The sequence below is a fragment of the Passer domesticus genome, chromosome 10 (genome assembly GCF_036417665.1).
Source record: "Passer domesticus isolate bPasDom1 chromosome 10, bPasDom1.hap1, whole genome shotgun sequence".
NCBI lineage: Eukaryota > Metazoa > Chordata > Aves > Passeriformes > Passeridae > Passer > Passer domesticus.
Genome location: NC_087483.1, coordinates 31,479,793 through 32,511,059, shown reverse-complemented (window position 1 = coordinate 32,511,059; position 1,031,267 = coordinate 31,479,793). Strand labels below are relative to the sequence as shown.

General features: G+C 42.9%; 11 protein-coding genes, 9 long non-coding RNA genes and 1 other non-coding gene across 67 annotated transcripts; 11 read left to right on the top strand and 10 right to left on the bottom strand.

Moving 5' to 3' along the window:
• Positions 1–1,132: 1,132 nt before the first annotated feature.
• Positions 1,133–65,579, bottom strand: SLC49A4 (solute carrier family 49 member 4). The gene is made up of 9 exons (XM_064435009.1): positions 65,242–65,579; positions 45,487–45,580; positions 32,312–32,574; positions 26,944–27,073; positions 21,837–21,945; positions 21,159–21,226; positions 16,196–16,323; positions 5,791–5,973; positions 1,133–2,636 (listed from the first exon to the last, which is right to left on the bottom strand). Exons 1-9 carry the CDS (start codon positions 65,573–65,575, stop codon positions 2,521–2,523), a joined length of 1,425 nt encoding a protein of 474 aa, XP_064291079.1. The 5' UTR covers positions 65,576–65,579; the 3' UTR covers positions 1,133–2,520.
• A 367-nt stretch (positions 65,580–65,946) lies between these two features.
• Positions 65,947–104,230, top strand: HSPBAP1 (HSPB1 associated protein 1). 4 transcript variants are annotated; one of them, XM_064435007.1, is made up of 8 exons: positions 65,947–66,077; positions 78,123–78,308; positions 83,855–84,039; positions 87,817–87,953; positions 91,077–91,248; positions 98,589–98,672; positions 101,584–101,694; positions 101,905–104,230. In XM_064435007.1, the coding sequence occupies exons 1-8, from the start codon at positions 66,041–66,043 to the stop codon at positions 102,457–102,459; spliced, it is 1,467 nt and encodes a 488-aa protein (XP_064291077.1). In that variant the 5' UTR covers positions 65,947–66,040; the 3' UTR covers positions 102,460–104,230. The 4 variants fall into 4 exon arrangements, with proteins under 4 accessions (XP_064291077.1, XP_064291076.1, XP_064291075.1 ...); XM_064435006.1 differs by lacking the exon at positions 65,947–66,077 and adding an exon at positions 67,317–68,259 and having other exon boundaries at positions 91,131–91,248; XM_064435005.1 differs by lacking the exon at positions 65,947–66,077 and adding an exon at positions 67,327–68,259.
• A 6,823-nt stretch (positions 104,231–111,053) lies between these two features.
• LOC135309115 (uncharacterized) lies at positions 111,054–112,973 on the top strand. The gene is made up of 2 exons (XR_010369441.1): positions 111,054–111,212; positions 112,742–112,973. It is a non-coding gene; the product is annotated as an uncharacterized LOC135309115 (long non-coding RNA).
• Positions 112,974–136,410: 23,437 nt separating this feature from the next.
• Positions 136,411–221,234, bottom strand: SLC15A2 (solute carrier family 15 member 2). 10 transcript variants are annotated; one of them, XR_010369436.1, is made up of 25 exons: positions 189,701–189,897; positions 183,775–183,849; positions 176,359–176,405; positions 173,002–173,089; positions 172,248–172,389; positions 170,307–170,399; positions 169,110–169,209; positions 164,007–164,097; positions 161,870–161,947; positions 160,405–160,487; positions 159,322–159,408; positions 158,917–159,006; positions 158,534–158,578; positions 156,267–156,299; positions 155,118–155,206; positions 153,323–153,404; positions 151,256–151,381; positions 150,730–150,894; positions 148,074–148,120; positions 145,854–145,964; positions 144,681–144,777; positions 142,091–142,237; positions 140,976–141,080; positions 138,777–140,141; positions 136,411–138,490 (listed from the first exon to the last, which is right to left on the bottom strand). XR_010369436.1 is itself a non-coding variant. In XM_064434998.1 (24 exons), the coding sequence occupies exons 2-24, from the start codon at positions 199,895–199,897 to the stop codon at positions 139,965–139,967; spliced, it is 2,172 nt and encodes a 723-aa protein (XP_064291068.1). In that variant the 5' UTR covers positions 199,898–200,046; positions 221,132–221,234; the 3' UTR covers positions 136,411–139,964. The 10 variants fall into 10 exon arrangements, 9 of the variants coding, with proteins under 9 accessions (XP_064291068.1, XP_064291064.1, XP_064291067.1 ...); XM_064434998.1 differs by lacking the exons at positions 183,775–183,849; positions 189,701–189,897 and adding exons at positions 199,849–200,046; positions 221,132–221,234 and having other exon boundaries at positions 136,411–140,141; XM_064434994.1 differs by having other exon boundaries at positions 136,411–140,141.
• Positions 221,235–227,892: 6,658 nt separating this feature from the next.
• Positions 227,893–243,890, top strand: LOC135309112 (uncharacterized). 3 transcript variants are annotated; one of them, XR_010369437.1, is made up of 4 exons: positions 227,893–228,005; positions 234,519–234,692; positions 235,928–236,085; positions 243,753–243,890. It is a non-coding gene; the product is annotated as an uncharacterized LOC135309112 (long non-coding RNA). The 3 variants fall into 3 exon arrangements; XR_010369439.1 differs by lacking the exon at positions 243,753–243,890 and adding an exon at positions 238,067–238,351; XR_010369438.1 differs by lacking the exon at positions 227,893–228,005 and adding an exon at positions 228,438–231,201.
• On the bottom strand, positions 238,574–251,511 carry EAF2 (ELL associated factor 2). The gene is made up of 6 exons (XM_064435004.1): positions 251,336–251,511; positions 249,019–249,113; positions 248,220–248,356; positions 247,321–247,466; positions 243,805–244,071; positions 238,574–239,398 (listed from the first exon to the last, which is right to left on the bottom strand). The coding sequence occupies exons 1-6, from the start codon at positions 251,436–251,438 to the stop codon at positions 239,352–239,354; spliced, it is 795 nt and encodes a 264-aa protein (XP_064291074.1). The 5' UTR covers positions 251,439–251,511; the 3' UTR covers positions 238,574–239,351.
• A 310-nt stretch (positions 251,512–251,821) lies between these two features.
• IQCB1 (IQ motif containing B1) lies at positions 251,822–273,890 on the top strand. 2 transcript variants are annotated; one of them, XM_064434992.1, is made up of 15 exons: positions 251,822–251,985; positions 252,133–252,358; positions 253,154–253,316; positions 255,002–255,131; positions 257,645–257,738; positions 258,806–258,905; positions 259,290–259,462; positions 262,012–262,124; positions 263,204–263,313; positions 267,258–267,400; positions 267,829–267,977; positions 268,430–268,558; positions 268,937–269,093; positions 270,160–270,389; positions 273,717–273,890. In XM_064434992.1, the coding sequence occupies exons 2-14, from the start codon at positions 252,265–252,267 to the stop codon at positions 270,387–270,389; spliced, it is 1,785 nt and encodes a 594-aa protein (XP_064291062.1). In that variant the 5' UTR covers positions 251,822–251,985; positions 252,133–252,264; the 3' UTR covers positions 273,717–273,890. The 2 variants fall into 2 exon arrangements, with proteins under 2 accessions (XP_064291062.1, XP_064291061.1); XM_064434991.1 differs by lacking the exon at positions 273,717–273,890 and having other exon boundaries at positions 270,160–270,644.
• LOC135309108 (uncharacterized) lies at positions 259,331–259,815 on the bottom strand. Its single transcript, XR_010369434.1, has 2 exons — positions 259,642–259,815; positions 259,331–259,510 (listed from the first exon to the last, which is right to left on the bottom strand). It is a non-coding gene; the product is annotated as an uncharacterized LOC135309108 (long non-coding RNA).
• A 1,008-nt stretch (positions 273,891–274,898) lies between the features above and the next one.
• Positions 274,899–275,472, bottom strand: LOC135309109 (uncharacterized). Its single transcript, XR_010369435.1, has 2 exons — positions 275,361–275,472; positions 274,899–275,274 (listed from the first exon to the last, which is right to left on the bottom strand). It is a non-coding gene; the product is annotated as an uncharacterized LOC135309109 (long non-coding RNA).
• Positions 275,439–333,666, top strand: LOC135309103 (uncharacterized). 20 transcript variants are annotated; one of them, XR_010369426.1, is made up of 12 exons: positions 275,996–276,107; positions 297,921–298,039; positions 306,128–306,246; positions 307,907–309,640; positions 315,232–315,406; positions 316,115–316,319; positions 316,744–317,366; positions 318,239–318,384; positions 319,203–320,364; positions 320,910–321,043; positions 321,443–321,553; positions 332,541–333,666. XR_010369426.1 is itself a non-coding variant. In XM_064434990.1 (9 exons), the coding sequence occupies exons 4-9, from the start codon at positions 308,076–308,078 to the stop codon at positions 319,996–319,998; spliced, it is 3,510 nt and encodes a 1,169-aa protein (XP_064291060.1). In that variant the 5' UTR covers positions 275,996–276,107; positions 297,921–298,039; positions 306,128–306,246; positions 307,907–308,075; the 3' UTR covers positions 319,999–320,908. The 20 variants fall into 20 exon arrangements, 1 of the variants encoding a protein (XP_064291060.1); XR_010369423.1 differs by lacking the exon at positions 332,541–333,666 and adding an exon at positions 326,512–326,606; XR_010369418.1 differs by lacking the exon at positions 332,541–333,666 and adding an exon at positions 326,512–326,606 and having other exon boundaries at positions 321,443–321,883.
• On the bottom strand, positions 327,360–334,138 carry TSN (translin). Its single transcript, XM_064434993.1, has 6 exons — positions 333,906–334,138; positions 333,698–333,791; positions 330,891–330,987; positions 329,973–330,088; positions 329,253–329,332; positions 327,360–328,918 (listed from the first exon to the last, which is right to left on the bottom strand). Exons 1-6 carry the CDS (start codon positions 333,969–333,971, stop codon positions 328,682–328,684), a joined length of 690 nt encoding a protein of 229 aa, XP_064291063.1. The 5' UTR covers positions 333,972–334,138; the 3' UTR covers positions 327,360–328,681.
• Positions 334,139–334,249: 111 nt separating this feature from the next.
• On the top strand, positions 334,250–339,874 carry NIFK (nucleolar protein interacting with the FHA domain of MKI67). The gene is made up of 6 exons (XM_064434989.1): positions 334,250–334,416; positions 334,496–334,621; positions 335,170–335,278; positions 337,148–337,359; positions 338,048–338,128; positions 339,313–339,874. The coding sequence occupies exons 1-6, from the start codon at positions 334,273–334,275 to the stop codon at positions 339,490–339,492; spliced, it is 852 nt and encodes a 283-aa protein (XP_064291059.1). The 5' UTR covers positions 334,250–334,272; the 3' UTR covers positions 339,493–339,874.
• A 10,578-nt stretch (positions 339,875–350,452) lies between these two features.
• CLASP1 (cytoplasmic linker associated protein 1) lies at positions 350,453–518,694 on the top strand. The gene is made up of 41 exons (XM_064434988.1): positions 350,453–350,609; positions 362,329–362,803; positions 395,369–395,447; positions 395,686–395,789; positions 396,263–396,354; positions 396,441–396,516; positions 399,047–399,144; positions 399,997–400,064; positions 429,296–429,448; positions 430,399–430,472; positions 431,186–431,278; positions 432,616–432,761; positions 433,486–433,621; positions 434,334–434,404; positions 435,368–435,427; positions 436,138–436,215; positions 438,047–438,214; positions 439,006–439,055; positions 440,231–440,401; positions 449,125–449,232; positions 450,729–450,755; positions 452,192–452,359; positions 457,479–457,586; positions 461,104–461,166; positions 465,042–465,145; positions 468,533–468,777; positions 472,355–472,418; positions 473,770–473,772; positions 474,014–474,177; positions 475,059–475,137; positions 475,410–475,553; positions 487,552–487,695; positions 488,918–489,024; positions 493,943–494,059; positions 497,624–497,774; positions 498,420–498,666; positions 499,426–499,616; positions 500,445–500,573; positions 510,746–510,952; positions 512,772–512,888; positions 514,633–518,694. Exons 2-41 carry the CDS (start codon positions 362,609–362,611, stop codon positions 514,717–514,719), a joined length of 4,686 nt encoding a protein of 1,561 aa, XP_064291058.1. The 5' UTR covers positions 350,453–350,609; positions 362,329–362,608; the 3' UTR covers positions 514,720–518,694.
• On the bottom strand, positions 394,167–394,283 carry LOC135309491 (U4atac minor spliceosomal RNA). Its single transcript, XR_010369747.1, has one exon. It is a non-coding gene; the product is annotated as a U4atac minor spliceosomal RNA (small nuclear RNA).
• LOC135309101 (uncharacterized) lies at positions 518,000–520,336 on the bottom strand. The gene is made up of 2 exons (XR_010369412.1): positions 519,708–520,336; positions 518,000–519,267 (listed from the first exon to the last, which is right to left on the bottom strand). It is a non-coding gene; the product is annotated as an uncharacterized LOC135309101 (long non-coding RNA).
• Positions 519,818–537,846, top strand: LOC135309099 (uncharacterized). Its single transcript, XR_010369409.1, has 11 exons — positions 519,818–519,957; positions 521,067–521,194; positions 521,350–521,404; positions 523,492–523,599; positions 523,739–523,804; positions 523,896–524,078; positions 524,334–524,544; positions 524,996–525,521; positions 531,760–531,918; positions 532,063–532,157; positions 533,266–537,846. It is a non-coding gene; the product is annotated as an uncharacterized LOC135309099 (long non-coding RNA).
• On the bottom strand, positions 522,522–539,096 carry LOC135309100 (uncharacterized). Of its 2 annotated transcripts, none has more exons than XR_010369411.1 (6): positions 539,025–539,096; positions 532,189–532,234; positions 531,820–531,939; positions 528,053–528,177; positions 527,642–527,789; positions 522,522–526,880 (listed from the first exon to the last, which is right to left on the bottom strand). It is a non-coding gene; the product is annotated as an uncharacterized LOC135309100 (long non-coding RNA). The 2 variants fall into 2 exon arrangements; XR_010369410.1 differs by lacking the exon at positions 539,025–539,096 and adding an exon at positions 538,510–538,620.
• On the top strand, positions 538,833–574,429 carry TFCP2L1 (transcription factor CP2 like 1). The gene is made up of 15 exons (XM_064434987.1): positions 538,833–539,029; positions 543,252–543,403; positions 556,059–556,135; positions 557,702–557,807; positions 558,055–558,161; positions 558,759–558,911; positions 559,780–559,890; positions 561,634–561,725; positions 563,048–563,096; positions 563,193–563,286; positions 564,152–564,242; positions 564,816–564,916; positions 565,915–566,057; positions 568,453–568,504; positions 568,945–574,429. Exons 1-15 carry the CDS (start codon positions 538,968–538,970, stop codon positions 568,980–568,982), a joined length of 1,428 nt encoding a protein of 475 aa, XP_064291057.1. The 5' UTR covers positions 538,833–538,967; the 3' UTR covers positions 568,983–574,429.
• A 3,823-nt stretch (positions 574,430–578,252) lies between these two features.
• LOC135309096 (uncharacterized) lies at positions 578,253–591,905 on the top strand. 4 transcript variants are annotated; one of them, XR_010369406.1, is made up of 7 exons: positions 578,253–578,412; positions 580,048–580,208; positions 580,876–580,948; positions 582,795–582,860; positions 582,949–583,149; positions 584,420–584,527; positions 589,179–591,905. It is a non-coding gene; the product is annotated as an uncharacterized LOC135309096 (long non-coding RNA). The 4 variants fall into 4 exon arrangements; XR_010369405.1 differs by lacking the exon at positions 580,876–580,948; XR_010369408.1 differs by lacking the exons at positions 578,253–578,412; positions 580,876–580,948 and adding an exon at positions 578,473–578,537.
• Positions 591,906–603,620: 11,715 nt separating this feature from the next.
• Positions 603,621–646,556, top strand: LOC135309095 (uncharacterized). 5 transcript variants are annotated; one of them, XR_010369401.1, is made up of 7 exons: positions 603,621–603,715; positions 604,060–604,169; positions 626,780–626,982; positions 627,321–627,590; positions 630,604–630,718; positions 632,211–632,401; positions 639,236–646,556. It is a non-coding gene; the product is annotated as an uncharacterized LOC135309095 (long non-coding RNA). The 5 variants fall into 5 exon arrangements; XR_010369403.1 differs by lacking the exon at positions 627,321–627,590 and having other exon boundaries at positions 644,880–646,556; XR_010369402.1 differs by lacking the exon at positions 627,321–627,590 and having other exon boundaries at positions 644,862–646,556.
• A 4,237-nt stretch (positions 646,557–650,793) lies between these two features.
• GLI2 (GLI family zinc finger 2) lies at positions 650,794–856,326 on the bottom strand. Of its 5 annotated transcripts, XM_064434982.1 has the most exons (19): positions 856,224–856,326; positions 855,129–855,281; positions 854,505–854,682; positions 853,776–853,958; positions 842,280–842,423; positions 805,017–805,170; positions 789,863–790,025; positions 716,770–716,875; positions 690,269–690,471; positions 688,406–688,597; positions 679,510–679,711; positions 677,236–677,449; positions 675,741–675,854; positions 672,527–672,658; positions 668,882–669,031; positions 665,102–665,266; positions 660,408–660,689; positions 657,053–657,389; positions 650,794–656,002 (listed from the first exon to the last, which is right to left on the bottom strand). In XM_064434982.1, exons 7-19 carry the CDS (start codon positions 789,993–789,995, stop codon positions 653,646–653,648), a joined length of 4,587 nt encoding a protein of 1,528 aa, XP_064291052.1. In that variant the 5' UTR covers positions 789,996–790,025; positions 805,017–805,170; positions 842,280–842,423; positions 853,776–853,958; positions 854,505–854,682; positions 855,129–855,281; positions 856,224–856,326; the 3' UTR covers positions 650,794–653,645. The 5 variants fall into 5 exon arrangements, with proteins under 5 accessions (XP_064291052.1, XP_064291054.1, XP_064291051.1 ...); XM_064434984.1 differs by lacking the exons at positions 805,017–805,170; positions 842,280–842,423; positions 853,776–853,958; ... (1 more) ...; positions 855,129–855,281; positions 856,224–856,326 and adding an exon at positions 838,500–838,608; XM_064434981.1 differs by lacking the exons at positions 805,017–805,170; positions 842,280–842,423; positions 853,776–853,958; ... (1 more) ...; positions 855,129–855,281; positions 856,224–856,326 and adding an exon at positions 838,132–838,332.
• Between the last annotated feature and the right edge of the window lie 174,941 nt (positions 856,327–1,031,267).

Here is a 1,031,267-nt window from a genome sequence, read left to right as displayed (position 1 = left end):
ACAGAAACAGCTACCAAAGCATCAGAGTCACAGTGAGCCATTCACACTGATTCAGAAAAACAATCAACAGGGTTTAAAACAAGAGGTTCACTCTTCTCCCCTGACTACAGAGCCTGCATCTGGAAGCACTGACAAATATTTTGAATTGATGCCTTCTGGAAGAGAGGAAGAATAGGTTATAGTCTGAATACTGTGTAAAATTCTTCTCCATCTTAAAACAGTCAGGACAGTGAAAAAATGAGAAATCTCTGTCACTCAGGACAGTGCCTGAGCTGAGCAATTTTAATCTTTATATAGCTACAGTAAATTGCAGTACCAGAGCTCTGAAGAGCCATCCCAGCTTGCAATTCTGCCATGACAATGCAACTCCAGACTCTTGGCAAACGTTCCCTGGTTTCAGAAGACAATAGGTAGCAAGCAGCAGCTACTGGATACTGAAACTAAGCCAGGCACTGAAACGTAGTAAAAAGAAGCTGGACAGTTAACACCACTCATTTAAAAAGTAAGGGATGATGCCAGTGGATCTGAATGTGCTGGCTGGACTGATTTCATTTTCCCTATGCAGGTTAGCTCCACTACCACAAAGAACCTGCTTCAAGACAGGAAAGACCATTTAGAGCTGATACAGGCAATGTTATGTAAATCCATTTTCAGTTACTACAGTAAGTACATCAATTGCTCTGAAAACATAAAAGCAGGGAACAGCTTGTTTTATTTTACTGCACAGATACACTCCTGAGTTAAGTCTTAGAGGTGTACTCTCTCTGCAAAAGGAGAGCAGGCAGAAGGAACAGATCCATGTCTGAAAGGTACTTTTGGGTTGATCTGAGTGAGCTTACCGTGTTGGTGCTGCCCCAGGGGCAAAGAAGAGCCCCACACAGGAGCAAAGGGTGCTCGATTCAGCTTCTAGAGATGCAGAGCCTCCTCCAACACTGCACCCACCCCCTGCCTCAGAACTGCCACGACAGGGAATCACTCACTCTGAAAAGAATCCCTGTGGCAGATGGGGCACAGCGCAGCCCCACTCAGGGCAGTGACTGGCTTGGTCACCAGCAAGGGCACATCACCTTCCCCAGACAGGATACCTGGAGTAAACCTAGGGAAACACATACCCTTGCACAACTTATATATATATATATATATATAGGTATCTCTTATATATATAAGTTTTATTTGTGTATACATTGATATAAATATGCACGCCCCCATACACACAAACACACCCCCGTAACACAAAGCACAGAACACACACACACACACACACAGAGAAATATTTTAAATGATGCTGAACTGAAATCTAAGAATATAATTAAGAAATCATTAGCAGGTTTAAAAATTGAGTTAAAAAACTATTCAAAGTGTCTTTAATATTTATGTTCAAGTAAGGGCCAGAACGACCACAGATTAGTACTGATAAAAAGAGCTGGCATTAATTTCCCATATTATGCCAGAACTCGTGAGTTACTCATTGTCAAACTCATTGTCACTTCGCCAGCAATGCACCTCCTCAACTAGAAAGGTTTTTTTAGGAAACAGTGATTTCTCCAGACTTGGGTTACAAATAATATTGTTTAGGCACCCTCAGTCATAAACTAATCCTAAAAACCACACACACCTTAGAGTATCAGGAGAGAACTAGCAGGATTTAGACATCCACACCCACAGTATTCAGTGGCACAAACAGTAAAAAAGGCAGTACTGGAGATGGAGGATGGAAAGGTGACACAGTGGTGGCCTTTAGAACAGCAACATTTACCTAGAGTGACACTCCAGTACACCACAGATGCTCCATATTCAGGAGATATGGAACCATGGTGGCCTTTCAGAGATGACTGTGGGTGCAGGTTGGGATTCAGTGGCAGCTAAAGCTATTGTGCTCCAGGGTGGTAACAAACACCTCTAATAACACTGCAAGGATTATTTGGGATATTTAGTATGGCTAAAAACCCTGGTACCAGCGTCTTATATCAGAACCCACTTTATTAGAATGTAAATGTAGTGTACAAGCACCAAATCATTTTAGCTTAAATGTTTAATGAACATTCAATATATAAATGACTAGTGATTTTAAAGAGATCTTGAAAAGATTTTTGTTTTCTTATTTTTTTTCCTTTTGTTAAGATTATTCCCTATTTTCATTCTGATAGAAGACTGAAGGTTACTGGTACCCTGGTGTGTATAACCGTGAGTCAGCACACAGCACACACACAACATACACCTCACTGCTACATCAACAGCCTCTTCAACAGAGAGCCCCAGCCCTGCACAGGGACCTGGACAGCAGAGAGATTCTCTTTGTGCATTTTGGTGTCACCATCACCACTCCAGTTCCACGTTTATGGCAAATCAAGATGGGCTTGAACGTAAGAACGACCCATCCCTCACCCTCTCTAAATAAAGCCACGATTAAGTCTTGAAATTTCTTTGTTTTTCTGCTGTTCAGCTGTGCAAATCCAGGCGGATGTGCAGACTGCAAAGCCGACTTCCAGTCTCTTCCAAGCCCTCACCAGTGCGGGGTGATCACACGGAGACGACGACGTCGAGATAGAGTCTGTCGTAGGACTCGCGGAAGCACAGGATGAGGAGCAGGCTGAGCAGACACGACCCTGGCAGGCACCAGTTGAACCAGGAAAACTCTGCAAAGCACAACAGAAAGGCAGCCTCAGTTATCAAACATGCTCTGTGTTTAAAGCGACCAAAACTTGGACTGATGGCAGGTCTGAAGGAAATCGCTGTGTCCTGACAAAATCCTGACAGCTCCTGATCGACTGATCCAAGGTTAACTTGCTCTGTGAGCCTTCTCCATGGACACCTTAAGTTATATATATTTATAACCAATACCTCCAGCTAATGTAAATCCTCCCTATTCAACCTGCCAATGAAGAGAATGGGGGAAAAAATAAAAATCTATCATTGCTAATAGAGAATAAACCACTTCCAAAGACTCTGCTCATTAGTCCCTTGATTTCTATGGATTGAGAACTAAAATTAAAAGCATAGGAAGAAACTGGGTTTGATTTTGAATCAAACCTGCTACATTGTGTAAGGAAAGAAAACCAATTCCTCAGAAGAAACTTGAGCATAATGGGATCAATTTAATTTAAAAGTCATTGCAGAAACAGGTCCTTGGAAGCCTCTTTTCAGCTGTTCGACACAACGTACTGCTCTTAAAAATCTGTGTTCTGTACTCAAGAAATCCTACCATCTGATATTTGACTAATAATTAGCAGTTTGATTCACATTTTTTTTCAAACAAGTACAACAAATTTTTTTTCTACATGTGTCAATTTACTAAAGAAACATTAATTTAACTGGATAGTGTTTTACTCATTTTTATCAAATTTTCCATTATTATTATTACTACTGTTATTATTTCCCTTAATATTATTTAATTTTACAGAATCTAAACTCTCCCTCCAGGTCTGAGTTAATGAAAATCAAAGCTTCATCACTGCTACTTTCTTAAATCTGCAATTTATATTGTTGAAAGAAAAAGCATGATTTATTTTAAACAAGGCAGAGGACAACAGTCAGAAAGCATGAAAAATCAACCTTCAAAAACCAGTAACTTTCAACAACATTCTCCCTGGTCCAGCAAAAACCCTTATGGATTTCTTTAGGCAGTATTATTAGTAAAACCATAGTAAAAATTTCCTAGGCTTGGAGAAGACTTATGTGATGCTAGAAGTCAACAGGCAAATGCTTTGCTATTATTTTCCTTACAACATTCCTCCTTAATTGGATTAAACAGATTTAAACTCAAATATCCTAAAAGACAAAATTTAACTTTGGAATTCTTTGTGTCTTTTTTGATCTAGAATTTGTGCCAGCACTGGCAATGCAGGGAACACATCAATCATGTGAAGCCAAGGGTCATTTTCCTTTTGTTTTTCCCTTGGAAATCCCTGCAGAAAAGGCAAAGGAAACCTCATCCAGAGGCTGCAGCTTTGGGGCACAGCACCAGCAGCAAGGCTGAGCTTTAGGAAGGTTTACATCCCCACTCAGCTAGCTGAACCAAAATCTTCAGTGCACTGGAAAGCTTCCAGGGTTTGGGTCCTTCACAGCATTTGCATTATCAGTACAAAGAGAAAAAGAGAAATTGGAATGAAAACTACTGAAAGATTATTTGGCCTAAAATGAAAGACCAAGGGAACAAGATGAATTTGACTGAGTTCTGGTTTATCTGTAAGCTTCTTAAATGCCATTACAGGATGTATTTGAATCAAATGAAAGCAAATTATTAAGATGATTATCTACCTTCTAACGGATTTTTTTAATCAGAGGAGCCAATAGAACCCCTGGCACTGATCTCCCTCAGTGACCACACACTCTCTCATACTTTCTATCAAAGAATGGATTTTCCTAAGCACAAATTACTTTATTTTCTTCCCTTTTGAAGAAATAGGAAAAATATTTTAAGTGTATGGGTGTACCAATTTCAGGTTTATCCTAACCTGCATTTACTGGTATCTCGTAGGGAAAGAAAGATGAGAGACAAAAAATGGTCCTGAATATCCCATTTATGGGGGATGAGTCCACTTTATTGTAATCCTTTCATCAGAAGTGAGTCACCATATCCCCCTCTTCATTTATTATGTAATGCCAAACACTGGAAAAATTCTCTGAACATTCTGTGTCTTCTTTCCAGCTCAGGTACAGATGTCAGAAACAACAGTATGTGTGAACAGAGTTCACACCAATTAATATCAAAAGTATACTTTAAAATGTAAAGACTAGCTCTGACACCACCCAAGGCTAGTCCAGATGGCATTCAGATTTTACAATGATACAGTTCAGCATCAGTATTAAAAAATTAAATAATTTCTCTCCGTTTGTGTTCACAGACCACAATTTGGAACAAGGTTGTCATCCTGCTTGCAATTTCCTGGCAGTAAGATAAACCATGCTGAAAATTTGCCCCAGGTTGAAACCTTGATAATTTCTAGCAGAATTCAATCTGAAATTTGTCACTCTCCTCTTAGTTATAAAATACAACATCTTAAGTAGCAATAATACATAAAAGCTCACATTTTCTAATGGTTTACAAATATTACACCGTGAAGCAAATGTTTACCATAATGACAAAATACAAAGAAAAAATCTGTGTCTTTGAATACCATTAATAAAGACCACTTCCCTCTGAAAGCAAGCTGGGTTCTTATTTTACAGCCTAGAGTAATAATATGTATTATAGTCTACGAAACAGCAAGTTTGAAGTTATGATTATGAGTTAGGAGGAAGCAAATAATACTTGAGAGACGAGAAAGTCTGAATGAATTGACAAAAATCTGAAGTGAAATCCTGTTGAGCTGGAACAGGCCATGGGATTACCCAAAGGAATGCCTGTTGTGTCTTTGGGCAGTGGGACACCTCTGACCCACTGAACAGAGCTGGCTTTAAATGGGGCATTTCTGCTCTGCCCCTCCTGGGCAATGCAGCTCTACCCAGGAGCAGGAGATTGGGTCAGCTTTACTGTGATTCTCATCACCCACAGGTACAAACATTATTAATGGTCACATTACCCTGCCCTTTACAAAATGTGATGACAGTGTGTACCTTGGTGGTTTCTGGCTACAGCAGATTCAAGCAGAATTATCTTGCATCTAAGAAATTTCATTTTTATAAGCATGCATATAGAAAAGAATAATTAAAATTCTCCTTCCTTGCTGCCCTTGCTTGGATTCAAACATTTGGTTATTAACAGAAATTGTACGTGCAAATCCTTCCTTTTACTGACAAAGCTATGTCCTTAAGGAGTACTAAATTTTTCAAGTGGCTTATATTACTTACCTGTATGGTAAAATGTGAGGAAAAACAAAAGCACTCCCATGAACACATTACTCAAAAAGGTGACAACTCCACAGCTTATTCCTTCTGGAACAGGGTAGACTGTCTCCACAAAGAGCTCAAAGAATATTGGTACACTGCTGTTGAGGAATATGCCCAGCAAAATGCAGGATGTGTACAGTGTAGCTATGACAGAAACAAAAACAGTTATTAATTTCATGCTGGTGTTTTCCCCTCCTATTCAGAGCTGCCAAGAATACTAATATTTGAATAACCAAAAAATGCATAATCTTATTTTTATCCTCTGTGTATCAAAAAGAACATCACATCCCACTAGCTTTAGGAAGAATGCATGCATTGATTTGTGGGGAAAAAAAAATCAGAAATATGGATTGATTTATTTATCTATTTATTTAAACAGAATCCATGAAGATACATTCAGTGATTTGGACTTCACTTGTAAGTAAAACAAACAACAAAATTGTGAATGCAAAGCATCACCTACAGTTTAATTTACCTTTGAAACAAACAGAAAATATTGTCCTACACACAATTAGGACAGGGAGCAATTAATGCACCAAATTGGAAATGGACATAGATTAACCTTTTGACTTAGCTCTAAAGGTCAAAACTAATTTTGCTTCCATTTTACAAATAAATACTAATGATCTACCAGCTACCAAGACATTAGTATTCAGCACAGCCTGAGCTGCAACATGTTGAATCCCTTCTGGCTTCAAAAGGAAATGAAGGGCACCCAGCTCCTGACAGGAACGGGACAGATTTGATAATGCAGATTATTTGCTGCTGTACAACAAATTGTTTTTCTTGTACAAACCAACAGAAAAATGTGACATTTCTTCAGCAACCTCAGCTATTTTGTTCTACAATTTCTGCCAAATACTTCACAGTACTTAATACAGAAGCTTAATATACTTATCATTTAATAAACTTATTATAGCTACTTCTGGACTAAAAAAAAAAACCCAACAAACAAAAAAAACCCAAACCACAAAACTTCACAAAAATTTAATATCTATTTAGAAATTTAAGTAAGTTTTTTTCTTAGTGCTGTCTTGGACAGAGAAAATTTCCTGACTTGCAACCTCAATAACCTGAGGTTACTGACGAAATAAAAAGAAGAAGGAAATTATCAGAAGGCTTTAAATAACCAGAAAACTTTGGAATAATTTCTGAGGATTACACCAAAATACTAAGAAAACCTAAAGAGAAAATATTTCAAATACAAAAGTGTTATGAAGTCAGAAGTGAATTATTTATAGTGTCTTTTCGCTGCAGTGAAAAAATTCTACGGTACAAAATCCTTAGAAATTTTTTTCATATAAATATATATATGTGTACATATTTCAGTTTAATTTACACTCTTTTGTCTTAGAAAGAGGAGAACAGAAACAGCTCTGCTTCATCTTTTGTTAAGCACTGCTCAAGCTTTCAACTGAGAAACTGTTGGGAAGCAGGAAATGTTCAGCTTAAAAAAAAATTTAAATTACCTTTTTAAAATATAAAAAATCACGGAAAAGAAATAAACTGATTGAGAAGCAGAAAGGGCTATCTTTTACATCCTATATTTCATGTGGTTTGCTTCCAAGGCACCAGGACATTTCTTTTTCAACAGAGGACTTGTTGAGACAGGAAAAAGGAGGGAGAGCTGGCCCCACTTTTTTGAATATACCCCAGTACTCTGAGCTGTTAAGAAAAACAAACACACGCAACACCAAACAAAACCAGCTCCCTCAAAAAAACCATGGTAGCTTTTCCTACTCTTGAATTCTCCTGTCATAAGCTGCAGAATAAATCAAAGAAATTGATGCAAGATATGTCCAGGAGTTGTCAGAAAAGAAAGAAAAAACCCCATACAGTATTAGGATGTTCTCCTAATGCGCTCCTCTAGCTAACACTGAAGACCTGATTCCCTAGCTACAAGATCCATAGATTTTTGCTGCAAGTCCTCACCAGTATTTAATGTTTCATGAGGCAGTCTTTGAACTCCCTTTTACCTCAAACACTGCTGCATATTGCTCTAAATCTCTCTAACTGCTGTCGGGTGCAGCCAGAATATCCAATCACGCTCAGTGGTTTGCAATTTTTGTATTGGCTTGGGAGACCAACACATAAATGAAATAGAAGAAACTCTTAAGACAAATGAACATTTGCCCCTTATTACTACACTCAGTTGATGATGTCTATAGATAGACTTGTAACTTCCAGAGAACATTTTCAGAACCTCCCCCGAAGAAGAGAAGGTGGCACCCAGCTGTAATTCTGTATCAGAAACTCAGACAGAGTATTAAGCCACAACAGCACCATTGAAAGTGGAGCAGTGAACAGACTGTCAGAAGCAACACCTCTGCAAGAGGGCTGAAACATCTTCCAGAGGGAGCAGCAGCCAGGAAAGGGAAATCATACCTCTGAACAGAGACAATGTCTAGACATACAATTTCCAGAAACATAGAGTCACTGAGATGAAAGCAAAAATTAGCAGCTATTTAAACACTTCAGATTTTATTTCATACAGTAGGTGCCAAGGTTTCCATAGAATGAGAAGAAACCTTCAAACTAGATTTTCTAGTTTAAAATATGCCAGTTGAATTACATCATTGTTCACCACTCACTGCAAGGTATTAAGATGCTCAGACACGAGCGAACAAGGGCAGTGTTGTTTCTGTACCTTAGAAACAACACCCCCAAATGTCTTGTCAGGACACTCACAGGAACACACCCACCGGCACACATCTCACACTTCCACACTGAGAGGAGCAAAGCAGCTTTAGCATCACCCTTTGTGTGTGCACACCAAGAACTGCCAGCTGAGTACCAGTGACAGCACCTCAGCTGAGATCACAGGTACACTGACAAAGCAAGGTCTGTGGAGAGGTACAGGCACACACTTCTTTGCAATTAATAAGCAGAAATGTCACAGCAAAAGGACAGACAGAATGCAGCATCCAGTAGATGCCAATTTAAGTTTTAACATCTAATGGAAATGATAGCTTTTAATTGGGAACCACAAAAAGAAGTTTTGAAAATGAGGAAGATGTGCACATCTGAAAGCCTTCTTTAAATGGCACATTTAAAAATGCTTTTTATCTCATGCATCTGTAAATCAGCCAGGGTTATTCTGAGTGCTATACAAATATGCTTATTCCAGTAATTTAGCAACTGAGTCACAAATCCAACTGGTCAACTAGACAGGAACTCAAAGATAAGATACACAGTTCTAGAAAAGTACAAGTAAAACCAGAGTTCAGAAGTGGTTTTTGTTTTTTATTTCACACACTAAACAGTGTATCTCATATTCCAACTCCTGGGTGACAGGACAGCAGGGAGATACCACCTATTAACAGGGACCATTTCCTTTCCATCACAGAGACCTTGTGCTGAACGAACACAAACAATTACCACGATTTTACACTGCAGAGGAACAGCTGCTCAAGTTACAGCAAATGTTCTTTCAATTAAGACAATCTTAATGACAGTCCTTGGAAATGAATATAAGGATCTGAAAGCACTGACAAAAGAAAAAAAAAGAGATGATTCACCAAGAAGCTAACATTATGTTCTAAAGAATAACAACTAACTTGGATAGGCATACACTGGAGAAGTGTGCTACTACTATAAAAAATCACCTTTTCTCAGGAAAAGGAATTAATTACTTGCCTATGAAGTTATGTGCAAAGTTTATATCCAAGACAATGGCAGCTATGGACATAAACAATAGAACTGGGCTAGGTTTCTTAAAACATGATATTAATTGAAAGAGTTTAAAAGATGTTTGTGTGCATTAAGCAGCTATTTCTCAGGTTGACCACTGGAAAAAGATCAGCAAAAGCAGAAAACCCATCCAGAGCACAGCTGTTTCAGAGAACTGGCAGGAGCTGCTGCAGCAGGAGGCTCAAGCCACGTTTCATCATGTCATGTTCATGCCTGAGGTATGAGCTAACCCTTGCTATTCCCTCAGCCCTCATTCTGCTGGCCAGGAAGGAAGCAAGGAATAAAATGTGCCTTGATAATAGCACTAGAGATGTTACCAGTTAGATTACTTGGGACTGATGGTGATACAGTGGCTTAGCAGGAAGAGGAAAAACTGGCAAGAAGGAAGGATCCTGACTGGCTTATCTCCTACAGGCCTTGAGCTACTGGATGGCAAATACATGCCCACATCCCAGAAAAACTTTCTCTTCTCCCAGCCACAAGCTGTGGCAAAAGCTTTCTAACAATTTAAAAAAAAAAAAGGTGGGGAGAAGCTAGGAATTCAAACAGGCAAGTGATTTAAATGACAGCCTTCACTTGGTGTCCTCAGATGAGCTTGCAATCCAGCAGGAGGAGACTCAACTATCTCTGACATACAAACAATTTCCCAGAATTTTCCAGGACATTCTGCAACATGTTGAGCAGTTTACTCTTAAATTATACCATCACTAAATGTATGACTACAGAGCCTGATCCAAACCCAAATGAAATTGATGGAAGGACCTCAACTCATGTGACTAGCTCTTATCAACCACTGGCACCCGTATCTTGGCTGATTTTTAACAAAGAATATGAAATATTACCATTTCTTAAAAAAAAAACAAACAAAAAAAACTTTCAGATAAATTTACACAGGAAATGTGTATCAAGTGCAAGCAAGTGGTACAGTATCTCCTTCCAAAGTCCTCTGCCAAAATCTCTTGAACTCTGTGCATTTTGTAACAGTTCTCTTCTGAGACACACTCAGCCAAAACTCACACAAATTTTATAGAGTAAATACAATGGAATATATTCTCTGGGAAGCAGCACACAATTTAAAGCAAAACCTATGGAGATCTAGGACACTTTGTCAGTGCCCATTATAACTGGATTCCAAACATCAAAGTGAAAAGGATAATGCCTCATGTGGATGCAGGCTTTGTTGATTTCAGTGCTTCAGTATCCCCATGACCAATTTGAACAATTCAAGTTAGTTCCTGCCAAAATCTAAAGTCCATTAAAGTAGAATGAAACCTCCCTATAATCTAACTCTTGCTACTGGCCATGGTAAGAAATGTCATGGAAGAAGTAACCCTTAATTTTTCAATGAGAAATGTGACTCCCTTAAGGTAAGACAGTAAATTTTACTGTAATTCACTTATGGGAATGAAAAAACACAATAGAAGAAAGATGTCTCTGTAGTGCACATTTATAACATCAATATGTTTCATTGCCTGGATTTCCATTCCAGCACGCACTGAGCAAATTGCTATCTTATGATATAGTTTTGAAAGTAACCAAAAATCTGATCAAATTTTATTTGTTCTACATTCTTCTCATGAGAAAAGCAAGTGGAACTTGCTTTGAAAGCAGAGCATTCGGTTTTGAGAACTGAGAAGTGAAAAAAATACTGAGTAAGCCCCAAGAAACAAAAGAGGAGAGGGCTGGAAATTACACAATATTTGAGGTTTACTATTGATGGATATTTAAAGTGCCCAGATTCATATATACTCATCCCTGAAAGGCTCTTCCCAAATCTCAAGCACTGTGTACAATTAAACACTGTTTTTTGAAAGAAAATAACCCCCTAAATGACTTCTTTAAGCACTCTTCTATTTTGAAGTTAAAGAAGCTGTCAGGAAAACCAAGTTCATTATTCCCATCTTATGAGTGGGAAAAGCACAGCAGGATTGGGGCAATGATTTGCCCAAAGCCCTAAGCAGGTTAATGTTTTCAGGCCACTGTTTTATCCTCTGGGCTCCCCTGCCTTACACTTACCAAGCACATCTTAGAAACTAAACTGAAACAATAAACCAATCAGTATTATATTATTAACACCTCTCTTCTTCTGTGCTTTGTAGAGGAGGACAGAGAGACAGATGTGTTTACAATGTTCAATCTGTTGAACCTGAAAATAAAAGTGTGGGCTGCTTAACCTAAATATAGTCATCAGCTTATGGAGTTGCCACCATATTCAGTGTCTGCCATGCAGTACTAGAAAAGATTTTGTAAAGCAAACTTCTGCCGAATGTGCTCATAAATATTAGAATATTCTTGATATGCTACACTGAAAACATTCAATCTGAGCTGCAAGCAACTAGTGTTGCATATCAATTTTTGGAAAATGCTAGTATTTGTATCCAGAGATCCTACCAGTAATACAAAGTGGCAAGATACTGAAACTGGCAATACAATGCCTTACGCAATTATTTTGGGTCGAAGTATCCCATTGTACATAAATTCACATAATGAAGTTCAGTACAAAGCAAACTAACAATGAACTTGGCAAAGAGAAACAGATCAGCAGCTGCACTGAGAATTCAATGGGGAAAACTATTTTAATGCTTGATGTGTACATAAAATTGTCTTTGAAACTGAAATGCAAATAATATACATTAAAATTAAAATTTCTTAAAATAAAATTCAGGCTTGCTTAAAATATAAACCAATTCCAGTATCAAGGTTTTTGGAGAGCTGTGATTAGCTGATGAGAGGTGTTTTAGACAGATGATATAGTAGCTGGCACTGTATCACTATTGCCTTGCTTTCTTTTTCCCCACACTGGCTGTTATAGTTTATATATACAACTCTGAACACACTTTTTATAAAGTCTTTTGGAGTTACATTAAGAAGTCAGCAAATGGCACAAAACTTGTCTTCCTCCATGGGAGGAGAAAAAATGGAGTGTATTATGCAAATATGAAGCAATGCAGCCATTACTCAACACAAACAATCCTAAACAGTATAATTTAAAACCACAAATGCAGTCATTGATTTTTAATAACTGCATTAAAGGTCTCCATTCTAAGTAATTACATTTTGTAGGAAATGTCTTTAAATGATGTTGTTCCTATTTAAAAGGAATTAGGAGAATATTATACAAACAAGGTGAGGAAAATATATTTTGCTGTGACTATTTTTTCAAATACCTTCCCGGCCCCAATATTTAAACCAGACATAACTAAAATTGCCACAAAGAACACCAATTAAAAGAGGGGTTTGGTTTGCTTGTATTTTAAAAACAAATATTTTGAGATTTTTTTCTTTTAGGGTGAATAATTGGCCAAACTCTCATCTTTTTTATGCTTCCATAAAAACACATCTATCTACTGCTTGCTCTGAGCCCAGGTGGGAGACAAGCAGAGGGTTTTCAGGAGAGGGAGGTGAGCTTATGTCACCCAATATCCACATGCTAAAGGAAAAGACTGGGTTTGGACCTGGGAAACCACTGTCAGGGTCTGCTATAGATGCAAACTTCATTAATGGATCAACAGCTGTGAGGTGAGACACAGCAGCCAGTGATGATGCCACCTAACCAGCCTTCATCCCTGTGGTGAAGCCTGCCTCAACACCTGCCAGTACAAAGGCTGTCTTGTCTCCTCCCCAAAATGACTGTCCTGTCCTGTGGAACAGCTGCCTTTTAACTGTACCAGCAGTCCTTATCACGTGGATATTTCAGCAGTTCCCAGGTATTGCTGAAGATGGCAACACTTGTGGCTTTGTAGGGCAAAGCCTGACTTGTTCAAGACAACAACACTGGAGACAGGCCAAGAGAGGAGGGGGAAATCCCTCCCAAAACAGGAGCTACATGGCTGGAAGGAAAAACCTCTTTGGAAGATCAAATGTACACCCCCACAGATTTTCGTGTCAGTTTTGAACCCTGCTTGCTCTGCCTCAGCATTTGAATAAGGCTGAGAGTGTGGACTGAGATCCATCACTGGCTCTGCAGCACTGCCAAGCCCAACACCTGTGCTCTTTGCCACAGCACTGAAGGAAGTGGAGGAGCCTCTGAACCTTCTGGCAACATCAAAACCTGCCTTAAATAATACAGCCCCTGCTTTACAGCAGTGCCTAGTGTTGCCTGCAAAGTGGCTCTAGAATAAAAAGTATTTTATGCACCTTTCCTGAAAAAAAAAGGAAAAAAAAATAAAAGAAAATAAAGAGGAAAAAAAGAGAACACTAGATGGAAAAAAAAAATCAACGAAAAAATTAAAAAACTATGAATGAGGGAAAAGCCCCACAATGACATCTGCTTTTGTTCTGCACATCTTCAAGCTCTACAAAACACACAGAGAATAACTACTTGGCAGTCCACTGTCAACACCTGCCCACTGATATGCAGAGTGACTTCCACCTGTACCAGCTACCACTAATCACTTCCAAAAGCTGCCAGCCCACAGCCTGCATTTGACCTCCTGGATTTGTACTCCAATACACTCTACATCTGAAACTTTTAATTAAAAGGAGAAGAATAAAAAGAAGTTCATCCAAATCAATTCAAATGTACCGTTTCTCCCAATTACTGTGAACGCAGAGGTCATCATCATGTTGCATCATTACACTGAGGAATAATCTAGCATGAAGTCCTATAAATTAGCTTAAATAGCTTGTGTGTTTTCATCCATAACAGCATATTTCATAAAGATATAGCACTGCTTTTCTGTGTACAAGGAACTAAATTGAACAGGCACATTACATCTATTTTTTTAAGAACTTTAATGAGAAAAGCCTGATAAGAACCTTCCCCCACTGCATATCTATGAAATTTAAACAGAAGAAAAAAGAGATCTTATTTTCTGGCTGCACATTAGAGTCTGAAGCTTTAGACTGCCTTTTTTTTTTTTTTTGAGGAATGCACCAAATTCCTGGCACTTCTATTCAAAACAACCTTGTGTTTTAAAGAAAAGGGTTCAGTATTTACAGTGGCATATGTAAGAAAAGCACTGACAGAAAAATCTGATCTACAATTACAACTTAATCTAAGGAATCATCCATTTTAAGAGAAATGGTAATTGCATGAAAAGTACAACCCAATCCCTGCATTTGAAGCAAGGGATGCTAGTTTAGGACACTATATATCAAACCTCAAATACCCTACCTACTTTTATGTCCTGACATTGGATGACCTTTCCAAAAAAAAAAACCAGCACAATGCAACTATGTGCTATAAAAATAAGAATTCTTATAGAACCTATGCTGCATGCTGAATTCTTTACAAAAAAACCAATAAAATAAAGTCAGAGAGAGCTCCATCAGTTTTGTTTTGGAACACTGGTGAGTGCATACGTAATGACTTTCCCCTCTTGAAACATTTCTGCTTCATTCTTATGCATAGACTTGAAGGGCCATTTATGTGTTTGGTTTGTTGCATCAATTCAGAGGATAGAGTTACTGTAAAAATTTACATTACTGCAGGCTTGTAGTGATGAAGCAGGCAAGCATGAGAAAAAAGCTTTTATTGCTTTTATTTTAGATTTGATGGAAATGTGTAGTCATTTAGTATGACAACAGCCATCATGAAATTTGATTTGTTTATTGATTAAATTATGTTTTATTTAAGCAGAATTTTTGAAAGCATTGAAATTTCAAGATAAAGCACAAATTTGACCTATCCATCCAGATGGTGTTGCTCCTGAATTGATCATGTATTTCAATTTGCTGTACCCACTTTAGTTTATAGTTGTGACATTTGCAGTGCACCAAGGACACTTACTGAAACTCAAACTTAATTTGAGTAAAACACTAGTCTATATACTACTCTCCCCACCAAACTCTTTTATTAAAAATGGGCGAAATAAAGTTTTCACATCTCCTAGAATGCATAAATTGCTTATAAGAGAGATGGCCCTTCATTTAAAATGGATTTATAGAATTCTTTACTAAATAAATATATTTTTGAATCTTGATGGCTTAGGTTTTACTGTAACTTGCTACTCTATTGAAGGTCTTGCAATCACAGGTGGATCAGTCCTTTGGTGAGATAATAAGATGAAGGACAGACTTTTAAGAACTAAGCAGTGCTAGCTTTCAACTAAGGGTACAGCTTGCTGGCAGCCCAACCTCTGAGCTTCTCCCCCACTCCTGCCAACAGCTTTTTTCCTGTCTTTTTGAGGCACAGGCTGAGTTAATTTTGGGCTGGAAGAGTTCCCTGAACCTGCATGCAGGTGCAAAAAAAGAGGACAGCACTGTGCAGGGACAGATTTAGATGGCTGAAAACACTACGGGTCACCTTGGTTTGAAATGCACCATGAGATCCTAATAACTAATGCAAGTTTCAAACCCCTAAATTCCCAGACATGTCACTGTTTCTTATATGCAACACTACTCTCATTCATCTGATTTTTCTTGATTTATTTCTCACTTCGGTTATTCCAAAGGACTCAAAACAGAAAAACACTTAGTCTCCAAATCAAATTTAAATGTGTATTCAGGGTTCCTGTTATTGGGTTTTTCACGTTTTTAATCTTTTTATTGAGTTATTCAAAGCAGTGAAGATATTTCAGGTTCAATAGACTTTCTAAACTTTTTTCTTTTTTTTTTCTCAGTAAAACTACTATATTACTAAAGATACCAAACCATGTTATAAGATATTGAAGACTGCAAATATTTGCCTGCAATATCAATTATAAAGAATAGGAATTAAAATCATTGTCAATACCTGTGGTTAAAGGCAGATGAGTGACAGTAGTTAGACAGGTGAGAGTGAACCAGGTTGATGCTAATGTTGCTCCAGATAAAAGCAGCAGCAGTATGAACTTCAGCATGCCCCTGATAAAATCTGCAAATCTAAAACAAAAACACACATCAGAGCAGTACAAATGCTGATTTTCAAATTCTTTAAATGTGATACTTGACAATTAATTCAGTATATTCTCATTAAAGATTTTGGAGACTACAGAAACAATTTAAAAGTAATTTCTAATTTTCAGAAATAGAAAAAAGGTATTTTTACAGAATGGTGATATTTCTAGCTGTCAAGCTGAAGAGCCATGGATTTTTTAGCTGTCACAAACAACCAAACCAGAACAATTCTCAAGCAATTCTCAAGGCATCAAATGAAAACACTGGAGGGGAGGTTTTTATTCTTCTGCATTTGTTGGAAACAGTATCTCACCACTACTTCCATCGCTGTTTTGTCAGCATTTGCCAGCCTCCCTTGGCAGACACAGAGCTCCATTAGCATATGAGGAGGCTGCCACGTTTCATTCAAGACACAGTTAAGTGTCAAGATTCATTCCTGTGGGAAATGGAAAAACTCCAAAAGAGTCCAAAGAATCCCTAGTTGAAGATGACAAGGAACTGCTCCTGAACCCTTGGATGCATTGGTGAAGAAGCTCGTGGTGGCTTAGGCAAGGAAGGAACCCCTTACACAGGGGGTCACTCTGCCAGAGGCTGTTTTGGGTTGAAAAGTCCCAGAAACCACAAGCTTGGTGCTGCTCCTCTTCTGCACAGACCCTGCTGACAGACTGGGAAAGGACAGCCCCACAAGTCCTTGGGCAGTCTGGCTCTTATATAGAGGGAATGATGATATTTATACCACCTGATGGTACAATAGCTTTTTTCATCTTTTTTTTCCCCTTTTTCTTTCAAGGAGACAAAATGAGCAGTGCTCATGTGGCATAATTATCAGTGCAACTGCTCTTTCCAAAGGGGATGTCAACCTAACTACTGGGAAAGATATATTAGAAAAGGCAATGTTATTTATTCATGAGTAATTTTCTATAATCTCCTGCTTAGGAGATTTAATTTTGGGATGGACAGGTTAGGTATGTATTTCTAAAGCATATCTTCTGTCCCCTTCACAGGCTCCTACCTTGATTAGGCTAATGGCAGCATAATCCACCTAGGTTGGTCCAAGATGAAATTTGTCTGTCTACCAGCTTACTGCCTTCTCTGCCCTGACAAAGATTACTCTATAAGCAGATACCTTATAGTTTACTTGATAAAACATGAAATGCTGCCAAAATGTTGAGAATTTCCAAATACAGCGTAAGAGACGTAGGAGTAATGCACTCAAACACTCTCTGCTCCCCCAGACCAACTTCTTTCCTGGAATTTTGATTCTCCCCATGCCTGAATTCCACATTGAATTTAGCAGTGAGTAATTCAATAAGCAGCAGTGAGAGATCAATGCTGCATATAATCTGAGAAGTTTATGACTGCAGTGTTCAAGTGGCTTATGCATTCATCTCCAATAGCCAGAGGTCAGCTGCTACTGGTTGGATTTTTTTCTAACAATCCGATCGAGGAGTCAGGATCGCCTCACTGGTTTGCCAGTGAGTTTCTTTAATTATTCTTTGGGATCACTAGGGTCAAAATCAGCAATTTTAAAAGCTTTGCAGAAGCATCTCGAAGTGTAAACTTCCAGCTTATTCCACAGAGACTCCTGCTTTGCCTCCTGGCAGACAACATCCCTGTCCTTACAGGCAAGGGCAGCAATGTAGGTCCTGTCTAATGAAACAATGTGAGAAATATCAGCCTTCTAGGAGCGACTACAGGTCTGGGAGTGATCTCTAGAGGATCCTTGGTGTCTATCCCACCACCAAGGATATGTGGGGATGGGAGGCTGGTATGCATCTAATCCATTCATGACAGCTAAGTGGAGAAAATACCTACCTTCACCAAGCAGCTGCAACTCTTCCTGACACAAAGATCCCAGTGTGGGTAGCAGTGTGCTCCAAAGAGCTCTCAGATATCACAGAACTCCAAAAGGGTCAAACGTACCCCAAAGTAAAGGTTTATTCAGCTATTAGATTCAGCCAGGAACAAAAATAATAGAAAAAATGACATAATAACCTAACCTGAACTTGGTAATTGAAGGACTTCTGTTTCTTGTCTGGTTACAGGAGAATAAAGAAGACTCTAAACCAAATCCCCTCTTCATAATACTTGCTTCAATCAAAAAAATATGAGAAATTACTTTTATCCTCAGACCCTGTACCTGATTTCAAACCTCTGTTCTGTACAAATCCTTCTATATCATCTAGCATGTAAGGAGTTGCCTGCAACTGCTAAAAAACTAGGCACAACAGCAGAGAAAGTGTATCCTTTGCCAGACACACACCTCTGAGCCTGCTGCTGGTAACAGTCTCCAGCCTCCCAGCAGACCCAGCCCTAAGCAGTATCCTGCACTGCTGACAACACTGTCTGTTGCTAAGGAAATTATCACCATGCCACAAAGTTTCGGCATTTTTACTAGATTGCAGGTTTGAAGCAGGAACTGAAACTGAGCTGCAGAGGACAAAACCTCAGAAATATCTATGATCCTTGGCAAATATGGGAGGAAAAAATTAAAAATCTGAGAAAAGGGAATAGATTTATGTCTCCATGCAATTATATGAATGCTGCTCTTTGACACTGCTTTTCTTCAAACTAGTAGCATTTGAAAGCTGCCAGCAAAGGGTACAGCACCTACCAGCTGCCCAAAATAGGCCAGGCTTTTCAATGACAAAAATGCATCAAACACATTAGCTAAACATGTAAGTTCATGGCTATCAGGACAGCAGTGGGTGGAGAGTAGAAGGATTTATGTATAATGCTGAGAGAAACTTGCAGCATTTTGAAAACAAGATAGATAAACAAATTTCCAAACTGGGCATTACTTCAGAATCAGATGATTTAACACCTACTGTGATGTACAGGACCTAATGCTCCAGGGCAAGGCTCAGGTTGTTAAAAATTCTGAATTATAGAATCTGCATTGACAAAAATGGAAGGAGCAAATTCCTAAGATGCACCAATTTTGCTTTAAAAAATTAGCAGAAGAAAAAAAGGAAAAAACCCAACCCCAAAACTAACAGCTTCTTGAGAGGTGGTTAAGGGAGAGAGCTGCTTGCTTGGCAAATCACAATTCTGACACTGAAATATATCAACTTGTCAGCTTTGACAAGAATCATTACTTAATTTTCCTAATTACAACTTTCAGCAGATTACAGTCAGACTCGTCATTGATTCAACCCTACACAGATAAATGCTGAATAGGCCTAGGAGGGAGAGTCATCCATCAGAAGTGACAAATCACCTCCTCCCTCCCCTTCTGTATGCAAACCCTCCCATCTGAACTGTGCATTGCCCAAGTTAGAAAGACATATTTGGAGACAGACTGTTGGTATTTCTTAAATTTACTAAATGCTACAAAATACAGGTATTATACAAGGTTTGAAATCAATTTTGAAGCAGTTAAAGGGACTGCCTGCATTTCCTGAAGCTAAACCCAGGCAGCATATTAAATAAATTAATCTACCATAAAGACTGAGATTTGCATGTTGACATAGAGTTTGCAGATTCTCTCCTAGTAAAGTTAAGTGAGCTTCTAAACTCTACTATTGAAACGTTGCAAACATACTAGAGATTAACTTATGATGAGAAATAGCAGTCTACCTGCTTCAACATGCAACCTGTGGCATCTGTGTCATTTGCACCAGTTGCTTTTAAACAGCTATTCTCTTACAGAGAAAACATTGTATCTGAGCTTGGCTAATCAAAAACAACTCTTTTTAGAGGAAATCAGGGCATGAACTTTGTTTGGCTAGATGAAGTCCTTTGGCCTGCATCTGGAGTAGATGCGAGAGAAGCACTTGTTTCTTTTCCCTAGGTCAGGAGTTTTTTCCTCTCCCTGTTGCAGTTGCTAGGCAGCCTGCAAAATGTCAGGATGTGAAACCTCACATTTCTTTATGCATTGTGTACTCTGATGAAGCACAGCAAGTGAAAAAAAGAGAGTTTCAAAAAGAAAAAGAGAGTCCTAAAAAGATCACTCTCCCCATCCACAACACCATGATGATGAAACAATTGCAGATATCTGCACATGGAGTCTAAAAAGTGAACACAGAGAAGCCAGGACAATGCTCAGATATCCCAAAGCAAAGGGAACATGTGATTGGTTTTAATCACGCAATAAACTCACTGCTCAGGTACCTCCTGAAAGACTTTCTCCCTCCCACCATCCCTTTTCCCAAAGGGGACCTCAATGAATGAGAAACAGCCTTTTGGAAGGGCAATCCATTTCTTGCTGTTCCACTCCCCATGTCATCAGCTCATGATGGCCAGAGTCAGCTGTGTCTGGATTTACAAAAAGCATACAGACACCCATACTGTAGCCCACAGGATACAGCAGAAAATAGTTAGGCTATGCAGGAATCCAGCAACCTGACCAAAATGGGCCCAGACTAATTTCTCTGTGGAAGAACATAATGTTATTGTGGGTAGGCTGCCTGGGCTACATTCCCTATATCCCTTTGGGAAACAACATGCCAAAAAGTGTTAATGGAAGGAGACAGAAAATAATTTCTTCAATGCTTTCCAAATGTGCTACAATGAGGTTCTCCCTCATACCAGGCAGCTGAATTCACCAGAGTTGTCTTTAAAACTAATATACAGGAAGCCAGTGTCAGGAACAAGAATGTGACTTCCAAATTCAGGTATATGCATGTGGAGTTCTCAATCCCCAGCAACCACTAACGTGGTACAAATTATGGCTTTACTAGAAACACATTATAACCCCAAAAGGAATTTTCCATTTCAAGTTTCTGAAAGATGAGAGCAAACAATTTCTGTTCTTAAGAGGATAAACTAAATGACAATCACAGTTGAAGAAATGGAGAAGGACCTGTAATTATTCCTACCTTGCCATTGCTATGCCAACAACACAACCTCCAACTATAGACCAAAATCCAATCCAGCCTGCATCCACCTGACAGGGGAAAAAAAACAAAACAAAAACATAGAGAAATGTGTTAAAGCTCAGAAAATAAGATGATGTTACTTTCAAAACAAATGCTGTGCAGGAGCTCCAAACTGCTAACAACAGTTCTCTACAATAATCTGAAGTGCAAGGCTTTTTCTGAGAAAGGAAATAAATTCACCACAAGAAAGTATGACTAAGTAGTCTATGCCCTAAATGTGACCTCTCTTTATGGAATCTGAGTAATGTCCTCTGTTTTTCTATAATACTCTATCAAAAGCTTAGAAATCATCCTCTCCGCACTTCATCTTTTTCACCACGCATGCAGCATTTTTTTCACTAGAGATGCAGCAGCTAACAATACTCCCACTTTTTTACCTACTTCTTCCTTTTTGTTAAAAGGCATGTACAGTTCTGAAAACACTCAGCACTGATGGAGAGTCCACAGGGAGAGTTTTGACAGTTTGGGATGCCAAAGCTACAGCTCATTTTGTTTAAAAATTTCAGGGAGTAAAGTGGTCCATATGTATTAACAGCATGTTAAACATAAAAATCTGATAAAACCGCACACTAGTGAAAAATAAAAACTGCTGCTGATTATCAGTCAGGAGATACTTACCTGGCTTACATGAATGGGTGTTAATATCAAATCCAGTACACCAGACCAGCCAGAGAAAACACCCAGTGGTATCGCATAGGCCAAAGCAATCATCAAGAATCGGAAATTGCTGTGAAGATAAAACATTGCCATTAGCCTCAGCTTCTAGTAGAAATTGCACCAAGATTAGCCAGGAGAGTAAATCACACCCTAGAATCTATATTCTGCCCATCAAGAAAATCAGCAAAGGTCTGAAGGAGGAGTGAGCCAGGGAAAACAAGAAAGGTATCCAGCCATGCCACTGAATTCCTAGTGGCCGATATGTTGCCACCTTAGCACGGTGATAATGGGAAAAGCCAGTCTCTCCACATAGTTCAAAGATCTTTGTAACATGCTGGGCTCATATGCTTCTCATTTCTGCAAGCAATTCTTCCATGCATTAGCATGGGCAACCTACTTAGCCCAAGTGTATGTTAGGAATAATAAGCACTAATTTAAAAGATTAAAAGCTTATTTCAAAAATAAAATCAGAGATTCATCCCTCTTGAACTGCACTTAAAAGATCAAAAAAAACCACCAACCCTGTTTTAATTGTCTTTATTTTGGTGAAAGGCAAGGAAAGTTTTGGAAATGAGATAGATACAGTTGCAAGAGTGAAAAATTTTGACAATTTGAACTGGTAAAAACCAGAGACAGATATAATACTTTACTCTAAATAGTCAACATATTTGTTTTTCCTCCCAATTACTCAACCTTTAGTATTCAGTGAAGGTGAAACAGTCAAAGCTGTATTATCATCTTCAATGTATAGAGCTAAACAGGAATTTAACCAACAATTTCCCCCACTCACCATAACTGAAAGCAAATGTGAAATCCTTGCTAAGACATCCAAGTTTTCATCAAAAATGTTAAAAATGGGAAAGAAAATACACTTTGGAACCTGAAACAGCGGTATTTTAAACTGAAGAGATTTTATGGTGATTCCAAGGTCAGTTATCCCATGGGATATCTGTGTAACCCGAAACATGGCTCCCTCTGGTCTCAAACAATTTACATAAAATTGATCCTGATCAGTACCAGTTCCTTGGCAAGCAGTGGCAATTTGATAGCACACAGTTACAAAAGCCAAGAGGGAGAGAGAGATTCAATTACTCTCCAAAACATTCGGAACTTTGCAGCTTACGCTGTTTTACTCCCTTAGATGCTCCACACACACAGTGCTTTTTGCACTGCTCTTTTTCACACATCCTCTTCTTGAATAACACATTTCCATCCCATGAACATATCCTCCGCTTTCAATATCATTTGTGTCAGATTTATCTTTTAATGCAAAGAAAAACAACACTCAAACTTTCAGCTCTTCTATACATTAGTTATATTTCTCTGAATGCTACTGTCTTCCTAACAACTTTTTTCCTTTTTTAAAAATGCCATACTCTTATCCTAGCTTACCTTGTATCACCTTGGCATTTGATGCTATTTAATACTATTCACGTGTAAACCATCTCAACATTTGTCAAATTAAATAAAAGGGAATTTGCATGGACCTTATAGAGCCATATTGTAGATGCTAAGAGGAAACAAGTCTGAATGCAGTGTTCTGAAATAACACTTGCTGAATATTCAAAATCTTTGGCTACCTGGACCTCAACTTCATTAAAGAGCTATTTGTGAGGGAGAACTTTGTCCTTTATTTGATCAGTGTTTTCTGTGGTGTATTTATTCTGTAAATCAAGCAACAAGACAGACTGTGATGTGGGATAGCTGCTCTGTGCCACATCCAACCCCTACAGTAACAGCTCTGCATGATGACAATCTCCAGGGACAGAGCCTGCTCCCCTGCCTAGTCTCCACAACAAGGAAGGTGACCAGGAGAAAGGGAGCCTGGCAGTGACAGAGATACTGATCACCAGGTGTCATTCTGCCCCCTTGCTCAGCAATACCTCGTGCTGGCTAAAGCCATTCCAAACACACATCTTCAGTAGCAGCTCCACTTTTCATGGCTCCAGTCACTTGTGTACAGCTTTTGCAATTTTGCAATTGCTCCACTGAAAGTAGAAAAATGTGCTGTCTGTCACACCATCAGCTGTTGAACCCACACTGTTTTCCATCCTATCAGCAATGACAGGATATCAGAATTAGCCTCTCTGTTAAACCATTCTGCTGGAATATGAATTGATTTTTTCCTCTGTTTTTTTCAGAAACCAAACGCCACTAGAATCTGTAAGACAGGCTGGTTCAGAGGGGAGCCCCATCAAAGTCAGTCATCGTTTTCAGAGTAACTTTGACAGTGCCTATTAACATCAGGCACATTCTGAACAGCTTCCATTACTGGATGGTGTTGTTGATGAAAGTGTCATTAAGGCAACAATGATGCATAAAACCCCTGATACAAAATTTCAAAATTGCTTACATATTCCCTAGAAAATATAAATGCCATGTAACTGGCTAAAATCATCTTATTACTTCAAAACAAAAATCACAACACATTTTTTTAATGCAGGTTTTAAGACTTATCAACCATTTACTTGTATTAGAAATTTTTTTTCCATTTAAGTTTGTGGAATATCCTGAGCTGGGGAAATAAAAACAAGTCATATTTGCTTCACCCAAGAAACTGAGATAGGGCACCACACATTTTCTAATAGAAATTCAAACTGCACTTGTCACAGTGTGTGATAGACTGTTAAAAGATTTGGGCTTAGCTCCCAAACCATGACCAATCTGTTGTCTCCCACTACAGGCTGAGAAAGCTGGTATCAGGAGATAATCAGACATCAACTAATTGGTACAATCTGTCAGAAGAAGGAACCCTCCAAATCAGAAGGAAGAATCAAGTTCCTAAGAACGTCCCCCAAAAAGGGCCCACAGGGGATGTCTGACCTGTGTTGATGGTGTAATAACTCTGCAAGAAGCAGCTCATGTAGAAGACTGCCAAAGGACCTGAAGGCACAGAGGAGTGTGGGAGTTGCAAGGATGTGATATATCCCCTTGGTGTCCAAGGAGAAAAGGTCAGTGACTTCAATGGTAAAGTTATGCTATGTTGCTTTATTTCAAGTTAATAAAACTGCAGCCTGGTGGAGAAGACAGGGAAATCATGAACATCTCAGTTCTCATGAGTGAGTCTGGTGCATTGCTGTGGGTCAGCCCACCAGCTCACACACATCCTGAATGCCTTACACACAATAAAAGGAAATCATGATTTCTTGCTACTCATCTGCTGGTTACCCTCAGTCTACACCACCAAGTCTAAAGAAAGGCTCTCTAGGCCAAGATGAAGCCTAGATTAGGCAGGCAACAGAGCTTAGAAGCCTAATGAACCAGATGATGGATTACACTTGAAGCACAGCAGATACCATTTTCTTTTATAAAACCCCCTTGCATGACAGATTGTTACTGAACAGCTCTCCAAGATAAGTGGGTTTAATGATGAACTGTTGATTGTTTCATGTACAGAGGAATGAAGAAGTGCCTTTGATAAAGGGTAGCATGGAAGAATGCAAAAACTGAGTGAAGAGAGATATAATTATATACCTGTCCACATTTTAAAAAAGCCCTCTTGGTTCTTGGAGACACTGTAAACTATACTCATTATTGAAAAGTCCAGTTTGTTTTTTAAGTTTCATTGGTTGTTGTTAACAGTAAGCCAGCTTTGCTATTTACATTCTGACCTTACCAGTATCTCAGGTCCACTGTTTACAACACTTCGAACACGGAATCTAATGGTTATAAAACTCCCAAATGGGCACTGTCAACTAAAATTTTATATCTTACCTGCGAAGCCAGTTGCTGTTTGGATTTCTGTTCAACAGCAACATTTTTACAACACAGCCCTCAGGCAGGGTCTAACGGCACATCAGCTTGGGTGCAGAACAGCATTCTTGTGTGTGATAAGTGTCCTTAAGGGAACTGCTATTTTTTAATACCCTGAATAAGGCACTTAGCAGACTAACCACCCAGCTGTACTCACACCTCCTGAGTGCCAGCCTGCTCCAAGATGAGCACACAGGATTAAGCATCCTGCCAACTATTTACTCCCCCAAACAAAAAAAAAAAAAAAAAGCCTCCAAAAACAAAAGAGAAGAAAACCCAGTGACAAGGGATGAATTGTTTTCGCTGCCTCTAAATACAATTATTGAAAGTACAGCCCACAATAGGTCTGTAGTAACTAAATGTCTAAAGCTGCACAATTATCGAGCTTCAAGCAACCCTTTATATGCAGATTCAGCTCCTACATCACTCAACAAACAACTACAGCAAGAGTCAGAAGCTTCCCAGTGAAGTCAGTCATATTCCGTACCAGGGGAGCAGCTCCTCTTTGCCCCAGAAAGTTCCCCTGTGCAGTATCATCTACAGGGCATGGGCTTTCACAATTATTCACCCTTAGTATGACAGTTGCTTTAGGTGCTCCTCTGAGATCATATCTGCATTACACAAGACACTGAACAAACACTGGGGGAAGTGGAACTGTGTCTTACCTGAAGAAACCAAGAGGGAGAAGCTGCAATACCATCACTTTCTTTATAACCTCTTTTTATTCAACCTAAAAATTCAAAGCAAGCTAGCTCACCTTTGAGCCTATCCAGAAACACACCTGAAGACAGTTTTCCTATTCCCACTCATATTTTAACGTACAATTAATGAGATTTAATAGATCACATAACAGTTTTAGATAGTTCATTCATTGCTTCCATGGTTGAATGAAAGCAGCCGAATAATCCTTCAAAAGCAAAGTAAACTCCCAATCCAATAAGCACAGAAAAAAACAACTTAAAAGTTAGTTTTGTCCAGTGTTCTTCACTGTTTTTCATTGCTCACTTTTAACAATCTCGTATAACTTGATGTAACAGAAGCATTGCATAAGAAAAGCCATGCTAACAGGATGACTAAATCACTGCTGGTGCTGAAGGACTGGCATGAAGAGTGGAAATGTACACAGAGATTTAAAATTTAATGTCTGCTCTTTAGCAGTTAGCATCCTTTTATGTCTTGACATTAATATTTAATTTTATTTTCTTTAAAAGTACTACACACCAACTTGTTTGCTCAATGAGAAGATTAAAGCACACTTGTTTTTATTTACTTAGGCACTGATCTGCTTTGAAGTGGAAACCCAATGAGGTCCTACCTTAAGAGTCTGCAAAAACTTCTCCTGTAGCTGAGCCGCTGGCTCGCTGCAGCCACGCTGGGGGGGAATGGAGGGCGCGAGGGGAAGTAGGCCAACGCTGCGGAAAATATCAGGGAAACCATTCCAAATTCTAAACAAGAGGGCAAAGAAAAACAAAACCAAGAACAGATGTTAGCATTGAAAGACTTATTTCACTGCAGTGCTGTTATCAGCCAGCCTCTGAGACATAAATCCCACCACGAGTGCCCGACTGCTCCTAACAACAGAATTCCGTAACTTGAAGGAGGAATTTCTTTCTCCTTCCCCAAACAAGATTTCAAATTGAGATGGAGAATCAATGAGACTGGCAGTCCATTCCAGTGATAGGTGCTGCGGAGAACAAGGCTCACACACCGGGAACTCAGCGAAGCAAAAGGAAAGCTTTTGCTTTTTCTCTTCAGAGAGAACTGCAATATGAGGATTTGGCCACGTTTCCTTTCGATGGAAGTAACTCAGTGCAGGTAACAGCATGCTAGAGACTTGAAACAGATGGGACTGGGGAAGCCCCAGGGCATGGAATAACAATTATTCATTGCACAAGATGATGAAGGCAAACAAAAGGTCATGCAAGGCAGCAGTTCCGACACAAACAGCACTACATGGCACCAGAATATAAAGAGCAAAGTGCAGAAGCAGCCATGGCGCTTGAATAGAAAAAGTACAGGTAAGAGGGGGAAAAAGAAAGAATACAGCTGTTTGTGGATGCCCTGCTTTTTTAGCAGCAGGAAATCCAAATCTTTGAAAAATTTTATAGCAGAAGTTTGGACCTGAGCTTGAAAAGTGATGAGCACTTCACAGAAACCAGTAAGTCCCATGAGCAGACACTCTGAAGAGAAACAACTCTACCCACAGTCAGTCTAATTAATTTGTTTTACAGGCCTTTTACAATGTATATCATGTTCTCCACAGTCCTCAATCCCAGTATTTCTCCTACTGCCTTTGAAAACAAGATTCTTTGCTGATAGAGAGAAAAATGTATAGCTGAAGTGTGTTATCTTAAAAGAACTTGTGATCTTGTAACAAAGAAGTGTTCACTGACAGCACAAATAAATTCCAGCAGAGCTGGATACTCAATTGCCTTAATTTTCTTTTTTTTTCTTCTCTTTTTTAATAAATCAATATGAACATGGCACTTTGCCAGGTCTTCTGCTAAACTAGAAGAAAATAAATTCAGGAAACTGAAAAGTAAATAACACTCAGAGCCTAAATGGATCAGCTGGAGATGGAGAAGGGAAATGAATGCTTCTATTTGGCATATGGGAGAAAAGGCATATTGGGAGTGTGACAATGCCATTTTTCATCATCAAATACTAAAGGACTTATTTTGAATTACATGGTGTCTCTTTTCCTGCTGCGGTGTAACTGCATGTTTCAAGGGCCAAGGACACTTAAACTAGACTTTCTCACTCCTCTGCTCTTCAGAAAATAGATTAATTTCTATCTTTGTGCACATTGTTTTGGAGACCATGAGCAGTGAATAAAGAACTGGCAGTAACTGATCATCCCAGACCTAAGAAAGGATGAGATGCTCTGTCACTACAAGATGATTCTACATAGCTTTTTAGTCAAAGCTGTTTATCCCCCTGCCTCCTGCCTCTATTCTACATATAGGTTTACAGACATACATATTATACACATTTTACTTACACATTAAAGGCAGATTTAAGACTGCAGACAGGTATAGCCAACCAAGAATGTGACCACACAATCCCAAAATTTTGTCCAAGGTACTCATTATTTAACTTCGTTATACTGCAATGCTATAAGGGGAAAGGCCAGGTTTTATTCTGCAGAATCACAGAAATATTTAAATCACAGAAATATTTCCTAACAGGTGCCCTTCTGGGGTCTCATCTATGCACTGCCTCAAGATTTCTACCAGTCTAATTGCTGTAGTAGGAGCAGTACAGTAACTCCTTTAAAAAAAAAAAAACAAAAAACCCCAAAAAAAAACTACTAAGTTCAGCGTGCTGTCCTTGTAGTACCTTCTTGCAACTCTTTAATGTCTCCCAGTGTTATAGTTTGCAGGCTAACAAATTTGCCTAGATAGCTCTGCTCTGTGCACAAATGAAAAGTGACGAATTCACTGTGGAAACAAAAGCATCTCCCTCTGTTGAAGAATATGAGTTTTTAGTGCCATCTGAGCTCTGTATACAATACTTACAACTCTATCGAAAGTCCAGGCACTGCCAAACACATCTGATTTCTTACATATTGAAATCCTTCCTCAATAGGAAACCCACACTCTTATTTCCATAATTTAATTTACCAGAGTAGAGGAAGAGGAATACAATCTAAAACTTCTCCTGGGCAGGTAAGTAGTGAGTGAAAGTCAGCAAAATGGAGAAGGTAGGAAATAGGTCAATGCTGAGAGTGAGGGAGCTGCAGTCACAGGAGAGGCTCTTCTTTAGAAGTTGCCAGCTTCTCAAAAGTGCAATGGATGCTCTCAAACAGAGCAATGCACATGACATGGGGCAACTCATAAATCAGTGTGCAGACACACAAACATGTACAAATCTGTGTACTTGTTAAGTGAAACAGAAATGCTCCACAAAAGCTGGGTACCACAGTGACTTGTGACGTGAGAGATGCCTGCATCTTAGCCTAGGAAGCAGGCACCCTGATGCTTGTGCAAACCCCAAACAGCCCAAAAAAACACATGCTTTTTTTTTTTTTCTTTAAACAAATAATAATTTTACACTGGTATTTAGGAAAGCACAAGGCTAACAGCTCTGGCTGCAGTCCAGAATAATTCATGTTTCCTTACACTATTCAAGTAATACAATTCAATTCTGATTTGCTACATCAGTACTACTTGAGCTGTGAACCAGAATGTGCAGCAACACAGACACAGAAAGAGGCTGTGGCAATTCAGCTCAGCTCTGAGTCTGAGATAAAGGAACAGCAATTTATTAAAACACAGAAGAGACTGGAGTTAACAGAGCAATTTCAGAATGGGTTTATAAGCAATTGCTTCGTAATCATGTTTGAGCTTAAGTCCTTGGAAAATTTGTACACTGCTGGCACACTACTGATCCCAAGTTAACAATTCACATCGTTACTGCCTTTTAAAAGACATCATCTAACTTTTGGAGGCTGCTTATTTAACACTAGCTCACACAAAAGCAACAAGTTCATTAGAAATGCAGAGTGCTGGCCCTGTGAAACTGGCTTTCCCATAGTATCTGAAAGAACAAGTCATACCAAACCTGACCACACTTGCTGAAGAAGTGGGGAAGTGGGACATTTGGATCCAGCTTCTTGTTCTTCTACATTCTGCAAAACCTTCACTACTAATCTGTGAAGTCAATTTGAGCCTAGTTTTCTGCACAGCTGTTTTAAGGGGACAAATAGTACCCTACCACACCTACCAGGTATTTTTGTCCCACAGGTGAACAGAGCTGTCTGTTCACTATTACCCACCATGAAGCAGCTGTCCTTCCACCTCTGGACCCCACAGGGCACAAGAGAGCACAGTGAAGCAGTCAGAAGGAAGCTTGTGCCTTCAGCTCTCCAGGGAAACAGGGCTAAGCTGAGATAGAGCAAATCCTATGAGGGATTCAAAGCAAACTCCTCTTTGACAGTTCTTTGCAATTTTAAACCAGTTGGAGGTTTTCCATCATTACTGTGATTCACTGCAGGCCAGCAATGTTCACAAAGCAGCTCTCTGTCATTGTCTAAACAGCTATAGAGTTTGCAGCTCCTGAAAATATTCATCCCATAGGACACAAACACCAGCACAAAGAAACTATCTCTGTTCAAAGCACTTTCAAATACTAAGTGAGAAATACAGATGCCCCACAAAACACAATTCCTAGGAAGCTGAAGAGCTGCTGTAGGATCACTGCTTGCTGGGACCGGTGATCCCAAACAGGTCTACAAGGGTGTTCCCACACCCTAGCCAGCTCAGAAAGGAAGAGTCATGCTGAGATGTGAGGCAGGCAAGTCCTGAACCTTGGTGGCAACATCTACCCCTGTTTCTGAGGAAAACACTTAGGAAAACCGCCTGAAAGAGAACAGAAGAGAAAGGGAATCTAATGCACTGCTGAAGGCAACATTTCTACTGCTACCAGACTCAAAACAGTGGTTTCAAGCACAACACAGTATCTCCTCAGGCAAATGAATTCTTCCCTCTCCATGGAAAATCTGCAAAGGGAGAGCAAAAGCACTTCTCTAATTGCTAGGGTTCTCCTCCCCTTATCCACTGCTCCTCAGGACAAAACCTGACTTGCTTTTGTTTTTCCTTCTTTCACACCAGACATGTTCATCTGCCACGAGATGTTCAGAGCCTAACACCATATCTGCATGTGAAAAAGGTTTAGCTAAACCTGAATTTCCTTGTTGTTCCATTTGAGTCCAGTAAAAAGCAGCTTACTCAAAAATACTTGCTGAAGTCATGATCCAAATTCTATTACACTTTCTTTAAAACAAACATTAAAGTGGCCCTCACCCAACAGGAATATTAACTTGACAAATTTCCATACGGATAATGTCCAGGAATAAATGATCACAGCTAACTCAATCCACTAAACCTCCACATAAACTACACAGTATATACATGTTAGGACTTCTGGAACACTTACTCCTGGCTGGATTTCAGAGGATGCAATTATAAGAGGAGAAAACCCCTATCAGATGTGCAACTCTTAATGCTGTACTAATTTATATTCACTAAAAAGTAGAATGTAGACACTTTAACCACTTAATCAATTCTGTTTCCTTAAAGTTTGCTGCTAATTTTTCTAAGTGACAGGAAGAGGCATAGAAGCCATTGCAATAAAAAGAGCAAGGATAAAAAATCCAGGTTTTATCAAGAGAATTTTGCACCAGTGATTTTTTCCACTAAACTGTTGTCACTTCATTGAAATTGCTCACCAGTAAGAATTATGCGGTTTTAGCTAAAAACAAAATCTATCGTGTTTTAATTTCAATGTTTCTGACTCCGTAGATTCTGAAATACTAATTATCTAATCACATTTGAAAGGCACATGCAGGTCATAAATTAAGGCTCGGTTAATGCAGAATAGAATTTCATGCTAAAAGACTATTGAATTTCCATTCCAACAGAAACAGTAGAAAAAAACCCAATGTGTCATGGAAACATATTTTTAATGAAAATTCAATAAGCAAAAACCAGTTCTGAAGCTCGGGGGAAACTCTAAGTAAAGACATTTCTCCCAAGATCATCCGACACAAACCAACCGAACCGCTTCTTTTCAAGAAACGCTGTTAAAAAAAAAAAAAATTAACCCTCATGACTCAATAGTTTCCCCCCAGCCACAGAGCGGACCCTGCGCGAACCAGCCACCGGAGGGTGGCGGCCCCGCACCTGCATAGAGCACGGCCTCGATGCGGTCCTTGATGCGCGGCGCGCCGCCGGGCGCGGCCGGGCGCGCCGTGCCGTTGGGCGGCGGCACCGCCAGCGGCCCCACCAGGAAGGCGGCGGCCGAGCCCAGGTAGTTGAGCAGCGAGGCGATGGCCGTGGCCGTGGCGCGCTCGTCCGGGGAGAACCAGGTGGTGGAGAGGAAGGGAGCCGCGTTCATCACCGTGGGCCCCGCCAGCCCGTTCAGCAGCTGCCCGCCGTGGATCAGCCTGCAAGAGAGAACAGAGCGCGGCCCTGTGGGTGAGAACTGCCCGCTACGTTTTGTTAATTACAAAGGCACGCCAGGTAGCGAGGGATGGAGATTTCAAAGAAATGAAAGCCCTGCGCAAAAGAAGGATATTCTATACACCAAAAGAAGCCAAATTAGATCGATTTGAAGAATACGGAGCTACTCTCATCTCATTACCTCGTATAAAAGGAGAAGCAAATGTTCTCTTCGAAACAGAAAAGGAAAAGGGAATAAAAGGGACTTTCTTTGCAGCAAAAAGGTATCATGACAGGATATAAAAGCAGAAAAGGTGTAGTAGCAGAAAAGCATTAAATTACAACATTGGAAACCTGACCCTCCTGCCTGCATACATCCCAACATTGGAAACCTGACCCTCCTGCCTGCATACATCCCGACATTGGAAACCTGACCCTCCTGCCTCCATACATCCCAACATTGGAAACCTGACCCTCCTGCCTGCATACATCCCAATATTGGAAACCTGACCCTCCTGCCTGCATACATCCCAACATTGGAAACCTGACCCTCCTGCCTGCATTAAATCCCAACATTGGAAACCTGACCCTCCTGCCTGCATACATCCCGACATTGGAAACCTGACCCTCCTGCCTGCATTAAATCCCAACCGCAGATTTAAATTAAGTTATGGCAAATCCAAAATTTGAAACACTTCAGCTAAATACTCTGCATATTTTTTCACTGCATTATTTATTTTTATTTACACACTCAGATGAGCTCTATGTGCCTACAGATGAGAAGGCCGGGCTGTTAGGGTTTCCAAGAGAGTCGTCTTCTCCAGCAATCTGGCCATTCTCAACATACTGCTGAAACAGCCAAGTAAACCCAGATTTTTCTCGTTTTTCACACTCATTGGGATTTAACAGATAAGGCTGGTGACAGAACAGAGATAGTACTTCCAAGCAGTGAAGTCTCTGCAAAGTTTGGCTTAATATTAGTACAATGAACAAATACAGAAAGGACTTTTTGAAGGCTCTCCTACTTGTGGAATTCAGAAATGTTCCACTTTGACTTTTCCAAAAAGTAATCAGCCATAGAATGCAAAACTATTTCAGAATTTATATAAAAACTTCACGTCTAAAATACAGCTAGAAAGTCACATGAGATATTGCAACCCTCCAAAGCAAATCTATTCATTGTGCAATAAAGTGGTGGCAGATGATATTTTCAAATGGGTGGTGTTTTTCTAACCATAGCAGGAACTCAGTGTTATTGCTGCAAGACTTGAGTTGTGAGACATAAAAAGCTATGGCTTGAAAATGGGGAAACATAAGCCAGCATTTAGGCAGTGTTTCAAGCCACAAATGGCTGAATAATATACAGGGTAGCAGGAGTTTTTTAAAGCACACAAAGGAACACAATATGCAAAAGAAATGCCTACAGACTCTTTATAGAATTAACAAGATGGATTGCAATAGAAAGGAATCAACGCTACTGATTCTCAGTGGATTGGAAATTAAATTTTTAAACAAAATCTATAAAAAAATATTTTAAAAAAAAGAAGCACTGTTATATATCATCCGAAGGAAACTCTTTCTGAGCTGGGACAGAAATAATATCCACTCTTATTTATAACCCATTCACAGGTTTTGGAGGTTTTATAATCCTCACACAGAAATGACAGATTTCATTACTAGTGTTGATAATGTGTTTCAGATGGACATCACCAAGGCATGGTCAAGCCTTGTCAATGCTTGTTAAACTCTCACACATGCTAAACCAAGATGAAATAGTTTTAAACAAAGAAAAAGTACTATATAAACAATGCTCTGGTATTTTTGTGGAGGACACATTACATCAATCCCCTATGGTTACTCTCCAGCGTACTTGGGACAAACCAAGGTATCCTTGTGCACTTTAGTATTTTCATTCTACTTATCTCACTGCAGTTATTCTCAAACTTCTAAAATGTCCCAGGGTATTTGCAGAGCTACGGCACATCTCCAGAAAAAACTGCATTTCAGTAGCAACTGAGGTAACTACTGCAACATATAATGATTTTATTTTAGTATTTCCTCCTGCTCCAAAGTGAATTTAATGCTTAAATTATGTTCTTGTTACTGTATGTTTGGAAAACTGTGTCACCACAAAATAAACTTTATAGCTTTAGGTGTACTACCACTTCTGTTCACTGACACCACTCTAGTATTATTGTTTTAATTCAAATATGCCTCCTCTGTAATCATCCTAAAGGCAAATAAAACTCAGTAAAGTCAGAAAAGAGTACAATAGTTCTGCAGCATCTGTGGGCATGTAGGCACTTCATCTGACAGAAGAAGAAAAGTTCTGTAAAAAAAACCCTAAATAAACCACCAAACAAAAGCCCCCAGTTTATATAGTGTGAAGGTTACACACACATTCTAACCACTTTAGATTTAGATTATGTCCATCAAACTCCATCATCTGAATAATGGTCTCTAACCAATCTTACACTCAAAGGGAGCAACAAATGTTAATTTTACTTTGAAGATCCAAGGGAGAAAGTAACAACTTAATCCAGAATTTTAATTCTATATTAATTCTATCTATCTAAATTCTATCTTTTTGTCTTTATTGTTTTGGGTTTGTTGGGGTTTTTTTTTTTCCACAGTGTGAGCCAATTTTGCCTCTCTCAAGGTGTCTTCTCTTGGTGTTTTCCTGGCTGCTCTCTCTCCAGCCTTGTCCTGGCTGGTGTGCTCTAGTCACAGATTTGCATTTTTGGCATTTACCAAGCCTGACATTATCATCCAGGGTAGAGCATCTCTTATCTTCATATTGTTTAATTTCTCAAGTCCAACATATTTGAGTTAATAAACACTATTTTCAGACTAAATTGCCATCAATATACAGACTACTACCTCAAGTATCTCTGCATATGATAACAGCTTAAACCCTATTTTATCTCTTTTTCAATACTGACTTGAATTAAGCTACTTTTTCCTGAGAAAAAGATTATTTGCATGGTTCTTCTGCACATCCTTAACTCATTTCCCCAGAGAGGCAGGGGTGAGAGATTCAAAATGCAATTCAGAGCATTTTCTAAGCTGCTGCCCTGGGAGATGTATGTAGCAGCTGCTCCACCCGACAGAGAAATATGAACATAACAGTATTGGTGGCTTTTTGCTGTTTGTTACAACATCTTATCAGCACTGCACTAGATTTTGGTCTCACAGCCCATGAGTCTCCTCTTGTACACCATCAGTGCTAAAAATTGCTCCAAGACAAGAGAGGTTTGTTTCTGTTATCCCCTGATTTTCTTCTTGTTTCTGCTACTGAAAAGGTGCAAAGAGGAACTGCCCTTTCCCCATCACTATTCCAATTTCATTCTGCACAACAAGTTTTCTCTTTCCTGAGGAAAGGGATGAAAAGATAACTTTAGCTCAGGATCTTACCCAGATGGAAAAACATTTCTCAGTCTCATTGCACTATCAAGTGTAATGTTCATCTGTTATTTTCCCAGTGCTGTTTTCAGATGTGTTATTTATCCAATCATAATTTAATTATTTTCATGTATCAAAAAGTAGAAAGCTATTGAGGTCAAATGACAGAAAATAACATGAGCAGAAGGCTTTTTAATCACAATCATGAAAGAGAAAATTGGAAAAAAGTTACACCAGAAACTCATTCTCAACTTACAAAATAATAGATGACTGTAGCTTAAAGCAAAATTGGGGAAGTAAACATCTATCTAAAACACTTTGTTTCTAAATGTCTCAGTGACCAGGTCAGGACTCATTTTGATATGTCAAGGTTTTTGCACATCTGACCTCCCTGCTAATGAATTGATGTGCTCTGCCCAACTTGTAATTTGCAATTGAACATGAGCCCTTTATAAGCCCTTTTAAGAAAAAAAAATACATAGTTGAGGACTGATGGTAAATGGTAGTGTGAAATATCACATGGCAGAGCATCACAGTAATGAGTAACTTACATATTTACATTATGTATCTATCTAAGAAAATACACATATGGACACACTAACACTTTTGCACAAAATAAAGATCACCTCTGTTTCTAAACTGGCCTCTGAACTGCAAAAATATAATACAAGGGACAGCTCAAATATAGCAATAGAAATTAGAGAAGAAAAACCCATATTGTACTATACTGTCACCTCTTTTCCAATTTTTTTATCAAGTCACATTATAAATAACTTTAATTAAGCAGTTTACACCACTTCCCTGAGAAGACATGATATCAGGAACTGACCTGGCTGTACCTGCCTTATTCACTTCTTGCAGTCACTGTTGAAATACCCTGACAGGCAGCAACAAAGAAAACCATGTAAGGCTATAAATGCTGGAATTACAATATACCTGAGCAAACTGGGTATGAAAAAAGTGAGATTACACTGGAAAAAGGTTCTAGTGACTGATGATAATACCATACAGTTAAGATGGGAAAGCACTTCCATTTACAGCTTTATTTTTCTTTTTCTCCTTGTACAAGTTGAAACTTTGCATGCATGGTCACAGTCACATCAGGTACTGGATTTGTTAAGCTATTTAAAAGCTGTGTGTTACATAAGTGGTTTTTCTAGGTAAAAAATCCAGACATTTAGTGTTCCTACCACTGTGTGTCTAATGCCTGGACTTAGGGGAATTTTAAATGAAGGAAAATCTCTTTAGTTTCTGTTCTCAGATGGGGAAAAAAAAGGCAACACTGGAAGGAGAACTACTTACTCAAAAAAATTACTTTTGATACGATGGATTTAAAACCCACAACACTAAAGTACGTATCCAAAGTTTAGTTCTAATATATGTTAAGTGAACTTTTTCTGGAAAGGCTAAGACTGGAGAAGTTGGATCAGTATTTTAACTGAATTCACAGTGTGGAAAAAGCATTTTCACCTTTTCTTTGGCAGACAACAAACACAGTGTCGAGCAGGGCTGCCAACCCCAGGGTGTTGCTCTGACTCTCTAAACACAATGATCCCAGCCCAACTGGAAAATTCAGCTCCTTTGCATCCTAGGAGGAAGTAGAGCTCGTTTCAAGAGCCCTGAGAAGGGAGATTCTGGTGCAGGTTTTGTTTGTGAAACTTCTACCATGCTTTTCCCACTCGCTGCCATGAGAATTGAGCACTTAGTCACTTTTGAAACTGCTATGCAAATACAACAGAAATAAACTGCAATTCAGATTTGCCACTGTTGGGCAAAGTGTGAGGAGCAATGAAGTCATGGAGAGTGCTTATTCTGCAGGAAGACAGGGCTACAGCGTGCCACTGACTATGGAAAAGGTTAGAACAGGAACTGCTGATCCTAACAACACAAAAAGCAATTCTGCATAAAGAAGTTGATGTTTTATAGAAATGGATGGCTAATATTTCTTTCACATGCCTGACAATTTCATTCACTGAAACAAGTGGATTGTTCAGGTCCTGCTAATTTGGAAGACAAACAGGTTTATGTAATGATTAGCTCATTGTGGGAGCGCCTGGAAGCAAATGAAAGAGACCCTTCCACTGGAGGACTTCAGAGAACTTTTGAAGTGCTATTGAACTCAGTGTCACTACATGGCAACAATGCAAGCAAATACCTCCTACTCTGGAGTGTCTAAACCGACGTGTGATGCAAACTGCTTGCCCAGAAAAAGGCACATGAAAAGCCATGGACTTACCCACATTATATATTAGGAGACTGATTATATCTCAGAGGGAACCAACATTAGTTTTGTCAAGAACCACTTCTGATTTTTTACAATTAAGCTACTAGAAGTAGACAGAGCTTTTCCTTTAAACTCAAAAAAGTAAATATAACAAAAGAACCTCCTAATAAGAGGAACTTTTTCAGGCACTTTAAGGGCAAAGAGAATTAGGGAGGTCAAATTCATGTTTTATTGCAATTCACTGCTACAGAGTATGGCAAATGCAAATGATGTTTTGTTTGTATCCCAAAGAGAGAACAGCAGGGCTCTATGTCTGGAAAAAGACTGGAAAGAAAAATACCTCTGGGTAAAGCAATGAATTCATCTATTAAAAATAACATTCTACAGATGAATTTCATGGAAATGCACTTCCTTTTGATATTTTCATTAAATGATATATTTATACTACAAAAGCTTTCTGCCTTCTGGATATTCATGGATTGAGGCCATTAGCATTTTTAGCTTTTTTTTGATTCATGCGACCATTGATATGTGGAATAATTTAAAGCTGTTTTTCCCCCATCAGTAAGAAATATTATTACAAGCAAAAAGCCTGAGTCATTGTTTGGTACATTATCTCCAGAAATAGAATGAAAAAGAAAAGAGAAATAATTAGAAATGCACATTTAGCCATTTTCATCAGCAATTATGCTCATGTTTTACCCCTGTATGAGCCATGGCCTCAGCACAGTCAGTCAGACCATTCTGGGAGTGGACTTGGAAGGGACCGTGGCATCTCTATCCCAGGCATCCCAGCCTCATGTCTCTTCTCCCACACTTAAAGAAAATAGCAAACATTTACAATGGTCTAAAATCTAGTGAGTTTTGGGTTAAATTTAAAAGATTGGAAACCAGAGTTAGTCCAAAACTTATTACTGAGAGCTTCCTGAGAGAGACAAGTATTTGCAAGGAGAGGAAGCAGCAATCTCAGGCAAAGAGCCTGAGGTGTCCATCACACATCCTGACAGAGGAAAGGGATGAGGTGGGTGTGCAGTGAGACCCCCTGGCACTGTGGTGACAAATTCCCTTGCATCCTCAGACTGTGTTATTGTGCAGCCATCACACCTGTCACACACCTGTGAGGGGGTGGTTCTTCACTTCATCCAGGTTTGAAAGATGAGGGCACATAAAGTCAAAGCTGAGGGTTTTTTTTTTAAAGTTCTGTTTTCTTGTTTTTCTTTTAAAACTAACCAACTCTACAAACCCATTATTAAAAGAAGAAATATTTAAAGCAACACTAATGGAGGACATGCTCATCAAATACAAACAGACCCAAAATACACAACATTGTAAACACCAAGTAGGCAATTACATTATGGGCTAATGAGGCAAAACAGACTGAAAAAAATTATCAGGGAAGTGCACCAGGCCTGGCTGCTATTTGGGCTGCTGTGGGAGAAAGCTGATTAAGATTACTTAGTATAAAAGAGGTCCTAAGTAGGATTTTTTAGTAAAAGAGTAGGAGTGTACAGGAGATGCAGCAAATTAAGGAATGGGATAAACAAGACCTATTTAAATATTCCTGAATAATTTTTCTTAAGCGAGTGAAAGAGCAAGAGGGTGTTTTGATTATAATGCAGCAACTTCAATATAAATTTGACTAATATGAATTCTTTAAGGACAGAAATTAGCCACCATAATATGAATCACAAACTAAGGCAAAGAGCTCAGCATGATTAAAAAATTAAAAGTGTTCTACAGTTAAGGATACCACCTGCAATTATATGAGATGAAGCTAAATATCCCACAGAGAATATAAATCTTCCCTTCCAGAACAGGCTTGCACTAACTGAGGCCTTGTAGAAGTGCTGCCCACTAAATACTGCTGCAATACCAAGCCCTTTCTGAGTTTCCTTTAAGGAACTCCAAGAATTTACACAAGGTCTGTAAATTGCTAATTCAGCAGGCACGTTGGTTGCAGGTGGATGACACCCAGAGTGCCAAGGCCAAAGTCCAGGAGAGGAGCAAAAGAAAAAGAGCATTTATGACCAGGGCTGTCAAGTCATCTCCTTTTTCCACTAGGGCTGATCCAGCTTAAGGAGAAGCCAATTTGGCTGCCCCCAAGCTGATCAGGAGCATCACAGGACACGTGGTCAAGCAGTGGCAGGCAGGACCACTGGGCTGCCAGAGGGACACTAAATCACCCCCCCTCTACCATCAACAGATAAGCAAAGCTGGAAAAAATCATAACCACTTAAGAACACAGGACTTCTAATCTAAAACAAATGCTTTGGAACACAGGTTAAAAAATAAACCCTGTGTACAAGATGAAGCTGGTGGAAGTAATAAAAACAAGATAAACTGTTACATTACAAAGGCATAAAAAATAAGTATCCCCCATGTGAACCTACTCATGAATGACCTGTTTCCTTTATTCCCCACTTTCCTATTTTTCTGATGCCATGGATTAACCCAGCTCAGCCTTCCCCCAGCATTGCAACACAAACCAGCACCAAAAGCAACAGGCAAGTGCTCAATTTTAATGTTTTCCCCCTCTGCTTGCTGAGCTACAGCACACAAACAGGTGTGTTTATTCATCTTCCTACTCCCAGACCCCCACTTTAGATTAAATCCTTTTTTCATTTCTCTTCCCCAGTGAGGTAGGGAGCACAAAACACTCAGCACACTCTGTCTTCATTCCTTACAGACTGATTTGTCTACCTTCCTCCCCTAACAGGCTCTTCTCATTCCCTAGAACACTTTAATTCCTCTTCTCCACATATGCTCCAACTTGGATTGTTTGGGGTTTTTTGAGCACACAAGTGTGTTCAGTATTACCAGAGAATATAGGAATCATAGTATGTCTTTCCCTTACTGAAATAACCTCTTCTGAGATGCTCCTTTGCATTTTTTATGCATAAGAATGGTGGCTTATGGCAGCCTTAGGATCAGAATAATTAGATGATCCCATTAATTCTTTAGGCTATAAGCAACAGAAAAGGGGAAAATGTGGAATTATTAAAGGGTCAGTCTAATAAGAGTAAAATACAAACTATGTTGCAACTGGCTAATAGAACCAAAACCAAAGATGTGCTAAGAGTGAATCTTCAAATATAGTAAAGGAAAGAGTTCACAACAATATATACAAAAAAGAAATATTCAAAATCCTAAGAACTGGTAATATTAACAAAAATACCTGTTTACAGGATCTACCAGGTGTTGGTGTGTCTCCTATAAATGACTGTGTAAACAACCACTCTGTTTCCACTGTAATTTTCTGTGCTATTTTGCTGGATTCCCAACAAACATTTTAATAGTACTTACTGCCAAGGAGCATTCTCTCACTGCCATGATTCAAGGTCCTCAATAACTACTTCTCTGTTGTGAAATCTAATGTGAAGGACAAACACTACCAGCCCACAGCATAAGAGGTTCTAATAAATTGCTTAATTAATGTGTTCAATACAAATGACAAATTATGTTACACCCTTTACTTCCATGTCTTTAATTATCCTGCCTTTCAAAACATTTTAAGAAGTCTTACATCACACAATCAGTGTTAAAAGCCAAAGTTTTATGGCTGTGAGCTGATTTCTTAATTTTATTTCCTTCTTTTACACGTTTCAGCTCATACAGCTTTTTGCCTAGATTTAAGACCTAAGATGTATGTAAATCTATTCCTAAACACCAAATACAAGGTAAACATGAAGTGCTGTGTGGAAGGGAAAAAACAACTCTGATTTAGTCTATAAAAAAATGGCCTCTGAGTAATATTAATGTTCAGGATAAAATAATCAAATCCTAAAAGAGTCCAATGAAAATATTTACTCAGTGACAAATAGCTGTTAGAAAGGAAAGGACTGGACAAAAAGAAGGCAAAAAAAGCATTAGTGATGTTCTGGTAACCTCCAGGGAAGGGAAGAAGATTCAGGAAAGGTACAATTTGGTAACATCTTTTTTTCCTTAATGTTCTATATAACATATATTAACTGTGAAGTAAATAAACAGGTGTGAAAATGAAGCTTTCATAACATTTAAAAAGGAATTATATATTTGGGATCAAATTTACTGTCATATGTCTGCCACATTTGACAAACCCAGAAGCACGTGGTACATAAAAATTATTTAAGGTCCATGTATGATAGGCTCATTAACCTCATAGGTTACTGGGCTGGAGAGGAAAACAGGTAAAAGCATATGTGTACATGAGAGGGAATTGATTAGTCCATGTAAAGGATGGATCCTCCATCTGACACGCAAGTTCACACTTCAATATTTCCACCATGTACTCCCACTTTGCCTGCACTGAATTTATGCAGTTCTGGCATGGATTTCCAGTACAATTTTAGGTCACACACTGGCAGAGAACAAAAATTCACCACAGAAAATTCACAGCTGCTTCAAGAGACACAATGAAATGTGCAACTTGAATTTTCCCTCATATGCATAGGCATCAAATGTACTGAAAAGAGAGGTTAAAACATGACTTAAAACACAACTCAGAGGACTGGGCATGGTCTTAGTCTGATATTACACACTACAACCAAAAGAATAATTATAGACTAGAAAGGGGATTAAGAATACACTTGGATATTACAGGTCTGTTTGAGATAAGGAGCATAAAGCAGCCAGGATTAAATGCCAGTTTTAACAGTGATTTCCTTACATCTATGACTGCTCTGATAGGTGGTGGGCTTTAGTAGCTCTCCTTAATGTTAATCACAAGAGCTTAGGGAGCAGAGACTGCTACAAAGTACAAAAACCCCAATCTAAGCCTTACAAACCTCATGAACATTCTTATAATTTTATGTATATTAACTCAGACAGAATTGTCCCGTGGAAATCTTCAGCATATTCTCACAGATTACTCTCAGGCTGAAGGAACACACTACAAAACACACATAAGCATTTAAAGAAATTCCAGTTACACTGGCTTCTGAAATGCTTCCAGTTAGCTTGCATGTGATCTTGGCCCTCTGACAGGCTCTGTAACATTCAAATTGTTGTATTAAAGCACATACACATTCAGAATAAGTGCATAATTGGGTGCTCAGCCAGTTGTGGCTAATGCATCAAGCAATAATGCTCATCTCAAAAAAAAAAGTTTTTATTTGGTATCACGCTTCAAATAATGGATGAAAACTGGCCTTAAACCTTAACCCACAAAACAATGGAAGTTACATAGTATAGCATCACACAGTCTGTACAATTGTTTACAAAGTCTCAAGAAACTTCACTGAAAATCATTTTTTTGCTTCCCACAGTTGGCCATAATTAATTCTTGGTAGATTTTTTAATCAAAGTGTGAAAGATCAAGCAACTTCCTCATGTAGAGCTACAATTCTGGAAAATTTCTTTTTTGGGAGTAGGATAAGTAGGCAAAAGTATCAGTTTCAGCCAGAGATGATACATATTTTCACAGCATGAATATATGAAATTATCAACCTTTTCCATCAGTATTCTGCTCATACTCTTTTTTTCCCCCTATATAGTTTTCAATAAATTTTAACATTACATTTTCTACATCTCACTCATCAAACTCTATAGAGTCCAAAGCCTTTCTTAGATCCTTGAATGTTTCTCCTTAGTAATGTATTTCATTGTTTTCCTAGGCTTGCTTTCTGTAGCTATACTGGAAAACCTTATTTAAAGGTGGAAACTCTCCTTCCCACTCCCCAACTGATATCTCACATCTAAATCTCACCTGGGAATTTTAATCTTCTCAGGTATTTACAGTCTCCATCCTTGTTTTGGTAAAACGTAGGGCAGCACATGTTTTCTGGCATACATCACGAATGAAAAGCTACATAAAACACCATATTTCATTGCATTTAAGCCATGTGTCCCATTTAGAAGTTATTGATGTTTAACCCAAGGCTGATGAATGTCGAGCACCCCTTGACATTTTAAGAAAATGTAAACCAAGGGTAAAATAAGAACAGCTCTTCCTGGCAACCCAAACATTCAATTTTCCTCAATAGGGTCACTGTGAAGGGTAGCACAATATGGTTAGTTCAGCCTGCCCTGCTCACAGAATCCTTGAAGACCCTGTCAAAATGGGCAACACTAGACAACCAACATCAGGAGCACCTTGAGTGCTTCCTTATATGCTCACTAAGCACCTAAGAACTGAAAGTGCATCCCCTCACCCAACACTCTGCTCTTAGTTTACTTATCAGGGCTAGTTTTACAATTCATGTGTTTTTTACATTCTCAGTTCTCTCTCTGAACCTCTTTCTTTGTTTTATCCATGGTACCCAGTCATTGACTTTCAACTTCACACGGAATATTTTCCTTCTCAGCTCAAAAGGTGCCCAAGCTGATTTTCAGGTTAAACAATAGTAAGGGCGGGGGGGGAACCCCAAAAACCAAAACAAAAAACCCTAAACCCAAATAACTTGCTGAAGTAATACCAAGACTGTGTGGTAGAATTCAAGCTGACTAGAATTCAAGGGGAAAAAAATCCAACCCACATAAAACATTTTATTTGTAAGATCTTTCCTTAGTGTTTATATATTATGCAAGCATAACTAGCAAAGAACCAGTGCTGCTGCATTTTCAAAGTAGCAGGAAAGAGTAGTAGTGCCTGCATACTCCCACCTCCTTCACACTAAGAGGCAAAAGAAAATTAAGTGAACAAGTGATCCATGTTCCCTGGCTGTACAAAACAAGCAGTGCTGCTGTACTTACTAATGATTCCTAGACTCAGGATATGTTGATGGAACCATTAAATTGTTTGGTTTGTGGGATTTTTAAGAAGAAATCTGTTTCTATCACAAATTCGTAATGGGCACATGTGCAGCAGAAAATCACTGCAGCAAAAGTACATGGCTACTTTGAAACATGAGCTGGAAGAGACTACATGAAAAAAGCCATTTTGCACAAATTCATCTGTCTCATGGCATGATTTCATACATTCACTATGAGAAAATTACTAATTATTTAACATTTGCATATAAACTACTTCTTTTTAGGGGTTGAGGCATGTGTGATCTTGGGCCAGTTTCTGAACCTCGCTAAATCTCTAGTTCCTTATTTGCAAAGCAGATTAATATTAGTTATGCAGGATGGGGTGGGATTAAATTAACTCAACTTATAAAGGGTTTTCTGATCTTCAGATACTATGGAGAAGAAGGACTAGAAAAATCCATTTAAGAAGCAAAGAAGCACGTAAACCCATAGCCACACAACAAACACTTGGTATATCAACTTCATACAGAAAATTTGTACTAACATTTCTTTGTAGTAGCAGCAAAAATTATATTAGCAGAAAGAATAAAATACGTACATTAAAAATAATTAATTCACTTACTTCTTCCTAATTTCTAGGTCTGAAACTGGAACACATCTCAGGCCAGCTCCCAGTACCATGAGGGATGATGTTAGTAACACTGTTACCCTCAGACCTAAGATGGAAAAATAACAGTATTTTACAAGCTAAATCAGTAATGTTGCAAAAGAAACATTGTTTTTATATATACATTTGCATGCAGTTTCACAGAAATAACACATTTCTTTCAAATCATAAGCACTTTGGTGCTGATATAAATTCCAGACACATTTTGAAATCCTGAGTTACTTTCTATGCTTACACTCCAGAATTACAAAAGCTTACTCTTGGCATAGTAACACACACGAATATATCCAAAATCTTTACAGACATTCTTGAAAGTGAAAAGTAATAATAAAAGCATCATCAAAGTGTACAATATTGCCTTTGGAATTGGAGGCATTGGGGAACATGCTCTACTGTGTTATCTGAAATCTAGGCAGACTCAAAGAAAAATCTGGACTTGTTCGTTCCTCTCCAACCACTTAACGAGCACAGACACAGCACTGTTATTGTTTTCTTTCATAATGCAGATATGCATTTCGTCCCAAAGAAACAACCATTTATTCAGGGGGAAAAAAGTGCAAGTATTTTTTTGCAGTCCTTGCAATTAGGGCAGATTTTTGCTGCTCTCAGCTCCAGTTGTCAGAGGTTGTAAATACCGTACATTAGAAAAAAGCCGTAATTGACTGATTCCTTGAATATGTTTTTTCCTCGTGTGATTTTCAACTGAGAAGTGCTTAGATTAGGAACAACCTTATCTTCTTGCTGCAATTCCTTTTGCCAGCAGTTTGTTTGCTGCTGTTAAGGTGTTTCCATCAGCAGCAGAGAACAGTGACAGCTGAGGGGTTTAAGCTCCAGAGTCTTGCAAAACACCAAAGTCATAAACACTCACAATTAAAAACCACAGAGGGAGTCTGCACTGGTGAAGTTGCAAATTTCAAAACAATTTCACAGCAACAAATAGAAAATAAAGGGTTTCTATGTCCTTAGTAGAATATACTAAAAATTATTAATGATGACAAACATGCAATACCTCTAACATTTAGGTAAAACTAGTAATCACCCAAAATACAGAGAGTAAAAGAACCTGTCCAATGATGTCACCTATCAAACTACTCTGATTCTTTCTAAAGCTACCCATCTTCAGAACAGTGTTCCCTCTGTTAGTGACTCCTGTAATCAGCACAATTCAAGCAATAGTTGCATTAAATATTTTGTCGCCATGTATTTTACTAAAATGTGATTTTACTGGGTGAGACATAACTTTGTTCATATTGTGACAGTTTTTAATGAACCTCACTCATAGGTATGCAGCTCCTGGTGCTGGACACTGCACAAACCAAACCAAAGACAAGTTCCTCTATCAACCAGCACAGCCCAAGACAACCCAAACAAAAAGAGTTAATAAGTTAAGTTGCAGGTTTTCTGAAATGGAAGTGAGACTTCCTTTGGCAAGGCCCAGTCGTTAACACAAGGAATGCCAGCTGCCAAAGGACACCAAAGGACACTTCACATCCCTGATGCCCTGAAGAAGCATCATCAACCAAAAATATTTCTTTCCTGGTAGGATTTCCCAATGCCTCCCACAACTTAGTTGCTTGACTATGCTCAACCAGCAAATGCTGCTGTTAAACCGGTTTTTCAGGCGTGTTCAGAGAGCCCTAAATAAATGCCCCTTTAATAAGGTTGTTCAAAACCTTCATGCTCCTGTGTTTGCTAGGCCACCAGGAGTGTTCATGTGACATTTAACTCCCCACTGCCATACTGCCTGTGCTGTGCTGGGGCAATTATGTGTATCTGCATTGCATTCATGGTGCTTCTGCCTTTTCTTCTTGGAAATCAATCTTTTTTAGCACTGCTTTTGTGTATAATGAAAATTTCTATACAGCAAGGATTGGAATTTTATTGATGGAAAATTGAAATACAAATATTTTATCTAAAAAACATGAAGTTTCCCATTAGGAAATGGTATAGAAATTTTTCAGGGAAGCTCTAGTGATGTATACACCACCTTATTTTCTATGTAAACTAGGCTCCTCTTGAACTATATTTCACAAAACATGGTGCATTCTGCCCTTCAAGAGACACAAGGACAGCATGGAGGGTGCTGCTCATGGGGCCCTGCTTGAAGTGCAAGCCAGGGGCAAGCCCAGGACACAGCTGTAAATGAGAAACAAAAATGTACATTTAAATCACCACAAGACATAAAAATGAGTGTTTGTTTCCATAGAAAAAACTCCTACTTGATTTCTAATTTTTAAAAAAATCCCTAAACCAAAATATATACAAATGAAGAAAGTTTTAAATTAAGCGTGCACAAAATTTTCTTTAAAAAAACCCCTAACGTGCAATTTGATAAAAAATTAATCAGATGCTGAAGTCTGCCTCCAGCTTTAAATTCAGGCCTATCTTTAATGTCAATCTCATATGTCAGATAATTTTAAAGTACAATTACCTGTTAAAGCTTCACAATCATGTATGCCTGATGTCTTCATTCTTTGAAGTCCTAATCTTGAATACTATTTACTGTAAGGTATACCTTTAAAATGTTTTGATGGCCCAGCTTATTCTTTGTCCTTTTTTTCTGTTTCCACCTTAACATGTAAACACACCCCTGAAAACTCCTTTGGTTAATGCTGCATGTTGAAAATGATGACACCAAAGTGAACAAAAGACTGTCAGACAAGCAGCATATTAGACATTTTCTTTGCTAATTACACAATATGGTTTTACTTTTTAAGCACCTCACCCTGTTATTTTGCTTACAGTTTTTCATCTTTGAAAGAAACCAGTCTTTTTATTTATTTCAGTATTTTTGTTTTGAATGCTGCAGTTGTTGTTACATTGAATTTGACATCTTGTATTACTCTAAAAGGTGCACCCCAGAGTGCTTAAGATAGCAACCATGCATCATGGGAACTATAAACCAAAGTAACCAACCAAGCTTGAAAAACAGCCTGTGAACCTTGCAGAAAATTATGTCTCTACTTTAAAAGATCTAAGTAATTCACTCAACCAAGAGATTTTGTGTAGATGTAATTAACTTCATTAATTCTACCCTGTAAATGCAAGCAGTAATTGGAGGGAGGGAGGAGGGTACAGCCTCTTAAAATCATTCCGTTTCTATTCCTTTCTATCAGAGGTTTCTGACACATGGCTGGAAGGGGAAGAAATTCCTTTAAACAAGATTTTCTGCCCATGGCTGAAGTTTTGTGTTCTTTACACCTTCCTATCCTCTTCTTGCAGGAGGTTTCTGGTGGCAGTGGTCCTTGAGCAAACTATGGCCTTGTTCAGAACAGACAAACTTCACTGCAGCAACAGAAAAGTCCAAGCTAGTGGCAGAAATTGAGTCAGTAATAAAAAGGATGTTTTAATTATCATTTATGAGTGTAACAGTCGATATTGTTCAACTGTTTAACCCTCCTGTGGCTCATAACACCATCTGCTTTATGACTTCAGCAGTCAATGCTGCCTTTGCTGTTTCATATTTCTTTTTAAAACAACTGTCTCCAAACTCTGGCCACTTTTACACACTTAACAAACCCTCAAGCCACAATCCCCCACCACCCACAGCCCAACACAGAGCAGAAGCAGAACCCCACCATGCTGGAACATGGGGGCAGCAGCTGCCAGTGGCACCCAGCTGCTCTTCAGCTCCCTCACAGCAACATCAAGCACGAGCATCCAGGATGTGGGTGCTCATCCCCCACAACTCCTCCAGCATGCCTTACTTTCAAGATGTTTTTCAAAGTATATGAAAAGAAAATGCATTCCACATTACTGACTTCTAACCCAATGACTGAATTATTATGCCCAGTTTAATAAGAAACTTAACAATCAATGCTGTTGTCCTCATTCCAACAATTTATCCATTAGTTTGTCATTCACCAGGAGAATGTGATTAACTCACTCCTGAGCATCCCCCACCTGAGCCCAGCACAGCAGCTCCCTCAGTTCCCCACTACTGGTACAGAGCACTGCAAGCAGCTTCTTCTAGCTCAGAGCATCACACACATGGCACACACCATTTGAGTTTGGTTTCCCCCCTACAATGAAGCATTCATCCTAGGGGAAATCCCAGTAGGATGGGCAGAACAGACAAGTTTTCACCTTTCTCCTTTTTTTGAACAGAAGTTTGGCCAGAGGAAAGGCTGCTGGGTTCAGCCCTTCCTTCCCTGGCATGGCAGCAGTGATTTCCCTCGTACAGCTCACACACCCTGCTGTTAGATGCAGTAACATTTGAGGAGCTTCCTAACTTCCCCTGCAGATACTAAAATCAGTTCTCACAAATACCAAGTACAGCAAAGCTCTGAGTAGAAACAAGTGACATCAGCCTCCTGCACTTTTTCAGTTTTTAAAGACCAGGCTGAAAGCCCAAATTGTTCCTTCTGACACTGAACTGAGAGCATTTGCTTGACTTCCCCATCATTCTGACTAAAACATATCTAGCTAAGAGAAAATAGAATGTCAAAGTCTGTCTTGGTCCACACACCCCAGAAAATATAAAACTCACCAATTGCATTAGCTGTTTCAACAATTCACTGTTAAATAGTGCTTTTCCTCCCAATTTAAAGCAAATTCATAGAAGTACTTGTTTTGCCCTTCTTTACAAAACAAACCACAGTTCCTGCATCTTTCCTTATATGAAATTAACCTATAAAAAACACTTTTACATTTAGGTTCAGTAAGTAAAGTACTGAGCTCCAAGCCTTCCACAATTTTTCTCTGGACTTAGAAATGGTTTTATATCTTGTTTAAATGTCCTCCTTATTGCTCAAGCATTATTTTTAAATGAGTTTCTTTGCTGGATACCAATTCTCCGTTTCATATGATGGGTCTGCTTTTCTCCCTTTTTAATATATCCCTATACATTTAGCTATAATTTTTTAAATGCTTAATTAAACAGCTCTCTTTGTCAGGGAATCCTGAAAGCACTGCACACACATGCCATCCTCCAGAATCTTTGGATTTTTAATGTAATTCTAGCAGAATTATACTAATAGCTGCAACATTTACTCTCATAACATCAATTATCTTTGCCATGATTAAAATACCAAAAAAATTTGCTTTCTACTAAACACAGTGAATAAAACTTGCATTGTGCCTGCTCTTTGCCAAACTGACTACCGCCATTAAGGAGGATAAGTGGCAATCCTCTTTCAGAAGAGGCATCCTTGCATCAAGCAATACAATTTTCAAAAGAAAAGAACCTTTTCACTGATGTAAAAATACTTCATAGCTGAGATGTGGTCCCAGTCTTTCTGCTAACACATGGAATAAACTTGAAAAGTCAGTATATTGGGCCTGCCTCAGATTCCACAAAGGCACTTGATTGCAGAGTGGCATAAATTGTGTTTGGAAACTGAATGGAAAATAAATGCATTCTCAAGAACAGCATCAATAAAAAGTGGGAACCAAATACAAACACTGCATGCAAGAGAGAACAACTACCAGGTCTTATGTAGCTAATCCAAAATTACAGACTCACGGACAATTCTGAGGTGGAAGGGACCCACAAGGACTGAGTCCAGCTCTTAAAAGAATGGCCCATCCAGTGATGGGGCCCACCACCACGGTGTCATCAGCACCATTTACAGCATGCTCTAATCCTGGCTTGATGGCCAAGATATCACTGGTGCTATTAAGCTCAACCTGGACCTCCCTTTCTCCCTGAGTACTTGATGCTGATGCTTCTGTTACTGCCCCATTTCAGAACTCTGTTTTTAAAATAAGCTGAAGCCAAGTGATTCCATTCATTTCCCTGGCTTTATGTGGCACTGCCAAGACAGCATCTCAATTTCAACTGGAAAGATTTAGGACCTGAGTACTTTTTTTTTTTTTTCGGACTGAAAATGAAAGTAACTCAATTTAAACATTCTGCAAGACAGGTGACAGCATCCTTCTGGCATCAAAATGTAAGAACCAAACTGTATCATACGGAACCTGTCTGAAATAAATTAAACCCAGAGCTACATTTCAACCCTCAGTCCTGTCTAAGGCACAAGAAGATCTTTTTCTGTACTAATCCACAACACAGTCCAGTTCCACCTTTCAGTGGAGGACTGCAGGGCAGATTCCACCTGACACTGCTCCAATTTCTGTCTGACAAACAGTTGGCAGACTGAGATACTCATATGAAATATGTACTAGAAATTTCTTGAAATGTAGACGTAGGAGGTAATGATCTTCAGAGGGGCAATTTCTCTTTATAGTATCTTACAGCTGTTGCAAGAGAATCTGTCAGCAATTGCTGCCCAGTTAACAGCAAGACTATCAGCAGGAGTTTGACATTTCTATATAGATTTACTTGCAAAATTTAGATTTGAGAAAGAAAACTCTGTACACAAACACAATAAGTTGAAGTAAAATAGTTCCTGTGATTTGGACAAACTTTCTCATCAGGGTAAAAATTTCAGTAGAGCCAAAATCCCAGAAGTATCATCACCACTGATGGGGGGAACCCACAGGGAAGTCCCTGCCAAATCAGGAAAACAGATGGGTGCCAACAGCCAGGTCTGACCCAAAGATAAAGTCATCTCTGCTGCTCGCACTTGTTGGACAGACCTAGCATGCTGTGTGCAAACTGAAAGCATGAGGGCCAATACACATGCTTTCTTTTTTCCAGGGTACCTCTCAGATGAAGAACATGCACTCTGCACAAACATCCTCATGTGCATCCTTGTAAAGAGGCTATCCCTCCCAAATTCTGAGGTTAGTTAAGAATTTTGTAAAAAAACCCACAGTATAGCTCAGAGACTCAAAGCACAAATTTTAGCCTGTCAAGTGTTTCACAGAGAAGACACTTATGAGAGAGATAACTGAACACATATAACCACTAGAACAGATATGGAAGCTGACAGAACATAATTGTGATAAACAAAACTAAACAGAATGCAATTGAGAGTTATTACAACAATGACACAGCCACTCTGCAATTCGTGAGCTGCTGTATCTTTTTTTATGTTCACCCCAACTGTAAGGAAACCAAGACACTTAACTACACAGTCAAATTGCACAGTTCACTTGTGGTTTGTATTGTAAATACTGTTCCTGTTTTTAAGTTATTCTTCTCCACACAGACCTCTCCCCAACACTCACTAAAGCATATTGAAGTCCTTATTTTTCTGTTTACTGTAGATATAAAAACTTGACTGCACCTGTTAGAAAGAACAACAAGCTAAAACAACCACGTCAAGAGCTGCAGGGTGCTTTTATCTCATTTGCAAGGATGTAGCCAAGTCCATGTGAACAGTGGACCTATACTGCTTTTAACATTATCCCAGCATATTAGGCAAGCACATAATCAATCTCCAAAAATACGTCAAGGAAAGTATCACTTAATTCTCCTGCTCTCTACTCCTCTACATTTAGTTATTACAGACTTAATGATGCAAATTCTTTAGAGAGTTGGCTCCACTACCACAGATTTAACCACGGCTGGTGACACACTCCACATGTAAATACAAAGCAATATTTCAGAGTTTGTGCAGCCATTTAAAAGTCTGGTACTGTAAACAAAAAAGTCCTGGTTTTAAGAACTAAACAGGCTTAATATAAGCTTTTGGATATACAAAAAAAGTAGAAAGGTAGCTTACAAGTAAAGAAGCTTCCTTCCACGTGGTAGTGAAGGATTTTGAAGCATCCTAACATTTTAACACCAACAATGGGAAAAAAAGGCAAAATATGTAAATTAGAAATCTGCATTGCGAGTTTATACAAATGCTGTAAATTCTATTCAGCAATCCAGAGGCTGACATTTTGCCTGAACAGATAAACAAAGTGCCGAGCTGAATGGTATTTGCCTGAAGATCAAAATGACGATTTTAGAATCAGTTTTAGACCCTTTATTAGAATATCTCCTATTCCTTAATAACACGTTTCTTGGTTTCAAAGGAGACCAATTATTTTAGCCAATTATTGTTATTACACATTTTACTGCAGAAAGCATCTCTTTTATCTGCAACTAATCCAAGTGCAATGAACCTCTCCCTAATGCTTGCAGAGCATCTCTGAGAGAAGAGAGCACTGGCCTGGGGGAGCAGGACATCTCTCAACATGTCATATGAAATTGGGCAGGCCACTTCCCTTCTGCTTCCCCTTTCTCTCTTCCCCCTGCCCTCTGCCTTGTTTATTCAGGCCATGAACACAGGGAAGCAGGAGCCAGTCTCAGTTAGCATTAGAAAGTCTGCTAAATCAGGTTTTCTCTTCACCTGAGCTGATTGCAGTGCTGGGATACAACAAAAAAGAGCTATTGAAGTACTTCCCAAATCTGTGACATTAACACACACTTATATTAATTATTCTTTCTTCTCTCACCACAGGTGGCTGCTTTCTACTCTCAACACCAGCATCTAATAAAACATGAAAATTCAGGTGAATCATTGAATCCATCTGTGCAATTTGATAAAATTGAATCTACATAATGTCACATGCTAGTGTGTACATAGAGACACACATAGCAATTAACAAAAACAGCCAGTAACGCAGTTGGGGACTAAAGCTCCTTCCTAACTCTGAAGCCAAAGAAAGGATGTCACTAACAAGCTGACAGAAAGTACACAAGAAGCCTTCACTCTAACTCTCCTGAGTGAACACCAACAACTGAAGCACTTACAGCATCACACAAGGGGAGGGAAGCACTTTCTTTTCTCTTTCCACCCCTTTCAAGGACTCCCAGTTGCACAGGAGGCTCAGTTAACACACCACTAACTACAGAGCCTTACCTGTGACAACAGAGAGCAAAAACAATCCCTCTCACACATATCTGCCAGGCAAGGTGTTCTGTTCTTACCTTGATAGTACTTACTCACAGCACCCAATGGTGCATGAAACTCTTCTTTTTAAGAAGCACAGAGGCATTTTGCTTTGCCTTAACAGAGTATCAAGAAGCAACCGTGCAGCAAGGATTGGCAGCTCCATTAAATACTGCCTAGTGCATTTGCTAAGCAGGACACTAAGTGCAAGGTTTCTTCCTTTTATTATCCCTGCTGCGAGGGGGGAAATAAAGAGCTGCAAGAGCTTCACTAATGTAATATCCATGCAGGTCTTGTGACTTATAGGAAAGGTCACTGAAGTGAGCTTTCAAATTTTCTCCATGTGAACAGTTTCAGTGTTACTTGAACATTAAAATGCATCAGGCACTACTTAGGGTACATAGTTCATTCTAAAAGACATCTTTTGCAGCACTGTAATGAGTCCGAAAACCATCATATTTTTAAGGGTCCTGATCAATTCTTTAGGGTCATGTGATTAATTAACACTATAACACCACCACCTTTCTCAAGTATTTAAAAGGGATGGCTCTCATCAACAAATAAAGAAGCAAAACAGAAGTTTCTAACTGTGGTTTATTTGATGACCTGTATTCCAGAAAAACACCAGCATTCTTTGCAAAAAGCAGAAGACCTCTCACTTTCAAAACACATCACTCCCTCTGGCTGAGTCACAGATCTCCAGCTCTGAAAACAGGAAAAATCTAAAAAACCCTCTCTACTAAAAATCTGCATGAGAAAGCTTAATTTACAGCTTTTGAGGAAGTTGGAGCAGTGATCACAAGCTCCTGCAGCACAATTACAGCTACAGAGCTACAAGAGCACATGCATGCAGGAAGCATCAAAAAACCAAAGTTATGACAGGAAGTGATGGAATAGCTCTGAATGTCACCACTAGGAGAAAGGCAAGGCAATCCACAATTTCTCTGACACTGGGAATATATCATTTATAATATATAATCATATAATTGTAAGTAAAAAACTTCTTAAAGAATTTATCACGTCTTTGGTCTGCTCAGTTAAGGCTATACCAAGCTGTCAGTGGAATTCAAACACTCTCCAAGAAAATTTGTAAAATAATGAAACAGCTGCCAAAACATATTTCTTCAATTTACTTCTGCTCTTCTCAGCACTGACCATGGTTCTGAGGGCTTGGGGGTTTTTAAACAAATATTTTATATAAACCAAATATTTTTATTTGACAATGTCAGACTACAAATTTTCACAGCAGGGAAGATTATTTCAGGACCTGTGTTATGTATGCACAGTTTTGTCAGTCTGAAAAGGCAAGCAAATAGCCCTGTTTCACATGGCTCCTTTACCACAAGCAAGGCACTTCTCACCAGAATTAAAAAAAGCACAGGTGAAAAATCAGCAATGCAGAAAATATCCAAACTTTATAAACAAGTAATGAACCTCATTTTTGTGTTTGCTTCAGACTTGTTTTTCACTCCTAAAAAGTAACATGAAACTAACTCCTAAAAACAACATCTGCTGAAAATAATGAATAAAAATTATTTTGTTTATGCAGTTTTGTAATGCTTTTACTAGAATTCAGAAATGAGTAAAGTACAGTAAGTTCAGAATTACCAAGTGAAAATGGTCTTTCTTTGTTCATACCTAGTTTCTTCTGATAGAAAAAATAAATCTCATGTAATTCTTTGAAGAAAAGATATCAGTTTTCTTTAAAGGAAATAGATTCAGCTTTTGCAGAACAGCTGATCTGCTCTTTTTCTCTTTAACAGAATTCTAAACTAATAGCTTGGGATTATAAATACAGTATAAACATACAGCTAGGAAAAAGAATGCAATACAACTTTCCTAAGTACTTTACTACTTCCATAATAAAATCTATGAGAAACCCCAGGGGACTTTGATAATAGAGAAATTATTGTTGTCATTCACATTAAAAAGTACCAGCTACCTTTATGCAGCATGGATGCCACACTATTAAAAACTCACAGAAAAAAAAAAAGGAGACTGGCAAAATTTCAGTGTTTTTCAAATGCAGCAAGGTAATGCAAAACAAAATAGCATTGTTCCACATTTTGTCTCATTCCACAAGGCTTTCCAGAAAGGGAAATACCAGCCAGAGGGGCTACATCCTCTTCTGCATCCCACTGGTGCCTCCATCACGAGGCCAGACCTCCGTCACCACCCAAGCCACACAAGAAGGCAGAGCCGCCCTGCTCTGCGTCAGCAGCGCCCGCAGGGAGCCCCAGCAGGAGCTGCAGCCACCTCACCTCGGGGCAGGCAGGGCTGAAGGACTCTCTGGCTGACAACAGACACAGCCAAGCAGAGCTCAAGAGGTTTGGCTGTGAAGCGGCAAAACACCGAGACCTTGTTGGAGATAAGAAAAGGCAAAAAAGGTCAATTGTGTCCCAAGAGATTCCCAGCTCCTGGTTTTAAAAGCGTCTCTCAAGACAGCTCACAGAAGCCATGCTGCTGACCTACACGGCTGTGCAGGCCTCTGCCCCCTCCCCATTTGCTGCAGTCCCATTTCCTACTGCCCCTCAAAGTATCCATTTCCCTGTGCCTCCTACTCAACTCATTGCTCCACCTTTCCCATTCCCAGCACTTCTTGCCCTCTGGCTCCAGATCCTATTTCTGCATCTGTGCCTCCCACACTTCACCCACCACCTTGCTCTACACTCTCCCCTCTCTCCCTCTTCTCATGTATCCACAGGTTTTTCTCACTCCTTTGAGCCCTTTGAGCTTCTTGCATCCAACCTCTCCTACTCCTCAACAACCAAGAGGAGTTGAGAATAGAGGAAAATAGGAGGACAAGATGGGCATACCACAAGACAGGTGAGGTAGGAAGTAGAGAAGAAGCAGTTAGATTGGAAAGAAACTTGGGTCAAGAGAAGGTTATAAGAAGTAGTAAAAACATGTGAGCATACAACAAGGGAGGTATCAGTGCACAGCTGCCCGGGTATTACATCCCCTGTAGTCAATTTCTAAAAGCTGTACCTTCCTATCTGGACCTGTGTCCTGACCCAGTTCAGGGATGCTTCAGTGCTTTAACTCTGCTTGTGTTAGCAGCTGCATAAGAGAAGCAAGGGATCACATTTTACACTGGTAAATTATTTCCCTATTCATCAACTGCCCAACACCAAGGTATATCAAGTTCCATACAGAATCACAGAATTGTTATTGTTGCAAGGGGCCTCTGGAGATCCTCTAGTCCAACCTCTCTAGGGGGTGACCCGGAGCAGGTTACACAGGAATGCATCCAGATGGATTTTGAGTGTCTCCAGTGAGGAGACATGACTGCACAACCTCCCTGGGCAGCATGTTCCAGTGCTCTGCCACCCACAACATAAAGTTCTTCTTCAGGTTGATGTGGAACTCCTTGTGTTTGAGTTTATGGCCACCACTCCATGCTCACTGTGCTTGTATGTGCAGTGCACTGAAGCCCAAGAGTGTTATCCCAGATAACAGGGCCATTACTATTGTCACATGACTATATGCAAATAGAATTATTTTTCTTTCCACCATGGAAAAGTTCCTTCAAATCAAGCATGCAGCTTCCTGATATGCTTCAGCATGTAGTGTTTAAACAGCTGTCCCAGTACCCCTACACAGCTGCAAAGACCTGTGTGAAGAGTGCAAAGGGCACAGCAGCTGCATAGGAGAGCAGCACAAAGAGAATGCATGGAAACACAGCAGCAATCAGAGCTGGGGTGGAACCCCACCCAAAAGAAAGACCTAGCTCCAGTAGAGGAAATCTATCTACACCCACAGTTGATGCTTTTCAACTCAACCTGGCCCAGCAGGACGTATGGGAAGCACTACAGAAACAAGCCAGCATTGCTATGATGAACCAGAGCAGCACCAAGTTAATACAATTCACCAGCTCCCAACTAAAGCACTCTGTGTTGCTATCACTGTGTATCAATTGGTCTTTTGCAGCATGCCTGACTCCAAGGAGGGTGGGCCAGTCGATTCTCTAATGAATCTCTCTTCTGGAAGCACTTGCACAAACACTGTGGACATTTATGTAGCCACAGTATATAACATTTAGCAACAAAAGCCACGTTTGGTTCAGTCTTCCTTTTTCTTCTCTTTTGATGATACAGAGGAAAAGTATGTCTATACAAATATGCACACCAGCACTCATCAAAATAAATTTTGTAAAACCAAGCTGATCAAATACCTGCTCTGGTGGGATTTACCTATATTCAGCTAATTGCTCCTTTCATCTCTCCACATGAAAAGCAACACTTCATCTCATTTCTTCCAAGATTTGTTAGTGTAGGAAAATTAATCCCTTTCACAGGATTTGATAGGTGTGGATCAGTATCTCTTACAAGATAATGAAATATGGACCATTAATAGCATACAATAGCTGTCTACAGGATGAGAGAGGCAGACTGCAGTAAAGCAGGTATTCTCCTTCAAACTTCTTTTGTATTTGGTTCAAGTGTATCAACCACTTGCATTTTCACCAAATACATGCACCTTCCACTTCTTGAGTCAAGGCATTCTCCCCTGGCTCCTTTCTTAGCTGAAGCCCAAAGTTCACACTTAACTTTCATTCAATCTCAAAGAGCTTCTTGCTGCTCTTGCTGGAGTTAAAACCTTTGCCATTTGTAAGAGACATAAAGGTCATAATAGCCTGAAAAGCCTTTAAGGACTTTGCCCACGATGGCAAATGGTATAAAGAAGCAACTGCTCATCTGTGACCACCAAGCTCCCCATCCTACCCCTCCCCCTTGAATATGACTCCATGAATTCCTGGAAATTTGGACAGTAAATTATGCCACCTGATGGGAACTTGAGAGATAAGATAAAGGTGGTACTATTTCCAATTATCTCAGCCTAGGAAGAGAAAACAAGCTGGGGGAGCACTGGTAATAAACACAAAGAATCCACACTGAAAGCCAACACAGCAACTGGGCTGAAAGTTCTGACTGGGTCCAGCAGGTGGAGACCATAGCCCACCCATTTAAGTTGGGAAGCCCACCAACTCAAAAGAGAAAGACTGAACATGGGACTAATTAACATTGGAATAGAGCGCACCATTTAACCAATAGAATAAAAGAACTGTGTAGCCAAAAGAGCACTGATTCTTTTGTTTGCTAAAATGTATAGATGGTGAAAGTCTGGCGTGACCTCGGGACTCCCAGCACTGAGAAGACAAGAGGACCAAGGGGATGTTGTCTGGATCTGTGGGTAGTGACACCTTTCTACTTAATCTGTCACTCCCTTTCTCTCTCTCTTTTTCTTATTTCTATCTCTCTCTACCTCACATTTATGTTAAATAAAATCCGTATGACAGACTTGAACATATGGTCTCATTTGCACCTTAATTCAGGCAGAGGCATCTCTCTAATAATCATAATTACTGGACCCTCACACCATAAATACTAAGTAGAATCAGTTGTTTATTATAAGACTACTCTCTAATCTCTGCATCAAACTCGCCTTTCTTACTTGCGCCCTTTCCATTCTACTCACATTTTTGAATCTGTAAATTTTCCCATGGGTATTTCTTGTAGGCTGTATTAACCTACCAAAGTCAGAATGCCTAAAAACTTCTACTGTTGAAGCATGTAAATCCTTTTGCCTTGATGTCACTAAGTTAAAGTCTTACAGCCTTAGGCCAAGTCTTATCCCAGATGTTTTTAGCTGAGGCTCACGCTTGAACTTAGCACATGAATTATCAAATTGGTCACTTTGAAGTACTGGGCACTCACTCATCTTGCAGTCATGAATCTGAGATAAGAAAAATCTGTTTCTGAGATCATGACAAAAAGGAGATGAAAATGCATTTCTCTGCCAAAGGTGAAAATTCTCAGACTTTCAAGGTTCACAAGTCACCTTTTTTGTCCTTCTGTTAAGCACCTGTGGCATGACAAAACTATGAATACTTCCATCAAAAACTCCCATTTTCTTCTGAGTGCCACTATGGAAATTACTTCACACAATCCATCTATATCAACAATGGAACCTATCAGCAACTTCACTTGCAGCAATTCTTCTAAGTTATTAGTAACATGCTCCAATTTATACTGTCCAAAAGCCTGAATGACAGAGGACTCTGAAATGCCAATAATGGAAACACTTAAGAAAATCATCCCCACCTGTTGGATTCACTTGGCCATTCATGCTTTCACCAACTTCTAGAACGACAGCCTGCTTTCTCTCTCTACCCACTGTCACATCTCAAAATAAACCCAAAGGCATTTCACAAACATCTCCTAGACTAAAATCTCAGTAGAAAACAAGCTCACTTGGAGTCACCTCCCTTATGTCCCAGTGACCCCACATGTGAGGTAGAGGCATCCAAAGGTCCCCTGAAAGCAAAACCAGCGTAAGCACGCAGTACCAAGTGACAATCCAGGAACTTCAGACATGAAAGCTGCCATGCACAATTCTGTTTATACATCATGTGTAGTTTATTTTATAGGGAGAACAGTTATTAAGAACATTTTTTGTATTAGTAAGGTCCGATTTAGTACTTGTACTCAGTATTCATGATAATTTTGTCAAACTGCATTAAAGGATTTAATCTCAAAATTCCCAGGCGGAAGACAAAGAACTATCAAATGTCTTCAGAGCAGGAAACCAAGATGCATGATTTAGGAGACAGGAATAAAATAAAGAGTTTGGTATTCAGGAAAGGAATAACTACTCTTAGAGATAAAAACTTTCAATGGACGAGCCAATCTTGATTAAAACCCGAATCTGATTATTGAAGTTTTCTCTTTACTTCATAACATAATCACTAGAATAACATTGCTGTGTAAATTCAATTTCAGCAAAATAAAGTTACTAAGATTGTCTATGCAACCCACATAAGCATATATAATTTCATAAAAAAGGACCAAGAAATAGATTACATTCCACTTTTACAAGTAATATGTCTCATCTTCAAATTCAATATAAAACCGTTCACTGCATTCCAAAAATTAATGAAAAATATCACCATTCTATTCAATTTATTTAATGTAAATTATCATAAAATATTTCACTCTTCATTGCCTCTTCTTGCTTATATGGGAACATAATGAAGACTGACATATATTGCTTCTAGGTCTCACTTTGTAACTAGGAGCTTAATAAAACCCCCTTGGTGAACCAGATCCAGGGAAGCATGTAAGTTTTTGATTTCAACTTAGACATATAAACATCCTAACACTCCTGTGTGGTTGTATTTACAGTTCTCAGGAAATGAAACACTCAAGGCACAAAATGTACATAAACACTCAAGCATCATGTGACAAATTGTAGCTAATTTTAATCATGTAAACAACAAGGGTCCACCCAATAGCACACTGAAGTAATTTCCCACTTAATTTCAGTCTTATTAAATTTCTAAAGATAATTAAAATTTAAACAAGGACTCTCTAATCCTATTGCTAAAGAAAATGCACCAAATAAGCTCCATGGCAGCCTCTATCTTTTCACCTTTCTTCACTAGGAAACCAACCAAGACAACACCTCTAATCCTAGCACAGAAATGTTTTCAAACCCACCCAAAATGGCTCATACTCAATAGTGACATATGCAAATATAATTGCTGATTTTCAACATGCACCCATCCCAGAATAAGACTAAGAAACATGACAGATGCCACCACTACCACTGTCCTTATACAGCACCCAGCCAAGGAACATGGAAACCCCCAGGAGTGCCCAAGGGCTGGCACAATTCAGCCAGAGGAAGTTGGGAGGCAGGAACAGGAACAGAGCTCATTCCTCAAAGAACTTTCAGCTGTGACATGTGAACCTAACTGTGCATCTGAAAATGAATGTATTTTTGAGCACAAGAGCTCAGCAAAAACACAAAGCAGCTTTCAGTTTACACAGTTTAGAGAGATATGGGGTAAATCCAGGCTCCCTCCAGTGCCTCAAAGCCCCCTTAAAAAAGTGCTGAACACCGTTCAAAAAATGTCTTCTCTGAGTCTGCTCAGATCTGCAAGTAAGATATTCTTTGTGAAGCCTTGTGAAGACCATCACTACCTTCCTGATGAAAAAATCATCCTCAACTTCATAAAAGACATAATATCCCTATAGATCCATAGGAACACGGCCGTAAGTCAATCAAGACTTTTTGTCATGCTGCTTCTGGCACCAAGACCCCTTCTGGGTCATCCTCAGGGGAGGCATGAGGTATTCCTGGGGGAGGCAGAAGTGACACCATCTGTACTCCTTTCCCAGTCCACATATTCCTGCCATTCCCCAATTGCCTAGCTTGGGCTGGCTGCAGCCAGGCCTTCAGAAGGAATCCAGGAGATACCCTCAGCAGGCCACAAGGAAAGAGGTCACAAAGGCCAATAAGCTTTTTTAGGTTAGAAAACAAAAAAATTTGTATTTCCTTCCCCCTAAAACCCTTCTGTACAGAACTGAAGAAAAGAGCTTATTTAGCACACCTCTCACTAAAAATAAACACTGCTGTTGTCTTTTCCTCTCAGAGGGCCCCACACTTCTCTGAGAAGCTATAATGGAACTGGATCATGGAATCAAAGAAATGCTTCTTGTAACTATTAGCATGCCTATTCATGAATATTTATTCTTTCAACTTCCAATTAGTTAAGAAGTGAAAAAAAAAAAGAAGTGACCAAACCTTTACAACCAGTACTGAGACAAGGAGCAGGTGCACAAAATGCACAACAGAAGTCAGGTGCAGATACGGATTTATGCTGTGAACTATATGCTGCAAATGCACAACTAAAAATCAAAAAGACCAATACTTCTGAACTCCTTCTGAAGCATCATAACACAAAATCAGATTAAGTGACAGCAGGCAGCTACTTATCAGTTAGATTTACCTGACTGTGAAGTATAGGACTATCTAACAGCACAATCTCCTCTCAGATTCTGACATGCCTCATCTACAGTGTCATACTTCTGATACTTGCCAGGTTTTACATGTTGACACTTCACAAATACATTTTGTCCTGACAGCTCCTTTACTAGCCAACTCCAGTGACAAATGATTGAAGTCAAAGAGTAAATGGTGTAGCTTCTCCAGAGTAAATCTGGTGTAACAGCAAGCAAGAGAAATACTACCCTTGCAAGACCAACTCTACAGCTTCAAAGCAGGAGAGTCAAGATCCTCCTGGAACACATGGACTTCACAGAGTGGGTAACTCCTCCCCACAAGATGCCTCCAGTGAAGGGTGCCCCATGCTGACTCGGGGCTCAGTAGCTCTCCTCTCTTCTCCATGATGAACAAAGTGACAGGACTCCACCATCACTTCCAAAATGAACAGCACCACACTCTCCGTGGGAATCACCCAGACTCAGAAAACAACATGAAACAAATATCAGAAAACATTCAGGACCCTCACAAAATCTGTTGATCTGGAAAGAACTTGCTCCAGTGACCATATGCTCCTTATGCACACAGCCAAATGAGCAGAGATGCTCTGTTCAGGTTACCTACCAACATTCTCTCAATCAGGACAGCAACAAACCAAGAGCAAAGGAGTTGCTCATATCTGCACCTCCAACAAACATGGGAATTTAGATTACAAACAAACAAAACCCCTCCAAAGCAATCAGTTAAGGAAATGTGAAAAACACCTGTATACATACTCTCATCAAAACAACCTATACATGAAACCAAGAAATCCCACAACTACACTACTACTCATAATACACAAGAACAAAATACTGAAGTTTCTTTTCCCATGAATTGCTTCAAAACTTTTCCGGTGTTATTTTGCCTTGCTCAGGATCAACTACACAGAAAATGTAGAAACAAAAATACAGACAGCTCTCTAAGCACAGGTTCACATTTACCTTTATTTCCTTCATGCCACGAGCAGTCAGTCTTCACCATACAAACCAAAGCAACTTACTTTAAGATCATTAACAACACTATTATGTATCAGTCAAGACAGATATTGCCAACTTAAGTGTAAACTGCTTGAGAGATGTAGAGCCACCATGGACTCATTTTGAGAATGTACTTTCAGCCCAGGAAATTTTATTCCCCCAATGCCTCTTCAGTTTTAGGAAAAGTAATTCCAGTTTTGAAACAGGCCTTCTCAAATACAACTTTTCTCCCTGCCTGCTTTCACTTTCCCTTCCTCTTCCCCTTCCTCTCCCACAAATGAGCTATTAATACCTAAATAAATGGAATAAGTAGCACTTAGGATCAGGAGCCATGAGGGTCCACTGGTGGCTATCTCCTGTTTAGAGGTCTGTTTAAACAGGAATTAAAAGAAATCCCTTCAGTGGATTTAGGGCCAAAAGCTAAAATCTGCAAACACAGGTACTTGACCTCACTGGAACACTCCTCTGGGTGATGACAGAGGAACCATGCAGACCCTGGAGAAGTTCTCCAGAGACAAACACCATTTTTGGAAGTTTGCTATGGAGATGCAATGGCCTGAACACAAATTAGGAAACTCTCCCTTGTCGTCCTCTTTGAAACACCAAAGTGCAACTTCTCTGTGTTCCCTGCACTTGTATCTCCCTAGCACAATGCAAAGAAAACCACCGACTTCATGTTCAGCCTGCTTTTAAAAATGAAGAACTTCTTTCGAGACGCAATGGCCACCCTGAGCACTGGCATTACTTGATCGAAACATCAATGCGTGTTTGTTTCACAGCTGGTAACCAGAAATCACGACCATCTCAGGTCAAACAGCAGGATGGCAGTGCCGGACTGGAGCTCACTCCTCCAGTCCCACACCTCCCATGCGACGTCAGATGCCCTAATTCCGCTCAGCTTAAGTATCTTCCTTGTGAATGGACTTTGATGTGTCTTCGTTTGGGCAGAGCACTCAAAACAGCAGTCATGATGCCTTTTAAGTATTAGGCAACCCTTTTTAAGGCCGAGGCCACTGGGGCCGAGTGTCCCCAGTCTGGCGGCGTCCCCTTCACCGGCCACGGGACCGCGGCGCCGGGGGACACGGCCACGGCGTCCCCGCCTGGCCCGGGGAAAGCCACAGGAGCGGGTCGGGGAGTCCCGAACCCCCGGCCCCGCCGCCCCCGGCCCCGCTCACCCTTCTTGTCCATGAGCCACATGAAGAAGAAGCAGGGCGCGAAGCCGATGGGCCCCCAGAAGACGAGCAGGGCGATGTCCCAGCCGCTGAAGCCGAAGGCCAGGCGGGCCGAGTTCTGGATAGGGCCCCAGGTGTTCCACACCAGGCCCTGCGCGAAGCCCAGCAGCGAGAACAGCAGCAGCACCAGCCACCGCCGCCCGTACACGCGGCCCGACAGCGGCGGCAGCCGCCCCGCCGGGACCCCCGCCGGCCCCCGCGGCTGCGGCCGCGGCTGCTGCGGCGGCGGCGGCAGGAGGGGCCGCCGCTCCTCCGCGCTGCTCCAGCCCAAGCCCATCTGCGGGGGCGCTGCCGGGGGCCCGCAGGGGAGGAGGGGACGGGGCCGGGGGAAGGGACACCCACACTTCAGCCCCCGAGCGCGGCAGCGCTGCCCCGGCCCGGCACTGCCGCATGCGCGGTCGGGGAGGGCCGGCGGCCGCCTCCTTCCTCCGCCGGCGAGGGGAGGAGGGAACCGGCGCCGCGGAGGAGAGCCGAGCCTGCCGCCCGCGGGGAGGGAGCCGCGCCGGCGGGCAGCGGGGGCGTGCGGGACGGGGACGGCAGCGGGGAGCCGGGGAGAGGAGCCTGGGGCAGAGCGCGGCGGCCCGCGGGCGCGGCCGCCCGGCTGTCACCGGCAGGGCCGGGAGCTCCGGCCGTCAGCGGCTCCGCCCCGCCGCGGCTCCCGGGCCGCGCTGCCCCTTCCGCCGCCGAAGGCGGTGCCGAGCGAGGCCCGCCCGAGCCGCCCCGCGGGCAGAGCCGCCGGAGCATGGCCGGGGCGCGGAGCTGCCGTCCCCCCGCGCCGGGTAGGTGCCCCGAGCCCCGGCCCGCCCCGGGGCCCGGCGCGGCGTGGCTGCAGGCCGGGCCGAGGGCGGATATGGGGAGGGTGAAGCGGGGCCATAGCCGGGCCCGTGGCCGGAGCCGCCGCGCCTCTCCATCAGCTCCTCCTCCGACACGTCCCTGTCGGGCGCGGGCCCCTCAGCGCAGTGTGGTACCTTAGCGCAGGCAGCTGCTGCAGCAGGGCATCCCTCGGGTGTCGGTCCTCTTAAAGGGAGAAGGAAGTCGTGTTGCTTTGCTGGATACAATTCAACCGTGGTCCGAATTGAGAGGGAAAAAAATAGCAACAACATGCACAGAAGTCCATTTTCAAATAATTCGGGTGAATATACCATCATGTGGGGAACACTATGCTCATTAGTATTATCATTTAAATAGATTGAAGTATATATTCATTACATTAGGTTGTGTGAGAATTTATCGGTATATCAACCATCTGTACTTGTCATAAAGTTAATGGCTCGTATGCTGCACAGTGCTTCATGTTCCCTAAAAAATTGGGTGTTTCAGCGTGGCTTGGTTGGGCATTCTGTCACCAAGTCTGGAAGTTGGCCTGATAAATGCCCATGTAATTAAATGAGGAGAGCTGAACGGTGGGATCCCCACAGACTGGTTTTACATCCAGCGTCAGTGTCATAACTGGTGATGTGCTGGGCAGTGCACAGCTGAATTTTGCACATGGCCATCATCCCACAATTTTGCAGCCAAAACCTCAGACTCCCATGAAATACTTCTCAGAACATAACAGACATCACATTTTGTTGAGTCCATGCAGCTCAGTTTCTGAGACTGAAAGTACAACAAGGAAGTGTATGCTGACTGAAATCAGCAGAACTATGATCAAAAGAAAATTATAGTTTGTCTACAAAACTTCAGGAAATGCCCCAGGAAAAATAAAATTCATGCACAATTAAATAATGGAGGATATACAGCAAACTCAAATTTGAGGCTGCTGTGTACAGCTGTAGTGACAAAAGTACAATAAAAACACAGGGTGAGATTCAGACTTGCTTGTGACTGATATATATTCTGGTAGTGCTTTGGAGCTCCAAATAAGATTAATTCCCCATTTTACTAAGTCTTTTTCGTAAATTACCACCTCAGCATAGTTTAGCCCATGCCAAAATGTTCTTTCAATTTAAAAAGGGTATGTTACAACTATAATTTAAGTGATTTGCTGGCATTCATCCAAAGACAAAGTGCTGCTATTTGCAGAAGTAAACAATGTGAAAAAGTACTTCTCTCTTTGAACATTTTTCAATTAACTGTAGTAATTGTGGAGGTTTCATGGTTCTAGTGGCAGGAAACCCATCAAGAAATAAGGCAAGTGGGGTTTTGTGGTGTCCTTTTTAACTGCAGATCTTGTCTCATGCCTCTTATTATCTGCATGGTCAAATGAAAACTTGAATATAAGCAGGATAACTCTTTGATAACTTATCCAAGACACTTCATCTTATGATGGGTTTCAAGATATTTTGACTTTCATGGGTCAACAGGAAAGAGAAATTTCTGAGAAACAGCAACAAGCTAAAGGGGCTGTCGAAATAGGCTTAAAAATATTTAAGTGTATTTATTATTGACTTAATGATGGTTTAAATAATTTATTTTAATTGCTTGATTTGAAATCTCTCCATCTTTTCCTAGCTTCACAACCCATATGCGCATCTTTCAGTCATGGCCTGACCTTTTCTATTCCAGCTATTTAATTAACACAGTGTAATATTCTGTGTGAATTATTCTTGTTTGCAGGATATGGTATTGGTTAAATTTGTTAATGTAAAGGAGCAGTGTATTGTTGATAAACTGTTGGAAACCAAATTAGCTTTATCTTGCAGCTAGCTGATTGCATTATTTCACTCATGGGTATAATACTCCTCTAAATATGCTAATTTCACTCTTTTCTCCGTGTGGTGACATTTTTACTGTTCTCATTACTGACATTTGTAATATTTGAGGTGGGAAAATTTTTCTTGCTTTAACCTCATTATAATGTAGCTAAAGAGATTTGAATATTATCAGATGAAATGCACATATATTCAGGCAAGCAGAAAGGTTATTTTCCCTCCTGGCCCATAACTTTCATGTCTATAGCAGGTTTGCGTGGACAGAATGACACCTGGATCCAAAACTGTGATACAGATGCCCATGCAGGTACTAACTGCCTAAGCACAATAGTGTGTCCATTGGTAGGTGCCTTCATTTCCAACTTAGAAGCTCTGAGGTGGTTGTGTGACCATATTGGTGCCTGTCTTCCTGTGTCTGACCTAAAACATTCAGGAATTCATCTTGGGAGGAGTTGGTCGCCTGGAGCTCTGATAGACCAGTGGTGACAGACAAAAATTACATGGCTGAGGCTGTTCTTGCTTCCAAATGCTCTTGCCATCCCTGAGGCTGGCCTGGCGGATCTGCTTACAAGTTGGTACCTGCACTGATTTAAGATTGGCTTATTAATATAAACTGAGGCTTTGATGGGTTTGTTACCACCTTGGGGCATCTGGAGAGTCTAGTTCTGCTAAAACACATCTGTCATGTAATGGTTGTGCTCAGCAGTCCAGGAGAGCATCTCCCCATGGGGCAGCACATTAGGAAGGGTCATTTGCTCTTTCCTGTCGCCATGGTTTTGACAGATTTGCTCTCCGTGTGACATTCTTGAAAGTTTCAATGAATGCCAGAGTCCCGTTGGTTCTTACACCTCTCTCCCAACAGCTCCTAACATCATGTATAAATCTTGTCCTTTCTTGTGTCAGCTCATACCTTGCAATGTGACAAGAGGCAAGTCATTGCATACCCCCTAAAGGTTAGAAGAATTTTGGCACAGAGTGGGCAGAACCTGAAATTAGTTCAAAGATTGAAGAGTAGTATTTTGCAGATTCTGAAAATTCCTTCCAGGATCTAAAAAAAGTTCTCTTTACCAGGGATTTCCCTCAATTTCCAGACTTCAGCTGGAATTGTGACAGTGCAGTTTCAGAGCTGCCATAAACAACACTGGTGTAGCAGGGATTTGTAATGGGTGAGGTCTTTACACCCCATCTTGAAAAACACCTCTGAGGCTAATGAAAGACATGTCACTACATTCCCTATACAACCACACTACAGGTTCTTCTGCAGCTCTCAGAAGGAATATGCAAAAGTCACATCTGACTTGGGATTTTAGCATGTCTAAAGCATTCTGTGCTCCATTTCTGCTTGTTCTGCCATTCATCACCTTCTTAATGATGAACATGTAAGTGATGATTGGATCTTCTTTGAGGGTTAGGTGGAAGCTACATGATGTCTTTCATCAAGGTAATTTTGTTAGCTACTTCCCTGCCTCACTTAGCCTTCAGGCTCCATGTCTTAGACATTTTAGGCAGTTTGTGTTGGAACTCCAGCTTCTGCAGACTACTGGAGACTTCTGGCCCTATGTTGTCTCATTTTATTCAGGGCCACCATGTGCAAGTAACCCCAAACAACATCAGTGGAGTATTTTACACCCCAAAGTTATGTTAAGGAAATTCAGTTTGAAAGACTGATGGTTTCCTCTCTTCCTGAAAACCTGAGAATTATGCAAATGAACTGAGTCACAGGATGTTGGGTTTGAATTGGGAAATACAGGGTGAAAATCTCCACTGTCTCCTTGTGCTAGGACTGCCACAGTGCAGCTGTCATTGTCTCTGGTGCCAGCAAGGAGAGATAGTCATGGTGCACTGGTACTGGTCTGTCTGTTGTGTCTCTGGTGCATGTGTTTCTCATTTCTTATCAGACTGTGCCATTGTTCTCCTGTTGTCTTACATGGAAGCAGCAAGGGGTAACTTAATTACCTCTCTGCTATAATTAACAATGTAGACATGAGGGAGTTTGTTTCTGTTGGTCTAGTCACGTTTAGCTGTCATACAATAGGTATGCTGTGAGCTCTGATTGTCTGGGTAGGTGTTTGGGATCAAATCCATGTTGAGGACATAAAGCTCACAAAATGTTGTTTATGTCTTTGAAAATGTGACCCTATTATGTAATTTCATATAGAAAGAAGAGGCTGTATCGATTACTTCTTTGTCTGTGCTTTTCTCAACCAGGACGCATGTGAATAAAGTTTAAATTATTCTATGCTTTGTGGTCACAGACACAATGAAATTCTTGGGAGTAGATTTAGTAGCATATCCAGCAGAGATTCTGGATTCTGTAAGAGTATTTTAAAAAAGAGCAGTGGTAAGGTAGTTTGGATGTCTTGGTATAAAAGTGCAACTTTAACCTTTCACAGTTTTATTATTTGAACATTATAATGTTCAGGGGGTTATCTTAAAATTCTATGTAAAATTCATACTTTTGAAGACCAGACATAAAAGACATAATTTCTTCTAATACTAGTATTACATCAGACAGTGTTGAGTCGAGTGATGTTAATGTTTAAAAAGAATATGAAAATACTGAAACTCTTCTACTGTAAGGAGTTTTTCCTATTTACTGATAGGTTGAAAAATACTGAGTTTTGGTAGATTTTGCATATTGCAAGAAATTTTAAAAATTCAAAGCAGCAGCACTGTCATAGTTTGTTGTATAATTAAAGGTCACCTTCAGTCTCCAGAAATGCAGATGCAGCTGATTACAACAGGAGTTCATGGTGATCTGAGTGGAAACTTGGGCCTGCAGTCCCTGATCTTCTCTGATATTTAGTCTTGGTGTTTACAGATAAAGAAACTTTGCAGGCAGTTGTTATTAGAAAAAGAAAAGATAAAGGATATCTCTGGAGGGAAAATGCTGAAGATACTTTGACATCACTAGCATCAGTTTGTTGTATTACAAAGCTGTGAAATATGAGCTTCTATGTAAAACGGCTGTGCTTTTTCTGCTAAAAAGAAGAAGAGTTTATGTTTAATAGTTATATTAAAGAACAGAACCAACATTAGCATATTAAGGTTGAAAATTGAATTATAAACCCTTGGTAGTTCACATTTTTGTGGGCTATTTTGGTCAAGTGTATTCTTGACATTATGTCAAAGCATTATTTTTACAGTCTATATGAACCCCAGGATTCAAAACATACACTGTTAACAGTTTTTCACCAACAAAATTCATGTTGCAGCATGAGAACCTTTATAAACATAAATAGCAATTTGAAGCAAAGATTAAAAGCATTTCTGGTTGTTTTAGCCATGCTGAAAGAAGTGGAATGATGTAAACAATGGAATAATAGCCTTGCTTTTTCTTCAGTATTCCTATAATAATGGCAATCCCTGAATCTAATACCCTTATTGTACATTCCAGAAACTGTTCTTGAGGTTCACATGGTGGGTCTCTTTCAAGTCGATAAGTCATGTAATTCAAAAACTTCTTTTACACTTTTAAAGTATAATTTCATTCTGACAATTAATTATAGCTCGAATTGACTCAGTCATTAATCATAATTTGTATTGTGTGCAGTATGATAGTGAACAAGGTCATGTACACTACCGTCATAACCCCTTTGAGGATCAAACTCAAAAGGCTCCATTGTATCAATTACTATTTATTACAATAGCTTGTAGGAAAAAAAGCACATATTTTGAGAACACTATTGACTATTTACTACAACACCTTATGGGAAAATAGTGTGAATGAGAAGATTTGGAGTCTTTTGCTGCTGCCATTTTGAAATTCTTGTCAGTCAAGTTTGCAGGACTGAACAACAATAAAGTCACACTTGGTTACAGTTTCTGACAGTGAATTTTATACAGTGTATTCATCTGTTTAAGAGTAGTGCTTTCATACTTGCTACTGACAAGGAATAGAAAAAGAAATACAAATAAATTTAGCTTATAATATGAACAAATTAGGTTTTTTTCTTAGAAATACACACTAACTTCCTGACATGCCAGTTCCCTTACTTTCAATTATAATGCTATATTAGTATTGAATTTTATATTAAATTTTCTGTTTATTAGGATATGTCAGAAACGTGTATCAGTGCCGGTGGGCTACTGAGAAGATGTGATTCAGCTACTGAATTTCCTCAGTAGCAGGTGTGTGTAATTTACACCCCGTAGACTAACAGAAAGGTGGAATTTCGGCAGCCTAGCTTAAGGAAGAATAGTCTATCTTTTTATATCCTGGTGGAAGGTTTTGGTTAAAGACCACAGACTTTTCCTTCAAGCATTTTTTCTACTGGAGGAGACCACAGGTCATTCGGCATTCAGTTCATGAGCTGGAAACTGGCAGGCCTGCATTCTGAACCTGCATGGCAGGATGGAGCAGAGACATCGGGCAGAAGCTGGCCATGGGTTCAGGAGGAGCTTTCGAGGAAGAGCCTTAGGGCATTTAGGGAAAGAATTTCCTAAACACATGCTTGAGATGATGCACTGTTGTCAGAACCCAGGACATCCCTTTGGATGCCCTGAATGGCTCAAAATCCTGGCAGGGGCTCGAAGACCCTGGCAAGAAGCCAGAGACACTTGGGAATTCAGTCTCAACCCATGCAGTAAATTACCAACTTCATATGAAGAATTACAAGTCACAAAAGTTTAAGTAGTGTAACAGTAGTTGTCACAAGGTGAAAGGTGAAATTTTGAAGAATTTTACTATGAGGGTCTAGGAAACAAGATAGAGGAATTTAAGTGTTGTCCTGTTCTTCTTTCTTCTTCTTCCTAGCCTCCATCTTCTTGGTATAAGTAAGATTAGTGTGGAATAGAAAGTCACTGTCTAACATAGATAATAAGTATTAGAAAATAACTGTAAATAAAGTACATGTAATTTTTAGTATAAAGAAATAGCACCGCCTCAAGGCAGTGCAGTGTGCCTCAGACTGACCAGCTAAACAAACCTCAGCAAGCCAAACAAAAAACGTTTTAAATAAGAAATAATAAACAATCTTGAAAACATAAACCTAAAACTTCTAACTCCTTCTTCGACAGCTAAGTTAAAAAAAAAAAAAGACTTTTAATATATCTCAAAGTCATCTCAACCAAAAGAAATCCCAATACATTGTCATTTAGAGCGGCGGGGGGAAGTCCCTCCCAGGGCTGTGTTCTGGGCTCAGCCCCTACTCCTCCCTAAGGAGTCTGGCAGCAATTCCCATTGCTTTATCAGAAGGACAAGATGAGGTTTGGGCATGGCTCCCACTCCTATCTTATTTCACATCTGAAGTCACTTCAACTTCCTGTAAGAAAAACTGTAAGATGCTCAGCCCTGCCACAGGAGCGCTGGAAATTGAGTCCAAGTTCCTCATTTAGGCTCTTTCTTTTCTTCCTTTGGCTGCCCTCCTCTGCAGCAGCAGTCTCAGAGAGGAAGGAAGGCTGTGTTGGCTGCAGGCTGCCAGAGTGAGCTGGGGCTGCCAGTCTAACAAGTGCAGACTGGTCTGCCCAGAGTCTCCATGCAACCACCACCTCTCCTTCAGTAACCAAAACATCTGCACATCTGGGGTAGCTGCCTGCTGGCTCTGTGCCTTTGCAGCATTAACATTCCCACAGTCCAAACTAATAGCAGCAGCAATAGCTGGCTAGCAGGTAATACCCAGATGTTGGTGCAGCCTATCCTGAAAACTACACATGTATATCTGGAGACATTCTGTTTGCCCAGAGGAGGCTGATTATAGTGCATAGTGTTGTAATCACATGCAGATTATTTAAAGTTGGTTTTTTAATTTACAGAGTTAATGTACTGTAAAACCATTAAGTCTGACCTCCAAACCAAGTCACTTATACTTGGCTGGGAAGTTTGTTCATCTTCCCCCATACCTTCTCTTTTCCCACGCCTGGTTGTTGAATAGTTAAGATTCTGGAGGTTAGGTGATTTTTTTTTGACTCATCTGGCTGCTCTGTATTAATGTATTCAAAATTTTTTTTTCTTTTATTTTTAATTTTTTTTAAAGAAGTAAGGAAAAGGGAGCATTACAGATTTACTAGAAAAACAATTTGATGATGCATGTACCAAATACATTACCAGGATTTCCTTGTACTCCCTATTTTAGAAAATAATTTTAATACCTCTCAATTAAATCTAATATTTAAGCAGCAGGGTGTTTTGGCAGAAGCCAACTGCCACGCACTAATGAACTCTTATAATTTGCTAAATTATTTTAAATGAATGACAGTACATTTAGCTTTTTAATGACTGTACATTTAACTTCTGAACAACTTTGATCAAGTCCACTTTTAGTTAGACTGCCTGCTGTGCTAAACTCTTAATTCCCAAACCCTACTCAGTTATTCAGAAAAATTTTTAATCATAATCATTAAATTATTTTCTGTTTCAGAAACACAAAGTCTGCTGGAGAGTACTTGGCCAATTCATTACTTTTCTTTACCTGCCCTCAGTGCTAAGTCTAGATGAGGCTTAGTGTTTGACAGTACTTTGTGTAAAGACAACTGCAGAGCTTTCTTTTTTTAATTGGGAGATCTCTGTTTTGCAAGGTATTGCCTTTCTAAAGACCTATGTTTTTTGCCAATTATATAAGCTGCCACAGTTACAAAACTTGAGCTAAAATTTGGTTAATTTTTTTAGTTCCTGGTTGGATTCTGTACATGCCTTGGGTAAAGTCAAAACATGAGACAAATTATTCCTGCTTCCTTTTGTACTGTGAAGTCACACCATTTGTTGAGCCTGGTAGAAAGAGCTAAGCTGAAGTGTTCCTTTTCTCTTGTGGATCAGAGTACAACTGAGAAAATGAAGACTCCCACCAAGCTTTTCTTTTTCAAGGGAATATGCATTTCTATTCTCTCCTGCTACCCAGTCTCCCCTAGGAATTTGATATTTAATGCCTAAGATGTGCAATGGATATTTTTCTTTAGTGCTGCACATTTTATTTGTTCACCTTTTACTTGTGCACATCTGTATTGAAACTGTATGTGCTTATATATGCTACACAACCTCAGGTTTTGCCTTGGACTCAATTACCATCAATCTCAGGCTAAAAAATACCAAGAAGCAACAGCCCAGCTTATAAGGTTTTTGTGAAACTATGATAACAATAACTGAGGAAATTATTATTTTAAACTATTACCCTGCTCATCTCTCTTCAGATCTTGTATCTTCAGATATCTCTTTTAATTACTTTTCCCCACTCCTACAGCATATAGTTCCATCAGAAATCTCTGTTGGTCTTGAGCAGAGTTCTCCAAATTATCATCATACCTATTTGCTGTATTATATGATATTTACCTATTACCAAGTGTTTTTTTCTCTAGCAGGCACTTAGATATGCATGACAAGTGTTATAGGGAAAGAATTACATTTAGAGCTGACTCTGTTCTCACCAAGAAATATACAAAGGCACAGATTATTCACACAGATCTAGCAAGAATCTGCATTTGTCTTTGCAAAAATCCCTAATGTATGTTTATTTAAGTCTTTACATTTTCAAAAATGTTTCAAATGTCACTGTGCATTATATGTATTGTATGTGATTATCAGAAGATATATACTTTTAAACAAAGATTTTAATACTGTTTGAAGATAGGAATTATTAGCATTTTAGTAAGACAGACTGTCCTCCTTTGTTTTTTCTTGATTTCGTAGGGAAATATGTTTACAACTGAACATGGTGACGTGACAATCATTCAGTAGAGGAGATGCTATTTAGCCTAATTGTGGTTTTTTGTTTGCCAGTGGCCTACTGTCCCAGTAGCTTCAGCTCTGAGCTTCCCACTGTGTGTGCATGCCCTGTGGTTAAAACCACACCTTGCAAAAGCATGATGTGCATGTGGAAATCACATTAGAAAGCCACACAGAATCAACAGTTGGCTTCAAAGAGCCTTCCTGTCTCTTCCAGTAAAATTTCTGCTTTTGTAGCACATCCCAACTGTTCACTGAAGTTACAGGATAAACCTGAAACTTTTGCAATAAATGTCAGCTTTACAAAATCCTCCAAAAAGGTGTCACCAGTTTCTTGCATTTATTTGCATTTACATCCTCTAAAATACTTAAATGTAGTGCCCTTAAAGCAAAAAAAAAAACCCATAGTAGTCAAAAAGACAGCCATGCAGTGATAAACATGGCCTAAACAGAAGTAATTTCATTTTTATGAGCTGGAAAATCTGAAAGGTAGGTAAGGCCTGCCAACTCCCACATGGTGAAAGCCACCTCTGTACAATATTATAATTGCTCCGGTGAAAGACACAAGTTTTATAAACCCCCTGGGAGGGTTCAGATCTGGACAAGCCTTGCGTTAGCTCTTGAACAGCCGAGCTCTGCCCTCCTGCCGTGCTGCAGCCAGCTCCTGCGGCCGCGGCCGCGCGTGCCCGCGCGCCTGCAGATGGTCCCTTGTGCTCTGGAGCTGCTCCTGCTAGGTGTGCTAACCTGCTCCTCGGGAGCCCCGAGCCTCCTCCTGCCCTGGGAAGAGCATATGGCGAGGCATACGGTCCCCGTGAGGCCTCCTTATGGCCTGCTTGTGTAAGCGGCTGGGTGTGAGACTGAAGGCCAAGTGTCAGAGACATCTCTGTGTCACAGCAACACCATCCTGTCAAGTGTTGCTCTGCGTATGAGAGGAAATGTGGAAAACAATCCAAAATCCAAGCTCCCTCCTGTCGTCTGCCTTAGGAAAGAGAAGCCATTTAAAAATGTTATGTTCCATGAAGATAAAATACCAGAGGTCTTTGGTTTTAAAGCTTCACAATGGAGTTTTCATGAGGGAGAAGTGAGGGATTTGGTTTCTCTGGAAGTCTGTGGAGTAAGAGACCCATTGACTCTAGGAAAGCCCAGCCCCAATACCTCCCACTGAGTTTGTGTGAAGATAGCAGCCTAATTTAGAAAACCAAAAAGCACAGCTATGTGGGAGGACAAACCCTGTCAAAAGAAGAGGGACTCATAGACGTTACCAACAAGATACAGCACACAGCCTGCACAGGACACCTCTTACTTCTATCATTCCCACTTCAGCATTCATAGATTTATTTTGGATTTTTGTTGCTTTTAAATTAATCCTGAGGAACTTTTCTCAGTGACATGTGGGTCATCTTGTGTTTCCCCCAGCTGGCTCCACAGGGTTGCCCCATGTGCCACTGGGTGTTTCTCTGTTATCTCCCATACATGGGGACGAGTGACAGGCGAAATTAGCACCCAGCAGTGAAGGAAATTTTCTTGGCCTGTATTTATTTAACTCATCGTTTATGCCAGACCATCATTTGACCCCCTCAATACAATGATTGAATTGAATTGGTTTGTTTGTTTTAAATAAACTGCTGGAAGTCACAAGGAGCCATGTGTATCAATTCAGTATGTTAAATCTTAGCCATTATACAGATACAAATTCTGGATGAGTTAACTTCAATAGAGGTTGAAATAATGAATGGATGTTTTTATGATCTGAAGCTGTGGTCCACCTCTTCCGCTCACCAGAGATGTCATTCCTTTTAAAAAACTTCAGATTTTCCCTCTGAATGTGTCCCTAAAGAAAAGTTGTTCTGAAAGTGCTGAGTTAATTCAAGATTGCCAGCATTTCAGGTTGATGGTTTCAGTGGGGCATATAAATCTCCAAACAGCAAAGGAATAAATGGAAATCTTGGGTTAGTTTAGTTCTTGGATTGGCATAATTTCCTTTTTTTTTAAATTCTGTTGATGAAATTTTAAAACACTTAAAAAATACCTGTTGATTAGTTGTGCTACTGTTCCTCAGTTTAAAGAGAACACTTGGAGGGCTGGTTTGCTACCTCAGACAATACACTACAATTCTGGAAAGAATCCCATGCAGAAAAACTGTTACTCATTAAATTTATGTTCTCTAAACTCTGAACATTATTTGCAAGTTTATTTTATTGTTAGCCTATTTCTAAGCAGTTTGGCTACAGTGCTTTATTGCCTAAGGTACAAGTGATAATTCTAAGCATGTGCCTATTTTTATTTTTTTGCTTTATATTTTATGTGCTAATACACCGCTTTAAACTTTAATTTCGTTCTTCCAGTGTTTGCAGTACAACTTTGATTTTTAAAAAATCTACAAATGTAATAAAACAATCAGTCATAAACAAAGGAGGTCTTAGTTCTTATTGTTCTCTGTCCCATGGAAGATGGTAGGTAACACTTCATGTATGATAATCATCTCTCTTCACCTGTTTTTTTTCTTTACATAGATGAAGATGTCAAACCATTTACTCCTGAGAAAACCAAGGAAATTGTGATGTCACTACAGCAACCTGCAGTCTTCTGTAACATGGCTGGCAACTGGCCAGCCCTGCACTGGAATGTGAAATACCTTTCTGCTGTGCTGGAGGGAAAGGCAATCCAGTTTAGGCTGGGCCTGAAGACAGTGGATTTAGGTGAGAATGAGGTGGACAGGCATTAATGTCACAAGACTCTTTTTCAGGTCCTGCAATTATCTGCCTTTTCATTATAACTGATTTTTCTCTAATGTATTGCTTTTTATTGCAGTCTTTGTTTTTAGGAATGGGTTTTGGCCAGCAGTAGAACTCCCCCTTCTCTTTCTCACGTGTTTATTTTCAGTAAGATGTCTGGGGAGTAACACCAGCATTTAAGAACCAAGTCTCTCAGTTTTCCTTCCTTGCTCTGTAGTGTGTGTGTTTGGTCCTGGTCTTATACATGATTAGATTGTTCACATGAGCTGAGCTTCCATCTCCATAAGCCTGACTGTGTTAAGGAATTAGCTAAATAATCAGCCAGACTTGGGGTATTTATCTGTATGGTAGTAGTTCTCACCTTCCTCCAGAGTTTTTTAAGACTTAGGTGATTTTCAGTACTTTAAGGTCCTATGATGGAAGACATAATGGAAATATAAAGCATTAAGAAAATAATTTGACATCAGTGCAATAATTTCACTGGTAACACTCCAGATTCTGTCATACATCTTGGAACATGCCATGGGAGAAAGACAATTTTCCAACTTGATTTTAAATACTACAACTTCATCTCTGTCTGTAGCCACATAGTAGTGTGTCCATGGACAGACTGAGTTTCATACCATGGAGGGGAAATAGTAGAAACATGTTCCATCTGCTATTTACTTGAAAGGTTCTGCACTGCTTTATCCCTGCCCTTTACATCCTTTGCCCTCCCAACGACATACCAAAATATGTTTTGCCATGCACTTTCTCCCTTTTGCCTATAAACTTTCTTGACTACCTTTAGGATTTTTTTTTAACCCTTAGGTCAGAAAAATCCACTTTAAAAATATTGAATATGTCATGGTCTTTTAGATCCCACCCAACTATTCTTTCTGTAGTCTTCTAACCTTTTTCAGTTGGACTTCCTCTTTCTTGGAATGTAGAGTCTGCACAAAGACTCCAGATGAGGGTCTGCCAGTTCCAGTGAAAGTGGTAGGATTACATCACGCTATCTTACTTTACACTGTGAAATTTGCTTTCTTCACAGCATCATGACCATGTTATTTCATGTTCAATTTTTGCAAGAGAAGTGATGAAACAGAACTGTTAGAGAGAAAATGCTTGGCGTGTTAGGATTTCAAAGCATTTTACCAGCATGGATTAATGATTTCTGTGCCATTCCTGGGGGGAAGAGATATTATTTACTGACTTTCTACAGATGGGAAAACTGAGGTGTAGAATTAAAACCTTGGTACACATCTTCATAGCAATATCTCTGTCATTCAATGAGGTACCACCTAATTCTTGCACTAAGTGTGAAATGCATCCCATTGCCAATAGAGAAGGAGAGAAGGTGTAGCATATATATGTATATATATATATATATATATGTAGGTTACACTTTCCTTGTTGCCTATATACCTTGTAACCTTATACTTATTAATATATCTGAGTTGTAACACACAAGGCCTACCAGATAAAACAGTAGTTTTGGTCCTACTCTCCATTAATTAGTAGGCACTTTTTGAGAGCCAGATGGATGTTCCAACTGGCAGAGTTTCTGATGGGACTGATGGAGTGTTATGTAGCTAAGTCACAGATTGATGCTACCAACTGAGTAGATAAGAGTCATCACTTAACAATAACTTGTAGTCACTAGAGATACAGAGTGGATTTAAATTGGAATTTATATCTTGAAGCATCTAACTGCATTTCGCTTTTTCCTAAAGGCATTTATCCCTGTGCAGCAATCAGTTTGTCTCCAGGAGCCTCCATTATGTGGTAATGTTGGTTAGAATTGTCTTCAAGGAGATTGGTACAGCTTTCAGGGGTTATATTGTAACTGAATGAGACCTGTGATGCCATAAAAAAATTTCAATATAAGAATATATTAGTGAAGCCATTATCCAAGCCATCTCAGAGTCTGAAATAATGTAATACATTCCATGTGCCACTGTCATTTGGAAGGTGGTTGATCTCACTATTGCATGCTTAAAACTACTTTTAATGAGGGCCTCTCTTTCTTATTGTTCCTGCTAACTTTCCTAGGTGAAATGGAGCCAGTTATCTGCTCAGAGAGAGAACAGAATTTCTATTTTAGAATACAACTAAAATTGCATTGATCCCTCTGAATATTCCTTCCATGTTCACAAGAGGTTTATTGCCTTAAGACTAGGTGGGACGACTCCTTCTATGGAGTTGGAAATGCAGAAGAAAAAATCCACTCTCCTGCTTACAGGCACATTCTGGTGACACTCTGAAATGGCAGCTTCAGAGTTTCTGAGGTTATTTAAGTGAGGTTCATCTGGAAAACTCAAAATTCATGGAGATCTCTTACTACAGCAGCTCCTCATCTTTCTTTAGTGCCACATCTGCAGCCTAGATGGGTTTCCCAAGCTGAAGATTCCTTAATGTACAAAAGTGAGAATTGCAAATGGGGCAACTTGGTGGGAGTTGCAAGGATTTTATATTTGCTTTTCTTACTAGTTTGTAACTTCCTGAGGGAAATCGATGTGGATGGCACATTTGCAACATGGAAAAATGTGAGAGCTAGCAGTATTATTTGTGTATATTATTTGTACCTAAGTGTGTGTTTGATAGTATTCTGTCTGATTTCACAAGTTAAACAGTTTGTGTCCGTAAGAAAGGGAAAAAACTACAATCAGAGGACTAAGCATTGACAAAAGATACCTTCAAAGAGAGTACCAGAGTTCATTACAAGAACAGTGAAGATGCTATTAATCAGGAGATCCCTACCCATCTGGTTCCAGTCACACTAAAAGATTTATAAGGATGGGATAAGGGGTAGGCCAAAGCTTCAGAAGTTTTGCTTCTGGCAGAGAAAATGTAGCATTACAGCTGTTGTGTCTGACAGCTACCTGGAGCACACCAGCACAAAGTTAGGAGAAAACTTACGCAGAACTGATTTCTGTATGCTGGCATTTCTTGTTTTGACCATTTTTGGTGGTTGCATAGTAAAATGAATCAACAATGAGTTTACTGTGAAGAAGCTGGAGAGAACAAGAAGCTGTCATGCTGATCAGTTTCTGAGTCACAGGATCTCTGGAGGATGTTTCTCTCACTGATGCTGGATTGAGCTGATGCTGTCAGATGTGCAGTTGGATAGGAAAGGGCTGCAACGTGACCATCTTGCCAAAGAGGTTTTACCTTTACCTTTAAAACTAAGGATGGCAAAAGAATTCAGGTCTCTGAGGTTTGATATAGAGGGAGAGTGCAAAGGTGGCTGCAGAAACAGCAGCTGAATAGGACGCTGAAAATACAGCACAAACACTGATTAAATTTTGCATAAAGCTGAGATCTGAAGTGGTTATTGGAGTTGGATGTGCATGGCCAGGTTTTTTTGTTTGTGAGTATGCCTGTGCTTTGTTAGAGTAGGAAGTGGCTATTCCTTGCTTGGATTATTTGTTTAATTCCCCAGCAGCTGTGAATAGGGGTTTGGTTTTCTGTAAAGAAATGGAGAAGATATTTCACTTGCATTCTTAATGGAGCTTTAGGTGTTTTCTAAGGCTATTACACCTTTTTTTCCTACATTTATCCTACATCTTTCCTTGCAAATACTCTGAGAAGAACAGATTTTGGCAACTGTCAGAACCAAACCTTAATTAAGGAGGAGAGCTGCTTCTCTAAAACCCACTTTTTCCCTCTCTCCTTCCCTCCAGTTTCAATCTGTGGTATTAGGGGAAAGAGGAGGACTGTTATGCCTTCAGGTACTGTGTCATCAGACAGAAGTGGCAGCCTACTTCAGACTTGCATGGCTTAATCTGCAATTTGTCAATTACAAAACACCCTCAGCTTTAAGTCATTAAGTATTAGCAAACCAGTTAATAATGTCTTGCTTTCCATTGCTTGTTGCTAACATTTTCACCCTTGTTGCAGCCTACAACCTACAAACCCATCTAAGCAAACTGTCTAGATTGCCCAAATATGTTTTTTATTACTATTTATTTTTCCATAAGCACCCACACCTTGGTACTGAATAAGGGATAAATCAAACCAAGAACCCTGCCCTGAGGAGATTGTATTCTACAAGATAGTCTTGCCTTTCACAGTTGGATTTTTTTTAAATGAAACTCAGAGTGAAATATGCTGAGAGGTAGAAAGAGCATATTTCTTGCCTTTAAAACATTTGCTTCTGAGTTATCTTGGAAAATAGGCAGTGTCCTAAGAGTGTCATGAAGTGAAAAAAGAATGTCCTCTTTTTTCTCATGAATGTAATACAGATATCGAGGCACCTTCAGTATTGCTTCTATCTTTTCTCTAATCTTTCTGTCAGACCACCTTTTAGTAAAATGATAAACATTGCATTAAAACCTGGGTATCAGGAGAGGGACTGCAACACAGATATGGGATCCGATACAGAGGGTTTTGGTTGTGATTTTGTGACTTGAAAGTGATTCATATGTCTTGTATGCAGTCCTTAGGTAGGGAGCCCATCCACTGACATTTTTAGTTAATGATTTGATAGTAGTGGGAAGGAAACCACTACCTCTGCTACTACAAGGGAAAATAATAGTGATAAAGGTTTGTAAAAGCTGTGTGAGATTCTGTGAGAACTGCTGCAGTAACAAAATGAAAGTGGTAAAGAAAGAAGAGCTGCTGCTGCACAGCAGTGAAAGGGTCCCATTTCTGGGCAGCTCTCTGCAAGTTACACAAGATTAAATTGCAGCTCTGTCATTGTCATTCATGCAGGCTGCAGTAATTTTTCCCCAGTAGTAGTTATAGTAAAGTAATATTTTTTTTAACAGTGGATAAGTCTCTTTGAAGATGGCACAATTAGAGGGGGTGGGAAATTAAAGTCTCTGATTAACTGCAATTAAAATATACTGTGCTGTGGGTTATCTTACAGGCCTTGCAAGTGACCTGACCTTGAGCTGAAAGGCTGTATCAGTCAGCCTGACCAAAGCATGCTGGGAGCAAAACCCTGCTGGTAAACACTTTCTGTGTCTGCCAAGGAACACTGCAATATGCTTTTGTCAGTCCCAAATGAAAAATAAGGGCACACAGCATTTTAGATGGATCATTGGCAGCATGTGTGTGGTTCCATACCTCACTTTCTATGCATGACCACACTGGTTTGGTCATTGCTTGAGGGAAAGGGTAAGATGAACGTGTCCATCTGCATAAATCTATGGAGGCAAAATAAAGGATACAGAAATACTTGATGTGCACATTTGCAACTCACACTTTGGAAGGGAGATGAAGCAAAGTTGTTTAGTGAACTTGGGTGTGTTATTGAGTTACTGTGCTGAAGAACAATGCTAACTATTGCTCTGCTTTTGTCTCACAGCATGTTCAAGGTAACAGCCATTCAATTAAACCTTAATGAAAAAGCAATAATTTCAGACTTTACTTATGAGTTAGGTCATGAGAACCATTTTATTGAGCAGAGTCAAGCTACCTACTCAGATTCGTACCTCATGTTGCATTTAACCAGAGCTGTATTATTTTCACTCGTTCTATGCTCAATGCTCATGTAATATTTGATTTTTCTTTTGCTGCTGTAGTTCCCCAGTTTGAAACCAGTTGTAGCTACGTGGAAGCTACACTTGAGGAGTTTTTGGCTTGGAGTTCTGGGCAGCCTTCTTGTCTCTCTGGACCATTCAGTTGTTATGATTACTCCAAATACTGGGCTTATGCTGACTACAAGTACATTGCCAGGATATTTGAAGACAAGCCAGAAATATTCCAGGTAAAACATTAATATTATCTCTTCCTAGTTGAACCATTGCAAATTATCTAATGTAGCTTCTGAAATCACTACTGCTATCCCTCTCTGCTCCTTTGGCCACTTATTTTAAAATTCTGAAATAAAAGCTATTAGCTCTCAGGCTAACTGAATTCTGCCAAGTGGCAGCCATCAAAAATTCTGGGTCTCCTTATAAATTTAGAAACACCACCTCAACTGACAAAAAAGAATTACCAGGCTGGCATAATTCTCCTTCCCATTTAGGCCAGATCCACCTTGCACCCAAATGGTGCCCAAATTAACATCTCCACTCAGGAGGGAGGATTGATGGCATGTATTTCATTGTAGTAACAAGGCTGTAACATGGCTTTGCTCCATTTTGCCTTGTGGCTCATTTTCTTAAGTAGCTCAGCTCCTTTCCTTAATAGAATTAGATTAACTGTTTGTGAGGAGGAGAGATTCTGTGGAGGCAGTAAAGTACAGGAAGTAACCTGTCCATGGAAGTCTGTAATTACCATACACAGTAGGACAACTACCCAAGGTATTTCCTTTTATTTTCTCTTTGTCTATCTCCTATTCCAATGTCTTGCTTCATCTACATTCAAGCTACTTCTCCTTGCAAATTGTAAGAGGGCAAAATTAAGGATAGCTGTACAAAAGGTATACTTCTTCAAAAGATGTAAAGAAAGAGTAAGTAAAGCCTTATTCACTTCTATACTTCGAAAGGTGAAACTGGAATCATAATTCCCTGTAAAATCACTGCATCAGTGACAATGAGTATGAACTGATAAGCCCCCATCAAATTAATTATTTCCTCAGAAAGCATTTCCCATGCTCCTCATATGTATTTTATTCTTTTGTAAAATTGGTGGTTTTCAGTGATCAGTCTTTTTTCAGACTTTCAGACTTTTCAGACTTTTCAGACTTTCCATTGGGTCAGAAGGTAAGGATTGGGCACAGAGATCATCTTACCTCTCTTTCCCCCTTCCCTTTCCTGAGCACACTGAAACATAACCAGGATCACATAACCTTGGGCTGGTTTGTGTTGTCTGCACCAAACTGGAAGCTGCAGGGAGGTTTCAGGCCTCCCCAGATCTCTGCATAACTTTCTCTGTGGTCCTGTCTTGGTCTTCTCTTTTTCTGCCTCCACAGACAGCATTTCCATGTGTCTTCCAGCACAAGCCAATAGCAGCTCAGAAGTCCTGAATGTCCTACTGCCTCCTTCACATTTGAAGGAAACAACCATTTTCTACCTTTTTCTTTCCCTTGCCCCCATTCAGGAACAAAGCTGAGGCTCCAGGAGTTGCATTTCTGTGCAGGTGCCATGCCACAATCTGATCACCTGACCTAACACACAACAGATTGTACTGCAGTTTTAGAATAGACACACATAATGGTTATGCCATGGATTTTTTTGAAAAGCAGAATCTGGGAAGGAAAGAATTGGTGGTGTTATGCAAGCAAATATGGTGTGTGTCATCTGCCATTTTCACAGGCATGGGAGAGAAATGCATCCATCAGTTCCACACTCACACGGTTTTTTAAACAATTTATACCAGCCAAAGGAGTTCTTTGTAGAAATTCTCTTCCCTTCTTGTGTGAATTTGATGATAACTCCATTTTTTCCTTCTAGATTTTATTTAGATTTACGTGAGGTTATTTGAAGGGGAAAAGAAGGCCAACTGCACTGTTATTTATAGTGATTAATAGGGCCATTTAGAAGTTGTTTGAAATTTAGATTGCACTGTTTATCATTTACAGTTGTGTGGGCTAAGGTAATGATTCCATTATTCTAATCTATGAGCAATATCTAGCATCTTACATTTTTTGTTCAGTTGATATTTCATTACAGAATTTGAGATATAAATCAGGAGCAAGATACATGCATGAAGTTTAAATAGAAATGAGACCTTTTAAAGTGACATACGGGTACAGATTAACTTCATTATAAGCAGCAAATGAAATAAATATATATCACAAGTAATGTGCCATCTGTTATGGTTGGAACACCTTTTAGTGCATTTCTTCTTACTGTGGCTTTTTATTGTAGAAAAGGAGCCCAGTGTGACAAGATTTCAGTAATACTACCAGTTCCTTTTCAGTTCATTGGTTAAAAACTATTTTACCCATAATCGCTTCAACTATTTACTACAGCAGGAGCAGTTTCAAAAAGTTCTTTTAAATCTAATATTGATTATGTGTGCTTTCTTTTCACTTAAATTGTAACAAAATATAAAAACTATTTAGGTGTGAGATTAAAGTGTAGAAATGGTGCTACGCTTAACTTTTTCACTGAAATAGTTGTATTGAATTTCAACTTTTATGCCTGCTGAAATCTATAGAAGCAACTTTTTTCTTTTTGATCTTTTGCTGTCTTTGACAAATGTTTATATTACACTTCTGCATTTTTTTCAAATTATATCTTTAAAATCAATAACTCTGAAATTCAGAATCTTTAGCAACACCTAATTTTTGGGAAGGCTATCACTCACTTTGAGGGTCTCCTGATGCAGAGTCGTGGTGAAGTCATCCTTATAATGTCTAGCTGTAGTTTTTGTCATCCATAGATCTTAAAAAAGGATAGTCATCCACCTGTCTGCAAGCAGCAAGCTTACATACTTAAATTAGGACTCCTAGACTCCTATTTTCTCTTTATAGACAGCAGAAAGAGAGAGGCTTTTCCAAGGCTTGATTGAGAGTGCTTTGACTAGAGCAGGAGCCAAGATTAAATTAGGTTCCTAAAGTTAGGTGATGTGAATGACCCCAAAGTGCTTTACTGAAATGGAACAAATACCATTATCTTCCTTTTCAAGATGGGAAAAATAAAACTCAGAGATGAAGCGATTTGCCCAAGACCATCGGGAAGCCAGAAATTTAATCTGTTTCCTAAGGCTCAGTCTGGGGCTCCAGCCAAAAGGTGCCAGTATCTCTGGCCAGTATTCCTCAAGTGCTTTCCAATAAACAAATGATCAGGCCCTGCAGGTGGCAGGGAGAGCTGTAGATACATGGGAAAGCTTTATCCAAGCTACACAGAACCATTCTGCAAAACCCTTGGATTGTCTGAAAAATGCCTCACTGTGCCTCTTTCCAACTGCCAGCCCCAAGGGATTGCTTGTGGGAGGATCAATGGACTGGAAAGATCCAGCACTGTGTTCATGATATGTGTGCACCTGTTCTGCCCTTTCTCCTGTCATCAAGTTGTTTTAAGTTCACTTGCCTCTGCAGTTGCAAATGTGTCCATTAAATAATAAGAAACTTAACCTGGCATAACACTGGGTCACAGATGGGGTAAAGTCTGTGTTCCCAGACTATGTGGAGAAAGATGAAATAGGAGCAAGGAGAGAGCAAAAATTCCACATAGATTATCAATTGTTTGAAAAGGGAATAGGGATTTTTCTTTCCTTCTTTCCTTTCATTATCTTTTAAAATGCCATATATAAGAATTTTTCTAAAAGCAATCCTGAGCTTGGGTGGACAGTTAAAGGTGGAGAGAGATAAAAAAGAGTGTTTGAAAGGAAAAGAAGCCCCATGTGGCCATGCAAATTTGGGCAGCCCTTCTGTAGAGCAAAGGAGTAACTTGAGTGATATGAAAGGTGGGGATGAGAATTTTGGAGGAAGGGGAACAGACTGTGCATGCTCCAGAACCCAACCAGGGAAAAACAGCTGCAGTGGATAAAGAGTGATGGGCAGTGGAAGGAGAAGACAGGAGACTCTCAGAACTAAGGACAGGATGTCAATCAGTTCAACAGCTTACATAAATAAACCTTTTTGTTGCTGTAGGATGTAAGGTGGTCTGACTTTGGTTTTCCTGGAAGAAGTGGAAAAGAGAGCACACTGTGGATTGGTTCTGAAGGAGCAAACACCCCCTGCCATTTGGACTCCTATGGCTGCAACTTAGTGCTGCAAGTACAAGGAAGGTAACAAGTGCACATACATACAGTAAATACAGGGGAGAGTTATACTGTGCATCAAGCTTGTTTTGGACTCTTTTAGTATTAATTCTAGGTCCTGATGATTTCAGATTTCAGTTTTCTGAGTTCTCAATGACTGAAGAGCACTCTAACTGTTCTACAGGAAATGGCAGAACTTGAGGGCATTCTGGAGTTGACACAATTTTATTTTCTAGTCTGTGTGTCATATGGTCCAATTATAAACACTTTAATATTTCTAGTAGTTATGAATTCAGGAATTTGGAATGAGGAGATAAAAGAGTTAAAAATAAAAAGCCCCCAAACAAAATAGAAATAAACTACTTTAGACTTTTACAATATTGTCTGTGCAAAAGCCTCTAATAGCCTGCTAGATTTAATTTAAAAGGGGACCATCAGGATGGGAGCAGCCAGCTGTGAGCAAAGTTGAAAGGGACATTTGAGGCTCCAAACTCATTTAGGAGCATGTGGCTGTTGCTGTATCTTTCTGCCTGTTTGCATGCTGTCTTCCTTTTTTTCTTTCCAATTCTTTTTTTTCTCCTTTCCTTTCATATTGGCCTCAGGGTTGGTGGAGTTTTTCTGGTTTTTGGGTTGTTATCTATTATTGCTAGAATAATGCTAGAGTACCAGAAAAAGTTGCACGCACTTTCTACACTTGATAGTATAGAGTGGAAGGAGAAATCTGCTAGGGGTTTTTCAATGGGATTAATTACTCTGCCATTTTATAGAACAGTAAGATTGTGGTGCTGTTGTGATTGAGGTACAGGATTGGAAGTCAGGTGTGTTGCCATTTAGCTGGGCAGTGCCACATGCTGAGTGGCTTTAAGGCCTGAGGTAAATGAATTTGTCATCATCTTATCCCTAAGAAGGGTAACTCTGTGTAGGGTTTTCATTCATGTTTGTAAACAGCCTTGGGGTCCTTGGGTGGATGTGCAGCAGAGACACTCTAGAAGCCTCACTCAGCACTGCTGTGTGCTGCAGCCAATCCTGTAGACTTCAGATCACATCAGTAAGCATTGTGCATTGAAGTCCAGACATTTTAGTGTATTCAGGAGCCAGAAATCTCAATGAAAACCATGAGACTTAAATGCCATAATCTTCTAAGGATCCACTTAAATACTGGGTGTACTAAATAAGTACAGTGATGTAGCAGACACAACACCTGCCAAGCCTCTTTGATCTGTACCTTCAGATGTTGAACTCGAGCCAGAGTTCCAGCATCATGCAGCAATTCTGTCCACCTTCCCAAGGCACTTCCTCCCCGTCAAGTAGACCAAAATTCTTGTTCCTCTCATGGAAAGAAATCCAAAGCCCTTGCACAGCCTGAAAAGACAAAGTTGTTTTCCTCTTCAGAACAAAGCCTGTAAATAGATTGCAAACTTTCACAAGCTTGTGAATCCTGTGCTTCTTCAGAGCAGAAAGATTCCCTTTTGAGACTCACAAACAAGACAGGCTTTGTAACAGAATATAAGCTTATGCTAAACTTAAATAGATTTGCCTTTGCAGGAAAGCCAGGGACAGCTCCTTAGCCCTTTGTTGCTATCTTGAATTTCCTCCTTGCATCCCTTAGGCTTCTTAATTTTTTGCTTTATGATATTGCTTTGCCGTGAGCCTGCAGGATTAACCCTGAGCCTCCTAACCTAGTCATTCTCTGCCCCCTCAGAGGATCTAGCTTGGAGGGCAAAATAAAGTTGCAATAAGGCTTGAGTTTCAGGAGAAGTGGTTTTATACTTGCATCCAGCAGTTGCTTTGGTAATTACCAAGAAATATCAGCAGCCTATGGCACTTGGATCTATGCTGGTCTCTGTAGTTCTGACTGTCCTGCTATTCCTATTTCTTCTGTTCCTGTCCCTTTTGGTTTTGTGCCATTTGGTTGCTTTGCTCCCATTTTCAGATCTGTGACTTAGAACTGACAACCAGAAGCAGTAGACAGAATTCAAGAAGTGAGTGCCAAGGGAAAGGAAACAAAGAAAAGCCCTTCCTGGAGTCCAAAACAAAGAGAAGAGCTACACAAGCTCTCCAGCTGTGTGTAAAGTGCTGCCTTTACTTTTCCATTGCTTAGTGCATGGGTCATGTTGCACTGTTTGTCTGGCACCTCTTAAATGTAATAAATTCTCTTTGTGTATTCCTTCTGGTTATTTCTATCACCTAAAGTACTGCCATATAAAAGTTCTAAATACCATATGTACCTGCTAAGATATTTCATTTACAATGCCCATCAAATTGGCACCACCAGTTCTGGCATATTCTTTTTTTCTCTTTGATCTGGTCTATGTAAGTGACAGAGACATTAGCTCCTGAGGACAAAGTGTGGTCTCAGCTGTGCTTGGCCTTTGCACTGTGGTGCATTCATGTGCTTCTTTGGGCATGTAGAGAGCAACGTGGCACATGAGTGCCCTCATGAGCAGAACAACCCTGTCCTGCTCCACCTGGCATTCAGTCACACCAGTAAACTCTTAAATGCACAACCAGCCACATTTTCATCATGTGGTACTGGTAACACAAAAAAATACAGATGTTTAAGGATACTTATGTCTATGGATGTATCTGGTTTTTATTCATGCTGTCTTTGGCATGGGAACATCAAGGTGATTTTTACTAAGAATGGGGGGTTCACAACTAACAGCCATGTAAGGAAACAGAAGATAATGTCTATACCCTTTTACTGTTGCCATCCTAAACACACGATGCCCTCCTTTCAAAACAAATACAGATTTTGAAAGCTTTTCATTCAGTGAGCAAAAATACATTGTCTGTAACAAAACTATTTCCTCTAGTTTATGGAGCAATTTTTAATGCTCTGAGCATCTGTAAATGCTGCATGTAAAAAGGAGGAAGAAGAAACCAGACGGGAGAGGTTTTTTAAATTTTATCTGCCTTTAAAAATGATTGGTGAGAAGCTGTAAATCTTCTCAGTTAAAAAATTAAAAAGTGGAATATTTTAAAAACACTTTCAGGAGACAGCCTGTAAGCACTGGCTGTGTTCTCACTGCGTAGGAGATTCACACAGCGAGGCAGATTTATGTTTTATTGAAAACCTTGCTACTGCCTTTAGTTCTTTGCTGCAAGTGACATGCACTGAATACATTTCTATCTTCTTTCTATTTTCAGGAAGAGATGGCACCTCTTCCCACCTGGTGACACCAGCTTCCTTTATCCTACCAGGATCCCTTATGAGGAATCCAGCATATTCAGCAAAGTCAACATTGCCAACCCTGATCTGAAACGCTTTCCCGAGTTTAGGAACTCAACAGCACATGTTGTTACACTCAGTCCAGGACAGGTACCACTTATATATGAGCTTTACATTACCTAATATTCTATTTAACTGGCTAATTAAGGGCTAGGAAATCTTAACAAATTGACTGTGGAACTTTGCTCTTCCTTCACTCCACATTCAGACTTTATAGATTTCTCTCAGCACAGAAACTTTTTTCACTGACGGTTATTTGCCTAGACTTTTTTGTACAAAAACTGCAGACATTTGGAGAGCTATCAATAAGCTGCCTGATTCATAGATCAGAGTTCAGTCAGCTGCTTGATTCCATGCAACCACCTGCCTCACCTCAAATTTGTCTACTTCAGAACCTTCTTGAACTCTGACCTGTCTACTCTGACAGCACCATATTCCATAAAATGCATTTGGTTAATGAGTATATAGAACTAGCAAAGGAACTCATATTTTAGTAGTGAATAGCCTTCATCTGTTGCTTTAATAAATACTTTAATGATGATAGTTGCATCAGTGCACACAGGTTTCATGGTGCTTTACAGGGCTGTGAGGATGTTTTTAATCCTGCTTTACTGAGAAGGTTCAGCTGTAAGTGCCTGGCTGACAGTCACACAGGCAGGCAGCAGCAGTGTGAGAGCAGGGCTCAGGACTCTTGATTCCCAGTCTCCTGCTGTAAATAGTGTCCTTCTTTATTTAATCAGCAAGGTCTGTATTTGGAGTCTGAATTACCCTTATTCATTTGTTCAGCCATGCATGTCCTGGTAAGGCACTGCTGTGCATCTCAAACTGTCAGGCCCTTCCAAAGGAATTTTGCAATGGTCATTGCTCAGACAGTGGAGTTGCTGCTTCTGGAGCCCTTTCACTATTCTCCTACCAGATATTGTCACCTCTTTTGACCTGCCAGCTCAACAACTTGTATGGGCATTCCCCTGTCCCTAACTGGCAAACCCAGCTGCCTTCAACAATTTAAAGAGTAGATTTTTGCTAATTAAGTTAATTTTGAGGAGGCAGAGTGGGGCAGGATAGTAGCTTCCAACAAAAGGATGATACCCATCAACTGGAAGTGTATGCTCTGCAGTTGGTACAAATGCAGATGGAGAATCTATGGTCAGCCTTTACTGTTTGCACTACATTAGCTCATACTCCTAAAGCAAATAATTAGTTTCACATTCAGCACTTTCTAAGGTTGCAGCAGTCAGTAATTTAAAGCACAAAGAACAGTTTTGCTATTGATAAAAATGGCACATCCATTCAGCACTGAGTTATCCCTGATCCCCAATACTATTTGAATTTATAATCTCCTTTGCAATGATCAAGTGGACTAGTGAACCTTTAATATGATCTTAATTTTAATTAGGCTTAAAGCAATTACAAATTAATCTTGCTAGGAATAAAGATCTTGAGCCAGCTCAGTAATACAATTTGTCTGCATTGCCATGAACAAGATACTGTTAGGATTTCTTGGGGGGGAAAGTAATGTAGAAGCAATGATGGAGCAGTGAAGTATTGTCTTTGTCCATTTTATCAGTGCCTTCTGTGTGGTGCTTGCCAGCATCTCGTCCAGGAGCTTTTGGGGCAGGTGGCTGGGAGCTGCTGCCATTTGATGGAGAGGAAAAGAATGACCTAGAAGAACTCCTTTATTAACAAGGGAGAGAATTCCTAAATAATGTCTTGATATGTGCTTAACAGTGATTTTCACGTAGAATTAGCCCAATTACTGCAGATTTTGTAGGCATCTTTATTTTGTGATAAAATGTAGCATCTCCACTCATTCCCAGAGGGTATGCAGAACATTTTGGATTATTGTAACAATAAAAGGCTGGAAAAACGAAGACAAAGGTGTTCTTAGGTATTCAGGAGAGCAGCTGCATGTAGAGTGAGTGCAGCTTTGAATATCAAAAACTTAATGTGTCTAATGCCACCTTCTGGTCAATGTTTGCTACCAGCCATTTTTTACACCCTTTCTGCCTGAAAGCAGAATTCCTTCATGTAACATTGTGCCAGTGTACTTCAGTTAGATCCTTTGTGCCCTTCCACTGTACAGAGGTGAACCTCTAGTATGAATTTTGGTAGCTGATTGACACAAAGTTTTATAAGGTTTCATCCTGCACCTGACCACTGGCTGTCAGCTGCACTTCAACAGAAATAACTTCTGGTTATACATTAGTGACCTCTTCTGAAACAAATTATGAAAACATTAAGATGTCAAGCTTACTTGAATAGGCAGCTGAGCAGTGGAAGGGCTTGCAGCAGTACTATATCCACTGTATCAAGTGGAAGTTACAAGCTCAAGTTGTGTCACATAAATGTAGGGGTCCTTATAAATGTTTGGAGCTGGTCACCTATTTGATGGTTGCAAAGCTGAGGATTAAGTATGGAGCAGCATTTCTAGTAACACCTTCAATCCTTTCGCAAATATACAAATACTCCCTAAAAGACCAGAAATGGGACAAAACACATCTGTTCTTGTATCTTTTACCCATGCTCTGGGACAAGTGTTAAGAGAGTTAGGGATCTGTCACTCTCAGCTTAAATCCTGTTCAGGACAGGTGTCCTATCTGCCATCAGTGGCACCTGGCACCTCAGCAAGGTGGTTCATCCTTCCTGCCTTACACAATTACAGTCCTGCAGGAGCATTCACCCCACCTTGTCCTTCAGCACAGGCTGTAGAAGGAGCCTGTGCACATAGATGCTTAACTTTTTTGATGATTAAAAATAGGAAAGATGAATACCACCTGAAAAGGCTACAAAAACTGGGATGCTGTACAAGGATAAAATCATTGATCATTCTTTCCTCTGCCCCACTTCTCACTAACTTTTGGCTTCCTTTCTGCTCTCTAATGTAATTGCTCTTAATCCATCTCCCTGTTAATCCATATCCACATAATTAGACAATGGTGGGGAGGCTACAAAGTGATCTGAGTTCATCTGAAGGTATGGAGAGCAAGCAGCTGCCACTCTGGGCCACTGGAGCAATCCCATTCCCCCTCTTGCCAGCCCAGGCAGGTGCTGTTGGAGGCAGTGCTTGTCTGCCCTGTGGCCTGGCCCTGTGCCCCAGGGCAGCCTGGGGATGGAGGAGCTGCAGTGCAGAAGTGCAAGGAAAGGCCTGGCTGAGGTAATCTAAGAGGCACATTGGGTCTGAGAAGGATGCCCTCCCTCTGGCCTTGAAAAATATTGTCACTGGATGGGAAAAAAAAATTAGAGAAAGATTAACATTACTGCTTGCTGGTTCTCACCATGGTCTGCTGCTCAGAAACTCCCTCCCCTGCTTCTGCTTACCTGCTTTCTCAAAGTCTGAAAGAAACACATTTATGTGGCCACAAATACAGTTGTCACTCAGTTCCTGTGTTTAGCTGCAGGATTTTCTCTTTCTGTGCTTCTGCTGCAGAATCTAACACACCATGGGATCCTGCTTAGCAGAGCTCCCAACAGCACAGGCAAACCTCTGACTTTTAACCTAACCCTGAGCAAGAAGAAATCTTCATGAAGTCAGGGAGGGATTTCCCTCTGTGCTGCCTTTAAAGAAGAGGTGTGAGAACATCAGATTGGGCTTAAAGTGGGGAGCAGCAGAACACACAGTCTGGATAGCCAAGAAAAATATAATTGATACCAAAGAAAAGTGTTTTAGTAAGTCAAGAAATGCAGTAATTCAAAGGTAGTGTAATGTTCCAGCTCAAAGCATACAAAAGACTTTTTAAGTGGGGTTACAGTAAAAAACCCTACTTTTGTTGGAAAAGAATTTAAGTGATTTTACTAAAAGAGAATTCAGAGTTGGCCACACCATTATGCATAGTAGATGGCTGGTAATTCTGTTCTGGGGAAGGAATAAAGAGTTTCACGTGGGAGACTGCAGAGCTGGCCCCAAGTCACTCCATAGGGAAGGCAGACAGCCCAACCCAACCTCAGGACACCAGAACTGTGACTTCCATCACAGAAGAAGCAGAAGAGTCCAGGAGCTGAATTTATGCTAGGATTGGTGATAAAAACAGTGCTCAACCTGCAACACCTATGGAGAACCCCATGAATGCCACAAAAGCGAAAGGTCAAACCTGCAATTTCCTGGCTCTGCTTCTCCATCTCTTCCCTGAGCTTCCCTCATTCTCTCACCTGGGTCACTGTGGGCATGGCCTGATGCAGCCCCACTCCCTCCTCTCCACTGTGCCCTTCCCCATGGCTGTGCCTGTGTTTCTGACCCCAGTCACCCTTGGAGCTCTGTTTCAGTGGACAGGAAGACACCAGGAGGGAGGAGGAGGCAGGATGAGAGGCACCTTCCAAGCACCAGGAACAGCCAGGCTCCAGCTGGGATGAGGCATAGGCTGGGGCAGCAGGGCTCACACAGTCCTCAGGTGCTGTTCCCACAGAACTGGCTATGCCAGCACCTACTACATTTTATGTTTCATTGCCATGGTTGCAAACACTTCTGGGATTTCCTTGGGTCCCCCTGTGGCTCAGTGTCTTTGTATTCCCATCACACTGGCTTCCTTTTTGTGTGCATTTACCTAAATACCTTTTTCTAATGAGCAGAAATTTCTTGGTATAATATTTCACTTCAGGGTGTGCTCTCTTTTTGAAGCAATTCCACCTTTGCCCTACCTTTGCACTGTATCAAGTTAATCATGTCCACTGAGAATTCAAACCTGCTCTGTTCTCTGTGCTGTACAAGTCTTCAGCATTGCTCCACTTGCTCTCCCAACTGTTCCTTTGGTTTCTTTCCTCCCATTACAGCATCTCATTTTATCTTTTCTGGGACTTCTGTCCTACTTTAACTTCATTTGCTATATTTGGCTGTCACTAGCCTAAATATTGAAATTATCTGATTGGTTACTGTTTAGATCAGTATTTTCCCAGCACTAATAAAGTTAGATAAGTTCTGTGGAAAGCAGGCTAGCACAAGATTATCTCTTAGCTTGGAGTAGTTCTGTCTTGCTATTGCACTTTACATTTTCCCTGTAAAATGTTTGCTGCAGTTGTGTGTGTTGTTTCACTGTGGCTTACTTTCACGTCTCCTATAGGAATGTAGCTAAATCTGTGTCCCATATTCGTAAATATATGGAAGTCTGCTTTTTTAAATTGTGAAATTGATCATTAGAGGCAGCGGTGGTGGTTTTTTTGTTTTCATTTTGTTGTGTGTCTGTTTGCTTCTAATTTGAAAACCTAGAAGAATACTAGTTTGTAAATGTAGAAGAATCCTACCTTTCTTTTCTGGGTTGTTGGGGTTCTGGGGATTTTTTTTGGTCTTGTTAGTTCTGCTCTCTTGCCAGCTGTATTTTTTGGATTTAATTACCTTTTTCCATTTCTTCATCTTTAATAAAGTTTTAGTCCTTTTGCTTTTCAATAATTTCAATTTTCTTGTTGCTATAAATCCTAATTTTAACAAGCATAAGCTTGTTCAACAATAAAAGAGGGAGAGCAAGTGTCTTTATGGAGCCTCTTTTGCCTATTTGAGTCACAGCTCTGTAGCTCTTCTATAAACTGCATCAGCCAACAGTGCCAGCTGCAGAGAGACACAACTTTGCAGTTATTACCCTTAACCTGCTGGCAAGGGAAATCTGATTAGTCTCTAAAGGACCAAGTTCCTCCTCTTTGGTTTGAAAACACAGTGCAAGTTGTGGGGATTGTATTTTCCTTCTGGCTGTACCTGCTCTCTCCAAAGCAGTTCTGTCTCCCTTTTGCACATGAGTCATGTGGAGCCAGCACGTTCCATGCCTGATTTCCTTCTTGGTTTTCCAGGCAGCATCTCTTACTGAAACATTTATACATTTCCCTTAATCTGTCTCCTGCTTGTGTTCCCTTGCTACCTGGTCCCTGTGCACCACGTCCCCAGTGTCTGCATGCCCTCCTCCAGCATGCTGCAGCTGCACAAGGCTCAGGGGAGGGATCCCTTGGTGCCAACAGGCTTACGGGAGCTCTGCTTTCTTCTGCTGTAACACAAGGTTTGCCAGGGCTCACATTACACCTGGCCACTTGCAGGGCACCCAGAGACTTTAGCAGAGTTCAGTGTAAGATCCCTTATTGGGGAGGGCAGGGAGGGTTGTATGATTTTGCAGTCAGTGAAACTGGAAAACACTTCCTTACAGATAAACCCATTGCTGCTAATGCAACTGCACTGTTCATTTAAAGTGGATGTTTCCTTGAGGAAAACAAAATTCTGAAACTTGTTCAGCAGAGAAAACGTGTTGTGGCTACAGTCTGTAGGGTTTCATACACTTATATGTCAGGACTAACTAGTGATCTTTTTAAAATCATGACCCTCCACTGACTGACTTCTGTTCTGCATGCTGTACTGGATTAAAGAATAATTTCCAAATGTTTTTGCCCTTTGGAGAGCCAGTGCTTCTTTTTGTTTGACTTAAATTTAAGCCTGTGGAGAACATTTGTTATCTGGCCCAAAAAATGAGAGTGTTCCAAGTGTCCTGTAAGTGTTTGCAGGCCTGGCGCCATTGTTTCCCCCACTGACATTTTCTCATTAACTGTGTTTTGATATATAATGAAGCACAGGGCTATCTGGGTAGCAGAACATTCTTCTAAGTAATTTGTGTCTACCAAGAGAAAGAACTGTCTGCAATTCAGATACAGATCATTGCTTCACTTTACCCATTGTTAAGTATATATTTTTATCTGTCTCTGACCATTTTTATAACTTGTCAAAAAATATCTTTCATGCTTTTCTTGATAGCTCCATGTTACTCTAATGTTCAATAATCTGCAAAGCTTGTCCTCTATCATCAAAACAACATCAGTGTCTTGTACCATAAAAACCATGGGTTGGAATCAATTTTATGTCACAGCTATCATCCTGATATTGTTGTAAAGCTCTGATCTAAACTAGATTGTCCTAGAAATCATGACATTTTCTTTTAAAAGCCTGTCTACTAAAAGTGACAAATTTAATACTGGTGATTATTTACCAGAATTAAAGCTGCATTTTGTCACCTAGTCACCTAGATGAGCATAGGCATGCCTGCTTTTTGGGAAAGCCAGCTGGCAGTCCTACAGGAACTGGGAAGTCTGCTCAGTTGGAGAGTCTACAAAAGAATTCCTGCTTGGCTGAGACTCTCTCTGAAGTCCTGATGTTCTGCTGCACCAGCTGCACCCCCTCTGTACTGCTGGACTTTGCTCACCCACAGCAACTAAAGGTTATAGTCCTGCTTGGGACTGTATGGGAAGGAGTTTGGATAAAAGGTTGTTCTGGATCATGTCCATTTCTTACATGATAGTATTGATAGGGTGGGCATTTAAGTCTTGAGAAAAGGCTCTTTAAAAGAGAGAAATAATTATCACCTCTCACCTGTGTCCTTGCCTCAGTTCTGTCTCTACATCCCACACCACCTAAATTAAAAAACTGTCTTCAGGCTTCTGCCTGTACCCTAATGCAATGTCTCCAATTCCAGGTCCTGCTCGTTCCAAGGCACTGGTGGCACTATGTGGAATCCATTGATCCTGTCACTGTCAGCATTAACTCTTGGATTGAACTGGTATTTTCCTTTTAATGTCTTGGGGGTGTAGCACTTCCAAGGGATTTCTGTCCCTTGCCTGCCATATGCAGTCCTATTGGATTTGTTGTGCTCAGAGGCTGGGGAGGGAAGAGCCCTTATAGATACATCTTTTCAGGAAGAACCTTTCAAGGTTCCACGTCTGAAGCCCCAGTTCAGCAGAAATCCCCTTTCAAGTTTACTTCAATCAGGTAAACAATTAAACACAAGCTAAATTTTCATGCCTAGTTTCTTAAAGGCCAGCCAGCTTTGTGCTGAATAGAGAACAAAAAACCAGGAATTTCACCTCAAGGACAAGCTTATGTGCAAAGCTAAATTAGAATTTAAATCAGATTAATGTGAATAGGAAGGGAGGAGAAGATTTTTGAATTTTCATTCCTCTGTGATAGTTTTGATTTGGCTGAAGTTGGATTTCCTCATGTATTTAATTAATTTTCTTCTCCCTGGGCTTTGATTTTTCTTGCTCATGTTAACCAGTATATATGGGATGGTTCCAGGGATATCATAAAATCATGGAATAGTTTGGATTGGAAGGGACCTTTAAGGGTTGTCTAGTCCAGTCACTCTACAAGGAGCAGGGACATATTTCACTAGATCATCTCAGTACTCCAGAAGGTTTTTGGATTGACATTACTTTATTATTAATCCTAGGTTAATATTAAAATAAAAAAACCTTTTGAAATAGCCTGTGAAATGGCCTCACTAAAATACTCACTGCCTTTTTTTCCCCCTACTTCTAAAACCTATGTTAGACTGGAAATCTGCAGGGAAAGAACACATGCTTTCAGCTGCTGTTCCAAGAGCAGACAATGTATTTCTCATACCCACATCAAACCAAGCAGAGCAGAGGAACTCACTTGGGTACTTCCCTCATGGAGAAATTCTCAAGATGAAACCTGTGTTAGCAAGGGCAGGCCCACAGCCCAGACCAGGCTCTTACACAGCCCTAAATGCAGTCAGGCTGTTTCCAGTGCTAGAGAAAGCACCAATTTTATTGTAGAGCAGCCACTTAAGCCTGCCTTGAATTCGAGCCTTTGAGGTAACTCAGAGGCACTGGCTGTGTGCCCTGGGCTTGGGAAGGCCCTTATGTCACCACACACATTTGTGCCTCACAAGTTGTCCCCCTCTGGAGGAGCAGGCTGTGGTGGGATCAGCTTGGCTGGTAGCTCCCAGGTGCTGGGGTGGGGCCTGAGCATTTCTAGCTGTTCTTATGTGTTGCAAGGAAAAAAAAAAAAAGTGGAACTAAATTCTACATCATTTTCTGTCATAAAGGCCTTGCAGAAGTCACCAAGACCCTGTGTGGTGCCAGCAGGAGTCAGTGGTTGTGTGGTATCATAAGCAGAGGAGTGTTTGCTGGATCTTGCTAATAAATGACACACACCCTCCCCAGATATCAGTATCTGCCACAACCAAATGTGGCTATTGCAGCCCAGGTGAAAGCTCCTTACAGGAATCACCCCTGCAGCTGATGATCCAGCATTGTTTGTGAGGTGTTGGGCCCTCCATCTATAAAATAAATTCTGACATGGATTCTAAAAGAAAATTCTGAGAACATTTGCATTACCAAACCAAGCAGTTCTTGCTCGCAGCTGTTACCAGCTGCTTTCATATTGACAGATGTGAATCACACCAACAATTACAGTCCCAGTGAAACCATTAATTATATTGGCAAGAGTTTAGAGTAGAAATTTAATTTGTTTTCAGCTGGATGTGAGCTACCCAAAAGTATTCCTTGCTTTCTAATATACTGTCATGCAATCAGTACAGCCCTGTTATTCAGCAGGCCAGGATGAATACCAAGAATGCAACACCTTTAATAGTTTCCACATGTAGAATACCAAGCTCTGTATTTTGTTGGTTTTTTATACAAGACCACTAAAAAGCCTAGCATCCAAACCCAGAAAATGCCAAGAGCACTTCCCCCTGCTTCTAGCCCAAATTCTGCTTAGGGTTCCAGGACAAATTGCTGCCTTCAGCTCTCATACAAGCCAGATGTGTGGTCTGCTTGACAGGTTCCCTGGAGCCACAGTTAGACTGATCAGGGCTGTGGGCTGACCATGTTGTATCTTCCCTCCAAAACGAATACATCAAAGCATCTCAACTGAAGCAAATTTATGCATCTAGGTACTTGTCACTGAGATAACAAAACCACCATCCTGTTTGAGAGTCTAACATTCCTTCCACATACAAGAAACTCAAATGGGAAAGAAAGCCAAGATCCTATAAAGTTTTTTTTTTTTCTGCTATCCTAACCTAGCCAGTATCCAGCTGTCCAAGCGGGATCCTGAATGAAGTGAAGGCTTGAAACAAAGGGCCTGTTACTAAGTTTGTAAGTTAATTTTCAGTTTTGCAGGAGAGTTTTCAGAGCAAACATGCTTTTCCTTCTGGTGATGTTCAAAATATTTCCTGAATTTCCTCAAGATTCACTTTTGTGCTTGTGTAGCCCTTAGATAACTGCTGCCTTGCTATAACATCCTGTGTGTTTTAATTTCTTAAATTAGACAGAATACATAGATATAAAAATGTGCTATGTGCTTCTATGGCTCTTCTAGTCCTAAAGAGCTGTTTAAATGCACACATTAATTAAATGCTAATATTGCATTATAATTTCAAGCACCAGATTCAATTAACAAAACACTAATAAGGGAAAAGATTATATACACATACTATTTTTTGCATATCCTTATTCAGATGAGCAGTCACACCAAAGCCTGTGCTGTCACCTGTTTGGGGGGTTTACACAGGAAGAGAGTCTGAAACCTTCCACTGACTTCACATGGATGAGTGTGGCTTTCAAACTAAGGCCATCTATGTTTTTCCTAAGATCTTTCAGCTATCTGCAGAGACCCGTGAGCTGTTCTATCCCCTAAAACCTTCTGTCCTCTTGAGGCAGGATGCAGATCATGAAGCCCGAGTAGAAGAGGCAATAACTCGAATGCTGGTATGCGCCATAAAATCAGCAGAAAATCCCAGTGATGGAGATCTCTGGCTAAATCCCACGGAGGTGAGCCCTCTACTGCTCCCATTATGGCAGCAATAACAAAGAATTACTGACATTTTGCTTAGCTCCCCCTGAGTCTTTATGCTGCTTTGAGAAAAAGAGTTTTAAGTTCCATCCCTTCATGTAGCAAAAGTAATTCATGGAAGATAATCATGCAAGGTTGAATTGAAACATGTCTCCTTTTAACTGAGTGTATTCTGGGTGTTTTCTTAGGTTGAGGCAACATCCCATGAAATCAATCTTCAGTACCTGAATAAAGCAGTGTCTGCATACCTCAAGTGTCAGGAGACAAGTGTGTCAGGACAGGCACGCTCCAGCAGCACTGGTGCAAAGCAGAGGACAAATACCTCATGCAAGAGGAAGAGAAGGGAAGTTGGCTGTGAACCAGAGAGCTGCACATTACTAACCCAGGAATGTGACTTTCCAACACCCACAGCAGAAGAGCTGCAGAAAATACCTTTTGGGCCTCATCTTATTCAGGTTTTACCACAGTCTCACAAAACCAGTGTGATGGGTGCAGTTGCAGTTGAAAGTGACAGTGGAGATCTCCATGAAAATGAAGGAGAACATTTTGGAAAATTACAGTGCAAGAGGAAGAGATTGTTAATGAGTAATGACTGTGAGACAGCTGCACATCAAATGGATTCAGACTGCAGTCCGTGCACCTCACAAACAGCCCTTTCTACCAATGACTTGTTAGACTGCCTGGTTAATCCTCGTGTCATCAGTTTGGTGGCTCAGCTGCTGTTGGAGAGAATGAGAGTGTGATGCTGGAGTGCTTTATCATTGCTGAAACAGAAATCAAACAGCAGCCTTGTTCTGCGTGTTTAAGATCTGTAATAATTGAATGTTCCATTTCAAGTAATTTTTAGGTACAGATAGACACAGTTAATGGATAAGTGCAGGTTGAAGTTGAGCTGAAAGAAGAATAGCTGGTTAGTGATGGCTGGGAAGAGAAAAGTGTGTTTAGTCAGGGAGCTGCTCAATGTTATGAGAGCACACACAGTCACACTCCCACTGTGCTGTGCAAGTGGGATCTTCACAGTGTTCTACAGCTCTGAGCTGGAAAACAGTATGGCTTGATGATGGATAGCAGAGGGAGTGCTGGGACATGGTCACACAAAGGGGGACCGGGGGGGAGCAGATAGATTGACGGACTGTCGACTGCAGTCCTTGACCACATTTGAAGTAAAATGGTCAGTAAGCAATCAGTTGATTACATTAGAAATAATAAATTCAGGTAAACCTAAACCTCAGCCAAGAGACAATGCACTCACTAATGCATCTGCTTCCTCCCTTCCACTAAATAACTTCAGTTGTGTCACAAAGCTCTAGGCTGGAGTGAGACAAAAGCCCTTAGCAAGAAAGTAGCCTTTAGCTAGTTCAGAAACTCTTGAAGGTGGGAGAGTAAGGGCATTGGGAAGTTGCTGCTATTATTTATTTAAAGCCAGATATGCACAGTCCCCTATCTCTAAGAAACAGCAAAACAGCTATGACTTTTTACCCTCTGTCCTTCTCTTTACCATAACAATCAAAATGTATTAATGTTATTTTTTTGGTAGTGAATGGTTGCTGTACAAGATCATCCTTTCTTCAAAGGATAGTAATCCTTGGATTTGTTTTTGAAGGCTAGGTTGTTCTTTGATTGAAAAGTTAGGGAACGTGAAATATAGGCAAGAAGGTTTGTTAACTCTGTAGCTATGCATGGAGACTTGAACAAAACCTGGGAAGAAAGCTGCTGGCACCTTCCAGGATGCTCTCAACTCCTCTGATTTCTGTTTGTGGTGGCAACAGAGGCATTTTCCCTAACTGCAGTTTCAAGAAACAGCTTCAGCTCCTGTGAAACCTCTGCTTTTACAATGTCTCTTTGCTTATGTCTGCTAGAGACCAAGAAACCAGTTTCTATCATCAGCCTGTTCCCATAGCCCTAACCTTGCACCACCAGCCCTCCAGCTGGTATTTCCTTTGCTTGGTGTGTGTTCCCTGCTAAATACATGAAGCTAGTGCTGTTTCCACAGTGATCACCTTCCACTAATTTATAGTTGAAAATCCTGATTGCAAAGGTGCTTTCTGTCTGCTTTTATTCAGATTGCATGTTGGCAGGGCCCTGATGAATTATGGTAAGGGCTTTAGATATGCACCAGGAGATCAGAAATTCAGGAAACCTTGCCATTTCAAAAATCTCCCCAAAAACCTAACACACTTGGAAGAGGAGTTGAAAAGGCTCAAAGGTTCACGTTTAACAAGCACAGAAACCTTACCCTGATGGAAACAACTGTGTATGTAGTTTGCTGGAGACCCTGGCTTTGAAGAGTGGCTGTGAGTTAGCAGCAGAGGCCACACGAGCTCCATCTCTGACCCACAAATGGGCAGTCCCCAGTGTCCTGCTCTGCCCTGGTAATTGGGCTCAGACCCTGATAACACCTCAGCAATGTGAGAAAATCCACTGTTCTCGTTTCATGTTTCTACACCAAAGAGTCTCAGTGGGGTTGCACCCTTGCAACCAGAGCAGAATTTAATAAACAATCCTGTTGATAGAGTTCCTGTTTGTGTGATGGCACTGCTGTGACAAAGGAATTCGGTCAGGAATCTCTTAGGAAACATGTTGGTCACCTCTGCTGCCTTTTCCGATTGACCAGGCTCATAGGGAGCTGTCTGTGGAACAGGGCAGACCCATTTTGAGGCACAGGCACATCTCAGCAGAGCTGGGTTTAGCAAGACCCTGCTCATGTCCTGCTGCTGGACTGGCCTTTCCGACGTTGACCAGAGGGGCTGGGACCAGCTAGAGAGCATTGCTGCTGGGAGCAGTTGCACTGGGAAGGAAGGGTTACAAATGACTCATTTTAATTCACTGAGCAAAAATAGTCTTGCAATAAAAAAGCTTTTATGTCTAGAACAGATAGAGATGGGGGAGGAGAAGCACAGGCAGTAAAGTGGAGGAGGATGGCAGCATCATCTTCCAGTCCCCACAGTGTGAACTTGCTTCGCTTAAGCTTTCCTCCCAACACACAGATCATCTTAATATACCCCACGAAATCCACACTGAACAGTATTCCAAATGACTGTCCTTGGAAAGGCTCACTGAACATGTCAGGGGTCTCTGTAGGACTTGCCCTGATCGCCTTTGGTGCCTGTGCCAGAGCACCCATCTCGGGCTCAGTGTAGGAGCAGCATTCTCCCAAGCTGAGCTGTGTTCAGTCACATCCCTCACCACTCCAATCACACCCTCTCTGTCTGGGGACAGTCACAGTTTATGCCTGTCCAGGTGCAGCCCATGATTTAAGGGCCAGGCTGTGGCCAGAAGCCATTAAGCCAAGGGGACAGGGAGAAGAGCGAGTGAGGCTGTTTAGGATGCAAGGCAAAAGCACCAGAAGGACTTTGTGTCTCAGAGGTGCAATATAAAATCTCAGCCATACACTCTGCACACAGGGGCAGAGAGAGAAATGACCACAAATTCAGCAAGTCACGTATGGCAAATGGCTTGTGCACCAGTAAGAGAAATTTATGGCTCTGACCCGATGCGCAGCGTGCCGAGTGCCACGATTCCTGACGCCGTTTCTAAATTCATGGCCACTGCGTGCAGAAGCTCAGACGAGTTTCTACATATTCATAGCGTTAAAAATAAATGATTCCTGATCTCTCTGGTGACAGCCTGTCTCCAAGAAGAGCAGGAACCCAGTGCTAACCCTCTGCAACTGCTGATAAAAACTTTCTCCCCCAAGGAGGAGTATTTCCCACTCACTGTCAGCAGTGGGCACGGCAGCAGTTGAGATCATGACCCGGAGCCATCACTGGGGTGGTCACAGTGGTGACATGCTTGTCATCTCTGCTTTAGCTGAATGACAGTAAGAGGTGGAGCTGCAGGGCCTGGTGTTGAAGGCTTTATAGCCTTGCTCCAGCCCAGGGCCAGTCCAAGCGGTGGATGGACCAGCACATTCATCTCCCACACACATCCAGGCTGTTCTGCTTGGCCGGTGGGGACCCTGTGTGCTCCCTGCCCCAGTACAGGTTTGCAGAGTGGCTCATGGGCCAGCCTGGGTTATCCCTCCTGGACTGACTGGCACGGCTACTCACTGGCCCTGAGCACCACTCTCACTAAAAGGAATCTGCAAAAACCACACCCAGGTCTGACAGTCTCAGCTCTCAAGTGAGCAGGAAGGGAAAATCCCAAATAGCAACATCTTCCAGAGTTTCAGTCTTCTCTGAAAACCTCCCCACTAAATTTCTGTGGGTACCACTGGGTCTCACAGTGCCACTGTCCCCATTTGCCTCTCCCAGAACTCCTGCTGTGGCTCAGTTTTCTTGATGCCACAGAGCAGCTCAACTGCAGAGCTGTGACATATGTTATCATGTAAAATTAACCATAAATTGAGCTTTTAACTAACAAACATGGCATATCAAAGAGGTAGAGAGAATCCTTCCACAGTGCTAACTGCCCTTTAAAATAAAAGTAGTGCTACAATTTAGTCTGTTTGCCAACATGTAAGTTCCTTACTGTGTTTCTCAGCTACAAATGTGAACTGTTTTGGTGTTTGGCATGAGCAGGCTTCCACTCACGGGAGTTTCCTCCATGGGACATTTACAGTATGGCTGATGGGGAAAGACCTCTGCAAACAAGTGGCCTGGTTGTAGCCTCTGGTTAGTCCAGGTTGGGGAGGAAAAGGATCCTAGCTCTCCTGTACCATATTCTTCTGTCCTCCAGACAAGATCTGACCCACAGCAAGATGGGGACACAGTTTGCCATGCTGGCTGGAGGGGCACTGGGATGATGGCATCTCTGGTTAAAGAGCCACACATTTCACAGCTGTGTTTTTGGAGACATCCCAAGTGGATGCTCCCAACAAAACATTAATTTATCCATCTAATTAGTGGGGTTTGTCCACCTTAGTGGTGTGACTGGGAGCTGGAAGTTCTGGTCACCCTGGAACAGCCAGTTTGGGAGGACCACAGCACTCAGGGCTCCAGGGGAGACTGTAGGGCAGAGGGGACAGAGGGGGCAAGTGCTGTGGGGAGAGGATTTTTGTGAGCCTCCCAGAGGCTCAGAGAACACAAGCAGAAACCCTGGAGCTCTCTGACCTCCCAGTGCCCCTGTGCTGAGGGACCTGGGGAGTCCTGGAGCTGGTGGAAGTGTCCCACAAGCCAGAAGCATTGCTTTGCAGCCAAATCTCACATGCGTCACAGCCCTCCTGGTCCTTGCATTTATTTACAGAGGCAGTGTCATGGAAAAGACAAGGCCAGCTCCCTGCTCAGCACCTTACAGCTCACAGCTATAAGCTCACCTACAGCTTCTTAGTGAAACCTAGCTCCAGGTTTTGAGGGCATAGATTTTGCTGCTTCCAAAGCTCTGGTGGTGCTGTCCCAGCAATGAATTCTCATTCCTTGTGATGACCTATGAAAACTACTTTGTGAAGGTCTAAATCTGATACTTTCAGCACTGAAGAACTTTTAAATCCAATATCACAGCAAAAAGATGTGGCCCCCATATCTTTCCCAATCAGAAAGGTTGATTGCAAAACAGGTTTTCATTTCCCTTGTAGATATTTGGATCATTAGAGTCACTCTGTCACATCACTGCATCAGGGAGGGTATATGAGCTTCAATGGCAGGTAAAGAGTTAAAATTGTTCCTGGATTCCTCTCTCACCCCAGCCATGTCCCCTCCTCCTGCTCCCCAGAGCCTGGGCTATGCCCATTGAAAGCACCAGGCAGTAAAACCCTTCCCTTCTGAGCTGTGCCAGGCTTATCCCGTGCCCTGGTGGGACACATGAATCCAGCCCAATTAGCAGCAGCCCTAACAAAGCTGGCTGAAAAACCACTATTAAAATGAAAGATGGTGTTGTGTAAAAAGAATGCAGAGCAAGTGAGGCCGTAACACAACTTATTGCTGTCCCCAGAGGAGCATCATGACTTAGAGGGACTCAGTGCCTCGCCTGCGTTTCAGCCCCTGCTTCCCCAGGGATGTAATGGATTACCTCTGCATTTGCTTGGGGGTCTATCCAAAGGGATTAGGATCTCTGCCCTGGTTAAGAATGGAGCTTTCTGCCCCTCTGAGATAGCTCACTGCAATGTGTTTATTCCTTGTCTGCTGTTGCGCCCTCAACTGAAAGCTGCAGCATTGCAAAGATCGATGCTGCAGACTGCACGTAGCTCTCCCCTGCTTTGGCCATGACTGGTGACTCTCCACATGCCAGCAGCCCCAGCTCCCCCCCAGGGTGCTGCCCTCAGGACAGCCTTGCCTGGGTGAGCCTCCTCTCTGCCCTGCTGGGGACCTGATGGGATCAAAGGTCTCTAAATCCCCAACGCCTTTGACTCCAAGCACTCAAACCTGATTGCCCCCAAGTCACATCCATGAGGAGGAGCTCTGTGGGCAGATCAAGGCCAGAGCAAGGCCAGCTCGAGGGTACAACACATCAACAGAAGCATCCTCAGCCCCATGATGCTCTCCTGTGTCTGTCAAACATATTATTACCATTATTAACTCCAAAAGATGTTCAGAGCTTTATCAGAAGAAGCACTAGAACAGGAATCAGTGGAAGACAAGGCTGTCCTGGCTGGGGCACGAGAGCAAGGATGAAATGGACGTGCAGGTCTTTTCCATCCCTTCCTCTTCAAAGAGTAAATTAGCAAGGCATGGTAACAGTATTTGTGCAGTCACTGCTTGCACTGATTACAATAAATTTTGTCCTGCATGTTAAAGTCAGAAACATCTCGCATCTGCCAAGCGGCAATCAGGACCAATTAATGAAGATGTAATTTCCCCAGATGCTGCTATTAACATAATTCACCGTGTTCCTAGCAACATGAATATAATTAACCCAGTTAACCACAACTCTCATCACCGCCACACCAGGCTGCCCTTGGCCTCAGAGGAGCCTCTCTGCCCTGTCCCCAGCCACATCCACAGGGCTGAGGGGCACAGCCACTCCCCATCCTCTCTCCTCAGGGGTGGGTTTGGGAGCCACAGCAGTGCCAGATGCTCTTCTCAGAGGCAGGACAGCACAAGACCTCTGACACTCACCACGGTTTCCAGGCCTCAGCTGCACCTCCACAGTGATGGGTGACACTGCAGCAGGCCGGCCCCAGCCCTGGGAACAGTGCACACCCATGGGGGTCAGACCCATGGCAAAATTCAGCCACTCCCTTGATGCAGGTGCCCCCCAGCCCTTTTCCCAGGCTGATTCCAGGGTAATGATGTGGCTCACACACAGCTCTGCCCTCACCACCAGCCAGAGCACAACACTCACTGCAGGGAGCAGCAGGTCCAGCTGGGAGCCAGGGGCCATCCTCACCCACAGGGCAGCCCTGCAGTGTCCATGGACACCTCCACACACAGAGAGACATGAACAAGGTCCAGAGCTCGCCACAGTCCAGCACATGGGAGCAAATGGATTCCAGGCTGGAGGAAGGGGGTGATATAATGCAAGAACCTCCTGAAGAAAGGCTGAAGCCAGGACTGGTGGCCGGGTTGAGCTGCAAGAGGCTCCAGTGCCTGTGTGCAGGTGTGTCCCAGCTGAGTCTGAGGGCCCCCGGTGCTCCTGTGATATCTGTGCTTATCCTGTCCTTATCAACACATCCTGTCCCCACGGGCTGGGGATAGGTGATGCTCCTGCTGCTGGTGGGGAAGGCAGGGCCAGTGGGATTTTCTCCCCTGTCTGTCCTAACTCAGCTTTGCTGCTGCTTCTAAGGAGGAACTCTGTGTGAGGAAGAGGAGGGAATGAAGGTTCAGGTGTTGAGACCAAATTTCAGGTTTCTCCAGTGCTTTGGTCCTTGAAGAGTTGAGGCAGAAGTCCCATGCTGTGCCTGCATCCCAGCCTTGCTCTCCCCTGATCATTCACCAGGACTGGAAGCAGGAATGGGCGATGCTCTTGGGAAGGACCAGGCCTCCTGCAGCCCCTTGGGCCGTGTTTTAGCAGAGAAGTTTAGTCACTGCCCACCTTCAGGGCTGACACAGGCTGCATCCAAGATGCTTTAGCCACTCCTGATTGTTTACACAAAAATTATTTCAGTTTTCCCTGATTTTAGAGAACGGACGTTTTCAAGTGGTCATAATTGGTCAGAAGAAAGTTTCATCCATGTGAAAGGACTTATCATCTGGGGGATTAGGCTGGGTTTTATTTCATCATTCCACATTTGCAGTGTAATTTCACTTTAAAAAATAAAACCAAAAAAAAAACCCATGAGCAGCATTTCTGAAAAGCTCAAAACAGTTGGAAAGGCTTTTGTTTCCTGAGGGAAGAGCCCCTGGTTTCTCTCCCAGCCTTTTTTTTCTGGTGAGAGAGGAAACAAGAAAGGGTATGTTAAAAATTAATGAATGCCTTTTTTTTCCCACAAGTGTGGGGAGTTTTCAAATGAATTTAAACTATTCAGTTCGTTCTTTTGATAGCTTTGGTCAATAGGGAGTTGATTTCCCAGCCAGCTCTGGGAGCACCTTGAAACTTCTAAAATTTGGAGAAGCATTGACCAAATCTCATTTCCTAGTGTGAGGCCACTAATGCTTTAAATAATTCATCTGGTTTCCTGCAGATTGATTTAACTCAAATCACCTGAAAATTCTAAGTGTAAAAATGTGGGTAATCTGCAGGGTCAGAAAAAGCAAGACATTTTAATGAAAGCATAGACCTCTCCAAACCAGTGAATAGTTTAACAATTACCTGATATAATAGCACGTAAAAAGATGCTGCGGACAAAGGTGAGATCATTCTTGTTAATTAAAGTGTCTGAGCCACAACACTCCTGCCTTAATAGTGGATTTAAGCCGAAGCGTTGTAAAGCGATGATAGATCGGTCATTGCTTTCGTGTAATTAAGGGAGAATAGAGAATTAACAAGTGCTGCTGCGGAGGGCCGAGGGAACGCTGCCAGCTCCTTATGGCTCTGCAGGATGCTGCTTTCCTGGGAGCTGCCCAGGGGCAGCAGGGGATGTTTAGGGGCAGCAGGGGATGTTTAGGGGCAGGCAGAGGGGCTGTCCCAGCCTGGGCAGCCGCGGGACCCCGCAGGGGGATCAGCCCGGCCCGGCCGTGGAAGGGTCCGGTGCCTGCGGGTCCCGCTTTGCTGTTCCTTCGCCTCCCGCCTTTCCAGCCTTCCCTGAGAGACGCAGCCGCCACATCGGGATCGGCAGAGGCGCCCTGGGGACGCTTTTTAGGGCGTTTTTGTGCAGGGTGCTGCCCTCTCCCACCCTCTCCCCTAGGCAGGCAGACAGAGCTGCCCAGAGCCCGGGGAGCCTCAGCCGCGGCGGGAGGGATCAAACATCCCTCAGGAAAGGGAGCGAGGAAGGGAGCCACTGGCTCCATGCGGGACACTGTTGTCATATTATCGCTAAAGTTCCATGCTGTCTCTTTAGTCACAAAAGGTTCGTACCTTCTCGGTGTTTTGTCGTGGGCAGCTTCTCAGAGCACTCACTCTCCCTCACACAGTAGCCAACCCACTCTTTTATAGCACTCTTCTTATAGGTTACAGCTGCGGCCTGTTAAAGTCAGGCCTGGTCCTAATCTTTCATAATTGGCCTAGCTGCAACTCTTTAGAGGTGAAATTACTTTCTGCACTATCTTTATTTTCTTATATTCTATCCCCCCACAGGGCACGGCTGGGGGAGACCAATCTTTCACAGGCAGGGAGCGGCTGCCCTGGCAGGGAGAGCCTTCCAGCGCCTGCTGCCAGCAGCCGGGGAGAGCCCCGGTTTGCTCCCCGTGCTCAGCCCCCTGCCCCCTGCACCCCTTTGCTAAGGGATGCGGATGGATCTCCAGAGTGGCTGGGGTAGAGGCTCTGCACTCCCAAAAGGAGGAGACTGGTTCCCCATGGTTGCTCTGCTTTCCTCTGGGCATCGGGTCCCGCCTGCTCCCACCGCCCAAAACCATGCCAGCATGTCAGGGCGGCTTGGGGCTGCAGAAGGATCTGATAGTAAAAGATTTTAAAATCACAGAAAATTCGGGGAGTTAGAAAGAAAGCTAGGCTTAGTAGGCCCCGGGAAATGTTAGGCCTTGTGTTTGCCAGATCATGTGAAATTGCACCTGTGTAACTGGTATATGATAAATAATTGTTAGATGCAATGACTGTTTAGATATATTATTGTTTAATTGTAAGAAGAATCATGAGAAACTATGTTCAAGGGTTTGAGGGGGGATCACGAGAAACCTATGATTGGATGAAATCAATGTAGATAATAGAACAATCTAAGTTTAATAATTAATATGTAAGTTATATAATGATAGAATATAAAAACATGTTCATCCCGAACCCATGGCGGAGTCAGATTTGGGTCTGTGCCCCTGACGCCCAGAGTTCTTCAATAAAAGCACCTGCATATAATCATTCCATGATTATGTGTTCCTGAACACTGACAGATCCTGTCCCAGGAACACCAGCCCCACTGATGCACAGCACGTGCCAAGGTGGCTTTTTGAACAAAGTTTGCTTCCTTTTTTTTTTTTTTTTTTTTTTTTGTGCCACAATAATTCTTTTATTCCACCAGCTACAGAAAATCAATGTGTCTTTCCAGTTAGAAGCCCTGGCTTGAAGCTTTCAGTTCCTTAAATCATCTTTGTGTGATTTAAGGGCAGGTGAAATCCCTCTCTGGTGCGAGGTGTGTGACGCCATCCCAGGAGAAGCCCCACCACAGAAAGACAACGTGATGGCACAAGATGCAGGAGGGGCTGAGCCCCCAATTCCTGCCCTTTCCCCCCCCGGCCCCTCAGCCACCCCACAGAGCCCCTCCTGCCCCAGTCCAGGATGGGGCTCTGTCAGGATTGGCTTCTCCACCCTCCTGGCACCTCTCAGCTCCAGTGGGGGTGGGTCCTGCCAGGAGCCCCGGCTCCCAGAGGAGCCACTGATACCCACAACATCCTCTTCACTTGCAAACACATGAGCCTGGGGGGGAATGGCTCAAGCACAGCAAACAGGGCTGCTGGGAGCCACATGCTGATCCAGATGTTATTAAAGCCTTAATCAAATTCAACATAGTGAGCTTTTAAGTTCACCAAAGTTTTACGTTACCCAGACTAAATCCTTCAGTGAGAATCTGCTGATTGACAGGTTACTTTTTAAAAATTTTGGCAGCTTGCTGGGTTGGAACATCAGGTGCCCAGCCAGGGCTGCTGGTGGGATGCCTACAGGGTCCATGTGTTTCCTTAATGCCTTATGGACTTGGCTGAAACAGCAGGAGGACATGAAGAACCCCAGAAATAATTCCTTTAAATCCTGTTCTGAAGGCTTTTCCTCCTTCTCCCTTTCAGATTCATGTATTTAATTTCCCCCATTGAAATAAAGACTAATGTTGCTGAGTTGGAAAGCACAGCTCTTTTGTCTCGCCTTGCAAGGAAAGAAAATAGCCTTGCTCCCCTTTTAATGCTCATGCATGAAAAATCTCCTGGCAAAATCTCCATTTATCAAGCCAGATTGAAGGGCACACAACAGAGGAGCTCATTGCCCTGCGCCTCTTACCTTGTACCTCTGTTTGTGCTCAGAAGTGCTGTGATTAAGAAGATTGCTTTTGCTTTTAGGTGTCATGGGGCAGAAAATTTACAGCAAGGGGAAGCAAGGACAGGGGTGCAGCTTTACATGGAAATCAGAGCATTTCCTAACAATTAAAGAGAGAGGCACCAACTTTGAGACACCTAGTGATTTCCAGCAGTGATCTGGTGTGTGTTCCTTGTCACCAAGGGGCACTGGGAAGCTGTTGGGGACAGAGGGCTCAGGCTGGGGCTCTGCTGGTGCAAACACATCATTCACCAGCTGGTCTTACCACAGGGAGCTGCTCCAGCACATCAGCAACACAACAGGAATGCCTTCCACCAACCTCAACACAATCTTTTAAGCAATTATTTATAGAATTAATAGAGAAGTCAAATAACCCAAATGAATTATAACATTTAAAAGTAATTATTTGCTACAAATGAACACAAATTATTTCAATACATAATGCATTAACTCCAGCAGAAGGGAAATTCATCCTAATTAGAGGTGTGCTGGGCCTGTGGCACATCATGAGGGCACTTAGCTCTAGGACTTCCCTGAAACCCTTTATTGACTATAAATCCATTTTTTCCCCTCCCATATAAACTCCTCATAGCTTTAACTTTTCAGTAGCACACATCCATGATGAGCTTTTCCTTTTTGTCCACTAATTGCTCCATTTTGTTCATTTAGTTCCACAGAAGGTGCAGTAATGGAGGGACACAGCCCAGCCATCAGGCTCATCCACTTTAAACTAATTTTTCCTTGCACAGAAAATCTGTAGTGAACAACAAGAGCATTTTAATGCCAGCCTCACTCTGCCAGCAGCCAAATTTGCCAAAAAGGGGGATGAGGCATCCACAATGGTCCCAATGGCATGCTGCTCCAGATGGGAGCTGCTCCAAGCCCTCCCAAGCAAACCCCATCACTTGGCCAAACAGGGACCTTGCCTCAAATCCATCATCAGGGCAGATATTTTGTGGGCATAATGCAGTTTCTTCCACCTGATTCAATCACTGCATAATTAAATTACTTTCTCTGGCACCTATTTATTTGTACCAAAAGCACACACTTTCCATCTTTTATTTTTATCCTTCCAGGCAGCTGATGTTGGAGGATGCAATCAGTGGTGACAGAAAGGTTCTGTTTCGATTAATGAGAGAGCAAAGTTCAGGAGGGAGGAGAGGCAGAAAAGCCAGGATGGAGGAGGACTTGTGATAATTCAGGGTGATTATGGCTAATTGCCCTGTTTTGCTGCCAGTTGCAGTTTCTGAGGCAGAGCTATCGGGCTGTGAAGGTCTGGAGATGTCCTTTGGACGGGTGCAGGGAGGGTGAGATGGCTGCCCAGTTCTCCATGGGACTCACTGTGGTCCTGTGCTGCTCATGGAGCCCTGCCAGGATGCTTGGGGCAGGGCAGGCAAAGGGACAGGGACATGGCCCTGCCAGACCAGCCCAGCAGGATGCAGGGAGAAGCTTGGTTTGATGTGGAAGCTCCATGAGGAGCCAGCTTCCAGTGCTGATCCTTGGTGAGTTGCCATGGTACCACATGGTCAGACTAACACCAAACCCAGCCATGGCTTCTGCCAGCACATTTTTCCATGGAGAAGGCCAGAAACTGCCTGCCTGCCCACAGCATCTTTCCTCCTCCCCTCCCTCCGAAGTGCCTGACTCGCTCCCTGAGGTGTGGTGGCTTGTGTCCCTCTAACCCCAGTGCTGGCTGCACCCCTTCCTTTGATGGACATGTTGGTTCTTAACTCCAGTGACACCTCATGGCAAATGAGTCCAGCTCAATATTTCCTTTGGCTGTGCCAGTGCTGCTGCAGTGTAACCATCTGGCTTTGCCTCTGGAGCCTGGCTGGTGTGGCTGTGTTTGCTCTCCTCTAATCCTCCTCTCTCACCCTCTGCTGGCCTCATCTCCATCACCCCACTTCACTCAGTGTCTCATTGAAGGCAGTGAAATGCCATCTTGATGGACTTCAGCAGGAGCAGGATTGCACCAAACAGTTTATATTTTTATTAAACAAGGCACATTGACTGCTCCAGCTTACACAGATCACCATTATCCTGGAGCTACAAAAGCCAGGAACACCTGGATTGTGGACTCCCTTGACTGCCTGTTTTGCTAGAGGATGTGTGTGACATCCCCACACTCACATTAGCCTGTTTTTCAAGGCATATGATTTGCTTTTGGAAATTCCCAATCCTTAGGAAAGCAAAATGAGAAGAGACTTGGCTCCTTCCCAAAAAAAAAAACACTTAATGTATGAAATGTTCCTTGAGTGTTGTGAGTTTTCCTTGCCCTTGTGTGGCTTAAATGTTGCACTAGGGTCATGGAAATAGGGAGAGAGGTTTTTTATTATTACTAGTTTTGCCTGTTTCTTATTAAGTTTCACCATCTCCATGGCCTCTCTGTCCAGGTGGGATCCTGGTGGTTAGGGGTCAACATCCCACCTACCCTTGGGCTTTTCCACCAGCTGCTGCTCACTGCTGTTTCCCCAGCACCACTGCTCAGGCAGGACTGGGGGCACAAGAGGGATCCATAAGAGCATTTTTGGCCATCCCTGGTGGGGCTGGCCTGTGCCAGATGGGTCAGGTGATGAGGTAGATGATGGTGATAGGAAGAACATGGAAACAAGCAGGGTTCCCACTCCCAGGTGTTCATGTGCATTTGTCTATCTGTAGAAAAATATCCACAGTACTGAAAGCAGTGAGGGTAAGGAAGGACCCTTTTCCAGTATAAATATATTATTTATTTCTGGGACCTAAAATTCTACCCATGCCTCACACCCTGTGGCAGCCATAGGAAGAGACCTGCCAAAGTCATCTTTGTGGAGAACAGAAGCTGGAAGTAACGGGAAGCTTTTATCCAAAGCAAAACCTTTGTCATAAAACTTCAGAAAATGAATTTCTTTTCAATGGATCCCCTGGAGCCTAAAAAATAAGTATCTGGGGATTCATGTAGTAGTAAAAGTCTATAAAAGTCTTTGAAGCAAATGGGCTATTGAGGAATTATGTGTGGAAATGAATGGCTGGATTCCTCTGCAAATCCCTTCATGGAGATGCCCTGACATAATGAAGATGCAGCAGATGCATTAGTAGAAATCATCTTTTTAATAACTGCTATACCTTATGGTTTTCCTAAAGTGAGGATTTACCTGATGAAAATTCCACTTAAACATTTTTTTTTCTAGAAAGGAGGCTGTCATCATTCAGTGGGAAGGAGCCAACTTGGTTCTGCATCCCCTCCCTGGGGTGGAGGATGCTTTACCTGTCTGTGTAATACAGAGGAGCAGTGAAAACCTTCCTTTCCCCTGGCAAGAGGTGGGAAAAGATGAACTTAGGTCCACAGCCAACTCTATGATAGGAAAAGGCAAGGGGAAAAAGGCAATTCATGGCAATACAATGGTCCCTGGCCAGGGCAATGGCAGGAACATCACTCACAGAGCACCTGGCAGACACGAAATGCGCTGGACAAACTCCTTGCTGTCCCACAGGCTGAACTTGTCCCATGGAGGTGCCTGTGGCTCCCCTGGGACCTCCAGCCCTCAAAGGGACACTGGCACCCTCCCCACCACGCCCCACATGCCAGCCCCTGTGTCCCTGACAGGCAGCTTTGGCCCTTGGGCAGCTTTGTGACAGCATTCGCCCACCCTCGCAGGGAGCTTCCCACACCCCCAAAGAACCCGAGCCAAGTTAATTTTACAGAAGTGCTGGGTTCTCTGTGGAAACAGAGCTCCCTGCTCTAATTATTATCGATTTTCTTTTTTCCAAGGAAATGCTGGGCTTCTCCACACCCCCCTCTGCTGACTCCAGAGATCTCGCAGCGATTTCGGCTGAGCAAGCGTTTCTCTTGCAAATCTAAATATTTATGCTCCAGCTGTGTAAACAGCCCAGTTTCAAATGGGGGGTGTTTTTATGGTATTGAATGGCAGTGAGGGATCAAGGCTGACCCATCGTGTGGGTCTGACATCTTCTTATGCTGTTTATTGCACGTTGGTGCTGATGGGCTCAGCCCCCTCACCTCCCTTCTCCAGGTGTTTGCTCTGATTATTTATATGGTGAATCCAGATGGATAGGAATTTGATGGTTGTTACTTTATGTTGTGTTGTCTATCCAGATGCCAAATGCACATCTGCTTGAATGCAGCAGTTTAAAATCATACAACATTACAAAGGAAAAAAACCCCACCACCAGGCTTTGCTAAAACCTGATGTCCATGAGGGAGAAAAGTTACACACTTATTCCTTAGGGAATATTCCTTAGAATATGTCACCAATCTTGGCTAGGCCCTCCACAGACTCTTCTCATGGAGAAATTATTTACTCAGCAAGGAACAAACAGGAGCTTTGTGTACAAGAGCTGGCCTGGAGGTTACACTATCCACAACTTGCTGCTGCAGAGCAGCACTCCAGGTGGGAGTGGGCACACGCCTGATAAGGCATGGATGTGATTGCAGACCCCCTCTCCGATTTTGGCTGGCGTTGCACAGCAAATAAGAGGTTTAGATGTGTCCATGTGCAGTGTCCCTGTGGAGTCACTCAGCTCTGACCAGCTGCCTGCAGACATCACTAATGCTGGGAGGCAGCCTGAGGAGATGGGAATTGCAGGGGGTGAGCAGCCTCAGTTAAATACTGTTCCAAATAGATAAAATTAATCACTTTTTTCCTCTGGTCACAGCAGGAAAGGATGCAGCCTGCTTTCAAGCTCCTTCTCATGGAGTACAAACAAAGCATCCCTAAACCTGCCTTGGTCCCATTGTGGAAACACCAGGGGGTCACCAGGGAGACAGCAGGGAAGGACCTCCAGGACCACATCCCAAACCTCAGAGCAATGCTGTGCCTCCTGGGGCAAGAGCCTGCACAGCAGGGGCTTTGTGATACCTGACTTGGCCAGCCCAGCAGGGAGGGGGATGCAAACACTCTTTTCTAAATGACCACCTCGTTCCCAGGTGGCAGTGTTCCTGCTGGCACCTTGCTTAGGTGAGGAATCAATTCCCCTAACTACCATTCCTGTTGGTTGGTGGCATGGCCAGGAGGCATGGCCAGGGGACAGGACACGTGGATCAGGACCCTGGGCTCACTGGGGCCATGTGGGTGCTGCCCTCCTGCTATGGGGATGTCCCCACCAGCCCCTGCAGGAGCTGCCCCAAGAGCAGGGGGCTCAGACTCGAGGCCTCAAAAGCACTTTCTGCTCAGGTTTTGGTGGTTTGAAGCCCCAGTCACACTGAATAGGAGCAGTTCTTTGGCATACTCCAGCACCAGTACCACACACATGCCCAAGCCTTTTGACAAATTTCAAAATGAGACTCATGCTCCCAGTACTGGGCAAGAACAGAGCTCACATTTCAAGATGGGGAGGGTTTGTCTGACACAATTAATATTAGGCAAACTTTTAACAGTGGAACATTTCCAGAAATACAGGATTTTTCTTTTCATGTGCATAAGAAAAACCTGCGAGTAGGGGCTCAATTTCCTCCTGGTTGTCACCAGGGAGGTTATCACAGTTTGCAAAGTGCTGCTGGGGGAAGAAGGACTGAAACCAACTCCTTATGCTACACCACTTAATTAATTTTAGACACTTTACAGCAAAACATAATTTGGCCCAGCTCCTACAAAGGAGACGACAGAGTGGTGAAAATGCCTGGCTCACCCAGCTCTGCTGCACACCCCAAACACGCTGCAGCCAGACATGGAAATTCTCCACCTGAATATTAAACAAGGAATGGAAGGTAATTCAAGCTTCCTAAAATTAAGGGTCTAAATCCATTTACATTTACAAGCTCTGTAATTAAATAATAAACCAAAATATTATGGTTTGCACTCTAAATGTGAATTCAAGAGCATATGTCTAAGATTACATTACAGCCCCTTATTTGTTTAGCCTGCTGCAGTCTCTGCTTGCAGGGAGGAAAAAATTGCACAGAGAGGAAAAAATTAAATCCCAGAGTCCCAGAGCCACAGCGGGTCCCTTCTGCTTTACGTTGGGAAGGCTCAGTCAGGCTTTTCCTTCCAGAGCTGTCCATGTGCCTGTGGCAGCACAAACATCTTTCTTCCTAGTGCCTGACCCCACCCCATGCCCGACCTGCTCCTGCTGTAGCCCTGTGCCAGAGCCTGTCCCCAGTGGGTGACCTGTCCCTGAGGTGACTGCTGGGAGCTGCTCTCTCTGCCCATCACAGCTCTCGTGTGGCACAACAAGGCACAGCCCTGTGTGCTTGTCCCCACTCTGTGCCCTGTGCTGGCAGCAGCTCCTCTGCAGGGACATCCTGGGGCTCTGCCTCTCTGCCCACCTCTGCCCACCCTGCTTTTGAGGACAGGGACAGTGGCACAGCCACCACTTGTCTCTGCTCTTTTGTTTCCAGTCCCGGCAAAGAAATGAAGGGAACAGGAAGGGTAATAAAGCAGCAAGTGATGCTCTGCTGCTGTGCTTCACATTTCCCATGGTGACAGCAACAAATCACAGCCTCTGTGCAGCACAGGCACTTCTGGGAAGAGAGAGGGATTTGGGGAGCTTGTTCTGATGTGGAGGATTTTTAAATGGACTATTTCCTTTATTTCCTCTTGGGGTGTCCTCTGTCTGCTCCATGCAAGCCATAGCCCCCTGCTGACATTGCCAAGAGTTCCAGCAGTCACTAAACAAGAGTTTGCGGCAGGGCCAATGTGCAGAGGGCTTTGGGAACCTTCTCAGTCTCTTGCCCAACATCTTGACATCTTGACATAATCTGTTGCATTATAAATATTTAAAGGCCTCGTGCTCGTGTGCATGGCCTGCTGCAGCAAAGTTTCCCCCAGCACAGCAGGGAAGAAGCACCAGTTCACCCCAGTGACAAGCTGGGACTAATGGCACAGCTGTGTCTCATCATGTCCAGCAGTGGCTGTCACCCACCTGGTCCTCTCCACCCCCAAGTGAAAGGTAATGTACCTAAAACCCTTATGTCCTTATGTCAGGGTCACCTAAACTAATCTGTGTCTCCTTCCCCTTTTTATTTCCTCTTTTACCCTGCTGTGCTGCTGCAGCAGAACCAGCAGCCACTGCTTACAGCCTCTCCTTCATCTCCCTGCCTGTTTTAAGAGATCCTGGCGCCTTTAAATCCACGTACATCAATTATTTCTGCCAAGTCTCCATCCTGCACAAGGGCACTCTGAGCAATGCAAATGGCACAAATAAAGTGTTTGATATTTAATGATCCCCCACTGCATGGGGAGGGTGTGCTCTTGAACAGGAGGCGCTTTCTCAAGCCGGTGCAATGCAGAAGGACCCCTGTCTCTCGTGACTAATTGAGCCCTAATGGTTTTCCTTTATCATCCAAAATGAAAACAAAGGGTTTAAGGGATGTTTTATTGTGGCGCTGTGGGTCTTTCTATTCATTTATTATTCCCCATGTTAAAAGCTGTGCTTTGGCTTGTCCTTCTGAACCCGCTTCTCTCTGGTGTTGCTGCTGCTCTTGAAGTTCTGTCGCTTTCCCTCTGAGGACTGGAAAACAAACACAGCATGTCTGGTGCTCTTGCAGCCTCTGCCAGGAATGAAGGTGCCCAAACTGTCCCCATTAGCCACACTGTCCTTCAAAAACTTGTGGATTTGGGTATTTCAAACAGGGTATGAATCCTCAAGGCCACACATGCACCAGGAGGGAGGTGTGGGAGCATGGCTGACCTAAACAAGGGGGAGAGCTCCTCCCCAGCTTTCATGGGGTTCATGGAAACAGCAGAAAGGACCAAGGCAGAGCAAATCTTGAAGAAATGAGGCTTCATTCTTTACAGCCAGGGGCAATTGTTTTGGATGAGCTGCTAGCTTGCCCTGCCTCTCTGGAAGAAAAGCCTGCTGGCCTCCTCCCTCACATACTCATGCACCAGCTGAAGGTGGATATTTAACAGGGAGAAGAAAGGGAAGGCTTGTTTTTGCCAGGAAAACACTCAGGGTGTGCATCACATACCCCTGCCCCAGTGCTGAGCCCAGAGTTCAAGCACAGGCACTGATGTGAAGGAGAGACACCAGGACAAGAGCAGGACTGAAGGGAATCTTGCAGCAGAATCATTCTGCAAATGGCAATAGCTCAAACCACTGCACAGCTCTTTCTGGCCATTTGATGTAATTAAGGCTGGGCTCTAAAGTGCCATCTCTGCCCCACGACACATTTCCAAATTGCTGTTTCTCTGCAAAGCTGCCTCCAGAGCTGTCCTTGAGATGTCAGCACTGGGGTTAATTGGAATCGACAGGAAAATTGGCCTCTGGAAGGAGAAGCGCGGATGCTGGCTGTGTGTGGGTGGTGGGCACAGAGCCATGCTGCTGCCAGGGCCCCAGTGTCCCCCAGAGGGTAGCAGTGGCTGCTGCCCCATGGGGTGGTGACTCCATGCCCAGCCCAACCTTCACTCCAGATGCCTTTGCCCCAGATCCAGATGCAGCCAGACACCATGGGAACCCCACAGGCTCCGGTTCCAGGGAGCCCACACAGTTCCCCTGTGCCTGTGGCCAGGGCTGAGGGTGCATTTGGCTCTCCAGCTGCCAGCCCTCCAGCTCTGGCACTGACACTGAGCTCAGAACTGGGATACTGGCAGGATCTCAATGGGAAGAAAAGCCACCTCCCATCTCCCTCACCCTCGAATAATGCATCAGCTCCATTGCAGGGTTGCAGACTCCTGTCATTTCTCTAAGTATTCCTCATCCCCTCCAATGCCATTAATCACACTATTTCAATTAACAGACCTGAACCATTGAACAGACCTGTCCTGCACTAATGTGTTATTAATTGGGTCAGGTTGGGTGGCAGCAATATCGAGTGCCAGGAGGCTCTGAGCTTTCATCTTCTGGTCTGGGCTGGTTTCATTTATCTAATCACCTCCCCAGTGCCACAGGGGCCCTTTCACTTTTTCCTTCTCCACCCATCTGAAAGGTACTGAGATGCACTTTCTGCATTGTCTGGTATCAACTACACACTGAAGAGAGTCATCTCTAACTCACAGTGCTCTCCCAAGAAAAATCAATGATTGTTTACATTACTATCCTACAATCTCTATTTTAAAGTAATTCATGGCAGAGCCAACGCTATTAATTTTATTAAGCCGCTAATAGTGGGCAGATATTATTCTGCTCCATTGATCCTAAGTTGATGCAATTACCACTTACAAATCTTGCACCGTGTGGCTGAAAATTTCAATTCTGTGTGCAAGCTCAAGCTATACATTAAAAATGTGCCAAAGCCAGATGAGATGCTGGTGGTGGAAATTGGGGAAATCTGATTCAAAACAAATAAGGAACTGCCCAAATTTTATAACTTCCACTCTTTTAAAGCTGAGTTACAGAAAACAGCCTGGAACTCAGCCATTCCCAAATGTCCCATGTCAAAGGGAGAGACAGACACTCTCCTCAAACCTCCTGGGACCTAATGTTCACAGAAAAGTCATCATCATGGATTATCAGTTAATGGAAACATCCTCTCATGTAAATGGGAAATTTTATAGGCGAACTAAGCTTAGCTCTGTCTGACCAGAAAACATGTCAAAAGCCAGGACAGGCCCATGTCCCTCTGAGTGTGCATTGCACTCTGTTTCTTAGAGACCTCAGAACTTCTTTTCCTTTTTTCTGTGTAAAAATAAATTAATAGCAGATCAGCATGGGGAAATGGAGAGAGACAAAATGGTCTTGAACATCCCCAGGAAATCCAACAGCACAGAGTGATGATCTGATCATGAGATGTGAGGGATTCTGCATGTAGGAAGATAAAGAGATTCCCCAGTGGTGATGCCCACCCTGGTGTGAAGATGCCATGTGGGTGCTCAGTGTGGCTCACAAGGCATAAACCCCTCATTTTAGCCATCAGAAATTAAAAACTGCAGTTTAAATCAGAAGTGAGGGCTCACCCTTAAGCAGCTTGGAAAAAGATTCACTCAACCGCATCCTTTAGATCATGGGCAGAAATTCTCTTTGTGTGTATTTGTGAGACAATAAATACCTGCCACTCAAGGAATGGGATAAAAGAGGAAAAGGAAAGACACTCCCTGTCCCAGGATCCTGCACTCTGAATAGAAGATGATGGATGGATGGATGGATGGATGGATGGATGGATGGATGGATGGATGGATGGATGGAAATAGTGGACAAGGGTGAAGTGAGGAGGAGGCAGGAGCCATCCCATCAGCCTGCAGTGCCAGCAGCCTCATTGTTGATGATAGTCAAAGGATTTGGAGGAAAATCATCAAATCTGCTGAGAGCCTCAGCAATGCAAAGAGGAGGGAATTGAGGCTCCAGGAGGCCTGGCTAATTAGGACCTGTAGCCTTTGGAGTACATACTGCTGGAGAGGGACCTCCTTTCTTCCAGTGCTTCAGCCTGGACAAATTTGGAAGTGACAAATGCATTTGTTTGGGATATACAGTTTGACCTGTGTGCTCTCTCTCAGTCAAATGTATTTTAAAACACCTTGAAACAACAATATGAACCTTTCAGTAAAAACTAGGGCACCTGCGATTATCGAATTTGTAGAAGTTCATAGAAGCATTAGGCAGTGTAAATCACCTGGATTTGGAGAGTGACACCAAGTTACACCAGCCCAGAATCCACTCAGAGTAACATGGAAAGGTATCATAAAGCTGCTGATTCCTGGGTCTGGTTAATGCTCTGGAGAGAGCAACTGATTTATGGGACTGACTTCAGTTAGTTAAAATGATTGTTCCACATTATAAACAAGCAGCCTTGTCTCCCATGCAAAGCAAATAAATGAAGAAATAAATTCTCTCCACACCTCAAACATGGGAGGCTCCTCCATGGTCCTAGAGGAGCACGTGTGCCAGGGGCTCAGTGGGCTGGGATGCAGGAGCAGGATCCATGCTGTTCAGCTGGGATGCTCCTTGCTGTCCTTCTCCTGGTGCCAGCTCCAACCAGGCCCAGACAGTGAGATTCCCTGTGGATGGCACAGTGGGGGCATCCCTGAGCCTGTCTGGGCCCCTCGGCCAGGGTTAAGTGGGGCACCAGCATCCCCTCAGGGGCTCCCCGAGGGACAGAGGAGCAGGACAGCAACCTCCCAAACCCAGTGATTCTCACCCTGGTCATGGACAAAACATGTTTGCAAGGTGGTGCTGAAATAGGAGCTCTGATTCATGAGCATTTTTTGCTATTGAAAGGAGTTATTTTTAGTGTTTCCCCTCCCTTGTACTCCTTAAACCATTTATACCATACATTTGTGGGAGATTTTAACCCTTTTGGAGAGTGGAAGACCAGGCTTAAAGCTTCCCCCTCCTGCAGGGACTGGGCTGTGAGCAGCAGGAGCAGCACGACCTGTTTGCTATGGAGGTGTTGGGAGCACAGAGCACAGGCCAAGCCTGCAAACAGCTCCCTCCAGGCAGACCAGATGCACATTAGCCTGAGTGCCTTTCCCAGTGATTAACACCCTTCACCAGGGACTAAGTTCAAAGCAAATCCATCCCCTGCTTCTCCATCCAGACAGCTCAAAGTCCCTTGGAAACTGATAGAGTTTGGCTCATCAGCGTATCAGGATCTGTTTTATTTTATCTGTCTGCACAAGCCTGCATGCAGGGATAGATCAGATTAACATGACTGATGAAAAACATCCTCCTCTTTATCCTCTCTGACAGCAGCAACCCTTTATCAACAGTCTGAAGACAAAGTTTTCTCAGCCAGAAGTTTTCTGCCCTGAAGGTTCGTTGTTGTTTTTTTCCAGCAGAAGTTTATTTTTGCTTCAAGAAAAATCAAAACATTTTGATGGAAGATTTTTCAGCCATCCTTATGCATTAGACGTGGTGGCAGACAGGCTTGGCACATCAACATCTGCTCCTTCTCACTGGATTGAATTTAATATCTGGTGTATGAGTACTAACCCTCCCTCAGAGCTCAACAAGACATTTGGAGAGAAGAAAACAGCCTCTCTTCTGAGGGTTTCCAAACACTTTTCCACAGTGACCCTCTCATAATTTTATCCCCCTTTATTTAGCTAACTTCATAATGCCCTCCAGTGGGGTTTTGGGGAGGACAATGTTATAAATTGCAGACCAGTGAATCTGCCACTCACTGCTGCTAATACACTGCATTTATCCTCACTGCCACAGAGGCTGTGGCAGCAAAAGGAGAAGAGGAGAAGAAAAGTAATTACTTCTTGCTCAGCTTGTCACCAAACCCTCTCATCAGCCCTCTCATGTCTTTCTTGGCTGCCTCAGTGACTTGCCATGCTCTGCAGGGCCCAGCTGGATTCAGTGGTGATGGAGGTGATGGAGTGTGAGGATGGGGAAGCAGTTGAGCACCACGGGTACTGGGAGCCTCTCAGTGCCCAGCACACCCTGGGCTGTCCAGACTGTGTGCACCAAGTCCCAAACAACTGATGTGGGAATGCCATTAGGAACTCCTGATCAAGACATGGGGTTATTTCAGCCAGGAAGTCTTAACCCAAAAGCATCCACAGTGAGGACTGAGGGAGAAGAGGAGGGGTTTTCTCCAGGGGTGTTTTAAAACATTTGTCAGAAGTTACAGAGGTTGAAGAGCCCAATCTCCCAGAGAGGACTCAAACTCCACATTCCCATTCAGCAGTGTGGGTCAGCCAGATGTTGAGCTAAAAGCAAAGATACTGAGTCATAAAATTAACTTAAAATTAAGCCAATTTGCTGGTTGGTGCTGGGGTTCCCCAGAGCAGCAGTATCTTCATGAGACCTGAAATTATGTGGGATATCAAAAGCCCTTGGTGCATATATTAAATTGAAGACAAATATTTTGACCAGCACCTAATGGGCCATCTTTCTGGTTTTCTTCAAGTCCTGCAAGACCAAATGAAGGACAAAGAGCAAGGGCCATTTTCTTCTGAGGAGGTGGTGGATGTGGGGGACCACTGGTGATGTGGTCAAAGTATCCCACTGAACTGTCCTGGCACTGCCATTGCTGGGGTGTCATGCACTGAAACCAGTGTGCCATGTGATAAATTTGATGCACTTCACACTGAAGTTGATGCATCACCTTTGGAATCAAATTTATCATCTCTTCTGTCACACTCCATAGACTGGATCAGAGTCACCACCTACTGAATTAAAAACTTCACGTGCAGTTCACATCACACCATAAATCAGCCCAAAATAGAATTAAGTGCATTGTATGCTAAGGACTCATCCATCATGCCATAAATTAAACATGGAACAAGCCTCTTAGGCTTAGACTGCAGAGTCCACTGGGGAAAACATGACACCACTGAAGTCACTGAGGGCTTGGTCATTAATTTCAGTTAACTTTTTAATCTACTGATCTGTACCAGATCTGTCTCTGTCCTGCACCAACCTGAACCTTGGGTACCCAGAAAGTTTTTTTGCCAATGGCTCTCCTACTGAGCCATGCACATACCCCACTTGGAGGTTTAGGCAGGAGCCTGGAGGAGAGATGCAAATCAGCCCCCTACCCTGCTCCTGCATGGGGAAAAGGCAGCAAGGGGCTGAGAGGGCTGTGCAGCCCTTGCTGGAGCCAGCACACGCTGGGACACACAGAGCACCTCTTGTCTTCAAAGGGATGTGCCAATGAAGGGCCAGGCTCAAAGCCCTTGTTGATGGAGGGGAGCATCCTTCTCCTAAGCTCTCAGCAGAACTGCACAGGGCTGAGCCTGGCTACGGGGGCTGATGGATGTCTGACACACCCTTTGCAGTCTTTGGACTTCAAAGAAACACGAGGGAAAAAAAAAATAAGAGAAAAACAGTCTCAGGAATACATATCGTGTCAGAGCATCCCAAGCAGTTCAGCCCTTGGCAGGTGTTAGTCCTGTGTGACAAATGGGAACAGGAGCACAGAGTGGATGGATGAGTACCAACTGCTCAAGGCCAAAGCTGGAGACTGGGGCAAAGAAAAGACTTCATAAATTCTTATCTAAAACCAAGAAACTATTTTCTCCTTTTTGTTATCTGTGTTAATTTTTGCTTTTCTGACAGCACTCTTGCAGCACAGGAGCCCCCTGTCCCCTTCCAGTTCCTCAGAGAATGGTGGAACAAACTCCTTCCCACTGGAGCACAATGAAGTCAGAGACATGCTTGGATCCAATCCACAGTCTTTCCTCTTATTTTCATATTCATCTGGTCCTCTCAAATCTGCTCAGGAGCAATTAAAGCCTGTCAGCTAGAAGATGATGCAACTTCTATTTAATTAGCCCAGCAGCCAATAAAGATCTCATTCATCAAAATCTCATGGAAGGTATGGCTGTTGTGGGGGAGGAAGATTTGTCACTTCTTCCCTAGATCCAGATGGCAGCGGAGCATCGATCAGCGATGCGATCACGCACGGACTCCTGTGCAGTCTGAGCAGACCCAGCAGCTGGCACACATCTGTCCAGAAAGCAGCAAAGCTCAAAACTGTGCAGGACTGTCCCAGGTGCTGTGGTGGCAAATCCTTCTGGAAGCTCAGTCTTCAGATCAACCTGGGCAGCAAGTGGCCCTGGCGGGATGAGCAGCTTTGAAGGGCTTTTCCTCTTCTGACCCATTTGCTGCCCTACCCAGCAGCTGGAAATGGCAGAGGTGGGTGAGGAAGGCTGAACACCAGCAGGATGAATTGAGAGAGGACTGAAAACAGTTCTGGTCTCCCCAGAACTGTTGCCTTTGCCCTGGGAGGGGTTTAAGAGTTCCTCTCACTGTGCCACCACTCTGAACCTAAACACGTAAGGGATGGCAAAGCAGAGAAATCAGCACCCACAGTGATGGATCTCAGCAAAGTTTTGGGGTGCTCAGCTTGTCAGAGAAAGTCTTTAGGGTGACATCCTTTTGGCCTGAAAGCTTTCCCTTAAATTGGCTGTCAGGGTATCAAATATTTACCCGACCTCCTGCAGGACTGAGATTTTCCCAGAGACTGTGCAGGGTGGCCAGGAGGATGGGGGGGAGCATAAATCTGTACCTGCAAGGTCACTGTGCTGGCTTTGTGTCATGAACAGGGGGGTTTCACCAGCTCAGACCTGCAGGAGCAGATCCTTGTGGGAATCACTTGCCAACACTGTCTGCAGCCTCACCATCACAATTCACTGAACTGAAAAAAAGTAAATCATCTATCACAGGATAGTTTGTACTTTACAAACACGAATGATGGTATCTTTATAATTAATGATTATGAGAAAGCAGCTTAATAGTTTGGTTCCTTGTGAGTGGCTTGATTTGTAATACACGGCAATTGGCATAAGCAAAGCAGGCAATTGGAGCCAGTTTACCCTTGGTGTGTCCAGCTGGTGGCTGCACTTCACAAACTCTCCTCAAAGCCTTAACCCCTGGGCAGAAAAAGGCTGCAGCTGTAACCCCAGTGACAGGCATATTCCCAAACTGGGAGCTGCTTGGGGGTGGAATGATGGGCACTTTCTTGCTGCTGCCCCACACATTTTACAAGTTGCTGTTGTCAGTGCATCTTCTTTGGCATTTGCAAGGAAAATGCCTGTGCTCAGCTCAGGGCCTTGAGCCACCCATCTCCTCAGGAGTTATTAACAGGAACATCATAGTGCCACATTACTGTGATTGATGCTGTATCAATCAACTGGAAAAGCGTTAAGCAAGCCTTAAAAAGAAGTGAGATGAAGGCTTAAATACCAGGCTAAAACATCCATATTATGGGATTATTCCAGGGTTGAAAACACATGGGCAGAGATGCTGACATCCTTAGCTGTGCCCCTGTCCCTGCTGCTCCATGCTGGCCAAAATGGTTCCATGGAAAGTCAGTAACGAGTGCTTGCATTGCAAATGACTGTATGCACTGTGAGTCTGTGGTTTTATTCCTTATCAAATAAAATATAATAAGAAATACTCTCTATTAATACATTCTTTCTAGCCAAGCATGTTTTTATTCTGTTTCATCAAGTCTGATTTGATTTGGTTTATCTTTGATATTGTTGTGATAAACTACGCTCAGGTTTGACAACTTTAGTAATTTCTGCTAGTATGACATTTGGTATTTCAGATCTCAGGTGGGAGGCTTCCTCTTTTAAGGTGAGTCTCAGATTTTCTTTTGTTAAAACAAAAAAAAAAAATTGTGGCCAGGTCAGTTGTGGAGAAATTTATGTGTGGCATTCAGTTTGTCGTGCCCAAAAGGCAAAAAAACAAACACCTTCCACAACAACAAACAAAACCAAACAAACAACAACAAAGTAAAAAAACCCAAAACACCAAAACAACACAAAACAAAACTAACCCTCAAATGTGTTATCTTTTAATCATCTGTGATTTTCAAACACTATGCCCTTGGGGAACCCAACTCACAGATTTTCTGCCAACAAAGAGTGATTTTTCTTGAGAACAAATTCACTTCTCATCTCCAAAGCCAGGCCCACACACCAGTGAATTCCTGTATTGTGCATGCAGAGCCCAGGATCAGAAGCCACAGGGCAGGGATGGCCCAGTGCCCAGGACGTGCTCTGACGGGGGTGCTTCACACATCATTTGTCTCTATTCCAGTGCTGTGCTGTCTCCCAGAAGATGCCCCTGATTCCCCTGGGGATGCATCAGGCTCTCCCAGGGGCTCTGGTACCTTCCTTGCTTCACCTGCAGCCATCTACAGCAGAAGCAACCTTCCCAGGCAGATGTTGGCCATCAGCCCTTCCTGTGCCCTTCACCCCATGCTCAGACCTGGAGCAGGTGGAGAAGAAGCTGCTGCAAAGTGTGGATGTGTTTTACCACTCCCAGGACCTGGGCTCAGTGTCTCCCAGTGCTTTACAGAGACTTAAATCCAGCTTCTCCTCCTGGATCTCTCTTTTGCATGGGTCAAGGGTGGTCTCTTTGCTCCCCTGCTTGTGCTCAGAAAGGATTTTAAAACATTTACAGCCTGACTAGACCCAGTAAGCTCAGGGCTGGCAAAGAAAAAAATATTCCTTTTGCCAGCTCTTCATGTTAAGTGTCTATCTTTAAAATGACTACATAAACAAAAAAATTATTAACAGGTCTAAGCACTTTACCAGGCAAATCCAATTTCTGGATGGAATAAAGCTAAAAAAATTTGCTTTGAGGATGAGATTTAATTCAAAGTGTCAGTGTTAGTTCTCCTGCTGTACTTGTAGGTTTAGAGAATAAACCTGTTTGCTAGCAAACAATTGTCTTAAACAAGATCATCATTAATCCTGAATTCAGCTGTCAAAAGGACTGAGACTGCAAACTAAGAGGGAACAAGGAAAACCTGGTAATTTGTTTGTTAAATATTTGTAAACTGTCATGTCAGTAATGGATAATAAGAAAATTTCGAGCCTCCAGAGCTGATGCATAACACAAAGCTTTGCTGTATTGCACCTAAACTATTATCAATAGCACATTTATTATAATAATAGATGAAAAACAAGCTTCCTGGCTGAAAAACAAGATCAATTTGAGCTCAAGCTATTTGGACATGTTCTAAATGTTGTAATTAAAATGCAGCATGAACGTTCCTTTAAAAAAAAAAAGTGAGAAAAATAGCCTTGCTACAATTACATATGCCATCCAGCCCTGACTCAATAGCCTGACCCTGAAGGGAAAAAAAAAAAAAAAAAAAAAAAAAGAACAGGCAAAATTGTATTTGTGTCCAGTCAGACATTTCTCATCTCCAGGGCTTGCTGCAGAGCCTAAGCTAACACGACTTTTCCTGTTGGGTCAGGATCCATCCCAGCCTTGAAGATCTGATGCAGGGAGTCAGCCCTGGCTGCACTGAGCTCCCTGTGCCAGTCAGGATGTGATCACAGCCCAGCAAAGAAACCCAGCTGAGCGCTATCCTGCTGCAGTTTATGGCGGAAAAAAACCCAAAACACCAAGCAACCATGAAAAGAGATAAAGAAGCCACCTGTGTGGAAGGTTTCAGTCCTGACCAAGTGCCTTGGGGACAGAAATGGTTGGAGAGGCTTTGTCCCCAGCACCCTCTTGCAGTTACAGCACACATCAAAGCGGCAGCCGCGCCTCCCGCAGCAATTAGAGACCCACGGCCCCTTCCCAGGAGCTGGCTGCCGCCCTGGAGAATTGGACTCTTCTTTTGTTCTGATAAAGAAGTGACTAGTGAGCTGCAGCAATCTCCTGGTAGCTCTCTAAATAATTGTGTTCTCTCGTGTCTTTTAATCATAGGTCCCGCGAGGCTCATCATGCCACATGTGCACTCCAAATGGGCCCATCAGCTCGGCTGTTCAAAGGGACTTCATTTAATCCCAGCCTTTGATGGAGACAGGAGCGGTCAAAGTCCGCCCTAATGATTTTCTAAGTTTACTTATCTTGCAGATTTGGGGCATGAAGGGCACTTGGACTCCAAGTACAGCATTGATAATGGGAAGCCGTGAGGAGGAAGACAAAATTGGCGAGAGCTTGACAGTCAGAATCAAGAGAAATCACAAGAGAAACCTGGAAAAACAGTGGAGACTGAAAAGGCAAAATAAATCCCATGATTGGTGTCACCACAAGCAACAGCATGAGACTGGTAAAGTAAATTGCTGGAGGCAACATCTACCTCTGAGTGAATATCACAGCTGTGAGAGACCCACCAAGGAGAGGCCAAGAGCGGGAAAATCCAAGCTAGGAAATGCAGAGCCAGAGAAACACAGGCACAAAGTGCCAGGATAGTGGAGCTGCTCTGACCTGGCAGCATCCCCTCCCAGACAGAGCAGGATGCAGTAGACATGAAAAACAAATCTTTGCATGAAAAAGTGCCTGCTCTTCCCTAAGCTGAAAAGAAGCTCAAACCTTTCAAAGCAGAGCATCTTTTAAAACCACTGGGATGACTTCTCTGCTCATTTTCAGCCCAACAGGTCAGTGGACCCCAGGAGGTGTAATACAGTGACACAAGCTAAAAAATGCTGAGCAGACTGAAGCAAAAACCCAAAGAAAGGAACCAAAATCCCTGGCTTCAAGGGATGCTGACAATGAACATTAGGACCAAAGGCATCACAGATGTGGGTTTAATGGAAAAGTTAAGAGCCCAGCCTTCTCCTCAGAGGGTTGACAGGAGAAGACTGGAGCAGTGTTTCACTCCTGAGCTATAGGTGATGGATATGAACACAGTGGGAAAAAAAAAAAAAAAAGAAAAAAAAAAAAAGGACTTCACTACTTTACTAGATAAAACCCAGCTGGTTCTGAAGGTCTCAATAGCCTTTAATAGTTTTCAGCTCAAATGGAAGAGGGAACTCAGAGCCTGCATTACAGAAGTGAGGAAAGCTGTGGGCTGTGAGAAATGGATCACAAACCCTTTGGTTATAAGCAGCACATACAAAAGAATGGTGCAAGGGAGAAACAAAGAAATCCTCCAGCAGGGATGTAAAGGACTGTGCTGGCACCATTAGTGCAGAGGGATTCTTTATGGCACTATAAAAGTTTTGGTGGAAGATGGATAAAACATCAACCTGAAAAGAGCCAAGGCCATTTATTTATTTTATACAGGTGGCCTAGGACAACCTTTGGGGAGAAAAATGCAAAGAAAAACAGTGATATTAGCCTTAAAAGTAAATCCACAACCAGCAGACAGCGAAGGGTAAAATGCAAACATTACCCAGGCTGGCTAATCCCCACAAAAGGACTGACTGGTTAAAAACATGTCAAATCCTTGGTCTCATGAGGAGTGCCCTTTGGAGGACCTAATCCGAGGAGAGCTTCCAGGAAGGTGGGCAGAGTGGGAAAGCCCAAACCTTCCCTTGCTCCAAGTGGTGAGATGGGGAACTGCACAACTCCTTGGCCATCCCTGAAATAACAGGGCACTGATGACACTGGCTGTGGTGAGAAAGGAGCAGGAACACACAAATTAAATATCCTCAGTGGAAAGAGGGAACTGTCTTTGCTCTGGAGATTTTGGGCTGTATAAAGTGTCAGGAAGCAAAGCTGGCACTGACAGCCCATGACTGGCACACACTGGTCTGGCCAGTGCTGGATCTGGGAGCTGCAGCCCCCAGAGAGGCATCAGAGCATCCGCTGAGCTCAGGGCACAGCATGGACTGCATGGCCTCACATGTGGGGAGCCCCTGTGGCTGACAGCAGCTTGTCTTGCTGAAAAACAGCAGCTCCTGCTGCCTGGTGGATTCCTGCTGGCCTGTTACACCTCTAACTTGGGCAGGAAAAATCCATGTTGATACAGCACCTTTGAGAGGTTTCTTTCTTTGGTGAGGACAGCATGAAGGCTGCTTGGAAAGTGTTTTGATGCACAGGTTAAACAGAGAAAGAGCCTGAACAAAGGTTCCCAGCAGCTCCAAACAGACATGAGTAGAGTCAGAACTCCAAGCAAATTCACTTCCATTTGAAGAAACTTCATTTGTGAGTGATACACACACACAGCAAGGTCTGGGAGATGCCAGTTATTACCCAAGACCTGGTCACTGGGGATGGACAAGTAGACCAAGAAGGAGCAGAAAGTGCCCTGCCAGGATGCAGCTTGCTGCTCCTCAACCACAAGATTCACAAACTGAAGCCTGGCAGCACATGGTAATACACAGTGATAAGACAGGGGTCTCAGCAAAACACTGACTTTTAAAAGGCCAAGCCTGGAATGGCCACAGAGCCAGCCCCACTGACACCAGCTGGCACTGGTGACAGAGGAGCTGCCCCTTTCCACCAGCTGCTGCTTCCATGCTGATGGCATGTCTGTGATTGCAAAGGCAGCCCACTATACACCACTGCTGAGATGGACACAGCCTGTTTGGCTTTCTCTCACTTCTGTGCAAGAGACTCTCAAACTGGCTGGCAGGGCAGGGCCATAAATAATGTCTAAACAGGCTGGGGCCACAGGCAGTACCAGTGGATGCTCCAGGGCTGGTGACAGCACTGTGTCTGTCCAGAAGTCCCTGTGGCTTGACTTGGCACAACACAAGGGCTGACTATGGGCAGCTAACCAGGCACAGGATGGGGGGAGGGAGATGCTGGACAACCCCTGTGCTCTGAACTGATTTGCCTACAGAAGATGTGTCAAAGCTGTGACAAAAAAGCCAGAGGCAAAGCAGCCAGGGCAGATGCTGTTACCACCCAGACATTTGGCTCTGCGTGTCTCTGCCCAGACACAGCTCTCCTGTGGGTCAGCAGCTTTCCTGGATGCAGGAAAGTGGGCAGCATTGTGCAGGACAGCTCCCAAGCAAACATGTTGTTGCTGCCAGCAAAGAGGCTGCAAGTGTGGAGGAATAAACAAGGTGCTGAGGGCTGGCAAAGTCATCAGGGAGAAGTGGCTTGTGGGGAGGGAAGATCAGCATGTGGGACTGAGGGGGCTGACTGCTAGCAAAGGGAGGCATTTGGAGCTAACTTGGGAGTCTGCAACAAAAGGAGAACCAAGCGGCAGCTTGGAAAGGGTACATGGCAAGTCAGTTCAGCTTCTTTTCCTTACACACATGGGTAGATACAACAGGACAGGCCAAGCAGACTGTACAACGTATGCAATGACAAAAAATAATCTAAAGAGGGATGTTTGCTTGATTTGTGTATCTTCATCTTGGTTGCCAGTTGTCACGTTGGTGGATTCCAGCTACAGCTCCTCATTGCTCTGACTGAATTGCTAAATTCAGGTTTACATTTTTACTTTCTGTAAGCACATTAGAATTTTAATTAAGCACTAAGTCAGTGTTTTAGCAGGTTTTTGAGACTTTAGCTATTTATCTTGTTGATTACAGTTCTCTCAGGTCCTTAGTTGTGGCCTAAATTTAGAGCAATTCTGACTGACTGAGCCCTGCAGGATAACTGCTACAACTATTCATTAAAAATGAAGAGATCAGAGCTGATCAGCCGACTGTGGGAGCCTGCTGTGTGGCTGCTCTGCATCCTGACAGTCTTCTGATCTACAGGTGCTAAGGCCAGGTTAATGCTGATCTGCTGGCAAAACACAGCATGAAAGACTTTGAGAAGATGCAGCAGCTCCTTGATACAAAGCTCAATAAGAAACTGTTTTCCTCCTTGTTGTCCACCTGAGATGGTGAGGAAAGAGGGTTTTAAGCAAAGCAATTATTTTCTTTCATGCAATTTCCATTAGGCAGCATGAGCCCTTCTCAAGGCAAAATGTTTATGTCCCCCATTTTTGTCTCTCTGGGGAGCACTTTGCAGGAGATGAATGAGGGTCCCTGCTTTACAAAGCACATGGGAAGCTCACTCAAGGAAGCAGTGCCACAGTTCATGTTTAGCCAGCTTCCTGTGGGACTTTAGGGCTTTTTTCTAAATTCTACAGGCCCCACATCTACTTGTACATGAGAAGTTTATCACACACGTGAACATGAAAGACTAGCTATCAACAGTGAATCCAGCTATCAACATGCAAAACCCTGGCCAGATCTGTCAACATCTGGGACCAGACGCATCTCTTAAATGCTGTTTTAAAATGGTATCACAATAACAAATGTAGTGATAATGAAATGCAGAGTCTGGTACCATCCAAAATTCAGCTGCTGTGGTATTTGCCATGGTGCTGATCTCCCAAGTTTAAGCAGTTTGTGCTAGAAAGTGGTTCTTGTAGCTCAGAAAAGAAATTCAATGCAGAGAAAAAAAAGGATTATCCTTCTGTGTATGACCCTGGCTAAAACTTGTTAACCACCCCCAGCTGTAGCTCTCCCTCCTGTGCTAATCACATCTGTAATAACATTCAGCTGTTTGTTCTGTTCCAATGGTTAAGCCAAGGTGGTGGCTCCCATGGACGGTGGGGACATTGCCGGGGTAAAGCCACCTCCTCCTCTGCTCAGTGCACACCCACCAGTGCTGGTCTTCCTGCTGGTTTTTGCAGTACACTGGAACACAAAATCCATTTTCAAACCAGGGCTGACCATCTCCCCCAATGGCCCTTCACCACCAGCTAGGAGAGTGCTCTTCTCAATTCATCCAGTTTTTAATCATCTGAGCTTTCCTCTTCTCTCATCTCATATTCCCTGCAATTAATTCAATGTAACTTCAGCTGTTCATTGAGGAATTGGGAAGACCTTGACCAAACAGCCCTTTGTTTCCTCCCTGCCCATCAGTCTGCAGTTTCCTTGCCTCAGGCCAAAGCCAAGTAAAGTGAAAACTTTTTCTTTAACTCACTTACATTTCCCTTTCACAATAAAACTCACATCTAGGTCACTGCACCAGGGCCAGCCCTGCCTCAATCTACTTTGCCAAGCCCCATTTGGGTATCCAGAGAGGAACCAGCTCCTGACCAGGCCAGGCTCCTGCTTCCCAGTCAGTAGTGACAGCACACACCAGCTGCATCCAAGGCAGTTCCACACAGCCCTCCTTGGGCTCATCTTGTGGAATTCTGGGATTGAGGTAAATGGAGGATGGAAGAAAAGAGAGATGCAAGCCCCTTGAGCTGCACAGAGAACTTGCTACCTAAAGGCATTTGACTGCCTCAGAAAAAGGTAAATTTAAGGAACTGACAGCAAAGATGCTGTTTTGCTGAGTTTGAAATCTCATTTTTATGCTTATCTCATGCAAAACTGGAAATAACACTGGTCACACTTACAACCTGCTAAGGGGAAAATTGGCAACAGCCAGTGCAAATGAATTTTCTGCACAAAAATCTTCCTCAGAAAGCACCTTTCAGAGAAACATATAAAGACACATACTTGCAGAGCAAAGCCAAACCCCTGCAATCTCCATGAAGGTTTGTGCAGCAACACATCTACAGCTTCCCACCACCTCTTCCCTGTCCCTCAGCTGGAGAGGATAATTCCTGTAGGTCAGTTGGAGTGAGCTTTCCCTAATCTGTGCCAGGGAAAGCTTCACCAACAGCTCAGAGTCTTCAGTGGCAGGTGAAGCTGGACAGGCAGCAGGTTGCTATTTCTCTATAGAGGTTCATTCAGCTTTACATATGCTATCATTACTTTGGATCCTCCCTGTGATCCTAAAGCAAAGAATTGTGAGAAATAAAGAATATTTTTCTATAATTGGGTATGAAGAGCTGAGCACGGCCCCATCTCTGAGGTGATGATATGGAGGAAAAACCCAGAGACATCATTATTCCATGGAATCAAGTCCCAAACCTTCGATCCAGTCTTGAGTCCATTTGAAAGTGATGCAAGGCCTCCAAGAATGGAGTTGTGGCTCTAAAACTGGAGAAGTGCTATGCTGAATGGGCTATTTTCCCACCTGCTCCAGCTACAGAAGGGGCAGCTCATTGTTAGAGCCCCCAGCCCGTTCCTGGCTGGTTGTGAGCATCCCAGTGGAAATCCCTCCAAACTGCTGGTGCATTCCAAATAAATGGGTCCAATTTAGTAAAGCTACAACAGCAGCTGAAGCAGCGGGGAAGGATCATACCAGCCACCAAACAGGGAGATCAGAGAAGGAAAAAGCTTCCAATAGGTGATGATGAGCAGGTGGGAAGAAGTAACTGTTTCATCCTTGAGAGAAATGTGAACAGAGCCTTACAGTCCCCCAAGCAATTCCTGGGAGGGGCTGCAGGAGCAGCCCCCAGCCTCATGTTAGCACTTTATTTATAGCACTGCCTTCCTGTTCATAGTCTTCCCAACTGTGAATTGCAATTCTTCCTTCCCCAGCATTATGGTGACGGTTTGGAACATGGAGATGTTTGGAAAGGGGCAATTTGGCATCAAGAGTCTAAAAAGCAGATACAGATGACATCCTAAATGTATCTTTTATGAGTTTGGAATGATTCCTTTAAATTAAGCTCAGAGTCTGTGACAGCTTCTGGTAGTGTCGCCAATAAGGAAATAAAACAACAACAAAAAAAAAATCAGGATGTTCTCAAGCATATATATTCTTAGAGATCTGGATACCTTGCTTTCCCTCATGCAACTCTGAACTGCTTACCAATGCTTCCCAAGAACAGTGCTTCAATAATTTTAATTTGTCTTTACACCACATATGCCCTCGAACCCCAACATACTTTTAAATTCAAGGCTTATAAAAAATTAAATGCTCCAATAATTCTAAATTGTGTTTGTTCAGTGTTACTGGAGCCTGGCCATTCCTTCAGTTTGGGGATTTTTGTTTTGTTTGCAGTGGGTGGAGGAAGAAATGCTTTCTATTAGTGCTTCAAATTGGAAGCTGGTCAAACAGCATCACAGCAGAGTGATTCAGCAGCCTCTGAGCCGATTCACAGTGTGTCATAAAATGGGATTAGGAAAACAACAATGCTTGGAGGAGAAAGAGCCCACACAAAGAATCACAGCAGGAGAACAATACCAGAAAGAACAGAGGGGAATAATCCTCACTTGGCTTCTGAGAAGCAGGCTGGATGACCTAATTGGTGGCTTTCAATGCCCTTCATTCTCCATGGAGTTGCAGGGTTCAGCTGCCTGGATCCAGCCACCACAGCTTAATAAATGTCTCTGCATGGACTGAACCACCCCAAGTGTTCCTGCGTGCACATCTGCAGCCTCTTCTCATTTATCTGATGAGACCATGGTCCCCCTCTGGCACAACCCCAGATGCTACTTCACAGCAGGCAGGAGCTTTTGCAGAACTGGTGGTGAAAGTCCATGTCCACTTAGGACAGGAAGCAGAGGGAGCAACCTTAGGCTGTGAGTTAAAACCAAAAAACTGTGTTTTGTTAGTGTTACTCAAGAAGATACACACACACACTGGCAGCACATCAAAGGAGCTGAGGTGGTGTCAAACTAAGTGTATTTCCTAGCACTGTCCTGAACAGAAATTAAATTAAACATGTATTTTGTGATCTCTGGAATCCCAGCATCAGCAACCACCTGTGGCCAATGCCAAGATGGAAGAGGAAAGCATAATTTAAAACCGATTCTCTGTGAACCTGAAGATCCTATTGACAACTTTGTTTTGAATTAGGCCGTACCTGTTACAATTGTGGCCTTGAAGTGACAGAGGAAGGCAGGGACTCTCTCAGGAGTTTTACTAGATCAGCAGTGGTTGGATTACTCCTATGCAGAACATGAAATCACAGCTTCACGCAATTGAGGAAAATCAGACAGTTATATCACAATTCCAATAAAATTGCTATATCCAAAGTCTGGTAGAGACAGAAAAACAAGGAGAAAAAGAAAAATCTCATATGCCATGGTCTCCTCTTGTAGACTGAAAAAATGATAAAGTGCATCCTTGTAAATAACTCACTGCAGGATGCCTGGAATTTTATAGAAACTACTGCAACTTGTCTCCCAGTGGGGAATAACTGAGGCATGAGATAAGAAATCAGCTATATCCTAACTTGCAGTGACAGGTGCTGTAAAAGGAAATGCCCAATAAAGGCTTAATGTATAGGAAGATGGCAAATAACTGTCTGGAATTCTGAAATAAGAAAGCATAAAGCAATTCTCTAATCATGTCTAATCAAAGAACACCATCAGTTGCTAAAAACTTCTAGGGGAAAAATGGGAGAGGTGGTAGCATGCTTGTCTTCGTCAGCAGTGTTTTGGGAATATTTTAGCCTGCAGAATTTAATTCCCTGTTATTACTTCTGAGCCTGAAGGTGAAAATCATAAATCAGAACCATTCATAACATGCAATAATGGGATGAAATACTCATAAGGAGAGTTACATGATGAAATCCTTTGGGACTATGTGTAACCCTTACAGTCCTTGATGATAGCATTAAAAATCCTTCTGTCTCTAACATCTATTCTTCCCTAATTCCTATACTAGTTTTTCTTTTTTCTTCTCTCGTAACATTTCCAAATTTTTGTGTCATATGGCACTCCTTCCACCCTTCCTCCCTGCTGCCTTAAATATATGTTTAAGGCAAAATCATAGGAAAGCATTCCATGCTTAAAAAGATGGGCAGGTTTTAAATTACACTGTAATTACTAATAAGGGCTTTTAATACCTGAGGAGCTTTCCCAGGGAGTTTTGTTCTGATTTCAGGACCCCCACTGTTTTTATAGAGGGCCATTTGGTCCCATTTGTAAGGTGGTTACATTTTGAGTAACAAAGACTGCAGTGCTCTAAAATAAAATAACAGTCCCCACCCTTCTTTCACCTTCTCATAACTGAGTTTAAAAAAAAAAAAAACCCAACCCATGATGTGTTAGAGCTTTGTTTTCTGAGTAACAAGACCAATCATGTTTCCTCTGCTTGAGGTCTCTCTCTTCTCTTCCTTTTCTTCTAGGTCCTCTGGATCCACACTGACATAGAAATATCCCATGATGGAGAAAATAATGCACACAGCAAAGAGGAGAACAGTGAACAACACAAATTCAGCCCACTAGGAAAGAAAAAAGAACAGCAGGTCAGGAGACCCCAGACTCTCAGTCTGGAGGATATCTCTGCACTTTCAAGTGGCTTTTAAAGAGCGGGGTGAAAATTATTTCTTAGTTTCCAAAATGGCTCACAAGAAAAACTTTCTCATCCTGTTTTTCTGGTAAATGCTTGTACACATAATGTACACATAATTATAAATATGTGATACCTCTTGAAACAGAACAGTTAGATTGAGTTTGTGTCATTAAATCTTTTCCTACAAATCTGACTGGAACATACCCACCTGGGCTTTTTGCATACAAGATTCTTTTGGGAGAGGCAGATTCATGCTGGCCAGAGATATGCCCCAGTTCACACCTTCATGGCATCATCCCAGAAGCTTCACAGCCTGAATTAAACTACCTCTGCACTACCACCTCCCCCTGTCAGCCTGACATCTCAGGGATGCCAGAGGCAGCTGGCCTGGCAGGATTCCCCAGGCGAGACCCTGAGGAAGGCTGAGTGCCCGCTGCTCTCGTTTCTGGGGAGCACTCGGCGTGTGGCTGCCACTGTGTGCAGGCTCCAGGTGCAGACACAGCCAGCTTGCCTAGAGCTGAGCTCCACAGAGTTACCAGCACAGGTCAGGCACTTCCAGCCCTTGGAGGGCCAGTGCCCCCAGGGGAGCTCCACTGAGGGCCCCACAGAGCAGGGGCTGGGGGACAGCTCAGAGTGAGCTGCTGTCAACTCATGTGCAGGAGCCTGGGGCTGGGCAGAGAAGCTGTGCACCAGGACATGGCCATCCAGAAGCACCAGAAGCCTGTTGTAAAGCATGACCTCTGCTCTAAGAGCCAAACCATACCTGTGCCATTGGTGCAGCCTCGGCAACAATGAGCACAAAGGTATTCCCCACAGCCACGGTGAGCAGCCAGCCTGCCTGCAGCACCGACTTCATGCTGGCTGGAGACTGAAAAGAGGAGAAGGGCCTGATCAGTGGGAATCCTGCTGTGCACTTCAGCCCTGTTTCACCCTCTGGAGTTCTGCCCAGTCCTAGGCTCAGCCTAGGAGGAGATGGTGGAATTTTCTCTGTGTGAAGTGGTTAATCTGTGGTTAATCTCAACATGTGCATACAAGGAGCTTTCAAAACATGGGCAGGAGGACACACGAAGAAGCAGGAGGTGCTGTTGTTGCAGAGTTGGATCCAGGTCATCCCCAATCTGCATCATCTGAAATGGTACGATCAGGATGTCCAAGGAGCCACACAAGCCCTGCAGCTTGGAGTCTGGTGCCATGTGGCTTTACACCTTTGGAAAAGAGACTGGATCTTGATGTTAAATTTCCTGCTGAGGAAAAATCTTTCACATCCCATTACAGATCATCCCACTGCATTAATCATCCTCATTAATAAACATCTGCACCTTACTCCAGGGATAGATTTGAACAGCTTCAGTAGCTGTTTGACCATGTAATGTCTCAGTCCTCTCTTCTCATCAACCTCCCCAGACAACAATCAAATCATCCCTTGCAGGTTCATTACCCCTTGCTCCCTTGTTACAACCTTGCATGTTTAGACCCCTTCAGTCTCTCAATTTAAAGCAGGTGCCAAGTCCTCATGCCACCCTGTAGCCCTTGAGATAACTTGCCTTTATATCACTGAAAAATACATAGCACAAAATACTTCACTAGGAGAAAACCCTGATAACAAAATGTTCAGAGTTTTCCCATAAACTATCCAGTTCTGTTCTGTGTTCTCAGGTTGACCAGAAAAGGATATTTCCAAGTATCACTGAGAACAGGTACCTTCAGAATATTAATTAATTTAGCTTGAGGGCACCCAGCAAGCTGTGTTACAATCCCACTTTCAGTTGATAGATAACATTGTTAGTGTCATGTCAAAGGAGGTATGACAAGTCAATGGCAGATGCAGAAATAAATCTTGAAGTCTAATTGTAAGGTCCTTATCTTTAAGTGGAGTACCTGAGAATAGGAGAAGGCCAGACCTGTAATGGAGAACATCACCTCCCCAGCAGATATCAGTAAATATTGTGGTAACTGCCAGGCCATATGGACATTGTTGGCTTTGATGTCTTCTGACTTCCACATCTCAACAACACCCCCAGAAATCTAGCAGGAAAAAACAGGCAAGCTGATTAGCTGCTGAAAGATCAGATTTTTCTTAGCCTGAACAACAGCAGCAAATTTACCAAAAAACAGTTTTCAGCAAAGGTGGGAAAAAACCTCTGCCTTTGAAGCAAACTATGGCTCTCAACCCTGCCATTTCCAAGCCTGTTGGGAATAGGATGACTCCTGCTGCACAGGGCAGAGAGAGCAGGATGGAAGCATTCCAGCCCATTTAGGTACCACAAGAATTCCCTGAAATTCCAACAAGTTGTCTTCTGTAGTGGGGCTGGGAAAAGCCTGTGAGGTTCCAGTGCAGAGCCTGTGACCTGCTGCTGTCCCCAAGGTCAAAAAAGGATGAGAGGGTAAGTGCTGATTGCATCCATGTGGTCACTGCTCCCATTTTATCAGCACTGTACAACTTCCCTATATCACTGACACCCAAACAAATTCAGCTCAGGAATGCCAAGGGTAGCAAAGACTGCTCCATATTAGATCTATTCAGATAGTTATGGTAGCTGTATTCCTAATTATTTTTGTTTCTTTTCCCAGGTGTAATTAATACTGCCTGTGATGCACAGAGGCTCAGAGGCTGAGAGAGATTTGACTAGAAGCCAGGAAAACACTAGATGGAAATGACTTCAGGCAGAAAGCCCTGTGTTTAAGGAGAGTACTTGGGAAAATACAAGGGATGTTTACGAGATGTTCTTAATCACCAATCATTGCCAGGGAGGCAACTCAAGAAACTTTATTTCAGCAGGCTAAAAGGGGTGAGAAGAGTGCTGTGCATTGCTCTTTAGCCCATAAACAAATGTCACAAGCACCATGCTGTAACTGCACACTGAGGAAGGCTGGGTAGAAGGCAGCATCCCCATGATTTAAGTTTCACAGTTCAGCTACATTAGCAGACTAATATATTGTATGCCTGGTTCTTCTATATGGCACTCCTGGCAGAGGAGCAGGGCTCAGTACAAATCACTGCAATAATTAAAAGTGATCTTGGCCTCAAGCAAACTAACTCTCTACAGAAAGCAGAAACCACAGAGAGAGAGATGGAAAAACAGAGGATAAAAAATATTAAAGTACTAGCACAAGGTTTGGAAGGGCTGAGGCACAGAGCCACCCTGAGCAGCCAGGGCTATAGCAGGGACTTATGCAGATGGGACCACAAACTGGAATCCTTGGCACAGTGACATGGGACACATTTACCTCAGCTGGCCCTGTTACCAGAGGCTCTGGGGCAATTTTCTTAGTGTTATATTTTTAATGCAACCTCTCTATCTGGTTTCTCATCTGGTGAAAGAGGCTTGCAGCCATAGAAGAGGGGTCTGGCCAACATCACTTCAAGTGTGTGTGTTTTATGTACATAAATCTCTGCACTCACAGATGGCAGCATCTGCTTGTTCCCTCCAGGGCTGTACATCCCATTCCAGCTACTGGAATTGGAAAAAAAAATACCAGGTGCTTCATGGCTATATTTTTCCCCCGACGTATTTGGACTCTGCAGACATGAACAGCTCCCATTAATTGCCCAACAGGGAGATGCTACTGCCAGGGAGTAGCTGACAACACTTTGCTCTGCTCATCACAACACGGCAGCCAAAGTCCCAGAGGGCAGCTTAGCAGTGTGTCCTGTCAGACTCAGTTTGTCTGTGTGCCTTTGTGGTGGAAAGGTTAAAATGGGAGCTAAGCTGATCATGTTCATCTCCGTGGCTCCAGCCAGCTGGACCAGAGTTGAAGCAGTGTGTCTGAGAGGTTGGCAGGCAGGGAAAGGAATCCACCCTCTCAGCAGTGCTCAGACCCCATCAGGGCCAGGCTGTTCAGAAAACCATGCCTTGACTTTCCACGAGGTTCCAAATTAGCTGTCCAGGCAGTGAGAGAAGGAATCAGATGTACAACCTCACCAACCTCCTCCCTCAAGACTTTGTCCCTCTTCCCCCTATGCATAATCTACAAAATCTTGGAAGATCAGACTTTAGTTCAGTAAGCTAAATGTGAGGATAGAGCAGAATGGTTCTGCAATTTTTTGAGTGTGAGACACCACCAGGTACAATATTTTAAAGACCACAAGCAGAGTCAGCTCTTGGCAGGTGGTAATAACTCTTTGCAGTGCTCTGGGTCAATGTTAACTGCTCAAGGATGGCATGAGACCAGCACAAACCACAGATTACATGATTTTCTATGGAGGATTTCTATCAAGGAAAATATTTTACTTTTTTTGAACCCATGCAGTCTGCCATGATCACAGTGTAAGGTGGAACAAATACACACCCACCTTGTTTATGTAGGTACCAAAACTTTCTACAATTCCTTTGATAACAAACTGCCATCACTTGGCTACTGCTGAGGGATCAGACAGCGGACAAAGCAAGTGAGAGTCACCAACACAGGAACAAAAGCACTGCCAGAGAGTAGAACAGGAGTGTGTGACCATCACAGGAACACTTACATTAGTTATCACAATGGTGTATGAGGCACCAAAGTCAAGCAGCCCCAGCTCCAGGGGGAACTCTCCTGTTTCAGTTATGCATTTTCCATTATTATATCTAGATAAAAGGACAGGATTTCCCAGTTAGTTCCACAAACAAAGAACACAGAGCAGAGCTATCAAACATACCCCTGAAATGGAGCAGGAGGATGCAAGATGTAAAAATGCAGTAGTGTTTACATCAGACAATCACTGGAGTTCTTGCTATCTTATCCTTCCAGAAGCACTTAGACACTGACTGGAATTCACCTAATGACCCAGGCCATTGCTAACATTTTTAATGGTTTCTGCTCTTTTGTAATGCTGATGTAATTTTTTTCCTCCCCTTTGGTTTATTTTCCTCCCAAATTTTGCTGCATTTCTTCAGGAAATGTAGGCCAGACAAGTAGTCAATAGGAACTCAGAGATGTGGACCCAGAAGCAACTTTGTTTCCTTTCAATAGAGCAAATTAGCCTTCATATTTGTTCTTCTGATTTTGGATGTGTGAGATGGCACAGAGGCTCAGCAGCATTGCCACAATGGCTGCTGCATCCTACTAAATTGCAGCAATAAATATTTTGGATGGAGCTGATGCAGAGAAAAGCCATGAAGCTTGTTTGGAAACATTGGAAATGCTAGAAATACCCTACAAGAGCCAACTCTACTACTGCCAAACCAAGGCCATATGGAGCCCCTGTCTAACAAGCCCAGCCTGCAAAGCCATGTAATGCTACTTGGTGTTACCAGCCCACATACTAACATTTTGTAGGATGGAATATGAACTGGCCTTTCCCTGAGAGCACCCTAACACCAGGAGCTTGGGCCTGAAAGAATAACAAAATAAAGCAGGCACTGAATGGCAGAGGAGACTTTGCTATGTCCCACCTTACTCCACTGACAGATGCACAGGAATGATGAGTCTCTTCCCTCCAGGTCCCCACATAATGTGAGTAAAAACTTCTGCACACACATGACTGGCCTGGAACACCTGCTCTGTACTGAGTTGATAATTCTGCTGTTTTACAAACATCTGCCCCCACAACCACATGCCAAGATAATAGCAATGCAGGTTTTGCTATTAGGCTGAGCAAAAGTCTCTTTGTACCCAAGGAAATGCCTCAGCAAGGACCTTCAGCTCAGGAACAGAGACTTACATGTCCCTCTCCAGCAGTGAGTACTCAGAAGCACTGTAGTTTTTCTGAAGAGCAATAAACCTTTTGCTATCGATGGTGAGGTTGACATCTTGGCTCAAACCATTAATGAATCTGCAAAGAAACCATATATCATTGGCCTGTCAGACAGGGCAGAAGCATAACAGCAGACACTTTAGAAGTTTGCATACTCTCCCAAAGCATTCTGTAATTCTATAAGGTTATGAGAGTCTCTTCTGCAAGTTTCCAAAATATTTGTCTGGTTCATTGCCTAGTTTTTCAATACAAGATTATTTTCCTTGTTGCGCAATTTTACCCTCTTACTCTTTTTTGTATAAAAAGTGTCCCTCACTTTTTGTGGTCTAGAACCTCCTGGCAATCCAGTCTCAGAGACCAACAAAGTTTGCAGCAAATTCTTAGGAGACAATGAAGAGGGCTGGGGCACCTCTCCTGTGAAGACAGGGTGAGAGAGTTGGGGCTGTTCAGCCCAGAGAAGAGAAAGCTCCAGGGAGACCTCAGAGCACCTTCCAGTACCAGAAGACATCCTATAAGAGAGCTGGAAAGGGACTTCTTACAAGGCTATGGAGTAATAGGACAAGGGGGAATGCCTTTAAACTGAAAGAGGGTAGGGTTAAATCATGTTAGATTTTAGGAAGAATCTCTGCATTATGAAGGTGGCTAGACACTGGAACAGGTTGCCCAATGAAGTTGTGCATGCCTCATCCCTGGAAGTGTTCCAGGCCAGGTTGGATTGGGCTTTGAGCAACCTGGTCTAGCAGGAGGTGTCCTTGTCCATGGCAGGGGTGTTGGTACACGGTGATCTCAAGGTCCCTTCCAGCCCACACCATTCTGTGACACTATGGTGACAGTTCCATGGCTGTGTGAGGGGGCAGTCTCAGCCTACCACAGGAAACTCTGAAGTTGTGCATCCTGATGAGCAGGCACACCATGCTGGCAAAGAGCTTCTACAAGTGGCAAGGAGTTTTCTAGCATAAGATATCTTCATCAAAACTAAAACTTATATGGGAAGAGTTTGTTTGGTGTTCTTTCATAGACAAAAGATAGCTTCTTTCTGGCAAGTCAAAAATTGATAGTAAAACCAAACCCTTTTAATTTGACCTATACTTTAAGATATTTTGGTTTTCACTTCTTTAAATGGGGGTGAAATCCCTGAAGTTAGTCAAGTGCTTAACAAAAGTAAATTTTTAGTGCAAAAATAGTTTCTTCCTAGGGAAACTTCTTTACAAATTCTTAAATGGAAAGTCTGGGGATTTTGTCAAAAATCTCAATAAGAAAATATTTTAAAAAATTCTGACTGAATCAAGTCTTCAAGGGAGTTTAGTCAGTAGAAACCTTCACAAGTACAGGGCCATGAAGAGGTACTGTTCTCCTAGTTTATCTACACAGGCTTTCAGATAGAGGGGCTGGACATTGATTTTAAGGTTTGTTTTGTTTGGTTGGTTTTTTATTTATATTTTATTGGTTTTTTGTTTTTATTTTATTTTATTGTGGTGGGTTCATTTTGTTGTGTTTTTTCTAATTTCACCTTGTCCAAATCCTCTAGAAAGTCTAGCTGGAATCCTGGTTTTCTGGGGTTTTTGGGAGGGGGTTTTGAGTTTTGTTTGTTTTCGTTTTGGTGGTTTACTGTGTTTTGGTTTTTTTGAGGGTTTTTTTTTGCAAATTTGCATCTTCTGCACTTCAGCATCCAGCACAAACCAGAACAGGAGTGTTCATGGACTAAATAGACTAGCTCAAATTGGGAAGAGTGAACTAACCAGAGCCCAATGCCCAGCTGAATTGTTTATGAGGATGTAAAATTGTTGCTGCATCCAATTTAGTAGACACTTGTGCATGAGTTTGGGTGAACATCATGGGTTGGCCAATTTGCAAAGGACATAGCAACAGCTCCTATCCAAATTGCTGCTTCCCTTTCATCAGTGAGATGAATTTGCCACTTTTCCAAGGAAGGAGCTCTTTTATGTTGCCATCACAGCCCAGACTGTCCTAGGCAGTGAGCAGCAATCGTTCTCAGCTCTGCATGGCATGTGTGGGAGGTGACACTCTGTCAAGCCTCCACAGCTGACACCCAAGTCTTGCATGAGAAGTGTGGACTGGATTCCAACCCAAGAACATCTGGGCTATGTTACATACAGATGCATCAGACAAAAGCACTTTCCCTCACCCAACCACCACCAAATCCTCAAAAAAAAAAGCCATTCCTACCTAACAGCTGCCAAACCATTTTCCGGCTTTGCTTCCAAGTCTGTAATCTAAAAAGAGGAAGAAAAAAACACATCAAATATATTTATTAATGCTGCCTTTACAATGTGTGCCAGACAATAGTGGTGTCTGCAGGGTTACACATGTGCTGCAAAGCCTGTGGAAATCCACTGGACTCTCACATAAGCTTTACATCAGGCCACAGCTGGGGAGCCCTGGTACAATGAAGCCAATGGCAAAATTTCTTCTCCAAGCACTTAAGATGAGATCACATCTTTTCTCCTCATCACTTCTGCAACAAAGGCTATTGAGTTTTCGCCAGTCAATCTTCTACTGTGGCATGTAACACTCTCCAAAAAAAGTACTTTTCTTGATATTGAGATAGCAAGAGAGCACTATCCACATTAGCACCTTTCAGTGACTAGTTACAATTAAACTTAAGTGCCTCACTCCTACAAAATCTGCAAATGCCTAACTTTCAGACCCTGATTCTTGTCATATTCACAGACTTCAGAGAAGTCTAAAGCTGAGAGGAAGTGCTAGGTTACTATACTGATGATCATGCCTCACTCATGCTTTCCCTGCTCCTTAATACTCAAGAGATTAAACTGTTGTAATGTGCAGGCAGAGAGTAGGAGAAACCAAGATGCTTGTTTGTGCTCACAAACAGATCCCTCAGACAGATCCCTGCAATGGTCATCTGGATGGGCATAATGGGAGTGAGAGTCTCTCTCCTGGAGACCACAGCTAGAACAGCAGCTAGATAGTTAATCAAAACTCATTTGGAAAAACCTATCTGGTGTACAATGCTGAAAAAACACAGTTAAGACACAGCCCTGCCCTGGAGGTTGTACGTCACAAAAAAAAACCACAAAGCAAAGCTCTTGGCTGGTAGAAATCCAGAGCTCTGCCATGTCCACTGAAGATGGCAGGGCAATTTCAATTTGCATTGCCCACAGATGGAACCCAGGCAAGCCAAAAGGGACTTTAGAAACTGGCTCTCTCTCAAAGTTTTCTGGCCCTTTCTCCACACTTCTTTTCCTGATGCAAAACCCTGAGTTTCTGAGACCAAGGATCCAGAATTTTAGTATATCTATTAATGTCTATTGTACTTCAGAGCAATATGCTACCCACAAATAACATATGCCCTAAATAATAAATAGCCACAGTGAATAATAAATGTCAGAGCAATAAATAATAAACAGCAACATCATTTTTCTTCCATGGGAGACACATGGGGATGAATACTCTAGTTCGTTGCAGACAGACCATCATATTCACTGATGATCCCCAGAGCTCTCAAATTCATTTCCTGCCTACTCAACAGCCCACAAAGGAGAAGAAACCAATTTTAGCTAGATCCTTCCAGGAAAGCACTCCCACCTGAGTGAGTGGCCCAAACCCAGCAGAGAGGGAGGTAACTCGAGGGTGAGCCCTGCAACACAGCAGTGATGTTGGCACTGCTGTCCTTGTGTTGTAATGCTGGAAAAGTATCATTTACCATGCTGTCTTCCACATCTCCCTTATCTAGAGCTATGAATGACAGGTCAATAGCATCACCCAACAGCACAGATGTTTCCCAGCGCATGAGAGCCTGCCTGTGCCAGGGTGGGCATTAATTTAAGCACAGTCGAGACAGCTGGGGCAGCATAGATGTACTGGAGCTCTGAGACTGATATGCTCCAAGCCTGTTGGAGGCTTTTGCTTCTTAAAGACTGTATGAAAGTCACAAGTGTCAATTTCCTAAAGAAACAGCACAAAGCTCTCAGTGTCACAGGGAAAGTTAATTTTGTGTGATACTGAGCCCTAGACTCCAAGCCATGAAGTTTGATCATCAGCAAAAAATCTTGATGCTATGACAAAATAAATTCTTTAAAGTAATTTCAAAAAAGTTATATGGTTTCTACTATATAATATTGAATACTTGGTGTGGCTACCCTGCAAGGTAAAAGGCTCGGGAACTGCAAAGAGAATGGATATTTTAGCATGAGGACAGATTCTGATGGCATTTACACACCTGCCACAATTTGCAATAACACCAAGAATTTCAAGACAGCTTCTTAGGATACAGCTATGCACAAAAGATATCAGAATCCGCCCTACACATCCCATATGTCCCTCTCTGATTGTTGCAGAAATACACGGAAGTCCAAATACAGCCAGCTCTGCTGCAGAGCCTGAAATGAGCTTAATTATTTATTCTGTTCAGCAAAACAAATGGGCCTTCTGTGCTTTTTCACTAAACACTTGCAATAACTAGTCCCAGAATCATTCCTCTGATGCTTTTATTCCATGGCCAGCCCTAGAGCCTCTTTAACATCTTTGCTTTATAGAGCCATCTTTGGGGGAAAACCTCTGGCTCTGTTTCCCCAGCTTTCTCCAGCTCTGCTGCCTAGCAGGCATGACTCTTCTCTCCCACTGCAGCACTCAGTGGATTAAAGTGTGCCCAGAAACTCTCAGATGCCACAACGCCTCTATTAATCAACCAACAGAGATGTGTACAGATCCAGTGCCTCTAGCTAAGAAGTGAGGTTCAGACCATCTGAGAGCAATCAGACAGACATTGCAACTGAGCAAATGAATTAATGAGCCTATTACCCCATTGTAGCATCCCAGCCATTGAATTAATACTGTATTTACACTTCACTCCCACACTCACTAAGCGGCTTGATAGGCTTCCTTCTGCCTCAAAAACAATTAAGCTGTATACTGATTTTTCCTTCACGGTGTAGTTAAAAGCAAGAGTCAATCCTTGATGTTGCAGGGTGAAGTGAAGGCTCTGTTGCTCTCCATTCAATATTAATTTTGAGTACTCAGCTGGGCTCTGCGAAAGAAAATAAACTTGGTTACACTTTCTTCAGATAAGAAAGGATTTGTATTTTCCTACCAGGTACAACACTATCCCCTCTTTAAGAGAAACTGTAATCCTGTTATCCTTTATTCCTAATTACAGGTGAATGTAAGGTGTATGCTTTGCCAGGGAAATTCTTCTGCAAATGTTCAATTTCTGTTTCATATAACAGATATTATGCTTCATTTGTAAAGCTATTCCCATGCACTTCTGAGGCAATGGAGCAGAACAAGCTTTTGCATCTGTGGGCTTTATTAGAAAATGGCTGAAAAAAACTCCATCCTTTCTTCAATGACATGCAAGTCAGGCCTTTCAGTCCCAAATATATGCTTACCTGAAAAGACTCCACAGGCTGCTGAAATAGGTCCTTGTCTTGGATTGTCACTTGAACAGGGTTCTTTGCCAAATTCAGGACCCGAATTAAACTTTCTTTTGGGACAAGTCGAGGCATATCGGTTTCCTAATTAAAGTAAAAGGCTTTAAGTGCCATCTGTATGCTTTATTAGCACTTTAATATCTCTTCATTTTTAGCCATAATAGTCTTCCTCTCTGTAATGACAATTTTCCACCCCTTCCTCAAAAGAAGTTGCACTCAGAGAAAACCGAACATAAATCATTTTTAGGGAGGTTTCCTCACAGTAGCTCAATGGCCAACCCATCATTCCTCCCAAAAATTGCTCTTCACACCACTAAGTGTACAGACTACACACCTACTGAGGAGGTAGAACAATGTCACAGCTTTCATTATACAGCTCCCTTGTGCCTGGATTTAACCAACTGCCACATCAGAATGGAAAAATTTGTGCTTAGCTTTCAAAAGCAGTGACCAGAATAATTATTTCCCACTGCAGTCAGTGACTGGGAAAAGAATCAGATCAGAAGTTGAGTAGTTTTGAAAATCCCAGTCCAGCTTCATGTCTGTAATCAGTGCTTTTGTATTACTGGACACCTTGCTATCTACATAGCTGACTGTATAGATTGTATTTCTTGTTTTCTGAGAGAAGTAAGCTGATGCCTCCAGCACTGAGGTATCTCCTTCTGTCAGGAATCATTTCCTAGAAAGAGTACATCAATCAGTGTCAGCCTTGTACTACCTGCAGAGCTAATATTTTTTTTAACGTCTCCTTTTTTTCTCATTTTATTTTCAAGTAGCTGCCAGCCATACTGCAGAGCTATTTATTTTTCTTCTATCTTATCTGATAATTTGGGTATTGCAGGCAAGGAATTTTGAACCTAACTGGGTGGGGAGACACACTACCAAAGAAGTCAGAATGAGCTGATTTCCCTGTATCCACATGCTGCTCTAGACCAACAGGCCTGCTAATATTATCCAGCAAGTTCCATTACTGTAGCTTTTCACTTCTGCTACCCACAGTCAATTGAAGGTGGACCATCTTATCCTCTTCTTTGCTAGATCTTAAAATGGCCTTTAGGGTAAAATTTTCATGTACAGGCAGAAGGGAACCTCTAACTCACCTTGCCTCTGCCCAGAGGAGTCACCCACAGCCAGAGCAAACTGTGGTGCTTGGCCAGAGATTCTGGTGGTGGCAATGAGAGCATTTCTTTGCTCACATAAAGAGATCAGAAAAAAGACCTGAACCCACACAGTCTCATTTCAGTGGGAGGCTCATTAGGGGATTCACCTGAGGAGCCAGCAGATGTTAATCCAGGGCTGTGAGCCAGCCACTCTAACAGAATGTTTTAAGTATACATAGAAGCTTTAAAAATTAATCCTATAGTAACTTTTGTGAGACAAAGGTCAGCCAAAGTCTACACAATGCTGGTCATGAGCCAGAAACAAACAGTACCAATCTGTAGAAGCTAACATGGAATTTACAAGAGATGTGCTGCCATCCTCTCTGGGGATGCCTGGCAGTCCCTGATGCCTGTGTCAGCATTCACCTGCCTCCCCAGAGACACAATCTGGCATGTAAAAAAAGCCATCCCCATCATAAAACAGGAAAGTAATTAAATTTTAAAACAATTAAATAAAAAACCAAAACCACCACACACACACACAAAAGACCCCAAACAGAAAAGTATAGGCAAGCTACAGCAAGAAATAGGAGAGAGAACAGACTACCTTTTGGAAATTAATCACTAGCATTAACTAGATGTCTGTCAAGCACTTTGAGGATGGAAATCTAGAATATAGACCAATACAGATGGCCAGCACAGCAAAACTGCAAAGACTAGGAAGAAAGACACAGAGACAAAGAGAGGGAAAAGTAGACAAGGTAAGAATTATCATTAGCAACTGGATCAGTATGCTCAGTTGTAAAGAAAACATTACAAAGTTTGATCAAGGAGCACAATGGCTTAAAGGATTATCTACCAGACATTACTAATTACACCCCATGGAAAGAAAGAATTTCTGAGGAATGCCTTGTGCTTTACTTACATTTATTTTAACTTCTATAACCGCTGCAAGTCCAAACGCCAGCCCTGCAAGGATCATACCTGTTGCCATTTTCCTAATAGGTCTATGGAGCAAATGAAAGAGGTGCCATTAAGGAAAAAAAGTCATTTAAACTGTAGAATACCATTCCTCAGAGCCAAAGATGTGCCAAAACCATGTAATAAACTGTCCAACAAGTGGCACTCAGGATGACAGGTTGTTTAAATTGCCAATCTCTTAACTTAAAACTATTTTATTATTCTGCATGAGACCAGCACTGAGGCCAATTAAAACTGATATGCCATGAAAAGAAGTTCCTTCCTTGCAAGTTTCATACTATCTTTTTCCCAGCTCTTCTAGTGGGAATAGCTCATGACATTATGTTAATCCATGATGTTGGAAGGAGCACCAGAAATGATGTCTCTTCAAGTCCCTTTTGGGAAAGGCAAAAGAAAAGTAACATTCTATTTAGCAGTGAGAATGAGGAATAGAAAAATGTGTAGTTTATGTCATCAAAGTTTCTGACCATCTGGGGCCTCATTCTGGGTTATTTCTCATGCCAATCCACCTACATTTCTAGAAAATAAAGAGCTTTCTTCTAAACTGAAGGCAAAGCTAGTGCAACTTTACCAGAATTACATGAGAAAATCTGATATAAATCAGAATAATACATGTCCAGAACAGCAGATTCAAACTGAGTATTGAGTTGTTGAGATTTGAGAGAAATGTGGTTCTAGATTCAGTGATCTCCACTCTTTGTAATGGTCTTTAGTCGTGGCATTCTGTCTTGGTTAGTCCTTGAATTTGTGCTGCTGGGTGAACTACTCTGTGAGCTGGTCATCAGGCAGGAAGCTTTCTGCCAAGTCAAGGCACAGTCCAGGCCATGGGCTCACAATGGGATCAGGGAGAAGCACAGCCTCTGATGTGTGTCCTCCAAAAGGGACACTATTGCAGGACTGGACAATATTTTTGAAATGTCTTCAGGTGCAAGTAGTTCAGCATGGTGGGAAAGGACCAGCAGGGTGAAGGGGAAGGCTTCTGAGGCACCTGCCACCCCCATTTTATGTGTTTTTTTCTGTTCAGCATTTTAGTTTGGATTGAGAACATGCTTTTTAAGCCAGTCACCCCGCTCATTATCCTTTCCCATGCAGAAGTGGTGCTGGAGCATAGAAACTCGTCTCCTTTCAGTTGAAATTCCACTGACAAAGGCACTCCAAGAGTGCAGATAATGTACTTCCACTGCTACAGGGCAACAGCCCACAGAGGCAGAATACAGATACTCTGAAGTTAATTCACACAAATTGCATAAAGTGGGTCTCATAAACAACCCGAGGGCTGCTCCTATTACACTGCACTTCTTGCTAACATAGACTAAGGATAAAATGCATGGCTCATATGGAAATCTCCTTGTGCACTCACTGGTTCAGATCCTAGCCAGCATGGGACCATGAATTTGGTCCCATGGGGACTTTTCAGGGAGGGAATTATTTAGGCATGACCTGGGAAACAAGGTGGAAAACAAGTTGATCAAATTCAAAGCGAGACTACTTGTATACTTTTGGAATAATCTGTACAGAGCAGAATCCAACATCACTGGGTTTTACCCTCTGGCATTTCCATGAGGAAATGAGTCACTTCCTTCTGTGGAAGAGAGGGATGCTCCCTCTTGGGACTGAAGTGTTCTCAAGTATTGGGAAAGGTAAATGGAAATTTGCATTTCTCTTCCTTAAAAACTGTTCTGCACACTTACAGCAAAAGAAAAAGCACAGATGCATCTGCATTGTCTCCAAGTACTTACGTGAAATTCAATTTGCACATGTTTATCAGGGGGTAGAGCCCAAGGTCAAAAATTGGGATGAAGACAAGAATAAGAAGTGGATTTAGGAACTGCAATACAAAAGAATGGGAGTTCAGTGACTAGAAAACAACTTTTAATAATTAAACCCATAAAGCAATGTCCTCCAGAAATAATTCCATTACAGAAGGGACATGGACAAACACTTAAAACCTCCTTTAAAAATATAATCACAGTTTGCACTTAACAGCTTCTGCTATTTAGTTTTCACAGACATGACTACATTTTGTTCATATCCTCCCCTCCAAGAGGCAAGCAAGCATCACTGGCCCAGTCTCCCTGGAGAAAGAGCTGAAACATGATGCTTTTAAAGAGTACAAACCCCACTGACAATAGAGACAGGTGACCCTTGGTGCTGTGGTGGGACTTTACAACAAATCAGCAACAATGGAAACATCTTGGGACTCCAGCAAAATCCCAGAGGAACAGGCACTGTTCTGTGAGATTGGCAATTTCTCGCATTTCAACACAACCAAGTAATCCCTCAGGAACAAAATTTCTCCTGGTGGGAGCACAGCTTGTCTGCCAGCCAGAAGTGGCTGAGCAAGAAAATAGAGAGCAATGAAGAACAAGGAGGGAGAAATGCTGTTTCCGTTCCAAAGGAAGATTTCAGGGAACAGAACAGCTTTGAATTTCTCCAGAGCTATTCACCATAATAATTGTAATCAACTGTGACAACATAGCACCATCTTGCTTTCATGTTTTCATCTATCCTGCAGAAAGGGAGGAATCAAACATATTTCAAAAACAATGTTCATCCCAGGATAGGAGCCTGTTCAAAGGAGATACAGGTTGTATTCTCCACATGCCAGCACTAGCTCAAGAATTATTATGGTGGTTCATGCAGCCTGCACTGTTCTGCAAGACTCAACTTCTGCATTAGGTCTTCCTTGGGGTCTTCTGAACCCCAAGTTTGCAAAGCACCCTGTGAACAACAAGGCAGAGGCCACACCACAGCAACAAGCAGGAGGACTGCTATTACCTTGAAAAGGAGCAGAGAATGGCCACTGGTCCCATGAGAAAAAACATAAATGAGAGAAAAGAAGAAGGTACATTCTAAGGATTAATTCCTAAGCCTGTAATATCTTTTACCTGCATTTGGTCAGGCTGAAGGACATATATTCCCTGAAACAGAAAGATATTCCAAGTGAGTCATAAACACTATAACATACCAGTGCATATGGTAAATAAGTAATCAGTCCCAGAAAGGCCTTTTCAGCCAAGGTGGTTTCCTCAAATGCTTTATGTTGGCTTTAGCAGCTGATATTGTGCTCTTGACACTTTTTGTCTAAGGACACAGTGTTTAATATGATCATTTTGCAGAAGGAAGCTGCACTCAATCCTTGATATTTGGCAGCTGTGACACAGCTCATGACAGGTACTGAGGCCCATCTTTCAGGCTGGCTGAGCCATGAACAAGGTGAGTGGAGAAGGGTGGGGGTGTTAGTGTCCAAGCTGGGAGGCAGGCTTAGAGCTTCTTTCCTCCCTGCTTCTATGAAGTGAAAAGCCCCAATCCTATAAGTGAGTGTTCCCAAACTTCAGGACCCTGTGAGCTCTGTTGGCATTTCTCCCAGGTTCCCAAAAGGATAATTAAAAGACCATCCTTGAGCCAGTGGGCTGCACAAACACCTCTTTCCTCCCCCCATTTGCATCTAGGTTTGAGGCAAGAATCCTCAAAGCTGTAAGAGGTGCCTCACACTTGCAACACTATCCCAGCCTGCACAAATTAAATGGGCAAGGTCAACAGGGATGGATGGATGGATGGATGGATGGATGGATGGATGGATGGATGGATGGATGGATGGATGGATGGATGGATCCCAAACTCCAAAAGGAACCATGGACTTGTCTCCAGGGAGGAACTGGTGGTTTTCTGAACTCCATGAAATGCTTTTCATTTGAAATTAAGATGATGGGGGGGAAGGGGTTTGGGATGGGGGGAAGGGTGCAGGAGGGAAGAAATTAGGAAGGAAATAATCTATTTCCAAGAAAATGCTGGGGGGGGTGGGGGGTTCTCTCCTGTCTGCTAGTCCTGTCCTGAGCTGAGTCTAGACTGGCTGCCTGTCTCTGCCCACAGCTGCCTCCTGGGAGAGTGGAAAAATACCAGGCAAATGCCCCTCCTGCTACTTTGCACACACTATAGAAATGTGCCATTAGGAAATGAGCCTGCAAACTTCATCTGACACTAAATCATTCCCTGTTTGACTCCAGACTTCCCAGCTGAGCCCTTGTGCACTGAACAGAAAGAACAGAGTATTATAAACGTGAACTCCAACAAGCCTAAGGGTTGGATCACTTCGATGCTGCAGTTAATTTTCACCTTCTTGAGGTGGGGCAGCTCATAATGGGAGAGCAGAGCAGACTGAAACAAAAGCCAAGGAGCTATCCAAGTTGGTGTGACAAAAAAAAAAAAAAGTCTTGAATCTATCTTTGTTCACCTGAGAGATGCCAGTAGAGACACCTGGTGATACTTAGCTCTCCTGCTAATGGATCACTAAGTGCATGTGAGTGAAACACCAGAAAACAAATGTTTTAGACATACATCACATAGACTGCATGGACTTTGTTCTGTCTTTCTGAGCTGGATAAATATTACCCAAGGTGTAGTCTTTTCCATGCCTCATTTGAACTAATTAAGCCTAATGAGCATCACATATTGAGAGCCCAATTTTTAACAGGAGTGACATAGAAGGTCTCAAATTTATGGCCTTAAGACAATTTTAAACTGGAAAATGGAATCCTACAATCCTAGATTTTGATGTGAGCATCTGCAGGCAAGATCTAGATGGCCTGTTAAAACATCTATGTCTGAAAAACAGCCCAGTGTGGAGACACCTTCGGGCAGATAGCTGATCTACATTTATCTGCTACTGTAGCCTGCACCACTTGCCATTCACACCTTTGAAAAACTTTACAAAAACTAGCTAATTAATCCCTATTGCATCTTTAACCTATACACAAGATTCCTGCTGGTTTTGAGAGCTTCATTAATGTATCACCAAGTGATCCGGTGCAGAACGTACAACAGCTCTAGGGCTGAGTGACTTGTCTGGCTTCCATGGGGGCAGCAGGCTGAAAATCCTACCTGCTCTAGGTCACAGAGCCACTGGCTGTCAGCAGGTCAGCACCCCTGACCTTGCAGGCTACTGGTGGCTCCCCAGCCCTCACTTCTAGCTGAGATGAGCTGTGATGAACTGAACATGGCTGCATGAACAGAGCCTCTGGCTTCTAATCACCAAAAGTGAGACTCACCCAGATTCACCAAGCAGATGTTCTTAGTACTGCAAGACTCCGGTTAATAAGCAAGAGCAGGGATGTTACTACTAGTCTTACCAGCCCTGATGACATTAAGTACTTACAAAATCAGCATTCATTTTTGTGGCTTGCAAAGTCCACCTGGATCCCTAAAGAGAAAACAGACAGCAGTGAAGCATTCAACATGTTCTGTGGGGCTAGAAAACATGGAGACAGAGAAGATGACAGTGATGGAAGTCTTATTTCCCATCTATTCCTTCCCCCACCTGTAACACCTGTCATTAGGCAGGGCACATTCTCCCCTCTCATTCTCCTGTGCCAGACACTTGGCAGGACTCTGAGGGGCTGACCAGCAGTGATGGTGGAAGGCCCTGGACACTTGGCAGGAGTGTGGCCCACTGTGTCCCCAGGATGCTTTCACGTTACCCCAAAAGGACAGAGGTGCCAGCCAAGGCTGGCAGGCAGAGCTGTACCCACTGTACTGTACCTGCTGATCAAACAGGGCCCAGAACATTGGCAGTGGTATGAAGAGGAAGAGAACACGAGTCACCATTTTAACCTCCCCGATCAGCTGTTTCTAAAAGGGAACAAGTGAAAACGTAAGGTAGGGGTGTAAAGCCAACAGGTGATCCAAGCCACAAAGCATAACTCCTATTTATTTCTGCATGGCAGTTCTTCATTGCACTTCCTTGTGACATTGGATACGTTTGCATTTTTACATTTCAGTGCAGCACCTAAACTGTCCATTAAGGGTCAGGAGAGTACAGAAGTGGGAAGGGACAGGAAAATGCATGTGAGGAATGGTGTGGCCAGGCTAGTCTTACTGTCTCCCCTGTCTGTCTGCCAGATTCTCCCTTCCCACTCCAAACCTACCAAGCAGAGCATCACTTACTGAGTATTTTTCTGAAGCCCAGTCCAGCCAGTGATCTCTCTTTGGAATCTCAGGGGAGCGGTTTTTCAGCCGGTTTTTAATAGCAAACTAGAGAGAAAAACGGGAGAGTAACTCACTAATGCTGTACCTGCCCTCGTCACATTCCCAACTCAAGGCTACCTTCCCTATCTCCTATAAGTAGTGCCAGAACATTGAGGGGGGTGGGTTTCTGGATACCTCTAAAATCTCAGATTGGAGGCTTTATGATGAATTGTCTGCAGGGAAGTTTCTATGACACTGGGTGATTAAAGGTATGATGGGGGAATGAATCATAGAATCACTGAATCTTAGAATAGCCTGAGCTGGAAGGGACCCACAAAGGTCATTGAAGTCCAGCTCCTGGACTGTTTATGCTGTGTGCTCCAGTCACTGAACACACTGAGCCACACTGGCAAAAAAAGTGACAGACTTCACTTAGAAGTCCTGTCTTTAAGATCCCGCCTGTTTCCCCAAGGTAAATTTGGCACTAGGATTGACCTAGATAAAGAGAAAACATCTGCTGTTAGCAACAGCTTCCTGAAATAGAAACATCATTATCCACCTAAAAATAAAGGAGTATTTTTCACATACTGTATTCAGCTCACACACCATGAAAAACAATTTATAAGGCTCTAATGCAACTTCAGCAAGTGTCTCTTGCATTTACATGAACATGCTGAATGTCCATAATGTGAATGTGTGCTATTACTGTCTGCTGAACTGATAAAGTTCAGAAAAATTATTCAACTGAAAAAAAATGGAGTCATATATCTGATACTCTCTGAGTTTCTGAATTTTCCTTTCAGTTCAGTTTCCACCAGCATCTGCCACGTGTGGTTCTACTACATGGACATCAACTGAACAGTTCATGGAGCTAAGGGAAAACAACTGAAATGCTGAAGAAATAAACTAGGACCTAAATGTGTTTCTAATTCCTTACAGCTCATCAGAAAGACATCCCAGAGCAGCGTAGAGAACTACAAAAGCCACCTCCCGTTTCCCTTTGCACCTTTTTGGACTGCAACCGCTGACTCACGCATGAAAAAGAAAATCACACACACTTACACCGATGCATTTGCACACTTCCAGCAAGACATTTCCTTGTGGTGGTGTTTTTCTGTACAGTCCACTTCCAGCAATGAACACAACTGAAAAAAATATTATTATCCAAATGTGGATTCACATGGCTGAAGCACAATCCTGCACTGGCTTCTGGGAAGGATCCCCCACCCCTGTATTCAACAGAAATGCTCTGCCCTTGGGGCACACAGGATCGCTTCTTTTCCAGGCAAGATGTGGAATCTGGCAGCAAGACACTAGCTAAAAACACATTTCCACTGATGCCCTCACTGAAACTGCAATATTTACACGTTCATTTTCCCCTGGGCAACTACTGCTCTATTAGAAACATTCATCACAGCATGGTGCACACAGGGTGGCCCTAAACTGATAGGAACAGGCCACAGGGGAAAACAGAACCTTCTCAGGCCCATGACCATGCACTTTTTTGAAATAATTGCTGCAACGTTAGCTGTGGCCTGATGACATTTCTTCAGTTTCCTGATTCTTCTCCCTGATGGAAATTTGAGTGGAGACAGCAACATTCACATTCTCTGGGGGACTTTTCAAAATCCCAGATGCTGCAGTGAAATCACACAACTGCTTGTCTCTCAGTGAAGGTAACAAGCTGAATGAGATGTCACCCCATGCTGTGTCAAAAGCTCACACATGCAGTATAATAAAGAACTCTTCTCAGCAGCTTGCAGCTGTAAAACTAAAGCTGATGGGGTGTCCTCTGTACTGGCTACCAAGGAGTAACAGTGAAAATGGAGAGATTGTTGAATGTTTCATAAAGGTTGAAGAAGAAATCTTGACAAGTACATTAATAGGGCTAAGATGCAAGCATTAAGAAGCACAGGGACTGTGGCTGTCTCCTGACAGTTGGATAATAAGGATTTTTTATTACAACATAATAATAAGCTGTCACTGCAATTGTGGGAATTACTTCAGCCAAGCAAAGTAAGACAGCTCAGAACAAACCAACATCTCATCTAGCTCCTTCTGCAGCACACAGATTCAGCAGCAGAAGTCTGAGCCACTGAAGATGGCCCTGAGCTGCAGGAAGCCCATGGAAAGGTTAGAAGCGCCATGTTAAGCTTCTCTTCTATAAGCTGGGGATCTCTAAGGGCTGCTCAGATTGCAGTTCAAAGGCCATGCCTGCTCATAGGCAAAGCTGCAAGCCATCAGGAGAATCATTTTGGTGCCTTCCTTTACATGAGAGCAAAGCAATTATAGTGTGAAGCATGCATGAGACCATTCCCTTAAGAGTATCACAATAAAAGATTGCAGTAAAACCATGCTCAGCCCACCATCAATCAACTACTGATATTTATTTCTGTTCTGAACTGGGGAATTGTTAGGTGACCTTGAACTCTTTCATTTCCCATCACAGAATTAGTGAATTTGTGCATTTTCTCATCTATCCATGGACTCAAAACTGGTAACTCCTATTACCACTATTTCCACTCACCAAGTGCCAACACCATCAGTGCTGCTGGGACACCAAAAGCCAGTGCATAACAATCCTCTCCGAAACATTTCACATCCCCTGAAAAAAAAAGTCAGAAATAAAAGCAGCTCATTACATCTAGACTTATGTTACTGGGGCTTTTGATTTGATTCCCTAAATCAGTCACTTCCCCTGGTTTTAAATCTTCTTTGCTACTGCTTGACACTGTGAATTGAATCTCCTTGAAACAGTTGTCCTCCCTTGATGAAGACAATTTGGAAGCAGGGTTAGTGTCTGCCAGCAAAAGCAGCTGATAATAGGATATTGATGCAAACAGTAGAAGGGAGGGGGCAGACAAATAGGTATAAAGAAGTACTAGGAACTGTAATTGGGAAAAAAAAAGCACAACATTTAAAATAACCTGAAGCCATTCTGTATTTGGCTAGATCTAAATAACCAGTACTGTGCTGCATCAGTCTTGAGTGAAAAACCTGAATTGTTTTCATAGTGACCTACAGTGGACAAAGTGAAAGCCAATGCCTGTGCTGTGTAAGTGGGAGCCCAGGATAAGCCCTAGAACTCCAGTTCCCTTTCCCACCACCACCAATCTCACTAGGGGCAGTCTGCTTCAAATGTCAGGTCTTGCAGCAACCCATCAGGAAACCAGATGTGTTATAGCACGGGCTGCATCAATCTGAGCTCTGGGTCACTGAAAGCTGCACCTCTTGGACCAGGTCAGTTCTTGCACTGTGCTCTGGCTGCAAACAGCAAACCAGCAGTGGGCTCTGTGTTTGAATGCCAGGGGCTAGACATTACTGCATTCTTACATGGAGAATGACAAAATGGCTAAGTAAGCCAACAGAGTTAACAGGAGACCAATCCATTAAGCCCTCAGCTGCTCCTGTTTGTTGTAGCTGGAAAATCACAGCTGCACAGCTGTGTGCATGCATAGCATTTATTTACTTATTTTCAGCAAATTATCTAAAATCCAACAAAGCAGAGAGCATGGGCTCTCGGGGCACACTGAACTTTTACCACGCTAAATGAGTTGGACTTCTCTGCCTAGAAGTATATATTTTGTATTTGTACCAAATGTCTACAAACTGCATTTCCTGCTCTTCCAAAAAAAGATTTTACACTTAGCAAAAGTATTACACTTTCCCCATCCTCTCCAGTTCCATGGTGCAACTAGTTTATACTGGCACATGTTTTGATGCTTCAAGGGACTGGATTTTCATCTGCCCATTGACTACTTTAAGCAATAGCCCTTCCCAACTGAATGCTGACCTGAAGACACTAGAGAATGAATGAGTAAGAGGTACAGCATTTGTCTCTGTTCCTGTGCATGGTGTAAACATGAGACAAGAGCCTGTTAAAATGACACTCCAAACAAACAGAGCCTTCTGGAAGCCATGGAATGGAATGAAAAAAAAGGCAACTAAATGTGAAGACTACCTTGTCCCTGTCCCCATCACCTATGGCCTGCTGCTCTGCCTCTGCACCCGTATTTAGAGTGTGCCAATCCCTTTGGCTTCAAAACGCTGCAATACAATGAAGTAAGTGCAGCAAGGCTCGGGGACTAAAAAGGGTTTTGCAAGCAGGCTGGAATATAAAGTAGGTCTTAAATGGGGCATAGGACTGTGCTTTGTCTTCAAGGCTAGTTGCTCAGGGCAGCAATCTTGCAAGCAGATCCACGCAGACAAGCCTGAGTGCCAGGAGAGAGCCCTCCAGAAGTCAGCAGCACCCCATGGGAGGGAGAAGGTAGGACTTTAAAACCAGCCCTGCTAAGTTTTTCAGCCCTGATACTACACAGGACAGCAGAGCTCATTTCCCATCCACAGTTTACCTGAAGCCAAGTCCTTCACTGGCAGTGGGGAATAGATGACCATATAGGTCCTTCCACCTTTCACGTTTTAATTCTGTAGTTCGGACTGGCTTTGAAATACAACCAGGAATATAATTTCTGTGAATTGTCTGCCTGTATCATAAATCTGTTATGCTGCTACTGCAGGATTAACAAGGTGTAAATGCAATATACTGACCACTCCACAGATAATATAATTTCTGTCATTCTGTTGTCATAAGAATCTAACTACTATGCACAGCAGAGTAGTTAGAGGGCAGCTAATTTATTGTTTTATTCTAAATCCACACTGACCTCTTAATACAGGAGTTACAAACGTGGAGATCAAACTTCCAGCATTAATGGATAAATAGAAGATGGAAAAAAACTTGCTTCTCTCTGAGGTCTAAAACAAGAGAAGACAATGTCAATGTCATGGCTAATACACAGCATTGGGCTTGCAAATTGAACACTATCAATTCTCTCGTTAGGAAGGCTGGGTAAATATTGACACAAAGTGCATAAAATGTTAAGCAAACAAGCTCGTGTTCAGGTGATGGTAAATGCTCACACAAATCAGCTCATGTTACTCGAGAAGTGCTTTGGGGCTTTTTGGCATTTCAGAGCAAAAGCTGCTGCTTTGAGAGTGCTGTGAGACTGGAAGGAGGGGAAAGCATTTACTTATTCAGAACAAGTAGCATGATTCAGATCCTTTGTCACCTAATTCAATCCAATTTGGCACGGTTTGACAAGCTCATAATTTTTTTCCATGTCTGAGTTCTTTATTTTTTTCCCTCCTCTCCTGCGTAGAAATAGAAAAAGAAACCTGTGTATTTTAAGGAACTGGTAATCACAGCATAGATGAAAGAGTGCCAGCAATTGAGAAGTATCCATCAAAAAGGAGACCATCAAGGTGAGCCCAATCAACCCCAAACTAATAGGGTAAATTAAATCTAGGGGAGCAAACTCAAAAGCCTGATGGAGGGATGAACTCTAAAAGAAAGAGTTTTGAATTTAACCTAAGCTGTAACATATTGTAGTTTATAGAGTCAAAGGATTCCTGCTGATGTTCTTTCTCTCTGCATATTTCATAATTTGGAAGGAATCGAGAATTTGATGCAGAGATTGGTCCTTTGTGCAGGAGTAATGTGTGTGTTTGCAATCTCTCCTTGCTTGTGGGAGGGACACACATGCACAGTCACACGTGTGCTGTATACAGTGATAACCTCCTCCCTGTGCCTGGGTGGGCCAGCAGAGAGGGGAAACAAAAGCAGGCTACCTGACCCACCCCACGCTCGTGTGTATCAGCAGCTCTGGGACACCTGAGCTGATAAAGGCAGAGGGGGAAATTGCATCAGGCATTGCATGGTGCCCGACAGAGCTTCTTAGGGCGCTTTGAGCCTCATCTCTATGACCTGAGCATCATTTGAATGCAAAGCTTTAACTTAGCTGAGTGCTAGAAAACTCCTCAGGGAATGTTGTTGTGTCTCCTTTCCTTCTAATGTGTCCTGCTTCTGTCTGCTCCCTGAGACAACAATATTCACTAGGCTAGAAAACTGGAGAAAGCGTGAAGAATTGCAGGCAGCTAAAGGAGGACAGCTGTAAAGTAATGAATCCTGAGCTTCAAAAATGTAGCAAAACTTCCTGTAACTAATGGTGCAGCCAGCAGGAAATATTGCTTCTTCGTATGGCAAGAAGCCTCTTATCACAGGGGATTACTGCAGGGAAGAGGAGGAGGTGGGAGAGTATGAGAGGGCTTCTCTACATCCCCTTGTAAAATGGGTACTGAGAAGGTCAGGGTGAGAGCCCCATCACCTCCCACTGCCACCCACCAAGGAGTCTGGGGGTCTCCTTACTTGGATTAAGCACAGTTAGGAAGACCCCATCAACTGAGCTTTTGGATTTTGCACAATTTTATTTCCTAGTGTTCAAGGCTGACCCATACATTCCTCTTAAATTATGTATCCTAGGCTAAAGGATTTGAAAGCCTTATAAAAATCATCTCAATGGCATCTTCTCATGGTTAATAGAAAACAGCAGTAGGTCTTACTACCTGTTATATTCCTTTCCTTGCTGGCGGTTTTGATAACCCAGAACTTTCTACTGTTAAATGAGTAAAATTATATTCTCTTTTCCATTCTACCTTTGTGACTAGTTATTTGTCATCAAAGAGAAAACTAGAGAAACGAGCAGCCTCGGCACTCTTCCCCACTCCTGGATAGCCCTCCCACGATTTGTCGAGGTCGTGCAGTAGAACCCTCACAGGCCTGTCCTCTTCTAGCCAAATTGTCATGGCATGTCTCTAACCCTGCATATCTGAGGAAATCAGAGTTTCTGAGAGCTGTGATAAACTCAAGCATGCAGCTCTTGACATGATAAAGTCTAGAGCAACAATTACCAAAAAGAATGTGGTAGTAAGAGAAGAGGGTAGTAATGCATAAAGAATTTGGAGAATCTTATTTCACACATTTTCAGATTATAGTTATGGAAATAAAAATGGTCACAGAAAAGCTGAAATAGTTACAAAAATAATGACCTAGCAGCTTGCAAATTATACTGATTGGAATAAAGAATTTCCTCCCTATTGTCTTAATCTTTAGAGCAGACATACATTAACAACCTGATTTGGATTAACTAATTTGAGAAAAGGTATTGTACTTGATAATCCTGATCTCCTTGGCAACCAGAAAATAAAGAAACAAAGGAAAGCTATTTAGCACCTTAAACACCATACTGCACTGTTTGAAAGCAGCTTTGGTCCCTAATTAATATGTACAGCAGCTTCATATTCATATAACATATTGTAAATATAATTTTGTTCAGGCATTTTTAACTTTGACTTCTAATCCCATAGACAAAGGCATTTGGAAATCTCCTGCAGATAAATCTGTTTTCCCTATCTGACCTCCCACCAAATCAGTCCCCATCACTGTCTGCAGTAGTACTGTTCTCAAAGTGGCAGATCCAAGACTAATATGCTCCTGAAGTACTTAAAAGAGAATCAGATTGATGTTGTGCATTTACCTCAAAACATAAACTTGTCTCTAGGAATAGCAGGGGTAATTTAGTTATTTATACACAGAACTACTTCATCCCAAGTTTTCAGACAAAACAAATAAGCCTGTGCACTTAAGGACTCAGATGAAGTTTATTGGTGTCCGGAAAATTAAGGGAGAATCAAATACTTCATTTCATAGTGAATTTTTAAAACTTATTTCAGCCTACCTGGAGTGGAAGAAAATAAAACATAAGACCCCCTCAAACCCCACTCCAGAGGAAAGAAATATTCTATTTGGCCTCAAACCTTTCATTCCTTACAAAATCAAAACTTCTCATTCCAATTCTGATGACTTAAACTTCCTATCACATAGCATAAAACATTTGTTTCTTCTGAAAGGCCAAGTCATTTCAAAATGGTAAAATAGAAAACTTTCTATTTTGAAAAGAATGTTTGGAAAAAAGCTAATAGAGCAGAACACATTGTTCTTATCAGAATGCTTTTTACAGTTTTCTTTCTCTAAATTAGTTTTTCTTGCAGGTAGCACACAGGTGAATGTTTGAGCCTTTGTATTTGATAAATTTGTTGGAGAGATGTAGTCTAAATGCTGGAGAATGGGCACAGGCCCACACAACCACAGGCAGTTGAGGTTTTCTCTCTGTGATGCAGCTGTAGTTGTAAAGTTGGAATGATAATATGTATGTGCCTGAGAGGGGTGCTGAGATTCATTAGCTGAAGTCTATAAAACACTCTGAAGATAAGTGTTACATATTATACTGTAATTAGGTGGCAATTGAAAGATGCTGGATAAACACTATTAATCATTAATATTCATCAAAGTAGCACTTGTATAAATGCTGCTGTTGGACCTCTTAGAATTCTGTTGGGACAACTATTGGTGCCACAAGCCAGGATGCACTGGGATACATGCAGTTATCCCAAAGCACATGTGCTGTGCTGCCAGCCTGCTTTTGGTCAGAGTAGTGCCAGCTGGGGAGGCTGGTGACCACCAGAGCATTGCTGATTCCCTTTCTGCCACATCCCCTAAAGCACCATGTGCAACTGACAGCATGCAGACATGCCTGCAGGAGAATGTGCTTTGGACAAGTGACCGCAGAACATCCCATGTTTTGTTACTTCTTACTAATCATATGCTTCATAACTTCAGCATCACTCAGTTCATGTGCAAAAAGCACAACTCTTCCCAAAAATTTTTATTTAGTCTCTATTATTTCATTACATGTTGACTTCATACTGGGGTACTGGAAAAGACAAGGAGAACCCTGCCCTACTGGACTCCTTGTCCAAGGGGCCAACTCTTATCCAAATTTACCAGTGCTTTTCCTGACACACTATTAGTCTAATGTCCTTCTTTAATGCCTCCATTGATGGGAATTTCCATCTCCCAAAGGCCCTAGTATTTCCTAGTATTTCTCTGGATCTATTTCTAGAAAAAATTTTCACACTCTCAGTCCTAAATAATCCTCCTTGAGTTTAAGCCTACTCACCACAGACCCCAACACTTATTTTCTTTTTTGTAGCAGCAGCCTTCTACATATTTGAGGACTTATGCCCTGCACACAATTTGGTGATTTGAATACTTTTCATTGAGAAAATAGAAATTTCTATTTGTGTGTTAGGTCAACATAAATCTATTTAAATTCAAGTCAATTGAAAAATTTAGCATTTTGCCTGAGGATTAGCACTTCCTGACCTGCTTTGCTTCCTTAAGCACTACCTTATCCCTGGTTTAGCCCTGTTCTGAATAATGGGAGTTTGAGATTAGTGCAGATGAGGGGCTAAGCACTCATGACAGAGAATGAGGACACAAAGCACCTGGACTACAATTCTCAGGATAGACAGCACAAACACAGCTAAACAGAAACATTTTCTCCACTCTTCAGAACTTTCCATTCTGGAATATTCAGAAAACATTCTGGTATTACTTGCAAAAGACTAGAATTTCCTACAGTTCTTTTTGAACAACATCGGAGACACAGACTATGACTGATTTGAGGAAAAAATCCCACAGAAGCATAGGCTGGTGATAGTCTTTTCTTTCATTTGCCATATTCCTCTGCAGTGCATTATAATCACCCCTGTTAGGCTGATCTCTGTTATATACAGTTCTGTGATATGCAAGACAGGATTTTTTAACTACTCTGATGTCCAATTAACATTTAGATGATTTGATGCAATTATGACCTATTCTTTCCAGTATCAATCCTGTTCTGCTGACATTTTGCCTTCCTGAAGCATCCAGATTCTCTCAAGTCTTATGCAAACCATCCTACCTCGTGTCTTACTATGTCTTTTCCAGCAAACTGGCCCTTATTCTAGCACAACAGGATTTTCATCACATAAACATCCTCACAAAGTAAGCAGACACTGCAGAATTTAGGAAAGAAAAGAAGTCTTACATGTTCCTCTTCAAACTGGTCCCCACCAAATGCAGAGACACAGGGCTTGATACCTCCCGTTCCAAGGGCGATCAAAAACAGACCAACCATAGACAGGACCCTTCGTGCAAGAACAAAAATATCACCATTGCAAAACCTTTCCAGAGCTTATGAGAGTATTTTAGTGTCACCCAACCTTGATTCCTCTGATAATGTTGTCTTTTGCACACGGTAATGATGATGAGCTAGATAAACAAACAAATTAAATATCCTAATAATTTGAAAAACAAATTAATTATCCTAATTTCTGCATTCCGTACCAATCAATTAACCAAACTGGTTTTGTCAGTTTCTTGTTATTCTGAGGTCCAATGGACATATAGGAGATCAAAGATCTGTGGAATTATTTTTATTTATATGACAACAAAAGCTGTCAGAGATCAACTGAGAAAAAGAAAAAAAAAAAAAAAAAGAAAAAGGGGAGTACTTTTTGTAGCCTGGGTAAGAGCAGACAAACTATTTGAATGAGGCTCATTCTTGTGTGCTTTCTACTTCCCAGTGGTTTTCAAAATGCCATTGTTGGCCTGACAGATTATGTCTCCAGGGAACAAGAGTATCAGGACTGACCAGGTCTGGGACAAAAGAAAATTGTTCTGTAAACAACATGTGCTCCTGCCTGCATGTGCATAGTTTTTGAGCCATGACTACACAGACAAAACTGGCTTGGTGGTTTCAGAGACACCACTCTGACAAGCCTATCAGTTCAGAATCTAGAGGGTTGTATCCTGTGGAAGAGACAGACCCTTCCCCTCTCATCAGAAAATGTATTTCAGTTTTGTGTTCCCATGCACACAGGGGAATCTTGCTGAGCTGGGCAGCTGTGCTGATGAAATGAGCAGGCTCCAGCAAGGAGCCTGCTGTAGGCAGCTGGATACAGGAGACCAAACCAGTGGCATGGTAGAGCAGAGAGGGGTGATCCTCAGTGCCTGTGCCAAAGAGGTTAGAGTCTGTGTGATGATTTCCAACTCCATCTGCCATGTTCACACACTAGATCCACCCTTCTGCTCTTCCTCAGACATTCCTAACCCTTCCCTGATGAAAGTAATCCATGCACAGCCCCCAAAATGCTGGTCTGATGGAGATAAAACAAATTACAGACTTGGGTAAATAATTACCATCACAACCTGCTACAGCACTGTGGCTTCAAGGGCTACTTACACATGAACTGCCTGGTTGCCCAGGGATGGAATGGCACCGACTGACTTTATCAGATGGCCAACAACATACACAATGGAGAGGTAGATGATCGTCCTGTGAGGAAAGCAAACAGCAGTGACTGAAGGTGCTGGGTGATGTACAAGCTGAAAACAGAGGGTGCCCGTGGGCCCTGATATGGCAGCTCTACTTGGTTGGCACACAAGGAACTGGTTTGTTCTACCAGTGGTACAGTGGGCAGCTGTAATTCCTTTGTGTCAACACCGAGTGGACTAGAAGGAATAGATATGCAAATGGATTCAGATTAAGGAGGGATAGCCCCTGCTTTATTTGTAGACATTACTGAGCAGAATAAATGAAAAGTGTTCCAGTCTTGTCATGCATGGAAGACTGCAAAGAGAAGAGCACTGTTTAGGCCCAACTCAGTTTTCAAATTACTAATAAATGGCATTTTGTAGGATGTGCATAAGTGAATCCCTTGACTGGAAGGGATGTTGAGAGACTGTTGCCCACATTTGACCCACCTAACAAACCTGAATTAGGAGCATGGTTTCCTCACTGTAAGTCTGTTTTGGGTCCCAAGTATCTCTGTAAGACTGAGCTCATCTATCTGCCTCCTATGCATTGGTGAGGGAGAAGAAGAAATACGAGCAGGATGATCAGACTCTTGAGTGTATTCTATTCCTTCACTACTCTCTAGATTAAGAGAAATCTATGCATTCTTGTGCTGAAGACACATACAGAAGTGAATCAAAGGACTTGTAAAGACAGAAACACTAGAAGAAGTCCTATGAGCTTTGAGCATGGAAGAGGTCCCTGATGCATTCAAACCCTGGCTGCAACAGCTAATTTAGCACCACATCAGATCATTCCTAAAAGCTCCTCTAATCTGTTATATTGGCCAAGGTCCAGCTTCTACAGTAAAAGCCACTTCCCATTAAATTATAGGGATTACTCCAAGGAAAGTGTTTTGACTAACACACGAGCATCTGTATAAGGTTTTACCTTCTCACAACATCATGCTGCAATATAAACATTCTCAAAACTAATGAACATTGCTATGTGACCTTAAATAATAAATTTAATAAAGCCCCACTGTTTTTATTTTCATTCAAATTGACAAGAAAATGACTAAAATTGAGCACAGAGGAAAAAAAAAGGACACTGACACCTCCTTAAGAACTTTCTTCTGGATAGGCATATGGCAGCTGTTTATTTCCTATAGAGACACTTCTGCCAGGTAGGCTTAGTCTTAGAAAGAAAAGTTCAGCTGCACTTCATCACCCTGACAGCCAAGACTTCTCAGACAATGAAAAAAACAGTGCCAAGCAAAGAAAGTCCTATATCCAGCTCATCACCACTCTGGAGCAGATGTTTGCTCCACAGCTTATCATCAGAAGGGAAGACTGCCTAAGGACTCTTACTCAGGAAGAGTCTACCTGATTATGTGCTGATGGAGATTGAGAGAACACAGGTTTCTCAGGCATAAAAGTGGGTGTGTTGATACATTACCTATGCTGTGAGAAGCGTAAGTAAGCACATTACAGTTAGTGACATTTTATCTGAATCTGAGATCTACATGATGACGTTGCTTCCTCACTATCTTTGAATCCTTCTCAGAAGCAGACCTTAGCAAACTGAAGGTTAATTGCCCTACACCTCAGCTTCCTGCAGTCAGGTAGGGAAAGACAGTGGAGGAAAAGGGCTATTGTAACATTTAATTTGTCCCAACTTCGTTGCCTATTGGCCTTTGGGTGTTAGACAAGCAGAGAACAGCATGAGCAAACAGATCAGCTCTGTTAAAAGAGAGGAGCTGACCTTCACAAGGGTGTCTTTGCTGCACTCTGAGCCAGCTCAAAACTGGGAGCACACACAGCACTGTCCTTGCACAGGCTGCACGGTGTCAATGCATGCTGGCTGAATTAGAGAGAGGTCTTCACTTACTTGTATTTGCCCAGCCACGAGTCTGCCATGATGGCTCCGATGACAGGTGTGAAATAACACAACGCGGAAAAGGCATGGTACACAGCAGTGGAGAGATTCTCATCCCAGTGGAAGAAGCTTAAGAAATAGAGTGTCAGAACAGCTAAAAAGAAACAAACAAACAAAAAAATCATATCAGATAATTAATGTGTATATCTGCAGGTAAGCAGGATCATGGTGGCAAGAAAACTACTGATTTGTCTAGCAACTGAGCAATGCTGTGGAAAGATTTGTGCTTCCAGACCTGTTCCTCATAATCTCTGACACAGGAGAAGCTAAAATGAGATATATGAGTATCTGACATCCTTTTCTTATAAACATTTATGTTTAGCTGAAAAATGTATTTTCTAGCTTATCTTACCCTAACCTGTAGTTCTGTTTATGCACTTTTTCTATTTGCAGATTAGGTGCCTGTAAGATTCAATTCCCAAGCACGCTGATTGCACATCAACTATGAAAGACATCACACAGTAGAAAACCAGGCTTGATATAGAGAATTGTATAATAATTTAGACTGGAAGGTACATTTAAGCCCTCTAGTCCCATCTTCTTCTCATCCTAGATGCAGCAACAACGTTAGGATACACTGTTCATAGGTGCATTCCAAAATATCAATTAACTTTGAAAGACAGCTGATACTACACCCAGCACAGCTCAGAAACATCAATCCAGTTTGTGTAAAGACCTCAGGACAGGAAAGTCACAGGCCACATACCTCGCATGCCATAGTAGGAGAAGCGCTCGCAGAACTCGTTCACCACAATGAAGGCAATGCTCAGGGGGTAGTTGGAGCCACAGAGTTTCTGTGGGAGACAAACAAGAACATATCAACTGCCAAAGCCTTCACCCCAGCAACATATTCCCACAGTGTCTGGGTGGTGGAGAGGAGTCCAGTCCAAAACCAAGTGCTCACAGCTGCTTGAATGACCTGTGAGCTGGACTCAAAGGAGAGAGTGGACCCCACAGTACTCTTGCTTTGATTAAGGCTCCCCAGTGAATCAGCCTGGCTGACATGAGCCCAGGAAGGACTGCCATGGGGATTTGTGGGCTGTCAGCAGCCCACCATGCTTGTAGCTCCAGGAACTCCATTGGAAGTTCTACCAACTCTTGACTGCAATGCTAAAAGTCACTGATACCAAAAAAATACCTTTGGATTCCTTTTGTTCTGCACTCCATATAAAGCCACCACCCTGTCCCAAAACTGCTTCCTCTTTTAGCACCAGACCTTGCCTCAGAAACTGGGAGACCTCAGGGATCTGCTGTCTGCTTCTGCGTGTAAAGCTGCTACCTCTCTCAATCTCTGCTCCTCACTTGTGCTGAGCTGTGCCACCACTCACTGAAGCAGAGCATCAGCTCTCTGTCTGACACTCCCTCAGGCATGGCATCCATTTCATATTCCAAGATTGCTGGCACAGCTATGGATCATTCAATTTATTAATCAGAACTTTAAAAAAAGCCAGGGACGGGACTGTCAAACCTGTCGAAGTGTGGCCACTCTTTCTCTGAACCTGACTTTCCTGCAGCTAACATCAGCACTTCCCAAGTGAAATACAAGGCATTAAACAGATGAATCTTGGCATGACCCTGTGTGGGCCTCTGTCCCTCTTGCTACCCCACCGTGGTCTGAGCTAAGCAGCTTTCAGATTCCAGCTGCTTAGTGGCTCCACTGCCTCGCAACAGGAAAGCAGGTTTGCACAGCACTGCCCAGCCTCTGCCAATTAGCAGGAGAGGGGCTCACCATGGATTTGGTGAGGAATCTGGAGGGAGTGTGATATTAACAGATACAACTATACTTCTAGATTAAAACAGCCATGGTATGGGCCAGTGAAGTGAGATGAACTCTTCATGTGCATTTCTGTGCCTCATGTTGGAAATAATGAATTCCTGTATTTCCTCCCAGAGTCCCAAATGCAAATACAGTACCAAAATAGATGTGCTTATTCAGGTTTATTTTACCACCAAGAGACCTAAGCTTATTTAGATTCCCAAAGCAATGGCATCAAGTTTAGAAGAGTATAGCTTAATGACACTGTCTTCCTCAACATTATGAAAAAGCAGCAAAAGAGACAGAAAATCAAAACTCCACAACTCCCACCTCCCCACTACTTTCCATTACTTAATCCTCTAAAGACAAATATTTTTGTCCATTTTTATATATATGTATATATTTTTCTCACCAAAAGGCTGCCTTTTTATAAGAAACCCTTAACCTTGTTTCTTTACTAGAGTAAATACATAATTATCCATTTCATTTCTGATTTACTCTGAAACCAATGTGCTCAGCAATATGGCTTGTAAAAAAGAGTGGGCTCCCTTGGAAACTGCACTGGCCTCCTGCTTTTAGACTAGCCTAAAAATGATGACATATATAAGCTGTAAATGCACAAACACACAACCATATGCACACACAGAATATTTTTCTCCAACAAGATTTTCATAATAGAAGAAAATCCATAAGGGGCAGATTATGTTTCATGTTTGTGCTGGGAGGCATTTTATGAAATTGGAAGTAAAATTGTACAACAGGGATTTTTTTTTTTCTCTCCTTCCCAGACCTTACTATACATACTCATGCCATTTAGTAACATTTGGTGGAGGTGCAGAGAGTGACTGTCCTAACCAGGTGGACAGGTGGCAGGAGCGCTGCTGCCTGAACTCACCCTTCCACTCCCAGTGCACAAGTTCCAGTGGATTTATTTGCACCGATTTCAGGTGCAGTGACTCATTTCAGCCACTCCTGCTCTGGAATGGGCACCTCCTACAGATGAGCAAGGAGGGAAAGGAGAGCAGGGGGCAGTGACTTCCCAGCTACACCTTCCCAAGTGCCTGAGCCACGACCCTGAGTAGGTGCTTACAAACACAGAACAACGACTTACAAGCAGGGGTACTTCCATCTGGCTTGTGTGTCATGAGATGGCATCAGCACGTGCAGAAACCCTCATGTATTCTCTCCACTGTATCACTGACCTGCCTGTGGCCTGCCTGGACATCCAGAAGTGGGAAGCTTTCATCCATGTGGAGAGCCAGATGCAGTTTGCTCGCTTTCGCGGAGGAGGACCGTGCTCAGCAGACAGCCCCAGCAAAAGCAAAGAGGTTAAGCCTGGATTCATGAACACACAGATAGTCTGCAGTGCTTAGCTGCCACAGCAAGCCTGGGATCTCTTGTGGGATTGTGGATCTCTTAAAGATACTGTGGAAGTTGATAGACTGTGTCTTTGGAAAAAAGAAAGTTCGTTTAAACTACCCACTACAGGAGACGTTTGTTTTCTCCTTCTTGCTGACTAATGGCAAAACAGGATGAAGATTAATATTTCCCAGGAGCTCTGGATATCCAATAGTTAATGTCTGCACATTAATTAAACTTGAGTTAAATAGTTGGTTTGCTAATGACATGACTGTGAGTTTTAAGACCAAGTATTACATATTATCCTGCAAATCAAAGCAGCTGCAATATAAGCCAAATTCTTCCTGAATTCTATGCAGTGAACAGTTTTTAGGGGTCAAGCACTCAATAAAAATTAGCCTGAAAATCTGCACAAACATCAAAGCTGCAAGGCAGCAATATATTCACCTGAATCAGGCTTTAAATCAGATGCAAAGATGTAAACCCAAGGCTCTGGCACTACAACTGAGCTCTGTAACACTCACCAGTGGCCTGTCCTCAATCCCTGTCCTTCCTTCTGCTTTTCATCAGCTGGGTACCCTTCCCTGGTGGGTTTCATCAAACTAAACAGAGTTCAACTCCCTCCTTCTTATGTACAACAGCCCCATCCACTTCAGAGATCTAAGTTTTTTCCCACAAGGAAAAAACAGGGAAAAGGCAATAAATCCCTTACCCTTTTTCTCAAAAATTCAGACAGTTTGTGTTTTCCCTTTAAGCTGCACTTTCTTAACTTAATCAGGTTAGTGGAGGGATTTTTGCCTTGAGTTGTTAAGGCTTATTTCAACCCTCTGCAAGAAAGGGTGTTTGTCTCTAGCCAGAGCACAACAGAGGAGAGAACAGAGAGATCTTGCAATGTTTAAAACAAGCTGAGCAGAAAGCAAAGCAAAGGAAAGCAGCAGTAACACTTACCGGAGATTTTTTCTGAAGAGGGAAATCTCCTTTGGGGGGATCATCTCCTGCAGAAATAAAAGTGAACAAAGTTTCCTTGGATTCATTTCTCTGAAAAGCGTTCATCTCCCCTCTCGCCTTGTCTCCCACCATGCTATGTGGCTGTGGTGAGTTGACTGGGAAGATTTCCAACCTCAGGCACGAAGTTTGATTCAGTTTGAGTTAACCCTAATTGAGCACATTTGTGCAGCCAGGGTAGAAAGGGGAGGGAGATGCTACCAGGAAAGACAGCTCCAGAGTTCAAGAGGAGTCAGGGAACACAGCCTAAATCAGTCACAGGTTGGGGCTGTCAGCACTTTGTGGCACAGACCTCCCTGTTGTTTGGCATGCCCCCAGCTATTTTACGTGCACCAGCCCAGCACGGTGCTGGATGCTGCACAGATGTGAGCTGAATAAAAATCCCAGGTCCCAGATACACCTCCTGCCTGTGGATTTAGGAGCAGAGCATGCATCTCCCTCCCAGTGTGGTAATGACAGGTTTACTCTGCAGGGATCTCATTTCACTGGAAAGCCACACATTCTAAGACAAAACTACTAAAATGTTCATCACACCAAACCCTTGGACACTGGATGTCACAGATGCCTGCACTGTGTTAAATCATTTCTTTGCTACTGAAGGAGTGAAGTGACCCAGGGTTCATTCCCACACCAATTCCCTAGAATGACCTTGCCTTTTCCCATGGGACAGTTTAATCAAGCAGGCACAGCCAGCACCCAGAAGCAGCCCCAGCCTCTCTCTCTATTTTCTATTATCCAGAAGACCACTTTGGGGCTCCACATGTGACAAATGAAGCTCATCTCTGCTGGGAGTCCCTGGATTCCCCCTGCAGCTACATGGGCTCAAGTCCCTGCAGGAACACTGTTGTTCCTGCTTCCATACCCTTCCCATGGCAATAGTGGAGCTCTGCATTCTTCCAGTGCCAGTTGCAATTGCAGGGCAAAACTCACAACCTTCCCATAAACTAACCTCAGTGCAGTGCAGAGGTTTCTTCTTCCTCTTACACTTGGCTTCTTTAAAAGACAAATATTCAAAGAATTTTCCTAAATATTTCTCCCTTCTCTAATCAGTAATGCACAGACCACACCCAGAATCCACAGCTGGTACAAGGAGTCTCCATAAACTCATCCTTAGTGCAAGTACTCAGTTGCTGATAGTTTTTGGTTATCTTGAGAACCAGGTTTGCAGCTGATGAACCAGGATCCTTAATCTGGTTTCAGTTATTGTTAACAAGACATGGAGAATACTTATACAAGAGAAACAGATGTGATGGCCTGCACAGAGGAAGTATAATTACTATCCATCATGTACTCTGGCATTGCTTCCTCTGAAAATCCCCAGAGATCCCATTTCACTCCTACTAACTGGCCATATAAACATGGGGTCAGCTGGGCAGCTGACTTGGAGGCCAAACTTCAGATGGTGCCAGAAAGTTCTACCCCTTCTTTGTTCCTTTTCTCCTATACAGCAGTGGCAAAACAAGAGTTTGGTACCTCCTCTGTACTGCCACAAACGACCTCCTTGTCTTCAGCCCTCCCAGTGACCTGCACACATGCACAGCCTTGCTTTTCACCTGGGTGCAGCCTCCAGGGAGCTCAGGTTTATCAAGCCCTTTTCATGGGCGTGAGTGCTCAAAAGCAGACCCAGTGCTGGGGGCAGAACAGGTCTTGTTCACATGGGTCCTGTCCCTGCACACCAGGTTGGCACCTACTCAAGTCCTGCAAGCCTGACCCTGTGCAAGAGGCAGCAGAAATATTTCTGAGCCCTCTGCTGGCATCTCATGCCCCAGGTATTTCTATACAGCTCCCAGCAGAAACCTGCTGTATTCTGCTATACACAGGCAAGCAAAGCAAACACAGCAGCAGAGCTCCTAAAGGAATAATATAAAAGGAAGGCAGGAAAGGTTTCACCATCCCTTGCACAGTGCTCCCATGCTGCTGCAGTGTGATGCCTCAACATTTTCAGCCTCCTGCAGCTATATTTCCTCTGTGTATATACAGCCCTGTGCGTCACATAAGCTAAATGATTTTTTTTTTAATGCCAGCATGAAAAACCCTATCAGTCAGTAGGATTAACATACTACTTGTCTAATACACTGCAGAGCTGTTTAGGCCACTAGCTGCCAGAAGGTCTTCTCAGACAGAAAAGAAGAAAAGGAACTCAAATGTTTGGCAATAAATGGTAACTTGTAGCAAACAGCAAAAACAAGTTTAAGAGAATAAATTTGCAAGCAGCTCAGATACAAATACAGAATGATACTTGATAGAAGGAGACCTGTGCGACTGGACTGAAAATCAGGAAGGAATTGTACCACAAATGGAAATAAGGTGGCATTTCTGAAGACAGGTATAGACAAACAGATCAAACAGAGTGGTAGAAGTGTGCCTGCAAAGCTAAGGCACAAAATGCACTACAGCTAGCAAGGGGACATAAAAGGCAATAAGAAAAGGTGTTAGAAATGCTGTCAGTATTGGAGAAAGAGGAAGGAAATGAAAAGCTGTTATTTAAACCAGAAAACAATCATTCAGAGAAGCCAGGAAACTTGTGTCCTTTTTGTTATTTTCACTAAAAAAATAAATTGCAACAAGGTATGCAACACCTTTGAAATGAACCAGCAAGAGTATGTGTGAAATGAGACAAAAACTGCTTAAATAATATTTGGATATCTCAAATGTGCTCAGATCATCAGAGCCTGATGAAATTTACCTTCAAGTGCTGAATATCACATTGAGCCACTTCCCTTGTGAAGGGCAAAAGCAGAACAAACATCACCACTGCCTTTAAAAAAGCAGATTGTTCCTCCAGGAGTGTTCCTCCATAACAAGAGAGACACTTGATCAGATAATCCCTCCTAAGCACCAAAAGGAGAATAAGGATTACAAAAGAGACATTTCAGATTGGAAAAAATGCTCTCAAACCAGATTGTTTTATTCTTTGGTAAGTGGAGTAACAGCTAGAGCAGCTCTGCATGTGATATATCCTAACTCTAGTGCCTCTGATCTCCCACAAGGAAATAGGGTCCATATGAAATGCTCATAGTAGTGGACAACTGGGAAATCCCTGTATGAGTATCAATGATTTTCCATCACATTAGGAACGCATGAAACATGCAGGTCCTCAGCTTTTCCATGAACAAAGAAAACTTCAGCACAGCCAGTGCTCTTGTTTGTACTCCAAACCAAGGTGAGGAAGCCTGGGAGACAACTGAGTGTGAACCCAAAATGGTGTTGCAAAATGGGAGAAACCATTTTACAACTCTGGAATGAAAACTATGACATTTGGGAAAGAAGAAATACCAAATGCCACTCCTTTCCATTGACAGAAAAAACAGCCAGAGGGATGAACTATAATCCATTTTTGTTGAGGATGAGAGAAATAACTGATTTATTTCAGTAAAGAATATTTGGAACTCCTTTTCCCAGTTTCCCTCTCAGTGAGGGCAAATGAGCATTGGAACAGAGATGGTGTGGCCCGGCCTGCAGGGTTCAGACAACCCATGATGTCTGTTATCTAGGAATGCATTAGGGACAACATAAATATCAGGTCCTGTTCCAGAGCAGGCATATAGATGAGATGCCCTCCTGAGTTTCTGTGAAAATCTTATGCAAACAACTTCACCTGGTAAGCGTGAAAGCAAGGACTGCTTTCTGTAAGATTTCCTCTTTTCTGAATTATCCCTTGTGCAACTGGAGAGTCTGTAGGATGATTCAGGCTTACATGTCATTCAGCTACCAGATGCCTTGCATAGCCAGAAGTTCCCATTAATACATTTTGCTATGATCTTCAGTTCATAATTTAATTTTTTTCTGGTTCCCAAATCCTCAGAAAGAGAATCTGCATTTTCACTTTGCTTTTACAATCCTCATATTCTCACCACTCCCTGCTGCAGTACTGTGCACCTTAACCTGTTTATACTCAACTAGTCTCTTCATTTTTACCTGCATTCATCTCATAGTACAATCCCTTCCTAATTTTCATCTCAGCCACATTTGTCTTTTAATAATGAGTCTTATTTTTAATTAATGTACACTGACCATACTTTTATAGCCCTTTCACCAGATATGTATTTCTCTCCTCTTTCTCTGTTTCTGAGATAAGATTTTAAGAAACTAGATGAATGTGTGGCAGCAACACTTTGGGCTTAATGACCAGACCCTGGAAGGACACGATAACCTCCGGAGGTCTCTTCTGGCTTATTTTCTCCAATTCTTTGATCACAAGAAAAAGCAGAGCTTAACTGATTTATACAGATCAAGAGTGGTTTCCATTGCCTGCAGACTTCTCCCAAACTTCAAAGTAATTCAAGAAAATGATGTATCAAATCATTTGAACAACCAGGAAAATATGCCAGAAGCCTTCAAACCCACATCTCTCCTCTATTCACCAGCCATTGCAGACTTAAAATTGTGAAGGTGTTTGGATCAATACCACTAACAATACCAAGTACCTAATCTGCATTTAAGAGCCTGTCATCTGGCCACAAGTCAACCTGCAACAATCAGGGGAACTTCTCATCCCTCCTCGTGCCTTTTTGCCTTCAGTTTCTCCTACTATCAGCAAGAAGAAATCTTTAAACACTTCCTCACCAGCTTGGGCTTCCTTTGCAGGCTGTGGTGTGCAGTCCCCCTCTGCCATTCCGTGCCTTGGATGTGCCCAGCTCTACTGTGCCTGAAGATGAACCTCGTTAAGCAATCCCGGCTCTCTTTCACCCTGCTGTTAATGTTTCACTTCTCAACAGCAGTCCTTTGGCCACCAATAAAATAGTTAAACTTCCATTTATTTCTGATCTGAAGTCATCTCTGCTCAGCTCTCAAATGTCATAGGGAATCTGCCTTTCTGGAATACAGCCTCTGAGGCTGCACGGCACCTTTCATGGATGTTCACGATCAATCACTTCACACTGCAGCTACACTATCTTTCAATAAAATTACTACTTCTGGTTGAGGATAGGGACTGGCTCTGTGACTAGACAGGATCTACAGCTGGCCATAAATGCAAATTTTTGACACTGTACCCCAGTTACAGAGTTGGTCTTAACTACACGTGTCTTTCACTATCATAGAATCACAGAACAGTTAGGGCTGGAGGGGACCTTCAAAGTCCATCCATTCCAACTCCTCTGCAATAAGCAGGGACTTCTTCAACCAGATCAGGTTGCTCAGAGCCCTGTCAAACCTGATTGTGAATGTTTCTAGGGATGGGGCACCTAGTGAGAAGATTATGGTTTTGAGAAGACACGGGATTTCACCAACCTTTGACAGACTGGCTTCAGTTCCCAGTTCTGCACATATCACACAGGAAAGCATACATAACATTGACAAGGTGCTCCCCGTGACCCTTTTGCACCTTCAAGCCATGAGCCGCCTGAAGGAGAATCAATAATTTTTCTAAGTGCACTTCCACTGTTTACTCCTTTCTGCTTTCTCACATAACCTGTAAACTGCTGTGACTTTCTTTCAGAGAGGCTTTAGGGAAACTCTTCTGCAGAGGAAAACCCCAAATATTTTCTGTAGACACAGAAGTAGTTTAGAGTGAGTTCAGCAGTAGAGTAAAATAGGGTCTCCATCACGCAACATCATGGCCCTGAAGCCATCTGCATCCTTCACCTTTTATTTCACTCAAGTCCCACCTGCTTCAAGGTCCCATATCCATCACCTCAAGATAAAGTGAAGGCTACAAACAGGCCATCAGTTCCTGATGAACTCTGCTATTAGCTGGACACAGGATGACCAGTGGAATTGGGCAGGAGGACTAGAAAGATGCAGTAGGGAAACACTGAGAGACACCTGGATTTAAGAGTGAAAAGAAGCACACAGCAATAGCTACAATGTGCAATATTGAGAAGCCTAAGCTGATCACAATCAAACTCCAAAATGAAATGAGAAATAAATTCCTACATGTGATGATTCATTTGATAGAGCAACAAGGGATGCAAAGCCTGAAGTAAAAGATGAAGAACAGCATGAACAACTCATAAAAAGATGATGGCAAATTGTGAGGGGCTTGTGAAAGGAGGATTGAAGCAAAACTTTAATAATGGCTAAAAAAGAGCGGGCTGTGCATAGAAGAGATTTAAAGAAAAGATAGATGGTAAGAAGAATTTAAATCTATAATGTAGGAAGTATGGCCAGGATCCAGGGGGTGTTATTCATATTATAAGAAGATACAGCATAGATAAGTACAAAGCACAGCATGGCAAAGCCAGCAGCGTGAGACTCTGGGCAAGCACTGTGAAAAACAAGCAGAAAAGACATATGAGCACTACAGGCCAGACAATGCAACAGAGAAGAAAAGCTGGAGGGAGAATAGTTATTGGGAAAAATAAAAGGCTTCACTTGGTAATGCTTGTGACTTATATTAGAAGATTGGGGCAGGGAGAGACGAGGAACACATGAGGAAGGGCTTTTATTTCTGAACAATTATTTAAGATAGTGAGGAAAAAATAGGATTTAGCTACGATAGCAAGGAAAAATTAGGATTTTTCTCTTCATTGAATGGAATGTTGAAGCAAAACACAGGGCATGAGAGAGCTGAGGCAGGAAATGAAGAAAACTCAGCACAAACAAAATACAACCATGAATTTAAATTACTTTCTAGGCTCTCAAGTTGAGAGTATCACAAAACCACTAAAAAAAAAAGGAAGTTGGTTCCAGAATAAGACTTGTGGTCTTTCAGAACAAACCACTGACTAACAGCAAGTGAACACCAAGGAAAACTATATATTGCACAGATAATCAGGAATAATTTAACTGTTCAGGCTGTCACTAAGGAAATGGGCTATGAAACCTCTTGAATAATTTTCCAGCTATGTTCCCCTCCACTTCTAAGATGTATTTGTTGCTGTGGTATAAGGTACCATGCACTGGCTGGGAGCACTGGTTTCAGTAAGTTCAAGACATAGAGAAAACGTACATACAGGTGCTCCAGGCAACGGGAACATGTCCAGTCCCTGCGATGTTTTTCTGTTTTGCCCTTCATGATAGTGTTTTGTTCCCTCTTTATGGAAATTTAAGGCATTTTAGCAATGCTGCCCACTGCTTAGAGACAGTTCCTAGTTGAAACAATAGCTAGTTTTAGTGTTCACATAGGTATGTAAAGTCAGCAATAGAGAGAGTGCTGAAAAAAACAAATGCAGAAAAGGAGAGCCAAGATAGGTGTGCAAGTGCATGTGAGCTCCATTCATAACTCAGTGCTGTTTGTCTCTCTTGGGTGCAAGTGATCAATTCTGAGTGTCACAAGGTGTGTTGGTCCCTCAGGCACCCAGTGCCACACCTGCTGGTACTGAGATACCTGTCTGTCTCAGGCTCAACTCAGGCTCTCTGTTCAAAACTTCTGAATATCAGAGAGAGTCTGGAAACAGAAAAAATCTAAACATTTACCCAGTCCACTTGCCTGGAGCTGAGGCTGGGTCATCCCCTTCCCGGTGTGAGAAGGTGGGACGTGCTTCCCTGCAGCTGGAAGAAAGATGAAGGTGGTGAGGCAGAACTTTGGAAAACACCTGAGGACCATGAGGTGTCCAAGAACATTTTCTCCCTGGTGGTTTCAGAAGCAGAATCTCACATAGTGCCTTTCAGCAGCAGGTATCTCAGGGCATCTCACTGAGCAGATATCAGTACCTCCATTTCAAAAAGGAGTAAAAGAAGGAAGAAACATCTTGATGAAGGTAGACTCCTCTGAAACCTCTTGCATGTCAACCCGGCAGTCTCTCCGTTAAGCCGCCCCGCCTGCAGTATTATCAGAACAAGTGAGAAACAGCTCCTGATTTATTGTGCCACGGGCTCTGAGGGACAGCTCAGCCACCAAAGACATCACAGTCTGCAGCAGCCTGGGTCTGGAGGAATGCTGACAGATTCCAGTTGTATCCAATCTCAGCCACCCTATGGGTGCATTGCCCTATTCTCTGTGCTCACTTCCAGCCTCTGGGACAGATATTGCCTTGGGAATTTCTCTTTCTGCACTGATCTCTCAGCTGACCAGTAACTCTCTTCTGTGTCCCACTCCCTCTCCCACCCTGCTCCTGAGTAAAATGATGCCTTTACTGGCTTCAGTGAGGCAGTTGGTGCTGAGAAACCAGAAATCCCATAGCCACTCTATTCCTCACAGCCAGCTCACAGGGATGCCTGGAACTGGGTGGGGGGGTGTCTGTTGGGCAGTGAAAGAGGGGCTACAGGATGTGCCAGCAGGACCCTGGGGTTTGGTTCTGACTACATTGCTTGTCAGACCCTTGAGCACTTATTTCAAGTTTCCTAACCTTAACTGCACTGTCTGTAAAACAAGCATCAGGCAGCATAATCTCCCGTACATCTGGGCCAAATGGTTTCATTCATTAATCTGGCAACTGGACTTAGAAAATCTCAGAGAAGGCAGGAATTCCAGTTTTTCTGATTTTTTTTCCATACAGCCACAGTAAACAGCCTGATTGTTGCTCTGTGCAAGTTTTCCTGTGTCAGGAGACAATGCACTCCACAATTTCAAATCTTTGCCATCACAGAGAGGGTATTTGCACTATAACCCAGCACACAGCTGATTTTTCAGCTGTGGTTTAAGTCAGATTGCAATTGTGTAATCAGTATTTCATCAAGGCAAGCTTCCAGGGACAAAGATGTAAATCCCAAAAATATATCTGTTCTGATGAAAAAAACCTTCCTGATCTAATCCACAGAGATCTCAGCTCTCTGACAGTGGCCCCTCCCAGATGCAAGCACTGACAGATATGATAGGACCTTCTGCATTCTAGGGTCTGTCATTTCCACTGAGATGTTAATCAGATCCTCCCCACCCAGCTTTCTGTACCACCACACCAAGGGCCAGGCGGATTAGAGGCTCATCCAAGATTCATTAACTCTGGTTCCCTGCATTTTCATAACGAGCTTGCAGTGCCATCCATTCTTTTCAGCCTCCCCCCGCAGTGACCAGGGGGATCAATTTGCTAACACAGTGAGTGGGAGCAGCTCTCACCAGCTCCAGGGGAAAGCAGAGTCATGTGGGTTTTCCCTGCATCAGGTCCCAGAGGAACTGGCACAGAATTGGAGATATTTTTGCTTTTTTTAATGTTGATCCAACCATACAGAGTTTGGGTCTCCAGGGACCCTAACACTTTGTAGCACAATTCTTTTTGTTTTGGCCATGCTGTGCCCAGGGCAGTCTGTTCTCCACTGGCACTCATGACAAATCCCCTCAGAGTTTGGCAGGGATAAGGGTTATATTCTCAGAGAAGGAAGAATTCATCTGTGACTCTTCATCCTTATGCTAACTCCCCAAAAAAGATCCTTTTTTCCCTAGGAGATGAGTGGCATCTGATCCACCTGACATCAGTGGAACCAGGAGTGCTCAGCCTTCCTTTGATGCCACCCCAGAGCACCTGCTGTCTTCCTCCTGCTCAACCATCTTTCTCCCAAATCTCCAGTCTCATTACCTTAACTGGAGCACATCTTCTGGCTGTGAGTGAATACTGAATTAGGCATTTGCTTTAATCCTCCTCCTCCTCTATCCCCAGCCTGTCTCCTTCCTCCTGGGATCTTGCATAGGGTTGTGCCCACCACACAGCAGCTGAGTTCTGCATCACACACCTGCAAACACTCTGTGTGTTTCTCTTGTGCAAACAGCAACCCTGAACAAGGACATGCTTTCTCCATGGGCACACAAAAACCACTCTGGTGTTCTGCAGCTTGTAGCGACCCAGAAGCCATAGAGCAGTGCTGAATGCACTGGGCAGCAGCATGGCACACACCCAAGCAGCAGGCAATGGTGTATATGAATACATCCACTGCAGTCTCACCTGTGGTGTGTGACAAGTGGGGATGGTTTCCACCCCAGCTGGTGCACAGTGGTGGTGGGAATACACTGGTACAGGCTTTCCACCACTCTTTTCACCTTCTGTGCCCACAGCTGTCTTTGCTGTCTGGCATTTAGTCTTTACATTACAGTCTCCAAGTACTCCTTAGTAAACAGAGGAGACCACACTGTCAGAGAAGTCCATTAGTGACAACATTTAATAGCTTTGATAAATCCATGCCAAAAAATGCAAACACCTTTTCCACAGCCTCCAGTACGCCTATGCTACATGAGAAGGTCTAGCCATGCCAGTCTTTTGAGATGCAGACAGCCACTTGAGTGAATTGAATACATTCAATTGACTTCAAAGAACCTTTGAGTGCTCAGCAACTTGCAAAAGATTTGTTTATAGAAATAATCACTTTCAGAAGAAAAGCATACATGGCACTTTTTCCTCTATATCCCATTCAGTTTTACCTCTAACAATAAATCACAAGAGACTCAACATGGAATGGCTTGGCATTGTATTCATCTAGAAATATTTCTTTCCTGTATAAACTCAGATTAATATTAATTCTCTCCAAGATAAAGGCAGCTAGAAATAATTGGAGGTCATAAAACCAGTTTTCAGTATTCCTGACACTTCCCATTGTTAACAAACAGATGATCTTATAATGGTAAAGTCAGAGAAATAATTCCTCTCTTATACAAGGTCTGATTGACTAGACATGACAGATGGTGTTTTTATTACTTTCTGTTCTAAAAGAGGCCTCATCTAATGCAGTCCAAGCTGTGTTATGAGTCTTAACCTCTCAGATAAGCAAACCCCGTTTCATCAGGTTAATGGATCCTTACTTGATTCAGGAAGGCAATTTTCCTTAAAGTTATTCTAATCAAGTACTCAGAGCCCAAATTGTCCTGCCTGATTGACTGCCAGCAATGAGTAAATCTCTCTACTAAGAACCATATTTATTTTCAAAGAGGGAAAGCAAGTTATTATTATTATTATTACTGAACCAATTCTATCCTGTATTCAGGGACTTCTCCTATACTGGCTTTTACTGCAGTTGCAGAATTAAAGACAAAAGTATAGTTAATGGAGCCTTTCTCCCAATAGTTTTGTTAAATAACAGGCAGGGAAGGTAAATTAGAGAGGTGGCCTGCTGTCTATTGATACCCCCTCAATTAAGTGCCCCTATGGCAATAACATCTGACCCTAATCAGCACACAACTCTTCAAGCAGACTCACTCCAACCTGTCTTCCTGCATCCACCCCCAAACTGAGGGCTGCCAGCCCCAGCAGCTTTGCCACTAGGCTGAGAAGTGACAGAGGACTATCCACTTTCTAAAAGAAAAGCTGTGAAGGAAAAGCAGTGCCTGAAGGATGCTCCCTGTAAGTCCCATCTCCTGTATGGCATTTGGCTGCACAGGTGGTGTGGTGGCACAGCTGCATGGGGGAGCAGTGACAGCACACATGAATGAATCACACACCAGATGAGGATGGCAGTGCCCTGTGCCTCCTTGCTGACTCTGGTCACTCCAGGCAGAAGCCCTGCCAGCCGTGGGGCTGCCCAGGCTGCTTAAAGGAGCAGATGGGAGACCTGACCTCTCCTACTCTCTTCCACCTACTGCAAGACTGGTCTAGCAACTGAGCCCATGTGAGAACAAGAAGAAGAGCAACCAACTCAAGGCTGTGCAGAAAACACACAGAACACATTGAGTTATTGCATAGAAACAAGAACTGAGTCCACAACTCCTGAAAGATCATTCAGTCAGTGCTTTTACTTCTCAGTGCACATATTAGCTTTTCACACAGCCTCACAAGCAGAATTGGTAGCCCCGATGCCCTATCAGACATTTAATATTGGATTTCCACCTCCAGAAAATCTGACCCCCGGGAGCCTTGGCTGGAGTTTGCAGAGATGGCAAAGTGAGCTTTGTAACAAAAAAAAAGTTCCTTTGCAATTTTCAAGGAAGCTGAGCTGTTCTGTTTACAGCTCTGCTGAAGGTATTGATGCCTCAAATGAAACAATCATTCTCAATAATTCTTATTTCCCAGCCACCAGATTTTTAGGGTTTTTAGAGAATTGCATTGTTATATTAAGGCAGGCATCTTAAAACAGTGCTTATTCTGCAGGAATGATAAAGCTATGGATAGCAGGTGAAATGCTGTGCTTGAATCAGAGACTCCCAAGCAAAAAATTCAGGAAGTATGGCTTGGCCAAGGTTCAAGGATCAGAAGTTTCCAAGCTTCCTCAAATGTCTCGGTTTCAACTCCTGTCATGTAGCCTGTCACATTTAAAACACACAGCACACTTCAGGAGAGGCAGCCTTTTAAAACAGTGCTCTCCTTGAATATCATTGTGGGGTTGATTGCAGACACCTTTGCACTCAGAGCAATCACGAGTGCTAATTGTTCAGATGGGGGATCAATAGAGAGGCATAACTTAAAAACCTGTTACTTGTGGAGACAGCCTCAGGGGAGAACCCTGGAACTGTCCCCTCAGTTAAACAATCCCAGAAGAAGTAGGCATCCATCCCTGCTAATTACTGATGGGAAGTAAGGCATCAGTGCAGGAGGAGGAAAAGATGAGACCTTGACTCTTACGAGGTCTCCCCTGCTACACCAGTTTTGTAAATGAGCAGTGTACGGTGTAGAGAACTTGTCCCTGGGCCTGATGCAAACCCCCATACATCAGGTGAATAGACCATAAGCAAATTTCCCTCCCATCCAGTTTCCAGTGTCTAGGAACAGCTAACTCCAGCTGCTTTGAAACTGCAAAGTGGCTCCAGAGCTATTGGATAAGCTGCCCCAGTAGGTTTCTCATTGCCTTTATTGAGTGTTGGGTCAGACACCACACACAGAAGTGTCTGTGATCAATGAATGACCCATGCTTTGCTAGTTCTCTGCACAAGAACTTATTCACAGTTAATCCAAACCAAGTTCATTCATGAAACTGGCTGGAAATCTCATCAGAACAGGCTTTGCACAGAGATTTCTGACACTTTTACTTCAAGCACCAGCTGAAAATAGAGCAAAAAGAGACTTCAACTTCCTCTGAGTATTTTGTCAGATCTGAAGATGAGTGATTAATTCATAAAAACTAATAGCAGCTTGCTCATTTTCTGCCTTATGCTTTTCTTTCCCCCTGTGAACAAGGGTGTTTTTTCCTTAGGCTTATAGGTTTTTCAGAACAATTTGTCACGTAGTTTCTGCAAACCATTTCAGGTACTTAACAGCATTAGTGATCTGTAATACAAGCACAAAGGACAGTACAATTCAAGCACAACAGGACATGTAGGTTACATTATATGCCTCCCAGATTTCCACCTGGATGAACACACATCTTAGAAACAGGTTTGCTTTGCAGATTGGAACAACTCTCATTTTGCTTCAGAATGGATATTTTGGACAATTGCCTCCAAACAGCCCACTCCCACCAACATTCCACTCACAACGTCTGTCTGCTCGAGCACTCCCAGCCAGGGAACATGGAAAGAACAGGAACACAATCCAAGCACAATACTTACGGAAATCTCTGTGGAGACTCTCACACAAAGGTGTTGGTGGAGTGTCCCCAGATGGAGGGATTTCCATGGAGAAAGTAGTGAAGTGGTCTAGTGCAAAAGAAGAGCACTATGGCCAGTTTAAGCTTCAGGATGTGTCCGAGATAAATGCAGGGTATGAAGTTATTTCTTCTTGTACTCACAGCAGCACTTGTATTCCATGGTAACGTAAGGAGAACAAATGGCAAAACAAACTCTTGGCCTCACAGGAAACATTGTTCTGTTTGTTGTCCCTAGAGACTTTCAGTTAATCTTCATCTGTGGGTTTGGCCAGAGAAATGTACTGGTGAACCTCCCCTCTCTGATTTCTCTATGCAAACTTAAAACTTCTTGAGGATTCATTAACTCTTTACTTCATTATTTCATGTATTTCAGACAGTGTTTTGTATTTTCTGTACCATTCAGTGCTTTGTAAGTGCAGAGTTATTGGTGAGGTCCCTTCCCAACTTGCACATATTCCAGAGCAGGGCTCAAAATAAACAGCTGATCCTACAGGGAGGATAGACAGATAAAACAGGTACATTGGATCTAGCTTGGCCAGACCTGGTCTCTCTCAGCCCTAGAGTTTCCTCTTTTTTTCACATGCCCTGCTGGGGAATGGAAAGCAACTCAAAGGGTTTAACTATATCAAGCCAACTTATCAAAACTGATCAGTAAGCAGAATTGATGCCATATGTTTTCCAAGAGCTCAAATTCAGCTTAATGCCTAAAATTAGATTTAGGCTTTGGTGACTGACAAGCAACTTCTCCAAAAAAAAACAGTGCTCCTGTGAGTGCTGAACATTTCTCAGGCATCCCCAATTTCTACTCATGCAGGAATCACTTTGCCATTCAAGTCCAGGTTGCAGTGAAATAGGAGAAAGCCAAGCAGGTAGACCTGTGTTCCTAAGACAAAGTAACCCTGAGTGTTTTAACTGAGAAAGAAAAGAAGTTTTCACTTGCTTCACTCTTGCCTTCATAATCTACTGCAAAGCTGAAATTTGCTGCTCCTGAGAGCTGGCATGCAGAAAGACAGAGCCTGACACAGGTGGCTGACCAGCCATCCACCCAAGCACCCCATGCTCCATCTCCACAGCACCCAAACATCTCAAATGCACCAGCAGCTTCCTCCTGGTTCAGGCCCAGAGCTCCAGAAAACACAATAATTTCAGTCCAAACACTCAGGTTGCTGAACCACCTGTGGCATGTTAGTTGTGAAATAAAGGTGATTGATGAGCAGTATATACGGATCATTTTAGAGGAGATAAACCAGACATTCAAGATGCTTGTGGCAGAATAATTCAGAGGACATGATAAAATGCCATTGCATTCCTTGAGATTAAATGCCTGATTCTCCTCTCACCTAGGCTCTGCATTGCCTGTGAAGCCGAACCTGTAGTAAAATGGCTTGATAGGAATCTCCTCCTTGAATGTTGGCAGGACTGCACTGGAGTGAGGATATCTGGGTCACAGTCCCAGTAGCCTCTGGCAGCCCAGGGAACCCAGCTCATTCCTACAGTGAGGATCCTGCAAATCCTTGGAGTATGGGGTCTTCCAGACTTCCCAGCATAGAGGCAAGAACCTAGAAGCCCCAAACCCAGCTTGTTGTTTCCATTGCTGCTTCTGGCAGGGAATTCCAGAATTCTGGGGGGTCTTCTACACACCTAGATAGGTCCCAGTCTGATCATGCCATGTGAACAGCCCTTCAGACTGTAGTACAAGCATCCAAACCTCATATGGCTGGGTCGTGGATACAGAGCCCTCCTCAGAGACAGCAGAGAGAGGAAATGAGGTACATAAAGGCTGGAATTTGGGTACTAAGGGCTGTGAGGTCACCAAGGAGAAGAAAGAAGGGAAGCAAAACAACATGAAGGGAGCTCAATTTGCCATAAAAATCATGGACAGTAATACAAAATCTTTGTAAAAGATTCCTTCTACCTCAGAGTTCATGCACAGGAAGAAATCTGTCAAGGCAAACATGTCCCAAGAAATGACCATCTGGGAAATGTTGAGGCAATTCTGCCCAATCCCCTTAGCACATTAATATGTCAGGTCAGTGAAAACAGGGCTGGACAACACTTCAGTTTATAAAAAGGTCAAGGCTATTTTCAACCAGCTGCACTTGGTATGTGGAGCAGCTCCAGCTCATCACATTTGTCTGCCCCTAATGCTCCATCCCTATGGGATTTCAGAATAGCTGCTTTGACCAGAGTCAGTAAAAGCAAATAAATGTGTGTTTTTAAAAAGGGTTGTATAGGAAACTTGCCATGTGTAAGTCCAGAATAAATAGCAGCCTGTAGAAAAATTGTGTCTGGTGGTTGCCACATAGAAATAAAAGCTGGGAATGAATCACATGGGACAACCAAGGAAGGAAGAAATTACCATAACTGAGCCCAAAGAGAGTCTCCTCTCTGCAGTCTCACACTGCAGTGGGAGCGAGGGTGAGAGGGATCGAGCTACAAGCCTGAGCAGTGAGTGTGAGACCAGGGATGCTGCCTCTTGACTTGTCTGGAGGCAGAATCACTGCCAGGTGCTCTCATGACTTTCTGTTGTACCCTGGTGCTACCCACAACCAGGGAGACAAACAGGAACCAGCTCATCCTGCCCATTCCCATGTCAGTGAAAAAACAGGGATTCAGTGCAGAAAATTGACACCGAGGTACAAACACCCTCCTCAAGCTCCTCAGAGCACCAGGGTGGAAGATGTATCATTACTAATAAAAACAGAATGTTTTGCTTTCAAAATGATCTCAGGGAGTCAGTGTCTGCTGGAGCAAAAAGCCTATTTCATGAAAATTTAGCAGGGGAATAATTTAATGGAGCTCAGATAAAAAGCAGTCACCTGGAACCCAGATTTAGAAGAAATTGCCTTTTTTTCCCCCAAATTACTGGTTTGGAGTTAAATAAGGAATATTCATCTGATTTCACTTTTCTTACACATTTTCCCTGATGGGTGCACTAATGAACTCTAAACTGAATGGTAAAATGCTTTCAGTCCATCTCCATACCTCCCAAGGAGCACACTCTTTATTAAAAACTAATGATTCTCCTTTTCAAAATTAGCATCTGCAAGTTTGGGGGCAACTTCAAACCTGGTAGAAAAAGAAGCAATTCCCTTTGCAATGATTAGAACTTCCTCCTTCTCACAAAAATCCCGAGGGCCTCTTAACTTGACTGTCTTGATTAAAGAGGGGCTTAGCTTTAATTGGGCAATTGCTGGGGTTTGTTACTTTTGGCTGCTGTACCTTGGCCAGGCAGGGTTGCTTCCCTTGCACCTCAGTTGAGCCCTCCTCAGGTGAATGTTCAAACAATTACAGTTGTCACATACAATCAAAATACATATGAATATGTGCACATCCAGCCAGCTTAATGTGCCAGCATCGTCCTGCCCAACAGCAGGTCATGCACCACGATGACATTGTAGTCAAGCAGCTACAAGACCTAGTATAAAAGGAGACTTAGCTGAGGATACAATTCAATAAGATACATTTTCTTGAAGCCCTTTACAGGGATTTGGAACCAACTTCCAGTGGATGAGAAGCTAATGTCTTTGCTTGCTGTTAGGACTATAAAACCTCAGGATGTTGATCTCTGTTTGCTGCCTCATGCTCAAATGATCTCTAAGTGCTTTGTGAGGCTTCTGACACTGATTTCCTGACTCAAACCAAAGACAGAATTACCAGATTTTAAAACTGAGCTAGAAGATAGGAAAAACTAGTTCCCAGGTTAACTTTATATCCAGTGGTAACCTCTTTGACACCTTTTATCATACAGGAGATAAATTCCCTGACTTTGCTCCTCAAAAGCTCTTTCTAATTTAATCAAGCAGATTTACATTACACCCACTGATTTTTTTTAAGCAGAAAGTAGGCATTCACTTAAACCAGTGAAAACTATGGGCTTGCAGGGAAAGGAATTGAGAAGATTGTCTTTATTTACAAAATCCGAGAGAGAATGAGATTTCAGCATTATTCAAATATGTAATTTCAAAGATTTTAGTTGGTCTAGATAGAAAATCTGCAAACACATCATAAAAGCTTTGAACAATTGAAAAAAAACATGTCAAAAACATTACTGACTCAAGCCATATTTTTCATGTTTTCATTCTTTTCAAAATACAGGCAGTTTGTTCTGCCTCAGGATAGGAAGATTTTCTAAATCTCAGACATTCTGGTGAGGTGGAAATGTGCATCTTTAAGTCTCTAAGACTGTTAAATTCCCAGATCTTCTAGAGACAGACAACTGAATTGCCAATGTACACTCCTTCCACTTCTGCACCTCACTAATGGAGCGCTGGCCCAGACAAACCACATGCAGTGAGGCAGGGTAGTGCCAGTGAGTGACAACACCAGTTTACACTGCCTCAGCTGCCTCTTCAGTGAACATGGCTCATTTTCCAGTCAGCCAAGGTCAAGCTCTGGAGTTGTGTTTGCTTTAGGGAAGGGCAGGGCAAAAAGAATGGCTATCTGCCACCTGCATGGGCCAAATCTGCCCTACCTGTGCACCCCATGCAGCCCTGCCTCGCTGCAGCAGACTCTCAGATACCTCAGCTATGTGCTGGCTGCCAGAGCCACTGAATCTGAAGACACAGGCACCCAAAAAACTGCCTATGTAACAGATATTGTGACTCTGCTGGACCCTGTGGATTCAAGTGATTTTTAATGGGGAAAGAGCCCAACTCTTTTGAGCTGAAAGCTCAAAGGCACCCATGCCAGGGCAGAGCCATTGTTTACTAAATTCTGCCCTACAGCCCTGCTGTTGGAGTACTTGGTCACTTTTCCTTTACAACAGATCCTCGTGGTGCAGAGATTTGCCAGATGCTGGTCAGCCCCATTCATGCAGAACAGATGACTCTGGCCATGCCAATGAAAGTTTTGGCAGATGCATTGGGTGACTGCCTGAGGCAGCTGGTTTTCCTGTGCAAGCCAGAGAGGGGCACAGGTCTGCCCAAATGGCAGAATGGCCAAACACAGCTTAGATTGCACAGTAAGCAGCTCCCCTTCTCTATCTGAGGCTAGATGGATGGCCTGGAGAGAGGCAAGTCTGCATCACTTAACTCCTTGCTACAGGACAAGTCACAAAGGGCTTTCTTAGGCCAGAGTCCTTGAAGGCACCAGGCTCCCTGCCTGCTTACAGGATAAGGAGGAACCTCTGGGACCATTGGCTTGGACTGCACAGCTGTATCTGCAAGTAAAAGCTGCATGTGCAGCACCTCCTGCTCTACTATAGTTTTGGCCCCTGCCCCACCCTGGCAGGCAGCAAAAATGAAAGTAATTTGAAATGTGATGAACCAAGGTGAGCCAGAAATGGGAAGGCAAAAGGAAGCCAAAACCAAGACAAAGGATGGGCTTACACAAAGCAGCAGAGCCAAGCACCTGCCCCAAAGGATATGATACGAAAATGTCAATCCTAGCACTGAGTTGTCCATGAAATAAATATTCTTTGGCTTCAGGGCACACAACAGAAGCTCAATGAATCTTTTGCTCCCAGCATGCAGCTATAGAGTGCTTGTTCTCTGAGTCACCCTAGAACCATGGTGATGGGCTATCAGCTGACAGATGGATTTGCCTCTCTGTTCTTCAGTATGTGAAAGGTGACTGATCTACAGATTCCCCTTCCCTGGTCTTTTTCCTTCCTGTCAGCTGTGGAAGTCTCCACACTCATTCTAGCCCTGTTAGCTAAGGTGATCAGCCCTGCATTTCCCCACTGCTAACAAAATACAGTTGCAATGCCTTTCAGCACCAATCCAGCAGCCCACCTAAAATGAGCTACTGATTCCATTTGACTTCCCAAGAAAAAAAACAAGCAGATATCAAAGCCATGCCCATCTGTCATTGACTGCAGAAAATATGAGGTAAGAGTGGAGACATAACTCTCCAGGACAAAGCAAACCAAACTGCTACACCCATCTTATCATTTCTAGGAGAACCATTTGACTAGGCAACTAAAGAAGGTGCAGGCTCTGCTCAAGGAATGGGTATTCCTGCAAATTTTATCAGGCCTGAGAAGCCAGATCATAGCTGAATCCATCCCTGTTGGTTGAAAAGGAGCCTGTTTCTATCACAGGATCTGAACTTGCTCTGTTAAGAACTGATTTATGAGGAATCTTGCATTCTGGCAAACATAAAAGGCTTAACATTTAAAATGTCTGAGAAGCCATCACAAAGCCATCTCTTGAAACACTCATGGCCCTTCAGGCAAGGAGCAGTCAACCTGAGCTGACTTATTGTCATCTTGCTAGTCATAAAAAAAAAAGAAAGGAGCAGAGATAAAAAGGCCAACAATAGTGTAATGCATACCCACCACCTTTAGTTAATGCTGCACTGAATCTGACACCACCATTTCTCTCCTTTTGCTTGAAAATTGGAATGATAGCACTTTGCAACCAAAATTCATGAGTTTACAACACAGCACTCAGACAGGAGGAAAACACAGGGCAGTGACTCCTGTCTGAGATGGGGCATCCTCAGGACCACAGCATTTTCTGCTGTGCAGCCATTCACACAGAACAACTGTCCCTAGTCAGGCATGAACAACACATTGCATGGAGCATCCAAACTGAGTCAGGAGTGGTCTTGGCTCAGAAGAGGACAGCAAGGTACTATCCAGATATTAAAGGAGCAGAAAGGATCATAATTAACATGTCTTTCTAGATATTCAAGTGAACAGATTCTCCTTGGAGCCAACAGGAATCACAGTCCTGATACAAGGAAATGCGTGACTCTCAGATCAACCACAAACACAAATCATTTAGAGTTTCTACAGAGAGGCTGGATGGGCCTGCTGTGGCTGACCCAGACTCCTTTGGCTGGGCTTAGAAAATAGCAAAAACAAATAGCAAAAACAATGCAAGTGAGAGCAACCACCATGTTACTTGTCAGAGCCAGCGCAGCTTGGAAATAGTCATCTAGCTCAGCAAGCACGTGCTTGACAGGAGCTCTCATGAAATTTTAGCCCAGAAATATCTCACTGATTTATTTCAACTTTTTAAAGCCACATTGTCAAGAGAATGGAAAAATAAAACTGACTGCCCTACATTTCTAGTACTGCTTGAGAGCATCCAACCCAGAGCAGCATTTGTCACTGTATCACGCACAAAGGTACAAAGCCACTTCCCTGGGCTTCCTCACTTCTCCTATACCTACAAGGCAAACCAGGGCTGAGGGATGAAGACAAGGCCCATCTGAGGGAGTCTGGATCTGACACGGGAGCAAGTCCTCAACCTCACACAATACGATTCCTCTTTCAGACACCATTCACCCACTGGTTGTGCCTCATACTGCAGAAATGTTTCTCCACCATTCTCCCTCCCAAATTCCCTAGCACATCCATACAGAAAACACCCCACTAGATTTTGAACACCCCCTGTCAATTTTTTTCTTTTTCAGCTGCCTGCCAGCCCCAGAAGAGTAGGGCTGCCCATTTGCAGAAATCAGCACTCTAATCCACTGACCTTTTCAACATTGTACAGGATTGTCTATTTCTTATCACCATAACCTATTTTAAGTAATCTTCTAGATGTTCAGTTCATTCTTCTGCTTGCCTAAGGAAATATAAAAATTTACACCTATTGTAAAAGCATGAATAAAAGCTGATTGAGGAAAGTGGAGACAATAATGTGCCCATAATACTAACAAGCTCACTTGCACTGCATTTCTCTTTAAAGGAAGATTTTCCTGATTATCAACAGGGTTTTGATTTAAACTGCTGCTGAAATTACCACTGTAAAAGTAAACCCACTTTTATTGCATAAGTACAGAGAACAGTTATGTACTGTTTGAACCTTTATGTCTGTTGCTGGGGGTGATCAATCTCTTAATTATCAAGCCAAAAAGGGTTCTAGGGCAAAAGATGATCTATTTAGTGCACTTGGAGTATTTTTTGAAGAGGTTAAAATTTACAAAATAAAAATCAACAAATTTTTTTCAGAATAGAAGTCAGCAAAGTTGGTAACGGAATCAGGTTAAGGAATACATGCCATTACTAGATCAGGCTGTTTGACAAAGCCAAGTAGAGGGCAGTGCTCTAGAATGTAAGATTCATATTAACTTTCCAGTTCTGAGCAGACTTATCATGTGACTGCAGCTATCTTTTAGGTTTGCTGAATGTTTTTTGCACTGATATTGTGCAATTTTTCTAAATATAACAGTGAGAGTATGAACTGCATGCCCTACTAAGGGTCAGTCACCTTCAGGGATGACTATATGATTTTGGTTACTCTTTACACAGTTCTCTGGTAACCTGAAACTCAAGACGTGGAACACAAGTTTTCTTTGGCAGCAGTCTCACCCTCCTCACATTCATGCATGCCTAATCTCACTTCTCTAATGAATCACAAACAGCAAAAAAGGAAGAAGTTTGTTTGCATTCTATATGGGCTTTGCTGTGTACACTATACTAAGAAATAAACCAGGAAGAAAACATTTCATCTAAACAAGCAGAGAGTTGCTAGGATCTCCCAGTGTCCAGGTGCCATCAATTTCTGCTAAGTGGAGACCATTAAAACTGGAAATGTATCTATAGATATTCTTCTTTAGTTTCAGCACACTCAGTATCGATTCAGTCCTTGCTCAGTGTTGCAACTGCTCAACAAGAACAGCAAGATCTGCTCTGGCCATTGTGAACACTGTGCCTTTGTGACTGTTTCTCCTTCAGCTAAAATCAGAGTGGCTGGACTATGGGCTTTTCAGCCCTACACAGCTCACAATCAGCTCAGCTGCAGCTCCTCTTCAGGGCTATATTCTGGTCAGAAAGGACAGGGAGTTGGCAGCAGGACTAGAGGGCAACATGAAAAATAGTTGGAATCGCTTTTGTGGATCATTTACAGAAAACACATTTAATAATGAAAAGCATGTTTAGCTGAAGAGCATTTCATCAGTCACAAAGTCACTTGAATGCACTGACAAGGAGCACTTTGGAGAGCACTCAGGATCCAGTTCTTTTCAGTACAGCTCCATTATGAGATTTGCATAGACTTGCTTTCCAGTTGGGTGATGTTGCTGGATTGGAGCATTGGTCTGAGTGACTGATAACTCTGGTGATGCAGGCTGGGTGGGAAGGCTGCATGTTTGAAATGAACATCACAGGGACTGCCTTTCAGACTGTCATTGTAGACCAGATCTTCTGAGAGAAACTCATTGGCTAAAACATTTCCAAAAAATGAGACCATGAAGATCAAATGATTGATTAGAGAGATTTCTAACGTAACTCCCTCTCCAAACTAACAGAACTACCAGCAGACAGACTACATGAGAGAGAAAATCCTGTCATTCAGCCTATTTCAGTATATGAGAGGTGCACACAAATGAAAATCAGGTTGTTAAGGTACCTTGGTTTCAGTTTTCACTTCTGTCTCATCTTCCTGTCATGATCTTGGGCAAATGACTTGATCTCCCATAATCTTAGGGCCTCAGTTTTGGAATGGGGAAGATTCTGCAGCCTTGATTACTTGGCTTCTTAACAACTTGAGCGAGCATCTCTGTGGGGGTTTGTACAGTACCTAACACATGTTCTTTGTGGCTCTTTTGGGAGGAAAAGCGCCATCCTTTATGTACTATTGTAAACACCACTAATTAATAATCACTGGAAGTTTTCCATTGCATCTATATAGTTCAAGAGGGCTGTTCTCATTCCCAGGCCACAGAAATGAGTAGAACAGACTGAATTGCTCATGCCTTCTTCAAAGGACTTCAGCTGGGGCATTGGCTGTCTGTGGGTTAAAGGTTTTCAGCAACCCTTCGAAGGCACTGGCATTGCCTGTGGAGTCTTCAGTCCAAACAAAAGAGCAAAGACCCTTCAGGTCTTTTGGGACTTCGAGCAAAAGAAATCTTTCTTTGAATTGAGGAAATCTTTAAAGAAGGGACTTCAGACCTATAGTGATAAAGGAAATAAAAAACATCTACACTGACAGCTCCAGTTAGGAGCAAACAGGCACAAAAGACTTTGAAAAACAACCAGCCTTTCATCTTCAATAGCAAGCTCAACAGCTCTGCACCAGCTGCTCTGTAAACAGTATAGCAAGGGAAAGAAAATCACCGACAGCAAATGCATTAAACATGGCAATGTCTTCAGATGACATATTTTGTAAATTTCCTCCTTAAAAGTTATGCCATTTCTTAAATCTAAAGGATTACCTGCTGTATAGCAGCAGAGACATTCTTCCAGGCAGCTGGGCAGCTTCATTACCCTTATTTCTTGCCAAGTTTGCCATAATGCAAGTAGGCAGTTTGGCTAAGGTGGGATGTCAGATGACTTGGGTTCATCTCCTGAGTCTGCTTTATATTTTCTGAGGGAACTTAGCAAAGCATTTCATCTGTGGAACCTGTTTTCACCTGGAAAAGAAAAGGAATTTTGTCTTAAAGTAGTCAGCACTTTGAAACAATCATGTGCGACCTTTTATTGACTGAGGATGTGTAAGAACTTTTTCAGGAGACAGGTACACACTGCTTGGGAAACTAAAATCTGTTAATAGAGTGATATTTCCCATCTCTGGACCACAGAGGAATAGCCCAGGAGCACCCAAACATGCATATCACAGGCTCAACTTATTCCAAAGTGTAAGCTCTTAATCATCAAATAAGGGAAAACTTCAGCTTAGACTTGGTGTGGTTTAATTTAATTAAGTCATATCATGACTAATGTGAAATATAAGCCACTCTAAGCAAGAGGTAAAAGAAAATTATGAGAATCACTATACAGTATTTTGCATGCTGAAACAGGGAAATATGCTCAGCATCTACGTAGATATATGGGGAGGGATTGCATCCTCTGATCAGTTTGGTTATTGGGATCTATTAACACTGAAGTGTCATTTTCTCTAATTTCTAAATTCCTTTCTATTATGAGAGCTATGTTTGAAATAAAGAAGCACAGTTAAGAACATTGACCCATCATTTCTGATGCCTTTGGTAAGGCATGACAACACCTCTACCTTTCCACTTTCTCTTCATTTCAGAATCCATTGGGATTCTGGTCACTTAAATTTCCTAAGCCTCATTTTGCTAACAGAAGAATAACAATGCCAGACATTTCCAGAGTGCACCAAGGCTTAACAGTAACATGATATACTTAATACATCTGTAGTATTTGAAAACCACTACATGTTCTTTAAATAACTGACTGCCTTTGTGGGGAAGCAGCTAAAGATTGTTCCTGCAGCCAAGTTCACTCTACTGATGGTAACTCAGAGTCATAATCAACAGTGAACAAATCCTGCTCAGCACCTGACACCCACTGCAGCTGAGCCCTAAAATGCCCCATTGTGTAGATCACAGCCCCCTCTCACCTGGCACTTGACAGTCCCATGAAAGGCACCTGACACTGCTTAGGGGGAAGTGTTCGGGGCTCCCATCTGTCCCTTGGTCTTTGCCAAGGTGTCATCCAAAGATTTCCACAGCAGGAAGCCTTTGCCAGCTCCTGCACTTCTGGCTAACTGGCTGTTGCTGCACCAGATGCTTTCCCTTCCATCAAGCATGGATAGGTGACTCCTCAGGAACTGGCTTGAGAAGAGCACAGCTGTCTCAGTGTGCTAAAACAGGCACTTTAATTTATTCTCCCCACTTTGACCAGTGAAATAACACAGGCATCTGCTGTCTTTAATTTGCTGCCAAGCAGCCCCAGGGTTTCAGGAGACAGCATTTGGTGATAGCACTTGTAAGAATCCTGAACACTTGTCCAGCTGGTATCTGCACACTTACTAACCACTCCAGTGTGGGGAACAGCAACACTGCATCCTGTATGTTCTGCAGTCTGCACCTCATGTCTTACAGCAGATAGCACTGGTGGCTCAAGCCTACACACAGCACTTCAGAGCAATTTTGCTAGCCAAGTCCTTTAGCAGCTGAGTTGCTATTCAATACCTGAGAGAGAGGAGCAGGCTTTGCTACCACTCAGTTCAGCATTAAAATTTTTATCGTCTTTCTTCAAAGTTGACTCATGCAGCAAGTACAGCCTGTGGAAAGCCGGTGTTTTACATAGCCTGCTGTGGTGGGTCCTTATGACTCAACTTGAGGAGTGTCCTTTAGCCAGAGATGTTACATCTTCAAAGCAGTACCACAGACTGGCTGGTACAGAGCTAAGCTTAAAGAGCCCTGGTGCAGTTTGAACCTCGTGGGGATCCTCCTTCTTGTTTTAAGGAAACAGCACTAAGAGGTGATATCACGTGGCCAGAGACAGCCACTAGCTTAATGGCAAAGACAAATATCCCTCTGCCTTAGTCTCAAAACCAACCTCCTTTCCCTCTCTGGCAGCAGCAGCTCCTCAGAAGTGACAGCCATAATGACACAAAAACCCTTATCACCTCCTGTTTCCCCATGGTGTTATCTGATATGAAAAAGGGAAATTGAGGCAGAAAGCAAGGTGGCCACTTGTCCATGGCTGCTTAGGGCATTGGAGACAGTCAGGAGGCTACATGAACTGCTGGTCTGTGGGCAGCATCTGTTTGCCTGCCACAGCCTTAGCTCTGCAGATGGGAGGATGCTTCTTTCGGGTATGTACACGAGGTCTGAAGAATACCAGGATGACCAAACCCTGATGCGGCAGGGTTAAGGACCCTGTCGGTGCCTGGCTTTCCCACAGGCAGTCAGCAGGAACAGGTGTGCTCCCCATTGCCTCAGAAGCCTTTTCTCCCAGGCAGGCAGAAGAAGGGGAGATCTTTTCCCTGCTCCCCAGCCCAGCCTGCTTCTCACCACAGCACAACTGACCCCAATTCAAGCTGCTGACACTTATTTTCAGGGTGTTTCAGAGCTTCGTTATTTGTGAATGCCTTTTTGTGTAGTTCCATTGGCACTAGCACAGCCTGTTCCCAGCCTGTTCCAGCAGCTCCCCAATGACTGAGGTGACAGGCTCCAAACAAGGCATGGGCTCTGAGCAGGTCCTCAATGGGGTCACTCAGAGACAGCAAGCATCCTGGTGGATCTTCCTCCCTTTTCCAGCTTTGCCTCCCTGTACACAGCCTTCAGTTTCTGCTCCCCAAGAGCTCAGTGCAGAACTGCTTGGTTAAAAATACACATATATATTTTAAATCCTCAGCAGCAGGCTGGGTATTGACAAACTGCATGACACTGGGAGGAAGGCAGCAGAAATGGCTTCTGGGACTGATTTGTGAGGATCAGATTAAAACAGACTAAACATCTATATCCCAACTAAGTAGTGGGACTGCCAGGCTCCAGGCAGGGATGTGATGGCTGCACACATCAGGGAGATAAATCTTACAAGGAACAATCCACAATATCTGGAATTACCGTGAGACTCCTATATTTAAGAAAAGGAGGCTTCTCCAGTGGGGTTGCTGCATGAACTAGCAGCCAAGGACCAGTACCTGAAATGCTTACTGCCCTCTCCACATCCCACCTGTACATGCTGCCAGGCTCAAATGAGGGAAGAGACCAAGGTACATCCTCAACTAACTTCTCAGCACAGAGAGCAGATAGTAAAATGGTGGGTTAGAAAAACAAGAATAGCATTACCAGGTTAGATGTGTGTCCACTTTGATCTACAGCCTGCCTCCAATTGCAGCCAAAGCTGCTCAGGGAAAAATGCAACAACAGGGCAAATACCACAATCCCAAATGCTCCTCCAGCTCTTCCAGCTTCTGAATCTTTAGCTCAGGTGCTTCTGTTCCAGAGGAAATTAATAACAAAGAGAGCCCCAGGTGGGAGATCAGAGCAGAGTAAAGTCTCCTGAGAGCTGAAAACCTGCAAAAGTGTGCCAGGGGAGTGGTGATGTTTGGGAAGAACACTGATGTCTGGGTAAAAGCAATTTTCAAAGGAAAACAGCTGTGACCTGTGTGACAAACCTTAATGGTCATCTCAGTCTCTATGACATGGCCACTGTACAACGTTTTCCTTAAAGACATTTCACATTTTTCCTGTTCTATATTATTTGGAGAATTTCCTCTTGGTAAGCATGGGCTGGAAACTCTGGCACTTGAGCCACTTTGCACAGTAACTCCTTTCTGCAGGGTCTCATCCAGGGGTGGTTCCAGAAAGCAGTCTACATTTTGACAGGGTTGTTCTGCTCCTGCAGACCAACAGGTACCTAATCCAGCTCTGCTGCCTTTTTGTCAAACCCTTGCTGTATCTGCAGGCACAGCACTGCTGCCAGACCTCTATTTACAAGTCACACCTTCACTGCCAGAAGGGGAATTACTTTTTTCCAACAACAATAAACACCATTTATTGTGTACTGAATACAGTTATCAGTTAGCTAGCCTTGGCTGCTCAGGAATAGAGACAAGGAGCTTTCACACACACAAGTAGGAGGTCCAGTCCTGACTATGATGTTGAAAGGGTACAAAGCTAAAAAAGCATCCTCAGAAACATCCACAATCAGCTGAGCTTGTTCTTACTGTCAAAGGCTAAATTTCCCTATTTATGATATTCAGCATGAATGCCTTATTTTTCTATAAAGTGTGACATTTGAATTTCTCTATTATAATTTTATAAGTAGCCTCCCATGTCAATCAATGGAAAACCATTAAAAAAATAACTGCTTTAAATTCAGGCAAAAATAATACACACCAAAGCTCAATACAATAGTCTATATCATTGCTACAACAAAAAAATAGACTTGTATAGCAAAATACTCCATGTTTTTAATTTTCCCTTGACAGTGTTAAAAAATGTATGCAGTTGTCCTACTGGACATGGGACATGGCTGATGGGACACAGAAGTACCCAAAAGCAGCCCACAGCTTAATGCTCTAAAGCAGCATAAATCCAAAGAAGAAACTGCTACTTCATTATTCTCAAATAATTGAGGAAGAAGAGCATTCAAGCAGTACTGGACATGCTGCAAAGTTTTCTTTTCCCACTCTAACACCCCCAGCTGCACAGTCAGGGAAGGGAAGATCACAAGGAAGTGGATTAGTCATGGCCACGTTACTGTTGGGCTGTCACTCTCCATGGGGTAACTTTCAGTGCATCAGAGGCATTTCTGAATTAGAGTTTTAACACCAAAGACTTCTACACATTCAATTTCTTTGATGAGAAAATCCCAGGCCATAATGCCAAGGGAAAAAAATCTGGTGTTCTTTCTCCAGGCACTTCCTTTTTCTCCTGGCATTTCCTTGTTACTTCAGTTGCTTTTTGTTGTTTTTCACTTTCTTTACCACTGAACTTGTCCGCCCTGCACCTGGACTGGACTGAGCAGACCCATCTGCAGTCCATCGCAGTGAGTCACTCAACTCAAAAGGTAAATGGTTAAACCCACATTAGAGATCAGGAATGAGTAAATACTGCCCTGAAGGGTTTTGTATTTGGACACAGGCGTTTATCTTACTGGGAAGCTGCTTTAATTCATTATTCTCAGCTAAATAAACTAAAGAACACAAGCAAGCCACAGACATGCTGAAGTGCAGGAAATCTCCAGCACGTAACTGAGTGGCCAGCACACAAAATCACAATAACTAATTCAAATGCTTAAACATTGTCAGTTGAAAATAACTATATCATTACACTTTATTATTTAGAGGTCTTGGGTGCTCTAGTAAGACAATTAATTTAATCTGATCACTTCTCATGGGTAAAGCTCAGGCTCTGGACCGAGATGATGATGACAGCCTTCATGACAAGAGAGTAGAAGTGTTTTATACCCTCCTCCATAAAACACCTCGCAGGGCACAGACACAAGTCCTTTGTCGAACACACAAGTTACAGGCTAGTGTTGATCATCCCATGGAATGAGATGAGCAAATCATCCTCAGCCCAATCAGATCTCCTGACTGCAGGAAAGGATTTACCAGCTTTGTCCCTGCAGCCAAATGGCACATCTGAGATCATCCAGCCTGAGCAGAATGAGCGGCTGCACTCTCCCATGACACCAGTTCAGTCAGGCTCTTCTCAGGTGAAAATCTGGGTTAATTTCAGGGGTCAACACCTGAGCTCAGGGCAGCAAACACTGCACAAGACAGCTTACACACACAGTCTCCCATGGCAGAGGAAACTTATTTCCTTTACCTGAACAGAAGGAATAAACCCCCACTATGGCCAGCAGATTTCACAGTCCATAACACATGTGATGGGCTGGACTGAGAAGGAACAGTCAGCTGGGGTTGTTTGATTTTGGATCTTTTCCTAGCAAAGCCAGAAACCAGCTGCTACACCTCAAAGCTCTGGGTGTTTGTCCTGTCCTTGGTGGAGCAATGGGATTGAGTAAACAATGAGGACCAGGCAGTGGAGGATCCTGCTGAGCCTCAACACTTGTTTCTACAAATGGACTCATCACACACTTCTGCACCATAAATCTCCCTTGTCAATCACACCAAACCTCCCAGGAGGAGAAGCAGCCAGGCTGTGAACTGTCCAGCTTTCCCTCTCCCCATGGGTGCCTGCACACCTGCAGGAATGAGGGATGGACATACTTAACCTTCCCAGAACTAGGCAGCAAAAATGTGATCTTTCCAATATGGATGAGTCACTTCCAACTGGGTTATTAAGTTATTACATTGTATTATTATATTAACGTCATTGCCATTTTCAGGAGAAGATAAACCTAATTTTAATCTGCTCTTAATTGAAAGCTTATCAAGAAACTGGCTCCATCCCTACACAGTCAGACAGCTTCTTTTTTCTCCTGCTTCCCTTCCCCCTCTCCATACACTGCACTCTATGCTGATGAAAAGAAACATCTCTATTCATTAGAGAAAAACCAGCTCGGAGTCGATCAGGCCTGTTAACCTACAGCCTGAGCTGTTATCAGAGAGCAGACCTTTCCTCACAACAAAAAAACTGTTGGGGGCTGCAGTGTTAGCAGCCCATTGCAGGGGATTTGCTGCTCATTTTTATGTTGAGGTACTTGACACTTTCCATTAGAACATGTGAGAATATTAAAGATATTTGAGCAGCTCTGGAAGAGGGTTAAGTATATAATGCAAGTTGACTGTGCAGATTTTAATTACAGATTCCCCAAAAAATCCATAGAAACTCTGATTAAACTCCTAATTACTTTTAAAGAAGTGAAAAAGCAGTCAATAAGATGAACAGCAGCCTCTCTCCTTCTTTCTTTTTCTTTCTTCTTCTTCTGAGCAAGCTCTACAGTGATAGCAACTGCAGATGCATTATCACAGGCAAGTTAACGAAAGACCAAGGGGGAGACATTTCTCTAAAGACTCCTTTGAAAGAACTTTTTGCGACATCTTCAATACTAAGGCTGGCCCTGAAATCAATCAGGTCACCGTAATTTACACTGGCAAAGGATGTGCCTGTTGCCTCCAGCTGTGACTTCATGGTGCAGGATTACATTGGCTTTTCCAGCACAGTTTTGCCTCCCCACACAAGCAGTGCTGGGAGCTGTGGTGGGGTTTCATGCCTTGTCCAGGTTAGGGAGGTGATGCTCACAGAGATGTGGACCTTGTCCCAAGGGTCAGGACTTTCCAAACAGCCTTCCCAAACATGTCACACAACCATGCTGAGCAGCTTCACAAATCCCCTCCCTGTCAGGCCATGGAGCTGGCAGCACATCTTCCCTGAGAGCAGCTGTCCAAGGTCATGACTGAGTCACAGCTACTAAGTGTACAGCTGAAGATGTGGTGTCTCTGTGCTAAGCAGAGCACCAGTTCCTGACACACAGAAATACTCTTATTCCAAGGGGACTTCTTACTGGGTGGGAAGAAACTTCTCAGCCCCAGACCTGTGGGCCATGTTTCAGCCCCTCCACCCAGATCCAGCCCAGCAAAGTGGATGCAACTGACAGCCACACTCATTCTCAAAAACAAAAACTGTTTCCCAGCAAGACATTTTAGTGCCTCCTCAGAACTTGCTCAATTCTGCTGGACTTGCAGAGAAACTTCTTTCTTCTGAGCTTAGCTGAGACCCACAGTAAACTACAACCCATGCTCCCCAGCCCCATGAGAATCATCCCTCTCTTTTATGGCAGTTTCTGGCTCTCGCTTAGCCAGAGCTTTGTTCCAGCTGTGCCAGAGCAGGACAAGCACTGCTCACTTTCTCTGGGCACAACAGGGCTAAAAACAGTAAAAAAGAAATATCTCCCCTAAAGTAATTCAAATTCTGAAGGTGGGATTCACTCTGAGATGGTGTACAGCAGGAAGACATGCTGTGCAAGCAGTGACTGTCCCCCAGGCACAGCCATGCTTCATCTTCCTGTCTTCTCTCCAAGCCATTATTGTTTATTTTGCTGTCTCCAATGCCCATAACTTTAACCCTGAGAATAACTTTCATTTCCCCATCACAGGAAAGAGATGAGAATGCTTCTAGGGGAACAGCATTTGTGTCTGTATGTGAAGACTCTCATTCTCTATCTGTATCACCACACTCTGCCTCTCACATGTTTTTTTTTTACAGAGAAAATCCCCTCTTATACCAGTGCCAGATATTTTCTAGCTAACAGACATGTTTGTGAAGCAGCCCCCCAGCTGCTGAGGGGCAGGAACCACGAATCTCCTCATCCCTGCCCGTTATGTGAATGCATTTTACATTCCATGAAGTGGCTGGAACTGTCCTCACTATATCTGACTGCCCAGGTCCCATAATTTTCTTTCACAAACCTTTCAGACTAGTCCCCAGATATGGAGAGACCATAAGCAGAGGATGCAGATTCCCTCTGGTAGATTTTTTGGTTCAAGATGACTAAAGCCATATTGCGCTCTGCGTACAGCACCTGGGAGAGCAGGGCTCAGTGCTGGCTTGGAGCTCTCAAGGCTTTTGCCATAAAATTAATTTTGACAGAAGAAACATTACCAAAATAGTAAGGCTATAGGGAGGGCATGGACATTCACAGACTGATTTGGTTTTTTTGGAAGAGAGCTTCAGTGGGGCCTTCAAGGGGAGAAAAATATCCTAATAGCACTTTTGCACTGGAAAGAGAAGGAGATTTTGAGGTGTGTTGGAGAGTTCAGTCAATTCCTAAACCTTGATCCAGGTGCATGGGAGGAAACAGAAAGAAGCTTGGAAATGGAAGGAGGGAAGGAACTTGCTCTGCAATCAAAGCTCTGCACTAAGGCATGTGTGGCTTCCAGTGACAGTGTGAGAATTTACAGTATAATAAAGATATATATGGCCATTTGGAACAAGCTATTTCTAACATAAAATGACTCTGTATATTGATTGCCCCAGGAATTTGTACAGAACACTATTTCCAGACATATAACTGAGCATATTATTTACTCTCTATAAAAGCTGGATAAATGGCCAGGCTCCAGGAGGGTGTGAAGCAACAGCAGTTGTTCATTGACAGATGAATGGAAGGAGGTTTGAGCGTGACAGAGAACATCAGGGTACTGGGAACTGTACCAACAGCTTTCACAAGTCACTGCAACAAGTGTATCTGCTTGTTCCTCAAAAAGGTGAGGCCACTTCAAGGCCCTCATGAGAAGGCAGGGGACCAACACACAGAAGAAACATCATTTCTCTTCTGGAGCAGCACTGAGAAATGAGGTCTGAGGCTAACAAGCCCAGAAGGGTCTGAAGCAGAGCAGGCTCTCATACAGCAGCATACAAGCAATCGCTCGAGGTCCCCAGCCAAGGATCTCCAGCTAGATCCCACAGTCACTTCAGGTGTGGGAGCGACAAGAACCAAAGCTCAGCCTCTGTCTCCCTTCCCATGAACCCAAGGCCACAGCCCTGAGACAAGTCCCCCTCAGTACTGAGAGTTAGTGGCTCATTTCCAGCTGGATGGAAATGCCTGAATGGCATTCTGTGGAGTTCACAGTTTACAGTTCCATGTCCCAGCTCCTCAACATGAGAGACCCCATAGCATACTGGTGTTCAAAGCAAAATGATGTTGCAGATTTCCTTGTCTCACAAGCAGACCACAAATTTTAAAACATTTCCCAGGAAATGTGATGGACACAACAGCTGAGAATTTCCTCTCAAAGCAAACAGGAAGGGAGTCTGAAAATGAGGGACAGTATAGAGAAGTATCTTTTGGCTTACCAGCAGATAGGCAAAAAGTAGGGCTATCCCAGAAATGGGGAATTCTGAAGTTTAGCAGCTACTGCAACTGTGTTTAACATATTGCCAGTTTTGCCTCAACTCCTAGAACAGGTGAACATGCAACAAAATTTTGAGCATTCTCCTCCCCACCTCCTTGCCTTTCACACTCCATCAAAATGTTGTGTGTAGGCAATACCAAGTCCAGACTGATCCCTTAAGTAGGGCCTGCATCATTTCCATTATTGTTAGGTGTCCAGACTGTCATAGCAGTTACATGCAGAGGCCCAAAGGACTGCCCAGACAGGTGACAGGGTCTTGACTAATGATTTCCGCTCATCAGGAAGCTGCTCTAATAATGCAAACAAACTTTCATGTGTGTAAGGCTATGAAAAGGTGGTAAAACTGAGTTTACATTCTTCAGCACAAAGCTGTGCCATCGAGGGGGACCGTGAAGGCTGAATATTCCTGTACTCCTGCTGCCACCTAAAGGAAATGCCTCAAAAATGCTCAGAAATGTCCTAGAAAAAACATGTTCTGAAATAATGCAGGCTAGAGTGGGCTTTTAGCTGAATAAGGATCCATTTGGGAAAAGGACAATTATAAGAAGGATATTTTTGTCTCATGGAATCAGCCACAGCGTGCTGGCAGATTTTCAATAGCCATGATGGCAAGTGGATGGAGTCAAGGAACTTCTGCTGTCCACAGAGGACTCCAGCTGTGACCATGCTGATGGCCATGGTCTAAGACCACAGATGAGAGGCTTGTATGCGGGAGCAATATTTCTCATTTCATGAGCTGATCTAAAAAGAAAGCCAAAACAGCTTTAGGATCATAAAAAATAGTGTTCAAATCATTTAGGGCTAAACAAAAACCACCAGTTCTTGTTCAATGGAGCCTTCTGAAACAGTTTTCTTAAGAGCACCTAGTTCCTCTGTTTGAATTCTTCTCATTATTCAGAAGAGACACCAGGTCCTTTGGTGCCTTTGAAGAGATGGTGAACCGGTCAGGCCAGCTTTAGAAATCTGACACCACGTCCTCCTTGGGCCAGGTGTTCCTGACATTGGCGTCTATGTAACTCACTTGGATTAATCCATTCCTTTTGGATTTGTTTGCTAGAATGGGGTATGCTCCAATGGTATTGGAGGTAGCTAGGCAAAGGGGAGATATCTAAAAGGAAACATTCCCATATTGTGCACAAAATAGCAATAACTTTGTTCAAGCTCCTATGCTGACTAAGTGCCCAACACCAGAAGTTGTGTACAGTCAGCATTAGTGAGCCCAGGAAAATACTAAACTGCTTCATAAACTGGAAGCAAAGTGGAAGTATTACTTAAATGCTCAAAAAGTATAATTCGCTGCTACAGATCAACAAATGGCTTTATTAAATAGAGGGAACACTACTACATGAGTTATGAAACTGGCTTTACAGCTTTAATTGTGGACTTTACATTGTAATAACTTTCTGTTTAAGGGGTTAATGGAGCCTCTTTAGTTTTCCCCATGTATGGGCACAAGGGCACACATCAAAAACATGCATCTGGTATTTGGAGTGTTTGAGTACAGGAATTTTATTGTCATGTATCAGAGGGCAGGAGCACTCCTCATGAACAGGATGGAACCTCCCACTCAGGACATGGCAAAACCACTCCAATCCAGGATGATTAAGTAGATGCTTCCAGGTATCTCCATATGAAATGATATGTTTGTCAAGATCAAGCAGCAGTGCATAAGCTTCAGAGCAAGTACACTCCGATGAATCATTCCATGACATGACTATCTGGCAAACTTATTACCTTCCCTACGTATTTACTTTTTGGGATGAGTGAACACTGTGTTGTCCTTATTTTCCAGTGAGTTAAGCTGAAATGCATATGCATCAAGCAATTTGCCCCAAACGATCATATTGCGATGCGTCATTTGATGAAAACTGCTGTTTCCTGGTGTTACTCAGGAAACTGTTTGACTCCCAGCCTGTGACTAATGTCTTGCCTGAGCAGTCTTGTCAGGAGATGTGACTTCTGCATATGCTTTCCTTCTCCACGTGTTCCACAGAAACTGTATCTACCTACTTTGGCCTAATTCCTCCCCCATTTATCCTCACTAGGGAAATTTAGCTTCTCTTTAAAGTGGAGGAAGAAGCTATCTAGGGCACCAGGCATAGATGGATATGACCTTTTAATTAAATGTTCTGATACTGATGAGGAATTGGGAATGGAAGACAATATGTATTATTTTGAAAATGAGAATGAAAAAAGAAATCTCTTCAAAAGGATCATCTCCTTGTGATAACTGTCTTGCTTTTACTATCTGACTGCACCTCAGGTCCAAGATTCCTATGAATCCTCAAAACAAAGCACAGAAATGATGGTGTGCCCTGCTCCAAGGCATAATGCAACATTAACTCCACAGCCAGTTGCTCTCATGACTGATGTCAGAATACACTTAATATCAGAAGATGGAAGCTAACAGGAAAATCAGAATTATGAGCTTTTATCTTAGCATTTAATTCCTCTACTGCTCAAACTGGAAAGTACTTTTTTTCCTTCGGTACTCCCTTGTGTTCTACAGAATAAAAAAATTCCCAGAGTCTTTAAGCACAGAGGCAGTCAGGTAACTCCCACTATATATCTCTGCAAGTGTGACCACAGGTGTGGGACACCCCTCATATATCTGTAGCTAAACAAAAGTGACACCTGTAGTCTAACCCAATGAGACCCACTCTCACTGAGAAAGTTCTTCTAATCATTGGAGGGAGATCAACTCTTCTGGCAGGCAATTTACCTGCTCATCTCCAACCCTTTCCTTGGGAAGAGATGAAGTCTTCTCAGCCTATCACACGATGACTTGCAGGGAGAGTCAAGATAAAGTCACCCAAATATTCAGAAGGCTGTGTGCCAAGTTCTGCACAAATACAGGCATGGGGAATAATCAGAACACTCCTCATTTCTGTTTTTTTCTCTTCCAGCAAGACGAAGAAAAACCATACACATTAATAATCAATAATAGAAAATCAGAAACATACCCCCTCTCTGAGACAGGAGCATGCATTTCATATTCTAACCAACCAAAATGTGTCCCTGTAGCCTTGGGGTATCCTTTACTTCCCAGACAACTGAAATTAATTTTTACTTGTAACTTCTTATGAAACAGTGTCTCTAATACTTCATTTGACACACTGTGTTCATACATATATCTATTAATTTTTGTAATGGTACCCAGGGAAAAAGGCAAACAGGTTTCCATGGCATACTTTGGTTCTGAAAACAAAAGAACCATTCTCCCCTCCAAAGCCCTCACTAGCTTTTGTTGTTGTGCCAGAATCATGCATCCTCACTGTACTGCCCTTATCTATTATTGGTTGTGGTCTCCCTCACTTTAATGCAAGCTTTTGTGTTGCAAAGTTCCAGTGCCAAAGCACAGCAATACAATGCACAGGACATGCTATGCAGATGCCAGCTCCTGTAGGGCCTTAAAAGCACATCTGTAGCTTTTGCACAGCAGGAAGATGAAGTCATACTGGCATAGCTTTTTTGCCATTAAGGAAAAGATGTAATTGTTCCTCAGGATCTTTGCTTCTCTGAATAACCTCACAGAATTTCAGCTATCAGGCCCTTCCTTCAATGGAAAGTCATCCTGCTGGGTCACTTATTTTTACTGCCACAGACAGAAAAGCAAGATGGGAATTTGGGTGACAGGTCAGGGACATGGAGAGCACTTCATTTTATCTTGGCAATGTGAAGGAGAAAGGATTTTTATTTTCACATTGTTAACATGTTGCCTGTAGAGATGTCCCCTTTCTGTTAGCAGCCCCAGGTCCATCTGAAGAACTGCACACACAATCAGTGACGTCAAATATAAAAGGGACTCGAGAAGCACAACAAACTAACACGAGGATTCATGCTTGCTTTGAGAGAGCCTGATCTACAGAACACCCCAGCATCCATTCCCATCAGTCAGGAATTTCCTGAGTTCTTCCCAGCTTTAGTACAATACTGGAATACTCTTAGATTTTGTTCTAACTTAGACACTTAAGTTTTGAAAAGGTCCGTGTAGAGAGACCAGTGTTAATTTCCACATGCCTTAGAGTACCCAGTCAAATCCACTCCTCTGCATCCACTGACCTGGCACTAGACTTTCTGCAGATATCAGCCTAAAAATGAGAGATAACAGCCTTCCTAGTACCACTTCTTCTTCACAGCAGAGAAGCATCTTTCTCTGATGCAGAGGTGCATCTGCAAGCAGGAGACACCTGCAGAGCAAGCTCCACTGTGGTAAATGCCAAACAGGTCTAATAAGAGTCAAAGGTACTACTTGGAAAAACAATAGACCACAGAAAAGGAAAGGAACAGCAGGGCCTTTGGAGCATCCAGGGCAGACAGCTGGGAGGACAGAGAGTTTGGGGGGCAGAGAAACCCAAGCTGTGCCCCTGGATGCTCTCTCACATGCACAGGTTCATGGGCAGCTCTGTAAAATTACTATTTCACCTTTTGTGATCTCAGTGCTAATTACAGGAGTCTAGACTAGGAGCAAAACCCAAGGCAGTAGAGGGCAATGTTTTTAGGCCAGAAGGTAAAAAGGAGTACAAGCAATAAAGAGAATTGTATTAAAGATATGAACTACCTGCAAGGGAACTAGAAGACCTATAAAAACAAGGCAAAGTGAGTTAGGAGGATTATTAAGGAACCAGAAAGAGATATTGAGTACCAGACTTACAGAGAGGTTCCCAGGAAGCATAATGCACTGTGGATATGCCTGTACCAGACAAAGAGTAAACAAGACAATTACTCCAGTAAAAATGTTAGGGGTGAACTGGAGTCAGCAGGTGATGAAATGGGGGAATTTATGAAGTGATTTTTTTTATTTCTGCCTCTTTGTAGTGAGGGAGGACCCAATGCCATGACAGAAACGATATATCTGGGAGGGAGAGAAATAAATACGTGCAGATAGCCACAGAAGTGGTGCTGGAAAATACAGGGCAGTCACCATTGCCAGGTACATGAAACACCCAGTTAAAAGAGAAAATGTACTTAACAGCTGTGTGGGAAATGGAGATAACAGCCAGGGAGCATCAGATCTAAGGAAGCTAACAATGCTAGCAAAGGAGCACAGTGTATTAGCACAGCACTGAGATACCCAAGCAGGACCAGGGGAACCAGCAGGCAAGCAGAACCATAACATCCCCAGGACCATGAGTTTGCTGCAGCTACCCTGTGAAGCCCCATTTCATCATGCCCTGCAGAGCTCCAAGGCATGGCTGACCCATGTACACACCAGAAGAATGGCAGATCCAGAGCACAAAGGAATTTGGCAATCTGCTTGTAACATTACTTTGATGTAGTCCCAGACAAACAGGTAAAGTCTTATCCCCATACTTCATTATAATATTCAAGTACAAAAAAAATATGTGGTTCAGATATGAGTGGAAGCCTTAAGCAGGACAGCCAGAAGGCTCATGCCATAGCCTTTAGCTGGGACTCTGAGGACCTGTCATTAGCTCTGCCCAAGAGCCAGAGCAGACACTGGACATTCACTCTACTTGGTTCCACTCACACCAAGGAACAAGACTGTGAAGGTGGAAGAGGGGAAACTGAGATATACAGTATTACAGAGGATTGGATTTGTCCTTCACTGAAGAAGTCCATGGCACAAATGGCAATTCCTTATAAATCAGTAGCAACTCCAGTCAAACCAGTACAATTACTAGAATTAAAAGAGAATCTAATCAATTTAATTAGATCTATTGACTTTAACATTAGCCCTCAAAAATCCCTATTTCAGATGAAAAGAAGATTTGCAAGGAAAACAGACAAAGTGCACAAAATAGCTGTATTTCACCTCTTCCTTAAACTCCTGATGTGGGTGGTAAGCACAAGCGTGGGGGAGTGATGATATTAAAACACCAGACTATTTGCAAACAAAACACACCACCCCTGCTCTAACAAATGGTTCTGCATAGAGCGAGTTCTACAGAACAACGCTGTCCTCATAAAAGTGTCCAGATAGGAAGAAGTGCAAAAATTCTAAGGCCTGATTGTAACACACACACTTTATACTTATCTCACATAATGCTTGTATTCCCACAGACATACACACAAGATTTTTTTCCTTAGAAACAAGGCATAACTGTTTTTCAGATTAATTCTAAAATGTGAGTAGTCCCATGCTTACTAAAAGTAGGGGGTACACTTTCAGGTTTATGTGATCTGTTAGGGAATGAATGCCCAATGCTGTCATGCCTATTTGCTAGCTGCTTCACTTCTCCTGACCCACAGTTAGCCCTTAATTAGTCCTTAACTAGTCATCTGTTGCAGTGATTAATAAGGTGAATTGCAACTCAGGAGACCTAATTTCCCTCTTGCTTCTTCTGTTCTGTCTATATGGATAGCAAATTCTTTATACTAAGGATGTTATGGAAGTGCATCCACCTATGTCTGGGTCTTGTACCTATCTCCATGACAGTGTGGGTCAGGCTCAGTTCTCTAGGACAAATGAATGTTTCAAATTATATTTCCCATAAGCATTAGCTCAAGGGACTGTATATGGCAAATTTACAACTCCTTCTATTTGTCTATAGAACGATGAGGACCATGACTGCTTGTAAATAACAGACTTGAGGATATAAATCATCTCTCTGCTTCCAACCCTCTGTCCCAGAGACTCTGAAGCCAAAAACACACAGTTCATTACCACTTAGTTGTTATTTGGCCAAGTTTCAAATAGCATAAATGTACATCTTCATGTGACAGACGAGGATCAGCTCAGTCTTGTCTGTGCATAGCAGCAGAGGTCATGGTGGCTCTAAAGAAGCCTTTGCAGATTCTGCACATGCCCAGCACAGCTCAGACATCAACACAAGAGGGGAAGAGACAGACTGATTGAAGTTGCTGCCCTGTCTTTTCTTCTGAGCTCTGCAGAGCCAGGACCTTGCCCAATGGGTAACACGAAGCCATGGCACCACATAGACACCACTGGTATCACAAGTCTGAGGGATCCAAAACAGCAAGACTCACATCCACCTGTACCACAGACATTCAATCACAGACATGACCTTCTCCTCCATTCCTCCTTTTGTGGTGACAGCTGTGGGGCTTTTACCTCCTTCTCAAGTGCACTGAGGCTTAGCACATTGATTTGTGTCAGGAAGAGGGCAGAGCAGACAGCAGCCCAAGTGCAAAGCAGTGTCTGGCAGGTGCAGGTAACCAGCTGAGTGATGGGTGCTACAGGAACGCTTGAAAGTAAATCATAAATCTGTCTGGGCTGTGATGCACATTGCACAGCAACTAATGCTCCCCTCTGCAGAGATGATGCTGAAGAACAGTGTCTGGCTGCGTGCTCAGCAGCAACCTGCTCCTGAACGCAAGATAGCTCTGCGGGGCCCCACCACACTACCCTGACTTTGAAGAATATTATAGTAGCTTTAAAGCTCTCAGATATTAAGAGATCATTACTCACTGTCTCCTGAAGCTGATGGAGTCCTTGCCCTACGTGTTCTCCATTTAACAAATGTCACTGTTTTACAACACACTCCTCTGAGGAACAGAGGAGCCTTTCAGTTCAAACAGAACTGCGACAGATTTAAACAGCCAGGAGCGCTTTGCGCTTGCTTGGGAGCAAAGCAGTTCTGCAGCCTCAGGTCAGGGTAACAAGCCCTGAGAGAAACTGCCCTAAGCAGAAGGGCTTCTGCTGGAAAACCCTGCCCTCCCTTGCAGCCAGTTACAGGCTGCACAGCACGCCCAGCAGTGAGGCTGAGGAGTGTTTAACATCATGCAGGAATCCTGCAACAGATTTACTGCAGCTCCTGCTCATCTGACGAGCACCATATGGGATGAGCTCCAGATAGATACTGCAGTCAAGCCTCTGAGGTTGGAGCTGAGAGGGATCTTTGCATCTGGGCAGCACTGGCTCAACCACGCTGTTGTTTCTACTTCCACGCAGTGGGTAACTGAGCTGACACTGAATCATCATCGTTTCTAGCAAATATGAATGTTTCCCCTATGCTAGCACAGGAGAGATTGTGAAACCCTACAAATTTAGTCAATAGTAATCACAAACCTACATACCAGTAACATTGCAAAGGACAATTAATAATTGTACTCCTGTTAACACAGAAAAAAGGTTTTATCATAGCTAAGTAATTTTTTCAAAATCTAAACTCAAGAAGGATAAAATGGCACAGAAAATCTACAGTATCATAAAAACTTCCATTCCAGTGCACAATGGATTTAATACCATTATCTAAAGATAGCATGTGTTTCTTTTCTTCTGAAATCATCCATTTCTCATCTATGGTTAATTATTTTACATAAGAGATGCTTAAAAATTATTTCCCCCATGTGGAAAACTTGGATGAAAATGAGAACATTCTGCTTTAGAATTAAAATCCTCAGTAGAAAACCTGGGCTTTTTTCTTTTTCCTCATCTGCTCACAGTACTGTATTAAAAGTTTTGAGTTTTGGGTTTCTATAAGTATCAGCTTTTCAGGTTTGGTTTGGTGGTGTTTTGTTTGGTTTGTTTTCTTCCCCAAGGAAAGCAAATGGCCTCCATGATTTGCTGTTTTCTATTTCAAAACTAGAAATTTTGTTGGCATTAGGTCTAACCATGCCTTGTGCTGGTCTTGGTGCTACCACAGCTGGTTAATATCCAAAAGAACTCAGAATTGCTGACAGACACTTTTGTTTTAGTGCTCTGAGATTGTGTCTTGCACCACTACCGTGGGTTGTGCCCATTGGAATGAACACTCTGGAGGGGAGATGAATTTGTAGAATCAGACTCAGGGACAAGGGTACATAGTATTTTTGAACACATTTCCTTGTCCTCTCAGTATTGTGCCAGAGGCATTTTGGCAGTCCTCAGCACTGGTTTCTGGAGGCAGAGTGATTCTCTGCAACTACAGCAGGAACAGATTTTTCCACCTCTTAACCTGGAACCAAACAACCTTCCCCTGGGCCTTATCAGAGACACCCTCTTGTGAAATGGTTGAGCAAAAGGGGCCTAAAAGGCAGGAGGAATTTGATGCTATTCCAGCTCTAATGTAATAACAGAGGTGCTGCTCAGGAGTGATGTACTCTGTGTCCCTCAGTCCCTCCAAGATCCCAATTAATACGATTCCATTAACTTCAAAAGGTGTGCTAAGTAGTAATGCTCTGGGCCATTAATTCTGACAACGTCAGCATGCTCTTGCTGTGACATTTGCCTTAATTAGTATTATAACCCACTACCTTGACTGCAAGCTTCACAGGTAATAATTCACACCCTAGTCCCCTATAAACAAAATTCTGTGTGCTCTCTGCTAGAAACTTCACATGGTAAAAAGGCACAGGGATACAGGATTTAAAATGCAAGAGAAAAGAAAAGGGGTTTAAAAGGTGTTGCCTGAGTTACTGTATCTCTTTGAACCTCAGTTACCCCCTAGGGGTCTGTTAGGCTCCAAAACTGAGCATTTATAATGTTCTTTAGAGATCCACCAAAAGCAATAGACTCAAGAAAATGTCTCTGCATGGCTTTAGTCTGTAGCAAACTCTACGTATCTTGTAAAATCTTTATATGGGTTAGGCTGAGCTCAAAAGGATTTGGTCTCTTGAAAATGAGAAGCAAGGTCCCCATCTACCCTGAAAACAGTCCTGAACTACTCAAACTGCCTCCAGAAATCCATATGACATTGGTTCTGCCTCAATGGGAACAAGGTGGTCCCTGGGGAGACAACACTTAGGGGGGTATTTTCAGTTTAGAATGGAGCAAGTACATATGCCATAGGATAACATACACCTGAAAGAGGAAAAATAGAAACGATGCCAACTTTCCGGTAATTTTTTTTCAGTTTCTGCTGAAAAATTCTTACAGAAGGAAAGTGATGATAAATGGTACCCAAGAACACCATTGTAATAAGAAATAGGTGAGAACCACAGACACAGAAGGGAACAAGCAGCCAAGGCCTGTCCAGCCACCAGGCACCCACGTACATGGCCTTCACAGTCATTCTTGTAAAAGCAGCAGCCAGAACTCCCATTTTACTACAAAATCAATTTCCCTAGGCCAAAGAATGAGGATACCTACCTTCATGTTAGGATCCCTTAGACATATAAGCTTAGCTCACTTTCCCCCACAACTTCTAAAACTTGAGAAGTACTAAGTACTGAAAACAGTCAGCAAAGCAAATAGCCTAGGCAGCATTTTCTGAATGTGCCAACTGGAAGAAACTTCAGAGGGAAAGAGCTGTTGATGCTTTGTAGCATCCAAGCTCTTGAGACAGATACAGTTTGGCCAGAAGTCTTTGAAGGGCAAGTCTCCCAGAACATGCAGTGTTGCTGAAGGGCCAGATCTCAAGCAAGGCGTGCTGGCAAGGTATCAGCACAAGAGGATAATGATGCCAGTGGATATGGGCCAAACAGTCATGCAGAAAGGTGTAGGCTGATGGAAGGACATGGATATAGAGTAAAGATGGGAAACTTGAATAAAAGATATCCCCTTCAAAGACAGCCTGTTGGGGATTGACTCCAGAAAGTGACAGAGGTTGGGATGCACAGTGTGTCTCTTAAATGCTCTCTCATCCTCCACCCAGACACCACAGATGTTCCTGGTAACAATCCCTCTTGTAGCTAAATGAGATAACATGGATGGCTGAGAAATGCCAAAAATGTTGTTCCCAGATCACTAATTCCTTGTTTTTCCCGCTAAGTCTGCCAAGAAGAGAGGCACTGGGTGCCAGTTAGAGTTTCTGAAGGCAACACTACTTCAGAAAGAATTCAGATGAGACCAAACAACTCATTTCCCTCTAGGACTTCATTTCCATCACCAGGGAGGAAAATGTAATCTAACTCTACAGGCCTTTGACACTGTAGTCTGAGTCTCCCAGTCTGATCTCTATCATACTCATGTAAATCAAGTCCTGCTTGTGCCACAAAGTTGTGACATTTCACCACTGCAGTATTAATAAGGCCCCAGCTATCACCTTCCCTGATGTGCATACAGAAAGGAGACAGAAGATACCTTGATTAAATGCACTGACATTTTCTTTACATGTGAGACTAGGCCAATTGCTAAAAGAAAGGAAGAAAATCTCTTGATGTCAAAGAGGAGACCTGTGCTGGTGAAGGACCTGCAGCAGGTCTTCCCCACACTAGACCAGTGAAAATTCTCTGGATGAGAGGTTAAGAGAGATGATTAATGACATCAGTCCCCATCTCCCACCTCTTTGCCACAGCACTTGGATTTCACATTACCAGTGCAGTCTCCTGACTTCCCTCCAGCTTCATGACCTATGAATGACAAGGAGGGAACATAGCAATGCTTGGAATCTGGCCCAGCAATCCTGCACTTCCCCTCCCAGAGCACATAACCCCAGCACATGAGCTCATCACTCATGGGGTGTTTGGACCAGGGCAGCATCCACCCCACCAGACTGACTCCCACACACACACCAGCATCCTTCCTCCTTCCCACCAAGACTCTGACAGCCTCAGTGATTCTGGTCATTCTCCAGCTTTCTGCTAGAAACAGACTGAGAAGCTGACCAGAAAAAAACACTTACTTGCACCACAGCGAGTGTTATGTTTTGATGAAGCATGATGGGTTTTGCAACCACCAAGGGATCAGTCATAAACATCCATTCCCACTAATGCAGTCATGAGCAGTTATTCTCAGTGGATCTGAAAAGCAATATAAGACACAGGCCATCAGCAGGTTAAATGAAAAATAAGCAAAAGACATGGGCACAATCCAAATTATTGCTCCAATCCCACTGTGCTCAGTGCTAGAAACAGCTCAAACAGAGGTTCAAGCCACAGGATTTCCAAACAGCTCCTTGACCCCTCACACTTTAAGAAGTTTGAGACTGTCTTCTGCGGGTGAACTTTTAGTGCCAAAAATTTTTTTCTCAGGGGCTGGTCCAAGTCTGTGGACTGTGCAGCCTGCAAGATCAAAAAATCTGCTAAAAGCCACTCTACCTCTCCTTCCAAGTGGCAGGCCCATTTTTCAGTAGGGCAGGCCATTTAATACCACTCATGCTTAAACAGAAACGGTTGTGCAGTTTTGTTAAACTTCTCCTTCTACCATCTTCTGCTTGGGAGCAGAGAAAAGTGGAAGCATGTGAGGAGAATTAGCTCACCTCATTTAATGTGGGACTGACAGGTACCTCAGTGTCACCAGTGAGTCAGATCTCTCATGGCTGATTAGAAAAATTTATTTAGAATATTAGAAAAATATTTATCCAAGCTCAATAACAGCTCCTGGTCAAAACCACCATAAGCCTCAGGAACCTCAGCCTGGATTATGATGAAGATGGCAAAGGCCCAACTACACAGTTTTCCACATTCTTCTGGAAAAATCCTATCTGCTGAGAAGAGAGTCACTAAAAAGAAGTGCCACTTGTTTCAGACTCACACAGCCATCTCTGGAAGATGTAAGTTCTCATATAAATTAGCCACAATAAAACAGAGAACCCAACACTAGAGAAAAAAAAACCAGGAAATAATACGGGAGGTTTTTCTTGGTTCATGACTGGAACAGCTACTGTCATTTAAATTTTATTAGGAAAGATTAAAAGGAGCCTTGGAGTGAAGCTGTGATGAAGTGGTCCCAGGGTCTCTATAACCATGACTGGCACCATACTGATGTGTCAGCCTGACAAAATTATGATAGTTATTGCACTGAGCCTAAAACAGACCCTTCTGCCTGTGGTAAAATAATAAAAAATGGGGAAGAAACCCTCAGAATGCAGGAAAACTCAATCCACCTGGGCACAGAGATAGACATTTGCCACAGCTTTATGGGCTTTTTGGAGATGAAATGAAGTAGACAGCCAATGCTAAATCTGTACGTGGATGATTCTTCTCATAAATATCTTTGTATTCCAGCCTGTAAGTGAGGTTTGGTGTAGAGCTGGTCCACACCTGCCCTCCCCTATGGAAGCAGAGCCCCTAGGACACAGGAGGAGCAGGATGAGGAGCTTCTCATTTGTTCATAACAGAGCCTGCCTTGCTCACCCTGGCTGTTTCTGGCCCTTCAAACAGCCTCTGGGAGGCAGAATTTGCACTTGCTAAGTTTGGACCTCTGGTTTTACATCCATCTTCACCCTCAGCCACAGGAAAAGAACAACAACAGAGGGTCCTTGGGACGGTGCCATGACTCTGAACTGCTCTGGAGTGAGCAACAACTCAGCAGTCACAAATGCCTGTCTCCACACTGCCAGCCCTCCCAGTGCAGGTGCAAATATCTCAATTTCTGCAGGCTGCTGCCTTTGAAACCCCTGCCTGCCTTCCAGATGCCTCTTGACACACAACTGCTCGCTGACTGTGTTACACCACACACCCAAGCACCATCTCCAGCCTCAAGAGACACTGCCTGCACAAGCACAGCTAACAAACAGAAGCATAATGAGCCCCTCTCACCACCTGAAGCTGAAGGTGAGATTCCTTTTTAATAACAGGGTATTTGGAAGGATTTATAAGCTCTGGTTGTCTCAATACACAAATGACAGCATCAATCAGAGACAGACAGCAGAGGAGGGAAGCAATATACCTGTTAGGTGAGGGGAATGCTGATGTAAGGCACAGACAGCCAGGCTGGGACTGCCAGGAGCTGAGGTTTTTGCCTGAACTCTCCTACCTGGCAAGAGGTGTGGAGCTAGCAGTAAAAGAAAAATTGCATTCTGCATCCCAAGCAGGTTTGACTTGTATTTTAGGACAGACTGAGTCCCTTTGGTTCCATCCTTTCCTGTCTCAGGGACTGTCTACATGCTGCTTACACAAAGCCACAGGACCTCACAGGCCAAGAAGAGGCTTCTTTGAGGTCTTTCTGCACACCACAGTCCCTCACTGCCGCAGACGTGGTAGATGCAGAGTGCAGACCACTGCTGACTGAAATCCTTGTGATTTCTCTGCTCATTTACAGGCCAAACACATCACGTAAAATTGATTTCTTGTTCAGAGGTTAGAAAACCAGAGGAAGTCAAGTTGCAGTAACTGCATTCCTTAAAGACACCTTGAGGAAAGAACAGCACTTAAAGGCAACCAAAGGTGGGCGAGCAGATGGTAATCCCATGTTGCAGCAAGAGCAACCTGAACAACACTGCACATGAACTCAGACAGTCTGGGGCACTAAGTGATCTACCAGTGGAGTCAGCTGGCAACCCACAGTATATCTGCACTAGCCCATCACCCTTTCTGTTCCTACACATCAGAGGGAGATAGCTGCAGTACCAGTGAGGGAAATATTGTACAAGAAAAAGGCAGATGGTGCTCTAAAACAGGGCACTAGGTTGGAGAGATTGTTTTCACAGTGTTTGGTTTGCAAAGCCAAAGCAGAAAGGGAGCCTGCTCATCTAGTGGGGTTATTTTAATTCAGATTCACCCAAAGAGGCTTTTTATTTTGAGGAGGTCAGGGGTTCAGCTTGCTCTGTGCTCACCTGGTTATTTCACAGATAATACCTAATACAGTTAAAAAGGAAACTTGTGCTCATGTATTTTCAAAGATTTCTAGCAAGCTTTCTGGGCAATGTTCCCAATATAGAATTTATCTGGAAACTAGAGAAACCTACTGAGTTGGAGTTTAATTGTTCTATTCCATTAGATACTGCATGGATATAAACACACTGCACAGAAAATCCTGCATTTCACTCCCGTGGCTGTTCTACTGAAACAAGTACTAGGTACAAAATGGGCTACCAACCCAATAGAGGCAACTTCAAAAAATCCCACTTTAAAATAAAAACAAAGCATCTCAAATACTTTCTGAAAGAAATGCATGTGTACCCCAGTGGTGAGGGGTTATCATCTGGGAGAGGGTGAGACTCTTCAAGTCCAGGCTGACTTTTCAGCAGGTCTCCTCCAAGCAGGCTACTGGGCATGCCACCATCTGTGCTGCTGGAGCTTCTTCACTTCACACTGCATAAACATCACAGCTTCAACCAAAGAGTAACTTGAACCCAGCTCCCTCAGAACTAGTGAATACTTCTCTTCTACAAAGTGGACCTGTTTCAACAGGATGAATCAATAAAAACTTGACCCACAAAAACCCAGCCTGGTACACAAATTTGGGATACATTCATCCAAACTGACATTCAGCATTCTCTCTCAACTCCTGTTGTCTGCTAAATCCCATGCTCTGCACTGCAATAGAGCATGCAGTCATTTCTCTCTATGTCCTTGATCCAAGTGGAGTTTAATCAAAACCACCCCCCTTTTGAGAAGTATTTTCTGAACAAAATTATTTCATCAAAATATTTTCAGCCATTTCAAGTACAACAGCTCAAAACCACTTGTTGCATTGTGCCTACTCTGCAATTTAGAAAATCAATAGGAAATCTTTGCCTTTGTCACTAGACACAGTGAGAACCTTTGCCATGCAGACACTCCCTTCTTTTCATGTGCTTTTAACAACACTTCTGCCTCCAGCTTCTCTTTGCACCCAGGCACTCTGAAGATACACTCAAGAGCCAGGTCAGCATCTCATTCACGGGACAGATGAGGCAGAATAAAAAGAAGTCTGAAAATACACCTCTCTTGCAGAAGGGAAAGCTGAACTCTTGTCATTCAGCAGGGCAAACTGAGCAAGCAACAAAGACCCTCGCTTTCCCCTGGTAACAGCCCCGGTGAATTACAGCCCCTGGAATCCAGCTGGGATGCAGATGCACCCTGTGAGCACTTGGGCTAACAGAGCAAACTGCCAAATGGCAAGGGACCCAGAACATTCCCTGTGTTCTGCAAAGTGCAGCTGACGTTCCTTCCAAATCCCTGCTCCAGCCCCGCGCCTCCCGTGCAGCAGCGCCCACCTCGCCAGGGCTGAGGGCTGGGCTTCAGCTTTAGCTTTGCTTTCAGTGCCACTGCCTGGCCGGCCCGGGGACTGGCGTGTGCTCCGCGACACTGCAGCAGCCGTGCCACTCACGGGCTGTCCTGCCTGCAGAGCTCATCCCGAGTCACCGCTGCATCGGGGACGCACAGGACGCTATCCAGCACGTAGGAGAGAATGCTTCTTCACTGGCATGATGTGATGGATAAGCCAGGCTTTTTAGATGATGTTTTGCGTGTCTTCCAGGTATTTCAGTGCTCCTGATCCTTACTAATCAAGTCCTTACAGAAGGACCCCTCAATTTCCCCATCAGCACGTTGAAACATAAACAACTATAATCACCAAGCCAAGTCCCTCAGTTTTAAAGATAATAATAATAAAAAAATTTAAAAAAAGCAGTGCTTCCCAACATAAAGACCTCACAGTCACCACCAAATCTTGGGGCATAGCTGCAGCAGTTTTTCCCTCGTCCTCCAAGATTTTATGTCTCGTTACCAAACTAACAGATAGTATTTGTCTGTTAGGAACTTTTCCCCATAAGACAATCTATCTGCAGTTCAAACAGATTAGAACACAGCAGGGACACAGCACAACTGAAAACAGCTTGAGTCTGGCACTGTTTGCCTCAGAAAGCAGGGCTCCCTCCCAGGGTCCTGGAGTCACACAAAGCTGTGTGTCTGAGGTATGTAGAGGATGATGCTGAGCGCTTCCTCCTCCCCTGCTGGGGGCTCACTCCCTATCCTAAAGCCCAACTGCAGGATACAGCCAACAGTTTCAAATAGTTCTTTGGAAATTGCTATCACTCCACTGTGTTCTTCACTGAGGTGCAAGCCAAATTCTTTCTGCAGGTGGGAGCAGCATCAAACTGTAACTCAACAATAAGAAAAGTGTCAGGGAGTCCTCTCATCAGTCCAGGTTTATCAGGATGAGGACACCGAGGTTTGAATGATGGCTGAGAAAAGAAATTATCATAACCCATAAATTAGTCTGACCTCAGACAGTTTAAGACTTTTTTTCAGGCTTTTTCAGTCAACTCTGAGCCCTTCCCTCCTCCAGACCACACTGTGGGTCCCATTTTCCTTCCTAGAATTGCAGTGATTTAAACAAACACCACTTTCCACAAAATGTGACACATTTTATTCTGAGGATGTCAGAAAAACCAAACCCTTAGTTGAAAAAGTTCTCTGTCTTCATTTTTGCCCAAAACAATTCATTGAGCTCAACCCAGACTCACAAATAATTTTATTCTGCAAAACTGTATTTTCCAGCAAATTCATATTCCTCAAAAGACATTTCCCCCTATGCTAATCACCTCCACCACTTTCTTCTTTGATGTGGTAAATAACAAAAGACAACGGAACAAGAACAAAACACTCCTCTACTGCTACACAAGTGATTCAACACCCAATTTTTCATGTCAGAAACAAGCTTCTCAGACTTTCAGAGACATGAAGTTACTCCAGAGAGAAGAAATTACTTGCCTACAGTCACACCAAGCCAATGACAAGGCAAAAGTGGTCCCTTGCATTGCAACTCTGCTTAACCACAAAACACCCTAGAGAGGAAGAGATTTATTTCTACAGTTTCCTGTTTTTCAACAGAAGCACCACCACAGGGGTTCCTGCCAGGAATAGTCATTAGCAGAAACACTCTCTGGTGCCTAAAAGCACTACATACAACAACTGCATTGTGCAAGATGTCATCCCCTCACCTAGTGAGAGACAGGCATTGGAGCAGAGGGCTTGCAGCCCGGGAAGATGGCAGAAAGGTGGGATGGGAAGTGCTGGTCCCTTCCAAAGGCACACACAAAAGCAATGACTCTATTCATTATGCATTCCCACAGTAGCATATCCAAAGTTTATGCTTAGGCCAGACTTTCATCATCAGTGTATATTAGCCAAGAAATGCAATTCATTTGTGTAAACCTCCCATTTCTCACAGGTTATTTGTTTGCCTCACTCATTGAAGACCACCTCCTTCCATGCAGAGTAGCAGTTATCAGGGCAACGATGTACTGACGAGATTTCTTTTTGATCCATCAGATAACATCCATGAAAACCTCTTGAGGCTGACCGTGAGTAAACTGAGGGAACGGGGATGCAGTGCCCCATGCCTCTGTGAAATCTCAGCACGAGATTAGCCTCATTGAGAGGCACTGAACTCGGGAGGCTCTTAAGTGTGAAAAAGAAGATTCTACTGAACACCTGCACAGACTCTGTGGGCATGACTGCACAGACAGCCCTGACCGGCCTGGCACAAGCCAAATCCCGCCTGGAAACAGAGCAGGGGGAGCGCAGCCGGGGCAGGGCCCGGCTCCTCACCCGGCCCTCAGCGCGCATCTGCTGGCACAGCGCATCCCTCCGCCTTCGCCCAAGAAAAGCACCCTTCCCGTGCCTTCCCGACACCAGTGGGATTGGCACATCTTCTTGCCTGCCTTCTCACAGCTGGCATTCTGCGGAGCAGAACAAGTCCCAGGACTCACGAGGCCTGCATGGCGCACGCTGCCCGTGCGAAGCCCTCCATGCCCTCAGCGCGTTCTGCCATAGCTGGGAAAGCGCCCGGGACCACGCTGGGCTGAGAAACACCAGTCTGGAAGGGACAAAAGCCCACGTTACCGAGTGAGGAAGGGGAAGGGAGCACATACACAAAACACACGACAACACTGAGGGGCTTTTCTGAGTGCCCGCCTCTCCTGCCAGCCGCTGGCAGGCCGGCGGGGCTCCCAGGCTGAGGGAATCTGTCTGGTTGTTCTTGGATGCCCTTGGATGTGCCCTCGCAGCCGCGGTGCGGGTGTTTCCCAGCCCGGCTGGGCCCCCTCAGCCGTGCCCAGGAGGTGGCGCCGGACCCTCGGCCACGGCCGCCGTGCCGCGGGCACCTGCGGCCCACGGGGATACGGCACACGGGGAAATAAACTCTGCTCCCGGCCGGTCCCCGGCCTGCGGGGGACGGGAACGTCCAGAGCAGCGCTCCCCTGCCACGGCAACGCGGGGCTCGGGAACGGGAGTGAATGGTGTCACCCCGGCAGGGAAACATCAGGTTTTGTCAGGGCAGCCTGCAGCGGGCGGGTTGAACAGAGGCCTGAGGAGAGCCGGACATTTGCTGGGGAAGAAATTTGAGAGCAGCAGCAGGGAGCAGCCCAGGACCCCGCGGGTGCCGGGACCAGGAGGATGTTTATCTTTGCTCTGGGCCGGGCTCTCTGAACTTTCTCTGCCGCTCTCATCAGTCGTCACTACCTTCCAATCTTTAAATGGCCGCTGAGCCATTGCAAAACAGCTTCAGTGCCCACCTGGTGCTCTCAGGCTGGGTCAGGAGTTCTGTGAGGGTGACTGTGGGATGAGGTGCTTCCAGCACTTCTTGGGAATTGCAGGAGATATTTTCCTCTTAAACAAAAATGCAGAGTAAAATCATAGAACCATTAAGGCTGGGAAAGACTTCTAAGGTCACCAAGTCCAGCTGTTAACCCAGCCCCACTGAATCATGTCCCAAAATGACACATCCAGACGCCTTTTGAACATTTCCAGGGATGTGATTTCACCTCTTTCCTGGGCAGCCTGTTCCAATGCCTGACCAGCCTTTCAGTGAAGAAATTGTCCCCAATATCCAACCTAAACCTCCCCTGGCACAACACAAGGCTTTTTTCTCTGGTCCTGTCATTTCTTACTTGAGAGAAGAAACCAACCCCCACCTGGTTACAGCCTCCCTTCAGGTTGTTTGCAGAGAGCAGGAAGGTCCCCTGGGAGCCTCTTTCTCTCCAGGCTAAAGTTAGGGGTTTTTACATGTCTGTTTCTTTTGAATATGTTTTTCTTTCAAGGCTTCTGTAGGAAAGGCAGTCCTTGGGACTCATGGCAATTTCTGGTGGAACTGAGGAAGGAAGTAGTTCCCTTCAGGATTTACTCCCATCTCACCCATATGTAGATGTACCTGTGTAAATCAACAGCAAGGTCTAATTTCTCAGCAGTGGCAAACAACATCACGAGATGAACTGAAGCATCAAGAGTGTTTTTAAAAAGGGAGTTGGTGGTCCCAAACATGGCATTCTTCAAATACAACAAAACTTTGGGCAACTCTGGTATCTGGCCCTGAATGCCAAGGCTTGTTATCCCCACTGGAAGAGCAAGGCAGGGGAAGGTCCTTGAGTAGGAATTGGGGAGAGGCAGAGTAGGAAAGCTTACAGTCATGGTTCAGTGTGACCTGACAGGGAATTGAGCTCAGCACATACGGGCACATGCAGCTGCCATCTGAGTGTTTGTACAGCTGTTTCCAGAGTTCCCCCAGGGAAAACATGTTTCAAAAGACTCCGCTCTTATTTGTCTTTCTTTTTTTCAGTCACTGCCAGCAGTCCTCTTCTAGTTGCCCAGTTCTCAGTGTCTTGGATAGAGGATCTGCTGGCACCCAGGAAATCATTAAGAAATCCATTAGTAAAAGGTCTTGCTCTGGACTGCTCCATGGGCTAACTGTGGGAAGCCCTGTGAGCTCTCTGAGCTCTAATCAACACCAATACCAGCTCTCATGGGGCTGCTTCCCTCCCCAGCCCCAGAGGTTCTGTCACTCTCAGTCTGAGGCTGCCTTCCTTGGCAAGCTGTGGCTGCACAAAAAGAAAAGCATGCAGCTTGTAAAAATAACAGATTTAAGAAAATTATGGGAAGAGGCCCCAAACCAAATAGGTTCAGATTTCCTTGCAAACCACAAGTCCAGAGAGTCAAACTATTCCCAAACACAGCACCATCTCTTGTCTTGCACACAAATGCCACAAACTGCTCCCCCAGTACCATGTGCTGAAACACCAGTTTTAAGGAAAGTTATATATGCATGTCACCAGTATTTAACTATAGCTCTTTGGGAAAAAAACAAGCTCCTGGAAATTTCTGTATCTGGAGGAACTGAAGCTTAAGCAAAGGTTTTCCCAAAGAGGGTACAAATCAAAGTTGGGGGGCAGTCTGGTCAAATAGGTTGACCTATTCATGATGCCAGGTTTAGGCTTTTGGAAACCTACAAGCACATGAAATACAAAAACGTTTACCAATTGGGGTGTCCTCTAATTGCAACTAAAAAAGAAAAAGAAAACCTGAGGGCTAGATCTAGTTCAACCCATGTCCAGGCACCAAAACCTCCAGGAGAAGGGGTGCTCCCAGAGCCTTTACTCTCTTCCCACTGACAGTCCAGCTGTGCTAGTGCACAGGGATGAACAGTTCTGCTGGTAATCAGTAGAAGAGTGAAGTGCAGAAAGACCAAAACACACCAGTCATTCAAAATAAGCTGAGAACAGGGACTGGCGACGTCATTGTGCCTTTATTAAATCCTCCTGGAAATTAATTTTCCATGCCCTGAAGAAAGCCACTTGGATATTTGTAAATTCAAGTTGTCATTTTAATCAGATGGAAGTCAGTTAGAATTTCACGAATAATTTAAATAATAGTCAGAATTTAAAGTCCATGCTCCTACTCAAGGGCATTTAAAGCCATTGTAAATGAAAAATGAAATTTATCAATGATTTTTCCCTTGCGCTGAACAAATGGCCTTCATTGAACAACTGCTGCATAAGAGTTGTCTTTATCTCACTGAAGCTGAGACCAGAACCTACAGCACCAAATGCTCTTTCTTCAGAGTGTATCTCAGCACACACACACACACACAAAGGAGAGTTAACAGCAGGCCTTGCTGACACAGGAGTTTATCTTAGCACAGCTAATGCATTACCAGCTAATTCCTGGAAGTTGAAAGCAGCCAGGTCTCAGACCCCGCTCACACGTGTTGCTTGTGATAAGAAGCAACACTTTTGTATTTCTGCATCTGTTTGTTAGCGTCACTGAACAGGTAAGCTGCTTTACTGCTGAAGGTGCCCTGACCATCTCGTTTCCTCCCAGCCCCAAGTCAGCCTGCTTCTCCAAGGAGTTTTTTTTGGCACTGCTGGTTGCTAGTAAACAGCCATCACACTCTAGTGTGAGGGAGGCTGCACCGTGGTTGGGGATACATAAATTTTACACTGTCCATACAGGGCCTCCCAATTAAATACTTAATTGTATCATACCCCGAAAGCCCAGATAAAGTCATTTGAGAAAGCAGTGCTCTAATTTCCAGTTGTTTTGTTGTTCAAGAACTAGAAATGTTAAAAGCGGGAACAAGGATCTAGTCAGAAAAATGTCTCTGTGAAAATTGCCAGAGATACACAATTAGTATTAAACTGTCATTAACCCTGGGTACATCTTTACAAAGCAGAGTATAAAGTAATCTGAAACTGTGTCCTTGCCAGTTTCATCAGGACTTGCCTTTTCAATACGAAGACATCAATTGTTTGAAGCAGCTCCTAATGAGTCATTTTGGGCCGCACATAAATTGTTTCTGCCTCAAGGGATTTGACTGTCAGAAGCAATAGCAGCAATGATATATTCCTGGTTTGCTTTTTATCACTGATTTTGTGATGTCTCTGTCTAAATCCAGACAGATCCAAGCCTGGGATATCATTTTGGCAGGGTGGCCCACAATCAGAGTTAAGATGTTTCTGCACCTTTCAACACCACCTTGAGCTTTAACACAGCCAGATCATTTCCTTCAGGACAAATTGGGAGCAATACTTGCTTATTGCTGGGGTGGGTTAGTCAGCTCAGCCTCGCCTAATCCTACTCACCCACCCTTTGTTTGTGACTCAAACACTTACACTTTATGATTTTTCTTTCCTCATGGGCAGTTGTGCTGGAGGCTGGGAGACCATGCCGCTGGGTGGGTTATGTCCTGACAGGACTGTGAGCTTGGATGTGTGACTAACTCAGACCCAGAGGGAAAAGGGCTACCAGGTGTGGTTCCCAAGGCTTGTCTCCCTTCTAAGATGGTCTTTATGCTTCGAAACTGGCACCTTTTTCAGAAGGCTGGGCCTCATTCTTTTGTCAGAAGAGACATAGTAATGACATAAAATACTCTTGCATCAACTCAAACAATAAAGAATAGCTACAGGAAGAGTAGAGTGAGAGACTTGTGGCATAAATACTCTCTTGCATGAGAAGGGAGGAGTGAAGCTCATGCTAGCATGGTAGAAAATAAACGGTGGCCTGATTTCACTGGAACTGGGCTTGTGGCAGTCTGGGAACACTGCAGTAGCACAACAAGCTGATGTTAAATTATGTGGCTCTGTCACCTGAGCAGAGTCCAGCAGTGAGGATCCCTGCTGTTGAGGCACTGCACTACCTGGAACAGTCACCTCACCTTGTTGTGGGATGACCAAACTGTTTCCCTCCCTGATGAGCACCCTGCCAGTAGCCCTGTGAACTGGAAGACTGTGAGAAGTGCCAAGGCAAGCAAGCTTGAAATTACAGTTTTCATTTAGCTTGGAAAACAAATTTGCCATTTGTACAGCCCATCCTTCTTGTCAAAGAAGCACAAGGTGAAGAAAACACAGCTGTGAAGCAGCCTCTTGCAGCTGAGCATCTCTTATCAGGCAGGAGGTGTCTGTGTGGTGTGAGCTGCTGATAAGACCCAGGAGACTCACAGCTACCACACAGCAGGGAGCACAGTTTGTAGCCTCAGCACTTCCAGCAACAAAAGCACCTGCTTGGGTGTTGCTTTCAAAGTCCCAGAAAGCATCAGATCAATCCATTCCTCGCCTTCACACACATCCCACGGACACTGGCTGTTTGTCAGCCTCCCAGCACAGAGCTGCTCCCACTGAGCAGCAGCTGAAGTTACCTGGCAGCAATCCTTCTCCTGTACAGCACAGACAATCTCACATGTATTTTTGTTGGGTTTAGGGAGGTTTGTGCAGCATGAGCATGTACTGTTTCCACAGTGGAGGTGATTTGGATCAAAGGCTCTGATGTAACATGGTAGATTCTTTGGCTCACTCAACTCAGCTTTACAGAATTATAAATATAGGCAACACATTATTAAAATTTTAACAAGTTTCTCTCTTGGGGCCCTCAGTTATTCACCTGTGAGTAGCAGTTGTTTTATCACCAGGAGGGAGTCAAATGGAAAGTACAAAGGCAGGGATGGGTTCTAATCTTTTAGTAGCCAGTTTGTTTTAAAAATTAAAGGGGATAAAAAGTCCCCACTAAGCTCAGTACACTCCTTCCAGGTGGTAGTTTCTAAAATGTAGTCATTGTGGAAAGAACTTCTTAAATAGTTTAACGGTCTTGCATCCTCAGTTAAACATAGCCACAGCCACTGATCGTCACTGTCCTTGACAAATGACATGTTGGTAAAGGCTACTAGGAAAAGTCTGGCTTGTAAGGGGAGAAAGAGCTCAAATAAGGGAGTAACACAGGTGTAGCTGATAATCTGCATGGAGTTTTCCCCACCTGCCTTCAGGTCACATTTGGCAAACATTTTTGATGACCAGCATTTCTAATAAAAAGTGGTTTTAAAATGTTAGCTAAATGTCAACTTTCACACATGGGAAAAAAAAACCCAAAAAACAAAACAAAAGCCCGGGTCATCATGCAGCATGGGAATGGAAGTTATTCCACACTGTGGTGGGAGAGGATCATAATAAGACACACAAACATTTCCAGCAGAATCACTGAAGGACAGATAATTCCAAAATAGTTTGTTGTGCCCTCATTGCAGCATGCTGGCACAAACATGTTTATTTGAAGGGAGAATCTCAATAAGACACTGGCCTTTAAAACAGCCTTAGCTTTTTGGAACACTTCACAGTGATAGATTTTTTTAGTACTACTATAAACACTTGGATCAAAACTCTGGTAAAAGCCTAAATCTTTTCATAAATTGCTAATGTGCAGAGAGTCAGGTGTAAGAAAGCTAATTGGATAAGGGATGAGTTGGTATTTTCATGCTGGAACTTGCTCCCATGTCTCTCTGGGAGCTGTATGTGAGGATGTCCATGGTAGTTATTACAAAAGCTGTAGCAATGAAAGGCACAAGGGAAAAGGGGGTTCTGTAGAGTTTATTGAAAATTCAGCATATCTTAGAAAAGGTACATTCAGTTAGGAGAGCTCAAGTTTAGTTCTGCTGGTTGCTAAAAGGAAGCCATTGTGCAACTGTTTTGCAAGAGCACTGAAACTGGTAGAACAAGATACACAGCATGTGGAAGTGAAACTAAAGATATTAAAGAAGAGTTTAGGTTGCTGTTGGGTCTTCTTTAATTAACTTTTTAAGACACTCCACTTTTCTTTAAACAGCATGAAGAAGGCCTCATCTCTTAGACGAAGCGAGTAATCCTCTGTCATGCGTAAGCACTTACGAGAACAAGCCAGGCTGCTCAGCACATGGGAGATGAGAGATGGAGAACAGGTTCTGTAACAAGGGCCCCTGTTCAAAGCCAGTCAAGAGAGGTCTCAGCAGTAACTCACCAGGTATGTGTTGTACATCAACAAAGCCTTCTCTGTTGAATGAAAGGCTCCTTCATCTTTGCTTCTAACCTCCATTCCTTCCTGACCACAGCAGAGGGATTTGCTTTGAGAGAAGGAAAATCTGAGAACATGCTCATTTCTTCTACGGATTCAGAAAACCACAGAAACAACTAGAGCCCAAGCCTTTGCTGTTCCCAGCAGATGTGGCACTTTACACAAACCTTGTATGAGATGTTGGGATTTCTGTTTTGGAGCTGAGTAGTTCTCCATGCCAACACGAGCCTTGACCTCTGAGTCTGTCCTTCAGGAGCTTTTCTCCATCAAGACAATCTGCAAGTGGGGAAATAAACCCCACAGTAACCAATGCTTTAGCATCTATTACTTCAGTCCACTCCAATGCATATATCTGGTAAGCAAGGAGCTGCCTTGGGATGCTACTGCTAACCAGTTAACAACCAGGAAAAGCAGCTACTCTAGTTTCATTGAACTGCCCAGAGTAATAGCTGAGACACAGAAGTCTCTCTTTTCCCCCTCAGATGTGGATGACTACTTATATCATATTTGAGGTCTAAACTGTGAAAAACATTATCATTCCTCACTTTTTTTCTCCTCATTTCAGCACGTCTTCACCTTCTTATTGTATTTCCCCTACATCAGTCAAAGCAGCAGGAATATATATGTTCAAAACTCTTTTTCCTCATTCTTCTTTTTACATGTCCTCAGAAAGCTGGTCTGAAACCCATATGTATCAAGACTGTCCTTAGCACCTTATGTGGTTGGCTGAATGACCTCAAAAAGTGGTGAGAGAAGGAATTCACATGTACTGCAAGCACTCAGCCTAGCAACCATCATGACCCAAGTTATGTTCTCTTTCTTCCTCTGAGCTTCTTCATTTCTGTCAGTCCAGTTTATGCGGCCTCATCTTTCATGTTTAAGGAGGATTCAACCATCTGTTTGGCTGTGCTCAGAAACCTTCCTGTAGAAATTCTAAAGAAAATGAAAAGTGTTGGCCAGAAATGATATAATTTTTGTGGATCAACGTCTTGAGTACCAAATCAAACTGTTATCTGAGATGATCTGTTCATATTTGGTTCCCCAGAAATCAGTCAAGAAAAACCCCAAAAAAATTCTTTTTAAAAATACTGTGGTTCTGTTGTTAAGGTGATGAACTCTCTGTTAGCACAGAAGTGACTTAGTCAAGTCCTTTAATCTGAAAAATTATTATACCCTGCTTTCAGAAAACCCCAAGTATATGGCAATCCCAGTGTTTATCATGGAATACCATGGTGCCAGAGCTATCCTGGAGATGGTCCCAGCCTGTCCACATGCCCCAGGGCAGGATTCATGAAAAACAAGAGGACAGAGTTCTTAAAAGAATTGGAAGCTGCCAGGCAAGGTAGGTACAATTGGTAAACACATATAATCCCTATTTCAGGAATTAATGGGGGCGAATACTGCAGCCTTGAAGTAGTTACCAGACAAACTGTGCTTGTACCAGGTGCCATGCAGAGGGAAGGGGCAGATGCACTGTGGCTGCACTGGTCCTTAGCATTGAAGACTAAAAAATTCTCAAGTTTTCAGCTGCATTGGGAAGGTATTTTTGATTTATCAATATAAGTGATAAGCAGCTGTTCTTCACAGCCAAACATACAATAGCTTCATTATAAAGTCGCAGAAATATATATAATGCCTCAAAATATTATTGAAATATACCTACTGCTTAGAGATACACACACAAGTGCTTTAAATCTCTGGATGTAAAGACAAAAGAACTGAAAGAAATAAGATAGAGCCAGATATATTTCAAGTCATTTTGAAAGAGGTACTCAGAGGTTGTAGGAATAGTGGTCATGGAACTTACAGATGTTACTGATTTTATTACTTTCTAGTGAAATTGATATCACATGAATAAAACTGGTTTTAAGGGGGAAGAATAAAATTTATAAATCAGGGTCAAAAAAAGAAAAAAGAAAATTGCTTGAAAATCTCAATGCAGTCCCCTTCTCACTCATGCCATTTGGGAACAACCTGCAGTATGGAGGCTCAGCACTGCTCAGGGCACACAACCCCAGCCTTAGGGGAGGAAATGCCCCCTGCAAGTCACCAATGACACCCTTGCCAAGTCCTCTGCATGAGAAGGGGCCGCACAAACTCCTTAGCTCACAGCTCACCTGCTAATGTTTGACAGGTACATGGATAAGGGGGGAGCCAATCACATGTTTGGGATGGAAAAGGCATGCAGAGGTTTATTCTTTAATGCATTTACATGTTATCTTTTTTCCCTTATCTCTCCAAGAACTGTTAGAGAATCTTATCCACATTATTTAAGGGGAAGTAAAGTCCCATTACTTAAAGGGAAGCTTTCCTGCATTATCACAATTGTAGAATTTGACAAAATGCCTGACTGGCCACTAACCACTCTGTACTACATACTGTACAAAAGCTTCAATAACATTCTTCCCTTCCTAGAAAGCTTTCAACCCAAAGATCAAATCCTAAAGATAGCACAGGCTTAGTTACAGTCCTGAGACCCAGGAACCTGGAAATCTGCTTTACTCCCTGAGCTATATTTAAGCACCTGTATACACGTGAGCACAGTTATATACAGACTGCACTCAACAGTTTTATCACTGAAGGTGTGATTATAATCCATGAACACACGTGTTCTGCATGATTTAGATTGTAGCATGGTCAGTGCTTCCACACATCTGCTCACTCTGGACACCCTGGATGCCCTGTTATTCAGCAAAAACAGCAGCATTACAGCTGGAATTAGAATTTAGCATCATCCTAAGGGAAGACTGATGCAAATGAACCACTGGGGCAGAGAGAAGGCAAAGAGAAGATATTTCAGCTCAGGACACTGCATTATCAGAGACCCCTTTGTTTAGCACACAGGGCTGCTCCTTAGTGCTAAGGTACAACATCTCAGCTCCTCACACTGCCCTAGCTGACTTTATCAGCAGCACATCCCAAGAGCCAGGTACTCTGCTACAGTTCCCACACCAACAGCTAGGATCTATGAGAGACCTCAATCCTCTTTCCCTCAAGAGTTTCCAATGTCTTACAGGGCTTATTACATAGCATCCTTCCTCAAGGTTGTGCATTAGCCCTTTTCTAACACCTGCTCACCCATGAGTTTTTTCCTTTGAGTATAAACACAAGAACATTTTTCTTCTTACACTACCAACTTTAGGAAGACAGAAGATTAACGAGCTGTGACCTGGTGCAGAGCACAAGGTCTGGAAGCATCAGAAAGTAGCATTTCCCATATTTCACTGGGCTGATAGAGCAGAGTTCAGAGAATAAGCTCCTCTAGTACCATCTATTGTATACATTTACTGAGTGTGCAGTTTTTTCCATGTGTGCACATTCAGGCTGACATATGGGATTCAGTCCTCACAGTTTAGACACAGAGCTGTGATCCAACCTCTGCAATCCAGCAAAGGAGACTTCTGTGCAAGACTGAACAGACTTATCTTGTCAGAACTCACCCTACAGACATTCACTACTGTTACAAAACTCTTAAGTGGTAAATTACAGGATGAAATTTGGAGTCTGATCCTCAGTTCTTTAAGTCTTGAAGTATAATTTAATATATGAAAAAAGACCTTTTCTTGTCTAATATGGTATTACTTCCCACTGGCATTCGGATGTAATCTGTAATAAACATTCAGTTGCATCACCATAAACTTTTGGCAAGTTCTTACTAAGGGTCACCTCAATGTAACAAAAGCAACAAACATTTCAGTCTTGTAGACAGGTTAGAGTCCTTACTAGCTACTATTTCACTGCTTTATTTCTTTGCCTGACCCCTTCACTAGCATGACTACTTTTGGTAGAAAATTGTTCTTAACCAGTAAAAACAGAATCTGATGCATGAAAATGATAAACATTTGCTTTATTAAATTACTTTTATACTTCTACAAAGAAATTTTCTGATTTCCGTTACAGAATTAAATGAAGGAAATTCATTGCTGTCTCTGCAGTTACCTAAATTTAGATACAAAAAGGTTGTAAAAAGACTGCCCTATTCAAGTTACATAAAACAGACAAGAACCTTAGGAATCTTGAGGCTCAGAAATATATAGTCCCATCATATAATGAAATTAAGAATTCAGCAATGTGTTGAACAATTGTAAACTGTAACTGCACTAGTGGACCACATTATTCAGAAGTTTCCTTAAAGGTATGAACTGTGAACTGAACAAAATGTGTAGCTGACACAGCAAACGTCATTTAGTTGTTCTCCCTTTCTCTCCCTCCAAGTCAAAGTTATGAGATCAGCATTTAAGTGATAGGAAGGAAACTTGCCTCCATAAATATCAGAAATTTCTCCATTCCATAGCTATTTATATAAAGTAACTAGCTGTTACAAATCAGTTTCAAGTAAAACAGGTGGCTGAGGCAAAAATAATCAAAATCAGATCATACACAATTTTACTGTAAATACAGTAATTTGAAAGATAAAAACATAACCATAGCACTGACAGGATATCAATGCTGCTGTATTACAGACATGATGTGTCAGTAGAAAATTAGGATGTCTATTATCAAAATTGAGGACATTCATTCCAGTCTCTCGTAATCTAATCTTAGTGCAAAACAGATGCTAAGACATGTTTAGCAAAAAAGGTGATACATTTAAGGCCAAAATGTTGTTCAGTCATCACTATCGCTTCCAGATTCACTCAGCTGCAAGTCATTTCCTAGAAGAAAAAGAGTCAACATATTAGTCATTTTCAAGGAAATCATTTTCTTCTTTCAGATAATCCCTTTCCCAGCTAAAGCTAACAAAAGCTAATAGCAAACAGGTAAGGGGGGCTGGACTAGATGATCTTTCAAGTCTCTTTTAACCCAAACTATTTTATGATAAAAGAATAAGTAGGTGTAGAACCAAACTCACAGTGACAGAACCTTAGAGAGATCACTTTTCTATAATTTCAAAATCTTGGCAAGGAAGCCATTAGCATATTTGCACAAGGGCATTTATTTAACATGATCACAAAAGACAACACCTAGCTATCTCTGCCACCCACATTTTCATGTTTCACAAGTGGAAAAACTGCTGGTGAATGCAGTTTTACGAAAAACAAGTTGTTGGGTTTTTTTGGAAACACATCTGAATGCTACTCAGCTGTGCTTGAAAACAAAGTGGTGTCTCAATCAAGAAGAGCAGCTCTTTGACATACCACTTAAAGATGTATCAGTGACCTACTATTTCAAACTGGTTTTGGAACCAGTGAGCAAACAAAACATCAAAAGAAATTTTACAAAGCACTTTAATTTGGTGGCTCTCTCTATATATTTCAAAATGAGGAAGTAAAAAGGCTACACTGTGCTTGCTGTGGATGTCCATAAGCTCAGGGGCTGTGAGGAAGGGAATCTTCCCAGGATGGCAGATAGCTAACAAAAAATACAACAGCATGCTCTACACAATCTACATCATATCTAGCAACGTCCCACACATTTTTAGGAGTCTGTTCCAACTGGTATGCTTTTACCCACACCTCCCTTGCCAAACAACCATTACAAAAGAAAAAAAAATCATCTCAGACTGTGCAGAAATGGCCTAAAAACAAAAGAAAAATCATTGAAACTGAGAAAACCGAGTCAACACACTATTCTCACATCAAAACCCCACAAGACTCAGATTGGATCTTTTATTCTCAGGCATATCATTTCTGCCAGAACACTGGAGTCTTTAACATGGCTGCATTTAGCATTCCTTTGTTTTCCACTGTGTCATCAATAATGGTTACAAAGTGGTACATGCTTCTCTGCAACAACAAAACCACTTTATATAAGAAAAGAATAGTCAAGATGATTGTTTCCAAAAATATTTTAAGTATTACTGTAGACATTTTTTTCCCAATCATCTATATAGAGGAAAAAAAAATTACAGCCACATTATTTTAGGATAAATTTTAAAAGCACTTTAGAAAGAACAAAATCAAGTTATTTGCCAATAATTATTCAGAACAATGTAATAGACTAAAAGATCTTTCAAGATAGAGAATGGTATTGGTAAATTTAACTCATGTATTTATCACTCAAAGGAGAATTACAGTGAATTCTTAGAAATCCCAGCCCTGTTATGCACTAGCTGCTTTATGGGAGGATAGGGAGTGTGAACAAGAAGATAACCTTCCAAATGGTGTTTCAGCAGCCTTCAAAAGTTATTTCAACACAGTTAATAGAAATTACACAAACCCTGTAACACCAGCCAAAAATACCAATGCTTGTGAAAACCAGCAGATGGGAAAAGCAAGAACTCAAAGTTCCAGAGTCAGAATTAATATGTTAGGATTTACTTCAGGCTAAGCTTTCTGCCTCATTTTTGCAATCCTATTTCCAAAAAAACCTTCAGAGAGAGGGCAAAATAGCACAATCTAGAGCTGGTGGCTTTCAGATGGATTTGGTGCCCAGACAGAAAGCTCATTAATGAGGACCCTGAAGAAACATCTAGACTGTTGTACTTATGAGGCAGCAATGAAGTGAGGGAGAACTGCTGAATTGTTTTCATGGTGCCAGCTGCTTATTAGCAATATTAACTGGGGGAATAGATTGCACTGCAAATTACATTTCCTGTGTTTTTAAATAAGTGAATGTAATATATTCAACTGAATTCTTGCTAGTTATAGGGGACAGGGAAACTCATAGGAGTGATCACTGCCTCACAAATCTTAGTGGTCACACCAACACCAAACTAATACAAGGGAAAATTATTATTTGTCAAAGTAAAACAGCTATGTTTGTACCGAGCATCAAAAGAAATGAAGTTGTGCAGAATACTAAGTACCTAACACAAGGCCACAGAATAGCCCATCTATGCTGGGTTTTCTTTGGAAAGTTACATTGTTTAATGTAACTTTCCAAAGTTACATTAAACAAAAAGTAGACATAAAGCAACATATGATCAAATATTCATGAAGAACAGATTCATTAGTGTCACCATTTACAGACTTTGTTATAAGGCAAGCTGTGAGCCTATATAATCAGCTTCTCAAGGTAGAAAGGGGAAGAAGCAGTATTTTGGGAGTGAGGGGCAGTCTTGAGCCCCAGATTCCTGAAGAGGCAGATATGTATCTGACAGAAGTATTTCATTACCATGCTCTAGACACCACCTCCTCTATTTTCCAAGTTCTAAAAAATTTCAGCTGTATAATTTCTACATGTAAGATAAAACTCTGCTGTCTAAGCTTCCTCCAACCTTCTCCCTGCAGATGAAGTCAAAGAAAAAATTCACTAATTACCTGGTATGGCCCCAGTTCTACAGAGGTGCACAAAACTAGTCACAGACATAAGCACACACCTCAAAGCAAGATTAGACAAGCAAGCAGCTTGTGCTGACATTTGTTGATTCAGTATTTTATTTTTGTAAAATCTTATTTGAGATGGAAGAAATGACTGTACAAAATCTGACTGAGAACTTTTGCCATTCAAAGTAGAACAATGTGCTATCCATTTAGTTTCTTCAGGTTTCACTCTCCTCCCAAATTCCCTCAGCAACAGAGCTAGAGAAGGGCAATTTTGGAAGTAGCTGGTTTGATCTTTAACTAGTGGAGGTGTCTTCTGAATGTTAACTGCACTGGAAGATGGGGATGGAATTGTTTCAAGCAGTAACATATCTGTAACCATAATAGAAGTAAATGGCAATAATTTCAAGAGCTGGGCAAGCTCAGAGGCCTAAGATTACAGGTAGAAGTTCTACCTGTCAACATGATTCTCAAGCAACATCAAGCCACCAGCTTCCTCTGAAACAGTCATGATGTTGTCATGGTTTAAGCAGCATTTTCTCCCTATGCTGGAACTGCTGGACTTGGCCACCTGTATTTGTATTTCTCACTGGAAGTGTTGCCACCTGAGATTCTGTCACTGGGGATAAAGCTTAATCACATTTTCATAACAGTTTTCTTTAAAGTGTGGAGAATGGGAAATCACATTTGTCAGTAAGGGTTGAAATAAGTGGCACTCTAATGTTACACAAATTGTAAACATGAAGACATTGTTCTCTGCAGTGAACAGTGTCAGTAAAATGACAGTAAAATGAAAGCAGCATTTAGTTCTTTGCACACAAAGTCACAGGACTTTTCACTCTGATCTTATCTGTTAATGCAGTACATAATTAAATATCAATGCAGGTTATTTAAGTATTTAAATACTAGCTTAAAAAAGAGAAAAAAGAAAAAGAGCTGTCATTCATGTTATCCACTAAGAGCTGAAATAAAAGTAGATCTGCCAGAGTCTAAAATTTCAGTATAACAAGTTTACATATAAATGATAAGCCATGACAATCTTAGGCTGCAAACCAGGGTAGATGGAAATCTCTTCAAAACAAGATCTGGCAGCTAAGCAGCTAACTAAAAATGTAACCATTCTGGAAGAGTTATCATAGCTGAATACTCAGTTCTATGTCTGAGTACTCCTGTTATTTAGATAGTGAACTTTCTCTGCCTAGTGGGATTTTATTTTTTATGTGAGAGTTTTTTCAAATTTTCCTTTTTTTGAATACATTAAGCATTCAATTCCAGACTGTGCAGCAACCGCCCTTGAACATCACAGCTACTCTTAATTAAATTTTTAGTTGCCTGAATATGTGGACTAAGATAATATCACCTGAAAGCAAATCACCTCCTTCCTTATATGTAAAGGACAGTTTTGCCATGTTGGCCAGTGGATCCCTGCCATGAGTAATTGTAACTGACACAACTAAAAATACACCATCTTTTCTGTAACTCAGAGTAGTGCAACCATACTATCCTTCCCATAGTTCTATCCAAGAAATTATAAGTGTATACTTAGGGAGTGCCCTGTTAGTTCAAGGATTTTCAATACAGAATTACTGTTCCCCAGTCCCAATGTATAGAACTGGGAGGAAGCCAGAACAGCTTAGGAAATATTTTCAACTGCTTCAGCTTTAATTTAATATCTCTGTGAACCACGAACCTTCTAGCCCAGTGTCTAATTCAGCCTGCTGCTGAACAATCAAACCCTAGCATCACTTCCCACAGTTTTAATTATAACAGAGACATACTTAAAAACAATATGGTTTCCTTTCAGAATCTTGATGTCTGGAATCGTGCACTAAGAAAAGAACAGCCTTTGTACTTACGTAGTGTATTCATCATATGACCACTGCTCTCTTGGGATCTGTTATGACTGGCATCTTTGTCAGGAACAGCCTGTTGTGGTATGGCAGACACAGTAGGCTGAGGCTGCAAATACGGCATCGACATCGGAAGAGAGGGCTTCATTTCCTCATCTTCAGAATCACTAGAACTATTTTCACTACTTGATGAAGAGGATGAAGAACTTTTAGAGTCAGATGAACTGTCAGAGCTACTCAGCTGGTCCATGATACTGGCTTCTGCTTTTAGCTCTGCAAACAATATGATTTGTTTCTCAGTTTATATTCATCATAATTGAAATATAAGGAAGAGGGGAAAAAATAAAAAAAATCAACAGACATAAGGCACACACTACAGCAACTTTAAAAAACCCCAGACCAAACCCACCAAAGATCCCCAGAACAAAGAAAAGGGCACAAGTGAGTATCCAGCCTGTCATGTGGTTTTCCATTCTCATAGCTTGAGCACTTTCTCCCTTTCAAGCCAAAGTGTGTTAGAACAAGGGTGACTGTGAACACAAATGCCTAACCCCACATTCCGTGGGGTAATGCAGCCCACATAGCCTTCAATTTCTGCAACTAGCAGAAAATGTTCTGTGTTTTCCTTAGCACCTCAAATATGGCTTTCACTGACTAAAAACTGCAGTTACAATCCACAGATCAATCACTGCGAGATGTCTGCAGCTGCACCCAAAATGCCTGCCAGCAATTCAGCATTGCAATCAATAAATTTTTTGGACCATGTTACATTTTGCTCAAAATCAAGTTAAGCATGAAGAATATCCAAAAGAGCCACCCAAAGTTTGTATTAGGAAGATTTCTCCAAATCCTTGTTTCATTATAGATTTGGAGGTGCAAATAATGCTGCACAGTATGCATTTCTGACATAAGTCCAACATACACAGGAAGTTGATCTTTGCTGAAGGGTGCACATAATAATTGTGCAAAACACGAGTGCTGAGAGAAGTCCAAAACAGACCTCTGAATCATGGTGGAGGGAGGACTTGAGGAGTCATACAGGGTGCAGAAGTTCATCACTATATAAGATTGTAATACCCAGACATTTGTTAAGATGGGCTTACAAGCTCTTAGAGTACTTCAGGAACTGCTTTGATATAGCAGACACAACGAAGCAAGTAGGAGAGTAGCTCATCTCTCTTCAGATTCACCCAATACAGAACAGGCTGAAGGTGAATGTCACCAAGATGCAAGACAGTGCAAAGCTTAAGAGAAGAAGGGAAGAGGAATAAAAAGATTAATCTTCAACACAAACTTCCATGAAACAGACTCTAAGTTATCAAAGGCCAGTCTAAAGGAAAGGCCATCTTTATCAAAGGCTTGTCTAAAAGAAAATTGTGTTCAGGAAAAATGGCACCTAAGAGTGCAGCTACGGCTACAGGGACAAATTAACCCAAAGCTAGGAAAGAAAGAACAATGAAAGACTGAACTAGTCAAACATAAGTTAAAAAAGAAGGGGAGCAGAAAGAAAATAAGAATTGGAAGCATACAAGCATCCTTCTTTTACTAAGGACATGTATAAGAGAACATGACACTCCACACATCTGGAGCTGTAAGACACCTAACTGAAAGACACCACTTCAGTCCTAAGCACTCAATTCCACTTCCTCCTAAGCAATGTCTAATATAAGAAAAATTTTAAGTGAATGACCAATACCAAAAACTGAGAAATAAGCTCTCTGTCTTGAATTTTGATGTAATTTACTCAGACAGAATTTAAATTAAGTGATTTTAACCAGGGAAGGAAGAGCAGTACATATACTAGAGGATAATGGCAGAATGAGCTTCCCCTCCACCCCAGAAAACAAAGTTAGTAACAAGTTCCAGGTAGTGTACTTAAGCAGGAATAATCAGTTACACAACCATGGGATGAAGAATGATTAGGGAACACTTCTGAAGAGTCTGAGATTTACAGTGCATCCCTACACTGTTCTACCACTTCATGCTGCCCGGAAATGACTCGATACTGTTTGGTCTTGTGATGCTACAGACATGATACTATTTGTTCTTTGTGTATAAAGATGAATAGTGCCTGTAAGGCAGCTTTCTTGCTCACATCAGCACTGCTAAAACTTCAGCAGATGTGTTTAGGGACTATACTTTAGGAAGTTTTTGGACTAATTGCAAGAAAGCTAAAGGAAATTGACAACAAATCAGGGATTTAGAAAGGAAGCTTCTAAGGAAAGATTGAATCAACTGGTGTCATTTTGCATAAAGAATGGGAAAGACAGAGCAGTTTGAGTCTGTGAAGGACTGCTCAAAAGCAGCAGAGTAATCTGCTCTGTACTTGCATGATGAATATGAAAGCAGTAATAGGCTTGCTGTCAGACTATCTGTACAGGAGAAGCCAAACAGTGAGGAGAGCAAAGCCCTGGAATGGCTTGCCAGCAAGTACAAGGATCTGTCATTGGAAGGTTCTAAGAACAGGTTAAAAGTTACATCAGAAATCTGACTTTAGGACAGAAGGATGGACTAGATGATTTGATAATATCTCTACCATCCTTTTAATTTTTTCAGCATTTTAAATAGTACTCAAAATTGGACTGGCACTACACAAGAGTTTGGTACATTGGAAGTCACTCTTTCAGTGTTTGATACCACTGCTTCCCCCAAAAGAACAGACCACCCAAAAAAGGCATAATTTTATTTCATCTGTTCAAGCTGTCCTTCCTCTTTGGAACCTTAGATGAATTCTAGTACTGTCCTGCAATATAGATTGCTGGTCAGAGCTTAAAACCAAAATGGAAACAAAAACCATCTTCATAATGATGCATCTAAAAAAAATTCTGTTTAAAGGAATTCAGAACAACTTAGGAAGCAGATGTCAGTTCCAGTCAATGAAACTGCCACCTGTCAGCATTTCTGTAGCAAGTAATTACCACCTGCCATCTTCCTTGTCCTCCCAAAGGAAATAAGGCCTCCTATTAAGTGAAATATGAGTGTCACATCAAACCAGAATCTCTCAAGGAAACAATACACAGCACTGCTCAAGGGTTGATTTATGCAAGTTTTTAGCTGTCTTTTTCATTGGAGCCTCATCTTCCATAAGGCTCTATCTGGTAATTTAAAGTGTGTGTTGAGTTGTAAAGTACTGGAACATATTTGCTGAGTGCACAGAAAGAAAAAGCAGCAATGTCAAAATGGAAGTGACTTAGTTCCAGTACCACAATACAACCAAGCATATACGTGATTAAAGTAGCAGTGGAAGACAGAATCAAGGAGACAGCAGCAGGACCCTTGGCATTATTAAGCCTAATGGTTCAGCTGTGTTTTTTTACTGTAGCAAGCTACAAATACTGCTTTTTTACCCACTTGAGCCAGAGTGGTCATTTCCATATCAGAGTGTAGTTGCTTACATAATCAGCTTCTAGTATGAAACTCAACACAAAACAAAATAAAAACAACATACACACGCAAAAAGCTCTTAAAAACTAATTGCTTGTTAACAGCAAAATCTCTGAAACTTGTTCCAGTGGAGCTTACCCCGTTCAATATCATCCATAGGAGAAGATGGAAACGTTTTTTCCTTTGATGGAGAGTTTTTAACATTGTTTGGAACCTTTGTTGCATTTCGCATTTGCTGCTGTTGCTGCTCAATGCGAGACTGGACTTTACTACTTCCTTCAGCTCTGTGTGTAAAAGGGAAAGACTTTTAATTACTAGAAGGCAAGATGCAAGGAAAAAGGCAAGAACACAGGGGATATGGTACCATGGAATTATTTCTCATGCCTTTCTAAATAGCAGCATTTGATTCTTAGGTAAGTTATTATACTAATACACATAATATATTAATGTTGTACTATTAATATTGTATATGTGTTTTAAATTATTTTTTATAAGTACTATTAACTTTATAATATTTTGTCAGTTGATTTGTTTTTGTATCTTGCTACCCAGGATCACTTAATAATAATTCTTCTGGAAGTTACTCAGATGGACTCAACAGCAGAAAAATATTAAAAAACTTGGTGTGAGAAAAACAACCCACTACAATTTAGTGAGTCACAAAATTCTCTTTTTTTTTTAATTTCCTCATTTACAAGCCAGAAGACAGTAGGCAAACGAATAGCCAAACAGATCTTTTTTTCCTTCCTCTAAACTATTTTCTGGTTTAGAAAATAGTTACTATTTCTTTCAATAATATGACATGTTTTGGTTAACAAAAAAATACATTTTGATGTCTTCTGCAGTCATGACTCAAAAGATGTGAAGTCAGTTTGCTAAGAAAGCAGGCTTTTCACTCTTTTGAGCAAGACCAGGTACTTTCTAAAATTATGTTTTCCTAAAAATAGTGATATGTAGTTATAGATCTCAATTTAGACTCATTAACATTGATTTTCAAAATGAGCAAAGCACAGTTGCTTCCCCTGTAAATCACCCACCTGGTTTTTTTCACAGTGATGTTGCTACTAAGTTTCTCTAGGCGACATTCTCCAGTGTCATGGTTGATAATTAAGATACATTCTTTTAGGTAAGGCTTCTTTGAGCCCTTGAACACAGTCACTGGTGGAGTTGAGCCCTATTAAATCAGAAGTCCAGTAAGTGTTACTCCTGTAGTTGTTTGTCTTAGAAACAGTGGTGACAAGTTCACTACAAGTGGTCATTTCTAGCCATTAAAAATGCCATTGGTTAATTCAAATTAGATTCAGAGTAGCCATGTCCAAAAGCAGCTGGTGTTTGACTAGAATTGGATTCTACACACTTAGCTTAGTTTGAAACTGATCAAATGTTTATTTCCCAATATTTCCTTATTTCTCTCTAGGACTCCTCTCACCAAAAGGGGTTTCAGTTCCCATATCAGCAGAGCAGTAAAGCATGGCAGGTAGTAAATTTTCCCTTTCCAGTCTTTCCTGCTTTAGAACTGCACTAGAGCAATAAATACCAAGGGGAAACTTGCACTGCCAACATACACATGAAGCTTTTCTGTGTACGCAACACTTCTGGGTCATCCTACAGCATATTTCCAGTGCAGCAAATACACTTAAAGCTACAGTGCAGCTGTTTAACCTTTGGGTCTTTTGTAATCTTACATTCTCAGAGCGATTTTCTACTCTAAAAATCACTCAGGCAGCTCTGAAGCAGCAGTAAAACTTTACACCCTTCCACAGTCAGGGTATATACTTAGGACAACAACATAAATCATTCTTTTAAGCCCGCCACTCTTCAGCCACATCAACTCACCTCAATATTTGGCAGCGTTATTGTCACCTGTTCACCTTTGCCAACTTCAAGGTCTCCTTCACAGGACATATCAATAGATGCAGGCTTAAAGTCATCTAAATATAAAAACAAATGAGATTATTTACAGGCTTTTCAGGAATCTTATAAATGCAGGCACCACTTAATTGCAGTTGGAGGCTATTAAGTAAAAACCTTTTTTGCTAGTGTATCATCTAGCACTCCCCTGAGCAGATCATTCCATAAGTCAATAGAATTCAAAGTCAAGCTGCTTTTCTCAGGATTCATTATAAGTGTTTAAATCTTTAGGTTAAAATTAGAAAAATACCCTTAGGTTTTAATGAATAAGGAAGCCAAACAAGCTATGTTATATTTCAAAAGGTATATTCTCATATAATTACTTTCAGAAAAATCAATAAATAGTTCTTGAAAATGCTGATCCCAAACATGGGAGATGCAGACAAGTGACTGAAAATGCAAAGAACATCAAGCCTCAATATACATTTCTCTGTTTCTAACTTTACTGTAACAAGCACGTCAGAACCTGACAAAAACTTGGTGTTTCAGTATAGTTATTTCTGTTGAAAGTGAAATTCCTTCCCAATTTAACATTGATTTACATTTTGGTTTTTTCAGCATCTAAAGGGCTTGTTAAAATAAGTTTTGAGCAAAAGAGGGTATTGATTTCTGGTCCTTTTCACAACTCTGAGACATTGCAAACGAGCAATGTTCTGGCATCAGCACGGCATCTCTGTCACATATCATTACCTACAAAGTATTATCTCCAAATATATTGGGAAGGGCTACAGCCAGAACTCTGCCTGTGCCGATTCAGGGAGACAGGATAGCATCAGGAGGTTCTTCAAGGCCTGTGATAACACCTGTGGGGTTGGGCCCGCGGCTCCAGGTACGGCGGGGCCAGTCTCGCAGCCCGGGATGCCGCTGCCCTGCCTCGCTGCCTGCCCCACTCACACTGCTGGTCACTGACTGCGGCATTCCTGCAGCTGGGGAGCTCCCAGCTCGGCCCGCAGCCACGGGCCAGGCGGCACAGACCACGGCTGGGAAGCACGGCTGCAGCCAGGACACCACCCGGGCAGGAAAGCCAGGCTGCGGGAGCTGCTGGGCAGGGCCGTGTGTGCAGCAGGCTCGCAGCTCAGACACAGGTGACAGCCCCTGCTAAGCCCTAAATGTCGTCCTCCAGGAACAAGCACACAACCGTTCCAAAGTCTCTCATCAAACCAGAGAATATTTACTTTTATATATGGCCACTGGCTGTTAATAACTGAGAAAATGAGGATATTGATACTTCCAGTCTTAACTTCTAACCAACAGCTGTTTTCCCTTTTACTCAACTGTTTAAAAAAGTCAGGTGTTGGAGGGTATTTCTTCTGCATGTACATTTGATAGAACTGATGAACATGCCAGTTTCTATGTCTCATTTGTTGGAAAGGAAAAGAGATTTCAAAACAGATTTCAGAATAAATCATCACATTACAAGAGTCAGCATGAAACTCTAAGGGTAGGAGGTACCAGACGGGGTTGTTAGTCCTCTTTAAAATTGGGGTAAATTTCGAATAGCAGCATTTGTTTAAATCCATTTATAACTTTTTTTCCCCCTCGCCTCTGCTTCTACAATCTAAGTGCCATTCCCTTTGCTCACAGAGAGCACATTATCCATCTTGCACACCGGGCACTCTCCAGAGGACATACGTTCTCTGAATCTTGGAGATATCAGTCTATATATAAATAACCAGACAACAAAACCAGAAGCTGCAGTCCTAAATTACCAAGGACTATAATCCTGGGAGCATTTGTTTCCTAGCTACCCTCAGAATCTTTGAGCACACACCTCTCTAGATAGTAATTATGTACTCAGGGAGGGCGTACTGGCTCCGTGATTAACACCGCCTGCCTTTAACCTTTGGTTGCTGAATTACACGGAACTTCTAAAAACCGAGCGCAAGGAAAGAAGGCAGAGCCACAGGCTCAGCTTAGCTCTGTTTCCAGCAGAACCGCAGGGAGACGCTACGGAAAAGGCATAAAAAGCGAAGTTGGTGCCCAGCGGATAGCGAGGGGCAGCGCTAGGATACAATGGCCGTACGTGCTCCCAGCACCGACTGAAACCTGCCCGCTCCCGAAACCCCGGAGCAGCACCGCGCGGCACCCAGCGCCCAGCTGCGGCCCAGCACCCCGGGACAGAGGCAGCCACCGAGAGCGGCCGCGGCCACCCCCGCCCTCCGGGAGCTGCGGGGACCGGGGGCCGCCGAACCCCTCCCCGACCCCCGCAGCCCCCGAGAGCTGCCCCAAGCCCAGCACTCACAGCGGACGGTGTGGAAAGCGCAGCGCGGCTGCTTCTCGAAGCTCTCCCCCAGCTTTAGCACCCGCGCCTTGGGGTCGTAGAGCGACGGGACCGCTCCGTTCATCGCGGCGGCGCCTCACACCATGGCGGGCCCCGGGGCCGCCGCCGCCGCCCGCACCGAGCATCCCTCACGCCGCCCGGCCGGCGGGCCCCGCCCACGCGGGCTGCGATAGGCCGCGGCGGGCAGAGCCCCGCCTCCCGCGGGCTGGATTGGCCAGCGAGCGCGTCCCCACGTAGATTTCCGCCAGTGGGGTGGCGGAGGCGCCGGCCCGCACGCGGATATGCAAATGCACCCTCCTCCCGCAGGGGAGAGCGCTGGTTGGCGGAGAGAGGCCGCGACCACACAGCTGTGAGGGGAGGGGGGCCTGGGGGAGCCGTCGCGTTGGAGACGGCGGGCTCGGCGTTCCAATCCCCCCTCCCTCCCCCCGCAGTTCGGGGAGCCCCCGCGCGGCGGTGAGCGCGCTCGGCGGTGCGCGCGGGTCCCCTCAGAGCGCCCCGAGGGCGCCCCGCGGCCGGGGAGCCTCGCGGCACCGGCGCCGCCGCTCCCGGGGACAGTGACGCCGGTGGGAGAGGGCACCGCTCCCTCTGCCCTTTCCCCGGCCCTGGGTGAGGTGAGGCCGCTCCTGCTGCCCGCCCCGTGGGGCCGCGCTCAGGCTGCCCGGCCGGAGGTGCGGCCTGGCGGCAGAGCCGGTCCGGCGGCCCGCGGCCTCGGGAGGGGGCGCGAGTGGGGCTGCCTCCATGTTTGTTTCCTTTGCCAGGGGCAGTCCTGCAGCCCGGGGCTCCCGCTGGTGCTGCAGGAGCCGGGATGAAGTAGTGGCGTGAGGAACCCGCGCCTTGTAAAAAGGAGAGAGGCTGGGATCGATGGTGGTGTGCGCTTCTGGCCGTTCCCCATGGCAGCCACGGACCCCCAGGTCCTGGCCTTGGCCGCTCAGATCACTGAGAGCAGAGAACAGGACATCCCCGTGCTGCTGCTGAAGTTAAAGGGTAATTAGTGCCGTTCCTAAAATAAAATGATGAGCTGGTGAACTGTGGCCAGTCCTTCTCCCGTCTACCTCCTTAAATACAGAAGGTTTTTCTGAAACTGTGTAAGGAAGGTTGATACAGCAGCTTTTCCTGAGTGTCGTTTGACTTGGCAAGAATAAGGAGGGGGAGCTGAGGAGCAAATGGACAGAATTTTTTTCTGCTTTTCAGCTGTCACGCTGATAATGTGGGCCCTTTCCCTGCTGATACAGACAAGGATCTTACACTTGGTCAAATCTTTTCTCCCAGTGCTCTTTGGGCAGAGAGCCAGGGTGGTTGTCCATATTCAGTTTTAAAATCTTAACATAGAAACAAGATCATGAGCTTTCCTTCTGCTCTACAGCCACTGCTCATAGGAATGGTTGAAACAAGTCAGGTCCTGTTCTAAATTGGGATGTAATTATAAGGAAGCTATATGTTTCCCAGTGGTTGTGGTTTTATCTAGCCTAGGAAATTCATACAAATGGTTCATATCCCAGGTAATGTATGTTTTGCTACTAAATATGTAGAGAGAAAATGGGAACCTAAGTTTAGCTATCCTTCCTAATTGTCATATAATCTTACAAATGAGTTGTAGCTGTAACAGCAGAAATTGCTGACAAAATATTTAATGCTGTTGTTAGCACTTTTACAGTTTCTTTAATCCTGGATCCTGGTTCTGTGTACATATACTCTTCTTACATTTTAGAGAAAGAAAAAAACTCCTGCACATCAGAATCTTATGTTTCTCTTTGTCTCTCTCCTGCTTTCTTCCCACAGGAATTTTAAGCAGTCCTTCCTTAGGATGTGAAGAATCAAATAAAATTAAGCAAGATATGTACGATTATGGTCTTACTCAGTACTGCTTGCTGGTCCTTAAGCAAGACCACTCTCAGCTGCCTGGAGCCTGGGCTACTGCTGCCCAGCTAGCAGAGATACTAAGGTAAAAGAAAAAAAAAAAGCTAAGAAGTTTTCTTCCAGTTTTCTTTCTGTCCTTTCATCTTGCTCTTTTTCTTTTCAAGCTGTAATACATTGGCTCCCATCCAGAACAAGGCTTGTTGTTCAGGAAAGGCCAGGGTTAAAGTGCAGGGAAGCAGTCGAGAGCAGAGGGGTCAGGCATAGCCTAATTGGTCCTGTTTAATTCATTTGCATTGTGTTCCACTGAACTGGGGGAACTATATGGTGGGAACAGGGTTTGTGTTGGCTTTACCTTTTTTTGTGGACAGTACTCATCAGTGCAACAATTTTTACCCAGTAATTATATAATTTTGAATTGTAGTTATTTAAAAATTGTTATTTTGTTTGCTTAGATTTTGTCTTTCAAAGATCTTCAGCGTGATTGATGCACTTCTTGGCTTGACTCTATTTAAATATTTATTTAATATACCCATTTGAAGTATCTATTTACATTTTTAAATATAATAGATGACACAGTTCATACAGACTAGATAGCCTGATATAGGGATATTGTGAGAATGGTGTTGTAAATAAGAAAACTTTAAACTCAACCCCCCAGTGATCCAATCTCAGTTTTAAATGTCAGGAAAAATAATACATTTTAAATTTTCCTCAATTTTAGTTTTGGCTTAACTAAGGAGTAAAATTCGAAGGCATGAAGTAATTATGTGACCATCTCTTATTTATGCCATATCTGCAGTATGAATTTTTAATGTGAGGAATTTCAGTAAGGGATGCAAGAGTTATCACCAGAGTAGAGTGACACTTAAATCATCCCCTAAAAGCTGTCTCAGTTGCAGAGAATACTGAAATTTATTTTAGCTCTAAAAACGTCTTTTTGTAGCTAGATGATTCTCAGCTTCATGCCTAGAATTTGTTTTCCAAGGGCTTTGGTAGACAGCTTTATGTATGTGCATCTCCAAATAGGTAATATAGCCTAGATAAGATATCAGAAAGCAAAATTCATGAAAAGTCAAGAAGAGTCTTTTGTTGCACTGGTATCAGTGCCAAGTGCAGAATTGAAACAACTTACCAGTTGTAAAACATGCAGTTTCTTGTAAAAAGTCTTCCAGAAACAACCGACGTGTTGCGGTGAGTAAAATAAGAGAGCTGAGATCTGAGGAACTGATTTCTAGCCCACATGCCTTCTCAGTTTGAGAAAAATTGTAGACAGGCTCACTGAAGGTTTTGTGGTATATTTTTATACATATTTTTACTGCCAAATGTGCAACCCTTCATCATCGGGCTTCCTTTATCATTTTTTTTCTACCTTTCTATTTTGCCTTTTTTTTCTTCTTCTTTATGACCATCAGAGCCCTTCCCTAGAATATGGAGCAAGCCTGAACAGATTCTAGGAAGCTGAAGGAGAATGTTGGATATGTTTTTAAGTGAAAAATGCCATAATGAATAGTAATATGGTCTCCAGCCTGTGAGTGGTTGCTCTTCCCTGGAGGCAGCCACCTTGGAGCCAGTCACAGCAGTGAGCTGTTGTTTGGGGGGAATTGTCCCCTGCCACTGAAGCATTGCTCTGATGATGTGACATTCATTCAAAGTTGTTAAAACAGGCCTCTGACTATTCAGGTTGACTTTTTTTCCTTTTTTTCTTTTCTTTTTTTTTTTTTGTTTTGTTTTGTTTTGTTTTGTTTTTTTTTTTGTTTTACTCCATTTCAGTCGTTGTTGTGTAGGGCTAGAGGTGGAAGAAGATCCTGAGGAATTTTCCAGGAAGTTTCTTCCTTCAGTTATAGACAGCCTGCTGGTTTTGGGAAGACGCTTGCAAGCACGATTTATCCGAGCAATGAAGGTATTTAAGTTTCACAGTTAAAATAGCAGAGAACTCCTGAAAACTTTCTGCATATTGAATAAGTAGGTTATTATTCTAGGGACATGGTATTAGGAAAATTTATTTTCCAGAAATTGCAGCAGTTTTTCTTATGCCTCTGAGTTCTGAAGCTGAAATCTGTCATTGTGCAGCATTTGCTCCATGACTTGTGCACAGCCATTACAAAAAGCCCTACAAAAGACAGCATCCCAGTCATGGTAGTGTCTTAACTTTGCATATCACTAGTTCAGTCTTCATAATGACTTACTTCTCACTCATTTCATTCAGCTTTACAAAAAAATGTTTTAGAGAGTCTTCAGATTTTAAATCAGATTTGTTGAAGTTTGTTTTGTCATTCAATTTCTGCTGCATAATTGGCAAAAAAATTCCAAGAATGCTCACTGTTTCTGAACTTGCAAATGGAGAATGCCAAAGGCAGACTTCATGAATTTATAGATTTAAGCACTTTCTCACGTTTTCCTCCTTTTTTGCAATGAAGGAGGGTTTTGCTCAGCAAGGTTCCCTCATGCTTCTGGAGTATTCTGAGTTCTAGAATCAGAAGGCAAAATACCCCCAACAAACGAAAACCCACGAGTAATTTAAATTACCATCTTCATGGATTCTGACAGTTTTTTTTAATATCCCCATTTCTCCATACTGTCTCATTTCTTGGCTCACTGGCTTCTTGCACTTAGCCAAAGTTTTCCTACAAAGTATTGTGATAGACACCACAGACAATCAATTTTCAGAAAGCATCAGTGCAGTAACATAGTTTCTGTTAGTGCAGTACTTGAGAAGTGCATTTTGTGCTTAACAAGGAAGCTTCCTAAATGGCATCCCAGGAGACTCTTATCCACAATATGTAATTTCCCCCATACTTTCTTATTATGTCTCAGCCTACATGCTACTTGAGTCATGCTTGTGGGCAAACATTTCTTTTGAATGCAAATGCAGTCTACATTATAATTAGTACTTTGGCTTTTAAACTTCATGGTCTCAGAGGTGACTGGGCACCCAGACTTGATGCTTGCTCAGTGGAATTTTGGAAATCCCACTCTACCAGTAGATATTTGAAGTTTTTTCTGCTCTCTTTTGCTTTTTGTACAAGTTTTTGAAGTCAAGGGAAGTAGTGAAATGGCTTTCAGAAACTGACATGTTGCCAAAACACAGAGCAGATAATATTACAGTTTAACATATTACTGTTATTTTGTATCTGTCCTTGTCAGTCTGGACCAAATACAAAGTTAAACCTTGACTGAGAGCTGAGGCTCCAGCTGGGATCTAGGAATAGGCTTCCCACAGTTCCATTTGTGGAGGCTGAATTAAGTGGGATGTATGATCATGTGCTTTGTAACAACATTCATCAGCAGTGTGGTACTGTCAAAAACCCTTTTGCTGTTCCACACACCAAAATTCCAGATTTCCAGTAGTCTGTGGCTCACACTTGGATACAGACTGGAATGTGCACCTGTATGAGTATTCATGTGTTAAAACCTGAGCTCCTACTGGTCATAGGGGAGCACTGGAGCATTTCTGCAGTGAGGAAAGGCTGAGAGATGGGGTTGTTCAGTGTGGAGAATATCACCTCCCAGTACCTAAAGGGGCTACAAGAAAGATGGAGAGGGACTTTTTACAAGGGCATGTGGTGACTGGATTAGGGATAATGGCTTGACACTGAAAGAGGGAGGTTAAATTCACTATTGGGAAGAAATTCTGTACTGTCAGGGTGGTAAAATACTGGGACAGGCTGCCTAGAGAAGCTGTGGATGCATTGGAGGCCAAGCTCCATGAAGCTCTGAGAAATCTGGTTTACTGGAAGGTGTCCCAGCCCATGGCAGTGGAGCTGGAACAAGATGGACTTTAGGTCCTTTCCTACCATTCTATGATTGATTATATGTTTTTTTCCAGTCCAGTGCTATCACAGGCAGGCACATAATGTAGTCTGTTTGGCAAACAGATCAAATTTCAGCTTTATAGTGGTTTGGTGTTTGCTCCCACACCTCCAACTAGGAGGTGCTTCTGAAGCTTCACCACACCAGTTATTAGGAAACCTTTTCCATTTTGACTCTGTCCTTGGCCACTTCATACCTTTTATTTATTTTCCCCCTCTTCTTTAAGGTAATATATTTCCCACTTAGTGCATTAAATCTGTGATGCCTATTGCTGAGCTATTTTTTGTCTTATCCCTCCAATGCTATCAAATATTTTTAAGGCATAAACAAGATTTCTCTCTCGTTGTTGTGATTGTTTTTCCCAAATGCATGCTTTTATTTTTTTAGTATCTTCAGGTCTTCTTGATTGATCTCTGACCTCAAAGGTCTCACAGGTTTGGGTGGCTTTTTTCACTAGTTCCTACAGTTTCACCAACTTAATTTAGAAATTTGGTGGAGTTTGGTCGCCAAATTCCTGAGGCATACAAACCTTCCCATGACATCAAGATTAAGTTCTTAATGAAGGTGCATACAGATGTTTTTACCTACTTCTCTCTTGTTTAGGATAAAGAAAAACAAGACTTTTTACACTGGTTCCAAACAGTTACTGATGCCATCTGCTGGCTGTTCGGTGGGCATATCCAACTAGCAGCACATGGTAAGGAAAATCTCAACCCACAGAACACCTGAACATTTATTTGTGGCAACTACAAGTATGAAAATTCATTCTTAAGCTAATCTCCACCTAGTCTTCTAAACTTGAGTAGGTGTTAAATCAGTCTTTTTAAGCAGTCAGCTCAACAGCAATATCTAAAATGGTAAATATCCACTAAAGGGAAATACCCAAGAGTTCCCCTTCTAGTCTTTCAGAGATAAATATTTAAATTGTCATCCTTTAATTTCTCTTTGTAAGTCTATACCTTTTAAAAATCAGGTTGTTGGGATTTTTTTTCCCCAATAGGAGACAATTTATCTTTTCCCGTGGGTGTTTAAAATATGCTGAAATTTGACTAGAGTACATTGCTAGCCCTGATAAGTAGATAGATTTGCAGACAGATTTCTGAAGTTTTTGCCATGACAGGAAATTTTACTAATATCTAACAAACTTCACTATATATTTCTGACCAAAATAAACTTTCAATTAAACTGATATTAATCACACTAATTCTGAAAAGCAAATTTGGTTTTGTTTCTATTATTGGACAAAAACCAAAGGATCGTAAGATGTGTAACTAAAAACACACATTGTCAGAAAAATTACTGAATACGTAGCCAGTGGTACACTGGGATAAAAAAGATGGTGCTTTAATGACATCAGTGGACTTACATTAAATAATCTGGGGTAACAAACTGTCAAGGTTCAGGTCCTTAACTTTTTTGGATATTTTTACCCTGGTGTTAATTCCATGTTGCACTGTCGTTGTAAGAAAAGGGTACTATTGTAACATAAAGGGGTTTAAGGCTTTCATTCCCTTGCAACATCAGTGCCTGAGGGATGTCCAAAGGCAGTAAAAACAGGATTCACCATGTTTTTTGGAGGCTGAAGTAGTTTAGTTATCTCAGTAAGTTTCAGTGTAAGAATTATAAATGAGGGAGTTTGTTCCAGAAACAGCGTCTGGTTTTACTTGCTATGACTTATGATGATGTTTATTTGGTTTATGGTATTTTTAAGTCTGGTTCTGATTGTATGATTTCTTGTTTGCTTGTTTTTGGTTTTCTTTGCAGTACTACAAAATGATCGCTTCCTGCAGTTGTTAATAACAGATGATGTTGAAACAGCAATTATAATGATGTCTGTGTTACACAATATTTTGAGGACCAATAGGTTGGTTGTTTTCAAATCATTATTTTTCTTAATAATAAATACATAAGATAATTCATTACTGCTTGGTAAAATAATTTTTTTTCATATGCAAGCATTATTGTGTTTTATTGTTTGGGGTTTTTTTTCCCTCTATTCTTTGTAATAGAAATTGAAAACATTAAAAAGCTGGGGTTTCAATCTTCTTAAATTGAGGGAGTGGTAATTGGTTGATTGAAACAGTAGTACTGTCTGGATCACATTCCTGGTCCAGCTAGCTGGGCATCTTGACTTGTGTACATAGCCTGACATAGGTAAAAATAAGTCACTGTTAAAGAGGTCATGTTTTTTCAATTAACACTTCTGTCCCACTCCCCGTTTTTTTTTTTTTTTTTATTCTTTTTAAAGTTCTGTCTTGCTTCAAGTTGAAGAAGAGACCCTTCACTCTGTTTTGGATGAACTTGTTTATAAGCTTTCCTCTACCACCAATCCTGCTGTAGGAAGTGCTGCCACAAAACTGCTGTTGTTAGTGGCAAAATCTTGCAAACAGCTTCTGCAGTTATTCACAGCTCGCTACAAAGGTTTGTAAACATGCATGGGACCAATCACTGAGCCTTCTCTTACATTTTCTGTGAAAATAAAAAGACAGAGGTTTCCCATTGTGGTTCAGTAACTCTCTAGTCCAGGTGGAAACTGCAATGCCATGTTGTTTTGTGGATTTTTTTCCCCTTCCATTCATTTTCATTGCAGTTTACTGCACCTCTTTCTATTTCCTAGATTTATTTTCTTCTGTGTACTGAGGACTCTGCATGTGACAACTTGTCTTTTAAAGTTGTTGATTGTGATTTCCAACCTGATGGGCTTTTGCTTCTTTCTGTTTCCCTGTGCAGCTTGGTTGTTGAGGGATCCACAGGCAGGGTGCCTTTACTGCCACAGTCACAGAGCCCTTTGTGACGTCTGCCACAGTGCTAAGGTTCACTAATCCAGAGCATGAAAGTTTTACTTAGTGACCTTCTGACCCTGGCTGCTGCAGGTCTGCTCATCTGATAGGGGGCTTTAGTTATCCAGGAGCTGACTGTCTTTTGATATCCAATTAACTGGAATGAGCTCTTTCCAAGAATTCATGAAATTAATTTATTGTTTTGTCTCAATGCCTTCATATGATAAGGCTGAGTATGTGTATAATTTGTTCTATGTTATTCATTCCTTAATGAGGCGTCCCATTTAATGTTTCTGTCTCTAGCATAGCAGGAAGCTCCAGGAAACCCCTTTGTACTCTATGATGCCCATGCAGTCTATAGAACAGGCATAATGTTTGCCATGTCTTTTATGTTCTAGATGTTATTGTTGGTCAAAACTACTTGTGAGCAGTCTCAGTCCTCTGAGGACAAGGACAGTAAAAAGAGGGAATGCAAGGCAAAATGTCCAATTCCCATTCTTTGCACTTGTGCTGACTACTTATTATACAGTATCAGCCAGATAAACTTCTGGACCAGATGAACAGCTTTGTCACCCTTTTGCCTACAGAACTGAGAGGAGGGATTCCTTGTATTGTGGAATTAAGTATAGTGTGCCTAAGGCTGGTATCACATTGTGGATTCTTGGGAAGCTGCCATGATGAGCTGATCATCCCAGCTGTAGAATGCTGGCTTATCTGAAGTAGTGCAGTTGTGCATCAAAGGATGCTTTATTTTGCTCTAAAATCACAGTATACCACAGTCATTTAGAAACTCTTCATCTCTCTCTTGTATGTGTTTCCTCTCTCCAGCAAGAAAAGAAAAAAAATTGCTTTTTTTCTCTATTTTTTTTTTAACTTAAAATCCTTCTGTTAGTTTATCTCAGGCTTTGGAATCCTTTAGAGACTTTGAGAAATAAAAGCAAGAAAGAAAGCATTGCAACATTTCTACCATCTGGCCATCTCACTGAAGTCCCTTGGCTTCACAGTGGCTCAGAGCTGTTGGCAGTATATGAGGTGCCTTGGTGTGAGCTGTGCCAGTGAAGGCAGCCTGCTGGAGGTGAGGGCATCTCCAAGACCAGCACAGTCCCTGTGTCAGGTTCCCTGGAGGGCCTGGCCTTTTGTCCTGCATGGGCTGACACATCTGTGAGGCACACTTAGGTACTCCCTGTCAGTAGCCAAAAGGAGCATATGCTGTGTAGTCTGTACAGAGACTGGCAAGTGGTTGTGTCAGACCCACAGCACGTGTGTGAGGGAGCTCTCTTGTGTAGCCTGGCTCCCTGCAGGGCTCAGGCAGCCTTGGGGCACCCGTTTGGAGTCCTGCCTGTCTCTCTCCTGCAGTGTTTAGCTGCCATTGTTTTTCTAAAATGGGGCACATGGTGCCACAGAGGTGCCATTTCTGTGTGCTACAGATCCTGTAAGTACACATGACTGTTGTGTTGGAGTTGCCCAGGGTGTGAATATGTTTATGGACAATGATTTGAAGATGGAAAAGTTACTTGAATCTGCAGCTCTTCAGGAGGCAAACATGCACATACTTCCTGCCCTCTTTCCTGTTCCCTCCAACTCCCTGCAGAGCCCTTAGGCTCTGGGATTTGTCTGATACAAACATTTTAGCACACATTACTGTATCCTTGCATAGAGGGAGTGTGTGTGTGCTGTGGGGGGAGCACAAGGGTACTTTTTAGCTACTGCAAACCCAAAAAGCTCTTTTGTCTCATGGATTGGATGCACATGCACTCACAGTTAAACGATGCTGTGCAGATAAGACATCAAACAATTCCAGTTGGAAAGAAATAAATTTTACTATGAAAAGTGTGAAAAGAGTGTTAACAATACCCAGCACTTGTGTGGTGCTTTGAATTCTTTTTAGCACCTTACAATGACTTACTGATAAGACACTGAAAGTACATTGGCAATTTGGCTGTCAGTGATATAAACACAATACTGACTGGACATACAAAATCACTGGATAATACTTCTTTGTAATAGTTGGAGCACCAGACATCCTTTGATAAGATTATGCATTGACACTCAAAGATGGCTGATGGTCTTCAGCTCTCACACTTCTTTGCACATAGAATCAGATTTGATTTGTTGATTTGCAGGTTGTTACTTTGAAAGCCTGAAAGGAAAAATTCACGTTACTGAATTAGCTTCTTCTCTTTCTTTTAGGATTGAAAGAACTTTTAAGTAAACAGTGGACTGGCAAAGGATTTGACAGGGAGGTCAATCAACTCTTGGACCTGCTGTATTTGGAACAATCCAGTGGAAAAGGAGAAATGCAGGTGATTAAGTTAATGTGACTTTCAGATGTGAAATCCTAATCAGATGTGAAATCCTATTTACATGTGATTTGTGTATGTTTAGAAGGGATTTACTTTATCACTTTGTAGACACTTTTCAAAAACCTGTGTTATTATTTCACTATGTTAATTAATTTTTAATTGCCTTTTTGAAATTATTTTATTGTGGTTTTTTAAAACATCAAGAAATTGCTCAACCATTAAAATATTGGACTGTGACTCAAGAGATTGGCTTTCTGTGCAGATTCACCATAGATTTCAATATAACCGTAGGGGGAAATAATTAATTTTTTGCTAACTATCAGATTAAAATAACTTCATCTGCTTTTCTCACATCAGTGTTACAAATTTAGATCTCTGAATTCTAGGCAGCATTTACATAGAACTAAATCATATACAGAAAATGTGCAGTAAGAACACCACCTGGGCTGTGTTCCCAATGAAAGAGACAGTGTGTGTCTCATGAGCATCTTAAAACAAATTTACATGCAGGTTTCTCAGAGACAATACTTCAATGCAAATCAGTTATATTTGCAGAGATCTGCTTTCATCTTCAACAGAGCAGGATGTCTTGTGATTCATATTGTTTGTGGGGTTTTTTTAAATCCATTTAAGAACAGAATAGATGTTTTTCATGTTTGCATTTCAGTGACTTCTGATCATATTGCAAATGTAACATTTTTCCTGATGCTCTTTCTCCAAAGTTGTCTTTCTGTCCTCCCTAGTGTAGGTATTTTGATTGAATCACCATCTGAAATATCAAGTGCTTCAGATGTTTTAAATACAAATTTTTCATATAGATTTTACATATATATATATATTTGTGTGGTACATTCATTTGTTTATCACAGCATCAATACAGGTGATCAGATTAGCTGCTTTTGGGGCAAGTGTGGAGTTCATGGTAATAACTGCCTCATAAGGCCTTAAAATCTCCAATTTGATGCATTTGAAAACTGATGGGGTTTGGCCAAATGTTGAGATAGTCCAATTGTGCAAGCAGTAATAAAGTGTTTTTATATGCATAGAAAATATTCTACCAACTGTTTTATTAATTTCAGAAGCAGCATAAAGCAGCTTGTATAATCCAGGCAGCATGGCGGGGATTTCAGACAAGGAAAAGGCTGAAAAAGCTACCCCAAGCAGTGGTCACTTTACAGAGGAGCTTCAGGTAAACAGTATGACTTTGTGAAAAACAGGAAATAGGATCTAGTCCGAAGGTGCGAATTGGGCTGAGTTTTCTCAAGTCACAAAGGAAGAGGAAAAATTCAGGTCATGTAATTCAGTGTCCTGTTTGAAGTAGGCCCCGCCTCAAAATGGGATCTGGATGCTCAGGGCCACATCCAGTTTTAGAGGTCTTCAAGGATGGAGATCCTACCATCTCACTTGATCCCCTTTCATTGTGCTGGATGATTCACCTTGTGAAGAATTTTTCCATTACAGGCAGTGGGAATTTCCTTGTTGCACTCTTTATCACTGCCTCTTGTCCTTTTTCTGAGCACCCCCATGAGGCTGGCTGTGTCTGCTCTCTAACACTTCTTTAGGTAGTGAGAGACAGATTTGCCTTCCTTTAGGCTAAACACACCTTACCTGTCCTTATATATCCTACATTCCATGGCCCTAATTGTCTCTCTTTGGACAGTCTCTATCCCTCCCATTGCACTAAACAGCACTAGAAGATGATGTACTGGTGGTAAGACAGATAACTGGTTAGCAGTTAACTTCACACAAAATTGCTCTGTGAATTACATTGGAGCTATCGTGGAGCTTCCACATGCCAGAGTGCTGCAGAAACCAAGGCCCATAATGCTTGGCCCCTAGTGCCAGTGTAGTGCTTGCAAGACCTTGTTCTTCATTAATTTTTAAATCTTTGGCTCTCAGAAGTAGAGTTACTTCAGTGACCTAGTAACAGTATCCTCTGCCTTGGAGCAGCAGAGAAGAAGGAAGCTATGTAAATAATGCTTGTCTCACTTGAATTAGGTTGCAGCAGTAATGTTAGCATGTGTTAGGCTAACGGTTTTGAGAAATTTATCTTGAATTTAACATAGGTTAAGGGACTAAAATCAAGTGTAGGCTCCACAGCAAGTTTTTTCAAGCTTTTTTTGCACATTGATCATTACTGTGTCAAAAGTAGATCTTATAAATCACTGTCAAATCACATTGCGTTGTGACCAAAGTTATACAAAGCAAACAACTATTCTTTATTGTCTAGACTGGACTTAAGAGGATATTGGACTGTCTAAGGTGTAGTCTTTAAATTCTGAAAGATTTGCAGGGACAAGGAGTGTCTGTTGAGGGCCACTGGTCCCTGCACTTTTGTGATGGAGTCTGACATCCTTGTCACTCCTGTTTACTCCTCCAAACACTTGAAACCAATATCCCTTCCCTCATAAGGCACCTTGCAAGCTAAACTTATAGCTCAGAAAATTTGGATGATGGCCTAAGATGTAACATGGAAAAGCAGCTGGGAAAGGATGGTGAGACTATCAGCAATCACCAAGCTGCTTGACTCGCTTGTGTCATATTTTCAATATTGTAAACATTACTGTGTGCCCTTTAAGTAGCTCTCAAGTCATTTAAATGGACTTTTGAAAGTGTTTGTATAATACTGAGAGGAATGGAAACTTATTAATATCCTTACAGCTGTGTGTGTTCATGGCTCACTTAGTCGCAGTGTACTGGGCAAATATAGTAACACTACAGTGCCACTGTTGGTTTTCTTCTGTCTACCTCAAAACATTACACTGAAAAATAGTGTTTAGGATACCGTAAACATGACTATAGAATAGCTTTTAAGAGGACTTTTTAATTTTTAGCAATCAGGTTCTAGTTATGTTCACAGATTTATTTTAGAACAAGTGTGGTTAAATAGTGCTGAGACTGAAACTCCAAACTTTGCTCACCTGCAGCTGCAGAGGAAGATTTTAAACTCTGCAAGTTTTAATCTTTTGAAACTGTGGTTTCAGAAATATCTCCTCAGTAAATGTTAAAGCCTGTAGTCTCTCCTTGAAGCTAGTTCACTATTACATAGCTAATTGTAGGACATTTTAAATGGCAATTTTTATTAATAATGCATCAAAAATGAAACCATTTTACATTTCTAAAGAGATGACCAGAGGGAGGCTGCTCTGTGCCATGAACTGCAGAAGGAAGCTTGGATCCTACTCTGTGTATGTTTTACTTTAGTTCAGAGGCAGTTCCCTGTCACAGTGTGGTTTTGTGCAAGCAAATATATCTTATCATTAGGAGAAACAGAGGATGAATGTGTTTTGCAAACTAGATAGGAAATAACCAGTATTAAAGAATCATTTAAATACCTGACAGACACTCTTGGTTTCACAGATGTGCATCTGAGAAGTTCATGAAACATTTTTGTAGTTTTCAACCTAGTGAAGCTGATAAAAATTGATGGGCAAAATATTAATAGTTTTATCAATAAAATATGATCAAAAGTCTTGTTTGATCATGTGACTTCATTTGTCTTAGAAATATAATATTTGGATTAAAATATTAATTACCTAAATTAAAAATGTAAAAAATTTACAGCTCTGATTTGCAGAAATGTGTGGGCTGAAAACCTTTCATTTCCTTGAAACCATTCTGATAAAATCACATGTATCATGATCTGTCTCTGTAGGTAGGTGTGTGGGCACACCTCAAGTCTGCATTACAGTTGTAAAAGGATTATGGTCTGTCAGATTGTGGTGGAGGCTTTTTTATCTCTTGAGGTCAGATCTTTAAATCCAGAGCATCTCTTTTACACAGCTTCCATCCCAATCTCTCCCAAACCAGTTTTAGAGACTAAAGAAAAGGTATGGTTGGTGGGAAAATTATAGCTCAGTTTATACTAGTGATGGGAAACACAAATAGGTCATTAGTACTGTGAGTCTAAAGGTATGTGCCATGCAGCAATGGCAGAAGTAGCTGGACATTAGGTCTAGTCTGTGGGCATTTTCCTCCTCTGGCATCCCTTATACCTCTGCTCTGTCCATTGGTTGCTTTTCTTTCCTAGTGTTTAAAGCACTTCTTTCATTGTCCCCAGAAAAGTGCTAGAGGAGAGCAGACCCCTGGGCTGTGGGCCCAGTGAGGGTACTCAGGTCCTGAGGGGGAAGTGATTTTGCTGCAGTAGGAGCAGAGAAGTTCCATTGGTACCTTGTTGTGGGGTGAAGTTGTACATTCTCAGGTCTTAGGCTGCTAGGCTGGGTCCATTGGCATGAGAAGGGGCAGTGAAGGGAGAGGGAGCTTTAGCTCACATCTGCTCATACTCCACTGAGACCATGGCCAAGTGGTCTCAGTAGTTATTAGTATCAATACATCAGTACAGTAGGTATTTTATGTTAGTCTCTATATTGATATGTTGCTGCATATCATATTTCATTGATGTACATGCTGTTGTTGGCTTAAACACTCCAGGGCCATTGCAGAGTTTTCAACTGTCTCATCTGTGAAACTTCTGCTGCAGGTTTTTAGGGCAACATCCTAACATCAGATCTAGAACAGATCAGGAAGAATTTGCAAGAAAATTCTTTCCTAGTGTTTTCTAACAAAATTGATGGACCAAATGTGTCAGTATGTATTTCCTGGAGAAAAAAAAAAAATCTCTCCAAAATTAAGAAGTGAGGCTTGGCAGCCAACATTCTGATCTCCTTTTGCAGTCAGTACAAAAATAATTGTATGTATTGTGGGAAGCAGGTGCCATGCATGCTGATAGATGGACTGGAAAAGGTGGATACTGGAGCAGATGGCTAATGTTGCTTTACCTCTTCAGCAGATGATGGAATCAAAATTGTTGTTCCAGTTCATTCTGGCTATGAATGTCCCACATGAAGCATCATTCCCTTCAGAGTGCTTAGAACTTTATCCTAAGTAAAGGTTTATACTCTGATTTCACTGAGTGGTTCAGAGATTTTCGTGGCTATAGATAGAGTGATAATTTGTTAGTTTGCAAAAGACTCCTCATTGCTTGGTGTCATTCTGCAGCCAACGGCTGGCATAGCAGATTGTTTTGTGGATTTTCTGTCTCAATGCTGGACCACTTAACACAAAGAGAAAAGGAGAGATACTTTAAAGAAATGTACAACTTTAGGTAATTGTTAATGTATTTGTGTATTGCAGAGCTAAACGGGAACAGGAGCTGCAGCAGTTAACAAAACAGAAGGAGGATGAAGCTCTAAAGCTGCAAATGCAACTTCAGAGACAGAGGGCCATGAGACTCTTCCATGAACGACAGCTGGCCTTACTGGAAGTTGTCCATGCCAGTATGATTTATATTAAACTATAGCAGAAGATTAAAGTGTCTGGGTGTCCTTAGGAACAATTTCCCCAAATCTATTTCCCAATCTTGCATGTCTATTTGCACTGTAGTCTTACTGTCTCTTCTCCTGACCCAATTATCTGAAAGAGAATGTGCTAATTCCCCCAGGGCTCAGTAACTACTGATCAAGATCTGGTGCCTTCAAAATGATGCAGGAGAAAGGGAGAGACAGTTTTCTTGTGTTACAAAGCTCCATTGTAGCTATGATCTGCAAGACCTGACCTACAGCCAGGAGACCTTGGGGAAAGAGAGGCTTTTAACTGAGAGCACCCAAGTTTTTTTGGTGCTCTCTAGCTCGAGGATTAACAATGTAAATTGTTAAGAGAACCTAACCCACAGTCTTCTAACTGTGGATTTCTGTTACCTTTGTAGGTCAGGTGAATAAATACATGCAGGAAATGGAGGAGAAATCAGCATTAACTATCCAGAGATTCTGGCGAGGGTATAGAGCAAGAAGAATTTTTCATCAGCAGAAACAATCCCTTAAGGAGTATAAGGCAGCTGTCATCATTCAAAGAGCAGTAAGTATTTATACTTTGTTCTAACAGTAGATAGGATTGAGTGGATCATTGTGAAGCCTCATAAAACTGTTTATTCTCTTACTGTCAATGTAGCCATAATTTATTTAAAAATTACTTGGGGGTGATAGTCTAGAGCCACAAGTTGCTTTAAAAGGTTAAACCTTGTATAGGCTACAAAGCCTAATACAGTCTTGCAACTAAAATATAAAAGCTACTGCTTTGAAACCCGGGATTGGAATGTCACCATACTACAGATGAGTCACTAACTTATTATGAGTGTTGTTACTATTTAGTGTTCATGCTGACCTTGTATGTTGTCTTTTCAACATCATGGCTGCATTTAGGCTTTAACAGATGCAGTACTGAAACACTTTCACTAATTGTTTACAAACAAAGCATGAAGACAAACTTCCTCTCTGTGACTGTCATATTCTCATATGTTCCTTACAAAGGCTTGTAAATTCTTGGAGAAACGAAGAAGGAGGAGACCTCTCTCTCCTTGGAAAGAACCCAAGGGACTGACTGATGAGCAGAGACTAGCTTTGCAGCAGAAGGTGGATGACTACATCAAATTGCATCCGGTCTGTTTCTTAGTAATTTCATAATTTGCATTAATGATGCAACATAAAATACTGTAGGGATGAAATATATTCAGCTTCATAAATTATGATGAAGATAATCCATTTGAGGTATGTATGTATCAACCCTGTTTGTTTGGCAGCAAGGCACTAGGATATTGGGGATTTTAACCATTAATCTAATAAAAAGTGTCAAAGCAAACGGTAATTGGAAAATTTATATGCATGATGATGGATAATTTTGAAGACAGTTGCAGAGGAAGCAAAATTACAAAGTTAACAATTAGGAACATCATTTGCATTCCTTGTTGAGGCATTATTCTGCCCCCAGAAGTTTTAAAATAACCAGCTCCTAATGGTAACAAACTTACTTTCCTCCAGGCTTCCCAAATGTCAGAAGAAAGGAGTAAAGAATTGCATATGCAGGCTCAGGCAAAGCTGGCACAGTTCCTGTTGAGGAACAGGCTGGATCAGAAGGCAGCACAGCGGAGAGAGGCTTTGCTGGCTCAGGTCAACACCGACGTGGAGCTGCTAATGAGTATGTGACTGCTCTGTTCATGGCTTTGATTACCATTTGGATTAAACCAATTTAGAGGGAAAGTTAGAGTGAGCAGTGGTAAAGCCTCATTTCAAAATTGAAATATCTTTCTTCCTTTGCCATATGCCTTGTCTTGAGATCCAGGCTTTGTTAGAGATTATCCAAGTGTTGCTGTAGGTTAAGGATAAACACCTGTTTTTCAAGGAGGATCTTATTCTTCTGCTGAAAGTCTCTGTCTGATATGTTCACAAGAAAAGCAATAGCCCTGTAACAGGCATTAGAATTTCTTGAAAAGGGGGTCTCACACAACCTATTCACCCACATTTGTTTTGCTTTGGTTTGTTTTCTCATATTGTAAGTGAGCTGCTGGTTAAAACACTCTCACCCCTTCCAGATGAAGAGGGAAATCTTTGAGCTGCAATTTCCATGTTTTCATTTTCTTTGGCCTGGCTATAAGTGAAACAGAATTCACTACTGTGCTATCTTAATTCCAGACAAGTGGCTTGCATGAAAAAGAAAGAGTAGCAAACTGCAGCCACCAGAGAGCACCCAAGCTGGGCAGAATTCAGCAAGTTATTGAATTCCATTAGTCTGTCACGTGCTGTGTCACTGCAGCTCATCACTCCCTGAGCAGGCAAATCAGCCACACACTTACACTGTGCTGGGTCCCCCAAGCAGGGGAACCACAAGGCTGCTGCACCAGAGCAGTAGAAACACCAAGCTGATGTCACCCTGCACCAGGAACACTGATCCACAGTAGTGACCAGGAGATCCTCTGATACTTCCACAAGAAGTCATTTTGGTGTATACCACCATTGCACCTGAAAGAAGTGGTCCATGTTTCCCCTTTCTTTTTTCTACCCCATTATGTATTTCTTTTTCCAGATTAGCCTTTATTTGGATTGCCTCTCCAATCAGATTTATGATTTATCATTAAAATGAGAGCACAGGCAAAGGAGTGGCCTAGGACAGTGGGAAATGGGAGGGTAATTTTCCCTTTTTTTTCTTTTTGATACTTATAAAACCACAAACAAAATACAGGAAACCCTTCTCCTTGTTCTTGCAGATGCTCCAGGTTTAGCAGAGACTACAGAAAAAGATTTTGGTGCCTTTATGAGTCGATCAATCCCTGTAGCTACCAAGGCAAGACAAGCCCACAACACTATGCTGAAATACACTCGTTGGCCATGGTGGAAGAAGCTTGGAGATGAGTTTATGGAGGATGATGTAATTCCTGATGATGCTATAAACACAGAATTGGAAACTCTCTTTATTGGAGGAAAGAAAACCTTTTAGGTAACAAGCAGAAGAATTTAATATTCAACCAGACTCATTTGCACTTGCTTGTGTATGTTTTTAAGGAAGGAAAACATTTGAAAAAGACTGAAAAATACCAAGGCCTTATTTTAGTGCATTTTACTTAGTAAGAATCTCTTCCTGTACATCATGAGTTGGATCCTATTGATTGTGCTGTTGCAAATAGGATTTAAATACTCTCATTGTAAATGAAGGTATTTTGTAATTTGTATAACTTTAAAAGTTAGTTCATAACCTTTGGCTTTTCAGTTCTTGTTCACACTGGGATGCATAAAGAATCTGGGCATTGTAAAAGCTTGGGATTTTATAGCAAAACATTTTATCAGGTGATGTGCTTTGAAATAAAAATGTGTCCAGAACAAACCAAGACACCAATAGGAAATCATGCAAACGTGAGGCAGGCTGGGTACTTTCTCTGTATTCCTCCCAGACTAGCTGTCCTTGTAGGCAGACACCCTCTGTAGGTTTCCTTTTGTTTGAGTTTGTCCAGGAGCTCTTTGTTCACCCATGAAGGCTTCCTGGTAGTTTTGCCTGACTTCCTTTATATTAGGATGCATTGCTCCTGAGCTTGGAGAAGGTGATTCTTGAGTATGAACTAGCTTTCTTGGGCCCTCCAGGGCTTTATCTGAGGCTACTCCACCAAGCAGGACCCTGAAGAAGCCAGTCAGCTCTCCTGAAGTCCAGGGTAGTGAGCTTGCTGTGCACCCTCCTTGCCACCCTTGAACTCCACCATTCCATGGTTGCTGCAGCCAAGGCTGCCCTTGGGCTTCGCATTCCCCACCAGCCCCTCCTTGTGGATGAGGACAAGGTCCAGCATTGCACCTCTCCTTGTTGGTTCCTCTATGTCTTGGAGAAGGAAATAATCATCAGTGCATTCTGGGACCCTCCTGGATTGCCTATCCCCTCTGTGTTGTCCCTCTAAGAGTATTGGGGTGGTTGAAGTTGCCTATGAAGATCAGGACTTGTGAATATGAGGCTGTTCCTATCTGTCTGTAGAGGATGTTATCAGTTCCATCTTCCTGTTTGGGCTGTCTGAAGCAGACCCCTACTACAATGTCACCAGTCCTGCCCTCCCTTTAATCCTGACCCATAAACTCTCAGCCAATGTGACCATCTGGACCAATCAGCTCTGTCTTCTTAAACCATGCAAAGTTGCTTCATGCAGGAAGATGCCCAGCACTGTCTCTGCAGTCACTGTGACCTGGAGCACCCACAGCCAAGAGCTGAAGGAGATGTCTAATGATGTGTCTGAAACAAGAAATTGAGACTGTGCTAATGCTGTAGCTACCTGTGCTATTTTTCAGGTGAAAGGCCAGAGTCTTAAAAATTAGATCTTGCCTCACTGCAAAGGAGGAAAAAGTGCAGTGGTTTCCGCTAGTTGTATGTGGGCAGTAGTATTGGTTCGGCATGTTTGTTTTCCTTTCTCTCTGGAAGGCTTTGAGTTTTAGTTTTAGTGGAGATGAATAGAAAACAAATAAATAGAAACAGTGGGCGGAAGACCAAGCCCATTCAGATGCAGCTGATACATGGAAATTAATAACTGGATGGCTGCCAGGAGGAAGAGCTGTGCTCTCTGTTAACTTTTTTTCACAGAACTGTGATTTGGAATGCACTGAATTGGCTCACAGTTCCTTTCTTGGACAGTTAACTGATGGAACAATCCATTAGGTATTTGCTAGGGCACTTGCAGATGTCTGTTGAGCTACATATTATTCTGCACAGCTCTGCTGTGTTAGTTTTGTGCCCATAGCAAGACAGGTGCTCTACAGCTACAAGAGCAGAGAGGGTCTGGGTGCAGTCACCAAGTGCTCCAGGGGATGGAAGATATCCCTCAGCAGCCAAGCTCTGGCACTGGAAATGGCCCAGCATCTCTGGATGGACTGCAGCAAGCCAGCTTTTCCCTTCTAAATACATGAGTCCTCTGTGCACATCATCATCCCCTCAGCCACGCAGCCTCTGGCCCTCTGCATTTTGATGCAGAAACCTCTGCTCTTATATTTATTCCTAATCACCCTTATTCTAACAGATCCTTGGTGCAGGGAGATGGTCACAAAAGGGCTTTGCTGAATGTATCTTACATAAAGAGCTGAGCCCCATGGCCAGTGTTAAATACAAGTGAATTAGAGAGCCATCTTCCCAAAATGCCATTTATTGTAATGGCCTCTGTCACTCACTGCCAGTGGAATGGATGATGAACTCCCCTTTTGGAATATGCAATTTGCTAAATCATGGGAGTTTTCAAGTGAACTGAGAACCTACTGGACGATGCTGCTTTGCTGGAGGAATTCGAGTTGTTGGTCCAGCAGCACAAATTCCTCTGCCCCAACACAGCCCTGATAAAAATGCTTTTTTTAACTTTGTGCTTGTGACCAGGAGATCGTGGTCACATCCATTTTACAGACCAGGGAAACTGAGGCAAGAAAGCCATGAGGGAACATGCCTGTGGCTGTGTATAGCTGTATCACCTGTCCCTTGTTCCTGTTACTGTCCCAAGCAGAGCAAGCCAGAAAGGGGCCACATGCTGGGATGGAGCTGGGAGATGTTCTTGGATGCCAGTTCAGAGCCTGGACCCAGTAAAAGAGATTCCCAACCTCCTCTGATGCCCTGCTTGGCTCACAGTGGGAGGGATTTGGTATAGTTTGACCCTTTTCAAATCTTTCTGCACCACTTGCTGGACATGTTGCTGACATTTTATTTTATTGCAGCTCCTTCTGGAATAAAATACTCTTGCCTTAATAATGGGAACAGATAAAGACAGCTGAACAGAAGCCACCTCCAGTTTGCTACCAAGTGAACAGTCTTGTCTGGTTTAAACAATTACCCAAAACAAAGACTGTAGGAGAGGTTATGAGCTGTGATGGTCCAGTCCTACTCCTGCTTTCCTGTTTGCCACAGACCACAGGCTTGCCCAGAAAGCCAGGAGATGTTACTTGGGTATAAACCTATGGCATGGGTCATTCAGCCAGGTGGGAAAAGGGGCAGAGTTTAGCCGTACCCAGCAGGTCTGGACTGTGCCCCTTTGGGTAGCAAACAGGCTTGATTTGGCAGGCTGAAGACAGACCCTGCTCACCCAGAGGAATTCTGGGGGTGCTCTCCACACTGGTGGGGTGACATTCCTGGGGGGTACCTGTGACAAGGCAAGGGCAGAGGTGGAGCTCAACCTGTGAAGGCAGTGGTGCTCAGGTCATTAAATATTGATGCTGTCTAAGCTGGCCTGTGGGGGCGATTGAGCTGAATTGCAGGTTTCTGTTGCTGTGATAAATTGGACCAATTTGTCATGTGGTTTTGTTTCTTCCCTCCCTTAAGTAAAGCTATACAGCAGCATTATTGCTATGGCTTCAGCAGCAGCAAACAATCTGGAAAACAAAATCCTCTGGTGGATATGGATAAAATGGGAGCAATGGCAACTGTTCTTCTGCCAAAGACACCACCAAAGTCATGGAGCTGGAAGAAGGCGGCAAAAAGAATAAAACAAACAAAACATTACTCAGCCCTTTCAGGGACAGAGACAAAGCAGTGTCCTCTGCTAGCTCCTGCAATTGAGGAAAATTCCTGTTTATGCAGGCAGATGCTTTTTTTTTAGCTTTAGCTGTAACTGGAGTCTGCAAACAACAGGATGTCCATCTCCAGCAGAGACACGGGCACACACTTGAGACTGTGCTGCTAAATCCAAGGGCGTCTTCTGGCCTTTCAGACTGGCTGTAACAGGAGCTCTGAGCTGAGGACAAGAGATAACCCTGATGCTATTTCACCCCTCGCTTCTGAGTCTTCTACTGCCCATTTCCATGGGAGCAGAATCTGGTACAAACATCTGCTCTCCACTGCAGAGTATCACATATATCGAGTACAAGGAGAGACAAAAGCTTTCTCTGAGTAGCAGAATCTGGTCTATTTATAAATTAGCACGCAACGGAAAAGGAGGCAGCTCATTGCAGGGGGAGCTGCAAAGACCATCACAATAGATCTCCAAGTTCTCCTTATCATCCTTCTTTACAGCACAATAACACCAGGTCATCCTCCAAGCGTCCTTGTGTCCAGTGAAAAACCCTTTAAGGAGGAGATTGTTTACTGACATGAGCAATACATGGGCCCAGAGTGACCAAGGGGAACTAAAGGACAGCTGCCTCCTGTTCCCTCTCCCCTGCTCTCCCCGAAGCAGGGCTGGGTTTACCCCAGGTGCCTTCTTGGGACAGAATGGCAATGTCTGACAGATGAAGGACGCTCCAAGGACAGGACACCACAGCTCTGGCAGTTTTTCCCAGTTGTGCCAAAGAACATCTCTGTAACCTTGAGGACATTCTGTCTTCTGTCTTTTCCTCTGACACATGAGCCTTAATGAAGAAGTTTGTAATTTAGGAGCCTTCAGTAGAGGATGCCGTGAGCCCAGTGCCACTGCAATCCCTTTCTACTAAGGTTAAATAGGAGTTTGACAGACCCCAGAAAGAAAAAAAATATTTGTATAATCAGGTGTTGAACACACAGAAAGAGTTCAGGGTTGCTGTACCATTTATTTCTCTTCACAATTAACTTTTCTCTGCAGAATTTAGTTCTTCTCTAATTAATGTCTTCAAACAGAAACAATGCCTTTACTTAGGCTGAATCACTTAACAAAATTCATCAATGTGAGCAATTCTGATCAGGGACCCTCCTTGTAACATGTCTCACCAGTGCAGAACCCGCCTGTTCAGAAAGAGATGAACATGCACACACATGTAAGTCTGGTAACAAGACCCAGCACAATCTAGCATTACATGATGGAGCCAGTGAACTGCGGTATTTTATCCTAGAAACAATCAACATAACTATTAATTTGTCAAGTCCTTACTGCCTGAAAGGGAAGAGGTTCAAGCTTTCACGGTTATCCCTAAAATGAATGGTCAGTTAAAATAGTTGTAAATGCAGGATAAAATTCGTTCCTCGCCCAGGAGCAAGGATAAACGGAGGCGTTACCCGTGCCTTGGCTTTATTCTCACAGCAGCTCCCCTCTTTCCAGAGAGACTGCCCGTCACGTGTAGAGCCGGTGGCGGCTGATGCAGGAAGATAGTCAGGAGAGTCACCAGAGCCGTGCTTGCTGTAGGACAAAAGAACGCGCGATCTGTGACCGGACATAGGGACCCTCGAGGTGGCCAGTCTAAAGAACAGCTACCGGATATGGAAAATGAGGGATCCCAAGCACCGTAAGAGGAAGCCGAGGGCTAATCTAAGCAGCACTCGGAGCTGCCTGGCACTCTGGGGAAGGAGGGGCGCAGGGCTGGCGAGAAGGGCGGGTGCCGAGAGACGAGCGCCCTAAAGCCGAGGCTGCAGGGCTGTCTCCTCCCAGCCCCGCGGGGACCCCCTGCCCTGCCTCCTCAGCACCGCCCGCTCCCGGCTCCGCGGGGCCGCCCCGCTCTGTCCCCTCAGCCCCGCTCTCTCCCCTCAGCCCCGCTCCGTCCCCTCAGCACCGCCCGCTCTGTCCCCTCATCCCCGCTCCGTCCCCTCAGCACCGCCCGCTCTGTCCCCTCAGCCCGCTCGGGGCGGGGCGCTGGGGCCGGTGCCTCGCCCGAGCCGCGCCCGCCGTTGCCGTGGTGACGGGCTAAGCCGGGCCTGCGAGCGGCGGGCGCCGAGGGGCCGGGCCGGAGCCGAGCCGCGGCTCGGCGCTGCCGGGGCGGGCATGCACAACAAAGGCGGCGGGCGACGCGTCCCAGGCGGGCTCCGCAGGTAGGCAGGTGCGGGCGGCGGGCGGGTGGATCCCTTTCGGCATCCAGTCCTGTAGGACGTGTCCCCACCGCCCCGCTGTGAGGGGAGAGTGAGCGGGGAGCGAGCTCCTTCTTCATCCTGAGCCCCGGCCCCGCCGCACCTTGCGGGCGCGGGGCTGCAACAAAGGCAAATGGCTGCGTGGCGGGGAGGGCTGCGGGACCGCTCATGGAGCGCTCCATGATTTATCTGTGCGCTGGGGCTCCTTCCCCGGCTCCAGCGCGGCCCCTCGGGTCCTACCGGCAGCGCGGAGACCGGGAGCGGGGGGATACACGCGCTTCCCAAGCCCTTTCACACCTGCTGACACCTGCTCGCTGCCGGGGTCCCGCATGTGCCCGCAGCCCGCACTCGCTCCTCGGCAGCGGCGGGGGCTCCGCTGGCGCAGCGCGGGCCGGAGCGCTCTGCCCGTGCGCTGCTCTCGGCTGCTGAAACTGCACCCGCAGGGACAGAGAGCTTTGCAGTCGGCAGGACACAGCCTTGGGGATGCCTGCGGGCTTTCTGTCCTGTGCAAGGTGGGATATCGTGTGATGGTGCGGTACTAGGCTGAGTTCAGTCGTTGGGAAGGGGTGGCTGGGCAGCACCTGGCTCTTTAAATCTGCGAGGTCCCAGTGAGTCATTTCTTTATTAATTTCCATGTGATTTCAGCTCCAAGACGCATTCTCCCAATTTCATAATAGGTTTTGATACTTGAGGTGTTAGCAAGAGCATCTGTTTGAATCCAGAGAGGTAGAAGTTTTACTGCATTATTGAAAACAGAATTCCCTGGAGGAAAATCTCTAAAATCTCCTCCTATCATTTACATTTACACTGCAGCAAGGCAGCACTGGGTGCATCTACACTTTAGCCTTTCTTCATTTCCTAGTCATTGTGGCATTGAAAAACATTGTAAACAATTCTGCTTGTTTGTTGGTATTATAGTGAGGCCTGAGGGCTTGGTAGTGGTTTCTTTCACTCATGGTTCTCAAAATGCTTCAGAGATATCAATTAAGACTGGGAGAACTTCTGTGAATCTGGGGATTTTATTGATCTCATTTTACAGATGAAGGAGCAAGCAGATAAGAGACCTAGAAAGATTTAATTCAAATCCAGAATCTAAGCACAGATTCAAAATTCCCTATTTAGGGTGCTTTTTCCCACCTTACTTTAAAAAATTTTCTCCTAATTTCACTGGCTGCTCCATAAGATGGTTTGGGCACTGCCAGCCACGTATGCTCTGGATTTTGAGATACTGCTCTTGTATATTGCCAATAGTGCCATACTGTTGAGAATAATGGTTTCTGAGTAAAACAAGCCTCTCTTATTTGGTTTGTACTGAGGTAGAGCCCAAGAGCTCTATTGTGAACAAGGATGCACTAGGCAAGGCTCTGTGCATCCAGACAGCAAAGCAAAGCTTACACAGAGCTGATGAGCCAGATACAGAAAGCCTGGGGTCTGCTGTGGTTTCTTTGGTAGCCTCCCTCAAAAAGAGACATGGTCTCTCCTCACTGAAGCTCTTTGAAGGGTATATTGCCAAAAGCAAAATAAGTGATTTCTATTGTGCCTGCAACTGCAAAGACTCCTGATCCTAGCCTGGTTTTTGAGTCTGTCCACTTGTTTTCATGGCTCATACAGGACATGGACTGTGTTTGAGATCTGGTTCACATCCTTAGGCACTGCTTATATTGATCTCCTTTAAGGCCTTTAACCAGAGAACCCCAGCTGCAGTCTAGATTTAAGGCTTGCCTCTGTCTGTAGAGCACTGTACAGGATAACAACGGTAGCCCCAAAGCATTTATAAAGTTTTAAGCTCCTTAAGCTTCATCTGTGTAAGAAAAGCCTACTGCAGACTAGGTGATGATGCACAGCTCCCAGTAGTCACAGAGAAAAGAGAAAGGAATGCTTTTATGGATTTTCTGAGTTTATTATCCATTGCAAACTTGCTGAGTCTGATTTAGTCTAACAAGATAGTCTGGAAATCCTGATTTCTTAATATTTAAGTTTTTGGGAGATCAAGTTGCACTTCAAATACAGCTCCCCCGCTAAACAGTTACCACCAACCTCAAACACCTCAGTGATGCAGGTGCAAGAAGCATTGCTGATTGATGGCAGGCAAGATACAGCATCACAGTTGGTTTCCTTTCCAGTGTTTCAGAGGACAGTTCTTTTAGAGGAGAGACAGCAAGCATAGCTCCAGGGCCTCCATGGCTGGGCATCAGCCAATTATTGTCACATCAGATTAGCTCTGTGGCACATCAACACACATTTATGTTAATACAGATGCAACATGACTGTTCCATAGTATTGATGGAATTATTGTGTTTACAGCCCTATAACATGACTAATTGAAAGAGAGGTTCTGATTACAAAACCATGGACTTTGGAGGTGATTCATTCTGCAGCTTTTGAATGGGCCAGTTTGGAACTAAGAAATAAACTACTAGAGGACATAACCGAGATTTTATTTTCCATTGATGCAGTTACCCTTTTGGCAAGTTCTCGGGGAAAAAAAATCCTCTATCATAAAAAAACCAGGAAGATCTTAAGAGGTTTTTTCCACCTTGCCAAGATCCTGTTGCAGTATAACCTGTGCTGCTGTAGCTGCTTCTTGGCCTATAGCAAAAGATCTAACCTGCCTGTGCCCCCAGGAGTGTAGCCCTTGGAACCAGCCTGGAGATTTCCTCAGCTGCCACTGCAGTGAGCGCATTCTTCTTGTCCAGAACAGCTTGGCAGCAGCAGTCGTGGGTGTCAGTGAGATGAAGAGGCATCACATGCAGTGCTCCACAGCTAGGATTGGAAAGCTGTCCACAGCTTGATGAGTTTTCTGCTCCCATGTCACCTGCCAGCATTCAAAGGATGTACCCGTTTCTCTCTGGGTACATCCAGAGATGGGCACCTCTGCCCAACATCTCCACAAGTTTTGCAGTCCCTGCTGCATAATCAGCCCAGTCTCAGCTTCCATCTGTTTCTCAGTTTGCAGTGGCCCTCACAGCTGGTTCCTGGCAGCCATTATCACCTTCCAGCACAGGAACAGCTTTAGCTCTGAGTCTTGGGAGATTGGACAGGGCTGGCAAGATCAGTGAAATAAGGAAAACTAACAAAGACAGGTACATGGCGCAGAAAGGGAAGGTGGACTGAAAATGTATGTGACAATGAGAGCAAAATGAAGTGACAGTGGGGAGGCACTGCAAATCCTGAGTCTTTGTGGGAGTCACAGACAAGGTGGTATATGGAGGGAGTCAGCTTGTAGGAACAGGGTGAGAGCTCTGCTGCCAGAGACAGATTGCATTACAGCTGCCAGCCCCTGCCCAGCCTTCAGAATGTTCAGCCAGCCCGAGCCACTGCACAGGGCTACACAGGGCTGTGCAGTGTTTGTTATTTTCCAGACATGCTCCTGTAAATTACAGCAACAAAGGGTGAGTATCTCCGGGATCTGTGCGCTTGTAACCTTGTCCACAGTGCTGTCCCTGCTAGGGAAGGGCCCTGGGAAAAGGGGTGGCACCACAGCAGGCACCAGCATCTGTTACACGAGGAGGAGTGATTTGCTGCTCAAGGACAGAAAGGACAGTGGAAAGTCTGTGATTTCAGGAATTAGTTATGAAAAGCTGGGATCCTCGGGCTGAGGTAATAAGAATAGCTGGAGAATTAGGCAATTCTCATATTCATGAGCTGACTGCAGTCCCTTTGCCAAGGCTGTATTAAATACACCAAGGGGCAGAGGAGTTTTCTGGCTTTGCTAACAGCTGCTTCAAGGTGAAGCACAAGGGGAAAAAAATCTCCACTGTCTGCTGATATTCACTTTGCCATGTAACATCTCAAGGCCCTTTGCAGACCTTTTGGAAGCTGTGTTTATTTTCACATTCTAGAAATAACTTGTTTGGGAACTCAGTGGTACCTGTCCTAAGGATTTCTCTCCAGAAAGAGACTAAAGGTTCTAAAGCTTTTGAAAGAAACCCTGTCCTAGATGGGAAGTCAAGGAGCAGTAGTAAATTTCTTTTCTATAAAGAAAAAACATGGCTTTGTGTTTTAAGCTAGAGAGAGTGTCTACGCCCTTGCCTTTTCTGCTGTTGAAATGCTTGAAGATACGTGTAAGCAAAAATCCATTTTTCCTTTGGGATATGAAGCTTCAGCAGATGGTGGTGGGAGTTTGCAGGCTTGGTTCTTTGTCAGTGCTTGCAGAAGCAGCCTGACACTGCACTAGCTGTAGATGCAGTGCTAGAGCTGCTCCAGTCAGACACTGTGCAGCCCATCTTGTGGCTTCCCTGGCGTCTGGGAGCAGTGCTGGCAGTCTCCTGTCAAAAGTAATTTGTTTACCACACAGCAATCCTACTGTTTCTGTAGGCATGTTTAGGAAGCCAGTTAGCAACTGAAAGATGACAGTGGCTTTGACCACAATCAAGTGATTCACAAGACTCAGAGTACACACAGCTGAACTTTTCATGCAAGGTCCTTCCCTGAGGAAAAAGGGAATTAAAGACCCTCAGACACTGAGCAGAGACAGCTCCATTCAGACCTAGCACAGAAGTGACACACATTAATTTCTAGTATCACAGCCTGTTGGAGCTGTTGTGTTAGATTTATTTGCTGGCATCCTAGCTTGTTGAAAAGACAACTTCCCTACCATTCCCTCTACTCAAGTCCTTGCTTGTCTTAAGGGTCATTACATCTCAAGCATCTTTCTCAAAAAACACACCTTGCAGAGAGGTCTAGAGACAGAGCAGTGGATCAGTTTGTCTGGAGCAGAATTAGCACTAGCCATGGCTGGTACTAGATTGAAGCTGAGCCCCCTTGACCAACAGGGTGTCAGTGCCTGGAGATATCAGTCAGCTCTGTGCTGAAGTACTGCTGTTGTTTGTGCTGGTGTGGCTGATCCTTCCAGCCTGCTTCTAGGAGTGGACAGAAGCAACCCCTTCCTAAAGGAGGTCTGTCTTGAAAGAGCCTTTCCAAGAAAATGCTTTGTAAGAATGGGGGAGGTAACTGCTTCTCATAAAGGATCAATAGAGTTTCACTGCTAATCTGTGCTGTGGTAGTGTAACCTGAAAAAAACCCCCTCAGGCCTGAACTGAGACCTCTCAGTTACAAGCAGATGAGAGCACTCCCTCAGGAGTCCTGGTTTGCGGTGCTTAACTGTTTTGCACTGATGTGCCCCATTTTTTACCACAGCTGTTGCAACAGCTCGGTTCTCTGTGGACAGTCAGGGCTCACGTTTCCACAACACAAGATATAACCTGTCAGTAAGCCCCAGTGTGGCACTTCTCCTCCTATTTAAGGGCTAGATACAGCTTTGGAAATTGGTGCTTTGTGATTGCAGAAGCCATACCTGCAGTGGGAAGACTTCACAACACAGTACTTCAGCTTCCCTAAAAGCTCAGTGTCACTGAAAACAAGCATCAGCCAAAGTCACTGGAGAAAAAAAGAAAGAAAATCTGTTTTTGAAAGAGGAATGGGTAGGTCATGGACTCCTTTGTACTGATAAGCAGCCTCTGAGCTGATCAGCTTTTTAAGATTAAGGTGCACAACTTATTTGTTTGATCTGCCATAGGAGTTTCGGAGTACCTTCCAACAGGAAGAGTCGATGTCTCATTCCTGGCTCTGGGAACCAAGTCTGCCAACTCAACAGCCAGTCCTGTCTCTCAGTGAGGATCTTCTGCCCTTTATTCTGGGTTCTGTTCTTACCTGGGTACCACAGAGCCATGTTCCCAAGGGAGACAGTCATTGCTTGTCTACACAGTGCTGTGATATTTCTGGTCACATGCAGACAGTGGAGCAATAACTCTGCAGCACTTTTTATTCTGGCTCTCAGCACACTCCTGAGGCTATTCTTCATTACAGCAGTAGCATTAAGTAAATCCATAAAACAGAGCTAACCCGGCCAGAAGCAGCTGCAGGCACTAACACAGCCCACTACCACATCAGCAATCCAGTTCATGCTTACAACAGTGCAGCATACATTAGTGCATACCTTAGATATTTTTTTCATTTAGGATGGTTTTGACCTCCATAGGAAGAAGATCCCTACTCCTCCTGGCCTGTACAGGATATTTCCTCTTTGCCTAGAAGCCATTCCTCTAACTATATCTCACCTCCTATAAAGACCATCAGAGCACAGTCCCTTTTAAGCAAAGTAATATTCAGATCAAAACTCCAGTTGTACTTCAAGCTACCACTTCCTTAAAGAGCAATCCCTTTGAAGAATATATAAATGTCATACAAATCAGCTCAAAGTTGTAATAGGAAAGGCAGATGAGATTTATATATCTGGAGAGGAGGTGTGCTATTTTCAGATGGAAGTTAGAAAAATGAGGGAGGTTGGCCACTAGATAGGTACATATTAAGGGGCAGATTTCTGTTTGCTTTCCTTGCTGGATTGTTTTGCAAGATGTGAGCACCTGTTTTTGGTGCAATGTTGAAGCACATTCTGTGATAATATGGCTGTGACTTTTAAGGTGCTGAAGACTTTTAAGAATGAGACTTTTGTGCTGTTCATTGGTGAATCTGAACATGCTTACAGATGTGGATATGTGGTAGTTCATGAAGTAGTTCAACTTGTGAAAGGCATACTGAGGTGAGGCCAGGTCAAGTGAGACCTCCACTTTTCCAGACAATGAACAAGATCATGGTGTATCTGGAAATACAACTCTTAGTCCATGGTTCCAGCTGCAGGACCATAGTACACTGATTTGTAAAACAGCATTTACAATCACTTTGGATTATCTCTGTAGATTACCATAATTGTTAAACATGTCCATGTGGAAGAGTCCTTAGCAGCAGTATCTGTGTGCAGACTGGTGTTTGCCACACATGGTATTTAGTAGCTGCATCATCCTGCTGACATTGGCATAGCTTCTGCAGGTGGAAGCCACTCACAGGGTGGGGTGACAGGAGATAAGAGGTTCATAAAGGTGAAAGCTGGACAAGCATGCTGAGATGAAATCTTTTGCTACACGCCTTCTATAGGATTTCCCCAGACTGATTTGTTCCATCCAGTGCCTCTCTCTTTCAATGGCAGTTTCCAGCTCCTAAGCCCCGTGAACCAAACTTTGCATGTGCAGCCCCATCCACTGGCTGTCACCATCAGTTGCCTCTCTGGGTGCCAGTGTGGCAGCTGCACTGCTGCTCCACGCTGCAGTGCTGGGTAGTTGGATACAAGGCTGTGTTCAGTGCTTCCTGTGCTTCACACACCTCCTTCCACCCAGTGGGAATCAGGTTCTCCACTGAGTCGTGACAGTGCCTTGGCTGTGGGGCAGTAGAGCCTCACAGAGTCAAGGTATCAAAGTTTGGGCAGTGGATGCTGCTTAGGTTGAATTCCTGCCTTATAGCACAGCTCCAGCTCATAATTAACACAGGACTGGAGCAGAGCTGTAATGGGGGTGCAAGTGGCTTTGGGGAAGGTGGTAGTCCTCCTTCAGCTTCTTCATCAGGGATGTGTGTGGGTCAAAGAATAAGGAGTTAATAGGAAAGCACAGAAAGATGGGTTGAGAGTCTTATCAGGCAACAGGATAGCAGGAAAAGGATAGCTTTTCCTTCTGTGGCAGGAAAAGGCATTTCTTTAGCACCTAAGAGAGCCTGTGGCATGGGTGGCTGTGCTTAGGAGTGGGGAGGAGAGAGGAGTGCAAAGGCAGCAGGATAATGCAGGGGAGCAGGCAGGATGAGGCGACAGCCAGAGCTGATGAATGGAAGCTGTGTAATGGCTTGGGAAGTCCTTGAGTGGGAGCCCCACGTACTAATGCCTGGAGCTTTTGAAAGTCAGCACATCGAGCACCAAAGCAGCAGGTGTGCAGCATGACTCCACATGAGGAAGAGCAAGCAGCAGAATGCCTGGCTCCTAAAGAGGTTGGGCTCTTACTCTACCCTATCCACTCTGCCCGTTTTGCCATTCCTGCTGCTGTTGGAAATACACAGCATCTGGAAAAAGCAATGCCCTTGTACAGTGCCTTTGGCTTCAGGAGAGCTCCTACAGCGTTGAATTCGCCCCATAGATTTTAATTACTCTCCACTGCGATAGTAATGAGAGCCAGTGGAATTGTACTGATTTTATTTCCTTTTAATTTGTTATGATGCTCTGGATGCAGATTAACTTTCCCAGCTCGATACATATTATTGATTCATGCTGCCTCGTGTTGCAGTAAATGGCTTGAAGAGGGGTGGGCTGATTTCATCATAGCATCTCCTGGTAGCTCTGTACTCCATGCAGTATCCTCCTCACACTGGCTGCAGCAAAAATCAAGTATCCTTGCTTGCTTCCAAGCAGGTTGTTTACATCCATGCAAATGAGGGTAATGAGGCTAGTGCCTGTGGTACTGCTCCTCTGTATGCAATAGTCTGGGTCTCCCAGCTGCCTTTCTGTTGGATGTACTGACTGTGAGGACAGATGTGTGGTCATTTGGTGCAGGTGAGCCTATTCCTGGGCCTGCATGCAGGGATGGTCCTCACTGACAGGAACTGTCCTGCAAGGAGAGGAGAGCTGCAGTAGGGGTGCCTTCCAGGAGTGCTCCTTCAAGCACACAGATGTCCAGGAAGCCTTTAGCAGTGGCCAGCCTCCTGTCCCCATGCCCACGTCCCTGCTGAGCGTGGCTGACAGCCACAAGGTAATTGTGGGTGTGGGGGGCAGCGGGAAGGTGCTTATCCTCATAGCCTTCCTCCCAGTGAGGGAACCTGATAGCAAAGCTGCTTATATGGGACTACACCCTACTGAGGGATCCTCCTCCACTTTATTTGGAAAAAGACCCAACACTCCTTGATGCAGAGTATTTAATGTCTTTTTTCCTCTACTCTTACGTCACTGAAGTTACAATGTGGATGAGAAATTGAGCCTGTGTTCTCTTAATACAAAACTCTAACAGAGGTTGAGATCAGGAGGCTGAGACAGTGTCTTGCTGCTTGTAACAGGGATGGCTGCAAGAGGATCTGCAGTCTCATTAGCAGGAATTGCTCCACAGGCTCAGTGGAGCCAGGCTGGGTGTGCCAGTGCAGTGGTGCAAGTGCATGACCAGCCCAGCCAGGAACCACCTGCTATCTCTGCACCACACAACCTGCTGCTCCCAGCTGCTGGTGGTTTTCTAGGCCTGGCTGCAGATCTGGTGCTCCACCTAACTGAGTCAGCTCACAGGGCAGTGCAGTGCTTGGAAGCAGTAGGGGTGTCTTCTGTCCCCCATGGTGTTCCTATCCTACATCATCTTGGATGGGAGACATTCAAAGAAGAAAGACAGAAGTTGGACTCAGCAGTCCTGCATCCCTCCACATGCCAGGCAATTGGCACAGACTGCAGCAGGAATCATGGTGTTCCAAAGCTCATCTTAAAAAGCTTCCTTATCCTCAGCCATGTGCAAACCACTACTTTGTGGTATTCTGTGTGTACTTAGAGCATGAGACCTCTGTGCCCCTCAGAAAGTCCAGAGGGACACTGACTGCATTGCTGAGTGTCACATCACCAATCAGAGCCCATTGGGTGTCCAGATGCAGTCATTGCACTGCCACTGAGTAGCTCAACAGGTCAGTGATTATTGTCTGGTTGCTGATGATGGTTATCAGTGCCTTGGAGCCATTCCTTGGAGCAGAAACTGAACCTAAGCCAGAGTAGCTTTGCCTGAGATTAATGTCTGATCAGTCCCTTCAGATGTGAAATGTTACTTGCTTCTCTTGCAAAATAATCCACCAGTTCTGTGGACAATTCTAATGCACAGGAACATGTGCACTGACCCTGCAGCACTGGGCAAGATAAAGCAGTGAAGAGGTAAATATCAGTTGGTTGTGTCACACAGCTGACTTCAGGACTTAGAAGCTTATATCCAGTTAAAGCAGCCAGGCAATTAACATCAAAAAGTTGAGTCTGGTCTTAACCTAGTGTGTGTCAGCATGGCTGTTGTAGCTGCAAAGGAAGCCTCAAATTTATCTCAGTGGGTTTGCCCTTGCACCCTTTATCTCCATCTTGCAGAAGATGCATTTCCAAACGTTTCTGTGTGTAATTTGTCCATAGAAGCATGGTGGCAGCAGTCTTCTGTTTTCCTTGATCTCCAAAGATACCCTGTGCACCTGCCTGCCAGCATCCTGCTCATGTGGGCCCGTGAACATCGAGGAATGTCTCTCACCAGCTTCGTGGAAGATACTGGGCAAAATATTTGGAAAATGCTTTATAGAAGATCAGAAAATAGCATTAAGCAGAAAAACTGAAGTGAATTGGGGCACAGTGAAAGTCAGATACAGAGGATTAGATCCCAAACCTCGTCATCCTAGGGAGTGTGGGGAGAATCCTGCAGACCCTCAGCCTTGGACACCCATCATGCATTAGCCCAGCAGTGTCACTATGTCCTTGTACCTGGCAGCACCTCCCCAGGATACCTGGCATTCATTTAGGAGCAGTGAAAGCTTTGGGGCCTAGTGATTCACCAGAGAAGGTTCTTATGCTGCCTTAGGCAGAGCAGTACAAATACAGGATTTTGGCTGAGTTCTACCATATCCTTAGAGAAAATAAAAAAGCATTTAACATTTCTTTTTCTTTTTTGCTGTATAGACAAAGCCAGGTTTCACACTTAGCTGGGCCATCAGTGGCACTGAGTGTGCCTTCAGCACACCACCACTGAGGACAGAACTGGGAGAAAGGCCCTTTTACTTCCTCACTTGAACCCCAGAGAATCAAATGTGTCTCTTCAGGCAATTTACAAACTGTTTTGTGAACCCAGCCACTCCAGTGTCCCCAAAATTCTAGCCAACTCAATTTCATCTATTTTATATCTCTTAGGTTAAAAAACCAACCAAACAACAACAACAAAAAAAACCACAACAAACAATCTTTAAGAAAAACATCTACGTTTTCCTACTCCTGATTTATACCATTTGCCTTCCTTTCTGCCTAGAATAAGAAATAGGTTGCTTTGTGCCCTTCTCTTAAGTTTTTTTCACTGTTTAGGCTGGGAAATGAACTCTATCCCAGCTAAAACCAGGTGTATGTTTGGACAGGCTTCAGCTTCCACCCTTCCCCAAAGGATTTGCATTGAAATTTACTTGTACTATCGTCCTGAAAAAAAAATGAGATTGTGTTGGAACTGGTAAAACTCTTGCTTCCCTACTTCTCTTGCAGTCCCTACCTCACATTGAAAGGAAATGGCATTTCCTCCAGGATTTGTGATTTTGTGGGTTTTGTTCTTGGTTTGGGGTTTTTTTAATAATAAAATCCTTTACTCTCACCTCCCAGTGGGAATTCCCTGAAGTACTCTCACCTGAGTGTACCTCAGGGATGATGCCTTGTTTAGAGGAAAATGCTATAAATACCAGCTGGTCTCCTGCAGGAATAAAGCAAAGGAAGCCACATAGCAACTGCTGTTGTCTGGCAGGTCACAGGGGCACTGTGCCTCCTAAACCAGCTCCCAAGGCAATCGTGCCCAGTCAGGTGCCCTTTCCAGAAGAGAACAGATGACTCTTAAAAAAATAAAAAGGCAAAAAATAAGGAAAAGGAGAAGAAAATAACAATGAAAGGTAAAAGCAGCTGCAAAGACAGAACCACACAGAGAGTTATGCTGGTGGTGGGTAAAGAGAGGCATGTATGGGTCATGGGACTGGTCTTCTGAAACCATAGTCCTGTCCTTGCCACTTCAGAGGGGAAGGCACAGTGTCCCTGGGCATGTCAGCTTGTGCTCAGTGGCTTGGAGCTCTTACACCTGAGCACAGGTATCAGAATTAAGTTAATTTCAAGTAATTATACTTCAGTTTTAGGAAACCTTACCTGACTTTCCTTGGTTCTCAGAGACTGCCAGGAGAGTTTTGCAGATGCTGGAAGGTAGTTTTATTTTGGCCTCTTACAGGTAATTGAGCTGAAACACAGGAATTGGAGTGTCTTGTCTCAGGAGATCAGGGAGCAGACATCAGTCTCATATGTTACCAAGTTACAGTTTGTTCACAGCATCTCCCACTCTGCAGCTGTGGGAGAAAGTGTATTTGCTTCATTCACACACTTCAGGGTGAGAAGTCACAACTTCAGTTTGTGGCTTCTCCAGATGATCTTAACCTATGTCCACAAAAAGCTCAGGAGTGTAAATCAGTGTTGTGTGACCTCCTGCAGAAAGGCTATTAACAGACAGCAGGAAGGGAAAGTGCTGCCTGCATTTCAAGGCAAGGGCGAGCTGGCTTCAATTTTTAAAACACTTTCACAAGTGATTGATGCAGCAGTATTTTTGGAGAGGAGAGGAAACCGACAGTCTTCTGGTGCTATGTCAAATGTCTCATGATGCCAGTGGTACATCAGAGTACCTTTACCAACATACTTCAGACACTGGCTAAAATCATCTGCTCTGGCTGAAGCAGGAATGGCATCTGGAAGTAAAATCTGGCGTGAGGAAATCAACAAGGCATCACAATCTCTACATTGATTGAGATCTTAAGTCAAAAACTGTCTTGTGTCCAGCTGTCTTAATGATCTAGCGGTGCTGTACCATCAACACCTCACAAATTTCTAGGTGCTTGGTGGAGGACAAAGAAAGGCAATGCAAACCAGAGCTGGAGCTGAGAATAGTACTGGATGTGGGGCCAGTTTCCATCATCACCAGCTGGAAAGAGAGAAAGTGATGGATTTCAGGGAGAGTCTATAACTGTGGATAGTGGAGACCCTGTACCAGCAGCAGGGAAGCAGGAATGTGTTCATTCCAGCAATTGGTTTTTCCTCTTTGTTTATTAAATACAATTCCTCTGACCTCTGCAGGAGGATATACAGGAAGAGGAGTATCAGCCATCTTATTACAGTGCCTTATTTTGTTGCTGCTTTACGTGTTTATCAAAGGTTTTACCACTGACATCAGTGGAGTTAAAAAGAGCTCTTGGTTCATCAAGTGGGACCAGATGAAGTTAGCAGGATTCTGTTCCAGAGCTTCTGACATGCTTCCAAAACCCATCCCAGCCACTGCCCAGGCTGTGGGTAATTTGATTCTGCTGGTGCTGACAAAAGCCCTGAGCAGCAGCAGAGATTGCACCTCAAGAGTTGTGTACTCAAATAGTAATGCCTACTTCTTAGTGTACCAGGCTGATTTATTTTCAAGCATAATGATCAGAAAAGCAAGCCAACACCCTCAGACATCTCTAGCTTGTGGTGGATATTGAAAACTAAACCTGATTCCAGTAGGAATTGTGAAAAATGAAGCTATTATATTCTGCAGAAGTTGATGGCTGAGGCAGAATGTTTCATGCCCTGGCAAATATCAGTGACATTAGCAGGCTGGCTTCCATTTGAGAGACGTGGGTGATTTTCGCAGCTGGATGACCTCAGCATCAGGAGCCAGGGCCTCTCACTTCACATGGAGAAAGCCCTTCAATCTTTAACTAGCCAGTCTTTGACTTCATCTTATTTAAAGATTTTAGGCACTGTGCAGTGCTAAAGAGGATCTTGCTGAGCTCCTATTACCTCAGCAGCAGCTGATATGTAATGAATTATTCAAGACTAGCCAGTTCCTTCATCAATTTTAATAAATCAAGTTTTCCACCATGTCCTCAGCAGTGCTGCCAGCTGGGATATGATGAGGTAAGCCTGTTATTTCTTGAGGCCTTTTTCATTTGGTCCAGGTTTACATACCTGAGGGCCTTGATAATAAGCAAGGAATTAGCAGCAGACAGTGCTAACTTGGGATGGGTCTACAGGGAGCAGAAGAGACAACAGAACTCCCCCATCTCTCAGGAGATCACAAAGCTCTGTCTTTGCACAGGGAAGGTGGCTTTGCAGCTACAGATACAGACTCAGCTGCTACATGCTGACCCCCAGAGCAGAGTGTCACCCTTCAGGCAGATGGCCTGGGCACCACAGCAGCTGAGAGGCACTTCCCATCTTTCACACAGACTCACTCTCGGGGCATTGTTCCTACATCTCTGATATTTCTCCAAAGCAGGCACACTGTGATGATTATGAACCAATCCCATTTAGGAAGCACCTCTGTGGATCAGCCATCAATGGAACACATGCACTTATTGCCCCACACAACTACTAATGCATACACAGCTATTAATGTAAACACAAGCAGCACCTCTCCTACATTGCAGACATCCCATGCAGGCTGCTGATAAACTTCTTCACAGAGCAATAGTTCCCACAGCCAACACTGAGCTGAGCTGGTGGCTGCTGTAAAATGTTTTTCCCTGAGCTTCTGCACAAACTCAACAACAGAAAATGCTTCCTGACACTGAAGTGCTTGTTACACTTTCTGTACATCTCTTGAATAGACAGGAACACACTTCTCTCAGTTCATTATCAACCTCAAAATTGCTCATTCTGTTTTTTGCTTCTCTCCTGGCCACATAGGAACCAATTTCATAATGGAGTCAAAGGCAAAAAGGTGCTCTTCATCCTCTGTAGAATTTATTATTATTACATTGTGCTGCACTGCATAAAGAGGTGAGAAAGGAAGAAATGGGGAAACTGTAAACTGCAGGTCACCCAGGGTAGGGTATTTCTCCAGCCCAGGTCTTGTAGAGGATTTAGCACTTACGGTGCTTGTCCCTCCTGTACACGAGCCATGCAGTTTTTAGTGGAGGGGAGCAGAGCATTCAGCCCAAACCCATTTCTACTGTGGCTGCATCCAGCTCCAACTCTTCTGTATTCAGAGAACTTACATTGCCATGAGGACATGATTAGATAGCTGCACTTTACAGCACATGCAAGGAAGGCAGAAAGCTCCATAGGTGCTTTGTTATCATGTATTTTAGGAGAGGGAAGATGAACTGCTGTGGAGGAGAGAGGCTGGACACGAGCAATGCTGAGAATGAATTGTTTACCGTCCTGGTGATAAGTTCAGTGCATGGATTAGGCCATGAGTATCTAACCTGCAGCATCTCTGTGGTGCATCCTCTCATGAATGTGCTTCTGGTGAGGCATTCAAGCAAAGCAGTTTATCCACAGAGCTGGCACCAAAGCTCTGTTTGATTGATAGATGAAAGACAGACCTTGCTAAAGGAAGGTCACAGTTATGAGAGATTTATTGATTTGCTTTTTCGGAATGGACCATAAAAGCATAGCACCTAATTGTGAGAAGTATGAGGGTGGCTCCTCACAGTGTATTAAACAGCAATAGCCATATATCTGTGTTTTAAGAAGTGGGAAGGATGTTTGCAGATCCTGCAACCATTGCACCTGCTGGCTCTTTAAGTCTGCCTCACACAGACGTAGGGCTGTTTTCCATGCCTAAGCCATTCTCCCTAATCACCACACCCTCACTTAATTTTTGGAGTTACACCATGCTGGTTTTTGGACCCAAAGTGTTCAGCTCCTTTATACTATCACTAATCTTGAAGCTCTTTAATTCTCCCTATGTCTTTTTCCCCCTGGTCAGTTTTGTGCAATTCTTAGCTTGTCATTTTTATTTACTATTTTCTGCTTTCCCAGTGTTTACACACATAACATGCTTGTTTTCACTTTGACAACAATCCTCTTTTTTTCAAACAAATATATTTACTTTCTTCAGCCACAGGATTGTGGCTGTTTGAAAATTTAGAGGGGGAAGTTCCCAATTATCATTTGTATTTTTCTACTCAAATTTCCCTTTATTACCTGGCTCAGTTGTTTTCAGCTCTCTGAAGCTGACATTTTAGAGTTGTAATGAGGGGTAATTGGTTTTTACAGGGCTCTGTTTGCACACAGCAAATGTAACTGTGTAGTGATCATTGGTAACTAAGCAACCAGTTATGTTTTATTTCTGTGATCAATTCCTTGCTATCTGTCAAGATTAAGTCTAACACAGCATGTGTCCACAAGGGATACAACAATTTATGGAGTTAAGAACCCATCATCTAAAAGACTAAGAGCAACAGCAGCACAAGGCCCCTGACTTACTGCTCTGACTGCATTCTCTTAGAGACATGGAACCTTTTTCTTTCAGTGCATGAGAAAGTTTAATGGTCTTAGAGTCTTGATGGTTGAGGTAGAAGAAGTTCATTGGCTGCCACATTTTATTCCTGTGATTCAGGCAGTGACAGCCAACCTATATTTGCCTTTTATCTGTTACAACAAATTGTTAACATTCAGAGGCTCTCTCTGATAGTCAAGAAGGCCAAGTGGGACAAGCTTGAGTTGAATTGACAAGCTCCTATGTCCTGGAAGGTCACCCAGCAGTGGACACTGCAGGGGAGCTTCAGAAACTTTTGATTTTCTACTCACTCTTTCCATGGGAACATTTGTTTCTTCTGTTTAACTGTGGATTGTACTCAAAAATTTCAAGGGCTTGGAAAACTCCTTGTCAGGGAGCAAGTAAGGGTGGACATCTCCAGGAAGGAAGGTGAGGTGAAAGCCAGAAAACAGGGCAGGTTGAGACAGGAACCTTGGAAAAGGGGCACAGTCCCCCTGCACCTAAACAGGAAGGGGAGAATGGGTCCCATGATTGGATCTTTTTTCATCCAACAGAGAAACCTGTAGTTCCAACACAGCTCTGATGTCACCAAAGTAAAGCCAGGCAGGTAGAACAAGCACACACAGCATAAGCTAAGGGTCAGGGCAGGGGCTGAATGCAGCTCCCAGGCCAGTGGGTGACAGGAGCAAGGGTGAAGGTCCCAGGTGAGACTGGTCAAAGAATTAGTGGCAGGTGTACAACACTCCTCACTCTAAGCTTGGATCTGCCCTGCTGCCCAAATTCTCTTCCAGAGAAATCACTAGGAGATATTTCATGAAAAAGAAATCCATTTTAGCTTCATGCAAGAAAGAAAGCGTGGTCCATCTGGAGCAGTTTGTAACAACTCTTCCACCTCTGTGTATCTACAGCAAATGTTGTATGGTGCTTAGAAAGAAATCTTTAGAAGCTCCATCTCCAGACTCAGTTTGTGACTTATCCTTGTGGCTGCTTGCTGAAAGGAGCCATATGGATTTTGTACTAAACGTTGCATAAATGCTAGTGTGCAAGTATATTTAGAGGTGACATATGGGCAGTAGTAAATGGAAATGAGTGAGGTTTTTGGTTCAGATTACCACAGGCAAGTTCAGTGAAGCAGATGCACCAGTACGTTAGTCAGGAAGGTTCATTATCTGGAGTCCCAGGTTCAGATCTTGATTGGGGTTTTTTCAACACCTGCTTGTGCTGGCTGATTTTTTCAGCAGTACTAAATGTTTGCCAGGAGATGTAGAAAACTTGAAGACTTCAGCCATTGTAAGAAAAATCCCACAACATACAATCTGGTCTGGGTTATACTGTAGACCAGTCAGAGACAGCAACCTTTATTCTTTGGGGTCCTCTAGGTACAAAGGTACATGTCAGAGTTATTTGCATCAATTTAGAAAAGTTATGTTGTAGTCTAGTAGCTGACAGAACAGCCTGCTATAGCTAGTAGATGTAGGAGATTGTTTTACTTTTGTTTGAATCCTTGCAGAAAACCAGAAAGTCTTGGGTGTGTGGGAGTTTGTGGGCTTCAGTGTCCTCAGTCAGGGAGAGTGGCACTACTCATACTGGCACTGTGTGTCCCAGCTCCTGTTGTGCCTGCCCCAGTCAGGGAGCAGGAACTTCCCCTGTGCTCAGGCAGCAGGTATTTGAGCTGGATCTAGAAGTTCTGAACTGAGACCCATCTGACATCAGATTAGCTGGTATCTGCATAGTAACTGGCTGTGTTAAACCATCTCCTACTTTACTCTTTTTTATTTTTCAGTGTTTGGGGAATTTACTCATAGAGCCTCAAGCAAAAAAAAAAAAAATCCAAATTGAGCAGAGATGGAAATTTTTCATGAAGCTGTAGATAAGGCATCCCCTTTGATGATAATGCCACAATTTTATCTGCTCTGATTAAAAGATTAATTAGATTTAGACCTCTTAATGGACAAAAAAAAATTAAAAAAAGACAGCATCCTGACAGATTTTAGCAACTTGCTCAGAGGTTGTCTTATAGCTAATCCACTCTGGTCCCTACTGTCCCCTCTTCTGTCACAGCCTGATGCCTCTCTTTTACAGCCTCACCTGCACATTAAACAGCAGCCATAAAGGATTTTTGCCAGCTGATGTGTCCTTTTTAAAGCCTACTCATTGCACCACGTGCATTTCTCTTTGCATAGGGAAGTAGTTAGCTTTGAATGTCACCCAGGCCTATGGAGGCAAGTGGGAAGATGGATTATGTTGGCAGCAATCCATCCATCTGTTCATCTGCCAACCCTAATGTTTAGCTTTTCAAGCTCCCAGTTGTCTTAAATAGTGCTGACCTACAGGGTCTGGGGTGGGAAATGTCACATAGCTCGTTTAGTCTTCCATTTCTTAAGTGGTAATTAAACTTTCTGAGGTGTTATAGATACATGCAGGAATTGTTGGTGGACAGTACTTATGAGTTTGAGATTATTTTCTGGGATGCTGTGTTGCATGAGGCTCTTACCACAATGTTGGCTGCAGCATCTCCACTGTATCTTCTCAGAGTACTCCTTAAAAAAGGTCTTTACAAAGAATTCCTGCCTGTTTTCCATGAGGGATTAGATGTCTGCATGGACACTGTTTCCTCTCTTTTGATTGGGATTGTGAAGTTGTATCAATAGTGTGGTTTTGCCTTCTTGCTATGCAGCTTTGGATAGGTGTGTGTACTTTGTGACAATCACAAAGGCTGCAAACACTGGGTGCTGTGTTATTAAAAAAAAAAAAACTGGCTGGTTGCCTGCAACTCTGCCTTGATGCTCTTGGTTTAGATTTTAGCACTACTTCGGTAAAATAAATGTGCATGCAAGAATTCTCATCAGCTACTATGAATTGTGTCTTATTTTTTCCCAGTTGCAAAAAAAAATAAAGGTTAACAAGAATGTAGTGAGCTTCATTAGGCTCTTGGAATATTTTGCAAAATGGCATGGAAGTAATGATACCTAACTCAGGCTGTGAGAACCCAGAGCTGGTTGGATACTGCCAGCTTCAGACTCTGCAGCAAGTTACTGGCATAAGTGACATGGAGTGTCTTGTGATTCTGGTTCCAGGGTGGGTCTTCATCACACTTAATGTCATGCAGTCTATATCATATAGCAAATATTTAAGACCAGCAGCACATGGAGAAGGAGTCTGGTTCACTATCCTTCTCCCTCACTCTCTTAGGAAGAGCTGCAAAATTGCTGCATTTATTCTTTTCTTCACCATGTTACATGTGCAGTTGCAAACCTGCACTGCATGAAGATGCGGCTTGCACAAATTATCCAGTACATCTGAGCAAATAAAAACATTTTCTTACAGCTGGCTTTAAACAAGGGGCATGTCCTGCCTCCTCTTCCATCACCTTTCACTGTAGTGTAGGGTCTGGCAGAAAACCAAAAAGGAAGAGTCCCATGGCAATGCTGATAAGTTAGAATATATAGATGTGGTTAGGAACATCCCAAGAGTATATGCATTGGTATTAATCAGTCTTAGAATTTGTTTCTTAATGATGACTTTGCAACATCTCCAGTAAACCATGACATGATGTGTCTAGTGGAGACGTGTGTGGTGAGAAGTCCCATGGATTTGTACAACTGCCTCCAGTCTGATCTCTCCAAATGCTGTTCCTGTGGGGTCACCTGGGTGTTAATGCCCAGTTGGTGTCAAATACAGCCCAGAGTGATTCTCCTATCCTGAACATATCTGATGTGTTTTTAAGTCTTGATATTGTGATCTCAGAAACCTTTGGTGACGAGCTGTTTAGGGCAAATCACACTTGGAAAGCTGCCCTGTGGAATGTGTGCTCCTCACAGCATGCTGGGATTTGTGCCTAAAGGCATTTATCCGTGCAACTCCATGTGGAGGAACCCAGAGCTCCAGCCCAGTGCAAATGCCTTTTCTGCTCAGTCCTAAGCTGCTCTGGGCAGTTCACTGCCTGTTGTGTCTCTGAAGGCACAGAATTGTTTGCAGAAAAGTAATAGCTGCAAACGCAGCAGAACAGCAGTTCCCCACGGGCAGAGATCCTATTTCAAGAAGCTTTTATGTTCCTATCACCTTTTGTTTTCCAGTGTAGTAAAACAGTTCCTGTCCTTCTCTGTCCCTACTGGTTTGTGGTGATACCTCCTTTCTTCCATCCATATCACTCACAGCCCTCCATCCCCATGCTCCTAGCTGGGGAAGAGGCAGGACGCTGCAGCTGCCTCTGTGCTCTCCAGCCTGGCCAGCAGTAGGTCAAACAGAGCACTTAGATGTGCTAATTGCAAGTCACAACATTTCCTACAGGGAAGACATCAGCTGGAGTTGTCTCCAGCCATCAGTATTCCTTAAAGCCTCTTGTATAGACAGGCAGGCAAGAAGAGATAGAAAGAGAAAATCCAAGTAATTTCCATAGCTAATTGAAATGGAGGGGAAGGGAAGAGGTGCAAATCCAACTTGAAAGGGCAGCCTTTGCCTTTGATAATCAACTGGGAAAAATAACATACTGGAGCATTGAAGAATATGAAACAAAAGTAAATAAATGATGCTGTCAGTCTGATCAAAGGGTTGCTATACAAGAGAGACCCTCTGTCAGTGCTGGTCCAGCCTCCATGTGCTTAGGAACCTTGCCTGGTAAATTTGATGAACAGCTAGATGTAATGTAGAGAAAGGAACTGAATTTTCCCCTTGGGATCTGTTTCTGATGTAAAGTGCTTTCAGACTCTGTAGGCCATTAGAACTAGGGATATCAAAAGTTGCAAAAGAGAGGGGCAGGGTAATTTTGTTTCCAGTTCCTGAATTCATATGGAGGCAAAGAATCTGAACACACTGACACATCCATTGGATCTGATCTGCACTGGGGCATTTACTGGCAAAACTATCCATGTAATGCTGTTGCTATAGATAATGCTCCCCTGTGGATATAATTCTTCTGTAATAACAGATCCAAAAGAATAAAAGCTTTCTGGGGTAAGAGTGCCTGTCAGGTGATGGAGTGATACATGCCTGGAGTGGTACTACTGTTAGGAGTAAAAGGTTCTTTAGTAAATTTGTATGTACTCCTAGTCATAAAACAAAGCAGAAAAGATAAGAGTCTTTGCTAAGACAAAAAGCATAGTCTAAAATTTGCTAATCATACTAAAATCTCCCTCGAAACAAGGCATCTTGCAGTTTGTGCACTCCTTGGTGGGCTTAGATAAATAGCATCAGTAGAGAAAGACGGAGTTCCACTGGAGCTTTATCACTTCTTCATTAATGTGCCACCAACATGAATTAGGAATGATTTCCCAGAGAAAGCAAGGTCAGAGAGAAGTGTTATTTTAGAAAGATGGCTCCTGTGCCCCAAATCCCAAGAACACTTTTGCAAAGTGAAAGGACCCGATTGTGACTGTAGCCCAGCCTGTCATTTCCAGTGGTCACTTGGTTGGGATGAAAGGTGAAAGGTTGCTCTAAACTGCACATTGCAAAGTAGGAAGCCAAGAGAGAGCCCATGACACCACCTTCAAAGAGAGCACAGCACTGAGCCTCAGCGAAATACAGCAAAAAACTGCAACGGTGGCTTTTCCACGCTTGAAGCAGCTCTGGAGAGGCAGGGGGTTCCCAGTGGCTATCCAGGCAGCTGAATGAAATTGTCACTTGTGATAAGGCATCCTGAGAGCTGGGGGAAATCCTGGCTCTGTGCCCACTGGCACAGGTCCAAGTGATTTCACTGGAGCCAAGATTTTTATTCTGTATGTGAAATGAACTGGCAGGGTGAAGCTGCAAAAGTAATGCCTAGTAATGAAATCCACTTGCAGCACTGCACCTCTGCACCAGAGCTCTGCTGCAAGCAGGAGTGTTTGCGCTGGCTCTGGGGAGCACCGTGCTGTTCTTGTAGAAGGCAGGAGGAGGCAAGATGTGTGAAGTGCCACTGAATTCATCAAGTATGTCACATAACTGCCCATTTGTAGGCAAACTCACATTTTTGTTGACCCACTTTTTTTTTTTTTTTTTTTTTTGCTAGCTTTCCCAGGATTCCCACCAACACCACAGAGTATCCATCAATATCACCATAGCAACAAGAAGTCATTAATGGTATCCTGCCTATTGACAGTCAGAATCTACAGGGTGCTGATCTGGGTGGTAAGCCATCACCATCAGTTTCAATGAGAAAGGAAAGGGCTCAGGGTCTCTGTGGAATCAATCCTTTCATTCTCCATCCTCTGCATCTCCCCAGAGAAGTCCTGCATTGTGTAATGGCAATAAGGGACATATTTCTTCCCTTAGCAAGTTCTGTGCAGTGTGTGCTTAGGGAACTGCTGCCAGGAAAAAATGTGGCTGGATTTGTTGCACAAGTAGGGATAAATGTGCCTCTCTTGGGTTTGTTTGCACGGGGCTGTGGTTCTGAGAGACACTTTACATTGCAAATAAGCAACTTATCCTGTAAACCTCCAGGGAGTTCAGAGCAAAGCGGGAGGCTTGGGGGCCAGGAAAGGGGAATGGCAGGCTAAACTGTGAGAGGAGATAAAAGACATGTCATATAATTCTGCTAAATGGTGAAGGAAGGGAAATTCTCAGCAGGTGTAAATTAGCATTGACAAGCAATACTGATTTACACCCAGCTCATGGTCTGGTCCACAGTTTAATCAGCTGAAAAGCATCAGCATCTGAAAGGGAGGGGGCTGTTTAGAGAGGCCCGTGGGAGGAGTTGAAAATCTTTGCAAAAGAAGAAAATAAATTCTTTTTGGTAGGTAGGGAAGAACCTGTGATGTTCCTTGGAACTGATGCAAAGACAGAGCCAGGCCAGCTGCACCAGCTCCCTGTCAGGACTCCCACTGCCTTGTAGTGGGCATCATGCAGTGCTGGACCTTCTGAGGATACATCCCTCAACTGATACAGGTGGTGGGCACAGGCCTGCCTGGTTTTCTGTAGAAGCACTGCTGAGTGCCTCCAGAGCCAAAGGAATGGGAAGTTACTGCCTGTGGCCATCCATGCCTTGCCAGGACTACTGGCACTGCTGTCATCCACATTTGGCAAACCTGCCTGCCAGCAGCATGACACAGTGCCTGACAGCTTTGGGATGTAACCAAGTAAGGTGTAGGATGAGAACATACATGTCCCTCCCTGTCCTCAACACCCCCTTCCTCCCCTGAGATCTCGTTCTGATCTCACGTGTGCTGGCATGGAAGAGCTCTGCTCATCCACCTGCCCTAAGCTTCAGGGACTGCTGGAGTGGCTTCCAGTGCAAAGTTAACAAACTGGGATCAACAGAATTAAGTTTTGGGACTTCTTTCCCCATCAGTGAGATGGGAGCCAAGGTTCATGTTGCCTGGTTGGAAATACTGATGCAGTAAGCCACTGGTGCACTCAAAGTTTAACATTTGTGGCTGTGCTGCAAAAAATGTTTTCCTAGTACAAGGAAAGTAGTAGAACTTTGGACACACAGCTGATTCTTAGAATTAGGGTGTGATTTCTTTCCTGTGCCCTATGCATTTTAAGGGTTAGGCTGAGATTCTCAGGACAATTGTAGAACAAGGAAGAAGGAATACCTTCAGCCACCCCGAGGGAGCCAACTGCATAGGACTGGTTTGCTGTTGTCCTTCTGGGACTGGTGGAAGCAATGTATTAGGGATGGGAAGTGCTGTTTCTGTGTGCCATGATGGTTTTGTATTGCTAGTTCAGCCAGGGGCATCTCCACCCTGAAAGAAATCCAGCATCATGACTCAGGCTCTGCAAATCATGAGATTAAATCATTAGTTAAATGACAATATTATAAATGGACTTGATTTTCTTTTTCCCAGTGTGACTTAGTTTTTTACCTGTTTCTTGCCAGAAAGTGAATGAAAGTGGTGAGTTGAAATGCCAGTCTTCAATGCACAAAAGCTGACAGCATTCAGCTTAGGTGAAGGCTCTGTTGGTCCTCTCACATGCTACAAGGGGAAGGGAGCAGCCAGCCCTTTCCTGCTGCTGGCTTATTTTACTCACTGTCAGTTCTCCTACTCAACTGACCCATTTTGCCTTGCTTTTTTTTGCACTGTCCCTTCTGCCTTCCTCAAACCCATGCAGAGAGGATCAAGACAGTTTCAGATGATCTGAGGTGTAGTTCCCCACCTCATCATTTTTCAGCTGCAGACGTGCTCCATGTGTGTTGCTCTTTCCAAAAGGATGTGCTGCTGACCACAGCTGGAGGCAGAGCACTGGGCTGGCAGTACTGGGCTGCCTCACAAAGGCGTGTGAGTCACTGGCTGAGCATATCAGGGCTGGGCTGGGGCACACCTCTGGCAGGGAGCCAGAGGAGAATGGTCTGGAGCTGGCACTGAGAAGTCACAACTGATGTCGGACCCTTTGCTGGGACTGAGCTTCAAGTCACAGCCTTAACCTTTTCTTCTCCCCACTTCCCAAGAAATAACAAATTCACTCATAGCCATATTGAAACCATTTTCTGCAGTTAGTGCTGATGTTATACCTATGCAGAGTGGGAATTTGAAGGAGAAGTAGAGGTGCCAGCTTGTAAAGTGAGCTGACATATGGCTTTATAATTCCCAGATCTCACAGGGGGATGGGTAGGTTTTCCTGGCTCAGGTTTGCCTTTGAGAACTGCGTGTGTCTTTGCCAGGTATGGAGCAAGGTCAGAGCCTGTGCTCAGATCATGTCTGTTCCTCGTAAGGCCAACAGTGAGTGATGTGTGTGCGTGCCAAGATGAAGGGGGTTGGTCAGCAAAATCTGCTCTGCCTGACCCAAAGGCCTGGGAATGCTTGCTTTGTTCATGGTGTCTGCACAGGTCAGGGGAAGCCACCTGGGTCCTGAGCATCAGCTGACTCAAGCCTGAGCATCGTCTCTGCAGGTTATAACCCTGTGGACTCCTTCTGCAGCTGTAACAGGGGAGCAGAGTGGCTCACAGTGTTACAGACAAGGGCAGCATCTGTCAGTCAGATGTACCCTGCAGGTTCATAGGTGCTGTGGGGGATCTTCCCACCAGGGGACTTCATTGCAAATGGAACTTGCTTCTCCTGAGAGGGAGTCATCCAAAGGAGCTTTGTCGTCATCCAGGGTGTTGAGTCACTGAAAGCTTGGCAGATGGTGGATGCTTCACAGCTGATAATGACAAGCAACTCCAGCTGGGAACACTTGATGGGGGTGTCACACTGATGTCTCCAGGAGCATTTGCTACAGAATAGACTTACTCAGCCCTCCTTTGCTACAAGATGAATGTCAGTCCTCTGGAGCTCCAGTCCCTCTGCTGCATCATCAGCAGGACTGTTGGAGCAATATTATCCAAGAGATTGAGTGGTGCATTGGTGAGACAAAAAGAGGCACCAAAAGCAGGGAATCAAGAGGGACCACAAGTCACCTTGCAAGTATGCTACCTGAAATCAGTATGCTAGAATGCCTACCCTTGGAGGTAGGCTGGAAGCATCATCTCATCATAACCTTTTTGAAAGAGGAACAAGGGGAAAACCATGATGGGTGTCAAGAAGGAGAAGCTGCTCAGACTGAGAGAGCAGCCAGAAAAATTTGTCAAAGGCACTGCTGCCAAGTGCACAGGTGTGTGGAGCAGTAGGGCTTCTCAGGTGAAACCTTTTATGTCAATAAAAATAGTTCCCAAACAGCTTAAAAATCCTATAGAAAAGAAGCCAGGAATACTTAAGTGAGTCAATAAAATTTTGAGAGTAGCTTTTCCACTGCCTTGAGACTATTTTAGAGCCAATCTGGCCCAAATATAAACTCACATGAAGTTATGGTGATTCCTACACTCTCCCTGTTGGAACTGAGCTGATCCATAGCAGGATGTTCCCATGGTGATCAGCAGATACTGTGGACAGATTCTCCTGTGACACATCTGCCTGGCACATGTGTGCCCTTTGGCTGCTCTGACCAGCCAGCCCTGATTGTGGCCAAGACCAGTTTTTCTGGACAAGTTGTTAACAGCAAGCTGTTGAGTTATGCTGAAGGCAGTGGGATGGAGGAAGACTTGGAGAAGCAGGAAAGAAATCCATAAAGGATTAGGAAAAGAGATGTGAAAGGAGGAAAATGGCTAGACAATATCATGTGGTGAAGCAAGCAGCTCATAACAGAGCAGAATTTAATGTCATTGCCTGTGCACCCTCTTGAGCCTGGGCTGTACTGTGTCTTCAGGGGATCCCCATGCCAAGCTGTCTCTGAGACTTTGTGGTTCTTGCTTATGCTTAAGGTGAGAACAGAGGGACTATAAATCAGTGAGCAGACTATAAAGGTTATTGTTTTCCCATTATTACCTGGTTTTGAAATCAATCTGGCAGCTGTTCCTCTTGTTAGCAATCCTGAGTTATGCCATACAGAGGACAATGAAAACAGTGATAGTACTGTAAACTCAGGGAAAGTTATGGTTAGCTGTTTACCCTAGGAAGGAGAAAGAAACCCAGGAAATTGTACTGGTTTAGAGAGCTACTGTGGCTGTACCTCTCCTGCTACAATTAACAGACACTATATAAGCTGTGCTCCTGTTTCAGCTGCTACAACAGACAAAGAAAACCCCAAGAAATTTAACTGCAGTCACTTTATCTCCATCAACCAGGTTCTGCAGCACAGCACTGGTTAAGAGAACAGCTAAGAAAGCAAATACAGCCAAGGCACCTTTCTTTTTCTTGTTAACCTTTAATATTAAAAAAATAAAACATCTGGCATTCTTTCCCTTGAGACTGCTGGTGTTCTGCTAGGCAGCTGAAGTGATGTGCATGACGTGTCAGTAAACAGATCATGCTGTGACCATGAGGTTTGCTGTATCAGATAGCACAAAACTCACAGCAGTAAAATAGCTTGATAAAATCCTTTAGATAGCTCTTTGAAATGTTCTGTTCACATCCCTCTAACTGGCTGGATCTCTGAAATAAAAGGGAGATTGTAGTCCAGAATAAACCAACCTCTGTTCAGTGCTGCAATTTGCAAAACCTAATGCAGAGACATTAGAATAAAACCTGAAGGTTAGTGTAATCTCATATTTCAAGATGGAGTAAGGATCTGCTGTTATTCCCCTCCCTTGGAAGCAGGAGTTTGGTGTGATGGCCATGACTCAGAAGCTCATTTGCTTGTGACTGAAATGTTGTAAATGTGGAAAGTGGAAAATGTACCAGTCTCACTTGATGTCTCTGATCAAGCAGGAGATGCCAGACAATAGCAAGCTGCTCTTCACCGTTTCATGGAACAATGAGAAGTCTGTAGAGTAAATCTTGCTGCAGTGAGCTCTGAAAAGCAGCACCAGGAAACCTACTCAGCCCTGCCAGATTTGGTGGCTTCTTTTCCTGAGGCCTTGTGAGGCTGTGATCCCTTGCCCTGCTATTCCTGGAGTCCTTGAGCATGTCTGGCCTTCTCCACAGTGTTTTTCATCAGCAATGAGCTACTTACCCTATGCGTGCCTGCTTCATCCTCCTGACACTTTGTCTCGTGCTTTGCTGAGAAAGTCAGCCAGGCAGAACAGTTCTGATGTGTTTGGGAAGAAATAATTTATCCTTCAAGCTTTAATCCTTGAGAAATAAGTTCTTGGGGGGGATTTTACAGGAAAATTAAGGTTAATGGCAAGTCTCCAAGCAGGCACTTATCAGAGTAGTGGAGAAGTTGATTAAACAGAATCACATGGCAGAAAATAAGCTGAGCACACATTGCCCTTAGTCTTATGTTCACTTAAGGCATAAGGCTCATAACCACTAGAAACTTTTCAGTCCTTGAGCCAGGGAGCAGGAAAATGTTTCACAGACAATGTGATTGAGGAGCAATGACATGCTCCAGCAGCAGCCAACACTAAACTCTGCTTTGCTATTTGGTCTGGAATAAGTGACCATAGGCTTGGAGGACTGCTGGTCTAGAATAAAGCCTGAGCTTTGGGTAGGTGTGGACAGGACTGCCTGGAAGTACCCAGGGGGGTAAACAAAGGAGCCTCAATCCACAGTGCTCACATATACTGGGGAGTGACAAATTTGGGATAGGCAGCTCAGTGCTTGGTCTAACTGGAGGAGAGCACAGGATACATTAGGGCTGCTGTGTACCTTTAGGAGAGGGTAAATGAGGACTCAGAGTTGGATCACCATGTAAGAAATTAGCATTTTCTTCCTTCCTTCTGTTGCCTTACACTTCATTGACCTTTGCTAGTCAGTACCTGGAATCACCTGCTGTAGCTATAGCATGTACTTAAAGCTCTGAGGTGGTGGGAGGACAAACTTTCAAGCTGCTGTGGTTCCCAATGTTTCCTTGTTGGTGACCATATAAGACTGCAGCTAAATACTCTGTATGTGTCATGGGCCTGCAAGTATTTGCTCAGAGATCATCTCTAGCTTATCAGCTAGAAACATTAACTTGGTTTGGGGTTTTTTCTGTCTCCATCTTGTGCTCTCCTCCAGCAGACTGCCTACAACAGGCTTGTGGCCGTGTTACTTGGGCACTGAATGTGTGTTTTATATCATGGGGTGTCAATGGCCGGACAAATGCAGGCATCTGAGCTGAAACTATGTGCAGTTGCTGTGTGCCATGGAGCACAAGAACAGGGGAAGGAGGGAGAAGCACTCAGTATTTCCTTGTTACAAACCAGGGACAAATTACCTGTTTTAGAGAGACCGCTGCTTTTCTCCTGCTCCAGGCAGCCCTGAGCAGCAGGGGAAGGAGGCTGTGCCCCAGCCAGTCCCCTGTCCAGGTCATGACTCGGGCAGCAGCTGCCTTGGGTGCTCAGTGAAATTAAGCTTAGCTGCCTGACATGCTGTGTGCACAACCCTCAGGGCGGGGACATGGAGGAACAGGCAAGATCACAAGAGTTCAGCTGGAAAGAGATGGTCCTTCCAAGAGTGGAGTGACAGGGAACAAAGTTGCTGCTGCCTGAGCTGGCTGTTATGAGATCTCCACAGCTGCCCTGCAGGTGTTAGGGGGAACAGAACTCACTGATTTCTGAGACTCCCTCTCACTCCAGCCAGGGCACCAGACCCCCTTTCCCACCACCTGTGAGCTACATCCATGTGCACCTTTGCTCTGAGCTCTCCTGGAAGTATCAGAGGGACTTCCTGTGTCAGAAGTGCTTAAACCAAAAAATCACTGTTCAAAGAAAAAAAAAATCACCCCCAATGGGTGACGAATATTAAAATTAATTATTTGGAAACAAAATTCCCATCCTTCTGCACTTAATCCAGTAAGTTTCCATTCTTGCCTACATGTCAGCAAACTTTGTGCAGCCTCCTCTGTAAAGTCTCTGTCCCCTGCTGTCTCTTAGCCAGCTCTGGCTGTTCTCTGTCTTCTCTGGCTCCTCTGCTCTGCAAACCTGCCTCTGGCTCCCACTCTCTGTCCCTTACTCCGCCTGCCCCACTGTGCCCACAGGAGGTTTCTTCCAGCTGCTCCTTGCCTGAAAGTGACTTTTGCCATCTCATGAACATTTTCTGGAGAATCCTGCCCTGACAAAGCAGCAGCAGGTCCCTGCTGCCTGGCAGTGCTTGAGAGCCCTGGTACCTTCAATGGCTGCTGGGGAAATGGGCTGTTCTGCAGTGCAGAGGGGTACCCTCACCTCCTGGAGGGTTTGAGGCATTCCCCTGAGGAATGGAGGGGTATAAACCCTCCTGCATGGCCCGTGCTGTGCACTTGAGCAGGCAGGGACAGAGTGGCCCCTGACCTCCCATGCCTGGCATCTCTGTAGCTGACCTGCAGCCCATGGAGGGGTCAGCTCTATGAGCCCAGACAGTGAACTTCCACCTGAAGAGAATCATGGGCAAAAAGCAATTGTCTTCTCAATGCTGCCCATCTCTTGGTGAATGGAGCATGACAGATCCCACCCTGTTGTTTCTGTGCCTCTGCTTCCTTGCTCCTCTCCTGACTGCTTCTGCCCCTGCCTGTGCACTTTCTGCTCTGGCCCCCTTGCTGTTCCATGCACACATGCAGAGCCTGCCAAGCCAGTGTCCAGCCCAGGATCCTGCCTCACGTGGGCCTTGCTTTCTCTTCAGGCCTTACTCTGTGTAACTCCCTGCCTTGGGCAAGGGCAGCTTTATTCTCTGTTCTCACTGCAGCAAGGCTGTTTTCTCTTTCTTCTTGTTCTGAAAGCACAGTGCCAAAAGTATGTGGTGGCTTTTAGTCCTGTGGCTGTGACCTGATCACAGACCAACCTGACAGGGCATGGCATCCTTTATTAACAGCACTTTCTCACAGGAGCCCTCTGGCACTACCAGGAGCCATACTCTCTGCTCAGTGACTGGCTTTCACATCATGTAATTCTTTCTTTCTTGACAGATTATGTTATAACCTATGAGCACAGAAAGTCCTGATCCTCACGTTTCTCTGCTGTCACCTGTGGGCTCCTCCAGAGCCGTGAAGAAGGGGGAACTCCAGCCCCACCATGAGAAGACCGGGTGAGAAGTGCCTGTGGCATTTTGGGGAACAGCACACTTTGAGAGCTAGTTTTAATTTTTGTTTTTAGCAGTTATGAAGGATGCAAATTATGTTCTTCATTCAGCAGTGAACTACAGGAGCAGTTCTGCCTTCCCTCTCTGGGATGAGATTAGGCAAAATTTCATTAATGCAGGGAAAATATGCTAATTTGAGCCACTCTAAGCAAGGGATGAATCAAGCTCATAGTGTGTTAGCAAAATTGTCTTCCAGGCAATACAGTACCTCAGACTTTTTCTCAGATAGATGTCTGTTGGTGCGTCACATGGCTAGGTGCCTGTGGTGTCAGCCTTCAGGGAGTAACAAACCTCTTCATTCCCTTCCTGATCAAGGTGGCTGTGCTGCCTGAATAGTTGGCCATGTGGAGAATCCAGCTGCACTGCAGAACAAACAGTCTGAGCTGTAACTGGTTCTGTCTTGCTTTATCAAGACCTCTTCCTGTGTGTTCACCCTGGTTGGTTCTTGCCTGGATTATTATTAAAGACTCATGCCCCACCATCCCAGCTCTATCTTGTCTTTACGAGTCTCAGGCTAACCCCATATCCCCTGCCCAATCTTACTCTCCTTTACATATGGCACTCACTCATTCCCTTTGCCTCTGGTTGCCAAGGAAGGGAGTGGACTAGACTGTAGCAGACACTGATGTCTTGTGTGACTGCTGGCAAGTCCATGAGGCCTAAATCCCTAAAAGAAATCTAGAGTCTCTCCATTCAGTGTAAGGAGGCTCTGTCCACTTCCAGCAAGGGCATAGCCACTTAGTCTTCGTCCTGCTGGCCCAAACTGGAGTTTAGGGATTTAATTCTCCACTCTGAACATATGATTTAGTCAGTTAGACTCCCTGGGCCTTGCAGTGCTGAGCACAGCTCACAGGAGGAGCCTTGAAATGCATAGCTTTCTCTTTTGGGGTCTCCATTGAGCTGTCATGGGAAGATGATCATTTGAGCCTGTGGCTAAGGAGTCAGGAGGGTGCATTTGTGCAAGTCTGTAAGATACCTTTGTCTCTGCACTGGGAAGGCCTTGGCAATGCTTGACTACCATATGCACTCAGTATATGTATCATATGTATCTTCCTTGTGAAGAGTGAATCAGAGCAGTAAGGGGCTGCAATGTGACTGTCAGGCACAAAACCACCATCTGTCAGCGTTCTTCCTCCTTGCTACTTGAGTCTTCAAAGAGAGCACAGTTATGTCATTCTTTCCTGGCCCCAGCATCCCCCTAAACTCATACACTCTTGTCTGCACCCCATTTTAGGGAAAGAACCTCACTATCTCTTGTAAACCTATCGTCTCCATAGTGTTGCTGTGTGAGTAAGCTGAGCCTGCAGCAAGCACTTCTGAGCATTTGTCTCTAGAGCTGGGCAATGTTATTGTGAGGGAATTGCTGAGGGTAGGTAGGAAAAACTTCTCCAAATTCAGACAAGTAGTGTAAGGCCACTGTTGGCTTGGCTGGAGAAGAAAAAGCTTGCCTGTCCCAAGCCCCAGAGCTCATCGCCCAGTTACGCTGCTCTGCTCCTGCACAAGCTGTTGGTGTTGGATTCTGCATACCCTGGAAGCAGACCTGCTGCTGCATCCTGCAAGTCAGCACCCAGCTGCTTCAGTAACTCATCTTTCCTTCCGTTCACAGGTCTTCTACGCATGGCGACTCCACCCATGTGAGAGCTCTCTTAAGTGAGTGCCCAGCAGCACACTTTGCTGTCTGTGGTCTGTGGACATTGACTGGCATCTAAGCGACACCCCAGCTCCCTCCTCTCCCCCTAGACGCCACTGTCCTAGAGCCTCCATGTGCATTTGCTATGACATACATCAGTGTTGATGAGAGACAGGAACACTGCCGGGTGATCTCGAGCTGCCAAAATAATCAGCTCTGTGCACAACATGGCTTAAAGGATTTTTCAGTTAGCAGCATGCATCCACTAAAGAACCTAGACACTCATATTTTTTCTGGGGACTTCCACACTCTTGCCTGCCACACAGGCAAGGCACGTTTGGCCAGTCCCGTGGAAAACCGGATGTATCGGAGTGTGGAAAACCTACACTGGGCAGCAGTTGCTGACTGTGGGCTGTATTCTCACTGCCGGAGCCTGGATAACGAGATCATCTTTCGCTATAGAGGCACCACTCAGTGGACAGAAGGCTGTGTGGATGTGGCCCCAGTACAGAGTGCATCAGACTCTCTGAGGAACCTTTCTCTCCGTGCTAAACAGACATCTCGATCCGCACAGGATGTGCTCCTCCCTCCCTTTGCCAAAGTGCCTCAGTGGCTCTTCCCTTCTGCTCAGGAGAGAGCCCTACACGGGGATGCCAGAAAAGAGCTGAAGGAGAAGCTGAGGCTGCACAGCAGCAAGGTGGCAGAGCCCTGTAAGCCAGTGCGCCCACAGGTGGCCCTGCCTGAGCTGATGGCCCAGGAGTGCTCTGGATGCCCGGTGTGCCGGCAGTGCAGGAACGGCTGTGCTGGGAACTGCTGCACCGTCCTGGTGGAGCACACTGCTATCAGGCACAGCCTCACAGCGGGACAGGGACTGTGCTTTGCACACACGATCATCAGTCCAGAAGACATCAAGCAGGAAGCTCAGAGGAGGCTTCAGCTCCGAAGGCAGAATAGCTCCCCGAATTTGCCCCTTCAGCTTGCTGGGGAAAGCCATGAGAAGAGCAAATCCAGAACAGCAGAGACCGTAGAACAGTACAGTGGGGAAACAGGTGGCAAAGTCACATTGGGACAGAACAAGAAAGGCCACTGCAAAGGGAGGCTCTACATACCCACCTTTGAGGAGTTCAAGCAAATGAGAAGTAAGGAGGGAAATTCATCTGACAGCAGCAGTGGGCCAGCAGATTGCTTGAAAAATGGTCTGCCTGCAAACCAGACACTGGAGGAGGAAAACAGTAAGAATGTCTGTCCAGAAGCTTTAGAGACCAAAGCTGTGAATGAACCTGCTGTCACAGCAGAGGAGGATGATGATGTATTTCATGAAAACCACACCTCTGCTGGGTTTTCCCAAAACCCAGCCACATGGGATGATTTCAAAATGAGCAGTCCTGAGGTGAAGGACAGAACCTTCCAGACCTCCATCCCAGATACATCACCAGTCCCTATTTGCTCCAGTCCTATTCCACGATCACCTCTACAGGCAGGAGCAATGCACAGTGCTGGGCAGATCTTCAGTGATGAGCAGCAGAAGGGAGAGACAAGACAATTAAATGATGTCCTCCACCTTGCAGGGCAGTCACTGACTTCTGAAACCCAGTCCTCTTGCTGTTCATCGCTGCTGTTAGAAGCCACAGACTTATCCAGCTATGGAGCTAAGCTACAAAAAATGAAGGATGAATTCATAGGTTCAGCCTTGGAACTTATTAAGAAAAGGTAACATGCTCTGTGGGGTCGCCTGAAAGCAGTTCCCTTGTTAATGATCTGGTCTTTTTCCTGATAGGTACATTTAATTCCTGTAGCATAAATGTGCTGTTGGCAGAGCCTTTCATCTTGGAGTCTGTGATAGCCGCGTGGACGTGTCTTTAAAGCTGTTCAGCTTAAATTCCACTTTGTGGGGGATTAAACATCAAAAAGCATTTTCATCTAGACTTTGCTTTTTTTGCACCTTAATCCTGTAAAGACAACAGCTGTAAGTAGTTCTGACACCCAGTTTCCCACCCATTTTATTTCTGCATTAAATTGTCAGAATGTCTTTTTTTTTTTTTAAGCATCTGTTAAAAGTAGAAGACAGCCAAAGGATACAAAGTATTGATATGATTCCTTTGAAGAAAGCTGTAGAGTCTGTCCCACCACTGCAGGACATGAATTTAGATAGTGTGACATGCACTAGTGTAGTGAGCAGGTACACAAGGGTGAGATGGCTGCTATGAGTCTTTAATCCCCTCTTGGAGACCTGCACAGGCAGTGAGTGAAAGTACTTGTAAATACTGTCCTTCTGCCATCTCTGTGTAGGCAGCCAGAGAACATACTTCTGTAGGGCCTTCCCCCTTCTCCATCCAGGGTTTTCCCCCTTCTCTGGGTAAGATGTTCACAACGACTGCTTTCTCTGTCCTGATTTTGGACGTTGCAGTCTTATTACCTCCCTCCTGCCTAAGAAATGGGGATCCCTTTCTATGCAAGGTGGCACAGTAGGAATCAGCCAAGTTCTAGAAACTATGAATTTAGAGCAGTAATCACTGTCTTATCATGAGATGAGGCTGATGGGAAAAGAAGTAAGTGTTGGTGGAGTGGTTTGTTTCCATGCACTTTGCTTTCATGATTGGATTTGCCAAGAATTGCATTAGACTTCGTTCCTGGCTGCTTCTGCAATCCACAGATGGGTGTGTGAAATGCCAGGGCATCAACTTTGTGTGCAGTCTTTTTATTTCTAGAATGCCTGGGCTGAGACTGGACTCTAGTTTTGGAGGAGATAATAATGACTTCTGCACAGGAATGAAAGTCATCTGAAAGAATTTAAGTGGGGCTGAAGCAGAGTGACAGTAGAAATAATTCTGCAACTTTATATCCAAAGGGAAGTAGGTGGTGTCAGAGCCCTCAGTGCTTCTCTTCTTAGTGCTTTTCTTCTACAGTATGAAAACCCAATGAAGAGGTAAATGAGAAAGTTATGGGATGCAACCATTTTAATGGATTAGGCTATTTTTGTAATGAGTGTGAAATGAAATACACAGAATGGCATCAGCAGTAAGGGTGTAACAACAGCTGTCTCTTTGCAGATCAATGGTTGTACTGGTGTCTGGAGCCCAAGCTGCATGCAGAGCAGAGTACAGGAAATGAGCAGTGCATATGATCTTCCTTCCCACTACTCTCCCAGCCTCCAAACACTTCCTGCCCAGGGCCTTTATGTGTGGTTTCTGTGCTTTTAATATTCACAGTGGTTTTTGTTTCTGTGAATGGATTCAGTCTCCCTAGTTGGATTTGTTAAAATCTATGAAGAAATTTTTATTAACACCAAAATGACAGTTGATCTAAAAATGTGAATGACAATGGCTCTAGTATTAGAGAGGTAGTTTTATATGTGAAGGAACCACCCTGGCCTTATTGTTTTCAAAGTAATAACAATTAATGGTAATTGTTGTTGCCAAAGCACTGGTCATTAGGAAACTCCACTTTCCTTTGTTTTGAAATTTATCAGTTTTCTATCTTTCACCTGGAGCTGTAATATCCCTGAATATTCACTACTTCAGATTTTCACTGCAGAGGTGGGACATTTTTGTCTGCATTTTGAGTGCTAAGTTATGATCACTGGCATCCAGGCCACATTCTTTCTAAGTCTCAAATTACATTAGCTGAAAGCTGGGGATTTGGTCCCGTTTCCACAGATACTCAGCTCAACAAGCCTCTGATAGAGATGTTGTGATGGAGCATCACAGAGTAAAATAGTTAAAATTGTCTTCTCTTTCTAGTGCTTCTGTGTGTCAGTTTTACAAAGCAGTTTTTTCTGTAAATTCGCAGTCTTCATAGTAATTAATTGTTAATTATTTAAGATTCAGTCAATTGACTTAATATTTTGTCAATGAAGATTTGATTGTCAGTCTCATAATCATGGTGGCTTTAGCCCCCTCAAGGGTCTCTGGATACCCTTAACTTAGTTTGTAGTCCTGGCTGGGAAGGGGTGTTGCTATCTATATGTAAATCCTGTAAGCTTTTCAGTGCACAGTCCACTTTCTGAAATTGCTTAAGTGGGGAATTGTGCAGGACAAGAACATGCAAATACCTCAGGGTTGTGTCTGTGAAATGAGGGACATGGTGACAACAGAAGGCTGCACTATTTAGCCAAGGACACGACTAAGAAGGGAGTGCTGGGCTGTATGTGGGGTGAGAACAGGACAGTGGGTACAGTACCACCTTCCCTAGCAGAGGACTGACACCAAGTCAGGAAGGCAGGTGACAGCAGGGAAGGCATGCACAAAAATGTTTCCATTAGTCAGAAAGAGTCAGGAACGTTTGGAAGGGGCTGGCTTGGACAATGATAAAGCCATGAAGAGGCCCACAGAGACAGTGAAGGCAAGCAGGTGCATTTCCAGTTATACACCATCCACAGTTACCTCCACTTCCATGAAATTCAGAGTTGATAGCCAGAGGTTTAAAAACACATTCAAAAAGAACTGGTCCTCTCTGTGTTGGCCCAAGTGCATCACCTCTCTTGGGGAGAACAGGAAAAACTGACACCAACCCCAGGCACAAACTCCTGTCCCAATAAGTGATTTAGTCCAACAGAAGATGCTGGAGTCCCCCCTTCTACATCCCTCTGTGAGGGCAGAGGGGACTTGACTTTCTTGAGCAGGCATTGGTGTGAACCTGTTGGCAGCACAGATCTCTGCCAGGAGGAGGGGACTAGAGAAAGGGACAATATTCTGTTTTCTTGGCAATGACCCCTCTTCCTCCTAAGCCAGAGGCAAATGTTAAAGGAGCAGCCCCAAGATGTTCCACAAAACTGCTTGTATCCTCCCTGTTTTGCCCACATCCCCCTGATCACTCACTGATCTAGTGGTGTGTGGAGCAGCACATGCACCAAGACCATGTGGCCAGTACATCAAGCAGGAGGGATCTAATCATGACAAGAAGTAGAGCAGTCAAACCAGGGATGAAGAAACCTCCTTTCACATGATGTGGGCTCTGCATAATTACCTTTCTTACCTCCAGTTGACCAGCTATGGGGTGGGTTGAATTTCTCAATCTTCAGTCATGTTTCCTTAGCTCAGCTCTCTGGGTAATATTGGCTCTTATTCCCACTGAAGATCACGTCTGGACATTTTTTTTAAATATCCCTTTTGGGATATGGAAACCATAATAAGTGGTGGCATCTGGTCTGCAGACCCTATCAGCAGAGAGCTGCTGTCAGCTTCACTTAGAGGAGCAGCAATACTCTGGAGTGCTTCCCATATTTAAGTGGATGATCTGAAGCACTGTGAAAACGACAAATGAAAGCTCAGCATCTCTCATCAGAGTATGTTCTGTATAGTGGGAGCTGGTGTGATCAAGAAGATAGTATTCCAATTACGAGCTCTGCTACTGACCTTGGGTGCATCCCATTGCCTGTCTGTGCCCCAGCATGGTCCCTTTTCTGTGTTATTTAACCAGGAGCTGTTTGAACAGGAGCAGCTTTTGGAAAGGGTGGTTTTTGGCAGTGGCACATCCTCTTCAAGAGTTTTCTTGCTCCTTAACTTGTGCCTTCCCTCCCATGGGTTTGCCCAGCTGATCTGTTCATACTTTACACAATTCAATGAAACACAGATTAAATTATCTGTCTGAGAATCCATGAGGGAGGGGTTTTAAACCCATATAATTTCAAGACTGATTTTAGATCATGGCCACACAGACAGTTACACACACTTAAGGAGTTGTACCCCAGGCATGGCTGGGGACAGGAGGGAGGAAGGAGACAGGAACCTCTCAAGCCAGACTAGGCCAGGCCAGTACCTTGGAGGGGCTGCAGCCTTGCTGTGAGCTTGTGCTGCTCTTACTGTTGCCTTGTAAGTGCCACAGACTGCTCTGTGCCAGCAGTGATGTTGGTATCCCCTTTCTACAGGCTGGGGAGTAGAGACCTGGGGAGAGACAGCAAAAAAGCAAATGCCAGGAGCCTGCTGTTGGCACTGTTGCCATTGTCACGTTGCCATAGCTAAACTCTTTTTAACTGGTTGTGTCAGCAGGGACCTGGAAATATTAATGGAGGATGATGAAAAAGCATCCGCTGGAGAGATGCAAACCAACTTTTCTGGCCTGACAACAGAGCCAGTTTGTATTTTGGGAGATTTGTTCCCTCTTCAGTCATTTTAGTACTGGCTGATGGTTTGTTATTGGAGCCAACTGTCATTCATTGCAAGGAGAATGCCCATCTGTCTCATGTGTTTGCTTGTAGTTGACACTGTTGGAATTGCACATTAGCAGTGTGACCTACGAGCATAAGTTCACAAGTGAAGCCTTTAAGAAGAAGCAGATTTTTCTCATAGGAGATTATTGTTTAGCATAAAATACATGCAGAACCTGAAATATGTTCCAGACACTGGCTTCCTGTATATACAAGCATCCCTATTCAGTCCTCACAACCTTCCTTTTTAAAGGAATCCAAGTCCATAAAAATTAAGTAAACCAAAAAAAAAAAAAATTCTTCCCAACAGGCTTCATTATGCATGGAAATAAGATGTCTTAGAAAGCCTGTTAAAAAAAATGTATCACAAATAGTATCACCATCAACAACCTGTCAACTACTCTGTCAAGTCGGAGGTTTTGCAGCAGACTGAGTCTGTCTGGAGAGAGATGCTGTCTGCAGAGGGGGGAAGGTGGGGTTGGACAGGCTGCCTGGATCAGCCAGGCCAGGCCCTTGTTAGCACTGGACAGCTGTGAGTGAGGGCATCCCAGAGCTGCCAAGTGAGAGCAACAGGCACTGCAGTCTTTTCAGGTCTCAAGTGCTCCAAAAGGCCTGATCATGAGTTCACTGAAAACAGATAGTATCTTTCCAGTGCCTTCAGTGGGCTCAGGATCATATGAGATGAAAAACAGAGGGAATACTCCTTTAATCCTCTAATCCCTTCCAAGTATTATGGTTTATAGCGGGTGATTTTCATCCAGATGAGCAATATGGTTTCTGTGTTGGCAGCATCTCCTTAAATAGCAGCAAATATGGATGTGGCCTACTTAGAAAGGAGTGTTTCTGGTCCCTGTGGATCACCTCATGTTTTATGGACACAAAAATGCCCTGTGAACAGCCGAGACTTGATAACCCAGACTGGTGTTGGCACGAGTGCAGTTACCCAATTTGCAATGTCTTAACTGATCAGTGCTTAGAGCCCATGAAACACAAGCACAGCCGTCCATGCTGACCAGTCACAAACCCTGCCTGCACTTTTCCTGAACTGTGGCAGACCCTGTTTGAACCTGGGCTCTCTGCTCAGTCTCATCTGTGTCAGGAACGGCAGGAAAGCTGCATCCGTGATGTTCAATGGAGTCTGCTTCTTCCCTTGCAGCTGCAATGCCGAGACTGCTGCCAAATCCCCCTCCAAGGGGCAGTGTGATCTGAGGGAAGCTGATCTCCCACCTCTGGAGGACAGCCAGCAGCCCACAGCGATGTCCATGGCAACAGAAACCTGGGAGGACAAGCCAAGCAATGAGACATCCAGTGACACTCCACCTGCAGGGAATGTAAGGGAGAGGAATTCCCCTCTTGTGCTTGTGTTCAGGATTTTTTCCTTGTTAGAAGCTGTGAAGGATCCCTTCATTGTAGGAACTGGGCAGGCTTGGAGATGGCAACCTGGGAAACTCCTGTGAGCAATTAAACACTGTTAGAAGCTTTAGAAGCTTTTTTTATTACACTCAGTAAAACAGGAGTGAGTTTTCTGCCTCTGCTTATGTGCCGCTGCATTTCATGCAGGGAGTTCAGCAATAACCCCTTCATGGCTTCCAGTGTGTCTGGGGGTTCAGACAGATTCCCTCCTAGTGCCCCCTTGGGCAAGCTGCTGGTGCAGATGGGGCACAGAGGCTGGACTTTCTGACCCTGCAGTGCTGACCCTGCTACTTTCACAGAGCAGCTGCAGGTCCCTGAGCATGCATAGCCAGGGCTGTGCTGTTGACATTTTCAGGCTTATTTGACAGCCGTGATCCAACCTCAGAGCTGCTGTACTCAGAGCTATACAACAGCAGAGGGAGAGGGGTCCTTACTTGTTAGGTTGAGCAAGACAGAGGGACTCAGGGGACAGATTTCTGAGTCATCATGTAGCAGAGCTACATTTACCATCCCTTTACTGATGAGTTTCCTTTTCCCTCCTTTGGCAACTGAAGTCCAGTGTCTGCAAAACCAGGTGCTGCTTTGAGCTCAGCCTTGCTCCAAACCCTTTCTTGCCTTTCTTGCAGACCCCCAGTCCTGCCTGTCGCCGATCCAGCTCCGACATTGTCCACGAGAGCACGGACGGTGCCAAGGCCCAGCGGGAGTGCCGGCTGCGGCCGCACTTCAGCGACCCGATGCCGGCAGACTCGGTGAAGAGGAAGCAGCTGGAGCTGAAGATCGCGGCTGCGGTGCGGCAGCACGCTCAGAAGCGCCGGCAGGAGCGAGACTGTGGTACACACACTGCACACTCGGGGGCTGATGGGCCAGATGCTGCGCCCTGCTGTGCTGCTGTAAATGTGGAGTAACTCTATAAAACTAGGGGAGGGAAGCATCCTGGGTTGTACCCAGGTGTGCAGGAAATCAGGATCTGCTCTGCTCTCTCCCTGACTGGTAGATGGCAGGGGAAGAGGCAGCCCAAATGAGTTCACAAGTATGGGCAGTGCAGAGATGCAGATCCCAGACTTCACGTGGGAGCTGTTTACTTCTGATTCTCACCAGTCTCAGCAGCAAAACAGGGGAGGCAGCTCACAGCCCTGCTTCACCAGAACCAGCCTGTCCCCCAGGGTTCCTGCCACTCATGGCTGTGCCAACAGGAGTTCCTTGGGAGAGCTCTGTGCAACTGGCAGTGCCTGTAACAATTTCTGTCTGTTCTCAGGTCCAGTGGTAGCAAAAGCCAACCTTGGCTATGGTGGCAGCTTTGATGAGACCCGACGCACCCCACGGGGCTCCCTCCGCTCCAGACGTCACTGGAGCAACGTCAGCAGTCTGAGCACGGACAGCGGGATTGTTGGCGTGAATGATGCCCGGGATGACCTGGATCCCACTGCGGCCACCCGGACCAAGTCAGCGGATGTGGAGAGGGCAGACAGTGGCATTGGCCAGATGCCAGCCAGGAAGTGGAGGAACAGGGCATCTGAAACGCTGAGCTCCCTGCAGGCCTGGGAAGCCCACCGTCCCTGCACCGACTGTGGAGAAAGGGACCTCCCGGTGGAGACAGATGTTCAGAACTGCAACCAGAGGCGGGCTGATCTCTGCGAGAAGTGCCGCAAGCGCAGGACGGAGCGCAAGGAGTCCGTGCTGGAGTTTGTCAACACGGAGGCCAGCTATGGAGAGGACCTGCGCATCATCAAAGAGGAGTTCTACCTCCCCATGCAGGCGGCTGGGCTGCTCAGCCAAGAGCAGCTCCAGGGCATCTTCAGCAACATCCAGGAGCTCATTGACCTCAATGAGAACTTCCTGGAGATACTTCAAGAAGAGATTGATCAGGCCTTTGATCAGGTATGGTGTTGCCTCTGCCCTCTAAAGGGGCAGACTGGAATAGGTTTTGTATTAGTGGGCAGCATGGTTGGAGCAGAGGAGGCAGGACTCCTGGGTTATGGTTAGCTATCAGCTATCTAGTCCCTTACTCTCTCAGCTATTCCTGTAGATTTCAGGAGCTCTGTGTTAGGTTGCAAGTTTTGGACTCACTGTGCTATGGTGATGCCACTGACATTAGCAATCTTGCTCATTTATCCCATTAACAGGTCTTAATGGTCCCATTATCAAAGTTAGTTTTAGGCCAGTTGGCCTGGATGCTGGTAAGAATGTGACTGTGGGGGCACAGAGCTCAGCATGCTCTGTCTCCCGGGCTGTGCTCTTGCAGCCCTGCACTGGCTGGCTTCATGCTGGCTTTGCTGTGTTTGCCTTGGCTTGCAGTTTACTGCAGCTTGGCTCTAGATTGTCTGTGGGGCCAGGCAGTGCAGGCTGCTCCTGCTCTACAGCTGTGTATGGCCACTTCTACTGATGCACCCTGCCTTGCATAAGGAGCTTTCCTGCCCCGCCAGCATGGGCACAATACCCCCTCTTAACTAAGAAGCTCACTTTGGCCTTCAGGCCCTTGTTCTGATGAGCTGGCTGAGACCACAGGAGGAGAGCAGACAGCTCTTTGCATGTGGAAGAGCGAGCAGTTAGACCAGCTTTCCTTCCCCTCCCTAGGCACTGACTCCCCCCAGACCTGCAGGAACTGCCTTTTGACTGGGAAGGGGGAGCCCAGCTCCACCTTTGGTCTGTGCTCAGCTGATCCCACAGCAGTTCATGCTGATAGGACTGAAGGCAGGCCCCGTGGCTGTGCTCTCCTGAGCTAACTGAGCAGGGCCCTTTGCTGCTTGCAGGGGGACGATGACCTGATGACCGTGTGCATCGGAGAAATATTCCTGGAATTTGTGAACATGCTACCAGCCTTTCAGACATACTGTCTTCAGCAGTCCTCCTCGGTGAATATGCTCAATGCTCTGGAGAAGGAGAAGGAGTTGCTCAGGTGAGAAAGGGGATGAGCCTATCCTGGCTTTGGGGACAGACAGGCAGCAGGCTGAGGGTGAAGCCTTTGCCAGCCCATCTAGATCAAAGTCTGATGCTAGTGTTCTTCAGTTATTGCTGCTCCCTCTTTGGGTGAGGACAGTCATTTATTCTCAAAAAATGTTCAATCCTTGGTATCTGCACTGGTATCAACCAGTTGGTCCCAGCTGTACTCTGTGTTTTGTGCTAGCAGTATCTGCCCAGTGACCACTGCACTGAACTGTCACCAAATAATACTCAGCTGAGATCAGCTCTCAGTCCCGTGCTGGAGCCCAGGTTGGACCTCCACTGCAGAAAGCCACTTTGTGGCACACATGACTGGAATTTGGTTCCCATTCCTAGCCTTGATCTATTGGGCAATGTCAGGCAAGTAATTTCTCTTCCCACTGCTCAGCCAAATTCTTGTTTAATATGCTTTGTAATCTAATGATGAAAGGCATTACAAGTTAATGCGGTCTGATATAAACTGATGTATCTGCCTCGTGTTTACGTCAGTATGTACCAGAGTAAGATCACACCCTTGCTATTTTATAATTTAATAGAAGACTGTTAGGATGTTATGTGCAAGTGTCCCAGGCACCTCATCAAGATTCTGCAGCTGAGCACAGCTGCAGAAATGGTTGTTAGTCTTTAATAAGACAGAATTCACAAGGTTGCTAAAAATGGGGGGGCTGCAGTGCCCAGCAGCTGTCAGCACCATGCTGTTCCTTTGCATTTAGGATTGCAGCATCTGCTGGCAGAACAACCACCATTTCATCCTGTCTTCTTAAATCCCTGCAGAATATTCCTCAATGTCTCCCAGAATGACAACACAGCCCTGCGGCGGATGAACCTGCGGTCCTTCCTGATGGCCCCTTTGCAAAGGGTCACCAAGTACCCGCTGCTGCTCAGCAGAATCATCAAGGCCACCACCGAGTACCACCCAGACCACGGCAGCCTGCGCGAGGCCAAGAGCCGCATCGAGTCCCACCTGGAGCACATCAACATGAAAACCAAGCAGGAGGGGAACACGTGGACCCTCCGATCCTTTCGCCAGGACAGCAAGAAGAAGAGGGAAGTCATCAACATCGAGATGAGAGAAACCGCCCTCAAAACTGTCGGTTGGCTGCGGGAGGAAACGCGGTTTGTGATGGAGGGGTCTCTGCAGCTGGCCCAACCCCCCGACGGCCAGTGGGTGAAGAAAGGCAGCAAGACCCTGAAGTTCCAGAACATGCAGGTCCTCCTGCTGGTGAACATGAAGCGTGTGTCCGAGTCCAGCCTGGAGTCAGCTGAGCCAGGGCCTGTGAAGGACGCAGTGCTGGTACTCATCAGGGACAAAAACAACGGGAAGTTCCATTTGCTCAGGGAGCCCTTGAGGCTGAGTAATTGCATCGTCTCCACTGATCCTGACTGCGACGACACCTTCGAACTCATTGAGATCAGGCGGGAGGCGTTTGTGTTCCGGGACAGCGACCGGGCACGGACTCACCACTGGTTCAGGCAGATCAGGCGCTACTCCAGGGAGCTGGGCTCCTGGAAGAAGCGGCGGAACGCGCTGCCCAACATCATGATCAGCACTCCTCACACCAGGCCCTGAGTCCTGCACCGGCAGGCTTGGCTTCACCAGTGCCGCATGCAAAGACCACCAAGAGCCCCGGTGCCTGAACTTGCTCCAGGGACAGCACAGGGAGGAGCCTGGACCCCAAAGACTCTTACTAGCACTGGAAGCAAATGCCACATCCTAGTGCTGAACTCCAACCTCTGGACTCACAATAGTTTGTGGCTCATGTACGTACAGAGATGGGCTCCACTCGAGGAGATCACTGAAGGATAATAATTTAACTTGTTAATGTTGCACTGCAGGAGAATGATGTATGATGCTTGCCATTGCATGGATCGTGTTGAAAGCCAGTCTTGACAATGAGAGAGGTTTCCACTATTGACTGTATTTCATCAGCATTAGGTAAAGTCCGGGTATTCAGCAAAATTAGGTGCAGTATTATGCAACAGAGGATGAAAGCTGGAAAAATTGTTTTCCACCACTACTCCTAAGGACTGTGTTTCATTATTCACCTCTGTATATTCAGTCAAAATACTTGTTTTAAAAGAAAGGCCTTTCATCTTTAATCCAAATCAAGTAGGTGTCAATTTGCTCAGATTCAGCTGCATGCACACAGCCAAAAAAAACCCCAAAAAACAAGAAAGAGTAAAAAAAAAAAGAGCAAACGCATAAACCCCACATATGTGTAGAACCTGTGGAAGAGCAGCACACTCCCAGTGAGAGTCTGTTGTTTAACTGACTTATGGACTGGAACATAATGCTGCATCTGAAATATCTCAGAAGTATATGTAAATACAGCTCTGCTACCACTGATAGTGAATTTAAGAGTTTGCAATTATTTAAATTATGTAATCTAGTGTATTTCAAAATTTAATTGAAAGGAACAATTTACATTGTACTGTAGAGTAACATAAAATGTTTTAATAATTATGTTTCAATTACTTTAGGTGGCTATTTTTTAATATTTGTATTATGGAGAATGTGTTTCACTTCATATGGGTGACATTCAGATGAGCAATGTGCCTACATCTGCACAGTGGATCCCCTGAACAGAATTCAGGGCTACTCCAAATGAGACTGGGTGAGTGGTACAAACTTGCTACGCAAATTCTCACTAGACAACAACAGATTGGCACAAACCCTTTTGCTCTGGAGCCAAAACTGAGGCCACAAATAACTGCCCCATAGGCAGCCTCTCTCATTTGCTCAGCAGGGAAATGACTCGAAGCTGAACAATGGTAAAAAAGCAAACAGGGTTTAACCTTTTCAGCCTGACATTAACACTGACCGCTGCTTTGCAAAATGTCACGCTGTGACTTACTCAGCAAAGGCCAGATTTCAGCCTAGAGGCTAAACTAAAGGAGCCTAAGTTTTGGTCCATGGATCTGGGAGGACAGCCTGTAAATATTCTTTTAGGCCCACAGGGTAAAGACAAAGCCAATTAGTGTTATTCACTACCAACAAAATATTTTTGTTACAGGCATTTATTTCAGAGGAGGATTCACACAAGCACATTTATGTATTTCTCCAGAAATCAACCAGTATCAAAGGTCACCACCACTGAAGGCAGACAGAAGACATCTTCACAAAGGTATCCCTAGTCTTGTAAAGTCACCACTGACCCAGTATTTGAGCAAGCCTCAAACTGTGCCCTGTGCTTTGTCCTCTGGCCTCCGCTGCCAGGGCTTGTTGCACTGTTCCAGGCACTGCGGCAGACACCAGTGATGTGTGCCTACTGGCTGTATTTTCTCTCATTCTGCACCAACCAGCATTTTAGTGCTTCATCTTGTCCTTGAGGAAATGGGAAGATTTGCATCATCTGGAGGGTACCCAAGACATGAGCGTGGCCGCACACAGCTGAGCTCTGTAGCAAGCAAGAGCTGTCAAAGTGATTGTCAGGGCAGCAGCCTGGCTCCCTCAGGTGAGCTGGAATTCCCTCCAGCTTTTTCTAATCACTAGACAATAAACTGTTCCCTCAAAACATGCACTGAGCAGCCAGTGAAGAGCATGAGGCATCGCTTTTGGTTTGCCATTTGTTTTTCACAGAGACAGATGCTTGAGCAGAGCAGCTGCTGGAGGAGGATTTCTCTTATGCTGTTGTGACAGATCTCATTTATGAGCCTTCAAGCCCCATTCACCTCACATGCAAAAAACAATAGCTTGTAGCACCTTTGTCTTCTCTCCAAGACCACAATGGCACAGCCACCTTCTCTTCATTTCTCTGGGGCACCACTGACAAGAGAAGGCATAAGTACAGTAACAGCCCAATTTATCCAAACAGTGAGTGGTTTTCACAGCCACAAAGCTCTACTTGCTGGAAAGTTTTCAATTACTTTCCATGACAGTGATTTTCTTCACCTCAATTCATGCTTGAAACTACTAGTGGACCATTTGTACAGTCATATCTTTAAATCAAGATACCTTTAGCCAGCCTGGCTGTTCAAGAAGGTTAGAGAACAATAAGTACGTGAAAGGTCTGATATTTAGCATCAATCTTATGTTTGGCTGATTGTTCAGTTTGTCAGATTCTGGGTTTTTCTAGGTATCACAGGAAGCACCTGCCTGCCAGGCTCCTGTAATCATGGCCTATTTCCTCTGAAGCAAACTCTCCCCAGAAGAAGGTCCATGAATAATCTCCGGGTATTGAGTTATGAGCAGGACGTGTGCTTGGTGCTGTAGCCCTGTTCTAAAGAACCTGTTGTACTTTCTGTTCTAAGGAACAGTAAGTACAAGCCCTTTGATCTGGGACAGCTATGGGAAGCGACAGTGGGATTGCTGAACCTGTCAGACTGGACAGTGATTGTGCTTCCAGCACACACTACTTTTATGTACCTGGTGTGTGCAGCTGCTCACCTGCCTGTAAATTACAGGTGTTGAAAGGGGACATGAGCAGGGAACAATCCCTGTGGCCCTGTGAGTGCCTGTGGTGTGGGGTGAGGCAGCAGAGGAAGGGCAGGAGTGTCAGTACACTGACAAGGCAGTAGATTTCCATAATCCTCAGGCACCCTTCTGAATGAGATGATCCCTCTCCTGGAAGTTCCAGGTCTTTCAGTATCACATGTACACATCTTACTTGGCAGACTTGGAGATTAGTTGCGCTGTATTTTTCCATTTCTGATTAGCAAACTGACAAAATGCTATTATAACCCCGGGTACTTGGAACAGGGTTGTCTGCAAGCCAAGAAAGCAATTATTTGTTCCAAGCTTGCCGTCCTCCTAGGTCTCTGTAATATTTTTATGCCTTTCATTGTCATGACTGACAATACTAAGATTACTTTTCAAGACTCCTGCCCACTGAACTTACCCAAGTAGTACAAGCAGACCTTTCTGGAAGTACTTCTTGTCAGGGGAAAAAAGAAAAAGTTGGTTACTCCCTTGATTTACCAGAACTCATAAATGACCTTTAAAAAGGATTTTGTATAAGACTTACTGGTCATTTACCAGGAAAACAACAAAAGACAGTCTTTATTTTTAGAGTCCATGTAGTTTTGAATTCTAAAGGCAGACACAGAAGACAACAAAACACTGGACTAAGAGCCCTCTATGACCTCAAGTCCCAAGGAAAGAAGGAATAGCTCCTTTATGAGTCACGAGGCTGGGTGGGAAAGCCTGAAGAAAACATGTGGAGATGAAGAGCAAATACCTCAGAGGGCAGACACTTCTGCTTTAGTGAATAGAGATCCTCTCCTTCATGGTGTCCTTGTACTTTCCTGGTTGTCATTGAAAGAAGTGCAGATGGGGAAGAGGTGCTCAGTGTGGATCTCACATTTGATCAAGAACACATCTGAGAGAGAAAACCAGCTTTGGTCTGGCAGCAAGCAGTTGTCATTGGAGACTAAGATTGACCTCAGCATACACCAAATCCTGAAAAAAACTCTTGAGATCATCTCAGATCTCCTGACTTTGCTGCATGTGAATTTATAATGCAACAGAATTCCCAGAAATATTTTTCCCCCCAGCAGGAGATTCTGGTGAATCTTGCACTGTCCTGCTTTTTCCTGACATGTTCAAAAGGAAAAAAATTAAATCTTCTAGCACCGTGTCAAAGATCCCTTCAGGGCTCATGGATGAGGCAGCTGTAACTCATTTTGTGATCTCTCATGTGTGTGCTGAGGAACTGGGTAAGATTTAACTAGGCTGACATTCTCTGACTTGAAACTGGAAAAGCCTGGAACTGAAAGCAACAGAGGAAACTGTCCTCCCAGAGATCAGATAAATATTCAAAGCTCTCTCTGTCATTGAGTGACCTGTCACTACAGTGGAGTATGGAGGAGCAAAATGTCTTACTGATCAGGCAGATGAGGGAACTGCCTTATTTCTCACATGCTGCTGCAGAGGAGCAATCTGATCAGACATAGGTACAAGCAACGAAGAAAAAGGAAGTTTTGACAGTAACACTGTACAGTCAAAAAGCTCCAGGCAAGCCCTGAGGGCACTCATTAGAAAAGAATAGACCTCCCCTGGGAAGGTGAAGGTGATCCCCTAAGGAAAACCTTTCTACAACATGATGGAAAGGTTGAGTGATGGGAACTGAGTTCCTGTTCTTCAGCAGAGATGGAACAACACTTTGGGGCAATCGAAACACAGGCAGAGCATCCTTCAGCACTGGTCTCTGCCCAGGCCTGACTGGGAGCAGTTACACAGCTGGAAAGAGTTGAAAAGATGGCATTAGGCTCTAGATCCATTAGCAAGGATTAACATCATAATTTCCAGCTCAAATCCTGCTCCAGTGTGATCTCCACCAGTGCAGGCTTTGCATCCCTGAGAAATTATCTCAGCTGCAATTGAGAAGACCCAGCCTGCAAACAGGCCTCTCAGGGAAGGTTCTCTGCATGGAATCAGGCAAAGGATTTGTTTGCACTGGAGGCCCAGGTGGCTTGAAGCCTTCCCTCCTAGGACAGGAACTTCCCTTGCAGTGCCAGTCACATCCCTGGGAAGACTTGCAGGGGAGCAGAGCACCTTGCAAAGCTGAGGCTCTTACATTTTCCCTAGGTTACACGTTTGTACACCCAGAGTGTGAATGTGCAGGTGAACAAGCACTCAGACAAGGAGTGTATTCCTCCTTTCAAGAAAGGGCTGGTTTTCACACAGCCATGTTCCCCTTGGGCAGGGCAAGCCCCCAGGGCTGACAAACCAATGGGACCCAGGAGTGCCAGTTTGAAGTGACAATAAACAGGCAATGAAGCCTGCAAGGAGATGCCCATCTTACCTAACTCATGCCTGACCCACAACACACAGACAGGAGGTATAAAACAGGAGTCTTCCTTTTGAAATCCAAACACTTGTTTCACAGCACTCTCTGAATTCAGCAGGGAGGAGACTCTGAACACCCCCTACACTCTTTAGTAGAGCTGCACCCTGCATCCAGTGCAGCTCTCTGTATTAGAGCTGCATCCTGTGACAGTACTTGAACAAGAGAAGATGGACTGCAGATGGGTGACAGGTCAGGATCCACAGACCCCCAGCATCATCCACATTCACTTTCTGCTCCCCTTAAGTGCCTTGGCGTGTAATGATCTTGCTGGCTGAAAAACCTGAGTGAGGCTCTGTAGGTCATTCAGTTTACAGTGAAATGAAGGCAAATTATTTGTTCAGAGAGAAGATCCTTGGCAATCCTCTCAAAATGGGAAGCAGTTAAATTACTGCAAGAAAAATCAAACCATTTTTTTCTCTGAGCTGTAACCACACCGTGTTACAGCTCAGAGAATACTGAAAGCTGGCACTGCAGGGAGAGGAAGCAGCCTCCTTCCAACACACTGGCACAGCATGAAGGGGACTGTGTGATGCACCACGTCAGGAGCAAACACTGCTGAAAAATAAAGATTGTTTCAGTTAAGTCAGTTCCTTGATCCAGCTCACTGCACAAAGATGTTTGCTGGCACCAGGAAAGGGCAGCCTGGAGGTGATCAGTGTCCTCTGACAAGTGCCAGTTTGAAGAGGTGGCTGGGCTGGCTGCAGTTAATCAATTCCAGCAGGCAGAGCCCAGTTCAAGAGCCAGCCCCAAGGTCTATTGTGCATCCTGCTCACCCCTGCTTCCCAAACTGTTTCAGGTCAGCACTTTCATTGATCTGCTGGGCTTCAACAGGCAGGGCTATAAATAAAGAGCTATTAATCAACTATTTAAGTACCCTTTTTACTGAAATAAAGAAAACCCACAGAAATGACATCAAGATGTGAAAAGTCCAAACAAACAAGTTAGTGAATACAAAGACATCCAAGAGAGCACTCCCAGGAACACACTTGAGGCTGAAGTGGCTGAGGGAACAGCCTGCTGGTGTTGAGTCAGACTCTCCAGTGCTCTGCGCTCACTCCCCTCCCAGCTGCCAGCACACACTGCGCATCCATTCAGTACCAACAGGAGTCACTTGTTCAGAGTTCAAGTGCATCTGATTCACCATGAGCCAGCAAGCTTCTGCAGTCCACTGCCATTCCCTGCTCCCCCCTCCCCACTCAACTCCTTCTGGGTTTTCCCTTCTTCCCTCTACTCCCAGCTGTGGGACAGGAACACAACTTGCCATTTAGATAAAATGGTACGTTTTACCATTACAGAGAAATGTGCAGATTCCTTGTCAAGGTCACAAGGTCCTACAGGATCCTGTGTCAGGAAGCAGACCTGCTGCATGACCAAATGCAACTGGAGCACCTGGGATGCAAGCCAGTGCAAAGCCTTAACCAGCAGCTGCCCTGACACGTGGCCTCACGTGCCAGGAGCCCTCTAACCTAAGACACACCAAACTGATGCTCGGGTAACCCTTCTCTATTCCCCTGCTCCCACGAATTCCTGTGTGACCTTGATGTGCACAGCTGTGTCTGCACAGCCTTAGGGTGTTGGTTCAGCCCCCATCTCTGGTTTGGGCAGCAAAACTGGCTTAAACTCCTTCCTTCCTCCCACTGCCACAGTGTTAAGAAATGAGCAAACACTGGCACAGGGCAAGAACAAAGAAATACTTTGAAAGCTGTTACATTGCTGCAGGGCTCAGGAAGTTACACCCTCATTTTCTTCAGCTGTGAAAGGGGGATATTGCCATCTCCCCGTGCTAAGTGACAGAAGATACAAAGGATGAGGACAAACATGAAAGATTAGGAGACGCACTTAGAATAGTCTTGCCACTTCTTGGGTTGGTAAGGATAAACTCCATCGCTCTCCTGTTTTTATTGGTGAAATTGCTCAAAGTTTAAAAAAAAATTAAAGCCTATGAAATCTGTTTGCAGCTTGACTTTGCACTTGGCAGTGTTTAGAAGTGTGCCACTGAACAACTACAGCCAAGGGGAGGAACTCCATTATTGTCCAAGGACAGCTGAAGGATGAACTGAAATGCTGGTATTCAGGAGAGGTTCCCAGCAAGGGAAGCAAATAACAGCAGATGATCAGACAACAGGCAGAGGTACCAAGTGGCCATAATCAAAGAACAGCTTTTATTGGCCAAAATAACCAAGAAACCATTTTCTTCCAAAAAACAACAACTCCCTAACTCAGTGGTAAATCTTCACTAAGGAACCAAAACGCAAACAAACTCTGCATAAACTTGACTGTTCCCATTCATCCTCTGAAGTATTCCTCCTCCAAAGTCAGCTGTTCTCCTTAACCCCCTGTATCACCAGAAGTAGGAGAATGGTAAAACTCAGTCATTTAGGACAAAAGAACAAACACATGGGGAGGCATGAGTCTGTCCACTTACACACATGAAAGAGGCTGTTGGTGTTTGCAAGCATCTTACATCCTTACCTGAAAGCAGGAACTTCCCCGTTTCTGGAGATACAAACATTTTACTACACAAACTATAGTTTTGGGGTGGTTTTTTGTTTTTAATCCCAGGATACAGGTACAGCTGTGGTGTGTACAGGTTGTTACAACTCAGACACCACCTGCAGTTTGTCAGTTTACACTTCTCTATTCAGAAAACTTGGAAGTTAAAAAAACATAAAAATTGGTTACTCTGAGTTCTCAAGGCAAATCATCATTTTAAACTCTGCATTTACTCATGCCAGTAAAACAAATACCAGACAGAGAAAGAAGGTATCTAAGAAAACCTTGCTTTCTCTGGTAACTGAAATCATGGTGGGGAAAAAAAAACAAACACGAGAGAGAGAGAGAGAGAAGAGATATGTCAGGGTGAAAGACACCAGTTCCAATAGAGGAATTCTCAGAAATATTTTCACTAATTTCTCAATTACAGGGTGTACATTATGAGAAACCATTAAAAAAGAGATCTGGTTCATAAACAGTTATGCAAATTTGTTCAACTTATATAGGTGAAAATTTAAGAAACAAAAAGGAAAAAAAAAAGTGTCTTAAAAAAAGGTCTGTATTTACACACTGTGGTTCTTAGAAGATCCCATGTGTCTGCACTGAGCTGAGTGCTGTGCACACACTTCTGAGGGTGTGTGAGCAGACAGCCACAGAACTTCCCAGACAGCAGGGAAGCAACACTACAGAACTAATGGGAATCTCAGCTCATGGGAGTTACTGACTTCTATTGCTGCTGTGCAGAGAACGGCACCGTATGTTTGACAGAGGAATTCCACTGGAAACAGTCTCCTGTCCTAATCTAGACATGATTTTACAAAACATCTAACACCTGTACTACACCTTTTGTAAGAAAATAGAGAGCAGCTTTGAGCTGCAGTTCTTCTAAACTACTGTAGGAAGGCTTCTCTAGGTACTTCCTAAATTGGCAGCCATCTGAGGTAATCAGTGATGCTGTTCCAACGAGCACCCTCACTTCTCCCCGCCTGCACCAACTGTTGCCTCCTTATTGAGTCCTCTGATGGACAGGTCATAAACCACTTCCTCAATTTTCTTGACATCGTACTTCAGGCCATCGTAGCGTTTCCTCAGGGAGTCATTCTTCAGGTTGAGGAGGCGGAAGCCGGAATCCAGCTCGTTGATAAAGGTTGAGATGCGGAGAGGGCGAGAGTAGTCCCCAGCTGTGACACTGTTCACTGCCAGCCTGGCCTGTGAGAGGAGACACCAGGGAGCACAGCACCCACATCACATCACAGCCCCCATCAGTTACTGGACCAACGAAGCACCTGTGTTCCTGGCAGTCAGATTATTTGTACTTAGCTCTACCTTTTTGTTGAGCACAGTTCTGGATTTTCAATCAAATGACTAGTTTAAATCTTAAAAGTATCACTGAGGAACATGCAGAGAAGCTTCTTGCTACAAGTTCAGATCAAGGTGTTGTGTATCATAACTGCCAGGAACAACTCAGGAAAGCTAAAAAACACATTACTTCGGTTTTCAAGGTCAGTTTCAAACTAAATGCATGCATACATTTCTTTCTTACCAGCTCACTGGCCAGAGTTAATACACCAGAAAGATAATCTTCAATGTCCAGGTGAAAGCCCCGTTCTCGATCAGCTTCAACTGAGACAAAAACAGCAGTGATGAGGTGGAGCTGAGCATGAGCAAACCCAGCCACCTTAAATTGCATTTGTTTACTGGTGCTAATTTGAAATATCAAATTTATGAAATACTATTACATAATAAAAGCAAGCCCTTTCCTGTATATGATGTAATTACAGCCTCTCTGTTCTTGATTCAGCATCTTGTACATCCTCAACTGTACATCCAACAGAGTAACTGGATTTACATCTATATACAGGATGTATTTTCCTTACTTTTTTCAAATCTTTTGGTCTGTGAAGATACAATTCTTTTATGGCAAAGAATTTAATCTGTTTCACACACTTTTTAAATACCAAAAGCAAGAAGTTAGAGAAACAAGCTCTCATCTTTGTGTTATGGTTTTGGTGCATTTACTTACTTTGAATGAATGACCTTCATTGATGAAGAACTTATTAATGAACAAGTACTTTTGTTAACATTAGGTTTGCCAATTTCCGTCCTCTGAGAATTTCTTGTTGATATAATGAAATCAAATACCAGATAAACTCTGGAACTGATTTCTCAGGAAGAAATTAAGTTCTGCCATTTCCCTGTACCTCTAAAAGCTACAATGTCTAAGGTCACAAGCATTTTCCCTTCAGTTACAACATTAACTTACTCCCCAGTATTTCTGCAACAGCTTCTCGGGTCACTAATGTTTCTGACTCCAGGTAGACTACAAATGCTGCCAGGAACACCAGCCGCTGCAGCACAAACCTCCAGTGCTCATGAAACCTACAGAAGAAACACCAGGTCAAGGTATAAATAATTAATGTTTAATACTGGAGCGTTAGGCAACAAGCACACATTCAGTGTGTGTTGTGTTTTCTGCCTTAACACATGCACTTTGCAGTAGTTTTGGTTTATCAGAATGACACCAGCTACAAGACATCTCCTTGGTACTCCAGAACTCACACCCAGGTTACCACACCAGACACTGACATTTGCTCACCCCTCCCACACACCTCCTCAGCTCCCACACTTTTCCAGGCTGTGCTGCCCACAGACAGCCAGAGCTTTCCCTCAGCAGATCTGAGCTGACAAGATTCTTGTTGTTTGAAATGTTCTTGCCAGGCACTGTCCTCTTCTGGCAGCAACAGAACACAAAGGTGACAACTTCATTTAGTGTCTGCAGAACCAAACAGCCATTTCCTGACAGATTTAGAGCTCTGCTTCCAGGAACGCCCCAAACTAAACAACTTAACTGAAATTAATGGAGCAGCAAATGCCCTGATCCCAGATACAAGGGCAGCTCCAGCAGAACACCAACTTCTTAAGCTTCCCTTTTTCTTTTTAAAGAAAATGTCTAGAAAAATAATCAATACTGACTATTTTTGGTGAAAAGTTACAGTGCTAGAGCAAAAGCATATTTTATCTATACTGATAAAAACCTCACACTTGTCTACCACAATTTACTTTTCAAAGAGAAAGAAGCATTCAACCTATCAACCTTTACATCATTATTCCAAACAATGATGCCAAACGCCCAAGCAATTCCCATATATATCTGTGTCTGGCTGTGTGTGATCCTGCACACCTGTAATACTGATCAGCAGGAAACTTGGTCTTCAGAGACTCCATCTGTGTCCTCACTGTACCAAAGTGCTCACGAGCCTTCTGACACTTCTTTGGAACTGAAAAAGAAACAGCACAGCACTTGGGGAATGAATACACTCAGGAAATGGATATCTGACAGGCAGCAAAGGTTTGTAAACAGAGTTTCCCAGTGCAGACCATGTTATTTACACTTCTTTCTTGTTCAAGACACTTGGAATCAGTCTGAGAAGTATTCCTGGTGACATGATGAGCCATAGAGGTAAAGCAGAAAGACTCTGGAATTCCAGGCTCTCTGATCTGCTCTGGGCCTTTGTTTTGAGCTTGAGCCAAGAAGTCCCAGCAACAGCCAGATCCCAAGCAATGGAACAGCACTGCATGCAGCAGCTGGCCCCAGAGGAAGCACACACCAAGCACTGCTGCCAGACAACTCTCACAGTCAAAGGAAAAACAACTTTTCTTTCTCTATATTAAAATCTTACCCTATTTTTTTCTAATCCATCAGAATTTGGTTACATGAGGTGCAACACCCCTTCAGGAAGCTGCATTTCCTGCTTTTTACGGTGTATTTGCAGAGCCTGGGCTCCAGCCTGCCCAGTGTGCTGTGTTACAGCTCTGCAGAGAAAGGCTCTCTCGTTCCTGCAGCAGCCACTGCCACCTCCCGTTCGCCGACAGAGTTACAGCCCCAGCGCCGAGCCGAGGGCCCCAGGCACAGCCTCCCTGCAGCCCTCCCACAGCCTGGGCACAGCCCCGGGAAGGACAAAGAGCAGCCTGACAGGCCCTCCTGCACCTTCACCTGCAGAAGCCAGGGCTAGTCACAAAAGCTACGTCTGACAGTGTGATGGTTTTTAGCAAACAACACCTCCTAGGAGTCACTCAAGTGTGATTATAAAACTTCTGTTAATAACACGTAATTTCTGTTAAAAAAAAAAATAAAAGAGAGGGAGAATGACATGCAAAAAATGAAAGCTTCAGGAAGCAGAATGTGGGAGTGCCCCATGTGGCAGCCAGGAGGAAAGAGCTGAGTGAAGCTCACTGAGAGCTGCAGGGCTGCCTCAGCCACGTGAACATTGTGTGCCTGGGGGAACAGAGTAAGGGACACATTCGTGCTGGATTCTGCCAGAGACAAAAAGAAGGCTCAGACACAATCCCCACATTCAGACTACCCTTGCACATCCCCAGGTGCCAGCTCTGTGTTCTGCAGCTGCAGAGCAAGGACAGAGTTGGCTCTCGGGCTGGCACCCAGCCTGGCAGCAGGATGCAGCACACGCTGCCCTGCCCGGCCTCCTGAGCAGCTCTCCAGCTCCATCTGGCACAGGCAGCCCAGAAGCCTCTCCAAGATGGCATTTTAAAAGCCACTGGCTGGCAGGGGAAGCTGTCCTCCATCAAACTCCCAAGTGTCCATGGTTTTATCAACAGAGCTGAGTTTGAGGACAAATTCACAGGTCTGCTATCACAAGTTAACTCGTGACCTATTAGGCATGAACTCATTACTTTTGTAATAATCATGAGGCTTGGAGTTTTTTGTCTGATTGGTTTTTAGTCTGTTTGTAGTTTTGTTTTGGTTTTTTTTCATTTTTTTAGTTGGTTTTGTTCTTTTTTTCCCCTTTAACTATTCCAATTCTCTTCTCAGACTCCTCAAGTTCTATGACTGGGTCTCTCCAGGAATTAAAAGCCAAGTGAAAATACACTGAGTTGAACATGGGCCTCTACAGTTAGATGCTTGACAATGACTCTAAAGTTGTTCCCCATGGATTTTCCCAGGTTAGAGAACGGAGCTTGTGCAAATGACCACCCAGCAGCTCTGGCTCCCAGCACTGCTGGGTCTCCCAGCAGATGGAACTTGCACTGGCTGCACAGCCCAAACCTGTGGTGCTGCTACTGCTGAACACAGACCCTCTCTGGGAGCAGAGCAAGCCCAGGCCTCCAGCCCCAGCCCCTCCTCAGGCTGGAAACAACCACCAGCCCTGCAAGGGAGCAAAGCAGCACCTGGGCAGGCTGGCTCTGCTTCCCTCCACAGGGTGGCTTGCACAAATTCCTCTCGAGAGTTCCCAGCAAAGTCAGAATGGCTGCTGCTTCTCACAAGATATTCACTGACTGGAAAACCCCCAGCTCTTAAGGGACACATTTCAGTTAATTCCAGTAGCTTCCCCAGTAAGCTGGGACAGGAGGGGGCAGAAAGGGCAGAAGTGACACCCGGGCCTGCAGAGCTGCTCTCGTGGCCTGAGGAAAGGGGCTGGCCCAGAAACATCCTGTGCACACCTGAGGAGCCTGGAGCCAGGCTGATGCCAACCCAGACCTCCAGAGCTGCAGAACAGTTCCTGCTGTCACCCAAGCAGACATCAAGGGCAGGTCCTGCTGCTCCAGCCCTTGCAAATTCTTTCACATTTCGCAGATTTTGTACACACAGAGAGAACCTGTTTTGTACAACCCAGACTGAAGTGTGCTCCCCCCCATCCCAGCCCATCCTCAATACCCCCTCAGTGCTCAGGACCACAGCTTTTTGGGGTGTGGGGTGAAGAGACGAGATGGGAACACTGATCAAAAGCCCAACAAGTGATGGTAACACATCCTGTGTGCAAGCCACCGACAGGGACAGCCAGGAGCCAGCTCAGCGGCCCGGGACGTGAACTCCTGGGAAAGAACACACTGCTCTGCATGGAGACAGAAAAGCACCACGCTAGGGAGGGACAGAACGGTGTCCACAACGCTGAGCGGCAGCTTTGCTACTTGTCTGGCTTTAAACCTCCCGGCTGCGCCCTCCTCCTCCCGGGACAGCGCGGAACTCACTGTGCTGGAAGCCGGGCCCCTGGTGCACGCCCTGCAGCAGCGTCAGGATCTCCCGCGCCGTCTGCTCCAGCGCCTGCACCACCTTCCGGATCTCCTGCGGGCACAGCGCGCCGTCAGCCGAGCCACCGCCCGGCCCGTGCCCGCCCCCCGTCCCGTCCCGTCCCGTCCCGTCCCGTCCCGTCCCGTCCCGTCCCGTCCCGGCCGGCACCTCTCGGATGTCCTGGTCCTGGCCGAGCGCTCCCTGCAGCGCCGCGAACATCTCGCTCACCGACATGGTGCCTCCCGCCCGCCCGGGGCCTTCCGCGCCGCCGGCGCGCCGCCCGCCCGCCCGCGCCGGGCTGCCCCAAGCAGCGCCTGAGCGGCCGGAGGGGCGGCCGGCGGGTGCCCAGAGCGCGCTGGCGGCCCCGGGGCGCTGCCGCCGCTCCCAGGGCGGGCGCTGCCGCCCGGCGCTGCCCGTGTCCCAGCCGCCCTCCCGCCCCGCCGGGCCCGCGCGCCCCGTTGCTGGGAGACGGCGTCCGGCCGCGCGGCGCCGGCGCTGGGCAGTGACGCACTTCCGGCGGCCGCGCGGAGGCAGCATGGCGGCGGCGGAGGCCATGGCGGCCGAGGCGCCCGCGGCTCCCGCGTCTGCCCGGGCGGCGCCGCTGCTGGCGCTGGAGCCGCGGCTGCAGCGCCAGTTCCAGCAGAAGGTGCAGCGGGCCCGCAGCAAGCGCACGGCCCAGGTGAGCGGGGCGGCGCGGCGGGGCGGGGGCGGCGCGGCGGGGCCCGGCCCGGCTGACGGCGCGGTGTCTGTGCCCGCAGGAGGAGCTGACGCCCGGCGTGGTGTTCGTGGGGCACCTCCCGCGGGGCCTCTGCGAGCCGCAGCTCCGCGAGTACTTCGGGCAGTTCGGGACGGTGACGCGGCTGCGGCTCTCCCGGAGCAAGAAGGTGAGCGGCGCTGCGGGCCCGAGCGGGGCCGGGCCCCGGGGCTGCCCCGGCCCTCGGAGCCCCGGTGGGAGCGGCAGGGCCGGCGCTGGGCACGGCCTTGGGCTCCTTTTTCCGTGAGTAAATTCCCTCCAGTGGGAAGTGCCGGAGCGCACCGGTTCGAGCTACAGCTGAAGTGCCACCCTTCTGTTTTAACTTACTTGTTGTGTTTGATAAATCTAATTTTTTCTCACTTCTGGGTTTGCTGTCGCGTTATAAACATGGAACAATGGAACAGCAGCAATGCAGGGCAGCTTTGTTTTTTTTAGCTAGTAGATACCTGTGAGCAGTTTGTTTTGTGTACAAATATGTATTTTACAAATAATGTCATGCCAATTTAGGACTAAATCTGTCTTTTAGGACTACATTGTGTTTTTCACAATTTTAGTGACCTCTGTGAAATTACTTGTGGTTATCTGAGATGGCCTATGACTTTGGAAGAATAAAATAACTTCAATAGAGCCCTTCAGGTACCAGAGCACAGTTTGATGTTTCTGCCCTGTCACTCGCAGACTGGAGGCAGCAAAGGCTATGCATTTATGGAGTTTGAGTCTGATGATGTGGCCAAGATTGTTGCAGACACAATGAACAACTACCTGTTTTCTGAGAGACTGCTGAAGTGTAAGTACGAGCTGCAGTGTAAGTCCTGTAGCATGCAAAGGAAACTTGTTATTTCAGTTACCTTTTTCAGCTGTAATCTTAGGGGTTTTTTAATGAAGTTTTGTCCCAGAAGTATTTTCTGTGGGGCTGAGCTGTTCATCATGTGTGAAGAACGTGCCCAGCAGGCTCTTGGTCACTGCTGCTGGTTTTTCCCTGGGCTGATGTTGCTCTCAGTGGCAGTGTAAGATGACATCTCAGGACAGAGTTGGGTGTGCTGGGGAGACAGTTCCTTTCACATGGACACTGCTTGGCATTTGTAACTGCTGCAGTTGTCGTCTGTAAGGTTGGAAAAAAGGAGGTTTTGAGTAAAAGACTGATGAAATCACTGAGTTCCTCAGTCATGGCAACAGTAGCACTTTGTAAAGGATTAGGAGTTGAGGTGTGTTGGTAATATGTGTGGAGACAAGAGGTTTGACTCTATTTCAGAAAGTTGGTTTATTATGATATATATTATATTAAAACTGTATTAAAAGAACAGAGAGAAAAGAATGATCAGAAGGCTACAAAGGACAAGAACAGAATGAATAACCAAATCCTGTGACTGCTCACAGCCTCGACACAGGTGGCTGTGGTTGGTCCTCAAGTGAAAACAATCCACATGGACCAATGGGAGATGCACCTGTTGCATTCCACAGCAGCAGACAGTTATTGTTTACATGTCTTTCTTGAGACTCCTCAGCTTCCCAGGAGGGAAAAATCCTAGCAAAGGATTTTTCATAAAATACCATAGTAACAGCGGCGTTGTTGTAAAACAATTCTGTCTGATCTTTCTGGATGAAGCTTTTAAAGTGTTCCACCCACCCATCCACCCACCCACCCATCCACCCATCCATCCATCCATCCATCCATCCACCCATCCATTCCCCATCCATCCCTCCATCCCCCATCCATCCATCCATCCATCCATCCATCCATCCATCCATCCACCCATCCATCCCCCATCCATCCCTCCATCCCCCATCCATCCATCCATCCATCCATCCATCCATCCACCCATCCCCCATCCATCCATCCATCCACCCATCCCCCATCCACCCATCCATCCACCCATCCACCCATCCATCCACCCATCCATCCATCCATCCCCCATCCACCCATCCATCCATCCATCCATCCACCCATCCATCCACCCATCCATCCATCCATCCCCCATCCACCCATCCATCCACCCATCCATCCATCCATCCCCCATCCACCCATCCATCCACCCATCCATCCACCCATCCACCCATCCATCCACCCATCCACCCATCCATCCATCCATCCCCCATCCACCCATCCATCCACCCATCCATCCATCCATCCCCCATCCACCCATCCATCCACCCATCCATCCACCCATCCACCCATCCATCCACCCATCCACCCATCCATCCATCCATCCATCCCCCATCCACCCATCCATCCACCCATCCATCCATCCATCCATCCATCCCCCATCCACCCATCCATCCACCCATCCATCCACCCATCCATCCACCCATCCATCCACCCATCCATCCATCCATCCATCCACCCATCCATCCATCCATCCCCCATCCACCCATCCATCCATCCATCCACCCATCCATCCATCCATCCATCCATCCACCCACCCATCCACCCACCCATCCATCCACCCATCCACCCATCCATCCACCCATCCATCCACCCATCCACCCATCCACCCACCCACCCACCCCTCCATCCCCCCTCCATCCCCACCCACCCCCGTTTCTCCCTCTGTGGCCGCGCCGCCCCGCGGTGCTGCGGCCGTGGCTGCCCTGTGTGTGCCGTGTGTGCCCGTGGCAGAGGGGAGCCGTGCTGTAGCCGTGTCCCGTGTGGCTGCAGGTCAGTTCGTGCCTCCCGAGAGGGTGCACGAGGAGCTGTTCAAGGACTGTGACAAGATCTTCCGGAAGCCGTCGCAGCCGGCCGTGCGCCGCTACAACAGGGCCCGCTCCCTGCTGGAGAAGGCCAGGATGACCCAGCGGCTGCTGCGGAAGGAGAGGCTGCTGCGGAAGAAGCTGGCTGACAAGGGGCTGGAGTATGACTTCCCAGGATTTGTAAGTTGGGCATGGCTTCAGTGAGTGTGTTAAGCAAGATGTGTTTGTAGGGTTGTGCTGAATGCGTGGAAATCGTGTGTTTTGTGTGGAACTGGCAAAAGAGCTGGAGCCCCAGGGAGGCTCACTTGTGTTAGGAGCTATTTGGAAGCAGCAGGAATTCAGCGTGGTGCTCTTGCTGGGCTGCACTCCATGTGCCTGTGTGTTTACTTGTAGAGAAATAACAAGTAACAGCAAAGGGCACATGTTCCTTTTCTTCTGTTGGTACAAGCAGTTGGATACTCTGTGGTTTGTACTGGAGGGCAGATCACCAAAGAGCAGAAGGGCTTTGGCAGAGTGGGGGTTTGAAGGCAGGTCCCAAGACCAGAACTTCCCTCCACAGCTCTTGCATATTCCTTCTCTGCAGAGTGCTTGGGTCAAGTACCTGAGTTGTGAGCAGTTAATGCTGTTTAACATGGAATGTTTTAAAAATGCACAGTAGCACGTTTTCTTGCATTGCTTTCAGTGTTTTTGTTCAAACCAGATCACCTCTGTGTCAGTCAGTTTATTTCTTTAAACCTACTTGCTGTAGCAAAGACTTTGTAGTTATGAAGCAAATCTATGAACTGTGACTATGAAACTGTATCTGTGAACTGTGACTGCATCTTCACACAAGTGTGTAGTGATCCACCTGATCTCTCTTGCTTCCTAGGCTGCACAGGCGCTTTGCAAAAAGAGAAAAAGAGTTAAAACATCTAAGAAGCCAAAACTGAACGTTTCTTTGAGCAGCCAGGTAAGACAGACCAGTCCTGGTGGTGACCAGTGCCACCATTCACATTGGGGCGGGTGTTTGAAGTCTTCAGCTGGCACCTTAATTTGATTTCAACACAAAAACACCTTAATATTGTTTCCTTGAGGGATGTTTGTGACAGAAGTAGCTCCTTTGAGATGCATTTGCACTCTGGAACGGGGGAGGGTGATAGAATCCTCGTGCTTCCTTCTGCTGTGAGAGTATTCAGCAGCAAAGGCTTCTGCTCAGCACGCTGTGACCAGCAGTGTGTCAGCCTCTGCTGTTCAGCACTCCCTTGAGGCTGTGGTAGTGCAGGGTGCTGGGCCAGGCAGGGTACATCCCCTCACCTCTGCTTTACCCTGGGACAACATGATCTCCTTGATGGAGTCCTGTTGGACAGTGTTTCAATGCCAGCCTGTTTTGATAAAAAGGGAGTTGAATTGCTGATACACTCCAGTGCTGTCTGTCCCCATTCCCATACTGTCCTGTCCCTCCTACCCTGTGCTCTCCTGGCACAGTATTTGGTGTTTAATGCCAGGTAAAAGTAGCAGCAGGATGAAAGGGAAGTTCAGGTCATTAGGACTGAGATTTGAGATATTGACAGTCTGAAAAGTCTGTAAGGCATTAACATTTCTGTTCTGTTTCATCATTGTTGTGAGTTGGGGGGTGAGTGTATGTTTGGGGATTTTTATTGTTACTGGGTTTACTTGTGGTAAGTGGGGCATGGCTGCTTGTGAGGAAGAGAGGATAACTAATGTATTCTGTCAACTGAGTTCTGAGGCCTTACTGAGGTAACGAAGCTGGGATGTTCCAGCTCTGTTGTAAAATTGAATGTGGCATTTCTGTATGCCAGTCTCAAATATATCCCTCACCCCCTGGCCCGTTGTCCTGATTATATTCCACTTGACTTTCATGATGCTTTGAGTCAGAAAATACAAAGTTTAGACAGCAAATGTGCGTAACAACACGTTAAAAAATGTGAATTAATTTCCATTTGCCTTTCACATACGCTTCTTTGAAGGTGACACTTCTGTCCAAAGAAATAATGTCTACAAAAGTAGCTAGTTATAAAATGTAAACAATTTTCTGAAGGAGAGCTGGAATGAGGTGTCTTGTACCACAGGGGCAGTGACGGCTTTTTCTGGCAGATGGCTTTGCAGTGAATCCTGTTTTTCTGATCTCTTCAGGATCCTACTCCAGTCTGTACTCCAGCAGTGCTCGAGCGCCGGAGAGCTGCTCGGATGGATGATGACACAGAGGATGAAGTGACTCTCAGGCTCCCCTCTGCCAGCCCTAAGAACGCTGTGCAGAGACCAAAGAAGCAGCCGAGGCAAAGGCCAAGCCGGAAGAAACAGAAAAAGACTTAAAATTTTTGTGACTACAGCCATATTTTTTTCAACTTAAAACTTGTTGAGGTGGAGCTTCTATTGGGTCTTCCCCCCTGGCTTGGTTCATCCTGCCTAGGCTGTTTCAGGCTTTCTTAGGCAAGGACTCTGTTCACAGATCCTGTCCCTCTGGTTTAGATATCAAGGGACATATGAAGATATTCTTGACTTTGTGCTCGCAAGTGCCTGTGCTGTGACACAGCTACAGTAGTCCAGAATCTTCAGTTAATTTTAAAATTCATTTATAGTGCTCACTGTTTGGAAAGAAAATGTGAGGCATCCATTCAGAGTTTGCTAATGCAAGCAACTGTATCTTAAATTTATAATTAATGACAGCTTATTAAAAAAAATTACCATTTTTCAACTTGCTTTGCTCTTGGTAATGGTTCTTCTGTTTAACTGAATGTTTGTGTTTTGTGAAAGTTCTCACATATTTTCACCAATTGAGGCTCTTGAGAAGATGCACCAATAATCAGAGCAGTCTGAGTTCTACTGGCAGTTCTGTGTCCTTTGTCACTGTGTGTGTTTCACAGCTTGCATGAAACCAAGGGTGTCTTCTGCTCCAGGGAGTGATAAGCACATTGAAATATTGTAATAACCAGGAGTGCAAAGGCAGGTTTTTGTCAGCAGTAGTACGAGTTCAGAGAATTGAGTGTAGCTTTTTGTAATGCATTAACATCCATTCTTGTTCCACCTAGCTTGTCATTGCAGATGGCAGATACTGAGTCCTGCTTGAACAGGCAGTTTGTGCAGTTAGAATTTGGATTTTAATTCAAGTCTGAGATCTGTAGAAATCGCAGATTGTGTTCTGTGCACATGCTTAGCCTTCATCTTTTGTTGTCTTAAACACTCTAATGCTGTTGGCTGCTGGTCGGCAGAAGATTTTAGAGGAAAGCCCAGGTGGTAATAACCAGCTAGGTAGGTGGCTGGCACTAATTCCTTGTCTACTTCAGTTGAAGTCCTGGCAGAGAAAAATTAATCTAAACCATTTGCCTTGTTGATTCTGATCTATCTGGCTTGATCACTGGAGTAATCATGGGATCATAATGACATTGTCTAAGTGACTCAGATTAGATCATTCTCCTTTCTTGAGGAAACACTTGGATGAGTGCATCTTCATATCAAATGCTTGTCACCTGGGGCAGGCCAGGGGAATCTCTTCACCAGCCCAGTGCTCACGGACAGTCCTTGCCTTTTAATGGAAGTGCTGCTGTGTCCATCTGCAGGATTCCTTCCCTGTGTGTTGATTGGTGTGAAACAGGCAGTGCTTGCACCCCAAACCCCTGGGAAATACACGCTCAGTTGAGGTTTGAGATACCTGGCCACCACAATGGCTGGCAGAAATTGCATGTCTGTATCTGATGTGCAGCTCTGAAAGACTTCTACCTTGACATCATACAGCAAAGAGCAGCAGAGAAGAAGCAAAATGCATCTGCCCAGAATAGACAGTTTTCTTTTGAAATCCATGTTCCTGACTTTGTGTTGGGCATATAAAGATGGCTGTTGAGTTAGGATGAAGTAGAAATGAGGCTGCGTTCCTCCTGCTGGCAGCTGAATCTCCTGACACCGGGGGGCAGCACGGCTCAGCTGTGTGGCCATGCCGCAGCACAAGGGTTCCTGGGAAACATCGCAAGGAAAGCCTCTCCAGGCAGCGAGGAGTGAGTGCCTGCACTGGTGTGACTCACGTCTCTAACACGGCTTGAGAATACATGAGAAACCTGATACTGATCTTAGCCAAAAATGCCCATTTCTGTGGTGCTGCCACAAATGCTCCTTCCTAGGCTGCTCTTTGGAAAACTTAGTTTATCCAGAGTAACTTCTCTGGTGCAGTTCCACATTTCCCAAAGCCTGAGCATCTCCATTCCTGTGCTTCCCATTCCAAAGCCTTGGCCTCCTTTTGAACATGGAGTTGGTTTCATTCCCACTCTGCTTCTGTTGCTGTGCTCCTCTCTGTGCCCAGTGTTCTGCCTCTCCCTGTGTCCACTTGCTGCTTTCTTCCACATTTGACTCAGTGGCTTCTCATGCTGCTTGCAGTGCCAGGGCTGTCCTGCCTGGCTGCATGAGCTCCTGCATGTCCCCTGCATGAGGGACTTTGCCTTCTGGAGGTCTCTTGGAAAGGTTTGTGCCTTTAAGCTAAACCCCTGGCTGCTGCTGGCTCTCCAGAGTCACATAGCAGTGTGAGCCCTGATGGGAAGACGTTCAAGAAAACTGCTCACAATAAGGGTTGCTTCCTGCTGTAATTTTCCTTTCCCTTCCTCTTGTTTTGTTCATCTTCCTTCAATTGAGATCAGCTTAGATGGCAACTCTGAACAGAAAGGAAGCAAAATTCCGTGTTGTTTGAGGAAAGCACAACAATACCCAGGCTACAGCAAGGAGCTCTCAGCAGAAGGCAGCTTTTCTTGGTGATAGTTTCTGTTTTTAGGCTGCCTGTGTTATTAATACACTGCTGTCCAGGGAGATGTACGTAAGCAGAAATTCAGACACCTGATACTTGCCAAACATAGTTTCCGTAGCAAGTGGACAGATGTGCTGTGTCATGAGTTATGCCCCAGTCCCTGCACTGATTTTTATTTCTCATTTCTCCAGTAATTTGTTTGCTCATCTTGGACAAACACAAACCTCCTGGCCACTGATTTTAGGGCAGGCTCCAAATTGTTTTTACTGGGATGCTGGGAGTGTTGGGGCTGTGGTTTCAAGGCATGACTTGCAAGTTCTCTGCCTTTCAGTTATGAGTGACTTTGTGGAGCTGTTTTGCTGAACACTCATGTATGTATTACTGTTTGCAAGCCTGAGAAACTTAGGTGCTAGCCAAGCCTGCTAATTTACACTCATTTATTACAATTTCTCTGGTTTGGAGGAGGGAGCAGGGTTTTAGAGTGCTCAGCATTTTCTGGCACAAGAAAGACTGGAAGTAAAAGAAGAATGGGGGGTAGAGAGGGTGGGGGAGAAAAGCAGAATTGGCTGCAAGATAGAGGGAAGGAAGGAATGATGAAGGCAATGCTCACCTCTCAAGACAAAGATACTGGTGAATGTGGCAGGGTTAGACTGCTCAGAATTAAAGATGCAATTTTATGTTTTCCTACTTGTTTTGCCTGTTGGATGTGCTGTGGGATGCCCAGGCTGCACGGAGCATAAGGAATGTGCTGCCATCACAGCCCAAGTGCTGGTACTTGCTCTTGAGCCAAGTGAAGGAGGAGAGCAGGCAGGGCAAGTGACACTTGCTCTTGCCAGGACCGAGCCTGTTTGCTTGCATACCTGGCTTTGGGAATGGCTGCAGCCCCGGGCAGCGAGGTTAAAACCTGTCTGCAAATGGCTCGTGGTGCAAGGGAGGACTGAGATGGCTCTGAGGGGTGACGTGCTCTCCTCTCCGACTAACCAGTGAGGCAGAGAGGAGCTCCAGCAAATTCCCCTCTCCCAGCTTTTCCTTCAGAGTGCTGGGGAGCTTGGCTCTCACTTTGCAGTGTGATGCAGCTGGCTGGGCTGGGCTGGGCTGTGTGAGGTGCTGTGCACATCCCTGCCTGGGCAGGGTGCTGCACGTGAAAGCTGCAGGTAACAGTGAATGTGATCTCCATTATGTGTTTTCCAGGAATATCCACAAATCCTCTTGGACTAGACTCCTTCATTGTCCAAGATGCTGTTCAAACACATCCTTGTCTCCCGACTTTTCCATCTAACCCCCAGATTCTTGAAATGTCTAACTCTAGGCAGCAATAATCTGCACTTCTTAGCCAGAGATATGCTGGGGACCACCCCAGGGTGCTGCTGGAATGGTGGGGAGGCCATTCTGTGTGTCAGGCTGCTGCTGGCACTGCTAATGCAGGCACATCCCTCCCTGCCCGAGGGCAGCAGCTGTCGGAGCAAGCTGAGGAAATGGTTAACTGTGTGAGTGAGATTTCCTAAAGTGAAACATTTTCTTCCATGCAGGGTGCAGCAAGGCCTCTCATCACTTCTGACACCCAGCATTAATTAAACATATGGCAGGAGCAGAGATCTTGGCTGTCCTGGGAGGCTTGGAGTAGTTACACACCTGCATGTCTGTGGCCGGTAACCATGCGGTTCTCCTGTGCTGGGAAAGGAGAAGCTGCAGAGAAGCTCCTACACAAGTCTTGGCTCTGTTCAGGGAAGAAAATGCTGGTTTATGATAGACCTCGAATGTGTTGTTGAAGAGAGGCAGAACTGTGAGGACTAACTCTGCAGGGCTTTGGGACAGAGAGGTGGGGCCTGCAGTGAGCCACAGGCACTGGGCTCGCTTCCTTTCCCTGTCTGTCCATTTGATCCATCACATGGAGACTGCAGCTTGGCCTGGATTTTAATCTTGTTTTAAAGAATAGGAAGGAAAGAACAAATCCCATTTTTATGATAGTGATTTAGGAAAGCCCTGTTCTTTTCTGTGTGTTTTTCCAGTGCTGACTGAGAGGAGCCTTGGTGAGCAGATGTGGAAATCAGGCTGCTTGCTCTGCAGTGAGGCATTGCTGCCAGTTTCCCACAAGGGCTTGCACAAACTCCCAGTTTGCTGGTGTATTGGTTTCTTTAAAACAAGCAGGGAAGTAGAGCTGCTTCTGTCAGGGTGGCTTCATAAGGCTGAGAGCGTTGCAGCATTTTGAGGGTGAAGGCAGGACTTGCCTCTGCTGTGTTTGCTCAGTTAGTGTTTCTCACACAAGGCAGCCGTGCAGTGGGGAGAGAGCAGGGTGTGTGCCAGCTGTGCAGCAGCAGCAGCAAAGCTGCTTTGTCACCTGCACTATTTTTATTTCTGTTGATGTGAGAGCTGGAAGGGCCCTGGTGTGATTTTCAGGTGCTGGACTGCATTTACAGGTCTGCCTGTTAGAAGAGGGTTGGGTCCATCTGCCCAGAGGTGATGGCAGAGGGAATGTAAGACAAATCCATAAAGTTTTCCTTCAGCTATCCCACACAAAGACATGCTGTTTGTGGTTTATTAACAGGGCAGTGCTTACAGTGTGTTCTATTGAACTATATCCTTAAAAAAAATTCCAGGTTGGAACTGCTGGAGCTTTGTGACTGGTCTGGCAGGAGCTGTGCATGTGCAAAGGACTAGCTCCAGAGGCACTATGGATTCTCCCAAGGCAAATGTGTCTGTTGGTGTAATGTCAGTGCAGCTCCATCAGATGAATCACAGACTAAGTTTTTATCCTGAGAACTACTACCTCATCTTTTTTCCCCGATCAGCTCATAATTTTACAAGATTAAATCCTGCCTGTTAATATATAGTGCAGAATCAACCAGCTGGTTGTTAAGACTCATTTGGAGTTAGTGATTTGGACACTTGGGATTGGGTGGGCTGCCAGTGTATGTTTGCTGTGTTGCCATTCAATGTCAGCCCTCCCATTGCATTCTGTAAGAGCTTACATTAATTTCAGTAGAAATCTGCATTTGGGGTGAAGGGTGACCTAATCTTTAAAAAGGATCTTAATCCACTTAGCCTCTATTGCAAAGCTCAGCATTTTTTCCTTGTCAGGAGCAGACTGCATTCCTAACCTTGATGTGTCACTTTCCAGTTGGCTTAATATTTGGGTGAGGATAAAAGGAAATGTTTTTCAAATATTGAAAGAACCCATGCTGGTAAGGTATGTGCACGTGCAATGTGCAAGTATTAAAAAAAAAGGAGATATGAGCATAATTGTGTTTGGATGGTGGAAAAAAGATAAAATAGTATCAGCAGATGACTACAGAGAACAAGCACAGGAAGAGGTAAATCCATGTGAAACAGTGTAACTGGCAAACAATGAGGGAAGCGGAAATGGGGATGAAATGTCGTTTAATGTAAATTTAAGTGCAAGACAAAATAGAACTCTAGTTTGACCTGTAAATGTCTCTTCCCAGAGGCCTGAGGGCAGCCAGGAAAAATACAGTCTGTGATGCAAATATAAGACCTGCTGCCCATGCCTTGTAAGGCCAGAGATGATCTTCCAGGCTACTGCATTAAAACTAGCACAGCTCAGAAAGCATGGAAAACTGTTGCCAGTAGCCTGTGTTCAGTTTTGGGGGGTTTCAGCTCAGGCTCTGGTCACAAAACAAAGAACGCCACAATTAACACTAATTGGTACCTTCCTTGATGTTTGGTCAGGGAGAATGAACCATTCCCTGCCTTCCTGGAGGCAGTCACTCCAGTCCAGGTCAGGGAAAGAAGCCTGTGGGGATGTCACCTGGCTCACAGGACCTTCCTGCCAACGGGAAATCTCAAATCCAACCCAATTCACACTGCCTGAGGACTACCTGCTTTGTACAGGATGTTTCTCCTTGGGTGGCCAAATGTCTGCAAGGAGTGAGCACACGTAGACGAGCCAGTGTGCACTCCATGGCCCTTGAAGCCATTTGCTCATTTCCCTTTAATCAAAACCTTCTGCTCTTGTGTTTTCTTTTCTGTTTGGTGACTGAAGCGAAGCTTCATGTGCCTTCACGTGGAGTTAAGTGGGTCAGTGGGATGCTTTGTTCGTGGCAGCTCTCACGTGGAAAAAGTCCGACGCAAAACGCTGAGGCTTGGCAGGAAAGTGCCAATTAAAGATAGCGGTGCGGGAGCACATTGTGTCAGCTGAAAGTGCTCAGATCTGGGGCTGTGACAACTGCCATGTGCAAAGGGAAGAACGAGGAATTATTAAATTTCACGTTGATCTGAAGTACTTGTGCTTTCCCTGTCTCAAGTGTTGTTCTCATGCAGCATGGACGAGGAGTTTACTCCCTGTTTCCCAGGTGAGTGAGGGGTAGAAGAGGTGAGTCACACAGGGACCTGTGCCAGAGGAGGATCAGCAGCACTCACAAGTTGGGTACTTGGACTTCACCTCATGTTAGCCCATGGTATTTGTGCCAGCAGCAGTCCAGCCTTCTCCTCAGCATGGCACAAGGCTGTACAGGTGATGTAAGTGCCAGGAGATGGCAAAGGGAGAGATCCATTGCTACATGAGTCAAGTGAAGCTGTTCTCCCCCTTAGCCATGTAAGCAGTCAAGTTGGGACAGCACATAAAGGAAACGTGGCTAAGTCTGCATAGCAGTGTGCTCAACTCTAGGAAAGCAACCCAGGGACAGCCAGGCTTTGACACTGCTGTCCTCTGCTGTTAAGGGCAGCTACATCATCATACTGTCATTCATAAATAAAAACATTTCTCCCTGAAGCACCAGGCTCTCAGATTCCTGAGCAGATGTTGTGCAAAAGGGCCCTGAAGGAAAGGGGAAGAGCAGGTCATTCAGGTATAGTCAGTGTTTCTGCTGAAATAGTCCATCCATCTGCTTCCCACTAGTTTTACTGATATGTTTTCATTTGAATGAGCAATGTTTGTAATTGAAAGCTAGACTATCCTTACATTTCTATATTTAAAAAAGCTTTCTGACTTTGTTTTGCCCTTACTTAAAGCTTTTTGTGCCCTTGCTGCAGATGTCCATAAGTTCATGTCTTTTTTCACCTTGCAGATGAGCTGTGCTTTGTTTTGCACGTGTATAAGCACACAGCTCCTTGTGTCCAACCTTTCTCAGCAAGCAGGGAGCAGGGTACTTTGCAGTGGACTGATTAGAGAGATGCCTGCAGCTTCACTGGGAACAGTATCCTCTCAGGAGACTTTTCCACTGCACTGGTCTCTCTGTTTTGGAGACAGGTAAGTAAATGGAGACTTTCAGAAATGAGAGCATAGTAAAAAGTATCTTTTTTAGGTACCAAATGCCTGCTGCTGAGCCACTGGTAGTGAAGGCCTGGTCAAGCAGTCTCATGTGATGGCAGCAGCTCCTCCAGTGGTTTCTCCAATTTCCTCCATTTAGAGAGTCCTCTCTGCACCCCAGGATGAATTCCCAAGGGCTCCTTAGCAATAGCACAGTTAACCATAACTTTGGAGAAGCTGAGGTATCCCTGCAGTCTGGATTCCATCCAGAAGCTTAGATCTGGCTGCCCTTGGGGTATCCTGCCGTGCCTTCACGGTGTTTCCATGGGGAACTGTCGCCGGCCATGGATGTGCAGCTCTGTCACAGGCGTGCCAGAACTAATGCAGAGTGATGGCCCTGGGAATGCTGATGGATTGTGCCTCAGAATCAAGAGCAGAATTAAAGAATACTGAAGATTGATGTTAAGAAACCTAAAGACCAAGAATCACAAGAACACTTTCACCTCCTACTTTTAAAAAGCTGGAAGAAAACCTGCAGGTTGCAATGTATTTTTGACTTCTTCTCCTAATGAAAACAAGGCTTATGTGACCAGTCTGTCTGTCTGCTTCTATTCAGCTGTCAGGCTAACCCCCTCCTTTTCCCTTCTCAGTGTTTAGGGGGGAGGAAACAATCTCAAATTTCATGAGAATAGAAGAGAGAAATAATCACTGCCAGCCTCGGGGGAAGGCAGCAGGGAGCTCGGGTCTGGTGTGATCCCTTGTGATGGAGGCCTGCCCTTCCATCTGCACTGGGATACAGCCCTGGAGTAACCCACCTGCCACCGTGTCCCCTTGGAGGGGAGTGGCACAGGACACACAAAGGAAGGTAGGGCTGCTGAGAGAGCAGGGGGATTAGAGGGACAAAGGACACAGACCTGTGAGAAGCCAGGCATCATCAGTGCTGCTGCTCGTGGAACAATGTCTTGAATATAGGCATAAACTGTTCTAAAAGTCTCTGCAGGGAGCAAGGAAACAGTCATGTAGTAACAGGAAAAAAAATCCAAATATTAGAGATGATTATGTGACAAATTTATTTTTGTGCAGACTTTACATGCTTTAAAATAAAAATGTGAAGAAAACGCATAAAGACCATGTCCACAACCTGCCAGTTGCACAAGGCAGCTTCTAGGTTTTGTGCAGTTGTTGTCCCCTGAAGCCTTCCAACAAAAAAGAGAACAAAAGTAATATTTTCTATGAAGTTTTCCCTAGGAAGGGAGAAAAAAAATACTTCAACCTATGCCAGCTGCATTTCTCAGCATTTCTTTACAAAGCTTTAGGCTGCCAAAACAGTGAATGTAGAATCACCAGAAGTAAGAATCTATGAAAAAAGGGCAAACATACAATTATATCAGAAGGCAGTTTTGGGAGATTTCCAAAGTAAATGCTTCTTCATTGTAATACTGAAGAGAATAAATTTACAGCAAATGTGAGACACGCAACAATAAGTGTGTGATACAAAGTTATTGATTTCTTATTAAAACTAAACAAAATATTGCTTATCAAAATTCACCTAACTTACTACTATTCCGTTTTAATCTCATTTTGTTGCTTAAGATGAGGAAGGTATTTTGGGAACAGAGCAGGAACTATCTGGATTCTCAGAGAGAACTTTGCCTGCAGTTCTAGCAGATCCAAAGTGGGGTGATTGGTCCTTTGTTAATGTACCCACGATCTCTGTCCTCAGCTGCTGTTGGGAGACTGCAGAACAGGAGAAGGGCAGAACACTGGAGGAGTCCTGTTTGCAGAAGAGCCCAAGCAGGGAGGGGAAACACTCAGCAGGGGCTGTGCTGAGGCAGAGCTGTGGTGTCTGTGCTGTGGGCAGTGCTTAGCCAGTTAGGGCTCTCAGGAGATTAGCTGCTGCCTGGGGTGAGAACCATGGTAATTTCTAAAGCTGGTTTGTAATCACCTGCTTTCAGTTCACTCAGACCTGGCATCCTTTTAAGCACTGATATCCCCAGCTTTCTCTTGCATCTGTGCAGCCTGTTCCAGACTGCGCTCGGCCTGCACCGATGGCTTCACCCAAAGCAGCAGTTGGGTATTGCTCTGCAACCTGATGGCAAAAAAGAACAAGCTGGAAAATCTTGGATTATTGGGAGGGAGCATGCCAGAAGTCACTGCTGTGCCAGAGCTGTGAGCCAAGGAGAAGGGCGTTATTATTTCATGAAGTTATGAATGGAAATCGATCCTTTGTTCCACATAGGATGGCTCAGGCTCGGTGCTCATTGGGAGCTGCAGTGTTATGGAGCCAGCTGCCTTCACAGCACAGGGGATGAGGGCACAGAGGGTTTGAGGGGACATGGAGGTTCATTCCCCACATCCAAAGGGAGAAAGCAGTCATGAGCCCAGGGAACAGGATGGCCGAATACATGGTGGTAAAGAGCTTCTGCACAGGGCATTTATTTCCCATTCTCACCTCAGTTATAGAGTGGGAGTACTGCAAATTTTTCCATGAAGGGGAAAGAAGTAGTTGCTTTTAAATGCAGCTTTTAACTCAGGTTGCAAAAAACAGACATGGAGTGGGTCTAGTGGGGGGGCAACAAAGATCATTAAGAGACTAGAGCACCTCTGGTATGAGAAAAGGCTGAGAGAATTGGGGCTGTCCAGCCTTGAGATGGCAGAGAGGACTTCATCCGTGTGTATAAATATCTAAAGGGGGATGTCAAGAGGATGGATCCGGGCTCTGCTCGGCGGAGCCCAGCAACAGAAGAGGCAACAGGCAGAAACTGATGCGCAGGAATTTCCGCCTGAGCACGAGGAAGAACTTATTTATTGTGCAGTGACCGCGCACTGGAACAGCTTGCCCAGAGACAGTGTGGATTTCCCTGGCTCCGGAGCAGGAGGCGGGGCAGGGGTCCCGCTGCCTCCCGGCCGTGCCGCGGCTGCTCCGCGGGGCCCTCACGCCGGCCGCGCCAGCCCGGGGGCTCCCCCACAGCCTTCCGGCCTGCCCCGGCCGGAGCGGCAGCCGGGGGCGCGGCAGGGGCTGGAGGCCGGTCAGCGGGGACGGGGCCGCGGCATTCCCGGGCACAGGAGTGGCATTCCCGGGCACAGTGGCATTCCCGGGCACAGGAGTGGCATTCCCGGGCACAGGAGTGGCATTCCCGGGCACAGTGGCATTCCCGGGCACAGGAGTGGCATTCCCGGGCACGCGCGTGTCCGCGCTCCCGGGCCCGGCTCCCGAGCGGGCGGGGTCGCCATGGCGACCGGTAACGGTCCCCGCGCATGCGCACGGCGCGCGCTGACCTCACCGCGGTACCAGCGGCCGCAGGGCGGCGCCGCGCCGGCGCGCGGGGCGGGGCGGGGCGGGCGCGGGCGGCGCGTGCGCGCTGGGTGCCCCATTCTTCCCGTGGTCAGCGGGGCGCGCGCGGCCATGGAGCGGAGCGGGCGCCGCCGCCGCCGGCACTGAGGGAGGGAGACGCGAGCGGGAGAGGCGAGCGCGTCCGCCCGGCCCCCGCCCCGCAGGTACCGCCCGCGCCCGCCCCGCGCCGCGCCCGCGGGGGGAAAAGCGGCCGGGGGGCTTTGTGTGCGGTGCCGCCGCCGGGTGACCGCGGCTCGGGGCGGGGCCGACCCGTCCGCGGCACCGGCCGGGAGCAGCGCGGTGCCGGCTCCAACAGCGGCGCCGCTCGGGGAGGGCAGGGGAGGGCGGCCCGGAGGGACCGGGGCTGCGGGGGCTGCCGGGCCTGGCGCGGGGCCGCCCCCCGCCCCGGGGCCGCCGAAGGGCAGGGGTCCCGGGGGGTCCCCGCTGGAGCGGACAGCCCGGCCGAGGGAGACGGAGAGAGACGGAGCGGCGCGGGGCTTTGCCAGCGCCGGGGCTGCCGCGCTCCCGAAAGCACCGTGTGCCTTGGGTGGGTTCAGCCCTTGCGCTTGGCCCCTTTGTGCACGTGCCGTGCTCTGCTTCGTTTGCTTCTGGCTGCGTTTGCAATGGGAGTTGGGTCAGAACTGCGAGTTGGTGCGAAGGGGTGGGCTGGTCATCTGGGCAAACCCTGCAGAAACGCTTCAGAGAGGTACTGGGTCTGAGTAAGTAAGATTTAATTGTGCGTGTTACAGGCCTGTGTGGGCTCTGCACAAGGTATTTTTAATGTTATATGTCTAAAGATACTGGTGAGGGAGGGATAGGCTGCCTCCTTCCCCAATACCCTGCACGGCTGCTTGAGAGGGATGTGGGAAGCTGAGGCAGGATAACAGGCTCAGGTTGTCTGGGAAGCCTGTGGTGGAGCAGCACAGAGGCTCCCCAGGTGTGTGGGTTTTCTGACCAGTAGATTTCTCTGCCCCATGCGGACTTACTTCATATGTCAGTGTTTCATAAAGGAGGCTGGGGTTAAGTAAAGCAGCATGTGCCAAGCCAGTGTTAATAGGGCAGGGATGTGGTCTCTAGCCCAGCACTTGTGCCAGCATCAGAGACAAGTATGTCTTAGTCCAGTTTGCTGCTGAGCAGTGTAGCTGCATTTCTCTATCTCTTTTGAGCTGTTGCATCTCTGTTCTGTGGTCCTCTTGATGCTCCCTGGGCACCCTTGAGGAGAAATCAAAGTATTGTCGCTTGACACCTGGAGACACAGATCCATCATTTAGATCAGTAGTGCTTAGATCTCAGAAAGGTGTTGGAAGTGCAAGTATTTGTTTCCCGGTGGGATTCTGAGTTGGATTTAAGAGTTTTGCAGCTGGAGAAGGGATATGTTTGAGAACTTGCAGTAGGAGTCAGCTTTCTCTTGAGTAAAGGACTACACCCAAGTGCAGAGTGGAACTGCAGTACTGTCATATTCAGGGTCTTCCTTGTCGTGGCAACACAGCTTGCTGTATGGAGCAAGCCTTTGTGCTGCATTCCTGGGCTTGGCAGAGTTGAGCATTTGCTTGTTTTCTCTGCTGAGCCCTGTCAGTGGGACTGAAGCCTGGAAGTTACGAGAGGGGCAGAGGAATGACATGGGTGATTCTCTCTGTATTTCATAGTCTCACTTGCTTAATTTTTTTTAATTGTTGCCAACATAAATAGATTTTTTTTTCATACTGGTGCCTGCAACATTCCTGTGAAGTCCTTAGAATTTGTCAAGCAGCTTCAGAACTTTCTGTTTCAAGAAGAAAAATGCCGTGGTGTTATACACTTCAGCCTTGCTTCACTTAGCTGATAACAAGCGGTGTTAAAAGTGACAGAGCAGCAGATTTTAGAAGTGGAAATGTTTCTCTGGTTCACGTGACATTCCCCAGAAGTACAGCTGGAGAGAGTGCCTGTGACTGAATGAGTTGGTCCTCCAGGCATCTTTGAAGTTCTGCAGGAATCTTGAATCTGTGCTGCAGCTTAGGTGTTAAGAAAACTGTGTATTTGAACAGCAAAAGTCAAACTGAAATGAAATTTCTCTGTTTCTCCCATATTAATCAATCCTTCTCTATCCGCCAGGCAATTTGGTCAGGGCAGTTGGATGTTAAGAGGATGAGAGTTTGCAGCAAGTCTGGCCACTTCTGTAGTGATTTGCAGCATCCCAGAGGAGGATGAGGGCAGGATGTCCTCTACAGAGGAGCCCTCAACAACCTTTGTGTCAGGAGCACAGAGAGGCTGGACACAAAATGTTCAGAGGGATAAAGCAGTGACCTTCCCTGCATGTACCTCACAATTTCAACATTCACATGGATTTCTGTGGGAGTAATGTGGCTTTGAAGCTTGTGGACTGCCATTACAGGTCCCTTGTGGCCTCAGATGACTTTGGATCAGGCTCATGTGTCATCCTGGGTGTCTCATTATCTCATGCCTTGCCTAGACTGGGACTGGAAATCCTGTTGGTGTGCCGGGATGGGGCTTGCTGCTGTTTGTGCCTCCTTGGCTGGCAGTTGTTATTGAAGCTTCTCCTGGATTGTGACAGTGCCAGCTCACCTTGGAGCAGTGATTGCCAGTGCAGTGGAGAAAGTGCTGGCAAGTATAGAAAGGTCTGTCACCTAAGCGAGTAAAACAGACTGTCTGTGTCTATTAATTTCCTCAGACTGCAACTTGGGTAAATTGTAAGCAGTCTGACTGTGAGGAAGGGGGTTTGCTTCTTTCTTTGATGAAGGTTGATGTGACAGTGATGTGCAGCTTTAGCTCTACCTTGCTGTTTGATGGTGTCCACTTCATGTTGTGCTTCGCTCAGTTGTTCCTTTTCCATCACTCTGTACCATGTTAAAGCTTGCATTATGTGTTTCTTTAGAGCTCATTCAGTGGTTTGGATCTTGTCCATTGGACCAACCTGTTACCAGTTCCCAAAGCTATGTGAAAGCATGGTGTGAGCTGTTTATGAGCTTTGCAGAGTGCCATACTGAGGAGCTGAGCACATACGTGTTCCGTGGCATTCTGCACTGCACTGCTGTCTGGCTCTGTCATGCATGGGACAGTTCACTGTCTCCTCTCTTTGGGAGCATTAGCACTCTTACACCTGGAAAAAAAGCCACACCACAAAACCCAAATGAACTGGATGGAGTTGTAACTGTTCAAGTTGTAGAAGGGCAATAAATGGGTTTTGTTGGAGAGGTTGCAGGTGCTCCCCGAGAGATTTGATCTCAGTTCATGGTTAGTGTTTGAGTTCATGTGGCTTCCTGTTCTGCCCCTTAATCAAATCTCTGCATGTTTGGCTCTGCAAGGAGGGAGATGTCCATTCTGCATCCAGAAACAAGTATGCCAAGCAGGAGCCACAAAATTAATTATTAGGGAAGCGTCATCATCATTAGTTTATGTGAGTGGGAAGATTTAAAAATCTCTAATTTGTTTCCACTGCCAGCAGGATAACAGACTAAACAGCCTAACCAGGCCAGTCCCTGATGCAGTGTTTTAGTATTTCAGGCTTAGTCTGTGGCCCTTTCTTTACAGTTTGTGTTTAGATACTTCAGATTCCAGAAAGCCAAATTTATATTTAAACAGCAAAAGTCAAACAGTAATTTGCTGAGGTAGAAATCTGATCAAAATAAAGTCAGATTTTGACAGGTATTTCAAAGTGCTGCTGAGCAGAAGGGAGGAATTGCAGGTGTGTCTCTGCTTGTTATATGCAGGTGGTTTCATAGGCCAGAAGCTCCCTTAACTTACTGACAGAGACCAAGAAAATAACCTTTTTCTAAAGCTGTTGACTTGTAAATGCTGCTGTTGCACCCCACAGCCAGTGTCCCTTGAGGGTTTGCACCCAAGGTTTGATCTTCTGAATTATTTTCCTGTTCCAGCCTGTCATTTTACTGTAAGCACTTGTCTCTCAAGTACTTCCTTCCGGGGTAGTTCTGGTTTGGGCTTTCACACAAAAACTGACTCCTGTGTCACTAGCCGTTATATATCAGTAGGAATAGCAAGGTTCTGGAGGACTGGAGTAAGAAATTTATGTCAAACCCACTGCTCTCTTTAAAATTCAGTTATTTGGATCTTATACCAGCATATGATAGTATCAGTTTTTTATTTTCCCAAGGTGTTCTCACCCTCAGTTACCACTGCCACTGGAGACTTGCTTTAGAGTGACTCTGGGAAAGGCACTGAATTTCTACCCCATACTGCATATAAAATAGGAAGGTGGTATTATACTACTTTTTTCTTCAAGTGATGTACACAAAGGAGATGCTTTCCATCTTCAGGACTGCCTAAATTAGTAATCTTAGCCTGAGGGACTTAAATCATTCACAATGCAAAGAGAAATTACGAGATTCAGATGTTCTGTGAAGCCACTTGTCATGCCAGCACACTGCAAGTGATGATGGCTCACTGCTCTAATTCTCAGTAGCGTTCTACTTCCAAACCTTGCTGAGCATTTTACCCACAAGGCTACAGGTGAAAGTCTCTTCTTCCCTTGTTTTTTTTCCAGATGTTCCTATGTTGCTGCTGGATTGTGGAGGAAAGGGTGAGGATGTGACTGGAAAATTTTGTCCTGCTCTCCTAGTTGCTGTGGAAAGGGGGCTGATGACACCTCCATTCTTCTGGGATGCCAGACAGCCCACTGAGGGGAAGCTTGTGCACCCTTGGCTAGGTCACCTTGCAGAGCCAGGCTGGAAGTCATAGAGCCAGTGCTGTATGGTTTGTGTGCCAGGGTCCCACAGTGTCAGAGCTGCAGGCTCTGAGATAAAGTTAGATCCCTAGAGTAAGGGACAGGGAGGATATTTTCATACACATAAACTCAAAACTCAAGGACTGTTCTCAGAATTAAGTGTGATGATGATAGTCCCCCACCACCACTGGTCCCACAGCCCCTAGTAAGTTGCTTGTAGTATGTTTCCTTGGAACCATGAACTGAGATTTCTGCAAGAGGGAGTCTACAGAGAGCAACTCCTGCCTTGTAGGATTTTGAGCTGCATCTTGGCACTTGAACTGTTAAAAAGGAAGGAGACCTTGAAAGCTCATTTTAGACTTGTCCTTGTCTCAGACAAAGTTAAAACCAAACTAATTTCAGAGAGGGGTTGTATTAGGAAAACAAAAGATGTTAAAGCTCATCTCATTTTCTACCCTAGTCTGGAAGGGCTACTCCCAGTCTGCAAAGTGGTTTCATTAGGGGGGGGTATTGGAGTCACATTGAGGTGACCTGTGAGTTGTCTTGATTTGCTGCAGCTTCATTACTGAGGAGATTTATTTGAGGATTGTTGCATTGCTGAAATTGGTAGCTCTGTGTGAGGTGTTTAGTTACCCAGGCAGCAATGTAAACCTTCAGTGGAGGCATAAGAATTTCTGTTATCTGAAGCTTATCTCTCATCTTACCCAAGCTAGGTAATGCAACTTTCACAGCCAGCATCTGGCCTAGAAGGTTTGTGTATGGGGAAGAAGGCCATAGTTAGCTTAAGCCCTGGAAATCTTTCAGCTCTCTTCATTCTAGAAATCTGCTCAGTTTTCCTGCTGGCAGTGGAGTTGTGCCCTGCTGCAGGTTGGTTACTGTCTGTACATTTGAAGATGAGCCCCTTAACAGACTCCAGCCAAGTCTGAAGACCAGCCAGTATTTAGCAGAGTCCTAGCAAGCCTCCAGCCAGACCTGGCTCTTGTAAGGTTGAACTGCCCGCAGCAGTAGAGACTTACACTGCTTTAGTGCACCTGGTGCTGTGGGAAGATGAAGAAACTCTCCTTTGAAGACCTTCCTGAAAAAGAAACTGCATCCATCTAGGCAGTGCTTTCTTATCAGCGAGGTTGGACTGAGAAGTGGTGGCACTGGCACTGTCTGAGGACAGTTAAAAGTTACTGGATGGGGCGTGGAAGGAGTGCATCAAGTGCCACCAGAGACACTTGGTACAGGGAGATAAGCACGGGGCTGTCCCACCAGCTAATTAGAAAAGCATGAGTTGTCAGTCTGGAAATCTTAAGATACCATCTTTGGATTAGGGGGAGGCTCAAGTACAGGGCAGCACTAATTACTGATTTAAAACAATCACAGTGATTGTGTAATATTCCCTGTCACTAAAGAAACATTATTACCTTCTTCTGGATACGGGTGAACAATGGGGAGAGCCCATCTGTCAGTTGCTTGGTGGGTGTTTCCTACAAACTCCCTTTGGCTCCAGAAAAATGTTGCTTTCTTCTTCAAGTAGGACACTTGATGTGGTACTTGCCACCTCCTTCTCTCAGAGTTAGAACAAGTAGGAACGCTTTGAGCTGCTTTGTTCACGGCTGCTTGCACACCCGAGGGAAGAGCAGGTTTGATTGAGTGCTTGATGATTGTAATACTTTGTAGAGGCCTGACACCAGTCCCCTCTGGGGAGGGTATAGCTGTCCTGGTGGAAGCAAAAATAGAGAAGTGGACAGAGGGCTGAGAACTTCCACCCTGCAGAGCTGCAATTTGACACTGCCTTGCTGACGAGATCTCCACTTGGTCTTTGCTGCACATGGTTTCCACATGCTGTTCTAAGTGCTCTGAATTTCTTGCCCAAGGGGGCTTGGCTGGCAAACCAAGTTAGTTATGTTTTTACACTGCCCACCTTGCAGAAGTGGTGGACTACTGCAGGTTGGATGTCTGGTTGCTTTTATATTTGAAAAAATTGCTCCATTTGTCTAGGGTGGAGATCTCCTGAAGGATCTGAGTTCAGTTGTTGACAGAGGTCTGTTGAATATACCTTAAACTAATTTTAAGCTGAAGTGACTGCAATTATGTCCTGAGACTTGTGAAGAAGGAGGCTTGTTGGTACTGTTGTGTTGCTGTGTTATTTCTACAGATGTTGGGCTACAGCTAACCACATGCACAAAAAAAAGGCACCAGAGGAGTGTGGTCATGTTTACAAGTTGGTTACAAATTAAGCTCACTGGCTGGAAGTTGAGAGATACCTTCAGGAAGATGACTGGTTATTGAGTGGTGCTGGCTCTTGCCTCTGGTGATGTGAGTGGCAGCAGGAGGCTTGTCTGTGCATGCTTGTGTCTGGAGCTGTTGTGTTGGAACAGTTGTCTGGGGCAGTTATGGACTGCATTGACTTTTTGGCAAATGAAGATGACAGTGAAACATGACAAAGATGATAACCTGATGTCTAGAGCAGAAGACAGTGGAACATCATTTTTAAAGTCAAATAGTTATATTGGAAGACTTCCCAAGGATAGGCAGGACACCAAGACAGTAATAGTGCATTTTTTGTATTCTTCATGTTCCCTTCCTTGCAAGAGGAAGAAGATTCAAAATTTCCTGTGAAGTTATCCTAAGATAAAAGTCTTACTTGAGAATTGCAAATTATGCACTTTCACTTAGTCTGAGGTTAGGGGTGTTCTCCTAAGTGCTGAAAAAATTGTCTTAGGTACCCAGTTTAATATTGCCACAGCATCTTAGGTAACAAGTATTTCCTTATTACTGTTTGGATTAATTTATTTTATGTGTTGATCCAGTTGCTTTACTGTGAATTGTATCAGCTTTTATGCTGTTATGATGGTAGTATCTAAGCTGAGTAACTTTGGGCTGTTTGATCTTTGTCAGCTTTCCCCTTTAAATTCCTCGTTTTGAGCTCCACAGTGGCATTGAAAATAAACCTGTGTATAGTGGCTTTCTCCTGGATGGCTGTTGATGGAAAATTTGGGTGTTGTGAAGCACATAGTTTTGATGGCTGATTAGTGAAACAAAGTACTTTTTTTCAATGACAGAATTGGGGTAGCTTTTTCTCCTGGATTATTTTGTCTATGTGTTGAGCCTAGCCTGTCTCTTTGAGGTCAGACTACAAGGCTTGGGAGGATTGGACAAAACCCTTGCTCTGGAGCTTATGCTGGCAACCCTTCTCAAAACTTGGAGGAGCTCCAAACACAGGACCTGTGCCACTGAGTTAATAATATTGAGTTCTGCATGACTGTTCTTCTGTGGGAAGAGGTTGTCCTCAACATCCCCAAAGTTGTTTATGTCTTGTAACACTGGCTACCCAAAAAGTCCAGGTGTGGACCACTGGGGCTGAGAACTGTGGCTTGGTGTATTTCAAAGCTTATGTGGGGAGCATCTGCCCAGATTGGAGACTTGATGGGATGCAGCAGCCATGTGCTTCATTGTCTGGCAGGTTAGTTTTTTTGTTAGTGTGGGTCTTGTTTTTCTCAGGTGGTGTTTTTTCCACTTCCTCCTTTTGAGAAGAGGGGAGTCAACAGACTTCCTTACATGTGTAGGATAGCTTTTAGTTTTTTTTTATAAAAGTGCTAGTTAAACATCTGTTAGCTGGTAGATGCAAGCCGCACTGACCTTTCCTCTTGGCTTCCTATTACTGTTTCCCCAGGATTCTAAGATGTTTCTGGCTCTTTTTCTCCATATGCATTTGATAGCAGTGCCATAATGTATAGTGGATCTTTAGACTACAGTCCTCAAGGTTGTGACACAAATTTGTTCTTCTGTAGTGCACCATGATTTTTATCCTATGCCTTCCTTCATGTGTTTAGTAAGCAAGGAAAGTGGAGAGAAATTTATTTACGTTGGTTTGCTTTAAAGATTGTTTCTTTGCTTGTAGGCAGAGACTTACAAACTCTTTAATGAAAACCACATAGAAGGCAGACCTGAAACTTTGAATACTCATTTCTCATGGCAGTATGGCCAGCCAATTGTTTCTGGATGTGTTGGGACATGCCTCTGTGTGATGTTAATAAAAAATGGCTATTCTGTGGTAACTAACACTCATTCACACCCTTCTGTAATCTGAATTTTCAAGTTTAAGCAAGTTCTAAATTTCCATTTTAAAAGCAGTTAGACTTTCTTCACTATCTATCCAGTTTAACAGAAGAGTTCCCTTTTGAACGTGTGTGCAGCTTCTGGAGTCCAGAACAAGCTGCCCAGCTAACTTGAAGGGTTTCAGCTAGAACGTGGTAGCAGTTTAATACCAGTCCCTGTCCCTTCTCCAGTAGCTCCATGCTAGAGAGGTGTCCAGTGAAATGCTTCCCTACTGTGTGAAAATCCATCCACTGGATAGTTGGACGCTGCTGTGTGTAAGACTGTCTCCCTTAAGTGGAGTGTCTGCAGCACAGGGCAAGACCAGCCTGTGCTGGAGGGCAGGGCAGGGGCCAGTATTCAAAGCTGCAGACAGGGAGACCTGAATGAAAGCATCTGCTGTGCTTGTGCAATTGTGGAAGTGGCTCTGGTTTTGTGCCTGTGCTGCCATGGAGAGAGTGCCATGACATGAACCATTTTTGGTTGAGGATGGGAGTTCAGAGTGCTTCTTTCAGATTTAGTGCTAAAGTGACCAAGTGAAAAACTGTAGCATCAGTAGAAACTGCAGTAAAGAACACAATACTTCCTTCTAGTTTGGAACTTTATTTTAGAAAGAAAAAAGATGTTAAGAGTGCTGATTGGAGGGGGTGTTGACAGTCTTAGAATTTAAAATCAAATCCCTCCTGAGGTGACTTGAAACAAAATGATGGGAGTTTTGTGTGTCCTTGAGATGGTTTAGATTGGGGTCACAAGCAGTAATCTGGCACAGCGCTAACTCATAACTTGAGGTGCTGTGTGCAGCAGCAGCCAAGGCTTCCTTGCTGCTCTGGGGATGAGGTTTTGCTGACAAGGAGGGAGCTTAGTGTACAAACATGAGCAGTCCCTTCTGGCTGAGGGTGGCATTTGGTTGAGGTGAGTCCATTGGTTTATTGAACCAGTTTTGATGCCCATCAGCCAGCAGGAATTTGAACTGGCTGCCTGCAATGGAGGGACCTGCACCCTGGTGACTCCTGCACAACCAGTGTGGGAAGCTGGGACACTTGTGGCAATACTTGTAGGGTTGGGGAAGCTTAGGCCCTCAGAGCTGGATCCAGATGCTGTGCTTGGGAAGATGTGGCCGGGGAAGATGGGGCTGAGGTAATGAACTGAACAGTCTGCTGTGCAAAGGGTGCTTTTGTTTCCAGGCTGGGGTTCTTGTGTGCATCTCATCTGCTGTCAGGTCCACTTTGCCTTATTAAGACCTTTGTGAAGGCCTTATTTGCTCAAACAGAAGGTATTTATTTGCTGCCCCAGTGCTTCCAATTAGCGAACTTGTGCCTCCTTCCAGTTGTTTATTGAACCAGGTGTCCGCTGCACAACCTCTTCCCTTACTCTGAGCTTGACCTGCTTTCCTCATGTTGGTGGAAAAAGTAGGGCAGATTTCTAGCTTTGGGTATTATTAGCCGGGAAACAAAAAGACACCCTGGGTTTTTATCACCCACTTCCTAAAAGAGCTAACCTGTGATGAGGGAGTGCTTCAGGAAGCGCGGTGGTGATGCCAGGAGCCCTGCTCTGTGGGAAGGTGGAGGATAGGCCTGGGTCTGTTCCCTGGCTGCCTGGGGGGATTAATGTGGATGCAGTTGGAGGGACAAAAAGAATCCCTAATCAAGGGGGCAAGGGAGTTCCTAGGGTTCAAGTACATAAACAAAGCCCAAACATACAGGGTTTTTTTGTTTGTTTTGTTTGTTTTGTTTGTTTTGGGGTTTTTTGTTTGGTTTTTTTTTGTTTGGTTTTTTGTTTGTTTTTTTTGTGTTTTTTTTTGTTTGGTTTTTTGTTTGTTTTTTTTTTGTTTGTTTGTTTTTTGCTTGGTTTTTTTTGTTTTTTTTTTGTTTGTTTTTTGTTTGTTTTTTGTTTGTTTTTTTGTTTTTGTTTGTTTTTGTTTGTTTTTGTTTGTTTTTGTTTGTTTTTGTTTGTTTTTGTTTGTTTTTGTTTGTTTTTGTTTGTTTTTGTTTGTTTTTGTTTGTTTTTGTTTGTTTTTGTTTGTTTTTGTTTGTTTTTGTTTGTTGTTTGTTTTTGTTTGTTTTTGTTTGTTTTTGTTTTTTGTTTGTTTTTTGTTTGTTGTTTGTTTGTTTGTTGTTTGTTTGTTTGTTGTTTGTTGTTTGTTTGTTTTTGTTGTTTGTTTGTTTTTGTTTTTGTTTTTTGTTTGTTTTTTGTTTGTTTTTTTTGTTTGTTTTTTGTTTGTTTTTTGTTTGTTTGTTTTTTTTGTTTTTTGTTTGTTTGTTTTTTTGTTTGTTTGTTTTTTGGTTTTTTTTGTTTGTTTTTGGTTTGGTTTTTTTTGTTTGGTTTTGTTTAATTTTTTTGTTTTGGTTTTGTTTTTTTGGGGTTTTTTTTGTTTGTTTTGTTTTTTTGTTGTTTTTGTTTGGTTTTGGGGGGTTTGGGTTTTTTTTGTTTGTTTTGGTTTTTTGGGGGTTTTTTTTTGTTTTTTTTTATAAGCCAGATGCTTCTGAGGTGATGTTGTGCCTCAGCGTGGCAGCAAAGTTCGGCCTGACCTTCCTTGTGTGTGCCCTTGGTTGTCAGAACTGCATTTAGAGTGTGCCAGTGAGTGCTGTTTCCTGGACATGTGTAGTTGGGATGTAACAGAACTCAGCCTGGAAACAGCTTGAGCACCTAGGTTTTGAAAACTGATCATTTTACATTCCTGGAGCCCTGTGTTCGTGCTTTATCTTGCTGACCAGCTGATGACATTGATTGCTGAAGGCCAACAGTCAAAACAGGATCCAGATCTCTTCCTGCTTTCACTTAAAGTGGACAGGTTTTCCTGGTGACCTGCTTAAGGATTTTGTCTCCACCTTTTTGGGTGGATGGTGGCAGTTGCAATAATACTGATTATTAATCAGCTGTTAGTTTAAGCCACAAATTTACTGTCACTAAAACTTCCAGGGAACTGATGGGTAACTGTATTGTAAGGTTTTTGTCCTGACCTACCTTGTTTGATTCCTTAAAATAGACCAGTGCTGCTTGTATCTGACTTACACAGCTTCGCAGCTGTATGTGAATAACCTATTTTGTGACATGCTTTCAATCTTTTTTTTTCTTCCAGTCTTAATTTAACCTATAATACTGTTCTTTTTCATTTCTTTCAGAATGGACTGCTGAATTGGGATTTATTGCAGACTCAACTGTACAGCGCTGCTCATTGCTTCATCTATTACTAGTTATTTAAATTGGACTTTTAATATCCTGCCAGCTGCTGTCCACACACACATGGTGCATTGTTGCCATTCTCAGAATTGCATCTTTGAAACCCAGGCCCTCAGTAACCTTCACAGAAGAAAGAGGCGACCTCCTGCGTACATTTGTAGAGGGAGTTTTTGGCCCTGCTGCCCTCTGGCTTTCTGGCTGCTGCTGTATTCCTGAGACACTATGGAGCCCACTATGGAGTACTGCTTAGCGCAGGTGCTGCAGAAGGATGTTGGAAAAAGACTTCAGGTTGGCCAGGAATTGATAGATTATTTCTCAGATAAACAGAAGTCAGCTGATCTTGAACATGATCAGACTATGCTGGATAAAATGGTTGATGGACTGGCCACTTCTTGGGTAAATTCCAGCAATTACAAGGTAAGGATTTGTCATGTGGAACGTGATTACTGTCAGAAGTGTCGATGTCAAATGCTATTTGATCTAAATGAAAGCTGTATGGTAGACATTCTATGATACTGTTCTGTAAGCTGGTAATTAGACTGAATCAGAGATTTTGTTCCATATCTTGGTAGCTGATAGCTGCTGTGATATCAAGGACTGAAGGCAATAAGAATTCAGTGAATGGTGTTTTAAGCACAAGTGGGTTTACATTTGGTGTTCATAGTTTGTGATATCCTGGTTTCTTTGTGTACTTTGTTAGCTGGTGGCATGCTTTGATCATCCCAATAGTTTAGCAGTGTTCATGATTTCCTGCCATGCTAAGAGGTTTATGAAACTGAAAAAAGCATATATAAACTGCATTTGTTTTCACTGTCATTAAATCATGCTAGACTTTTGCTGTTTTCTGTGGGCAGCATAGTAGATGAATTGTACTTAGCTCGAGAAAGATAGTGTTTGTATGTGTCTTCTTTTGAACTTGATAATGTTGAGATGAGTTGGTAGGACATGGAGCTCCACTGCCTTGTTATCCCTGCCATGTTACTTCATTTCCCTTCAGGTTTAATGAGGAAGTCCTACCACAGCCAGGGACTGTGGGAGTGGGGAGGGATTCTCAGCTGCAACTTGGAAAACTCTTGTCCTGGTCTGTCCATGAGGCTCTCTGGAAAATCTGAAGTACTGAAGCTATTGTATGGGATGTAATAATGTTCCTTTTTGATAAGTGGTGTGGAATCTCAGAGTGTAAACTCCTACAGAGCTGGGCCTAAAGATGGGGGTTGTGCTGGAGTTCACACCTGTAGAAGTGAAGAAAGGACTGGCTGTATAGGTTGTAGGTGCTCTGGAGCTCAGCATACTCAATTAAAATTATTTTTAACAAAAATTTTGACTGGGAGGTGGTTGTGACATTGCTGAGTGTTCTGCACAACTGCATTTGTTTCTTTTCATTTTTGTCAACAAGCAGCTGTTGTAGAAGCTGTTTGGCGTGTAGGGAGAAAAAACCCCAAACACTAGAAACACTATCACCAAACCACCAAAGCTAATGTGGTCTCAACAGAGAATCCATTGTGGTGGAACACATGAAGAGATACTTGGCTTGCTGTTGTGAACAAGCAGTGTACATATAATTTTCTGAGAGTATTACATATTCTTATTGCCCCTTTTCTTGCTAACTGGCTTTCTCTTACAATTGTCCATGATTCTCAGTGGAAGAGTAACCTAAGCACAGTAAAATTGAAATATTCCAAAATGTTCTATTTGCATGGATTTTATGAAGTGATGTGGATGTGCTGTGCAGTGCTTTGCAGTCCCAGTATCACACTTAGTTTGCAGAATTTCTATTCAGATAACTTGCTCATCTTCCCAATCTTTTGTCTGTTGAACTACATGTTTAAAATGGTCTGTGGTATTCATTTTCCAGTAACAAACTGGTGGCACTTCTGTACTGCAGTAACTCTGTTCCAGAACTCATGCTGCTGAGCTGGCTGTTCATTAATGTGTGTGTTCTATAGATAGCATTTGCTGTGATTAATAAGTTCTAGTAAGCATAACAGAGACATGTCTCGGATGTCTGGAGGGTGTTTTCTCAGTGAATGAGTATAACAGGAGATTTGAGGCCTTTGAGTGGGGCAAGCTGGCTATGTGAAGGTCAGTGATGTGGTGAAGTCTGCTTCAGGATCCAGCCGAGCCTTAGTGCACCCTCCTATGCCAATCTCTTCCTTCTGTTTTAATGCCTGCATCTGCATTATCGTTGCCTTTTTGCCTGACTGCTTGTGGGGTAGGGGTTTGGAAGCTCAGCTTTGTCTGGTGTGAGAGAGCACAGGGGAGCTGGTGTCATCTGACCCAGTTCATGGATTAGTGTGTCAACTTTAGGAGTGAAAGGCCAAGCATCCCTGCCCTAGGATAGCCATCTGGAGAGCTAAACTGCAATGGAGGAAGCTGAATATTTGTAGTCTGTTTCTCTTCTCACCTCAGTGAAAAAGTATCGGCTTAAAACAAAGATTGAGATCATCTGCGTGATTTGAAATTTCCTAGCACTTCACCAATGAAGTGTGTGTTCTCAGAATAAGACTGAGTGTGGATAACAAGAGGCATTATACTGGGACAGCATCCAGTGGATTCATGGCTCCTGCCTGTCTAGGACTCCTCTAACTGAACACTTGTGCTTATCAGTGAACCAGAGGAGAGGCATCTGTAAGGCAAACCAGTTTAGTTTGGGTTAAAAGGAGCTTGAACTGATGATGAAATTGCACCTTTACAGGATGGGCACAAGCTTTCTCCATCATTGGCATCCATGTCTGATCTGTGTATGTCATGGCCATCATTGACCTTTTTAGGCTTTGCTGGTTTTCTGTACATTGTTTCTATTTTTTCATGACACTACTTTGTCAAGTCCTTGACCTCAGCACAATGACTGCAGACAATGGAGTCTTCTTTTTCAAGAGATTCAGGGGAAAAAAATAGAATCATGGAAGGCAGAGATGCTTTTCTTTGGTTGGTGCTGTCTCAAGTCTGTTAAAAACAGCCTGTATAAAACATAGTGAGGCCTAACATACTTCTGATAGCACTCACTACTCTAAAACCCCTTAACAAATCATCTTGTGACCTGATCACTGGTCCCTGCTTTGTAACAGACAGATGCCTTAGGTGCAGAAGGCAGATGGATAGTTCAGGATGCTTTTCAAGTCAAGGAAGCATAAAGGTGATTGTAAGGCACTGAAGTCCAGTGCAAAGCCATTTGCATGTTTGTGCTTCCTAGGAGCGTGCTTGAACTGCACCCAACAGCCATGGCAGGCTTGAGTTTTCTCAGCAGTACTTAGAGGTGTGCAGAAGACATAGGAATGGTGCAGAGTGATAAGATGAATTCTCTTTGAGAGCTCTTACTCCTCTTTGGAGCACAGTTGCTTAGAGCAGACAGCCTGTGTTTGTGTGAGCACTAGGAGTTGTGGATTACACCAGTGAGATTGGGCTGGGAAGGTATTGCAGGATGCTTTAGGCCAAAGAGGAATTCTGCCTCTGGTCTGTTTCTTCATTTGTGCTTTGTTTGCTTCATCTATGCTGTTTCAGAATGGTGGTTCTGCTTGACTCCTTCTCTTCCCCTGCTAAGCACAAAAGAGAGTTATTTTGCTGAGCTTTGAATCTCTGAACAATAACTAAGGTCTGCACAGAGCTGTCTGTCTGAAAACATGAGGCAAAACAGCACAGCAGTGTCAGAGGCTTCAGTGTGTCCTGTCAGGTTCCACAGTGCTATGGCAAGGGGAGAGGGCTGGAATTGTCAGTAATCCCCTGGTGAGCCATCTCGCTTTGAGCTGCTTCTGCAGCATTTAGTAATGCGGATGTTAGGTGTGCAGGATCTCCTGGCTCATCTGCAGCTGGTGAGCCTTTCTCAGTACCCAAACCCTGATGTAAATTAAGGTGTAATGTAAAGTAATATGTCTTAAAGTAGTTTCAACCAGCCTGCAATTCCAAGAGGTGAGCTGAGAGTGTTTGGCAGTGACCTTCTCTTGCCTGCTGCTCCTCAACAATGAGATGAGGTCTCTTGCACCTCTTTCCCTGGGATGTGTTGCCTTTGCTGGTGGAGTTGAGGTTTCCAGTGGAAATAGCTCTTGTTATTGCAGGGTTTTTTTATACAAACATCCAAGAGGGAGATTGGTGGTGACAGAGCCTCCAAGCAGGTCAGGGTCCAACATACTGAAGAGAGATTCTGTTCAGTGTTTTCACTTGTTGCAGAGTGGTAGGAGAGGCCAGCTTGAAGTGAAACTGGATGGAGGTTTGCAGTAAGGAATTGGATGCAGCTTTGTATTTTTTTCATGCACTTTCACAAGTAGTGATTTTTTGGCAGTGCACTGCTCTCACTGGACAGGGTTTCTTTTCCAAGGAAGAATATCTCACCTTGCATGGAATGGTCCCTTTGTCCCGGTGCAGCCAGGTCTGTGTGAGGCTCTGTGCCCAGCAGCCTGTAGGACTGGGTTTTGCTCTGAGAGGTGAGTTAGGAGCTGACATGGTTAACAGACCCCGGGTCTGAGGACACATCCACAGCCTCCTGCTGTGCTGGTAGACTCACTCTGTCGGGCAGGGCTGTGTCCTGAGCTTTGTCTGTGTTCATGTATGCAGCAATTCGGATTTGATTTGTTTAGTTCCCAGCTGATTTTGGTACTGAGAGAAACATCATTCTTTTTAAAGTAAAATGTAAGATGTTAACGAGCATTTTTTTGATATGGTGAAATATTGCACCGATATTTTATTTCCCCTGACAAAATTCCTAATAGTGTTAGAGAAAGCAACCTTCCATTCTGATCTGTTTCTGAATATCAAGCATTACAAGAGCATGTTTCACGAAGCTGAAGAGAAATAAAACTTACATAAATTAGCTGGCTTTCTTAAACTGTGTATCGAATAATTTTTTTTGCTTGCTAATTGAGGGGTAGAACAGATGGCACAGGCTTAGTTTAAAGTGACATCCATTAGAGTTACTTAAGCTGATGAATGGTTGTTCACTATAAGCATACATTTGTTCTCTATACCGTGTTTATTTTGGTTGAAATTCGGTAGAAGAAATCCTGATTTAAGACATAATTATCATGCATGGTTATGGGTTGATATGATAATTTGGTGAGTGTGTTTTGTTGAGTATTTAATGCACGGAGAGAAAGGATTTCACCATCTGTGGAAGAAAAAGAGACTTGTAAAGGGTTTCCAAGCAGCTGCTGTTAGCTGCTGAGATTTGAGCTGCTGGGAGTGCATGAAGATCAGTAATGTATATATTCATCTACTGCTTTCATCCCTCTTTACCATGAAGCTGGAATTGCTAATAAAGATGAATTAAATTAGTTTTGGTGTACAAAAGACAAGAGAAAGGGTCTGTGGAGGAAAAGTGATCTTGAGATCCAGACTTGAGAGTTCAGCCCATTCCTTGCATATGCCCATATTGCAAAAGGGACCATGGCAGAAACTGTTGTTGATAACTTCCTTTGTGGGAAGAAGAGTTACCTTAGGAAGGGCTAAAGACTCATTCTGTTTGAACTGCGTTGTGGACTGTGCCCAGTCCTTATTTTTAGGCTTCTGTGCTGGCATGCTCCTAATAGGTGGGTTTTCCTGCCTTGAACTTATGGAAGAGCAGAGTTTTGGCTCCAGGATATCCAGTTTCCTGTAGGCATTGATGTTAATTCCCAGTCCAGCTGATCAGTTGTTTTTTTTTCTGGCTCTAATAGCTGGACCTGCCTTCCCAACACTTAACTGCTCTGTATGGTAATTTGATTGGATTATGGTGCAGCTCTTACCACTGTGGTATCAGCAGTGTGGGGAGGGCCACAGAGGGTGCGGTGCAGAATAGAAGATTGTAGCAGCTGGAGCAGATCAAATACAGTAGTTTCAGATCTTTGGATTCAGGGCAGGGGAAAAATTTCCTGCTCTAGCAAGTCAGCATTTAGAATTCTCCTGTAGCTTTTTCTTCTTAGTTAAAAGGTAATAATGACTGGTGTAGCAGGAAGGATTGTCCTTTTCTGACTGTAGTGGGAAGAGCTCTACTGGAGCAGTAATACTTTCTTGTTGTTTTATGCACAAAGTGGATGTGCTACTGGTTGCATAAAACAAAAGGTTTGTGAACCTTTGTGTGCCAAAGGGGACAGTATCTCTCAGTTGTTTACCAAGGTATTAGCAAATCAAATACAAATAATGAGAACCTACAGGATCCCAAGGGAACGTGCAGAGTGGAGACAGAGTGTTGAAATAATTAGGACAGAAGTTTGTTTCCATAGTGGCACATTCAAGGTCTAACCTCTTTTCCACCGGCTTTAGAGCTCAGTATCCAAAGCTCCGTTCATGAAATGGAAGGGAAAATAACCCCATCCCTGACAAGACAGGTAGCTTTTGTGAACCAAAGTCTATTTCCTTTGGGTCACCTGGTTCAGAAGTAGCTGAAGCCTGGAGCAGAGTCCTCAGGTGTCCTGAAAGTGTCTGCAACACAGCAACCTTACCAACCTCACCATCTCCATATGGAGATGCTTTAAACCAACCAAGAACTTCACATTCAGTAAAACTCCTTCAACTGTCTCCATCTCTCTTGTTTTGACCAAAGCAGCCTGAGTGTAATTGCAACATTTACATGGGATTTTAATTAAATGACAGCTTGATATCCTGTCTCCTGGTGGCCCATAGTGGATGGTGAGAAATAAATGGAAATTTGGGCTACAAAGTAAAACTCTCCCTTGAATATCACTCTGGCTTACAGAGATTTGATTCCCTGGTTTTGTTTGCTGATCAAATTTATCTTCTATAGGATTTTAGTACTGGGACTAACAAAAGTTGTCTGGGGCTATTGTTTTTTTCTTGTTTGTTTGCTGTGTTGTTTTTGTTTCATTTTTTGAATTTTTGTGTGTGAGTGGTTTTGGTTTTGTTGTTTTTTTTTTTTTTGGGGGGGAGTTTCTTGGTGTGTATTTGTTTGGGTGTTTTTGTTACGTTTTTGTTTTGTTAGGTATGCTTTCTCCTGTGTGTTTGGTAGAATGACTACCTCAGCATTGGCAAGGCCAAGCGATTCTTGTTTGGGACTGTGAGTCTGGGTCAACACACAACAGACTGAACCATTGTGGTTACTAAATTGAGAGGATAAAGCTATTCCTTTAATGCTGGTGTAGTGTTTCATTTGCAGCACTTGAGTCCTGTCACTAGGGTCTGTTAGAGGTCTAACAGAGTTAGCCAGGTCTCAGAAAACCTTGGTGTGTGTTGCTTCACTGCAGGCTAAGGGTCACAGCTGATGCATTGGTGGAAAAGGCAGATTATTGGGGATTTATTTTCATGGGATAAGAGTGTACTAATGCTATTGTAGAGTGCCTTATTGGGCTCTTCTGTGGCATGTGTTGTACAGTTCTAGTTCCCTGTCTGCAGGAAAGGAATTCAAGCTGGAACAGGTGCAGGGAAGGGCTAGTGGGGTGTTCAGGGTATTGGAGAGCCTGCCTAACCAGAGGAGACTAAGAGGTTTGGCTTGTTTAGTTTACAGTATGAAGGCTGACAGGGAATATGACTGGTGTCCATAAATACTTCAGAGGAGTGACCGTCAGGGATGGGAAAGAACTCTTAGATTTAAAGGGCAAGGTTAGCACAAGAACGAATGGGTGTAAACTGGCTGTGAGTAAATTTAGACTGCATGTCAGATGAAAGTTGCCTGCAGAAAGAACATTGGAAAACTCCTAGTGATGGGTAGATAAAGACAAGACATTTGGTTTTAGGATAGATCTTGTGATGATTTTGAATTGTTTATGTACAGTGTGGAGTAACAGGATTATGCATCGTGGTAGGGCTATTTTGTTTCAGTCCTTTGTGTGGTAGAACAGATATGATACTGTGCCTTAAACTGCTTGAACACTTTAAATAAAATATTTTGAACAGTGTACTGGTTTTGGTCCTCAGAAATCCCAAAGTGACTTAGAGAGACTGTTCATATTGTGCTTGCTACTTCTGCAGTAAAATTAGCAGTCATTTATATGCGTGTGGAACCCATCTGCCTTCATGTTTAGTAGGTAGCAGGATGAGTAGGAGTGAATCCTCACTTTCCCTGACACGACCTGAATGGAAGGTTAGTGTCAGTGCTACATTTACTTGGGACCTTGATTTTTTTGCTAGTCTCTAAATTGTTCAGTGGAGTTTTGTTGTCCTCTTGATGCTGAAAGAAATACTCATCAGCCCCCAGGGTCCTGCCACCAGCACCAACCTGTTACCTGCTCCCTTGAAAGTATGCACATCCTTCCATGTCTTCTTTGTGGGATATTCCTTGAAGTTGTCTTAAAAGCCATCCTTGTCTCACTCTTTGAACTTCCACATGAAAAAATTGTATACTGAAGGTCCCACTGTTAGTGAGCTCTAGTTGCCTCTGACTTGGTCTAGTTTTAATTAAGTCATTTTGTAAGTAGGGAAGTTGTATGAAGCCTCATTTTCTTTGCCTTTTTCTTTGTAGATTTGCTGGCATCTCAGGCTTTTGTTTTCCTCATGCTGAAGTCTGTGTTTCAGTGGAATCTCTTTTCATTACTTTATTTGTATTTGCATATAATCTTTGGTATCTCTGTTTTCCCTACCATATTAGGTTGAAATTTGCTAAAATTGGCTAAAGAATTCAGAAGTTAGGTGAAAAAACAATAGATTAATATTAGATCAACAGTTTAATTACACCTTCCTTAAAAATAGGACTGAAAAATACCTGATAATGCTTTTTTAAAACATTCCAGTGTGCTCTTAGCATTAAGTGCATATATGGGTTTTTTTGGAAGACCAGCAGATGGGACTGGGTAGTCTGCTGCAGGGTTATCTTTGTGTTTCAGATGTGCATTTCTGGCTCTGGCACCCTCCTTTTTCAGCAGGTGCATTTTGGAACAGAAAGGTAGCATTGGCTATATGGCAGCTGGATCAGCCCTTAGAGTCACGGGGTAACTCAGGTTGCAGGGGCCTCTGGACTCACCATCTAGTTTCATCCACCATACCACTGTATACTGTCAAGGCCCTAAAACTTATTTATTACTTGTTTTTTTAGCAGAATTTATTAGCTGGTAAGTGCTAAGTGTCCCAGTATCAGAGGTGCTTACATGAACTGACTCCCATGTAAATGTTTTTGGGATGCCAGTGATGGCAGCAGTTTTGTGTAGTGATTCCAAGTCACCCAGGGTACCAGTGACAGCTTACCTGAGGCTGAGCACAGTCAGCTTGCCTTGCTCAGAGCTGATGGCTGAGCTGTGCTTTGTGTGAGTGTGTATGAAGCTGCCCCATGTAATTGTGTCCCGTGTGTTGTCTGGTCTGTGGCTGTATCATTAAATCTAGGAGGGAACATAGTGGAGACGTGTTGTATGAATTTTTCCAAATGAATGTTGCCTCCCACAAATCATTCATTACTTTCTTTCTAGATGAGATCTCTTTTTTTAACTAGGCAAAACCTACTGAGTTCTTCATTTGTGCTAAACATGGAACTTTAAAACAAAGCAACATTTGAGTATTCAGGAATCAGAGCAAAGACTTGCAGTTATCAGACCATACAGAGCCTGATAATTTTTTATAGTGTGGCTGGGATTTTGGCCAGAGGAAAGAATGTGTAGGATTGAATCTGCATTAAGTGTGAGAAAATTTTTGTGGCTACTAATGCTTTTTTATCTCTAAAAGTAACCTTCTGGAGAGAAGTTTGTAGAAATAATGAAAAATTGCACAGTAGAATCCCATTCTAACATGGAACCACAGAATGGCTTGGGTTGGAAGGGACCTTAAACATCATCTGGTTCAGCCCCCCTTCCACTGGATAGGGCACCTTCCACTAGACCAGGGTGCTCAAAGCCTCATCCAGCCTGGCCATGCCCTTGGTGTGGCAGCTCTGCTCCTGCAGGCAGGACGTGCACACAAGCACAAAGGCTGGCAAGATTTCTTTGGGATGTGGAAGCACTGTGAGGTGAACTGTGGTGGTATCACCTTGCCAGTGTTAAGAGTGTTTGTGCCAGTCAGCTGATAGTTGAGAACCTGGTAACAGCAAATGGGAAACCTAACATTGCTTCAATTCAGTGTGTTTTGAAGTTATATTATCTGAGTAATGTCTGCATTTACTGTGAAATGTATATTAGGAATCAGGTCTTTGTACTAATTTTCTTTGTGTCTGTTAGAACTATACTCTATTAAAAGACAGCAAGTTTTGCCTTGTATTGCCATGACTCTCCATTTGACTGATGTCAAGTGACATAGTTGTGTTGGGTCTAATTGGAAATCCTGCAGCAAATGGAGGCATCAGTGCTTGTGCAGTGACATGGAACAAATGTCTGCTTTTAACAACTTGGGAGGATTTTGTGTCTCACTGTTGGGAGCTTAAATAAAGGGTCGCCGCTCGTTCAGTGTGGTACAGAGCTGGGCTTTACAGGCTTTTACTGATGTACACCCATCACCAGAGTTGTCTGATGGAGCCAGACCTGGTCATACTCTAATTTCTGTAACAGCTCTGTAAATATAGACACCTCGAGCTTTCACATTGGAATTAAAAGTGCACCTGAGTTTTGGAGGAAATTCTGTTGGCTTGTAGCTGATGGAGTCCATCCTGATGCACCAAATTGTTTAACCCAATACTCCTCAATAAACTGTGTATTTGTGTGTGCTCTCATCTGTTTGAGAGCACACACAAATGAATGATCCTTGTGTAAATACTGCAGTATGCTCCTACTTTTATAAATGAAGCCCTTGGAGAAGTCAGTTGTGTACCTTGATTAACTGTGAGATGCTCAGAGGGGCACTGCAGTGTTGTACCCTGAGGCACCAAGGGTGCCATCGCTGTGCTGCTGTTGTGTGCATGGCTGAACTGCTTGACCTCCAGAAGGAATTTCTCACTCAATGATTGGATGTGGTATGGAAAGCTGAAACTGCACACAGGTTTTAGGAGGTGCATGCTCTTACAGATTGGAATATTTTGTCTGTCTGGCTAGAGCTTTTCTTCCAGGCCTGTATGGGTGGCTTTCCTGGTTTTCCTGTCTGCCTCTTCTACTTTCTTTCCCTTTAGGTCTTTGGGAAGTTGTTACCTGCATAATGTTGCTGGAATATGAATAAGTTATGTGAGTAGGTCTGCTTGTGAAAGACTACTAGCTTCAATCCCCATCAAGATCTGAACTTTCTTGTTGCCTTCAAAGAACTCTGCTTCTGTCTTTATGTTGGTCAGGTCCCATTCTCTACTTGCAGTTTAATCTCTTTCCTTCTGGAATTTCCTGTTCTATAAGCCTACAGAAAGTTAATGAGGTTTCCTAAGCAGGAGAGCATGTGTGGAGAAAAGTGCTGTGAAAAGTGGCACCTAGAGGTGGTGTGATGGGAACTGGTACTGCAGATGAATGGGAGGGCAGGACCTGACATCTTGGACTAAATGACAGTGCTTTGAAGGTGGAGATCTGAAACTTCAATTTGCAGAACAGCTAGAGAGTGATGATGGTGTGAAAAGAAGGATCATCCATGAAAAAAGATATCTGTAAGATAATTCCCTTACAGGAGCAATGGTACAAATGGGGCATGTATTTGGGAAAGGTGGGAGAGGCTTTGTAATAGCAGAAAGGTGAGCTGCTGAGAACCATGTGAGAACTTAAAGCTCTTTAATACAGATGAGATGGGCTGGATTTTAGGTCTGCATGAAATACTTTTCAAGTTCATTAAACTTGCAGTATCTTTCAGGTTTCTATCACTGAGATATCTGGAACTGATGCTAATTGATGGCTCTCTGATAGGCATTTCTGAGTTTTCTGGTGGCTATTTTCAGGAGGAAGTATTGCATGAGAATTGTAGCAGAGTGTGCTGAAGCTGGGCAAACACTTAAGAATGAGAGTTGGTGACTTTTCTAGGTGGTAGCTCTGTTACAAAACTAACTCATGAAAGCTGGTGTGAGGGTGGCTTGCTGGCTTTTTTGTCTGTGGAAAGCAGGTTTCTCATGATGTAGTAGAGAAATTGTCTAGGTCACATGGGTCAGCATGGGCTCCCCAGTTCTTTCAGCTAATATAAAGGAGGGAAATAAGATTTAGAAGGGAAAGTTGATTTAGACAGGAGAGCCAGGATGAATTGCTGGAATATGTACTTTATACTCTGTGTGGGTACTCTGTGTTTTAACTAGAACCCATATTTATCACAGTTGTTTTGCAGGAGTGTGTTTTGTGATGATTCCAGGATCACTGGTCAGACATCAATGTAAGTTTGTTGGCACAAAGGGTGGTTCAGGTGGTCCTGCTGTTTTCATGTTCCCAGTCAGAGGGGCTCATTTGGTGCAGCTGCAGCCCTCAAACTCTGCTGAGCAGAGGCTGTGCTTTGGGTGGGTGAGACATGGAGTGAGAGAGTGGGGGGCTCTGCAAGTGTCCCTGTCTCAAACCAGTTGTTGTGCAGACAGCTTAATGCTGGCAGTTCAAAAAGCTTGGATGAACCCCTCTGGGGAATCTGAAGGTGTGCATGAGCCAGGAGCTTGGAGGAGAAAGGATCTGCTGATCTGGGAAGAGATGGAGCTGTGGGGAAAGATAAGTGCGGGATGGACTCTGCTATCCTTGTGGGAAGGTATCCAGTGGTGACTCTCATGTGGCAGTCCGAGAGGAAGAGAGCAGGAGGAGAGATTCTGGTGTGCCTTTTTAAACTGGGATAAGGGAATCACAGCAAAGAGAAGAGGCCAAGGGCAGGACTTTTAGGTGGCATTCATCAGGGTGGGAGTTGAGCCAGGAAAAAATTCTGGTATGTCAAGAAGATGCCCGGAGCCTGTTTATCTTCCTTCTCTTTACTTCATGCCTATCACCATTGAAGTCTGGCATCTTCAGACTGGGAATAAAGTGTGTTACTGGGGGGCTGTTTTCCAGGGATCAGAGGGGCACTTGTGATAAATGAGAGCAGCAGTTCTGGTAAGTGAACGTGTGCTAGAAAATGGCTCTACAGCCAAATTTGGCTGCGGAACAATTAAAACAAAAATGCCCTAAAACCTGCTTTTACAGTCAGGAAAGGTGTGGTAGGGTTGGAACAATGGGAAGTCTGGAACTTAATTAAGAGCCAGATCCTGCTGCCACTGAAGTTGGAGAAACTCAAATTGACCCCAAATGCAGCAATGTGCCATGTGCAGGCTTTCCAGAGATGGGACAGAATTTTGGATGAACAGCACCTCCAATGTGTGGAAGATCTGTCTATTTATTTTTAGTTTGAGCTCTTCAAATGCTGTTAATAACATGTCTGTGTTGCTTGTGTGCGTGTTAATAAGGATTAATTTACATTTGAATTTTGTTTCTTATGGAAATTTTTTTCTGGGAGACATTCCTTTGAGGCATTCCTTTAATAATAAGTAATTGGGGTGGGTAACCTTGTTTAGTCTTTTGTTACGGAAGTCAGAGTTTGTGATTGAAATTTATGATTTTCCTCTCCCACTATTTTGAAGCTTTTGAATCTGTATTTCTATGTGATAGTTTGTGATTTTAAAGTAACAACACATTGATAATTCTTTTTTTAGTCAGTTATATGTGAATTTACATCAGAAATTTTGGCTTCTGTGCTAGTTTCTTTGGTATTTTGTAAATGTGGCATCTTCTAAACGTGCTATTTTGCATAAAACTTACATAATAGAAGATGGGGGAAAAATCTTGGGCTATTACATTTTTTTTATACTGCCCTAGGAATGGATATGGGAACAACCCCAGCCCTCTCTGCTGTTTTGTGCTGTTGGAGGAGTGCACCAGTTTTGAAGCTGTGAGCTCTCAGCCATGTGGAGCTTGGTTTATTGTTTAGGGAGCTATAAAAGATAACTCGAAGGAAGTGAGGCTGTTGTCTGTGGACTTCCATTGGCTCTGTAGAGATCCATATCCTTATTAGAGAGTGTGTAGATCACTGTATGTTTTAGAAGGCTGAAAACTATTGCTTATGAATTGGGGGTGGGGAATCCTTTTTTGGCAGATGACAAATGCTTATGTTTTTCTGCTTTTTACTGTGGTATAGGCAATGTCTGTATCTATAACAAAAAATAAATTGTTGGTCAGAATTCTTAGTTCTGATTTTCTTTATTTGATTTGAATATCTTAAGTTAAACCCTAACTGTTTCAGAAGAAATACTTTATTAATAGAAAATAATTGGTTTCAGTGCAGAAAGAACTGCTTGGGATTTCATGGACTGTATTACATGGGATATCAGATTAACTGATCTAATGAGGTGCTTCTGCCTGTAAAAATCTGTTACTGGTGCAAATAATGGAGGATAAAGGGGTCTTAGTTTGTGCTGCCTGTATTCTTTAAAATAATGTAGCTTGATGCTAGACAGATATTGTTTCAATCATTTTTTCCTTCTCTTTTTCTTGCCGTTTCATTTGTACTTCCTAGATCAGTGGTGTGAGGTTCCCTCTGCTTCCAGATGATGTTTGTTTTGATATTCTGAAATCTGCTGTTGGTTATTTTGTGGGAAATCTGACTTGAATAGAATCATTCTAGGTATAAGCATCTGAGGAGAGCAGCAGACTAACCAACATTACAAGCTGGATTGCGATTTGGAATTAAGGTTTTAGTCACGAGAGCTGTCCTTGTCCAGGACACTGGTTGCTTGGGTTCGTGCTGGGTTACCAAATGGGGGTTGTGTTGTTGTATTGAAAGGGTTACTGTTCCATTGCAAATGCAAGAGCTGAAAGTGAGGTATTTGGAAAAGCTGAGCAGCAGACACTTGTTTGTCCCAGGACCTGTGGTAGTGTCCACGTTCTTGCAAGAACTTGGGGGTGCATCCTGCTCCTCTGAAGCTTGAGGCTTAGCAGGGAGGGAGATAAGGAGCGAGCCCATGTAGAGCTGAAGGAGGTTCTTTGCCACCAGCGTTCTCTTTCTCACTGACAGGTTCAGTGTTTGTGGATGACATGCTTAACCTGCATATGGATATTGTTTTCATCTTTGTGCCTGTTTTGAATCTCTGCTGTTCAGTGCTCATTTTTGGAACAGTTGCATATCTGTGAGATGAATCTTGTTTTTTCCTTTTATCTAGCATCAAAAGATTAAAAGAAAACTTGAAAAGAAGCATACGTGCTTTTATTTGACTTGCACAGCTAATTTTCTCCTTAATGCTGTGAGCTTCAAGTTGCTGCTGAAAGCAAGTTTGTGCACATGCACCAGGAGTCTGCAAGGGGAGAGTCACAGGGAGATAAAGGATCAGCTCCTGGGGAGCTGTAGATTGCCTGTTTCCTCATGCCCTGTTGTTAGTGGTGAGCAGTAGGTGATCTGGCTGTGCTGTGGACAGTTGAGCCTCGTGTCAGTCTTTGTCGTTTCCTGGGCCTGGTGGGTCTCAGGCTGGGGTGGCCCATGCTTTGTGTAGTGCCATCTTTCAGCAGGGGCTCTGTTTGTCCTGGAGCATGGGCTGGAGCATGTACTCCTTCAATAGAGATAATGCTATTTGATGCCTGATGTCTAAAGCTTTCACTAGAACTAATCTGTATAAAACTTCCTGCAAGTCCTGTTTGTTATGAGAGACCTCTCTGCTTCTCCCCTGATCTTGCAAGATCTGATTTAGAAATACTTAGTGCATGTTTTTTCAACATACATTGTAAATAGTTGGTTTGCAGGTTCACTGCTCTTCTGATTGGCATAGTTAATGATATACATATCTTGAAAGTCTTTGATGCTGGATCAAAAGAAAATAAAATTATTTTGGAAGAATGAGATAAATATAAATTTTTAAATTCTGTAGTGTATTTAATCTGAAAGTATCTGGAATTGCTTTTCAGACCAACAAAATGGCTAAATCCATCACTGAAGCCTGCTGCTCCTACCTGCCTGAACAGTAGACATGGTATAAATTGTTGCTTTCTGTCAAGGGAATTTGACTGGTTTAAATATTGATGCTATGTTCTTCAGTCACCAGGCATGAAGGCAGAGATGATATTTGGTTCCTAGTTCACAGATAAAGTAGTGAGGCAATAATACAGGGAAAATCTGAAAGTGGGCTTGCAATGTACCCTGCCTCCCTTCTGCCCACTGAATGGGAAGGAAACTGCTCTGAAGATTTAAGTGTATTTGCTGCATCATTGGTAGAGTTTCATGTGGAGCTGTTCCCCTTCCCTGATGGCTGCACCAGCAGGTGCATTAGGTGCCTTGGCTCTAGGGGCCAAGACTGCTCTGGAGCTTCCTTGGCCTGCTCTGGTGGGACTGAGCACAGAACCTGGTGTGCAGGACTGTCACAGGGAGAGCTACAGGACCAGTGTTAGGAATATGCACGGTGGGAGGAAGACCTCCTGTGACTGCATGACTGAAATAGGCTGGCAGGCAAGTGACTCCACAGTGAAGAGGAAATCCCTGGATATTTTTCACGCTCTTCATTTTTTGCCTTATGTTTCTGTGAAGCTGTAAGTCACCCCCCAAAGTATGGAGGCTGCTCCACAAATTCCTGTTGAAAAGGATTCCTCACTGTGTGGAAGAGAGTCTAGGTGAGTTGCTTGCCAGCCTTGGTCCCTTCTGTGTAAAAACATGATTAAATACTGCAGGTGGGTTTTGTGTGTGTCAGAAGATTACCATTTCAGGTTAAAGACCATCTGTCTGGGGTGCTGAATGATGATCAGCTGAGTGGGAAGTGGATTTCTGCTGGTGTAAAAGTTTGCTGGGAAAGCAGGTGCCCTTGCAGGGATTAGCTCCAGGGGAAAAGGTGTTTTCTGTCTTGCTGCTATATGCAGGTGTTCTAGCTAATGCCACATGCAGATGCTTCTCGTTCCAGGTTAATGATGCTTTGTTCCCCCAGGTCTCAAGGAGGTTGTTTAAAGGAGAGAGAAGTGTATTGACAGGATTCAGTTGTTGAGTCTGGTCTGTTTGCCCAGTCCTCAAACCACCACAGTGAATTCACTTTGGAGCCATGGGAAGGGCTTAGTTGCTGCTGAGCTGGCAGCTCTAGCAGCAGGTAATTGCAAATGTGCTTCCAGTATTTTGGGCTCTTGGGAAATAACTGGAGGGCAGAACCTTGCCATTCTCCCTTTCCCAAGCATATTGTGTAGTCCAGGTTTGAAAGAAGAAAATGTCTCTTGCAGATCCTTGTCAACCAACCTCAACTGCTCCCAGTCTGACCAGTGAAGGAGCTGTGTGGATTTTCCTTGGTGTTAGTACAAAGAGAGTGATAGTGAAGAGTGGTTAATAATGAAGAGGCTGCTATTGACTCAGCTTGCAGCAAACCCTTCTCCCTCTGTGGGTGCTGAGGCTGTAAATGGTGGTGGTGACAAAAGCCAGGTTTGCAAACCACAGGTCTGCACCACAACCAAGCTCTTCTGTGTGAGGAGTCAGAATAGCAGTCCAGTGGCTCATGAGATGACGCTTTAGATACCTTGCAGAGTTTTTGGGCTTTTTCTGTCCTGCTTGCAAGTGTTTGCAGTCAGCAAGGAGATGCATTCCCTGCCTGTAGGAGGTCTTTAAGGAGGTCCTTTAAGCCTCTCTGCTTAAAGGCTGCAAGAGATGACACAGTTGCAGCAGCAGTGCAGAGTGCCCCACTTGGAAGTTGGTTGCCTGTTTTGTTCATTTCTGTTCAGGGGAAAGCTCTGGAGAAAATTTGTTGAAGAGTTTCAGAGGTTGAATGTGAATTTTTAGGAAACCTTGACTGCAAGCTAGGCTGTATTTTCTCTATGTTTTTAGGATGAATAGACATTGCAATAATGTGATATGAGTGCTACACATTAGTGTGTAAGGCTAGCCTGTAGTAACTAATATGTTTTGGTGGTTTCTGTCTTTATGGTATTCAGACTATCCACAGAAGAAAAAAAATATCCTGAGATAAGGTTTTAAAAGAAAGTTTCTGTTTCCAGGTAACCTGAGATGTTTAATTTCCTCTCTTGTATGAAGAGCAGTGTGTCTGTTTGAAGGCCTGGGAGCACAAGTTGTGACCCTCACAGCTGGAGTCAGTGGAGGGGCAGGGCTTGTGCTTCACGCAGGAGCTGGGCTGTTATGGACTCAGATTCAGTATACAGTGTCCAAGTTTGTAAAGTCCTCCCTCCTTCCTGAGTCTCTTACCTGTTCTTTAGAGAAAATGTTTGGATATTGGCCCATTGTAGTGATTTGAAAATGGGGGTGGTGTCAAGACATCTGAGGTTGGGGAAAGATGTCTAACTTAAGATCAGCTTGTTTCTTACCCCTTCCAGAGCCAACAGCTAAAGAAGATGTGGTTTTTAATGATAAAGTGGTGAGACAATTTCCATGTGGTCTGGGAAATGGTGCAAATCTCTTTTTTGACACAGTTTTGTGCAATTTAGTTTAAACTTCTCTCTAATAAGTAAAATGCTGCAAGCCTAAAGTAAATTTTCTATTGCTTTGAGTGGCCTGGAGCCTTTTCTACTAGGTTTAACTCACTTAGTGTGGCATAAATGAGTTTGATTTAGTTGGGAAAGGGCTGGTCTGTGCGTTATTCTGGCTTTGGTAGCAGGTCGTGAAAAGCAGCACAACTGAGTCATTCTGATATGGAACCCAAGACAGAGCATGCTGAATATGCTGAGGGTGTTTTCCTTTTCATGCAGAGTCCAGCATGTGTGTTTTATGAAGTTAGGTGTATGGGTGGTTAGAAAGTTGTTCTGAAGAGCCAAAAGTTTTTGTATTGTATTGACTGCTGTTGAATAATGAATGTCACAAATATGAGGAGTTTTATTGGGTCTTGGAGCAGGTCTCAGCATGATAGACTCTGAATGCATCTTACTTGCAGTGAGGAGAAAGCTCTTTCATGTTCCCTGAGAGAGTCCTCCTCTAATACATTATTCCAAGAAATCTCATGATGTACATGCTCTGTATTTCTCAAAGCTTGGCTCAAAGTAAGTTTTGTCAAGAAGAAAATTGTGTTTCTTTGTGTGTTTAAGTTGGCATCATTGGTATAGAATTTGCTAAGGATCCTGCAGGGGAAGAAAGGATGGATATGGTTTGAGTTTCAGACATAGGAGAAGGAGCCTAAGGTTCAGCGTAGTCTTTATATACTTCATGATTGTACATTAATCTTGATTTAAGCCAGTATTGGAGAGTTTTATTAACCAGGGTGTCAGCCTTACGCTGGGGAGTAACTTTTATTAACCAGTGTAGTGTATTTCTACAGAGGATTGCTAATAAGAGTCTATCACTCTGCCTTTTATTGTTCATAAAGAATGCTTACCAACTAATAACTTACATTGCTGTTAATGTGTTTCTAATGGCAAGGGAGGAAATTTTGAGGCTTTGTAGGTATTGTACTACCAGGGACTTCAGGAAACAGTCAAATCCAGTTTATTGTTCACAGAAGACAAATGAATATACCCGGATGTCTTCTGTCAGATATTTATCCAACCTATGCTTAAAATACATCCTTTGAAGATTTCACATTCTTCTGAATTAGTCTGCTCCAGTGCCCCTCTGCTCTGCATGTTTAATTTTCTTTCTAGCTAATCTAAGAGGATTTCTCTTTATCCTTCTCCTGGAGGATATGGGAAAAGATGATCACCACCTTTGTTCAAGTCCATGCTAGCAAAATCTCTTCAATGTGGTTTTCACTACAATTGTTAACGTGTGCCAAATGAGGCTGGTGGTTTGTGCCTTGTTCTGCACTGTGTTGGCAGAGCTTTGTCTGTGCTGCTGCTGGTGGGATTCTGGGGGGAGGGCACACCACTCTTTTCATCCCAGAAAGGTGCTAAGTAATTGAAGGGTAGAGAAGAACTTCTCTGCCTGTAGGTAGGTGTGCTCAAAGGCAAAGGCCTTGTTTATGCCTCCTTTTCATTGAGGGGTCATGTGCCCTTGGAGGTGTAACATCTTCATTATTTAATGAAGAGCTAAAGAGTCTTTAGCCATTTTATGGTAGCTGCTCTGGTTTCCAGCTCCAGTTCTGTAGCAGTGTCATTAACAAAGAGCTGGGGGGAGATGTGGGATGAAGCTTTAAAGGAATTGTCGTGGGCAGAGAGAGTTTTTGTAATCTCTAGAAAGGCACAGCATGTGGCAGGGAAAGGAGCACGCTGGCAGATGGGGTGAGTGCAGCTACAGTCATACCAAGGAGACACTGTTGTGAGGCTTTCTTGCTGTGGCAGACAAGTGGGTCACAATGTTGAAATGTCACTCTTAACTGGGAACTTCAGCTGTGATCAAGAATGTGATGATGTGAATTAAGGGCATTTCTGGGAAGGGAACCTGTAGAAGAGGTAGTCTAGATCTTTGTGCATAGAGGGTTTTGCCCTTGGAGACAGGGTTCAAATCAGTCTCCTCTGGATGAACTTGCATGTACAGCCTGAAAAGCAGCAGCAGAGAGGAGAAGCAGCTTTGGAGGCTGCAGCAGCAATGTCCTGTACAAGTCAGTTGGGCTGTAGTTTGCCTTGGTGGTCACCGTGCTTACGGAGTGTCTTACAGTCATCTGATGTACATGGCAGAAGTGATAGGTGGTGTTGATGGTGCTTTGGTTTGTGACTGTCTGTTTAAGGCTCATAGTCTTTCCTGTCCATTCCTTGGTGGAGACATCTTTTTGGTGTTCCTGGTGAGCTTTGCAGCCTGAGGAAGACTGTGCCTTTCACGTGCACTGCGGCTGCACTGCACTGTGCTGCTGCAGTGAGCGCCTGCAAGAAGCCAGCAGTGGCTCTTAGGCTTGCCTCAGAAGAAGTTCTTGAGCTGCTATTATGTGAGCAGAAAACTGGTTTGACTTGTGCTGCTCTCCCCTAGTTTGGTGAGGACACGGAGCTGTGTCTGTCAGCTCCCTGCTGAGTGTTGGGCTTGCTCTTTGCTCAGTGTGGCTGTGAGGCAGCTGTGGCCAGACCCCATCACCTGTGGGTGGGAAGAGGCCCTGAGCAGCAGCTTTGGAGGGCAGGCTTGAGAGACCCATCCTACCTCTGCTACAACAACTCTGTTTTGTGGTGCTCAGAGTCACCTGGGAGCACGCCAATTCCTGTCTGTAAAGTCAGAGAATTTCTTCAAGTTCTTGCAGTGTAGGCTGGAAGGGTGATGTGTGCCACCATGCTGCTTTGTACAGATGAAAGGAACAATAAAACCAGTGCTGCTGTTGATTGGTGTTATATGCTTTCTCAAACCTTCCTAAGGAAGGATTTGGGATTGTTTTCCATGGGTATTTTTCCTGGGATCTTGTATTTCTTGCTGGCGTATCTTGACTCCTAGTCCTACTTATCTAGTGATCAAGAAGAATTTTATGGAAATATAATGTAACTGCATTAACCTGTCTTGCAAAATAAAGTTTTCACTATCTTGGATGATTTAATGAGTGACTTAAAGAAGCCATCAAAGCCCGTGTAAGGTCAGCGTATAATTGGGCAACTCTTTAAAGAGCATGTGGTCTCTGTAGTGGACTGAAGTAGCTTAGTAACTAAAAATCTGTTTCTGAATTTTTCTTCCTTACCTAATAGAATTTAGATGACTTTTTAATTTAGATGACTCTGAATTAAGTCATCAAAAGGAGAGAAATTTGCAGTAACAGCTGATTTCCCTGTCCTGTTTCTGGACAGAGAGATTGTGAATGCAAGCTGGCTCAAGGTTCTGGTTTTGTGCTAGTCTGATGGGTCAGAATCTGGCCTGTAGCAGCTAATCCCAATTCCTTACTTTTGGCTGATGAAAATGTCAGGATACAGCAGAAACGACTGCAGGGTCTGCATATCTCTTGAAGATTTTTTTAAAAAGAAAGAGTTAATCTGCTTTGTATCCATGTTGCTTTGTGGTTGTGGCATCTTCTTTGATGTATGAATTCAGACAAGGAACAGAATGTATATGTGCACACTCAAATTCCCAGTCCTTTGAAAGATGGAGGTGAAATCTCTTTAAATGGTGATGTGAGTATAACGAGTGGGTCTGCATGGATAGTTTTTTCCTGCATCTATAGATCTTAGACTGAACTACATTTGTTACTGGACTGCATGCTGGCACAGTCCCAATACTGCAGGCAGATGTATATGAAAAGCCAAATAATACCTCCTTCCAACATACAGTACTGCTAGACCTCAGTGTGACAAGTTTATGATAGTAATAATGTTCTGTAGTTCTAGAGGAGGATATGAAAACTAATGAAAAACACTACCTCGTATCTCCTTGCTATGGTGCAGGAAAGTGCTATTAACCTACAGGAGGAAAAGGATGAAGGGCAAGAGGAGGCATAACTGTAGCTGCCTCTGCTTCTGAGTCAGTTTGTGGTGTTGATTTTGTGGAAGACTTAGCAACTTATCTGCTTGACTTCTTTTACAGTGTCTGTTCTTAAGAAAAAGCAGCCACTTGATCTCTAACCTGTACTACAAGCAGTGTTATCTGAAAAGCATATTATGTTTCTGTGTTATCCTTGGGCATTGTCATATTTTAAATCCTCTAAATGATGTTTTCTAGCCTGACACAGTTACTATCTGTGAAACTCAATCTCCAATTCAGCTGAAACAGCCTCTGTGCCATAGACTGCAAGAGAGTTGCCAGCAGCAATCCCTCCTCCTTCCTGAATCACATTGCCACTGACAGACTGATAGAGAAATAGTAATTGAAGCCTATCGCTGTGTGACTTTGAAGTTTTTACTTTTATCAGATGATGTTAAGTTAAACCTCCTAGATAAATGAACCAAAAGCCCAATGCCTTTTTCTTTGCTGAAAAGAATAACTCAATTCCTGTTATGACTGGCAGTATTTGAACTTGAAGTGTGTATCCTGTTCCCTGGTCTGTGTTGCAGATCCTTTTTTAGGAAACACCGCTGAAGTTCAAGATTGTCATGGGTCAGATCATGTAGCTGGAGTCCTTGGGGGCCACAAAATGTTGCCTGGCTTATACTACTGTACATAGAGAAGGATTAAAAAAATAAGTTTTTTTGTTTCACAGTCTGCCCAGCAGGGTCTTACAGGTGGTGACACAGCAGCTCATTAAACCTGGTTTTGGATTGACAGGGCAGTTTCTAACTAGAATGTAGAAAAGTGTTGCAGGCTTTAATGAACACTAGAAGTCAGCTAGAAGTCAAGATCTAAATGTTAAGAATCAAGTACAACAAAACACCTTCTCTAGAAATGTGGCCTGACTGATCTAATTTGAGCAGTGGAGGGGAGATGGTGTTGAACTAATTGGCCTTTGGAAACAAATTCTCAGCTGAATTTATTGAAAAGGCCCGTTCTTATGCTAAAAGTAAAGAGTTACTGTTTCATTTTACTTGGTTTGGAATATGCAGGAAGGCTGGCTGGGATGGGAGGAAGCAGTCTGGCAATCTTTTCAGGTCAGGTTAACAACGGCACACTATCACACCCAGCATTCTGTCTGTCTTATTTCAGAATTCACAAGACATCATGTTTTGGAGTTCTAAGAGTGACCATGCTTTCTTTCCCATCTCTGTGAAAGTTTGGTTGCTTTATTTAAAGCAAAAAGTAATGCTAATGAGATACTTCAGTTTAGAATAGGTGTCTCAAAGAAAATAAACCACTTCTGGAGTTATAGGAGCAGGAGTGCTTATATAGCTTCCAACCTGTTCAGCAGAAAGCAGGAATGCTGATCTTGTCAGCAAGTGTCCAGTGAGAACAAAGCTGAGAAAATAACAGAATTACAAAACAAGGCATCAGTCTTCTAAAATCACACACACACAAAAAAAGGTTATTTAAACACTTGATTCAGCTTAGGCATTGTTATGTTGAAAATAACAATAAGAGTTGTGAAGGAGAGAAAAATGTAGTGAAAGCCTTGCGAAACGTGAGTAGAGCCTGCCCAGGGGGTACCTGCTTGGTCTGGTGTCAGCTCTTTGTGTACCTGTGCTGAACCCCGAGTGGCTTCTTTTGTTACACTTACAGCTTCTGTTCCTCTGATCTCTTTCAGGTCTAAAGAGTTCCGTTTAAGATAATTAATCCAGGAACTAATGATTTAGTTGAACACTTAATTAATACTTTACTTTTATTAATCCACAAGAATTTGTGGAAACCTCTTAATGTGAGGGATGCTTGTTTGTGTAGCTGTGGCACTAGAGCATTGATAGGAGCTGTTTGCCTGACTTGTTTAAATGTGTTTCTAGAGCTGGATATAGAAGCCAGAATGTATGTGGTTTGTCCCTATAATTTTCCAATTGGTTTTCTACTTGTGCTGTCAGCTGCTCAGATGGCTTGTTCTTTTCCCTTAGCAAAAGGCTGGTTCCCTCAAGCAGTGCAGGATGCAGAATTCCCTTCTCTTCCCTTGTTTGTGGTTGATTTGTTTGTTTGTTTGGTTTGGTTTGGCGGAGTTTTTTTTTTTCTGTTTTTAATTTGTTGGGGGCGTTCAGTTGTTTGTTTCTTTTGGTTTTGGGGTTGTTTTTTTTTTTGTCTGTAAAATGCTTGCAGTTGAACAGGTCTGGAGACTGGATTGCTTCAGCCACAGAAACAGACCTGGAACAGGCACTGCTTGAGCTGTCTTACCAATGTCAGCCCTCCACGTGTCCCAAGCTGAATCTTGAACCAGTGATTGCCAGGTTGTTCACCTCGCTGTGCTGTGCCTGGGCTTCCCCAGGTGCCATTTGCAGGAGTTTTTCATAGCAGTGAGTTTCCAACACAACTGCAGTACTCAGAAGAATCACTCCAGGCAGGTTTTGTTGAAGAGTTGTCCCATGGTGACTACTGTCACCTCTTTCAGATCTGGAATGTCAGGTGAGTTGGTTGATAAGGAGTGGTTTTTGTATGGAATTGGGTTTTCCAGACAGCTCATTAGAAAAGGCACAAGTACACAGCAGAGCCACAGTGGGACTGCACAGTGCTTGGTGCATGTGGTGTTTGCTCCAGAGCAGTTCTGCAGACATTTCCAAGGCAAGAAAACTACCCTTGATGTGTGCAGGTGTCCCAGACCATGGATACTTGTGGATAGATAGCTTGCCTGAGACTGCAAAGCATTTTTGGGTTCCTGACCACAAGCCAGGCATCCATGTGGCCTGAGGGTGTGCCCTGATTTAGATGCATTGTGCTTCACTATGCTGTCATATAATTGAGTATCTGTTGGACACAACTAAAAAGGCATCTGTTTTCAGTCTGAGGGAGGAAAACAGATGTTTTATTCTCTTGTGAGAGCTCACAGTGATGCATCAGCTGTTGCTGCAGATCTCAATGATGACAGCCAAAAAGGCAAAGGGAAAGACACACAGGTCAAAAGGAGTTGAGGAGATCAACATGAAATAATTTCTATTTCCTTTGTGTTAAGTGACATGTGGGATTTGGTTCTGAAGCATGTGGAAAGCATTACCCTCTAAGCTAGAATTAACTTTTAAATGGGTAGGGACAGAATATTTTTTCATTGGTTTCCTAGACCAGATAGATCAAAGTCTTGGAAAAGATCTTATTGCCAAAAGTTAAACGATATTAAAAATGATGCTTGACTTGATCAAGACCTGTGCTAAGAGCTGGATGTAAGACATAGTTAGTTGCAAGAGGCATGCACGGGCTACAGAGTGGTTGGAGCTGCTGAGCCAAAAGCTGTGTGAGAAGGTCTGCGGAGTGCTAGGCTTGGGCCAGTGGTGTCACTGCAATCAAACGTCCCTGTCCCTTGCAGGATCACACAGCAGCTCAAGCAGAGTGCATGCTGACAGCTGCCCAGCTTGCAGACGGGCACTGGTACGTATCTGCTGGTGTGAGGTCTGGTTCCACCGGCACAGGCATGCTCAGAGGAGCAGGTCAGCACTGGGACTGTCCCTTCTGAGTTCTTGTGGCACTGTTTTTGCTGGCGTCCTGGTTTTAGCTGGAGTATAGCACTGATGGTAGGCCTCTGAAAGTTTTCCCTTTGTTTGGCATGAATTGAAAAGCAGCAATTAAGAATAGCTTGGAGAGGGAGTAAGAGGAAATGGCAAAAGAAGAAACTGGTGTAGTCAACAGCTTAGGCAGTAGCTCTGTCTCCACTGACCTTACGGAACAGTGGGAAGCACCACGCTGTATGGGCTGTGCTAGGTCTTGTGGCTGTAGATGCTGGGTGAGGTATAGCTCAGCTGCACCCTCACTGGTGTAGGTGAGACTGGGAAGTGTTTTAACCCATGTCTTTAAGGGTCATCCTCTGGGCTTTCTCTCCTCTTTAGAATTCCTTCTTCCCACCTCTCACCCTCTTCTCTACATAGCACCCATCTCTCCACTTTCCTGTGCTATTGTGTCTTTCTGTGGCTAACAAAGGCATCTTGTACCTCTCTTCTTTTCTCAATGGAGTTCTTCACTGTTGCACCATTCAGCTGTTGCTGATTGTGTCTGGAGACACTCTCCAAAGGCGTAGGACTGTGTGGTACATGCTGAGCAGGCAGTCTGTCTGTGCAGGGTGGGAGGTGCTGTGAAAGCTCTAGGTCTTACGGTGTTTCCAGAGTGTTACAAAGACTGCAGCTACTGAAAATGCTATTGCATTTTTAATTGCATGTGTTCCTTTCTTCCCAAAAAGGCAAGAACAAAGCTTCATTAGCTACGATCTAGTAAGAGCTGTCATCATCCACTAAGTTTCCTACTCAGTTTGGCTGCTGCCTACTCCTCACCACTGTGGCTGCTCTGCCTCCCTGACTGATCCCCAGCTTTTTTCACGTTGCCAACAGCTGGTGGGACTTTGCTGTGTCTGCACCTCTTTGGTGCCCTCCTCATGAGGCTGGCCATGCATCCTGTCATCATTGCATTGCAGTTTTGCTGTTCCTCATAAAAGCTGGTGTTGAATGGTGTAATCTCGAAGTGCAGATGTTCAGAAACTTGGGAACTAGTGATCAAGGGGAGTATCTGGATATTTGAACATCCTCACAGTTGCTACTAGACTTTGTGAGTCCTAAGGGAGCAGCAGATTGTCAGTGATGATCTGCTAGGTTGTGTGCTTGCCTTGTTTTTTTCCAGATGCTGTCTAAACCCTCAGAAACACTTCTGTTCCAGTTTTAAAATGTGTTGACCCTTTCTATTATTGTAGTGTTAGAGATGGAGTTGGGGTCAGTGCTTCTGTGCTAGGAGCTTTTGAGGTGCTCCAGCTAATATGGTTCTGCCTGCAGGCAGATTCCCAGTGTGATTTCTCACTTGCTCTGTGCACTGTAGCAGCCTTTTGCTGCTAATGGAGGGGAAGGCAATGTTATTAGGTAAAGCAGCCTGCTCTGTTAATAAGGCATATTGCTGTGCTGGCAATTGATTAGTTGCCATAATACAGGCTTTCTATTTTTCTAAAAAAAAACAAACCAAAAAACAAAACAAAACAAAAAAAAAACCACAAACAAAAACCACAAACAAAAAAACAACAACAACAACAACAAAAAAAAAAAAAAAAAAAAAAAAAAAACAAAAAAAAAAACAGGGCAATGCAATGGCCTTTTTATTTTCCTTGCCGTATTCTGTGTGCTTTTCTGTAATAGCCCTCATTGTATGAGGCTTCATTATGCCTTGAGCTCTGAAATGCAACTAGTTACCAAAGCTACAGGGAAGTAGTGGTCCTGATCCGGGGGCAAGATCTCATCAGTGCTCACAGAGTTCCATTAATTTTTCCCTCCTGGCTGAGGACCTGGCTGCAAGTGGAAATGCTCAGCTGGGGGCAGTGGAAATGTACGGAATAGTGGCAGTGTTTGTGACTACGATATTTAACTGTTTTGTGGTGAGGAACCAAAGGCAATAGCAGTGGGTAGTGCAGGTGTTTTGTTTTGATGTCGTTTCATGTGAAGACACTAGGATTGAGTATCCATAGCTGTAAGGTGCTGCATAAGCAGGACCACCTTTCTGAAACAATGGTGCTGCTGCTGTGTTTCCAGCAGTGTTTGGGGTGATTGAGATGTGAAAGTGTGAAGGAAGTTGTAACTCCGCTTTCAACTGCAAAGTCTCCTGTTACACTACCATGAGTGCTGCTTCCCCGGAGACTTAGCAGACTGTATTTTGTGTCAGTGGTGATTTACCTGCTGTGCTGTCTGGAGCTTTGACCTTGCTCAGGGTAGAAAAGCCTCCTGTACTCCACAGCAGTGACTCTGCAACTTGTGCTTCCCTCCATGTCTTTTGGAGAAAGCCCAGTGGCTGCTCCTTTTCTCATCATACACAAACACGCAAGGACCAGTTGAGAATCTTTGCAAAACAGGGTGAATTCATTCTTTGGAACTCCCCCTTCAGTTCCCCTGAGCAGAGGCAGGGTAGGGAGCACTGGGATTGAGGGCTGACTTGGTCCAGCTCTTTCACCTGGGACATAATTGTCAGCTCTTCTGGAAGCAGATGTCTGCCTTTCAGGGTGATCGTGTTCTTTCAAGCATCACCCTGTTTGTCTTTGTGGAATTTTTGTAATGATAACTTTTGTGCTCTGTGGTGCATTTTCTTTAAATTGCTTTGAATTTCTCATGCATTCTACCAAATCTCTAGATCGAGACAACTGAGGGGCTTTTGTTGGCTTTTTTTACTGAATCCAGAAGATAATTACTGGAATTTCTTGCTTTTGCACATGAAAGGTGCCTTTGTGTCCTAACAGTAGCGATAAAAATACATCTCTGTAGCAATTATTTCTGACAGCCTTTTCTTAATGTCTCCCAACATTTAAATGACCTTAGCTCTCTTGGAATTTATTTCAGTGTAGAACTGTGCATTTTTTACTGAGTTGCTCATCTGTTACTAGGCTTGTAAATGAAGAAGAACTTTCAATAACCAGTTTTTTTGCTTATTTTACAACTGCTGATGGTTTCATTGGGTGTTTTGGTTCACCTAATTCCATTAGGGAATTTGAGGATTTTCAAGGTGGTGTCTGTGACAGAATGGATGGTATCTCATCAGTCTAGAGAAAAAACCTAAGAATATGTATTTAAAATTTTACCCCATTCAGCTCTTTGACCATAGCTTGCAGTCATGTCAGTAAAACCAGCTGTGCTACTGTTACTGCCTTTTTCTTTGCTGGTGTTGGTTTTGCAAATTGTGTTGTACAAAAAAACCTTGGCATCTGTGTGAGGATTGTTGGGCTGGGGAGATGGACTCATGCTTCCAGTGCAGATGTGGTGCTGCCTTGGAAAATGAATATTAACTCTCGGAATGGCAGAAGGAGATGGACTGTTCCAGGGTGGATGTGGTTATAGTTGTGTGCAGCTATAAGGTGGGACGCAGCATTTCAGAAGCTGATTCCAGGTTTCTGTGACAGGACTTTGGTTACTGCTGTGCTGACCCCAAATACCTGGATTCAAAACTAAATTTGCCAATATCATCTAACTTCAGCTTGGTCTTGAGTGCCCAGTTCAGTTGTGGTGGATGTTTCATGTCACAAGGAATTAGAACTGCTCCCTCTCTGATCAGACCAGCAGTGATGTGAGCCATCTATGCTTGCCTTGGACTTCTCAGTGTAATCTCAAGTATTACACTTTTTTTCAAAAGTATATTAAATTTACTCAAAGAATGCAAGCCCTTCCTCCATGTTTTTGCTTATGAATTCAAAAGATTAAGCAACTGTTAAAAAAAAAGTGGTTGAATACTCTTACAATTCTTTTTTTTCATATTGACATTTAGAAGTCTTGTCTTCCATTTCCCATCCTTTCTCCAAAGAAAACCTCTCAGACTTCAACGTGAAATAGCTAAGCTGTGTCACCAGTGGTGGCAGTCAGCATGAAGCAAGCTGCTGTCACAGCTGCTGTAGAAGCTCTCTCCAGCATTCCCGTTTAGGTCCCAAGCTGCCAGGCATGGAAGGTTCAGCAGGAGGCCAGCAGAGTGCAGTGACTTTGAGGATTTTGTGACTTTGTACTGCTCAGCCCACTGCTGCTTCCCTGCAAAGAGAGGGGATGAGGGTTCCCACAGCCACCACCACATCCCTGCTGTGGCATGGTGTGGTGAGCGTAGGGAAAGCCTTGTCTCCCCCCAGTTTGTCCAGGCATCAGGGTAGCCTGGAGCTGATTCACTCTGGTTTCTACCTGCTCAATCAGATGTCGCTGGATTCTGCAGCTTCTTTACCCTTTCATGGGAGTGTGTTTAGGTGTCTTGTTTCAAACTGGGTGGATTTGTCTGGCGTGCTTGGTCACCATGTACTGCTGGAGCAGATGATGGTGGACTGTCTGCTCTCTGATATGGGAAGCTGCCTGCAAGTCTTTCAACACCACCCAGATATTAAAGGACAGATGCTTTGAGTTGTTTTTGTTGACCTCTGAAAAAAGTACTGTCTGTATTGGGAAAGGCTGTGTTGCATCCTGGGAACTAACAAGAGACTTCTTTACTGGGAGAGATGACCTGGCAGTTGGAGAGATGCAGGAGAAGGGTTTGCTGACAGCCCTTGGCGCCTACAGAAAGTACTCTGAGACAAGACAAAGCAGCAGCAGATGCCAAATGAGCTGAATACTGGGTGGCACAACTTGCATTATTGACTGTCTTGGGGGAACCTCAGGAGTCAAATGAGCAGAAGCAGACCCTCAGGCTGAGTGAGGGCTGTCACTCTCTGATTCTGAGATCACTCTTTTGGGGGCCCGTGTAAATAGGAGGCTAAAAGATCTGTGCTGATGTAAAGGCCTGGAATAGCTCTGTAGTTATCAGCATTGCAGCATTATCTGGAATTTCGGGTGGAGAGCTGCCCTTCCTGTGCCTTGGTGTGGAGCTGTGCCCGCCAGCTGGCTTCGTGGGGAGAGGCCTGCATCGGGATCGTGGCAGTGGGATGGCTGCTGGCAGGGCCCCTCGCTGCTCCCGAGGCTCCTCCCGGACCTTGGCGTGTGTTAATTCAGGCAGAGCTCAGTAGTGTTCCAGCAGTGAACGGGTGAGCTCTTCAGTGCAGTCAGTCCAAAGCAGCCAGGGCTGGAATTCAATTAATTCTTTGTTCATTTGCCAGCCGTGCCCTCGGTTGTCTGTTATCTGTCTGCAGCGGATCTGTTGACTCTGTCAATCCATACACGATTTCTACTTTCTGCCTCTGACCTTCTGAGGCAGGTGTCACATTGGGGGTGATAAATGAATCCAGCATAGTCGGGAGTAACATTTGCTCACCCCAGTTGCTGTTTCCTCAATAGCTGTCCAAGCACCACTGTAATCATTGTGCCAGTTTATGAGGACAACAGCAAAAAGTCGTGCAAGGCTTAGTTCGTCCTCCTGGCCTTATCCTGGGGGTGAACTGCAGGGTATGTTTGCACTGTGCATGTGTTTCCTTTCATGTTTGAGTGATGAGTTCCCCATACTCTTCCTGGCTTTCGGGCAGTTTGAAGAAGAGATGGATTCCTTCCTCTCCCGGGATCGAATTTATCCCTAGGGCACATCTCTGTAATTGCAGGCAGCACACTTATCTCTGTGCAGGATGCTGCATGATGGGTCTCTGCTCAGACAGCTGTGAATGGTGACTGGCACTCAGTCCCATTGACTTTCCCTAAAAGCATCTCTCCACTGATGAGGATCTGGAGCCCCCATCTTGCAGCAGGACCCCAGGCAGGAGCTGCCAGTGAGCTGGCAGACATAGGCAGCGATAGGCCTTGGGGCAGCTGGCTGAGCATTTGTCAATGGTAGATTAAATCCAGTGTGCGCGATGAATGTGAAAGCGAAACACAGCTTAATAAAAACACAAGGAAAAAATCTCCCTTGATGTATGAATAAATGATGTTGAATTAAAAATTGACAGTGTTGAAGGTCTGTTACTGTGCGGGGAGAAGACTGCAGGCGCTTTTTGGAGAATGTGTGTATGTTGGGAGAAGTTAGGATCCAGGGGTTTGTATTTAGGAAGGTTTTTTCCACAGGAGACTTTGCATGTAGTAAGTAGGCTGTTTCCCGTGCCACATCACGCATGGTTCCCTGGGTGTTCCGGCGCCGAATTTGGAGCGCATCCCTGTGGCAGGCCGGGGGCTGTGGGCTCTGGAGTAGCGCGCGGGCTCAGCGCGGAGCAGCACCGCGGGTCCCGCACGGGCTGCGGCGGGAGCAGCGCTGCTGAGGGGCGGGCAAGGGACGGTGGGGGCGGCGCCGGCAGCCGGGAGCGGTGCCGGGAGGTGCCAGCACCGCACGGCTCCGCACAGCGCCACGGGGAGTTCGGTCCAGCTCGAGCCGAGCGTCGTTCAGAACGCGCCGCGCACACGCCGCGGTGCGAGGTTCCAAAAATTGCGCCGCGCACGGAGCGGGCGCTGCTGTGTTGTTTAAGGCGTTAGCAGGGCTGCTCTCGCCATACGCTCATTGAGCAGCCGCGCAACCCCCAGATAAGGACGGTTGGCAGCCGCTGGGGCGCGCCGCCCGTAGGGGAGCGCGGACCGCGCCCAGGTCCCGGCGAGGGGCGGCGCGGCCCCGGCCCGCCCGCTGCCCGCCGCCCGCCTCGGGGGCGCGCACCGCGCGGGGCCCCGCGCGCCCGGGCGGCTCCGACCCAGGTTCGAGTCTCTGGCGGCGGCGCTACCCAGAGTGCTCCGCGCCGGCCCTGCGCCGATTTGCATAGAGGGCGGGGCCACCGCGCGGCGGCAGCGGCGCCGCAGCGCGCCCCCTGGCGAGCGGCCGCGGCAGTGCGGGGCACGGCTCCGGTGAGCGGCTGCGGGAGGGACAGCGCGCTCCTCTGTGTGTGTGTGTGTGTGCAACAGCGGCGTACGTGTACGTGAGACAGTGCCACAGAGTATCCTGGGCTGGAAGGGACTCACAGGGACCATTAGCTGCAGTTCCTGGCTCTTGCACAGGACAGCTCCAGCAATCCCATATTGCCTGAGAGCCTTGTCCAAACACTCCCTGAGCTCTGGCAGGCGTGGGGCCATGACCACTGTCCTGGTTGTTTGTGTATATTTGTACACTTGTGTGTACGTACAGGGAGCTGGGCTGTGTTGGGACAGTCCCGGGGGCACCACCTCAGAAGCCTGGCTGTCCCTAACATTTCTAGGGGTGATTAACCTCGGTGCTTATCCAAAAACTTAGGGAGAAGTGCCTTGTGCCAGCACGATTATGATTTATAGAGTTTTGTGAAGTGTTTCACATACAGGCTACATAGTACATTCAGTGTGTGATGTACCTTTTGTTAGTCAGACCAGGTTTTCTGATCTGCAGCCTGCCATGAAGCTTCTCTCAAACTAGGTGTCTTTCTTTGAATTCCAGTTATGTCATATAAGTGTTTGGTCTAATTTCTGCCATTAAATAATTAAGCAACTCTTAGTGCATACCATTTTCTAATTGTAATAATTACAATGAATTAGAAATGCTCGTTACAGCAAATAATGAAATGATTTGTGTACCTTGCATATCTATACATATGAATTTAGCACTGAGCAGCAATCACAGTTGCAGTGCACTCTTAATTCATTGCCTGTTCTGTGCTTGCAGGTGGTTCTCCTGGGGATTGACATCATCTCTGCGCTGGTGTCCCGCTTGCAAGATCGCTTCAAGGCCCAGATTGGCACAGGTGAGGGGTCTCTGTGTGACTGTCACCGTCACTCTGACACCACCTGCACTGGCTGCTGGACTCAGAGTTGTCCTTCTTCCCAGGAGAGCACTTGGGAGGCTCTCAGTGGTTTTCCTGCTCTGCTGAAGGACAGCAAGGCTGGTGCCTCCACTGGGCTTTGGGGGGAGAGCACAGGGGCTCTGCCACTGTTACATTTTTTTTCCTGAGGGATTTGAATGTTCCTGTTTTGTTTCCTTAGTGCTGCCAAGTTTACTTGATAGGCTGGGAGATTCTAAGGACTCAGTGAGGGAGCAAGATCAGACCTTGCTGCTGAAAATCATGGAACAAGCTGCTAACCCTCAGGTATGTTCCACAGCATGAGTGACTGGCTGTGTGAAAAAAGGAAACCTTTTTTCTGTCAGAAGATTTTCTCTGCCGTTTTTCTGTCTGAAATGGCTTCATCTCCCTACACCTTGTTGTAAGATGTTTACTTCACTTGGGAAGGCTATTGCCTGACAGGATACACATGGGAGCATGTCAGTGGATTTCCCAAGGAGGGGAGGAGTATATGTCAAGAGTTACTGTTCCAGGGTTTTGGAAGGTACTTGCTTTGTAAGTATGAGTATTGTTTTTAGGTAGTGGGAAGTTACTGTGAAGTCAGCACAAAACAAAGAATTAGTCAGATCTAAAAGTATCTTGCTCCTTTTTGTCCCGTTCTGCTTGGATGGGTGTAAAGCTTGGATTTGAGCTCCAGAGGTGGTGTGGTGTATGTCTGCTGGAAGACAGAATCTGTTTCTTACCCCATCTCATTTTTTTCTCTTTCCTGTCTTCCACAGTACGTGTGGGACAGGATGCTAGGAGGATTCAAACACAAGAATTTTCGGACAAGGGAAGGGATTTGCCTCTGCCTTATTGCAACACTCAATGCGTAAGTCAGGACCTTCTGCAAACCTCATGTGTTGTGTGCATGAACCTGCTCTGATTCATAATGGTGCTTTTTGTTCTTTATTCCAGATCTGGAGCTCAGAGTTTAACACTGAGTAAGATAGTGCCACATATATGTAACTTACTTGGAGATCCAAACAGCCAGGTGAGCTTTTGCTGTGAGTCACATTTAAAGGTTGTGCTGGTTGCCTTGTTGGTAAATGAGCTAATTGTGCTGCTGGTGGTGAACGCTGAATAATGCTGTGCACACAGAACCCTTGGCTGGTTTTGGAGAGGTGTAATTTGAAGTATGTCCAAAACAGCATATCAGTTACTCCAAGGGTTCAGCAGAACAACATGAATTTGCAGGTGAGATGAACAGAAGAGGGAAACCTTTGTGGGGAGGGAACTCCTGTGCCTTGGAGGCTGCAGGGATCCCTCTGGGCTCAGTGCAGCACCCCTCACCTTCAGAGAGGAACCAGTCTGGGCAGGGAGGGCAAATGGGGCCAGTCAGACAGCCTGGCCATGTGCACTGCCAGAAGCTGTACAGGCAGTTTCTGAATGGGGGTGAAGACAGTCTGTACCAGGACCTTTAATCAGCGATGCAACCCAAATGAAAATGCAAGTGGAATAAAATCTGCTGCTCCTAAGTGCTTTTTGTCTTGTTTGGAATTAGGTACAAGTATGCGGGGTTAGTGAGAAGAGGGAGGTGGAGAAGTAGTGTTCAAACTCATTGTGTAATGTGGACTGGCAGTTTCTGAATAATGCTGTTGGTTGTTCTGCCAGCATGGGTGACACATCTGTGATCCAGGTCTGGAGAGGGTGTTCAGGGTCTCCCTTGCTAAGAGGAGGACTGAGAGTGAAGCAGCCTTCCCTTGCTGCTTGTGCCACTGCAAGATTGTAAACTCATGAGTACAAGAAATTTAATGTTTAGGGTCCTCTGTAGTTCTGAGCTGGGACTAAGCAAGCTGTTACCCTCCAAGGAAATCCTAGTTTTAGGGCTTGACCTTGTTAAGCATACAGGTACCTTGGTCCTGCCATAGTTGAGCTGTTGAATTAACTGGAAAGTTGGTGAGGGCACTGAGACATTTTTCTTCTGTGCTGCTCCTTCCTTGTGCCTGGCACAGCCCCTTGTCCTGTATCCAGCTGCAGGGGGAAACAAGGCTGATCTCTTTCTCTTTCTCCTGGGTCTGGTGTCTCATTCCCAGAAAGCCTGTGCCTGAATTGGTCAGACAGAAATCGCTGTGACAGTGGCTCTGGGTGCAACAGTGTCTGCCCTGGGGCTGGTCCTGCGCTCCCCTGGAGCTGCTGCTGTGCTGTGCTGTGCTTCCTGAGCGCTGGGAGACTTGCTGGGCTCGGTCACTGCTGCCCTCTCTTGGAGAGAGGATCGAGAAACAGTTCCAGATCAAGTCCAGTTTTTTTTTCTTTTGTTGTGGATGTGGAAGCTGTTCCATCAGAGCCCTTTTCAAAAATAGTGCTTTCGTTGTTTTGAACTGATGTGATTGATTAACCTATGTGCATCTGGTGTGACAACAATACTTAAACTCTGATCATTTTCTCAAAATTACTAAAGTTTTGTTATTGCTGTGGTTGACTAAACCAAGTGTGATGGTGGGGGCTCCTTGCTGTGCTCCTTGGGATTTACAGTCCTGCAGCTGTGCCTCTGCCTAACTGTTCACAGAGGCAATCCTTGTGCTCAGGCTGGGCTGGGGTCTGTGTGCCCAGAAACTGGGGGCACCAAAGAGTCCCCACAGACTGCTCTGCCAGCAGCGTTGGTGGCAAATGGGGCTGATGGGCAGGAGAAGAGAGGCAGGAGTGCTGAGGAAGGGCTGGCATGCCTGGAGAGGCGTTTGGAGGCTGGCAGGGACCTGCTGAGCAGGAAGGCTGTGCAGCAGGAGAACGGGGTGAGGTGGGTGACAGGCAAGTGTTAGGGTTCTCTTTGGCTAGGAGGCAGGGGATGTGTGCCTGCCCTTTGTCTCCCACCTATAGGCAATTCTAGCTTGTGTCTCAGGATATTCCATGTCTATTCCTGGGGTGTGTGGGGCCATCTTCTGAGAAGCACGAGTGCACAGTCGGTGTTTCTGTGGGCAGAGCAGATAGTTTGTTTACCTTCTCTGCCTGCTGTGTCCAGTGGAAGAAGGGTTTAAGTACAGAAAGGTGACACTTTAATCAGATTTATGTCTCTTCTGTTGGCTGGAAGGAAGGATGTGCTCAGCAATTTCTTGCAAATCAGTTTGGAAAACATGCAAAATTCATGGTGACTCAGGTGATTGATTACTCCTCTCTTCCTCCCTGGTTTGCTATCAACATAGAAATGTAAGTTTATAAGACAGCATTAAAAACCAGTTTATTTTATAATATCCCAGTAATATAAGGTCTGTTTGTGTCTCTATCCTTTTTTTATCTAGTAAATATACTTGTATACAATGGGAGGAGTTTGGCAAAGGCAGCCAAGCTCCTTTTGCATGAAACCTTTCATCTTACACCTTCACTGCCTTTTCAATTTAATTACCTGCTGATACTGTTAACATGTGAAAGGCAGGGTTGGAAGCTCCTTCATGAAGTGTGTGGTAATGTGTATAGCAGCAGCTGTTGTTGCTGAGAAATAGACAAATTTAGTTCTCTGAGGTAGGACTTATTAGGGATTTATTAATTTAAATTATAAAGATGATTGATTTCTCATGTATCTCATCCAGGTTCGAGATGCAGCAATAAACAGCCTTGTGGAAATTTACAGACATGTTGGTGAACGTGTAAGGGCTGATCTCAGTAAAAAAGGATTACCCCAGTCTCGGTAAGTTGAGAATGTCCTTAGGTCTTCACTATTTTTGGGTTGATTTTTATTCCCTTCCTTCCTTCAGAAGACTTCAGGAACCTCATGATTGAACCTTTTCCCAGGATACTTGGTTCATTTTTTCATTTTATTTTTCAATCTGAAAACATTCAGATTTATTTAGTGCAGATCCTGTACCTTTGCCCAAGTATGCCACAGCATCTTTGGAAAACCACAAAAATTATTACCGATGTTTAGTTAATGGATTTAAGATTAAGGGAATTAATATTTCTCCTATATGCTCTGCATATAGGAGAAATGTAGAGAGGAGACACTTCAGAGTAGCTTGTGTTTATGCAAGTTAGGTTGTCAAGTTGGTTTTTAGGGGTGTGTTTTCTGGTATTTCTGTGAATAGTTAAGATAGAAAAAGTGGTGATAAACTGGAAGTGCATCTCCAATTAGCCATATCACATCTTCAGTAATGTATATTTTCAATTATATCTCAGGTTTTCCTTTCAGCTTTTGAGTGTTGATGTTGTTTTTTTAAATTTTAAAATTACTTCCTTGCACTGACATTTTCTGCTGACATTTTTTACAGTGCTCCCAATGATCTGAGTGAAGCCAAATCTGTTCTATAAGATGATACAATTTGGCTGCTCAGGGAAGTGGTGGAATCACCATCCCTGGAAGTGTTCAGAAGCCATGTGGATGTGGCATATGAGGACATGGTTTAGTAGTAAACATGGTGGTGCTGGGTTAAAGGTTGAGCTTTATGGTCTTAGAGGTCTTTTCCAACCTTTGTGATTTTATGATTCTAATATTCCTAAAATTTAAATTCAGTTGTTCATTGTGTATTTTTAAACTTTCAAATAGGTTGAATGTAATTTTTACAAAATTCGACGAGGTCCAAAAATCTGGAAACATGGTCCAGACTTCAGTTGGTGAGTAGAAGTACTTGTACTCTCTGTTTAGTGCTTTTAGCAATTTTCAGTTGGTGAGGCTTATTTTGTTTGTTTAGGACTGATAGCCGAAGACCCTTATCAGAGCCTCAATCTGTCTGTCTTGTCTGAGACTAGTGTTTTGCTTACTGTAATAACAGGTGTTTATTACTGTGTTTACAGATAAGCTTCTGAGCTAGGAAATAATTTTAACAGGTATTATAAATTTAATAGGTTTAACAGTAGATTTTGGGGAGAATTCTTGGTGAGGAATGCATCTTTCTGCCAACAGTTGAGTAGAGCAGATGAAGAACCTGAGTTCAGGACTGTGTGTTCCTGTCAAGCTCACACCCTCTGCAAGGCCAGGAGCAGGGGAGGTGATCTCCCAGTCATTCCCACCATGCTCTTCAAAGTCAAGAGAGCAGAGAGGTGTTTTCTCTTTTAAATAGGAAAAAATGCCTTTTTCATTTCTGGGCACCATTCTTCTTGCCATAACCATTTTACAGCACAGGAAACTTCATCCCTGCAGAATCAATAAAATTAACTGATTTGAAAATCCTGAAGTTATAGTTGGGATTATTCAGAAATGTGATGTATTATCTTGTATGTTTGGGAATGATGAAGACCTGTTACAGGTTCCTCTGTGATGGAATGGGTTAAAATTATGCTTTTGCACAATATGGGACTATTTTGTATGTCCAGCTGGATGATGCTTACAGGGGTAAAAAAAATGCAGTTAGGAAACTAATGTCCTTGTTCTTTTTTAACAGGTGGGAGGGGAAGTAAATATTTAATCCCTTAGCAAACTTGTTTAGGTTCCCAGCCTCCAGGTGATTGCTCTGAAACCCCTACTCAAACTGAAACAGATTTACTGCTGATTCAACTTCCTTGCTTTCTGCTTGGCTAGGCTAAGGTGGAATTTTTGTCTTGCTAGCAGTGGAATAGAATGAACCTTAAAAAAAAAAAAAAGGCAATTTGATGCATCATTGTACTATGTAGATTGCTGTTGTTTGGTGTTTCCAGGAGGCAGACTTGTGGTCTGAGATATATTGCTACATCTGAAGCATTGCTGAGTATCAGATCTTCTCCTTTTAGTCTTCATTGAAAGTTATTTTTTTCTTTTATACCCCTTTGTCACTGTTTCAGTGAAAGATTCACCCTTTTTGTACATTGAGGTCCTGAGGCATTATGATCCCCATTTTCTGACTTCATGGACAGGCTTTCACACAAAAGTACTCCTGTATTCTGCACTGTATTTAACCTGATCTTCTGATGTCTCCCTGCTCTTGCTTGTGCTGTGTCAGGATGCAATCTCTGGAGTCTGTGTGTGTCGTAGAATTTCTCCTCAGTAGAATCTCCTGTATGAACATTGAGACAAAAAAGTAGCCTGGGGGAAAAGGGAGGGTGGAGGGAGTGTTAAAGGTCAAAGAGAGCAAAGCTAGGATCTGCTATTGTTCTGCCAGAAGCTTTTCATATTCCTTAGAAATGAAAAAGTTGTTCTGTAAGTTCTATAGTTGCAGAATTAAAGTGGTTCTCATTTATGAAGTTAGTAATGATGACATTACTTATTAACATTGTTTGTGTGTGTTTGAGGGGAGGGTTCAGTTTCCCTTAGTGCCATAGGCTTGTTTGTTGCTTCTTCTTGCCCTCCAAGCACAGCACAAATACAGCATTACATGCTCGTCCTATCTTGTGTGTCAACAGCTCTGTGCAACTTTGAGTTTATCTGTGAGATTGTGTAAGCCAGCAAAAGGAGGCTTATCTTCACCCACAGTCACAAGTTTATTGTGGCCTCTGAGAGAAAGACAAGCTAAATTTGTCAGGTTTCTGGTGTCCCTGACACTTTCTGAACAAAGGTGACACTTTCAGCAGTTGTCAGAGTCACCAGGGAAGATGGTGATAGATACTGCACATGTAAAAGATTTGCCTTTCTCAGTAAATAGTGGAAATAGCTCAGTCTTGTTAACCCTTTGAATCTGGCAGAGTGGTTGGATGGATGACTACATGAATGTGCTTCTCTTGTGGGTAACCAAGAGCCGTTGGCAGAAAGGTCACTCATAACTGAGCACCAGAGTTGTGCTAATCACAGCGAGACTTGGAAGTGGTTGTCAAACCTCTCTTACCACAGAGCACAGTGGTACATGGCAGCTGGGACAGCAGCTGTGGCTTCTAGCATGGTGGAATACAGTAAAAACTGATCTCTTGGCTCTGAGACACCTGTTTGGGATAGCAGCTTCCTCTAGCAGTTCACTGAGGATTCAAGTGAAAGGAAGGAATTGCAGCAGCGCTCTTTGTATATCAGCAGTACTTTGGAGATTAGTGAGTTGCTCTCACTTGTTAAAGGTTTCATATCTAGTGGTTCCCAAGATACAAACAGAAATCTTACACAGACTAGTAGAAAAGTTGGTTAAAATGATAGGACATTTTCTTAACCCAAAGAAGAAATCTAATGAGTCAACTCTAATCAGACTGAATTCCAAGTCTCTGAAAATAACTGATGTTTTGTTTTGGCTTATCTTTCTATACTGTAGTCCATTAGTGCTTGTTTGAGTTTATCTTGAATTGTTTGATTGGTTTTTTGGCTAGGCTTTGTTTTTATCATTTAGTAACACAAGAATCAAATTCATAGTGGGGTGGGGGAGGTTTGCATAGTAATCTGAGGTGTTTCATTAAGTCGGAGGAGGTTTTGGCAAGCCCAAGTATGCTGCTTGTTGCTAGGCTACCAGCAGCCCTTATAGCTAGAATATGAAGTTAAAATCCATGCTGGATTTCTTGATGATTCTCAGTGCATCTCTGTTTTGTTATTTGGCATATAATTAGTCAGCCTCTTGAAGCAAAAATTATAGTTTTTCCCCCTTTGGGCTTTCAGCAAGCTAATTATTTTCTATGTAACTGCTTTTGCTAATTATGCAGATGCCTTATTCCCCTGGGACAAATACATTTTCAGCATGAAAGAGCCAGTAATTGCCAGCTAGTCAGCTGCTGTCTTTGAGTGGCATTGTGTGATGATCTTTAGTTGGATGTGATACAGAGGGAGGCTATTGGACAGAGACTCCAAGAAATTCATGCTGTATGGGTTTCCTTGGTATTATGTGGAAGGGCCTTTACAGAAGCTGTACAGATTTTTCATGGATTTGAGTTGACTTTGAATCAGATTTGGACTCCAGAAGACTTTATAATCAATTTCAGTAAAGATTAAGAATAAAATAAATTATCTATTGAAAAATAAAGGCTGATAGGAATCAATGACCCAAACCAAAGTTATTAGCAACCAAAATGTTTTGGTGTGGTTTTTATGCTTTTCATCGTTGTGGTATCCTAATATGATGCAAATCTTCATTTTGTAAATGTCAGTCACACAATTTTTGCAAGATGCACTTATATTTGTGCATGAAGGGATACAGTGGTGATGTTCCTGTGGCAAAGGAAGGCATTGAACTTTCTTGTTGATGTTGAGTTTTGTCTTAGAAGAGCAAGATTTAGGGACAGTGGAGGTGGTGTAGTGGTCTTGGGCTGGAAGGAAATCAAAACAGGATCTTAAAGCCAGAATTCTGGAGCTGAGATCTCTCCCCCAGCTCGTGGGGGTACTCGTGGAGTAAGGTGAGGGGAGGATGCAATTTTGGTAGCTGACTGCATGAGTGTGTGTTCTAAGAGTAAGCAAGTTAATTAAAACAGTGCTGAAATAAAAGACATGATAATTTCTGTTACTGAAAACTTATGAAGACGGAGCAATGCTACTTTTCAGTAGAACTACTTCTATATTTGGGAGGGTGTATAAGACAAATATGCTATTTACTAAATGAATCCTGTTTGTGAAGTTGTGAACTTGGAGTTAAATAGATGAAAACTGGAGCTATTTTAGATTCCTGTGTTTTGCTGGTAATAAAGCTGAGTCATTGGAAGCTATTTTCATATTTATTATCTGAAAGAAAACCACCCACATTTGCCAAGTGATGCTATGCATCTGAGGGTGGAATATTGTTTGTTTGTCAACACACATCCAAGCAGCAGAACTGCAGACAGGAAGGAGGGACAATTGTCTGGGATAACAGATATTTTGAACCAGTAAATGCTGCACTGTGCTTTTTTGCATTCATACCTCCTTGTGCAATTAAATTTCCATTGTGGCTTGCTCTCTATTAATACAGTTCTCAAGTTGAAATACAAAGTGAAACAGAAGATTGGTTTCATTGACTCAGCATTTTTAGGGCACAAAAAAAGCAAATAAATGCCTATGCACCTGTGTGGACTGAGAGAGAGCAGTAATGTTTGAGTGATGTTTGAATGAACACAATTGATGGCACATCCTTGTGGAAGGTATAAATGGACAAGAGGAGCTCTGCTCCCTTTCTAACAGCTTTGTAAATAAGCATATTGCTGAAATTCTCAAATGCAGAAGGGGAGGGGTGTGAGCAAGCAGGCACAGGGGGGCACATGGAGCAGCTGCATGCTGAACAGGCTTTTATTTTGGAGCAGAGGAGGCAATCGCCTGCTAGGTCACACAGCAGAGCGGTGTGGGAGGGTGGCGAGTTGGCTGCTGATTGAGTTGCTGAGAAACATGTACTGAGAGACGTGTACCGTGGGGCTGCTCCCCAGCACAGTGCCCTTCCCCAGCCCTGCAGAGAATAATGACTACAGGCAAAGGTAGGTGCTGATGATTGTGCCACGGGCATGGATGTGTTTATTTGTTAACGTCTGAGTATTCGGCTGCTCTGTTTCTTTTTAACGGTGTGTAGAGACTTGCAGTAGAAGCAATCTTGCAGTAAAAGTGGAACTTAAAAAAAATGGTCTGCAACAATCTGTAGCCTGGTGTCATCAAGCTCAGTTTAAGATTATATAAAATATGATAAATGGTCTTTTTGATGGGGTGAAGAAAGAGAATGTGTGCATATGTAAGGGACCAGAACAGGTTGAGAGAGGTGAGGACATGAATTTTCATAAACCCTGCTGGTCTGTGTTGTTTTTGAGTGATCGTTGAGACTTCCATTTCCTAACTGTTTTCCTTTTGCAGCACCAGCTGGGAAGATTATTTAAATTGGTTATGAGTACTTCTGAATTAGCATTGAATCACAGTTCCAAGAATGTACCAAATGGAGATACCACTTTTTTTTAACCTGTATTTTTGTGTTTTAACTGCATTTCTGTAACAGGATGTCTGTGGTAGTCGGTGAGGCTGGATTGGGACTTGGTGAAATGGAAAGGTAGAGGAGCTTTGTATCTATTCACCTGTGAAGAATTAATTTACAGGAGGGAAGCATATATTGTATTTATTTTTGGTATGCAAGAAGCCTGTGCTTTTCATCTGAGCTTTCAGAGGAGATGATATCTGTTAGTCATCTTTGTAAAAGCTACATTTTCTTTCTTCCTCCTTTCTCTCAACTCAGTGTACCTGTTGTCTTTTTGAAATCCTTCCTTATACTGTGGATGTAGTAGACTAATTTTAGGAAGTCTGAATTGGTCTAATCCAAATTTTATTCACGTTGGGTTTGTATTGATATTTATTGTCACAAGGTGTGAGTTAATTGGCAGCTTTTTTGTAACAGAACATGGAAATCTCCTGGGCAAATTGAGTGCTGTGGAATGAATACTGCATGCTGCAATATGTGCCATTTCTATGGACAGATCTTTATTTTATGCTTTTGGAACTCTGTTTTCCAAGGCAATTACTGCATGTATTTTCAGAGGAAGCAGTGGATACATAAGTGTTCCTTATTCACCATCAATAAATGCCTCCCAATGCCAGGAAATTAATACAGAAACCTGTCTGGGCTGGTTCTTCTCTTCATGAACTGCATCACCTGTCAGTGGATAGTGTCACCACCTACAGCTGAGGGACCTTTGCACTCTGGCTCCTGCTGTCTCTCAAAAGAGGAGTTGAGAATAATCCATGATTTTTCCAAAGTTGGAATTGTGTTGAATAATTAATGTACTTCATTGCTTATTACAGAAAACAAGCATGTATTTGTTGTTGTCAATGAAGTGTGATGATTTCATCATGCTGGGAACTTCTCAGCTTTAAAAGATCAGCTGGTGCAATGAAGAGCCTGGGGCAGTGGTCTAGCTGATCTTATCAGCTGGGAAATGTCTGACCTCCAGGTCACTGTTGGTTGTGTGAACTGTAGTAGTAGCAAGTGTCAGAAGAGTATGTGTGTAAGTTGTTAGGGTATTGTGAATTCTGGATTGAATCCAAAGTACCTTGATCCAGGATTTCCTTGCAAAAAAGACCAGAGTTACTCTGGTTGTTTCATCACTTCCCCTAAGCTTGATGGTTTTATATGAACACACAAATGCTCTTTTGGCAAAGCTTTGGTGTAATTAAGCAGAACCACTTTACTGCCAGCATCACTAATAGGCGTGCATAAAATACAGGCTGAAGGAGTGGGCAGTTAAAGGATGAAATGCTGCTGTTTAGTGTGGGCTTCATGAGTAAAAGATTAATGTGCACCATTCCATTATTACTGATGGAAGTTAAATGCATGAATGTCCTGCACATCTGGAGATTCATTTCTTCATGCAGGGCCTGTTTTCTTCATCCCCATTGGTAAAGTACCGTGTGTATCTGAGCAAACTCAGTGGTTGCCTCAGGAAACATGCACCTTAGAACACATGGCAAGGATGAATCTATAGTCCAGTGTTCATAAAGAGTTGGAAAGAAAAAAATCCTACACCCTTCCATCCCAAGGAAACTGCAGTAACATCTGGTACAGCTGTGGAGGCGATCACAGTTCAGGAATGTTTAGTAGTTTGCTGATTTCTTTGCTATGATCTTTTCTTTCAAATTCTTTCACCTGTTTTGGTGTCAGGTTGGTTTAACCTCTGAAACAAAGCCTTACATTTGCAGTGGTCATTGTCTTTAAAGTCTTTGCACCAGTTTAGTGGTATTTTCCTGTGCTGTTTTTCCCAGCTGGCTCTCCTTTGTAGTTGTTCTGTCAGAAAGAGCTTGCAGTCAGAGCTGGAGCAATATTAACTCCAGTGACATTTTTACATGAAAGGACTAACTAAATCTTATGGTTTTGATCACTTTGCTTTGCTTATGGTACACAGAATTTTCCAGGGGCAAGTTCATCAGTAGGATGGTTCATAGATATGCCTGTGCCCACACATATTGATCACTGTGAATATAGCAGTGATTTTAAGTCAGCCTTTTAATTCTCAGCAATTCTCTGAGAGCTGGGAGTACAAAGTATTCAAATACCGTAGAGGAAGACTGGCACACTAAAGGGCAGTCTGGTGGGAGTAAAAAGTATCCCATAGTTGCACACTGTGCAGATTTGTGAAGTTTATTTGGGTTTTGTTTGTGTTTCACACATACTGACTTCAACGCTTGTTGAGGGTACATAGTAGAGTATTTATGTGAGCACAAGTGAAGGTATCACAAACTTTCTGCTCCTGTGGCAATAATTGAAAAATTGATCTTGGCATAGAAGTCCTTGCCTGAGGCTCACAAATAGGTCAGTTTCCAAGAAAGTGGTGAAGGAGTAGGTGTCTTTCTTTTCCCTTTCTGTATGCTGGCTGGGTGCAGGAGAGTAGTCTCCTAATAACTACTTTTAAATGAATGCTCTGGGCTGTTTTTATATAGAATCACTGTCCCAGTTAGAATTCAGTTGCTGTCCTTAATCAGCTGCCTCAGTGGTGGCCAAGGACTGCTTGGGGAAGAGATGAAATTTCTTGCGCCTCTTGTGGAGCGCTTTGATGAATTCTGTGCTGCTGCTCTCATTTATTTGATGAGATTTATTTTCAGGTTGAGTGTGTAACAAGTGGACTGGGTATGGCTGCTGTAATTAGCAGCCTCTGAGGGCAGCAGTCACTCTGTGGTAATTGGTGAAATACAGTGTAGGCTTCTATGGGCAACAGAAGTACATTAAATGTGTGTTCCTCCTACCAGCAACAAATAGCATCCCTGTCCTTGTATGTTGCAACCACAGTAGCTGCAGCTTCCATAACTCTGAGGTTTTATTAAAGAGTCTGGACTGAAGAGCACCTGCTTGATTTCTGAAGAACCTGAGACCAAATGCTTGGAAGCTTGAAGGTCTTCTTGTACCTAGTTGCTTTTCATTTTCAGATCATTGTGCTTGTGCTGGATGAGATTAGACTGCAGAGCCCATTTCTGAGGAAGACTTTCTAATACAGATGGTGTATCCAGTTTAACATGCAGTGGTAGAACAAAACCTGCTGTTACAGCCGTGTTAGTGGGGGGCATGAAGAGGAGCTTCTTTTAAAATTCAGGAGTGGACAAGTGCAGGTTTGTTAACTCCAGAGGGAAGTACAGGAAAGGCATTGTCTGTACTTGGCCCTGGTCTGGCATTACACTGCCTTCCTCCTCTGTTATGTTTGGCTGAAGTATTTTGTTTGTAGCTCAAATACAGCAATGTGAAATAGAACAAAACTGAGCTATAATAAGTAAATGCATCCTATTTTTGTAGTATTAAGACAGCAAATACTGCATAATGACTGGGTTTCTTCTGCCTGCTGAAGGAATTAATTCAGCCCTGCTGCTCTGTCAAAAGAATCCTTTTGTTGCACTGTGCTAAGCAGTTTGAGTATCTTTTTTTGTTTATTCCCCTGAAGCCCCAAAACTGCAGACAGCCCTGAATAATCCTGGCTAGGTTTACACCCCACGTGTAGCCTGCAGGGATCTCACTGCAGACAAATCTTCACGAGGAAAGCTGCTAATGGCTGCTGCTTTGCAGGTGGCCTTCAGAGTCAAGCCCAGGTGAGTTTTATCAAAATTTATAAACAATGCATTACAGAGGAAGAGAGAAATACCTCCATTCACCGTGTCACTTGAACTGCTTTTTTCAAGAATGGCAAAACCTATAGCAACCACGTTTCCAGAGCTGTTCCCTTTCCTGTGACACACCTAACCTGCCTTCCCACTGAGCTTGTCAGTGCACAACAAAATCCTTTAGGTGCTTGACGTGGATGTTTCTGGTGTGAGATGCAGATGCTGATGTCTAAGGAATATGAGACATATCTGTACTTCTTTGGAGATGAATGCTTGAATACAGATGTAGAAGAGAGAAATTTACACTACTTTTTTACTCCAGATCTGCTCCCTTTGATACTAATGGACTCTTTCTAATGATTTCCATGGGAAATGAACAGGCCCCTATGTAAATTTCTGGTAGACTATGTTGTAAAAAGCCTTGTTTTGAGTATTCTAGGCATGACTGCTCCTAGCCTTCTGCAGGGAAGGGGGAGACAGGAGTTTCAGGTATGAAACAGTGTTGGCACTGCTTCTGCTGGTGTTTATGCAGTTGGCAGCACGGGTGCAGCCTTCACCCCCATGCAGTGAGACTGTTCCCTTTGGCTGTGGGTGGAGGAGAGGTGTGCACATCTTGTAAGAAATGCATGTCTGCCGAGTAATGGGACTCCTGTCTAGTGAGCTCTGGCTCGTAATGAGGCCTGACATTTCTAATTAGGGCAGCTTTATGAAGAATGGGTCGATCTCCGTTCTCCATCATTTATGTTTCTTCCCTGAACTCCCCCCAGCTCCTGCTGGGATCAGGGGCAATCCTGGAGGCAGCCCTGGAGAGGCAGGGCTGGGCACACTTCTTCGTGCTGCAGCTCTGCCAGTGCACTTCAGCTCCGATTTATGCTCCTGCTGTTTGAGCTCTGTGCTGGGCAGGAGCTGAATCTGCAGAGGGTTCTAATCACATGGAGCTGCTGTGATGTGCAGGGACAGTCACGCTCCTTTTCACTGGAGACTTAAATAAGATCTGATCCCAAGCTTCCACAGGCAAAATATTTATGCACCAGCACACTGAAACTTATTCTCTGCTCCCTCCCCCTTAAGAAGCTCCATACTTGTCTCTAGTGCTTTCCTCAGATGTCTTTTTTTTTCCTTTTCTTTTTGATGTGCTCACTGGATTTTGTCTCACTGCAGTGGGATTTCTCCAAAGACTCTGTACTGGGTCTTTGTATGCACGTTGTGCTCCATGCTTGCTGCTTCCTTTCATGGCACTCCCTGAAGCCTATTTATTATCATGGGCTCTAAAGCAGTCTTGTCCCTATTTTTGTCCTAGCTATTTCTTGTTTGTAGCAGCACATTATAAGGAGCTCTGTTCACACTGCCTGAAAGTGTGGGAGATGTGACAGAATCCTGGTGCCTGGGAGCTTTGTCACAGAGCTGGATTGTGCCAGGTCCTGTGTACAGCCCGGGCTGGGCGCTCCATCAGCTGCAGCAGAATGTTCCCTTCAGGGCCTGCGGTGTGAGCATGTTACGTTTGGTCCCAGAAAGCTGCATCACAGAGCCGTCTGAAACACCATGTTTACCATGCCCTAAAAATGGTAAATAGTTCCAGTTAGAGGTGAGAATGTACCTGCACTGTGTTTGATGGTTCTCTGCACCCTTGGCAGCGATGGTCTGACCAGTATGTGAAAGCAGGTGATCTCTGCTCCCTCATGGCACACAAGGGGTTTCTATGAAGCTATACACAGGACAAATGCCAGTAAAAAGCTGCAATGAGCAGCTCATCTTGTAAATTTTGGGCTGGAATCTTGACTTTTGTGATCTATAATGCATAGACCACTAATTCCAGAGAACCTCTGAATTAGAAGTAAGGTTTTTTTCATCAAGAGATTTTCAGTTGGTTTTATGCAAGTTCCAGTAGTCCACATACTTGAGGGACTGAGAGGACAGTCTTATGCTTGGGGATTTTTTCCATGAGTTGATACTTTACTTTCAAGATAGTGAGTGAAGCACTGGAAGAGGTTGCCCAGAGGATCTTCATCCATGGAGGTTTTTAAAATGAGTCTTGATGTAGCCTTGAGCAATACAACTTTGTCAGCCCTGCTTTTGAAAGGAGATTTGATCACTTGACCTTCAGAGGTCCCCTTTAACCTAAATTATGCTATTATTTAATTTTTCCTCCTGTAGGACGCAGTAGTTACGGAAGATCTTCAGACTGGTTCAGTATTTTTTTTATTCAGTACTTTCTAGCTGTGTGTGTCAGTGAGCTGAAGGCAAGGTTTGCCAGTGTCATTTGAGATTGTGTCTGATATTCAGCTCTCCAGTTTATCACAAGTGATAACAGGGCTAAAGGCAGAAGAGAATGTGACCTCAGCTAACAACATAACCTAATGTCAGCATGAAAAGGCTGCAAGCCACAACAGAGGCACCTCTGAAAATGGCAACACGTATCCTTTAATGCACATCCTCTGCTGATTTGGTGTTATGCTAGAATGGGTGATGATGCTTCACTTTAGTTTCATTGGTCTGTCATCAGCGTGACTGTCAAGTTGCACATGGGCATTTTCAGTAAAACATTAAGATACAGATTGCTCTTTGATTTTAATATTAAAAATTTAAAGCTTGATATTTAAATGTGGATATATTCTAACTGTTCATGTGAAAAGCAGTTTGCTAAAAATTAGTAGATGAGCTGTATTTTGTTCCATTTAATCTTCATGCCATTCTTCAAGATACTATTATTAGGAGTCTCCTGAAACTTCAGTTGTAATGGCAAGCTTTATTTTGCAGACAGAGCTCTGTATTCCTCTTCCCTATGTAGGCAGCCTAAATATTTCTTATAACTCAGGATGTTTGAATTAATTTTCTCCGTCTCAGTAAGGTTTTTTGCCTTCTTTCCTTGTAATATTTTGAAAAGGAAGCTAATTAAGCCTGGTTTAAATGTAATCTAGATAACTAACCTAGATCACCTCAACAAATCCACCCCTATTTCAGCAGGAATTATCAGTGGTTCTTTGTGTTGGTGGGAGAGGCTTTCCAGATGAACTAGAAGGACCTTGTTTCAAATATTTAAAAACTAAACACAAAATTACTATTAAAAAAGAGGGACTGGAAGTTCTCTAGCCCATTTTCTTGCTTCTGTTTTTCAGTGAAAACTTCATCAATTCAGTCTCCAGACTGTAAAGAGCAGGGAGTGTGTAGTGGGCAGCCTTGAAGCTTTGCATGGGTAAAGAGGCGAGGCAGACAGTTCAAGTTTATGCTAATTGAAGCATTGACTTCTTATGGGCATCCTTATGTAAAGGTTTTATTGAAATTCCTGCCTCCCAGTTAAAAAAACTGTGATCTTGCTTGCTTTCAATCTCTGAGCAAAACTAAAAGTGAATCTATAATTGTCTGTTACGTGCTGTGCTTCACATGTGCCAGTTCCTCTGTTTGCTAATTCTTCTTTAAGTGAAGGCAAGCACAGATGGTTGCTAAAGAGAACCAGATGATTTGCCAGCATGGTGGTGTGTTTGCAGGAGTGGGACTTGGACAGGCCTAAGGCTGATTTGTTGTCATTGCTTTGAGTTTGAAATTTTCATTCAGACAGTTAAAATTCCTGAGTTTTGGCACCATCTTTAGTTTGTGGTTTGATTAATTTCTGGGTTTTTTAATTCTAGCAGTATGCTTGCTGACCTTTCAGTCATCTGTTGTTAAGAAGCCATGCTTGTTACCTGTTGAGCCTAAGTGGGAATGGGACATGAATCAGCCATGAACAGGGAAGTTCATGTAGGACATGCATTAATTCTGTAAGAGACGTAGGGGTTCTTCTCTCCATACTGCCAGGAGGCAAAGTTGCTCTCATGCCTTCACAGACTCTTCAGACTAAATCATGCCAAGAGAGTCTCACCAGAGGGGCAGCGTGAGTATGATTTCATCTTTTTAGCTCAGCTGACATAGTTTAGCTGGCCCCTGGGTGCTGGTTAATATGCAGTCTAATAGTTCAAAGCTTGCTTCTCTGGCTTCTAAGCATGGATTCAGTGTTTGACAACATCTAGGGAGCTGATGGGATGTGCACTATATCCAAGGAACCAGGGTGCTGCTGGTCACTGATGGCTGCAGGCTGCCACAGCAGTACAAATAGTAAAGAGCTGTTGTGTAACTGAGCCATTCAGTTCCAGTCTGAACAAAATAATAATTTTTGCTACTTGAAATGAAGGTAAGTGATCTGTAATGGAGGTGAGCAATTCAGGTGGCTCAAGCTGGTTAATGGTGGAAGCTTCAGGTGAACCAGGCTGATCCTGCTCTCATATTTTGGGAGGCCTCAAATATTTTTTTCTATCTGAATAAAATGATACCTGGTAAAGCAGTTGGCCACATATGAGGAATAACCATGCCTAGACAGAAATGTCTTACTTCTATAGTATCTGCAAGTGTACAGGACCTTCAGCACTCCTGCTTGTGAAAAGAATGAAGTGGTCAAGCTATGACTGGTATTTGTCTTCTCCGGAAATGCTGAAGGTTTGTGTACATTTGAGCACAGAATTTGGGTTTAGGGATTTGACAAGACGTTATTTTCCCTTACACTTTATTTCCATTTCTTCTGAATTTTGTTTGCATCTGGAGGCAGAGTGCTGTGAACTGCTCACTTGCCCTGTGTTTGGTTTTCAGTAACAGCTGCTGACAGATGGCAGTGCCCTACAAGCATTCCCTGTTATTTGCAAGGCAGCAGCAGCCTATATTGCCTGCTAAAAATTGCTGAATTGGATGGAGAAAGATTTATATGTTTGTTTTTTTTCTGCAACTTGATCTGCTTGACATTTTCTGACGTGCAACTACTGATACACTTCTTTGTTTTCTTTGTGTTATAGTCAGCTGTTTGTGCAATTTTTTTTAATGTTCATACTGGTTCTTCAGATAGTCTAAGCAATGCCTGGAAACACCTGCTAATAATAAAAACTTTCTAATTTGGTGCTCATATCTGCCTCTGCTTTCACACCTCCTCTGTGGTATTACCACTTCCATACCTGATAGTGTTTCAGTCATGGAGTTCATGAGCATTTTTCAGTGTGTCAACAGACAGTAATCCTGCCTGTCAAAGTGAGTATTAACACTTGGTTACACAGAGTGTAACACATGGTCACTCCTGCTTCTGATTTGTGAAAAGGTAAAGCAAATGCATGAGAGTCTGGAATCTGACTGTTGATCTTAAGCAGTATTACAATTTCAAAATAATTTACTTGAGTGATCTTTTACTTGGTGAATTAATAAATAGAAATAGTGAGTGGTAGCTCTCAGTTTTTACAACTGGTTCAAGTGTGCTTTTGGACAAATGTATTTGCACGTTTGTGAGTCACTGTGAAAGCCCCAAAGTTGAAGGTTCAGAAAGGAAACTCTCAGATAAAGTCTATGACTAGTTGTTATCATTGGAAGATTGGTCTCACTGTCTCTTCCAGCTGGTAGAAGGAAGGTCTTGGTGTCACCTGGAATTCTGATGTTGCTACACAATTAATAAATACAAACCACCAAATATATTTTACTTGTATATAATACGAGTGTATTTGCTTTGCATATGAGAGTGGGAAGCTGTTGTGAAATGAATCATGTGGAAGAACCATTGTTTTCCTTGCTAGATTTTACTCTCTAACACACATTTCATTTTTTAACAACTTAGTCCCATATTTTTAATCTCTCCATTCCTGTGTCTGAAATTAAATATGTTTAAAATAAAATACTGAATTATTTGACGTGTTATTTTCTTTTGTTCCTGCTCTAGAATATAAATTCTAGCTGTGTCTGAACACCTTACAGCCCATGAGAGACAAAGTCCCTTTAGTAACCTTGAACTTAGACTTTTTGTTTGTCACACAGTACACAGATGTATTACAGAACATTCATAATTTGAGTGAGGACTGTCAGGAGGGGTTCACTGGATGGGCTCACCTTTACAAAGAAAAATCATCCATTTTACCTCTTGTGAAAGAGAAATGGTGCTATTCTGCACCTCCTCTACTCCGAGTCATGCCTTCTCTCCTGTACAACAATGTGAAGTGAGTGGAAGATGATAACAAAGTGATCTAAAAATAAAGACTTAATAAAATGGGGATATAAGAAACCATGCAAATTTGCCCCTCTGTTCTCTTCTATTCCTAAGTGGTAGGATATTACAATTATATTAATCCATTTAATCTCTATTTCTCTCTGTTCTCCCACACCCCCTGAATACAAGGGTTTCTGTCCTTTAAGTCCCAGAGAGCAGGTGGGTCTATAAGTCTTCCTGCATTACAGTACATGCCATAAGATGCCTGGACAGGAGGAAGGTCTGAATTGGTCATCCTTGAATCACCCTAGACAGTTATGCTAGGCTTTGACCTTGTCCTGCATCTTAAAAAATATCATCCAAGAAGCGATTGTTAGTGGGGAAATAGACTTGTAAATTATTTCTTGGGCTGATACTGTTTTAGTAATATTTGATTTTGGCATCAAACTGTGGGGAATGACACTATAGTAATGGGGAATAAGGAATCATGGCTTCAGTCACTAGGAAGTATTTAATTGAGTTGCTGGACTGAAAGGGATGCCTGACTCTTGCTTTTTGAGCATGATATGAGTTGATCTGACAAGTAAGAAGTTGCATATGCACCAGTTCCTGGGCTGGCTCACAAAGCACACAGTGTGTGAATTCCTGTCATATGTGTTTCACAAGAATTTTTCCATTCCTTTCTCTACTCACTATCTGTCCTTCCTTGTGTGTCATAGAAATTTATTCTCTACCTCTCCTCCGTAATTTCCACAGCCTATTTCCCTCTCCCCAGACTTTAACTCAGGCAGTGTACATCAAATATCATACTAAACTCGGGTTACCTGGATTTTGTCTCTATTGGGTAATCAGTGTTTCAGGCAAGTGGTAAAAATCCTTTTAAGTTTTAAGGTTATTGAGTTTAAGCTTTAGAGTGAATTGTATATCCTAGAATTGAAATAAATGTAGGAACTGTTCATCTCAATATGTATATTTATGCTCATCTTTACAATTTAAGAAAGCAGAAGCACAGTGTGGTGGAGTCTGGTTCTTCTGATGACTTTTACATTTATATCATAAGCAGCCTGCTGAAAAGGGGACAGCTTGCTTCTGGGAGCTGAGCCTTTACAAGGACTACACTTTACAGCTTGCAGTTTAGGAGGAAAGTGTAAATGTCACATATGAAGGGACACAGCTCTCTACAGCATAGACAAAGCAGTGCAAGAGGGAAGAAGCTGCTATCTAATTTGTCCATTTGAATTATCATTGCAGTGATCTTTCAGGGTCACAGATGTACAAAGTCGCCGTGCCAGCCAGACTTGCCTCAGGGAAAAGAGAGTTCTCAAGCTGCTTGAAAATGGTTCTTTGTATTAATAAAATGATGTTTTCTTTTTAGTTTTGACTTGTTGACTTATTTAAGTGATGCATGGAGGCAGTGGATGTGCCTGTCTGAAACCAGAAATGTATATAGATGGAAATCAGTTGGGTTTTGGTATCCTGTGATGATAATGATTTCAGTAACTTTTCTGAATGAGGAAGGACTTATACCAGCCATGCTCACCACCTTGTCTCAGTCTTGTTCCACATCTGCTTCTCTTGGCAGAATCACCTGTGAGAAGTGATAAGGAAAGATGAATGATTTTGACTTTTTTTTTTTCCCCCAGTAGTGGGGAACATGGCTGTGCCAGGCTTTTTCTGTAATCAGCATTCCCAGCTTTTGCATGGGAACCCCTTTGGTATTTAATGTCTCCGATTCTGTTTAGGTCAGCGTTTGTTTTGTGGAGTCTTTAATGAGCAGATCCAGAGTAAGATGTTTAGCTGGGCTGTGGTTAGTGTTTGTATTCTTTGAGGTAAATGTGAATGATTCTGCTTGGCCTAATTTTCTTTCTTTAGGGCTAAGTTAAATTAAATTACCTTACACTTGCCATAGTTTAATAGCATCTCAAGGGCTGTTACTTTGGCTCAGCTGGTGTCTTAAAACTTGTTAAGCAGCAATAATTTGATCGTGCGTCTGAGACCTGAGGCAAATCCATCCTTCGTTTTCACTTGACAGACTTTGCCCTTAAACCAGAGGGAATCTGCTTGCTTGTAAATGTTTATTCAGAGCTTCCACCACCTCTAACCAAGTTTTGACTTGATTAAAATGAAGAGATTAAGGTCAAAACTAGTCTGCCCTTAGTCCCTTTGTTTAGTTCTTCTTGTGGGTGAGGTGGTCTCAGAGTTGGATTCAAGTGGTACAGGAGATACAGCAGAGAAACTGGTAGAGATCAGATGAACCAAGATTTTACTGGTCTGCCAAACACATTTTTTCAATTTTAATTTCTTACTTGATCCTGACATATTGTTATTTGATGCAGTAAGTGGCTTTATATGGTAAAACTGATTTTTTTCATTGTTCCTTCTTGGACAGACCAGCTGTGGAAGTCTTCTACCGTGAATGTAGTATGTGGGAAGAAAACAGCATGGTTACTAAAGAAGTCAGATGACCAGCTGTATCAGAATCAATTAAGTCCAACTTTCAGTCATGGCAGATGGTTTTGGATGGCTGGATAACAGGTTTAAGTTTTACCTAGGTGCAGGGACCTGAGGATGGTTGAAAAAGGGTGCTGAGCCATGGGGAGAAAGGGAGCAGCAGCGCTGACTGAGGCCAAATAAAAATGGGCTGGGCAGGAATATCTTCGACTGATTAGGACACAACTACCTGCATTTTTTAACTGCCCTTTTTCTTTTAAAAGAGAAGGAGGGGAATATTTGTGCTTATTTTTTTATAAAGTCTAATAATAAGGTCAAATAATAGTAATTATTTTTGTCTGTGCTATGACTGAATTATTTATATTGCAAGCACTTTGAGAAAGATGCTTTTTTCTTTGTAGCACATTAAAGTTCCCCTGCTTGCTCGGGGATTCATGTTTCCTCTGAAATATGAATACCAAATTTAGTAGGCTGAAGTAATTAATGACAAAAGGAAGGAAAGTTTCAGCAATGTCTTCGATCTACCTTTTTGTCTGCTTTTCTCCCTCTGAGTGTGACTGCTCTATTTGCTGTACCTAATGATGATTCTTCATGGGCAGGAATGTAGATGAAGGAGCATAGATCTACCTTTCGTTTTAAAGGTGTTGGGGAGTGGATGAAACAAGCTTCAGGAAAACAGGAACCCTGATGACTGTTAATATTTTATAAATTGTGACACATTTTTTGTTTTGGTGCTTTTCTCCCATGACTTTTTTTCCTTAAGCCCATAGTTTTCTTAAATTGAGGCTTTGAAGGACAGGTGAAAAAGGCCCAAGAAATGGATATATCTCAGGAATTGGAGCTTTCCACTGGTAAATCAGGCATTCAGACTGTGTTTATATTTATTTGAAGCTATATTAAATATCAGTTTGAATTGTTTATGTTACCCAGCCATGTGGAAACCATACTGAAGTATCTGTCAAATAGGCTCCTAGTTGATATACTAAAACCTCTCCATGCTTACTTGAAACCATACAGAAAAAATCTGAGATAACAGCGACTTTAAAAAAAATTCTGTGAAGTTCTGCATGCTTTTGGATTAGAATTTAGCCTAATGTGATGGTGATTAAATAAAGAAAATCCTATACTCTGATACATACTTCTGGCATGTGCTCTAATTCTGATTTTTCTGCACCACCTGCAGTCAGCTTCCTCATGTGTACTTGGCCTTTGTTTCCACTGTGTCAAAGAAGTGGAATTAATCCTATCTAGATAATTCACAAATCTGTGCAGAGTAGTATTTTAAGTTACATACAAAATTACTGAACAAGCATTTTTTCACTAAAAGTAAAATCTGCCTCATATTACTTAGTAGTTTTGCTTTTGCATCCTAAAAAAATCCCAGACATTTTCAGTGCTACCTTTGGAGTCACTGGTCTTGAGTGATTATAATAAGATTTTCTACAATGATCCTGAGAAAAGTGAAATGCTGGCTTTTCATTTACTGTGTTTATTCTCTTTAAGACACTAGGGATAAAAACCAAATAGGCTTGATTGTCAGGAAACAATTGCTTCCCTCTGCCAGCATTAGCCAAAATGAGTGTGATGTGAATGGGGAATGGGTATTTCTCCCCAGCTCTAAGGAGCTGCTGCTCTAAGCTCTGGTTGTAGTTGAATGTGCCCATGTAGTAATTGCAAAAGCTGGCATGGGCTGCAAACATTGGCCCTGGTGTGCTGTGCTGAAGCATGGTTTGTAAGATCCTGTGTGCTTGCAGCTTCTCAAAGGCTCTGCCTGCTCTCAGCGATCTGTACTGGAGTGGTGGGGAGACAGAATGTTCCTAAGTCCTGCTTTTATTAGTTAGGAGTGGGCAGAAACTTGTGCATTTTAGTTCATCAGGAGAGTGCTGTGGCAGGCAGGCGGTGCTGCTGAATACTCCAGAGAAGCGTCAGCATCAAGTCTGGTTCCCCATCCCTTTCCTTTGCTAGCAGCTGCAGTGGGTGCTCTGGGGATCACAGAGCCAACTCTTTAACTCAGTAGCCCTTGTTGCAGGAGCTCAGAGGCATCTCAGACCACTGTTAGGTAATATTTCTGGCTATAGAGCATATCCTGGATCATAAAATTCAACTTTGAATTATTTTTAAATAAACAAAACTTGTCTGTACACTTTTCTTGTATATGTGTCTTCACAGTCTGTGTAATATGCATCTTTATAAAGATGAAGCATTTATTTATGGTAGAAATTCCTGGTTATAATGCTGGTCATGCCTGTTTCACTAGTTGAAAATCTTTCTCAAAAGGCATGTAGGGTGGGGAGTTGTTCCATAGTTTTCCCTGTGGTTTTTACTATGTCTCAACCACCTTCAGTCTAAGACATTCTTATCTCATGATTATTGCCCACTGAGCATTTGACAGTATTTTAAATGGTCATCTAATTAAAGTATATTAATTATGCATCAGGCCAGGCATTCTGGATGGGAGTCACTGATGTGTGATGTGTGTAACCCTCTACAGTTTTTGCCAGTGGAGTACCCATGTTCTTGCATTAGCCTTTAATCAGACAGATAGAATGCCTTGGGACAGAAGGGTCCTGTTTTCTGTGGCTGTATAGGCTGTAGGCTGACAGCCTTGTTTCTTCCCTTGTTGTTTTGGGATAACTGCACCTATTTTGTTTCTTGGCTCAGAGGTGGCTGCTTGGAAAGTTTAGGATGCCCCACCATCTCACAGGAGGTGCTGGGCAACATGTCCCTGTTAGTGATTGTAAATAAACATAAATGAAGGTACTGGAAAGGGCTGGTTCTGCAGCTTCCCTAGGTCCCTCCAGCACAGCTTACTGGCTTAACTTCACCGACCCAGCCATCCTCTGAGCATTAACCCAAAAGGAAACAAGGCTGCAGCTTGACATCTTTATCTCCTGGTAGATATCTCTGAAGGCTTTCTTCTGCAGGACTTGTGTGCATTAGCAGGCTTTGCAGGATGTTCTGTGGTGGCTGGAAGTGGGATCTGCAGCATTTCTGTCCCCCTCTGTGTAACTGGAGGCAGTAAGATGCCTTTGCCTTTTTTTGTAACAGCTCTTTGTCCTAAAAACGTCAGGATGCTCTTTCCTTCCAAAAACAACTCTGTGTGCTTGTTGTCAGTGCTTTACACCTCGGTGTTCTGTGTGTTCGGAATGAGTATCCCTTCAAGAAGTGAGAAGTGCTAACACTAGAAGTGCAGTTTTCTTGTGTTGACAATGATGGTGTTGGGGCAGTCAGAACCGAGGTGAGCTGCACTGGTCATAATTACCCGAGGAGGCAGAAGGATCTGTGCAGGGAATGCCAGCTGGGGAGTGCAGGCTGGAAGTGCCTCCCCTGTGATGTCATGGCAGCAGATGGTGCAAATAGCTGGAAATCTGGGCCTGGCTGTGGGGCTGGAGTCACCTGCCCTGTCTGCTCAAGGGGCTCCTGCCATTCACTGGTGAAAAACACTGTTCATTGGAAGGCTTCAGATTGTTGCTGTGCCTGCTAATTAAGTTTCATAGGGTATAGGCAGTCCAGGTAAGATAAAATATCACCTCTTGATTCCACAAGTATCTCCTTGTTCCTTCAGGTTTTGGCAAATAAGCCCCAGGCTGCTGCCAGCAGGTGTCTCCCTGGGAGCTTGGTTTAATCTTGGTTGCTGTTTTCCTGTAGTGCCAACCCTGGGAAATAAAGACCTCAGTTTCAGGTGTGGCTAAGCTTCAAGCAACCTGTAAGAACAACTAAATTAAAATTTTTATTTATAATATGTTCATTCTAATATATGATGTTATTTCTACTTTTCTCAAGCCATTTGCAAATGTCACTTTTTGAATATGCGTAGAGCAGTTTTGAAGATAATAATGGGAAAATAAGAAAACATTTGTGGCACTACTTGCATCTTTAGTAGGAGGAAGAGAAAGGGATCAGTATAAAAAACTGTTCAGGAATGGAGCTTAATCTAGGTTCTGGCAATGCCCTGGAGTCTTTACACCCTTGCGAATGCACCTCAGGTCAGTTGCAGTTTACTCACACATTAAAATAACAACAAATACTTCTTGCTCTCGTTGAAAGGCTCCACCTTTTAGTTAAGTTTATATAATTTTAAAAGTGAATACTGTGCAGAGCTGAACACAGACCTGGCAAAGGAGGCTGTTGCCTGGGGTGCTGGCTGCAGTGTGGATGACCAGCAGCTGGGTGATGCTGATGCCCACTTTGCTGCCTGAATCCTGACATTTGTTTGCTGCAAACACAGAGAGTCCAGGCTGTTGCCATTAAGTTTTCCAGCAAATGCAGAGATGGAGGTGAGAGCAAGGAGGAGAAAGGTTCATTGATTGCTCTTTGACCTGACACATCCCTGCTATATGTGCATATGGAAGTGGCGCCCGAGGGAGTTCCTGTGCCTTTGCAGCATGGAATTTTTCTGTCTTGTGAATGAAGGCAAAAGAATTCACTTTCTTTTATATAATTATTTGCATAAATAATTAAACTTCAGTAAGGCTGAGGCAAAATCTTAACATTGCCACTGCAGTGCAGCACAGAGGATTAATATTGAATTGGGAACTAGTGTGCTTTATCTGCAGTTCGGGTGTGACAGGATGCTGCGACAAGGCTCATTCCAGTAGTTCTGTCAAAAGATGTTTTCTGACTCTAAAAGATCTCCCTGAGCCATCCTGCATCAACAGCCTTTCTCACTGATTGGTATCTCTAGGGCTCAGGGACCCACTTTGTCTCTTTTATCTCTGAAGATTATGCTAATGAGAGCACAGTGAGGAGGGAGTAATAAGGCGGTGCAATTTAAAGGGTATTTTCAAGGGTCCAGAGCAGAACTGGGGCAGCACGGCAGTGAAACACAGAAGCAACACCCTGGTGTGGAGCCTGTTACAGGCTCTGAAATAGCTGGGGTGTTTGTGAGGGCTGGGGAGGTGTGTGGACAGCCTGGCAGGGAGTGGAGGGTGGGTGTCCCACAAGGCATAATGACCAAGCTCTGGGAAACCACAGGGGTAAGTGCAGGGCAGGGAGAAGCTGCTTTTGCTCTTTAAATTGAAACTTTATGTAAATGTCTGGGCTTTTGGGGTGGGTGTGTTTTCCCAAGGTATGCACTGTGGATTTCCTGGTGCTCTTGAGGTCTGGGGGAAGGCTGTGGCTGGCTGGAAAAGCACTGTGGGAATATTGTATTTCCAAGGATTACTTTGAGGAAAGTAAATGCTTATCACTGTCTCTTCTCCACTTTGATTTTGCCTTATGTACATGTCTGTGTCTTTCTCTCAGTTACTTAATTTTTAAAAAATCATTGTGGGGTAAAGGCTGTGTCTGTGCAGCTCCTCACACATGGGTGTTTGATTCTTGTTTCGGTGTCTGTATGAACCATAGTAAAGTAATTGGTGAAACTTATAAATCTTAGCTCTTAATTAATTTATTCCAGTTTTTGATGCTTTTGTGAATTATTTTGGTTGTTTGAGCTGGTACTCTTTCACTAAGTATCATAGTGATCATGTTGTCTGCTATTGATATTTAATTTAATAAAGCTTGTAGGAATGCAGCATTTGTACCACCTCTTTTCTAAATCTACTTAAAGCAAATGGAAACTTTCACATGGCTGAAAACTGGCTATGTGACAGTTTCACTAACTCTTAAAAACTCCAATTTCCAGGTGTGTTAGTTTTATGAACAGAAGTTTCTTAAAACTTTTGTTTGCTCTGTTCTTAGTTGTGCTAATGCTCATAGATGCTATTAGAGGAGGCATGCTGTGACTTGTTGACAAGATGGCATTAATACTGTCAACATTATGGTTTAAAAAGTTCCGTTTTGAAGTAAACAGGCTCATTAAATAATTTTTATTTGTCTCTTGTTTTCAAGTCTTTAAAACTCCTCAGTCATGCCCACAGCCATCAGTCATGGCTACATCTTAAATTGGATTAATCTGATTCCAGGATTGAAAATTTTAATGTCCCTCAGAAAAGTAATTTAAATCATCATAAGTTGCATGATTTCAGATCAGTCTTGTGCAGGATGATTTTGTTTGACGTACCAGGCCAGTCCCTGAGAGCAGATTTTGAATGTTGCCTGGGCTATTGCTTATTCTTGCAGGTGGAAGTTGGAATATACTTTCCATATGCTTATTGTGTCTGCCTGGTCTGGCGTTGGATGTGGTCAGGTACAAGTGTACAATGATATCCTCATACCAGTTTGGTAAAGTTAATTTTATCATACTGGTATAGATTTAATAAATATAAGGTTCCTCACTAACAGGAATGTCCTTTTAAAATTATTTCTGTGCCTAAATGTTCTCCTTACAGAGGGATGGCAGGCATGAATACTCTGAAGTTGCTGTAGTTGGGTGCCTGGGTCTAAGCAGTATGTGTATTAGAACAACAGCATATATAAATACAGTGTGTTTGGAGCAGAAGACAATTCCAGGTGCTACTTCTTTGAGTATTTTTCTTTTCCTTTGTGATGGGAAAGTTGAAGACCTATTAGATTCATTAGGTAGTGATTAGACAGAATGAGGCAGCAGCCAAGATGATGCCTTTCCTTGCTAAGGTGGGAAAACTGAAGCATTTGGGATTAAAGAAAAGCATATGGTGTTTTAAGAATTATTAAAGCAAAAAGTATTTTGCACCTGCCTGGCCTGACATTCTTGGCTGGGTCTCTAAGCACCACCTTACCTGTGGCTGATGGCAGCCGTGTTTATTGTATTTATTATGGCCACAAACACATCAATTAGATTTGCATTGTTCAAACCTTATTCAGAAAAATTCCCACCTATAACGATGTGGATTGTAGTTTAAATAGGGTGATACATGTGAGATAAGAGAAAAAAAGCCAAGGTACTGGGTGATATGCATGTCCTTGTTCAGCCCCTGGAGCAGTTCATGCTGAAGTCAGGTCTTTGGGACCCCACTTCAAAGCCAGTTGTGAAGGAGATGAGGTGGTTCAGCACATAGTGCCAGAAAGCAGCAGCAGGGGTGGGCTGGGACTGGAGCTGGTGACTGGGTCGACTGAGGTAACTGGATGTGGTGGGAGAGAGAGGGCAGATGGCATTGGCAGGACTGACCAGGGTCACTGAGGCCAAGTGGGTGGCTTTTTAAGGCACAGAACACTGCCTGGTGTGGAGGGTGGGAAGGAGGAGCTGTATCTGGGGCCAGGGAGAGCAGCTGGGACACTGGGAGATGGCCAAGCAGGAAACCTTAAAGATGTGCTGTGCCCATGGACTTCTGCCTGTAGCTGCCACTCCTTTGTTTTTAAACACTTAATCCTGCTGAGGATGCATGTTCCTTTATCTTTAGTGGGTTTATAAACTACAACACCTATGTTGGAGTTGGACAGGCTTGCAGCTAAGCCATGCATGGGTTTCATGTGTGCTAATGGGAAGAGGTTCTGAGCTCAGCTGAAGCTGTTTCGCTTGGACACCCAACAGGGGGTGACAGCAGAAGTCACAGCTGGAGTTGGGGCTACCAGATGCTGCCCTGGGGGAAGGGCATGAGCTGAGATGTCAAAGGGGTGTCTGTCTCAAAAATATGGTCCAGTGCTCATGGACTTGTGCCTGGCAGAAAGGAGTAAAGAGGAGCACGCCCTGTTTCCTTTGGCATCGGTAGTTTTGCTGGTGTGTTCTTGGCTTGTAAAGGGCTCTCAGATCTTCAGGGAGCTGGGCTTTGCCCGCCTAGTAGGGGTTGAGCATGGAATTTGGAAGTGCTGTAATATATGTCAGCTTTAGCAGCTACCTGTCTGCTTCTGGTGGAGCATGCCATAGGAATGGTGGGGGAGGCATGTTCCTCTGCTGACATCCACTTCCATCTGCACCCAAAAGAGGGATTCCTGAGAGTGTTACAGGTGATTCATGCAAGAGGTACCCATCCTGCCTGTTTCAGCTGCTCTGATGCTTGGAAATGGAACAGATGATGAGTGGGCACAGTGGGCCCAGGACAAGTTTAGTCCTTTACAAAGTTGATTCTGGAGACCATAGTGGGTCATCTTTGTTAGGAACAGATCTGATGGAAAGCTCTCTTCCCAGTCTGTCATCACTACAGAGTAGCTGTCTTCTCGAAAGCTTACAAACAAATAACTAAAAGATTTGAATCTGACATCTAAAGTTTCTAAGAGCCAGAAAACATCTTTTTTCTTGGAAAGGACATTTGAGACTCTGCTTTAAAAGGTCCCAGGCTGGTGATGCAGGCAAGGGAAGTGCTGGCCCTTGTTTACCATGGTTCCTGAATAGCAGCCTCTTCTCCCCACTTTTCACCTTGCCCAGACCTGAAGGGGTTACGTTTTAAAATGAATAATGACTAAATTTATTCGTCATGGACAAATGATGACAGCTGTTGAGATGCTCCTGTTAGCGCTTCCCAGGGGATAAAGTCAGGCTGGTTCCTAGTGCAAGCCAGCCGAGCCAGGCACACTCAGCTCATCTTCATCCCGGATTATTTGTCCTGGCTTCCCCTCGCTAGTAGGGAATTTCCTCCCCAGAAGTGAACCGAAGTTTCCTGGGCTGAAATGGGTGTTGATAATAAGAATTGTGCAGATCTGCAGCCATAGAGAGAGGACAGAGGCCATGGCTGTTTAAATCCACGTGTGAAGACAGCATGCTTAATGAATCCGAGGGGCAATGATTGATTATGTTCCGGACTGAAAGCCGCGGCGCGCCGTGAAGCACTCTTACATCTGGGCACGCTATGGAAAATATGAAGGAATGTTGAGGAAGCTTATTTGCAGAAGGATATGCACTTGTAAGCAATTTTCTCTTCTTCTTAAATAATATAAAGGAATTGAAAAATGTAGAGCAGATTGTCTTCTCCCTGTCTCTGAGACAGCAGAGTGGCGAGCAGACAAAGGCCTCTATTATAAGGGCATGTCTTGGACAGAGAGGACTGTAAGGTCCTTATAAATGAGCACTGGGGGTGTCTTGTGATGGGAGAACATCAGAGGTTATTTAATGTTAATGTGGCACCGATTCCGCTTCAGTGCACCTCAGCTGGTGTCCTGAGAGTTACACCCATGCTGAATTTGCCATTTGCAGATATGTTGAAAAATATGAATCCAGTTCAAATTATTATTATGAGCAGGAATCAATGGATGGCAAAGAAAAAAAAGGGTTTTATAACAATAACGTATAGTAGCTTGGTTTTCCGTTCTTTTCTGTACTCCCATGTCCAGGTTCCTTTCTGTTCTTTGTTTCTCTTTCTGTTCTGCACACGTGCTGCTGGCAGACTTGATGTGCAGTTCTGAATGTGGTGCTGTCATTCTGCACTGCTCAGATGAGAAAATGCTGTTGGGTTATTGAAGGGGTATTCTGATTTGATAAATATGTAGTGCTTAGTTTACAGACTTAATGAGCAGGAAGATGTGATTGTAATCCAGTCACCCCCAGAACTGTGGGTGGGCTTGTTTGATTTTTGGAGTGTTGTTTTTTTGCTAATGCTCAGAAAAGCCTGTTTAAGAAAGAAATTTTAATCTATTTAGTTGCTAAAATGCTACAGGAGTGCAATGCTTTTGATATGTGGACTTTTTAAATTTTGATTTATTATATGAGATAGGAAACCACACCCTCTTCTCCCGTCAGAGGGCTGAGGCTTTGAAAATGCATATAGAAGAGGAAATGAGTTAACTAGGCTGCATCTAGGTAGCCTGAAATGCAGCTGATGGAGAATTTTATTACCTGATGAAAGAGGCTATGAGCTAATAAAAGTGCCTTTTGTTTCAAATATGACTGACTTTCTCCTGGCTGTTAATACACATATGTCAAATAATAGTTTGCTAAATATTTATATAGGAGCTTTTGAAATAATTGCACCTGGAACAAGTTTTGCTTAGAAGTTTTGGGTTTGAATAGCTGTCCCAGTCTTTCTGAATCACTTAAACCTCATCCTAGAGGCTTCAGAGATTACACATTTTAAAGCCTATTTTGATCTGCCCTGACCTTGGTGCAACTCACACCAAGCAGTATTTTTGAAATAATTCCTGTTTGAACTAGACTATATCTTTTGGGGAAAAAAAATTTCAGTTTTACTTTTTTAAGAACTGCCTGTGGTAGAATTCACTGAGTGATGCACCTCCTAACCTCACAGAGGGTCAGACCTGTGATTAATTGCAAAAAATGGAGGGGGGAGCAGGGGGAAAGAGAAGAAAAAAAAGGCAACTCAGAATTTAATTTGTTTTTAATCTCTAGCCAGTTGCCTTGTTGTATAGTTTTCTATTAGGTGAGAAACAATATTAATAAATCACATTGGAAAACTGTGTTAATAAATCCTCAGTAGCTGTGTTAACACAGAATATAATCAAGCAACTTATTAGGAATCTGGCTAGACTAAACAATCTCTTGCAGAGAATTTTCATTTAATTGAATTAAAAACATATTTTCTAATCCTTTAATCATTCTCATGATTGTTCCCTGAGCTCTTTTCAAATTAGTTTTGAATTACATATGTCAGAACAAGACTGGTGTCAACAGGGAGATAGCACGGTCTCCATGGCTGCCTTCAGGCACTGTGTTAAAGAGACAGCCCACATCCTAATTGTGGTTTATATTCTCTTTAGCTGTGTGACCTGAAATTTATCTAAGTTAAAGTTCTTCTCTTCACTTTTGCCTTGTTCACTTTTTCCTGAACAGCAGTACAAGTACCAGTTATTATTTTACCCCTTCCCTTTAGAGTTGCTTTTTTCCCCTAGCCCTTTCCCATATTTCAAGACATCTTAAACATCAAAATGAAGAGATGTCCTTGTCCACCTTTTTTTCACCTTTTGGATGTTTTTGTGTACCTGCCATGTCAGTATTGAGTTGTGATTGGAGTATGGCATTATGTGCACTGCTGCATATCACAAATGGGCTGTGTAGATTTTTAGATGATCTGTGACAGTTCTCCTGTGTCCAGCTGTTAATAAGCCAGTGCCACTTAGGGCAGAGAAAACTGAAGGTGGTTGAGCTGAGAACAAAACAGGCTTTTCTTCCTGTTCTTTTGCCTCCCTTAAAATATGCCTATACTGTTATCAAGTTATTTTTTTACCTTCAGAAAGCCCAGCCTGTATTGAATTTCACTCATTAGTGTCTCGCTAGGAGCCTGTATTTGTTACTAGAAGTTCCCAGATGCTTTCCTGAGCAGGGATGGATTAAAGCACCTGCTTGACTTTTTGCCAAGTGAAAATTGTGAAGGAAATGTTGGTAATCTGGTGGAGAGTGAGTGTGTACCTTGGGCTGCTGGAGAGGGACGGGCATGAAGCTGATCTCAAATCTTGAATGAAGTGTTCCTGTGGAGAGGCTGAGTGATGGGGGCTGAGCTGGCTTTCTGGCCTCAATAATTACGTGTTCCATCTATATCAGCTGCCAACTGCTTTGTCACCTTTCAACCCAAGACTGTTTTTTCAAGTAAATTAGCTAATCTGTGTAAAACTGCAATATAAGCACTCCTTTGGAATTGAAGTAACCTTGACTGAGAATCAAAGAGGCTGTAATTCATTTTTAGTTAATTTATGTTCACATTTGGTGGTAGAGGCTGAAGTTGGATGTACACAGAAGGTTCTGAAAGGTTTAATGCACCTTATAATTATTTTTTTATGAAATTGAGGAAACTTTGTATTTCCTTGTGAAGAATCCTTGGTGTTAATTTAAAGAGTTAAAGTAGCTCCAGATGGGTGTGTGGTCTGTGGTTCATCAACAACGTGGGTGTTGCCATGTGAACTTTCCTGGGTGACTGTTTATCCTTGGTCTGGTGCAGGCAGTTGCTGCTGGATCTTGGATTTGCTTGTGGTCTTAGTTCCACTACAGTCCATGTCAAAAGTGCTCTTGGAAACATAAATGTGAGAGCTGCAGACTGTCAACACCCCAAGTATTATCTGGGCTTGCATCTTTTTGCTGTGGATTTGCAGTTCACTCTGTTTATCTGAATGCATTCATTGAAAGGGTTTATAACACAGTGGCTGCAGTAGTGAAGGGGTGGGTTCAGTGAGCTGGTGGTATTCCGTGACTAACTGGATTTTAGCATGAGGACACTGCTGAGATGGGAGCTGGCAGAGCAGGCTGGAAAATGTAGCCCATAACAGGGGCATGTTCCTTGGGACATCCCTTTGCTTCATTGGTCTTACATCTGAGTGTGGTTTTTTTGGCAGATAAAATTTTTGATGATGAAGACTCCGTGGATGGGAACAGACCTTCCTCAGCCAGCTCCTCTACATCTTCAAAGGCCCCTGCAAACTCGCGCAGAGTCGGGATGGGCACTACCCGCAGGCTTGGCTCTGCACCCCTGGGCTCCAAGTCTTCAAGTAAGCCAATAGCCTGTATAAATTGATGTGTCTGTGAAGTTTACAGTGTTCATATTGAGCTTCTTGCAAGCACTTCCACTGGCCCCAGAATCTAGCAACAAATGTTTCCCTATGCAGTCATTATGTCTGTGTTCTCTGCATGCCACAACCAGAGTCAGGATGAATCTCCAAGCAATCCCCACATCCCCATAATTTATTTTGCATTTTGTGAGAGGTTGCACCTGTGTGGTTGTGCACTGAGGGCTATGAGTAAATCAGTTGATGCTCCAGTGTGTAGATTTTGCCTTTGTAGTTCCAACTCTATCTGAACTGAGGCTGCTTACAGCTACAGAAGCTGTATAGCCACACTTCAGCCCTTGCAGTCTAAACCTGACACACTGGCTTTCTTTTAAGACCTTTGGGCATTTCTGGTAATGAAGGTGCAAAAAGAATACTGATCAGTCATTCTGAATGTTAGCAATTATTCTACATGTAGCTCTAATTCTATATGTGTCCTAGGGAAAGGGAGAAAGTTCCCTATATCAGGCAGTCTGTAATCTGATTAGTATTCCATAGACTGTTTATCTTCCTTATCGTTCGTCTGTTTGTGCACCTGTCAGATCTCCACCTTCATCTATTATAGATAGGATTAAATCCTTTAAAATAAAGTCTCCCATATAATTAAAGTAAGTATTCCCTTTCATCTTTCAGACTGTGTCCCCTAACTATTGAGAGACTACTGTAATGACTTCCCTAATGTGCCCTGTGTGCCTATGAGTTGAAGGATGCCATGAATGTCTCACCAGTGCCTGGCATTGAATTTCCCTGCCTCTGCTTTCATTACATCTGCAGCACTCAGGCTGCATGGGTAGTGAACTTTCTCCTGATTAAGTGCCTTGATAGCTGATGGTTTCTTAATTGATTCTCTTGTTGATAACAAGATTGAAAAGGCTTTTTCATTTGTGTGTCAGCAGCCAAAGAGGGAGCAGGTGCTGTGGATGAAGAAGACTTCATTAAGGCATTTGAAGATGTCCCAACAGTCCAGGTAAGTAGAGTTATCTGTTAGACCACACTGTACTAAAAAGCAGAAGGTGGATATAGGATCTCATGCTAATCACTGGCAAATTGTGCTTCATTGTGATGTTGGCAAATCTTCAAGGGGGAAGCAGGTTGGAAGTTGAAGGGAGGCAAGTTCTAAATGGTGGTGGAGTGTGCTAGTAGTTTATGTGAAACCCTGTGGAAACTGAAAGCAGTAAAGGTGACTTGTGTCTCAGGGATTGCTGCTGTTGTGTCTGTGACCACTGGACCATGCATGTTTTCTGATTTAACTGGATAGCTGAGATGCATCATGTATTCCCCCCTCTCCTTCACTGGAACTTCATATTTGGGACAGCTGAACAGCACATGTGTCCACTCATTATCTTCTGTAGGTTTTGACTAATATAGCCACTAGTAGCTGCAGGAATGCTGCTTAAAATTGTGACACTATAGTAAAATAATGCAATATGATCCTTTAATCATCTTGTGATAGTTTCTAAATTTTTGGTTGCAGGCAATGGGTGTAAATTCTGTGCATTGTGCAAAGCCAGTTGTGTCCAAGGCTAGCACATGATCTTTAAGCATTGAGGTGCAAAGGACATAAGAATGTAGTTGGGAAAAGCATTGAGGTGCAAAGGACATAAGAATGTAGTTGGGAAGGGATCTGATTTTATGGAGTAAATCCTGCATTACAGTGCTGCTCTGTATTTCAATTTGTAGATTTATTCCAGCCGGGATCTTGAGGAATCCATAAACAAGATCAGAGAGATACTATCAGATGATAAACATGACTGGGAACAGAGAGTTTCTGCGGTAAGTAGTGAATTTAGATAGGATCTCTATTAATATAAGCTTTTTGTACACTGAGCTTAATCCCACTGAGGGTACTGAGAAAACATCAGACTAAGGCTGGAATGTAGTTTCAGTGGTGAGCACTTGTTATGTTCCCCCAAACTTGAGGAAAACGTTTCCTTGTGAGACTGAATTTAAGCCACATTTGTGAGAGAAATTTCTATTTGGTATACAAAAGTCTGTTGAGACAGCATCAGGTTGAACTGGAAGTTGTGCAGTAAATCCAGGTTCAAAGCTAGAAATTTGCTAGCAGGTGCTAAAATCAAAATGTCAAGTCTTACTCAGAATATCTTAAAACCTACCTGATAAGGGAGAAAATTACTTTGCTTACAGAGAACTTATTTATACTTCTGCAAAAGGGAGGTGTAAAATAATTTAGCAAGAATCTACACACTTAAGTTTTGAATAAATAAATATGTCTGTGGGAAGTGTGGAAGTGGAAAATTGGATGTTATATGCATGTCAAGACCAAATACTGTTTACGGAGGTGAGCTGTGTTTTCATGATACAAATAGATGCACAGTCTTGTCTACACAGCAGACTTTCATCACTGGTGTAGCAGCTTTGCCATGTCTGTCAAACCCTGTGTTACAGATCTGAGTGGCAGACTGGGCTGATTCAGCTTACTTCTGTTTAATTTTATTTCTGTACTGAGTAACAGGGAGACGAAATCAAGCCCATGTGCAGATGCAGTGGTGCATGGGAGGGCCTGTGAAGCTGTCAGAGGATTGTCTGCAGGATGGGATGGTGGTCCCTGTAATATTAATAGGAAATTTCCCATTTTGATGGGGTCAAGGTTCCACTTCTGCTAGAGCCAGATAACTGTTTTAATGAAGTAAATGGACACATTCTGGATACAAGTCATTATTACCCAGCCTGAATGTGAACCATGCCCTTTAAGTCTAGATATCTTTTTAACATGAGAGTCAGCTGTGAGATTACCTAAATGTTAGAAGCTGTTGTAAATAGGGGAACAAAGGAGAATGTTTAAGATACCTTTTGATTTAAAAAAAATATTGTTTGGGTTATTAATTATACAATTTGAGTAGCTGTATGCAACACTTCTGGATTTCTGTAAGTTAGAAAGGATGTTTAGCTTATTGTACCTAGTATGTTTACTAACCATGGGTTTAATATAAGATAGGAAATAATAAAATTACTTGGACATCAAGAATTAACTTCCTCAATACATGTAGATGAATAATTGTGCAAGAAACCTGGAACCAGGTATTGGTCTTGAGTTGTCCTTATATTTGCTGCTCATTAACAGTCACTGATTTCTTTTATACTCCTAACAGTTGAAAAAGATCCGCTCCTTACTTTTGGCTGGAGCTGCAGAATATGATAACTTCTTCCAACACTTAAGACTTTTGGATGGAGCTTTTAAATTATCTGCTAAAGACCTGCGGTCTCAAGTTGTACGAGAGGCTTGTATCACCTTGGGGTGAGTTTATTTTCTATGTGTGTTTGAAATGTGATGTAAAAGAAAAGGAACAGGCATTGGTTAAAACACAGTCAGGATGCAGCTTGTGCTGCTCGTGCTACAGAGTTAAAGCTAGAACATGATTTTTCTGCATCTGTTTCAAACTCCATCATGTAGGCCACTAATTGTAATTCTGCTAAGCCGTGTTCCTGAGCACTAAACTTTGCTGATGTGGGCTGCACAGAATGAATGAGCAAGCCATGCCTTCGTGCACAAGTAGGGAAGCATTGAACACTAAAGATGGAAATGTTTATGTTTTGTTCTGGTTTGGATTGAGCTAGTTTTTATTTCTGATGGTCTACTTTTTTTTTTCAAGAAAAAGTGTGCTGCAGTGTTTCTGACATTTTTTTTTAATAAGGAGCTTCAGAGAAGTTGTAATATAAACTAACATGAAATATTCTATCACCTTGATCCCATTTGTTTGATAATAAAATTTTTAGCTGTGCTTGTTACTTTTTTTTTATGCTGACCTTACTGTTTCTCAGATGAATACAGGACACAAGTTGGAAATGAAAGGAAAGGAACTGTTTTTTGAAACATGGTGTTATCTGTCCTTTGGAGTTGGAGAGGAGGTGACAGTTGCAAAGATTGAGATGTCAGATGTGCTTATGTCACATGTTCTGTACAAGTCTGACTTGCTTTATCTTCAGCTCACTTACCAGCATGACTTCATTCTGTTTTTCAGACATTTGTCATCAGTTCTGGGAAACAAGTTTGACCATGGGGCAGAAGCCATCATGCCAACAATTTTTAATCTAATTCCAAATAGTGCCAAAGTCATGGCCACTTCTGGTGTTGTAGCAGTTAGATTAATCATTCGAGTAAGTATACATCAAGAGAGAACACTGTTATAATTTCTGAACACTGCAGTGTTTCTGATGAAATATGAATGCTGCTGCAATAAAAATAAGATTAATGCCTAATCTACTTTTCTGATAGTGCTGGGCTTGGCTGTCTCAGATGTTCTGCAGCCTTGTGCAGATGATGCTTTTTAAGCTCTGCCAAAATAGTAGGGGAAATGTTTCTTTTTGCAGGGCAAGATATTTCCATCTCTCTAAGAGCTGAGCAAACATTGTTCTTTGAAACTATTTTAGACCAGCCTTGCAGCACAGGCTCATCCTCTTAATTGTGCTCTAAAATACCCCACAGACAGTCCGTGTTTCTCAAAAGTATTAGTTCACAGTGGTGACTTCTGCTTAGTGATTCATTGGGTAAGCTGTAGATAGCCTAATGTCTCTAAAATTGTGACCATTGGCAGTTTAGATCCTCCTGCAGTGACTTCAGCTACTTGACTCACTAGAGAGTGTCATTATAGAAGAAAATCAAGTATTTGTTAAAGGTATTTTAGCTGATAAATTGTAAAATATTTTTGATATTAAAAATTCGCCTATATCTGTTAGTGTGCAGTTCTGTTTTTAAGTATTGAGCAGCAATAAGGATCTGAGTACTGAGCTCAGGTGGCTGAAGATGGTCTTTCATTCTGTGGAATTGTTGTGTAAAGATTTCTTCCTGTTCTTGTTTGTTTGCTTCCAGCACACGCACATCCCTCGGTTAATACCCATCATAACCAGTAATTGTACCTCCAAGTCTGTTGCAGTTAGAAGGTGAGAATTTAGTAGGCATTTACTGTTTTTTCCTAGTAAATAGATGCTTTCTGAAAATGTGAATGTATTTGTTGTTATTTGTGAAAAGGGTTGAAAACACACTTTTTTTAACATGAATCTTTCTTCTCTATGATTTGACTTCAAATTCAAATCAGCTATCTTTCATAAACTGCATCACTGCAGAGAGCAAAATGCATTTTTCCACAAGGAGAAATGGTTTTTAAACTAATTGTCTTTACATGTTGTTGTAACAACTTATTATTTTGGCATTTTTACAGACACGTTCCTATTCCCCACTGCTGGTTGTTACAGTGACTTGTTTTCTTTGAGCCAGTAAATCAAATTTACATGAAAGCATCATCTGGAAGGGAAGTTGGACTGAATGGTCTAATGGTCCTTTCTGCAACTATAATCTGAGTGCTTCAGTCCACTACCTCACTTGGGGACTCTTGCCTCCTCCGCATACTTTAACTGGCTCTCTTTGAGTTAGACAAAAGGAAGGGCTTTGTCGTAGCTGTATTTGGTGACAAACATTGAAAACATTTCAGCACATTTGTGCCTTAAGGTTCTTGAAGTGAGAAAGGGAGATTAAAGTTGGAAGGTCTGTCCCCACATGAGGCTAACTGTGAAGTTTCTGTGTGAAGCCTGGACTAACAGGTACAGAGTATCAGTATCGATCTTCTGGGCCTGTATCTTGTTTAATGAAAAAGGAAGCTTCCAAGATTGTTTTATGGCAATCCCTCTCTTCAGGCTTCTCTATAGCAAGCTGCCTCCAATTAATACTTCTGACTGTTTATTAATGGTTTTTTTGAGCTGTTGATATTTTTGTTGAGGTCAGCACTGAATTTTGATGTCCCAAAATGCTTCCTAAGCAAAGATGGTTGTTGTTCAGAGTCAGGTATGGCAAAGCCAATGTGCCCCAATTAACTTGAACTCAACATTTCTTCTCCTCTCTCCTCTCAGGCGCTGCTTTGAATTTTTAGACTTGCTGTTGCAGGAGTGGCAAACACACTCCTTAGAAAGGTAAGCTCTGAGTACAACTGGGTGTGTTCTCTCTTACTTATTTGGGGAGATTTTACAGAGAAGGAGGTAATTTCCTGGATCATTCTGGAGAAAGGATCATTTAGGAGAGAAGATTATATTGGGTAGCTGTAGTAGAGATGTTTTGCCACCCCAAAGAAGCATGTATGCACACACACTGTTTGTTCTGTAGTTCTGTCAGAGTTTGGTGAGTATGTCTCCTATGCCAGCCTTGGAAAACCTGGCTGAGCAAATCTCTGAACTCATAACTTTCATTTGAGAATTTTTTTTGTAAAAAAGGTCTGCTGCATGTCTTATCAGGAGCTTCTGAGACTTCTACATTGCTTCAGACTAGTGACCAGTTGAAGTAATTGTGCAAGGAGAGACTGGGACACAATTCTTTAGCCCTAGACTGCACAAGACTATTTAGGGCTTGGGAGACTGTTCTTGAATCCAGGCTGTTTGCTAAGTAAAGTAAATAGCTAAGTAAAGGTCTGTGAAGGATGCTGCTTGCTGTTTCCTAGACAGCAGTGTGGATGAAATAAAACTGACTTGTAAGAATAAATAAATAAAGAGCACAAAAGCTCCTTGATGGAAATTAAAGGATGTGGTGAACTGTTCTCAGAAACCAAGGCAAAATCAAATTAGCCATTTGTTTATAACTGTGGCACATCTGTCTAAACTGCTGGATAATATTTTCTTTCATATTTCAGACACATATCAGTGTTGGCTGAAACAATAAAGAAGGGAATTCATGATGCAGACTCTGAAGCCAGGATAGAGGCAAGAAAGTAAGTGAAGCTGTTGTTGGTGTCTCTTCTTCCTACTCTTCTTTGCCCCTGTGTTGTAAGTCAGTGATGTTGCATGGTTGAGACAAAAATCCAGTCAAGATACATTCTCCTGACTTCCCAGTTGGTGGAAAAAAGAGAGGCTGAGGGGTGACCATTCTGTACAGTTCCCTGAGGAGGGGAAACAGTGAGTGCTGATCCTTTCTTCCTGCAATCTGGTGATAGACAGGTGGGAATACTTTAAAGCTCTGACAGGGGAAGTTCTGGCTGGACATCAGGAAGCATTTCTCTACCAAGAGAGGGGTCAAACACTGCAACAGGGTTCCTAGAGAGGTGGTCAATGCCCCAAACCTGTTTCAGGGCACTTGGACAATGTCCTTAAGAACAGACTTCAACTTTTGGTCAGCTCTGAAATGGTCAGGCAGCTGGACCAGATGTCCCTTATAGGTCCCATCCCACTGAAGTAGCCTATTCTATTGTTGTTTGCTACTCTTGAAATAAAAGTCCTTGTGCTAGTACACTGCTAAATGATATTCTAAATTAAGGTAGTATTTTATGACATTGAAAAAAAATTGTGTCTATAGGAAGTTTTAATATTTGCAATTAATTTTATTCTTTTGAAGATCTTAGGCATTTCCATTAATATGATCATACTTAGGGTAGTATGCTGTGTACCAGGATGATGCTTTTCTGAACAGAACACTACAGGAACATTTTTCTGCAGAAAGAGGATAGTGTAAAACATGAAAACAAATGAATCATAAATTTTATTAATCTGAATGCTGTGTTTTAAGTAGTGGTATTTCGCAGTAGGATGCTTAAATCCTTTTGAAAGGCAGCATGTCCATCACTGAAAATTGCAGTAGTCACTGAGACCTCACAGCAGGTGACTAGTTAAGCTGAATAGACAGCAAGGAGAATGGCATGGGACTTCAGAGAGCATGCTTAATTCTCTCTTCCCATGTTTATTAAATAGTAGTGTGGCTGATTGTGAGAAAGAAATTTGTTTTCTTCTTGTGATGTGAGACTGCATGTGGCTTCTCTGAGGACTGGCTGTCACACACAAACAATTCTTGATTCATTCGAGCTAATGATCTTACTTCTGAACTGCCCATTAGATGCCCCTTGAAAAGTACTAAGAGTCTTCATCTCCTTTGTGCCTCAAGAGTGAATGGTGTTTAGCCATCAGCCAGGAGTTTTGGACCATTGAGGAATTCTTCCCTCATCTGAAAATGCTCTTTTGTTTTCATCATGGCACTGATTTGAAGTGCACGTGAGCATCTCTTTTGGTTTGGTTCCTTTTTTTTTTTTTTTCCCCCAAACAGACAGGCAGCAGCCTCAGCTCAGTACAGAGATGTTTCTTTGCAGCATTCTTGTAGACCTGTTGGTTAAAGTTCAGGAAGAAAACAGCAGCTGGTGCTTTCCTGAATCAGGCCCATTTATGTGTGTTCTGCCTTTGGCAGGTTTTTGAAGTAGCTACTGCACACCCAGTCCCAAACCAGTGTCAGTCAGGTGGGCCTGCAGTCTCCCATGGGCAATAGACAGCTGGAGGGATGAGGGCTTCTTCCCTAATGCAGCTTTGTTGGCTACTCCTGTTTTTACAACCAATGAACCAAATGGTTCTTTTATTTGGTTTGTCTTTGGTGCAGCTGTTTGAGCAATACAATGGTTGGAAAGCTGTTTGTCTTAAACATGTCAGGCCAGCAGGTGCTTGGAAATGCCTGGACATTAGCCCCACTGAGGGGTGTAGTGAGAAGGGCTCTGGCTGTGCCTTTGTGCCACAGCCCCCTAAAGCTGCCAAGGGTGTGTTCACAGTGCTGTGCTTCATTTCCAGGTGCTACTGGGGTTTCCACAGTCACTTCAGCCGAGAGGCAGAGCATTTGTACCATACCTTGGAGTCTTCCTACCAGAAGGCCCTGCAGTCCCACTTGAAGAACTCTGACAGCATCGTGTCCCTGCCACAGTCGGATCGCTCCTCCTCCAGCTCCCAGGAGAGTCTCAAGTAAGGCTTTCTGTGCCACTACCTCTCCATTTAAGCAACTGCTGACAGACAGCTCCATTAAACTGAAGAGAGCCATCACATTGCTTTGTCTCATATGGTCGTTGTTTGGACTGTACATTTGGTTACTCCAAAATATATCTGTTTATTTATTTATTTAATTGTTTGGGGTTTTTTACCTAACACTGTATGAACAACAAAACCCTATACTGGCTTTAAAATATAATCATCATCTTGACTCCATAAATAATTCTCTAGGAAACTATTTGTGCTCAGCAGATACTGTTAGTTATTCCTTTCAGATGCTTAAAACAGTGCTTAGATTGAAGTTCTGCCTTTAGCATTAGTCCAAGAGGTGTAAGTCTGTCTCTTTCCAAATAAAAGAAAAGACACTACAAACTTGAGTTGTAACTGCAGAGTCCATATGTAACTGTTATGTTGAATATATGTATTTTATCTACTCTCAGATAGAGTCAATTTAGACTCCAAATGTGTGTGATTTAAGTGTAAGACATATGTGAAAAATATCCATAACTTACTGGTGTAACTTTTTAAATGTACAAAAAGTGTTCTTAAAAATCTCTTTTTGCACAAATAATGTGAATAGTAATTTATTTCTTAATGCTTTTATAATTTCATGGTGGTGCTGTATTCTTTAACAACAAGCTTTGTTAGTTTATTCCTGCATATAAATAATTTCCTATTAACTTAATTGTGTACTGAGGGAACAGAATTGTACTGCTCTTGATGACTGAAATCAGTTGTGTTTTAATAAGTTTTGTATTAACTTCCAGCCGTCCACTGTCTGCCAAAAGAAGTCCTACTGGAAGTACAACATCCAGAGGTGAGAACAGGAGCTGGAAAATGTGCTCAGGTGTTGCTGAGGAAGTGTGACTTTGTGATACACAAAAAACAACTTTGATCACTGTTTACTGCTCTCTAAAATGGCAGCTCAGGATATAGAAATTTTAATTACTTTTGGATTTTACACCATATATACTGTGCATCAGCTACTGATAAAATAATGCTTTTAAAAGAAGTTAGTAAATCAGTAATTTCTTACACCTGAAGGGAAGCCTAAAAAGCCTTTGAAATTGTAGTCAAGGTATGCTTTGTAATAGCTTGAATAAACTGCTGCTGATGCTAAGACAAGCAGCTACACAGTCTAATGGCACCTTCAGTTTTACAGTTTTTGTTATTTATTCTCTGTGGTGTCAGCACTTACTGGAGGTGTCTGCACACAAGTCGTACAGTGTTAAATTCCATCTCATTGCTAATCTGTTTCTCTTGTCAGATGGAACACTTGGGTACAGCTTTTCTGTCCTAAGTAAATGCATACAATAATCTAAATAATATATTTTAATATAGAATATAATAGACAAAACTTTGTTGGTAAAAGATAAGCTGCCTTTTACACCTGACCAAAGTTGGGTTCTGGCTGGTTTGTCTGTAACTATTGAGACTACTGAGACCTTTGATTCGAGGAGATGTTGTTGTGTAACCTACTTGTCTGTGCACACAAATGCATGTTTGCTTGCAGCTGAGTAGTCAAGCTTCATGCTTAAGAGGGTGAGCATCCACAAGTGATGGGAACAACGATCCTCATGAGAAGATGAGGTGTTGGGAAGGAAGTTATTAGAACCTGGACTGAAGGACCTGCAGGTCTGTTTTGGCCAGCAACTCTCACGTGCCAGTGATGGGTACTGTGGTTGAACTTTCCCATCTAGACTCTGTTAAAAATTTCTTTTTACTGGCCTGACAGTCTTTTTGATCTTATCATTTAAGCTTTTAGAATTTTACCAAGTTCTTAGAGGTGGTATCAGAGCAGCATTGATGAAATATCTTTGCAGGCAGTGTGGGGAAGCCCACATTGCCCTGATAAAGCATTCTTAGTTGAGATATTTCAGTGCCAGCAGGGACTGTTAAAAATAGTACTTTAAACTGCTTGTCAGGCTCTTTGAAGCACACAGCTCAAAAAATTAATCTTCTTTATTCTGGATCTCCCACTCCCATCTGCAGCATCTACAGTAAGTACAAAATCTGTGTCAACACCAGGATCTCTGCAGCGATCCCGCAGTGACGTCGATGTGAATGCAGCAGCTAGTGCCAAGTCAAAAGTGACGTCTTCTGGAGCATCCACCCCCTTCAGTTCTGCTGCAGCCTTGCCCCCAGGGTCATACGCATCACTAGGTAAATCTGCGCCTTCTACTCCTGCAGTTAGCGTCCTTTGGTAGCAGAAAGTGCCTCGCAGTTTTATTGGAATAATAAAAGAAACCTACCTCTGAGATAGTTACCAGCTCTCCAGGATCAGTGTGTGATCTCTTGCCCTTTGGGATTAAGGAAAAAAATATACAACTGAACTGACTTGAAGCAACAGTTTTGAATTGTGTAATAATCTACATCTCACAGATTGAGGACAGTGCTACTCAATTCCTTTTGACATGTTCCCCTGTCTCTTTTCCTTCTTTTCCTTCTTTTCCTTCTTTTCCTTCTTTTCCTTCCCTCCTTTCCTGAAACTGCTTTTCCATTGTTTTATGCTTTGAATAGTACATCTTAGTTGAGTTTGCTCCCTTTCTGTTTCACGAAGGAGAAAGATGGAGAACCAAAGAGGAGGTCGGCCTAGCCGTGTCATCAGACAGGATATAAGTATCTGTTCCCTTGTGCTGACTCTTTGGATTATAGCCACAGGTCACATTATTCCCTCAGAGCATTGTGTATCGCCTTCAGGTGTCTCAGGGTTTCTTAAAACAAACTTTGCATTGGATCTTCCTCTCCTGGAGTTGCCATTGAAGGAGTCATGGAGGAGGAAATGCAAGGCAGTGATTAACACCGTATTTGCTGAGCTTCATCTCGGCTGTGAGCAGAGCTGATCATCTGAGCTCGTTTCTCATTCTGCTGGTTTCACACTAATCTAATCCCAGACTTGTCATCAATCTACCTTTACAACAGGGAAGAAACTCAGGGGTCTGTGCTCTTGATTTAAGCTGTGTACATTGTCTTCACTGAGAAGGGTTGAGGAGTTTCTTCTTTTAATGTAGGGCATTTGCTCTTTAACTTGTTGAAAAGTAAGTGGTGAATTATGTAGGGATGATTTTTATGGATTCAATTCTCAGACAGGTTTCTTTCATATCTGAAATGTTTTACCTTGGCTTAGATGCGTTGGTTGTATTCAGTTCAGAAGTTGAATTCTTATTTTGATTTAAATTGCTCTTCCTTGGTTCAAGATGCAGGTACATTGCAGTGGAAGTGTAATTACAGGATGTGAAGTTGATCACACGGTGGTGGGCTTACAGATGCAGCCACTTTTGAGTTGTGCTGCATTCTGGCTTCAGTGACTAAACTGGCTTCAAACTGTCTTATGTCATGAGGAAGAATGAAGAGGGAAGAAGTATTAAAGCTGACTTGGTCCTTGAAGCTTAGAGACTGAATCCAGTGTCACTCTTGTTCTTTAAGCAGGCTCTAGAAGAAGAGTAGCAAATTCACTCTTAAGTGATGCAAACATGGCTGCTCCTGAAGGATCCTGCTTCCTTTTTACCTAGTAGGGACATTTATCACCTGCACATTCCCATGAGAGAAATGGTGAGGCAAACAATGAAAATGGAGTTGGGCAAAAGTTGGTTGTTGCAGGAGGGAAAACCTGCAAGTGTTTTCTTCCGATACATCAAGGTTTGATTTGCTGCTTGGTCCAACTTTTTTCATTTCTTTAATTGTATTTTTTTTTTTTTGCATATTTATTTAGCTAATATATAGTGCCCACTTCTGTTGATGTTACTGATTTTTCCCTATTAACCCTGTCCTTACTTTTCTTTAATTTGCCTAAAGATGGTACTACCAGTAAAACCGAGGGTAAGCAGTCTCTGTGTAACTGAGGTGTGTCCACAGTCGTACTACCCTACCTGGTCTCTGTTCTCAAAGTGTTACTTGGTTCTCATCCATGTTCACTGGTGACCTGCATGAAGTGTTGCATGGTTGTCCTGCTCATTTTGATGCCATGGGGTATTCTTCACTTTCTCTTTGAGCTCCTCCCTGCTAAAAACCATTAGTCTGCTTTTTTGGCTCTGGTCACTAAGTTGTTATGTGGGTTTCTCTATTTAAAGCACTGCTTTTGGTTGAAGGTGACCTCTGTATAGACTAAAAAAAAAACAAACCACAACAAAACCCAAAAAACTCCCAAACAACACAAGGCTTGTGGTTTCTTTTCTTCTTGATGTGTAAAGGTTTGCTGTGTTTTTCCATCCAAAGCTCAGGTCACAACTGCCAAATGCTTTTGGGAAGAGACTGGGCAGTGAGAGAATTGAATGAGATGATCACATGGCAGAAAAATGAGGACAGTAAACAATGATCTCTAGGGAAGGAATATTTAGTCAACCTCTTTAAACCTGACCTCTCTCTTTTTGTTGTTAACTGTCTGAGTGAGATGGCTTACACCAAAGACAGTTGGAGGAAAGGCTTTTTATACTAGAACATTGAGCCTGCTAGTTTGGGAAGGATCCCAGTCTGTTTTTCTGGCTCATTGTCAAAACTTGTTCTTTATTTCTTATTTCTTCAGCAAAAAAAGATCACTGGGAAATCACTTTCTCTGAGGTAGACAGGAGCTGGAAACAAAAATGTTTTCTACACAGAATGGAGATACCACATTCTCCAGCAAAGCCTTTTTTTTTTCCCAGTGCAAGTCTCTTTTCAAGGGATCTGTTACTGTCTTGTGGGACTGTGCTCATATCTTTGATGGCTGCTTGTATTTGGATGTGGTGGTCTGAGAAGTGCCACTGTGCTGTTGTGACATCTGTGTTGTTTTCCTTACTATTAGTGACACATTGATTTATTATTTGGAAGAAAAGGTCTGTACCATTTTTGGAAATGGTACTTAGTGTTGAGAGAGGAGCTTACCTCTGCATTTTGAGCTGGAAGTATTTGTGCTTTGTGATCTGTCAGTGATAAGGAATATGAAGTTGGCCCGAGACCTGTGTTTCTAAATCAATCATGAGTTAGATGAAAATTCCAAGTAGTGGTAATTACTGATCTTATTTCTTCTTTTTTTTAAATTTTTGACACTTTTCTTTCTTTTGTCTTAGTTCTCAAACCTATCTATTTTTGGCCTACATTTGAAATGTTAAGGGTTTAATGTTTTATGTGAAATACCAGCTTTCAATCCTCTCCTTGGCTGTAATAATGTTTGCAGAGGCCTGTTACAACAGCTGTCCTGTGCAATACCTCTATTTTTAGTTTATTAAATACTTTATTGTCATGATGAAAAAGGGTGGGGGTTTTATTTGTTACTGTTTTCAATTCAGTTACATTAGGAGCAGATTGGATTTGGTAAAAATCTGTAATAGAAACCAGCAAGTTGCTTGGGGCAGGGAAGATTGAGATGGAGTTTCAGAAACTGAGTTTGCTATCCCCTCAGTTTTAAATACCAAGCCTTATACCTTCTTTTTGCTGTAGGATTCTCTCTTTTTTGATGAGGAAGATCAGGGAGAATTAAAACTCAGTACACAGTAGCCAGAGTACTTCAAGAATGAGTTTAATCACTATTTGAAACTCTTCATCTTTTTCCTTTGAGGTACGTGAGGCAAAAAAAACCCTTTATTCAGGATTGAGTGTGTCCTTCAGTGAATAATGAAACTGAGTAAGGTCTTCTGCCAACTCTGTGATCTTGCAGATTGAGTCAGAAACTGCAGGGAAGATGAAACTTTGCATTCTTGACATAAATGTAAAAATTAAGAGGGTGGGGTTAGAGAACAACATCTTTTTGCTCTGGAAACAGAAGGAAACAGAACTTAAAGCAGAAATGTCATCTACAGTTGTGCTCCTGTGGTTTGTTTTGGGTTTTTTGCAGGTCACCAGTAAGTAATTTAAGAGAAAATTCCTGTGTTATTTTCTGTGGTTCAGCTTGACATTAAATCTGCAGTCTGGTTCCCATCATGGCTTTCTGTAGCTACATTGTAAAATTCTGCTCATTCCCCTCAGCTGGGAGCCAGCATTGTGTGGACTTGGCAGGTCCCTTCTGCTTTGCCCTTGGTTCTCCTCATGGTTTGGTTTGGAGTCAGGCAGCTCAAACAAAGGAGCAAGATAGAGTAGGTGATGCCAGTGCAAGAATTCCAGCTAGGAGCTGAGTATCAGTCCTTTGATTTTAAGTTGTGACATCCCAACAACTGGCAAATGCTAGAAATGCACTTCCTTATGGAAAGGTGGGGGAGTCTGTATACCAGTGAGGTTTGTGCAGGTCTTCATGCAGTGCACAGATGTGCTCGATTGCCCTCATGTATGGGGATCTTTTGAACTGCATTAAGGGTTTTACACACAGAAAGCTCAAAAGAGATAAATTACAGTCTTGATCTTCACAGCTGGTGCTAGGGAGGTGGCCCTGATGCCATGTTTGTTATACCTGATTAAAAGGAAACCTTAGAAAAGTTTCTTCTTATTTCATAATGAAACATCTCTTCAAGTAATATTTTAAAAGGCTGCTTGATGCTTTCATGAATTAGAATGGTTCAGAGCACTTGTGTTGCCTTTTTTTCAAAGGAAGCATGAAGTCAAGCCCTTTGTCAAAGCCTTTCTCCAAAAGGGAAAGCATAAATGCTGGTTTGGCCTGTGACTGGCAAGCTCAAAACAAAATCAGCAGTTTGCAGTCAGTGGCACAATATTTAATACTTTTAGTATTCACCAGAAAGGCAGTAAAATGGGGCTTGTTACAGTTTTCAGATAACTTAGACACCTTGAGTGCATTACCAAAGCCTTTAGGAGTAACACAGGTTTAAAGAAATCGCCATTCCTGTTTTCTTCTCTGCCCTAAAGCTCTCCCTTGTCCTTAAGAGTGAGGCTTGATTCAAAGTCCTGACTGACAGTGATACCTTACACGGAATTGCTCAGGTAGTGGGTTTTTTGCTTTTCTTGCTCCATCCCTTTGCAACTGCTGAGTTGATTTGGCTTTGTTTGTTTGTGCAGGGTAAAGTGGAGTGTTCACTGAGCCCTCTGCTTTGGAGGGAGATCTCGCTAAAACCCTGAGGCAGCAAAGCCTGATGGTTTCCAATAAGAAATGCCTCTCAAGGGGAAAGCATTGTGCAGAGTCGGGTCTTTCTGACATTGGAGAAGTGCTAAATATGCATGGAAACTTTTCTGATGGGGGTTGTAAAAAGTTCTTTAAATGTCATCTGTGTTTTTAATTGATCTCTGTGTGTCTCCCATGTCCGTGTGTTATTTAGCAGTGATACGTCTAAGGCTAGAGGCTCTTTCAGGAATCTTCTCAAAGTGGGGCAAAAACCCCAGTGCTGGGTAAATTAAATGCATTAACATGATCCCTGGAGAGACCATCATTGCCCCAGTGCATCCATGTGTAACTTGTGTGGTTGTAGGTGTCCCTCTTCACAGCGTGGAATTGATTAAAGTGGGTTGTGAAGCTGTTGCATACCATTTCTAGACTATATTAAACCATTTTCTTCAGTGTGATAGGCCTATGGCTGTTCTGTGCACTGGCGGTGGGGGTGCTGCAGTATCCACCCAGAGGACTCAACCTGCCAGGTGAAGCCTCTTGTAAAGCACAGATGTTATCAGAGAATCTTCCTTAATTTGTTCCTTTTCTGAAAAAAAAAACCAAAACAAAACAACCTTTCTAGGTTTAGGCATTTGCTAGACATTTCAGGGTTGATTCTGAACCATTGTTGTAAAAATGATAATAACTTGAAAAAATAAAAACCAAAACCTCCTAAAAATCCAGAAATGGTTTCTTAACACATTTATATGGAGTCTTTCAAAATCTTTTCTGTACCAACAGCAGTGTGTCACATGTGGAATTTAGATCAAGGTCTTTTTTATGGAAATACTTTAATGGTTTTTGGAAACCATGTTGGGGCAGGCTTTATCTGTTCCTTTGCTGTGCTGTTGTTGTTAGGATGCAGAAATACTTTTAGAAGCAGCAGCAGAATAAATGGTTTTGAAATATGTATTGCTACATCTGTAGTTTGAACTAGATATGGAGACAAACCCACTTGAAAGCAAAGAAGCTTTGGGAGGGGAGGTGTTTGCTTGAATTTAAGAACAAGAAAAAGTCTAAATAGCTTGCTTGATATTATATTTCCAGTCCTGCTTGAAATGAGTTTTTCTGTCTGGGTTAGAATGATAAAGCCACACACATAGTCCTATGTGCAAATAACTCTTGGATGTGAGTGCAGATTCTTGTTTGCAAATGAAATTCCTGGGGGAATGTAGAAGCCACATTTATGTTGTATGGATTAACTACTATATATGCATGTTGTACTTGGTATAATATATATTAAAATCCATTTGCACAATGCAAGTCCAATGCAGTGTTAGTTCAAATGCTTGTCACTAATTTTTTAAGGATTGGACAATCTGTATCAGTGTTTGGACTCTGTTCTTACTGTGGAAGAGCAGCTTCTCCTCTCACACTGTTCTCTCTGACACCCAGCAGGCCTAAATCAGTGTGCAAATGTACCAGTCCAAAAGGAAGCAGAATTTTGTTCCTGGGTATTTGTTCATTCATTCAGAAACTGCTAAAATTGGTAGGAATCTGTCCACCAGCCCTCGGGGGTTTCAAATAGGGCTGAGTTTTTTTCTTCCAGTCCTGTTGATAAATCACATGTTAATTAAGTTTGTGTTAGTTCTGTTTAATTTTTTAAGCCTCTAGAAATTATTTCAGAAGCTAACCTCAGTTTCACTTTATATATTACTTTAGACTTTTTATTTCTTAAGTTGGAAAAGTCACACATCTTATCCCAGTTTTCCTCTTCTTAGTCACCTACTGATGAAGGTACAAGAAAAAAAAATCAAAACTTTTGTAGATGCAGAAAAATCCAGAAAAATTTGAGGGTCTTAAGTGGCCTTTGTGTAAGAGCAGGAGGCATCAGTCCCTTCTCACCCATTCTTGGCCATGCACATCACTAAATGTGTCTTCCAGTACTGCCTGTTACTGTGTGTAGTGTTGAATTTCAGCTTGATTTCCCCCTAGGACTTCTGCAATGTCAAGGCCTCCCACTGGCCTTCTGGAAGGATGTAAATGAGTTCCATTACTGGTTCCTAAGGTGGTCGGGTTTAAATTCTTGTCCTACTGTGATGCCTTCCTGATAGAAGTGAAGGGAAGCCTTGAGGCTTCTGAGAGGAGCACGATGTCTGCCTGCCTCCTTCCCCGTGCCTGCCTGCCTTGGAGCCTGTGTTGGGCTTTGGGTCCACCTCATTAACAAGTGACAGAGTGGCTCTGCTCACCTGTGTGGCATGGGCTGGGATCTGGCTGGCAGAGAGCTCTAGAGCTTGCCTCCAGTGGTACATCAGGCTGCCCCTTTGTAAGGGGCAAGAATGCCCTACAGCAAAGGAATCTGCAGCCTTGCTTGTGGTAAAGACATCAGCAGCCAGTTTTATGACTGTTGGACCCACATGGGTGTGCACAGAGCTTGTTCAGTTGAGACAGTGGTTAAAAAGTTTTGCTTGTGTTTTCCCAGTTTTCTGCTGATGATGCCTTCTGTGTCTCCTCTATAAACAATTGTTTGAATGCACTTCCCTGTACTTTGCCTACTGAGCTCTTTTAAAACTAAGTGCTGGTGGAGGGGTTTGGAGTAGAGCTGTCTTGTAGACTTCTTCCCTTGCAAACAAATTTGCCCTTTCTTCTCAAAGTTAGGCATCTCCTTGTCACTTTGGGTCTAGCAGAAAATTTCAGACCATGTTATGAATATTTTGAGAGCTCAGAGAAGGAACACGGCTCCCAATCTCTCTGTCTGGGCTGCTTGCCATTGTCTTGTCCTGCATGTATGCCTTATGTGAAGTGGGCTTTTTTGGGTGGGAAGTGTGTGTGTTTCCCTGTTCATATATCTCTGTATGCTTATGGTGGAGACAGAGGGCAGGAGATGAGTATCTATAACCAGTGGGTGCAGCTGTCTAGACTTCTCTTGCCTGCTCTGGGTTTTTTCCTTTCATTATTGTGCCTGAAACTGAAAGTCATCCTCTGAATGCAGGATAGCTCTGGCTTGAGTCCTGAGAAAAAAACTTCAGTCTTGGCTAAGAACTGAAGTGTTGAAAAGTATTGATAGAGGCTTTCTTTGTGTTACTCTTAATTATCATTTCTTTCCCATTAACTAGAGACAGATAATTGAAGCATAGCACTGGAAAGAGCATTCTGTAGGAAACAGCCCTACCCCAGCAAGGGGATGAACTGATGACCCCATAAGCTTTCCTAGCTCAAATTTCAGTGGCTTTTCCATGAGGAAAGGACAGAACAAGGACTGAGAACACTTTGGGACTTTATATCCATTCTCTGCTTAAATAAAGAGAAGGCACACAGAATCTGTTTTCCTCAACACTGATTATGTTAAATAGGGCTCTCCATTACAAGTAAAGTTGTACTGATCTCTGGATAAATACGAGGGACCTGTAAACAGCAGGGAAAATTCAATGAGCCTGGAATAAAAGTGTGGTCAGGCTGTATTGACAGACTGTCACGGGAGTGCATGCCAGCCTGTGCAGGAGGACATAAAGCACCAGACAGCTGCTTGGAAATCCCAGTGATGGAATTTGGGAGGGCATCTGTCACACCTGTCTCTGAAAGGGTGATCACCTTGTCAGAAAGTAATAATTTGATACAGGAAGCTGCATTTAGGAGGCTTGAAATTTTTTGTAATTGATCCTTTGTAAAGAAGCTACTCTAGGACAGGAGCAAAGGCTATAGAGAAATAATATTTTTTAATTAAACTGGCTGATAGCATTACAGAAAGCAAAGAAGGTTTTAGACTATGGGCTGTGGCTGTTTCCACTCCCTCTTCTGCATCTCAGCCAGCCTAATAAAAGGTGTTGCCTCTCCCAGTAAATTTCTTTTGTACCCTGGCTAATTGTGTGTACAGTGTGTTAGACGCTGCTGCTGCCTTTGTAAGAAACTCGCTAACAGTGTGATTGTGTTTGCATTCCTGCAGGCCGGATTCGCACCAGGAGGCAGAGCTCTGGCAGTGCCACCAGTGTCACCTCCACGCCTGCCGATACCCGAGGCCGCAGCCGGGCTAAAGTGGTTTCCCAGTCCCAACGTAAGAATTGCTTTATTCCTGGGGGAGCAGAACAAAGAGTTGTTAATGTGTTTCTCTTGAATTGCAGTAGCACCATCAGAGAATTGGGCTCACTTTGGACACGTAATAAAACGAATCCCCACCTAGCCAGTGTGTGCTCCTGCTGACAAGCAGGGCCCCAAATCCCAGTGCTTAGTTGTGGCCTTTTGTGCCAGTTGTGCAGCAGAATTTCGTGTCACTGTGATGTGTAGCTCTAAATAACTGGCACTGTGTCTTGCTGAGGCACCCCCTGTGCCTGTAGCTGACTGCTTGCCCTGCCAAGCCTCTCCTGCTTATGTGACTCGATTTCTGTATGTGTGAACACGTGAGCTGTCTAAAACTAATGGGGTTTGGCATCAGTTGAAAATAGGACATTATCTATTTTGTGTAGATATGGGAAAAAGGGTTCTGCTTTGATTCACATGACACATCTGCGCTCTCTGGCTTCCTGGCACGCATAGTATTCTCCTAGGAGCATGGTTTTCTCCTAGGAGCCACACATATGGTGCTGCTGCACATTTGTCATGTGTATCTGAGGAGAATTTTGTCACTCAGACTTTAAAAAGGAATTTGGAGGAGGGAGAAGCTCCCTATTATGAGGACCTTCAGCCAGAGATTGGGTTTGTGAAGGACCTGTCTGTTCCGAGGACTTGTCTTGCTTTGTACCCCTATTTGAAAGCCCTTCTCTGTTCATTCTTTCATTGCTTTGCTCTGTCATGCTGGAGGGTTGAAAAAGCAGTTTATAGCCTTGTGTTAGACTGGGAGATCTGCAGAAAGATATAGTGGATTGAGCATGGGGCCAAATGGAAATCTTTACATTGAGGTCATAAGGATATATTTGGGCTTTGGGATGCTAATGTAAATTGATGTCTTCAGTGGTGAAGCTAGAACTTATCCAAAGCCAGAAGTCATCTTTTTTCCCTAAACTTAGTTTGGTGAAAAATGGTCAGACCAGATGAGACAAGTCTCAGAAGTATTCAAATAATAGTTATTCTTTAAAGGTTTCAAAGATTATGGACATCATTTTTCTATAGAATGCCTTGTGAAGATTTTAGATGGTCATATCTTGACCTGCTGCCTTGGCCTAGTTTGCTGAGTTTCCAGCCTAGCCCAACCAGATGTGATCTTTATCCTTAAACCAAATGTTGCATGGAATAATTTACAAATTCAAATGTAGTGAGTTAGTCACAGGACCAGATTCTCTGTACCCACGCAGTGGATAACCATGTTGTAATTTCTCACACTGGAGCAGAACTTGGGTCTTGGTTGACATTTTTCTGAGAAGTTGGTCAACTTTGGGAAGTTTAGTTGCACCTGCACATTAACTCACTGCATTCTGCAGAGGCTTTAGGAGTGACATGTTTGTAAATAAATCTGTCTGTATTGTGTATAGCACAAACCGCATGCTGAACGCTGTATTGTCTTGCTGTCTTTTAATCCACTTTTTGCCTGTCCCTTGGTCTGCCCTCATAATCAAGGATCCAGATCAGCTAATCCTGCTGGTGGTAAGAAACATTTTCCCTTTCTTGCTTTTTCACGTTATTTCCTTCACATTTTTTAACTGCTAAGCTTTTAGCTTTCTTCACTCTCTCCTGACTGTAAGACTTAAAAAGCATTTTGTTGAAGTCATAAATCAAAATGTGTATGGCAGGGGACTTTGCTTTCTCCTACTAATCAAACATGGTAAGTGTCTGTTCTGATGTCAAAGCTGGCTCACTGCTGCAACTCAAGCTCCAGGGGCTGAATTCTTCTCTCAGTTACTTCAGTACATCCCTGCTGACACCAGTGAGATGACCCTTAGGTCATGGTGCTGTGTGGAAGACTGGCACCTGTCACTTTGGGGTGGGGAGGATGGAGCTGTCACCCTGTACAGTATTGGAGTATATTTGATTGGTTCAGAATGGCTTTGGCCAAGAAATTGGAGGCGGCAAGTAACTATACATGTGCTATGGTATTGTTCATGATGCTAATAGAGTTCCCTATCTTCTTACATTAAGTCAGAAGAACAGTCTTCAACTTTTGTTGTACTCTAATTGTAACAGTATTTGGAAATTAATTTTTTCTGAGATGTGAGATGCATTTCAGCAAGAAATCAGTGTGAATATTGGTTCAAAATGTGAGCTTGCCTGAGTATGCTCTTGCAACCCTTTCAAATATACTTTTCTGGGCTGTTTCAGCAAATAAATTTAATGTCAGAAATAGTAATGGCAACAGCAGATTTTCAGGGACTCACATACTCATTTCTTAGAAGAAATGTAAAATTGCCATGGACTGTTCAAAAGACAAGGAAAAATAAAACAGGCCAACTATTCAACTTGTTAAAAATTTTCATCATCTGAAAAATAAATAACTTAGGTTTAACCAGCCAGACCTAAGTAAGCCAGCATCTCTACAAGTGTGAGGTTCGTGGGATTTACCCATTATTGTGCTGATCTGTTCAGATGTGGTGGGTTTTTTATTTTCCTTCACTAAATTATTGAAGAAAAGCAGTGCCACCACTGCAGTGTAGTACGAAGCTGCCTGAGCTGCTTTGCAGCAAGTGACCTGTGCCAGAAGCCAGGGCACTGCAGCACAGCTCTGCACACAGCCTGGTTGGTGTTGCTTTATGAGGAGGTGAGGTACCTGGAAATCCCTTGCTGCTGTAGCAAGGCTGCCCCAGCTCCTCTACAAGCTCTCCTAAAGCCAACTAGGGTGTTCATACACTGCAGTGTCTGCTTTGGGCTTGGTCTTCATGGGCAGCAGAGGATTGCTGATGTCAGTGTTCACTGTCCACAGGCTTTCCTCAGTCTTCTTGAAAGCTTATAGGGAACACTCCCATTAGTTTTCTGAGGGATTTGGATTAGATTCTTACATACAACTGATTGTGTTCCAGTTTTGCTGCCAGTGTGTTTAAAATCTTGGAGTTTTAATTGTTCGTTCCTCATTTCTGGTTCTCTCCTAGCTGGCAGCCGGTCTAGTTCTCCGGGTAAGCTCTTAGGAAGCTCCTATGGTGGCCTGAGCAGCGGAACATCCAGAGTCCAGCCAGTGCCATCCTCCTCAGAGAAGCGCAGCAAGATTCCTCGGAGCCAGGGATGCAGTCGGGAGACGAGTCCCAACAGAATAGGCCTAGGTAAGAGCAGTCACTGCAGGGACGGGCTGGCCCGCGTGCCTGGAGGGGCTCTCCTCCTGCCTGGGGAACTGCTCATGGTGCTGTTGTTCTTCTGAGTTTTTCAGCTGACAAGTTAATGTGGTTGTGGTTTGTGGGAGAGTAATTTCAGTTTTACAGGTTGAGCTTTATGGTTTCAAAGTAAGCCTGAAGATGTCATGATGTGTTTTCTGTTTGAAATTCAACATGAGCAATATTATTAGAGGCGGTAGCAAGAACAATTGTGAATAACCATCAGAACAAAAAGACCTCATTTAAGCTTATTCCTAAAATGAGTTGAGCCATCTTTACAGTCACATGGAATCAAGAGCAGAAAGCACCTTCTTGGATTATTTAAGAAATTTTGCATTTTAAATGTCTTGCTTCTCTCATCCTTAATATCCTGGAGTGACATTCTTAGAACATGTTTTAGACTTATGCAGTAATTGTTCTGGTTTTGGTACTCTCGTCTCAGTGACTGTTATGTAAATATTCAGTAATAGTTTCTATTTTCAAATTTATCAGCGGACTTTTTTTTAAAATCAGGTGAGTAAATATCATATATATAAAACTTTGTGTATCTGAGTTGAAGTGAAAAGGTATTCAGTGTGCTGTCTGAACATTTTCATTTTTTAATATAAATTATTTTATAGTTTGAAGCTAATGTAGAAGAATATTTTAAATGATACCGATTCTAAATTATTTTTATCTCCAGAGACTTTACTAGTAGATTGAAATTGATTGAAATTGTAGCTTTACTGTTGGCAGTTAAATTTATAACTATTGCTTTAGCAATAGTTTTATGTTTTACATTTGAGCTGCATCTTTATTTAGAGGAGGTCGTTAATAAAGAACTATTTTATTCATTCTTTCCAGTATACTGAAATGAGTTTAAGGCACCTGAGTATATATGCCATTATGATTCATAAAAAATACTGCATATTCATTGTGACTGCTTTTCCAAATTCAGTGTTCTTCTGATGTCTGATCTATTTTATGGGCTCTGTATGAATACATTATGCTTTTCTGTTCATTGCTTTTAAAATGTAAAGTGCCTCCCAAATACTAGAGGTAATTGTTCTGCTGTCACTGTGTAGAAGAGCATTGTTTTTTAGGAGGAAGCAAAGAATGGTGGTTGGTACCATCACACATGCTTAAGCTGATCATCATACTGTGTGGTCTGATTTGAAACATTCTTGAGCACCTGAAAAATTGCCTTGTGTAGAATCCTCACTCTTGGGTTGCCTGCTTTCAGGTATATTACAGGAGCCTTGAATTCTTTTGAAAGAGTAGTTTGTATCATTTCTCTGATGTGCTCCCTGAGAACATAATCAGTGCTTGTTCTTTGAGAGTGGGAGAGAGATCTGACATGTAACAGATGTGTGGCTTTCACCTATTTCCCCCAGGTTGATGGACACAGCCTGGGTTGAGCTGTTATGGGAACAGGAGTGTCTGACACTTTTCTGTTCAGTTGCAGAAATTCTATTTATTGGATTTTGAAAGTTGTAATACTGACCCAGATGGAGATAGCTTTTGAGCTGTCAGCTATATACCATTATTCCACTGTACTTATTACTTTATGACATAGTAGCTAACAGTATTTTATGCTTTTTTTATTGTGTTGCTTCAGTCTCTATATTTCCTTGATATTTTATTTTGTTTGTTCATTTCATTAAATAAACTCCCACTCACCTTGATTCCAAATACAGAAACCATCCCCTGGAGTTTTTCAGGCTCTCCTGGGGCAGTAGCAAAAATGGAGCCCTCTGCATGTGGATGCCTGTTAGCATCAGTACTTTGCTGCTAGTTTTGATTTCCATGATGACTACAGGTATCCATGAAGTAGATTCCTTCTGTGTGCTGGGAAGCTTGAAGAAGATTTTGTTTCCCTAGAGGCAGCACAACAAGGCACATTCAGTGTTGTGAGGTCCTGTGTGGTCACCTATATGTCTCTGCTTGTGACACTTCATTTTTAAGCCTGCCTCTGCTGTCTGCTCAGTGAGTTTTACTAGTGCTGATATCCTCTTGAGGAAGGAGGAGTGCAGTCCATTTAATCTTGAGCATTTCTTTGGGCTCCTGGAAGGAGATCATGTGCTCAAGCAGGTGATGTCCATTTCCCATGGATTGAAAATTATCAGCCTGAAGTTAATTCTCTTGGATGCTTTGCAGATCGTGTGGCACAGCTGGATCTGAAAGAAGTGAGAGATCCAAGACAGCCATTCTCCAAAAAGTGGAGCAAGCACAGCTGCCTGTCAGCTTTATGCAGCAGCACTCTTTCTGTTGGGGTTATGCTGTGTACATTTATTGGAAATCTGCAGGCAATTCTTGACTTGCCTTGACTGGGTGTTCCCCACTGCAGAGCTTTCCTTTGGCTGTTTGGCAGAATTTCAGACTCTTTAAAATGCTGGTATTGATGTAAGAAAGCGTCTGCTGATTTTTAGTCTCCACTTAAGAATCATTAAAATTCACACCCTAATGAAATACCAGTTTCTTCTGGTAGATTTGTAAACCAGGGGCACATTCATGTTCTGCTGGTGATATTTGCATCTGTTGGGTTCCACTGGCATAAGACTGCTTGGTAATGTGTTTTAATAATGGTGTGAGCCATATCTACGTGCTCTGACTTTCCAGATGAAATTGGTAATTGTAAAGTACACATTACAAAGTTAGAATATTACTGGAAACAACCCATCCTTGTCCTGTCCTAGACTTTCTCACAGCAGAGCTGGCTGTGGACACACTGTCTGCTTTCATGGTGCCTACTCGTCTTAATCCATTTTGCTACTCATTCACTTGATTTCTGTCCAGCTTTTGGAGGTTGAGAATGCTCCAGTTGAGACTTGGTCTGTCCCCTTTGCTTTTGCTCCCTGCACTGCAGAGACAGGCTGTCATGGTATGAGAGACTCAGCTAAATGACAACACTGCTGGCCTTTACTGCTGACAATGTCTAAAGGAAATAGTCTGAGTAGTTGATACAAAATCTTCTCTACACAGCGTGGTGGTGAAAATGTGAGGCAGGTGCCTGGGAGTCCACATCCTTCAGTTCTTTTCAATCCATTTTTTTCCCTTGATTTTCTTTTGTATCCAGTAACATGCAACCCTTTTATTTGACCATTAATGCCAAAGTACCCAGTGTTTGGCTTTGGGTGTTATGTTTGCAAAGTCAGTATTATGCTTCATCTGTAGCATTGTCCTACTAGTGTAGGACAATGCAGTTAAAGTGCATTTTCTTTATACTTCATGCTGCTGCTGTTAGCTGGTATGGAAGGAGAATCTATTGTGTGCATCCATTAATTTTTGTAATCATTCAAATCTCTCCCTCTCTAAAGAGCCTTTACTGTTTTTAGTATGGTTGTGTTATAGAAAAGATGGGCAGACCTTCTCTGTTTAAGGGAAATGACTGCTTGTGCAAACCTGATGTGAAGGCTGCCATTATTTACATCTAAGCATGAGACCCAAGAATGAGTAGTTTGCTTCTAGAGAGTCTGCAATTTCAAACCAAGTATTTGTGTGGAGAACTTTAGTGTTACTTTTACTTGTAGTTCACCTGTCAGCTTTTTCCCTTGTACATCTGAGATGGGATTATTGTACTCATGAACCCTAATTTCATCCAGCTCTTATCATTTAGTCTATTTTATTTATTGTAAGACCATGTGACTCAGTACCATTAGACATCATGGTGATCTAATCAGCTTGGTTGATGGCTCATCTCACATTGTCTGACATCAGAGGTCAACCATCAGAACCATTAATTCATCGCAGAGACATGAACTGGGTTTTGCAAAACTGGGAGGGATTTGACAAAACAAGAATCTGGCAGAACTCTCCATCTGAATTTTAAAGCCTAAATATGAAGGTTTCTATTCTGTTCTGTACTGTTTTGCTTGAAGGATGCTAATATATCCATTTTATGTGAGAGCACTGAAGCACTGTAGAGGAACTTCAGCTTGAGCCCTAGGCATTTAAGTTCTGTATACAAACCAATAGATACTTGTAAGAATATATATATATATATTCTGAAGCATGCAAATAACATTATTTTTATAAAAGTAAGGAAGCAGTCGAAGTACTAGCACGTTCATGTTATGCATATGTACCTCTGCTGTGTTGTCAGCAAAACTGGTAGATTAGGTTTTACTTTTTGCCTGAGAAAATTCTTCAACAGTGATTCCTGAACACTTGAAATATGCTACTGCCTTTTTAAAACAGCAAGGGAAATCCCCGTTGTCATTAAATTCTCCTGACAATTAACTGCTAGTTTTTGCCCTAAGAAAATATAGTATTCTTCATCAGGCATAAAACTTACTAAATAACTTTCTGCAAATATTTTTAAAGCATTCAGCATCTCAAACATCTGCAAGTATGTAGGATCTTGTACAAGTAAAGAATATAGTTTAAAGCTCCCCTGAAGGGTGCATATGTCTCAAACTGTGTGCATATAAAACCATAAACTTCTAGAAATGTCTAAGGAGCAGAAGTTAGTTTCTGTTAAATATCTGAAGCTACTGTTCTCTTCAAATTCAAATCACTTTTTAACCTGTCTTTCGGACATTCAGGTTCTAAATATTTTTTCCCCAGTATCTTTTCATTGGAGAAAGATATCTCTGCAAGTCTGTGCAGTACACCTTTTTTTTCCTTAGGATATTTGTTCAAAAAACTCTGCTTGTGAAAGGCAAATCTATGTAAAAAGATCATATCGGTATTACTTAAAGAAATTTTTGTCTGCTCATTTGTTCCAGAAGGGTGTTTATTTTAAAATGAAGGAAGAAATATTCCAGAAGGGTTTCTTTCAGCCTCGTCTGTTTTGCAACAGTAGAGCTTCCCTAAATGATTGAAGATTCCTGCTCTACTTGAATAACAAAACTTGGATTGCTTAAGAAAAAAGCAGACTGTCAGCCAGACATTAAGGCTGCTGAAATTTCACATCACAAACACAGCTCAGCATGTAAGGTAGTTGGTTTGTAAAGAGCCTGAGCAGGCTGCTACAAATTGTAATTACTAATGTAATAATTACCATAACTAACAGAACTGTGACTTGACTTTGAGCTTTCTGTCCTCATTAAACTTGTTCACCTTCTCTGAAACTCTCCATGCTGCATGCTAGCACGGAGCAGTCGCATCCCCCGACCCAGCATGAGTCAGGGGTGCAGTCGTGATACCAGCCGTGAGAGCAGTCGAGATACAAGCCCTGCTCGGGGCTTCCCTCCACTTGGTGAGTACATGTAGGCATTGGAGCTTTAAGGGTCAATATTTCTTTTCCTTTTTCCCTTGTTGTGATTGCCCTTTCAAGACACTGCTAGGTGGAATGAGCTCTTTTCTGTCCTCTGGATTCCTGACACTCCCCGTTTCCAACCCCGTTTTTTTTCCCCTTCTGTTTTCTTCTGCATGCTTCAATTCTGGTTCTCAGCATTTCACTGTTAGCAGGGAAATAGCTTAGTTTGTACTTTTGCAATTTTTAGTTTCATTGAATCAGCTTGTATTGGGCTGCTGTGCTTCGCTTAATAACACTGATGGAAATCTATGGGAGGGCAAGCCTGGATTTTCTAGGTCATAGTGAAGTAGTTTTGTAGCATTGTAGCCTGTTGTTGAGTGACTCAATTATTCATGATTCGATTTTCTTACAGCTAGCTAGAGTTACAGTATATAATTTCTATCCTGAATCCTCCAGTGGAGATAGCAGCTGTCTTTTTGTAGAGGTTTTACAGGACAGTCAATCATCAATTAAGTAGCACATGCTGTAGAAAACTTTGTCAGGCAGTGTAAAACCAAAGAAAAACTGATATTTTCAAGGAGCATCATTAAACTGCAGTTAAAGTGTACAGTACAAATAGAAAAACTCATTGCACTTACCTTATGCAGAAATTTTCTGCACAATGCTGAATACAGCAAGATAGTTAATGTTTCTGATCAAATGCCATATCATATGTTCAACCAAATACATTACTTCTCGTATCAAAACTTGTCATCTCAGACATGAAATACAGTTATCTCCAGACCCTCTTCATTTATGTAGTAATTTAATGAAGAATGGTGTTACAGTATCTATTTTGCACATAGTGACAAAATACAGTTGTATGATGTAATGTGTAAATGGAGCAGAGCACAGGTTTTAATATTGGAGAAGCTTTTGGGTTCAATGACTTTATTATATTAAGCTATAAAATAATCTGTTTACATTAATATTTCAGCTTCTGGTGAAAAATGGAGTTCAACTTTGCATTTATAACATGGTTCATAGCTCTTTAAGATAAATAGATGAACATTTTATTGATTAAATGAAGGTGATTTCATACCAGATCTAGAAAAAGACAGATCTACAACTGTAGCTTATTTTTATAGCTAACCTGCTTAGCTTCAATTTTGGATGAAGCCTTTTTTCTCCAGCTAAAATGTATAAGTAGGCTGGATTTCAGTGTTAATTTGTCAGTGTTCTATGTCACTGTGCTGTGTTTTGTTTGTTTTATTAAAAATACAGTCATTGAAGTACTGTCATGAACCCTTTCTGAAAAGCAAAGGCAGTGTATCAGTACCATGGTTCATGTGACCTTTGTACACTTCCACTGATGCTTAGACTGACTATAAAATCTCAGTTACAGATGTGTGTTGTAGTGTATTATTGTGAGGAAGGAGTAATCTCATTTTAGCTCTTGATTTTTAATTACCTGAAGAGTAATGCATTTCTAGAAATACATTGTTATTAGGTCATGAAGGTTACATGGGGAGGAAATACCAATACAACAGCAGTAACCCAGTGTTGTTGTTACCCTATTACCTTTTTCTTGTGTTTTCATTGAAATGCTTTAAGATCAAATATGTTCATGAACTTATTAATTGTGTGGTGTGTAATTAATTTCAAAGACATTTATATATGTCAGTTTAAGCCAAAACAGTGTGGTTCTCTTACAGTATTTTTAGAACCCAGTTAATCTCTTAATAATGCAAAGGTAATATAATCCTGCTGTTCATAGTCTGGTTTTGTTTATAATGATTAACTTGTATATTTGTGAATTATATTTAGAGTAACTAAATGGAAATGACAAGATTTTTGCGTTTAATGGTATTATGGTCAGTGTCAGCACTGACATCCTCTTGTTTTGGGGCTGCAGTGCAGGCATACATGTCTGTGTGTCATGAGTCCTGCTTCCTAAGTTAGTAAAAACAGTCAAGAGTGAATCTATATTCAGCCTCCTTGCAGAGATGGGGATTTTTGAATTTTTTTTGTTATTCTTGTTTCTCCCTGGGTCTTGATCTTGCAGTGGTGTCCACAGGGGCACAGTGGATGGCTTGGGGGAAAGCAGTTGTGACCTACAAACATTAATTGTGAGGTTCAGTCCATAATCCTCCACTGATCATGCATATCTTTAATGAGTTTACGTATGATGTCAGTGGGATAGTACTCTTGAATAAATGCATGGGTTCTCCATGGCCAAAGGCCATATTGCATATAGCTTTCAGCGAAGCTCTCAAAGTCAAAAAACCACAAAATTTTATTTTTCTCATGTTGCTGATTCCTATTTCATTACATTAGTATCTGTGGTTTTTTTAATGCTTTACCTTAAACAGAAGATGTAGAATTTTCTGCTGCACAATTATGTGCATAATTGACAAAGCCTATTTGTATTGTAAGGTGATTCTGCTTTATTTTTTCAGTTTCTTGACAGTACTAGTTATGATGGTAAAGCAGCAAGGCCTTCAGTGACTCTGTGGTGATGAATTGCTTAAATGAACAATCGGTTTCTTGGGTCAGTTGCTTTGAGCTGATGAGCATGTTGTTGCTAGACATAGGGAAAACTTCTTTAGAAAGACAAAATTTCTGTAATTTGGGAATGACTGGGCCCGTTTTTCATTTGCTTTCATAAAGAACTCACTTGTATGCTGAAGCCAAGAACTGAAAACCTCTCCAAAGGCATTTTGTGATTGATGTGCTGCTAACAACTGGGAATTGAAGTGGGAGCTATATTTGGCTTAGGCTCCTCTGCTACTGTGTGCACTCCATTGCTTTTAACAATTTGTATACATGTGTCGTTCTAGATGGGTGTGTGATGTGCATATTCTCCTTAGCTCTGCATGTACATACTGAGGTTCAAGAAAAACGTATGCAAAATTTGTTAAAAGCAAGGGACCTTTGGAAGTAGCAACACTTGAATATATGTGTACGTGTGTTCATTTGGAAAAGAAACCAACCCAAGGACCTGTACAGTGGTTGGTGACCTCCCTGTATGACTCTTCCTCTTATGTGGTTACGCATTCTCTTTGTTAATGTTGATTTTATTATGCATAGGCTAGAATGTTGTGGAAAAATACCTGCAAGCACAATTCGTAACCATTCCTCATGGCTTCACTTTGGGGTTTAGATCAGACTCATCTAAACCCTGCTCTGTAGTTACGTGCTCCACGTTCTCGTGACGGCCGCCTGCCAGACCTGCAGGTCTGGAACGTGACTGATGTGCATCGGGGTGTTTTTGCTGAGCTGCACCCAGTCTGGGACTGTTCCAAATGATTTTGTCATGCATTGTGTTAATGGTCACGGGGGCAGGGGGGAGCTGCGGGCGAGGCGTCGCAGCGGGGCTCGCACTGCAGCTGTTGCGCATCCACATGCAGCCATTCCCTGTCACTATGAAACACCTCTGCGGTAGCGGTCACACGCATCCCCTTCGGATTGTGGCATTTTCTGTCTCGGGTTCAATGTGTGTTAATCCTGTGGGTGTTGCCATTCCTTCTACTTGCAGCTTCTCGACGTCATTCCAGGTCCACTAGTGCTCTCTCCACTGCTGATTCTGTTGGGCAGTCAGGTGAACAAGCGCTAACTGCATGAATCCGCTTCTTATCCGTAGTCTCGTTTTACACCATCTTAACATTTGCCATCGTGTGCATCAGCCAGCACTTGGCATGTGCTTCTCACCGCTGCGGGGCTTTCTGTTCTGGTTTTGTTCAACGTGGCTTTTTGTTTTGAGTTTCATTTATTGGATGTTTTTAATTTGGTGTATTTTAGGAACATTGTGAACAGTGTTTAAACAAAGGGTGATCCAGGGCTTTCTCAATTCTCCTGTAAATTGGATCAGTTGTGCAGCATGGGCTAAATCCTGACTGATGCAGAGTACTTGCAAATTATTTTTCCTCTTTAGCAGTGTAGCACTTTCCATTGCCTAAGATAGGATCCCAATGGGTTTTATCCCATTTATTACTAAATATTCTGGACTCCTGTCTCTATTAATGAAAATTCTTTATGAGATCTCCTCCAAAATACACAACAGCAGCAAAAATTAAGCACCTGATGAGCTTTCAGAATGAACTTTGGAGCATAACTCATGCTGATCCATCTTTCATATAATTCTCAAGGCCTTGTCCAAAATATGTGGAAGCTTTTGAAAGAAAAAAAAAATCCCTTAATTTCACTGGGCTTTGCATAATGTGACTGATGGTTACATGTAACGAGAAAAATCTGCAAATTCCAGTTATTCTGTCCTACCCTGTACTGGGTTTGCAGTTGTGGAGAACCCATAATTCCTTTTGAAATAAGGATATTTTACTGGGAATCTTAAAAGTAATTGAATGAGGTTTAGCTTTGGGACTACAGAGGCTTAATTGTGGGGACAAAGATAATGTAGAAGATGAGGTGTTCAGTGTTTTCTAGGAGGCTAAAATCTTATAAGGAATTTGTTGTACTGAAAGTTACTTAACCCTTCAGATAGAGAGTGAAAAATACTCTGTCTCTCATGAGTCTAGTTAAATGGCTATCACTTAACTAAAACTCTCAAAACATTTCCCTTACGTTACTCAATAGAAATTATGCAAGCTCATTTGACTGGCATTTTTCAGATAACAATTTGAATTTGTATTTAATCAAAATAATTAAAAATATTTAAAACAGCTCACTTGTAATACAGATTTAAGCTTTGTTTGCTTTTGGCTTCCTATGATAGTCACTTCATGTTTGGCTCCTGTGCTTTGGTACAAAGCATAATCAAATTTTGTGTGATTACCTGTGTATGACAGAGCACTAAAATGTTCTAAAAAATGGCAAAATAGGATTAATAATGATGGTTGCAAATTTTCACCAAGTTTGTAACAAGTATAATGAATGAACCTAGCCAGGGAGATGAGGGAATGTGGCCAGAGCATAATCTGTAGATTTCTTGCCCAGTAGCGTTGGGTTTGACTGTACTGGTTATTCCTGGAGCCAGGTGTATTCCCAGCCCTACATCAGAGATACACTGAGGTCTCTCCTGTGGTCTTATTTCAGCACTCCAGGATGGCAGCAGTGTCTTGGGGAGAAGCCCAGAGTAACTTGGGTGTTGTAAATTTAAAAATCACTAAACAAAGTTGTTCAGAAGATTGCTGATAGCCATGGAGATAGAAACCAGCATGCCACACTGTACCTAATGTGTTAAAAAAAGCTCAATTTTGTTTCTTTATGCTGGGTATTTAAACTGATCTACAATTGAATTACTTTGTCATTTTGTTCTTCATTTAAAAAAAACCCCAACCAACTATCTTCCCTTTTCTAATGTAACACTAAATTTATTAGAAAACAAATGACAGTAGTATTTTTCATGCTATGTAGTTTCAAGAGTTAAAGCCAAATTTTGATCTCAGTAACACTTGAGTAATGTAATTGGTTTGGATTTAAATATAAAACCAAGTCCAGAACTTACCGCAACAGTTACAGCCCTTGTACTTTACCAGATCTCATTTATACTTAGGAAAATCCTTGTCCTCTGTACAACTTTATAGTGTATATATCTCTGTAGTGGTGACTTCATTTTCAGTCAGACCTACTGCATTATAATCTCTGTGCTTCTGTTAACTGTGCACAGATTTTTCCATTTTAGGAATAAAGTACTATTTCATCTTCATATTTGAAGTTAATTTTCAACCCAAGTGCATTAAAAAAGGGAATAGTAATAACACATACAACTTTTATTTCTTTGTGAAATGTCATTATTTGATTACTTTTTGGCAGTAGTTCTAAGAAGTTTGTTTCTTTTTTTTTTTCCCTTGTAATGTGTTTTGTAGAAAATGTGCTTTTGTTGTAAATCAGAAATGTCTTGTCTGGGTATGTAACTCTACGAAACAGTAAATTTTGATAGGTATCACTTCTGTTTGAAATAAATATTAGTCTGCAGGGTTTTTTTCCTTTTCAAAATACTTCGTACTTTAAAAGTCTTCCCTATTTCCCCACAGTAGCTTAATCTCAAATAAAGCTGTGTAATTAGGACAGTAGAACTGGCCAGCTTCAATCTCTGATATAAATGATTCATGTCAGTGTGAGTTAATCAATAAAAGGTATTTCAGTGCAGTAGGTTCATAAAGGAGAAAGCAATGAAATTTTGTGATATGCAGTGTTTTCCCCAAAAACACATATAAGCTGCTGAATACCAGGTTTGGCCTCAGTTTTGAGCAAAACCACAATATGCTTCAGGAATTTGACAAGCAGTATTTTTCCTCTGTTAAATTAAATATAGATGAACTATTAAAAGACCTGTGTGACTTGACCCCTCTCTCCTGCTGCTTGATGTGGATCAGCTGAAGGTCTCTTAAATGGGTTCATGCAGCTTGATCCATGCACCACTGAGTTTGCTGGCAAAACTCCTGTTGGCATGTGTGGGTACAGGGACAGAGGTGTAACATACATTCCAGGAGGGATAGTCTAAGTCTTCCATGAGCAAACACAAGCCCACACAGAAAGAAAAACTTGGACTATCATAACCAATCTTTCTGTTTATGGACCAGAGCAAGGATCCCAGTATCTGATACCTGATCTGCCCCTCTCTAGAAGGACTCGGCTGCCAGAGTCTGACCTGTGATACTTAAGTTACTGATTCTGTCATAGCTCTGCTGGTGGACCTTTCTGAATTTGGCTTTGCTAAAAAAAGTAATTTCAGTAACTTTTTTGGTAAACTGGGCAAATGATAAAGTAAACTAATTAATGTTAGGAGTGTAAATGGCATTTACAGTCCATTGCTTTGGATGCCATTGAGAGCTTTGCCATCAAATTCAAAGGGAAAAAAGATGGTATTGTCTGCTCAAAACCAGTTTTGATATAGAGCTCTGGAATTTAAACTTCTTTTCAAGAGAAGCAGAAATTTGAATCACTTCACAAGTGAGTTATTAACTTAATTTTTATACTGTGAAGGTGTAGGAATGTATTCTACTGGTTAATCAAGCCTTGAGACATAAAATAGACTAATGTGGTGCTGCTAGTCTCACATCCTTGCCTGAGAGAAAAGGCTGCAGGATAGATGAGTGCTCAAGTATTTACATGTTCTGACACTGGGCATGGTTCTGTCTCTCTGAAGTTAATGAGAAGCTCTCTTGATTTTTGAGAGTGCCAGATTGGGATGGGCATGTCTGCCTCTGACATTAAAATAAAACTTTGAGACAACTGAGTAAAAAGAAACAGAAGATAGATACCCTGCTTCCCAGCTTAAAATAAATAAATGAAAAGTTGCCCTGAGGATCTAAAATTGCCTCCAACGCCCAACAAACAATAGTTTATTTCTCACCCTAATGGCAGACTCTTTGGAGCTCTGGGTAAAAGGGCCTTTAATGGAAAAGCACTGTGAGTTCCCAGAGTCCGTGGGGAGAACTACTCGGGCACCTGATTAGGATTCCAAATGAATGTGAATTCATTTAACAATCCCTTTCACTGTTGTCTTTTGTGCAGACCGGTTTGGGCTCGGACAGCCAGGCAGGATGCCTGCTTCTGTGAATGCCATGCGAGTCCTGAGCACCAGCACGGATCTGGAGGCTGCTGTGGCCGATGCACTGGTAAGAGGAAAAATACAAAATGCTTCCAACACCGGAAAGTGGCTTAAAGTTACCTGTACGTATGTTCTTCTCTTTCTAAATAGCTTTATTCTGATCGTGCCAGTGGCTGATGCTGTAGAGTTACCTTTTGCTGTTTTGACTTTGGGTATACTGGCAGCAGTATATTTTTCCTGATTCCATGTCAGTTCTCTGCAGCTGTTGTCAGACAGAGTGCTGTGGATTGGTACTACAGCTGCTGCAGGATGGGTTGGATCAGCTGTTTGCCTTTCACTTGGCTGTCAGAGGATGTGCCCAGCACTGTGATGGTGCTTGGCACTTGTGGGGTCGGTGATTTCCATCAGTCCTATTACCTGCATGAAGGTTTTGTCAGAAAAACAGTGTTCTCTTAGTATCAATTCCTGATCAGGTTTCAGAAAGAACGAATTTCTGCCCTGTGTTATTTGCACCTGGGTAGATACTCAGAGAGCTCATAACCTGGCTTGCATGGAATCTGTACCATCTCATGCTGTTATGGTGTAAGTTGAATTGTACTTGTCTAGTTTGCTGCTGTTACTTTCAAACATTGACTGCTTTTCCTAGTAAATTTTATGTAATTTAAAAAAATGTTGCTATCCTGTATAATCTTATTGTACTATGGTGACTCTTGCATAGAACCCAGAAAGTGTCTTCTGCTTTTCAGAAGGCACATGATAAGCCTTTGTATGTACCTCGAATATTTGGGGGAGCGAGGATGTGTAAGAGGCAGGAGAAATTATTGTACAGTGCTAGCTGGGTACCCATTGGTCTTCTCCAATGACCTGAATGAGGGAAGGATTTCCTGATGTATTTTGAAACAGATCTCTCAGAATCTGTCTCAGATGCACTTTAAGGAAGATGATCTATGTTGCCAGTGTTTGTGGTAGTTGGCCTTTCTCCATTTCCTAGTTCACTTCCCCAAGGATGGCTAACATTATCCTTTTTATGTCTGATTACCTCCCTGCTCATGGCACCTATTACAGTACTTCTAGAAAAATGGCCCTTTTTACAAAATTTATCTTTTAAAACAAAGAAAGTATTTGTGAACTAAGAAAGGTAGAGCAGTGTATAATGGATGACACTGTTGCATTTAGTGGGCTGAATCACTAGTGAGCATTTTCATCACCAAATGTAACAGCTTGTGAGCCCATTTCTGCTCTCAGCACCTCAAATTTGCTAGCAGAGCAGTTCAGGACATAATTACAGACAATGGTTTGCCTGTGTAAATGAAATCAGGCTTTATCCCTGCATGTGAGCAGCTGCTGAATACAGGTTTCTTAAGGGAGGAGAGTGTCACAGTATTTGACTGCTGAGCCCTGAGATTTCTTTGGGTGTGACTTAATCTTCAGCAAGACTTAGAGTGCTCTTTTAAATATTCCAGCTTTGATGTTAAGTAACATTAAACTGAAATGTTAAAATTCTGAAGGGTTGAACACTTAAAAAGGAAATACTTAGGTCTAGCTGGAAACCAGCTGGTGCTGCTGACTTGGTTGTTCAATCTGAATTTGTACAATTTGCTTTAGGAGATGCAACACAATCTTGTTGATCCCTTCTTTCCCACCACCCCAGTTTTCTCTTCATTGCCTTCTGACAACAGGCAACTTACAAAGCCTGTGCAGGCTCCTTTTGAGAGAGTGTTGTGATGCCAGCTTTTACCCAGTAACCTTGTTTTCAGACAGTTGTCTTTTCCATGTAGTAAGAAATGAAAAGAAGATGGCTTCAACCAAATCCTCAGTTGAAACAAAACACGGTGGGTCATTCTGTGACCTCTACTCCCTGTATAGAATTCCAGTTGGATCCACTGCTTCTGTTTGAGCTGGACTTGGCCTAAACCCACAGTGTCAGTACTGGGAATCAGTGCTTGGGTCTGTCAGAAGAGCTCAAAGGGTGATGGAAACTTTGCTGTTAAGTAAGGCCTTTAAGCCAGTGGTGCCAACCAGGGGGTCTTAAAAGAAGCTAATCTTCAAAACAGTGTGCTGTATGAACTGTGGGTTGAAAGAGAACTTGGCAAGTGAAGTTTATTAAGTGTGCTCTACTGTAGATAGCAGCTTCCTCACATCAGAATTTTTTTGCAAGACTCTAAAATGAAACGCTGCTAGTAATATGTGGGGAAAGTGAAATCACTACCAAAATCTCTGGTATCTTTCATTGTAGATTTTAAAAGTAAGAAAAGAGGTGTTGAATATAGATCTGTTCCTAAAAAAGTTTTTAACAGTTTATTCTCACTTCTGAGATCCGTAAGGGAAATTGTAGCCAGTATGAGTAGTGCAACAGTTAGGAGATAAAGTCAGGCATTATTATACCCACTTTTATTTTGCAAAAACTGTATTTTTTTTTAATTTGCTAAGACACATTTGCTATACGTTTTTGTTGCAAAATCAAACCCTGCATAAGCTTCTGACATAATTCTCTATGCTTTTTCCCACCCTTCAATATTTTCCTGCCTACAGCTGTTAGGAGACTCCAGGAGCAAGGTACTAGTGCTTTCTTGACTTTTTATTTCTACTTTCCAACTATCCCCACCCTGTTGCTAACACCCATGATACTGCACGTGAGTTAATTTCTATGCTTCAATCCTCCAGTCCTAGTTGAAGCAAAACTCTGCTGGCTTCACAAGTCCAAGACCTGCAGGACTGGACACTGGAAAGAATTCTGTAGCAAACACTTTAAAATACAGATTTTTTTTTTATATACATTATCTTTTCAACCCTGTTCTTTTAGGGTTTATTTAAGAGGGTTTTTTGCTGCCAATTATGCTACTATTGTTTCTGTAAGGATCAAGGCAGTCAAAGATGTACCTGAGGGAATTAGGTCCTATAATGCCACACTATGGAAATGACTGGGATTTGAGTACTCAACTCCCTTAGCAGCCTCTGGAAAGAATCCTAGCCCAAACTAACAGAGAAATTGCTATCTCCCATATCCAGTGCATTTCTAGAGTTGCTTCAGTATTGATATCAAAGTGACTGGGCATGCCAGCACAGATTCTTTCAGCTGTTTCTTCCTTATCTTTATTTTTTTTAAAGTAGAGGTTGTATCATCATAGTATCTGTAACAATGAAACTGACCATTATTGCCAGTACATTTATTGTATTTAATTTCATTACCAGTAACTTAATTCTACTGGGCATAAATACATCATTTTCATGCTGGGGAAGGCAGGCTCTCTTCCCCTGAGTCACTCAGACTCATTGAAATCAGTGGGCTCTGTCTTGCACTGCTGTGAGAGGTAAGCAGGCAATGCATGGTGACATCTTTAAAACACTTCAGTCACTGTAACAGTAGCACTAATCTTGTTTTTAGTGATTCCCAATTTTGGCTTCGATGTAACTACATATATAACTTGCTAAGTCGGAGTTTCCCCTTTTCCAGAAAAAGCCGGTGAGAAGGAGGTATGAGCCCTACGGGATGTACTCCGATGACGATGCCAACAGCGACGCTTCCAGCGCTTGCTCGGAGCGCTCCTACGGCTCCAGGAACGGGGGCATTCCGCACTACCTGCGCCAGACTGAAGATGTGGCTGAGGTCCTGAACCACTGCGCCAGCTCCAACTGGTCTGAAAGGAAAGAAGGGCTCATAGGTCTTCAGAATTTGCTGAAAAGCCAACGGACACTGAGGTGACTTCATGGTTTTCTGGTGGCAATAATTCATTGGGGATGACTAGAGCCAGAAGGCAGTATTATGTACCTGCCTTATGGAGACAGGTAGTGTCTTCATGGCTGTGAAGGCTTTGTCTCCACAATGTGGGATTGCAGTTAACTTTTGTGAAGGTTTCTGCTGTGTCGTCAGTATAATTTGTGTCAGTAGTGTAGAAAAGGCTCAGGTAAGCATGCTGTCTTCTCTTAGCCTTCATCCATCTCATGAAGACCTCCGGTGGTAGGTGCTTGTTGTAGCACAGTGAGATTTCCCACAGTGGTGCTGTTGTAAACATACTCAAAGGATGGTTCCATTTTTATGTTAGTCTGAAGCTTCAATATTTTTTCCCATGGAAATTTAGTTATGAAACAAACATTGCACTTACTGTAAAATGACTCTGGGTGTGTGTTTCAAAGCTGAGATCAGACAGTGCTGGTGCTGGCTGTACTTTGACTCTTTATGAAGGCTGTGTTAGGTGTAATTACAGATCTTGTTTGTAACTCTTGAAAAATTTTATACCAGAAACTTGTGTCTTATAAATGGTGTAGTGTGTAATGTAGAGGGAAATTTCTTAGGGCTTTGAAGTACGTGTACCAACTCTGAAACTGCATATGGTAGGTGAGGGAGACCTTTTTCCCTTGCTGAGAACCACGTAACCCCTTCAAACACCTTTGGCACATCACGCCTTTGAAGAGGTTTTAGAATTACCCAGTAGGTCTCAGAATTATCCAAAAGTCATTTGGAAACTCCCTATGGCCACATTAACTGGACAGCTGGCTCTCAGGTCATAGATATTTCACCCTTAGTTTATGGAGAAAGTGTTTGAAATAAGCTGTTTATCTCTTGGCTTCTTTGAAGGTAACATTCACAAACAGCTGTGACTATTTTTCTGTTATGAATCACATGCACTTAAATTATGGTCAAGTTTATAAGTGGTTGTTTAGAGCCTCCCTACTTGGGTTTGTGCAATTGTTTCTATTTTAAAAGGGCTTCACACTGGCTGAAAAGAATTTCATGGTTCATGTTAACAATCTGAATAAAAGTGTACTGATGGCAGGCCTGAAAAAGTTGGTTTCTTGCCATTATAAAAATATTCTGCCACTTCACATGATGTGATACAGGCCTTAAATGGGAAGTGCTACAGGTTTTGAAAATGGGTAGTCAGAGTCTTTAGATCAGAGATGCTTTTTGATGTGGTCTATTTCTGAGTCTCTTAAAAGATACTTCCACCACGTATGCTGTCTTTTTTCTTTCTCTTTAACAAACTGCATGGAAAAACTGTGGCACCTCATTACTTGTATTAAAAAGTTGGGTGAGATTTTGATTTTGCCACAAAAGTGTGTGAAGATTATAAGCAAGATTTGGACTACTGCTGCTGGGGATAGTTGCAAGGGAGGAAGCACTGAGAAGTTTTGGAGATGGGCTGTTTATCCAGGTCAGTAGATCTTAGCAGAAATACTGGTGAAATTAAACTCTTGATTTCAACCCTGCTGGTTGTAGTGTTTGAATTGTGCTGTCACCAGTCTCTCAAGCTAGCAAGTTGTCTTAGCTTTGATCCTGAATAATTTTTAAATCTGTCCCAGAAACTACACCTCTGTGCAGTTTTTAAAAAAAATATAATACTGTGATTAGTTCTCTGTATTTCATTTTGGTTTTCTTTTGATCTGCTTCCTCCTTGGTTCAGAGTTGATCTGGTGCCTGTTCTAATGATTAGATTTTATCATCCTGCTTGTTCCCACGGCATCTTGAGAACATCATCAAGGTCATTAGTCCAAGGGGCAGGTTTGTCTTGTAATTAAACCTGATGCCTTCTGTTGTGGTGAAACACATTAATAAGAGGCAGTGATGTGGCTGGGTTTTCTTTAGTATTCTGAACTGAAAGATGGCTGATCCTGTGTTAGCTGGGGTTTGCATACCCAGAGATGTGCATGCAAAGTAGAATGGCACTTACCCATCCTCTTTGTTTCATACAGCTTCATGTGGCCTACTTTTTGAAGGGCTCCCCATAAGGTCTCCTGAATAAAACAAGGCAAACGAGTCCCTTAAGAAAATGTTCTTCCACTGCTGTTGCAGTTCAGTACTTGCATTGTTACGTTGGGTCTGTGAGCTTTTAGAAACAGTCACACATATACTTGCTGACTTTATATAACCTTTGTCCAGAAAGAAAATTCATTAGAGTAATAAAGAAGGGTTCATTCAGAGACCTGCAATCTGCATGATGTCAGGAGAATGCTGTGGTAATTTTGAGCCTGTGCAGCCTCACCCTGAATTAAGCTGACAGTTTGCTGTGATGTTGTTACAAAGACTTTTCCCTCCCTACCAGTCTCTTAAACCCATTGGTTTTGTGCCCTTTTAAAATTTAATCAGCCTTTCATGCATAGATTTATTGGGGGAAAAAAAAAGTCCTGTGTTACTTAGAAACAATCTGACATAAAGCATCTGTAGGCTACTGCCTTATTCTGGCCTGTTCGAAGATTATTTTTAGAAACAGAGAAGTTGGTGGATTGTAGAATTAATGTTGTTCTGGAAATACATTCCCTGTAGTCAAAATCTTCAATAACTCTTCTCTGAGCAGTCAGTGTTCATTTCACTAGTTGCTCTGGTTTCATTGTAATTGTGAATAAAGTCTGTTTGCATCCATAGTATGCAGGAAATGTAACCTAACTGCCTTGCTCTGGTTTTGTTTGCACCATAAGCAAGAAGAGCTTCTGTATTTTTTGCCAGTTTGCTTTGCAGGAAAGCTAAGACTTCTCAATACATTGCAGATAAGAGCTTTGGCACCAAAGACTTCTGCATTCAACTCCAACTCAGTATCTCATGCATCATTCTTCTTCCCCCCTGCCATAAAAAGAGCACTACTGAGCAGCTAATAATCTCTTACAAATAGGGAGTTAGATAGTTCCTTGATGTAATTATCTGCTGATTTAATAGTTGGCCATTTGTTAATGTCTCTTCCATTTCTATATGTTTGGCTCCTCAGTGTGCCTGCCTGCTGTCAGATTTTGGAGTCAGTTCTGATCTCTTAATAATCTGTGATTTTAGACTGATACTACCGAAGCAACTGGGAATTTAACCCAAAAGATGATTAGTATATAACCAGAAAGTTCTGATTTTACTTGAAAATTTGAAAACCTTGACACAAAGGAGACTTGAAAAACCTGGTTTTAAGGAGGGAAAAAAAATATGCATGATTCAGTGATTCACAGCCTTGACCCAGACAGAAACTAAGTCCCTTGCAAATGTGCACATTTCAAGTTGTCTTCTGGAATCCAGAATATAGAAGAAAATGAAAGCAGCAGAAAATAAAATTGTCTGGTTCAAGATTTTAAAAAATAAATGTTTATTATATTTTTAGTGTAGAACTGGTGATCCCAGTAGTTAAACTGAAGTGCCAGTAAAGGCTTTGCCTAGATCTACAAAGTTTTCAGAAGTGTGACCAAAGTAACATTTAAATAAAGAAGGTTAGATCTTTCAACTGTTAATATTTATTAGCTGCCTTTTTTTTTCCCTGCAACTAAAACTTTGGCATTAATGTGGTGTTTTATTTATGTATTTTAGCCGAGTCGAGTTAAAAAGGCTGTGTGAAATATTTACTCGCATGTTTGCTGACCCTCACAGCAAGGTAAGATCACAAAGCCTTGGCTCGCTCTCCTACATTACTGTGTGTGCACATTTTGGCACTGTTCTCAGATGAGTGGTTTCTATTTCTACCCCTGCCATCTGCTGGGGAAAACTGGCATTTAAAAATCTCCTTGGTTTGCATTTGTTTTACGAGGACGGGATGTGTCTCAGTCTCTGTTATGTTGCTAGGAGCTGGTTACTCCGTGCTGCCTGAGGAGCAGCCTAATGCCTTTCAGAGGACACCTCCTGGAGCCAGGAGTTCAGTTTGATTTGCACTTCTCTAGGGTGTATTTCTGATACACAGGGAAGAGTGGTCCATTAGGGGTCATGAGCATCACAGCCACTGGGGTTTGTGTGTTGTGTACACCTGGGAGCATGTGCCTCACCAAGATACTATTCTGATTCCCATAATCAAGGTCTTTGATATAGCTACTTTGCCTTCCTTAAAACACTGACCTTTGAAGTTAAAGGCTGTGGCATGAATTTACAGATGTTTCTTAAGAGGAAGTGGGCCACAGAATGGGGAGGTAGGGCCCATAAGCATGTTCAAGACTACTGGATTGCTATGGACAGCTAAGGAGGAGCAGGGAAAAAGGAATATGGAATTTCATGCCCTGTTTTGAGTTTTGCTAGTTGAGGAAAATCAGTATGGCTGTGTAAAAACATCAGCAGTTGGGTTAAATGCGGTTTGAGAAAGAACAAGTTGTATAAATCTTTGTACTTTAAGACCTCTTGATAAACCAGTGTTAATAAATTATTGTTGGGTGCAAATTCCATGGGCAGGCAGAGTAGCCCATCATAGGGTCCTGCTCCAAATGTGCATTTTTTGCCTTAATTATACTGGTGGACCAGCTGTCCCACAGGTCTCATCAAGCTTGTAGTACCTACCTGTAAGTTCTTAGTGCTTGGTTCCCCAAGGTTTGTGTAGTAGAAAGGGCGAAGGTGTAATTATTTGTTTGCAAAATAATTCCAATTTCAGAGTAAGGCAAGTCTATTGCACACTGGGCTCAAGTATGTCCTTTGTAGCAGCAGTGATCTGTCATCTTCACTGCTTTTGTAGAATTACTGATACAAACTCATTAGTTGTGATGTTAAACACACATAGCTTTGTTCATAGAACTGTATATAAACATATGTTACTTTCTTGACTGAGGAGAGTGAATCTGATCCAAGTCATATAATAAAAGATTGTGTTATCCAAGTCATATAATAAAAGATTGTGTTTTAAGAAAATGTAAACTTGGAATGAATGTGTCTTTTATCTGTTGAGAAACTGCATCCTTGATCACTCTGTGTGCTAACGAGTGGTTTGTTTTGTTGCATGGCCTGCTTTGCCGTGGAATTCACAACAGAGAGTAAGTGTTTTCTACCCCTTCCTTCCTTCATTCATTTGTTACATGTGATATTTTAATACAACACCTTTTAGACATGTCTTGTCTGATTTTTTTTCCAGAGCAATGTAGTCACTAAAATCATTCATTCATGAAACTCTTATAACAAAATCATCCTGAAATTCAGACTGTAAACCCCCTCCCCATTTGAATATTTTTATTTTAAGAACTGTATTTCTATTTCTGACACTTGTTTTGTTTATAGGTCTTCAGTATGTTTCTGGAAACCCTGGTTGATTTCATCATCATTCATAAAGACGACTTGCAGGATTGGCTTTTTGTTCTCCTGACCCAGTTGCTAAAGAAAATGGGAGCAGATTTGTTGGGGTCTGTGCAGGCAAAAGTTCAAAAAGCTCTGGATGTCACCAGGTAGAGTACTCAGGTGGCAAATGTAACTGAGGTTTTTTTGGGATTACAGGAAAGTGTGATTTTAGAAATCCAGCAGTGCTGCGTATTTTGAGGTCTCAGTCTTGATGAATATGAGAATAAAGGAAAACAAAGTTACATCACAGTATTTCAAGTATTGAATTAAAGGGACCTGTCTCTCTTCTAAATAAATATCTTTAAAACATAAATTTAAAAATATATGATGGATTAATTGTAATTTGTGGGGTATATGCTCAGGTATCATGGTTTTTTGATTGACAGGTACTCAAAAAATTGCAGTATTGAGAATATGAATGGTGCTTTACCACAAAGTTCAGCACCTCTTTTATCTTGTTCAAACAAATATCAGGTCGGGATAAGACCTTGAATGCTACTGCAGTGCTTACACCAGTTCTGTACTCCATGTGCTTTGCAAAGGATGTCCAGCACAGGACACTATTACAATAAAGTTTGGCTCATTTGAGAAATAGGATAATTAAAAAAGAAAAGAAAAAGTAGTAATAATCTAGAAGAAAATAGTAGAGAAAAAAGAGGAGAGAGATCAAAACCAGGTATGAACCCTAAGGACAAGATAAACCAAGCTGCTTCTAGAGATAAGGGAACAAAGCAGAGTCTGAAATGAAATGGACAGCATGCCAACAGAAGTGTACAGACAGTAGAGTAACAGTGTGCAGAGATACTGATTTAGCAGTTTTCTCCAGTGTTGTGTCAATAACTACTGATCCTTAAGCTTAGAGTTTCTCTTATTGATAGTAAAGTTACCAAGAAGAAAAGTGTGTTGAAATCTGCCATGTAAGCTTTGAGGTATTGAGTTAATTTCATTTATGTTACATTACATTTTTGCTTTTGTTCCTTTTGCACAGGGATTCTTTTCCATTTGATCAGCAATTTAACATTTTGATGAGGTTTATTGTAGATCAGACCCAGACACCAAACCTGAAGGTCAGTATCAAAAGCTGTTTCACTAAAGCATCAATGTGCTTGTCTTACTTGTCATGTCAGGCATGCCATAAAGCATAGAACTCATGAGAAGGTAATTATTGTATTGTGTGCATGATACAGAAACTATATTGGCAACTTGGAGACATGTTCCAGGAATGCTTCCCCCCCACCAGGTGATGTAAGTCTTGTCAGTCTGTAGTGCGATCTGTTCCTATGGAAAAAATGCATCTTTGCCAACTGCTGAGCTTCACAAATCCCTTTGCATTTCTCAGGTCAAAGTTGCTATCCTGAAGTATATTGAGTCCTTGGCAAGACAGATGGATCCAACAGACTTTGTGAATTCCAGTGAGACAAGACTTGCTGTATCTAGAATTATAACTTGGACTACAGAACCAAAGAGCTCAGATGTGAGAAAGGTAAGCCAGGACAATGAAGTATTTGTAGTAATTATTACTCTTCAGGAAGGAGAAAAAAAACCAAACCAACCTGTCATAAAGGTAACGAAAAGTTCAGTGATCAGACTCCAACTTTAAAAAGCCCTGATTTTACATACCTCACTGTCCAAACAAAACTGTCGATTCAGCCCACACACAATTCTGAAGCATGTCTTCATATATTTTTTGCTTGTGTGACTTTATCTACTACGACCATACAAAAAGAGATCATGGTTTGAAAATGTGCTTTTTCTTGAGCATTCTGGCAATATCTCTAGGTTTGTCTTTTGTTTAGGCGAAGGCTTTGTGCTTTGTAGCCTGAAAGCTAGCTCTACTTCAGTGTTATAATGTTGTTAAAAGAAAGTAAACAAATCAGTAAGCTGCCAGGGGCTCTCAACCCTTCTCTTTTAAGTGTTGTGTGTTTATCTCTACCTGGAAAAAAATGACACAATTAGGTCAGGCCTGGGTAATAGTTACCTTGTTCTTTATCTTGCTCTTGATGCAAGTGTCAGGCAAGCTAAAATGGGACAGGTAGTGATACTCATCTCTCCCAAGAGAAAAGCAAGACTTAGTTTTATGTAGCTGGCATCTGTAACACAATTTAAAATTACCTTCTACTTCCAGTAGGAGTTAAAGGCTTTGCGATGAACTGGGGTTCAAAAATCCCAGCCAAATTTTAATAATTTCAGATTGTAAAAATTGCATGAGAACTTTACATTATATGCACATAAAATGTTGAATTAATACTAGAATAACATGGAATTTTATAACTTTGGAAATAATAAAATTACTTTATTTGATTCTGATGAAAAGATTGCTTGGTATCAAATGTGCTGCCACACACATGTGTGCAGCATTATCCAGCAGCTGAAGGAAGGCTTCAAAGAAGCTGTTTGGGCATATGAGCTGTTTGCTTGCCCACATACAGATGGTTGGTTCTGGGGGAAAAAGTAACATTCTCTTTTCTGAAGACTTCCTGTAGGGATTATTCACAGCACTATAACTTAAACTTGCTTCTGTAAGATAGTCTCCCTCAGGAAAAGAGGAGTACTTAAAATTCTGGACTTAGAGCTGGAATATGGATTTGCATTTTAATGTTTCCATGTCCAAAGTCAGAAAGAACTGATCAGGGATTCACCTCAACTGTAACTGTGTTACAGTTGAGGTGAATCCCTGATCAGTTTATTTTGCTGTTGGACTGTGAGGGGTAGTTGTAATTATTTTAAGTAGAAATATGCATTGAAAAGCCAAATCTCCTCATATTGCTCAGCAGCAGAAACATTCCACCATTAGGGGTCATCATTGCTGCATGCAAGGGGAAGCAGAGAGTATCTGCTGCAGCTGAAAAATTGGATGTTTGCTGTTCCCTGTGGGCTGTGGGGAGCAGGTGCTCACTGTGTGGTGTCCATGCTTCTGCCTGTTCCAACGGCTTGCACAGCTCTGGCAAAACTTTCAGCAAACTTTACCTCCATACTTGGGCGAGTGCCCTTGGGCTGACAAGTAATTACTGAATCAGAATTCTTTTTATTAAACCTGCATGTGACTTGGTTTTGCCTTTGGTGCCAGTAGTTTCCAAATAAATTATTACACAGTTAAGCTAATTTAGGCTACTAAAAACAAATGCAGAGGTGATCCTAATTTCATCATGCCATTGCTGTACTATGATTTTATTAAGAACATAGTACAAACCAGGAGCTTTAGAAGAAACAGTGCAGCTAAGGATTTACAAGCAATCATTGGCCATTATCTCTGTCAGGACTGTAGTTAACAGACTTATAAATTGATTATGCAACAGTGAATTGGATTATCAAGAGCAAATCTAAGCAGGTGAAATGTTCTGCAGAACACAATTAAATATTGCTGTGTTTTTTTCTGACAATATAACTTGGGGAAAAAAAGTAGTACCTTTTAAATATCAAGATTATTCATTTAAGGGTCTTCTTCCACCCTTGTGCAAGGTATTATGGTGGCCTTCAAGATCTGTGGTTTTCTAAATGCAAAGCAGACCATGCCCTGTAAATACTGTGACAACCTGGGGACAGCAGTGGAGATTATTGGGGAGAAGGAGAAGAATCAGTTTTGTCTTCAGGTGATTGAAGTACCACAAAAGGCCTGTAAAAAGTGTAAAAATAATTTTTCAATAGAATCTGGTCTTAAGACTACCAGTGCAATGAACTCAGCTCCTGCAGTGGACAAGAGTGCCCAACATCCATGGTACTGAGGGCTCCTGGGTGGTGCAGTCCTGTTCACAGGGGTGGCTGACTTGGTGGAACAGTGATGCTGCTCCTGGAAGCAGGGACTCTTCCCCCCTAGAAATGGAGTCCCACAGCCAATATCCTCTTCACCCAAGTCTGAGTTACTGAATTCTACCACAATGCCAGTAATACCTGTGTGTGGTGGCCATGCTGTTCTGTCTGGGGTTTACCTTTGAGCAGAGGCAGATAAAGCAAACTTCCTCACACTGGTGATGTCTGTCAGTGAGGAAGGCATGTGGCTGCTGTGTGCACGTGGCAATTAGTCATGCAGCTCTGATCCTGTAATAGCAATCAAGGCATCTGTTCAAGAACAGAACTGATTATATTTTCAGTCTATACTGAGATTATCCTTTTGTTAGTGATAGTCTGTCCATTACTACTACTTACTATGTGTGATGGTGTTGGAGGTCCCAGCCACATAATGTTAAAGCTCTGGGGAAAAACAGAAAAAAAAAGTAATTTAGCCCAAAAACCTTTTCAAACTGAATGCTACAGCTTTATTAATAACTTTGTGTTTTCTTGTGACAACACTTAAACACACTTAATGAGCACACTTAACCAATCTGACACAATTAGAGCTGCAGCTCATGTTTTGTAGCTAGTGAGATAAAAAAAGTCAAAAGAAATGCTGTTTTGCATAAAGCAGTTTATGGTCCCGTATGAAATGACATCTGTAGTTAAAACATAAGCTCTGTTATCACAAGGAGAACGAGATGTACTATGAGGAACATGCAGCTGATATTAAAGTGTGCATTCACAAAATGTTGGGATTTCCTCTCAGGGCAGAAACTATTTAAACTGCTGATAGTAACCATGAGCTATGTGCAGTTAAAATTATTGTCAAGCTGTAGATTTAAAATAAGGTGATCTGCAATGTGTTACAGGTAAATATTTGTCTTGTTTTAAAGATTGTTAGTATTTTGGGTGTTTACCCTGCACTCAGCTTAAGGTTCACTTCCTGCAAGCAGTGCTGGAAGAGAGGTGAGGACATTTGAACGAAGGTGAGGACATGCTGAACAAAAGCCACAGGGTAGGAGCAGGTCCTGCAGTGCCATTTGGAGACCTGGATGGGATGTGGTTCCATCATGAGGGGAGCACCTGTTGGTGATTCCTGCACATGCAGCCAGCTCGTGGCTTTTTTCTCAAGCAGAGCTTATCAGTGGGCAGGGCACAGATCAGGATTTCAGATAACCGAGCTGTAATTTTGACTGCAGTAGCATCTAACCTTGTGTGAGATACTTGGCTTTCCTCTGCACTGATTTGTTTCCTGCTGTAGCAGGGTGTTAGTTCTGATTTTCCTCTGGAAATTGTTTTAAGATTTGATGAAATAATTTTACAAAAGTCATTGAATTACCACACAGAAAAGTAACATAGTGGCAATGCCAGTACTGTGATGACTGGTCTGTGAGGACATCTTAAATCAGTAACTTCACCATTCTATTAGTAATATTGCCAGCAAAGTTGTTGTGCAATCCTTACGTAGGTAAAGTGCTGATTGAATTTGGATGACAGGCATGGGCTCTGTGTGGGAAAATACTTTGATCCTGGAAAGGAGCCATCAGTTTGAGAATGGAAATTAGAATAAGGCTTCTCATTTGACTTTGGCCAAAGCCTAGAGGAACCTCGTGTCCAAGGCTTGTCTGAATGGAAACTTTTGTTTAACATGAGTGCTCAGAATTTGTGGGTATGGAATCAGCTGTGAGGGCACACAGGATCTTAGTGTTTAGGAAGACTTTGTACAGGATGAAGGGGAATGAGGCCTCCTGAGGTGAAGGGCCAGTGACAATTCTTACCATCTTGTTAATCAGCCCAGCTCTGGTCTTAATGATAAATAACAAGCTCTGTATTGCCTGATTGGTATTTGGACTACTAATCTCAGGGCAGAAGAAATTTTTTCCTTTGCTCCAAATATCCTGGCTGGCTTCTTTGTTGATGAAACATTCCAATGGTGGTTTTATTTTACAAGCCTGAAGGCATTTTTACATGTTATGGGCAGCCTTGTGTCACGTGTACATCACGTTCTGCCTTCCACTTACATAACCGGGAAAACTTTTTCTTTCAACTGCCCCTCTTGTCACTGCAAGCTGCCCTTGAATACAGACAGTCAGATGGGTTTTGGTAAGAAAAAACAAATTCATTGCACTGAATCAAAAAGCCCAGAAAGGTGCTTGTGTTGCTCTAATTTTCATGAACTTGAAGCCTTCCTTGAGAGTACCTTGAGGAAGGCCCTCCTTGGATTGCTACCACTGGTTTGCAGGTGAAGTTGAGGGATATTCAAAGAAAATGAGTTTGGGATCAGATTTTTTTCACTAAAACTGATTGAGGAACAGTTTCTGAATTATGAAGAAGATGAGGAAGATTTCAGAGAGGAAACTACAGGCCAACAGACACTTCATAAGCTGAGCAGGCAATGAAGATGTATTTACTTCTTTAACTGGTAATGCTCAAGGTCATCTCTTGAGAAATATTGATATTGATTAGCAAAACCTATCTATGAGTGAAGCCTTGATCAAGAAACTTTAGATAAAATATTTCTTTGATATCTGTAGGAGGACCAGTGACAGGAAAGCAAACACTTTTAGGAGGACCAGTGACAGGAAAGGGAATTAGCCTCCTTTGCATGGTGATGCCATGAGACCTCTAGAAACTCTTGGAAGTTTTAATCATCGATCTAGCATCAGTCTGATTTCAGCTGCTCTGGGACAGATGTGTAAGAGCACTCTCAGAGCCTCTCAGTGAGCTGAAATGGCATTGCTTATTGGTACTGGTGTTGAGCAGTGAACACTCAATAAACACAATTAACATGTTGGTCATGGCTTGTTACAGTAGCAGTGGCAAAGAGGACATTTGCAGAAATACTTGTGAATGGCACATTAGGTTAGTACTCTCCAGCCACAGGCCCTTGCCTTTCTGAGTCAGAGGTTTCTCTAGCACTCTTGCAGTATTCCTACACCACACTTGTGCATCTGATGGACTCCATGATGAGCAGAGTTACCAGAGCACTGGGCGTTAGGATTTCATTTCAGGCTTATGAAATCTTAAATAAGACTATGTCCATATTGCTGAGCCTTTTAGCCAAAGAATATTCCAAAAAAAGTCAGACTCAGTGTGAATGCCCAGAGGAACTTCTATCAGCCATTTAAAACATTGTCAGTGTTAGGAAAAATAGTGTAATACATGAAAAAAGGCACCTGGTGGACAGTAGTGTTTACTTGAATCAAAGCTATTAGAACAAAAAGGATCTCTGTGTCCTAGCTGTGTTTCCAAAATAGTATCCCTAATTTTCTGTTTGTTTTGAATTTGATGCTGCGGAGCTATGAGAGCCCAAATGTTTTTAGTGTACGCAGTGTAAGGAAAATGGCTTTCACCCACTGTTAGTGGCCTGAAAATGGGATGTGTTTGTTGGGAGCATGGTGGATTTCCTTAAACTGAAAGCAGTTTGAATAGACATACTCTGCACTTACTCTGTTTGTTGGAAGAGTGAGTGCGTGGTAACACGAGAGAAGAAATGGCTTCCCAGAATTCGTGTAGTCACACTTCTGTAGCTGTGCACAATATGTCTGTGTGTACGTGCCATTTATATAAGCACTCACACACCTACACAGGTATAGGTGATGTTTCTATTTTGAAAATGAAGTCTAGAGGTGATGTTTACCTCTAGACCTCAGCACTGCATTGCAGAGCTGTTTGCAGTGTGACAGATAATTCTGCCATACTTCCTCTAGCATTTCAAAAACCCATGCAGATTAAAGTGCATGTTTTCATTACAAACCGTATAACTTCACTAGCTCTTCTTCTTTCTTAGTTTATATGTAGGAACTTTTGCCTGAGAATTCAGACTTCTGTCATGCCAAGTTTATAAGTAAAGTTTCTCAGTTGTTAATGAAAGGTAGCCTATGTTTCTAATCCTGAAACCTGTTTTTGCAACAACTGCCATTTTCTAGTGAGCAAAGTTACTCAGGGTAGCCTTCATCAAACTTGATTTCTGGGGTCATGTCTGATTCTCAAGAAATAATGAACATTTTTGCCATGGTCTTTTCTGTGCCCAGGTCACAAAACAACAGCACTTATGAGACATAATCTGCTGTAGAACAGTAATCCAAACATGTGGTGGTTTGGTGCTGCATCTTTTTTGCTATCACTTTTCTGAGGTGCCTTTGACACTTGTAATGCAACTATCTCCGACTTGTAAAAGCCTTTTGTGATGTATAAAGTACTGTGTAAAACAGGGTAGCAACATGGATTTAATCTGTTTCTGTATTTAAATCTGTTAAACAAATTCTTCCTTTTCAGGTTGTGGGTATGAACAGCATATGCTAATACAAGTGTTTTGGGAAAACTGTGTGTTTAAAAACTTGTACTCAAGCTAACGTGCTTGGATTATGTATGAACTGCTAAGGTCACTGTGCCTCACATTGCCATGTCTGTAATGTGGATGTCCTTGCTCATCTGATTCTAGGCCTGCAAAAGGAACAAGCAGAAGGTTTGGTTTGGTAGATGTTTGTTAGTTCAGTGCCAGCAAATACTTAATTGTCTGCTGGAAAGTACACTGAAATAACACTTGTTTAGAGCTTGCAAACTCTCAGTAGATGTGAATAACTCACTTAACACCAGCTACTCACTGGAGAATTGCAGCCACGTGCCAGTGTGTGCTAATGCAAGCTGCCTAATGTGCAAGTGCTGCCCCTTGATCTCAGTGGATCTCCATTTGATCTGCAGTTTAGTATAAATCAAAGTGACATGAGAGAGGGCTTCTCTGCTCCATTGTGCCTTAAGTTATTGAAAACCACATTTTTCTTAGACTGGATGGTGATGCATTCAGAATATAATTGTATTTGTCAAAAGTGAGTAGATGTTGGTGAGGCTCTTCCCCAGACGGATCACTTGATAAAAGGCATTTATAAGCAGGCTTGGTCCATCAGACTGATGTTCAGACTGGAGACAGGAGTTTTCAAGTTTTTAACCATAACTTCCTCTGAACTTAGAGATATCTGTGAGGGCAGGTGCAGGAAGATGCAGTTCCCGCATTTCTGGATGGCCAGATGCAAGTGCCATCCCTGTTCAGCACTGCCTAGGCTCTGCACCTCAGCAGAGGTTTTCAGGTGTTTGTGGAGGCCACCAGGAGGTTGCCAAAGCAGTGCCTTGTAGAAGAACTAAGGGATGATCTGTAAGCCTGAGAGCTGTGGCCATATTTAATTTTGAATTTAATTTCAGCTGCCCTCTGCCGAAAGGAATGCTCTTCTGATGGCGTCAAATAATGCTTTTTTTATTAATTTCCATTACTTGAAATGAAGCAAGAAATTGATCAAAATTCTTCTGCAAAAAGATACCATGTGCATTGTTTAGGTGATTGAGTTGAAATCTATGTTTTCTTTGAATAATACCAACTTTCCTGTTTGTCAAACCCAGACGATGCATAGTTGGGTGGGTGAGGATTTGCCAGCTAGGACAACTACAGCCTCCTCAGGGCCTGGTGAAGGAAACTTGGAAGAGAAATGTAAACAGGTAGACTGAAAGCCTTGTGCACTAATCACACTAATTGTGTTTGCAGTCTCAACTCAACTGTCTAGCTCTGTAAAGAAACCTGGACTGGGAGCCTGAAAAAAGTGTGTCTGTCTGATGTAATTTTTGGCTTTGATGTGTTTTTCTGTTAACTCTATTGTTGTAGTTCCTCATAAAGGATCAGGGTACAAAGTCCCTTTCTTTTATGGGGCTGCCAGTGTTGGGAGCCCATCACCAATAGATGTTGGAGTAATTTGGAAACTGCCTTGATGTAGCTCAGGCAACTATCTGCTTGCTCTGCTTGGTCCACTGGAGCAGCAGCAGCAGCAGTCATAAGGCACTTGTATTAACCCTAGGTCACTGACCACATTTCCTTTCTAAAATCAATGAATTTTTCCACTTAGCCTTGATCTGTTTGCTCAATAAGCCCAAAAGATTTCCAAGACATTTTATTATAATTCAGCAAAGTTGAAAAAGTTACAGATTTTTATGAATCTGACTATCATCCACCATCTAGGTAAAAACAAAAACCAGATATTGCTGAAGCATTTGTGTCCTTTTCGTAATTGACACTGTTGGATAGCAAGAATTGCAGTGACCTGAGTGTGAAACTTTGGGAGCTGCTACTGACTTGTGGAACCTGATCTCTCACTGCATTGTGATAAGGAAAATAACAAAGTGACATAAGCAATCCTTTGCAAATGATTCAAGAACCTGACACAGAGCCAGACCCCCTCTCCAGCATAGTCAGGCTCTGAAGTGACTGGAGTTTCTCCAGCTGAAGCCAGAAGAGAATGGCTTCATTAAGATTAGATCATTTGTAGGTCTACATTATATGTGACTGAAGGAGATGGATTAGTGTTCTGTACTAATGGTACAGGGACACAAAGGCAAGGGAAAATTCGGATATGACTTTCTTCAGACTATGTATCATCAAGCATGATGTGTTGCATGGTGAATGTTTGTACATTGTGTACAGAAATACTTTTTTTTTTATTGCTTGTTATATTTATTTACTCTGACGGTAATGTAATGAAGCAAGACATCCAGAAATTCAGAGATTATGAAAATGTCTCTGGTTTGTCACAAGCTGAAAATACGCACATTTCAAATTTTAGAAGCAATACCTGTAGATGTCCTTTGTTTAGGTAAAAATATGCTAGATAAGTGAAACTTAGAGGATTATCAAGTGTGTCCATATCTAACTATTACGACAGATGTGGAAATGCTGCTCCTGAGGTTTTTCATTACTGAAGTAAAATTACGTGTGTTAGAAGCATTTCAGGAGTAAAACTTGAAGCATCATAGAAATGTGATTTCAAGCTAGCATGGACCTTCCAGCTTTTGAGGCCAGTAAGTAACAATGTTGATCTTACAGTGGTAAGGGACCAAGACCTTTGTGTATTAAATATTAAGTAGGAAATTATGGGCACACTTTCAAATAATGACTTTTGCCTGAATTAAACCTGGAAGTGCTGTTGGATGTCTGAGGACAATTTAGAAAGAACACAGACAGGGTTTTACCCATGTTACTCCAGTGTTGTCTTTCAGACCTTTACTGGAGCACCACTCTCAGGATGTTGTCCTTGGCTTTCAAAAGGCATAAACTATAGGTCTGTTTTCTCTGAGGCCACAGAAGATTGTGAGCATTGGGAGCCACTGTTAAGCACATCATTCAAAGCCCAGTGACTATTTACAGGTGACAGGAAAGCTGCTGAAGAGCACTGGGTATACAGAATTCTGGCAGACACCCCTAAAGACAAGCTGTATTTTGTGCAAAGAGGGAGGGCAGACATAGTTCTGTTGTTATTAAAGCCAAAAAGCAAAAGTGGAACAAAACTGTAGTGAACTCTGAGACCTGAAACTTCTCTCAGCTACTCCTGTAGAGCAGTATCTGTGCCATTAGTGTTTGTGGGGGAGCTTTGCTGAAGATTTCTCTCAGGTCTCTGAGATGCATCTCAAACATCTCTGTTGGGCAGCTCCTGACTTACCAGTTGATAACTCCAGATACTCCAATCTCTAGGCAATTCTCAATCTGCAAACCTTGTCGATCAATTTTTGTGGGGTTTGGTTTGGGGTTTTTTTGGTTTTGTTGGTTTTTATTTAATCTCAGTGAATGTGAGATCTGCTTGTTCTGACACAGAGGATTTGCATGTCCACTCCTAACTACTGAGGATATGCATGCTGTTCACCAGCGGGAATGTACGTTGGCATGACTTGTCACTTTGCTGTTCCTTGTTCTGAGATCTCTTGTGTGCAGTAATATTTTTATTACAGAAAATACTGTGCTGGTGAAAGCTTAAAAGTTCTTGGATCAAAATGGACAGAAATACACTTCCTTGTTGGATACCAGGCAGGCTTCATGGCAGAGTTGCCAAAACCTCAGGTCAGAGGAGGGTAGACAATGGAGTTGAGAAAACCACGGGGAAAGCTGTCTCCCCACTTCTTTCATCCTTGGGTCTTTAGAATGCAGTGAATAATGACATACTGTGTTTCTGTTCAAGTCAGTAAGAGTTTTGGCAGGAGAGGCAGCATGATCCATCTGGTATGAAGTCTGAAGACCTGTTGTTTCCTGCAGTCCTTGGAAGCCTGTTGAGTGTTGTGGGCCTTGGTTCCTTTGTTGGCCGTATGAAAAGGATGATACCAACCAAACTTTCATGGATGGAAAATGTTTTCATATACAAAGCTGTGCTGGATGCTGCTGATGGCAGAAGAAACAGTATAGCTTGAATTGCAGTTTGCACACTGAAACAGTGGGGTACTGTGATTCCCCTCCACTGTGAAGGGTGTTTGTGTACCCAAGTTCATCATCTGTGAAGAATTCCACTCTACAGGGAATTGCAGATCCAATTAATTATGGCAACTTTGTGAGCACATTACTTACTAAAAAATCCTTCTTAAAAGAGATGAGAACAATGAATGTACATTTATCCCCACAGCAGTGAATTACATTTGTACCCTTTTCAAAGTAATTTTTCATTTTTAGGAGATTTTAGAAAGTTCCTGAAAGGGTCATACCCAAGTGTCTGCTTCTTCTAAGCGTGTGTGTATGCTTTTCCAAAATAAGAGCATGTCTAGCTTTGCTGCTTAACTTTGTCAGCCCAAGCCACTGCTTTCTGTCCAGATATGTATTCTGGAAGCTGATGTGTCAATGGCTACACCCCCCTTGGAGAAGGTGCTGCTGCAGACTATCAGAGGTCCTTCATCATAGCTTCATTTCTATTTTACTTTTTATTAATGTTTGTATACTTTCAAGGTAAAGTCAGGGAAAAAGCTCACAGAACTGGTGCATCCACACAGGTTGGATGTTGCTGCATCCACACAGGTTGGATGCTGCTGGGGAAGTCCGGTTAGGAACATGTGATGTTAATTACTTTTTCAGGTCTGCACACTGTGATTTATTCTGCTTCTATTCCCATTTGATTCCATTGTCTTAGTTCAGGATCTGCAGAGTGATGTGTTTGCTAATGGACTTGGGAGAGAGAGATCCTGTTCTGGCAGGATTTCTCTGAGGCACGTAAAGCAAACCCTGTCCAGCAAAATTAATGATAGAATTCTCAATTGTTTCAGTGGTACCTCAGTTTCACTTAAGAAATTTAGGAAATCTGGTGGAGTCTAGCTGGTCCATGGTCAAGGTGGTTGTCACCATCCTCATAGGTCTTCCATTTCAGATGGAGTCTTTAATTGCTGAAAAAGCCTGAGTGGTCAAGACTTAAAAGGAGAGGTGGATTATCTGTTTGATGAAACAAACTTGGGATCCCCAGGAAGAGAAGAGGTTGGGTGGGAAGAGTCTCATCCCATTCACACATAAAATAAAAAGCACGGGAATGACGAATTGCAGTCCCCAGAGTCTTCATACTTATTTGAACTTCTAGTTTTATTTGTTTTCAGTAAATCTTTACAGTGATTTGTTTAACTGAAATATATGCTGGACAGAGTTTGGTAAGAGTTTCTCACAAGGCTGTGAATAGCTGTACACTTCACATCTGGGAAAATAATGGTATAAATGCAGAAATATATTTAAGCTTTAAGAACTAAAGCTAACTATTGCTGTTAGTAATTCATTATGATATATCACAAAGAACATTTCAAAGATGTGTCTGGTAAGGGAATCTTCTTTTTGAATGAAACACACATCATCTACTGTAAGGATCCTACCAAGAGAAGACATGCTCTTTTCAAAGAACAAAAACTGATGGTCTCTTTTTTCTTCTTCTTTTCAGGCAGCACAAATAGTCCTGATTTCTCTCTTTGAACTGAACACCCCTGAGTTTACCATGTTACTTGGTGCCTTGCCAAAAACATTCCAGGATGGTGCTACCAAGCTCCTGCACAACCACCTCAAGAACTCCAGTAACACCAGTGTGGTGAGAGGCCCTTGTCCTTGCAAACAGCAGAGCCCCAAAGACAGCAGCTCATTGATAAGCTGTTGCAGATGTTCAGTTTGAATTATCTGTAACTGTTGTCTTGAAGCAATATGGCAACAGAGGCTTTTGTTTGATTTTGTTTTTAATAGGGACCATTAAAGTAAAAAACTCAGTTATTTTAAAATTTAATATAGTCCTAACCAGAAGAGATTAAAAAATTACTGAGAAGTGATTAAAATTGGTGGGGTTTGTGCTTTCAAGTTGGTGGTGCTTTTGAAAGTCCTGCCAGTAATGACATTTTGGCTAAAACAGATCTTGATACCACAGATTTTCTGGCTTATGACTGGTATTGAGATCAGTTTAATAGCAGTTATACTGTCTGTTAAGCTTGCAGGATCTTTAATGTGGCCTACAGGGTCACCTCACTCTATGCCCATTACCTTATGTTTTGCTTTTATATGAATTTTTATTTCACTGAAGCAATATGTTAGTAGATTTAAATAGGAAATTTCTTTCCCTTCCCAGAGCAGCAAGGATTAAGGAGTTTTTGTCTTTTTAATGTGGAAATCTTGTGAACTTGCTGGAATTTGAGCCCTCCTATCACTTCCACAGGGCTAAGCAGAATTTAGTGTAAACTAGAACTGCAGTGTGAGGCTTCCAGGCAAATGGTCTGGATTCTCTAATACTTTTGACTCTATGTGAAAAGTGTCAGAATTGAGAGCAATTTCTACTCATTTTGCTGTGGTACAAAAGATTGTGCAGGCCAGTGGAAAAATGCTAAGTTAGACTGCTTACTTATGCTCCTAACAAGCATAATCAGAATGCTTTAGACAATGTGGAAAATAGCTGTGTAATTAGAATACTAAATTGTCAGGGTAATGATGAGCATATTTTGGAGCCTTGCAAATCTTGTTTGAGAAGCTGGATTGATTGACCATTTCTCTGGCAATATTTGCAGGCCATTCATGTTGTGTATTTAAATTGCAGGTACTGTGGGTTGTAGAGAAATGCACATACACTTTCTTTATCCTCAGAGTCATATTTTCAGGGGCATATTAATGACTGCATGAACCATGGCTGCAGAGTTTTAGGTCAAGAGGCATAATCAAAATTGCACTAAACTTGTCTAGAGCAAATAGAGGCACTGTTTGGACCTGTTGCTGTACTCCTGCCTGTGCATTGCAACACTTTGCTAATCCCTGTCTTCCTGCTTCTGTGTCAGGGCTCCCCCAGCAATACCCTTGGTCGGACTCCTTCCCGGCACTCCAGCAGCAGAACCAGCCCCTTAACTTCACCTACCAACTGCTCCCATGGTGGACTGTCTCCAAGGTAATGTGGCAGGCTAATTAAACCCCTTGCAAAATACTAAAGGATTTCAACAGCAAGTGTGCGTTTGCAGAATATGACTCACTTTGAAAGCAAAAACAAGACAATAAGTTTACAGTATGTTTCTGCAAAGAAGCAGTGTTTGAACATGATAATACGTGGCTGGTGATTGACTTCAGTGTTCCAGTCCTCATGCTGTCTGTGTAATCTTAATATCTTTTCTTATCATATTAGCTTTGTTTTGTGGCCTTCTTCAGAATTACATTTGTGGATAATGAAGGTAATATTAATTGGCAACAATAGAAATAAGGTCTTGTTGAGATTGCATATGTCACAAAGTCTGCGATGACTCTCAGAACAGGACTTTCAGATTGTGCCATTTTTTAGGTGTGGACCTGTAATCAGTAATTCTTCTGACTATATTACAGGGCTTGTGCTGCTGAGAGAAGTGCTGTATCTGCTGTTCCCCTCTTATTCTTTGTGAGGATGCAGGACAAGCAGAGGTGGTGACTGTTTCACTGCTGAATACTTTCCAAATTGCTCACCTGGCTCCTCACCAGCAGAGCAGCAGCCTGGTCTCCTGAGCAGCAGGTCTGTTGCAGCCAGGTGTTTTGCTGAAGCTGCAGGTGCTACCCTAGAATACATTGGTCCACTTCAAAATTTTGTATTCAGCCAGCATTGACTCTTGTCTGCTGGGAATGTGGGTGTTTTGCAGCATTAAAACTTAGAGTAGGGGAGATGGCATTGCAGACAGTATGTTCTGGGACCATAGAAATATTGGAGGAAAGCAGCAAGCTGTTATCTGGACAAGCTCTGGTTCATGCTGGAGAAGCTTAAATTCTGCTGCCCTTGTCTGCCTGTGCTCTTCATGACAGGTTGTGAAAGAAGCATAAGGAACCATGTTGGGTGAGGACTGCAGTTCATAGTGCAGTGTAGTAGTTTACATTGAAATCTGTTCATCTACCCATGTTACTTGCAAAACTCTCTCTGAAGAGATGCTTAAGACATGTGAGTTCCAGTGTGTCAGGAAAAGTACAGGCCTTTAGTGTTTAATAAATAATTATACTAATTCCAGAAGCATAGGAATCATTGGTGTTTCCTGGGAAAATTTTGGGTATCTAGATGCATCTTTGTGACTTCTAAATCTGCTGTAATTCAAAACTAAACCAAAAGTTTGCAAGCCAAAGCCAAGTTGCCTATTAGGAGTTTTTTTCCACAAAGGTTTCATTAAGAAATTAAGTGGTAGAATTTCAGAGGAACAGTTCCAACTATGTTGCTTCCTTTTTGACTAGATTGAGCATTGTTGCCCTGCTGATTTCTTTCATGGGAAATTACTGACTGTGTCTCCCTGTGGTTACGTTGTGGTTTTGTTAGCCATGTTGGCATGTGGCACTTATTTTGTAATTCCACAACCTTTTACCATGCTTTTTGGGTTTTGCCATTGGGACACAATTGTTTATTGCCACTTCACTCACTGTTTTTTATTTGTCTTTGCATTCTTCTCACCTCTTGATGTCAGGAGGCAAATATCAAGGTATTGATTAAAGCATCCAGTGTACATTGTTGCTGTTGCTTTCTAGCATTTTGAACTTAGAAACTGAAGGGTTTTTTTCTACATGTGATTTGTTCTCAAGGACTAGTTTGAGAGGGCATATAATTCTAGAACATTCTGCCATGGATGCAGTTGCCCAGGAATTTCCTTTAGAAAACAATCATTCCTTCCATTTCGTATAGAGTTCTTGGAGGTGTTTCATAAAAAATAGTGTCTTCAAGAAGTGTATCCTGCTTCCTTGCTAGATTTAGTTACTCAGGAGTGATGTTTAAAAGTTACTCTTCAGTGACAGGTGAAGGTGGAAGCTGCTATGAAAGCCCTTTAAAATATTTGGAAAGGAGAAGCTGTGAGTGCCCTCTGAGCTGTAACAGTATCTGCAGATTTTTGCCATTTGTAGAAAAGGCAGTGGCAAGTACTGCAAATCAGGGGCAGTAGCTTCTGAAGCTCTGCTGGGCTGCATCCTTCTTAAAAATGTCTTGTGTAGCACAGTTTGGGCATGGTCCTGATTTAAATGAGAATTTAGCTCTGGTTGTCCTTTGAGAGAAGAGGCTTAGAAAGCTGTGCTGACAGATTGTGGTAAGTAGGGTATGCTGCAACATTGCATTCTTTGGTATAGGTGTTTCAGTGTCATGTTTCCATTTCAAATGATTGACATTTGCTGTTCAGCCTTGCTCTGAAATGTCACTTTTCTCTCTACAAACTCAGAACATAAGCACACCCAGGCCATTCTGATAGCAGTGTAAAAGGATAAAGATTCCCAGTTTCTTTGTGTAGCTCTCCTCCAAAAGTAGGCTTGGCCTTACATTTTCAGGGGGCCTACTACCAAGGTTTGTAGTCACATTGTGTATTCCCATTGCCTCCTGGAGTGCTCTGTGTGCAGTCCCTGCTTACCTTGTCCCTGCCCGTGTCTTGTTCAGGCAGCCTGAGTATAGTCAGTGGAAGGATTATCTCCAGGTCTTAATGCCAGCTTTGGTTTTGAAGATCATGCTTTCCTTGTATTTTTTTTCTTGGTTCACAGATTGGAGTCAAATGCAGAGGCATGCATGTCTTTGGAGCTGGGATATGTGTAGAAAGGATAATTGGGTCCTGTAGAAATATGAAAATGCTCTCCCATATTGCTAATAGTTTGTGGGTAATATCTTCAACATCAGTCAGCAAGGTTTCCTTGATACAGAGTTACTGTATTATGTGTGTGTTCCAGGTAACTGATTTTTTGGGAGTTGTGTGTTTGTGTATTTATGTGTACATGTATTTGGGCTCTATGGATAGATTTTGAATGTTTTGGTTGAAGTGGACTCTGCAAACAACTGATTTGCCTATCCAGATGATAACATCTGCTTAAGTATCCCCTAAAGTCTTCAGGAGGGTAGCCTGCTTTCAGGGTCTTGGACAGAGTCCTTCCTCCTGCCTTCATTTACTCCCTCCAGTTCTGCTTCATGGTCACTATAACATATCCACTACATCTGTGAGTTACTTCTCCATTTGTAGCTGCTTTTTTTTTCCTTAACAGTTTTAGTTTTTGGTGAGAGGAGTTATGGAAGAGAGAAATGCTTTCTGAAAAAGAAAACAGGGAAGGGCATTTGGGAAGACTGAAAATAATAGGAAAAAACCACCAGACTTCAGACTGAAAGAGAAGAATGTTTCCTAGGAAAAGCATAGAAAAATGGCTTGGGTTTGTGTAGGACAGAGAAATCTTCTGAGATTTAATAAATTATGTTGTACTACAAAATGGCAAACACTAGGTTGTGAAGTCCTTTGGTGTTAGAATACTGTTCTAAATGGTAAAAAGACTTCTGCAAACTTCAATGTTACATTCAGGTTGGGAATTTCACCTAGTAGAATTTTGTAGGAGTAATTGAATGCATACATTTGGAATGAGTTTCTGTCATTATTAGTAGCCCAGAAGCCCGTGCTCAGTTTTTATTATGAAAAACAAATAAACAAAAATCACCCAAAATTAAAAAAAAAAACAAAACCAAAAACTAAAAACGTTTAGTCCTTCAAAGATCTTTAGAGGAAATGCATCAGAATAAAAGGCTACAATTTTTTCCGGCTATGTAAGTTTAAATATTTGCTATTTCGCTGATAAAAAAAATACCAGTAAAAACAAAATTTGATTGACACTTTCAGTATTAAATTGAGGAAGCAAAGGCATGGAAACAGAATTAAAATAAGCCACTCACTTTATACAATAAAGACAAGCCTGCATTGTTTGGTGGCCTGTGTTCAGGTAGGTGACACCTGAGCTGTGAGACTTCTGATCAGCAGTCTGGGAGTCTGGAGTATTTCCTTGATAATACTGGCATTATAATAGCTGTGGGATTTGATTGTTGGTTAATGAGTGAAATTCTTGACACTGCTCTTCAGAGGAGTTTTTTAACTGGCTTTGCTGCTGTTTGCACTGGAGCAATTCTTGACTTGTTTGTCACTTCTCATGTGAAAGTGTCTTTCACTTGCATATGTACAAATACAGCTATCCAAGACAATGTGCTGAAATGTAATAGAAACAAAGTAGTGTTGTGAATACTCCACCAGCTCAAGCATCTGTTCTCATTTGGAAGGTGATTTTGAAAATCCTTGTACCTTAATGGGAAAAGGACAAAACCCGAGGTTGGACAAACTGACACAGGAATGGAAGTCTTGACCCAAAGGCACGGGGTCATGCAATAACTTAAAGGGGCCTGTGAAAGTTTGAGGAGCAATCTGAAACAACTCAGAGGCTGGTTTCATCCAGTCTTTCCAGCTTTGTCTGCTGAGACCTAGGCCAGGTCCCCATGATACATTTACACTCCAGACTGACTTTTCACTTGCTGCATATTTGGGTTCAGTTTGAGTCTGGTGAAACAGGATCAGATCTTAAGCCCTGGAAAGGTTTTCTGATTATGTAGAGTCTGATTACAGGCTTTTATGGAGGCACCAGGAGACAAACTTTACAAGGTACCTTCAGGTGTCTAATAAAAAAATAAATTCCAATTTTTCTTTCTTCCAGGGAAATCCTGTTGCTTAGAAACACCTGCTTAGAGTTTGGATACATGTGTGGCCAGGGATTGTTTGTGTAGAACATTATAAATGGAGTTGTTTATAGAGGCTATATCCATTTGTAAAATCTACTGGTTAGTACAAGCAGGGACTGGACTTTTTGTGAATCATATTATGTTAGGAATAAAAATGGAAATGAATAATAAAGACCAAAACAAAGACTTGTGAGGCGCAATGGAGTATTCTTGTTTAATTTTGTTTCTATTAATTTTTTTTCTCTCTCCAAGGCAGCATGACAGCACTAAGCCACTCAGATTATAGTTTATTTTTTTTTCCTCCCTCTTCTTTCTCTGTTTTTTCTCTCTTTTGTTTCTGCTCTGGTCACGGCAGTCGGCTCTGGGGTTGGAGTGCAGATGGGCTGTCGAAGCACCCCCCTCCCCTTTCTCAGCCTAACTCCATCCCCACTGCTCCTTCCCACAAGACTTTCAGACGCTCTTACTCTCCCAGGTAACAAGCTACCTGTTAAACCAACTTGTCTGAGATGTCACAGTATTATTTACCTTTCACACCACGGGATTTGTTCAAATGTGGGACTTGCAGAGGCTTTGGCTGGAAAAGGAACAGGGATGATGATAGCTTTCAGAGAGCAGGGGTGACAGCAGCCACTTGCTCGCTGCTTGGGGGAGATGCAGCATGCAAGTGGGGATAAAAAAAAGTGGATTTTTCCAGACTCTTTCACCCATTCAAGAAGATGGCAGGGAGGATGCTTCACAGTCAGTTTCCAATGCAGAACACAGCTGCTGAGCACTTTTGGCAGGCACTGGTTGCGTTACAATACCAGGGGCAGGATCTTTCAGTTTGGCTGCACTGTGCATGTGGCACTAGAGGACCTCCAGATGGACACATGCAGCTCAGGAGTGACTTCACATACAGCTTTGCTTGTATAATGTGATTGTGGAACATCTTAGAAATTTGTAGTATTGAAATTAATATTGCCCTTACCTTACCACAAGATTTTGAGTTTATCAATTGCTATTTCAATATCTATTCCTCCTCCTGTGCCCTCACATGTTGTTCCAGTCTGCATACAGCTCTTGGATCAATAAAGTGGACTAAAGCTGTATGCTGGTTTTAAGAAAAAAAACCCCAACCTGAATACAAATTTAATTTGTCAGATCTTTGTTAAATTCTTTGGATTTTTTCAAGTTTTAACCCTGACAACAGACCATCTGTAAATGTGGTTTCTCCTGACTTAGATATATCTGTTACCTGAGGAAGGACTGTATATAGTCTTCCCTTAAAGCAGAAGGTCCTAATGAAAAACTATTGAAAGAAAAGCAAAGAATTTTTTCTTTCAGGGCTCAAAATCTGAGAACCTGTGACATCTAAGAGAGAAAGTAGAATGCAGTAGAAGGTGCATTCTGTGAATACCTGCAGTATTAAAAACTTTATTGTTACGACAATGTGCAGCTATGTGTGGAGGGGGATCCGTGTTGATTTTTGGAATAAAACTAGTTGAGAGTGTTTTTTCTGTCTTCTTTTATCTGACACCAGATAATAAGGTTTGAAATAATGTAACATATTTTCCAGCCCAGAGCCTGAAAGTGCAAGGATGTAAGTTACTGTGTACTGCTTGAAGACACTAAACTGTGGACTACTTACACATAGTTTGGATTGGAAACTGAATAACAATTTATGGAAGTAAAATGTATTTCATGCCAGACTGGAAAACTGCCAAATTGTATCACGATAAACTTACAGACAGCTGCATTGGTTTTGTGCAGCAGATGGAAAATAATGTTGTGACATCCCTAAACACTGCTCATCTCTACTCACTTCTTATTCATCCTGTGCCTTTCCTCTAGTTTTCTGCATGGGTCATAATTTCTTTTCCCTTTTGTGCTTTTTTTTTCCTGAAAGGTGAGTGTAGTTCCATTTTACTTTTATTCCCCCATTGTGTTGTCTGTGAAGTATTCCAGTGCACATACTGTCAGTAGAGACGTGTGTTCACATTGTAGAATTTTCATTCATGTAGAGCACAGCCATAATGTGACCTCCTACACAGGCTTACTCCTGATACATGAAATCACTGGATTCTTTAGATTTTTTTTTTTTAATGTGGGTTTGTGCTTTGACAAATGCATCAGATTGGTGGCTCTGAGAAATCACCTTAGGCCTTTAGCACTAAAGAGTCTGTATTCTCATTGTTCTTTGGTGACAATGTAGGGCAAAATTCATCTCTGAGGAAAGAATTGATGACTTCAGCAGATTTATTTTCAGTATTACATTTGTGATTATTTTTTTATTTTTCTGGCTTGGATTTAATTGTGTGGCCTTTGGTAAGTCATGTCATCTCTTGGTGTGAGAACACAGGTACAGTCACTTGTATACCTTTTCAAATGGTGGCTTCATTGCCCACTTCAAAGTTGTATGAAAAACCCTTTAAGATCTTTGAATTAAACATGCTTGAGCTCAAAACGTATCTTTTTGAGATTGTATGAAACAACGATTTTCCTATTCCTGACTGGTACTTCTAAAGAACCTAAAAACTGCCTTGCCTTCTGTCTGGAAAGCTATCACAGTGCATTGCTGTTGTTCAGCTGTCTGGAAAGCCTTAAATACTTCAACTTCTGTAAGTTTATGAACAGCTTTTGTTTCCTGATCTTGGTCTGTTAAATGATTTCTCATTCTCCCTGGTCTGCCAGACAGTGTTTGGGGAACTGTTCTTTGGTTTCTTTGCCAAAATACATGGTGCTGATGCTTGTGTGAGTGTAGTGCGAACACGTTGCTTGGAGCCAGGGATTATGGCTATTTTCAGTGTGTTAATCCTAAAGGAATTGGGCAGCCCATCTTATCCTCTGTCTGAAGTCCCCAAGTTTCTTCAAAAAAAAAAAGCTGTGGTTCTAGATATTTAATAGATATTTAATATCCTGCTTTTGGTTCCATTGAAAATAACAGCTGTGTATGCAGAATTCAGAAGGGATTTTCTTGTTTGTTTGTTTGTTTGGGTTTTCCCCCCACCCACCTCATAGGGAATCTTTCTTTTGTGGAAAAGGAACACAACTCAGTTCAGCCATCTGCCTCCAAGCCCATCTTGTCATTCTTCCCAAAATGTTATGAAATAGTAATTCACAACTGCAGGGAGCCACTTCTTGCCATTTATTGACAAACAACTTGATGTAAATGTCTGATTCAGTGTACTTGCTTCTGGCTCTACTGAGATCTGAGACTCAGCCAGAAATTGTTCTCTCTTGCTGAATCTATTAATTTAGTGATTGTCATGCAAACACAACTCCTAGATAGAGCAAAGCCCTGCCAATAATGCTTTTTTATTTTCTCAAAGATTATAGGAACTTCTCTTAAGCCAGATCTTTTAATTCCATCTGCCCTTGCATGTAAGGCATTTTATCATGGGACTTTATTTTGGATAACTCCTCCAGGAACCCCAAAACTTTTGCGTTTTGTTTCTGAGAAATTTCTGAAGAGCAGATAAACTGCAAGAAAGTGTCAGGTTTGAGTGAGAGAATTCCCAAACTTAGGCCAAATACTGAAATACTGTTTTCATCAAGGCACTGTGTTAGTGTGTTAGGTTTTACTACTTTATAAATTAAAATGGGCCTTGTTAGACTAAGGTTTATGTCAAGTTACATTTTCCTTTCCATTTAAATCTGTCATAGTTTCTTATATTATTAAACTTAAATTTCACTGATTTCATTTCCACCAGCTGTCATAACCACTTGAGTTCTTATAGTGACTGATATTATTTTCCTTTTTAAATTACACCCTGCCACACTGGGGATAGGGTTTTTGGTTTACAGAAGGTAGCATACTTACTGAATGTCACAAACAGTGGACCTGTTTTTCCTTCACTTACAGCAATGTGTTCTCCTTGTTTTAGCCCCATTTGAGGGGCAGCTCAGACCTGAACTCTGCTTTGATTCCATCCATGTTGTGTTACAAGTCACTGTTAGAAAGGGCACTCCAAACCATATGTCTCCAGCTTGTTTTTATTGACAGTCAGAAGCGGATTCCAGTTTCATTTGTAACATTTCATATACGTTTGGTCTTTAGTATGCTGGATTATGACACGGAGAACCTAAACTCTGATGAAATCTACAGCTCTCTTCGTGGAGTCACAGAAGCAATTGAGAAATTTAGTTTCCGTAGTCAAGAGGACCTGAATGAGCCAATCAAACGTGATGGAAAGAAGGACTGTGACATTGTAAGTATTCCGTTGTTTACCGTCCCCTGATAGATGAAATTTTAAAACATTGTGATCAAACCTATTTGTGGATTGTTGGTGCACAAAATTCAGTTATTCCTGCTGTATTCTTACAGGCATCTTCTGCTTATTGGTTGTTACCTTCTTATACCTTAATTATGGGGTTTCACTGACTGTTTCCCTTGGCTCCCTTTGAACTCTGGCCTCCTGTGGAATGTGCTCACTGGGCTTCTGTGCAAGTGCCATGAAGGATGGAAGCAGTGCTAGTGTTCCTCAGGCTCAGCATGGCTCAGTGCTGGCTGTTGCATAGAGTGTGTGTAGTCAGGTCTGTCATGGGAAATGTTAGTTCTTGAAATGCATGGGTGGTTTCCCTCACAGGCTTAGGACCTGTGATCACTCCGAGTGCACAGCTCATGCAGTATCTTATCCTGCAAGAGTGGTTACAGAAACTGTGATCATGAGATATTTTTGAGCAGGTGTAGTTGTGTGAAGGAAAGAGGTAATAATCAAAGTTTTACATAAGTGTTATGTATAAATAATACATGTAAATCTGTGCCTTTTCCTGTTGGTGAGTGGACTCCAAAAATGCTACAGTTTCCATACAATTTAGCACAAACCTTTCTGCTCTCTCTTTGATTCCCCTAGGTGTCTCGGGATGGTGGCCTTGCTCTCCCTAGTGGCGATGTCCGTGGAGGCAGTGACATGGTGGAGGGCGGAAGGATGGCTCTGGATAACAAAACCTCCCTGCTGAACACGCAGCCTCCCCGCGCCTTCTCAGGGCCGCGCGCTCGGGAGTACAACCCCTATCCTTACGCTGACACCATCAACACGTACGACAAGACGGCCCTGAAGGAAGCAGTGTTCGACGATGACATGGATCAGCTTCGGGATGGTTTGTACCCGCTCACCTCGCAGCACTGCGGGCAGCTCGCTGCCTCCTTGGTGTCTTTGTGTACAGATGGTGCCCTCAGATACGTGCCTGCCTGTGCATGTGTTGTGTGTTACGCTGCATCTGAGTGGAGGCTTGGGGTGAAATACCCTTTGGTCTCATGTCCCAGCAGAACCTCATCTGCAGCTACTGAGAAAAAATGTTACACTGCGGTTTTGATTCTTGTTTGCCTGGGGTTTCCTGTAAACTACTCCCTTAAGCATCCACATGCATCTGTAGGGACACTGATTTGGGACCTTCCCCTCTTCGTGGCTCACTCAACAGCTTGTTGTTATTGAGTGTTTGACTTCATTTAAGTGCAGCTACACATCAGCTTTATTCTTTTGCAGTACACTAATGAGTCACTGTACTTTAATCTAAAGGTCATACATGTGACCATTGGTTTTGGGTGTGTGTGTCTGGGAAAAGCCACGGCAGTTCTCATCTTGTAGAAGTAATTGTTGGAACTGGAAGAAATCCAATTGTCATCTCTTCCTGGTTCATTGGAAGCCGTGTGCAGATGCATGAGCCATGCTATGAACTCAGGTTAAATTATGGGCTAGTCTGATTCTGTTGCCTGCTTGAGTGAGACCACCTGGAAGTAGATGCATTTTTGGGGGTCCCCTTGTTACATGAACCTTATTCCATAGAAGCTGAGCAGTCTTAGCACCTTTGATCTTTTCCCCATTTCTCCAAATGATTTGCTGCCATTTGTCCTAGAAGTACCCATTGACCATTCGGATTTGGTGGCTGATCTTCTGAAGGAGCTCTCCAACCACAACGAGCGGGTGGAGGAGCGGAAAGCAGCTCTCCTGGAATTGCTAAAGATCACAAGAGAAGATAATCTTGGAGTTTGGGAGGAGCATTTCAAAACCATTCTGCTCTTGCTGCTGGAAACACTTGGAGACAAAGATGTGAGCTGTAGATTTTGTCTTAACTCTCCTGTCCATTGCTTCATCTTGGGTAATAATTCCTACACACCAGTTTAAATGAAACCTGCCACTCATCAGTGATACTGCTTATTTTTTTCTTTTGAAGGTTGACAACTCTACTTTAGTTTTCAGTGACTCCTGACACTGTTCAGTGATGAGTTTTAAGATACTCCAGAATGTCCCAGTTTTTCCCCCTCCCTCCAGAGTGTTACTAATAAATAGCTGGAAATTGAACAAGAATCAGAAAAGAAGTTCTAGTCTAGTAAAAAACTGTCAAGACTTTACTCTCTTCTGAGTTAGGGTGAAGTTACAAGCTCTTAGCTATATTATACCCATTCCCAGCCAGGAGAATAAAGGCATTCTAGAATAAATTGATTTTTTTCCCTGGGTGGTTTAAAGACCCAGAGTATTAGCTCTCATGGGATGAGTCTCTGTCTCTTGTAAAAATGTCATCAAGAACAAGCTGCTTTTATAAAGGATCTTGTTTTGAAATGTTAAAAATGTTTGGTAGTTGATCATGTAGATGTCCTCCTGTGAGTAAAAATTTGTACTTTATTGCCAAAAGAATATGGAATTTAGGAAAGTAGTCATTCAGAGTCTTGTATATGTGAGAACAGTCATTTTATGTGGCTTTTTGTGCAAGAGCAAGCAAGGAGCCCAATACTGAATTTTGTTACATTGATTCCACTGGAGCTGGTGGCGTAGGGAGCCATGCAAATTTCTGATGAACCATGAGAATTCACATCAATCTACAATTTTGAGAAGTGACTCTTTCTAATCTCTTTCTCATGTCTGTTTTTCCTGGCACAGCATTCAATCAGAGCCCTGGCGCTGCGAGTCCTGCGGGAGATCCTGCGGAACCAGCCGGCGAGGTTTAAGAACTATGCGGAGTTGACTATCATGAAAACACTGGAAGCACATAAGGATTCCCACAAGGAGGTGAGTGAGCCTTTCAGCTACTGGAAAAGCAATATGGACCTGCTGAAGAAATGTAGGACCTGTGAGGCTTAACAGGCAAATGTGCTGAACCATCTCGACAGTGGAACAAATCAGTATTCAGTCTCCCAGGTATGAAGAGACAGGATTTTTACATGCTGAAACAGTGAGGAAAAAAGTGGAGGCTGTCAGAGCTATTTATATGGACTTGGAGCTGTCTGGAGTGGTATGCCACTGTGTTAATTTCCCAGGATTTCTCTGCTTATTCTGGGAGAGGTTGAGAACTATAGGAAAAAAGTGCGTATTTAATTACTTTTTAGAGCATGCTGGGGGCACTGTGCTGCCTCTGTGTGTACAGGTAAGAATACAAAATGTACTGGGGAAAACAAAGGCTTGTTCAAGCAGAATTATGTGTGAAAACTGAATGCTGAAACTGGGAACTGGTGAGTAACAGGAGAAAATGGACAGAGGCCATGCTGCAGTGGCAGAGGAGGAAGCAAAGGGAGGGGTGAATTGCATTTTCCTTTTTGTGAGAGAACTCATATATACAAAACTGAAAGTATTCTGAAGTAAAGCAAGAATAAAGGGACATGATAACATTTTAAGTAGATCAATTCAAATTACATTTAAAGTTCATCTTTGTAGATTGATTTCTAAGTTGGATCTTTTAATCTACCTCATGCATGATGGAAGTTTGAACTAAACCTTCTGGAAAGTGTTGCCAGAATTTCCCTATCAGTCTGTGATAGTTTTGCTACCAAAGTCCTTGATTTGAAATCTAAGGCATTTATTCTTCTCTACAACAGGATTATTGTAAATTAGCTGTTTTAGGCATCTCTGAAGATATTTGGCCATGAAAAGATTAATAAAATAGACCGACTGCTCCAGAGCATTGGGTGACCGACACAAGATTATTTTAACCATGGGTAGCAGAAATTACACTGCTTGAAAATCAAAACAGCCAAACAACAAACACTCTCAGGGAAAGAAAATAACAGTCTGGATTTCTCTAAAATGTAAAAGTAGAAAATGTTTAATGCTTTAGTGAATGAGGGCTTCCCTACTCTGCCTATCTTCCTCTTCTTGATTTAGAGCCTTTGCACCCTTGTCTTTTTCAGTTCAGAGTAGTAAGAAGCAGTTGTAAATTGATTTTTTGATAAAGCAGTCAGACAAAACATTATGTTCTGAAGGAGTGCCTTTTATTGGCAAGTTTTCCTGCTTGCATGCTTCTCAGCTCACCTTGACTCAGTGCCCTTCGTATTTTTTTGTCTGAGAATCCTCCAGAACTAACATTTCTAGCAGGACCTTTCCAGATTGTCCCTGGCATTGTTTTTAATGCCCCTCAGAATTCACTGTCCTTGTGGGACTGATGGGTTTTACAGAAATCAAGACTAATGTTGAAAACACCATGCTTTATGCCTCTGTATTCTTGTGGTGTGGAAAGGTTCTTCAGGATTTGCATGAGGTGCCTCCCAGGGAGAAGCAGGCAAAGATAAACTCAAACCGGGAATGAGAGGTGGGAGTCCTGGCACTTCTTTATAGAATAATTGAGCTGTGCTGTGCTCAGCAAGTAGCTGCTGTGCTGCACATAGTGTGGCTTTGATTTGCCATGTTTGCTTCAGAATGAGACATCATCTGCTGCAGTGGACCTTTGGGTGACAGCTGTATTAAGTGGGAGCAGTGGTTCTGGATTCTCATACACAGAATACTCATTCTGTGTGTGAGTATTTTCTGATCCCTGTGTAAATGAGGCTGTCAGAACCATGATGCAACCCAGGAAAGGCATCATCTCTCTGTCTGTGGTTTGAGGATATCAGCATTCCTGAATTTAAGAAAGGTACCTGCACTTGAGTATCCACATGAGCTAGGCTAAATATATACCTGGGAATATGCTCGAAGTAGCTTTACCTGCAGCTGGGACTTGCTGATTCAGTCAAGTCTGTGAAAAATTAACTGAGAGATCATTTGGGCATGGCTCAGTTGGTCAAACTCATAGCCTAGAGCCAGGAGGTCACAAGTTCCCTTCCCCTGGTGGCCCTCCAGCTCGCTCCCACTGCTGACTTTGCTGCACTGCTCTCTCCAGGAGGGGAGGAGGAGCTGCCCTTTGACTGGACCCCACTGAGCAGGAGATTAAATGAGGATTCACCAGTTTGTGAGTGAAGGGCACTTTCAAAGGATAGCTGAAGAGGGAAAGGAAGTCCTGAGCAGTCTGTTCTACAGCTTTCTTTCTCGCTATATCACAGCAGTGTTAAAGGGAGTGGTTGCACTGTCCTTAAACTACATAAAATCAAATCTTCCCCTAGACTGTAAGAACTATTTCAAGAAAAGCTGGTATATAATTTAGTTGGGAAAGGGTTAATCTTTGTGTCAGTGATGTCCTGGTAAGATGACACTCCAGTTCATTATGTTTCTGGGCTGCTTCTGCCTTGTAGCAGAAGACAAAAGTGATCCTTGGTTATGATTTGATAATTTGGTGTGCAACAGGCTGTGTAAGTTAGGAGAAAATGTCTGTTTTGAGCCAGCTGTCTCTGTTTCAGTCTTTTTTACCTGAATTTTCCCTTCAGCACAGGGACTGCTAATTGCTCCCAGCTACTCCTCGCATTTTCAATTATATGTGACCCACAGAGACCAATCTAAAGTGACTGAGCAAAGGGAATTTGAAGAGGAGCAGAACTGTTAAGGTTGGGTACTGTCTCCAGGAATTCACAGTAAGAGGCAGTTCTTTGGAAATCAGGAAAGTTTTTTTGTCTACAGAAATGCCAATATTGCTGTTGTTCAACATCACCAGGAAACATCAAATGTCAAAACCAATATATTCACCAACCAGCAGATATCACCCCCTCCCCCAGCTGAGTGCTGATATTAGTTAAAGCTTCTTTTCTTTTTTAAACAAGAAAAGGCCTTTGACTTTATTCCAGATGACATAGTTGGAAGTATCAAAGCAGTGGTATCATAGTTGGATATTTTGGGATGCCTGGATAATTGGCTGTTTTTCCAAGGCCAAGCAGAAGTCTTTAGCCAGTTGGGTCTTTGCCATGGCTAAAAATCGTCTGCCTTCTGTTGCTGAAGGCAAGGTCTGGGATCAGCAGAGCAGCACAGCTGAGAGCACCACACTTACCCCCAGGGATACGGGAGAGGAAAAGTTGGTACATGGAGTTGGAACTCAGTCACACCTTGTTGTGAGTGCAAATGCAGGAGATTGGCAAAGCACAGACCTCAGCAGCAGGTCAAAATTAATGTAACCCTAGGCTACAGACTAGAGGGCTCTGGGTTGGGATTCATGTTTAGTTTGCATTTTTTAAGCTTTGTCCTGTTTTTATACTGTTTGTAGTACAACAGTCTGTTCAATGCTGTTGATTTAATGGGGTGATGTAAAGAGTCAAGCTTGCTTCAGTCATAACTGGAAGCATTTAGGGGGGTTGGCATGTAAATGCCTTTCACTTACTTTAGGAGCATTAGAACATAATTGAAGTTGTGGATGATATTAAATCTTGTTGATTTTTATCAGTCTTTGTTTGTAGTTGTTTGGAAGAGAACCATCTTTCTGTTGCCAATTAGTTAATATTAACTCATTTGTTCCAGTGTAGTTACTCACCCATAACTAAGGAGAGATGCTGCTTGCTGACCCCATACCACTGATAATGACATTGCTTCAGATTCATGCCAGCAAAATGAGGATAATTTCTTATTGTTGAGTGTTTTAAAACAGAAATAGTTTAATACCTTAGAAATCAGCAGCAGAGTTAGAAATCATAGGATAACTAATTCCCTGCTTCTGTCTCTGGCACAAATCCTATAGACTTAACTGATGTCTGTTTTCTGTGTGCAAGGAAAGGATCCTCTGCCATATCTTAGATATCTAATTTCTGTATTTTATTATATAGAAACTCCATAAGCATAATTGGGATGCTTATTGTACATTATTGTACATTCTTTGTTGTAACCCTCTGAAAGAGGGAGAAGAAGAAGAAATCAGGTGCCCATTACCTGTCAGTATTTTTTATTATCTTGCTGAGGTGCTTTCAGATTGGCCTCTGACGTGTATGTCTTGTAACTGTCCTCTGATGATGGTATGATCTATGTAGGTTTCTGCAAAAAGAAAAGCACTGAGAGATCATAGTCTTGAAGATTAATTGTTACCTAGTCTATGCTGGAAGCTACCAAGTGCTGCAACTGGGCAGTCACTGATGTTTCATAATATATATTTATGTGCCTTTTCAGTTTCCCAATACATTTCAAATGTTTAGTGCCCAGGAGAAGCAGTCTAATCTATTTCATCTCTGAAGCCTTATAAAAATCACACTGTTTTTTCATCTCCTTAGCACTCCCCATTGCTGAGTCCACTTCCTGCTTTGAAGCCAAGTCCATAATTGTTTGTTCCTGTCTGAATTAGACTGTAAAGCCTTCAGGGATGGGAGTTTGCCTGACTAGGTACTGGTAAACCTCCTTCCCCTCCAGCTTAGATTATACAGGCTTTAAGTAACCACCTGTAGATGGCAAAAATTGGCTCAGAAGCACAGCCACATGCCTCATAAGCCTGAAAGCAAAACCTTGTTCTTCTGCTTAATAACTTCTCTGGCACTCTGTGTGTTTCACAGCGGTGTAGAAAGGCTCTGAACTTTCAGTGGGGCTTTGCCTGCACTGCCTCGTCCTCTACAACCTGCTGCAAAGACACTGTAACTAGCAATCATGGCAAAATACTCCCAAAGTACTCCCAAAGTATTTCCCAAAGGAGCTTAAGCTCCTGTGGGAAGCTCTCATCCAGGTGCTGCTTTGCTGAGATCCCTACGTGTTACACTGATGCCCTCTGTAGCCTATGAACATGGCATGCCTTAGGGGAGTCAGGACATTTTCCTTTACTTGTTTTCCAGTACTTTGTGTCCCTTTAAAGCAGAAATGAACCTATCAAAACTAGTAAACTGGTTGCTGCAGCCATCAGGCAGCAAGCAACGTGTTAATGCATGAGGTGTAGTAGCTAGGCAGAAGAAATTGAGTGGAAAAAGGGAGTCTGAGCTCTGGCTGTCGTTAGTGAACAGCATCCTGTGGCTGCAGTGCCACCTGTGAACCAGGTAAACCAGTGGGGATTGTCACCCAAAGTTTGTGCAGCAAATTTTGATGAACTTTGATCATTCCAGTGTGCTTTTTTGTCCGAAGACAAGGCTCTGTGACAGGTCACTGTGTTGATCACACTAATGCTGCACATCAGCAGATCCCCTCACACTGAAATCAGGAAGCAATTCCCATGCATATTCCTGGGACTGCCTGACCTGTTACTGCCTAACAAGAAGTTTACTCCTTGGTAGCATTAAGGAAGGCATTGCTAGAGGTGAACAGCTTTCTGTGTGCTACACCTCGCTGGCTTTGTGCATGTGAATATGGCTCTTTCCCTAAAGCAAACTGGGTGGAAGTATAAAAACTTCTTTTTCTTGAGACACACTAGAAAGTCTTAGTGCATCACAGATGTCTTTCAAGGAACCCTCCAGCACACAGAGCTCATGTTATGGCAGCAAAAGTCAGGCTGAATCTAGTCTCCAGTGTGAAGAGCATAAGGTAAGCCTTTAGAAAGGAGAAAAACCTGCTGCTTTAAGGCCAAGAGCTATCTCTTAGATCTTCATTCCAGGGCTACCTGCCCTGTGTTGAACGATGTCAAACTATCCAGTTCAAGCCATGGTTTGCTCTAAGCTTTTACTGGGAGGTAAAATCATGTTTGTGACATACCTTACATACAGCTTAGTGTCTGTGCTTTTAAAGAACTGCAGGCTCTGTAGTCTTGCACATCTTGCTTCATAGCCACCTTTTTGAACCTGCTGCTTCCAGCTGCCGTCATCATTTGATGGCTTTTCTACTTTTATTTTGTACCTCTGAGATTCCAAAGAGTAATTATATTAGGTCAGACAAAAATCTTGCTTCACTTGATACCCTACCTGACTCACTAGCAAGAAGCAAGCATACAGTGATGCTTCCCTGTGGACATTCTTCCCCCTTCCAGCTGTCTTAAAGCCTTTCCGTGTGAATGGTTCTGCCTTGCCTCCCTGTGTGGGTTGGCTTTTTTTTTCCTTTGGTTAACTTGTCTAACTTCTAATCCTCTTGTGACAGCAAGCTCCCCAGTCTGAGCACGTAGCAAACAGCCCTTTCATTTTCTTGGGCTTAAAGGGTAGATTACATAGACACCTCTTATTGTGGTGTCACTGTTAGTACGAGCCTTTCCTGTCACTTCCCCATGTGCATCTGTTGATCTTGCCTTCAAAGCTGGGAGGAAGACCTGTTCCTTGATCCTGCTTATTCATTTCTCCCACTCCTTTTAAGGTTGTTTCACTTTGCTGGTCAGGTTAAAGCCCTGATTAAAAATGATACTTGATTTTTTGATACTGTAAGGTATGTACAATTTGCAAGGCACGAGCGTTGTGCCTCATGGCAAAATGTCTTCTCTAAACTCTATTACAATTGCATGTTGTTGTTGCCAAATGACCTGGCAGGCTGTACCTTTTGATAATGCTCTTCCCTCTCTTTGGAAATGCTGCTGATTTCTCTGGCAGTGCCAGGTGAGTGGAGCTCTGAGCCAGTTGGGTGAATACTGAGAGCCCTTCATGGGATGCAGAGTCTCTCTGGGTGGCTGAGTGTTTTGTTTTGCCAAAGCCGGGAGCAAGGACAGGGCTGGTTCTTGCATTGCAAAATGGTGGCATTTGGCTTCCTGTGCCAGCAGGGATGAGTTTTTCACTTTGGCTCACTGTCAGCTAGTATTGCCCTACCCCTTCCTACGCCCTGTCACCTGCTGGTGCTTCCCCAGGGAGCCAGGAGCTGCTTACCTGCAGAGGCTCTCATCCAGACAAGCAAGTAAGCACATGCTGGAATCCTGTTGATGTCAGTGAGACCTGAGCATGTTATTAAAGTTAATCACAGCTCAGGGGGTTTGTGAAGTGTGGCTGAGATGCAGGCTCTTTCTGCCAGATGTGCTCATGGGAGGCTTGGAAGTCTCCCTGGTGTTGTCACATTTACAAGCTCCTGTCATGCTGGACATGTGTAATGCATCCTCCTGTGTTTGGGGGGAAGGCATGTGAAATAGCCAGCCATGGCCTAAAGGTAGCCACATCTGTGCTAGAACTGGGCAGCAGTGCTGAAATCAGAACTGTCAGGGGCATAAATAATTGCTGTACCTTCACAACTTTCCTTACTCACCTTTTGATGGGCAAAAGAGGTATGACCTTTGTTGCTGTTGAATTCTTGCTTATTTTGTGAAAAATTGTCACTGTATTTTAATGCTCCTTGTGCTTGAAATTGGTTAATAGGCTTTTTGTCTCATGGACTTGCATCATACCTTCAACTTAATAGACATACTATACTGTGTGCAAAGAGGATATGGAGCTGAAACCCAGATTGAATATTCATTAAATTTTTCACCTACTGCTTTTTTTTAATGGTTGTGTGTTTGAGACCAGAGGCTAGCTGATCTGTGGTTTATACTAAAATATATTAATATTTAAGGTTTATACTAAAATATTGTTGCTTTTTTATCAAATAAGATACCAAAAGAATATAAGGTTTAATTTTTTTACAGTTTTCTTGTAGTGTGTTATGATATGTGTGCAAGCTTTTCTTTCTGAGTGTATGAAAACACCCTCCCATCAGTGTTTGGTGTTGCTGCAGAGCAAAATCCCAAGTGTCCTGCATTCAAATAGTAATATTTGCGGGTTTTTAGCTAGTGGCTTGCTAGTGAATAGTTAAATTGATGGTAAAGTGTCAGGGCCCTCTAAGTTCATCCTTTCCATCATTTGTGGAAAGCAGACATCAGAAGCTGCAGTGCCTGGAAGTGGATTCCTTTAGTGACCTGGGAGCTCCTGGCTTAATCTACTCCAGCAATTCCACTCTGTGCTTTCAAAGCCTGGCATTAGGTTTCCCTAAAGTACTTGCGTGTTTCTCTTCTTTCCCCACAAAATCACACAGTGCTGGCTCCTAAGCTAGTACTAACTTATGTGGAAACATACAAACTTTCATGCTTCTCATGTGTGAAATTGAAGAGAAATTAGCAAAGACATAGCTGGAAGAGGGAAAACTTCCTGTGAGTGGGAAAGCAAGCATTGTGTTCTGCATAGCTACTCATTCACAGATCTTTCAGGATTTTTTTTTTTAATATTGACCACATTGTGGATTGCCATTCATTTTGAAATATGTTTTAATGTTATAATTAAATGCTGAGAAAAGCTTGAAGTAAATGGAGCACTTGGACAGCTTTATGTCTGTAAATAGGGCCCTGGTACAGAAGCAGTCCAAAATCTCAGGTTGCTTCTCCATCCTGCCCATATCTTGGCTGCATGCAATATTTGTGCTGTGTGAAGTGTCTGAGATCACATTCGCTGTTGGATCTGCCTTAGAGAGTGCCAAAATCCAAGTGGATGAGTTCTGCTGTTTCCTGGGAATACAAGTGTCTTGTGCCAGTCCTGTTTCAGGGAGGTAGCTCTCAGCATGAGTGGAAGATAAATGTTAGCAGCATGGCTATGATGCTGTGACTGTGGGTGGAGATGATCCCTTCTGGTCACTATTAATTGCTGTTATCTTAAAAGTCAATCAAACCTACTGTTTTGTAGTCCATGGACTAAGATAAGCTTCTAGCTACTCCTTGTTCATGCATTATCCACAGTGGTTGCTTAAAAATAATGAAAGCTCACCTTCTTTTGAGGCTTTGATAGAGCTACATCTGTCCATAGGTTGCCTTCCTCAAATAGGAGTCCCTGAGTTTGATGCCATCACAGCGTGTGGGAGAGAAGAACACAAATTCAGCAGCCATGGCTTCAGCCTAAATGACAGGAGACCTGTGGTTTGATTTATTTTCTGTTTTGCAGATTGCCTGGGACAGATTTCCTGGTGCTGGTTTCAAAGTATTGACTTTAGACAACCCCAGGTAGTTCAGTTTAGGAGCAGGTAGAGAACTGGTGCTGGGCACCTGAGCCTCCCAGACAACCAGGAAAGAGGGGTGCTTTCATGTTCATGGTTTAGTTAGGGACTGCCTGGGACTAGCTGGAAGATCCCAAACATAAGGATTTGTGATTTTTTCTTTCTTAAAGTTGAGGTGTTGGATTTAAGTCTGCCCATGGGGGCATCTGTCTACTCAGGATTTACCCTCCCTTTAAAATAAGCCCTGAGAAGAGGGGAGTGAGAGATGGGAAAAAGCATCCTCCATCTTTTGTGTTGTAACAAGAACACGAGGAGCAAAGAGTGTGTTATTTGTGGCCAGGAAGAGGGCAGTCAAGAGGAAGCTTCATTTTGTTGCCTGGCAATTAGCACAGACACTTGAAAAAAGAAAACCTGCCTTCCCATCCTGTTCTTTTTTATCCAATTACTGCAGAATGTAAAATTAATAAATTCTCTTGGGAGGAGAGACCAGATTTGGGTCTTTCTTCTTTGAACTAGCTGTCCTACCTGCTGGGGAAGAGTGAAAGTTGTGAATCTGCTTTCTCTCTGGACAGAGTTGAACTTAGCATCACCCTTGCTTTGTGTGACTGCTTTACAGTGTGGGCTTGTTGCAAAGGGTGGGTGCTGCTGCTCTTTCCACTTGTTCTTCCTCCCATTTTGTGTGGTGATCCCAGTGCTGCCTGGATGGGTTACGTGTGCTGAGAGCAGAGCTGCCTGGTCAGGGACTCCCTAAAGCCTCCTGTGTGTGTGCCCTGGCTTTGACTGCAGTGCAGTTCAGCTGGGATGGGCAGGACACAGCTGCCATGGGTGCCTCAGCATGGCACGTGCCACTCAGCATGAGGTGCACACTGGAAGCTGCCACAGGGCCATTTGTGATAATGCTTAAGGAGAAACCTTTTATGTAAGTCTAAGCTGGTGGGTTTGGGTTTGGGTTCTTTGGCAGTGGCTGGAGAGATGTCATCCTCTTGCTCCTTCTGGGATGTGGTGCCTGTCTGCCTTGGGTGACAGATAATTTTTTCAACCTAGCCACAACTCTGACACAGTTACATTAGGCAGGAAGGACTTCCTGCCCCTGGCTGGAACAAAGATGTCACTGGAGACAGAGGGTGTGAAGTCTCAGAGTCAGTTGCCCCTCAACAAAGCCTCCTGCAGATCTGTTAATGAACATCCCCAAGCATTTCCTGGCAGTCATTCCTAGCACACACCAGTGGTGCTGGCTGTCAAGTGTGACCTCATTAACATAAGGGTTTGCTCCACTTTCATTTCAGGTCGTCAGAGCTGCTGAAGAAGCTGCTTCCACCCTGGCGAGTTCCATCCACCCTGAGCAGTGCATCAAGGTGCTTTGCCCCATCATTCAGACTGCAGATTATCCAATTAATTTAGCTGCCATCAAAATGCAAACGAAAGTCATCGAGAGGATTTCCAAGGAATCGTTGCATCAGCTCCTACCTGATATCATTCCTGGGTTGTTACAGGTACAGAATCCCATGTCACTGCTCCTGAGCACAAGCCACCATTAATGTGTGACATCTCTGCCCTAAGGGAAGGAGAATGATGGATCCTATAGGGCCAGATTAAGCCATTTAATTTTTGCTAAAGTAAAATTTTTATATATGAGTTTTTGATCCTTTTAATATTAAGGAAAGGAAAACTCAGGTTCTTACATGGATATTCCACAATTGGATGCCTTTTTCTGACTCCCAAATAAGCTAGTAGCAGCCATGAAATAAATTTGAGTATAGGAGTTAGCCACATTTTACACTGTCTCTGTACATCTTGTAGTCCCCTTTAATTCCCCTTTAATTCTGCTGAGCTGTTCTGTGCTTTGATGGTACTTTGCACTTGAATTTGAATCCCAGCAGGCAGGTTGCTCCTTTCCTCTTTTCTCTCTGAAATTAGGAGCAAGCTACTTGCTGACTTTATTCAGCCTCTTTCATAGCTCTCTCGGGCTGGGTGGGGAGCTGTGTTTCTGCCAGGGCTAGGGCTTAGTTGTACACTGTGGATTTAGCTTTGAGCACTGGCTGTAGCAGTGTTGTCTTTTGGCCCCCTGCACAAGGAGCTGGCAGTGCTGGGATGGGGCTGCAAACAAGAAGAAAATATGTGAAGTAGCAGTGAGGAAGGAGAGAAAATGTGTGTGTTTACTGGGGAGAGACTGTGACAGGAACAGATCAGTCAGAGTGAAAGGGGGAGATGTGTTTAGGTGGGTAAGACTTCCATGGAGAACTGGGATAAAGAGGCTCCTCATTGTGAGCTTAAAATGTTGGAAGGACAAGAGCAAAGTCAGAAATTCCCCTTATGCATCCTGGCATTCTTCCCAACTTTGTAGTGTCAGCTCTTGCAATTCTTAAATCTCAGCTTCTGGGAATTGGACAATTCTGTATTCATCTAAACTTTTGTTGTAAAATGGTTTTAGCCATCATTGTTGGAGACAACAATCTGAACAGTGAAGATTTGATGCACTGGAAAAGTCTGAGAGCAGCATGCCTTTAAAAAGGCAATTTTGTTTGTCTTCTTTATTTACTTTAATTGTTTCAGAGTGTAGTTTGCCTGAGATACTTCCTTACCTTAGAAACTCAGTAATGGAAGAAATTTACTCCTTACATTAGGGAAGTATTTTGGGATCCTGGCTGCAGGGCTGTGTTGGAGAGAATCACCTTTGTGCTTGTTTACCACGCTGAGGGTCCCGGCAGAGTGGTGAGGGGCGAGGAGTGTCAGCAGCATTGTGGGCACAAGTGTGCAGCTCAACAGCCTGGAGCAGGCTCCCCATGGACAGATGGGGACTCCATGGAAGAACAGGGCTTGGCAGGGGAGAGTTGTGGTGCTGTCCTGGTCCTGATGAGGAGGCTCAGCCTTTTCTCCACCTTGATGCTCAATAGCTTGCTGTTTTCTGTGAGCTCACCGAGGTCTCCAGCTTTCCTAGCTCAGTGCTTTGGGGATTGCAGACTGTTGTTTTGGGCTGTACTTGGGCCCTGCAGCTGGGGCAGCCCCAGCTGTGCTGCATCCCTCCTCTGGCTTTCCTGGCAGAGTCCTGATGTGTGTATCTGATAGAGTCCTGAGCTTGTGTTAGGAAACCATAACTTACAACATGACAGTAATATGTAATAACAGAAGGAACAGATAGGGTGATGGCATTCTCTTACTCTTTGAGTATTCAGGTTACAAACTGCTATGCTAAGCAGAGGTTTTTAATTTATCTCTTAGGTCAGCAAAATGCACATCAGCTCTGTAGTGTATTGCTCAGGAAGGGTGTTGGGGAGTGCTGTTTGTCTTCTGACCTTTTCCTCTCATTTCCAGGGTTATGATAACACGGAGAGCAGTGTCAGAAAAGCCAGTGTATTTTGCTTAGTGGCTATTTATTCAGTAATTGGAGAAGAACTGAAACCTCATCTCGCACAACTCACAGGAAGCAAGGTACAAGAGTAATGTGTCTGTGGTGTTTTGGTACTGCAAGCCATTCTGCTGGCTATTACTAGCAGCCAGACCAGTGGCTTCACTGCAGCTCTGGGTCAGGTTCTCTGAACTCTATTAAATCCTGTCTCACCCTGACAAATGCCACAGGGGCAGCACTGCACCTGCTTAGCAGTGTGAGCATTTGAAATCCCACTTAGCAAATTTTAATGGTGTTTGGAGATGGGTTTTATGATACATTTGATCTTGTGTAACTGCAGGCTGCCTCTGAGCAGGTCCTTCTCCAGCCACATTTGCCTTCCTCCTTTGGCATTACATCCAGAGGTGATTGTGCAGTGAGCTGGCTCCGCTGGCTGCTCTGGCTGAAAACCAGGTCTGCAGTACAAATTAAATAGCTTTTAGTCTGCTCTGTGGCACACAGGCATCCTCATGCAGAGAGTGATGGGAGTGCATGGGGATGGTGGGAGAGCAGGTCCTCTCAGCAGCAAGCTGTGATTAGGGCTGGTAGAAATGCAGGTAAAGCTTCACTCTTAACAGCAGGGCACATGTGTCCCTTTCCTTCTGGGACAACAGCAAGCTCAAATGATCCTTCTAAGGACTTTGTACCTTGGAGTCAGACAAGCTGCAAAACTCAAATTCTGACTTGATGCTGCAAGTGAAACCAAGCCCTTAATTCAACTCTATCCTTCAGACAAGAATTTTGTGTTGGTGTTTGATTGCTTTTCAGAGCTCTCAACATGCCATCACAATTTTTTTTCTGCTGTTTTAAGTCTTCATACCCATGATTTCTATGCATTTTTAAGATGAATTCACCAGGTTTTGTTTCTGAAACAAATTGTGTACATAAATAGCTACTTAGTTCGGAGGGCTTCATTGTGTCATTTTGAAGTCATAATTTCTTTCATGAGTAAGGAAGTGTGGTATAGGCCAAAACAATCTAAAAACACTTCGATTTTATTTCTGTCTTGTCACTAAACAAATTATAATTGTGCCTTCAAATTGCTCTTGAAAGAGACAGCTATGCGTGCTGAGGTTTACCTCTTTATATTTGGGATGTTAGGATATCTCCCTATAAAATGTTGTAGAGGCTTTATTGTTCCAGTATCCTAGGTGCCACAAACATTAATGCACCACATCACTAACTATAAACATGTAAGCAATTGTTCTGGGTTTATACAGACTGCCTGCCTGTTTAAAGTTAAATGTAAACATGAGTCACTGCAGGATCTGGAGTTTAGGTGGCAAGGAGGAAAAGAAAACAAATCCATGCAAGGGAAGTATATAGTCATAACAACTGCAGTTGCACTGGATGTACCACATTAGTGAAGATGTGTCATTGAAAAAGAACATTTTATAAAACAGGGTAAGTTCAGGGTGTTTCCTGGGAGGGAGACCCTTGGCTCTGGGATCAGCAGTGTGCCTGCAGCCCTACTGACCTCTGTGGGAATCCTGCCTGACCTGGCCTGGCTGCAGGATTGAGGTCTATGAACTGATGGCTGCTGAAGTGAAATGCAGGAGGCTTTTCTAAATCCCATTAAGTCTGTCTGTAACTTCAATGGGACTGTGCACAGCCTCTTGTCTCTCCTCTGAAATATGGTCAGTTTTCTTGATTTTCCTCCAGAGTGCCCAGTGTCAGCTCACCCCAAAATGAGCTCACCACAGAATGTGAGTTTTTACATTGGCAGTCAGCTTTTCCCCCTCTGTTTTTTTCTGGCATCTTCTCCTGATGTTTCTTTCTTTCTTTCAGATGAAGCTACTAAACTTGTATATAAAGAGGGCACAGACCACCAACAGCAACAGCAGCTCCTCTTCAGATGTTTCAACGCACAGTTAATGGAGATCTGTGGACATATGTGTAGACTTAGCAGCAATCAACGGTGCCTCTCAGAGACCTTTCTGCTACTCTTCACTGGCGTGCTCCATCAGCTTAAGGAGGCCATGCAGATATTTATTGCAATCAGTATTTTAGTCCCTTAAAAGCTTTTATGTAGAATCTTACTGGTATTGAATGTAAAGGAAGCAAGGTCTGTGTCGCAGTCTTCATTAAAGTGAACATCAGAAAGCCATACTTAAACATATTTGTATAGCCTGCTGAAATCTCAGAAATATGTTTAGGTTAGCATTCTAACACTGAGTCCAAGAACCTGGACACAAGTAAAAGTCAAACAAATCGTGTTGGTTTAGTTCATACCCAGTTTTGGTTTCTGTGTGCTAGTTACCTGCTCTCTCCCCTCACCCATTCTGGCTGGGTCCTTCTCTTCTTTCAAGTCTTGTGTTCCTGTTCTGTACTCCCTGTTGCAGCTTGCCTGACTTGCAGGGCCCTCCATGGGGAGATCTTTGCAGGTGTAGCTGTGATTCCAGCCTCAGATGCTTTAATACTGAGAGATACCAAGTGAGTAATGAAAGTAGGTTCTTTTTAAACATCTGAGTTTTGTACATAGTTCTGACAGGCCCCGGATGGGCTGATCTCTCTGTAACTGCTATCCAGCCAGATGTGCTGTGCATAACAGCTGGGCTCTTGCTCTTTTCATTGACTTTGTAAATACTTCTCCCCTCTCAACCCATTTGGCTCTTTAATATGTTCAAAAGACTCCCCAGGTTACCTGTTACTCCCCAAAGGGAACCTGAGACCCAGTTCTGGGACCGACCTCTGCAATAGGATAGTGGAGTTAGGTGGGGGGGATTGGGTTAGGCTCTGTGTCAGTGGGTGGGCAGTGGGAGCTGGCAGAGCTGTGCTTCAGTGCCAGCTGTTTTCTTTGAAATCTGTAGCATCAAAGGGCTGATCTGCTGCTCTGACTGACCCACTGATGCTGGATGGCTTTGTCCCCACAGCTCCTTTGCACTTTGGGCAAAATGTTCATCCCAGAGGACAGAAAGGGTGTCTGAATCTGAACAGAAATACCACATGGAAGCACCTCTGAGCCAGCTGGGACAGTGCTGGTTGCCTGCCACAGCCCCTCCTGTTCCTGAAGAGCCTGCAGTGCTGTTAACTGCCCTTAGAAGCCTCCTTTGTGCCATGTCCATGCACAGGCTTGCTGAGTGCTCTGCATTTCAGAAGAGTGGGGGTCCCTCACCGGGCACTGCTGACAGCAGGGTGCTCTGGGTGAGGTGTTTGCAGCCTAATGACACAGACCAGGTCAGAGGCAAACCAGCAGCCATCAAATACCCACAGCACTGCCCCTCCCTGAACACAGACCCTTCTGTTTGCAGAGGGGGAGCTCCCCCTGGCTCTGCCTGTAACCAGGGAAGGCAGGAGGTTGCTAATTAACGTGCTGTGTTTGGCCCTGGGCTGGATCCTGGCTGATGGGCATGCCCACCCCAAACCTGCCATGGATCACAGCTGGGGTTTTGCCTCCAGTGCCAGTGATGCAAGAGGATGATGGACTTGCAGCTTATGGCTCAGCTGTGGTGATGGATGTGTGTTCCCTGGCTGCTCTCAGTGCCCTGGAGTCTCTCCATCTTCATCTCCCCTTTAGGGAGCTGAAGGGACACTTTGGGAACATACTGAGAACATGAGACTCCATTGCTGCAGCAGGGCAGGGTACAGCCCCTTCCATCAATTATCCCTCTGTGTTTCAACCCCATCCCTGAGGAGTTAAGTGGGAGCTGACACTTGGTGCCAGCTTTTCTCCCAGTTCTCTTCTCAGGAGGGGTTGGGGCTGGTGGGGCTGTGTCACTGGGCTGCAGAGCTTGTTGGTCCCTTTCCCTGCTCACCTGAGAGCAGGGGAGTGGCCTGCTCCTGGTACACATGTGCAGGTTTTGCTGGCTGCAGGGCTAATTCCCTCATCTTTCCCAACCAGCAATGCTATGGCAGGAAAAACCATGTGCTTTCCTGGGGTGGGGGATTCCCCCAGGGTCTTTCTGCAGGCTCAGAAAAGCCATCCTCACTGAAGGGGGGGATTGGTTGCTCTGTGGTTCGTGTCTGCCTTTCCATGGACCATTTCTTTTCCACATCTTTCTGTATGCTTGTTAGAGTGCTCTTTTTAAATTTTTTTGAATGCGTCAAATTTGATTTTAACACAAATTTATTTTTCCTTTTGAGGAAATACTCAGTTGACTTGTTGGCAGCAGTTAAGCTGTCTTGTTTGAATTTTTAGTAGTGGGCTAGGTTTTTTGGGGGGGTGTTGGTTTTTTGTTTTGGGTTTTTTTTTTTTAATTGTGCTCTTAACTGCTTAGTATTTATGCCTCTCTTTCTCCCCATCTCAGCTCAGCATCTTCTGTTCCAGCTCTGGGCTTCAGAAGGTCAGCATAGCTGACCAGGTGGTGTTAGTCCCTCCCAGCTGTGATGGAGCTTGGTCTATCATCATTTGCTGATTGTTGGTTTTGATTTTTTTCCTTTCCATTGAATGGCACACTGTAGCAAATCTCCAGGAATGGAATTCCTTCTGAAATGATTTGACCTGCTTTATGAAACGCTGTTGGTATGCACTGAGAGTGAAGGCGCTGTGCCGTCCCTGGCGCCACAGTCGGGTCCAGGCTGGCCCTTGAGAAGGTGCCCAGGCCAGGCTGTGCTTCCCGAGGCACCACAGGGGCTGCAGGGGGAACCAGGCCTTACTTCCTGACCCAGATTCAGTTCTCTTTGTCAACAGATGCTCATCAATGTGCTACTTGATTCCACGGCGTGGGTCGAGGACTGTCCATCCTTTGAGTACTCCAGGGCGTGTTCTCCCTGTACACAGCAGGAGCATTCTGCTTGGGTATTTATAAATCATCACTGACAATGTACATAGTAGGGGTCTTTAGAACGTTGAACGTGACCCAGTTTTTATTTTGTGTTTCCTTTGAAGTACTCAAAGGGCTAGCTCTGAATGTCACCTCTCTGATCTCCAGTTTTGACTTCAACAAGCTGTACAATCATCTTGTTTTCTCTTCAGCAAGCATAAAGGTCTCTCTGGCTACAAATCACAGTGTCCACGCACGCTTGCAGAGGAAGGTCTGCATGCTGCAGTGCCTCACTGCTCCGGTGAAGCTTGTGCTCACCTTCTCCTGGCAGTAGCCACCTACTGCAGCTGCCTTTTTTTTTTTCTTGCTGCCCATTATGCAGGGCTTCAATTTTTCGTACCTTTAAAAAAAAAGGAAAAATAAAAAAAGGAAAAAAAAAAAGTGTATTTTCTTTGCCCACCATGCTTTAAAAATCTGAATGGGAGAAAACTCTCAGCAGACAGCAGCTCTTGGCTGCAAGGTTGCCGAAATCTCAGATGTGGATGTTTTTTCTGCCATTGGCTGCACCAGTGCTCCGTGGGCATGGGCAAATCCCGGCTCCATCTGCCCCACAGGTCTACGTACTGTAGTTCTCATATAGTTCAGAAATACCGAGGCATGTGGCTTTCTTAAGGTACACTATGTGTGCTTGCCTGGATTACAATACAATACAAGACTGTCTTTTTAATTGCTTATTACTAGCTTACCAATAACCTGTATAAGTAATGTAACTTGCATCTTTGTCATCAGAACCTTTTCTCCCCACCCCTTTATTTATCAAGCATAATATTACATATTAAGGGACAGAAAAATAGACCTTTGTAGTACACAGCAGGACGTTGCTAACAATGTTTTAAATGGGAAGTAAAAAATGCTCTGAAAAATGCCAGCCATGAGAAATGACTTTGTTGGCACCGTGTTCATGCGCATGTATTTTTTTCTATTTTTTCCGCTTTTGTCATGTTACATCCATATCTGTATTTATATCTTATTTGTTTCACTTTTGAGTGTATCATGGCAATTGTACAGATGTTTTTTGTTAACATTTACGTGATAGAATTTGCTAAAAAAAAAAAATTAAAATAAAACCTTTTGAGTTTGCCCTAGAGTAAGTGGAAGTTGGGTTTCGTCTTGGGGGAGAAACATCAAAGTAATTCACTGTCCAACAGAGCTCCTTATTCCAACCTGTGCTTGTAAATGTTTTGGTCTTATTTGACACAATTGTGTTTGAAAGCTGATGGTTGTGCAAAGTCACGTAACTCAAGGAGGAAGGACTTCAAAGATACCTGTATTCTGAAGCTTGTTGAGAGAATTACAGAGGTTTTGAAATAAGTGGCTGTAGATATTTGGGTGATGAAGCATTTGGGGAAGTAAAGGAATGCTGGGAACTGCACAGCTCTCTGTGCCTGGTACCAAATTACAAAGAACTTGAATTTGAATTGTCTGGGCAGCCTGAGCACTCAAGCACTTGTGTGTTTTCCTGTGGGAATAGTAGCTCATCACAATTTAAAAGCCTGTAGTGAAGCTGTGCTCTCCACTCAGGAAATGAGTTCCCTAAAGTATGATTTTTACCTTGATGTCCAAGGCAATAGCTCCTCAAATACCTTGTGCTGAGAGCAAGGAAGCCAGGAGTGCACAAGAGGTTCAGATTTTGTAGGGGAGGCTTTTGGTTTGAATGTTCCTAGACAGAAGAATATATGGAGAATGTCACAGAGCATGAAGAGCAGCACTGACACTCCTCACTGCCTCCAAGCCCTGCCCCATGTCAGCCCAGGGATCCTTCTGCACTGAGATTCAGGGCCTGGGCTGGGAGCAGGGCGCTGTGGTGGCTCCTCCTGCTGCAGATCTTGCCCCTGTGGTGACAGGGTCTTTTTTGACTCTGCTGTGTGTCAGAACAGTAGGAGGGAAGGTCCATCCTTGCCCAGTGACCCTGGCTTCTTCCCAGAGCACTTTCTGTGTGGTTATGCAGAGAGAAAATTAGAGGGGCTGAATCCCACTAGAACTTAATCTGGCTCTAGCTGTAAAAGACAATAAGCAATTAACAGCCAGAGGGGGGATCCCTGTCCTTTATTGGATGCACAGGAAACATAGTGACAAAGGATGAGGGACAGGCTGAGGTACTTAATGCATGAAGCAGATCCTCCTGAGTGCCATCACAAGGCATGTCCAGGACAACCAGGGAGCCAGGCCCAGCCAACATTGGTTTGTGAAAGGCAGGTCCTGTTTGAGCTGATCCCCTTCTGTGACACGGTGACCCACTGAGTGGATGAGGGGAGTGCTTTGGATGTTTTCTACCTGGACTTCAGTGAAGCCTTTGACACCATTTCCCACAGCACCTCCTGGAGCCACTGGCTGCTCATGGTTTGGACAGGTGCACTCTCTGCTGGGTTAGAACTGTCTGGATGGCCAGGTCCAGGGAGGTGGTGAAGGGAGTCCAGTCCAACTGGCAGCTGGTCACCAGCAGTGTTCCTCAGAACTCTGTGTTGGGGGGCACTTCTGTTTCATGTCTCTATCAGTGGTCTGGATGAAGGGATCAAATGCACCCTCAGTCAGTCCACAGACAATGCCAAGCTGGGCAGGAGCGTTGCTTCTGGATGGCAGGAAGGCTCTGCACATGGATCTGGACAGGCTGGGTTGATGGTCTGAGGACAGTTGTATGAGGTTCAAGAAGGTGAAGTGTCAAATCCAGCCCCTGGATCACAAAACCTCAGGCAGTGCCTCAGGCTGGGGCAGAGTGGCTGGAAAGGTGTCCAGCAGAGAAGAACCCAGGGGTGCTGGTCCACAGTGACTGAACCTGGGCCAGCTGAGCCCAGGTGGCCAAGGAGGCCAGTGGCACCTGGCTGGATCAGCAGTGGTGTGGCAGCAGGGCTGGGCAGGGACTGTCCCTCTGTGCTGGGCACTGGTGAGGCTGCACCTCAAATCCTGTGGTTTGGGCCCCTCCCTACAGGAAGGACATGGAGGTGCTGGAGCATGTGAAACGGAGCTGTGGAAGGGTGTGGAGCATAAATACTGCAAGGAGTGGCTGAGGAAGTAAGCTGGGTGCTTACTTGTGAGAAAAGGGCTCAGGGGATGCCTTTTAGGTCTCTACAACCAGCTGAAAGAGGCTGTAGAGAGGTGTTCTCTCCTCCCAAGTAACAAATTATAGGAAAAGGGCCTCAGGTTTCACCAGCAGAGGTTTAGATGAGATATTAGGAAAAAAATTCATGGAAAGGGTTGTCAGGCATTGAAAAGGCTGTCCGGGGAAGTGGCTGAGTCACCATCTGTGGAGGTATTTAAAAGATGTAGATGTGTCACTTATGACATGGTTTTATGGTGGACTTGTCAGTGCTGGGTTAACAACTGGGCTTGGTGACATCAGAGGTCTTTTCCAACCTAAATGATTCTATGGATTTTCATGTGCTCTTTGGGATGAGACAGAAGAGAGTTTATTTACTGAACCACCTGAAAGTATCTGTCCCTTGTATCCCCTTTGTGGTGAAGTCCCTTGTCCTCAGCCACATGGCTGCTCCACAGATGGAGGATGAGGAATGGCTGTAATCCTTGGTTTAGAGGGTTTTGCTGAGCTCATCCCTATGGAGGAGGACTGGAATCACTGCCAGCCATTAAAGGTAGGTAGCAGATTCCTGGCAAGTGTGAAGACTTGTTGGAGCACTTACAGCCCATTCTCAATTCATTTCTCTGTCCTGAAGAGTCTGAGCTGCTGCTTCTTCTTCCCTCTTCATTCCCCCTCAAATGATTTTGTGACCCCTTCCCTCCCAATAAGGGATGTGCCAAGGAGTGACTCAGGACATGTCAGCAGAGTTGCACTCCTGGACCAGGTAGGTGTCTTATCTCAGTTTTCTCCACTTTAAGATATTTTGGTTTAAACCTCCTGAGAAAATGCAGCTTGATCAGTGGTAACTTAAATAATTCCACTGCTTCTGATTGTCCAACCCAACCTCTCACTTGTGCAACCCTCGTTTACCCTCTCCGAGCAAATACCGCACACCACTCTCTTCCTTTCACCAACCCAACACATTTTTCCTGCTTTGTATTGTCATACACTTCCATGGAGTATGGAAAGGGCTGACTCCAGCCCTGGCAAGGAGCCTGCTGGGAAGAGGCTCAGGGCAGAAATGGATGTAACACTGAGCTCAGGGAGGAGAGGGCAGACCATAAACCAGGGCTCTCGGATGGTTGTGTGCTTGTATAGCTCCAGAGAAAGGCCATTGCTGACTGTGATCCCCAGTCATGGATCCATTTGTGGATGACACGGGATTACAGCCAGTATGTGCATGTAAAATGGGCTGCAGGAGGCTGGTTCAGTAGTGGGGCAGCACTTGAGAGCCCCACTGAGCACGGCTGTCCCCTGCCGAGGATGGGAGGGCAGTGACACCCACTGCAGCCATGTGCCCCTGCAGCACTGCAGCACAGGAGATGCTCACCTTTCAGATTCTCCCTGAGGATCTGACTGCAGCCAAAGTCTTGGGAAATATTAGCCTGCTAATCCCAAGGCCCTTACACAACATTACTCTGTTCTCCATGCTGCTTTGTCATAACTTGGCATGCACTGACACAGGCCCAGCAAAGCCGTGGCTTTCCAAAATCCAGCTGTTTACACCCAGACTTGGGTGCCAGCCCATTAACCAGGAGCCAGGCTCAGGGACAGAAGGTGCTTGTCCCATGGGGCAGGCAGGAAGCACAGGATGATGCTCCTGGGGTGTTCCCATGAGGGACCCGGGGCCACAGGACTGTGCAGAGGCAGTGCTGGGCACGAGGGAAAGGCAGGAGCTGGTTTGGGAGCGGAGGAGAGCGGGAGCAGCCGCGGGCAGCGGAGGGGGTGGTGAGGGCAGTGTAAACCAGACCCAGCTAACGCGGGGCTGGCGGGATTACAGGGTGCCAGGGAAGCTGCTCACAAACACATCGGGGACAAAGCAGCCCTCCAGAGCTGAGGGGTAATGAGTAATTAATGGAGACAGGGATGAAATTCATAATGACTCAAAAATGTCCGAGATAATGAAGTCCTTTTCTTTAAATCCACCTTTAACAAGAAAGCTAAGGGAAAGGATTTAGATCAATTAAGAAGTAAAGAAAGGCAATATTGTAAAAATAGCTATTGACACAAGCAAATGAGGCAACAGCTGGAAAGTCTTGCCATGGCAGTGTATAAAACAACCGTGTATGGCATAAAGACACCCATAAGTGACAGCAGGTACAGAAACAGCCAAGAGGGAGCTTCAGCATACATTCATCAAACCACTGCAAATGCAGCAGGGGCTGGTGAAGACTCTGAGCTCTGGGGAGCCCTTGGTGAGGAGCAGCAGCGAGCAGGGGTCGCAGTGCACTCCTGTGGGATGCAGCAGCCTTGCGTGAGCATCAGCAACCACTCCTGGACAAGGGGCAGGCAGTGGCCCTCAAAGGGATCACATGCAAACTTACAAAGCCCAGGGGAGACAAAAGAGGCTGGAAACATTGCAGCTGCCCCTAAAACATGTTCATTACCTCTCTCTTAGAGGAAATATTTTTGTCTCTCTCTGTCTACCATGCAGCAGGATACTTGGGATATTCTTTTCCTTGTCCTGGTGACCCAACTTCTTAAAAATCCTAACTCCACCTCTCTCCCCAGTGCCTCGCTGAGGAATAACCCCTGTAAGCTCCACTGTGCCTGGACCTGTCTTCTGCCCCCTCCACAGGTGCCCTGGTGCAGGATCCTGCTTCCCCTGTGCCAAAATGCTCCCTCATGGCACAGGCTGGGTGGGCTCAGAGTCCCTGGGTGGGTTGGTGCTTGGGCCCAGAAGGGTTAAACCGATGGCCCTGTCACAGGGGCAGTTTCTTGACTGCCGGTCTATAAATAGGAGCTGGGTTTCTAATCTGCTTGCCACTTGTTTCCACTCCCTGCCAGTTTTTTCCTGCTTTTTCCTGCAAGGAGGTACCTGCAACTGCTACAGTTTGCAGCCCTGCAAACCCTGCTGGGAGAGGATGAGGAGCAGCCGAGCCCTGCCTGATGTGACAGTCCTACTCCAACCCACCCTCGGTAACACACAAAAAAAACCAAACAAAAGACCAAAACCCAAGGAAGGAGAGAAACCAAGCCCTGCCCTAGGAGGGACTCCAGGATCCTGGTTTGTCCTGAGTTCCCCAGTCCAGTCTGACTCCCTGCCTTGCCCCTCCAGAGCAGCCTCAGAGCCACCCCCTTTTGGGAGAGGTGAAGCCCTGGTTCAAGCACTGCAAGCTGAAGTGTAAGACCTGGTTCAGCTCCCTGGGTGAAAAATCCCTCTTGGTGGAGGGAGCAGGGAGTGGGGGCTGACAGCCTTTTTGGTCTCTTTGCAGTCTCCAGTCTGCTGGCTACCCCCAAGCCTGCATCCCCTGCCCTATCTCCTCCATCTCTCCAGCAACGAGAACAGCTCCATCCCTGCTGAGTGACAAGCTGTAAATCCTTGTGAGGACTTGCTGGAAGAAGGGACTGGAGGTTTGCAGAGAAGCCCTGCGAGGAAAAGCTGGCTTCCCACTGGGGTGAGACATGGGCAGGTTGGAGGGAGGCCAGAGATTAGCAAGGACATGATGACTCCCAGCAAGCTTGACCTGGGTTGGATAACAGGCAACAGAAGGGGCTCAGGGAGGCATGAGAGCAGCCCTCAATATGCAAGAGGCAATTCCACAGGGGGCTTAATCTCTTCTCTGGATAGGGCAAGACATTTTGGGTTTAGCAAGAAACACTTAGATGAGGAAAACATAACAAACAGAGTAATAAAGTTAACTTGGTTCTAGGCCTGATTTTGTAAAGGGGTGATGTGATCAAGCATGTGAAGGAACAGAATCCTGTTGTTTTGACCTGTTACATGTCAGTCCACTTAAATCTGAAAACTCAGCTTGGACAAGCATCTCTGTTGGTGAACAAGGAACAGACTGGAGGAGAATTGGCCAAAAAGAGGGAGGTTCATTGCACGTCTCCTCCTGAGCAGTGTCCATGCCAGGCCAGGTGTGTGTCCCAGGGGCCTTTCCCTGTGTGCCCACCTCGAGCTTCATCACTGCCGACAGACAGACGCTTCCCAAGGCTGCTGACTCACTGAAATGGAAACGTTCTCCCAAAAAATGCTGAGTTTGATAAAAAATGCTAAGGGATCCTGCTGACTTCCCTGACAGCTTGGCTGCCTGCCCTGCATTTGGAGTAGCTGCTGGGAGGGAGGTTAGTCTTGGCAGCCAAAGAAATGTGATGCTCAGGGCTCCCAGGGTGATGGCTCTGCTGAGGCTCTGGACAGGCTGGGCCAAGCCAGGGCACCCTGGTGGCATCTTCAGCCCCCTGTCCCCTGCACTCTGCCTTGCAGCTGCCCCTGGTGCTCCGTGGGGTGTCCTCCATGGAATATGTCTGGTTCCAAACACCAAACTAACCTTTTTTTCCTCACATATTTTGTACCCTACCTGCACCCCAGCACCTCTTCCCCTGGGAGGATGGAGAGCACCTACCCAGAGTGACAGTGGTGGTGATTTATTCCCTCTCTTGCAAAAGACCAGCTCTTCTGGCCAACAATAAGAAACAAATGGAGGTGGGTGTTTGCCTTGTGGAGCCAACCCAGGTAAGTAGAAAGCTCCAGCTGCTTTTGCATTCCACTGATGATGGAGAAGCACCTCCAGACTGACCCAGTTTGGCTCCCAGCAGCATCAGCCTGAACTGTGCTCATCTGAGCCCTCACATGCCGTGGTGGGGCCCTCACCCTCTTCCTCACTCAGCTGTGCCCTCTTAGCTGTCACGGGTGCTCCCCATGAAGCCCAGAAAAGGCTCATTTTGCTGATCACTCCTTTTGCTGGTCACCACTTCTTGCTGCAGCTCCCAGTTTTATACCTGGCTGCAGCTGGTCCCTGCTAAAGGACCATGGTGGGATCTGTCTCTGAAAATTTAATGCAGCTTTAAGAAGTCCCTGGAGGTTTTCCTTTCCGATGAGCTTCTTCATCATGCTGGTAAGCCAAACCTGCTCCTGTCAGCTGGGAGCCAGAAGGTGGTATCCTTAACCTCTGCTGCTGAGAGGAGCCTGTGCCCTACCCTTGGCTGTTCCTGAGTGGTCAGCCATAGGTGACAGATCCAGGGTTTCCTCTGGGACAAGCCCTTGCTGGTGGGAGGTGGAGACAGGACAGCCCTTTTAGTGCTGAGCTGGAAGCTGAAATACAGCCTGCTCCAAAATAATGCTTGGAGCAACTGGGAGTGCTCCAAAGGGAACCTTGAAAGTGATCTTGGAACAATCTGTGATACCTCTGCAACCAGGGCAGAGGGCCTTGGCTCTCCAGGAAGTCCCCTGAGAGCCATCAGGGTCCCTGTGGGGAAGGGATGCAAGCTTCACTGCAACAGGCTTCAAAAAGCCAAATCCCTGCAAGCTGCCCAGCTCCTGCCATGCAGCATGGGAGCAGAGGCCCCTTGCATCCCTCTGGGACACGTCCCCAGCTTGGAGCACTCCCCGGAGGGCAGCGCTGCTAGGAGGTGGGAATGCCCTCTCAGTGGCATTTTCCCTGCAGTCATTACCAGCGTGTGTATTCTCACTCTGTTTTGGCTTTTGGCAATCACCGTGTTTTGGGCAAGCACTAAACATTAACTTAGATTTGTACTTAATAACTTGGTGGTGTGTTGGAACTCGGTGCAGAGGGAGGGGACACCCTCAATCCCTTCGCCTGGCCTTGCCAAAGGTTTAGGGATGCCAGAGCAGGAGAGTCACTGAGTGCACTCTGTCACTCACTGAGCACACACCTCTGCTTGGCTGATGGCATAGTCAGGTATGCACCAAGTCTTGTTTTCATCCACCAAAAATCTTTGATTTCCACGATGATCATACCTAGGAGGACCTCAGTGATTTGAAAGCAGGGTGAATAACCTTCTCAGCAGAAATCAAAGCCCCGGAGGGGACCGGTATGTACAGGAATGGCATTAACAACTAATCCCCTCTAATCCAAGATGACATCCTTATCACATGAGGGCAGAAAATGTAATTAGACTTATATAGTGCTATCTCCAGAGCACTAAGCAAATATTAACTAATCCATCTTCCCAGTGCTCCTGTGGTGACAGCCCAGTTGCCCTGGATGTGCAGGTGGGGAAACAGAGCATGGGATGCTGCACTAACAGGTCCCTTTCAGGAGAAGGCCTTGCAAACTGTGCATCCAGAAAAAAAGAATTAAAAAAATTAGCAAAGCAGTTTACAGTCACTGGGAGGTCTTTCGGGGACATGGGGCACATCTTCCTTCAAGGCTCCTGTTATCAAGGGGATGGTGAGTTTCTGCTTTTCTGCTGTTTCTCAGCACTTTCAGGGTCCCTCCACAGCCATTACATATCTGCAGGGAGTTAAAACACATGTTCAGTCATGGGCTTCCTCCATTGTTGAAACACATTCGAATTTTATCCAGCCATCCCTTCAGCTCTGTTTGTGTTAGGGTTTGTTTTCTAACCTTATGTCCCAGCTTCCCCCCCTCTCATGGATGCTGCAGAAGGCACCTTTGCCAGGGAGAGCCTCCCCTCCCTCCCCTTGGCTCTCCAAGGTTAACTGGCCCCAAGATGGGAAATGCAGCTGATGGTCCCTGCCTGTGTGGGGTGATGCCACTTCCTTGGGACTAAAGCCAGTGTGCAGGCTTTGCACCCTGAAGTGAGCCCTGCCACCCCTGGGTGCCACAGGTACCTGGGAGCTCTGCTCTACACCAGGCTCTCAAGGGGCTGTTTTTTCCTTTAGAGCCTGATTCCCTGGGAGCTGCAGGACCATTTGCAGCAGCAGGGGATGTGATCCTCTTATCACTGCTGGTTAGCCTTGGGTGCCCTTACAAAGAGCTGCTTGTGATGGAGCAAGCACTTAAAAACAGCCACCATGTTTGTCAAGGCCTTGGGATAAGATTGTATTTCTTGGGCTGGCAATGCTTTAAAAGCAGTTGGATGCAATTGAGTGTGAAGTACAAATTCCTCGACCAGTCTCTAAAGTCAAAGACACCCACAAAAAGGCCACTGGCATTTGAAGGACAGAAAACTGAATAGGTCCCTCTTTGGTGATGATGTTCCCTTGGCTTGAGGACATCCCCCCAGAAGCTCTGTCCCAAAGCACACTTACCAGAGGGCCTGGGAAGAGCTGTGTTGTGCAGAGTGAAGAGAGAGTCTGTGTCCTTCAGGTGCTGCCCAGCTCTGGGTCTCCTCTCCCTGCTGACAGCTGCTCCCACACCCTTCAGGAACCAGGCAGTGAATGCTGGGTTTTACTTTCCCTTGGGTTATTGGGAGTGAATGAAACAAATAGTGAAGGTTAGGACTCATGGGTTTGCTTGCTTTCTTAATAAGGTTCCAGATTTTCTGGAACAGAAAAGAAGATGCTGTATGCAGAAAATGTCAGCAAACTTTGTCAGGAGGGAGGGAATGCCATCAAGGCAGGAAGATGTGGAAGTGATTAATGGAAAGCTGTTTAGACACTGGTTTCTTTGGAGTTGAGACTATGCTACACCCTCAGTGGTGTATATATATATATTCATACCTCACTAGGCTGAGAGCAGAATCCATGCCCAGCCCTTCCTTGGCTTCTTCCCTCCCTGCACTGTGCTGGCACCACTGCTCCACACTGGGACTCAGATCCAGGGACTGATCCATCTGAGAAGCAAACTGAAGACCAAAAAAAGGCATTTTTTCCTCTCCTGGAGAAAGAACAACTCCCAGAGGGAGCTGCTTGTCTCCTGGCACTGCTGGTACAGGTGAGGGAAGAGGGACAGTGTGTCTTGCAGGTGGGTGGAAGTGCATGGGGAGGCAGTGCAGCTCTCAGGGCAGGGCTAAGTCACCCCAGAACCAGCTAGGGACACCTCAGCTGCTGAGAAGTGGGTGCCACAGCAGGTTTCTGGCTGCTGAGGACCTTCTGATGACTCTGTTTAGGGTGGCCAAAAATCTCTATGCCAAGAGGTTGCCTTCCAACCATGGCTCAGTTAAAACCCACAAATGTCCAAATGTTAGCATGCTCCAGAGAAGGGAGCAATCTTTGTCCTTTTAGAAAGCTCACCTGACACTTCTAGCTTTATAGTGCTGCCAGTGAACTGCTGGAACATGCATGACTTGGCCACTGTGTCCTCTAAAAGCCATTGAAAATGTTCCCTTTCCTTGCCCGAGGGCCCCTGGCTCCAGAGTGGAAGGGTTTCCTCCCTCTGCTTCTGGAGCTCAGGCTGCCCAGATTAAATCATGTATTGAAAAATTCCATAGCAGCTTCCGACCTCAATGAATAGCATATTCAAGGCCACTGGAAGGCTCTTGCATTTGTGTAGTTCAATGATTTTCAACCATTATTTTTATTTCCAGTAGAGATGGGATTCCCCCAAAAGTCCCATCTCTAGCCAGCTGGCCTGTGAAGTGCAATCCCTTTCCACTGGAGAGGGAATGACATGAGGAGCAGCCTGGGCCCTTGCAGGGTCTCTGGGTCACAGGCTGAACCTGCTGCAGCATGAACCCCCATCCAGGAGGAGACAAGGGATTGCACTGCAGCTGCTGGCATCTAAATCCCCACAGGAGAGGGGCTGCAGAGGGAAACTCCTCTGGTCACATTTATCCATGCCCAGCTGTGTTGGGCTGGACCTGGCAGAGAGGCCCCATCAAACAAGGGATGGCCTGCAGCAAAGGACATCCCACAGGCTGAAACAGAGCCTCAGACCATCCCAGGGGTGACAGCAGGAGAGGAAGTCACCTGTGTTGAAAGCACATTTCTTTTCACTCAAAGGTCACAGTCTGATTGTTCCCAACTCCCTGCTGCTGAGCTGGGATAACACCAGGTGTGCCACCCACAGCCTCTACCAAGAGACATCTCCCCATGTCATCGTGTTCCTCACTGTTTGTTTCCTAGATCTGGGCAGTTAGCAGGCTGCTCAAGGAGGCCATCCCTCCCCTTTTGTAAATGTAATCACAATGTGGCTTTTTTTTTTCTGGAATTCCCTATGGATTCCCAGTCATGCTGTGCACTGGCACCAATGGTTCAGACACTTCTCCAGTGCAGTTTATATTTGGATTGCTGGATTAAAACCTTGTAAGTAAAAAAAGTAAAACCTTTACTCACTGCTAAGGTTAGAACAGGCCAAACAAGAAACTTTGGAAGAAGAACTTCAGAATAATGCATTTTATGCTTTTGAAGAAAACAAGCACAAGAGGCAGATATAATGATAAAACCAAACTGCTAGCCATTTCAAATAAATGGAAACTATTGAAAAGCAGCTGTGATGATTGGATATAAATCTGACTGCTTGACACTACTAAGTAGATTATGTCACTTTAGGTTTATTCCATTTATTTATCATAAAAATAATGGTCCTGTCTCACCATTAATAGTCTCCATGACTGCTACTGCTCACACCAGGTGTTATGAGCTGGACATTGCTGGATGAACTCGGCTTCCCCTTCAGTGTTACCACCTCACTTCTGCTTGTGCCAAGAAAAGACCCTTCCCAAGAAATGTTTATAAATTGTGACCAGGTTTCTTAGCCTTGTTTTGATAAATGAAAGCAGATGGTTCGAAGGATTAATCTGATTCATCTTCAGTGTTTACAGCAATGGGATCACACTGGCACAATCCAGGGAATTCAAGATGCTGTGCTCCCTATACTAAACAAATATTTATAATAACTCAAATGAGGAAGGCAGAGCTACACTGAAACTACTATGGCCTTAGCCTATTTCATGCTAGTATTTCTATTTTTTTACATCTTCAGTCTATCTACAATAATCTGTCTTAAAGCCCACAAATTTCTTTTACAATGGGCAACATGTATCTATAGCACAAGGCTCTTGATTGAATTATTCTGTGGTAACAGTTGTTTAGCTGATGCCTTATAAACAGACATGTCAGGAGTGGTTATTCCATTCCCTGCTCAGGGCCAGCTAAGAGCAAATCCACACTGAATTTCAGTGTCAGAGGAAAACCTGTCCTGAGATGAACCAGCAAAACTGTTTTATGGACAGAGTAAGGTTGCATTTATATGAACATGTGCAGAGGTTGGGTAGTAACTTTGTGTCATCCTGGCTCTAGAGAGGGGAATGAAGATGGTTTGTGTGTTAGACTTTTTAATCTCAGTTAATTGATTGCCAATTCATCTGAGGCAGTTAATGACTTGGAGAAGTTGATGGGATGTTTGTCTCAGGACATAATTATTTCTGTCATTCCTTCCTCAAGCTGAAACTAAATGTTGGTTAATTGGCACTGATTGATTAAAGTAGAACAATAGAAAAAATTTCCTCTGAAAGTCTGCACTTGTCTTTGCTATGAAATACGGGAGTGCTTCTAGCCTGAGACAAAATCCTACTGAAGGCAGCAGCTTCTGCTCAGTGCAGTGAGCTTTAATTACATCCTTGGTATGTGTTCTCTCTTTAGTCCAGCTGCTGTTGGACAGTCAGACCTAGAGGAGGCAAGAAATGGGTCATTTTTGCCATGCTGTAGCCAGCAGTACTGAACATTGTGCATCTGAACTGCTGCTGCCCTCCCCCACTACATCGTGGGAAAAGCTGAAGTAATGGCCCCCAGGAGGGCTGTGCAGTGAGGTTAGTTACTGCACTGTGAAAACAAACCCACAAGCCTTCTTTTGCAAGTGCAGGTGCAGCAGTTCTGTGCTTTGGTCACTGGGATTGTCTTATTTGAGGGTATCCATTACAGTTTGTGCCCTCAGGTGCTATCCCATTCCCTTCTGGGAAGTCTTTATCCACAGCACAAGAGTACCTCAGTGGGCAGATGATTTGTGTATTACAGACTTGAAATTGGTGATTTCAAGTCTCAAAAAATTTGGAAACTACAGTATCTTAAACCATTGCCCTGGGTTGTGTGGGAAGGTGCTGAAATTGTCACATTTCTATTGGTCCCACTCAGGTTATTGTAAAGTTAAATCAATGTGCCCACTGTTATGTGGAAAATAAAGCCTCTAGGTTAGATATTAGGATAACAGGAAAAGATTCTTCCCCTGGAGGGTGACTGGACACTGGAACAGGCTTCCTGGGGAAGCACTCACAACACTGAGCCTGCCAGAGCTCAAGAAGTGTTTGGACAGTGTCCTCAGGCACAAGGTGTGAGTCTTGGGATGTCCCCTGCAGGAACAGGAGCTACACTCAATGATCCTTGTGCATCCCTACCAACTCAGGATATTCTGTGTTTCTGTGATTCTTCTTCCACATGCACATTTCTGACATTCCTGTAACTCCACTACTTTTTGTCAAACAATTCTTAAGTTTATCCCTGGATGCATAAGAAGCAAGTGAAATCACAGACTGCAGTAGTGCATGCCCCACCTTGAAAGAGATGGCTTCTTCCTGGTCCTACTGTATGGCTGCTAAGGAGAGCTGGCCTGGTCCTCATCACCCTGGGATTTATTCACTGTTCTTGGTGAGGTCAGTTTGCCTTCAAGTTTCCTGCAATGTGAGGTGACTTGCTCATTACCTAATGGTGATGGTGCACCCACACTCTGTCCCATCAGATGAAGTTGATGCAAATGTATTAACTCCTTAATACAAATGTGTTAACTTGCCCTACAGGACTTGCAGAGATCTTGTATAAGCAGGAAATCTGGGATATCCTGGGGGAGAAAGGAATACTGAAGAAATAAATGCACTTGTAACTAGCAGTAGAGGTCAGTCTGCACTCACCTCACCTCACCTTACCTTGTAGGGAACTTGGGAGGCTTCATTATTTGACTTGGGAATTGCTCTGCAAACACAATAAAAAAGAGTCTTAGAATTTGTTTATAAAAATTAAGGGGATAACATGTTATTAGAATAATTGTACAAATTACTGTCATTGCAAAATTGCTTTTATGTACAAATATTCCAGTTGGGAATAATTACAGTCAGACTACATGTAGCTAATAAAAGAAAACCACACTCCCTTTTCCAGTCCATCTTCTTAGTTATGAATTTGTTGTGTGAATCATCTAACTAGAGCATTTCTATAAGAATAACCTCATTTGATGGAAGCTTTACTTTGAAGCAAAGAACCAATATTATTATTATTATAATATTGATAATAATTGCCAATGTATTCTTGTATTTTGAGTTTCTAAACATAGTGTTTCTGAAGGACTATGTGATTCTGCTGAGGTACTAAGCATTCTCTGAGGGACTATTGAAAGGTGTTTTGAGTACATGAAGCGACTTGAATTGTTTTCCTCTAAAGGAATTTAAATTGTCTCTAAAGTGTTTCAGGGGAAATGAGAGACTGTAATGTATTTCATACTTAGTGCTGTCCTACAACAGATAAATGCCCTGGAGTGCAGCATTTGAGTTCTTTCTACGTGCTCAACTGTGTCTAGTAATTATCCTGAAATTATTTCATGTCTGAAGAGTTTACATTGGAGAGGATGTGGCTACTTGACACTGTTACTTTGCCAACTCCAGATTATAATAAAGCCTTTCCTCTAGAGTTAAAAATAACCACTTTTCAGCTGGCTTTTGCACAGAAGTCTCACTGGGGCAGGACAGCACATGCAGTAGAGCAGCACGCAGACCTTTTACCATGAGTCTCTTCAGGAAGCAGGAAACTGTGGCCATCCCACATGTGCTAGGGCATTACACATTTGGTAAAAACCTGGACATCGCCTTGAGCAGGAAGGGGATTATGGAGCATGTAGACTAAAACCTGGGTCAGGACCACAGTATCCCTTGCAGGATTTCACAGACTTGTTGAAATACTGGGAGAAGTGACCTCTGAATATCACTAATCTAAACTCCACCTCCAAACAGGGCTGGAGCCTACACTGGACTGCATCAACCATGGCTCTGCCGCTGCTGTCTTGAAGACCTCCAAGGGTGGAGATGCCACAGCCTGTCTGGTAGCCTGTTCCAGTCTTCTGGTAAAGAAGTTTTTGTTGATGCTCAGTCTAATCTCCAAGTGACAGCTTGTGGACATTGCCTTGATCACTGCTGATAATGAGAAGTGCTTGACTTCATCACCTTTTTTAATGCCTTTGCAGAGAGGGCTACTATTAGGACCTGCCTTAACCTCATCAGCCTCAGACCCAGCAAGCCTAATGCCTTCAAGCTCTCCTCACGGGAGAGGTGGTCTGTGCCCCGAGTAAGGTTCACCTGCTGGATCTGTCCAAATTCTCCACCTTGAGCAGGAGGCTCAAACAGGTGTAGCTCCACCAGCACCAAGGAGAAGGGGCGATAGTTTTCCTTGATCTCATGCATTATGAGGACTGGTTTGCCTCATTTGTGGCAAGGGGGAACTGTTGTTTTTGTACTTAATCTTTCAAGACAACACTTGGATCCTCCTCATTCGGGCTGCTCAGCAGTCAGCTGGTTCCCAGCCTGAACTGCTGCATGGGGTTATTCCAGCGTGGTGCAGAGCTTTGCATGGCTCCGCAAAACTCAGTGAGGCTTCTCATGGCCTCAAGTTTCCCAAGGTCCTGCTGATCAAAGCAGGGTGCTCAGTATGCCAACCACCCCACCCAGTTTGGTGGTGCCTGCAAATCTCCACAGGGAGTCTTCTGCCTCTTGTTCAGGCTCTTAGGACTCCCTTTCCATGAGTAGAGAGGACACAGCCTTGGTCTGTGGGATCTATGGACTAGACATCTTCTGGCATCCTTCTGCTTTCCCACACCCACCCTTGGCAAAGCTGGCTGAAGCAGTCAGCTCCTGCTGCAGCCTGGCTCCTGGCCTCTCCTCTCCCTGCAAGTGCTGACACCAGTGTTTGGGGCAGGGTGGCAGACCAGGCTGGTGGGCGGATGTGGGATACACTCAGCCATCACAGATATTTTTGGCCCAGCGACAATTTTTCAGCTATGAGGCAAAGCCTCCTCAGGCAGCAGAGCTGTGAGCAGAGCTGGGCTGTTGTCAGCTCTGAGTGATGATGCTGCACCTCCTGCCACTGCTGCCCACAAAGCACCAGGCAGTGACGGTCCCCTCTCTGCCACCCTGGTGTGTGAGGGTGTGCAGGTCAGGAGCACAGCACAGACGGTGACCTCAGGCAGAGGGACCATAACTAACCCCCAGCCAAGTTCTAGGCACAGCTGTTTGCAGAGTCAGTGTCTGCTGCTGGCCAAAAAGTACATGATTTTTTTTTTTCTGCTGTTCCTTTCCTCTTTTTATTCTTTTTTTTTTTTTTGTAAGTCATATGCTGCTTTCCTACTTGTGCTGCTGGCTCTGGAGGTTTCTCTTGCAGCAATGTAAACATAGCTACTGTGTGTCCCCACGATTGCAGCCTGTAGCTCACAATGAGACAGCCAATGCCAATAGATGTATAATGAGCATTTAAAAAGCACTTATTTTGTCATCCAATCATCCATCTTCCTCATTGTGTAAATTTTGTTTTTTTGTTTCCACAACAAAATGACTTTAAAAGAAACGTTCACCAGGAAGAAAGAAAATTTTGATTCTGGTGATAAAATCAGGACAGTCAAAATGATTAATATGACATTGGGGAGAGCTCGCAAATGTGGCTTAATTTCTGCGGCAAAAAGACCTCGTGGATACATCAGTGCTATGTTGTGCCTGGAAATTTAGTGGCAGCTGGAAATTTGATGGTGACCTCTGATAAGTAAGAAAATGGTGAGGGTTTTAATGAATGACTTGAATAAGAAAATAAGCCAGTCTGTGTGGTATTCTTCCTGATATTTGTTTTGCTATTAAGTTCAGTTAATGTGGTTCTCATTGTGTCAGGATGATTGTGTTGACAGCACATCACAACATGTGAGCATGGGGCAGTTTGACTGTCAGGGAAGGGGACACATTGCTCCACACTCACGAGGTGGAGCAGGGAGGTGACTTGAATAAGATGGATTTTGGAAGCCTTTGGCAGGAGACGTCAGAGATTGTAATGACAGAAAGAGTCCTGGTGAGCTCCTTTGCTCTCCGTGAAAAAAATTAGTCTGTAATTATATCTAGAAAATAGGGATGGCGGGAGGTGGCTTTAACCACAAAGTTTGGGAAAGTTACACTCATGGTGGCTTGCATTCTCTGCAGTCTGTTCTTAGCCTCACTTCATTAACTTGCAGTGTTTATTCTGTGGCTCTGGTATCTTTGTTGTGAGGTTCAGGAGCATATTTTATGAAATGTTGATTTTCCATGTGAGTATTTATAGACTATGTTTGAGTCACCTGTTAATCTTCCTCTTGTAAAACCAGAATAAGCTCAGTGTTTCTGTCAGTATAATGCACACTTTCAAGACCTTGTTCATTCTCAGTTTTTCCAGTTCAGTGTCCTCCTTCTTGGCTGTAACACCACAACTACATCCATGCTCCTGGTGGTAGCCACTGCCCAGAGCTTCTGTTCAGCAGAGAGCAATGGGAACCCATCTAGGCTGGTTTCCATCTGAAAAGTGGACCATTTTGTCAAAGGCAAAGCAATGGTGGTTTTTTTAATTTTTTTTTTAATTTAAAGCAATAAGAGCTGTGTAAAAGCTGTTCCTTTCTTCATTCATAATATTGCAGTTGATAAAACCTCAGGTTTGCAGTCCTTTCTGTTTTCTGGTGCCTTCAGTTTTCCAGGGAAAGTTGAGCAAATTTATCCAGTCATAGCCTAGTCACAATTCTTGGTTATCTTCAGAGCTCCATCCTGAATAACTGGCTGCTTTTGGGAGCTCTTGGGTACACTACAATGTTCACCCTTGATCCTTCAAGTTTATCTGGGGCTTTGTGAACACAAAATTGCTAAACTGATACAGAACATCCCATCAGACTTCCCAGAGGCAACTCAGATGTTTGTGATGGAAGTCATAAAGGTATAGGGATGTTCAGTTTCTTTTCAGTGCCATGCAAGTGAAGTGTTTCACTCCTTTTACAGATCTGTAGCCATCTCTACAGTGTTACAATGCTCAAATCCATGTAGACCTTTGGCTAATGGGAACATTGTTCTTCCAGAGCAGAAAGGTCACTTCCAGCAGAAATGACTGTATCTCAGTCACTTCACTCCAAAGTCTGCTAGTTTGGTTCCAGGTGCTGAAAAGCTGATCAAAACCTCTTGACTCTCCCGTGAAGCAGATGAAAGATGTTTCCCACTCAGTGCTTAGCTAATGGGATTGCAATGAACAAAGCAGCAGAATGAAGCTTTGGACTGAACTCACAGGCACACTACTTGGGTTTCCAGGTACAAATATCCACAGGAAAAGACACTTGTTTTTTTAAATACCTTTTTTCAACACAAAAAGTATCCCAAGGTCCCTTCATAGCATTACCTCAAGTAGAAAAATCCATCAAACAAAATATTCAATCAATCCCTCTTAATCATATGATCAAAGTATTTTACCATGGCAAATTGAACAACATCTAAAATGAGAGATGAAAAGCAATGAGCACAGCAAAGAAATTACTTTAATCTGGGAGGAAGTAGGAGAGTAAAGGGAAGTTTGGGTGACAAAGCTGTGGTGGAGAAGACTTCTTCACTGAGGAGTTAAGATAAGAGGAAGAGCAGATGCTGGGAGCCCCAGAGAGAGAGGTGTGAAGATGATTTGGCCTACGTGATGTGGTGGGTTCTGAAGGCCAGGAGAAGGTATTTGATGTTGTGGTACAAACTTGCACACTGGGGGAAGAGCAGCAGTTAAACCATAAAATGGCTGAGATTTCTTTCAGGAGAGGCAGACAAGGAACAAAGAGGTATTTTTCTTCAACAGATTTGACTTAGAAAGGAATGGGAAAGACAGGAATGTTTAAAAGACAGAGGTGCTGCCAGAGTCTCTGTAAAATTAATTAGTAAATTTCACTTTATTTTCTACACTCATCAACAGGCTAGAGAGGAAATGACTGGAATAATTTTAAAGTAATTTTCACTCCAACACATGTACTTTCTAGAAGGATAGTAAAGAAAATATATCATGCCAGACTTGATGGGATCCTTTGTTTCATACAGTGTGGCAATTTACTTTTACACTGGAGTTCATATTTCCCCAGTAGGTGCAGCAAACTACTTAAACTGTGGAAGGATATTACTATTTAGAGAAGTCCTTGGACAGCTCTGCAAACTTTGCCTTGTTTCTCTGTCCAAGAGCTATATATAGTCTTTGCTTAATCAAGGTCTCAGATGTTGTGTGAGCACAGCTAAATATTTTCGAGAGTATAAAAAAGATAACTCCAGCCATTTTGCTTTGCCAGAGCCAGTGTTTGTCTAACTGTGTAGTAACCGAGGATACTGTAAATCAATTGCACATTGATTTGTGCAATTTCTTACTCTGAAATTAACAAGCAGATATAAACAATGCATCCTAAAAACTTTTAGATTCATAAGATCTCTGTAAAACTGCTTAGTTACCTTTCAGGCTACCTTGTTCTTTAACTCAAGATACGAAACCCCAATGACCATCATTATATTGCATCTGACTCTAATGGGCTTGACCTATGATCTAAAAATGCTGTGACAATAGCAATATTCTATAATCATGGTAGAAGAATAGAAAATTTGTCTGTCTGAAAAAACTCATCTGATGGTGAAATCTGGCAGTCAGTGTTGACAAGTACCCTGAGTAAGGTGCCTTTTTCTCAGCTGAAATTTGACCAGGAACCTCAGGGATAGGAAGCCCTCTCCTGAAAAACTGACTGGAAGATGTTTAATGTCTCAGAGTAGCTAAGGGTCTGTTTCAGTTTCTGCTGGTGGATAGACAGCATGAAATGTCCAAACAGGGAGTCCCTCTACCCTTCTGCTCCCTCCTGCCCAAACTATCAGACCCCAGAGGGACTGGCAGGACATGAAGGTGTCCTGAGGGCGTTAGGAAAATGACAGCTATGGGCAGCTGTGTGGGTGAGGATCTGCATCTGCAATTTGAAATGGAAAAGAAACAGATTTCTCTGTAGTGTGTGGGGCAGTTGAGATCGAAAGGACAGGAGGGTTTCAAATGGGCTAGGGGCGAGTTTAGTCTCTGACACTGCTCTCTTCTTCATCCACCTCCTCTGGCAAACTTTGCCTCTTGCTCTCACAGTTGGAAAACACCCCCTGACACAAAGGTCGCATTAACTTGAGGCACAGGGCAGGGTAAGAGCACGGAGCTAAAGCCATCACCTGTCGTTCACTTAAAGAAAACAGGGACCTCCGAGGAACCAGAGCAGGGCTTCCACACTGGCGCAGGACGCAGCGGCCCAACAGCCGGGCGGTACGCCCAGCACAGCCGGGGATCGCCGGGGCCGCCCCGGGGTTCCGTGCCCGCCCCTCCCGGGCCCGCGGTCCCCTCACGGCCCGCTCCGCGCCAGGCCCGTCCCTCGGGGCCGGCGCTCCGCCCCGGGGCTGCGCGGCCCGTGCCCGCCGGGGGCCGGGGCTGGCGCTGGGGCGGGCCGGGGGAGGGCTCGCCCGGCTGCGGCGCCCCGGCCCGGCCAACCCGCGCCCGCCGGGGCTGAGCCATAAAAGCGCCGGGAGCCGGCGGGGCCGCGGCTCCAGTTGGCGGCAGCCGTGCCGGGCACCCGTGGGGTGGGCAGCGCGGCCGCCGCTCCGCAGCGCAGGGACCGCCGCCGGCCACCCCCAAGATGCTGTTTTGGCACACGCAGCCGGAGCATTACAACCAGCACTCGACCGGCAGCTACCTGCGGTGAGTCCCGGCAGCGGCAGCCTGGATGTTCGCTCGGGTGCCCCTGAGCCGCGCCCGCCCGCCGGCTTCCCTCCCGGTGCCGCGCCGCTCCCTCTGCCTGAGACCGTTTTACTTTTTTGCTTTCTCTTTTTCCTTCTTTATTTTTTAAATTAGTTTATTTTTATTTTTTTAGCGCCTGGTTAGGCGGCTCTCTGCAGCGTTGCTCTCTTGCCTGTGCGGGTTCGCGCCGCTCCGGGCTGGGGTAGCGCAGCTCCGGGAGGAGGTGCGGCGGCGGCGGAGCGCGGTCAGGGGAAAGCGCCTGCTGGCAGACTGAGGGGGCACCCCGCTTTCCGGGGACGGGATTTCTTTCTCTGCGTTTTAGGGCGATGTGTGAAAAGCGCAGAATTTCACTTTCTGAACTTGTCTAAACCAGCTTTTTCCTGCCTCCGCACAGTTGCGTTCAATTAAATGTGCCTAATTTAAGTACAAGGGCTGCTAAACAATAGTCTGTGACATGTGTAGCACAAACCCGTGTTTCCTCCCTCCAAACGATGTCAAAGCAGGCAACTTTGGGAGTTCCCTTTTTTGCTGGGTGCTTGTGAATTATTTGTTTTCTGAAGATGTAAAGCTCCGCCGTCGGCTGGTGGCGATTGCTGGAGTGGGATTTTGCTGAATTGTGGCAGTGGAGAACCTGGCTGTGGCCCAAGAACCCTGACTTTCGAATGTACCCCCAAATAACCACTCTTGAGAGAACATTGAGTTTGTCTGGGGAAGCACTTCGAATGCAGATAATGCTTCTCTTTCAAGGAGACACGCTATCTTGACTATTCCTGCTGCCTATCAGAATACTTGCAAAGGAATTTTTTTTGGACTAAATAATAATCTCCCATTATCAAATGATACAATATTGGGAGATTCTTGCCTTCTGGCAGCTTTTCCGTTTCTTCATACAAGATTCTTCATCTCCTCCCTCTGTGTCAATAACTCAGTTTCACAACATCAATGTGGCAAAAATCTTGTTCTCTCTTGCTTTGCACTTGCAAGTCTGATTAGTTTAGGACAGTGAAAATGGTACTAGCAGAGGAGCATCAGCATGTTTTCTATTAGAGAGTGTTTAGGGTGGTCAGGCTGCTGCATTAACTCCATGGATTTGTAGCAGGAATTCTGGAAGATCATCAGGTCTGGGTCAGGCTTTACTCCACAATATAAATTCTGTTTCATGGGCCAGAAAAATTATTAGCTTATTTTTGCTGGCTTGATGCTAGCTGGGGGATAAAGGATATCTGTTCTGTCAGGAAGGCTGCTGGTATGGAGGTGACCTGTTGGTATTTTAGGAACAAACTTCAGCTTTAGTGAGTACCTGTCTCTGTTAAGTGGTAGATTTGATCTGGGATTAAAATCCTTATTGCCGCTTTTATGGCAACTATGCCCTCAGGTGTTTCAGGGGAGGTTGGTTGAACAAAACCCTTGGTTTTTTATGTAGAGATGGCTGATTCTGGCCAATTCACTTTCCATGAGAACGTGTCAAGACATGCATTTCTAACAGGGGCGTTTTTCTGCTGAGCAGTGCCTTTCTGAAGGCTTTCCATACCCCCTTGTAGTGACTACAAGAAGCTGAAGTAGTACAATATTTAAAGTTGCTGTAAGAAAAGTTTGTGTAAGTTATATTTGCAGAGATCAAGAGCTTTCTGTGTATTTGAGACATCCGTGTAAGTTCTGCTGTACTTCAGTGGTATTTGTAGCTGGAGCAAGATGATGCTACAGAAAAATTCTTGTAAATTTTCATTCATTTCTTATGAAAACGCAGTAATGTTTTACCCTCTGATCTGTCAGCTGACTGAACTCTCAATTAACTTTCTCTCCTTCCAGGGATGCACACTAATTGTTATTTAAGTCCAGAACTGTAAATCTTTAGCATAACAGTGAAAATTGGGGGAGTTTTAAGGAGTTCAACCTATTTTTTTTTAAGGATAGGAACTGTTGTAAAAGCCTGTTTTCCCCTAAACTTGATTTGCAGCTCTTGAGTGAAGAGTTGAATAAGTGTTGTGGTGGCTTATATATTTGTAATTTAAAAAAATCTTTTGACCTCATTCTAAGTTCCAAACACTTATAATAAGGTCAAACGCTTAAGAAGGTCTTGACCCAAAGCAGTTAGACCAGAGGCCATTAGTTTAAATGCTCTAGGAATAAAAATGTGATTAACTTATGTGGCTGTGTTAGAGCTTTAATGTGGTGAAGCTTTCCAGAAACCGAGTCATGGATTCCTCCATGCTTGCAGAATTCAGTGATCAGACAGCTGTGCTGGCAGGTGTAGGGGTGCAAAGAACCTGATGTGAAATACGGCATTTAAATTTTGACTTCTCCTTGCCTAAATTTCTCAACTGTTTCAGGCGAGTACATGTACAAATTCCTCCCTCGACTGTTAAACCCGGCCAGATTTGTGCCCTGTTTCTGCCGAGCTGCAGAAGTTCTCGGGTGCTGGAGTTTTTGACCTGTTCTCATCTGTAAAGCCACAGGCATTCAGGGAGCATTGTGCAGAGCGGGTTAGGAGCAAATGTTGGCATCCTTAGGAGCAAATGTTGGCGTCCCGGCTGAGTGAGATGACTCCGGAGCAGTATCAGATCCTGCATGTGTGTGGAGCAATGCTATCTATTTCAGAAATCTACTGCAGGCATTTCTGTCACTTCATTGCTGCAGTAAATCATCACTAAGGAAAAAAAAAAAACAAGCTCTTTGTGGCAGCAGTTAGGCAAGAGCTGTGATTATGTCAGTCATGCCAGGAAGCAAATGGGGCTGGATGCCTTCGAGTGGCTGATAATACTGGGGGCGTGGGGTTGGAAGAGAGAATGGAAACAGAGATGGGTGTTTCTTTTCTTCTCTCTGCATCTGAAATGGCACGCTTTGCTCTCTGGCATTGTTTTCTGTTAAACAGGAGTACCTGTGTTTGAGCCAGGCACTTGAGCAGTTTACTCTAAACTGCTGCACTGTTTCACTGATGACCTGGGTAGCCTTCAAGGTTGTGAGTGTTAACAGTGGATCATTAACTGAACAGGCAAGGAAAAAATTCTTAATGCCCTTTCAGGTTGCATGCCTGTACATGCTGGATGGTTTTTCTTAGAGCATTTTGTGTATGGGGTTGTCAAAGGGAGAAGAACTACAGCCTGTGTAAAAATCCTGAGTCTTCACACATCTGGAAGAAATAGAGGAGAAAAAGAATCGCTTGTTCTGTATTGTCACCGTGTTCAGTATAATCCTCCTAATTTGGAAGGTTTTTAAGTAGGTGGACTCAATGGCTAATATGGTTCTTCAGTGTCAGACAGGCTGAGATAAGGATGCTTTTCCTGACGTCTCATTTTGTACTAATCAACTCATCATTTGTTGAGCTCTCAGCCTTGCTAATACCAGTTCTGCTTGGGGATTAGTGTGGGCTGGGATCAGCCTGGGACTAGATCAGCAGTCAGGTCACTATCAGCTTTTGGTAAAGAAGTGGGAGCTGGGGCTGTGTGCAGGTCCTAGTGGAGCTGCTCCCATGCACCTGTGTATGCATTTATGAAGGTCGCCCAGTGCTGACTTAAGGGCTGTGTGATTCCTTGGGACCAGGTTTACTAGAATGCAGGGAGAGAATATGAATAAATTAATCCAGCCGTTCATGTCATCATTTACCTGAATATCTCCTTTGTACACCAGAGCTGTGTCTGCTTCTCACCCATGGCTGCTCCTTGAAGACATTTCTCTGATCTGACATTTGGCTGTCAAAGTGCCCTTTCTTGCCTTTTATTTATTTATTTTGTGTGTGTGTATTTTGGTGGGGCTTTTTTATGTTTTTGTTTGTTTGCTTGTTTTTTTTTGTTTTTTGTTTTTTTTTTCTGGAAGGCTTTCATCTGAGAACATGAGAACTTAATCAAATATGTCCACAAGGATGAAGGATCTATTTTTGATTTTTTTTCCTCATCAAGAAGACTGCTTAACTGAAAAGTGAATCTGATGTATTAGTTAAAAACTTGCGTTACTTCTCAGACATACTCTGTTTTGGCAGTGCTATGTTTTGTGTGAGTGCTGATATCCTAGATGCAGAAGTTGCTTGGTTACGTTAAACAGGCCAAATTCTTCCTCTTTTAGCCATTTTAACCCGGTGTTTCTCTAGAGACCACCTCTGTTATCTCAGATCATGAGCCCCAGCTGCAGATTGAGGCTGGACTAGTCCATAAACTCTTTCTGACTGTGTCTAACTTGTGCGTTGCAGAGATGTCCTTGCACTGCCGATCTTCAAGCAGGAAGAGCCGCAGCTGTCTCCTGAGAACGATGCCAAACTGCCACCCTTTCAGTATGTCCTCTGCACAGCCACCTCCCCCGCCGTGAAACTGCACGAGGAAACTCTGACCTACCTCAACCAAGGTAGGGTCTGCAGTACACTGAAGGAGAGGATGTTTCTTGGGAACAGTTCGTGAGATTTGATCCCACACTTTGCCTTAGCAGGAGGGCAGCGGGATGGGAAGAGAGGGATGGAAGTGGGGAGGGGGGTGGAGGAAAGGAGAAATATTTAATTTTCCACATTTACATACCAGATTATCAACTATTTTACAATAATGAAATACCACTGATTTAATTGTTGACTTAAGGCAGTGTTATATCACGCACAGTTCCCTGTGGCAAAGTACTGGCTTGATCTCAGACACTTTAAGCTGCATCCGCCTGCCTTCATCCCACAAGGCCAGATTGATGAAGCAGATTGGACTGGGGAGGGCTCTTACCACTGCAAGTCCCCTAGCACTGCTGGAGGGCAGAGCCAGGGAATGATTTAGCAGGTATCCAAGGGCTGCTCTGAGGTCTGGGCAGAGTGACATCTCACAGACAGGCTGGCTGATGGCTCTGCTCAGTGCCTAACTTCACAACTTGCCAGAGTTCAGTGCAGCAAGGTCCTCTATAGCCAGCTTCACAGACTGGTTCATACTTCTGGATAAACACTTTGTTTCTGTGTTCTTTTTACCCCCTTTGGCAGCATTTGTGCAGACACACATGTGGTTGGTGTTCGGCTGTCGCTTTGCAGGACCTCCTGTGCATGGGTCTTGAGGGGATCAGACCTCTCCATGCACAGATTATGCTAAAATACATTTTCACTCAGTTTCTGCCAGGCTGTAAAAAAGGGCCTAACAACAAGCTGAAGGCTGTCTGCCCTTTTGCTGAGATCCTCTTCTGCCTCAGGATACTGCCTCATTTCTAAGCTTCATGCCCTGAGTAGGATGCTCACTTGGGTGCCTCCCTGGATAGGTTTCTCTTAACGCTGGTGGAAATTGGAGCCTTGACCTCGCTTGGACTCTGACCTCAGGTGCAGCTGGCTGCTGGATCTGTGTTGTCAGCTGGTAGGCCCATAGAACCCCCACAGAAAGCTCAGTGAAGTACTGCAGGCTCTACCCAAGGAACCAGGTTTTTCCTGTCACGTAAGCTGGCACTGTTCTGTCTCTGAGGATCAAAAGATGCTTGGGCTATGTGACTGTGTCATCTCAGTTTATTCATCTAAACACAGCAGATCCCAGGAGGTTATAATGGGGCATATAAATTGTGAATTCAGATGAGTCTTCCCGTGAAACACAATTCTCTCTTGTGTTGGAATAAAAGATTTTTTAAATGAAAATCTGTTGACAGCCAAGTATTTTAGCATACTTGAAGCAGTGCCTACTTTTATACCTTGGCAGGGAAAAAGTTAGACAACTCTTAACACAATACCATGAGTTTTTTAAAAAAATGTGTGACTGGAGCAGTCCCTGTTTTCCTTTGCAAAGCAAGACTATTAATGCCTTTTATATAGACCATGTTGTGTTAGGCTTTGTCCTGCTTACTATTGCAAGGAGTTTGCTATGCTACATCTTGACAGGGCTTCCTGCTTTATTGTCATTTGTTGGATATCATCTATCTTTCATCCCTCAAGGTGGGATGTGTCTTTGCAGAATACAGAAGAGCATGAAGCTGGGCAGGCCTGGAGGAGCAAAGCAGGGATGAGGCTGGCAGGAACTGTGCAGAGGGGCCGAGTTGGGAAGCTAGTTGGGTGTCTAGTTTCTGTTAGTGGGCCATTGGTGAGAACGTTGCCATGGGTTAAAAAGGGATGAGGATTTAAAGGCTCTGTCAGAAAATGAATCCCTGTAGTAGAGTTACGTTCTATGAGCTTGAGGAGATGTGTGAAGGGGACCTCAAGTCAGCTGAGGTTTCTGGAACCAGTGCTGATGGCATGGGAGAAGAACTAGCTGACTCCAAAGCACTGTGACCAAGCTACAATGCCACGTCTCATGAAGCAATTTAAGACCATTCCTTATACCTTATCATCTTGTGCTGGCTGTTAGCAAAGGGACACCTCTTGCACCTTAACCTCCCTCTGTGTTTATCATGGATTGGCCAAGCACTGTTACATAAACGTTCCCTTCTTGAGGGTTGTGATGGATTACTTTAGCAAATGGGTAACTTCATTAATGAATGTCCCTCTGCCTTGCCTGAGTGTCAGTCATGGCTGGCTTGTAGTAAGGTAGGTACAAAGGCAGTGGCTGTCCCAGCAGCACCAACAAAGCAATTCACATCCAGTGTGGTTGCTTTCTCAAGTTGTTAGTAAGGGCTGAGGAGTTTTCTGCTTGCCGGGTGATTCTTGCCACTTGCTGTTCAAATGTTCCTTCTCAGCTTTAGCTGTTCACCATTCAGTTATGACCTTTTGTCACTGTGAAGCAGCTCTGCTTCCTGCCTTGAAACACATTCTCTATATGTGACAGGTTCAGTAGTGATGAGTGGACCAGCTCAGGAATGTCCATATGTGGGACTGCATGGAAGAAAGCTCTGTCAGACCTGACCTATGGGCTGTGGAAAGCTGGAAGTACTGGGTAGCAAATTGAAGGCCAAGTGGCATAGCAGAGATAGAAGAGGAATCGGTGGAGAGTTCCATGTGAGATCTGAAAAGACTTCATGTGGGCTAGGGAGGAGGACTGTCCCGTGGCTGTGTTTGTGTGCAGGTGGGAGAGGACTCCAGGCTCGTGGAGCATAATGGCTTCTCTTGAGCCTTGCTTCTTGCAGTGTAGACCTAGAGGGATGGTCAGTGATGTCGAGGAGGAAGAGGTCTTTGGCCTGGGCTCTCCCTAAGGATGGAGGCTGAGAGGACTCTGGAGCTGGAAACCAGAGACCAGTGTTTGCAGAAAAGGGCAGAGGAGGGATTTGCGAGGGAGCATAACTGAGTGAGCTTAGCTGTTAAGTTGACTTGGGGACATTCAGCAGTGGCAGAGTCCCAAGTTTGTCTGCTCCAGTTTGAAACCATGAGTGCTCTCTGGCCACAACTCTAGAACCAGCCTGTAAATGAGGTAACTAGAGTCAAATCTGTAGCTTGGTTTCCAAAGGCTGACTCATTACACTTGTCAGTCCCAATCTCTTTCCTCTCCTGCCTTCCCACATTCCTTGGGAAACTGGAGCCAAATTGAACACAGTATTAGTTTGTTGATCCTTAGGGCAGTTCCTTCATTAAGAGGTCTTTACTGAATCCCAGAACGATTACTCATCTGATGGGACAAAGTACAGGCTTATTAGTGTGGTGTCTGAATACCACCCCACCTTCAGTCCATGAGACTGGTAAAGGTGCTGTCCTTGCAGTGGAAGCTGCTGCTGGCATTTCTCCTTTGGTCAGGGATCACATCTGTCAACAGAACTACACTGTCCAGAAGTCTGCAGCACAAACATCCTAACGTTTCTGGAACTGGCCTGCCTTTTAGCACTATTTCAGTGTCTCTTGTGGATAGGGATTTTCAAACAAACAATCGACCAGCAACCATATTACAATCCACTGCTTCAGCAAGATGGCTTGATGCAGTGCATATTCCATGGTCTGCAGTCATATGGGGTGTGGTTTGACCATGGCTGGTTGAAACCAGTTTCAAACATGGACAGAAATGGATGCAATGAAAGGTGGTTCCAGAAATTGCAGCAGGAGGAATGTGGAGGAAACAAGCACTGTGTACAGCAGATCTGAGAGGTAATAAATGTGAGGAATAAAGTCATTATTGTAAAAAGCAAAATGTCAAAAATCACAAAAACCTGAAAGTCATTGCCCAAGGGAATCAGCTTGTAGTGCCAGAACCACATGTGCACTGTGAGCTGTTTCAAGTCATGATTTTGTTTCATGACCAGTGTTGGGCTGGCTGAGAACTTCAGATGTTAGTTATTTCAAACAGAGGGAGGTTAAGTTTGGTGGCAGAGGGTCACTGAGAGCTGTGTGAGAGATCCAGCCCAGTGTCCCAGTGGTACTTCAGAGTAACTTGCCGTCATCTGCCTGTAAAGTTTTCTTGGGCTCTGTTCAGCTCTCCCGATCTGCAGTGTGCGACTTGTGGTTCTTGGCTGTGCAAAGATTTTAGTGTACAGCTGGCTAGGGTTTGGAAGGCTGGACACCTCTGCTTTATGATGTCTTCCAGGAGTCAGCCTTAGTGCCAGTCCTAGATGGCTCAGAAGACAAACAAGCCAAAAACTCAAGCCATGAAGGAAAACCACCAATATCTGAGAGAACTTGTGATTTTGGGCGCGTTGCTGTAGAAGTGCATTAGCAAATGATGCCTCATAAACCTAGTGATGGACTTGAGTCTGGATCCCACCTGAACAAAGGCTCAAATTTCAACCCCAGGCTGCCAAGGCATATATCCAGGTTCAAGATATGTGTGCATAAATGGTACATTTTAAATTGTGCTGCATTTAAAATCTGTTGGGTGTTGTCCTGCCTCAACTCAACTGCAGGTGTGCTTTGGTTGCTTCTCCAAAGAAAGATGCAGGAAGCAGTGGGCAAGAGGATGCTTTGGAGTAGATGCCTAATTGTTTGGGTAGGAGATGAAATTGCTTACAGCAGGAGACAGAAGAGAACCTTTGCCTCCCTTAAAAAGTCTAAAGCTCAAATTTGGTTGCCTAATCTACAGCAAGAGAACCCAGTTTTAAACACTGAGATTTACAGTAAATGAAAAAAGCTGTTTTATAGACGTTAACTCCTACGTAATTGAGTTTTTATGGGGTCACAACTGCCTGGATGTTTATACTTTTCCTGGAACAGTTCTTTATTTGCCTAAATGAAGTGTAGAGAAAGCAGAGTGACCAGCTCTGGCTGGGTGTGCTTCTGGTTTAATTATAGCTCTGTTTATGGGGATATTTTTGCTTTGTCCCATGCTAGGAGCTATCTCTTTTCCTAACAGCGACTGCCATCACTGACCAGGCTCTGGGCATGTGTAGGAGCTCTGCTGCTGGTGGCTTCTCCCATGTGGATAAACGTTCCACCCTTGCCTGAGATCACAGGCACAACAGTGGCTTTGTGCCATTGAGACTGTGAGTACCAGGTGCTCCCTGGTCCCCACCCATGCATCCTTTTTCCCATATCATTATGGGAGGTCATACTGCTCCTTGACTCCTTTTCACTCTGTTCTTCGGTTTGGATGGCTTAAAAAATGAAATGGCTAACAGTGCTAATTTGTCTTTCCCATTTCTGAAAGTGGCTTTTGGTGTTTTTGGTTCTTGTGGTGCACTTCGTCTTTGGAGAAGGAATTTGTCTCCTGCCTGACTTTGAAGACAGCTATGAGTAGGTTCTGGTGTCTCAGCTGAACCCATTAATTGTGCTAGAAGCAATTTCCCCATATGTTTGGCAGCTCTGTCTTCACTTGGCAGCCCAGGATAAACAACCCTGTCTCCAAACCACACCATCCCAAAGCTCACTATGAATCTTGCTTCAGATGACAGGGCACCTCTGTGTAAGTAGAGCATCTGACTTCTGTTGTCCCGAGGAAGCTAGAATCTCAGTTGTCTTTTAACCAAGAGGCTGTTTTCTATTCTTTTTGTAATCCTTTCTTCTGTTGCTAACATCTGGATGAAATTCAAATGGGATTGTGAGCTTGCTGGATTGTAGCCTGTGCACAGATCCTACTGGAAACCCCTAGACTGCATTTTGTTCCCCCATAAATCTTCAATATCTGTGAAAAAAGGGAGTGCTCAGAAGTTCCTCAGAGTGTAGTAAGAAGTATGAAAATAGTGGGAAGATTTTCTGATATTCCACATAATTTTTTTACTTTACCTCATTATCCATATCTATTCAAGATTCCTTTAATTATGACAGAGAATTTTCTGCCTGCGATTTTACAGGATTTTGTGTGAATGTTACTGTCGGTGTGAGCTGATGTAGTTTTCCAATTAGCCTCCTCTAATTTGTGCCCTAAAAGATCACATTTTAGGTAGCAGTAAGGAGCTTGAGAAATACTGTAGGTTTGACCTGATTGGCTGTTTTTGTAGGAATAATACACATTTTTATAAGAGAATGTACTTTTTTGGCTAAAGAGGTAGGGGAAAAAACACTTTTTTTCCCTCCCATTTGCTTCCCATGATGCATTTATTATGTGTCCCTGAAACTAGAACTAGAATTCCACAAGCACAAGTCCCAGCTTAGTGCCGTGTTCATGGCTGGTGTGGAAGGTACAGTCAGCTTTGATCCCATCTTCTTCCCTGCCCTGTGCCTGATTGAGCAGCCACAGGTGGGAGTGGGACTTGCTTCTCCCGGTTTCCTATTGCAGAAATGTGGTGAAGGAAGGGGCTTAACCTGAGGGCATCTAAGGGAGCTCCTAGGTGGGGTCAGGAGTCACTCAGCTCTTCTGCATCCCTCGTCAGCACCCTCACCCAGGACCATTCATTTTAGTTATCTGAAACTCAAGTAAATATTACACACAAAGCTACTCCTTCAGAGCTATAAAACCTGTTGTCCAAATTGACTTAAAACAGGTTGAAACCAGAAAAAGCCTGTATTTTTTACTTACACAGAGAGGGTTGAGGTTTTCTGAGCTGGACAGATGTGACTGAGATAATACTGAGTGTTTCAAGTACATGCTAAAGAAGTAGAGATACAGGAAGAAATTATTTTCACGGGGTAGGTATTTTTTCAGCTTTCCCTTGGAGGTCCATAATCTCTTCACTGATTAATTTGTATTAAAAATTAAAGTTTATAACATGGTTTAGATTAGGTGAGATCAAGTCTATGCAAAAGAAACCCAAGTGCTCCCAGTGAAGTTAGCAACTAGTAGTGTTTTTGTGTCCACTGGCTTGTTTTGTGTCCTTGATTCAAAGTGAGACTGTATTCTTCAGGGATTTAAATGCACCTCCCTCTCTTGAGTCTCATTGTAAATGAGGAGTGTTTCTGTTAGTGCCTGTTAGCTATGAAGTGTCACCACTGTAAAATAGACCATCTTCAAAAGTCTGTGGAGAGTAGGACTCAGAAAAATGTTCATATAGTAAATGAGCAGTGAAATTTCCTGCAGCAAACTTGGCTCTGAGGCAGCTCTTTGGCTTTCCCACAAGAAAGAGGTAGGGAAGTAGAAAAAGGAGGCAAGAAAATCCCCCTTGAGTTGGGGGCACATTGTAGAAGGAGGAAAAAAATAAAAGGGACTCTGTGGTGTGGTAGAATTAGGAGTTGAATTGCTGTGCTGTGTTCCTGTAGCATTGCTGCCCTGATGGTGGGGGCAAGCAGAGCAGGAAACCTTGGTGCTGAACTCCTGGGTACCAAAACACGGTGGAACTAAGGGGGTTTTGTGCAGGGGGAGAGGCAGGAGGCAGATGAAAGCCCAGACTGTCAGTGCTAAAGTAAGGCATGTGTAAATTGTGGTTCTGATTTCCACAGTACAAGCAAATTCAGAAGGAGACCACACAAAGGAGTTAATGAGCATTGGTCATGGCTGGACAGCTCAATGTAAATGCAATCTGGACACTGAATACCAGAAACTGAGAAGATATGGCAAGGAGGAAAAGGCTGGCTGTATTTACCCTGCTCCATCTCTGGCTGCTGTGTTGAAGATGGGATGTGGGGCAAGAGGGGCCTGCAGTGTTAGAATGACTCTAGTATTCCTTTTGCATTTCTTGGCCTTCAGCTTGTCCTCCTTTGCAGGATTTCCATGTTCCTAGCATAGTGGGAACTGCCAGGGTGGCCTATTGTGTAGCTGGTGAATTCAAAATATCCACTGGATAAACATCTACAGCATCTTGTCAAATGAGGCTACAGTAAGCAACTGCAGAATATCTCACTGTCATTTGTGGTTCAGGGATTGAGGGCTCTGCTTTTGCTTCTTGTCCTGCAGAGTGTCCACACATGGGACACTTGAGCAAGTCTTATGCTAATTTTTATTTTTGCTTGTGACTGGCTAAAAAGGTGTGTGTCATCAAGCATGCACGTTCACATGCCAGCTCTGCCACTCTTGTCTGTTTACCCTGAGGGTTCATTAATCTTTCTTGTCAGAAAAATCTTTGTGTGTGCCTGATGCCCTGAATAGTTGTTTGGCTGTTGCAAAGGTGGTCCTCCTGCCTGCTGTGGATATGCTTTGGTTTGGTATGATAAATACTTGCTTTTTTTTTCCCCTCTCCCCCTCCTTCTGCATGGTGCATTTGACTGTCAGCATTCCTTTGCCTTTATCTGTGCGCTCTTTAGGATGTCCATATAAAGTTGCTAAATGGAATTTTTATTGGCTTGGCTTAATAATCAAACAGTTTCCAGGCTGGTTCTGTCTAGTGCTGTGTGGATCCATTCTGAGAAAGGACACTGTTTTTTGGTTTTTTTTTCCCTTTTCCACAGATTTTTTGTTGGAGATACTGCTTATTCAAATGTTAGGGTTTAATTAATTTCTGGAAAGGCTACTTTGTTAGATTAAGTAAGGCCTGAGTCATATCAGCCTGGAACATCAGCATCCTAATTAGAAATTAGTGTATTGTATCAGTGTATTGTGCAGAAAACCACAAAATGCATAGTGCAAGTGGCCCTTGAAATGTAACACCAAAACAAGGAAAATCAAACAGGATATTGTGGTTGTGTAGTAAAATGACATTTGAACAAAGTGTAACTTTGAGCTTGAAATAGTGGTAATCTTTTGTATTCAGAAATTACCTATAATTTTTATGGCTGTCTAAATTCCATGGAAATCAGTAAGCTGTTAAACTTGTACCTTTTGAGCAGGTGAAATCATTCCTGTGTTGAACTAAATTATTTTTCATCTGTAGTAAGTGCTTGCCTTATTCTCCTGGCCCCACATTAAGTAGCCATGCCCACATTTAATGTGTGTTAATTATCAAAGACAATGCCAGTTTAAAAAAGTAAGGAGTCTATAAATCCTCCTTCAGATAGGTGGAATTGCTTCATGAATTATGAACCAGGAACTCTGTGGACCTGGGTGGTTACTGTTTTACTGGGTACTACTTTGTTTGAAAGCGAGTTGCTCAAACTCTAGCCTAGGAGGAGATTACATGAATTTCCTTTTGCCCAGAGAATGTCTGTTTAAAATAGGAATTACAGTATATTGTTACCTGCCCGGGTTTTTATTGGTGCCCCTTCAGCTTTCAATGAAGTTGGGAGACAAACTGCATCTGAGGAATGTGCTGTGGTTTTCTGAATATTATTACTGTCCTGTTCTGTGCCTGAGGTGGGGAAGAAGGATTGTGGTGAGTGAGGGGAGTGCTGGGTCACACAGTCGTGCTGGAGGCTGCTGCAGCATCAGCTGTGCTGGGGATTGCCTGCAAAGTGTCCCCTTGTTTCAGGTGGTGACAGAAGTGCTTTAGGTGCCCCTGTGCATGTGCCCAGTATTACACCTGACCTGGGCTCACTGTCGACTCAGCACTGGTATCCTCTGCTCCTGTCTCCAGCTTTACCACCACATGTTGACTTGGAAAGTTGTAGTCTGACCTGTATTAATCTGTGTTTTCATCTGAGACACATGGGAAAACTCAGTATGGAGGAACTCTGTATTTCAGCTTTGCTTTAGGCTCAGCTAGTTGTAGTCTGACTTGGGAACTGGAAGTGCAGATTGTTTAGTCATACTTAGAGACATGTTTCTTTACAGATTTGGACACCTGACTAAGAATGATCTGTTAGTGATGTAGTTTGAGCAGAAAACTGCCAGTGTGTGCCTGCTCGTGCTGGTGAGTCAGGATGCAGGATTTATAAGTGATCTGTGTATCAGAGCCTTGTGTGACTTCTTTGCCCTCTTTGACGCCAGGGGGAGTTCAGCTTCCTTCAGGTTAGATTGCTATTATTCACTTTATTTTGCAAAGGGATTTTGTTTTCCAACAGCCAGGTGGCCATTCTTTAGAGCCTTTTTTCTCTGCAATAATAATTGCAGGGCTGAGATTGTGATTCACCATTTCACTAGTTTTGCTGGTAGCAATGATGGAAAATATAGGGTGAACAAGGTTTGGAAGGTATTTTCCAAGGAAAAAGTATAATCCAAGCAGTTTGGTGCTATAAAAGTACAAGTATCTGAATGCTGTCCATGCTGATAAGTTCTGGGTACCATAAGCCACAAAGCAATGATTTTGCTGGAAAACTTTAAGGAGAATAAATTAAAAACCACATCCAGAAGATGGATATATAAGGAAGCTTTGAGGAATTGGGACCAAATTCTCACTGACAGAATTTCACAGGGAGGGGAAAATACCCTCATGTTTTCTGAAGCTTGGCTGGGAGCAGTCTTGTTTGATAATCATGTAGCAACTCAAGTTAAACATTCAGAGTTCAAGGGGAAAGCAGTTAGCATAAAATACCATTTTGATTGAGGTTTTTCATGGCATAAACTGCATTCCAGGGCTTCCATCAGATGACCCATATATCTTTCATCAAAGCATGTTATTTCCTCTTTGGCTTTCTGTTTAATATTAACTCTGTCTACATGGCAGTTTCTTTTCCACTGGTCCACAGGATCTGCTTCTGACTCTGAGGTGAATCACTGCTGTCAGGTGGAGATGTGTGGTTCCCACTGCCTTCTGCAATTCTGCCCTTATCCCTGCAAGGGGTCAGAGATGACACCTGCAGAGTTTTTGAGTGCTTGATGCTCGTTTGAAAGGAATATGGATGATGCTCTTATGCCTTTTATTTTCTTTGGTCTCATTGTAACTGAAGATAAGCAGATCAGGCTGACCAATCAGTGCACAAGGGTGTCCCAAAAACCTGCTCATTCCTGAGGTACTTGCTGCATGGCTGACAATGCTTCTGGTTTGACCATTGCCTTCCTCCACAGCACAGCTCATACCAATACATTTCACTGTCCTTGTTACCCCTGAGTACAGTCACAGATGTATTTTACTGTCTCTTGCTTTCAAAACCTAAATTAATATTCTGTAATGATTAATTAGCCTCATATCTGCATGGGAATGAACTGTTAAGTGCAAGAGATACTTGGCTGTGTGAATAGGTTCAGGATGATGAACTGTATCACTCTATAGCTGGTGAAGTGTATCTCCAGACTGAGCCACTGGGCAGCCAGTTTGTGCAACACAGATAAACATGTACAGCACATACAAGTACATAGTACAGCACATGTGGCACTTAGGGACATGTTTTAGTGGTGAACCTGGCATTCCTAGGTTAATGGTTGGACTTGATGGCCTGAAGGGTGTTTTGTATGATTCTGAGAGGATCCATTTTTTTAACCTGACCTTGATCTTTTTTATGCTAATATAAGAATATTGATTTTATATATATAAAAATTTGCCAAGTGAACAATATTAACTTGTATCAATGGGAACATTAGCAAGTCTTGTGAGTTTAAGTGTGGAAGACCTCAATTTCAGGACTGTGATTTACAAAATCCACTTTTGTTGTCTAGCAGTCTTCAAAGGCAGGTCACTGTTGTAATTTTGTTTTGTGCCAGGAGATGGGTAAAGATTGGTCCATGTTGCCATGGTTATTTTGGTACTATATATGGTTTATTCTCTGCTCTCCCCATGCCCTAAGTCACTTGCTGGATTCAAGGGTCATTTCCTGTTTGCAGAACTCCTGCAGGGATGTTGTGCAAACATTTGGGGCTTCAGTATGTCCTCTCTTGTCCTCCCTTTTTTTCTTTTCCTATCTGCCAGCCAGCTGAATAAGCACAATTATCTCTGTGCTCTGTAGATATGGTCTGTACCCATGTGGGTGGGATTCAAAAGGTGTTCTGCCTCTCTGACACATCTGCTGTCATAAGTCTTCCATTTCTAAATCTAGATCCAAAAATGTAGCCTTTTTGTCTCTGCTGGTAGAAGCTGCTTAGAGGGAGATAGATCTGCTTTGCAGTTTTCTGCAGGGCCAGTTCTGCAGAGATACTGGTTGAGCCAGAAAAACCAAACCTCCTTGGTGCCTGCCTTGTCATACCCTGTGCATTTTTCTGGAAAAGGGAGGATAGCAAGATGAACAGGAAAAGCTAGCTATAAAGTACTTATTGGCTCCATTAATCCTAATGATCCTAGCCTGCCTTGGTACTGGTTGCAGGCTTATTTTAAAGACTCGGTGTAGTACAATGAGCTTTTGTACTGTCTTAGTCATTTCTGTGCATGAGGTGTTGAGACATCAATCTCCTTTGTCTGCTGTCAGCCTCAAAGAGATGTTATTTCATAAATCAGTTAGCTGAATTCTGTTGAACTGACTGAATTCCTTATGTGACACTGGTGGTGGGGTGGTGGAGTGTGTATTCTCTTCCTGGAACTGGTCCTTGCACATGCCTCCACACACGTCTGAAGGAATATTTATGCCCTTTGCAGCAACTTTCCAGGCCTTATGAAACAATTTTTTTTTGGTGGTTTACCAAAACACCTTACAGGCCTGACTGCTCCATGAATATGGCAAGATTTTCCCCAGTTGCCATCCTCTGCAGAATTGTTCCTGGACCTGTTGTGCCAGCACCTCTTCACACAACCTTTGCTTTGTCAGGGACAAACAAAGGGACAGAAAAAGGCAGTGCTGTTACAGCCATGTGGCATGGGGGGACAACTGCCTCAAGCATCCTGGTGACTTTCTGGAGGGTGACCAGAAAACCATAGCAGCCCCGGGAGACAGCTGTAATTGATGCCCTAATGGAGAGCTTTTAGCTGCCAAAAGGCAAACCTTCCCCTCAGATTTCTGCTGTGCTTTAATGCCTATTGATTGCTGGGGCAAATGCATTATGTTAGCAAAAATAAGCTTTCCCTGATCAAACGTATGCTTTATCAGCCACATAAATGCCAGCATGACTCTCTCATTGCTACAACATATTAAACACCTTGGAAATGTTTCCTTAAACTCTAGGTCAGTCTTATGAAATCCGTCTACTTGAGAATAGGAAATTGGGAGAGTTTCAAGATTTAAACACAAAATATGTAAAGGTAAGGAGAAATATAGATTTCTTTTCTTCCTGCTACTACATACAGCCTTTAATGAAGGGCCTGACCTTGCTCCCACTGAGACAATGGAAAACACTTTGCCATTGTTTTTAATGGAAGCAGGGGTGATGGAGTTGTTGAGTGCTAGTTTCATGGGACTATGCAGCTTGGCCTTGCAGGGCTTCAGGGCAACCTTTATTCTGTTTGCGGTCATGACCCCAGAGTTTCACTGTGAATATTGGGTTCAGGGGAATCCCAAAGTTCAGTGGTGAACATGGTCAAAGCTCTGGAGAAGGCAGACTTGTCTCCCTACTGAATCACAGCAACATGCCTGGGTTATGTGACAGAAGGAGGGCCCAGGTGTTTACATAGTTCTGCCAGGCAGATTCTGTATAGCTGCAGTTTACTTTGGTAAATGGGCATAATGATGAACGTATAGAACTTAATAATTTGGTTTGGGGGACTTTTTCCTGTTTTTCCTCTGCTGCCAAAACAGTTCAAATTCAAAAACGTTGGTCTGGACCCTGGTTCTGGATCCAACCTTCAATTCTTGGCTTTCTGCCTCAGGATTTCCTTTTTGAAGTGGGAACTAGTTGCAAAATTTGTATTCCAGTTTGGATTTGTTGTCCAAGTTTAGGCCATTCCCTATTAATCTTCTGGCCCATTTTGGGTAGTATGTGGATTGGGATTCCAATTTTGCAGGTGTTCCCACTATGGCTTGTTTGCATCTTGAAGCTAGGGTTTGATTTGGGCATTTCTCAGGTTCACTGGCAAAAGTTGCTCACTCACTTGATACAGAAGTCCCCAGCAAGATTGTGGGCTTGAGAAACTGGGATGTTAGGGGTCATTAACTCATGTAAGTATAGCACTGTGAATACACAAAAGAACATATTAGTTAGGAGTACTTAGGATTGTCTGCCTTGGGGATTGCCTTTATTCCAGCTTTTTTTCTCTGGTTATTGGCATGGCTGCACCATTGCAGACCAGCCTGCTGTTACAGATGCTTTCCCACTCTACCTACCCTTTTTTAACTACTCTGGGGCAAATCCAATTACTGGCTCTTAATGGCTGGAATAAAGTTTAATTCCCACTGACAAGATGTCTGGACATGACAGCTCCACCAGGGCAGGGACAGGTGAGCTGGCTTCCACATTTGCAAATCAGAATGGGATATACTGGGATTGGGACATGGGACAGAGGCATTAAATATTACCCCCATATGAGCCTTTTTGGGTGTTGAGGCAAAATAGTGATGTTTACATGCCATGACACCTAAGATTAGGTGGACATTGCTCTAGTGCTTTCAGAGTGACTCCCAGAAAGCTGTACAGGGCTGTGTTACTCCTGTAAGATGTGCCCTGTGAAGGGGGAAGTGTGTTTCTCCCTCAGGAATCCCTTAGGAATTTGATACACACGGTGATGGGTCTCTTATGTGGACCCTTCTACTCTCCTCTTGAGCGGGGGTGAGAAGCATACCAGAGCAGCTTTTGCTTCTACTCTGGAAAACCAAAGTCATCTTGAGGGAGGATTCTGGATCCCATTGTTGATACTGCTGTCTTTTTTTAACAGAGTATAATTCGTGTAGTTTTCCACGACCGCCGCCTGCAGTACACAGAGCATCAGCAGCTCGAGGGCTGGAGGTGGAGTCGGCCTGGGGACCGCATCCTTGATATAGGTGAGACTATTTCATTGTGGCACCTCTGCAGTGCTGGGGACATGAGTGCTGCATGGAGTGTTGGCATGCGTGTGCAGGTTTTTTGAGAATCCTGTGTGTCTTTGGGAGGGAAGGAGATCTAGCGCTATAGGTCCCAAGTAGGGATGGCTTTGATGGCTTTGCTTTCACATGCATGTTCTGATTGTATGGAAATGCTTTCCCTCCTTCAATTTAATATTTTTAAAATTTTAGGGGTTTTCTTCTACAGATATCCCGCTGTCAGTTGGTATCTTGGATCCCAGGGCTAGCCCAACCCAGTTGAACACTGTTGAATTTCTCTGGGATCCGTCAAAGAGGGCTTCAGCATTCATTCAGGTAAGAGATAAGTCATATTTCTGTGGTAAATACAGTGGTTAGATATCTTTTAAAGACCTGGGGAGAAAAAATAGCCAGTAAATGAACAAGAGAGGAAGATGGTGATGACAGTTACTAACTCGTGTGATAATCATGTGCAATCAATTTGTAGGATACTTGCTAAATTGATCTGCTGGCTACTTGTTAATGTTGGAGTACTACCTGCTACTGCCAGGATTTTCTTTTAAAAAGTACTCAGACACAGGTGTTGCTTTCTAATCATAGGTTTTGTCTTGAGGAAACTGTTCATAACCTCTTAGTTTTCCTTGCTTTCCTCTTTCATGAATGTTTCTCATTCTGAGCATCAATGATCTGTTTTTAATCTGAATGAGGGATTTACTTAAATCACAGGATGCTTTTCCTAATGCCCTGTTTCTTTCTGAACTGTTTGTTCTTCTGATTATTTTGTCCAAAGGAATGGAAATGAAAACATACGAACTCTTCTGCCTCTTAGTTTTTTGTGAGGAGCCAAAACCTCATGTTCAGGCCGTATCTGAAATTCAGATGAGCACAGGTTCCAGCTGTCTCCAGAGTTGAGCACAGTTTCTGTTTTGCCAGGTACATTGCATCAGCACAGAGTTTACTCCACGGAAACATGGAGGAGAAAAAGGGGTGCCCTTCCGGGTGCAAATCGACACCTTTAAGCAGAATGAAAATGGTGAATACACAGAACACTTGCATTCTGCAAGCTGCCAGATCAAAGTGTTCAAGGTATGAGGCAGTTTTGGCTTTGTCATCAACTAGATTAAGGCACAGGAACATGTAAAGATTTCAGATGGTGTAGGAGTGATACAAATACTGGAGTAAAAGAACAGACTTTTAACTGGGAATTCTTAAGACCTTAAAGAGGACTCCTGTGCACATGATGGTATAAACACTGACCTACACAGCAATTCTAGTTGAAGTGTTGCACCAAGACTTGTGCCACTCTGTTGTACTTCAAACACTACAAAAAATACTGACAAATTGGGGTATCCAGCGTGTTTTGATGCTCCTAGGCAATCAAGACATTGTGGCGTCTTCAGTTTTTGTTTGAACCCTCCATGAACAATAAAAAATTATTGTGTCTTAAATACCTTTTAGTTGTTGTTGTTGGAGCACAGTTTGTCTCTGTGATACGTGGAGGAGAAAAAGATTCAGAGAGCAAGCATCTTTGAAGCTCCTAATCCGGGCATGGCAGACCTATGGTTACTTAACAACAAGCTCTCCACAGGCCTGTTTTCTCAAAGGATCTGCTGCTCCAGTTTTGTTCCTGTGAGCACTGTGTTTCTGGGAAGAAGGTACAAATGCCAGTTGAGGTGCATAACTTATGGCCTGAAATAGTTGGAATCCCACCTCAGGGCTGTGGTCAGCCTGTCTCAGAATGGTAGTAGGCATCAGTGGTGGATGTACAGAAACAGTGGGGCTGTTTGATTGGTTAATTCTTTTGTCTAGAAAATGCAGATCTGATCTTGTTTCATGTGTAGAATGCCTGTAAATCTTAAGGAGGCTTTTGTGAATAGATTAGATAAATCTGTTGGCCTCTGTCTCCAAACTTGTAATGCTTGGCATAAGGGAGAGCCTGTGCTTGTACTTATAGCCTAAAGGAGCAGACAGAAAACAGAAGACTGACAGGGAAAAAATGGAAAAGAAGACCACCCAAGAGAAGGAGAAGTATCAGCCTTCCTATGAGACAACTATTCTCACAGAGGTAAAGTGTTTTAGACACATCATACTACATCATGCTGGGAGATAAATTTAAAAGAAAACAGCATCTGCACCCTGGAGATTGTCTTGTGGAGACATGTGTGCTCAGATCTGAGTGAAACTGAGAGTGAAGCAAAATTATAAAATGACTCACTGTTGAAATTTATGAAAGATGCCAAAGTTTCTTATGTCTTGGGATATAAACTAACCCGTAGCAGCCTGGCTTAAAAAAAAAAAAAAAAAAACAAACAAAAAGAAACCCCAACAACTTTCTTGATTTTCACCACTGTGTTCCTGGGCACTTGTCATGGCCCTCAGGTGCCAGTTGTATGAAAATGCAGATGTCTGTGGTTTTTTTCAGAACTGCTTGGCAAGAGCTCACGTTGGAGATGGGACACTTGAGCAGATGAATAGGCTGTCTAATTAAATTATTCATCTGTTTTTCTGTGAATGTGCCTATGAAGCTGTTGTGACATGCAGGATTCTGGGTTTTAGTCTAGGGATGTCTTGTGTCTCATATTCTGATCCATCTGCTGTAGAGTTTTATGTGTTTCTGCCCCTTCCTGTCGTTACTAAGATGTTTGTATAAACTTACCATAGACTGTGGAATTAGTTAGCAACAGGACTCGAGAAAGGGATTTAAAAGTGTTGTTCAGTCTCGCTATGGGAATGACTTATTTGATTTAGTTCTTTTTTTGGAGCAGCTTGCTGGACTTCCAAAAATTATGTTAATTATTCTTAATTTGAATCAACTTCCTGTTTGTGAGAGCCGATCTCTCCCACTCCATGTTTCTCATGTTGCCAGGAGCAACCAGCATGTTTTCTGATTGACAGACCTAATTCTACTGACTTGGCAGGTCCCAGACTCTCCCTGTGAGCTCTGATGCACTTTGACATATTGCGTGGGGAAATGTGGGTTGCCAAAGAGTTAAATATTTGCCAGTGCTTGTGGAGATTATAAAATATTTGCTAGTGTTTGTGGAGATGATAAAGCTCCAAAGCTACACTTGCTGTCTTTTTATCATTGCAAACAAGGCCACTACAGAGCATTTTCTTGAGCTCTTGGTGGTGGGGGGTTCAACAGGGCTAGATTTCTCCTGCTGATTACTGTGGCTTAAATTCAGAACAGAGTCACCAATTCTAGCTGGGTTGCTCTGGTTTTACACTACTGTCATGGAATGTGGAGTGTGACCTATATTTGTGAAGGTTTTTACTAGCTTTGTGTCTGTCTGTCCATCTTAAATTTTCTCCACTTAGTACCCATTTATGACTGGAGCTGTTTGACTAATAGCCAGAAGTTTCAGCAGGCTGGTTCAAATTCTGCTCTTTTGCTGGTATAAACCTGAAGCAATGCCACAGGAGCATTTTTGTCACTCTTGCCTGGATTTAATTAGGGGTTTATAATTGAGACCAGGGGTATTTCTGTATCATTGCTGCCTTCAGTCTGAGTTGACTTACTGGCGTTGCTCTGACTTACAGCTGTGCACACTTTGGCCCAGTGTTATTTGGGGACAGGCTTTGTGAAATGGGAGAAAGAAATGTGGAATGCACAACTGGAATCAATCTTGGCCCCCTGACAGCCCACTTGGAGAGCAGTGTAGAAAATCCATGGCCCGTCTCCTCCTCCCAGCAGGAGTGATGAGCTGAAGTTAGTGGCGTGGCAACAGCATGAATGTGGTATTAGAGGAGAATCAAATCCTTTATTTCCATCCTTATGAAAGTTTCCCCGCTGCCTTTCTTCCAACAGTGCTCTCCCTGGCCAGATGTGCCTTATCAAATGAACAATGCTCCATCTCCAAGCTACAACAGTTCTCCCAACAGCTTCAACCTCGGAGATGGGTATGTAACAAATACATGCTTTATCTTTCCTGTTGATATGGTAGCCTTTGTGTGTCCTGCAAAATTATGTTAAGGACCTGCCCCCTTTCTGGCAAGGAGAAAGTATTTTCCAAAAGCCTTTAAGACCTTCCATGCAGGAATCCCCTGTAATGCAGAGTACTGTTTGTACATGCACTGTTTATGTGGTGGCTGGAAGGTGAGCATCAGAGGGCCTCCAGGGCAACTCCTGGTGAGACCAAACCATGCCCTGTACCACCAACCCCAGCATCTTCTCACAAGTGTGTTAGAGGCTTTCAGCACCTCTTCACAGTTGGTGTTTCTTCCTTACCTTCTGTCTAAAGGCAGTTTGGGGTGCTGAATTCCTAGGTGGATGACATGTAAAGAAATCCTGTTTGGGTCAAAACAGCCATTTCAGATCAAAGGATTAATGAAGACATGTTTAAGTCATTAAATAGCCATCATAATGAGACAGCTCTAGTGATTCTGGAATGCTGAGGTTGATAACTGGTGCCAGAAAGGTACAGCAGTGTCCCTCAGTACTTATCAGTCCTCCCTGCTACATACTTCCCCTTAGGAATTTGGTACAGGCCTTTTTCTTTTGGTAGGACTCTGCCATCTTATTGCCTTCCCACACAACTTAATTACCGTGTTGTATTAATCCATGTTGTATCACTAATTTTCAGTGAATCCCCTCAAACTGTGAAAAAGAACAAACACTGAAATTACAAAATTTTGTGTTAGTAGAGATTTGCTGAGTATTTTTTTTCCTTTGGTAAAATCCCTGATAAGTTTACGAGTCCTGTCTGTGTTTAGGAGAATTTAGTAGAAATGTGGTTTTGCATGATTTATGGCACTTGTCTGTGTTTAAGGTAACACCAGGGCTGAATTATAAAAACCTTTATTCAGTCTTTGTAAAGAATTATTATTAGACAGTGGATTCAGTTAAGATATTTCTGGCTCATAGGAATTTCAAGTTCAGCCACCCTGTAGGTTACAATTTTCTTACTTAGAAGATGTCCCATTAGTGAGTCAACCATATGGAAAAGCTTGATTGAGGTCAGTAAACCTGAGGTCTTTGTCTCTGTTTTGAGGACCTCAACTGACCAACAAAAGACTCAGGTAGAGAGTGGTGTTTGTTTTTTTTTTATTCTTGTTCCAAATTTTGAACACCTTTTTAAACATCTGAGAGACAAAAAAAGCCAAGTTGGATGTAACTTGTGAAAGTTGAGTCAAATAGAGAAGGGGGAAGAGGATGGACACTGCAATGTAAAATTTAAATTAATGGTTTTTTTTCTCTTCCAACTTTATATAATTTCTTTTAGCAACAGTTCTCCAACCCACCAAATGGAGCTCCTGCCTCCCAGCAATGATGTAAGTACTTGAGATCATGTTAATGTGGTGCTTTTCTCTTTTAGGACACTGGTGAACAGTTCATTTCAAGACCTTCTTATTCTTTTTGCAATGTAGCATCTCCTTCCTTCTGCTTCTATTCAAGATGCCCAGCAGTGGCTTCATCGTAATAGGTTCTCTCCATTCTGTAGACTCTTCTCAAGTTTTTCGGGTGAGTTTAAACAGTCCAAATATTCTGGGTTTTTTCACTTCTGTAAGTGCAGCTCATGTAGCATCTGCTGCTGGCCACTTCTGATGGCATCCTTGGTCTGATCCAGTGTGGTTGTTCTTTGGTTCTTAGATAGTTATCATTTGTCAAAACAGTTTGTAGGCCTACAAAGTAAGTAAAAATGGAAGGAAATAAGTTAAGATGGAAGGGACTTCCTAAGTTTATGAAGTGTAATTTCAAAGCAAGCCCAGGGCCTTGTGTAGTTGCCTTTGAACATCTCCCAAGGCTGGAAGTTCCACAGTCTCTCTAAACAACCTCTTCAAATACTTAACTATTCTGACAGTGAAAATGTTTTTTCTTATATCTAATCAGCATTTAATCTTCTGTCTACGGCCTCTCATCCTGTACATGTGCACATTTAAGAAGCATCTGGCACCTTCACTGTGCCCTCCCATTCAGTAGTTGTGCACACCAGTGAGATGGTGGAAGGGACAGTTGTTAAAGGTGTTGAAACCATGAGGAGACTCTCTCTGACTTGCAACATGATGTAGTAACTCAGTGAATGTGACAGTTACAGAAGACCAGGTCATTTAATGGCGAGTGTGAAACATCTACCTTGTTTATGAGTTGGCTGGAGTATTTTCCAGTGCAGCACTGTTCTTTTGGCAGCTTCCAGCTTTCTGTTTCACAGTGATTGATTTAAAGTGCACACCTCTCTGAATTTGCAACTTCTCTGTGTAAATTGATCTGGTTTAGCTTTGTGGATTCTCTACGCCCTCTACCCCTGCCCTTTTCTGCTGCTCATACATACTATTTGGAAGCTGAGATTTGCTTAACTTCTGAAGAAAAATCAATTTGAAATATGTAGGTGCCGACTTACTGAAGATGTCCAAAGAAGATTTTGTTCAAATCTGTGGGCCTGCTGATGGAATTCGGCTCTTTAATGCAATTAAAGGAAGGTTTGTACTATTTCCTTCCTATTTTTTGTGATCCCTTGATAATTTCAGTGTTAACTAGAAGTTAATCCTGCAGCTGTAGCATTTAGACTCCCTCTTAATACTTCTGAGAGGCTTTCTCATGGGCTGGAGATCACAATGATACTCGCGTCCAAGCACAGCTCAGAAATGTTACCAAAATAAAGCAGCATAATGTGGATATCTAGTGGTTTATTTGCTATCAGCTGATAGATTGCATCCATTTCATGAGGTACACAGCCTACGCTGCCCTATGCTGCTCATAAATTCTACAGCTGAGCAGGATTTAAATCAGTAGAGGCAGGTATGATGAACTGCTTAGCCAGTGCTGTAAACTGTTTATTCTTACCTGATCTTGGAAAGATTAAGGTGCTCTGCATCACCTCCCAGGGATCTCTTCGAGACATCCTGAGCTGTCTAGTCACCAGCATCAAGGCTGTCCCTTAGTTTGTTACTTGTGCATGGCCTGAATGATTCCATCTCTTACTGTTTGATAGCTGACTTGGAACTATTTCAGGTCTACTAAATAACTTACTACTTTTTTTGATTAATCCATAGAAATGTGAGGCCCAAGATGACAATTTATGTCTGTCAAGAACCAGAGCAAAACAGGTCCCATCTCCACCAAAAACGAGAAAATGGAGATGGCAGTCTTTGTGGTAAGTTCTTAGGTATGGATTTTGTTAAACACTTACCTGGTGAGAATGCTGCTTTCTGCCTGAGTTCCTGTGCAGGACAGCTTGGTGTCCTTAGTGTTTGAAGGGATTTTGTTTATCTCAGTTTTGCCACTTTGGTTATGGTTTTGCGGCTACAGATTCCAAATGGCACTGTCTGCCTGGGGGACAGACCCAGCTTACAAATTATCTGCAGAATGCCAAATCTCTATTCAGTTCTTAGTAGGGACAACAGCATTAAAAACCACCCTTCCATCCACATCCAACAATACATAATCTAAATGTCTTTAGATTATGTATTGTCTGAAAAAAAATCAGGGAAATGGAAGGTCTGTATAAATTTGGATTATAATTCCTAAAAGTTCGAAGCTTTTGGGAATTTGTCATCCCTCATGACACATGTACAATCAAATGAAAACAAAGATTATCCTTAAATCTTGAATTTAGTAATAAACAGGTACAGCTTTCCTACTTGGTAACTATAATTTGTATTAGATTTCCAAAACAATACTGTCATCCATGTTGTTACCTTATACATTGTATGTTTTAGTTTGTGCCTATGGGATTAGTGAATGGTATAAAATACTGCTTTTGTGTGACATAGCATGTGTTTTACTCTTTAATTGAATTCTTTTTTTAAACTTCAAAAATCAGTAAAAGATGATTATCCAAAAATATAAGCAGATTTATGAGAAGGCTGTTTTAGTGCCTCAGGGTGAAAGTTGTAATTAGTCCCCAAGTGCAAGTGCGTTAGTCCCCATGTTTTCCTCTGGGTACAAGTTGTGTGTGTTTTAATTGCCTGCTACATAGGAATAGTGGGTATTTTTCTGCTAATCATCAAGCCAGATATTTGGGGATGCTTTAAAATACTAAGCCTGTTTATTCCGTTTGAACCTTCATCTTAAACCCATTTGGTTTTTGATGTTGAGTGTCTTGGTGCCATCTGTACTTGCTGTTCTGTAGCTGCTTTCCACTTGTTGCAGTGTATCATGCAATCTTCTTAGAGGAGCTGACCACGCTGGAGCTGCTGGAGAAGATTGCAAACCTGTACAGCATTTCTCCACAGCAGATCAATCGGATCTACCGGCAGGGACCCACGGGCATCCACGTGTTGGTGAGCAATGAGGTAAGGGGGCTGCATCTTTGTCACAGGTGGAACAGTTGTCTGACTTCTTGAAGTTAGAATGAACTTTGAAATTATGGAATGCATCTTCAGGGGAGAATTGTGAAGCCATTAATCCCAACAAGTTAAAGTAGTGAATCAGCATGCACAACACTGATTTTGGTGTGGCTTCAATACCTTTCTTTGTAAAAGATGTTGGGGTTCTTGTTTGCTTTTTTAAAGCAAAACAAAACAAAATTGGTCATTTATTGCGCTCTACCTGAAAAGAGGTTGTGGCAATGTGGGCCTCTGTCTCTTCTCCCAAGTAACAAGTGTCAGGATGAGAAGAAATGGCCTCCAGTTGTATGCTAGGTGAAGTTTAGATTGGGTACTAGGAAAAAAATTGTTTATTGAAAGGGTTACCAAGCATTGGAACAGGCTGCTCAGGGAAGTGGTTGAGTTACCATCAATCCCTGGGGGTGTTTAAAAGTCATGTAACTGTGGCACTTGAGGACCTGGTTTAGAGTTGGGCTTGCTGGTGCCAGGTCAGTGTTTATGCATGGTGATCTTAGGTATTTTTTCCAACCTAAATGATTCTATGAATTTATTTTCATTTTGGCTACTTACACACATTTTGAAGGGAGGATCTAAAGTAAGAACTTTATAGATTAAATAGGTAAGTTGCCCAAAGAAGGTAAGTTTTAAAATCTGTAGGACAATTAGTTTTACATCTTGGCCCATGTTTCCAGGCACTGGGTCTGTCACTATATGCATGCTTTAATTTATGGACCTCTGCTACTGTTTGTGTCCCATTATATGATGCCTTAATTTAGTCCATTCCATTAACTTACAGGTTAATAGTGAGTTGCCCTTCTTCCTCTTTTTCCTCTACTAAATTACTTACTCATTCATGCACCAGAATCACTTAAGGAGCTTCATTTATAAGAAGCATTGTTAAAACAAATGAAGCAGAGCATAGGTCTCAACTGGAGCCTAAATTGAAGGCTGTAATGCTTATTCCTAAAGTCTCCTTGCTATTCCAGCCTGATTAAATCTGAAACTTTGATGCTTTATGGATGCAAAGTGCTTGGAGGCAGCTCTTGGTAGGGGAATTGCATGAACCAGCCTGGGTATAAGGCTTTAAGTATTTGCTTAAGTCAATTATTAACAAGTTCTATTGCTTTTCTAATATTTTTTTCTTGTTCTAGTACTATAGTGGCAAGAGTGTGGCACTCTGTGAATGTACTTCATGCATCATTAGGCAAAGACACACAAAACTGGCCAGAGAAGTTTGATGTGAAGGAGTAGAGGCTGGATGTTAAATCCAAAAGAGTATAGGGAGATCAGTCTAAGTTGAAAAGGGTATTTTGATGTGAGAACTTACATCTGAAAAATGCACTTCTTGAATGATCCTCAGTAGCTAGGAGAAGGCTTTTTGACAAAGCTGAATTTTGTGAACTGATCAGAGAGGTTCTGGTCACGCCTCCCTTCTCTGGAATTGTGTCCAGCATTTGCTTCAACTATATGAGACACCCCCTGGTGTGAGGTAATTCACCTCCTCTGTCCCACATAGCTACTCTAAGATGGGAGGAAGCATTGACTAAGGATGAATCTTAAATGGACTTTTAATATTGCAACTGAAATAATCTTTATCTCCTTATTTAAAGGTACCACTAGAATCTGCACCTCTTCTGAAAATCTAGTTGCCTCTCATGAGTAGCTCAAATAACTTAAGGTTCTAGTCTTTCTTCCCATGATTTGCCTTGCTTCTCATAACAGTTTCAACTATAATTTGTGTTCCTTGACAAAATACAAACAGGTAAACGAATCCTGCAAGCACAGCATCAGTACTAATATCTGATCAAAATAGCCAGATGGATGCTGCTGAGGTGGCTTTTCAGCAATTCCTTTACTCAGCAGAGAGTCTATTTCTTGGGGTTTACCCCTTCCAGGTATTCTTTAAATGCTGATGTAAGTTCAGCTGAGCTCCATCGTTTAGCTGAATATGTAATTACCATTGTTGGATTTTTAGGAAAGGGACTATCTTAATCCTGTCTAAACTAATACATCTTCACTGAAAGCAACAAAGAGCATGATCTTTAATAGAATAATTGGAGTGGTATAAGAACCTTGAGCATCAAGAGCTGCAAAGAGGATGTTAAATGCTGAATAGGCTAGATGAGTTCCAGGCAAGCACATTTAGTGTGAGCTTCCCTTAAACACACTAGCAATTGCAAGGACCTTAATTGATCAGTCATGTACGTTAACAATCTCATGGGCAGGGTTACTCAGGACTTTCCAGGACTAGACACCAAATGCTGTTTAATACCTCTCCTCTAAGTCTATACTGGTTCTGAAGGAAATGTGAATTTAATTGCTAAAAATATATTGTGTTGGCTTTTTTTCTTCTGCCCTTCAGATGGTGCAAAACTTCCAAGACGAATCCTGTTTTGTTATCAGTACATTGAAAGGTGTGTATTGCTGCTGCTGTTACCTGTTACTCTAAAGATAATTCCTCCTTTCAATTGCACTAAACATTATCACAAACTCAATGCTGTTGTCCTGAAAAGATAAGTAATCTAATCTAGTGTAAGTCAAGCTGTTGACTACACTATGATAGACTGATCAATGCTTTACTCCCAGTTACACTGTTACAAAAATTCCATAAATCCATTGACACCACGGACATAAAAGAGCAGGAAGCCTTTGAATAAAATGATAAAATATGATAGTATGTAGGGGATTTTTAATGTAAATTATTTGACTTAGGTGTTCAACATTGGTTTTCATGAGTGGGTTGTGAAACAAGTGTATGAACTATGGCAAACTACCTGGAAAGAAAATTTGAAGTTCTGTATCTCTGGTGTTTCTTAAAAGCAATGAAAATATGCTTTGCATTTCTTTGTTACAGCTGAAAGCAATGATGGCTACCACATCATTTTAAAATGACCGTGCTGCTCAGAGAGACTTTAACGGCCTAAAACTTAGTGCCTCACTGAGATTGCTACAACCTAGACTGGAAACACAAAGAACCTTCTGGGTAAATGCTCCTGTGAACGAAGAATTCCCAAACGGCTTAAGAAAAAAATTGCTTTTACAGATAGAAATTTTTGGTGGTGTGTGATTTTGGTGGGTTTGGTTTTTTTGTTTGATTTTTGTTTTGGTTCTTTTTTTTTTTTAAGCTGGAGCACATCCTCAAAGCTTGTACATGTTTTTTCCTCCCTCCCTTCCTCTTCAGTCTTGAAAATTGTAGAGGTTTCTGCTTATTACTTAGAAACATCTGCCTTGTACTAAAGGGAAATGAAAGATAAACAAATCCCAATTTTCTTCACCCCTCATGTTCAGGTGAATTGATTTACTTACTTCTGAGTGCTCTCTTGCTTTCAACACACACCCTGATGCTGATGGATGTGGACTCCCCAGGGCTCCTCTTGTACTCTTTGAGGTGGAAGGCTTGGGGCTACCTCCCAAAGCAGATTGGGCAATGCAGAGGGTGGGTTTGGTGCCCAGCCTTCACCCAAAGTGTCAGCTCTGAAGGCCCACACTTAGCTGTTCTCCACCTGCAGATGTGCTCAAAGTCCAGAGACCCTGGTCCCTCCTGACAGACCTTCTGTAGTACCAGTCCAGCAGAACAGTTCTGAGGGGGTTCAAGGGAGGACAGACAACTTGTGGTGAGCAGTTCAGTACCATATTATTATGTGTAGCTTAAGAGTAGTCTCCTTGAATGGAGCATATGAAGGTTTTCTAGGAACTGTTTTGAGCATTGGAAGCTATAGTGCTCATGACAAATTCATACTGTGGATTTATTCTGCTCTACAAATTAGTGATTAACTGCTATCTTTACTGTAACTGGGAATTAGAAGTTATAATCTTAATGGATTTTCATCCTGTTACTGGAGTAAAACTGTTTTGATCAAGACCAGTTAACAGATCATCTTAGTTGCTGCTTCTTACATTCTTGCTCTTTCACTTTTGACTCCTGTTTCCTGTATCTGTAAGTATGATCAGCTCCAACCTCCCTTGGTCTTTTGGGACTCTTTCCAGACTCCATTAAGCTAAAAAGGTGCCTTCCACTGAAGTCAAAGGCAAACTGGATCACACCTTTCTTGCATGGATGAAATCATTTCACTTCTGACAGCTAAATAATATGGCTGTTTCCCCAAACTGAGTGTCCATGCACCATCAAAATCTGATTCTTGAACATTTGATTTCATCCTGAACTGTCATGGAAAGCTGAAATACCAAACATTTTCCTGGAAAGGAAATTTTTCAAAAAATGAGACGTTGTCAGCTGGAAAACACTGAATAAAATGTTCCAGCCTTTTGAAATGGAAACATTTAATTAAATCCATTTGGCCCTTAAAGCAGCATCAGTTTGAGCTACTGTTGCAGCCCTCAGAAATTGTCATTCAAGTGCCTTGCGCGCCATGTCTCCCTTGGGGCTGAGCTCTTTGGCTGAATTACAGATCCCATGATGCTCCTACCCTGGGTTAGTCAAACAGGGAATGCGTCATGAGGGCTGGAGAGGTGCCCAGGGAAAGAGGGGGCCGTGGAGCCCTTGAATTACAGCTCCCAGCTGACACCGGAGGAATTCGGACAGACACGGACTGATATTTCTCTGACAAAAGTTATGTGTTTCAAGTTTTCCCAACAGAAATAAACAGCAAAATATTGAGAAAAGCAACCTTTTTTTCATTAAAGCATCAAGTTTTGCGCAAAAAACCCCCACCCATCTCCACTGATTTTTTTTTTTTTCACTGAAAATAATACTAGAATAGAAAACTTGTGTTACAATGGGAAAACCTTGAGCCAACTCAGCTAATTGAGCAGCAATGTCTACTTAGGCACGATCTTGCTCAACTGACTGTCCTGGATGCTCTATGAATTGTAGGCATGCAAAAAGGATGTCTAGGCTTTGGGACGTGGTGGTTCCCCCTTCTGAAATGAAGGAATTGAGGCTTCTTGGTTGAGAACCAAGCTGTGTAGGTGAGGAGGAGCTCCTGGTCATGGAATCCAGGTTGTGGCCATGCACAGCTGCCTTGCAAAACAGTGAATTAATTCCAGATGCCTTTGTGAGCACGTGGGACCAGTGTGTCCTTGTGTACCAGGAGCTGCTTGCTTTATTTTCTAGAAGGTGCTTTGGAAGAAGTATGTTTGCTGTGGTTTTTCATCCTGCTGTGTAATATTGGCCCAGTGCATGGTGTGGCTGTCATTGGCACATAGCTCAGGTGAATCTGACCTCATTGGAAGGTTCTAAGTAGACCTTGAAGTTTCCAGGAGTGTAGCCTGTATCACATCATATCCACTTGGATGTGATAGCCCTGTAACTGATGGGACACAGCAATACTGATACACAGTAGAGTGAAGAAAGCATAGAGATGGCTTTGCTGCCAGAGTTAGGGACTGAGAACTGTTTGCTTGTTATAAAATGTCTTAACTTCTTGATTCTTTTAAAAACCAGCTCTTGCCCATAAGGAATTATATTCCAAAGTCCTCATAGTGTTTCAATAGCATTAATTTTGAGTTACTTCAGTGTAGAATCATAGATTGTCTTGAGTTGAAGGGGACTGTGAAGGGTCACAGAGTCCAGTGCCCTGGTCCTTACAGGAGTACCTAAAACTGATCCATGTGACTATGAGTGTTGTCCAGAGCAGCCCGGGTGCTCCTTGAACTCTGGCAGGCTTGGTGCCATGAGCAGGGGCAAGGGAAGTCCCTGGGCAGCGTGTCCCAGTGACCAACCACCCTCCCAGAGAGAACCTTTCTCCAGTGTCCAGTCTGAATTGCCCTGATTCAGCTTCACTCCATTCCCTCCCTTCTGCTGCTGGTCACCAGAGAGGGGAGATCAGCACCTCCACTGCTGCCCTTGAGGAAGGTGCAGAGAGAGAAGAAAGACTTGTCTCACCTGTGTGTCAGGTAATCCCTGACTCTCCTTGGATCTGCCATCCCTAGAGGGACTTGTTTGACCCGTTTGTGGAAGTGACAGCCTCCAGAAGGGAACTTTTGTTTCCTCAAGAGTGGAGGAAGCACAAATGTTGAGTCTGGGATGGTGTTGCTCTAGGACAGGAAACAGCACCACGTGAACACGCTGCCGTTCTCAAGGTAGAAAAGGGAAGTTTATTTTCTGACTCTAACATTTATAGATTTCTAAAGGTGACAGTGGATTGGAGGGTGAAAGTGACACTTCTCCAATGACACTGGGCAAACCAACAGTTTCATCAAATTTCTCATCCTCTATAAAAGAATGCAAAACAATAAGTTGTTTACAGAAAGTGTGTGAGAAAGTTTGCTACAAGAATGCAAGCAGCAGAAGGCTTAGAAAATCTTAAAAAATCAGGGTGACATGATAGATATCTAAATTCTAGACAGACTAAAGGCAAGGGAGGTGAGCAGCTCCCACTCATCTAAATAGCTTTAGTTTTTTATTAAGTGCCTGTTACACTTATTTTTACTCTTTTTTTATTGTTGTTGCTTCTATTTCTTTCTTAAAAAGTAAGAAAACCTACTCAAAATTATTTAACTGGAACTTTTTACAGCTATGTGTGAAATTTGTGCAGCAGAACTTTATAAGGACTGAGTCTTAGGATAACAGTGAGTAACAACAGTTTCTCAAGCTGTCCACTCTTGAGTTGTATGTATGATGACAGCCACTATGAGTAAAAGTGGGCTTGCTGGGGATGAAAAGGCAGAATCATGATGTGATTAATACCAATGTGACTCTAGCCAGTACTGCAAAGTATAAACTTGCATTCTTGTCAGATCTGTACTGTCTGTTTGAAATTTCATAAATTGTGGCATTTTCTCTATCAACTGAGTAAAATGATAGAGATCAATTAATATGACTATGGTAATGTCTGGAAAACTCACAGTAATGCCTATGATACACAACTGCAGGGTAGGGAGAGGGCAAACGATCTGGTGATAAAATCTTGGCCATCTGATTGAGGTGGCAGGACTGGTGCTACTAAAATTAAAGCTCCTGTTCTTTCTGCTGGCCCCGCATGGTTAATTGGCTAAAATAGAAATAATCATTCAATATGGAAAATACTGGAGTTCTCATTGTCTTAGTGTGAAATTGAATGGGCTGAAGTTTCAAGACTCAGAGGTGGTAAGAGGATTCTTGCATTTGAGAAGCCCTGAATGGCACTCTCCTTATAATGTAACATATACATATATATGCATATATATATACATATATATCCACATACATACTGTACTGTATCAACACATATTTGTGCTGAGTACATGTGTTCTTTGGCTTTAACTGGTACTCTGCTTTGTTTAGTTGCAGTTCAATGTAAAAGACTCTGGTTGATCAAGCTTCAAAACCCAGCCATTCCTTGGGTAGAAATGTAAAAGTCCATAGTAGCAACTAGGTGATTTGGACATGGTACACTTGGAGTGATGTAAGTCTGATGAATTTCTGCGATACAAATCCCAGGCCGTGGTGAAGATGAGCATATTCTTTCACTAACACTGCAGTTCTACATTGCAGCTTCTGAAAATTAGTTAGAGCAACAGAGAAATAGATTGCCCAGTGCTTTGTGAACTAGTAAGGCTACTCCATAAGCAGAACAACCATACGATGACTTTTCCTAGCTCAGTGTTGTATTGCTTAAGCATTGACTGTAATTCTAACAATCATCTGGTGGATGACTCAAACAGGTGTTTTTGTCTCTTATCTGTTGGGATTTTTTTTTACTTCTCAAAGAAATGCTTATATTCAGACTGTAGCTTCTCTTTCTCCTCCAGTTATGAAATGGTTTAACTTTATGCTAGTAATAGAAATATTTTCATTAGATTATAATCTGTTTGACAGCACAGGGTACTCAGAGTGGGGAGTGTTTGGCTTTGATCATCACTACTGTGGGTGAATATGAGAAGGCAGACTGGAGGTCTAACGTCCTTGGCTCTCTCTAACAAATGGGTTAAGCTAGTGCCTATTTTTTTGTGCATTTTTGATTTGTACCTTTTTTTTTCCATTCCCTCAAAATTCTGCTCCCTGGTGGGGGATGCATTGGTGACCAGATGGTGTGCTCAACTTTTCAAAGTAGCCTGCTGTCCCGGTTTGCTTGGGGTGAGTGTTTATCTTTCAAAGGGGAGTTTCTCTCTTCACTGGCAATGCAGCTGTTAGAGGCAGGCATGCTGGCCACAAAGTTGGCATGATGGGCAAGGGCGAGTGGAGGTGGGTCGATGGGAGGCTGAGGAGTACCAGTTGTGAGTAAATACTGCCACACTCTTCGTCTTTTCGTTTGTTGGTTTTGGGGGTTTTTTTTGTACATGAATAAATAAAAAAAAAAGCATATTTTGCACTGGCTCTTGTACTGTTGTGCAGAAGAAATCTGTATCTAGAATCTGTGCTCCAGTCAAAATGCAAATAAATCTGTTTGTAAGAAGCACGGGTTTGGTCTCTGGTTTATTTGGCGCGGTTGGGCACAGGAGAGCCTCGGCTTCGGCAGCTGCGAGGGGCTGGGCACCATCTCGGGGTGAGGGGAGCAGAGTTTGCAAAGTGCTGGCCAGAGAATGTCAGCTGCAGCCAGATGTCCTGCAGCGTTTTCTTCGAGTTGGGACTGACTTCATTTCCCACAGCACAAGGCAGTGACCAGCTCATGTTTAATCCGGGTCAAGGCACGAGGAGAAGCGTCTCGTTCCTGCAGGGGCCGTGGCAATGGGCATGTGCTTTACTGAAGGCACCAGCTGTGTCAGATGGCTTTGGTCTTGCAGTGCTCAAAAGGCACAGCCATTTCAGAGCCTGGTCCTTGCTGACATCAGAGACGAGCGGAGTCCCTCCTCACAGCAATGCTCTGTCCCACTGAGCAGCTGTGACACACATGCTGGCAGTGAGGTTTGGATTGTGGAGCATTCATAGTGGTTTAGCTGGAAGAACTCCAGTATCCTCCAAGGTTTAAACCATAGATCTAGTAACTTACTTAGTCAGGAAATGAGCAGATGTTCAGAGTAATTTTCCAGTCAGAGAAGATGGAGCCCTGTTTGGAGATAGCACACTCTTCCAGCAGCCAAACTTCATGCCAAGGCAAAGTAGTGAGAATGGATGTACAAGCAATGTAAGGGTGCTCCTTAATCTGGTTGACCTTGAGCAATTTCAGCTCCTTTCCTTTGCTGAAGAAGTATTTGAATCTCAAAACTAGAAAGCACACAGGCCTTGGGTGTGAATAGCAGTTCATATCCAAAGTATAAGGGCACAGACAATGTTCCTAGGTAGAGGTTCACGAGAATTTAATATCTTTTCCTACCAGTGACTCTGGCATTCCTGAGAAGAGGAAAGGGACTGTCTACCCCAATTTTTATTAGCTTAAAATTCCCCTGGAGGCAAAAGTCCAGCCATCTGAGGCCTGATACTGTATTCAACTGCTCCATGCATGGTGAGGCAGCTTTGTGTCCCACAGGGCTGCTGGGTTCAACACAGCTCAGTGTAGCTTCAGATCCACATCTGGGCAGCAGCAGGGAATTTGGGTGGGTTGTTCCCTGAGGGCAGGATGCTGGTAGGCACTCAAGGGTCCAAGGCTGGCATTTGGGCTCTTCAGGGCTGGCTGGAGGGTGCCAAGTGTGGGGGGACACTGGTAGCAGATGCTTGGTGACTTAGTGCCTGTATGAGCCCTGCCAGCTGCAGGGGCCATCCCTGGGGTTCTTGGGAGCTGGAGGTGAATCCCTCCCTGAGTCCAGCAAGGTATGGGGGTCCAAGGGAATGTCACGTGCATGGATAGTTCCCACCAAACTCCACACAAAACAATCCCTCTTCTTCCGTAAGCTTGACCTGTGTGCTGGCAGGGGTTGGTCAATGCAGAAAGGAACACTAGGAAGGTTTTTACCTAACAAAAATTGTTCAAGGACTGGGAAAGTGGTAATTCTGCATTATTTAATTCCTATGGGAAATGTATGTAAACAACCTCAGAATAGATCCAGAAGTTAGCAGCAGCTATAGGACTGGACAGCAGCTGTTAAGAGCTTTTAATGAGTGAGGAGAAAGAAGACTTAGGACTGGAGCTATTTAGTCAAAGCACTGGCATAGTCTCATCTAAATCCTCAACAGGAAGTAAACAGTTTAAAATTAATTTTCTAATTCCCAAAACAATGCAGTCTTTCAGCTAGATTAGTCACAACCATGGAGCAGGCAGAGAAATGCCACCTGTCATACTCCTTCTGTAAAAAGCTAAATGCTTCCAGGCTTACCTGAGTAGGAAAGATTTGACCCTCAATGAATTAAATTGTTGAGAGTTTTTTTAGTATATTACAGCAGAGGCTGGTTGTCCTGATCAAACTGGAGTTTCAGACAAGTGTTGACTCCCCTGCTCCCCAGAGATGTGTGGCCCAGGGAGGCAGGACTGTCTCATCTTGTCCCATCCTAAATCTTCTATTTTTGGCTGTTGCAAGCAGTGCCACTATCCATTTTGCTGTCTAGAAAAGCCTCAGTTCTGATTTATCTGATATTAAGTAATAAGCAAGTATGCTGCAGCTGGAAAAAAGTTTGATTAGCAAGAATCCAAAATTAGCTGAGCACATTAGTGCACTGAGAAAAAGTTTTTCCAATGGTGAAAATTTAAGTGCTGAAGACTATGATGTAGAGAGGAGACGTGGTAGAAATATGCTGGATAGACTTAAAAAAATAAAATAAAAAAGGCAATGCTGAGAAGATTTCTTCCTTGAAAATATTTTCAAAGCCTTGTATCTCCCAGAAGGAGTTCCTGGATGGGTTGGCACCACTTTGGGAATTAAGATCTCCATGACATCACCTAATGGTTTAACCTGTGGTAGTAAAATAAGGGAAAAGTGAAGTAAAAAGATGAACACATGATTCAGTGCACGTAGGAGATCCTGGCTGAGGGTGCATGGCCAGAGCACCCTGGGAAGGAAACCCAGCACAGGGGCTTGGAGGCCACATACACTGAGCCAAGTGTGCTGCTGCACAGCTGTCCTGAGGGCAAAAACATGGTCCCCGACAAAATTATTCCAGAGCTGCCCACAGTTTCCCTTTTCCATCAGATTCACCTCATTTCACAGCAGTGCCTACGAGGCCACAACTCTTGTTCCTCCAGCAGCCTTAGTTACTTACTGTCACATGCATGGCTTGAAAGAAATTAAGAAAGAAATATATCCTGAAATGCAAACATGGGAATAATTTTGGTGATTGTTGAAGTGATTGCTGGCAGAAGAAAGGGAGAGACATTCTCTTTCTTCTGAAGCTTTGGCTCCCTTTTGGTTCCTCCAGCCCCTGCCAATGGCTTTGCACTTTTCAATTCTCAAACAGTTGAATTTTTGATCTAATTATGATGATGGTCGTGGTTACCTGCTGGCCAGCTACACAAGCAAAGTAATTGAGAAAATGAACCTTTGGATTCTTGGAGACTCCCATTTTAAAACGATGAAACAATTTTTTCTCTCTCATGAACATCACAAAGTGGTGTTACTTGATCACCTTTCAGGCTCCCATGCCCACAGGTGATGACCCTCTGTCTCCCTTTGTGAAAATATCCTTAAAATTATATTTTAGTGCAAAGCACCTGAGCCCCAGTGGTGCAAAGAGCATGACCAAGAGCCTGAACTCAGAGCCTGGGCCAAAGAGACGGATGTGTTGTCAGGGCTTGGGGCTGTGGAGAAAAACTAGCCTGGCACTTGCTTATAAAATTAAATTCTTATGACTTTACAGCACTGTGAAACTCAGAAACCCCCAAACCACCGGACTCTTGGTACATTCCTGACTAGTGGCCACCACTCTTGGTTGGGAATATGTGGGGAGGTGATTTCAGGTTTGAGAAGGGAATAAATATAAGACATATACATTTAAAAAAAGGAAATCACATTCTATACACCCACTAAGCACAGAAGAATGGTTAGAATTTAAATACCATGGCAGCACTCTGCCACATGTGTGTTGTCTGCAGTGTCTGATTTTTTTACTCAATTCTTCCTATGGAGATTTATAGCTGAAGCATGGCTCAGACATTAAGTAAAATATTAACAGGCCATTTTGATAGTCAGGAGTATAAGACACTAAGCCCCATCCCAAGAGAGTGTCAAAGCTACACTACCAGGATCCTTCTTCAGCTGTTTTCTTGTCACCTTAAGCAGGGTGCCAGGTGGGTGGAGGGCAAGGAAGAAATTGATGGCCCTTAATTAAGAGTGACACTTTTTCACCCACACATTTGGCTTTTTAGGAGGTCTTCCAAGGAAGCCAGGGCTGAAAACACCCTTTTTGCCAAAGCTGGGAGGATATCCTGGGAGGTGCAAGGATGAGCCAGCAGGTGTTCCTGGGAGCTCAGAGAAAAGGAACCCTCCCTGCACCTGCTCAGGGACCTGGCTTTATAAATCATGTGCTTCCCTCCTTAGTGGTGGAGTTGAGGGTAGAGTAGGGGTGTCAGCTCAGGTGAGTAGTTAAAATAGAAATTGACCCTCTTTAGTTTAAAGCCATTGTCCCTTGTCCCGCTGTGATGAGCCTTGCTAAAATGTTTGCCCTTTAAGTATGGGAAGCTGCATTAATGCTCCATAAGGGTCTGTACCTGGTCCCACAGCATGGAAATCCATAATGCTTTCCCCACCTTTACAATATTTCCCCCATTTCTCTGTTTGTCTCTCATTTTGCCAGGGACTGGCAGTACATGGTTTATGCTAGCTGTGATACAAGTTTTTGCTGTTAAATGCTGGGAATGAAGCTATTGCATAGTCTGGAGAAGTTTTCAGATGGGAGTATCTGGTGATGGTTTTTTAGTGAGTGGTGCTCCATGTGCTCTTTCTGCTGTGTTCCTTAAGGGTCTGTGTGACTCGAGGTTTTGCCCGTCTGGGTGTGTAAATGAGACAAATCCTGAGCAATTCAGAGCAAAAGTGATCTCATCTAGGCTGCCCAGGGAATAAAAATGGTCACACAGACAAGTAACTTTCTGTCCCCAAATTCTAGGGCCAAAGTCTTGGTATAGCCAGCAGTGTCACCTGCAGCTGCAACCTGTGCTGATCCCTCCTGGTGGGGCTCACCTGTGGGTGCTCAAGGAATTGCCAGCCCAGTGCTGGCTGTGCAGTGCTTGGCACTGGTGGGAGCTGTAGAAGGATGCAATTAAACCAATTACAGGCTAGTGATTTTGCATTCAATGGAATAATTACTCTTGAAAGCTGGCAGCGTGGGTGAAACTTGCTCCCAGCCTTAATATCAGGTTTCACTATCTTGCCAGAAAGTGTGATTGACGTCAGCCTGTTACTGTGATAAAGGCTGTAAACTCACAGGCTCATAAAGTAATTTCGTGTGGAAGGAGTCTTCAAAAGTCATCTGGCCTAGACTTTGCTCAGAGTGGGCCCAGGCCAAAGGCTGCTGGGTGTTGTGCAGGGTCAGCAAGGGGAAGCCCATGGCCAGTGCTAGCCAGGAAATCCAACCAGAGATTATAACAACCCATTCTTGCCTCAGATAACTTATGAATCACTAAGAAAAGACTTTTGTCTTTCCAGTGTTGGGTGGGAGAAAAGTAAAACAACATAGGTATGCTAAGCCATAATTATCTTTCATTTTGTCCCTTAAGAATATCTATTAAAAATTATGATTTACTTTACTTGGGATATATTAATTAATTTTTCCCAGTGAATAGAAAAAAAAATATAACCTGGCAACCACTTTCTACCAGGTTGGGCAGTTCTTGTGATGGTGTGTTTGCCAGCTAAAGATGGAGCTGGACACTAAAAACTTAACTTTACTTGCTAATAGTACTGCTTCACAATGATGGGTGGGATTGGCAGTGTGAGGGGTCTGGGGGGCTTTAAACTGGGGTGAAACTTCAATGGATGAACTTTTCCATACTCTCCAGATGCCATTGTGCTCCACATGTGCCTGGCAGAGCAGTCTAAATACTGGGGAGCCTGGGGAACCTGTGTTGTGAATGCATTAAATCTCCAGTCTGGGTTCTTGTGCAATTGGTTATGTGTGCTGAAAATTCTCAGCTCTGCTTATTCTGATGTCTGCAGGTGTGAGAGGTTGCATTAACTCAGCTTTTTTTTTTTTTTTTTTTTTTTATGATGAAAGAACACACAATCAGGAGGAGAAATGGCTGTGGAGTTGGTGGATAAGAGATGCTTATCCTTAAGTTACAGTCTTGAAGTAAATAAAGATGTAAGCTGTTTTCAGTGCTTTTTAATTGGGATGGAGAGGCTGCAACTGGCAGGGCTCTCTACTCTGAAACTGAGGTAAGTCTTACCAGCTGAGCCTGGATCATGGGCTATAAGCACAAGAAGCATTACTTGGTGCCTTCATGCGTCTTCTTTGAGGAAAATCAACATTGTGCCCTTTCAAAAAGGGGCAAATTCTAGAGGGAACTTGATGGGAAAACTCCTAAATCACCCAAGTCGTGACCATGGGCTCCACACTGAACAGTCCTATTCTAAGTGCAATTCACTCAGAAGAATGTGAGACACATTCCAGAAAGGGTTTTGACTTCAGGAAGATTTTAAATGTGGAAAATGGCATAATCTGATAATGATAATAAAATTACTTATGTATTTCAGGCTTCCTCAATTTAAAATCTTACTTCACACATTTTCTACTCAGAATAGTCCCTGCCAACATTACTGAGCACCTGTAGATACTGTGGTCTATTCAGTAGTAAATGCATGATGGAATTTCATTTTAAACTTCCTTCAAACAATCTTCCTGTGACTGATAAAGGTTCTGAGAAAGAGAAGACTTATTCTGTTTCCTAGCAATTTTTTTTTTGGGTAATTGATATTTAGAGTGAAAATACTACTTCAAAACTACAATTCAACAAATGATAAATTTAGGTTTTGCCATTCAAAATTACTCCTGTCTCTTTTTCATAATGGGATATTCTGACATTGACTTCTTTCCCCTTGGCAGAGTATTATTTCATTCATCGTTCACCTCAGTAAATTAAAGGCAGCAGAGCAGGGTAGAACACCAACTGCTTAAGGTACATTTTTATTTATCAAGTTATTCAGCCTGTACACTTTGTTCTCACTGCTTTGAGAACACAAACTGTTTTCTGAACAGGTACCTGACGTGGTGGCTTGGCCCCAAGACCCATGGAATTATGTTTGATAGGTCTGGATGCCTCCTGAGTATTGTTGCAGCATCCCTGGGACCAGCTCAGCTGAGACCTATAGGGTTAATAGGAACTTTCTTAGAATTAGGTTTAAGGCCAGCCTTTACTAATTAATCTGGAACATTTTATTTCTTTATGTATTTTTAGTGGAGTGTCTTTAAAAGACCTTAAAAAGACATGGTGTTTGTCTGGGGGAATTTATTGTTGTTGAGTTTTCTCAGCATATAAGAGGCAGCCATGCTTGGTATACCCTAGTTCTTGCAAAGATTGCTGAAAAATGGCAGGATTTTTTTTTTTTACACTTTAGTTATGTTCAGATGGACTTTTGGGGGGTTGATGGTCTTTCTCTTCCATATAATCTTTATGAAGAGGGGAAATTCTGTAGTGCAAAAATAGTTTTGGACTGTCAGAAACCTGTGGCAGTAACTGAACTAGGGAAGTGTGGCTAAACCCTCTTTTTCACAGGGATAAATGGGATAGATGTGACTGCTCAGTGCTGAGGTTTGCACACAGTGCAGCCAGAAGCATCCCTTCAGTGGCGGGCAGTGAAGCAGCACTGGCCAGGCTGTGCTCCAGCCATGCTGACCAACACCTGCCCTGTGTATTCTTGAGTACGCATTTTTCTGTAGCACTTGATACCCAGCAACATTTCTCTTTGAAAGGCTTGCCTGAGTGTTTAGATATTCCCAAGCAGATCCAAAGAGTTCATGGGTTGATAAAATATTTTCCACCGCAAACTGTGACTGAGCTGTAGGGTTGGTTTTGCTGGACAGCTGCAAAAATGGATGAGGTGTATGTTTTACTGCAGCTGAAACCCTTGGACGTTTGTGTCAGCCTTCTTGAGGGTCACTGGAGCAGCACTTAGAGATGCTACTGAGGAGAAAGCCCTGCTGTACCAAAGAGTGGGGGAGGTTATTCAGGAGTACTCATGCTTATAGCAATTCTGTCTTTAGAGCTATTGATCTTTCTTTGTGTGTGCTCCTTTTCCACCTAATTTGGCACAGCTCTGTTGCCAGTTGGTTGCTGATATTGTGATGTAGGGGTTGATAAGCTCTTGCCAGCATTCAGAAACTTTCCATTCCCACACTTTGCAAGCCCTGGCCATTTTTCAAGCCTGTCATTTGAAGCTGTTTGAATCATGGAAGAACAATGACAAGTGAGGGAGAATCTGTTACTACTGATATTTATCTGGGAGCCTCCTTTGGTGCAATTACCAGCTGGGGAGATAAAAAGTGTGGTGCAAAGAGTGTGTTTGGATGATGGTCAAAAAACAGAGGTTAGTGCACTCTAGGAGAAGGTGGAGAGTGCTGGATCAGCACCAAGCAGTCACAGCTTGTGTCACACTGTACAGGCTGGGTCCTCCACATGGGAAAATGAAGCCAGGGACACTCCTGGGACAAGGAGCAGAGAGCCCTGGCCTCAGCTGTTCCCACTGTCACTGGAAATTTAGAGCTCAGAGGTGGAGCTCCCTGCCCTGTGCAGGCAAGAACAATATTTGATCTGGCTGCACAGGTAAGGTAGGAGCCATGAGAAGTCACCAGCAAATGCTCTGACATTTCCTGTGTGTACCCCACAAGTCTTCAGAGAGTTTGTGATCCTGTGAACTAGCAAGGGGTAAAAACCTCATGTAGACATAGTGAGCCTGTTATTCACTGCTTTGCTGATCAAAGTAAACCTTTCCTCCTCCCTGGCCTTGTACATTTTCTGTGTTCAGGTGTTGTGTGTCCAGACAGCCCCAGGAACTGATGTGTGTTAATGACCACTCACTACACACTCGTAGGTAAGATCAAAAAACATTTGCCACGTGCTTCCTCTTCCACAGTATTTTGTTTCCACGCCCCCACCTCCAACCTTTATTCTTCTTTCAGGTTTTCCATGTGTAATTTGCCCTACTCTTGCTGCTGATCCTGGACTGCTTGTCTCTGGATGAGCTGTCTGTGCCTGGCATGGGCTCTCACCAGGACGTGTCTGGCTGCTGCACTGACCCCCAGAGATTCCTGCCCTGCTTTCCATTCCTCCTGGGCTGTGGTGTCAGCCCTGTGCCAGTGTCTGTGCAGAGACTACTCCAGGTTAGAAATAAATGACTGGTTGTGACTTGGAAGAATTTGTTAATCTGATTCATCTCATAGCTACAACAATGGGTATGTTGGTCCAAGCCACTGTGTTTGAGGTGGCTGGGGAGAGAAAATGCACATTCAAGTGTGACAGTAGCACCCTCAAATGAAGAGTGTGTGTCTTGTCCTCTTTCAGACAATACAGAAAGGTCAGCAGTGAAGTTGTGCTACACCCAGGGGGGCTGGTTTTGGTTTTCAGTGGAGTGTGAATGAGGAGCCACATCTCCAACCTCTGTGAGCAACCCCTGTGATGGTTTAACTTCACCATCTTCCTACCATGTTGCCTCTCAGTCCCTTCATCTCATCTCCCAGGATGCCTCTGGCACAAGTTGTGTCAAACCTGGATTGTGAGAGGGGTGAACACTTGAAGAAAATTGTTTTAAGCAGGGTCAGGTGCCTGATCTGATCCTTGATACCCCCACCCCAGGTGCTGAAGCCCATCAGCAGGAGGAGCTGGGGTGCCTGGCTTGGCCGTGCCCTGCCAAGGCTAACCCGAGCTCTTTGCTGCTCCTTAGGGAAGTGAGCATCATCTATCAAGTGGTTTATGTATCTGATTGAGCTCCTCAGCCAGGGATGAGTCAATTAGCTAGTAAAAATCCACAGGCACGTAGAGAGGCACAGCAAAAGTCTCCTGTGGGAGCAGGCAGCCCTGTGGATCCAGAGCTGTGTGCAGCTTCCCACAGCAAGTGCGGTGCAGCCCCAGCTCCTTACACTTCAACTTCCTTTAAAAAGCATTGTCAGTACCATTATTACTTGATATGGGCTACTATTTAATCACCCAGTGCAGCCCTCACTATTTTCATGATTCCACTAAGTACAGCTCCTTAAAAGACAAACAAATGAATGGTCTCTTTTTATTTTTCCTTGAGACAAACCTGTAAAACAGCCAAAGCCCTCAGTGTCTCTCAGTGATTTTGTGAGTGCTCTCAAAACCTCACACTATGTAAAGCTTTAGGATTGCTCAAACCAGGAAACCTGACACAGAGCTCTCTTTTTTATCTGCAGAAAAAGGCATTGTGTCATGGATTTTTAGGAATAAAGCTGCAAAACAGCTTGATGTGGGTTTTTCTTTCAACCAAAACAATGTGTTGAAGCATTCCAGATGTGTCAGTTTACTGAAGTTCACAGGGTGTGTAGAAGTCTTAAGATCTTCTACCTGCAATGACACATAAATGCCAGCACCACTAATTTTGCTTAAATGCTTATGTACAACTTTTTCTATAAGGTTTGGCTCAGAACTGCTCTTTTGAGATGAGTTATGGATGCACCCATTCCTAGCAAGACAGCATGACCACAGAGGAGACTTCATGCATGTGCTGGTTGATCATCACAGGTAGCCCTGCTGTGGCAAAACTACTTTCACATGGGATTTAGCACTGCACAAAACAAACTGGGAGATGTGGTGGCTTGGCAAAAGTGAGGTAGTTGATGCACAGACCAAATCCTCACCCTGCACTATTTTTCTTTTAGGTATTAACTGGGAAAAACCCCAAACACAGTGTGTTTGTCATTCTGCATGGCAGCATGGAATAAATGAACTGGTTTGCTTTAGGCTGCTCACAGATCTTTTCAAACCTAAGTTCTGATTGCAGATTCCTCCTTGTAAATTCTGAAAATGGGAAGTGGTAGAGAAATAGTAGATTTTCAGATGTGAAGAAGAAAGCTGCTAGTAACACTGGATTTGGAAAACTGTCTTTTAGAACAGAAAAAAATACTTTTTTTCCTTTTTTTTTTAGTATGAATATTGCTTGCTGAATGCAATTAGTATTTTTCTGTAGAATTAATGAATGAGAATTTAGTAGTGACCATTTTCTTTTTAGAACAATGTACTGTATCATCAAAACTTCTGTTAAAGGAAAGAGTGGTTTGAGTTATCCTATGATGACAAACTCAAAGTTGAGAATGAGACCAGTCAATTCTGTGATTTCTTGCAATGGAAGAGATGCTGGCACATGCTATCATTTGTGATGTTCTTCACATCACAATCTAAAGGTGTTTCTAAATGCTGTGGCTGCTGTTACTGTTATGCCCTATTGTGAATCAAGATGCATCACTTGATTTTTCACTCATATTCCACTTGATCTAAAGCAACTGGGTTCCCTGAGGGGATGCAAAGGTTTGTAGGTGAAGGGTAGGGTACTGCTGATCAGAGCAAAATCTGTAGTAAAGACACCATCTTTTGGTATTATATTTGGAAAAATTTGGCAGGTTTTGAGGAGTGAAAGAACATTTTCAGGAGTGCTGCCTTCTCCTTACAGACAGTGCCTTGCACCATCACAACCACTTCTGTCTTCTCAAAACAGTCACTTCCTTGGTTGTCTTCAAGCATCACCCAAAACACTTCTTGTTTTTCCTACAGCTCAAATACAAACAGTATCACCTTTGGTTTGTGTTCAGCAATAATCCTGATAAGATTTCTCAGGAACCCCAACAGAACAAGTTAAAAGTAATTTCATTGACGCAGTTCTGCGGTGCACTGAAATACATCAAGTTGTCATTTATGGCATACTTGTTTTCTTTCTTTGTCTCAATCCAAAGACATAAATAATTGTAATGGATTATTTGTGGTGTTTGAAGAAAAAAATGTTCTAATCGTATGTTTTAGCTTTCTTTCGCTTTTGGCTGCAAGGTCTGGAAATAATTAAACCTACTAGACTCAGAAAGAAATGCATACGGAAAGAAAATATCTGGAAGTAGAACTTTAAATCTATTAAAGAGTGAGTAAATAACATATGAAGATGAACTAGCCAGGGGATCACTGTCTTTGGGCCCTGGTTTATAGGTCATATTTATAAGAAGAGATAGACCTGAGGTCTACATAGTGAATGACCCCAAAGCTGGGGCACCAAAAATCTTATTAGAAACCATCTCTAATGAAGACGCAGATCAGCTGAAGAGATGGTTTTAAAATATCGTAGGGTTAGTAACAAAGAGGATAAATGTGACATTAGTCTCCTTGAAATGCCATGAATTAGGTATGTGGATGATAATTGGAAATGTAATTGTGTATGGATTAGCCTGCTGATGTGGGGGAACAGAGCAATGGTGTCATACACACTAACCAGCTCCTGAATGGCTTCCAGATCATATTGGAAGATAATTGTTTGTACAGCTGGATCTTCTCTGTCTGCTTTCAAACCGCTCTGCAACCATGTGGAGAAGATTTTATTATATTTTAAATCTGGGTATCTTCAGAATATTCCAATACCTCCTGAGCTTGGAAAAGAACTCTAATTATTGCATAGCTCCAAAAACTCTGGACTGGAAACATTTTTACATTTCTGTGGAAGGAATATAATTCCTAAAATGAACCAAGTCCTTAAGACATGAGAGTGTTTCTACTCTTAAGACCCTCTAAGAAAGCTCAAGACAAGGTGTTCTTCATTCTTTTAATTTTTTTTTTTTTAATTCCTGGGTACACACATAGCAATCTGGCTGTATAATTGCAGAGCTATTGAAATGAATCTGAGAATCAGGATGTTACTTTGGTGGTGGATGAAACAAACTGTCATAAGAATGCTAGGGTTTTTGGCTAAATTATGGAGTAAAAAAGGAAGTGGCATACATGCTTTGGACAGCGACTGTTTTGGTGGGTTTTTTTAGTAACGGGAATTTTTAATATATTTTACCATACACAGATTCCTTCCATTAAAAGCCTTGGTCTGATAAAAATATGGCCTTCATATAAAATGATCTTTTTATTTTACAACATGAAGCTCTTAAGAAGAGGAGAACATAGTGGTGACATGCAGAATGCAGAATTTTTTTCTTGGCAGTGGTGGACATCAAATCAAGATTTATAACAAAACAAACATATTTTACTGAAATGAATTGGAGGCAGGAGCTGGTCAGGATGAGTAACATGCTTATAAAAAGTCTCAAACTTCTCTGTCTGACTGGATCCACCCAGAGAAAGTTCCTTCATCTCCATCAACACACACAAGAACTACTTAACTTCAGAAGTGCCACTCATACCAACCATAAGGAAGGCAAAAGGATGGGAATGGAAGTGGCTGTTGGTGAAAACAAGGGTATCTAGAATTTTGTCTAGTGTTGGAGAAGCTGCCTTGATGTTTTATCCTTGGAAGAAGGATATGCAGAAGATGCTGTGCTAAAGTACTCTTTGTAGTTGCTCTGATGGGGAGCCCTGGAGAAGCCCCTTTTCCTTCTCTGGACCCAAATCTCCTCTAGCAGAACTGGCCCCTTTCCTTTGTGCTACTGCAGAGAAAGCAGTGGCAGCAAGGCTGAGCAGGAGGAAGGATGGAATAAGAGCTGGAGGCTGATAGCTGCTTTGGGACTTTCTTGCAGGCTTTGGTTATTTCTTATTCATTGTTTTCTTTCTGGCTGTTTTGTTTTGGTTTTGTTTTTTGTTGTTTTTTTTTTATATTCCCCCCAACTTATGTCAAACTGTCTTAGATTACAAATGCCAAGGGCTAGTTTGAGTTACGCTCCCATCACATTTTCAACTCCGGAGCATTACTGTCTAGCAGTAATCTGCTCCAGGACAAGTCTGAGACTCAGCCTTGATGCAGTTTGGTCCCTTATGGAAAGGGTTTTTGTAGCTGCACTGCTAGGGGGAAGGACAGCTGCATGCAGGGAACCAGCCCCAGTGTGGGGTGTGAGCAGCACAGGTGTGGATGGATGGCAGATGTGGAGCTGCCAGCTGCATGCAAGCAGCATAGGAGGGAGCTGTCTGGGATGGGCTGTGAGCACAGAGGGGACAATGCAGGATATCCCCTAAGCCAAACCTAAAAATACTTTTTCCCACCCTGCAGGCCTCAGGGTGCAAGCTGCTTGGATGCAGAGCTGAGCCCTGCTTTGTTCACAGTCACACTGGGCTGTAACTTGTGCTCTTGTACCTTTGATGCCTGACTGATGCCTGTCAATCACTGTGTTTGAGTATGCCTGTGCTTTCATTTCTCACCTGGTCTCCCACCTGCTCCTACTGTAATGAAGGGGCCTCTCTGCTTTGCAGCAACCCACAGAGGCTTTGTGGTCAGGGCAGAGGTGCAAAAGAAGCCAACCAAGCCATTGCAGAGCAGTGCTGCCCTTGTTCTCTTCACTCTTTTGCGAGCCCAGTGCCTGCTGCTCAGTTTGCACCACAAGTTCTCACAGGACAGACCCTTTCCATCTGACAGTGGTCTGGTGTCCTTGATGCTCATGTGGTTGGCTAGTGGGATGCTTGGGGAGCAGTGTCTTCCTCCTTGCTTCTGCAGAAATGTTGCATTTCTGAAATGAAATATGTTGTTTGCATGTCAAATGGCACGGGGCATTTTCACAGCTCTCCTGGCAGCCACAGGCTTGGCATATTGCAGGCTGAAGGGCTGCCAAGGGCAAGCATTCAGAAAAAAAAAAAAATTAAAAAAATCCCTTGCAGGCAATTGCCAGAGTTTGGTGCCAGGTTAATCAGAACTCCCCATTGTCTCTCTGAGACAAATGTTCTGATTAAATCTATTGTTGTTGGGCTTGATGGGACAAAGTGTTACTGAGTTACATCACAGCTATAATGTGGAAACTGGAACACAGCACAATTTATGGTGGAATGTTCCCTGGTATTGTTCAGAAATATCACCACAGAAGAAGTTTGTGGGAATGATTATTTGAAAGCTGCTGGTCTAACAGTGCTTGAGCCCAGCTCCAGGGTGTCTAACTAGGCTCTGCTCCATAGCTTAAGTAAACTACTTAACCTCCCTGTTTCTGCTCTGCCCTTTATGAGCAGTGGTGTTAAAGTGTTTGTCTGCCTTCCTGCAAGGATCTGCTCATGTTTCCAGCTGGCTCTGGTTCATGCACCCGTGCTGGTGTTGCAGACTCTTGCTGTGTCTGTTGGACTGGGGGTTTTCTCTTCTTTCTGTCCAGCCTGGTCATTGTGTTCTCATCACTGCAGCGTCTCAGAGATGACTTGGAGTGACTCTGAGTCCTGCCTGCTGGGGCTGACATGGCAGAGAGAACCTGGCACTCACTGATTCCACTGTTTGCTCCTGCAGGTCTGCAGTCCAGTGCCACGGGAAGAGCACTGGGACTCCCTGGTCTTTAAACAGTGCTGGCTTAAGGGCTGTTTTAAGCACAGTTCAGGCTTAAGGACTATGTGGTTCTTAAACATGGAAAAGAAGCAAGCTGGTTGTGCAAGAGGCAACACTGATGAGACCTCAAAAAACTATTGCAGGACATGAAAGAGGTGGGAATGAGACAGTCTTGTCTAGCCACCTTATGTCACTTAATAAAATACATATATCCATGTAGTGCATGAGATTGCATCCAGATTTTGTGGCTCCCATCCATGCTCACACAGCCTGAGTGCTGCCTGGTTCCTGGCTGTCCTCACCTAATGGGGCTCACCAAGGTGTTACAGCACACTAGATAACTTGAGCAACCTTAGGATCATCATTATTAAGCTGAACACTGAAATTTGGAGAGAAGGTCATCTGTCTCTTTCTCACTGACTCTTTTGTGTAGCAAACAACGAGGTTTGCATGAGCATCCTCTGACATTTGATAATGCCATCTCTGCAAAGTGTCATTGTGTTGGAGAACAGGAGACAGACTGGACTAAAGGCGCAGGAGACTGAGGAAAGCAAGTAACAGAGCATACAGGGGTCTTAAATGAAGTCTGGGTGGGATCTAGCTGGTCAAGTTTACCATGATAATGGATCATAATAGCTCATCTTATAGCTGTAATTTTTTGAAGATGATCTTGGCTCCCAAACTCTGAAGAAAATATTTTCATGATGCCAAAAATTCTCAGCATTTGATGGCTCTCCCTGACCTGGCTGAGTCACCTGTTCAGCTGCCTTTCTCCCTCTTGTGCAGTTTGGGGTGGAGGAGAAACAACACTTTCCTTCATCTCATCTTTGCCTTTATCTTTTTTCTTTCTATTTTTGTTTTGTTTTACCTGGGTTTGGGGAGAGGGATGAGTTACAAGCTTAAAAAATGCAGCCTGTGGCTGGGAGGGAGAGCAGGGAGCTTTCATATTGTAATTACCTGGGTTGTGTTATAGCTTTGTTGGTATTTTGGCCATAAACACACCACTCTCACTTAAAGCACAAAGACCGTGCTGAAAGTTAATTTTTCTTGGCAGTATGTGCTTAAAAACTAAAAGGTTTCTTTTTGTCATGTGTTTAACGTATCAGCTAATTAGAAAGGAATGTTAACATATGGCATAACCACCAGCTGCAACATAACAGCAAAGCTAAATTTGGTACTAGTGAAGGGGCATAACCCAAGCACCCAGACCAGCAGACAATGGTTAGTGTTACCAAAAAGGGTTTGTGATATCAAAACAAGTAGGAACAGTTCAGCGGGCAGCTTGTAGATTGACATTAGGATCAGAGGTGTAGACAGAAATGAAAAAATAAAATAAAGTGACAGAACAGTTTTGAAAATAGATGACTGCATGGATTAGTTGCCTCATGAATTGATGAAGTTAGTTTGAGTACCAGCTAGTGAAGATGTACCAATGATTTTCATGAGCCATGACAACTTATGGCTTATGGGCTACAATGGAGGAAAGTGCTGAAAATGTGTTCAGTGCTGTGAGGAATGGATTCAAGATGATGTGAACTGGGAGTATGTGGTGTGTTCTCATCCCTGGAGGGGGAAGAATAAAACAGTCTAAAACTGTTTTGGGAATAGCATCTCAACATAGCTGCAATGACACCACAAGAAATAAAATATTAATTGGAGATCTTCCAAAGATGAGAAATTATTGACCCAGAAACCCTGCTTCTTTCAAAGAGCAATGAAATTAGAGAAGTCCATAGAGGTACTAGGAATGGTAAAAGGAAATTCTGCCAGCAGTGAACCTGACCGTGGGTCCTAAGCACTGAGTATTATAGCAGTGTACAATGAGGCAAAACAATGATCTGGGTTAGAGTATCTGGTGATATGATTTTTTCATCTATGAAAGTCAAAGAGAGAAAGTAGCTCAACATAGAGAAGGAGTAAAGCCTTCCTGAGGGGAAAATAAGGGGGGAAAGTTTAATGCATGCAAAGGAAGTAAGATGCCGCCTAACATTAAGGAAGAAATTAGTGGTTGATGAGAAGAATGAGGCACTAGACTCAAGCCTTCAGAGAAAAAAATACGCCAATTTTATTGCTTGGGAATGCAGACGTTGCGTGTGGTGGATGACAGTATCTGCTGGGATGAGACAGTGTAATGCTGTTACCAAACACTCTGAATTAACAGGGTATTTTTCTCAGGATCCAGATTTGTTAAATGTCTGTAACTCCTTTATTTTTATGAGATGTACTACACTCTGCCTTTTCTAGAAGACATTTATTAGACAGAGACTGTCAGTGGTCAGAACAAATGTTTCCTTGAAGATGAATTTATGATATTTTGGATGTAGTCAGATGATAACTTTAGCTAAGTTGAGCAGGACTCAGGAGTCACTCCAGGCAGATGTCATTGAAAGAAACCCTCAGTATTCAGTGATGCAGCTCCACACAGATCTGCCTTCCAGAAAAATGCCATCTCCCTTGCCTGAGAAACTGAAATACTTAAAATAGATGGTGACTTAGGAACTGCATGGGAACAAAAGTAGTTTTACTGTCACTGCCAGACCCAGTGCCTGATCCTGCTGTGTCTCAAGGCCTGGCAGAGATAAGATCTTGACATACACAGTCTGGGTTTTCATGTCAAGAAAACTTTGATTCCTTGTCCTGGAGGAAGCTATGGTATTAGCCAGTAAAGAAAAATGGACCTAGTTTCAGTAGATCAGGAAGTGCTCAGTCCTGCACTGTCTGATGCCAAAACCATTCCAGGTAAAATGACAATCTGTGCTTAGGAGTCATCCAAAAATCAAGTATCTTGTCTAAGCAGTGATTTCATATCCCACTATGGTCAGCTTGCATGGAGTAACTAGTCAGTCCACTTCAGGTCATCATACACATTTGGCTTAAATTCAGAAGGAGCCTGTGTGACCAGCATACACTGGTGATGAGCTTGTAAATGCTGGAGAGTGAATTAGGAACCCAATCCTCCTTAAGTGTATCCCTCTCTTTTCTGGAAAGTGGGAAATTGCTCCAATCTTCTCTCACTGCCTCCCTGTGGAACACTGCAGTTTTCTGTGCTTGTGTGGGTCAGTGTGATGCTCTTGAAGTGGGAGCATTCCTGCAGCCTCATTTCAGGCAGTTTTCTTGTTCAGTTGTTTTCTTGTTCAGTTTGATATTACCTGTTTCCTAAAATGTTTACAAATTTTTACTTCCTTTTGTCCTGTGTTCTGCTGTTCCAGGCATTTTTATTTACAGCTTTCTGCAGCTTTTAATGGAGCTGAAATGTACCTTAGAAGGGCTAAACGTTCATCATCAAAATCCTTCTAGGAGTTATTTCATTATTTTGAAAATGCTTTAAAGTGAAATGTTTTAAATGTTTTAGAAGTGAGGCCAAGCAGTTATTTGCCTAAACAACAGCTTAAGGTGTTTAAACCCCAGCAGAGCTGTAACCTATGTGACTGCTGCCCCCATGTCAGGTGAGCTTTGTCCAGTAAAAAATACACCTGATACAAAAATCATTGCTGTGTTATCTGCAGTTCAAGGAAATAAAAATAAAAATGCAGATTAATTTCTCACTCCAAGAACTGCACGTGCATTGAGTTAGGAAGGACACCTTCCATCAGCGTGAGGTCTTTGCCTGTGCTGCCAACTTGACCAATGTTGCCCATTGGTCTGAATGGCCCAGTGGGTCCCTAATTTCTAACTATAGTTAATGATGTCCTTGTAAACATGCTCACAGGTAAGATTCTCCCTTGGAAAAAGTCTTGGTATCGGGACTTCTGCCAGGCTTTGGGCTAGTCTGTGGAGATTCCAGTTTGCTGGAAATGTCTGGCATGACATTTCAGTTGAGTCACCACCCTGGAGGTATTTAAAAGCTGTGTAGATGTGGTGATTAGGGACATGGTTCAGTGCTGGACTTGGCAGTACTGGGTTAATGGTTGGACTCAGTGATCTTAGAGGTCTTTTCCAACATAAATGACAGATTCTGTGATTCAGCTTGTCACTGCAGCCTGCTGTGCTCCCTGCCTGCTGTGTGGCTACGAGAGGGCACTCCTTTGTTTTCCCCAGTGTGTGGAAACTGTCTAGAGTGACGAGTGACTGAGGATTTTGTGTGCCCAGCTAGAGACATGTCATCAGGCACCCTCATTTTTATCTTATGGGTATTTTAAAGTAGCAACATATAAATCCACGTGCCACCTTAGGAAAGTCCCTGTGATTTAGCAGCAGGAGACCACAGACACATGAGTGCATCATGAGGGAAAGCTGCATCATCACAACGCCTGAGCCCCTTGACTGGCACCTGCCTCCCACCTCCGGCTTTGTGGGAGGTAGTTAATGCTGAGGTGAACTGAGGACACATTCACAACAACTCATGCTTTCATATGTGCGTTATCTGAGATGCAGTTTATATGTGTGAAAGTATAGTAACCCCAGACTGATGGCAATCAGTATTATTGGCAAATAGTATCTACTCATTGTCACTGTTGGGAGTAGTGTACAATTAGAAGGAATTTCATAGTTACCCAGAGCAGTGTGTCAAGGATCATTTCCCCTTGGCTTTCCTTGCAAGAGACTGATTGCTGATAGAAAGGACATAAATTTTGACCTGTTTGAGCTGGTTGTAGCCAGTTTTCCATAAATGCATTACATTTTTACGCCAAGGAATGCTCTTTAGATCAGATGGTGAGAAGGAATGGCACCCATTCAAATCAACATGGCTAAACAAATTTTGGGTATGTTTTTGCATTATGAGCATAATGTATGCAAATGTGTGTGTTCTTACATATAGGTAGTACTTTCATTTACATAATTCTTAGTAATCTCGACTCATTTTTCAGCTGTCAAATACCTATAGAAATATCAACCATGTTTTTCTGCTGTCTTGGTCATTTGCTCAGTATTATATAGGATTTTGTTCTTCTAGTGACGAGATGGAAATCATTCACATTGACATGGTAACTGGAAATTTATTACTGTAAATCTTCTGTTTTAATTGTTAGAGATAGGATATACAGTGTGCTGATGCTGACACTGGAAAATGTTGTTTTCTTTGCTTTATCACAGTGCTTGTTTTACAATGGGCTGCCAAAAAGTTTTTAAAAAGTTCTGAAAATATTTGAAAATCAATATATTCAACTGTATATAATCCCTATCAGAGCATTGACTTCCTCTATGAAACACAGATTTCTTCTGTCCTAGTTTTAAGTCTTTAAACACCTGTGGATAGAATTTCATATGTGCCATGCTTGAAGAGACTCTAAGTTGTTCTGAGAAAATATGAATAATAATTGACTATAGAGCTGGCCAGCTGTGTTTTCAGACATGATTTGCACACACGTGCTCACACTCCTACGGGGCTCCTCCTTACATGGACTGTATCAGACAACATCAATTTCCACAGCAAAGGTGGTCTGTGGTTCCAGTTCTCCAATTTGCCCCATCAGCTACATGTGCTGACAGCAGTTTTCACACTGAGGGGCAATTACAAACCTAGCTGAAGGTTTGTGTTTTTACAAAGTGTCTGGAGCAGCAATGAACATCCTTGTTCTTGCAGGAGCTTCCAGGAAAACCTTCCCTGTAACAAGATCGGGTCATCTTGTTTGGATTAGCAAGTTGTCAGTCTGGTTGTTGCTCCTGCTTGTCTTTAATTTCTAATCTAGTGACAAGCTGTGAGTTATTTGATTTGATTCTTATGGTGGATCCAGGGAAAAAATGCAATGCCTTGAGGATCACTGTGTAGCTGAGAGTGAAAAAGTATGTCCAGTCTGGAAGTCTGCTTTTTATGAACTCCTCAGTGATGATATGAAGCGTAAACTTGAAATCCCTGCCAGGGCAGTCTGAGAAATACAGATTTTATGAGATACTTAAGGAATTTGCAAACATTTTTGAGGGGAGAACCAACAGTTGTTTCAAATATATTTATCTGTGACCTAGAAAAATTGTTCTTGTGGTTTTGTGATCTAATGTGGCTTGTGCTATAGACATCCACAATGATTTTTAATAACCAATTCATTACCAGTAGTGCAAATCTACGGACCAAAGACACCTTTAACAGCCATAAGAGCTCTGAGAGCACTTCAATTACATTACACAAACAAGATACTACTGTGTATGAAAGAGCTGTACGACTTGTATTTTTGCTTCAGTTAAAATATAACCAAAACATAATCTTTTGTACATGGCCTTATGAAAGACTGACTCACGTGCAGCAGGACAGAGTAGCAGCACCACCATAAAATTAAGTGGTTGTTAAAGGATTTAAGATATGGTCCTTAAAGTTTGTAAAAGGCACTTCTTCTAAATGGGGGGATATTAATCTCCACAGTTCTAGTAATTATATTTTATTATATTGTGTCATATTTTATTTTTGTGCTTTTTGTCATGGCCGAAGCAACTGGTGTGTATTTGAGGTGTAGTTTTAAGGCACCAATACTGCTTTTGGAAGTTGACTGCATTTCAGTGGTGGGGAAGTATCAAGTATGTGACCAAAATTTCAGTAGATTTGTAGCTTCTAATTCTATCGTTAATTTGCCTGTTCATCTGGATTATGCTGCTTTCATCAGGAATGGGTGAGATTGACACTGGCATAGAGCCTTCACCTCTAGAGCTTTTAAAATAAATATCAAAAAATTAATGGGGCACAGGAAAGTGCCCTGAAAAGGAGTCTTCTTTTACACTTCTCTTAAGAGAAGTAAGAAACTCTCTCTGTCTTTAGCATATGATAGGGCAGGCTCACTTTATTACCCTGAGCAGCCTCAGCAGCAAGAGCAGCATGCCATTTCTTCTGGAAAGAGCAGCAAGGTGAAGGGTTTGCCGCTGAAGAGAGATGCTGGTACTTGAAAATAAAGCATAACTTTTAATGGGAGAGTGATGAACCAAACTGCAATGGGGTGGCATTGATTATCTGCCTCCTGGTAACTACTGCATGAGGTTCTTGCTGAAAGGTGTGTTTTAGTCACACCAAAGTAATGTTTTAAACAGAAGAAGCTGTTTCAGTAAATAGAAAGGGAACTGACAATCAATATGGTTCCTTCTGGCTTTAAATTCTCTGAATTGTCAAGGTACTGCTGGTTTTTGCAGCCATGCCATTTATGACGTTCAGTCTACCTTTCTCCAGTGTGCAGTCCTGGGAAAAGACCCAGCTAGTCCAAGGCCAGATGCTCAAAGATTAATGTTTGATGTTTATTCCTTTCTGCTACATTCAGTGGGTTTTATGCCATTATATACTTCATGATGCTTTGATCCTTTGATTCTTTCTGGGAAGGTGGGTTCATATGTGTGTTTTGTGTTGTTTTCCTCTCTTTTGGAGAGGGATGTGGCTTGCAGTGAGGATGGGGAGACCCATGCTGAGCTTTTTATGAGACATCAACCCTGTGCAAACATTGGGCTGAATATTTCCTAAAATCTGTGTCTTTGGATAGCAGTGTTACAGATGTACAGTATTTTGTACTCCACCTCTTGGCAAACACATTCATTAATTGTCCATTTGGTAAAAAATCCTCGTATATGCTGGTAGGAAAAAATTAGATGGAAAAACCTTTTGCTCAATTCTCAGAACACGGGCAAGAAACGAGAACATGTGAAAAGTGTTTGGAAAACACTTGGATGAGTGGTGTATGAGTGCACATCAATTCATGAAAATGAAAATTGCATTAGCTATCTTTCTGGCATTTTGGGGTTTACATATGATGTCCCCACGGCTACAAGGACCATGTGTTCTCCTCAGCTGACTGTAGACAAGCTGGTGAGGAGCACTAATGTCAGCAGAATGTAGCAATGCTCCCCAGTGCGTGGCTCCCTTTGCTCTGTGTCTGGCCTCCCATGTTGGTGCTCTGCTCTCCGTGCCTGTGTTCTCACGACCATCTCTGGTTCCTATCATGGGGCAAAAAACCTTCCCTTGGCAAAAAGGTCCTCCCCTGACCATCTTCCTTCATCTCAGTTGTTTGTTCCCAGATGAGTTATTGATCTGGTGCTGGTAGCCTTGAGCATTGTTTCCAAACAGCAGAGACAGAAGCTGCTTGGAAAAGCAGTGATGAAACCAGAACTATAATTGCTGTTAGTTGTGAAGCATTTCTGCAGTCTCAACCAGGCAGGGACCAGTGGGTGGCCAAGGCATGGCTGAGGGACAGAACTGATCTCAAGACTGAGAATTGCTCATTTAAAGGTGAGTCAGGCATCTGATGGCAGGCAGTGCAGATGGATTATTGGCAACAGATGTCCTTCCACAGACCTGTGTTTTCTCCAGCATGAGAGAAATGGGGTGGTTTCTGAGCTCGCAAGTTGGAGTCTGCCTGAAAATGGTCTTAACCATTGCCAGGGGACCATCTCCCTCCCTCTGCCTTGGCTCTCTGTGAGCTTTTCAACAGCCTCTACAGCCATCCCCTTTCTGAAATTTATTAGAGGAAAAAATTGCTAATACTGGAAATGACCTGTTCACCTTCGGCTGCCTTCATGCAGGCTGTGTCAGGGAATTTCATGTATTCTTTTTCAGTAATGAAGTAAGCTGGCAATGGAGAGTTTTCTTTGCAGGACATCATTAAATAGCCCACGTGCTGGGCTGGCCGTTACCTGTGTGCCCTCCTGGAACCAGTGAAAGGTGTGTCATAAGGACATTATTCCTATAGATGAATCAATCCACTAACCCATTTTCCAGCAGCAACATTAGGTTCCTCTGTTCCTTGTCACCCTGAAGCGCTGGGTGGATGCTGTCTGTGGCTGGGTGATGTCTCTGAAACTGAAATGACCCAATGACCAGCCAAGCAGACTTTTGTCTCCAGCAAATGTGTGCAAGAAACCGCTTTGCCAGCATGCACATGGACTGCTTGGAAGGTGTTGCATTAGAGCCTCTTCCTAATGAGCTGTGGGATCTGGGAGTTGTGCATTAGGCTAATCTTTCCAGGAATTTGACTTGAAAGCTTACCACATTTCCAAGTACAGGACATGCGTGTGCAAATGAAGAGTAGGGTGTCTGAACTCCTATTTGACTATTTATACTATTTATTTAGACATTTATTTTGGACAAATATTTGCCTTTGTTCTTGCAGGACTTTTTAAAGTCCAGTATAATGTCAGATGTGCTGAATGCTGTAAAAAAACCCTGACTCATCAATCTTGATGGATTTTTGTTTGGCACTTATAGGTTAGGCTTGGAGACACAGCCCTTTTATAAGTGTGCTGTGTGCTTTTAAACTCATACATAAGGACATTGAGGCATGAGGGTTGCATTTGCTTTGCACTGACCCAAGCCTGCAAATGAACCAGCTGTATAAAACACACAGCAGTGCTGTATTTCCCTGCTCTCTGTGATGGTAGCACTCCCACAACCTGCTGAGGCTGGTCACCACCAGCCCTGTGCCCCAGATCCCTGGAGCTTGGGGCTGACACACTAACAGGGGGAGCAGCCTCCTGCTGCAGAAGGACAGCCCATCTCCTGCCGAGTCCTGCCGTGGCAGCTGCATCACCTGCAGCCCATCCTGTCCTTGCTGTCAGACTGTTTTTGCCATTCCAGCCTGTCAGTGTACCGCAGCCATCAACATAGACATTCCAGGGGAAGTTGTGCAACTGTCCCTGCTTAATCATTAACTGGGACGTTCTAGCTGTTAAATTTTTTTTATTTATGTCTAGATTTTTGTGAGGGGAGACACTTGTTGGCCAGGGCAGGCTGAATTGCACACAGAGCTCTGGCGCTCAGCCGAGCTCTGCCCCGTGCACATGAAGCTGAGCAGTGCAAGGCTGGCCAGAATTGAAAGCAGGGCTTCCAGTGACAAAGTGAAGCAAAGCTGTTACTCCTAAGGAGCACTGGCTTTGCTGAAGTCCTGGCTGGGAGCTGCTCCGTGCTGGGTGTTGCAGGTGTCAGCACCTGGAGCCTGCCCTAAAGGGGCAAAGGGGGTGACCCACAGCCAGGACTTGGGCACTTTGTGTGGAGAGTCAGGCTGTCACAGCAAGAACCAAACCCCGCCACAGTGGGAGGATCCCTGGAGGCTCCCCGGGGCTGGGGTGTGTGGGGAGGGCTGCAGGGAGGTGCAGGTGAGGTTTTCTTTCCTCAGCATGTGGGGTTTGTGACTCTTGCACTAGGGCTCAGAGCTCTCCTTTAGGCAATGCTGAGCCAGTTCCAGCTTGCTCCTGGCTAGAGGTGGTTGGTGGGGAGATCATCCCTTCTTCCTCCTTCATCCCCCTCCTCATGCTGCATTTTACTGTTCAGCTGGGGCATATCTTGGTTTGAGTCAGTGTTTTGGCCACACTGATTGATTTCAGAAGTTTGTGCATATGGAACACTGGAACAGCATGGCTTGATCACCAGAGAAGCAGTCTGAATCCATGCCCATTTTTTCTGGGGTCTACTATGTCCCCCCCCCAAGCACCCCTCTCTGATTCACTATCACAGTGGATATTTTGGGAGGTGTGAATGATAGCAGCTACAGCAGACAGCTCTTCAGACTCCTCTTTCATCTCTAGCTTGCAAGGTCCTGCCAAAGCCGCAAGAACAGAGGAGCAGAGGTGAGAGCTGTCCCTGGGGCAGACCAGGGACAGGGAATCTGTGTTCCCATCTCGTCTTCCCTGCGCCATTACCCCTGGGATCAGGAGCAGTGCAGCAGTGCAGCAAAGGCAACATATTTTGCACCCAAAATATACTGAGCAAGGAATCAATCTAGCCAACAATCTCATGCTCCACAGAGAAACCCTTTAGCTGTGTTTGCTGTTGTTTGCAGCCGTGCTGCACCATGGCTTCCCAGTGAAGTCACTGAGCCCAGCTGGGTGTAACTGAGGGTGGTGCTCACATTGTCTGGGCTAAATGTCAGCAAGAAACAGCAGCAGTGGAACAAAATGGATTTCCAAGCATTTCCCTTCTTCTTGCACAGAGTCCTCATTCTTGGATGACTGAGGCAAAAAAAAGACAAGAGCAGAGTTATTTTGGATGGAAAAGTACCTAAATGTTTTGTTCTCTGAGCATAGAAATAAACAGAAATGAGTTCTGGGTCTTGTAAACATCAACACCCAGTTTTGTGTATACAGTCCAGCTGCTAGGAAAGCGTGATGTGTTCTAACTCCACTTTGAGTTTAAGGAATAAACAGGATTCACTGCTCAGCCCATGGGGTCCCTGACCATGCTTCTGAGGATGCCCATCCAAGACTTGAGCATTACCTGTACTGATGTGATCTGCCTTCCTTCACACTGGGCAAAATCAGCTGGGCTGGCCCAGAGCTGCCTCTGAAACTGTTTGATCCAGGTGAATGGTGAGAGTGCTCTCTGGCAGATGGACCATGACGTGCTCCTGGATGCTTGTGTTGGGTGTCCAAAGTTTCTCAGCTACTGCATCCACTGGTGTGACTAACACAGGTTATAGGAGAATGTTGAGAAAAGCCCATGACTCTAAGTCTTCCCAAAGAATGTGACCCTGAATTTGGACCAGATGTGAAATACACGACCTTTCTTTATCCTGATACAAGTCTGAAAATGTCCTGGGTAAGGCACCGACTCTTCAGTGATGGTGTAGAGGGATCTAGACCATGCTCTAAGAGGAGCTGCTGTCAGATGGAAGTCTGCTGTAAGTCTCTAAGCAGTTAAAGACTGGCATATTTACATTGTTTTGCTCATGTTGGTCTTCCAAGAAACCAGTTGTAAAACTTGCTGCAGGACTGCTTCTGCAATTGTGTGCCAGACAGCAACTGGAGCCTTGTGTCCAGGACAGGGCCTCGGGAGCTGCTGTCTAGGAAACACTTCTGCACAAGGCAAACCCTTGGTTTTCTGCGCTTACTGTACTCTCTTATTGTGAAACCTGTTCTGAAATATTGTTCCTAACTAGAAATTATTTGAAACAGATTCCTTCTTGCCATCCTTTTTGTGGTGCTCAGTAAAGACTTGATTTTTCAATTCTTGACTGAAATTTTATTACAGGAACAAAGATATCCAAGTCCGAAAGGAAGGGGAGATTTGGTCTTAACCTGACCTTCCAATAAGCATAGATACAGTTCCACTTTTCTAAAATTATGTGAAACTGGACTTGGTTTGTGTTCTTTTTGTACAGAGTTGAACTCTTCTGGAGTACACATATTTATAAACTGAAAGTACATCAGCAATGGGAAAGGAAATGGACAACTTTTAGTGTCTTCATGGACTGGTATGACTGTAGGCATACATCTTGCACATGTAGAGAACTGCAAAGCTACAGTTTCCTGGGCTGTGAGGTGATGTTGGTGAGTTTGGTTAATCTTGCAGCTGTCATATCTGTTGGGAGCCTGGCTGCCACACGCTGACAGCAGAGCTGGGCTCTGTGCAGGACAGCACTGTGCCCAGCACGTGCATTCTGCAGGACTCTTCTGCTCCCTTCTGGCCAAGTCTTGCAATCCAAACCAGAGAGGATTTTCTCCACATCTTGGCTGGATATCAGGATTGATCTCAGGAGGACTGTGGTCAACACAGTCCTTGATGCTGGTGGTACAGGAAATGAAGGGTGGGTATGAGTGTGCCCCATCAAGTAAGTGCAACCATTTATGTGTTCCATTTCTCTTTCCTTTTCACCCACAGACTTCATGGTAACCAGTTTCTTCTAGAAGATTTTGAGGTCCTCAGAGGATATGTGCTCAAGAGTCACAGTTACTGCAGTGCTGCAGCAAGTTAGTGATTGCTTTTCTCCTGCTTGGGGCTTGCTTTTCATGCTGATTTCTTTTCCTGGTTGCAGTATTCCTAATGTTTAAACTCAGGGACTTCCTCACCAACCTACAGCCCATACCCTGCAGTAATGGCACAGAACTGTCCTGTTTTTCTCCAAGGTAGCTGATTTTGATGAGGAGACAACTCTGTCTCACGAGTCTTGAGAACTTTGGAAGTGGCAAAGTACTGTCCATCACACCTCAGTGCCTCAGTGCTTGTCTGCAAGTCAATGTGCTTATTCTGGATCAAAATTAAGATACTGTTGAATTAAATGAAAGAGAATTTATAACCATGAATTGTGTTTGCAGAGAAGCTCTCCCCTCTTTTTGCATACTATTCAGCTGCTCTTAATAGTTGAGACAAGTGGGGTCCCACATGGGATTAGTGTCCCCTCTGAGGGACAGGAAACTTGGACACAAAGATACATGACTAAGTCCTTATAGGTTCCTATAAGGAGCCAAGGCCGCATAAGGAGCTCAGTGTCCTACTAGAGGCATTGACCCGGGCACAGGAGTCCTCTAATTGACTGGGAAAGAGAGCTGTGCCACATTCAGACTCAGGGTCACTACCTTTTGTGGCGCATGCCCCTGACCCCACCTGTGGCAGGGCCTGGAGGAGTGGCTTGTTGAGCAGACTGTTCTCAACACCCAGGTGCTGCCATGGGTTCACACTGCAGTGCTGCTCTGCTCTGGGGATACAATGACCTAATCCTACACACCTTGCTCTAGCTGCAGTTCCCAGGATGAAAAAATTCACCTTTATCTGTAATCAAAGTTTTAACCTGCATAACTGACAACCCTAAACAAAAGGCAGTTAAAAAAGAAGTCCAATGTTTATTACCTAACATGTTTTCAAAACCCCATCATGTTTAACCTAAACACACTGCTCATAGGGGGTGTGAGTCATGTCTTTAATCACTAAGATTTGACAACAGCAGGTAAATTAGCAGGTTGCAATACAGGAAACCTTTCTTAGAATGTCACATTGCCAATTCTTTTGCAGGGTTGGAACCTCAGGTGTATCTTCCAAGAACCTACCTGGGCTATGGACCAGTATTAGTTAGATATGTTCAAATCCAGTGCAGCTGTGCTGGCAAAAGTTCCTGTGTAAAAATCAAGATGGTAAAAGAAGCCTTTTGTTTGGATGAGTTGTATTACTCAGGCTAACCTGCCCCAGCATGAGGGCTTTTGTAAGCTGTGTGCACGTGTGTCTTCATGCTAGTGGAGTTACATTGGAGACATTTTGTGAATAGGCTTGTATTGTCTTCCTACAGACACTCATGACTCCAGGTGTCCATGGCATGGAATATAAATGGGTTATTCATCATCATGGACTAGCTACTGTTAAACTTTGCTGGGATTTAAAATACCATCCCACTGGTTTCCTACCATCTTTCTGGCTATTAAATGACTACTGTTTTGTAGTCATTAATACTACTCTTTTCTGCTACACACATATAACCTATGCCAATATTTTTTGTTATTTTAATTATTTTGAAAGTGCTCTCCCATCTCTTTCCCATTTTTCTCTTCCTTCTCAGCCTTCTACAAGCTTTCCTTTTTTTCATCTAACCTCCCACAGACTGCTGCTGCTAAAGGTATGGACACTGGATCACCATTAAGAAAAAAATCTGCTGATTGATGATGTTGTTATAGATATCTGCACTTCTTTTATATTATTACTTCTGTATATCTGTACCAAGAGGGAGAGTCTTGCCTTTAAGACCTTGTTTGCTCGTTTACCACTTCATTACCTACCTTGTGCCCCCCCACTCACCTGTGCCCTATCAAATGCTTATGAGCATCCTCAATGTCCTTATAAGGAGCCTGTGTCCAGCAGGGCTTCAAAGGAGACTGTAAGAAACAGAGAGCAAAACCAGGTATTTTTCCTTCAAGGTCTATGTCTGTAATAAATACTGGTATAAGAACAAGTAGACTAGTAACTGCCAAGGGGGCAGCACAGATGGAGTTAATGCACAGGTACTAGTGAGCTTACCTCTAGATTTGCACACTGCAAACTGATGTTGAATTATATATATTTCTGTTTATATCCTCGCCTAGTTCCTCCTGCATTTGCTGCTCCTCTTTATAAACTGTAAGCTCTTTAAGGCAGAGATTTCTGTATAACACCTGTCAATCTTGACTGAGGACACAGCTACTTAATAATGATGCTAAATAAAAATGAGTGTGCTGGTCATGACTCCAGGTTCTCATTTATCCACAGCTTCATGTTGATTTCTTGATGAGAATCTCCTTGGAAGCTGAGGAAACTGGAACGTCTTGGACTTGGCATATGACACCAAGAATCTGCAAACTTTAGAGGCTCTGTTCAGAGTAAGTTAAGAGACAAACCATGTTTTTTAATTTCTAGGTTTCATGCTGTGCAGCTGGGTTCGTGTGAGAACCCGGCACTCTTATTAACAGGACATGCCTCAAGCCTTATGAATTCTGCCTAAGGGAGCACCACAGGCAGATGGTATAGATCCATGGGCTTCCATGGTCAGGAGGAAGTTGACAGTTCTAAGGTTTGTCTTTTCCTCATATTGGAGCTGCTAAGACTGGGGCAATTCTAATTTTGAGTTGTATTCACCACTGGCCTTTTTCTTTTTCTTCCTGGGCTTCATATTGCCTCACTTTAGCCAAGAGGCAGGAGGTGAGATATGGGAGGTTTGGTATGACCCAGAGAGGTTCAGCAGTGGATCTGCCAGGAGCACAGAGCCATTAATGGACCTTTGGGGTTCATGAGCCCACATCCCTGGAGGTCCTGACTCTTGTGGAAGGGCTGAGCAGGGATGTCTTACTGCACAAACTCACCATGTCCAGGCAAGGCTTGCAGCAGATTGTCTTCTCCATGCATTGGAATACGTTGTCATTTGGTCTAGAGAAATAACAAGACAGGAGTTTTACATATGAGGCTTTTACCATGTTATTTAGATTCTGATGTATCTTATCCAAGATTTTAATGGAAAGCTTTCTTCTCTGTTCCTATGGGCCAGATACTCAGCTGGTGTAAACACAAAGGCCATTGCTGCTGTGTTCTTTGACGTAAGGTTAGGGCTGAGCTCATGGTGGTGTTGTGTCTGGGAATATTTTTATCCTTTAGAGATATTTGCCCCCTCTCCCCCTCTGTCTCCTCAACGATTCCTTCTTCTCAGCAAATGTGCTCCTCTGTCTGGAACATATGGGACAAGTATTTTCTTCCATTCCTTCACTACTCAAAAACCGTCAAATCAATTTGGCTAAAATTAAAACCTTTTGGGTTGAATCTTAGCCTAGAAAACCTCATCTCCCCGTGGAGTCCTTGAAGAAATTTGTGAGCAATTTCCAAAAAGGATGGAGCTGTTGATGTCTTAGGTTTTAGCTTTTATATTTTTCAGATTCTGTGCTGCTATAGTGCATAGTTCTGAGCTTCATGTAAGGGGATGGTAAGTTCTCTTCACAGAGTAGGTAGACAAAACAATTCCTTCTCTAGCTTGGAACCAAGGACATATGATCCAAATTTCAGGCCCAAGAGCATAAACAATGTGGACAGAAGAGAGAAAAACAAGGATGGGACTTCATAAGCTAAAGCTATAATTGGACAATTAACCCCAATATGCAAATGGAGCAGAACTTATAAATGAGAGACCTTGTGACCAGTTACCCATTTTTTGTGACCATTTTGGGTTCATCTTGGGTGTAGCCCTGACTGGGCTCTTGTACTGCCCAAGGTGTATCCATTGAGGCCTTTTAGTAAATCCCTACTTTATTCTTTAACTCTGTCTAGCCTCTGTTCTAGGTCAGCCTTGACAAGGCATCACTGTCTTATGAAAAAAGAGCTGGGGCAGAAACCAGTTGGAAAAGCCCTTTGGTAGTAGTTACACCCATGCCTTCAAGTGTACAACTTTGAGTGTCACATGAGAAGGAAGGGTGGCTGGTGACTTCTGCAGCTCTGTACAATCAGCAGGGTAATCAATTCTAGTGACCAAGGCATGCCCTTCCCCACCTTTGTTTTTCATCTGTGTGAGTCTTTACACTTCTGCTTTTGGCTGGAAATGCAAATGACTAAGTATTTGGTACCAGACTTTGCAGACTTCAGAAGGTCAAATAGCTTGGAAAAGCTTTTTAAGTTTTGGATTGTTTAACCCAATCCTTTGAGATTCACAGAAAGTTATATAAAAAGCTGTCATCTTTGTGGATGAAATAGTGAAGGGTACATTGGTGAAGCAGCAAAAAGACTAATTTCTTACAGTAAAATGTAGTTAGTTTTGTTCTAATTAAGTGAATGTTGTCCTGATAACTGTCCTTCCAACCTGGGATTTTCTTCTTTTTTTTTTTTTTTTCTTGGATATTGAATTAAGTCAGAGTAAGCTCTACCCTTGACTTGTAGCAGTTACAGTAGTGGGTGAATCACTAGCAGTTTGATTAATTCAGTGTGGGAAAGAGCTAACATGTGGTTGTAGCCTGGTGAAGAGCATTATCTGATTTGGGCAGGGTGATTAGGACTTCTTGTTCAGAGTGATTCATCCAAGGAGAGGACCTATACAAGGAATAAAAGGTGTTCACACCAAATGAACTTTCAAGTCCTGTACTACATCTGACATTATTATAGACACATTTCTAGCACCTTGTATTGAGGAAACAGGACCTGACTGGTGTGAAATACCTGCTTTGTTATAGAATTAGTTTCTTAGTAGCCCTGATACCTTTGTTCTATCCACTAGCACAGGTGGGACTGAAGTCTGGTTACATCTGACTTTTTATATGCCTTCAAAGTCTGCACAGAAAATCCACGGTCATTATGATTAGAGCAATTCTTTGTAGCATATCCAGCAGACACTTATCTAAAGAACATTGCTTGAAGCTGGAACAAGTACTCTATCTCTGTCAGGTCAGAATTCCTATCAGAACACATAAATGATGGTGTTTAAACATCAGACTTTACCTTTTGCAGATGTCTTTGCCCTTTTTAAGCACTTGGAATGTGTTATACTACAGCCCAGTTTTTTCCTTTGAGTACTGTAGCACATGCAACAGTGTTAGGCATGATATCTTTACAAAACAAGGAGAAGAAAAAGCTTTTTTGTAAATCCTAGTTGTTCTTCTAAATCCCATTGTTCCAGAGTACACATATCTTGAGGGTTGGCTTTACAGAGAATTAGAGACCTTCTGCAAGTTATCCTTGCCCTCTTAGCGCCCATCCCCTGCTTTGCACTCAGTATGTCACTCAGGGTATTGATAAAAATGTCACTATCACATGTGCTGGATATTCTGACCATGTCTTTGCTGCTAAAGAACCTTTGTCCTCAGATTGGATATCAGTACCTTGAAAAGAAAATTTCTCTAAATTAGCTGGGAGATATTTTAAATGCCTGTTGACTGGAAAACTGAAGGATATAGACAGAACACGGCCTGGAACCTGGAGTCCCTCTCCCAGCTTTGAGAAGTGGTCTGTGGGATGTCTGAGCACTCTGCTTGGCAATGTGTGTCTCGGGGCCATTCTCATTTGCTGTTCAAGCAGCCAGTGACCTGTGCCTGAGGCATCATCCAGGGCAGGCATGATCTCACCCACTCAGGCACACACAGCAGCTTATTGTGCCCCCAGGCAAAGCCAACTGGTTTTCTGGAGCTAAGCACAGAAGAGCAGGCAGGAGCCTGTGCTGCTCAAACCTGCTCTCTCAAACCAGGACAGGCATGACCTCTCCTTCTCAGATTTCCCCCTCTGTCAACCAGGAACTGTGACACTGACTTCCTTTATCAGATACTTTGACATACACTGAAGGTTTTTTTTCCTTCTGTCAGGATTCCTAATCATGTAGAAAGATCTGCTAGGCTGACAGCAAAGAAAATATTGTGGCGTAACAAAAGGTTGATCTCTGTCTATCCAAAAGCCTGCAATCTTAGTAGAAAGTAGGCATTATGGATAGACAAATATTTTGGGGTAAACATGGGTGTTGTATATTCCTCAGGAGTCTATGGCCATATTCTTCCTGCCCTAGTTTCACCCAAAAATGTTGCTGCGTGCAGTATGTGAAGACTTACTACTCATGCAAATTTAAATATTTACACTAAAATTGAAAGAGATTGTTCAGGTCATTGCTTCCTTACAGCAGATTGTAACTGTAGTGCTTCTTGGATCATGGTTTTCACTCACTCTTGTTTTCATAATGCCTGTGACTATTGAATTTCTGTTACAAACAAAAAAATTGCAAAAAAAGCAATGCTACAAGAAGATTATTTAGCACAGCACACTGATAAGGACAAAAGCTCCTCACTTCAGTGTAAACACACTACAGAGCAACACAAAGATGTCTCTGAGGACACAGACCTGAACAGAAGCTGGTCATCAAACAATTAGTGAAGGTGTGGTGTTTGTTGTAGGTGACTTATGCCCATGCTGGTGTTAAATAATCCTTGGTTGTGCTTGTTGGTATGAAGTTCAAGTAGTTGTCTTGCATTTAAACAATTCCCAAAATTCTGTCAAAATATGGTGGAGAAGGGAGGAGACTGAGTGCTCATGGCATTCATGGAGTTTGCTGTGTGTGTGCAGAGGTGCAGTAAAAGCAGAATTCTGCCTCTGTCCTCACCTTCGCTTGATGCAAAATGCCAGGAGCAAGAGATGGACTTGCATGCTTAGGATGGAAGGTGGGCACAGGAGGTACAGCAGCTTGTTCTTCAGCTGTTTGCATGGCTCTTGGATGGAAACATACCCCCAGGAAAAACCAGATTAAGCTTTCTACAGGTGAGGACTTTTCTTTGTGCAGGAATCCAGATGTGGGAACATGAGATTTTCTGCCTGGGTTTTTTCCTGCATGGCCCACTGAAGCTAGATGGATCCACCTTGGGTAAGGGATAAGCCATCTGCAAGTAGGCTCAAAGGGATATTTACTTCCATGTTTGACTCAGCAGGCCTGAAAATAAGTAGTCAATTGGGATGAAATGTCACAATGAATTTAGGTTGCTAAGTAGAAATCTGGGTGCATGGATAAAGAATTAGGATGTTGAATGCTTTCAAGATGACATTGTGAATCTGTGATGCAACCATGTCATGAAAATAGGAGGTTTCTTTACCCCATTGAGCAACTTGATAGGATCAGCCATATTAAGAATTTAGATATGTTGAGAGAAAGAGGTAATAAGTGAAAGATTCCTCATGGCTCAATCAAAAGCATTCAAGAAGTTTCTCCCTCTCACCCTCTCTTTACTTGATGCACCAAGATGGCCAGATAGAAAGTGCACTGTGGAAGTCTGAGCCACAGCCTCCCTTTGCTGAGCTCAGCAAGGTCTGGCTTGTTTGCAGTTTGTTCTGGATTTTCTCAGGCACAGCCAGCATGCACAGCTCTGCTTTTGACCACTGCTGTGAACTGAGGTCATATGGGAGGTTTCACCTGCTGAGCCACCTCCAAATCCCAAACTCCTAACAATGCTCTGGCTGGAAATCTCCTCCATCCAACATGGGTTGTGCTGGTTGAGAGCCCATATAGAACAGGGGGCATATTGCCAAGCATGATGCAGTCCCAAGGAATATACTGAACTTTGTCTAACTGGGTTAGATAAATGGATGATGTTACTGGATCTCACCAGTCAATACCAGTCACTGGTAATACCATTAGTACCAGTCAAGGCCAGTTGAGGACTTGGTCTCTTGTGCTTCAAGGAAATCTTTCATAGTGCATGTGGCTGGCTGAGTCAGAGGATGCCTCTCCTCTTTGAAAGTGTGTGGCAATGAGATCAGTCTGTGCCAGGCAGGGTTTTTGGAGGCACCCACACCTCCCTGGGGGGAGATGGGTACATCCACATCTCTTAGAACACCTTGCAGAGATCTCACTCAGGTGCCTGGAGTGGCATAATTATATGGGGTTTAATTAAGGATGTCCTGTCTGTATGACATGCCAATTAGGGATGTGTGGTGTTCCCAGACTGGGAACTGCTCTAATGACAACTGTTCTTGCATAAAAACAGGTTTGCCTTATACTGGGAGCTATATACAAGTGTCTGTGACTGCTGAGACACATCTCCTGAGGATTTGAGCTGCAGAACTGGAATTCACTCAGGTCTGAAGTTGTTTAGCTGAAATGAAGGACAGTAAAGGAAATTTTCACCTTTTGCCCCTAATTATTGCAACATTTCTTGCAAACTTTTTAGTGAATTTCAGTGAAAACTCTCAGAATGAGGAGATCATCCATACTCAGGTGACATGCTGCTTCCCTAGGCTTTGGGACCAGGCATTTGAGTCAAGGAAGGCCCCTGCTGCCTTATGGGCTTTGTTTAAATCTCAGAACCTCTGAAAGCAGCAAGCTTACGTTGAACCTTTTACTGCTGAATATGGTATTTACATCTGCTCAAATCCACAGAAAGCTGCACATGCCTGCACTTACTCAGCCAGAGAAAGACCTGAAAATCCCCATTCCATTCAAAGGACAGAGGTTTGCCTTCCATTCCTCTGCCAGGAATTCTTAGTCAAATCCTATGGAAAATAGTCCTATCTGAGTAGTAAATCTCAGATGCTTCTGCGTGTTTATTCTCTATTTCCATCTCATTGGCCCGAGTTCATTTTTAACCTTTGATTAGGGCAGCTATGTAGTAGAGGCAGGCTGAGTGGGTATGTATTTTTTTTCTTTCTAACTATGCTTTAAAAAAAAAGTCATCTAGCAAAAGAGCAGGGCAGATGGTGATAGAAAGTCTGGCTTTGCTTAGCAGTGCAAATCAGTGGTCCCTCCTTCTTTCTCTCCCTGTGATAGGTTAGACTGGAACCAACTGACTTGGTTCTGCCTGAGCCAGCTCCAGAGAGATGATAACAGCCAAGGGTAAAAACAAATTAAATATCTGCATGGTGTTTGCAACAAAGCTCTACAAAAATTTGGGTCAAATCAAGACCAGTCTGTTGGCTGTCTGACCAAAAGAATTTATTGCATTTTGTGCAGTACTTGCTCTTTGACTATTTTAGTATATAGGCTGAGATCCTTGGACTCATTCAATTCCAGGTGGGCTTCTTAAATGAAACCTAAATTCAATTCAGTGCAATAACTAGACATGGGTAACTGCCATGGAGAGATGCCCTTAAAATTTCTGCAGTTTGCAATTTGGGTCATATGCTGTGGGCCCATATCTGCCTTTACAACCACTCCTTGCTTCCTCTGGGTATGAAAAATTAAAATTATTCCCTACCAGAACATAGTAGTCTTGGGAAGAAATAGGATCAGCAGAATACACATGGGCAGTGCTACTTGTCTGCACTGCAGACAGGTTGCCTGTCTAGCTTTTAGGAGCTGATATTGACACTTTATAAACAATAATAAACTTTCTTAAGACCTATACAAATGAGGTACTTTTCCCACAACAGGGTTACAGTTACAGGCAAGAACAAAAATATTACCTAAAACATGCAATATGGATAAAAACACATGAGAACTGCAGTTCATGCTGGTGCTGATGCATTGGGATGATGCTTAAGTTGGAGCATTTCACATGGTGTGATGCTGAGCTGGGAAAAGAGGCACTATGAAAATATAGACAGTTGGTAGCCTTTATGTAAGAAATGCCATGTACAAACAGAGCTTTATTTGCAAGGTGTGATGTTGTCATCAGTAATTTCATGGCAACCATCACTACTACGAGGGTAGTGAAGTCTGCCAGCTGAGAGGACCATTCTTTAACTCAAATGATGAGTTAAAAATAAAGCTGAGGAGTTATTATCTCTCTAATTGTTCCTAACAGCATTTCTCTATTTTCCCTTAACCTCCTGCCCAGAAATGAACATATTGATCAGTATGAACTTTCATCTCTCCTTCTGAGCACAAATTGAAGTCGGGCCCTTTGACATGATGAAGATGAGTGTACCTGCATTACCCTTTTCTTGCACCTGCATTTCCCTGTTGGGCTCCCTTTATCTCCCCTCGTGACACTATGGTGTCTGGGAAAGGGTCTGCCAGACATGCTCATTCTGTCCATAGCTTGCTGGTCTCCAACCCTCACTTGCTTGGATGTGTCACTATGACTTCCAGATGTTGTGACAAACCAAGTAAACTGTGTCTCTTAGCCAGCTCATTCTGTAGGCAGACAAGACAAGATGGAGAGGGATTTTGCAATAAGATTTTTTTCTAATGCTGACAGAGGAGTCCTGTGGGCTTTAAAATGCGTAGAAATCTCATTCCTAGTAAATTTTCTGAAGCAGCTGGAGGTTGGTTGGTTCAGGAAATATGCACAGGTTCTTCTTTTAGTTCTCTCACTTCTGATGCTTTGAGTACAGGTATAGTTTTTCTGGCAGATGATGGAAGGTTTGTATGTTGCACTGCTGAAAGGGAGCCTTTTTTCTAGCTAGGCATGTACAGGAAATACATAGCTTTCTGGGATTTATTAAAAGCACTGTTTTTAATAACTTATCCAGTGTGACTGATGGGAAGGAAAAACTCTATAGTCACACAGAAGAAGATTCCAAACTGTCTGTGTTTGGGGGAAATAGGAGATTTATGTAGTAGTTAACATGCAGCTGTTTCAGCAACCATAGTGAAAAACAGTGATGTACTTCAGTCAGGATTCAGAAGTCATCAAGCAAGTCTGCCCTCGTATTCAAGGGATGGCCATCAAACACTGCAAAAAGCAGTGAACTGCAGTCATGCCCTGCACGACTACAGGGCAGGAATGCTGCAAAAGACTATTAGAGCTTGGATTTTATCCTTTGAGCAACTCAGGTGTTACAGTGACACAGAGCTTCTAAATTCAGTTTCATTCGACCCAAGTCTAAAGATAAATTTGTGGGGCAATCTCAGGGAGATGAATACATTTCCATATATAGATAAGTGTCCAGTTCATCTTCTGATGTAAATGAGCTTATAACTATTATTTCAATGGTTGTGGATATATTCCAGTGCAGTGACCTGGCACATAAGATTTAGAAATGTACAAAATCTGTTTCTCAACTCAAGAATGACACCCATTTAACTCAACTGGCTTTATTTGGCTCTGCTGGTATTAACTCCACTAAGTACTTTGCATTTCATCTGTAAACAGCTTTTGGTCTTTCATCAGTTCCTTTACCATACATGGATTTTTTCATGTACCCTTCACATCATTAAAACAATGATGCAAACAAGAATAAGAAGAAACAGAGAACCTAGGGACTGAATAAAGCTTGAGTGCTGCAACCATTTTACTTACCCATCTCTTTGGGGGGACACTAATCTGCACCAAAAAAGCACAAAATTGTGCAAAGAACATCACATAAAAATTTGTGCTTACATAAAAAGAGAATGTGTTTTTAATATTGGAAGAACTGTAAGATGTGCCAGGTTCTCAGCTGGAGTAACTGAGCGCAGCTACACAGATTTACATCAGCTGAAGTTCTGCCCAGATGTTTGGAGATGGGTGGAGAGAGAAATCTTCCAGTTAAATGTTATTTAGATTGACAGCTAATTCCCAAGCTCAGTAGTTCTTCAAAGACGCAGAATTATCTTGTAAAAAATCCAGATATAATTGTCAAATCCCCATTTTTTCCATGGATCTCAGAAAATACAAAGGATTGTTGGCTCATTCTGCAACCTTGTGGGTTAAGGCCACATGAACATTGCAAGCCTACTGAAATACCTCCACCCAACTTGGAAGATGGGTTCTGAGAAGGATTCATGGGCAGGTTGGGTCAGGCAGAGTTTTTCTGGAGAAATGCACTTTTGTTGTGCCTTGGTAAATGCTGGAAGGTGATGTGCAGGGGGCAAGGGAGGTTGACTGGAGTCTGACTGGCTTGTCCAGCTGGGCTGAGGGACAGGAAGGGCAGGGCAGAACCATCACCACAGGGAAAGGGAGAAAAGCATGCTCTGCTTGGTGAAATCCTCAGGGGAGCTTCCTCAGCCTGGCTGAATGGGAAATCGCCTGCAACCCTGAGAAATACAAAGGGCAAATGGAAAGAGTTAGCACATACCACGGCTGCTCTGTGGAAATGTTTACCAAGAAAAGCTCGAGATTGTGTTAAGATATTGAGTGACATGACAGAAGTGTGAGATCAGATAAAAGATGAAGCCTTGACTCACAGCTTCAGCATTTTTGATGTCCCCTTGTCAGCTGAACAAGGACAGCACATATCCCTTGCTGGATGGAGTCCTGTGGAAGTACCACCACATCTGCTTGCTTCACTTCTACCCAGGTCCTTCCAGGGTAGTGGGTACTGTGCTTTTCTCTGCTCAGTGCCCCGCTTTAGGAAATGTCACTCATGGTGCCTTTCCCCTTCAAGAAGCCAACAGCAGGTGCCTCTCTGCCTAAGCTCTCTGGGGTCTTGTCTGAGGTCTTCTGTGATTTTCTGCCTGAATGTTGTGTTCTGAGACTTGTGAGAGGAAACAAGGCATTCCCTGCTTGTAGAGAATATAGAGAGGGATGTCACAGTCTGTAAAGTTGTATTTTGCATGCTTGAGGAGATTTTTAGAATTCCAAAAGCCCCGGCAGAATGAAAGCAAGTGATGGCTTTGAGCTGAGGGCTTACAGAGCCCTGCAAGCTTTGATGTGCCAGTTTGGCTTCTTTTGGGTCAAAATTTGTGCTGCCCAGTACCACATATGGTCAGAGAAAGCACCTAATGAACACAATGAAGTCATCACATTCTTACCCACTTTAGCTGGTATTTCCAGGGACAATAGCTGTCTTCAACAGATCGCAAAGACTTGTGCACGTGATGAATCATAAGGTTGTGCTCAGAGATGGCATAGCTGATTTTATGTGGTGCACCCAATAACTATATGCTTGCTGGAGGACTTCTCCTTGACTTGTAGGCTTCACCTCTTGACCTCATTTTCAAGCAGAAGTTAAACTGTAACTGAATTGCTTTGCAGGTTGGTACAAACGGAGCCTGGGGCGCTCTCTGCATTTTTCTCAATTAAAACAGAGAGTAGAAGCACTTTGGACAGTGGACCAAACCTCAGAGGGACGTGGCATGGCCAGAAAAGCGACTCTGGTGGCTGGACCTATGTTCTCAACCTGTGGATCTTATGGACTAGAGAGAAAGAATACAGGTTATTTCTGACTCTGTTTCATAGGCACTGAGTGGTCCACAGAGCTTTTCATGTTGGACAGCTTTCACCTCGAATGTGATCAGGAACTAGCCTGTGCTTCCACATTTCCACAGCACCAATCCCAGTGAGAACACTGCCTGTGATGGAGGACTCCTAGGTTCTAGCTCGATATGTAGATTAAATATTTGTATTAATGATAAATGAATATTTGTATTAAGATGCAGTCTATAGGGCCTGACAGCAGTTGAAGAAGAGGAGGAAAGAAAAGTACAGAGTGACTTTCAGATGCAGTGTGTAGCTCTGAGTTCCCCAATGTTATTCTCCAACAAATCCAACCAATCTCCTATTTTTATTTGTTTGCAAAACAGGTTTAAATACAAAAAAAACCCAAAACCAAACGAAAGCTTTCTTCTGCACTGACTTGCTACGATGCTTTTTTCTTAGTTGGAAAGAAGCTGTGGTAATGTGACAATACAGGTTTCTATTGCTACAAGTACATTTGTTTTGTTTTGTTTTTCTCTTGGTAAAACGGCAGCTTTTGAATACATTGTGTTAATACGTGGCACTGAGATGTAATTTGGCTTTCACTCTTTAATTACATCTCTTCGAGCACAGAGCTAGCCCCATTAGTACCTGCCCCTCCTTCCTCTGCACACCTCTGAAACAAACTTGTTCAAAGATGTGGCAAAACAGTGTGCATTTCTGGGAATGCTGAAGACCTGTTTGAGAGGGGTCACTTTGGTCCTCTGGTATTGTGTGGCTGCTGGGAAGTTTTTTGAGGTCTCTGTTCATTTCAGCAAACACACTGATCTTGGCAAGCCTTTGTCTGTGTGATGGAGAGACAGGGTGTGAGAAAACAAGATTAGCATTTGTAGAATGGCTTTGCACCTGTGACTATAATGCACATGCAAAGGATTCCCCTCCGCGGGCTTCCCAGAGGGATCCTGACTGCAGCACCCCCAGTCTCTGTGTGGCACAGGGCCCACCATGGACTGTGGATCCTGTGCATCTCCCACTACATGTGGAGACCAAATGACTGCAGCCAGACAGAGATCTGGGTGCAAGAGGCACCTAAGCCTGCCCTTCTTTATATATATATATATATTATTTTTTTTTTCTTAAGAGGCTATTGATACAGTAGCAAAAATCACACAAATAACTTCATTTATTATGGGAGAGACAGTAGAAAATTCAAGCTCTGAGTAAAGAATTGGTGGGGAAGGATTCTACTCTGCTCAGAAACAGCATCTGCATTTGTGCTCCTTACAGAAATAACAATACTCGCTGGAATGCTGGCAGCTCAGCTCAGACCCCAGCTCTTCCTTTACTTCTGCATTACTGTCTGCTGTGATGTTACCATGGGAAAGCCTGCCCAGCTGTTGGTAACAGTCAGAATGTCCTGAAGGATTTTGGAAAACATCTGTGCCTTTTCTTCATTCAAGCTTCTCAAATGGTTGTGCAGCACTGGCGCTGAGTGTCACACAGATGTCACTCTGCAGCCAGCCTGGAGCAGTGGTTAATGCACAGACAGACACTGTGCATTTAATGTGCTGTGTGCAGATATTCACCCTGCTGGTGAGCAGCCACCTCCTGGGGTCTGGGATGGCAGCTGCTAAATGCTGCACAGCAGTGTTAGGTGATGTGTGGGAGAGGAGGAGAAGTAAACAGAGCCCTGCTGAAGTTTGTGTGATCCCATAGTAAACAACTGCTGTCAGTCAGAATATCCTGAGTTGGATGGGACTCACAAAGATCACAGAGTCCAAGTGACCTAGCTCCTTCTCTGTGATCCTTGCTGAATCTCTTTGAATTTACTGGTGGTCCTTCCTCGTGGAAGCAGTCCTTAATCCCTCTTTCAGCTGGAGCCAGATTGTTTGTGCCTGTCTGACTGTTCTCCTTCAGACTCCGAGGAGAAAAGATTACTCAGCCCCCCCAGGCCATCCCTTTTCTTCTTGTGGGTACTTTCAATGCTTGAGTTTTCCTGCATTCACAGGTCTGTCCCACCACCCTATATTTCCAATAAGCAGGTTTTGGTCTGTGTGTGCTCCCTCCCTTTCTGACATTTGCGTCTGGGCAAAGAACCAGTCTGCTCCAAAGTGCCCGATGCAGCTGATCCCTGCCTGTCCCAGGGAAAGCTGAAACCTCAGCTGTGTGTGGGGAGAGGAGGCAGGCTCAGAGCCTTGCTGGAATGTGGATCTGTGTCCTTTTACCTGTGCAGTCACTCTGAGCTACAAGGTGAACATGCATTTGGGAGCAGGGACATAGCTGGGCCAAAACTCTCCAGAAGCTTAAAATGCCCTGAACTGTTTAGGGGAGGTAAAAGAACAATGTTGTTGGTAGTTTGGCCGTAGGCAGGAGGCACTGTATGTCTGGTTCTGTTTGTTTGGAAGTGGAAATTATATTCAGCTTTGGAAGTGCTCATGAAAGTTTGCAATGCTTAATGTGATTTTAGTGAGCTGGAAATTTGGTGATTATGCTGATTAATTGGGGGTAGGGGAGTTGATTCAGGAGTTAGAGGCACCGACTCATGAGGGCTCCTTCTGTCACTTGATACTGCTTACATGCAGTTTTTCCTCACATGAATTTTTTTCCAAAGAAATACTGAAATCCGTAAACACATCCAATTTATATCAAAATATCAAAAGTGAAGTATATAAAAAATGAAGCTTTTTGGTTTCTCTTTCAGTTTTTCCACCTGTAAAATGGTGTTTGGAAAATACTTTGAAAATGAAGTTTGAAAATACGCTGATAAAATGAATCATGCATTATCACTCCCTGTCTTGCCCTGCAAAGCATGTTGAACCACAGGGAGCTGCCAACATCCCACCTGCTGGGCAGGGGCAGGCCGCACACACGCCTGCACAGGGCCCTCCATGTCCTGTGGGAGGGGTTTTCCTGCCTTCCTCAGGATAAGTTGTTACAGATACAACATTCCTGAAAGATCTCTGTTTTTGAGGAGCTGAGCACGGATGGTGGGACAGGAGGAATCTGGGTACAGCTTTGTGTGTGGGAGCGCCCACTCCCAGTGGGCGTGTTGGAGTGCGTGTGGGAGAGTGCTGCTCCTGTGCTCTGAGGGCAGAGCAGTCATGGCTCACTGCTGGGCACTTGAGCTCATTTCAATGTTTCTTGAGATGAGTGCTCTACACCTACACGGTGTTTGTGACACATCATCTCCAGCCTCGACCTCTTCCTGCAGCTGGGAGCTGCGAGCTGCATTCTCTGCTCAGCCTGCAGCCCTCAAAACCCCTTGGGAGGTGACAGAGGGAAATTTTTGTCTGTTTATAGCAAGCTTTCTTATATTTCTTTATGTATTTCTTGTCTTACATTTGTAACTCTACTGGGCTTGCTTCCCTTCTTATGTTAGGCTTTCTTTCTTTCTGTTGTATTACTCAACCATCCCCATCAGGCCTTGCTTTTGCCTAAAGCCTTCCTGGATGTAAACCAGCACTAGGCTAGCCATTATTTAAGTTATACATTAATTCAAAGCTATAGTAGGCCTCCATTATTTGCCTGTAACAGATTACTTATAAATAGTAAAATATTTAGTGGTTTTGATTTTGTTACTCCAAGAAAGCTCAAATGACTTAAAGCCAGGCTGTACTAACAAACCATGCCTGGGGACCAAAAGGAGTTAAAAAATAGTTACAAGGAACTGATTTCACCTCATACCTGAGAATGTGGACCCATCTTTGATACAATTTTATCTTCAGTGAAGAATTTATGTGACAAATTCTGCTTTCTTCAGACTTGTTTGTGCTGATTTCAGGTCAACTAAGAAAACACCCAAGAGAAATCCAAATAAAAACCCCTGCCACCTTTTCTGGGATTCAGCATCGTGATTTTGTGGAAAAGAATAAGACTTTTTGCAGTTTTTCACAAAAAAAAAAAAAAAAAAAAAGAAGAAAAAGAAAAAAAGGCAGCACAGTGCCACCACTGGGAGTTTGTCACACCTTGAGCCCCCTTGTGAAACTGCAGCTTACCTTTACAAGTCACAGCTCCCATGTAGTAAAGCTATCATATTGTTCCTGTTTCCCAGTTCCTTATTTATAATGTAAACATACATCCTTTTGGGAACCTGACCTTTTCCAGTGTTTGTGCTTGATTATAATGGAACTATTTGCATAGGAGACCAATCTTCATTCTCTGCTCTTGTGGCAAGTACACTGCGTTTTCTATTAAAGGCGTCGGTTTTCTGATTGCTAAGGAAACTAGGAAGGTTTACAGACAATAATGTCATAAAACATGCAAAGTTCTTAAAAGTACACCCTATTCTTTCATTTTATAGGCAGACCAGGATGTTGGAGGAGTCCTTCTCCAGTCTCCCAATCCCTGCCTGCTTGTTTACCAAAGTGATCAAAGTTCCCAGGCTCAAAGTTCTGCTTTGCCTCTTGAGGCTGCTGTATGAAGGGTTTTCATGTCTGTTCCCTCAGGCCTCAGCCTTGCAACTTAACAGGGGTTCAGTAGTTAAGCCCTGGATTTTCTGCATCATCTTGGTTGATTGTAGCAAAATGTTTCTGGGGCATGTGGGTTTGTTCTGGTTTGGCTCAAATGGAAGAAATCCTGGGAAGGCTGGGTTTGAGTCAGCTGTGATGCATGGACTCTTCTAGATCCTGTGCCAGCACAGGCAGTGATCTGTACCAGCTGAGCTGGCTGAAGGGCTAAACATCAGGAGAAATCTGCCTGCATTGCCTCTGGGTCAAGGTTTGGAGCACCAAATGCTTTAGCCCTAAAGGCAGCGCATAGGAAGAGGCAGTGCTGGCCTGGGATGACCTCCTGTGGCACACAGAAGTAGCATTGCATGGTAAGTCAGGCTGGAAGGACCTCAGGAGGTCTCTGGTCCAACTCCCTGCTGTAATCAGTGCTGATTTTGGGTCAGGTTTCTTGGTGCCTTGCAGGGCAGTGTGCTGGAAGTGCAGGAGGCTACAGTTGTGGGGTGGGCAAGGCAGGGTGAGATATCCCTGAAAACCCACAACTTCCCAGGCTGTTTTCCCTCAATAAACTTTTAAAAATCTTTCTTTCTTGGTGAGTGGGAGCTGACCCGGGGTGTGAAGGAGTTGCCTGTCCCGGGGCAGAGAGTACTGGGATGCAGCAGTGTAGAAGTCTCAAAGGATGGGATTTTTAGGACATTGTGTTGCCCTCGCTCCGGACACAGCTGTCCCTTCTGCCACACCCCATGGAGGGCTCAGGTGCCTCCACCCACCTTGTGCTGCTGCTCATCCCCACGGTGGGGCAGCCAGCACCGAGCCACTTGTGTGCCTTGCCTTGTTAAAGCCTGTTTTGCAGGACACAATGTCACACGACACCAAGTCATCTGGGGACAGTGTCACCCAGGCCAGATCTCAGAGGGTGTTGTGCTTTGATCTTCTCTTCTCCCCAAATGCAAGAAACCACAAAGACTTCAACTCCCTCAGAAATTGCCACGAGATGAAAATCCTGTGGAAGAACAATAGCTGCAGCATGGTTAGAACATGCTTTTATTTTTGTTCCTACGTGTTTCGTGCAATGTCAGGCTGTGGTTATGCTCGTGGAGAAAACAGCCAGTTCCCTACTGTTGCTGTGTAGCAGAAGCACTCCAGAGATGTGAATGTGAGAAGGAGCCATTGCAATCATATGTTGGCTCACATGTGCCTTGAGCAAAAACCTTGTCTCATTTCGGCTGCCCTAGCCCATAAATTAGATGATAATTGGGATGGCCTGGGCCTGGCCTGAGGAACAGCTTCATCCAAGCTTGCCAGGGTGTGCAGGGCTGCTGTGATAGCTCAGGCTGGGACCAGCCCTGTGCTGAGGCTCTTAGGCTGGTGTGAGAGCTCAGCATAGTGTACATGTAACTGCACTGCAGTTAGTGCAGAAGCAGTGAGTTAAATCTAACAGCATGCATACAGCTTATCTTTAAATGGGCTTCTTTTAAAAATGTTTTATGTATGCCCATGTCAGATACTACGGTGTCAGCCAGGCCTGCCCCAGAAACTGAGTTTGCCACCCCTGAAAAATCCCACAAGAGGACATGGATCTGATCTGTTGAGGGATCAACAGTTAAAATCTGGGTCAAATCCACCCACCTTCCCCTAGATGTTTTGTTCTGCTGGTTGATTGTCACTCTCACAGTTAAAAATTAAGCTAAGGAGAGCTGTGTGTGAGCTTATTACACTTCAGTTATTGCTTTATTCTTCTATAAAATTACTCACAACCAGAGGTGCTGGTGTGTTGAGCATGTAGTGGGGGAGATGAATGAATCTCTTGCAAGGTCAGCCTAGCCTTGCTGGCCCTGGCACACTTGCATCATTCTTTTTTTTTTATTATTTCCTGTGAGCCAAACACCATCAAAGAGCACTCCACATCTATAAAACCTCACTTAATTGTAATCACTTTCTTTGTAAGGGAGTTTTATAACCTGCCAAAGCAAGGGTCTAAAGAAGCACCTCTGGGAACACCCACTGGGGCCAGCACCAGAGCTCTTTGTTCAGGGGGCTCAGAGCTGGCAAACTCTAACTATGCCCTGGGGGGCAGCCCCCAGGAATCCCCAAATTCCCTGGGTAAGCTGTGGCTTTGCCTTTTGGTTACAAGCAGAAGGACATTTCTGACCTTGGAAAGCTTTTGTAGGAGCTGTTAGGATGGTGGCTGTCCTGGGGGGCTGACAGGGGAAGTGGGGAGTAGGACCTGGGATGCTCCAGAGTCCGTTTGCTTGGTGATTACCTGAGTTCCCTGGAAAATGGTGTTTCCCTGAGTGATGCAGGCAAGGCTGCAGATGAAGTCTGTGGTGGCAGTGGGGCCGGGAGCCAAACACCACATCCCAGCCTCAGAGCATCCGTCTTTTCTGGAAAAAACAGCAGGCTCTGCCCTCTCCCAACCTCGTTCAGAAGCAAACATTCCTTTTTTTCCTTTTTTTTCCTTTTTTTTCCTTTTTTTTCCTTTTTTTTCCTTTTTTTTCCTTTTTTTCCTTTTTTTCCTTTTTTTCCTTTTTTTCCTTTTTCCCTTTTTTCCCTTTTTTCCCTTTTTTCCCTTTTTTCCCTTTTTCCCCTTTTTCCCCTTTTTTCCCTTTTTTCCCTTTTTTTTTTCCCTTTTTTCCCTTTTTTCCCTTTTTTCCCCTTTTTTTCTCTTTTTCTTTTTTTCCTATTTTTTTCCCCTTTTTTTCTTTTTTTTTTTTCCCCTTTTTTTTCTTTTCTTTTTTTTTTTCCCTTTTTTCCTTTGCCTTTTGCCTTTCATTTCCCCTTTCCTTTCTTTGTGACAAGGAAGGAGCCCTTCAGAAGGCCGCACGGAGCAGAAATTCCCGGCTGTCCCGGTGTCCCGAGCCCCCGGAGCGGTGCCGGTCCCTCTCGCGGTCGCGCAGCTCCATCTGCTGTCGCTGGGCGCATCCCGGAGCGCGGCTGCGGCTTTTCCTCTGGCAGCTGGGATTAGCCTTGGGATTGCCCGCTCACCACAAGGGGCTTAAGGAATTGTGAGTAAAATTCTTACTTTTGTTCTGCAGCTGGCAGAAAAGTTTTAGGCCTGATTCAGCTGGAAGGGAAAGTCCAAGTCTTGCTCCCAGCCCGCCAAGATCTTTCCCGACCCCAGGGCAGCTTTTGGTGTGCTCAGCACTTTGTGGCTTTGAGAAGGTTGGAGGTAAGGGGTCCAGGGCATTCTCAGAACCTGCAGATGGCTGACTACTGCCCTGAGAATTTTCTTGGGATCCAGAGATGCAGTGTCTGGTCCATCCTGCTTGGGAAGCCCACCCTGACCCCTTTTTTTAAAATCTTTTTTTTCATGTATGGCCTCAAAAGGGGGACAGCTGGTGACAGGGACTGTAGAGGCTGGAACCAGACCTTCTTCTCCCCCAGTTTGCAATCTTGTAGTTTTTAGTCATATAAACAAATCCCATGGTTTTCAGGGTGACGGGAGTGATAATTTGGGAATAATGTGAGATTGTTTTCCTCTGAGAAAAGGCCAAAAGTCTTTGTAGCTGTGAAGTGGAAAATGTTAATGGATTTATTTTTTCTTGAATTTCATTTTTTTACAAGCCCTTCTCCCACCAGATTTTCAGATCACTTCCCTGTTAAAGAGTGGGAAAATGTCAGGAGTGTGTTTAATTCCCAATCTTTATTATTCATAACTTGGAAAGATAATGTTGAAAAGATTACAAACATACATTTTAAAATTACCCGTCTCCATGCTCTGGTCCAGATTTTGGAGTTATTATAACTTCTTAAAATATAGAGGGCTGTCCATGCACCTTTTCCACTGATGCTGAGTAATTTCCTCTATGCCAGTGCTAAAAGCCCTTTAGACACCTGAGCTCTCTCTGTTTCCCATTACTAAAATGGGGCTAACATCCCCTAATCTTGAGAGAGTTTTGTCAGGATTAAAAGACCCCTAAAAACTATGTGGAGCTGCTCAGTGATGGCACTCCCTTTTGCAAGCAGCTGAAGAACAGTGTGCTGAACAGCTGTCACAAATGTCTTTGGACAACTAATGGAAATTATTATGCCTTTTTGTTGAGGCCAACCTGAGCACGAGATATTCATACCAGACTGTAGCCTGCCAGTCCCCTAGCCAATGTTTTCTGCTTTCCCCTGTACTTCAAAAGCTTGCCTCCCTCCACAGCTGTATTTTTATCTCAGCTGCTCCAGATGTTGAGGGTAACATCTGCACACTACTCCTCTCCTATCTCTGCAGGCTCTTACTAGAGAGCACCCCCAGCAGCTCTGTGGCTGGGAGGTGACCTGAATATAAAGGTTCTGGCCTCTGCTGAGAGGGCAAGGACAAAGTCCTGAAGTCTTTCCAGCTCCTAAAGCCTCTGTCAATTCTGCCAGAGGTTAAGCCAAGCACTAATCCTGCAGGAGCTTTGAAGGTTTTAAGAAAACCCCAGACACAAAGCTGCTCAGAAACTTGAGGAACGTGAGAGTTGTCTTTTGGGCAATTGGACTTTGAGGAGCAGCACTGCACTGGAGCCTGTCAAGTGTTTAGACTTGGCTTCACCACTCAAACATTGAACAAATGCCAAAACTGTTTGGCCAGAGAGTCAGGGAGAGGAAAGGCTGCTACAGCTCTCTCCTGCGCACAGATTTAATGACCAGGCTTTCTTCTGTCCCACCCTCAGCTTCATCAGGGCAATTAGCTGACTAGTTACTGGTAAGGCCAAAGAGCAGGGCTGTCTCCTGAGTAACTGTCGGCTAAGCCCCACCAACATGGAAGAAATTCAGATAGTCTCTCTATAGCTCTGTCACCTTTTGAGGACCTTGAGCTGTGATGTTGCTCTCTTTTTCTTGGTGTAAAGGTAGTTGTCTTTTGAACAGTAACACAAGCTGGTATTAGAAAAGTTATGCGTTGTTGCTCCAAACTTACCTGTTAATTTTTTTTAAGTCTGCAAATCAGGCTAAAAGCTTAACATGTTCCTCAAGGCTGTGTGTCTGTGGGAATGACACTGGACAGCCCCTTGGAGCCACTCGACATGACCCTGCTCTCTGGCCTTGCACCCCCAGCAAGTCCTCAGTGCTTTGTGTCAAGAATTGATGTGATTAATGAAGTGAAACCTAGGCAAAAATCTGTTCAAAGGCAGCCTTTCCTCCAGCAAATGTCTCCAAAGGCCATGGGAAGGAGCTGGTTTTAAAACAGGAACATGTGTCCTGACATCTGCGGTGGGGATGGTGTTGGGACGGGGTGCAGCTACTGGATGGTGCTGGAGCACAAGCCCCTGGGGCCTTGCTGCTGGTTTACCCAGTGTGGTGGGACACGAGGGAGCTGAACCCCCTGCTCTGTTAAGAATGGGCAGTTTTTATCTGCTGCTGAAGGCTCTAGCCCAGTACAACCCACATGGAGATGACCCTGCTTGTTGTGGGTCAGGAGGGGGATCAGGTGGCGGATGGACATCCTGGGAGATGCCCATGACATCCACGAGACTTCTGTGCCCATGAAGGTTTCCACCTCTGCCCATCACCAGTGGGCAGGGCAGGATCACACACAAGTGAGAAATGTTCACAAATTTCTAAGGGGAGTACCAGCATAAAGTGACAAACTGTTCACCTCCAGTGCTGGAGATCCATCCTGATGGGTCAGAGCATCAGGCAGATATGCACACCCACATCAGGGATGAAGCAAGTCAGGGACCTCTGGAACCATGTCTCTGCAGTTCTGTGACACAGATCTAAGGCAGCATATAAATTTTTTTTTTTTTGCATCCTCATCAGCTGAAGGATTTTCTGGGTCACCATGGACTCTGTGCATGGCTCACACCACGAGGCCCTCGGTGACAGCAGTGCAGGTGTGCTGGTCCCAGGGACAGGAGGTCATGGTGGAGGATGCAGGGTACCATCTCTGGGACCTGCTGCCTGAAACTAGGTCACCTCCTGTGACAGTAGAAATGACTCTCAGCACAGATGGCAGGTGGGACCTGGGAATGACCTTGCCCTGTGGTCATTTTCTCCTGCAGAGGCTCATCTGGTGCGCTGCAGGCAGTTGTTTGGTGACACGTGCAGCAGGTGCTGAGCTCACTGTGGCCAGGTTGTTTCCACAGCCATGGGGATATCTGGAAAAGCCACTTTTGCCTTGTTGCATAGTGCCTCCCCCTCCAGAGCAAGGAGGTGTCCAGCCACAGCTCATCCCAGAAAATGTGACAGGTCCCTTTCCCTTCTGCTCTTCTCTTTTGCTTTCATGCAGCCTGTTCTTGGGAAGGGCATCCCTTAGGAAATAATGGGTGGACACAGTCTGCTCCACCTCTCAGGCATCAAATTCAGACCAGCACTTTGAAGTAAAGAAAAGCAAACCATCACTTATTGCGCAGAGACAGCTGGAAATGCTGCAAGATCCTTTTAAAACTCACCAATTTTACTCCTGTCTAGTTATTGCTGGGAACAGCTCAGATAGTACAATAATGTAGGTTCTTATCTCATCCAGCCTTAGTGGGCTTTAACTGAGCTCAAAAGTGGTGCTGTTTCCTTTTTCTTGAAAATACATTTAAAAGACATCACACTTGTTTGAGAACTTTACTGATTGACTCTAGGTAAAAATAAGCACCATCTTGTATTACATTGTTATGTCACATAAGCACCTTGCATAATTACCTTAGCTCCAACATATTTTTAATTATGTTAGAATTAGCGCAAAGAATTTTATCTGAGACTCATGTAAATGTTTTGTGCTCTCAATACTTTGATGTACCTAGAAAGAGATTAATGTTTGCTTTGATAATTAGTCTGTTGCATGTGGCCAAAAATTCATTACAAACACAGTTAATTAAGTTGTCAACAAACCTTTGGTCTCCGGCTGGTGAGAATAATTCAATAATTTTGTTCAGCTTGACAGGGGATTTTCTTTTTTATTGCTATCAACCCCAGCTGTCCTGGGGGGCCCATGGCACAGCAGCGTTTTCTGGGAGGTCATGCAAAACTGGACAGAACACAGTGCACATGGTGCTGCCCCGAGGCTGTAACACAAGGAAAGAAAATGAACACAAGCAAGAACTTCCTTACTGTGCAGTGACCGAGCACTGGAAAAGGCTACCCAGAGAGATTGTGGGGTGTCCCTCACTGGAGATACTCCAGAACTGTCTGGAGAAGATTCTGTGCCATGTGGCTCTAGGGTGGCCTTGCTTGAGCAGGGTGGTTTGACCAGGTGACCCAATGTGGTCCCTCCCAGCCTCACCCGCTCTGAGACTCTGGGGGATGCCATTCCAGAGGTGGCACCATGGCTCTGTGCCACAGAGGATAGAGGTGAGCATGGGCTCAAGTTCTGAGCTTGGGGGAAGCAAGGGACACTGATGTTTACCACCCAAAAAGTGATCTGCTTCTGCTGAGGGACGAGGACCCCCAGTTCTGCTACTTGGAGCTCATAAAAGATGGTGTAGAGAGCCTGCCTTGTGTCTGGGGAGATGGTCTGGAGCTTGCCTACTGGCTGTTAATATTGTGGGTCCAGAGAGGGGACAAATGCCACCATGTGCTCTAGTAATGCAGCCCATGCCATAAGAAATCAAAGTCTTTTCCCCAAACAGCCTTTCTCTGTTGCAGGAACTCTTCAGGGGGACTGTAGCCTGGCAGGATCTCTCTGTACCCCTGCAGCCTCTGCCCCAGTGCTGTGACCATGCTACAGTGGGAGCACAGACCTCTCTGGTGCCAAGGATCTCTTAGCACCATGCTCACACTTCGAGTTGGTGTGGCATGCCCCATCCTTTTTGTCTGAGAGCTGCAGCTGCCACTGGACTTGGACTCAGGTAGGTGAAAGAGAGCCCCAGGAGGAGTGTGGGTTTGGGGCATCACTCAAGGACCAAACATCTAGTACCTCCAAGTGACTCATTTCCATTTCAAAGAGCCCATTTGTTTTATCTGGCAATTAGCTTGCATCCTCTGTAGAAAATTACTCCATAAATACCACCGAGCTCCCAGCCAATCTCTCCTTTTAAATATATTTTAAGTGCATGATTAATACACTTTCCCAGCCCCTGTCTGGGACTGTGCAGAGAGGTCAGGGAGCAGGTAAATGAAAGAAAATGGCTTCACTCGGCATTGACTGGGCTATTAATCACTGCCCATTTTCTATAAATCATGGCAGATGGCAGGAGCAGGCAGGTACTCATGGGAAATGACACACTGTGCATGACGGGAATCGCGGATCGCAGCAGACACTGCCAAGGGAAGAGGCTGCTCCTTGCCCTGCTGTCCCCAGCACAGGGAGGCCATGGCACTACACCTGGGACTCACCTCCACGTGGCAGCTCTCCCCTGTAAGAATGGATGTAAAAGTTTGCAGGAGACCTGGCGAATTCAGGGTATCACAGCTGGGCTAGATGGGCCTGTCGGGGGATGGCTCTGCTTCTCACCAGGTGAGAAGGGAGGGGAGGATGTGCTGCATGTGGGTAGTGAGTGTTGAGGAAGATGAGTCCTGAGTATCAGCAACTTCTAACCACCATGGTCAGTGATACTTCTAATCAGAGCAACAATTAAAAATTTTGCTGCTGACACTGAATGCTCATGATTGCTTTGCCTCAGAGCAGATGCAGGTGGGAAACGAGAGGGAAGAATAATATAATAATAAAGTGAGCAGGACAGATACATCCTAAAATGAGTGTGCATTTGGCAGCAGTGTTCATCTAGGCATTTTCTGTGCTGTAGTCTTGGAGGGATTCCCTTTTCATGCCTGGGAAATGCAGGCACTTCCCTCCTGGAGTGGATGACCTTCTAATACTGCCTGGTAGTGCTGTGGGAGTTGTGCCTCCCTGTTTTTGTAGTGTACCTATGGGTGGTGGAAAGCAGCTATTTTTTTTTTTTTTTAGGAGGACAGACAATACTATATGTATAAATGAATTAAAAGAGTATTTTAAATGGAGGTGGTATGAAAGATTAAAAAAATTACAAATTATGGGCTCTCTTCTCCTGCATGTTGCCAGTCCCAGTGAAACTAGTTGAAATAATCCTCTGCTGCACTTGGTATTTCTTCCACAGGGAATGGAATTTTTCCTGTCACCTCTCTTTTCTACCAGAGATGCAAAGGGATGTGTTTTTCCCTCCTTTGGTGCAAGGAGAGCTAATGTTGAGCTAATCAGTTTTGCTTTCCCATAGCCTTGCATTGCCCTGCTTATCCCAGCCTGCAGCTGGACACCCTTGATGCTGCTTGGCAAGGAGAGCAGCATCGCTGCCCACAGCACCTCCTGCACAGCTCTCACCTCCAGCCCTGCTACACAGCAACAACAGCTCCTGTTTTGCTGGCAAAATAGTTGGAAGAGCAAACTAGGCTGGCTGCTAGGGACTCCCAGTTAAGCCACCACCAGCAAGGAGAAAATGATCCAGAGCAGAGAAAACCAGGATCATCTGCTCCAGGCCAGAGTCTGTCCCATCAGCAGGGAGAAGAATGGACAAGGGTGGGGGGGGATGGACATAGTAGGTGGATTTAAGACTCGTGAAGGACAGCTTCTGTCCATCCCTGTGAAGGTTAACATGGAGAATGGCTCCCTGGGGGGTGTGGTGGGCACTTGGGCGTGCTGAGGTGAGTGTGTGCTGCTGGGCATGAGAGTCACAGGGACCTGCAGGGTGACCGATGCAGAAAGTGAGCAGCAAAGTAATCTTGGAAACGTGTCACCAGCAAAGGAGGAAAGAACCTCAGAAAGCCAAAAGGACCCATAAAGACAGCGAGTGGGAGATGTGAAGCAGAAGACATGTGAGATCAGGAAAGGAGAGATTAATATGCCACAGCCAAGAAAGCTGCACATTATAAAGCGCAGGCAGGGCGATGGAGAGGATGGCACGGGGACTTCAAACAGCAGCTGGGTGGCCTTGGTACTTGCTGAAGTCATCTTCCCCAGCCCAGGAGCTGCTTGGGGATGCTGTGTGGCTCCCGCTGCTCCGCCAGCACAGCTGGATCAGGCGAGGAGGAGGGCTGGTCGCCTCCACAGGCAGCTGTGTGCAGATGTTTTCCACTGAGGGAAGAGCAGTGAGGGCATAGTTTGAAAGGAAAGGGAAAAATCATAGCAGGAGCTGGAGAAAAATTATTGCTGAAGGAAACCTTGCTCTCAGGCTGTCTGAAGCAATGTAGGGAGAAGCCCTGTTTTTTTGGCACTGAGGTTCTTCCTTCCACCCAATGCTATTTAAACCGGATGTTTCTTACCCCAAACAAGCCATGTTTGGACTCCTCAGCTGCTCCACATCCCCACTGCCCTGGCTGTGGCTGGGCTGGAGGATTTGTAAGGAGAACTCGGGGGAGGGCTGGGTCCCCCACCCCTTCCTAATCCCCTCCCCAGCTCCCCCACAGGCCTCACGGGAGCCTAATATTTGTGCATGTGTGTTTTAACACGGCATATGGTCTTCATTACACACAGACTTCTCGCTTCCATAATTATACCATGATGGGAGTTCCTGTCAAAGCCATAAAGCAAATTCTCTTCCCCCTGCCGTGTCCCTCCGCCCCCATGAGCCCTCCCCATAAAACTCACAGGGGTCTCCAGTTTGCCAGGAGAACCCTCCCTCACTGGTGGAATTAACCCTTTGCCTCCTCCCATCCGGCAGCTGCTGGAAGAAAGCCGAGCTTTCCCCATGGGTGCTTGCTTACCAGAAAAGGGGAAGGTGTTGTCCAGATTTCAGCCCCGTGAGAAAGAGCAGAGAGAGCCAGCAATGCCTAAGCCATGCTGGGGAGGTGGAGAGGCAAGCAGCAGCCTAAGCTAGTGCCCTTGTTGCTGCTCTCTCAGCATCCTTGAGCATGCCAAACCCACCCACTGCCGAAGCACAAGCGCCTCTGGGTAGCGCGTGGCAGCTGTTTAGCAACACGCTGCAACACTACCCCACAGCTCAGGACAGGAAATGAAGGCGGCTGCATCTGCAGGCGGAATTTGAGTGCACAGGCTGCAATTACCTGCGCTGGAGTTTGGCCAGAGCCCCGCTCCTGCGAGCATCGCCACGGGGCCGGACACCGGCAGCTGGCGCTCAGGTGCTGTGGGGTCCAGCACAGCTCTGCAGGGGCCTTGTGGGTCGTGCACAAACCTCATCTGGGGTGGATGGAGGCAGGAAAGCACAAAGGGGAAATTCAGCTTTATGTGTATGTGGGTGCTGCACTGAGAGGCACTGAGATGCAAATTTAGGTGCCCTTTTTATTGGTGATCAACTGGAAAATAGGCTTGGACAGTTTGTAATTGTGGAGGGGACAACTTCTCCCAACAAGTCTTTCTTGCCCCTAAGCCAGGGTGCTGCTGAGAGTCAGGAAAGAAACCATTTCTGGGGCTGCCCTGGCCTTTGGGGCCCCTGGGATATCCTCAGTGGACATGGGCTGCAAAGGGCTTGCTCGGGATCACACCAGAGATCCTGCTCTGCTCTGCTCAGCATGACAGGAAAAATTCTGTTTCCCACTAGGTGGTAGAGAAGAGCTTGGCTGAAAATCCTCCAGTTTCTCAGCTCAGCAAGAAAGAGGGGGGGTTATATAAAACTGAAGACCTCTGTTTTAGCCAAGACTCCAGCAGACCCAAAGGTAAGAGAGGTGTCACTGCAGAGGGCTGGGGAAGAGTTGGGGGGTGACCAGGGTTCTGAGCAGGTAACAGGTGCCACCCAGCAAACACTGTGTCCTGCTCATCACCAGCCACTGTGTGCCAGGCACTGGTGGCACTCTTTTTTGACATCTGTGGATATTTTATGACCTTTTACTGATTGATTTTGGGGAATATGGTTTGAAATGGGTGGTATCTAGTAAAAGAAAGAGAGGAGCAGGGGAAGCATTCATGCGATTTCACCTAGCACATGCAGGTCCAGCATCACCCCAGCCTGTCACACTGCTTAAATAGAAATAGCTCACTTTTCTTCAGACAGGCTCATGATAATGGTAAACATTTCCTAATAGAGCCTGAGAAATGGTGGACATGAATTTTTGGTGCTTTTTTTTTTTGGTCAGTTGAAGGAGGCCCAAACATAGAGTGTTAACTTGCCTGGAGAGAAATGTCCTCTTTCAGGAATGTGCATCTCATGGGTGCAGAAGGAAAATAAACATGTAGCATGGTGCTGCAGATTGAACTGGAGGGCATTCAGCTCCCAGCTGGCTCCACACTTCTGGAATAGTGGCTGCCTCATGTGAAAAGGAGAGGTCCTGGAAGCCTCACTGTCCTGTGCTAAAATACAAAACCACAGTCCCCATGTGATGTGACCCTGGGCAGTGCATACTGTGCCAAAACACACTGTGAGAGTGAGATTTCCTCCAGGACAGGCAGACATGCAAACCTTCAGGTTTGGAGGTTCATCAAGTGGAAGGAAGGGGGGCTGTGTGCTTGAGGAGTGGGGTTATAGTACAAAGGGGTCTCTAACCTAACTCTGCAGGAGGTTTGTGCCAGGAGGTGCCTGCTGAGTTTGGGGGGTTCAGTGTGAGCTACCCTGAAGCCACAACAGACCAAGGCAGAGGGGGGACACATCTGACACCTGGTGGCTGAGCCCTTTCAGACTATGCGGCTCCAGTCTTTGCATTTGGGTCAAAGAGCAGAGAAGTCTGAAACCACCAGACCCTGTCCACAAGGAGAGCTCTGAGTGGTTCTGAGTGGTGAAGTCTCCTTGGGGAATTCAGTAGGTTTTGCTTCTTCTTGAGCACAGTTTTCACAATAGTTTCCAAACCTCCTGTTCCTGAGAGCATTCCTAGATACCCACACACTGTGCAGTCCCCTCTGGAGCACAGAGAGAGTTGCATTTGTTCTGCTTTAATTTGAACCTTCAAACCTCCCTTGGACAGTAACAACATGAAATAAACAAGCCTTGTGTTGAAATACACTCCTCCTCAGTGCTACACTGACCTAACTTGCTTTTCCTATGGACAATCTTGACACACTTTGTTTTTTAATGCATTAATCTTCACAAGATCCACAGGAAGCTGGGAAATGATGCTGCTTCTCTCTCCCTCTTGTTTTTATGAGTAGGGAACTGAGATCTAAGTATCCCACAATCAACTAAACGCTGTTGAAAGTGCTTTTTCTTCACCTTTTCAGAAAACCCAGAGGCCAGCAGAGTGGGGTATGTGTGCTATGGAGGTGGATTGGACCACAATTGACTGGATTGAAGAGCTCGTGTTGACCTGAGGATTTTTTTCCTGCAAAGGAAGGTCTGAGGCTCCCACTGGACTTTGCTCACCTCCCAGCACAGAGCAAAGCTGGTGTCCCCTGGCAATGGAAACCAGCAGGTGGGTGATTTGGTGGTGTCCTCTGCTCTTGGTGTATTACCAGCTGCTTTGAGTTCCTGCTGCAGGGCCTGAAGCAGCCAGGCAGCCCCAAGCCCTGTCTGCTTGGCAGACCCACTGGGACTTCTTGTCTCCCTTGTGATGTTTTGGAGTGAGGAGCTTTCCAGACAGTTGTGATGACAAGTGTCCATGCTATGGGAAGGGAGTGAGAGGGGACCCCCTGTCACTGTGAGTGCTACTGGACCCCCCAAAAGGCTGAGAGCTTGGAAAGCATCCACACAGTCAATCACTTCCCTGAACTATCTGTGCTTCATGGGCCTCCAGCTCATGAATCTTGGAAGGAAAGACCTTCTCAGGAGATTTGTGGTGCATCCAGTCCCAGCTAGAAATACCACAAGAAAAGCCTCTCTTGGGGAGATCCCAGTTCTAAGCAGGAAATGCAGAGTGATGTGAGAGTGAGAAGAAATCCAGATGTGGCCACTATCTGCTTTATTTTACTCTGGGAAACCAAGTTCTCTTTTGTGGGATATAGTTTTGTCAAGCATCGTTCTCAGGCATATCTAGCCCTTGTGTTTGCCAGTTGTAATTGAGTCAGAGCCACATATCAAAGCTCTGTGTGTGCGTGCCTGTGTGTCCGCGTGCCTGTGTGTGGAGACAGCTTCCAGCAGATCACTTTCTGTTGTTTTTCTGCTAGCAGACTGAGCAGAGCTACTCACTCCCACATACAGACAGAGCTCTGGCTCACACAGCTGCCTGGGGAGAAGCACTGGCTTTTCTCCTCTCGGGCCAGTGTTGCATTTTTGAATTACTTTACCAAGAAGTGTTTAAGTATTTGAGTTTTTCAAAGTGAAGCAGTTTCTCCGCTACTAAGCCTTTGTTTTCTTGTGCAGTTCAGAAGTTTTCTTTGCAGTGTTATCTTGTTTGCAGTCCCAGCCCAGCCTGGGAAATATGCAGTATAGTTCAATGCAGAGGAAAGTAACTCTTTCCTTTTAAAAAGGACTACTTGGTGTGAGTGACAGCCACCCAGGGGTGGGAGATATTTGCTGGATTTTGGAGGTGTGCACAGGATCTGGAGGGGTATTTGCAGGGGAGGAAAATATCCTGGACTTGCCAGGTAAATGCAAGCTTGAAGACAGGTTTGGAAAGCATTTTATGACCTTGTGTGACATGGGTGCTTGCAGTGCTCCCGTGTGAGCTTTGCTCTCCTTGGCTCTTGCTCTGGGGGGTCACTGTGATGTCTAGGCTCTTATGGTGCCAGGAAGCAGGAGAACACTATACACATATCCACGAGCAGCCAAATCTTTATTAAACCTCGAAAAGATCATTAATCTCACCCAAATATTTGCTATTTCTAAAGTTTAGGTAGGGGGTAGATACCCTCGGGTGTTTGGCAGCTAACACTTGGAATTAAAATGAATAACAGGAGCAACAAAGTGGAACTGCTGGTCATAATTGCCCTGCCCCTCACGCACTTTTTTTGAGTGCATCCAGTTGGCCCCAAACCAGTACTATTCCCCAGCAGAAACTTTCCAGCATTTATTCATCACACACAGAGTTGACAAGTGCCTCCAATTCTCCAGTTACCAATGCACTAATGAACATCTGCTAGTCTTTCTTGCAAGTTCAAGGGCTTGGGCAGGGAGTAGACTGGGGACTGAATTTCTCTGTGTGACTGAATAAGGTTAAAAGTGGATTTTACATGAGGGCAGAGCCTTACTCTGGGGTTCCTCATACTTCTCAATTAATGCCTTCCAAAGTCCAAACCTTTTGGTTAACAGCTGCTTCTGAGAAATGTGGCTTTGAGGAAAGGAGTGAATGTGTCTTGAACTATCAGAAAAACAAGAAATAGAGATAATTTTTAGCTTGTGAGGAAGTGAAACTATTCCAAGTAGTCTTTGCTGTTGCTAGTTCTGGAGAGCTCGAAAACTTCTGGCAACCATGCAAGGTCTTGCTTTGCTACCTCTTGCTAGTAGGAATATAAAAATTGCCCATCAATATATGCAGCCAAACCAACAATCATCAGGTCCCACAATGAGTGTCTCTGACAGACAGCTAATTACTTCTCAAAAACCTGTGAATATTTGCTCTGGAAAACCATCAAATAGCAAGATCTGTCCTGTACAGCAAAAACAGCTCTAGAGCTTCTGCACTGTCACTTTAGTCCTGACGCTGTTTTATTGCTGGATGTTACATACAGGAAGAAAGTTCAGCTTTGACTTAACCCCTTGGACTAACAGCAGGTACAAACTGCAGTGGCATTTAACTCAGTCTTCTAGAAAGTAATTTGTTTGTGTTTGATGATTTCTGTCTTTCTTACACCAGCCTGTAACTCTCTCATTCTGTGCCTTGTCACCCATTACCACCCAGCATGTTTCCAGTGTGAAACTGGGATGTGGAAATGGCTGGAAATAGGGAACCCAGCTCCAAGGAGTGTGTGCTACCTGGTGGGTATAGCTCAGCCATGCAAGGAAGCCTAAGAGCTCTGAAAAATAAGAAAGGTACATGTGAAAGGTGATGCATTTAACCACTGGGGCATCTCCTTTAGGAGGTCACTGTCAGCACTTTTCTTGGAGGCTGGAGCTGTCTGTAGGTGGCTGGTTACAGGTACCTGTGCAGGGCAGTGGTGTCGGTATGAACTGCTGTGCAGCACACAAATCATTTCTGATGAAAATTAAATACCCAAAAAAGAAATTCCACTACCAATGGAGTGAGCAAATCATGCACAAATGACTAATAAATACCACCGCAATCTCTCCTTAAGCTGTGATTTATCTGTCTGGAGACTTATTAAAGAAATGTTCCTGCTGTTTGCACAGTTTTTATGATGGTGCTGCTTTTTGACCCTCTCGAGTGTCAAAGCCTCTTTCTGTGCTCTGGCAGTCCCAGCAAAAGCCCCACACGTCCCCCCCAGTGCCTGTGACTAAGTGCCCCCACACCCTGATGCCCTGGCCCTGCTCCCTCCCAGCCTCACGGTTGCTCTGTGCTGCAGTGAAATTCCCTTCTTGTGCTCTGTGCCAGTGAAGGAGCTTTCCGTGTTTTGTCATGTCCTGATCAAGGGAATGGCAGAAAGGTGAGTCAGGGGAAGTTTAGGCTGGATAGTAGGAAAAGGCTCTTCACCCGGAGGGTGTTTGGGTACTGGAACAGGCTCCCCAGGAAGTTGCCACAGTACCAAGCCTGTCTGAGTTCAATGAGTGCTTGGACAGTGCTCTCAGGCCCATGGTGGAAATCTTGGGATGTCTTGTGCAGGGCCAGGAATTGGACTAAATGATCCTGATGTATCCCTTCTAACTCACCATAATCTGTGATCCTATGAATCTCTGTTCCAGGGCTGTTGCATCACTGCTGGGGGAGCAGCTCATGCAAGACCTTCCTCCTTCTCCCAGGCAAAATTCACCCAAGTCTGTTTGGACCAGTAACTCTTGGAATGTGGGTGGGTCAGGCTGTTTTGGACAAAGCTGTGGAGCTTTACCTGGCTGCTCCTGCCCCCCTTGTCTGTCTCTGCTCTCCACAGTGCACTCAGAAATACTGAGCTAAGGCCAGATAGAGGAAAATCTGAAAACACATGACTTTAAAAGTAAATGCTTTTTTTCTTTCTTTTAGCTAAAATGTGCACTTTTCATAGCTGGTTCATGAGTTCCAGCACATTTGGGGTCAGCAATACTTGGGGGTTCCAGTGTCTTGCTGACATTATTGGATGATGGGGCAACAAACCCCAACATGTCTTTTTGATGTGTGGGATATGACAGAAGCAGCTAAAGCTGTTCTGACTCAGCCCTCAAGCATTTCTGACATCAAAGTGCAGACCCAGGCAGTGCTGAATGGTCAGGACTTTGTGTTGAATCTTTTCTCACTGCTGTCTGGGGAAAAAAAAAATCTTTAGCTGTCAATGAGGTTGACTTCCACTCTGACAATAGTTCACCCTGTAGAATATAGAGTGTTATGTGACATGTAAAATTGAGGTATGATGTAATTTAGAGTTTCCTGCACTCTTTATGAGATGCACATTCAGTGCACATAACCCCCTTTAAATAGTTAAAACAGTGGAGTATTTAGAAGATCTCAATGTTCAGAGTGGGAAACGGGAGGAGAAAAAGGCACTGATACTCAGTATCAGCTTTGACTGTCCTTTGCAGTGCAGGACAGGGAATATCTGCACTCATGTGTGTTGTCCCAATCCACTGTTCAGAATCATCTCCAGCCTTGAGCCCCTGCGTGGCCCCAGCTGAATGAGCAAGTCCTGCTACCCACCTTCCTCCTCTCTCCCCATGAGTGAGGGACCCTCCCAGGAACCTGCCATACTAGCTGGCTTCCCAGATGTTCCCAGGTGTGCACACAGAAGCCACACTGCACGTTGGATTGTCACATTCCTGACTGCAGGTACGTCCACAGAGGCTGAGACCTTGTGACAGCAATGCTAGGAATAGATCCAGCTGAAATTAAGTTTATTTAGTGAAAAATTTCATACAGGAGACGGTCTTCAATAAAGTCAGCAAACTCTCTAGATCAGCTCTATTTACTTATTTTTTGGCTATTGTTTCAAAATCATAACCCCCTTTGTCGGGACTTTCAGGAATATCACCACCCTTCCAGGATCAGCTGGGGCAGCCAGGGCTGCTGGAAGCATCGTCTGGGCTGTGCTCTGTGCTCTGGCTGCCCAGCTGTGCTCTGAGCTCCCAGTCCCATGGGGTCCTGCCCTGGGGCACAGCACACTCGTTCATACCCTGACAAATACACGCAGATGAGAAAGGTTGGAAGTTTCCTGCTCAGTGTCTGCTGTCAGAAAATGCTGCTCTGCTACAGCCGAGCCATCCCCATGGGAGTGTGTCAATTTGGACAAACTTAAGTTTAGGGGGTAAAAAACCCAGAATAACTCATTTCAATAAATTCAGAGCAGTCAGCAGTCAGCTGTCAGAATGGCACATTTCAAGTTTTGAGTCTCAAATGCCTTCTCTTTGGCACCACTGTGCATTAATGTATACCAGAGTACAAATTCTTACATGAAATAATGCAAAATGAATTACAAAACAGAAAAATACGATACAAATCTGGACTGGAATAGAAACATGGAGTCCTCAAAATATGAAATATACATTAAATGTAAACATAAGGGACTGGAAAAAAAAAGTCAAAAAATGCAAACAAATACTCCAGTTGACCTGAAAGGAAGTGTTTCCAGAATATTGTTTTGTAAGGGATTGTCGACAACCCCAAATTTCACCTTTCCAGTTCAGTTTTTAGTCTTATGTCAGAAATCCTAGCTGGAGGGAAATCCAGGGCAGTAGATGCATGAATGTTTTTATACATACACAGATATAACTGTACGTTGTTATTCTATTTGTCTCTTCTTTTTCCTACAGCATCTGTCCCATTCTATAAACTGAAGCTGTTTTTACTTCCTATGATGGAGTTAATTACAAAGCAATTAATTGACCCAGTTATTCATGAGAGGTTTTGGTCATCTCATGGGTGACAGGAATTCAAGCTCCTTTTATTTTTCTTTCACATCACATCCAGGGCAATCACAGAAAATCTAGTGATAGCATCCATGTGCCCAGGAAGGTGGGGAAGGTTGACCTCTTTCCATTTCTTTGCTTTGAGGGGACTCTGGTAGTCCACACTCAATATGTTGGTCCCTGTGGTTGCTGGTACATCTGACCTGCACTGCAGGCACTAAATTCAATACTGGCATGTGGGCGCTCAGGCAGAGTGTGTGTGTGGAGGAGGCATGTGCAGCTGCTGAGGTTTTGAAACTCTTTAGCAAGGCTTCAGAGACACAGGTTGCTGCTTTTTTGGGCTAAGAGGAAGAAAAATTACTTGACTGCAAACAAATGTGGCCAGACCCTGCATCCAGCAGTGATTCTCCTGCATTGCCACAGGTCAAGGGCAGGGTGTGGATTTGAAGGTGGATGTTTCCTAATGTGCAGTCGTTGGTAACCTAAAGCAGGTTTATGACAGAGCCAAGATCAGGCATTAATGCAATAGACTGGTAATTCAATCACTTTATAGAAGTTGATCTGTCCTTTTTATTACAATTATTGTCAGCCCGGGTGTTTCGTTCCATCACTGAAAATAAACATCATTTATCATACTTGTAAAGATTAGCCTCTGACAGCTCCAGCTCTGCTTTGCATAAATGTGTATTAATGTCGGCTCTGTCTGAAGTGCAGAGAGAAGTCTATATTTCACAAGAATGATTAGACAGTGTCACCACTGCTTTAAGTAATGCCTTATCATGACGGATAATCAAACTGTGAAAAAAAACCAACAAAAAAAAGGCAATTTATTGCATATGCATTTTTTGCTTTATTGGGCTGAGAAATAGCAATATTTTTGCTACTGCATTTTTGAGGTTTGTAATGCCCAAGCTCTGGGCTGATGATACTTTTCTGGGTTTCAGGGGCCACATAATGTTTCAGCTCATCAGCAGAGCTGGGACCTCTACCTCTCTGCAAGGCTGCCTTGAGTCTTCCCCTTTGGAGACCTGGGAGTCTACAACTTCACCAGGCTTTCAACAGTCCGTGCCTTGGGCCGAGTTAAATTTGGAAAGTTGCAAGCTAAAATGATGATGACATTGGTTAGAATAAGATTAAGGGAAAATATGATGCCCAAGCTAAAATATTCCTGCAGACATTTTCCAGAGAAGCTCTAGGGCTCCAGCGTCTTGAAGCAGGAACTCAACAGTTGGCATGAGCCTGCCCTCAGGTCAGGGCTGCACTTTTGCTCCTCCCATCAAAATGCACCTACATTTACTGCAGGAAAAAAAGGGAATTGTTTGTCAGGGTGTACTTTAGAGATGTCAGAGCTCAACAGCCAAACTCTGTGTGTTTGAGTTCTCAGCTAACAAGAGGGAAGGAGCCCTATTCCAGTGACTGTGTCTCCTGGCAGTGGCCATGGAAGATGTCTCTCTGGCATCCAGAATGAATAACAGCTAAAGACATGAGCTGAAATCTCACTCTTTGCCTCTCAAGCCAGGGCAATGCCAAGAATGTTTTTTTGTCACCTGAACCATTAATTCTCTGAGAGGGAAATGCACATGGGCACTGATGTCCATCACACACTGACTGTGAGTCAGCTCTGTGCTGCAGTGCACAAAAACAACTCTGCAACTTCTGTGAAGAACATCAGAGCTGAAGCACAGTCCTTATTGCCAGTATCAGGGTGGGTGCTGGGCCTATTTAATCAGTTTTAGAAACTGAAGAAGGGAAACCAAACCCAACCCCATGTGTGTTTTCAGGTGTCATCTTTTTTTTTGCTGAAGTTTGAGTAGTGCACTGAAAAGCCTATGATTTCTGGGAATTACATCTGGGTTTTATGAAGCCCCAGGCTGCAGAGTAAGAGTGCTTTTGTGAGAGTATCTGCTTTCATTCTTGCTGGTTTTAAAGAGAAATTTCCAAAGTTTGTGCCTTCAAGGGGGGAAAAAACAAAACGCACAACAACTTGGAGACATGGGTCCTCAAAAGAAAATGTCAAATAAAACCCTTTTTTAAATAATCTTATAATTTCTAAGCCAGCCACCTTATTTTGGAAGGCTTATGTTTGAGATCAGTGTTAATTGAAGATGACACCTTAAAATTAGCCCACTGTGGAGGTATCTCATTGAATTAAATCCTAAAGGAGCAGTAATACATTAAGTACCATACATGAAAATAAATAAACCTCTTCCCTGCATAACTAATAGCTACTTCTGCATTAAAGCTGAAGTATTTAATGCACTGTAACTATACTGAGTGCTTATACTACTATTTTTTCCTTTCCCCCCTCCCCTTTTAATGACAGCCAGTTTATTTCCTTTCAGACTACAGTTACCTCCAGCTTTACCCTGTTTTCCCTGATTTGGTGCTGGTGGTGGTACAAAAAACAGTGGCACAGCTTTCCCTTTGCTACAGAACCTGAAACTTCACTCTGGAATAAAACTGAAAAAACCCCAAAAAGCAAAAGCAGTGCATGTGAAGGAGCCAGTTAGTGGTGGTGGAGGGAAAGAGTGGGTGAGGATGGCCCTGGGACCATTAGTGATTGAAGAAATGCTGATTTTAGCCAGTGGTATTAGCAACTGGCACTTTTTAAAGTGCTAAAAGCTTTGGACACAGATTACCATGCGCATATTTCAATTTCCTTTAAATCCAGGGAGATTTCCTCTTAAAGCACACTCTCTCTGCTCTCTGACTCTTTTTTTTTTATTCAGCTAGATTGTTCTTGATGGGGACTGTTAACTGAATGCAGCATATTATATATTACTTCAATAAATCACCAACAGCCGAAGCATTCAATATCATGCAGAGCAGTAATCAGGGGAAGTCTTAATCACACTTTAAATGGTTTGGATTTATGCTCTGCTTTCCACGGGCTACTGCCACTGCTGGAAAGGCACAGAGGCACGGCTCCGTGGTGGCCAGCCAGGACCTGGTCCAGCTGGTGCCAGGGGCTGGGAGCATAGCCAGGATGCAGGGTGTGTGCCAGGGGTGCAGTGCTCGGGCCAGAGAGGATGAACAGCCTCTAGGGCTTTCCTGGAGCTGTTTGTACCTATGCAATGGTCTTTTCAGATTGCCTGGGCATTTTGGTGTAAAAATATGTCACTCTGAGAATGTAAACAGCTGCTCTTACTGCATCAAGGTTGTACAGATGTGCAGCAAGGCCTGGCTTTGTTTTGACTGAAAAAACGTGTTTTAACATAAATTTATTTCTAAAGAAATAATCAGATTAGAGTAAAACCAGCTGCTGTATTCCTTTGCCTTTTGCATTATGTCCAGGAGATTGGAAAAACCTCCTGGATTTTTGTCAGGGTGTGGGAGAAGTAAAGAAGAAAGGCTGGCTTAAAAAAACTAAACAAGCCGCAAACCCCCTTAAATATAATTTTTAATTTATGACTGGTGACCCACTGAGGCTTTCCATGAAGGTAAAACTTTCCAGCCAGGGTCTGTGGCCGTGAGGTCTGTGTGGGTCTCAGAGAAGTGAGTGCCAAGTGCCAGCCAAGGCAGAGGATGAGAACCTTCCTCCCCTGCACCGCCACACGCCCGACCTTCACCTGCACCCTTGCAATGATGTACAGATGTGCAGTGACGGCGTCTGCCTTGGCCACAGGGAGAAATCACAGCAGAAAGCAATAGCCCCTTTTGGGTGGAAGTTAGCAATTTTGGTTAACCCCATGGCCTGGAGCATGGCACAGACACGAGGGCAGTCACTGGCCATCGGCGCTCGCTGGGGACGGGGACAAGGCACTGCAGGGTGAGAGGTCAGCAGGCTTGTCAAGCACATCTGGCTGGGAGAGCCCTGGGCACACTGTGAGCTGCTCTCCCAGCTCAGAAAAACTCTGCAGGCCCTCTCAGCTGGAGGGAGTGAGTCTCCCTTCCACCCCGGCGTTACAAGTAGTCAAACTGCTTCCACCATAAATTACTGCTCTGGCAGTGGAAATCTGAACAAGACCAAGCAGAGTGGAGACACAGCAGCTGAGATGGTTAAACAATAGCCCTGCACACAGGAAACTCTCCCTTAATGGTGGATTTAAGTTCCAAGGAGCTTTGGTACCTGACCATTGGGTTCATTCCCTCCACCCCCTGTTTTGTTTTTCATTCAGTTCCATGTTGTTCATGTCTCTTAATAGGGCATCCTTCATTATCATTATCCCTAATAGTGGTTTATTGTATTAGTTACAGTTAATTTAAATGTTACCGAAGCATTGAAAACAGATTGCAGATGTTTTGAAACAGATGTTATTTTAATGTTAAACAAAATCATGAATATTTATGGGTCATTATTGCCTGGGTTGAATTAAGCTCTTTAAATAGTAATGTATGGGCTTAATGTCTTTTGAAGGAAATGCTCCAAAAAAAGGTGAATGGAAAAACACTGTCATATAAAGATGTATAAATCATTTCTTCTGGCAACACTGTGTTTTTCCTCTATGAACAGACAGAATTAATTTCTGTTATATTGCTAAAACAGGTACTGTTCTTGTTCTCTAGCTCAAGTTAACCTAAGAAAATTTTTTGAGCTCAGAAACACTTATAGAGCTCTCTATTTCATAGCCAAGGGGCCCACCTGCTCCCTGGAAGCAGACCTAAAGTTGCAGGAATATTTTGAGGTGGAGTAATCAGTTTTAAAGGAAAATAAGACGAGGATGACGCAAGCACTCAACTCACTTGGTGTCAGTCTTTCCTACAGAAACACAAAGAGGGTTTGTTAATGCCACATGCAGGCTGTCTCTGCTTGAGTCATATTTCTTTCTTTATGGAGATGGAGCTAGTCTTTAAGGCAGCAGCTCAAAATGGCCTTTCATTCATTACAAAGTTATTTAGTTACGGGTAGGTAACTCTGAATGACATTTCTACATCTTGCACTTTATTAGTTGATCCTAGCTGCTAAATGACATGGAGAGATCAGCATATTATGGCAGGGGAGCTCAGTTGTTTTGGCCAGTTTAGATGGGATCCAACCCACTTGAGTTGGAAATTTGCCTATGAGATGATGAACTCAAGGGGTGTTGATGATGATTAACTCAAGAGGAAGGGGGTGGGATAATACGGTGGAAATATAAAAATAATAAGTCTGTAAACACAGGGATGATTTCCTCCTCCGCAGACATGCAACACTTCCACTGCCTTAGGATGAGTCATGTCCTATTTAGAAGAGGAATGGCCCAAGAATTCTTTTGTCAGCACTGAGTCTGGATGATGCTGGGATAGGAATGGTGCAGGCAAGGGGACATGCAGCCACAACCCATCTCTGCTTTTGTCCACAGGGACCGTGTGCTCTAACCTGCAGCAGTGACTCTTTTGTCCTTTTTCCTTCCCTTTTTCCTCTCCAAATTTATACTGTGGAGGAAAGCCTGAGTTCTCCTGCAGCTGGCAGAGCTCCTTGTCTCCAGTCACAAAACCCCTGAGCAGATGGGCCCAGGTTTTGGCTCACCACAGTGGCAGTTGTTGAGCATTAAGGTCTGTAATCTCATCCAGGAGCATCTGAGCATTCCCTTCTCCCCTGGCTGAGGGGAGCGAGCGAGTCCCGCAATGCTCAGGCTGATGTGCAGCACAAATATCTCTCTGCTGCCACACTGCAGGGGTTTGCCCCAGGGCCTCCTGTGTGTCAGGAAAGGAAGCAGCAATGTACCAGCCTTTCAGCTTCCAGTGTGATGTAGGTGTAGGGGTCACAGGAGAAGTGCTGAAGAGCTGCACATTGCATCTTGAGTGGAGGCAAAGGACAGATGTGATTGGAATCATCAGACTTTGTTTTGCTTTTCAGAAGTCGGTCAGGAAAGTTTTCTATTGTGGGCTAATCTCTTGATTTAAAAGCCATACTGAGAAATCTCATACATCCGGTTGAAGAGGTGTTCCTTCAACAGCTTGGACTTGCAGTTCACTGCTCTCATGTCCTGAGTGAAGTCTGGTACAGTACATTATATTCTGTAGACTGCCAGAAAGGGAGTTCATTTAGTTTGATGACAGATTAATACTGATTCACAAATTAATTTTGTCTCTTTGTATATCAAGGGTGTCCGCAACTTATTTAATTTGTAATAAATATAATTATAGAAATGAATGAGCTATCAAGATTTTTAAAGTATGATCCATCAATGTTGGCAAGACTTGTAATCCTGGTCATTATAAATAAAATGGGTCTTTTGCAATATGGAATGCAATTTTCCCTGTAGTTTGTCTCATTATTTTCTGACATGTGGGTTAATATTAAATTACAATGCCTTAATTTTCAAATCAGGGCTCAATTTGTAAATAAGAGGTTAATAAATAACCTTTCCAGCTGGAGGCCTTATTGTGACTTCATTAAAATAAACTTTTAAATGAGATGAGCCTTGATGGTACCCACATTGTCTCATCCAGTACATTGCAAAACAACAACAACAAAAAAAATCTCCTGTGGCTGCCAAAAGAACCTACCCAAAGTCATTGTGCCTCCAATACATCCCAGTGGTCATTTCACTGTCCCATATAACTGGGCTATACCCTGGCTTGCTCCATCTCCTGCTTCCTGACACATGGAGCACACACTGAGCTGTCCTCTGAGTGTGACCTTGAGCATGCTGTGGAGGCTGCAGGTGGCTGGTGCCACCCCTTGTGCTCTACATCTTCGTGGTCCCTCAGTGGATGCAGCTTCTCGTTTCTGTCACTAAGCTCAGACCTACTCCTGCTTCTTTGTCTGCTTTCTGCTGCATTTCATGGGAATAGGTTAGAATTTAGATAGGATATTAGGGAGAATTTCTTCACTGAAAGGGCTGTGAAGCATTGGAATAGGCATCCCAGGGGAGTGGTGGAATCACCATCCCTGGAAGTGTTCAAAAAAGTGTAGGTGTGGTGCTTCGAGACATGGTCGGGGGGTGGATTTGGCCATGTTTTATGGTTGGACTTTATGATCTTTGAGGTCTTTCCCAACGTAAATGATTCTGTGATTCTCTAATGCTCATGGTCGTGTCTCTCATTACAACTTCCAGTGAAAAAGAACAGACTTTTCTCAACAGGTGCCACATTCTTCACAGGAATTTTGTGTTCTGAACTGGATTTCTGCAGTTGGAGAGGTGGAAGGAAAGCTCTGACTTCTCCACTGAAGGCACACACCTGGGACTGGCATTATTTGGGCCCTGGACCTAAACTAAGCTGGTTTGTTCTTTTCCCATTGCTGATTGCAGCTTGGACAAAGGCTATCTTCTTTGTAAAGGGGGGGTATCCCTTGAGAGAAGAATAATATATGCAAGTTTATAAATAAAAAATGCCAAACAGCCAACCCCAAAACAAGAACTCCAAGATATGGCAGGAAACCTCAAAAAAATCAGCCCAATCTTAAAGGAAGCAGTAGGTTGCTCTGTGAGACAGAGGTTGAAATAGTTTTGCCCATGAGTGCTGCTACTCTGTGCTTTAACTGTGAGAAATGGTAGGCTCAAAATTTGTTGTATTTAGAAAAAAACAAATGACCAAAAACCCCAGGTCATTAGAGGATTTTTCCCCCTAATTTGAGTAGTTTTCATTTACTGTAATAGAGAACACTGAAACATGTACACAAGACCTAGTTTACACCTGCAATCCCCTGATGGTTTTCCTGCTATTTTTATTGTTTAAAAAGTATTTTTTTCAGTAGTACAAAAGGCATTGGAAATATCTTAAAATAATAAACCTTGCCCTGTCTATCATTGGGGTTTATTGAGAGGGGAGAAAGTACCCTTTTTGTTCACCAGTTGTGCTCACAAAAAGCAATTTCTAAGCCCGGCTGAATCTGTTGGAACATCTGTGGGCCAGTGCTTTGCCTGAAGGACTTTGTCAGCACTTAAATAAGGGCTGGGAAAGAGGTTTTACCTCAGCTAATCTAATTGTAACACAATACTGTATTTTGTGTGTTATCTGGAATAATTTTGAACACCACTAAAAATGTGGTTTTTCCTGTTAAAAGGAGGGATGAGGCTAATCTAAAAGGCCCTCAGCCACTTACGTTATTTTACACCTTTTTCTTTTGTGAGATCTTCTCAAACCCAACTTCCTGCAAGTGAAACAACTGTAGAAAGATCAGAAGTGGGAAACAATTCCATGTGAGCTCCTTAGAGACTTAACTTTTTCTGGTACTGATTCACCTGTGATTAAACCAGCCCATGTCTCTGCATAATAAATCTTCCTTTAAAAAAAAAATATAAATGACAGTTAAAACATTATTGAAAAATGTGCAGATAGTGGTTTGGTTGAAAATGTTTTTGATGTCACTTTTTTACAGCACTACTTAAGAAGTCATGTCTTAGCCCAGTGCTCTTGTAAATTCAGGGTTTAGATTTAGAGGGTTTTTAGGATAATATTGTTGATGTATTATTAGTAGATGTTAAATTTTGGGAAAGCATTTGAATGAGTTCAGGTTTTAAATTTCCCTCATAATTTGGGCAAATACAGACCATTTTTGGAAGTGTTCAATGACCACAAAGCTGTCTCTTGTCTCTAAGAAAAGGTTCTCAAACACACTGGTGTCATTGGTGCTTTCAACACATAGACCACTGCTGATTTGTTCAAAATGCTCCCAACTTATTTCCAGTTAATGATGGAAATGCTGGGATCTATTTTCTTTTCTCCAATTAAATAGAAACCTTCACCTGGCTCAGCCCCAGTTTCTATTCCCTGAAAACATCTTTCACATTCCCTGACAAATCTCCTGACATTGCTAAGACAAGCTATCATTTCCTGAGAGGTCCTCAAGCAAGGGGAGCCCGGTTTGGTCCTTGGATGGCTGCTAGCAGGGCAAATGCACCGGCCTGCAGGATGTGACCAGGATCACCATGTGGAGCACTCTCTGCAGCTGGTGCTACAGGGTGTTCAGCCTTTTGGACTGCAGAGCAAAGCCCATTTTCCCACCCCTCCTGCAGATCTCCCAGATACGCCGCCCTTTCAGTGTGCCTGGAGTGATGTTTAATCCTCTGTGCATTTCATCGAATTTCACTTATCGTCATTATTGATGAGTGACACAGAGGTTAAACGATTCGCATCAAGACATTTTGCTAAAAAAAAAAAAAAAGAAAAAGAAAAAAAAAGAAGAAAAAGAATACATCAGTTTTGGGTCCGTGGAGACACTTTGCTCAGATGCCAATCAGAGGGGTAAGTGCAGCAGCCAGGTACCTTCCCAGAAGGCTGCTTTGCCAGTTGGGAAAGGGGCCCAGTGGAGCCACCTGGAGATTTCCAAGTTCATGCTGTACAGTAACAGAGGCAGAAAGGGAGAAGCACGTTTGCTTCTTGCAGCTTGGCTGAGCTGCAGAGCCTGGGAGTGCCTTTGCTCTGAGCTCTACAGCCAAGGGCAGGATGCTGGTGCTGCCAAAGGGTGGGGCAGCCCACCTACAGACTCCAGGCCTGGGGCTGGAGTGCCTTTCCAAGCTTGCTGCAAATCCATCCCAGCTGCGTTCCTCGGCTGCTGTCCCTGCCACGGTCATTTCCATGGGAGCAGGTGGCTGCAGCTCTCTGGTCACAGCACTACTCTCTGGTCAAGAGTAGTCAGCAAAAGAGGTAACAGAGCTAAAAGTGGTGCTCTTGTTCCAGAAGTCCTTTTTGTGAAGCTTTTCAGACCTAAATTCTTCAAAAACAGATCTCTCTTACACCCTCATAAGCATCACTTCTTTGTTTTGTTTTTGTCATGGCCATTTACACCTCGTGGCCCATGGAATTTTCCAAGTGGAAGACACACTGGGAGACACAAAGCCATGAAGAAAATGAGCCCGGCTTTGTCCAGAGTTTTTCTTCCTTCCCTGCTGCTCTCCTCATTTCATTTGATCTATTTTAACCACTACCACCACACTGGAACACAGATCTTGGTATTTTGGCCAACATCTGTGAAATGTGTGCTCTTCTTCTGCATGATTCACTCCGCAGGTGTCAGGAAAGCTGTTCCTCATAGTCCTGAGTCAAAAAATGTCTGTCTGTCAAAGCCTGGCAGAGAAGATGTTTGTATAGGCAGAGCACTCCGGGGTCCTGCCCAAAGAAGAACAGAAAAGGGACAGTGGCAGGGGAGAGAGGGGACATTTGTGAAGTGTTGCCTTCGTCTGTACTCTTTCTGTACAGCGAATGGAGAAAGGGAAAGGGAAAGAGAGCATCCTTTAGAAGACATTCAGAGCTCAGACCAAGCTTCTGCTTCAAAGTGCTTCCTTAAACATCCTTTTTCTATGAAGACTATCCTGGGCTGCACTCAGTAAGAGTTAAGACTGGAGAGAGGAATGTAGATAACATATTTATGTAGTCCTATTTCCTGTTTTTTGGTGCAGAAGCTGCCTTTTGGGTGTGTTGCTACACCTTCTGCTGCCTGCTGATACCCACCTTACATAGGATGGTAAAGGTGGGATGGTAAAACAGCCTCTGACAGGCAAAGGTATCAGCCACAGTTTGCTTTTTGGTTAGCCATCAATACTTGGAGAGATGTTTCCAGCAAGTGCACTGTATTTGTGTGCAGCAGCTCTTCCAAAGGTGACCGCAGGCATGCCACCATGCCCCCTACATATCTGCCTGACAGGTCAGTGTGGGGAAAATGGAAATAAGGGAGGCAAAGGGACCCATGTCATGAATCAGAAGTGCTGGTGCAGTTGGAGGAAGCTACAGTAGTCACAAACCCTCAGCATATGTGAAAACATTGCATTGTTCTTTTTTTTTTTTTTTTATACCAAACATTTTTAATATGGCCATTTCAAGTTTTACATGAAACATAAATCAAAGAGAAATAAGTGTACTGGGCACAACACAGGTTGTTTTGTAGCTTCTAAATTTCTTAAGTGTTAGGTCATTTTACTTACAAGTTAAATGGCTGTCTGCAAGAGGCCTTGGTTGGTCATAAATTGTCCTTCCAATAATATAAAACACACCATTTGTTTACCACACGTATGCGCTTCCAAGTAGATCCAACAGCTCGTAAAGAACAAGAGCCCCTATGTCATCCCCACAGAGACCACTGCAATAAAGAGCTGCTGGAATGGCTCTGTACTCAGTAAGTGCAATCAGATCCAGCAACAGTAGCTTTTATGGGCTTTTTTCTCCCCTCCAGGAAAACCTGAGATATTAGTGCAATATTAAAGAGCTGTGATGGTTTTACCCAGAGTGGGATCTCACTCTTCCTATGCTCCCACTGGTTTTGGGAGTGGAGTGAGGTTAACACTCACCAAAGAAGGTCAGAATCAGACCTGTTAGGATGGTTTGTTTTCATAAGGGATATGATTGATTAAAAAGAAGGTTAATTGAATATTACGCAGCTGCCACAGTAGTATAAACTCCCAGCTCTGGCTTATAAACAACATTTGCTGCAGAAGGGTTATTACCTGCTTACAATTGGAGCAGTAAGCCTTTCATTCCTTGTTTATTCCAGGTTGGTAAAGCAGTAAAAATGCACATGCTGGTACATGACCTCAGGTGGGCTCCTAGGAAATCTTAGCCCAGTTTAAGTAATAAATATGTTCTCACACTGGCAGAGGTGTGCCCTGATTGAACTCTGAAGAGAAACACCAGCTAAAAGCATCATTTGATCTAGATTAGAAACCTACTTTAAGTATTTGAAGTAGAAAAGCAGTAGGAGCTCATCTGAGTCTCCAAAACCTTTTGTCAATAGAAAAGATCTGAACAATTTTCCTTTTAATAAAATGACTGCATTTTTATTGTGATTTCTGTAGTTCTTGGACAGTATAGAGGGGTGTGATATTTATCCAATAAATAACAGGCTAACAGGATCACTAACACTTCCACTGATCATGCTGAGGATGACCAGATTAGTGTAAGAGATCCACAGGAGTATGAGATTCACCTTGCCCCACTAGAGAAGGCATCTAAGATGGCTCCTTGGGGTCTCTCTGTAATCAATGAAGAGTGACATGTCCTTCAGAGAAAAAGTCCACCCCGTTCCAAGTGTCTAAAACAGGAAAGATTAATTTCACAAGAAGGATGTGCCAATCTCTTGCCATGGACTTTGAAGGAACCCGGAGGGTTCATCCCATATATAGGAATCCTGAAGGCAGGGTGAGGGTTTGTCCCATATGTACCTGATTCTACGTACCTGATTCTGCCAATCAGCTCAGGAGGGATCCCACAGAGAGGAAAAGGAGTGCATCCCCTTCAGCTGCTTCTTCATGAAACTGCTGGCTCACTTACCAAGTGTAATTCACTGATTCACTGGCCAGCTGCCTTGCTCAGCAGTTTTCATTCCAAGCTCGTTGCTGTGCCCACGACGATCACCTGTGAGCTTCACCCTCCCTTAAGGCTCTAACCCTGTGCACACCAACCCACCTCTACACAAACAAGTTGCAAGTCAGTCTCTTGAGTAGCTGAGCTAACTCTTGCTGCAGCCAAATTAAATCTTTCTTAACAAGGAGCTGGATGAGACTCTAACTAGTCACAACTGATGTATCTATCAGTTGCTCACCCAATAATTGCTTCCCATCACATACATAATGCAGAGATTAATTTCTCCTTTTTCCAAACCCAATATTCAATTTGCCACTGTCATGGCCCATCACAGCTCTGCTAATCTGTCCTATTTCTGTCTCCTTTTGGACAACGACCAAGTCAGTCAACAAGCCATTTTTATCATAAATCTTCTGGATGACAAATTTGTCCAGCCCTTGCTCTGAGCCCCTCTCCTGTACAATCCCTGCTGCACTGCCATTGTACTTCAAATCACCTCTGCCAAGAGGCAGTGAAAGACACTGGGCAGCAGGACTGTGCTCGCAGCACACAGTGACCTTGCTGCCTCTCTTTCTGCCACCTCCAGCTCATCGTTAAGTGGAAGCTCTTCAAGGCAAGACCATTGCACATCTGTGCTGTATCACACATGCCCTCCCAGCTCCTCACCAAATGTTCCTAAACACCACCAGAGTCAAACTGACAATGTTGGTGTGGTAACGACACACCAAGATCAACCACCATTTGCCAATGAAAAGAAATAACAACAGACACAATGAATTATGAAAAAAAAATTACTTTTTAATGTACAAAAGGTTTATATACAGGTTCAGCATGTTACCTCCATTCTTATGATGTAGAAAACAGCTAAAAATGTTCTTAGGATATAAATTTGACAGAACAATTCACCTACAGTACTTTTAGTAATGATGTCTTCTATACATAATATATACAGTGCTGGAAAGATTATAATACTTTTTCAGTAAATGAAGGAAGACCACCACTGGAAAGTCCAAAAAAATCTCAAGTCATTGGAGATTTGGTTTTGCTTCTGTATTTGAACTTTTGCTAATGAGTTATCTGTGAGGAGGGACTCAGGAGCCATTGCTGCCCTATGCAGCTGTTAAAAAAGTCATTAGCAATCAAAGGACACATGAAAGCCTGATCCATCTCAGCATAAGGGATGCCCAGTTGTACTCCAAGCGTCCAGGACAACACACAATGTCCTAAAAACATGTACTGCCCTCTTTTCATAAATGCGAAGGCAAGGGCAAGGTCAGTAACTGCAGGAGAATATATACAGCAGACTATAAAACAATCCCTTTAAACACAACTTTCACAGGAGACACAAATAAACAGCCAGGCACCTTGCTTTGCTTCCCTGTCCTCATGCACCCTGGACATCAGCAGGAATCATTGAGGGGTGAAGGGCAGGGCTGAGAACACCCAGTATGCACCCTCTGCCTTTGGGATGAGGATGATGAGACTGCAGGGTGCTGAGCAGCACCTCCCTGCACCAGCTGTACCCAGGGATACCTGGCACCAAAGCTCTCCCAATGCACCACTGCCAAGCACAGCTCCTGCCTTCCTGATATCACAGAGTTTTCCTGGAGGTAGCACGTGGCATTTTCATGTCAGCCTCTGGTGATACTGGGAGGAGTGATCCTGACACCAGTTTGTGCAAAAGGAAAGCAAAGACACCAGAAAACATCTTTATAGAGCTGTCCTGGTCCTGTGTGCAGGGGACAGAGTAGGTGCAAATGAGAACATGACACTGACATGACAGGGAGATGTGAAGGAAAGAGTGAAGCTCTACAGATGTTTACTCAGTGCAGCTGTAAAAACCTGGGGGGAATGTCACACTTGTTCCCTGCCCTTCAATGTATGGGGTACAAAATATTTGAGGCTATGAGAGTAGGATGAGAGGAGTTGTCCTTGTCCAATGCAGTCTGAAGTTAAGCAAGTCCTCCTCCCAAATACATGCACCCCACTGCTTCTACCCTTTTGTCTAACGACAGCAAAAATAAATAATGCAACAAAGATCAACTTACTGGCAGGTGGGACTGTCCTGGAAACAGCTGATCACTATTATGAGCAGTTATATTCTGGTGGAGAATGTGACTTCAGGAGGCCCTGCTCCTCCCATCTCTTCCCCAATGATGGTTCCAAGAGATTCTCACTGACCAAGCTACTATTCTGACTCAAATACTGTTTTGAGACTATACACATGTTTACTGCTGCAGGTGCAGTCAGCTAGTGCAGGTGCTGCAGGCTGCAGGTGCAGTCTGCTAGTTAAATGAACTACTCAGGTGTAATTTTGACCGTGGTGTATTTGTTGGATGCAGCAGTTTTTTTTCATGCTGTGGGACATGTTAAGCTAGCACTGGGTGCATGCCAACAAGCCTGCTTGTGGGGCAGGGTGGTTTGGCTAATATTGGCCCCACATCAGTGCAGCAAGGCAACTGTTGTGCACATGGAGCCCGGGCAGAACCCTGCACTGAGCACATCACACAGATGAACCCTGGCAGATTAACCTGTTCCCCCAGTGCTGCCACAGTGCACACTGGGCTGGAACAAGCATAAAAGTCTCTCTACCACCATCACTTGTTTATGTGAACACCTCAGCATGGAAAACCCACCAGAGAGCGAAGCTGCTGCAAAGCTGCACAGGGATCCAGGAATGTGTGCTCCAGCACTCTGACATTAAAGATGCATGTGGGGCACTTGCAGAAAGACACTGTGTTCAGAAGGTGCAAAGTTATGCATGTGTGTCAGTCTGCATGCCAGAGCCTTCCTGCCACGGGGGATTATTTCCCAGTGATTGCTGTTCCCAGACCTCTGCTCCACTCTGCACATGATATAAACCACGTTGTAAACACATCTGATCAAAGTGTGCATTCACCTTTTATGTGTCTCATCAATGTGTCTTTCCAATGTTTTCTCAGAAACACCACTATGTTTTTATAAATGTACATTTTATATACGCTTCTGACAATACACTATATTTGATTTTTAAAGGAAGAGAGGCCTTGGCTACTTAACAAGAAAGCATGGTAAGGCACTTTGCTGAGAAGCCATTTGGAAACGTCGCTCTTTGCAAGGTACAAAGGTATTTACGGTATAAAACAATACTGCTGGCAGAGGGCTTGTTTGGAGACATAACTAAACCCTACTCTCATCAGAGCAGAATACATAGTATGGCTTTTATTCTAACCAAAACCGCATTCTCCCATTTCTATCTGGGGTGGGTTGAAAACGGAATTCTTTTGCAAATGAAACTAACGGAAAAATGATGGGGAGGGCTATTTACAGGGCTTCCCAGAAGGGAGGGTTTAATCTCTAACCACCCTCATGCTGTCTTCTAGCTTGGTGGTGATACCGTTCAGTGCTCCGGGAAACCAAGCTAAAAAAATAATACTAGGGGTGCACCCTTGTGGTACTGAACTGCCTGCATATAGTTTACATAATTCTGTACACAGACTTTTTAAAATTTTCATTTTGAAATCCTTTAATGTATTTAACACTTATAAAAAAACCCTACTCTATTGAAACAGATTATTTTTGAAAAGCACATTCATACAACTGCTTCACGCAGAGCCCCTTGGATAGCACCAAGGCCTTGTGCTTTACTGTTACGACATCATGTTTAGAAATTTACTCTCTTCTGCCAGCGTGGTTAGCATGGAGCTCATATCACCTATTGCCATATTGCTTATCCCCGCAGGTATGGTGGGCAGTGTCAGAGAGTTTCGTGGAGTCGTCAGGCGAGAGGAGTTCTGGGAGAGGTTCTGCAGGATGCTGGGGCTCAGGGTTCCCGACATCAGGCTCGAATGGTCCCCATCATCCATGATGGCATCAAAATCTATCTGGGGCGGCTCAAGACCTTGAGAGTCCACTGTGCTGGACACCTGGTTTGTTCCTGGGGAAGGCAGAGTGGCTGGCTTGCTGTTTTGCGTGCACTGCTGCTGCCTGACCCGACAGTCCGCGTGGTTATCAAAGCCGTTGTTCTGTTCGTACATGTGGATTTGGCCGTAATAGTACATCAAGCTGCTGTCCCTCGTGCCGTCTGCGCACTGCTGGGCTGGTGCCAGCAACATGTCGCTGGTTCTTTTGTGCATGGCCTCCGCTGTCTCCTGGCCGGGGCTGATGGTGTTCGTAGGATGGGGAGTTCTCATGTAGCCCAGCTGCTGGGCGGTGCGGACCCCTCGGGGTCTGCTGCCCGGGTTTGGCTCCGGTGGAGGATGAGGCTGGATCATGCCAGGTGGATATGCCTGCGTGGCTGAACCCATCACGCTCTGCTGAGGCTCAAAACTTGGCTGATTGGAGGTCATGATGGGCTGAGGAAAGGTTTCCTGAGCCACAGGGAAGTTCAGGTGGCTTGGCTGAGATGAGTAGTTCTGCTGACTAGGTTCATGCATGACCTGTCCCAGCGCTGCGCGCTCACTGTTGCTCCTGACCATCAAAGAAGGGTTGGCTGCCATGTCCATTTGCTGAGGGTGAAGGTGAGGTCCAGACTTTGCTGCCATGTTGCTGCAATTAGGAGAGATCTGATTTGGGTTGCCACTGACTGCAGTGGGGCTCAGCATCTGATGTGGTTGGTTATACCCTGTGTGCAAGCCCATGTCGGGGTTCATGCTGGGACCCAGGCTCATGTGCTGCTGCCGCAGCTGCATGCAGTTTAGCCTCTGCCCATCCATGCCCACGTTTCTCTGCATAAAGCTCTGCTGTGTTGCATTCATGCTGTTGTCTGGCAGCTGCATCTGCTGCTGGTTGTAGTTCTGGTACTGACCAAAGTTCTGCTTCTGCTGGACCACCGCTAAGTTCCCTTGTGAAAACTGCTGCTTCGACTGATTGGACATGATATCAACTGTGCCTGAGCTGACTTCATTCCACTGGACAGGCATGTTATTTTTATTCATGTCTGAAGAAGTATCAAAACTCATGGAACACTCTGCCATCATGGGTCCCAAGTGGCTCATGCTTGCCTCAGCCACTGCCATCCTGCGCTGGCTGGGCAAGGCTGGAGGCTGCAGCTTCCCACTTCCTTGGAAGTTCTGCATCTCATTGCTGTACCCCATGGAAGTGCTCTCGGCCACTGTCCCATTGTTCTGGGATTTGATGTACTGTACCACATCATCTGGCAGCATGATGTCATCATCTCCAATGGGCACGTCTGTCTCCCCAGACATGGCTTCCATGGTGATGTTTTCACTGATGCTCAGTGGCCGGGGTGAGTAGGAGTGCCGGGGCAGGCTCCCGTCTGAGCGCCCATAGCTCTGGAGACCAAAATTCCTCCTGTCTGTGGGGTGTGGAGCATGGAAGGGGTTCACACTGTTGGTGCTGTTGAAGCGCTGAACTCGTGGGAGAGCCTGGGGGTCTCCAGGAGGTCTCCTCACAGGGTCACTTGCCCGTCTTGTGCAGTTGCCCTGCACCTCATGGGGAAATGCTGGAGCTGATGGGTATCCATAGGTGTTGCCATCGCTGCAACGCCTGGGGCCTGGTGGGAGACGGAGGGAGGGCAAGGTGGGGTCTGGCCCATCCATCAGTGAGATCCTGTTCTTCAGGGTCATCCTCTCCATGTTTGGCAGGGGAGTGGGAGGAGGGCCCCCTGTGGCAGCAGCGTACTTGGCTTTCAGCCTGTAGTGCTGAGCTGGTGTGAGGTTGAGCAGCCCCGGCATCCCGCTGCACTGGCTCGCCTCGCTGGAGCGGCGGGAGGCGTCAGTGGAAATGGGGTCATAGGAGTCAGCAGAGCTCGTGTTGTTGGGGCGGTGCCCGAGGTGCGAAGCCTCGCTGGAACGGCGGCTGGAGAAGTACGGGGAGATCCCCGAGGATCTGCGGCTGACAGTGTAGGCAGAGCTGACGGTGCTCGTTGTGCTGTCACGGCGCTCGTTGAGTTGGTTCAGCATTGTAACCTCGTTGACAGACAGCTCCATTATTCTGGGGTTAGGCAGCATAGCAGAAGAACCACCACTGTTTTCTAGAACAGAGCCTGAAAGAAAGGTTGCAGGGAAGGAAAAGGTTTAGTTAGCTGAGAAATTTCACTTTGTAGCATTCTAGGTGCCAGAATACTGACCCACAAAGCCACCCCAAATATTTAATGGGAGTGATAATGAGTTTCATGTGCTGCTAGTGAATTCAAAGCTTCATTTCTAGCTCTATGTTCATGCAAAGGGAGCAAGAAGTCTGGGGAGAGAAGTTAAGAAGTCCCTGCTGCAGAGTGTTTGTAACATGTACACCCCTTATATTCAGTTTCTGAGGAGATGTCTCCACATGGGCTTCCCTCAGTAGGACAAAGGTAGGACTGGTGTGAACAGTGCCACAGGGACAGCACATAGCTATAACCACAGCTACTCTCTGGGTCAGATGCACAGCAGTCAGGGAGAGCAGGCCAAGAACCCAAAGGATGACATTCAAAGGCTTTTCCAAGAGCAACCCAAGAAGCTCTGAGATCTAGTATAACCCAGACACTATGCCTTTGGATTTCTTGGCAAAGTTAGAAGACCTCTAGAGGGTTCAAAAAGATACTTTTACCAGGAACCACCAGCCAGTGGAAAACAAGTATACGAAGCTGGAGGCAATAGCCAGGAGCTTCTGAGTGACAAAAGGCTTCTATCAGAGCAAGATTATGGAAGCAGGTCTTGTCTGGATTCCTGCTGTGCTCCAGTGGTCTCCCAGGAAGCACATTAGCCCTTGGGGAAATCTTACTGCTAGAAAAAAAATGCAAGGAGTCTTGCAGCAGTAACTGAGACAATGGGGACAGCTGTGTCTGGGTTCTGGGCAAGCTCAGAAACAAGGACACCCAAACCTCTGTCTCCCTTCATAGGTCTGTAGAACTGAGAATCTGGGTTTCTCTTGCACATCACCAGATGGCTGTGTTTACACCCAAGCTGTCCATTTTACCTGACATCTTTATCTATCAAAGCATGACTCAGGGGCAATAAGGAATCATCCTCATTCCTCCAGGGCAGACTCTTGGTTATGAAACCAGAGTCAAACTCTGAAATGTTCCTTCAAGACATGGTCCAGGCCCAGGGCTTACCATTTCCTGAGATGGGAGGCAGCTTGGTGTTTCTGGCTTGTGGAGCTGGGCTCACCCATGAGCAGGAATCCTTAACTGTCTTGAGTTTCTCTTTCTTGAGCTGTTCAAGTCGCTGCATTGTCGTCATGTGTTTCCTTAGCTGCAGGCTGACTGCCGAGTTACCAGATGAGACCGTTGAGTCCACGACAGGAGCGTTGTCGTCCAACGCCGTCAGATCTCCCAGACTTCCCCCGCTGTGCATGTTCATTTCTACTCCACTGTCATTGTTGTTGGTGCTGCCAAGGGGTGATGGCTCACTGCTGCATGACGACTGGCCACCAGGACTGGACTGACACATCTTGGGGAGGGAAAAGAGGAAAAAGAGTTGGGCAGGTGAAAACATGGATGGAAAGAAATCAGGAGCACAACATCCCCAGTGTTAGTCCTGAAGGATACAGAGCTCCTATCCTAGGTTCTCCCCTGTCTTGTTACCCCTCCCTGCTGCAGGATCCTAGCTCTTCCAAAAGGCAGATGCCTCCTCCCTGTGAGAGGAGGATGGGACAGCACCCACAGCTGGAAAAACCATGGTGATTCAACTGCAAGATGGAGAGAAACGAAATGCTCTTCCTCCAAAAGAAGGACAGATGTTTCTCAAAGAAAAGCAGCATGTCACCTGGTTATGCAAGGTAGATTGCAGCAAACACTGGCTTATCTAACATGAGATCAAGGTTTAAGTATTCAGACACAACGTATTTCTGTCTTTAAAATACCCTAACATATAATTATGTTAGCTGACAAACTTCCCCGCCAGATAAAAACCTGGCTCACTGTTTGCAAACTCCCACTTGCAGATAAGGCAGATAAGCACCATAAATATTTATTTTATTTACATTAGGAATGTAAACTACTCACATTGAGTAGTTTATTTGCAGCAGACACTATGTGGTCTGAACTTGCTCTGCTGCTGCTACCAAACAGGATGCCTGGCTTTTCTGCTCCAGGCCCTTGCTCCAGCCAAAAATGGGAGTGCTGAAAAGGCAAAGTACTCTGCCCTGGGCCAAGGTGGGAATGAGGAGTGCTGCAGTGTTGTTACTTTGCTCCATAGCAGCCCTCCATGGGCAGGGCTGACTGGCTCTGACTGCGATTCAGTCTAGATGATAGAGATTTGCAATCCCAATATTTAATGGCAGGTTGTGATGCTGGGAGAAAGGTGGCAAAGGGAATCCTTGGGCACTGCATCCTCCCCCTTTCTGCACTCAAGCAAATGCCTCCTATCCCTCCCCACTGGCCCACATACTTCCACTTCCACCCTGCAAGTGTTAAATGGAGACAGAGGTCTACAGGAGATCATGCTTTACACAGCTATTTTAATACAAAGGATTTCTTTGCTCACCTTAGTACCGACTGTCCTTAGGAAGGTAGAGTAAGGAAGGGTAAGTGGGAATAAAGAACAGGTTGTTAGGACAAAGACAGCATTAACAAAAAGGACCAGGTTAGTAAAAGGAGGAAGAGGGAAATGCAGAATACAGCACAAATTACCAACATATCCCCCACTCCCATACCCCATCTTCCCTGCCTTCCCTCTTCAGGGGCACAAATAAAAGCTCCTAGGATAGACTTTCTACCTGATTCCACGGGTTTGGGGTGACACACAAATATGGGTCAAAACAAGGAGCCTGGGAATGATGGGAACCAGTGAGGCATCTCACCCCTCCCACTACCCTGACCTTAATCACAAACAGGAGTTGGATGTGGACCCACCAGATGAGATACCACCTGTGTGATGTGCACAAGGGAAGTATGTAGTGCTAGAGAGGGACAGTGAAGAGAAAGACATGACCCAGGGCCCTGTGGCCAGTGAGATGGCTTAGCTGGAACCCTGGGAGCACAGAGTGCTAGGAAAACAACCCCCACCTTCAGGAGAAGCAGGGTGGGGAACTGTAATTGTGTCAGTGTTTTCACAGGAAAAAAACAACAAAACACATGGAGGAAGAGTATTGGAGAAAGGTCATTCTGTCCAGTGGTTCTCACACTCAGCTTTTGTAACACTGTACAGAACCTCATCACAGGAAACTGTTTCTTTAGTCAATTACAGACATTCTGGATGTATAAATACTAAATTTTTCGTAACTGAAACATGCTGCTCATTAGTAATTTTTCCAACAACACATCCCCTAACCCTTCTGAGAAAATCTCTGTTGCTCCAGGGCATGTTTTTCACAGGAATAACAATCTTTTAGCCTGGATTCAAATCAAGAAAATATATATTTTGGAGCTCAAAGTCTTTTCAGCTCAAGTGGGAAGTCTGGGGAATATGTGAACACTTCTTTGCAGGTGAAGGTCTTTTCTTCTTCATCCAGCCCATACCCTGTCCCACTCTGAGCTGACGCAGAGACCGAAATTTCGGGTACCAAAAATGAAAAGAAACATCAAAATGTAAAAGTGATTCATGTGTTGCAGTGCTCCATCTCCTCCTCCATCCTGAATGGGGTGGAAGAGGTTTGATGTGTTTGAAAGCACCACTATACACAGTTCTTTAGTACCACTGACCACACTACTGCCAATTGTGGAGCTGCTGTAATGGACGGAAAGCTGATAAATGGTCTTTGCTTCAGGTGCTGGGGCTGTAAAGCTTGATCATGGCTGAGTGACAGTCTGTACTCTGTGGGCCACAGTACTGCTCCCATATTTATTCCTAATTTCACTCTCCTGCCCCATCACCTCGCTACAATTTTCTACAGCAGCTGGGAGTCATGTACTGGATTTCTGTACTCCTGAGTAATCTGCTCTAGCCAACCTCGGCTGATCAGGCAGGTGGGACTAGATCTCAAGAGGTCCCTGACAACCCCAAGGATTTTGTGCTTCTATGTATGGTGGACAAGATCAAGGAATTGAACTTGCTTTAAGATACTCAACAAAAACAGAACAGCTAGTTTTATCCCCACTGCCTTCATCAAACAGCAGCAGACTAGAAAGAAAAGGAATGAAGGGTGCTTAAGCTGGGACCTTTGCTTCAAGAAGCATTCATCAATCTGTGCCCTGTGGTCATTGCTCAATTTAAACTGGTGAGGTAGGTAAAGCTCATTTGACCACAACACTCTTGGGTTTTACCCACTTTCACAGCACAGGAATGCCAACCTCAGCAAAGGGCATCACGTGGCCCCCATGACTACAAGGGCAGGAATTTATGATGTTGGGTAGGAAGGTAGAAAATGTAGTGGCCTGTGCCCTGACCCGCAGTTTCATTTCTGGACTTGAACTCTAGGGTTGAAGGGCACCTGCCCACAGAGGTAAATTGAATACAAATGCTTCATGCCCCTACTGCATCAGGGAGATCAGGAACCATGTCATTTCTGCCAAAAGCAACTGCTCTTACCACAGAATTCTCTGTTTTTATTGTTTTTACTTGTAAGCAATCCTCCATGCTCCTTGTGGTGCTGTTGGCCTCGGGGCTCTCCTCTGACACCTTGCTGCTCTGCTTGGCGCTGGCCTCATTGTCCCCATTTTCCTTGAGTGGAGGTGGCCTGGGGTGGACGTCGTTGCGCTGCTTCTTTGTGACGTGGGCGTCGGGCCCGTGCACCGTCTTGACGTGTTTTCTGAGGGAACTGGGGTCCGTGTACCGCTTCGTGCAGCCGGGGATTTTACACACGTAGGGCTTCTGTCAACGCAAACAAATCTTGGGTTATATTTAGAATAAGGCCAAATATTCCAGGTACAGTGTACAGGCCAAGAAAATACAATGAGCATAGCAGCAGGCAGCAGCAAAACGCGGAGCATCTGCTCCACAGGACTCTGTAAAGACTGAGATATGGAGGATGTGATATATGGGCTGCTGCTGATCCACACAGACTTGGCTGGTCATTTCATATTGGCTAAACTTCTTGTTTTCAATTTCTGGATCAAAAGACAGCTAAGAATTCACTAAATACTTTCCTAGTATTACTTTCCCATGTATGTATTTGCTTGGGTGGCCACAGGAATGTTTCCTGATTAAGGATGGGAAGGAGGGAGGTGATGTAGCAGACTGGGTATAACATATTTGCTCTGCTAAGGTGGGGTCTACACCAAGAAAATGTCTGAAACCTTTTGGCCGATGGAAGTCCAGTGAATTCAAGCCAGACTGGATTCACCCTACTCAATCTATCACACCACTCCAGCACCTGCCACCTTGAAATCTGCTATTGTGCAAAACAAACCACAGGCATGCAATGTTTTTTTCAGATGACAGCACTCTATTCCGAATTCATGAATCATTGATTGCCACAGGAAAACAAGGCTGAAGCCATGCTTCTGAAAACAGGAATCGGCAACAGATATTTTCATTCTTTTAACTTCTTTTATTTTACTGAGTATCCAATTCCAAAGTGTATTAGCACTGCAGTTGTTTGAGCTGGTGCTGGTGCACTGGAAGTTCTGAATTCATCACAAGTTCCACTTTTGGCCTCATAACTACTGGAAGTTCTGAATTCATCACAAGTTCTACTTTTGGCCTTATAACTACTCTATGTATTTTTCTGCCAATGCACTATGATAGATCCATGAGAAAAAACAGACAGATGTTATTTGAAGGCTACCCAAAATGACCATTCCTATTAATTTTTTTAAAAAATCTGTTTTGTAATTTTGCCCATGAACTTAAGTGAAAAAATACAAAGGAGTATATATTCTTTGCAGAAAGCCAGCATCATCACATGAAAAACACTGAAAGTCTGTTTTGTATTCAAAAGCTTCCTGACTATCTTGGCACATCATTCAAACCAGCTAAATCCATGTAACACCCCAATGAGGTAAATATATTTTAAAGCTGGGTAAACCAAAGCACAAAAATTAAAATAGTTTGTTTAAAAATATCATGCAACCTTTTAGACAAGCACTATAGAAACAGTATTACTGCTATTAAGCCTTATTACAAAGGACAGAACCCCCACCACATGTGCTGAAAAACTCCTGTAGATCAACAGCTCAAAGACTTTTTATAAATATCCTTTAGGCTCAACAGTTCTGATTTTTCAGTCCCCAGAAATTAGGGTAACATGATCACTATTGCTTAGACAGCAGACACTCCCCCTAAGGGGATTCAATCATCCTCTTCATCAGGCCATACCCCTTGCAACTGAGCTAAGCACAACTGCTGTTTCACTGGTGTGCCTTCATCTGTCCCTGGATTATCCAGGTTCTGACACCCAGTGACATCTTCACCCTAGTGAAGTCAGGAGTTTAGATGTCTCAGATGACTCCCTCCTACGCTCATGCACATACAGGGCAATACTCCTTAGGGTGAGAGAACTGGAGAACTCCCCACACACAAAGCAGAGCTGGATTTATGTGTTCTACCCTTGTTCAGCCTGAGTTACTGAAAATGTCACTCTGAGTCTTTGGCTGGCAATGAACTCAAGCCACTCCTCTGTGTATGCACTGGAGAGTGGTCACGGGATGAAAGCCCTTTTTCCAGGTGTAACTTTGAAGGTATCCCCTGAAGGGATTCAAACAGTCACTGAAAGTTTAAAATATAGTGTGTATGACATTTCAACAATCAAACCAAAGCCAGTGTGGTAACACATCCCCAGCCTTGAACTTCAGCATGTTTGGACCATACACCTACGTCCTGTCACACAATGATAGTGACAAACACAGGGCCTGGAACTTCCCCCTTAGAGGAGACTTGGATGACTAACTCTGAAACTGGTGTATTCCAAGTAAACACTGCAAGCAGAGGAAAATATTTAGAAGGTAGCTAGGAACCACAATAGAGTTACCAATGGGTAATGGGAAATATTCACAGCCACAAACTTCTGCTTTGCATTTGTGCGGTTTTGTGAGCCAAGGCCTCAGCACAGTTTGCTAAGCCAGTGGTCATGGCCACAGCTGGATGCAGGACCTTTGCCTGGGCCTGCTGCCCAGTGTGATGAGCTTTGCTGTGAGGGACACCAGCTGGTGTAAAGGATCATGTCATGTGATCCTCAAAAAGAGGGTGTCAAAAATATGGCCCAGAGAGCCACTGTATGCAGCCTACAGATCTCCCACAGTCTTGGGGTGTTTCTGTACTGCATCAAGGAGGGTTGAACAGCAGCTCAGGAATGAGCATGACTGCAAAATGTAAGATCATTTAGATAGTGGCAGTGCCTTACAGTTCCTGTGGCAGGGTCAGCTGGTCTGGTACAGATCCTCCACTAGTGGCTGTGCTGCTCCTACACCAGAGAAGGGGTAGGTGTCCTTCAGGGGAAGAAATTGCAGAGGATAAAAATCTCTATCTGTTACCTGAGTCTTTGATTTGTGTTGTTTGAAAGCAGCTTGTGCCAAGTGTCAGCCTATTTAGATCAGGGTCCACAAGAGACACGGAGATGGATGCTCCTGCCCTACAGCCTCACCTTCTTGCACAAGGGGAACCCAAATGATCTGACTATCAAGTGTGTTCAAGCTCTGCTCAGATGAAGTGAGGAGTTATCTTCTGATCTGGATCACTTGGGAATCTGAACCCATTGGAGACCCATCTGAACTCATTACCCATAGCAAAGCTCCTGGTAAAGCTCCAGGGATCTGAGTTCAAGTGATCTACGGGCAAAAAAGTCGCTCACATACTGTCAGTGTGCACAAACTGGGATGAGTGAGTCTCCAGCACTAAAAGCTGTACCAACAGTGTGATCCATTCACATGAGAATCCTTAGGAATCTAAGGGAAATGCAAATTTCCTTTAAGACAGGAAACAGTGTTGCAAAAATGAAAATCTTCAGTGGCTTGACTGATTTATTCAGCTTATCAGAATACAGAGAGTGGCTTAACGCTGCCAAAAATTAAGAGGTGGAAATATCAACAATGAATGGGACAATGGATCCAGCACTGGATTAAGGCAGAAAAAGCATCCAGGGCTGGAGAACGAGCAATTTCCAACACCTAAAATGTGATATTAAACCACAATTGCCTACCTTTCAGGGGAAGAAGCTTTAACATAGAAAAATTACGTAGTCAAACACTACTCCCTGGGAATGCAGGATGCTGAGCAGATGAGAGGCTGCAACCTACCTTTTTGGTCCCTCCTGGCCTCAAGGTTGGTGTAGCCTTAAAACAACTCAAAACTATCCAGTTTAAGTGTGGATATGGGTTAATTTTAACCTGTGTCTTGCTGGTGGAGAACAATCCTGATGTTTGGGTTCACACCCAAACCAGTTCAAACAACCCTGGGATCCTAGTCATTCATCGGTCCATCTCAGCATCACCTCAACCTGGAAGAGGATTCTAGATTTGGAGTCATTATTCTGACTCAAACAGAATCTCTGAAACCTACCAAGCTTTGGTTATCCGTGACTGATACTCTGCCAGAGATAAAAATACTCCCAACAAGCCCTTTGTAGACACAGCATTGCTTCAAAAGCCTGTCAACCGTGGCAACTGCGTTCCATTCTCCAATAGTCTATATTTAACTGTTGCAAATTAGGCTACAGACTGAATTCTTCATGGCTGAAAACACTATTAGAACTTTAGAGTGTTGTTTTTCTTCCCCTGTCAGCTAATTAGTGGTAATATAAATTTCAATCGTCGGCCGTGGTTGATTGCAACAGACCATCACATGCGTTACAATAAAGGCAATTTCCTCTGCTCCCCAACTACTAATAGTGGGTCTTAATTATCCAAGGTTAACAAAGCATTGCATTGTGCTCTATCATTGTACATCAAATGAGGGAGGGACTATTATTTCCAGAGCATCAGGATCCAGGGTAGCTGTTATATTACTGCAAGTCTGCTGCACAGTAATACTAAACAGAACTTGCACAACTGTACTATACTATCTGTGCTATTAAAATTATGTATTTGGAAAATGCTTGTTTTCATTTCCAAAGTCGATTAAAAAGTTTGCATACTTTAACATCTGTTTATGATTTCAAACACAGCTTCCATAAATATAAAGCTAATGTGGTCTGGCTCCCCAGCAAAAATAAATCCCATTAAAAAATAAGATAAACCTCTCATTACAGTAGGTTTCTTTTTACATGCGTCCAGTGTGTAAAGTGTATGTTTATTGTCAGCAAAATTTAAAAAAAGCCCTCCGTTGAGCTGTGGTGAGCCCAGGCTTACCTCATTGGAATGTGTCCTGTTCTGGTGCTTGGCTCTGTCCGAGGCATTGGAAAAGGCTTTATTGCAACCTTCGTGTTCACAGACATAAGGTTTTTCTCCAGTGTGGGACCTCAGGTGTGTCTTTAAGTTCTCCAGGCGGGAATAGGCTTTGGAACAACCCTCAAACTAAAATAAAAAAAACCACATGAGGAGTGATTAATTAACCAGAAAAATTTGATTTTCCCCCTGCCTAAACCCTTCCAATCTGTTTCTCATTCTTTCTTTTTTTTCTTCTTTTTAAAGGGCTTGTGTTTTAGGGAACAACATCCACTTTGTTAGGAGAATTTGCTTCCCTAGGCAGGCTGAGAGTTTCAGCAGCAAGTCATATTTGAGGTGCTACTCCTTGTTGGGTACCCACCTGACATTTCAACAAGTGACTCTTTTTTTCCAGCAGTGCTAAACACTCCTCCACTCCTCCCAGAGCTCTCTTAGCCCCTCCTCTGCATCTAAAACACTCAGAAACAGGGGCCCCCTCCTTCCCACCTAGGGAACTGACAGCTTCTCCACAGTCTGACCAGCCTTGCAACTTCACTAGCACCAACACTGGAAAGAGCAGACAGCTCCCTAATACACAAACAGAAATCTAGCAAGCTTTAAAGTTTCCCAAATTACAGCTTGGGTTTACTCTTGGAGGATGCTGTGGTCAGGCTGTCTGACATTACCAGTTTAAAAAACAAGACTCTAAATCTTGAAGACAGATGGATTTTTGGATGACAAAACAGGCCAGGAACCTTCCTCCTGGAAGGAAACCAGCTGCCCACACAATGAGAAGGAGCAGCTTGGGAGACGTGGTGAGGCTTTGGGTGATCAAAGTCCTGCCACCCTCCATTCTGGCTGGGAGGGAGGTTTCTCCCTGCACCTGCCCCTGGCCCAACATGGGAGGATTTTACCTCCAACCAAGGAGTCTCTAAAGTGCTCTTTGACAAAACAAGCGGGAGGTTTTAAGAAATACAAGGCTCCCTTGCAAATTCCAGCTAAATGTTCCACTGCCTGTTCAGCTGGGAGCATTGAAGAGCCCAGACTGTACCTCCTATACAAAAAACACCCTTTAAATTTCAACAAGCAGCCCCTGCTGCTGTAATGTATGTGTTGTATTCTAGTCACATCACTTAAACATGTCTACAAGTTCACTCCAGTTGTGACAAGACTTCACATTACTCTGTTTGAGTCTTGGCCAGTGAAGAAACTGGAGCCACAGCAGGACAGGTCATGCTCCATGTCTGATTTTCTCATGGGCAGCTGAGTGGTCCTACACATCCAAAGGTCTGGTCACAGGCACCTGCATTCAGTAGCAACAGCACCTGCTGCCTTGGGCTCCACACGCACAGCACCTGAGGGACTGACAGGGAGGGAGGCAAACATGCAGCCCATGAAACCTATGAAGCAGGTAGGTACAGGCTGATCCCATGCAACTCTCTTGTGCTGGAAAAGGTTTACTTAAGTTCCCCTTTAAGGTCTAGCAAAGGCAGATTTGCCCGCTCTTGAGATAGTCACATCTCTTCAAGGACCAGTAGGAGCATTCTGCAAGAGCTGATTCCTTCCACAGCTTTTTCAGGGCGGGATGGATCCAGTTTTTCTTCCTCAGACAACTTTCATTAGCCCATTTGTCCCACAGAACATGCCACAGCTCTGAGGTAGCACAGTATATCTCTTTCTTCTCTTGCCCTGTACAAACAAGCCTTTACAACTCAAGTCGCTTACGGTTACTGAAATACATCATTCCTCTTGCTGGAAAACAAAGGGAACTCAGCATGAGACAATTCATGCATCCATTCTAGTTTTGCTGGATACTGACACAAAAATGCAGTTATTAAGAGCAAAAGTTCTAAGGCCACATTTTCAAATAAAAGCTTCACAGCAAAGCAGCCTGTGCATGTTCAAAGCAGTTCTTCCCACTCTTACGTGTGGATTTGATTATGCCAGTGGGAGTTCTAGCTGTCATCTGTTGAATAATCCTTGACCAAATCCCAGGCTGCAACTGGGCTCATCTGTAGCTTTATGTACACCACAAACTTCTTGTCTGAAACCGATGTTGCTTTGAAAAATCACTGCCAGACTTGGACAAGGAATGCTCTGCCACAGAAGGGCACCGTCTGCAGAACTGCCACTATCCCAGACAACTGGAACTGGTGGTTCTCCAGTTTGGGGACAGTTGCTGCAACATACTGCACATGGAGGACACTGCAGTTCTCCAAGATGACTTGAGACTAAAACACAGCCTTGCCATTGCCCCAGTGTGACAAAACTGAGGATTGAAAAGGGCAGGATTGTGCAGCAGTGTTTTTTCCTGCTTGACTGCAGCACTAAAGAGGATTCAGCCAACGCTGTTTTTGTCTCTTGAGTCCCTCTGCCTACAAGGCCAGGCTAGACTTACCCTCAGTGCTCACTTTGTATGCACCAACAATCAATATTTCTTGATACTTTTAAGGAAGATTGGTAAAGCACTAGACTGGGCAAAGTGCTTTAGAAGATTAAAACAAAGGACATGGCCCTGTGCCCCAGGGGAGCTTATGCTCTAAATTAAATGAACACAAGGCTGGAAGATTGATAAAGGAGTCATGCAGCAGGCAAATCATACATATCCTAATATTTGTAAGCAGGAGCTGGGGCAGAGCCAGGGAGCAAGCAGGGCTGGCACTGGCAAATGGAGCAGAAGAGGAGGAAGGTATGGAAGGAGGGCTCAGACATTTGCTGAAGAGAGAGAGAGAGACTCATCCCCAAGACTCTGGGGAGAGGAACAGTGTAATGCTGATGGCAGAGGAGGAACAAAATGCCATCAGGAGGAGAAGGCAGAGAGCAGAGTATAACAAAAGACAGGGAGGAAAAGACCTTTGGGAGGAATAAAGGCTGGAGGAGATGAGGAAGGAGATTGTGAACATTTCTCCCAACAGCTGACCACAGTCACTGAACTCCATAACCTTGCCTCCCTCTTGTGCCTTGCATCAGGCATCCCTGGCTGCCCCACATCAGCAAGCAGTGTGGTGAGAGGCTCCAACTGTGAAGGCACATATGGGATTTCATATCTTGAGGCCAAGGAGGAGGAGAGCCCAGCTCTCCTATGTGGTTAGTGAGCCTGCACTCACATGGCTGAGATACAAAACAGTACCCCATACTCTTCCTCAGGCAGCTGAACCCTAGACACAGTGATGCTGGTATGCAGGTCTGGGGACTGAGCCCTTCTTGGGGTTTAAGCACCTATGGTTTAACCTCACCTCTGGATTAAGAGAGCAGAGGCAGGAGGTGTTGGCCTAGATTCCCAGGCTAGAAAGAGTCATGTGGGCATGCTTGGGTCATGCTGAGGGAATCCTGCATTCCCAGCAGCTGTAGTGGATGATGCCAGGTTAGACACAACCAGGGGTAGGCAGCTCCCCACAGTGTGGCATTACTGGATTTCTTTCTTGGATGTAGGCATATAAATTGGCTGGATTTTCACCTTAAGTGACTTGTCCTGAGTTGCTTTGGATCTCTGTGGTAGTTCTGAGGTAGTTCTTCCCAAAGAAATGCAGTTTTGCCCACTAACACCTCAACCACACTCCTCAACCTCTTGTCCTCTTGTCCCCAGGGTCTAACCTGCAAGTAGCTGTAACCCAGACACAGAGGGCTGGACTAGCTCTGAGGCACTGCCAGTGGCTGGCCGGGCAGAGCCCTACCTGAAGCCATGCCCACGTCTGCAATCACATTTTTGTGACCACCCCAGCTTGGTGTCCCACTTGCCAAGTGAGATGTCCCCTGCCAGCTCACCGTGCACTTGTGTGGCTTCTCTCCCGTGTGCCTTCGCATGTGCACCACCAGCATGTACTGAGCCTTGAAGGGCTTCTGCTCCCGTGTGCAGTCCTGCCAGCGGCACACAAACTCCTTCTTCTCCCCGTGGATGTGATCGTTGTTGATGTGCTGGTAGGAGAGAAAGGAAAACCAGGTCACCCCTGGAAGAGCTGATGCCAGTGAATCATGCACAGTGCTCCAAGAGCCAGATGTTCCCTCCCCAGTGCTTGTCAGGCACTGCAGCACCTGGGTGCCAGGTGCACAGGTGACACCAGGGAAGTGGACCCAGCCCTGTGGTCTGGTGTGTCCTGCACAGAAAGGTGTGCAGCACCCAGCACACTGGGTACAAAGCAGACTAAAAATGGGAGGTCTGCAAAAGCAGTGGAGCTTTTGGGAGAAGGGAACCCTCTCAGTGTGCCCCCAGCTGCTTGATGCGACTCTTGACAGGGATGACAGAGTAATTTTTGTTTCTGCGGAACCCTCCTGTGCTGCATTTACCCACTTGAGACCCCTTCCTGGGATGCTGCTGGAGGATGATGGACAGGAGACAAGCCTTGATTGAATTCAATAATCTTAAAGGTTGTTTCCAACCTAAATGATCCTATGCATCTAAGTCCATATGCTGGCCCCATGACATCCACCTGCCGTCCAGAGCTGGTGGCTGGCAGGAAATGACAGCATCTAAGAGCTATGCAGCAGGGAGAGCTCCATTACTGCTAATTACTCAGGCCCACAAAATTCTGTGCTGGAGTGTTGAAAAGCCAGACCCAGAATGGTGCCTTCGTCCACCCTGCTATGGAGAAGTGGGCTGTTTTTTCCCAGTGCAGGGCAGATGAAGCCCTGCCGAAAATAAACAGAGCCAGGGGCCAGCCCGTCGGCAGCGCCATTCCCGCGGCGGCCTTGTCTCTCTGAACGGGGTCTCATTGCCAAAAATAATGCCTGTCCTCGCTCCTGTGTTTTCAGAAGACATTCACTGACAGGAAATCCTAAAATAAACCACTCTGGTTTTGGGTTTTGGCTTTTTTTGTGCTGAGATCTTTTCCAGCCCCCGCCTTCGTCCCCCGGCCAAGGCCAGGCACACATGTTGCAGCAAGGGATGAGACTCCCTTGGGGCAGTGAGGCAGCACGAGGACACAAAAGTACATTAAAACAGATTCATCAGCCTTCACAGTTCCAGCTGAACCCAGTCTCAGTGCTCTGTGTGCTGCAGTCCAATCCTGGGGTCAGGGTCCTGGTGCCTGGGGTCCCAGTACTACCCAGAGACAAGAGGAGGTGTGTGGGGAGAGCTGGGGGAGCCTGGGTTTGGGAGAGGTTTTGTATGGGTTTAGAGTTCTGCTGCCAACAGTTCTGGTTTTACAACAACAGACTTTAGCCTCAGGTGGTGGAAATCTGATGAACCTCCCCAGAGACCCATGGACATGCTAAACCATGTCCAGACCAGACTGGGGAGATACATCTCCAGGCTCTGCTTGTGTGGGAGTCTAACTTGCAACCAAGACTGCACAAAGCAATGCTGGGAGTGTGGGAGAGCACAGGCTTACCCTTTTTGTCTTGTTTGAGCCAGAGGAGGAACATTTACAAAAGGGAACTGTAGCCCCCATTCAGCACTGTTCACTCCCTGTCTAGGCAACATCTGCTCCCCATCAATGGGTGCAGGAGGAACTGCACAGCTCACCCCACTTCAGCTACAGCTCCTTAGCCCCTACCTGGCTGAAGGCCGCTTGGGCTTCTCTCAAATTGAGTGTGACCTTTGAGGTTGGGAACAGCAGTGATGCTTGCAAAAATATGTCATCACTGCTGCTGCTCCCTGTTGACATGCACTTCTCCCACAAGCACACTGTGTAAGAGGAACAGACTCTGCTCACCCAGGTACTTTGCTCTCTGCACACAAACTCGAGTTTTCCCATGCATGGTGAGATGGCACCTTCTCAGAAGCTGGCCCACGACATCTGTATTTCATTTGCCTGTGTATTTTGGGCATCCCAAATCCACAACCCCGTGTTGCTAGTAATCACAGTAGAGAAGACTCAATTTTTGTAACCTTCCCGATTTAGGAAAATCTTGGGATATTTCATCAAATGTTTTTTTTTTTTATTTTTGGGGTTTTTTTTTCCAGGAAATTGTGCTGAGCTGCCTGGTGCTCTGCACTTTGCTCTGGGCAGAGTTAGTTTTTTGTACATATGAGAGGGAAACACACAAAAACTGCTGGACACATGTGAGCCCAGCCCATCTGACAGGCATGCTGTGGTTTAACCCTAAAAAAGCAATGCCCCATGGCATGCAATGTGCAACCCATTAAGCACCTTATCACTCAAGTGGCCTTGAAAACCATTTCCAAATCTGTCTGTACTCAAGGACGTGACGCACTGAACTAGTGGCTTCTGGCAGAGATGGACAGGCACTAGCCTTAGATGGAAGAAGAGCATGTGCCCAAAATTATAATTTAGAGTGTAGTCCCTCTGCACAGTGTTTGTGTGCAGAACATGTGCAAATGGTGACTGATGTCAATTTGGGGGCATCTAAATGTATCCAAAATGAAGGTATATAAAAAACGGTGAAAGCTGGCACAAGCCCTCAAGAAGGGGGCTACATGTGAGCTGCACATGTGTGGCCCCTGGCAAGCTGGTAGTCTGTTTGAGACAAGCAGCTAAAGGCTGAAGGAAAAGGTAGCAGCTCCTGTTGCAAAATGGGTTTAATCCAAAACTCTGCTGCAAGCAAAGGCTGGCTGGGCTGGTGAATTCCCAGCAGATATGGGCTGGCTTCAAAGAAATACAACTTGCACCACAGACCCAAAATAAGGACTGGGAGGGTGTTGGGCTGGGAGCAAAATGGGACTTGGACACAGATCATGTTTGATTTCACAGGCACTTCCCTGAGGATGAGGAATTTGTTGACCCCAGAAGCCAAAGGAAACCAAGTGGTGGATACCCAGATGAAGCAAAGCATACAAAAGGTTCTTGGAATTAATTAGAACTGAAAATCTGATTAATGACTTGGTTTGGGAATCCTTCAGAGAGCAGTTTTGACACTGGTTTGGGAACATCACTGTGATTATGGAAGCCCTGTTGCCCAAGTTTTAGAAAATCAACCCACTTTCTGTACTTCAGACACTGGAGCATATCTCCAAAGTCTGAAAGTGCTCTGTTTCTGTGGGAGGGATGAGCTGAGCAGGTCAACAGCCTCCAAGTGATATGGCTCCACAGCTCATTAACAGCAGCATTAGAGGCTTTCCCAGCCTGGACTAGGACTGAGGACAGCATGGATGATCCCTGATGCATAGTTGGTGTAGCTCTGTGAGAAGGGTTCAGCCCCTTTCCCCATTTTCTGATCCAGTCTTCTGCACTGAGCCTTCTGTCATTGGGCCATGCACAAGGGAGGCTGAAAGTGCAGCCTCAGCAGCTGAGAAGGGAGCAATATCACATAATCTATGAGAGGCTTCTTTCAGCTGAACTCCTTGGGGAGCAGCGACCTGCTTTGGCAGTGTTTACACACCGTATCTCTGATTTGCACCTTTAGTAGCTCCCAGGGTGAGCTCTGGCTGTACAGCAGCTAGTGATAAAAAATGAGGACAAGTGCACAGAAACCCAAATTTATCGCTGGGGTTTCCTCCCAACCATTACTCACATGGACGAGCTGCTCCTGAGTGTCATATTCCTTTGTGCACCCTTCCCAGTGGCAGTTAGTCTCATAAATAACCTCAGGCTCCTGTTTACATTCATCCTTATCAAGATCTTCTTTCAGGTCTGTCAGATGCTCCTGCAACACATAACGGTGCATTGTATAAGGTGAACTTCTTTCATCTGAATTCCTCCGTCACTCATAGATTACAGGGCAAGTATCAACTGATCACAAAACCATGCTGGTTGTGGCTACATAACATCCACGATTACTGTGAAATAAGGAGCTACAGGGTTTTGGCAGAAGTGGATCAGAGCTGACAACAAAATATGAAACACCCCAAAGCCACTGTTGAAGCAGTGCCTGGATTCAGCTGGGTCATGGGCAGTCCCAGGAAAAACTGAAAAAAGGAAAGAGCTGACTTCTGACCTTTGGTTGTGCTCTTTGCTGGAATAAAACAACTAATCTGGGCAGAGTGGAGAAACGTGAGCATAAAGAAATCACAGGGCAGTCAAAAACCAGAGCCCACGCTCACTTGACATGGGCTGGGCAGGGGGTTCCTGTTTTCTGCATCTCTCAGGAGATGAGAAAATGATACCCAACCCAAAGATTTATGCCTGCAGGATGCTTCACAGGGACAAAGTGATGAGCTCTCAAAGCCCTTCTCTGAAAAGGGAATTTGGAAAGCTTGAGCAAGACCCAGCGAAGAGTAGGTTGCAGAACAGAGCTCGTGGGACTCTGGACTCATAAATGAGTTACTTTTATGCTGGGTACACTGTGAGGTCTCTCCTTAACTTCTCTGTCTAGCCAGCTCCTCAGTGCTAAATGAAGCACAGAAGATTTTTGTTATGGCTGCTATGGTTAAAGCATGGGCAACTACACAAGAGTGTAAAATACAACATAGTTAGTACAAATGTGAATAAGGAAAGCTGTCAACTCTGCATGCATCAATATCTGCACTACAGACAAGGCCATCAGCACCCAGTATTGGCTTGGGAATCTAGCAAGACAAAACCCTGCAGGTTTTGATCCTCTTCATTCCCTTTCCTCCCAGATACTACTGTTGCCTAGCACAAAGCATCCTGCCTCCAGGACACCTTCAGACTGAAGAGATTTGTTTTAATTAGCTCTTATTTAAAAAAAAAAAAGGATATTGCAAGGTGGCTCTTGGGACAGGAAACTGCAGTAATTTACAGAAAGACTTCTGGAGATTCAAACTATACCAGAGCCCAGAGCAATAGTCTGAAAAAGTTCAAACAGTAGATTTTTTTTTCCTGCCATTCTTATTTGGTTGAGCTTTAAACACTGATTTTTTTTTAATGTTTGTCTTTGTGCGAAGTTCAGTTCCCGGACAACTGTAATTTTCTACTAAAAATCTTACTTTTTTTATACTTACTGCTGGAAAAGCAGAACTGTAACAATTTAATTTGTTGAAAAGGATTGACTTGTTTCATTTCTAGCTAGTCCAATGCTAGTCTGAATCTGTACTGGAGCTCTCTTGTGGCACTGCAGAAGTTCAGTAACTCAGGTCCCTCATGCCTGGTACTTCACTGTGTCCCACAAATCTTGTCTGATTGTATTTTTTACAGCACAAGCCATCATGGGAGATACTGTCTTGTCAAGGACTGCAAACACCCAAACCACAACTCACATGAGGTGCTTCAAATGCAGCATTTCCAAAACAAAACATGCACGTTTTTGGGGATAGATAACTTCATAGTCAGCAAAAAGTGGATCAGTCAATTACTAACTGACTGTAACACAACTTTTCACCACAGTCTCCTGCAGAAAAGGAATTTCTAAATTTAATTAATTCTTCTTTCTTAGACCAAAGTAGACACCCACTATATTCAGCTTTTTAATCTGTTCTCCTTGCCAAGAACGGGCTTTTATATGGTACCTTCTAGTAATTTCCCAGTCAATAGTGAAATAGTGCAAGATGTGGAACCTACACGTCTCTTGGGGAATTACTTCACATACTGCCTCATTAGGAACTATTAGATGATCAGCGTGCATTTTCCTACCCCTAATTTCACCTTGCTATTCTAATAAAATCTCATTGCGTTACTTTAAGCTGCTCCATTCAGTGCCAATTTCAGTGTTTTTAAGGCCCAGTGGATAAAACCCCTGGAGGAGGGCTGCAGGGGTGAGCCAGGCTGGTGCTATCCAAGCACTCCCAAGCTGGGAGCAGTGCATGGAGGATGGCAGCCATTGAGCAAGCAGCTGTCTGTCCCACAGCTCCTCCACTAACACATGCTTTGAGAAAGCAAATGATGGCTTTCAAGTATTTTTTTTCATTTGCTGCAAGAAATAAACACATTGCCCTATTAGGCCAGGCGGTGGCCAGATTGGTTTTTCAGGGCATGTGATTTTGCAGCAGTGTGTAGATGCACTCCTAAACCCAAAGCTCCAGAGAGGTGCCTCTTTGCCCTAATCGTGCTGACTACAGCATGTTTATCTTTCCCTGATATGCTATCTTCATCAATTTTACCAGCCCCCTGATGACTGCACACGTTGCTGTCCCCATGCATCATGCTGAGACCTGCTCCTGAACCAGGGCAGAAGGAGAAATTTGTCATCAACTCTTCCATTCGCTTGACAATAACACGGCTTAGTATTTCATGACAATGAAGTGCCCAGAGCACTCCTGATAGTTTACAGTTGTGATAAAGGACGGTCAGATGGATACTGTCAGCCATTAAGCAGTTTGCAATCACAGGGCTCCAGAAAGAAAGCAAGGGCCTCTGGGCCCTTCTTGGTGTCAAATGTTGTGTCACCAGTGTAAAGGATGTTTCTCGGAGCAATTCCTTGTTGAATCAAGAAGTCGTCCTTTTTTTTGCAAGCTTTCTACCTACATGCAAGTTTCCCTCATAATCTATGTTTGCTCTGAGACACTAATGCTGCTTGCTTTGCAGCACAGAAAACTCAGACATCATTTTTACATTATTACACTTGATATATTTGCTCTCCTTTTTTTTTCCTACCCAAACACAGCAACAGCAAGCTGAGTCTCAAGTACCCATGGAATGCTTCACTCAGTCACTGCAGCTGTGCCCTGTCCCTTCCTGGGCTTTGTGCTCCAAGAGACACTTGCCTGCCTGGCAGATTTTGCTGGAGCAACCCAGTTACAACAAAAGATGCCAAGAGGATCATTCCCAAAGATGAGACCCAGCAGCTCACCACCTCAACCCCACAATGTGGCTCGCAGCAGGGAGGTTACCTGTGTGTTTGGGGACACTGGGGGCAAGCCCTCAACTTCAGTCTTGACTTTGCTGCGTTTGTTAATTACTGGATTGACGGTGCTGCTCACGGCCGACTCGCTGCTCTGCTTGCTCTAGGAAAGAAAACCAGGCAAGAAATGGCACGGGGGTTTGGGATGACACACAGACAGTGGCCCACTTTCTCACTGAAAACTAACTTTAAAATCAGTTAAGGTTGAACTTCAGGAGAGGCAGGGGACAGCAGGGTTGGACTGGGGCTCAAATCCAGCTCATGTGGGTTTGTGTAAGGCAGAGGGATGGGAGAGAGGGAAGAAGAATCAAGGGCAGCCCCAGCTTCTGCAGGCCCACTGGAGAGCTTGGCCTTACCACTGCTGCTCTGTTTCAGAGCAATCCAGTCCATGACATAGCCATCAATGCCTTATACAACCCCCACCCAAGCCAGTTTTATTTCTCAATGTGACAAAATGATCTGTTGAGAAAATGAATTCCTGGGGGAAGCAGGGGGCTCTGGTTAGAAGTGAGGGCTCTGGCATGCTGTGTCCATGAAAGACTATGTGTGTAATTTGCTAAGCTCTTAAAAAATAAGAACAATTTCAGGAGAAAAAACATCCCATTGTATGTGCATAAAATTGGAACATTAACATTTTAAATATTCTTGCTAATTGCTCAGGATTGGTCCTGCAAATTTTTAGACAGAGGCAGAACTCCTTCCAGCCACATTATTTTGTTAGCCAGTTTGTAAAGAGAAAACAAAACCAATCAATCAAATAACCTGCAATAACAGAGTTTGCAGTGCAGCAGCCATGAGAAACCCTAAAACAATAAACCAGTCTTAAAAGTTCAGTATGGTACTACTAAAACAACGATTTGAAATGGGAGTGACTTAGAGTGAAGTAAGTCTTTGGGGAGAAAAGCAACTGCAATTTAGACTTGGAAGGAATGTAAGTGGAAAAGAAAAATGATTAAGAATGTGCTAGGCATATTCACTAACCCAGTGCATGTGGAGGGGTTGTGCATACATATATGTGCTTGTGTGCTCACAGGTATTAGTAAGGATGCATTTAAAGGTGTGGGATCTCATTCCTAGTTTTAAAATCTGGCCCCTGGTTTTGCAAAATTTAGCAGTAAAAATCGACAGCAGGGACACATTGAGAGAAAACCTACTGAAAAAGAAGATTTCCCTCAATTTCATAGGACATAGTGTGTTCAAGGAGATTTCCTGCCTGGTGTGACCTTGCATATTGTGTTCAATACTTTGATGGACCAAGGCCTTTGGTTTCTGCAAGAGTAGGTGCAAGGAAGGGAGATGAATGCAAAATTTGTCTGTGACTAATTCAGAAACACTTGCCAGGAAAAGGAAAAAGCAACAAAAAGTGACAGAGTGAGTACAAAAGAGAATTGTTAAACTCCCACAATCACCATGAAGGGAAGCCCATGTCCCACAGAGAAGGTGCCTCCATTTCCACATGTGCCATGCAGGATGGCTGTCCCTACCTGGCTGGAGTCGGAGATGCAGTTGCTGTTGCTGCTGCTCTGTGCTGGTGATGGGTTCACAGAGATGACTGCCATGTGCTGCCGTGTGGGGAAGGTTGGGGACGGCTGGATCAGGGGAGGAGTGTGTCCAAAGGCTGAGCTCAGGCCTCTTTGCTGGGTCAGGATCTGCTGGTATGTCACGGGGTTAAGTGGGTGGGGGAAGCTGAATGCAGGACTGCAGCAATAGGAGAAAGAGAAATGATGAGGAGTTATTGTAAACAATATTGATCATATTAGGCAGTCACTGATTCAAGTTTGGCTTCTTGGAGACTCCAGGAACCAGGCTGCAATGCCCAGATAGATGCCTCCAATGCCAGGATAAGTGTGACTGCCTGCTTTACTGCAAAGTCATGATTTGATTTGCATGCGCCTCAGCAAACTTGTGAATCATTTTGACACAAGCATTACACTGATTGTGATTTCTTTGCTTACTGTGTAAAAAAACCCTTGGGAGTTCATAAGAGGATGGGACTTGGGCAAATCTGGCTTTGCAGCCCCTAAGGCTCCTGGGTTTTCCCAGGCATACCTCTTTTTCAAACTTGCAGCTTTGGGGTTATGCTAACCTGGATATGAAAAACAAGCATCACCTGGCTCACCTGCCACAGATTACAGCAGGAATAAATAAGTATCCACACTCAACACAGTCCAAAACCATGCAATTTACTCTGCATTCAGGTGAGGGGAGTGCTGGCTCAGGGGACTGCTGAAGCATGTCACCCTTCCTATGTAGGTCACTGGCTCATCTCCAATCTAGGTCAGCAGTGACCAGGAACACCACTCGCCCCGGCTGCTTGGGCAATAAGTGGGGCAACAGATCTGAGACAGGATGCAGCAGTGGGGAGCAGTAAAAGCAAAGCTCTGCTTTTGGAAAAAAGGGATTCAGGGGCAAGTCCACTGGGCAGAGAGAGAGAAGCACAGAGGATGCTCTGTGGTAACTCCAGATGTGTGATTCACAAACCATAGACTGCCCAAAAATTGATAATTTGCCACCTTCAAGAAATGGCTGCCCTCAACCTTTACCCTCATGGTATTTTCACCACTAAAACTGCCCAAGGTATGTGTGCTCAGAGAATAGGGCCATAATTAGAAACATGTTTAATAACCAATTTTGCTTTTGGAGAGACTATTTCATTCCTGCCTCTAAGATGCTGTTAAAATAATAAAAAAAAGTCTTTTCATACCAAATTTCTGGCAGTTATGCTGCTATATATGTTACCTATTATACAAATCCTGACATTTAGGATGTATTTTTAGAACATTGAGAAGGGGTTCAAATTCTTTATTATTAGTTGAGACTGAAAGTTGACCATTAGGTCAGACCCTGGACTCTACTGATTGGTTAAAAATATAAGGTCTTACTCTTAATGTCTGAGTATAAGTTGAGATGCTACAGGTATCTGCAGCAAATGACAAGAGGTAAAAACAGTAGAAAAATATGATTATCAGCTAAGAAGTTGCAATTTGTTTATGTCAGCCTTATGTTTGATTTTACTGTCAATTTCTAAATTATGCTGCTGGATAAAGTAGCTTACATAATTAATGCTACACTTATTAATAAGAACATCTCTGTTTTCCCCCACAAGTTTTAAGCATGCATAATTTTTGTAACCCTCTGCTTTGCAACATCAGTGTTAATTAGATCTAACATTTTTAACAGTTAAGTAACAAAAAGAATAATAACATTGTGAAACTTGGGTGAAGCAATCACAGTAGGGATTGACAACAGTCAGCTGCCTAATGTAAGTGCTTTTTAATTAAGATTTGAACAAAACTTTACTCAAGGGTTTAGATTTGGTTTAAATATGCTTTTAGAATTAGGCTCTTCTATCCACCCAGGCAACATTTTTTCTAAGAATGTGGGCCAGTAATTTGGAGAGTACTTTGGGGCAATCTCTTAAATCAGAGTGTTTCTTAACCAGTCAAACTGCTCACAATGAGCATTTTTAATGATAAATTTATTATCTGTTTCTGCTTGCAGGGAGGCATGATCATACTGTAATTACTGGAAACGTGGTAGCCAATAACCCCAACCCAGCCAAAGAAACCCCACCCCAAATGCCACAAAATACCCTTCCACATGCAATACCAGATGGGGGCTTTGATTTACTATGCTACACAGCCCTGATGCACAAAAGCAGAGGCTGCAAGGAAGGGAAGCTCTCCCTTGCTGGAGGATCATCCCTTCTTTCGTGCGGATGGTTCCTCGGCTGACTGGAGACGATCCCAGAGCTTTACCTGATTGTCCCGGCAGATAAATGGCCGTAGGAGCCACTCGCTGCTGAACTGCTCCTGGAGTTGTTGATATATGCCACAAGAGAGTTTGGGGAGGTCCTGATCATTGTCTGGAGATCAATGCTGGCATCAGAGAGCGGGGAGATAGACAGGGCTCGTTTCCGGCTTAATCTTGGAGTCACGCGCGGGCTCGAAAACCGGGACACTGCAGGAAAGAGAGGCTTTGTCAGACAAGACCAAAGGGCTGCTCCCTTCCTGCAAGTGGGCTGGAAGTGCTGAGAACTGCTGCACTCATGACTGCTGTGGGATGTTCAGGACCCAGGAGCAGCGCAGGGACCAAGTGCCCTTTGATGGGAAGTCTCTCTTCAGGGTGCTGAATCACAGGGGTCAGGCAGCGCCAGGAACACTCGTTTCCTTTGCTGTCCTCAGGGGATACAGAATCCTGTCCATCACCCCTTTTCATGGGCACTAAATTAACCTAAAAGGGAGAAGGCCTGCAAGGTTTCCATGAGCGCAGCCATGCCTGTTGACTCGGTGTCAGGAGCAGCAGGCCAGGGGAGCTGCACATCCAAGCCGGGTGCCCATTGCAAATGGTGAGTGCGTGCCTGTGCGCGGGGGGAACGGAAACCAAACGAGCATGAGCACAGTGCTGACCATCCAATTAATGAAGGAGGCGAGGCTCCAGAAACCCTGAAAGTAAATTAAGAGTTTTAAGAAAACCAATTTGGCAGCTCAGGCACAAAGTTCAAGCTCTCCCCCTCTGAGGGGACCTGCCAGTGCCTGGACCCTATTAGCAATTGTCAATCATTCAGGCATGAAGTAATTTCCAACCCTGCCAGACCCATTTATGGATCTGCAACATATGATGGGTTACTACTGTAAAAGTTTGGCATCCCTCAGTGTTTCAGCACTGCTAACTGGAACGACTGACTTCACCCACAGGAAACTCTGCCCAGGCCTGACCCACCTGCAGATCTCTAAGGTGGCGTGGAAGGGAGCTGCAGATGGGCCATATCACAACCTACCTCAGTACCAGGGTACCAGATCCAAACCCTGCCTGGAATGACTCATCCCTCCAAAACAAGCAGTGTTTGGATTGTGTATTTTAAAAAAATTAAAAATGTAAGGGTAAAATATAGCACTTGGCAATGGGCAATGGCTGGCAATCCCTACCATCCACCCAGGGGTGCAGGAGGGCTCAGCTGCTCCAGCTCCTGCCCTTGATGAGCACAGCAATGTATCATCACTTGACTTTTCCAGTGGTGGTCTCCCCAGAAAGCATGCTATGAGTTTATCCTATTAAATGCTGTGAATAAAACACCGAACTGCCCAGACAGGCAGTATGAGACATTTTCCTCTAGCTGGCTGAAGGCACTGATTTTGCCTGCTTATCACCAAATACAAGCCTGCCACTTTGTAAGAGCATGAACTTTCCATCCTGATGACAGAGCTGGTATGTGAGAGAGTGACTGGGATGTAGAAGGAGGTAAGATGTGTCCTGCTGGTGTGATCAAACAATTCCTTGATTTGTGTTGGCTCACAGGAGTCTGTGTCAGCATTTCATTGAGACCAGTGGCTGGGTTGCAGTGTCCCAGCTTCCACGTGACTCACCCGTGTACCAAAGTGGCTCTGCCATTACCATGGCTGGGTGCTGTGTAATCAATAGGGCTCAGTATCACCATCCTCTTAGTCCCCATAATGACCCTCACTGCACAAGATAAATGACTTGCCCAACACCTCACTGGAAATCCAAGGCTAAGTTGGTACTTGAACCAAGCACTCTTGTGACTTTTGTTCTACACTTAAGCAGCTTCAAGAGTTGCTAGATGCAATGCCTTTACTGAAAAACTGACAATTTTTCACTGGGAATTTCTCTTAAAAATCAGATTGTTGCATATATATTCAACACATTGTTACAATATTTTGTACAACTACATTGTGCAGCCTCACGGGGCAGAGAGGTGCTAGAAAACATGACTCAAAGATCAGGCAGCAAACAGAAAGGGCGGCAGTCTATAAAAAACACCCTGTGAGTGTTGAAACTGTGCCATGATTTGGAGGGACTAGGCTCAAACTTCCCAAATGCTTGCAGCTGGAAGACTCTAGCTCTATGTGACACTTCCCTGGAAGCTAGAAAAGATGCAGCCACTTTGTAGAGCCACTGTGGACAAAACCAAATTGTGCAAATGAACTTGCCTCAGCAAAGGCTGGCCCAAAAGGCTGAAATGGAGACTTCCCAAACTTCACATCTGGTTCCTGAAATCTGAGCCCTGCCAGAGCCCTGGAACAAACAACATGAAGGTTGCTTGGGCCTAGATTCATAATGGCCATAAGGAATCTTGATTCAATACATGCACCACAACCTGGAAATACCTGGGTACTCCTCCCAGTCCTCTTCAGCCACACTTCCTTGAGCAAGTTGCTGCTTTTCTGTGTCCCTATTTCCCAGTGTCATCTATTTAGATGAGCTCCTTTAGACAGGCTTGTATTTTATTCTGTACATACTGCACCAAGTGCGATGGGGCCCCATCTCAGATGAGTTGTCAGGATTTCTGTCCTACAAATAATATGCGTATTTCCAGATATAGATATTGCTTCCTGCATTTGCATTCCCACAGTCTCCTCCTTCTCTAACAGAAGGAAGCAGGCCAGATTTGACAGTCATATTTATCTCTGTTACTCCCACATCTCAAGGGAGATCTGTTTATTAATGTGCCACTTCCCTTGATAAATTACTAAATAGAAAGAAAAGCCTTGTACTCATTTCTCGCTCTTCCTTCACATGATTTATGCTCACAGTGCTGGATCAGCCATTGGTCCCCATTAATTTGCAGAGGGAAGAAGACCTGATGTCCAACAGAAATCTGGGCTTTAGCAGTGCAGATGACGTGGGCATTCCTCCCTGCTGCACACAGGTACGTAATTTTTCCCCCATGTAAAACTCTGTGGAAAGCTGTCAGATTATCAAGCTCTCCTGGGAATTCTCCAGCCCCAAACCAGTAATATGCATTGTGTTAGTGCCCACTCTAATTTAGATCCTGCAAGTACTGTGGGCTGTCTGAAATGTTTGATAGCAGATCCAATAGGTTGGGCTCATGCTTTACACGAAAGCCTCTTAGGTCTTGCAGGTTTCCACAGAAAGCTGTGACCTAAAATCGTGCTATGGATGAACAATTCTTCTCTTCTTAATGACAGCCTGCCCAAGGTGCCTGGGAATAGAATTGTCTGGGAAACAAAAAAGGAGTTTAGGCATTTTAGAAATGCTCACTAGTTCATTTAGGAAGAGAGAATATTTTCAAAATTATTATTCCAAAGCAGATTAACAACACTGGGATCGTTCTAAATAATAAAGTTTGCCTGATCTGAATCTCCTGATCCGAGGACATGGGGCATGAACGTTAAATGGTACCAGGCAGCAGCAGGTCAGCATTTGTGTGGCTGTACACAGCAAGGTGTCCAACACAGGCTGACTGACAGCCACTGGGGCACATAAGCGAAGTCCTCTGCTGCCTGAGGTCCAGTGTTGTTCCAAAAGAAAAATCACACACAACTCTTCAGCAGGGACTGTGCCCAGAGAAGTAACTAAAGGCGGAATCCATTTTTCAGACACACAGATGGAAAGCTTTGGGAACATTTATCACTAACACTCCTCTCTCCTCTCCCCTTTAAAAATGCCAACTTCTCAAAACAAACAGGATTAATTTAAAGAATTTTTGATGTCTGGAAATATGTCGGGGGAAGTCCCCCAGGCAGCTCAGAGCTGGGAGGAAAGTCTACATTTCTTTGCTAGGAAGGAAAGAGTATCCTTGGTACTTTCCTGTGGTGCCTATGAATTATCACATCCACAAGTTGCTCAGAAACTGGGACACTCCTCCCAAATTTAGATTAATCCACAACAGGCCAGTGATGACCAAATGATCAGCTCTTACATGTGGCAGCTTGTGGACCAACTCTGGTGCCTCATGCCAGTGCCCAAGGCCAGGATCAGATCCCGACTTGTCTGGGAGGTGGGAGAAGAGGTTCCTGCTCTGACCACTTCTGTGGCCGTGGGCTATCAGAGGGATTCTACAAGAGATGTTTTCTTCTGGAGTGAGGATTCAGACCTTATGTCACACTAGGAATAGTGGCAGCAAAGCCCTCCTGAAAGGAAACGCCAGGCACTCAGTGGGAGCTCCCTGGAGGCTCCTCCAGGGTAAGGAAATTTCAGGCAACCCTTTACAGACAAACATGTTGCTGTGATCACAACAGCACAGGATCATCAGGGGCATGTGCTCCCTCCTAACAGACGAGCCTGTAAGGCACATGGGCTGCAGATGGCTCACACTCTGCTTGCTCCCCCTCCCAACTCATTGAAACCTGGCCAGAGCCACTGCTTCCCCTCCATCCCCTGGCCAAGCCCCAGGATAAATACTGTGTTATCAAAATGGTCCCTCTTCCTCACCATTCACCAAGAAAACTCCATCCGAAGTGTACAGAAATACCCCCCCCTCACTCCCATCATCAAATTAAAACCAAGGGCCCCATAAAAACACAGGATGGTCCCATAACTGATAAGCGGCAATAAACTACAAACACTCTTTGTGTAACCAGTTCCTTATTCCCCTCTCTCCTTCTGCAGAGGCAACACACCTCTTTTTTAGACTGCAGCAGATGCTGGACATTTGTTCTGGCACCAGACACTGCCCTGGGACCCTTCTTTCTTCTCTCCATAGGCTGATCAACTTTGCAGTTCAAGGAATACTAATGCTTCCCTCAAATCCTAGCTGAAAGACAAGGCTGCATTCTTCTACTCCCAATCCACAAGGTAACTGTTTAGTCGACCCAACTTGCATATGTAAATTGAATTCTTTAGAAACCAGAGTGCAGCAGGATTCCAGACACAGCACTTATGGGGTGCTCTGGGACTTTTGCTCTCTTCTGCACATATTTTTCTGGGGAGGAAAACAGCACTGCTGGCTAGAAATGGGTGGGAAATTGTTTCCCATTCTCTGAACCTTTTCTGTGATTTCAGCAAGTTTCCATTCTATGCTGGGACAAAGAAAACAGCAAAAAAAAAATAAAAATAGGCCTTTGAGAATTTTTAAGGAAGCGACTACAGCGCGCCGTCTACCCAGAGTAGCCAACAGCTGGCTTGGTTGGGAAGTCATCTGTGATCCAGCACATCCAGCCTGCAAACCCAGGGCTGCTGTCCCTCCAGCCCCAGGGGAAGCACTTCCTACCTAGGTCCCCATGAGGCTTGGCTCTCTGCTTTTGTCCTGATGGAGCAGTTGCTCCACAGTTGCTCTCTCCTGCTGGACAGAGTCCCGAGCTCACCTCTCCCGGCCACGTGCCAGTGGACTGCAGTCACCACCCAGCTGCACTGCCAGCCCTGCTCCTTACCCTGCTGGCTATTAAATCATTTCCTTCAAGGAGAAAGGCTCCAACAACACTGACTGAAAGAGGCTGGTGAAGCTGAATCACTGTTTGATTTGGGGAAATAAAGTCCTGCTTTGTGATTTGCCCACATGCCAGGCAACTGTGCCAGCTGCTGGCCTGCTGGCTATGCTGCACTGAACAGAGCCTTTTCCCTCTTAAACTGCTGATTGTGAATCAAGACATTTGTGACACCATTTGTGGCACCAGGCAGCAAGAAACAGGGCAGAGATCTCCTCGCTAGCTCCAGAACTGGACAAAATGCAATGACAGCATGGCAGGGTCATCCCTGCTATTGGTGACTGTTGCACAAACACATCTATACAGCCTTCCTGTGTGAGGGACTACCTTGGACCTAACTTGTGCTCAAGGTATTTTTTTCCCATTCCCTTATTCAGCCTGAACAACCCAATCACTCTCTCAAAGCTGTGCAAAGTGGTGGACTTAAAGATGATCTCTAATTTCCACCCTGGCCCTATTCCAAAGATCTGGATCTTGCTCCTAAAGCTGCCACTACTTGGCTCACTGGTCTCCTTTTCCTTTGTGGTCTCCAGCAATGAAATGGCTTTGCTTCATACAGCACTTTGAGATCTACTGGTGTACAGGGCTAGAACAGCAGCAGCATTGAGTCAGTGTGGATGTTGTGACATTGGAAAGTTATTAATTTTTTATTTGAAAGTATAAGCTTTCCAGAAAATGGGATTAAGCCTGGATTCAAATTCCACTCTTGGATTTTGAGTCCCTGTTTGGATGAGGAAAAGGAACAGGAGAACCAACTGAACGGTTCTTTAGTCTCCACTGGGACTGGCCTGAACACCACAGCAATCTGGTACATAAAACTTAAATCTGGTCTTTAACTTCTTTACCTTTAACAACTTCTAGCTGTACACTGAAAATCCAGCAGAGATGCAGCTCTGGGCAGCCCAGTTCAGTCACCATGTGAACACTCAGCAGACCTGGCACAGGGTTGGCATCCACAAGCTCCAGCTGACATTTATATCCTATTACTTTTCTTGACATGTGATGGAGTGAAAAACACTGACAAACCCATGAAGGCACTAAGAAATTATCTGAGAAATGCAATTACAGGAACCAGAAAAGCACAGGTATGTGTCTGTGGAAGAACCACCATAACCAGTGTCCACAGCTCCCATGGACCAGCCTGCAGATGTTTGGAAGTGATGTGACACTGAAAAGACCAGATTTAATATATGCTTATCTCCTGCTTTTCCTTTTGCAGATGCCAGTGTTATCACAGATGAATGATGGTGCTGCATGTGGTTTAACAAGAGCTACCTGCATTTTCAGCTAATTCAACTAATTCTTGTAAAGTTTCTGTGTTCCCAGCCTGGGAAGAAAAGGGCTCTCTGAATGACAGATGCAGCGAGGTGGTGACTCACTGGGGGCTTATGCATGCTACTGATATTCTTGTCTCAGAAAAACACCATAAGAGGATACTTTATTAAATTATCTGTTCAACTATTTACTTTTAGGCCCAGCTGATTCAAATTTTTGAAATAACTTTCTAAAAAGAGAAGGAGACACTGTCTCCTCATCGAGCATTTCAGAGCCATCCATTTTACTCTCTGCTTTAATAATGTACAATTTTCTCTTTTCTCTGGATGATGGATAAACCCAGGCACATGGACTGGTACTGGACTGGTGCTCTTTTACACATTCTTAAAAAGTAGTGTCTCGTGCCACATTCTCTTAATGTTTGAAAGTTTCCATCTCATGCAGAACACATGAAGGCCCAGAAAACATTTTCCAGTTAATCACCAACAAAGCTTTTTCAAAAGATCGTAATAAATTCTTGGTGAGCCCTGGCTCTGCAGTGAATCATGGTTATGAGCTTGGCTGCAGGAAACTGAGACCTTTGATACATGATTCGCTCTAGAGCTGTTTTCAGGAGAAGGCAAACAATATGAGAGTCTTCTGCCAAGGGGAGTATCTCAGTACCTCAGATAAAGATTGATCTTCAGCAAACCAGAGGATGAGCATCTTGGTGTGCTGGGAGCCAGCCTGTACCACCATGAAAACAGTTGTGTTTGCTTCCCTCACTGGTTGTTTATCTGGCACTTCAGTGAGGCACTGCTGGTCAGAGATGGACTAATAAGGAGGCAAGGAGGAAGGAGTCTTGTTCATGAGCCCGAGGAGAACTTGGCAGGGCTTGTTTGCACCCATCTGCTACAACCACAGGCATTAACCCTTGGGAGAGAATACAGAGCAGTCTTACTGACCAGATGCTTTGCAGCAGAGAAGCCTGGGATATATTTTGGGTATTAGAGGGTAGGATGGTACCAAGGAGCTTGTGCTCTCTCTGACTGGGATCCAGGTTCCAAATTAATCTAGGAACTGGCAGCACAAAATGACTGTTCAGGTAACACCTCCACAGCAGCCACAGATGAGAAACTGTTTTTTCCATTAGAAGTATCTGTAAACTCCCATCACTGAACAGCCAGAACAGCTTTTATCATTCTAAACCAGTCACTTTATGAAGCAGCAAGACCGCAAAGTCTTTCATCTTAAAAAGCTCAACAACAGAAACTTTGAAGCGGTAATGAAATGATGCAGATCTCCCCTCCAAAAATCGTAATGGTCCACAGGCAAATCCAAAGAATCCCAGGAAACAAGACGCCGAATCTGAAAGTTGAGCTGAGATCTCTCCTTCTTGCAGCAGAAGTAATCCCCAAACTGCCCTCTGTAATATCTGTACAACCCCAGTTCTTGCAAGATGTAGCATGAAGTGAAAGGAAAGACATTTCTAACAGCTCTAAAAATCATTTGGACATCATATATGCTTCCAGACAGACTCTTCCCAGAACAGCAGTCAGGCCACAGGGGTGACTCAGCACTGCAGTGCCTAACATGACTCTATTTCTTCCTCATGTAGCCAGGAGAGAGAGTTTTCTGAGTTTATAACACACAATGCTATCACAAATACCACATTCCTGCTTTTTTAAATTTCCTTGCTCAAAGTACTATTATATTCTTTCCACTGTGTCTCCCCATTCAGGTATTTTCTCTCCTTGTGGACCTGAGAGGTCCTAACCAAGATGAGATGTCCACTGTGCCTAGCACAGCTTTGCATGCACATGGCCCAACTTCACCCCAGGCACCAGGCAGGCAAAACACAGGGTGGGATGGGGAGCTAGAGATGTAACTTGTCCCCAGACATGCTCTGGTCACCCATGGTCAATGCAGCGGGACAGCAGCAATGCCCAGCTTGCTGGACCAGCCCATCTCCTACCCATGCTGCAGCCATGCCATCCTCCCTAAGAGACCAGAATGTACCTATTTTAAGTTATGTATATTTTATATATACTTACGGAACGAGATGACCTTTTAAGCCAAAAATTATAGCGCAGTGCCCAAAGGTTCCAGCAGTGCACACTGACCACAGTCAGCAACCTCCACCTGGAGAGCAGTCCCATCCATCCTTCCCAAAATTTCAGCCATGCCAGGAAGAACCCAAGCTGCTACTCACCATCCACGGGGCTGAGGTAATCATGGAGGTGGGCTGTGCTGGCTGCTCCCCCGCCCTGCATGAGGAGGTCCCCATAGGGGTTTGGGTGGCCGGCCATCAACGTCATTTGGTGGTAGTAGTCAGCAGGGTTGGCTCCCGGTGGTGGCGGGGGCAGCCCGAAGAGGCCTCGTTCCTTCAGGTGCTCATGAGCCACTGTTGGAGCAGCAGGCGAGGAGAGAAACATGGGGAGAAGGTTCCCACTGCAGTGTTAGACCTTGGAGCTGACGCTGGCGGCCCCGGCTCCCCCCGCGCCCCCCGCCAGCCCCAGCCGCGCGGCTCCGCGCGTGACGTGCGCCTGGGCGTGCTTCTGTGGACAAAGGAGACCAGGCTGGGGCCTCTGCATTCCTCCATTTCCGCAAATTTATAAACAATCTCTCGTTCCCCCTTCTAATAATCCTCCCGTTCGGACGCAGCCAGCACCCCTGGGAGGGGGGAGAGGGCCCAGGCTGCCGACAGCAGTAACCCTGTCAGCATTAACATCCCTGCCTATTAGGAAGGAAAGACAAATGCAGCCCAGTTCCCGATAGCAGCGTGAGGAAATTAAAGCCAAGGTCTAATGCATAGAACTAGGTTTAGTGTCTGGCAGCATAAAACCATTTTGGCTGCCAAAGCCAATTACACTCACTTTCTCCCAGCTGTAATTTTTCAAACCTGCCTCCCCACCCGCTTGCCCCATTAACTTATTTACCACCACCTTAAACAAGAGGGAAAAAAAAAAAGGAGGAAAAGAAAAGCAACCCAAAATGCAATGCCTTTCTTCCACAGCAAACAATGAAACTGGTTTTGGAAGGAGAGGACAGGGCAGAACACACACACACACAAGCCATCAGACTCTCTCTGGCGGGTGCCTGAGAGCTCGAATGACGTATTAAGGGGAGGGAAGAAGACATATGCATGTCCCCATCACTATAGTGATGTTGTTTTAGCCACACAAGATAGTTTTATGCTGCCAGATACTAATCCAGGGGCCTTGCTGCTCTCTGGTGCACTTTGCTTTGCAGTGTTGAAGGGCTGCTGGCCCCTGCAGCAGCTTGGGAGCCAAGGGATGTTGGGATTTGCTGGGCATGCAGAGACCAGGTCCCCAGCTATTCCCTGGGCACTGAGCCAGCCACCTGCAATGGTGTAATGAAGCTCTTCTGACGAAGTAAGGCATGACTTACACCTAGCCAAGTGAAAGCAGTGTTGTGCATTTTCTCCTTTCCCTGCTGGATGTCTTTGTCCCCAGCTCCCCAACCTGGGGTCTGACAGGGCTCAAAGAACATGATCACCACTGCCTGCACCCAGCACCAACTCCCCACACATCCTTGCCTTCCCTGAAGGTTGCTGCAGAGCAGCTCAGGAGTAAGGAGGAAGAAAGTATGGCCCCTCGCCTTCACTCAGCAGCCACGCTGACCCCAGACACAAAGCCAGCAGCGGATAACCCAGCTGGCGTTGTCTCCTCTGTAACATCAGTCTCAGCCAGGCCAGGCAGCCAGAACAACTGTGACCCTCTCTGGGGAAAGCTGGGTCTCAGTAGAGACATAAGAACAGGGAAGCTCCTAAGAGAGAAAGAGAGCGCTGAAGAAAGGAACGTACTTTAAGCAAAATATTTATAATATGATCCAGCAGTAATAGCTATTCTCACGCTCTGCTTTCTCAGTGCGATGATGCAAAACAAATGTGTAGTTAAAGGGGGAAAAAAAAAAAAAACAAAAAGAAAAAGAGACAGCTCTCCCACTTCAGAGAGCAGCTGCGGAGTCTTTGCAGCTGTAAATCCCCCGGTTTTAGGGAATTTCAGTCTTGGTGAGCTACAAAATCGCTGCAGTACCAGTAGCAGTGTCTTACCGTCGGCAGGACTGAGGCCCCTGGCAGCAGAGATGACGGAGAGCGTGGGGCTGCTGTGCACAGAGCGGAGGTAGTGCTCCATGTGGGGTGCCACGTAGGGGTGAGGGGGGCTGAAGGGCGACTCGCCAGGCCCGGCGGGGTGCGGAGACAGGCGGATGAGGGAGATGTCGGAGATGACAGGGCTGCCGCTCAGAGGAGGAGGCCTGGGAAGGGAAACAGAGACATGCTGTCACTCACAGCCACCCAGAGCAGGCACAACTGCTTGCCACCCCTCTCCGTCCTGCCCCACCACCTTCGCCCACAAGAGAGGAGCTCAAGCACATAGCAGGACAATCCGCTCTTCTTGGCATAGGCAGAGTCTGAAGTTCCCAAGATTCCTGCGGACGTGCACCAATATCGCACTAAATATGTATTTGTGCAAGGTGGCTCACCCCAACTGGGCTGCTGTGGAAAGGGGCATGAGCTGCTTTAGGCAGTGCCTGCACATTGAGGAGGCATGGAACACACCGTGTGCTGGAGATCCCATCCCATCTCCTTGCACAGGGAGGCTGGCCACACAATGATATTTGTGTGGGGTTTGCAAGCCCCTCGCTGCCCCTGGATATCCAGATGTTTAGTGCTGCCATGTGCAGAAAGCCCTAGACAGGGAAGTCTGTGCAAGGATGGAAACGTTGCAAGGAGAACTTATGTGATGTTGAGCTGTGCTGTGCTCAGCCCAGCATGCGTGGCTTGGCCCGTGCTGGTGCAGCAGCCCCACCTCCTGCGTCCATCATGGCCAGCACAAACCTCCTTGACAGGCTGGTGGTACGGTTCAGAGGGCAAAAGTTCATGAGAGGTTTTACTGCATGCTTTCTGGGGGCCACCTCTCTTAAATCCCTCAGATCTTCCCCAGGCCAAGTGCTACCTGAGAATAAAGTCAGTAAATACTGAGGGATTCAGCAGGTAACAAAAAAACGTCACATGCATGTTTTAGTGCTTGAGCAGTTTTTTGAAGGGTGAACAAGGATGGAAGAGAAAGTCTGCAGACTTCTCCCAGACACGTGCCCTACGGTACCCTCCAGCCTCTTAGACAAACCACAGAGGCTGCAAAGGAGAAAAAGTTACTCATCCTGACCTGAGAAGCAGAAAATCTGAGCTAGACACCAAAGGAGGCAGAGCTGTCATTAGGCAAAATAAAAGAGCAAAATCTGCTTTGTATTAGCTCTCTCTGTACTCACAGACTGCTGGAAGCAGAGCTGGTGTTGACACACAGGTCACAGCAGGGACAGCATTTGTCCCTGACTGGGTGCTCTGGCAAAGCTGAGGGAGATGGATGTGCACCCCCATGGGGCTGCACCCTGAGCACAGAAAACAACAGGGATTTGGAGGTCAGGATCTGGGACGTGGGCTGATCTAAGGGGAGGTATTACAAAGGCCTTTCACTAAGACTATCCAAATATGCCATTAGTGAGTGCATGTAAGATGTGTCTCTCCATGCACAGACAACCACAAACATGATGGTCTGAGCAGTTTCAACACGCCACGAACACCTCAGGATCTCAGTCCCACCCTGCCTTATCAACAGTTCAGGTGCATTTTAATTTATTTGTAATACTTGCATATCAACAAAACCACAGAGAAATGTAATATAAGTTTGCAGACTTATTCAGCAATTTAACAAGCATGTTTGTCTTTGTTTGATCTTCTGTGTGTTTCTCTGTCTTTCTGATAAATTAGTAAACCTTGTGGCTTTTTGAACACTTTCTGCTGATGGGTAGTAAATTAAATGCCTTCTGAAATATTTATAGTTCAAAGTACTTTCCTGTAGCAATGCACTCTGTGGCTTGGTGGTGTGAAATACCAGGCAGTGAAAACCTGTCACACATAAAGGCTTTGTGGAGATGCACAGCCACCAAAACAGGTGGCTCATCAGACCCAGGCCGGGCTTTTGCCAGAGAAACACCCACCAGCATCGACCCTGTTTTCTTTCATGACACTGAAAGACAAACTGATGATGGCATGGCTATTTCAGACCTCATAACCTCCCCACCTGTGTTGCCTTGGCCTTCCATTACCAAAATTATGGGGTGACCAAAGTCACTCCCTGGTGCCTCTCGCCATGACGTCAGCCGTGGCGGCGGCGAGCTCAGGAAGCTGCAGCCGAGGCCGCTGGGGCTGGTTTCTGTCGAGGCTGCTAATAAAGGCATCCGAGCACGGAGCCGACCAATTTATTTCTACCGGGGAGGAGGGAGAAGTGAATCAAAGTCTCTGTTCCAGATTTAGTTTCAATTCATTTCTAATAATCTCCACCGCCTCATCTGGAAAAAATGAAACAGGATTAAAAAAAATGATGTCATTAAGAAAACATCTGACTAATTTTTCTTCTGACGAAGACTTAATATAAGTGAGGGGCGATGTAAATTAAAAGCAGCCCCAATCTTCCCTGGGCCACAGAGCCTGCCTTAATACATAAGCCATGAAAGAGGTTTTCTTACATATACAATAAGTTCCCTCTTTCATCAGTACTCACAGCTTCTCCCAAAAGGGTTGTGAACTTCTTTGATGCAGTCCTGGAACTATGTATTACCAGGTTTACGAGCCTTTGGAGCCTCTGCTGATCAAACTGTGAGGCCGACATCTAAAATGCGTATAACAATATGAAGGGTTTGCTGTTCATTTTCTCTGTGCTAAATTAGGCAGAAATGCTGTAGTCCCTCAGAATAGGAAAACTCCACCCTGAACAAAGAGGTAACACTGGGAAAAAGATCAAGAATTTCCCCCAAATGCATGCAGCTGGAAACGCAGCTGGTGTTTGAACATGAGGTTGGCCCTGTGCACAAAGACTGGGCTAGAGAGTAGGCAGCTCCTTATGGCTCTGCTTAAAGCCTGTCCTTGCTCACTGGTCCATTTGTGGACTAGGACAGCCATGCTCCCATCAAGGTCTGGCTCCTGTGAGCCCTCCCAGGCAGAGATCACCTCTCACTCTTGTACACCTACAATTCTAGCAAAACAACATCCCACACTGCAGCATGTCACAAAATAATGTGGCTTCCAGGAGCTGCCTCCCAGGAACAACTTACTCAGCCAGGGGCATCCTCTGCTCCTAACTCCCCAAAGGTTTGACTTTTTCCCCACTGCATTATTTCTTATCTCATCCCACACTGAGCCATCGCATTGGCTCTAAAACAACACAGTGAGAGGCAGCTGTATCCCCACAGGTCTGCTCCTTGCAGAGACCATCACATCCTGCTCTTTAGAGGCAGTGGATGAGTGATGAAGCAGTGCAGGAGCAAGGCAGCTCTGTCCCCATGTCCAGCTCACATCCAGGGCATGCACGGCTCTCCATGCCCATGCCCCAGACCCTGCAGTGGGACAGCCTTCAGCTTGGTGTGGTGCAATGCAATGAAACCATGGTGCCAGAGCTGTGTTCTTCAGCCTGTCCATAGGGCTCTCTGTCCAGACCTCTGCTAGCCATGTCACTGCCCACTTCTTTCCTGGATCCCATAGATAGCATGAGGAAAACACTCCACTGCCTAAAGGGAGAGCTCCTAGCTTTGCTGAACACAATGCTATAAAAATGTTGCTGTCTGCAGTGGGATGAGGGATTTCACCTGACCACATATATATCTGGAGAAAGTGGGATTCTGGTTTTCAAATAGGCTAAGGGAATTGGGTGTCCAAACACCATTAAATTTAATGTGAGCCAAGGGCCTGTTTTCCCCGTGGCTCTAGCAAGAAGCCCAGGCTCTATAATTAATGCTCAGAATTTGTAGAGCAATTTGCATCTCTGACGAAGCACATGAGCCTGGATTCATTTCCTTCCCCACCCAGGAGAGGCTTTTCCTTTGCTGCTCTTTAACAGAGGGATGCCACCTCAGAGCTGCAGGGCCTTGTGGTGGTGCTGGGGGCATACAAGCTACTAAAGGCTTTACAGAGCAGATCTTTACCAGTGCAGTGGATGACCCCTCTGGGAGAGCAGAAATCCTGGCACAATTTACCTGGCTTCAGCCGCCTGTGGAGCAGAACTGTGGGGCAGTGGTAACACTTGACAGCAGAGGAACACAATCAGCAAAAGGAGAGATACCAGCATCTGAGACATGACACACACTGCCTGTGGGACACTTGGAGACTTCTGGTGCTTTCCCAGGAGCTGATCACTCTGTAAGAGCCCTTCACTGGGGAAAAGAGATCTGCTTAATTTTCTTGCCTCTTGGGTTTTGCTGAAAGGAGTGACAGCTCATCTGGAGCTCTGCAGTCTCATCCCAAAGTCTGGGGGAAGGAGCTGGCAGCTTCCTTTGAAAACTGAGGCAAAGAAACCTCAGCCCATGATTTTCAGTAAGGAACAGCAGCATTCTCCTGTGCGTGCCTTGGAGCCTGGCAGGTGCTTGTCTTCAATGCCACTGCCTGATGCAGTGCTGAGAAAGAAGCCTTGTGGTCCCATGGCAGAGGAGCAGCATCCTCTCTGAGGAATTGGGCTGGGCTCCTGGGAAGGGAAAACCTCAGGAACTGGCAAAACCAGTGTTGGCTGCTATGAAAAGGGCCTTGGGGTGACTTTTCCCGCTCTCCCTCAGTGGATATGCATCAGCAATCCCCAAATCTTGCGTGACGAAGATGAGGCAACATCTTGCCACTGCTGTGAGCCTGCAGCCTCTGCAAGGGGCACTCAGCAATGAATGTAACAGTTAAAGAAGTTGCACATTTCTGAAATAATCTCCATCAGTTAAATAAACCCCAGAAAAATGTGGACAATTACCAAGCACTAATGTTCCATGACTACTCTAAACTAATACTTATGTGACAAATAAATTCATTCTGCAGAAAACAAAGGGCTGAATACTTTTCCATACGCTTAATGGAATATGGACACTTGAAGGCAATTGTTTTGCACTACAATAAAGAAACGCATAGCTGCTAAATAGACATAGAAGCAAGGAACAGCACTACTCATGGGGAGGGGTATCATACTCTGGTAGAGTTTTGCTATTAAAAAAAGCAACTTTTAAAGCAAACAACAATTTTTAAACCCCACTCTTCAACCTCAAAACTTCCTTTTGTTTTGTTTTACACAAAACTTCCTAGCCTGTTTTTCCAAGTCCTGTGTACCCAGAACACCACCTTTGAAGGAGATGGAGGAAAGCCATACAGATGACTGAAAAACGGACTGCTGTCATGGCAGACACTGTATGGATGGGATGCCAAAGCTGTATTCAACAGGAAACCTAAAATGCCCCAGGATTCATGCTAAATGATTCAGTCTAAACAGCTCTCACCAGCCCCTCAGCTTCACCTCTGTTTATTTCTGATTTAAAGTCCCTTACAACAGGAAGGGCGAGAGGTCGCAACAGTTGTGCAGTACCCTGAGGATCAAACCCCGCGAGGTCCCTCAGAACAAGGTACCTTCCAGGGGTCAAACCTGGGCCACGACTATCAAATTCACATGGCATTTGATCATTGACAAAGATCTCCCTCCCTGCCGTGTTTCAGCTCGGAGAGCAGAGGATGTGCCGCAGGAGCGGCTCAGAGCTGCCTCGCAGCCGCCTCTCCCCGCGGCCGCTCCAGGGAGCGCTGGTAATGAGGCGATGGGGAATCACTCGCTCTTCCCAGCTCTCCCAGCACTGCAACAAGTTGATAATTACTCAGTAAAGTGACCTGATGATCGAATATAAGACTATCAACTTGGAAAGCTGGCCTCTGTGTCCCTCTACAAAGAGATCGAGATGGGGACTCCAGAGACATCACTGCTATCTTCCAGCCCCCGCTCCATCGGGACAGAACAAGTAATATTTTTTTTTCCCCTGTATCTTCTCAGCTCTAAAAGAAGGTTAATAATTTTTTTTCATACTCACAAAGAGGAATATATAGAAAATCAGAGCTACCATGACTAATTCAGCAGTTAATGCTCTCACTTATAAGGCATTATAAAGATTGTGAATCTGAACAAAAATTGTTAAAGCTTTTCTGCAGAAATTTAATGGGCGTGTTTCATGCAGTTCGTATTTTCTATTTTCCCCTCAAACATGTCTTTGAGCAAAAAAGGAAGCATAAAAGTAATAATAATAATAAAGGATTTATAACAATAAAATATCGATTTAAAAAGATATTTTTATCAACAAGGATAAGTTCTCATTAGATGGGTTTTTGGATAGAATTGGTAAATTCAGCATTGCAACAAAACTGTACAGCAAAACCAGATGCTTTTTTAAAATATGGGCTTAAAGCGCACAGCAAGGTTTGGAGTTCTAATAGTAGGAAATAGTAATTTCTCTCACAGTGGAAATTAAAGAGGGGAATCTATGGCCAGTGCTGCAGATATCAGATCAGGTAACTGTGGTAATTCCATTGGGCCTTAACAGATAAAAAACTCTGAATATGAAATCCCTTATTTGTGAATTTGTGGTTTGGGCAGTGCTTTGAGAAGATTTAGGTAGACACTATGAAAATCCCGCTCCACATCCACTGGCAATGGTAGTTCTCATGCCTTAAGTCTAATCTTGTACTACTGAAATCAAAGAAAACTCTACCACCAATGGGAGGAATAACAAGAACAGGTCTCCAACACACAACTCCTATGTTTTTCATTTACACAGCATCATAAACTAAGGCAGGTAAAATTTCTTTGCATGATTTTTTTCCCCATCCCTTAGACTTAATGCTACTTCTAGATGTGAGTAATTTAAAATACTTGCTCCAGATAAGAAAAATAATTTTTTGTTACAAAAGTAGAAAAAAAAACAGTAATAAACACCTTTCATTTTTCATTTTGAAAGATGATTCCATACTCAAACATACCTGAATTCAATCCTATATCTAAAATATCTAAATCCAAGAACAAATCAAACAACCTATTTGATTTCACCTGATACATATTATTTTTTAATAATGAAATCAAAAGTGTTTTGGTTTAGAGATTGAAACCTTTTTTCATCTGATTTCCACCATAAGTTAACAATGATTTTATGCTCACTGGTCGTTGACAGCCTCAGTGGGGACAGGGGCAACTTTTGAAGAGAGCAAAACTGAGAGCCTGAGCACAGGGATTGGTTCTCAGATTAAAAACTCTCCTGACCACATATGGTTTCTCATTGCATTTGTGCTGCATTTACCACAACAAGGGTCGAGTACTGGCTGACATTTGTAGTCACAACTGCAACACAACAACAATAACAGTATTTGCTTTTAAAATGGAAGAAAACCACAGATTTTTGTAAGTAAGGTTGCCCTCCATTATACAACACACAAAGAAGCAAGACATCAAAGGTAGAAATTAGGGTTGATATGGGACCTTCAAACCCATATCAAATTAGTGTCTTAGGGAGAGATCTTTGATTTAAGCTTAATAGTGGTGATTTTTTCTCGGATTGTTTTATACTTAATCAGCCACACAACCCACTGTGCAGACATATGTTCCAAAAGCACATCAAAGCAAGTAAACATTCTGTTTCAGATCCTAATATCCTTTTTTTAATCTAATTATCTTACTTACATGATCTTTTAATTTAAGTTCTGAAAGCCCACCTTTTCACACAAGCTTTCCTTTAGGAATGGAGGTAGAAGGATGACCAGCTCAGTTCTTGTGAGATACTTACCAAAAAAACTGCACAAGGTATAAATCAAAGCACAGCAGATGAGGCTCTAAGATAGTTTCTTGAGAGATTAATGATGAAAGCCTTCAGAGAAGAAGCGTATTTTAAGAAGGGGAACTTCAAGGAAGGTAGCTGAGGGGGAGAGAAGGAAGAAAAGTGAGAGAAAAGGCATGAAGGAAAGCACGGATAGAAGTGTAGGAGCCAGTCAAAGGAAGCAAACCTAAGGAGTAGCGCAAATGCAGAGGCATGTGAACTTCAGGTTGAAACCATCATGCATGAGAACTTGAATGCAGTAGCCAGAAATTTTGAGAGCTGGGGTGTCAAAACGCTGCAAGGTCAGGGTGGGGAGAGGATGAAGGCTGGGCAGTGGCATGGCTGATTGAAGGAGCAAGGCAGGTGGGAATCAGTGGGGAGAAAGATGGGGGGAGGTGTAGACGCAGACCAGATCCTGATGGCAGGACTGAGGGAGAGCTGAGAGGAGCCAACACTGGTGTGGGGATGTGGGAAATGGGTGCTAGAGAGATGTGTCAGATGTGACACAGCCATTTCTCTGCATCATTGTTTTCCCTCGGGACACATGTTGGGAATATTAGCACTTTCAAGTGAATACTTTGCTTGTAGCTGTGAAGAAATTTGGCTTGGGAAAACAAATGGAAGTGCATGTTTGTGGGGAAGAAATCAGAGTTTCTGAATCCTTGCCCAGTGTCTTCTTCCTCTGCTACTTTTGGGTGGAGGCTTCTCTCCCTTAAAAGGTTATAACATTCAAGTGCTACGGAAGGGTTTAGCATTTAAAAGACAATTCCTATACTACTTTGGAAAACTCTGTTTCCATGTTATGCCAGCACTAACCCATTGAGGAGAGAGAAAGACAGTGGCAGCAACACCACAGCAACAGGGCTCATGGAAGAGTCAGGCAAACCACAAAAAATGCTTATTCATTCATTACACTTTAAATCTGCCTTGGCTCCATACCTGTCATATCCCAGAAAAGCAAAAAAAGACCATTCCTCTTCATCATGACTGTAATACAATCAACTGGCTGCAGCATTACTCTAACCAACGTTAACTAACAGAGTCTGTGTCTGACATCTATAATTTCATGTTAACAAATTAGGTAAGACTCCTGCATTTCCTGGTACCTTGAATGCCCAAGAAGCTCATAACTTTTCTTTATATGCAAAATGTCAGGGAAAGGGCAAACAATGTTATGCCAGAAGACCATAGCCAAATCACTTGGTTGGAATGTGCTGTAAATCACGGGGTGAATGGAAAATGAATCTTTGTTCCAGGACAACGACTTCCAGCATTAATGTTTCTGCTAATATGCTCCTTTTCTGTTGGGAATGTCCTCTTCCCATAATCCAAGGTCCTATAACTTAAAACCTATAGCTAAACAAGACACCAAGAAGGAAAACCTACATCCAATTAATTACAAAACTCTGAAATGTCCTGCTTCTCTTTTCTAAAGTACAGGGGAAAATCAGTGGTGTTCAAGCCTTAGAAAAATGACACACTTGCCCTAAGCAGCAGTAAGCTGCTGTAACTAACTGGAAGTAACCAAACCCCATAGTTTACAAAGGGGAATATAACAAAATGGGAACAGGTACAGCACAGATCTCTAAAGAGCCTTTCCAGACACAGCAGACAGAGGAGCTCCGTCAGTACATAAAGGTGATTATGATAGCTGTGCAGAAATACATCTCACACACACACAGACACATGGCAGGCATTCTGCTGGTGTGCTGTGTGTCTACCTGCCTCTGGTGCATCACAGCACAAAGGAGTAAGGGACATGCCTTCCCATAATAACAAAGCTTTTGGCTGGGGCTCCCTGGGTTTTCTGCAGGAATTAATTTTACTGGCATTTGACACATTTTAAACAGCAACAGTTCTCACAGTAACCTCCAAAGGGAAATATTCCTGAACAATATATAATAAATACATTGATTTCTAATAATAACCATCTGCCCTAAATCTTTTTGCTGACAGGTTTAGTTGGACCAAAGGCCCTTTTCACATCTACTTCATGACAGTTCCCATCACTACATAAAGACTTTGAAGTGCCCTAACGTGCAGTAAAATGCAAGATAACCTACCAAACTGTCAATATTTCTTCACTTCTAAAAGAAAATGCTAATGGCACTCAAAGAGCTCAAGATGTAATGTAAGATCTGATCCAGCAGACTGGCTGATCTAACCAGCCTTTGCTTTGCAACGAGGATGCTAAAAACAAGCAATTATATGGTGAAGAGCAGAACTAGGTAAAAGTTTTTCACTGATATGACTGTAGGGAATAAACCCTTTTTATTACAAATAAGCTTTTCTCTTGAAGTATCTGGAGTTTTCTGTACAAAATACGAAAATTAACAATAAATCAGCACTTCAACACTTTTCCTTCTTTTTAACCTATTACTTTTTCTATTTGCTTTTTTAACATTAGAGAGAAAATGAACATGAATGAGAAATAAATGGCTGTTTAAAATCTGGACAGCATTCCACTAGGGTTTAATTTTTCATAGGGAAAAGCTGAGCACAAAAAATTCAGAAAAAGCAGAGTCTCTCTCCAATTCCTGCAACAAACAATTGGCTTTTCTCTACCAGCTCTAGCCTGCAATGTAAGACTGAGAAAGGCTCTATGGCAGGAGAAAGTAGAAGCAATAAATAGAAGCCCAGTCCTACGGTAAAACCCCAGCCCTGCTCACTGCACTGTACAACTTGAACATACTTCAAAGGAGCCAGGATGCTCCCCAAATCATCATCTCATGGCAAGAAAAGATGAGGTGTTTCATATCTCACCTGCCACGTAACCACCCAAAAAACCTTCTTTGCAAAACTCCTTTGCTCCCAGATCCATTGGTGTCATTGACTACAGCTGCTCTCCTATTCTTTCAGTTTTTCAATGGCGTAGGAAAATATAACACATTTATCAGGGAAGGAATAGGGATCTGATGTTCCCCAGCTGTTTACTGCTGAAAGTTTACACTAGTGCTTTTCAACCTGTGGTTTGCAAAACCCTTGGGAAACACTAAAAACTCCTTTAGGGGCTGTGAAAGACAGTGAAAAACCTCTGCAAATCTCTTGTTATTCAGGCCAAATTCATGATACTATGTTTAACAACTCTGCTAGAAATTTTTTAGGGAGGCCACAGACTGCAATAGCTTGAAAACCCCTCACTGACCATATGCTTCCCAAAATCAGTAAAAATCACACACAAAACATTCTTAGAGTAATCCCTGATGACCGCCCCAATCCATCCTACACCCACAACATCAGCTGGTGCAGGAGCAGGCACATGTGATTTAGGGAACTTTCCTGTGCTGGCGCAGAGGTAACCCCATCTCCTGCGTCTGCTGTGCACCTACAGCAATACCTCCTTCCCAACACCATGCAAAGGGAGACCTGTGGGCCTCATCTTTCATTCTCTTATCTCATGCAGCTATTCCTTATGCAGACACATTTCTGTATACAAATCCCATTATACTTGACCCTCAGTTCACCCTGTTTCCATTACAACGCTGTAGACTCAACCAGACTTGCTCCAGTGCCAACTCTGTGCTGTCATTCCTTGCGCAGAGTGGTAATAAAGAAATCACTGTTTTAAGCTGACAAAGAACAGATTTCTTACTAAGTAAACACTGATGTTTTGGTAGGGAAATTAAGTTATAAAATTGTGTCTACAAAGGGAGACCATACAGATGGAGTTTGTTAAGAGACAGCAATACAGTCAACAGTGGTTAATTCAATTGCCTGCTACTTATCAGATTTTTTTTTAAAAAAGGCTTATCCAGCTTTTGTAAATGCAAATGCAGAAGAGCATTTCAAAGAGCCGTTGTCATTGTAGCTGGAGAGTGATGTACACACGCACATGGTCTTTCCAGGCCAAAGAACCCAGCCCTGCATATCTGCCGTGGCCCAGCAGGTCTGGTGCTCAGCAGCCTGCAGGAGAGGAGGCCTGGGCACAGACAGCTCATCACCATGCCACCACCCACCAGGGGCTTCTGTCCTTAGGGCAGTGCCACGGCCTCACTTCTCCTGGCCACTGCTCTCACCTGCCTCTCTGCCTGCATGGGGCCTCACATCAATATCAGACACCTCAGACCTTCCTTAACTCAGGTTAAAACTGGGCACTAAGCTCAGCTGGGTAAAAGTAGCAAGTTCAGTACCTCCAGTCCTCAGCTGACCCTTAAGTTATGCCAGCCTGACCTCAAATGTCACATCTAATTTCCAAAAGCACCAGGTTGGTGCCAAGTTGCTGAAACTGTTTCTCTCCTAAATGCTCCAATGGCAGAAGCACAGCCACTCTTCATGCTCCCCCTTCCAGGGAACTTAGCTGGGTTTGGGGTGCTGCCTGAAAAACAGGGGGGTTTTTTTTGCAGCATCAGTGCTGGCAAAGGCCCCCAGACATCCTCCTCACACTAACAGTTCTGGCCTCCTGTACTGCTGATCCAGGGGCAGAAGCAGGATGATCTTCATCACTCCATGGCCTCAAAAACCAGCCTTCCTGCATCTCACCACAAACCAGTGTATGTGGCATTAAAGTGGAGACAGGGATGAGACCCCCAGCCCTGTTTGTGCACACTCAAACCACGCAGAGCTGGAAGAGATGGCTGCATGGGCAACTGCAGGTGCTCAGCTCACAGGCTACAGCCACTGCTTTCCACAACAGCAGCCCAACTCTGTCTGAGATGGTCATCTAGGTAGCCTGAGCACAACCTCAATGCAATGGGGGCAGTTTAAAATTACCAGAGAGTTGTGGAGGGGTTCTTTGGTACATTTCATCAAGAAAGATAAGAGAACCTGATTTATTTTTTGCATAGGATAAAGTTCACTATGGGATGCAGCGTGTAGCATGACGTAAAGTCTCAGGCAAGCCAAAAGGTGTTAACATTGTGTGCCCTTTAAATGAGGCAGTTAGTCAGTAAAACGAGATGTGCTTAGGTTGGAACTATGTAAATACACTCATTTTATTAATATAAGGCAAAAATCTAAAAAATATATATTGCTGGGCAATTAAGTCACCAAATATTGGTGCTATTTAAAATTCAAGAGAAGGGATATTAAACATACTCAAATTTTAATGAAAACATTTGCAACAGTTTTAATAATTCAGCACAAAATGATATTTAAACATTTCTCTCTGGTTTTGGAAAAGGCAAACACAGGGCCATTGTACTGTGGTCTGGAAATGAGAAATCAGAACTGCTCAGGTGCAGTGGATTTCTTTACTCACTTTAGACAACTCAGTGGCAAACAAACCAAGCCTGGCAATCAAAGATATGCTGTAATCCCAGTTGTGAGGTTTTCCATGTAGTAGAAGCTTTTGAAAGTCCTATCAGTCATCTTTTTGCACCATCAAGTATCACCTGCAGCCCAAGCTGATTTCAGTGGGGTATAAGCTCTTACACACCTTCATTGTAGGGAAAGACTGTAGACAGGATTTTGATAAAAAATTCTATCTTGCCGTTTAGTTTTAAAATAGAACTTAAGATCCTGCACTTTGCATGTTTTGGGTTTTTTAGTTTAGTTTTATCAACTGCTTGATTTGTTTAAATAAGCAAAGGATGTAACAGGTGAAAATAATGTTGATTTAAAAAATATTTTATGGTTTAAATAATCTAAAGTATTAGTAGTAACCAAGGAAATTCAACTATCTGGATCTGAACTGCCAATATTCACAATTCTATTTGTGCATGTCACATTACAGTCCAGGAAAGCTGCTCATAACCTAATGGCAATGTAATTGCTCTTACCCAGCATGCAGTACATGTTTGGTACTCATGAAAACCGTAAGGATTAATACAACCATTCATGCCTACTACAAAAGAGTTTCTAGCCAATTAAAAAAAGGTACAAGAATGCACAGGCCATGTTCTAAGGTCAGTCATAGAATATCTGAGGGACAGAACAAGTGCAGGAATTATAAGGACCTATTGGTAGGAGATAAACTTTTAATTACAAAAATCCCACATGAAAGCTTTCATTCTCCTGTTTATTGAAGGAGGACAAAAGTTTGACAAGTCAAAAATTATTAACAAATGCATCTTGTGGTATTGTACACATGGATTTTTACAGGCATATTTGTCAAGCTCTTGTAACACCTCCCAAGATGCCAGACTGCTGAGCTGCATGTCCACCTTCTACTTTCAGCCTTCAAGAAAAGCTTCTAAAAGTCTACAATTTCATTTTAATTAAAGATTACCTCCTGGACACCACTGGCTCTTTCAACTGAATCTCAAATGTGATTGGGGACTGCAGACCATGGTGCACTGTAGGCCAGGAGATTACTTTCAGCCCAGCTTTCACCCAGTGAGGATGGTAACAGGAGGAGGAGACTAGACTGAGACCTTACACTGCTAAGTAAGGAAGACTCCACACACACACCCTATGTGCACAAATCCTTACTGCACTGGAAGTTCATAGATCACAGCAATTTTGCTGGTGAATGTGTGAACCACAAAATTGCCCTGCCTGGGAGAAAAGCACCAATGAACACAGAGCTGGAAGAGTTGGGTTTATGAAACACAAAGTAATGAAGTCAGTCACAGAAACCAGATCCTGGAAAAAGTCCAGTTTGGCAACATAGTCAAAAACCAAATGAAGGGATAGGAAACCACTGCATCCAGTGCAAGACTTTGGCAGGGAGCACAATCTGCTGCTCTTCAGTGCAAGATTATTATGGAATCTTCTGTCTCTCAATTTGTGCCATTTACTGGGTCACCCTGGGAAAAGTCACTCACCCAATATGCTGCACCAGAGGGACATACCTGAAGCAATGGGACATCTTCACAGAAATCAAACCCAAGTCTCTGCTCACCATCCATCCTTATCAGAAACTGTCACATAATTCACCAGAACTGCAAACCCTGCTCTGCAGGGATCAAGCAAGGAAGAAACCAGGTTGACAGAATCCTAAGCTCCAGCAGTACATCAGGACTTGAAGGGAAAGAAGTTACAGCTCACAGAACTCCTACCTTCTTCACATTTGGCAGAAGTCGTCTCTTAAACAAACAAACAAACAACTCTTTGAAGAGATTCTTATTCTTGTGGTAACACTTATCCAGGCACTGACAGGATTCAAACCAGACGCGGTTGAGGGAAGTCTGGAGTCATACCAGGTTTAGATCTTGCATGCCAAGAGAGGTCAAGACCTAGCCAAGCCTTGAGCAGACAATCCCAGGACATGGAGGAAGTGGTGTCGGTGGGAGAATGCCTTTCCCTCCGACTCACTAGGCAAAGCCACGTGATGAAGGAAAGCTCTGCTGAGGAATATGAAGTGGTTTTCATTGCTGTCCACTAAAGCCCTCAAGTCCAGTGTATTTGTCCTCTGTGAAGATCCTCTGGAACCCTTAGAAGACATGACTTCTAAAATACCTAAGCTGGCTCAATTCCATTTAAGTGTCTTGCATTCTGGTCATCTCATGTCCTGCATAAGGGTTTGAATTTCTCTAACCTAGCCTGAAAATGGTTGGGTTATGTGTTTGTGTACAATTTCTTTTCCAAAGATGGCGAGAAATCTATTTGACTTTGGAAGTCTACTATTTTTTCAAGTGAATGAAGTGGTTTGGGGTCTGCTGACACTGGTTTCATATGATTATTTCTCTGTTTAGAGACTTCTGTTGGAAACAATATACAAACAGGTTGCAACTATTGAAGCTTCAAAATGTACTGGATAAAACTTGGCAGATACTTCACTGTCCATCAGTTCCTAGCAATACTTCTTACAGAGAATCAGCTGGGGTGGAGGACTACGAAAAAAGAGATAAATAAAAATCAGTTCTATATGATTTCTCTCCTGGGAACTAACTGCAAAATCCTTCTACCTGGTCTACAGAAAATAGAATTATTCACCCTGACCTAATCCCTATAATGTACCAACTCTCATACTGTACCTTGATCTCAAAATATGTCATCACAAAATATATGTGCTGTAATCAGGGTAAAACAGCAGCAAAGGCCTCATTTCAGAGGCCAGAAAACTGAAAATGTCATTGGCTCCTTGAGAGTCTTTTCAAACCAACAGCACCAACACAGTTTGACCTGAATGGTTAACAGTTACTCAAAGCAGCACCTCAAACACTGGTAATTCCTTGAAAATTTGTTCATCGTAGGAGGCAGACACTGGGATATTTTGTCTGCACAGTAACATGGCTAGACTCCTCAAAACTGGCCTGTTTGACACACTTCTGGGACTGCTGTGATGATGCTGGAGTCACAGCAATGCTGTGTGGAAGTAACCACCACAGCTCCAGAGTCCCTCTTCATTAAACCTGGACGTAAACTTTGCAAAAATCATCTAAAGAATCATAACTGAAGTCTTTCATGAGAATACCAGCAGATAATCCACTGCTGTAAGAGGTCTGAAGTTAACAGCCAAGTCCATATCAACACAAGAAAAATTACTAATATGAACTAATTTTAGAGCACAAATACACCAGCAGGATTTAGTAAACATTTCTATTCTGTGATATCTTCTGAAGAGCACTCTCCTCAGGACAGCATGTGAACATTCAATAAAGTTTCTCTGAAGTCAACAGACCTAAACAGGCATTTCTAATTCAGCATACACTCACACATTTTCCCAAATAGGAAGAGGCTTAAAAACAGTTCTTTAGCCCAGAGCACTTTCTGTGTGACCCTCTGCATTATCAACTCATCTTTTAGATGATACTTTTCAAGAAGATACTTTTCAAGTATGTTCTACAAATCTTCTCCTTCTTGCTAGTCCTCATTAGATTGACCTTCCTTTAATTTACTGATTTGATGACTGAATACATTAATTTCTTCACCTCCCTATCATTCTACACTCTGCTTTCTGTCATCTGCAATGCAGTTTTCTCTTGTAAAATATCATACTTCACTTGAGTGAGAATGAAAGACAGCCTATGAAATCAAGTGTTTTATCTCACATTTAAGACAAACAGTCTTCAAGTATGTGCATGTAAGAACATCACCCTAATGCAGCTGTAAGCTTGAAACTTTCCTATTTTTAATGTACTAACCACACTCTGGTAGACTTCCTCCCCCAGTGGTACTTTGGGATGTGTGGTTACTCTGTGGGATCTTAAGAGGCTTTCAGATGAAGCATTCAATCAGCAGGTACCATGTCCAGCAGTTGGTTTGCAAATCAAAAGCCATGTAAGTAGCTCCACAACCAAGCTAGGAAAGTCTCTTTTGAAAGGTCAAGAGAAGGAATAAGACATATGCTCATAACCTAATGGCAATGTAATTGCCATTAGGTTATGAGCATATGTCTTATTCCTTCACAGGATCAAAAGGAAAATATCTCAAAGGCTCTTATTGGATTTAAGAACGTACACTTATTTCCCTGAGAGACTTAAACTCAAAAAGCTGAATGTGACTGCATTTTGTACAGCCCGAACATATTTTTTCAGTCTTGCCTGACTGTACTCAGGTGCTGATATAAGTGACTTTGGCTCACGTGTGCAGAGTAGAGAGAGAGAGAATGAGTTGTACAGGAAGAAATACCCCTGCTGTGAGGAGACTCCACCTGCACAAAAGAAACACTGGCACACCACTGCAGCCAGAGAAAGGGCAGCAGGCAGGGGTGGAGCCTAATTCTCACATTTAATCTAACAGCATGAGCTCAGCAGCTGGGAAACCACGATACATGTCCTTCTACTGCCCAGGGGTGAAAAAGGACAGCTCCTACCATGCTCTAATGCACTCCCCCCTTCAACCAGTATCTGCTTAAAAAAATCATCAAAAGGCTCACATTCTCCTGGTTCACTATCAGCTACCACAATCAATTATATCAAAACCCAACCCCATATAAGCCAATGAAGTGAGAGCAGGGAATGCAGTAAACTTGCTCTTGAAGTGGAGCCTGGCCAACTGATAGCATCTAAACCTTGGATGTGTTTTTTTCCATAGCACATCCTCCCATGATATTTGCCATGTGCATGCTTCTACCACAGAGAGGAGACAGGGCAGGAAACATCCCCATTGATCCTGCGGGAGCTGCATGGCCTGGGCATGCACACTGGGCTCCAAGCATGCACAAGACACCTCATTAACATGTCTGTTTCTTAACTCCACTCCAGCCACATTATGAATTTTTAGGTATTTAACTCCTTTACTAGAGATGGCTTTAGTGTCCTGATTTTCAACAGAGGTTGGAGTAGTTTGACCTTAAATAGGATCCAGCTTGTTTGTAAAACCCATTGAGCCTTTGCATTACTAGCACTTGACAAGCCAGCCCTAAGAGTCAACACTATTTTGAAACCCACAACACCCACTTTCAAATGCTATTAGCCAGACCCAGTACACTGGGATTTATGATCTGAAATAACACAGGCACTTTTAAAAGTTTGACCCTTGAGAAATGCTCTAAATTTTAGCTGTTAGCTGTCTATTTAATATCAATGGTGAAACATAAAAGAACAAGAATCAAGAGTCTCCAAGGCAGAAAATTGTGTAAAATCACAAATTCTCAAAATGGTCTGGCACACAGAAGAAAAACATACTTATGTGGTTTAGTGTCAGAGCCAGGGCTCCAGAAAGCCCGCTAAAACACACGCACTCCCACGGGATCTGAGATTTGCCAGGGTAACAGCACCCAGTTCTGCAGTCTCTTTGGCTTGTGCAGATGTGTCTGCAAGGTGTCAGCTGAATGCAGGGTACCCAGATCCACAGTTCTGCCAAATAGGGTCCTTTTCACATTGGTATTTTTCTTTTAAGTTTTCCCCCAGCCATCTGGGTGGTCCAAGAATCAGACCCAAAATACCTAGGATCCCTCGAACCACATGTTCTAATCCCAGCAGAATTGACTCAGACCTTCATCCATCCAGGGTAAATTGACTTCCCTGCTCTTTGCTGCGTGGGGGGAACTTTGGATGAGATTTGAAAATTTCCGCTCTGTATGGACATTAAAAACCCTACATTTTTCTTCCAGCCAACATCACAAGCCAGCATTCCTGCCATTAGTTTTTATCTCTCAGCACCCTGTGTAATTTGCTCCCCATGGCCACTGGTAGCTGGGAATCCAGATTAACCAGCCCCTGAAAAGTGATGTGCCGCAGGCTTCATTCCACAAGCCAATGGGATGGATGCGTTTTGTCCATTTATCTTCACACACACTGAAAGGATTTCAGAGAAACACAGTGAAAATGAGGAGGCTGAGTGGATTGATATTTGACTATATGCTGTGGGCTGCAGCCTGGCCAGCTCGTTAGAGCAGGGAGGAGGATATGACAACATGCAGCAAATATCTGGAGGGACATGTTACACAAGGAGGTGTGCTAGTAGCAGGAGGATGAAATTCAAGGAGAGACGAAAAGGACAGTGGGCCAGAAAGGTGAACTGCATGGAGAGCTTTATCAACTGAGAAAGGATTTGCTACAGGATAAAGTAAAAGTTCAACTAATATATACAAGATACAAGACCACGACATAGAAGGGGGAACCCAAAGACCCCTGTGCAGGACAAGAGAAAGTGCTAGAGAGGAGCAGAGCACTGCAACAAGTCGCAACATCTCTTGTCTTTGTACTGCAAGAAGCTGGTGAGAGGGGAAATACCATCTAGAGAGGTGATTTATTTAGGATTAAGAAAAAGAAGAGGCCAGGAAGGGCAGTGCTCCCCATTTAGCTGAGAGAAAACTTGAGAAACAAATTCAGAACACTGGAGTTTAAAAGGGCAGGAAGTTGGCACCGAACATTTATCCTTTTTCACAGATGCTGAAAGCAGTGGAGAATGGGCAATCCTATTGAGATAGCTTCTGAAAGACACACACCCTCTGTTTAGAAACTCTTTAGAAAGCAGCAGGAAAAGAAAGTTCAAATAAATTTCTTTCCTAAAGCACAAGCTTAACAGCGGATAAGGTGGAAGCATGAAGTCACTTTTAATCTACTATAAAGTGAGGTAAGCAAAGGGATTATCACTTAAGACTCGCTGACATGAAGCTCTGGGAATGACATTTAAAAGCAATGGTGGATTACAGAGTGACATCATATTAAATGAACACATGCCAGAGGTTTACATAAAAGACCTCAAAGATCATGCTTTTGTTCTCAGTACTAAAACCTCTTAGCCATTTTTAAACTTCTAGTGGTGATTAGGCTAAATTAGAGGTGCAGTTTTTCACAGCACCAGCAACTTGGTGGCCCAGATCTTCACTAGGTGTGAATGGGCAGGGCTCCACCTGAGCTCACCCAGGCCCCTCACTCCAGCCCCATGTCACAGCATTCAGCCACTGGAGAGCCACATTTCCAAGCCCAATCTGCATTTCATTGCATAGTTTAGTGAGTCTGGAACCACTCCCCTTCAGGTCCCTCTGGACTTCAGGTTTCAGTTATTCAAAGTACTCTGAAGGCTATTTAACTAAATGCACATGACAAAACTATCCTGATTTTAAAGAACAGCACAGATGTGTAAATCTCTCTCATAATGGAATATGCTTGAACATCTTTAAAAAGATTCAAAAGAGAAAGCTGTGTGGGTTTGTATTTCATTGGTTTGGTTTTGGTTTTGTTTGTTTGTTTGTCTGTTTGCATTTTGGTTTGTTTTTTTGCGGAATAGTTTATGAGACGGGAAAAGCCTCCAGAAACCTACTAGCCCTGATCAGTGTTTTGGATTACGCCTTCCACATTCTCCAAAGACCTGATCAGCCTGTCCTCCCACTGAGGCCACATGCTAGGCATGTAGCTTCTCAGTTTCTGCACAGGCAGGTAGCGCTGTGTACCTCCTCCCTGGTGCCTGAAAATGGCTACAAGACCAATCTTGGAAACCAAAGGAATCTTTTCCTTACCTCTCAAGATATCAAAACGGTGAGTATTACTCTGATAGCATTTTAGAGATGAGGAAAATAAAGCACAGATAGAATTCAAATAATTTTTCCAGCTCCCAGAATATGACAGCCAAAGCCTAGTATTTCATCTGTGGTCTCCTGGAGATGGAGGTCAAGTGACCAACAAGTATTAATCGTGGAACTGACAGTCCCCCAAATCACCTCTTGCAGGTTACCGAAGACCCACCTCAAAGCAAAAGACTCCTGCTAATTACAGATCAGGGAGAGGTTTGAACCAGCTTTCTGGAGGGGACCAGCCCCTGCAAACCATGGAAAACTTACACATTCTGATTTTCTTAAATAAATAAAAGAAGCATGTGGGAAAGAAGGGGACAGAATAAATTGGATGTGGGAGCCCCCAAACCTGTTTCCCAAATGAGCAATGTATCTATTTGGTGAAAGTCGTAAAACTTTGCAAAACACATAAGAAGGCCTCTCTGAGCAGCTGTTTGCTTTGACTCCGGAGGGAGCTCGCTCTGTCTCCTAAGCAGCACAGTACCATCCATCACGACCTGCCAAAGATTTTCTACTCCAGTAGCAAAGTAAATATGAAAACACACAGGTTTTATTGGTATGTACGTTCTGTGGCTCAGCCGAGAGGCATCCTTGCTGCAGGAATGACCAGGAGTCCCATCCCCATCCCGTGACGGGGTCCCAGCTGCAGCCCTGGGGCAGCGGTGCCCCACGGAGGGAAACCAAAGGCACTCTGTGCACGCCTCGTAGTGCACAAAGGCAGCTCCCAGAGCACGCTCTGCAAACAGCTCCTCTCCTCCATGGGGTCAGGAATTCCCCTGGATGGAAGGGATGGCAGAGAGGCCTCAGCAGGGAACGGGGAGCACCATCAGGTGAGCCCTGGCAAGGTTCAACTGAAGCGTGGTCAGGGCCACAGGGGAATCGGAAAATTTCACCACAAAACTCTGACACCCCTTCAATGCACAGATTGGAAGCAAGACCTTTCAAAGGATTCCAATCTGGCAAAATTGAATGGACTTTGTATGTGTTTTTGTAGAAAGACAATAGCAAAAGGCACATCTGTGACAATAAAAAATTCCAGCTCTAAAGCAAGAGACACTGGTGTTTCTAAAAGCAGTTATAAGATGATGATGATTATTTTTTGTATGGCTAAACAACATATTTTCCCTTAACCCCACTTGGCCTCCCTTGGCTGAATCTCACAAAAAACAACAAAGGAAAGAGAGAACCAGACTGGAACAGATACTAAACATGGAAAATCTTGGGTTTGACATTAAATTTGGCATATTTGTAAACACTTGAGACATAGTCTTTTTATGATGAAAAGTTTAACAGTCAACTCCTCTGCCTGTGAATCACCCTGCGTAAACAGCTCAGAAACATTTTAACTGGTCCTGAAAAAGTATTCTGTAATTTTTAACACAGTAAAAAGGAAACAAACTTCAACAGGGAGGGGTAATAAAATCAGATAAAGAAAAAAAGTGTAGGCTGGATATCAGGAAAAATCTGTAATAATATATTAAGATTTCAGGGAAATGGAGGAATATCCTTGATTAAATGAGATAAAATCCCTACCAGAGGGAAAATAAGGGCAACTCCACATTATCATGGAGATGGAGTCATCTTTATGTTTAGGTCTTTGGGACAATTTAGTCCTAATGAAAGCCATGGAATTTGTGATTATCAGGTTTGGGGTTTTTTCTACTTTTTTGTCTGGACAGAAGAGCGACAACAATATTTTGTTAATAAATAATGTCAGAACTGCATCCTAAAATACTACCAGGATGTTGGTAGAAAAACAAGGCTGCTTTGTTTTTTACAGTGCATAATGCCTGATGGGTTTTAACCACAGTTTAGGAGCTACTGTTAAAAAGCTTCTTGCTGAGTCAAGCCTAGGCATGCTGTTTACTAGGGTTAGCCCCGAAGGCTCTTGCATTGGCAGGGACTTTTAAGCTGAGCTAAGGAGTTTTCAGTTATTTTTGTTGTGATTTAAAAAATAATAATAATAAAAACAGGTAAGCATGTAATCACCTCCCATATCTGCCAGCAACTTTCCTCTGGAGTCAAGGGCTTGGTCTTGCAAAGCTGATGCTGTCCCCTTAGCTTAAAGCAGAGACCAGGCCCCAGTGGATTAGGTTTTTGTGAAGAAGTTCACTAAAATACAAAATACCCCTTTTGTAAGAAAAGGACGTGTACTAACTTAGGAAGTTAATTTCTCTGGTTCAGCTTTGAGCCTGCACACACCTGGCTGATGACTTTTGCTCAAATAGTGCTGACCTACAACCAACAGCGAAGAGTGAAATTCTGACAAATCAATAAAAGCTGCATGAAGAAAATGCATGTAAGACCCACCACTGCTCTTCCACAGAGCCCGGGCCATCCTGTGCTCTGGAAGAGAGTATCACAGGAAAAAAGAGTATGTGGCTCTGCAATTTGATCCTGTATCTCCAGAATAATGCAGAACCTCTACATTTTTTTTTCTGTCTTTTCTTAGCATTTGAGTATTGTAGTATTACTGTTAAATGAATTTTATGTTGTGCACCGATACAATTTCTTCATTCTGCTCTAGGTTCTACATTCCTGAAATAGACTTCATCCCATATTGAGTTTCACTGCATTCTGCACTGCATCCTTTACAGTGTCCACTGGACTCCAATCCCGCCTCTCCCTCTGTCCTCCATATTACCACAGGCACACTGTCATTGCAATCCAGGACAATCATCTGAATAAGATAATTTATGTTTCTAGACAAGCCAAGTGAGAACCACAATTCTGCTGAATTTGTGTTAATGCCAATAAAAAAAGTCCAAATATTAAAGATGTCCAAAAAATTCACCACCAAACAAGTAAAACTAACAGTAGTTGTATAGAAAGTGGGTTGTCCTAGCGATTGGAGAAACACCAAAACAATTTCTAAAAGTAGAATTCAAGGAAACCCAAACATAATCTGCTTCTGGACATATATAATAAATCCTTAGTGGTTTAGAAAAAGACTCAAGTCCTGAAAATTATTTGTCATGCTGCTTAACAAGAAAATCACTGAGACACCAGGAATGACAACACTGAGGAGAAACGCAGCAAGTCTTTCAGGCCTGTCTTGGCATGGGGGTCCTTTTAAACTCAAGTTTTTCACATTCCCATCTGCGTTACCAAGCAAAGGGTCCCACAGGTGGCTCTGCTCAAGAGAGCCTTGCAGATGAGTTCTCTCCAGTTGAGATAAAATAACGTATGTTCTCATTAGGCCAAATGCAAACAGTGATGAAGGGGAATGCACTGCCAGGTCACATCGAGCAATCAGGAAACAAACCTTTGACATAATACAGCAGGCAGATAATAAGACCCCATAGTTAGCAACAAATGAGACTGCACTTAATTTGCCGTGCAACGTTCACATAATTAGATAAATTTGGTACCGTCAAGACAGCAGACAGGTAGAATATAGACTTGATGAATTGGGGGCTCTCTGTCAGGCACCCATCACATTAATCATAAAGCCAAAACTCAGTGACGCAATTTTTCTTCCAAACACTTGCCATAATTTTCTGGAGTGAGAATATGCATATGCCCTTGGGTTTTTATTATGGGTTGTTTACTTTTGAAACAAGAGGGATTGATTTCTGCCCCACCAGGACAGAGTACAAACTTCTAGAAACTCATCTGTGCCCAGAGAGTATTGAACAAGGCTGCCGGGAATGCCGTAATTCAGTTTGATTTCACTGGACAACAGCCCGAATGGGCTGGTGGCATAAATTGTCCAGTGTATTGGACAAGAGCCATGCAACCACCAAGTATGTTCTAGCCCAGTTCTACCACCATGTCTGGATGATTTCACACTGGACATCCTCCAGCAAGGAGGGTGAGCACTACGATGTAACCTCCAGAGAGGAGACCAGAGGAGAGAGAAAAGACAAAGGAGATATAGAATAAAAACCAAGAGGAGTAAAGGGGAAGACATGATTTTAGGATGTTGGCAGATAAAATTTGAAGAGGAAAAAGGATTGAGACCACAGCTGCAGAGAATTTTCCCAATATGCTTGTGCCATAGTGCAGGGTACTTGTTGACAAACAGCCAAATGGAAGTGGCATTCCCTCAACCCTAAAAAATTGTCACAGCCAAGAAGCACTTGGCTGCTGAGCTTTGGAGCTTCTCCAGCCACAAAGGCACCTTTCAGTGCAGTGCCCAGGTAGCTTCAAAGAGGAGTATGTTTTCTCTTTAAGACCTGCAACCAAGTTTTCTCTCCCGTACCTTGCAAATTAGTTTTGTGAGAGGAGGAGCTGGGAAGGAGAGGAATCCCAAAGAAGAAATGCAACAGGTATTTGCCAACAACTCTACCAAAATACCAAGCAGAACATGCTTGGTCCACTGATAGACAAATGTGGTAACTGCTAACACAGCAGACTATTAGTATTGGTGCAGATAAACTGAAACCTGATCTGCCAGGGCTGTTCACTTGGCCAGGGTTGATCAGTTGGACAAAGCCAATATGAAAAAATACTGGGGTTACTTGTGAAGATTGAAGGGGAGCACAGAGTGGGGCACACAAATAACCTGTGACAAACATCAGAACATCTGCCAGCCTCTCTTCTAACCACTATTTTGAATATTTCCCTCTTCCGTACATGCTTTATTAGCCAGAGCTCCGGCTTATTAACTATCTCCCAGCAAGTTATTATTCTGTCATTTTTTTCTACAATTTTTGCATGAAAGACCAGAACTATTTTATGCAGCCTCCCGAATCCCTTGTTTCCCATATTAGCAATCTGCTTTGTCATTTCCCCTTTGCACACAGCACGGAAGAAGCTGCTCTGCCCCTTCAAACATCCAGTCAAACTGACTGTCAGCCTAAAAGACAATGACTTGTCTTCTGGTAGAATCCAGGGGAATGCCCTATCATTTATTTCTTGCAGTAATTTGGAAGCAGAATAAAGCTGTGGTAGCTGTGGGGCTCCACAGATCTGGCTGCTGCTGTCTGCATTACTTGCTTCCCAGGGTCTGTTCCCTGCTCACACCTATCCAGAAGCAGCACAGCTCCACAAACAGCCCCTGCAAAGCTGGGTTAGCACAGCCTCTGGCCACACAGCAAGGCTGCAACAGGACTGCAGGGAATCAAATGTGAGTTTTTTAAGTCACGAGCTCTAGTTGTTCTTTCCTTGTTCTTGCAAAATCATTCTGGCCTCAGTGGTTCCCCTTCTGGCACCTGTCCCTCAGCCTGTGTCTGAGCCCTGTGTTACAGCTGCGGGTTGAAGGATTTTGGGATGGCCGCGGGACTGCCAACCTCATCACACTGCTCCTCATCTCTCATGGGAAAGGTGCATGTCAGGGACTAGAAAAAACACCTCCAGCCTCACCATCACTAGAACCTCTGCTCACATCCCTGCTGGTTCCATTTTCCTTGCCCTGATCAAAGCTTACAGGAGGTGGAAACACATCTCTCTGTAAGCATCTCCTTCAAGACATCAAGAACTATTGAGCTGTCATGTCCGTGGATGAGGAGATTAACCACAAACCCTCCTCTCAGAGTGTAGCCCCTGACCAGTCTCTGTGCTCACTGCCCATCAGCTGCCTCAGGGAGAGGAGGCTTTAATGAGAAGGTCACCACCAAACCCCAGAGTCCTACCCCTCCAGGGTGGACATGGACACGCCCATGAGTACCTGACTTATTACTGCTTTTAGAAAATGCTACCAGCCCATTCAGGCTGCTGTCCAGTGAAATCAAACAGGATTACGGCATTCCCGGCAGCATTTTGCCACCATCCCCACAGGGAGGAATGGTACATAAGGTCTCCAAAGAGAGGGAGCAGTGCTGGGTCTTTGCCAAGATAGTGACAGAAATGACCCAGGCAAGGCATGATGTGAGAAACACGGCGGGTGCAAAAACACAAGTCAAGCCTGTTCCCGGGACCCGAGCTGGATAATGACAAAGAAGCCCTATACTCCCATCCTGTTGCTATATAGGGCATTTCTACCAGCTTAACAGAGCTGTAAAGCCCTCCTGCCAGGCAGGCCAGTATTGTCACTGGATGGGGGCAATGAGGTGGAGGGTGGCCAGTAGGGCCAGCTTGCCAGAAGGGCAGTGCGTTCCAGGGACTTTAGCAGTGGGATTCGGAATACTGCAGGTGGCTGACATTTTAGCGAGGCACAGGAGTGGAGGTGTAAGACTTACCCGTGGATAGCGTGGATAGAGTGAGGTTCGTAATGGTATCGTCCTTCCTGGTGGCGCATGTCAATTGGCAAAGGAGCGTGGAAGGCCGGAAAAATGTGCTGCGGCACTGTTATGGGGAATAGAAGAAAAAAAAAGGGACTTCAAAAACTTTTCCTTCCCTTTTAAAACAATTTCAAAGGCACTAAATCTCCATGAATTTCAGAGCAAGAGCAGTGCAAGACAAGGGGTCTTCATGATATCAGCGCTATCATACACCAGAGAAGTGGAATGAATAAATAATCAAAGTCATGCGGAAAAATCCTACATCTTCGACATAAAAGATCTCCAACAGGGTTTTTGACAAAGACAAGCAGCTAAGCGCTCTTTGAACTTGAGGAGATTATAGCAAGCACCAAGGAAAACTAGACTTGCAACGCAAATCAGACTCAACAGAGCCTGGTGGGATCCAGACCTGCATCGTCCCTCAAGCCTGGAGTGGCAGCAAACACTATTCCTGAAGGTCTGTACACACAACTTGGAAATATTTACCTAAAAATATAACAGCAAGAGCAGCGCTGAAGCAGAATGTCTAGGCAGTCAGAAGAGGCTCAGAAGTGCCTACTGCCAGGTTCTGAGAGAGGAGCTCAAATTGCTCTCACTTGTAATCACTTGAGGCCCTATTTTTTATTCATTTGAGAAGCTTGTTTCATCTTTGATGGAAAGATAAAGTGGTCTCAAAAGGCAGCGAACACCTACATTGACTTATTAAATCTACAGGTTTTAATATTTATTATTGACCCCAAAAGTTAACGGCGAGAATATCTGAGCGAGTTGAGCTGATGGAAAATTCATCAGGTTATTTCTCCTCACCACCCCCAACAATACTGCCTGGCCGCCTGGGCCTTTCCTGCTAAAATTACAGAAGCTAAAGACATAGAATTAGCAGAGCCTCCTCGATAGCGATACCGCACAACCGCAATAGCGATCCCGTACAACCACCCTCTGACGGGGCTCCGCGCATCTCTAAAGATGCCCCTTTCTACATTTGTGGCAGCGACCAGCTTAAAGATAAAAGGCTGGTCTTGCTCTGTCTTTCCAAACAGTCAGAAGTTCTTCATTAAAGATTACTTAATATTGTTGCAGGTTTTACCATTCCTTCTCCCGTCTTCTTGGCCTTTCTGCCTAGCCGGAGACCAAAAATAACACAAACCCAAGCTCCTAAGTGAGCAATTCAAAACCCAGCTTGTGCTCGGTATTTCACTGTAACTTGCCTCCGCGACAGGTACCATCTCTCTGGAGACTGGGGAAGCACCATCCAAAACCAAAGTGTCAAGGCTTGGGCCAAGTCTCTCGCTGTCGCTCAGCAAACTTCAGAAATGCCAAACTCTTTTTCTACGAAAGACTTAAAATTCAGCCTTTTGCATCAGTGACTCCAGCTGCACCAGAGCTACGCCGACTGTGTGCGGTGGGGCTGCGCTCCGCTCGGGTCCGTCGCGCAAAGCCTGCGTGTAATCCTCATATACGTCTTTCCCGGCATATCAGCAAGAGGATCTGCGGCTCCTACTCCCATTGCAGCGCTCAATCCCTGAGCACAGCGCGGCACAGGCGCGTCAGCCAGGCTGCTGGGAGAGGTGAGAGACTACACAAAAACAACCCTCCTGCCAACTCTGCTGAAAGGCGTTAAGCTAAGGTAGTCGGGGTGGAAAGTATTTAAGGCTCTGCAGCAGACTTGCTCTCCGTGCTCCAGCAAAGGGCTGGCACCTCACACTACCTGATACACTGGGAGCTTTTTTGCAGCTCGCCTAATGTCAGGACACAGTAGAGTAACTGTTAACCACCTCCCCCGCTTCTGCCCCCCTCCCCTCCTCTCCCGAAAGCAGCTCAGGGAGAGAATGAACTTGGATCCTTCAGGATTTGCTTTTGCAGGAGGAAGATTCACCCTTTAACTGTCCTGAGTAGGGATGATCTGTTACATAAGGACACTTGTAGGGAGTCTTCATTTTAAGAGGCAAACCGTGTTTTTCCAGATCAAAAATACACCAGAGTTTAACTGTCACACCCTGCTCACACAGAACAGTAAAGCCTCTGGTCGCCCCAAACCATGCTCAGATCAAACTCCAGCCTAGGCTGGCAGACACCTACAGCTGCTGTCCTCCTCCCTGGGGACACTGCTGTTCCCTGGCCACAGCTGCTGCCACAACCTACGGCTGCTGTGGGGACAGGAGGGAGTTGAGCTTTTACATCATCACATACAAAGCATGGTCACACAATCAACTGTCCCTGCACAGACATCCAGGGGCAAACAACGCAAACACCTCCTCCAGCCTGAGCCCCTAGACTGGGCTTCTTGCAGTGCTCACCCCATAGTTATGCTGCACAAATAAACCATAAGGAGTAAGAAAACTTCTGTGGTCCTAGGATCAACCTAAAGTGCTGCTGGTGGCATCCCTATAGCTGAGGATTAGCAACCTCACAAAGTAGGAGGTAATGGACAGGTCTGGGGCTGAGTTAATCCCCAGAGTGCAGGAAAGTGAGAGCTGACCTGGGCTGAAACTGTATTGGCCATCACAGCTGAATTTTAATGATGTGGAGAGTCGCCCTAATCCTTTGGCCTGTCCCCTAGGGCAATTTAATTTATTAATAATGATAAAACTACAAAAACCAGGTCAAACTGAATATCTTAAAAGCCAGGCCAGCTATGTTTTATTTTGTACCTATGCATTTCTACATGATTGATTGTCGAGATAACACTAGAAATTTCTGTGCTAAAAGAGTCTCTCCTTGTCACTAAGGAGAGCTGGGAAATAGAAAACACAGGCTGTTTGCTGCCTGGCCTCCTTTCCTAGCTATCTGTTGGTATAAAATTGACATCTGAAGAGAATTTCTCCCTCCTCACACCTCTGATTATTAATGGGAGAAAAATTTCCATGAACTTCCTCCTTCTCACTGCACTCTTGGCTTGTTTTTAGCATTTCAACCTATTTTGCCCATGGGAAGCTCAGCAATGCCTCTGCCTTGGGTATCTGTTTCACACTCCCAATTGTAACCCCACCATGTACCCTGTGCTTTGCTGCCACTAAGGGCAAAGGAAAGGGCTGGTTTTTTTGACATCCCTTTGCAACATTCCCCTTCATGACTTCCCCTCTGCTTCCCTGCCTGGGAGCACCAGCCAAGCCTATGGGCCCCAGTGGCTGGTGCTGTTCATTTTTATTCTCTTCCAGGTGCTTGGTCAGAAATAATGAATGGTTTTATAGGCAATCAACTACCAATTCATAAACGTCAGCCTGGCTCTGCTTCTTGTTCCCACCCCTCCAGAAGAGGACTGTGAGCTGGCAGCAGGACAGCAACACACGCTGTTAACAAAGATGGATGTTTTACACATACGAGTTAAAAAGACAATTATATTCAATTACTTCAAGTAAGTTACGGTGATGTATTCCTGAATAGCCACGGGAAGGGCAATATGATGATTAGGGCAATGAATTTGCCAACTTTAATCTAATCAAGGCAATCTTTTGTTTAGCATTATCTGCTTTGCAGTGGCAGAGGATTTACCAAACCCAAGCAATCTTTGTAGATTTAACCCCAAAGCTGCCCAATTAGAGCTAATGATGATTGCTTTACACAAGAGGAAGGGAGATTTTAGTAGGAGGCCCGGGGATAGCTTTTCCCCAGGAAAAGGTTGGGCTGTACCAAGGATGCAATACAATACTCTGAGGTACAAATGCATGACATGGCACCTCCAAAAGTCCCTAAGCACTGCAACAACAGATAAACATTTTCTCTGGCTCCTGCTGAAGGAAGAGAAAGCCGAAGAACACATCAAAAGCAGCACGCAAGGGGCAGGGACAATGAGAGAACAGCGTGTTTAGCACAGAAACAACCCAATTCTACACCAAGCTGGTGAAGCAGGGCGGCAGAGCACAAGGCACGCTCAGGAGGCCCCACCTTCCACCCCACCGGGCTCCTGCAGGAATGTGTCTGCTCCGCAGCGCCATTTGATAAGGGGGAAGACGCTGCTACCTGTCCCCACTTGTCGGAGCCGATTTTCTGGCCAAGGTTTATGAGCAAGACACGGACCTCCCACTGCTGTGTTCTCATCCTTGTCTATTCAAAGGCCAGCCAACCCTCTGGCTTCAAAGAGAAGAGATAGGAGGGAGAAATGCAGGTTTAAAGGGGGATGTCCGTTTGCTGAAAATCCCAGGAATCAGGGAGGGAGGCATCAGAAACAGCCCTTATTTGAGCATGATGCAGGCTTTTGATTATCTCTACAGATAAGTCTGTGCTTCAAGAGAAACAAGACTGCCTGTATGGGTTTGCATAGCGAGCAAAGGAGCTGTTTTGACATCACTCATAGCAGCACCTTTTTTGAGCTCAAAAGTGAGAATTAGGAAGGGTCTAGCAAGCTTTTTCTATTCCAAATACTTCAGATTACACACGTTTGCTGAAAAAAAAAAAAATAAAAGAAAACAGACCCCATGGCACTGAAGTGGGTTTCATTTGCAGTTTGCTTTGACAAAAACAATTCAGAAAGCCCTTGGGAAAGGACTTAAAGAAGTTGCCACTTGCAACTGTGGTGCTGCAGCAAGACTGGCTGGGAAGAGGCCCTGAGAAGCTCCCACACACCCTTGGTACCACACAGAATGTGCTGGGCTCCCCCTGCTTTATCTGAGGCACGTGTGAGTTGTGGAGGCCACCATATGGGCTAAAAAATATACAGCTTTCCTATGGGTGTCCAACAGTCTCCTGGGGGAACAAACAGTCCAGCCTGTAAGTAGGCTTCTCTGCCATCAGAAATAGTGCACAAATATTTTGCAATCAACAATGAAAGTCATTAATTGAGGAAAATGTAAAATATCATTGGATAATTCAGTACCTGTCATGCTCTTCTCAACAAATTTGCAAAAAAAGTTCCCATAAAAATTGATATCTTATAAAAGAGGAAACACAAATTCTGATTTCTTGAGATACGTTTTGGTTTGATTTCCTATGGAGTCAATGATGCATGGGACACAGCTTTCATAAAGGGATCACAAGATCCCTTGCAAACAGTAACAAAGCTTCATTTCTCTTTAGGAAGGGAAGAAAACATGCATTTGAAAAACAGTGCTGTTTTTTAACTCAAGAGGGGCTGAAGCAGGCTAATGTAAAATAACTTGCACAAGTCTACACAGTCAAAGAAGAGCAGGATACCAATGAACCTCAATCACAGCAGGCAGAAACTTATCAACTTTATCTCTAAAAAGCTTCAGAGCCCTGGACTGATTTGTGTTAGCAGGCAAAAAACTTTTCCAGACACCAGCTCACACTCCCCTGTCACTGCAGTGTCATTGGCAGATGTGCACAAGCAACTGACAGGAAAAATGGGAAAGGGATGTCCCAGAGGATGCTCAGGAGATTTCAGTAGTACTTCCACAGGTGGACTGAGCTGTGCTGTCAGAGGCCAAAACTCTCTTACTGGGGAAGGTGGGATGGCACCTGGCGTGACGCAGCAGCTTACAACAACTTTTGCTTCTTTTTTTTTCTCCCAGGTCCAGCTTCTTTGAAAAAGATAATAGTAAAACAACAGATATCTGCAAATGCCCTTCTTGCTGCCCACATTTGCTCCCAGATGTCCAAATCTCACACTCTTTCTCAAGAATAAGGTTAAGGTACAACAAACATGAAGTGTTCTTCACTCAGTAATCTCCCAGGGAAGCCCAAAGCATCATGTCAGAAAGAAATCTTAGGCAGCATTAGTTTTTCATGTTCTACGTTTTAGTGTCCCAATTTTACTCATCCACAGCATTTATTTAAAAAGATGTATCTTGGCATCCAACAAGCACAGTGGCTGTGAAACAGCAAAGACAGGCCCATGCTTTGTTCCCCAGCTTTCCTGTGGTGATTTTCCTCACATCAGAGCTCTCCTGGAGTTGGTGAGTTCTGAGCATCCCTGGACAGTCTCAGTGTGCGAGCAGGGGAGGAAAACGCGGCCTCGAGCGACTGAGTCTGTGTGTGGCTACTTGACTCCCTTTGATAGTCCCTCCTGGGCGTTTCACTGTTGTATTTGGATGGCCGCCCCTCTGGCAAAGCGCTGCAGGACTGTAGGTGTCAAGGGAGATGTTTTTGTGTTTGTGTGACGTCCCCAGAATAATGATCTAGCTGTTTAAGTGAGCTGAGCGAATGAATGAGCACAAGAAAAACATCTTCACTGAAAGCGCAGCCAAAGTTAATGCACCATTAATAATGGTCTGGGTGAATGATTGGAAGGGATAATAGGCCTGGGGTCAGGGAAGGTCTGAGACAAAGAACAGGGAAAATTGGGTCACAGAAACATGACAGAGCAGATCACGCTGATGCGTCCGTGGGATTCTCCTCGGATGAAGTCATATACCACCATGCAGAATATTAAGGGCTTTGCAGGGACAGCCATTCCCAGAATCACCACTCAGATCAATATGGGAAGGAGCAGGAACAGACACACAAGGCTACAGTAGCTGCCTCTTAGTCCCCCTTTCACAGATTGACTTTAATGTTGTTTAGCTACTTTGTGAAATACACCATATACCTCCGTCAAAAAAGGATACTTATGCAATGGCTAATTATACTAATCTGAGAATTTTCTAAGCATACAGAGGTGTCTCGGAAAGTGTGTCCCTTCCCTGAATAGCAGCACCATTCATTTCACAAAAAAAAACAGGTGCTTCAGCAGCTCTGTTTTTCTGTCTCCAAAATTGTGGAAGGAGCTGCAACCCCTACTCCTGCCCTATCAGCTGCCTGTCTTCACAACACTAAATTACTGACTAACCTCGCTTTGTCAGAATTTCCCTTCTTTAAAATGGAGATAATAATACCTCCCTACCTCAGAGGTTTGGTTAATGTTTATACAGCTCTTTAAAAATGATGTGGTAATTAAGTGCTCAGTATTATTATATCAACGTCTATAATGATTCCAGCAGACAACCCTATAAACAGGGCTGCACCATGCCTACTTTCCTTTTGTTTGGCTTGTTAGCATTTAGTTTGGTTTTCATACAGCATACTTCAATTATTACTGGTTAATTATTCTGTTGTTTTATTGCCTGCTCAATGGCTTTGACAAAAATAAAAGAGAAACTACACAAGAAGAGTAATAGGAAATATTCATTTTGGCCCACTGGGAACATGATAGCAAGGAGAAGCAGAAGGCAGGCCCCCACTGGCTCACCTGGGGAGACTTCTTTCCTGCCTCAGGCACTACAGACCATTTTGAAATACATCCAGCCAGCTGTTGCCACCCAAAGGGATGCAGAACAAGCTTTCTCTTCTTATAACAAAACTAATATAGAAAGATGGTGGTAGCCTGATTTACAAAACTATGTTTTTCAGACAATGTATGTCAGGATGTTGTAGAAGACAACATGTTTAATGGCAGGCTGGGTACAGCATCCCATCCAGATAAGAAATAAAGTTCACACAATTAACTTCTGTTGGGCAAACTGCTCCAGTAATGGTAAATGCCCTGTAGGAGAGTTGGAAGGAGAAGGAGCCTTGCTGGGAAGTAGATATGTGAAAAGTAAACAAGAAATGCTAAAAACCGCATTGCCCCTTTAGCTATAAAATCCCCAAAAAATAATGCCTTGAAAAGCATTATTGTACCGACATCTCGAAGCACCCGCAGGACAGAGTCAGTGTGACCTCACACTCAGAGAAGTGGGGGTGCAGTGAGGAGCAGAGGATAAGGCTTGTCTCTCCACTGCAGTACTGCTGGAGCTCCTGCACACACCTCAGTACCACAGACAGACTCAGGAGCCACTGGGTTACACAGACTTCGCATGCACACGTAGGCACTTACTTGACACAGAATAAAGCCCATTCCTGGGGTTACCTGCATAAAAATGCCATTATTAAATCCATGAAAGATAGCAAACATCTCCCTCAGACACTGCAAATGGCAGGATATCTCTCTCTGCCGTCCCAGAGGAAACTGGCTCGGATGCAATCACAATAACCATCCATCCTCTTGGGGATGGCCCAGAGGAGCTTATCCTCTTAAAAGTTTATTCTACTGCTTCAGCTCAGGTGGAAGAACAAAAAAAAAAGTTTCGTTTGAAGCTGCTGAGGGATGCCCTTACCCAGCCCCTGCCTAGCACCCAGGCACTGCCGGCACAAGACAAGCACAATCTGGGCTCTGGTGGCCGTGCAGCAGGGAACACACCCCAGCCTGGCCGGGCAGTGCCGTGAGCCGCGGGCTGTGTCCGACAGCCGGGCGGGCAGAGGCAGGAGGCTGCCGAGCGAGCTGGCTCTTGCAGCTGGGATGGGGCGAGATTAGATCAGCGAGCTCCCCCCGCAGCCCCGTGGCCAACTCGAGGCAACACTGAAGGAATTTGCCCATAAATTTCCTCCCCACCCCAAGAAGAAGACAGCGCACTTAAATGAACTCGGGCCCTAATGGAAGTAGGATATTCTTGTTCAGCTCAATGTCTAACCCATCCTGAAGCTCCTGGCAGATCCACTCAGCTCTCTCCCAGCACTGCCTGACCTTTGGTAAGGGCATTAAAACTGTCCATCTTTTCCTGGGCAAAAGAGATGGAACAATTACAGTGAGGCTAAAAATGGCCTTTCCCTCTACATAGAAAATTTAGATTAAAAATTGAAGAGTTCATTGACATTTTCCATAAGAACACAGAATTGTCGTTAAAAAAAATCAAACTCTGAAATTCCTTCGTTGCTATCTACACCTCTGAAACTCATCATGAGGGGCTTTCCTGCCTCATCCACCAATGGAGCAGGGACAGCTGCTGCTGGAAGGGACAGGAGAGACCCCAGGAATCTCTTCATCATGCTGCCATGCAGCAGCTGGCTTTGCAGCACCCTTCTTGTGTGACCAAAAATGGGGCATTTCACTTCTTGGTGAGAAAATAAATTTTCTGAAGCCTGCTGACATGGGAAGTCCTGGATTTGGATGTGCAAAACAGGCTGTACCCAAAACTTTCAAAAAGGTATGGGGGAATTAACATATTCAGGTCTACAGAAGTATTTTCAAACATTCAGATTAGCATTTGTGCATGAAGGCAATGCATTAACTATTATTCTACAAGAATTCCTGGGGTCTTCAGGTTATTGATAAGTGGCAGCCTTAGGGGGACAAACCATTATTATTATTATACCTCTGGGAAGAGTAAATAAGATGAAAGCAAAGCTCTCCTACAGCCGGGAGGAATCCCACAAGCACAAGGAAGTCCCGCAGTGGGGTGCCCAAACACCAAATCTATGATGGCTTTTTGAGGAACAGTAATTAGAAAAAGTCTCTTGATCAGCCTTAATGCCACCAGCCACCTTCTTCAATCCCAAACAGCTGGAGCTGGGAGAAGCTTTAAGGCACACCACTTTTTCATTAGTTAATGTTTTACAGGTAGCTGCACCTTCTGTAAGAAGCAGCACAGAAAAGATTAAGATGGTTTAAGATCTATTATATTTTAGATTACAAGAACATGGAAGTGATGAAGTTGAAATGCCCTGACTTTATTTCAACAATATCTGCTGAAATAGATTTGAAAGGGACTGCTGAGCATTTGTGCTTCCTGAAAAATTAAAAAGAAATCAAAATTGCCTTTCTCTGCTAAATAAGCACTGAATTCTTTGTGACACAATGAAATCTGAAACAGCAGCACTGCACATTTCCATTGCAAAGGAAACCCACTCCACTCACACATTGCTGTTGGAGAAGCTGCAGGATGCCAATCCCACCTGGGACATACCAGTCTACCCCACCACACCTGATCAGCAGTTTCTACATCCATGCTGAGCATTTCCAGAGGGAGACTTTCCCACTAGTGCTAGCTTTGTATTAGCTGGGTAAGATGATATGACCACTGAAAGGCAGAAAAGAAACCCAAAAGGAAAGGCCTAATGCAGCTTATTAATTCCACAGGTGAGCTGCAAATGCCGAGAGTCTTGAAAATCACTTAATTGCCAGGCTGTCAGGCCAAGATGTGTTTTGAGGACGCTGCCAATCTGACAGTTATTAACAAACAAAGAGGCCACAAGCCCTGACTGCACCGAGATCCTTGTTATTTCTACTCATGTGCCACCTCCCAACAGGAAGTACTTAATAAGAATAATAATATCCCGAAAGGCCAACCTACGGCAGTGCAATTAAAAAGCTTTTCTGTCTCACTTTGAGGAGAGAAAAAAAAAAAAAAAGAGGGGGAAATTAAAATCAGACAGGAAATTCCACTAGAACAAGCTAGCTTATGTCCTAATAACACAGGATTGTGCCAACTCTTCCAGAAAGTAGAGGAGGGAAAGAAAATAAAAGGGGGAAAAAAAAGAAAGAACAGAGAAAGAGAAAAGCAGCCCTCTAGACTGACTCAGATCTGAGGCTACATTGTGGTTCGGCTGTGGCTGCAATTCTAAAGGGAGAAAGGCAGCACAAGCAAATAAAAGGCAGTTTGCTTTTCAGGCAAGTTGCTGTTATATGATGTAACTCTTGAATGAAAGCATGGCCACTGCTGCTTTGTTGAGAAAAGACACAGCCTGATAAGCTCGAAGGACCAGATGGATCTTGGGGCTTGTTCTCCCAACAGCTGCTGCCGGAGAATGGAAAGAAGAAAAAGAAAAAGAAAAAAGAAGAAGAAAAATCCCAACCAGGAAGGAAGAAATCCCAGCACGCGAGGGGCAGGCAGGGAGGTGGGGCAGACCAGATGGTGGTTCAGCTTGTGCCTGCCTGGACGGGCAGTAAGAGAAAAATCAGTTTGTAAAAACTTCTATGAAAACTTATAAGGAGAAATATTTTCCACAAGTTGTTATCATCCTGTTCCCTGGGAAGCCAGTAGGATTCAGCAACCGCCAGCACCTCCAGCTGATCTACCAACTTCCAAAAGAAGCAGGCAAAGAGGATTTGCCCCTGACTTCTCTGGGACCAGGCCAATGAATGACAAACCTTGCCTGTTTCACAGTAAAGCTCATTTCACAGTGGAACACATCTCACTTCAAGCCAGCTGGTGAAACTGGAGTGTGTGAACCTCAGCTGACTGCCCAGAGTATTCCCCAATACCCCCTGCCTTTCTCCCATTGTCCCCAACACCTGGCTGTGAGTCCCCCAAGTCCTCAACAGGTTTCTTTTTCTGGGTATCCAGAGGAGAGAGAAATGCACGTGATGCCTGTGCAAACATGGCCCTGACAGCAGTCCTGCCTCCTGCCGTAGTGACTCTGGGCAGCAGAGAACCAGAGCCTGAGTCCACAGTTACCTGAGCATGTACTTCATTATGGCTCAGGTGCTCCTGGAGCTTGATTTTACATCTGAGCTCTTTTCCTTCCAAACGAGTTTTTCTTGGCTCCCTGAAGTGCAAATGCTTCAGGTCACCTATAATACAAGGCTAAATTGTGTATTACCATGAGATTGAGGCATTATGGGAGAAAGCACTAACTGGCATTTATGACCAGGAGGCAGAAGGAGCCCCAAACAACACTGCTGTCCTCAGCTGCATCTGACCTGGCCAAGCCTAGGATCTCTGTTGGTGAGATGTGAAGGGACAGGGAAGTTGAGCAACTTCAGACTGGAAACCACAAGACGGGTAGAGTACCAAAGGGCAAGGCAGTAAATGAAGACGGAGGCAGAGCACATCAGCTATCACACAGCACCTTCTGGACAACACTCATCTGAGCAGCAAATCTAGCAGAGCCCTGACCGTGCACCTTCCACTCATGCAATTAAAACCTTATTGAGGAGTTTCATCCCAAGCCACATTTCTAGGAGCGGATCTACAGATGGAGATGTCTTTTAGCTTTCACGCCCCCTTTCATGCATTCACACCCCTCCCCTGAGGTGCCACTGGCACTCACTCAATCGCACACTGAGCCAGCTCAGGGAGTTCATCCAGTTGAAAACTAATCACCTAAAATTTTATTGCAGAGGGTTTGGCTGGATCAGCTCCCTGAACCAGTTTTCCATGAGATCGATGGTAAAGAAAAAGCAAAAGCCCTCAGGCTGCTGTTCAGCAGCCACTTCCAGCCCAGGCTGCCATTGAAAGCATTAGCCCTGACCTCCCTTGGCCACTTGTCCCCACAACACAGCACACCCTATTATGGTGGCCAGGATGTTTTCTGTGACTGCAGGGCTGACTGGATTGAGGAGCACATCTCAATGAAAGATAACATGCCCCTCCTCAGCAGCTGATGCTCACAGCCCAGCTTGCAGGTCCTGCTAGGCACAGCTGCTTCAACATGTATGGAGTAGTTGGTCTGACTGGCCATTGCTAACTAAATACACTTCCCCAAATCCATCAGGTAGCACGCTACGAGCTGTCTGCTCAACCAGCCAACACAGCTTGCAGGAGCTGGAAAGCTGTCTTGCAGAAGAAAAACTCCCAAGCAGATGCCTAAATCCTGTGAAAGCTCAGGTGCCAATGCCAACAAGAAAGGGCATGCCAGCCCGCCCTGAGCACAGACCTACCTGAATGGTCTCTGCCACTGCAGGGCTGCCTGCTGCCGTGGTGGGGACACCTGTACTGCCTCATGCCACAAAGACTTGCTCAATCTTTCAGGACAAGGCTGTGCTTCAAATTCAGCGCTGGCATTTCGAGCCTCTCTAATCCAAACCACAGGAGTCAGTTTGCTTTCTTTATGCATATGCTCCTCCAGGCATTAAAACAAACTGAAATCAAACTGTTCCTATAGGCAATGGCTTGAAAAATTTCCCCTTCGTATGAAAGGTCTGTTTATATAATTTGTAAAATTGAACAGATCAAGCCTGGAAAAAAAGCCTCTCAGTGTCTGCTGTGCATTTTACCAAACTTCTTGCTAGAAATGGAAGAAAATATGTCTGCTCTCCACTAGCTGTGATAAAATTTCAGGGCTGGGTATTTTTTTTCCTTGCACTTATACCCAGGTGATAAGCATCTAGGCAGCCTTCAAAGAAGAGTTTTGGGAGCTTTTATGCTTCAGGACACCAGTCCCCAAAGCAGTCCTAGCTGATAAAGACTGAGAGGATACTGCACGAGCTGGCTTTTAACCAGGCATAAGGCAGCCTGCTGCTCTTAACTAAGCAGAAGGTCTGATGAGGAGAGGGGTGAGGAAGTTATCTGTTTTACCCAGCTGTGGTTTTGGTGCAGGCTAATAACTCCCATGTATCATCCTGCCTTCGTATGAAAATTTTCCGACTGGTATTAAAAATGGTCCCAGTGCAGTTTGCAGCAGATTCTCTGGGCAGCTCATGCAAAGTGCTGGTTGTTAGCATGCTGCTTGTGTAATGAGGGTGCTTAAGACTGTAAGGGGTCTCTGGAAGGTCCTTAAGAGTGATTGCAGTTCAGGAGACTCACCCACCTGGCAACACGCTGATTTATAGCCTGCTCAGTTAATAGCCCTGCTTAACACAGGAGTTTGTCGAGATTAAGTAATTGCCTGAAACAAAAAGTTTATTATCTTTAAGTCTCTGTTGATGAATGACTGGGTGTTGGAAGAATCATGTGAAAGATCATCTGTGATTCCCTCCCACTTTAGGAGAGAGGAAAAAAAAAGGAAAATATAATAAGGTTTTAAAAGACAAGCTCTTCCAAAAGCAGTTTGAAAGCTCACAATGTACACTCAAACCTGGTCGTGGTTACAAGGAGGGGATTTCACACCTAGGGTGCCATCTAATAAATGTCTCAAGTAAAAACAGTTCTGTGATGCATTTTTCCCCAAGTACTGCAAGTGTTTTGTAAATATTAATTAATACCACCCCTTGAGAGATAACCGATCCTGTCACACAATAATAAGATTGGGAATAAATCAAGATGCAAAGTCTGTTTAGTTTCCATACATAGTGGCCTTTCGCATCCTACAAAAATCTGGAAATTTTCCCATCTAGAAAAGACTGCAGATAACTGCAAAGTTAAAAGATGCTGCATGCTAAATTCTGCCACAATTATTTCTCATCTCCATTTCGAGATGCTTCAGTAAGGTTAATCAGCTTGATTAAGGTCACAAACACTTACACTGCCTCATGAAACTGAGATCCAAAGTGCACCAGAGCACAGGACTTCGGGACTTGCCCTGTTCCACCCCCACCCCGAGATGAGCTGCCTGCCTGCAGTGGGGCTCGTGCTAGGAGATCACACGCTCCAAACCTCTCCTCCTTCGTCCCCCATTTCCTTTCCACCCACGAATTTTCTCAGTTGGCACATGAGCACGGGAGTTTGAACACAAGGGAAACAGGACTGACAAGAAACCCCATGTCCACTGCAGCCACTAAGAAACGTTCCCACAGCCCCAGATGTCAGACACACTGTCCCTCCTCACATCATTTCGAGGCCTTCCTGCAATAAAATGGGAATTGGCTCCAGCTTTTCTCAGCACTTCTCATATTACCTTTTAATCCAAATACATATGGTTCAGGGAACACTGAGAGACTTGCATGAAAGGATGTACACCAAGAGAATGCAAACCCTGGAAAAAAAGGGATTAGATCTGCAAGACTCCCTTGGCCCCAAACATGTGCCCCCCAACTCCCCAGTATATTAATCAAGAGTCTGATGAGATTCCTTTTGAAATCCCCCAAAAGATTTCTGTAGACTTCAGTGGCTTTTGGATCAGGCTACAAACTCAGAATAAATCATAAACTGGCTACATCTGCCAAGTTTATTTCTTTCTTTTCCAGGTTTCAGAACAAATCCATTTTACTGCTGGGAAAAAAGCAGAATGAAATAACTGACAAGAGTTCAAATATCCTGTATTGCTCCTCATATTAATTCAGCCAGTCAATCTATCCCATAACTTTGGGAAGTGAAGCAGATTACTTTGGCCAGATCAAACCACAAAACTGTGCTGCTTCGTTTATGTGCAGTTTATTATTTAAGGCAACCTGTGCAAACCCCTTTCTATTGGGTTAGAAGTGACAATGTGGGGGACTAAAACAGAACCTTAAGCTAAGCTACAGTTAACCAAAATACATTTGCACCGAAAAAAACCTAACGATCACCACAACCACCTCAGCCCACAATCAATTTTGGCGAGTCTCTCTTATTAAAAAATATCTCATCTTAAAGGATACACAAAAAGCAAACACTTAAAAATGTGACCCAGATCTCTGGAGCCTCATGTTTTGCATAAATTTGGATGGGTTTATTAATCTGTAGTTAACGTATTGCCCTTTTCTTCTTTTTAGTTTTTTACTCTATTTATCACTGATAGCAAATTCCCCATGCATGAAAGACCTCATTACACTCCTAAGCTGGGTGATTCTGTAGCATGTCTCTCTCTCATTGAGCAGACAGGGTTGTTTCCCCATTTTCAATTCAGAGCCTGGCTGATGTGTGCTGATAACTTCAAGATACCTGGAGAGATCTGCAAGATGGGGAACTTCCTATGGCAAACAGCTTCAGATATCATTTAGGGTTTAATTTATTCATTCATCACCTGCTGAAAGCAACACCAGCATTGGCTTTGAGTTGAAAAGCCACTGCACAATGGATATAGCATCATACTGAACTTTTCTCTCATTTTCAGTGTCTTCAGGAAAAACAGCCAGACATCCTGACAGGAGAAGACTCTCAGATTTGCTTTGACCCACTGCCTGGAGCCCCTGTGCCATTTCAGGATGGGACCTACACAACCACTTGTGAACTGGGCCCACAAATTAGGGTAACAGCAGAAATGCGTGTATTAAGTTCTTCAGAAATGCAGTAGTGGCAGATCAAAACATCTGTGAACACTGTGTTTTACTGACAACACTCTTCCAACTTTGAAACAGGTTCTGCTATCAGGCTTTTAGTACAAGCACTTTACTTTGAAGTATGTACTGTAATTCTTGCAATTTTACTCCCAGCTCTGGTATTCATTTGGCTCAGGTTACTTCTATAATTTATCTTCCCACTGGAAAAATTCAGCTTGTAATACACCCATCCAGAGTGGTACAGGTACATGCACCCTCTTTCTGTGCCCCTCTTTTATCCTGCATGATATTTTCAATAAGAAACTTTAAAGGGGAAAAAAAAAAAAAAAAAGGAAGACGTTTTCAATCACAGTGATGCTAGCTCTCAGTTTTTCCCATGAGAAAATCACTTAGCACTTCTCTGGCTTGAGGTGACTCATTGCTGCTCCCCTGCTGAGGCTCCGTGCTCCCCTCGCGGTGTTTAACCCAGGCACGTAACTCGCCCGGTGTGGTGGGTGTGTTGGCATTTGCTAATAGGCTTCCTGGGCTGTCACCTGCATGTGATGGCTGAGACAAAGGCTTATGTGATGATTTCTGTTTACAGAGCAGTTATGATAAGCTGACATTTGCCTCTAGCTGTTGGGTTTGATAACTCAAACATGGCCTACATGAGTGCTCCTGTGAGCTGGCGACACTCTTGTTGAGAGTAGTTTTAGAGGAACTTTTCCACTTATCCTCTTGAAAATTATAAGTGAATTTCTAATGCATGCGAATGAGGCTGCAGTGACAGCTGAGGAAGCTGTAGGGCCTTAATCTCTGCACTCATGTCTTCACATGTCATGTCACCCGTGCCACCTTGCTGGCAGCGGTCAGCGGTCTCACGGATGGCTCAGTTTCCCTGCTCCCAATCTGAGGAATATTTCCTTCACCCAGCCCCACAAATATTAGTATAATGCATCCCTCAGATGGGGCACCCGCTGCCTGGGAGCATCTTGAGCAGCAAAGCTGCAGCAGCAGATGCCTTTGAACATCTAAATGAGCATTTTCCCAGCACCAACCCTGATTTCACAACTCTTCACTCGCAAACAAACAGCCTGTGTGTGCTCAAAAGGAGAAGGGATCTGGGTCAGGGACCGAGAAGCCAAAGAAACCACACTGAAAGAAGACTGCTTTTGTTCCTCAGGGAACAACAGTGCCAGGTAGGCACCAGCATGCTGAAACATTGCTGGGGCTGCTGAGGAAGAGGAAGGAAAGAAAGCACCAAGATAAACTCATGTTGGCATCACTTGGGTTGTCAAAGCCACAACTGGTGCAGGTCACGGCAGACCTAACCACACTGGTGAGTTCACAGTGCCCTATTCCATTTCTCCAGGAATCAGGTGGTACTTATCCTGACACGTTCACTTAGTAAAGAAAATAAGAGGTGTAAGAAACAGAGCAAGGGAAGCTGTGATGTGAAGGAAAGGGATGACAGGGTATTGCAGCCACCTTTCTAAACTGCTAATTGAACACCAATGGCCACAAATCACCTTGGCTATGTTTAATTATTCACACTCATCCCTATGAGATTTTCAGTTACTTGGCTGACGAACAAGTGTGTTTGTGGGCACAGCAATTTTCCAGATTGCTGGGTTTTCTCCATTTCTCAGAATGCATTCTTCTCTCATCTTCTCTTGACTTTATCTCATCTAGTATCAGGGCAAGCCACATCCATAGCCCAAAAGAGTTGCCAAACACAGCTTTAATAGTACATACATGTGCTAATTAATATTATTAAGCTGTTGCAACCACAGCTCCCAGCCAAGAAGAGACTTCTAGAGTATAATCCAAATCACAGGTACTCCTATTATGTCCCCTGGCAAATGCCATGTGGTTGACATACAGCTGGGAAATGGAGGCAAAGTGGTTAATACATTTTCCTCTGATTCAAATGATTGTGTGATCACATGAAAGAAATCTGTTAGCAGCTGGGCAAATAAGGGAAATTAATTGTTGTTCACTTTCAGCTATGATATGTTTCTTTTTTTATCAGTGTCTGGTCCTAAGAAACCATAATTTGTTATTTGTAAGTCAAGTGTTGCTACATTTGCTTATGTCCTGTAATACCATAGTTTGCAAACAGTTTCACTGATTTAAGGGAGCTGCAGCTGTGACTGGATGGCAGATTCAGGCTTTGGAAAACAGCTCTCAATTCAGGAAAGTGATGGTGCATATCCTTATCTCCATCACAGCACAGCTATCCCTTTTCTCACAGCCTGAACTTTCAAGTGACATAGCACACCCCAGTCATGCAGAGGTGGTGAGAGAGGCAGGGGCAGGTCTCCATCCACCCTTGTCAGGCACTCTCCTGTGCCCCAGCCTTACACCCTGGGTCAAGAGGAAAAGACAATTCTGCTGCCCAGACTGGGACACTCTACATTAAACCATCATAGCTGGAAGCATATTTGAGCTGTCAAAGAGGCAGAAGAGCAGAGAGATGATCTGCCTTGATAAAAATCAGGACTAATCCCTCTCCATCCTAAGTAAACTTCTGATACTCTGGCTCCCAGTGGAAACAAAATGACCATTTTTATCACCTCACCTCATCCCGGGTCTATGGAGAAATGAAAGGCGAATGCAGTGACTGCTAATATCTTTAGCCACATTTACTGAAACCTTTTGACACCAAGGCTATTTTTATTACCTAAGTGCACTATGCCTGTATCAGGATGCAAGTTTTATTGCTTACAGTTGAGCCTTGCAAAAAGCCTTTTCCAATAACTCTCTGTGGCAAAGATATGCCTTAATGACATAGGGAGAGGCTACAGTACCTCCTAGCACAGCCTGGCACTAAGAGCAGCGTTAGACATCCCACACACCTCTATCCTCCCACAGCCTTCACTCCCCTGCAGAGCTCTCTGTGTGCCAGGGCTGCGCCCAAAAACACCTGCCTTGGCCAAGCAGCTGGACATGCCAGAAGTGTATGTGCAAAACTGGAACGAAACACAGCTCTCTACAAGTTTTGTTTGGCTTTTCAAAACAGCACAATAAGCAGATTTTACTACTTAGAAGTGGATGGTACATTCAGTCTCCTGCTCCTCCTCCCGACCTCCTGACCAGAAGCTGCAATACCCTGTGGTGCCCAAGGACCTCTAAGCAACTCCACCAGGTCAGACAAAGCTCATGGTGTCCCATCTCCAGCAGTAAGATGGGAGAGGGCCAGAAGATGCCTAGCATGATACTCTAGAGTTCTCCCCGCAGGCAATTTCTCATCTTGGGTCCTGAGCCAGAGATGTGCCTTCGTATTGAATGGCCTTTCAGAGGTTTCCCTTCTGAGCGCTGCCCAGCAGCAGAACAGGAGAAAAAAGGCGGCCTTAGTTTTGTAAGAATCTCTTAACAACAATACCACTGCCTGCAAATGGCTTTAAAAAAGACTGGACAGAAATCTGTGCATATGTACGCAAACCCCTTAATTTTTAAATTTGCTTTCAATTACATGGCATTCACTTGTCTGTTCTTTTTTCCTGGAACTGCTGACTCTTTCAAATAGTAAAATGTATCCCAAGCAAACAAAAGTAGTTTAGAGTGATACCATCTTGGTGTCTTACACCCTCAGAGCATCGCATGCAACGCCTATATTGAGAAACCGGGAACTCGAACAGTTGCAGTCAGACTGCCCGCGGTGGGAGTTCAGAGACAAATAATTCAACCTTTCATCACTCTCTAATCCCAGGAAAGATATCAAGGTTAAACTACTGAGAAAAATATAGCGAGTGTTAAGCAACATGGATCTCTCCCTCAAAAGGCATAATTAGTCAGGTAGCCATGGTCACCCAGCTCAGGAATTTGAACCTACAGTAATTTCTCTCTTCCCAAGATGCACAACCCAAGTAGGTGCATTCACTGTCTGCAGCCACGGCGTGGGTTTGGTGTCAGCTGCTCGCTCTATAATTGGCTCTTTATTGTGAGTTATCACGAAAGGCTCCAGGCAGTCCCCACAGACCTTGCCCTTGATCTGGGTTAAGATACTTTGACCCATGATCCTTTATAATAAATGATATCCCCCTGCTGAAGAATGCTGCCTTCAACAATATAGGCCTGCCCTCAGGAAATGGGAAAGGAATTTTCCTATAGAGATTAACGAAATTCCACGCAAATTTCATGCATTTTGAATAATCATCTGAACCGTGACAAACCAGCTTCCCCTTGCACAGATCCTGCTCCAAATCTTTGTAGTCTGAAGACAAATTTAGCTGTCTCTTTCTTGGCTGCAAAGTGTGTTGTTTTTCTTGGACTTGGCATGTCAGGCTGAGAGTGGTGCTCAGGGCAGCTCGTCCCCCAGGCTTGGCTGCCCAGCAGACAGAAAACACCACCCAGGCACCTGTGTACTCATGTGCAAGAATGGCTGTAATTTGAAGTTTATACACAGCCCAATATTCCCTGTTGAGCTGGGATAAACTCCAGTGCAGGGATCAAAGAGGATTTCTTCTTGTGCTGATACCCCCCTCCTCCTTGGCCCAGCTGGTAACAGAAGCAGTGAAACCTTCCCTCCTGGTACTTTCTTCCTCTGTTTTTGACAGTGCATGAAATTCTGGGTTTGGGACAGGGCTGTGGTCAGCTGCTGCACCACCTGCACTGATGGCATCTGGCTGGGGTGAAGTCACTCACCAGTTGTTCTTTCCCAGGCATCTTCCTCTGGGGCAGCTCTGAATGTCCTTCTCTCAATATTTTCCTTTTCCTTAATTTCTGGCCTCTCTAAACAGTCTCCCCAAACATGATGACAATAGGTGTCCCACTTTTCCATCCCTGGCCACCTCTCCAGCTCCTTCTCCAGGGGTCTTCCCAGCTCTGAGGGTACCAGCATCCATCAGGTTCTCCATCAAATCCCTTTTCCTAGGGATATTGTCCAAGGCGCATCTCCACCACCCTCAGGTACCCCAAAGCATTCCCCCTACCAGATGTGCACCATTCCTCCCAACACCTTCTCCCTAATGGTCAAGGTGGTTTCTGCCTCACCACTTTTGAGGCTCACCTCCTGCATTTTGATCCTTGAGCCAAAGTCCTCACTAAGGCGTGGTATTCTGACATCCTCCTGCTCACCAGGATCAAACCAAGAAGCAGCAAAGGAACATCATCTACTTTTAAATTTTAGTTTCCTAAAGAAAATGGTTTATTTTAAGGGATACGGTTAAGCATTTTTTCCTAGAGTAGTGTGTAGTGATGGAATCCCATGGGACAACAAGAATTTTAAAGCATTAAATTTTTTAGAAGATGTAATACAAACTGTAACAACTTTCACTGTTCCTCCACCAGTTTATATCGAAATATTTTCCTGATACTCATGAAAATATCAGATGAGAAAACCTTCAGTTTACAAAAAGAGTCTTAGGAGTCTTTCACACGCAGCAATGTTAATGAGACTGCAACCACAAGGAGTGAAAGCACAGGAGAACAGTGTTTGTAGTGTATATATCAGCCCTCATGTGTGCTTTCAGAGGAGGAAGCAAACAAAATGTTTTGCCAAGCTCCTGAAATTGTATGATGTTAGGATAAACTCCTGCACACCTTTACTTACTGGAACATAAAAAAATACAAGTAACTATCAGTTGTCATTACTACAGCTAAACTAGGGGATATTCAAAAACAATGCTATCTTCCTGGCAATTATCACCACAATAAAAGACAGAGGGACAGTTGCTCTGAAAAGGATGGCCCTTCCTTGATTCAAGTAAGTAATTTAGAAAATTGAGATCTTTTAAACAAAAAAGTTTGGGAAAAGTGTATTGCAGTTAAGAGCAAAGCAGACAACAGCACACTAACAGCCTGACATAAAGTCTATTGAAATCAATGGGAGTCTTTCCACCAACTTCATTGAGGTTTGGATCAAATCCTCCAGGAGAATGAGCTATTCTGCAATATCTATTATTACGCACTGTTTTGTCCTGGTAATTAGATGCCGGGAGAGCGCAGTGCGATTGTTTAAGGCACTGATCACTCACCCATGGAGACCCGTGTTCAGAGCCTGGGTGGGTTGAACTCAGAGGGGCTGCAGATTCCCACTGGCGCCTGTCTGCATTCCCAGCCCCACTGCTGCTCCCAGGTAGACAAGACAGGAAAAGGCAAGAGAAAGCGAAGGTCAGGGCTGAGCTGGTAGAAATGTGGTGAGCCCCTGCCCAAAAATACCTGGTTCCTGCCCTTCCTCCAGCTCCTCAACTTTCCCCATGCACCATCACGCACGCATAATATTTTCAAAGAAGTGGACAGCCAGCAGGTCTCAGGTCTGCACAAAGCAGCTCTGTACAGCCCCAGGCATTTTGCACAGTGCACTGAGCGTCACCAGCATTACTGACTGTGCAGGGAACACGACTCTGTGTTTGCATCTTGTTTCTAAGGTAAAACATACTGCTCCTTGGAGGATGGGTTTGAGGGAAGGACTGCAAGTCCCCTGCAACCAAAATACAAACAGAAGGGGTAAACCACGCAGAAAGGACTCCTAGCATGAAGCCATACATTTGGATCACTATGAATACAGGACTCCATGCCATTAACAGCCAAGAAAGAAGACAGTACATCCTGAATTCTCGGAGACCAGCATCGCCAAGCTCTGCCTCTGCAATGAGGCTCAATGCAGAGAGTGAGCAAAACTGTGCTCATCAGTTAAAAAAAAGAAACCAGGCAACTAAGGAAGTTCAGCAGGTTGTGGCTGGGATGAAGACAGCACTACAGGTTGCTAGTTCACAGTCTCTTCCCATGGAAGACCTGCAAGCCACCAGGTAACACAGAGAGGATGCAGGTGACAACGATCAAACACATTCCCTTGCACAGTTCAAAGCCTATCTGTGGCACTGCTTGCTGTAGGATGGTGCTCACACTAAAAAGATGTATCATTTCACAAAATGACTACAAATTCACGGAAGAAAAAATCCTGTGATGCCACCTGGAAATCAGCTGGTCCTTGAACTGCAACACTTGCGAGGCTGTGAGAACACCACCGGGAAGCTGCTTCCACACCTGCACTGCAACTGAGCGCTCCTGCGTCTCTGAAGCTGGAGTCAGAGGCAGACAGACCTTGACCTCGACCTAAGCTGCTGCTGCTGCTGCTCCTGAGCTAAGTTTCATGGATACCCTTCCCTGAGACAGCCTGACAGCAGTGGGGAGGCTGGGAAGTGACCAGCCTGGCATTAATGGCAATGCCTGCTTGTGTCAGGTCTTCCTTACCCACAATGTCTTCTGTGCAGCTAAACATCTGAACTCGTCTACAGCTGCCAGTATTTCCATCAGTGGGGAAAAAAAACAGGTGAGGAATATTTCCAAATGCCTGCAACCAGAGATCCTTCCCTTTTGCTATTTTCTGTGTTAAGGATGGCTTCTTGCAATCCCAGCTCCTAACCCCAAACTATCTTTTGGTCTGGGAGCTGGCTCTTCTGCATCAGCAAGAGGTTACACTTCAATCCCAGATATTTTGGCAGAGCTGATGGTCTCAGATGTGCCACTAGCTCAGATGCAGAGCAGTTATCATGCACCACGCTCCACCTAGAACGCCTGGCTATCTCTCTTCCACTGCTGGGTCTCAAAAGGCCAGGATACCAACTCTTGCCTTCGCCACTCCCCATCTCAGATGTTACAGATTATTACTAAGACATGGTAGAAACAGCCTACAAGAACAATTAAAACAACTGAATTAACAGAATGTGTTTGGATGAGCTTTGGTCATGTCAGTGTGGAAATCCCCCCACTGGCAGTGGACTAGGATGGATCCAACAGGGGGAACACAGGGCCTGGTGTGGAGCAGTGCCGCAGAAGTGAGCCCCATGCAGTTGAAAGCGAGGCCTCCCTCCCTGTGCCGCTCCGACATCTTAGAGATCTGCAAAAGCTATGTGCAGTGAGAGGCTTACTTGTAAAACATAAATGAATACCAGCTGTCCGGGCAGGCTCAGAGGGCAGCCTCCCTCCTTGGATGGGCTGTGGTCCCTGGGGAAGCCAGCCGGGCTGGCAGGACGTGCCTTGTCTCTCCATCCCAGGGAGACACACAGGCAGTGGTGTGGTGAAAGGGCGGCAGTGTTTTCCTCCTGAGGTGTCGCTTGGTAAGCAAACTAACTGCTTTTTCCCCTCAGAGGGGAAAACATAGTTTTTTTATCATCCCTGATTTTTTTAAAAATACATTTCTTTTTAACCTTGAAAACAAATCCCATGTTATGTTACCCAAGAAGAAAGTCTGAGTCTTCTTCACTGCCCCAGAGACCTGCCCTGGAGCACTCATCCACTGCTCTCCTTCAAGCACAAGCACATTCCTGCCCTGATGCTGGGCTCCAGCAGGGTCTGCCTCTGCATATCCCAGGGCTCCAGCTGGGTTCCTCTGCCCGTTTCTTTTTTTTTAAATTTACCTTGGAAATAATATTTCCTGGCAACATATTAATGCCCTTTTCAAGGCTCAAAAGAAAATCCAAACAGCAGCACAGACCAGAAGCCAAGCGTCTGAGCAGGGAGAATGGTACCTGCTTTATACCTAAATATTTATAATTTGCTAATGCTGCCGTTAATACTTAGTTTTATTTTACTTATATGTTTTATCTGTTTAAATAGTTACTTGGCCTTCCCCATGTTAAAACATCAGGGACTTTGGCCACTGTTTCACTCTTCTCACACTGACCCAACAGACCTGACTTTGATTTGTAGGTTTTTTTTCACTTCATATGAACAAATGCAAACATGCAAAAGACAGCACTCTTTGCTCTTGCTGCACCTCAAGACTTTCACAATGACAGTATGGTGGGACACCAGGCTTTCCCAGCTTCCCAAAGGCAAAACAAAGCCCATCCATGTCAAGGACAGCATCCCAGACTCAGCAGCTCTGGGCACTGGGGTAACACAGCCACAGAAGTACACTGCAGTAAGGGTGCAAGGGCAATGTTCAAGTGCTGGCTTTAAGCATTTGCCTGCTGGGAGTTTTAACCTCCAAAATTATTTGCAGGTGTAAATGGCAGCTTGCAACCCTCTAAGCCCCGTGTTGAGTGAGAGCTGAATCCTGATGCACCTGAAGTTTTTTGCACGGGAAGGAATCAGAATAGGACTGAGGCAGGTCTGAATGGTTGGCTGGAATCAGCAGCCACAAGCCAACTTGAGCGAGTGTTGCTCTGGGGCAGAGCACGGCCGTGTGTAGTTTGGAGTTGGTGTGATTGGTTTGGTGCAGCTGCTGGCTGGGCCAGTGGCCCTGGGGGAGGCAGGAGGCCAGCAGCCAGTGCCCAGCCAAGGCAACAGCCTGCCAGCCCCAGAGGAGCTGCAGGGCTCACTGCCACTTCCATCCCCTGGCAGCAGAGACCTCAACAACTTGTCTCACTTGTGTCCTCAAACCATGGTGAACCTGAGGTATCAGGAATGCTAATCGCTGCTCAGCTGAACATTTCCCTGTAATAACCTTTAATGACTCTGTAATTACTCTTTAAACCATTGACTTTGCAATCATTTTTTAATTCCCCTTTGCCACATCTCTCCCTGTGCTACCAAGCTGGAAGGCTGAACTGTAAGTGAATATTAGCCCGCTAAGGCGAGGGCTGTACCACTGCAGCTGTGCTTAATGCGAGGGCTTTGAAAGAGTTTGGCGGGCAGGGGGAGGGGAGGGAGGAAACAAAAAGCACAGCAAGATTTTCCCCAAATTGGTTTCCCTCAAAACAAAGCCCTACCACTTTGCTAAGCTGCTTTGGGGAGCGTTTGGAAAAAGCAGGGATTCCTTAGCAACTTGCTCCGCTAACTCTGCAAATAGACTCCTGTGCTGCGAGCACTGATTTTCAGCTGAAACAAATACTAGAAACTACACAGTGATAATTCGGGGGGAAGGCAAGTCCCTCGCTGAATGAACTCAACTGAATCTGCCCCACTGGAAACCAGTATTTTGGCGGAGGGGGGATACAGAAGCAGTAAAAGAAACTTGAGTGTCCAAGACTCAGCGTGAAGCCAGCACAAAGCAGGCAGGAACGGGCAATTTCTTTTCAAGCCTTCGCCTCCAGGAACAATGGCCCTATTGCAACCACCCTTTGCTTTTCTTCCCGTGATTAACATGCAGCCCATGTGGGAAGAATGGGAATTTATTCTGCAGTTGAGATTCCAGAGGTGCTATCGGGTCAGGTGGCTAATCGTTAAATCAAACTGCTGTCATCTTCATTCAGGTCCTGTCACCCGGGGCCACATTATTACTTGGGTTTATGCAAAATAAACAGCTTTGCTAAACATTCCTCTAAAAGAGGGTCAAATAAAGAAGGGAAGGAGGAGATACACCACCAACATCCAGTAAATCCTGCATTCCCTCCCACCCCTGCTCCAGCTCTGTCCTGGACTGATTAGATGGGGATGGGGGAAGGAAGGTTTTCAAGTTTTTAAGCTTTTGTTTTTATCAGCATGCCATTTTTCTCTTTTCTAATTCCACTCAAGGCTCCTTAGTGAGTACTGTTAACTTATTCTTGTCTGGGTCTGGCTAATTCAGTTTCTTTCTTGAACTACATAGACTTACAATTCTGTATTTTCTATAGGTGAACTCAGCCATAAGAAATCTCTTATAACTCCTCCATAAAAGACAATCTCTCAGAGGTTTCCTTCAAGACACATACAGAGATGCTTAATGCAAGGCACTCAGAAGGAATGTTAATTGCAGTACTGCACACACACATTTTTGGATCAGTGGATTATTTGGAAATCCTGGGCTTGCTGCCGTAACAGGTAGCTGAGAAGAGAAGGTCTACTGAAGTGTTTCCAGTTATTAGTGGACCAAAGCCTTGTGAGGGAGAAAATGTACTGACTAGCTTAGCTAGCATGGTGTGCCAGAGGGAAAACAGCGTGGGATTTTGCAGCAAGAAGAGAAACAGCATCTCCAACCTCTCTTGCATCACTCTCCTTACAGCTCTGCTTCAGAACCCATTTTCAAGGACAACAAATGCATGGATCCAAATACTGCCTCATCCCAGTTCCTCCGGAGCACCAGTCAAGGACAATTCACAGACTGTCCCAGCATCATGCTCATGAGATACAAAGTCCTGGCCAATCTGCACAGCAGCCTGATGTCCCAAAAATAGCCAGACGAAATGTATGACTGTCAATGCCAAAGAGCAGAACTATTGTCCCAGATAAAGGAGCAGAATGATACCCATTTAAAGTGAGGCACTCTGCTGTTCCAGTTCCTTCAGACTAACAGCAGTCAAAAAACTCAAACAAACAAATAAAAACCAAAGCAAACAAAAAAACCCCAATGAACCCAAAAACTACACACCAAGAATAAAAAGGAAAAAAACCCCAAAACACACAAAAAACCCTAACCAAAAATCCCCAAATCCCACCCTCATGATTAACATTCGTCTGCCTTGAAAGGAACTTTTAAAATATGTTTTTGTTCTCTGTGGCTTGTTGATCCCCGGCAAAAAGTCAAAACTGGGATTAAAACTGGAGGGCTGTAGCCAGGAGACTGTCACTTCTAGTTTCTCTTCCCTCAAGGATTAAGAAGTTACTTTTAATTAATGTTGTTTCAAGATGTCAGGCCTGGCGCGGCTGCCCCCAGCGCTGTTTCCAAAGGCTGTGTGAGCAAGGCAAGCGTGCTTCAGGCTCTTCCCACACTTCCCACAATCTGCCCTTAGTGGCACACGCTCCCCCAGGCTGGCACACATCAGCTGTCCTGGGGTGTGATGTGCCCATGAAGCTGGGGCAGGGTGCCCACGTGGTGGGCTTGGGTGGGCAAGGGCAGGTAAACTTCAGCTTTGAAATACGCTCACACAGCACGGCTGTGCGCAGGATGAGCTCCAGCGTCTTTTACAAAAATATTTTCATTGCCTGGGCTCCCTGGGGGAGGTATTGATCCTGCCCGAGCACCAAAAGCCTGTTTCATGTATGAAGAAATCCCCTTCTAGCCCAAACATCAAAACATCTAAGCATGAGTCCAGCTTTACAGAATTATGCCTGGTTATTCCTGGACTGTACACAAATTGGATGCTAAACACACACCGGGGCGTATGACTAACACATGTCGCTTCCTTCCTGCATGCTCTGGCAGCGAGTTCAATTGAAACAGGACTGTCTGAAAAATCCTGCCCCAAAAGGTCAGACACAGAGTGTCTCGGTTCTTCTGGTGTTTCACAGAGAATCTGGTATGAGGGAAAATTACGGCAAGCAAAAACTGGAGCACAAATGTGACCACAGCCCTGACCTCTGATTGAAAATGCCTCATTGCTCGTTCAACCACAGGCAGACAGACATGATTTAATCCAACTTTTTCAATCCCTTTGCTGCATGGAGCTCACTCGCACTTTTGCTGCTCCTCGGGGGTATAAAACTTTTTTTATCCACCCACGGTAGCCAAGGTACATACGCCACAACCACCAACTATGAATTTATTCAAGGTGTGCTTAGAAATTGGCAGGGCTAACCAAATGTGGAACAGTTTAAGATGCCCTGGAACATTTTTACATCACATGTCCAAGGAATCATGTATCTGTTGAGGCATTTGGGGAGGAGATAGTGCCAAAAGTGCTGGAGAGCGCTCCAAACAAAGATTTGTGTCAAGTGGAAAGACCCCACTCCCCAGAAGGATGGGCAGACCCAAATCTTGAACTGCACTTCCCACCACCAAACTCAAAACTCAGTGTGTGGTGAATGGAGAGGTTCCACTGCTCACAGCCAGGGCAGCTGCCAGGAATTCTTCCCTGTCATGGCTGGGCCAGCATCTCCCTGGCACGTGGGACCACAAGGCTTTGAGGGCAAGGTGAACACCTGGTGCATATCGGCCCAGACTGCCTCCATTGCTCCTGTACATGACACGAGAAGCACCACTAGTGCTTCACAGATAAAAACATGAATAATCTGGTCACCTTTCACCTTTGCATCTTCTCCCCAGTGGAGGAATCAACAGTGATAGCTATTGGAGCAACCCATTTCCCATCCTTCAGCAATGGGAAGCAAAAGAGCCAAATCTCACTAAGTGCTCATGAGAGGCAGGAATTAAAACCAAACAATGAATGGAAAGACTGAAAAGCACCAGCATGAGATTCTGGTGGCCCAAGAACAAGAGATTTGAGTGCTCTGTGAATAAAGACCACTATAAAGTGTTTGCCATTAAAAACTTCCACAAAATTATATTTTTGCTCCATTTTGCAGGGATTGTAGATCACAGGAAATAAGCCATATAACTTGTCACGCATATAAGCCCATCCATTTGCAAGCAACTGACAGCAAGCAAAGAGCAAATTAATACAATTAAAGCAAGTAAGTAAGCAAACCCCTCATTGCTCTGAGATAGGCGGCACAAGAAAACTTACCTCTGTGCATAATATAGAAATGTTCATCAGCTTTGGATCACCTCCAGTGAACAGGAGGATTGGAACCATGTGACCACTGTTTTAAGAAAGAGAAAAGGCAAGAGGGGGAGGGAAACCAGAGAGAGGAAGAGTGCAATAGTGATCCCATTCATCTATAGATTGTTGAGGGTCGACATAATGAGTCTTGCAAACTGGACCAAGCAGCTCTGCAAGGCATTATTGCTAGTAAATAAATCACTTAGCAGGAGAAGAAAATGCATGTATAAATCTTCTGTGCTGGTAGCAGACATGTTTCACTAGCAACTACCTTCTGAATAACACGCCGAGAAAGCCAATAGAGAGAGTTTGTGAATGCATGTCCAAAGCTTCTTAGCAAACTGTCATATTGATCTAGCACAGCCTAAGGAAGCCTAAGAAGACTCAAGGAGTTTGGGCAAATGCTTGTATTAGTGTTCCTTTCCTCTTAAGAGTTTGCTGAGACGGCACTTCAGTGTTTCCCAAGTAGTGCACCTCCGACCCTGGCAATCCATCAAGTGAATGCAAATTGCGGACCAGACAAAACCAGGCAAACAGCAATGCTGCTTAATAATAATGTACTCCCAAAGAGAAGGACTTCCTCTACAATGATTGCTGTGTACACATTTAAACTAAACACCCAAACTTCTTATTAGCCTCATCATGATTTGTGTTTTTGTTCCCTTTGAAATGCTCCAAAGTAAATGGTACAAGTTTACTCAAGGCTAACCTCAAACAGTAGGCTTTCTGAACTGTGCAAACGAACAAAAGTTGGGCTATATATAGATGGCCCACATTTATTATAAGGCCCTTTTGAAAACCAACACCCAGCAAAGTAGAGCTAAGGAGCATGTTTGAAAAGAAAATAATCTCAGTAATCACCACTCTCTTTGCATTTGGCCTGACCGGCCCTAATTTGGTGGGGATTGTCCAGGACAATGCCCAGGGGCAGCTTCCCTAAAGTCCATCTCCAGCCATATAATTAGCAGGAGTCAGCTCAAGTTAGAAGAGCAGTAGCAGTTTTCCTTCTGATCTGCACAAGGTGTTCCTGCTGCCAATACCATTTCTCAGAGCCTTTCACATTCAGGGGATGAAAAAAAACCAAAGGAAAAAAAAGACAGATCCAGAATGATTATTTATTCACTGCATGTTAAACACTGAAAGTGGTCCCATGAGCACGGGGTAGCCCAAAATATCACAGATCCAGGGCTGACCTTCTGCCAAAGCATTTTTGATGCAGCTCTTAAGAAATGTGGTTATCACAGTGTTTGTTTTAAAGTCCTGTTAATGAATCAGGCAGATCTACTCTGAGAAACTCACTAAATTATATTTAACCTTGTTAATTTAACTCAAGAATTAATGCGTATATTCTAATGAGCTTTCTATTTGTAGTTTTTCACTTGTATTTGCAAAATCTCTTCTATGCAATGGAAGCTTTCCTATCTGTTACAATGGGAACATTCCCAAAGTATCTAAGTGCTTAGGTTTGGCTTGACTTGGACCATCGCTACTACATTTTTTAGCTTAGAAAAGAAAAACACTGCCACACACATGCTCAGATTTGTCATGGGTTCACAGGATACATGAACACACAGAAGGAGAAAAGAGCGTGTGCTGGCTGACACAGACTGGCTGTGGTGCCCCTTGTTGGAAGGGATCAAAATCACTTTTCCATGGAGTCAGGCCAAACCCACTTATGAGTCACTGCCTTCAAAGACCCATTGTAAAATGTGTGCAGGAGTCCTCTAAGGCCACTGAGACTGGAGCTGCAATAGCAAGTTGCCTCTTGTAAAAAAACTACACATACCCTCAAAATGCACTAAAAATCAATCAGCAGATCAACTAATAATCACACAGAGTCAGGTTTCACTGACCATATTCTCAGCCATTTGGAGCTTATTCTGGAGCACTCCAGAAACCTTCAGCGGTGAGCACTGACACTACAGTAAAGTGCCTGTAAAGTGCTGCCTGCTGGCACTTACACACATGAAGGTACAAAAATACTGACTCCAATATGAAGCAAGACTGCCATGCAGCAGACACAGAACTGTCACTCTGAGGTGACAGCCAAAGGCATGGTGATGTACTCCACTGAAGCCCCTGTTTAAGCATAGTCTGGGTATGATTGCTCCATCCTGAGCAGTCGGCAATACAAATTCACTGTCAGCATCACTGGAGCCAGACATCATAACAGTACTGCAGGAGCTATGCCAGAACCAAGAAAAAACCAGAAATTTGGCTTCTTAAGATGATGAGAACTGATTCCCAAACAGTTGGGCCAAAAGCATCAGAGCTGATTATGAAATAACAGGGCTTTGCCCAAGCAGATCCTGATGGTGGGTTTCACGTAATTTCTGCTTGTCGTTCCATTATGAAATGGAATTGGCAACCCAATGGTTACTTTGGGAAATAAACAGTATTCTGGAATAAACTATGGCCAAAATGGCCATCATCCCTCAAGCACAAGACAGAGCAGAGGAAAGAAGAGAACAGCAATGGCTTTGCAACTGGCCATCACTTCAGTCAACTCCAGCGTCAGGGAGCTTCCTTGGGACGCGGCCACCAGTCTGGGATACTCCAGAAACTCCTCAGTACATGAGCTGGGCCTGTGCTAGTGAACAAGTTATTATGTTGTTATTTGGGATGGGCCAACATTCTTCTGGCCTTGACTTAAAGGGGGGAAATGTGTTTACATATCTTTGCTGCTGCTGAAGTGTCTGAATACCACAGTTCCCAAGCAGGAAGCCATTGATGACGGGTGTGTGAAAAATAGAAAATAGCCTGTTTATGGTGCACCATTCAGTACTACCAGGAGCACAGTATCCAAATTGTCTGGGTGAGAGCCTTTAGGGCAAGCCACACTCCAAATCTCTACCCTCTTATGAGCAGGTTGAAGAGGGTGTAATGAGCCTCAACACACTCAGAGAATTATTTCAAGAGCATTTTAAGAGATTTTGAAAGTCCAGTTTGAGACTCTGTGCTGCTTTCAGACAGCTTGTGTCTCATGCTGGTGAAACATTCAGCATTCATGCTTCAAGCCTGAAAACCTATAATCACAGATCCATAGACTGTTTTGTGCTGGAAGAAACCTTCAAAGATCAACTAATCCAGCACCTCTCCCATCTTTACTAGATCAGGTTGCACAAAGCCCCATCCAACCTGGCCTTGGACATTTTCACTGATTGGGCATCCACAGCTCCAGGCAACTTGCTCCAGTGCCTCACCACCCCATAGTACAATATTTTCTCCTAATGCTCATTCTAAACATACTCTCTTTCAGTTTAAAATGACTACAACCTGTCCTTGCAAGAAAGTCTTTCTCCATCTTTTTTGTAAGCCCCCTTTAAGTATTTAATGGCTGTGAATGAGGTCTTCCCTGAGCCTTCTCTTCTGCAGGCTGAACACCCCAAACTCTCTCAGCCTGCCTTACAGGAGAGGTGCTGCAGCCCTCTGGTCACTTTTGTGGCCTCCTCTGTGCTCCCCTGTGCTGGGGGCCCCAGAGCTGGATGCAGCACTCCAGGTGGGGTCTTACAAGGGTAGAGCAGAGGGACAGATCACCCCTCTAAACCTGCCAGCCAAACTTCTTGTTGTGCAGGTTTGGTCCAAAAGGAGGCCAAGGATGTGATTTTCACTTGTGAGTTTGTCCCTGCTTGCCTTGGGCCTATTGCAAAAGCTCTGTCTGAACAATTAAACATTCTGGGCTTGACAAGAATTCGCCAATCTTCTGTGAGAGGGAGATTAAAATGTTTGCACAAATTAGAAACTAAATTCTATCTCTTCCCACATCTCGAAGTTTTAATTTTTGCAAACACACTAATGCATGGTTGCACTTAAGGCTCACACAAATTAGATCTACAATACAAATTACAGTGCATTCTTTAAGAGTTAGTCTCTTTCTCAATACGAACTAGCTGTTCTGTAACTAAGAGACAATCTCCTCCTTTTTCTCTCTCCCTCTTGTTTTGTTTTAGGTCACTGACTAGAAGTAATGTCTGTGCAGAGTTACCATAATAATTTCCTATACATCTGAGAAACCCAAGTCATAAACTAAATCCAAAACAAGGAAATAAACAAACAAAAAAGAACCACCAAAGGAAGTGAAACATTAATGTTACTGGTTTTCATCTGTGTTTGAGAAGAGGTGCTGAGGACAGTACCTTAGTGGGCTTACTGAGCTTAGGAAGAGAAGTGAGTGAGTAAGAACTGAGACAGTGCAACAAGGCCATAAAACCCAGGAAAGACCAAGAATTCCTTCTGCTGAGTGATTCAGCTTTTCACGAGGGCACTTGCACACACGCACCAACCTCCAGCACCTTTCAGGTCTGAGACACCAACCCACCTCACTTGGGTGTGCACAGACATAAGCAAAGTCACAGCCAAATCACCATCCTCACTGCGGCTGTGTATGTTCATATCTACTAAGCTGCTCCTTCAGCTGACTCCAAGGGAACCACCAATGCTTTCACATTTTTACAGTGATTGTAAAAATTCCCACTGAGCAGAGCGTGGACTGGGCAGATCCCTTTCCAGGTGCTTTCAGGGCTGCAGGTACCCAGCCACTGATGGGGTACCTTGGCTATGGTCAGCAGAAGCCATCTGCCTTCCCAGACTTCCCAGAGAAGTGCCCAGGAGTGTAAGCGATGGTGTGGGTGACTTAACCAGCAAAGAAACTGGGTAGCTGCTCCAAGGGATACCTCCCCATCCCTGAAATTCAGCATCTTGATTCTGGAACAAGAGGTGACAAGTAAAACTGCAGAGGTGAGGACTGGAGATTTGCCTGAAAGACAACTGAAACCCACAGCAATGCAGGAAATGGGATAGTCTCTGGAAAATCAGCTAATGTAAAAGTTCATTTATACCACGAGTATACGAACAATGACTGAGCATCAGGAGTTACAGCTGAGTAAGGATTTCTGGGCTTGCCTCAGAAGAGCTAATCACTATAGAAGAAAAATCCACTTCACTTCATATATGCAAATTGAAGCTTACAAGAGCACATAACTCTCATTAAACCTTTCAACACACATGCTGTGTATTTCTGCCAGCACCTGATTGTATGTTAAAGTGCATTCAGTTTCAAACTATCAGTCTCTGGACCCCTACTACATGGCATGAATAGACAAAGCATGTAATTAGGGTCAAATTTCTATCTGATGGCCACTGAAGATATTTTGTTTGTTTTGGAAGGGGGGGGTAGAGGGGGGCAGGAGGGAAGAGTTTGGTTCAAAAACAATGTTTATTTTGAGCAGCCTGAGCAGAACTGCAAAGCATTTCAAGAGTAAAGAATATTTTCTTTGTTAAAATCTTCAAGCAAGCCTCATAGCAGCAAACTGATGAGAGGGTAACATTCCTCACTGCTAATTATAAGCAATGTATTAAATTTCATTCAACAGTAAAGCAGCATAGAAACACAATGAAAAAGCTACAGCACAGCTAAAATACCCCAAGTTGTTAATGAAAAGTAGCTGAAATAACATACTGGTTTGGTCAAATCTGTGAACATAAAAGATGCATTTATATTAGAGTGGCGCATGAAAAAAAAAAAAGATGACGACAATACTATTTCTGTGGAATACTAAATGATTAAAGCCAATAAAGATTTCTGTACAGCTGGGAGAAACTCCTTATGGTCTCAGCTCCTACGAAGTGTGCTGCATGAGCTCTGATAAGAGTCTCTGTATAAAGAAAAAAAGGTCCCTGACAGCAAAGATTCTCCTAAGAACGTATACACACAAACTCCTGTGAATCAGAAAGCCCCTAAATATACACCCCTAGTTCAGTTAAACCAAACAACTGGCTCAGTCTCTGGGCTAAAAGTTACCTTTATTGTCATTTAAAAAGCACAGCAATTTGTAATGAGAAAATACTGATCTTCGAGAGGTGAATGCAAACAAAGATTAAGAGGCAGCCCTGGCCTCTGGAAGCCCGGGAGCTCAGAGGGATGTTAGGAGGATAAGTATTTCAGAGCAAAGTACAAAGGCAGCGCCGCTCATCTCGCCCACAATTCAGTCTCTGAATAAATGCTGCTGTGCTGTCTCAGAGACATGCTGATTTCTAGCTCCTGCTTAATGGGACGACTTGTTACTACTCAACAGGAATACTTATAACAGAGTTTAGCTTCTTGAGATTTGAACTATTCAAGTTTAGATAGATTTCAAGATGTAGTTTGTCATGTTCTTTGTCCTTAGGATGCCACTCCAGACTGGCACCCATAATCTATTACTACACAAGGCACCGGCATGCAAATAAAATAATTTCTGCCAAACTGAGAGAGCTTTCATGATGATTGTATATTGATAAGAAAAAGCTGCATTCATCTGCAGTCATAGGACTTTACTCCACAACTGCTTAAACCTCACAAATGCTTAGTAAGGAAATTCATTTTCTTCTTTTTGTCTGACAGAGAAATAGCAATAATGTTTTTCCCTTCCCAAATTTGTCTGAAAGGTCTTTCCAGCTTGCCTTGGTAACTGGGAACACAATCCAAATTGTTCCCAATGCTCCTGTAGATCTAATATCACGTTGCAAATAGGTCCTAGTCCAATGCTTACTGAAGTCAACAGCTATAAACTGGTACACTAACAGCTTTCCAAGGCACTGCTAAAGCATGTACTCACAGAGTAATAACCTGGGGCCAAATAAAGAGCTAAATTTAGGAGTCCCAACACTTCCCAGTAACTCTGTTCCCACCACCAAACAACTCCAGATCTTGTATAGGAAAACAGTAAAAGGTGACCCCTTTTTGGAATGAGGAAGAGCAAAGATGCCACTGCAAGTACCAGGAACAGCGAGCAGCTGCCGAGCAGGGAGCCGCTGCTGGGCACTGCCAGGAACTGGCTGCTCGTGCTCAACGGGACAGCACAGGACAAACGGGGGCCCCACAGAGCAAGGAACAGGCTGCTTGCATGGGCCACCCCACACAGACCAAAAGCTGGTGTGACTCTCCCATGCTAGAGGTCACAAGCTGGTGCAGGCACCAGCTCCCCAGGCTTCCCACCATGCTGCCAGCATCCTTGGTTTCTCTCACCAAACACGCTCATCCCTGATTCCTTGACATGAACCACTGTGAGCAACCCTGTGCTATTTTCCAATGCTGCTGGACCTTTACAGGCTGCTGGCTACTTTAGCTGCAATCCACACACAACACAGGGGGAACAGAAGTACCAATACAGACCCGTCAGAAATGGATGTGCATTTAACTGTAAAATGACAGCTGCTTCACTGGAGCTAGGATTAGGGAGGTTACAATGTGACTAATTATAAAGTTAGCTTCAGCATGTGAAAACATGGCTCACAAAAGTTTAATGTCAGATTTTCTTAGTCTCTTGTATGAATTTTGGATGCTTTTTTCTCTGCAGCTGCCAAAATGCTCGCTGTTGACAAACTAGTCTAAGTGCTACCAAAGCATCTTTCATGAGCTGACTGCGTACATCTGAACAGATACATTCCTCATTAATGTGCTATATTTCAAGCTATGAAATAGAAAACAATGCATGTCGAGAGACTATAAACCACAAGTACAAATGATCCAGGTCACCTATGATGAATATAACCAGCGTTACACGAAACATGACACATTGAGCTCTCTTCTTGGGGAGAAGAAAAAAAAAAGTGGAAAAGATGCAGAAGGGTTCTACATTCTTATCAATTCCTCTCTTTTGAAATCTGTTGGAGCCAGGGAGATTTTCAGAATTTTTTCCTTGCTGTTTTGTACACAGGGTGCTTTCCCCTCCCACCAAACACCACCCGTCCTGCAGGAACATCAAAAGAAACTGAGTTTGAATCCAGATTAGTTTCTAAATCCAGGATTAAGCTGATGGCCAAGCTAGAAAAAAGGGCTCAATTTGGGAAGCAGAAGAGCTGAACATTAGGCTCTTGCCTGGTTGCCCATTTCAGCATCCTTGTGAGATGAAATTACACAAAAAGGAATTTTTGTGGTGAGAGTCTGTTTTTCCCCACCAGAAAGTCAGAAGATTGACCTGGGGCAGAATTCCCTTCAGTCCCTCCTCAAAACAGATACCTCAGCTTTGCTGAGCCACTGAAACCAAAACATTTGACTAATGCTGCTGATTTAAAGTTCAATTAAATTATGTTCCTTGTTGAAACAGATGTCAGATAGGATTTGATTCTGTGTGCTTTGCTTGAATCTGCACACTTTTCTGAATAGAGGAGCAATTTATAATTTTGATAAGCTTATAAGTACATCCAGAAAGGCACAAGTTAAAAAAAACCCAAAAAACCAAAAACCCAACCAGTTAATAAATTACTATTAGAGAAGAAATATATGACAAACAATGCTCTCTATATATTCATTAGCTCATACCTACTTTAGAAACTAAATCTTGAGAGATTTTATAATTCATGCCTTCATGCTCATCAAAACATTTTTTATAGCAATCACTTTTGTGACACATTCCCCCTCCCTTCATTTGAAGTAAGCAGAGTTATGGAACAGTCACACTACAAAAATACCTGCAAAGTAGCAGCTGCCCAGGAAAAGGCCTAGATATAATATGACTGCTGATTTTTGAACTGCTATGCATGCTGTGTATGCCTGGAAACATAACAAATGTGCATGGCTTGGCTTGTAGCACCTAATTTGCAATAATATTGAAGTCCCCCACAATAACTCATTTACTCTTATAATAAATATATAAAAAAAGACAAATTGCTACATCGAACATGCATTTTCTTCACTGCAAGTAGCTGCTACCCCAGGGAGAAAGCCCTGTGCTGCTAACTAATAGTAAATCCTTTGGAAAATCATGTGTCATAATGATGGACAACCAGGGAAAGGGTATTAAATAGATTTAGAGGTTAGATACTCTAACAAGAACAAAAGAGGCCTTTTGCAAGCTAGTACCAATCAGAGCTGGCTCATTGGTATGATTAGCACCAAATCCAAAGAAAGTTTCCATTACGAGACAAGACAAGAGGGAGAATATAACCCAAAATCTTTCTAGGAAGATCTGTTTGACATAGATCAAGTCCCCAAAAGATTGGGTAACTTTTTGGTTCTCAGGAGACACCATGGTATCTTCAAACTACATTTAGGCAGGGGTGATTTTGCTCCATCTGTTTTTTTATCTATTGACACATCATTAGACAAAGCACATCTGAGTCAGAATGTATTACAATTATATGATGCCAACAAAAAAATACAGACTGTCTGAAAACACACCTGATGGACAAAAAAGGGGCATTATCTAGAAGCTGAGGCAACACAAGGCAACAACATTCCTTTGCTTCATCTTCAGAAAACTATTAAATGCATACATTTATCTAGAAGGGTCATTTTTTTTTGGCAGGAGCAAATTCTAAATACCAGTGTTCTGCAGAATTGTACAAACTGGAATGATCACGTCCAGATCACAACTTCAGATCCAGACAGGATTTTGGCCTAAACTGATTTCCACCAGCACATTCTAATTAGATTTGATACACTGGGGGTGTGGGAACCTTAATTCATCATAAATGTCTTGAGTTTATTTCATGCAGAAGCAAGGAACAGCCCAGTCCTGACAGAAACAAAGGGAGAGAGTATTTTAATTTGTATTTTTGAGGACTCCCTGGTATCTTTCATATCTGCAGAACACCCAGCTGTTCCCCTAATGCCTCCAAGTTTCTTCCTCCAGAACATTTTCTATTGTTTCTGATACATCATCCCACAGTGATTTATCGCTATTTTGTGATCATTATCAGTTTACTATTTTGACCAATACACCATAAATCAAGAAGAAGAATGTTAGGTGGGACTTCATAGTGTAGCTTTCATTCATTACCTGCAATGATTATAGCCATTTCATAAAAACCAATATGAGAGAAAGAAGCTTATTGGCAAGGACCAGTGAAATTCATTTCATGCTTCAAAAGTTTGTGATTGGTCTGCTAAGAAAAAGACCCCTCAATTGTTGGAAATTGTTTTTTCTTTCAAACCAGCAAATGCCTGAAGACTGAGCTATATCAATTGTTTGCTGTACTTTCTACTCAAATGCCATGGAGGCCATTCCATATCTGTCCTTGTAAAACCCACTGTGCTTACTATTCATGAACTGCAGGAGAGAGAGATACATAAAACACAGGTCCCCAGTACATTACGCTGCTCTGGAGAGTGTGGCACTCTGAAACGGCTCTGGGAAAGTCAGCTGCACACTTGGCACAGCGTGTCCTGCTCACGCAGGGGACAGCCAGAAGGGAATGACATACCGCCTACCCCTCTGGAAGTCGACTCAAGATCAAAACCAAAAACCTCCCCCACATCTTTCTGCAGAGAAAAGTAAATGAACTGGGACAAATTCCTTTCATTAGTATTTGTCATTCCTGAATATCTGCTGTCCTTATTAATTCTAGGCTGTTCTCTGAACTGCTAAAAAACTTCTCAGGCTAGTTCAACACTGCTTTTTGATACCTCCTCCTTCCACTCACTTCTCACTGGATCTCAGAACACAAATGAGTGTTCTAAATCATCCTCCAGTGTCCTGACATGGTTTGTTAGCAATATTCACTTTCTAATAGGGTCAACCTTGTGCTTACTTATTTTCTCCCTATAAGAAGACTCTTTGCAATTTTTTTAAATCTTGCACAAGTCCACCTGCTTGGACAAATCTATTTTTAGTAATCACAGGGTGTCAGCATCTAGCGGTTATCTTCTCAGTCGGAGTAGGATCAGTGAAGCTAAGTCCCACCAGGGAACTACTGGGTCCTCTGTGTGACTGAGGGCAGCTATCCTGCTAGGAGGCAGTGGGCACATCTCAGAGGAGAGCACTGGCCTGGGACTGTTTCCAGGATGTGGTGCAGACAAGCCCACTCTGCTTTGGGGATTGATACTCTGCAGTAGAGCTGTGTGGACTTGGGTGGTTAAACTGGACTGCAGGACCAGAGATGATGCTGTGCCCTGATCCCTTCAACTGTCTAAGTGCAACTAGGAAGAGGAAAGATACGGTCCATCTCTTGTATGTGCAACTTTTTGTTAGTTCCCTTTCATCTGTGGATGGAGACTTCCAAAAGCAAATTTGCCAACCATTTTAGAAATCCATCCTCTAGATCAGATTAAGAACTCCCTGGATGTGCATCTATAACTGTGCCAGTGGTTTAACTGTTTCATCATAAACTGTGTGCTTTTGGGTCAGGTTACGTTAACACATCTGACATGTTCTATCAAGAGACACAACTAATTATCAAATTACTGACCCAGCAGGACAAACCACAGAGATTGCAGGGATTGAGCCTTGGCTTTCAAAACCCAGAGCTGAGATTCCACCTGGGTTAGCCACATTCTCCTAGGAGAAAGAACCTGGCTCCACCACTCCTTATGGGCACAAATGGTCTGAATCCAGAGACTTGGACATTTAACAGCATCAGCAGAAGGTCAGGGAACGGGAAACCTGCTCTCCAGCCCACCTCTGAATGTCACTAGACTTGGTGCTGCTCTGCAAGGGGGTCTTGCAGAACCAATGCATTGGGAGGTCTCATTAGTTGCATGCTGGGCATGTGCTTGGAGAACTGACACACAGAACTTTTCAAGTTCCCTTCCTATTTTCCTTTTTTCCAAAGAGAATAGACTCAGCTACCTCCTCTCCCCATCCCGACTCTCAGGAACGTGCATCAAACTTAGGTTGCACAGAAAGCACAAGCAAACACTGCTAATTTACACTTTAAGAGGCAGAAGAGAAACCTTTCCCTTCGAGTTACCATTTGTTACTCAAATGCTTTTCTCCCTGTCACAGTTACTGGGAGAAAGCTGCTGAACTGGAGCTGTGGAGCTCCTGCACAAGGCTTCTTGAAGTCGCATATGGACTGAACATCAAGTGGACGGCTGTGCACAAAGGTGTGGTTACCATGAATCATTTATTACCTCAGCTAAAGCTTTAGGAACAACATTCACTAATGTAAAAGATAACTTGACTCTGGGAATACTGCTGTCACTACGGCTGCATATTTTACAAGGGGAAAAGATTCCTTTAGGTCTGTTTGTTGCATTAACCCTTTCAAGCCTGCACCTCTACTGCAGGGACAGTTTGATCTTTTATTTTTCTTGCAAACAGAGAATAACAGCACCCTGAGTTTTTATTTAAGTTTCTATATAGTACACCCAACCATTTCAAAATACTTGTGGGTCCTGAAAAATGTTGGAAAAGAAAGCTCTCACCAAAGACAGGAACAGCATATCTTTATTTCCCTGTGTACCCAGTTGTGCAGCTACCTCTAAAATATTTGAACCACACTGCATGATTATAAATAACAAGAATGGAAAATAGCACATTCTGTCCTCTGCACATCACCAGAACGTAACCTCAGCCAGAATTTATCTGAGGGCAAGTGTAAATGCAAAGTAGGAAAAATTTCCCTTATTCAACAAGAGCTATTAAATTAACGATCCTCCAAGATGCTCAGGAATATTTCCTAATTTGCTCTCGGCGTTTTGATACAGAGAAGAAACCCGTATGCCAGTGGGTGCATCAGTATGACACAGGGGACACACCACACCTTCCCAGGGGGAGACCACTGCCAAACATGCAGAATTTACAGTTTTCTGTGTACAAAGAGAGCCAGATAACTTCCACCTGCATGACCTCACTGCAGATTAAGAAGAGACAACTGCAACATCATGACTCTGACAGCCTCCGCTGAGATTAATGCTGAATTGTCACCTATCTCTTGAAAGAGCACAGAGCTTAAAAATTTAAACACATAATAAACAAAATGCAACAGGCAAGCTAAATGATGCCTACTCTGCCTCTAGCTACAACTTGATGACTCTCCAAAAGGCCAGATTATTGTCAGACACTTCCAAAAGCTGGGATATTTACTTGCACTTCTTTGATCCATAGAAATAGCACAAGAAGTGAGAGAGAGAAGCCCCTCTTGCAGATTTTCAGGGCTTCTAGAAATAGGCAGAAAACACAGAAGCAACAAAAATGGAATTAACTACGTTTATGCAAAGAGAAGAGCCTACACTGGGCCTTTAAAGCTGGCTTAAACACTCTTAAAACTGGTCTTAAATACACCTTAAGTATTTAATCCTGTTTTCCAACATTCAACAGCTCTTGCTATCCAAATTCCTCACCCCCAAGGAAGCATCTCACAGAGGCATGTGTGGTCAGTGAGGGAGAGGCACACTATGGGCATAGCCTGGCCACATGGCCAGAGCCAGGAGCAGCCAGCAAAAGGCAGCAGTGCCAGGGCACAACCCAACCTCTGCCTGTGCCCACCAAGAGTGGTTTTCTCAGGTGGTGTGGCTAGGGGGTCCTCAGAGTGTCAGTGACCACTTCTACTCAAAGAAATTTAGATTTGCCCACGGCAAGAGGTCACCTGCTCTCAACCTCCCCAGCACCTGGCAGACCTCCTTTTGAATACAAATGCTTTCTTCTGACCACATGGCTTTTGAAAAAAAAATAAAATAAAATAAATTCCTCTCTTTTTTTTTGCACATACACATGTCATATGTGTAGATGGATGTATTTATATGCACACACATCACACATACATGTGACTCATGCCAGCAGCATGCAAGGAAGGACTGAAGGACACACAGCTATTTGCTTCCATTGGTGGGAACACGATTTGATCCACCATGCCAATCTACCACTGAAACAGAAACTCTGCAAGACTTTCTCAGCCACCAGCCTGACAGAGAGACAGGCCCTGAGGGACAGTGCCTTTTCAGTAAGGCCTAATTGCTGAGCACCACTGAATACTCCTCTGGGGCCACTTGCCACACGCTGGGACCCGTGGGTTTGGGCGGTGGGCGAGCGGAGCCGCGCTCACATCGGCACCGATCGGCTTCTGTGCTCAGGGCTGGGCAGGAGAAGACCCACGCTGGGGGTACCTCTTCATTGGCAGAGCCCCTCCCCTCCCCCTGCAGCCACACCGAGCTCATTCCACACATCTATAATGAATCAGGCTCCAACTCATTAATAAAAAATGACAAGCCATCATCTCATTGAATCTTCTGCGCTGGTACGGCATGCAGATAAAACCCCCAACTCTCTCTCCTCAATTCCTCTGTGGCCCAGCAGCTAATGAGACTACAAGATGGACAGGACAAAGTGAGCTGCAATTGCACAGAACTTAACTTGAGAGAGAAGGGGAAATAACCTTTTCATTACAGTCATGAGACTTTAATTTTAATGCCCTTTTTTTTTCTTTTTTTCTTTTTCTCTCTATACTAACAAAAAGGTAGGATCAGAGGCCTTGCTAGGGCCACCAACCAGGTCACTGAGCTGTAGAAGTGTCACGAGACACAAAGGAGTTGAGCTTTGCTATAGTAATGAGCTGTTCAGTACTTCAGGTCCCAAGTCAACATGATTCCTAAGTGCAGGATTTCTAAGTGTTAGCAATAATCAAATACTAGAAAGGTAAAATAAAATAAAATAAACAGGCTGATGAGATTCACAGACACTGAACTCTTCCCAGGGGGTTTGCTTGTCACTTTGAGTCACAGACACTCAAGTCACTCCTGCTGACCTCCTCTCCATCTCCTGCATCTCTGACCCACTGTTATGATGCTTAAAAGCCACAATCCAAATATTCTGTTCTTCTAAGTGAGATGAGAAGTAATAAAGAGGGATCAACAAAAGGAAATGGTAAAACCAAATTGCATTGTCTACTTGATATTAAGAACTACATCCAGCCACATCCTTATTTAATAAACTTGAGTTATACAGCAAAGAAAATACAAATTACAGATCACAATTTCACATATACAGCACCAACTTCAGTCTGCATAGTATCCTTTATGGAAACTACAGCCCAAACCATTTTACACAATTAGAAGGATGAATAACAGCAGAGATGGGGGGGGAGAAAGGCAGTCCCATAGCACTGGGAAGGGAAAGTTTCCAAACGAGACTTGGAAAGGGACAGACAACAAAAGGGGAGGGTCAGCAACAGTATGATCAGCTGGGAATTGCCATAGAGGGGATGCGATGTTCCCCAAAATCAAACCCCCTTTTTAACACCGGGCCCAAGCTGCTGCTTTCCCCCTCTGTCTCACTTTGGCTTGAATCCCTTTAATTAGCACATGATAGAGACCTCTGCTACAGTGCTGTAGGTCTGTGGTTCAAACCCCACGGGTGGTTGCAAAGGAAAGAGAAATATCATTTTTGGGCCCAGTAGAACTGGCATTTTCTATTAAGAAAACAAAGAAATTTCACTTTGGAAAATGATGAAAAATAAAAGTCTTTCCTACCAGACAAATAGGAGAATTGATTCGAGAACTTCAAAGGAAATGCAGAAGTTTGGGCTGCTCAGATTACCTTGCATAAATTAATACAGGCTTTAATTACATAATCACACATCATTGTTGTCCCCAATGTCTTTGTCGTAACCTTAAGGGAATCACTTCAGACAAGGGCAGACATCTGAGAAGGTAAATAAGGGAAGACAGTCATTAGAGTGATACAAGCAGGAAGTACAGCACTGCACAAGCCATCAGGAGTAAAATATAGCTAAGTACTGGTGGGTGGCTGGGATTTTTAGCTCTGTGGTGATATATAACATTAGATCATAGTTATTTGTAATGTGATAGTGCTATGTAAAGCTGCAGTAAAAACCACCTCTGCTCTACTCTTTGCATGTGATGTGAGAAGATGACCCTGGTCCAAAAAGTCTGTAGTCTCAGCAGTTGTCAAAACAAACCCGAGGGACAGGGTGGAGCAAAACCACGATAACGCTGAGATAATGTGAACCAGGGTTAAAAAGCTATGGTTAAAACATGCTGGCTGCTCCCTGATTCCCAAGACACTGGATCTGAGCTTAGCGATGCTACTGCTCCTTCAGTTCAGGCCAAATATTCCGATGATTCAACAGGAAGGCCAGAAACTGTCAGCATCCCAAACGTCTTCAGCCAGCCCACCCCTAAAGCAGGAATAATGAAGTCAGTTTTACAAACAAAAGTTGTGCATCTGCCAGTTCTGATGGCAGATTGCACATTCCAGCACCACAACCAGACAACAGAGAAAAAAAAGAGCATCGTGTTGTCCTGGGGTCAAGTAATCATTTATTTTTTTCCCTTGTGTGCCGTAGACAGAGTGAAATTATGTTTCCTTTCTGGAAAATATTTATTTGTTTGAATAAAAAAAAAAATCCCAGACCCTTCACATTTAAATAAAAAAAATGCTTAGAATTAAGAAAATATCTTCATGGGCTCTTTTTTTTTTTTTTTCTTTTTCTTTGACTGTGAAGAATTATGTTTTTTGTTTTTCTAGTGTGCAGAAATGCTGAGTTGACAGTGTGAACTGTCCATGAAACTCTCTGTGGACTTCTTCCCCCCACCCCCAATAAAAAAGTACAATTTAAAGAGTATGAGCTTTCCCACAAAGCAGAAGGATGTCTTCAGAATGGAGAGGTTAGGCACTTAAAACGCAGGCTGAATAACAATCCTATTTTAATTTCACACACACATACACACAACGGGTGTCCTTGCACAGACATTTAAAACCAGAGGCTATAAGCCAGTAAAGTACCTCACACCACACAAGGACGAGTCTGGCTTCTACCTACCTTTACTAGTTTTGTTGGGTTTTTTTCATCTGCAATTATTATTTGCAGCCAAAAGGAGTATCAATCAATAAATGTCCCCTGAACTGTGCCTGAAGGAACCACTGACTACCTGTGGGTGAGCAGCTACAGATGAATTCCTAACCTCAGAGCCCAGGCCCAGCACCTGCCTCAACAAATGCAGGGGACAAACCAAGGTGTAACAACAAAAGCAGCGGCACAGGGAAGTTGGTGTCCAGGACTCAAAACACAAGGGCAGTTTATGTAACTGGCAACTCATATTAAAATGAAATTACATGCACTCTTACGTATAAAAAAATACCATTTTTTTTCTGAAATAAGTTATTTGTGTCCACAGTGCTGCAAAGTCACTGCAGCTAAGGATGGCTTATGTGTTTCGGGCTCTCTGCGCTGTAAGGAAATGTCACACAGGGATGAAAATAGGAACATGAAGGGTGGGGGGTTCTGAAGTACTCAGTGCTAATTTAACTTGCTCTTCGCTTCTTTCCTCCTCACCCCTTGATGTTCTTCAAGACTTGCTGTCACTGTTTTCAAACAGCAGAAAAGTTGAACTGCTGCCACCTGCTTTAAGGAAATCCCAGCCCTAATGACACCTTCAAAACAACTGGAGTAGTTTGTGACAGAATGTAACTCTTGAGGCCTAGTCCAGTGTTCTAATAAATAATAGATAAATAAATACATAAATCACTGTTCTCTAAGCCTGAGCAGTCTGCACCATTCCTGCAGCTGACTGGGGCAGTGAGGGAAGCCCAGGCTGCTGTGAGCACAGGGATGCAGGCAGGGCTGCCCCCCCACCATGCAGCATGATGGCCACTCCTGGGAGCTGCACTGCACCCCAAACCTACTTACTGGAATAGTTCATTACTTCTGCCTTGACAATTGCAAATGATGGTACATATCAAAGAAGTGCCAAAATTTACATGAGGATTTGGAAGGCATGGGAACAAGCTTTCAGCACACACAGCAGCAGTCCTGCAGGGTGGGAGAGATGTGCAGTGGAGAAAGGAGAAGCATGTCCATGGCCAGCTAATATTTTTCAGGCAATTTACACCCCACATCAAATCCTACACTAGAAAGGGGGGAAAGAAAGGAAAGAAGAAAACTAGGTGCATTTTGTACGCAGCATTACTGTGTTTCAGCCTCTTGGACTCACTTATTTTACGAAATCAAGTTATCTGAATCTTAATGTGTAGTACGGCAGGAATTCAAAGCCTCTTCTTTACCCACTAAACTTGATCTGAGGCTCAACTTGACAATGTCGATAAATATGTTGCGCTGCATTATTCATGCCCCTTCCCTTGCCTTCCCCTGCCTCTGCCTGGCAAGCAGCAGCCGCCACTGGTGCAAAGTTGTGAGCTGGGAGCAGAGAGACCTGCCCTGTATAAATACCTGCAATAAATAAAAGATAAACAAGATATGTTGCTTGGCGACATCTGCCTCTTTGCCTCTCTGTGCTGGGTTCCCAGCACAGCAGCCGCTCAGGGGGGCCTGGGAAGGGGGTTCACAGGCTCTGCAGCTGGAAGTCACCATGCTGGAGGTTTGGCTGCAGCTGTATTAAATAAACCACTTGGATAAGGACAGAAAACACCCCAGCACTAAAATATCTGAGAGCTGAAATTCTGCTGATGAGCGTCAGGAGATCAGTGGTTTACAATGCGAGCAACATTCCTTCAGCTACTCATCATCATCGTAATCATCATTATAAATCTTGGCAACCAACAAAAAACATCCATTGTTTCTATCCCTCACTTCTTTCCCCTCCAGATCTGCAGACTTAGTGACGAGGATATTTTGTTGTGGTTTAACCCTCAGTGGTTTACCCAGGCAATGCAGGGGACTGTCTCAGATGAAGACACTGGTGTAGTTTTGAGCAGCTGTATGTAGTGGCGAAATCAAGAGAAACAGTAACTTTGGTTTCTTCTCTTACTTGCTGTCAAATGGGCTGAAACTTCTAGTTTTCATGTTCTTCCTCTGATGCCATGATCTTAACCTTTCCAGCCTTAAGTTTGCTCATTTGTACACCACAATCATTATGTCCTAAATAGATTTTATGTGGTTTCAGGAAAGCTTCTCTGTCCAGCTTCACAGAAATAGTATCTTATCCAAAGCCTTTCTTCTACAACATACAATTTGCTCCAACAAGGAAAACCATTAAGTCCCAAAGAAAATTAGAACTGAGTCACATTTACATTTTCACTGCATCTAGTCTGGAATCCACAAAGATTTCAGGCTGCTTAAACAAGAATAAACCATGAAAATGTACGTATAGACACACACACACACACACACTCAGAGTTTCTGCAGGAAGAAACTTCCATGATGGTGAACATAGTCTCTGTCCCTGCAGAAACTGAGGCATCACAACATCTGACCCTTAAGGCTGCAAAACTGAGATGATGGCACATTATTGTGAAATGAGGCAGTATCACAAGAGTCACACAAAAACCATGCTGTGCAGAAAGGAACACCTAGAATATATTCAGACATGGAAAATGTCAACAAAGCAGAGATCTCTCTAAATGCTGCAGCAAAGCACAGCCCTTAATGCAATCTAGGAAGTGGTGAAAGCCTCAAGAGCAGCACTGTCCCACTGACAAGATATTCACGTGTTCACCTCCTTGAAATTGCACACTTCTGCTGCATGACTGGAAGAAGCCAAAGGAAAACGACTCCAGGAGTGACACGATATTCCCTGTAGTCTTTTTTAGTGGCTTAAAGATTCCCTCTGCTGCGTCTATTATGTTCTTGTAACTCATACTCCATGCAGCTGCCAATTCAATCCTTATTAAAATGAACTCTGTGTGTTCATTTCTTGTAGGAACACTGGTGTCTGAATTCTGGGAACCAACTGAGATTTGGGAGGCACTGTGGCTTGGGGCAAAGAGCTCTTTTTTAAAGAGCTTTGCCAAGTCAGGACTGAATGGTTTTCCCCACTTATAGCCTCCAGACTTTTATTATGCTTGGGCTGCAACATATACCCAGCTCCACCTCTGCCAGACCCAAGCTGTTACTTTGCTTCTGAGTCATAGCAGGATGAAATACTCATCCTTCACTACCTACCTAGTCTGGGATACACTTTCCTTCAGCTGAGACTGGCTATAGGAATAGAATGGGGTACAAGTCACGTAGAGGAGCTGGTCTTGCTCTGTACACTCTCTGGTCTGCACTGTGACCTGGAGCACTGCAAGCCATGAAAGTGGGGATGTTCAGGGCTAGCAGCTCTTTACACCACTGACTGCTGTTTGCTGTCCAGCCCCTCAGTACAAATCCATGACTTTCATCCTTTATTAGGGGAAGCTGTTCATCTGTACCAAGTTGAAATGTGGGAGTTTGGTCTCAGGACAGGATAGCTCTGCACAGGGTTGGTGTGGATTTTGCAGTCTGGGCTACTGAAGTTCAGCTGTTGCTGCTATCTGAACAACAGGTTTCCCTGCTAATCTCAGGGATCCACTGGTGGTTGTTTAGTCATCAGATTTTTCCATTCAGCTCATTCTCTTCGAGCCTAGTTTTGCCTGAAGCCCTGGTTCTCTGGTGAGAAAATGTAGCTGCAATGGTCATACTTGTCACCCACAGTGGGTGACAGTACCCTTGCCAGGATGGACTGCAGGGAAAGGATGTGTCTGCACCAGAGAGCTTTAATTGAGACCTGCTTCATTCCCAAACCCAGCAGTACTGGGATCTCTGGGTGCTTGGCTCCAGGCCATTTCCTTATTAAATACAATTACAAAGTGGTGCTCTTACCACCAGTTGAAGTTTGTACTTGTTAGATCAGGAAGAAAAAATACATATTGAAATAAGTTTCTCCTGATTTGACATGCACAAACATTATCTATGCACCCAAACACACGCACTCATAAATACACTGGCCTACAATAGATACATACAGTATATTGATATATACAATAGATGCTGCCTCCCCCAATGGTCAGACCCTGAAACCTGAGGACTTCCCCCTCGAGTCATGTTTTATGTAATCTTAACAAACTATGGGAGATAATCGCTGCAATAAATGCATCCTGCAGATCAATAAATGCATCCTGCAGGAGAAGGTAAGGTGGCATACATAAGTATCAGATATTTGTCAATATCATCCTCAGAGCTGGCTGGGTAACCAGGAGCATGTGTCAACCCAGGGCACTTCTAGCCAGACACTGATGCTCTTCTCCCTGCAAAACATTATCCCATTCCGGGGACACTCCTTCTATAAATCAATACAGGTATTCAGAGAGTAATTAGTCAGAGTAACAGAATCTGAGTGTCCTCCTTTATAAACACTAGCTAATTAATTTTCACAGTGTCTCTAAGGAGTCAAGAAAATACAATGACCATTATCTAAAATATACGACAAGAACATTACTATTATTAAACCCAGACCTTGAAAAAGAATGGGAAGAGCCCCACCAAGGAGATATACATCACTAGTTGACTGCCTCTACACTTTAAGTATTTTTTAACAAAACTCAGAGATGAACATTTATTTTACTAGTGCAAAAAACACCCTCAACCTCTGTAAAAAAGCTTACACTCTGTTAAAATACACACATATTCTTTGCACTCCTGAGCAACCTCCTGTTTTCACCATTCTGCCTGAGTACTTCTTCTGGAAGGGGACTATAAGATGCTGGAACAGCCCTTGGAGGATTTCAGAAGCCTGTTGTGGTGTTCACGAGGCTTCCTCTATACTGTGTACAAGCCACATAAAACAGAGCATCAGTACCTCTGCGGCAAGGCTTGGCATATCTCTGTATACTGAATCAACATAATTATTTAGAATCCATCTCTCTGCATGTAATTTCTTTATCCTGCTATTGTGCTGCAAAGAATGAAAACCATGAAGAGCTGATCATCCATGCACCCTCCCTCCTGTTTTTTTGGGGTTTTTTTTAAGTTAAAAAATTCCTGGTTGTGACAGAGGTAGTCTCAAAACTGGAAGCTGTCAGCCTCAGAAAACACAGTCAGAAGCAAAGGTGGCTGTTCAAATGCAACCCTGAAGTCTCCACTCGAGACAGTCAGCTGCAACACACCACTCACCACTGCCTGCAAATGTAAGAGATTTTAGCATGTGGCTTCCCAGGGGAACCTTTTGCCCTAAGAAATTAGCATGGAAAAAACTTCAGGAAAAGTCTTAAAATACCTGAGCACATCTGCAAGGATAACACCCCTGACTGTAAATAATCAAGTTAAAGGATGGACTTGGGAAAGGGAGAAGTTTAAATGCTCCACTGCTCCTGAGGCAAGGTCTTGTGCATCTGGTTTTTAAGGAGGTAGCTCAATATAGAAGGTTGAACTGCTGAACCATACTGTCCTAAGCCTTAGAAGAACCAGGAAAAGGAGGAAATTACATCCTGTGAAAAGTGAGTTTTATCATGGGGAAAAGTCTAAGAGGAAATGATTGTTCAAAACATATTAAATAAATTTTTAAAATAAACAGATAAATAGATAGAAACAGTGATCTCAAACAGGCAACTGCAAAGGCTCCTTCACAGCAAATCTTCTCCAACCATTCTCTCACAATTATTGACCAGAGGACTGACTCTTTATGAAAACAAATTTGTTCTTCATTAAGAAATGTACCTGAATAGAATGACTGGCAAGATGTATGTTTGGGATTACAATGAAAATCTCACAAGGCAACCCCTCTGGGTCAAACAAACTGGATTTTTCATTATAAAAAATACTAACTCTAAGTGTGTAAATGTCAACCATCTCGGTAGATTCTGCCTTATCAAAGAGCCACGTTCATAAACAGCAGACTCTTTGCAAGACAAGTTTCTGTGCAGCCATGAAACACAAACGGTTACTATGCAATCTCCCAGGGAAATCAAATTAATATAATAAAAATAGTTTCTCATGTGCATGATACAGCATACAGATGCTGCTTATACAACACTAAGAGCCGTTACAGTATAACTCATCCATGATCATAATCGCTTCTTTCTTAAGTCCTGGAATCCCAAACAGAAGTGCACATGTAACTGCACGCCTGCTTTTGCATATACAACTGCTGTCGCTGCAAGCATAAATTAGGTATGTATATTGCTACATAAAAACCTACTCAGTTACAGATGTGAATTTTTCTCAAACTCCTTCCAGCTTCTTCTGGGCTGGACTTCTGGCTTGGTGCTAACAGAGCTCCCTTTACGCTCTCTCGATTTTTACTGCATTCCCAGCATGTAAGAAGGAAACGCCTATTCTTAACTGCGAGCAACAGTACAGAACTGCAAAGGTGAAGGGCAAACCCAGGCAGAACCTTATAGTGTTTTTTACATTGACATCCCCATTCAGTCCAACTTTTGTGCTCAAAACTTCAACTTAGATATTTCTAAACTCAGCAGGGACCACAACAAAGTGCTCTGGAAGCAGAGCACTGACACTCATGGGGTAGGGATTGCTATTTGGTGAAGAAGGGGCTTGGAACCCTGCAAGGAGAACCAGGAGCACCTGCAGGAAGCAGAGCACAGCCTAGTCTCCACCCTCAAACAGATTAGTGAGAGGCTTTACCCTGCTCATTCCTGCTGGACACTGCGAGTGGGTCTGCGGATGAGTCTTCAAGCTACCATGCAAACCCAAAAAGCTCCAGTTTCAGCTCAAGTGTGTGGTGTCTGGGCAGCCTCCAAGGGGCAAAATGGAGCAATCTTTGGAGAAAAAGGGGCTGGTAAAGAGGAAAACAAACCGGACCTTGAGAACCCCACTAATGGGAGAAACATTCCCCCATGATAAAATGATAAAACTTTCTGCCCCAATTTTAAGGCTGAAAGGGACTTGCAGAGAAGTGGTGCCTACCCCATCTCTTCAAGCGTTCAAGGCCAGGCTGGATGGAGCATTGAGCAACCTTGTCTAGTGGAAATTATGTCTGTTCATGGCAGGGGTTTGGAACAAAATTATTTGTAAGGTCCCTTCGAAACCAAACTATTCTATAAATCTTCTGGTTTCCTGGCTCCTCCTAGCCCTAGGAAGAGATAAGAACTATGCCTACAGCATGGAGCTGGACTGGTGGCCAGCACATGCACATACACATACAGGGCTTCAGCAAAACACCTTCAGTATAAAAAGAAGAGCAGAATCAATCCCTTTATCCTTGACAGGGTGTAAAAGAGGTGCATAATACTGCACATCTGATTGCACTTTTAAAAATCACCTACTGGATGGGCTGTCTAAAAAGGGAGAACAAAGCAATGCATGCCTTTTAAGTAATGGAATGCTGAGGAATCATGTTAAACAAAATTTGCTGATACATTCTTGCCAAAACTGCAATAATGATAAATCCACTATAAAGAACAAAATGTCTATTCGCAGGGGAGAAATGGAGGGATCTGTGCTCCAAATTCCATTGGAAGCTTTTGAAATCCCACCCTTAAATAGCACAGTCTGGTGCCAAACTTCACAAATCTGCTAGTAACTACTTGCAAAATTACTCGAGAATCAAACCAGCAACAAGTTTTGCTACCCATGGGTGTTGGTTGTAACCACATCCAATAAATATAGGAGAAAATAAGAATAACAAAGATTACATAAATGTTTGGTTACTATTTTCTTAACACACTCCCTTAATCAGTGTTGCAGGAACATAAAGACCTCCAAACTTTCTAAGATTCATTTTCAGGAGGCTTCTGCAAGGCCAGGATGTTCTTCCAGCATTCACCAGGTCTGAAATTTTATAGAAGCAGGTTCTCTGGAGGACATTTTCTTAACAATTGTGTCAGTAAATGGACTTGTGAGTCCCTGGTTTTCTTCATGGATTTGCCCAAATAAGCTTTAACAAAGAGCAGCTTTTCTGCTTCCCACTTCTATTTGTGTGCAGAACATGAATACTTTCCTACCTCAAAGGACTTGATTTTCTAAATCACTTTTAAATCCTCAAAAGCTGCTATAAAACCAGTTATCTTGACTGAGATCGGGACAGGAAAAAGGGCACAGAAGGATCCCCACTGGGTGAGCTTGATAGGACCATGTGTGGGACCTCCGCAACGCTGCACAGGATTTAGTGTAGTAGGATATCACTCTCACAGAAGTCAGAGTGGCTGCCTGTCAGTAGCGTTAAATTGTTTGCATTTGATTTTGTTAAAGTAAGAATAGAAAGTGGAAAATAATTAATTGCAGCAAATCAATCAGATTAAAAATAATTGTCAACAACAAAAGTAATATTTGAACAACTGGGGAATAACGGAAACCCACTTTGTAGCTTAACCATATCAGTTCCATCTGTTATTTTAAGGGGCGAAGGCTGAGCTGAGAAATCTGTGTCACACAGAGGCCGGCAGGTTTGTGAACTCTATCGGGAGCTGCTTAACAGTTGGTCTTAATCGTTTTCCAAGGCACAAAGCCGAGATCAAGATGAATCTGTTTCCCACATTGTTTCCTCCCAACAGGGTTGGATTTCAGATTTGCCGGGATTAGAGTAAAGCCACCGGAATTCCCCACCTGGACATTAAGGTTGGAGGCCTTGATTTCAAAGACAAGTGGTATGCAGTAATTCCAACCTGGCCCCACGAGACTATAACTTTTCATTTCTAATCAGTGAACTGTCTTTGTGCAAAACATTTCTTTAAGAGGAGAAGTGGGGGGGAGATTTTATTATATCTTCCCCTTTACTTTATAATTTTCTTTCAGAGCCAACATATTTTTAGCCTAAATACTAATGAATTAAAAGCAGTATCATTAGTTCACCTTTTCCAGAGAAATTAATAACAGGGCTGAGATTTTTAAATCCCATACTGTTCTTCTGCCTCACCCTGAATTTGCTCATGTGTTACTTTTTCACATAATCAGCTTGGGCTCAGTGGCTGTGCCAAGCTGTGCTTTAGTCTCACAGCATGTTGTAACAGCAGTGACCAGGGCTTGAACCATCTGCACCTTTATCCTACAAGTGCATTTACCCAAAGGAACAGCCCTACTTCAGCTCAAGAGCTGGAGAGGAAGAAGGTCGAAGCTTCTCAAAAGCCCTCTAGGCTAATGGGAAGAATGGGACCCCTTCTCTTGCAAAGCCAAAAACATTGTGGCATGGTTAAATCTCTGCACAATGCCTCTTTTTGCTCTTCCCCTTGATATAATGGTCCAGGTGAACCAGCCACCCCACATTCAATTTTCAAAGCACTGTGGATGTCTTCAGCTCCCTTACAGTGGGATGGGTCTTGGTACCTTTCCTGTATACCCTGCTCCACCCTCCTCAAGTCCTGAGCACAGACAGATGCTTTGGCAAAAAAACAAACAAACCAAAACACCAAAAGGCTGCTTCTCCCACCACACACACAGGCACCCATCAGGACATCTTGATATGAGTATGTGAGTATGTCCCACTGGTCTGCCAAAGTCCAAGTGTTTGTCTGGCAAACTCCAGCTCATCTCAATGTTCTATCCATTGAGCTTCCATCAGCTCCCCAAGAAGGTTAACCTGACAAATATTTCCCTGTTATGGGCAATGAGTAAAACTTATTTTAATAGACTTTAGAGGAAGGGCTTTGGTTTTTACCCCTACATAGACCTACTTCTGCAAGAGAATCAAAAACAAAGGAAACAACAGCATTTGCATCTACCCATGTGGATGGGTAGAGTTTTCAAACATTACTGACTTCAATCTGGAGGATGGAGATGCTTAGACCAATCATCTCAGATGAGCCAGGATAAAATCTTTTCATTTTCTTCTGCTGAAGGCCAGGTGTCTCTGGCTGTCTGACAGGCAGAGGCAGCAGGGCTTGGGATGGCTGATGGAGTTACCATTTCCACAGTTATCTGTTATCAATCCACTCCTGGGACTTGACAATTTACAACAGGCATTTTAAGCCATCACCCAGTTCCATTTGCCTTAGCCATCACTCAAGTGCAGCACTTGAGAATGCTGATGACAGACAAGCCATGGTCCACTCATCAGCTGCCCCAAGCCACCCGAACTACAGCTTTCATTTTTCCTTAGCCATTGTGAAGTACTGGGAGAGAAAAAGTGTAAAAATTTGGACAATTCCCCCACATTTTCTCTCTGTTTGTGATGTTTCAATGTAAGGTTGTGCTTTTGCAGGTCAAGAAGCAATTCCTGAAGTCATCATGAGAAAGCATCCATTTCCCTCCTCTGGCTATAATACAGCAATCCTGTTTCATTTCCATGGAGGCAACGAGACTTTAAACAACATGCAGGACTGGATATTGTTACATACCAGAGGAATACTGAAATTTGGACAAAAACTCACATTCACATGGAAAAGAAGAACCACATCTCTAGACTCAGAACAATAACCGGAAACGAAAGCCACCGACTGCTCGTTCAAACAAGTCTGGTGTTTGCCTCATTAGACTCAATCCTCAATCCACACAACAAAATAGCAAACCAAAGTGCTAAATATATGATCAAAAAAATTTTAAAAATCTTTACAGCCGCCGCATCTTGATGTCGGAAGGTTTTGTCGGAACACATTTTTATCTGATAGCATGTGTTTTCAATACAGACATATTTGGGCCTGCATGTCGCTATTTTAGTACTAACATTTACAAACTTATTTGCTGAAGGCAATTTTTGAAGACATTTTGTCAGTGGCCAAGTCCAACTTCCACTGAAGTTTAGTGGAAGACTCCCACTGACCTCAATAGGAAACAGCTCAGACAGACAGACAGGGCAGGATTCAGAGCTGCTGTAACTCACTGAAATGCCACAAGTTGAGAACAGATCTCTGAGACTAAAATGGGTAAGCCCAGGAGGAAAACACCACCAAGAGAAGTAACAGGAGAATATCCATCAATAAATACATTAAAACATGGTACCACAAAATTTCTTCCCTGGCTGTGCCAGTGTAACAGGTTTGCAGTCCATGTCACAGCTCACCACCATCTGCTGCCAACGGGAACCTTTGTGGGGCTGTGCACTACTGCTTGTGCTCATTGACTGGGGGAGGGCAACAAAAAACTGCAGAAGGCAGGATGTTTTCAGCAGCTCAGAGTAGTCTTGCTGAAATAACAAGATCAATTCAGACTCCTGAAGTCAGGCATAGACAAAAGCACTGAAAGAATCCCACATTTGCCATCTTCTTTCAGATAATTATTTTCCTCTAGTTCATCGCAACTAGGAAAACTTTGTTTAATAGCTTGTAATATTGCTATCATGACTGTAACTGTACTTCATTTGAGTGGAGAAAGAGCTTTAAAAAATTCCTTGCAGACAGCTTTTTTTTTACCCCCTCTTTTTCTTGTTATAAAGTCTACACTTGCTGCAAGGGCACAAGGGATGGAAAAAGTATTTAATTAGTATTTCCAGAAATATCCTCGCCTAACCCATAATGAGGTCATGCCAGATCATAATCCTCCTCAAATACAAGAGACAAAGTGATTTCCTTTTCATACAACATCCTTTTTTGGGTGCAGCATCGACAGCTTTTCTGTGGTTTCAAAGGAAAAATAAAATTGAGTCAGTCTGAGTGGGGGAAGTCCAGAAACATCTAATACATCTTCCTGTGAGATAAATTCAGCAGTGAAGACATGGGTGGGATCGAATACAAGCAGGATACTTTCTTTTAAAGAAAATAGAAGGAAAAAAACCCAGACCAAAACCACAGCTCCAATCACCAGGTGCCCAACTGAACTCCTTTGAACTGTCTGCTCAAATAATATTTCTCTTAAATCAGGGAGGGGTGTGCTTGGGCTACCTGTGTCTATTTGCTATTCCTCTCACTTGCCAGGACCAAGCCTGAGTCTTGGGTGGACCCCTGAAAACATGGAGCACTGTGGACACCACAGGGCTGGTGGCCCAGGGAGGGGCGACCTTGGCACTGCTGCTGCCAGGGCTGGGCTTGCACCAAAGAGGTGCTGGCAGCAGGTGCAAGGACCAGCTGAGACCAACCTTCTCACTGGAAGTCATCCCTCCTCCCTCAGTATTTCCAGGGACCAGAGCACCACTGTGTTTTCAACACTCCAAAAGAAAAACCCATCCTCAAGTGGCCCTTCCTGGACAGGGAAGCTCACGACACTCTGGCGTTAGCTTGTACATGGCAAAAATACTAACTTGGAGGAAAGTTAGTTCCAATCTCATCTTGATGAAGATATCAAGAGCTTGAAACCCCACTAGCTCCCTGAGTGGCTCATCCCAATAATTGTTCAACTCCACTGTCACGTTCAGGCAGGGAACAGAGCTCAGGTAGATGCCCAGGTTTAGCTTGCAGCTGGTGATGGCTCATCAGCTTTTCCCCACTGGAATAAGGGGCCAGAGAGCACAAAGAATTTTCTCTCCTTCAGTATTCCATAATTAAATAAATCAGAAAAAGGACATTACCTGCTGTATTTGCCCTCTTCTGCAAACACACCATGTGTTATTTCACTACAGAAATCACTGGACAAAGCTGATTTACTGGTCAGCCTCAGGAAGGCAGTGATTCTCCAACCCTCTCTCCCATCCCCCAAAGTTTATTATTGAGTTCTTGGAACATCAAGTACAGAGTGTAAAATAATTTAATGGTGGGGGGGATTTTCATCCTCCTTCTCTATCCCAATATGACTAAATTTATTGATTTTGGATTGCTGTAAATTATAATGTAATTATCCTGCTGCACAAGCAGCTTCCCATTCCAGAAATTAAAAAGCAATTCAGGTAAATGATCTTTAGTTATCATGGTGCATCCCTGCAGAACTCATTAGGCTGGGGGATTAGATGGCACACCAAAACTCTCACAGGGCGGGTGACATTGAAAACTATCACGTCTGACAATACAGAACTTTCTTGGGAAGGTAACAGGCAAAACTGCTGGTGTGGCACCCTTTCCTGACAAACTGGAGATGCTACCAACTTGTACTTCTCCCAGGATCTCTAACACTCACTTACTGACCCTTCTAAAAAATAAACACCCTTCCTTTGAGATGAGAATGTCATTATGTGGAATTTAAGAAATGGACAACATCACAAGGCCATCTGTAGAACACTGTCATCTGATCTCACTGGATTTCAGGTGGAAAAGCAGCTCATGTGAGTCAGAGTCAGCAACTATACTTTTTGAGGTGGGAGACTGCCAACTGGCACGAAAGAGAGCTCACACCAGATTTCCAGACAGCTAAGGTGAATTTTCCAGCTTTCCCGAAAGAAAGCCCTATCTGATGGGATTGCCGAAAGATCTGATTGACTGTCGCCACAGAAGATCTGTGCACTTTGCCAGCACAAGTGTTCTCAATCCCTTTGTCTTGCCCAAAGGTTATGTTTTGCCTCCCTAAATCTGCCTGCACTTCAGGCATTTTCCACTTGCTGCTCTACACTGTTGTGATGGCTAAGCTGCCATCATCAGGCTTCACACTGAAGGCGGCTGCAGTCGTTGGCAGATGAAAGGATACGTGTGCACATAGTTTGCACATCATTAAGTTCGCAAAACGCTTTGAGGATGAAATGTGCTACATAAATATAACAGGTTATTAAATTTCTTGGTGCCTGCAGTGGTCTTCGATGGATTGTGCCTAAACCTGCTACTGCTTTTAGCTTCCTGGCTTTTTTAAATTTTTTTTTTTTTACTCCCATGCCCCAGAAAATTTTAAGTTTGTCCCTCCAGCCAAGGAGTCTTTCACACCTTCTGGTGGCCCCATGGAGCTGCTGTGCAGACATGGGGAGTCATGCTGGCTTTCGGCTGCATGTGTGCAGTCTCTACTCATTTCCTCTGAAAGTGGTGGCTGCTAGACTTGAAAGACCCCTCTTGCTCCCCCTGCTCTTCCCTAATACAGTCCTTAATTAATACTGACGGATGCTACAACTTTTGAGTAGAACAGTGCCGATCCTCGGTATATTAGTCAAACACCACAGAGATTTATGAACTCATCAGCATGACCAGAAAAGAAGCTAAACTCTTCAATTTAAAATTCTCCTACACCATCAGAAATTTCAACTTCATCTACAAGTTCTTCGTACTGTGAAAGCTCACTAGGTTCTGTTATTTCACTTCTGGTAAGGAACACATCCTAATATGGACATTTTTGCAGCATTCAGCTAAATTCTGAAGATATATGAGGTACCCTGGTAGCCCTTTCTCCCATTAAAAACAACCTATTAACTCAGTATCATGAAAGCCCAAGTCATCTGTTTCTAGCAGAGATGCCTCAGGAACCTCCCTCTCCCCATCTCAACAGGACACAGTGCCACAGTTACACAAGGCATTGTGGCTCAAGCATGGGACATCAGTGAAAATCTCTGTTCTCTTTTGGGATGCAAATTTCCTAAAAGGAGAGGTTATTTGGTTTTGGCCAGGCATCTGAAACCACTCACAGGCCACACACAAGTTACCGAGTAAGCAGACGACATCCTTTTCTTAAACTTTTATGGACACAAACAGATTTTGGAAACATGTAGTTCAACCACCTCAGCAAATTGTTTCCCCGGTGTGTTGGTGTTGGGAGCCCAGTGCCTGCCCTTCCTCCTTCTCCTCACCCCCCAGTCACTGTTTACAGCAAGAAGGACATTAGTGCTGCACTGAACCTGCTCCAGTTCTTTTATATAGATTTAGACCACATAATTTGATCATGACCACCGGCAGTTTTATTGCCCTGATTTATATGTAGCCTTGCAGGGGTTTGGGGCTTTTTTTCCTTTATTTGGTAAAAAAGTGAAACTCACACCAGTTCTTTCTCTGCTGCAGCCTGAGGACAAGCTGCGGGATCTCCACAGAGCTGCCACCCTCCCTCTTGCCCTTGCTGTGGTCTCAGAGGGGAATACACACACTGCAGGAGCTGGCTGAAGCTTCTCCTCAAGCACAAACCCTCCCTGTGGCCCTCACTGCCTCACAGCACTTGACTTGTCCTGGTCCAAGGGACATCCAGGGGAATCGATGTTGCCACGTCCCCTGTCCACGAGTGTGACACCCCAACAGAAACTCCAGTGTCATTCCCTCTCTAGCCTGCTAACCCTCCTTGCAGGGAAGTCAGTAAAAGGCTTCTTTGGCCATGTCATCACTTTTACAATCCAAATAGCAGGGGATAAAAATCCAGGCAGTTCTGCCATGGAGCTAAGGGAGATGTGGCTGTTGGGCCAGGCACGTTGCTACCAACCATCTGCATTCCCAGGGCACACTAAATCTGGGATCTGTATTAGTATTCTCCAGCAGGCATCTGGCAGATATTAAATACCAGCCTCCCTGGAGAACTTGTTACCTCCTCATGCTTGACTGGGTGAATATAAGTGAGCGCCGTGCTTGTATCTGCTACCTGAAGAGCCTAGACGAAGCCTATCTGAAACATGCCAAGACTCCATATCTGTCATTACCATACCAATTTCCTGAATGAAAATCCTGCCTGTCTTTCATTTAATCTGTCTCCTCTCTCATTACGTGACCAGAACACGCTGCACTAATTACAAAGACAGGTCAGTATGTGACTCAAAACTTAATTTCTGTTACCCACCTAAAATGATTACTGCCTGGACGAGCATGATGTTTTGGAATAAGAATAACAAAGCCCACCTATCGTTCTGCCCTGTCACTAGCATGTGAAGAACTAATTTTGCACTGGCCCATGGGCTTAGAGAAAAGGTTCATCACAAATCCAGTCATCTCACCTTGGTAACCTCATCTTCACAACAACCTGTACTTTTTCCAGCTTATCAACCTTTTGTCTTTTTCTGCACCCAGCCAGTTTCTTCTTACACTTCTGAGTGTGTAATATTTACTCACTTTTCCCTTTGCTACCAAGTTCTCCTCTTGAGGATCCCACAAAATGGTGTCTTTTGGCTCAAACCCTGCTGTTACATTCTTGTTTCTCACATCACTGTATAGCAGCTGGTCAAAAGCCTTCAGATCCCTCTGCACAGCTCAGCCCTCCTCCCACACAATTTGCCCAGGCTACTTCTGCTGCTTTGTATATCATTTTATCTGAGTAAAGCCTTTTAACTTTAGTCCACCATGATTTCCATAAAGGACTCTCAGCTTCTCTCTACTACTCTGAGGTCACTGGCACCTTGTGTCCTACCCCATCAAGTAATAATTTTGCAAAAGTTTGAAGCAGAAATCACACCTTCCCTAGTTATGGGGTTCACACTGATCAAACATTCCCGACCTTTTCTTTTGCCTCACTCAACATAATAACTGCCTGGAAAAAGAATTTCAAAACTACCTGCAGAACTGTTACCAGAAAACTCCCAGGTGACATGAGCCACCATCCACTTCAGGTGCACCCAGAGACAGACTGGGAATGCTGGGCACAGCTGCACCCTTTGTAAGTGTCTAGAGAGACATCAACCCTTCTTTGTGCTATCCATAACCATGGCTTTCAAGAAGGTCAATTCCTTCTTCTCTTCTGGTGCCTTATTCAGCTGACATTGCCTTCAAATCCCCACTGGTTTGGGCCATCAGCCCTGTATCTCACAAAACACAAGGTTAAGTGAAGCAAATTCAGGAGGACGTTTCTATTCTGCCCTCAGGACTTAACTATGGGAAGGTTTTGAGGCTGGAAAAGAATAGTTTTTCATTACGGTCACAGAAAGGAAGAATAAACTAAAACCACTGCACATACAGGCACTGAGGAAAGGCCCTTTGGGCTGATACTTAGAGAAGCTCAATTCTATCCTCACTCAAGTGCTACAGAGGTTAAAGACCTGCTACAACCTGCCATAAAAGGCAAACCCCACATTAATAGGAAATGTGTTCCCCTCCCCCATTCCAAATGTATTTTTTATGAGTAAACATTTCTGTATTAAGACTTACTGTCTTCAAAGATGCCTTTTATGTCCCAAAGGTAACCATTTAGGTGTTCTTATAACAGCCGTTACTTATCTTTACAATGGGCAATGCATGTGAACTCAGTGTCTGAAACTTTAATTTTGCTATATATTTTTTAGTAACTACGTATAAATCCAACCTGTTTCAGGTGTCAGTGACTCTATGTGACCAAAAGATAGCCTTGGATCTTATTTCACCTGCAAAGACATTGTTCTGAGTGGAATTAAAAGCAGCAAAATTTTTGCAAAACTCTCAAACCTTTTAAACTTGCTTGCATAAGTGACAAACTTGCAGAATGCACAGAGCTCAGAATATGAGATGCAAATGTTTTTCACACATTCAGTCATCTCATATCTATTTTAAGTCACTGCTCCAGCAGTTGAAACACACGACCCTGCAGTAAAGATGTTTTAAGGATGTCTTTTTAACAGCACAGGAAAGCTCCTCTGGAGTTTTCAAAGGGAAAAAAAATCGCATGAAACAGGAGTACTGCCAGCTCCTCTGCAGCTGATTACAGTATCAGAGTGTGCATGTGCACAGCAGACTAATGGGAAGGTGAGCTGAAACTAAGTTTCTCTCCAAAGCCATTATCCCATGACAATGATTTTATCCTTCTATCACCAGCATCCAAGAGTCTAATTACAAAGGATTTGCTAAGACCACTGTCTATTGGTAGACTGGGTGAATCGACATGTCTGTTGGGTGTCTATTGCTTGGGTCAGCGTAAACCTTGAAGCTCTCCATGGTTTCTGTAAATACATCCAGGTGTGTCCAAAATCCCACTCAGGTATTTGGAGCTCAACCACAGACTACATATGTAGGAAACTGTTTTGAACTAAGAAAAATAATTTTCTCTTCTTTTGATACAGAATATTTCCATTGTTACTAACAACTTGATGTTCTCCAGCTGAGTTCCAGGTAAGATCACCTGAAAAACTTTCTCACTTCAGAGCAAGCATGGCCCTTTGGAATACACTCAATCTCTATACCCCCAAATGGTCTCTCCACTGCGAATATTAAAAACACCTTCATTGTAAGCACTTAAATTTATCTTCCCCAAATATGAAAAACTGTTTTATGGTCCCCTTTGGACAATATACATGACACCTAGGACATATGAAGAAGGTCACCCTTGTAAGACAGGACCCAGAGGCAGCAGCACCCTCTTGCAGGTGGTGGGAAGTGGGAAACGGCAACAACCCCACAGTCTGACCCATTAAGTGTTTCCTTGTGACTGATGCCATAAACATGCTAACCAGATGCTGATGGATGGGCCTGGAGGCCCAAAGAACAACCCGAGTTCATTATATAAATGAGGGAGCAAAGGGAAGTCAAGCAGCTTTCCCAAAATCATGGAGGAAGTTTGGGACTTCATCAGGAACTGAAACTAATTTTCTCCAGGCTCAGTTCTGTGCCCTCACTGCAGGGAGCCATCAAAAAATTGGGTATCTTCACAAAAGCAGCCTCTGGGAGTCGGATCAGCTTCCCACAACACATAATAATTCCTCTCGTTAAAACGGGACGTGCAAACCAATGCCTAAAGTCCTCACCTTTGTGTTTCTCTGGTTTTACTTTATAGTGTGGCTGTAAATGCCTCTGAAAGAACATCAGCTGTACCTGCAAACCGACACAAACAGATTTGGCTTAACCTCAAGCCTCACCTGCAAGAAGGCACTTGCACACATAAACACAGGACAGGGATGTTCACTCCAGCCAGGATGTAGGAAATTCCCCCCATCACTGCTGGTCCATCCCACAAAGAGTAGCCATAAACCAGGGTGAGTTTCAGTAGAAAAACTGAGTGAGAAAGGTAATTTCATCACCTCACAAACAGAAAAAATTCATTTCAGAAAAATCTAAATATTACCCAACATCCCAGCTCCAGGGTCAGCTGTGCTGAACTCCCATCACTCTCTTGGCTCAGAGCATCTCGACAGGGGCATAAAACCTCTGCTTTCTTTAAAAGATTAAACTATTGTTGAAGCACCACACACATGGCCAGGGACTTAGAAGAAGATACCTCCTCTACTGGATAGTTTTCAGGAATGTCAGACACTGATCTTTTATATCAATACAACTGAAGCCATCAAAACATCTACTTTAACTGTTTACTTAAGGATGCATCTATCGCCAGCTGTGATTTTTTCTGAAAATCTGTCAATCAAGAGCTGATCACTGTAAGAAAAGAGAATGAATAGAACAGCTTTCTGGCTAAAATGGCACCATTCAATCCCTGCAAATGTCACTGTATTTTAAAAATCAGATACTGGTGGCAGTAAATATAAATATTTTGCTTATAATCCTCCTGTTCTTATTTATGATTTCCTTACAATTGGAAGCATTTTCAATGTGATGATCTTAAAAATATCTGGGATTCCAGGAGAAGGAAAGAGGTATAAAAAAAGGAGAGAAACCCCCACTGAGCTCTCTAATTAACTACAGAAAAGGCAGAATTTATTTCAGTCAAGTTTGTGATTATGTGGGATCACATTCAATTTTTTAAATTTTCAGTTTGGACTTAGCCCATGTGCCCAAAGTTTTGCTCAGCTCTTTCCAGCAAGGTTTCCCTGATTTCAACCCAGCACCACCATGGGAGTCACAGAACACCCAGCACAAGTCATTTTCCAACACATGTTAAGTCACGAGTTTAACCTAACTCCGAAGAAGTTTGCATGAAAATACTATATTCCCTTCATTCCTTCAAGAGCTAAATTTACAATCTTGGCTGACGTTTTATTCTCTGTCATTACCATTAACATCAGAGAACTCATCCTGTCAAGCATAGTCCCCACACAGAATTCATGGGATATCAATTTATTTCAGAATTTAAGGTTTCTGCAATTTTTGTCTCACTTGGTTCTGGAAAAAACTGTAGTCTCTAATTATGAGCCCACTGTGCTAGGTATTGAACAAAGGCACTGCTGAGTTAGTTTAAATTCAGTGATAACCTATTTGTGCTACTGAGCATTTTCATAGCCTTATGCAACCAAGAGGAATGAAGCTGACTGCTGCAGCGTGATGTTCTCAGAGGCTCTGGATGATGCATAGACAACTTGTGCTCATCTCTCCTGAAGGGAAAGAAACAACGCCTCCGTTTGGCAGATGGGCATGAGGATTTGAGTCATCTGACCATGATTACATGGCATATCACTGAGAGAGGAAGGGCTTGCTAGAGGATATGGTGAACCAAGGAACCCGGGCTAAGACCTCTGTACTATCATCGATGTCCCATGTACACCACACATGAACTTCTCAAGTCCCAGAGATAATCCCTTCTTGACATCCTCCTGAAACAGCTCAACCCATTTCAGACACTTTGGCCCTGGAAAAAATCCCCTGTGCTCCCTGTCTGCAGAATGGGAGCAATGACATCTCCCTGTCTTGCCAGGATGTTCATATGCAGACAGATGCTGGAGTGTTGAGGCTGTGTGGGGGCTGCACAAAGCAAGAAATCCCCCCACAAGCCCTGGGCTCCCCAGAAGCCACCAGACAGCATAATTCATCTTCTCTAACTATAAAAAATAATACAAATAGCAGAGTGAAACTGGCTGTGCCCTCTCAGGCCTCTGCACCTCACTCAGCACCACACAAAACCATGAAAACAGATAGCCTGATTTCATGGGGGGCAGTTTAACAAGGTGAGGAACAATGCCAAGTCCTCTTTTCACTGCACGGTCTATGGATGCCTTCTCAAGGCCACTTCTTTGGGGGTGCTGGGAATACAAGCACTGGTTTCTTGGTGCTGGTATTGGAAGCACAGCATTTCTAGCAACATTTTTCTTTGCCACTTGTTTGACCTCAGGAGCAGTCCCACTGCTCTGTGCAGGTAGCCATGGAATGCTTTGCCAAACCCTATCAATTATTTAGCATCCAAAGGTAGACCTAATCTGCGTGATAAAAGGATGGATTTTATCTCAGGCTTGTTCCCCTTAAAGTGATTTACACAACTGGCCTCTCTAGTTGCTTCCCTTAACATAATTATTTACTTTTGCATTAATAGCCTTCCTCTATTTAGGTTATTTTTAGGAGCTTTTTGTAGCCTTGAAAATTTACTATGGTTTTTCCCCTTGTATTTTTAGTGTGGATTTTCAATTTCCCATCTCTCTGAATGGGCTGTTAAAACACTAGTTTTGCCAATGCTGGTGTAAAGCAGGAGCAGCTCTGGGAAGCAGCCCCCTGGCTGTGTTGACATCTGGGTGTTGAGTTTGCCTCTAACTTGAGAAGCCATGGGTGAGATTTCAGCTCAGAGCTGGCAGTCAGGGCTCCCAGACCACTCATCAGGCTATGGACTGATGAACATGAATTAAAGGCTTTACAGTATTGATCTAGTCCCACCTTGGTTTCTCGCTTTAACCCCACGCCGCAATTTTGGCAAAGTTGGGAAGTTTAGGATTTTTCCACCTAACATTCAATCAGGCATGAAACCCTCAAGGGCACAAGCCTTCCAGCAGGCACAATGTGTTTCACTCCACCCTAGTGCAAAAGCAACCCAAACTAGACACTTAACACTTAGGCAGCCAACTTTAGACAAAGTAACTCCCATCCTTTGCCCTCCTATGATCATGGCAGGCTCAAATTCCTTGGCTAATGGGTGGTGTTGGGAGAATTTATTTATAAAACCTGCACAAATTCACAGATATTCAGGCAAAAAGCTGCCAGAGATACTAAAAATTCAAGCTATGGGGGCATGCTGGCAGAAGAGACAATCCAGGAGATAATTCATTATCACCACTGGATTTTCTTACGTGACTACAACTGACCAATCCACAATAGGTAACTTTAGCATCAGTTAGAAAGGTTATATTTAGGTACCCTCTGACGGCACTTAAATGAAGTCTAAACTGGTCCCCAGAAAAGAACACTTACCAGTATTTGCCAGAATACTCTTATGGAGCTTACAGAGGAGTAATAGAAATGTGGAAGAAATTATTATTACTATTATTATTATTGATAATATAATACACTCACAAAATACAAAGGTCTTCCAGGTGGTGCTTAATGGTTGGGATCACCAATGCCAGAACCAGCCTGTGAAGAATAGCTTTTTCTATTTTAAAGTCATAAAAGCTTTTCAACTTGGTGTGCAAACCTGCAGCATGGTTAGGGATGAGATAAAATTACTCTGTCTTCAAAAGTACCTCTGCATCTGTAACAACCTGAAATTATGGGAACTTTTTCTATAACATTGTGGAGGAGCTGTATACAATAAGTAATGCTAGCTGATGCTATGAATTATATAATTCTTTAGGTTGGAAAAGAGCCTTAAAATCATCAAGTCCAACTATAAAGCTGTTGTAGCATCTAAGGCTACACATTTTGAATCAAAAAGTCTGTAAACATTAATGGTTATCCACTCTGAGGTCACACCTTTGCCCACAGGGCTGGCTACCACACAAAGTCAGTAGAGAAGCCTGGGCAAGGAGTTTCCCCCATGAGGAAAAAAAGAAAACAAACCAAGTCAGACTCCAACCACACATTTAAGCAAAGCAAAGGATTACCTGGGCTGACTCTTTTGAAAAATAAACTAGGGAGACAGCATTGCAAGCTGTGGATAGAAGAGAAAGGGCAGGCAGAAGACAAGATGTGCTTTTGTAGCACAGTTTGTGGAAATCTTAATTATCAAAATTCTGCCACAGCAACTGAAGAACTAAACCTGCTGCTCCCAGAGTGCTGTCTGCCAGGCCCACATACTAGATACTGCTCATGAAACATAAAAATGGTGAAGCATGGCTTTGACTTCATCTATCCCTACACAAATCCTTCTAAACTACCCCAAAGAGCAGGGTGACCAGCATGAGACAAAGCTGGCAAACTTGTCACTGTCCTTGATATGCTGTGATTGAGGAACAGTCTCAGCACTGCACGGTCTGAGCATCTGAGACATCCAGCTGCCCAAAGGGACCTGAGTGGGTCACAAGAGACTGTAGGCAATCTGCCCACTCAGAAGGGCTACAGTAGCAAAGAAATACACTTCAGGACCCAACAGAATCAATTTCATGAGAGGCTGACAGAAACAGTCAGAGAAGAAATACAGTTCTTGATTGCTGCTGCTCTTGTGGCAGCACTGCACTGAAGCCTTACCCAAGGTGGGGGCCACTGAAGTCTATGCAGTGGATGCACGGGAATAGACAGTGGCTGCCAGCAGAATTTCTCAGTCTGAATTACAGGATTTTCCCATCATTCTGTTTCAACCACTTGCCCCCTTTCCCCCTGGAGCCAATCCCAGCTTTTCTGTTGAATGCATCTCTCAGCATTTTAAGCTGTACACAGCAAACCAGTGCAGGGCAGGGAAACTAAGAATGTGCTTGTACTGGTTATGTTCTCTTTCCTGGAAAATGTGAACTGAATGAAAAACATTCTTCAAGATCCCTGCCCCTCCAGGGTGGACATAGGAGATGACTTCATTGGGGCTGTTCTCATTATAATTTGTCTGAGTCTTGGGCCACACAAACTATATATTTTTTCAGTGCGCTGAGGTGTGCTGGGATGCTGGCATTTCCTCCTCCTCATTTACATGGTCTTCCCATAATCCAGCACTAAGACAAGCTGAACTGCATAAGGACTCCCTGCCAATGCCACTTGGGGCTTGCTTATGGAAGACCTCTGGAGAGCGATGGGAGGTGCTCCCTGCCCTTCTCCTCTGCCTGTGAAAGGGCTGAGTGTGCTACTTCTGCAGAACTAAGCATTCCTGCCAGCCCATAAATCAAGTGAGCAAACTCCATCCCAATCTCCGATCCGCTGCAGAAAAGCCCCATATTCTGCCTTTACAGCACACACAGGGCAAAGAGCTGTATTTCATCAACTGAAGCCTTAATATCAGAGGAGAGTCGTTACCTCCTGGAAAAAAAAAAAAAGCACAGCCAGAGTCTTACTAGTTCTGCAGCTTGGCTTCCCCATGTTTACACCAAATGACTTGTTGAACTTCATTATATACAAAGTATTTCCATAGATCAGAGGCAGGGAGACCTGTGCAGCTAACATAAAATAAATTACCACCCTGTGATAAATGGTTCTATTAGCAATCCAGATTGTTAAACTCAGATACAACAGGATGAAGGGAGCACTGCCCCATTCATTCTCCCTGCGGCAGATACTGAGTTGTAAATAGGTTATTTTGTGTGTAAATAACACATTAAAACTCAGCATTAGCCGTGTCTTTTGATAGAGAGGAAATTGTTCCAAATAAATAATTTCGGACAGGAATGTAAAATAAGCCAGATTTAATAGTGCATGCCTGCTGTAGCTGTGTTAAACATGACTAAAATGATAAACCCCAGAATATACTAATAGTAAACTATGCTCTGACATCAAAGTAATGAGGCTGTATTTTTACCCAGCTTTAGAAATGCTAAAATTAGTCTTGACAGAGCCAGACATCAGAAAAATGTTTCAAACATAAACACCATCAATTTGGGAACTTGGAGTTTGTGTCATGCAGAGGGTGGGGTGGCAAGGGAAAGGTGCATTCTGGACCTTGTTAAAGTTGGGCAGTTAGCATTTAGGAGAATTTGTATTTAATTTTTATTACGAGATGAGAAACCTATCTTCCTAAATACCTCAGCCTTTGAGAGAGTGGCTCATTTAAATTTCCCCTACAGTCATGTGCCTGGGCTTCCTCATGCCTGTAGGTACAGAGGACGTGTCAGTGCCAGCCTGGAGGACACAAGCCAGCCTCACTCATGGTGCTCTGCACCAAACCCTCCTACCCTACACAGCAATATGGAATTTGACATTCAACAGAAGGGTTTTTTGAACTTGAATTGTTGTAAGTTGCCCTTCCAGAAGTAGATATAATAAAACCAAGAGCTCTTCTGCAGATCTAACTTGTCTATAGTTCCTACATACTGTCATTATAAACACTTTCCATCTCAGTCACACATACACATGTGCCCCTACTGCAAATGAAAAGAGAAGCTTTGACTCCTTGGCCAACATGATTTATGGAAAACCAGAAAATTAGGATAGACTTTCCTGATGTCATATCTGTGAGGCCAATTTCTGAACATCTGATCAATGAGTTACTATAAAAAACTGTCGCAGATGATGTTTAAAATGGCAGCTTCAGAAGACTAAAAATATGGGATGCAAATTTTTAGTACAAAAGGACTCTTCTCTACTGCCTGCATCAACAATATTGATCTCTTTTCCCACAGCCATAACTTAATTTGTTAGAGGCTGGAAACATGTGGGACAAATACCCCAAGCAAGGAAACTAGAAATGCAGACTGAACATATTATCTTATAAAAATACAGTCTAAATAGTAATATAATCAAATAGTTATTCTTCAATTATTTAACTAATATTCAGTTTATTCCTTCAATTAATTAGAAATAAATCCATATGATCTATTAATTCCTACAAGTGAAAAAGAAAACCTTATGATCTGAGAAACATACAAAACACGCTATGATGGCACTCCTTCTGTGTGACTCAGTAGAATAAAGAAGAAGAAACGTATCGCAAATTACATTTGCTTGGCTCTGGAGAGCAGCTTGGTGATTTGCAGCACTGGCTGAGCCTCACTGCCACGTTCTCATATGCTAGTACAAAGAGTAAAACCTCTGCAATAAATGAAACCAAGGGTTTGTCTTGGATGAGAATAAAGACTCACTCGTATGGCCCCAAAGCAGGGTGGGGAGCTCAGAGGGCCCCCTTTAAAGCTGATGCCCTCCTCAAGCTGAACTTCCTAATTAATCTCCAAGTCTCGTTTGCTTTCTTCTATAAAAATATGAGCATAAATACTTGTAGTTCTGGCCTGTTGTAATTACTTTAGTTTAGGGAATCAAACACGTTATATTAGCATGAATACCATGTAAGTAGAATCTCATCTCTACCCAGCCTTTTTGTCATCGCCTGCTACATCACACCTTGCAGTTAACTCATGTTAGAAGACAACTTTTTATCAATTTTTCTACTTTCAAGCACACAGGCGCAAGCATGCTGGTGCCTTTCAGGAGCCTGTATTAAGTCTAGCCAGAGTTCAAAGGAAAGCACTTGGAACCACAGGAGCACGTGCATCACCTGCAGCGTCCCGGGCCAGCGTCCGGCCACACGCTGCTCCGCTGCTGCCCATTTTGGGCCATTTATGAGCACTTTTCTTCACAGCGTGACACAGATTTCACTCTTTACATCTCATTACACAACGCTTTTATCACAATTCCCCTGACATCTTCAAACAATCCTCAACTTACTTCTCCACTTCCTCCTACTAAAAGGAGAAATATTGAGGCCATAAATCACTTTTTTCCAAAGGTGAGAGCACACTGCTAACAGAACATATTATACTGGACGCTTAAAAACCAATTAGGTCTCCAGGGACACCAAACGGGCTGATGGACACTCCACCTCGGGGCATCCTCATTTGGATTTCTGGAAAGGTTGTGACTGCTTCCTCAGTGGAGGCACTCCCAAGGCAAGGGCCAGGTGGAGAGAAGGTGTTTATGCATAACAGCACATCTGTGGGTTGTGAATTTTAGAATATGCTTGGACTATGTTGGGGCCAATGAACCCTTCAGGTCTGCTGTCACGGAGATGATACCTCAAGTGGGCTGCCTCAGAAGTTCCTATAGACTTTGCTTCTTCAGGGATTTGCTGGGGGATGCCAAGCTTCTGCACGTTGCTGTCCCCCCCTATTTCTGCCTCCTGGCAAGACTTCCTTTCTGCCACTTTGTGCAGTGCTCACAAGGGAAGTGGCTCAGACCAATCCAGGACCACAAAACTGCCTTTCCCTCCAAGCAATTTCATAAGACTTTCTGGTTGCTTTTAAAAAAAGTTTATCAAACACATGAACTAATCCGATAGATTCCTAGCCACTCTTACTTTATTCTGTGCATCTGAATCTTCACAGGTCAATTGGAAAAAGAAACCTGAGTAGCAAAGTTTACAAAAAAGGAGAGATAAAGCAGATTTAAGTCTTTTTGGTCAGAAACTATCTTCAAAACTCAGGCAACAAAAAACTCAAACTCTCCAGCCAATCTGGGTAAGAAAGAGGGGAGCTTACAGAAGAGTTGTTCTGTTCTCCTGGGATGATGAAAAACCACCCCACAGTGAAGGAAGGGGAGGGGACAGGTTCATTTTGAGGCAGACTCTGACTAGCAATAACGTGTATTTCAAAAAAGAAAAAAAAGCTGTCTGCAAAGTTTACACAGCTGGGATGTCTCTTGTAACATCCAAACTGCTGCAGCCTTGCCTAAATTTGTCTCTCATACTCTGTCCAGAGATGACAACCAGTCCCCAGCAAGGGCAGCTATGGTGGCTCCCCAGTGGGCACAGCCTTGCCCACAATTGTGCCATCGTGATGGGCTCTGGCACTACTCTGGATATCCACCAGCACACATGTTCCAGAGATTTTTGAGTTTTGCCTGCCCCAGCAAGCAGGAAGAGGCAGGAGCAACATCCCTGCACGTTTACCTGCACACCACAGTTACATCCACCAATAATGTAGTGTCCACAACAGCTTCCCAGCTGACTTCAACAGCAGCAAGACCAAAATCTTGCTTAACACACTGACTTGAACAGAAACAGCACAAGTGGAGGGGTTTCTTTACGAACATTCTTGCAGTGGGTCTGGACATTCCCAAATTCCTCTCTAACCGTGAAATCCCAGCAGCAATGACTGAAGACTGCACTCTGTTTAGCTCATTAGCAGGATCACAGCTGGCACATGACCCCCCTTTCTGACCAGGATAACGAGGTGCTCCCCTTCTCCAGCCAGCCCCACCAGGCACTCTTTTAACTCCACCACGGAGGAGTGGAGGGCACAGTGCTGCCAACACTATGCAGCACCAGTCAGCTGCTGGCAAGCATTGATGGGATGCTCCAACTCCCCCAGAGCCACCTCTCACCACCCATCCCCTCCCTCACCCCAGGCCAGTTCTCCATCACACTACAGTGACGCTTAGATGCCACGCAGTGACAGCTTCCAGTTCCTCTGACAGCCAAGAACCCCAATAAACTCAGCGTGTTCACAGGAAGACAGATACCACCATACTTATTAAATTCTTACAGTCTAATGAAAAACACCCCTGCTGCTTTCAAATTGTGGAAAACAAAGTACCTCCTTGTGCCACTGCTGCTCCTGCTGCTGCTAAAGGAGGGGGTTTCTTCCCCGTCTCTGTAAAGCCATTCCCCTCCAGAACAGCACCTTTCCCTTCTTTTTTCCCAGCAGCTGTTGAAGCAGAAGTTTCCATCTTAGACGGGCATCTTCCAGCTCAGGAACCCTACAGGACATAAAACAAAACCAGATTCTGGTAACCACTCACAAAACACGCAAAATCAGCTCCATGAAGCAGAAGATGGTTGGCAGAGTTCAAAAGCAAATGGCAAGCAGCAAAGAATTCCTGGGTTCCGAACTCCAGCAGTCATAGGCACAAAGGCCACAACCATGTAAAGGACTGGGTGTTCTCAAAGATCTACAAAGATCAGGACCAAAAAACAATCCCCAGCTAAACTTGGACTACACAGTAAAGTTTACAGGTCCAAAGGGCTTTCCAGGATTACAGGGTAGGTGAGACACAAATATTTAGCACACATAAAAATGGACTTACCCATGGTATACATGACCTAGACCATTCTAAGAAAAAACTCTGCTAAAAATTTCCAATAAAACACAGATTAACATATATTTAAAGTGGGGGTTTTTTTCTATGTTTCTATGTGCTTATGTTGTGGGCTTGTTTGGAACCAGTGTCATGATCAGAACTTTTCAGCAATGTTTATAGATAAGCCACAGCAGATCTGCCATATCCCATCAAGTTCACACTGGTGAAGTCTAACAAACACTGATCCCTCTCTCTCCCAAAAAAGTTCTTCTATGCTTATCAACTGCATCTGAAAATCAACCACAGCTTTAACCCCCTTACAAATGGTGAATTAAACGCCACGAAATATCCACAAAACAAGAAGATACCAAAGTACAAATAACCTAGGTTTTTAAACTTAGGTTGATAAAATATAGCAGCTCCTGAACTTTTTGCCAGCTTGACCATTTTTTTCTGTATGACTCAGACTTAAATGGTCTCCCAAAAGCAAACATACTGGTATCCCAAATTTACTGTAAAAACGGAGTTTCTTTTAAATGAAGAGGCATACTTTGTTTCTGAATGCAAATACTTTGTTCCCCTCATTTTACCTTGTTTGATTTCACATGTCTCCACCTGATGCCTGCTTGCACACAACCAGCACAATTACCTGGCACTACCAGCCCCAGGCTGGTCTTGGGAAAACCCACTGCTAATTCCTCTTTCCTTTCTAATTTTAATGCAGATCTGCGATTTTTCACATGCAAATTTTCAAATGCAAATTTTTCAGCTCCTGAAATACTCCGGAGCACACGGGCTGTTTACCTTCCTTACTGGAATTAATGGGATCAGGGGAATATCTGGGAAAGCAGAACATTTTTGTGTGTGTGTGCGGGCAGTTTTATCACCATTGTGCCAATTCAAAACTTCCCTCCCTTTGCTCTGGAGGACTGACTCCTGAACATACTGATAAAGGTAAACTCTCCAAAAACCTTTAAAGCACAAAGATTTCAGGAATTCCCACCCTGCGAGGGACCTGGTGCCCACCACACAGCTGTGTGCTGCAGCCCGAGCTCAGCCCAGGAGCCTTCAGGCGTGGCTTGCATTAATGGGACAACGAAGTGATGGATCTGTGGTCACAGTCTGCAGCTGTAAACTGCAGAGCTTGCATTGGAAATGACAGGACCCACAATTACAGGCTTTACTGATGACACAAGGCTCCACTGAATACCGAGGTGGCCCCTCAAGGTCCTGCCCCGGCATGTGCTGGGCTTGATGGCAAGCATGGGACGGGTTCCTGGGGGCCAGGACTTTACAGTGGTTTAATCCAGGAATCAGGTTGGGTTACAGGCCACGTATGAAATAAATACACCCCAACTGCAGGAGTATTTGACCTAGGTCTGACAGCCTGGGCTTCTGTTCGTTAAGCAAATAAACTTCAGAGGCTCTATTACTAACCCCCCACCTGTTTCTTCTTAGTCCCTCCTTTCAAGGCTTCGCACTTTTGTTTGAAACCAGACTCTGGCCCTCGCACCCCAACCCCCCTTCTCTGGGTACCCTGACCCTGGGGGCAGCCCCGGGGCTGCGGGAGCATCCTCGGGCACTGCAAAGCTCAGCAGCCAGCGAGGGGAAGGAAGGAACTGGTAACAGGACTTGTTCTGTGAAACATGCAGATTACAGCCATGGGTTTTTTTCCAGAGATGCCTGAAGCAAAATCTCTACATCCCTGCCACAGACACCTCAGTAGGGACCCAGTTTTTCAGATGTGTCATTTATCCAACTGGAATGTGACAGGAGATCATGCCTGTATTTGAAAATCTGGTCTTTGCAGCTGTAATGCTCTTTTCAGATGAATTATGAATTTAAAACAATATTCAAGTGTTTGTAATAAGTGGTTGTATTAAACAGGTAAATCCTCAAATACCAGATTAGGAAAAAAATAAATAATGCAACTACTCTAATCTCACAGGATTTAGGGTAATAAGTCTATAATTATTTTTGCTTCGTAAAGGTGCCTGGGGCAGAGCAGGCTGGCTGTGAGGTTCCGAGCTTTTCCCCAAGTCAGCAGCAACTAAAAGTCATTTTCCTTTCACAGCACCCCACAGCCAGAGCTGATCATCTCAGCCCAGGAAGACACAAGCATCCTTCCTGCCAGATCCTGCTCTGCCCAGCACCTCTGCCCACAGGACAGAGAGCAAAGGATCACCCACACTGATTTCATGTCCCACCTTCTGAGGTTTCACAGACAGTGGCCAAGAGCTGGTGACCAGCAGCCATCCCAGTGGTGCAAGGTGTGACCAGGACACAGCACTGGAACCCTGGAGATTTAGGTCCCCATCACAGAGCTGCTACAGGTTCCTCAGTGTCCGTGGGCAAAAAGCTTAACTTCTCTCTTGCAACCAGCCATAAAATAGGAAATAGTACTTTGCCCTATTTGCAAAGTGCTTTGAGATCCTTTGAGGCACAAGGCTATGGAAGTGTTTTTATTACCAGTATAAGAAAATATATTGGTGGAGGCAGTCAATCCACACTATCCAGGAGCACAACATTCATTTTTTAAGCAATGCATACTTTGCTTTCTGTTCGATGCTAAACTTTTTCTGCCGCTCTGTGCCACACAGAATTTATAAATTCAATGACAGATTAATCTTAGCAGTGAGCCATTTGGCATGAAAAAGGGTTTCACAGGGAGCCTGCTTTTTCCTGTAAAGAGCATGCATTTAGGAGTGACTATACAGAGAAAGACCCTATGCACTTATTCAAGCACAACTCTCTGCCCTCCGTCATTACTCAGAATTAGAAAACCAGAATGGATTACTCAGATTTTTCCTAAGGTTTGTAGCTTTCTCTGCAGGAGGAGGGCTGGGTAATTGATTTTGACACTAATACCAGCACTATTCATATGCCCTGTAATGTAATTCTGCAGTGACACTAAAAAGGCAGCCATCTGAGATCTGAACAAGGAAAGTGCTATATGATTTGCCCTAGACAACCCTAGCTATTTTAACAGCTGTGTTGTATATTAAAAGGGAGAAATCCCAACAGAATTAAAAACAACAAAGTCACATTTGCCTTTGAGGGAAAACAAGAAGCCGTAAACTTTCCTAATAAAACAATCCCTCCTGCCAAGTGCTTGAGGAATGGTCTAGAAGTGCTGTCCGAAAATGCCTGTCTCTATTGGAGGGCATCAGCCTGAGCAGGACTGCTGGCAAACTCAGGAATGAACAGATAGTCATCAGCCATACCCTCTGCACACCCTTTTTTTTCAAAAAGGCAATTATTTCCTTCTTCAGGATTGTTCTTTCATCAGGAAACCCCCTTCTCCTCCCCTAGACAGAGCAGAAAACATTTTTTTTTCTTCCCTGTGAAAAATTAATGACCAATTTTGCCTATTTCTGCTCAAAGGTTAAGCAGCATCATGGGAGTGATCCTCTCTGGTAGAGGGCAGGCACTGCCAGTGACACTGTGACTCAGATTCAATCCTGAGTGCCACCTTCAAGCCTGGTAGCCCCATGGAAGGGGCAGAAAGGGATTTCCGAAGCATGCTTCCAGAAGCCATGTCAGTTTTTGGGAATATTTTGGGCTTTCTCAGATCAGTGTGTATTCTCTTTTCATTTTGAGTTCATACCTGGCCTCCCCATGCACAGCCCTAGCAGTGCCAGTGAGGTGGCATCACCTCCAGGGGACACACCTGAGGTGTGCTGGCTGCTGCCAGTGCAGCACCACAGCCAGCACCATCACCACTGCTGCTGGCTCCAGGCAGGACTGACGGGAGCTGGGATAACCAAGGGCAGCCTTTGCACAGCTCTCACCCAGTTTGTGCTCAGGCACCCGCACAGGGACAGTCAATTCTGCCACATCAGCCCTATGTAGGTGATGTGGGGTGGACAATCCCAGCTCTGGCAGCTTTTCCTGGCGTGCTGCTTTAGTTAAGATAAACAAAGACATACTCCCGCCATCTCTTCTTTTGCAGTGGACTGTGTCATACAGCTCAAACCTCCTGAATACATGATCTACTTATGAAATTCAGTGTGAGCCAACTGCTCTGAACATTGGCTTAATACAGTGGCTGCCGTGATCCTTTCAGTCTCCCAGGGTTTGAGCCAAATTATGTTCTCAATTACACGGAAGTAGCAGCAGTTAACCCGGTGAAGTCATAGGCTCTGTACCACAGCAAAACTTGACCCCTCTATTTTCTTTTATATCAGCAAATGCTTCAAATTACTAAAGAAAGTTTTTTCTGTCTAAATGCCACTAGTAAATCTTGGGACTATTCAAACAGGCTGTCTGCTGCTGAAGGACCTGTAACTGTGTACAGAATATCAATCTCAGGTAAAAGCAGCATAAATATTAATTCAGAACTAATCACTTTTGAGGTCCTCCTGACACAAGGTTTCCCATCTTGACACTTCTTGGGAATGGTTTGCTTGAGCCAATCCTACAGGGTTGATTACAGATGGAAATTAGAGCTGTACACTGGGGCAGTAGCTCTCTGTCTGGGGGCTGCTCCTGTACCTTCCCCTCAAAAAACCTTCTGTGGTGGGTCCCTACTAGCTTCTGGGATGAAAGGAAGCACAAGACAAACCCATGTTGGCAGAAGTAGGGCTAGAAGGGCACAGAGCTCCTCAGGGGTTATTTTTTTTTTATCTGTTTTTTTACCCCCTACCCTGACTCCTGCTCAGAGAAGAGTAGTACCAGGCTCCAAAGGGAGGGAGGAGGGAGCTGTGCTAGCAGCAAACAGGATAGGACAACACACAAGTTCTGCCTCCCTACTCCCAAAGGTAAGGCTAAAATTGCTGAGAAATCTGAGAAAGCTTCACCAAACAGTTCCAGCCCATGGCAAAAGTTGTATCACTCAAAAAAATGAAAAGAGTAAAAAAGAAAAAGGGGGGGGGGGGGGGGGGAAGAGACAAAAAATACCCCCAGTAGAGTTGGCAAAACTGCAATAGTTATACAGGTTCTGGAATGTACAAAGGCTGAAATCAGAGACTTAGCATCTCTTTTGAACTTCAAAAACAACAAGTCTCTTCAAATCACTCAGTTAATTGGCTTTAAATTAGAGTTCTAAGTTTAATGAACAAATCCTTCGCGTACGGCATGAAACGGATACACTTCTAGATTAACTTCCTGATCAACACCATCTGCCATTTCCATATGGCAACAGCAAACCAAAAGCACGAGGAGAAGGAGCTCTGCAATACCGTGAGGGGTCAAAGTGCACCCAGAACTGACTGGGGCTTGGTAGTGTCTCTCTGTTAACATCACCTCCAGCCAGCTCCACAAGTCCTGGGATATTTCAGGCACAACTCTGACCAGAAAAGTAAAGAAAGGAAAAATGCAGGGTAGGAAGGAGGCATGAGGGAAGGAGGGATGTTTGCAAGGATGACTGGATGGATGTGGAAAGAGCAGCAAGTTCCTGAAGATGTACCCTTGTACATCTGGAAAACAAGAAATAAGGGGATAGCGGGATGACCTTAAAGACTTACTGAAGATTATGAGTGAATGGAGCACAGACAATGGCAAATCCTGTGGGAACAGAGAAGCATGGAAAATAAGAAGACTTTGGCAGACCTGATTGCCCAAGAGATGGAGATACATCCACTGCTGGGGCAGGGGAAGGCACAACATGTCATCTCTCATGGCTGGGATAGAACAGGGAGGCAGGGCACAGAGGGAAGAGAGACACAGAGAAGAAAAGTGACATGCAAGGGTCTCTGGTAGAAGAAATATGCCCTGCAAACAGCTTCAAAGAATGTGGCCTTCCAGCCTGCTCCATCACTCTTTGTACATGGAGTACCTAAGACTTTGTGTCTAGGCACAGAAAGAATTTACTGCTTCAGGTGGTCCCAGCCACGTGAAAGGAAACCATCTCAAAAAGTCACAAGCACTATCCCCCCTGCTTACACTGACACTGACCACAGCAGCTTTCCACTTACACCAAACAAGGACACTGGAGTTAGTGGTGGCAGTCAGAAATTATCACCATATGGACTGTCTGCAAATATTCAGCTACCTGATGAAGAACCAGCCCCTGGGAGACCTTCCAGCAGGAGCCAGTCACTGATGGGTCCTGGGCAGCAAGGCTGCAATGCCAGCATCCACAGAGGGGCAGCCAGCCCTTGTGCCCCCTGGTCCTGGGCAGGGCTGACAGAGGTAGCATGGCACTTGTGGGAGAGACATGTCCTTCAGGAATGTCAACCACAGGCCAGGCTATCCCAGGACACTCTGTCCCAGGACACTCTGCGGCACCAAGTGACAGCACTGAGGCTACTGTATTGCAACATAAATGATTTTTCCCTTTCTAAAGCCATTTTACTTTCTGGGCTGCATTTATTGGAAAGGAGATGATATTAAATAGATGAACTAACATTTCAGCCATTTTCAGGTTTAGCCTGGTGTTCCTATTTTTCACAAACACTAATGTCACTTAAGCATTGCTGCTTCATTACAAACAAGTCTGATTTATAAAATAACAGAACATTTGAATCGTTTCCCCACTTCCAGTATATTTTCAAGATGCCAACCTTACAGCCTTGAACAAAAATTATCTTTCAGATGCTGGGTTAAAAACAATCACAATACATCATCAAAACATACGAACAGACATAAAAGCTCAAAGCCAGACACAGAATCAGCACTGGTCCATGCCGAGGCATGCAGGCTGGGGTACCTCACTTTCCCTCCTTTCCCTCAGAAGTTATCTTTGTTTCTTACTTTGGAAGAACTGAGAAGATGGAGGAGTGGGGGCTGGAGGGAAGAGTCTTTTGTGGTAGAACAGGAAAACAAAGTCATGCTTGTAATTTTACAAAACCAATCCTACATGTCTTATCATGAGAAAATTTCCACTAAGCAAATTCCGACATGCGAAAAAAACGTCAAAGAAGATAATCAAGACACTCCTGCAGTCAGACTCTGTATTAACATGCTGCAAAAAATATGGGAGGATGCCATCAGGTAAACAAAAATTGCTTAAAAGTGATGCGTCACCATTATAACTGGTCCGTGAATCTTCACTTGGGTTTTGTTTATTTGTTTGCTTTTGTTTTAAGTGTGAGAGAATTGTGGCAAAGCATCGTCTAAGTTTGTCTTTTTGATGTAAATCCAAAGAAGTTTTCAATTTCCTGTTACACAACTGTCTGTGTTTATTCCAAAAACAGAACCAACAAGACAAATACTACCTATGTGTGCACACATGTATCTAATGAAGAAGTATTGTTTTCATTTTAGGAAACCTTTGCACACCGAAATGGAAAACAAAAAAAAAGGCAATATAGAACCCCCCAAAAACCCCCTTCATCGAGTCTTCATGCTCCAACAAGAGCAGAAATTGCTAATAACTGAGATGTCAGAGAAAACATCTGTGGTGCTTGGCAGCTACACCAGGGTGGGTTACAGCCAAACAGAGTGGGTGACACACTGCATGAAGACCAGGGTGGAGGACCATTAAACTGTTTACCAGAAAATTAGACTCTAATTGCAAATCACTAATAGCCTAATGACTTTTCATCAGGTTTATGAGTAAAAGATACTACAAAAGTAAATTTCACATACTACAAGAGGAACAGAAAGTGATTCTGAGCAGAAATGTTTATGCAGATTCCACAGAGTGGCGAAGGGTCAGTGCAGGAGATTTGGCTAACAGGAAAAGAGCTGCCTTGATACTGGATTCAAGGGAGGTTTTGAGAAGTGAATGTTTTGGCTTGGTGGTGACTGAAGGAGAATCCTCTCAGGGTTTCACTTCCGTGCTGCAGTAGTTTGGGCACTTTCAACTCTCATGAATGAAACCCCAAATACAAACCACATGCACTGAAGTTTAATGGGTTTGCTTTATGTAGGGATGGGATGAGTAATAATGTCTTGTAGTGGCTAGACCATCCAGATGACATTGAACAGGCTCCAAAGCTTGGATAAGAAACCCCTCATTTGGCTCAAGAAATGAAAATCTTTATTTTGAGCAATGAAAGATGAAGGACTGCATCCTTGCAAAAATCCCTACAGCAACTAGGTTCTTTCAGAACATGTTTCATTATGAAATTTTGGTTTATTTTTAAACATTACAGTTCTGTTCATCAGCCTATTGAATTCTCCCTCCAGAGGCACACATGTAAGCATGCAGAAGAGAGAAGCCTGGGAAGAAAAGGAGAATGTAATTAAAAACAAAAAAGCAACACTTCAGTTGGCTCGTTTTCCTCTGCTGAACACATACACCACACAAGCTGCTATTCCACACTTTATTCCACTCCACATATTGTCTTTATAAGACTCCAGTTGCCAGCTGAAGGCAGGATGCAGACCACATAAAATGGTTGGCAGTTCATAAACAGGAGATTCAAAATTCATCCAGATGAGAATGGGAGAAGAGTTTCTCAGGGAACATAGAGTATCTAGGACTGGAAAGACTCATGGAGGTCACCAAGGTAAGCCTCATGCTCACAACCAGCATCTGAAAACCCTAAAACTGTTGACATATCTGACAGTGGCTTTTGCAGGAGAGGTCAGAGTTATATGGAATGCACCCATGAACCACAACAAAGACTAGTCTGCAAGGACACAAGCATGCTGGTGAAGAAAAAATTTAGGGAGAACCAAGAATCCTTGCAAGGAACGTTACAAGAGGAAGAATGAAATCAATACTTTGAAGAACATTCCATTTCTGTGAGCTGTGACTCAAATTACAAAGCTATATATTTTTCCAGAAATTAAAAGTTAAGTAAGTGGTGACTGGCAGAGCCCCTATGTTTTCAGCAGTGCAGGTCCATCTTCTACAGAGAAAAGAAACTGCACAATGTGGTTGGCTGTCATTACAGTGGATGGGAATAAGTCTTTCAGGAGACAGGCTAAAGTATTCAGGAGGGTATTAAGCTAATGACAAAAGACAAGGGTGAAAATGAGCACTCATTTAGCCAGAAATCAAGATGTCAAGATTAAAATTAATCAAGGTACCAAGGGACTCAAAGAGAAGAGATTCCTTAATTGTGTAGATTGTAACACTACGAACACGCGTAATAAACAAGAAGTGGAATAGCTCCTTTAATACACAAATTAGTCCTGACTGGTATTACTGAATCTGGTGGAAACATTCATATGAATGGAGAGTTACAATCATTTTGTGTATCAGGGACTGGAAACAAATACAGAGTCATGAAGCCTGTGAGTGACAAATGGCTGTTGACATGGTAAATAAAGATGATTGCTTTATACCAGTGAGATGCTCTCCATGCCTAGATGGCCTAGATAAAGATTATAGGTTCTAAAGCAACCACATACAAGGCCACACATCTGGAAAATAATTGATTAAAATGAAAACTGTCTGAGAAACACTGACTGGAGATTACTTGAAGTTTATGGCGGGCAGACAGTGGCTGAGAAGCTCTATGGAGGGTACCAACATTAAAACGATTAAAGCAATATGTGTTTGTCTACACAGAGTTTGGGAGGCTGTAATGCCTCTCTGCCTAATGCTGAACTGACAGTGTGTGCCATTCTGGTGCCCACAGTGCAAGCAGAGCGATGAAAACTGCAGAGACTCCTGTGCCACTCATGAGAAAAATGAAAGAGAGGTCAACAGAGAGGCACTTGCAGAATGACCTGATCAGTAATATTAACACATACACAACTGCAAAGGCTAAGAGACAGACATTAAACTAGAGAAATTCCAATTACAAACAAGGCTCCAAGTTTCAACAGAAAAGAGCACTGGGTTCAGGCTGGTGTCAGACTTTCTGGCATGGCAAAGCTGACATTTTGTTCAGGTGTTTTTTCAGGAGGTCTGCTGTAGTCTAAGACTTATCACAGGACCTGGGTTTTAAGTACAGCATGGGTTTAAGTACAGGAAAGTCCTCTGACACTATTATAGAGAAGATTAGACTAGATCAGCACCTTGATCCTCTGTGCAGCTACGTATCAGGATATTATTAATGGTTGGTTCGCCATACCTTCACACATCAAAACATCTGCATTTATTATGATTAAATTTTAGCATGTCTGTCTCTGCTGACAACAAAACTAATGTCTACCTTCCAACTTCCCCATTTTTTTTCTTTTGTGATAAGGACTTAGGACAGGTGTTTATGTCCTGCCAATGGCAATGTTGCAGAATATACATTTTTTCACTATGCAGTTATGTCTACCATGCTACAAGTGTTTTGATGACTGAGAAATTATAAAACCATTCACCAACAGAATATCATTCAATCTTCACTTTGTAGCCTATACACTACACTTGGTTTCTTGATCTGGTAAGCAGCTGCCAGCATCAAAACCAAGAAAGGAACAACACTGTAATTTATTTCATTCTCTTGTTAAAAAAGCTAAGGGAAAAGCTCCCATCTCAACCTCAGCAGTGGTACCTCCACAGCCCAGAGAAGACCGGGAATACAAGGAGGTCTGGCCCTCCGCAGCCCTGCAGCGTCTGCTTCACATACAAAACAAGCTGGGCTGACAAGCCAGAACATCTCATGTCCCCAAAACTCACTGCAACAAAACACAGGCCAGCAGTGAACTTGTAGCAAATGTCAGCAGGTTGCTATGGCTCAGGGGGAAGGTTTGGGGACCACGTTGTGTGTATGTGACAGCGCAGCTGAAGCAAGAGAAGCAGAAGAACCGTGAGCGGTGGCAGCCAGGCCAGGGCCCCAACACTGGGAAGTGCATTTGCACCTGTAGAGCCCACACAGATTTTCAGAGGCTCTTCCAGAATTCAAGGCACAGTGACTGATGTGGCCACTAGACACAAGAAGATTCTTTCAACTATTTCATTACATAAGACTCAAGTCATTCAGGCTAACCTGAGAAGATTCTGTAAATCCTGCCTCCTTATTTGCTTTCGTTCCTTGATAGTTTCTAATTTAAGACAAAATGCAAAGGATTCATATAAATTCTTCAGGACAGAACTCTTGCACAGGAGCCTGTCTGTATACACACATACACTTATATCTGGTTTTAGTTATAGTTATTATTTAGATGTAACTAAACCAGTTATAACTAATATATAACTATTTACTAAAACAGTTACAATATACCTTGCAGTTATTGTGCATTATTTCTGCTTTATATTAATGCACATAATTATATTCTACATCCATATCTTTTTTCTGCATGCAAGCTTGTTGAGCTCTGATAAAACAGTAAAAACAAGCTAATTCTTTTACCTCCCATCTACAACTTCCTCCCTGATCCTGAAGTTTCATCTACTCTTTCCTTTAATCACCTCACTCCCCCATAACCATCTTCTAAAATACGCCACAGCCACTTTTTTTGCTCTCCTTGCTCTTTCTCTCTTTTTTACCTCTTTTTTCTGGTCTGCCTCCCTCTAAACCCAAAATCCCAGTTGTGTCTATAACTCTTTCCATCTTCCTTCTTGTTCACTACAGCTAAGCTGTATTCAAAGCCCAGTTGCCTCTGGGCTTTCTTTCCACTAAATCTTACCTACACTTTACTGTCAGATTGACCTAGTTTGGACCTAATTCCCTCCAACCACACAGAAACTTCAGTCTGTCTCTCAAATCTCTCTCACAGAAGTCTGGCCATAGTTAGAAGCTAGCAAAGGATGCCAAATGCTATAGAAGTGGATAGCATCTTGTTTGTTATCCAAGTTTGAAACCTGGGGTGGTCCTCAAGATTCCTCCAACCTCACTGTAAGACTTTGCCTCTAGGCCACCTCTGACTCCTGCTTCTTCCTTCTGCACAGTGTCTCAGAGTTTGGCATTTCCTTGAGCTTCCTGCCACTCACCTACACATCTGAACTCAAAACACCAGCCTCTAACCCATTCATTTTCATTTACAGCAAGTTCCTTTACATTGGCTCTAATGAGTACAAAGCTGATTTCACAGCCATTCAGAATGTGGGAACAAAGAACATTTTCCTAGCTTGTCACTTTTTTCCTGTCACTTCGCTTTACATCCTTTGATGGCATGCTCTTTTGTTTTGCCTCAGCCATTGTCTCCTCTTTCAAAGCCTATCAAAGCCTACCACACTATGCTTTCAATCTCACTGGCTTCAGGAAGACTTCAGCAAATGCATATGCACTTGCTTCCATCAGGGCCTAAATATGTGTTCTTTGAGTGGGTTTGGTCATACAGGTCAGAGATATCTCCCCGCTCCCAGTCTCACTCATAATTAGTTTTCACCACTGAAACGACTAACTTGAGCTGCCTTCTGTTTCATTACAGGTCTCCAAAATAAGATAATCAGATCCCCTCAGAAAATCAGGAACCAGTTCTGATTTTCCTGTTCTGTTTTCAGAAGTACTAGGGTTCCACAGTTAACTCTATTTTCCCTCCTGTAAGGGAATAATCACTTGCATAACTCATTTACCATAACTCACTTATCCCTCTACCAAAAGAAAGATTATATTTCTTATTTCCCTTTGCTCTCTGCATAACACAGTGTCAGAGAATCTTGACATTCAAAATTATATGCTACAAATACTGAAAAACCTCCTCAAGTATGCATTTTAATTGCTGTCACAACCTAGCACTTGACTGAAAACCCAGTTAGCTTTTTCTCTACTGAAGAAATTGAACATCTGTTTTTCCCCATCTCTACATTCATCCTTTTGAGTCCAAACTTTCATAGTACTGAAGGCACAGGGATGGGGGACTTGTCACCAACTATAGATGACCACACAATTTCTTGTTTTTAAACCATAGCTGCCCAACATTAGGTACCACCTTGTCCTCCTGGACACTAGCCAGCCTTTCATGTATTACAAGTGAGACAGCTCAACATACTTTCTGTCTTGGAGACTGTATCATCACCACAAACTCAACACTTCACAGGTTTATTGCTAATAAATGCTTATAAACGCTAATTAAGAAAAAACAAAACAAAACAAACACCCAACAAAACAAAGAAAATGTATTTTTTGAAAACAAAAATTATGGACATCCTCCAGTCATTAGTGGCATATTGAGAAAACAGTAGATGTCTTCCCTTAGCACTCTTGCAACCAAATATTGTTCTCTATTTAGAGAACATATTCAGGCAGATGCCTTCAGAGAAAGACCTGAAGCATGTGCTGGATTGGTTTCCATTGCTGCAGCCTGCTGAGATTTTTAGAACACAAGACTGCTGGCTGTGAACATTCCTTAATGTTCAGACCTTCCCTTCTGCCGATCAGTGCAATGACACAACACAGCCCCAAGGCCACGTGGCTGCTGCCTGGCCCTTTGGCTGGGACCTGGACACTCACACTGTGAGTCATGCAGAAAACCTACAGTTTTCACCAAACCTGTGGCCTTTTGGGCTCCAGCCCCCACAGCCCCCAAGGGCACTGGCAGCTGAAGGCCTTTTTCAGACCGTGAGAATCGGCAATCAAAGAACAAACCATCCGCAACTCCAGCACCACATCCAAATTACAGAGCATGCAAGACCTCAAAGCAAACAACTGCGTGTGTAAACAGCTTCAGGGAAAACACACATAGGAAGAGATCTATTTGTTAGAGAAGTAAATGATTCCTGTCTCCTCAGGTGCAATGGAGCAGACCTTGGCTCCCAGAACAGGCCCACTTGGAAGGAACCCTGTTGTCCCACCCCACTGTGTTACACAGACCTGTGTCCCTGCCAAGAATTGTGACTGTATTACCAATAAGCACAAAAATAATTAACTGAACTACCTTCTTAGGAAGAGTGTAGTAAACTACAGCCTACTGAGAAATGCGATAAAATAAAGGTGCAAAAAGGTTCCATTGCTTCTAAAAAATCCTCTACACAGTTTCCTGGCTTACTTGCCCCTGCCACAGTAAACACTGCCCAAGAAACCAAACAGATATCAAAATAGCACTAAATATTGCCCAGTCTGTTTTGCTATAGTCAAAGTTGAGGGGAAAATAAAGTGAAGTGACAATGAAAAGCTTTTGCAATGCAATTTTGCTGCTGTGACAGTACATGAGGACAGGAAGATGACCAGAGAGCTTTTCACTCAAATCCATCTTAATGCAGAGGCAAATGATTTTGGTTATATACAGCTATATATTCACTATAAAATGAATCAAAATAATTTCAAGAAACAGCTTAAATTTATGTAATAATTATGACAGCCCCAAATATACAACAAAAGAGTTTCGTTATAAACACATTTAACATATTTAAATTAATTTCCTTTGGTTGATTCATTACAAATGTCCAGTTGATCAGTGATCAGCCCTTGAGATCCACACCATCTTAACCTCCTCTAATCACAGCAGCATACAGTGCAATTGCTTTTCATGCCATCCTTGGAAAACCTCTCTGTTGAGCCTTCCTGGAATGGGGTTGCATCATCCAAGTAATTCTGCTCTACAACATCAGTACTAATCCCCAACATTCTTAATAAATGCAAACACACACTTTCCCAGAGCTCTGTTCCCAGAGAAGCTTTACTTTGCTAGTGACCACAAAGGTGTGAAGATTTCTAAAGAGTCACTAGATGCTAGTAGAGAAAATATGCACACCCAGGTACTTGCAGTCATTTTTCACATCTAGTTTTGACTTTTACTGGTCTTGGGTCCTCTGAGAGATCCAAGTCTTACCTGTCCTGCCCTCCCACATTTATTTCTCTGACCCAGAAAATCCCTCTGCTGCAGCTTCCAGCTTAAACTTTCACCCTAGACAGGACTCTCACTGAGAAAAAAAAAAAAAAGGCTCTCTTATTCTTCAGACATTCCCAAAGTTTCCTGATCTGCCAGTAAAACCCCAGGGCTGATGCATCTCACCTTCAATAGCCAGCTCCTTTGTTCTGCAGAGGGAACATCACGGCCACACATCCCCACAGGAGAGGCTGGAAAAATTCTCCTCACAGCTGTCCCGAGAAATTTCTGCCCGTTTTGTGAATGTTTGAAGTTTGGAGGCTGATGATGATGCACCTCTCTGCAAACACCAAAGTCATGCCACGATGCAGCAATGATGTATTCAAGCACAGACAGAACCCCCAAATTGTCACAGCACCGCCTAAGGACTGTCACACCGCAACAGACAAATGGTCCCACTCATCCAACACCCTGTCTGACAGCAACCAGTGATGGATTCCTCAGACTAAAATACAAAAAGGTCATTTGCTTTGCCCAGTATTACAGCAAGGCAGCAGAGGGCAAGGACTTTTGCAAGCTGGGGCAGCAGATGATCTCTTTGTGCTATGTCAGATGAAGTGAGAAACTGGGGAAGCATCTCTGCAGAAGGTGTGAGCTTGTTCATTCGCAGTCAGAAAGTGTTTAGAGATCATCAGATCAGAGTTAATACAGAAGCACAAATTATTACCATTAGGGCTTCTCTAGATTTTAATACTGCAACCAGAAACACTATTACCTTATTGTAGAAATACCTCAATCTTTCCTGAAGCTTGTAGAGCTACATGTTATTTTAATAAATGCACCATAAACATACTTCCACTTCTGAAGTTAATCACAATTGCCTTACAGGAGATTAACACCATAAAGCACTTTCACAGCTGACGTGTCTTTAAAAAAATTCCCAGAGTTAAACTTGTATAAATAATGTAAGTGACAAGAAATATAATTATTAAATGTTGTCATTTTGGAAGAAAATTAATTAGCGATAGCTGTAGCTGTCTTGTGTCTATTTAAGCAGTGTGCATCTCAATTAAAATTTAATTGCAACAGATTCAGTCACAGCAGGGAAAAGTGATGGAAATGAAAAGCAGTCTGATCCTATATTGCTGTCTACAAGAAAAAGCATGGTAGAAACTGTGGGGGAAGGGGAGGAGAGAGGCATGAAGGTAAGACAGCAAGCCCACAGAGCTGTGCTGCTGCACAGCCAGGATGCCCAGCTCCAGTGGGTGCTGTTGTTTCCAAAGCTGCTGCTGGAAGGGCTATTGCTTCCCACCACAGATGATGAGCTCACATACCCACTGTGGTATGAGAGATGGCATTGTTCTCCACACCACTATGTCCCTTTGCTTTCACCACCTCCTCCAGATCATCCTGGAAAACCCCAAAAGCAGAACTGAGAAGAGCCTTCCTTAAGGAAGGACCAGAAATATCTTGAAAACAAAGCCCACTCTAAGTCACTAGAAGTACAAAGATTTGCTTTGAGGAAACAGTCCCCTTCACGTGACTTGGAGAAGCAGCCAGTGTCCTGTATGGGTCTGCATTATCTTCTCTATCAGAGTGACCCAGGTATCACCTTTGTTCACTTCTGGAGGATTTTGGATGTCCATAAGATGCTTTAAAGAAATTATACAGCCAGAAGGAGTTAAGATACCTGGCCCATCACTGCACATACAAGATATTCCAGAGTGTCCCTAAAATTCCAACAGCCAATTCTCTACACTGACTGGAAAATACTGTCCTATGTCTTAACTGAAGCACTGAAACAGCTCTTCCTTCACCATTCATTTCTCAAGATTCAAACTATCTACTACCTGCTTACTTAAATTAGTAATTTCCATCTCAGAGAAAAGCGAGTATTTCTGTAGCTGTGTAGGATGCAAATCATACTGAAGCAAAAAACAAAAGACGCAGAGTCCTGAGTTCATTTATGACAAGTAAATAAAATGAGAACCAAAAATGAGATGCTCTGGTCTTAAAACTTCAGCTATTTATAAAATACTTGCTGAGTATAACATCACTGAACTACATAAATATTCTTGAAATACTTCTGTTAGGACTTATTCAGCTTCCAAATGAGAAAAATATATTTTTGCCGAATTCCCAGGGCACATTCTCAGTCAACCTGAAAACCAAGTTATATTGTTTCTGACATCATAATTATAATGTAAGTTTACAGTACTTGATCATTTTGTTGATGATGCTGAAGTCATAAGAGAATCAAACTTATTCTCCTGCCATTATGCAACTCTGTTCAGTCATAAAAATCGTTGTTTTCTGCTATCAGAATTAGGGATAGCAGCCTGAAATGGTATGTTCCTGTTGAGTATAGAGATAGATAGTGATGAAAATAATCATAATCCTAATAACAACACTGTCACAGTCTTACAATGCTACTAAGGCATAGTTATGATACGGCCCTAGTGAAACGAAGATTTTATTAAAATTTGGTAATCCTAATCTGGTTTTATCTTAAATACATTCTAACTGCAGTTTCCTTTTCAAAGTCTTAGGACAAAACAGAAAATAAGCATGTATATATGATCTAATGTAAAAGCCTGCAGTCAGAACAAAGCCAGACCTTTTCTGGTGGCAAATGATGTGACACTTCCTAAAGAGTTCAGGATGGGTGTTCAGAAAACTTTTCTCCAGGAAGACCATGCAGTGCTGGACCGGGTCACCCTCAAGAGGCTGAGGCACCTCTTTCCAAAGAGGTTTGCAACACTCCACTACACAAGCCATGACCAGTTTAACCCAGTGCTGGTGGCAGGTCCCACTGGGGCTGGAGGCTGGGAACAAAAAGCCCCCCTCAGCTTCCCATCACCTAAAATTTCTGGGATTCTGTGATCCTACAGAAGTGGAGATGAGAAATCTCAATGCTTTGGAAGATCATCCAGTTATCTAAGGATCCACTGCTGCTGCTTGAAATGTTCAGCATCAACCAGTCTGAGTGCCTACTCCACAGGTCAGAGGCAGCAAACTACAGGGAAGGTGCCACGTTTACCATTGAGCCTTTTTGCTAAAACCAATCCCAGCTATGCATGAAGTAAAACCTGCATCAAAGGTGCAATTGATGATGAACAAGCTGAAACGTGACTTCAAAATATTTCTTCCTTCTTTAAAAACAAACAAAAAGATAGCCCCCAAACTTTTCACTGGAGAAATATTTAACTTTCAAACAAGATGATCAGCAACTTCTTTCCTTCTGCAAATAATTTCAAAATGGAGAAGGGGGGGGCGGGGGGGGGAGAGAGAAAAACAAACTCCTCAGCCTAATTTACAAAAATCTGCAATATTTTTGTTAAGGTTATCAGATGTCTTCTATCTCAGCATAACTAAAGAAAAGCCAGCCTTTTCTCTGGCACATATGCTGATCTCACAGATCTAATGCAGAAAGCACATGCCTTCCTGTGTACAGCACTCCATATAGTTTATGTGTAAGTTTTCCAAATGTTTTCAAATACACAGAATAACACATAACATAGTTTTTTTTTTAAACTCTTCTCACTTTTCTCCATATTAATATATATAATTATATGCAGGTTTTCCTCTGCTCTTGACTGCTGCTAAGTGGGACTAGAGGCAGTTCTTTTTTCATACACTTTTCAGCTCACCATAAAGCTAAACTCCTATAACTTCAGATCCTGAATCCGACTGCTGAGCATACCTTTCATCACATCACATTATTTGGTCTTCATTTAGCTGTCACAAAACCATTTCCTTTCGTCTACAGATTAATTACAGCCTGGTGAGGTTTCAGAACAAATACCTTTGCCCATTGGAGCCTCAGCAAAGACACAGTGATTCATGCAGTATCTATGCCTCTGGAAGGGAAAATAAAGCTGAGGCAGGACATGCAAGCTGTGAGTGGATCCGATATCAAAAGAGCTGGAGCCTCCAGTGAACACCCAGCCATACCAACACAAATAAGTTTCTGCACGACTTGTGCAAGAGCCACAGCTGAACATGAGCCACCAATTTAGTTCGGCACTAAGCTGATTTAGCTACACCATTCATTCATCCAGGACTAAAGATGACAAGGCAGGAAGTGTCACTCAGTCATGAATTATATGTGACACAAAAAAGCCACAGGTGTGGTTTGAGAGACTATGCATGCAGCCGCTGCAGCCCTGGATTCCAGTTAATTGCTGTAAGTAACTATGGAAAATGGACAGTGGGAAACTCCGTAGAAATGCGGAGAGCAAAGCAGTCCAAGAACACTTTCCCACTTGTTCAAAGCAGCGAGATACACCCTTTAAACATGTGTCAACTGTATCTGATGACGACCATGTCAGTGTATTAGGTCTGGCTGGTTAGATACAAAGGGCTGGATTCTCTGCGGTGCCAGAGCCGTGCTGGCAGCGAGCTGCCTGCTGCTGCTGCTGCCTCACAGCTGCCTGTGGGCCATGGGCAGGCTCTGCTCCTGCTGCTCAGCGCACACCCATGGGGTCTGGCAGCACACGGAGCAGCCCGGCCATCACACCCTGCTCCTGGGAGCCTCCTCTGCCAGCCTGGCATGGAGGGGTTTGCCCTGAACCACAGCCAGCCTTTTTGTCACTTTCTTCTTTGGGGCAAGCTGAAAAGTTCCTCTCCTTTTAAAGCAACAGGATTGGAATTTCTGAAACCAGAACTTCTAATACCTGAAATGAGACTGACTTCTGATCGGACCTGGACCAACTTTTGTGTGGTATGACAAAAGTCACCTCTCTGCCATGAAATCCTGGCAAAACGTTCCTGACAGTCCCCTCCTGCCAACTTCTTCCATTGCGCAAGTGGAGCTGTTTTGCCAGCTGCTATGGGTGTGCATGAGGCCACTTGTGTGGCCTGTTTGGGAAATAAGAGCTAAGCAAGGGATTATGGATCCAGTTGAACTCATCCTTGCAATCACTGAGAGCTAAATATATCAGTGAAGTTGATGTTTGCTCACCTTTTCTCTTCAAGAGCAAAATACACTTATTCTGGTGGCAAGTCAGCTCAGCCTCCATTCCCACCTCTCCCAGTGCTGATTTTGGGACAAACATTTCTCTATAAGAGCCTTCAAAATGAATGCATTTTTTGAATTTTGAATTGAATTTTCCCTTCACACTCTGACACACCCAGCTATTTTCTAAAAGCCAGTGTATTAGATCTCCTGAAAAATCTTGCATCCATCTATCAGACATACAGAGCACAGAGATTTCAAGACGAATATTTGCTGCTTTCTAGTGATATTCAGTGTATCTTTTTTTACTTTTTGAAGGAGAAGAGCTTTGTTCTTTGGTGTGAACTTCCTCCCTCCCTCCAAGAGGGGTCCATCTGCTGCATGTGAATGCTGTGGCTCTCAGGCAGGTACCCAGAGAGCTCCACCCAACCACCAGGGACAGTCCCAGCAGTATTCTGGCCTCAAAACCACACAGAACAGCTAGTCCTTTCCAGTGTGATATCCCTGCCAACAATAATCAACTGGTGTTTTGGAGAAATCACCAAACGAGAGGGTTTTTTTTTTTTTTGTCTGGCTTTAAATTGTACTAAGTATCTGCAGTCCTCTTCAGTAACAAACGACACAAAGAAAGGAGGAGGAAAAAAAATCCTGCTTCTTTAGTTGTTTTTGCTGATTTTGGTCCTGGATCAAAGCTCAAAAAGCTGCAAGTTTGTGGAAGGCACATTAGCAATGCTTAGTGAGGAAAAATTAGTGAACCGTGTAAGAAAGACAACCGACCCAAGGCAGAGGATGGAATCAATGGGCAAACCTCAGGAAGAACAATTCAGCAGGAGGAAGTATGCTGAGAGCCTTCAGACAATTCAACAGGAGCCACCCTGCACTCAAACCCAAGGCAGGTCACAGCGTGAAAAAGCACCAAGAAGAGGAGATATATTTTAATTCATTAGATTGTATTTTAATTCATTAGATTGTATTTTACAAGAAATGGAGTCTCTAGGGAAGCCATTATTCTCATATAGATGTACTCCGGTGAAACAGATGAAAAAATACCTAGACTCCCTGATGCGAGAGGTCAAACAATTACAATTTCCTTAATTTCATATCCAGTTGGGAAATTAAACAACAGAACTATGGAAGCTTTACACTTCATTTTGAGGAAAGTGGCAATTTAAATTAATTTTTTTAATGTTATAAGAATCGATGAGTGAGTAGAGGAGGGGGCTTTTCCCCAGTGACATTCCCCACCACCCTTTTTAAACAATCTTGCTCATTCAATGGAAAAATAAATAAATAAATCAGGGAACTCAAAGTCTTTCATAAAAGACTGATTCCTTCACAGACAAAGCACTAGGCATTGCTTCTCATGAAGCTGTTTTATTTCATCAACAGTTTTCTCTGCACAACTCAACAAGCTTTGTCCATGAAATGGTTCCCAAAGTTGGGAATATTAGCCTCTTGAGAGAAGCACCATCCTTTCCTCATGCTATAATATATAGGAATAATTTACAGGAATGAAAAAGGAAACAGGAGTCCTGTGTTCCATCTAAGCTTGGGCTATGTCTCTCTTCCACAACCCCATAAGCTAAGTCATGGTTATGCTTTTCTAGCTCCTACAAAACTGGAAGAAAATTCAAAGGCTTTATTGGCAAAGAATCCACCCAAGGTCCTGCCCTTTGACACGGCTCCTTTGAAACCTGGCGCAAGGTAGGATCCCATAACACAGGATGGACATGGATGAGAGAGACTGGGAGGGTACACCAAGAAACCTACATGGCTTCTGCCCTGGCTCGAGTCACAGCATTCCCACAGAGTCCCTCATCAGAAGCAGGCTGCAGTTTGGAGTCACATACAACTCTCTCAGTGCTACCCAGCACATGGTATGCACAAAACCTGGCAGCAGCAGCCAGACCACAAAAGCTACAGCCAGGAAGAGCGTGGCACTGATAGGAAACAAGCCAATGCTTTACCCAGAACAAACAGGCTCAGGATACCTAACTACAGGACAAAACCAGAAAAACACAACACAAAACAAAAAAATGCATTAGCACTTGTACAGAGACAGTGAAAATAAAGAGTCTGCTGGCCATTGGGGATGAAGATGAGAAAATGAATCAAAGACATTTTTTAGTGATTCACTGGTGGAAAAATATGAATTAGAGGGGGTGTTTTTTCGGCCACAATTAACTCATGAAAATCTGCAAGCAGGATTCAATGGACACTGCTATCCTGAGGCTTAAGAGATAATTTTTTAAAACTTTACATCTAAAACCAGCAAGTCAACAGAACTTATATTACATAGCTGCAAACTCTGGCACCCACGTGTGACTCTGCAGACATTAAAGATTTTCTAATTAAAGACAAGGCCATTTGCAAGACAGATGACTCCAGTTTACTGTCAAGCCCTTTGGGAGACATGGCTGAAGCACAGCTAGAAGTGTGCAGAGAACAGCTTGTAGACAGGCTAAGCAGGACAGTCACTCTGTGTCCCAGGATGTCCTGCAAACAGTAGGGAGAAAAGCAACCCAGACAGAAACACTGAAAGCCAAAGTAATTTTTGTCTTGATGCAGTAGGTGATTGAAAAAAAGGCAGCTGTACCTGCAGTTATGAGTACATAGCAATGTCCAGTGAGAAAAGGAAAAAAAAAATCAGCCTGACATTTGCAGGCTGCAAAACCCTTGGTGTACATCAGTTCAGAGCAGCCTCTGGGGATCAGCCCTTCTCCTGGAGCTGCTCAATGAGAGATTCAGCTCCAGCTACAGAATAATCCCAGTTACTGATAAGCAGGATCACACTGCAGAAACACAACTAGAGTGAAACCACTGTATAACCAACTGATTAAAAAAATAAATTGAAAAAAACTAAAAGACAGAATTACTTAGGCTGTGTAGTAGCTGAGATACAGGATTACTGCCACTGTCTTGGGAGGTCAGTCAATGGATTTTTTTGCTATTCTCCTGCACAAATTATCTTCAAATTTATGCCTCATCAGCCACCACAGATACAGCCTGTTCAACCAAGGAGACAGCTTACACCAAACCAAGCCTGGATGCTGTGATCCCATTGTCCTGCCTGCCTCCATCTTCCCTCCCATTCTCCTGTGCTCATATTAATGCAATCACAGCGTCAATCAGTTCAGGGAACTGATCCAGCTAAAAAACAGGATTCTGGGAGGAATTTTTAAAAAATCTGTTTTCAGCATGTGAATGTGTATCATGTATGACCACAAGAGTGCCAGAAGGGTAAAGATGGAAACACGATTGTAACAGCTGGATCATTTTAAGTTGCCTTTGACCAATACCTTGCAGAGGAAAAATTCTAAATACATTCTCTCACAAGTAGCAGAGACTGGGGCATCCTGGTGCAAGTGGAGGGGCCAAAAAGTCCATGAATGTGGCTCCACAAGGCACCTCGGACAATTTTTCAGCCTCTCAGAGGCAGGCATTTGCACTGGGGGGACTAGTGATGGCTTCCAGGCAAGGCATGTGGGCTCCAAGTCCCATCCTGACAGCATTCCTGTGAATCTACCACTGACCAAGAGCATTGCCCCAAGTACAGCGAGTCTGAAAATCATCTGCCTCCCAAGAGAGGCCACCAGGCAGCAGCTGGAGAACAGCACAGTCAGAAGGAGATGTGCAAAGCTCCAACTACTCTGCATTAATCTCTTCTCACAAGCTTTACTGTAACTGTTTTTAAACCACTAATCACTGGTTTCAATGAAAAGTGCAAATGGATAGTGCCAGGGACAGTCAGGCATTCCCCCATAGCTGCTCCTTTGGGGACCTTCTCCTCCTTGGCACAACAGCCTGCTTGCCTCATTTCAGGCTGCAGAGCTGAAGGTCCCAAGGAAACTTCTGGTCTTTGAGAACCATAAAATGTAATTTTTTTTTTTTAACTATAAAGTTCTCTAATACAAAATATTACAGCACCTGACAGGGGCAGTTGAGGTTCTGGGTTGTTTTTATACCCCAGTGATAGAAATCCACGTCACCTGAAAGCATCTCCAAGATGTCATTTACACAAGCAGCAAAGTCCAATGACTAAACTGCTGAACAGCCACCTCTTTCCTCAGGCACTTTAAACTCCCATCTCACTGCCACTACCATGATATATGGACATGATGGCCCTGCAGGCTGAGCCTCACCCTTTTTAACCCTGACCAAGCCCTGTATCAACAAATAAGTTTTACAGAGCTTTGTTTCTTCACCTGTGAAATGAGGAAATCTGTGCTTACTCGTCTTTGTTACTATTCTTTTGTTCGTGTTTTGTAAATGATCTTAGAGAACATTTATCCCACTGAGGAGCACTGTGCAAATTATTTTTAAAAGTTCCTGCAAAGTACACTGCGTAGGATCCATAAAACAACACTGCTTTTATCTCTCTCTCTCTGCATGCCGCTCTATCTCCCGCCTTAGCATAACAAAGAAGACGATGTTTAGGGGCATCAAAACAGATTTTTCGAGGGTAAAAGAACAACAGCCGGTGGCTAAATAAATGTATGTGGAAACGGAGTAATCAAAGTGGAGGAGATAGATCGGTGATGTCTCAAGTAAATCTCCAAGTTTTCCAAACTAAACATTCTTGGAAACTGATATTCTCACTCTCCTAAATCACTGCTCCATGGCTGGAAATCCTGCTTCCAGAAAAACATTTGGTGCTGCTTTTTGTGCAGTGAGGAATGTAAAGAATAAAAATCCTGCAGCCCCATGTTTTTATTGTGGTTTCTACAAAGCTGCACTGCTGGAAAAACTCAATGGAAAGTGCAGCTTTCTGTGGATAGCGAGGAATTATTTTTTCCAGGCGCACATGCAGAGGGCTTTGCTCGCAGGGCTGGGCTCCCCCGGAACACGGGCAGGGTGTGAATGCGGAGTCAGCCACTCACCCACGCGCCGCTCCATTTCCTGGATTTAGTGAGTGGTCTTTGTTGGAGCTGAAAGGCTGCAGCTGGGGTGGAGGATACAAGTTCACCAGGGGTTATTTAGCTCCAGACAGTCTTCATAAAAGCACAAGTAAGTCAGAGCAAACTTTCTTTTTTTTTTTTTTTTTTTTTCCCTCCTTTTTTTTGCCTCCCCCAAGCTATGAACTTCTGAACTCTGCTATTGCGAGTCGAGATATGACAGGACAGTAGAGGACTGCTAATCTGCATTTCGCTGATCTGCACAGCCCATAACTCACAGAAACACATGCCGAGCAAACACGGTTCTCCATACTTCTCAGAAAAGATTTAACAGTCAAACGTATGGCTGAGGTCTCCTATTACTTATGCCGTTAAGTTTTCCAAAACACACAATACTTTTACTATATCTGAAAACAACTAATACTTTAAAGTGCTCCATATGCATCAAGCCCGGGAAAAAAATACATTAGGTGATGTATTATCCTTTCTTTTTTATTATGGACCTTTGCTTCATCACTAATGAGTGGAACTAAATCGCTCTTACAGCTGTGAGCCAATTCACACGGGGCGAGTTTCATAAAAGGGAAAGCTCTAAAATAGCGAGGTCACAAAGCAGAAAGGGAATAACTCAGACGTTTCTGGTTTATTGATCTCCTGCTTACAACTGCTTGGATACCACCATTAAGCTCCTATCCAAACAGAGACCTGCAAAAGCAGATTCCCCAACTGAGCTCTGCTCCAGCAATACTCCAAATCTTAATCATACTAAACAGCTTTATCAGCAATGTGCTACATATTGCATATATACCAAAACCTGTGTACGAGAGGTCAGGAGCTCCTGTCACAGGAGATTTCCAGTAGAAATCATCAGGCTGTCCACACTGGAAATGTCTATAGCTGTTCATGAGTTAGAGGTAACTGCTTGTGGGCTGGGTCAGAACGCTGCTTCTTTCCTCAGCAGCTGTCCAGGAAGACACCCAAACTCCCCAGCTTCTGCTCCCAGGAAACCCCACCTCATGGACTGCCTTCTGCACCTGGGAGCCAGGATGCCCGTCCCAAGCTGCTGCACACAGCTTGTGAGAGCTCCATGAATCCAAACTCTACATGAAGCTTAAGGGGCGCTTTAAGCCCTCCTTCCCTGGGAGTGGGGAGTTGGAGCAGACAGCTGCTCTCTTTCATTTCAGAGTAATCAACTAAAACCAGTTTTGGGGTTTTTTTTTTTTTTTTTTTTCTTCCAGAGCAAAAAAATGTATGGAATTTCCTCTCTGTGAGACCCTCTTAAGAGGTCTGTTGGAAAATGGAGTGAATTTTCACAAAATATTTCCCCAAAAGTAGAAATGTCAATTAGCACCAGCTCCAATAATATGACAATTCATTTCTTGTCAGACAACCAAATTTGAGATCCATCTTATCCCTTGGGCAAGTCCCTTTACAACCTCTTTTTCCACCCCTTAGTCAAACAGACAAACTTCCAAAGACTGAAGAATTCTGTATGTGAACTGCCTGAAGAGAAGGTGGTGATTCATAACACAAGGAAAAATGTGTGATAAAGCAGAGGAGCTTATCCCAGCTGTTGAAAGGGATGTGTAGAAATCCATGCAAGATTAAAATGCCAGGTTTCCATTTTCTCTGGATATTCAAAGGGAGAGATGCAATCTTTGCATCCTGCCAAACTCTAGCCCAACAGGAATGTGTGCAGTTGTTTTGACAAACTGCAGCTTACTAGAGAAAACTTAATTTTCACATCATAAACTTTCCTTAAGCTGGCTTCAGGCTTCATACTTGCAAAACCTCAGCTACAAAAATGTTATTCAAAACCAGGAAAGTTTAGGGACACCAGCACAATTCTGTGTCTGAACCACATCTCCAAAATCTAAAGCTTGGTTCTGCAGCTCTCAGTGATCTCAAGCAGCACTTAAGACATATGGTCTACCCAAGACCCATGTTGCTTTTCATTGCATGTTACATATATATAATTAAACCCTTCTGGCTCAACACAACCCAGAGTTTAAGATGCAGTTTGATCACTACCAGAAGCTCTCTCCTCTTCTCCCTGCTCCCATACACACATGGCCCTACAACAGCTATCAGAATTTATGGGTGTAAACCATAACAGAGGTAGAGCAATTCAGGGGTCCAGCACTGGTGGGTTGCTAATTATTCCACCTCTATTTCTACATTCCTAAGGGAGTTTTAGTCTAGTGTGCCTGCTAGCTCTGGAAGTCATTTGCAGACACGGCTGTGCTGTGTGTGGAGCATGCTAAGGCACCTCTGGGCTGGGGCTGGCCAGTCCAAGGCTGCTCAACCTCATCAGTGAGCTGCCAGGACACTGCTAAACCTGCCTTATCACTTGCTCATCTCATGCCTGCTCAGAGGTGCACAGCACACACCAAGGGAACCCAGTCCCAGCACTGCCCTTTCCTCCTGGCCCTTAGGAGACACGTGGAGGACACAGCTCAGAGTTATGGCCACTCACTTTCCCATCTTGTCAAAGAAAAGTGACAAGAAATGTTTCATCCAGAGTGGACATACTGCAAAGACAGCTGGTTTTGTGGACATCACAATAAATCCTGGAAAATCTGTTCTGCATTAGAATATAGGATCCTGGAATTCTGGCAGACCTTAAGCCACTTCTGCAGTGGGACAGAGGTGAGGACCATGAAACAGTGGTCTAAATTCCCAGGACAGGGAGCCAACGGTCCCCATTCTCTGACACATTTATCAGATGTTCTGATACCCTTGATTGTCCATCTGTGACTCAGCTTCTTAACACAAGCATCTGGTATATAATATTCAAGCATTTCTTTAAAGCACTTTGAGACATATGGGAAGAAAATACTTGTATGGGTGTTTATGGAAAGAAACAACATCCCTTAGCTCTTCAGTCACTGCTAGATTTGTTGTGAAATGAGAATGCATCAGAGGAAAAACTTCCATCACCTATGGCTGGTACCATCTCCTCAATTTTCTAAATTAATGTGCAAACTAAGTGAATAAAATATGTAGCTCTAAGCATAAGCTAGTTCATCTGTAACTTACGGCAGCTAACAATAAATAAAATACTAAGTTTTGCCAAGGAAAATAACCAAAACTATGATATAAGGCTTTTTATGGGAAAACAGAACGCAAAAGTCACTGAGAACCATGTTAGAACCCAACACATCAGAAAGCAACAACAAACTAACAAGTCAGAGCACTTCCTACTCTAAAAGGTAAATAAAATAAACTTCTGTTGATACAATGCACCTTATGACAGAATTACTGTTGCATTGCTTATTTATTCCATTTTTAAACCCCATACTTGGCTTCCAACAAATCTTGTGGAGAGACATCTTATTTATACATAAACAAAAATGAGGTACTGTTAGTATATGCTGCATATATAGAAGGCCTAAATCCACTCTTATGGAATGTTTAAACCCAAAATCAGAGGTAGCACATAGTTTTTACATGAAGTTACAAGGACACTCAACTATAGTTCACATCAGCAGCACTTGGCGTCCTGAAGCCATTAGCTGAACACAGGGAATTTCTCCTATTGAAAGTTTACATCTGTGCAGACCAAACTAAAGAGCTTTCTTTGAAAGCTGGAAGAGATTTCACTGAAAGCTAAATGAACATTATAAACATTTACTCTTGGAGGCCTGCAGTGCTGGGCCGAGGAGCAGGACTTGCTCCTGCAGATAAAGGCAGGGCACTAGTATGGAGTAATGAAGGATAGATACCCTGGAAAAGGACAAAAGGCAGTAAAGAAACTGTGCAACTGTCAGCAAAATTAGCTGAAAGCTTTCCAACCTTTAAATGCATCTGAAGAAAACTAACACTGTATTTCAAATCAAAATAATCTGATTCCATTGCCTGGCTTTCACACACACTCGTTTATGTTTTCTCATATTGTAGAAGAAAAAGGCATGTTCTTTGCACTTAGACTGACTCCCTCCCTCAGTTCTGGCTTCTCCTCATGCCCTGCCAGAAGGAGGGTTTGGGTGCTGATCTGTCCTTTTTGGGGGCAGTCAGCGAGACATCTGTTTCACAGCAGGGGGAGAGCAGCAAAGGCCACGCACATCTGAAACTCTTTTGCAGTTACTATGGGGAAATGTAATGAGATAGACTACTGCTTTATTAATCAAACATCCACAGCAAATTAATCCTTTCACTGCACAAGCTGGCTCAAGATATTCCATTGCCTTTAACAGATAAGGAGGAAGGGCAGCCTTTTCCTTTCTTATATATATATATAAAGTATGCTTACTGTGCCTTAGAGTCTGCCATGCTGCCTCTTGCAAGCCAGGACTTCTGGGAGCTGAATCTCTGCTGCTCCTGCTGGTACTTCACAGCTCCCACCCATCTCCCTGGCCCTTCAGCTGTAGATTATCAACTCAGACCAACACGGCTGGGAATACTCCTGTGCTCCAGATGATAATCCATCCCTGCTGTGAAGTTAAAATTGGCCTGGACTGCCATGGTGACCCCAGAATTTGCTGCTATTTATTCCAAGGTACCCTTTCACCCCCAACACTTCCCTCAGCTGCTCCAGGCTTAGCTTTTGCAAAGATATCTTTCACTATCAAGGTTCGGAGAAGTTTGCAGCAACAATTAAAAGACGCCTGACCAGGTTTACATTGTCCTCTTGAGGAGTGCCTGCCTGGAAAGTCTGCCTTGTAAATGGGTTGGGCCTAAGTTTACTAATAGAGGTGCAAAAGTATCATCAATCAACCTCCAGGGAAAAAAACTCCAGTGATGTCTCCTGCAAATGCTATTAGAGACCCTCAGCTGCATAATTAAAATTCCTTTTTAAAGTGGTCTCAGAAATAAGGTAGGGAGGATAATTGATATTCCTGCATAGCAGTGAAACCAAACATTTTTTAAAAAATCATTCTGGAGTCATACTGACATAAATGATTTATTTTTGCTGAATGGAAACCACTTAGATTAAGGTGGCAAACTTGAGGTAGCTTAGTGGTTATGCTGCTCTCCTGAGACGATGGGGCCTGAGCACACATCCACTCTTGGTCTGGATGTGAAAATAGTTCAAAGCAAAGCTCTCCTCTCCAGGAGTGTACTCTCACCACAGCCCTCAGTAATGGGAATGCAATGAAGACACAATTGTTTTGACATTTCGCCACATACAAAATTCCCCATGAAAATCATCCACCAAATTAATCCAGTTCTGAGGAGACCAAAACTGCATTTTTCAGCAAGAAAAATATTCCTCCCCATGCAGAGGAGAATGAAACCCTTCAGCAGTTCTTTCTTCCCACAGACTGAGAAAGGATATAATTCAGAAATTTCCCTGAAGCGTATGGACACAGACCTCTTCAGGGACAGCACGAGCAATACAAAACACATTTAAGAACAATTATAAAAGACACTTTCAGCTCGTCTCATTTATGCTCCAAGAATGCCAGTGCTTTAAAGTTTTCTGTCCTTCCTCTCTTCAACAAAATAGCCAAGTTTCCAGTGTGTGCTAAGTGCTACAGCTGCATCTGTTTCTCTATTTACATGAATCTGCCATCTTCCCTGTGCTACCATTTTAGTTGAGACAACTAACTTGTTTTACACAGCTAGTTAACCTAATTTTCTAATTTAGCCAATCTAGATTAGGAAAAGCAAAATGCATTCAAGAGTCACTCTTAAGCATAAAGAGTAGAGAAATGAACCTTTCCTCAGTTACTGTGGAGGACACTTTAAAATGACAGACAATACAGTGTGTTCTGCCAGTAGGAAAGGGATCCTCTGACCTTAGTTTGCATTTCAAGTGAAGTGAAAAGCAGAAGAAGAAATGGGAGTTTCTAAAGAAAAAGTTAAGGTACAGTATTTTAGATTTATAAAAGATCATAGACCATGTGCATCAAGGAGAGCTTGTTTGTCCTGATTTCTCTGAAGCAAAGTGGGAGATTTCTTGGTGCAGAGCTGCAGCATAACTTTGATATCTATTCCAGAGACCGTAAATTAACTAACCCCCAAAAGGTAACACTACAGCACCTGGATGGGAGAAGTGTGGAAGGTAACAGAAGGTCCTGATCAAAGAGCAGATACCACTGACCTGGCCAAGCTTGCCATGCCAGTGGGGCCATCTGGGCTGAGCTGTGGCTCAGGAGGTTACTCACACCCCTGCCTTCATCACCACCACAACACCAGGAGCTGCTATGTCACACCCAGACTTGATGCATGTGTGGAGAGGCACAGCAGCTTTGGTGTATGGTTTGCATGCCTCTGCATCAAATATATAAAAAAACAAAAGGCATGATTCAAAACTGTCCTTAATAAAGACTCTGGAAAACTCTGGCTTCTTAAGCAAACAGGGTTGTGCCCTAAACAGTGAGCAACAGGACTACTGCTGGAAAAGCAGCCCATGGCTTAATACATCACACTGTCAAAAAGCTTCTCCCATTATTCAACTGAAATTTGCCTTCTCTTAAATTTCATCCCATTACTTCTAGTTACACCCCATTGTACCACTCTAAATAATTCTTCATAGCCTTGGTGTTTACACCCTTCAGATATTTGTAGATTTATATCTCAACCACCCCATTTGTCATCCTTTAGCCAAGTTATCTATATTCAGCTCTTTCGGTCTTCTCTTGTAAGTCAATCTTTCAAGCTCTCTTGTTACTTCTTTTTTTCTCCTGAACTCCCTCCAATTTGTCAATCTCTATTGTAATGGAGTGAAGCAGACCTGAATGCATTACACTTTCTGCAGTTACCAGTGCTGTGTCCTCAGTCCCATCTGCTGCCTCAGCACAGGACAAGCAACCAAACCTTTACTGGGGGGGGTCTTTTTAGGTTACGAAAAGCAGCAAACGTGCAAGATCTTCATGCTCAGTTATTAATGCCCAAGGACCCAGGTATCCCAATAGATGCTGCATCCTGGATGTCCACTCCACCGGATTTTTTTCCCCCAGATAATCTAGTTGTTCTTCCTACTTGAATCCCATTTTGAAGTGTTGTGCTGTTTCTTGCATGATCTCCACAAGTTACCTTCCCCAAACACTGAGTCTGCCTGCCACACTGCTTCCACACTCAGGGATTTATTTCTCCATCCAGGATGCCACAATGGAGAACTCCTTCACCATCATTTCCACTAGTTTACCAGGTGCCTTCACAGAGCATTCCTATGATTCTCTGATTCCACCAGACACTTTCAGTTCAACAGGAAATGGGACACCAAACCTATGCAGCGCTGGTGTTACAAACCTCTGTGCTAAATCAAATGTTCTGCCTTCCACAACAGCCCAGATAATCACAGAACACAGTGCTCTGCAGGACTCCAGTGTAAAATGAAGCACAAACAGATGACATTCCTCCAACATGTGCATCTCCATAAAGCCAGCGTTGTTTCTCCCTGTCCTGTGAACATGTCCTGCTGCACAGCTCCTTCAACAAAACTGTATGGACAAATCAGAGGTGGACGGCTGAAAACAGCTGACAGGGGTTAAAACCACAACTAGATGGGTTCTCATTTGTCCAAGCACAAACCTCACAGCAGGACAAAGGCCCTGGAGATTAACCCTGGGAAGCAGAATTTGTGGCTGGGGAAGGCAGTCAAATCCCCTCTGGTGACAAGGGCAGACCTTTTGAAGGGAAATAAGCAAAGGCACATATGACTTCCAACTGAAGAGCTGCCTTTCAGCTTTCCTGGCTACTGCTGGTCTACCTGAAAGGAGACGAGTGCTTTTCTAGACTGTGCTCTGATCTGTGTGAACATCCCCAGTTTGAGAAGATATCTCAAATCTACAGTTCAGGCGCACAGCAGATGGGCACTCACGTCTCTTCAACACATTCACTCTGTCTCATGTTAACACCATGTCTTCACCACATGACTTTTGAAGAGAAAAGCTATTTTGCATACCTATTAAAAATAGTAATTTTTCTCCCTAATTGTAACTTTCATGTAGCATCTAAAATCACCAGATCACAGTGCTGCAGAAAACCATCTAATAAGAACTCAGACACACTATCATAGGCATGAATGATCAATTCTGCTTTTAAGAGTACACACACAGTCAAGTTATTATAAAGTTCAGCTTTGTACAAACAACAACAAAGCAAAAGTCTTCAAAAACTGTGAAGATAGTGAGGTCCTGAAGCCATGTCAGAGATGCATTCAAAGCCAGGTGGGACCGATCAGCTCCAGTTCAAGGCCTCTCTCCCCTCAGCAGAAAGCGTGGTGGGGAAGGACAAAAGCTGACCCCTCAGGGAACAGCTATAAAAAGCATCCAAAAAACACACAGCAAGCTCTGGCAAGAAGTTTGCATTTGCCATCACTTAAATTAACAGCAAAGGAATCCCCAGGAGGGAGGAAATTTGGACTCTGTCCAACATGCAAGTGTGCTGTGTGAGGAGCTGTGGGGGGAAGAAAGAGCCACAAACAAGCACTGTGGATTCAGAGGAAACCAACACAAACTACCAGCAACTCTGAACCCTTATAAAGGGCAGAAGCTTGGCTTTACTACATTGACAGGCATCAGGAGAGAAGTTTATTGCAGGTAATCACAAACAGAATTGCCATTGTCAGGCATCAACTTTCCATAAGCTGTCTTTAGAAAACAAAGACTTTTCTATTTTTTTTTTTTAAACCCACCTAGTTATCTTAAAGTATCTCAAGATTTTATGAAAAATTAAACTATCAAAAATATCACAGTTGGCAACATAGATCATGTACCACTGGGAATAGTTCCCTTGCTATCTTACACGTTGAGTTGTTATCTGTACCTACACCACATGCAGGTCATGCTGACTTCCAGAAGACTCAAATCCCAGTCAGCACTTATTTAGCTTATGACACAAAGGATAGCTGCTCCACTCTTCCATAATAGCCTAAAGAGTTATGATGTATTCTGGATTAAGTCCTTCTAAAACATCTAAACAGATGGGGGTTTTACCCCACAAAAGTCATTATTAAGTTAAGAAGTAATTTGGTCATGTAAGTTTAACTTAAGCTAGTAAATCAAATAACATCTTTCTAAAAGCAGTAAAGTGTTCAGAACTTAATCCATTTAATTCCTGTTTATCCCCTTGGCACCTAGACTATTTTTATTCTAGTCACTTTTGCCATAATAAAAAGTTAATAAAAGAGTGCAAGTAGTCAGACAAGTTATAGAAATAATGAAGACTGGTTTCCTACAGGTTTGGTGTCTTACTTCCCTTCTTTCCCCCACAGTATTTTCCCAGCTGCCACCAGGTTGTCTGTGCATCTGTCTCCTTGGGACTCCTTCATGTCCCTTAACTACTTGTGAGCCAAGTGCCTGCTTGGGAGCCTACTGTGGTTTTGTACCAGCCTGCAGGTCTAGCAGAGTAGAGAGCTGGTAACATCACATTCCAGCCTCCTCTTCTGCTGGGGCACCCGCTCTTCTAAAGAACAACCAATTTAAGTCAAAGATCTCCCTTGTAAAAATAGACAGTGAAAGTTTTATAAACTTCCTACATACTACTAAACAATAGTTTTTCTAAGATAACCCACATAGGTATTGTTACCAACTAGAACTGTAGCACATGCATGTCCCACAAATGCCCTGAAAGTAAGGTGATCTTTGCAAGCCACAGGAAGGGCTCCCTCAGATAAGAAAAGGGCAGGGAACGCACTGCTTTCTGAGAAGCCCCATGGGAAATAATCAAACTTACAACCAGTTCTTTCATAAATCAAGGGGATCAGGTTCAAATAGCTTCTCATGTACCACCATGACAAGTGTCACAAAGGAAAGGTCTGTCCCAACCATGCAAATCGTTAGCATGGTGGACATTTCCAGTTTGTAGCAATCATTTTGAAATGCCCCTGCCTACTTGTATGCAGACAAAGCACAGGGAAGCACAGTGTGTATCACTGGTTGTGGAAGGCTGCAGGGTAAGTCACCATTCTGTTCCAGCACAAACTCTGTATCGTTCCAAGGCACAGCTCCAGATCTAACACATTAGTACAAAAAGGTCACAGGGGTCCACGTGAGAGGCAGCTGGTAACACACAAGGCAGGACGTGCCCTCCTGGTCACACTTGGCCTCACAAAGCAGTTATCACTCTCTAGCTCTTTGCTATGAACCTGGGATGTAAAGAGCAGCCCTGTGCTCTCGGTGAGAAGGCCAGAGCTGCAACATTTACTGGGATTTCTAAGGGACTAAGCTGTGGGTCCTGAGGGAGCTAGTGGGTGAAGTGGCTAAACCACCATCCACCATATTTGAGAAGTTGTGGCATTCTGGTGACGATCCCACTGACTTCAAGAGGGGAAACATAACACCCATTTGTCCTCCCCACAGATACAAGCTACATAGTCAACTCCGTACACAGGAGTCACTCTGCCTTACGCTGGTGGTCCCAGCACAGCCACTTGCTGTGTCCCTGCAACACACCAGGGTTGCTGAGTCCAGTTGAACACTGCAGCTCCCCAGGAAACACGAGGGACTGGTGAGGAAGGAGGTCCCAGTAAAGCAGGAGTTGTCAAATTGATCTGTCACAGCCTAGTGGAAAACCCTGCACTTCTGTGGGATGGTACCAGGTTTCTTTCTGAACACAGTACACCTCATCATTCAAGCAACACACTCATAATTATATATAAACATGAAACACAAACTTTCTATTATTGTTTTCATAGAAAACCAATAAATCTTTCATTTCTACTGAAAAGAGAATTACAAGCCCAACACGCTTAAGACACAGGCTGTGATCCAGCTTTCCAACATGGATTCAAATCTAAGCTTTTGTGTACAATAAGTGAGCAGACTCATTCAGTCCCCAGTATGACCAGTCCACTTGCAAACTGGGATATCAGATGGCACACCCAGCATCTAACCTCATAGGTGGAAATACCACCTACAATTCCAAGGTACAGCTGGATGCAGGTACTTGCATAAATCCCATTCATGGCAGCAAAAACAAAAACAAAAACAAAAAAAAAAAACAACACCCAAAAAAACCCAAAAAACCTCAAAAAAAAAAAACCAACAGGAAAAACAGAAGGAATACAAATTAAGTATGATGCATTTTCAGCGGTGGTCTCACTAGTTACACACAGGTATGATGCATGTACAACCCCCTGCACCATCTGCTCTGGTCTTCCCAGCCCTATCCTTTATCCTAACATGATTCCCCAGCAGTTTCTTGCTTATCAGAGATGTGATCTGCAGTTCTGCCACTGGACCAATTCAACACTCTTTTCTGCAGAAACCCAAGCAGTGGCTTTCCCGAGTAGCCCTTTTTTCCTTGGTACAGTGAACTTAATAGAGACGTCGAGCACAAGCGCTGGCTGCTTCCTACCCTGCTGAAATTGGGAGCAGACCTCCTGCAAGGAGGCAGCCCCAGGGAGCAGCTCTAATGCGAAGCAGCCTTTACCATTCACGAGAGCTGCAGCGCCAGGCTGCTGCTGCCAACTTTTCTGCCACGTTCATGCTGGCACTGCAGATCAGGAGGAGGAGCGGCATCCCGTGGCCACACTGCCGGAGTGACACCCGTGCACCCGAGGGGTGGCTGGACTCTGACCTCACATTTAAGCACAAGTTGGTCATAAGTCGACTGCTTCAGGCTGGGGGGACTGGCAGAACAACATTTTAGAGGCAAATGCCCTGGGAGCCACGCTCGTCACTGACGGAACCCAAGAGATCTGGATTAATTTGCCTTTTTGCTTTCAGTTTACTTTTTGCGACCTCACAGTAAACCGCTTAACCTTGTAGGCAATAAAGTGAGATGCCAGCATGTTCAGCTCATACTACTCACACTATACTCTAATCCAGTTTGCATGTCCAGTCCTGTCATTAGCTGGAGGAAACATTAATCCAAGACAGTAGAAAAGAAGGAGTAAAAAATTGTTTCTGGAAATGCAATTATTCTAATGGCAAACTGTGGAGGTTTGTTATCTAGACCCACAGCTGAGTTAAACTGAAACATATTATATTTCATGAAAAAAAGTTTTAACCATATGTTTAGTCATTTGTGAGCTCTTGATCCTAACGCACAACATAAGCTGCAATATCAGTGTCAAAAGTGCCTGATTTAAAGCATAAGAGGCAGAGTTACACGAAGTCAAGTTAAAATCACTTCTGCAAGTTTGCAGGCAGAGACCTTCACATGGAGTGACAGGTACAGGGGAACACATCCTGGGGTCTGCACCAGACAAGGGGAAAGGAAAGTTTTTTCATTAGAAGTTTTTCTGTGAGATTGGCTAGGGGGAAGATGATATAGCTGGGGGGGAAGACTGAGACAGCTAAAGAATAACACATGGTAGGCTTTCAAAACATACAGCAACATGTGACATTCGTCTGCAAGTCTGGCGCTGAGGAGCCTGTGGTCTGGCAGCAGGGAGGATTTCTGCTTTTTATTTCTTAAATCATTGCAGGCATTTGAACTAAACCCCCCACCTAATAGTCTGAGGGGTAGAACATAAAATCAGATTTTACGTACCATACTTTCAGTCAGCCATTTTCTCAGCGGATTTTTATCCTCCAACTCAATTCCCACATCATTAAAGAGATGCTGTCTCTTTAAAACACAACGTGGTGCCGTGCCAAAGCCTGCAATAAGAATCACTGGCACCAAAACAGTCAAAGCACACAGCTTAATTCTCTACTTAATAAGACAATTAAAGAAGAGTATTTGGATACAGCAGTCTGCAAGTACCAACACTGTCTCCAAAGGCATGTTGATCTGAAAGCTTTATCAGAAAGCATCTGTCACAACCAGATGCCATCAACACCTGAGAAAAGTGTGAAATAAAGTGGGTTAATGTGGCTGTGATACACACAAAGGCTTACACTGCCCAAGTCCCTATTTGTGAGCATTTAAGAGGGTGCAGGATAAAGTGCCCAGATGTAAAATTGCTCATAGATTAAAATAAATTAAAATATATGTATACAGTTACATCTGCTAAAATAGAGTCTTGTGCAAATTACTCAAATTACAATGGAATTAAGAGTGCTGCGTATCTTGAGTATTCACTGCCATAATCATAGAAAGGCTTAGAGCAAGGCTGTTTTTAAATACTGTGACTTGACAGATGCATTAATACACGTAGATGAACTGGGGTACAGAGACTAACATAGGCACCACTGATTGCTCACATGGACTCCCTTGACCATATCTGCCTCTAAGTTTCCAATCAGGTAATTCTCAGATGTCATCTCCTAGCAGGCTTCATCCCGCAGAGCTGAACCAAAGCTAGAGAGAAAGATAACAGCAGCGATATATGAACTAATTAGTCATTTGATTAGCTGGCAAGAAGACAAGGTCCTGCAGTTCTGTGACCTAAAAATGCCACTGATGACCTTAAAACTCCATCTCAAGGGTGTCTGGAAATCTGTAACCTCCAGGGAGAGAGAGAGAGAAATGGGTGATGCCTAAACTGCATTAGCTCACATGAGATGTTGAAAGAGCACAGATGTTAAGCCGAGGATAGGTGTGACATTTGAAGCACTCAGCCAGCAAAAGAGCACCTGCAGCTCTGCACTCTGTTTGAACTGCTGCACCAAGGACTCCCAGTCCAGCCTACATGGGAGGTTCGTGGGACGAGTGGTTTAGCACACCCAGAAAGCACACCAGGACCACAGACCTCATCCTAGCAACCCAACAACACACAGCAAGAGAGGAAAAAAATAAACCAGATAAAAACCCCAAACTGCTCCCCATTCATTAGAGCAGGGCTAACAGCCTGCCAGTCCCAGGCAGCAGCCCCTGGCCTGCACCACGCCAGGAGAAGAGAGTGACTGAGGAAAAGGAGGGAGAAGTCACTTTGAAGAATTCTGAGTGGTTGCCTTCTTCACTTCCACTGGGGGGTCCTACACTTCAGTGGAGATCTGATTCTGGTAAACCCCATGAATGCACTAGTTATTCCACATGCAGTAACAGGAGGAGGGAGTGGGGTGATGGCAGGAGGCTGAAAAGTTGCATCTTCAACAGCAAAGGAGGAAGACACCAAAATGACCAGGGTTAGGGGTCCCAAGTTGTTCTGTGACCCCTTTCTCCAGCCTGACAGCTGGAGCATCTCATCACCTGACTGCACCCACTGCACCCAGGCAGTGCCTCCCTGGAAAGCCACCACCTGCTAGAGAGGAACCCACAGTGACCAGAAATGGGCCAGCCCAAAGTGGGCAGCAGAAAAGCAACACAGACTCACAAGCAGTGAGTTCCTCTCTACAAGAAAGCCCACCTCATCTCCCACCTTCGACAGCTGGGATGGAGTCTGATTCTCGGGTGTCTCTCTACCCCGAGCAGAGATTAAAGGAAACAAATGCATTGGCAAAGATGCCCCTGCCATCTGCACCTTGGTAATGCCCTCTGGAATGGAGAAGAGGAAGACCCCTCACCCTGCACGCTCCTGGGAGAATGGTGCAACCTCCAGCAGCTGCCAGCACTGCCCTGTTTCATCCCCGTCCTCTCCACACAGATCCAGACCTGCCTTTCACCACCCACTTCCCCCATGTGCTTTGACCCAGAGGGATGAAATCACCTCCAGCATCAGTGAATTTCTCAGAAGAAGTCTAACACATAGTTTAAATTTTACCAACCCCTGCCAGAGGCCTTGGAGTAAAATGCAGAAGTAGGAATATTTTCTCAAATAGGAAATGGAGATTTAGAGAGCTGCAGCAGGGTCTCTAAAGAAGTGCAAGCTTGGCTGGGATAATGCAACCTCAATATGCACAATGTCTCCACCCCTCATTCCCTTTTCTCTGAAAAAAAAGGGAAAAAGACCCCAAAAGCACACACAATAAATCAAACATGAAAAAACTGGCCATGGACATAGTTCAGTAACACATGTGCTGTGCTCAGCCCTGTGTTTCCTTACAGCTCTCAGAAGCAGCAAGTTAAGAATCCAGTTACTGCAGTTACAAAGAAATTTAAGGTTTCCAAATCCAACTTATTGTGAATTGAAACAAAACCTCAAAATGCTGAAATTCTCCACAAAAGGAATTCTAAAACAATCACTTGGAGTCCACTGGAAAAGCAATTATATTGCTACTGTATTTCCTACAATGGAATTATACTTAAAAATTCTAAACAGAAACTTATTTCAACACAAAGCATGTAAAACAATGAATTGTTAACACTCTCAGAAAAATCCTCCATCTCTTTTTTCTGCAACTTTTTTACAACATTGACCTGGTTTTGTAGAAGATTTTAGTGTTGAATGACGCCAGATATTGGAATATGATTCCATCAACGAGTCCTAGCCAGGAAATACCAAAGCTGGGGTTGCCAAAGCAACATAATTAACTTGATCACGGTACATACACTGTGCGCCACTTCCCAAACAGCCTTTTAACACCCAGCTAAATCCTTGGCTTGAATGGCTCATCCGAATGAATTTCTCCTCCAAGTTCCTCAAGAACACAGAGCAAAAGGAGAAGTTGTCAAAATTACTAAAAGCCAAGTACCACTCTGCTCCCTGGCCAATGGTCCCCTGGGCTTGAAGAGGTCAAGGAGCAATTCTTGAGCCTGCTCCCACAACTATGAACTGTAGCAATCATAGAAACACATGACTCTCTTGCATTTCATAAAAATTCACTTTCAATTCACTGTTACCAAATTTAAGAGGTTTGATTCTTTTATGTCATTATCAGTAAAATTACTACTGTTCGGGCAGGGAGGCCTGAATGCTGGTGCTAAACCTTGATCCTGGGGCCACAAACTTCAAAACCTGAATATGCTGTCACTAACTCAATGTGTACAATGTATCAAAAATAAGAATCTGTCTGTTCATTTGGAAAAAAAAATAAAATAAGAAACAGAATAAAAAATTGAGTGATGGGCTTTCAGCCTGTCATCAGACCACTGTGACCTCAATTTTTGAGAAATAAAGTCAAAATCTATTCTTATCTTCAGAGATTCAAGATGTATTTATGTGTCAAACTTTCTTCCCCTTGTCCTTAGCCTTTGGGAAGCACACTAAAAATTATATCAAAGCCTGAAAACCCTGCGATCACATTCACATTCACCTCTGACCCAGGATGCTTGCAGCTCTCACCAGCTCCTCACTGCATCCTCACCACGCGGCAAAGGCAGCAGGACTGGGAGCAAATGGCTCAGGATGAAATAAAGGCCACTTTGCATAGCAAAATTGTGCTGCCCTGCTCAAATTCTGAAGGCCAAAAAAGTTTTCTTTGGCAGTTTTCTGCTTCTTTGTATCTGTGAAGGATATTTCACCACCATCTTCCTCTCCTTACATACAAATATTTGATTATTCTCTTTGAAATGTCTCTGTAACATCTACAGGCATAGGATGCCGAATGCAAACACTGATTGATTCTTTCTTAGCCATCAAATGTGCTTACACAGCAACTACACACAGCAAATGCACACAAATCTCACATTTCACGTTTTAAAATATGAACATGCTGTGTTTTTTTTTTACTCAAACATAATGAATGAGCTTAAATATTAGAACTTGAAATTATTAAGTAAATCATGGCACCTGTAAAGCTTTTATTTGCATAACATTAATTCTTGATGGCATGTAAAACAAATTCATCACTCTCACTATATTGTAGTCTGATTTATGTTAGAATTGGAAAAAATAAAAATCTTGAGCACAAAATTATGTTGACAAGATGTACGTGCTTTTCGAAGCACAAGATTTTTTTCTTTTCTGAAGCATCAAAACAACTAAATTATGGGAAAGAGGGCTGGGAGAAAGCATCTTTAAAAATGAATAACATACTAGCGTCACACATACACACTCTACAGTTATTAATGTCAAGCATGGTGGAGATACTCTAGAAAATCATTACCATTCATAGCTACTAACAGCCATTAAATTTCAATCAATTCAACTTAACACAAGTGTACTTCAGCAGCCCTTACAGTTCCTTATAGAGGTGGCTCAGAAAGTCCTGTCTGACTTATTGCATTGTCCCCCGCACAAAGGGGCATTGCTGAGCATCGCTGTGAAAAGGAGCGAGCTTGGTGTTGGGAACTGATGCTCTTTTAACACCGCTGCAATCAACTTTTAAAGACGGTGTGATAAAAGGGCTCTAATAGAGCTCCTCAGGTCAGCAGGAAGGGAGAAACACACTGATTCTGGCTAGGAATGACACTTTCCAAGCTGAAAAAAAATAAATGCTGAGATGTTTTCAAGGGGTTTTCAATGAATTTCAGCGACAGAATCAAACTGCTTAACACAGTGCTAAACAACTTCCAGGTGATCTGCTTGCTTGAATAGAATATAATCACTAAATATACATTTAAACAAAACAGGATTTAACTTCCAGAGCCTGAATATTTAAAGCTCCTAGTGATGAATATAAGCCACATCACTGTAACATTACAGAATCTCCACTCTTCTACATTGCATTTGTAACACGGGAAGTTTTTCTCTGCCACTGCAGGAATTAAGCTGTGCAGCTAACCATCCCTTGAAGATTCTGGGAAGAACCAGCTGGTCCCATGCTGGGGGTATTTGCCACTCGTGGTGGGGTGAGGGACTGTGACCACAGGGTGCTCCTCTCTGAGGGGCTGGACCCACACCGGCTCTGCAGCACAGCATCCCAGAGAAGGTGCCTTCCTCTGGAGAGACTGCATTAGTTTCATGTGAGTGGGTTATCTACACTAAAATCCTACATTCCACAGGGGATAAGAGACATTTTATTACTATCCTCCTCCCACTCTCCTTTCTCCCGAAAGCCCAGATTTTTCCAGCAGGGTTCATTCTGCTGGGCATTAAGTCCTTTCCTTAGATTTACAGGCAGCTGAAGCTTGCAAGTGTCTGCTCCTACAGAACAAGAGTCACTCCATGCACAGAAAAACAGATGTGCCATCACCGTAGCTGAGATTAGAAGCTCAAGTCCAGAGTCCCTTTTGTGGATTTTACATCAGCCCTTAAAAGCATCAGGATTGATGCTACTATTCATTGGGAGAGTATTTGGGAATGTCCTACACAACTCTATGGTTTTTCTTCCCCAGGGATTTAGACTTAGCATTTAACATGGGGTAGCAGTAAAGTTCTTTAGAACCAAGAAACATCCAAGTAATCTCTCAGGCAGATACATGCTTCATTTTAACTCATTTGCCTACACTTACAAGCTGCACTAAATGAAATGAAATTAATGTTAAAAGGGACGTTTATTGAAAAATCTTCCAGTGACAAGTTCAGAAAGCGCCAGAGTTCAAGTAAATCGTTCCATGGAAAATGTTAGCAAAGCTTAATCATACTGGAAGCCACATTTAATTACAGCTTTTTAAGTCCATCTGGGAAAAAAGAAGCGACTTAAATATGTCACCTGAGATGATCTAGATACTGAAACTATTTGTAAGTTAACAAAAGCATTTGCATCACAAAGCGCTCTGGGGCAGCACCACGGCAAAGCAGATGTGTAATGAACAAGGATCACAGCACCAAAACAATCAGGACTGTAAATAACTACTACTAATCTGCAATCATTTAAATTTGGATTTAATTGCTAGGCAGCAAATACATTTAATTCCTGAAGAGGTAAATGCTCTGCCGAATACACACTTAAAGGTATTTAGTGACAGAAGCACCACAATCAAGAATCCAAATGTCAGGAAGGCAGAGAAAAGCCAAGGAGTAGAGCTGGGGCTGCCATGAGTTCACAACTTTAAACAAACTTTTCCCTGGAAGAGAATTAATAATGTGGCCATCCCCACTGTACATACTGTAACTGCTGCAGGAGTGACACAATGAGGCACATGGGAGGCAAGAGGGTAGTGACTATAGAACAAAATTCCATCTAGTGACTAATGAATAAAAAGTTCCTTTTATTTCTCAGTTGTTTTTGGTTCATTAAATTTTCCACAGATTTGCAGAGAAGAAAACGTGATCAATAAACCTTGACAAAAGTGAACATGTGAAATAGGCTAGAGAAAGGCACAGGAAGATAAAAGTGATATCCCGATCACAGATTTCAGAGGCAGATGACCAGAGCTCTGGGCTGCTGAATAATCTGAATAGACCATCATTTCTTTACAGCCTTTTACTTTCTTTTCCCTGACTGTTGGAACTCTTCATTCAATACAATAGTAAATGCACTAAAACTTTTTTTCTTATGCTAATGGTCGAAATCGGGCGCTCAGAGTTAAAACACACTTCCCACCAACTTGTTTTCCTAAAAAAAAAAAAAAAATTAACCTATTCAAGTTAAACTAAAATGTCAAAGACAGCTTAAGGCTTACTCTCACCATTCCTCAAAATTAATGGTTTTCTCCCCAGTAGATACAAAAAGAAAAGACTTGAATAAGGATAAAGCTGCAAGACTCTTTTCATATGAAAAAGAACACTTAGAAAGTAAAAAGAAATACATCCAGTACAAAGATCCTGGTACCTACAGTTCTAATTTGTATTGTTTCCTCTTAGAATATTTATAATTGCAGAAAGGTGACAGCCAATCACAAATAATTGTGAAAAGATAAGAAAAGATTCACCAGTGACTAATGTATTTGGGCAGTCATGCCCATGACAGTATCAGAAACGCTTCCACTCATTACAATAGGAGCCCAAGGGAGCCTATTTTCAATTTTTTTCTAATTTGGGTGTCCATTTCCAGGCACCGAGGCCTCTTTTTGCTGTGGTACTGAATATTCACAAATCCCAAACAGTTTTTACAGCTCTGACCTTCTGAATTAAAGGACAATTTTCCTGTTCCCTTTGTGCAACACTTTTCATCTTTAGTGCATTTGGGCTCACTTTGTTTATAAGAAGTTAAAGGTTATGGGTTGTGGTTTTACAGTAGCCAAGAGTGAACGAACAAAAGTTCTGTGGCCTCTCCTGGACTACACACATCGAACATGTATTCACTCCCAACTGGAACTGGTCTGTAGAAAATTTGACCTGATTACCCACTATTTCCATTCCAGTCACTTGTTCACAAGGGAAACCTGCAATTTTGCCTCTTCAACTATCAGGATTGCCATGCAAGATGCAATTTTCATTCCTTTTACATCAAACACCAGTCAGTTTCTAGAAGATGCATATATATGGGATCTGCTGCATACACAGGTCATGAATTGTGTGTATTCCATGCATGCACACAAAAGTGTGTACATACATGTAGATATGCACAGGCACACATGTATTATCTGCCTTTCTAACACAATGCCTTCTTGCTGCCACTCATACGAGGATTCATTCTTTGCTGTTATTTTATTTAGTGTTGCATTAATTAATTCCCAAATACCTACAAGTTGTTTTGGTTTTCTTTAAAAAGGTCCTGGCAACAGAGCTGAAGCAAACCCTAAATACCACTTAATGCTTTGTGGCAAGTTGTCCAAATGTGCAACTGTTTAAAATATTTACCCAGGTACATAAGGGGGTTGTGCAGCTCTCGAACAATGCCCTGGAATCTCTCCCATCAGCAAGAAAGCGGACAAAAAGCAGAGACTGCTTAACCTCAATGCCTCAGCAGCAAGTGAGAAGTGCAAATATTGCATTTCTATAAAGCCCTAGAAGCTTCATAGAAATGGAGGGGCAACTAATTAGTTTGATGCTATAGTCACATCTAATGTTCCTAAGTAGCTTCTTTGAAAAAACTCACTGCCTTGAAATCCTCGGCCAGATTATTAAGTGGAGGCTTTGTGATGGGGCAATAGATAGGTGTTTGCTCCACAAATACATTACAGATTTTGGTGACTGTTTACTGAATCCACTGCCTTCACTAATCTGCACTGGAAACTTCACTATGAACAGAGCACTTCTCAGAGTACAAAAGCATGAAGTATCTGTGTACCTTTCAGACTACAGGGCAAACAACTGGCTTACAGTAGGCCACCAAAAACAGGGGCAGGCAGTTAACCAAGTGTCTTCTGTACTTGCAAAGAGAGAATGAGAATAATGCAATTGCTGTTAGGTCATATGCTCTACCCTATCCTTAAATTTAAAAAGGATGGGTCCAAAAAAATCAAACACTCTCAATAGAAATAAAGTATCAGGATCATGAAAAATGTATTTTCAAGTCAGACAAAACTGTAGCGACCACACAACCCTTTCTGTATACAGCTGATCACACAACCCCAGAGCCTGTGCAGCTTCTACACAACTGTGCCACTGAAAGGGAAGTTGTGGTATAAACTTGTAAGATCATCAGGATCACAGAAAACATAATCAGAAATGGTTCTTTGACATAGAAGTTAAAAATGGTTTTCAAAACAATGACAAAAATACTGCTCATTATATATATGCAGCCAGAAGGCTGTTTTTTCTAAATGTGACTTCTGTGTGACATTTGGGAATGCAAGCTGCTATGTACTGGAAGTCTGAGGTCAAGTTCTGTTCTCTTTTATCCAAGTATAACCTGGAGCAGCTTCAATGAAATTATGCCAGATTTATATTGACATATGCATCTAGTTCAAATTCTTCTATGGCTCTAATTTTTCTCTAATTGAATGACCTAACACAAATAGTATTTGTCCATCTGTATACATCCCCTTTGACACACTGGAGAAAAAAAAAAAGAAAGACACTGAAAGGAAGTTGGAAACAGTCCTCGAGATCTGTTTTCCTTTGAAGAACAGCAGTTGCATTTCTGGGCACTTCAAAGTCACATACTTTAAGCAATAATAACATTCAAGATGAAGTGAATCTTACCTCAACTTGCTTTAAAGATCAACTCTTTCACAAACACACACCAGAGGTTGGATATACACATACCTATAGATTAACAAGTTCATCTTCAGTCAATCAGGCACTTTGCAGTGCTACAGATAGGTCATGCTTTCAATCAAATGACAAATTTCCAGGAGTTGTTTACACTGGAAAAGCCATAATGAATTTCATTCACTTCTTAAAAGTTGTCAGTTTTGCAATAACATTCAATACTACATTTTTATTGCAATTCAAAGTTTGACAGGTGTCACCATTTCCTGAAGTCACAGCCAAAATACAAATTACCATATCCACCCATCAGAAAAGCTGAACCAAACCAATTCACCAATTGTAGTTACTGTATGCAGCAATTATCACGCAATTCAAATATCCCAGCAGCATAAACAATTACTTAATTATTTAGCAATATCCTCTTTTCCAGGTGAATTTAGTTTCTTTTCTAATGATGTTAATTTTATTAGGTTTAGAACTTTAAAAAAACCAAAACAAAACCAACCCCAAAAAGACCTCCAAAGTTTTTCTTAAAGTAAGGTAGCTACAACAAGCAGATAAAATCAGCAAGTCTTACAACAAATCAGTCTATTTCACTTGTGTGTATTTTGAATTTCATGGCTTATTTACTTAACTTTTTTGGCACCAACTCCACAGCACATGCCAATACAGTATTTGTTTAAATGCTGTTTTATGCACATGCTAGTAACGCTTACTTTCAAATTCTTGTACATCCCAAGAGCCCCAGTTGAAAAAAAAAAAAAAAAAAGAAGAAGAAAAGAAAGAAAAAGAAAAAAGAAGGCGATTTGTAGGGGGTAGTCAAGGTTTTACAACTAGCGCCTTTATCTGTGGCTGTAAAAATATAAACACCATACACCAATAAAATGCTAATTTCTGCAAGCACGAAGTTTTCCAGCACCTGGGGCAGTATGAAATGCGAGGGCAGCTATAGGAAGACACAAGTTTCACTGGCCCGGCCGGCGGTGACCCCTCGCCTGGACATTTGGCCACCCGGGCCATGTACCGGGTCCCGGCCCCGCGGAGGCGGCTCCGCAGCGCAGCGCGCCCGCGGCCGAGCCGCAGCCCCGGCCCGGGACGTTTTGAAGCCCTGGCTGCAGGTTAGCTAAATGAATAAATAAATAAATAAGCCCGGAAAGCTCGGAAAAGCCGGCAGCAGGACCACTGATAAATCACCCTAAGCCCCCGCGCTGGAAAAGTCAGGTTTCCCAGGAAATGATGGCAATCACTTGAGGCAGAAAAGGCATCTAGATGAGCCCATCTCCCTCCCCTCCTCCCTGATTGTTTTAAAGCCACCGAGTCCGGGGGAAAAACTCTCAACTCTCTAAGTCCTTAATAGGATTGGAGTCCGGGTCTCTCCAAGCCGCTCCTCATCACACAGGGATCAAGTTGCAGCAGGGAATTTTTTAAATTCCTCAGCAAATATACTTGTCGAAAGATTGCCCCTCCCGGATGGGGGGATGACAAGGAGGCGAGGGGGCAACTTCATTTTTCTTCTGGAAAAAAAGACAAACTCAATTCTGGCTTTGGGGAGCTCTGCCGTCCTCCTGGAGCCAGGGCAAGGCGGTCCCGGCAGCAGCCCGGGGCTGGGACTGTCACCGCAGCCCCCGGGAAAAACAATGGCCGTGGAGGCACGGTCCGGGAGGGGTCTGCACGGGGAAAGGGGGGGACACGCCGGACACACGCGCGGCCCCATCCTCCCCGCTCACCTGCGGGGTCGGGGGGACACACGGGACGGGCCCCCTCGGCACCGCTGCGAGGAGAGACCCTCACCAAACTGCACCCTCCCTCACACACACCCCCACCGGCGCAGGGCAGCTCCAACCAGAGCGGCAGAAGAGGAGGGAGGGAAAAAAAAAAAAAAGAATAAAAAGCACAATGAAAAGACACAATAAGCATCAACTTTACCCAAAAAGCGGAGCAGCAAGTTTTCAGCAGACGAGCGGTTGCCGCGGAGCAGCGCTGCTCCTCCGGACCCCCATCATAAACTTGGGGGAGGGGGGCGTGGGAGGGACTTTCCCTCCGTCCTTCCCTTTTGTGCCTCTCCCCCGCTCCGCTCCGCTCCTCGCCAAAAGCTGCCGCGGATCCCGGCGGCGCGGGGCTCTCCCGGCGGAGCAGCCGCGGAGCAGCTCCGCGGAGGCGGGCGGGGAGAGGGAGGGAGGAAGGGAGGGCTGGGGAGGGCCGGGGGCGGCGTGCGGAGGTGAGGGGCTCCTGCTGCCCATCCGCCCGGGACACGGCGCGCACACGTACTTTATGTATATAATAGATATACGCACACATGCACACACACGAGGGATGAAGTTGAGCAGCCTGCAGGAAGACGCTGGAGCGCTTTCAAGCCCTGACACAAGAGGAAAACTGGCTCTAGGGTCTGTTTTCTCTTCCACCCGCCCTTTAAGAAAAAAAAAAGGGAAATCTAAACCTTCCCACCCTTTTGGCGCGGGAGCAGCGCACCGCTCCGGATTTTCTCTCTCCTCCCCCAGCCCCTTTCATCCCGGATCGCCCCCTCCCTCTCCTCAGCGAACCATTTTGGGTGCGGGGCTTTGTGAGGGGCGCGGTGGGATCCGCTCCGCCAGCCCGGCCCCGCACGCCCCGCTCAGCTGGAGCACATCTGCAGCGAGCCCACCACACAAATCCCCCTTGCTCGAGCAAAGCTGCCCCCTCCTCCCCAAACAGCACAAGTTTGGCTTGTGCAGATTCGCTCGCGCAGAGGCGGGGATGGAGCTGGGGGTGGTTTTCCTCAACTTTGGTGGTTGCTTTTTCCCCGAGAGTTTGCGCGACTTTTTCAAGCCCCCGCCACAGCAGGGCTGGAGGCAGCAGAGCTCCGCGGAACATCCTCGCACACGGGCGGCTCTGCCCGCCAGCAGCATGTCGGGGGAGAAACGCGTTCATTAAAGACTGCTCCCTAAACGCGATAAGCAAGCTCACCGGAGGTTGAATCTAGTTCCATCCTCTTGTTTTGGGACTAAGGCTACGAGGAGGGGAGAAAGAATCTCCAAAAAGTGCCCCGCTCCCACCCCGAATATCTTCGCTTTTGCTCCGATCTACATTAAACAGCAGTACCAATGAGAAACGCAGCAGCCTGAACTTGGACTTTGGCCAGGCTGGGCTTGTTGCTTAAATTGTTTTGATTTCTTTGGCTATGGAATTTATCAAAAGTTTAAAACACAACCAGATGCTGTTGGGAAGGGTCACTGCGCTGTACTCTACTCCAGAGCAAGCTCAAACTCGCCGTATCATCAGGGTATCTGACTCCGGCAGGATTATGGCCAGTACCATGGCAACCGCATGCCACATCAGCCCCCAGCTTCACTTTCAGTCCCTTGGGCAGTGTTAACATTTGCCAGCGGATTTGCCCGACACGCAGCCCAGGTCCGGGCAAGTGGAAAATGAGCACAAACCACTCAGAAACCTTCCTCTTCTAGCCTGTGCAAAGCAACCTGGCCGGACTGCTTCATACTACAATTTTAATCCTAAAAACCGGCTACCAATTTGGGTGCCTTGTATCTGAAATTTTGCACACGTAGTTTTTATCTCATTTTTTTCTTTTCTTTCTTTTTTTTTTTTCCTCTTATTTTCTGGATGTCATTAAAAAGCTAGTATCAGAAGTGACAACTGGCTCACCATGCACTCTGAAATCCCATTTATTCCATTCAGATAGCCGGGAAGGACTGTGAGACAGGTTATTTTGCCAACCGCCAATACTGCAACTTTTTTTTTTTGGTCAAAGTCTCACATTAATATGCACTCACTTTTATACAAAGAAATTCCCTCCTCTCTGCATGGTACACATGCAGTCGGTGCTGGCACAGCAGCACAACTTTACCCCATTCAAATGGACAATTTTGTGCTGAGAGGAGTTTCATTGCACCTACTACTGATGGGCACCATGCAAGGTAGAGGAAGCTTTGGTTACCAAAAGAAGGATCAAAAAAAGTCTTTGATCTCCAAAAACAAAGCTCACTTTTATTCCCAGGTTACTTCACTAGGGAAAGATGACCTGGCAGCTTGGGAGATAGGTTAGAATAATGGGGTTTTGGATGGATCAAAATGACAAACTGGCAAAACATTAACACTAAATATGTCCTAACTTCTTGCTGCACAGTTATAAACATCTGTACATCCAGACTGCTGGCCAAGAACGTATTTAAAATCAAAAGAAGGAAGAATTAAAGGATTAATTCAGAGTTATGTAAAGAAGGACAGTTTTTCCTTCTAGAATTCTCACATGCCAATCTTTTAGAAGATGGAGATTTTTAAGCCTGAATGGAAACTCCTCCTTTTTGTCTGAAGGATGACGGCTGGCGATGGCTGGCGACGGCTGGAGTTTTTTGAGAACTTTGAGTTGGCTTTTACATTATCTGCCTGCTGTAGCTCATCTATCCTTCCCTCTCCTGCTCTGCTCATTGAACTGCCCTCTCTTAATCTTCCATAGGTGTCCGAGATTAAATAGACGACAGAATGACTGACATTTGGTACACATAAAAGAACCAAAATATGAACAACGGGTCAAAGTGCAAACCTTCCCTCTTGTCTTCCCTCCTGCTCTTGTACAACTTGATAGGGATGAAACCAAGTAGGGATGTAAAGATATATGACAACGTGCACTTACTATATCTTGCTGTAGCACGATCATGTGGATATAGAAGGTACATTCCAAAGTGTTCAGGACTAAGGAAAGAGGGTCTTTTAATCACAATTTTTAAAAAACCCTCTCACAATGATAAAAGATTGACATACCACCAGGTCGAGGATTGCTAATTTGGGATCTGTCCCATTTCTGCTAGGTCAATGGAAAGGATCTGGAAGTTAGACTAGCCTCAAAAGGCACAAATGTAGCTATTAAAATGTTTGATATAGTTCTGAAAACAGACTGTAATTCTTTATTAAAGTACATCTTAAAAGAAAATTGTTGAAAAACCAATGGGGAATGCTCCATTCTGTTCTGTTCATGTCTATAGAATTTATTTCTATAAATCTTCATAAATCCTTATGATAAATTAAAAGCCCATTTGAGTTTTCCAAAGGATACTTACAGGTAAAAGCTACCAGGAAAAAAAAAATCACATTTAAATATGCTTCTGTTTTAGAACGTAGAAAATAATTACATGTGGGATGATCACTAGGAGATAGAAGCCTAAAAACCATGTTTCATGCAACTCATATCTTTATGATGCCTGGTTTAAGTCCAAGTGGGAAGTAGTACATGACCACTTCTGCCCTGATTTAAACAGCTGTACCAGCTCTGGGGTCAGTGAAGTTGCACTGAACCTGAATGCACCTCGTATCTATTGAATGTAATTAATCACAGTGATATTTAATGAATTAACAATGTCACGTGTAATGCTGGCTCAGAATTTTACTAAGAGAATGGGAAAGATTTTTTGGCACAGTAAATTCCCTTCTTTTTTTAAAGTTGCCCTGTTACCTGGGGGAAATGTAACTGTGGGTAGACAATGAGCCAATACTCATGGGGATGATATGCAGCTCTGATTCCTATCTGCCTCCATGTATGTGTTGTCTCTTGTTTAAAGCTTCAGTGTTAAGTTTCTCAAGGGAGGTGCCATCTTCCTGCATTCTACATTTTGATTAAGCCTCATTTTATTTTTCCTCTCTCCAAAGTATATTCAAATTATAACTTCAATGCTAATTTCCTGATAGTTGCTGCTTTGGTTTTGTTTGTTTGTTTTCATGTTTGATTTGGTTTTGGAGGTTTTTTTCCACATTGGAAGGATCAGTTTTTGGCTGGTTTAATCTATAGTGGACATTGAACTAATACCATAAACTCTTCTAAGGGTTTTCTGTGATTACAAAATGATACTTCTATGCTATATCAGCAAAGAAGGTGATATTTCTATTTACTGCAAAATTGGCCTGGAAGCCTGCCTGTCGTCTCAGAGAGCATGAAAGATCTTATTCAACTTCAAATTTAAATGCCTGGCTATAAAGATCTTATTCACATGACTATATACACTGAAATTTCTGCTTGTAAAATGATAAATAAACCATTTGAATGGGCATTCACAATGGACCAGGGATACACACACCATCCTTACCTGTCTTAGCAGAAGGACAGAAGCTTCTTCAAAGTGCACAGAGCCCTTCATGTCTGCGTGGTTTTCAAGAAGTGCTGCACTTGTGGCTGCCCTTGCCAGACCCAGCCTGTTGTCACACTGTGAGAGGGCTCTTCTCACTCAGGTCTGAAAAAGGAAGCACAATTTGCTCTAAGACTGGCAACTCCAAGCTCAAAGTTTAATATGAAAAAGTCAGGTATAAATTGTGCCTCTCACAGTGTTTCCAGTTGCAGAAAAGCAGCAGTGCATTCTGCTTATGTGGGGAAAGGAAAGCAAGCAACCCTTCAGAAGCACTGCTCTCTGGCACAGATGTGAAAACAAAATGTGCAGCTTCTGAGGGATGGTCTTTTCTCATAATCCTTTTCAGTTTCTCATTCTTTTTTTCTCTTCTCCCTGTCCCTCTAACTGCAGCCTCCTCTGCCAGCCAGGAATGGGCTACAGGGCTCTGCCTGCCTGGGGGCTTGAGGAGGGAGCAGGGCAGCACAGCAGCCTTGCAGGGCTCCTCTGGGCTTCATCCGTCCCCAGCAAAATGCTTGATTTGATGAGAGCCCAGATAACAATTCTCTTCCTGGGGTTGATTGGGTTACTGGAAATCTGTTACAGGGAGGAGGGGAAGAGAGCAGGCACAGGAATGCACAGAATAGTAACTGGGATACCTGTAAGTGGCATTGTGTGAGGAACTGCAAACAGCTGGAATTGGCAATGAACAGAAAGCAAAACTCGGACATTGATATAAAGTCAATGAGATTTGTTGGAAGCTGTATTTATATTTCATGAGGGGAAACTAACAAGAAGACTTTTCATTCTACTCCAGGAAGAGAAAATTTGTTAGGCTTTGCAGAAGAATAGAAATCCTTGTCAGTACAAAATGTATAACCTGGTGCTGTACACATTATGCCATATTGCATGTACACAGTGTATATATGCTGATAAATAATTTGCACTGATTTGCCTTGAGGTTGGACTGCTGAAACAGTAATAAAAGTTTGTGCTTTCCTCCAGCCAAAAAACTTTATCCATTTAAACTTCATAGTTGTATAACCATTAATTAGGATCTCTAATGCTTATCTAATCCAAGGCCAGATAAAGAATCCCTGATACAGCTGGAAAGGAAATCCCAATTCATAGACCCAAATTCAGGCTACTAGATAATGCTGTCTCACAAAGAAATCCTTTGCCAGAGCTCAGTCTGCTTTATTCTGCCCTGACTTTAAGGGTATATAAAGCATTCAAATAGATCTCATCTTATTTACTTTTGTAATTCACTTTTTCTAAGTCTTTGGAGGAATTACAAATCCTCTATGCTGGATGGCATTTTAGCAAAAGCACGAACTCTTGTGCTAGTCCTAGTTTTAGGAGGCTGTAAAGAAATAAAAGGATTAGAAATAAGAATATGATCACATCACTGACATCTCAGAGTTCTTGTGTACTAAGGGCCCCTTTCTCCAGGTAACACATGCAGGGATTGCAGAACAACAGCCAAAGTTGTATAAATACTATGAGTTCTGGAAAGGGCTCCAATTTTTCAGTACTCAGATTTTCAGGGGTAGCCTGCCTTCTTCAGAAATGAGTTGTCTGTGAGTTATCTCAAGTCAAGCATCCAAAATACCCAACCTTTACCATAAATCCTGACTAACATCTTATGGTGATGAGCAAAGAATGTGGCCACAGATATATCAAACTGCTGGCTGAACAGCAGGAGGTGTCTGAAAACTCTATCAAGCCAATGTGAATTTCCATTGCATTTGTTGAATAAATGAGTGGCACAAACATCTGGAATCAGAAGTACCTGAAATCCCTAAATGATAGCCCTCCTATGTACTGCCCACAGAGGTCCAGCTCAGTTTTGTTGAAGAGACAAGGAACATTTGCAATCATACCTAATATATTTCAAATTGGTTATATTGTTTATAGATTGCTTATGTCAAAACTGGTGAATTCTCTGGTGTGCTTTAGGATTTATGTATTCTAGTTCTTTGAAAGGTTTGTTCTTATTTGTTGCTACCTGCAAAAATATATATCTTGGCCCCAATTCACAGTGGAACAATGTTAGGTCATTATTCCTTGAATTGTTAGGCTGTAAAGAAGCAATTTCTCACTAACCTGTGACACAGGAAATTGTGATTCTGATGTCAGGTCATTGCTGGAGTTCCTTTTACAACAATCTGTTTTTCTTGTCAGCAAATGACATTTATGTATTATTTCTAGAAAGTGTAGGCTTCAGTATTTTTGTATGTATTCATTCAATATTTCTCTTCTGCCTCTTATTCTGCATAGCCTGGAGTTTTAATATATGATTCAACTGATAAATAAATATATTTTGATTGATAGTGCAAATACCTGGCAGCTGAAACTAGTGCTATCTGAAAGTGCTTCTCAGAATAGTTGAGTTTCCTGCTTTTGTTTTCACTGCGATTTCTTTCATGAAGCATTGCAATGAATGATTAATGCTTGGATGCCCCTTTTCTCTGGATTCGCTGCTGAACTTAATGTGTTACTTTGTGCTCTGCATGGAGGGAACACAACCCAAACTGCCACCGTGGCAAGATTCTATACCCTATTTAATTGGGCTTGGTGTTAGGAACCACAGTCACTCATGAGCTTCAGAGCTCCCTGTGATGAGAATAAATATTTTTTACCAATGTACTGCAGCCTAATGCAGTTGTTTTATTCTATTCATTTGAAATTGGGTAACACGTAAAACATTGGACAGATGACAGTGTGCATATGTTTTACCAATAAATATGCATATTGACTACACAAGAAGTGGTTTACCAGCAGAATACGTTTTACATATACTTAGGGGACTGATGCTATAAAGCTACACATCCACTGAGACAAAAGTTATTTCCATTGAAACGCACACAGCATCAAACTACTCCACAGAATTAAAGCACCTCTCTCTCTGTTAGTGGTTTTTAGGATAATATGCACAGAAAGGGAGCTCTGTAATACTAATATGATTACTTTCTTCTGGAACATCCCAAACATTTCCAAAACAGCCTAGATCCCGCTGGCTCTACACACAGGAGGTGATCTGTGCAGGTCTCATGGGGTAAGCAGATGGGATAAACTCCTCAGGGGAACATAACCTATACACTAGGTCACATAAGCATAGGCAGGATAAACATTGGAACCACACTATGAAATTAACGTCTTTCTATTAAATGCAGAAGCTTTTTAATTATCCAAGACAACTAAGATCTGTTAGTATATTTACAGAACAATGGCATCAGCAGAAGGTGACTAGCAAGGACCACAAAACTTTCACCAAAAGTCCGAAATTAATTTCTATCACCTCCTAACCATCCATTAATTTTAATCCATTGTTTCTGATGCATGGATTCAAATAAAGTTTTTCAAAACAGAATGAAAATTACAATATTTATACTAATAAAAAAAAAAACAAGGTGAAATAAATTCCATCCACAAAGACTTACAAAATTTGGAGTGACCAAATCCTAGAAAATATACTAGTAGCAATTTTACACACAAGCAGAGAGGTTATGCTACTAATAAGTAGTTTGTTAATCTCTGATTTTCTCATGATCAACAATCAAATAATTACTTAGCATAAAACATGGAGGGGAAAAAAACCCACATTGTATTATGTTGATATAAAAATGTGTGGTAAATCTCTTTTTCTTTGATAATATGACCTCTTAATAGGACAATTATTCTTCTAGTATCACTGCAAATTTCTCAATTCCAGCTGGCAGAGCTGATATGATATAACCCAAATGCTAAATGTAACATGGTGAGAATGACCCACCCAGGCAGCCCCAAGGAGAGTGGAGCTTCCCCCAGCCAGGAGCTTATGGCATCAACATCCATACTCACCATGCAGATTCTAGTCAGTGCATAGAACAACTGCCCTCTCTTCAAAGATCATCTAGAGAAGTTGAAAAATACTGAATACAGCCCAGTAGTTCCAATATATAACTATATTCCAAATATCAGAAAGAATACTCTTAAAAGTCCTTCTGTCATTTGGTTGCAGCACCCCTAAGCAACAGTAGGATCCCCAGAACTGGGATGGTAACTCGTGGGATCCTGGTGCAGCCCAACAGTTTGTTACATCCTGAGACTTCTCTCAACACACTCTCCCCAAATTGTCTGAAACCTGAAATGTTCTGAACACACTTAACCCAGTAAGCATTTTCTTGTACCACTAAATTACATTTTCCCCTTCTGACCACAGAAGAATAAACTGTAGTAAAAGTAATCAGGTTCACCCTGAAGGATTGTCCTTTTCCATAACTTTCACAGAACATCACAGCTGCCATCTGAAGTGTGCCACACTTTGGAAAACCATGACAAAAATAGGGTGAATCTACCAAGTATTACAGCAGAGCACTTTCCAGCAGCCTGGGATAAGTCCCTCATGCTCCCAGGGGTGCTAGGCACAGCCCACCTCTGTTCCTTGCCAAATGCTCTCTAGAAAATGCCCTTTTCTCCAGCTTTTCTAAAGAGTTAACTGCCCAGGACAAAGTTACTTAATCAGGTTCTGGATGAGTCCAGAGAAAAATGCAAAGCAAACACAGAAAAAGGCTGGAGCTGATGCAACCTGAGACAGTGCACACTCTGTAGTCCAAAGGTGGAAAGCCCAGACTGTATTGTAGGAGAATAACTCAATCAAGGAGTGACGCAAGCAGAACCACGAGAAAGCCCACAATAAACAAACCCAGCAGCTCAGAAGACCACAGTGAGCCCTGGGCCCTGCATGGGTACAGCCCCTGAGGAAATGGGCCATCCTAGATACAGTGCTTTCCTGGGAGCAAAGAGCTCCAGCCACAAGTGTGGTTCAGGGATTGCACAATTTGCAGCTGAGCTGCTGAGCTGTGGCCTCCTTCCCACCACCTTCAAAACGAGCTCCTGTGCACTGCAAAGCAGCTTCCACAAAGCAGCTGGGGACTGAGCAGAAGGTACAGCAAGGACTCTGAGCAGTGATGTTTAATTTTCTCAGCAATCATCACTGGAATCACTGAATAGCAGGAGAGGGGCTCACATGCTTCTAGTGCAGTGCCAACAGTACAGTCACAGAAACCAAAGTTGAAGAGCAGCTTTAAACAACTCCAGTCAACACTGGGAACAGCTCAGCAAGGGGAGCTCAGCCTCATAAAGTGCTGCCAGCAAAGGGGAAAGCTTTAGTGACATTCAGAAGGTTTGCATGGTGCTGTGGGGACTTTCACTGTAGAACATCTGAAAAAAGGGCTGGAAATGAGTTGCATATCTTTTTTTTTAAAATCCATTTTCAGAGATTTGAATTAGCTATCACATTTTTTTAACTATTTCAATCTCCTGAAAGGGTATGCCAATTTTTGTTCCTACAAAACGGTTTGTAAGATGTTTTGGAAATAAATGGTCAGAGACCTCACCTTGCACTTTATCTGAAGTTTGTTGAAGCAAGCATTGCCTTCTCACATTGTGCTGGGCATCATCTCCATGCTGACCCAGCAGGAGGATTGCCATCAGCTGAGTCACCAAGACCGCTTCCTGCAGCTCCTCTGTGGTCCTTGAGGAATCCAACTCCAGAGCAGCACTGACCTTGTCTGACCTCAGAGGGTTTTGGGAGCCCAGCACAAAGACATTTCCATGAGAGCTACTCTCTGAGGGGCTCCCTCATTTATGCTAAGCTACATGGTTCCACTGCAATGGGTAAAAGGTTATGAAGAGAAGGAAGAACAGTAGGCATCTCGCTGTATGGAACTCACATTTGTGAAGATGATTTTACAGCACCCAGCACAGACACACTTAAGCAGCAGCTCAGTTGTGGTGCAGTGCATGGGGAGAGTACAAAACCCATGACAGGCAGATCTGATGGAGCAAGCTGTGGAGACGCACTGACACAAGCAGCAAGACAATCCTCTGAAGCTTTCCATCCCACGTTCTCTGTATATACCACATCTGCTCCAGAATGACAGAAGACTATTTTAGGCACAGTTTATGGAGTTTTTAAAAATGTTATTGGGACTATATTTTGTATCCCTTTGCCAGTAATGCCAGATGACTGCACCATGAACTAGATCTCTAGATGGTTTAAATCACAGGTCTTGCTCTAATTTGCTCCAGCTAAGGATCTGGCCCCACGAGTCTAACTACACGAGGTAGATGAAGCTGTAAAGAATGTGCCAAATGAGCTAAAATAGCTTTTCTAAAAATAAATATCATAACAGGACTTCCAGTGCTACACATAGGCATTAGGCCTGTCAAAATAGAGTTGCCAGTCCCAGGTGTTCAAAAATCATGAGTTGGACATAAGGCTGGCTTAAAAAAAGCCCACAAGATTAAAAAGAAACAAGCAAACAGTAATATCTATGTACCTCTTTTGGTTTGCATTCTTGGTGGTTTTGAGTCCTCAGGACAAACCTTGGTCATCTTTTAAAGCTTTCTCTGTTTGTTTTTTTTTTCTTTTTTCCCTTCTTTCCCCCTTGAAAGCATCAGGGCTAGAAACTTGCTGCTAAGAAAAGAATGTTAAAAAAAGAGAGAGAGAGAAAGATTCTCATGTAATTGCCTGACTTCAGAAACTAAGCTTTTAAGAAGAATATCATGAGACTCATGATAAAATCATGAGAGTTGGCAACACTATTAGTGAGCTGGAAATGATATAAAGCTCCCACTTCTGCAGTCTATGAAGTATTGGACTTTTAGTCACAAGCTTTTTATGCACAGAAAAACTGTCACTGCCATATAACTGGGCTTTTCATTGCCACAGTCTTCAGATTTCCATTAGATCAATTCAGATAGTTTCTAGGGACCTTCTGTTTGTATGCAGTCAAAAAGCACTTGGCAACAAAAGACTTGCAGCAAACTGCAGATGGACACAAACAGGAACGGGCTCGAAGCAGGCTGGGAGCCTGAAGGAAGGGCTACATCTGGGGGAAATGAAGTATTTCCACACGGCTGTATTTGCTGGACTTGCACAGCTCTCTGAAGAGCCAAACCCTCCCCCCAGAGATGGATCTGCAAATCCACCTTTTACACTGAAAAACTAGTAGTAGGGAAAGAACAAACAAACCCAGGGAATTGCTTTGACAGCTTGACATCTGCAAAAGGCATGGAAAAGATTACCATGTAACAAGGGCAAGGAAGCTCCCAGCAGCATGGGGCACCAGAAGTGTCCTGATTATTGTGTCCAGTCAGTGCTAATCCACCACAACAGGAGTAATTAAAATTAAATCTGTGAAGAAGTGAGTTTACCACCTTCCAGGACATAGCCAGTTTGGGGCATCATTCCCCTCTCAAAAAGAGATTGTGTGACCTTTATGTGTTTGATGCTACCACAGTACAACAGGTCTGTCCAGTTGTAACAGGCTCTAGTCAACTCTATGAGATGCCAAGGTCCTTACCTAGGTCACAGGAAAGTAGAAGAATGCTCCATGCCCTTGAAAACCTATTAGGAAGCATTGATCCTCTCAAATTAAAGTTTGAAAGACGTGCGCCAGAGTTAGGAGAACAGATACAGATAGGTGTGAGTACATCACACCTCCCTGGGACTGTTAAAAGGTTCCCACTGCTGAAACAACAGCACATGACAAAGTTAACACATCCTGAAGTGTAATTTGTTATTTGCCTTTGTATGCAAAGCTCACACATGTTCCTTCAGAAGTGAAATTTCAGGTGCCAGTGCCTGCTTAGTGGCTAATGGACCTTAAATCCCCAACATTGTTGGGAAAATCTGTGCTGCAGTTTTAGCTGGAGAAATCTTAAACAGCTCATCTACTTCCTCAGCACAGACTGCAGAGCCAGGAGAGCACTGTAGCAAACTCATGGGTAAGGGAGAAGTCACCAGGACCACCTGTCACTGATATTGCACCAAAGTAAGACGGGAAAAAAATCCATTAAACTCAGCGAATGACACTAGCACAAACTCTAGTAGAATTTCTTAAGGTTATAAGTAACAAGTTGCAGGGAGAAAATCTGCACCTAGATGAAGTGTCCTGTGAGTCAAGGTTATCTTTCCAGGTGTCTGTAACAATTTATGGGTTTGAGTGAAACAAGAAAAATCTGGTAGTTATAGAAGAGTTTGCTTTGAATTTTGAAGCCAGAACTGGAACCTGAAGAACCTCATGCAAGCACAGGAGAATCAGGACTGCAGATTTGATTGCTGTAACTTTCTGAAGTCCTGGACCTGCCCAAATGAAAGGAGTTCATCACTTGCAAGGGAAAAAGGCATTGAAAAACTCTGGAATATAGAGCAGGACAGCTACCAGCTCTTAGAAAGTATGTTCAATTCCTTAAGCATTCAGAGAGGAAAAAAAATGTTTTTTATTGTAGAGCTGGGCTTTTTGAGATGCCCCGTATCCAGAAATTTGAAAGAGCCACAACACACATCCTAGATCTGTAGGAGAGTGGTTTGGCAACACACTCCTTCCTGCAGAGCCCTGGAGGAGCTGATTAGGTCCTGTGGAGATGCAAAGTGCTTGTGATGTATGCCCATCATTTCTCAGGAACCTTGTGTCCTGCTGTGTAGGTACTGCAATGTCAGACTGAGCTCAGGTAAGATCCATCAATAAGTAAACAAACTTGTTGAATTCTAAACAAATTGATGAAGAGCACATCACCATATCTGTTCTGGTTCCAAAGTATTCATATATGAAACAGGTCAACTACAAAGCTGGCAAGCAGACGATGCCAAATTAATGGAATGGAGCTGAACGAGGATTTCAACTATGACAATCTGCCACCTAGTGGGAAAATGAAATTTAGACCTTAACCAGGCACTGAGATGGCAAAAAAAACCTTTGCGAAGCCTGGCAAGAGTGGAAGGACCTCTTTTAGAAAAGTGGGAGTTGCACAGACAAGGCTCTCTATGGATAAGCAAGGTCAGCATTTTAACCTCCCAAGGACAGTGAATCTGGCCATAAATGTATAACATGAATATATTATGTAATACTCCATCTATGATGCTCATAACATTACTTGTGTGCGTGTTCTTGCGTATTTACATCAGAACCAGACAGAACTTGGTTAAAAGCCACCATGAAGTCCCATGTGATAACTCAGCACAGCCCAAGTCACCTTCCAGCTACCCAGCAACAAAATTTCACACAGCTAAGGCAGACTGCACATGGATTCAGGGCAGTCCCAAGATGTGTCTATAGAGCCAAATTTCCCCACAGGATCCTGTATCATTCTGTTGGTGATTAGCATCCTGAGGATCATACCACCATTTTGAAGAACAGGAAATCTGGTTCTCAGGATACCCCTGAAGACTGCAACTTTTTTGTGAGGGAGACACTACTGGAGCTGTAGGATTACAGTATTTTTGGAGAGAGCTGCTTAGGAGAGACAATCTATAAGGGTCAGCACTTCTGAAGAAGTGAGCAACTTTTTGTTTATGGTAAATGTATTTGTGGAAGTTTAATGGTAACACTGGCTGTTTGCATCACGTGTAATTCTGGCATCTTTGGGATTAACTTTCAGTTGGTGCTGGCTGGCTTTTGCCTGACCCTGGGAAACAAAGAGGTGCCACCAAAACACTCCTCAGTTCTCTTACATGTCACCATCCAGGTGATTTCTTCCACTGTGGCCAGGGTACTCAGGAGGGAGCCCACATTTCATTGTCTGACTTCAGGCCTAGTCAGATCTGATCAGTTTGTTTGCTACTATAGATATTAAATTAATGTGCAATTCCTTACCATGGAAAGATGTTTCTTTAATAACTGGCTCTTGTTTATTTTTTTTCTTCGGGACACAAAGACTTTTTTTAGTCTGAAGTTTTAGAGTTATTAGTTTGCCCAAAATGTAATTGTTCTAAGTCCAACTCTGCCATCTTGTGGTACACATTAAAAGGTACTGTTTAACCTTTTGTAATTTCTGGCTGTAATCCTCTATACTGGATATAAAATGTTTGCTGAAGACCCATTATGCCAGCCTTCCAGTAACTGAAGGAGGCCTACAAGAAAGCTGGAGAGAGACTTTTTACAAGGTCATGGAGTGATGGGACACGGGGAAATGGCATTAAACTGAAACAGGACAGGTTTAAATTAGATATGAGGAAGAAATCTTCACTCTGAATGCTGTGAGACATTGGCACAAGTTGCCCAGAGACGTTGTGGATGCTCCATCCAGGGAAGTGTTCAAGGCCAGACTGGATGGGGCACTAAGCAAACTGGTTTAGTAGAAGGTGTCCCTGTCCAAGGCATAGGGCCTGAAGCTAGATGATCTTTGAGGTCCTTTCCATCCCAAAACATTCTATGATTTCACCATTATTAAGTTATTTATAGTAAATATTCTCCTCTGCATTTCAAGGAAAACCTCTGTCCTTTAAGGAGATAAGGTAAAAAGTGAATTATCTCAGAAGCTGTTTGCTTTACATTTTGTCTTGGATAATGAAAGGCTGACATTTGTTTCACATTTGTGAGGAGCTGGCTTGTAGTCAGGTTTACTTCCCAGTTCTCATGCAATGGTTCCATGCTGCAGTGTTTGGATTATAAACAGGGGACTATTTAAACTCAAGCAATTACTTTTCCTTCTCACTGAGGTCTAGGCAGGAGCCAAGTTTTGAACAAAGCAGTTCAGTCAATTATATGCAAAAATTATTATAAAGCAAAGAACCACTTAAACCTTTCTGGAAAACTGATATTTGCACAATGCCAAGACTCAACCCAAAGTAGTTTCCTCTCTGAAACCAGTGACCTAGCTTGTCTCCCACACTGGGAACAGACACTTTGGAGGAAGGAGTAAGAAATCCTACTTTCAGAGTGACTCATCTTGGTCTTTTCCTCCTTCCCTGTACAGCTAGCATTTGGCAAGCCAGGGAAAATAAACACCTTGTTCTCACTGTGACGTTGCAGTCACACCTAGTGTAGCAACATGAACTTCCCTTCACCCTGTCTCACCATTCAGGTCTCAAGTGACCCCCTCTTGAAGTGAAACCTTGGCTTACTCAGTATCTGAAAAAGCCTCAGCTTGGTCTCACCCACACCTTATAAAGGATTGAAGTGCTCATTGTCTGTGTATCAAACAAAACCACTGCAGACTGGCAGGGAGCTCAGCTCCAGACACGGAGCAGAACACTGCCATGTTGAGCTCAGGGGAGTCTCCAGTCACCACAGTTCTCAGCGTGGTTGAAGAGACCACCACTTTTTCAACCTTCACCTATTTGTGAAATTTGAATTTGTCCTATCTAGCTTTGTTCTGCTGGCACCTTTAATAGTGATGTGCACATCATTTCCAATGTAGCAAGGCACTGGATTTGGAGCTCTGGTTTGAAGCCACATCAAATTATATCAACCTTCTGAATATATAAACATAGACTGAAAGTTGTGGTGTGACCCTTCCCACTCCTTTCTTCCCCTTTCCCTTCTTCTACTAAAATAATTTATGCATATAGAACTGCAAACGCATGAACAAACCTGTAGAAAATAAAAGGTGTCACAAAGGCCATGCAAATTAGTGCCTTACGTCCAGCCAAGCCCATCTCCTACTTCCCAGTCACATCACATTGTGATCTTTGTCCTCCCAGTTTCCTACCTGCTGCAGTGATGTGTCTCCTGTGGCACCTTGGAGGAGGCCAAGCTTGGCAGCTGAGGAAGCCAGATGTCAGGGTCTACAAAGAAAGTTTTCAGCAGTGGCAGCTGCTTGTCAGATCACGTTCCCCCGAAGGCTCATGTTTGGCTCTGATGGTGTATCTGTTGGTGGCCATGGCTGGTCTTCCTAAAAGTCATATGTGGGATCAGCTCCCAGTGGGAAACTCAAGTTTCTTCTCCTGAAAGGCAGTCTCCACTGATTTGCTGCTCTGAGAAAATGTTCGTTCTTTTTTCTCACGTTCTCAGAAAGAGTTTATGTTCAGTTTGTATAAAACTGAATTGTTAAGAAGGGTAATTTTCCATAATTTCTAAAGAAGAGAATGAAACCCCTTTTATTTGTGCAGTTTTAAATAAAAATTTCCATAATAACAAATACATACATTCTTACATACAAAAGTTTTTATCCTTGGATAGGAACTGGCTTTGGGATACTTATGATGGGTATTGATTTTCATTTGAAGCAGAGATAACCGAGACAGATCCTTTTGAACTCAGGCACTCCACAAGCACTTTAAAGAGTCTTTGGTTATGAGATTACCTTGTAAACATAATGATCAAAAGAGGCTTCAGAATGACATGTTAGAAAAGCCAGCATTTACCACAAATTGAAAATATTTGAGACAATCTCTGTCACAAAGTAAACAGACACCTGTATTATTAAATGAGACTTCACCTTGGGCTTTGAGTCAGGCAAACACCATGTCTGTCTTCAAGTACTCTTCCCCCTTTTCCTCTGGGCAGGTCTATTGGAAGATGGCATTTTTCTGCTGCTGCTGGCTGTGCTCTTGCTGCCTGGGCACTGCCTTGGTGGCTGGTCACAAACCTGGGACTGGAATTTTGGCTGCTGTTGCCTGTGAAAGGAGGAGAGCACACTGACAAAGAGGGCACAGTGTATTGATGAAACCCTTAACCACAGTGGTGCTAAGGGCCCTGTAAATGGTCAGTTTGATGGCTAATAAGAGCAAATGCCTTGGACTGAGAGGAACATGAACCCTATTCCTGTTCTACCAGGGAAGGATGCCAGGTCCTGCTCCTGGTCCCTGTGGCTGTTCCACCTGAGGAGCACTGTTACCAGCCTGAGCAATTCCTGAGGATTTGGATGCTGCAGTGCACACCTGAGTATCTAAGTAATTTGATTGTCACCCTCTCATCCTCTCAGACACTTCTTTGGACAGTGGATGACATCACCAATATGTGATATAAAGACATTTAATTTCAGATTTTAAATTTACAGTCCTTGAAGTTTATTAAGTGTTCCTCTTTAAGATATTCTGAGGATACAAGGCATAAATCATACCCTGCTGAATTTCCATTCTTCTCTCAATTCTTTCTCTCTTCCAGAGCCTTCTTGTCCTGGAAACTTTTTACTTCTCTTTCCGCTTCTCTCTCTGCCCTTGACAGAATTTTTGGATTTTTTGTCAGATGCCACTGCTCACTGAAAACACCACTGCTGCTGAATGTGAGGCAGCAAACAGGCTCTTAATAAGGATCCTATAGGTCATCTTGAGATACATGCAGATTACTAAAGTTTAATCTGAATACTTTTGCTAGATTAAGAGATGTTTCACAATTTTTATGGTTACTTAATGAGCCAATCTGCCATTTGCAAGGAGCTGCTTCATTATTCAGTCCCCTGATAGCATAACCCCATGTACAACCAAAACCTCTCTCGCCTTTGGTCATTTTCCCGCCTTCCCTACAGACAAAGTTTCCTGGAGCAGCCTCAGTTGAGTTAGCTGTGATGATGTGAACTGTGCTGTACAGCTCAGAGCAGCTGGTGGAAACACCCCCTACATGTATTATTTGTACAGCCACTGTGAACAGCAGCTTCATGGATCACCATGGAAGCTTTATGGGTGGGTTATGGAAATGACATTAAAAGAGAGACATGGGCTACAGGGAGGCTCTGGCATGCAAAGAGGAGTTTCAGAACTGTCAGCAGCCTGCCCATGGTGACAATCACTGGCTGCAGAGTGTGAGCTGGGGGCTATGCTCTAGTGCCAGTCTCCTGGCCTGGATGCCACATGAACCTCTGCTTTGACCCCAGGGAAGCAGCCATATACCATCAGCTTGGTGAAAGCTGCAGGATCTCCTCCCTGTCTCTCAGAGTGTCTCACTGCTGTTGGCATCTCTATGGGATCAGATGAGACTTATTTTGCCACAGTACATGGACAGGGTTAAGGAATCCAAAGGTGATTCGTTTAAGTTTCCTTCAGGTCAAAGAGATGCTCACCCATGGTTTCTGTCCTAGGCAAGTGAGCTGTATCACTGGTTAACATCTCTGTTAGAGATGATTTAACATCTCTGTTAAATCACTGCAGCTTTCATCAGGACAGGTGGATAGGATTTTTCTTGTGATGTCAGGGCATCCACAGCGTAAAGCTTTTTTTACCTTTGTTGCACTTTTGCTACGCCTTTCTCTGGTGATGCCCTCAGAGATCCAGGCAGGGACAGCCCCAGGCCAGGCAGTAGATGGCACCAATGTACAGCAGTTACAGCATGCACAAAAACAGTTATAAGGAAAAAAAAATCACACTGCTCTTGCTGCTTACAGCCCTTCTGTTTGATCTGGGCTCAAAAACATTCTTTTCTAATGATCATTTTTCCACAGCAAAACCCAGATCCCTGCACCTACAGGTGCAAGCACAATTCAAGGCTCTCTGTGATCAGTGTTTCTCTTCTTCAATTCACCACTCTATAAAATCAGCACAAGAATTAGGAATCAGGATCCCTTCATCTCTGTTTCATGCCTGTAGCAAATAATTAACATCCTGTACCATGCTCTTCCCAGCTGATAAATCTGTTTCGTGGTCAGGGTATCCATGCACAGACCCAAATTTCAAACTGACAACCATATTTTAATGTGGAGGGAACTTCTTTGGGAGGTTGCTGCTGATTCCCCTCCCTGTCTGTACTCTGGACCACAATCTGCTTCCCAGGAGCCATTAGTGAGTTTTCTCCAATAGGAGATTTCTGCCTATCACAGGGTCTTTGGACATCAGCAGAATTGTCTCTTTCTTGCTCTTATCCAGAAACATGTTCTAATTTGTTTCACACCCTTTGCTATTGCTCTCAAGTTTCTGACAGTGTTTTATGGCCTGTAAGATGGATTTTGATATAGGAGAAAGAGGCACATATAGACCTTTAAAACCTTCATGTATGTTAACATGGTTGCCTGCAATTTTTGAGGTCTGTCATGATCCAATTGTTTCTTTAGTCCTGATATCTTGGTGCCCTGAGGATTGCCTCACACTTTGCTTACCTGTTGTTGTAGTCACAACTCCAGTTTAGATCTGCAGCAGCATGAGGAACTCTTGTCTTCCATGGCTTTGCTTACAAACGTGGAACACAAAGCAATACAGTCCATGGCACTACCTTAAATACCTCCTGAATAATTATGACAGAGCCATTTGGTGTCTCTACTCCCCTCCTCCCCTCCTGTAGTCACTCAAGGTTCAGATCTAGGCTGCCAAAACTAGCTAAGCATCTTCCAACTCTGTAAAGCCCACGTGGGGCAGACTGTTCGTACTTACAGAGGGGTTTCATCTGAGACCTGCAGGGTCGCAGTTTCTCCAGAAACAGAAAGAGTAACTCCTCCAGAGCTGCAAGAAACTATGCTGGCTACCATATATTTTAAAGTGTATCAAAGCATTATTTCTGTAGAACAGATAATTTTCTGAAACTTTAAAATAGTGATAAAAAAAATAAAAAACCACCACAAGAAAACCTGGCAAGCTGTCACTGTCCTCCTACAGCTTTTAGCCAGCTCTTCTTTATGATAAACACATTATTGGCCCTATGTAATTTTCATATTCCCAGCAATTGTTCAGTTTGGTCTGCCCCCTTCTCTCCTACCTTAATTCCACTCTCAAAGGAGTTTGTTTCAAGGAACTTGAAGTTTTAAGATAAGTTTTATCTATGGCATTGTTTCCACCTGAGTTCAGTAGAAGGTGAGTTCCCTTTGCTTAACTGAGTCAGAATAACCTTATTCTAAACAACATGTAGGTACTTGAGAGGTATCTCTTTGGCCCAGGAAGACAAATTATAAAAGACTTCAAGTCTCAGTGGCCTCTCCAATAGTTCTGAAGATCCTGCTCTGTGGGGATTACAGATGGTCCAGTAGGCACTACAGAGAAATTTAGGAGACAGAGATTCTCTAGAAGCACTGATTTCTTTCCTGTCCTTGTCAGAATTGCTTAAATCTCTGCAGTCTCCTTTCCTCATCTCTCCTTCTTTTCCTCATCAGGGTGCAGTTACAAAACTGGAAGTAAACAGTCAGATATTTGCTCTGTGTTAATAAAACGACATATAGTTCCCTTCATCCCCAGTTCTAAGGACAATAAAGTAAAACATTTGTGAAGAATTATAATCCACTTTGTTCTGAAACAACCTTGAAAGCCAAAGAAGGATTTCACATCAGCATGTAGTTTTACACCAACAGGCACATTTAGAACATTATGACTCATATAAGTATTTCTGGGTCAGAGGAAAAAGGGTTATTTACCTTTTGCTGAAGAGCTACAGTCCTTCAAGGGAGAGGAAAAAGTGAATTGGAACATTGTAGCTGGGTCATCAGGACCAGGTTTCTACAGTCCCTGTCACAGTATATGAAAGGCAAGTAAGGAAAGAAATACATTTCTCCTTTACCTTCCCCCAGCCCTAGACATCTCTAATCACAAAGCTCTCAAAACTCAATTTAAACTTTCTCATCAAATATCTAAAACTTCAAGAGTGGACCATGCAAGATGACAAATACAGGATAAATTAATGACACAGCCTGTTGGGGGTGGGGGGTGGTTCACTGTGACTCATGGGCATTTGTAGGTGAAACTGAGTGGGTGATCTCAGATTAGTAATGCTGATAACTGTTATTTGGCCACTTATTATAGGTGGATACAATGGACAAGATTTGGAACATACAGTCCTTGGGAAATGGACCATGCACCATGCTGCAGAAAATGACAAAACTATAGGAAGCAGAGACAGGTGTTGGTACCTGCTGTAGAAATGCTCTTTGCTCAGCCCAAACCTGGTGACTGATTTAAGCCTGGCCATGTGAAGGAAACACACCAAATAGATGCATTGCTCACAGCATTATGGTGCTCTCATATCCCTCAGCACTGTGTATCCCTGGGAAGTGTCCCTCTCTCTGAAACACTCAGGTCCCAAAACAAAACCTTGCCCTGCTGAGCTAGATCTGCCACTGCCTGGGTGCAGGAGTGATGGCCATCAGGGCTCTGTGTCATCAGGACTTTCTGTACAGCAAGGAGCTCTGCTGCAGATCAGCAAAGAGCCAGCAATGCCAGCATTTCAAAGGAACAGTTTGGAAGACTCTGCTTTAGTGGACACTGATGAAGTTACACTCCTTTCTAGAGGTACAGCCCAGAGTGTCATAAGAATGCTGTTCAAGGTCAGAAATGTACATATTTGAGGATATATAGAGGTTATATTTCTTGGTAATACATAACATCTACTGACTCATATATGTGCAAGGGTCTTCCCACCTTGGGTAATTCCTCTCCACCATCTGCTCTCAGCAGGCTTAAAGAAGTTACAATTTCTCTCTCAGAGTTAGAGTTGTTTGAATAGAGGATGCTAAAAGGCCTGAAAGATCGTGTTGGGTAGGGAGCATCAGCTAGTTTAGCTTTGTCAGAGGAGGAGGATGAAATAAAGGCAGGCAACTGCTATTCTGGCTCCTGCATATGCTCAGTAGCTAGACCTAGTTAGAAAAATCTACTCTGACGTTCAAGGCAATACATTCTATTTGTCAGCTGATTGGTTTGATGAGGACAGTCAAATCTGCCAGCAATAGATACAGTGCAGTGAGTAACATCCTCCATAGCACAGCAGTGCCATGGCAGTTCCTAGAGAACACGGGTGTTCTACCAACACGGAAAGAATTCCTAAATCAGGGTATGTGATTGTGATAATTCTGTCACTAAGGTACTCTGAGGGATGGTGAGAGAGAGAGATTAATATCTAGGGATGCTTTCCATAAAATTAAAAGAATAAAGCAGAGCACTACAGATCATCCTAGCATTACTGGGAAATCTAGTGTGCTTGCTCCGTACCAACACAGTAAGATCTCCTAAGGATAATTCAACATCCATATCCTAAAGATGACAGAAGATCAACATTCAAATTTGCAGGAAGACTGCCAGGGAATATTGGATCAAATTTGTCTGTGTACCCAGCACCAAATTGTCTGCTGTAATTGATACTGAAGTTAGAACTTGAGCTTCCTAACAAAGCAGTAGAGCACTGAGTCCCCACTGGTTTTGGTTCCTTAACAAACACCATCTTTATGAAGTCAAGTTAAAGGAGTTCATGTGGAAGCAACATAGTTAGGACATGTGAGGTAAGCCTTACCATTCAGTCAAGAGTCCTGGATCAAGCAAATGGTGCACTGACTAAATTAGAACCCAGGGGTGGTTTTAAGATTAGAGGTTAAAACAGATCTGTGTAGTATTCAACCGTGAGACTTGCTATTCACATTTCTACATATCCCTGTAGAAGTCCACTTTGAGAGTTGCCATTCACTCTGCTATTTTACACATTTTAAGCTATTTTAATTCATGCAACACCCCTTCCTCTTCTCCAACCATTATTCAGTTCCTACAAAAGCATTATAAATAGTTTTTAGACATCCAGGTAGGCTGTATTTATTGGCTCTCCATTATCCACATGCTTGCTGACCTCTTCAAAGAACCCCAGTAAATTGTGATGCCTGACCAAAAAAGGTTCATTTAGGTTCTCTCCCATGCAGTTCTCTGTGCATCAAAACTGACCAGTTGCTTTAACCTCATGTCTGAAGCAATACCTACATTTATTCTTGATGCCCTTTGATAATGGTTCTCAGGATGCTGAATTCAAGTACTCTTGTGGTCAGTATTGCAGAACAGTTCTGACTACTCCCTGATCTATTTCTTCAGCCATACCTCCAAGATATTTAAATTCCCAATAAATTTGCAGATGGTACTTTTTTCACTTCCTTTTCTGAAGCAAATAAGATACTTATACTCATCAGTTGTGGGCAGACAACTTGACATAAAAGGCAGGGTTCAAAGCATGAAATTTTCTGCATTCTAATTGCCAAATTGAAACAAAAATAAAAGATCTTATCTGAGATAAATTACTGTTACATAATTAACACTACTTACATGAAAATATGTTATGTTCTAAAAATGCTAGAGGGTAAAAAAATACAACAACAATGATGAGATGAAGGAAAAAAACCAGTGTACTCCAATTTTCAGGCACGAGTGGGAAGGAACTGCAGAATGCTGGGACAAAGATGTGTAGGACAAATATATCGCCTGCTTGTGTACTGTTACCAAAATACTCACTGAAACACATGGGGCATAAACAACCCTATTTAGAATACAAGATTGCACACATAGTTAAAAAGCTGGGAAAATAACTTGAAAACCTAATGAGCATCAAATGGATACTGTGGAGGAAAATGCCAGAGAAATGGCAGGTGTGAAGGCTACGTAAGATCATCTTCGATGAACAAGTCAAGAGGGTTATGAGTACTTAAGATTTGTATCACTTCTTCAGATTATAGATGATAGCTCTTAACAGGAGGATGCTACTGACGAATTACATTGTCAAAATATTGTTGTTATATAGGCATGAAGGGTAAAATATGTTTAAACACACAGTTTTGGATCTAGTGAGATATCTGTTCAGCTCAAAGGAAAAGATGCAGATATTGCTTAAAAAGTAGGATCCTTTCTGCAATCAGAAATGTGCATGCTGGGATAAAACCATTGATGTGAGCTGTGGGCATGACACTTCCAGAAAGATACAGAGCACGAAGAGAACAAGCATGAGAGGTCATGGATTTATAGACCTCTGACCAGGAAAGTAATGTTGACATTACTGTATTTGGAAGAGGCAGAGGATACATAATGGTCTGCAAACATGCAAAAGATTGCTTTGCAGAGTGAAGTCAATATTTGTGTTTAACCATTTTAAAATTGTGACAAAGATTAGATTGATATCAGAAAAAATTTACTAACTGTGGGGGTAGGGAAGCCTAAGATGACTGAGGAATCTCCACAATGGGAGCCTCCTTGCAAGCACATTAAACAAATACCTGGTGGGGGAAATTCAGGTGTGGTTGATCCTCTTCTGTACCAGCAGACCCCTCTAAATCCCTTCAGCCACATCAATGATCTCTGCATTTCTGTGAAGTTGTGTACAAGGTTAGATTTTATGAAAAGATGACGATGACTTAGCTCCCCATATTTTTTCTAAATGAAATCTGTTTGTTATAAATACTGATTTTTTAAAAAAGGTTAAGAATTTAAAAACAGACATTCCCATGAAAATTATTAGTTTTAAATCAAAAACGAAACCCCTTATCAAAATATTTAAAATGAAAACAAATATTCTGATTGAAAAAAAAAGCTCCAGTTTAGGATTGTTTCCCTGGTAACCAGGAACATTGTCATTCTGTGGACTTGCTCTTCCCATTCTCCCCCGTGTGCCAGGCTTCCAGCTTGCCCAGCACTCCTGTGGCTGAGACTCCTTTAGGGCTGCTCCCCCCTCTCCCAAACGGTGGATCATGAAACATTATGGTATGTGCAGACCAAGGTGGGTGCACAGCTGGAAGAGAACAGGATCAAGAGGAACAACAGAGTTTCAGTGAAGTCACCTAGCAAAATATGTAAGGAGAAATAGTTTTAGTATAACTTTTTATTAAATTCACCTCTTTGGGTTTTTAGAGAATATCTGTCTCTGGTCCCCCACAGTCAGCTTGAGGACAAATAAGCAATTTATGAGAAGCTCCAGCAGCTTTCTTATTTCTAATACATCACAAGGAATAATCTGATTCTGGGGTTTTTTTGCTTCTTTGGTTTCCCTCAGATGAAGAGGTTGCATTCATTGCAGCCACTGGAAGTGTCAACATCGTGCTTTTCCCCTAAAACAAGATTCAGCCTCTGCCAGGTTGTGCTCAGGGGCTCAGCACTGGCTTAAAATATGATAAAACAAACGACCCATGAAATGGACATCCCTTCATCCCAAATCAATGGGAAGTCTATCACCCTTTGTTAATAATGTTTGTTCCAGATGAATGATCCAGTGGGACAACAATTTCCCTGTCCTGTGCTCACATTTCAGAGGGATACTCTAAAAGGAGCAGCTGGTTGACTTCATGGAACAGACCAGCAACTCCAGTGCAGTCCAAAGGGGTATTTTGGGTGATACACTTCAATAACAACTTCACAGAATGCTCAGGTGAGAGGCAGTGCCCCACCTAAATATTTGACCTGAAGCTGCTCACTGAGCAGGCTCTCCAGGCTGATTTCTTTGATGGATCAATTTGGAATGTGTTAATGGCATTACTCAGCACAATAAATAAAATGAGACTCACCTTAATGTTTCTTGGAAGGAGTCATGGAGTTTATGACACCCAGTGGGAACAGCAAGAGAGGGTCATCTGGAAGGAACAGGGAAACATGCCGAGTGCTCACAAGGGAAATTTCGAGAAACAGATGGAGAAAATATCAGAATTCTCAGCAGCCCCCAAGGAACAGATGAAAAACTTTTGGGTCAATAAGCCAGAGAGTGAAAGGCTCAGAAACAAGGTTTTTGGTTGAATTATCTAGTCCACATACTGAGAAATGCTAATAATCCACTAGCTCCTTCAGTCTTCATGGGTGCAAAATGTTGAAAAACTTCTGAGGTGAAGCAGTAGGAGAGATATTTCCCATGTTATTTATGGGAAATAATTTTTTTTTTTGTTAAGTGGAAAGGAAGGCTTTTTATTCACTGAAGAACCTTACAAGGAATCTGAGTTTTCCTTCTTTTGATGATAAAATCAATAGGAGAGGGAATTTTCTAACCTGATCATCAGATCTGTTACTGAAGGCTCAATTGGTGCAGAAACACAACACAATAACAATTTTAGGTGGAAGTACCATTTGTAGCTGTTAAATTACCCAAAGGATCTTTCACATGAATGCTCTGGACTGAATAGCATGTGCGTATACATTCCAGCCATGGATCCAAAACAAATTAGGAAGCTAATACACACCCTCCACTGGGACTTAATTGACCATTAGTTTCCTAGGTTCTGAAAAATCATGTCATTATATCTAACTTATTTCAACATTGCTTTTTACCCCCATAGGATTCTAGTGCTACATACATTGTTAAAAAAATGCATCCTCCACCACAAAAATACTACTGCCTTTTGAGGCCGAAAGCTTCTGCCCAGCAACACTTCACAACTGGTGTGGACATTTTTACTCAGGAATTGAAAGATACCATATCTCAGTACAATTACACAGAAGAATGTAGGTCAGACAAGCATAATTACCAATTACAGAGTTTAGATGAAGATGTGTCAGTAACAAGCTCACTGCTGGGAAACAGTATAGCTAGCTCTTAATAATAAATTTCCTTTAGACATCAGCCTCTCCCCAGAGATTCACACCAATAAAATGTAGCAGAAATATAACAAAATCCCTTCAAACGTATGAAGGGAGTTTATCTTTTGGGAAGAAAAATAAAAAAACCCAAGCAGATAAAAATGAAAGTAATTATAATTTCAGGGCTAACTGTAGCCATTCCAAAACTAGACCTTTCATGAGCAAGTTCTTGGGATTTTAGCAGTGCAGACAGTTGCACACCAGGCAGTCCAACTTTGTGTTTGAGATCAGCAACAACCCCCTAGGAGTTTGACATCTCTAATAACACTGAACTGAAATCTCAGTTCAATATTGAGTTGGAAAGTGCCAGTCCCAGACTCTGCAGAAATAACCCCAAATATTCTCAGCAGATCATCTTTACTTCCATTCCCTTTGGTCTTCTGAAGCTGGTCAGCTATGCTATGGGGTAAGATTGAATTTGAAGGTGATAAACCTAAGGAAGAGATAAACCTAAGGAAGAGCTAAGCTTTGTGGTTTGTTTGTGAGCTCTTGACCTCCCTGTACGCAGGGCTCTGTTTGGAGCACGACTCAGCAATATTCTCTTGGCTGGTTTCCTCTGAGCAGGCAACTCTCAAACCACCTCCTGCATTCTGATGGGTGGGGAGCCAGCCCGAGCCACCCGTTAGCTGCAAAGCGCACCCCTGATTTTATGGTTCCCTCTGCTCCTCAAGAAACACTTAATCATGTGATTCTCTGAGCCTGAAGATTTTGCAACTGTCACAAGGCTGCACCAGACAGGTACCTCGGTCAGGTATTTGGACTTTCTTTAAACTCCATAAAAATAACAAACAAAAGGGTTGACCTTGTACTGTACGTGCATGAACGCAGGATTTAAACAGATGCAGAAAAGATCAAGAATTTCAAATAGGCCCAGGAGAATGCCATTCTGCAGGAGTATATTAGGGTTCAGTGTAAAATCTCACCACAGAAAAAGAAATTAAATGAAATAAAAAATAAGTGTAAACCCCAAGAGTACTAGCAAAGATGTTGAACGCTGTGCTCAAGTTCCTGTTTTCTGACACTAATCACACATACAAAAACGTGTGTCCATTTCACAGAGCAAATGACAATGCCCTCCTAATTCCAGCAACTGTATCTCCATCCTCATTTGAAAGACATTACAGAAATGTAAAACATAGCAATCAGAGATACAGACAGTCAACCCCTGCACATGTATCTAAGAAGTTTGACACCATAAATAATTGGATTGTTTTGGTTTTTATCATGCATCTTTCATTAAGCATCTGTAACTCTCATCGACTTCCAGATCCCATCTTCATGGCTGGAACAACATCCACTTGGAAGAAACTTAGGCAATATTTTAGGTAGGTAGAAGGCAGGGTTGGAAACAGTGTTAGAAGTATGACACTGTTGCATCTTATAAATAGCCACAGGTAGTGTGATGTTTATACATCATCAAGAGACTGGATTTTACTCTAAATAAGGAAAAATATCCAAGTGATAGAGGCTTTACATGTCCACGAGATGCATTTCTAAAAAAGACATGCCGTGTTTCAAGTATGAGTTATAGGACCAGATGCTGGAATCCGGGTGAAGAATTATAGGCTGCGTTTATGGGAGGTCAGGTCGGGTAACCACAATGGCCTGAAAAATATATTAATCTCATTTGAAAGATGGAATGGAATGCAATCTTTAAGTTAATATAAATACACCATCTGCAGCAGTGAGCCCTGAGGAAGGCATCAGAATATGGAGCAATTTAGGCAGAGAGGAATGAACCAAATGTGAGATAAGGCCAAAACGAAAAGCAAAGCCTGATGTCTGTTATCCTCCGGAGAAGGTGAGGTTCAGGCCTGAATCCAGTGCACGATTCCCAGACCTGACCCACGTTTCTGGAGAAATGTTAATGATCTCATTAATCCTGGGTGCAATGCAGCTCATCCTAAAGAGAGTGAGGAAGTGGTGGGATGACAACCTGTGCTTATGCATTTACATCAGGAAAAGATACTGCATCCAACATCAACTACTCATTTTGAAACTCATTCTGATTAACAGAGAATGTAGCAGTCATACAGCTGGCAAGTAACATTATCCTAAGAGCTGGTAATTAAAAGTGGACAAAATTAAGACAATTGTAGCTGGTACTTCCCAATGGCTAATATCCTCCAGCTGAGGAAAATTATGAGAAAACAGTGAGTGGGAGGAAGAAATCAGAGAGAAAAACATGAATGGAAATCAGAAGTTCTTTCAGAATAGTCAGTCCATCAGCATCATCAAGGACAGACTGGCTCAACTACTCCAGTGGTAAACTGAAAGTGTTTTAAATATTCAACAAATAGGGAAAACAGAGCAACTGTCTGAAGTGAAGAAAAACTTATATTGGAAAATAAAAAGATTGTGAAAAACTAGCCCATGGCAATGCTGAGCAGGATTTTTTGAGGAGTGTTTGAATTGCATAGAGTAGAATTGTGAACAACAATACGAAAAGCCAGACTTGCTCAATAAATGTTTCCATTTGGTATTTTGAAAAGTAATATCTTGATGGTGTTTATATGAGAGCAAGGTTGAATAAGTACTTTCCAGCCCATTAGGAAATAAGCAGGATGTTAAACATCATCCAGTAGAGATAAACATTTTTAAATCAGCAGGCCTGGATAAATAACACCCAGGGGTCCTAAAATATTTGACTGAGGAGAACTCTGGCTTGCTAATGTTAATTTTTAATACATTTTAATATCAGAGGGATTCCAGGTGACTGGAAGCAGGGTAGTAACCTGGGGGGGAAAAAAAAAGTGAGAGATAGAGATAAAGAGAGAAAAGAGGAGAGAGGGAGAACAGGAAACCAAGTGCAATTACAGGGGAGTTATTGAGCAGCTAACCTCACATCAATCCCACGTAAAAGAGTGGAAAAACTGAGACAGGACTGAACTGCTAAAACATGAAAGAACAAGATTTTAATTACTGCCAGTCAATGTGGGTTTATGGAAAATAGCTCAAATAAAACTGGTTTCATGTTCTGCCTGCAAAAAAAAAAATCCAACTGTACAGATGTAGCAGGCTTTCTCGAGGCTTTAGACTTAGTGCATGACATACTTACTAGATAAACACTATATAACATGAAGGAAACTTATGTTAAATGGCTAAGACATGGCTATTTAGCATAACTCAAAACCCAGCTGCGTCAATCAGATCATCATCAAATGAGGATTCTTTACTGGCTTTCCGCAGGGCTTTGAAGTATACTCGGTGCTATTCAGCGCTTTCACTGATGCTTTGCAAGGGAATATAAAGTCAGCACTGATAGACAGATGGCTGACACAAATATTAGCAGCCTGGTAAATAACGATGAGGAGAAAATACTAATGCTGAGAGTATTTTGGGTCACTTGTTAAAGGGAGCCCATTTGAACGAAATGCAGTCAAGTACAAAGCTGATCTATAAGGCAGAGAGCAAAATAACCTGATAGGACCCTGGATCCTGGAAAGCTGTGATTCTGGAGAATGGTTTGAGAATCACCGTGGGCAACTAACACCCCATGAAAATACTAAGTCCAGAAAGTTTATAAAAAAGGACAGGGTGCTCCCATGATCCATATACCCACAGACAAGCAGTAATGCATTTTTATCTTCTCACAGCACAACATCTCAGAGAAGTCTGGTCCAGTTTTTACCAACCTCTATAAACAACTGAAATGGCAAGAAAGAACAAATGTTAGACTGACCTGATGAATGAAGGCGACACCTGACTGTGAGAGATTTAAAGACCCATCTACTGAGTTTACTGTGAAGAAAAAGATGAGTGATGTCTTGATTACACTGTGTAGTTACTTGCAGAAAAGAACATACTGGATACTAAAGGGTTCTTACATCTGGCAGAGAAAAGCATAATGAGAACCGGTAACTGGAAGTTGAAATCAGAAATTCAAAACGGTCACAATTTTTCAAACAGTGACAGCGATTAACCACTGCAACAAACTTCTAAAGGAAATGATTGATTATCCATTTCCTGATGTATTCATAACAAAATTAGATGCTTTTCCAGAAAATACATTTTAGCCAAAATAAAAGCTATGCTTAATTCAGATGCAAAGTATTGGGTAACAGTACAAAATATAAAAGTCATGTGGGAGAGAAGATATGATGACTGCCTGGTCTTCTCTGAGTGCAGAATCTCTGGATGTCTGCAAGAAAGTTACCTCCAATCTGGTAGAGCAATGCTATCTAGTAGAGGAAAAGATTTTAAAACCAAACTTGAAAGCGAGCTAAAAATTAGTAATAAAGTGACTCTAATTAACCACTGGACATGGTGATGGTACTACAACTCTAACAACTGTACACCAAGGGTGGATTGTTAAAAATAAATTTTTTGAAACGGAAAAAAAACCAAACCAAACAAAAAAAAACCAAAAAAACCACCAAAAACCCAAATGTGAGACAGAGAAAGAATTGTTTCTAGTTTTAAGCATTGCAGACTAATTTTCTGGGGAAGTTATAGAATTCTTGAAGTTTTTAAGACTTCTTTACACAAACACTTTCAGTTCCTTGGAGAAAAGGAACTTAAGGAGTAACTTTGTAGCTCTGTAATGCTTCCTGAGGAAGGGAAGCAGAGAGAGAGAGGTGCTGATCCCTTCTCCCTGAGATCCAGTGATAGGACACATGGAAATGCTTCAAAACTATTCTAAGAGGAGGTCTAGACAGGACATTATGAAGCCATTCTCTACCAAGGGGGAGGTCAAACATGGAACAGGCTTCGTAGAGAGGTGTTTGATGTCCTGAGCCTTGTTTAAGGGATATTTGGACAATGTCCTTAACATTAACAATGTCTTTTTGGTCACTGGATCACAGTATTCTGAGTCGGGAGGGACCCACAAGGATCAGCTCCAGCCTGGTCAGGCAGCTGGACTTGATGATCATTGTAGGTCCCTTTCAACTGGAAGAGTCTATTCTGTTCTATCATACTCATTCTGCTTAGGGAGGGATAGGACTAGATCACCTCCTGAGGTCCCACCTACTGCTATCATTTCTGTGCTATGGCTCAAGTAAAAGTCATGGTCAGAAGGTCTAATATAATGAAAATTTGAACATTACATTTGAGATGTTACAAAACTTCTTTAGCTCAGTTACTCTAGAATGTACATCAGCCTGCTTTTCGTTATCCCAGTGTCTGAGATCAGAAATTGAGGTTCTGGTTATCTAATACCTATCTCAGTACTTACCTGCCCTGAAGCCCTGTAGCAGTTCAAGTACTTTTTGAGAAATGGTATTTTTCAGGTCATCTGAGGCCAAATTGGATTATGGTGAACTTGAAAATTCAAAGCACCACGCAGAGGTGGCAGGGGCTAACGTGTCCTCCCCAGGAGGGACACATCTGAGTCAAGATGATTCACAACCAGGCTTGTACAAATAACTAATTTTTCAGTTTGCCAGGTGAACTTGAAGGGAGAAAAAACATTCACACTGCCCTGAAGTGAAGTTCATGTCTGTTTGTTGATGAAAAGAACTACGGGAAAAAAAAAGTTATTTTCATCAGTCTGACTAAACTGTTTTGTTTGATTTGAAATTGTTTTGTCTTTGTGGTCTGTTACATATAAACATAAATTTATGGAAAATTTTCTTCAAAAGTCCACCCATAACTGAATTTTTGAGTGGTGAACAAATGACTCACCTCCCAAAATTTTTGTGGCTTTGTTCAGACCTCCCTATGCATTTCAGCTTTAACAGATACACTGATGGATCCAGATAGTATCAAAATGGATCAGAGAATCACAGCCTTTCAAAAATTGGCCAGATACAAGCTGCAATGGAAAAGTCCAGAGAAACTCATTGAAAGGAACTACTCTCTGGAAATTTTCCTAAAAAACAATACTCAGGCAGAGAAAGCTTTGTGCAGCCAGACCTTCTCCTTAAGACTACTGGACATGAGTAAAAGAAAATGGAAAGCCCTACCTCTTTTTCCTGTCTCTGATACTCTCCATTTAGCAGAAATGATGTGGTTTTCTGTGCTTCCCCCTGCCCAATGCTGCATCTGCACAGCCATCAGCACCACAAAGTGTTACCCACCTTTCTCCAGCTCTGTACAGAAAGGGAGGTGAGTTGCTTGACTTCACATAGAAACTTCTCAGCCAAAATACATTATTAAAAAAGGTCCTATTTTTAGGTGAGACAAATCTGTATCATTAGTGCTGCAAGATGTGCTTTTCAAACAAATATATTGAAGAAACAACACCCTCCTGAGCACTAACTTCAGCTCAGCTTGCGATATGGCTGTGCAGAAAGAGTGCTCCCAACATTTTGGACAACCAAAGTTCAACACCTTCCCAGGAAATACAAAGCCTCTAAAAATGCAGCACAATCACAGCTGGCTGATACTTATATATATACACACATACACACACACATATATATATATCTGTACACACACACACATATATATAAAAGCTTGTTTCCAAATTGTTAGAAAATTCAGGAGACTTAACCTCTTCAATAGGCATATGTTAGGCAGGATAAGGGAACAGATAGTTAACTAAACAGTGAGAAACTGATCAGTTCTTTTTCTGTGATTAAAAAACTCTAAGTTTGTGATTTTTGTTTTTTTTTTTTTTTAGAAACATGTTGATGTCCAGAGAACTTACATCATGAGCAGAACACAGTTTTGAGTCCACAGACAGGATGATCTTAGACTTATTTCAAAGTATGGTAACCACAAGGCCTGAAAGTATTTTTCTGGTTTTATGAACAATAATCATTTTACCAAGTGAATAAGTTAATGCAGATATGAAGAGAGAATGATAGCCCAGATTTAGGATGCCCACTTTTAGGCAACTCTGTTTTAGTTTGTGCTCAACTGTATTCACACTTGTGCTCAATCCAAAAGGGTGAAGGGGTTAAGTGTGAAGCGATTCCACACAGGAGCTATTTTGACTTACCATTCCTAGATTTTACTGCTTTACTGGTGGGTACCCGTTGCAAAAGTTAAGATTGCATTGGTCTGTGCTCCCAGTGGTGCCACAGACCTCAGGAGGAGTCTGGGCACTGTCCCCAGCCCCGTTCCTCCATGGAGTGCAGCACTCAGGGCTGCCTTTTGTTCAAGTGCAGGGTGGGAGCATTGCACCCACTGCCAAGTTTGACTCTTCAGGAGAAATTTTGGGTTTGCAGCCATCTCCTAGAGGAAAGAATAAAGAATTTGGTCGAGGACTACATAATCTTATTTATCTTCTTTAAATTGTTTGCACTGCATTATTTTTCAGTTGGCTAAGTATCATACCAGCCTAAAAAGAAATATAGAAATATTTCCCAAGGCAGTGTACTGCCATGATGAAAGGCATTAGATCATACACCTGAAATACTCTAACTTTTGCTTTCCACTCGACTGGCATTGACCAGACCCAGCTTCACTTTCGTTTCACAGAACTCAACTGGATTTACAATGCCAAGAAGTAAAATTTAAAAATAACGATAGCACTTCCTTTTTGTGTCATGAAAATAAACCAACTTTGCCATATATGCCAGGTGCAAATCCCCTGGAAAATGAAGGTGCCATTTTTCCAGCCTACCGCTTCCAGAGCCACATTTGAGGGCTGCACCAGGAGGGGGCAGGAGAAAGCCGTCCTGCCTTCCCACCGAGGGAAACCCTGGCAAAACCGATTGAAAACTTCCCCAAGCTCCAAGTTAGCTTCTGTGCTCCTGGCACCATCCCTCTGTTACACACATCAAATGATATGTGCAGAGCACTCCGAGTGTGGATTATTTGCAGGCAGAGATCCCGCAAATCCGGGTTTGTAATGCATCCCACGGTGTGATGGCCAGGCTCCCTGGCAGCCTCCAGCCTGGTCCAACTTCGCTTCCTCCCCAGTTAGGAGGAATTTTGACACGGAGATAAATGAGTTTTGGCTAATTTTCTCTTCCAGCCCTTTGACGTAAAGACCATCTCAGCCTCAGCATTTGTGCAGCGCTTCTAAAGAGGCTCCCCGTGCTCTGTGCAGCAATCAACAACAACAAGAGTGCAGAGATGAGACTGAATGTGGCCTTGTGTCGCTGCAGGCAGGGCAGATCAGGGCTGATAGTCTGCACAGAGCAGCCCTGCTACACCTCGGTCACTTGTCACCTTCAAGGTGGCTGAGCAGGTCGCAAAGGGCACGGGGGTGTGGGCTGTGTCTGGATGTCTGAGTCTCAGTTTTCAGAGAAAACTACTTCAGACACCTATCTTTGGTGGGGGGACTGAGAGCTGGATGGTGGGGGAGACTCTTATGTCTCAAAACTTCCAGCTTCTGGAAGGGTCAGGGAAAAAAAGTAAAAAACCCCAGTCTTCTCTTGTGGTATTTGGAATTTCTGCTTTCAATCATAGCCAGAAACCAGAGATGTAAAGCCGTATGAGAATTAAATATGTAAGGGGAAAAAAAAAGATCAACCAACCTTTGCTGAACAACAAAGAAGACTTGGCTCATGTTGGTTTCCAACTATGGGTGAAGGTTCAAGTCACTTACTTCAAAAATACATTACTCATGAATGAGCTTTATTAAGAAACCTTGTGCTCCTATAACTCTTTCCATGTGAGGTTTTCAAGTACTTTATGGAATTAAGCAAAACAACCCTGGGAGGTAGATTAGTTCTAACATCCCCACATTACAGATGGGAAAACTGAACACTAAGTACATTTGTAGGAGAGCCAGAAATAATATTACCTAACTCTCATGTACTGCTTTTCGGCAGTAGATCTCACATCTTTACAATGGAGGAACCATTATCCTTACTTTATAAAAAGGCAAAGTGACTTGCTTGTCCTGGCCAATAGCTGAGCTGAGTGAGAGGAGCCTGTTCTTCCCAGTCCCAAGGCCTCATTTTACTAACTAAATGACCAAACCAAGCTGTCTTTAATATTAAGCAATTATGCAAACACACACATTAAAAAATAAAAACAAAACAAAAAAACAAAGCAAATGCATCAGGGGTAATTTTTGGAAAGCCAAAAATATGTTTTCTAATATGAAGGATTTTCTTGATTGACTGTATCTCATATCCCACTGATGCATTGAGTCTTTGCTTTGCTAGTGAACATGGGAAAATAAGCAAATTGAATCTTTTCACATTAATCATGTGGTATTACCTGACCACAGACGGCATCAGCAGAAAAATTTAACATCAAAGAAAACTGTTCTATGGTCCTTTTGATGTTCCAAACCTGAACACAGAGGAGATAGTTCAAGTTTTGACAGAAGTAATGACACATAAACATGGAAGGGGTCATGATGATGCTGTTTAAAAAAAAATAAAAATCCAGCAACCCTCTCCCCCACAGATTTTTACAGCCTTTCCCCTTCTTTCAGGAAAAGCAAACTCTCAAGCTCTTTTACTCTACTAGTGTCGTGCACCCAAATGGCTTTTGGCAAGCTCTCTTGTCCCAGAGCAAGTCCCCACTGAGCTGGGTGCTCAACAGACAAAATACAAAGGTGGTGCTGTTCCCAGAGAGATTTGCATCTAGACCCATTGAAGACACTGTTCCACCCTAAGAAATTCCCTGGGCTTCTTCTGGGCAATCCCGTTATTTTGGGCCCAGAAATAACAGTCTAAAAGCAGGCAGTGTAGAGGCTTTGGAACCAGCAAGTAAAACAGTGAAAGTTCATACATAGTTCTGGGAGGAAAAATTATGACCGAGAAACTTGTAAAGGCAAGTTGAAGTTCCTGCTTTCAAGGCCTTTCTGAGCTAGAATACTGATGGATCAGAGGATGCTACCCTGGACCAGCTGTAATTGGGATGCATAGTGGTGCTTGTCTGCCGAAAAATGAATCTACAACAACCACATTAATGCATTACAATCATATAAATGATAAGATTAAAAATATTGCACATAAATTATAGATATCACCATATAAAGAGATTTCATGAATCCTCAAAATGGGCTGAACTTAAGCCAATCTTTAAAATGGTTTTGGTGGAGTCACCTGTGGACTGAGCTTCCTTCTCTAATTCAGTCAAACATCCTTCCCAAAGGCTAAGCCAAATTAAAGCCAATATTACACTAAAAGGAAGGATACACAGTCATTTATACATTACTTAAAATTAAATTCAAATGGCATAAGAAGCAAATCCCCACTGTTATGTATTTTTTTTTCATTTTTATAAGATCAGCCCTTAAGACAAGCAGGCAACAGAGTCCATTTCTTTTGCTCTTTGCTGTGTCCCAACTCTCATGTGTATATCTGATGAGTCACTTCTTGCTTGTGACATGTCTTTGCCACCTGCAAAACAGTCACACTGGGGCCCAGTGACTGAGTGGGGATTTTGAGACTTTTTTTTCCACTTGCAGAGTCCATTGAGATCACTGGAAGGAAATTCTATAAACCTGTGCTGCTACTCCTCTGAATTACAGAGAAGAGATTCCATTTGAGTGATGTAGACGTTATTACTGTTGCTGTTTGTCTGCAGAAAGCGACCTTTTACTGTGCTGAAAAGAGCCAGACACTGCAGGAACTGCTGAGGATGACACAGTGGATGTCCTCCACTCTGTTGGGAAGTCTAATAAACCTAGAGGACTTTGTGTGTGCCTGACTCTGTGGGCAGACAGAAAGCAATTATTCCTTTTTCACTTGTGCTAATTTAAGGAGAAAGGTAATTTTGAACAGTTAAGAGAGTTTCTGTAATAATATTTTACTTATTTAACCAATCCTCAGTTTTAACAGATTTATGTCTTAATGTCAGCACTAACCATCCATCCAAGGACCAGAAAAATGCTTTTGTGTCAAAGTGCTATTACTCTCCCTCAAGTACAGATGTGGAAATGGAAAAAGAGAGGTATTTGAAGATTCTTCTCTGACATGGGAACAGCACTGACATCTCCAATTTTTGTGTGCTCTCTTCCATGGTGCCTACACTGTATTTATGCCCAGACTTAAGCTCCCTAAGCAGTGCCAGCTCAGAATGACTCCAGGGCCAGTGCCATGCTATACCACAGCTAGGGACCCACGTTGAGATTTCTACCACACTGAGGGTGGAAAAACTGTCTCAGGGACCCAGCCTGAAGCTCTATGTTGCACAGCATAGCTGCTTTGCCCTGAGCAGTCCTGTTCTGTACAGTGTAGGGAAATATGTTCATGGATTAGCTGTCTCCAGTGTGTAAAGCTGTGCTCTCCTTTGGCTCTAAAACACCTGGCCCTGGTGTGGCCAGTAAGCAGAGACTAAACACAGGGTGGAAAATGCTGCAGCTCTCAGCAGACTCCCAGGGTTTGAGTGATACACTTGTTCAAACTCTCAGGGCCATTTTTATGCAAGAATTCAGTGGAAAAGCCTGCAAAGAAAATGGGACAGGAAAGTTTGTCTTCCTCTGTGCGGTAGGCTAGGGCTGCGTGCTGGGATCATCAAGGAATTTTATCCAATATTTTATGCTCTTGCAAAGGTCTAGACTGTTGCTAAAACTCTCTATCACTCTTGGTTTTTTCCTTTGATTTTCCTCTCTTTTTAGTTGAGGTTTTTGGGGTTTTGCTGCAAGGTTGCAATGACGCAGTGGAGCCTGGGTAAGCGTGGCCTGCAGCCCGTGGGTTTCTAGAGGCTGGATGACCCAGAAACTGGATACCGTGACCCAGATGGCCCTTTCCAGTCCTGCATTCTTAGGCTTACAGACACTGATAGCTGCAGGACACTCTCAAAACTAAAATACTTTTTATACTGACCAAAATGCAACCATGAAAGTAATCTCTCTTGTTTAGTCATCTGGATTGCTGCCGGAGAAAAAATGAACAAGAGGTTTCCTTTAGGTCCACTGAGCAGAACCTTGCACTGTTCACATCCCTGAAGGTGATATGCTCTCATCTAAGTAGAGCATCTGCTCATTTATTGTCCCCAGGAGTCATCACCTGGAATGGGAAACATCAGGGTTTTGCTTGAGCATTCAGCATTAAGTTGTTGGCAAATCTTCACCGTAACATTTTTTCTTATCTAATGATAATTTGATGCATGAGAAACCTGCCGAGTGAAAGCATGACTATTATGTGAGCAAACAATACAGCAGTATGTCCAGTATTATCTGTGAAATGTATTTCAATACCTGTGTGATTAATAATGGATTTGGAAGCATAGTGAAGTATAAATAATCCAAAACAATATGCAAACTTCTGTGAAGGAAAGGGATTAATACAAGAACTAAATGAAGCCCTGGAAAATATAGCACTCAAAATAAATTATCCAAAATTCTGGATCTTCCCTCAATCTAATTAAATAATAACATAAAACTCACAGATCAACAGCCCAGTGGTTTTCTCCAGTAAATATAAAACAAAGAAACTCAGCAGCAGTCAAGCTGCTTTTTAATTATGCCAACCACTTCAATCGAAAAACCCTATGAGGGTTAAGGAAAAATTGCTGCTAAGGCTGGGCAGGCTTGCTCGGTTGCACAGCATTCCAGGGAGGGAATTTGGAAGCAGAAGGAGCAACTCTGTTCTACACATTTGGTCCTTTCAGCATGCACACAGGAAAAGAACCGTCTTTAAAAGTGGGCATCATAGTTCTGTAGCCTTCCAACAGCTGTGAGAAGAAATTTGACCTAAGTGCTTACTGGCACAAGACGTTTACATAAACTTAGCTCTGCTGCACACTCCTGCTCCTCAGAAATCCTGAGATCTTTCTAGTACAAAAGTTAGTCCTGAACATCTGTGCTAAGCCTAGTCTTTGCTGATGGGTGCTGTCTGCTTCGCAGGTGAGGAAGGCTGGTCTGTTCTGCTTCTGACTACAGGATGGCACGGCACAGTCCCTGCACAGTTCGCAAACGCATCATCTCTGAAGACATCTTAAACACTGAATCCCCCGAGTGCACACACCAGTGGGGCTGTTAGGGAACACAACTGACCTCAGAACATGGTGCCAGAGACCAGGCAGGGTGCTGGACCCTTCCTTGACCAGCAGGCAGTAAGATTATTACCAGTCATAGTTTTAATTGTCCTGCTGATTTGATTGTCTGGATCTGTATGCTTCTCTTTTCCTTGATCTGATTCTTTTAACACGTGAACTGGAATACAGGTAAGGAGCTAAAATTTAAATCGTAAAAAGCTAATATGACAAGACAGCATGGGCACAAATGAAAACTTTTTTTTTTAATACCCAAGAATTGCCTCAAGAGAAATCTTTTTTCACTGAGTTAAATGTTATTCGCTAAAGGAAAAAATACATAGTACAAGAGTAAGTCCTTGAAAGGAAAACAGCCTCCTAAACCCACAAACCCAAGCAAATCAAAAGACAACTTGTTCACAGAGATAAAGGGAAAAAACAGAGAGGAAAGTTTTTAACAAGGACTTTTTTCATTCTCTCTTTTTAATCTAGTATCAGTATCAAGAGCTGAATGGGGAGAGCCTTTGAACAGCACCTGCATGGGCCAGCAGTGAAGGTCACATACCAACCTACAAATCTCTCCCCCCTGGCACTGGAGCGACAGTGTTACATTCCTCCCTTTGTACTGACACGAAGTGGCTTCAAGTCCATGTCCAAGTCTAAATAGTCATGAGCTGTAACCCAATCATAACTGGTGACTTGTGTACTCTGGCCAGCAGTGGAAACTGGAGACTGCTGGTCCCCACTCTCCTGCGCACCCCTGAACGTCCTCCCTCCAGCTCGGCTTTTTCCCTTCTCCACTATCAACATCAGCTCCGATTCTCTCAGGCTGGCACCAGTTTGCTGGGAGACCTACACAATTAAGTGTTCAGAAAGAAAAACCTAACCTCCAGCAACTTTATTAAGGAGGGCTGTGGGCAGGACTAGGGGAGTAGGTTCCTTTCACCAGGTTCAATTGCATGAGAGCCTTGGAAAACTTTCTGGCAGCTTGCTGCAGGGTTATTGAGGCAATTTCTGCATGCTTCAGTCCCTTCTCCCTTCTTTTTTAAACAAAAGCTTAATGAAGGCAAGCAGAAAAAAGAACTTTCTGTCACCTTCACTGACCTGTTTTAACTTTTAAAAAGGAAAGTGATAGTGCAACTGAAGGGTGGGTATTTTAACCATTGCTTCCAAGCTGCTTAACGAAAGGCTGCACAGTTCATCTACAGCTTTAAATCACAGGCAATGACATCTCCAGCAACATACAGGGGAGTTTCTCAGCACTTGTTGTACCACAATTACTCTTCAGAGATCCACAAAAGATGCCTTTTTCACTGTGCTGTGACTCACCACAGTAATTCCCTTGGTAAGGGCTGTTAGAAATATTTCAGGTGAAAATACATACTCTTGCAGTACTCTATCTAGCTTTCTTAATTAGCAAATGATGTAATTTGGGGTAACAGATTGTATTTGGTTTTAAAAGAAATTTCTAAGATGAAAGGATTAGTTCATAATATTTTGGAGGACTTGATAGCCAAACAGAAATACACAAACAAAAGGAACAGATAGTAACTGGCCCTAGCATGCTCTCAGTCCATGCTGCCTTCCACTGCTCCAGCTGTTTTAGTAGGGGATCACATAGAAGATGTGTGCCCTGGTAAAGGAAAGGGGCCTGGATCAAACCCTGAAGAAGCCTTGAAAGCTTTTGTGCAGGAGTGAGGCTGCAGATTCATCCTACGTGTGTGAAGAGCATTAAGCCATCTTCATAGAGAGCTGGCTGAAAACATTGCACGTGCTATGGACACTCTGCGCTTAGCAAGATACCATTGTGGGCCTGAAAACCTAAACTCTGACCTTTAAGTGCTTGCCAGAATCTGGGAGATAACAGATATTCTTTTGACAGCCACTGTGCTCAGAACATTTTACTTCAAGCAGACATTGTGCTCACACAATGGAGCTTCTTGCCCAAAAGGCTGGTGCGATGACACCCATTGTGGGGCTGACAGTCCCTTTATGGAACACAGCCTGAGCTGCCAGGCTCTAAAGGAAAGACGTTCTGTGCACTGCCTGTGTGCGACAGGCTTGAGTTCCAGGCCTGAGAAGGCAACATGGTTAAATCTGGGTGCACCAGTGACTTCCATGGGTGCTTGTGGATCACCAGAGACCAGGCCATTGAGTTTGAGGATCACTGGAGCTTCACAAAACACCCACTCTTTTCAAGCAGCTGCCTTGTGCTTGGAGCTGCACTGTTGAGTGGTGATGCACTGAAATTCTAGAACATGTCAGTTTAATCAGCAGTCCACAGCTAAAGCCCTCTTTAATCTCGGTTATATATTAAAACATATTTATTGGGTATTAAAAAGATTGCATTTCAAATAGCAAAACCTCTTTGCACCACAGAGGATGTTTAAGACTACTAAAGACCACTTAAAGCTAGCACAGTTTTTTTGGAGGTGTTTAAATAGTTGTAGAACAGGAAACCATGGAGAAACTGAAGATCAGCAGAAAATTTTAGAGAAAGAATTGTACTTCCATGCAAACCACCCACTTCCCAAACATCATGGAGGTACAAGGCATCTGCTGTGCAAAGTTTTCCATACACCCCTGACAGAATTAAATATACGGCCACACATAGTGATAGAGCATCAAAAACCCAAGCACTAAGATTCCTCACTGCATAAACTCCCAGTCAGCTAATGAGGAGCTTGCAAAATAGGCCAGAGCCTCTATTTTCAGATCTAGATGTTGTGTTTTACTTGGAAGGGTTTAATGTATCAATAGCAAATGACAGAATTCTCTCCTTGTGATGTTCTTCATCCAAATAAACTATATACAAATATTCCATGTGGCAATATTTCTTCAGGGAAATTCTGGCTCATCAAAATCCTAAATCCTATAATTCATTTAATATTGCTCAAATTAACCATTATGCAGTGGGTGAGGTGGCAAAGTACCTAACGTCATCATGACATAATATTGTCAAGCAGTGTTGTGACAACTTTTGCGTTTTAGAAAAAAATAGCTTAGCCAATCTAGCACTGATTGGATTGACAGCAGCTAATTATTGGGTAGTCAGATAAAATTTGAGTGTATCCAGATGAAACTGAAGTAGGAACGGCAACTATTAAAAATAGCTTTAAAGACAGCAGCAACTTCCCAAGTTGTTAAATAAGAAATAACAGTTATCTTCTGGATGTTATTGACAGTTGTCTTTATAATATCAACAACCATATCACATCATTAGAGTATAGTGCTTCTCAATAATTCAGAAGATATAAATTAGTTTTTCAAGAAAGGTTCATGACCCTAATTTCATTTTCTCCAAATAAATCTAATGCAATGTCCTCGGAGAAGATAATGAAGATCTACAACTCACCTGAGGAATCATTTAAAAGACCATTAATCATCTTTAAAAAGCAGTGTGGTGACATGCATTACCAGATCGTCCTTCTAAAGAACTGTATGTAAGATATTCCTGGCATGCAGTAGCTTACACAATACTGCCATCAAACTTGATCTCCCTTTACTGGAAGATGTGGAAACTGGAATATCAGACTCAAGGGAAAACATCTTTGATTTGCAGTGTCCCAGGACAACAGTTAGAGGAAGCCAAACAGGCAAGGAGAAGAGAATAATTGAGATAAGGATGACTTAGAAAACAAGACATACAACATATGCATACGGCCTAATGGGAAGAGAAATAGTTGTGAAAAAATATGTACAAAGGCACATTTAAAAAATAATTAGCTCAATCAATCTCTCTGCAAGATAACCCTCAGCTGTTTGAAAACTCCTGTGCACTGGGTCTAGAAAGGGTCCCCACCAAAAACATTCTTCTAAATGATAAGTAAAGGAAACATTAGGTGTGGAACAGGAGCTGACTTACTTCATTTCATCAAAACTGGACAAAATCAGTAATTTCTAATACCTAATAACTTACATATAATTGAAAAAATTCTAATGCTGTTCATTAAAATATTTAAATCAATTCCTTTGTAACAATCATTCACATGTAAATTATCTGTTTCAACACTTTTTAAAAGTTTCTAATGGTACACAAGATTGTTAGTGGTAGTTGTGCTTTGAGCTGAAGTTGTGTTTCAGTACAAAACACAGCACTAAAATTACCCGCACTTAGAGCATTTTTTGCTGCTGATAGTCCCTACATTTAAAAAGTATTAGTAGCTGTTACTAAATGCCAGATGCTGTCAGAAGTGATGAAGATGTTAATTTTTAGTCTTCACCACTTCAGATATTATCATATTCAGTTTCTCTGACAAATGCAGGTATTTATGAACTGACTACAGCGATCTTCCAGAACTGGAAATTGGTCTGCTCTGTATGATGATGACTAACAAGTTGATCATGATTAAAAGCAGATTCCTGTAAGTAAAGTTAGCCCTAAGCTTAACTGAGGGCCTGTGGTTGTTCTAACTTCACTAGGTCATTTGAACTGCCAGTAAAATGAGAATTATAAAATCATTTACTTCCAAGCTGAGTTATTCATCAATTTCCTTTGCTGTATTTAGACAATCAGTTTCCTCTGTCCTTATCTGATTTTTTAATAGAAACTTCTCATTCCTCTGGAACTTCAGGAACTTTTTGTACAACTTGAACAAATCCCAGGTAACTGTTCAGATCTGATTGACTGTGGTCAATTAAACATCATTTCCCTCTGGTCTCCATGCATTTATGCTATTGTGCAGTTGATCCTAGGTCTCTGGCAAGCGTGCCTAGTAAGGTATTGCACATAGACTCATCAGGTGAACAGATTCATAAGTGGAATGAACCTTAAAAGCAGAAAAAAGAAAGGAATGAGTATCTATTGATATCACGACTGATCAAGGAGGATGAGAAAATAACCAGACCTTCAGTTTTGGCCCAGAAGAGATGATCAGAGACTACAGGAGGAAACGCCCTGTGGCGTTAGAGGCAAAACATTGAGGACTGAAACAGTACACTGGGTTTGTGCTTTGTTGAATTAGGGTTTGGTTTTGTAAAAATTAAATTTGGGCCTGTGCACTGAATTTCTTTGTGTCTATAGAAACCATTTGAACATAACTAAACTACAGAATTAATCAATTCCCATTTTTACATTGCTTTAATTCCAACAATGTTTTTTGGCAGAGGTCATATCAACAAACTATCTCCAGGCAAAGATTAGTATTTCCTTCATAAAAAATATTGTAAAACTATAGGAGCATAATACATTGCTTTAAAATGGAAAAAGTTTGAATTCATATAGAAAGAAAACCTCATATGGAGATCAAGTAAAACTGCTATAGACTGGACACTAGAAGCTTTAAGGACTGTTTTTCAATAACATTTTTCTATCTAAACAGTGTCACTTGCTTATGTATACAAAGTAATTTCTGTTTGGTGAAACACAAAGTGGTCCCACCTGAACTAAGTGTGCCATTACCTGGAACCTCAACAGAGTAAGGAAATAAATCTCTATGAGGGTTACATTACTGTCTTATTTCAGTAGATGGCTTTGTGCTCCAAAAACAGGATTTAAAAAAAGTCTAGTGAACAAGACACATAACTGCTTATCCCTGAAAACTGCAAAAGAGAACATTTTGTAGTAGAGATGGCAGATTTCCATAAGGATTTTGTAGTTTATCTAGGTATTAGCATGGTAGCATTACAGAGTACACAGAAGGAATGTCTCAAAAGCAAAGGCCATGTCCAAAAGCTGGATATGCAATGTCATCATTCTGTTTCCTGCTGGAAGGAGCACATATAATTCAAGCTGGGACTGCTTGGTTTGTTTGGGCTTTTTATATTTTTTTTTAGAAGAAAAAAAACAAAAGATGGAAGGAAATAATAACCACTTACTATCTCTAATTTTGGTGATCCAAAGCTTGTACTGAAATGTTTTTTTGTACAAGTGAAGTGTATACTTTTACATTAAGAGGATGACAAACTTTTTAAATTCTTTGTTTTCAGGTAGAGGTTTGCTGTATTATTTCCTAAATAGCCAAAAGTATGAAGACAAAACTGCAAGTTCAATTATTCAATATGATAATGGATATAATGGCTTTTTAAAGCAAAGAGAAAACTGAGTAAGGAATACATAATTTGGACACAGAAGGCCTCAGACTTGCTGGAAGGTGAGCTAGAACGGGTGACAGAGCATCTCAAAACTCATTTCCTCTTCATATTCTGCACAGGCAACTGCTTCAAGAACCAAACATCCTCCTATAATATCTATGTCAACTTTAAGAAGCTTAGCCCACTTTATTGGGATATTTGGGTGCAGGTCAGATACCAATCAGCTCATTTTCCAGTTTCATTCTGATTATCAGTTAGTCAAAAATCAATATTAGGGGCTTGCACTTTTACTGCCAGATAAGGCTCTGCTGCACAACTGAGGAAGGAGCAGTCTGGGTCACAAGTCTGTGCCTTGCTGTAGTTAACAGCCACACCATGTAATCCACTTTAAAAACTGCATTTCCAGCTCAAGTTAGTCAGGCTTTAATACAAACAGGGGGAGAAAGGCTGTAAGACTGTCACTGCTGTTACAGTCGCCTTCTTATTTTCAGCCTACATTTGTCTATGTCCACTTTTTCACTTGTTCACTTCCAGCCAGTATTTTCCTTTAGCTTCAATTATTCCTTTACCAAGTATGTATTAACAATACATTTAGAGAATGAAATTTAATGATGGGGTATGATGAGAAAGCCCAGTTTGGTAACCTTATAATTCAGGCTTCTTTTCTCTCCCCATTCTGTGTTGAGACATTTTGGTACCAGCCGTGTCAGGAGAATTGTGATGTGGTGCACGTGAGGGATGGGGGTCTGTGGCTGACTGGGGGAGGATGCCCAGCTTCATGAACTTCTTCCCTAAGCTTCTTTTTTTCCTTAGTCTTCTTATTTCTGTGCTTGAAAAAAAATCTTGCTGTTGCACTTTCTTTTGCATGTCAAACTCAGCTGATTACTAGAAACTCTCAATTTATTTCTAAACTTTCTGAATTACAAAATATAGATTTCATTGAATAAATGTATCTCAGGCTTTCTAGTTTGTTTGTTTGGGTTTTTTTTCCTATTACATTTCTGGTAGGGTCTGGAGCCCCTGTCTATTCTTTTTTCTCTTCTGGAAACAGAAGTTTCAGATAGATTTTACATCACTGACAAATAATTTTTGCCTGTACCCTGTATTCTTACAGTCTTTGTAGTTCTTTGAATTTTATTACTATATCTCTAAATTCAACAAAGTTTGTTTTCAAGTAGATGTTAATTTCAGTGACAGAACTATTTATCTTTTTCACTTTTAGCTGATTTTGACTGGATCAAATCAGGATTTCCTAATCCAGTAACAGTTTCTTATCATAGTATTATTTTTAAAAGAAAGATTCTTTGTTTACTGAAACCAAATCTTAAATAGCATTGACTCTGGCTGGTTCATTAACCTCTGTGAAAGAAGCATGTCCACTCTCCCAGGTGGAAATACCTGGTACTGACCACTGTGAATATTTGCATTTCTACCCTATGCCAGGAAATTAAGTTTTTCTATAATAACACAATTCTTGAGAGAGGAAGAGATATTTTTAAGGACAACAGAACAATACAGAAGACTGTAACCAGTTCCAAGAAGTTTCCAACTGACTGGAGACTCAGAGCAACATCTAACCACCATCCATGTGATGACAGCACTGTCCTTCTTCCAGATACCACTTAGCATAACCTGTTCCTGCACACACAGCACCTTCAAGCCCTTCCTGGCTACTCCAGGGGAGGTGGAGGAGCAGTGGAGGCCCTGGTCACTCTTGTTCTCATCCCACACCACGGTGAACCCTGCACAGGTACCTCCTGAGGCTGTGCCATCATGCATGGTCTCTGTGAGCCAGATCATTCACTAATACATGCTGGGTCGTAACCTAACAACATATAAACCCAAATCATCGTCCTCCTCCTGTTACCAGGTATCTGTCAGCTTGTGCTAATTTGAGTCCTTATCTCTCAGAGGTTAATTGGAACTGGCAGCTGCCTCATGGTAACAGGGCTGTAGGAGCAGTCATGTCATCTGCACTGCAGCTGCAGCACGAGGTGCATCGTGGCCATATCTACAAGTGAAACAGGAACAGAAAACCAGACAGGCCTTGGAGGAAAAGTTATGAAAGAAATTAATTATTATTACAGGGATATGTTAATCAAGAGAGCAGCTTTGGTTCGTTAAATAATAAAGTGAAAAGATTTTCTTTGCTGCACTCTGCTCCAAGGGCATCTCTTCTGTTGAGGTAGGGAAATTGTTCTGGATGAAAGTTCAGCTCCTTATAACACCAGTTTGGAAGTGAAAGTAAACAAAAGAGGCTGTAGAGAAAAATATAACTATTTCATAAAATGTTTCCAGCTTGAAGCAAGAGACTAAAGAAGTAGAACTTCTCAATGTCAGAACAGCAAATTAGTCTGTGTGCTGGCTAATGCTCGACTTAATTTGGCTCCAGTTCCCCCCCCACCCTTGGAAAAGGACCAGAAGGAAGGTGACCTACAGGCAAATACGACTTTCCTGGTGTGAATCCACATATTCAATGTCACAGAAATGCTCTGGCATCCAGGTGAGAGGTTTGCAGAGTGAGGACTGCAGGAGCAGCCCTATGCTCTGCCTTTGAGATGGAGACAGTGGACACCAGTGCCCACAGTGCTGTAACGCAGGCACATCTATGAAACCCTTAAAAAGTCATTTGTGCCTGTAAATTTATTATAGCAAAGACCTAAATGGAATCCAAATGAACACAAAAGTTATCTCATATAACATGGATACATGTAGATATAAATATATTTATATACATATACTACATTTTTGTCTGGGAGAGTTTATCTGGAAGCCATAGCTCATTTAATAGAAATTAAGTGCAAGCTGAGGGATTTCAAATAATCCAAATAGCTCTTATTTTTATCCTTTCCACAAAATTAGTACAGGCTCTAAACATATTCACAAATCTGAACAGCAGAAAGCAGAATGTATATTACTTAAAATTTATACATAACATCACCAAATAAGATGTGAGAGAGGCCTGTAGCAAATCATGTAGCAAAATGAGAACATCAAAAATCACTCTTCCTTAAAAGTATCCTTACTGACAGTAATTCTCAAGATCATGCCTAATCAGTGTATTAGTTTTCCAGTACTTGGGGAAAGGGATCTTCATCTCTTTTGTAGTGTTTAAAGGAACATTGCAGTGCTCAGTGGCATCCCAAGCTTGGACACTAATGGTTAAAAAAATACCATTTAGCAATGGCTTCAAGTCTATAACTCAGCTGAGGATGAATCACTCTTTAGTTTTTGGATTTTGTATTCGTACTTGTTATGAAGTTCAATGGCTGGCTTAGCAAAGCAAATAAGAATTTTTATGGAGAAGTACAGAAGTAAAGGAGTTGAGCTTCTGAATGAATATTTCCAAAAATAGGAAATTAAACTCTAACGACAAAAGCTGAGAGGAGGCCAAGGGAATTAGCTGTTCAGCTGTCACTCATTTTCTGAATTCCCTCTCCTTAGGCTAGACCTTTTAGGGGAGACAATTTTATTTTTGCACATTGGTGAGCCATAAACTTAGGGAACAAATTTCATGCCTTTAGGCTTTGCAAAACAAATTGGGGAGGGGGGGAGCGGGTGGTTGTTTTGTTTTGTTTTTTTTTTTTTTCATAATAGAGACAAGACTTGAAACAATGGTATTGGTATGAAAATTGCTTTTATGTTGTAAGGATATTCCAAGCCTGAGAGACAGGAAATGAGACAGTCCTTTATCCTGGTAATTTTCGTCATTTAGCCATAGGTAGGAAGTATCTTTAAACCACACCTTTCAAGCATACAGACAGAGGAGCATGATATATGGAATTTTCTGTTTCTGATGGTTGAGCCAACATTAACAGAGCCTCATATTTTATTGGTTGGCTATTTTTATTATATCAAATGTCTCTCTTCAGTTCCTGCAGCACATTGCATAACTATGGAAGCAAGTTCATCTTTTCTATGACAGAAACACTAAAATACAGATCCCCTAGGACAATCTCAATGTCTAAGATGGAAAGTTGATATTAAAACATGTGAATGATAGATGATTACCTGCCACTGAGAACAGATGGACTCTGGTCACTTCCTTTTGACTCAAGCTTTTGAATATATCTTTTTTTTTAGTCAAGTTTATGACTTTCAAAGCTATTGGACTTTTTGGAGGGATACTCTGATCATTTGTCCATGTATCCTGTCCAAAAGCTATCAATTTAAGTTATGCTGCTGACCACCCAGTCAAGAGGTAGGATCTGAGAGTTCAAGGTATCAACTCCAAAGAAATACAGACCTATAAATACTGGTTTTTAACAAAATTGAATTGTGATATTAACACCATAATTCAGCAAGTAAAAATAACAGTGCAAATTTTACACCAAAGAAGTACACATGAAGCTTTTTGTTTGCTGTGTTTCTGAAAAAATCCCACAAATGAAATAACCAAGTTCTTTACTACTGAAAATATATATGTTAGCATTGAGAAACACTAACAGGTACTTGGTATTTTAGGGCTGAATTTACCAATCCTTCAGAAAGTGCTAGGAGAAACAAGAGCCTCAATGTAACCCCAGCTGAGAACCTCAGGATGAAATTAAGTTAGAAGCCAGAAAAGCATCAGGACAAAGCTTTTTAAAAACAAAATGCCTTGAGGTTAGTAGCAAAGTTTTTGTTTAGTGGCATGATGGATCCTTGGCCTGTTTTCTTGGGCTTCTTGGTCTGCTAAGAGACTTAAAATATTTCCCTAAATCTTTGCTACCTGTATTTCAGCACAGATCTCTGGCAAATCATATAAGCCACCTCCCTGTCACTTGTGTCTAGCAGGCTTTACCATGCAGAAGCAGAAGGGTGTATTAAATCTGCCTACCATTCCAAAGCAGGGGTGTTCCACACAGCACCTCAGCCACCTCTGCTTCCTGCAGTCTGTAGGTACAGCACTGGGCTCCCACTAACTCAGGAGAACAGATGGGTCACAGCTGGAGGAAACTCTATGTCTTATGTTTGCACAAGCACAATAAATTGCACTGAATACAAGTCTTCCAGACTCCTCAGCCCACTATGTTTAACTAATCTTAAATTAGCTAATACAAATAGGCATCTTGAGCTCCATTCCCTCCCAAGGTCAGCAAACAAAATAAATGCCAACAGATCCCAAGATTTTAGCTTCTCTGTGAGATTACAGCAGAAAGCAAAATCAGCGTAATCTATGAAGCATTATTTTTGAGACTCATAAAGGTAGACAAACAGAAAATTTGGTAATTGTATAATATCTACTGAACGATTAAAACTTCTTGCTGGTCAGTGTCTGTATTATCATTCATAATTCAATGAAGCCAAGTGCAATCACATATTCAATACCACTTAGCTTTTGTACAGTACTTTTCATCAGTGCTATTCATCAGCACCTAGCGGTTCATAAAAAAAGAGTGTTTCATTATCACATGTTAGCAGGTAAAATGATAGCTGAGAAAAAAGAGAGACAGTGACTTGCTGAAGGTCATTCAACAGGCACAAGGCAGAGCAGGGAAGAGATGACAAATCTCATGGATCCCCATCCAGCATTCTTGCCATCAGATAGCAAAGTCCCTCACAGTAACTCACTGTTCATCTGCTCTTTCAGCAGGCTGCTGCAAAATACATTCTCCACTCTGGAAACCTGTGTCCTTATATATTGGAGGGGATAAATACTGGTAGTGTGTGGAAAACCTAGAAAGTTTCATCTATGGTGAAAGTGGCTAAGAAATAGCAGTCAACCTGCTACCAGCAGGTAGAATAAGTGCCATCCCCTCCCTGCAGGGGGTTTACTAGAGCCTGAATAAGGTTACAGAATAAGTTACCACGAACGTCTTTGATCTCTGTTTTCACCTCAAGATGTGAATTTGAAGTCAGCACTAAGGCAAAGCAAGCAATGAGGTGGACAAGAGATGTCTCAGAAAACCCTCATGTGGACGGCCAAATATTCAGAAACACCACCAAACAAGGCCACAACTGGATTTCTTTGGGTTTTTTCCCAGCCAAATGCCTGTGGAATTTCCGACATTTCCATGGCCATTCTTTAGCAGGTGTTGAAATAAAAGTTACCATTTCCTGCTCCTTAAGGGTTCTTAGAATTAGGCTTCCAGCCATAGGCTTATCTAAAATCCACAGAATCCAATTAAAACTGCACCAAAGTCTAGACTGAATTATCTTTACAGGAACTCTTGGTAACATGAATTAGAAGTTTCCATTGAGCTTTTGATGAAAGTATCCATTGCTAGTGAAACAAAATGAATGCCATCTAATGAAGTAACAGCTGATGTCCATGCATGCAATACAACTGAAAGATTATTGCTTAGCTCTTTAGGTTTTTCAGCCGTCAGTTGACAATTGGTCCTGCATGTGATTTCCTTGCTTTGGAATTTGAATACCATGATTTCAGTATTTATAATGTAAACACTATGAGTACCTCAACTTTGCCAGTCAGTGTTGAGCTTTTATGCTGAGAAATTAGAGTGACCTAAGTGTCATCCTCTTGCATTGTCACAGTCCATACAGAGATCTAATCTACATAACTGAGACATCTACTCCAAAATTTAGGCAATTACTCTCATCCTTCATCCCTCTAGGTGCAGGCTTGAAATAGAATAAGGTATAGTGAGAAGGGATAATGCACTGCTAGATTTCAATATGCAAATGGCAAAATCATTTCACTGACCACTTAAAATCATTGAAGAGTATACAGTTTTTATTGCAAAGTCTAGCAACAACCCAGCAGAAAAAGTTATTCACTTTAATTCCCCTGAATGCATTAGCAGAGCAATTCTTTTTTCACTTTGCTAAAAAGCAGTTGCAACACTATATCTCAGATAGAGCCTACAAGATAAGCAAAGCAGTAAACAAAGCAATTAGTTCCTGAAATAAAGATCCTGGGTTTTTTTAAGGCAAGCAGTCAATAAAAAAGGGTTTTTTTCCTGAGCTCTTCATTCAGAAGTCCCAAGATATTTCCATCTTATGAGATCCTCTGGAGACTGGAAGTGCAATTATAATAATTTTACAGATTTGGAAGACTAGTCATGTAAAGTTCATTTTTCTTGCTAAACTTTTCTCAAAGCATCATCAGTGTTGGGAACAGAGTACAAGAGAGTTGCCTCTTCTGCCCTTATTATAGAACTACTCCAACACAGCAGCATCTGTAGCAACAGTTCTTGTTAATATTATTTAAAGCTGTGATCAGTCTTATTGCTAGACTCCCACAAAAGTTTAATATTTATAACATATTGCTATGTCCATCATTGTTGATTTAAAAGTAAAATAAAATCAAAAGTAAGGCTGACAGAGTTATAGAGCTGAATGTCAAAAAGCAAAAGAAAACATGGTACTAATAAAATTATAATAATGCAATGTGGTAGCAGCCAACATACAGGACCTTTCAAAGGTACCTCATGCTCAGTAACAGTCTCTTCAACAGACTTTCTCTTCAGTCATATGAAATCAATCTGATTACTTCTAACTAAGTTATATATAGAAAAAAAATCTTATAATGTATTACAACATTAAGCTTTTCTCATCAGGCAGCGAGACACAGCAGAAATCACACAAAGACATCTATTTCTAGTCCTGAAGATTTCCATGTATTAAACAACCACCTGTGATTAATTCTGTAGGGAGGAGGAATTGATTTTAATAGTATTTCCCAAACTATTACAATTACTTAAAAAATACATGTCATGTCTGAAATATGAGAACATGGGATGTTTCTCAGCGAAGTCCTAGAAATACTCCAGCTTTTAGAGAAAACATAATTCCAACCTTAAACATTAGAAAATATCAGTCACAAGGCCTCTCACTATTATTTTTCAATGGTGATTATTTTTCACCTGTTTTCCAAGCCAACATATTGCAGGCAAGGAAAAGCACATCTCTCACTGCTGTCTGGATCTACATGGCTTCAGCACCAGTAGTTCTGGAAGCAGAGTTTTGGAGCACAGGAAGCTGATGATCATGGGAGCATGAAAAATACACTTTTTCACTTTACTGAAGTTCATGAAATGTGCAGCACCACTTAGTGCACCACCAGCATCCCAGATATAGACATTTGTATATGGAGGCAGCAGTGAAGATGCTCACCTGGTATATTCTCTCTTAAGGTCACTAAACAAACCATTGAAATGCAGTATTGTCAAAAAATAATAGACACCATTGACATGAAACCCATGAGACACAAATCAAATAGATTAAAATAATACCTTTTATAAGTGAGTATATATCAATTGCAATTAAAATACACGCCTATTTTAATAATAGAAAATCATTAAAATAGGTGTGTATTTTAATTGCAATTAAAATAAAGAAGAAAATAAAGTCATTAATTGAAAAAGATGTGTTATGATATCTACCTGTCCCAAAGATACTGAGCAATATACAACTTTTTTATAATCATGTCATATCATTTTCACATAGACAACTCAGCATTCAGCAAGGACACATTTTGGCTCTTGCACTTTGGGTTAGTCTTTTTCTGGATTTTAAAGAGAACAGGTGAGGCTCAGTGAAGAAGAAGAAACTTGATTTTTCTCCATAAGGATGGGAAATTTTGCTGTTTGTTTTTTAAGGGGTATTCATCAGGGATAGTAGAATCTGTACCCTCTGAAATTAGGTGGGTAGTTGTAAGTAGTGACAGGTCACCTACCTGTCTGTTTTATTTTTTCTCATTTCACCACAGATGTCAGTGCTGTTAACAGACATACACAGTGTGTGTTTATACTTAATTTCATATGCTTTGTGGTTAGGAGTCTAGTTTGGTTCAAAGTCAAGACAAACTTGGACATATAATGTCTCACAGGAAGAGCCATTGAAAACATGCAGGTGAAAGACCAGCTACAGAAGGAAAAAGCAATAATCCAGCTGCTAATGCTCTAATCTCTCATTAAAATATTTGAAAATAACTTCTGTAGAAAGATCCCTAGCACCAATTCACTTATAATATTATATTAAGATAATTTTCAACTTCCAGTGAAAAATGAAACAAATAATTCCTCTAAATAAAAGAGAAAGATGAATGATAGGGTTTTATTACCAAAGGAACCACTGACACTCTAATTAGCAACACAAGGATTATGCTTAGGGCAGATGAATCCCTAAAGTGTGAGCAGTATTTTTACCTCCTTCTATCAGGAAAGGAAAAGTTTAGGTCATCTGAGGGAAATCAAGGAAGCAGAGAAAAATACAATTACACCTCCTTTTCTCTTCCTTCAAAGACAAGCTGGCCATGGCCAGGCTGGGTGTTGGTCTCAGCACAGGCTGGGAGGTGTGACTGCCCATGCACTGCTGGTGCTGGGAGGACAGCGAACGCCCCTCTCCCCCAACAATCACTCTCTGTTAATATTTGATAGACAGCCAAAGCGCTTCTGTGAAGAAAACGAGTGAACCACCTATGAAAAAATAAACTGCTTTTCAAGAACATCCATCACTGGAAAGGGCTGATTTTCTTGTCCTCAAACAACCTTGTTCCTAAGGCTCCTGGGCGGCCTCCGAGTTGTAGGAAAGAACATTTTGGGGATTCACTATATGGTGTGATTTTTTTTTTATAACTCATTCACTCATTCATTTTCTCTTTCCTGCACCAGCACAGGGTGCCTGACTGTGAAACCAAGGAGCCACTAAACTGACCCATATTGCTGTTGTGACACTAGTAAACTACACATATTAATACCAAGGCATCTAGCATGGCACTAATAGTTGGATTATTAGTGGCTGAACAAGCAGGCTTAGGCAGCCTTTATTAGGCTAATGAACAGATTTTTCCAACCAATGTCCCTAATCACCGTGCCTGCCTGCAGTAAAATAGCATGAATAACTGTTAAACCAGATACAATTAAGGTCCTCACTGGGATTAGAGCTATGGAGCGGCTGTTCCCAGGCACCTAGATCCCTGTTTCCTAATTCTAGTTAATAGGAGACCTTCTGCCTGCTTTCTGCCTTAAGCCAGTAAAGGAGAAGGGGAGGGAGGGGGGAAAAAACCCTTTGCAGAATATCAGATCCTCTCTCCTAACCTTTCCTGGATGAATAGAGACGGATTGTGAATCGTGCAAACCTAACATCTTCTAGAACAATGAGGCCCTTCAGCGATAACAATAGTACTAATCATAATAGTAGGCAGCTCCAGCCCCTTTCTATCATGTGCAAACAGTTGGGGCAGAATATGAAATTGCTTTAGAAATAGATACTGACTTTCCCCCCCCCTCCCTTTCACTTGCCTACTAAGAATAGCCTAATTTATTCATGCTTTTATTTGGCAACAGAAACTAGGCTGACCTGCCTCCCTTTTTATTCACACAGATAAAAGGGCTTTGGCAAAAAGGCAGAGGACACTCTCTGCATTTAAAGGTGTCTAGTGTTGCTCTCCAAAGGAATGACAGAATGGTTACTGCTTCTTTCATTGGTCCTCCTCTGCTCTCTGGCCTTCATCTCTTTTCTCTCCGACTTTCTTTGGGGCTGTTCATGCCATAAAAACTAGGTTAAATCTGGGGCGGAGGGGAGGGGAGAGAGTAAAAGAAACTCAAGTGCCTTCAGCATCTCGTTCAGAATAGTGTGGCACTGTGCAGCTACAGAGGTCCTATGTGTAGCTCACAGTCTTGGAGCTCTGGGAAGAGAGCATGATTTAGAGATTTTGCTGAGAGCGTGTGTGTTTGGCAAGGGGGGAAAGAAGGGGGACTGAAAAGGGCTTGCGTTAACCCTTCTCCTATCTTTGTGTAACAAGAGCTGCTACTCAGAAAACGTGAGTCACTGCAGAAACACCTTGCATCCCAAGCCCAATCCATATGAGACAGCCTGGCTGTGTAGATGGTGCTGACGTCCTCGGCTGTGCTCACGGCAGAGCCCTCCCGTGCAGCACACGCAGCCAAGCCGTCACGCCGCGCACAGATAACAGCAAAGTTAATTGCTAAGTACAAACACAGGCATCTTTCAAGCTGGACAGAACCCCTGCATGTCCAAACACAGCTTCAGTGGCTGCCTGCACATCCACTTGGTGAGCAATGAGCTGGGTTATCTGGCACTGGATAAGGGTTAGAGGGCTTCTGTCTGGGTGAGTAAAGTTCAGCTGCTCCCTGATTGATTAGTAAAACCTCAGTCTAAATAATAATTTTTAACAACATATCAGAAGTGATTAGTTATGTTTTTGGCACTTCTGATGGTGCTGCAAAAGAGAAGGAGCACTGCCTGACTGTGGTGCCAGGGACCGTCTGCACAAGATAGCCACAACCAGTCACCCACAAAGCAGGGTCTTCTCCAGGCTACTGGAGGCTCACCTTCCCCATACTTCCTTTCAGGTGCTTCAGGTGGTTTTCCCCATGATTCCACTTTTCTCTTGAGCTTATCTCATTGCATGCAAAATGTTTTTATAAAAGATGATCTAGAAAGTCACATAAAGAGGAGTCTGAAAAATCAAACACTGAGGATTTTGGTGTGCAAGACCAGCTTAATAGTATCTCCTGCCCTTTTAAATTCAACTGCACCCACCACAGACTAATACTTGCCCTGCTCAACATCCGACTCCTGGTCTATATTTGTGATTTATCACCCAAGTGACTGATTTTGTTCCTTCTGCACCTTTTGGACTACCACATTTTCTCACCTATGCCAAAATAAATATGAATTCAAGAGATATATTACTACTTACTCCACTGTAACTGTGAGCAGAATGTGACTTGTCTTCTCAGATGCATTATTAAAGAACCTAGTGAGAGCACAGATTTTCCTGCTATGTTATCACATGATAAGGTCGAGTTGATCTGCAAAGTGAAACCTTTCAGAATTTTATTTGGCAGTTTGCTTTAAAACATCAAGTGGTAAATGGTTTCTGCTCTATTTCAGTTCTCATGAACACAGTTCTTTTACGACTGAACCCTTCAACAGGTTAGCAAACATTGTCTCTCTGCCAAGACATGCCATTTCTTTTTTTGTAGAATACTTCTTTTCTTCATTCCTCTGCCAACCCTTTTCTCTTCTCCACACACTGCTTTCAGATTGCCAAGACATGATCGTGTGCTTTAAAGTTGATTTCGGAATTACTTGGCATATCTCCTTAGCTTTCATCTATTTTCCTATCTGGAAACACAATAGAAAGCTTTGACTTTCAAGAATTATTTTTTTAAGCACCTCTTTCGAGAAGCTATCAAAGTGCTAGCTACCACTGATTTTGTGTAAGAAACTAGACCATCAGAATTAATATTCTTTTCATATACAGTTGAGAAGGGTTGAAACTTCAAAGCTAAATTCAGATATAACCTCCCTGCAAAGCTCAGGTATTGGCATCTTATCAATCTTAAAAATGAGATGTAAGAAGTCTTATGCAAGAGTACATATCCTAATCTGCTCCAGCACTGTCCAAAAAGGATTCAGAACCATGTAACCATATAAAATGCACCAGATTGGGCATCCAGAGAGTTGTGTCCATAAGAAGTCTATTAGTAGAGTTAAAGCCACAAATAGTAGTTGTGGGCATCTCATCTGTCGTTCTGTTACACTGGCAACAAAACATCACTCTCGCTTCTCCCACTGATCAAAAGATCTTTCCAAGTCCTCAACTCATTCTGGTAGCTCTGTCCTAAATGCTGTTTCTATTTTTTCCACACACTCTGTGAAGTTGAGGCTCAGTAACCCCGGAGTTGTCTCCCTATCTTCCTACTCCTCACACAGCCAATAATCATACTTGCCATTTTAAGAGACATTCTCTATTTGGGAGTCCAGAATTACTCGTGTTGCTGTCATTATCCCAATCCCCTTTTCATGTCACTGTATGATGGAAATGATCTCCACCTTTTAAGTGTGACCTACATTCTCTGTCCATAGATGTAGGATTTTGCATTTGGTTGCATTATTTGACTCCTTATTTCTGATGCGTCTCTTCAGTGTGAAACCTTTTTGGGCAGTGGCTGTACCTGGCTATGTGTTGATGTGGCATCAAGCACAACACATCTTCATGTTCAATGAGCTTTACTGGCCTTCTCCTCTCCACATACCATCCACACAGCCGTCTTTATGTTGGGCTGCTTCTCAGCAAGAATTCAGATGCAATTCAGATATCACATGAGCTACCACATGTCTGTTTACTGCCTCCCATCCATTGCCTTGAGTTCAACACAAAAATATGCTCATTTACATAACCTCTTGTCAGACATGCATACTTAAAGGCTAACCTGGCCACACAGCACAAAACTATGAGCTTGCTTGCCAAGACCTTGCACTCCTACTCTTCATAATAGGTTTCAGAAGTATCTACAAAAGTCAAAAATACATTTTCTGTCAATAGAGCAGAGAGAGGTCAGACTTGTGACATTCTTAGAGCTGCATACATCCCATGTATTTATAAACCAAAGATCAATACATGTTTCAGGTGTACCTATATTTATAAAGGTGATACTTACAGGACACAATCCAGAACAGAGGTATTCTCTTCAACCTGTTCTTGCCATACCCACTGGGAATGAATCTATCCTAAGGAGAAATGACCCTCAATGAGGTTTTGTGGGGTGTCAGTTGCAATCTATCAGCCTGAACAGTTTAGGCTTCCTTGTGTAGATGGGATCCAGGATTTTAGTGTGAGAATCTGTTTTAATGCCTTTTTGGCCTTTCCATGGGCTGATACTACAGGTTTAGTGGGATCAGTGAAGGGCTCAAGGCATGACAACAAAACAGTAAAATCTCTGCAGGTTCAGCGACTATTCTTAGCAGTACAGAGTCTATATTTTCTGGAAAACAGTGTAGAAGAATTATGCCCAGAGCACAATATGGAAAGAACTAAGCTACTCAAACCATATAAAAATATCTAAGTAAAATGTGACTTTGTTAATTTTTCCCAGGAGAAACATATAAATCACATGCTACCACCTGTTATATTTGGCCAATTAAAGGACAGTGGTTTTTAAATTCATCTCTGCAAGTTTTTCAAAATTCTTTAGTATTTCATCCCTCAAACATTTAATTGCTTCTGACTGCCTTCAGGAGGTGTACTGGAAGAAAAGCTGTTGTGCAAGGCAGCTGGGAGATCTCAAGCAGTTCCAACTTTTCCCAGTTAATTCTATAGCCTGAAAGCAAGCCAAGATTTTGGATTAACACTAGAAGGGCGAGGATTGTGGCTTCAGAGTTTGTTACAAACAAAAGCACATTGTCAGCCTATAGCATCCATTGGTACTTCAGTGAACCATCCCTGATACCCTGAATGCTTGGGTGAAAGCATACCACGATTGCCATTTATTTCAGGACATCAGCAAACTCTGATGTTGTTGCAAGCCCATAGGGAGCAGGCATTTGCAGTTTAGCAAAAACCCCAAACAAACGCAACCCTCTCCTTCATCTAAAAAAACCCCCCCAAACCTAAATTCCTGACTGTAAATAAAACAAACAAAAAATTACCTTGCATGGGTAGCTTTCAGGATCTTGCATGCAGGACCCTAATTAGACTCATGGAGATTTTAGTCAAATTAAGGAACTGTATTTTATAAGCTTGATGAATATCTCATTATATATTATGCCTATCTCAGACTGTAATAATCACTTCCCCAGCTGCTTTTTGCTTAAGATGGCAAGTTAGCAGTCTACCTACTTTTCCCCCTGGCTCCCAGAAGTCTTAACAATGTGTAAATTCAATGTGGGCCATATGCAGTTTATTTAACCTCTCCAGGTGCTCTGGGAAAGGACTTCTAGCCTGTTGCTGATCTAATTTCATCTTCTGTCTTCACCTTTTCCTTAAAACCACAGCAAAACTAATAACTCAGCCTCAAAGCAAGTCTTCAAAGCAGCTTGTCAATTTTCCTTAAAGAAAAACTGAAGGATCAACCACTTTTTTTTTTCTTCCTTTTTGTATAAACAACCTGAAATGGGGATCTAAAAAGAGCATGGTATTAAATTTCTATTTCATGCTTAAAGTACATGCAGTATATTTTATGGTAATGAATTCACAATCAGAGATTAGGAGTACATCAGCTGAGGAGTTGAACACAGCTCCCATGAGGACAGGGGGAAAAAAAAGAATAATCAACCTATGAATACAGCCTTTATTACAATACTTCAGCTCTAGAACATCTTATTTATGACTTGAGTGGAAAGATTTATGTACTATTAGTTCCAGATTTTATTACACTTATGTACAGTTATGATAAGGATGTGTACATCTCTGGAAGCTTGTCAAAATATCTATGAAAATTCTGCATGGTGAATTCCCCTGGTCACAGACCACATGTCTTACGTGATGGCTTCTCAGGCAGACCGTGTTCTCCTCCTAGTCTGTTCTTAGAAAGGAAACTCAGCAGGTAGAGCTGTTTTTTGTGCACTGTCTGTATAAACCCCAGCACAGTGGGATTCTTCTACATTGGGATTTTAGAGTGTTAGGACTATGCAGGTAATAAAAATCAAAACAATAACAGTATGAAACAACACAGGAAACCAAATTCAGTGCTGTACAACATATACAGCTTGCAAGAAACTTGACCCAACAGAAATCTGCCCTTTGCTCTACAACTTCCCTGTAAAGTCTTGAAAATGCATTATTTTGGAGATGGGACTGTGTCAAAAAACTCCACTTTTAAAAAATTTCTCCATTGTGTAGGGTGGTTTCTTTACATGGGAATACAGAAAATTCGATTATCTACCTTTAGGGTTTGGCTTTGGGGCCAAAAACTCTTGGCCCTCAACATACCGTGGGAAGTCCTCAGACAGGTCAAATATTTCTGAGGTAAATCCCAGAAAACTTCCTTGTTGTCACACGCCTTGGAGCCGCCTGTGGGTCTGAGGCTGTGTCTGTGGGATCTGCTCTCCAGATCAGCCCGTTTTCACTGGGGGTTTCCCAGAGCTGGATTCCCAAAGGCAGCGATGCCACGCATTTAACGCCCTGCTGAGCAGACAGAGCCCGCCCGCACCGCAGGCGCCCACAGGAGCGCCAGGCAGGGAGGCACTGCAGGTACCCTGGTACCTCAGGGATGAGGGGGCTCAGCTGCAGTTGTTTTCAGCCCAGAGGGAGGGAGCAGAGCCTTCAGGAGGAAGGAGTGTGGAGGAGTCAGCTTGCTCCTGGATTTACTGGAAGTTAGTTAAGTAACCGTATACAGAGGATATAACTAGTAATCAGGTCATGAATCTCTGCATACAGTTATTTTTGCAAGAAGCCGAGCACATTTGGCAAGCCTGACATTGTCTCATATTATTAGCTGGCAAATAGTGTACAAAGTCTTTCAGTCCAGTGAGAGCAACAGCAAAGAAGAGATCGCAATTGACAGGAAGACAATAAATACATCTCTGAGCACGGAACAAAGAAGGGACTTGGAACAACAGGAGAACTAAATTCCAAGCCTTGTACAAGCATGGAAAGAAGAATTCAGTCCATGACCAAGCAGATCATGGGTATTCAAAATACAAAAATTAAGGAAATCGTTTAAAAGTGAATACTTTGATGTCCTACTAACTTGAAACAGAAACAACAAAAGCATAAGATCCAATTATCTAAAATATTTGGCAAATAGATAAAAAATACATTTGATAAATAGTGACTGAGAATGGAGAATAACATTTCAGCTCCTGGAATAAGCAAAGGAAATAAATTCTTGCTTAAAATGTATTGCTCAGAGCCTTGGTATCCATGTCTACATATAGAGAACTGAAAGATTCATTTAACAGAGGAAAGATCATATGAATATGAATAATTTAGGTGATCCCAACATAAAGGACTGACCACTGACAGAAACAGCCCAAACCCAATACATGTTACTGAACAGAAAGGACTGAGTTGCTGAAAATATATATCAAAACTAGATGAACTGAGAGTGAAGAGCAAGTATACCACAAGCTGGAGCAAAAGGAATCCAAGTGAGACAGGCATAAACTTGTCAAATACATAGGCACCGTGATGTCAAAATTACAATGAAAAATAAGAATGGAGCACACCTCTATGCACCTCAAAGTACTGATAAAAAATGCACATAAAATAAAAAAAGCATTTCGCCTGTCACTGTAACCACAGAAAGTACAGAAAAGCCATCTCAGGACACCAGGGTAGGCAGTCAGTCCACTGCAGCAGAGAGGGCAAGGACTGGGGGCTCCTTTAGGAGAGTCCACCTCAGTCTGGCTCTCAGAATTACCCAGAGTGACCCTAAACGTGGGAGTCACTGGCAGAGCAGAGTGACAGGGCTGGAGGAAAGCTTAAGAGAGATCATGCAGAAGCCAGAGCAGGAGCAGGGTCTTGGCTGCCAGAAGCAGCCAGCCTTGTGAGAAGCCATGACTTCCCACCCCCAGGCAGGCTGGGGACCCCCCGCCACAATTTTCAGACTCGAAGGTGGAAGGGCACAGGGCACATCCCAGGGGCACCAAGGAAAAGCCTTGGATTTACACACAGAGCATGGACTATCATTTTGGACAGGTTTATTTACCTCAGGTATCTACCAAGAAACAGGCAGTGAAGTTTTACAAGCACTCTTACCCTGCACAGAATGAAAGAGGGATATTGGAAATAGCTAGGCTTTAAGCAGCCAGCACAATCCCATTACTTTCCCTCTCCTGAGGAGTGGTTTTCCTTATCTGTATCTGTGACCTGGATCTTGCTATTACACCAATCCTGCTGAAGTTTGCTTTATTGTGATGGAAAAGTCAGCAGCAGACCCATATCCCCTCAAGGGACACCCTGGTACCAGTCACTCAACCCATGGTTGTGTTACAAAACAGAAACCTTCTGCTTTGCTAATGTGCAGACATATGAGCTGTAAGCAATTTGTATAAAATATTTTAAGATACCAAGAAAAGAGCAAAACAGCAAAGATGAGAAACAATAGCATACTGTTAATTTTTGGGTCATTTAACACAACTCCCGGTAATTTTCTTATCTCTGTGCATCAAGTTTAAAACTAGGAAAAAAAAAAAAATCATCATCTCTCCTTGTGTACATCTCAGCAAACCCTACCAGGATACTTCAAGTTTGTCTCAGTTGGCTTCTGTTATGTTGACTTCTGCTACAGGACGAGTGAACACACTGAGGAATAGAGCCATAATTCTGCTCCAAAATCTAATGCCAGCTGGAAACAGTGAAATTATGACATTGGACTTGTCAGTGGGGATGTCAACAGCAGTAGCATGAAAAGGTTTTATGAAATACTTTTTTTGCAGTCCACCAGATCCTGTAAAAATGTGCTGAAGTTGCCTGTTTTAGCTTGATATAAGCCTCTTTGGATTCATACACGTCTAATAATGGGTTTTAATAATCTCTGGATCAGAACCTTTAATGATAAACATGTCTAGAATAGCAATTTTTTACATTCCCTAGAAATAAATATTTTGGTTTAAGACCCTCTTCCCTACAAACAAGATAGGAAATAAGCTGCAATTAACTTGCCTCTTGTAGAAGTTATTTTTTATTTTCTTTGTGTATTACAGAAAATAGTATAACAGTAATCTGTAACCATGACTGAGCTAAAATCTAGAATAAACTGACATTATTCCTCTTGGCCACTATTTGAGGAAGAAACTGCTTAAAGGCTGGCATAGCATATGCAGAAGAGTATTTTATACTGCTGGTTCTGTACAAATTGTATTTAAGAAACTGCCATGGAATTATAAAAGTAACTAGGTTTAGTAAGGGTAATGCTAACTAAACAGCTCCAGAAAAAGTGTCCTATGCTTTACAAACCTTTGCACTCTGCCAGAAGAATGTGGGAAAAAAGCTAATCAATAAAAGACAAAATAGAAGCATTACCTCATCATGACGCAAACTCCCATAGCCTAAACACTGATCCAAAAGGAGAAAACTGAACTAGTGACTCCAGAGATAGGAGTAAACCTTTGGTCACATCAAATGCTCCACACTCCAGTTAGAGAAATACTTGGCTCCCAGTAAAGTAGCAATCTCTGGTTTTATCCCACAAAAATGAAGATAGAGATAAAAAGCAAATACAAAAATGAATTGTTTTTAAAATAGAGTGTGATATCTTTAGGCCAGACTATGCCTTATAGATTATTTGTAGATAGGTGACAGCAGAGAAGCATCTTGTCATAATTCTGACCTCTGTGTGTTGTCATATCCTAAGGCAGCAATGACACATGCCCTTTACTAAACAGTAGCAAATCATGAAACAGTATGCCAATGTATTAGCCACATATATGTGGGTATGAAAGAAGAAATTATTTTAAGAAGAAAGAAGAAATTACTTTAAAGCTATACTGTCTCCTGGAAGGAGATTTTTTTCTGAATGACAGCCTGGACAAGAAAGCTTAGTGTGCACCAGGGGGACTTCTGAGAAGTTTCTTCTTTCCCTTTAATGTGGCCCAGACGTTTGTCAGCTGCACAGCACAGACACTGTCAATGCAAGTTCAGTATTTTGTCCTGACGCTCATGCCTACTTTGAGCAGCACTGTCAGGATTTGGTCCTTTCTACCAACAGAAGCATCTGGAGGAATGAAAACAATCAACAAAACTTTTTGCAGATAAAAAAAAACCACTGCACAAATTACTTCACTTTTTAACTGAAACTGAATTTCTCAAACTTTCTATATGCTCAGCACAAATTATGGTTCAATTCAGACTTTAGGCAAAAGCAAACAACAACCCCAGAGCAGGCAACTCCAGGCACAATGCTCATCCACTTACAGCAGCTTGATCATTTGAGTGTGCTACAGCTTGCCTGTCGTTTGCTTCATGCTGCTTTTGGAGCTGTTTTTTCCATTTGTTTGTGTTGAAGGCTGCATTTGTTTTCTTTCCTTGTACTGAAAAAACTGGAGTACTGTTGACAGTAAAATTATTAGGCCCTTTACCCTAAAGTTGTCAACCAGTCTTGGCTGTTAACAGATCTAACAATTAGGTAATTAAAAGTATGATTGACAGGCAAACAGCGAAAGAAACGAAACCTGTTATTGCACCCCTTCAGTGCAACAAATAAACCCTCTGTACGTTTTCAGTATTCACTGGCTTCAACAGGCCTAATTATCCCTGGTTGATGAGTATGTGCATAGCATTCAGAAAGTGTAAGGTTTTCATGTCACTTGTTTTTTTTTCTTAGGTTTTGGTTGGTTGTTTTTTTTTTTTTTTTTCAGCTAGAGTCCGTTTTCTGATACGTGTGTGCATTTTGAATATAATGCTAAAATACTGGATGTCACCCCAACTGCTGGAAAAAGGCCAACATATAATAATATCCTATCAGGAATGCTTAGGAAAAATAAATCACTCCAGATCCTTGGGAGTCAGTGATACAACTGCTATTCCCTTGTCAGAAGCAGGCAAGCGCATATGTTTAGTGCTGCACTTCAAGGTAGGCAGTCAGGGCTGCTCTGCCGTGCGGGGCCAGCCTGGATGACTGACAGTAGCAGAGCTGTCACCGTGTGTTTCCCATTTTCTGCAGTGTGTGGCTCTGCACCCTGCTGTGTACCTCTTCAGCAGCCACTGATTTGATATGATGCATTCTGAGAGGCAGAACACCTGATGATGTATTTTAAAATTAAATCAAAACCTTGCTGCTCTTTTCCAATTTAAACATCTAGGGAGAATTCTGCGCTGTATGGGATCCTTTAATTTTTTATTCTCCCTCTTTCAAATCACATTCTCTGCCTTTCTCACACACAGACCAGGCAATAAATCTGTGTGTGCTTCGTTTTTGGTGGGCATCATTCAAAGGCTGATTTGTTAGGTGCAATTACATTCACAGCAGTTTGAAAGAATTGAGCTAAGCTGCCTGCCCTTCAGCTGCAAGTCTTGGTTTACAGTGCACCCTATTAATATGCAACTGGGCAGACAGATGAAATGCCCTCAACAGGTCTTAGATGTCTTTAGCATCTCAGTCCCCTAACTCTGTAAACATTGGTTAGCTCTGGAAGGAGAGACTGCTGTGCTGCACAGGCATTGCCACTCTGGGGGAAGGGATCCTTCCAAGAGCCTGAAAGCCACCTGAATGGCTTTAGGGACTTCTCAGATATTTACCCTTTCTTGTGGAGAACAGTCTGAGCTTGCAACCGCAACTGGCCAAGCAGAATTCACCACACACAGCCAGGCTGAGAGAAGAGGGGAGAAAAATTCTCTGAAAAACTACCCCTGCAACCTCACCCAGCAGGGCCAGGACCTCTAAGGTCTTCAAACTAAATGACATCAGAGCAGGTGACTACACATGGGGGGTTTTTTTGGAACAATAATGAAGACAGATGACAATACAGCTACGCTGCTGTCTCTCTCCTCCCACTGTATTTCCTCCTCTTCCTACACACTATCATATCTCTTTCATGTCATATTCAAAGCAGCATTTCAAACCAAGAGCCGGAGCTAGAAATTACTTGTTGGAGGGAGACTGTTCTCTCAAGCGGGATATAAAAATTGAGATGGTGCTATAGAGGGGATTACATTTTTTTTTACACATGTATTTTAAAAGAACTTGGCCAACCCTATCACTAGGATGAGATGCAGTACCACTGTTAATGCAGCACGTTCAGTCTCTTACCTTTGCTGCTTCCTGATTAATGAAAAAACAACTCCACAGGCTTTCCAGAGCTATGGTAACCTCACCACCAATGCTGACATACAGACCAAGAATACAGAGAGGTTGTTCCGGAGCAGCAGATTTGCCCACTCCCATTTTCTAATGAATTTGATCCGTAGATCAGAACCTCTTTCCACAGAGTCCTTCCTCCCCTCCCACATGTCCCTGTGTCCCCACCGTGATGCAAAACACCTCTGTGTCCCACCACCGACTTGAAACAGCACATCAGCTCCCGTGGGAGCTGGACAAGGGGAAACACACACAGCAGCAAAAACAAAGCAGGTGGTCTGCTGGCAGACACCCCACGTCTTTGGGATTTGAAACATTCCTTTTGCCTTGTGTTAAACATGACTGAAAATGGTTCACACGTTCCTAGGGATAAGGAAAGGCTGGACCTGCAGTGATATCCCTGTCCTTTCCTCATGCATCCAAATTAAAATAATCATAAAAATATATATGTTCACCTTAACTGAAATTTGAGGAGGAAACTCTGTCATTTTTGCATGGCAAAACTATGTATATTTAGAAAACCTCAAAGGTCAATTACAGGGAATTAGTGGGCCAAAAGCTGCGTAAAAGCAGATTTATATCTGTACAGCAGAGAGAATGGATTACTTATCAGGGCAGAGTTTGACCTAAGGGGAATTAAAACAAACAAAACAAACCCCTAAAGATCAAGTCTCAGTCTCTCTGTAAGATTTAAGGATGTGAAAATTTCCCAAGTAACAAGCTATTTTTATACCATCTATTTTAAACCTTTCTATTCACGAGATGATTCTTTTTATTCATGTTCCTTCAATCTATTATACAGACCATACTTGCTAGCTACTACATTTTAGGACCATGCAAACTGTAAATATTGGTTTGTGTTAAGAGCAGGTCTGAGGATTTAGCATTTGCATTCAGACAAAGTCTTTTCCAAGTTCATAGGTGTTTTGATTCAGACCCACTTGAAGGCCTTGATTCTGCAAGATGCAAAGCATTTTCAGCTCCCTCCAAAGTCCAAGGCAGTTGAAAGTGCTATGTTCTTTGAAGGGTTGGGCACATAATTTAAAAATCTCTGTTAAAAAAAAAAAAACCAAACAACCAACAACACTCTCCTCAATGATCCATTATTTAAGGGCATGAATTTAATTACTTACTGTAACTAAGCTCAAGAAAGCTAGTCTTCTCACTTGGAAGGATACCAAATTTCCATGTCTGCATATAGGCACAATCACATACAGTGTGACCTTAACAAGATTTATGGTGTGGTTTATTAATTCTCTAAATTGGTTCCATAAATCTACTAGCCCTCACTATTTAGCTGAGTAAACTGTCTTTGATCTCTGCAGAGAGAAGAAACATACAAATCAGATTTCTTTCATAAAGGTACTGGGCCAGACCCTGCCCTCAGAGGTATGGCCAGCAGCTCCTCATCTCTCTCTCCATGGCAGGAATTCACAGCAGAATTTCGTCTGCAATACACAAATTACATCCTCAATTAAAACAGTTTGGATTTCTAGATGATGGGCATTTTATCTGTGCAGTGCTGCTCATTTTGCAGCAACTAACAAGTCCTGGGGAATTTGGGAGATTTTTTTCACATGGGGAAAAAGTTAACTTTGCTTCATTTTATTTACAGAAAGCTGCTACAAGATACCACTGTCTACAAATAGTTTACTTAGAACAACACAATAATTTTAACAAAGATAATTTTTTAAATATCTGTTCTGTAGGTTTAAGCAATGGAGCTCATGCTCCACAGTGGACCAAGCTCAGCTCTCTGGGTTTGCAGAGCTCTGTGTTGGGATATTCTATATATTATCTCACAGACAGGTTTTACACAGCAGTTTTTCTTCTTGCCTATAGAAATCCATACTGACCTAGATGTGGCTTCATTCTGGCAGGTTGCTACAACAGTTTGCATTGCTGCTGCTGCCCTCCCAAGATAAATCACAACCAGTTCCACTAAGCCTCTAAAAAATTTTGATAACAACAGAAGTCAAACATTCTTTTAGAGAATGGAAAACAGTGAACTCAAGAAACCTGTACGGGATTAAGATACGTAATTTTTTTTTTTTTTATGCTGATCAGGAAAAGGAGTGGAAAATTAGAGTATACTTTACTTTTATTAGCATTTTGAAATTTTGCTTTAACAGTCAAATTAAGCCATGATGTGTTATTAAGTAACAGTGTGTTTACAAACTCATAAAAACTGAAAAGTATTTCACAGAGTTAAAATCAAAATGTGACACAACACATCTTTTGCATTTGCACCACACTGAGTTAGAAAGCAGCATCATGTTTACTACGATGTCTGGGGAAAACTGAACAAATTCTGTTGCTCTTCAGTTCAGACTTGTCCTCCTTTATGTTCTTCACCTCCTCATAAAATTCAGATTTGAGGTTTGGTTAGGTTCATTTTTAGTCTCAGTCCAAAAACATTTTCAAATAGAAACTGAATTATCCCATAGTCTTATGTGTATATTAATATAGCTCTTTCCTGTACTTTCTAGCTTAACTTTGAGATGAAACAGCTCAACCTTTTGTGCTGAAAATACAAAGAACCAAACCTGGTCTGTCTCTTTCTTTAGTTATAAAAGGGCCTCTTTTTTTAGTTATAAGTGGATTCTTATCAAACTGGATGTGAATAACTAATTTTAATAATGGTATTATTCTTTAATTATTTCTTTAACTTTATAATTTCATCAGTTAACACAGTGCACAAGAGGCAGTATTTGGCACCATAGGTATGCACCTGACAGAGGTGAAATTCTTTGCAAACACCATCTGGAACCAGACAACTGAGGACAAAGTATTTTCTTCAAGTCTGTGTCAAATATGACAAAAACTGAGGAGATGAACTTGAAAAGAACAGATTTAGAAAACACCTAAAATAGTAACACTAGAATACTGATCTTCAGGAGGTTGGTCACACATCTACTGCTTCTGATAACTCCTGAGCAAGAATTCATGAACTCTAAATGAACCCCTAAATTTTTCTGAAAAAGGTGGAGACACAACACATCTCTGTCATGGTGGAAGTTGGATCTGAAGACTTTACCAGACAAAAGGCTAATTCAAGGGGCAAAATATACAGCAGGTAATGCTTTATCTCTGGAGCTGGGAGACATTATACCAAAGCTTCAGGAGTTACTTGAGTGTGGAAGGAGAAAAGTTTTTGCTAGGTACATCCACACAAGCTGCTGACCAACAAGCTGCACAGGAGCCAAACACCCAGGATCTGTTGTTTAGGTGGATACCAATTCCCACTTTGTCCTAATAATAATAATATTATTAATAATAATAAATGCTTTAAAAAATCCCCACCACTCTAGAAGAATTCCTGATACCATGATAATATGTTCTTGTCTTTGTTAGATCAGCATTTTATCTAGAGCTTAAATCATCCTTGTTTTTCTCCCTCGGACTCATTCCAATGAAACCACTTCTTTGTTCAAAGGTAGTGCCTCAGCCTGAATACAACATGTGGCTGAAGCTGCATTAACTCAAAATACAGCTAAAAGTGTCCTTTGTGTGTTTGTGCTGAATACTGATTAAAGTAAACTTTTTGCTATTAAATGAGAGCCAGCACACTGAGACTTCTACACGTACCATGATTTCTAAAGTCTCTGAACCAGAGATAATTTCTTTAACTAAAGGCACTCCAAATCCAAAATGTGGCTTTACTCTCTGTAAATGAAATTTGCCATGTCTGTTGTAATTTTATTCCTGTGTGCATTATACTTGTTTCCCCATCTACATTTTCCTTTTCTTCTATTGACAGTAAATTTCATCTGCCACTCTAGCATGCTGTCACTCACTCCTGTAAGATTCTTCTGCAACTCTTTATGCTTAAGTTTGATTTCCAGAATAATTTTCTATCACCAAATGCTCTCATTATTCAATTTAGTATCTAAGTTCATTTATGAATATGTTGAACAGCACAGTTACCAGCTGGATACTACTAAGTTCCCTTTACCAAGCAAGCTGACCGTTTATTCCCACTTATTTTTCCCCCATATTTTAGCTAGTTATTAACCCCTAGAAGGATTGTCCCTCATGCTTTATGATAGCTGTTTCTTTCTTACCAGGTGTCTTCTGCAAATACAGCCCAGCAGAAGGAAACAGCCTAGGAGGTTCCTGAAGTGTGTGGGGGGGACCCAGGGGAGGTGCTCTGCTGGGCCTCTTATTAGTGAACAGAGAAGGACTGGTGAGTGATATAATAACTGGAGACTGTCTTGGGCACAGCAATCACAAAATTATACAGTTTTTGGTTCATGGACAAGTAGAGTTGGGTCAGCAGGAATTGCAAGCTTGGACTTCTGGAGGGTAGACTTTGGATGTGGCACCAAAGGACATGGCTTAGTAGTGGACTTGGCAGTGCTGGGGGAATGGCTGGACAAAGTCTTAAAGGTCTTTTCCAACCTAAACAATTCTAGGGTTCTATGACAAGCCATCGAGCAGATATTGTTTGGAGAAACTTGCTGGAAATTCAAAATATACTCTTATCAGCTCCACTGCAGAGATTTTCATTTGTCTGTATTTAATTCCTTTACACAAGGCTCCAACAAATCCGTGAGATAAAATCCCTCTATAAATGCCATCTTGTGTTTTCACAATAAATCATATTTATCTGTATTTCTACTTTATTAATAGCATGGGCTCTGCCTAGTACAGAGGTCAGATTCATTCCTGCTCAGACATTTGTATTTTTTATTCTTGGACCAAGGAGGGTTTCTTTAGTACCATATTATTGACTCATATTCCATTTTTCATCCACAAGCAGAACATTTTTCTGTAAACTGCTGTCTAACTAAGTTCCCCATCCCGTATTTGACTAAATTCTTGTTATACCTCTGGTTTCTCCCTGGTTTGGATCTGACAACAGAAAAAGCAAATTTAGCTGAAAAAATGTCTTCCAAAGGAGGACCCCTTTACCCACCTGATCTCTTCCCAATCCATTGGTAGTGACACGTGATAGTGGAAGTTGGAACACATCCTTATTTATCAGCCCCCTCTGGCAATGAGTTGGGTCTGCTCTCTCTCTGGTATGCTATGCAGGAACAGGCTGTACACTTGTGTTACATAAAGATAGTTTAGGCATATCAATGTTTTAGCATTGATGGGACATGGGGAAGGTGATGAGTGCATTTGTGTATCTGAGCAGGGTGGGGGTTGTTGCTGGGTGATTAAAACACAAAGCATGTTATGGTGAGATAGATTACTTGAAGAATGTACAGCAATAAAAACCACTAGAGGGAAGAAGGCAAAAAATGACTTGATTCTAATACTCAACAGTATGCAAAAGGTTAGGGAAGAAGACAGTCAAAATATAATTTCAGAGCCTGATTCAAATCCCACTGAAGTAAATGAAAATTTCCCTTTGGTTTCAATGGAGTCTGAACTGGATTGTTAATATCTGTCATTCTGAGACTGCACTCACACTTCAAATGTGCTTTAAATTTAACAAAAAAAATTAGACAAGTAAGGTACCATGTGAATTGTAGAATTTGATTAATATATATGGAAAAATCAATTTATTGAGTCCTATCCTATTTCCTTTGGAATCAGTGAGAGCTTTACCATTGATTTCAGCTGTAGAAAAAGCTCACTGCTTCCTAGAGGGAGCTTTCCATCTGAGTCTCCAGCAAGGAAATGCTCATTCACAAGCCGTGTGATCTAATCCATAGCAGCTTTAGCAGAACACACTGACATCCCTAGAGAGCAGGATGAAGTCAGATCAGGGCTGTAAGATGAACCAAGGCCACATAAAGCCTTGCTTAAGTCAACATAAGGATATTATAGTCGAGATTTCACCACGGCCTTTCCATTGCAGTGGGAACTTGAGGCAAAGAGGGTTGAGCGAGAGTTGAAGCGGGGAGACCCGGTGATGCAGGGTTACATAATAATCCAGCCTGCTAATCACAAAAGCATGGATAAGCATTTCAGCCTACATCCCACAGGCAAGCATCTAATCTTGGAGATGCTTTCTGGTGGGGTGTTTTATCTTTCTTTCTCATTTTTTTCCTTTTCTTCCCCCCCCCCCCCCCCCAAATTGTCACACAGCCTGAGGTGAGAGGAAATAAAAGAAGCCCCCCTGCAGATAAACCACAGCAATCAGGATAATGACTGCAAAGGATCATCAGTCTTCAGGACATGACCTGAGCATCACTGAGGGCTAGAAGAGCATTTTTCATCTCTCCCTTCCTACCCTCCCTCCTGGTTTGTCACTGCAGAAATGTAGGGTAGCAGGAAAGCAGAGATGGTGTTTCAGATTGTTAGACTAGATACAAGATAAAATGTACAGGTCAGACCTCTGGGGTGAAAACCAAAGGAAAGGGAGAAAAGAATCTCTGAGAAAAGGATTAAGCAGGAATCCTCCAAATCCCTGCCTTGATTCACTTGTTCCTAGAAACGAAAAGAAGCCAAGTGAGCTTGCAATTGCCTTTCCCAGATGGGAGATAGAGACTCCAAATTCTTCATCTGTCATCAGCCAGGGATAGAAAACCTTTGTCATCATCCCAAGGAAAAGAAGAGGGTAAACATTTGTCAGGGAGATGCACTGTATTTCATTTGTTAAGCACCTGAAGTGTAAATAATTATAGGCCAGGCCCTGCTATATGTTATTTGTTGTCCTATTATAGAATTACTATAAGGTAATATTTAAAAGGATTTGTTTACAGGAAAACCATAACCAGGTTACATAAACTCCCAAAGCAGGGTCCGCAAACTTACTTAATATACTTTGTTGATATGTAACTTTTATTCCTAAAGGACACAAGGAAGAAAACTGAAAATGGTTGAGAGTGCACTGAATGCTGTATGAAAATCTGTAAGGTAGTTTAAACAGATGATTACAAATACATTTATCTGTTAATGCCACAAACTGCATTAATCAGGCAAATCACATATATCTGTCCCATGAGGGCACTAAATACAATTCTTCAAAGTTTTATCACAGTTTGGATCCTACAAGATCTTACTGATGCCATGATATCTTAGAGGCCTTTTCCAACATTAATAATTCTCTGATTCTATGATGTGGTGCTGCTCAAAAGGGTTTAATATGCTATTTGGAAAGGAAATTAATTCATCTGTGGGAGATGAGAAGCTGATCAGCTCAAACAGATAGAACAAATTCAGTGTACAAGTGGAGAGTCGCAGATTTCAAACTCTCTCTGCCCTGATTAATTTAAAACACATCTCAAGAAGTAAGGCAAATAGGAGAAGGGAAGCCCTCCCAACCATCATCAGTGCCAGCTGTTTTACAGCAGGGTTATAGGAATACCCAGAGGACACCAAGCAGGCACATCAAGCACCTGAAGCCAATATTGATCCCCCCCCCACAAGGGCTGGGAAATATTAGAGACCTTGCCAGGGAGTGAGCATCAGGGCCATAGGGCTTACAGAGATTGGCACATCCCTGGCTAGAGTGCAGAAAGGACAGACTCAGACTGGTGATAGACAAGAAGATCCAGCCACTCCTGAACTCATATATAAGATATATTAACAGAAAAGCAATTTACCCTGCTCATATGCTACTGAAGCCTGTGGGTAAACAGCAGCTTTACTGAACAGCTCATCTGTAATGTTCTGTTGACCTTGCAAGAGGGGTTAAATAACTATGAAATAGGATGGAAGACTGAATGTATTTTTCTATTATCAAACAGCTTTGCATTACATTATTCTTCAGAACTAAGGGGAAAAAAGTTTGTCTCATGTCTGGGACTTTTCTTATTCCCCAGAAAACTGAATGACAGAGGGGAAGTAATAACAGAAAAATAAACCTCAACAAAACCCCCAAAATGAACATGCTCTTTTCACTCCACTGAAATTCTCCCAGAGGTGAGAGCAAAACAAAGTCTTGGGAATTTTGGATGTATTGACAAGTTGTTGTCAGACTACAAATACATTCATTACACCACACTTGGGTTCTTTGCACACACTTTACTTAGCTAGTAATGTTTTCAAAACACATGGACCTCTGAAATTATTGTACAAGGCTCTTTCAGAGAGCCTAAAATACTTCACTGCACCTAAAAATATGCACAGCAATCTGAGGCACAGTGGCCACAGGTATCAGAAATACCTGCAAAGGGAAGATTTAAAGGATGAAATATGTTAAACCCCATTCCTCTACTTAAATGACTACAAAAAGACCATGATTTATGGTAATTCATTGCAAGTTCTCCAGCACCATCACATCAGAGCACCTTTCAACCTCCATGTACTAACCTTAGAAATTTACCTAAGGTGAGGTCGTATTCCTGTTTCTGCTCTAGTAATAATCAGTGTTGAACAGATGAAAACTGAGGAAAAAGCTAATTTCCTGACTGCCATTGTCTCACCTCCTTTCCAGATGAAGTCTTTTATTCATCTTGACCCCTGTGTCATGCTCAAGATCACTTTCAGATCAACATTTCCCATAATGTAAAATTCAATATGCCAGTATAGGAGAATAAATGGATGTGAAAAGGACTGAAAGGAATAAAGCAAAGTCCTCTTACAGAAACACTAATTATAACCGATAATTAAGGAGTAGATGATTTCAGAAAGTTGTAAATAAAATTACTAGATTATTTATGGGATTTATTGCACTTTCTAAAAACTAAAGTTAATATAGTTTATACAGCCAAATAGGTACCTGGAAATTCTCACTTTATCACAAAATTCAGTCAACAAATACCAGAAAACTCAGGAGGTCACCCTGGAAAAAATGCAGCTAAAAGTTAGCAGCAGCTCCTTTGAAGTTTCTTACTCTTAGGGCAAAATCTGACATTAAAAAACTCACTTTCTTGATGTGATTTTGAAATCTGGCACCACCAGTAAAACAATCTATGTTTTGTGCCTTATTATTTGTTATATGAATATTTTAGTCTATCCCAAATGAGAAAAAAATAAAAGCACATCTCCTCCATAGGCAATGGCAAGGGGTTTTCTGTTTCCTCTGCCTAGAAATCACACAGCAGCAGTATCACAGGAAAGAATGGCATCTTCAGCTAACATTGGTACTCCTCCATAATAAATAATTTATACTTGATGGTCCATTTAAAGCAGATCTTAATTAAGTGCAATACAGTTGCACTTACTGATCCATGGACCTATTGGGTCTGTACAGATCAAATCCTTATCAATCTGTAGACATAACTTTTTTTCAAGGGGCTTAAAAAAAGACTGGTGTGTGCTCTCATGCCGTCAGAAACCTACTGCTAAAAATATTCAGCTAGAGAGTTTATCCAGATTTATAAATAATGTGGCTGGGGCAGCTATTCTCCTAATGGCTATATGTGCTAAGCAGACTTGCAAAGCCTGGCACAGCAAAAAAAAAGGATTCTTCAGATCCCACAGGCTACAAGAGGAAGACCTAGGAAATTCTTGAGGTTTCACTACAACCCAAAAGGTCTCGTGCTGCAGTCACAGAGCTGGGGTTGGTCACACATCCCCACTACAGAAGCACCTCCCAACCCATGGCTGTAATTGATACAAGTTCAGAGCTTGTTCACAGTTTTTTCCCAAACAACTTCTAAGCCAACACTCTAAGAGAGCACAGGACTATTGCTAGAGGCAGTTTCTCTCCCTTCATTTTCACAGAAATAAAAGGGGGAAAAGTTAAATTACTGTGGTAATTTTAGAAACAACGATTCTATAATATTAAGAGAATGAACATATTGCACACATGAAGATTTAATCCTTCAAAAAGGCAAGTTACAATTTTCTATTAGTTTTTGAAATCTTTATTGTGCAGTGTTTTATGTGCAAATATGTATCTAGGAAACAAACTAATAGATCTAAAAGTTTGTTAGCAGTAGAGGAAGGACTAACAGTTTCTAGAAATTCCTTTTCTTTTTTTGTATTTAAGCTGAGCTAAAATTTTTGCATCTCAGCAAACTTCATTTCAAAGTGACATGTTTCATTATGTTCAAGGGATTTCTCAAAGACAAACGAAGTCCAAATGTATAAAAATTTGATTAAATCCTAGATTCAGTGAGGATATTTTATTATATAAAATATTTCTTCACAAGAAATCAACACTAAAATAGGGAACTTTTTGCTTGTTCCATTAAATGGTGAGATTTATTTTCCTTAAAAGGCTTAATTACTTCCTGTTCACTGATCTGCTCCAGTGTATTTGCAGAAGCTGATGTCACCTGGACCTTTGTACAAATTTACTTTTCAGCTTAGTAAGGTTGTTCATTATAAATAGGTTAAAGCAAATTTTAAATAAGCTATTCGCTACCACTGCTAACATGAAGAATAAAGAAAAGAAGAGAGTAAGAAGGATACTAAGGAAAAAAAAAAAACCTTCACTTTTCTGGTTTTCTTATTGAATACAGCCTGCAGCAGCTCAATTCAAATATTTAAATTATGTCAGCAATTAGACAAGCCTATTGTGCTTAAGATACTTTGGCTAATCCTAAAAGTTTGAATAATTTTCAGTGGGGAACACTTATTTTGTTGAATTTGATGCATTTTTTTTATGAAGTATGCAAGAGGGATGGTTTAAGAGCTGCCTACTCTGCTTCAGTACTGGGGAACTGAAAAGACTGCATTTCACTCTGATTTTTGTGACCACTGCAGTATAATTTGTTCATAATTTCTTTCCCAAAGACCTACTCACAGAACTGAAAACTGAAAATCCATTATCTCTGCTGATATGTTTATGAGCATATTAAAGGCAGTAAAATCACAGAAACTAAAAAAGCCATGTGTGCCATGGTTTTCCTGTTTGTGGCTCTGTACCAGCTTCACAGATGCACATGTCCCATGTCCCTGTGGCCTCGTGCAGGTGAGCAGCTCCAGGCCAGTCCTCACTACAGAGTTTCAGTGTGCAGCCCTGCAGCACCTCCTCCTTGAGGGTTTCCACAGCCTGATACTCTGATAAGCAAGTTCTTTTAACTTGGATGTGTGATACTGGTGCTCCTTGTAGCCCTGTGCATTTCCTTCGCTTTGGTAATGGCTACAGAAGGTGTCAAGATAATAAAAAGCCACTATATGTCCGTTGTTAACTCCTGCTTTAATTAGCATTTTTCTTTCCAGTCCCTTTGAGAAGAAATTCTAGGGTTGCCTACTTTACAAAAGACAGGTTCATTTTAAAATTGCTTAAAAGAGAAGAAAATCCCTGTAATACAACCCACAAAAAACACTCACCAATTTTTTGCTTACTATATAACACAGTCTGAAAGACTTCTGCAAATGTTCACCACAATTAGGATTCACTGCCTTATAAAATGAACTAATGCCAAAAAAGGTGCACTTTTTATTTGCTCTCCCTGATGAATGCTCTTGAAAAAAAAATCTGAAGAAATAGGTAAGTATTTTTCACAGTCAGGTACAGGCAAGGCTTGTCTGTGTTATCTATACCAATTGAGATGAAATTCAACAAAACTGAGTGGCATAGGTCAAAATATTCTCTTCTATTTTGCAAAACTAAATGAAGTCACCAGAGCAGTGCCATTAAAAGCAACCAAGACATGGAGTCATTTAAACGGCTTCCCTAGATGGCTAGGTTAAGCTCTGTTAAAATTAATCCTTTTTCATGCTGGCAGGTGTAACAAAGAAAACCTTTTTGTATGGAGTGCAAAGAGGGTATTTTACCCTCTCAAAGGAAAGCTGCTTGATATTTCCATGGAGAAAACAGCACAAGTGATTAACAATTTAGATTTCCCATTCCTAAGCTTTGTTTATATAAATATATGGGGGATCATTTCTGAATCTGTAAGAGGATTTTCTACAGTCCAATGTAAAGAACTTAAAACTGCCATAAATGAGATGTTAAAAAAAAAATAAACAGATTGCCTTGATAAATGCCAGTTATTGCAGACTGAGCTTCACTGTAGTAACACACAGAGCAGCTGACATTTAAAAGGAACCTGACTAGAATGCTAGCTCCCTAGGTAGTATTTTTTCTTCTCTAAAATAACCTCAAGTCTTTGTATGGTTCCCACAAGACAGGATCTCTGTCGTGGTGCTCAGCCCTTCCCAACTCATGGTTATGACCTACTTCAGACAGCCTTTTAAACACACAAGCAGCAAATGAGCATCTTCTTGAGCTGGGTCCAACCATGGGCATGTCATTGCTGGGACAGAAGGGACTCCAGAGACCAGGTCTTTGACATAAACATGGAGAGCAAAATGAGCTTCACTCTCCTCCACTTCCCTGCTGACTTTCATCCCTCTTCTCTGCAGGATTAATTCTTCCTCAGTTTTTCCCAACTGATATTTCCTATCCCTGACTTGATTTCTGTAAAGGAATGAACCCACTTTCATTGAGAAAAAGAACAGGACCCCAGTCCTGCAGTTTTAAAGAGCAGGACCCCAGTCTCTGACTGTCAGAAGGGCTGTCCCCACTTACAGAGAGGCAGCCTTGGTGCTGCTTGATGGCTTGACTGCAAGCTTTTTGGGGGTATTAACTCCCCTTCCTTGTTGATTAGCAAACCTTGAACTGCCTCAGCTACTCATGATAAGCACTGAATGTATCAAGCATGTTAGTACAAAATTTACATAACTGACCCCTCTCAGTTTCTGGCAAAGATGCATAAAATCTATTTCTTGCTTGATAAGTATGCTTGTTGATACAATTTCCCTCTGGCCCAAAGGAGGCAAGTCAATAGGCAATAGAGCATTTAAAGAACAGAAGCAACAGCCGTTCATGACTCAGAAAGGACCAACTCTTTGCTCAGAAAAACCCCATAGGATAAATGTGCACTAACTCTCTACCCTCTTCCACAGTGAAAGCCACATATGAAAGTAAGGGAAGGACATGCCAACCTTCACTCCCATGTGCTTGCTATGACAAGTTGTCTGCAGCAGCCATGCAAGATGTGCAGGGTGACTTCACCAGCAGACACAGATTAGCTTCTGACTTCTACCTCTACTACTGATAAAAGATCTTTCACATCCTGATCTCCCTGACTGCAGAGAAATACATGCTGGGCATGGTCATAATTTCTGAAAACTGTGATGAAAGAAAATATAAAATTACTCTGAACAGCCCCTGGGACTCTCCTCAGTGCACCTGAGAATGTCAGGACCATCACTGCATAAACCCCACAAACACAGGTAGCCAAAATGTCTCTGTTCTATTCATATCTGCTAAATTCAGAACAAGTTTGAAACTTTGAATTAAATCTCTAGTCTTTGGAAAGTTTACCCTTTACACAGAGATGAAGAACTAATAAAACTGGAAGGAAACAATACATTTTTAAAGCTGACAGACTCAGAACATCGGGTAAGGACTGTTCAAAATGCGCTCAGTGCCACATCATTTTGACAGTACAGCAGTGTCTCAGCAGGTTGTAATGCAACTCCGTGGTATTTCTAAGTGCACTGGGCCTCTAGGATCACTCTCTGGGAAGAGACGTCAAGGTTGTTATTAGAAAGTTGTTTACATTTAATTAAAACGCTCAACTTATCTGAGCTTCCATAAGGTTAATAAACCCATCAAATTTCTAGAGGGATTATAATCAGAACATATGTGTTCCAGTAACTTTCCTCTGTTTCCGCAAGATTTCTATAAAATATTTAAGTCCATCAAATATTGAACATGCACACTTAATCATCTAAACTTTTATTTTAGAATGAGGTTTTTTAGTTTGAGAAGTTATCTGTAAATACTTAAACTAAAAAAGAAAACTTGGCAGAAGCACTCTTTAGCTAGAGGAGCTTGTGAAAATGTGATGACCTTTCATTCAGCCTGACTAGTTTACAGAGAAACTCTGCAGCCTTTACAGGTTTAACCTCTTAATACTTTCAGATTTTTGAATCCTGCACTTTCATTGCCTAGAGCTGTACTTGTTTGTGATCCTGCACAATTTCTAGGTGATTTATTAGCCTCTATTACAGAAAAGACAGCAGTAGTATTTCTATATCCATGGGCCACCTCCTTTGCTATTGTCATTGTGGACCCACTACCCAGAGCCCACCTCGGGTCATTAGGATGCCTTTCTGAAATGCTGCCTATACTGACAAGCCAAGCATGCTGTCCAGGTGCATCCTTCCTCCTTACTCAAGGTTTGGCACGGAGATGCCCTGATCCTCCAGCTGAGAGCTGCTGTGAGAAGGACTCAGAGGTAAATGAGCTGGAGTGGGGCTGGGAGCAGCCAGACGCCAAGTGGATCAGGTCCCTGGGGCACGGCAGGAGTGCACTGCCTCCTTGGCCCTGAGACAACCTGTGCTATTTTCCACCAAGTAGCACTTGCTGATGATATCGGCAAGGCAAGGCCCACGGCCAACTCATGCATTATGTTGCTGATGTTACAGAATCAAATTTTATAGGAGAAGGCAGCTGGAAGAGGCCTCCAGAGAAATCTAGCTCACCTCTGTCCAAAAACAAGATCAGCAATGCTTGCGTCATTTTGACAGATGCTCACCCAACTTGTTTGCAAAGCTTTCCCATACCAAAGTCTCCCTAATCTTCCCAGCAAGTCTTGACTATTCTTACCATTATAAAGTCAGGGTTTTTCTAATGACTAATCTCTCTTTGCAATCTGAGTGTATTACTTTCTCTTATGCAAGATAAATAGTTTATTTGCTCCCTTTTATGTTTTTAAAGATTACTTTGCCTTCCCTCAATCCTCTCTTTCACAGACAAAACTTCCATTCATTCTTCTATTCCATACTGAGTTTTCTGTACCTGTGACCATTCTGCCTGGTCTCCTCTGGTCCCTCCAACCTGCAGTTACAGTTTTCCAGTCAAAGCAGCACCCTGCTCACAGTAGTTTCCTCAGAAATATACTCCTCTAGTTTACTTACAAGAAAACACTGTGAAACAGCATCAAACCCACAAATCAACAGACACAATGAATGTAATTTCATTCCTGTTAAAAAGGTGTATTGTTCTGTTACAGAAGGAAGTTGGACATCTTTGATATTATTTACTATTGGTAAGTCTGTGGCCTTTGCTTCTATTATCTCCTAATATCTTGTTCCAGTATTTTCTGAAGAAATTAAGCTGCACTGTCTCAATTATTTTTTTCCTTCTTTAAATGTATACAGTAGGTTTCCTTTTTCCAGCAGTCTTAATACTTTTCCCACCATCTCTAGATTAACAAAAGTATCCATAAGCAGACCCTTTTTAAGTACTCTCCAGGTTTTATTTATTGAAAGATGAGGTGTTGCCCTGGATTACCTATGGCAACGTGGACCAAGTTGGCTCTTTTAATAAAGATGTGGCTTTCTGCCAGAGAGCAGTAAGCACTGTAATCTTTGCAACTTCATCTGCTAATAACTTGCTTCTGTTATGTAACAGGGCAGCCATTGTTGGCCAACTTCTTATTGTTTTGGTCATCGGAGGTCCATTAGGTCACTGTTACTGTTCATCATGGGCATTTGATGATGCAGAAATTGCATCATCAGATGCAGAAATTGCCCAAAATGCCTCCTTACAAATAAAAAAAAAAATAAAAGAAAACAACTTAAATTTGTCCCCCCCCTTTTTTTTTTCTTCTGAATAGCTTCATAATTGTGGCACTTGGGTTGAAAAATATTACATTTGGTTGTCAGGACTCGTATATTAGAACCAGAATCTTCCTAAAGAGAAACTGTATTTCTGCTCCTGCCCAGCAATGGCAATATGAACTGAGTGTTCTATTAAATATGTATGTCAGCTACATCTCACCACTTCACATATGTTCTTCTGAGATATACAGAAATCCAGCAAAACAAGAAATAGCCTCATTGGCTCTCCATTTGGAACACAGGACTTACCCTACCACAGAAGACAGCCAGTAGCATAAAAGCCAGAGCCCTGCAGAGCCTGCCCATTTCTGCAGCAATCCTGCTAGGGCAACACCAGGGACATTGACCCTTCTGTTGTGTGGGCCACACAACAGGTACAGATAGGAGACTGTTGGAGTCAGAGACCTCTCAGCTGAAATTCCATTTACCCTGCATTTTGGGCTATCAGAAAACCTCTGTAACACTTGTTGAAAATATCTCCTGCATAAGTCTTCTAAGTCTCCGAAATTTTATCTTTAAGTTTCCTTCTTTCCATGCTCTAAGGAGATGTGAAAGGCATTTTTTTCCCTCCTCAGTATATTTTCAGGCCACACTGAAGGATAAACCTATCATGTTTCTGACCCACTAGAAAAGCTGCTTTAGTGTTGCAGGAAATGTAATCTGTATGACCGACATGAAAGTGTTACAAGATGTGAGCTGCAGAGATTTTGGAAGGTTGTGTCTGAGCCACAACATCCATTCTTCATTGCTAGGCTTTGCAAGCTAATATCCTCTTAGCCTAATTTAAAATCATTAATTAAAACTGAGTTGAAACTGATGTGTAATGTAATAAGGACAAGAGGTCCCATGCCAAAAAAGAAGAGGAAGTTTTAAGAGATGTCCATGTATTTATATTTTTTCTGCTTTTCTTGAATCAGATTTTGCTGTACAACATGACCCTAATTTAGTGAAGTCCTCAGATTTGTGAAGTTTACACACACATTTTGATGAAAAATTAGTAATTACTATGATGAAAGTAGGAACCAGGCAGGCGGCTAGCAGGTTTTTTTTGAGGAAATTATAAACACAATCCCTCTATTTCTTGGTCCTTCAAGGCACTGGGTATATCACATCAACGCAGTAAGGAAAATCTGTTGAAATCAGTTGGAAATCCTGACTAGCACAATATGAGCTGTTGCTGCAGTGTAAGAAGTTCTTCATCTCAGCAAGTGATATGCTACAACAGGTTTTGTGAAGCGAATTCATTTTCTCTCCCGTGCGTGCTGGGGTGGAGGCGGGGAGGAGGATGGGGAGCGGGAAGTAGAAAAGATGGTAGAACGGCGGGGTAAAGAAGTTAGCATTTTTTTTTTATTAAACCTTTGCTAGTTTTCAGTGGGTGCAAAAAATAGTTAAATTCTGTAATTAAATTATAATTCCAATCTTAAACAATAAAAAGAAATCCTGTAATAATCTATGTGCAGTGCCTGACAGCTGGGCCGTCTGATCCTTGCAGTCTGCTTACAAATTGGTATTAGTGGCACTAATAAAGCTGATTAATGTTGTGACTAGAGACCCACTAACCTGACACTGCCAGCTGGGCGCACAAAGGCTGTCAATCTACATGGCAGCTGTTAAACTATGAGCGCCGTAGCCTTTAATTTACATTTCAGCAACCTCCTCACTGTAATGCATTTTAATGGGCATGAATAAAAACCGCTGGTGACGTGCAGGAATTTCACAGGATATCGGTGTGTACACATTATATTAGTAAAATACCACTTATCAAAAGACCGGAGATAAAGCCAATTCTTTCCTCAGTTACTTTTCTTGAGACCTATAGCAACTCTGTCATAAGCAATGCACTTATTGCACATTGACACTGGTATAGCTGAGGGCACATTTGCAGTCAGTTTACCCATCCTGAAGAATTATGATAGCTCACTAATTTCCATTATACAAACAGCCAGGAAGATACTATCTGCATCTTAATGGCATTTTCCCACAACTGCTTTGCTTACAAGTACTTTGGAGGGTCCCAGAACAGGTCCTGTCCATCACTCAGTCGTCTTTAGCAAATCACCCTTCTGACACTTTTTGGAGAGCTTGTGGCTGGACTAGGAACCCAAGCAACTCATTCCCTTCACCATGTTATGTTCTGGTGAGAGGATTGCTGAATTGCCTGTGATCCCACAGTACTATGTGTAAACTATATGTAAACAGAGGTTTATAAGCTTTTAAGACTATCAATCCAGGACCTTCCATAAATATTCAGTCCAACTGATCCACTTACTACTTAAAAGCAAAGAATTTACAGTAATGATATATGAGTTGCTATATTAAAACAAAAAATGCAAGACTAACAAATGTTCCATAGGCTAGTCCATAGGAAATATGGTCTGCTTTCTTTGACCCTAATAAAAGCATGGTTTGTTACAGTAAATACTTTCCTGCTTTGCAAACTATATCATATATGCAGAAATTCTGGTCAGTGTTTCCTAAAGGCAGATATCCTGATGGATTTTCTGTAGATTTAAAAAAAATATTTTTAATTATTTAATTTTTGACTGGTTTGCTGCCAAAATACCCAAGAAATGTCCTTTCACTTTTCCATGGTGTTGTCCTGGCAACATCCAAAAGCTAGTAATTTTTCTTTTTTTTTTTTTTTTTTGAGGGAGGGAGTTATATAGGAGGTAAGTGGCAGAGGAGGATATGATCTGGAAAAAAAAATACAATCCTGAAGTGTTTATGTTACTCATTTTGAAATACATAGATAAATCTGAAGACATCACAATTGCTCAAACATATATTAAAATCTGAAATAGGCTACTGGCTACAAACCAAGTATGTCTATCTGAGAAAAACAATCTATTGGTATCAAGAATAGATTTCCTTCTCTATCAGTTCCCAGAGTACAGGTGGCATGTACATATTTCTGAAAAAAAAATCAGTATTAAGCAACTTGTAAAAAACCCTCATGCTATAATTCATTGAGTGAGCTAAGATTTAAACCACATTGATTAGCTCTTGTGGATTTTTTATAACTTGACAAATCTTCTGTTCTCAACAAAGCACAGTATTATTTTTTTTTAAGGCAGCCTTTTGAGGACAGGGACTGAGAGCAGAGAATTAAGGACATGGTGAGAGTTGGGTTAACATTTGTCTGCATAGGCCAGGTCATGCGCCTTGGTTTGCTGTTATTCTGACTCACACAGTATCAAGTTCAAAGGCAAGTAAAGAGGCCATGAAAGGAACAGTGTTTGTACACTACTCTGAATACAAAAATGAAGGTACCCTCTTGTCACATCACCAGTCAGCTCTTGTGCCTTTTGTCTTTTCTGACATTTCACTGAAAACACTGCGGTGGGGGAATCTGATGACTTCCTAACTCTGCAATCTTGCTGATGTAAAAATACTTTCTTATCTACTATAATATCAATAAAATTGGAAAGAAAAAAGCTACCAGAAACTGTACCGTAGAGTCAGCAAAATAAGGCAAATTGTACCCAACTGGCAGGGTGAGTTTCATTAATATACAAGTTGCAAGGTCTTGTACTTTATTTGGGTTTTCATCACTGGGGAATCTACTGCACCTCATGCTCTCAGGAATCATCTCTCAATGATTTTGGCCAAAATGTTGCAATACTGAACTGCCCTCAGCTGCATCCCCACAGGGCTAACAGATCTCCCTCCTCAAGCCAAAGAATCCTTTCATCATGAGACTCTCATTAAAACCAAGGCAGAAAGAACTCTGTGCTCTGGACAGATGTAAGGTGTGATGCATTTGCAATACTGGTTCATTGTCACTGCTCAGTATCATGAGACCATTTCAACCCCAGGAATGATCAAACCTTTCTATCAGTCCAAGTCTGATTCCCATGACACTATCATGTGGGAAAACAGAGCAAGTGTCTAAGACCAGGAATCCCCTCTCCCTTTTCCTCCTGCAAATTAAAACAGGAGTAAGATGACAAATAACATATGTTATAACTATCCCAGTGTCAGTAAGTGCCATGAGTTTTTACATCCACTGGGGAGGGGGAAGGGAGGACATACACAATAAAATCTGTTAACACAGCTGAAATGCAGGGCCAGAAGAAGAAAATCCAATCCTAACATCTCAAACAGGATCTATTAGAAGTGGAGAGAACCATGAAATCACCCACTTATTTTCCTAACTTCCATCAGATAACAGGATTCAAAGGATTGTATAAATGCCAAGATAGATTAGATACAATAGATAGAACCAATTGTTTGTTCAGGCCATGCTACAAATATGCCAGTCAAATGCATATGTAGTCTTTTAGGTCTACATGAGGAGATGTAAATGTTTTACTTGAATAGACTGGGGCTGATGACATCCTTAGCCTGCAATCTTTACATGACATTTCCTTTCCTTTTTCCCTATTTTATAACATAAGTTAGAATTAGTAAGGAGCAATCTCTCGGGATTTTTTTAGTATAGCAAGAACAAAAGTAAAGTTCTGCTTTTTAATACAAAACTAAATGTAGTAACTTTTCATCATCTCTAACAATTAATAGAAGCATTAGCTATTGAAATGAGTAGCTGCAATCTGGTCTAGAAAGCTTCTTTAACAAGTGTCTTCTGCAGGTGAAACTTTTAAGTGGGGACTGACTCTTGAAGTTGAAGTTAAAGCAGTGATCTTCACCTTATCAAATCAAACTCTGTTCTGCTTTTAATGGAAACATCTTGTCTTCACATACCCACTCAAAGGTTTCACTGAGAGAAAAGCTTACATACAATATTTCTCCTTCCCCAGTTTAATTTTCATGAGTTCCTACTGATAGGGGTCAAGTGAAATAACATTTCATAAGCAGAAGTTTATGACTAGGTTTTCTTGCCAGAACAGAATGGCATCTGTTCCCATGCATGTTTAATTTAAATATTTTTCATGAATGTGGGATGATGGTATAAATATTTGAAATCATCAATATAGTAGACTGCACTATAGCATGGAAAGGCTGCTGCACAGCTGCTGTTAAATTATAGATTTCTTATGCAATGAATACATTTAACTTGTCTTTTGAAGAATTAAAAAATTATGTCTTCTGTCTAAAATACTTTGTCAGATCTTTAAGAGATGTTCTTCATATGACCTACAGCTTACAGACAAGTGAAAGCATAACTCTGTGACCCCATCATGAGTGACACTTACATAGGCTGAACTGATGGAGCCAGGGCAAGAGCACACTGCTCATGGGTGATGAGTGAGTTTCTTTTCTTTGCCATCTTTAATCTCCCCTTCTTCCACTCATGAACTTGTTCTCAGTAAAAATAGCTCCCAGTTCCCATACCTTGGTCTGTAATCTAATTTTTTACATTCTAGAGTACACTCATCTCCCCAATGCTAACTTAAAAAAAAAACAAAACAACTATAAAACCAAACACCACTACAACAAAAAACTATTTTTGCCTTTGTCTCCATCCTAGGAACATGATGATGTGCCAGTTTACATCATCTGTAAAAATTCTGACAACCAAGTCTCAGAGGCAGATGAGGCTCTCCCTTAACAAGTCACTTAAAACAGCCTGGAGAAGTTTTTGTTAAAGGCAACCAAATCCAGGATGTGAGGGAAAGGAGGCACTGAAAGGTTTCATGGGATTGTTTATGCTGATATCTGGAACCCAGGATGATTTATGGTGAAACAAATATTGGCAATTTTCACAACTTAACAGACAGAAAAATGACCATTTTGTCATGGCCTAACTCACCAGCTACACCTCTTTTAAAAGAAAAAAACCTTATTTTTATAGCATTTCTTGCAGAAAATCTCTTCCCATTGTAGGGTATGTCTACATGCTGTTACTGTGATCTAAAAATTAATTTCTTGACAGAATAGTGTCTTTGGAGTCTTGGCATTACAAAGTCTTCTTTTAGACTTTTTAATTGTTAAAGCTAATTACAAGTTATATAATTTTGCTGTGCTATTAATTTTGGTGATTATCTGTAAATGTAAACCACGCAAATGCCATAGCAATGGAGAAGGCAAGACATGTAGTGAAATATTATATGTGTGGTGGCATAAAGCTTTATTGGCATGAGCTAGGAATGGATGCATTACTCATGAATGGTGAAGCCAGCAGTAAATTAAGAAGGTGGCCCCAAGTGAGTATTAGTCACCTAAATACAACCATATGCCACCAGATTTTGCGTTACGTTTTCACAGAAATGTTATTTCTAAGATTTGCAGAGAATTTCTAAATGGACTCCAACTTCAAAGCCTCACAAACGAAGACCTAAGAACCAACATGTGTGCAACCCACCTCGCCCCTTCCAAACCTTAAATCATTAATGAACCCACCTATAAATCAAGACATTTATCACAAATGGGGCTTTTTTACCAACCATTTCTGGGGAGTAGAAACAGCCTGCATTGAATGCCATGAAGTCACCCTGCTTGTTTCTCTTTGCAAAGCTTAGATCACAAACCACTTCCCACCTACTGAGGGGAGGCTTGTGTGGCAGGAGCATCTAAAAAACAGTATGAAAACTGCTGATCTTGATACAGTGCATCATGCCTGCAAACTAAATGCTACATCTCTGACAAAGTTGCAGAATTGAGGGAGTAACTATGAATATTACCCATCTTGCAAAAGATATGCTTGTAAGAGGCAGTTATAGCCCATATATAGCATAATATAGGAGTTGTCAGTTACTACCATTTGCTCAGAGCAGCTTTTGAGCCACAACAGCAATATAGAGCGAGCTCTATGTTGCCTTAGCTGTGTTATTTTAACAGTAATTCAATTTGCTAGGTACAGCAGGTCACAGTTTGGTTGCTTGTGAGTGATCTGCAAGCAAGCACACACATAAGCACCATCAGGGCAAGAACTGTACACGGGGGCTGTGCAGAGCACAGCCAGAGGCACCGAGGACTGTGCTGGGCACTCTGCTGCTGCTTTGGCTGCCTTCTGCTGTGTCTCATGCTGCCATGGCTTAACCCAGAGCTCTGTGGGAATTTTCACATTCACTGACAGTTTCTACAGTCCTTTATGTGAAAAGGGGGTTGCAATACAGGTCCTGAGCATGCAGCCACATGTCTCTGAGCTGTCTTGTGCCCAGAGGGCAGGAAGCTTGAAGTCAGTGCGAGGAAGCTTGAAACAACTGGGCAAAGCAGGTATGTAATGCACAAGCACAGCCTGGGAAAGCCTAAGAAACATAAACCAAGAGCTGAGCTTTGGCTTATTTTCCACTTTACATGTTCAGATCTTATAAATGGTCAAACTATCAATTACACCCATGTTTGGCTAATACATGAACACAGAGTAAGAACTGTTTACAGACCAAAAGAAAACAACAGATCACTTACCAATAGGGTTATTTTTTTCAACTAAAATAGAGGAGGATTGCAAGCCAGCTCTTCCTTCATGGCTATTTCTGTACATACTTTAACAACCCCAAACTAAACCATTCTCAAACAGGGAGGGAAAAAAAAAGGAGGAAAGAAAGAAAGGATGGAGCCCTCAGAAAACTGGCAAAGAGCTATTTTGTAAGGAGGGAACCAACGAAAACATTGGCATAAGGCACAGTTGGAGGGTGTCAAATCCGATGTGGCAGCCCTTTCTTGTGCTGCTATGTGGAATTTGCTTCAAAAGATCAGCAAAATGAAACTCTTCATACCTGAACTAATACAGATCCATGTAAATTTGAGCTCTGATCTTATGGAGCCAGTCACATCGCTAGAGGCTCAAAAGGACTTGTCTTTGTTTGTTTTTGAAGTCTATGTGAAACCGGATTTCACATACTAATATCTTGATCCAAACAATATAATAGAATAGTTTTCTGTTCTCCTCCCCCTCTCAATAGAGCTTTCCTCCAGCTAAGTTTCATTTCTGTCTCCTTCCGAATAAAGGCAAAAGGGGTGAAAATAGTTTTGCTTTTGGTGAAATGTTTTCCTCCACAAAACACTCAGGAGTAAGACAGAATGTAGTGTAGGGACAAATAAATTAAAAAATATTTAAGGTTGTACTAAATGTCTTAATTTGCAGAATTGCAAATTAAGCATTGCAAACAGTGGTAGCATCTGTACTACTGCAAACCAAAGCAGCAGAAGTGTTTAAACATGCAAGACCACAGGTAATATGAATAACAAGTTAAAGGCTCAACTTCTTCCACATCATTATTGAAAATCAACCTATTTGTCTTTCAAAGGACACAGAAATCCATCCTGTACACTGACTTTTAATTGTTTTGCCACATGTAATCGAAGGCAATAACTACTCTGGAAAGAGGACACAAATTCCACTTGTTAACCTGATTCTTCAATGGAATATACTTAGGTAATGCTCCACTGTTCAAATTAGTCAAATGCATTGATTTTCCTTAAATTTAGCTAAGGTATTTAACTGATTCCAGAATTACAGTGCTTTGTATATTGCACATTGATCACATGCAAATACAACTGGAACAGACTTGCAGCTTCATCATGACTCTGGAAGTCTCCAGTCAGCCAAGAGATTTCATAAGTCAAACAAAATTAAAACCAAATTCCAAAGCTTAAGGTAATTATTCATCAAGACTTAGAATTATCTACATTTAAAAAGAAAATATTTATTTTTCTTTCATTATGACCAAATAAACCAAAATGTTTAGGAGGTTTATTAGGAGGATTTCCTATGAAGCTCTTATCAATTTCAGCTGAATTTATGAATCAAATCCCATTCATAATAAAGCTGAATTAAACATTTTTTTTGTTATTGTGCTAGCAGGATCAAACACACAAAAGGACAGTGCAAAAGGAGAAAACTATTCTGTTCAACACAATAGTTAAGGTTAAAGCATGTGTTTTTTACAAACCTGACCAGCAGCAAAATCCACATATAACTGCCTTGTAAAATAAACAGCTATGACTACAACTGAACTTTTGTTGCATTTAAACAAGTAAGAGTTTAACAGCACTAAAATCTTTGTAAGGATGGCTATAAAAGCAATTATCCTTAGATCAGTTCTACTGTAAAGTTTGACTTGAGCAGACCTTTATACGGACCATACCGTTATCATCCTTATAAATCAGTGCTAACCCCACACACCAGGACTCAGCAGGTGCTCACCCCCATTATTGGTGGAGTTTCCAGTGTGTTCAAGAATGCAGGATCTGAAGGTTAGAACGGCCCTAAAATGCTACATTCAGCACCCACAGTACTTTCAAGGAGGAAAGAGGCCAAAGATAACAAATGGGGCAGAACCCAGCCAAAGACACGAGCTGAGCTCTTGGTAAATCAGTTTCCCATGGTGTGACTGTAGAGGTCATCAGACAGCATCGCCTGAAGTTCAGGCTGCCTCCTGTCAGGCACTGCTCCGCCGTGCTCAGGCACACACTCAGTCCACTTCTCCATATCAGGCCTCAAGCCAAAATCTTGTGAAGTCAGCTGGAGAATTTCCATGTTCCATGAGTGATATTGGAAAAGACCCAGTTGAATACAAGTAATGATGTTTTAAATATACAGTGCTACAGGAAGTGGAAAGATTAAGTATTTGTTCTAGTTCAGATTTGAGCTTTTTTGTTGTTTGGTTGGTTTTGGTTTGTTGGGATTTTTTCCCTTCTCTTTATAAATCAATTTAAAGAACAATGATTTATTACCATGTCTTATAGGTTTGCCCTAAAATATGCAAAAATCATCACACTAAACAGCTCAGGTAGCCTACGTGGGAATAACACTTACCTTTGTCTGGGGAAAACTGGAACTTGGCACATTTATTTCATTTTTTTTCCAACTACCAAACTTAACATTCTTAAAAGCTGCTGTTGCAATGTTCAAAATTCCTAGGAGAAACTTTGAGGTGTTCACAAAACCTACCTTAGTAAGTATTTTGTAACAAGTGAAAACATGACAATAATATACAAGAACTACTCTTTAAACAGAATTTGAGGTCTTTTGGGAAGATAGATATTTTCTATTATAAAGCATCATGCAACACTGAACCATAGAACACGTGGTGAGAAGGTTGTTTAAAGGATGAGCCATGTCTTTGGTCAAGCACAGAATAAACTCCAGTGGGTTCTGGGTTTTTTTTAAAAAATCTTTTTGATTTGCTGATCCCTATGTAGCAAACATAAGCCTATTGATTATTAACTTGTTTTACTCCAGGATTTGCAACACTCCTATAAGCTAGTCCACAGATTGCTGTGGATCATTGTGGTCTGCCTCTGAATTTATGCCGTTCTCATTCTAATCTGGCAAATTTGCATTTTGGCAATTATTTCTACATGTGTTGAGAGACTCAGGGCTAAAAATTCTAGATTTGAAAACAACAACAACAAAGAATTAGATTGAAAGGGAAAGCAAAATATTGTTATATTTCTGTTTTCTTATTAAGTTATATTTTGGCAATCCTTGAGGAAATTTGGAAACATTCCATGTGGCAACACGTTTTCCAAGAGTGAAGAACTGCAGGGAATACACAGACATCATTTCATGATTAACAGGCAATGATCTTATGGGTAGGAATGAGAAACAGAAGGAAAAATCTATAGATTAAGATCAAATAGGATGGAAATTGGAGTCAGTGGACAGCCTTTCCTGGAGTGACCATCTAGTCACTACGACAAATATGGTTCTTAACAGGTTAGCACATCCCTTAGCAAGACTTCTCATCTGTTGTCTTCTCGTCTCTGGTCATGGGATAGATTCAACGTAACAAGAAACAACTATTTCCATCCCACATAAAGAGCTTGGAAAGTAGCCAACTGCTCCTTGGTGCACATGTTGTAATATTAAATCAATGCTCAGAAAACATGGTACACCTCTCTCTCTCCCCCTTGTAATGTCTCAGGGAGAAGTAGAAGATATGGTCACTGTGAGCTCCATATTTCAGAGCTGAGCCCACATCTGAGGGGCTTTCAAAGGCAGGTCATGGTATCTGAACTCGTAGGCTATTACAAGAACCATAAGCAGGTTGTTACATCTGCCATAAATTCTCCTTATGTCACAAGTGGCCATTATGCTTACACTACAATCGCTGGGCCCAGAGAGACCGACTTCGTTAAAATCAAGTAACCACAGGCATAAAACTCACAAATCCCTCTGCAGCAAAGCAACCATTACCATGTACTGTTCCTAGAGAGCTGCCCATTTCTCATTCAGCATCAGACCCTGCGAAAAGGCCAGGGAACAAAAATAACTTTATTAAGCACATTTTAAAAATGCTTGTATTCGAAAGAGAAAATGCTTCTAACTCTAGATGAGGAGAGGAAGAAATAGATTTCATAACTGTTCTAAATTTATGGCCACATTGATTAAGCTCTTTGCTACCCTGGCCTGCTAATGCAAGGTATAGAAATCAACATCTAACACCTCTGAGAAGGCTTGCACAGAAGCTAACAGCATCCACTGGTAGGAAACTTCATTTTTAGATATATAGAAAAGAACAATTTGAGTCTAGCAACTTGAGAATGGGGGAGGTAGGAGAGAAAACCCAAATAGAAATATGTGAATTTCCTATTGAAATGTTTTGGCTTGGGATTTTTCCAATGAAATTAACAGTCTTTCCAGGAAAGTAGCAGCTCTCTGAATTTTTTTTCTTTTAGTTAAGAAAAGGAAAAATAAAATCTATCAAAGCTTTTGAAGAGACTTTGTTTTTTTTACTCATCAGCCCTAGAATGATGTTTGCAGTTTTTGGTCAATGCTGATCTATTAGAAGCTGGAGAAGATTAACAAACTGACGTAGTTCAGTTACCCACATCACATTTCTTAAATGGACAGGGAAATAGAATTTGTGAAATACCACAGGGGAGAAAAATCCTATAGTTATTAGAAAAAGAGGTTACTCTATCACACCTTAGGCAATCTAACATTTCACACTTGATTTTTGAGTAAGAGCCAAGAGTTTAGCTTCAGAATAGGAGCTTGCTCAAGACCCCTCTACCCTGTCAAGCTGGTTTTGCTCCACCAGACTTTCCTCATAAATGGAACCAGGCCAGAGTAAAAGTCTCAATAATAATAATCATAATAAAAGTATTCTACAAGTAGAACCTGTTTATCTGTTTCACAGCAAAACAAAGGTCACCAAACAACCAAGTTTATCCAGAGAAGAAGGATAACTGTAAAAAACCAGCCCTGATCTACTGCTCCATTGATCAATTTTGTGTTATTCTGCTTCAAGCGGAGATTAGATAACAGCTAGTCAGCTTCCACTTGTAAAAACTTCTGATATCCAAGACTACACCTTTAAAGAACTTTTTCCTTCTACAATAGTTTAAGAAATAGTTCTATGTGCCCTTCATCAGTGCTTTGATACTTGAGGAGATACTGCCTGGCCAACTGTGAATTGTGCAGAGCAGCCCAAGGACCCCAGCCCTCTTCTATTTCATAGCTGGAGATTAAGGGACTGGGCAGCCTGAGAGCCATCCAGGCTCAGAGCAATGGTTTCAGCCCCATCACTTGAGGTACACAATTGCCACAGACCTTTAATCATGCTGGCCCAAATAAGTGTTGGGACACTGGCATATCAGAGGCAGAATCAGATCTGTAGTGCAACACTGAGAGTAGCAGATGTGGGCTCAGTTTCTCAGATCTACCTTAAATTTCCCAAGATTTGGGTAAATCACTTAATCTTTAGACATCAGAGACATAAGTAAAGATAATACTTCCTTTTTCTGACTTCTGATTTATTTAGACAATGTAATTTTGGGTGCAAAATATCATGGAAATTATTTGTGCAACATCTTCAGAGCTTCTGGGCTTATGTGGCACCATACAACTGGGACTACGTCAAACATTTTTGCCTTAAGAAATTTTGTCCCAGAGGGAACATTTTCTGAGGAGGGCTTTGACAGAGCTTTGGGCAGAGAGAGGGGAAGGTTCAATGCTCTCTGGACATAGCATGACAAAGGTGACCCAAATTCAAGTCTTTGTCCTGATGTGCTCAGGTGGGCACCTGAATAATCTTACCCTTCTCCTGCAATCTGTGACAGAAACAGCTCTAGCCTCTTTCACAAGTTATCAGTTTCGTAATCAAATGCAGTTTTCCTTTTGTATTTTGAAAGGCTACAACCCTGAACGTTCAAATTTTGCCACAGAACTGTCTTCTAGAAGCTCTGTGAAGAGGTTAAGTAGCTATTAGGCTTTCCCATGCAATCCAGTGGATACATATGCAAATACAACTACTCTAGACAAGAATCTTTAACACCACTTGAAAAACATGAAAACTAAATGGAAGCAATGCACATAGCAATACTTGTGCAGTCACTGCACTGAACTTCTTACTAAAGATGCTCTGTAAACTTAATAGGACATCCCTTGATGTAGAGACAGACAGACACTGAAAATTTCACTCGGGACCACCTCCAACAGGCAACACTTTGTCTCAAGCAATCACTTCACTCCTAACACATTCCCCTCTGGTTTTCAACGTAATTTGATTCAATCCTAAAGACCACCAGAAAGATTTTCACAGGTCTAATTGGCAGACACTTAATTCCCATTTATTTTTAATAGGAGTTAGGTGTTTGACATTTTTGTCTTTGAAAACTTCCCATCATCTCAGTTCTAGTAAGGGAAACATTTTTTCTAATCCTTTACAAAAATAATGAAGCAACAGTGACTGTACTCATTTCTCACAGAAGCATGCACATAACGCAGGCTGAGGCCTCCAAGTGTAAAACAGTTTATACATGATGGTGCACAAAGAACAGCAGTAGAGATGATGTAGTATGGAAGATTGCAAAAGCAAATGCTCCTGAAAGGGTGGGAAGTGGGAGGTATCTGCTTTCAGCAACCAGCTTCTGACACAGATGTCAGAAATGGAAGCATGACATACCTATGGAGCAATTTGACAGCTATTTTTTCCCATGCATCCTTTCCACTCAAGTATTTACATTTCCCAAGTGCCTTGCTTATGTGAAGTAAATCACTCAATTGGATATTTCTTTTGGGTTGAGTTATTTACATGAAAGAGCACAACTTTGATCCAGTTCCTACAATAAACACAAACCTGTGTTTGAGACACAACTGCCAGCAAGCCCAACCCCATATGTGTGACACCATGTGGGCAGAAAACTTCCAAAAAGAGCAACACATATCAGAGATTAGGGTCCATCTCTGAGCCAACATCCTCCACTTACACTGCCCAGGATGTTCACCATGAAGGCATCCCACAGGTGGGTTTGCTCACAGGACAATGTATCATGGCCATTATGCAAATGGCGTGTGAAACATCCTTCCCGTTCTTCAATTTTCATGCAATTTAAACCAAATTTCACAAAACTAAATGAAAACATGTCTGCTTTCCCTGTCCACTAAACTATTCTGCCTTGGAAGTCCTTAATGTTGATGCTGATGAAAAGCTGACTTCTTCAGTCCCAAACTGCAGGTAGCAAATGTACATGGCTGATGTTTAAGTGATAAGTGAGGTATATTTTTAAAAGGGAAGTGCAGCTGTCCCTCTCTGCCGCAAGGTATTTTTCAATTTATGTGGCAAATCCAATATAAAGGTTTATTGTACGGAAGGCAAAAGATCTTAATCAGGAATTAGCCTCTTCTAATGAGGAGAAATAAGCACCAAGGCTGCACGAATTATTTCTAAGAGATAAGAATGTAATTGCCTAATGTGACTAATAATCTGATAAGAGCCCGTTTTATCTGATTTAACCCACGGAACTGCTGCTAATGTACAGAATTTAAAGTAATCCCCAAGGAATTCCTCTTATCACAAATGGGATTGCAGAATGATAAAAAGATTCATTGTTACAGTATTTGCTCTGGACACTTCTGTTCAAAGGAAGCAGAGTTTCGACAGCTTGAAGTAATTGCAACATTTGCTCAAAGATGGGATCATTTCTACAACGCTTGAATTTTTGACGACAGAGTGCATATTCTTATTATGAGCAGACAGTAAATTATACAATCCTATTTCATTTATAGCCTGGATATCATCTGAATATTATTACCAGGAAACAAACACATGTCCCAGTCACTGTGAAAATGTTTTCTAGTGTGAAAAGATTTTCTAATGTATTTTTGCATATTGACAGAAATTAATATAATTTGAAATCTATAGTGACACTAACACTGTTATTATCCAAATTCATGCTCCATTCTTATCCTACTGTATAATGACTTTAATCCTAATGGGCATAATCATTTCTGATGTAAAACTAGATACATGACAATCACAGAATTGAGTGATATTATTATACCAAAGAATAGCAGCTGTTGATTTGCCAATATTAACAAGTAGCAATCTTGTGATAACTCATTGTTCCAACAACTAATCAGAAGAGGAATGAAAATTTGGCATTTTGGTCCTGTAATTACATCTTTATGATGCTGCAGTTGGTAATTTGCATGATTTTGACTGTTGCACTTCCCAGGAATTTTCTCTGTGTTCAGTACAAAGGCTCACGGATGGCTTTATGGGCCAATGTTGTTATTGCCTGTGTATACCTAACAGAACATAGCAAAATATTGAGAAGCAAAAAAATGTAAATATACAGATTAAATAGGTAGGATATAAACCAATGGTAAACCTGAAAAAAAAATTAAAATTGAAGGTGCTTACCTCATGGCTGTGTGCCCACACAACTACGAAAGAAAACAAAAACCAAACAAATCTCCTACCCCAAATCCATGGAGACTCCTCCTGTGTGTGTTTTCATGACTGTAAAGCATGTGAAAGATGAGAGAAGGGAGAAGGAGTGTGTGTGAGGTCCATGGATGGGATAAAAACACTTGTTTTCTATTTTATAAATTAAATATATATATTTTTACATAGCTATCTTTATACATCTCCGTGTGTGTATATATATATATATATATATATTATATATATATAAAAAATAGAGGTGTCTTTGGAAAGAAGTCTGGGTTGTTTCATTTTTCTCTTCTTTATACAGGAGTCTGAGAAAAAGGTTTTGAAAGGTACTTTTGTTGAGCAGAAACACCTTCACGAAGGAAAGCAGGGCCAAACTGACACCCCTCACCCCTCTCTCAGAGAAGGTGCCTGTGGGAGGAGGCTGCATCACAGTCCCCATCACTTCCAGGCATGTTCCCTGCACAGGACCACGGCAGGAATAAGGCAAGTGGATTTACTCTCTGGGTCTCTGACAGGTTCACCCCATGTCCATATTTCTCTGCTTTCTCTAAGCTTTTCTTCACTCATCTGTGGATATGAGCTGTTGCAAAGTTATCAGAGCAGTGCAAGTGCAGGAGGCAATGCAAGCAGCAAGATAGCAATTGAAAATCCCAGAACTCCAGCAAAACCTTGTTCACACACAATACAAAAGTATGAACCCGGCCGAGTCTCTCCCTCATAAAGAATGTAAATACCAAACAGATGAAAGGGTAACTTTCCATGATTCAGTACTATTATTGTTTATATTCCTGGTGTCCTCAGAGTTCTCAGCAAGCAGAATTTCCACTACACTAAGCATTGTAACACAAAGTAATAAACAAGCCATTCCCTGAAAAGTTCTCATTTTAATTTAGCTCTGTATACACTATAAGTGGGTGTAAAAACTAGAGACAATGTTGAGGAACAATGATAGGAGAGATCAGAGCAATGCCTCTTTTAGGAATGGGTTTTATGCTGCTTGGCCAAGAACCACAGGGCCCCAATCTTGGCGAATCCTCAAATATTACTGTAGAAGATAAGTTGGTTTTGTATGTGCACAATTAGCTGATCTCGAGTAATTTAAATTTAATCACAATATTAAGATAAGAAACACATCAACAATTTCTGTTACTGTTCTGCATACCACCACAGAAAGAGTACACAGAATAAACCACACAAACCATCGGGCAAGACACCACAACTTCACCCAAAGCTGCAATGTCCATGACCACAGAGTGCCTTCTCAACATCTGGCACAAGGCTGTCATAGCTGTTAAACTGATAACAAATAAACCTCTCCATAGATGTACATAGAAGCACATAGAAGCCACCCCAAAAAAATGCAAGTGTACAGAACATTAAAGGATATTTTCTTTAAACCAATCATATATCCAAGATTTCTTTTATAGCCAGAATAAAACAACTTCTGGACATTTCTTCCCTTTCCTACATTCATCACTTTTAAAGTCTATTGAATCCTTATGATTCAGTCAAAGAGCAGGCAAAGATAAGGTTACCATCATGTTAACCTGCAAAGATTCCATGAATAAGATTAGCAGACCCTACCTACTGCAAGGGACTTTACAAAGACTTTATAGTGCCTCATTCATTTAAGAGCTCAGATCAACACCACTGGATCCACTTCCTGACAACTGGTAGAAAAGACGGAACTTTAATTTCTCATTCTCATCCCCCAAACTTGTCACATGGTCCTCATGATGCATAATTAAGGAATGTCTGGAGACCTATAGGTACCTATGACATCCTTGCTAAGAGGGTAGCAAAATTCACAGAAACATCCTGCAGCCTTACATACTGTAAGGTGTAGGTGACTTCAGCTGTAGGTGACTTCATCCTCTATCTGCCTCCCTGTGACAGCAGACTCCTGAGCATTTAGAAGGCAACACCCAACCATCAGACTTCAAACCCAAATACAGTAACAAATTTACATTTTAACTTCCCAAACTGACTTTGTCTGACCCTAGGAAACCAGCACTGAAATGATCATGGAACCTCAACTCTTTCATATCCCACTACAAAGAACAGGTTTTAGGTAACTGCAGCAACCAGGTTGCACTAGCAACTGTTAGGTTGACACTAACACACACACAGGGCTAAAAGTTTTGTTCTTTTCTTCGTTCCCACCATAAATTCAGTAAGAACTATTTCTTCATCAAAGTATATCTGGAATCACTCCTTTACAATTACAGTTCACAAAAAATCTACTTTCTAGAGAGTATCAGACCCATAATATCATTGCAGTTCTATAATCAGATCAGCGTAAGAAATGGCAGCCTACAAACTACTATTAGTAAAAATCTCTATCCTACATCATGGAGTCAGAAATCATCCAGAATACATGTTAAAAAGGCAAAATAGAGACGCAAACCCTGACGCACCATCGTACTTGCAATGAGAAGAACAACCATGAGATCCAATTTCACCAAGCTATAACTGGTCTTTATTCACTAGGAATACTCTCTGGGGGACAGATCATCTCCCAGAATGAGCAGTGTTAATATTTTTCTAACTCATTACAGTACAAAGTGAATACCCTATATACAGCTAATCCTACCCTACCCTAGAAGTCATTAAACAGACATAGCCTATCTTCCCAGTAGTAAAAATAAATGCTCATGAGCAAAAGAAATACCAGCTCCAGCATTCTGTACACATGCACCTCAGAACAAGGTATCCATCCATAAAGCTGCACAGCAACTACAGGGGTGAGGACAGTCAACATACTCTTGGAAGAGGCTTGATAATGATCAGACATATTCAGTTACCAGCAGGGAAGTGTCTGTCATAAAGCAATGGCTCCATCTAAAATGTCTCAACCCTGATTATCCAGGAAGGCCCACAATTACATGGAAATGAGGCAAGACAAGTTTGTAGTTAGAGGCAATGTCCCTTGTTAAACCAACTGGTGCAGTTAGAGAGAACACAAGCTTTCGGGCATACGAGTCCCCTTCTATTTCTTGTCTGAAATAGAAGCAACAGACTTCAAAGCTAAAAACGAGTTGAGAACAGTTGCTTAGAGTGTAATTAAGATGAGTATTTATAAGACCATTTCTGAAATAAAAGGTAGTTAGCACCCGTGAAACAGAGAGGATGTTTGCAAAGAGAGGCGGGGAAAGAAAGGGAAAGGAGGAGAGAGATAGTAGTGTGGTTCTCCCTCAGCAGAAGAAAATAAGCAGGTAGTTTATAGCCCATGAAATGCAGAATTAGGTTAATGAAGGAAGTTACACCAGGCCATAAATCAAGTGTATCTATTGCGCCCATGCTTCTTGGTATCTAGTCAAGTCAGGAGTTTTAGTTCCTATCTTCATCTTCAAAGAGTGTTGTAGTTTAACTGATGGTCACAATCCACATTGAGTGTTTTGATTTAGAATGTTAATTCTCACTCCTTCAGAGAGCGGACTGTAGCTACCTGCAGATGAGGAGGTGTGATGCCCGGGTCCATCACTGCTGCAGCACCATCCTGAAGCCTTGGGAGTATGTACTAGCCGGAAGAATTTATGCATTCAAAACAAGCACTGATTCTACAGTATATCATGATTTTGCACTTTGCTGTTCCACAGGTGCTGGCCTCCTCTGTCACAGATCACTGAGGATATTGCAAATCCCTCAGCAATACTAAAGCTCTGCTCCACAGGTGCTAACTATGCCTACAAGTTTTCTTATAGAGGAACATAAAATTAAATTAAAACAACTGTTTCCAAAGTGTTCTTTGGCAGAAGTTTTCTGTTTCTCTTTAAGACTGTCCTTTTTATTCTGCCAGCTATTTTCCCTGTTCTAATAAAAGATACTTCCTACAAACCTTGCTATACAAAGCTAACACACACATATTTGCTAAAGCAATTTGGATAAAAGTACACCATTCTACCTTCAGTTTCAGGGTGATTGATATAATATTTCGCTAGCAAATTTCTGAAGGCTAAAAATGGTTTGGTGGAAAAAAAATAAAACCAGCAAAAACCATATCCCAAGAGAAAGTATTACCTAAGCTATACTTAATGTAAAAAGAGATTACATGCTATAGCATCCTTTGAATTCAGGTGCATCTATATTAAGAAGTTATTACGTTAGTACATGTATTTCTGCACGCAGGCTGATGCAAGTTTTCATGAAAAACCTTCTTTAATCAGAAATTATCTTCTTAAAAGCTCTGCTTCCAATTACATGCTGATATTTTCAGAGAATGGGCAAATTTTAAAGGCATTTTAAAAAATCCTAGCAGCAGTGAGTAATGATAGTAAAACCCCTAAAATCCAAGAGCAATTTAGAGCAGGCATAAATTAAATATATATTTAATATATGTTAATATCCCCTCTGGAATCAATCTGATATATGCCACATTGATATATGCCATGGTTTGTAGTTCAGCTATGAACCAATACATTCTGTTTATATTTGCAATTTTAACTTTGCGATAAGCCAAAAAGAGATTTTTCTGGTACCCATAAAAATTATGACAGTGCATCATTATCTGACTGAGTTATTCATCCGTCAACATAGGAAAAATAAGGCATAAAGCAAACAAGTACCGAGAAAAACCCTTCTTTAATTTCAGCAGAAAGCACAGGAGTTATCAATGCAAATTAGACAGAGCTCTTCACAGCACAGGCACACTACACTTGCTTACAGTAACCTGCACTCCATGCAAAAGAAAGTGCTCAACTGCTAGGAATTACTTCTTTATGAGTAAGTTATGACTCCTTCCCCCCCCCCCCAAAGCTTTTGAAAATTAGCAACTATCATTAACTCAAGCCACTGATTTCTCTTCCTCTGCTGAAAACTGACACCTACTGAAGTCATATTGTTTCTAGAATAAACTCCATTCATTCAATGAGTGTGCTAAAAATAACACAAAAAGCAGTACCTTTACAAAAGTTTAAAAAAATAAAATAAAAAAGGAAACCAGCAGTATTTCTGTGATTTTCTAATTACCTGTGCTTTTGTAATATTGTCACAAATCCTTCACTCATTCCTAGGAGAGATCAGTAACAGGTTTTACAGAGGGAAGAGCACAAAACACAATATTTAAGAAGGATATGCAAGAGATTAAGTTTTGACGGGTTTTAGTCTATCTCTCCTCTGTGAAAGTGCAGGACTAAGGAGCAGCAGGGAATGCAGAGTTAGAAAGTTCATCTATTTACTCTACGCTTCCAATGCAGTTAGTTTTTTCCTGCATAAAACCAGAGAAAAGTTCTCAGAAGACTACTGCACATTAATTAGAATTAGATATGTATATATTTAATTGAGCTTTCGTGTTGCTTAAAGACAAATGTCTTAGCAAGAGTTACAGGCAAGCTCAGAAATCATGTAGGATTTATTATTATCATTATTATTATTTCACTCATTAAGGATGGTTTATTAGAGTGGACTGGATAAGTCAGATCCACATGTTAATTACACAGTAAAAAAACCACAAGAGACCACATTACATAATGTAGCAATAATCCAGACAGGACTGACGGGTAGACGGAATCTGGATTGCAACATAAGTACCAGCTTTTAAATGCTATAGCAGCTTAGAAAGACATTATCCCTATATAATGTTATTAATGTGCGAATCCTTTGACTATGGTAGGTAATTGTCCCCCATAATTAAACCCCAGCATCAGTAGGCGAGATATAATGTGTGTTTATCATTTGTATTCTTTCTAGCTTTTATTTATTTATTTTTAAGCACAGACGGTCATCATGTCACCTGAGGATTATCTCATGGTGGTTGAACACATTAACTAATAAGTGTACATTATTTCACACTCAAACAATAAGGTCTCTATAGCACTTGCTTGAGAGAAGTGGAAAAACACTCACATTGATTGGAAAGCAGTGACATATCCCATGCAATTCTCAAGATGAAAGCTTTTTCCCAAAGGTGCTTAACCTGACAACAAAAGTTTATCTTTCACCATTGATTAAACAAATATTTCTCTGCTTGGATTTGATAGCTTCAAAAATAACCCAGAACTATTGCACTTATCACCTGTGTCAGGAATATAGATTCTTCATTTTATAGCTCAGGAGGAATCTGAACACAATGTGAAAAGACCATCATATATTTCATCAGAGGTTCTGTCTGGTATCATTTATAAAGCCATAGGATGGAAAAGTCCCTCATGAAATAATTAAGATGCACCCTATGCTTCAGCACCTCAGAGATCCTCCCACTCCAAAACCAGTAGCAGAACAAATAACTGTGAAAAAATTTGTTTGGATTCTCATATGCCAAAGAAATCATATGCCTGAGCAGCCATTGCAGCTGTCTTCAAAAAAGTATATTTGCTGGGTTCTCAGGCATCTCATGCATTCTCATGCATGCTGCTTGAGAATTTGAAGAAATTTGGTAATATAATTATTTATAATCAAACTGTTTACAGTTTATATTTTTGTAAATCCTAAAAAACAACACACACACACTTTAAACCAGTTCTCAGAATGGCCTAAACTCATCCTAGCAAACTTTTATTGGATGTTTAATAAATAGCCAAGCTGGGAGCTTTGTCAGCCAGAGCTTGTGCCTTGTCATAGTACCAACAGATCCCAGTAAACAGAGAGAGGGAAGATATATATATTCCTTTCACTGTATTTGAATATCAGCTCTGCAGATCAGTAATCTGTAACTCATTGAGCTAAACACTGCAGAAAACATCACAGAGACAGACCCTGCACTAAACATTGTACAACTTAAGGCCCCAGTTCTACAAATACTTAGTATTTTTGCTCATAAGAACACTTCCAATTCATTACTAGAGCTACATCACTGCAGTGAAGCAAATGTGACTGTTTTACATGATTAAGTGCAAAAATCCTGAACATGATTAAGGCTAAACTATATTAGAAAAATATCTCTTACATTAAGAACTGTAATAATTTAGGAAATATAAAAGAAAAAAAGTATCCCAAAGTATCCCATGCTTTTCCTTCACTTTTTTTTTAATGCTACTTGTTTACTTTGCAATAACAAGAAAATTGAAAGGCACAAAGTTTCCATGAAGTTTTCCTCTAGATACCAGGTGCAGCCTCTGTTCTGGAACATTTAACGTATGCAGAACTTCTACCACAGCTGATGCAAACAGAATGGGGAGATGATCAGGTCTCTTGTGTTCCTGAACTTCAAGGTTATTCATTGCTGCTGAGGCTGTGTGGTCATTCCTGTTTTCCAAATTAATTTTCATTCAGCTAAGGTCTGTGCTGAGTTACATGCAGATTCACCAGCAAGAGTTTTTTGTGATTTTATACAATTCAGGTCTTCTGCACATTTTTTCAGCGCTGGCTGAAAACTAAACCCCAACATTTTGTAACTCTTCCCTAGTATACCAAGCAAAAGTTGGTATCTTTGTGTAGGTTAGCAATTCAGATCTACAAACCAAAAATAGCCCTGCAAGAAGGTAAGACTTCTGAGCCAACTGCAATATAGCGCTAATGTTGCCAGAAGCCGAACGAAACAATAATTAGATTTGAAGAGAATTTCAATCAAGCCTGTACATAATTTACCACAGGTCAAGATATTTCAACATTCCCCTTGAAAGGACCAGGAAGTAGCTGGTGGGAAGATGAATGCGCAGCCCTTACCTTTTAACAATGATCAGGGTCACATGGCTAATTAAAATACCTTTGTTTACATCGGGTAAGAGTCCTGCTGTTAGACCATCTGCACCTGCAGTCTGTTCCATCAAAACCCCTTCCACAAATTGCATGCTCCTAATAGGTATTGCTGTGCCAATGACAATTACCTAATTAGACATTAGAATGTCAATGCCGATTTTAAAATCCATGTTAATTATTTTACTGTTTGACAGAATATTTCCCAATGAGGGAAGGAGTCTGGATAGCATAATTATGTCACGAGGAACACTTCTGTATATGATTAAAAGGTTTGGCTAGCTCTGATTGGAAGGGCTCCAGTTATTTATGTATTTAACAAAGTTGCAATCAGCACATACGGTTTTCAGCCGAAAAATCCCATTCTGAACCCTGCTTATTCAGTTGCCTGCTATGGCACAGCACATAATGAAGCTTGTGATTAGGTTCCTCTTCCATAAAGTTTGCCTTTGAGTAGGGTGAGTTTGGAAACAGAGGGAAGACATGTCTAGAAGGCAGATGATGTGATGGCTTCTTATCTGGTTACAGTTTGAAGGTGTAACCCGGCTTCTGGGTGTGTGACTGATTTTGCATCTTCAGCCACACAAGAGTAAATATCTCTGCACCTAATGCTGAGCATTTCTGGGAGAAATTGCTGCATTTATTGCCCACAACTTGGTCCTTATACTTGGCATCACTACACGGGTTTGGAAAGATCAGCAACATTTTCCTAGGCCGCAAGGCTTTGGCATAAAACAGCTTAAACCATAACCATGATAATAAAAAAATGCATTTAGAATTTCAAAGTGTTCAATTCAGCTTTCACTGGCTGCAAGTGAAAAATCTTAAAATAAAGCACAATCAAAGAATCTAACTGCTGTCAGCTCATCACACAGGACACAAATTCAGTAAATCAGAGGAAACACTGCTAAAGAAAAGCATACCCCATAAGAGGGGAAATGCTTTCTAAACAAACTTAGTAATTTTTCTCTCTATTTGTCTCACACAGAAGGAACACTGCAAAGAATTCTGGCTAAAGCTGTGACACAAGTAATGACACTACATAGCTTATAAATTCAAAGGTATCTGGTTTTTAGTTGAGAAGCTTCAACTAGGAAAAGAAACTGTATTTTTCTTTTAAAAATGCTTTGGTGATAGCAGCAAAGACAAATGATTTATGGTTAATGTTATAATTTTCACAGAAGAGATGACATTCAGCTAAACCTGAGTATCTGTACAGCTACATGCAGTGTTCACAGAGCTCTGGCCTCACTATGGGGATTTAGTGGCATATCCAACATACAATAATCTCATTTAAATTCATATCCATAGATTACTACTGACCAGCATAAATATCAAGTTACACTGTATAATACATATCTATATAACAAAACCATAGTCATATCTGTATTCAAAACCATAGTCATGCCTCTAGTTAAAAAAAAAAACACAAACCAACAATCTAATCTGAACCTCTTGTGAGCACAGAGTTAGAAGTCACAGGTCAACTGTCAGTAATAGAAAATTTGACCAACCAGTTGCCAAACGTTTAAAATCCGTCTTTAAATCTTCCCCCAAATCCCTTCTCAAGACTTATTTCTGCTACAGACACTGTAGAAAATTAGCTGGTTGATGAGCAGGTTAAAGGACAAATCAGGATGTCTGATCTTTGCTTGAGCAGTGTATGAGACAAAAACACACACGTAAGAGCTGCACTGAATGCTTCTGTCCCTCCTTTATCGTGCTTTCAGCAGCAGCTTTCTCAGCATACATATCTTAGATTTCTGAGAGTCTGTCTGCAAGCACTTTATAATGCCTAATGAAATAGGTCTGTAATTCTCATTTTGCAAATCATTCTGATACACTAAACAAAAACCAAATAATACCTCTGACAGAGAGTGCCTCTGACAGAGAGTATTGTGGCCTGAAGGTCTTTTTCTATATTTATATTTAAATGTGTTTGTTTTATGTTCTGAATGCTCCTGGGTGCATTTACAGCTTCTTTAATGACTTAAATTTGAGGATTACATGTCTCAGTGCTACTCACCATTGCAGTAATTGGAATTCTGTAGCTGTCCCATGCAACACACACTGAACTGCTTAGCTGTGAGTTTTGGGAAAGTTTCAGCTCCAGCAGAGCAGTAGCCAAAAAGACACATGCTTTAATGCCTGAAGAAGACAGAACAGAAACACACACTAGAGGTTTCTACTAGGTTTACATCTTACATTTTACTAGGCACTGTATTTCAGAACATATAAACTAGCATTAGTGTATCATAAAGACTTAGATAGCAAGTCATCAAAAGTAAAGACATTAGAGAAGTTAAGGGATAAAATCCTGACCCCATGTCAATTGGTGGCAAAACTCCAATTGACTTTCTGAGCACTAAGATTTCACTCACAAGTTTCCCCTTAAAGCCACTTCGGTTTTACTCTGTATCTTACATATTTCCCAGTGTTCACTGATCAAATCACAGCTAACCAGAAGGACAAAAACAAGTTTGGGATGCAATGCTCTGCTGGGGTAAGAGAGTTAACTCTCAAAGAAATTAATCTTAGTATTCCAGCTGGAGATGAGGCCCAAAATATGCAGACTTCACATGGAAATTTAATTTCAAACAGCTATTTCAGAGCCATATTTTCCAGGTGGGGCATATGTTATGGATTTAACTATCAGCTGAGTATCTTAAGGCTTGTTTAAATACCCAGACACTATTTTAAGACTATATATGCTATGCAATGACTCAAATATATAGTTAGACTTTTAACAAATTAATTTGAAAACACTGTTAGTTTTAAATTGTTTAAAACTTTGTTAAAGCTTTGGTGCCATAAGCTTTTTGTAAGATGGAGAAGACATATTCCTTACCATAAAAAGGTTTAAGATTTTTTTTTTTAATTCCATTATTCTTAAGGGAAGCGTCAGACTAATTTGAAAAATCCCATTCTTAGAATAATATGTATCTGTTGAGGTATATCAGAAATGTAGTGAAAGTATTTATTTATCAATTAGAGCATAATTTCAGAAGCTTTCTCTATCAGAGTAATTTTCTTCCTACTGACACAAGGCATAAAACTTCCACTGACTTTTATGCTCAGAGTTAGGTCAACATTATGTGCTTTTGAAAATTGCAAGCTTAAGTTAACTTTAAACTCTAAATTTATGTTTACTCGGTCACAATTTTCATTGTTCTCACTGGAATCATTACAGGAATATGTAAGTCTGTTAATAAATACCTCATTCCTTTAAGAATAGCATACCCCAGACTAGCTTTAAATAACTCATCCCTCTAAGAATGACATATCCCATCCATCTCTATATATTTCCCTAGACTCAACAGTTTCGACAACTGCTTGGAAAGAATTTATTTCCTTCAAAATCTGTGGTCCCATTGTGTGTTGTATTAGCCGGAAATGGGACACGGACCTGGATCTGCTGCAGGAAAGCATCTCCTGACGGATATGATTTTACTGAATGTCATATAAAGCCCTGAAAGATTCTTGGTCTAGGGGTTCTTTTCTGACAGGTAATATTCCACCAAAGCATGATCTTTTCTCCAATGGCCATAAATGATCTCCAAGTGAATGCTGCTGTGGTTTTTTGTGTGCAAGATTAATTCAAGTTTCTCAGAAAAGTAATTGTCATTTATCAAGGTAGCATCTACACTCTCAGGTCAGAGCTGGGGCCCCAGTCTGATAGGTGTGTCCATACACATAATGAAAACACATTTCCTGTTTCAAAAAGTTCATCATTTGTGCACAGTCAAATGTAATGAAAAATAGGTACTAAAGCATTTTTCATGGATTTGAGACACTTTTGACATACTAAGGATTCCACTTTGCAGCAGATCCCATCTCCACCTGGGAACTCCAGCAGTTTCCTTGTCCAGGCTTTACTGGCCACACTTCATTTCTCCCAAGCACTAAGTCTCCCCATAAAGATAGGAAAAATTTATGAAAGGGAAAAAGGAGCACGCCATTACTTTCCAAACAAGTTACTGCCATTCACCACAGCAATTCATGTCATAAACCTTTGCTTCAGTTTCCTGAAGCAGTGCAATATCCTACACACAAGTGCTTCTTTGAGATCTCTTTCATTGTCGCATCGGAGGTTAGTGAGGCATTGAGGTGCGAAAGCACAGAGCTCTTTTCAGCTGCCAAGAGCTTTTGAGAGGATATACTTTACCACCCAAAAATATGTTGTCCTCTTATCTAGTCCTGTTGTGCCCCTTCTCTGCAGTCCCCATATGAGTAATCAGGGATGCAGCTCTCACCAGTCTGGACCTTCAGGCCAAAATGCCACTGCAGAGTCTTCAGCCTCCTCCCCCAAAGTAGGCTTTACTGCCCTGACATTAACAATTTTAGACACATCACAGCCACATGCCCTGTTGGTCATCCTGTTCTCTCCCCAGATGCTGAGAGGCAGCACTGTCACTGGGCTGCAGAAGCAATGCTGTAGAGTGGAGGATGACTGAGATCTCCCTGTAGGAAAAAGGATTCCTTTCCCTTTGCTTTCAGGGGTAGGTGCCAGCTGCACTGCCTCTCTCTTCGAGGCTGGCATTTTGAATAGTGTGTGTCTTCACTAACCCAGTTGCACTTGGCAAACTGCAGTTCTTCAACAAAGAAAACAATGTTTCATTATCCTCCACCTACAGCTAATGACATCAGAGGGTCAGGCAAACAAAATCTGCTCATTGCCCTTGCATTCCTCTCTCTCCAGTTTCAGTAAATGACAGCATAGAGGCTGTCTTCCCCCCTACACTCCCTTTAAGTGATGCTCAGCCTACATGGCTTCATACCTGTAGGCAAAGGTTTTCCAAAGGTCTGCCATAGATCTACAGCTCTGCCACAGGCATCCCTGGAAAGGTATTTATTTCTCTTCCATAGAAAATGGTAGTACTCTGTAACTTCCTTTCTCTCACTCCTTGTCCTCTACCTAGTCTATATATGCAAAATCTTTGGTCATACATCAACTAGTAAATGAAAGCATGATGTGATCAGAGCCTCTCTTATCATTTATATCACTCTAAGTATCCATAGGTGGATAAAACAGATGGGAAAGAACTGTGAGAAGACTGTGATTAGCATAATTGCTAGTGATCACATCAGACAATCTGCGTAACCACAGTCAAGCATTTTTGTAAGTATTGCTAGGGAGATTAATAAGAAAATCAGTGTTGGGAGAGCCATTAAAGCAGAAGCTATATTTTTATGGGGGTTACTTTAGGGCTCCATACAGGACTGAAATATAACAAAATTCTCAAGGCTATTTGTTTGAAAGATCTTTGTATAAGAAAAGAAGCAAGTCCAAACACCTTAATTGCTCTCTCACTTTTTACTGTGGCTGTGACCACTTTGCAGGTAATGTTTCCAGCATTTTCCTGGATAAGTATCCAGTCCAGACCCAAAGACATGCAGCAAGGAAAATCAGAGAAAGTGGGAAAGAGAAGGAGGAATTTTATAACTGATTCTGCAATATTTAGGCGCTTTCCTTTGAGGAAATAGAAAAGGGAAAACAAAAACAAAACACTAAAGAAAATAGGAGTAAATTGCATCAGTTTTAAAGCCTAAGAAAGGATTTTGTGCAACTAAGCCAGCATGGTGAAGCAGCCTGTGAAGGGCTGCTGGGGAGGAGGAAGCTGTTGGAATAGACCATGGGGTGGCCCTCTCCAAGTGGAGCAGGCTGAACTTGTAGTAATTTTCCTCTCTCTTACGATATGTAGAGGTGCACAATGGGGCACCAGCAGCAGACTGGGGGAAATATGCATGTTAAGGGCCAAAGATGTGCTTAAAACCCCAAGAGATACAAATAGAAAATCCCCATAATCAGGTAGGCTCTAAGTCCCTGGAATTCCACTGGCTTGCTCTTTGAACTAGGACACATCAGAAGCACACTTGTTCATTCCATGCTGTCTGCAATCTATCAGGATTTGGTTCTCACCCTGTGTGACAACTGCCAAGAGCAACAGGGTCCCAGTACGAGCTGGGCTACTGGGTGTTAGAGCATTACAGTACTTATGATGCTGGCTTTAGAGCAGAGCTCAGTGAGATTTCCAATACACAAAACTGAGTCTTTTTTTGTGAGAAGCTATCATACTTGCACTTATACACAACCCCTGAAATTCAGCTGGACCGAAGTCCCAGCCCTGCACATCTGTCTTTTCACTTGGTCCACAAAATTCCTTCTTGATTTTGATAAGATATAAATTGTGGCTTTTGTACTATCCAGCTGTACCCAAAACTTTTCCAGCTTATGCTCCCAAGGAAAATTTGGCAGAGAAATTTCACACTAAAAAAATAAAGTATACAAATGACTGTTAGGTATGAGTTTTCTGTGGCAGAGTCTTGCAGAGTACAAGCAGATACTACAGCAAATACAGCTGCACTGGGTCAAGTTCCCCTTCAAATGTTTTTCTCCTTGAAGTTCACTTCTCAGGCCCTAACCAGAACAGAAACCCTACAGACAGGGTACAGGCATGGCTGCTCCCTAAGTCTGCACACAGCATCCCCAAGTCACTGCCCATGCTTGGGGGAGTAGGACTTTTTACTTCCATGGACCAATTGGTTACATTCTGTACTCACATGCCTGTGGTGGTCAAGCACCTGAAGTCAAGTGGCATTCATTTATTCATTTTGCATGCAAATACTGAGGGCTCTGCCTTCAGGTTTTGCCAGTTATCCACAACAGGGGAATTATCACAGTAGTTCCCAGCAACATCTGTATTATCCTCTTTACTTCCTCTACACCTTGTTATTTCTTAATCTCAGGCAGAAATACAAACCACTGCCCTCTGTATGCAGGTTGCTTAATATCCACTTGAACCCGTGGCAAATTCTCTCTCTTTCTGTTTTAATTCAACATCCACCAAGAACTTTCTAAGGGTCTTTTCTTCATCCCTTGCTAGACCGTATCAGCTTTTCTTTACATTTTCCCCATCAGCTCTCTTTTCTTCAGATGACTAAGCATGTAATATCTCATCACTTCCCTTTGCTTTTTTAACCTTTTCATACCAGAACTGCCCTCTTGCAACCACTGCACTTCAGTTGGCATACAGTGACTGACCTCAGCATACTCCTGCTGTTAGATTTGCAAACACATACCCTGATGACCTCCCCATGCTGCCCATCATCTTGTCTTCTTCAAAATTATTAACTTGCAGGTAATAACCACAAAAAATATTTTAAAAACTAATACAAACCTAACTGTAACTATCAGCAAAGCTCGTGTGTGTGTTCACTGCACACACCTAAAATACTTGAGGGAAGACATTTCATTTCACCACCTTTTCCCAGGACCTAGCTCTCTGCCACCACGTAACAAAGCTGAAGAAATAAGTCAGAAAATTAAATATTTACAGTTCTGCAGCTAGAACTGACCCCACTTGTCAGTGGAGTCACTTGTTAGGTGATCTTAATTATAAGTTCACATACTAGGTCTTTTCTCTTCAGAAGAATGTTTTCTTACAGAGTGCACAGGGCTGATGCACAAAGGGAAAGACATGGCAGCTTAGAAAGTGTCATTTGTACACATGCCCTGACTTCTCAGCTCAGCAAAATTATTAGCAAATGAAAGTGTGCCTTTTCTAGTGGGAACACCAGGCAGCCAGCTACTCCAACGTCTATATGCCCTCTAATTAATAGAGATGAACCCTACAAGACCTTCTTTAAGGTTTTCTTCCTTTATCCTTCAGGCACCCCTGAGGGACAACACACAGACCTCCAAAGTCCCACAGAGGTGGGAAACCTGGCCCTGCCTTTCCTGCAGTGTTCTCCCACACCAGCCTGGCCCCTGGTCCCTCTGCCACCATGCCAGCACTGGTCCAGCAACCACCTGCGCCTGAGGGGTGGGAATCACAGAGCAGAAGAGAGGCAGCTCCGATGAGATTCCCAAACTCAAAAAAGCCCTGCTAAGCGGCACACTCCCACTCTCCCTATGTGCATCTTAGCACTGCAACCTCTTCACATCTCACGAGCTAGCGTGGAACAGATGCGTCCCCCCGTCAGGAGGCAGCGACACCCCTCCCTCCTCACATGACTCATATGATGTCAGAGTTGTCCTTGTCACCGACCCCAATTCAGGCTCACACGTCAAGGACACGCTTGCTTGGTGGATCCTCAGCATGATGGATAATCCATCCCCTCTCATTTGGGTTTCCTACATCCCACCTAGCCACAGAAAAGAGAGGACTTGTTCTAGCTGAGGAAACTTGGCTCCTCTGGCAGTTCCAGTGGCACAGCCGTACCGAGAAATGCTGGCAGAGGCTACAAGGTTTTGACTCTTTGAAAGCTAGGACAGCATCTCCCTGTACAACACCAATGCCACCCTCAATCAATGCCCAATACAGAGAGGCAAATGATTTTTATAGAACAGTCATGTACTTTCATGTGATCTAATATTAGCTGTGCTGTATGTAATTATTTTATGTAGTACTCTGCGTTCTGCTTGCACTCCCATCGATATGTCTAGTAGATATTTGTAGTTCCTAGTAATTTAATAGCTAGTTTGTGCCCTAAAGCATAAAAACATTTCTACCCTATCTAAAGTAACCGTGGGTGGTGTTATCCATATAAAATCTTTGAGTCCTAATGAGCTTTTGTTCTCAAGTTATAACCCAAAAATATATCACCCGGCTGTTCCGTTCCCTGCTGAAGATCCTCACTATGATGTGAAAGGAAAAGAAATTAAAACCTTAGATAAATGTGTTTGATCTGCCACAAAGAGGGAAAAGACATCCCCTCTGTATTCTATCTTGTTGGGATTTTTTTTACAGACCCATTTTCTGCTCATTGCTAAATGTTTAAAGGCTGAAGATGAGCTGCATTTTTGCAAACCCTGATCTGGAGACAGCTGTGGTCTGAGCTGTGCAGGAAGGAGCGGCACACTGGTCCTGCTGCCCTGGGCTGAGGTGGCAGTAGCTGCTAGAGCCTGCACATGGTTCTAGAAAGCAGCACGGTGTTTGGGGTTCCAAAGGGGTAAAAGGCAGTAAGTTCCCATGGAATGGAGTTCCCTTGAAGGAATGTTGTCAGGAGACCTCCCACCCTTCTGCCTGGGGAAGAGGAGGCTCTGAGATGTGCAGGGAGACACTGGAGAGAGCAGGTCTCCCGGGCTTTCCACTCTGTGGCAAGAAAAGCCCGTCCCTTGCCTGCAGCAAGGCTTTGTTTCACCCTCACAACAATCTCGTTACTGTGAGTAACGGGGAGTACAGCGATGCCAGCATGCTCCCTTTGCCTCTTCCTTAACTTGTCTTTATTCACAGCCATGGAGGCAGGCCAGAGCCAGGCACTCACCAGGAGCCAGGCTCAAGCCTTCCTTGGCGTGCCCACCTCTGCTCTTTAGGAGAGGGTACAGGCTGTACAATACATCATCTGTTATGCAATGATACCCGGCGCATGGTTCCGCTTTGCTTCCCGGCGGCAGGAATATATCACTGCCCCCTTCCCTTCCCCTCCCACCCCATCCCCCAGCCCCATTCATCCCCACCACTCACTGTTTACTAGCAAAGCCCTGCCCGGCCCGTCAGGAGCACCCCAGTTCACAACCAAGCAGCTGCATGGGTTGTGGTATTCCGGCCAGGGGAGGAGGCGTGCCAGGGAGCCAACTTGTAAGAGGGAATCTTTTGGGGCCCGTTTCACTTCTGCCACTGCTCGCCAGTAAATAGTTGCACTCTACCCCTTACACAAGGTCTGAATGTGCCTGGCCCTCCTTACTCCCCCTTGGTTATCTTATATTTTAAATAAAATTAAAAGTGTGAGAAATAACACTGAGAGAATTTATTATCCCAAAGGAAACAAAAAGCGTTCTGTCAGCTAGGTTGCAAAAAAGCCCAAGATAAAATCCCTGGATGAACATCTGAAACACCAAAGAAATCTGTACGCAGTTTTGACCTTAGAGCTAACATCCATCTCCAAACACACAAGGGAAAGTGCCTCTGATGGTAAAACCTGGCTGCTTTATTAAGAATTAACAGCAAGTCAAAAATATTCAGCTAGAAAGAAAATAATTCACTGTCCCATCAAAGCAACAGGTAAAAAGTGCCAGCAAATCCTGTCTGCTCTGTTCTGAAGGGATTTCTTAGTATCTACGCTTTGAAACAATGAAATCTAGATACAGCGTTAACTGTCACTAGAAAGTAAATGAAGACAGTGGAAATTAATTCTTCCACTTACAGTTAAGAAAGATTCCGGCATTCAGCATTATCAGTAAACCCCAGAAGCAGCAATCAGCAGGTAGTCTGTTCAGTGTAACTGGATAGTGCCATCACATACAAGGATTTAAGAAATGCATCACCCGAGAGAGATACCAATTACAAGATAATCAACTTCTGCTTTCTGTGATTGTGGGGAAAATGGTAATAAAATCGTAATCCCATCCTTGCCATGCCACACCTTATAGCACCTTTCCTTATTGCTTGAGCCAAACAGAGATATGGGAATTAGGAACTGGTGAGGAAACAAGTGGTTTGCAAAATAAACAAAACAAAATAAATAGCACAAATATTTGACTATGCAAATTCTGGCCATTTCACTGTTTTTGAAGAAAAAAACCCCAAGATACTGTATCATAGATAACAGTCAAGTGACTATCACGCTCCTTTGATTAGTTCAAGGAATAAGGCTTAGGATTTTGTGAGTTTAGAGGAATACTGTCTTAAACCATCTCCAGCATCTCAGGTGAAAGCTGTTGACAACCAGAGAAAAAATAACCTCATTCTCTCAGAAAAAGCTATTCTAACCACTGAATCTTACAGCAAAAATTCATCAAAATTGTTGAGATTGCAGAAAGAAATTATCATCTCAACAAAGTGTATTTTTCTATTGTTAGAATTGTGCAGCCTGCTTCAGGAGCATAAGTATTTCCAGCACAGGCTTTGCTGTGTTTGCAAGAGCACAGTGGCTGCTGAGCTGTTTGGGAAAGTTCTTTGAGGAAACAGTTCAGCTGCAGACATCTGTACCAGCAAGGAGGCTCTACCCTCTCAGCATGTTTAACATTAATCCACAGTGTATTGGGAAAAAAAAAAATTAAAAAAAAGAAGTGCACTGGGATACTCAGGGGCAACAAAAAGTTGAATATTGATCTCAAATATAAAAACAAAAACTAAGAACAGAGTGAGACTGACTAATACAACTGCACATGACTACAATACAACTGTGCCTACAGAACCCTCCCCTGAGGGTGCTGGGGAAAAGAACCTGCAGCCCTTCTTTTCAGTATTAGCCAGTCAACTCTTTCTGATGAGCTGCCACATACTTGCCAGGGCCCCTCTTAGCCCCAGGACCTGTACTTCAAGCATGCCCTCCAACACCCAGCTCCATTAACAAGGAGAACCAAAAAAATACCTTTCCCTCACCTCCCACCTTTTCCCCCATCCCAGTTCTCTCCCTTCCTATATTTTAGCTGGGGGGTTGAAGAAAACATAGCAGCTGAGCCACTGACAGCTTGTGACATACAAGCACAGTCCTATAATGATAAAGGGATTGAATAAACAAGTTGTATTCATCCTCTGTATCCTGCAACTTCACTGTCTGCTACTCTTAGTCCTTTTTATTGCTATCTCGCTCACCCCCTTTTTCCTCTTGCTGCTTCTTTCTCTCTTTCTTTGGCTTTGCAGCTTTAGTATATTTCATATTTGGAGGAATGCATTCTTTCTTCTTTCCCAAATACACTCTACTCCTTTCTCAAATCTCTTTCAAACAACTGCCTTCTACAAATATAAGCATCATCTCTCCTCATTCTTATTACAATGACTGCTCTGCTTTGTTGTGCCTTGCTCACACTGCATATCTATATTTTATAGAGCATTTATGCCACCGTGCACATAATTCATAACTGAGCATTTCAGCATGGAAGCAATTGCCTCTTACACTGAAGTAAATCTGGAATTGACAGTTCTAAAATGCTTATAACTGCAGGACTGTCTTTCATAGACTCACAGATTTTAAGGCCAGATGGGACCATTAGATCATCTAGTCTGAGCTCATCTGAAAACCTGCTCTGGTTCTTCCCTAATAATGGGTGTCCATGCGATGCCATCAGGACCTACCAGCACAGCATCCCAGGATTCGTGTTTCAGTTGTCACTATGCACAGTGCAGCCAGCGTATCAGCTGCATGGAGCATCCTTCCAACCCCAAACCGCCGAGGCACTCAGAGCTACCGCCTTCCTCCGGCAATCCTACTTGCACAAAGGAAGCAGGTAGGTAAGAAGGGAGATAAAAGGGAATTCGGCCTTTTTAAGGGGGAAAAAAGCCTCCAAAGCAGTTCTCAGAAAAATCACATATACCATTTTTGCCATTCCTATTGCAACACGGCCGAAATTTCAGGCATAAAAGCCTAAATCAAAACCATAAACAGTTCCTGCACAAAGAAGCTAACTGAAACACAACAAAATAAAAGTGCACATGTAGTATCATCTGTGTTCACACTCCATAATCCTGACTGATTATTTGTCATATATTACATTTCCTTAAAATCCATATCCTATTTTTATTTTTCACCTTTTAATATTTACTGGCATTATGCTTTTTCTTTTATCATATGGCTCTGAAAACGGAAAGAATTTATTTACATCAAGTTCTCTAGTTATATTTTAGAAGCTAGCAGATTCTTGCATTTGGATTCCTCTGGTATATAAACAGGGCTTTGCCTTCAATAAATCCATGTACCTTGCATGTACAAAATAAAACACACTGACAAGGTCTAAGATAAGTCAAAACCCTGGAATTTACATTGACTTAAAGAATTTAAGTAAATTTTCTAATTTGGCTGCACATAATGGGAACTTACCAGTAATTTATCTGTATGTCCCCATAATTTCAATATCTCCCACGGAGATGTAGCAATTTTCTTGTTTGCTTCCAATCCACTTTTTTTTTTTGTGTGTGTGTAGGTGTGTTTTAATGCCTTTTCCCCATTTCTGGTGTGTGTATCTGCATGACAATATGCACAATTATCATCTTTAAAAGGCTAACTTAAGCATCCAAGTTTTAAAAGGAGTTCTCAAAGGAAAAGCTAATTTATACTTCATTCCTTGACTATTAACTGCATTGGGAAAGTAGAAGTAGAATCAAATTATTTTTGCCAACTGATTGCTTTCAGAAATTTTTACACTAGCCAATATGCAAATTTCTTAATGAAAACCATCCTGGGAATTTATTAAACTGTTCATACTGAAGAAAATTACTTTCATTTACATTGAAAAGTGAAATAATCTATCCTGACCTATATATGTGCTTGCCAAGATTCTATCTCCACTGTACTTGGGGTCTTTACCATGTTATCACCGTGAAGAAGAGCAATTTCTCCTCTTTGTTTTGTTTTGTTGTTGTTTTTTTTTTTTAATAAAAAGGCAAATAATAGGCACTGCCAATAGCCATTGTTGACCCAAGTCAAAAGTGTTTGAAATTAATTTATCCGCTTTGGATGGTGTATAAATTTCTCATTACGAGTGTCAGTGATGGACAAGAAACCATTCCAAAAAATGTATTGGGTATCATGCCAAACTCTGTAATCAAGGTCTCTTGCAGAGACTCTGGAGTATACAAAGGGTTTCACACAGTCAGGAGCGTTAGCTATGCATGCTTTCCCGTTGCCCGGGCTCAGCCAAATACTCTGTGAGAACAACACGTATATACACTTTGTTTTATTATGCCTCGCAGATGCTTTTTTTGTTTTATATTTCAAGCTTTGTCAGGTCTAATGTTTGTTCCTTCATCCTTCAGCCCTCACTCTTCCCTCTGCATCACCCCCACCCCCCAAATTTCGGAACAGCTTCCTAGACAGACCCAGTATCGATTACATAAACTGTCTTTCTTGGAAAGTAAAAGGGGAGGAGGGGTGTATTTGGGATTTCTTCTACTTGCAACTGAAAATGGCAGCCATTGAACAGATCTGGTCAATGACAGTAAGAGAATAAGCCCAGCAGAAAGTGGTAATATATTGTGTTACACTTATGCCAACTTGCCAAGTCAAGTTCTTTTTCTCAAGCGCATGTACAGTTTGTTCTTGCTATCCTCAGTTAACTCTGCTTTCTGAATAGAGGAGATGGGAACTGCTCAAAGGCCACAATAGCATGTTCTACTTAAGGTTTCCTCTCCACACTAACCATTGTGGATAGCACTCTTTACAGTCAAGCGCTCTTGAATAAGAAAGCTCTCATTAAGGAGATGAAGCTATGTTTTCTTTACCTTGCAAGAATTCTGTAAAATGAGATTTTCCTCATTATAGGCAAAGTACCTGCTGCTAAAAAGCAGCACAAAGTTGGCTCTATTTCCTTGAATGGAATTGAAACTGCCTTCAAAACTAGCAGCAAAAGAGCATCAAAATGACAATATTGTACAAGAAATGCATCAGGAATGAGCGATTAATCTAAGTTTCTATGGGAACATGAAAAATGACATATTGGATCAGATGAGTGGCCTGCTTAGTCCAAGATATTCTGTTAGCTAATACCGTGTACCGCGGCAAGAGAAGGCTTAGTGCCCCACAGCAAACGACTATCCCCAAAAACCCAGAAAACACAGGTAGGACAGCTTAGCTTGAGAGCAAAGATCAGCTGATGGTCTGAGGCAGGAGGGCTGAGATGCGTTTTGTAGCTGGTGTGTACACGAAACAAGATTACAGCCAACGTTGCTAAAGCAAATACCATTTTATTATGATTTTCTCTGTCACTCAACCTTGGTAGCACTCCCTGTCTCAAGCTGAGTTTTTCAGGCAGGGGAGCCTGCCAAAGGGTGGGTGTCTTAAATCACATTGGATCCAAATTTTTATAGGGCTTTGGGGTTGAATTTTTGTTCAATAAGGACTATAAAACCCACACACTCTTCAATATTGTGCATTAGAACTGTCATGATGAAGCCTGATGCAGCAGGTATTAATTTTTTTTTTTTGCATTACAAAATACCACTTAAAAAAGACACATATAAAAGAATTTTGCCAGTGCAAAGAAGGACAAGGATGGATTGCTGATTCAAAGCTAATCAAAGAGAAGAGCAATAAATTCTGCCAGTGCAGTGTGTTTACTGCATAGCAATCTTCAAATCTAATCAAATCTAAAACCAGCAATAAAATGCAGGAAACAAAATATTACAGAGCACAGTAAAATATAACAATATGAGGTAAAACAGTAGTAATAACAATGTCTATGGATAAAAGGTGGCTGACTCATTACAAGCATTGTCCATTGTAACTGCTTAAGAAAAAAAGTCACAATTTGCGTGTTTCCCTACCAAATTTTAGTTTTTCCCTTGTGATTCTTCTCCCCAATAGAGCTTGTTCCTAAAAACTCCCACTGCAAGAGTCCATTCCATTATTTAACTGTACCAGAAAGTAGGGAAATTATTTGATGCCATTTTAATATCCAGGTTTGAGTGTTTACCCACTGTTTCAAGGCAAATTTACTTTGCTTGTAAAAATTACAGAAATAAATTATAATATATATAAATTTATGACAAAAATTGAACAGGGAAAATCTCTTCCCCTACAAAAATACAGAATATTTTACCATAAAATATCTGTGGTCAATTCCTACTGCTGCATATATATCTGTCAGTCCTTCTGCTTTTGTTCTTTTTCATCCATAGAAGTGAAAAAGCAGCTAGAAAAATCTATTAGAAGTTCTTTTAAAAGCCCCACAGATAAAGACATGTAAAACTGAGACTGGAAGTTATTTTCAGTAGCAACCTTAACTGCTACAGAGACAATCTTTTAATTCCACCACCATATACCATAAGAACATATTAAACAGCACTAAGCATTAGGAATAACATAGAATAATGATAATGAAGTGGCTGGCACACTTTGCCCATCCACATTTGCAATTAAATTAACTTTCTAGTTAAGCTAATTGTTTCTGGCATGACAATATGGAGCAGTCAGTTAAGACACAATTTTTTAATCACGCTCTGTTTTCCTGTGTCAAACAAGAAATTGGTAGAATTAAAGGCTGTATTCTGTGCAATGTGGCATTTTGTGTTGGCACAAACACTGCAGTGCTTGCTTTGGTTCTCCACTGAGTCCAGAAGCTCTGACTACCCTGGTCTGAGCCCCTCTGCTCTCCACCCAGAAACACAGAGAAACAGGATGATTTCATGGGGTGCCCTTGGTAAGGTTCCCTTCTGGCAAGCATGAAAGCTGGAGAAGATGGATAAGGCATGGGAAGCCAAGAATTTACAACTCAACATTTTCACCTATCAAACTTGCACTTTTAAGACACTGGCTGCTGGCATCTGGTCACAATCATTTCCATCCTCTGCTGCATACCTGGAAATTGTAAAAAAGCTCAAAACAGCATCCTGGTCTCATCCCACATGTCTGGTCATCCCTACATTCCCAGACTCCATGCCAAATACTTATCTCACTTTATTGTGATTATTATAGCTCCATGCAATATAACTTGGTGGATCAGTCACTTCTAACCCCAGGGACTCTGAGTCCACAGGGTGAATTTGATCAGATATTAAAACAGAAGTGAATAAGTAGATTAACTCAATTAAGTATTAGGATGAGAACATTGAAACTTGCCTTTAGTCAGTAGCAAACTGGCATCTATGCAAACCTGTAGTGATCACTCACCATGCAGCATCTCTGAACTTTATCACAGAGAGCAAGTCCCAGTCTCCTGTGGTTTGTGTGAGGGACTGGTGTGTTACACAATGCCCAAATCCCACGGGGAAATACCGGCACTGAACTATGCCATGCCTTATGTCTTGTGCAATTTTTTCCATAAGCATCCTTCGGAGATTTTAATTTTAATCTCCTTGGGAGATTCAGATTTTAGCAATTTTGCTAGGAGTAAAATATTCACACATATTTGCTGAGAATAAATTTGGAGTTTGGCTTCAGAGTTGACCTAATACATGGGAACAATGGTCTGATACAAGGTCTTCAAAGTGAACATTTTCGCCAAAACCCTTTTTGCATAAATTGTTTATCAAATGAAATTAACTTTATTCCTCTCTTCCATACTTATTCAATACCAAAGAAAATGAAATAAAGAATCTTGAATTTTTCCTAAAGTAGTGCCTTTTATTAAAAATATCAAAAAGCTTTTTCACTCCTGCAGTCTACAAGGCATTTTCAGAGAGGAAAAAAATATAATTTTAATTATTCATTTCAGAAATTTAATGTTCTCTAACCAAATCTTTCTACCAGTCCTTTTGGACACAGCTGAAGGGACAACCAGCAGCTAAGAGGCCACTGGAGGAGGTCAGACAAGAATTCATTCTAAGCACCATGCAGCTGCCCTCCTCTCTCTGCAGTGTGTCTATGTACCTCTGTGGCCTTTATCCAAAGAGCCATAAGAAAGCATCACAGCAAGATTGACCAAAACTTGCTGAAATCATTGAGTGGAAGAACTGTTTTTCATTTGTACTAAATACAAATAAACATTAAGCTCATTTGCGGAGCAAAATAATCAAAACAATGGGAGAACAACCAAAGCATAAACATATGGGAAGTTTGGAATGAAAATAAGCCCTGGAGTCTAGATGTTTAGGACTTTGGTAGCAGAATGCTTGTTTTGGATGGTTGTGGGAGAATCTCCAATCAAAAGCCAAAAGGAAGCATCAAAAAGAGCCACAAAAGCATCAACAGCATGACTTCAAGATAAACCTTAAGAAAGCTATTGAGGCAAGTGCTGACTGAAAGAGATTGGGAATTTCAAGCAAGAGAATTATCTTTTGTTTGATTCTACCTGCAGAAACAAAAATCAGGACTTTGTAAATAAACAGGATTGCATCAAAGATAAGTGACTCAATCATCAATTGCACTTCTTAACATTCAGACTCTGGGCTTCCTACAACAGGGCTAAAGAGAGAAAACCCCCATGTTCTGGTTTCCAAGAACAAAGCCTGTGAGCTGGTATCTCTCCTGTATCAGGGCAGAACAAAAGGCAGTACACAGTTCAAACATGTAAAGAACAGGAGGAGTTAAAACAGCACCTGAAAACTTACTGGTAAAGATGAACCCTTTTTAGAAAGCCAATGGCAAAATGCCCAAAGAAACTAAGAGCTGCAGCTGCAACAGTTGTGAATTGAAATAAGACTGGAAAGGGCTACAAAAGCTTTGACCAACCTGGAAGTTGCTATCTGATAAACTGCAGAAAGGGCTTAGGGAATTGAAAAGTGTCCCAGAGAATGAAAATGAACCAGTATCAACAACCATGACATGCTGAAAGGAAGGGAAAGAGAAAAAAACCCAAAACTTCATTTGAATTAGGTGGGAACAAACCTTTTCCCTGATATACTCAAATATCAGCAAGGACCTCAAGGGCAAATTGGCTATACACCAGTTTGCAGACACTCAGGTAAGAGCCGGAAATAAAGATCAGCAAAAGACAAAAAGATATTGTACTGACTTACAATTTACTACAGATCCTGAACTTTTTTCACAGCTGCATACCACAAAAGGAAACAGCTGCTGCAAACAGAAGAAGATGCCAGGAATTTGCCAAGATCTCTACAGTGCTGTTTCTCTATCTCAAATTCCGTTCTGCAATTTTAATATGGCTCATACCATCATTATGCTTTGTGGAAGGAGTGATGACCAATCTGAGTTTATAAAGCAAAAGAAATTGGCAACAATAGCAAAAATGAAGGAATGCAGATGAGGTCATTATTGATCCTGGAGGAAAAAAATGCCTTTCAAGGAGAACAGTTATAAAGACAGGCCTAGTGAGAATAGAGCATGGCATGTTCCAAACCAGACCCCCAACACCAAGATGCAGAACAGGCTGGAGGGGAGCATGAACCTGAACCAAGCCAGAAGTTCAGACCCCAGTCACACACCAGTTTGCAGTTTCTGTAAGGAGCTTAACAGTTACTTTTTTTTTTTTTTTTTTTTGAGGAATAAATAAACAGAGAAGGTTATTTAGTGTGTAATAAGTAACTATGTGAAATACACAAGAACCACTGAGTCAGACATTGGTTATGACATCAGGAATAGAAGGTAAGGGAATGGGTCATTCAACCTACAGATCTCTTTTGCAGTGCCCAAACCCCACCTTTAGGGGCAGATATACCACTAGGAATTACAGACAGTGGCCTCTTTCTAGCAAATGAAAGATGAGGAGTGCTTGAAACTTCCTTTGAGACCCTAGATCCCTGGGGATCTTTAGCTGCTGAAGTTCTTCTGCATCTGAAAGAAGAGCAAATCTCTATACATTTACAGAATGCTTCTGACAATAGCCAGAAAGAGATGGGGAAAGGCATACTGTGATGGCAAAAAATGGATCTTGTAAATTAATATGATCTATAGGAATTTTGGGTGCAAACATGTGAACACTCAAAAAATGTATTCACTTTTCATCTGGCACCCTACAAAGCACTCGAAGAAAAGCAAGAAAATATTTTTGAGACTGTTTTGTTAGAATTATTCTCTCTTTGACAAACACCTGAGTTGTACTTGATTGCTTCCACACAAGAGTGATCCTGGATGCCTAAACAGCATCCTCCTTTTCAGCAGGGAAGCAGTAAAGAAGCCTTATAAGCCCATGGAAGAAGCGTGTCAGGAAGCTAGAACAGACCCTACAGCCAAATGTCAGGCTGAGTCCAGTTAAGGCAAAAGGTGACAGCATCAGATTACGAAAAAACAACACAAAGTCATTTAGTGTGTGCTGCTTTATTACTGTAAATAGTACCCTAGACACTGGTGAAAGCTTGGTCTGGTTTACTACCCTGAATCTTAAGAGTAGCTATTGGCAAGTAGAAGTGGATCCAGAGGGACAGAGGAAAAAAAACCCAACACATTCACAGCAGGACAAGAACTGTGGCAATTTAAAATGATGGGTTTTGGCTAGTGCAATACATCAGCTACATTCAAAAGTCTAACGAAGAGGGTGTTATGTGGCATGCCTCTCTCAGCCTGTTTGTTATACCTAGAGGATATCCTCGTGCATGGTAAAATGTTGGAACAAGAACTGATACATTAATAAATGGACTGTAATTAGCTTAAAGCTGCTCGTCTTAGACTGTCTAAATAGAAAAGCTAGAAGCTTGTTTCAAAAAGAGGTAATTTACCTTGGGCAAATTAAGCAAGGAAGGGAGCAAGACTTCCCTGGACAATGAGAAGCTGCCCAGATCTTGCAGCTGCCCCCACATAGGGATAGGCACCAGCTCTGGAAGGACTCTGTTTCTTGTTGTTGAGACTATCAGCATATTTTTCAGCATTGCAAAACCACCAAATTGATTAGGGAAACCATCCCAGTAGTAAGTCAGTGTAAAGTTAGTGTCTCCAGACTTGAAAAGGGCTTTTACAATTGTTCCTGTCTTAGCTACCTGAACCCTGAGGTTTGTCATCCTGTCCACTCATTAGTGCTCGGAGGCAAGTGCAACTGCATACAAAACTTGGAAAGTGGATTACTGAACTAAAGTCCAAATCTTCTGAAGGGATTTATTCCCCCCACAACAAGAAGCTGCCCCAACAAAACAGTTTTCTCACACTGGATCTGCAAGGAAGTTCATGGTCAGCAAAGAACAAGCTTTTGCAAAAATGGTTCTTAAAAATGGTTCCCACTTTGTGGGAATCCTAAAATGACTGAACCAGCAATGTATGTTTGCATAGCCACACTGGTTATGAAACTATGCCTGGTCCAGTAGCTCATTACAGTTAATGATCTCTGGGGAAACACAGTCATCTTCCCATGATTCCCAGAAGCATAAATATTCCTACTTCATCCAGTGAAAGAAGATTTGTCATCTTCCCAAGAAGAGGATCCCAGTACTTATGGTGCAACATGTGACATAAAACTAATTTGGTAAGTGTAGCCCTTGGGAGAGAAATGCCTCAAAATGCGCCTCTGGGTCAGATGAGATACCGTGCAGGCAAAGGCAAACTAATCAGGAAAAAATGTCCAGGACAAAATCCATGTATCAGGAGTGCTTTTGTCTGCTGTGGTGGCCATAATCAGATGCTGGAGATGAGGAAGGACAGAGCAATCCTATTTCCGACTCATAGCCTCTCAGCTTCCAACAATTTCAGCTCTGAGACTTCCTGACCCGTGTATAGTTTACATGACATTAGTAATTCTCCCTGATTTTGTCTTTCATGAACTTAAACATGTAAACCTGTCACATTCACAATGTCTTTTGGCAGTGAGCTCCGCTGGTCTACCACCCACTTTGTAAAGCCATTCAATGCTTTGGAACATCCTTGTCTTCCTTTGAAGTTTTTTTCCCTATCCACAAAGGCATTCAAAAATGAAAGGTCCAAAACATGAGTGCATTCAAGGTGAACCTTGATGTTCTTTGTGTTGTCTTCAGTGATTTCCCTGGTAACTATTAACTTTTTTTTTTTCTTAATCATTGTGGAGCACACAAGAATTCACAGAGCTGTCAACATCCCTGGCACCTTGCTCCTTCATTGTAACAGTCAGTGTAGATCCTGGGAATCAGGGTAGTTTGCAAGCCTTCTACATAACCTGCCTTGGTGACAAAGCTGATGACTAGCATGCAGATGTGCTGACAGAGAGCACTGATCTTCTATCCTTAAGCAAAGATAAAGCTGCTAACAGTATTTGCAGCTGATTATCACTCTGGTTTGTATTTAATCTTTTTTGTTTGCCCCTCATCAAATTGATATCAGAGCAACCACTTGTCTCCCAGCTATTTCTTCGTTTTGGAGCTCACCCTATACAAATCACTTCTTATTTTCTGCCTTCTAAGCTACCCAGCTCAGTCTCTAGTCCTACTCCATTTCTAGTTTAATTTCTAACACCCTTTCAGCTTGATTTTCTCCAAACATCTGCCAGCCAAACATCTGCATTGGGTGAACTCTCCTTCAGCAACACATTGAGAGAAAAGCCAAAAATCCCTCTTGGCTTAAGCATTTGAAACCACTCTGCCTCAGACCAGCTGTGATTAGACCAGGTCAGTGTGGTTTTACTTTTGCAAATTTGGTCTTGGACACCCCATGGTGAGACAGCAGAAGACAACGATTCAAGAGCTTACAAAGAAGGGCAGATGTTCAGATGCTCATTGGAACAAAACTAAGGTCTGAACAGGGGAGCTCCTTCCCACCTCTTTTTGGGAAAAAGAGAATTACCAGCCCAAACTCAAACCCAATCTCAACAGGTATTGGTAACACAGACCTATCCAGGGAAAGTGGTATTTTTTTCCTATGCAAGAACACAATTACTTTTCTCAAGCTTAAAACAACTACTCTTTCTCTGTTGCAAATCTTGGAGCATATTTGGCAACTTCAGTGCTCTTCAGGTTGGCTGTTATTTATGAAGGAAAAAACCCAATAACTATTTATTATAGGTGGCAAAACTGAGCCAAAGCTTGGGAGAGAGGCATGACCAGTGCCACAGTGAAACTTGTCCACAGCAATGAGAACAGAATACGTGTTTTCCAAGTCTCAACCAAAAGGCACAGTACAGCTCAGAACAGTGGCATTGCCTATACACATGCAACACTGAACAATGAGTGATGCTAAATACTCAGTGCACCTGCCAGTATGCGCAAGTCTTGAAACACAAAGTGACTGAATTGATACAGTGAGAGTTTCAAGCATAACGAGAGAGTAGGACGGATCGAGGGAAGTGGATTGTAGTTAACGCAGCTGATAAACTGGAACACAGTAACAGGGTATACATGTGAGAACTCTTTCACAAGAAAAGAGCATATAGAGCATAAAATTAATGCTCAGCTTTCCCCCAACAGGAAAAAACACAAAAAACAACATCCTCTTGAAATCCAGCTACTTGAGTTTTCTCTCTCAAGTGTGATCATGCTTCTTTTGATAAACTCTGACCATAAGTAGCACTGCATGCAGCAAACAAGAAAGCTTTTCAAAATCCAGACCGTGCCTGAAAGTTGTGCTTCAGTCAGAGGTGTAAAAACACCCAAGGACATAATTTAACTAATGTAAGCACTTCAGGAGTCCTAGTGAAACTGCTTGGAGTGGTGTATTCAGTTGTTTAAAGCTTTTTTTTTTTTTTTTTTTTGTCACAGGCAAGATATATGTTTACATGGCAGACTTAATTGCTGTTTTCAGAGGACTAATGCTGTGTAAAATCATAGTCATCAATACAGCCATTTATTTTGACTATAATTAACAAATCAAGTCACAGCACGTTTTACTTATTTGCCAATCTGTTGAATATTCACACTGGCCCCAAGTCGCCTATTCATTTAGCAGTAAACATGTAGCCTAGCAACTGACTGTCAATATCAACAGTGGCTGATGAAGTTGTTAATCTCTGGAAGACTGACAGGTTAAGCCAAATTCTCCTATGCAAAACTCTCATTGTCCAAGCCTTACATTAGCCCACAAGGATATTTATGTTCAAAAGATACCACATCTCCTTCTACTATTAAAATTAAATGAAGTGTGCTAGAGGCAGGAAAAGGCTATGTGCTCTGCCTGCCATGCATGTTTTGCATGCACCACGGCATCCAGCATTGTGTTTGCAGGATGTATTGACCATTGCTAATTTCCAGAGACAATTGAAGACACTTTTGCATCTGTTCATCATCCCGGAATAAACTATCATATAAGTGCACGCTGCGCACCAGAATATAGATGAGGTCAGGAGAAACACAAATATCTCCTTTGCTATGCAAATCTGCACTGGAACTGCAAAAGAGAAAGCATGAAGGTATGGATAAAGAGCCTTAATCTGGGGTATTCAGAATCAAAATCAGAGTGAAGGAATTTAAAAGGAGTACGAGCAGTTTGACTGGGATAACAAGAAAAAAAAATTCTAGCCTGATTTAAAACTCGATACACCAGCACAGAACTAAACAATTTTATAATCATTTAGTTGTACTACTCAGAAGTTCCATCCACATAATATGTGAAAGAGAGAGACAGACAGATTAATTATCTGCAAATATACAGCAAGGAGTTTCAGAACAGCAGGAAAAACCTATTGTTTTGTGCTGCCTGTTACAGGCCTGAGCTGGATCAAACTGCCTGCCCAAAGAACTTTCTATCTCACTTTGATATTGACAGCCATGCCTGTTGTAGCAGACATTGTCAAGGGTAAAGTCCTAGAACAACAGCAATTCCACAATGATTTAATCCCTTCCAAGTACTTACAGAAGATGGATGGTTATCATTAGCAGTGAAACTGAGAAATTGAGGAAAGTAGGACTGGGGAGACTGTCTGCAGGACTTCTTGCTCCAAGACAGAATCATCTCTACATTTTGTCATTCCTCTTCTTAACAGCCTCCAGCCACAAAGGGGACAGTCTATTCCAGAACTGCCCTGCATGAATTATCAGAAAACTGGGTGGTTTTTATTTTTTCTAATATCCAATTCTTCCTAACAATTATTTCATCCCATTTCCTCTTATGCAAAATGAAACCTGTCTCTTTCTCTCTGCACCATACTTTTGCATGTCTGAAGACTACTGGTAGGACCCCACAAGAGTTTTCCCTGACCTAGAGTAGACAGCATCCATCCACACACGTCTCCATAACAGCCATAACATCTTGACAGGACATGGTGACCATGTCCATCACTCTTGTGGTTGTCTCCAAGTGGTCAACATCTTTCTAGAAGGACAAAGGTATCCCCAAAGTGGTCAGCATCTTTTGGGAAGACATTGCCTGTGCTAAGCATGGCAGAGGAGTTACTTAACACACCTTTCAAATTATATTGCCATTTATGAATTCCTAGATGATGTTTGCCATTTTTGCAACAGCGGGACATTGCTTGGTTTGTAATTTTTCCAAAGAACTGCTGTCAAAAGAGGTGTTCCCCTTCTCGTATTCCTGCAGGTCATTGTTTCTGCTGAACTACCATTCTTCTGTACTCAGTTAACAAAGTCTCAACAATTCTTATAGACCCTCTTCCCCATTCTCAAGGCCATTTTCTTTTCATAAAGCTTCCACTCTCAGTTTTCTGTAAATTTAACATGTATAATATGTATTGCATCACTCAGGTCATGGTCTAATGAGAGCTGGGCACAGCTCTGTAGAGCACTCCTCAATGCATACATCTGCTTTGATACTACTTCATCCTCCTAAAATTCATTCTCCAAAGCAGTTTCTCTAGCTAGTTTTGTTTTTACCTAGCATTTTCATCCAGCCCAGGTTTCTCTTGCTTCAGAGAATGTCTTGCAAGCCAACTTTAAAGATCTCACAATACTCAAGAAACTATGTCAATTGTTTCTTCTCTTTCCATGAAGTCTGTTACCCTGCTGCACAAGGAAATCCAAGTGGTTTGACAATTCATTCTTGACAAATCTGTGCTGGCAGCTTTTTACTTTCTTGTTATCCTTCAGCTGCTTTCAAATGTTTGATTTTTGGTTCTGATTTTTTTCCCCCTCCCCAGAATTTTTCTGTGGACTGGAGCTGGAGTTAGCACTGGTTGGTCTGAAATCCTCTGGCTCCTCTTTCCCCCCACTTTTTCAAAATGAAAGACATTATATTTTCTCTTTTCCCAGCCTCTGGTACATCACTGATCTCAGATGAAGTCTCAAAGAAAACACTAATGGCTCTGAGATTCCTTTAGACAATCCCTGGAACAAAGTCCATCACAACCAGTCCATTTGAAAACATCTGAATCATCTGTAAATCCCTAACTTGGTCTTTTCTAATTTTGTCTAGGATTGTACCCCTTTTCTATTGATTTTAATAGTATTAATAATATGAAAACAAAAAACTTTTTTAATGAGGTCTCAATTAAAAAGAAAAAAAGGAAAGGATAAAACAACTCTTCAGTGTTCCATCAGCAGGTTGCTTTCTCCTGTAAGCAAAGCAGCAATCCTTCACTAGATTACCTTATTATTAATGTATGCTGAGGATAATTCCTCCTCATTTCAACATCTTTAACTAGCTAACATTAGCATTGAAACCTTGTACCTGGACCTTCCCTTCATCCCTTCTTACTTGTGCCATTTTGGGGTACTCTTTCTTCCCCTTTGATCTATTTCCTTCCTGCTCCCTGTGCAGAACCCAGCTCTTTAGCCAAGTTAATCTCTAAATTGGGTGTTTCTGTGCTTGTACCATAATGTCACATCTTTGAGGATCTGGCAGCTAATTCACCTTTGCCTTCAACTATTAAATTTGTCTCTGGAGAAATCTTAGCTATCATTCTCTCAAGTCCATTTTTGTTACATTGTTGTTCCTCCTCATCTCTTCACAAAGATTGTGAAATCTCATTTCATGCTCAATTTCACCCAACTTGCCTATTGCCTTTGTACTCACAGCTACTTCACCTTCATTGTCTAAAATATAAAAAGCCTTTGCTCTTGACACATTTCTCCATTCTGCAAAACAAACAAAATTTTTTTAAAAAAATCAAGACTAAGCCCCACTACTTCTTTAAAACTTGTTGAATCATCCATTTCCCACTATGGTTTTTCCCTCAGGAGATGTCTGAAAGCATTTAAAATTCCAGATGAATGTAAAATTCCCATTAATTTCACAAAACTTCTTATGCATCTGACCTTCCTGGCTTGGTGTTTTGCAATAGATCATATCCCCTTTTATCTCTATACATAATTTTCATGAGATCTTCTCATTCCTACAGTCCAGGCCTCAGGATATTTCCTCACCTTTCTGCTATCTAACACTCTTCATCAACCCCCCTTCTCCTTCATAGCCCCTTGTCAAATTCAAGACACTTGGTCAAAAATCTGTGAGCTTTTAATTTTCAATCCTTGGATAGCAGGTGCTTCCCCACTGATCTTCCCCATCAACTGCAAAAGTGACAAAGCAGGCTCCCAAGCAGGAGCTCAGCAATTCCCCAGCCTGCAGACAGGGAACACAACGTGATCCTGCTCAGGACAGGCTACAGCATTCCTTGACCCTTACGCCTGAGCCTAAGGTTCAATTCATTTTTTTGTGTGAAGTTCCTGCCAGCACTTTCAGTTTTATGCTCCAAACATCCCCCAAGACCTAACTGGAGCATCTGAGCTAGGTGGTGGAGGAAATATAAAGGTTGGTGTAATTTTTGCACCTAGCGCATCCCACACTGTGTTCCTCAGTATTCCCGTGCCAACATAATGTGTGTCAGTGGAGCAGCCTGAAACCTTGCAGGACCCCAGGAAACTGAAGCTCTGGGAAGGAAAGCGGCTGCCTAACATGACCCTGGATATTTAATCAAAGAGATTTAGACCAAAGCCACCAAAGAACATTCCATTCTCCCTGCTAGAGGAGGCAGCTCTCCCCGTGGCTCCTCCCTAGCATTGCCTGATCCATCCCGGGCTCTGTACACAACAGGGCAGTGTTTACATCTGCCTTTTATTGCATCCCATCATGGGTGAACCAGTAAGCTGCAATAAAAAGTCTAAGCTAGAGAAACATGCATAAGTTCCTTCTTTTCTTTCTATTTCAACTTAAGTTTATGTATATTTTTCCTGTTTTAAAATTTTTCTATTGAATAGCCAACAAAACACAGGTCTATCAAACTTTCATTCAAAGAAGGATTTAGTGCTTTTATTAGATATTCATTTACTCATTTAAAACCTGTTCCATCTAAAAACAATATCCTACCAATATCATTGCTGCTGTGTTTATTCTTTTTATACAGGTTATTCTTGTATGAAATATTAATTCAAGTGAGCGCCGCTATATTTAGAATGCAGAGAAGTGGTTTTTGCACGTAGTTGCTTTTGTATTCTTGCTATGCAGACAATATTAAAAAAAAAAACTGTACTCCCATTTGTACTTCAATATTAAGTCACTTAGAGGTTCAGGAAAGATGAGACTTTGCTTCAGGCTAAATGGCTTCTACAGAAGTCACTGTTAAAGTTTAGATGGCAAGCTATTGATAGGTTCTGGATTGCATGGATATGTGTATTTCAATTTCTTTTCTCATTTTAAACTTGGTGTTTAAATTGTTTAACTACTTAAGTGAGGGGGAAAAAAAGGCCTACAGTTTCTTCTGTATAAGCCTCACTCTCTTCAGCTCAATCTTTGGTAACCTTACACAATTTTACTCTTCCCATAGTTCTTCTTGTGGTACACAAGTCATATCAGCTTCAAGTACATGTTATCTTTCTAACAGAATCACTTTAAGCTGCTAATAAATTCTTAAAATAACTTTTTAGCCATGTGAAGCTTTAACAGCTTGACTCACATGGTAGATGATTAAAAACACTTCATGGGAGAAGTATGGACAGTAAAAACCTTAAGCAAACATGAGATCAATATTTTATTTAATAAACAAATTATTTGAGGATGACTGATTATCTTGAGGTGGTAAAGTTTTGTTCTATTTGTGTCTGCTTCAAAGAATGGCAAGTATAAAGTTCCTGAAGTCTTTTGTTACTTCAAATTGTGTTACCCTTTAAAATAATATCTAAGAAAAGATTACCAAAAAAAGAGGGGGAAAAAAAAAAGAAAAAAGAAAACCACCATCATACCACATTCCCATACATGCAGCTGGAGGGCGAATAAAATTTGGGAGCAACTGTCATTTCCATGAAATAGTAACTTCTCCCCACTCCCCAAACTACCAAGTCCTCTCCAAGACCAGGAAACTAAATATGGCAATAAAGATGCAGCACCTGAGAAGTGGAAACCATAAGAGCTACATGAAAGACACCTTGTTCACCACCTCCATCTTAGCTAAGGAATTATCTTTTGAACTCTCATTCAGCATTCTCAACAACCAGCTCAGTGTATTGGAACAGCCCTCAGAGTTTTCTGTTTCCAAAATATGCAGCTATATGAAAAAATAGTGTAATTCTGTTTACTTTAGTATTCCAATAAGGAAATCCACTTAAAGTATAAATTCATTTCAGCACAAAGCCTGTAATAGGCTGATTTTCATCCTCAAATTACTAAAATTCAAGTTAAACTGGTGATGCAGGTGTAAAGGCAGAAGAGCATTAATGGCATGACAGAAGAAATCATTAATAGGTGCTCCATGGTCTACCCCCTTTGGAAAATTAATTCATTAAAATGGTCAGAAAGAAAAACAATTTTAAAAGCTTTTATTTATTGTTTTGAAAAATTATGATCACTAGCCCAGAAAGAAAAGGAAGAAAAAAAAACATTTATGAACTACTATACTCATGCCTTTCCTTCCAGAGCTCAGAAAATGAAGTTGAAATGCAAAGTGAAAGGTCCTTTGCATTTTGGATGCGCTTTCCTTCTAGAGTTGATTCTAAATACATTCACACAAAAAAATCTCTCAGGAGCTGAAAAAAGGAGTGCTATTTGACTCAGCCAATGCAGTCCCCTAATTTATTGAGGCAGACCCAAGATGGCCCAGCACAGAGATCTTTAAAGATGCTGAATTTTGTGCTAGCTATATAAACACTGACATTCCTAAAGCAAATTGGGTCAGAGTATGGTGCGCGCCTTGAAACTAAGCAAGATCGAAACTGATGTGGTATATCAGGGCTTTTCCTTTGATTTACAAAAACAAACAAAAGTCTTACATGGAAAGTTGATTTTAAAAGGAGAAAATTGATTATATAGTATGAAATGTAAGCAGACACATGGATGTGTCTGTAATATCTGCTATTCAGCGCTCGCAGGTTAAGAGCCCAAGGCCAGCTCAGGAAAGTCAATACCTGCTCTCCAAGTTTCCCTCCACGTGTCTTGGGGAGAATCATTCAAAGTTTTTAGCCCCCCACTCCTCCACCACTACGGCACCATCATTTTCACTTAACAACTTCCCAGTTCATCTGGGGATTGACTTGATAATCCCCAGACTTTGAAAAAGCATCTGCATTGGATTAGAAAACCTGATATGGAGTCCAATGAAGTCAGCTGAGTCTTCCTGCAGATGATGAGAAATCATAGTTATCGTAAACAACAGTAACCTCACAAAGTACGTGGTAGTCTGTAATCTAAAATGCATATGAGTATCACCGATTATCTAGGGTTTTTTTGCAATACATAGCCATATATAATATGCATTTGGCTAATGTTACTCATAACTGCTGAAAATCAGTGCCAGATACTGTGTCACCTCTACAGTTTTGTACATAGTGATAATAGCAAGTTTACAAGGGATCTTGAAAGAGGCTAATAAAAAGTCAGCTTGAAATGGAATCATGTCTCATTTGGCAAAACCAAAGCAATTCAAGAGTAATTGTATTAGAACACAAACTCAGACAAAGCTTTCCAAGGAGATTAAACCATACCAACCAAAGCAACAGGATTTAACAAACAGGCAAAGAGCATCAAAGACCTTGGAGAGAAGAAATCTCCAGCACTGGAAAGGAAATTAAATACTTCTAGTACATTTTCAAGTGTATATCCCATCTGTTTTAGCATTCGAAGTGACAAGACTCTACAACATCTGTTATAAGACAAATTGCAGCCTAATGGCCTTGCTGCCATAACGGTTTGGTCTTTTGGAATTGATACTCAAGTTCACCTTTTTTTAAAGGAAAAGCCATTATATATCATAAAGATCATCTCTTTCCAAATGCAGGAGAACCTCTGTTGGTTTAAAATTTTTGAACAATGAATAAACGCTGAGCCAAGACAATCTTGTGCATTTGTTTAATGGGCTGTCTGTCTTTGTGAACTATTGAATCAGACTATGAACATGTGAGATTTTTTCCCGAAGTTTGGACAGTCTTTGGATATAAGCCCTCTAGGGAAAAAAAAAAGACATCAGATTGTTGTAGAGGTAATTTGGTCAGAATGAATTTTTCTTCCTGAGTGAACATTGAGCCATTACCCAGGAAGGTGTCAGGATGAACATTATCTCATTATGTGCTGTCTTTCAGGCAATGGTCATTTAAGGAGGCAATGGTCATTTGAGGTAAGTGATATCACAAGAAAAATCTATAACTGTAATATAAACTGCATAAGGTGCTCCCAGCATGAACCACAAGACTTGGCCAAATTCTGCTTCCGGCAATTACTCTGTGTCAGTCTAATAACTCTTCTGCTCCTCCTGCCCAGCCCCCGCAGCTTCAAAGAAACACAGTTTTCCTCTTTGTGTCAGCTGGCATCAAACTGATCCTTACTACAGGTTTGCTACCTGAAACTGCAAAGGGATCCCTTGGCAGAAAGGGCAGCAGCTGCTGCCCTGGTCCAAGGGCACCTGTGGGGCTGTGGCCCCTCCAGGTGACATGCAGACCTTGCTCACCACTCAGGCAGGCTTACAGGGGAGGAAACACAACCCTCGAGCACCCGCGTGAACTCATGCCTGGATACCAAGTGAAAAGGGAGTTGCAACATAAATGAGAATATCCCATGGTCGCTGTTCTGCAATACTTTCCAAGAAATAATTTGCATTATCTGCTTGCACAAATGATTTTTTTTTTCCCTTTAAATGGCGTAAAGACGGCTGTACTCAACAGACAAGGTAACGCACATGCTTCATGTCTAAAGTGCAAAAGAGGTCAAAGCATTGCTCACCACCCCATGAATAAGAACACAAAAGGGCATTGTAAATTCCAAGGCAGAGAACAAAAAAGGAAGGGAGGCAGGTGAAACCGTAGAAATATTACACGTATTAAGTTTAATACCCAGATGAGAATTAAGTTACTACAGTGCCTTTCACAAACTGCTACTTTTTATGTTGCAAATAACTTCTCCATGATAGATGCAAATAAATTAATGCTGTCATTAATCTTTCCATTTATATCTTTCTCACTCCTTATGTCTGCTTTCATCGTTGCACTTACCATACTTAAGTATATGTTAAAGAGACTGTCATTTTCCCTTCTGTAACTACTATTTCTTCAAACATGCACTACTGGATTCTAAAGCAGAAAATGTTGATTTCTGTAGATCATCTTTTGTTCCTCATCTAAGTTGAGGAATATTCTGGGCGAAGACATCCCATTGAAATTCTTATCTAAGTTAAAAACATTCAATAAATATGTGATTAGGCCCTCCTTAAATATGCTTTTATTTTAGATTATTAAGCAAAAGGGTATGAGCAGTCTATGTAAAATACATCTCAATAGAATTATTTCTCATTAAAGGGTCCATAATTAAATCTTAGAAGTCCAATTAGTTACACTGACAAATTTTACAGTATGCCTTAGACTAAGGACAACTCAGATGTTGCCTGCAAAGGTTACAGGTGTGAGACATTTTCCTACTGAGAAAGGCTGCACTGAAGAAATAAGTAGTATCATTTCAAGGAATAATTCATTCATCCAAATTTGTGAAGGCACAAAAGCACAAGGTAGGGGATGTCCCAGATGCTCTGCAGTCCTCAATGTAGTGCAGATTGTGATGAAAAGGAATTCTCACTTCACCCTTCATGCTTTCCTGCATGCAATGACACTGGACACTGCAGCTCTGTACTCCTGTCAAGTCAGTAGTGCACAAACAGGCTACAGCTCAGCATGCCACAAAAAAAAAACACTAAGAAAAGATAAAAACAAAACAAACAAAAGAAAAAAAACCCCACCTTTTTTTAAAAGGCAGGGCTGCCTCTCAAATGCAGAGTAATTGCTCAAGTGTGGAATTACCCAGCTTCCTATACCACATATCTGATATAATTTCTTTTCTTGCACAAATAGTCTAAGCAGTAAAAGAAGTGGAATTAGGATTGTTTCCAGAATTATCATTTAATCACTGTTCAACCCTATTTTAACCTCTTTGGCTAAAGCTTTCCAAAAACTACTGGAGAGGAAGCATGCCTCCAACACATGCCTGTGACATTACTGGTCGTCATCATCCAAAACTCCCACAGTCTTGTCAGATGCCAAAGGAAGTTAAATGTCCTCAAACTCTCACAAGATCAGCAAGCACCTCCCTCATCTCCTTCCAAAGTCCCCAGTCTCTAGAAAAATGATGAGTACCAACATTTCCTATTGGAAGAGAGAATTATAATGATAACAAAAGATGATGCTGGGGTCTTCACCTCTTTGTGCCTTTCACTCCCAGTGCATACAGCTGCTGTGCAACACTTGAGCACTGAAGACACATAAAAATCTTCACTTACCTAGAACAACTTGTGATTCACAACTGCATTTCCCAGGGTAAAGCCTACACTGTTACCTAAAGCCCAACCCCAAAGAAATAGCCTGTGCCACATGAAAAGGTAGAGAAGCAATTAATGTAAAACAATATCTCTCAGAAGAGCTCTTACATGCAAAGTGCTTCGGATCCCCTTGACTCCATGCTCTACTCAGGATTATGCTGCCTTTCAGTTTCCTCATTTCAGAAGCCCTGGAGTGAGTTTTAGTACCCTCAAATTTATTTACAATATTTTTGTACCCAGCAGATTGCAAAGGTTCTTGATTTTTAACAAATTTGTAACTACCTAAGGTTTAGAAATTACTGCAAGTTTATTTAACGGTCTTTTTACCAGAGCCCAATTTAACTTGGTTCTTGGACAATAAAGGAAGAGCATTATAATGAATGGTGCATGCAGAAGGCAAATACTCAGCAAAATCTTCTACACAAAGCATCAGGAAAAGAATTCTGTAAGACCCTTCTGATTAACAGCTGTGGGGAACCTGCAGCACCACTGTTGCTTCACACTTCTGGTAGTACACGAAGTGAGGTTACTCATGCTGCATACATCAGATATCCAAATTGCTCTGAAAGACTGATTTACTGTTTCCTTCTCTGAAGTGTATTTATTTACACTGTTTACAGAGGAAGAAAGGTATTTTTCCTCCCAGCCTCCAGTGCACTGATTTCTTGCCCTGTCACCTCCGATGAACAAGATAAATTTCAGCTCTTCTCAAAATAATTTTTTGGTAGACAAACTGAGGTGGCACAAACTTAGAAAGGAAGGAAGGAAGGATTAGTTGCAGAAACAGCAAGACAAAAAGTTAATTGCCCTTTCATGTCAATACCCATATTGGCAAAACAAAGTCTCATTTTATATTTGAACACCACGTGCAAGCCAGTCTTCAGACACACACAGTAGCAAGCTCCCCAAAGCAAAGGATAAAGATAAGGCTTATGCAGACAAGTTTACCAGCTCTGGGGGAAAGGAACTAAAACTTTCAGTGTATGGTCATTAAAATTTTTGAAATCTAGGTCCATATTTTCAGCTGCAGCCTGTGGTTGTATGCTGACAGAGGGAAAAAACAACACATTCATATGCACAAATGCAAATTCGGCACGAACACAGCTGGGCCCATGAATAAAATTTACATGCACAAATTTAGAAGCGAGTTTGAGTCCAGATGAATGATTTGATCGTAAGAGCTTTAAATAAGCGTTTATGTAAGCAAAGATTGGAGCCGGCAGCTATTAGAGAAGTGTATTAGCTGAAATAAATTACCAGAGAAAACAGAGCTCTCTTGGGTAGCACCAGCAGCTCTTCTTCCCTTCTCCTTTCCCTGCCAGTTTTTGCAAACACATTTGAAGGGTTGGTAGGGGGTTTGCAAGGATGTCTTGCACAAAGCCAGAGCCTGAGTGCTGTGGTGGTCCCAGGGAAGAGGCAGCAGTGTACCCAGGGCACTGATGTTGCTCGGGTTCATAAACTTTCCAACATCTCAGCCCGGACAGAGGGACGGGTGCTCGCTCCTGCTCTACACTTTGCCAAAGCAAACAGCTCAACTCTCTGCGCTGACATTTTTTCACAAGAACAAATTTGCATCCCAGCAGTGTGCGGCGGGGTGAGAAGCGGGCTTGCTCCGCACCCATAGGTACGCGCCTCTCAACGCGAAGCTGCAGCAAAGCGCCTCACTGGCATCACACAGGCACCATAAGGGCGCACAGCATTTGCATTCAAGCATATTTCAGCCATCAACCTGGAACTCTGGGGGCAACTGAAACCTGTAGAAGCAACAAATACAAGGCTGGCTCCTTTGCCTGCTCCTTAGACGGCATATTAAGGATTCCTAGGGTTAGGCTAAACACTCAGTTTCTTTAAAAATATGTCACAAGGAAAGCATGGAGTTTGTGAGGCTGTGCAGGGACACTGACTTTGTTCTGCAGTATCTCAAGTGGCAGGACAAAACACAATTTTCTGGAATTTATTTATTTTTCCTTTTGACTAATAAAGAGATGTATCATTAAATTCCCCTACACACCCCAAAGTTAATGAAAAAAATATTTGGCTACAACATCAGAGTCAAGTGGGGTCACTGTCATTGACCAAGGAGGATGCCAAATCCCTGGAAACCCTGGGGAAAGATCCCAGTACAAGGATGAACCTGGAACATGCTAGATAAGAGAGGCTCCCCTGCATGAACTCCACTCAGCCCCACAGTATTGGGCAAGTCGTACCTACCACTTGCAGCAAGCTCAAGTGCTTTAAGGCAGCTTCCTATATGCTTTTTCCACATGTACAGCCTGGCCAGGACATGAATAACTGGGAATCCCAGCACACAGGCTCTGCTCGGGTGGTAATAGTGGCAGCTGTGGCCACTGTGACTGCAAAGGTTGACCGTAACATCTCTGCCAGAGCCGTGCATCAGCTATAAAAGCACCAACATCCCTGAGAGGGAACACATCCTACCACCTGGTAGCCACATCGAGACTGTGCATCCCACTTGGCGGGTCGGATGCGCTCCTCGCCAGCCGTCGCCTCTCCTCCCAGCACCTCCACTCGGAGTTACACCCAGACACTTGTCCTGCTCCAGCGTGAATATTTCTCTTCTCCCCTAGGAGCAAAGCTCCTTCAACATGTGCCGTCTGCTGTGCCAGCAAGACCTGGCATAGCAGCAGGGTACAAAAGAACATCCCTGACACTCTATGAATATTCATGATTTATGAATATTCATTAAATTAGCATCTTTATGACTAGGCCACCAGATTCACAACTGGCGTCTCTGGAAAGGGGTTATTGTATTTTAATTAAATACCAGACAATTACTAAACAGTTATATTCGCTGGGATTTAACTGATATGAAAGAGATAGGTACCGAGCTACAAATGTTAAGAGCAACTCTTCCTCCACACACATTTAATGCTAATGAAAGTCATGTGTAAGCATTGAAAAGGGGGAAAAAAATCCTCTATATGAGAAACCAAAATAGCTTCAGATTATCTTTTTAATAGATTCATACTGTGTGGGAACCTTCAGCATTTCCCTGGTGCCTAAGCAGACCAGAATAGCAAAGTAGTTATTATATCTGTCTTCAGTAAAGAGACCACATGTTCACAGATATTTGTACAGCACCTAGCGCAACAGGGCTCTGATCCCTGCATCTGGCATTGCTGTAGTATTTAAATAGCAATAATAATGATATAAAGCAATCTTTGTCGATATCATGAGAGAACAATCTAATCTAGTTATCAGATTATAGCTCATTAAATGCCACACAGAAAAGGCTATCAACACTTCTACACATTTACTGGCCTAAAAAGAATTTTAAGCCATTAATTGCTTCCATAACGTGGGGTGAATTTTCAGCATGGTGCCTGGAAAATTAGGCACGCAGGCTGTGTAATTGTTAATGGGAATTGTGACCCAATTTTCACGCCTGGCACTGAAAGTTTGCCCCTTGCAAAATATTTACATAATTTGCTAGTAGATTTGCCATATCTTTTGCATGTTAATTTTACTTCAGTGACAATTCCTTGAAAAAGTACCATCACCAGTGTATAGTACCACCACCAGTATATTAAGAGTAGCTTGACATTTATACAGTACTTCCTCTGAGTTATCTCAGGCTACAACTTGCAAATCATTACATGCTGAATCTTCAAGGATATGTCTTTAACAAGAATATTCATTGCAGGGCACAGCCCTTGCCTGTCGGGGAAGGGAATTGATGACCACTTGGTCAGGCTCTCTTCCATTTGAGCTCTCATTCTGCAGCACAGTGGATGCTTTGTAACCCTCACACCTGATCCCAGAGCTTTTAACATTACCAGATTCACTCACAATTGCCACATTTGATGTTTCAGTGCAAAATCTACCACATTTTCTTCCCTATAACAGACACAAAAGTCAGGATTTTACATCTCTAGACCCTCAGCACTTCTCCAAGCTGCCACGAACTGTCTGTGTCAGGGAGGTGGGATCACGTTAAAGGTTCACAATTTCACACAGCTGCGTCTCTGCCTGGGAGCGCGATGATATTTTGCAGGCAGCTTAAGATTTTGAGTACCAGCATCTGTCCTCTTAGCAGCATTTGCTGGTTGTTTGGGTGGCCAGGAGGGTACCCATGCTGTGGGGAAGATAGGGACATTTTGTTTCATCCTCCCTTTCCAGACAGACATCCTTTCTTTTGCTCCAGAGGGAAAGTAGCAGCATGCAGAAGCACATCAAGCCATTCTCAGCTGCTCTGTAGCACTGACACCAGAGCGACTATGAAACAGCAATGAGCTGGAAAAGCATTCTGGGTATAGAGATGCAAATGAGCACACTAAGCCCTTTCCCAAAGGACACTACACAAGGACCTTTCATAACATAAGGTTTCACTCAAACACTTAGGGCCTGGTTTCAAAGGGCTTGATCAGGTAGAGCTCCCATATGCCCACATGCAAGAGATGCACAGGTGTCCCAAATCTCACCTGCAGATCATGTGGCCCCTTCTCTGCCCACAGGCAGCAGGGCATAGGTCTTTTCCTAATTGAATGTACCTGATTCCCACTTCAAAACCACAGATTTATGAGTGAAGTTGCAATGAAACAATATTTCTGATTCAGCAAAATAAAGGCAGGAATGAATGCAGGGCTGCAGATAAGACTGCTTTCCCTGACCTTTAGCTAAAACTAGCAGTGGTGCTCATGCAAACACAGGTCAGAGGTCTTCTCTCTGCTAAACCCCTTCTACTGTGGCTTCTTCTCCTGCACTTTGTCCCAGGGAAAAGTAAACCCTGCAGTAACTTGGGGCAGGGCATGGTCACCTGAGAGTGAATCATTTAGGCAATCTTTCTGCTCAAACAGGTAAAAGCTTTCTCCAAACAACTTATCCTGCATACTGCTTGCAGCTCTTCTGAGTTTCAGCTTATCCATACAGTGGTTTTAAGTGAATTTGTTTACATATTGGATGTATTGCCAAACAGCAGGTGATTCAGAGCATATTCTTCAAAATAGCTAGAAGCAGATATTTATTAGATTTACCAGGACTCCACCTGAATGAAATGGGAGTGTGCATCATGCAACAGAAATGCAGTTCATGCACAGGCTTGGGTGTGCACATGACTAAGTTGGAAAGTTATATATATCCTTGGGAAAAGATTCTGTTTCCCTAAACAGAGTATCTACAGTTAACAATCATTTTTTCCTAGTGTTACCCACACAAGAGGAAGATGGTGCCAGCTAGAACCTGATTTCCAAACTGATGGGTAGAGGAGGAAAAAAAGGAATTGCTACTATATACTCAGACAAGCCTGGGTATCGTGGCTCCTAAGAGAAAGCAGTAAAGCAGGACACTTGACAGAGCTGATTGCCAAGCTGGGAATTATTTGGGATTTTTTTTCAGCAAGTTGTAGTAGATCAGATCTGCTTGACTTCAGCAGAGCACAATCCAGCCCAGCTGTATCTATGGTATAAAGTGTGTATAATTTCCTATCAAATACTCTTTTCAGATATCAGATCATCTTTTCCAGTATCTTTAGGAGCCTAAAGTTCCTTCTTAAACTTGATCTAGCCTTTCAGGGGTAGCATTGCCTTCCAATGACACAAACTCCTAGGTGTGCCTAAATCACTTAAAAATGAGAGTACAGCACCTCTGTAAATACTGCCCTCTGTTCAGAGATAAATTAGTGGTTCAGCCCAGGCCTGGGAAAGAGAATTTTTTTTAATTATGATGTTCCTTCTGTGGCCTTGGGAAAATCATTAGTCTCCCTGCCTCGGTTTCTTCATCAGTGAAACAATTATGTATGAATTCCACAAGCTGTTCTCAGGATTTGACAGTATTCATTAGACTGAATAAAAATGAATGCCCTGAAGTGTCAACCGGTTTTATTTAGTCAACAGATAAAACCAAGAGACCGCACCAGGCCCGCTACTCTGTGGCATCCCATCTCCTCAGAGAGCCTCCACACCTCCAGCTGTTGCCTTGTCCTCCCACAAGGTCTCCCTGCCACCCCTGAGCTCTCCTTCTCGCTACCCTTGACCCACAACATGAAAAATCCATCTTTGCCTCCTCCCTCTTTAAAAATCCCTCCAAGTAGGGTTTTCCCCTTGGATCTTTTCCCTGTTCAAGACTCCTACTCGCGCACGGTTGTTCTGGGTCTTGTCTTACTTCACTTGCGAGCTGCTCAGGGCAGGAAATGGGCCTTACCTCCAGTCCGTATCACACATGATATTCCCTTTGGAGTCAGCGTAAAGCTAAACATACGCCATATAAGCCTTTGTTGGACCAGGGCCTACGCTTATAAACTGCTGCGTAAGCCTGTGTTGCCACAGCGTAGAACTGTTGAGCAAATAAAATATTATAAAATATTTTTTGTTTTAAAAATGGACCTGCCGCTCCATTCACACTGCTCCTCCGAGTTTCAGGCAAGAGCAATATTAGATACAAAGCTTCCAGATAGAAGGACTGCAATGGGAAAAACGCTAGCAATTATTCAAAGCAAATGTAATTTTCACACTGCCGCTATTTAAAACACTTAGAGGAGAAAACAGTTCATCACACTTGGAAAAAAAAAGAAAAAAAGCGCAATATCTTTTTTCCGCCTCCTCCCCCGCACCTCACACCCCCCCTTTTAACTTTTACTTGAAGTGTTTGAGGATCAAGAGATCTTCCCTGTTCATCGTGAAATAAATCTGACATCACACTCAGAGCTTTTCAGCACTTATCCTGATTAGCCAGATAGTAAGATGTTCTGCAATGGGATCTGGCTGGGATTAGCTGCTTTCCTGTTCTTCCTGCGTGCTACATGCTGCCCTGTGGTGCCTTGTGTTGCTCAGGGACATCAAGAGTCCTGTTCCCCCATCTCCAAAGTGAAGTTTTACCACATGAAGTTATCGTGGTTGCTTTCCATGACAGAGAATGGAGGGACCCATTCACTAACTACTAAAATTCTAATTTCCATAACAAAACTGAACACCAACAGGCTAAAGTTGAATGTAAAATACGTTTCAGTAGTAGCAAGTGATTTCCTGTGGACATTAGTGAATTGCTATACGATAAACCTGTCTAGCTGGTGGGGACATATAAGGTGTGAAAAATATCTGGATTGTTTAATCAGATTCAGCCAGATTGCTTGGTGGGAGCCAGCTCTGCCATGTGGCACTGACTCTAAATGTAGAGATGGCCCACAGACCTACAATGCATGCTGACTTTAAACAGCCCTGTAGTCCAATGACATACACCCACACATGGCCGCAACTCAAAGCATTCCAAAATAAAAACTAAGGGATAAAAAAAGCAAAAGAAAAGAAAAAAAAAATCCCTACTTGAACAGCTAATTCCACTCATCCCTGGAGCATAAGAGCACATGCATTTAACCTTATTTGAAAGTTTTCAGGGTCTTATGTATTTGTTCAAGCCAGGTCCCAAAGGAAGTGCAAACAGAAGAAAAGCACCATGCCAAGGCTCTGTCTGTACATAATTTTCCTTTCAAATCTACCCCAAAATCTGGGATTTACCTTCCCTGATACACACCTGCACCTGGCACATCCCAAACACAAACTCAGGAAAACTGTTTTAAATCACACCCCTTTTTACGTCAAGCACAATTATTCTTATTTCATCTTCCCTTAAATAAAAAATAAAGCACAGTACCCACAAACAGATTAAATGTATGCTTTAGGAAGTTACATTGTCTTTCTTCTAGAGAAGAAAAAAAAAAGTAAAATTGCACAAACTAACAGTTGCACTTCCCAGTGAGTGTCTGCAAGTGTTCTGGATGCTGCACTGACAAGGGGAAATGAGGATTGAACCTAAAGACAAAGAGGAGAAAAGGGACTGAAACATCTGAAACAGCTTTCAGACACACATTTATAACAAATGCCAAGTGGTTGGGAAGACTTTGTGCATACAGAAACACTCACATTCCCTTGTCAGTGCATTGTCTCCCCACACCAGCTCTGCCAGGGGCAGAGAATCTTCCCGTGGCTCAGTTTGCAGCAATGCCAAGCTTTCTCCTTCCTTGTGCAAGACTTTAAACAACAAATATTTTCCCAAAATGTCAGTGTAGAACACATCTCCTTGCTTTCAATAACAAGACCAGGTTTAAGCATTTTTCCAAAACTGACGTCCCAATTCATCTAGTTATTGAACTAGATGCCATCCCACAGACTTGCCAAACAAAGAGTCAGATCACACTGCAACAGTGACCTTTTGCAGTCTTAAAAATCTCTGAACATTAAACCTTAGGCTACTGCCTGCTACACATACATGGCAACTTTTGAGCCACAGACAGTGGGAAAAGAATTTTAGGATTGTAGTAAGATACCTCAGCTGAGACACTTAGAGTAACCACCTCTCTTTGAAGCATCCCAGAAATCTGACATTTCTAATTCAGCAACTTCTAATTAAGTAGAAGTAGCTGCAGCTATTCTGCTCACAGACATTAAGGTTTTCTACATACATGTAAAAATAGGCACCTAGCATCATATTCACATGTGTGGTCAAACTATCAAATTAGTTGGTTGATTTATTCATATCAAATGCTTTTTTTTTTCCTTGCTAAAAGATGTGCAGGGGATTCTGGGGTGCAGTAGATAAGACAAGTATAAAATCAAAGGGTGAAAGACCCAGCTTTTTGGAAGGTTTAGAAACAATAACAAGTGGAGGACTGCAAATAATTCTTCATGAAGGCACCAAAATTACTAAAATAAGATGCATAAATTGCTAAAAAAAGAATATGCAAGGATAAAATAAATCAGAAATGAAAGAAAACCTGAGGAGCAACAAAATTGTCCTACTGTTGCCACTGTTTAGAAACAGCATTTCTAAAAGAAGTTTATTCAATCTCTCCACTGACTTGTCTCCAGGGTTTAAGAGTTTGCTTAGTGCTAGGTCGATGCTTGGTCAGGCTATAACGCTTCATGGTTCTTGACACAGCTCTGAAATAGAAGCTTTTACTCTGGAGACAGCAAACAGCATTGAACAGAAGTGGCAGGAATTCATATTTCTGTACCATAGGCATTTATTTCTCTATAGTGCTCTGTTTTGCAAATAGTTCAAGATTTTGAAGCTTCAATAAGCAAGTGCCTGCGGTAAGGAAAGAGATGCACACAGGTAGATTCTAATTCTGAGGCTAATTTGATCTCTAATATTTTAATCTCCTCATATTTGCACTAACCTGAAGTTCTGTTTCCAGAATGTATATTAAAATACAAGTTTAACCTGAAACCAAAACGCATTACTTCCCCAAAACCTTCCTCTGCTTGCATACACCCTACGGCTGAATATTCCAGGAAAGTTTCAGAAAAATATTGTTTGGCCTTTTTGAGTCATACAAGCACTCTTTTTGGTGCATTTACTCTTTTGAGTATTTTTGTGTTTCTGTTTTGTTTATAAAATTGTGTGGTGCAACCACAACAGGCAGCATTGCAGGAAGAAGGGACTGAGCCTCATGTGCTTTGTGTGGGCATCACTGCAAGCAGGGAAAGGGACACAGAGAGACTGTTGGTGTCCATGAAAGCATCAGAAAAGGAAGAAAAGGTAGGATGGAAATGCAGGTTTTGGAAATTCTTCCAATTCTCTGAGCAAGAGACATCAAAAAATAACCCTGAACCATTACCCATGCCAGGAGATCAAGGAAAGATTTGGGAAACGCATGAGAGAGATGGACCTGACTGCCAAATGCTACAGAAGGTTCCTGCAGCCTCCATCTCCATCACCTGAGCGACAGACTAGCAGGGATAGCCAGGACTATTTTTAGCTAACAAGAAAGGGGAAGCTGATAATGTGTTAATCACAGCACAAATCACGGATGCATGCACCAGTTCCAAGGTGTCATGCATATGACGAATGCAAGCACAGGGGGAAGTGGAAGGAATCCGTACACTGCTGTGAGGAGCCTCAATAATAAATGAGAGGAATTGGAAGTGCCTGTGGATGCCAGTTTGGAAATATCAGTGTATAAGTGCTATGTAAGTACCTTGCTTAATTACAGTAGTACTTGTCCCCTGTACTTCTAGGGTGCAAACTGAGGCCCTTCTCTTCCACTGGTGCTGCTGCTCATTGCACACCAACCAGGAGCTCTCTCGTAGGGCAACCAGAAATACTGCACACACACACCTGCTTTGCTGTGCAAATATTGGGGTCTTCTCTGGCTACCATCAGGCTGTGAATGGCAGCAGAAGAGCCACTAATTTAATTGAAATCAGGTGTATACATCACAGAATAAAGAAATTATATCTTCCACTGCAACGTGCTTTTAACAGTCTTACCCAGGGATGGGGGTGGGGGGAAGTGCCAGATGCGTTATTCTGTACAACAGATAAAAGATTGAGCCTGAAGAGAGGGTCTTATTAAAAACTGCACCCTTCACCTAGGAATCCAATAGGATTGATTGTACAATTACAATGACTGTCCAGTTACAGTGGAATTATCCATATATAATACCTGAGGGAAAAACATATCTTTCACACTTCCTGTCTCTAGTGTCCCAGCTTTAATATACCACTGAAATTTATCAAGATTCTCCTTCAGCATACTGCATCCCCTGCGACAGAGTGTTTGCTTTCCATTTTCTTAAGGTCTTTGTTCTCCAGAAGGCAAGATATATTTGAGATGAGCATCACTTTATTTAATAAATATTAAATAGCTATTTTGTTCTCTTTTTTAATTTTATGGTCATCATTTTGGAAAGATGCCTCCATGCAAAAATGAACTTTTTCCTAACTTGTGAAACACTTACCTTTATCCACTCTGGGATGGAGTAGCTGAAAGAGAATTTCCTCTCTGGACACAGAAATGTTGCCTCTTTCCAAGTTCCATTTTCTCAGTTGTTGAGTGATTATCAATTATGTAACAGTGACATTTTGTAAAGTGTCATCTGTGGGTGGTAGTGAATTGGAAGTAAGAGAATGTCTTCCACAGAAATGAACTTGTCAAGACTGGTCATTAGTTGGGTTTTGGGGCCATGGGAAATGCAGAAGCAGTGACAACAATACTTCCTTTTTTTGCCCACCTCTAGAAAATAAAATAAAGATGATTATATAAAAGCCTCCAGACCTATTAGCAAAATATTCTAGAGCATTGTATAAGAACATTTTTGTTGCTAATATATTGCCAAGTTACTCAGCTATTAATTTTATGTTTTTCTCAAATTCACAGTGAATAGTTGAATTCTGTACTGGAGCACCCCAAGTAGCCAGCAAGTTTCAAATTCCTATTCTAATTCTTACCCAGCAAAGAACTACATCAGAGTATCTTACACCCTGGGTCTATGCCTTAGTCACTGGGATGTCCAGTCCCCACAGACACGGGGGACAAGAAGTAAAGATGTGATCTCTTGGTTTCATTCCTTCCCCAACTCCTTCTTCCATAAATTCCTGAAAATTAGTATTTTCAACTTTTCATTGGCATAAAAAGCTATTTCAAAAAACTCTACATCTCACAAATGTTTGACACTCAGCCCTGTAAGTGTCAGACAACTTCAGTCTAGAAAAGCAGTGCCACTTTTAAACCATAGGAACAACTTACACCTGCAGCAGTTGATATTTCTCTGAAAGATGTGCTCCATCACCACAACTCCTCAACTGGTACCAGTAGCATACTAGATTAATGCAGAATATAATTATTACAGTGACACCTGACAGCTTGTGCCACACAGAAATTCAGATTAGCTGATCACCCTTTCCCAAGAAAGACTTTGCATATGTGCTGTTCATGACTGAATGAGCAGAATACTTTCCTGTTGTAGGAAGCAATTACATAGATTCAGCTGAATGCTCAACCATATGATGGTGGCATATGCAAAACATCTACTGCATGAACCTGTTGCTGGAATGAATCAGGCCTTCAGGAGGTAAAGCACCTTTGGATAGTACTCTCATAGGACAGCACACAAAATATGTTTAACACTAAACTGTTATGTTTCAGTTCTGCACCTATTCAAATTGCTTGACCATAAGCTCTAAGTGAGGCCAAAATTTATTTCTTCAGTTAAAACTTCCTTTATCTTTGCAAGACTTGGAACATTCAAAAAGAAGAGGGAAAAAAAATAGTAACAATCAACACCACTCCCACCTCCCAGTTCACACTTGAATGCCAAAAAAAAAAAGAAAGGAAAAAAAAAATCCTGTCTGTTTTGTCTTTAAGTAACAAGCTGCTGTCTCTCTATTGTAGCCAAGATTGACACTTCACCATTTCCCACAACAGTCTCTCTATTCTCATTATTTTACCTGCTGTAATTACTCTCCCATTTCTGCTTTATATCATCCCGGCTCTACACAATATTCCAGCTACCTACAATTCATTATTCTCAAGAAATCCTTCCCTATGAAGAGTTTGCATAAGAAATTCCTACACGGCATTTCATGCACCTTGATAAGGTCTATTCACATTTCTGACACCAGAGATTGCTCTTCAGTTAAAATCTATTATTGTCACATTACAAGCCTCTCCCATTTGAGAGCTCAGAATACTCTAAAACGAATTCCCCAGCTACATAAGGAAGTATTATGATTTTTCTTCCATCTGTGCAAAGAGGGTATCTTCACCATCACCCTACTCCTCCAACGAGCTCCATTTGAATAGGAGCCTCTGTTAGAGTCAGAAAGGCACAGAAGCAGTGTTTGTTCAGAGGATTACCCATAAAGCACCTATTCCAGGATCAAGGCCAGTGTCTTTTTCAAAAACTTTCCCATGGTGATATATCAAATCAGAGGCAGGATAAGGAACAGAACTAGCATCTCCTGACCCCTGCTGCTGGGCTCTAAATGCAGGAGGCTACCTTTCCTCTTTTGAAGCAATTCATCACTTCTGCAATGCAATGCCTGTGTAAGGCTGGTGTTACATAACAAACTCGCATCGTAAAGTTAAATTGTCATTGTGCAAAACGTACAGAAGATTTTAATTTTGAGTTCATGCTTAAAAAAATAATATAAATTATCTTGCCTCAAGCACTCTCCATTTTCTGATAAATAAGTCTGCCAATCACGATAGAATTGCCGAACAGAAATAAAGAATTCATTCCTTAAGCTGATTACTTTTCTGGGAAAGCATGTGTGCCAGACAGTTTAAGAACTGGAGTGTTTAGTTTATACAACATTGGCTCATCTCTATCATCTTTGTCAAAGACATCTACAATTTATAGTTTACCACAGGTTACCCAGCTGGTTCAAGTTGCTTTGTCTTTTATTAAAAAAAAAAATTAAAAAACACCAAACAAAAACAAAAAAAAAACCACCCCAGCACCTCTGAACTTTTACACTCCTGTGTGTTTTAGCTGTGAGTCCTAAATGGAGTCTCCCATGAATAATTCAAGTTCCTCAGTTTCTTATTTTAGCATCAAAACTGTAGCAATACGTGACTAAAGGAAGTCTAGCCAAGATACTATGGAGCTCTAAATCAATGCAAAAATGAGATTAAAGATAGATATTTCTATTATAACAATGAATGAAAATATTGTTACATAGCTTGTTGAAACAACCTTTTAAACAGTAGTGCTTTATTTAAAAGCAGAAGGAAAAAAAATAAAAGAAAAATAAGCCAGTTTAACCTATAATTAAGTAGGTAAACTGTGAAGAAGGCTACAGCCAATTTTGGAATGCTACTTATTTGGAAGGGTTCCAATATCAGCAATGGTGAAAGGATATAAAAGGTGATGACTATATTTGTATTACGTAGCAATTATTTTTTTCAGGAACGGTATCAAGAGACAAACAACAGGTTTTTTCCTCATTACATCATTCTCCAGATTGTACCAGTTTAGCAAGTTTAGTCTGAGGAGGAAATGATTCAGATTTCATCACTGCAGCCTAATTCAGCTTTTGTTACTTGTTTGAAAGAAGAAGAAAAAGCATACATGCAATTTCTAACCACATCAATTGAGTTAAAAGATGACTAATAAAAGGTCCTGAACCTGTTGCCGTTATGATTGAAGGAAATTTTGCCTCAACTTCACTGGTGCAAGACTAAGTCCCTATACAATTTAGATTTCATATAAAATTTTAACCTACTTGGGGCCTCCTGTTACAGTAAAATATTAAAATATTTTAAGCAATACTTTCCAACCTAAGAAAATTAATGGGATTTTAGATAATAAATATAACCTATCCAGCACCAATGAAAATCAAAATAAGCCTTCCACCAGTGAACATTGTTCTTCACTGTGGTAGGAGAAAACCCAGTGTTGTTCTGCAGAAGCTCCCGTGTAAGATCTAGGTGCAAAGCAGAAATACTGCAGAGAGATCCATGTGTAAACATTGCTGCCCACCTTCCCCACCTCACTACTTTAAAGAGAGCACTCACCACATTTGCGTCAGCTGGGAAATTCAGCTACCTCCCTCTTACCCCACACATTCTGCAGACCACTAGCATGTTAAGTAACACAGGAGCTGAATCAAACTTGATACTTTCTTCTGATGAAATGAGCCCTCAAACCCAATTCTTTGCTTTCTCTCACCTAACTGACCTTGGAGCCAAGAAAACAATACATATCTTTTGAAACATTTTTCATGGTACCTAAAAAGATCTTATTCCCTTTATGTTAAGGCAGAGTTTTGTTCTCAACTACTTTGCTTAACTGATAATGTTTTGCCTTAATTTTTGCATCACTCTGTGCATGGAAGGTAATTTAGAAGAGTTCTGATACTTCTTGTTCAATTATCATCACTCTGTGACTAAAATGCTACATTTCTCATAACACTGAGTGAACCACTTACATTCATTAAAATGTGCGCTTTAAAAAACATATACATAGAATATGAAGAAACTGCTCCCATAAAATAGATCTTCTTTAATTACTCTGTATGGGAGGACATAAAATGTCCTTTTGTTTAACTGTCTTGGACCAACTTTTTGTAGCCCTCTTTTACCTAGTAGTGCCTAGGACATCAGAAAGCAGGTTTCTGTGCAAAGGTTCAGGTTATGATTATGTCCATATACCATCCAATATTTTATGCTCCTTGTAAACCTTTCCTCTTATTAACGTTTGTAGAAGACTATCAAGAACAATTTTGCTTTCCAACCTCTCTGCTCAAGCCTGGTTTTCGCTTACTTTAACTTAACCTCACATGCCACCAACTTCACATAATGTATTGCCACATCCTTTTTCCCCCCTTAATCTGATTAAAATTTGTATCCCACCCTCTATTGTAATTCTTTGCTTCACCCACATCTTTGGCAGATGTCTCCCATTTGCAAGTTCTTCACTTCCCATCAGTTTCTCGAGATTAATTATCATCCTGATTTTTTTTCTGTATGCCCTGAAGTAGGTTCTATTTTGATTGGTGCTTCACCCAGCTTTCCTGCATGCTCTTCTCTTCCTCAAGATGTCTACAAACACCTAACCAAGCTTAACTTCTCTCTATTCTGCCACACCTGCTTAGCTACATTTTGGAGAACCTGAGATTTCCTTGCCCTCTATGCACCACATAACACTGGGAAACATCCAGAGAAAACTGTCAGAGAGAGACCTTGTGTTGAAGCACTCAGAAATTAACTCTCTAAAACTCTCTCCTACACCAATGTCAACATACACCATGACCAAAGGTTTCTTCTCAGCTACTATCAATTATTTTACACCCAACCAAAAGTCACCAAGCTGTTTTGAGGTCATCCCATATCCGACTCTAATGACCTAGTTGATGATCAAATCTCCCATTCCTTTGTAATTACAGTGTCTGTGATGACCTTATTACCACATGACAGTTCTTCTAACCAGACAAGTCCCTTCACTCCACCTTACAATCATCCAGGATCAAGGTGATAAGCAGCAAAATGTTCCCTTTTACCATGTCTCAGTCTCAGATTACTGGAAAAGCTTTAAAGAACAGCCCTATGAATGTCTGTGCAGGACTCAAACAGTGTGGTATGGCAAGCCTACCAAAACATTGGCTAGAAAGGTTATGACTGCTCTTTATCGATGCATCACACAGATAAAGCATCATGGAGGAAGAAGAGTTATTTAGTCAAACAAAAAACTGGGACACGAGAACTGGGTATGAACTTGTCATGATTTAATGCACACTGAAGTTAAAGGTAGCTACCCACCAGGTGTGACAGTCCATCACTAAAAGGCAGGAGGAAAGGACTAATTCTTTTTGTTATGGTGTGATAAATAGATGTGGTTATCTCTAAAACAGGAAATTAAATTCAGAGATGCAATAGATATTTGTTCCAGTCCTGCAGTCATATTCTTTGAAAGACAAAAGAAGGGACTTTCAGTATATTACAGAATGTTCCTTCCTGTATGTACATCCAACCCTTCACTGATCACCCAGCCTATATATTGAATATACTTTCTCTCCATTAGTCTTTCTAGAATGCTTACTCCCTCTGGCATAGCTACTGCCCCTTTCTTTGCACGTGAGAGCATTAAGTGGCTAAGAGTTTAATTAGCCACATCCAAATTTATTTTAGTTGACCCCTCTAGCAAGCATAGTTCAGATGGCTTCGTTCAAGTAACATCCTCTGAAGTCAATCACGGAACTCCAATGCAAGGAGCAATTTTGAGGTCAATGTTTCCCAACAGGCAAGAAAGAAATATCTAGACTGTGAAGTCAATAAGACAATGGAAACACTTAAGTAAAGCCTGTATTTAAATGCTTTTCATTTTTGAAGCTGTAACTACTGGAACCCACATAGAAATTTCTGCTTTGTTTGGTTGTGCATTTTTAAAAGAAACAAAGCTTTTCTTCCTTTAAGAGGTCAGGCCAGGATCAAGCTTAATAGGCCACAGACCATATATCAAAGATTTCAGTATACTTTTGAAGTGAAATTAAATCATATTTCTTAGGTTAAATGTAGCTCATCACAAGAGTTGAAGTCATCTCAGACATCAGAGATCTGCAGGCTATTGAGCTTCTGTTATTAAATATTTTTTCCATTTCAGCTGACTAGTGCCTAAAGGCTGATTGCACAGAATAGTTATAACTTGTTGGGAAAAGAAGGGGCAAACTTTGTTTCTCCCCAGATGGATTAATGAACTCATTATATATTACATATTTATGGGCATTATCTAAGGACAGATAGCATGAATCTAAAAAATGGCCAGTATAAAAATTTGGAGATTTGAAGGAAGCTTACATGAGTCAAAAAATAAAAAAATCATTATTATTTTAGACTTCAAATATTTATTGCCTATATTTGTACAGAAAGTACTATCAGCTTTTCCTTTATACAAATCTAGTCTTAATAGGTACTGTTCCCCAAAAAGACAGGACAGCACATACAAAAAAATCAGCCTTCATTCAATAAAAAATAATTACAATTGTAGTATTTGGCTTTCTAATGTAATTAAAAGTTAATTTAATTTAAAGGAGGATACTTTGATTTCCCTTGTTGCATTTTTATACTGCAACCTGAATCTCACATAATTAATTTAAAAGGGACAATTAAAGTCTAACTAGCTTGCAATATTTTTGCTTTTATAGACTACAAGTGCAAATCTAAATCTAACAGTTAAACTCATAATTGGGGATAGCAACTGATCACTTGAACTATGCAGAAATCAGCAAGTGCAATTTTATGCATCTAGGTGAAGAGTTACCCAACTGTCAAACACAAATAAAAGGCAGAAAACATAAAATAACATTTAAAAGGGACTGTATTGTTACTTCTCTATTAGATTGGCAAGACACAGAGTAAAACAAAGTGACTGTTTTCATTCAAACAGTCTTTAAACGATGCCCCACTAGAAGCATTACATAACCAGTCACAAAGTTTTTGCCTTTAGATCACACACTTAAAGTGTCTCATCAAAATTGCATCCTGAAGGAAAGAAAATCACGACTTATTAAATATAAATATATGATGTTAAAAACTGCTTTTAGCATGGTTATGTAATATTTATTGTTCTGTGGCTAAGGTCATATAAAGATCACATGTGACAGGTGATGTATTTTTATTGCTCTCTTTATGTTAAATGCCTTTCTACTAAGCTAATTTAAATGTTCTTGTCTCCTTGTTCTGGAAAGTATTTAAATCATGAAGTTCATAGGCACTGTTATACTCCAAATAATTCAGAAGCCAATCCAGAACTATTTCAGAAGTTACCTTTTAGAGATACCATAATTTGGGTTCAGGTAGCAGAATTATGTTCTTGTTTCATGTACCAGACTATTATGAAACTGTCACATTTCTCAGTTCTAGCAGGTCCTGACAGGATTTCACACTTGCACTGGGACTCACCAAAACTGCTATTTCCAAGGCTGTATTTACCCACATTGGAAAGCCACTACCCAGTGTGGTACGATAGCCAAATTATTGCTCAAGAGAGTAGGGCAGCGCAGTGGGTCAGTACAGGGTACCACTCCTCCTTGCCTGCTCCTGGTTCTACCTGGCCACGCATGACCCTCTCTTTCACAGCCATGACATTCATCAGCGGGTTTAATTACCCCAGCTGACACCCAAGGAGAGCTCTGCTCATTCACAGAGCAGGTAGGACAGAAACATGCTGTGAAAGCACAACAAACTCCCCACCCCTGTGCCACTAATGAGCTTCAACCCTGACCTAAAAGCAGCAGCAAATATTGAACTCCAGGTCCGCGCAGCCACGGCCTCTCGGGCTGCAGAGGAGAACAACTGCTTGTGACGGGGATTTATAATTACCATTCCTGACCATTGTAGTAGGGGACTCTGTAGGATAACAAAAGCTACTTGCTTCATTCTTTGCCAGGAATATTTTCTTGCATCACTAGAGAACAAGTACGAGCTTTTACAAAAGAGAGGATACCTTTGTTCATATCCAACCAAGTGATTTCTATTTTCAGGGCAGACAAGCCACTCCTTTGATAACACCTTCGCGTGGCCAGTACAAATGACTGTGCACCTATATTTGCAAAGTGCTGCCTCTGTTTTGATAAATTAAACATTGTCCAGAGTACTTTTATGTATTCTAAATGAAGAGAGGAACAGATCTTCCTTCCTTTGAAGTTGTGGCTAGCTTCCAAGTTACTTCAAAAGGGAAAAAGTTTGGGTACTTGTTCAGAGTTAACAAAGGTGTAACAGTGGAATTTAGCTTAAGGTATAGGAAAACATTCCCATTAATTAGCAAGATAAGAATATGCCATGTTCAACCCCAAACCACTCCACTGCTTTTGAAAGAAGAGAAAATTAGGCTGCCCCCATTGATGCATTTGCTGCAGTAGAGTTTTCTGGTCCTATATCAAAGTTTGGGGCTGTGATTCAATGAGGCCAATGCTTTTTTCATTAAGACAGACCAATATGACTTTCATAAGTGTCCAAAGTACCAGTTACATATACGCATCGGTAATTACTGTATTGTACAGTATCACACTCTGAAAACTCAGTCAAAAAATGTAAATAGGCTGTAAGTGTCAATGCAAATTCTCCCGTTCTGAGAATGTGCAATATGCAAGCATGGGTTATTTATTAATTTTTGTCACCACTGATTGATATCTTGATTAATTGCCAGAAGGCATTGGACCAGGTGTTAACTATGTGCAGATTGGATGCAGTGTTCTGTGAACTTCACGCTGTATTAAAGGCACAGACATGCCCAGTTGGAGCAATAAGCCTTTGTTTGCTTTGGCAGGGCTTGCAGCTCCCCGGGGCCAATGCCATAAAGAGGTTTCTGTTAGAAGCCGCAGTGCTCATTGTAGAAAAATTGCCCCTCAAAAAATTAGCATGGTACAATGAAGGATGCATAATGTTACGCAAATGACAGCTGCTTAGCTGAAACAATAGCTAGGAGATGGCATTTGCCAGGGTGCACATCTCATGTAAATTAACTTACTAACTGTTTCAGGAAAAATAAAAGAAGTGAAGCCTGAACCTGTACGACCACTTCATGGATCCATCCTGAGGGCACAGAAGAACTGCAAACTCCCACTAATATCAAAGAAAGTTGGACGGGGCCCTCAGTCTCTGCCCCTCAGATGCCGCCAGGAGCTGAGCAGGCATGGGCTGCCAGAAGCAAAGTTTGCCTTGTCAGGGCAGAACAAAGCCCTGGAATCTGCTTTACAGGTGGAAATCCAGAGTCATTTCCTCCAAAGCAGAGAATCCACAGCTGCTGAGCCAGCACCAAAGGGAGACCACCAGAGCCCCTGTCCACAGCCAAGAGCAGAGCCCAGGCTGGAGGTGCACGTGGGCTTCCCTGCTTCGCCCACCTTGGGGAACCAGAGCTCCCCTATGGTTGTAGCTCTAATCTCTAACCCCAGGGATGGGTGGAATTTCCCCTGATTTACAGCAACTGGGGAAAAGGCCCAGTGGAGCCAAAATGCTTCAAGGGGGAGCAGAATCAGTGCCTGGGCCTTTGTGTCCTCTGCACAGCAGAAGGGACATTGTCCTTGTTCAACCGATTAGAAATACTAATCATTGACATCAAAATCTAGCCTCAGAGTGCAGGCTAAACTAGAAAAGGCTATGCAGCACAAAAACAGAAACAGCATTAGGAGAAAGGAAAAAAAAAAAGGAGAAAAAAAAAAGAAAAAATATAGTTGCAATCTGCTCTGGGTTGAGTTGCATTAGTTTTTGCATCTTTAAATCAAGGAAAGGCCTTGGTTTATTCTGAGCATGTTGGTGGAAAATAAATTCACATGAATGTATGGCATAATATGAGGGAATAGAAACAGAACAGAAAGAAGCATGATTTAACCCCAGAATTCTGGGCCGTAAAGAAAATATGTTGAAAGCCAAGAGTAAAGCAACCAATCATTTGTCATTTCTAAGGGAGGAGAACAATCACTTAATATATGGGAGCTGGAAGGGGGAAGGAGGAGAGCACTGAGCACTGGTTTGATTTACATAGGAGTTTCCCTTCATAGTGTAAGGATTAACACAGCTCCTACTGAAAAGGCGGGAGGGCTCTAAAAGCAAACAAGGTGGTGTTTGGGATTTTTTTTTTCTTTTTTTTCTTCTCCTTCAGAGAGGGCCCCGTGATACTGCAACTGTTGCTCATCACATTAGCAGTGTGGGAACAGGAAAAAACCCATGCCAGGGAAGGGGGAGAGGGGAGGAGGGCTCCAGGCATGGGGGAGGGGGACATCAGTTGACAGCAAAGCGAAGCAATTAAAACCTAAAATAAGAGGTGGTTGTGAAATGGTCTTTGCATTAGGACTCAGCCAACAAAAATGTTTACTTTGTAACAGAACTACTATGATCTGAATGATAAATCAAGACCAAGTAATTACTCATCACCTATTTGGGGATGGAAAAAAGCGATGACGCCAGGGAGGCAGGGCTCAGCCCGGCCAAGCCCCAACAGCCACGCTGGGAATTAATGCCACTGCTACTGCTGGAATTGGGGAATTGCACTTGCATCATGGAGATCCCCAGGTGCCACCCCGACTCTCCAAACCACTTCCAGTTCGGAACAACGAGAAGCCAGAAAGGCTTTATTACCCTGACCCAGCCAATTTCAAAGGCCACATCTGGCATTATGAGCTCCAAATGTTAAGGTGAGTCTTCAAACAAAAAATACTGATGTTGAAGGACAACACATTTGCTGTGGAACTGCTCTTAAACAGCCCATAGACCACACTTGGTGCAATATAAAAAGCAAAATTCAACTTGTTAAACTAACACAGAAGCTATGACACAGAAGCTATGATTAAGCACAAAAGCAGATGCTTTAAGTTCTTTTTAAGAAGATGCCCTTGTAAAAATGTTACACTTTAGGGACCAAAAGATTTTAAAACAAAACAGAACAAACACAAACCCCTCAAATTTGTTGACACAGTGAAAATTAGCAGCAAGCATATACAGATATGGAGACAAAGAGACATGTGCTAAGAAAACTCCTTTTGGACAATTTCAGCCATAGGTTGCCATACCAACAAGCTTAAACCAAGGGATCTGATCTAAATCCATTATGGATTTAAAGTCTGCTAATATTGTACCAGACTATAACCTGGTCTTGTATTACCAAAAAGCCAACAAATTTTATGTAATTTAGACTATTATTCTTGTCAATGGACTCGATTATTTTTATAGTAATAAAACATTGGTAAAGGATATATTTCTACATTCATACATACAACCAACAATGCCTTTAGAGTGTGCTGGGGCTACATATAAAAGCAGACCAGCTTCACAGTAGAGCCATAAACATGAGCATTGGGCATAGGAATACCAGAATCATCCAACACAACCTTCACAAAAGGCCAAGCATGACATAATCTTGCTCAGAGTCTTTTCTTACTGCATCTTAAAAGTTGAATTTGTTGTCCTTTTAGAAAGGTTTTCCAGAACTTCACAAATTTGTCGATGAATAGAAAATTTCATTTATTCTTAACGATATTCATGACCAACTTAATGTTTTTCTTTGCTACCAACACTGTTCTTTGGATTAACCTTCCCCCCTCCCTTTATTATTTACCCATGTGATTTGCTTATAGACAGCAATTATTTCCCTTCTGTGCTTTCTTTTACTGAAAGAGCCAAACATTTTTCAGCTCTACTCATAACATAGACTCTCCATTTTCCCAGTCCTCTATAGTAACCTTTCTTTGAAGCTGCTCCAGTAAACCACTCTCTGCTGAATATGGGTGACTAAAAGTTACATCTTATTTTGTGTATACAAAGACTTATTTGCAAGCATTAAGAGCTCATACCCCACTATAAATAGTTGCTGCACTCTGTTTGTCTTTTTCATGGCTGGATCACAAGGTAGCTCATAATGATCCTCTGTACAACTGCTATGCCCTGAAGTAGTTGTTGTACACCCTGAATGTGTAACTATTACTATTTCTATACTCAGTTTCTGGCTGATGAATCACATTTTATAACAAGAACTGGTGTTCTCAAAGTCACGACAACCATACAACACTAAATTCCTGGTCATTCAAAACCTAGGCTGTCTCAGACATCACAATGCTGCATGCAATTTTGCTTCCAACATTGTTGACAGCAATGCACCTCATTGGCACTTACCTTTTTTCTCTCTTTTATGCCTCACAATCCTTTAAATTGAGTATTATTCATCTGCCTGGAACCAATAATAAAGTTTTCTTCCCATCACAACTTTTACAATACCTGCCTTGCAATACTAAATCCTACTTTCTCCTCACCTAATACTTTCCTATGGAGCACCTCACTAAATGCTTCATTGAAAAACAAATACATGAGACTTATCACAGTTGGCTTGCCTATAAGATCAGCAATCACATCAAAGAATACTATAGGATTAGTCTGGCATCATTGTCTTTTGTTAAAAATACACTACATTTTTATCACCTTCTCCTCTATCTTGTCTGATAATACTTCCCCTCAGAATTTGTTCCAAAAAGTTGCATACTTCTCAGGCCAGACTAACAGGTTTGTAGCTGCCTGGATAATTTTTCCACATTTCCTTAATGTCTATGGATAATACATTTGCTATTCCACAGTCACAACATCAGCTTGACAAATGCATTAAAAATCCTCACTGGTGGAATTCCACTGAACACTGCCAGATTTTTCAAATTTTTTTGGAATGTAGACTATCTCCTGCCTGCATCTTGAGTGCATTAAGTTCTTCAGTCATAATTCCACCTGAATGTGCCAGTTTTCACTATATATACTCATTCTCATTGGAAGGTTTGATTTTACCTTTACACTTCAAATTATCATATTTATTTAAAAACTGGAGCCAAAGTATCAACTTACTTATTGGGAAACTACTAAATTTTTGTTTGCATCATTGCTGAGTAACATCACTTCCTCGTTCCTTGTTCGCTTTTATTTGTATGACTAAAGAAACTTTTACTATTTAACTTCCTTTATAAGGATACAGGTCAGCTTGACCTCTGGCAATTCTGAAAGTAGTACAGAGGCTCAAGAAAGTTTTTAGCAATCTGTTTTATTCATCTATATGTTGACTGAGCTGCAGGACTTTCAGGTTTGGCAGGACATGGGGAAGAAAAAGTGATTTTTAATACACTGCAAAATCAGAAAGATACTTCTAGCTCTCTCAAATTGCACATCTATTCTGTAGAATAAAGATGACAATTTTGGCATCTAAAAGGGCACTAAAAAATCTAATGAAAATCGAGTATAAAAAGGATTCACTACTGAAATAATCTGAGTACAGCCAAGACCTAAATTATCATTATAACCTTATTTTCTCTCTTGAAATCATGCTTTGACAGCATGCACATATGCTCCCAAGCACTGTGAGCTTGCAGGAAGGAAAGTAATCAGTGAGGGAGGTAGCTTAAGGTCAGCTCCCTTAATGTACAACACTCATGATCATAGCATTGCTCAAGGATACAAGGTAGATTTCTATACTGGACTGCAGGTCATTTTTGCTTGTGAAACTTAGGAGGGTAAGGGTGATAGGGGTTACTGCATCCCACCATTTCTTTCACTTTCAGTAACACTTATTTGCAACTATCCAACTTCAGCTTTATCGTATCACTGAACAAATGCCTTGAATGATAGGGGAAATTATACTGAAGAATTTGGAGTAATACTAGTTGACTATTAAAACTAATTGTACCATTTTCTCACCTTATGCAACCCACTATCAAGTTCCTAATGTACTGCAGCATCTGGTGTCTTCTGGTAAAGTGCTGGATGGATAACTTACCCTGCCTTAGCTGAACCAGAGTCAAGTCTTGGAGAAAAGACACTTCAAGAGGATTTGACTTTGGATTTAGACAAGGATTTCTGAAATAAGTTTTATCTGTGTGCTCTCTATTAGCAAATTTGTTCCATGTTACCTGAACAGGGTACAAGCAAATGCAGGACTATAAAACAATCTGGTAGGAGCTTCAACACAAGGCCCAGTTGATATGAGTGACACACCTAATATGCGATGACAGAAGAAGCATGCTTTCCCATTTCAGGGAAACAGGAGTGCTTGATTCCAGTATTGTTAACAGCAAACATGTGGGTTGTGTGTCTTTCTGAAAGCACCCAGAATTGCTGAGAGTGTGTAGATTTCAGTAGAGGAGAAGGGAAGAGCAAAGCAGCTGTTCCTCCTACCTTCCCATTACCCAAGCGGAAAAGTGAATTGCTGTACTCCAGGCTCAAGGATCACAATTATGAATCAAGGACTTTGATGGTGATATTCCAAAATAAGAACCAGCCATTTTCAGTCTCAACATTTATCAGCAGCTTGGACAAAGTCCAATTCTACTAATTGAAGAAGGCAACATCTGTGGTCACAACATCCAGGTCACTCCTAGCACGGTCATCAGCACAGATGCATTAACACACGTACCAGACTGCCCCTCACATTTCTTACTCTCGGCTTCTCTCACCCTGGGTGAAGTTCTCAGGCTGAGAACCCTGAGATAGCCTTCCTGCAGACTTGAGATTGTGCCACAGTGCTGCCAACTACTAAATGAAAAGTAAGGGGAACCTTGCGAGGACTCTTTGAAATGAATGACACCATGGTCATCTCAGTGAACATGCAACTTCTGGAGGCTTTCCTCACCCTCCAGCATCCTGGCTGCACATCTCAGCCTGGCATGCCAAATCTGAACACATTCGTCTGAACATGTTAAGGGATATGTGACAGCCTCAGTCGAATCACAACATTACTGGAGAATGAGGTACATCAACATGAAAATACTATGAGGGTGAGATCACCTTCTCCTCAGTCACTTCAGCATGAGTCCTGCCAAATTCTGTGCCAGGCAGCTGCAAAAAACCCAGAAGCTTTGTGTAAAAAGTGGCTACTGTACATGCCCACATGCTGCCAGTATTTAGGTGTTGCCTACCCCCAATTACAAAAGCATGCTAGCTAGAGAAGGGCTTTGCTGAGATACCCAGCTACCAATGTCCTGCTTCAGCTGTGTGGAGATGCATGTACAGACATGCCCCAAGTTCAATACAACCACCACTAGTAATCAAACGGAAGTTATGAGAAGAAAATACAACAGTAGCTGCTCTTGCCTTGAACAGTAGCTGCTCTTGCCTTGATGTGATCACACAAATAGCTAGATTCCCACCATACTGGAAAGTTAAACCCAGATGCCAGGTAAGTGTCTAAGCATCTCACTGCACCCAAGTGCCTCTAAAACAGCCACAGTTACACTTTAAACAACACTAACTTAAAGCATCACCCTGAATAGATTTTATTATATTTAAAATATGTTATGCTATTTCTCTCTAAGAAAATTATTCAGAACAGACAGCAACATTTTTTTATCAGTATATGAGGATTTCTAGCTCAGGTGATAGCTGTGTAGCATGGTCAGACATGGCAATCCTATTTTCTTACTTCATACAGAAATATTCAAACTGCTTTCTTGGTTTTATCCCCAAGGCAAATTGATCTGGAAAATCTGAAGATGATCTGTTTAACTGTTTTGAGATTATGGGAGAATGAGGCAAACATTTTTCAATGAAAAAAAAATTAAATATCAGAATGGAGGGGTGAAGCTTTCAAATTCAGCACATCCCTCAACTGCTGAAGAGAAAAATCACAGGGTGGGGGAGAAGGAAAGAAAGGGTTCAAGCAGTTGTAGTGGAAAAGACACTTGAACAACCTGAGGAAATCATGTCCTGGGCACCACAAGTATTGAGAGAGATGCCTCTCTTTCTCTTCCAGGCTTAGAGCAATGTTGAGAGAATATGTGTCAAAAAAGGCTGCAATACCTTTGAAATATACAGAGTTTTAACCTGCAAACTGCAGAATCAGAACCATTCCATCCTAATATCAGCAACACAGAAGCACTGCTAAAGTTCTCAAAATAACCCCCAAAAAAGTAGATTCCATCACTGGTGGTTCTGTGCCTTTGTTTTGTATCTGTACACTGCAATTGTCCAATAGCCCACAACACCTCAACAGCACAAGCGTAGTCATTGCTACTGTACGGGTAAGAGCTGCAAAACCAGGAGTTAAGAGATGAAAATATATTTATGGCATTAAGGAAAAAGAATTATATATGCTATGCTAAAAGGGCTGTTCACTAAGCATTAGACAGACACTTCATTCACTGTCAAAGAATTTGAAATACAAAGAATTGATGTATATGAAATGTAAAATACTGGAGGAGAGGAGGGAGGGTGAGGGATTTATTCACATATCATTCTAAGTAGGAATAGTATCTTAGCCTCAAATTTCTGAGCTGAGGGTTTATGAACAGAGGTCGTTAGAGGGCTTTAGGTTAGCCTCACTGCTCCCTTCAAAGTGTGAAAATTAAAATGAGCTATATTGCAAATAACCAACCCTTTTCAATAATTACTACCATGCTACTCTATCTGGAGATATCTGAATGACATATCTCTCCATTACCAAAAGGTAACTGCATTTTCATTTTGACTAATATAATTTTAAAAACCATCATACCAGGTGCCTTATATTTGGAAAATCTTGAAAGCTTTTAGATGTACAAACACCCTTCCCACCGCTCTTGGCTTATCTTTTATTTACCCTACTGGGTATACAACAATTGATGCTTCTTCAAAGCAAGGACTTCCCAGCTGATTAGCTGTGCTGAGCTGGCTAAGCTTATTAAAGGTGATTAATGCATTCAAGTATTTTTCCCCTCGCTTGTTAGTTCAATTTCTTGCTCATTATGCTACTGGTCTTTTTATATTAAAACAGACCACCTGGATAGAAAAGAACTTCATAATCTTGGTCCAACAAGATCAACACCTGTTGTACATGTAATTAATCATAAGGCAGTGCATGGCTGTATTCAGTTAAAAAGCTAAGATTATCTAACAACAGAAGCAATACACCACGTTGGCAATCAGCATTTGAATCCTTAAAATGGAGCTTAAAAAAAAAAATCAGAGAAGTGAGTCAGTACAAAGGGGCTCATAATTATTCTCTCTCCATATTTAGGAGTCCATATGGGATTTGTGACGTATAAAAGTCAGCATACAATTTTCTGATGAAAAATTCAGTTCTAAAAAAATTCATATTCTTCTCAAAGCTGAGAAAAATCAAATGGTCTGTCAATGACATTTTCACTCTACACAAAGAAATCAAAGAGGGTTTGGATATTGTATTACAGAAAAAACCCAGAGGTTCAATATAGCTTACTAGTCTGAACATGGATTGAGAACCACAAAGTCCAATCACATCTCTGTCTTTAACTCACTGTGTGGTTTGGCAAGTAGCTTAACTACTTTGACTGCGTTTCTTCATCTGTACAATGTGGGAAAAATACTTACTAAATTGATTAGAATTTTACAGAATTTAATGTATGTAGCATGCTTCCAAATACTAAAGCCTCATATGAGTATTATTAACTTAGCCATGGTGCATTAAAGTGGAAAATACATGTCCTCTTTAACAGTGAAAAATCCACAAAGAGGAGATTCACTGTAAAAGATAAGACCATAAATATTACAATTGTTTGTTCTTTTTAAAGAATTACAACAGCACAATATATTCGGGAAAAACATAAGCCGTATAAACACCAGCAAATGAATAAAGCATCTTGTACAACTACACAGATAGAAAAAAAGAAGTGCATCCTAATCCTAAAGCTCAGGCCATCATCCTAATACATTTTATATGCATTTGACTGAATTTTCATACTGGAAGATTCAACGCACTGTTAAGGCAGAATGAATGAACAAGAACAAAAGGTAAATTAGATCTTATTAGCACTGTAAAGGTGGTTAAGACTCAGCAAAACCAATTGTACAATCTGCAGTTAGGGGTGGGAACTGAATGGTGAATTAAGCTGAACACAGAGAAAATGCACATATTAACAGTAGCGGTTATGCTTTTTTCCTTCAGGTTCCTCAGGGATCAGCAGCACTGTGGGGTTTATCACACTGTGACCTTCAGCAGAGCAGCTGCTGAGGGATTCATACCAAGGCTGCTGGCTCCTTTATAGCTAACAGCATACAGGTCCACCACCTGCATGAGTTAAGTTCACAAATCTCTCCTGCTAAATGTGCAGCCCACATTGCCAAGTTTAACAACCCAACTGAAAATTCATTCAAACTTAGTCAGACAATACAATATTTAGTGCAAATTAGAAAAGTCCCAATACAAAATGCTATTAATCTTCCTGTTTGCTTGTTCTCATCCATCCCTCATCCTGCAAATTTTCTGATCTCTAAATTCTCCATTCCTTCCAATTGCTTTCCTCAAGATTTTATTTGCCACCAGTAGATGAGAAGAAATGGATACTAATTATCTTTTAAAAAAAACCACAATATATGTATGGATCTGATGTGATTTTTTTTTCTCCCTTCTCTTTTACTTTGTATGTTTTCTGTTTAAGAAAGCTAAAGATGCACAAATACATACTTGCCTAAAAGCAAGTAGCTGATTTCAAATGGTTTGATTTCTCTCTTCCAGACTGAGAGAAAGCCTTTAGGTCATACAATAGTATAGGACATATATCAAACAAGCTGAGGCAGGCAGAAGGTCCCACCCATTCTTCCTGAACAATCCTCATTGTTATCACCTGCTCTGCACAGAGCTGCAACCAGCTCATTACCACCTCTGCCAAGAGCTAAGGAAGCAAAGGAACCACTGAACACAGGTCCAATGAGAAGACAATTAGAGATACAAGTATACAAGTATCAACCAAGCTTCAGTGATACTGCAACCCACATCATTTTCATAACCTTCCATCTTGGATGCAGGGAGGAACTTACAGTCTTCAGAATTTACACACAGCAAGAATAAACTCCATCATTTCCACATTGTCCCGTTACAACTGAAAAAAAAAAATCCTCCTAATGACTGACATCAGCAGAGACCCTAGTGCAGATGTAATGAAGATGACTTCTGATGATCATGTTGTGCCAGACACTCATAGCAAAGATCACATGTGCAGACAGACACACTCCCAAAATTTGACTGATGCAAAAAGTGTCTGGGAATCTAGACAATTCACATCAGTTTCTGCAGATGTCTCACTTGTTATCTTAAACAAAACCATATCAAAAACCTTGGTGTGTTTAATTTGCAGTTGCCAATTTCAGCTTTTTCACTCTCAGCAAGTTATGGCTATGCTGCCAGTGCTGTCTGCTTAATTCAATCCACTACCCGTTCAGTACAAACTCACCCTTCTGTGTTTGTGAGAAATAAGCAACGTACATAACATGACAGTGCCTTGACAGTGCCTGCACTTCCTTATTCCTCTGGCCTTCTGAGGAAACAAGAAAAACATTACCATTCAACTCCCCCCCTCCAAGATTTTTATTATTTTTTAAAACACACACTGTCACTCAGTGGTTACTTTTCTGCCCTTCCTGGATATTGTCTCGCTCACCTACGCAGTGTTTCTATCTCAAAGGGACTTGGGCCCTCCAGTCACCTTTGCCTGTAAGCACTGCCAAGCATGCCAGGAAGCGTGGGTGGACCATGCGCAGATAACACTCAGATCTGGAAAGGGACACACGAGCAAGTCACACACAGCAACGAATCAACTGCACACCAAACTCCTCCTGGTAAAACCAAACCAGAGATTTGTGATATATTACATTAATATGCAATCTTTTAAAAATACTCCCGTAACATTACACATAGTAAAGTGTGATGATACGAGACAGGGATATGCCATTTCAAGTTTTTCAAAGAGATATTGTTTTCTTTTACAGATGGAACAAGAGTTGTTTAAATTTTCCCTGCATCTTTTCCCAGACAGATTTTTCACTGTTACTGATAAACAAGGGGAAAGACAAGGCGAAAAGATGAAAGATTTGTAAGAGTTTTTTTTATTTTCTGCAGAAGTTTAATTAAGAAAATTTCCAGCAGATAGACTGTAGAACATTAATATAGATCTAATAATAATAAAACCCCCCTTTGCTTTTAAAGAGGAACTTTTGGAATAATAACTGTTTAATTCTACTGTCCAAGCCAGCCTCCATGTATTTACACTCTGCCTCTGGATAGCTCATTCCCACCTTTGATTTAAAATTTCATATGGTATTTCCCTTTATTTCCTAAACTGCTCTAAACCAGAAAATAAAATCCACACAAATTTTCCTGCCCTGTTAACTAGCCTGAAGACTCTCTCTCAATTACCATCTCATCTAACCTTCCCACTGAACAACTCCCACCTGCTGCTCACAAAACATGCCAGCTCCTACTTTCATGCACCTGAAGCTACAAGAATTTTCTCCCAAGCTGCAGAGTGAATGCCAGACAAAATGATGTGGTTGTAATGATGCAATTGCCTGGATGGATGGATGTCAGAGGGGAATGATGAAGAGGTAGAACACCCTACAGCTGGGGAGCACAGCTCCAAAGCAGACCAGCCTTGCAGTGCCTGTAATTCCGCCATCCATGGGATGACTGCTCGGGGTGGGTCGGAGGAGAAGGCGGAGCTGCCAGCGCAGCCAACTCGGGCATGGCTCCGCAAGCCACCAGCCGCCACAGTTGCCATTGTGGCCTGGGGATTCAGCAGAGGCATCAAGGACTGAGCTACTCCTTCATTTTACAGATGGTTCATTAGCTGGGTGGAAGCACATGAGAGCACTTGGAGAGCAATAGGAAGAGGCAAGGGGCAGGAGAATTAGACAAAAGTTGTTTGGCAGCAGCTTCCAGATGAACTAAAAATCACACACAGCAAAAATAGCAAGGGTGTATTTGCCAGCTGAGAGTGGCCACATGCCAAGTTTGAGGTCTTAAAAATTAACTGCTTTTGAACTATACAAGAACAACAACAACAAAGATCTCTTATTTAAGCTCAAAAGATTTTTCATGCCTATCTAAGCTACTAATGAGGAAAAAGGAGGAAAGAAAGAGACAATATCTTCAAGCTGAGGCTGAGAATCAGAAGAGTCAACCCCTAAGCAATATGTTTGATTATATATTAATATTAGGGACTTAATTACACTAAACAAGAATGAAGCATCCATTTCAACTTCCCTGATAAATAATTCACACACATGCATACAGAAACCTAAGGAGTTCTCACATATCCCTATTCAAACAATGCCTCAAAACCAGTTTTTTAGGCAGATACTCTCAGGTCCAAGAATACCAAGGATCAATGAGAGCATTCCCCAACAACTTAGTGTCTCTAAACCCGCTTGGAAAACACCCCTCAGGAAACTTCACATTTGCCAATTTGTTTGAACTGCTTCTTATACTTCTACTTAAACACAAAAAAAGTACCTGTACCACATTCAGTGCCTTACTTCCAAAGACTAAGGGTGGTGTCGAAAGCTGATACCTTTCCAATGTAAAGACTTGTACAGAGTCACACAGGAATTCCCAAAACAGCCTAGGAACCAGGAGCTGGGCTTGCTTTTGAGCTGGGCTTGCTTTCTTCTACTCCTTCTCCACCCCCCCCACCCCCACTTTTATTTTATAACTACAAATTACTTATGTACGTTTTCACATTTATATCATAAAAGTATGACATTATGTTTATACATGTGCCCTTCAGAAGCCTAAACTTCAGATAATGGATATCATAAATGCTTGGATTGAGGCAGAAGTATGGCTTAAAATATGGAAAGCTACTGAAAATTTTCATTGTGAGATATTTTTTCCCTTATAAGCAAACACACAATTTATCTATCATATATAAATAAAAAATTGTAGCTTCTTGAATTGCTGACCCAATATGAGAATTCCTAGCAGCTTCTCTTATCAAGAATGTTGCAGAACCCTTTCCATTTCTACTTTCAGTAAATTTTTCAAGCATTCAAGACAACATTTTGGATGCTCAGCTGTGATTACTTTGCTAAAATGTAATGCTACATACATTAACGAGTTTAATTCTTGGAATGCAAAAATGGTTTCTCTTTCTTTTTAGCCATAATTTGACAGTGAAAATTGCGAATTTACCTCTCTGCCAAAATAAGTCTACCTTCCAACCAAACAGGGCGTTTCTTCCACAGAAAACCATGAATGACTAAACTATGAAAAATGAAAGTTGGCAGTTAGCCTTTTTGAAATTATGTGCTTCCTGACCCTGCCAGAAAGAGTTAAGCTAGGTCAATATGCAAGTGGGAGAGGAAGGAAAGGATGGGGTGGTTCCAGAAGTGCAGTCTCCTTTCTCCACAGCCAGCAGCAAAGCAGTGCTCCTACAACACATTTTTGAAGATCACTGTGTTGGAGCTGTTTGCGATAGTCAAATATTTCATTTTTCACTTTCATGAGCCCAGAGATGCAAGTACGGGTGCCCAAGCCAGCTTCTACTCTGCCTGGATTTCTCTAGCACATAGTTGATATTCTGCTCAAAAATGATGTGCATGTTGCAACTGCACGACCTACCCCAGCACTGGCTGCATTTCAAATCTAAGCAACAGGAGACATCTCAAAAACCCAGCAATATGAAGCTTCAGCAGTCCTTGACAGCTTCTGGTTTTGGACAGCTTTCAAATACAAGGTTCCCTGGTCATACCCTGGAAAAGAGAGTGGATGAACTCTGGAAGTAAAATTCTTCCCTTTCTATAACCTTCTCACCTTGTTGCAGCATATACAGGGTGTCTTCTTTCTTCCTATCTAAACTGAGATTTCTATCCCTTAAATATCTACTTCACAAACACACATGACTTTTCAGCACATCCCTGCCTCCTCCAGCTCTGACACCCACTTCATCGCAAGCATGACACAGACATTTAAGGCAAGAGTATACGGGTGCAGTGGGGACAAGAGGCACACCCTAAATCTCACAAGCAGGATGTAGACCTGCTCCTGAGATCCTTTTCCCCCTAACTGTGAAGGACTACATCCCAGAAAGCTTTCAGAGCCTTCCAGAAACACCACAGGGCTGCCCACCACTCAGAAGTCAAAGGAACGTTTTGATTTCCCACATAACTGACTTGACCCATGTTGCCCACAATCACAGACTTTGTCAGCTGATTGGGTAGTCACTTTTAATTATGTATTTGCTGTGCAGAAGAAAAACAAGACTTTGTTCTCACATATCTCTGGTCCTATCATATCAGAGCACTTATCTCTTTCCCTGTGCTTACCTAGGCTGCAAGCTAAATATTCAGAGGAACATTTTTTTCAGGGTTGTACCTCCTCAAGAGCTCAATATCTCCTAGCAGCATAAACTTCTAATGAAATTAATGAGATGGTTTGGAAGTTGCCTGTGAGAAAGCTAGAATCTCACCAATTAAAACTTGCTGAACTGGGACTGTGGTGAGTTACGACCAATGTGGAAACTGCCACTACTTGCAATGCAACCTTCTTACATTAATGTAAATGCATACATTTGAACCATAGGTTTTATTACCAGGAACAATTGCATAAGCAGAACATTTCACTCTTATTGCACTGCCTCAACTGAAACTACATTAAGAAGTAAGAAATTTCTTACAGCAGGTCAGCATCTAAAGAAACTCCATACCCACATCATGCAACTTAATAAATGTTAGGGAAGATGAAATAAGTAACATGAAGATATAATTTATGGAAGAGGATTATAGTCTTCTTTCTTCGCTATTCTCTCAAAGAGTGTTTCCATGTATCTAGGAGTCATGGACCTCAAAGTACTGGAGCAACGTGCAGGTCAGCATCTCCAAGACTTGGCCGCCCTAGACAGAAGCTTAATCTTCTAAAAAAGCACCACCACTCTTGTTTCGTGCTTAGCAAGTCCCTGGAAAGCCATCCTTGTAATAAAATGGAATAGCCATGGCTAAATATGGTTTTGAGATTAATGTAGGACACATTTCCCAAGATTTTGCCCCAACTCCACCCCGAGTATTGTGAAAGAGATGCATGTATATTTTCTTCAGCTTGGTTGTGACGATATGGTGACTCTTCCCTCCGCTACAGCTCCCAGAATAATTCTGAAATATAACAAATTTGGGGGGTTCCCTTCCCCCACAGTCACTTCCTGCACAAATATTCTGAGAAAACCTACCACTGGGACAAAGGATCAGCCACCCAAAAGTGACACATGGCAAGTAGCATTGCCTGGATGAGGGGAGGGCAAGATGGGCTAAAGCACAGCTTCATGGACACCTTGGATGACAGCAGGGAATCTCCCAGACTGACACTATTTTAAACAGTGTCAATCTCTGAAATTATCTCAGCAACCACCTCATAAGAATATAGCTACTCTTTGCCACCATTTAAATGCACTTGTCCAAACATTAACCTGATGACCAACTCCCCTTCTTGCATGGAAAGGAAACTAGCAAACACACTTCCCAGGTATGGAAGGAGTTTTCTGGTATATCCTCAAGATTTTCTAGCTTCTTTTTTACATGTTTCTTTCTCTTATCTTAATCATGCAGCATCCATTAGTTGGAGACTCTTTTCTTGCTAAAGTGAAACTGAGGAAGTTTCAGTCCATTGCAAGTTGTCCACAGTCACGTTTGTGGTTTTCTCAGCAAATTCTTTACATGAAAAATAATCACACCCGTGGGCAGCTTGTGTGCAGATTGTTCAGGAACTGATCCTTAAGTCTTGTTGGTCAGTTTGAGCAGACCGATTTTGCCTTGTTTTTGGAAAGGAAATGTTTCTTAAAAAAAAAAAAAACAAAAAAACCACAAACCAGATTAAAGGGGAATCATGCATATTCACAAGTTCACAGTTTGTTCATAATGAATATTTTATACCAAAAGATTCCACTCCAACCATTCATCTAAACTTAATGATAAAATGAGCCCTTCTTTGAACAAACAGACAAGGGCATTCTCCAAGAGCAGGTGAGAACTGAAGCAGCAGGTCAATTACATGGCAAAGGCAAATTTGTTTGCCAAACAATAAGAAGCCAAACATCCAGAGGAACTTCAGTTTCCTCTGAACAACCTCACTGTATTTGCTATCAGCTTGCAGCTACAATGTTAGGCCAAAGAGATGCACTTAGATTTTGAGATCCCTTTGAAAGCTGGTTTTATTTTCCTAGCCCCACTTTTCATCTCAGTTCCAACCTCAAATATGTGAGTGTTCTCCCATATCCTCTGCATTCCACTTCTATAAAGCAGGTATTTCAGTTGTGGATTAAATGTTAATACTACATGATCATTCATGTAGAGTATGCACATATAAAAGATATGTTGTTGTTCATTTATCAACAGTCAGTTAAGTTTGTAAAGTATGAGGCAATCCCTTAAGGCTCCAGAAAAGTTCTCCTGTGCTCTGATATGGCAACATAATGTTTTTGTTGTATCCTGGTAGACAGGGAAGATGTTTCATTGACAGCAAAAGGTTGGTAGTGGTTACACCTTTCAGCCGAAGGCTGATCAGAACGGAGTATCTGCTCTTATCTGGAATAATCAGTTGTAAAGATTTCAAGCATACATGTAATTTTTATGCAATTTGAGCCTTAGCTTGTAGCTATTTTAGCACGGAAAAAATATCCTTTTAAGTGGATTATTTGCAAGGTGGCAGCTGATCAGAAAGCTAGATGCATCCCACAAAAACAAAACAAACAAAAAACAGGGACAAATAGGTCCCAGCAAAGGTCAGCTTCCTGACCACATGAATGAGATACCCCACCACAGAGAAATTCCTATTGCATAAGTCAGTTTTAAGAAGATTGCCTTGCTGTTGTCAGGGGATGTGCGACAGATTCACGATTTTCTGCGCTTGACAGCCAGAGTACTTGTCACTTAGTTCCATCTGGTAGAGAGATAACATTTCATTAATGTTCATGCTTAACCTTATAGCTCAGAGCTTTGACTCTGCAAAGTCCTGAGCACCACTGAAAAGGTGCTGAACACTCAGCACTCAACTAATTTGGCACATTTCAGCTGCCCACAGGATCAAACCCCGACTCTTCTTGGGAAAGATACAGTATTTCCTCCCCCTGCCTCACTCCTGGATTCCTTCCATTTTAAAACTCTCTCACAGAAGAGAGTTAAAATCCATTGTAATTGGCCAGGTTGCCATTTTCAATACAGATGGTGCAAAATAACTTTACAAAAATATGATTCGCCGAGCCAACTGGACAGGAGATGTCAGTGAATATTAAATAAATGCTTACAGGTCTCTTGGGCAGCAAGCTATATATTTTTGTGGCTTCAGCAAATCAAACCCTTCAGTCTTGTCACCGCATTTAGTATGGATTATCCTAGGCCTGGACATTTGGAAACAAATTAAGAAAACAGAGCCAGGATTCCCTGGTTCCCTCCCCATTCTGCCATGGGCTTTGGCTCTGCCTCCAAGCACAGACCCCAGGTTGTCACAGAAACCCGATGCAGGACTAGCTGATCCATCCACATACAAACTATCCCCCAAACAGGCTTCCCTCACAGGAATATGGTCTGATCCTGACCTTGGTCAAGTCACTTAACCTCTGCTAATCCACCTGTGAAATGGAACTAATGAAATACAGGGGTATTGTCAGGCTTAATTATTTAATACTCTTTCAGGTACCTAGAGATCCTTGTGGGAGAGACAGTGTACAGCTGCACAGCATTATTATTTTATTAAATGAAGTACCTATCAGTATTTCACCCTCAGCAGAATGACTGCTGAGACTGAATTGCCTCTTCACATTAGTTGTACGCCTTGATGAACAAAAATGCATTAAGAAGTGGTGCCGAGGGAAATGAACTTATGCTTCACCCAGCACTTCTGCAAAATGATGTCACCAAATCTTTGAAATGAAGCTTATTTGAGTTTCTGGGGAAGGGGCTGCAGTTAACCCCCAATTTGGGAGACAGCCTGAGTAGGATAGGCTCACTGTTTCCTGTAAGCAAAGAGCAGATGAGCAGGCAAGATTTTCTGGTAGTGTCTTGGCTGTGCTCAGGTTTTCCAATCTGATAGTGGTCCAAATAAACTTCTGATCCATTAAAGGGAAGAATACACACAGTCTAAAACTCAAACGTCATTAATGCACAGCATCTGAGAAAACAAAGACTTCTTGGACAATAAGTTACCCAAATTACAGCCACACATGCTGCAGGGGGAAGGACAGATGGTACAAGAACTGGAGATACAAGAAACAGATTTGTGACCACAAGGAAAAAGAATCAGGAGACATTTTTACCCAGCTAGAAATATCCAATATTTAGCAAAGCAAATACCAAGGAATCCTTCTTGAGTGGAACAAAAAAGAAAGACTGAGGGGCCAGAGGAAAAAAAAATCTTTATGATAGGAATTAAGCAGCTATGAAAGGAGGCCTTTCAGCTTTCCTAAAAGGGCAAGTAATCCTCAAGGACTCCACAGTAGGAAATACGGAAAGAAAATTTAGCAATGTGCACAAGGACAACAAGCTGGTATGCTCCCTCCCCGAAACACAACCATGAGACAGAGGCAAAACTGAGTGGGAGGATGAAGTCACCTGGCAAATCTCCACTGGTGATGATACCTTTGGAATAAGTGACACAGCATCCCGTTGTATTACATGGCTTATATAAGACTTCAGGGAAATGTAAAGCCCAGATGGGGGAATCTTAGTCCACGTTATTTTAGACCACCAAAGCACATCAGGGAGCAGAATAATTTAATCATTGAACACTTGTTAAACGTCCAGAATTAAAAACTGCATTACATGACTCCAGTTTGCTGGAAGCCCTCACAGATTAGAACGAGACATTTCTGAAAATCACAGGTAATATTTAACACAACATGCATGCATGAAAACCTTTACACATGGACTTTCTATTTTTTATTTGCTATATTTTTAAGGGTTCAAAATAAACTAGTTACCAAACCACACACTAGCAGTCCCCAAAAGGACTATTTGGACCCAAATTCATTCAGCATCAGTGCAGGCAGCCCACAGCCAGTAGTATTAATAAAGTTTTGTTTCAAAAGACAGGGATCATGCCTAGTAGATGCAAGAGATACAAAGGAAAGTGTGATTTTTTTTAAATGAGGAGCTAATCAGAAGGCCAATGTTGCTTCCTCAAAGCAGTCAAAACTATTTCTGCTGTTTCTGTAATGTTACTGACAATTTAACCACCTCCCTTGTAGCAACCAGCCTTCAATGTTCTTAGTTTCTTCTTATGTATGTGAACTACAAAGATGAAGTACTTCCTATTAGAAATTAAGATTTCCAACTTTTTCTATTGATGGGGAAGAATATTAATTATTAAAAACTGTTAAACAATGTTTGTTAGTGAATAGGTCCAGATAATTCATAACTAAATATACCAAAGATAGTTGGCTGAAAAATATCTTACTGATGCTATTATTATTTTTTAGAGTGGAACATCAAACCAGTTCCAGATCATCCCAAAGATAAGGGGAAGTACATGAAGTCATAAATATTCAAGTGGTCAAAAAACCTGTAAATTTTTCAGAGTAACGTGGCCAAGTGAAAACAAACAATAAGCCCAACAGACCTGCTAAGAAAAAAAATAGATTACTGTTTTAATCAACACCCGTCAATGTTATTTAAATGAAAACAATTATGCATAACACGCAAATATAAAACGTTACCCATACATACACACGTCTATATAAAATATATAAATTTTTTGCAGAAGTGACAAGATCAATATAGCTACTTGCAGAGAAATACAGGGATTGCAGCATTTGGTCCAGTGTGACATTTTGACATTAGAATGTTGCAACAGTATGAGTAGCACACATTTCCCAACTAATGTATAATTAGCTACGGTACAGAAAGCAATCACAGAGGGGAGTTCTGAGCAGCTCTCCACATCTGAATGCACATCTAGCTTTGAAACTTTCACTGACATAAAATTATCATGTACAAGACAAACCATCATAAAATGCATGAGACACCCCCCTAGGACTGACAGATAGTAAATAACAGTAAATGCAGGGCTGCTGTACAAAATAATTCACATCAGTTGCTAACTTGGACTCACTCAGTGCGTTTCAGTACAGATAAATAAAACTACAGGAAAAAGGAAAATCAGATAGAATAGAGAATCAGGTACTCATGCAGTTCTAAAAGCTGATGTTAGAGAAGTCATCCATGAGTAAATCATGCTGCTCTTGAGTTTGCGGGGGACTAGTTTTGCATCTGTAATATTATGATATGTCAAGTCAAAAAACACAGACAAAAATGGAAGTGAGATAGGACCAGATTTTCAGATGGTGTCAGCATAGCACTGCTATACCAGCTGAAGACAGCCCTTGAAGTCTGTAAAGGCCTTTGAGCCACTTGGACAGACAATACCATACAAATGCAAAGTGATGTATCCCTGCACATTGGTGATGAATCACTCCTTTGTTCCTCCTAAGAACAAAGATAAACAAAGTAAGGGACCTAAGTTAATACAAAAGCAAGAAAAAATACATGCAGATACAGTAATGTCCCATTGAAATATACTTAAATTATCATTTTTCCTCTTCTCTTGCTTCTGAACAAAGTTTCTCCCTCAGTCCAAAAGTCTGCAATACTGATGTTGATCTCTCTTGCAGTGGAAGGGAAGTCACGCACTTAGACATATTTTTGCACAAGGCGGCAAAAATCAGTCATCAGTTATTTGCTGGGTTGTTCCTTTCAGCAAATCAACAGTGCCATAAATGCAGAAACATTTTCAAGCTTTATCAAGTATAATCTGACAACCCCCTCTGGTAAAACCACAGATATAAATAAGCATATTCTTCACACGCATTAGTCTGCTCCTCATGACAAGAGAGGGGTGACCTACAGGCGAAGAGATCCTATATATCCTTTCTCCTTGGGCCATCTCAAGGTTTTCACTACTGCAGAAGTTGAACTTTCCTTCCCTCTTATATCCATAGGAAACCTCCATTTGCAGTGTAATATTGGGTATCCTGAAGGTTTCCCTTAGTGCATACAGAATGTTTTCTGATTCTAATTGCTTTTAACCATTAAAAAATGAAAAAAGCCTATTATTAAACCAACTGCCACATAATATTTTCCCATCCCCTAGTAATGCTTCTCCAAGATAGGAGAGAATCAGTTCCTTAGCTGTTTGTCAAGAATAAGTCACATAGGTCATGACACCTACAGTGTTAAAGAAGGCCAAGGGCCAAGCTCAAGCATAAGAATCCCAATTGCCCACTGCAGTCTGCTGTTAGATCAGTCTGTTTCAGGCCACCTCCACTCCTTCCAAGACAAGCCTGTAAAGAGAGGACCACCTCTACAGCTGGAAGGGATGAGCAGTGCTGCTTGAGCAGTACAAGCAGTGAGGCAGTGACCAACCCATATCTGTATAGGAAACCAGGAGAAAGGTCAGCCACCACACCTAGACACATTGCACCCCACTAAGAACAAGAACCACAAGTTGAAATATTTTTTTTCATCAGGTTGAATGAAGGGAAAGTCAATGAAATCTGTCTGCTGCTGCTACCAGTCCAGTCATACTTATTCCCTTTTTGGATTGCCTGTATCACTGCCTATGAAAGCAGTCCCAAACCCAAAGATTTCATGACTTTAATATAAATAATCAAATTATGCAGTTTAAGTGTGTATGGCTCCATTATTCCTTTGTGCTCAAAAAGTTTAAGCCATTTACTCAGAAAGAATGAGAGTGCAGCCAGTCAAGCACATCATGAACAAATACCAGCTAGTTACAGAGCAGAGCCCTCATGAGCAACTCATCAGCCGAAAAATGTTCAGAAGCAATTTGGCAAACACTAAGAAGTTGAAAACAGAAGAGAGGACCGGATTATGAAGGATTTAAAAATGGAAAAAAACAAAGATAGGTTTTGCCATTAGTTATTTGATCATCTTCAGCAATATGTGAAAAGATTTATCCATTTTGATGTCTGTTTATTCTTCTATTGTTCCAGAAAAAGACATCTACGTGTTGCTACATGGTATTCAGTAATAGCATTACTCCTGTCTTAATGCATGTTTTTCAGCCAAACTGTACCTTAATTAAGTTATGTTATCTAATCCCAACAGCTGATGAATTAGCTGACATATTTTATACCCTCTGGTATTGAATCTGACAGGACAGGATCTATTACTCTACAAACTCCTGAACTCACATTTAAACTTTCCATTGTCCTAAAAAAAAGTTCCCTGCATTTATTGCTTGAAACTCCATGAAAAATGGTAACAGAGCAATGTTCATTTCAGGTCAGGAACTACCACGAAAGGATAACATACTGCTCAGCATGTACTAACCCATACACACCCCAGCAGTAGCATAGCAGTCAGTAGAAGAAACAGCTTCCTTCAAGGATGCAAGAATGTGAAATTATTTCTACTTCCATGGCTTCATGGGCAACATAATATATATTCCTGGTCAAATGTTATTTGAGTTTTGATCTATATGGTTCCAGAGCTTCTGTATGCAAGATTCTTCCAGCAAGTACTAAACACGCATTATTTGGGAAACTCCTGTGGAGCAGAGTTATCCACAATATCTGAAGTGTCCAGGTGCTATGATGAGCAGAAAGTTGGGGATGCAATCTACGTGGCTGCCACTACAAATAGATCTTGAAGTGTAGAGATAGCATATCTTCCCTTTTCCCAAAGGGCTATAAGACACTCCACTGCTCATGATAACACATTTTCACAGGCTACTTTAACCCCACAAGAAGGTACTTCATGAAGTAGAATAATACAATAACTGGTCTTCTGCTGGGATTTTGGCCTCCAGATGCTGACAGAAAGCCTGGTCTCTCATAGCCCCTTGACTTTGGCAGGATTTCTGGAAGCATCAAAAAGAATGAACGGCACAAACCCAAACGCACACCCAGATCCAGGCTTAGCTGTGTTTACGCTGGACATCTCTGTTATCAACTGTGAGTTACCACAGGAGCCAAGGATATTGCATTACCATCCCCACTTTACAGCAGTAAAGCTTAAGCACAGAGCAGTTAATGGATTTGCCCACGGTCCTGCATGTGACCCGACCCACCCCCCAGCGAGTCCTGCAGCACTGACCTTGCATTCCCCTTCATTCCCTCATCACAGAGGCATTTCTGCACCATCTCCCACACCTTCTCTCATGCTTGGAACAGCTTTCTAAGCTCCAGTCAGCACACATCAGCCCCTCACCTCATTCAAACTGCTCCTGAGAAATCCTTTTGCCTACAAACATCAAAGAGCAGGCCCTGCACCGAGCTCGTCGTTCACACGGCATGAGAATCTGGCCTCCCGTGTTGGTATAAACAGAGGACCCAATAAAATATAGGTGCATCTAAACTCTAACCACAAATCCACAAGCTGCAGTATGCTGCTCCCTCCTTTTCTGATGTCTGTTATATTGTCATTTGTCACATCTATCATTTAGACCAGTAAGTAATTCATTATAGGGACCCCAGTCTCTGGCTATTTCCTAAATTATAGCTAGAGCAAACATGGAGATTATACAGCAAGACAGAGAGTCCTGAGTCTTACGCTGTAACAGCACAGTTAGAATTTCAGACAGCCTGACCAAAATGCCATGAACGCATGAAAAAAATGGAAACTTTGTTTTGAAAATGTGATGTCTGGGCACTTTCCCCTGGTTGAACTTATTTTCCTAAGGACAGCGTGTTGAGAGAGAAGCTAAGCCTGCTGAACTTTCTCCAAGACTAAAGAAAGCGTATCAGTCCAGACATGAGTTGTCCCAGTGAACAATTTTCTCACTCAGTCCCTGGGCTTTCTGACCTCTCCCCTCAACCAGCAGAGCCATCCTGGGCTGAAGCTGTTCCAGCACCCCAGTCTGTAGATGTCAGATGTACCACACAATCAAAGCTGCTCTCACAAACACCTCCCTGGGATTACAGCATACCCAGCAGGCAGGGCAAGCTTCCTGGTACTCTCAGACCTGCTACATTTGCAAGAAATAATGCAAAGTGTCTCTTTCATTGGAATATATCACAACATGCAGGAATCCTTCATTTCCAGCTCTCGTGGATGTTCTCAGAGCTCCTGCTTGCTTTACACACAGATGAGTGAACCAACGCACAGGTTAATCCCAGGTGTAATTCACTGGAATAACTAACAGCTTGGGGAACTTGTTTGTTTATCAACGGGAAGGGAGAAAAAGGAAGCAGCAGCTCCCTATTTGCTGTGGCTTCAGTGCAAAGGGCATTAGTTACTGACACACAAATCACCCGATTTGCAACTCTCTAAAGTGTAGCTGGAAACATACTTCAGAGAATTATCATGGGGTGAAAGGAACCATTTTGGCTGTGCTGATGAAAAATGTGATCTCTTTACCTAGAGGCACCTTTGCTGCCAGGCCATCTCAGCCCAACCCTGACCTGCAGGGCTAAGTTTCTCACATGAGATGAGAGTAGAAGTTGGTATCTGCAGCCTTGATCTGAGTTGCTCAGCTCACAGCAGTGAGTTTTGTTTGCAGTGCTAAAGCCACAACAGAGGTTCCTGCAGTGAGCAGTCACCAGGCCCGCATTGGTTTAATTTACTTTCTTACAGCTGCTATAAACTGGGATGGATTCACACATTAAAAAAAAATAAATAAATAAAAAGGCCGCTTAATGCCATCCCATCAGATACCCAGGCCAAAAATATAATTGGATTTTGGAGAGAGATTGTCTTTGGAAGGACATGCCAGTATCAAGAAAACTCCAGTATTTTGGAGCTCACTTGAGCTTGCAATGCTGCACTTGCTGCACTCCCATGTCTCTTCAGCCAGCATCTCCACCTCCCTCCACTTTCAGAGGTGGATTTAATTAACTATAGCAATTAATCGGGCATCTCAACTCCACCCAGCCTCAAATGTCACCTTGCAGCACATGCTTCACTCTAAAATGATCTTCATAATAGCAATTATTCCAGGACCTTACAGGACTTTTGGAACACATGCCCCCAAGTGGACCATCTCATAGAAAATACCAAATCATCACATCCACGGAATAAGTCTCCCCCACTGCAGCTCATGAAAGGCATGTACCTCCAGGTGCATCAACCAACACTGGCATACCACGGAAATCCAGTTATTTGGAAATTACTACAATACCACAGAATGCCAAATAACCCCTCAATGGGCTTCTTGTTGGCACACAGGATAATCTGCTATCCAAGGAGGATACTCAGGTATGATAAAGCTCCACTGCAGTCACCTTCAGGGGTCATATTTAGAGGGTGTCCCAAATACTAGAAGCACTGTCCATAGTAACAGGGTTGTCATTGCCTGGGTGTCAATAAGAATATACTAAACATTTTCCTGTGGTTAAGTCATCACAGACACTTTGCTTCCTGAAAATAATGTGCACAAGTGATGAAAATATAGGTTTACCATAGCAGACACTCAGATCCCCAGATCCAGCCCTGGCCAGTGCTCCCTTCCTGATTTCGTATCTGCTGTGATTATATGCAGAGGGATTAGTCTGAAAAGTCTTGAAGTGCACAGAAAGGTTATGAACAGTCAGCAAGGGAGCAGAGATTAGATCCCATGGGTTGTTAGGCACTAGTAGAGTGCATTTGCCTAAGGCTATTCTGTGTAGGAAAGGCTGTGTTGTGCATGACATTTTGCTAGTTGGGCAGGAACACAACAGGATATCTGACAAGAATATGACAGCAGGGTCTTTATATGGCTCAGCAATCTTCACACGGATCAATGAAGAAGCACTGGTTCAACTCAGACTGAAAAAGATGCCAAAAATTTTAATTACAAAGGTGGGGGGGAGCGTCCCCCTTTTTGTTTTTAAGATTCTTAAAATTTACAAAGAGCTACATACCCTGTTTTCAAACTATTCCATGGCCCTTGAGGCTCATACTGCAGAGAGGCTTGAAAGCTGTCCCTAGCGTTTTGCTTATTACCCGGTAGGAAGGATCAGCACAACCTGAACCTGTGGCCAAACAGCTCAGGGATTCTCAGAAAATGATGATCTGGTGGGTGAAGAAGATAGATAGAGCAGCCTTCAGCTGGCTGCCCCACAGATCAGCTCTGCTGAAGCCAACTGTGAGAAGCTTCCGTCAGCATCCACAGCAGAGAGCTGACATATCTAGACTGTAGCACCAGCTCCCCTCTGAGCTCTCTGCAGCAGAAGAGACTGTGCTGGAAAAATATTCTTCATTCTGTGGGTGGCTACAGCTGCCAGTAGGGTTTCTGCAGATAATCACACTTGCCTAATCAAGGTCAGAGTTCCAGAAACAATTCATATTACATATCCAGTAAATGCTTTTCTGTCCAAACTAGTCAAACACTGCCACTGGTACTTTCTATTGCACTGCTTACATTTTCACCTGAAACCATAAGGCATAGCTTGCATGGTCCGCGCAGAAGGTGACCTTATGTCATGGGGAATGTCTTGAAGGTAAAACACACAGATATCCACAAGATTCTGCTGCTCTCTTAAGTATTTCTTCAAATAGAGGCAAGAAGGACCCAACAACCAAAACTGAAAGCACAGCTCATAGGCCTTCGCTCTGGCTGCAAAACCAGAGCATTGCTCCAACCTGGTCCCCTTGGGGAATACTGTCAATGTGCAAGCAGCACCATCATGACCTGCCCCTGCTCTAAAGGAAAATTATCTACTCACCATGGGCTTCAAACACAGTGTACGTTTCAGCTGGTAAGGTGAACTGCAATAGCTTAGAAGTCAAATGCTGCCAATTAAATTCCAGTGGCCCACTTAACCTCTCATTAGGAAAAGCAGAGCATCCTTGAAAATTTGTTTTGCTAAGTTAAATAAAATTAATTGCAGAATTTTCATCATTCAAAAATGTATTGTTACATAAGTCAGAGATCTTGCAACTCCTGTCTTTTGGCCTAAGCTTACAAGAGATGATGATGTTGATCTTCAAGACGTCAGTCCTCGCTTTGGGGACTTAAACCTGTTACAATATGGAGAAATCCTAAAAATAAGAACCAAATGCAGCTGACACACAGAAGTCTACATGAGAAAGGCTTGGCAACATTCTTGACAACTATTTTATTTATCAATTTATTTAAAATTAACAGGGTTTGATATTGCATGTCAAACTTGGATCTGTCTATTGAAAGAATTGAGAACAACTTCTACAAGTCAAAATGCTTCCCTTGGACTTTTAAATGAATTCTTGGTTTAACTCTGAGAAGAGTTAAAATACAAAATGGGGTTTAATTCGATTTTTTTTAATAAAACTTAATGAAAGTTCAGATAACAAGAAATTAAAGACACTGGTTTGGCCAGAAGCAACTTTTGCTGGAGATGAATTTTCACTCAGAAGAATTATGTCCATTTCAATTTCAACAATTAAGTCCAAAGCAAACTTTTACAAGAAGACACTAAACAAAGGAGTCAGGGGATCTTTACTGCATTTAAATTGTCAGCATTTCTATTTATTTCATCTCCCACATTAAAAAGGGAAAAGGAAAAAAGTAATTAAAACAATGAAGCAACTGAGCAAAACTGGACAGCCCCCAGGGACACCAGCAGTGACTGGCCGGACACAGCCTGAGGCCAGTCCCCACCACAGCACGTGGGGAGTGCTGGACCCCACAGCAACCAAAGCCTGTCCTCACTCTGCTCCTGCACCATCCTGGACACCCATGGCTGTACCAAGCCACTGCTGCAGGAAAAGGTTGGAGCCCACCCCGCACCAGTCCCTCTGCTTTTCCCCTGCCAGGGGCCCATGGGAACATCAGCATCATGAGAAACCAGCCAGCTCAAAGAACCTGAGGAGCGAGCACGGCCACGTCCCACAACTTCTCCTCGGGAAGGCATGAGAGCAGGGCACACAGCCCTTCACTTATTTAAAGACCATGCTCTTTGCGCAACAGAAACCACCTCACTCCACCACTGCCCCCCGGCGCGGAGGCTGATTTCCGCATCTGCAGCTACACCCCTGATCTTGCCCAAGAGCAGCTGCTCTATTTCTCTGCTGCAGAGAGCGGTGGTTTATTTTGGCATGTTGTTCTTATTTTGTAAGAAGCACTTTGTATTTGTATAACCATATGATTTTGTAGCTGGAACTTTCCCTTCCTTCCTTAGCAGGTGATGCCGTACAAGGGCAAATGGCAGTTGTTGGTCTGACATGTTGAGGCTCATCAGTTCTCTGCTGGGGAACAGTCTGTTTCCAAGGTCTAGACCAGAGAAAGACCCTCGTGGCAGTGTTAACTCCAGCATCAATAAACAACAATGCAGAAAAAACCCCAATCTTCTGTGGCTTAAAACTGGATCTTAGGTACCTGCTTAGCCTTTGGGCTCTTTGGGGCTCAGAGGCATGGAGCTAAGTCTTTCTGATTCCCTCTGCTCTAAATCTAAAAAAAAAAAAAAAAAAAAACAAATTAAAAAAAGCCATATTCACACACAGCCTACAGCACACAGCAATGCTGCGGCTACTTCAGCTGATAAAAAGTTCTTAAGTGCATGCACACAGAGGCAGGAAAGAAGGTGGCAGACATCTGTGGAGAAAGTAAGAAGACAAGGAAACAAACCATGCCCAGTTTTGAGAGCTAAAGCCATGTCAAAACTCAATCCAGGAACAAACCTAAAGTGTCCTGCAGTCCCAGTGGGAACAACCTCCAGCAAGAGATGTCTGTTCAGATAAATCAAGAGAAAATGTTCTCTTCACAGAGAACTGCTCTATTCACCCAGGACATGGTTCAGGCTCTTCTTAGCAGAGGCCACAGTTACAGATTTCTGATTTTGCAGGCAACAGAAAGGCACATGAACTTGGGGCTGTGAGTCAGCCCATGCCAGAAAGAGCCCTGAGTCATGCCACTCTCACCCACACCTGACCTTCCCGAGGAGTCAACAGTTCCAGAGCCAGTTATGGCACAACAGGCTCACTCTACTTCCAGTTTCTCCAAATAAGAGGAGAGTTTCAATCAAATCAAATAAGCTTGCACCTGACACTAGCTTCTTTCATCATAGCTTTCAAACAATGCTCAGTTCAAAACAGTCTCATTTGTACTTGTTGCATAGAGCCATATATTTTACCTACATGTCACTATGCTATGGTGCAGATACAGTTGCACCCAAGGCACATCAAGGAATCTCAGTTTCTGTCCAGCACACAGATGTTGGAGACTAAGCAGACATTATCGCTGCAAAAACACATTAGATCGCTTGACAAAGGAATGACTTAAATCACTCAAAGACCAAGGGGGAGAGTGACAGTCTTTCTAAATTTACATTTTTTACTCTTTAGCAGGAAACGAAACAAAATCTACATTAAGGACGCGATTGAGATTTACAAAGTGTAAGCACTTGGAGTTACAAACTGCCAGAATTTCAGATGTCAGTGTAATCTCAGTTCAACACTCTTGTGAATGCGCACTACGAGACAGGTTTTACTTATTCGTATCACCCACCAATGAATGCAGGCACCTCATGAGTGGAAAGCCGAGCTGCATTACCATAACACATTGACAGAAGTTTAGGAAGGGGAGAGAGGAGAAGAGGAAAAAAAAAAAAAAAAACACCACTGAAAATAAACTGGGTAGCATAATACTGGAGAGAAACAAACTGAAAATGCATGAGGAGTTACTAGCACAATAGCCCATACCAGACAGACACAGTTAGAAGTCACTCTTCTGCAGCCTACTAAGAGTGATCTTTAGTAGTCAAAAGTAGAATGGACCTTGAATATTTTTACTGAGAGTTTTTTTGTGCCTAATATATTAAAAAAAAAACCCAACAAAACACCAAAAACCCCAGCCAACAATATTTTCAGCATCATTGCCCCCTAAATCTCAAGGAGCATTTCTGTCTGAGCACATACTTCAAAGTAAATTATTTCACAGATAAAGAACCATATTCAAAGCCGAGCAAAAATGTAAGTAGCCCACAAGTATCTCCTATACAACTGCTTATCTTCATCTTGATCATCTACATTGATGCATATATGTTTGGAAGTAAAAAAGAACACATTGTGTATTTCTGAAACTCCAGACAAAATGATGTTCAATTATTTAGTAAATTATCCATTTAGTATGGCATTGCTTTTTACCTCTAGACTGAGAAAGAACTTTTTCCCTAATTAGAACTGAAGCTTGGTTTAATTTTTAGGGCCACTCCTGGACATCCTTCTAAAACATATTCAAGAAAATGGCTGGTCTCAGACATGATCGACTACAGGCATGGCTTAAGGAAAAGTCCTGAACAGTCCAAAAATACAGTGTGTGTCTCTAAGGAATAACTGTGTATTCTTGGAACAGACAAATTAAACACAAATGCAAAAATGCCATTTCAGGCTTTTTTATTACATATTTTCTCTGTAACTGAAAAGAAAAACCCTACAAGATGCAGAGGTAAAATAGATTCTGTGGAGTTGCCCAGAAATGCACCCTCATTAAATGTCATTTTAAGTAGTGCTAGCTCTGCCAGCTCAAAGCATTTAAGCACCATCATGACTTTTCAAGCCCTGAGAATCTCGTTATTTGCCTTATGGCTTTTTCACACATTAAATGCAATCAGATCACAATTTAAGCCTGACTTCATAACCATCTCGGTAATATTGAGACGCAAAAACATTTCAGCAGAAACTAAAGAGACAAAAATACAGAAAAGGAAAGGATTTTAATGTAACCATGATTTGATGGACCAGGGGGTATGAATACAAAATACTGTAGGATAATAATTAAAATCACAGGAGCTGAAAGTGCTTAGGCAACCTTGTGAAATTTATTGCATTTTCTAAAATGGATTGAATCAAGCTCACATACCTTCAAGAACAAGGGTATCACAGTTTTCATCAAGGTGTTGCTGTCACCTTATCATCAAGATTTTGGTTTAGGCCTATTTCTTCCCCACAATTCTAGCTCACACATCTTTTTGTTTACTTCCCTCCTCCAGCATTGCAGCCATTCAGATATTAAAAGAGGGGCTTCCTAACTCGCACTCCCTCTGCTGACTCTCCAGTGGTGCAGTGTATTTCCTATTTTTTTTTTTTAATCTTATTTTTAACCATCTATACACAACACTCTTCCCTCTAAAACTATCCTGGCACTCACACGTTTTTCAAGCTGAAAACAAGAATACAACACACTGATCTTTAAGAGTTTCCAGTCAGGTAAGTCTGTGGATTTTTTTTTGGTGACTTGATGCAACTGGACCATGTCACTGATTTGTCTCTGTGTTTAATTATGTGTTCTGAGCAAACCAGAGACCATTCACAGTTCCTGTAGTATCAGCATAATGTTTAAAAGCAGACAGCTGCTTGTTCTTCCCAGAGACCTTGATACCATCAGTAGCCCTGGATTGCACACACCACAGCCTTGTTATATATACATGGTGTTGCATAGTGCTTGACCTGATATTATACTGATGAGCTCACTCTGTATCTAAAGGATGCTGTAGAGAAGGGGAGGATGAGACGATTTGTGCCTAATACACTTGCAAGGTTTTGGGCTTTGTGGACCTCAAATTCAGGTATGGAAGAGGACCGGGAGGTCTCCTGCTCCATCTTTCTTCACATGGTATATATGCATATATATATAGACAAATAGACATAATTGCATGTATACAGACAGCTAACCTTCAGCAAGACCCTTTGTCTTTACCCACTTTACCTGAACATATCCCACCTTTTTAGATGGTTGTAGTGAGGTCATATAAAAAACTCCAGGTGCTGTGTTTCTTATCTTGTTCTTTCACCACTTAATGGTGCAACACCTCTCCTTGCTACACTCCTCTTATACCACACTGGTCACAGCCTCTCCACTTGGTCACCAGGCTTGTGCCACTCCCATTTACTTGTGGCCACAGTCTAACCTCTCCTGATAACTTCCATCCATTCTGAATTTAACCTTTTCCAATTACTAAACCTTTTTGTTTTCAACCTCCTCTGCCCTCCCTGCCCCCCCAAGTTAATTTACAATTAAAATCATAATTTGGCATTGCACCATAAATTCAGCAATTCGGTGAACAAAGGAATCACCCAGTACTTCACAAAACATGCACAGGCCCATTCCTTAGTACAACACAATTCTGATTCAGTAAGTGCTATCAAGAGGATTTTACAAGAAGCTGAGCCAATATCAGGGAAAGAAAAGAGATTTTTTTTTTTCTTAGTAACATACCATGAACATTTGTTAAAATTGAAAGGCAAATTTCTGATTAACCAGATTTATGACCTCTTTAACGTTCAAGCATTTGCAAAAAGTGAGTGCAAAGTTCTGTGCTCATGAATATTCTCCTACATCACATGAGCAAACTGTCGCCCAAGGTAAATTCCAAATTGTTTGTGTTTGTAAAATCGGGAATGCTAATTAGTTATATAAGTCATAATGTATTGTTTCTGTTCCTTAACTTGATGACAAAACTACTTAACACGTCTTAAATTGCTAAGTGTGAAAATTACCGATATACAATTTATCACTCATTTTGGATTGGTTAATTACACAAGTTCCCACACAGATTGCCTATGGCATATTTGTCTAATGATCTAATTATTCCCTGAAGAAATTAGTGAATAACTTTACATGACAAACCTGACAATTTCACAATCTGCTCCTGGACAATTTGTAAATAGATAAGTTTGATGATATTTTGATTTTTATCTATTGGTGAACTAGTCAATCAGAATTGCGGGTCTTCATCACCTCCAGAAAAATCAGACTGTTTTTATTTAAAATAACTATTTCTCCCACAGGCGAACTGGGTCTGCCCCAAGCATTACACATTTGTCTGTTTGTTAAATGGGTTGAGAATATGATTAAAGTAAATGGAAAATAACCTACATCAAGTATGCTTTAGAGAGCCAATGTCTATGGTTTCTCTTTGGAGAAAGCTAAGCAGCGTGTGCAAAAATAATGTATCTAGAGACTCATAAGGACTGTTCAGAGGTCAGCTGGAGTCTCTCTGCCTAGAAACTCAGTCCCCTACAACTTCTACAAATGGGATTTTTAGGTCCCAGACCAGCAAAGAACTGAGCATCAGTGTAATTTGCCAACTGCAAAAGACCCAAATACCTTTGCTCTCAGAGCTCAGCTGTACCAAGGTCAGTGCCTGGTATCAGGGGCTGTATTCAGCACTGGTGCTCACAAGGTCTTTATGGGTGGAGCACTATGATGCTCACTGTGGCGCTGCCACGCAAGATGTTTCACAAAGGGGTCCTGTAAAACCTTCCAAAAACTGATCCCTTCCCCCTTGGATGGGCTGGGCTGAGACAGTCAGTGTTACTGCCACCAGGTTAACTTGGAGCTACCAGCACAGGACAGCCTTGCTGTTACACTCAGCTTACCAAGAAGCTGTCAAGACTTTTAAAGACACTGAGGCTGCATTTCTTACAGTGCCACAAACATCTTAAGAGGGACTTCTGGAAGTCAGTCACTATTCAAAAGTCTTCAAGGAAGGACAAGAGCTATTTTGTACTGGTTACAAAAAAAACCTCCAAAAATCAAAACAACCCCTGTTAGAGAACAACTGAAGATTCTTCGTAGCACAAACAAACCTAAGAGCACATCAACTGCAAAAGGACATGAAAAACTGGCCTTTTGGAGCAAAATTAGCCTGGTTTGTGGTTACTATAGCTAGAAGGAGAACGGTTTTCCCCGAGTTAGCACTGGGGCACTGACTTTGCATATAAAACCTATTTTTACCAAATATCATACACTTTACATAACGAAGTCTGACAACAGTCCATTTCAGTGGCTAGGGGCATAAACAGCTGGCAATGGAATACACTTCTAGACACGTAATCTCTAGTCTACGTTATCTTCACTCTGATAAATATATGAAAAATGGTGTCAGAATACTAAAGGTCACCCTGAAATAAACCAGGGACAGTATATTCTACCCATATGTAGCCCTGCACAGTCACGGAACAGATCCTGGTAGTCACCACCACTGCATGGAAGTTGTGCATCTTGGGAGTGGAAAGGAAGGATCACATCTGTGTCCCAAGGGGATGTGATCCCTTACCTATTGCTTCCTGGGACCTTGTGAGAAGGGGATCATTAAATTACAAGGACAATAAATAGGTGACAATCTTACTAGAGAAAGAGCTCAGAAAAGCCACGGTGATAAAAGGGTGACCTCATGGTGCTCTTGGATGCAAAGAGAAGTAGCTGTGCTGCTTTCTCACTGCAATACCGCTGCTAACCATGAAATAGCAGAAAGTAACTCACAGGCTAATTCCATCTTGGCAGTAAGGTTAAATATTTTGCTGTGTGTAAGTGCTTGTCAATTTTTTAACTAAATTTTGGATTAGAAAGAAAAACATGCTATCAGAACCTGCATCTTTAAGGACTGAAACCCCGGGGGAGGCGAAGGCTGGAAAGCCTTGTTGTTATGCACTGCCAGTTGGAACCAGACCCAGATTAAAGCAGATTTCTCACAAGAATGTGAAGCATTGAGTGATGGCTGAATACCACATGTATCGCACCTTCACCACCAGATCCTTGCTTCTGTCAGTACCTCCATGGGCTACCACGCTGCAGTCCCCACTGCAACCAGCGCCATTAGAAACCGAAAAATCACTCGAACACACCAGACAAGTCACTCATCTGCACTTACCACGTGGTTATGCAAAGGCCCTCTCTCCCTTCCAATTTCAACACTTCATCTTTCATACTGAAAACAGAGTCCAAGCCCTAACGTTGCTGTATGTACAACACCTACTTTTTTCCGCGCTATCAAACCCGCCTGGCAGATCAATCACAAAAGACATATTCTATTCTTCAGCTCAGCACTCCCCTCCAATCACATGAACAGGTAGCACTCAGGCAGCAGATTTCTCAAAGCGCATCCAGCTGTGCATGACAGAGCTCTGTTTTTATAAAGAGGATCAGATAAAACAGGAGAAAAAGAGAAGCACAGGATATTCTTAGCTGGAAGGGACCCACAAGGACCACCAACTCCAATTCTTCAGTAAATGACCCATACTGGGATTGAACCCACAACCTCAGTGATATTAGCACCCTGCTATAACCAACTGAGCTACTCCCAGGGTTATGACAGGGAAAGCAGAAGCAAACTAGCAAAGGGATGTGCTCACTCACATCAGCAGAAGCTGAGGATAAGGTACTAACAGGAAACACTTTGGGCAGCACGAAGTCCATTTCCAATGCACAAGAGGACAACACAGCCTCTGCTGCCAGACCTTTGTCTGATGCAGTTATCCACAGTGACGAGCCAGGGGCTTAAGGGAGAAGTGACAATTCTTTCAAAGACAAAATTTTTAACATCTGCACCTGTAGCTTTGTTTTAATGAAAACCTTCATGGCTGTGGTAGGCAGAGCATGCTGCTTGCACCATGCACAGGTACTGTGAAAAATGGAGTCACCTGTACCCCAGGAGATCAGGCAGACAGCTGTTTCCAATATTGATATATCGGTCTTGGAAAGATAGCAAATTATATGAGGCTAGGGCACATACCCATAATAAAGCAGCTTGTTGACTTTGATTAACTTAAGTGAGATGAAACAGTATTTGAGAATTATGCATTAACTACCTGAATTTAAAACTGTAGATAATAAAAAATAGCCAGAATGCTCCCAGATGCAAAAAAACCCAATGTACAACTTTACCTTCTCATATAATAGCATGTGAAGCACATCTGCAAGCCAGAAAACAGAAAAATAGTTAATGCTTTCTGCATTAATGCAGCACACAGCCAACCAGTGGAACTCCCTGGTACAAGACGTCATCTTTCAAATGCTTGGCTGTCATTGGATGAAAGATTTTTAAATGGAAACTAATTGTTGGGGCTACAAAGACCCAACTGGTTTGTGTCTTTTGTCTCCTCAAAGGCCTTTCTTAACCAGGTCTTGCTGCAAATGCGAAGCTGCAACAAGTGAACCTCAAGCTTTAGGTTCATCACAGCAGTTGCCTTTATGAGTTTGTGCTACTCTACACTGAA

Excerpts from the sequence above, each read along its gene's own strand:
- EAF2 (XM_064435004.1), bottom strand. The coding sequence starts at position 251,438 with ATGAACGGAGCGGTCCCGTCGCTCTACGACCCCAAGGCGCGGGTGCTA. Across the intron at positions 244,072-247,320 it reads TATGGATGATATTGAACGGG|AGCTAAAAGCAGAAGCCAGT; the intron begins GTAAGCTCCACT and ends TATTGTTTGCAG. Across the intron at positions 239,399-243,804 it reads TCATATGATGAATACACTAC|GAAATGACTTGCAGCTGAGT; the intron begins GTAAGTACAAAG and ends TTTTTCTTCTAG.
- GLI2 (XM_064434982.1), bottom strand. The coding sequence starts at position 789,995 with ATGGAAACTTCTGCTTCAACAGCTGCTGGGAAAAAAGAAGGGAAAGGT. Across the intron at positions 690,472-716,769 it reads TCTATCCACGCTATCCACGG|GCCTCCTCCTCTGAGCGGCA; the intron begins GTAAGTCTTACA and ends TTCCCTTCCCAG. Across the intron at positions 660,690-665,101 it reads ACAGGACACATTCCAATGAG|AAGCCCTACGTGTGTAAAAT; the intron begins GTAAGCCTGGGC and ends TTGCGTTGACAG.
- NIFK (XM_064434989.1), top strand. The coding sequence starts at position 334,273 with ATGGCGGCGGCGGAGGCCATGGCGGCCGAGGCGCCCGCGGCTCCCGCG. Across the intron at positions 334,417-334,495 it reads GCAGCAAGCGCACGGCCCAG|GAGGAGCTGACGCCCGGCGT; the intron begins GTGAGCGGGGCG and ends CTGTGCCCGCAG. Across the intron at positions 338,129-339,312 it reads ACGTTTCTTTGAGCAGCCAG|GATCCTACTCCAGTCTGTAC; the intron begins GTAAGACAGACC and ends TGATCTCTTCAG.
- IQCB1 (XM_064434992.1), top strand. The coding sequence starts at position 252,265 with ATGGCAGCCACGGACCCCCAGGTCCTGGCCTTGGCCGCTCAGATCACT. Across the intron at positions 252,359-253,153 it reads GCTGCTGCTGAAGTTAAAGG|GAATTTTAAGCAGTCCTTCC; the intron begins GTAATTAGTGCC and ends TTCTTCCCACAG. Across the intron at positions 269,094-270,159 it reads CGACGTGGAGCTGCTAATGA|ATGCTCCAGGTTTAGCAGAG; the intron begins GTATGTGACTGC and ends TTGTTCTTGCAG.
- HSPBAP1 (XM_064435005.1), top strand. The coding sequence starts at position 68,133 with ATGCACATATATTCAGGCAAGCAGAAAGGTTATTTTCCCTCCTGGCCC. Across the intron at positions 84,040-87,816 it reads ACAAGCCAGAAATATTCCAG|GATGTAAGGTGGTCTGACTT; the intron begins GTAAAACATTAA and ends TTGTTGCTGTAG. Across the intron at positions 87,954-91,076 it reads GTGCTGCAAGTACAAGGAAG|GAAGAGATGGCACCTCTTCC; the intron begins GTAACAAGTGCA and ends TTCTATTTTCAG.
- SLC49A4 (XM_064435009.1), bottom strand. The coding sequence starts at position 65,575 with ATGGGCTTGGGCTGGAGCAGCGCGGAGGAGCGGCGGCCCCTCCTGCCG. Across the intron at positions 45,581-65,241 it reads GTGGCTCATGGACAAGAAGG|GTCTGAGGGTAACAGTGTTA; the intron begins GTGAGCGGGGCC and ends TTTCCATCTTAG. Across the intron at positions 27,074-32,311 it reads CGAGGCCGTGCTCTATGCAG|AATTTGGAATGGTTTCCCTG; the intron begins GTGCGGGGCCGC and ends CCTCTTGTTTAG.
- TFCP2L1 (XM_064434987.1), top strand. The coding sequence starts at position 538,968 with ATGCTGTTTTGGCACACGCAGCCGGAGCATTACAACCAGCACTCGACC. Across the intron at positions 543,404-556,058 it reads TCTGACCTACCTCAACCAAG|GTCAGTCTTATGAAATCCGT; the intron begins GTAGGGTCTGCA and ends CTTAAACTCTAG. Across the intron at positions 563,287-564,151 it reads ACTCTTCTCAAGTTTTTCGG|GTGCCGACTTACTGAAGATG; the intron begins GTGAGTTTAAAC and ends TGAAATATGTAG.
- TSN (XM_064434993.1), bottom strand. The coding sequence starts at position 333,971 with ATGTCGGTGAGCGAGATGTTCGCGGCGCTGCAGGGAGCGCTCGGCCAG. Across the intron at positions 330,089-330,890 it reads CCTGCTGATCAGTATTACAG|GTTTCATGAGCACTGGAGGT; the intron begins GTGTGCAGGATC and ends TTTCTTCTGTAG. Across the intron at positions 328,919-329,252 it reads TAACTCTGGCCAGTGAGCTG|GCCAGGCTGGCAGTGAACAG; the intron begins GTAAGAAAGAAA and ends CTCCTCTCACAG.
- CLASP1 (XM_064434988.1), top strand. The coding sequence starts at position 362,609 with ATGGAGCCCACTATGGAGTACTGCTTAGCGCAGGTGCTGCAGAAGGAT. Across the intron at positions 362,804-395,368 it reads TAAATTCCAGCAATTACAAG|GTGGTTCTCCTGGGGATTGA; the intron begins GTAAGGATTTGT and ends CTGTGCTTGCAG. Across the intron at positions 468,778-472,354 it reads AAAAGCCAACGGACACTGAG|CCGAGTCGAGTTAAAAAGGC; the intron begins GTGACTTCATGG and ends TATGTATTTTAG.
- SLC15A2 (XM_064434994.1), bottom strand. The coding sequence starts at position 189,767 with ATGGAAATCCCTCCATCTGGGGACACTCCACCAACACCTTTGTGTGAG. Across the intron at positions 183,850-189,700 it reads GAGTCTCCACAGAGATTTCC|CTGCAGGGAAGCACGTCCCA; the intron begins GTAAGTATTGTG and ends TCTTTCTTCCAG. Across the intron at positions 153,405-155,117 it reads ATGTGCAAATTGAATTTCAC|ACCTATTAGGAAAATGGCAA; the intron begins GTAAGTACTTGG and ends TTTGCTCCATAG.
- LOC135309103 (XM_064434990.1), top strand. The coding sequence starts at position 308,076 with ATGACATACATCAGTGTTGATGAGAGACAGGAACACTGCCGGGTGATC. Across the intron at positions 309,641-315,231 it reads TTGGAACTTATTAAGAAAAG|CTGCAATGCCGAGACTGCTG; the intron begins GTAACATGCTCT and ends CTTCCCTTGCAG. Across the intron at positions 316,320-316,743 it reads CCGGCAGGAGCGAGACTGTG|GTCCAGTGGTAGCAAAAGCC; the intron begins GTACACACACTG and ends GTCTGTTCTCAG.